At 39.0% G+C, this 990,976-nt stretch overlaps 49 protein-coding genes and 14 long non-coding RNA genes across 123 annotated transcripts in view; 31 read left to right on the top strand and 32 right to left on the bottom strand.

Annotated features, from left to right (window-relative positions):
* Window positions 1–131,687: 131,687 nt before the first annotated feature.
* On the bottom strand, window positions 131,688–134,776 carry LOC144006349 (uncharacterized). The gene is made up of 2 exons (XR_013279782.1): window positions 134,338–134,776; window positions 131,688–132,064 (listed from the first exon to the last, which is right to left on the bottom strand). It is a non-coding gene; the product is annotated as an uncharacterized LOC144006349 (long non-coding RNA).
* An 11,127-nt stretch (window positions 134,777–145,903) lies between these two features.
* Window positions 145,904–179,116, bottom strand: cxadr (CXADR Ig-like cell adhesion molecule). Its single transcript, XM_077505492.1, has 7 exons — window positions 178,949–179,116; window positions 161,908–162,083; window positions 157,242–157,446; window positions 152,130–152,285; window positions 151,897–152,019; window positions 150,732–150,870; window positions 145,904–148,722 (listed from the first exon to the last, which is right to left on the bottom strand). Exons 1-7 carry the CDS (start codon window positions 178,998–179,000, stop codon window positions 148,443–148,445), a joined length of 1,131 nt encoding a protein of 376 aa, XP_077361618.1. The 5' UTR covers window positions 179,001–179,116; the 3' UTR covers window positions 145,904–148,442.
* A 940-nt stretch (window positions 179,117–180,056) lies between these two features.
* c18h21orf91 (chromosome 18 C21orf91 homolog) lies at window positions 180,057–361,045 on the bottom strand. Of its 2 annotated transcripts, XM_077505169.1 has the most exons (6): window positions 360,809–361,045; window positions 359,602–359,820; window positions 188,845–188,990; window positions 182,664–183,176; window positions 182,437–182,499; window positions 180,057–181,606 (listed from the first exon to the last, which is right to left on the bottom strand). In XM_077505169.1, exons 3-6 carry the CDS (start codon window positions 188,969–188,971, stop codon window positions 181,425–181,427), a joined length of 885 nt encoding a protein of 294 aa, XP_077361295.1. In that variant the 5' UTR covers window positions 188,972–188,990; window positions 359,602–359,820; window positions 360,809–361,045; the 3' UTR covers window positions 180,057–181,424. The 2 variants fall into 2 exon arrangements, with proteins under 2 accessions (XP_077361295.1, XP_077361294.1); XM_077505168.1 differs by lacking the exons at window positions 359,602–359,820; window positions 360,809–361,045 and adding an exon at window positions 189,934–190,225.
* Window positions 200,012–202,049, top strand: LOC144006808 (uncharacterized). The gene is made up of 4 exons (XR_013279947.1): window positions 200,012–200,577; window positions 201,253–201,496; window positions 201,597–201,780; window positions 201,881–202,049. It is a non-coding gene; the product is annotated as an uncharacterized LOC144006808 (long non-coding RNA).
* Window positions 358,417–359,947, top strand: LOC144006365 (uncharacterized). The gene is made up of 2 exons (XR_013279784.1): window positions 358,417–358,524; window positions 359,441–359,947. It is a non-coding gene; the product is annotated as an uncharacterized LOC144006365 (long non-coding RNA).
* Window positions 361,046–361,288: 243 nt separating the features above from the next.
* Window positions 361,289–375,019, bottom strand: ripk4 (receptor-interacting serine-threonine kinase 4). The gene is made up of 8 exons (XM_077505167.1): window positions 374,358–375,019; window positions 368,580–368,871; window positions 366,791–366,939; window positions 366,656–366,705; window positions 365,593–365,751; window positions 365,317–365,426; window positions 363,855–364,098; window positions 361,289–362,949 (listed from the first exon to the last, which is right to left on the bottom strand). Exons 1-8 carry the CDS (start codon window positions 374,537–374,539, stop codon window positions 361,757–361,759), a joined length of 2,379 nt encoding a protein of 792 aa, XP_077361293.1. The 5' UTR covers window positions 374,540–375,019; the 3' UTR covers window positions 361,289–361,756.
* A 1,285-nt stretch (window positions 375,020–376,304) lies between these two features.
* prdm15 (PR domain containing 15) lies at window positions 376,305–392,716 on the bottom strand. 3 transcript variants are annotated; one of them, XM_077504694.1, is made up of 25 exons: window positions 392,636–392,714; window positions 392,082–392,121; window positions 391,876–391,969; window positions 390,953–391,106; window positions 390,723–390,875; window positions 390,546–390,651; window positions 390,308–390,364; window positions 388,675–388,872; window positions 387,322–387,528; window positions 387,138–387,232; window positions 386,539–386,626; window positions 386,294–386,461; window positions 384,988–385,082; window positions 384,773–384,904; window positions 383,903–384,052; window positions 383,656–383,819; window positions 382,841–382,920; window positions 381,442–381,561; window positions 381,233–381,364; window positions 381,081–381,164; window positions 379,941–380,116; window positions 379,761–379,841; window positions 379,424–379,645; window positions 377,781–378,369; window positions 376,305–376,380 (listed from the first exon to the last, which is right to left on the bottom strand). In XM_077504694.1, the coding sequence occupies exons 2-24, from the start codon at window positions 392,110–392,112 to the stop codon at window positions 377,827–377,829; spliced, it is 3,330 nt and encodes a 1,109-aa protein (XP_077360820.1). In that variant the 5' UTR covers window positions 392,113–392,121; window positions 392,636–392,714; the 3' UTR covers window positions 376,305–376,380; window positions 377,781–377,826. The 3 variants fall into 3 exon arrangements, with proteins under 3 accessions (XP_077360820.1, XP_077360822.1, XP_077360821.1); XM_077504696.1 differs by lacking the exon at window positions 376,305–376,380 and having other exon boundaries at window positions 377,438–378,369; window positions 392,636–392,716; XM_077504695.1 differs by lacking the exons at window positions 376,305–376,380; window positions 391,876–391,969; window positions 392,082–392,121; window positions 392,636–392,714 and having other exon boundaries at window positions 377,438–378,369; window positions 390,723–390,863; window positions 390,931–391,062.
* A 245-nt stretch (window positions 392,717–392,961) lies between these two features.
* c2cd2 (C2 calcium dependent domain containing 2) lies at window positions 392,962–407,656 on the bottom strand. Of its 3 annotated transcripts, none has more exons than XM_077504699.1 (14): window positions 407,123–407,656; window positions 406,795–406,965; window positions 406,358–406,453; window positions 405,038–405,157; window positions 402,533–402,634; window positions 402,301–402,417; window positions 401,021–401,129; window positions 400,546–400,654; window positions 400,382–400,446; window positions 399,598–399,713; window positions 399,344–399,512; window positions 398,270–398,511; window positions 397,564–397,831; window positions 392,962–395,340 (listed from the first exon to the last, which is right to left on the bottom strand). In XM_077504699.1, the coding sequence occupies exons 3-14, from the start codon at window positions 406,400–406,402 to the stop codon at window positions 395,129–395,131; spliced, it is 1,674 nt and encodes a 557-aa protein (XP_077360825.1). In that variant the 5' UTR covers window positions 406,403–406,453; window positions 406,795–406,965; window positions 407,123–407,656; the 3' UTR covers window positions 392,962–395,128. The 3 variants fall into 3 exon arrangements, with proteins under 3 accessions (XP_077360825.1, XP_077360823.1, XP_077360824.1); XM_077504698.1 differs by adding an exon at window positions 396,300–396,336 and having other exon boundaries at window positions 395,113–395,340; window positions 406,795–407,656; XM_077504697.1 differs by having other exon boundaries at window positions 406,795–407,656.
* A 236-nt stretch (window positions 407,657–407,892) lies between these two features.
* Window positions 407,893–409,433, top strand: atg101 (autophagy related 101). The gene is made up of 2 exons (XM_077504922.1): window positions 407,893–408,436; window positions 408,515–409,433. The coding sequence occupies exons 1-2, from the start codon at window positions 408,185–408,187 to the stop codon at window positions 408,917–408,919; spliced, it is 657 nt and encodes a 218-aa protein (XP_077361048.1). The 5' UTR covers window positions 407,893–408,184; the 3' UTR covers window positions 408,920–409,433.
* Window positions 409,434–412,827: 3,394 nt separating this feature from the next.
* Window positions 412,828–419,536, bottom strand: zbtb21 (zinc finger and BTB domain containing 21). The gene is made up of 2 exons (XM_077505642.1): window positions 419,391–419,536; window positions 412,828–417,584 (listed from the first exon to the last, which is right to left on the bottom strand). Exon 2 carries the CDS (start codon window positions 417,580–417,582, stop codon window positions 414,565–414,567), a length of 3,018 nt encoding a protein of 1,005 aa, XP_077361768.1. The 5' UTR covers window positions 417,583–417,584; window positions 419,391–419,536; the 3' UTR covers window positions 412,828–414,564.
* A 1,802-nt stretch (window positions 419,537–421,338) lies between these two features.
* umodl1 (uromodulin-like 1) lies at window positions 421,339–427,950 on the top strand. 2 transcript variants are annotated; one of them, XM_077505551.1, is made up of 9 exons: window positions 421,339–421,488; window positions 421,561–421,803; window positions 422,075–422,206; window positions 423,588–423,712; window positions 423,795–423,981; window positions 425,692–425,832; window positions 426,264–426,376; window positions 426,497–426,581; window positions 427,511–427,950. In XM_077505551.1, the coding sequence occupies exons 1-9, from the start codon at window positions 421,416–421,418 to the stop codon at window positions 427,696–427,698; spliced, it is 1,287 nt and encodes a 428-aa protein (XP_077361677.1). In that variant the 5' UTR covers window positions 421,339–421,415; the 3' UTR covers window positions 427,699–427,950. The 2 variants fall into 2 exon arrangements, with proteins under 2 accessions (XP_077361677.1, XP_077361676.1); XM_077505550.1 differs by having other exon boundaries at window positions 422,075–422,233.
* Window positions 427,951–430,054: 2,104 nt separating this feature from the next.
* map6a (microtubule-associated protein 6a) lies at window positions 430,055–465,125 on the bottom strand. 4 transcript variants are annotated; one of them, XM_077505391.1, is made up of 7 exons: window positions 464,994–465,125; window positions 459,457–459,599; window positions 450,462–451,172; window positions 442,009–442,222; window positions 440,367–440,581; window positions 433,433–433,543; window positions 430,055–430,461 (listed from the first exon to the last, which is right to left on the bottom strand). In XM_077505391.1, exons 3-7 carry the CDS (start codon window positions 451,160–451,162, stop codon window positions 430,296–430,298), a joined length of 1,407 nt encoding a protein of 468 aa, XP_077361517.1. In that variant the 5' UTR covers window positions 451,163–451,172; window positions 459,457–459,599; window positions 464,994–465,125; the 3' UTR covers window positions 430,055–430,295. The 4 variants fall into 4 exon arrangements, with proteins under 4 accessions (XP_077361517.1, XP_077361514.1, XP_077361516.1 ...); XM_077505388.1 differs by lacking the exons at window positions 433,433–433,543; window positions 459,457–459,599; window positions 464,994–465,125; XM_077505390.1 differs by lacking the exons at window positions 433,433–433,543; window positions 459,457–459,599; window positions 464,994–465,125 and having other exon boundaries at window positions 440,404–440,581.
* mogat2 (monoacylglycerol O-acyltransferase 2) lies at window positions 451,414–462,722 on the top strand. 3 transcript variants are annotated; one of them, XM_077505395.1, is made up of 7 exons: window positions 451,414–451,620; window positions 452,647–452,768; window positions 454,050–454,228; window positions 458,402–458,606; window positions 459,469–459,643; window positions 459,863–460,062; window positions 461,216–462,722. In XM_077505395.1, the coding sequence occupies exons 2-7, from the start codon at window positions 452,675–452,677 to the stop codon at window positions 461,368–461,370; spliced, it is 1,008 nt and encodes a 335-aa protein (XP_077361521.1). In that variant the 5' UTR covers window positions 451,414–451,620; window positions 452,647–452,674; the 3' UTR covers window positions 461,371–462,722. The 3 variants fall into 3 exon arrangements, with proteins under 3 accessions (XP_077361521.1, XP_077361520.1, XP_077361519.1); XM_077505394.1 differs by having other exon boundaries at window positions 451,414–451,765; XM_077505393.1 differs by having other exon boundaries at window positions 451,414–452,522.
* dgat2 (diacylglycerol O-acyltransferase 2) lies at window positions 463,830–475,092 on the top strand. Of its 2 annotated transcripts, none has more exons than XM_077505397.1 (9): window positions 463,830–464,030; window positions 466,035–466,093; window positions 467,686–467,814; window positions 468,062–468,169; window positions 469,515–469,585; window positions 470,866–471,070; window positions 472,074–472,248; window positions 473,504–473,706; window positions 474,645–475,092. In XM_077505397.1, exons 2-9 carry the CDS (start codon window positions 466,054–466,056, stop codon window positions 474,797–474,799), a joined length of 1,086 nt encoding a protein of 361 aa, XP_077361523.1. In that variant the 5' UTR covers window positions 463,830–464,030; window positions 466,035–466,053; the 3' UTR covers window positions 474,800–475,092. The 2 variants fall into 2 exon arrangements, with proteins under 2 accessions (XP_077361523.1, XP_077361522.1); XM_077505396.1 differs by lacking the exon at window positions 463,830–464,030 and adding an exon at window positions 465,872–465,934.
* A 1,588-nt stretch (window positions 475,093–476,680) lies between these two features.
* Window positions 476,681–487,660, bottom strand: LOC144006519 (uncharacterized). The gene is made up of 3 exons (XR_013279853.1): window positions 487,648–487,660; window positions 480,329–480,435; window positions 476,681–478,149 (listed from the first exon to the last, which is right to left on the bottom strand). It is a non-coding gene; the product is annotated as an uncharacterized LOC144006519 (long non-coding RNA).
* uvrag (UV radiation resistance associated gene) lies at window positions 477,651–508,504 on the top strand. Of its 3 annotated transcripts, XM_077505386.1 has the most exons (16): window positions 477,651–477,692; window positions 477,835–478,021; window positions 480,344–480,461; window positions 480,590–480,624; window positions 480,818–480,979; window positions 481,200–481,274; window positions 481,337–481,449; window positions 484,921–485,026; window positions 487,683–487,809; window positions 489,735–489,819; window positions 490,749–490,836; window positions 491,063–491,123; window positions 491,495–491,660; window positions 494,526–494,601; window positions 500,477–500,568; window positions 505,813–508,504. In XM_077505386.1, the coding sequence occupies exons 2-16, from the start codon at window positions 477,917–477,919 to the stop codon at window positions 506,567–506,569; spliced, it is 2,166 nt and encodes a 721-aa protein (XP_077361512.1). In that variant the 5' UTR covers window positions 477,651–477,692; window positions 477,835–477,916; the 3' UTR covers window positions 506,570–508,504. The 3 variants fall into 3 exon arrangements, with proteins under 3 accessions (XP_077361512.1, XP_077361513.1, XP_077361511.1); XM_077505387.1 differs by having other exon boundaries at window positions 477,659–478,021; window positions 481,364–481,449; XM_077505385.1 differs by having other exon boundaries at window positions 477,659–478,021.
* On the bottom strand, window positions 491,379–549,055 carry LOC144006517 (uncharacterized). The gene is made up of 4 exons (XR_013279851.1): window positions 548,924–549,055; window positions 537,467–537,539; window positions 521,105–521,240; window positions 491,379–491,644 (listed from the first exon to the last, which is right to left on the bottom strand). It is a non-coding gene; the product is annotated as an uncharacterized LOC144006517 (long non-coding RNA).
* Window positions 500,627–502,006, top strand: LOC144006515 (uncharacterized). The gene is made up of 2 exons (XR_013279850.1): window positions 500,627–501,485; window positions 501,567–502,006. It is a non-coding gene; the product is annotated as an uncharacterized LOC144006515 (long non-coding RNA).
* On the bottom strand, window positions 502,382–503,755 carry LOC144006518 (uncharacterized). Its single transcript, XR_013279852.1, has 3 exons — window positions 503,459–503,755; window positions 502,781–503,010; window positions 502,382–502,498 (listed from the first exon to the last, which is right to left on the bottom strand). It is a non-coding gene; the product is annotated as an uncharacterized LOC144006518 (long non-coding RNA).
* A 2,086-nt stretch (window positions 549,056–551,141) lies between the features above and the next one.
* wnt11 (wingless-type MMTV integration site family, member 11) lies at window positions 551,142–567,404 on the bottom strand. Of its 4 annotated transcripts, XM_077505698.1 has the most exons (7): window positions 566,093–566,610; window positions 565,135–565,199; window positions 561,912–562,090; window positions 559,327–559,571; window positions 558,026–558,303; window positions 557,602–557,894; window positions 551,142–551,551 (listed from the first exon to the last, which is right to left on the bottom strand). In XM_077505698.1, exons 3-7 carry the CDS (start codon window positions 561,992–561,994, stop codon window positions 551,377–551,379), a joined length of 1,074 nt encoding a protein of 357 aa, XP_077361824.1. In that variant the 5' UTR covers window positions 561,995–562,090; window positions 565,135–565,199; window positions 566,093–566,610; the 3' UTR covers window positions 551,142–551,376. The 4 variants fall into 4 exon arrangements, with proteins under 4 accessions (XP_077361824.1, XP_077361826.1, XP_077361825.1 ...); XM_077505700.1 differs by lacking the exons at window positions 565,135–565,199; window positions 566,093–566,610 and adding an exon at window positions 567,315–567,404; XM_077505699.1 differs by lacking the exon at window positions 565,135–565,199.
* A 2,008-nt stretch (window positions 567,405–569,412) lies between these two features.
* LOC144006007 (uncharacterized) lies at window positions 569,413–584,870 on the bottom strand. Its single transcript, XM_077504614.1, has 11 exons — window positions 584,479–584,870; window positions 583,087–583,207; window positions 582,392–582,490; window positions 582,270–582,303; window positions 579,736–581,531; window positions 579,612–579,642; window positions 576,588–578,356; window positions 575,793–575,838; window positions 573,860–575,676; window positions 572,845–572,881; window positions 569,413–571,407 (listed from the first exon to the last, which is right to left on the bottom strand). The coding sequence occupies exons 1-11, from the start codon at window positions 584,571–584,573 to the stop codon at window positions 569,861–569,863; spliced, it is 7,392 nt and encodes a 2,463-aa protein (XP_077360740.1). The 5' UTR covers window positions 584,574–584,870; the 3' UTR covers window positions 569,413–569,860.
* Window positions 584,227–588,410, top strand: LOC144006009 (uncharacterized). The gene is made up of 3 exons (XR_013279721.1): window positions 584,227–586,420; window positions 586,558–586,665; window positions 586,729–588,410. It is a non-coding gene; the product is annotated as an uncharacterized LOC144006009 (long non-coding RNA).
* thap12a (THAP domain containing 12a) lies at window positions 585,840–589,644 on the bottom strand. The gene is made up of 5 exons (XM_077504615.1): window positions 589,453–589,644; window positions 588,869–588,983; window positions 588,620–588,718; window positions 588,408–588,438; window positions 585,840–587,948 (listed from the first exon to the last, which is right to left on the bottom strand). The coding sequence occupies exons 1-5, from the start codon at window positions 589,536–589,538 to the stop codon at window positions 586,147–586,149; spliced, it is 2,133 nt and encodes a 710-aa protein (XP_077360741.1). The 5' UTR covers window positions 589,539–589,644; the 3' UTR covers window positions 585,840–586,146.
* Window positions 589,645–596,091: 6,447 nt separating this feature from the next.
* LOC144006759 (uncharacterized) lies at window positions 596,092–600,684 on the top strand. Its single transcript, XM_077505778.1, has 7 exons — window positions 596,092–596,205; window positions 597,315–597,397; window positions 598,062–598,765; window positions 599,278–599,578; window positions 599,672–599,732; window positions 599,805–600,027; window positions 600,155–600,684. The coding sequence occupies exons 1-7, from the start codon at window positions 596,097–596,099 to the stop codon at window positions 600,432–600,434; spliced, it is 1,761 nt and encodes a 586-aa protein (XP_077361904.1). The 5' UTR covers window positions 596,092–596,096; the 3' UTR covers window positions 600,435–600,684.
* Window positions 600,685–602,306: 1,622 nt separating this feature from the next.
* On the bottom strand, window positions 602,307–612,612 carry stt3a (STT3 oligosaccharyltransferase complex catalytic subunit A). Of its 4 annotated transcripts, none has more exons than XM_077504649.1 (18): window positions 612,474–612,612; window positions 611,745–611,865; window positions 611,615–611,675; window positions 611,423–611,544; window positions 610,670–610,815; window positions 610,447–610,537; window positions 610,251–610,357; window positions 609,109–609,273; window positions 608,481–608,661; window positions 608,235–608,390; window positions 607,140–607,231; window positions 606,903–607,058; window positions 605,457–605,645; window positions 605,274–605,390; window positions 605,090–605,192; window positions 603,993–604,181; window positions 603,725–603,840; window positions 602,307–602,719 (listed from the first exon to the last, which is right to left on the bottom strand). In XM_077504649.1, exons 2-18 carry the CDS (start codon window positions 611,830–611,832, stop codon window positions 602,681–602,683), a joined length of 2,118 nt encoding a protein of 705 aa, XP_077360775.1. In that variant the 5' UTR covers window positions 611,833–611,865; window positions 612,474–612,612; the 3' UTR covers window positions 602,307–602,680. The 4 variants fall into 4 exon arrangements, with proteins under 4 accessions (XP_077360775.1, XP_077360777.1, XP_077360778.1 ...); XM_077504651.1 differs by having other exon boundaries at window positions 611,745–611,861; window positions 612,474–612,507; XM_077504652.1 differs by lacking the exon at window positions 612,474–612,612 and adding an exon at window positions 612,282–612,415.
* Window positions 606,983–612,383, top strand: LOC144006031 (uncharacterized). Its single transcript, XR_013279730.1, has 2 exons — window positions 606,983–607,113; window positions 612,098–612,383. It is a non-coding gene; the product is annotated as an uncharacterized LOC144006031 (long non-coding RNA).
* Window positions 612,613–612,941: 329 nt separating the features above from the next.
* ei24 (EI24 autophagy associated transmembrane protein) lies at window positions 612,942–620,724 on the bottom strand. The gene is made up of 11 exons (XM_077504655.1): window positions 620,590–620,724; window positions 619,324–619,460; window positions 619,014–619,159; window positions 618,017–618,077; window positions 617,834–617,900; window positions 617,609–617,733; window positions 616,514–616,633; window positions 615,499–615,610; window positions 615,312–615,423; window positions 614,230–614,304; window positions 612,942–614,130 (listed from the first exon to the last, which is right to left on the bottom strand). The coding sequence occupies exons 2-11, from the start codon at window positions 619,363–619,365 to the stop codon at window positions 613,968–613,970; spliced, it is 1,023 nt and encodes a 340-aa protein (XP_077360781.1). The 5' UTR covers window positions 619,366–619,460; window positions 620,590–620,724; the 3' UTR covers window positions 612,942–613,967.
* On the top strand, window positions 619,313–630,248 carry LOC144006029 (beta-galactosidase-1-like protein 2). Of its 2 annotated transcripts, none has more exons than XM_077504654.1 (19): window positions 619,313–619,479; window positions 621,330–621,515; window positions 621,590–621,658; window positions 623,036–623,131; window positions 623,637–623,745; window positions 623,830–623,922; window positions 624,916–624,997; window positions 625,072–625,136; window positions 625,223–625,307; window positions 626,290–626,427; window positions 627,024–627,104; window positions 627,196–627,305; window positions 627,393–627,539; window positions 628,007–628,078; window positions 629,032–629,110; window positions 629,194–629,281; window positions 629,352–629,463; window positions 629,569–629,685; window positions 629,811–630,248. In XM_077504654.1, exons 2-19 carry the CDS (start codon window positions 621,331–621,333, stop codon window positions 629,895–629,897), a joined length of 1,815 nt encoding a protein of 604 aa, XP_077360780.1. In that variant the 5' UTR covers window positions 619,313–619,479; window position 621,330; the 3' UTR covers window positions 629,898–630,248. The 2 variants fall into 2 exon arrangements, with proteins under 2 accessions (XP_077360780.1, XP_077360779.1); XM_077504653.1 differs by lacking the exon at window positions 619,313–619,479 and adding an exon at window positions 620,291–621,124.
* A 105-nt stretch (window positions 630,249–630,353) lies between these two features.
* Window positions 630,354–634,731, top strand: tiprl (TIP41, TOR signaling pathway regulator-like (S. cerevisiae)). Its single transcript, XM_077504207.1, has 9 exons — window positions 630,354–630,537; window positions 630,690–630,762; window positions 631,272–631,398; window positions 631,742–631,921; window positions 632,075–632,174; window positions 633,163–633,294; window positions 633,467–633,562; window positions 634,177–634,239; window positions 634,418–634,731. The coding sequence occupies exons 3-9, from the start codon at window positions 631,292–631,294 to the stop codon at window positions 634,529–634,531; spliced, it is 792 nt and encodes a 263-aa protein (XP_077360333.1). The 5' UTR covers window positions 630,354–630,537; window positions 630,690–630,762; window positions 631,272–631,291; the 3' UTR covers window positions 634,532–634,731.
* Window positions 634,732–636,075: 1,344 nt separating this feature from the next.
* smfn (small fragment nuclease) lies at window positions 636,076–642,104 on the top strand. 2 transcript variants are annotated; one of them, XR_013279663.1, is made up of 8 exons: window positions 636,076–636,270; window positions 637,465–637,548; window positions 637,637–637,714; window positions 638,186–638,297; window positions 638,376–638,484; window positions 638,699–638,752; window positions 639,527–639,695; window positions 640,277–642,104. XR_013279663.1 is itself a non-coding variant. In XM_077504208.1 (7 exons), the coding sequence occupies exons 1-7, from the start codon at window positions 636,226–636,228 to the stop codon at window positions 639,633–639,635; spliced, it is 591 nt and encodes a 196-aa protein (XP_077360334.1). In that variant the 5' UTR covers window positions 636,076–636,225; the 3' UTR covers window positions 639,636–639,846. The 2 variants fall into 2 exon arrangements, 1 of the variants encoding a protein (XP_077360334.1); XM_077504208.1 differs by lacking the exon at window positions 640,277–642,104 and having other exon boundaries at window positions 639,527–639,846.
* Window positions 640,277–642,082, bottom strand: LOC144005820 (putative transcription factor ovo-like protein 3). The gene is made up of 4 exons (XM_077504206.1): window positions 641,541–642,082; window positions 641,037–641,263; window positions 640,741–640,924; window positions 640,277–640,600 (listed from the first exon to the last, which is right to left on the bottom strand). The coding sequence occupies exons 1-4, from the start codon at window positions 641,638–641,640 to the stop codon at window positions 640,284–640,286; spliced, it is 828 nt and encodes a 275-aa protein (XP_077360332.1). The 5' UTR covers window positions 641,641–642,082; the 3' UTR covers window positions 640,277–640,283.
* An 805-nt stretch (window positions 642,105–642,909) lies between the features above and the next one.
* On the top strand, window positions 642,910–652,931 carry hlcs (holocarboxylase synthetase (biotin-(proprionyl-CoA-carboxylase (ATP-hydrolysing)) ligase)). 2 transcript variants are annotated; one of them, XM_077504205.1, is made up of 11 exons: window positions 642,910–643,321; window positions 643,592–643,653; window positions 644,850–645,012; window positions 645,104–646,080; window positions 646,493–646,672; window positions 647,535–647,815; window positions 648,655–648,722; window positions 648,946–649,106; window positions 650,513–650,627; window positions 650,732–650,945; window positions 652,505–652,931. In XM_077504205.1, the coding sequence occupies exons 1-11, from the start codon at window positions 643,123–643,125 to the stop codon at window positions 652,674–652,676; spliced, it is 2,592 nt and encodes an 863-aa protein (XP_077360331.1). In that variant the 5' UTR covers window positions 642,910–643,122; the 3' UTR covers window positions 652,677–652,931. The 2 variants fall into 2 exon arrangements, with proteins under 2 accessions (XP_077360331.1, XP_077360330.1); XM_077504204.1 differs by having other exon boundaries at window positions 642,911–643,321; window positions 643,525–643,653.
* Window positions 652,932–653,081: 150 nt separating this feature from the next.
* On the top strand, window positions 653,082–657,260 carry ska2 (spindle and kinetochore associated complex subunit 2). Its single transcript, XM_077504210.1, has 5 exons — window positions 653,082–653,746; window positions 654,685–654,777; window positions 654,919–655,095; window positions 656,829–656,894; window positions 657,114–657,260. Exons 1-5 carry the CDS (start codon window positions 653,714–653,716, stop codon window positions 657,114–657,116), a joined length of 372 nt encoding a protein of 123 aa, XP_077360336.1. The 5' UTR covers window positions 653,082–653,713; the 3' UTR covers window positions 657,117–657,260.
* Window positions 657,261–657,377: 117 nt separating this feature from the next.
* amot (angiomotin) lies at window positions 657,378–668,416 on the top strand. Of its 6 annotated transcripts, none has more exons than XM_077504203.1 (12): window positions 657,378–657,516; window positions 659,773–660,676; window positions 661,495–662,062; window positions 663,314–663,458; window positions 664,148–664,240; window positions 665,044–665,189; window positions 665,336–665,485; window positions 666,079–666,275; window positions 666,357–666,485; window positions 667,171–667,409; window positions 667,497–667,751; window positions 667,932–668,416. In XM_077504203.1, the coding sequence occupies exons 2-12, from the start codon at window positions 659,835–659,837 to the stop codon at window positions 668,063–668,065; spliced, it is 2,898 nt and encodes a 965-aa protein (XP_077360329.1). In that variant the 5' UTR covers window positions 657,378–657,516; window positions 659,773–659,834; the 3' UTR covers window positions 668,066–668,416. The 6 variants fall into 6 exon arrangements, with proteins under 6 accessions (XP_077360329.1, XP_077360328.1, XP_077360325.1 ...); XM_077504202.1 differs by having other exon boundaries at window positions 657,387–657,516; window positions 659,777–660,676; XM_077504199.1 differs by lacking the exon at window positions 657,378–657,516 and adding an exon at window positions 658,169–658,380 and having other exon boundaries at window positions 659,777–660,676.
* A 711-nt stretch (window positions 668,417–669,127) lies between these two features.
* On the bottom strand, window positions 669,128–674,281 carry LOC144006234 (uncharacterized). The gene has a single exon (XM_077504979.1). The coding sequence runs from the start codon at window positions 674,196–674,198 to the stop codon at window positions 670,923–670,925; it is 3,276 nt and encodes a 1,091-aa protein (XP_077361105.1). The 5' UTR covers window positions 674,199–674,281; the 3' UTR covers window positions 669,128–670,922.
* A 30,373-nt stretch (window positions 674,282–704,654) lies between these two features.
* bbx (BBX high mobility group box domain containing) lies at window positions 704,655–719,844 on the top strand. Of its 6 annotated transcripts, none has more exons than XM_077505307.1 (15): window positions 704,655–704,805; window positions 705,965–706,050; window positions 706,194–706,374; window positions 707,094–707,339; window positions 707,486–707,687; window positions 707,757–707,824; window positions 708,967–709,038; window positions 709,268–709,333; window positions 709,630–710,335; window positions 710,409–710,538; window positions 711,285–711,430; window positions 712,692–712,766; window positions 713,802–713,993; window positions 715,417–715,603; window positions 716,232–719,844. In XM_077505307.1, the coding sequence occupies exons 3-15, from the start codon at window positions 706,207–706,209 to the stop codon at window positions 716,308–716,310; spliced, it is 2,337 nt and encodes a 778-aa protein (XP_077361433.1). In that variant the 5' UTR covers window positions 704,655–704,805; window positions 705,965–706,050; window positions 706,194–706,206; the 3' UTR covers window positions 716,311–719,844. The 6 variants fall into 6 exon arrangements, with proteins under 6 accessions (XP_077361433.1, XP_077361432.1, XP_077361431.1 ...); XM_077505306.1 differs by having other exon boundaries at window positions 709,265–709,333; window positions 713,805–713,993; XM_077505305.1 differs by having other exon boundaries at window positions 709,265–709,333.
* Window positions 719,845–720,831: 987 nt separating this feature from the next.
* Window positions 720,832–731,785, top strand: vps11 (VPS11 core subunit of CORVET and HOPS complexes). Its single transcript, XM_077504419.1, has 16 exons — window positions 720,832–721,043; window positions 721,644–721,788; window positions 721,880–722,015; window positions 722,124–722,287; window positions 722,867–723,102; window positions 723,900–724,092; window positions 724,181–724,332; window positions 725,190–725,376; window positions 725,458–725,601; window positions 726,631–726,834; window positions 727,314–727,475; window positions 728,523–728,656; window positions 729,176–729,378; window positions 729,464–729,635; window positions 730,863–731,085; window positions 731,409–731,785. Exons 1-16 carry the CDS (start codon window positions 720,898–720,900, stop codon window positions 731,571–731,573), a joined length of 2,766 nt encoding a protein of 921 aa, XP_077360545.1. The 5' UTR covers window positions 720,832–720,897; the 3' UTR covers window positions 731,574–731,785.
* Window positions 731,786–732,516: 731 nt separating this feature from the next.
* Window positions 732,517–748,014, top strand: hyou1 (hypoxia up-regulated 1). 5 transcript variants are annotated; one of them, XM_077504417.1, is made up of 25 exons: window positions 732,517–732,590; window positions 733,002–733,211; window positions 734,729–734,804; window positions 734,937–735,030; window positions 735,157–735,235; window positions 735,368–735,522; window positions 736,665–736,741; window positions 737,185–737,366; window positions 737,672–737,787; window positions 738,414–738,600; window positions 739,401–739,535; window positions 739,649–739,731; window positions 739,917–740,049; window positions 740,925–741,109; window positions 741,208–741,346; window positions 741,479–741,533; window positions 742,399–742,475; window positions 742,807–742,965; window positions 743,066–743,226; window positions 743,533–743,620; window positions 744,676–744,932; window positions 745,025–745,109; window positions 746,408–746,660; window positions 746,726–746,830; window positions 746,911–748,014. In XM_077504417.1, exons 3-25 carry the CDS (start codon window positions 734,735–734,737, stop codon window positions 746,955–746,957), a joined length of 2,922 nt encoding a protein of 973 aa, XP_077360543.1. In that variant the 5' UTR covers window positions 732,517–732,590; window positions 733,002–733,211; window positions 734,729–734,734; the 3' UTR covers window positions 746,958–748,014. The 5 variants fall into 5 exon arrangements, with proteins under 5 accessions (XP_077360543.1, XP_077360540.1, XP_077360542.1 ...); XM_077504414.1 differs by having other exon boundaries at window positions 732,576–732,590; window positions 733,002–733,058; XM_077504416.1 differs by lacking the exon at window positions 732,517–732,590 and having other exon boundaries at window positions 732,973–733,211.
* Window positions 748,015–748,834: 820 nt separating this feature from the next.
* On the top strand, window positions 748,835–758,090 carry LOC144006703 (uncharacterized). 4 transcript variants are annotated; one of them, XR_013279913.1, is made up of 8 exons: window positions 748,835–749,023; window positions 750,756–750,824; window positions 752,649–752,731; window positions 754,053–754,110; window positions 754,176–754,303; window positions 757,384–757,513; window positions 757,616–757,776; window positions 757,885–758,090. It is a non-coding gene; the product is annotated as an uncharacterized LOC144006703 (long non-coding RNA). The 4 variants fall into 4 exon arrangements; XR_013279914.1 differs by having other exon boundaries at window positions 754,171–754,303; XR_013279915.1 differs by having other exon boundaries at window positions 752,646–752,731.
* LOC144006702 (uncharacterized) lies at window positions 754,075–758,964 on the bottom strand. The gene is made up of 8 exons (XR_013279912.1): window positions 758,732–758,964; window positions 758,413–758,442; window positions 758,090–758,188; window positions 757,787–757,984; window positions 757,410–757,723; window positions 757,250–757,324; window positions 754,168–754,260; window positions 754,075–754,089 (listed from the first exon to the last, which is right to left on the bottom strand). It is a non-coding gene; the product is annotated as an uncharacterized LOC144006702 (long non-coding RNA).
* A 2,833-nt stretch (window positions 758,965–761,797) lies between these two features.
* Window positions 761,798–764,964, top strand: LOC144006608 (aquaporin-11-like). The gene is made up of 3 exons (XM_077505538.1): window positions 761,798–762,607; window positions 764,120–764,236; window positions 764,324–764,964. The coding sequence occupies exons 1-3, from the start codon at window positions 762,016–762,018 to the stop codon at window positions 764,428–764,430; spliced, it is 816 nt and encodes a 271-aa protein (XP_077361664.1). The 5' UTR covers window positions 761,798–762,015; the 3' UTR covers window positions 764,431–764,964.
* Window positions 764,965–766,566: 1,602 nt separating this feature from the next.
* Window positions 766,567–780,333, bottom strand: rsf1b.1 (remodeling and spacing factor 1b, tandem duplicate 1). Its single transcript, XM_077505530.1, has 15 exons — window positions 780,147–780,333; window positions 778,655–778,746; window positions 778,440–778,532; window positions 778,124–778,329; window positions 777,939–778,036; window positions 774,546–777,679; window positions 773,698–773,997; window positions 772,589–772,693; window positions 772,423–772,502; window positions 772,284–772,338; window positions 772,041–772,221; window positions 771,746–771,959; window positions 770,909–771,120; window positions 769,690–769,869; window positions 766,567–769,583 (listed from the first exon to the last, which is right to left on the bottom strand). The coding sequence occupies exons 1-15, from the start codon at window positions 780,298–780,300 to the stop codon at window positions 769,099–769,101; spliced, it is 5,589 nt and encodes a 1,862-aa protein (XP_077361656.1). The 5' UTR covers window positions 780,301–780,333; the 3' UTR covers window positions 766,567–769,098.
* Window positions 780,334–780,871: 538 nt separating this feature from the next.
* Window positions 780,872–805,856, bottom strand: LOC144006605 (F-BAR and double SH3 domains protein 2-like). 2 transcript variants are annotated; one of them, XM_077505532.1, is made up of 20 exons: window positions 805,129–805,856; window positions 802,571–802,668; window positions 799,604–799,649; window positions 796,013–796,089; window positions 794,953–795,097; window positions 794,581–794,714; window positions 793,562–793,616; window positions 793,353–793,481; window positions 792,190–792,312; window positions 792,026–792,121; window positions 789,250–789,366; window positions 787,378–787,476; window positions 787,031–787,183; window positions 786,810–786,944; window positions 785,769–785,852; window positions 785,521–785,704; window positions 784,712–784,935; window positions 783,363–783,564; window positions 783,203–783,267; window positions 780,872–782,297 (listed from the first exon to the last, which is right to left on the bottom strand). In XM_077505532.1, exons 5-20 carry the CDS (start codon window positions 795,091–795,093, stop codon window positions 782,214–782,216), a joined length of 2,025 nt encoding a protein of 674 aa, XP_077361658.1. In that variant the 5' UTR covers window positions 795,094–795,097; window positions 796,013–796,089; window positions 799,604–799,649; window positions 802,571–802,668; window positions 805,129–805,856; the 3' UTR covers window positions 780,872–782,213. The 2 variants fall into 2 exon arrangements, with proteins under 2 accessions (XP_077361658.1, XP_077361657.1); XM_077505531.1 differs by lacking the exon at window positions 805,129–805,856 and adding an exon at window positions 804,350–804,647.
* orai2 (ORAI calcium release-activated calcium modulator 2) lies at window positions 805,334–811,201 on the top strand. Of its 2 annotated transcripts, XM_077505533.1 has the most exons (3): window positions 805,334–805,552; window positions 806,882–807,158; window positions 807,710–811,201. In XM_077505533.1, the coding sequence occupies exons 2-3, from the start codon at window positions 806,901–806,903 to the stop codon at window positions 808,238–808,240; spliced, it is 789 nt and encodes a 262-aa protein (XP_077361659.1). In that variant the 5' UTR covers window positions 805,334–805,552; window positions 806,882–806,900; the 3' UTR covers window positions 808,241–811,201. The 2 variants fall into 2 exon arrangements, with proteins under 2 accessions (XP_077361659.1, XP_077361661.1); XM_077505535.1 differs by lacking the exon at window positions 805,334–805,552 and having other exon boundaries at window positions 807,023–807,158; window positions 807,332–811,201.
* Window positions 811,202–813,989: 2,788 nt separating this feature from the next.
* On the bottom strand, window positions 813,990–821,247 carry bckdk (branched chain ketoacid dehydrogenase kinase). The gene is made up of 11 exons (XM_077504077.1): window positions 820,851–821,247; window positions 819,058–819,126; window positions 818,853–818,963; window positions 818,057–818,104; window positions 817,385–817,504; window positions 817,208–817,306; window positions 817,065–817,138; window positions 816,758–816,886; window positions 815,895–815,984; window positions 815,647–815,802; window positions 813,990–815,576 (listed from the first exon to the last, which is right to left on the bottom strand). Exons 1-11 carry the CDS (start codon window positions 821,097–821,099, stop codon window positions 815,432–815,434), a joined length of 1,290 nt encoding a protein of 429 aa, XP_077360203.1. The 5' UTR covers window positions 821,100–821,247; the 3' UTR covers window positions 813,990–815,431.
* Window positions 820,780–824,306, top strand: LOC144005770 (uncharacterized). The gene is made up of 2 exons (XR_013279646.1): window positions 820,780–822,409; window positions 823,839–824,306. It is a non-coding gene; the product is annotated as an uncharacterized LOC144005770 (long non-coding RNA).
* On the bottom strand, window positions 821,688–845,330 carry lrwd1 (leucine-rich repeats and WD repeat domain containing 1). Of its 2 annotated transcripts, XM_077504067.1 has the most exons (22): window positions 845,261–845,330; window positions 840,115–840,261; window positions 836,441–836,540; window positions 834,864–834,991; window positions 834,646–834,768; window positions 829,344–829,671; window positions 828,341–828,450; window positions 827,283–827,369; window positions 826,979–827,213; window positions 826,765–826,884; window positions 826,531–826,677; window positions 825,831–825,902; window positions 825,391–825,711; window positions 825,171–825,285; window positions 824,980–825,074; window positions 823,850–824,060; window positions 823,674–823,746; window positions 823,382–823,525; window positions 823,201–823,304; window positions 822,959–823,117; window positions 822,350–822,459; window positions 821,688–822,275 (listed from the first exon to the last, which is right to left on the bottom strand). In XM_077504067.1, exons 8-22 carry the CDS (start codon window positions 827,360–827,362, stop codon window positions 822,132–822,134), a joined length of 2,130 nt encoding a protein of 709 aa, XP_077360193.1. In that variant the 5' UTR covers window positions 827,363–827,369; window positions 828,341–828,450; window positions 829,344–829,671; window positions 834,646–834,768; window positions 834,864–834,991; window positions 836,441–836,540; window positions 840,115–840,261; window positions 845,261–845,330; the 3' UTR covers window positions 821,688–822,131. The 2 variants fall into 2 exon arrangements, with proteins under 2 accessions (XP_077360193.1, XP_077360194.1); XM_077504068.1 differs by lacking the exons at window positions 828,341–828,450; window positions 829,344–829,671; window positions 834,646–834,768; ... (2 more) ...; window positions 840,115–840,261; window positions 845,261–845,330 and adding an exon at window positions 828,036–828,084.
* On the top strand, window positions 828,321–829,835 carry alkbh4 (alkB homolog 4, lysine demthylase). 3 transcript variants are annotated; one of them, XM_077504082.1, is made up of 3 exons: window positions 828,321–828,492; window positions 828,932–829,090; window positions 829,158–829,835. In XM_077504082.1, exons 1-3 carry the CDS (start codon window positions 828,394–828,396, stop codon window positions 829,677–829,679), a joined length of 780 nt encoding a protein of 259 aa, XP_077360208.1. In that variant the 5' UTR covers window positions 828,321–828,393; the 3' UTR covers window positions 829,680–829,835. The 3 variants fall into 3 exon arrangements, with proteins under 3 accessions (XP_077360208.1, XP_077360207.1, XP_077360209.1); XM_077504081.1 differs by having other exon boundaries at window positions 828,331–828,492; window positions 828,902–829,090; XM_077504083.1 differs by having other exon boundaries at window positions 828,355–828,492; window positions 828,885–829,090.
* On the top strand, window positions 830,415–844,063 carry LOC144005760 (E3 ubiquitin-protein ligase CBL-like). Its single transcript, XM_077504064.1, has 15 exons — window positions 830,415–831,005; window positions 832,919–833,166; window positions 834,634–834,780; window positions 834,881–835,037; window positions 835,533–835,654; window positions 835,737–835,874; window positions 837,313–837,400; window positions 837,487–837,618; window positions 837,690–837,902; window positions 838,981–839,097; window positions 839,192–839,484; window positions 839,571–839,741; window positions 840,127–840,224; window positions 840,322–840,510; window positions 841,450–844,063. The coding sequence occupies exons 1-15, from the start codon at window positions 830,862–830,864 to the stop codon at window positions 841,788–841,790; spliced, it is 2,598 nt and encodes an 865-aa protein (XP_077360190.1). The 5' UTR covers window positions 830,415–830,861; the 3' UTR covers window positions 841,791–844,063.
* A 657-nt stretch (window positions 845,331–845,987) lies between the features above and the next one.
* mcama (melanoma cell adhesion molecule a) lies at window positions 845,988–881,009 on the bottom strand. 4 transcript variants are annotated; one of them, XM_077504072.1, is made up of 16 exons: window positions 880,849–881,009; window positions 854,478–854,611; window positions 853,479–853,707; window positions 853,328–853,398; window positions 853,156–853,243; window positions 852,840–853,019; window positions 852,181–852,308; window positions 851,098–851,248; window positions 850,836–850,951; window positions 849,788–849,929; window positions 849,569–849,699; window positions 849,350–849,491; window positions 848,502–848,537; window positions 847,277–847,406; window positions 847,069–847,192; window positions 845,988–846,779 (listed from the first exon to the last, which is right to left on the bottom strand). In XM_077504072.1, exons 2-16 carry the CDS (start codon window positions 854,586–854,588, stop codon window positions 846,777–846,779), a joined length of 1,782 nt encoding a protein of 593 aa, XP_077360198.1. In that variant the 5' UTR covers window positions 854,589–854,611; window positions 880,849–881,009; the 3' UTR covers window positions 845,988–846,776. The 4 variants fall into 4 exon arrangements, with proteins under 4 accessions (XP_077360198.1, XP_077360196.1, XP_077360195.1 ...); XM_077504070.1 differs by lacking the exon at window positions 880,849–881,009 and adding an exon at window positions 875,981–876,294 and having other exon boundaries at window positions 847,277–847,403; XM_077504069.1 differs by lacking the exon at window positions 880,849–881,009 and adding an exon at window positions 875,981–876,292.
* Window positions 881,010–886,075: 5,066 nt separating this feature from the next.
* Window positions 886,076–891,049, bottom strand: LOC144005767 (transmembrane protein 120A-A-like). The gene is made up of 12 exons (XM_077504080.1): window positions 890,856–891,049; window positions 889,703–889,821; window positions 889,462–889,593; window positions 889,323–889,382; window positions 889,140–889,235; window positions 888,771–888,860; window positions 888,109–888,174; window positions 887,966–888,027; window positions 887,767–887,859; window positions 887,570–887,634; window positions 887,027–887,095; window positions 886,076–886,935 (listed from the first exon to the last, which is right to left on the bottom strand). The coding sequence occupies exons 1-12, from the start codon at window positions 890,931–890,933 to the stop codon at window positions 886,822–886,824; spliced, it is 1,044 nt and encodes a 347-aa protein (XP_077360206.1). The 5' UTR covers window positions 890,934–891,049; the 3' UTR covers window positions 886,076–886,821.
* Window positions 891,050–891,278: 229 nt separating this feature from the next.
* On the bottom strand, window positions 891,279–898,714 carry LOC144005766 (hepatic and glial cell adhesion molecule-like). Of its 2 annotated transcripts, none has more exons than XM_077504078.1 (7): window positions 897,965–898,714; window positions 895,793–896,134; window positions 893,398–893,700; window positions 892,508–892,601; window positions 892,350–892,417; window positions 892,200–892,270; window positions 891,279–892,117 (listed from the first exon to the last, which is right to left on the bottom strand). In XM_077504078.1, the coding sequence occupies exons 1-7, from the start codon at window positions 898,065–898,067 to the stop codon at window positions 891,986–891,988; spliced, it is 1,113 nt and encodes a 370-aa protein (XP_077360204.1). In that variant the 5' UTR covers window positions 898,068–898,714; the 3' UTR covers window positions 891,279–891,985. The 2 variants fall into 2 exon arrangements, with proteins under 2 accessions (XP_077360204.1, XP_077360205.1); XM_077504079.1 differs by having other exon boundaries at window positions 892,230–892,270.
* Window positions 898,715–898,832: 118 nt separating this feature from the next.
* On the bottom strand, window positions 898,833–910,666 carry ap2b1 (adaptor related protein complex 2 subunit beta 1). Of its 2 annotated transcripts, XM_077504062.1 has the most exons (22): window positions 910,520–910,666; window positions 909,679–909,733; window positions 909,458–909,563; window positions 909,189–909,324; window positions 908,669–908,914; window positions 908,029–908,219; window positions 907,074–907,295; window positions 906,882–907,002; window positions 906,684–906,779; window positions 905,915–906,030; window positions 905,651–905,816; window positions 905,002–905,100; window positions 904,618–904,877; window positions 904,335–904,527; window positions 903,530–903,571; window positions 902,920–903,075; window positions 902,248–902,393; window positions 902,025–902,154; window positions 901,863–901,947; window positions 901,094–901,180; window positions 900,295–900,449; window positions 898,833–900,056 (listed from the first exon to the last, which is right to left on the bottom strand). In XM_077504062.1, exons 2-22 carry the CDS (start codon window positions 909,713–909,715, stop codon window positions 899,982–899,984), a joined length of 2,865 nt encoding a protein of 954 aa, XP_077360188.1. In that variant the 5' UTR covers window positions 909,716–909,733; window positions 910,520–910,666; the 3' UTR covers window positions 898,833–899,981. The 2 variants fall into 2 exon arrangements, with proteins under 2 accessions (XP_077360188.1, XP_077360189.1); XM_077504063.1 differs by lacking the exon at window positions 903,530–903,571.
* Window positions 910,667–910,796: 130 nt separating this feature from the next.
* Window positions 910,797–920,156, bottom strand: mks1 (MKS transition zone complex subunit 1). 4 transcript variants are annotated; one of them, XR_013279644.1, is made up of 19 exons: window positions 919,040–919,410; window positions 918,737–918,858; window positions 918,611–918,663; window positions 918,379–918,546; window positions 918,028–918,125; window positions 917,816–917,944; window positions 917,577–917,681; window positions 917,390–917,498; window positions 917,252–917,308; window positions 913,751–913,793; window positions 913,611–913,673; window positions 913,462–913,532; window positions 913,310–913,379; window positions 913,133–913,240; window positions 912,169–912,302; window positions 912,017–912,099; window positions 911,848–911,945; window positions 911,614–911,753; window positions 910,797–911,233 (listed from the first exon to the last, which is right to left on the bottom strand). XR_013279644.1 is itself a non-coding variant. In XM_077504076.1 (18 exons), the coding sequence occupies exons 2-18, from the start codon at window positions 918,795–918,797 to the stop codon at window positions 911,668–911,670; spliced, it is 1,536 nt and encodes a 511-aa protein (XP_077360202.1). In that variant the 5' UTR covers window positions 918,798–918,858; window positions 920,016–920,156; the 3' UTR covers window positions 910,797–911,667. The 4 variants fall into 4 exon arrangements, 3 of the variants coding, with proteins under 3 accessions (XP_077360202.1, XP_077360199.1, XP_077360200.1); XM_077504076.1 differs by lacking the exon at window positions 919,040–919,410 and adding an exon at window positions 920,016–920,156 and having other exon boundaries at window positions 910,797–911,753; XM_077504073.1 differs by having other exon boundaries at window positions 910,797–911,753.
* On the top strand, window positions 919,648–927,050 carry zw10 (zw10 kinetochore protein). Its single transcript, XM_077504065.1, has 16 exons — window positions 919,648–919,877; window positions 920,069–920,203; window positions 920,301–920,402; window positions 920,924–921,001; window positions 921,108–921,267; window positions 921,433–921,585; window positions 922,005–922,202; window positions 922,411–922,547; window positions 922,632–922,814; window positions 923,447–923,676; window positions 924,112–924,183; window positions 924,369–924,538; window positions 924,715–924,845; window positions 924,932–925,063; window positions 926,135–926,337; window positions 926,470–927,050. The coding sequence occupies exons 1-16, from the start codon at window positions 919,773–919,775 to the stop codon at window positions 926,588–926,590; spliced, it is 2,310 nt and encodes a 769-aa protein (XP_077360191.1). The 5' UTR covers window positions 919,648–919,772; the 3' UTR covers window positions 926,591–927,050.
* LOC144005769 (uncharacterized) lies at window positions 923,381–926,777 on the bottom strand. Its single transcript, XR_013279645.1, has 2 exons — window positions 926,009–926,777; window positions 923,381–923,732 (listed from the first exon to the last, which is right to left on the bottom strand). It is a non-coding gene; the product is annotated as an uncharacterized LOC144005769 (long non-coding RNA).
* A 633-nt stretch (window positions 927,051–927,683) lies between the features above and the next one.
* Window positions 927,684–937,385, top strand: pom121 (POM121 transmembrane nucleoporin). Of its 4 annotated transcripts, none has more exons than XM_077504061.1 (13): window positions 927,684–928,309; window positions 929,092–929,298; window positions 929,408–929,557; window positions 929,662–929,742; window positions 929,818–929,992; window positions 931,324–931,409; window positions 931,528–931,583; window positions 931,671–931,792; window positions 931,931–932,030; window positions 933,136–933,402; window positions 933,481–934,908; window positions 935,780–935,872; window positions 936,200–937,385. In XM_077504061.1, the coding sequence occupies exons 1-13, from the start codon at window positions 927,765–927,767 to the stop codon at window positions 936,298–936,300; spliced, it is 3,411 nt and encodes a 1,136-aa protein (XP_077360187.1). In that variant the 5' UTR covers window positions 927,684–927,764; the 3' UTR covers window positions 936,301–937,385. The 4 variants fall into 4 exon arrangements, with proteins under 4 accessions (XP_077360187.1, XP_077360186.1, XP_077360185.1 ...); XM_077504060.1 differs by having other exon boundaries at window positions 931,668–931,792; XM_077504059.1 differs by having other exon boundaries at window positions 931,504–931,583.
* Window positions 937,386–937,762: 377 nt separating this feature from the next.
* tbl2 (transducin beta like 2) lies at window positions 937,763–942,398 on the top strand. The gene is made up of 7 exons (XM_077505776.1): window positions 937,763–937,972; window positions 938,884–939,008; window positions 939,088–939,272; window positions 940,112–940,263; window positions 940,357–940,483; window positions 940,564–940,716; window positions 941,869–942,398. Exons 1-7 carry the CDS (start codon window positions 937,846–937,848, stop codon window positions 942,314–942,316), a joined length of 1,317 nt encoding a protein of 438 aa, XP_077361902.1. The 5' UTR covers window positions 937,763–937,845; the 3' UTR covers window positions 942,317–942,398.
* Window positions 942,399–942,986: 588 nt separating this feature from the next.
* Window positions 942,987–959,419, top strand: mybbp1a (MYB binding protein (P160) 1a). Its single transcript, XM_077505403.1, has 27 exons — window positions 942,987–943,234; window positions 943,805–943,900; window positions 944,004–944,087; window positions 944,160–944,234; window positions 944,390–944,497; window positions 945,712–945,902; window positions 946,883–947,050; window positions 947,341–947,458; window positions 948,073–948,362; window positions 948,427–948,531; window positions 949,068–949,193; window positions 949,927–950,133; window positions 950,228–950,333; window positions 951,162–951,252; window positions 951,741–951,907; window positions 951,983–952,084; window positions 952,164–952,301; window positions 953,009–953,185; window positions 953,263–953,420; window positions 953,517–953,651; window positions 954,493–954,559; window positions 955,046–955,177; window positions 955,267–955,335; window positions 956,491–956,604; window positions 957,317–957,418; window positions 957,509–957,633; window positions 958,504–959,419. Exons 1-27 carry the CDS (start codon window positions 943,058–943,060, stop codon window positions 958,862–958,864), a joined length of 3,789 nt encoding a protein of 1,262 aa, XP_077361529.1. The 5' UTR covers window positions 942,987–943,057; the 3' UTR covers window positions 958,865–959,419.
* A 9,192-nt stretch (window positions 959,420–968,611) lies between these two features.
* On the bottom strand, window positions 968,612–969,812 carry LOC144005789 (uncharacterized). The gene is made up of 2 exons (XM_077504111.1): window positions 969,563–969,812; window positions 968,612–969,428 (listed from the first exon to the last, which is right to left on the bottom strand). The coding sequence occupies exon 2, from the start codon at window positions 969,312–969,314 to the stop codon at window positions 968,877–968,879; it is 438 nt and encodes a 145-aa protein (XP_077360237.1). The 5' UTR covers window positions 969,315–969,428; window positions 969,563–969,812; the 3' UTR covers window positions 968,612–968,876.
* A 2,692-nt stretch (window positions 969,813–972,504) lies between these two features.
* On the top strand, window positions 972,505–990,639 carry LOC144005790 (uncharacterized). Its single transcript, XR_013279653.1, has 4 exons — window positions 972,505–973,122; window positions 973,915–974,004; window positions 974,530–974,638; window positions 990,179–990,639. It is a non-coding gene; the product is annotated as an uncharacterized LOC144005790 (long non-coding RNA).
* foxi3a (forkhead box I3a) lies at window positions 982,126–984,467 on the bottom strand. The gene is made up of 2 exons (XM_077504109.1): window positions 983,823–984,467; window positions 982,126–982,756 (listed from the first exon to the last, which is right to left on the bottom strand). Exons 1-2 carry the CDS (start codon window positions 984,289–984,291, stop codon window positions 982,194–982,196), a joined length of 1,032 nt encoding a protein of 343 aa, XP_077360235.1. The 5' UTR covers window positions 984,292–984,467; the 3' UTR covers window positions 982,126–982,193.
* The window catches only part of lcp2a (lymphocyte cytosolic protein 2a), a 14,027-nt gene continuing 8,175 nt past the window's right edge, over window positions 985,125–990,976 (bottom strand). For 4 of the 5 annotated variants that reach the window (XM_077504103.1, XM_077504104.1, XM_077504105.1 and 1 more), the window contains 14 exons: window positions 990,200–990,297; window positions 990,039–990,117; window positions 989,869–989,934; window positions 989,769–989,788; window positions 988,810–988,829; window positions 988,559–988,681; window positions 988,455–988,473; window positions 988,360–988,375; window positions 988,201–988,276; window positions 987,461–987,516; window positions 987,072–987,148; window positions 985,919–985,993; window positions 985,653–985,802; window positions 985,125–985,567 (listed from right to left, as the gene is read on the bottom strand). In XM_077504103.1, the coding sequence (XP_077360229.1) occupies window positions 985,424–985,567; window positions 985,653–985,802; window positions 985,919–985,993; window positions 987,072–987,148; window positions 987,461–987,516; window positions 988,201–988,276; window positions 988,360–988,375; window positions 988,455–988,473; window positions 988,559–988,681; window positions 988,810–988,829; window positions 989,769–989,788; window positions 989,869–989,934; window positions 990,039–990,117; window positions 990,200–990,297 (1,019 nt within the window). In that variant the 3' untranslated portion in view covers window positions 985,125–985,423. Of the gene's footprint in view, window positions 985,568–985,652; window positions 985,803–985,918; window positions 985,994–987,071; window positions 987,149–987,460; window positions 987,517–988,200; window positions 988,277–988,359; window positions 988,376–988,454; window positions 988,474–988,558; window positions 988,682–988,809; window positions 988,830–989,768; window positions 989,789–989,868; window positions 989,935–990,038; window positions 990,118–990,199; window positions 990,298–990,976 lie in introns of those variants that run through there. The other variant, XM_077504107.1, reaches the window with a different exon arrangement.

Here is a 990,976-nt window from a genome sequence, read left to right as displayed (position 1 = left end):
TTTTACGGCAAAAAAACGACCATGTATAGTAAGGCTTTTTTTTTACGGCAAAAAAACGACCATGTATAGTAAGGCTTTTTTTTACGGCAAAAAAACGACCATGTATAGTAAGGCTTTTTTTTACGGCAAAAAAACGACCATGTATAGCAAGGCTTTTTTTTACGGCAAAAAAACGACCATGTATAGTAAGGCTTTTTTTTACGGCAAAAAAACGACCATGTATAGTAAGGCTTTTTTTTCCGACAAAAAAAACGACCATGTATAGTAAGGCTTTTTTTTTGACAAAAAAACGACCATGTATAGTAAGGCTTTTTTTTTACGGCAAAAAAACGACCATGTATAGTAAGGCTTTTTTTTTACGGCAAAAAAACGACCATGTATAGTAAGGCTTTTTTTTACGGCAAAAAAACGACCATGTATAGTAAGGCTTTTTTTTACGGCAAAAAAACGACCATGTATAGCAAGGCTTTTTTTTACGGCAAAAAAACGACCATGTATAGTAAGGCTTTTTTTTACGGCAAAAAAACGACCATGTATAGTAAGGCTTTTTTTTACGGCAAAAAAAATGACCATGTATAGTAAGGCTTTTTTTTACGGCAAAAAAACGACCATGTATAGTAAGGCTTTTTTTATGGCAAAAAAACGACCATGTATAGTAAGGCTTTTTTTTACGACAAAAAAACGACCATGTATAGTAAGGCTTTTTTTTACAGCAAAAAAACCGACCATGTATAGTAAGGCTTTTTTTTTACGGCAAAAAAACGACCATGTATAGTAAGGCTTTTTTTTTACGACAAAAAAACGACCATGTATAGTAAGGCTTTTTTTTACGACAAAAAAACGACCATGTATAGTAAGGCTTTTTTTTACGACAAAAAAACGACCATGTATAGTAAGGCTTTTTTTACAACAAAAAAACGACCATGTATAGTAAGGCTTTTTTTTACGACAAAAAAACGACCATGTATAGTAAGGCTTTTTTTTACGACAAAAAAACGACCATGTATAGTAAGGCTTTTTTTATAACAAAAAAACGACCATGTATAGTAAGGCTTTTTTTTCCGACAAAAAAACGACCATGTATAGTAAGGCTTTTTTTTTGACAAAAAAACGACCATGTATAGTAAGGCTTTTTTTTTACGGCAAAAAAACGACCATGTATAGTAAGGCTTTTTTTTTACGGCAAAAAAACGACCATGTATAGTAAGGCTTTTTTTTACGGCAAAAAAACGACCATGTATAGTAAGGCTTTTTTTTACGGCAAAAAAACGACCATGTATAGCAAGGCTTTTTTTTACGGCAAAAAAACGACCATGTATAGTAAGGCTTTTTTTTACGGCAAAAAAACGACCATGTATAGTAAGGCTTTTTTTTACGGCAAAAAAAATGACCATGTATAGTAAGGCTTTTTTTTACGGCAAAAAAACGACCATGTATAGTAAGGCTTTTTTTATGGCAAAAAAACGACCATGTATAGTAAGGCTTTTTTTTACGACAAAAAAACGACCATGTATAGTAAGGCTTTTTTTTACAGCAAAAAAACCGACCATGTATAGTAAGGCTTTTTTTTTACGGCAAAAAAACGACCATGTATAGTAAGGCTTTTTTTTACGACAAAAAAACGACCATGTATAGTAAGGCTTTTTTTTACGACAAAAAAACGACCATGTATAGTAAGGCTTTTTTTTACGACAAAAAAACGACCATGTATAGTAAGGCTTTTTTTACAACAAAAAAACGACCATGTATAGTAAGGCTTTTTTTTCCGACAAAAAAACGACCATGTATAGTAAGGCTTTTTTTTTGACAAAAAAACGACCATGTGTAGTAAGGCTTTTTTTTTACGGCAAAAAAACGACCATGTATAGTAAGGCTTTTTTTTTACGGCAAAAAAACGACCATGTATAGTAAGGCTTTTTTTTACGGCAAAAAAACGACCATGTATAGTAAGGCTTTTTTTTACGGCAAAAAAACGACCATGTATAGCAAGGCTTTTTTTTACGGCAAAAAAACGACCATGTATAGTAAGGCTTTTTTTTACGGCAAAAAAACGACCATGTATAGTAAGGCTTTTTTTTACGGCAAAAAAAACGACCATGTATAGTAAGGCTTATTTTTACGACAAAAAAACGACCATGTATAGTAAGGCTTTTTTTTCCGACAAAAAAACGACCATGTATAGTAAGGCTTTTTTTTTCGACAAAAAAACGACCATGTATAGTAAGGCTTTTTTTTTCGACAAAAAAACGACCATGTATAGTAAGGCTTTTTTTTACGACAAAAAAACGACCATGTATAGCAAGGCTTTTTTTTCCGACAAAAAAACGACCATGTATAGTAAGGCTTTTTTTTCCGACAAAAAAACGACCATGTATAGTAAGGCTTTTTTTTTTCGACAAAAAAACGACCATGTATAGTAAGGCTTTTTTTTCCGACAAAAAAACGACCATGTATAGTAAGGCTTTTTTTTCCGACAAAAAAACGACCATGTATAGTAAGGCTTTTTTTTCCGACAAAAAAACGACCATGTATAGTAAGGCTTTTTTTTCCGACAAAAAAACGACCATGTATAGTAAGGCTTTTTTTTCCGACAAAAAAACGACCATGTATAGTAAGGCTTTTTTTTTGACAAAAAAACGACCATGTATAGTAAGGCTTTTTTTTTTTTACAAAAAAACGACCATGTATAGAAAGGCTTTTTTTTCCGACAAAAAAACGACCATGTATAGTAAGGCTTTTTTTTCCGACAAAAAAACGACCATGTATAGTAAGGCTTTTTTTTCCGACAAAAAAACGACCATGTATAGTAAGGCTTTTTTTTCCGACAAAAAAACGACCATGTATAGTAAGGCTTTTTTTTTTCGACAAAAAAACGACCATGTATAGTAAGGCTTTTTTTTCCGACAAAAAAACGACCATGTATAGTAAGGCTTTTTTTTACGACAAAAAAACGACCATGTATAGTAAGGCTTTTTTTTTACGGCAAAAAAACGACCATGTATAGTAAGGCTTTTTTTTTACGACAAAAAAACGACCATGTATAGTAAGGCTTTTTTTACGACAAAAAAACGACCATGTATAGTAAGGCTTTTTTTTAACGACAAAAAAACGACCATGTATAGTAAGGCATTTTTTTCTGACAAAAAAACGACCATGTATAGTAAGGCTTTTTTTTCCGACAAAAAAAACGACCATGTATAGTAAGGCTTTTTTTTACGACAAAAAAACGACCATGTATAGTATGGCTTTTTTTACGACAAAAAAACGACCATGTATAGTAAGGCTTTTTTTTTCGACAAAAAAACGACCATGTATAGTAAGGCTTTTTTTTTTGACAAAAAAACGACCATGTATAGTAAGGCTTTTTTTTACGGCAAAAAAAACGACCATGTATAGTAAGGCTTTTTTTTACGGCAAAAAAACGACCATGTATAGTAAGGCTTTTTTTTACGACAAAAAAACGACCATGTATAGTAAGGCTTTTTTTTACGACAAAAAAACGACCATGTATAGTAAGGCTTATTGTTACGACAAAAAAACGACCATGTATAGTAAGGCTTTTTTTTTCGACAAAAAAACGACCATGTATAGTAAGGCTTATTTTTTCGACAAAAAAACGACCATGTATAGTAAGGCTTTTTTTTCCGACAAAAAAACGACCATGTATAGTAAGGCTTTTTATTCCGACAAAAAAACGACCATGTATAGTAAGGCTTTTTTTTCCGACAAAAAAACGACCATGTATAGTAAGGCTTTTTTTTCCGACAAAAAAACGACCATGTATAGTAAGGCTTTTTTTTTCGACAAAAAAACGACCATGTATAGTAAGGCTTTTTTTTTCCGACAAAAAAACGACCATGTATAGTAAGGCTTTTTTTTCCGACAAAAAAACGACCATGTATAGTAAGGCTTTTTTTTCCGACAAAAAAACGACCATGTATAGTAAGGCTTTTTTTTCCGACAAAAAAACGACCATGTATAGTAAGGCTTTTTTTTTCGACAAAAAAACGACCATGTATAGTAAGGCTTTTTTTTACGGCGAAAAAACGACCATGTATAGTAAGGCTTTTTTTTACGGCAAAAAAAGACCATGTATAGTAAGGCTTTTTTTTCCGACAAAAAAACGACCATGTATAGTAAGGCTTTTTTTTCCGACAAAAAAACGACCATGTATAGTAAGGCTTTTTTTTTCGACAAAAAAACGACCATGTATAGTAAGGCTTTTTTTTTACGGCAAAAAAACGACCATGTATAGTAAGGCTTTTTTTTTACGGCAAAAAAACGACCATGTATAGTAAAGCTTATTTTTTCGACAAAAAAACGACCATGTATAGTAAGGCTTTTTTTTACGACAAAAAAACGACCATGTATAGTAAGGCTTTTTTTTACGACAAAAAAACGACCATGTATAGTAAGGCTTTTTTTTCCGACAAAAAAACGACCATGTATAGTAAGGCTTTTTTTTTCGACAAAAAAACGACCATGTATAGTAAGGCTTTTTTTTTTGACAAAAAACGACCATGTATAGTAAGGCTTTTTTTTACGGCAAAAAAAACGACCATGTATAGTAAGGCTTTTTTTTACGGCAAAAAAACGACCATGTATAGTAAGGCTTTTTTTTACGACAAAAAAACGACCATGTATAGTAAGGCTTTTTTTTACGACAAAAAAACGACCATGTATAGTAAGGCTTATTGTTACGACAAAAAAACGACCATGTATAGTAAGGCTTTTTTTTTCGACAAAAAAACGACCATGTATAGTAAGGCTTATTTTTTCGACAAAAAAACGACCATGTATAGTAAGGCTTTTTTTTCCGACAAAAAAACGACCATGTATAGTAAGGCTTTTTATTCCGACAAAAAAACGACCATGTATAGTAAGGCTTTTTTTTCCGACAAAAAAACGACCATGTATAGTAAGGCTTTTTTTTCCGACAAAAAAACGACCATGTATAGTAAGGCTTTTTTTTTCGACAAAAAAACGACCATGTATAGTAAGGCTTTTTTTTTCCGACAAAAAAACGACCATGTATAGTAAGGCTTTTTTTTCCGACAAAAAAACGACCATGTATAGTAAGGCTTTTTTTCCCGACAAAAAAACGACCATGTATAGTAAGGCTTTTTTTTCCGACAAAAAAACGACCATGTATAGTAAGGCTTTTTTTTTCGACAAAAAAACGACCATGTATAGTAAGGCTTTTTTTTACGGCGAAAAAACGACCATGTATAGTAAGGCTTTTTTTTACGGCAAAAAAACGACCATGTATAGTAAGGCTTATTTTTTCGCCAAAAAACGACCATGTATAGTAAGGCTTTTTTTTACGACAAAAAAACGACCATGTATAGTAAGGCTTTTTTTTTTCGACAAAAAAACGACCATGTATATTAAGGCTTTTTTTTTTGACAAAAAAACGACCATGTATAGTAAGGCTTTTTTTTACGACAAAAAAACGACCATGTATAGTAAGGCTTTTTTTTTCGACAAAAAAATGACCATATATAGTAAGGCTTTTTTTTACGGCAAAAAAACGACCATGTATAGTAAGGCTTTTTTTTACGGCAAAAAAACGACCATGTATAGTAAGGCTTTTTTTTACGACAAAAAAACGACCATGCATAGTAAGGCTTTTTTTTACGACAAAAAAACGACCATGTATAGTAAGGCTTTTTTTTACGACAAAAAAAACGACCATGTATAGTAAGGCTTTTTTTTCCGACAAAAAAACGACCATGTATAGTAAGGCTTTTTTTTTGACAAAAAAACGACCATGTATAGTAAGGCTTTTTTTTTTTTACAAAAAAACGACCATGTATAGAAAGGCTTTTTTTTCCGACAAAAAAACGACCATGTATAGTAAGGCTTTTTTTTCCGACAAAAAAACGACCATGTATAGTAAGGCTTTTTTTTTTTCGACAAAAAAACGACCATGTATAGTAAGGCTTTTTTTTCCGACAAAAAAACGACCATGTATAGTAAGGCTTTTTTTTCCGACAAAAAAAACGACCATGTATAGTAAGGCTTTTTTTTCCGACAAAAAAACGACCATGTATAGTAAGGCTTTTTTTTCCGACAAAAAAACGACCATGTATAGTAAGGCTTTTTTTTCCGACGAAAAAACGACCATGTATAGTAAGGCTTTTTTTTCCGACAAAAAAACGACCATGTATAGTAAGGCTTTTTTTTCCGACAAAAAAACGACCATGTATAGTAAGGCTTTTTTTTCCGACAAAAAAACGACCATGTATAGTAAGGCTTTTTTTTTCGACAAAAAAACGACCATGTATAGTAAGGCTTTTTTTTACGGCAAAAAAACGACCATGTATAGTAAGGCTTTTTTTTTACGGCAAAAAAACGACCATGTATAGTAAGGCTTATTTTTTCGACAAAAAAACGACCATGTATAGTAAGGCTGTTTTTTTCGACAAAAAAACGACCATGTATAGTAAGGCTTTTTTTTTCGACAAAAAAACGACCATGTATAGTAAGGCTTTTTTTTACGACAAAAAAACGACCATGTATAGTAAGGCTTTTTTTTACGACAAAAAAACGACCATGTATAGTAAGGCTTTTTTTCCGACAAAAAAACGACCATGTATAGTAAGGCTTTTTTTTCCGACAAAAAAACGACCATGTATAGTAAGGCTTTTTTTTTCCGACAAAAAAACGACCATGTATAGTAAGGCTTTTTTTTTCGACAAAAAAACGACCATGTATAGTAAGGCTTTTTTTTCCGACAAAAAAACGACCATGTATAGTAAGGCTTTTTTTTCCGACAAAAAAACGACCATGTATAGTAAGGCTTTTTTTTTCGACAAAAAAACGACCATGTATAGTAAGGCTTTTTTTTTTCGACAAAAAAACGACCATGTATAGTAAGGCTTTTTTTTCCGACAAAAAAACGACCATGTATAGTAAGGCTTTTTTTTCCGACAAAAAAACGACCATGTATAGTAAGGCTTTTTTTTCCGACAAAAAAACGACCATGTATAGTAAGGCTTTTTTTTACGGCAAAAAAACGACCATGTATAGTAAGGCTTTTTTTTTACGGCAAAAAAACGACCATGTATAGTAAAGCTTATTTTTTCGACAAAAAAACGACCATGTATAGTAAGGCTTTTTTTTACGACAAAAAAACGACCATGTATAGTAAGGCTTTTTTTTACGACAAAAAAACGACAATGTATAGTAAGGCTTTTTTTTCCGACAAAAAAACGACCATGTATAGTAAGGCTTTTTTTTTCGACAAAAAAAACGACCATGTATAGTAAGGCTTTTTTTTCCGACAAAAAAACGACCATGTATAGTAAGGCTTTTTTTTCCGACAAAAAAACGACCATGTATAGTAAGGCTTTTTTTTCCGACAAAAAAACGACCATGTATAGTAAGGCTTTTTTTTTGACAAAAAAACGACCATGTATAGTAAGGCTTTTTTTTTTTTACAAAAAAACGACCATGTATAGAAAGGCTTTTTTTTCCGACAAAAAAACGACCATGTATAGTAAGGCTTTTTTTTTCGACAAAAAAACGACCATGTATAGTAAGGCTTTTTTTTCCGACAAAAAAACGACCATATATAGTAAGGCTTTTTTTTTCGACAAAAAAACGACCATGTATAGTAAGGCTTTTTTTTACGGCGAAAAAACGACCATGTATAGTAAGGCTTTTTTTTACGGCAAAAAAACGACCATGTATAGTAAGGCTTATTTTTTCGACAAAAAAACGACCATGTATAGTAAGGCTTTTTTTTACGACAAAAAAACGACCATGTATAGTAAGGCTTTTTTTTTCGACAAAAAAACGACCATGTATATTAAGGCTTTTTTTTTTGACAAAAAAACGACCATGTATAGTAAGGCTTTTTTTTTCGACAAAAAAATGACCATGTATAGTAAGGCTTTTTTTTACGGCAAAAAAACGACCATGTATAGTAAGGCTTTTTTTTACGGCAAAAAAACGACCATGTATAGTAAGGCTTATTTTTACGACAAAAAAACGACCATGTATAGTAAGGCTTTTTTTTTCGACAAAAAAACGACCATGTATAGTAAGGCTTTTTTTTCCGACAAAAAAACGACCATGTATAGTAAGGCTTTTTTTTCCGACAAAAAAACGACCATGTATAGTAAGGTTTTTTTTTCCGACAAAAAAACGACCATGTATAGTAAGGCTTTTTTTTACGGCAAAAAAACGACCATGTATAGTAAGGCTTTTTTTTACGGCAAAAAAACGACCATGTATAGTAAGGCTTTTTTTTACGGCAAAAAAACGACCATGTATAGTAAGGCTTTTTTTTACGGCAAAAAAACGACCATGTATAGTAAGGCTTTTTTTTTTTTACAAAAAAACGACCATGTATAGAAAGGCTTTTTTTTCCGACAAAAAAACGACCATGTATAGTAAGGCTTTTTTTTCCGACAAAAAAACGACCATGTATAGTAAGGCTTTTTTTTCCGACAAAAAAACGACCATGTATAGTAAGGCTTTTTTTTCCGACAAAAAAACGACCATGTATAGTAAGGCTTTTTTTTTTCGACAAAAAAACGACCATGTATAGTAAGGCTTTTTTTTCCGACAAAAAAACGACCATGTATAGTAAGGCTTTTTTTTCCGACAAAAAAACGACCATGTATAGTAAGGCTTTTTTTTCCGACAAAAAAACGACCATGTATAGTAAGGCTTTTTTTTCCGACAAAAAAACGACCATGTATAGTAAGGCTTTTTTTTTTCGACAAAAAAACGACCATGTATAGTAAGGCTTTTTTTTCCGACAAAAAAACGACCATGTATAGTAAGGCTTTTTTTTCCGACAAAAAAACGACCATGTATAGTAAGGCTTTTTTTTCCGACAAAAAAACGACCATGTATAGTAAGGCTTTTTTTTCCGACAAAAAAACGACCATGTATAGTAAGGCTTTTTTTTCCGACAAAAAAACGACCATGTATAGTAAGGCTTTTTTTTCCGACAAAAAAACGACCATGTATAGTAAGGCTTTTTTTTTCGACAAAAAAACGACCATGTATAGTAAGGCTTTTTTTTTCGACAAAAAAACGACCATGTATAGTAAGGCTTTTTTTTTACGGCAAAAAAACGACCATGTATAGTAAGGCTTTTTTTTTACGGCAAAAAAACGACCATGTATAGTAAGGCTTATTTTTTCGACAAAAAAACGACCATGTATAGTAAGGCTGTTTTTTTCGACAAAAAAACGACCATGTATAGTAAGGCTTTTTTTTTCGACAAAAAAACGACCATGTATAGTAAGGCTTTTTTTTACGACAAAAAAACGACCATGTATAGTAAGGCTTTTTTTACGACAAAAAAACGACCATGTATAGTAAGGCTTTTTTTTCCGACAAAAAAACGACCATGTATAGTAAGGCTTTTTTTTTCCGACAAAAAAACGACCATGTATAGTAAGGCTTTTTTTTCCGACAAAAAAACGACCATGTATAGTAAGGCTTTTTTTTTCGACAAAAAAACGACCATGTATAGTAAGGCTTTTTTTTCCGACAAAAAAACGACCATGTATAGTAAGGCTTTTTTTTCCGACAAAAAAACGACCATGTATAGTAAGGCTTTTTTTTTCGACAAAAAAACGACCATGTATAGTAAGGCTTTTTTTTACGGCAAAAAAACGACCATGTATAGTAAGGCTTTTTTTTTACGGCAAAAAAACGACCATGTATAGTAAAGCTTATTTTTTCGACAAAAAAACGAACATGTATAGTAAGGCTTTTTTTTACGACAAAAAAACGACCATGTATAGTAAGGCTTTTTTTTACGACAAAAAAACGACCATGTATAGTAAGGCTTATTGTTACGACAAAAAAGCGACCATGTATAGTAAGGCTTTTTTTTTCGACAAAAAAACGACCATGTATAGTAAGGCTTTTTTTTCCGACAAAAAAACGACCATGTATAGTAAGGCTTTTTTTTTCGACAAAAAAACGACCATGTATAGTAAGGCTTTTTTTTTCCGACAAAAAAACGACCATGTATAGTAAGGCTTTTTTTTCCGACAAAAAAACGACCATGTATAGTAAGGCTTTTTTTTCCGACAAAAAAACGACCATGTATAGTAAGGCTTTTTTTTCCGACAAAAAAACGACCATGTATAGTAAGGCTTTTTTTTTCGACAAAAAAACGACCATGTATAGTAAGGCTTTTTTTTACGGCGAAAAAACGACCATGTATAGTAAGGCTTTTTTTTACGGCAAAAAAACGACCATGTATAGTAAGGCTTATTTTTTCGACAAAAAAACGACCATGTATAGTAAGGCTTTTTTTTACGACAAAAAAACGACCATGTATAGTAAGGCATTTTTTTTTCGACAAAAAAACGACCATGTATATTAAGGCTTTTTTTTTTGACAAAAAAACGACCATGTATAGTAAGGCTTTTTTTTACGACAAAAAAACGACCATGTATAGTAAGGCTTTTTTTTTCGACAAAAAAATGACCATGTATAGTAAGGCTTTTTTTTACGGCAAAAAAACGACCATGTATAGTAAGGCTTTTTTTTACGGCAAAAAAACGACCATGTATAGTAAGGCTTTTTTTTTACGACAAAAAAACGACCATGCATAGTAAGGCTTTTTTTTCCGACAAAAAAACGACCATGTATAGTAAGGCTTTTTTTTCCGACAAAAAAAACGACCATGTATAGTAAGGCTTTTTTTTCCGACAAAAAAACGACCATGTATAGTAAGGCTTTTTTTTCCGACAAAAAAACGACCATGTATAGTAAGGCTTTTTTTTCCGACGAAAAAACGACCATGTATAGTAAGGCTTTTTTTTCCGACAAAAAAACGACCATGTATAGTAAGGCTTTTTTTTCCGACAAAAAAACGACCATGTATAGTAAGGCTTTTTTTTCCGACAAAAAAACGACCATGTATAGTAAGGCTTTTTTTTTCGACAAAAAAACGACCATGTATAGTAAGGCTTTTTTTTACGGCAAAAAAACGACCATGTATAGTAAGGCTTTTTTTTTACGGCAAAAAAACGACCATGTATAGTAAGGCTTATTTTTTCGACAAAAAAACGACCATGTATAGTAAGGCTGTTTTTTTCGACAAAAAAACGACCATGTATAGTAAGGCTTTTTTTTTCGACAAAAAAACGACCATGTATAGTAAGGCTTTTTTTTACGACAAAAAAACGACCATGTATAGTAAGGCTTTTTTTTACGACAAAAAAACGACCATGTATAGTAAGGCTTTTTTTCCGACAAAAAAACGACCATGTATAGTAAGGCTTTTTTTTCCGACAAAAAAACGACCATGTATAGTAAGGCTTTTTTTTTCCGACAAAAAAACGACCATGTATAGTAAGGCTTTTTTTTCCGACAAAAAAACGACCATGTATAGTAAGGCTTTTTTTTTCGACAAAAAAACGACCATGTATAGTAAGGCTTTTTTTTCCGACAAAAAACGACCATGTATAGTAAGGCTTTTTTTTCCGACAAAAAAACGACCATGTATAGTAAGGCTTTTTTTTTCGACAAAAAAACGACCATGTATAGTAAGGCTTTTTTTTTTCGACAAAAAAACGACCATGTATAGTAAGGCTTTTTTTTCCGACAAAAAAACGACCATGTATAGTAAGGCTTTTTTTTCCGACAAAAAAACGACCATGTATAGTAAGGCTTTTTTTTCCGACAAAAAAACGACCATGTATAGTAAGGCTTTTTTTTACGGCAAAAAAACGACCATGTATAGTAAGGCTTTTTTTTTACGGCAAAAAAACAACCATGTATAGTAAAGCTTATTTTTTCGACAAAAAAACGACCATGTATAGTAAGGCTTTTTTTTACGACAAAAAAACGACCATGTATAGTAAGGCTTTTTTTTACGACAAAAAAACGACCATGTATAGTAAGGCTTTTTTTTCCGACAAAAAAACGACCATGTATAGTAAGGCTTTTTTTTTCGACAAAAAAAACGACCATGTATAGTAAGGCTTTTTTTTCCGACAAAAAAACGACCATGTATAGTAAGGCTTTTTTTTCCGACAAAAAAACGACCATGTATAGTAAGGCTTTTTTTTCCGACAAAAAAACGACCATGTATAGTAAGGCTTTTTTTTTGACAAAAAAACGACCATGTATAGTAAGGCTTTTTTTTTTTTACAAAAAAACGACCATGTATAGAAAGGCTTTTTTTTCCGACAAAAAAACGACCATGTATAGTAAGGCTTTTTTTTCCGACAAAAAAACGACCATCTATAGTAAGGCTTTTTTTTCCGACAAAAAAACGACCATGTATAGTAAGGCTTTTTTTTCCGACAAAAAAACGACCATGTATAGTAAGGCTTTTTTTTTTCGACAAAAAAACGACCATGTATAGTAAGGCTTTTTTTTCCGACAAAAAAACGACCATGTATAGTAAGGCTTTTTTTTCCGACAAAAAAACGACCATGTATAGTAAGGCTTTTTTTTCCGACAAAAAAACGACCATGTATAGTAAGGCTTTTTTTTCCGACAAAAAAACGACCATGTATAGTAAGGCTTTTTTTTCCGACAAAAAAACGACCATGTATAGTAAGGCTTTTTTTTCCGACAAAAAAACGACCATGTATAGTAAGGCTTTTTTTTTCGACAAAAAAACGACCATGTATAGTAAGGCTTTTTTTTTTCGACAAAAAAACGACCATGTATAGTAAGGCTTTTTTTTACGGCAAAAAAACGACCATGTATAGTAAGGCTTTTTTTTTACGGCAAAAAAACGACCATGTATAGTAAGGCTTATTTTTTCGACAAAAAAACGACCATGTATAGTAAGGCTGTTTTTTTCGACAAAAAAACGACCATGTATAGTAAGGCTTTTTTTTTCGACAAAAAAACGACCATGTATAGTAAGGCTTTTTTTCCGACAAAAAAACGACCATGTATAGTAAGGCTTTTTTTTCCGACAAAAAAACGACCATGTATAGTAAGGCTTTTTTTTTCCGACAAAAAAACGACCATGTATAGTAAGGCTTTTTTTTCCGACAAAAAAACGACCATGTATAGTAAGGCTTTTTTTTTCGACAAAAAAACGACCATGTATAGTAAGGCTTTTTTTTCCGACAAAAAAACGACCATGTATAGTAAGGCTTTTTTTTCCGACAAAAAAACGACCATGTATAGTAAGGCTTTTTTTTTCGACAAAAAAACGACCATGTATAGTAAGGCTTTTTTTTACGGCAAAAAAACGACCATGTATAGTAAGGCTTTTTTTTTACGGCAAAAAAACGACCATGTATAGTAAAGCTTATTTTTTCGACAAAAAAACGACCATGTATAGTAAGGCTTTTTTTTACGACAAAAAAACGACCATGTATAGTAAGGCTTTTTTTTATGACAAAAAAACGACCATGTATAGTAAGGCTTTTTTTTCCGACAAAAAAACGACCATGTATAGTAAGGCTTTTTTTTTCGACAAAAAAACGACCATGTATAGTAAGGCTTTTTTTTTTGACAAAAAAACGACCATGTATAGTAAGGCTTTTTTTTACGGCAAAAAAAACGACCATGTATAGTAAGGCTTTTTTTTACGGCAAAAAAACGACCATGTATAGTAAGGCTTTTTTTTACGACAAAAAAACGACCATGTATAGTAAGGCTTTTTTTTACGACAAAAAAACGACCATGTATAGTAAGGCTTATTGTTACGACAAAAAAACGACCATGTATAGTAAGGCTTTTTTTTTCGACAAAAAAACGACCATGTATAGTAAGGCTTTTTTTTTCGACAAAAAAACGACCATGTATTAGTAAGGCTTTTTTTACGACAAAAAAACGACCATGTATAGTAAGGCTTTTTTTTCCGACAAAAAAACGACCATGTATAGTAAGGCTTTTTTTTCCGACAAAAAAACGACCATGTATAGTAAGGCTTTTTTTTCCGACAAAAAAACGACCATGTATAGTAAGGCTTTTTTTTCCGACAAAAAAACGACCATGTATAGTAAGGCTTTTTTTTTCGACAAAAAAACGACCATGTATAGTAAGGCTTTTTTTTTCGACAAAAAAACGACCATGTATAGTAAGGCTTTTTTTTTCGACAAAAAAACGACCATGTATAGTAAGGCTTATTTTTTCGACAAAAAAACGACCATGTATAGTAAGGCTTTTTTTTTAGTCAAAAAAACGACCATGTATAGTAAGGCTTTTTTTTACGGCAAAAAAACGACCATGTATAGTAAGGCTTTTTTTTACGCCAAAAAAAACGACCATGTATAGTAAGGCTTTTTTTTTCGACAAAAAAACGACCATGTATAGAAAGGCTTTTTTTTCCGACAAAAAAACGACCATGTATAGTAAGGCTTTTTTTTACGACAAAAAAACGACCATGTATAGTAAGGCTTATTTTTACGACAAAAAAACGACCATGTATAGTAAGGCTTTTTTTACGACAAAAAAACGACCATGTATAGTAAGGCTTTTTTTACGACAAAAAAACGACCATGTATAGTAAGGCTTTTTTTTTACGGCAAAAAAACGACCATGTATAGTAAGGCTTTTTTTTACGACAAAAAAATGACCATGTATAGTAAGGCTTTTTTTACGACAAAAAAACGACCATGTATAGTAAGGCTTTTTTTTACGACAAAAAAACGACCATGTATAGTAAGGCTTTTTTTTACGGCAAAAAAACGACCATGTATAGTAAGGCTTTTTTTTTTCGACAAAAAAACGACCATGTATAGTAAGGCTTTTTTTTCCGACAAAAAAACGACCATGTATAGTAAGGCTTTTTTTACAACAAAAAAACGACCATGTATAGTAAGGCTTTTTTTTTTTGACAAAAAAACGACCATGTATAGAAAGGCTTTTTTTTCCGACAAAAAAACGACCATGTATAGTAAGGCTTTTTTTTCCGACAAAAAAACGACCATGTATAGTAAGGCTTTTTTTTCCGACAAAAAAACGACCATGTATAGTAAGGCTTTTTTTTCCGACAAAAAAACGACCATGTATAGTAAGGCTTTTTTTTTCGACAAAAAAACGACCATGTATAGTAAGGCTTTTTTTTTTCGACAAAAAAACGACCATGTATAGTAAGGCTTTTTTTTTCGACAAAAAAACGACCATGTATAGTAAGGCTTTTTTTTACGACAAAAAAACGACCATGTATAGTAAGGCTTTTTTTACAACAAAAAAACGACCATGTATAGTAAGGCTTTTTTTTCCGACAAAAAAACGACCATGTATAGTAAGGCTTTTTTTTCCGACAAAAAAAACGACCATGTATAGTAAGGCTTTTTTTTCCGACAAAAAAACGACCATGTATAGTAAGGCTTTTTTTTTCGACAAAAAAACGACCATGTATAGTAAGGCTTTTTTTTCCGACAAAAAAACGACCATGTATAGTAAGGCTTTTTTTACAACAAAAAAACGACCATGTATAGTAAGGCTTTTTTTTCCGACAAAAAAACGACCATGTATAGTAAGGCTTTTTTTTCCGACAAAAAAAACGACCATGTATAGTAAGGCTTTTTTTTCCGACAAAAAAACGACCATGTATAGTAAGGCTTTTTTTTCCGACAAAAAAACGACCATGTATAGTAAGGCTTTTTTTTCCGACAAAAAAACGACCATGTATAGTAAGGCTTTTTTTTTCGACAAAAAAACGACCATGTATAGTAAGGCTTTTTTTTTCGACAAAAAAACGACCATGTATAGTAAGGCTTTTTTTTTTCGACAAAAAAACGACCATGTATAGTAAGGCTTTTTTTTTTCGACAAAAAAACGACCATGTATAGTAAGGCTTTTTTTTACGACAAAAAAACGACCATGTATAGTAAGGCTTTTTTTACAACAAAAAAACGACCATGTATAGTAAGGCTTTTTTTTCCGACAAAAAAACGACCATGTATAGTAAGGCTTTTTTTTCCGACAAAAAAAACGACCATGTATAGTAAGGCTTTTTTTTCCGACAAAAAAACGACCATGTATAGTAAGGCTTATTTTTTCGACAAAAAAACGACCATGTATAGTAAGGCTTTTTTTTCCGACAAAAAAACGACCATGTATAGTAAGGCTTTTTATTCCGACAAAAAAACGACCATGTATAGTAAGGCTTTTTTTTCCGACAAAAAAACGACCATGTATAGTAAGGCTTTTTTTTCCGACAAAAAAACGACCATGTATAGTAAGGCTTTTTTTTTCGACAAAAAAACGACCATGTATAGTAAGGCTTTTTTTTTCCGACAAAAAAACGACCATGTATAGTAAGGCTTTTTTTTCCGACAAAAAAACGACCATGTATAGTAAGGCTTTTTTTTCCGACAAAAAAACGACCATGTATAGTAAGGCTTTTTTTTCCGACAAAAAAACGACCATGTATAGTAAGGCTTTTTTTTTCGACAAAAAAACGACCATGTATAGTAAGGCTTTTTTTTACGGCGAAAAAACGACCATGTATAGTAAGGCTTTTTTTTACGGCAAAAAAACGACCATGTATAGTAAGGCTTTTTTTTCCGACAAAAAAACGACCATGTATAGTAAGGCTTTTTTTTCCGACAAAAAAACGACCATGTATAGTAAGGCTTTTTTTTTCGACAAAAAAACGACCATGTATAGTAAGGCTTTTTTTTTACGGCAAAAAAACGACCATGTATAGTAAGGCTTTTTTTTTACGGCAAAAAAACGACCATGTATAGTAAAGCTTATTTTTTCGACAAAAAAACGACCATGTATAGTAAGGCTTTTTTTTACGACAAAAAAACGACCATGTATAGTAAGGCTTTTTTTTACGACAAAAAAACGACCATGTATAGTAAGGCTTTTTTTTCCGACAAAAAAACGACCATGTATAGTAAGGCTTTTTTTTTCGACAAAAAAAAACGACCATGTATAGTAAGGCTTTTTTTTACGGCAAAAAAACGACCATGTATAGTAAGGCTTTTTTTTACGACAAAAAAACGACCATGTATAGTAAGGCTTTTTTTTACGACAAAAAAACGACCATGTATAGTAAGGCTTATTGTTACGACAAAAAAACGACCATGTATAGTAAGGCTTTTTTTTTCGACAAAAAAACGACCATGTATAGTAAGGCTTATTTTTTCGACAAAAAAACGACCATGTATAGTAAGGCTTTTTTTTCCGACAAAAAAACGACCATGTATAGTAAGGCTTTTTTTTTCGACAAAAAAACGACCATGTATAGTAAGGCTTTTTTTTTCCGACAAAAAAACGACCATGTATAGTAAGGCTTTTTTTTCCGACAAAAAAACGACCATGTATAGTAAGGCTTTTTTTCCCGACAAAAAAACGACCATGTATAGTAAGGCTTTTTTTTCCGACAAAAAAACGACCATGTATAGTAAGGCTTTTTTTTTCGACAAAAAAACGACCATGTATAGTAAGGCTTTTTTTTACGGCGAAAAAACGACCATGTATAGTAAGGCTTTTTTTTACGGCAAAAAAACGACCATGTATAGTAAGGCTTATTTTTTCGCCAAAAAACGACCATGTATAGTAAGGCTTTTTTTTACGACAAAAAAACGACCATGTATAGTAAGGCTTTTTTTTTCGACAAAAAAACGACCATGTATATTAAGGCTTTTTTTTTTGACAAAAAAACGACCATGTATAGTAAGGCTTTTTTTTACGACAAAAAAACGACCATGTATAGTAAGGCTTTTTTTTTCGACAAAAAAATGACCATGTATAGTAAGGCTTTTTTTTACGGCAAAAAAACGACCATGTATAGTAAGGCTTTTTTTTACGGCAAAAAAACGACCATGTATAGTAAGGCTTTTTTTTACGACAAAAAAACGACCATGCATAGTAAGGCTTTTTTTTACGACAAAAAAACGACCATGTATAGTAAGGCTTTTTTTTTACGACAAAAAAAACGACCATGTATAGTAAGGCTTTTTTTTCCGACAAAAAAACGACCATGTATAGTAAGGCTTTTTTTTTGACAAAAAAACGACCATGTATAGTAAGGCTTTTTTTTTTTTACAAAAAAACGACCATGTATAGAAAGGCTTTTTTTTCCGACAAAAAAACGACCATGTATAGTAAGGCTTTTTTTTCCGACAAAAAAACGACCATGTATAGTAAGGCTTTTTTTTACGACAAAAAAAACGACCATGTATAGTAAGGCTTTTTTTTCCGACAAAAAAACGACCATGTATAGTAAGGCTTTTTTTTTGACAAAAAAACGACCATGTATAGTAAGGCTTTTTTTTTTTTACAAAAAAACGACCATGTATAGAAAGGCTTTTTTTTCCGACAAAAAAACGACCATGTATAGTAAGGCTTTTTTTTCCGACAAAAAAACGACCATGTATAGTAAGGCTTTTTTTTTTTCGACAAAAAAACGACCATGTATAGTAAGGCTTTTTTTTACGACAAAAAAACGACCATGTATAGTAAGGCTTTTTTTTACGACAAAAAAACGACCATGTATATAGTAAGGCTTTTTTTTACGACAAAAAAACGACCATGTATAGTAAGGCTTTTTTTTCCGACAAAAAAACGACCATGTATAGTAAGGCTTTTTTTTTCGACAAAAAAAACGACCATGTATAGTAAGGCTTTTTTTTACGACAAAAAAACGACCATGTATATAGTAAGGCTTTTTTTTACGACAAAAAAACGACCATGTATAGTAAGGCTTTTTTTTCCGACAAAAAAACGACCATGTATAGTAAGGCTTTTTTTTTTTCGACAAAAAAACGACCATGTATAGTAAGGCTTTTTTTTTTCGACAAAAAAACGACCATGTATAGTAAGGCTTTTTTTTACGACAAAAAAACGACCATGTATAGTAAGGCTTTTTTTTACGACAAAAAAACGACCATGTATATAGTAAGGCTTTTTTTTACGACAAAAAAACGACCATGTATAGTAAGGCTTTTTTTTCCGACAAAAAAACGACCATGTATAGTAAGGCTTTTTTTTTCGACAAAAAAAACGACCATGTATAGTAAGGCTTTTTTTTACGACAAAAAAACGACCATGTATATAGTAAGGCTTTTTTTTACGACAAAAAAACGACCATGTATAGTAAGGCTTTTTTTTCCGACAAAAAAACGACCATGTATAGTAAGGCTTTTTTTTTCGACAAAAAAAACGACCATGTATAGTAAGGCTTTTTTTTCCGACAAAAAAACGACCATGTATAGTAAGGCTTTTTTTTCCGACAAAAAAACGACCATGTATAGTAAGGCTTTTTTTTCCGACAAAAAAACGACCATGTATAGTAAGGCTTTTTTTTTCGACAAAAAAACGACCATGTATAGTAAGGCTTTTTTTTTTCGACAAAAAAACGACCATGTATAGTAAGGCTTTTTTTTTCGACAAAAAAACGACCATGTATAGTAAGGCTTTTTTTTACGACAAAAAAACGACCATGTATAGTAAGGCTTTTTTTACAACAAAAAAACGACCATGTATAGTAAGGCTTTTTTTTCCGACAAAAAAACGACCATGTATAGTAAGGCTTTTTTTTCCGACAAAAAAAACGACCATGTATAGTAAGGCTTTTTTTTCCGACAAAAAAACGACCATGTATAGTAAGGCTTTTTTTTTTCGACAAAAAAACGACCATGTATAGTAAGGCTTTTTTTTCCGACAAAAAAACGACCATGTATAGTAAGGCTTTTTTTACAACAAAAAAACGACCATGTATAGTAAGGCTTTTTTTTCCGACAAAAAAACGACCATGTATAGTAAGGCTTTTTTTTCCGACAAAAAAAACGACCATGTATAGTAAGGCTTTTTTTTACGACAAAAAAACGACCATGTATAGTAAGGCTTTTTTTTACGACAAAAAAACGACCATGTATAGTAAGGCTTTTTTTTTACGGCAAAAAAACGACCATGTATAGTAAGGCTTTTTTTTTACGACAAAAAAACGACCATGTATAGTAAGGCTTTTTTTACGACAAAAAAACGACCATGTATAGTAAGGCTTTTTTTTAACGACAAAAAAACGACCATGTATAGTAAGGCATTTTTTTCTGACAAAAAAACGACCATGTATAGTAAGGCTTTTTTTTCCGACAAAAAAAACGACCATGTATAGTAAGGCTTTTTTTTACGACAAAAAAACGACCATGTATAGTAAGGCTTTTTTTACGACAAAAAAACGACCATGTATAGTAAGGCTTTTTTTTTCGACAAAAAAACGACCATGTATAGTAAGGCTTTTTTTTTTGACAAAAAAACGACCATGTATAGTAAGGCTTTTTTTTACGGCAAAAAAAACGACCATGTATAGTAAGGCTTTTTTTTACGGCAAAAAAACGACCATGTATAGTAAGGCTTTTTTTTACGACAAAAAAACGACCATGTATAGTAAGGCTTATTGTTACGACAAAAAAACGACCATGTATAGTAAGGCTTTTTTTTTCGACAAAAAAACGACCATGTATAGTAAGGCTTATTTTTTCGACAAAAAAACGACCATGTATAGTAAGGCTTTTTTTTCCGACAAAAAAACGACCATGTATAGTAAGGCTTTTTATTCCGACAAAAAAACGACCATGTATAGTAAGGCTTTTTTTTCCGACAAAAAAACGACCATGTATAGTAAGGCTTTTTTTTCCGACAAAAAAACGACCATGTATAGTAAGGCTTTTTTTTTCGACAAAAAAACGACCATGTATAGTAAGGCTTTTTTTTTCCGACAAAAAAACGACCATGTATAGTAAGGCTTTTTTTTCCGACAAAAAAACGACCATGTATAGTAAGGCTTTTTTTTCCGACAAAAAAACGACCATGTATAGTAAGGCTTTTTTTTCCGACAAAAAAACGACCATGTATAGTAAGGCTTTTTTTTTCGACAAAAAAACGACCATGTATAGTAAGGCTTTTTTTTACGGCGAAAAAACGACCATGTATAGTAAGGCTTTTTTTTACGGCAAAAAAAGACCATGTATAGTAAGGCTTTTTTTCCGACAAAAAAACGACCATGTATAGTAAGGCTTTTTTTTCCGACAAAAAAACGACCATGTATAGTAAGGCTTTTTTTTTCGACAAAAAAACGACCATGTATAGTAAGGCTTTTTTTTTACGGCAAAAAAACGACCATGTATAGTAAGGCTTTTTTTTTACGGCAAAAAAACGACCATGTATAGTAAAGCTTATTTTTTCGACAAAAAAACGACCATGTATAGTAAGGCTTTTTTTTACGACAAAAAAACGACCATGTATAGTAAGGCTTTTTTTTACGACAAAAAAACGACCATGTATAGTAAGGCTTTTTTTTCCGACAAAAAAACGACCATGTATAGTAAGGCTTTTTTTTTCGACAAAAAAACGACCATGTATAGTAAGGCTTTTTTTTTTGACAAAAAACGACCATGTATAGTAAGGCTTTTTTTTACGGCAAAAAAAACGACCATGTATAGTAAGGCTTTTTTTTACGGCAAAAAAACGACCATGTATAGTAAGGCTTTTTTTTACGACAAAAAAACGACCATGTATAGTAAGGCTTTTTTTTACGACAAAAAAACGACCATGTATAGTAAGGCTTATTGTTACGACAAAAAAACGACCATGTATAGTAAGGCTTTTTTTTTCGACAAAAAAACGACCATGTATAGTAAGGCTTATTTTTTCGACAAAAAAACGACCATGTATAGTAAGGCTTTTTTTTCCGACAAAAAAACGACCATGTATAGTAAGGCTTTTTATTCCGACAAAAAAACGACCATGTATAGTAAGGCTTTTTTTTCCGACAAAAAAACGACCATGTATAGTAAGGCTTTTTTTTCCGACAAAAAAACGACCATGTATAGTAAGGCTTTTTTTTTCGACAAAAAAACGACCATGTATAGTAAGGCTTTTTTTTTCCGACAAAAAAACGACCATGTATAGTAAGGCTTTTTTTTCCGACAAAAAAACGACCATGTATAGTAAGGCTTTTTTTCCCGACAAAAAAACGACCATGTATAGTAAGGCTTTTTTTTCCGACAAAAAAACGACCATGTATAGTAAGGCTTTTTTTTTCGACAAAAAAACGACCATGTATAGTAAGGCTTTTTTTTACGGCGAAAAAACGACCATGTATAGTAAGGCTTTTTTTTACGGCAAAAAAACGACCATGTATAGTAAGGCTTATTTTTTCGCCAAAAAACGACCATGTATAGTAAGGCTTTTTTTTACGACAAAAAAACGACCATGTATAGTAAGGCTTTTTTTTTTCGACAAAAAAACGACCATGTATATTAAGGCTTTTTTTTTTGACAAAAAAACGACCATGTATAGTAAGGCTTTTTTTTACGACAAAAAAACGACCATGTATAGTAAGGCTTTTTTTTTCGACAAAAAAATGACCATATATAGTAAGGCTTTTTTTTACGGCAAAAAAACGACCATGTATAGTAAGGCTTTTTTTTACGGCAAAAAAACGACCATGTATAGTAAGGCTTTTTTTTACGACAAAAAAACGACCATGCATAGTAAGGCTTTTTTTTACGACAAAAAAACGACCATGTATAGTAAGGCTTTTTTTTACGACAAAAAAAACGACCATGTATAGTAAGGCTTTTTTTTCCGACAAAAAAACGACCATGTATAGTAAGGCTTTTTTTTTGACAAAAAAACGACCATGTATAGTAAGGCTTTTTTTTTTTTACAAAAAAACGACCATGTATAGAAAGGCTTTTTTTTCCGACAAAAAAACGACCATGTATAGTAAGGCTTTTTTTTCCGACAAAAAAACGACCATGTATAGTAAGGCTTTTTTTTTTTCGACAAAAAAACGACCATGTATAGTAAGGCTTTTTTTTCCGACAAAAAAACGACCATGTATAGTAAGGCTTTTTTTTCCGACAAAAAAAACGACCATGTATAGTAAGGCTTTTTTTTCCGACAAAAAAACGACCATGTATAGTAAGGCTTTTTTTTCCGACAAAAAAACGACCATGTATAGTAAGGCTTTTTTTTCCGACGAAAAAAACGACCATGTATAGTAAGGCTTTTTTTTCCGACAAAAAAACGACCATGTATAGTAAGGCTTTTTTTTCCGACAAAAAAACGACCATGTATAGTAAGGCTTTTTTTTCCGACAAAAAAACGACCATGTATAGTAAGGCTTTTTTTTTCGACAAAAAAACGACCATGTATAGTAAGGCTTTTTTTTACGGCAAAAAAACGACCATGTATAGTAAGGCTTTTTTTTTACGGCAAAAAAACGACCATGTATAGTAAGGCTTATTTTTTCGACAAAAAAACGACCATGTATAGTAAGGCTGTTTTTTTCGACAAAAAAACGACCATGTATAGTAAGGCTTTTTTTTTCGACAAAAAAACGACCATGTATAGTAAGGCTTTTTTTTACGACAAAAAAACGACCATGTATAGTAAGGCTTTTTTTTACGACAAAAAAACGACCATGTATAGTAAGGCTTTTTTTTCCGACAAAAAAACGACCATGTATAGTAAGGCTTTTTTTTTCGACAAAAAAACGACCATGTATAGTAAGGCTTTTTTTTTTCGACAAAAAAACGACCATGTATAGTAAGGCTTTTTTTTCCGACAAAAAAACGACCATGTATAGTAAGGCTTTTTTTTCCGACAAAAAAACGACCATGTATAGTAAGGCTTTTTTTTCCGACAAAAAAACGACCATGTATAGTAAGGCTTTTTTTTACGGCAAAAAAACGACCATGTATAGTAAGGCTTTTTTTTACGGCAAAAAAACGACCATGTATAGTAAAGCTTATTTTTTCGACAAAAAAACGACCATGTATAGTAAGGCTTTTTTTTACGACAAAAAAACGACCATGTATAGTAAGGCTTTTTTTTACGACAAAAAAACGACAATGTATAGTAAGGCTTTTTTTTCCGACAAAAAAACGACCATGTATAGTAAGGCTTTTTTTTTCGACAAAAAAAACGACCATGTATAGTAAGGCTTTTTTTTCCGACAAAAAAACGACCATGTATAGTAAGGCTTTTTTTTCCGACAAAAAAACGACCATGTATAGTAAGGCTTTTTTTTCCGACAAAAAAACGACCATGTATAGTAAGGCTTTTTTTTTGACAAAAAAACGACCATGTATAGTAAGGCTTTTTTTTTTTTACAAAAAAACGACCATGTATAGAAAGGCTTTTTTTTCCGACAAAAAAACGACCATGTATAGTAAGGCTTTTTTTTTCGACAAAAAAACGACCATGTATAGTAAGGCTTTTTTTTCCGACAAAAAAACGACCATATATAGTAAGGCTTTTTTTTTCGACAAAAAAACGACCATGTATAGTAAGGCTTTTTTTTACGGCGAAAAAACGACCATGTATAGTAAGGCTTTTTTTTACGGCAAAAAAAACGACCATGTATAGTAAGGCTTATTTTTTCGACAAAAAAACGACCATGTATAGTAAGGCTTTTTTTTACGACAAAAAAACGACCATGTATAGTAAGGCTTTTTTTTTCGACAAAAAAACGACCATGTATATTAAGGCTTTTTTTTTTGACAAAAAAACGACCATGTATAGTAAGGCTTTTTTTTTCGACAAAAAAATGACCATGTATAGTAAGGCTTTTTTTTACGGCAAAAAAACGACCATGTATAGTAAGGCTTTTTTTTACGGCAAAAAAACGACCATGTATAGTAAGGCTTATTTTTACGACAAAAAAACGACCATGTATAGTAAGGCTTTTTTTTTCGACAAAAAAACGACCATGTATAGTAAGGCTTTTTTTTCCGACAAAAAAACGACCATGTATAGTAAGGCTTTTTTTTCCGACAAAAAAACGACCATGTATAGTAAGGTTTTTTTTTCCGACAAAAAAACGACCATGTATAGTAAGGCTTTTTTTTACGGCAAAAAAACGACCATGTATAGTAAGGCTTTTTTTTACGGCAAAAAAACGACCATGTATAGTAAGGCTTTTTTTTACGGCAAAAAAACGACCATGTATAGTAAGGCTTTTTTTTACGGCAAAAAAACGACCATGTATAGTAAGGCTTTTTTTTTTTTACAAAAAAACGACCATGTATAGAAAGGCTTTTTTTTCCGACAAAAAAACGACCATGTATAGTAAGGCTTTTTTTTCCGACAAAAAAACGACCATGTATAGTAAGGCTTTTTTTTCCGACAAAAAAACGACCATGTATAGTAAGGCTTTTTTTTCCGACAAAAAAACGACCATGTATAGTAAGGCTTTTTTTTTTCGACAAAAAAACGACCATGTATAGTAAGGCTTTTTTTTCCGACAAAAAAACGACCATGTATAGTAAGGCTTTTTTTTCCGACAAAAAAACGACCATGTATAGTAAGGCTTTTTTTTCCGACAAAAAAAACGACCATGTATAGTAAGGCTTTTTTTTCCGACAAAAAAACGACCATGTATAGTAAGGCTTTTTTTTTTCGACAAAAAAACGACCATGTATAGTAAGGCTTTTTTTTCCGACAAAAAAACGACCATGTATAGTAAGGCTTTTTTTTCCGACAAAAAAACGACCATGTATAGTAAGGCTTTTTTTTCCGACAAAAAAACGACCATGTATAGTAAGGCTTTTTTTTCCGACAAAAAAACGACCATGTATAGTAAGGCTTTTTTTTCCGACAAAAAAACGACCATGTATAGTAAGGCTTTTTTTTCCGACAAAAAAACGACCATGTATAGTAAGGCTTTTTTTTCGACAAAAAAACGACCATGTATAGTAAGGCTTTTTTTTTCGACAAAAAAACGACCATGTATAGTAAGGCTTTTTTTTTACGGCAAAAAAACGACCATGTATAGTAAGGCTTTTTTTTTACGGCAAAAAAACGACCATGTATAGTAAGGCTTATTTTTTCGACAAAAAAACGACCATGTATAGTAAGGCTGTTTTTTTCGACAAAAAAACGACCATGTATAGTAAGGCTTTTTTTTTCGACAAAAAAAACGACCATGTATAGTAAGGCTTTTTTTTACGACAAAAAAACGACCATGTATAGTAAGGCTTTTTTTACGACAAAAAAACGACCATGTATAGTAAGGCTTTTTTTTCCGACAAAAAAACGACCATGTATAGTAAGGCTTTTTTTTTCCGACAAAAAAACGACCATGTATAGTAAGGCTTTTTTTTCCGACAAAAAAACGACCATGTATAGTAAGGCTTTTTTTTTCGACAAAAAAACGACCATGTATAGTAAGGCTTTTTTTTCCGACAAAAAAACGACCATGTATAGTAAGGCTTTTTTTTCCGACAAAAAAACGACCATGTATAGTAAGGCTTTTTTTTTCGACAAAAAAACGACCATGTATAGTAAGGCTTTTTTTTACGGCAAAAAAACGACCATGTATAGTAAGGCTTTTTTTTTACGGCAAAAAAACGACCATGTATAGTAAAGCTTATTTTTTCGACAAAAAAACGAACATGTATAGTAAGGCTTTTTTTTACGACAAAAAAACGACCATGTATAGTAAGGCTTTTTTTTACGACAAAAAAACGACCATGTATAGTAAGGCTTATTGTTACGACAAAAAAGCGACCATGTATAGTAAGGCTTTTTTTTTCGACAAAAAAACGACCATGTATAGTAAGGCTTTTTTTTCCGACAAAAAAACGACCATGTATAGTAAGGCTTTTTTTTTCGACAAAAAAACGACCATGTATAGTAAGGCTTTTTTTTTCCGACAAAAAAACGACCATGTATAGTAAGGCTTTTTTTTCCGACAAAAAAACGACCATGTATAGTAAGGCTTTTTTTTCCGACAAAAAAACGACCATGTATAGTAAGGCTTTTTTTTCCGACAAAAAAACGACCATGTATAGTAAGGCTTTTTTTTTCGACAAAAAAACGACCATGTATAGTAAGGCTTTTTTTTACGGCGAAAAAACGACCATGTATAGTAAGGCTTTTTTTTACGGCAAAAAAACGACCATGTATAGTAAGGCTTATTTTTTCGACAAAAAAACGACCATGTATAGTAAGGCTTTTTTTTACGACAAAAAAACGACCATGTATAGTAAGGCATTTTTTTTTCGACAAAAAAACGACCATGTATATTAAGGCTTTTTTTTTGACAAAAAAACGACCATGTATAGTAAGGCTTTTTTTTACGACAAAAAAACGACCATGTATAGTAAGGCTTTTTTTTTCGACAAAAAAATGACCATGTATAGTAAGGCTTTTTTTTACGGCAAAAAAACGACCATGTATAGTAAGGCTTTTTTTTACGGCAAAAAAACGACCATGTATAGTAAGGCTTTTTTTTACGACAAAAAAACGACCATGCATAGTAAGGCTTTTTTTTCCGACAAAAAAACGACCATGTATAGTAAGGCTTTTTTTTCCGACAAAAAAAACGACCATGTATAGTAAGGCTTTTTTTTCCGACAAAAAAACGACCATGTATAGTAAGGCTTTTTTTTCCGACAAAAAAACGACCATGTATAGTAAGGCTTTTTTTTCCGACGAAAAAACGACCATGTATAGTAAGGCTTTTTTTTCCGACAAAAAAACGACCATGTATAGTAAGGCTTTTTTTTCCGACAAAAAAACGACCATGTATAGTAAGGCTTTTTTTTCCGACAAAAAAACGACCATGTATAGTAAGGCTTTTTTTTTCGACAAAAAAACGACCATGTATAGTAAGGCTTTTTTTTACGGCAAAAAAACGACCATGTATAGTAAGGCTTTTTTTTTACGGCAAAAAAACGACCATGTATAGTAAGGCTTATTTTTTCGACAAAAAAACGACCATGTATAGTAAGGCTGTTTTTTTCGACAAAAAAACGACCATGTATAGTAAGGCTTTTTTTTTCGACAAAAAAACGACCATGTATAGTAAGGCTTTTTTTTACGACAAAAAAACGACCATGTATAGTAAGGCTTTTTTTTACGACAAAAAAACGACCATGTATAGTAAGGCTTTTTTTTCCGACAAAAAAACGACCATGTATAGTAAGGCTTTTTTTTTCGACAAAAAAACGACCATGTATAGTAAGGCTTTTTTTTTTCGACAAAAAAACGACCATGTATAGTAAGGCTTTTTTTTCCGACAAAAAAACGACCATGTATAGTAAGGCTTTTTTTTCCGACAAAAAAACGACCATGTATAGTAAGGCTTTTTTTTCCGACAAAAAAACGACCATGTATAGTAAGGCTTTTTTTTACGGCAAAAAAACGACCATGTATAGTAAGGCTTTTTTTTTACGGCAAAAAAACGACCATGTATAGTAAAGCTTATTTTTTCGACAAAAAAACGACCATGTATAGTAAGGCTTTTTTTTACGACAAAAAAACGACCATGTATAGTAAGGCTTTTTTTTACGACAAAAAAACGACAATGTATAGTAAGGCTTTTTTTTCCGACAAAAAAACGACCATGTATAGTAAGGCTTTTTTTTTCGACAAAAAAAACGACCATGTATAGTAAGGCTTTTTTTTCCGACAAAAAAACGACCATGTATAGTAAGGCTTTTTTTTCCGACAAAAAAACGACCATGTATAGTAAGGCTTTTTTTTCCGACAAAAAAACGACCATGTATAGTAAGGCTTTTTTTTTGACAAAAAAACGACCATGTATAGTAAGGCTTTTTTTTTTTTACAAAAAAACGACCATGTATAGAAAGGCTTTTTTTTCCGACAAAAAAACGACCATGTATAGTAAGGCTTTTTTTTTCGACAAAAAAACGACCATGTATAGTAAGGCTTTTTTTTCCGACAAAAAAACGACCATATATAGTAAGGCTTTTTTTTTCGACAAAAAAACGACCATGTATAGTAAGGCTTTTTTTTACGGCGAAAAAACGACCATGTATAGTAAGGCTTTTTTTTACGGCAAAAAAACGACCATGTATAGTAAGGCTTATTTTTTCGACAAAAAAACGACCATGTATAGTAAGGCTTTTTTTTACGACAAAAAAACGACCATGTATAGTAAGGCTTTTTTTTTCGACAAAAAAACGACCATGTATATTAAGGCTTTTTTTTTTGACAAAAAAACGACCATGTATAGTAAGGCTTTTTTTTTCGACAAAAAAATGACCATGTATAGTAAGGCTTTTTTTTACGGCAAAAAAACGACCATGTATAGTAAGGCTTTTTTTTACGGCAAAAAAACGACCATGTATAGTAAGGCTTATTTTTACGACAAAAAAACGACCATGTATAGTAAGGCTTTTTTTTTCGACAAAAAAACGACCATGTATAGTAAGGCTTTTTTTTCCGACAAAAAAACGACCATGTATAGTAAGGCTTTTTTTTCCGACAAAAAAAACGACCATGTATAGTAAGGTTTTTTTTTCCGACAAAAAAACGACCATGTATAGTAAGGCTTTTTTTTACGGCAAAAAAACGACCATGTATAGTAAGGCTTTTTTTTACGGCAAAAAAACGACCATGTATAGTAAGGCTTTTTTTTACGGCAAAAAAACGACCATGTATAGTAAGGCTTTTTTTTACGGCAAAAAAACGACCATGTATAGTAAGGCTTTTTTTTTTTTACAAAAAAACGACCATGTATAGAAAGGCTTTTTTTTCCGACAAAAAAACGACCATGTATAGTAAGGCTTTTTTTTCCGACAAAAAAACGACCATGTATAGTAAGGCTTTTTTTTCCGACAAAAAAACGACCATGTATAGTAAGGCTTTTTTTTCCGACAAAAAAACGACCATGTATAGTAAGGCTTTTTTTTTTCGACAAAAAAACGACCATGTATAGTAAGGCTTTTTTTTCCGACAAAAAAACGACCATGTATAGTAAGGCTTTTTTTTCCGACAAAAAAACGACCATGTATAGTAAGGCTTTTTTTTCCGACAAAAAAACGACCATGTATAGTAAGGCTTTTTTTTCCGACAAAAAAACGACCATGTATAGTAAGGCTTTTTTTTTTCGACAAAAAAACGACCATGTATAGTAAGGCTTTTTTTTCCGACAAAAAAACGACCATGTATAGTAAGGCTTTTTTTTCCGACAAAAAAACGACCATGTATAGTAAGGCTTTTTTTTCCGACAAAAAAACGACCATGTATAGTAAGGCTTTTTTTTCCGACAAAAAAACGACCATGTATAGTAAGGCTTTTTTTTCCGACAAAAAAACGACCATGTATAGTAAGGCTTTTTTTTCCGACAAAAAAACGACCATGTATAGTAAGGCTTTTTTTTTCGACAAAAAAACGACCATGTATAGTAAGGCTTTTTTTTTCGACAAAAAAACGACCATGTATAGTAAGGCTTTTTTTTTACGGCAAAAAAACGACCATGTATAGTAAGGCTTTTTTTTTACGGCAAAAAAACGACCATGTATAGTAAGGCTTATTTTTTCGACAAAAAAACGACCATGTATAGTAAGGCTGTTTTTTTCGACAAAAAAACGACCATGTATAGTAAGGCTTTTTTTTTCGACAAAAAAACGACCATGTATAGTAAGGCTTTTTTTTACGACAAAAAAACGACCATGTATAGTAAGGCTTTTTTTACGACAAAAAAACGACCATGTATAGTAAGGCTTTTTTTTCCGACAAAAAAACGACCATGTATAGTAAGGCTTTTTTTTTCCGACAAAAAAACGACCATGTATAGTAAGGCTTTTTTTTCCGACAAAAAAACGACCATGTATAGTAAGGCTTTTTTTTTCGACAAAAAAACGACCATGTATAGTAAGGCTTTTTTTTCCGACAAAAAAACGACCATGTATAGTAAGGCTTTTTTTTCCGACAAAAAAACGACCATGTATAGTAAGGCTTTTTTTTTCGACAAAAAAACGACCATGTATAGTAAGGCTTTTTTTTACGGCAAAAAAACGACCATGTATAGTAAGGCTTTTTTTTTACGGCAAAAAAACGACCATGTATAGTAAAGCTTATTTTTTCGACAAAAAAACGAACATGTATAGTAAGGCTTTTTTTTACGACAAAAAAACGACCATGTATAGTAAGGCTTTTTTTTACGACAAAAAAACGACCATGTATAGTAAGGCTTATTGTTACGACAAAAAAGCGACCATGTATAGTAAGGCTTTTTTTTTCGACAAAAAAACGACCATGTATAGTAAGGCTTTTTTTTCCGACAAAAAAACGACCATGTATAGTAAGGCTTTTTTTTTCGACAAAAAAACGACCATGTATAGTAAGGCTTTTTTTTTCCGACAAAAAAACGACCATGTATAGTAAGGCTTTTTTTTCCGACAAAAAAACGACCATGTATAGTAAGGCTTTTTTTTCCGACAAAAAAACGACCATGTATAGTAAGGCTTTTTTTTCCGACAAAAAAACGACCATGTATAGTAAGGCTTTTTTTTTCGACAAAAAAACGACCATGTATAGTAAGGCTTTTTTTTACGGCGAAAAAACGACCATGTATAGTAAGGCTTTTTTTTACGGCAAAAAAACGACCATGTATAGTAAGGCTTATTTTTTCGACAAAAAAACGACCATGTATAGTAAGGCTTTTTTTTACGACAAAAAAACGACCATGTATAGTAAGGCATTTTTTTTTCGACAAAAAAACGACCATGTATATTAAGGCTTTTTTTTTTGACAAAAAAACGACCATGTATAGTAAGGCTTTTTTTTACGACAAAAAAACGACCATGTATAGTAAGGCTTTTTTTTTCGACAAAAAAATGACCATGTATAGTAAGGCTTTTTTTTACGGCAAAAAAACGACCATGTATAGTAAGGCTTTTTTTTACGGCAAAAAAACGACCATGTATAGTAAGGCTTTTTTTTTACGACAAAAAAACGACCATGCATAGTAAGGCTTTTTTTTCCGACAAAAAAACGACCATGTATAGTAAGGCTTTTTTTTCCGACAAAAAAAACGACCATGTATAGTAAGGCTTTTTTTTCCGACAAAAAAACGACCATGTATAGTAAGGCTTTTTTTTCCGACAAAAAAACGACCATGTATAGTAAGGCTTTTTTTTCCGACGAAAAAACGACCATGTATAGTAAGGCTTTTTTTTCCGACAAAAAAACGACCATGTATAGTAAGGCTTTTTTTTCCGACAAAAAAACGACCATGTATAGTAAGGCTTTTTTTTCCGACAAAAAAACGACCATGTATAGTAAGGCTTTTTTTTTCGACAAAAAAACGACCATGTATAGTAAGGCTTTTTTTTACGGCAAAAAAACGACCATGTATAGTAAGGCTTTTTTTTTACGGCAAAAAAACGACCATGTATAGTAAGGCTTATTTTTTCGACAAAAAAACGACCATGTATAGTAAGGCTGTTTTTTTCGACAAAAAAACGACCATGTATAGTAAGGCTTTTTTTTTCGACAAAAAAACGACCATGTATAGTAAGGCTTTTTTTTACGACAAAAAAACGACCATGTATAGTAAGGCTTTTTTTTACGACAAAAAAACGACCATGTATAGTAAGGCTTTTTTTCCGACAAAAAAACGACCATGTATAGTAAGGCTTTTTTTTCCGACAAAAAAACGACCATGTATAGTAAGGCTTTTTTTTTCCGACAAAAAAACGACCATGTATAGTAAGGCTTTTTTTTCCGACAAAAAAACGACCATGTATAGTAAGGCTTTTTTTTTCGACAAAAAAACGACCATGTATAGTAAGGCTTTTTTTTCCGACAAAAAACGACCATGTATAGTAAGGCTTTTTTTTCCGACAAAAAAACGACCATGTATAGTAAGGCTTTTTTTTTCGACAAAAAAACGACCATGTATAGTAAGGCTTTTTTTTTTCGACAAAAAAACGACCATGTATAGTAAGGCTTTTTTTTCCGACAAAAAAACGACCATGTATAGTAAGGCTTTTTTTTCCGACAAAAAAACGACCATGTATAGTAAGGCTTTTTTTTCCGACAAAAAAACGACCATGTATAGTAAGGCTTTTTTTTACGGCAAAAAAACGACCATGTATAGTAAGGCTTTTTTTTTACGGCAAAAAAACAACCATGTATAGTAAAGCTTATTTTTTCGACAAAAAAACGACCATGTATAGTAAGGCTTTTTTTTACGACAAAAAAACGACCATGTATAGTAAGGCTTTTTTTTACGACAAAAAAACGACCATGTATAGTAAGGCTTTTTTTTCCGACAAAAAAACGACCATGTATAGTAAGGCTTTTTTTTTCGACAAAAAAAACGACCATGTATAGTAAGGCTTTTTTTTCCGACAAAAAAACGACCATGTATAGTAAGGCTTTTTTTTCCGACAAAAAAACGACCATGTATAGTAAGGCTTTTTTTTCCGACAAAAAAACGACCATGTATAGTAAGGCTTTTTTTTTGACAAAAAAACGACCATGTATAGTAAGGCTTTTTTTTTTTTACAAAAAAACGACCATGTATAGAAAGGCTTTTTTTTCCGACAAAAAAACGACCATGTATAGTAAGGCTTTTTTTTCCGACAAAAAAACGACCATCTATAGTAAGGCTTTTTTTTCCGACAAAAAAACGACCATGTATAGTAAGGCTTTTTTTTCCGACAAAAAAACGACCATGTATAGTAAGGCTTTTTTTTTTCGACAAAAAAACGACCATGTATAGTAAGGCTTTTTTTTCCGACAAAAAAACGACCATGTATAGTAAGGCTTTTTTTTCCGACAAAAAAACGACCATGTATAGTAAGGCTTTTTTTTCCGACAAAAAAACGACCATGTATAGTAAGGCTTTTTTTTCCGACAAAAAAACGACCATGTATAGTAAGGCTTTTTTTTCCGACAAAAAAACGACCATGTATAGTAAGGCTTTTTTTTCCGACAAAAAAACGACCATGTATAGTAAGGCTTTTTTTTTCGACAAAAAAACGACCATGTATAGTAAGGCTTTTTTTTTTCGACAAAAAAACGACCATGTATAGTAAGGCTTTTTTTTACGGCAAAAAAACGACCATGTATAGTAAGGCTTTTTTTTTACGGCAAAAAAACGACCATGTATAGTAAGGCTTATTTTTTCGACAAAAAAACGACCATGTATAGTAAGGCTGTTTTTTTCGACAAAAAAACGACCATGTATAGTAAGGCTTTTTTTTTCGACAAAAAAACGACCATGTATAGTAAGGCTTTTTTTCCGACAAAAAAACGACCATGTATAGTAAGGCTTTTTTTTCCGACAAAAAAACGACCATGTATAGTAAGGCTTTTTTTTTCCGACAAAAAAACGACCATGTATAGTAAGGCTTTTTTTTCCGACAAAAAAACGACCATGTATAGTAAGGCTTTTTTTTTCGACAAAAAAACGACCATGTATAGTAAGGCTTTTTTTTCCGACAAAAAAACGACCATGTATAGTAAGGCTTTTTTTTCCGACAAAAAAACGACCATGTATAGTAAGGCTTTTTTTTTCGACAAAAAAACGACCATGTATAGTAAGGCTTTTTTTTACGGCAAAAAAACGACCATGTATAGTAAGGCTTTTTTTTTACGGCAAAAAAACGACCATGTATAGTAAAGCTTATTTTTTCGACAAAAAAACGACCATGTATAGTAAGGCTTTTTTTTACGACAAAAAAACGACCATGTATAGTAAGGCTTTTTTTTATGACAAAAAAACGACCATGTATAGTAAGGCTTTTTTTTCCGACAAAAAAACGACCATGTATAGTAAGGCTTTTTTTTTCGACAAAAAAACGACCATGTATAGTAAGGCTTTTTTTTTTGACAAAAAAACGACCATGTATAGTAAGGCTTTTTTTTACGGCAAAAAAAACGACCATGTATAGTAAGGCTTTTTTTTACGGCAAAAAAACGACCATGTATAGTAAGGCTTTTTTTTACGACAAAAAAACGACCATGTATAGTAAGGCTTTTTTTTACGACAAAAAAACGACCATGTATAGTAAGGCTTATTGTTACGACAAAAAAACGACCATGTATAGTAAGGCTTTTTTTTTCGACAAAAAAACGACCATGTATAGTAAGGCTTTTTTTTTCGACAAAAAAACGACCATGTATTAGTAAGGCTTTTTTTACGACAAAAAAACGACCATGTATAGTAAGGCTTTTTTTTCCGACAAAAAAACGACCATGTATAGTAAGGCTTTTTTTTCCGACAAAAAAACGACCATGTATAGTAAGGCTTTTTTTTCCGACAAAAAAACGACCATGTATAGTAAGGCTTTTTTTTCCGACAAAAAAACGACCATGTATAGTAAGGCTTTTTTTTTCGACAAAAAAACGACCATGTATAGTAAGGCTTTTTTTTCGACAAAAAAACGACCATGTATAGTAAGGCTTTTTTTTTCGACAAAAAAACGACCATGTATAGTAAGGCTTATTTTTTCGACAAAAAAACGACCATGTATAGTAAGGCTTTTTTTTTTAGTCAAAAAAACGACCATGTATAGTAAGGCTTTTTTTTACGGCAAAAAAACGACCATGTATAGTAAGGCTTTTTTTTACGCCAAAAAAAACGACCATGTATAGTAAGGCTTTTTTTTTCGACAAAAAAACGACCATGTATAGAAAGGCTTTTTTTTCCGACAAAAAAACGACCATGTATAGTAAGGCTTTTTTTTACGACAAAAAAACGACCATGTATAGTAAGGCTTATTTTTACGACAAAAAAACGACCATGTATAGTAAGGCTTTTTTTACGACAAAAAAACGACCATGTATAGTAAGGCTTTTTTTACGACAAAAAAAACGACCATGTATAGTAAGGCTTTTTTTTTACGGCAAAAAAACGACCATGTATAGTAAGGCTTTTTTTTACGACAAAAAAATGACCATGTATAGTAAGGCTTTTTTTACGACAAAAAAACGACCATGTATAGTAAGGCTTTTTTTTACGACAAAAAAACGACCATGTATAGTAAGGCTTTTTTTTACGGCAAAAAAACGACCATGTATAGTAAGGCTTTTTTTTTTCGACAAAAAAACGACCATGTATAGTAAGGCTTTTTTTTCCGACAAAAAAACGACCATGTATAGTAAGGCTTTTTTTACAACAAAAAAACGACCATGTATAGTAAGGCTTTTTTTTTTTGACAAAAAAACGACCATGTATAGAAAGGCTTTTTTTTCCGACAAAAAAACGACCATGTATAGTAAGGCTTTTTTTTCCGACAAAAAAACGACCATGTATAGTAAGGCTTTTTTTTCCGACAAAAAAACGACCATGTATAGTAAGGCTTTTTTTTCCGACAAAAAAACGACCATGTATAGTAAGGCTTTTTTTTTCGACAAAAAAACGACCATGTATAGTAAGGCTTTTTTTTTTCGACAAAAAAACGACCATGTATAGTAAGGCTTTTTTTTTCGACAAAAAAACGACCATGTATAGTAAGGCTTTTTTTTACGACAAAAAAACGACCATGTATAGTAAGGCTTTTTTTACAACAAAAAAACGACCATGTATAGTAAGGCTTTTTTTTCCGACAAAAAAACGACCATGTATAGTAAGGCTTTTTTTTCCGACAAAAAAAACGACCATGTATAGTAAGGCTTTTTTTTCCGACAAAAAAACGACCATGTATAGTAAGGCTTTTTTTTTCGACAAAAAAACGACCATGTATAGTAAGGCTTTTTTTTCCGACAAAAAAACGACCATGTATAGTAAGGCTTTTTTTACAACAAAAAAACGACCATGTATAGTAAGGCTTTTTTTTCCGACAAAAAAACGACCATGTATAGTAAGGCTTTTTTTTCCGACAAAAAAAACGACCATGTATAGTAAGGCTTTTTTTTCCGACAAAAAAACGACCATGTATAGTAAGGCTTTTTTTTCCGACAAAAAAACGACCATGTATAGTAAGGCTTTTTTTTCCGACAAAAAAACGACCATGTATAGTAAGGCTTTTTTTTTCGACAAAAAAACGACCATGTATAGTAAGGCTTTTTTTTTCGACAAAAAAACGACCATGTATAGTAAGGCTTTTTTTTTTCGACAAAAAAACGACCATGTATAGTAAGGCTTTTTTTTTTCGACAAAAAAACGACCATGTATAGTAAGGCTTTTTTTTACGACAAAAAAACGACCATGTATAGTAAGGCTTTTTTTACAACAAAAAAACGACCATGTATAGTAAGGCTTTTTTTTCCGACAAAAAAACGACCATGTATAGTAAGGCTTTTTTTTCCGACAAAAAAAACGACCATGTATAGTAAGGCTTTTTTTTCCGACAAAAAAACGACCATGTATAGTAAGGCTTTTTTTTTTCGACAAAAAAACGACCATGTATAGTAAGGCTTTTTTTTCCGACAAAAAAACGACCATGTATAGTAAGGCTTTTTTTACAACAAAAAAACGACCATGTATAGTAAGGCTTTTTTTTCCGACAAAAAAACGACCATGTATAGTAAGGCTTTTTTTTCCGACAAAAAAAACGACCATGTATAGTAAGGCTTTTTTTTCCGACAAAAAAACGACCATGTATAGTAAGGCTTTTTTTTCCGACAAAAAAACGACCATGTATAGTAAGGCTTTTTTTTTCGACAAAAAAACGACCATGTATAGTAAGCCTTTTTTTTTTGACGAAAAAACGACCATGTATAGTAAGGCTTTTTTTTACGGCAAAAAAAACGACCATGTATAGTAAGGCTTTTTTTTCCGACAAAAAAACGACCATGTATAGTAAGGCTTTTTTTTCCGACAAAAAAACGACCATGTATAGTAAGGCTTTTTTTTCAGACAAAAAAACGACCATGTATAGTAAGGCTTTTTTTTCCGACAAAAAAACGACCATGTATAGTAAGGCTTTTTTTTTCGACAAAAAAACGACCATGTATAGTAAGGCTTTTTTTTTCGACAAAAAAACGACCATGTATAGTAAGGCTTTTTTTTTTCGACAAAAAAACGACCATGTATAGTAAGGCTTTTTTTTTTCGACAAAAAAACGACCATGTATAGTAAGGCTTTTTTTTACGACAAAAAAACGACCATGTATAGTAAGGCTTTTTTTACAACAAAAAAACGACCATGTATAGTAAGGCTTTTTTTTCCGACAAAAAAACGACCATGTATAGTAAGGCTTTTTTTTCCGACAAAAAAAACGACCATGTATAGTAAGGCTTTTTTTTCCGACAAAAAAACGACCATGTATAGTAAGGCTTTTTTTTTTCGACAAAAAAACAACCATGTATAGTAAGGCTTTTTTTTCCGACAAAAAAACGACCATGTATAGTAAGGCTTTTTTTACAACAAAAAAACGACCATGTATAGTAAGGCTTTTTTTTCCGACAAAAAAACGACCATGTATAGTAAGGCTTTTTTTTCCGACAAAAAAAACGACCATGTATAGTAAGGCTTTTTTTTCCGACAAAAAAACGACCATGTATAGTAAGGCTTTTTTTTCCGACAAAAAAACGACCATGTATAGTAAGGCTTTTTTTTCCGACAAAAAAACGACCATGTATAGTAAGGCTTTTTTTTCCGACAAAAAAAACGACCATGTATAGTAAGGCTTTTTTTTCCGACAAAAAAACGACCATGTATAGTAAGGCTTTTTTTTTTCGACAAAAAAACGACCATGTATAGTAAGGCTTTTTTTTCGACAAAAAAACGACCATGTATAGTAAGGCTTTTTTTACAACAAAAAAACGACCATGTATAGTAAGGCTTTTTTTTTCCGACAAAAAAACGACCATGTATAGTAAGGCTTTTTTTTCCGACAAAAAAAACGACCATGTATAGTAAGGCTTTTTTTTCCGACAAAAAAACGACCATGTATAGTAAGGCTTTTTTTTCCGACAAAAAAACGACCATGTATAGTAAGGCTTTTTTTTCCGACAAAAAAACGACCATGTATAGTAAGGCTTTTTTTTCCGACAAAAAAAACGACCATGTATAGTAAGGCTTTTTTTTCCGACAAAAAAACGACCATGTATAGTAAGGCTTTTTTTTTTCGACAAAAAAACGACCATGTATAGTAAGGCTTTTTTTTCGACAAAAAAAACGACCATGTATAGTAAGGCTTTTTTTTTAACAAAAAAACGACCATGTATAGTAAGGCTTTTTTTTTTTGACAAAAAAACGACCATGTATAGAAAGGCTTTTTTTTCCGACAAAAAAACGACCATGTATAGTAAGGCTTTTTTTTCCGACAAAAAAACGACCATGTATAGTAAGGCTTTTTTTTCCGACAAAAAAACGACCATGTATAGTAAGGCTTTTTTTTCCGACAAAAAAACGACCATGTATAGTAAGGCTTTTTTTTTCGACAAAAAAACGACCATGTATAGTAAGGCTTTTTTTTTCGACAAAAAAACGACCATGTATAGTAAGGCTTTTTTTTTCGACAAAAAAACGACCATGTATAGTAAGGCTTTTTTTTACGACAAAAAAACGACCATGTATAGTAAGGCTTTTTTTACAACAAAAAAACGACCATGTATAGTAAGGCTTTTTTTTCCGACAAAAAAACGACCATGTATAGTAAGGCTTTTTTTTCCGACAAAAAAAACGACCATGTATAGTAAGGCTTTTTTTTCCGACAAAAAAACGACCATGTATAGTAAGGCTTTTTTTTTCGACAAAAAAACGACCATGTATAGTAAGGCTTTTTTTTCCGACAAAAAAACGACCATGTATAGTAAGGCTTTTTTTACAACAAAAAAACGACCATGTATAGTAAGGCTTTTTTTTCCGACAAAAAAACGACCATGTATAGTAAGGCTTTTTTTTCCGACAAAAAAAACGACCATGTATAGTAAGGCTTTTTTTTCCGACAAAAAAACGACCATGTATAGTAAGGCTTTTTTTTTCGACAAAAAAACGACCATGTATAGTAAGGCTTTTTTTCCGACAAAAAAACGACCATGTATAGTAAGGCTTTTTTTTCCGACAAAAAAACGACCATGTATAGTAAGGCTTTTTTTTCCGACAAAAAAACGACCATGTATAGTAAGGCTTTTTTTTCCGACAAAAAAAACGACCATGTATAGTAAGGCTTTTTTTTCCGACAAAAAAACGACCATGTATAGTAAGGCTTTTTTTTCAGACAAAAAAACGACCATGTATAGTAGGGGTGTGAATTGCCTAGTACCTGACGATTCGATTTGTATCACGATTCACAGGTCACGATTCGATTCGATACCGATTAATCCCGATACGAATGGTCACGATTCGATACCGATTAATCCCGATACGAATTTATAAGTCGATTGGTGCGATTTTTTTTCATTCATATTTAGAAAATACTAATCAGTAAGCTTGTAGAGTGTAAGATTTATATGAAAATGTATTATTTATTTATCTGAAATTTCAGTCTTATAGAGGTTGTAATCTGTTTCATGTTTGAACAGCATTAAAATAAAAATATTAAGGCTTAATGTGCCGTTCATATAACATTCTTCCATGCTCAAGGTGTGAATCCTAAAAAAAAAAAAAAAAAAAATAAATAAAAAATAAAAAAATCGATTCTGACGATTATTGAATCGATTCGAGAATCGCGCGATGTAGTATCGCGATATATCGCCGAATCGATTTTTTTTAACACCCCTAATGTATAGTAAGGCTTTTTTTTCCGACAAAAAAACGACTATGTATAGTAAGGCTTTTTTTTTTCGACAAAAAAACGACCATGTATAGTAAGGCTTTTTTTTACGGCAAAAAAACGAACATGTACAGTAAGGCTTTTTTTTACGGCAAAAAAACGACCATGTATAGTAAGGCTTTTTTTTACGACAAAAAAACGACCATGTATAGTAAGGCTTATTTTTACGACAAAAAAACGACCATGTATAGTAAGGCTTTTTTTACGACAAAAAAACGACCATGTATAGTAAGGCTTTTTTTTTACGGCAAAAAAACGACCATGTATAGTAAGGCTTTTTTTTACGACAAAAAAACGACCATGTATAGTAAGGCTTTTTTTACGACAAAAAAACGACCATGTATAGTAAGGCTTTTTTTTAACGACAAAAAAACGACCATGTATAGTAAGGCATTTTTTTCTGACAAAAAAACGACCATGTATAGTAAGGCTTTTTTTTCCGACAAAAAAAACGACCATGTATAGTAAGGCTTTTTTTTACGACAAAAAAACGACCATGTATAGTAAGGCTTTTTTTACGACAAAAAAACGACCATGTATAGTAAGGCTTTTTTTTCCGACAAAAAAACGACCATGTATAGTAAGGCTTTTTTTTCCGACAAAAAAACGACCATGTATAGTAAGGCTTTTTTTTCCGACAAAAAAACGACCATGTATAGTAAGGCTTTTTTTTCCGACAAAAAAACGACCATGTATAGTAAGGCTTTTTTTTTTCGACAAAAAAACGACCATGTATAGTAAGGCTTTTTTTTACGGCAAAAAAACGACCATGTACAGTAAGGCTTTTTTTTTTACGGCAAAAAAACGACCATGTATAGTAAGGCTTTTTTTTACGACAAAAAAATGACCATGTATAGTAAGGCTTTTTTTACGACAAAAAAACGACCATGTATAGTAAGGCTTTTTTTACGACAAAAAAACGACCATGTATAGTAAGGCTTTTTTTTTACGGCAAAAAAACGACCATGTATAGTAAGGCTTTTTTTTACGACAAAAAAATGACCATGTATAGTAAGGCTTTTTTTACGACAAAAAAACGACCATGTATAGTAAGGCTTTTTTTTACGACAAAAAAACGACCATGTATAGTAAGGCTTTTTTTTCTGACAAAAAAACGACCATGTATAGTAAGGCTTTTTTTTCCGACAAAAAAAACGACCATGTATAGTAAGGCTTTTTTTTCCGACGAAAAAAACGACCATGTATAGTAAGGCTTTTTTTTCCGACGAAAAAAACGACCATGTATAGTAAGGCTTTTTTTTCCGACAAAAAAAACGACCATGTACAGTAAGGCTTTTTTTTTTCGACCAAAAAACAACCATGTATAGTAAGGCTTTTTTTTCCGACGAAAAAAACGACCATGTATAGTAAGGCTTTTTTTTTCCGACAAAAAAAACGACCATGTACAGTAAGGCTTTTTTTTTTCGACAAAAAAACAACCATGTATAGTAAGGCTTTTTTTTATGACAAAAAAACGACCATGTATAGTAAGGCTTTTTTTCCCGACAAAAAAACGACCATGTATAGTAAGGCTTTTTTTTCCGACAAAAAAACGACCATGTATAGTAAGGCTTTTTTTTTACGGCAAAAAAACGACCATGTATAGTAAGGCTTTTTTTTTTACGGCAAAAAAACGACCATGTATAGTAAGGCTTATTTTTTCGACAAAAAAACGACCATGTATAGTAAGGCTTTTTTTTCCGACAAAAAAACGACCATGTATAGTAAGGCTTTTTTTTTCGACAAAAAAACAACCATGTATAGTAAGGCTTTTTTTTCGACAAAAAAACGACCATGTATAGTAAGGCTTTTTTTTCGACAAAAAAACGACCATTTATAGTAAGGCTTTTTTTTTCGACAAAAAAACAACCATGTATAGTAAGGCTTTTTTTACGACAAAAAAAACGACCATGTATAGTAAGGCTTTTTTTTCCGACAAAAAAACGACCATGTATAGTAAGGCTTTTTTTTACGACAAAAAAACGACCATGTATAGTAAGGCTTTTTTTTACGACAAAAAAACGACCATGTATAGTAAGGCTTTTTTTCCCGACAAAAAAACGACCATGTATAGTAAGGCTTTTTTTTCCGACAAAAAAACGACCATGTATAGTAAGGCTTTTTTTTTACGGCAAAAAAACGACCATGTATAGTAAGGCTTTTTTTTTTACGGCAAAAAAACGACCATGTATAGTAAGGCTTATTTTTTCGACAAAAAAACGACCATGTATAGTAAGGCTTTTTTTTCCGACAAATAAACGACCATGTATAGTAAGGCTTTTTTTTTCGACAAAAAAACAACCATGTATAGTAAGGCTTTTTTTTTCGACAAAAAAACGACCATGTATAGTAAGGCTTTTTTTTCGACAAAAAAACGACCATTTATAGTAAGGCTTTTTTTTTCGACAAAAAAACGACCATGTATAGTAAGCCTTTTTTTTTTGACGAAAAAACGACCATGTATAGTAAGGCTTTTTTTTACGGCAAAAAAAACGACCATGTATAGTAAGGCTTTTTTTTTCGACAAAAAAACGACCATGTATAGTAAGGCTTTTTTTTTTCCGACAAAAAAACGACCATGTATAGTAAGGCTTTTTTTTACGAAAAAAAAACGACCATGTATAGTAAGGCTTTTTTTACGACAAAAAAACGACCATGTATAGTAAGGCTTTTTTTTCCGACAAAAAAACGACCATATATAGTAAGGCTTTTTTTTACGACAAAAAAACGACCATGTATAGTAAGGCTTTTTTTCCGACGAAAAAACGACCATGTATAGTAAGGCTTTTTTTTTCCGACAAAAAAACGACCATGTATAGTAAGGCTTTTTTTTTCCGACAAAAAAACGACCATGTATAGTAAGGCTTTTTTTTACGACAAAAAAACGACCATGTATAGTAAGGCTTTTTTTCCGACAAAAAAACGACCATGTATAGTAAGGCTTTTTTTTCCGACAAAAAAACGACCATGTATAGTAAGGCTTTTTTTTTCCGACAAAAAAACGACCATGTATAGTAAGGCTTTTTTTTCCGACAAAAAAACGACCATGTATAGTAAGGCTTTTTTTTCCGACAAAAAAACGACCATGTATAGTAAGGCTTTTTTTTTCGACAAAAAAACGACCATGTATAGTAAGGCTTTTTTTTACGGCAAAAAAACGACCATGTACAGTAAGGCTTTTTTTTTACGGCAAAAAAACGACCATGTATAGTAAGGCTTTTTTTTACGACAAAAAAACGACCATGTATAGTAAGGCTTATTTTTACGACAAAAAAACGACCATGTATAGTAAGGCTTTTTTTACGACAAAAAAACGACCATGTATAGTAAGGCTTTTTTTTTACGGCAAAAAAACGACCATGTATAGTAAGGCTTTTTTTTTACGGCAAAAAAACGACCATGTATAGTAAGGCTTTTTTTTACGGCAAAAAAACGACCATGTATAGTAAGGCTTTTTTTTACGGCAAAAAAAACGACCATGTATAGTAAGGCTTTTTTTTTCGACAAAAAAACGACCATGTATAGTAAGGCTTTTTTTTCCGACAAAAAAACGACCATATATAGTAAGGCTTTTTTTTACGACAAAAAAACGACCATGTATAGTAAGGCTTTTTTTCCGACGAAAAAACGACCATGTATAGTAAGGCTTTTTTTTCAGACAAAAAAACGACCATGTATAGTAAGGCTTTTTTTTCCGACAAAAAAACGACCATGTATAGTAAGGCTTTTTTTTCCGACAAAAAAACGACCATGTATAGTAAGGCTTTTTTTTCCGACAAAAAAACGACCATGTATAGTAAGGCTTTTTTTTTCGACAAAAAAACGACCATGTATAGTAAGGCTTTTTTTTACGGCGAAAAAACGACCATGTATAGTAAGGCTTTTTTTTACGGCAAAAAAACGACCATGTATAGTAAGGCTTATTTTTTCGACAAAAAAACGACCATGTATAGTAAGGCTTTTTTTTACGACAAAAAAACGACCATGTATAGTAAGGCTTTTTTTTTCGACAAAAAAACGACCATGTATATTAAGGCTTTTTTTTACGGCAAAAAAACGACCATGTATAGTAAGGCTTTTTTTTTCGACAAAAAAATGACCATGTATAGTAAGGCTTTTTTTTACGGCAAAAAAACGACCATGTATAGTAAGGCTTTTTTTTTACGGCAAAAAAACGACCATGTATAGTAAGGCTTTTTTTTACGACAAAAAAACGACCATGTATAGTAAGGCTTTTTTTTACGACAAAAAAACGACCATGTATAGTAAGGCTTTTTTTTTTACAAAAAAACGACCATGTATAGTAAGGCTTTTTTTTCCGACGAAAAAAACGACCATGTATAGTAAGGCTTTTTTTTCCGACAAAAAAAACGACCATGTACAGTAAGGCTTTTTTTTTCGACAAAAAAACGACCATGTATATTAAGGCTTTTTTTTCCGACAAAAAAAACGACCATGTATAGTAAGGCTTTTTTTTCCGACAAAAAAACGACCATGTATATTAAGGCTTTTTTTTCCGACAAAAAAAACGACCATGTATAGTAAGGCTTTTTTTTACGACAAAAAAACGACCATGTATAGTAAGGCTTTTTTTCCGACAAAAAAACGACCATGTATAGTAAGGCTTTTTTTTTTTGACAAAAAAACGACCATGTATAGTAAGGCTTTTTTTTTACGGCAAAAAAACAACCATGTATAGTAAGGATTTTTTTTACGACAAAAAAACGACCATGTATAGTAAAGCTTTTTTTTACGACAAAAAAACGACCATGTATAGTAAGGCTTTTTTTTCCGACAAAAAAACGACCATGTATAGTAAGGCTTTTTTTTTCGACAAAAAAACGACCATGTATAGTAAGCCTTTTTTTTTTACGAAAAAACGACCATGTATAGTAAGGCTTTTTTTTACGGCAAAAAAAACGACCATGTATAGTAAGGCTTTTTTTTTACGGCAAAAAAACGACCATGTATAGTAAGGCTTTTTTTTTCGACAAAAAAACGACCATGTATAGTAAGGCTTTTTTTTTTTCGACAAAAAAACGACCATGTATAGTAAGGCTTTTTTTTACGACAAAAAAACAACCATGTATAGTAAGGCTTTTTTTACGACAAAAAAACGACCATGTATAGTAAGGCTTTTTTTTCCGACAAAAAAACGACCATGTATAGTAAGGCTTTTTTTTCCGACAAAAAAACGACCATGTATAGTAAGGCTTTTTTTTACGACAAAAAAACAACCATGTATAGTAAGGCTTTTTTTTACGACAAAAAAACGACCATGTATATTAAGGCTTTTTTTTTGACAAAAAAACGACCATGTATAGTAAGGCTTTTTTTTACGACAAAAAAACGACCATGTATAGTAAGGCTTTTTTTTTCGACAAAAAAATGACCATGTATAGTAAGGCTTTTTTTTACGGCAAAAAAACGACCATGTATAGTAAGGCTTTTTTTTACGGCAAAAAAACGACCATGTATAGTAAGGCTTTTTTTTACGACAAAAAAACGACCATGTATAGTAAGGCTTTTTTTTACGACAAAAAAACGACCATGTATAGTAAGGCTTTTTTTTTGACAAAAAAACGACCATGTATAGTAAGGCTTTTTTTTCCGACGAAAAAAACGACCATGTATAGTAAGGCTTTTTTTTCCGACAAAAAAAACGACCATGTACAGTAAGGCTTTTTTTTTCGACAAAAAAACGACCATGTATATTAAGGCTTTTTTTTCCGACAAAAAAAACGACCATGTATAGTAAGGCTTTTTTTTCCGACAAAAAAACGACCATGTATATTAAGGCTTTTTTTTCCGACAAAAAAAACGACCATGTATAGTAAGGCTTTTTTTTCCGACAAAAAAACGACCATGTATAGTAAGGCTTTTTTTCCGACAAAAAAACGACCATGTATAGTAAGGCTTTTTTTTTTTGACAAAAAAACGACCATGTATAGTAAGGCTTTTTTTTTACGGCAAAAAAACGACCATGTATAGTAAGGCTTTTTTTTACGACAAAAAAACGACCATGTATAGTAAAGCTTTTTTTTACGACAAAAAAACGACCATGTATAGTAAGGCTTTTTTTTCCGACAAAAAAACGACCATGTATAGTAAGGCTTTTTTTTTCGACAAAAAAACGACCATGTATAGTAAGCCTTTTTTTTTTACGAAAAAACGACCATGTATATAGTAAGGCTTTTTTTTACGGCAAAAAAAACGACCATGTATAGTAAGGCTTTTTTTTTACGGCAAAAAAACGACCATGTATAGTAAGGCTTTTTTTTTCGACAAAAAAACGACCATGTATAGTAAGGCTTTTTTTTTTTCGACAAAAAAACGACCATGTATAGTAAGGCTTTTTTTTACGACAAAAAAACAACCATGTATAGTAAGGCTTTTTTTACGACAAAAAAACGACCATGTATAGTAAGGCTTTTTTTTACGACAAAAAAACGACCATGTATAGTAAGGCTTTTTTTTCCGACAAAAAAACGACCATGTATAGTAAGGCTTTTTTTTACGACAAAAAAACAACCATGTATAGTAAGGCTTTTTTTTACGACAAAAAAACGACCATGTATAGTAAGGCTTTTTTTTACGACAAAAAAACGACCATGTATAGTAAGGCTTTTTTTTTGACAAAAAAACGACCATGTATAGTAAGGCTTTTTTTTTCGACAAAAAAACGACCATGTATAGTAAGGCTTTTTTTTACGGCAAAAAAACGACCATGTATAGTAAGGCTTTTTTTTTACGGCAAAAAAACGACCATGTATAGTAAGGCTTATTTTTTCGACAAAAAAACGACCATGTATAGTAAGGCTGTTTTTTTCGACAAAAAAACGACCATGTATAGTAAGGCTTTTTTTTTCGACAAAAAAACGACCATGTATAGTAAGGCTTTTTTTTACGACAAAAAAACGACCATGTATAGTAAGGTTTTTTTTTACGACAAAAAAACGACCATGTATAGTAAGGCTTTTTTTCCGACAAAAAAACGACCATGTATAGTAAGGCTTTTTTTTCCGACAAAAAAACGACCATGTATAGTAAGGCTTTTTTTTTCCGACAAAAAAACGACCATGTATAGTAAGGCTTTTTTTTCCGACAAAAAAACGACCATGTATAGTAAGGCTTTTTTTTTCGACAAAAAAACGACCATGTATAGTAAGGCTTTTTTTTCCGACAAAAAACGACCATGTATAGTAAGGCTTTTTTTTCCGACAAAAAAACGACCATGTATAGTAAGGCTTTTTTTTTCGACAAAAAAACGACCATGTATAGTAAGGCTTTTTTTTTTCGACAAAAAAACGACCATGTATAGTAAGGCTTTTTTTTCCGACAAAAAAACGACCATGTATAGTAAGGCTTTTTTTTCCGACAAAAAAACGACCATGTATAGTAAGGCTTTTTTTTCCGACAAAAAAACGACCATGTATAGTAAGGCTTTTTTTTACGGCAAAAAAACGACCATGTATAGTAAGGCTTTTTTTTTACGGCAAAAAAACAACCATGTATAGTAAAGCTTATTTTTTCGACAAAAAAACGACCATGTATAGTAAGGCTTTTTTTTACGACAAAAAAACGACCATGTATAGTAAGGCTTTTTTTTACGACAAAAAAACGACCATGTATAGTAAGGCTTTTTTTTCCGACAAAAAAACGACCATGTATAGTAAGGCTTTTTTTTTCGACAAAAAAAACGACCATGTATAGTAAGGCTTTTTTTTCCGACAAAAAAACGACCATGTATAGTAAGGCTTTTTTTTCCGACAAAAAAACGACCATGTATAGTAAGGCTTTTTTTTCCGACAAAAAAACGACCATGTATAGTAAGGCTTTTTTTTTGACAAAAAAACGACCATGTATAGTAAGGCTTTTTTTTTTTTACAAAAAAACGACCATGTATAGAAAGGCTTTTTTTTCCGACAAAAAAACGACCATGTATAGTAAGGCTTTTTTTTCCGACAAAAAAACGACCATGTATAGTAAGGCTTTTTTTTCCGACAAAAAAACGACCATGTATAGTAAGGCTTTTTTTTCCGACAAAAAAACGACCATGTATAGTAAGGCTTTTTTTTTTCGACAAAAAAACGACCATGTATAGTAAGGCTTTTTTTTCCGACAAAAAAACGACCATGTATAGTAAGGCTTTTTTTTCCGACAAAAAAACGACCATGTATAGTAAGGCTTTTTTTTCCGACAAAAAAACGACCATGTATAGTAAGGCTTTTTTTTCCGACAAAAAAACGACCATGTATAGTAAGGCTTTTTTTTCCGACAAAAAAACGACCATGTATAGTAAGGCTTTTTTTTCCGACAAAAAAACGACCATGTATAGTAAGGCTTTTTTTTTCGACAAAAAAACGACCATGTATAGTAAGGCTTTTTTTTTTCGACAAAAAAACGACCATGTATAGTAAGGCTTTTTTTTACGGCAAAAAAACGACCATGTATAGTAAGGCTTTTTTTTTACGGCAAAAAAACGACCATGTATAGTAAGGCTTATTTTTTCGACAAAAAAACGACCATGTATAGTAAGGCTGTTTTTTTCGACAAAAAAACGACCATGTATAGTAAGGCTTTTTTTTTCGACAAAAAAACGACCATGTATAGTAAGGCTTTTTTTACGACAAAAAAACGACCATGTATAGTAAGGCTTTTTTTCCGACAAAAAAACGACCATGTATAGTAAGGCTTTTTTTTCCGACAAAAAAACGACCATGTATAGTAAGGCTTTTTTTTTCCGACAAAAAAACGACCATGTATAGTAAGGCTTTTTTTTCCGACAAAAAAACGACCATGTATAGTAAGGCTTTTTTTTTCGACAAAAAAACGACCATGTATAGTAAGGCTTTTTTTTCCGACAAAAAAACGACCATGTATAGTAAGGCTTTTTTTTCCGACAAAAAAACGACCATGTATAGTAAGGCTTTTTTTTTCGACAAAAAAACGACCATGTATAGTAAGGCTTTTTTTTACGGCAAAAAAACGACCATGTATAGTAAGGCTTTTTTTTTACGGCAAAAAAACGACCATGTATAGTAAAGCTTATTTTTTCGACAAAAAAACGACCATGTATAGTAAGGCTTTTTTTTACGACAAAAAAACGACCATGTATAGTAAGGCTTTTTTTTATGACAAAAAAACGACCATGTATAGTAAGGCTTTTTTTTCCGACAAAAAAACGACCATGTATAGTAAGGCTTTTTTTTTCGACAAAAAAACGACCATGTATAGTAAGGCTTTTTTTTTTGACAAAAAAACGACCATGTATAGTAAGGCTTTTTTTTACGGCAAAAAAAACGACCATGTATAGTAAGGCTTTTTTTTACGGCAAAAAAACGACCATGTATAGTAAGGCTTTTTTTTACGACAAAAAAACGACCATGTATAGTAAGGCTTTTTTTTACGACAAAAAAACGACCATGTATAGTAAGGCTTATTGTTACGACAAAAAAACGACCATGTATAGTAAGGCTTTTTTTTTCGACAAAAAAACGACCATGTATAGTAAGGCTTTTTTTTTCGACAAAAAAACGACCATGTATTAGTAAGGCTTTTTTTACGACAAAAAAACGACCATGTATAGTAAGGCTTTTTTTTCCGACAAAAAAACGACCATGTATAGTAAGGCTTTTTTTTCCGACAAAAAAACGACCATGTATAGTAAGGCTTTTTTTTCCGACAAAAAAACGACCATGTATAGTAAGGCTTTTTTTTCCGACAAAAAAACGACCATGTATAGTAAGGCTTTTTTTTTCGACAAAAAAACGACCATGTATAGTAAGGCTTTTTTTTTCGACAAAAAAACGACCATGTATAGTAAGGCTTTTTTTTTCGACAAAAAAACGACCATGTATAGTAAGGCTTATTTTTTCGACAAAAAAACGACCATGTATAGTAAGGCTTTTTTTTTAGTCAAAAAAACGACCATGTATAGTAAGGCTTTTTTTTACGGCAAAAAAAACGACCATGTATAGTAAGGCTTTTTTTTACGCCAAAAAAAACGACCATGTATAGTAAGGCTTTTTTTTTCGACAAAAAAACGACCATGTATAGAAAGGCTTTTTTTTCCGACAAAAAAACGACCATGTATAGTAAGGCTTTTTTTTCCGACAAAAAAACGACCATGTATAGTAAGGCTTTTTTTTACGACAAAAAAACGACCATGTATAGTAAGGCTTTTTTTTACGACAAAAAAACGACCATGTATAGTAAGGCTTATTGTTACGACAAAAAAACGACCATGTATAGTAAGGCTTTTTTTTTCGACAAAAAAACGACCATGTATAGTAAGGCTTTTTTTTTCGACAAAAAAACGACCATGTATTAGTAAGGCTTTTTTTACGACAAAAAAACGACCATGTATAGTAAGGCTTTTTTTTCCGACAAAAAAACGACCATGTATAGTAAGGCTTTTTTTTCCGACAAAAAAACGACCATGTATAGTAAGGCTTTTTTTTCCGACAAAAAAACGACCATGTATAGTAAGGCTTTTTTTTCCGACAAAAAAACGACCATGTATAGTAAGGCTTTTTTTTTCGACAAAAAAACGACCATGTATAGTAAGGCTTTTTTTTTCGACAAAAAAACGACCATGTATAGTAAGGCTTTTTTTTTCGACAAAAAAACGACCATGTATAGTAAGGCTTATTTTTTCGACAAAAAAACGACCATGTATAGTAAGGCTTTTTTTTTAGTCAAAAAAACGACCATGTATAGTAAGGCTTTTTTTTACGGCAAAAAAACGACCATGTATAGTAAGGCTTTTTTTTACGCCAAAAAAAACGACCATGTATAGTAAGGCTTTTTTTTTCGACAAAAAAACGACCATGTATAGAAAGGCTTTTTTTTCCGACAAAAAAACGACCATGTATAGTAAGGCTTTTTTTTCCGACAAAAAAACGACCATGTATAGTAAGGCTTTTTTTTACGACAAAAAAACAACCATGTATAGTAAGGCTTTTTTTTACGACAAAAAAACGACCATGTATAGTAAGGCTTTTTTTTACGACAAAAAAACGACCATGTATAGTAAGGCTTTTTTTTTGACAAAAAAACGACCATGTATAGTAAGGCTTTTTTTTTCGACAAAAAAACGACCATGTATAGTAAGGCTTTTTTTTACGGCAAAAAAACGACCATGTATAGTAAGGCTTTTTTTTTACGGCAAAAAAACGACCATGTATAGTAAGGCTTATTTTTTCGACAAAAAAACGACCATGTATAGTAAGGCTTTTTTTTTTCGACAAAAAAACGACCATGTATAGTAAGGCTTTTTTTACAACAAAAAAACGACCATGTATAGTAAGGCTTTTTTTACAACAAAAAAACGACCATGTATAGTAAGGCTTTTTTTTTTTGACAAAAAAACGACCATGTATAGAAAGGCTTTTTTTTCCGACAAAAAAACGACCATGTATAGTAAGGCTTTTTTTTCCGACAAAAAAACGACCATGTATAGTAAGGCTTTTTTTTCCGACAAAAAAACGACCATGTATAGTAAGGCTTTTTTTTCCGACAAAAAAACGACCATGTATAGTAAGGCTTTTTTTTTCGACAAAAAAACGACCATGTATAGTAAGGCTTTTTTTTTTCGACAAAAAAACGACCATGTATAGTAAGGCTTTTTTTTTCGACAAAAAAACGACCATGTATAGTAAGGCTTTTTTTTACGACAAAAAAACGACCATGTATAGTAAGGCTTTTTTTACAACAAAAAAACGACCATGTATAGTAAGGCTTTTTTTTCCGACAAAAAAACGACCATGTATAGTAAGGCTTTTTTTTCCGACAAAAAAAACGACCATGTATAGTAAGGCTTTTTTTTCCGACAAAAAAACGACCATGTATAGTAAGGCTTTTTTTTTCGACAAAAAAACGACCATGTATAGTAAGGCTTTTTTTTCCGACAAAAAAACGACCATGTATAGTAAGGCTTTTTTTACAACAAAAAAACGACCATGTATAGTAAGGCTTTTTTTTCCGACAAAAAAACGACCATGTATAGTAAGGCTTTTTTTTCCGACAAAAAAAACGACCATGTATAGTAAGGCTTTTTTTTCCGACAAAAAAACGACCATGTATAGTAAGGCTTTTTTTTCCGACAAAAAAACGACCATGTATAGTAAGGCTTTTTTTTCCGACAAAAAAACGACCATGTATAGTAAGGCTTTTTTTTTCGACAAAAAAACGACCATGTATAGTAAGGCTTTTTTTTTCGACAAAAAAACGACCATGTATAGTAAGGCTTTTTTTTTTCGACAAAAAAACGACCATGTATAGTAAGGCTTTTTTTTTTCGACAAAAAAACGACCATGTATAGTAAGGCTTTTTTTTACGACAAAAAAACGACCATGTATAGTAAGGCTTTTTTTACAACAAAAAAACGACCATGTATAGTAAGGCTTTTTTTTCCGACAAAAAAACGACCATGTATAGTAAGGCTTTTTTTTCCGACAAAAAAAACGACCATGTATAGTAAGGCTTTTTTTTCCGACAAAAAAACGACCATGTATAGTAAGGCTTTTTTTTTTCGACAAAAAAACGACCATGTATAGTAAGGCTTTTTTTTCCGACAAAAAAACGACCATGTATAGTAAGGCTTTTTTTACAACAAAAAAACGACCATGTATAGTAAGGCTTTTTTTTCCGACAAAAAAACGACCATGTATAGTAAGGCTTTTTTTTCCGACAAAAAAAACGACCATGTATAGTAAGGCTTTTTTTTCCGACAAAAAAACGACCATGTATAGTAAGGCTTTTTTTTCCGACAAAAAAACGACCATGTATAGTAAGGCTTTTTTTTTCGACAAAAAAACGACCATGTATAGTAAGCCTTTTTTTTTGACGAAAAAACGACCATGTATAGTAAGGCTTTTTTTTACGGCAAAAAAAACGACCATGTATAGTAAGGCTTTTTTTTCCGACAAAAAAACGACCATGTATAGTAAGGCTTTTTTTTCCGACAAAAAAACGACCATGTATAGTAAGGCTTTTTTTTCCGACAAAAAAACGACCATGTATAGTAAGGCTTTTTTTTCCGACAAAAAAACGACCATGTATAGTAAGGCTTTTTTTTTCGACAAAAAAACGACCATGTATAGTAAGGCTTTTTTTTTCGACAAAAAAACGACCATGTATAGTAAGGCTTTTTTTTTTCGACAAAAAAACGACCATGTATAGTAAGGCTTTTTTTTTTCGACAAAAAAACGACCATGTATAGTAAGGCTTTTTTTTACGACAAAAAAACGACCATGTATAGTAAGGCTTTTTTTACAACAAAAAAACGACCATGTATAGTAAGGCTTTTTTTTCCGACAAAAAAACGACCATGTATAGTAAGGCTTTTTTTTCCGACAAAAAAAACGACCATGTATAGTAAGGCTTTTTTTTCCGACAAAAAAACGACCATGTATAGTAAGGCTTTTTTTTTTCGACAAAAAAACGACCATGTATAGTAAGGCTTTTTTTTCCGACAAAAAAACGACCATGTATAGTAAGGCTTTTTTTACAACAAAAAAACGACCATGTATAGTAAGGCTTTTTTTTCCGACAAAAAAACGACCATGTATAGTAAGGCTTTTTTTTCCGACAAAAAAAACGACCATGTATAGTAAGGCTTTTTTTTCCGACAAAAAAACGACCATGTATAGTAAGGCTTTTTTTTCCGACAAAAAAACGACCATGTATAGTAAGGCTTTTTTTTCCGACAAAAAAACGACCATGTATAGTAAGGCTTTTTTTTCCGACAAAAAAAACGACCATGTATAGTAAGGCTTTTTTTTCCGACAAAAAAACGACCATGTATAGTAAGGCTTTTTTTTTTCGACAAAAAAACGACCATGTATAGTAAGGCTTTTTTTTCGACAAAAAAACGACCATGTATAGTAAGGCTTTTTTTACAACAAAAAAACGACCATGTATAGTAAGGCTTTTTTTTCCGACAAAAAAACGACCATGTATAGTAAGGCTTTTTTTTCCGACAAAAAAAACGACCATGTATAGTAAGGCTTTTTTTTCCGACAAAAAAACGACCATGTATAGTAAGGCTTTTTTTTCCGACAAAAAAACGACCATGTATAGTAAGGCTTTTTTTTCCGACAAAAAAACGACCATGTATAGTAAGGCTTTTTTTTCCGACAAAAAAAACGACCATGTATAGTAAGGCTTTTTTTTCCGACAAAAAAACGACCATGTATAGTAAGGCTTTTTTTTTTCGACAAAAAAACGACCATGTATAGTAAGGCTTTTTTTTCGACAAAAAAACAACCATGTATAGTAAGGCTTTTTTTTTTAACAAAAAAACGACCATGTATAGTAAGGCTTTTTTTTTTTGACAAAAAAACGACCATGTATAGAAAGGCTTTTTTTTCCGACAAAAAAACGACCATGTATAGTAAGGCTTTTTTTTCCGACAAAAAAACGACCATGTATAGTAAGGCTTTTTTTTCCGACAAAAAAACGACCATGTATAGTAAGGCTTTTTTTTCCGACAAAAAAACGACCATGTATAGTAAGGCTTTTTTTTTCGACAAAAAAACGACCATGTATAGTAAGGCTTTTTTTTTTCGACAAAAAAACGACCATGTATAGTAAGGCTTTTTTTTTCGACAAAAAAACGACCATGTATAGTAAGGCTTTTTTTTACGACAAAAAAACGACCATGTATAGTAAGGCTTTTTTTACAACAAAAAAACGACCATGTATAGTAAGGCTTTTTTTTCCGACAAAAAAACGACCATGTATAGTAAGGCTTTTTTTTCCGACAAAAAAAACGACCATGTATAGTAAGGCTTTTTTTTCCGACAAAAAAACGACCATGTATAGTAAGGCTTTTTTTTTCGACAAAAAAACGACCATGTATAGTAAGGCTTTTTTTTCCGACAAAAAAACGACCATGTATAGTAAGGCTTTTTTTACAACAAAAAAACGACCATGTATAGTAAGGCTTTTTTTTCCGACAAAAAAACGACCATGTATAGTAAGGCTTTTTTTTCCGACAAAAAAAACGACCATGTATAGTAAGGCTTTTTTTTCCGACAAAAAAACGACCATGTATAGTAAGGCTTTTTTTTTCGACAAAAAAACGACCATGTATAGTAAGGCTTTTTTTTCCGACAAAAAAACGACCATGTATAGTAAGGCTTTTTTTTCCGACAAAAAAACGACCATGTATAGTAAGGCTTTTTTTTCCGACAAAAAAACGACCATGTATAGTAAGGCTTTTTTTTCCGACAAAAAAACGACCATGTATAGTAAGGCTTTTTTTTCCGACAAAAAAACGACCATGTATAGTAAGGCTTTTTTTTCCGACAAAAAAAACGACCATGTATAGTAAGGCTTTTTTTTCCGACAAAAAAACGACCATGTATAGTAAGGCTTTTTTTTTCGACAAAAAAACGACCATGTATAGTAAGCCTTTTTTTTTGACGAAAAAAACGACCATGTATAGTAAGGCTTTTTTTTACGGCAAAAAAAACGACCATGTATAGTAAGGCTTTTTTTTCCGACAAAAAAACGACCATGTATAGTAAGGCTTTTTTTTCCGACAAAAAAACGACCATGTATAGTAAGGCTTTTTTTTCCGACAAAAAAACGACCATGTATAGTAAGGCTTTTTTTTCCGACAAAAAAACGACCATGTATAGTAAGGCTTTTTTTTTCGACAAAAAAACGACCATGTATAGTAAGGCTTTTTTTTTCGACAAAAAAACGACCATGTATAGTAAGGCTTTTTTTTTTCGACAAAAAAACGACCATGTATAGTAAGGCTTTTTTTTTTCGACAAAAAAACGACCATGTATAGTAAGGCTTTTTTTTACGACAAAAAAACGACCATGTATAGTAAGGCTTTTTTTACAACAAAAAAACGACCATGTATAGTAAGGCTTTTTTTTCCGACAAAAAAACGACCATGTATAGTAAGGCTTTTTTTTCCGACAAAAAAAACGACCATGTATAGTAAGGCTTTTTTTTCCGACAAAAAAACGACCATGTATAGTAAGGCTTTTTTTTTTCGACAAAAAAACGACCATGTATAGTAAGGCTTTTTTTTCCGACAAAAAAACGACCATGTATAGTAAGGCTTTTTTTACAACAAAAAAACGACCATGTATAGTAAGGCTTTTTTTTCCGACAAAAAAACGACCATGTATAGTAAGGCTTTTTTTTCCGACAAAAAAAACGACCATGTATAGTAAGGCTTTTTTTTCCGACAAAAAAACGACCATGTATAGTAAGGCTTTTTTTTCCGACAAAAAAACGACCATGTATAGTAAGGCTTTTTTTTCCGACAAAAAAACGACCATGTATAGTAAGGCTTTTTTTTCCGACAAAAAAAACGACCATGTATAGTAAGGCTTTTTTTTCCGACAAAAAAACGACCATGTATAGTAAGGCTTTTTTTTTTCGACAAAAAAACGACCATGTATAGTAAGGCTTTTTTTTCGACAAAAAAACGACCATGTATAGTAAGGCTTTTTTTACAACAAAAAAACGACCATGTATAGTAAGGCTTTTTTTTCCGACAAAAAAACGACCATGTATAGTAAGGCTTTTTTTTCCGACAAAAAAAACGACCATGTATAGTAAGGCTTTTTTTTCCGACAAAAAAACGACCATGTATAGTAAGGCTTTTTTTTCCGACAAAAAAACGACCATGTATAGTAAGGCTTTTTTTTCCGACAAAAAAACGACCATGTATAGTAAGGCTTTTTTTTCCGACAAAAAAAACGACCATGTATAGTAAGGCTTTTTTTTCCGACAAAAAAACGACCATGTATAGTAAGGCTTTTTTTTTTCGACAAAAAAACGACCATGTATAGTAAGGCTTTTTTTTCGACAAAAAAACAACCATGTATAGTAAGGCTTTTTTTTTTAACAAAAAAACGACCATGTATAGTAAGGCTTTTTTTTTTTGACAAAAAAACGACCATGTATAGAAAGGCTTTTTTTTCCGACAAAAAAACGACCATGTATAGTAAGGCTTTTTTTTCCGACAAAAAAACGACCATGTATAGTAAGGCTTTTTTTTCCGACAAAAAAACGACCATGTATAGTAAGGCTTTTTTTTCCGACAAAAAAACGACCATGTATAGTAAGGCTTTTTTTTTCGACAAAAAAACGACCATGTATAGTAAGGCTTTTTTTTTTCGACAAAAAAACGACCATGTATAGTAAGGCTTTTTTTTTCGACAAAAAAACGACCATGTATAGTAAGGCTTTTTTTTACGACAAAAAAACGACCATGTATAGTAAGGCTTTTTTTACAACAAAAAAACGACCATGTATAGTAAGGCTTTTTTTTCCGACAAAAAAACGACCATGTATAGTAAGGCTTTTTTTTCCGACAAAAAAAACGACCATGTATAGTAAGGCTTTTTTTTCCGACAAAAAAACGACCATGTATAGTAAGGCTTTTTTTTTCGACAAAAAAACGACCATGTATAGTAAGGCTTTTTTTTCCGACAAAAAAACGACCATGTATAGTAAGGCTTTTTTTACAACAAAAAAACGACCATGTATAGTAAGGCTTTTTTTTCCGACAAAAAAACGACCATGTATAGTAAGGCTTTTTTTTTCGACAAAAAAACGACCATGTATAGTAAGGCTTTTTTTCCGACGAAAAAACGACCATGTATAGTAAGGCTTTTTTTTTCCGACAAAAAAACGACCATGTATAGTAAGGCTTTTTTTTTCCGACAAAAAAACGACCATGTATAGTAAGGCTTTTTTTTACGACAAAAAAACGACCATGTATAGTAAGGCTTTTTTTCCGACAAAAAAACGACCATGTATAGTAAGGCTTTTTTTTCCGACAAAAAAACGACCATGTATAGTAAGGCTTTTTTTTTCCGACAAAAAAACGACCATGTATAGTAAGGCTTTTTTTTCCGACAAAAAAACGACCATGTATAGTAAGGCTTTTTTTTCCGACAAAAAAACGACCATGTATAGTAAGGCTTTTTTTTTCGACAAAAAAACGACCATGTATAGTAAGGCTTTTTTTTACGGCAAAAAAACGACCATGTACAGTAAGGCTTTTTTTTTACGGCAAAAAAACGACCATGTATAGTAAGGCTTTTTTTTACGACAAAAAAACGACCATATATAGTAAGGCTTATTTTTACGACAAAAAAACGACCATGTATAGTAAGGCTTTTTTTACGACAAAAAAACGACCATGTATAGTAAGGCTTTTTTTTTACGGCAAAAAAACGACCATGTATAGTAAGGCTTTTTTTTTACGGCAAAAAAACGACCATGTATAGTAAGGCTTTTTTTTACGGCAAAAAAACGACCATGTATAGTAAGGCTTTTTTTTACGGCAAAAAAAACGACCATGTATAGTAAGGCTTTTTTTTTCGACAAAAAAACGACCATGTATAGTAAGGCTTTTTTTTCCGACAAAAAAACGACCATATATAGTAAGGCTTTTTTTTACGACAAAAAAACGACCATGTATAGTAAGGCTTTTTTTCCGACGAAAAAACGACCATGTATAGTAAGGCTTTTTTTTCAGACAAAAAAACGACCATGTATAGTAAGGCTTTTTTTTCCGACAAAAAAACGACCATGTATAGTAAGGCTTTTTTTTCCGACAAAAAAACGACCATGTATAGTAAGGCTTTTTTTTCCGACAAAAAAACGACCATGTATAGTAAGGCTTTTTTTTTCGACAAAAAAACGACCATGTATAGTAAGGCTTTTTTTTACGGCGAAAAAACGACCATGTATAGTAAGGCTTTTTTTTACGGCAAAAAAACGACCATGTATAGTAAGGCTTATTTTTTCGACAAAAAAACGACCATGTATAGTAAGGCTTTTTTTTACGACAAAAAAACGACCATGTATAGTAAGGCTTTTTTTTTCGACAAAAAAACGACCATGTATATTAAGGCTTTTTTTTACGGCAAAAAAACGACCATGTATAGTAAGGCTTTTTTTTTCGACAAAAAAATGACCATGTATAGTAAGGCTTTTTTTTACGGCAAAAAAACGACCATGTATAGTAAGGCTTTTTTTTTACGGCAAAAAAACGACCATGTATAGTAAGGCTTTTTTTTACGACAAAAAAACGACCATGTATAGTAAGGCTTTTTTTTACGACAAAAAAACGACCATGTATAGTAAGGCTTTTTTTTTTACAAAAAAACGACCATGTATAGTAAGGCTTTTTTTTCCGACGAAAAAAACGACCATGTATAGTAAGGCTTTTTTTTCCGACAAAAAAAACGACCATGTACAGTAAGGCTTTTTTTTTCGACAAAAAAACGACCATGTATATTAAGGCTTTTTTTTCCGACAAAAAAAACGACCATGTATAGTAAGGCTTTTTTTTCCGACAAAAAAACGACCATGTATATTAAGGCTTTTTTTTCCGACAAAAAAAACGACCATGTATAGTAAGGCTTTTTTTTACGACAAAAAAACGACCATGTATAGTAAGGCTTTTTTTCCGACAAAAAAACGACCATGTATAGTAAGGCTTTTTTTTTTTGACAAAAAAACGACCATGTATAGTAAGGCTTTTTTTTTACGGCAAAAAAACAACCATGTATAGTAAGGATTTTTTTTACGACAAAAAAACGACCATGTATAGTAAAGCTTTTTTTTACGACAAAAAAACGACCATGTATAGTAAGGCTTTTTTTTCCGACAAAAAAACGACCATGTATAGTAAGGCTTTTTTTTTCGACAAAAAAACGACCATGTATAGTAAGCCTTTTTTTTTTACGAAAAAACGACCATGTATAGTAAGGCTTTTTTTTACGGCAAAAAAAACGACCATGTATAGTAAGGCTTTTTTTTTACGGCAAAAAAACGACCATGTATAGTAAGGCTTTTTTTTTCGACAAAAAAACGACCATGTATAGTAAGGCTTTTTTTTTTTCGACAAAAAAACGACCATGTATAGTAAGGCTTTTTTTTACGACAAAAAAACAACCATGTATAGTAAGGCTTTTTTTACGACAAAAAAACGACCATGTATAGTAAGGCTTTTTTTTCCGACAAAAAAACGACCATGTATAGTAAGGCTTTTTTTTCCGACAAAAAAACGACCATGTATAGTAAGGCTTTTTTTTACGACAAAAAAACAACCATGTATAGTAAGGCTTTTTTTTACGACAAAAAAACGACCATGTATATTAAGGCTTTTTTTTTGACAAAAAAACGACCATGTATAGTAAGGCTTTTTTTTACGACAAAAAAACGACCATGTATAGTAAGGCTTTTTTTTTCGACAAAAAAATGACCATGTATAGTAAGGCTTTTTTTTACGGCAAAAAAACGACCATGTATAGTAAGGCTTTTTTTTACGGCAAAAAAACGACCATGTATAGTAAGGCTTTTTTTTACGACAAAAAAACGACCATGTATAGTAAGGCTTTTTTTTACGACAAAAAAACGACCATGTATAGTAAGGCTTTTTTTTTGACAAAAAAACGACCATGTATAGTAAGGCTTTTTTTTCCGACGAAAAAAACGACCATGTATAGTAAGGCTTTTTTTTCCGACAAAAAAAACGACCATGTACAGTAAGGCTTTTTTTTTCGACAAAAAAACGACCATGTATATTAAGGCTTTTTTTTCCGACAAAAAAAACGACCATGTATAGTAAGGCTTTTTTTTCCGACAAAAAAACGACCATGTATATTAAGGCTTTTTTTTCCGACAAAAAAAACGACCATGTATAGTAAGGCTTTTTTTTCCGACAAAAAAACGACCATGTATAGTAAGGCTTTTTTTCCGACAAAAAAACGACCATGTATAGTAAGGCTTTTTTTTTTTGACAAAAAAACGACCATGTATAGTAAGGCTTTTTTTTTACGGCAAAAAAACGACCATGTATAGTAAGGCTTTTTTTTACGACAAAAAAACGACCATGTATAGTAAAGCTTTTTTTTACGACAAAAAAACGACCATGTATAGTAAGGCTTTTTTTTCCGACAAAAAAACGACCATGTATAGTAAGGCTTTTTTTTTCGACAAAAAAACGACCATGTATAGTAAGCCTTTTTTTTTTACGAAAAAACGACCATGTATATAGTAAGGCTTTTTTTTACGGCAAAAAAAACGACCATGTATAGTAAGGCTTTTTTTTTACGGCAAAAAAACGACCATGTATAGTAAGGCTTTTTTTTTCGACAAAAAAACGACCATGTATAGTAAGGCTTTTTTTTTTTCGACAAAAAAACGACCATGTATAGTAAGGCTTTTTTTTACGACAAAAAAACAACCATGTATAGTAAGGCTTTTTTTACGACAAAAAAACGACCATGTATAGTAAGGCTTTTTTTTACGACAAAAAAACGACCATGTATAGTAAGGCTTTTTTTTCCGACAAAAAAACGACCATGTATAGTAAGGCTTTTTTTTACGACAAAAAAACAACCATGTATAGTAAGGCTTTTTTTTACGACAAAAAAACGACCATGTATAGTAAGGCTTTTTTTTACGACAAAAAAACGACCATGTATAGTAAGGCTTTTTTTTTGACAAAAAAACGACCATGTATAGTAAGGCTTTTTTTTTCGACAAAAAAACGACCATGTATAGTAAGGCTTTTTTTTACGGCAAAAAAACGACCATGTATAGTAAGGCTTTTTTTTTACGGCAAAAAAACGACCATGTATAGTAAGGCTTATTTTTTCGACAAAAAAACGACCATGTATAGTAAGGCTGTTTTTTTCGACAAAAAAACGACCATGTATAGTAAGGCTTTTTTTTTCGACAAAAAAACGACCATGTATAGTAAGGCTTTTTTTTACGACAAAAAAACGACCATGTATAGTAAGGTTTTTTTTTACGACAAAAAAACGACCATGTATAGTAAGGCTTTTTTTCCGACAAAAAAACGACCATGTATAGTAAGGCTTTTTTTTCCGACAAAAAAACGACCATGTATAGTAAGGCTTTTTTTTTCCGACAAAAAAACGACCATGTATAGTAAGGCTTTTTTTTCCGACAAAAAAACGACCATGTATAGTAAGGCTTTTTTTTTCGACAAAAAAACGACCATGTATAGTAAGGCTTTTTTTTCCGACAAAAAACGACCATGTATAGTAAGGCTTTTTTTTCCGACAAAAAAACGACCATGTATAGTAAGGCTTTTTTTTTCGACAAAAAAACGACCATGTATAGTAAGGCTTTTTTTTTTCGACAAAAAAACGACCATGTATAGTAAGGCTTTTTTTTCCGACAAAAAAACGACCATGTATAGTAAGGCTTTTTTTTCCGACAAAAAAACGACCATGTATAGTAAGGCTTTTTTTTCCGACAAAAAAACGACCATGTATAGTAAGGCTTTTTTTTACGGCAAAAAAACGACCATGTATAGTAAGGCTTTTTTTTTACGGCAAAAAAACAACCATGTATAGTAAAGCTTATTTTTTCGACAAAAAAACGACCATGTATAGTAAGGCTTTTTTTTACGACAAAAAAACGACCATGTATAGTAAGGCTTTTTTTTACGACAAAAAAACGACCATGTATAGTAAGGCTTTTTTTTCCGACAAAAAAACGACCATGTATAGTAAGGCTTTTTTTTTCGACAAAAAAAACGACCATGTATAGTAAGGCTTTTTTTTCCGACAAAAAAACGACCATGTATAGTAAGGCTTTTTTTTCCGACAAAAAAACGACCATGTATAGTAAGGCTTTTTTTTCCGACAAAAAAACGACCATGTATAGTAAGGCTTTTTTTTTGACAAAAAAACGACCATGTATAGTAAGGCTTTTTTTTTTTTACAAAAAAACGACCATGTATAGAAAGGCTTTTTTTTCCGACAAAAAAACGACCATGTATAGTAAGGCTTTTTTTTCCGACAAAAAAACGACCATGTATAGTAAGGCTTTTTTTTCCGACAAAAAAACGACCATGTATAGTAAGGCTTTTTTTTCCGACAAAAAAACGACCATGTATAGTAAGGCTTTTTTTTTTCGACAAAAAAACGACCATGTATAGTAAGGCTTTTTTTTCCGACAAAAAAACGACCATGTATAGTAAGGCTTTTTTTTCCGACAAAAAAACGACCATGTATAGTAAGGCTTTTTTTTTCCGACAAAAAACGACCATGTATAGTAAGGCTTTTTTTTTCCGACAAAAAAACGACCATGTATAGTAAGGCTTTTTTTTTCCGACAAAAAAACGACCATGTATAGTAAGGCTTTTTTTTCCGACAAAAAAACGACCATGTATAGTAAGGCTTTTTTTTTCGACAAAAAAACGACCATGTATAGTAAGGCTTTTTTTTTCGACAAAAAAACGACCATGTATAGTAAGGCTTTTTTTTACGGCAAAAAAACGACCATGTATAGTAAGGCTTTTTTTTACGGCAAAAAACGACCATGTATAGTAAGGCTTTTTTTTCGACAAAAAAACGACCATGTATAGTAAGGCTTTTTTTTCGACAAAAAAACGACCATGTATAGTAAGGCTTTTTTTTTCGACAAAAAAACGACCATGTATAGTAAGGCTTTTTTTACGACAAAAAAACGACCATGTATAGTAAGGCTTTTTTTCCGACAAAAAAAACGACCATGTATAGTAAGGCTTTTTTTTCGACATAAAAAACGACCATGTATAGTAAGGCTTTTTTTTTCCGACAAAAAAACGACCATGTATAGTAAGGCTTTTTTTTCCGACAAAAAAACGACCATGTATAGTAAGGCTTTTTTTTTCGACAAAAAAACGACCATGTATAGTAAGGCTTTTTTTTCCGACAAAAAAACGACCATGTATAGTAAGGCTTTTTTTTCCGACAAAAAAACGACCATGTATAGTAAGGCTTTTTTTTTCGACAAAAAAACGACCATGTATAGTAAGGCTTTTTTTTACGGCAAAAAAACGACCATGTATAGTAAGGCTTTTTTTTTACGGCAAAAAAACGACCATGTATAGTAAAGCTTATTTTTTCGACAAAAAAACGACCATGTATAGTAAGGCTTTTTTTTACGACAAAAAAACGACCATGTATAGTAAGGCTTTTTTTTATGACAAAAAAACGACCATGTATAGTAAGGCTTTTTTTTCCGACAAAAAAACGACCATGTATAGTAAGGCTTTTTTTTTCGACAAAAAAACGACCATGTATAGTAAGGCTTTTTTTTTTCGACAAAAAAACGACCATGTATAGTAAGGCTTTTTTTTACGACAAAAAAAACGACCATGTATAGTAAGGCTTTTTTTTACGGACAAAAAAACGACCATGTATAGTAAGGCTTTTTTTTACGACAAAAAAACGACCATGTATAGTAAGGCTTTTTTTTACGACAAAAAAACGACCATGTATAGTAAGGCTTATTGTTACGACAAAAAAACGACCATGTATAGTAAGGCTTTTTTTTTCGACAAAAAAACGACCATGTATAGTAAGGCTTTTTTTTTCGACAAAAAAACGACCATGTATTAGTAAGGCTTTTTTTACGACAAAAAAACGACCATGTATAGTAAGGCTTTTTTTTCCGACAAAAAAACGACCATGTATAGTAAGGCTTTTTTTTCCGACAAAAAAACGACCATGTATAGTAAGGCTTTTTTTTCCGACAAAAAAACGACCATGTATAGTAAGGCTTTTTTTTCCGACAAAAAAACGACCATGTATAGTAAGGCTTTTTTTTTCGACAAAAAAACGACCATGTATAGTAAGGCTTTTTTTTTCGACAAAAAAACGACCATGTATAGTAAGGCTTTTTTTTTCGACAAAAAAACGACCATGTATAGTAAGGCTTATTTTTTCGACAAAAAAACGACCATGTATAGTAAGGCTTTTTTTTTAGTCAAAAAAACGACCATGTATAGTAAGGCTTTTTTTTACGGCAAAAAAACGACCATGTATAGTAAGGCTTTTTTTTACGCCAAAAAAAACGACCATGTATAGTAAGGCTTTTTTTTTCGACAAAAAAACGACCATGTATAGAAAGGCTTTTTTTTCCGACAAAAAAACGACCATGTATAGTAAGGCTTTTTTTTCCGACAAAAAAACGACCATGTATAGTAAGGCTTTTTTTTACGACAAAAAAACAACCATGTATAGTAAGGCTTTTTTTTACGACAAAAAAACGACCATGTATAGTAAGGCTTTTTTTTACGACAAAAAAACGACCATGTATAGTAAGGCTTTTTTTTTGACAAAAAAACGACCATGTATAGTAAGGCTTTTTTTTTCGACAAAAAAACGACCATGTATAGTAAGGCTTTTTTTTACGGCAAAAAAACGACCATGTATAGTAAGGCTTTTTTTTTACGGCAAAAAAACGACCATGTATAGTAAGGCTTATTTTTTCGACAAAAAAACGACCATGTATAGTAAGGCTTTTTTTTTTCGACAAAAAAACGACCATGTATAGTAAGGCTTTTTTTACAACAAAAAAACGACCATGTATAGTAAGGCTTTTTTTACAACAAAAAAACGACCATGTATAGTAAGGCTTTTTTTTTTTGACAAAAAAACGACCATGTATAGAAAGGCTTTTTTTTCCGACAAAAAAACGACCATGTATAGTAAGGCTTTTTTTTCCGACAAAAAAACGACCATGTATAGTAAGGCTTTTTTTTCCGACAAAAAAACGACCATGTATAGTAAGGCTTTTTTTTCCGACAAAAAAACGACCATGTATAGTAAGGCTTTTTTTTTCGACAAAAAAACGACCATGTATAGTAAGGCTTTTTTTTTTCGACAAAAAAACGACCATGTATAGTAAGGCTTTTTTTTTCGACAAAAAAACGACCATGTATAGTAAGGCTTTTTTTTACGACAAAAAAACGACCATGTATAGTAAGGCTTTTTTTACAACAAAAAAACGACCATGTATAGTAAGGCTTTTTTTTCCGACAAAAAAACGACCATGTATAGTAAGGCTTTTTTTTCCGACAAAAAAAACGACCATGTATAGTAAGGCTTTTTTTTCCGACAAAAAAACGACCATGTATAGTAAGGCTTTTTTTTTCGACAAAAAAACGACCATGTATAGTAAGGCTTTTTTTTCCGACAAAAAAACGACCATGTATAGTAAGGCTTTTTTTACAACAAAAAAACGACCATGTATAGTAAGGCTTTTTTTTCCGACAAAAAAACGACCATGTATAGTAAGGCTTTTTTTTCCGACAAAAAAAACGACCATGTATAGTAAGGCTTTTTTTTCCGACAAAAAAACGACCATGTATAGTAAGGCTTTTTTTTCCGACAAAAAAACGACCATGTATAGTAAGGCTTTTTTTTCCGACAAAAAAACGACCATGTATAGTAAGGCTTTTTTTTTCGACAAAAAAACGACCATGTATAGTAAGGCTTTTTTTTTCGACAAAAAAACGACCATGTATAGTAAGGCTTTTTTTTTTCGACAAAAAAACGACCATGTATAGTAAGGCTTTTTTTTTTCGACAAAAAAACGACCATGTATAGTAAGGCTTTTTTTTACGACAAAAAAACGACCATGTATAGTAAGGCTTTTTTTACAACAAAAAAACGACCATGTATAGTAAGGCTTTTTTTTCCGACAAAAAAACGACCATGTATAGTAAGGCTTTTTTTTCCGACAAAAAAAACGACCATGTATAGTAAGGCTTTTTTTTCCGACAAAAAAACGACCATGTATAGTAAGGCTTTTTTTTTTCGACAAAAAAACGACCATGTATAGTAAGGCTTTTTTTTCCGACAAAAAAACGACCATGTATAGTAAGGCTTTTTTTACAACAAAAAAACGACCATGTATAGTAAGGCTTTTTTTTCCGACAAAAAAACGACCATGTATAGTAAGGCTTTTTTTTCCGACAAAAAAAACGACCATGTATAGTAAGGCTTTTTTTTCCGACAAAAAAACGACCATGTATAGTAAGGCTTTTTTTTCCGACAAAAAAACGACCATGTATAGTAAGGCTTTTTTTTTCGACAAAAAAACGACCATGTATAGTAAGCCTTTTTTTTTGACGAAAAAACGACCATGTATAGTAAGGCTTTTTTTTACGGCAAAAAAAACGACCATGTATAGTAAGGCTTTTTTTTCCGACAAAAAAACGACCATGTATAGTAAGGCTTTTTTTTCCGACAAAAAAACGACCATGTATAGTAAGGCTTTTTTTTCCGACAAAAAAACGACCATGTATAGTAAGGCTTTTTTTTCCGACAAAAAAACGACCATGTATAGTAAGGCTTTTTTTTTCGACAAAAAAACGACCATGTATAGTAAGGCTTTTTTTTTCGACAAAAAAACGACCATGTATAGTAAGGCTTTTTTTTTTCGACAAAAAAACGACCATGTATAGTAAGGCTTTTTTTTTTCGACAAAAAAACGACCATGTATAGTAAGGCTTTTTTTTACGACAAAAAAACGACCATGTATAGTAAGGCTTTTTTTACAACAAAAAAACGACCATGTATAGTAAGGCTTTTTTTTCCGACAAAAAAACGACCATGTATAGTAAGGCTTTTTTTTCCGACAAAAAAAACGACCATGTATAGTAAGGCTTTTTTTTCCGACAAAAAAACGACCATGTATAGTAAGGCTTTTTTTTTTCGACAAAAAAACGACCATGTATAGTAAGGCTTTTTTTTCCGACAAAAAAACGACCATGTATAGTAAGGCTTTTTTTACAACAAAAAAACGACCATGTATAGTAAGGCTTTTTTTTCCGACAAAAAAACGACCATGTATAGTAAGGCTTTTTTTTCCGACAAAAAAAACGACCATGTATAGTAAGGCTTTTTTTTCCGACAAAAAAACGACCATGTATAGTAAGGCTTTTTTTTCCGACAAAAAAACGACCATGTATAGTAAGGCTTTTTTTTCCGACAAAAAAACGACCATGTATAGTAAGGCTTTTTTTTCCGACAAAAAAAACGACCATGTATAGTAAGGCTTTTTTTTCCGACAAAAAAACGACCATGTATAGTAAGGCTTTTTTTTTTCGACAAAAAAACGACCATGTATAGTAAGGCTTTTTTTTCGACAAAAAAACGACCATGTATAGTAAGGCTTTTTTTACAACAAAAAAACGACCATGTATAGTAAGGCTTTTTTTTCCGACAAAAAAACGACCATGTATAGTAAGGCTTTTTTTTCCGACAAAAAAAACGACCATGTATAGTAAGGCTTTTTTTTCCGACAAAAAAACGACCATGTATAGTAAGGCTTTTTTTTCCGACAAAAAAACGACCATGTATAGTAAGGCTTTTTTTTCCGACAAAAAAACGACCATGTATAGTAAGGCTTTTTTTTCCGACAAAAAAAACGACCATGTATAGTAAGGCTTTTTTTTCCGACAAAAAAACGACCATGTATAGTAAGGCTTTTTTTTTTCGACAAAAAAACGACCATGTATAGTAAGGCTTTTTTTTCGACAAAAAAACAACCATGTATAGTAAGGCTTTTTTTTTTAACAAAAAAACGACCATGTATAGTAAGGCTTTTTTTTTTTGACAAAAAAACGACCATGTATAGAAAGGCTTTTTTTTCCGACAAAAAAACGACCATGTATAGTAAGGCTTTTTTTTCCGACAAAAAAACGACCATGTATAGTAAGGCTTTTTTTTCCGACAAAAAAACGACCATGTATAGTAAGGCTTTTTTTTCCGACAAAAAAACGACCATGTATAGTAAGGCTTTTTTTTTCGACAAAAAAACGACCATGTATAGTAAGGCTTTTTTTTTTCGACAAAAAAACGACCATGTATAGTAAGGCTTTTTTTTTCGACAAAAAAACGACCATGTATAGTAAGGCTTTTTTTTACGACAAAAAAACGACCATGTATAGTAAGGCTTTTTTTACAACAAAAAAACGACCATGTATAGTAAGGCTTTTTTTTCCGACAAAAAAACGACCATGTATAGTAAGGCTTTTTTTTCCGACAAAAAAAACGACCATGTATAGTAAGGCTTTTTTTTCCGACAAAAAAACGACCATGTATAGTAAGGCTTTTTTTTTCGACAAAAAAACGACCATGTATAGTAAGGCTTTTTTTTCCGACAAAAAAACGACCATGTATAGTAAGGCTTTTTTTACAACAAAAAAACGACCATGTATAGTAAGGCTTTTTTTTCCGACAAAAAAACGACCATGTATAGTAAGGCTTTTTTTTCCGACAAAAAAAACGACCATGTATAGTAAGGCTTTTTTTTCCGACAAAAAAACGACCATGTATAGTAAGGCTTTTTTTTTCGACAAAAAAACGACCATGTATAGTAAGGCTTTTTTTTCCGACAAAAAAACGACCATGTATAGTAAGGCTTTTTTTTCCGACAAAAAAACGACCATGTATAGTAAGGCTTTTTTTTCCGACAAAAAAACGACCATGTATAGTAAGGCTTTTTTTTCCGACAAAAAAAACGACCATGTATAGTAAGGCTTTTTTTTCCGACAAAAAAACGACCATGTATAGTAAGGCTTTTTTTTCAGACAAAAAAACGACCATGTATAGTAGGGGTGTGAATTGCCTAGTACCTGACGATTCGATTTGTATCACGATTCACAGGTCACGATTCGATTCGATACCGATTAATCCCGATACGAATGGTCACGATTCGATACCGATTAATCCCGATACGAATTTATAAGTCGATTGGTGCGATTTTTTTTCATTCATATTTAGAAAATACTAATCAGTAAGCTTGTAGAGTGTAAGATTTATATGAAAATGTATTATTTATTTATCTGAAATTTCAGTCTTATAGAGGTTGTAATCTGTTTCATGTTTGAACAGCATTAAAATAAAAATATTAAGGCTTAATGTGCCGTTCATATAACATTCTTCCATGCTCAAGGTGTGAATCCTAAAAAAAAAAAAAAAAAAAAAAAATAAAAAATAAAAAAATCGATTCTGACGATTATTGAATCGATTCGAGAATCGCGCGATGTAGTATCGCGATATATCGCCGAATCGATTTTTTTTAACACCCCTAATGTATAGTAAGGCTTTTTTTTCCGACAAAAAAACGACTATGTATAGTAAGGCTTTTTTTTTTCGACAAAAAAACGACCATGTATAGTAAGGCTTTTTTTTACGGCAAAAAAACGAACATGTACAGTAAGGCTTTTTTTTACGGCAAAAAAACGACCATGTATAGTAAGGCTTTTTTTTACGACAAAAAAACGACCATGTATAGTAAGGCTTATTTTTACGACAAAAAAACGACCATGTATAGTAAGGCTTTTTTTACGACAAAAAAACGACCATGTATAGTAAGGCTTTTTTTTTACGGCAAAAAAACGACCATGTATAGTAAGGCTTTTTTTTACGACAAAAAAACGACCATGTATAGTAAGGCTTTTTTTACGACAAAAAAACGACCATGTATAGTAAGGCTTTTTTTTAACGACAAAAAAACGACCATGTATAGTAAGGCATTTTTTTCTGACAAAAAAACGACCATGTATAGTAAGGCTTTTTTTTCCGACAAAAAAAACGACCATGTATAGTAAGGCTTTTTTTTACGACAAAAAAACGACCATGTATAGTAAGGCTTTTTTTACGACAAAAAAACGACCATGTATAGTAAGGCTTTTTTTTCCGACAAAAAAACGACCATGTATAGTAAGGCTTTTTTTTCCGACAAAAAAACGACCATGTATAGTAAGGCTTTTTTTTCCGACAAAAAAACGACCATGTATAGTAAGGCTTTTTTTTCCGACAAAAAAACGACCATGTATAGTAAGGCTTTTTTTTTTCGACAAAAAAACGACCATGTATAGTAAGGCTTTTTTTTACGGCAAAAAAACGACCATGTACAGTAAGGCTTTTTTTTTTACGGCAAAAAAACGACCATGTATAGTAAGGCTTTTTTTTACGACAAAAAAATGACCATGTATAGTAAGGCTTTTTTTACGACAAAAAAACGACCATGTATAGTAAGGCTTTTTTTACGACAAAAAAACGACCATGTATAGTAAGGCTTTTTTTTTACGGCAAAAAAACGACCATGTATAGTAAGGCTTTTTTTTACGACAAAAAAATGACCATGTATAGTAAGGCTTTTTTTACGACAAAAAAACGACCATGTATAGTAAGGCTTTTTTTTACGACAAAAAAACGACCATGTATAGTAAGGCTTTTTTTTCTGACAAAAAAACGACCATGTATAGTAAGGCTTTTTTTTCCGACAAAAAAAACGACCATGTATAGTAAGGCTTTTTTTTCCGACGAAAAAAACGACCATGTATAGTAAGGCTTTTTTTTCCGACGAAAAAAACGACCATGTATAGTAAGGCTTTTTTTTCCGACAAAAAAAACGACCATGTACAGTAAGGCTTTTTTTTTTCGACCAAAAAACAACCATGTATAGTAAGGCTTTTTTTTCCGACGAAAAAAACGACCATGTATAGTAAGGCTTTTTTTTTCCGACAAAAAAAACGACCATGTACAGTAAGGCTTTTTTTTTTCGACAAAAAAACAACCATGTATAGTAAGGCTTTTTTTTATGACAAAAAAACGACCATGTATAGTAAGGCTTTTTTTCCCGACAAAAAAACGACCATGTATAGTAAGGCTTTTTTTTTACGGCAAAAAAACGACCATGTATAGTAAGGCTTTTTTTTTTACGGCAAAAAAACGACCATGTATAGTAAGGCTTATTTTTTCGACAAAAAAACGACCATGTATAGTAAGGCTTTTTTTTCCGACAAAAAAACGACCATGTATAGTAAGGCTTTTTTTTTCGACAAAAAAACAACCATGTATAGTAAGGCTTTTTTTTTCGACAAAAAAACGACCATGTATAGTAAGGCTTTTTTTTCGACAAAAAAACGACCATTTATAGTAAGGCTTTTTTTTTCGACAAAAAAACAACCATGTATAGTAAGGCTTTTTTTACGACAAAAAAAACGACCATGTATAGTAAGGCTTTTTTTTCCGACAAAAAAACGACCATGTATAGTAAGGCTTTTTTTTACGACAAAAAAACGACCATGTATAGTAAGGCTTTTTTTTACGACAAAAAAACGACCATGTATAGTAAGGCTTTTTTTCCCGACAAAAAAACGACCATGTATAGTAAGGCTTTTTTTTCCGACAAAAAAACGACCATGTATAGTAAGGCTTTTTTTTTACGGCAAAAAAACGACCATGTATAGTAAGGCTTTTTTTTTTACGGCAAAAAAACGACCATGTATAGTAAGGCTTATTTTTTCGACAAAAAAACGACCATGTATAGTAAGGCTTTTTTTTCCGACAAATAAACGACCATGTATAGTAAGGCTTTTTTTTTCGACAAAAAAACAACCATGTATAGTAAGGCTTTTTTTTTCGACAAAAAAACGACCATGTATAGTAAGGCTTTTTTTTCGACAAAAAAACGACCATTTATAGTAAGGCTTTTTTTTTCGACAAAAAAACGACCATGTATAGTAAGCCTTTTTTTTTTGACGAAAAAACGACCATGTATAGTAAGGCTTTTTTTTACGGCAAAAAAAACGACCATGTATAGTAAGGCTTTTTTTACGGCAAAAAAAACGACCATGTATAGTAAGGCTTTTTTTTTCGACAAAAAAACGACCATGTATAGTAAGGCTTTTTTTTTTCCGACAAAAAAACGACCATGTATAGTAAGGCTTTTTTTTACGAAAAAAAAACGACCATGTATAGTAAGGCTTTTTTTACGACAAAAAAACGACCATGTATAGTAAGGCTTTTTTTTCCGACAAAAAAACGACCATATATAGTAAGGCTTTTTTTTACGACAAAAAAACGACCATGTATAGTAAGGCTTTTTTTCCGACGAAAAAACGACCATGTATAGTAAGGCTTTTTTTTTCCGACAAAAAAACGACCATGTATAGTAAGGCTTTTTTTTCCGACAAAAAAACGACCATGTATAGTAAGGCTTTTTTTTTACGGCAAAAAAACGACCATGTATAGTAAGGCTTTTTTTTTTACGGCAAAAAAACGACCATGTATAGTAAGGCTTTTTTTTTCCGACAAAAAAACGACCATGTATAGTAAGGCTTTTTTTTTCCGACAAAAAAACGACCATGTATAGTAAGGCTTTTTTTTCCGACAAAAAAACGACCATGTATAGTAAGGCTTTTTTTTCCGACAAAAAAACGACCATGTATAGTAAGGCTTTTTTTTACGACAAAAAAACGACCATGTATAGTAAGGCTTTTTTTCCGACAAAAAAACGACCATGTATAGTAAGGCTTTTTTTTCCGACAAAAAAACGACCATGTATAGTAAGGCTTTTTTTTTCCGACAAAAAAACGACCATGTATAGTAAGGCTTTTTTTTCCGACAAAAAAACGACCATGTATAGTAAGGCTTTTTTTTCCGACAAAAAAACGACCATGTATAGTAAGGCTTTTTTTTCCGACAAAAAAAACGACCATGTATAGTAAGGCTTTTTTTTCCGACGAAAAAAACGACCATGTATAGTAAGGCTTTTTTTTCCGACGAAAAAAACGACCATGTATAGTAAGGCTTTTTTTTCCGACAAAAAAAACGACCATGTACAGTAAGGCTTTTTTTTTTCGACCAAAAAACAACCATGTATAGTAAGGCTTTTTTTTCCGACGAAAAAAACGACCATGTATAGTAAGGCTTTTTTTTTCCGACAAAAAAAACGACCATGTACAGTAAGGCTTTTTTTTTTCGACAAAAAAACAACCATGTATAGTAAGGCTTTTTTTTATGACAAAAAAACGACCATGTATAGTAAGGCTTTTTTTCCCGACAAAAAAACGACCATGTATAGTAAGGCTTTTTTTTTACGGCAAAAAAACGACCATGTATAGTAAGGCTTTTTTTTTTACGGCAAAAAAACGACCATGTATAGTAAGGCTTATTTTTTCGACAAAAAAACGACCATGTATAGTAAGGCTTTTTTTTCCGACAAAAAAACGACCATGTATAGTAAGGCTTTTTTTTTCGACAAAAAAACAACCATGTATAGTAAGGCTTTTTTTTTCGACAAAAAAACGACCATGTATAGTAAGGCTTTTTTTTCGACAAAAAAACGACCATTTATAGTAAGGCTTTTTTTTTCGACAAAAAAACAACCATGTATAGTAAGGCTTTTTTTACGACAAAAAAAACGACCATGTATAGTAAGGCTTTTTTTTCCGACAAAAAAACGACCATGTATAGTAAGGCTTTTTTTTACGACAAAAAAACGACCATGTATAGTAAGGCTTTTTTTTACGACAAAAAAACGACCATGTATAGTAAGGCTTTTTTTCCCGACAAAAAAACGACCATGTATAGTAAGGCTTTTTTTTCCGACAAAAAAACGACCATGTATAGTAAGGCTTTTTTTTTACGGCAAAAAAACGACCATGTATAGTAAGGCTTTTTTTTTTACGGCAAAAAAACGACCATGTATAGTAAGGCTTATTTTTTCGACAAAAAAACGACCATGTATAGTAAGGCTTTTTTTTCCGACAAATAAACGACCATGTATAGTAAGGCTTTTTTTTTCGACAAAAAAACAACCATGTATAGTAAGGCTTTTTTTTTCGACAAAAAAACGACCATGTATAGTAAGGCTTTTTTTTCGACAAAAAAACGACCATTTATAGTAAGGCTTTTTTTTTCGACAAAAAAACGACCATGTATAGTAAGCCTTTTTTTTTTGACGAAAAAACGACCATGTATAGTAAGGCTTTTTTTTACGGCAAAAAAAACGACCATGTATAGTAAGGCTTTTTTTACGGCAAAAAAAACGACCATGTATAGTAAGGCTTTTTTTTTCGACAAAAAAACGACCATGTATAGTAAGGCTTTTTTTTTTCCGACAAAAAAACGACCATGTATAGTAAGGCTTTTTTTTACGAAAAAAAAACGACCATGTATAGTAAGGCTTTTTTTACGACAAAAAAACGACCATGTATAGTAAGGCTTTTTTTTCCGACAAAAAAACGACCATATATAGTAAGGCTTTTTTTTACGACAAAAAAACGACCATGTATAGTAAGGCTTTTTTTCCGACGAAAAAACGACCATGTATAGTAAGGCTTTTTTTTTCCGACAAAAAAACGACCATGTATAGTAAGGCTTTTTTTTTCCGACAAAAAAACGACCATGTATAGTAAGGCTTTTTTTTACGACAAAAAAACGACCATGTATAGTAAGGCTTTTTTTCCGACAAAAAAACGACCATGTATAGTAAGGCTTTTTTTTCCGACAAAAAAACGACCATGTATAGTAAGGCTTTTTTTTTCCGACAAAAAAACGACCATGTATAGTAAGGCTTTTTTTTCCGACAAAAAAACGACCATGTATAGTAAGGCTTTTTTTTCCGACAAAAAAACGACCATGTATAGTAAGGCTTTTTTTTTCGACAAAAAAACGACCATGTATAGTAAGGCTTTTTTTTACGGCAAAAAAACGACCATGTACAGTAAGGCTTTTTTTTTACGGCAAAAAAACGACCATGTATAGTAAGGCTTTTTTTTACGACAAAAAAACGACCATGTATAGTAAGGCTTATTTTTACGACAAAAAAACGACCATGTATAGTAAGGCTTTTTTTACGACAAAAAAACGCCCATGTATAGTAAGGCTTTTTTTTTACGGCAAAAAAACGACCATGTATAGTAAGGCTTTTTTTTTACGGCAAAAAAACGACCATGTATAGTAAGGCTTTTTTTTACGGCAAAAAAACGACCATGTATAGTAAGGCTTTTTTTTACGGCAAAAAAAACGACCATGTATAGTAAGGCTTTTTTTTACGACAAAAAAACGACCATGTATAGTAAGGCTTTTTTTCCGACGAAAAAACGACCATGTATAGTAAGGCTTTTTTTTTCCGACAAAAAAACGACCATGTATAGTAAGGCTTTTTTTTTCCGACAAAAAAACGACCATGTATAGTAAGGCTTTTTTTTACGACAAAAAAACGACCATGTATAGTAAGGCTTTTTTTCCGACAAAAAAACGACCATGTATAGTAAGGCTTTTTTTTCCGACAAAAAAACGACCATGTATAGTAAGGCTTTTTTTTTCCGACAAAAAAACGACCATGTATAGTAAGGCTTTTTTTTCCGACAAAAAAACGACCATGTATAGTAAGGCTTTTTTTTCCGACAAAAAAACGACCATGTATAGTAAGGCTTTTTTTTCCGACAAAAAAACGACCATGTATAGTAAGGCTTTTTTTTACGGCAAAAAAACGACCATGTACAGTAAGGCTTTTTTTTTACGGCAAAAAAACGACCATGTATAGTAAGGCTTTTTTTTACGACAAAAAAACGACCATGTATAGTAAGGCTTATTTTTACGACAAAAAAACGACCATGTATAGTAAGGCTTTTTTTACGACAAAAAAACGACCATGTATAGTAAGGCTTTTTTTTTACGGCAAAAAAACGACCATGTATAGTAAGGCTTTTTTTTTACGGCAAAAAAACGACCATGTATAGTAAGGCTTTTTTTTACGGCAAAAAAACGACCATGTATAGTAAGGCTTTTTTTTACGGCAAAAAAAACGACCATGTATAGTAAGGCTTTTTTTTTCGACAAAAAAACGACCATGTATAGTAAGGCTTTTTTTTCCGACAAAAAAACGACCATATATAGTAAGGCTTTTTTTTACGACAAAAAAACGACCATGTATAGTAAGGCTTTTTTTCCGACGAAAAAACGACCATGTATAGTAAGGCTTTTTTTTCAGACAAAAAAACGACCATGTATAGTAAGGCTTTTTTTTCCGACAAAAAAACGACCATGTATAGTAAGGCTTTTTTTTCCGACAAAAAAACGACCATGTATAGTAAGGCTTTTTTTTCCGACAAAAAAACGACCATGTATAGTAAGGCTTTTTTTTTCGACAAAAAAACGACCATGTATAGTAAGGCTTTTTTTTACGGCGAAAAAACGACCATGTATAGTAAGGCTTATTTTTTCGACAAAAAAACGACCATGTATAGTAAGGCTTTTTTTTACGACAAAAAAACGACCATGTATAGTAAGGCTTTTTTTTTCGACAAAAAAACGACCATGTATATTAAGGCTTTTTTTTACGGCAAAAAAACGACCATGTATAGTAAGGCTTTTTTTTTCGACAAAAAAATGACCATGTATAGTAAGGCTTTTTTTTACGGCAAAAAAACGACCATGTATAGTAAGGCTTTTTTTTACGGCAAAAAAACGACCATGTATAGTAAGGCTTTTTTTTACGACAAAAAAACGACCATGTATAGTAAGGCTTTTTTTTACGACAAAAAAACGACCATGTATAGTAAGGCTTTTTTTTTTACAAAAAAACGACCATGTATAGTAAGGCTTTTTTTTCCGACGAAAAAAACGACCATGTATAGTAAGGCTTTTTTTTCCGACAAAAAAAACGACCATGTACAGTAAGGCTTTTTTTTTCGACAAAAAAACGACCATGTATATTAAGGCTTTTTTTTCCGACAAAAAAAACGACCATGTATAGTAAGGCTTTTTTTTCCGACAAAAAAACGACCATGTATATTAAGGCTTTTTTTTCCGACAAAAAAAACGACCATGTATAGTAAGGCTTTTTTTTACGACAAAAAAACGACCATGTATAGTAAGGCTTTTTTTCCGACAAAAAAACGACCATGTATAGTAAGGCTTTTTTTTTTTGACAAAAAAACGACCATGTATAGTAAGGCTTTTTTTTTACGGCAAAAAAACAACCATGTATAGTAAGGATTTTTTTTACGACAAAAAAACGACCATGTATAGTAAAGCTTTTTTTTACGACAAAAAAACGACCATGTATAGTAAGGCTTTTTTTTCCGACAAAAAAACGACCATGTATAGTAAGGCTTTTTTTTTCGACAAAAAAACGACCATGTATAGTAAGCCTTTTTTTTTTACGAAAAAACGACCATGTATAGTAAGGCTTTTTTTTACGGCAAAAAAAACGACCATGTATAGTAAGGCTTTTTTTTTACGGCAAAAAAACGACCATGTATAGTAAGGCTTTTTTTTTCGACAAAAAAACGACCATGTATAGTAAGGCTTTTTTTTTTTTGACAAAAAAACGACCATGTATAGTAAGGCTTTTTTTTACGACAAAAAAACAACCATGTATAGTAAGGCTTTTTTTACGACAAAAAAACGACCATGTATAGTAAGGCTTTTTTTTCCGACAAAAAAACGACCATGTATAGTAAGGCTTTTTTTTCCGACAAAAAAACGACCATGTATAGTAAGGCTTTTTTTTACGACAAAAAAACAACCATGTATAGTAAGGCTTTTTTTTACGACAAAAAAACGACCATGTATATTAAGGCTTTTTTTTTGACAAAAAAACGACCATGTATAGTAAGGCTTTTTTTTACGACAAAAAAACGACCATGTATAGTAAGGCTTTTTTTTTCGACAAAAAAATGACCATGTATAGTAAGGCTTTTTTTTACGGCAAAAAAACGACCATGTATAGTAAGGCTTTTTTTTACGGCAAAAAAACGACCATGTATAGTAAGGCTTTTTTTTACGACAAAAAAACGACCATGTATAGTAAGGCTTTTTTTTACGACAAAAAAACGACCATGTATAGTAAGGCTTTTTTTTTGACAAAAAAACGACCATGTATAGTAAGGCTTTTTTTTCCGACGAAAAAAACGACCATGTATAGTAAGGCTTTTTTTTCCGACAAAAAAAACGACCATGTACAGTAAGGCTTTTTTTTTCGACAAAAAAACGACCATGTATATTAAGGCTTTTTTTTCCGACAAAAAAAACGACCATGTATAGTAAGGCTTTTTTTTCCGACAAAAAAACGACCATGTATATTAAGGCTTTTTTTTCCGACAAAAAAAACGACCATGTATAGTAAGGCTTTTTTTTCCGACAAAAAAACGACCATGTATAGTAAGGCTTTTTTTCCGACAAAAAAACGACCATGTATAGTAAGGCTTTTTTTTTTGACAAAAAAACGACCATGTATAGTAAGGCTTTTTTTTTACGGCAAAAAAACGACCATGTATAGTAAGGCTTTTTTTTACGACAAAAAAACGACCATGTATAGTAAAGCTTTTTTTTACGACAAAAAAACGACCATGTATAGTAAGGCTTTTTTTTCCGACAAAAAAACGACCATGTATAGTAAGGCTTTTTTTTTCGACAAAAAAACGACCATGTATAGTAAGCCTTTTTTTTTTACGAAAAAACGACCATGTATATAGTAAGGCTTTTTTTTACGGCAAAAAAAACGACCATGTATAGTAAGGCTTTTTTTTTACGGCAAAAAAACGACCATGTATAGTAAGGCTTTTTTTTTCGACAAAAAAACGACCATGTATAGTAAGGCTTTTTTTTTTTCGACAAAAAAACGACCATGTATAGTAAGGCTTTTTTTTACGACAAAAAAACAACCATGTATAGTAAGGCTTTTTTTACGACAAAAAAACGACCATGTATAGTAAGGCTTTTTTTTACGACAAAAAAACGACCATGTATAGTAAGGCTTTTTTTTCCGACAAAAAAACGACCATGTATAGTAAGGCTTTTTTTTACGACAAAAAAACAACCATGTATAGTAAGGCTTTTTTTTACGACAAAAAAACGACCATGTATAGTAAGGCTTTTTTTTACGACAAAAAAACGACCATGTATAGTAAGGCTTTTTTTTTGACAAAAAAACGACCATGTATAGTAAGGCTTTTTTTTTTTACAAAAAAACGACCATGTATAGAAAGGCTTTTTTTTCCGACAAAAAAACGACCATGTATAGTAAGGCTTTTTTTTCCGACAAAAAAACGACCATGTATAGTAAGGCTTTTTTTCCGACAAAAAAACGACCATGTATAGTAAGGCTTTTTTTTCCGACAAAAAAACGACCATGTATAGTAAGGCTTTTTTTTTCGACAAAAAAACGACCATGTATAGTAAGGCTTTTTTTTTTCGACAAAAAAACGACCATGTATAGTAAGGCTTTTTTTTTCGACAAAAAAACGACCATGTATAGTAAGGCTTTTTTTTCCGACAAAAAAAACGACCATGTATAGTAAGGCTTTTTTTTCCGACAAAAAAACGACCATGTATAGTAAGGCTTTTTTTTCCGACAAAAAAACGACCATGTATAGTAAGGCTTTTTTTTTTGACAAAAAAACGACCATGTATAGTAAGGCTTTTTTTTTACGGCAAAAAAACGACCATGTATAGTAAGGCTTTTTTTTACGGCAAAAAAACGACCATGTATAGTAAAGCTTATTTTTTTGACAAAAAAACGACCATGTATAGTAAGGCTTTTTTTTATGACAAAAAAACGACCATGTATAGTAAGGCTTTTTTTTCCGACAAAAAAACGACCATGTATAGTATGGCTTTTTTTTCCGACAAAAAAACGACCATGTATAGTAAGGCTTTTTTTTTCGACAAAAAAACGACCATGTATAGTAAGCCTTTTTTTTTTGACGAAAAAACGACCATGTATAGTAAGGCTTTTTTTTACGGCAAAAAAAACGACCATGTATAGTAAGGCTTTTTTTTACGGCAAAAAAAACGACCATGTATAGTAAGGCTTTTTTTTTCGACAAAAAAACGACCATGTATAGTAAGCCTTTTTTTTTTGACGAAAAAACGACCATGTATAGTAAGGCTTTTTTTTACGGCAAAAAAAACGACCATGTATAGTAAGGCTTTTTTTTACGGCAAAAAAAACGACCATGTATAGTAAGGCTTTTTTTTTCGACAAAAAAACGACCATGTATAGTAAGGCTTTTTTTTTTTCGACAAAAAAACGACCATGTATAGTAAGGCTTTTTTTTACGACAAAAAAACGACCATGTATAGTAAGGCTTTTTTTACGACAAAAAAACGACCATGTATAGTAAGGCTTTTTTTTACGACAAAAAAAACGACCATGTATAGTAAGGCATTTTTTTCTGACAAAAAAACGACCATGTATAGTAAGGCTTTTTTTTCAGACAAAAAAAACGACCATGTATAGTAAGGCTTTTTTTTACGACAAAAAAACGACCATGTATAGTAAGGCTTTTTTTACAACAAAAAAACGACCATGTATAGTAAGGCTTTTTTTTCCGACAAAAAAACGACCATGTATAGTAAGGCTTTTTTTCCGACAAAAAAACGACCATGTATAGTAAGGCTTTTTTTTCCGACAAAAAAACGACCATGTATAGTAAGGCTTTTTTTTTCGACAAAAAAACGACCATGTATAGTAAGGCTTTTTTTTTTCGACAAAAAAACGACCATGTATAGTAAGGCTTTTTTTTCCGACAAAAAAAACGACCATGTATAGTAAGGCTTTTTTTTCCGACAAAAAAACGACCATGTATAGTAAGGCTTTTTTTTCCGACAAAAAAACGACCATGTATAGTAAGGCTTTTTTTTTTTGACAAAAAAACGACCATGTATAGTAAGGCTTTTTTTTACGGCAAAAAAACGACCATGTATAGTAAGGCTTTTTTTTACGGCAAAAAAACGACCATGTATAGTAAAGCTTATTTTTTTGACAAAAAAACGACCATGTATAGTAAGGCTTTTTTTTACGACAAAAAAACGACCATGTATAGTAAGGCTTTTTTTTACGACAAAAAAACGACCATGTATAGTATGGCTTTTTTTTCCGACAAAAAAACGACCATGTATAGTAAGGCTTTTTTTTTCGACAAAAAAACGACCATGTATAGTAAGCCTTTTTTTTTTGACGAAAAAACGACCATGTATAGTAAGGCTTTTTTTTACGGCAAAAAAAACGACCATGTATAGTAAGGCTTTTTTTTACGGCAAAAAAAACGACCATGTATAGTAAGGCTTTTTTTTTCGACAAAAAAACGACCATGTATAGTAAGGCTTTTTTTTTCGACAAAAAAACGACCATGTATAGTAAGGCTTTTTTTTACGACAAAAAAACGACCATGTATAGTAAGGCTTTTTTTACGACAAAAAAACGACCATGTATAGTAAGGCTTTTTTTTACGACAAAAAAACGACCATGTATAGTAAGGCATTTTTTTCTGACAAAAAAACGACCATGTATAGTAAGGCTTTTTTTTACGACAAAAAAACGACCATGTATAGTAAGGCTTTTTTTACGACAAAAAAACGACCATGTATAGTAAGGCTTTTTTTTCCGACAAAAAAACGACCATGTATAGTAAGGCTTTTTTTTCCGACAAAAAAACGACCATGTATAGTAAGGCTTTTTTTTTCCGACAAAAAAACGACCATGTATAGTAAGGCTTTTTTTTCCGACAAAAAAACGACCATGTATAGTAAGGCTTTTTTTTTTCGACAAAAAAACGACCATGTATAGTAAGGCTTTTTTTTACGGCAAAAAAACGACCATGTACAGTAAGGCGTTTTTTTTACGGCAAAAAAACGACCATGTATAGTAAGGCTTTTTTTTCCGACAAAAAAACGACCATGTATAGTAAGGCTTTTTTTTTCCGACAAAAAAACGACCATGTATAGTAAGGCTTTTTTTTCCGACAAAAAAACGACCATGTATAGTAAGGCTTTTTTTTTTCGACAAAAAAACGACCATGTATAGTAAGGCTTTTTTTTACGGCAAAAAAACGACCATGTACAGTAAGGCGTTTTTTTTACGGCAAAAAAACGACCATGTATAGTAAGGCTTTTTTTTCCGACAAAAAAACGACCATCTATAGTAAGGCTTATTTTTACGACAAAAAAACGACCATGTATAGTAAGGCTTTTTTTTACGACAAAAAAACGACCATGTATAGTAAGGCTTTTTTTTTACGGCAAAAAAACGACCATGTATAGTAAGGCTTTTTTTTACGACAAAAAAATGACCATGTATAGTAAGGCTTTTTTTACGACAAAAAAACGACCATGTATAGTAAGGCTTTTTTTTCCGACGAAAAAAACGACCATGTATAGTAAGGCTTTTTTTTCCGACAAAAAAAACGACCATGTACAGTAAGGCTTTTTTTTTTCGACAAAAAAACAACCATGTATAGTAAGGCTTTTTTTTTTCGACAAAAAAACGACCATGTATAGTAAGGCTTTTTTTTACGACAAAAAAACGACCATGTATAGTAAGGCTTTTTTTCCCGACAAAAAAACGACCATGTATAGTAAGGCTTTTTTTTCCGACAAAAAAACGACCATGTATAGTAAGGCTTTTTTTTTACGGCAAAAAAACGACCATGTATAGTAAGGCTTTTTTTTTTACGGCAAAAAAACGACCATGTATAGTAAGGCTTATTTTTTCGACAAAAAAACGACCATGTATAGTAAGGCTTTTTTTTTCGACAAAAAAACGACCATGTATAGTAAGGCTTTTTTTTCGACAAAAAAACGACCATTTATAGTAAGGCTTTTTTTTTCGACAAAAAAACGATCATGTATAGTAAGGCTTTTTTTACGACAAAAAAACGACCATGTATAGTAAGGCTTTTTTTTCCGACAAAAAAACGACCATGTATAGTAAGGCTTTTTTTTTTCGACAAAAAAACGACCATGTATAGTAAGGCTTTTTTTTACGGCAAAAAAACGACCATGTACAGTAAGGCGTTTTTTTTACGGCAAAAAAACGACCATGTATAGTAAGGCTTTTTTTTCCGACAAAAAAACGACCATCTATAGTAAGGCTTATTTTTACGACAAAAAAACGACCATGTATAGTAAGGCTTTTTTTTACGACAAAAAAACGACCATGTATAGTAAGGCTTTTTTTTTACGGCAAAAAAACGACCATGTATAGTAAGGCTTTTTTTTACGACAAAAAAATGACCATGTATAGTAAGGCTTTTTTTACGACAAAAAAACGACCATGTATAGTAAGGCTTTTTTTTCCGACGAAAAAAACGACCATGTATAGTAAGGCTTTTTTTTCCGACAAAAAAAACGACCATGTACAGTAAGGCTTTTTTTTTTCGACAAAAAAACAACCATGTATAGTAAGGCTTTTTTTTTTCGACAAAAAAACGACCATGTATAGTAAGGCTTTTTTTTACGACAAAAAAACGACCATGTATAGTAAGGCTTTTTTTCCCGACAAAAAAACGACCATGTATAGTAAGGCTTTTTTTTCCGACAAAAAAACGACCATGTATAGTAAGGCTTTTTTTTTACGGCAAAAAAACGACCATGTATAGTAAGGCTTTTTTTTTTACGGCAAAAAAACGACCATGTATAGTAAGGCTTTTTTTTCGACAAAAAAACGACCATTTATAGTAAGGCTTTTTTTTTCGACAAAAAAACGATCATGTATAGTAAGGCTTTTTTTACGACAAAAAAACGACCATGTATATATAGTAAGGCTTTTTTTACGACAAAAAAACGACCATGTATAGTAAGGCTTTTTTTTACGACAAAAAAACGACCATGTATAGTAAGGCTTTTTTTACGACAAAAAAACGACCATGTATAGTAAGGCTTTTTTTTCCGACAAAAAAACGACCATGTATAGTAAGGCTTTTTTTTCCGACAAAAAAACGACCATGTATAGTAAGGCTTTTTTTTCCGACAAAAAAACGACCATGTATAGTAAGGCTTTTTTTTCCGACAAAAAAACGACCATGTATAGTAAGGCTTTTTTTTTTCGACAAAAAAACGACCATGTATAGTAAGGCTTTTTTTTACGGCAAAAAAACGACCATGTACAGTAAGGCTTTTTTTTTACGGCAAAAAAACGACCATGTATAGTAAGGCTTTTTTTTCCGACAAAAAAACGACCATGTATAGTAAGGCTTATTTTTACGACAAAAAAACGACCATGTATAGTAAGGCTTTTTTTACGACAAAAAAACGACCATGTATAGTAAGGCTTTTTTTTTACGGCAAAAAAACGACCATGTATAGTAAGGCTTTTTTTTACGACAAAAAAATGACCATGTATAGTAAGGCTTTTTTTACGACAAAAAAACGACCATGTATAGTAAGGCTTTTTTTTACGACAAAAAAACGACCATGTATAGTAAGGCTTTTTTTTCTGACAAAAAAACGACCATGTATAGTAAGGCTTTTTTTTCCGACAAAAATAACGACCATGTATAGTAAGGCTTTTTTTTCCGACGAAAAAAACGACCATGTATAGTAAGGCTTTTTTTTCCGACAAAAAAAACGACCATGTACAGTAAGGCTTTTTTTTTTCGACAAAAAAACAACCATGTATAGTAAGGCTTTTTTTTTCGACAAAAAAACGACCATGTATAGTAAGGCTTTTTTTTCGACAAAAAAACGACCATGTATAGTAAGGCTTTTTTTTCGACAAAAAAACGACCATTTATAGTAAGGCTTTTTTTACGACAAAAAAAACGACCATGTATAGTAAGGCTTTTTTTACGACAAAAAAAACGACCATGTATAGTAAGGCTTTTTTTTCCGACAAAAAAACGACCATGTATAGTAAGGCTTTTTTTCCGACAAAAAAACGACCATGTATAGTAAGGCTTTTTTTACGACAAAAAAACGACCATGTATAGTAAGGCTTTTTTTACGACAAAAAAACGACCATGTATAGTAAGGCTTTTTTTTCAGACAAAAAAACGACCATGTATAGTAAGGCTTTTTTTTCCGACAAAAAAACGACCATGTATAGTAAGGCTTTTTTTTTACGGCAAAAAAACGACCATGTATAGTAAGGCTTTTTTTTTTACGGCAAAAAAACGACCATGTATAGTAAGGCTTATTTTTTCGACAAAAAAACGACCATGTATAGTAAGGCTTTTTTTTCCGACAAAAAAACGACCATGTATAGTAAGGCTTTTTTTTTCGACAAAAAAACAACCATGTATAGTAAGGCTTTTTTTTTCGACAAAAAAACGACCATGTATAGTAAGGCTTTTTTTTCGACAAAAAAACGACCATTTATAGTAAGGCTTTTTTTTTCGACAAAAAAACAACCATGTATAGTAAGGCTTTTTTTACGACAAAAAAAACGACCATGTATAGTAAGGCTTTTTTTTCCGACAAAAAAACGACCATGTATAGTAAGGCTTTTTTTTACGACAAAAAAACGACCATGTATAGTAAGGCTTTTTTTTACGACAAAAAAACGACCATGTATAGTAAGGCTTTTTTTCCCGACAAAAAAACGACCATGTATAGTAAGGCTTTTTTTTCCGACAAAAAAACGACCATGTATAGTAAGGCTTTTTTTTTACGGCAAAAAAACGACCATGTATAGTAAGGCTTTTTTTTTTACGGCAAAAAAACGACCATGTATAGTAAGGCTTATTTTTTCGACAAAAAAACGACCATGTATAGTAAGGCTTTTTTTTCCGACAAATAAACGACCATGTATAGTAAGGCTTTTTTTTTCGACAAAAAAACAACCATGTATAGTAAGGCTTTTTTTTTCGACAAAAAAACGACCATGTATAGTAAGGCTTTTTTTTCGACAAAAAAACGACCATTTATAGTAAGGCTTTTTTTTTCGACAAAAAAACGACCATGTATAGTAAGCCTTTTTTTTTTGACGAAAAAACGACCATGTATAGTAAGGCTTTTTTTTACGGCAAAAAAAACGACCATGTATAGTAAGGCTTTTTTTACGGCAAAAAAAACGACCATGTATAGTAAGGCTTTTTTTTTCGACAAAAAAACGACCATGTATAGTAAGGCTTTTTTTTTTCCGACAAAAAAACGACCATGTATAGTAAGGCTTTTTTTTACGAAAAAAAAACGACCATGTATAGTAAGGCTTTTTTTACGACAAAAAAACGACCATGTATAGTAAGGCTTTTTTTTCCGACAAAAAAACGACCATATATAGTAAGGCTTTTTTTTACGACAAAAAAACGACCATGTATAGTAAGGCTTTTTTTCCGACGAAAAAACGACCATGTATAGTAAGGCTTTTTTTTTCCGACAAAAAAACGACCATGTATAGTAAGGCTTTTTTTTCCGACAAAAAAACGACCATGTATAGTAAGGCTTTTTTTTTACGGCAAAAAAACGACCATGTATAGTAAGGCTTTTTTTTTTACGGCAAAAAAACGACCATGTATAGTAAGGCTTTTTTTTTCCGACAAAAAAACGACCATGTATAGTAAGGCTTTTTTTTTCCGACAAAAAAACGACCATGTATAGTAAGGCTTTTTTTTCCGACAAAAAAACGACCATGTATAGTAAGGCTTTTTTTTCCGACAAAAAAACGACCATGTATAGTAAGGCTTTTTTTTACGACAAAAAAACGACCATGTATAGTAAGGCTTTTTTTCCGACAAAAAAACGACCATGTATAGTAAGGCTTTTTTTTCCGACAAAAAAACGACCATGTATAGTAAGGCTTTTTTTTTCCGACAAAAAAACGACCATGTATAGTAAGGCTTTTTTTTCCGACAAAAAAACGACCATGTATAGTAAGGCTTTTTTTTCCGACAAAAAAACGACCATGTATAGTAAGGCTTTTTTTTCCGACAAAAAAAACGACCATGTATAGTAAGGCTTTTTTTTCCGACGAAAAAAACGACCATGTATAGTAAGGCTTTTTTTTCCGACGAAAAAAACGACCATGTATAGTAAGGCTTTTTTTTCCGACAAAAAAAACGACCATGTACAGTAAGGCTTTTTTTTTTCGACCAAAAAACAACCATGTATAGTAAGGCTTTTTTTTCCGACGAAAAAAACGACCATGTATAGTAAGGCTTTTTTTTTCCGACAAAAAAAACGACCATGTACAGTAAGGCTTTTTTTTTTCGACAAAAAAACAACCATGTATAGTAAGGCTTTTTTTTATGACAAAAAAACGACCATGTATAGTAAGGCTTTTTTTCCCGACAAAAAAACGACCATGTATAGTAAGGCTTTTTTTTTACGGCAAAAAAACGACCATGTATAGTAAGGCTTTTTTTTTTACGGCAAAAAAACGACCATGTATAGTAAGGCTTATTTTTTCGACAAAAAAACGACCATGTATAGTAAGGCTTTTTTTTCCGACAAAAAAACGACCATGTATAGTAAGGCTTTTTTTTTCGACAAAAAAACAACCATGTATAGTAAGGCTTTTTTTTTCGACAAAAAAACGACCATGTATAGTAAGGCTTTTTTTTCGACAAAAAAACGACCATTTATAGTAAGGCTTTTTTTTTCGACAAAAAAACAACCATGTATAGTAAGGCTTTTTTTACGACAAAAAAAACGACCATGTATAGTAAGGCTTTTTTTTCCGACAAAAAAACGACCATGTATAGTAAGGCTTTTTTTTACGACAAAAAAACGACCATGTATAGTAAGGCTTTTTTTTACGACAAAAAAACGACCATGTATAGTAAGGCTTTTTTTCCCGACAAAAAAACGACCATGTATAGTAAGGCTTTTTTTTCCGACAAAAAAACGACCATGTATAGTAAGGCTTTTTTTTTACGGCAAAAAAACGACCATGTATAGTAAGGCTTTTTTTTTTACGGCAAAAAAACGACCATGTATAGTAAGGCTTATTTTTTCGACAAAAAAACGACCATGTATAGTAAGGCTTTTTTTTCCGACAAATAAACGACCATGTATAGTAAGGCTTTTTTTTTCGACAAAAAAACAACCATGTATAGTAAGGCTTTTTTTTTCGACAAAAAAACGACCATGTATAGTAAGGCTTTTTTTTCGACAAAAAAACGACCATTTATAGTAAGGCTTTTTTTTTCGACAAAAAAACGACCATGTATAGTAAGCCTTTTTTTTTTGACGAAAAAACGACCATGTATAGTAAGGCTTTTTTTTACGGCAAAAAAAACGACCATGTATAGTAAGGCTTTTTTTACGGCAAAAAAAACGACCATGTATAGTAAGGCTTTTTTTTTCGACAAAAAAACGACCATGTATAGTAAGGCTTTTTTTTTTCCGACAAAAAAACGACCATGTATAGTAAGGCTTTTTTTTACGAAAAAAAAACGACCATGTATAGTAAGGCTTTTTTTACGACAAAAAAACGACCATGTATAGTAAGGCTTTTTTTTCCGACAAAAAAACGACCATATATAGTAAGGCTTTTTTTTACGACAAAAAAACGACCATGTATAGTAAGGCTTTTTTTCCGACGAAAAAACGACCATGTATAGTAAGGCTTTTTTTTTCCGACAAAAAAACGACCATGTATAGTAAGGCTTTTTTTTTCCGACAAAAAAACGACCATGTATAGTAAGGCTTTTTTTTACGACAAAAAAACGACCATGTATAGTAAGGCTTTTTTTCCGACAAAAAAACGACCATGTATAGTAAGGCTTTTTTTTCCGACAAAAAAACGACCATGTATAGTAAGGCTTTTTTTTTCCGACAAAAAAACGACCATGTATAGTAAGGCTTTTTTTTCCGACAAAAAAACGACCATGTATAGTAAGGCTTTTTTTTCCGACAAAAAAACGACCATGTATAGTAAGGCTTTTTTTTTCGACAAAAAAACGACCATGTATAGTAAGGCTTTTTTTTACGGCAAAAAAACGACCATGTACAGTAAGGCTTTTTTTTTACGGCAAAAAAACGACCATGTATAGTAAGGCTTTTTTTTACGACAAAAAAACGACCATGTATAGTAAGGCTTATTTTTACGACAAAAAAACGACCATGTATAGTAAGGCTTTTTTTACGACAAAAAAACGCCCATGTATAGTAAGGCTTTTTTTTTACGGCAAAAAAACGACCATGTATAGTAAGGCTTTTTTTTTACGGCAAAAAAACGACCATGTATAGTAAGGCTTTTTTTTACGGCAAAAAAACGACCATGTATAGTAAGGCTTTTTTTTACGGCAAAAAAAACGACCATGTATAGTAAGGCTTTTTTTTACGACAAAAAAACGACCATGTATAGTAAGGCTTTTTTTCCGACGAAAAAACGACCATGTATAGTAAGGCTTTTTTTTTCCGACAAAAAAACGACCATGTATAGTAAGGCTTTTTTTTTCCGACAAAAAAACGACCATGTATAGTAAGGCTTTTTTTTACGACAAAAAAACGACCATGTATAGTAAGGCTTTTTTTCCGACAAAAAAACGACCATGTATAGTAAGGCTTTTTTTTCCGACAAAAAAACGACCATGTATAGTAAGGCTTTTTTTTTCCGACAAAAAAACGACCATGTATAGTAAGGCTTTTTTTTCCGACAAAAAAACGACCATGTATAGTAAGGCTTTTTTTTCCGACAAAAAAACGACCATGTATAGTAAGGCTTTTTTTTCCGACAAAAAAACGACCATGTATAGTAAGGCTTTTTTTTACGGCAAAAAAACGACCATGTACAGTAAGGCTTTTTTTTTACGGCAAAAAAACGACCATGTATAGTAAGGCTTTTTTTTACGACAAAAAAACGACCATGTATAGTAAGGCTTATTTTTACGACAAAAAAACGACCATGTATAGTAAGGCTTTTTTTACGACAAAAAAACGACCATGTATAGTAAGGCTTTTTTTTTACGGCAAAAAAACGACCATGTATAGTAAGGCTTTTTTTTTACGGCAAAAAAACGACCATGTATAGTAAGGCTTTTTTTTACGGCAAAAAAACGACCATGTATAGTAAGGCTTTTTTTTACGGCAAAAAAAACGACCATGTATAGTAAGGCTTTTTTTTTCGACAAAAAAACGACCATGTATAGTAAGGCTTTTTTTTCCGACAAAAAAACGACCATATATAGTAAGGCTTTTTTTTACGACAAAAAAACGACCATGTATAGTAAGGCTTTTTTTCCGACGAAAAAACGACCATGTATAGTAAGGCTTTTTTTTCAGACAAAAAAACGACCATGTATAGTAAGGCTTTTTTTTCCGACAAAAAAACGACCATGTATAGTAAGGCTTTTTTTTCCGACAAAAAAACGACCATGTATAGTAAGGCTTTTTTTTCCGACAAAAAAACGACCATGTATAGTAAGGCTTTTTTTTTCGACAAAAAAACGACCATGTATAGTAAGGCTTTTTTTTACGGCGAAAAAACGACCATGTATAGTAAGGCTTATTTTTTCGACAAAAAAACGACCATGTATAGTAAGGCTTTTTTTTACGACAAAAAAACGACCATGTATAGTAAGGCTTTTTTTTTCGACAAAAAAACGACCATGTATATTAAGGCTTTTTTTTACGGCAAAAAAACGACCATGTATAGTAAGGCTTTTTTTTTCGACAAAAAAATGACCATGTATAGTAAGGCTTTTTTTTACGGCAAAAAAACGACCATGTATAGTAAGGCTTTTTTTTACGGCAAAAAAACGACCATGTATAGTAAGGCTTTTTTTTACGACAAAAAAACGACCATGTATAGTAAGGCTTTTTTTTACGACAAAAAAACGACCATGTATAGTAAGGCTTTTTTTTTTACAAAAAAACGACCATGTATAGTAAGGCTTTTTTTTCCGACGAAAAAAACGACCATGTATAGTAAGGCTTTTTTTTCCGACAAAAAAAACGACCATGTACAGTAAGGCTTTTTTTTTCGACAAAAAAACGACCATGTATATTAAGGCTTTTTTTTCCGACAAAAAAAACGACCATGTATAGTAAGGCTTTTTTTTCCGACAAAAAAACGACCATGTATATTAAGGCTTTTTTTTCCGACAAAAAAAACGACCATGTATAGTAAGGCTTTTTTTTACGACAAAAAAACGACCATGTATAGTAAGGCTTTTTTTCCGACAAAAAAACGACCATGTATAGTAAGGCTTTTTTTTTTTGACAAAAAAACGACCATGTATAGTAAGGCTTTTTTTTTACGGCAAAAAAACAACCATGTATAGTAAGGATTTTTTTTACGACAAAAAAACGACCATGTATAGTAAAGCTTTTTTTTACGACAAAAAAACGACCATGTATAGTAAGGCTTTTTTTTCCGACAAAAAAACGACCATGTATAGTAAGGCTTTTTTTTTCGACAAAAAAACGACCATGTATAGTAAGCCTTTTTTTTTTACGAAAAAACGACCATGTATAGTAAGGCTTTTTTTTACGGCAAAAAAAACGACCATGTATAGTAAGGCTTTTTTTTTACGGCAAAAAAACGACCATGTATAGTAAGGCTTTTTTTTTCGACAAAAAAACGACCATGTATAGTAAGGCTTTTTTTTTTTTGACAAAAAAACGACCATGTATAGTAAGGCTTTTTTTTACGACAAAAAAACAACCATGTATAGTAAGGCTTTTTTTACGACAAAAAAACGACCATGTATAGTAAGGCTTTTTTTTCCGACAAAAAAACGACCATGTATAGTAAGGCTTTTTTTTCCGACAAAAAAACGACCATGTATAGTAAGGCTTTTTTTTACGACAAAAAAACAACCATGTATAGTAAGGCTTTTTTTTACGACAAAAAAACGACCATGTATATTAAGGCTTTTTTTTTGACAAAAAAACGACCATGTATAGTAAGGCTTTTTTTTACGACAAAAAAACGACCATGTATAGTAAGGCTTTTTTTTTCGACAAAAAAATGACCATGTATAGTAAGGCTTTTTTTTACGGCAAAAAAACGACCATGTATAGTAAGGCTTTTTTTTACGGCAAAAAAACGACCATGTATAGTAAGGCTTTTTTTTACGACAAAAAAACGACCATGTATAGTAAGGCTTTTTTTTACGACAAAAAAACGACCATGTATAGTAAGGCTTTTTTTTTGACAAAAAAACGACCATGTATAGTAAGGCTTTTTTTTCCGACGAAAAAAACGACCATGTATAGTAAGGCTTTTTTTTCCGACAAAAAAAACGACCATGTACAGTAAGGCTTTTTTTTTCGACAAAAAAACGACCATGTATATTAAGGCTTTTTTTTCCGACAAAAAAAACGACCATGTATAGTAAGGCTTTTTTTTCCGACAAAAAAACGACCATGTATATTAAGGCTTTTTTTTCCGACAAAAAAAACGACCATGTATAGTAAGGCTTTTTTTTCCGACAAAAAAACGACCATGTATAGTAAGGCTTTTTTTCCGACAAAAAAACGACCATGTATAGTAAGGCTTTTTTTTTTGACAAAAAAACGACCATGTATAGTAAGGCTTTTTTTTTACGGCAAAAAAACGACCATGTATAGTAAGGCTTTTTTTTACGACAAAAAAACGACCATGTATAGTAAAGCTTTTTTTTACGACAAAAAAACGACCATGTATAGTAAGGCTTTTTTTTCCGACAAAAAAACGACCATGTATAGTAAGGCTTTTTTTTTCGACAAAAAAACGACCATGTATAGTAAGCCTTTTTTTTTTACGAAAAAACGACCATGTATATAGTAAGGCTTTTTTTTACGGCAAAAAAAACGACCATGTATAGTAAGGCTTTTTTTTTACGGCAAAAAAACGACCATGTATAGTAAGGCTTTTTTTTTCGACAAAAAAACGACCATGTATAGTAAGGCTTTTTTTTTTTCGACAAAAAAACGACCATGTATAGTAAGGCTTTTTTTTACGACAAAAAAACAACCATGTATAGTAAGGCTTTTTTTACGACAAAAAAACGACCATGTATAGTAAGGCTTTTTTTTACGACAAAAAAACGACCATGTATAGTAAGGCTTTTTTTTCCGACAAAAAAACGACCATGTATAGTAAGGCTTTTTTTTACGACAAAAAAACAACCATGTATAGTAAGGCTTTTTTTTACGACAAAAAAACGACCATGTATAGTAAGGCTTTTTTTTACGACAAAAAAACGACCATGTATAGTAAGGCTTTTTTTTTGACAAAAAAACGACCATGTATAGTAAGGCTTTTTTTTTTTACAAAAAAACGACCATGTATAGAAAGGCTTTTTTTTCCGACAAAAAAACGACCATGTATAGTAAGGCTTTTTTTTCCGACAAAAAAACGACCATGTATAGTAAGGCTTTTTTTCCGACAAAAAAACGACCATGTATAGTAAGGCTTTTTTTTCCGACAAAAAAACGACCATGTATAGTAAGGCTTTTTTTTTCGACAAAAAAACGACCATGTATAGTAAGGCTTTTTTTTTTCGACAAAAAAACGACCATGTATAGTAAGGCTTTTTTTTTCGACAAAAAAACGACCATGTATAGTAAGGCTTTTTTTTCCGACAAAAAAAACGACCATGTATAGTAAGGCTTTTTTTTCCGACAAAAAAACGACCATGTATAGTAAGGCTTTTTTTTCCGACAAAAAAACGACCATGTATAGTAAGGCTTTTTTTTTTGACAAAAAAACGACCATGTATAGTAAGGCTTTTTTTTTACGGCAAAAAAACGACCATGTATAGTAAGGCTTTTTTTTACGGCAAAAAAACGACCATGTATAGTAAAGCTTATTTTTTTGACAAAAAAACGACCATGTATAGTAAGGCTTTTTTTTATGACAAAAAAACGACCATGTATAGTAAGGCTTTTTTTTCCGACAAAAAAACGACCATGTATAGTATGGCTTTTTTTTCCGACAAAAAAACGACCATGTATAGTAAGGCTTTTTTTTTCGACAAAAAAACGACCATGTATAGTAAGCCTTTTTTTTTTGACGAAAAAACGACCATGTATAGTAAGGCTTTTTTTTACGGCAAAAAAAACGACCATGTATAGTAAGGCTTTTTTTTACGGCAAAAAAAACGACCATGTATAGTAAGGCTTTTTTTTTCGACAAAAAAACGACCATGTATAGTAAGCCTTTTTTTTTTGACGAAAAAACGACCATGTATAGTAAGGCTTTTTTTTACGGCAAAAAAAACGACCATGTATAGTAAGGCTTTTTTTTACGGCAAAAAAAACGACCATGTATAGTAAGGCTTTTTTTTTCGACAAAAAAACGACCATGTATAGTAAGGCTTTTTTTTTTTCGACAAAAAAACGACCATGTATAGTAAGGCTTTTTTTTACGACAAAAAAACGACCATGTATAGTAAGGCTTTTTTTACGACAAAAAAACGACCATGTATAGTAAGGCTTTTTTTTACGACAAAAAAAACGACCATGTATAGTAAGGCATTTTTTTCTGACAAAAAAACGACCATGTATAGTAAGGCTTTTTTTTCAGACAAAAAAAACGACCATGTATAGTAAGGCTTTTTTTTACGACAAAAAAACGACCATGTATAGTAAGGCTTTTTTTACAACAAAAAAACGACCATGTATAGTAAGGCTTTTTTTTCCGACAAAAAAACGACCATGTATAGTAAGGCTTTTTTTCCGACAAAAAAACGACCATGTATAGTAAGGCTTTTTTTTCCGACAAAAAAACGACCATGTATAGTAAGGCTTTTTTTTTCGACAAAAAAACGACCATGTATAGTAAGGCTTTTTTTTTTCGACAAAAAAACGACCATGTATAGTAAGGCTTTTTTTTCCGACAAAAAAAACGACCATGTATAGTAAGGCTTTTTTTTCCGACAAAAAAACGACCATGTATAGTAAGGCTTTTTTTTCCGACAAAAAAACGACCATGTATAGTAAGGCTTTTTTTTTTTGACAAAAAAACGACCATGTATAGTAAGGCTTTTTTTTACGGCAAAAAAACGACCATGTATAGTAAGGCTTTTTTTTACGGCAAAAAAACGACCATGTATAGTAAAGCTTATTTTTTTGACAAAAAAACGACCATGTATAGTAAGGCTTTTTTTTACGACAAAAAAACGACCATGTATAGTAAGGCTTTTTTTTACGACAAAAAAACGACCATGTATAGTATGGCTTTTTTTTCCGACAAAAAAACGACCATGTATAGTAAGGCTTTTTTTTTCGACAAAAAAACGACCATGTATAGTAAGCCTTTTTTTTTTGACGAAAAAACGACCATGTATAGTAAGGCTTTTTTTTACGGCAAAAAAAACGACCATGTATAGTAAGGCTTTTTTTTACGGCAAAAAAAACGACCATGTATAGTAAGGCTTTTTTTTTCGACAAAAAAACGACCATGTATAGTAAGGCTTTTTTTTTCGACAAAAAAACGACCATGTATAGTAAGGCTTTTTTTTACGACAAAAAAACGACCATGTATAGTAAGGCTTTTTTTACGACAAAAAAACGACCATGTATAGTAAGGCTTTTTTTTACGACAAAAAAACGACCATGTATAGTAAGGCATTTTTTTCTGACAAAAAAACGACCATGTATAGTAAGGCTTTTTTTTACGACAAAAAAACGACCATGTATAGTAAGGCTTTTTTTACGACAAAAAAACGACCATGTATAGTAAGGCTTTTTTTTCCGACAAAAAAACGACCATGTATAGTAAGGCTTTTTTTTCCGACAAAAAAACGACCATGTATAGTAAGGCTTTTTTTTTCCGACAAAAAAACGACCATGTATAGTAAGGCTTTTTTTTCCGACAAAAAAACGACCATGTATAGTAAGGCTTTTTTTTTTCGACAAAAAAACGACCATGTATAGTAAGGCTTTTTTTTACGGCAAAAAAACGACCATGTACAGTAAGGCGTTTTTTTTACGGCAAAAAAACGACCATGTATAGTAAGGCTTTTTTTTCCGACAAAAAAACGACCATGTATAGTAAGGCTTTTTTTTTCCGACAAAAAAACGACCATGTATAGTAAGGCTTTTTTTTCCGACAAAAAAACGACCATGTATAGTAAGGCTTTTTTTTTTCGACAAAAAAACGACCATGTATAGTAAGGCTTTTTTTTACGGCAAAAAAACGACCATGTACAGTAAGGCGTTTTTTTTACGGCAAAAAAACGACCATGTATAGTAAGGCTTTTTTTTCCGACAAAAAAACGACCATCTATAGTAAGGCTTATTTTTACGACAAAAAAACGACCATGTATAGTAAGGCTTTTTTTTACGACAAAAAAACGACCATGTATAGTAAGGCTTTTTTTTTACGGCAAAAAAACGACCATGTATAGTAAGGCTTTTTTTTACGACAAAAAAATGACCATGTATAGTAAGGCTTTTTTTACGACAAAAAAACGACCATGTATAGTAAGGCTTTTTTTTCCGACGAAAAAAACGACCATGTATAGTAAGGCTTTTTTTTCCGACAAAAAAAACGACCATGTACAGTAAGGCTTTTTTTTTTCGACAAAAAAACAACCATGTATAGTAAGGCTTTTTTTTTTCGACAAAAAAACGACCATGTATAGTAAGGCTTTTTTTTACGACAAAAAAACGACCATGTATAGTAAGGCTTTTTTTCCCGACAAAAAAACGACCATGTATAGTAAGGCTTTTTTTTCCGACAAAAAAACGACCATGTATAGTAAGGCTTTTTTTTTACGGCAAAAAAACGACCATGTATAGTAAGGCTTTTTTTTTTACGGCAAAAAAACGACCATGTATAGTAAGGCTTATTTTTTCGACAAAAAAACGACCATGTATAGTAAGGCTTTTTTTTTCGACAAAAAAACGACCATGTATAGTAAGGCTTTTTTTTCGACAAAAAAACGACCATTTATAGTAAGGCTTTTTTTTTCGACAAAAAAACGATCATGTATAGTAAGGCTTTTTTTACGACAAAAAAACGACCATGTATAGTAAGGCTTTTTTTTCCGACAAAAAAACGACCATGTATAGTAAGGCTTTTTTTTTTCGACAAAAAAACGACCATGTATAGTAAGGCTTTTTTTTACGGCAAAAAAACGACCATGTACAGTAAGGCGTTTTTTTTACGGCAAAAAAACGACCATGTATAGTAAGGCTTTTTTTTCCGACAAAAAAACGACCATCTATAGTAAGGCTTATTTTTACGACAAAAAAACGACCATGTATAGTAAGGCTTTTTTTTACGACAAAAAAACGACCATGTATAGTAAGGCTTTTTTTTTACGGCAAAAAAACGACCATGTATAGTAAGGCTTTTTTTTACGACAAAAAAATGACCATGTATAGTAAGGCTTTTTTTACGACAAAAAAACGACCATGTATAGTAAGGCTTTTTTTTCCGACGAAAAAAACGACCATGTATAGTAAGGCTTTTTTTTCCGACAAAAAAAACGACCATGTACAGTAAGGCTTTTTTTTTTCGACAAAAAAACAACCATGTATAGTAAGGCTTTTTTTTTTCGACAAAAAAACGACCATGTATAGTAAGGCTTTTTTTTACGACAAAAAAACGACCATGTATAGTAAGGCTTTTTTTCCCGACAAAAAAACGACCATGTATAGTAAGGCTTTTTTTTCCGACAAAAAAACGACCATGTATAGTAAGGCTTTTTTTTTACGGCAAAAAAACGACCATGTATAGTAAGGCTTTTTTTTTTACGGCAAAAAAACGACCATGTATAGTAAGGCTTTTTTTTCGACAAAAAAACGACCATTTATAGTAAGGCTTTTTTTTTCGACAAAAAAACGATCATGTATAGTAAGGCTTTTTTTACGACAAAAAAACGACCATGTATATATAGTAAGGCTTTTTTTACGACAAAAAAACGACCATGTATAGTAAGGCTTTTTTTTACGACAAAAAAACGACCATGTATAGTAAGGCTTTTTTTACGACAAAAAAACGACCATGTATAGTAAGGCTTTTTTTTCCGACAAAAAAACGACCATGTATAGTAAGGCTTTTTTTTCCGACAAAAAAACGACCATGTATAGTAAGGCTTTTTTTTCCGACAAAAAAACGACCATGTATAGTAAGGCTTTTTTTTCCGACAAAAAAACGACCATGTATAGTAAGGCTTTTTTTTTTCGACAAAAAAACGACCATGTATAGTAAGGCTTTTTTTTACGGCAAAAAAACGACCATGTACAGTAAGGCTTTTTTTTTACGGCAAAAAAACGACCATGTATAGTAAGGCTTTTTTTTCCGACAAAAAAACGACCATGTATAGTAAGGCTTATTTTTACGACAAAAAAACGACCATGTATAGTAAGGCTTTTTTTACGACAAAAAAACGACCATGTATAGTAAGGCTTTTTTTTTACGGCAAAAAAACGACCATGTATAGTAAGGCTTTTTTTTACGACAAAAAAATGACCATGTATAGTAAGGCTTTTTTTACGACAAAAAAACGACCATGTATAGTAAGGCTTTTTTTTACGACAAAAAAACGACCATGTATAGTAAGGCTTTTTTTTCTGACAAAAAAACGACCATGTATAGTAAGGCTTTTTTTTCCGACAAAAATAACGACCATGTATAGTAAGGCTTTTTTTTCCGACGAAAAAAACGACCATGTATAGTAAGGCTTTTTTTTCCGACAAAAAAAACGACCATGTACAGTAAGGCTTTTTTTTTTCGACAAAAAAACAACCATGTATAGTAAGGCTTTTTTTTTCGACAAAAAAACGACCATGTATAGTAAGGCTTTTTTTTCGACAAAAAAACGACCATGTATAGTAAGGCTTTTTTTTCGACAAAAAAACGACCATTTATAGTAAGGCTTTTTTTACGACAAAAAAAACGACCATGTATAGTAAGGCTTTTTTTACGACAAAAAAAACGACCATGTATAGTAAGGCTTTTTTTTCCGACAAAAAAACGACCATGTATAGTAAGGCTTTTTTTCCGACAAAAAAACGACCATGTATAGTAAGGCTTTTTTTACGACAAAAAAACGACCATGTATAGTAAGGCTTTTTTTACGACAAAAAAACGACCATGTATAGTAAGGCTTTTTTTTCAGACAAAAAAACGACCATGTATAGTAAGGCTTTTTTTTCCGACAAAAAAACGACCATGTATAGTAAGGCTTTTTTTTCCGACAAAAAAACGACCATGTATAGTAAGGCTTTTTTTTCCGACAAAAAAACGACCATGTATAGTAAGGCTTTTTTTTTTCGACAAAAAAACGACCATGTATAGTAAGGCTTTTTTTTACGGCAAAAAAACGACCATGTAAAGTAAGGCTTTTTTTTTACGGCAAAAAAACGACCATGTATAGTAAGGCTTTTTTTTCCGACAAAAAAACGACCATGTATAGTAAGGCTTTTTTTTACGACAAAAAAATGACCATGTATAGTAAGGCTTTTTTTACGACAAAAAAACGACCATGTATAGTAAGGCTTTTTTTTACGACAAAAAAACGACCATGTATAGTAAGGCTTTTTTTTCTGACAAAAAAACGACCATGTATAGTAAGGCTTTTTTTTCCGACAAAAAAAACGACCATGTATAGTAAGGCTTTTTTTTCCGACGAAAAAAACGACCATGTATAGTAAGGCTTTTTTTTCCGACAAAAAAAACGACCATGTACAGTAAGGCTTTTTTTTTTCGACAAAAAAACAACCATGTATAGTAAGGCTTTTTTTTTCGACAAAAAAACGACCATGTATAGTAAGGCTTTTTTTTACGACAAAAAAACGACCATGTATAGTAAGGCTTTTTTTCCCGACAAAAAAACGACCATGTATAGTAAGGCTTTTTTTTCCGACAAAAAAACGACCATGTATAGTAAGGCTTTTTTTTTACGACAAAAAAACGACCATGTATAGTAAGGCTTTTTTTTCCGACAAAAAAACGACCATGTATAGTAAGGCTTTTTTTTCGACAAAAAAACGACCATTTATAGTAAGGCTTTTTTTTCGACAAAAAAACGACCATGTATAGTAAGGCTTTTTTTACGACAAAAAAAACGACCATGTATAGTAAGGCTTTTTTTTCCGACAAAAAAACGACCATGTATAGTAAGGCTTTTTTTCCGACAAAAAAACGACCATGTATAGTAAGGCTTTTTTTTTCGACAAAAAAACGACCATGTATAGTAAGGCTTTTTTTTTTCGACAAAAAAACGACCATGTATAGTAAGGCTTTTTTTTACGACAAAAAAACGACCATGTATAGTAAGGCTTTTTTTACAACAAAAAAACGACCATGTATAGTAAGGCTTTTTTTTCCGACAAAAAAACGACCATGTATAGTAAGGCTTTTTTTTCCGACAAAAAAAACGACCATGTATAGTAAGGCTTTTTTTTCCGACAAAAAAACGACCATGTATAGTAAGGCTTTTTTTACAACAAAAAAACGACCATGTATAGTAAGGCTTTTTTTTTTCGACAAAAAAACGACCATGTATAGTAAGGCTTTTTTTTCCGACAAAAAAACGACCATGTATAGTAAGGCTTTTTTTACAACAAAAAAACGACCATGTATAGTAAGGCTTTTTTTTCCGACAAAAAAACGACCATGTATAGTAAGGCTTTTTTTTCCGACAAAAAAAAACGACCATGTATAGTAAGGCTTTTTTTTCCGACAAAAAAACGACCATGTATAGTAAGGCATTTTTTTCCGACAAAAAAACGACCATGTATAGTAAGGCTTTTTTTTTCGACAAAAAAACGACCATGTATAGTAAGCCTTTTTTTTTTGACGAAAAAACGACCATGTATACTAAGGCTTTTTTTTACGGCAAAAAAAACGACCATGTATAGTAAGGCTTTTTTTTACGGCAAAAAAACGACCATGTATAGTAAGGCTTTTTTTTTCGACAAAAAAACGACCATGTATAGTAAGGCTTTTTTTTTTCGACAAAAAAACGACCATGTATAGTAAGGCTTTTTTTACAACAAAAAAACGACCATGTATAGTAAGGCTTTTTTTTCCGACAAAAAAACGACCATGTATAGTAAGGCTTTTTTTTCCGACAAAAAAAACGACCATGTATAGTAAGGCTTTTTTTTCCGACAAAAAAACGACCATGTATAGTAAGGCTTTTTTTTACGACAAAAAAACGACCATGTATAGTAAGGCTTTTTTTACAACAAAAAAAACGACCATGTATAGTAAGGCTTTTTTTTCCGACAAAAAAACGACCATGTATAGTAAGGCTTTTTTTTCCGACAAAAAAAACGACCATGTATAGTAAGACTTTTTTTTCCGACAAAAAAACGACCATGTATAGTAAGGCTTTTTTTACAACAAAAAAACGACCATGTATAGTAAGGCTTTTTTTTTTCGACAAAAAAACGACCATGTATAGTAAGGCTTTTTTTTCCGACAAAAAAACGACCATGTATAGTAAGGCTTTTTTTACAACAAAAAAACGACCATGTATAGTAAGGCTTTTTTTTCCGACAAAAAAACGACCATGTATAGTAAGGCTTTTTTTTCCGACAAAAAAAAACGACCATGTATAGTAAGGCTTTTTTTTCCGACAAAAAAACGACCATGTATAGTAAGGCATTTTTTTCCGACAAAAAAACGACCATGTATAGTAAGGCTTTTTTTTTCGACAAAAAAACGACCATGTATAGTAAGCCTTTTTTTTTTGACGAAAAAACGACCATGTATACTAAGGCTTTTTTTTACGGCAAAAAAAACGACCATGTATAGTAAGGCTTTTTTTTACGGCAAAAAAACGACCATGTATAGTAAGGCTTTTTTTTTCGACAAAAAAACGACCATGTATAGTAAGGCTTTTTTTTTTCGACAAAAAAACGACCATGTATAGTAAGGCTTTTTTTACAACAAAAAAACGACCATGTATAGTAAGGCTTTTTTTTCCGACAAAAAAACGACCATGTATAGTAAGGCTTTTTTTTTCGACAAAAAAACGACCATGTATAGTAAGCCTTTTTTTTTTGACGAAAAAACGACCATGTATACTAAGGCTTTTTTTTACGGCAAAAAAAACGACCATGTATAGTAAGGCTTTTTTTTACGGCAAAAAAACGACCATGTATAGTAAGGCTTTTTTTTTCGACAAAAAAACGACCATGTATAGTAAGGCTTTTTTTTTTCGACAAAAAAACGACCATGTATAGTAAGGCTTTTTTTACAACAAAAAAACGACCATGTATAGTAAGGCTTTTTTTTCCGACAAAAAAACGACCATGTATAGTAAGGCTTTTTTTTCCGACAAAAAAAACGACCATGTATAGTAAGGCTTTTTTTTCCGACAAAAAAACGACCATGTATAGTAAGGCTTTTTTTTACGACAAAAAAACGACCATGTATAGTAAGGCTTTTTTTACAACAAAAAAACGACCATGTATAGTAAGGCTTTTTTTTCCGACAAAAAAACGACCATGTATAGTAAGGCTTTTTTTTCCGACAAAAAAAACGACCATGTATAGTAAGACTTTTTTTTCCGACAAAAAAACGACCATGTATAGTAAGGCTTTTTTTACAACAAAAAAATGACCATGTATAGTAAGGCTTTTTTTTTTCGACAAAAAAACGACCATGTATAGTAAGGCTTTTTTTTCCGACAAAAAAACGACCATGTATAGTAAGGCTTTTTTTACAACAAAAAAACGACCATGTATAGTAAGGCTTTTTTTTCCGACAAAAAAACGACCATGTATAGTAAGGCTTTTTTTTCCGACAAAAAAAAACGACCATGTATAGTAAGGCTTTTTTTTCCGACAAAAAAACGACCATGTATAGTAAGGCATTTTTTTCCGACAAAAAAACGACCATGTATAGTAAGGCTTTTTTTTTCGACAAAAAAACGACCATGTATAGTAAGCCTTTTTTTTTTGACCAAAATACGACCATGTATACTAAGGCTTTTTTTTACGGCAAAAAAAACGACCATGTATAGTAAGGCTTTTTTTTACGGCAAAAAAACGACCATGTATAGTAAGGCTTTTTTTTTCGACAAAAAAACGACCATGTATAGTAAGGCTTTTTTTTTTCGACAAAAAAACGACCATGTATAGTAAGGCTTTTTTTACAACAAAAAAACGACCATGTATAGTAAGGCTTTTTTTTCCGACAAAAAAACGACCATGTATAGTAAGGCTTTTTTTTCCGACAAAAAAAACGACCATGTATAGTAAGGCTTTTTTTTCCGACAAAAAAACGACCATGTATAGTAAGGCTTTTTTTTTTCGACAAAAAAACGACCATGTATAGTAAGGCTTTTTTTTCCGACAAAAAAACGACCATGTATAGTAAGGCTTTTTTTACAACAAAAAAACGACCATGTATAGTAAGGCTTTTTTTTCCGACAAAAAAACGACCATGTATAGTAAGGCTTTTTTTTCCGACAAAAAAAACGACCATGTATAGTAAGGCTTTTTTTTCCGACAAAAAAACGACCATGTATAGTAAGGCTTTTTTTTCCGACAAAAAAACGACCATGTATAGTAAGGCTTTTTTTTTCGACAAAAAAACGACCATGTATAGTAAGCCTTTTTTTTTTGACGAAAAAACGACCATGTATAGTAAGGCTTTTTTTTACGGCAAAAAAAACGACCATGTATAGTAAGGCTTTTTTTTACGGCAAAAAAACGACCATGTATAGTAAGGCTTTTTTTTCGACAAAAAAACGACCATGTATAGTAAGGCTTTTTTTTTTTCGACAAAAAAACGACCATGTATAGTAAGGCTTTTTTTTACGACAAAAAAACGACCATGTATAGTAAGGCTTTTTTTACGACAAAAAAACGACCATGTATAGTAAGGCTTTTTTTTCCGACAAAAAAACGACCATGTATAGTAAGGCTTTTTTTTCCGACAAAAAAACGACCATGTATAGTAAGGCTTTTTTTCCGACAAAAAAACGACCATGTATAGTAAGGCTTTTTTTTCCGACCAAAAAACGACCATGTATAGTAAGGCTTTTTTTTACGGCAAAAAAACGACCATGTACAGTAAGGCTTTTTTTTTACGGCAAAAAAACGACCATGTATAGTAAGGCTTTTTTTTCCGACAAAAAAACGACCATGTATAGTAAGGCTTATTTTTACGACAAAAAAACGACCATGTATAGTAAGGCTTTTTTTACGACAAAAAAACGACCATGTATAGTAAGGCTTTTTTTTTACGGCAAAAAAACGACCATGTATAGTAAGGCTTTTTTTTACGACAAAAAAATGACCATGTATAGTAAGGCATTTTTTACGACAAAAAAACGACCATGTATAGTAAGGCTTTTTTTTACGACAAAAAAACGACCATGTATAGTAAGGCTTTTTTTTCTGACAAAAAAACGACCATGTATAGTAAGGCTTTTTTTTCCGACAAAAAAAACGACCATGTATAGTAAGGCTTTTTTTTCCGACAAAAAAAACGACCATGTATTATAGTAAGGCTTTTTTTTCCGACGAAAAAAACGACCATGTATAGTAAGGCTTTTTTTTCCGACAAAAAAAACGACCATGTACAGTAAGGCTTTTTTTTTCGACAAAAAAACAACCATGTATAGTAAGGCTTTTTTTTTCGACAAAAAAACGACCATGTATAGTAAGGCTTTTTTTCCCGACAAAAAAACGACCATGTATAGTAAGGCTTTTTTTTCCGACAAAAAAACGACCATGTATAGTAAGGCTTTTTTTTTACGGCAAAAAAACGACCATGTATAGTAAGGCTTTTTTTTTTACGGCAAAAAAACGACCATGTATAGTAAGGCTTATTTTTTCGACAAAAAAACGACCATGTATAGTAAGGCTTTTTTTTCCGACAAAAAAACGACCATGTATAGTAAGGCTTTTTTTTTCGACAAAAAAACGACCATGTATAGTAAGGCTTTTTTTTTTGACAAAAAAACGACCATGTATAGTAAGGCTTTTTTTTCGACAAAAAAACGACCATTTATAGTAAGGCTTTTTTTTTCGACAAAAAAACGACCATGTATAGTAAGGCTTTTTTTACGACAAAAAAAACGACCATGTATAGTAAGGCTTTTTTTTCCGACAAAAAAACGACCATGTATAGTAAGGCTTTTTTTCCGACAAAAAAACGACCATGTATAGTAAGGCTTTTTTTTTCGACAAAAAAACGACCATGTATAGTAAGGCTTTTTTTTTTCGACAAAAAAACGACCATGTATAGTAAGGCTTTTTTTTACGACAAAAAAACGACCATGTATAGTAAGGCTTTTTTTACAACAAAAAAACGACCATGTATAGTAAGGCTTTTTTTTCCGACAAAAAAACGACCATGTATAGTAAGGCTTTTTTTTCCGACAAAAAAAACGACCATGTATAGTAAGGCTTTTTTTTCCGACAAAAAAACGACCATGTATAGTAAGGCTTTTTTTTTTCGACAAAAAAACGACCATGTATAGTAAGGCTTTTTTTTCCGACAAAAAAACGACCATGTATAGTAAGGCTTTTTTTACAACAAAAAAACGACCATGTATAGTAAGGCTTTTTTTTCCGACAAAAAAACGACCATGTATAGTAAGGCTTTTTTTTCCGACAAAAAAAACGACCATGTATAGTAAGGCTTTTTTTTCCGACAAAAAAACGACCATGTATAGTAAGGCTTTTTTTTCCGACAAAAAAACGACCATGTATAGTAAGGCTTTTTTTTTCGACAAAAAAACGACCATGTATAGTAAGCCTTTTTTTTTTGATGAAAAAACGACCATGTATAGTAAGGCTTTTTTTTACGGCAAAAAAAACGACCATGTATAGTAAGGCTTTTTTTTACGGCAAAAAAACGACCATGTATATTAAGGCTTTTTTTTCGACAAAAAAACGACCATGTATAGTAAGGCTTTTTTTTTTTCGACAAAAAAACGACCATGTATAGTAAGGCTTTTTTTTACGACAAAAAAACGACCATGTATAGTAAGGCTTTTTTTACGACAAAAAAACGACCATGTATAGTAAGGCTTTTTTTTCCGACAAAAAAACGACCATGTATAGTAAGGCTTTTTTTTCCGACAAAAAAACGACCATGTATAGTAAGGCTTTTTTTTCCGACAAAAAAACGACCATGTATAGTAAGGCTTTTTTTTTCGACAAAAAAACGACCATGTATAGTAAGGCTTTTTTTTACGGCAAAAAAACGACCATGTACAGTAAGGCTTTTTTTTTACGGCAAAAAAACGACCATGTATAGTAAGGCTTTTTTTTACGACAAAAAAACGACCATGTATAGTAAGGCTTTTTTTTCCGACAAAAAAACGACCATGTATAGTAAGGCTTTTTTTTCCGACAAAAAAAGACCATGTATAGTAAGGCTTTTTTTTTCGACAAAAAAACGACCATGTATAGTAAGCCTTTTTTTTTGACGAAAAAACGACCATGTATAGTAAGGCTTTTTTTTACGGCAAAAAAAACGACCATGTATAGTAAGGCTTTTTTTTACGGCAAAAAAACGACCATGTATAGTAAGGCTTATTTTTACGACAAAAAAACGACCATGTATAGTAAGGCTTTTTTTTCCGACAAAAAAACGACCATGTATAGTAAGGCTTTTTTTTCCGACAAAAAAAACGACCATGTATAGTAAGGCTTTTTTTTCCGACAAAAAAACGACCATGTATAGTAAGGCTTTTTTTTTCGACAAAAAAACGACCATGTATAGTAAGGCTTTTTTTTCGACAAAAAAACGACCATGTATAGTAAGGCTTTTTTTTACGACAAAAAAACGACCATGTATAGTAAGGCTTTTTTTACGACAAAAAAACGACCATGTATAGTAAGGCTTTTTTTTACGACAAAAAAACGACCATGTATAGTAAGGCTTTTTTTTCCGACAAAAAAACGACCATGTATAGTAAGGCTTTTTTTTCCGACAAAAAAACGACCATGTATAGTAAGGCTTTTTTTTACGGCAAAAAAACGACCATGTATAGTAAGGCTTTTTTTTTACGGCAAAAAAACGACCATGTATAGTAAGGCTTTTTTTTCCGACAAAAAAAAGACCATGTATAGTAAGGCTTTTTTTTACGACAAAAAAACGACCATGTATAGTAAGGCTTTTTTTTACGACAAAATAACGACCATGTATAGTAAGGCTTTTTTTACGACAAAATAACGACCATGTATAGTAAGGCTTTTTTTTTTCGACAAAAAAACGACCATGTATAGTAAGGCTTTTTTTTCGACAAAAAAACGACCATGTTTAGTAAGGCTTTTTTTTCCGACAAAAAAACGACCATGTATAGTAAGGCTTTTTTTTCCGACAAGAAAAAACGACCATGTATAGTAAGGCTTTTTTTTCCGACAAAAAAACGACCATGTATAGTAAGGCTTTTTTTTTCGACAAAAAAACGACCATGTATAGTAAGGCTTTTTTTTACGACAAAAAAACGACCATGTATAGTAAGGCTTTTTTTTACGACAAAAAAACGACCATGTATAGTAAGGCTTTTTTTTCCGACAAAAAAAGACCATGTATAGTAAGGCTTTTTTTTTCGACAAAAAAACGACCATGTATAGTAAGCCTTTTTTTTTTGACGAAAAAACGACCATGTATAGTAAGGCTTTTTTTTACGGCAAAAAAACGACCATGTATAGTAAGGCTTATTTTTACGACAAAAAAACGACCATGTATAGTAAGGCTTTTTTTACGACAAAAAAACGACCATGTATAGTAAGGCTTTTTTTTCCGACAAAAAAACGACCATGTATAGTAAGGCTTTTTTTTCCGACAAAAAAACGACCATGTATAGTAAGGCTTTTTTTTCCGACAAAAAAACGACCATGTATAGTAAGGCTTTTTTTTACGGCAAAAAAACGACCATGTATAGTAAGGCTTTTTTTTTACGGCAAAAAAACGACCATGTATAGTAAGGCTTATTTTTTCGACAAAAAAACGACCATGTATAGTAAGGCTTTTTTTTCCGACAAAAAAACGACCATGTATAGTAAGGCTTTTTTTTTCGACAAAAAAACGACCATGTATAGTAAGGCTTTTTTTACGACAAAAAAAACGACCATGTATAGTAAGGCTTTTTTTTCCGACAAAAAAACGACCATGTATAGTAAGGCTTTTTTTCCGACAAAAAAACGACCATGTATAGTAAGGCTTTTTTTTTCGACAAAAAAACGACCATGTATAGTAAGGCTTTTTTTTTCGACAAAAAAACGACCATGTATAGTAAGGCTTTTTTTTACGACAAAAAAACGACCATGTATAGTAAGGCTTTTTTTTACGGCAAAAAAACGACCATGTATAGTAAGGCTTTTTTTTTACGGCAAAAAAACGACCATGTATAGTAAGGCTTATTTTTTCGACAAAAAAACGACCATGTATAGTAAGGCTTTTTTTTCCGACAAAAAAACGACCATGTATAGTAAGGCTTTTTTTTTCGACAAAAAAACGACCATGTATAGTAAGGCTTTTTTTACGACAAAAAAAACGACCATGTATAGTAAGGCTTTTTTTTCCGACAAAAAAACGACCATGTATAGTAAGGCTTTTTTTCCGACAAAAAAACGACCATGTATAGTAAGGCTTTTTTTTCCGACAAAAAAAAGACCATGTATAGTAAGGCTTTTTTTTACGACAAAAAAACGACCATGTATAGTAAGGCTTTTTTTTACGACAAAATAACGACCATGTATAGTAAGGCTTTTTTTTACGACAAAAAAACGACCATGTATAGCTAGGCTTTTTTTTTCGACAAAAAAACGACCATGTATAGTAAGGCTTTTTTTTACGACAAAAAAACGACCATGTATAGTAAGGCTTTTTTTTCCGACCAAAAAACGACCATGTATAGTAAGGCTTTTTTTACGACAAAAAAAACGACCATGTATAGTAAGGCTTTTTTTTTCGACCAAAAAACGACCATGTATAGTAAGGCTTTTTTTACGGCAAAAAAACGACCATGTATAGCAAGGCTTTTTTTTTCGACCAAAAAACGTCATGTATAGTAAGGCTTTTTTTTACGGCAAAAAAACGACCATGTATAGTAAGGCTTTTTTTTTACGGCAAAAAAACGACCATGTATAGTAAGGCTTATTTTTTCGACAAAAAAACGACCATGTATAGTAAGGCTTTTTTTTCCGACAAAAAACGACCATGTATAGTAAGGCTTTTTTTTCCGACAAAAAAAACGACCATGTATAGTAAGGCTTTTTTTTCCGACAAAAAAACGACCATGTATAGTAAGGCTTTTTTTTCCGACAAAAAAAACGACCATGTATAGTAAGGCTTTTTTTTTACGGCAAAAAAACGACCATGTATAGTAAGGCTTATTTTTTCGACAAAAAAACGACCATGTATAGTAAGGCTTTTTTTTCCGACAAAAAACGACCATGTATAGTAAGGCTTTTTTTTCCGACAAAAAAAACGACCATGTATAGTAAGGCTTTTTTTTCCGACAAAAAAACGACCATGTATAGTAAGGCTTTTTTTTCCGACAAAAAAAACGACCATGTATAGTAAGGCTTTTTTTTTCGACAAAAAAACGACCATGTATAGTAAGGCTTTTTTTTACGACAAAAAAACGACCATGTATAGTAAGGCTTTTTTTACGACAAAAAAACGACCATGTATAGTAAGGCTTTTTTTTACGACAAAAAAACGACCATGTATAGTAAGGCTTTTTTTTCCGACAAAAAAACGACCATGTATAGTAAGGCTTTTTTTTTCGACAAAAAAACGACCATGTATAGTAAGGCTTTTTTTTTCGACAAAAAAACGACCATGTATAGTAAGGCTTTTTTTACGACAAAAAAAACGACCATGTATAGTAAGGCTATTTTTTCCGACAAAAAAACGACCATGTATAGTAAGGCTTTTTTTCCGACAAAAAAACGACCATGTATAGTAAGGCTTTTTTTTCCCGACAAAAAAAAGACCATGTATAGTAAGGCTTTTTTTTACGACAAAAAAACGACCATGTATAGAAAGGCTTTTTTTTACGACAAAATAACGACCATGTATAGTAAGGCTTTTTTTTTACGACAAAAAAACGACCATGTATAGCTAGGCTTTTTTTTTCGACAAAAAAACGACCATGTATAGTAAGGCTTTTTTTTACGACAAAAAAACGACCATGTATAGTAAGGCTTTTTTTACGACAAAAAAACGACCATGTATAATAAGGCTTTTTTTTTACGACAAAAAAACGACCATGTATAGTAAGGCTTTTTTTTTACGACAAAAAAACGACCATGTATAGTAAGGCTTTTTTTTACGACAAAAAAACGACCATGTATAGCTAGGCTTTTTTTTCCGACAAAAAAACGACCATGTATAGTAAGGCTTTTTTTTCCGACAAAAAAACGACCATGTATAGTAAGGCTTTTTTTTTCGACCAAAAAACGTCATGTATAGTAAGGCTTTTTTTTACGGCAAAAAAACGACCATGTATAGTAAGGCTTTTTTTTTACGGCAAAAAAACGACCATGTATAGTAAGGCTTATTTTTTCGACAAAAAAACGACCATGTATAGTAAGGCTTTTTTTTACGACAAAATAACGACCATGTATAGTAAGGCTTTTTTTTTTTGACAAAAAAACGACCATGTATAGTAAGGCTTTTTTTTACGACAAAAAAACGACCATGTATAGTAAGGCTTTTTTTACGACAAAAAAACGACCATGTATAGTAAGGCTTTTTTTTCCGACAAAAAAACGACCATGTATAGTAAGGCTTTTTTTTCCGACAAAAAAACGACCATGTATAGTAAGGCTTTTTTTTCCGACAAAAAAACGACCATGTATAGTAAGGCTTTTTTTTACGGCAAAAAAACGACCATGTATAGTAAGGCTTTTTTTTACGACAAAATAACGACCATGTATAGTAAGGCTTTTTTTTTTCGACAAAAAAACGACCATGTATAGTAAGGCTTTTTTTTCGACAAAAAAACGACCATGTATAGTAAGGCTTTTTTTTCCGACAAAAAAACGACCATGTATAGTAAGGTTTTTTTTTTTTTTAAACGACCATGTATAGTAAGGCGTTTTTTATTTTGTTAAAAAAAATGACCATGTATAGTAAGGCGTTTTTTATTCTGTTAAAAAAACGACCATGTATAGTAAGGCGTTTTTTATTTTGTTAAAAAAACGACCATGTATAGTAAGGCGTTTTTTATTTTGTTAAAAAAACGACCATGTATAGTAAGGCGTTTTTTATTTTGTTAAAAAAACGACCATGTATAAGTAAGGCGTTTTTTATTTGATTAAAAAAAACGACCATGTATAGTAAGGCGTTTTTTATTTTGTTAAAAAAACGACCATGTATACATGGTCTTATTTTTTTATTTTGTTAAAAAAACGACCATGTATAGTAAGGCGTTTTTTATTTTGTTAAAAAAACGACCATGTATAGTAAGGCGTTTTTTATTTTGTTAAAAAAACGACCATGTATAGTAAGGCGTTTTTTATTTTGTTAAAAAAACGACCATGTATAGTAAGGCGTTTTTTTTACGACAAAAAAACGACCATGTATAGTAAGGCTTTTTTTTTACGACAAAAAAACGACCATGTATAGTAAGGCTTTTTTTTACGACAAAAAAACGACCATGTATAGTAAGGCTTTTTTTACGACAAAATAACGACCATGTATAGTAAGGCTTTTTTTTTTCGACAAAAAAACGACCATGTATAGTAAGGCTTTTTTTTCGACAAAAAAACGACCATGTTTAGTAAGGCTTTTTTTTCCGACAAAAAAACGACCATGTATAGTAAGGCTTTTTTTTCCGACAAGAAAAAACGACCATGTATAGTAAGGCTTTTTTTTCCGACAAAAAAACGACCATGTATAGTAAGGCTTTTTTTTTCGACAAAAAAACGACCATGTATAGTAAGGCTTTTTTTTACGACAAAAAAACGACCATGTATAGTAAGGCTTTTTTTTACGACAAAAAAACGACCATGTATAGTAAGGCTTTTTTTTCCGACAAAAAAAGACCATGTATAGTAAGGCTTTTTTTTTCGACAAAAAAACGACAATGTATAGTAAGCCTTTTTTTTTTGACGAAAAAACGACCATGTATAGTAAGGCTTTTTTTTACGGCAAAAAAACGACCATGTATAGTAAGGCTTATTTTTACGACAAAAAAACGACCATGTATAGTAAGGCTTTTTTTACGACAAAAAAACGACCATGTATAGTAAGGCTTTTTTTTCCGACAAAAAAACGACCATGTATAGTAAGGCTTTTTTTTCCGACAAAAAAACGACCATGTATAGTAAGGCTTTTTTTTCCGACAAAAAAACGACCATGTATAGTAAGGCTTTTTTTTACGGCAAAAAAACGACCATGTATAGTAAGGCTTTTTTTTTACGGCAAAAAAACGACCATGTATAGTAAGGCTTATTTTTTCGACAAAAAAACGACCATGTATAGTAAGGCTTTTTTTTCCGACAAAAAAACGACCATGTATAGTAAGGCTTTTTTTTTCGACAAAAAAACGACCATGTATAGTAAGGCTTTTTTTACGACAAAAAAAACGACCATGTATAGTAAGGCTTTTTTTTCCGACAAAAAAACGACCATGTATAGTAAGGCTTTTTTTCCGACAAAAAAACGACCATGTATAGTAAGGCTTTTTTTTTCGACAAAAAAACGACCATGTATAGTAAGGCTTTTTTTTTCGACAAAAAAACGACCATGTATAGTAAGGCTTTTTTTTACGACAAAAAAACGACCATGTATAGTAAGGCTTTTTTTTACGGCAAAAAAACGACCATGTATAGTAAGGCTTTTTTTTTACGGCAAAAAAACGACCATGTATAGTAAGGCTTATTTTTTCGACAAAAAAACGACCATGTATAGTAAGGCTTTTTTTTCCGACAAAAAAACGACCATGTATAGTAAGGCTTTTTTTTTCGACAAAAAAACGACCATGTATAGTAAGGCTTTTTTTACGACAAAAAAAACGACCATGTATAGTAAGGCTTTTTTTTCCGACAAAAAAAACGACCATGTATAGTAAGGCTTTTTTTCCGACAAAAAAACGACCATGTATAGTAAGGCTTTTTTTTCCGACAAAAAAAAGACCATGTATAGTAAGGCTTTTTTTTACGACAAAAAAACGACCATGTATAGTAAGGCTTTTTTTTACGACAAAATAACGACCATGTATAGTAAGGCTTTTTTTTACGACAAAAAAACGACCATGTATAGCTAGGCTTTTTTTTTCGACAAAAAAACGACCATGTATAGTAAGGCTTTTTTTTACGACAAAAAAACGACCATGTATAGTAAGGCTTTTTTTTCCGACCGAAAAACGACCATGTATAGTAAGGCGTTTTTTTTACGACAAAAAAACGACCATGTATAGTAAGGCTTTTTTTTTACGACAAAAAAACGACCATGTATAGTAAGGCTTTTTTTTACGACAAAAAAACGACCATGTATAGTAAGGCTTTTTTTACGACAAAATAACGACCATGTATAGTAAGGCTTTTTTTTTTCGACAAAAAAACGACCATGTATAGTAAGGCTTTTTTTTCGACAAAAAAACGACCATGTTTAGTAAGGCTTTTTTTTCCGACAAAAAAACGACCATGTATAGTAAGGCTTTTTTTTCCGACAAGAAAAAACGACCATGTATAGTAAGGCTTTTTTTTCCGACCAAAAAACGACCATGTATAGTAAGGCTTTTTTTACGACAAAAAAAACGACCATGTATAGTAAGGCTTTTTTTTTCGACCAAAAAACGACCATGTATAGTAAGGCTTTTTTTACGGCAAAAAAACGACCATGTATAGCAAGGCTTTTTTTTTCGACCAAAAAACGTCATGTATAGTAAGGCTTTTTTTTACGGCAAAAAAACGACCATGTATAGTAAGGCTTTTTTTTTACGGCAAAAAAACGACCATGTATAGTAAGGCTTATTTTTTCGACAAAAAAACGACCATGTATAGTAAGGCTTTTTTTTCCGACAAAAAAACGACTATGTATAGTAAGGCTTTTTTTTTCGACAAAAAAACGACCATGTATAGTAAGGCTTTTTTTTTCGACAAAAAAACGACCATGTATAGTAAGGCTTTTTTTTTCGACAAAAAAACGACCATGTATAGTAAGGCTTTTTTTACGACAAAAAAAACGACCATGTATAGTAAGGCTTTTTTTTCCGACAAAAAAACGACCATGTATAGTAAGGCTTTTTTTCCGACAAAAAAACGACCATGTATAGTAAGGCTTTTTTTTCCCGACAAAAAAAAGACCATGTATAGTAAGGCTTTTTTTTACGACAAAAAACCGACCATGTATAGTAAGGCTTTTTTTTACGACAAAATAACGACCATGTATAGTAAGGCTTTTTTTTTACGACAAAAAAACGACCATGTATAGCTAGGCTTTTTTTTTCGACAAAAAAACGACCATGTATAGTAAGGCTTTTTTTTACGACAAAAAAACGACCATGTATAGTAAGGCTTTTTTTACGACAAAAAAACGACCATGTATAATAAGGCTTTTTTTTTACGACAAAAAAACGACCATGTATAGTAAGGCTTTTTTTTTACGACAAAAAAACGACCATGTATAGTAAGGCTTTTTTTTACGACAAAAAAACGACCATGTATAGCTAGGCTTTTTTTTCCGACAAAAAAACGACCATGTATAGTAAGGCTTTTTTTTCCGACAAAAAAACGACCATGTATAGTAAGGCTTTTTTTTTCGACCAAAAAACGTCATGTATAGTAAGGCTTTTTTTTACGGCAAAAAAACGACCATGTATAGTAAGGCTTTTTTTTTACGGCAAAAAAACGACCATGTATAGTAAGGCTTATTTTTTCGACAAAAAAACGACCATGTATAGTAAGGCTTTTTTTTACGACAAAATAACGACCATGTATAGTAAGGCTTTTTTTTTTCGACAAAAAAACGACCATGTATAGTAAGGCTTTTTTTTTCGACAAAAAAACGACCATGTATAGTAAGGCTTTTTTTTACGACAAAAAAACGACCATGTATAGTAAGGCTTTTTTTACGACAAAAAAAACGACCATGTATAGTAAGGCTTTTTTTTCCGACAAAAAAACGACCATGTATAGTAAGGCTTTTTTTTCCGACAAAAAAACGACCATGTATAGTAAGGCTTTTTTTTCCGACAAAAAAACGACCATGTATAGTAAGGCTTTTTTTTACGGCAAAAAAACGACCATGTATAGTAAGGCTTTTTTTTACGACAAAATAACGACCATGTATAGTAAGGCTTTTTTTTTTCGACAAAAAAACGACCATGTATAGTAAGGCTTTTTTTTCGACAAAAAAACGACCATGTATAGTAAGGCTTTTTTTTCCGACAAAAAAACGACCATGTATAGTAAGGTTGTTTTTTTTTTTAAACGACCATGTATAGTAAGGCGTTTTTTATTTTGTTAAAAAAAATGACCATGTATAGTAAGGCGTTTTTTATTCTGTTAAAAAAACGACCATGTATAGTAAGGCGTTTTTTATTTTGTTAAAAAAACGACCATGTATAGTAAGGCGTTTTTTATTTTGTTAAAAAAACGACCATGTATAGTAAGGCGTTTTTTATTTTGTTAAAAAAACGACCATGTATAAGTAAGGCGTTTTTTATTTGATTAAAAAAAACGACCATGTATAGTAAGGCGTTTTTTATTTTGTTAAAAAAACGACCATGTATAGTAAGGCGTTTTTTATTTTGTTAAAAAAACGACCATGTATAGTAAGGCGTTTTTTATTTTGTTAAAAAAACGACCATGTATAGTAAGGCGTTTTTTTTACGACAAAAAAACGACCATGTATAGTAAGGCTTTTTTTTTACGACAAAAAAACGACCATGTATAGTAAGGCTTTTTTTTCCGACAAAAAAACGACCATGTATAGCTAGGCTTTTTTTTCCGACAAAAAAACGACCATGTATAGTAAGGCTTTTTTTTCCGACAAAAAAACGACCATGTATAGTAAGGCTTTTTTTTTCGACCAAAAAACGTCATGTATAGTAAGGCTTTTTTTTACGGCAAAAAAACGACCATGTATAGTAAGGCTTTTTTTTTACGGCAAAAAAACGACCATGTATAGTAAGGCTTATTTTTTCGACAAAAAAACGACCATGTATAGTAAGGCTTTTTTTTACGACAAAATAACGACCATGTATAGTAAGGCTTTTTTTTTTCGACAAAAAAACGACCATGTATAGTAAGGCTTTTTTTTTCGACAAAAAAACGACCATGTATAGTAAGGCTTTTTTTTACGACAAAAAAACGACCATGTATAGTAAGGCTTTTTTTACGACAAAAAAACGACCATGTATAGTAAGGCTTTTTTTTCCGACAAAAAAACGACCATGTATAGTAAGGCTTTTTTTTCCGACAAAAAAACGACCATGTATAGTAAGGCTTTTTTTTCCGACAAAAAAACGACCATGTATAGTAAGGCTTTTTTTTACGGCAAAAAAACGACCATGTATAGTAAGGCTTTTTTTTACGACAAAATAACGACCATGTATAGTAAGGCTTTTTTTTTTCGACAAAAAAACGACCATGTATAGTAAGGCTTTTTTTTCGACAAAAAAACGACCATGTATAGTAAGGCTTTTTTTTCCGACAAAAAAACGACCATGTATAGTAAGGCTTTTTTTTCCGACAAAAAAACGACCATGTATAGTAAGGCTTTTTTTTCCGACAAAAAAAACGACCATGTATAGTAAGGCTTTTTTTTTCGACAAAAAAACGACCATGTATAGTAAGGCTTTTTTTTTCGACAAAAAAACGACCATGTATAGTAAGGCTTTTTTTTTCGACAAAAAAACGACCATGTATAGTAAGGCTTTTTTTTCCGACAAAAAAACGACCATGTATAGTAAGGCTTTTTTTCCGACAAAAAAACGACCATGTATAGTAAGGCTTTTTTTTCCGACAAAAAAAAGACCATGTATAGTAAGGCTTTTTTTTACGACAAAAAAACGACCATGTATAGTAAGGCTTTTTTTTACGACAAAATAACGACCATGTATAGTAAGGCTTTTTTTTACGACAAAAAAACGACCATGTATAGCTAGGCTTTTTTTTTCGACAAAAAAACGACCATGTATAGTAAGGCTTTTTTTTACGACAAAAAAACGACCATGTATAGTAAGGCTTTTTTTTCCGACCAAAAAACGACCATGTATAGTAAGGCTTTTTTTACGACAAAAAAAACGACCATGTATAGTAAGGCTTTTTTTTTCGACCAAAAAACGACCATGTATAGTAAGGCTTTTTTTACGGCAAAAAAACGACCATGTATAGCAAGGCTTTTTTTTTCGACCAAAAAACGTCATGTATAGTAAGGCTTTTTTTTACGGCAAAAAAACGACCATGTATAGTAAGGCTTTTTTTTTACGGCAAAAAAACGACCATGTATAGTAAGGCTTATTTTTTCGACAAAAAAACGACCATGTATAGTAAGGCTTTTTTTTCCGACAAAAAACGACCATGTATAGTAAGGCTTTTTTTTCCGACAAAAAAAACGACCATGTATAGTAAGGCTTTTTTTTCCGACAAAAAAACGACCATGTATAGTAAGGCTTTTTTTTCCGACAAAAAAAACGACCATGTATAGTAAGGCTTTTTTTTTACGGCAAAAAAACGACCATGTATAGTAAGGCTTATTTTTTCGACAAAAAAACGACCATGTATAGTAAGGCTTTTTTTTCCGACAAAAAACGACCATGTATAGTAAGGCTTTTTTTTCCGACAAAAAAAACGACCATGTATAGTAAGGCTTTTTTTTCCGACAAAAAAACGACCATGTATAGTAAGGCTTTTTTTTCCGACAAAAAAAACGACCATGTATAGTAAGGCTTTTTTTTTCGACAAAAAAACGACCATGTATAGTAAGGCTTTTTTTTACGACAAAAAAACGACCATGTATAGTAAGGCTTTTTTTACGACAAAAAAACGACCATGTATAGTAAGGCTTTTTTTTACGACAAAAAAACGACCATGTATAGTAAGGCTTTTTTTTCCGACAAAAAAACGACCATGTATAGTAAGGCTTTTTTTTTCGACAAAAAAACGACCATGTATAGTAAGGCTTTTTTTTTCGACAAAAAAACGACCATGTATAGTAAGGCTTTTTTTACGACAAAAAAAACGACCATGTATAGTAAGGCTATTTTTTCCGACAAAAAAACGACCATGTATAGTAAGGCTTTTTTTCCGACAAAAAAACGACCATGTATAGTAAGGCTTTTTTTTCCCGACAAAAAAAAGACCATGTATAGTAAGGCTTTTTTTTACGACAAAAAAACGACCATGTATAGAAAGGCTTTTTTTTACGACAAAATAACGACCATGTATAGTAAGGCTTTTTTTTTACGACAAAAAAACGACCATGTATAGCTAGGCTTTTTTTTTCGACAAAAAAACGACCATGTATAGTAAGGCTTTTTTTTACGACAAAAAAACGACCATGTATAGTAAGGCTTTTTTTACGACAAAAAAACGACCATGTATAATAAGGCTTTTTTTTTACGACAAAAAAACGACCATGTATAGTAAGGCTTTTTTTTTACGACAAAAAAACGACCATGTATAGTAAGGCTTTTTTTTACGACAAAAAAACGACCATGTATAGCTAGGCTTTTTTTTCCGACAAAAAAACGACCATGTATAGTAAGGCTTTTTTTTCCGACAAAAAAACGACCATGTATAGTAAGGCTTTTTTTTTCGACCAAAAAACGTCATGTATAGTAAGGCTTTTTTTTACGGCAAAAAAACGACCATGTATAGTAAGGCTTTTTTTTTACGGCAAAAAAACGACCATGTATAGTAAGGCTTATTTTTTCGACAAAAAAACGACCATGTATAGTAAGGCTTTTTTTTACGACAAAATAACGACCATGTATAGTAAGGCTTTTTTTTTTTGACAAAAAAACGACCATGTATAGTAAGGCTTTTTTTTACGACAAAAAAACGACCATGTATAGTAAGGCTTTTTTTACGACAAAAAAACGACCATGTATAGTAAGGCTTTTTTTTCCGACAAAAAAACGACCATGTATAGTAAGGCTTTTTTTTCCGACAAAAAAACGACCATGTATAGTAAGGCTTTTTTTTCCGACAAAAAAACGACCATGTATAGTAAGGCTTTTTTTTACGGCAAAAAAACGACCATGTATAGTAAGGCTTTTTTTTACGACAAAATAACGACCATGTATAGTAAGGCTTTTTTTTTTCGACAAAAAAACGACCATGTATAGTAAGGCTTTTTTTTCGACAAAAAAACGACCATGTATAGTAAGGCTTTTTTTTCCGACAAAAAAACGACCATGTATAGTAAGGTTTTTTTTTTTTTTAAACGACCATGTATAGTAAGGCGTTTTTTATTTTGTTAAAAAAAATGACCATGTATAGTAAGGCGTTTTTTATTCTGTTAAAAAAACGACCATGTATAGTAAGGCGTTTTTTATTTTGTTAAAAAAACGACCATGTATAGTAAGGCGTTTTTTATTTTGTTAAAAAAACGACCATGTATAGTAAGGCGTTTTTTATTTTGTTAAAAAAACGACCATGTATAAGTAAGGCGTTTTTTATTTGATTAAAAAAAACGACCATGTATAGTAAGGCGTTTTTTATTTTGTTAAAAAAACGACCATGTATACATGGTCTTATTTTTTTATTTTGTTAAAAAAACGACCATGTATAGTAAGGCGTTTTTTATTTTGTTAAAAAAACGACCATGTATAGTAAGGCGTTTTTTATTTTGTTAAAAAAACGACCATGTATAGTAAGGCGTTTTTTATTTTGTTAAAAAAACGACCATGTATAGTAAGGCGTTTTTTTTACGACAAAAAAACGACCATGTATAGTAAGGCTTTTTTTTTACGACAAAAAAACGACCATGTATAGTAAGGCTTTTTTTTACGACAAAAAAACGACCATGTATAGTAAGGCTTTTTTTACGACAAAATAACGACCATGTATAGTAAGGCTTTTTTTTTTCGACAAAAAAACGACCATGTATAGTAAGGCTTTTTTTTCGACAAAAAAACGACCATGTTTAGTAAGGCTTTTTTTTCCGACAAAAAAACGACCATGTATAGTAAGGCTTTTTTTTCCGACAAGAAAAAACGACCATGTATAGTAAGGCTTTTTTTTCCGACAAAAAAACGACCATGTATAGTAAGGCTTTTTTTTTCGACAAAAAAACGACCATGTATAGTAAGGCTTTTTTTTACGACAAAAAAACGACCATGTATAGTAAGGCTTTTTTTTACGACAAAAAAACGACCATGTATAGTAAGGCTTTTTTTTCCGACAAAAAAAGACCATGTATAGTAAGGCTTTTTTTTTCGACAAAAAAACGACAATGTATAGTAAGCCTTTTTTTTTTGACGAAAAAACGACCATGTATAGTAAGGCTTTTTTTTACGGCAAAAAAACGACCATGTATAGTAAGGCTTATTTTTACGACAAAAAAACGACCATGTATAGTAAGGCTTTTTTTACGACAAAAAAACGACCATGTATAGTAAGGCTTTTTTTTCCGACAAAAAAACGACCATGTATAGTAAGGCTTTTTTTTCCGACAAAAAAACGACCATGTATAGTAAGGCTTTTTTTTCCGACAAAAAAACGACCATGTATAGTAAGGCTTTTTTTTACGGCAAAAAAACGACCATGTATAGTAAGGCTTTTTTTTTACGGCAAAAAAACGACCATGTATAGTAAGGCTTATTTTTTCGACAAAAAAACGACCATGTATAGTAAGGCTTTTTTTTCCGACAAAAAAACGACCATGTATAGTAAGGCTTTTTTTTTCGACAAAAAAACGACCATGTATAGTAAGGCTTTTTTTACGACAAAAAAAACGACCATGTATAGTAAGGCTTTTTTTTCCGACAAAAAAACGACCATGTATAGTAAGGCTTTTTTTCCGACAAAAAAACGACCATGTATAGTAAGGCTTTTTTTTTCGACAAAAAAACGACCATGTATAGTAAGGCTTTTTTTTTCGACAAAAAAACGACCATGTATAGTAAGGCTTTTTTTTACGACAAAAAAACGACCATGTATAGTAAGGCTTTTTTTTACGGCAAAAAAACGACCATGTATAGTAAGGCTTTTTTTTTACGGCAAAAAAACGACCATGTATAGTAAGGCTTATTTTTTCGACAAAAAAACGACCATGTATAGTAAGGCTTTTTTTTCCGACAAAAAAACGACCATGTATAGTAAGGCTTTTTTTTTCGACAAAAAAACGACCATGTATAGTAAGGCTTTTTTTACGACAAAAAAAACGACCATGTATAGTAAGGCTTTTTTTTCCGACAAAAAAACGACCATGTATAGTAAGGCTTTTTTTCCGACAAAAAAACGACCATGTATAGTAAGGCTTTTTTTTCCGACAAAAAAAAGACCATGTATAGTAAGGCTTTTTTTTACGACAAAAAAACGACCATGTATAGTAAGGCTTTTTTTTACGACAAAATAACGACCATGTATAGTAAGGCTTTTTTTTACGACAAAAAAACGACCATGTATAGCTAGGCTTTTTTTTTCGACAAAAAAACGACCATGTATAGTAAGGCTTTTTTTTACGACAAAAAAACGACCATGTATAGTAAGGCTTTTTTTTCCGACCGAAAAACGACCATGTATAGTAAGGCGTTTTTTTTACGACAAAAAAACGACCATGTATAGTAAGGCTTTTTTTTTACGACAAAAAAACGACCATGTATAGTAAGGCTTTTTTTTACGACAAAAAAACGACCATGTATAGTAAGGCTTTTTTTACGACAAAATAACGACCATGTATAGTAAGGCTTTTTTTTTTCGACAAAAAAACGACCATGTATAGTAAGGCTTTTTTTTCGACAAAAAAACGACCATGTTTAGTAAGGCTTTTTTTTCCGACAAAAAAACGACCATGTATAGTAAGGCTTTTTTTTCCGACAAGAAAAAACGACCATGTATAGTAAGGCTTTTTTTTCCGACCAAAAAACGACCATGTATAGTAAGGCTTTTTTTACGACAAAAAAAACGACCATGTATAGTAAGGCTTTTTTTTTCGACCAAAAAACGACCATGTATAGTAAGGCTTTTTTTACGGCAAAAAAACGACCATGTATAGCAAGGCTTTTTTTTTCGACCAAAAAACGTCATGTATAGTAAGGCTTTTTTTTACGGCAAAAAAACGACCATGTATAGTAAGGCTTTTTTTTTACGGCAAAAAAACGACCATGTATAGTAAGGCTTATTTTTTCGACAAAAAAACGACCATGTATAGTAAGGCTTTTTTTTCCGACAAAAAAACGACTATGTATAGTAAGGCTTTTTTTTTCGACAAAAAAACGACCATGTATAGTAAGGCTTTTTTTTTCGACAAAAAAACGACCATGTATAGTAAGGCTTTTTTTTTCGACAAAAAAACGACCATGTATAGTAAGGCTTTTTTTACGACAAAAAAAACGACCATGTATAGTAAGGCTTTTTTTTCCGACAAAAAAACGACCATGTATAGTAAGGCTTTTTTTCCGACAAAAAAACGACCATGTATAGTAAGGCTTTTTTTTCCCGACAAAAAAAAGACCATGTATAGTAAGGCTTTTTTTTACGACAAAAAACCGACCATGTATAGTAAGGCTTTTTTTTACGACAAAATAACGACCATGTATAGTAAGGCTTTTTTTTTACGACAAAAAAACGACCATGTATAGCTAGGCTTTTTTTTTCGACAAAAAAACGACCATGTATAGTAAGGCTTTTTTTTACGACAAAAAAACGACCATGTATAGTAAGGCTTTTTTTACGACAAAAAAACGACCATGTATAATAAGGCTTTTTTTTTACGACAAAAAAACGACCATGTATAGTAAGGCTTTTTTTTTACGACAAAAAAACGACCATGTATAGTAAGGCTTTTTTTTACGACAAAAAAACGACCATGTATAGCTAGGCTTTTTTTTCCGACAAAAAAACGACCATGTATAGTAAGGCTTTTTTTTCCGACAAAAAAACGACCATGTATAGTAAGGCTTTTTTTTTCGACCAAAAAACGTCATGTATAGTAAGGCTTTTTTTTACGGCAAAAAAACGACCATGTATAGTAAGGCTTTTTTTTTACGGCAAAAAAACGACCATGTATAGTAAGGCTTATTTTTTCGACAAAAAAACGACCATGTATAGTAAGGCTTTTTTTTACGACAAAATAACGACCATGTATAGTAAGGCTTTTTTTTTTCGACAAAAAAACGACCATGTATAGTAAGGCTTTTTTTTTCGACAAAAAAACGACCATGTATAGTAAGGCTTTTTTTTACGACAAAAAAACGACCATGTATAGTAAGGCTTTTTTTACGACAAAAAAAACGACCATGTATAGTAAGGCTTTTTTTTCCGACAAAAAAACGACCATGTATAGTAAGGCTTTTTTTTCCGACAAAAAAACGACCATGTATAGTAAGGCTTTTTTTTCCGACAAAAAAACGACCATGTATAGTAAGGCTTTTTTTTACGGCAAAAAAACGACCATGTATAGTAAGGCTTTTTTTTACGACAAAATAACGACCATGTATAGTAAGGCTTTTTTTTTTCGACAAAAAAACGACCATGTATAGTAAGGCTTTTTTTTCGACAAAAAAACGACCATGTATAGTAAGGCTTTTTTTTCCGACAAAAAAACGACCATGTATAGTAAGGTTGTTTTTTTTTTTAAACGACCATGTATAGTAAGGCGTTTTTTATTTTGTTAAAAAAAATGACCATGTATAGTAAGGCGTTTTTTATTCTGTTAAAAAAACGACCATGTATAGTAAGGCGTTTTTTATTTTGTTAAAAAAACGACCATGTATAGTAAGGCGTTTTTTATTTTGTTAAAAAAACGACCATGTATAGTAAGGCGTTTTTTATTTTGTTAAAAAAACGACCATGTATAAGTAAGGCGTTTTTTATTTGATTAAAAAAAACGACCATGTATAGTAAGGCGTTTTTTATTTTGTTAAAAAAACGACCATGTATACATGGTCTTATTTTTTTATTTTGTTAAAAAAACGACCATGTATAGTAAGGCGTTTTTTATTTTGTTAAAAAAACGACCATGTATAGTAAGGCGTTTTTTATTTTGTTAAAAAAACGACCATGTATAGTAAGGCGTTTTTTATTTTGTTAAAAAAACGACCATGTATAGTAAGGCGTTTTTTTTACGACAAAAAAACGACCATGTATAGTAAGGCTTTTTTTTTACGACAAAAAAACGACCATGTATAGTAAGGCTTTTTTTTACGACAAAAAAACGACCATGTATAGCTAGGCTTTTTTTTCCGACAAAAAAACGACCATGTATAGTAAGGCTTTTTTTTCCGACAAAAAAACGACCATGTATAGTAAGGCTTTTTTTTTCGACCAAAAAACGTCATGTATAGTAAGGCTTTTTTTTACGGCAAAAAAACGACCATGTATAGTAAGGCTTTTTTTTTACGGCAAAAAAACGACCATGTATAGTAAGGCTTATTTTTTCGACAAAAAAACGACCATGTATAGTAAGGCTTTTTTTTACGACAAAATAACGACCATGTATAGTAAGGCTTTTTTTTTTCGACAAAAAAACGACCATGTATAGTAAGGCTTTTTTTTTCGACAAAAAAACGACCATGTATAGTAAGGCTTTTTTTTACGACAAAAAAACGACCATGTATAGTAAGGCTTTTTTTACGACAAAAAAACGACCATGTATAGTAAGGCTTTTTTTTCCGACAAAAAAACGACCATGTATAGTAAGGCTTTTTTTTCCGACAAAAAAACGACCATGTATAGTAAGGCTTTTTTTTCCGACAAAAAAACGACCATGTATAGTAAGGCTTTTTTTTACGGCAAAAAAACGACCATGTATAGTAAGGCTTTTTTTTACGACAAAATAACGACCATGTATAGTAAGGCTTTTTTTTTTCGACAAAAAAACGACCATGTATAGTAAGGCTTTTTTTTCGACAAAAAAACGACCATGTATAGTAAGGCTTTTTTTTCCGACAAAAAAACGACCATGTATAGTAAGGCTTTTTTTTCCGACAAAAAAACGACCATGTATAGTAAGGCTTTTTTTTCCGACAAAAAAAACGACCATGTATAGTAAGGCTTTTTTTTTCGACAAAAAAACGACCATGTATAGTAAGGCTTTTTTTTTCGACAAAAAAACGACCATGTATAGTAAGGCTTTTTTTTACGACAAAAAAACGACCATGTATAGTAAGGCGTTTTTTATTCTGTTAAAAAAAAACGACCATGTATCGTAAGGCGTTTTTTATTTTGTTAAAAAAACGACCATGTATAGTAAGGCGTTTTTTATTTTGTTAAAAAAACGACCATGTATAGTAAGGCGTTTTTTATTTTGTTAAAAAAACGACCATGTATAGTAAGGCGTTTATTTTGTTAAAAAAACGACCATGTATAGTAAGGAGTTTTTTTTCCACCTAAAAAAACGACCATGTATAGTAAGGCGTTTTTTATTCTGTTAAAAAAACGACCATGTATTGTAAGGCGTTTTTTATTTTGTTAAAAAAAACGACCATGTATAGTAAGGCGTTTTTTATTCTGTTAAAAGAAAACGACCATGGATCGTAAGGCGTTTTTTATTTTGTTAAAAAAACGACCATGTATAGTAAGGCGTTTTTTATTTTGTTAAAAAAACGACCATGTATAGTAAGGCGTTTTTTATTTTGTAAAAAAAACGACCATGTATAGTAAGGCGTTTTTTATTTTGTTAAAAAAACGACCATGTATAGTAAGGCGTTTTTTTTCCACCTAAAAAAACGACCATGTATAGTAAGGCGTTTTTTATTTTGTTAAAAAAAACTCCATGTATAGTAAGGCGTTTTTTTTCCACCTAAAAAAACGACCATGTATAGTAAGGCGTTTTTTATTTTGTTAAAAAAAACGACCATGTATCGTAAGGCGTTTTTTATTTGATTAAAAAAACGACCATGTATAGTAAGGTGTTTTTTATTTTGTTAAAAAAACGACCATGTATAGTAAGGCGTTTTTTATTTTGTTAAAAAAACGACCATGTATAGTAAGGCGTTTTTTATTCTGTTAAAAAAAACGACCATGGATCGTAAGGCGTTTTTTATTTTGTTAAAAAAACAACCATGTATAGTAAGGCGTTTTTTATTTTGCTAAAAAAACGACCATGTATAGTAAGGCGTTTTTTATTTTGTTAAAAAAACGACCATGTATAGTAAGGCGTTTTTTATTTTGTTAAAAAAACAACCATGTATAGTAAGGCGTTTTTTATTTTGTTAAAAAAACGACCATGTATAGTAAGGTGTTTATTTTGTTAAAAAAACGACCATGTATAGTAAGGCGTTTTTTTCCCCCCTAAAAAAAACGACCATGTATAGTAAGGCGTTTTTTATTTTGTTAAAAAAACGACCATGTATAGTAAGGCGTTTTTTATTTTGTTAAAAAAACGACCATGTATAGTAAGGCGTTTTTTATTTTGTTAAAAAAACGACCATGTATAGTAAGGCGTTTTTTATTTTGTTAAAAAAACGACCATGTATAGTAAGGCGTTTTATATTTTGTTAAAAAAACGACCATGTATAGTAAGGCGTTTTTTATTTGATTAAAAAAACGACCATGTATAGTAAGGCGTTTTTTATTTTGGTAAAAAAACGACCATGTATAGTAAGGCGTTTTTTATTTTGTTAAAAAAACGACCATGTATAGTAAGGCGTTTTTTTTCCACCTAAAAAAACAACCATATATAGTAAGGTTTTTTTTTTTTTTAAACGACCATGTATAGTAAGGCGTTTTTTATTTTGTTAAAAAAAATGACCATGTATAGTAAGGCGTTTTTTATTCTGTTAAAAAAACGACCATGTATAGTAAGGCGTTTTTTATTTTGTTAAAAAAACGACCATGTATAGTAAGGCGTTTTTTATTTTGTTAAAAAAACGACCATGTATAGTAAGGCGTTTTTTATTTTGTTAAAAAAACGACCATGTATAAGTAAGGCGTTTTTTATTTGATTAAAAAAAACGACCATGTATAGTAAGGCGTTTTTTATTTTGTTAAAAAAACGACCATGTATACATGGTCTTATTTTTTTATTTTGTTAAAAAAACGACCATGTATAGTAAGGCGTTTTTTATTTTGTTAAAAAAACGACCATGTATAGTAAGGCGTTTTTTATTTTGTTAAAAAAACGACCATGTATAGTAAGGCGTTTTTTATTTTGTTAAAAAAACGACCATGTATAGTAAGGCGTTTTTTATTTTGTTAAAAAAACGACCATGTATAGTAAGGCGTTTTTTATTTTGTTAAAAAAACAACCATGTATAGTAAGGCGTTTTTTATTTTGTTAAAAAAAACGACCATGTATCGTAAGGCGTTTTTTATTTTGTTAAAAAAACGACCATGTATAGTAAGGCGTTTTTTATTCTGTTAAAAAAAAACGACCATGTATCGTAAGGCGTTTTTTATTTTGTTAAAAAAACGACCATGTATAGTAAGGCGTTTTTTATTTTGTTAAAAAAACGACCATGTATAGTAAGGCGTTTTTTATTTTGTTAAAAAAACGACCATGTATAGTAAGGCGTTTATTTTGTTAAAAAAACGACCATGTATAGTAAGGAGTTTTTTTTCCACCTAAAAAAACGACCATGTATAGTAAGGCGTTTTTTATTCTGTTAAAAAAACGACCATGTATTGTAAGGCGTTTTTTATTTTGTTAAAAAAAACGACCATGGATCGTAAGGCGTTTTTTATTTTGTTAAAAAAACGACCATGTATAGTAAGGCGTTTTTTATTTTGTTAAAAAAACGACCATGTATAGTAAGGCGTTTTTTATTTTGTTAAAAAAACGACCATGTATAGTAAGGCGTTTTTTATTTTGTTAAAAAAACGACCATGTATAGTAAGGTGTTTTTTATTTTGTTAAAAAAACGACCATGTATAGTAAGGCGTTTTTTATTTTGTTAAAAAAACGACCATGTATAGTAAGGCGTTTTTTATTCTGTTAAAAAAAACGACCATGGATCGTAAGGCGTTTTTTATTTTGTTAAAAAAACAACCATGTATAGTAAGGCGTTTTTTATTTTGCTAAAAAAAACGACCATGTATAGTAAGGCGTTTTTTATTTTGTTAAAAAAACAACCATGTATAGTAAGGCGTTTTTTATTTTGTTAAAAAAACGACCATGTATAGTAAGGTGTTTATTTTGTTAAAAAAACGACCACGTATAGTCAGGCGTTTTTTTTTCACCTAAAAAAACGACCATGTATAGTAAGGCGTTTTTTATTTTGTTAAAAAAAACGACCATGTATAGTAAGGCGTTTTTTATTTGATTAAAAAAACGACCATGTATAGTAAGGTGTTTTTTATTTTGTTAAAAAAACGACCATGTATAGTAAGGCGTTTTTTATTTTGTTAAAAAAACGACCATGTATAGTAAGGCGTTTTTTATTCTGTTAAAAAAAACGACCATGGATCGTAAGGCGTTTTTTATTTTGTTAAAAAAACAACCATGTATAGTAAGGCGTTTTTTATTTTGCTAAAAAAACGACCATGTATAGTAAGGCGTTTTTTATTTTGTTAAAAAAACGACCATGTATAGTAAGGCGTTTTTTATTTTGTTAAAAAAACAACCATGTATAGTAAGGCGTTTTTTATTTTGTTAAAAAAACGACCATGTATAGTAAGGTGTTTATTTTGTTAAAAAAACGACCATGTATAGTAAGGCGTTTTTTTCCCCCCTAAAAAAAACGACCATGTATAGTAAGGCGTTTTTTATTTTGTTAAAAAAACGACCATGTATAGTAAGGCGTTTTTTATTTTGTTAAAAAAACGACCATGTATAGTAAGGCGTTTTTTATTTTGTTAAAAAAACGACCATGTATAGTAAGGCGTTTTTTATTTTGTTAAAAAAACGACCATGTATAGTAAGGCGTTTTATATTTTGTTAAAAAAACGACCATGTATAGTAAGGCGTTTTTTATTTGATTAAAAAAACGACCATGTATAGTAAGGCGTTTTTTATTTTGGTAAAAAAACGACCATGTATAGTAAGGCGTTTTTTATTCTGTTAAAAAACGACCATGTATCATAAGGCGTTTTTTATTTTGTTAAAAAAACGACCATGTATAGTAAGGCGTTTTTTTTTCACCTAAAAAAACAACCATATATAGTAAGTTTTTTTTTTTTTTTAAACGACCATGTATAGTAAGGCGTTTTTTATTTTGTTAAAAAAAATGACCATGTATAGTAAGGCGTTTTTTATTCTGTTAAAAAAACGACCATGTATAGTAAGGCGTTTTTTATTTTGTTAAAAAAACGACCATGTATAGTAAGGCGTTTTTTATTTTGTTAAAAAAACGACCATGTATAGTAAGGCGTTTTTTATTTTGTTAAAAAAACGACCATGTATAAGTAAGGCGTTTTTTATTTGATTAAAAAAAACGACCATGTATAGTAAGGCGTTTTTTATTTTGTTAAAAAAACGACCATGTATAGTAAGGCGTTTTTTATTTTGTTAAAAAAACGACCATGTATAGTAAGGCGTTTTTTATTTTGTTAAAAAAACGACCATGTATAGTAAGGCGTTTTTTATTTTGTTAAAAAAACAACCATGTATAGTAAGGCGTTTTTTATTTTGTTAAAAAAAACGACCATGTATCGTAAGGCGTTTTTTATTTTGTTAAAAAAACGACCATGTATAGTAAGGCGTTTTTTATTCTGTTAAAAAAAAACGACCATGTATCGTAAGGCGTTTTTTATTTTGTTAAAAAAACGACCATGTATAGTAAGGCGTTTTTTATTTTGTTAAAAAAACGACCATGTATAGTAAGGCGTTTTTTATTTTGTTAAAAAAACGACCATGTATAGTAAGGCGTTTATTTTGTTAAAAAAACGACCATGTATAGTAAGGAGTTTTTTTTCCACCTAAAAAAACGACCATGTATAGTAAGGCGTTTTTTATTCTGTTAAAAAAACGACCATGTATTGTAAGGCGTTTTTTATTTTGTTAAAAAAAACGACCATGTATAGTAAGGCGTTTTTTATTCTGTTAAAAGAAAACGACCATGGATCGTAAGGCGTTTTTTATTTTGTTAAAAAAACGACCATGTATAGTAAGGCGTTTTTTATTTTGTTAAAAAAACGACCATGTATAGTAAGGCGTTTTTTATTTTGTTAAAAAAACGACCATGTATAGTAAGGCGTTTTTTATTTTGTTAAAAAAACGACCATGTATAGTAAGGTGTTTTTTATTTTGTTAAAAAAACGACCATGTATAGTAAGGCGTTTTTTATTTTGTTAAAAAAACGACCATGTATAGTAAGGCGTTTTTTATTCTGTTAAAAAAAACGACCATGGATCGTAAGGCGTTTTTTATTTTGTTAAAAAAACAACCATGTATAGTAAGGCGTTTTTTATTTTGCTAAAAAAAACGACCATGTATAGTAAGGCGTTTTTTATTTTGTTAAAAAAACAACCATGTATAGTAAGGCGTTTTTTATTTTGTTAAAAAAACGACCATGTATAGTAAGGTGTTTATTTTGTTAAAAAAACGACCATGTATAGTAAGGCGTTTTTTTTTCACCTAAAAAAACGACCATGTATAGTAAGGCGTTTTTTATTTTGTTAAAAAAACGACCATGTATAGTAAGGCGTTTTTTATTTTGTTAAAAAACGACCATGTATAAGTAAGGCGTTTTTTATTTGATTAAAAAAAACGACCATGTATAGTAAGGCGTTTTTTATTTTGTTAAAAAAACGACCATGTATAGTAAGGCGTTTTTTATTTTGTTAAAAAAACGACCATGTATAGTAAGGCGTTTTTTATTTTGTTAAAAAAACGACCATGTATAGTAAGGCGTTTTTTATTCTGTTAAAAAAAAACGACCATGGATCGTAAGGCGTTTTTTATTTTGTTAAAAAAACAACCATGTATAGTAAGGCGTTTTTTATTTTGCTAAAAAAAACGACCATGTATAGTAAGGCGTTTTTTATTTTGTTAAAAAAACAACCATGTATAGTATGGCGTTTTTTATTTTGTTAAAAAAACGACCATGTATAGTAAGGCGTTTTTTTGTTTTGTTTTTTTAAACCACCATGTTTCGTCAGGCGTTATAATTCCTCTTAATTTCTCGACTGTGATGCAGAGCTTCAAATTTATTTATTTTTTGTATTAAAAAAAAAAAAAATGTTGGCTAAATTGTTGATGTGAAATATTCATCCCATATCACATGTCGTCACAAGCTTGGGGTCGTGACCCAAAAGGACGGTTGGACCAAATGAGTTCTCGCTGCAGGGTGCGGTCGGACGAAGAGCTCAGTCATCCGGAGAGGCGCCAGGTGAGGCGCCAGGTGAGGCGCTGGCTGCTGCATTTATTCCAGATGCCTCCCCGATGAGCTGTTGATGGCACGATTGAAGTTGGAGAGGAGCTCAGGGCAGACCAAGGACACATTAGACGACTACCGCATGTCTTACTGCCAACCTGCTCAAAATGATGGCCCCGTAAACTTGCGCCTGGATCATCAGGAAAATAAATGGTTGGATGGATCAGCATCATATGCGAAAGATGAAGCAATGTTATTCCTAGATTTAACTTCATGGTTATTTCTCCAATCACTTTTTTTATATCCTTCCATCTTTTCATCATGAGTCCAATCCAATTTCAACATATTCAGAAAAGTCATACCTTTCAGAGTACCATTTTTTTCATCATTCAACAAATTTTCACATTTTTCACAATTTTGCATTTTTCACCCCCCCCCAAAAAAAAAATCACATTCATTTCTAATTAGACATTCGTCAAAACATATTAATTTAATTATGTTTGCAAATTCTAAATATTAATCTCATTCAATTGACCTTGGGAACAAATTCCAAAATTTTCACAGTAATTTTCCCAATTTTCACTAATTTGTTTACAAACTATACAAAGGTAGTTTCACAATTATTTTTGAAAACGTTAACAAATTCATATATTCCACTATTATTCACATAATTCAATTTCAACACACTTGAAAAATTCCTGCTATTCAAGGCTACTATAATTCTCATTCACAATTTTCAACAAAAAAAATAAAAAATCTATTACTTTGACTTTGAGCATACCAAAAATTCCCACTTAAAAAAAAAAAATCTAAATATTGCTTGTTTTTGTCCTCTACTTTCTCAAAAAAAAATTCAGAGTTGTTCCGCAAACGGAGAAGTGATTGAATTATGGAATTATGTATCTTTAAAAACAGAATATCATACAGAATGACGTCAGATGTGCTTGTGGCTCTATTGTTGGGGCGGGAGGGAAATTATATTGATTATTCTATTTTTATACTAAGAAACTTCAATATAATTCTCACGTCAGGTTATTTAGTGTGTTACATTTAAAAATGCTTTCAAACAGTAGGTAGTTTTAACTTTTGACCACTTGGGGGTGACAGAGTGCCGTTAATACATACAGTCGTCTCTGTGGATCTATGAGCAGGAAATACGTTGGCAAATTTTAAGTTTCCACACTATAACATTATCTAACCTCTGGTCAGCAAAATCCTAAATTGGCTAAACTGCGTTTGGGTGTCGCAACAAATCATCCCCCACCGCAACAGTGCAGAAGCAGACTTAAATGCAGGTTTAATGTTTCGAAGTTTCTTGCCTCGTCCGCTGCTGGCTCAGCTTCCGCTTCCGCTTGCTCACACGGACAAAATGTCATCAAATGGATTTGTGTGAGGAAACTCGACAAAGAATCATGTCAATGAAAATGGCATTCAGTCAAGACAGTTGCTGATATTTTCAGTGGGATTTTGGGAGACGAGAAAGACAACTTGAGCAGTTTTGCTCCTTGAATGTCCTTCATGCACACTTGCAGAAGTGAGGGATTAAATTCCCCCGACACGCCAACTACAAATTAATGATCAAATGAACGTTTTATGACATGAACATTTTACTTATAAAAAAATATATAATGGATGCCTAATTAAGCTAATATCACTTCCGGTGTTTAGGTTGTTGTACGTTCCACAGGTCAGCTCAGAATGCTCTTTGTTTAACAAATATACAGCACTTGTCATTACTATTATCCTTAGTTGTTAAAATATCATTATTCAAGAAAACGATTTTTTTTTTTTTTAATGACTGGAACGAGGAATTCCAATTGTTCCAGTTTAGCAGGCTCACAGCTGTGTTGTGCTGAAAACAATATTGGAGTTGCATGTTTGAAAGCACAACATGTTCACAAAAGGTGAGGTGGGGTGAATGCATCAATATTCAAACAGCCGACTGCTGTCGTGACTACCAACAAGGTTTAATTACAGAAAGTGAGGGCCTATTCGTTTGCACAATACAAACGGAAGTACATGTACCAGACCAAAAAAACAAAAAATAAAAACACACAACAACAACAACAACAACATAAGCTACAGTTCTGACGTACTTCCTGGTTCAAATCTCAGCTCTGGCCGTCCTGCATAGAGTTTGAGTGTTTTCAACATTTTTTTTTTGTTTTTGTCTTTTTTTTTCTTTTTTTTTTAAATAATTGATAATTTATTTATTGAAAGAACAATACAATAAAACACAACAGCCTTTTTGTTTTCCTCTTCCACATTCCCAAACCATTCCTGTTTGGTTTGGTGCTTTGAATCGTACGACCCCCTAAGGTGACATGGTAGAAAAAAAAACAAACAAACTTTGCGTTCCCTCGCAAAACAGGGAACAGGCAAAGATTGCGTGCCCTCGCAAAAAACTTTTCATTCTCTCGCAAAGATTGCGAGGGAACGCAAAGTTGTTTTTATTTCACTTACCATGTCACCTTAGCTGCGCCGTAAACACTTCCGGGTCCAAGCGAACAAAAGCGACGTGTAAACAAAGCAGTGGAAAAATAAGCGAAGTGCGCATCGGGAATTCAAGGTGCATTATGGGTAGAAACGTGGTGCATTGTGGGTAGGCGAAACTACCAAACGGTCAAGAAAATGAATTGAATCCAATGGAATCGGCTCTGAAAGAAACGTTGCTGTTTTTTTTTATTAACATGCATAGCATGAGGTGCAGTTGACTTGCAAGCTTTAAAGTGTACAGTTAGGCAAAGATCGTCACCACTCTAATCTCCGCCATTCAAATTGATAGATTAGTTGGGAGCCTCGTATTTCCCTCGCGCATGCGCAAACTTCGCTCCATCCGAGTCGTTTTGGGAAAGCTTTCCCACCGTTTTGTTTCATGTTTACAAACGTTCCATCCTCATCGCTTTTGTTCACATGGAAGTGTTTCCGGAAGTGACCCGGAAGTGTTTCTCCTCTGCGTTCCGTCGCAATCTTTGCGAGGGAACGCAGTTTTTTTGCGAGGGCACGCAATTTTTGCGAAGATGTTTGCGAGGAACGCAAAGTTTTTTTTTTTTTTTTTTTTTTTTTTTTTTAACCATGTCACCTTAGGGGCTCCATAGAATCGTCCATAGACGGCGTGTGATTGGTTATTTTTCTATGAATGCCCTGTGATGACCACAAGATGGTTGGAGGGATTTCGCCATTCATATATTTTTCAAGTTTCCTTATGTAGATTTGTTTATTTATCATATTTTTTTTCTAAATATCGTCCTCTCGTTGCTTCTTTCCTTTTTTTCCCCCCTACTCTAATTGCACTTCTCATTTTTGAACACCAGGTGGCAGGAGCGCACGACGCAAAAGACGTCAGTGATCCTCGTTTCAAGCAGGTAGGAGGACTGTCAGGTCACCTGACCCGAGGAGAAACCAGCCTGACTGGTTGACTTCCTGTGACCCATCAGCTCGTTTCTACGCCTGAACCGACAGAAGAGCGCGCATGTGGTCTGACTGGAAGAACAGAACACTCCTCGTTCTTGCGTTTCAACTCGAAGGAAGGGAACAAATCCTCCTCGCAGCCTCCCTCACATGTGTTTACTTTGAAGACGTCATCTGTCTCACTTTGACACACCCGACGCTGCATCACATTTTTTTTGGAGCAAACAAGAACATCTGATGGTCGGCTTGGCATTGTAAACAAAAAAGCTGCATCGTGCAACGAATGCTCGGATAAATGCGCATCGTTTACCACCATAACAGTTAGCATGCATCAGCAACACACTGCCTGTTAAGTCTGGGGAAACAAAAAATAATAAAATAAAATAAAAATAAAAAAGAGGCAATAATGAGAGATTGCCTGGAGTGCCCCCCCACACCCCCGCTGACAATAAGGCTAATCACATCCAAACAAATGTGCTCCTAAAAAAACACTTTCAAGTGTATAAATGCATCCGATTCCCAGCAGGAAAATTCCCCTGATGTTTCGTTCTCTCTCGCAATACAAGCGCAGCGCTTCTCGGTTCCCCCTATAGCCGGATTACGCCGAGGCCTCTCAAGCCGAGTTCATCGTTAGTTGAATTGTTAAGAAGGGGTAAGAACATCTGAGGCGGGGGTGGGCGGGGTCGATTCTGGGAAAGAAACTAACACATCACAAATCCTCTGCTGAACCCAAGCAAACTGTACAGTAAGAAAACAATCTATTAAAAAAAATGGACGAGTGGACGGGAAAAACGATCCATGTCATCGCAAATCGGCGCTGAGGAGGAGTTAAGCGTTCAGATAAGCCGTTATCTGTCAGCGCACTGGAAACGTACTGTGATGGGGAGACGAACACTTTCTTCCAGAATGAGAATTCCCAGCTAGATAACTTTTTTTTTTTTTTTTTTTTTTTTTTTTTTTTTGATCCTCCCACATGGCTGTTTGTTGACGTAGCGCATTTTTGCTCGACGTTTCGCGGCGAGGACTGGCTCGCGTCTTGCTACGCGAAACGATTTCACCGCCCATGAATCACTGCAAATGAAAATATGCAGCCACAACCGATTCCACTCTTGGGTTAGCACTTTTATGCAACAAGGTGCGAGATTTGTGTTTAGTCATCCAGAAGAACTTTTTGTTTTTGCAAGTTCGTCCCAATGGTGCTTGACGGGGTTAAAGGTCAGGGCGCCGAGTGAGTTTTTCCACAGGACAAAATCACCACCAAAGATGAACATAAACCCAGATGTGTAGGCTGTGAGAAAGTTAGTGTGTATATCCTGTATTTAAAAAGTGTTTTCCTGAGTGAAACCGGCAGACTGGCAGACTCATTTACTCCCAATAACGTATAAATACGTTTTTTTATGTTGTATCCCAAAGACGTATTTATACGTTTTTTTGTTTTGTTTGTTTTTTATGCTAGAGCATACAGAAGGCTTTGATGCAGCCTCTCAACTGCAAAGAACGGTTGCAGAAATGGTAGTTATTACACAAACGGCCAGCAGGTGGCAGCAGAGCAAAGGAGATCAACCAGGGCCATGTAGAAAAAAAAAAACTAAATTACTGACAATTTTGAATAGATTTGTGAAAGCTGATGAAACTTACCTCTCTTCTAATGCTAATTGCTGCAAAACGGAAACAGTTAGAAACATACTTTTTTTTCCTGATGAAAGAAGAGACTTTAATCTTTCTTTTGGTAGCTTTTATAGCAATAGAACACAATATTCTGTGGGCCTTGCAAAATCAGTCAAAATCCAGTAAAACCGCCGGGAGCGAACGGGATTGCGAAATGTGAAAATGGCGGCGAGTGAATGAGTTAAGGACAAAATATAAAAAAAAATGTATTTACATGTTTTTGGGTTTGAATCCGTTTTAAAGATGATATAGCGGGCCTTTGGTTTATAACAAGAGTTCCGTTCCTATTTATCGCCGGATAAATAAACCAAACGGTGGTCGGAAAGCACAGTAGTCTATTACAATCCTACGCTAACACAGTAGTAAAGTCAACATTAATTGTAATTGTAAGTGTGGAACAACACGAAATGGAACTATGTCGGTAACAGAGTGTGCCTTGTTGTGCCACATGACATGTTGTTCCGCCCCATTCGAAATGTCGAGACGACCGAGAAGCTCCCGTGTGTACAGTATGTGTTCCGCTGGGGAAGAAAAGCGAGGGGCGTGTCCTTGCGTGTAGGCGGGAACTAAAACATCTTCTCACGCAGCCGTGACCTTCAGATGCGCACGCACGAGATATAAATGTGAGCCGATAATGATTGTTTATCACAGTAACCTTCTCCTCATCACGCCCGTTTGGAAATGTTGGTTTATGACGCCTCGTTATCCTCCTCCTCCTCCTTTTCTTAAACGAGTTATTACACGCGTGTGCACCAAAATATTATCAATCAATAAAATGCGTCTTTAATCCTGACAGGTTTTCTCTCTCATTGCATCCGAGCCAAGCACAGTTTGGTTCGTGACCTTCAGCGACCTAAGCGGGGCCTCATTTAGTTCCGACTTTTTAGCTCAAAACCAAGCAAGACAAATGAAGCTTTAATTAGCGCGGCAACGGCTTTATTTTTTATTTTTATTATTTTTTTTTAGTCGGCCCGCTCACGCGGATTTACGCTGTTGTGAGAACGAGCTTGTGTCGACAACGTTGACATTTGGTGCGTGTGAGTTGTGACCTTCTCAAACCGCTCCTGAGACGCAAGTGACGTATTTTGGGTGGGATTCATCCTGCAACAAATACTGAGAAATAAGCCAGATAGATCCGAGATCACGGGGTGTCAAACATATCAGATCAGGCCCGCGAGATGATTTTGTAAAGTAAAAAAAAAAAAGCATTTTTAATGTCGGACCAATTAGGACTCAGCTGGCCACAATCAAAACATATAACTATAATAATATAAACTATAATTTCGCAAGCAGTCCTCAGATGAGCAATGCAACTTGTACGGGGGAAATCGTCCTGGATGTCATTATTTTTACACACAACTTAAAGTTATGTTTATTTATTTATTTTTAAATCATAGACTAGGGGTGTCCAAACTTTTTCCATTTGAGGGCCACATACAGAAAATCAGAAGGACGCGAGGGCCACATCATGTTATGAAGAGAAATAGTGTTTGAGTCCTAAAAATTGTACAACTAATTTATACGTGCTTTTGCATATTTAGAAAAATGCTACAGTATATAAACCAATTTATTTGTAATATGGCAAGTAGGATTATTATAGTTTTGGAATTTGTCATTTGAGTTAGTTTTTGTTAGTTTTCAGGGTGGTTCTGTTTTTCTTAGTTTTAGTTCTTTCATAAATTATTATTATTTTCACTCACTCACAGAAGCTTACATGTGTGAATGAGTGAGTGAAAAAAAAAAATCTAATAATCTGTGCGTGCTTTCAAATTGCCGCGGGAGTGACGTCACGCAGCCGGCAAATTCGCCCGGCCCCATTTGTGACCCCTAAACCCCCCCCACGTCTTTCCATATAAACGTCCCGCTGTTTTAAAGACAACACAAAATGGCAAAATACAGGCTGGGGTGGGGGTGGGGCTTTAGGATAAAAAAATCACCACCGGAAATTAAGACAAGCCCTGATCTGTAAATTGATCTGTAGTTTGTTTGTTTAAATCCTGTATTCAAAAAGTGCCTTTTGGTAGACTGGGCCTTTAAAAATGTGGACATTTTTTGGAATATATATATATATATTTTTTTATATAAATCAATTAATTTGAAGAATATTTTATCTAAAAAAAATATGTAAAAAATACTATTAAGTTTTACTAATACTTTTTTTTTTTTTTAAAGAAATCCACATGGAGCCAAAGTACTTTTTCTTATCCTTAATTAATTAAGGATTTTTTAATTAAGCTACCTTAATTAAAAAATAAAAAATAATAATTATATACTATAAATTTCAAAAACTATCTAGCGATATTGTATTTACTTTGTATATGACTGAAAAAGTGTGATGCTATTGTATTAAAAAAACAAAAAAAACAAAACTTGAGCACAGTTTTGCATAAATCACATTTTGTGCTTGCAGATGCTAATATGTCACGTGATGGCTGTTGCTGCTTTACCCGCTATTGTCAGAACATTAGCGTTCTTTAAAAAAAATTGTTCTGGCAGCGTTCCATCTCGAATCATAAATGCCTTGTAATATGCAGTATTTTCATATCATCATCAAAATGACAGCGGTGTCATTTTCAACGGCCGTTATTTGCGACGGATAACACCTTCCCCGTTATCTAATCTATTCGCCGTAACCTTTATGAATATTATTTCCAGGACCCGCTCGGCTGCGCGAGTCTGGGGAAGGTAATTGGAATCGATATCGTGTCCTGCGTGAGCTCGATTACACAAACCGCCTCCAGAGGACTTTTGATCATACGCGCGAACCCAAACGAGCGATTTCCCCGAGTAAGAAACGAGCATTTCCGATTGGCCGTTGGGGAGCCGCGATATGTCGTTTAGTCAAGAGAGCTGCGAGCACGTCTGTGAAGGTGGCCTAGGCCAGCCTACGTGTCCAGAATGGAGAAGAGACACTAATTGCTTAGCTAGAAATAGCCTAAGGTTGCGTGTGTGCGGGCGTGTGCGCGCGCGTTGGGGGAGAATTGCCCGATCCGGTTAAATCACCACCCTGACCTATGACCTCGCTGTGGCCACTCAAGAGCGATTCGATTGCACATGGATGCACACGGCCAGCGCGAATACATACTGCATGAACGCTGGCTGGCGCGCACGCACACACACAAATGTATCACTGGCGTGGCTGCGGTAATACGACGAGATGACCCCAATCGTCAGAGGGAGCAAAAAAAAAAAAAAAAAAAAAAAAAAAGCGAAATTGGACCCTTTTCCTTAAGCAAGGCTCTGCTTTATCGCCGGCCTCCATTGTACATTTGCGATGACACGGCATTGGGAGGCCGATCGCCTGTAATCGAGTCGTCCCCAAGTGCAATATCGTGATATTAAAACTGCCAAAATATCATCGTCGTCATGTTTATGATATTTAAATGCAACACATCTGTTTAAAAAAAAAAAAAAAAAAAAAAAAAAAAGTCAGGTTGATTTCCATTTCTGCAGTTCTAGCACCCTCTGGTGGCTAGTTTTTTTTTGTGCAATTTAATTTTCATTAGGGATGTTTTGGCCTTCTGTTTAAAATCTACAGTTTTAGTTCACTAAAACTAATGAAAAAACTAAAACTAAAATTCAAAAAACAATATTGTTACCGAAATTACAAAAAAATAAAAAAATATGCTTTTTTTAAAAAACGAAAACCAACTGAAACTACATTTTATATTCACAAAACGAACTAAAACTAACTATAATTATTAAGGATGGGCCGAGTACCGATACCAGCCTTTTTTTCAAGTACTCGAGTACTCGTGACGCAGACGAGTACAAGCGAGCGATGGCAGAGGGGGAAGACGTAAAGTGAGTCCTCCTTGCCTGTAAGTGGCGCTAGCTAGCTTGCAGCAGTTTTTCACCAAAACTTCACCGGTTTGGAAATACTTCAAAATTGTGAATCTTAAAATAAAAGTGTTTTATTTTGAGCGTTAAGACTATTGAAGACTGTCCTGTTTTTTTTTGTTTGTTTGTTTTTTGGTCAAAATTAAAGGACATATTTGTTTAAAAATATCTTTTAGTGATTTTTTTTTTAATTTTGGTATCAGCAGTTGGTATCGGTGAGTACTGAGGGTCTGAGTATCGGTATCGGTCTGGGAAAAAAGTGGTATCGAACATCCCTAGTTACTCTCCAACCCTGCGACTGAGCACTTGACAGGTTCCGAGCCGTCGCATGGTTGCCACATCCTTTTTTTTTTTTTTTTTTTTCCCGCCCACCTCCGTCGATTTGCCCTCACATGACACGAGCGTCTCCCGGGTCTCTTTCACACACACGATGTTCCCGCCAGTGAATGAAATGTCACATCCACTGATGAGCATCACCTCACTGATCCATGAAATTCACCAGACTAAGTCGTCCCCTGGCCCCCCTGGAGTCACGGGGGGGTGGTCTCGAAATAACGGGATGCACTTGGGCCGAGTGCACTGAGTCATCAAAAGTCACATATTAGTCATTGCCAAAAAAAAAAAAAAAAAAGCGTGGAGGGGAACCGGGGTCGATAAAGTGGCCAACTTTGACACGACAGGCTAAATAAAAAAACAATAAAATAAAAAAAAAAAATAAAAAAAAGAGGGCGGCCCTTTAACACCTCACTTCATATCGACCAATCGGGTGGAGACGAGAGAGGCGGAAGCTTGCTAACAGCTTCTCGCCGAGTGAGAGTTTGAGGACGAAAAAAAAAAATAAAATACAAAAAAAAAAAAAAAAAAAAAAAAAGCTCATCTGCAGCCCTCGCAAGGCAGCGCGAGCACGATTGGATCACTTTCGGACTCGCTCGCTCCAGAATTCTCCACGCAGGTTGTTGGAGGTCAACACGTACGCAAACTTATTCAAGCGCAAACTTATTCCCAAATTTCCTTTTTCGTCTGACGTGGCACAGTGACTGTGCGTTTAAAGTTCAGGCTGTCAGCTTTGATTTCATGTTATTCTCCGGTCCGCTACAGGCAGCTACTCAATTACCCCCCCCCCATTCGTTCACATTTCATCATCGTCATGGATACTCCAACGAGAATTAAACACTCAATAAAAGAGTTTTTAAATACTTCGCTGTGTACATAACAACAAAACAAAATGGCTTCCGTGCTTCTAGATAGATTTGTCTATAAGATCCCGCCGCCCCATTTTGCTCATTACGTTTGTGGGAGTTACCAAAAAAAAAAAAAAAAAAAAAATGGGTTAAGCCATTTTCGCACTGCACTTAGTCAGACATTGCTGCCAAAGCCATTCATTGTGTATGTGGTTACCAGGCAGCAGATGGCGAGGCGCCTTGAATTGGAAAACGAGTGGTAGCGACGTGACGGCAGACAAGCGCCTGATTGTGTCTTCACTCATTCAATCCCCCAAAATTTTGAAAATACGTTGTCCTTCCCGCCCAAAAATTTGGATTTCCTTTTTTTTTTTTTTTTTTTTTATGCAAGAGCATACAGGAAAGCTTTGATGCAGCTGCTGACATGAAGCGGTAGCTTAAAGCAAAGGTAGTTATTTAAAAACAAAAAAAAACAAAAAATGGACAGCAGGGGGCAACAGAGTATAAGAGATCAGCCAGGGCCACTTTGCAACTAGCTCTTTACGTGAGTGTTTTCACCAAGGAATGTGAATATTGACAAAACTTGGCTATAATCTAACGCTAACTGCTGCAAAACGGAAACAGACAGAAATATACATTTTCTTTCCTGACGTGCTCAGAACTATTGAATTTAAAAAAGAAATGTTTGCATTTAGGTTTTGTTTTTTCATCATTTTAGATAGGATATCTAAATAAAACTGTCTATTTCGAGCCTTTTCTATTTATGGTAAACTGTATACAGTGCAGTTTATGGTGTAAAATTGTACAAAAAAAAAAACTTGGTAAAAGCTTTTTTTTTTTAAAGACTTGGAACGGATTAAAATTATTTACATTAATTATAATGGGAAAAAATTTTTGGGATTTCAAACAAATCGCTTGTAGAACAGCCTTCTGGAACGGATTATGTTCGAAAACCGACGTTTGACTGTAATTTCATATCGCGGCGCGACTCTTTCACACCGAGAGAGACAGTGCAGTGCGAAAAGGGTTTTATACGTAGTAACAAATCGCAGAAAAAAAATGCAGACGTCTCATTTCATATGTGGTTGCTCAAAACTTGGTTACTTGGTCACAAAAGTACAAATATTTGTGTTTAAAAAAAAATAAAAAAAATAAAAAAATGCAAAAAACAGTTCAGTGTCCTATTTTTTTTTGTTGGATGGAGAAAAACAATTCTTGACTAACAATGGAGACTTAATATTCAAAGTCTAATTGATTAAAAGGATGACCAAGGCTGAATTCACCACAATTTACTATCAAGACGACAATTAGAGGTCCCCCCCAAAAAATTGCTGTTTTGCGACACGCCAGACATTGACCCAGTGCGCTATAAAGCTTCAATCCGTCATAATCTGTCAAGCGCTAAGAGAGCGGAAGCGAAACGTTAATGCACTGCCGCGCCACTGGAAGCCGACGAAGCTCGATCTTCATGCATATGCATATCCGCCCCCCCCCCCCCCCCCCGCGCGATCCCTTACCCAGAATTCCCCTCGCGAGCCCCGCTCACTCCCAAACCCTGACTGAGGTTTCTAAAAATGGGCAGAAGGCTTAACGCCCGTGACAAGCCGACGTCACGCCGGAGGAAGAGCGACTTTGATGAGACCCGTGCGTTTTCAGAGGGCCTCCTTTTGTTGAGCGAGGAGAGCGAATCACACTTTTTACAAGATAAATCAGCCCTGCTAGCAGGCGGCTTAAAACTGTGTACCGCCGGATAAGGTTGTCAAGGAAACCCTCCTGGAGAACCAATGAGAGTTGTTTTTTTTTTTGTTCCCCCCCCCCCCCCCCCCCCTCCCCTTCCGCCACGGCGTTCTCCTTGATCTGTGCAAACAATTAATACCTTACACGGGCAAAATTGAGCGAGCCAACTGGGGGAGGTAAACACAAAATCCGCAGGTGCATTGCAAAACACATTAAGCGACGATAAAAAAAAAAAAAAAAAAAAAAAAAAAAGTGACAATTTGGATACGAGGCTGTAGGACGCATTCATTCATTCATTCAACAGCATTTTTGTTTGCAAATCTGAATTTGTACACGCGCTTGCGTCGTAACGTGTTTTTAATGGATGTCGGAATGCGCGGCCATAAAAATACCATTTACATCCCAACATCCTGACACGCAGCCGGGGAGCCATTAAAACTCCATGAGTGACTTGGACGAGCCACAGATCAATGCGCCGGGGTCCTATCTATTACCGACATCCAATTATGCCAACGGATGTCCGCGTCGCACTTGCTAGTAAGTGCTTTTGTCCCTTTATTGACAACCTGTCAACGTCCTGCGCGGCGGCGGCGCTATCGGCTAATAACGCGCTATCGATCCAGATGGTCGGCACGCTGTTCAGCGTCCTTGCCAGAGCATCGGCGGTCACCAAAGTGAGACGTCACGCTCGCGTAAATGATTCCACACGTTAAGAAATCGACAGGTTGTCTTTTGTGGATTTCGCTCTGCTTCATCTATCCTTCCTTTAGTCTTTCCTCTGGTCCCTTGATGTCTCCCTAATCCTGTTGGAATTAGGATGTATCTAGGGTTTGGTGAAAGATTCTGGATTTGTAACTGTGGGTGGAGGGTAATGCCTGGTTAGTGTTGGGTTTCACTTTGCTTCATCTTTCCTTCCTTTGATCCTTCCTGTGGTCTCTTGACCTAATCCTGATGGAATTAGGATGTATCTAGGGTTTGGTGAAAGATTCTGGATTTGTGACTGTGGGTGGAGGGTGATGGATGGATGTTTCACTTTGCGTCATCTTTACTTCCTTTGATCTTTCCTCTGGTCTCTTGATGTCTCCCTAATCCTGTTGGAATTAGGACGTATCTAGGGTTTGGTGAAACATTCTGGATTTGTAACTGTGGGTGGAGGGTGATGCCTGGTTGGTGTTGGATTTCACTTTACTTCATCTATCCTTCCTTTAGTCTTTCCTCTGGTCTCTTGATGTCTCCCTAATCCTGTTGGAATTAGGACGTATCTAGGGTTTGGTGAAAGATTCTGGATTTGTAACTGTGGTGATGCCTGGTTGTTGTTGGGTTTGACTTGGCTTCATCTTTCCTTCCTTTGATCCTTCCTCTGGTCTCTTGATTCTCTCTAATCCTGTTGGAATTAGGATGTATCTAGGGTTTGGTGAAAGATTCTGGATTTGTAACTGTGGGTGGAGGGTAATGGATGGATGGTTGGTGTTGGGTTTCACTTTGCGTCATATTTCCTTCCTTTGATCCTTCCTCTGGTCTCTTTGATGTCTCCCTAATCCTGTTGGAATTAGGATGTATCTAGGGTTTGGTGAAAGATTCTGGATTTGTAACTGTGGGTGGAGGGTGATGGATGGATGGTTGAAAAATGGATGAAAAAAAAAAATAAAAATTAAGACAGACATGATATGTTGACTCAGGAAAGCTGCCAAATGAATATAATACTGAGCTCTTGAGGAAGAAAAAAAATAAATCAGCATCATAAAATGAGAGTGCTAATTCGGCACCACTTTGATTCCAATAATTAGCCAGTGCATTAACTAACAGAGCAAATAAGGCTGTAATTGAAAAAAAAAAAAAAAAAGTAAAGCCGACGCAGAAACGAACTGCCACACTTCCACTGCAGCAGGTGACAGACAAAGAATCAATAGTAAGACATATTGAGCGGTTGGCTTAACTGCTGCTTGGCAAAAACAAACCGTAGTGCGTTTACGCGGAGGCCGAGCGGCGAGCGTTAAAAGAAGCTTGTCCCTTCATTGATTAATTAGTCATTAAGTGGCTCACCTAGCGTCTGGGAGTGGCATTCACGGAGCGATTAAAATTAATCATAGAGGAAGAAAGCGGCGGGAGGCCGACACACTGGAGAGCACGCGTCTTGAGAAATTAAGCAGACAGATGCTACCGGTTCCGTGTGCAAACGTTAAACAAAGCCCTTTGTTTTTTTTTGTGTCTGGAGGACTTTATTTATTCAAAAAATACAGCACAAAAAATACACACAAAAATGGATAATTGGATTTCATACAGAGTGCAAAACTCAAAAGGAGCTCTTCATACAATATTAGTACGCTGATTTAAAAAAAACAAAAACTATACTTAATATTGTTAATTTTAGTTATGAAAGTTCAGAGCGTACAGAGGGACATGACGACCCACCAACACCTCCAAAGTTTGTGAGCAGGTGAAACTAGACTTTGACATGGGGGGCCACATTTACACTGCAAAATGCCCTCAAGACTGGCACACATTTGTATTATTTTCATTTATCAAGCACAGCAGAGCATCACTATGGAAGCGTGGAACTGCTAATGTGGAGGAAACATTTTGGAATGGAAGATAAGTTGTAACATATTTGTAAGTATGTTTGAACAAACTTGTAGGCTAAATGCTAAAACCTTTTCGTATTTTCCCATAATGACACAGCGCAAGTTATTTATGTATTTTTAGCTGGCCTACCCTACATTATACCAATGCATTTAAAAATTAAGTAAACATTGAATATTTGTAACTTTATTCATATAATTTTTATTTGGTCTGCAGTGCATGATTTTGTGTTTGGTATTTTTCCCCAAATGAGAATAATTCATTCATAATGCCCCATGTTTACTCCACATTGGCAGCTCCATACTTTAATATTTCATTCATACAGTTGGGATTAGATAGAATTACTTTGACAAAATACAGCCACAACTTTAATAAAAGGGGGGCAAAAATATCACACCTTTTTATCCAAATAATAATAATAAAAAAAAACTGTTTTGGAAAATAAATGCAAAAAAATGAGAAACCTGTTTAAGACAGCGAACCAGTTGTTCAAGTGTACGCACTGAGTGGACGTGACAAATGCTACACTCGACCTGATCAGCCTGCTAGCACGAGTAAGTGGAGAGAATCTGATTTCGTGGACCGCGACGGCCATCGCGAACGCGTAACCGACCGCAGCGGTGTGGATGTGCTACAACTGGGACAACAAGGCACAACAGAAGCCTGCTAGCAGTCAGGGCTGTGCAAAGGGGAAGGTTCCAAAAAGAAGGCTCTGGAGCACAAAAGTAAACAACTTCCCCACTAAAGTATTCCAACTTCACTAACAGAATAATAATATACAGTACATTGTTGCTGATGGGCTGACGAGTGGCAACTTAAATAGGAAACCAAAAGAGGATATAAAGCCTTTTTTCCCCCCTCGTGTTACTAGGATGCGCATGCTTCATTTAAAAAAAAAAAAAAAAAAAAGGTCCGGAAGCCATGACAGGTTTCATTATTGATGCGTGGCGAGAAGGTTAACGAAGACCCTGGCTCCTTGGAATGCAACGGCACATAAGGAGGATTACAAGTGCTCCAGCACAGACGGGGGGGGGGTCTGCCTATACCGCAACAGATGATAAATCAACGCCGGTCTGTCAAAACGGGTCTGTGGAGGAGTTACGCTCATTTGGCCGTCAAACACATTCGGAGCTAATTGCTCAGTGAACCTCGTTGTCCAGCTGCCCCCTTCTTCGAAGGCTCTGGGGTGGGGTCGGGGGGGTGAAGACAGCGCTTATTGTTTTTTTAAGCCTCTTTGAGACGCGGTAATCCAGCCAATCACAAAGTGAGGATGCTCGAACCCCCACCCCACTCACCGAGAACCAATTGTTACCCTTCTCATACCAGATGGGACATTTCAAACTGTTCGGGGGGGGGGGGGATACTGGCTGGGATCCTTTGATCACAAATAGTAGTTGTAATTTTTCAAAGCCTCATTCAGTCTTAATTTGAACTAAGTTAGCCAGAAACTAAAACTAAGACTTGCTTGCAAAAAAAAATAACAGCAGTAAATGAAAACAAATGAGCTATATTTGACAAACTCTGACATACATGTACAGTTCAACCCAAAATTGTATTTTTGTATGCTGCAAGGTCGCCTGGCTGGAAATGGCACAAATAGTAGTGGAAATAATAACATTTCCGTTACCGTGATCTTTGCGCGTCTTGTGTCATTTCCAGTGAAAAGATCCCATTCTGCAACAGAAGTGGGCTGGGGTATGAATCCGGCTGTTCATTCTATACACATGTGAAATCATACGGTCTGCATCTGGTCTTAACATAATTTCTTTAAATCAAAGGCCAGCTATACTTTAAAAAAAAAAAAAAATCCATTATATACAATACATTTCTATATTGACCGCTACAAGTTCATGTTTCAGCGAGAAAGTCCAGAAAGCAAAATTCCTAAATTCTGATTGATTGGAAAAAAAAAAAAAGAAAGTCTATGTGCTCTGGCGTGACTTAAGTAAAATTAAATTCACAGCACCACAGCAGTCGGGTCTTCATTGGAGGAGTTGAGTTCTCATTTGTATGCAAGAGCAAGTCAGGCAAGCTCCGGCTTCATCTTCATCTTCATCTTCATCTTCATCTTCATCGGCTTTTGCACCGCTCCCTTCATCTTCTTCCCTCCCCCTTTTGTTGTACAGTCCCTTTTGCAAAGAGGAGGCCGCGTTAAACGATTGAGCCGTCCCTGTTCTGGGCAGGGATCATGACGGGGATGGCCCCCATGCGGCTGAGGTTGGGGCCCGCCATCCTGGGAGCGCTTGGCGGGGGCAAAGGGGTGTGGCTCGGAGGTCGGTCTTCTTCCGACGAGGGGATCTTGTCGTACTGGGGCTTCAGGGCGTACTCGTGCAGGTTGGAAGGCGACATGGAGCCCAGGGACGAACGCTGGCTGCCCACCGTGAAGCTGCGCGCCGTCGAAACGCGACTCTTGGGAGGCGGCACGTCCTCTCTGAGGGGAAATCAGGGGGAGTCAGCAGATATTTCAAACAAAACTCCACAAATTATGTTGCCCTCGTTGCTTACTACTTGGGCTGGGCCATTTTGCCTTTTTTCACACACAAAAAAAATAAATAAATAATAATAAAAAATAATAATAATAATAATAATAATATTAAAAAAATTATTTTTCTCTCGATTTTTATTTATTTTAAGAAAACAAGTAAAAATGACATAAAGTAATATTTGATTTTAGTTTATCGAACACAACAAATAAAAACTTCCCTTTCAAAATTAAAGCGCAAAATGTCTGCCTTAAATAAAATACTTTGAGAAACAAATCAAACACACCGAATGACATTTATAATGAGCAAACTTAGAACTTTTTTTTCCAGTAAAGTCCGAGCTTTACTGTTCTTATTTTCAGTTTTTGTGACGTGAATATCCACCAAAAAAAAAAAAAACTTATTACCCGGAGTGACTTGGACCTGGTACTTTGGCGTGTCGTTTAGTCCAAACAATACGGTGCTGATGGATTTTCACTACTCGTGACAGGGATCTCTGTTCATATCATGGGTGCACTGTAAATATTCACTTCTCGGCCATATATGCAAAACCATGGAAATAAAAACAATACAGCGCGAACTGAAGGTGCCTTCTTGTGCCGTATGATACAGAAATAACATTTTAAAAGATGAGACCATGAACAGGATAGGCTGGATAATTGGACAACTGACAGTGGCAGAAATTTTAAACCATTGTGTTAATTCTCCTCAAAGATAATCAATTAATTTTGTCTAATGCTCAAGCCACCATAATATGCTGATTGTTGAAAATGAGTTTGACACCGCCTCCATTAGGACAGGTCGACTTTCATAATAAGGACAACAGTGAAGATTCAAGAAGATGGGTCATTTGAAGAGCACCACGGCCCCGACTCATTTAAGACAAACGACGACTCATTGATTCAATAATTAATTGATGAGTGACTTTGGATGGGGGGGGGCGACATCTGTGACGCTTCGACGCGCCGACTGCAATCGCCTTTGGAGCAACCAAACACAGCAATGCCCTCTCCTCCCTCTGCAGCCACATTAACAGCTAATAAGCAGCATTAATCCAGTTAAATGCTCGACCAAACCGAGCCGGAGGGGCCCAGAGCTTGTGCTGTCCATCGCGTCATGGGGGCGGCGTTGCGGCAAATGTGCGCCTGTGTGTGTTGGAGACAGGACCAGTGGTCTTAATCCTCTTTTGTCCTACAGCGTGAGCAGTGTCACATTGTGGTCTTAGACAGATTCAGTCCACAGCAGAGTGATAGTTAGTAAGCCCGCTGGTTGCACAGAGCCCGAGGGCCGGATGGAGAGGTGGATTGGGGGGGGGGGGGGGGGGGGGGGGGGGGGGGCAACAGACATGACACAGGATCCACAGAGCAAACAAAGCTTTCAAACTGATTACCACAGCTGTTTATTTGAGGAGTGGTAAAAAAAAACATAAAAAAAAAAACGCGCTGATGGAGGAAAAAAACAAAACATTTTCATGGTGGGCGGAAGCGTGTTTGTGTGTTTGCGCTTCTCCAGAGTATGTTGATGTACTGTATAGGCGTTTGACCAGAAAGCCTCATTAGGAGCTGGTGTATCAAGACTGCAATCCAAGCCGGGAAAATGTGTGCAACACGCAGTTTGACAAACGATGCTTGTCATGTTGCTGTGCAATTTATGTCATTTCATTTGACATATTTCATTTCATTTGACTCCATTCCAATATTTACTCGTCATTCATTCGTGTTCCCTAGTCATTTTCCTCAACACATTTGCAGCGGAAGCGTCTGCATCTTTAATGTTATACGAGATTGATTACATTTCTTTCAACCGCTGAGATTTATATTTCCAAGCAGATATTAAGTATTCACATTTTAGGATTGATTCCCCGCCCCCAACACATCTGCGGTTTTACAGACTACAGTGACATGTGAGATTATATGCTATCTGTATTCATCAGCCATACATAAGTGTGGCTGCTTACCTTATTTCATTGCAGATTTCCTTCTCATACTTCTTCCTGTGTCGGGCACGGCAACAGCAGAAGAGTATGATGGCAATAATGATGAGGAACAGCAATACACCAATTATAGCTCCTGCGATGATGCCAGCAGTATTGGGAGCTGAGCACAAAGGAGAGAAGGGGTTTAAGGGTATGAGTAAGAAAAAATTAATGTGGTGCGTCTTTTTAGCCGTTCAAGTTCATATTATTGTTTTGTTTTTCTTTCTTATTATTGGGTTAATCCCAAAACACTAAGTCTATTCTATGTAATTTGCTCAGCAAAAGCACCACAATAGAAAATCCGACAATACCTGACAGAACAAAACTATGAGTCACAGTTAATTCCTCCAAAATTAATTTATCCTCATACTGTTTATCCATCCATCCATCACTCAGGTTAGCGCCAGTTGTAAAATATAAAAATAACCCATTGAAACTTTTCGTATGACATAACAAATATACGTGGCCAGCACCGGTTCTGACAGTGCCACACTTAAAAAAAAGGCTTAACATCAGATTCTGTAGCAAAAGAAAAAAAGAAGAAGAAAAAAAAAAAAAAAGTGTCTCCGAAACAGGAGACAAATTTTCCAGTATTGGTGCTTGGGATGTCAAATGTTAAATATTGAAATTGAATAAAACTTTATACTGTTTAAAAAAAAAAAAAAAAAAAAAAAAAAAAAAAAAAAAAGTAGCTACTCAGAAGTAACATTTTCTTAATGATTGAAACAATACAGTATAAAAGCACTAAATATGGAATAATCATTGAAAATGATTGTATTATATCATGAATGGACAGGGCCAGTCCAGTTCTGGCAGGGCCACTAACTGACTAACATGTCTCAGCTGTCGGGCCACCACCCAGAAAGGGTTAATGTCAAGATGGGGTACACCCTCGAGTGGTCGCTTGCCAATTGCATAGCACAGAGGTGTCCAAACTACAGCCCGGGGGCCATTTGCGGCCCGCCGTCCATTTTTCAGTGGCCCGCGACATATGCTAAAAATGGCATTTGACTCAGTTCAAATAAAGTAAACAAAAGAATAGTTACTATGCAGCGCAACAACAATGTAATTCTTCTCTATTGTTAGCCACCCTTTTAAAAGAAAGATGACAACGGACAAAACAATGTCAATCCAAATGTATACTTACGAGGTGTGACATTGAGATAGAGTATGCAGTCCTCACTCCCGACCCGGTTGGTGGCAGTGCATCGGTATGTGCCAGATGCGCTGGCAGATGCGTTCCTCACATTAATGGTACCTCCCACTGGGTCTGTAGCAAGGGCAAACCATTTCAGTAACGCAGGTGTAACAGGAAGCAGAAATGGTGTGAAAGCGACTTCCATGGGCTGGATGGTGATATTCATTGACAACAGCATTTACCTATCACACCGGAAGCCGGCAGCACCTTTCCGTCACTGGTCTTCTCCCAGCTGTATTGCATGGGTTTGGTGCCCTCGTTGGACGTACACCTTAGAACAACGTCTTTGCCTTCTTGCGTGAGTCCTTCGGCGTAGCACCTGGGCTTGGATGGCTTCACTATAGGGGGAGGAAGAGGACTGTCAAAAAAAAAAAAAAAAAAAAAAAAAAAAATACAACTTGTATGTTGTGCCTGAATAATGTATTCTTAAGTTGATTTGTTCCCTCAGTCAAAGCAGCAGTCATCATCATAATGAGAGTAGTAATCAGAGTAATTGATACAGCTGCCGTCATTACAGGAGATGTCACTCAGGATAATGGCGATGAAGAAAGAATCCGCGTGACATTGGACACAAACACAACGTGCGCCTACACTTCAGTTATCGGATAAGAGGCGCAGCTTTTCCACCTTAAAACAAAAATGTGAGCAAACGCTCCTCGGTCAGTCAGGCTGTTGGCAGGAGATGAGATGGGGGGATTCAAAAACAAACACCGCTTCAAATTAAAAGCAGACCAACTCCAGTGAAAGCCAGACACACTGTCAGCCAGGCGTTGGTGGGGGCGTGGGGAGTAAAAAAAACAAAAAACGTCGAGAAACAGCCCGTGAGGGCCACGATCCAAGCCTGTGCAGTATTCTCTGACAGGACTGACATCATGGAGTGGTAATGGGTTCAACAAGAGCATGAAATGCGACTCTCCAGATGAGAACCAGGTGTCAAGTGGAAGGGCGGAGCCTCGCTGCCAGGATTAACAGTCGACCGGCAGTGCTCGAGCGCTCATCCGATGCGCGTTTAAAATAAAAACGCACATCGGATCAGGGCGGTGAGAAATGAATAAGCAAGCGCTGATGGACAGATGGTAGTGTGATGGGGGCCAACACTGAGTTATTCCTATCTGGCTGCTCTCGCCGCCGCTGTGTTGTACCTACACGCACGGGAAATGTCAGAGAGCGATGACATTCAGAAGACATCTTTTAAAAGGTGAAAGTGGATGCGTCAAAGGGTTGCAACACAGCCGCTCGCGTTAGGAATGTGTTACCAACGAGTAGATTTATTTGTTTGAAAGATGAGGTTAAAGGAGAAGATGAGGGAGTGTGGAGGGCAGCGAAGAGATAAAGAGTGTAGTCATAGAGCTAACCTAGCACTGTCAAATGAATAATGGACTGGGATTTTCAAGTTGTTCAAGTCTATCGTGCGGTGTATATATATATATATTAGGGGTGTTAAAAAAAATCGATTCGGCGATATATCGCGATACTACATCGCGCGATTCTCGAATCGATTCAATAATCGGCAGAATCGATTTTTATTTTTTATTTTATTTATTTTTTTTAGGATTCACACCTTGAGCATGGAAGAATGTTATATGAACGGCACATTAAGCCTTAATATTTTTATTTTAATGCTGTTCAAACATGAAACAGATTACAACCTCTATAAGACTGAAATTTCAGATAAATAAATAATACATTTTCATATAAATCTTACACTCTACAAGCTTACTGATTAGTATTTTCTAAATATGAATGAAAAAAAATCGCAACAATCGACTTATAAATTCGTATCGGGATTAATCGGTATCGAATCGTGACCATTCGTATCGGGATTAATCGGTATTGAATCGAATCGTGACACGAATCGAATCGTCAGGTACTAGGCAATTCACACCCCTAATATATATATATATATATATATATATATATATATATATATATATATATATATATATATATATATATATATATATATATATATATATATATATATATATATATATATATATATGGTTTCTATCTATATATGGCATCTTCAGGCAGTTTCGCCCACTCCTCTTTTGCAGCACCTCTCAAGCTCAATGAGGTTGGATGGGGAGCGTCAGTGGACAGCCATATTCAGCTCTCTTCACAGATGTTCAATTGGATTGGATTTTGGCTGGCCCACTCAAGGACATTCAGAGTTGTCCTGAAGCCACTCCTTTGATATCTTGGCTGTGTGCCTCGGGTCCTTGTCCTGCTGAAAGATGAACTGTCGCCCCTAAGTGTGAGGTCAAGAACGCTCTGGAACAGGTTTTCGTCCAGGATGTCTCTCTATGTTGCTACATTCATCTTTCCCTCAATCCTGACATGTCTCTAAGTTCCAGCTGTTGAAAAACATTCCCAGCAGCATCACGCTGTGGGAGTTTTGCTTCACTGTAGGGATGGCATTGGCCAGGAGATCAGCGGTGTCTGGTGTTACCAAACAATATGTCTGCCTTTCACAACAAAGAGAGGTCAATCTTCGTTTCCTTTCTCATATAGTTACTGCGTCTGTCAGGCAAACTTCAGAGGACTGCCACAGCTCTGACAGAGTGACCATCAGGTTCGTGGTCTCCCCTGAAATCTCAGTTTAGATAGGCGGCGAGCTCTAGGAAGAGTCCTGACTGCAGATGGCTCCGAACTTTGATGATGGAAGCCAGTGAGCTCAGTGGGAGCATCAAAGCAGAAGATAGTTTTGTTTTTTTTCCTGCACCATTCCCTACATCTGTGCCTCGAGACAATCGCGTCTCTGAGGTTTATCGACAATTCCTTTGACAGCATGCTTGGCTGGTACTTGGACATGCACTGCCAAGTTGTGTGACCTCATATAGAACTTTCAAAAGCATGTCCAATCAACTGAATTTACCACAAGTGGACTCAAATTAAGCTGTTGAAGCATCTCAAATATAATCACTGGAAAAAGGATGAACCTGTGCTCAATTTTGAGCTGTGCATAATTACGTAATTTGTGATCCGTCGTTGTGTTGATTTTAAGGGGAGAAATTTAATAGCTTTTAAAGTACTTTAACATAACATAAAATGGGGGGGGGGGGGGGGTGAAGCACTGTGAACACTCCTCAGGCGCACTGTACAGACCGTAGAGAAAGAGTCGCCAGAGAAAACAAACGTGTAGCTGACAAGCATTTCTGAGCTGCAGGTGGATACTCTCCTCCTCTCAAATTCAATGTCCAGCTACAAGCCAAGGAAAACATCGCAGAACAGATGCTACCTGCTGTAACGTAGCTGAACGCATTACACAATGTGCTTGCTTGTTGTCAGCCTGCATGTACTGTATTCCTAAAAATATCCGTGTGTGTGTGACAAGGCAAATCAACACCTGTGTACTATATATTAGTACAGACGTGTGTTTGTGTTTCTGGTGCCATCCACATTGTGACAAAATCAACCTTAAGGTAAAATGCAGAGCAGGCAGCAAGTTGTCCTTGCGTCTCCTTGTCAATGCATCTTTGCTAAGAACATCCCTGGCCCTGGGGTCAATAGCTAGCAACCTGTCAGAGATATAGCCTCCAGCTATTCGCCTCTCGCTCTCTGCCACACACACTATCATTTGAGATGTCAGCATATTAAGCATGATCAGAGCTGGGTGGGAATTTCTGTCACGTCTAACTAAATCCAAGGGCACAAGAGCCAGTCGATAGAAACCAGAAGTAGCGCTGCAAATACTATATCGTAATATCCTAATTAGGGGAACTGTTTATAAAAATGAAGACAGTTCCAATTGAATGCAGGAGACCATCTGAGCCCCTTAGGTTCCACAATTCAACCAAAGTTCAACTAAAATACTCAAGAAACACATTCCCAGAGCGTGACTGATCTACAGCTGTACATAATGGCACCATATTTCTCAGAATACACCTACTGAATTTAAAACATGAAGTAAGTATGTTTTCTGCAAGAGCCTTTTGAATATAATAAAGATGCAACGATTCCATTTATTTAAAGATGGGAAAATATCTACAGAAATATATATTTTTTCTTTTTTTAAACCAAGTGCAGTCTGAAGGTGTGGAATACGGTGCATAGGGGATCAGTGTGCAAGATGTTGACGGTACAAGAACAGAGTTGAGGGAATGTGATATTGGCGTTTCCCTCCCAGGGTGGAATTTAAAAAGCCGCGTGGCATGGGGGAGGAAGGATTTCCTCAGTCTGTCAGTGGAACAGGTCAGTGACAGCAGCCTGTCACTGAAACTGCTTCTCTGCCTGCCCTAATATTTTTGCTCGTGGCGTCAGGATGCGCAACTTGGTGTGAAATATTTCAAGGCATCAGTTCGTCTACCAAAATTCTTTCTGCTGAAATTAATCAATAACTGCAAGACAGCCATCATCAACCTAGTTTGCAAAACTAACTTACTCTAAAGGTAGTTTAGCAGCTTCAGAAATGGTCACATCTACGTGTATAGTCACAGCCTTCATTACAGCTACGTCAACAGTTCTGAGGTCAGCTGTAGTTGAACAATAGCTTGAGTATTTCTGGTTGAACTGGTGGGAGCAGTGCAGTCACATTTGTGTGGAAGAGCAGCAGCCATTTTTGGAAGCTGCCTAATGAAAAAGCAGATAGCATGACTATGATAAGGGCACAATGCGGCGCTTATCTCACAATAGTGGCGCGTTAGGTTGTTTTCTCCCATGCACAAATTCAGGAGGCCTTTCGCTTTCAACATCATTTGGTCAGTTGGACCAATCCGCAGCACTACTGTGTGCAAATGTTGTTTGCTGAAAGAGTGAGTCATCCAACTTGCGGTATACAATTGGGATGGGCCAAAACGGTATGTTAAAAAAAAAAGAAAAAAAGAAAAAAAAACAATGACAGACTTTTTAAATGACATTTTCCCTGCATCCATGAAATACATTTCCAATGCATAAATAAGGAAAATACCAAACACAGTCATAACAATAATACTGTCAATTACAGATGAACTTGTGCGAAGTTCTTTTCTAAATTCATTTAAAAAGAAAAGTGATACTCAAGACACTGTGTGTGATAAATAATAAATAATGACCTCAATATTGAGGTAAAAGATGATCACTTTTGACAATCGGGGTGGGTGAACACAGAATTGTAACACGAGGAGGTCAATGGTCGACAGCCTCTGGGAAGGGTATGTTCTCAATTTTAGTGGGGATTAAATCAAAACAGCCGAGCGAGGCAAAGAGTGTGTGATTTGGAGCATTTCTACTGCAATATAGAGGAGGGGGTATGGCCCGTGAGAAAAACGAAAGGTATCTACGATGGCTAGCTTTTCTGCTTTTCTTTCACTCACCCATGACTATCAGCAGAATCTTTTTGCTGCGAATGCCAGGAGCCTTCTTCACTTTACACTGGTAAGTGCCAGAGTCCGACGACCTCAGGCCTGTCAGGTTGATGGATGCGTCGCCATTCTTGGGGTCCGCTGAATTGAAGTGTACGCGACCCTTCATAGGCGCATAGTAGTCCTCATAGGATCTGTCGCCCGAGTACAGGATCACCTGGTCATAGAGATGTACAGTAGACGTTGGTGAACATTTATTCATACGAAATCTAGAAAAAAAATATTTAAATGCAAACATAATGCAGTGGATTTATAAAAGTCTCGACACCCCAAATGTCAAGTTTTTAAATAAAATATAAAAAATAATAATAATATTAAAAATAAATAAATAAATAAACACCATGGGCACAACGTCATCTTTTGGTGCTTTTCTATTGGCTGCTGCTAGATGATGTCACTTCTGTGTGAGATACTTTCAAACGTCAAGGCATTAAATATACCATGGAACACAGTGAAGACAGTCAGCATCAATTGGAGAAAATGTGGTACAATGGTGAAATCACCAAGAACCGAATGTCCCTACAAAATTGACAAAAAAAAAAAAAAAAAGAAGACATGAAGAAAGTTGGTCAGGCACACCGCCAAGAGGCTGACAACACTGAAGAAGGAGCTGCAGGATTTTCTGGCAAGCGCTGGGTGTTTAGCATATGTGACAACAAAGTCCCATCTTCCTCATATGTCTGGGGCGATTGGGATCTTCGAAACAAAAACATCCAAGCCCAGCTTCATTTTGCTAAAACAAACTTGAATGAAATATCCCAAATGCATGTGGGGACTTTTTTGGCCATAATCCCAGAAGGAAGGTTTGGCACAGAACAACACCGCCATCACCAAAAGAGCTTCATAACCTGCAGTGAAGCATGCTGGTAGCAGCATCATGATTTGGGGATATTTTTCTTGCGCTCATACTGAATATTCATATCGGTAATTTGCGTAGTTCAAAAGGCAAGCTTGGGTGGTTTGGGAGGTTTTACCAGAACTGGCCGCATGCTAATAGTGAAGCATAACACTTCCAAGAGGAACTATTACTGAGGTTTGCCAGTGGATCCTGATCCCGTGGAGTAGTGCCAAAAGAATCTACTATCATCACAGGCTTCAAAAGGTTTGGACTGCTGCATGATGAAGAGAACTGCACAAACTCGACGGGGAATTTGGCTCGTGCAAACAAGAGAGACTAAGAAAGTGCTACTAGCCGCGTTTTTTGGGTGGGGGTGGGGCGAGTTTACCGGCGGTGTTCCATGTGTGCGATTTGCGGGTAATAAAGCGAAGCTTATATGTGTATATTATAATGTGGGTAAATTTAGCTGTTGTGGATTTTAATCAGGTGCACTTTGTAGTTCAGAAATGGTAATAATACATATGGTCTAATTATACTTCTTCTGTAAAAGCATAATGATACAATATATTATATACTGTATTAAAGCCCATTATTATGACCATACATACATTTAAGTGTAAACCACGTGTAACGTATTGAACAACATTGAGAGCCATTTGGTCAGAGAATTGAGAAAGACATCCAGTGGAGTAAAAATAAGCTCTTTTCTATCACAATGTCCTTCAGTCTTCCCTAGTGGGACCAAGGTGGAACAAACAAAGCGGCCAGTGTGGGGTCAAATCAACACCTGCTGTGTCAACAAAAGACAGGAGACCACAATTATGTCCACTCCCCCATCCACCTATACAAACACACTCACACTCTGGACCTTAAGAGCAGCAGAAAAATGAAAGCCAGGTGGAGCCAAAAGAAGGCTGAGAAGCGTGGAACATTTTCCTTTACAACTCCACTGGTGGGAGATAACAGGGTTTAATCTGCCATGATGAGTACCAGACATATTCATAGTACATTCAAAGCAATACCCCAGGGTGGAGAGAAGGGAAAAACTAAACATGGCTCAAGAGAGATGATAATGTCGTTATTGGTGGAGGTAAACCCCCATGAGGAAATGAAGAGGAAAGCAAGTCAATGACGGCCCAGTTAGACTTTCCAACCCATTTTGAACTGAAGTATAGCTTGTGGCTCTGGGGTGGTGTATGGAATCGGGTGGTGGTGGGGTCAGAGCTCATCTTGTACATATTAACCTAAACAGGTAATTCTGTTAAAATTCCACAAAGGTTGTCATGGGGAGGGGTACTGAATGCCTCAACTTTCATGGGAGAACAGAATGTGGGCAGTAATAACAGCAATATGTGAGAAGAGACCACAAAGGAGAGGAAATTAAATAGCCCCAAGCTCAGCCAGACAAGAATTCTTACTGAAATACTTACAGAAGCACAGATCAGAGTACACCTCTAGCTATTTTATTCGGGGGTTTTTTCATCTATAAAATACTATAACCCTGAGAATCATGAAGTCCTACAAAAGAGCATTGGGGAATTAAAAATAAAAAGCACATGACAATAGAAGCTGGTGAGGAGCTAATGGACCACCCCAGCACTTATGCTAATAACACACAAGAGAACACTACGATAAAATCACCACCTGGACACGGCAATCTCCGTGGACAACTCAGGCAGAGTTTAAATTAAAAAAAAGAAAAAAAAGTGTGGTTTCACTTTCATTGTCTCTGCATATATATGGTCATTGCCAAGTGACGCTGTTGCTTACTGAGGAAAAGGGAAGAGATGCAAATTATTTGCAAGGCAAATCGGAGGACCACAATGCTTGAGTACATACACAAAAATCATTTTACACCTGAGAGGCTTCCAAACAGAGTGACTGTACCTTCATTGTTAGCGCCTGTCCAGAGCAAAATTGAACTATTCCAATACAAATAACACTTTCCCTTTCAACAGTTTTGCCTCCTTTTTGCTGCAGCAGTTTTTGTCTTCGTACCACAGCCAAAGGCTTTATTTATTTATTTTTTTTATTTTTTGTACGCACAGATTGGGGTCGGTACCACCGAGCACCGATTCACATGAGCTCAAACAGTATCGTGTTTCGGTTACGAAACGCGTCTTTCAAGACACCGACACCCTGAACTGCTCCCCGGGCGCTGAATCAGTCCCCGGTTCCAGTGGTTGCCACTAACATTGCGAGTTTGCTGTGATGGGTCAAATGCAGAGGTCCAATTTCATGTACATGACAAAAAAAAGGGGGATCTTGTTCTTCTTACTACATATAAAGAACTTGAACAACTACGTTCAGTTATTATAGTGAGTTGTATTTTCAATCAGGTGCTTTACATTTTATTTTTTCTGTGCCAGTCTCAACATTTTCTTTACATGAAACTGGTCCGCAGCACAAAGTTTGGGGACAACTGTACTGTGTTGAATAAATATCAGTGATGTCACCAATTAATTTACATAGACTATAAAAGCCTTGTGTTCAATAGCCTTCTGGCCATGATTTATTTATAATTAACTTTCTTATTTCCTGAACTGATCTTTGTACAAGCAGTTTGGTCAAATCTTCCTGATCATTTAAGCACATATTTAACAGGCCTTTGCTAATGATAAATCATACAATATGAATGAACTCATATTGGCTGAAGGCTTCACCAGAAGGACCATGAGTAATAAGCAGACTTTGATAGGTCAAGGAGAACAAATATGTTTCTATCCAGCTAAAAATATGTATTTAAAAAAAAAAAAAAAAAAAAGTTTAGCGATATAAATGTATCAAACAGGATTAAATTTCCAGCTTGTCAGAAACCTGTCAGTTTCAGCTGCATTACAACTAGTTTTCCCCAAATTCCGATACGAAGCACTTCAATCATAGACCTTGATATTCCCTTGCGGGTGATTAACTCAAATAATGTAAGCTGGAATTCAAAAACTGAAGCTTAAAAGTTTCAAAGAGAGATTGGTTGCAAAACGTTTGTGTAATACTGCCAAAAATTGGCAAGGGAAATGTAAATTCATTTCTGCACAAACAAGCTATCGGCCTCAACCCCAAGACAAATATAGAGAGAATGATGAGAAAGCTTTTGTGACCGCTGTGAGGTGTTGCAGTAAAGCAACAATAGAGGACCACATCAATATGAAGAACAGTCACAAAACTGTTTCCATGGTTATAACAGCCTTGAGGGTATGTGGGGATCCATTGGAGGCCCGGAGTTGTGTAGTTTTCCCTTTACTTGGCGGAGTGCCATGCTGGAAAGGGAAGACACTGGCTGGAATAAAAACGACCCTCCATCACTCCTACTGTGTGTGTGAGACAAAGTAAAAGGCGAGAGAACAAACTCACTGGAAACGAATGTGGCTCAAATTACATGCGCTCATACATACTGCAAATATTGCAAGCCCTGACAAAAATACACAACTCTTGTTAGGCCCTGTATTCCATTTCACCTCTTGTTTAATAAACCATGTAGGCACAGTAACATTGATGCCAAACCCCACACACTGGCCAAACAAATCACACCAATAGGACTTGTTTCACTTTATGGGGTTGGACACACATTGACAGAATTGTTGGCACCCTTCGGTGAAACAAAGAAAAGCATAAAATGCGCACTCAAACACCTTGAAACTGACATAATAGGTCATGAAATTCTACTGAAAATTCATAAAACCCAATTTGGACGATTTGACAAAATTATTTTAAAAACATAATAATCATGAAACCTGCCTTGCCAAGGAAAAAAAAAAAAAAAAAAAAAAAGTCTCCACATACCACTTTGTCTTCCTTCTGGTTGTCTGAGGACAGAAGGCTCCATTCAATATCCAACGGCCCGGAATCCTCAGGGCTTAACTTGAACATACAATCCAGTTTTACGCTTTCACCGCTGGCTTTCTCAATTGTTGTGGATGTCTGCCCTGAGGATGTTATCTCCAGTCCAATAGTTGAACCTGTACGGAAACACAAACAGAGAACAGAGTGTCAACAACTGCATACAGTGCAACACCAGCACGTGGTTCAAAACAGTTTTAACTGGAGCAAAAATTAATTGTTTGCAATAATTAGCTTTTGTCACTGATGACATCTGCAGTGACTTGCACAGCAGACAAAAAAAGAAACTGGTAAGCTGTCAAATGTTTTGGTTCAAAGAATGTTGCACTCATGAAATAACTATGGCTACGTCTCGTTGTAGCAGCGAAGTAGCTCTTAAAATATGCATAATGTAAAACACACAGTGAAAGACACAGTAATAGAGCATAGCCTATTTGAGGGAAGGGTGATAACCAATGCATGTTGTAACCCTTCTCAAACTCAGTCGACTCTTGAGCATTTATTCTTAGAACGAATAGGCATCATTTCCTGGGGACATCATATTCTCCATTCAATAAGAGATTTAAGGAAGAGGGTGCATAGAGAATGAAGTTGTCACATGCTGTCTCAACACATTAAAATCCATCTGACAGCCTTCCACCTTTGAGTCAATTGGGGGGGGGGGGCTTAAAAAAAAAAATGAAACCACCACCATACGCCACTGCAGAAATGCGCTGTCATGGCGTAATAAAGTCAAATAGAAAAAAAGACAGATATAAATTTAATTTCCTGCAGATTTAAAAAAAAAAAAAAAAAAAAAGTCTTCTTAATCCTTGCTGAAAAAAAAAGAGCATCATTTCAAGGCGCATTTCGATCTTCCAGCTAGCAGACTAACTTGCGAAAGTAATTAAATTGCAACAGGAGCCAAGCTATGCAACTGTGAGCACTTCATTAACAGCAACATTTGCATATTCTTTTTGGTAGAGTTTCAATAATTAGGAGATAATTTCCACATAACAAAGGTTTTCGCAAACACATGCCGATCTGTTTTGCACTGTAGCAATCAACATCCTTTCAAATTCTGTACTTGCGATACCTTCTCCCAAGCCATTGAACCACTCTGCTTGTTTTAATAATTAATGTGACAGACATAACGGAAGGCGGTGTGGGTGTTTCACACTCAAGCACTGTTGGTTGTTTTCAATTCCATTTACATAGCACAGAATGTGCAAGGTCAAGGTGACTGTCAGCATATCAAAAATGCTAATGTAATTATGATTGGTGTTTTTGTTTTTTTCTACCGGGTAGTTATTTTAATACTCCAGAGTGACTATTGCATAATATAAGGTCCAAGATCTTTGCCCCGTGGGTATGAACATCAGCAGCTACAGGTTGAGCTCTCTGCTTCATTTCACAACCATCAGCTCAATTTCTTGCTGGCACTGGGCCATGTTTGCAAAACTGAATTAAAATACGCCACACAAGTGTACAGTCACGAACACGGTTGTTGAGGCTTAATCCCGTTGGGCATCTGCACAAACATACTTTTTTACACCGTAGCCGTCGGTGCTCCAGCAGGCCGTTTGAACATTTTTTTTTGACAGACAGCTTTCATGCGCGCGAGCTGTTGCCAAAGACAAGGAAAGCAGTATAGAGAAAACTGACACTCTCAGAGTGGATAAAGAGCTTTAAAACACGGTGACATAGAAGCTTGGGCTTTTTCAAAAGTGCTTGTAAGGGGAGAAAATTGCAAAGCTACTGTTTGTTTGTTTTTCCCTCTCTGGCAGTCTAATATTCCTATAAATCAATCACATACCATGTAGAATTTGTCTAAAATCCAGTCTATTTTAGTCCACACAAATGTGAAAGAGTGTCAACGCATGATATCATGTCAGCTTTGTGTACGCAAAGGCTGCTTGGCTGGTGGCTCTCAGGTGACAGCAGTGCCAGGGCAGAGGAACACAGACAGAGTGTAACGCTTGATTCCAAATTCAGTCAACACATGGGAAGTATAAACCCGTCAAGTCCAGCTCGTGCAAGAACAGCCTGCACTCGAGAAACTGTGCTAAGTGAAAATTTCTCATTTTGAGTAATTACAACTAAATGACAACTACACCATGGAAGAGAATGAAGGTCAAAAAGACATTTTATAATGTTGACAGTGAAAAATAAGCCTTGGTATTGCCAACCACTTCGAAATATAATACGTATCACAATATCCCGATACATGGCTTTCAGGGGGATACGTATCCCAATATTTTACATTACTTACATACACAATCACATTATTATGAAAACAGTCATATGTACTGTACATGTATGGCCAGTCTGGTGACCATAAAGACGCAAGCATGTAGACGCTTATACCTCACGAGAACTAACGAAATGGAGCCACTTCTTCCAAAGTCCCCACTATAAAAGTGTCACCGGAGCAAATACTGACTGCAATGACCGATAGTTGTTATGGCTCTCTAATGGCCTCTAATGATTGACTGAACAAAACAAACATAAGAGGTATAGTAACCGCATAGGACTGGGCGCTGAAACAAAAAACATCGAGCAAACACAAGAAGACAAACAAACAACCTCCCGGCTCCCCGACTGGAGGCAACAAAGGGCTTTAATAAAGATGGCAGTGGAACACCTGAAGCGAATGCAGTAATTAGGGCTCTTCCCTTGCAGCCGGGGACGAGGACCACCAATCAGGGAGGAGAACACCCCCCCCCCCCACACACACACACACACACACATAATCCACCACTCAAAACAAAAAAGAAAAACCCCCAAAAACAAACGGCCATAAGCAAGCTGGGCCGTAACAACTATGAAGACACATTGCGCCAATGAGCAATAGGAGCACATGACAATGACATGGCCGAGACAATTTTTTGTCACTGATGCTATCATGTGCAAAAACACAATATTGTGCTTTTTCCTACACATGATGGACTGCTTGAATATGAGAATCATGAAAATGGGTGGTTGGAATTACTTAAATTACAACAAAAACAAACATTCTATTATACCGTACCTGTTACACTACTACGCAAATTTTCAACATACAAATTTAATAGTGAAACCTGATGCCTCAAGTACTTGCACACTTGCAATCGATAATTTGCAACCAGTATTCAAAGTTTTGATAATATTTGCAAAATCACAGATACTGGATTTGTTACTGCATGACCTAAGTTATATATCCACTTTAAATACATCGAAGTACCAGCATTAAAATGTGAAAAATAATAATTAATAAGCTTTGAGCTTAGCAATAATTTTTGTAAAAATGCATTTTGAAAAACAAAAATACACTACTACGAGATGCATGCTCTCAAGTATTGCACGAAAAGTCTGTTTCAGAAAATATCTGGTCAGTCTTTATTTTGTATGACGCTATCAAAACCAAAGTAAATTGACCTTTGGTTTGTAAAGTAAGATAACAAGTGAGTTACCCTAAACCAAACATACACAGTCGCTAATTTACAGCCCAAAGTCTTATACAGTACTTTGACAGTACTTTGGCCTCAAATGATTTAGAGGAGTAAAAGATGGCTAATTAAAAAGTCATGATAACCATGTATGGAACCAACCATGCATCTTTTTAAGTGTCAAACTCCCTCCTGATACTATCACTGTAAATCCCAGCATGGTTACTGAAAGACCGGAAATGAGCACAAGGAATTCAGGGTGTCAGCATGCCTCATTCAATACTTGACTCCCACTCACCTAATTTCATTCACCAATTGTGGCAACACATAGTCGGTCTCCCTTCCCGCCCTCCCATTTGTGGAGTGACTGTGGCGAGACAACCTCCCCAGACCTCCAATTCTCTCTGGTTTTACTGATGGCAACTCTGTTCACCCTCTCCACCTTTGTCGGCATACAATGGGGAGTGAATCCTGTCTCCTGGCAACCAAACCCTCGGAGAAGGGCGGGTTGCTGTGGCGATTGAGAGACGGCATTAAGGGAAGGACGGAGAAAGGGGGAGGTTGAGTGACAATGGACAGCCCAAAAGACAGGTTTAGTAGGTGATGTGGCAAGTTGAATGAAAGCGATGTCGTCCGCTTTCAGAAATATACTGATTAACAAACATTGGATGGGGACTAGGAATGGCTATTTGGGCACATTTACATCAACTATGAAGAAAATGATGTGTTGAGTAGCATAATGCTGCCAAGAGTGTTTCCATAGAATGATATCGTGTTCTCATTTATCGCTGGGGTTACCGTACGTTCCAAAAACTACCCGCAACAAGTGAAACCCGCTAATTAGTAGCTTTATTTTATACATTTATTATAAATGCTGAAAGGCTGTAAAACTCCTCACCACGCACTTTATCCACTTTTCTCGTCGAGGTAATTAAAAAATAAATAAATGAAAAATAAAAAATGCATGCAAAATTGCACTAAAACAAAAATCCGCGTGGCCGCGAAAAGTGAACCAGTAAACCCTAAAACCAGAAGAGTCTAGGAAACCAGAACAGTCTAGGAAAGGCTCGGCAAAGCAAAGTAGCAAACCCTAACAAACTAACCTTTTATAGCCTTTGTCCTAGCCTAGCCAAAATGTTCTGGCAGAGACCACTGAGAATCAGAAGCGCCATTCTGTACTCCTTGACATGAAAGTGCATGAGTCTGAAAATTAGAGTCTGAGCATTGAGAGGGGGTACATATTTCAAGCTCACAGGGGTGGGGGTGCAAGTCAACAACAATGGGGAAAAGCTCAACAAAAGTGAAAGACGTGACTGACAAACGAATGTGATTTAGTTGCCTAAGATGTTCTGAATGTATGGTGGTGTGCTCCATTCCATTCCATTGGCAAGTCTATATATTAAGTTGAACGATTAATTTCATCTGCGGTTAAACCGCAGTTTGACAACACGTGATTACGTAAACGCGGAAAGCTGTGATTTAAATGCTCTTTATACTGAATTTATTTATTTGTGAATACAATGTTTACATGTTTCATGCGCCATGAAAAGTTAGGTATGTTGAGTGGTAAATTGTAACTAGTTGAAAAAAAATGATATTTAAAAGGCTTCATTTGTTTTCATCTTAAGATCCTGTAAAATATAATAGATCTGATACTGTTCATTATAATTAATTTATGTTGGATAAAAAAAAAATAATAATAATAATCATTTAAAAGGACCTTGGGAAAAAAATAATAATAATCTCACATGATATCGCAATCGTAGTTTTTTGAGAAAAAAAAAGAAAAAAAGAAAAAATATCATGACTACATTTTATATATATATATATATATATATATATATATATATATATATATATATATATATATATATATATATATATATATATATATATATATATTAGGGGTGTTAAAAAAATCGATTCGTCAATATATCGCAATACTACATCGTGCGATTCTCGAATCGATTCAATAGGCGGCTGAATCGATTTTTTTTTTTTTTTTTTTTTTAAAGAGCTCAGAATTGTTCATTCGGTAGTCTTACTGATTCAACGTCTTATCATCATTGCCTTTTTTTTTTTTTGTGTGTGTGTGAATCGATTTTTAAACTTCCATTTTTAATGGAAAAATATTCAACAAAACGTCTGACTTCGGGTTAGGATTCACACCTTGAGCATGGAAGAATGTTATATGAACGGAACATTAAGCCTTAATATTTTATTTTAATGCTGTTCAAACATGAAACAGATTACAACCTCTATAAGACTGAAATTTCAGATAAATAAATAATACATTTTCATATAAATCTTACACTCTACAAGCTTACTGATTAGTATTTTCTAAATTTGAATGAAAAAAATCGCAACAATCGACTTATAAATTCGTATCGGGATTAATCGGTATCGAATCGAATCGTGACCTGTGAATCGTGATACGAATCGAATCGTCAGGTACTAGGCAATTCACACCCCTAATATATATACACAGCCACACACCACTTATGAGGCTGAAAACAAACCAAACCCAACAGCCTCTAAAAAAGAACAAACATTTTCCTGAATAGGAAATGATGAAAGAATAAACACTACATTAGTGATTCGTTATTGTAAAATGGCAGTCTAGGGGCAGTGGAATGAGAAAATTAAATAGCTTAGACACTCTCGCCATCACAAACAGTTAAGCCGGTCCTCTGTGACTATGCCGGAGAGAACATCAATTATCTTGCTCACAGCACAAGATAACTTCTTAACTTGGTTGCCGCTCAGAAGGAAGCGTCTGAATACTCGCCCAAGTGTACCCAGAGGAATTTCAAGCGATGTGTGTGTGTGCCCTGTGTGCTTTGGTGGTGACGTTTATTTAGTGTTGCACACGGCTGGGAATGTTGAACCATTCTGATTGTGCTGTAATGCAGCCTGAAAGCTCCACTTAGCCCACAGTGCAGCCATCAATTCCCAGCGACTATGACCTCAAGGCTGTTTTGACATAATTGGACATTAAATGATGAAGGGGTGACAAATGGCACGCACTTCACTTTGCTTCGTGGGCATTTGACAGCTTTTAAAAGGGGGCCTGTGGGCGATGTTGTGATGTCATTGCAATGGACATCCGCAGAAAACATTGTTGACTGCATACACACATCGACAACTATCGTAACAATAATGAAAGTTTCTTTAAGTAACAATGCATGACTTTCCTGCAACTGCTGCTATGATAAAATATCATTAAAAAGGTGGCGACTTAATTATGATTCATGAATTTAAATGAGTTGGAATCCTACCATCCAGTTAGAAATAACTGGTGGTGCTGAACAATAGAGGCAACAAAGGAACTACTGACAAGAGGGAGGCACCCTCAAGGGAGGAGGGATTGCAATTCCCACCGGTGTTCGTTATTTAATGGTCAATTAATGAAAAACTCAGCAAGTCTTCATAATTGCACTTGCTACGTCAATCAGAACCAAGTGTACTTTTAATTTCAAGTAAATATTACCGTTTCACACGCACGTTTCCGAGCATCTCTGCCACCAGGTGGTTGCACACGAAAGCAACAAGCAATTCAAAATGCAGTTTTCTATAACATGTAAATAAATGTTTGTTTTTGTTTCAGAAATTAAGAACTGTGACCACAATGCAGCAAGGGACTCGTAGGAACACCTTACACATACACATACATAAGAATAGGGGTTTGTTTTACACATACGCACCTACATACACTCACAACTAGTGACAATATGATAGCTGGCTGTGCTGTAAAGCTGATAGAACAACACAGATAACATCCTTATGGTGAGAGAGAAAAAAAAAAGCATCAGTGCCAATATACTGTATCATAGTCATGCAGGAAATTAAACAGGAACAGAAGCAAATGAAACATATAACGATGTTGAATGTAAACAGCTTTCGAAAATGTACCAATACACCGGCCTAAAAGAGGGATGAGAATATTACAGGGAATCTCCACGCTTCAGTCAGAGATGCTGGAGAAGTACAAAATCATGTCCTCCACATTTTGCAGGGGAGAACACAATTCCCAGGGCAATTAGAGAGCATGTGAAAGCAGTTTGCATGACTCGAGTGGTGCAAACTAGATTTGTACATCACAAATAAATACGCAGACCTCATATCTCATGGATGAGATGAGGCTTACAAAATATGATCGTTTCAATTTAAGATGCCCACAAAAGATATCATTGCGCTGTATAATGCAAGTGCTGGTTTAAAGGAAGTAGCGTGTCCAATTTTTATGTGTCCTGGCAGCACAAAGAGAAAAGAATATGCAAGAAATCAGATTTCCTCTTTCACAATACAATATGAATAGGAAATCATTTAACGCCACTCCAGTGTAAATAATAGACTGATCAGATCAAGCTGGTAAATTTGAGCCAGACCTTGAAATGCGCCTATCCGTGACCCAAACAATAGGGCCATACGCCAGGCAGTCAGACCTGCAGTGAAAATCCAGCCTAGAACTCAACAAGTTCCAAAATGACATGAAAAGATGTGAAAAGAGAAAACATGAACGCTACAAAGCCCAACGGGGTGCAGTCCATGGGGCGTCTCTTCGTCTCTCCTGACACAGGGGTTTCTCCACATAAAGCCGAGGCCTCTAAAATACACCCCCAACCCCCAAAACAAATACAGTGGGCCTGATACAGACCGGGCCCCTGCTGGCGCCCCTACCCTATCTTTTGTCAGTGCCCCAGGGAACACAGCCAACTGTGATCAGGAGGCAGCAACACTGATCAAGCACTCAGACCCAACACAGCAAATCCACTTCATCCAGACTTGTGATGGACTCAAGCAAAGTTGCTTTGGCATACCAGAAAGTTGAAACATTATATCAGGTTTTCGCTAAGCATACTAAAACTTTGATTAATTAGAATTACATGAATTGGAATTCTAATAAACGTTCAAAATAAAGAGTTGGATTGAAAATTCCAGAGCCAAGCAAGCATTCTTGATGTACCAGGTTCACACAACTGATACGTCAATAAATAACTGTGGGAATGCACGGAGCTTTGTCACATATGACTCATTGAACTCCCTCCAGTCAACTTAGAGACTTTCTCATATAATTTGAAATGAATTGCAAACGTTGAACAGCAGTGGCAGTTCATTGTGAAAACCAATAACGCTCTCATTATGAACTTAAAAAAAAAAAAGTGCTGAGAAAGTATATCATAGTACACTGTAGAGCCACTGTAAGGAAGAGGCAGAGGTAAATGCCAGATTGATCTAGCATACAGCACACTGATGACACTTTGGAAAATCAGTTTTATTTATTTGCATTCTCTTTTACCATTCAATTGGCAAAATGATTTGGTATAGGAGTAAATTGAGCTACATGCTTGGTCACCAGACAAAATAACCACATAAGTCAAAGCATGCGCACCTGGAATTACTAGAGGCATTCAATGAATCTCTCTTGCTCATGCTGTGACCTACAGGTTGTAGTCTAAAATTAGGGTCTCTGCTGTAGGTAAACTGCATGATGTTACACTCGTAGATGGTACATAAACAGCCGTAAGCTGCGCATTCGCTGTGCAAATGAAGACGGTTTCAAGTCTGAGTCGGACAAGTCACTTTTGGGGATATGTGTTCCACATTGACTGCACTTGTATGTATTTCTTTAAGAATTTGCTTCTCCCACCTCTAAAAAGTGTTCGTTTCAAATGTTTAGTTTTACTGTGCGCATTTTGACGCCCAAAATCAATCTGTCAAAGGCAGAAACACATTCACATTATTTCAATGAAAAGATCTGTTGTTTACTGTTGAAAGGCCCTGAGAATACGGGCAGAGATGGTGAGCACTTTGTAATATCTGCTAAAACATCCAAACGCATTCATGGCATCCCTTCTCTCTAAATGGTCTAATTCTGCCAAAAGCATTCCCACTAGCCAGAATGAGGACTTGCTGAGAAGGTTTCAACAGACTGTCCGATTCTTGTCCTCTGTGTGAAGAGGGAGACACTCCAGCAGGACATCAAGATAAGAATGCTGTTAACAGATAAGATGGATAATCCTTTTTTTTTTTGTCTTCGTGGCACAGATGGACAGCCAGACCAGATGTTCCAAAGCTGGAGTCTCTTCTTCAGTCAGAGGTTTTTGAAGGCCAAAGTAGTCAACACACCTGGGTGACGAACCCTGTAGGACGCCACAGGCGAAGACTGTCAGTTGTTGTTACAGCTTAACAGGGGCCGCCGGGTTTATTCATGCCTCCAGCTCAGCACAGACACAAGAAGGAGGACCAAAACGAGTACTCCACATACAACGCTAAGTGACAAGATGCAATTGGGAATGTTAAAAATAACCCTGCTTGAACTAGTGAAGATATCCCAAAACAAAGTGGCAATCCAGTAAACCATGGCACACTAGGAAGACGTGTATTCTACACGCCTCTCAGAAACGCATGAGATGATTTGTTTCAAGCGGAATAAAGATGAGGACGAGTCTGGGGAAGTCTGGAAAGTTGAGATAAATGCACTAAGCCCATTAAGATGCACAGTCCTGAAGGATCCTTACGAATTTTAACACTTGTCATTTCGTCTCGGTCGGTCATTTTAGCAAGCCAATTACCCAACCCAAACATCTGAAAAAGTATTTTGACGAGCAGTTTGTTCATAAATAATGGTTATATATAAACATATTATTAATGTACCGTACTACAAATAAATCGTGAAAATGGCCAATTATCAGAGATTCAATACAATTCAATCTTCAATTTAACTCTAGGCTAGGGAAAGGGAAGTCCGGGTTTCCTTGCTTAGGCTGCTTCCCCGTAACCCGACCCCAGATAACAGGAAGAAAATGGATGACTAGTTGGAGATCATACAGGGCAATCCCTCATTTTCAATGTCAAGAGGACAAAGAACAGAAGCAAAACAATAAAGCCAACATTATTGCCTTCTACACAAGAAGAAACATCTTTACTGGCTAAATATGTAAAGAAACGCACAAGGAAGTCGTTACTGGTATTACAATCCACTTTCAGACATAAATACATACTTTGTGCACAGACAGTCATTGACGATAGCTTTTAAAACAGCACAATGAAACATTCTGGATTGGTGTTACCAGAGTCAGACTGGCGCAAGCATGCAGCAGTTACAAACATTATCAAGTCGACAGTAAGTGACTTACATTCGCATCCATTTGTTCTTACTCGAAGAAACAGAAATGCATTCCATTTAGCCTCTCAATTACAGAACAGTGAGTCTGTTTTATTTAACATGGCCTTATAAAAACAAAACAATCATTTAAATCAATTACAACCACAGTACAGGCTATGTAAATAAAGTGACAAAAAAAAACTGACAGTCACGACATTCACGTTGTTGTGACATCCATCCATTTTCCTAATCGCTTTTCCTCACAAGGGTCGCGGGGGTGCTGGAGCCTATCCCAGCTGGCTTCGAGGGGGGTATATCGATATATTGAGACATGGTTTTATGTATTGATATTGGGATATGACAAGGCTTATTGATACGATATCGATATTTTGAACACAGCCGTAATGTTATTATTATTATTTTTTTAAATATGTACAGTATTTACTGACTGAATAAAAACAGCGTACTTTGCTTATGAAATGTTGGATTTTTTATTTTTTTTTATTATTATTTATTTTAAAAAAGGGATAAGACTCCTGGGTGTTTTAATGGTGTGTAGGATCTTTATTATACTTGGGTTAAAAATGGCAAAAAGACCGCTGAGTCATCCAATTACAAAGCCCTACGCTGCATATATTACTGAAAGGCATGTGGGAAGGAAAAAAAAAAAAAAGAAAAAAAAAAAAAAGGCCATCCTTATTAAGTCTCTCTTTTTTTGCTTTGAAACAGCTAATAGTGATTGATTCCTCCCTCGGCTGCCAAATAAGATTAAAATATAAATTGACAAATTTAATGTGGTCAATAGGGTCACCAACTTCAAACGGTCAACACACATGCATGCACACCTCGCCGATGCTGAAAAGGTGCCAAAGTGACCACCACCACCACCACCACCACACACGCGCATGCACACGCAGTCCGAACTGTCCTAGACTTCGCAAATTGACTCCAATGTGACAGGGTTCGTTAACTTAAAAAGGCCAAATAAGCACGATTTCACCAGAGCTGCGATTGTGTTGAATAATGTATTCGACCATGTTTGAGATTTTGCTTTTTCGACATTCATAGTGGACAATGTGTCATGTTTTTTAATGAGCTAGGTGTGCTAAAAACGTCTCCATCAACAACTCCTCCTCCTCCTTTCCAACCTTCTTATAGCCGCCCTTTCGGAGCCATAATATTTTTCAAGATTAGACAAACAATTAACTCGAATGTTCTTTGAAGGGAGAGCTCGGGTTTTATTGCTGGAGGACACAATGCAATTATCTTCCCACAACTCAGCTCTGAGAAGTTATGCCTGGACATGAACTGATAATGTGACACGAACAGCACAATATGGACGTACGCAAGGCTTGTCTGCAAAATAATTTGTCAAAATGAGAGTTGGAACTAGCAACAAAAAAGTAGGCTGCCATAACAAATTGTCAAGTCTGTAGCATATGATGATGTTTTTTCTCTAAAGCCTAAACCCACTTTTTAAAACCGAGTATGACAGCTAAACTGACAGATTTGAAATTGTGCACAGCTGGGCCAACAACTAACCTCACAGGTATTCACATTCAGTTTAACAAGCGTTGAACACCTTCATTATCGCCATAAAATCTCAATATAACGCAACAGCACAAATATTTTCCATTAAACACAATTAACAGAGTGTGCTCTCACCTCTAATGAGAACCTCAACAACCTGTGAGATGATAAAATTAATCATCCAAATGATAAACCTCGGACACACCAGCGCTTCGACAATGTAATTAAAGTAGAATGACGATTTATACACGCAAATTGATATCAAACAGCCCTATGTTTGCACTGAAAGGGGACTTAGACCTCTGCCACCTGTAACTCATTTTTCGCCAGGACTTCACGATTCAAAACAAAATCGGAGCTCGACCAATATCCCCAAACAGATTGCATTTAAATGTCATGTTGCGATTACGGTGACAAGCATGAACACGGGTATCAGTATCACTGCAATACTAATCAAAGAAATGTCAAAAGAAATGCACTCAAAACATTGCAATAGGTTCTATTCTGAAAAAAAAAAATACTTTTTCACATTAGGAATTGCAAATAGCAACAGCCAAAATGAATTTTTATGGTTCTCACGATGGTGATCGGTTCCTCCACTCTCAGCAGTAAATTCTTGGTAATTGTCTTGCATTCATTTTCCATCTGCGGTCTTCTAAAAACTGAAATACACCCACACTTCTTTCTTTCTGCACACGTTGTAGGTAATAACAATGCAGCACCAACAATTTTATCATAACAACAAACTACTTTATCCACACTGCATAACGAGAAATTCAACATAGGTACAAATTGAATGTACATACAATGCAAAATCCTTATCTGGAAACTTCCTCTGTGCAAATGTTCAACAAAAAAGAACATCCAGGTATGTCCTCCAGACACAGCCATTTTAAAGAGTCCTGTGTGCAAACGCCCCATAATCATTGTCCCAGCGACATCTTATTTGTCCCTGAGCTCATTATCATTTCCCATTAGGAGCAAAGGGTACTGAGGGGGTTGGAGGGGCTGGGCATCAGGTGGCTAGGTGATGAATGTGCTTTGCGGTCATTCATCACCCTCGCAGAAGCGTGGCAAGATAACCGATGGACTCTGGGGGGTGGTGGCAGATTCAGCACCGCAATGACCTTGTGTAAACGAATACGTTACAAGGATAAGCAGAAGAAACTCGTTCTTCTGATCCAGATGCAAAAATGGCACAACTGAGGTTTGGTATGTAAAACACATTTTGTCAAATAATCATTGCGAGACAGTCATATTGGAAATGATACATTATTTGACCACAAAATGGTCCAGTGTCATTAACCCTAATCCGACAATTATGTCTATCAATGTAAAACTGGCAGTGGCCAAAGAATTGAAAGGAAAATCTTCCCACAAGAACGCTTTTGACGGCATCCCAGGAATGGGTTTTACTCCCCCACCTGTCAGAAAGGAATGGGCTGTGAATACGGAGCGGTTGCTCGGCCATTAAATGGACCAGGAAACAAGCACGACTATTAATCAATTCAATTCATTTTGGTAGTGGGAGCAATTTGTTCACTGGGTAACACTGAAATGAAATGGTGGGGAAAGAAAGAAAGAAAGAAAGAAAGAAAGAAAGAAAGAAAGGGAAGAGGTAGCGTGGGGGAGGTATGGGCACGATCAGCAGGATTTCACATTCCCACGTCGTTTAACAGGAGTTGGCACCGGGCTCGTAAGGCACGGGCATGCTAAAATATTAAGGCCCAGTGGATTGTGAATATTCATGGCCGATCGTCCCCGTCCCCGTGCTCAAGATTGTGGAGGACGGAGCGGTGCTCCCGAGTGTAATCTAATTCCACATGTTCCTGCTTCATTTTCAAGGACAGGGCGAGAGTGAGTGGCTGCTTATGTGCAACCTGTTTCAGGAGACAAGTAATGGCCGGGTCACGACCGCTGAATGTGACCTCAAGTCATTACGAGCTGTGTGAGGCCAATGACAATGGCTAAAGCGGTCCCCGTCAGGCTTCAACCAATCTTTCTTGTCACACCTACGAACCTTGATAAACTCTATTACATTACAAATTCATTGTCATTTCAAAAGGTGGCCACTAGTATTCTGCTAGTAAAAAAAATCCTGATCCACACATATTCTATCGCATCCACAACGTCCAGTCAGTGTTTAAAATATTTGCTAAATAGAACGTGCATGTAAAGGGGGAGGGTAGCAACACAACAACACAAGCGCACACAAAGCGCATTCACAGGATTCACGGCGCGAGTGTGTTTTCAAAAGGTAACCAAGCAACCGGCTCTTGGCCACAGCCTTCACTTACACTCTTATCAGGTAACTGCACTCTGCGCTTGCTCTGTTTCCTCAGGTTTCTGTCTTTCCCAGGTCAGTGACATTGTTCGAGTATTGACCTAAAGAGCCAGTGGTCGACACGGAGGGGACAGCAGACGACGTGGCAGGGCCAAAAGCTATAAGTGGTGACTTTCAAAACAGTGGGAAAGAAATGGCGGACTGCTCCCCGAGTAGACGACAAGGAATCAAGGAGAAAAGTTGAGAAATAATGAAGTTATACCCTTTTACTTTATTTTGATGGGGTTTTTAGACCAGATTCTCTAAAGGTGATATCCAGTGTTGGGAAGAACACCGTTTAAACTAACAGCGTTAGGCAACAATGGGTTTTTGCAAACTCCACCCAAGAACACCGGAGCCTCGAATCTCCCATTCTATTCATTTCAAATACATTTTGAAAACTGCTATTTAAAAAAAAATAAAAAATTATTTGATACAATTTTTTAAGTAGTGAAAATAGTTACTTTGCCTGGTAACTAGTTACTTTTATTTGGAAGTAATTCAATTATTGAGTTACTTTTTTGAGCAAGTAATGAATCACTAATTAATTTTATAAAAGTAACTTTCCAAACACTGGCTATTTCATACAAAAACATTTCGCAAAATAGCTATTTTTTCACCAGACAAAAAGGTAAAACACTCCATCTGATTTTCAGAAATGTTGCTGCCTTGTACTCAGGTTGAAGTGGCCGTTCCAACCAGACGCTGCATTTGGAGAGATTGTCCTTTCTGGTGAAATCCTGTCTGATAATCACAGGGCACATTAAAAGGGAAGTCAACCCAAAAATTAATTACAGTAATATGTTCTATTCAGCCCCACTAGTCTAAACACGATATTCTGAGCAAAATCCACCTGACCAATTTCAGATGGCGGCCATTTTGCCACTTGGTGTCGACTGAAAATGACGTCACAGTTACTCATTGCTCACGTAATGACCAATCAGAGCTCAGCTTCAGAAAACAGGTGAGCCGTGATAGGTCGTTTACCTGAACCCTTTCACAAAATGGCCGCCCTCTAAGCTCGATGAAAACTGGTGGCTTTTGCTGCTGAGTTGAATATTAACCAGAATGGCGTGTTTGGACTTGTGGGGGCACATCTAACACATTATTTTAATAAACTTTTTGGGGGTTGACTTCCCCTTTAACAATTAAACTTGGACTGGTATTGACCTTTCACACTCACATTCACACCTACGGACATTTTGGAGTATTCTGTCATCTGTCAATTTAACTTACACACAAACTCCAAACCAAATCCAACCCAGAATTAAAAAAAACATTAAAAGTCCATCCCTGTTATCTGAGACGTTTCAGTAACATTTTTTTCGTTCTGCTTATATAGTCCCTTGCATTGCATCAGTCAAATTGCACAAAAAAAGTAGAGCAGAAATGCCCTCCCTTGTTATTTCACCATTAAAGAGCGGTTCACAGATATTATTTACTCCTGAAGACAAAACTGTCAAAAGAATGCTACCAGCCCGACAGATACTGTTCTTGACTGCTCAAGTGGAACATTGCCCAAATGATGAGGCCACGCTGCCATTAGGATGATAATGAGCCCAAACTAGCACGCACACAAAATGTGAGCCGTGAGACAAAAGAAGTGTAATAAAAAAAAAAACGCTCTAAATCAATCTAAACATTGTGAACACTCCATGCCCCACTATCTCAACAAAGCATTTCTTGATATTACGCAACTGTTCTAACCCTAATAACCAAATGACACTGACCTGTAACATCGCTTTAAAATCAAAAAGCGTCTCAATAAATGCTAACAGAAAACAAAATGAAACAAAAACAATCATGCGTCACTTACTGTGGGTGGGAGGAGTTAGTATTGTGAGTTTCAATGTAAATTCCAGGACATTAAACACACCCATGTCCTTATCAGAAACACATTTTGTAGCTTTAAGCTATAGACACACATATAAAAATATAAGCATGGCTTGTAAATTGACAATCATCACAAAAATATTCAAATAAAAGACACTATAATGATAAAGATTGATGAGGAAGAAAATACTGTGACTTTTGTTTCACTGGCCTCCATCAGCAGTCTTAAGTTAAAAGGTCACTAGGCTGAATAGTAACTGGTAGCCAACATAATTAAATCCAAGGTTTTATTACATTGATTTGTTAGCGTGAACACTTTGGAGCCACAGGTTAAAAAGAAACCTTCCAGCCATTGTGTTAACAAACAGCAGGACAAAGTGTATCGTTTCATCGAGGCATATCAAACTCGTATTATGAATATGACATTTGATGAAATGCAAGTTCTTGTGTCAATTTAATTTCAAGTGTAGTTTCGACGCTATCGTGTGCTAAAACTGACCTTGGATCGGAATTACCGACAGATGTGCAGTTTCTTCGAATATGTTTGTATTTTATTTACGTTAAATAATAGTAATAGTTTTGAAGGTCGGGAGAACACAACAAAGTTAGCAGCACTATAATAATGACTTTAAAAAAAAAAGAAGCAAGAGTCCAGTTTGTCGCCACTGGCTTTCCAAAAAACGCGACGAGGCTGACCATTCGTGTGGGGAAAAGCACTCGAAAAAAAAAATATATCGTCGGAATCAAAGTATCATTTCATGAGAGACGAAAAACAAAACTTACCCCTCAAAATACTGAGCAGCAAACAGCACAGCCAGGCGTTCGATACCTCCATCCCCGTTCCAGTTTTAGTGTGAGTCCAAGTCCTTTCGGCGAAACTTTGCTCGCGAAAAAAAACTTGTGGTGGGTTTGAAGAGAGAAAGGCGGTAGCAGTGCTCTCGCCAAAGCATCCAGACGAGTCCGCTCCGCCCCGCCTCCTCTCTGCAGGTGCACAGGGAGCCGCAGGGTGTCACGTGACTTGAGGCTAGCTTCAACTTAGATGCATTACCGCCATCTGGCGGTTAACTCCGGTACTGCGTTATGCAAGAACTGACCGCAACACCTAAACCAACTGCAACCTGTGGTCCCCCTCCCGTGGCTCCGTGTGGCTCTCTTAAAAAAAATAAAATAAAAAAAATAAAAAAATGAATGAATATTTTTTGATAATTATTATATTTTTGGTTGAGATTGTCTGGCATCGGCAACCGTGTACACCGATGCCAGGTGGGAGACTCCAGCCCGTATTCGAACCTTAATGAGGGAAATCATTATAGGAAAAGGACGTATGCATATTATTCATTTATATACATCACATAGAATCTCACGAATTTAATCAAACGTGTTGGTGGATGATAAAAGCTCGACCTTTACAAAGTCTACTACAGAGCAAAATAACCCATAAAATGGGTTGTTTGAAAATGATGGCTGTTAGAGTGACATCTAGTGTTTGATATGAAAATGTGCAGCGTTATTGGATAGTTCTATTTCGTCCCTCCCGACCGCCAGATGGCGGTACTGTAACCAGCACGGAATTCCCCTTGTCGCGATTCGTTTTAAGATAGCTGTAATTGTGTCTTCTGTCCACTAGATGGCAGCATGCATGGGTGCAGATTTGCTTCTTGTCAGCCAAACATATCAAAATTTCAATAAATTAAAACATGATTGATCATAGGTTGGACTGACATATGGGCAATATTTAAGTTGGACGACATTTTTGATGACGAGATGTGATTGAAAACAAAATTTGATGAACCGTACATATGACAAAAACACCCTGATGTCGCCATGTGATCAATTAAAACTCATTTTGCCATTGCAATATTATTAATATTAACATTGAATACAACCATGGTAGGAAAAAAGTAATTTTATTTAAAATGACAAAGCACAAATTACACACACACAAAATAAATAAAAAGTAAATGCTCACACAACACAAATGTAGCTTAAAAAAAAATAAAAATAAAAAATAAAAAATAAAAAGTCCTAATCTGATAAAAACGGGCATACTTGAGTCTCCAGTGGAAAAATTCAGATGAAAAAAAGGCATCGATGAGCGCAAGGTACAAAAATACACAGCATCCATATTCCAAACATTGAAACCCCGCAAGTCTGCATTTAAAACAAGAATCTCAATCCTGACACATACTGAAAAATATATACGGTACATTTAAAATGGAGCTAAACCCCAAAAAGGGTCAAAGTAATTCTCTTACAAAGAGAGAATGAACGTGATAAACGACTCAACTCTGAACTAGCCTTTCTTTTGCATAGACTTATTTTCATAAACTAACCAAAACGTTGCATCAAATATTACACAAATATAAAAGACTATCACACATCCATAAAAACTCACATGGACAAAAATTGAACGCATTAAATCGTCCTTGAGAACAAAGTCTTAATTGAAAAAAAAACAACAACAAAAAAAACGCTGTGGAATTGATTATAAACATGAAAGCACAAGTAAAACACAGTTCCAGTGTTGCAACATCTGTTCATGGTGTTTGCAGTTAAAATGTGAAGTACAGAACTTGAACCGACTTTGGTTTTATAAATAACATTTCCTCATGCATATCCGCACTACAGCAATATTTTTTCAGAGGAAGAAACTAATGAAGACGCTTTTTTTTTTTCTAATTTTTTTTTAAGTGATACCCAACAGGGCTTGTAAGCTATAAATTATTTTCAAAGTCTTGGTCTGGAGTTCTCCCTTTGGTTGTGTTTTCTATGTGCCTGTGCTCTTTTCAGAATTAGACATATCTTATTGCAATATGTAAGGTCCTTTGTGTGACGTCATTGTGTAACCTTCCCGTGTTAACCATTTGATTGTGATGAATCATTCTACTGTATGGAAAAGTCGTAAACCAGAAAATAACTAAAGCAGTTGAAATGCCAGCTTCCAAAAAAACGACTTGTTAGCGTTTTGATTTCAACCTAAATTGATGCTGTCGCTGCCAGAAGCACAACAAGACTAAACAAATTCAAGCAAGCCAGGTTTGAAAATGCTGAGTGTAATGAACACAAATATGTTTGCATAAAACGTAACGTCGTAAAATGAAACACGGTGAATTCAAAGAAGTTCTGAATAAAATTCAGTCGTTTGTCGCCGAGCGAGCCCTTAATAAAATAAACTCAGTGCTATCTTCGCCACAGCATCACGCAAACGGGGGCGTTTTGTTCTCACGCTTGTGAAAAAAGTCCCATGTTACGCACGCCGTCACTCCACGGGGCCCCCGACGCTGCCGCCGCCGCCGGTCTTGACGCCGGCCCTGCTAATGTGCAGCCAGGGCAGCTTGGCGCAGTTCTTGAAAAGCTGCTCGATGGCGACGTGGCGCACGTGCAGCTCCGAAGCCAGCGAGTCTTTCTCCTGCACGGCCGCCGTCAACTCCTCGAAGACGTCTGTGGGAGGAGGACCGCAGGGCACATGCTCAATCGGTCCATTTGTATAAACGGTAAGAGTTGGGCAGAAAACATTTTGGCCGAAATTTGATATTTTGGTATGCATGCCAAAGCCGCATGCATTTGTGCCGTAGTCCATCAACTAGGGGTGCAACGGTTTCAGATTTTGGTGTACGATTATAGTCTGAGAAAAAACAAAAACAAAACAAAACGCGGTTTGACGGTTGTTCTCATTCGGCGTTTTTCCACCAACAAGCCCAGGAACTTTTAGTTCTGGGTAAAGGGAGTAGTTGTTGGTTGTAAAAGTTCATCAGGTAAGAGAAGCTTCGCTTTGCACAATAAAAATGTCTGAATGTGAGAAATCTCAATGCATCAAATTACTATGCAGATAATAGTTAGATTTTTTTTTTTAGTATGGCTAACATGAGTGCAAAGGAAAATCAGCTTTTGAAAGGCAATTTTGATGCTCGATGCTTTTATGCTCGAGAAATGATGGTAATTTAGGAAAGGCTGATATGACATGCACCATAAACGTCGACGGCTGTTCTTTGCGTGGTACACCGACTTCGTGGAATCTCATTTTTCAACCTTTACAAAAGTGTCTGCATTCTATTTGGACACACGAGCAAAAATGACCATCTCCAGTAAATGAAAACTGGATTTTCCGACTGACAATGTTTCCTTTTTGTTTCTGCACAAGGTGAAATCCTATTTTGCCGCCTCCATTTGGAAGGCTCCCAAAGCACAGCTGACTAATGCAACTCCAACTGAATGCATTTCTTCAAGCTATCAAAATAAAGACATAGCACGAGCGCATTCACGTCACTTACTTTGAATCTTCACGAGAAGCTCGGTGTTCAAGTGATGGAGCTCATCCATACGCATTTTAGTCACTAAAAGAAGAAATGAAACAGAATGATGACCACAACGTAATGTGCGCGACCACAGCGTGTTCATTTGTACGTTTGAAAATGCACGTTTGCGCAGTGCGTCTTTACACATTGAGCTCAAGCGATGACAGTGAAACTTTGTGAAGGCGACTTCCACATCGGCTCACATTCGTCTCTGCTGTGATCCCGATGATGCTTGCGCTCCGTCCGCCCTCCGCCTGCCGGCGAACGCCGCACGTGAAGCGCTTTCCTGCCGCCGCTGGGCCACGCGTCCCCCTGCGAGTTCTGCAGCCTCCTCAATTCCTGGGCCGCGTGGCACTCCAACATCCCCGCGGCGCGGTCGGGAAGCCGCGGCGCTTCCGCGGGTTCCCAGCGGGGGGCGTAGCGGGGCACCTGGCCTTCCGACTGAGGCAGCAGCTTGCGCTCGCCCTGCTGGCTGTAGCAGAGAAGCCTGGACGCGCGCCTGCTGTGGCCGTTGGAAGGGACGTTGTTGTCTTTGTTCTGGGCGTACTGGATGATCCGACTGAGTTTGTGACTCAGGGCCTGTTTCATGCCCTCGTAGGCACTTCGGGAGACCTTGGAGGTCGACGGCTTCTGGTTGGCGATGAGGTGACATTTCTCGAAGCAGTCTCTGTGGCCGCGTAGAGACTTTGAATGCAAAAGGGAAGCAGCACAAACACCTAATAAAACACACAAACAATATAACTAAATAGGTTGTTTGGCAAAGGTCCACTTATCGCATAGTTTATTCGAGTAATTGCAGAAAAAAAATGTTTTGCACTAGTAAACAATAATTACCAATACAAAAAAGCCACATGTGGCTCTTAAGTCGCTTCTCTTGTGGCTCCCTGCGGATCTCGAAAAATATATGTAGAATTTTGTATTTTTTACATTTTGATATTTTTTTATAAATATTTTGGTATTTTGATATATAACGTATGTATTATATTTTACATTTATATCCATTATTATGTAATGTTATTTTATTATTTATTTTTTTAAATATTGTTACGCAAGTATGCTTCAAATACATTAACGATTTAGATAAACAAATGAAGAATTAAATATTTTAAAAAAATGTCAGTCGTAATTTGTAGGTTGTCAAAAAAAATAAAATAAATAATAATACTTGAATCAGAATTCCTCCATGTTCTTATGGAAGAAAACTATTTTTCAGAATTGCCCTCCCCTACCAAATATGTCAGTTTTTAATAAGTTGACCAAAATATATTATGTTCTGTGGCAGCCATTGTAATTATTAAAGGAGCTATTCTTTATTTACTAGAGGTGGTTAATGGGCCCTACTGCATACAGCTGAGTAGAGGCTTTGGACCATTAGACACGTGTACGTGGTTATCTATTTTTAGCTTTGCATATTTACAGCTTGACTCGCGTCCAGCTCGGACTTTTATAATGGATGGATTAGTCTCGTGGAAAAGTGACATAGACGATTACCAAGTCATGTGTGTAAATAGGTATTCTGATACTGATAGCCATCACCATCTAAAGAACCATTTTAGTCAAACACGTTGGCCTACTGTACAAAATCGCTTTCTAAATGTGAGGAGGAAAAAAAAAAAGAAAAGAAAAAATAAGATTGTCTCACAACCGAGGCAGCACCATAACAGCCAAAGACCTCACTTCTACTAAGCAGCTTAGCAGTACTTTGTCTTTCACAGTCGTGCACACAGACTTTTCACTGGACATTATTGAGCACAAATGCCACTTGTAAAAATAAATGAAGTTACTGACATCATTTGTTCTCGCCACTATTTAATTCAACATGGAGGCGTGACTTTCCAGCTGGTACAAGCCAAAGTGGTAAAGGTATAACCTTGCAATTCTGTCCAACTAATTTAAGCGGGAACATTGAAATTTTTTTTCCTTTCGGACACATTCCAGTTTCCAATTTTATGCCCCCATTATAAATGCATAGGGAAATAAAAAATAAAATAAAAAATCCCAAAAAGTATTGGAAAAAACAGCGATTAACCAAAAGAAGTGCCTCCCTCCAAAAATAAACAAACATGAATGTGCAATGCAACACATTCACTAGGTGCAACTGTCCCAATTAAGAAAGTGAAAATCAACAAACGGTGTGAAAATCATCAGTAGTGTGTTGGTTACCAACTTTGAACATTGTAACTAAAGTACCACATTTGCTATAACTAGCGCGTTTCTGGAACGTGGGAGAAAAACCCCAGTGAATGTTCTGGAGCATTTGAGTCCGATTATACATTTACCAGCAGAATTAACTGCAAGGTGAAGAGTTCACTGTCAATGAATGGGCCATTCAAAGGAATATCACACAATAGGCAATGTTGGGCAGCAAATGAGAATCAGATGCATCATTCTGACAATACAAGACCAGCTGGTCACATTAGCAGGCCTCAGCAGAAATGTATTTATGTAATAAAATAAAACAACACAGCTGTGCTTAGCCGAACCTGGAGGCTCGAGTCTGCTTGCCCGGTGAGGAGGAAATGGGCAGGTTTTGTGTTTCCTGTACGACAATACAGAAACAAAACTGAAACACTTTCCTGTTCCTCGCCCCTTAATGAAAGTTGACGTGTTTGCTATTTGAACATTACTTTGCATCATATCACTCACAACATGTTTTGTTGGAAGATTGAAAGAAAACTACTAACCCACAATTTGACTCTCTGCATTGAAACAAATGTCCCAATTCTAATCAAGATAATAACATTGACAATTATTAAATGTAATAACCCACTACACACAATGTGGGTTCCACTAGCCCTCATGTGCTTTGTTTGTTCTTCTTTTCTGACAGCACAAGCAGCTCCGTTGTTCTCTGTTGGGCTGATGATGCTTCAGGCTACGTAAACACGCGCTGACAACAGCTCACATGATGCAGTGGGACAAAACAATGCGTCTCACAGCGAGAACTCCGGATTGAAAAACAGCCTTTCAAGTGGATTGTAGACAGCCAGATTTTTTTATGCTGTTATTTATAAAGAAACAAGATAACATAGGCCAAAGCAGTTTCGTCAGTAAACACCTACGTGGAACTCCAACAAAGTCCGCACTTCCTGATTATTCAACATACCTAACATAGATGGGACTGGTGGAACCTTTCATTTTTTTTCCCAATGGAGAGCCTGCACAAGTGCAAAAATGTGTTGATTTGATACGAAAGGAAAATAGAGAAGACGTCACTGTGGCACGGAGCTTATTATTGTTAGATCTTGTTGGGGCGATGTATCCGTCCATGCACGTCCCTGCTGAGGACCTCAACAAGTCTCAACATTTCGTCAACGTCAAAGTAACAGGGAGGGAGGAGAGGATGGGGGCGGAAATCCTACTTTGAGTACAAGCTCAGTTTCAAACAAAACATGCTCTGTCCTCAGTTGTTTCACACATCTAGATGTAAATACCTTCAAAGGAAAGCTGGAATTTTGAACTTTTGTCTCAACATCTTTTGATCTGAAAATGGTATAAAACAAAAACAAAGGAATTGTAAGGGAATGTTGTCACCCTGGACAGACCATTTGAACATATTGATCAAGGTATAATACACACGACTTGTTTCCTTAATTGTAGGACGCAACCATTTTCTTCTTCAAAGGGGGTCGGCATGGGACTGGCCGTGATTTCTAAACAGGTAATTAACACATTTCTATGCACTATAGAGACAATATCAGGAACATTTATGAATGTTAAAATTCTGATTCCTTCGTTGTCACTGTGTAAAACCGTCTAAGAATGGTAAAAGGTAACACTTGAAGACATTTTCCAGGATCTCCGTGTAAGACTTTAGGCACGTTAGCATCAATGCAGAGTGCAGGTGCAGCAAAATTCATATTTCTTGCAGTCTGGCAAGCACCGTTGTCTCACATCAATAATAGACTTGAATGACTCAAAAATTCCTGTGTGCAAACACTCCCTGGAACATTATATAACAGCCACTTCACTCAACCCTGAGAAGCACACCAAGGATGATGCAGTTCAGTGTCTTAGCTGCAATCTACACAGCTGTACCCTCGCCGTGTTTCAATGACTCTTCCATTGTATTGTCCGAGAGCCAGTAGAAGACAAAACAGTTATTTTTTTTCGTGCAGGACAAAAAACAACCGAGTAACCATGAATGTATGTCGGGGGTTTTCCTGCTTTCAAAATGATATGGCGGCCGCCCCCAGCCAAAGCGACTGATATCGCTCAACACTGTAAAGCTCCAGCTGTGTTGATCTTGACTACCAAAGAGGAAACGGATCAAATAGTGATTTTTTTTCCCTTTTTTTCCCGCTTAGCAGTTGCCACTATTGGCATCCTGATTTTCTATGGAGGATGGTACAAACACAAATAGTTAAATATTAGCTGTATTTCCGTGACAATTTACGCAAAACAAAAGCGATAGTTCCACAATTTCGATAAATTACGATTTCGACTCGTTGGTGTTTCCATTGAAGAGGGTTTCGCTTCTGAGGCAGAATTTTTGTAATGTCCCGTCTCGCGAGATCCCGTAATTCTCGTAGGAGGCGCCCATGTCATGTTGACTTGAGAGAAATGTTTACGGAAGATGCCCGGAGTTGTTAGGATTATTTTAAAAACATCTCTCTTATCGGGCGGGATTGGGCATTTGGTGTTGTGCGTGTTTATAACTCGTGTATGCTGTGTATCTGTGGAAAGGATTTGAAAGATGACCTGTGCTAGTCCTGGCTATTGCTAACAACCTCACAATACGCTAAATATCATGATACAGAGGTCACGATACGATACGTACCGCCTGGTACCACCTCTGCCTCAATTTGAGACAAACCCTGTATGTGAAATTCAGTTATTAGTTAAAATATACTACCATGATACACACGTGGTACTCTCTGTAGCTCCCGCCTACTGTCTAAGGAAATACAGAAGCCCTGGACAACATTCAACTTCACCGTCCCTTGACAGGGGAACTATAAATCTTTCACACGTATGCACACACGGTACACTTGAGTCTGCTGATCATACAACAAATGATCAACTAGAATTCTGAGAGACGTTCATCAACAATGTGATGAACAAGAAAATCTGCTATATTTGAGCAGTGAGCCCCTACAGAAAAGAGCCTCGAGATATGCCGACGATCAGAGCCAAAAGAGAGTTTAATCCCCTCGGATTGCACTTTTTAGCTTCTTCAAAAATGTAGGCTAGTCATTAATTAAGATATGGAGACTTCAAACACACTCTTGAGTTTGAGTGGCACATCAAACAGCCGAATAGTGCGTTTGTAGAGAAGCCTTCGAGCTTCCAAAGACATGACACTTATTTCAATGCAGGGCCAACATGACTGAGGCGGGGGGAAAAATAAAAAGAAATGTTTTACAAAGCTAACCAGATGAGAACTCAACAAATCTTTTAAATAACCAATTCTGATGTTTGAGTCATTCCAGAGCACCGTAAAGCCCAGTAACTTTTCTTTTTTTTTTTTTTTTTAATTGCCAACACTTTATTAGCCCTTTGGTATTCTTTATAACTAAACGGGATTGCAAAGTTGACAGGGGAATTTTAGACCTAAAGAGTAGAGAGCTACGTTTTGGCTACAGACCATAACGAGTGCTATCAATTTGATGCACACTCTTGCAACAACAAATGAGCTCATATTTCCTGTTACATTATTAACAATAATTGATATTCATTTATATGAAGTGATAATGTTCATAATTTATCGCATACTATAAATATTTGCCAGTGTTTACATTTTCAAATGATCACTTCGAAAACATTCCTAGAAAATCACGATGTCTCATCACCCCGTGTTACACATGTGGCCCTTGGGGACCATCTGGTGCCCATGGACACCATGTTTGGGATCCTTGCTATAGAGAGTATCTGCATGATATACTGTGCAATGCAACCATACGCAACTTACCGCATTTTCCGGACAACAAGTTGCTCTAGAGTATAAGTTGCACTATAGGCCAAAAATGCAGAATTAGGTAGAAGAAAAAAAACACATGCATAAGTCGCACCGGAATATATAAGTCGCGTTATATTCCCCCAGTATTTTTTTTTTACGTACAAGTCGCTCTGGAGCATAAGTCGCAGGGAACAGTCAACGTATGAAAAAAAGTGTGACTTATAGAAAATACGGTAAGTGGAAAATCATGACAAAAAAAAGAAAAAAAAAAAGTTGGCGACTCGCACACTAGCTGCACACAAAGATAATTGTCAACAGACATGCAGCAACAAGAAACACTGTGACCTTGTATCATGTTCTGATGCTCCACATACAGTACACTAGAGGTAGACCTTTATGCTTTTTCAAAGGCGATAATCAAGGGCACCGATAACAAAAAACAAACAAACAAAAAAAAAAAAAACAGTAGTTAATAGTCGTCCTACCTTCAATGCTGAGTTCAAAGCAGACGTGGCAGAACGATAAGGTCCCTGTATCTGTCTCCAGCTTGCAGACACTGCAGATATTGTCGTCAGTCAGATCAATGTTCACAAACTGCTCCTCTTCATCCATGGCGCTTCCGACGACACAGCTGTGAAATGGATCGCATGGCTCAATACGAGAAGCTTGCACAACCTGAAAGATCTTCCCTTTTTGGAGTGCATTGCATTTTTTTTTTTTTTTTTTTTGGTCACTCAAGACTCTACACTGTGGCACTTGAGAGCCAGAAAAAGTTTCAATCATCCATCCAGACGATGCTTATCCTCATAACAGGCAATCACACTCACAATAACTGATTAGTCACAATTAAACTTCCAGACCAAATATGTTAACTATTAAGGCAAATAACGCAAATGTACATTGCACTACGTGGAAACAGTTTATTCAACAAAATTCATTGTTGTAAACAGTTTATTAAAATAATTCACTCATTTTTTTATTATATTGTTAATAATAAATGTCATTACAATTAACCAGTTAGCACCTTTTATATGTATAAAAATGCAAATAAATGTATTGAATGATAATGCTATTTTTTTTTTTTCATTACAATAATTTAACAAAACGATAGATGAAGGGGGAAATGTATAACTACATTTTAATTAAACCAATTAGGAAACATGGCTAAAATAATGCAACAGATACAGAACTGAAATGCTCGGTGGGTAGTGTTAAAACGTGTAAACGTTCGCACACAACACTTAAGAGACAAAAAACAACAAAGTTTAGCCTCGGTCATAACAGACAAATTGTTGTTCGCACATTGGTAGTCTACGCTGTCTTCAGATTAGCAGCATTAAGTTGGTTATCTTATTAACACCCGGTAAAAGTCCTCGTGGACCGCAAGATGTTGCTTTGTGTTAAAACAATACGACACTGTATGTGTCCATATCGTTCAAACTAATTCTAGCTAACAAATAAGTTAAGCTAGTAACAGTAGCACTAGCAACACCCCCACCGCCTCCCCCAGAGTGGTTTCATCTGTATAATTCGTGACCGTTATTCGGCGTTGATGAGCACAAAATATTTCTTACCCAGCGAGTGTCGCCAACTCCCTTTTATCATAAAGAGACTGTCCTCTCTGACTCGTCGTCGCTTTTGTCGGTGTTGCACTACGATTCTCTTTCGCTCGGGAAGGAACCCAAAAATAAAATAACAAACCACGCGTCACGGCAAATCCCAAAACACTTAGCAAAAATCTCCTGCCTCCAACCGGAATGTACCACTAGTTTAGCTCAGGGGGTGACAGGAAAACAGTTTCTTCACAAGAATCGTTAGCAGCACAGTAATAATAATAAAAAAAGAAAAAAAAGAAGAAAACAAAAGCTAAACGAAAACTAATGCACATACTGGTACTTTAATTTTTGAGTACTTACTTGTCCCTTGTAATATTTACTTTTAATAAAACCCTACAAATGCATCATATGGTATGCCCTCCGAATGTCGTCAGCATTCATGTTGCCATACGTTTCACTTAATTTCAGCCTCGAGTGAATCATAAATTATACAACAATAAATAATAATAATAACAACAGCAACAACAACAACAGGACAGGATACGTGTAAAAGTAGTCATTTATATTGTACACTCGTTACACGTTTGCATTTTGTGCTGATCAACTTCTAAATTGAAACGAATGATCAGCCCATAATTCATATTGGAATTGGATATTGTATTGGAAGGCGTTGCGTTTTTTGTTTGTTTGTTTTTTACACAAAATGTACAGCAACAATTGGTTGTGAGTCGTGACGAGTTGAGCTGAAGTTTATTGAACCACAAAGTGTTTGCGTCCTCTTGTGGCCAAAAAGGGACATTGCATTTTGTTACTGTCCAATTTAAAACCCCAGTTCAAGACTGTCAGCTTTAGATGAGACACCAGGGGGCCCAAGTCAACAGGGGCCACTGGAACAAATCGCCATAACCTAAGGAGAAAGCGTCTTTTTTTCTTTTTCTTTTTTTTTGTTTAGCCGGACAACATATATCTGTTATCAGCATATGAGTGTGGCCAGCTGCATGGAAAACACTTCATAGCCCCAACTTTGTATACAAGCCCTTTAAAAGTATACTAATCTGTAATATGATCCCGTTCTATCTTTTTCTGTCATAGACTTAGACATAGACTTGACTTTATTGATCCCTTTGGGATGGATCCCTCTGGGAAATTTACATTACCAGCAGCAATAAGAACAGAAAATAAAATATGATTATAATGTAAATGTAATAGTAAACCGAGACCTGGTCCAAAGCATAAACCAACAAAACACTTGCTCGGAGCCCTGCGTACACTAGGAAAACCCTTGGAGCAATTAACTGTCAACAGAACCGAGAGTAATTTACATTTTATTAATAATATGTAGGAAGAACAAAGTATAACTAGAGCTGCGAGCAGCTATAAAGGGCCCTCGCAGCCCGGGCCACGTTGGAGTCCTTGCACGTTGGGGTACTTGCACGTTAGGGTACTGGCACGTTGGGGTACTGGCATATTGGAAGCAAAATTTCTTTGAAAATGGCATAATAAACGTTTACATGTAGAATATTTTTTTTGCCAGTGTGTGTCAAGCTCAACGGGTTTTGGGGATTGTTAAGACCTGCAAAAATCTGCGGCCTTTTCTATTTTTAGGCAATGAGTTGCCCTGATTGGTATTTTTTGTAAAAGTGTATATATACATCATCGCTCGTTGTACTCATTGCACAATGTTACTTTTATTGTCCAAAGGGGCAATCAAAAATGAATAAAACAAAATGGAAACGTACATACGTTTGGATCGGTGTGAAGCCAGTGAACAATTTGAGTGGTGGAAACTAAAAGAATATTCATAAATGACTTAGTCATCACACTTAGAATGAGTTTACATTTTTTGTACAAAATACCGTATGTGGGTTTCTTTTTTTTTATATAAGCCTCAAGGGCTAGGTGGCGCTGTATTTATAACTGAATGTTGTCATCGAGATACCTTCAGGCCTTGATTATAAGCATACATGTCAAGTGTGGGATTTTTTTTGGAGCATGTACCGTGGAGTTATTAAGCATATCCTTCATTCACGATATTGCTTTTAATGTCCACAGAGGCTATCAAAAATAAAAAATATATATATATATGTTTGGATAAGTCTGATGCCAGTGAACATTTTGAGTGGTGGAAACTAAAAGAATATTCATAAATGACTTAGTTATCACACTTAGAATGAGTTTACATTTTTTGTACAAAATACCGTATGTGGGGTATTTTTTTTTTATGCCTCAAGGGCTAGGTGGCGCTGCATATATAACTGAATGTTGTCATAGAGATAGCTTCAGGCCTTGACGATAAACATACATGTCAAGTTTGGGATTTTTTGGTGCATGTACCGGGGAGTTATTAAGCATATCCTTTTTCAGTGCGAAACACAAATTTTGATGCCCCGCCTTCATCATATAGTATTTCGAAAGGTCAAGATTTTTCCCCCTGTCGTTGGCTCAGGTCTTGACATGGTCCAGGTCAAGTCTTAACTCAGTCAGATGAAACGTGTAGGAGAAGTGGGCAAAAGTCTGCCCCCTGTGAATGTGCAAAAATAGTCAAAAATGGGACATTCAAAAATTCGTAGCTAACTTCCTGTTCATTTTAGCATATGGGTCCAAGAGACTTTTTTGTAGGTCTTGGGCTCCCTCATACACCTAAAAATATTCGTCGTTCTTGCTTAAACGTACAACCGGGGCTGCTTCGTTAAAAACTTCTCGGGGGCGCTATTGAGTCATTTTTGTAAAAATAGCACAATCAACAATAAAATATTGCTCATTTTACCAGGCCAGATGTGTGTGCCAAGTTTCATGAGTTTCTGTGCATGTTTAGACCCTCAAAACTGGCGTTGTTGTCTTGGCGAACAGCGCTTAGCCACACCCACAGCAATTCGCGAAAACTCACAAACTTCGTGTTGTGACATCATGAAGGCCGAAACCCTCATCTGAGCAAATATGAGGTAGGTCCAGTTAACGTGTTTGGAGAAAAACGTAGAAGAAAATTCGTAAGAAAAAAAATTGCCACTAGGTGGCGCTATCAGTTAGATGAAATATAAGTCAGTAGATGTCTTTAGGGCTGGACTCTCATCAAATGTGTGAAATTTTGAGAAGATAGGATCATCTCGGTCAAGTTAATGCAGCTTTTATTTTCACGAAAAATCTTCAGACTTTGCGTCACCGTAGCGGCCACGCCCTTTGGCGAAAAGTTACAATATTCGGTGTGGGGCATGATCAACATCTTAAGGCTTTTCTGACCAATTTTCAAATGGATCCCTTCAACAAGCTCAGCACAGTAGCTAAAAACGTAAAGTATGACATTTATTGTAACCACTAGGTGGCGCTATATGTATAACTGAATTTTATCATATAGATGTTTTCAGGCCGTGACTATTACGTTGCCTGAGAAGTTTGAGATTTTTTGGAGCTTGAACATGGGAGTTATTAAGCATTTGCTCTTTCTGGACAAATGAAATTTTAAAGGCAATATTTGATGCCCCGCCCCCGTCATATAGTATTTCAAAAAGGCAAGATGTTTTGCCCAGTTGTTCTCTCAGGTCTTGAGATGATAAATGCCAAGTTTGAAGTCAATTGGATGAAAAATGTTTGCAAAGGGGGAAAAAGCATGACCACAGTGAATGTGCCAAAATAGGCCAAAATTGGACATTAAAAAATTCATAGCTCACTTCCTGTACATTTTAGCTACATGGTCCCAATAGACTTTTTTGTGCATCTAGGGGTGCTCCACGTGCCTGCCAATTTTCGTTGCTCTAGCTCAAACGTGCCGGGCTTGGTTTTTATTTTTCTACGCTAGGGGGCGCTATAGAGTTGCGTTGTTATGACGACTTCATAATATCAAATTTTTCGCCGGGCCTGAGGAGTGTGCAAAGTTCGGTGAGTTTTCGTGAATGTTTAGGTACCCAAAATCGCGATCGTTTGCGGAGAATAAAGAAGAAGAAGAAGAAGAAGAATAACTAGAGCTGCGAGCAGCTATAAAGGGCCCTCGCAGCCCGGGCCACGTTGGGGTACTTGCACGTTGGGGTACTGGCACATTGGAAGCAGAATTTCTTTGAAAATGGCATGATAAACGTGGATTTTTTTTTATTTATTTTTTTGCCAGGTGTGATGCAGTGTCAAGCTCAATGGGTTTTGGTGATTGTTAAGATCTGCAAAAATCAGCGTCTTATTTTTTATTTTTAGGCAATGAGTTGCCCTGATTGGTATTTTTTGTAAAAGTGTATATACACATCATCGCTCGTTGTACTCATTGCACAATGTTACTTTTATTGTCCAAAGGGGCAATCAAAAATGAATAAAACAAAATGGAAATGTACATACGTTTGGATCGGTGTGAAACCAGTGAACAATTTGAGTGGTGGAAACTAAAAGAATATTCATAAATGACTTAGTTATCACACTTAGAATGAGTGTACATTTTTTGTACAAAATACCGTATGTGGGGTATTTTTTTTTTATTCCTCAAGGGCTAGGTGGCGCTGCATATATAACTGAATGTTGTCATAGAGATAACTTCAGGCCTTGACGATAAACATACATGTCAAGTTTGGGATTTTTTGGAGCATGTACCGGGGAGTTATCAAGCATATCCTTTTTCATTGTGAAACACAAAATTTGATGCCCCGCCCTCATCATATAGTATTTCGAAAAGTCAAAATTTTTCCCCCTGTCGTTGGCTCAGGTCTTGACATGGTCCAGGCCAAGTCTTAACTCAGTCGGATGAAACGTGTAGGAGAAGTGGGCAAAAGTCTGCCCCCTGTGAATGTGCAAAAATCGTAAAAAATGGGACATTCAAAAATTCATAGCTCACTTCCTGTTCATTTTAGCATATGGGTACAAGAGACTTTTTTGTAGGTCTTGGGCTCCCTCATGCACCTAAAAATATTTGTCGTTCTTGCTTAAACATACAACCGGGGCTGCTTCGTTAAAAATTTCTAGGGGGCGCTATTGATTCATTTTTGTAAAAATAGCACAATCAACAATAAAATATTGCTCATTTTACCAGGCCAGATGTGTGTGCCAAGTTTCAGGAGTTTCTGTGCATGTTTAGACCCTCAAAACTGGCATTGTTTTCTTGGCGAACAGCGCTTAGCCACGCCCACAGCAATTCGCGAAAACTCCCAAACTTCGTGTTGTGACATCATGAAGGCCGAAACCCTCATCTGAGCAAATATGAGGTAGGTCCAGTTAACGTGTTTGGAGAAAAACGTAGAAGAAAATTCGTAAGAAAAAAAATTGCCACTAGGTGGCGCTATCAGTTAGATGAAATGTAAGTTAGTAGATGTCTTTAGAGCTGGACTCTCATCAAATGTGTGAAATTTTGAGAAGATAGGATCATCTCGGTCAAGTTAATGCAGCTTTTATTGTCACGAAAAATCTTCAGACTTTGCGTCACCGTAGCGGCCACGCCCTTTGGCGAAAAGTTACAATATTCGGTGTGGGGCATCATCAACATCTTAAGGCTTTTCTGACCAATTTTCAACTGGATCCCTTCAACGAGCTCAGCACAGTAGCTAAAAACGTAAAGTATGACATTTATTGTAACCACTAGGTGGCGCTATATGTATAACTGAATTTTGTCATATAGATGTTTTCAGGCCGTGACTATTACGTTGCCTGAGAAGTTTGAGATTTTTTGGAGCTTGTACATGGGAGTTATTCAGCATTTGCTCTTTCTGGACAAATGAAATTTTAAAGGCAATATTTGATGCCCTGCCCCCGTCATATAGTATTTCGAAAAGGCAAGACTTTTTGCCCAGCTGTTCTCTTAGGTCTTGAGATGATAAATGCCAAGTTTGAAGTCAATGGGATGAAAAATGTTTGCATAGGGGGAAAAAGCATGACCACAGTGAATGTGCCAAAATAGGCCAAAATTGGACATTAAAAAATTCATAGCTCACTTCCTGTACATTTTAGCTACATGGTCCCAATAGACTTTTTTGTGCGTCTCGGGGTGCTACACGTGCCTGCCAATTTTCGTTGCTCTAGCTCAAACGTGCCGGGCTTGGTTTTTATTTTTCTATGCTAGGGGGCGCTATAGAGTCGCGTTGTTATAACGACTTCATAATATCAAATTTTTCGCCAGGCCTGAGGAGCGTGCAAAGTTCGGTGAGTTTTCGTGAATGTTTAGGTACCCAAAATCGCGATTGTTTGCGGAGAATAAAGAAGAAGAAGAAGAATAATAATAATAACTAGAGCTGCGAGCAGCTATAAAGGGCCCTCGCAGCCCGGGCCACGTTGGGGTACTTGCACGTTGGGGTACTGGCACGTTGGGGTACTGGCATATTGGAAGCAAAATTTCTTTGAAAATGGCATAATAAACGTTTACATGTAGAATATTTTTTTGCCAGTGTGTGTGTCAAGCTCAACGGGTTTTGGTGATTGTTAAGACCTGCAAAAATCAGCGTCCTTTTTTATTTTTAGGCAATGAGTTGCCCTGATTGGTATTTTTTTGTAAAAGTGTATATACACATCATCGCTCGTTGTACTCATTGCACAATGTTACTTTTATTGTCCAAAGGGGCAATCAAAAATGAATAAAACAAAATGGAAACGTACATACGTTTGGATCGGTGTGAAGCCAGTGAACAATTTGAGTGGTGGAAACTAAAAGAATATTCATAAATGACTTAGTTATCACACTTAGAATGAGTGTACATTTTTTGTACAAAATACCGTTTGTGGGGTATTTTTTTTTATTTTTATATAAGCCTCAAGGGCTAGGTGGCGCTGTATTTATAACTGAATGTTGTCATAGAGATACCTTCAGGCCTTGATTATAAGCATACATGTCAAGTGTGGGATTTTTTTTTGGAGCATGTACCGTGGAGTTATTAAGCATATCCTTCATTCACGATATTGCTTTTAATGTCCATAGAGGCTATCAAAAATAAATAAAAATATATATATGTTTGGATAAGTCTGATGCCAGTGAACATTTTGAGTGGTGGAAACTAAAAAAATATTCATAAATGACTTAGTTATCACACTTAGAATGAGTGTACATTTTTTGTACAAAATACCGTATGTGGGGTATTTTTTTTTCATGCCTCAAGGGCTAGGTGGCGCTGCATATATAACTGAATGTTGTCATAGAGATACCTTCAGGCCTTGACGATAAACATACATGTCAAGTTTGGGATTTTTTGGAGCATGTACCGGGGAGTTATTAAGCATATCCTTTTTCAGTGCGAAACACAAATTTTGATGCCCCGCCCTCACCATATAGTATTTCCGAAAGTCAAGATTTTTCCGTCTGTTGTTGGCTCAGGTCTTGGCATGGTCCAGGTCAAGTCATAAGTCAGTCGGATAAAACGTGTAGGAGAAGTGGGCAAAAGTATGCCCCCTGAAAATGTGCAAAAATCGTCAAAAATGGGACATTCAAAAATTCGTAGCTCACTTCCTGTTCATTTTAGCATATGGGTACAAGAGACTTTTTTGTAGGTCTTGGGCTCCCTCATACACCTAAAAATATTCGTCGTTCTTGCTTAAACGTACAACCGGGGCTGCTTCGTTAAAAATTTCGAGGGGGCGCTATTGAGTCATTTTTTTAAAAATAGCACAATCAACAATAAAATATTGTTCATTTTACCAGGCCAGATGTGTGTGCCAAGTTTCATGAGTTTCTGCGCATGTTTAGACCCTCAAAACTGGCGTTGTTTTCTTGGCGAACAGTGCTTAGCCACGCCCACAGCGATTCGCGAAAACTCACAAACTTCGTGTTGTGACATCATGAAGGCCGAAACCCTCATCTGAGCAAATATGAGGTTGGTCCAGGTAACGTGTTTGGAGAAAAAATGTACAAGAAAATTCGTAAGAAAAAAAATTGCCACTAGGTGGCGCTATCAGTAAGATGAAATATAAGTTCGTAGATGTCTTTAGGGCTGGACTCTCATCAAATGTGTGAAATTTTGAGAAGATAGGATCATCTCGGTCAAGTTCATGCAGCTTTTATTGTCACGAAAAATCTTCAGACTTTGCGGCACCGTAGCGGCCACGCCCTTTGGCGAAAAGTTACAATATTCGGTGTGGGGCATGATCAACATCTTAAGGCTTTTCTGACCAACTTTCAACTGGATCCCTTCAACGGGCTCAGCGCAGTAGCTAAAAACGTAAAGTATGACATTTATTGTCACCACTAGGTGGCGCTATATGTATAACTGAATTTTATCATATAGATGTTTTCAGGCCGTGACTATTACGTTGCCTGAGAAGTTTGAGATTTTTTGGAGCTTGAACATGGGAGTTATTAAGCATTTGCTCTTTCTGGACAAATGAAATTTTAAAGACAATATTTGATGCCCCGCCCCCATCATATAGTATTTCGAAAAGGCAAGACTTTTTGCCCAGTTGTTCTCTCAGGTCTTGAGATGATAAATGCCAAGTTTGATGTGAATTGGATGAAAAATGTTTGCAGAGGGGGAAAAAGCATGACCACAGTGAATGTGCCAAAATAGGCCAAAATTGGACATAAAAAAATTCATAGCTCATTTCCTGTACATTTTAGCTACATGGTCCCAATAGACTTTTTTGTGCGTCTCGGGGTGCTACACGTGCCTGCCAATTTTCGTTGCTCTAGCTCAAACGTGCCAGGCTTGGTTTTTATTTTTCTACGCTAGGGGGCGCTATAGAGTCGCGTTGTTATGACGACTTCATAATATCAAATTTTTCGCCGGGCCTGAGGAGTGTGCAAAGTTCGGTGAGTTTTCGTGAATGTTTAGGTACCCAAAATCGCGATCGTTTACGGAGAAGAAGAAGAAGAAGAAGAAGAAGAAGAATAATAATAATAATAATAATAATCCGATCGAAAAACAATAGGGACCTCGCAGCGGTAGCTGCTCGGGCCCTAATAATAACTAGAGCTGCGAGCAGCTATAAAGGGCCCTCGCAGCCCGGGCCACGTTGGGGTCCTTGCACGTTGGGGTACTTGCACGTTGGGGTACTGGCACATTGGGGTACTGGCATATTGGAAGCAAAATTTCTTTGAAAATGGCAGAATAAACGTTTACATGTAGAATATTTTTTTGCCAGTGTGTGTGTCAAGCTCAACGGGTTTTGGTGATTGTTAAGACCTGCAAAAATCAGCGTCCTTTTTTATTTTTAGGCAATGAGTTGCCCTGATTGGTATTTTTTTGTAAAAGTGTATATACACATCATCGCTCGTTGTACTCATTGCACAATGTTACTTTTATTGTCCAAAGGGGCAATCAAAAATGAATAAAACAAAATGGAAACGTACATACGTTTGGATCGGTGTGAAGCCAGTGAACAATTTGAGTGGTGGAAACTAAAAGAATTTTCATAAATGACTTAGTTATCACACTTAGAATGAGTGTACATTTTTTGTACAAAATACCGTATGTGGGGTATTTTTTTTATTTTTTATATAAGCCTCAAGGGCTAGGTGGCGCTGTATTTATAACTGAATGTTGTCATAGAGATACCTTTAGGCCTTGATTATAAGCATACATGTCAAGTGTGGGATTTTTTTTGGAGCATGTACCGTGGAGTTATTAAGCATATCCTTCATTCACGATATTGCTTTTAATGTCCATAGAGGCTATCAAAAATAAATAAAAATATATATATGTTTGGATAAGTCTGATGCCAGTGAACATTTTGAGTGGTGGAAACTAAAAGAATATTCATAAATGACTTCGTTATCACACTTAGAATGAGTTTACATTTTTTGTACAAAATACCGTATGTGGGGTATTTTTTTTTCATGCCTCAAGGGCTAGGTGGCGCTGCATATATAACTGAATGTTGTCATAGAGATAACTTCAGGCCTTGACGTAAAACATACATGTCAAGTTTGGGATTTTTTGGAGCATGTCCCGGGGAGTTATCAAGCATATCCTTTTACATTGCGAAACACAAATTTTGATGCCCCGCCCTCATCATATAGTATTTCGAAAAGTCAAAATTTTTCCCCCTGTCGTTGGCTCAGGTCTTGACATGGTCCAGGCCAAGTCTTAACTCAGTCGGATGAAACGTGTAGGAGAAGTGGGCAAAAGTCTGCCCCCTGTGAATGTGCAAAAATCGTAAAAAATGGGACATTCAAAAATTCGTAGCTCACTTCCTGTTCATTTTAGCATATGGGTACAAGAGACTTTTTTGTAGGTCTTGGGCTCCCTCATACACCTAAAAATATTCGTCATTCTTGCTTAAAGGTACACTCAGTATTATACAGTGGCATCTAGTGGTGAAACAATAAATCATTCGGGAAAAAAACCAATTGTTTGTGTTAGTAGTATGTAAAAAGATATGTTGTATCGCATAAACGTACTTTTTTTAAATATAACGGTTAGTCTAGAAATCGCAAATTATCTTACATGTCCGAGCCGCGGCTTCTAGTGTCCGCCATGTTTCGCCGCCATCTTTCTGCTACGGGTGCCGTCAAACACAAATTTCAGCGCTCCATTTCTTAACGCGTTTTTGGAACGCACTTCCGGTTTGTATGGCGACCGCATTTCCACGAAGAAGAAGAGTTTCCGGTCCCCGAAGAGAGCATTATCAAGCATCACACTTACTTTGGGAATTTATTTTATTTCAGCGCGACAAAACAAGAGTTTATATTGTAGCCGCATTTGCCAGATGGAGAGAAATGAGGAACAGACTAGGTTTGGGACGTGCCGGTGCCTTCGACTGCTTTCTACTTGACCGGTAAGTAAGAGTACATTTGTGTTTACGTTTTGAGAGCGAGAGAAAAAGTATACACTGTACTAATTAATACGATGTTCGTACCTTTGTTTTACGATCACTGTAGCTGTTGATTAGCAACTCCGCACCACTCGAACGATTTCGTTATGTAGCTACTTGCTTTGGAAAAAAAAAAGAGTAAATGCGCAAGTTATTGTGTAATGTAATATAACTGTGATTTCGGAGGTATATTTGCCCATAACTTGAATGGAGAATCTAAAGCATACTGTATTAGTGGAGGAGTTGAAAATTATTTTCGTTGTGGTTGGTGAAAATAGTGTTCTCGAAATTAATTTTCGGCAGGGAATAACTTTCTGGACTTAAATGCTGGCTGTACCGTAAGCACTGCTAGAGTCTGAACTCTCACTCAAGTGTGTACTGGTCCATTGTGTAATTGGGTGCACAAGAATTTACAGGCTGCCACGTTTTCCACGGAAATTCGACAAGCAAGCAGCCTTTGCATATTCTATGCAGTATGCAGTCAAGTTACTTTTATCTAGCTAATACAATGTTTTGGGCCCAAAAACTAAAGATCTTACCTCTATTTTGGGGGCTTTGTTGGAAAGTTGGTGACATATAGTAGTATCATCAATTATTCTATTTTATTTTATAATTGTGTTTTTGTTTGTGTCACACTAGATCAACAGCCAAAATAGAGGGGTTCCAGAACCATATTCTGATGTATACAAGCATTCATGCACCGTTTAAATACATCACCGACTTGCAAGAAAAAAAAATATCAAGGGGAGAGTCAGCAGCCAAATTGGAATGCCCCGAATGAGGACACTTGAATGGAGGACCCCAGAAGGCTTCGGTGTTGTACCACCAGTATCTCCACCTACCATATCTGAGCTGCAACAAACTGAAGTCAGCCGACGTCTTGGTATGTCATTTACATATGGACGGCATTGCACACTACATGAACTTTTTGTGTGAAGCAATACGGAATGGTCACGTGTACAAGCACCACTTGTTTTACACAGGACCTGCTGACCAGGTGTCTGAAGCCATGGAGTGACTCCTCCCTCACTTTCCTCAGCAGCCAAATTGGAATGTCCCAAATTAGGACACTTGAATGCAGGACCCCAGAAGGCTTCGGTGTTGTACCACCAGTATCTCCACCTACCATATCTGAGCTGCAACAAACTGAAGTCAGACGACGTCTTGGTATGTCATTTACATATGGACGGCATTGCACACTACATTAACTTTTTGTGTGAAGCAATACGGAATGGTCACATGTACAAGCACCACTTGTTTTACACAGGACCTGCTGACCAGGTGTCTGAAGCCATGGAGTGACTCCTCCCTCACTTTCCTCAGCAAGCCTTTGAAGAATATGATATCATCGTTGGTGGGAACATGCCCTCACTCCATAACATGTACTTGTGCAGTCAAGGAGCATGTCAAACTTAATAAAACCAGCAAACATTGAAGTGACTTCATTTTTACTGCAGTCTGTTCACACAATCAATGGACAAGCCTTCCTTGATTTTGCCCCAATAACATCATAGAGTAGGCGAAAAGTAGTGTTACAGATCATACTATGTGTTCGGGAGAGTTTGAGGAATGTTGCAATGTTAATGGGGGACAATGTCAGCACACACACACACACACACAAAAAAAAAAAACCCATCATGGTATTGAGTTAATCAGATATTTTAGCTGTGTACAACACATACCTGCTCTGTAACACTACCTTTGGCCCAAACCTGTATGTCTATTTTCCATATTTTGAAATGCACAGCGTATTGGTAAATTTCTGGATCAACTGCAATTCATGTCGCTCATTATATTATAACAGCATTTTTTTTTTTTTTTAGTTAATATGTTCATTTCATGTAGACTTTTATTTTACTTTATTTTATTTATTCATTTTCATGTACTGTACCTTACATTCATTGGCCAATGAAGAATTGCTTGTCATTGCAAGCATTTATAATAATTCTCCAGGCTTTTGATGTTTTACATTTCTAGTCATGTAAAATAGTGTTAGGTTAGGTGTCGAATGAACACTGCATGTTGACGCCAAAGGAAATAGTATTTTTTAGTTATTCAAAATGTACAAATTAACACACAACAACAATATACAAGTTATACAAACTACAGCAAGTGTCAGACATGGACTAATTATATGCCAGGTAAAAAACCTTTGTATTGTCCTCGAGGATCTGGGAAAGTGTCACTTATTTGCCACAAGTCACCAAGGTGCTGCAGTCTGGGATCCAGGTACAGGAAATCATGGTGGTGCTGATGTGGGATCCAGGTACAGGAAATCATGGTGGTGCTGATGTGTCAGCAATGTGTCAAAAGGTATTTCTTGGTGTCAGTCTATCAGCTGGACTTGGATATCTTCATGTTCCTCCATGGTCATTTCCTGTACGAGTCTCTGCAAGAAGGTAACAATTGTATGTCAGATGAGGTACCAAACAATGAACTGAAAGTCACTGAGCCAATGAAGTACATTATTATATGAGCAAGACTATTTGTGAAAGCCATGTAAATTCCTGCACATCGAAGTACAAGGAAGCTGTTGTATCTTCAATCAAAACTAATTAAGTTGCTTAGTGATATTTATTAGGTAAAATTGTTCAATATGGTGACAAATCGATATCTTGAGTAAAGGGTTTCAAATGTTTTTGTAAGCAGCACTTTTCTGAGTGGTTAGTAGCAACAAGACACGGGGGGAATTACGAGTCTGAGTTGCAGATGTGTAGTTCAGTTAACACCGTTATTTTTGCACGATATACTAAACATATCAGCAAACGATGTAATCTAAATACCACATATTCCAAGCAAAGGTATGTTTTGAGCCATTCACATGCATGCTCGAATGGAATTATTTTTCCATGATGACATAATTGTACGTTACGAGACACCGCGTTCACTTCCGCGTTCTCTTCCTCGTCGTCTCTCTCGCCCCCTCCTCGCCCTCTTTGAGATGGTCCACATGTCTATAAAACATATAACATAACTGTGTGTTCTCTGTTGCATAGTTTAGTTGCACTAACAAATATGAACATAGATAGCCATTATCATTAGCTGACGTACAGTATTTCCTAACAATGCCGACAAAAATATTAATTCTGAAATTAAATGACTAAATCACAAATATTAGGGGTCTGTACAGTATGTCTAACAAATGCAATTCACTTACGTCATCACTCGAGGGATACCAGAAGTTGTTTGCGTTCTGTTCCGGTGAAATTGGTGGTAGGCTGTTGAAGTAGGGTCTCTCTGAGACGCCGTAGTTCGTGTGCTTAAAATCATTGCATTATCTTGTTTGACCGATAGATGGCGGTCGTGAGCTACACACTGGGGCTTTAAACGTACAACCGGGGCTGCTTCGTTAAAAATTTCGAGGGGGCGCTATTGAGTCATTTTTGTAAAAATAGCACAATCAACAATAAAATATTGCTCATTTTACCAGGCCAGATGTGTGTGCCAAGTTTCAGGAGTTTCTGTGCATGTTTAGACCCTCAAAACTGGCGTTGTTTTCTTGGCGAACAGCGCTTAGCCACGCCCACAGCAATTCGCGAAAACTCACAAACTTCGTGTTGTGACATCATGAAGGCCGAAACCCTCATCTGAGCAAATATGAGGTAGGTCCAGTTAACGTGTTTGAAGAAAAACGTAGAAGAAAATTCGTAAGAAAAAAAATTGCCACTAGGTGGCGCTATCAGTTAGATGAAATGTAAGTTAGTAGATGTCTTTAGAGCTGGACTCTCATCAAATGTGTGAAATTTTGAGAAGATAGGATCATCTCGGTCAAGTTAATGCAGCTTTTATTGTCACGAAAAATCTTCAGACTTTGCGTCACCGTAGCGGCCACGCCCTTTGGCGAAAAGTTACAATATTCGGTGTGGGGCATCATCAACATCTTAAGGCTTTTCTGACCAATTTTCAACTGGATCCCTTCAACGAGCTCAGCACAGTAGCTAAAAATGTAAAGTATGACATTTATTGTAACCACTAGGTGGCGCTATATGTATAACTGAATTTTATCATATAGATGTTTTCAGGCTGTGACTATTACATTGCCTGAGAAGTTTGAGATTTTTTGGAGCTTGAACATGGGAGTTATTAAGCATTTGCTCTTTCTGGACAAATGAAATTTTAAAGGCAATATTTGATGCTCCGCCCCCGTCATATAGTATTTCGAAAAGGCAAGATGTTTTGCCCAGCTGTTGTCTCAGGTCTTGAGATGATAAATGCCAATTTTGAAGACAACTGGATGAAAAATGTTTGCATTGGGGGAAAAAGCATGACCACAGTGAATGTGCCAAAATAGGCCAAAATTGGACATTAAAAAATTCATAGCTCATTTCCTGTACATTTTAGCTACATGGTCCCAATAGACTTTTTTGTGCGTCTCGGGGTGCTACACGTGCCTGCCAATTTTCGTTGCTCTAGCTCAAACGTGCCGGGCTTGGTTATTATTTTTCTACGCTAGGGGGCGCTATAGAGTCGCGTTGTTATGACGCCTTCATAATATCAAATTTTTCGCCGGGCCCGAAGAGTGCGCAAAGTTCGGTGAGTTTTCGTGAATGTTTAGGTACCCAAAATCGCGATCGTTTGCGGAGAATAAAGAAGAAGAAGAAGAAGAAGAACTAGAGCTGCGAGCAGCTATAAAGGGCCCTCGCAGCCCGGGCCACGTTGGAGTCCTTGCACGTTAGGGTACTGGCACGTTGGGGTATAAAGGGCCCTCGCAGCCCGGGCCACGTTGGGGTCCTTGCACGTTGGGGTACTTGCACGTTGGGGTACTGGCACGTTGGGGTACTGGCATATTGGAAGCAAAATTTCTTTGAAAATGGCATAATAAACGTTTACATGTAGAATATTTTTTTGCCAGTGTGTGTGTCAAGCTCAACGGGTTTTGGTGATTGTTAAGACCTGCAAAAATCAGCGTCCTTTTTTATTTTTAGGCAATGAGTTGCCCTGATTGGTATTTTTTGTAAAAGTGTATATATACATCATCGCTCGTTGTACTCATTGCACAATGTTACTTTTATTGTCCAAAGGGGCAATCAAAAATGAATAAAACAAAATGGAAACGTACATACGTTTGGATCGGTGTGAAGCCAGTGAACAATTTGAGTGGTGGAAACTAAAAGAATATTCATAAATGACTTAGTTATCACACTTAGAATGAGTGTACATTTTTTGTACAAAATACCGTATGTGGGGTATTTTTTTTTATTTTTTATATAAGCCTCAAGGGCTAGGTGGCGCTGTATTTATAACTGAATGTTGTCATAGAGATACCTTCAGGCCTTGATTATAAGCATACATGTCAAGTGTGGGATTTTTTTTTGGAGCATGTACCGTGGAGTTATTAAGCATATCCTTCATTCACGATATTGCTTTTAATGTCCATAGAGGCTATCAAAAATAAATAAAAAAATATATATGTTTGGATAAGTCTGATGCCAGTGAACATTTTGAGTGGTGGAAACTAAAAAAATATTCATAAATGACTTAGTTATCACACTTAGAATGAGTGTACATTTTTTGTACAAAATACCGTATGTGGGGTATTTTTTTTTCATGCCTCAAGGGCTAGGTGGCGCTGCATATATAATTGAATGTTGTCATAGAGATAACTTCAGGCCTTGACGATAAACATACATGTCAAATTTGGGATTTTTTGGAGCATGTACCGGGGAGTTATCAAGCATATCCTTTTTCATTGTGAAACACAAATTTTGATGCCCCGCCCTCATCATATAGTATTTCGAAAAGTCAAAATTTTTCCCCCTGTCGTTGGCTCAGGTCTTGACATGGTCCAGGCCAAGTCTTAACTCAGTCGGATGAAACGTGTAGGAGAAGTGGGCAAAAGTCTGCCCCCTGTGAATGTGCAAAAATCGTCAAAAATGGGACATTCAAAAATTCGTAGCTCACTTCCTGTTCATTTTAGCATATGGGTACAAGAGACTTTTTTGTAGGTCTTGGGCTCCCTCATACACTTAAAAATATTCGGCGTTCTTGCTTAAACGTACAACCGGGGCTGCTTCGTTAAAAATTTCAAGGGGGCGCTATTGAGTCATTTTTGTAAAAATAGCACAATCAACAATAAAATATTGCTCATTTTACCAGGCCAGATGTGTGTGCCAAGTTTCAGGAGTTTCTGTGCATGTTTAGACCCTCAAAACTGGCGTTGTTTTCTTGGCGAACAGCGCTTAGCCACGCCTACAGCAATTCGCGAAAACTCACAAACTTCGTGTTGTGACATCATGAAGGCCGAAACCCTCCTCTGAGCAAATATGAGGTAGGTCCAGTTAACGTGTTTGGAGAAAAACGTAGAAGAAAATTCGTAAGAAAAAAAATTGCCACTAGGTGGCGCTATCAGTTAGATGAAATGTAAGTTAGTAGATGTCTTTAGAGCTGGACTCTCATCAAATGTGTGAAATTTTGAGAAGATAGGATCATCTCGGTCAAGTTAATGCAGCTTTTATTTTCACGAAAAATCTTCAGATTTTGCGTCACCGTAGCGGCCACGCCCTTTGACGAAAAGTTACAATATTCGGTGTGGGGCATGATCAACATCTTAAGGCTTTTCTGACCAATTTTCAAATGGATCCCTTCAACAAGCTCAGCACAGTAGCTAAAAACGTAAAGTATGACATTTATTGTAACCACTAGGTGGCGCTATATGTATAACTGAATTTTGTCATATAGATGTTTTCAGGCTGTGACTATTACGTTGCCTGAGAAGTTTGAGATTTTTTGGAGCTTGAACATGGGAGTTATTAAGCATTTGCTCTTTCTGGACAAATGAAATTTTAAAGGCAATATTTGATGCTCCGCCCCCGTCGTATAGTATTTCGAAAAGGCAAGATGTTTTGCCCAGCTGTTCTCTTAGGTCTTGAGATGATAAATGCCAAGTTTGAAGTCAATTGGATGAAAAATGTTTGCAAAGGGGGAAAAAGCATGACCACAGTGAATGTGCCAAAATAGGCCAAAATTGGACATTAAAAAATTCATAGCTCACTTCCTGTACATTTTAGCTACATGGTCCCAATAGACTTTTTTGTGCGTCTCGGGGTGCTACACGTGCCTGCCAATTTTCGTTGCTCTAGCTCAAACGTGCCGGGCTTGGTTTTTATTTTTCTACGCTAGGGGGCGCTATAGAGTCGCGTTGTTATAACGACTTCATAATATCAAATTTTTCGCCGGACCTGAGGAGTGTGCAAAGTTTGGTGAGTTTTCGTGAATATTTAGGTACCCAAAATCGCGATTGTTTGCGGAGAATAAAGAATAATAATAACTAGAGCTGCGAGCAGCTATAAAGGGCCCTCGCAACCCGGGCCACGTTGGGGTACTTGCACGTCGGGGTACTGGCACGTTGGGGTACTGTCAAATAGGACAAGGACCATCTAAAATATTTTTGACAAGCCTTGTGTGTGCAAAGTTTAATTAAAACGCAAAATATTGTGCACAATTCCCAAAATAAATTCAAAATGGCGGACTTCCTTTTAGGTTTAGCATACGGCTACAGAATACTTTTTGTAGGGCTTAAGCTAATAGGTATGCCTCCCAGTTTTCACAAATCTAGGTCAAGTCATCTTTAGTTGTGTATCGCTTGAATCATACAATTGGAAATGCTCCATAAAAATGCATAGAGGGCGCTATTGAGCACAACGTTGGGTTACTTGCACGTCGGGGTACTGGCACGTTGGGGTACTGTTACATGGAACAAGGACCATTTAAAATGTTAGTTTTTTCCATGCCTTGTCTGTGCAAAGTTTCATGAAAAAGGCCAAAAATGATGTATAATTCCCAAAATAAAATCAAAATAGCGGTCTTCCTCTTTGGTTTGGCAAATGGCTACATAATACTTTTTTGTAGGTCTAGCAAAATCATACAATCGGAAATGCTTCGTAAAAATGTCTAGAGGGCGCTATTTATTGCAAATTGCACAATAAATCTCTGAAAATTCATGTTCATGACAAGTCTGATGTGTTTGCAAAGTTTCATGAGTTTTCATGTGTATAAAAAAAAAAAAAGCAGCACTTGACAAACAATGCATTGCTATGGCAACAGCGTGTTACAAAATAAAAAACTTTCGATTACTTTGCATCTTAAACATCTTAAGATGAAACACACCAAGTTTGAAGACAGTCGGATAAATTTTGTAGGAGGGGTTCGTTAAAATATGACCCCTGAAAAAGGCCACAAAAAATGGCAACAAATCCCATCATAAATCAAAATGGCAGACTTCCTGTTTGGTTTAGCACATGGTTCCAAGAGACTTTTTTTTGTACATCATGGGCTCTTATGTATGCCTGCAAATTATCATAGCGCTAGGTGAAACGTACAACCGGGAATGCTTCGTTAAAGAGGAGTTTTTTAGCTCAAAATGTGATGCCCGGCCCCTGGGGGACTTCCTGTTGGGTTTAGCACATGGCACCAAGAGACTTTTTTGTACATCCTGGGCTGTTACATATGTCTACAATTTTTCGTCGCTCTAGCTGCTTCGTACAACTGGGAATGCTTCATTAAGAAGGATTTTTTTCCTTTGCAAAAAGTGCATGCCACGACAACAGCGTGTGATGAAATAAAAAACTTTCAATCACTTTTCATTTTCAACATCTTAAGATGAATCACACCAAGTTTGAAGATGATCGGATAAACTCTGTAGGAGGAGTTTGTTAAAATATGACCCCTATGAAATGGCCAAAAAAAATGGCAACACATTCCAAAGTAAATCAAAATGGCGGACGCCCTGTTAGGTTTAGCATATGGTTCAAAAAGAGTTTTTTGTACCTCGAGGGCTGTTATATACCTCTACAAATGTTGGTAACTCTAGGTGAAACGTACAGCCGGGTATGCTTTGTTAAAGAGGAGTTTTTTAGCTCAAAATGTGATGCCCGGCCCCTGGGGGACTTCCTGTTGGGTTTAGCACAGGGCACCAAGAGACTTTTTTGTACAACTTGGGCTGTTACATATGTCTACAAATTTTCGTAGCTCTAGCTGCTTCGTACAAATGGGAATGCTTCTTTAAGGATATTTTTTTTCCTTTAAAAACAGTGCATGCCATGACAACAATGTGCGACGAAATACAAAGCTTTCAATAACTTTTCATCTTCAACATCTTAAGATGAATCACACCAAGTTTGAAGATGATCGGATAAACACTGTAGGAGGAGTTCGTTAAAATAAGACCCCAATGAAATGGCCAAAAAAATGGCAACACGTTCCAAAATAAATCAAAATGGTGGACTTCCTGTTAGGTTTAGCATATGGTTCAAAAAGAGTTTTTTGTAGGTCATAGCCTGTTACATATGTGTACCAATTTTCGTAGCTCTAGATTAAACGTACAACCGGCAATGCTTCGTGAAGTAAGAATTTTTAAACTCTAAATTTGATGCGCCGCCGCCGTCATATAGAATATCAAAAACTTTTCATTTTTCACAATGATGTTGTCCCAGGTGTTGAGATGGTACATCCCAAGTTTGAAGTCAATCGGGTTAACCGTGTAGGAGAAGCGGGCAAAAGTATGACCCCTGTAAATGTGCAAAAATTGGCAAAAATTGGACATTTAAATACTCATACCTCACTTTCTGTCTATTTTAGGGTACACACTTCAAAGAGGTTTTTGTTCATTGGGATGTGCTACAGGTGCCACACAATTTTCATAGCCGTCGGACAATCGTAGCGGGACAGGGATCCGTTTAACCTATGTAGGGGGCGCTAAGGAGCCATTTTTCTGTTATCATGTATGGCGACTTTAAAATATCAAATTTTTCGGCAGGCCTGATGTGCGTGTAAAGTTTGGTGAGTTTTCGGTCACGTTTAGTGTCTCAAAAATGCGATTGTTTGCGGAGAAGAATAATAAGAATAAGAATAATAATAATAAGAAGAATTCCTACAAAAACAATAGGGCCTCGCAGCGGCACCGCCGCCGCCGCTGCTCGGGCCCTAATAACTAGAGCTGCGAGCAGCTATAAAGGACCCTCGCAGCCCGGCCACGTTGGGGTCCTTGCACGTTGGGGTACTTGCACGTTAGGGTACTGGCACGTTGGGGTACTGGCATATTGGAAGCAAAATTTCTTTGAAAATGGCATAATAAACGTTTACATGAAGAATATTTTTTTTGCCAGTGTGTGTCAAGCTCAACAGGTTTTGGTGATTGTTAAGACCTGCAAAAATCAGCGTCCTTATTTATTTTCAGGCAATGAGTTGCCCTGATTGGTATTTTTTGTAAAAGTGTATATATACATCATCGCTCGTTGTACTCATTGCACAATGTTACTTTTATTGTCCAAAGGGGCAATCAAAAATGAATAAAACAAAATGGAAACGTACATACGGTTGGATCGGTGTGAAGCCAGTGAACAATTTGAGTGGTGGAAACTAAAAGAATATTCATAAATGACTTAGTTATCACACTTAGAATGAGTTTACATTTTTTGTACAAAATACCGTATGTGTTTTTTTTTTTTTTTATATAAGCCTCAAGGGCTAGGTGGCGCTGTATTTATAACTGAATGTTGTCATAGAGATACCTTCAGGCCTTGATTATAAGCATACATGTCAAGTGTGGGATTTTTTTTGGAGCATGTACCGTGGAGTTATTAAGCATATCCTTCATTCACGATATTGCTTTTAATGTCCACAGAGGCTATCAAAAATAAATAAAAATATATATATGTTTGGATAAGTCTGATGCCAGTGAACATTTTGAGTGGTGGAAACTAAAAGAATATTCATAAATGACTTAGTTATCACACTTAGAATGAGTTTACATTTTTTGTACAAAATACCGTATGTGGGGTATTTTTTTTTTTATGCCTCAAGGGCTAGGTGGCGCTGCATATATAACTGAATGTTGTCATAGAGATAACTTCAGGCCTTGACGATAAACATACATGTCAAGTTTGGGATTTTTTGGAGCATGTACCGGGGAGTTATCAAGCATATCCTTTTTCATTGCGAAACACAAATTTTGATGCCCCGCCCTCATCATATAGTATTTCGAAAAGTCAACATTTTTCCTCCTGTCGTTGGCTCAGGTCTTGACATGGTCCAGGTCAAGTCTTAACTCAGTCGGATGAAACGTGGAGAAGAAGTGGGCAAAAGTATGCCCCCTGTCAATGTGCAAAAATCATCAAAAATGGGACATTCAAAAATTCGTAGCTCACTTCCTGTTCATTTTAGCATATGGGTCCAAGAGACTTTTATGTAGGTCTTGGGCTCCCTCATACACCTAAAAATATTCGTCATTCTTGCTTAAACGTACAACCGGGGCTGCTTCGTTAAAAATTTCTAGGGGGCGCTATTGATTCTTTTTTTTAAAAAATAGCACAATCAACAATAAAATATTGCTCATTGTACCAGGCCAGATGTGTGTGCCAAGTTTCATGAGTTTCTGTGCATGTTTAGACCCTCAAAACTGGCGTTGTTTTCTTGGCGAACAGCGCTTAGCCACGCCCACAGCAATTCGCGAAAACTCACAAACTTCGTGTTGTGACACCGTGAAGGCCGAAACCCTCATCTGAGCAAATATGAGGTAGGTCCAGTTAACGTGTTTGGAGAAAAACGTAGAAGAAAATTCGTCAGAAACAAATATGCCACGAGGTGGCGCTATCAGTAAGATGAAATATAAGTTCGTAGATGTCTTTAGGGCTGGACTCTCATCAAATGTGTGAAATTCTGAGAAGATAGGATCATCTCGGTAAAGTTAATGCAGCTTTTATTGTCACGAAAAATCTTCAGAATTTGCGTCACCGTAGCGGCCACGCCCTTTGGCGAAAAGTTACAATATTCGGTGTGGGGCATGATCAACATCTTAAGGCTTTTCTGGCCAATTTTCAACTGGATCCCTTCAACGAGCTCGGCACAGTAGCTAAAAACGTAAAGTATGACATTTATTGTTACCACTAGGTGGTGCTATATGTATAACTGAATATTATCATATAGATGTTTTCAGGCCGTGACTATTACGTTGCCTGAGAAGTTTGAGATTTTTTGGAGCTTGAACATGGGAGTTATTAAGCATTTGCTCTTTCTGGACAAATGAAATTTTAAAGGCAATATTTGATGCCCCGCCCCCGTCATATAGTATTTCGAAAAGGCAAGACTTTTTGCCCAGTTGTTCTCTCAGGTCTTGAGATGATAAATGCCAAGTTTGAAGTCAATGGGATGAAAAATGTTTGCATAGGGGGAAAAAGCATGACCACAGTGAATGTGCCAAAATAGGCCAAAGTTGGACATTAAAAAATTCATAGCTCACTTCCTGTACATTTTAGCTACATGGTCCCAATAGACTTTTTTGTGCGTCTCGGGGTGCTACACGTGCCTGCCAATTTTCGTTGCTCTAGCTCAAACGTGCCGGGCTTGGTTTTTATTTTTCTATGCTAGGGGGCGCTATAGAGTCGCGTTGTTATAACGACTTCATAATATCAAATTTTTCGCCGGACCTGAGGAGTGTGCAAAGTTCGGTGAGTTTTCGTGAATATTTAGGTACCCAAAATTGCGATTGTTTGCGGAGAATAAAGAAGAATAATAATAACTAGACCTGCGAGCAGCTATAAAGGGCCCTCGCAGCCCGGGCCACGTTGGGGTCCTTGCACGTTGGGGTACTTGCACGTTGGGGTACTGGCACATTCGGGTACTGGCATATTGGAAGCAAAATTTCTTTGAAAATGGCATAATAAACGTTTACATGTAGAATATTTTTTTGCCAGTGTGTGTATCAAGCTCAACGGGTTTTGGTGATTGTTAAGACCTGCAAAAATCAGCGTCCTTTTTTATTATTAGGCAATGAGTTGCCCTGATTGGTATTTTTTTGTAAAAGTGTATATACACATCATCGCTCGTTGTACTCATTGCACAATGTTACTTTTATTGTCCAAAGGGGCAATCAAAAATGAATAAAACGAAATGGAAACGTACATACGTTTGGATCGGTGTGAAGCCAGTGAACAATTTGAGTGGTGGAAACTAAAAGAATATTCATAAATGACTTAGTTATCACACTTAGAATGAGTGTACATTTTTTGTACAAAATACCGTATGTGGGGTATTTTTATTTTTTTTTTATATAAGCCTCAAGGGCTAGGTGGCACTGTATTTATAACTGAATGTTGTCATAGAGATACCTTCAGGCCTTGATTATAAGCATACATGTCAAGTGTGGGATTTTTTTTTTGAGCATGTACCGTGGATTTATTAAGCATAGCCTTCATTCACGATATTGCTTTTAATGTCCATAGAGGCTATCAAAAATACATAAAACTAAATAACAAAAATATGTATGTTTGGATAAGTCTGATGCCAGTGAACATTTTGAGTGGTGGAAACTAAAAGAATATTCATAAATGACTTAGTTATCACACTTAGAATGAGTGTACATTTTTTGTACAAAATACCGTATGTGGGGTATTTTTATTTTTTTTTATATAAGCCTCAAGGGCTAGGTGGCGCTGTATTTATAACTGAATGTTGTCATAGAGATACCTTCAGGCCTTGATTATAAGCATACATGTCAAGTGTGGGATTTTTTTTTGGAGCATGTACCGTGGAGTTATTAAGCATATCCTTCATTCACGATATTGCTTTTAATGTCCATAGAGGCTATCAAAAATAAATAAAAATATATATATGTTTGGATAAGTCTGATGCCAGTGAACATTTTGAGTGGTGGAAACTAAAAAAATATTCATAAATGACTTAGTTATCACACTTAGAATGAGTGTACATTTTTTGTACAAAATACCGTATGTGGGGTATTTTTTTTTCATGCCTCAAGGGCTAGGTGGCGCTGCATATATAACTGAATGTTGTCATAGAGATAACTTCAGGCCTTGACGATAAACATACATGTCAAGTTTGGGATTTTTTGGAGCATGTACCGGGGAGTTATCAAGCATATCCTTTTTCATTGTGAAACACAAATTTTGATGCCCCGCCCTCATCATATAGTATTTCGAAAAGTCAAAATTTTTCCCCCTGTCGTTGGCTCAGGTCTTGACATGGTCCAGGCCAAGTCTTAACTCAGTCGGATGAAACGTGTAGGAGAAGTGGGCAAAAGTCTGCCCCCTGTGAATGTGCAAAAATCGTCAAAAATGGGACATTCAAAAATTCGTAGCTCACTTCCTGTTCATTTTAGCATATGGGTACAAGAGACGTTTTTGTAGGTCTTGGGCTCCCTCATACACCTAAAAATATTCGGCGTTTTTGCTTAAACGTACAACCGGGGCTGCTTCGTTAAAAATTTCGAGGGGGCGCTATTGAGTCATTTTTGTAAAAATAGCACAATCAACAATAAAATATTGCTCATTTTACCAGGCCAGATGTGTGTGCCAAGTTTCAGGAGTTTCTGTGCATGTTTAGACCCTCAAAACTGGCGTTGTTTTCTTGGCGAACAGCGCTTAGCCACGCCTACAGCAATTCGCGAAAACTCACAAACTTCGTGTTGTGACATCATGAAGGCCGAAACCCTCCTCTGAGCAAATATGAGGTAGGTCCAGTTAACGTGTTTGGAGAAAAACGTAGAAGAAAATTCGTAAGAAGAAAAATTGCCACTAGGTGGCGCTATCAGTTAGATGAAATGTAAGTTAGTAGATGTCTTTAGAGCTGGACTCTCATCAAATGTGTGAAATTTTGAGAAGATAGGATCATCTCGGTCAAGTTAATGCAGCTTTTATTTTCACGAAAAATCTTCAGATTTTGCGTCACCGTAGCGGCCACGCCCTTTGATGAAAAGTTACAATATTCGGTGTGGGGCATGATCAACATCTTAAGGCTTTTCTGACCAATTTTCAAATGGATCCCTTCAACAAGCTCAGCACAGTAGCTAAAAACGTAAAGTATGACATTTATTGTAACCACTAGGTGGCGCTATATGTATAACTGAATTTTGTCATATAGATGTTTTCAGGCTGTGACTATTACGTTGCCTGAGAAGTTTGAGATTTTTTGGAGCTTCAACATGGGAGTTATTAAGCATTTGCTCTTTCTGGACAAATGAAATTTTAAAGGCAATATTTGATGCTCCGCCCCCGTCGTATAGTATTTCGAAAAGGCAAGATGTTTTGCCCAGCTGTTCTCTTAGGTCTTGAGATGATAAATGCCAAGTTTGAAGTCAATTGGATGAAAAATGTTTGCAAAGGGGGAAAAAGCATGACCACAGTGAATGTGCCAAAATAGGCCAAAATTGGACATTAAAAAATTCATAGCTCACTTCCTGTACATTTTAGCTACATGGTCCCAATAGACTTTTTTGTGCGTCTCGGGGTGCTCCACGTGCCTGCCAATTTTCGTTGCTCTAGCTCAAACGTGTCGGGCTTGGTTTTTATTTTTCTACGCTAGGGGGCGCTATAGAGCCGCGTTGTTATAATGACTTCATAATATCAAATTTTTCGCCGGACCTGAGGAGTGTGCAAAGTTTGGTGAGTTTTCGTGAATATTTAGGTACCCAAAATCGCGATTGTTTGCGGAGAATAAAGAAGAAGAAGAAGAATAATAATAACTAGAGCTGCGAGCAGCTATAAAGGGCCCTCGCAGCCCGGGCCACGTTGGGGTACTTGCACGTTGGGGAACTTGCACGTTGGGGTACTCGCACGTTGGGGTACTGGCACATTATGAGCAAAATTTCTTTGAACATGGCATGACAAACCTTTACATGTGATTTTTTTTTTGCCAGGTGTGATGTGTGTGACAAGCTCAATGTGTTTTGGTGATTGTCAAGATGTGCAAAAATCAGCTTCATTTTTTATTTTTAGGGAATGAGTTGACCTGACTGTTTTTTTTTTGCAAAAGTATGTATACCCATCATCGCTTGTACTCATTGCACAATGTTGCTTTTATTGTCCATAGAGGCGATAAAAAAAAATGAAACTGAATAAAAAAACTACTGTTGTTTGGATCGGTCTGATACCAGTGAACATCTTGAGTAGTGGAAAGTAAAAGAATATTCATAAATGACTTAGTTATAACACTTACGAGTTCACAAATTTTGTTCAAAATACCGTGTTTTTTTTTTTGTTTTTTTTTTTTTTTTTAATGCCTCAAGGACTAGGTGGCGCAGTATTTATCACTGAATTTTGTCATAGAGATACCTTCAGGCCTTGACTATAAATATACATGTTAAGTGTGGGATTTTTTGGAGCATGTACCGGGGAGTTATTCAGCATATCCTTCATTCACGTTACTGCTTTTAACGTCAATAGAGGCTATCAAAAATAAATAAAACTAAATAAAAAATACGTATGTTTGGATAGGTCTGATGCTAGTGAAAATTTTGAGTGGTGGAAAGTAAAAGAATATTCATAAATGACTTAGTTATCACACTTAGAATGAGTTTACATTTTTTGTACAAAATACCGTATGTGGGGTATTTTTTTGTTTTGCCTCAAGGGCTAGGTGGCGCTGCATATATAACTGAATGTTGTCATAGAGATACCTTCAGGCCTTGACTATGAGCATACATGTCAAGTTTGGGATTTTTTGGAGGATGTACTGGGAAGTTATTAAGCATATCCTTTTTCAGTTCGAAACACAAAGTTTGATGCCCCGCCTTCATCATATAGTATTTCGAAAAGTCAAGATTTTCCCCCCTGTCGTTGGCTCAGGTCTTGACATGGTCCAGGTCAAGTCTGAAGTCAGTCGGATGAAACGTGTAGGAGAAGTGGGCAAAAGTATGCCCCCTGTAAATGTGCAAATATCGTCAAAAATGGGACATTCAAAAATTCGTAGCTCACTTCCTGTTCATTTTAGCATGTAGGCCCAAGAGACTTTTTTGTAGGTCTTGGGCTCCCTCATACACCTAAAAATATTCGTCGTTCTTGCTTAAACGTACAACCGGGGCTGCTTCGTTAAAAATTTCTAGGGGGCGCTATTGAGTCATTTTTGTAAAAATAGCACAATCAACAATAAGATATTGCTCATTTTACCAGGCCAGATGTGTGTGCCAAGTTTCATGAGTTTCTGTGCATTTTTAGACCCTCAAAACTGGCGTTGTTTTCTTGGCGAACAGCGCTTAGCCACGCCCACAGCAATTCGCGAAAACTCACAAACTTCGTGTTGTGACATCATGAAGGCCGAAACCCTCAACATTTGTCACACTTAGAATGAGTGTACATTTTTTGTACAAAATACCGTATGTGGGGTATTATTATTTTTTTTATATATATATATATATATGCCTCAAGGGCTAGGTGGCGCTGTATTTATAACTGAATTTTGTCATAGAGATACCTTCACGCCTTGACTATAAATATACATGTCAAGTTTGGGATTTTTTGAAGCATGCACCGGGGAGTTATTAAGCATATCCTTCATTCACGATATTGCTTTTAATGTCCACAGAGGCTATCAAAAATAAATAAAAATATATATATGTTTGGATAAGTCTGATGCCAGTGAACATTTTGAGTGGTGGAAACTAAAAGAATATTCATAAATGACTTAGTTATCACACTTAGAATGAGTTTACATTTTTTGTACAAAATACCGTATGTGGGGTATTTTTTTTTTATGCCTCAAGGGCTAGGTGGCGCTGCATATATAACTGAATGTTGTCATAGAGATACTTTCAGGCCTTGATGATAAACATACATGTCAAGTTTGGGATTTTTTGGAGCATGTACCGGGGAGTTATTAAGCATATCCTTTTTCAGTGCGAAACACAAATTTTGATGCCCCGCCTTCATCATATAGTATTTCGAAAAGTCAAGATTTTTCCCCCTGTCGTTGGCTCAGGTCTTGACATGGTCCAGGTCAAGTCTGAAGTCAGTCGGATGAAACGTGTAGGAGAAGTGGGCAAAAGTATGCCCCCTGTAAATGTGCAAAAATCGTCAAAAATGGGACATTTAAAAATTCGTAGCTCACTTCCTGTTCATTATAGCATATGGGTCCAAGTGACTTTTTTGTAGGTCTTGGGCTTCCTAATACACCTAAAAAATTTTGTAGCTCTTGCTTAAACGTACAACCGGGGCTGCTTCGTTAAAAATTTCTAGGGGGCGCTATTGAGTCATTTTTGTAAAAATAGCACAATCAACAATAAAATATTGCTAATTTTACCAGGCCAGATGTGTGTGCCAAGTTTCATGAGTTTCTGTGCATGTTTAGACCCTCAAAATTGGCGTTGTTTTCTTGGCGAACAGCGCTTAGCCACGCCCACAGCGATTCGCGAAAACTCACAAACTTCATGTTGTGACAGCATGAAGGCCGACACCCTCATCTGAGCAAATATGAGGTAGGTCCAGTTAACATGGTTGGAGAAAAACATTGAAGAAAAATCGTGAGAAAAAAAATTGCCAGTAGGTGGCGCTATCAGTAAGATGAAATATAAGTTTGTAGATGTCTTTAGGACTGGACTCTCATCAATTGTGTAAAATTTTGAGAAGATAGCATCATCTCGGTCAAGTTAATGCAGCTTTTGTTGTCACGAGAAATCTTCAGACTTTGCGGCACCGTAGCGGCCACGCCCTTTGGCGAAAAGTTACAATATTCGGTGTGGGGCATGATCAACATCTTAAGGCTTTTCTGACCAATTTTCAACTGGATCCCTTCAACGAGCTCAGCACAGTAGCTAAAAACGTAAAGTATGACAATTATTGTTACCACTAGGTGGCGCTACATGGATAACTGAATTTTATCATATAGATGTTTTCAGGCCGTGACTATTAAGTTGCCTGATAAGTTTGAGATTTTTTGGAGCTTGAACATGGGAGTTATTAAGCATTTGCTCTTTCTGGACAAATGAAATTTTAAAGGCAATATTTGATGCCCCGCCCCCGTCATATAGTATTTCGAAAAGGCAAGATTTTTTCCCCAGTTGTTCTCTCAGGTCTTGAGATGATAAATGCCAAGTTTGAAGTCAATGGGATGAAAAATGTTTGCAAAGGGGTCAAAAGCATGACCACAGTGAATGTGCCAAAATAGGCCAAAATTGGACATTAAAAAATTCATAGCTCACTTCCTGTACATTTTAGCTACATGGTCCCAATAGACTTTTTTGTGCGTCTCGGGGTGCTACACGTGCCTGCCAATTTTCGTTGCTCTAGCTCAAACATGCCGGGCTTGGTTTTTATTTTTCTATGCTAGGGGGCGCTACAGAGTCGCGTTGTTATGACGACTTCATAATATCAAATTTTTCGCCGGGCCTGAGGAGTGTGCAAAGTTTGGTGAGTTTTCGTAAATGTTTAGGTACCCAAAATCGTGATCGTTTACGGAGAAGAAGAAGAAGAAGAAGAAGAAGAAGAATAATAATAATAATAATAATAATCCGATCGAAAAACAATAGGGACCTCGCAGCGGTAGCTGCTCGGGCCCTAATAATAACTAGAGCTGCGAGCAGCTATAAAGGGCCCTCGCAGCCCGGGCCACGTTGGGGTACTTGCACGTTGGGGTACTTGCACGTTGGGGTACTGGCACGTTGGGGTACTGGCAAGTTTAGGTACGGCACATTGGAAGCAGAATTTCTTTGAAAATGGCATGATAAACCTTGACATGTGGATTTTTTTTTTTTTTGTAAAAATACCGTTAAGTTGGTGTATTTTTTTTTATGCCTCTAGGGCTAGGTGGCGCTGTATATATAATGGAATGTTGTCATAGGGATACCTTCAAGCCTTGACTCTAAACATACATGTCAAGTGTGGGATTTTTTTGGAGCATGTACCGTGGAGTTATTAAGCATATCCTTCATTCACGATATTGCTTTTAATGTCCATTAGAGGCTATCAAAAATAAATAAAAAAGTACATGTTTGGATAAGTCTAATGCCAGTGAACATTTTGAGTGGTGGAAAGTAAAAGAATATTCATAAATGACTTAGTTATCACACTTAGAATGAGTTTACATTTTTTGTACAAAATACCGTATGTGGGGTATTTTTTTGTTTTGCCTCAAGGGCGAGGTGGCGCTGCATATATAACTGAATGTTGTCATAGAGATACCTTCAGGCCTTGACGATAAACATACATGTCAAGTTTGGGATTTTTTGGAGCATGTATCGGGGAGTTATTAAGCATATCCTTTTTCAGTGCGAAACACAAATTTTGATGCCCCGCGCTCATCATATAGTATTTCCAAAAGTCAAGATTTTTCCGTCTGTTGTTGGCTCAGGTCTTGACATGGTCCAGGTCAAGTCATAAGTCAGTCGGATAAAACATGTAGGAGAAGTGGGCAAAAGTATGCCCCCTGAAAATGTGCAAAAATCGTCAAAAATGGGACATTCAAAAATTCGTACCTCACTTCCTGTTCATTTTAGCATATGGGTCCAAGAGACTTTTTTGTAGGTCTTTGGCTCCCTCATACACGTAAAAATTTTCGTAGATCTTGCTTAAACGTAGAATCGGGGCTGCTTCGTTAAAAATTTCTAGGGGGCGCTATTGAGTCATTTTTGTAAAAATAGTACAATCAACAATAAAATATTGTTCATTTTACCAGGCCAGATGTGTGTGCCAAGTTTCATGAGTTTCTGCGCATGTTTAGACCCTCAAAACTGGCGTTGTTTTCTTGGCGAACAGTGCTTAGCCACGCCCACAGCGATTCGCGAAAACTCACAAACTTCGTGTTGTGACATCATGAAGGCCGAAACCCTCATCTGAGCAAATATGAGGTTGGTCCAGTTAACGTGTTTGGAGAAAAATGTACAAGAAAATTCGTAAGAAAAAAAATTGCCACTAGGTGGCGCTATCAGTAAGATGAAATATAAGTTCGTAGATGTCTTAAGGGCTGGACTCTCATCAAATGTGTGAAATTTTGAGAAGATAGGATCATCTCGGTCAAGTTCATGCAGCTTTTATTGTCACGAAAAATTTTCGGACTTTGCGTCACCGTAGCGGCCACGCCCTTTGGCGAAAAGTTACAATATTCGGTGTGGGGCATGATCAACATCTTAAGGCTTTTCTGACCAATTTTCAACTGGATCCCTTCAACGAGCTCGGCACAGTAGCTAAAAACGTAAAGTATGACATTTATTGTTACCACTAGGTGGCGCTATATGTATAACTGAATTTTATCATATAGATGCTTTCAGGCCGTGACTATTACGTTGCCTGAGAAGTTTGAGATTTTTTGGAGCTTGAACATGGGAGTTATCACACTTAGAATGAGTTGACATTTTTTGTACAAAATACCGTATGTGGGGTATTTTTTTTTCACGCCTGAAGGGCTAGGTGGCGCTGCATATATAACTGAATTTTGTCATAGAGATACCTTCAGGCTTTGACTATAAACATACATGTCAAGTTTGGGATTTTTTGGAGCATGTACCGGGGAGTTATTAAGCATATCCTTTTTCAGTGCGAAACACAAAATTTGATGCCCCGCCCTCATCATATAGTATTTCCAAAAGTCAAGATTTTTCTGCCTGTAGTTGGCTCAGGTCTTGACATGGTCCAGGTCAAGTCTAAAGTCAGTCGGATGAAATGTGTAGGAGAAGTGGGCAAAAGTATGCCCCCTGAAAATGTGCAAAAATCGTCAAAAATGGGACATTCAAAAATTCATAGCTCACTTCCTGTTCATTTTAGCACATGGGTCCAAGAGACTTTTTTGTAGGTCTTGGACTCCCTCATACACCTAAAAATTTTCGTAGATCTTGCTTAAACGTACAATCGGGGCTGCTTCGTTAAAGATTTCTAGGGGGCGCTATTGAGTCATTTTTGTAAAAATAGGACAATACATGATAAAATATTGCTCATTTTGCCAGGCCAGATGTGTGTGCCAAGTTTCATGAGTTTCTGCGCATGTTTAGACCATCAAAACTAGCGTTGTTTTCTTGGCGAACAGTGCTTAGCCACGCCCACAGCGATTCGCGAAAACTCACAAACTTCGTGTTGTGACATCATGAAGGCCGAAACCCCCATCTGAGCAAATATGAGGTTGGTCCAGTTAACGTGTTTGGAGAAAAATGTACAAGAAAATTCGTAAGAAAAAAAATTGCCACTAGGTGGCGCTATCAGTTAGATGAAATATAAGTTCGTAGATGTATTTAGGGCTGGACTCTCATCAAATGTGTGAAATTTTGAGAAGATAGGATCATCTCGGTCAAGTTCATGCAGCTTTTATTGTCACGAAAAATCTTCAGACTTTGCGTCACCGTAGCGGCCACGCCCTTTGGCGAAAAGTTACAATATTCGGTGTGGGGCATCATCAACATCTTAAGGCTTTTCTGACCAATTTTCAACTGGATCCCTTCAACGAGCTCGGCACAGTAGCTAAAAACGTAAAGTATGACATTTATTGTTACCACTAGGTGGCGCTATATGTATAACTGAATTTTATCATATAGATGCTTTCAGGCCGTGACTATTACGTTGCCTGAGAAGTTTGAGATTTTTTGGAGCTTGAACATGGGAGTTATCACACTTAGAATGAGTTGACATTTTTTGTACAAAATACCGTATGTGGGGTATTTTTTTTTCACGCCTGAAGGGCTAGGTGGCGCTGCATATATAACTGAATTTTGTCATAGAGATACCTTCAGGCTTTGACTATAAACATACATGTCAAGTTTGGGATTTTTTGGAGCATGTACCGGGGAGTTATTAAGCATATCCTTTTTCAGTGCGAAACACAAAATTTGATGCCCCGCCCTCATCATATAGTATTTCCAAAAGTCAAGATTTTTCTGCCTGTAGTTGGCTCAGGTCTTGACATGGTCCAGGTCAAGTCTAAAGTCAGTCGGATGAAATGTGTAGGAGAAGTGGGCAAAAGTATGCCCCCTGAAAATGTGCAAAAATCGTCAAAAATGGGACATTCAAAAATTCATAGCTCACTTCCTGTTCATTTTAGCACATGGGTCCAAGAGACTTTTTTGTAGGTCTTGGACTCCCTCATACACCTAAAAATTTTCGTAGATCTTGCTTAAACGTACAATCGGGGCTGCTTCGTTAAAGATTTCTAGGGGGCGCTATTGAGTCATTTTTGTAAAAATAGGACAATACATGATAAAATATTGCTCATTTTGCCAGGCCAGATGTGTGTGCCAAGTTTCATGAGTTTCTGCGCATGTTTAGACTATCAAAACTAGCGTTGTTTTCTTGGCGAACAGTGCTTAGCCACGCCCACAGCGATTCGCGAAAACTCACAAACTTCGTGTTGTGACATCATGAAGGCCGAAACCCCCATCTGAGCAAATATGAGGTTGGTCCAGTTAACGTGTTTGGAGAAAAATGTACAAGAAAATTCGTAAGAAAAAAAATTGCCACTAGGTGGCGCTATCAGTTAGATGAAATATAAGTTCGTAGATGTATTTAGGGCTGGACTCTCATCAAATGTGTGAAATTTTGAGAAGATAGGATCATCTCGGTCAAGTTCATGCAGCTTTTATTGTCACGAAAAATCTTCAGACTTTGCGTCACCGTAGCGGCCACGCCCTTTGGCGAAAAGTTACAATATTCGGTGTGGGGCATCATCAACATCTTAAGGCTTTTCTGACCAATTTTCAACTGGATCCCTTCAACGAGCTCAGCACAGTAGCTAAAAACGTAAAGTATGACATTTATTGTAACCACTAGGTGGCGCTATATGTATAACTGAATTTTTTCATATAGGTGTTTTCAGGCCGTGACTATTACGTTGCCTGAGAAGTTTGAGATTTTTTGGAGCTTGTACATGGGAGTTATTCAGCATTTGCTCTTTCTGGACAAATGAAATTTTAAAGGCAATATTTGATGCCCCGCCCCCGTCATATAGTATTTCGAAAACGCAAGATTTTTTGCCTAGTTTTTCTCTTAAGTCTTGAGATGATAAATGCCAAGTTTAAAGTCAATGGGATGAAAAATGTTTGCATAGGGGGAAAAAGCATGACCACAGTGAATGTGCCAAAATAGGCCAAAATTGGACATTAAAAAATTCATAGCTCACTTCCTGTACATTTTAGGAAATGGCTTCCACTGACTTTTTTGTGCGTCTCGTAGTGCTACACGTGCCTGCCAATTTTCGTAGCTCTAGCTCAAACGGGCCGGGATTGGTTTTTATTTTTCTACGCTAGGTGGCGCTATAGAGTCGCGTTGTTATGACAACTACATAATATCAAATTTTTCGCCGGGCCCGAAGAGACTGCAAAGTTTGGTGAGTTTTCGTAAATGTTTAGGCCCTCAAAAATGCGATCGTTTACGGAGAAGAAGAAGAAGAAGAATAATAATAATTCTTACAAAAACAAGAGGGACCTCGCAGCGGTCGCTGCTCGGGCCCTAATAATAATAATAATAATAATAATAATAATAATTTTTACAAAAACAATAGGGACCTCGCAGCGGTCGCTGCTCGGGCCCTAACTAGAGCTGCGAGCAGCTATAAAGGGCCCTCGCAGCCCGGGCCACGTTGGAGTCCTTGCACGTTGGGGTACTTGCACGTTAGGGTACTGGCACGTTGGGGTACTGGCACGTTGGGGTACTGGCATATTGGAAGCAAAATTTGTTTGAAAATGGCATAATAAACGTTTACATGTAGAATATTTTTTTTGCCAGTGTGTGTCAAGCTCAACGGGTTTTGGTGATTGTTAAGACCTGCAAAAATCAGCGTCCTTTTTTATTTTTAGGCAATGAGTTGCCCTGATTGGTATTTTTTGTAAAAGTGTATATATACATCATCGCTCGTTGTACTCATTGCACAATGTTACTTTTATTGTCCAAAGGGGCAATCAAAAATGAATAAAACAAAATTGAAACGTACATACGTTTGGATCGGTGTGAAGCCAGTGAACAATTTGAGTGGTGGAAACTAAAAGAATATTCATAAATGACTTAGTCATCACACTTAGAATGAGTTTACATTTTTTTGTACAAAATACCGTATGTGTTTTTTTTTTTTTTATATAAGCCTCAAGGGCTAGGTGGCGCTGTATTTATAACTGAATGTTGTCATCGAGATACCTTCAGGCCTTGATTATAAGCATACATGTCAAGTGTGGGATTTTTTTTGGAGCATGTACCGTGGAGTTATTAAGCATATCCTTCATTCACGATATTGCTTTTAATGTCCACAGAGGCTATCAAAAATAAATAAAAATATATATATGTTTGGATAAGTCTGATGCCAGTCAACATTTTGAGTGGTGGAAACTAAAAGAATATTCATAAATGACTGAGTTATCACACTTAGAATGAGTTTACATTTTTTGTACAAAATACCGTATGTGGGGTATTTTTTTTTTATGCCTCAAGGGCTAGGTGGCGCTACATATATAACTGAATGTTGTCATAGAGATAGCTTCAGGCCTTGACGATAAACATACATGTCAAGTTTGGGATTTTTTGGAGCATGTACCGGGGAGTTATTAAGCATATCCTTTTTCAGTGCGAAACACAAATTTTGATGCCCCGCCTTCATCATATAGTATTTCGAAAGGTCAAGATTTTTCCCCCTGTCGTTGGCTCAGGTCTTGACATGGTCCAGGTCAAGTCTTAACTCCGTCAGATGAAACGTGTAGGAGAAGTGGGCAAAAGTCTGCGCCCTGTGAATGTGCAAAAATCGTCAAAAATGGGACATTCAAAAATTCGTAGCTCACTTCCTGTTCATTTTAGCATATGGGTCCAAGAGACTTTTTTGTAGGTCTTGGGCTCCCTCATACACCTAAAAATATTCGTAGATCTGGTTTAAACGTACAACCGGGGCTGCTTCGTTAAAAATTCCTAGGGGGTGCTATTGAGTCATTTTTGTAAAAATAGCACAATCAACAATGAAATATTGTTCATTTTACCAGGCCAGATGTGTGTGCCAAGTTTCATGAGTTTCTGTGCATGTTTAGACCCTCAAAACTGGCGTTGTTTTCTTGGCGAACAGCGCTTAGCCACACCCACAGCAATTCGCGAAAACTCACAAACTTCGTGTTGTGACATCATGAAGGCCGAAACCCTCATCTGAGCAAATATGAGGTAGGTCCAGTTAACGTGTTTGGAGAAAAACGTAGAAGAAAATTCGTAATAAAAAAAATTGCCACTAGGTGGCGCTATCAGTTAGATGAAATATAAGTCAGTAGATGTCTTTAGGGCTGGACTCTCATCAAATGTGTGAAATTTTGAGAAGATAGGATCATCTCGGTCAAGTTAATGCAGCTTTTATTTTCACGAAAAATCTTCAGACTTTGCGTCACCGTAGCGGCCACGCCCTTTGGCGAAAAGTTACAATATTCGGTGTGGGGCATGATCAACATCTTAAGCCTTTTCTGACCAATTTTCAAATGGATCCCTTCAACAAGCTCAGCACAGTAGCTAAAAACGTAAAGTATGACATTTATTGTAACCACTAGGTGGCGCTATATGTATAACTGAATTTTATCATATAGATGTTTTCAGGCCGTGACTATTACGTTGCCTGAGAAGTTTGAGATTTTTTGGAGCTTGAACATGGGAGTTATTAAGCATTTGCTCTTTCTGGACAAATGAAATTTTAAAGGCAATATTTGATGCCCCGCCCCCGTCATATAGTATTTCAAAAAGGCAAGATGTTTTGCCCAGTTTTTCTCTCAGGTCTTGAGATGATAAATGCCAAGTTTGAAGTCAATTGGATGAAAAATGTTTGCAAAGGGGGAAAAAGCATGACCACAGTGAATGTGCCAAAATAGGCCAAAATTGGACATAAAAAAATTCATAGCTCACTTCCTGTACATTTTAGCTACATGGTCCCAATAGACTTTTTTGTGCGTCTCGGGGTGCTACACGTGCCTGCCAATTTTTGTTGCTCTAGCTCAAACGTGCCGGGCTTGGTTTTTATTTTTCTACGCTAGGGGGCGCTATCGAGTCGCATTGTTATGACGACTTAATAATATCAAATTTTTCGCCGGGCCTGAGGAGTGTGCAAAGTTCGGTGAGTTTTCGTGAATGTTTAGGTACCCAAAATCGCGATCGTTTGCGGAGAATAAAGAAGAAGAAGAAGAATAATAACTAGAGCTGCGAGCAGCTATAAAGGGCCCTCGCAGCCCGGGCCACGTTGGGGTCCTTGCACGTTGGGGTACTTGCACGTTGGGGTACTGGCACATTCGGGTACTGGCATATTGGAAGCAAAATTTCTTTGAAAATGGCATAATAAACGTTTACATGTAGAATATTTTTTTGCCAGTGTGTGTATCAAGCTCAACGGGTTTTGGTGATTGTTAAGACCTGCAAAAATCAGCGTCCTTTTTTATTATTAGGCAATGAGTTGCCCTGATTGGTATTTTTTTGTAAAAGTGTATATACACATCATCGCTCGTTGTACTCATTGCACAATGTTACTTTTATTGTCCAAAGGGGCAATCAAAAATGAATAAAACGAAATGGAAACGTACATACGTTTGGATCGGTGTGAAGCCAGTGAACAATTTGAGTGGTGGAAACTAAAAGAATATTCATAAATGACTTAGTTATCACACTTAGAATGAGTGTACATTTTTTGTACAAAATACCGTATGTGGGGTATTTTTATTTTTTTTTTATATAAGCCTCAAGGGCTAGGTGGCGCTGTATTTATAACTGAATGTTGTCATAGAGATACCTTCAGGCCTTGATTATAAGCATACATGTCAAGTGTGGGATTTTTTTTTTGAGCATGTACCGTGGATTTATTAAGCATAGCCTTCATTCACGATATTGCTTTTAATGTCCATAGAGGCTATCAAAAATACATAAAACTAAATAACAAAAATATGTATGTTTGGATAAGTCTGATGCCAGTGAACATTTTGAGTGGTGGAAACTAAAAGAATATTCATAAATGACTTAGTTATCACACTTAGAATGAGTGTACATTTTTTGTACAAAATACCGTATGTGGGGTATTTTTTTTTTTTTTTATATAAGCCTCAAGGGCTAGGTGGCGCTGTATTTATAACTGAATGTTGTCATAGAGATACCTTCAGGCCTTGATTATAAGCATACATGTCAAGTGTGGGATTTTTTTTTGGAGCATGTACCGTGGAGTTATTAAGCATATCCTTCATTCACGATATTGCTTTTAATGTCCATAGAGGCTATCAAAAATAAATAAAAATATATATATGTTTGGATAAGTCTGATGCCAGTGAACATTTTGAGTGGTGGAAACTAAAAAAATATTCATAAATGACTTAGTTATCACACTTAGAATGAGTGTACATTTTTTGTACAAAATACCGTATGTGGGGTATTTTTTTTTCATGCCTCAAGGGCTAGGTGGCGCTGCATATATAACTGAATGTTGTCATAGAGATAACTTCAGGCCTTGACGATAAACATACATGTCAAGTTTGGGATTTTTTGGAGCATGTACCGGGGAGTTATCAAGCATATCCTTTTTCATTGTGAAACACAAATTTTGATGCCCCGCCCTCATCATATAGTATTTCGAAAAGTCAAAATTTTTCCCCCTGTCGTTGGCTCAGGTCTTGACATGGTCCAGGCCAAGTCTTAACTCAGTCGGATGAAACGTGTAGGAGAAGTGGGCAAAAGTCTGCCCCCTGTGAATGTGCAAAAATCGTCAAAAATGGGACATTCAAAAATTCGTAGCTCACTTCCTGTTCATTTTAGCATATGGGTACAAGAGACGTTTTTGTAGGTCTTGGGCTCCCTCATACACCTAAAAATATTCGGCGTTTTTGCTTAAACGTACAACCGGGGCTGCTTCGTTAAAAATTTCGAGGGGGCGCTATTGAGTCATTTTTGTAAAAATAGCACAATCAACAATAAAATATTGCTCATTTTACCAGGCCAGATGTGTGTGCCAAGTTTCAGGAGTTTCTGTGCATGTTTAGACCCTCAAAACTGGCGTTGTTTTCTTGGCGAACAGCGCTTAGCCACGCCTACAGCAATTCGCGAAAACTCACAAACTTCGTGTTGTGACATCATGAAGGCCGAAACCCTCCTCTGAGCAAATATGAGGTAGGTCCAGTTAACGTGTTTGGAGAAAAACGTAGAAGAAAATTCGTAAGAAGAAAAATTGCCACTAGGTGGCGCTATCAGTTAGATGAAATGTAAGTTAGTAGATGTCTTTAGAGCTGGACTCTCATCAAATGTGTGAAATTTTGAGAAGATAGGATCATCTCGGTCAAGTTAATGCAGCTTTTATTTTCACGAAAAATCTTCAGATTTTGCGTCACCGTAGCGGCCACGCCCTTTGATGAAAAGTTACAATATTCGGTGTGGGGCATGATCAACATCTTAAGGCTTTTCTGACCAATTTTCAAATGGATCCCTTCAACAAGCTCAGCACAGTAGCTAAAAACGTAAAGTATGACATTTATTGTAACCACTAGGTGGCGCTATATGTATAACTGAATTTTGTCATATAGATGTTTTCAGGCTGTGACTATTACGTTGCCTGAGAAGTTTGAGATTTTTTGGAGCTTCAACATGGGAGTTATTAAGCATTTGCTCTTTCTGGACAAATGAAATTTTAAAGGCAATATTTGATGCTCCGCCCCCGTCGTATAGTATTTCGAAAAGGCAAGATGTTTTGCCCAGCTGTTCTCTTAGGTCTTGAGATGATAAATGCCAAGTTTGAAGTCAATTGGATGAAAAATGTTTGCAAAGGGGGAAAAAGCATGACCACAGTGAATGTGCCAAAATAGGCCAAAATTGGACATTAAAAAATTCATAGCTCACTTCCTGTACATTTTAGCTACATGGTCCCAATAGACTTTTTTGTGCGTCTCGGGGTGCTCCACGTGCCTGCCAATTTTCGTTGCTCTAGCTCAAACGTGTCGGGCTTGGTTTTTATTTTTCTACGCTAGGGGGCGCTATAGAGCCGCGTTGTTATAACGACTTCATAATATCAAATTTTTCGCCGGACCTGAGGAGTGTGCAAAGTTTGGTGAGTTTTCGTGAATATTTAGGTACCCAAAATCGCGATTGTTTGCGGAGAATAAAGAAGAAGAAGAAGAATAATAATAATAATAATAATAATAATAATAATAATAATAATAATAATTTTTACAAAAACAATAGGGACCTCGCAGCGGTCGCTGCTCGGGCCCTAATAATAATAATAATAATAATAATAATAATAATAATAATAATTTTTACAAAAACAATAGGGACCTCGCAGCGGTCGCTGCTCGGGCCCTAATAACTAGAGCTGCGAGCAGCTATAAAGGGCCCTCGCAGCCCGGGCCACGTTGGGGTACTTGCACGTTGGGGTACTTGCACGTTGGGGTACTGGCACGTTGGGGTACTGGCAAGTTTAGGTACGGCACATTGGAAGCAGAATTTCTTTGAAAATGGCATGATAAACCTTGACATGTGGATTTTTTTTTTTTTTTGTAAAAATACCGTTAAGTTGGTGTATTTTTTTTTATGCCTCTAGGGCTAGGTGGCGCTGTATATATAATGGAATGTTGTCATAGGGATACCTTCAAGCCTTGACTCTAAACATACATGTCAAGTGTGGGATTTTTTTGGAGCATGTACCGTGGAGTTATTAAGCATATCCTTCATTCACGATATTGCTTTTAATGTCCATAGAGGCTATCAAAAATAAATAAAAAAGTACATGTTTGGATAAGTCTAATGCCAGTGAACATTTTGAGTGGTGGAAAGTAAAAGAATATTCATAAATGACTTAGTTATCACACTTAGAATGAGTTTACATTTTTTGTACAAAATACCGTATGTGGGGTATTTTTTTGTTTTGCCTCAAGGGCGAGGTGGCGCTGCATATATAACTGAATGTTGTCATAGAGATACCTTCAGGCCTTGACGATAAACATACATGTCAAGTTTGGGATTTTTTGGAGCATGTATCGGGGAGTTATTAAGCATATCCTTTTTCAGTGCGAAACACAAATTTTGATGCCCCGCGCTCATCATATAGTATTTCCAAAAGTCAAGATTTTTCCGTCTGTTGTTGGCTCAGGTCTTGGCATGGTCCAGGTCAAGTCATAAGTCAGTCGGATAAAACATGTAGGAGAAGTGGGCAAAAGTATGCCCCCTGAAAATGTGCAAAAATCGTCAAAAATGGGACATTCAAAAATTCGTACCTCACTTCCTGTTCATTTTAGCATATGGGTCCAAGAGACTTTTTTGTAGGTCTTTGGCTCCCTCATACACGTAAACATTTTCGTAGATCTTGCTTAAACGTAGAATCGGGGCTGCTTCGTTAAAAATTTCTAGGGGGCGCTATTGAGTCATTTTTGTAAAAATAGTACAATCAACAATAAAATATTGTTCATTTTACCAGGCCAGATGTGTGTGCCAAGTTTCATGAGTTTCTGCGCATGTTTAGACCCTCAAAACTGGCGTTGTTTTCTTGGCGAACAGTGCTTAGCCACGCCCACAGCGATTCGCGAAAACTCACAAACTTCGTGTTGTGACATCATGAAGGCCGAAACCCTCATCTGAGCAAATATGAGGTTGGCCCAGTTAACGTGTTTGGAGAAAAATGTACAAGAAAATTCGTAAGAAAAAAAATTGCCACTAGGTGGCGCTATCAGTAAGATGAAATATAAGTTCGTAGATGTCTTAAGGGCTGGACTCTCATCAAATGTGTGAAATTTTGAGAAGATAGGATCATCTCGGTCAAGTTCATGCAGCTTTTATTGTCACGAAAAATTTTAGGACTTTGCGTCACCGTAGCGGCCACGCCCTTTGGCGAAAAGTTACAATATTCGGTGTGGGGCATGATCAACATCTTAAGGCTTTTCTGACCAATTTTCAACTGGATCCCTTCAACGAGCTCGGCACAGTAGCTAAAAACGTAAAGTATGACATTTATTGTTACCACTAGGTGGCGCTATATGTATAACTGAATTTTATCATATAGATGCTTTCAGGCCGTGACTATTACGTTGCCTGAGAAGTTTGAGATTTTTTGGAGCTTGAACATGGGAGTTATCACACTTAGAATGAGTTGACATTTTTTGTACAAAATACCGTATGTGGGGTATTTTTTTTTCACGCCTGAAGGGCTAGGTGGCGCTGCATATATAACTGAATTTTGTCATAGAGATACCTTCAGGCTTTGACTATAAACATACATGTCAAGTTTGGGATTTTTTGGAGCATGTACCGGGGAGTTATCAAGCATATCCTTTTTCAGTGCGAAACACAAAATTTGATGCCCCGCCCTCATCATATAGTATTTCCAAAAGTCAAGATTTTTCTGCCTGTAGTTGGCTCAGGTCTTGACATGGTCCAGTTCAAGTCTAAAGTCAGTCGGATGAAATGTGTAGGAGAAGTGGGCAAAAGTATGCCCCCTGAAAATGTGCAAAAATCGTCAAAAATGGGACATTCAAAAATTCATAGCTCACTTCCTGTTCATTTTAGCACATGGGTCCAAGAGACTTTTTTGTAGGTCTTGGACTCCCCCATACACCTAAAAATTTTCGTAGATCTTGCTTAAAAGTACAATCGGGGCTGCTTCGTTAAAAATTTCTAGGGGGCGCTATTGAGTCATTTTTGTAAAAATAGGACAATACATGATAAAATATTGCTCATTTTGCCAGGCCAGATGTGTGTGCCAAGTTTCATGAGTTTCTGCGCATGTTTAGACCATCAAAACTAGCGTTGTTTTCTTGGCGAACAGTGCTTAGCCACGCCCACAGCGATTCGCGAAAACTCACAAACTTCGTGTTGTGACATCATGAAGGCCGAAACCCCCATCTGAGCAAATATGAGGTTGGTCCAGTTAACGTGTTTGGAGAAAAATGTACAAGAAAATTCGTAAGAAAAAAAATTGCCACTAGGTGGCGCTATCAGTTAGATGAAATATAAGTTCGTAGATGTCTTTAGGGCTGGACTCTCATCAAATGTGTGAAATTTTGAGAAGATAGGATCATCTCGGTCAAGTTCATGCAGCTTTTATTGTCACGAAAAATCTTCAGACTTTGCGTCACCGTAGCGGCCACGCCCTTTGGCGAAAAGTTACAATATTCGGTGTGGGGCATCATCAACATCTTAAGGCTTTTCTGACCAATTTTCAACTGGATCCCTTCAACGAGCTCAGCACAGTAGCTAAAAACGTAAAGTATGACATTTATTGTAACCACTAGGTGGCGCTATATGTATAACTGAATTTTTTCATATAGGTGTTTTCAGGCCGTGACTATTACGTTGCCTGAGAAGTTTGAGATTTTTTGGAGCTTGTACATGGGAGTTATTCAGCATTTGCTCTTTCTGGACAAATGAAATTTTAAAGGCAATATTTGATGCCCCGCCCCCGTCATATAGTATTTCGAAAACGCAAGATTTTTTGCCTAGTTTTTCTCTTAAGTCTTGAGATGATAAATGCCAAGTTTAAAGTCAATTGGATGAAAAATGTTTGCATAGGGGGAAAAAGTATGACCACAGTGAATGTGCCAAAATAGGCCAAAATTGGACATAAAAAAATTCATAGCTCATTTCCTGTACATTTTAGCTACATGGTCCCGATAGACTTTTTTGTGCGTCTCGGGGTGCTACACGTGCCTGCCAATTTTCGTTGCTCTCGCTCAAACGTGCCGGGCTTGGTTTTTATTTTTCTACGCTAGGGGGCGCTATAGAGTCGCGTTGTTATAACGACTTCATAATATCAAATTTTTCGCCGGACCTGAGGAGTGTGCAAAGTTTGGTGAGTTTTCGTGAATGTTTAGGTCCTCAAAAATGCGATCGTTTACGGAGAAGAAGAAGAAGAAGAAGAAGAATAATAATAACTAGAGCTGCGAGCAGCTATAAAGGGCCCTCGCAGCCCGGGCCACGTTGGAGTCCTTGCACGTTGGGGTACTTGCACGTTAGGGTACTGGCACGTTGGGGTACTAGCATATTGGAAGCAAAATTTCTTTGAAAATGGCATAATAAACGTTTACATGTAGAATATTTTTTTGCCAGTGTGTATCAAGCTCAACGGGTTTTGGGGATTGTTAAGACCTGCAAAAATCTGCGTCCTTTTTTATTTTTAGGCAATGAGTTGCCCTGATTGGTATTTTTTGTAAAAGTGTATATATACATCATCGGTCGTTGTACTCATTGCACAATGTTACTTTTATTGTCCAAAGGGGCAATCAAAAATGAATAAAACAAAATGGAAACGTACATACGTTTGGATCGGTGTGAAGCCAGTGAACAATTTGAGTGGTGGAAACTAAAAGAATATTCATAAATGACTTAGTTATCACACTTAGAATGAGTTTACATTTTTTGTACAAAATACCGTATGTGGGTTTTTTTTTTTTATATAAGCCTCAAGGGCTTGGTGGCGCTGTATTTATAACTGAATGTTGTCATCGAGATACCTTCAGGCCTTGATTATAAGCATACATGTCAAGTGTGGGATTTTTTTTGGAGCATGTACCGTGGAGTTATTAAGCATATCCTTCATTCACGATATTGCTTTTAATGTCCACAGAGGCTATCAAAAATAAATAAAAATATATATATGTTTGGATAAGTCTGATGCCAGTGAACATTTTGAGTGGTGGAAACTAAAAGAATATTCATAAATGACTTAGTTATCACACTTAGAATGAGTTTACATTTTTTGTACAAAATACCGTGTGTGGGGTATTTTTTTTTTATGCCTCAAGGGCTAGGTGGCGCTGCATATATAACTGAATGTTGTCATAGAGATAGCTTCAGGCCTTGACGATAAACATACATGTCAAGTTTTGGATTTTTTGGAGCATGTACCGGGGAGTTATTAAGCATATCCTTTTTCAGTGCGAAACACAAATTTTGATGCCCCGCCTTCATCATATAGTATTTCGAAAGGTCAAGATTTTTCCCCCTGTCGTTGGCTCAGGTCTTGACATGGTCCAGGTCAAGTCTTAACTCAGTCAGATGAAACGTGTAGGAGAAGTGGGCAAAAGTCTGCCCCCTGTGAATGTGCAAAAATAGTCAAAAATGGGACATTCAAAAATTCGTAGCCAACTTCTTGTTCATTTTAGCAGATGGGTCCAAGAGACTTTTTTGTAGGTCTTGGGCTCCCTCATACACCTAAAAATATTCGTCGTTCTTGCTTAAACGTACAACCGGGGCTGCTTCGTTAAAAACTTCTCGGGGGCGCTATTGAGTCATTTTTGTAAAAATAGCACAATCAACAATAAAATATTGCTCATTTTACCAGGCCAGATGTGTGTGCCAAGTTTCGTGAGTTTCTGTGCATGTTTAGACCCTCAAAACTGGCGTTGTTTTCTTGGCGAACAGCGCTTAGCCACACCCACAGCAATTCGCGAAAACTCACAAACTTCGTGTTGTGACATCATGAAGGCCGAAACCCTCATCTGAGCAAATATGAGGTAGGTCCAGTTAACATGTTTGGAGAAAAACGTAGAAGAAAATTCGTAAGAAAAAAAATTGCCACTAGGTGGCGCTATCAGTTAGATGAAATATAAGTCAGTAGATGTCTTTAGGGCTGGACTCTCATCAAATGTGTGAAATTTTGAGAAGATAGGATCATCTCGGTCAAGTTAATGCAGCTTTTATTTTCACGAAAAATCTTCAGACTTTGCGTCACCGTAGCGGCCACGCCCTTTGGCGAAAAGTTACAATATTCGGTGTGGGGCATGATCAACATCTTAAGGCTTTTCTGACTAATTTTCAACTGGATCCCTTCAACAAGCTTGGCACAGTAGCTAAAAACGTAAAGTATGACATTTATTGTCACCACTAGGTGGCGCTAAAAGTATAACTGAATTTTATTATATAAATGTTTTCAGGCCGTGACTATTACGTTGCCTGAGAAGTTTGAGATTTTTTGGAGCTTGAACATGGGAGTTATTAATCATTTGCTCTTTCTGGACAAATGAAATTTTAAAAGCAATATTTGATGCCCCGCCCCCGTCATATAGTATTTCAAAAAGGCAAGATGTTTTGCCCAGTTGTTCTCTCAGGTCTTGAGATGATAAATGCCAAGTTTGAAGTCAATTGGATGAAAAATGTTTGCAAAGGGGGAAAAAGCATGACCACAGTGAATGTGCCAAAATAGACCAAAATTGGACATTAAAAAATTCATAGCTCACTTCCTGTACATTTTAGCTACATGGTCCCAATAGACTTTTTTGTGCGTCTCGGGGTGCTACACGTGCCTGCCAATTTTTGTTGCTCTAGCTCAAACGTGCCGGGCTTGGTTTTTATTTTTCTACGCTAGGGGGCGCTATCGAGTCGCATTGTTATGACGAATTAATAATATCAAATTTTTCGCTGGGCCTGAGGAGTGTGCAAAGTTCGGTGAGTTTTCGTGAATGTTTAGGTACCCAAAATCGCGATCGTTTGCGGAGAATAAAGAAGAAGAAGAAGAAGAAGAAGAAGAAGAAGAACTAGAGCTGCGAGCAGCTATAAAGGGCCCTCGCAGCCCGGGCCACGTTGGGGTCCTTGCACGTTGTGGTACTTGCATGTTGGGGTACTGGCACATTGGGGTACTGGCATATTGGAAGCAAAATTTCTTTGAAAATGGCATAATAAACGTTTACATGTAGAATATTTTTTTGCCAGTGTGTGTGTCAAGCTCAACGGGTTTTGGTGATTGTTAAGACCTGCAAAAATCAGCGTCCTTTTTTATTTTTAGGCAATGAGTTGCCCTGATTGGTATTTTTTTGTAAAAGTGTATATACACATCATCGCTCGTTGTACTCATTGCACAATGTTACTTTTATTGTCCAAAGGGGCAATCAAAAATGAATAAAACAAAATGGAAACGTACATACGTTTGGATCGGTGTCAAGACAGTGAACAATTTGAGTGGTGGAAACTAAAAGAATATTCATAAATGACTTAGTTATCACACTTAGAATGAGTGTACATTTTTTGTACAAAATACCGTATGTGGGGTATTTTTATATTTTTTTATATAAGCCTCAAGGGCTAGGTGGCACTGTATTTATAACTGAATGTTGTCATAGAGATACCTTCAGGCCTTGATTATAAGCATACATGTCAAGTGTGGGATTTTTTTTGGAGCATGTACCGTGGAGTTATTAAGCATATCCTTCATTCACGATATTGCTTTTAATGTCCATAGAGGCTATCAAAAATAAATAAAAATATATATATGTTTGGATAAGTCTGATGCCAGTGAACATTTTGAGTGGTGGAAACTAAAAGAATATTCAGAAATGACTTCGTTATCACACTTAGAATGAGTGTACATTTTTTGTACAAAATACCGTATGTGGGGTATTTTTTTTTTAATCCTCAAGGGCTAGGTGGCGCTGCATATATAACTGAATGTTGTCACAGAGATAACTTCAGGCCTTGACGATAAACATACATGTCAAGTTTGGGATTTTTTGGAGCATGTACCGGGGAGTTATCAAGCATATCCTTTTTCATTGCGAAACACTAAATTTGATGCCCCGCCCTCATCATATAGTATTTAGAATAGTCAAAATTTTTCCCCCTGTCGTTGGCTCAGGTCTTGACATGGTCCAGGCCAAGTCTTAACTCAGTCGGATGAAACGTGTAGGAGAAGTGGGCAAAAGTCTGCCCCCTGTGAATGTGCAAAAATCGTAAAAAATGGGACATTCAAAAATTCATAGCTCACTTCCTGTTCATTTTAGCATATGGGTCCAAGAGACTTTTTTGTAGGACTTGGGCTCCCTCATACACCTAAAAATATTCGTCGTTCTTGCTTAAACGTACAACCGGGACTGCTTTGTTAAAAACTTCTAGGGGGCGCTATTGAGTCATTTTTGTAAAAAATAGCACAATCAACAATAAAATATGGCTCATTTTACCAGGCCAGATGTGTGTGCCAAGTTTCATGAGTTTCTGTGCATGTTTAGACCCTCAAAACTGGCGTTGTTTTCTTGGAGAACAGCGCTTAGCCACACCCACAGCAATTCGCGAAAACTCACAAACTTCGTGTTGTGACATCATGAAGGCCGAAACCCTCATCTGAGCAAATATGAGGTAGGTCCAGTTAACGTGTTTGGAGAAAAACGTAGAAGAAAATTCGTAAGAAAAAAAATTGCCACTAGGTGGCGCTATCAGTTAGATGAAATATAAGTCAGTAGATGTCTTTAGGGCTGGACTCTCATCAAATGTGTGAAATTTTGAGAAGATAGGATCATCTCGGTCAAGTTAATGCAGCTTTTATTTTCACGAAAAATCTTCAGACTTTGCGTCACCGTAGAGGCCACGCCCTTTGGCGAAAAGTTACAATATTCGGTGTGGGGCATGATCAACATCTTAAGGCTTTTCTGACCAATTTTCAAATGGATCCCTTCAACAAGCTCAGCACAGTAGCTAAAAACGTAAAGTATGACATTTATTGTAACCACTAGGTGGCGCTATATGTATAACTGAATTTTATCATATAGATGTTTTCAGGCCGTGACTATTACGTTGCCTGAGAAGTTTGAGATTTTTTGGAGCTTGAACATGGGAGTTATTAAACATTTGCTCTTTCTCGACAAATGAAATTTTAAAGGCAATATTTGATGCCCCGCCCCCGTCATATAGTATTTCAAAAAGGCAAGATGTTTTGCCCAGTTGTTCTCTCAGGTCTTGAGATGATAAATGCCAAGTTTGAAGTCAATTGGATGAAAAATGTTTGCAAAGGGGGAAAAAGCATGACCACAGTGAATGTGCCAAAATAGGCCAAAATTGGACATTAAAAAATTCATAGCTCACTTCCTGTACATTTTAGGAAATGGCTTCCACTGACTTTTTTGTGTGTCTCGGAGTGCTACACGTGCCTGCCAATTTTCGTAGCTCTAGCTCAAACGGGCCGGGATTGGTTTTTATTTTTCTACGCTAGGTGGCGCTATAGAGTCGCGTTGTTATGACAACTACATAATATCAAATTTTTCGCCGGGCCCGAAGAGACTGCAAAGTTTGGTGAGTTTTCGTAAATGTTTAGGCCCTCAAAAATGCGATCGTTTACGGAGAAGAAGAAGAAGAAGAATAATAATAATTCCTACAAAAACAAGAGGGACCTCGCAGCGGTCGCTGCTCGGGCCCTAACTAGAGCTGCGAGCAGCTATAAAGGGCCCTCGCAGCCCGGGCCACGTTGGGGTACTTGCACGTTGGGGTACTTGCACGTTGGGGTACTGGCACGTTGGGGTACTGGCAAGTTTAGGTACGGCACATTGGAAGCAGAATTTCTTTGAAAATGGCATGATAAACCTTGACATGTGGATTTTTTTTTTTTTTTGTAAAAATACCGTTAAGTTGGTGTATTTTTTTTTATGCCTCTAGGGCTAGGTGGCGCTGTATATATAATGGAATGTTGTCATAGGGATACCTTCAAGCCTTGACTCTAAACATACATGTCAAGTGTGGGATTTTTTGGGAGCATGTACCGTGGAGTTATTAAGCATATCCTTCATTCACGATATTGCTTTTAATGTCCATTAGAGGCTATCAAAAATAAATAAAAAAGTACATGTTTGGATAAGTCTAATGCCAGTGAACATTTTGAGTGGTGGAAAGTAAAAGAATATTCATAAATGACTTAGTTATCACACTTAGAATGAGTTTACATTTTTTGTACAAAATACCGTATGTGGGGTATTTTTTTGTTTTGCCTCAAGGGCGAGGTGGCGCTGCATATATAACTGAATGTTGTCATAGAGATACCTTCAGGCCTTGACGATAAACATACATGTCAAGTTTGGGATTTTTTGGAGCATGTATCGGGGAGTTATTAAGCATATCCTTTTTCAGTGCGAAACACAAATTTTGATGCCCCGCGCTCATCATATAGTATTTCCAAAAGTCAAGATTTTTCCGTCTGTTGTTGGCTCAGGTCTTGGCATGGTCCAGGTCAAGTCATAAGTCAGTCGGATAAAACATGTAGGAGAAGTGGGCAAAAGTATGCCCCCTGAAAATGTGCAAAAATCGTCAAAAATGGGACATTCAAAAATTCGTAGCTCACTTCCTGTTCATTTTAGCATATGGGTCCAAGAGACTTTTTTGTAGGTCTTTGGCTCCCTCATACACGTAAAAATTTTCGTGGATCTTGCTTAAACGTAGAATCGGGGCTGCTTCGTTAAAAATTTCTAGGGGGCGCTATTGAGTCATTTTTGTAAAAATAGTACAATCAACAATAAAATATTGTTCATTTTACCAGGCCAGATGTGTGTGCCAAGTTTCATGAGTTTCTGCGCATGTTTAGACCCTCAAAACTGGCGTTGTTTTCTTGGCGAACAGTGCTTAGCCACGCCCACAGCGATTCGCGAAAACTCACAAACTTCGTGTTGTGACATCATGAAGGCCGAAACCCTCATCTGAGCAAATATGAGGTTGGTCCAGTTAACGTGTTTGGAGAAAAATGTACAAGAAAATTCGTAAGAAAAAAAATTGCCACTAGGTGGCGCTATCAGTAAGATGAAATATAAGTTCGTAGATGTCTTAAGGGCTGGACTCTCATCAAATGTGTGAAATTTTGAGAAGATAGGATCATCTCGGTCAAGTTCATGCAGCTTTTATTGTCACGAAAAATTTTCGGACTTTGCGTCACCGTAGCGGCCACGCCCTTTGGCGAAAAGTTACAATATTCGGTGTGGGGCATGATCAACATCTTAAGGCTTTTCTGACCAATTTTCAACTGGATCCCTTCAACGAGCTCGGCACAGTAGCTAAAAACGTAAAGTATGACATTTATTGATACCACTAGGTGGCGCTATATGTATAACTGAATTTTATCATATAGATGCTTTCAGGCCGTGACTATTACGTTGCCTGAGAAGTTTGAGATTTTTTGGAGCTTGAACATGGGAGTTATTAAGCATTTGCTCTTTCTGGACAAATGAAATTTTAAAGGCAATATTTGATGCCCCGCCCCCGTCATATAGTATTTCAAAAAGGCAAGATGTTTTGCCCAGTTGTTCTCTCAGGTCTTGAGATGATAAATGCCAAGTTTGAAGTCAATTGGATGAAAAATGTTTGCAAAGGGGGAAAAAGCATGACCACAGTGAATGTGCCAAAATCGGCCAAAATTGGACATTAAAAAATTCATAGCTCACTTCCTGTACATTTTAGCTACATGGTCCCAATAGACTTTTTTGTGCGTCTCGGGGTGCTACACGTGCCTGCCAATTTTTGTTGCTCTAGCTCAAACGTGCCGGGCTTGGTTTTTATTTTTCTACGCTAGGGGGCGCTATCGAGTCGCATTGTTATGACGACTTAATAATATCAAATTTTTCGCCGGGCCTGAGGAGTGTGCAAAGTTCGGTGAGTTTTCGTGAATGTTTAGGTACCCAAAATCGCGATCGTTTGCGGAGAATAAAGAAGAAGAAGAAGAACTAGAGCTGCGAGCAGCTATAAAGGGCCCTCGCAGCCCGGGCCACGTTGGGGTACTTGCACGTTGGGGAACTTGCACATTGGGGTACTGGCACATTGGAAGCAGAATTTCTTTGAAAATGGCATGATAAACGTGGATTTTTTTTTATTTTTTTTTTGCCAGGTGTGATGAGTGTGTCAAGCTCAATGGGTTTTGGTGATTGTTAAGATCTGCAAAAATCAGCGTCTTATTTTTTATTTTTAGGCAATGAGTTGCCCTGATTGGTATTTTTTGTAAAAGTGTATATACACATCATCGCTCGTTGTACTCATTGCACAATGTTACTTTTATTGTCCAAAGGGGCAATCAAAAATGAATAAAACAAAATGGAAATGTACATACGTTTGGATCGGTGTGAAGCCAGTGAACAATTTGAGTGGTGGAAACTAAAAGAATATTCATAAATGACTGAGTTATCACACTTAGAATGAGTGTACATTTTTTGTACAAAATACCGTATGTGGGGTATTTTTTTTTTATTCCTCAAGGGCTAGGTGGCGCTGCATATATAACTGAATGTTGTCACAGAGATAACTTCAGGCCTTGACGATAAACATACATGTCAAGTTTGGGATTTTTTGGAGCATGTACCGGGGAGTTATCAAGCATATCCTTTTTCATTGCGAAACACAAATTTTGATGCCCCGCCCTCATAATATAGTATTTCGAAAAGACAAAATTTTTCCCCCTGTCGTTGGCTCAGGTCTTGACATGGTCCAGGCCAAGTCTTAACTCAGTCGGATGAAACGTGTAGGAGAAGTGGGCTAAAGTCTGCCCCCTGTGAATGTGCAAAAATCGTCAAAAATGGGACATTCAAAAATTCGTAGCTCACTTCCTGTTCATTTTAGCATATGGGTCCAAGAGACTTTTTTGTAGGTCTTGGGCTCCCTCATACACCTAAAAATATTCGTCGTTCTTGCTTAAACGTACAACCGGGGCTGCTTCGTTAAAAACTTCTAGGGGGCGCTATTGAGTAATTTTTGTAAAAATAGCACAATCAACAATAAAATATTGCTCATTTTACCAGGCCAGATGTGTGTGCCAAGTTTCATGAGTTTCTGTGCATGTTTAGACCCTCAAAACTGGCGTTGTTTTCTTGGCGAACAGCGCTTAGCCACGCCCACAGCAATTCGCGAAAACTCACAAACTTCGTGTTGTGACATCATGAAGGCCGAAACCCTCATCTGAGCAAATATGAGGTAGGTCCAGTTAACGTGTTTGGAGAAAAACGTAGAAGAAAATTCGTAAGAAAAAAAATTGCCACTAGGTGGCGCTATCAGTTAGATGAAATATAAGTCAGTAGATGTCTTTAGGGCTGGACTCTCATCAAATGTGTGAAATTTTGAGAAGATAGGATCATCTCGGTCAAGTTAATGCAGCTTTTATTTTCACGAAAAATCTTCAGACTTAGCGTCACCGTAGCGGCCACGCCCTTTGGCGAAAAGTTACAATATTCGGTGTGGGGCATGATCAACATCTTAAGGCTTTTCTGACCAATTTTCAAATGGATCCCTTCAACGAGCTCAGCACAGTAGCTAAAAACGTAAAGTATGACATTTATTGTAACCACTAGGTGGCGCTATATGTATAACTGAATTTTGTCATATAGATGTTTTCAGGCCGTGACTATTACGTTGCCTGAGAAGTTTGAGATTTTTTGGAGCTTGTACATGGGAGTTATTCAGCATTTGCTCTTTCTGGACAAATGAAATTTTAAAGTCAATATTTGATGCCCCGCCCCCGTCATATAGTATTTCGAAAAGGCAAGATGTTTTGCCCAGCTGTTCTCTCAGGTCTTGAGATGATAAATGCCAAGTTTGAAGTCAATTGGATGAAAAATGTTTGCAAAGGGGGAAAAAGCATGACTACAGTGAATGTGCCAAAATAGGCCAAAATTGGACATTAAAAAATTCATAGCTCACTTCCTGTACATTTTAGCTACATGGTCCCAATAGACTTTTTTGTGCGTCTCGGGGTGCTACACGTGCCTGCCAATTTTCGTTGCTCTAGCTCAAACGTGCCGGGCTTGGTTTTTATTTTTCTACGCTAGGGGGCGCTATAGAGTCGCGTTGTTATAACGACTTCATAATATCAAATTTTTCGCCGGACCTGAGGAGTGTGCAAAGTTCGGTGAGTTTTCGTGAATATTTAGGTACCCAAAATCGCGATTGTTTGCGGAGAATAAAGAAGAAGAAGAAGAATAATAATAATAATAATAATAATAATAATAATAATAATAATAATAATTTTTACAAAAACAATAGGGACCTCGCAGCGGTCGCTGCTCGGGCCCTAATAATAACTAGAGCTGCGAGCAGCTATAAAGGGCCCTCGCAGCCCGGGCCACGTTGGGGTCCTTGCACGTTGGGGTACTTGCACGTTGGGGTACTGGCACATTCGGGTACTGGCATATTGGAAGCAAAATTTCTTTGAAAATGGCATAATAAACGTTTACATGTAGAATATTTTTTTGCCAGTGTGTGTATCAAGCTCAACGGGTTTTGGTGATTGTTAAGACCTGCAAAAATCAGCGTCCTTTTTTATTATTAGGCAATGAGTTGCCCTGATTGGTATTTTTTTGTAAAAGTGTATATACACATCATCGCTCGTTGTACTCATTGCACAATGTTACTTTTATTGTCCAAAGGGGCAATCAAAAATGAATAAAACGAAATGGAAACGTACATACGTTTGGATCGGTGTGAAGCCAGTGAACAATTTGAGTGGTGGAAACTAAAAGAATATTCATAAATGACTTAGTTATCACACTTAGAATGAGTGTACATTTTTTGTACAAAATACCGTATGTGGGGTATTTTTATTTTTTTTTTATATAAGCCTCAAGGGCTAGGTGGCGCTGTATTTATAACTGAATGTTGTCATAGAGATACCTTCAGGCCTTGATTATAAGCATACATGTCAAGTGTGGGATTTTTTTTTTGAGCATGTACCGTGGATTTATTAAGCATAGCCTTCATTCACGATATTGCTTTTAATGTCCATAGAGGCTATCAAAAATACATAAAACTAAATAACAAAAATATGTATGTTTGGATAAGTCTGATGCCAGTGAACATTTTGAGTGGTGGAAACTAAAAGAATATTCATAAATGACTTAGTTATCACACTTAGAATGAGTGTACATTTTTTGTACAAAATACCGTATGTGGGGTATTTTTTTTTTTTTTTATATAAGCCTCAAGGGCTAGGTGGCGCTGTATTTATAACTGAATGTTGTCATAGAGATACCTTCAGGCCTTGATTATAAGCATACATGTCAAGTGTGGGATTTTTTTTTGGAGCATGTACCGTGGAGTTATTAAGCATATCCTTCATTCACGATATTGCTTTTAATGTCCATAGAGGCTATCAAAAATAAATAAAAATATATATATGTTTGGATAAGTCTGATGCCAGTGAACATTTTGAGTGGTGGAAACTAAAAAAATATTCATAAATGACTTAGTTATCACACTTAGAATGAGTGTACATTTTTTGTACAAAATACCGTATGTGGGGTATTTTTTTTTCATGCCTCAAGGGCTAGGTGGCGCTGCATATATAACTGAATGTTGTCATAGAGATAACTTCAGGCCTTGACGATAAACATACATGTCAAGTTTGGGATTTTTTGGAGCATGTACCGGGGAGTTATCAAGCATATCCTTTTTCATTGTGAAACACAAATTTTGATGCCCCGCCCTCATCATATAGTATTTCGAAAAGTCAAAATTTTTCCCCCTGTCGTTGGCTCAGGTCTTGACATGGTCCAGGCCAAGTCTTAACTCAGTCGGATGAAACGTGTAGGAGAAGTGGGCAAAAGTCTGCCCCCTGTGAATGTGCAAAAATCGTCAAAAATGGGACATTCAAAAATTCGTAGCTCACTTCCTGTTCATTTTAGCATATGGGTACAAGAGACGTTTTTGTAGGTCTTGGGCTCCCTCATACACCTAAAAATATTCGGCGTTTTTGCTTAAACGTACAACCGGGGCTGCTTCGTTAAAAATTTCGAGGGGGCGCTATTGAGTCATTTTTGTAAAAATAGCACAATCAACAATAAAATATTGCTCATTTTACCAGGCCAGATGTGTGTGCCAAGTTTCAGGAGTTTCTGTGCATGTTTAGACCCTCAAAACTGGCGTTGTTTTCTTGGCGAACAGCGCTTAGCCACGCCTACAGCAATTCGCGAAAACTCACAAACTTCGTGTTGTGACATCATGAAGGCCGAAACCCTCCTCTGAGCAAATATGAGGTAGGTCCAGTTAACGTGTTTGGAGAAAAACGTAGAAGAAAATTCGTAAGAAGAAAAATTGCCACTAGGTGGCGCTATCAGTTAGATGAAATGTAAGTTAGTAGATGTCTTTAGAGCTGGACTCTCATCAAATGTGTGAAATTTTGAGAAGATAGGATCATCTCGGTCAAGTTAATGCAGCTTTTATTTTCACGAAAAATCTTCAGATTTTGCGTCACCGTAGCGGCCACGCCCTTTGATGAAAAGTTACAATATTCGGTGTGGGGCATGATCAACATCTTAAGGCTTTTCTGACCAATTTTCAAATGGATCCCTTCAACAAGCTCAGCACAGTAGCTAAAAACGTAAAGTATGACATTTATTGTAACCACTAGGTGGCGCTATATGTATAACTGAATTTTGTCATATAGATGTTTTCAGGCTGTGACTATTACGTTGCCTGAGAAGTTTGAGATTTTTTGGAGCTTCAACATGGGAGTTATTAAGCATTTGCTCTTTCTGGACAAATGAAATTTTAAAGGCAATATTTGATGCTCCGCCCCCGTCGTATAGTATTTCGAAAAGGCAAGATGTTTTGCCCAGCTGTTCTCTTAGGTCTTGAGATGATAAATGCCAAGTTTGAAGTCAATTGGATGAAAAATGTTTGCAAAGGGGGAAAAAGCATGACCACAGTGAATGTGCCAAAATAGGCCAAAATTGGACATTAAAAAATTCATAGCTCACTTCCTGTACATTTTAGCTACATGGTCCCAATAGACTTTTTTGTGCGTCTCGGGGTGCTCCACGTGCCTGCCAATTTTCGTTGCTCTAGCTCAAACGTGTCGGGCTTGGTTTTTATTTTTCTACGCTAGGGGGCGCTATAGAGCCGCGTTGTTATAACGACTTCATAATATCAAATTTTTCGCCGGACCTGAGGAGTGTGCAAAGTTTGGTGAGTTTTCGTGAATATTTAGGTACCCAAAATCGCGATTGTTTGCGGAGAATAAAGAAGAAGAATAATAATAATAATAATAATAATAATAATAATAACTAGAGCTGCGAGCAGCTATAAAGGGCCCTCGCAACCTGGGCCACGTTGGGGTACTTGCACGTCGGGGTACTGGCACGTTGGGGTACTGTCAAATCGGACAAGGACCATCTAAAATGTTTTTGACAAGCTTTGTGAGTGCAAAAGGCCAAAGATGGTGTGCAATTCCCAAAATAAATTCAAAATGGCGGACTTCCTTTTAGGTTTAGCATACGGCTACAGAATACTTTTTGTAGGTCTTAAGCTAATAGGTATGCCTCCCAGTTTTCACCAATCTAGGTCAAGTCATCTTTAGTTGTGTATCGCTTGAATCATACAATTGGAAATGCTCCATAAAAATGCATAGAGGGCGCTATTGAGCACAACGTTGGGTTACTCGCACGTCAGGGTACTGGCACGTTGGGGTACTGTTACATGGAAGAAGGACCATTTAAAATGTTAGTTTTTTCCATGCCTTGTCTGTGCAAAGTTTAATGAAAGAGGCCAAAAATGATGTATAATTCCCAAAATAAAATCAAAATAGCGGACTTCCTCTTTGGTTTGGCAAATGGCTACATAATACTTTTTTGTAGGTTTTAGGCTGATAGGGGTCTGTCCTAATTTTCACAAATCTAGCAGAATCATACAATCGGAAATACTTCATAAAAATGTCTAGAGGGCGCTATTTATTGCAAATTGCACAATAAATCTCTAAAAATTCATGTTCATGACAAGTCTGATGTGTTTGCAAAGTTTCATGAGTTTTCACACATGTATAGATAAAAAAACAAAGCAGCACTTTACTTGGCAAACAATGCATCGCTATAGCAGCAGCGTGCGACAAAATAAAAAACTTTCGATAACTTTGCATCTTAAACATCTTAAGATGAAACACACCAAGTTTGAAGACGGTCGGATGAACTTTGTACGAGGAGTTCGTTAAAATATGACCCCTGAAAAAGGCCACAAAAAATGGCAACAAATCCCATCGTAAATCAAAATGGCGGACTTCCCGTTTGGTTTAGCACATGGTTCCAAGAGACTTTTTTGTACATCGTGGGCTCTTATGTATGCCTGCAAATTATCATAGCGCTAGGTGAAACGTACAACCGGGAATGCTTCGTTAAAGAGGAGTTTTCTAGCTCAAAATGTGATGCCGGCCCCTGGGGGACTTCCTGTTGGGTTTAGCACATGGCACCAAGAGACTTTTTTGTACATTGTGGGCTGTTACATATGTCTACAAATTTTTGTAGCTCTAGCTGCTTCGTACAACTGGGAATGCTTCATTAAGAAGGATTTTTTTCCTTTGCAAAAAGTGCATGCCACGACAACAGCGTGCGACGAAATAAAGAGCTTTCAATAACTTTTCATCCTCAACATCTTAAGATGAGTCACACCAAGTTTGAAGATGATCGGATAAACTCTGTAGGAGGAGTTCGTTAAAATAAGACCCCTATGAAATGGCCCAAAAAATGGCAACACATTCCAAAGTAAATCAAAATGGCGGACGCCCTGTTAGGTTTAGCATATGGTTCAAAAAGAGTTTTTTGTACCTTGAGGGCTGTTACATATGTCTTCAAATGTTGGTAACTCTAGGTGAAATGTACAGCCGGGAATGCTTAATTAAATAAGAATTTTGAAACACAAAATTTGATGCCTCGCCTCTGGCGGACTTCCTGTTAGGTTTAGCATATGGCACCAACAGGCTTTTTTGTAGATTATAGTCTGTTACATATGTGTACCAATTTTCATAGCTCTAGGTTAAACGTACCACCGGCAATGCTTCGTTAAGTAAGAATTTTGAAACTGTAAATTTGATGCCCCGCCACCGTCATATAGTATGTCAAAAACTTTAGATTTTTTACCATGGTGTTGTCCGAGGTCTTGAGATGGTACATCCCAAGTTTGAAGTCAATCGGGTTAACCGTGTAGGAGAAGCGGGCAAAAGTATGACCCCTGTAAATGTGCAAAAATGGGCCAAAATTGGACATTCAAATACTCATACCTCACTTCCTGTCTATTTTAGGGTACACATATCAAAGAGGTTTTTGTTCATCTGGATGTGCTACAGGTGCCACACAATTTTCGTAGCCATAGGACAATCGTAGCGGGACAGGGATCCGTTAAACCTATGTAGGTGGCGCTACAGAGCCATTTTTCTGTTATCATGTATGGCGACTTTAAAATATCAAATTTTTCGCCAGGCCCGATCTGCGTGTAAAGTTTGGTGAGTTTTCGTTCATGTTTAGTGCCTCAAAAATGTGGTTGTTTGCGGAAAAGAATAATAACAAAGAAAAAGAAGAAGAACTAGAGCTGCGAGCAGCTATAAAGGGCCCTCGCAACCTGGGCCACGTTGGGGTACTTGCACGTCGGGGTACTGGCACGTTGGGGTACTGTCAAATCGGACAAGGACCATCTAAAATGTTTTTGACAAGCTTTGTGAGTGCAAAAGGCCAAAGATGGTGTGCAATTCCCAAAATAAATTCAAAATGGCGGACTTCCTTTTAGGTTTAGCATACGGCTACAGAATACTTTTTGTAGGTCTTAAGCTAATAGGTATGCCTCCCAGTTTTCAAAAATCTAGGTCAAGTCATCTTTAGTTGTGTATCGCTTGAATCATACAATTGGAAATGCTCCATAAAAATGCATAGAGGGCGCTATTGAGCACAACGTTGGGTTACTTGCACGTCAGGGTACTGGCACGTTGGGGTACTGTTACATGGAACAAGGACCATTTAAAATGTTAGTTTTTCCCATGCCTTGTCTGTGCAAAGTTCTATGAAAGAGGCCAAAAATGATGTATAATTCCCAAAATAAAATCAAAATAGCGGACTTCCTCTTTGGTTTGGCAAATGGCTACATAATACTTTTTTGTAGGTATTAGGCTGATAGGGGTCTGTCCTAATTTTCACAAATCTAGCAGAATCATACAATCGGAAATACTTCATAAAAATGTCTAGAGGGCGCTATTTATTGCAAATTGCACAATAAATCTCTAAAAATTCATGTTCATGACAAGTCTGATGTGTTTGCAAAGTTTCATGAGTTTTCAGACATGTATAGATAAAAAAACAAAGCAGCACTTTACTTGGCAAACAATGCATCGCTATAGCAGCAGCGTGCGACAAAATAAAAAACTTTCGATAACTTTGCATCTTAAACATCTTAAGATGAAACACACCAAGTTTGAAGACGGTCGGATGAACTTTGTACGAGGAGTTCGTTAAAATATGACCCCTGAAAAAGGCCACAAAAAATGGCAACAAATCCCATCGTAAATCAAAATGGCAGACTTCCTGTTTGGTTTAGCACATGGTTCCAAGAGACTTTTTTGTACATCGTGGGCTCTTATGTATGCCTGCAAATTATCATCGCGCTAGGTGAAACGTACAACCGGGAATGCTTCGTTAAAGAGGAGTTTTCTAGCTCAAAATGTGATGCCCGGCCCCTGGGGGACTTCCTGTTGGGTTTAGCACATGGCACCAAGAGACTTTTTTGTACATTGTGGGCTGTTACATATGTCTACAAATTTTTGTAGCTCTAGCTACTTCGTACAACTGGGAATGCTTCATTAAGAAGGATTTTTTTCCTTTGCAAAAAGTGCATGCCACGACAACAGCGTGCGACGAAATAAAGAGCTTTCAATAACTTTTCATCCTCAACATCTTAAGATGAGTCACACCAAGTTTGAAGATGATCGGATAAACTCTGTAGGAGGAGTTCGTTAAAATATGACCCCTATGAAATGGCCCAAAAAATGGCAACACATTCCAAAGTAAATCAAAATGGCGGACGTCCTGTTAGGTTTAGCATATGGTTCAAAAAGAGTTTTTTGTACCTCGAGGGCTGTTATATACCTCTACAAATTTTGGTAACTCTAGGTGAAACGTACAGCCGGGTATGCTTTGTTAAAGAGGAGTTTTTTAGCTCAAAATGTGATGCCCGGCCCCTGGGGGACTTCCTGTTGGGTTTAGCACAGGGCACCAAGAGACTTTTTTGTACATCTTGGGCTATTACATATGTCTACAAATTTTCGTAGCTCTCGCTGCTTCGTATAAATGGGAATGCTTCTTTAAGGATATTTTTTTTCCTTTGCAAACAGTGCATGCCATGACAACAGCGTGTGACGAACTACAAAGCTTTCAATAACTTTCCATCTTCAACATCTTAAGATGAATTCACACCAAGTTTGAAGATGATCGGATAAACACTGTAGGAGGAGTTCGTTAAAATAAGACCCCAATGAAATGGCCAAAAAAATGGCAACACGTTCCAAAATAAATCAAAATGGTGGACTTCCTGTTAGGTTTAGCATATGGTTCAAAAAGAGTTTTTTGTAGGTCATAGCCTGTTACATATGTGTACCAATTTTCGTAGCTCTAGATTAAACGTACAACCGGCAATGCTTCGTGAAGTAAGAATTTTTAAACTCTAAATTTGATGCGCCACCGCCGTCATATAGTATATCAAAAACTTTTCATTTTTCACAATGATGTTGTCCCAGGTGTTGAGATGGTACATCCCAAGTTTGAAGTCAATCGGGTTAACCGTGTAGGAGAAGCGGGCAAAAGTATGACCCCTGTAAATGTGCAAAAATTGGCAAAAATTGGACATTTAAATACTCATACCTCACTTTCTGTCTATTTTAGGGTACACACTTCAAAGAGGTTTTTGTTGATTGGGATGTGCTACAGGTGCCACACAATTTTCATAGCCGTCGGACAATCGTAGCGGGACAGGGATCCGTTTAACCTATGTAGGGGGCGCTAAGGAGCCATTTTTCTGTTATCATGTATGGCGACTTTAAAATATCAAATTTTTCGCCAGGCCTGATGTGCGTGTAAAGTTTGGTGAGTTTTCGGTCACGTTTAGTGTCTCAAAAATGCGATTGTTTGCGGAGAATAATAATAACTAGAGCTGCGAGCAGCTATAAAGGGCCCTCGCAGCCCGGGCCACGTTGGGGTCCTTGCACGTTGGGGTACTTGCACGTTGGGGTACTGGCACATTGGGGTACTGGCATATTGGAAGCAAAATTTCTTTGAAAATGGCATAATAAACGTTTACATGTAGAATATTTTTTTGCCAGTGTGTGTGTCAAGCTCAACGGGTTTTGGTGATTGTTAAGACCTGCAAAAATCAGCGTCCTTTTTTATTTTTAGGCAATGAGTTGCCCTGATTGGTATTTTTTTGTAAAAGTGTATATACACATCATCGCTCGTTGTATGCACAATGTTACTTTTATTGTCCAAAGGGGCAATCAAAAATGAATAAAACAAAATGGAAACGTACATACGTTTGGATCGGTGTCAAGCCAGTGAACAATTTGAGTGGTGGAAACTAAAAGAATATTCATAAATGACTTAGTTATCACACTTAGAATGAGTGTACATTTTTTGTACAAAATACCGTATGTGGGGTATTTTTATTTTTTTTTATATAAGCCTCAAGGGCTAGGTGGCGCTGTATTTATAACTGAATGTTGTCATAGAGATACCTTCAGGCCTTGATTATAAGCATACATGTCAAGTGTGGGATTTTTTTTGGAGCATGTACCGTGGAGTTATTAAGCATATCCTTCATTCACGATATTGCTTTTAATGTCCATAGAGGCTATCAAAAATAAATAAAAATATATATATGTTTGGATAAGTCTGATGCCAGTGAACATTTTGAGTGGTGGAAACTAAAAGAATATTCATAAATGACTTAGTTATCACACTTAGAATGAGTGTACATTTTTTGTACAAAATACCGTATGTGGGGTATTTTTTTTTTATTCCTCAAGGGCTAGGTGGCGCTGCATATATAACTGAATGTTGTCATAGAGATAGCTTCGGGCCTTGACGATAAACATACATGTCAAGTTTGGGATTTTTTGGAGCATGTACCGGGGAGTTATTAAGCATATCCTTTTTCAGTGCGAAACACAAATTTTGATGCCCCGCCTTCATCATATAGTATTTCGAAAGGTCAAGATTTTTCCCCCTGTCGTTGGCTCAGGACTTGACATGGTCCAGGTCAAGTCTTAACTCAGTCAGATGAAACGTGTAGGAGAAGTGGGCAAAATTCTGCCCCCTGTGAATGTGCAAAAATTGTCAAAAATGGGACATTCAAAAATTCGTAGCTCACTTCCTGTTCATTTTAGCATATGGGTCCAAGAGACTTTTTTGTAGGTCTTGGGCTCCCTCATACACCTAAAAATATTCGTCGTTCTTGCTTAAACGTACAACCGGGGCTGCTTCGTTAAAAACTTCTAGGGGGCGCTATTGAGTCATTTTTGTAAAAATAGCACAATCAACAATAAAATATTGCTAATTTTACCAGGCCAGATGTGTGTGCCAAGTTTCATGTGTTTCTGTGCCAGTTTAGGCTCTCAAAATTGGCGTTGTTTTCTTGGCAAACAGCGCTTAGCCACGCCCACAGCGATTCGTGAAAACTCACAAACTTTGTGTTGTGACATCATGAAGGCCGAAACCCTCATCTGAGCAAATATGAGGTAGGTCCAGTTAACGTGTTTGGAGAAAAACGTAGAAGAAAATTCGTAAGAAAAAAAATTGCCACTAGGTGGCGCTATCAGTTAGATGAAATATAAGTCAGTAGATGTCTTTAGGGCTGGACTCTCATCAAATGTGTGAAATTTTGAGAAGATAGGATCATCTCGGTCAAGTTAATGCAGCTTTTATTTTCACGAAAAATCTTCAGACTTTGCGTCACCGTAGCGGCCACGCCCTTTGGCGAAAAGTTACAATATTTGGTGTGGGGCATGATCAACATCTTAAGGCTTTTCTGACCAATTTTCTAATGGATCCCTTCAACAAGCTCAGCACAGTAGCTAAAAACGTAAAGTATGACATTTATTGTAACCACTAGGTGGCGCTATATGTATAACTGAATTTTATCATATAGATGTTTTCAGGCCGTGACTATTACGTTGCCTGAGAAGTTTGAGATTTTTTGGAGCTTGAACATGGGAGTTATTAAGCATTTGCTCTTTCTGGACAAATGAAATTTTAAAGGCAATATTTGATGCCCCGCCCCCGTCATATAGTATTTCAAAAAGGCAAGATGTTTTGCCCAGTTGTTCTCTCAGGTCTTGACATGATAAATGCCAAGTTTGAAGTCAATTGGATGAAAAATGTTTGCAAAGGGGGAAAAAGCATGACCACAGTGAATGTGCCAAAATAGGCCAAAATTGGACATAAAAAAATTCATAGCTCACTTCCTGTACATTTTAGCTACATGGTCCAAATAGACTTTTTTGTGCGTCTCGGGGTGCTACACGTGCCTGCCAATTTTTGTTGCTCTAGCTCAAACGTGCCGGGCTTGGTTTTTATTTTTCTACGCTAGGGGGCGCTATCGAGTCGCATTGTTATGACGACTTAATAATATCAAATTTTTCGCCGGGCCTGAGGAGTGTGCAAAGTTCGGTGAGTTTTCGTGAATGTTTAGGTACCCAAAATCGCGATCGTTTGCGGAGAATAAAGAAGAAGAAGAAGAAGAATAATAATAACTAGAGCTGCGAGCAGCTATAAAGGGCCCTCGCAGCCCGGGCCACGTTGGGGTCCTTGCACGTTGGGGTACTTGCACGTTGGGGTACTGGCATATTGGAAGCAAAATTTCTTTGAAAATGGCATAATAAACGTTTACATGTAGAATATTTTTTTGCCAGTGTGTGTGTCAAGCTCAACGGGTTTTGGTGATTGTTAAGACCTGCAAAAATCAGCGTCCTTTTTTATTTTTAGGCAATGAGTTGCCCTGATTGGTATTTTTTTGTAAAAGTGTATATACACATCATCGCTCGTTGTACTCATTGCACAATGTTACTTTTATTGTCCAAAGGGGCAATCAAAAATGAATAAAACAAAATGGAAACGTACATACGTTTGGATCGGTGTGAAGCCAGTGAACAATTTGAGTGGTGGAAACTAAAAGAATATTCATAAATGACTTAGTTATCACACTTAGAATGAGTGTACATTTTTTGTACAAAATACCGTATGTGGGGTATTTTTTTTTATTTTTATATAAGCCTCAAGGGCTAGGTGGCGCTGTATTTATAACTGAATGTTGTCATAGAGATACCTTCAGGCCTTGATTATAAGCATACATGTCAAGTGTGGGATTTTTTTTTGGAGCATGTACCGTGGAGTTATTAAGCATATCCTTCATTCACGATATTGCTTTTAATGTCCATAGAGGCTATCAAAAATAAATAAAAATATATATATGTTTGGATAAGTCTGATGCCAGTGAACATTTTGAGTGGTGGAAACTAAAAAAATATTCATAAATGACTTAGTTATCACACTTAGAATGAGTGTACATTTTTTGTACAAAATACCGTATGTGGGGTATTTTTTTTTCATGCCTCAAGGGCTAGGTGGCGCTGCATATATAACTGAATGTTGTCATAGAGATAACTTCAGGCCTTGACGATAAACATACATGTCAAGTTTGGGATTTTTTGGAGCATGTACCGGGGAGTTATCAAGCATATCCTTTTTCATTGTGAAACACAAATTTTGATGCCCCGCCCTCATCATATAGTATTTCGAAAAGTCAAAATTTTTCCCCCTGTCGTTGGCTCAGGTCTTGACATGGTCCAGGCCAAGTCTTAACTCAGTCGGATGAAACGTGTAGGAGAAGTGGGCAAAAGTCTGCCCCCTGTGAATGTGCAAAAATCGTCCAAAATCTGACATTCAAAAATTCGTAGCTCACTTCCTGTTCATTTTAGCATATGGGTACAAGAGACGTTTTTGTAGGTCTTGGGCTCCCTCATACACCTAAAAATATTCGGCATTTTTGCTTAAACGTACAACCGGGGCTGCTTCGTTAAAAATTTCGAGGGGGCGCTATTGAGTCATTTTTGTAAAAATAGCACAATCAACAATAAAATATTGCTCATTTTACCAGGCCAGATGTGTGTGCCAAGTTTCAGGAGTTTCTGTGCATGTTTAGACCCTCAAAACTGGCGTTGTTTTCTTGGCGAACAGCGCTTAGCCACGCCTACAGCAATTCGCGAAAACTCACAAACTTCGTGTTGTGACATCATGAAGGCCGAAACCCTCCTCTGAGCAAATATGAGGTAGGTCCAGTTAACGTGTTTGGAGAAAAACGTAGAAGAAAATTCGTAAGAAAAAAAATTGCCACTAGGTGGCGCTATCAGTTAGATGAAATGTAAGTTAGTAGATGTCTTTAGAGCTGGACTCTCATCAAATGTGTGAAATTTTGAGAAGATAGGTTCATCTCGGTCAAGTTAATGCAGCTTTTATTTTCACGAAAAATCTTCAGATTTTGCGGCACCGTAGCGGCCACGCCCTTTGGCGAAAAGTTACAATATTCGGTGTGGGGCATGATCAACATCTTAAGGCTTTTCTGACCAACTTTCAACTGGATCCCTTCAACGAGCTCAGCGCAGTAGCTAAAAACGTAAAGTATGACATTTATTATCACCACTAGGTGGCGCTATATGTATAACTGAATTTTATCATATAGATGTTTTCAGGCCGTGACTATTACGTTGCCTGAGAAGTTTGAGATTTTTTGGAGCTTGTACATGGGAGTTATTAAGCATTTGCTCTTTCTGGACAAATGAAATTTTAAAGGCAATATTTGATGCCCCGCCCCCGTCATATAGTATTTCAAAAAGGCAAGACTTTTTGCCCAGCTGTTCTCTTAGGTCTTGAGATGATAAATGCCAAGTTTGAAGTCAATGGGATGAAAAATGTTTGCATAGGGGGAAAAAGCATGACCACAGTGAATGTGCCAAAATAGGCCAAAATTGGACATTAAAAAATTCATAGCTCACTTCCTGTACATTTTAGCTACATGGTCCCAATAGACTTTTTTGTGCGTCTCGGGGTGCTACACGTGCCTACCAATTTTCGTTGCTCTAGCTCAAACGTGCCGGGCTTGGTTTTTATTTTTCTATGCTAGGGGGCGCTATAGAGTCGCGTTGTTATGACGACTTCATAATATCAAATTTTTCGCCGGACCTGAGGAGTGTGCAAAGTTCGGTGAGTTTTCGTGAATGTTTAGGTACCCAAAATCGTGATCGTTTACGGAGAAGAAGAAGAAGAAGAAGAAGAAGAAGAATAATAATAATAATAATAATAATCCGATCGAAAAACAATAGGGACCTCGCAGCGGTAGCTGCTCGGGCCCTAACTAGAGCTGCGAGCAGCTATAAAGGGCCCTCGCAGCCCGGGCCACGTTGGGGTACTTGCACGTTGGGGAACTTGCACATTGGGGTACTGGCACATTGGAAGCAGAATTTCTTTGAAAATGGCATGATAAACGTGGATTTTTTTTTATTTTTTTTTTGCCAGGTGTGATGAGTGTGTCAAGCTCAATGGGTTTTGGTGATTGTTAAGATCTGCAAAAATCAGCGTCTTATTTTTTATTTTTAGGCAATGAGTTGCCCTGATTGGTATTTTTTGTAAAAGTGTATATACACATCATCGCTCGTTGTACTCATTGCACAATGTTACTTTTATTGTCCAAAGGGGCAATCAAAAATGAATAAAACAAAATGGAAATGTACATACGTTTGGATCGGTGTGAAGCCAGTGAACAATTTGAGTGGTGGAAACTAAAAGAATATTCATAAATGACTGAGTTATCACACTTAGAATGAGTGTACATTTTTTGTACAAAATACCGTATGTGGGGTATTTTTTTTTTATTCCTCAAGGGCTAGGTGGCGCTGCATATATAACTGAATGTTGTCACAGAGATAACTTCAGGCCTTGACGATAAACATACATGTCAAGTTTGGGATTTTTTGGAGCATGTACCGGGGAGTTATCAAGCATATCCTTTTTCATTGCGAAACACAAATTTTGATGCCCCGCCCTCATAATATAGTATTTCGAAAAGACAAAATTTTTCCCCCTGTCGTTGGCTCAGGTCTTGACATGGTCCAGGCCAAGTCTTAACTCAGTCGGATGAAACGTGTAGGAGAAGTGGGCTAAAGTCTGCCCCCTGTGAATGTGCAAAAATCGTCAAAAATGGGACATTCAAAAATTCGTAGCTCACTTCCTGTTCATTTTAGCATATGGGTCCAAGAGACTTTTTTGTAGGTCTTGGGCTCCCTCATACACCTAAAAATATTCGTCGTTCTTGCTTAAACGTACAACCGGGGCTGCTTCGTTAAAAACTTCTAGGGGGCGCTATTGAGTAATTTTTGTAAAAATAGCACAATCAACAATAAAATATTGCTCATTTTACCAGGCCAGATGTGTGTGCCAAGTTTCATGAGTTTCTGTGCATGTTTAGACCCTCAAAACTGGCGTTGTTTTCTTGGCGAACAGCGCTTAGCCACGCCCACAGCAATTCGCGAAAACTCACAAACTTCGTGTTGTGACATCATGAAGGCCGAAACCCTCATCTGAGCAAATATGAGGTAGGTCCAGTTAACGTGTTTGGAGAAAAACGTAGAAGAAAATTCGTAAGAAAAAAAATTGCCACTAGGTGGCGCTATCAGTTAGATGAAATATAAGTCAGTAGATGTCTTTAGGGCTGGACTCTCATCAAATGTGTGAAATTTTGAGAAGATAGGATCATCTCGGTCAAGTTAATGCAGCTTTTATTTTCACGAAAAATCTTCAGACTTAGCGTCACCGTAGCGGCCACGCCCTTTGGCGAAAAGTTACAATATTCGGTGTGGGGCATGATCAACATCTTAAGGCTTTTCTGACCAATTTTCAAATGGATCCCTTCAACGAGCTCAGCACAGTAGCTAAAAACGTAAAGTATGACATTTATTGTAACCACTAGGTGGCGCTATATGTATAACTGAATTTTGTCATATAGATGTTTTCAGGCCGTGACTATTACGTTGCCTGAGAAGTTTGAGATTTTTTGGAGCTTGTACATGGGAGTTATTCAGCATTTGCTCTTTCTGGACAAATGAAATTTTAAAGTCAATATTTGATGCCCCGCCCCCGTCATATAGTATTTCGAAAAGGCAAGATGTTTTGCCCAGCTGTTCTCTCAGGTCTTGAGATGATAAATGCCAAGTTTGAAGTCAATTGGATGAAAAATGTTTGCAAAGGGGGAAAAAGCATGACTACAGTGAATGTGCCAAAATAGGCCAAAATTGGACATTAAAAAATTCATAGCTCACTTCCTGTACATTTTAGCTACATGGTCCCAATAGACTTTTTTGTGCGTCTCGGGGTGCTACACGTGCCTGCCAATTTTCGTTGCTCTAGCTCAAACGTGCCGGGCTTGGTTTTTATTTTTCTACGCTAGGGGGCGCTATAGAGTCGCGTTGTTATAACGACTTCATAATATCAAATTTTTCGCCGGACCTGAGGAGTGTGCAAAGTTCGGTGAGTTTTCGTGAATATTTAGGTACCCAAAATCGCGATTGTTTGCGGAGAATAAAGAAGAAGAAGAAGAATAATAATAATAACTAGAGCTGCGAGCAGCTATAAAGGGCCCTCGCAGCCCGGGCCACGTTGGGGTACTTGCACGTTGGGGTACTTGCACGTTGGGGTACTGGCACGTTGGGGTACTGGCAAGTTTAGGTACGGCACATTGGAAGCAGAATTTCTTTGAAAATGGCATGATAAACCTTGACATGTGGATTTTTTTTTTTTTTGTAAAAATACCGTTAAGTTGGTGTATTTTTTTTTATGCCTCTAGGGCTAGGTGGCGCTGTATATATAATGGAATGTTGTCATAGGGATACCTTCAAGCCTTGACTCTAAACATACATGTCAAGTGTGGGATTTTTTTGGAGCATGTACCGTGGAGTTATTAAGCATATCCTTCATTCACGATATTGCTTTTAATGTCCATTAGAGGCTATCAAAAATAAATAAAAAAGTACATGTTTGGATAAGTCTAATGCCAGTGAACATTTTGAGTGGTGGAAAGTAAAAGAATATTCATAAATGACTTAGTTATCACACTTAGAATGAGTTTACATTTTTTGTACAAAATACCGTATGTGGGGTATTTTTTTGTTTTGCCTCAAGGGCGAGGTGGCGCTGCATATATAACTGAATGTTGTCATAGAGATACCTTCAGGCCTTGACGATAAACATACATGTCAAGTTTGGGATTTTTTGGAGCATGTATCGGGGAGTTATTAAGCATATCCTTTTTCAGTGCGAAACACAAATTTTGATGCCCCGCGCTCATCATATAGTATTTCCAAAAGTCAAGATTTTTCCGTCTGTTGTTGGCTCAGGTCTTGGCATGGTCCAGGTCAAGTCATAAGTCAGTCGGATAAAACATGTAGGAGAAGTGGGCAAAAGTATGGCCCCTGAAAATGTGCAAAAATCGTCAAAAATGGGACATTCAAAAATTCGTACCTCACTTCCTGTTCATTTTAGCATATGGGTCCAAGAGACTTTTTTGTAGGTCTTTGGCTCCCTCATACACGTAAAAATTTTCGTAGATCTTGCTTAAACGTAGAATCGGGGCTGCTTCGTTAAAAATTTCTAGGGGGCGCTATTGAGTCATTTTTGTAAAAATAGTACAATCAACAATAAAATATTGTTCATTTTACCAGGCCAGATGTGTGTGCCAAGTTTCATGAGTTTCTGCGCATGTTTAGACCCTCAAAACTGGCGTTGTTTTCTTGGCGAACAGTGCTTAGCCACGCCCACAGCGATTCGCGAAAACTCACAAACTTCGTGTTGTGACCTCATGAAGGCCGAAACCCTCATCTGAGCAAATATGAGGTTGGTCCAGTTAACGTGTTTGGAGAAAAATGTACAAGAAAATTCGTAAGAAAAAAAATTGCCACTAGGTGGCGCTATCAGTAAGATGAAATATAAGTTCGTAGATGTCTTAAGGGCTGGACTCTCATCAAATGTGTGAAATTTTGAGAAGATAGGATCATCTCGGTCAAGTTCATGCAGCTTTTATTGTCACGAAAAATTTTCGGACTTTGCGTCACCGTAGCGGCCACGCCCTTTGGCGAAAAGTTACAATATTCGGTGTGGGGCATGATCAACATCTTAAGGCTTTTCTGACCAATTTTCAACTGGATCCCTTCAACGAGCTCGGCACAGTAGCTAAAAACGTAAAGTATGACATTTATTGTTACCACTAGGTGGCGCTATATGTATAACTGAATTTTATCATATAGATGCTTTCAGGCCGTGACTATTACGTTGCCTGAGAAGTTTGAGATTTTTTGGAGCTTGAACATGGGAGTTATCACACTTAGAATGAGTTGACATTTTTTGTACAAAATACCGTATGTGGGGTATTTTTTTTTCACGCCTGAAGGGCTAGGTGGCGCTGCATATATAACTGAATTTTGTCATAGAGATACCTTCAGGCTTTGACTATAAACATACATGTCAAGTTTGGGATTTTTTGGAGCATGTACCGGGGAGTTATTAAGCATATACTTTTTCAGTGCGAAACACAAAATTTGATGCCCCGCCCTCATCATATAGTATTTCCAAAAGTCAAGATTTTTCTGCCTGTAGTTGGCTCAGGTCTTGACATGGTCCAGGTCAAGTCTAAAGTCAGTCGGATGAAATGTGTAGGAGAAGTGGGCAAAAGTATGCCCCCTGAAAATGTGCAAAAATCGTCAAAAATGGGACATTCAAAAATTCATAGCTCACTTCCTGTTCATTTTAGCACATGGGTCCAAGAGACTTTTTTTGTAGGTCTTGGACTCCCTCATACACCTAAAAATTTTCGTAGATCTTGCTTAAACGTACAATCGGGGCTGCTTCGTTAAAAATTTCTAGGGGGCGCTATTGAGTCATTTTTGTAAAAATAGGACAATACATGATAAAATATTGCTCATTTTGCCAGGCCAGATGTGTGTGCCAAGTTTCATGAGTTTCTGCGCATGTTTAGACCATCAAAACTAGCGTTGTTTTCTTGGCGAACAGTGCTTAGCCACGCCCACAGCGATTCGCGAAAACTCACAAACTTCGTGTTGTGACATCATGAAGGCCGAAACCCCCATCTGAGCAAATATGAGGTTGGTCCAGTTAACGTGTTTGGAGAAAAATGTACAAGAAAATTCGTAAGAAAAAAAATTGCCACTAGGTGGCGCTATCAGTTAGATGAAATATAAGTTCGTAGATGTCTTTAGGGCTGGACTCTCATCAAATGTGTGAAATTTTGAGAAGATAGGATCATCTCGGTCAAGTTCATGCAGCTTTTATTGTCACGAAAAATCTTCAGACTTTGCGTCACCGTAGCGGCCACGCCCTTTGGCGAAAAGTTACAATATTCGGTGTGGGGCATCATCAACATCTTAAGGCTTTTCTGACCAATTTTCAACTGGATCCCTTCAACGAGCTCAGCACAGTAGCTAAAAACGTAAAGTATGACATTTATTGTAACCACTAGGTGGCGCTATATGTATAACTGAATTTTTTCATATAGGTGTTTTCAGGCCGTGACTATTACGTTGCCTGAGAAGTTTGAGATTTTTTGGAGCTTGTACATGGGAGTTATTCAGCATTTGCTCTTTCTGGACAAATGAAATTTTAAAGGCAATATTTGATGCCCCGCCCCCGTCATATAGTATTTCGAAAACGCACGATTTTTTGCCTAGTTTTTCTCTTAAGTCTTGAGATGATAAATGCCAAGTTTAAAGTCAATGGGATGAAAAATGTTTGCATAGGGGGAAAAAGTATGACCACAGTGAATGTGCCAAAATAGGCCAAAATTGGACATTAAAAAATTCATAGCTCACTTCCTGTACATTTTAGGAAATGGCTTCCACTGACTTTTTTGTGCGTCTCATAGTGCTACACGTGCCTGCCAATTTTCGTAGCTCTAGCTCAAACGGGCCGGGATTGTTTTTTATTTTTCTAGGCTAGGTGGCGCTATAGAGTCGCGTTGTTATGACAACTACATAATATCACATTTTTCGCCGGGCCCGAAGAGACTGCAAAGTTTGGTGAGTTTTCGTAAATGTTTAGGCCCTCAAAAATGCGATCGTTTACGGAGAAGAAGAAGAAGAAGAATAATAATAATTCTTACAAAAACAAGAGGGACCTCGCAGCGGTCGCTGCTCGGGCCCTAACTAGAGCTGCGAGCAGCTATAAAGGGCCCTCGCAGCCCGGGCCACGTTGGGGTACTTGCACGTTGGGGTACTTGCACGTTGGGGTACTGGCACGTTGGGGTACTGGCAAGTTTAGGTAAGGCACATTGGAAGCAGAATTTCTTTGAAAATGGCATGATAAACCTTGACATGTGGATTTTTTTTTTTTGTAAAAATAGCGTTAAGTTGGTGTATTTTTTTTTATGCCTCTAGGGCTAGGTGGCGCTGTATATATAATGGAATGTTGTCATAGGGATACCTTCAAGCCTTGACTCTAAACATACATGTCAAGTGTGGGATTTTTTTGGAGCATGTACCGTGGAGTTATTAAGCATATCCTTCATTCACGATATTGCTTTTAATGTCCATTAGAGGCTATCAAAAATAAATAAAAAAGTACATGTTTGGATAAGTCTAATGCCAGTGAACATTTTGAGTGGTGGAAAGTAAAAGAATATTCATAAATGACTTAGTTATCACACTTAGAATGAGTTTACATTTTTTGTACAAAATACCGTATGTGGGGTATTTTTTTGTTTTGCCTCAAGGGCGAGGTGGCGCTGCATATATAACTGAATGTTGTCATAGAGATACCTTCAGGCCTTGACGATAAACATACATGTCAAGTTTGGGATTTTTTGGAGCATGTATCGGGGAGTTATTAAGCATATCCTTTTTCAGTGCGAAACACAAATTTTGATGCCCCGCGCTCATCATATAGTATTTCCAAAAGTCAAGATTTTTCCGTCTGTTGTTGGCTCAGGTCTTGGCATGGTCCAGGTCAAGTCATAAGTCAGTCGGATAAAACATGTAGGAGAAGTGGGCAAAAGTATGCCCCCTGAAAATGTGCAAAAATCGTCAAAAATGGGACATTCAAAAATTCGTACCTCACTTCCTGTTCATTTTAGCATATGGGTCCAAGAGACTTTTTTGTAGGTCTTTGGCTCCGTCATACACGTAAAAATTTTCGTAGATCTTGCTTAAACGTAGAATCGGGGCTGCTTCGTTAAAAATTTCTAGGGGGCGCTATTGAGTCATTTTTGTAAAAATAGTACAATCAACAATAAAATATTGTTCATTTTACCAGGCCAGATGTGTGTGCCAAGTTTCATGAGTTTCTGCGCATGTTTAGACCCTCAAAACTGGCGTTGTTTTCTTGGCGAACAGTGCTTAGCCACGCCCACAGCGATTCGCGAAAACTCACAAACTTCGTGTTGTGACATCATGAAGGCCGAAACCCTCATCTGAGCAAATATGAGGTTGGTCCAGTTAACGTGTTTGGAGAAAAATGTACAAGAAAATTCGTAAGAAAAAAAATTGCCACTAGGTGGCGCTATCAGTAAGATGAAATATAAGTTCGTAGATGTCTTAAGGGCTGGACTCTCATCAAATGTGTGAAATTTTGAGAAGATAGGATCATCTCGGTCAAGTTCATGCAGCTTTTATTGTCACGAAAAATTTTCGGACTTTGCGTCACCGTAGCGGCCACGCCCTTTGGCGAAAAGTTACAATATTCGGTGTGGGGCATGATCAACATCTTAAGGCTTTTCTGACCAATTTTCAACTGGATCCCTTCAACGAGCTCGGCACAGTAGCTAAAAACGTAAAGTATGACATTTATTGTTACCACTAGGTGGCGCTATATGTATAACTGAATTTTATCATATAGATGCTTTCAGGCCGTGACTATTACGTTGCCTGAGAAGTTTGAGATTTTTTGGAGCTTGAACATGGGAGTTATCACACTTAGAATGAGTTGACATTTTTTGTACAAAATACCGTATGTGGGGTATTTTTTTTTCACGCCTGAAGGGCTAGGTGGCGCTGCATATATAACTGAAATTTGTCATAGAGATACCTTCAGGCTTTGACTATAAACATACATGTCAAGTTTGGGATTTTTTGGAGCATGTACCGGGGAGTTATTAAGCATATCCTTTTTCAGTGCGAAACACAAAATTTGATGCCCCGCCCTCATCATATAGTATTTCCAAAAGTCAAGATTTTTCTGCCTGTAGTTGGCTCAGGTCTTGACATGGTCCAGGTCAAGTCTAAAGTCAGTCGGATGAAATGTGTAGGAGAAGTGGGCAAAAGTATGCCCCCTGAAAATGTGCAAAAATCGTCAAAAATGGGACATTCAAAAATTCATAGCTCACTTCCTGTTCATTTTAGCACATGGGTCCAAGAGACTTTTTTGTAGGTCTTGGACTCCCTCATACACCTAAAAATTTTCGTAGATCTTGCTTAAACGTACAATCGGGGCTGCTTCGTTAAAAATTTCTAGGGGGCGCTATTGAGTCATTTTTGTAAAAATAGGACAATACATGATAAAATATTGCTCATTTTGCCAGGCCAGATGTGTGTGCCAAGTTTCATGAGTTTCTGCGCATGTTTAGACCATCAAAACTAGCGTTGTTTTCTTGGCGAACAGTGCTTAGCCACGCCCACAGCGATTCGCGAAAACTCACAAACTTCGTGTTGTGACATCATGAAGGCCGAAACCCCCATCTGAGCAAATATGAGGTTGGTCCAGTTAACGTGTTTGGAGAAAAATGTACAAGAAAATTCGTAAGAAAAAAAATTGCCACTAGGTGGCGCTATCAGTTAGATGAAATATAAGTTCGTAGATGTCTTTAGGGCTGGACTCTCATCAAATGTGTGAAATTTTGAGAAGATAGGATCATCTCGGTCAAGTTCATGCAGCTTTTATTGTCACGAAAAATCTTCAGATTTTGCGTCACCGTAGCGGCCACGCCCTTTGGCGAAAAGTTACAATATTCGGTGTGGGGCATCATCAACATCTTAAGGCTTTTCTGACCAATTTTCAACTGGATCCCTTCAACGAGCTCAGCACAGTAGCTAAAAACGTAAAGTATGACATTTATTGTAACCACTAGGTGGCGCTATATGTATAACTGAATTTTTTCATATAGGTGTTTTCAGGCCGTGACTATTACATTGCCTGAGAAGTTTGAGATTTTTTGGAGCTTGTACATGGGAGTTATTCAGCATTTGCTCTTTCTGGACAAATGAAATTTTAAAGGCAATATTTGATGCCCCGCCCCCGTCATATAGTATTTCGAAAACGCAAGATTTTTTGCCTAGTTTTTCTCTTAAGTCTTGAGATGATAAATGCCAAGTTTAAAGTCAATGGGATGAAAAATGTTTGCATAGGGGGAAAAAGCATGACCACAGTGAATGTGCCAAAATAGGCCAAAATTGGACATTAAAAAATTCATAGCTCACTTCCTGTACATTTTAGGAAATGGCTTCCACTGACTTTTTTGTGCGTCTCGTAGTGCTACACGTGCCTGCCAATTTTCGTAGCTCTAGCTCAAACGGACCGGGATTGGTTTTTATTTTTCTACGCTAGGTGGCGCTATAGAGTCGCGTTGTTATGACAACTACATAATATCAAATTTTTCGCCGGGCCCGAAGAGACTGCAAAGTTTGGTGAGTTTTCGTAAATGTTTAGGCCCTCAAAAATGCGATCGTTTACGGAGAAGAAGAAGAAGAATAATAATAACTAGAGCTGCGAGCAGCTATAAAGGGCCCTCGCAGCCCGGGCCACGTTGGGGTACTTGCACGTTGGGGTACTTGCACGTTGGGGTACTGGCACGTTGGGGTACTGGCAAGTTTAGGTACGGCACATTGGAAGCAGAATTTCTTTGAAAATGGCATGATAAACCTTGACATGTGGATTTTTTTTTTTTTTGTAAAAATACCGTTAAGTTGGTGTATTTTTTTTTATGCCTCTAGGGCTAGGTGGCGCTGTATATATAATGGAATGTTGTCATAGGGATACCTTCAAGCCTTGACTCTAAACATACATGTCAAGTGTGGGATTTTTTTGGAGCATGTACCGTGGAGTTATTAAGCATATCCTTCATTCACGATATTGCTTTTAATGTCCATTAGAGGCTATCAAAAATAAATAAAAAAGTACATGTTTGGATAAGTCTAATGCCAGTGAACATTTTGAGTGGTGGAAAGTAAAAGAATATTCATAAATGACTTAGTTATCACACTTAGAATGAGTTTACATTTTTTGTACAAAATACCGTATGTGGGGTATTTTTTTGTTTTGCCTCAAGGGCGAGGTGGCGCTGCATATATAACTGAATGTTGTCATAGAGATACCTTCAGGCCTTGACGATAAACATACATGTCAAGTTTGGGATTTTTTGGAGCATGTATCGGGGAGTTATTAAGCATATCCTTTTTCAGTGCGAAACACAAATTTTGATGCCCCGCGCTCATCATATAGTATTTCCAAAAGTCAAGATTTTTCCGTCTGTTGTTGGCTCAGGTCTTGACATGGTCCAGGTCAAGTCATAAGTCAGTCGGATAAAACATGTAGGAGAAGTGGGCAAAAGTATGCCCCCTGAAAATGTGCAAAAATCGTCAAAAATGGGACATTCAAAAATTCGTACCTCACTTCCTGTTCATTTTAGCATATGGGTCCAAGAGACTTTTTTGTAGGTCTTTGGCTCCCTCATACACGTAAAAATTTTCGTAGATCTTGCTTAAACGTAGAATCGGGGCTGCTTCGTTAAAAATTTCTAGGGGGCGCTATTGAGTCATTTTTGTAAAAATAGTACAATCAACAATAAAATATTGTTCATTTTACCAGGCCAGATGTGTGTGCCAAGTTTCATGAGTTTCTGCGCATGTTTAGACCCTCAAAACTGGCGTTTTCTTGGCGAACAGTGCTTAGCCACGCCCACAGCGATTCGCGAAAACTCACAAACTTCGTGTTGTGACATCATGAAGGCCGAAACCCTCATCTGAGCAAATATGAGGTTGGTCCAGTTAACGTGTTTGGAGAAAAATGTACAAGAAAATTCGTAAGAAAAAAAATTGCCACTAGGTGGCGCTATCAGTAAGATGAAATATAAGTTCGTAGATGTCTTAAGGGCTGGACTCTCATCAAATGTGTGAAATTTTGAGAAGATAGGATCATCTCGGTCAAGTTCATGCAGCTTTTATTGTCACGAAAAATTTTCGGACTTTGCGTCACCGTAGCGGCCACGCCCTTTGGCGAAAAGTTACAATATTCGGTGTGGGGCATGATCAACATCTTAAGGCTTTTCTGACCAATTTTCAACTGGATCCCTTCAACGAGCTCGGCACAGTAGCTAAAAACGTAAAGTATGACATTTATTGTTACCACTAGGTGGCGCTATATGTATAACTGAATTTTATCATATAGATGCTTTCAGGCCGTGACTATTACGTTGCCTGAGAAGTTTGAGATTTTTTGGAGCTTGAACATGGGAGTTATCACACTTAGAATGAGTTGACATTTTTTGTACAAAATACCGTATGTGGGGTATTTTTTTTTCACGCCTGAAGGGCTAGGTGGCGCTGCATATATAACTGAATTTTGTCATAGAGATACCTTCAGGCTTTGACTATAAACATACATGTCAAGTTTGGGATTTTTTGGAGCATGTAACGGGGAGTTATTAAGCATATCCTTTTTCAGTGCGAAACACAAAATTTGATGCCCCGCCCTCATCATATAGTATTTCCAAAAGTCAAGATTTTTCTGCCTGTAGTTGGCTCAGATCTTGACATGGTCCAGGTCAAGTCTAAAGTCAGTCGGATGAAATGTGTAGGAGAAGTGGGCAAAAGTATGCCCCCTGAAAATGTGCAAAAATCGTCAAAAATGGGACATTCAAAAATTCATAGCTCACTTCCTGTTCAATTTAGCACATGGGTCCAAGAGACTTTTTTGTAGGTCTTGGACTCCCTCATACACCTAAAAATTTTCGTAGATCTTGCTTAAACGTACAATCGGGGCTGCTTCGTTAAAGATTTCTAGGGGGCGCTATTGAGTCATTTTTGTAAAAATAGGACAATACATGATAAAATATTGCTCATTTTGCCAGGCCAGATGTGTGTGCCAAGTTTCATGAGTTTCTGCGCATGTTTAGACCATCAAAACTAGCGTTGTTTTCTTGGCGAACAGTGCTTAGCCACGCCCACAGCGATTCGCGAAAACTCACAAACTTCGTGTTGTGACATCATGAAGGCCGAAACCCCCATCTGAGCAAATATGAGGTTGGTCCAGTTAACGTGTTTGGAGAAAAATGTACAAGAAAATTCGTAAGAAAAAAAATTGCCACTAGGTGGCGCTATCAGTTAGATGAAATATAAGTTCGTAGATGTCTTTAGGGCTGGACTCTCATCAAATGTGTGAAATTTTGAGAAGATAGGATCATCTCGGTCAAGTTCATGCAGCTTTTATTGTCACGAAAAATCTTCAGACTTTGCGTCACCGTAGCGGCCACGCCCTTTGGCGAAAAGTTACAATATTCGGTGTGGGGCATCATCAACATCTTAAGGCTTTTCTGACCAATTTTCAACTGGATCCCTTCAACGAGCTCAGCACAGTAGCTAAAAACGTAAAGTATGACATTTATTGTAACCACTAGGTGGCGCTATATGTATAACTGAATTTTTTCATATAGGTGTTTTCAGGCCGTGACTATTACGTTGCCTGAGAAGTTTGAGATTTTTTGGAGCTTGTACATGGGAGTTATTCAGCATTTGCTCTTTCTGGACAAATGAAATTTTAAAGGCAATATTTGATGCCCCGCCCCCGTCATATAGTATTTCGAAAACGCAAGATTTTTTGCCTAGTTTTTCTCTTAAGTCTTGAGATGATAAATGCCAAGTTTAAAGTCAATGGGATGAAAAATGTTTGCATAGGGGGAAAAAGCATGACCACAGTGAATGTGCCAAAATAGGCCAAAATTGGACATTAAAAAATTCATAGCTCACTTCCTGTACATTTTAGGAAATGGCTTCCACTGACTTTTTTGTGCGTCTCGTAGTGCTACACGTGCCTGCCAATTTTCGTAGCTCTAGCTCAAACGGGCCGGGATTGGTTTTTATTTTTCTACGCTAGGTGGCGCTATAGAGTCGCGTTGTTATGACAACTACATAATAACAAATTTTTCGCCGGGCCCGAAGAGACTGCAAAGTTTGGTGAGTTTTCGTAAATATTTAGGCCCTCAAAAATGCGATCGTTTACGGAGAAGAAGAAGAAGAAGAATAATAATAATTCTTACAAAAACAAGAGGGACCTCGCAGCGGTCGCTGCTCGGGCCCTAATAATTCTTACAAAAACAAGAGGGACCTCGCAGCGGTCGCTGCTCGGGCCCTAACTAGAGCTGCGAGCAGCTATAAAGGGCCCTCGCAGCCCGGGCCGCGTTGGGGTCCTTGCACGTTGGGGTACTTGCACGTTAGGGTACTGGCACGTTGGGGTACTGGCATATTGGAAGCAAAATTTCTTTGAAAATGGCATAATAAACGTTTACATGTAGAATTTTTTTTTGCCAGTGTGTGTCAAGCTCAACGGGTTTTGGTGATTGTTAAGACCTGCAAAAATCAGCGTCCTTATTTATTTTTAGGCAATGAGTTGCCCTGATTGGTATTTTTTGTAAAAGTGTATATAGACATCATCGCTCGTTGTACTCATTGCACAATGTTACTTTTATTGTCCAAAGGGGCAATCAAAAATGAATAAAACAAAATGGAAACGTACATACGTTTGGATCGGTGTGAAGCCAGTGAACAATTTGAGTGGTGGAAACTATAAGAATATTCATAAATGACTTAGTTATCACACTTAGAATGAGTGTACATTTTTTGTACAAAATACCGTATGTGGGGTATTTTTATTTTTTTTTATATAAGCCTCAAGGGCTAGGTGGCGCTGTATTTATAACTGAATGTTGTCATAGAGATACCTTCAGGCCTTGATTATAAGCATACATGTCAAGTGTGGGATTTTTTTTGGAGCATGTACCGTGGAGTTATTAAGCATATCCTTCATTCACGGTATTGCTTTTAATATCCATAGAGGCTATCAAAAATAAATAAAAATATATATATGTTTGGATAAGTCTGATGCCAGTGAACATTTTGAGTGGTGGAAACTAAAAGAATATTAATAAATGACTTAGTTATCACACTTAGAATGAGTTTACATTTTTTGTACAAAATACCGTATGTGGGGTATTTTTTTTTTATGCCTCAAGGGCTAGGTGGCGCTGCATATATAACTGAATGTTGTCATAGAGATAGCTTCAGGCCTTGACGATAAACATACATGTCAAGTTTGGGATTTTTTGGAGCATGTACCGGGGAGTTATTAAGCATATCCTTTTTCAGTGCGAAACACAAATTTTGATGCCCCGCCTTCATCATATAGTATTTCGAAAAGTCAAAATTTTTCCCCCTGTCGTTGGCTCAGGTCTTGACATGGTCCAGGTCAAGTCTTAACTCAGTCAGATGAAACGTGTAGGAGAAGTGGGCAAAAGTCTGCCCCCTGTGAATGTGCAAAAATCGTCAAAAATGGGACATTCAAAAATTCGTAGCTCACTTCCTGTTCATTTTAGCATATGGGTCCAAGAGACTTTTTTGTAGGTCTTGGGCTCCCTCATACACCTAAAAATTTTCGTAGATCTTGCTTGAACGTACAACCGGGGCTGCTTCATTAAAAATTCCTAGGGGGCGCTATTGAGTCATTTTTGTAAAAATAGCACAATCAACAATAAAATATTGTTCATTTTACCAGGCCAGATGTATGTGCCAAGTTTCATGAGTTTCTGCGCATGTTTAGACCCTCAAAACTGGCGTTGTTTTCTTGGCGAACAGTGCTTAGCCACGCCCACAGCGATTCGCGAAAACTCACAAACTTCGTGTTGTGACATCATGAAGGCCGAATCCCTCATCTGAGCAAATATGAGGTAGGTCCAGTTAACGTGTTTGGAGAAAAACGTAGAAGAAAATTCGTAAGAAAAAAAATTGCCACTAGGTGGCGCTATCAGTAGGATGAAATATAACTTCATAGATGTCTTTAGGGCTGGACTCTCATCAAATGTGTGAAATTTTGAGAAGATAGGATCATCTCGGTCAAGTTAATGCAGCTTTTATTGTCACGAAAAATCTTTAGACTTTGCGGCACCGTAGCGGCCACGCCCTTTGGCGAAAAGTTACAATATTCGGTGTGGGGCATGATCAACATCTTAAGGCTTTTCTGACCAATTTTCAACTGGACCCCTTCAACGAGCTCAGCGCAGTAGCTAAAAACGTAAAGTATGACATTTATTGTTACCACTAGGTGGCGCTATATGTATAACTGAATTTTATCATATAGATGTTTTCAGGCCGTGACTATTACATTGCCTGAGAAGTTTGAGATTTTTTGGAGCTTGAACATGGGAGTTATTAACCATTTGCTCTTTCTGGACAAATGAAATTTTAAAGGCAATATTTGATGCCCCGCCCCCATCATATAGTATTTCGAAAAGGCAAGACTTTTTGCCCAGTTGTTCTCTCACGTCTTGAGATGATAAATGCCAAGTTTGAAGTTAATTGGATGAAAAATGTTTGCAGAGGGGGAAAAAGCATGACCACAGTGAATGCGCCAAAATAGGCCAAAATTGGACATTAAAAAATTCATAGCTCATTTCCTGTACATTTTAGCTACATGGTCCCAATAGACTTTTTTGTGCAGCTCGGGGTGCTACACGTGCCTGCCAATTTTCGTTGCTCTAGCTCAAACGTGCCGGGCTTGGTTTTTATTTTTCTACGCTAGGGGGCGCTATAGAGTCGCTTTGTTATGACGACTTCATAATATCAAATTTTTCGCCGGGCCTGAGGAGTGTGCAAAGTTCGGTGAGTTTTCGTGAATGTTTAGGTACCCAAAATCGGGATCGTTTGCGGAGAATAAAGAAGAAGAAGAAGAATAATAATAACTAGAGCTGCAAGCAGCTATAAAGGGCCCTCGCAGCCCAGGCCACGTTGGGGTACTTGCACGTTGGGGAACTTGCACATTGGGGTACTGGCACATTGGAAGCAGAATTTCTTTGAAAATGGCATGATAAACATGTGGATTTTTTATTTTTTTTTTGCCAGGTGTGATGAGTGTGACAAGCTCAATGGGTTTTGGTGATGATCTGCAAAAATCAGCGTCTTTTTTTTTTTATTTTTAGGCAATGAGTTGCCCTGATTGGTATTTTTCGTAAAAGTATATATACACACATCATCGCTCGTACTCATTGCACAATGTTGCTTTTATTGTCCATAGAGGCGATCAAAAAATAAATAAAACTAAATAAAAAATACGTATGTTTGGATCGGTCTGATGCCAGTGAACATATTGAGTGGTGGAAAGTAAAAGAATATTCATAAATGACTTAGTTATCACACTTACAATGAGTTTACAATTTTTGCAAAAATACCGTAAGTGAGGCATTTTTTTTTATGCCTCAAGGACTAGGTGGCGCTGTATTTATAACTGAATTTTGTCATAGAGATATCTTGAGGCCTTGACGATAAATATACATTTCAAGTATGGGATTTTTTGGAGCATGTACCTGGGAGTTATTAAGCATAGCCTTCATTCACGATATTGCTTTTAATGTCCATAGAGGCTATCAAAAATACATAAAACTAAATAAAAATATGTATGTTTGGTTAGGTCTGATGCCAGTGAATATTTTGAGTGGTGGAAAGTAAAAGAATATTCCTAAATGACTTAGTTATCACCCTTAGAATGGGTTTACATTTTTTGTACAAAATACCGTAAGTGGGGTATTTTTTTTTCATGCCTCAAGGGCTAGGTGGCGCTGCATATATAACTGAATGTTGTCATAGAGATAACTTCAGGCCTTGACGATAAACATACATGTCAAGTTTGGGATTTTTTGGAGCATGTATCGGGAAGTTATTAAGCATATCCTTTTTCAGTGCGAAACACAAATTTTGATGCCCCGCCCTCATCATATAGTATTTCCAAAAGTCAAGATTTTTCCGTCTGTTGTTGGCTCAGGTCTTGGCATGGTCCAGGTCAAGTCATACGTCAGTCGGATAAAACGTGTAGGAGAAGTGGGCAAAAGTATGCCCCCTGAAAATGTGCAAAAATCGTCAAAAATGGGACATTCAAAAATTCGTAGCTCACTTCCTGTTCATTTTAGCACATGGGTCCAAGAGACTTTTTTGTAGGTCTTTGTCTCCCTCATACACCTAAAAATTTTCGTAGATCTTGCTTAAACGTACAATCGGGGCTGCTTCGTTAAAAATTTCTAGGGGGCGCTATTGAGTCATTTTTGTAAAAATAGGACAATACATGATAAAATATTGCTCATTTTGCCAGGCCAGATGTGTGTGCCAAGTTTCATGAGTTTCTGCGCATGTTTAGACCATCAAAACTGGAGTTGTTTTCTTGGCGAACAGTGCTTAGCCACGCCCACAGCGATTCGCGAAAACTCACAAACTTCGTGTTGTGACATCATGAAGGCCGAAACCCTCATCTGAGCAAATATGAGGTTGGTCCAGTTAACGTGTTTGGAGAAAAATGTACAAGAAAATTTGTAAGAAAAAAAATTGCCACTAGGTGGCGCTATCAGTAAGATGAAATATAAGTTCGTAGATGTCTTTCGGGCTGGACTCTCATCAAATGTGTGAAATTTTGAGAAGATAGGATCATCTCGGTCAAGTTCATGCAGCTTTTATTGTCACGAAAAATCTTCAGACTTTGCGGCACCGTAGCGGCCACGCCCTTTGGCGAAAAGTTACAATATTTGGTGTGGGGCATGATCAACATCTTAAGGCTTTTCTGACCAACTTTCAACTGGATCCCTTCAACGAGCTCAGCACAGTAGCTAAAAACGTAAAGTATGACAATTATTGTTACCACTAGGTGGCGCTACATGGATAACTGAATTTTTTCATATAGATGTTTTCAGGTCGTGACTATTAAGTTGCCTGATAAGTTTGAGATTTTTTGGAGCTTGAACATGGGAGTTATTAAGCATTTGCTCTTTCTGGACAAATGAAATTTTAAAGGCAATATTTGATGCCCCGCCCCCGTCATATAGTATTTCGAAAAGGCAAGATTTTTTCCCCAGTTGTTCTCTCAGGTCTTGAGATGATAAATGCCAAGTTTGAAGTCAATTGGATGAAAAATGTTTGCAAAGGGGGAAAAAGCATGACCACAGTGAATGTGCCAAAATAGGCCAAAATTGGACATTAAAAAATTCATAGCTCACTTCCTGTACATTTTAGCTACATGGTCCCAATAGACTTTTTTGTGCGTCTCGGGGTGCTACACGTGCCTGCCAATTTTCGTTGCTCTAGCTCAAACATGCCGGGCTTGGTTTTTATTTTTCTATGCTAGGGGGCGCTATAGAGTCGCGTTGTTATGACGACTTCATAACATCAAATTTTTCGCCGGGCCTGAGGAGTGTGCAAAGTTTGGTGAGTTTTCGTAAATGTTTAGGTACCCAAAATCGTGATCGTTTACGGAGAAGAAGAATAATAATAACTAGAGCTGCGAGCAGCTATAAAGGGCCCTCGCAGCCCGGGCCACGTTGGGGTACTTGCACGTTGGGGTACTGGCACGTTGGGGTACTGGCATATTGGAAGCAAAATTTCTTTGAAAATGGCATAATAAACGTTTACATGTAGAATATTTTTTTGCCAGTGTGTGTGTCAAGCTCAACGGGTTTTGGTGATTGTTAAGACCTGCAAAAATCAGCGTCCTTTTTTATTTTTAGGCAATGAGTTGCCCTGATTGGTATTTTTTTGTAAAAGTGTATATACACATCATCGCTCGTTGTACTCATTGCACAATGTTACTTTTATTGTCCAAAGGGGCAATCAAAAATGAATAAAACAAAATGGAAACGTACATACGTTTGGATCGGTGTGAAGCCAGTGAACAATTTGAGTGGTGGAAACTAAAAGAATATTCATAAATGACTTAGTTATCACACTTAGAATGAGTGTACATTTTTTGTACAAAATACCGTTTGTGGGGTATTTTTTTTTATTTTTATATAAGCCTCAAGGGCTAGGTGGCGCTGTATTTATAACTGAATGTTGTCATAGAGATACCTTCAGGCCTTGATTATAAGCATACATGTCAAGTGTGGGATTTTTTTTTGGAGCATGTACCGTGGAGTTATTAAGCATATCCTTCATTCACGATATTGCTTTTAATGTCCATAGAGGCTATCAAAAATAAATAAAAATATATATATGTTTGGATAAGTCTGATGCCAGTGAACATTTTGAGTGGTGGAAACTAAAAAAATATTCATAAATGACTTAGTTATCACACTTAGAATGAGTGTACATTTTTTGTACAAAATACCGTATGTGGGGTATTTTTTTTTCATGCCTCAAGGGCTAGGTGGCGCTGCATATATAACTGAATGTTGTCATAGAGATACCTTCAGGCCTTGACGATAAACATACATGTCAAGTTTGGGATTTTTTGGAGCATGTACCGGGGAGTTATTAAGCATATCCTTTTTCAGTGCGAAACACAAATTTTGATGCCCCGCCCTCACCATATAGTATTTCCGAAAGTCAAGATTTTTCCGTCTGTTGTTGGCTCAGGTCTTGGCATGGTCCAGGTCAAGTCATAAGTCAGTCGGATAAAACGTGTAGGAGAAGTGGGCAAAAGTATGCCCCCTGAAAATGTGCAAAAATCGTCAAAAATGGGACATTCAAAAATTCGTAGCTCACTTCCTGTTCATTTTAGCATATGGGTACAAGAGACTTTTTTGTAGGTCTTGGGCTCCCTCATACACCTAAAAATATTCGTCGTTCTTGCTTAAACGTACAACCGGGGCTGCTTCGTTAAAAATTTCGAGGGGGCGCTATTGAGTCATTTTTTTAAAAATAGCACAATCAACAATAAAATATTGTTCATTTTACCAGGCCAGATGTGTGTGCCAAGTTTCATGAGTTTCTGCGCATGTTTAGACCCTCAAAACTGGCGTTGTTTTCTTGGCGAACAGTGCTTAGCCACGCCCACAGCGATTCGCGAAAACTCACAAACTTCGTGTTGTGACATCATGAAGGCCGAAACCCTCATCTGAGCAAATATGAGGTTGGTCCAGGTAACGTGTTTGGAGAAAAAATGTACAAGAAAATTCGTAAGAAAAAAAATTGCCACTAGGTGGCGCTATCAGTAAGATGAAATATAAGTTCGTAGATGTCTTTAGGGCTGGACTCTCATCAAATGTGTGAAATTTTGAGAAGATAGGATCATCTCGGTCAAGTTCATGCAGCTTTTATTGTCACGAAAAATCTTCAGACTTTGCGGCACCGTAGCGGCCACGCCCTTTGGCGAAAAGTTACAATATTCGGTGTGGGGCATGATCAACATCTTAAGGCTTTTCTGACCAACTTTCAACTGGATCCCTTCAACGGGCTCAGCGCAGTAGCTAAAAACGTAAAGTATGACATTTATTGTCACCACTAGGTGGCGCTATATGTATAACTGAATTTTATCATATAGATGTTTTCAGGCCGTGACTATTACGTTGCCTGAGAAGTTTGAGATTTTTTGGAGCTTGAACATGGGAGTTATTAAGCATTTGCTCTTTCTGGACAAATGAAATTTTAAAGACAATATTTGATGCCCCGCCCCCATCATATAGTATTTCGAAAAGGCAAGACTTTTTGCCCAGTTGTTCTCTCAGGTCTTGAGATGATAAATGCCAAGTTTGATGTGAATTGGATGAAAAATGTTTGCAGAGGGGGAAAAAGCATGACCACAGTGAATGTGCCAAAATAGGCCAAAATTGGACATAAAAAAATTCATAGCTCATTTCCTGTACATTTTAGCTACATGGTCCCAATAGACTTTTTTGTGCGTCTCGGGGTGCTACACGTGCCTGCCAATTTTCGTTGCTCTAGCTCAAACGTGCCAGGCTTGGTTTTTATTTTTCTACGCTAGGGGGCGCTATAGAGTCGCGTTGTTATGACGACTTCATAATATCAAATTTTTCGCCGGGCCTGAGGAGTGTGCAAAGTTCGGTGAGTTTTCGTGAATGTTTAGGTACCCAAAATCGCGATCGTTTACGGAGAAGAAGAAGAAGAAGAAGAAGAAGAAGAATAATAATAATAATAATAATAATCCGATCGAAAAACAATAGGGACCTCGCAGCGGTAGCTGCTCGGGCCCTAACTAGAGCTGCGAGCAGCTATAAAGGGCCCTCGCAGCCCGGGCCACGTTGGGGTACTTGCACGTTGGGGAACTTGCACATTGGGGTACTGGCACATTGGAAGCAGAATTTCTTTGAAAATGGCATGATAAACATGTGGACTTTTTTTTTTTTTTTGCCAGGTGTGATGAGTGTGTCAAGCTCAATGGGTTTTGGTGATTGTTAAGATCTGCAAAAATCAGCGTCTTTTTTTTATTTTTAGGCAATGAGTTGCTCTGATTGGTATTTTTCGTAAAAGTATATATACACACATCATCGCTCGTACTCATTGCACAATGTTGCTTTTATTGTCCATAGAGGCGATAAAAAAAAAAAATAAAACTAAATAAAAAATACGTATGTTTGGATCGGTCTGATACCAGTGAACATATTGAGTGGTGGAAAGTAAAAGAATATTCATAAATTACTTAGTTATCACACTTACAATGAGTTTACAATTTTTGCAAAAATACCGTAAGTGAGGCATTTTTTTTTATGCCTCAAGGACTAGGTGGCGCTGTATTTATAACTGAATTTTGTCATAGAGATACCTTCAGGCCTTGACTCTAAATATACATTTCAAATATGGGATTTTTTGGAGCATGTACCTGGGAGTTATTAAGCATAGCCTTCATTCACCATATTGCTTTTAATGTCCATAGAGGCTATCAAAAATACATAAAACTAAATAACAAAAATATGTATGTTTGGTTAGGTCTGATGCCAGTGAATATTTTGAGTGGTGGAAGGTAAAAGAATATTCCTAAATGACTTAGTTATCACACTTAGAATGAGTTTACATTTTTTGTACAAAATACCGTAAGTGGGGTATTTTTTTTTCATGCCTCAAGGGCTAGGTGGCGCTGCATATATAACTGAATGTTGTCATAGAGATACCTTCAGGCCTTGACGATAAACATACATGTCAAGTTTGGGATTTTTTGGAGCATGTATCGGGGAGTTATTAAGCATATCCTTTTTCAGTGCGAAACACAAATTTTGATGCCCCGCCCTCATCATATAGTATTTCCAAAAGTCAAGATTTTTCCGTCTGTTGTTGGCTCAGGTCTTGGCATGGTCCAGGTCAAGTCATAAGTCAGTCGGATAAAACGTGTAGGAGAAGTGGGCAAAAGTATGCCCTCTGAAAATGTGCAAAAATCGTAAAAAATGGGACATTCAAAAATTCGTAGCTCACTTCCTGTTCATTTTAGCATATGGGTCCAAGAGTCTTTTTTGTAGGTCTTTGGCTCCCTCATACACGTAAAAATTTTCGTAGATCTTGCTTAAATGTACAATCGGGGCTGCTTCGTTAAAAATTTCTAGGGGGCGCTATTGAGTCATTTTTGTAAAAATAGCACAATCAACAATAAAATATTGTTCATTTTACCAGGCCAGATGTGTGTGCCAAGTTTCATGAGTTTCTGCGCATGTTTAGACCCTCAAAACTGGCGTTGTTTTCTTGGCGAACAGTGCTTAGCCACGCCCACAGCGACTCGCGAAAACTCACAAACTTCGTGTTGTGACAGCATGAAGGCCGACACCCTCATCTGAGCAAATATGAGGTAGGTCCAGTTAACATGGTTGGAGAAAAACATTGAAGAAAAATCGTAAGAAAAAAAATTGCCAGTAGGTGGCGCTATCAGTAAGATGAAATATAAGTTTGTAGATGTCTTTAGGGCTGGACTCTCATCAATTGTGTAAAATTTTGAGAAGATAGCATCATCTCGGTCAAGTTAATGCAGGTTTTGTTGTCACGAGAAATCTTCAGACTTTGCGGCACCGTAGCGGCCACGCCCTTTGGCGAAAAGTTACAATATTCGGTGTGGGGCATGATCAACATCTTAAGGCTTTTCTGACCAATTTTCAACTGGATCCCTTCAACGAGCTCAGCACAGTAGCTAAAAACGTAAAGTATGACAATTATTGTTACCACTAGGTGGCGCTACATGGATAACTGAATTTTATCATATAGATGTTTTCAGGCCGTGACTATTAAGTTGCCTGATAAGTTTGAGATTTTTTGGAGCTTGAACATGGGAGTTATTAAGCATTTGCTCTTTCTGGACAAATGAAATTTTAAAGGCAATATTTGATGCCCCGCCCCCGTCATATAGTATTTCGAAAAGGCAAGATTTTTTCCCCAGTTGTTCTCTCAGGTCTTGAGATGATAAATGCCAAGTTTGAAGTCAATTGGATGAAAAATGTTTGCAAAGGGGGAAAAAGCATGACCACAGTGAATGTGCCAAAATAGGCCAAAATTGGACATTAAAAAATTCATAGCTCACTTCCTGTACATTTTAGCTACATGGTCCCAATAGACTTTTTTGTGCGTCTCGGGGTGCTACACGTGCCTGCCAATTTTCGTTGCTCTAGCTCAAACGTGCCGGGCTTGGTTTTTATTTTTCTATGCTAGGGGGCGCTATAGAGTCGCGTTGTTATGACGACTTCATAATATCAAATTTTTCGCCGGGCCTGAGGAGTGTGCAAAGTTTGGTGAGTTTTCGTAAATGTTTAGGTACCCAAAATCGTGATCGTTTACGGAGAAGAAGAAGAAGAAGAAGAAGAAGAAGAATAATAATAATAATAATAATAATCCGATCGAAAAACAATAGGGACCTCGCAGCGGTAGCTGCTCGGGCCCTAACTAGAGCTGCGAGCAGCTATAAAGGGCCCTCGCAGCCCGGGCCACGTTGGGGTTCTTGCACGTTGTGGTACTTGCATGTTGGGGTACTGGCACATTGGGGTACTGGCATATTGGAAGCAAAATTTCTTTGAAAATGGCATAATAAACGTTTACATGTAGAATATTTTTTTGCCAGTGTGTGTGTCAAGCTCAACGGGTTTTGGTGATTGTTAAGACCTGCAAAAATCAGCGTCCTTTTTTATTTTTAGGCAATGAGTTGCCCTGATTGGTATTTTTTTGTAAAAGTGTATATACACATCATCGCTCGTTGTACTCATTGCACAATGTTACTTTTATTGTCCAAAGGGGCAATCAAAAATGAATAAAACAAAATGGAAACGTACATACGTTTGGATCGGTGTCAAGCCAGTGAACAATTTGAGTGGTGGAAACTAAAAGAATATTCATAAATGACTTAGTTATCACACTTAGAATGAGTGTACATTTTTTGTACAAAATACCGTATGTGGGGTATTTTTATTTTTTTTTATATAAGCCTCAAGGGCTAGGTGGCGCTGTATTTATAACTGAATGTTGTCATAGAGATACCTTCAGGCCTTGATTATAAGCATACATGTCAAGTGTGGGATTTTTTTTGGAGCATGTACCGTGGAGTTATTAAGCATATCCTTCATTCACGATATTGCTTTTAATGTCCATAGAGGCTATCAAAAATAAATAAAAATATATATATGTTTGGATAAGTCTGATGCCAGTGAACATTTTGAGTGGTGGAAACTAAAAGAATATTCAGAAATGACTTCGTTATCACACTTAGAATGAGTGTACATTTTTTGTACAAAATACCGTATGTGGGGTATTTTTTTTTTATTCCTCAAGGGCTAGGTGGCGCTGCATATATAACTGAATGTTGTCACAGAGATAACTTCAGGCCTTGACGATAAACATACATGTCAAGTTTGGGATTTTTTGGAGCATGTACCGGGGAGTTATCAAGCATATCCTTTTTCATTGCGAAACACAAAATTTGATGCCCCGCCCTCATCATATAGTATTTCGAAAAGTCAAAATTTTTCCCCCTGTCGTTGGCTCAGGTCTTGACATGGTCCAGGCCAAGTCTTAACTCAGTCGGATGAAACGTGTAGGAGAAGTGGGCAAAAGTCTGCCCCCTGTGAATGTGCAAAAATCGTAAAAAATGGGACATTCAAAAATTCATAGCTCACTTCCTGTTCATTTTAGCATATGGGTCCAAGAGACTTTTTTGTAGGACTTGGGCTCCCTCATACACCTAAAAATATTCGTCGTTCTTGCTTAAACGTACAACCGGGGCTGCTTTGTTAAAAACTTCTAGGGGGCGCTATTGAGTCAATTTTGTAAAAAATAGCACAATCAACAATAAAATATGGCTCATTTTACCAGGCCAGATGTGTGTGCCAAGTTTCATGAGTTTCTGTGCATGTTTAGACCCTCAAAACTGGCGTTGTTTTCTTGGCGAACAGCGCTTAGCCACATCCACAGCAATTCGCGAAAACTCACAAACTTCGTGTTGTGACATCATGAAGGCCGAAACCCTCATCTGAGCAAATATGAGGTAGGTCCAGTTAACGTGTTTGGAGAAAAACGTAGAAGAAAATTCGTAAGAAAAAAAATTGCCACTAGGTGGCGCTATCAGTTAGATGAAATATAAGTCAGTAGATGTCTTTAGGGCTGGACTCTCATCAAATGTGTGAAATTTTGAGAAGATAGGATCATCTCGGTCAAGTTAATGCAGCTTTTATTTTCACGAAAAATCTTTAGACTTTGCGGCACCGTAGCGGCCACGCCCTTTGGCGAAAAGTTACAATATTCGGTGTGGGGCATGATCAACATCTTAAGGCTTTTCTGACCAATTTTCAAATGGATCCCTTCAACAAGCTCAGCACAGTAGCTAAAAACGTAAAGTATGACATTTATTGTAACCACTAGGTGGCGCTATATGTATAACTGAATTTTATCATATAGATGTTTTCAGGCCGTGACTATTACGTTGCCTGAGAAGTTTGAGATTTTTTGGAGCTTGAACATGGGAGTTATTAAGCATTTGCTCTTTCTCGACAAATGAAATTTTAAAGGCAATATTTGATGCCCCGCCCCCGTCATATAGTATTTCAAAAAGGCAAGATGTTTTGCCCAGTTGTTCTCTCAGGTCTTGAGATGATAAATGCCAAGTTTGAAGTCAATTGGATGAAAAATGTTTGCAAAGGGGGAAAAAGCATGACCACAGTGAATGTACCAAAATAGGCCAAAATTGGACATAAAAAAATTCATAGCTCACTTCCTGTACATTTTAGCTACATGGTCCCAAGAGACTTTTTTGTGCGTCTCGGGGTACTACACGTGCCTGCCAATTTTTGTTGCTCTAGCTCAAACGTGCCGGGCTTAGTTTTTATTTTTCTACGCTAGGGGGCGCTATCGAGTCGCATTGTTATAACGACTTCATAATATCAAATTTTTCGCCGGACCTGAGGAGTGTGCAAAGTTCGGTGAGTTTTCGTGAATATTTAGGTACCCAAAATCGCGATTGTTTGCGGAGAATAAAGAAGAAGAAGAAGAATAATAATAATAACTAGAGCTGCGAGCAGCTATAAAGGGCCCTCGCAGCCCGGGCCACGTTGGGGTCCTTGCATGTTGGGGTACTTGCACGTTGGGGTACTGGAATATTGGAAGCAAAATTTCTTTGAAAATGGCATAATAAACGTTTACATGTAGAATATTTTTTTGCCAGTGTGTGTGTCAAGCTCAACGGGTTTTGGTGATTGTTAAGACCTGCAAAAATCAGCGTCCTTTTTTATTTTTAGGCAATGAGTTGCCCTGATTGGTATTTTTTTGTAAAAGTGTATATACACATCATCGCTCGTTGTACTCATTGCACAATGTTACTTTTATTGTCTAAAGGGGCAATCAAAAATGAATAAAACAAAATGGAAACGTACATACGTTTGGATCGGTGTGAAGCCAGTGAACAATTTGAGTGGTGGAAACTAAAAGAATATTCATAAATGACTTAGTTATCACACTTAGAATGAGTGTACATTTTTTGTACAAAATACCGTATGTGGGGTATTTTTTTTTCATGCCTCAAGGGCTAGGTGGCGCTGCATATATAACTGAATGTTGTCATAGAGATAACTTCAGGCCTTGACGATAAACATACATGTCAAGTTTGGGATTTTTTGGAGCATGTCCCGGGGAGTTATCAAGCATATCCTTTTACATTGCGAAACACAAATTTCGATGCCCCGCCCTCATCATATAGTATTTCGAAAAGTCAAAATTTTTCCCCCTGTCGTTGGCTCAGGTCTTGACATGGTCCAGGCCAAGTCTTAACTCAGTCGGATGAAACGTGTAGGAGAAGTGGGCAAAAGTCTGCCCCCTGTGAATGTGCAAAAATCGTCAAAAATGGGACATTCAAAAATTCGTAGCTCACTTCCTGTTCATTTTAGCATATGGGTACAAGAGACTTTTTTGTAGGTCTTGGGCTCCCTCATACACCTAAAAATATTCGGCGTTCTTGTTTAAACGTACAACCGGGGCTGCTTCGTTAAAAATTTCGAGGGGGCGCTATTGAGTCATTTTTGTAAAAATAGCACAATCAACAATAAAATATTGCTCATTTTACCAGGCCAGATGTGTGTGCCAAGTTTCAGGAGTTTCTATGCATGTTTAGACCCTCAAAACTGGCGTTGTTTTCTTGGCGAACAGCGCTTAGCCACGCCTACAGCAATTCGCGAAAACTCACAAACTTCGTGTTGTGACATCATGAAGGCCGAAACCCTCATCTGAGCAATTATGAGGTAGGTCCAGTTAACGTGTTTGGAGAAAAACGTAGAAGAAAATTCGTAAGAAAAAAAATTGCCACTAGGTGGCGCTATCAGTTAGATGAAATATAAGTCAGTAGATGTCTTTAGGGCTGGACTCTCATCAAATGTGTGAAATTTTGAGAAGATAGGATCATCTCAGTCAAGTTTATGCAGCTTTTATTTTCACGAAAAATCTTCAGACTTTGCGTCACCGTAGCGGCCACGCCCTTTGGCGAAAAGTTACAATATTCGGTGTGGGGCATGATCAACATCTTAAGGCTTTTTTGACCAATTTTCAAATGGATCCCTTCAACAAGCTCAGAACAGTAGCTAAAAACGTAAAGTATGACATTTATTGTAACCACTAGGTGGCGCTATATGTATAACTGAATTTTATCATATAGATGTTTTCAGGCCGTGACTATTACGTTGCCTGAGAAGTTTGAGATTTTTTGGAGCTTGAACATGGGAGTTATTAAGCATTTGCTCTTTCTGGACAAATGAAATTTTAAAGGCAATATTTGATGCCCCGCCCCCGTCATATAGTATTTCAAAAAGGCAAGATGTTTTGCCCAGTTTTTCTCTCAGGTCTTGAGATGATAAATGCCAAGTTTGAAGTCAATTGGATGAAAAATGTTTGCAAAGGGGGAAAAAGCATGACCACAGTGAATGTGCCAAAATAGGCCAAAATTGGACATTAAAAAATTCATAGCTCACTTCCTGTACATTTTAGCTACATGGTCCCAATAGACTTTTTTGTGCGTCTCGGGGTGCTACACGTGCCTGCCAATTTTTGTTGCTCTAGCTCAAACGTGCCGGGCTTGGTTTTTATTTTTCTACGCTAGGGGGCGCTATCGAGTCGCATTGTTATGACGACTTAATAATATCAAATTTTTCGCCGGGCCTGAGGAGTGTGCAAAGTTCGGTGAGTTTTCGTGAATGTTTAGGTACCCAAAATCGCGATCGTTTGCGGAGAATAAAGAAGAAGAAGAAGAATAATAATAATAACTAGAGCTGCGAGCAGCTATAAAGGGCCCTCGCAGCCCGGGCCACGTTGGGGTCCTTGCACGTTGGGGTACTTGCACGTTGGGGTACTGGCACGTTGGGGTACTGGCATATTGGAAGCAAAATTTCTTTGAAAATGGCATAATAAACGTTTACATGTAGAATATTTTTTTTGCCAGTGTCTGTCAAGCTCAACGGATTTTGGTGATTGTTAAGACCTGCAAAAATCAGCGTCCTTATTTATTTTTAGGCAATGAGTTGCCCTGATTGGTATTTTTTTGTAAAAGTGTATATACACATCATCTCTCGTTGTACTCATTGCACAATGTTTACTTTTATTGTCCAAAGGGGCAATCAAAAATGAATAAAACAAAATGGAAACGTACATACGTTTGGATCGGTGTGAAGCCAGTGAACAATTTGAGTGGTGGAAACTAAAAGAATATTCATAAATGACTTAGTTATCACACTTAGAATGAGTGTACATTTTTTGTACAAAATACCGTATGTGGGGTATTTTTTTAATTTTTTTTATATAAGCCTCAACGGCTAGGTGGCGCTGTATTTATAACTGAATGTTGTCATAGAGATACCTTCAGGCCTTGATTATAAGCATACATGTCAAGTGTGGGATTTTTTTTGGAGCATGTACCGTGGAGTTATTAAGCATATCCTTCATTCACGATATTGCTTTTAATGTCCACAGAGGCTATCAAAAATAAATAAAAATATATATATGTTTGGATAAGTCTGATGCCAGTGAACATTTTGAGTGGTGGAAACTAAAAGAATATTCATAAATGACTTAGTTATCACACTTAGAATGAGTTTACATTTTTTGTACAAAATACCGTATGTGGGGTATTTTTTTTTATGCCTCAAGGGCTAGGTGGCGCTGCATATATAACTGAATGTTGTCATAGAGATAACTTCAGGCCTTGACGATAAACATACATGTCAAGTTTGGGATTTTTTGGAGCATGTACCGGGGAGTTATCAAGCATATCCTTTTTCATTGCGAAACACAAATTTTGATGCCCCGCCCTCATCATATAGTATTTTGAAAAGTCAAAATTTTTCCCCCTGTCGTTGGCTCAGGTCTTGACATGGTCCAGGCCAAGTCTTAACTCAGTCGGATGAAACGTGTAGGAGAAGTGGGCAAAAGTCTGCCCCCTGTGAATGTGCAAAAATCGTCAAAAATGGGACATTCAAAAATTCGTAGCTCACTTCCTGTTCATTTTAGCATATGGGTACAAGAGACTTTTTTGTAGGTCTTGGGCTCCCTCATACACCTAAAAATATTCGTCGTTCTTGCTTAAACGTACAACTGGGGCTGTTTCGTTAAAGATTTCTAGGGGGCGCTATTGAGTCATTTTTGTAAAAATAGCACAATCGCCGATAAAAAATTGCTCATTTTGCCAGGCCAGCTGTGTGTGCCAAGTTTCGTGTGTTTCTGTGCCAGTTTAGGCCCTCAAAATTGGCGTTGTTTTCTTGGCGAACAGCGCTTAGCCACGCCCACAGCGACTCGCGAAAACTCACAAACTTCGTGTTGTGACAGCATGAAGGCCGACACCCTCATCTGAGCAAATATGAGGTAGGTCCAGTTAACATGGTTGGAGAAAAACATTGAAGAAAAATCGTAAGAAAAAAAATTGCCAGTAGGTGGCGCTATCAGTAAGATGAAATATAAGTTTGTAGATGTCTTTAGGGCTGGACTCTCATCAATTGTGTAAAATTTTGAGAAGATAGCATCATCTCGGTCAAGTTAATGCAGCTTTTGTTGTCACGAGAAATCTTCAGACTTTGCGGCACCGTAGCGGCCACGCCCTTTGGCGAAAAGTTACAATATTCGGTGTGGGGCATGATCAACATCTTAAGGCTTTTCTGACCAATTTTCAACTGGATCCCTTCAACGAGCTCAGCACAGTAGCTAAAAACGTAAAGTATGACATTTATTGTAACCACTAGGTGGCGCTATATGTATAACTGAATTTTATCATATAGATGTTTTCAGGCCGTGACTATTACGTTGCCTGAGAAGTTTGAGATTTTTTGGAGCTTGAACATGGGAGTTATTAAGCATTTGCTCTTTCTGGACAAATGAAATTTTAAAGGCAATATTTGATGCCCCGCCCCCGTCATATAGTATTTCAAAAAGGCAAGATGTTTTGCCCAGTTGTTCTCTCAGGTCTTGAGATGATAAATGCCAAGTTTGAAGTCAATTGGATGAAAAATGTTTGCAAAGGGGGAAAAAGCATGACCACAGTGAATGTGCCAAAATAGGCCAAAATTGGACATTAAAAAATTCATAGCTCATTTCCTGTACATTTTAGCTACATGGTCCCAATAGACTTTTTTGTGCGTCTCGGGGTGCTACACGTGCCTGCCAATTTTCGTTGCTCTAGCTCAAACATGCCGGGCTTGGTTTTTATTTTTCTATGCTAGGGGGCGCTATAGAGTCGCGTTGTTATGACGACTTCATAATATCAAATTTTTCGCCGGGCCTGAGGAGTGTGCAAAGTTTGGTGAGTTTTCGTAAATGTTTAGGTACCCAAAATCGTGATCGTTTACGGAGAAGAAGAAGAAGAATAATAATAATAATCCGATCGAAAAACAATAGGGACCTCGCAGCGGTAGCTGCTCGGGCCCTAACTAGAGCTGCGAGCAGCTATAAAGGGCCCTCGCAGCCCGGGCCACGTTGGGGTACTTGCACGTTGGGGTACTTGCACGTTGGGGTACTGGCACGTTGGGGTACTGGCAAGTTTAGGTAAGGCACATTGGAAGCAGAATTTCTTTGAAAATGGCATGATAAACCTTGACATGTGGATTTTTTTTTTTTGTAAAAATAGCGTTAAGTTGGTGTATTTTTTTTTATGCCTCTAGGGCTAGGTGGCGCTGTATATATAATGGAATGTTGTCATAGGGATACCTTCAAGCCTTGACTCTAAACATACATGTCAAGTGTGGGATTTTTTTGGAGCATGTACCGTGGAGTTATTAAGCATATCCTTCATTCACGATATTGCTTTTAATGTCCATTAGAGGCTATCAAAAATAAATAAAAAAGTACATGTTTGGATAAGTCTAATGCCAGTGAACATTTTGAGTGGTGGAAAGTAAAAGAATATTCATAAATGACTTAGTTATCACACTTAGAATGAGTTTACATTTTTTGTACAAAATACCGTATGTGGGGTATTTTTTTGTTTTGCCTCAAGGGCGAGGTGGCGCTGCATATATAACTGAATGTTGTCATAGAGATACCTTCAGGCCTTGACGATAAACATACATGTCAAGTTTGGGATTTTTTGGAGCATGTATCGGGGAGTTATTAAGCATATCCTTTTTCAGTGCGAAACACAAATTTTGATGCCCCGCGCTCATCATATAGTATTTCCAAAAGTCAAGATTTTTCCGTCTGTTGTTGGCTCAGGTCTTGGCATGGTCCAGGTCAAGTCATAAGTCAGTCGGATAAAACATGTAGGAGAAGTGGGCAAAAGTATGCCCCCTGAAAATGTGCAAAAATCGTCAAAAATGGGACATTCAAAAATTCGTACCTCACTTCCTGTTCATTTTAGCATATGGGTCCAAGAGACTTTTTTGTAGGTCTTTGGCTCCGTCATACACGTAAAAATTTTCGTAGATCTTGCTTAAACGTAGAATCGGGGCTGCTTCGTTAAAAATTTCTAGGGGGCGCTATTGAGTCATTTTTGTAAAAATAGTACAATCAACAATAAAATATTGTTCATTTTACCAGGCCAGATGTGTGTGCCAAGTTTCATGAGTTTCTGCGCATGTTTAGACCCTCAAAACTGGCGTTGTTTTCTTGGCGAACAGTGCTTAGCCACGCCCACAGCGATTCGCGAAAACTCACAAACTTCGTGTTGTGACATCATGAAGGCCGAAACCCTCATCTGAGCAAATATGAGGTTGGTCCAGTTAACGTGTTTGGAGAAAAATGTACAAGAAAATTCGTAAGAAAAAAAATTGCCACTAGGTGGCGCTATCAGTAAGATGAAATATAAGTTCGTAGATGTCTTAAGGGCTGGACTCTCATCAAATGTGTGAAATTTTGAGAAGATAGGATCATCTCGGTCAAGTTCATGCAGCTTTTATTGTCACGAAAAATTTTCGGACTTTGCGTCACCGTAGCGGCCACGCCCTTTGGCGAAAAGTTACAATATTCGGTGTGGGGCATGATCAACATCTTAAGGCTTTTCTGACCAATTTTCAACTGGATCCCTTCAACGAGCTCGGCACAGTAGCTAAAAACGTAAAGTATGACATTTATTGTTACCACTAGGTGGCGCTATATGTATAACTGAATTTTATCATATAGATGCTTTCAGGCCGTGACTATTACGTTGCCTGAGAAGTTTGAGATTTTTTGGAGCTTGAACATGGGAGTTATCACACTTAGAATGAGTTGACATTTTTTGTACAAAATACCGTATGTGGGGTATTTTTTTTTCACGCCTGAAGGGCTAGGTGGCGCTGCATATATAACTGAAATTTGTCATAGAGATACCTTCAGGCTTTGACTATAAACATACATGTCAAGTTTGGGATTTTTTGGAGCATGTACCGGGGAGTTATTAAGCATATCCTTTTTCAGTGCGAAACACAAAATTTGATGCCCCGCCCTCATCATATAGTATTTCCAAAAGTCAAGATTTTTCTGCCTGTAGTTGGCTCAGGTCTTGACATGGTCCAGGTCAAGTCTAAAGTCAGTCGGATGAAATGTGTAGGAGAAGTGGGCAAAAGTATGCCCCCTGAAAATGTGCAAAAATCGTCAAAAATGGGACATTCAAAAATTCATAGCTCACTTCCTGTTCATTTTAGCACATGGGTCCAAGAGACTTTTTTGTAGGTCTTGGACTCCCTCATACACCTAAAAATTTTCGTAGATCTTGCTTAAACGTACAATCGGGGCTGCTTCGTTAAAAATTTCTAGGGGGCGCTATTGAGTCATTTTTGTAAAAATAGGACAATACATGATAAAATATTGCTCATTTTGCCAGGCCAGATGTGTGTGCCAAGTTTCATGAGTTTCTGCGCATGTTTAGACCATCAAAACTAGCGTTGTTTTCTTGGCGAACAGTGCTTAGCCACGCCCACAGCGATTCGCGAAAACTCACAAACTTCGTGTTGTGACATCATGAAGGCCGAAACCCCCATCTGAGCAAATATGAGGTTGGTCCAGTTAACGTGTTTGGAGAAAAATGTACAAGAAAATTCGTAAGAAAAAAAATTGCCACTAGGTGGCGCTATCAGTTAGATGAAATATAAGTTCGTAGATGTCTTTAGGGCTGGACTCTCATCAAATGTGTGAAATTTTGAGAAGATAGGATCATCTCGGTCAAGTTCATGCAGCTTTTATTGTCACGAAAAATCTTCAGATTTTGCGTCACCGTAGCGGCCACGCCCTTTGGCGAAAAGTTACAATATTCGGTGTGGGGCATCATCAACATCTTAAGGCTTTTCTGACCAATTTTCAACTGGATCCCTTCAACGAGCTCAGCACAGTAGCTAAAAACGTAAAGTATGACATTTATTGTAACCACTAGGTGGCGCTATATGTATAACTGAATTTTTTCATATAGGTGTTTTCAGGCCGTGACTATTACATTGCCTGAGAAGTTTGAGATTTTTTGGAGCTTGTACATGGGAGTTATTCAGCATTTGCTCTTTCTGGACAAATGAAATTTTAAAGGCAATATTTGATGCCCCGCCCCCGTCATATAGTATTTCGAAAACGCAAGATTTTTTGCCTAGTTTTTCTCTTAAGTCTTGAGATGATAAATGCCAAGTTTAAAGTCAATGGGATGAAAAATGTTTGCATAGGGGGAAAAAGCATGACCACAGTGAATGTGCCAAAATAGGCCAAAATTGGACATTAAAAAATTCATAGCTCACTTCCTGTACATTTTAGGAAATGGCTTCCACTGACTTTTTTGTGCGTCTCGTAGTGCTACACGTGCCTGCCAATTTTCGTAGCTCTAGCTCAAACGGACCGGGATTGGTTTTTATTTTTCTACGCTAGGTGGCGCTATAGAGTCGCGTTGTTATGACAACTACATAATATCAAATTTTTCGCCGGGCCCGAAGAGACTGCAAAGTTTGGTGAGTTTTCGTAAATGTTTAGGCCCTCAAAAATGCGATCGTTTACGGAGAAGAAGAAGAAGAATAATAATAACTAGAGCTGCGAGCAGCTATAAAGGGCCCTCGCAACCTGGGCCACATTGGGGTACTTGCACGTCAGGGTACTGGCACGTTGGGGAACTGTCAAATCGGACAAGGACCATCTAAAATGTTTTTGACAAGCTTTGTTAGTGTAAAAGTCCAAAGATGGTGTGCAATTCCCAAAATAAATTCAAAATGGCGGACTTCCTTTTAGGTTTAGCATACGGCTACAGAATACTTTTTGTAGGTCTTAAGCTAATAGGTATGCCTCCCAGTTTTCACAAATCTAGGTCAAGTCATCTTTAGTTGTGTATCGCTTGAATCATACAATTGGAAATGCTCCATAAAAATGCATAGAGGGCGCTATTGAGCACAACGTTGGGTTACTTGCACGTCAGGGTACTGGCACGTTGGGGCACTGTTACATGGAACAAGGACCATTTAAAATGTTAGTTTTTTCCATGCCTTGTCTGTGCAAAGTTTAATGAAAGAGGCCAAAAATGATGTATAATTCCCAAAATAAAATCAAAATAGCGGACTTCCTCTTTGGTTTGGCAAATGGCTACATAATACTTTTTTGTAGGTATTAGGCTGATAGGGGTCTGTCCTAATTGTCACAAATCTAGCAGAATCATACAATCGGAAATACTTCATAAAAATGTCTAGAGGGCGCTATTTATTGCAAATTGCACAATAAATCTCTAAAAATTCATGTTCATGACAAGTCTGATGTGTTTGCAAAGTTTCATGAGTTTTCACACATTGCACAATAAATCTCTAAAAATTCATGTTCATGACAAGTCTGATGTGTTTGCAAAGTTTCATAAGTTTTCACACATGTATAGATAAAAAAACAAAGCAGCACTTCACTTGGCAAACTGCATCGCTATAGCAGCAGCGTGCGACAAAATAAAAAACTTTTGATAACTTTGCATCTTAAACATCTTAAGATGAAACACACCAAGTTTGAAGACGGTTGGATGAACTTTGTACGAGGAGTTCGTTAAAATATGACAACTGAAAAAGGCCACAAAAAATGGCAACAAATCCCATCGTAAATCAAAATGGCAGACTTCCTGTTTGGTTTATCACATGGTTCCAAGAGACTTTTTTGTACATCGTGGGCTCTTATGTATGCCTGCAAATTATCATCGCGCTAGGTGAAACGTACAACCGGGAATGCTTCGTTAAAGAGGAGTTTTCTAGCTCAAAATGTGATGCCCGGCCCCTGGGGGACTTCCTGTTGGGTTTAGCACATGGCACCAAGAGACTTTTTTGTACACTGTGGGCTGTTACATATGTCTACAATTTTTTGTAGCTCTAGCTACTTCGTACAACTGGGAATGCTTCATTAAGAGGGATTTTTTTCCTTTGCAAAAAGTGCATGCCACGACAACAGCGTGCGACGAAATAAAGAGCTTTCAATAACTTTTCATCCTCAACATCTTAAGATGAGTCACACCAAGTTTGAAGATGATCGGATAAACTCTGTAGGAGGAGTTCGTTAAAATATGACCCCTATGAAATGGCCCAAAAAATGGCAACACATTCCAAAGTAAATAAAAATGGCGGACATCCTGTTAGGTTTAGCATATGGTTCAAAAAGAGTTTTTTGTACCTCGAGGGCTGTTATATACCTCTACAAATTTTGGTAACTCTAGGTGAAACGTACAGCCGGGTATGCTTTGTTAAAGAGGAGTTTTTTAGCTTAAAATGTGATGCCCGGCCCCTGGGGGACTTCCTGTTGGGTTTAGCACAGGGCACCAAGAGACTTTTTTGTACATCTTGGGCTGTTACATATGTCTACAAATTTTCGTAGCTCTAGCTGCTTCGTACAACTGGCAATGCTTCTTTAAGGATATTTTTTTTCCTTTGCAAACAGTGCATGCCATGACAACAGCGTGCGACGAAATACAAAGCTTTCAATAACTTTTCATCTTCAACATCTTAAGATGAATCACACCAAGTTTGAAGATGATCGGATAAACACTGTAGGAGGAGTTCGTTAAAATAAGACCCCAATGAAATGGCCAAAAAAATGGCAACACGTTCCAAAATAAATCAAAATGGCGGACTTCCTGTGAGGTTTAGCATATGGTTCAAAAAGAGTTTTTTGTAGGTCATAGCCTGTTACATATGTGTACAAATTTTCGTAGCTCTAGATTAAACGTACAACCGGCAATGCTTCATGAAGTAAGAATTTTTAAACTCTAAATTTGATGCGTCGCCGACGTCATATAGTATATCAAAAACTTTAGATTTTTTACAATGATGTTGTCCCAGGTGTTGAGATGGTCCATCCCAAGTTTGAAGTTAATCGGGTTAACCGTGTAGGAGAAGCGGGCAAAAGTATGACCCCTGTAAATGTGCAAAACTGGGCCAAAATTGGACAGTCAGATGATCATACCTCACTTTCTGTCTATTTTAGGGTACACACATCAAAGAGGTTTTTGTTCATCTGGATGTGCTACGGGTGCCACACAATTTTCGTCGCCATAGGACAATCGTAGCGGGACAGGGATCCGTTTAACCTATGTAGGTGGCGCTATGGAGCCATTTTTCTGTTATCATGTATGGCGACTTTAAAATATCAAATTTTTCGCCAGGCCTGATGTGCGTGTAAAGTTTGGTGAGTTTTCGTTCACGTTTAGCGTCTCAAAAATGCGATTGTTTGCGGAGAAGAATAATAATAAGAATAACTAGAGCTGCGAGCAGCTATAAAGGGCCCTCGCAGCCCGGGCCACGTTGGAGTCCTTGCACGTTGGGGTACTTGCACGTTAGGGTACTGGCACGTTGGGGTACTGGCACGTTGGGGTACTGGCATATTGGAAGCAAAATTTGTTTGAAAATGGCATAATAAACGTTTACATGTAGAATATTTTTTTTGCCAGTGTGTGTCAAGCTCAACGGGTTTTGGTGATTGTTAAGACCTGCAAAAATCAGCGTCCTTTTTTATTTTTAGGCAATGAGTTGCCCTGATTGGTATTTTTTGTAAAAGTGTATATATACATCATCGCTCGTTGTACTCATTGCACAATGTTACTTTTATTGTCCAAAGGGGCAATCAAAAATGAATAAAACAAAATTGAAACGTACATACGTTTGGATCGGTGTGAAGCCAGTGAACAATTTGAGTGGTGGAAACTAAAAGAATATTCATAAATGACTTAGTCATCACACTTAGAATGAGTTTACATTTTTTTGTACAAAATACCGTATGTGTTTTTTTTTTTTTTATATAAGCCTCAAGGGCTAGGTGGCGCTGTATTTATAACTGAATGTTGTCATCGAGATACCTTCAGGCCTTGATTATAAGCATACATGTCAAGTGTGGGATTTTTTTTGGAGCATGTACCGTGGAGTTATTAAGCATATCCTTCATTCACGATATTGCTTTTAATGTCCACAGAGGCTATCAAAAATAAATAAAAATATATATATGTTTGGATAAGTCTGATGCCAGTCAACATTTTGAGTGGTGGAAACTAAAAGAATATTCATAAATGACTGAGTTATCACACTTAGAATGAGTTTACATTTTTTGTACAAAATACCGTATGTGGGGTATTTTTTTTTTATGCCTCAAGGGCTAGGTGGCGCTACATATATAACTGAATGTTGTCATAGAGATAGCTTCAGGCCTTGACGATAAACATACATGTCAAGTTTGGGATTTTTTGGAGCATGTACCGGGGAGTTATTAAGCATATCCTTTTTCAGTGCGAAACACAAATTTTGATGCCCCGCCTTCATCATATAGTATTTCGAAAGGTCAAGATTTTTCCCCCTGTCGTTGGCTCAGGTCTTGACATGGTCCAGGTCAAGTCTTAACTCCGTCAGATGAAACGTGTAGGAGAAGTGGGCAAAAGTCTGCGCCCTGTGAATGTGCAAAAATCGTCAAAAATGGGACATTCAAAAATTCGTAGCTCACTTCCTGTTCATTTTAGCATATGGGTCCAAGAGACTTTTTTGTAGGTCTTGGGCTCCCTCATACACCTAAAAATATTCGTAGATCTGGTTTAAACGTACAACCGGGGCTGCTTCGTTAAAAATTCCTAGGGGGTGCTATTGAGTCATTTTTGTAAAAATAGCACAATCAACAATGAAATATTGTTCATTTTACCAGGCCAGATGTGTGTGCCAAGTTTCATGAGTTTCTGTGCATGTTTAGACCCTCAAAACTGGCGTTGTTTTCTTGGCGAACAGCGCTTAGCCACACCCACAGCAATTCGCGAAAACTCACAAACTTCGTGTTGTGACATCATGAAGGCCGAAACCCTCATCTGAGCAAATATGAGGTAGGTCCAGTTAACGTGTTTGGAGAAAAACGTAGAAGAAAATTCGTAATAAAAAAAATTGCCACTAGGTGGCGCTATCAGTTAGATGAAATATAAGTCAGTAGATGTCTTTAGGGCTGGACTCTCATCAAATGTGTGAAATTTTGAGAAGATAGGATCATCTCGGTCAAGTTAATGCAGCTTTTATTTTCACGAAAAATCTTCAGACTTTGCGTCACCGTAGCGGCCACGCCCTTTGGCGAAAAGTTACAATATTCGGTGTGGGGCATGATCAACATCTTAAGCCTTTTCTGACCAATTTTCAAATGGATCCCTTCAACAAGCTCAGCACAGTAGCTAAAAACGTAAAGTATGACATTTATTGTAACCACTAGGTGGCGCTATATGTATAACTGAATTTTATCATATAGATGTTTTCAGGCCGTGACTATTACGTTGCCTGAGAAGTTTGAGATTTTTTGGAGCTTGAACATGGGAGTTATTAAGCATTTGCTCTTTCTGGACAAATGAAATTTTAAAGGCAATATTTGATGCCCCGCCCCCGTCATATAGTATTTCAAAAAGGCAAGATGTTTTGCCCAGTTTTTCTCTCAGGTCTTGAGATGATAAATGCCAAGTTTGAAGTCAATTGGATGAAAAATGTTTGCAAAGGGGGAAAAAGCATGACCACAGTGAATGTGCCAAAATAGGCCAAAATTGGACATAAAAAAATTCATAGCTCACTTCCTGTACATTTTAGCTACATGGTCCCAATAGACTTTTTTGTGCGTCTCGGGGTGCTACACGTGCCTGCCAATTTTTGTTGCTCTAGCTCAAACGTGCCGGGCTTGGTTTTTATTTTTCTACGCTAGGGGGCGCTATCGAGTCGCATTGTTATGACGACTTAATAATATCAAATTTTTCGCCGGGCCTGAGGAGTGTGCAAAGTTCGGTGAGTTTTCGTGAATGTTTAGGTACCCAAAATCGCGATCGTTTGCGGAGAATAAAGAAGAAGAAGAAGAATAATAATAACTAGAGCTGCGAGCAGCTATAAAGGGCCCTCGCAGCCCGGGCCACGTTGGGGTACTTGCACGTTGGGGTACTGGCACGTTGGGGTACTGGCATATTGGAAGCAAAATTTCTTTGAAAATGGCATAATAAACGTTTACATGTAGAATATTTTTTTGCCAGTGTGTGTGTCAAGCTCAACGGGTTTTGGTGATTGTTAAGACCTGCAAAAATCAGCGTCCTTTTTTATTTTTAGGCAATGAGTTGCCCTGATTGGTATTTTTTTGTAAAAGTGTATATACACATCATCGCTCGTTGTACTCATTGCACAATGTTACTTTTATTGTCCAAAGGGGCAATCAAAAATGAATAAAACAAAATGGAAACGTACATACGTTTGGATCGGTGTGAAGCCAGTGAACAATTTGAGTGGTGGAAACTAAAAGAATATTCATAAATGACTTAGTTATCACACTTAGAATGAGTGTACATTTTTTGTACAAAATACCGTTTGTGGGGTATTTTTTTTTATTTTTATATAAGCCTCAAGGGCTAGGTGGCGCTGTATTTATAACTGAATGTTGTCATAGAGATACCTTCAGGCCTTGATTATAAGCATACATGTCAAGTGTGGGATTTTTTTTTGGAGCATGTACCGTGGAGTTATTAAGCATATCCTTCATTCACGATATTGCTTTTAATGTCCATAGAGGCTATCAAAAATAAATAAAAATATATATATGTTTGGATAAGTCTGATGCCAGTGAACATTTTGAGTGGTGGAAACTAAAAAAATATTCATAAATGACTTAGTTATCACACTTAGAATGAGTGTACATTTTTTGTACAAAATACCGTATGTGGGGTATTTTTTTTTCATGCCTCAAGGGCTAGGTGGCGCTGCATATATAACTGAATGTTGTCATAGAGATACCTTCAGGCCTTGACGATAAACATACATGTCAAGTTTGGGATTTTTTGGAGCATGTACCGGGGAGTTATTAAGCATATCCTTTTTCAGTGCGAAACACAAATTTTGATGCCCCGCCCTCACCATATAGTATTTCCGAAAGTCAAGATTTTTCCGTCTGTTGTTGGCTCAGGTCTTGGCATGGTCCAGGTCAAGTCATAAGTCAGTCGGATAAAACGTGTAGGAGAAGTGGGCAAAAGTATGCCCCCTGAAAATGTGCAAAAATCGTCAAAAATGGGACATTCAAAAATTCGTAGCTCACTTCCTGTTCATTTTAGCATATGGGTACAAGAGACTTTTTTGTAGGTCTTGGGCTCCCTCATACACCTAAAAATATTCGTCGTTCTTGCTTAAACGTACAACCGGGGCTGCTTCGTTAAAAATTTCGAGGGGGCGCTATTGAGTCATTTTTTTAAAAATAGCACAATCAACAATAAAATATTGTTCATTTTACCAGGCCAGATGTGTGTGCCAAGTTTCATGAGTTTCTGCGCATGTTTAGACCCTCAAAACTGGCGTTGTTTTCTTGGCGAACAGTGCTTAGCCACGCCCACAGCGATTCGCGAAAACTCACAAACTTCGTGTTGTGACATCATGAAGGCCGAAACCCTCATCTGAGCAAATATGAGGTTGGTCCAGGTAACGTGTTTGGAGAAAAAATGTACAAGAAAATTCGTAAGAAAAAAAATTGCCACTAGGTGGCGCTATCAGTAAGATGAAATATAAGTTCGTAGATGTCTTTAGGGCTGGACTCTCATCAAATGTGTGAAATTTTGAGAAGATAGGATCATCTCGGTCAAGTTCATGCAGCTTTTATTGTCACGAAAAATCTTCAGACTTTGCGGCACCGTAGCGGCCACGCCCTTTGGCGAAAAGTTACAATATTCGGTGTGGGGCATGATCAACATCTTAAGGCTTTTCTGACCAACTTTCAACTGGATCCCTTCAACGGGCTCAGCGCAGTAGCTAAAAACGTAAAGTATGACATTTATTGTCACCACTAGGTGGCGCTATATGTATAACTGAATTTTATCATATAGATGTTTTCAGGCCGTGACTATTACGTTGCCTGAGAAGTTTGAGATTTTTTGGAGCTTGAACATGGGAGTTATTAAGCATTTGCTCTTTCTGGACAAATGAAATTTTAAAGACAATATTTGATGCCCCGCCCCCATCATATAGTATTTCGAAAAGGCAAGACTTTTTGCCCAGTTGTTCTCTCAGGTCTTGAGATGATAAATGCCAAGTTTGATGTGAATTGGATGAAAAATGTTTGCAGAGGGGGAAAAAGCATGACCACAGTGAATGTGCCAAAATAGGCCAAAATTGGACATAAAAAAATTCATAGCTCATTTCCTGTACATTTTAGCTACATGGTCCCAATAGACTTTTTTGTGCGTCTCGGGGTGCTACACGTGCCTGCCAATTTTCGTTGCTCTAGCTCAAACGTGCCAGGCTTGGTTTTTATTTTTCTACGCTAGGGGGCGCTATAGAGTCGCGTTGTTATGACGACTTCATAATATCAAATTTTTCGCCGGGCCTGAGGAGTGTGCAAAGTTCGGTGAGTTTTCGTGAATGTTTAGGTACCCAAAATCGCGATCGTTTACGGAGAAGAAGAAGAAGAAGAAGAAGAAGAAGAATAATAATAATAATAATAATAATCCGATCGAAAAACAATAGGGACCTCGCAGCGGTAGCTGCTCGGGCCCTAATAATTCTTACAAAAACAAGAGGGACCTCGCAGCGGTCGCTGCTCGGGCCCTAATAATAATAATAATAATAATAATAATAATAATAATTTTTACAAAAACAATAGGGACCTCGCAGCGGTCGCTGCTCGGGCCCTAATAATAATAATAATAATAATAATAATAATAACTAGAGCTGCGAGCAGCTATAAAGGGCCCTCGCAGCCCGGGCCACGTTGGGGTACTTGCACGTTGGGGTACTTGCACGTTGAGGTACTGGCACGTTGGGGTACTGGCACGTTGGGGTACTGGCAAGTTTAGGTACGGCACATTGGAAGCAGAATTTCTTTGAAAATGGCATGATAAACCTTGACATGTGGATTTTTTTTTTTTTTGTAAAAATACCGTTAAGTTGGTGTATTTTTTTTTATGCCTCTAGGGCTAGGTGGCGCTGTATATATAATGGAATGTTGTCATAGGGATACCTTCAAGCCTTGACTCTAAACATACATGTCAAGTGTGGGATTTTTTTGGAGCATGTACCGTGGAGTTATTAAGCATATCCTTCATTCACGATATTGCTTTTAATGTCCATAGAGGCTATCAAAAATAAATAAAAAAGTACATGTTTGGATAAGTCTAATGCCAGTGAACATTTTGAGTGGTGGAAAGTAAAAGAATATTCATAAATGACTTAGTTATCACACTTAGAATGAGTTTACATTTTTTGTACAAAATACCGTATGTGGGGTATTTTTTTGTTTTGCCTCAAGGGCGAGGTGGCGCTGCATATATAACTGAATGTTGTCATAGAGATACCTTCAGGCCTTGACGATAAACATACATGTCAAGTTTGGGATTTTTTGGAGCATGTATCGGGGAGTTATTAAGCATATCCTTTTTCAGTGCGAAACACAAATTTTGATGCCCCGCGCTCATCATATAGTATTTCCAAAAGTCAAGATTTTTCCGTCTGTTGTTGGCTCAGGTCTTGGCATGGTCCAGGTCAAGTCATAAGTCAGTCGGATAAAACATGTAGGAGAAGTGGGCAAAAGTATGCCCCCTGAAAATGTGCAAAAATCGTCAAAAATGGGACATTCAAAAATTCGTACCTCACTTCCTGTTCATTTTAGCATATGGGTCCAAGAGACTTTTTTGTAGGTCTTTGGCTCCCTCATACACGTAAAAATTTTCGTAGATCTTGCTTAAACGTAGAATCGGGGCTGCTTCGTTAAAAATTTCTAGGGGGCGCTATTGAGTCATTTTTGTAAAAATAGTACAATCAACAATAAAATATTGTTCATTTTACCAGGCCAGATGTGTGTGCCAAGTTTCATGAGTTTCTGCGCATGTTTAGACCCTCAAAACTGGCGTTGTTTTCTTGGCGAACAGTGCTTAGCCACGGCCACAGCGATTCGCGAAAACTCACAAACTTCGTGTTGTGACATCATGAAGGCCGAAACCCTCATCTGAGCAAATATGAGGTTGGTCCAGTTAACGTGTTTGGAGAAAAATGTACAAGAAAATTCGTAAGAAAAAAAATTGCCACTAGGTGGCGCTATCAGTAAGATGAAATATAAGTTCGTAGATGTCTTAAGGGCTGGACTCTCATCAAATGTGTGAAATTTTGAGAAGATAGGATCATCTGGGTCAAGTTCATGCAGCTTTTATTGTCACGAAAAATTTTCGGACTTTGCGTCACCGTAGCGGCCACGCCCTTTGGCGAAAAGTTACAATATTCGGTGTGGGGCATGATCAACATCTTAAGGCTTTTCTGACCAATTTTCAACTGGATCCCTTCAACGAGCTCGGCACAGTAGCTAAAAACGTAAAGTATGACATTTATTGTTACCACTAGGTGGCGCTATATGTATAACTGAATTTTATCATATAGATGCTTTCAGGCCGTGACTATTACGTTGCCTGAGAAGTTTGAGATTTTTTGGAGCTTGAACATGGGAGTTATCACACTTAGAATGAGTTGACATTTTTTGTACAAAATACCGTATGTGGGGTATTTTTTTTTCACGCCTGAAGGGCTAGGTGGCGCTGCATATATAACTGAATTTTGTCATAGAGATACCTTCAGGCTTTGACTATAAACATACATGTCAAGTTTGGGATTTTTTGGAGCATGTACCGGGGAGTTATTAAGCATATCCTTTTTCAGTGCGAAACACAAAATTTGATGCCCCGCCCTCATCATATAGTATTTCCAAAAGTCAAGATTTTTCTGCCTGTAGTTGGCTCAGGTCTTGACATGGTCCAGGTCAAGTCTAAAGTCAGTCGGATGAAATGTGTAGGAGAAGTGGGCAAAAGTATGCCCCCTGAAAATGTGCAAAAATCGTCAAAAATGGGACATTCAAAAATTCCTAGCTCACTTCCTGTTCATTTTAGCACATGGGTCCAATAGACTTTTTTGTAGGTCTTGGACTCCCTCATACACCTAAAAATTTTCGTAGATCTTGCTTAAACGTACAATCGGGGCTGCTTCGTTAAAAATTTCTAGGGGGCGCTATTGAGTCATTTTTGTAAAAATAGGACAATACATGATAAAATATTGCTCATTTTGCCAGGCCAGATGTGTGTGCCAAGTTTCATGAGTTTCTGCGCATGTTTAGACCATCAAAACTAGCGTTGTTTTCTTGGCGAACAGTGCTTAGCCACGCCCACAGCGATTCGCGAAAACTCACAAACTTCGTGTTGTGACATCATGAAGGCCGAAACCCCCATCTGAGCAAATATGAGGTTGGTCCAGTTAACGTGTTTGGAGAAAAATGTACAAGAAAATTCGTAAGAAAAAAAATTGCCACTAGGTGGCGCTATCAGTTAGATGAAATATAAGTTCGTAGATGTCTTTAGGGCTGGACTCTCATCAAATGTGTGAAATTTTGAGAAGATAGGATCATCTCGGTCAAGTTCATGCAGCTTTTATTGTCACGAAAAATCTTCAGACTTTGCGTCACCGTAGCGGCCACGCCCTTTGGCGAAAAGTTACAATATTCGGTGTGGGGCATCATCAACATCTTAAGGCTTTTCTGACCAATTTTCAACTGGATCCCTTCAACGAGCTCAGCACAGTAGCTAAAAACGTAAAGTATGACATTTATTGTAACCACTAGGTGGCGCTATATGTATAACTGAATTTTTTCATATAGGTGTTTTCAGGCCGTGACTATTACGTTGCCTGAGAAGTTTGAGATTTTTTGGAGCTTGTACATGGGAGTTATTCAGCATTTGCTCTTTCTGGACAAATGAAATTTTAAAGGCAATATTTGATGCCCCGCCCCCGTCATATAGTATTTCGAAAACGCAAGATTTTTTGCCTAGTTTTTCTCTTAAGTCTTGAGATGATAAATGCCAAGTTTAAAGTCAATGGGATGAAAAATGTTTGCATAGGGGGAAAAAGTATGACCACAGTGAATGTGCCAAAATAGGCCAAAATTGGACATTAAAAAATTCATAGCTCACTTCCTGTACATTTTAGGAAATGGCTTCCACTGACTTTTTTGTGCGTCTCGTAGTGCTACACGTGCCTGCCAATTTTCGTAGCTCTAGCTCAAACGGGCCGGGATTGGTTTTTATTTTTCTACGCTAGGTGGCGCTATAGAGTCGCGTTGTTATGACAACTACATAATATCAAATTTTTCGCCGGGCCCGAAGAGACTGCAAAGTTTGGTGAGTTTTCGTAAATGTTTAGGCCCTCAAAAATGCGATCGTTTACGGAGAAGAAGAAGAAGAAGAATAATAATAATTCTTACAAAAACAAGAGGGACCTCGCAGCGGTCGCTGCTCGGGCCCTAACTAGAGCTGCAAGCAGCTATAAAGGGCCCTCGCAGCCCAGGCCACGTTGGGGTACTTGCACGTTGGGGAACTTGCACATTGGGGTACTGGCACATTGGAAGCAGAATTTCTTTGAAAATGGCATGATAAACATGTGGATTTTTTATTTTTTTTTTGCCAGGTGTGATGAGTGTGACAAGCTCAATGGGTTTTGGTGATGATCTGCAAAAATCAGCGTCTTTTTTTTTTTATTTTTAGGCAATGAGTTGCCCTGATTGGTATTTTTCGTAAAAGTATATATACACACATCATCGCTCGTACTCATTGCACAATGTTGCTTTTATTGTCCATAGAGGCGATCAAAAAATAAATAAAACTAAATAAAAAATACGTATGTTTGGATCGGTCTGATGCCAGTGAACATATTGAGTGGTGGAAAGTAAAAGAATATTCATAAATGACTTAGTTATCACACTTACAATGAGTTTACAATTTTTGCAAAAATACCGTAAGTGAGGCATTTTTTTTTATGCCTCAAGGACTAGGTGGCGCTGTATTTATAACTGAATTTTGTCATAGAGATATCTTGAGGCCTTGACGATAAATATACATTTCAAGTATGGGATTTTTTGGAGCATGTACCTGGGAGTTATTAAGCATAGCCTTCATTCACGATATTGCTTTTAATGTCCATAGAGGCTATCAAAAATACATAAAACTAAATAAAAATATGTATGTTTGGTTAGGTCTGATGCCAGTGAATATTTTGAGTGGTGGAAAGTAAAAGAATATTCCTAAATGACTTAGTTATCACCCTTAGAATGGGTTTACATTTTTTGTACAAAATACCGTAAGTGGGGTATTTTTTTTTCATGCCTCAAGGGCTAGGTGGCGCTGCATATATAACTGAATGTTGTCATAGAGATAACTTCAGGCCTTGACGATAAACATACATGTCAAGTTTGGGATTTTTTGGAGCATGTATCGGGAAGTTATTAAGCATATCCTTTTTCAGTGCGAAACACAAATTTTGATGCCCCGCCCTCATCATATAGTATTTCCAAAAGTCAAGATTTTTCCGTCTGTTGTTGGCTCAGGTCTTGGCATGGTCCAGGTCAAGTCATACGTCAGTCGGATAAAACGTGTAGGAGAAGTGGGCAAAAGTATGCCCCCTGAAAATGTGCAAAAATCGTCAAAAATGGGACATTCAAAAATTCGTAGCTCACTTCCTGTTCATTTTAGCACATGGGTCCAAGAGACTTTTTTGTAGGTCTTTGTCTCCCTCATACACCTAAAAATTTTCGTAGATCTTGCTTAAACGTACAATCGGGGCTGCTTCGTTAAAAATTTCTAGGGGGCGCTATTGAGTCATTTTTGTAAAAATAGGACAATACATGATAAAATATTGCTCATTTTGCCAGGCCAGATGTGTGTGCCAAGTTTCATGAGTTTCTGCGCATGTTTAGACCATCAAAACTGGAGTTGTTTTCTTGGCGAACAGTGCTTAGCCACGCCCACAGCGATTCGCGAAAACTCACAAACTTCGTGTTGTGACATCATGAAGGCCGAAACCCTCATCTGAGCAAATATGAGGTTGGTCCAGTTAACGTGTTTGGAGAAAAATGTACAAGAAAATTTGTAAGAAAAAAAATTGCCACTAGGTGGCGCTATCAGTAAGATGAAATATAAGTTCGTAGATGTCTTTCGGGCTGGACTCTCATCAAATGTGTGAAATTTTGAGAAGATAGGATCATCTCGGTCAAGTTCATGCAGCTTTTATTGTCACGAAAAATCTTCAGACTTTGCGGCACCGTAGCGGCCACGCCCTTTGGCGAAAAGTTACAATATTTGGTGTGGGGCATGATCAACATCTTAAGGCTTTTCTGACCAACTTTCAACTGGATCCCTTCAACGAGCTCAGCACAGTAGCTAAAAACGTAAAGTATGACAATTATTGTTACCACTAGGTGGCGCTACATGGATAACTGAATTTTTTCATATAGATGTTTTCAGGTCGTGACTATTAAGTTGCCTGATAAGTTTGAGATTTTTTGGAGCTTGAACATGGGAGTTATTAAGCATTTGCTCTTTCTGGACAAATGAAATTTTAAAGGCAATATTTGATGCCCCGCCCCCGTCATATAGTATTTCGAAAAGGCAAGATTTTTTCCCCAGTTGTTCTCTCAGGTCTTGAGATGATAAATGCCAAGTTTGAAGTCAATTGGATGAAAAATGTTTGCAAAGGGGGAAAAAGCATGACCACAGTGAATGTGCCAAAATAGGCCAAAATTGGACATTAAAAAATTCATAGCTCACTTCCTGTACATTTTAGCTACATGGTCCCAATAGACTTTTTTGTGCGTCTCGGGGTGCTACACGTGCCTGCCAATTTTCGTTGCTCTAGCTCAAACATGCCGGGCTTGGTTTTTATTTTTCTATGCTAGGGGGCGCTATAGAGTCGCGTTGTTATGACGACTTCATAACATCAAATTTTTCGCCGGGCCTGAGGAGTGTGCAAAGTTTGGTGAGTTTTCGTAAATGTTTAGGTACCCAAAATCGTGATCGTTTACGGAGAAGAAGAATAATAATAACTAGAGCTGCGAGCAGCTATAAAGGGCCCTCGCAGCCCGGGCCACGTTGGGGTACTTGCACGTTGGGGTACTGGCACGTTGGGGTACTGGCATATTGGAAGCAAAATTTCTTTGAAAATGGCATAATAAACGTTTACATGTAGAATATTTTTTTGCCAGTGTGTGTGTCAAGCTCAACGGGTTTTGGTGATTGTTAAGACCTGCAAAAATCAGCGTCCTTTTTTATTTTTAGGCAATGAGTTGCCCTGATTGGTATTTTTTTGTAAAAGTGTATATACACATCATCGCTCGTTGTACTCATTGCACAATGTTACTTTTATTGTCCAAAGGGGCAATCAAAAATGAATAAAACAAAATGGAAACGTACATACGTTTGGATCGGTGTGAAGCCAGTGAACAATTTGAGTGGTGGAAACTAAAAGAATATTCATAAATGACTTAGTTATCACACTTAGAATGAGTGTACATTTTTTGTACAAAATACCGTTTGTGGGGTATTTTTTTTTATTTTTATATAAGCCTCAAGGGCTAGGTGGCGCTGTATTTATAACTGAATGTTGTCATAGAGATACCTTCAGGCCTTGATTATAAGCATACATGTCAAGTGTGGGATTTTTTTTTGGAGCATGTACCGTGGAGTTATTAAGCATATCCTTCATTCACGATATTGCTTTTAATGTCCATAGAGGCTATCAAAAATAAATAAAAATATATATATGTTTGGATAAGTCTGATGCCAGTGAACATTTTGAGTGGTGGAAACTAAAAAAATATTCATAAATGACTTAGTTATCACACTTAGAATGAGTGTACATTTTTTGTACAAAATACCGTATGTGGGGTATTTTTTTTTCATGCCTCAAGGGCTAGGTGGCGCTGCATATATAACTGAATGTTGTCATAGAGATACCTTCAGGCCTTGACGATAAACATACATGTCAAGTTTGGGATTTTTTGGAGCATGTACCGGGGAGTTATTAAGCATATCCTTTTTCAGTGCGAAACACAAATTTTGATGCCCCGCCCTCACCATATAGTATTTCCGAAAGTCAAGATTTTTCCGTCTGTTGTTGGCTCAGGTCTTGGCATGGTCCAGGTCAAGTCATAAGTCAGTCGGATAAAACGTGTAGGAGAAGTGGGCAAAAGTATGCCCCCTGAAAATGTGCAAAAATCGTCAAAAATGGGACATTCAAAAATTCGTAGCTCACTTCCTGTTCATTTTAGCATATGGGTACAAGAGACTTTTTTGTAGGTCTTGGGCTCCCTCATACACCTAAAAATATTCGTCGTTCTTGCTTAAACGTACAACCGGGGCTGCTTCGTTAAAAATTTCGAGGGGGCGCTATTGAGTCATTTTTTTAAAAATAGCACAATCAACAATAAAATATTGTTCATTTTACCAGGCCAGATGTGTGTGCCAAGTTTCATGAGTTTCTGCGCATGTTTAGACCCTCAAAACTGGCGTTGTTTTCTTGGCGAACAGTGCTTAGCCACGCCCACAGCGATTCGCGAAAACTCACAAACTTCGTGTTGTGACATCATGAAGGCCGAAACCCTCATCTGAGCAAATATGAGGTTGGTCCAGGTAACGTGTTTGGAGAAAAAATGTACAAGAAAATTCGTAAGAAAAAAAATTGCCACTAGGTGGCGCTATCAGTAAGATGAAATATAAGTTCGTAGATGTCTTTAGGGCTGGACTCTCATCAAATGTGTGAAATTTTGAGAAGATAGGATCATCTCGGTCAAGTTCATGCAGCTTTTATTGTCACGAAAAATCTTCAGACTTTGCGGCACCGTAGCGGCCACGCCCTTTGGCGAAAAGTTACAATATTCGGTGTGGGGCATGATCAACATCTTAAGGCTTTTCTGACCAACTTTCAACTGGATCCCTTCAACGGGCTCAGCGCAGTAGCTAAAAACGTAAAGTATGACATTTATTGTCACCACTAGGTGGCGCTATATGTATAACTGAATTTTATCATATAGATGTTTTCAGGCCGTGACTATTACGTTGCCTGAGAAGTTTGAGATTTTTTGGAGCTTGAACATGGGAGTTATTAAGCATTTGCTCTTTCTGGACAAATGAAATTTTAAAGACAATATTTGATGCCCCGCCCCCATCATATAGTATTTCGAAAAGGCAAGACTTTTTGCCCAGTTGTTCTCTCAGGTCTTGAGATGATAAATGCCAAGTTTGATGTGAATTGGATGAAAAATGTTTGCAGAGGGGGAAAAAGCATGACCACAGTGAATGTGCCAAAATAGGCCAAAATTGGACATAAAAAAATTCATAGCTCATTTCCTGTACATTTTAGCTACATGGTCCCAATAGACTTTTTTGTGCGTCTCGGGGTGCTACACGTGCCTGCCAATTTTCGTTGCTCTAGCTCAAACGTGCCAGGCTTGGTTTTTATTTTTCTACGCTAGGGGGCGCTATAGAGTCGCGTTGTTATGACGACTTCATAATATCAAATTTTTCGCCGGGCCTGAGGAGTGTGCAAAGTTCGGTGAGTTTTCGTGAATGTTTAGGTACCCAAAATCGCGATCGTTTACGGAGAAGAAGAAGAAGAAGAAGAAGAAGAAGAATAATAATAATAATAATAATAATCCGATCGAAAAACAATAGGGACCTCGCAGCGGTAGCTGCTCGGGCCCTAATAATAATAATAATAATAATAATAATAATAACTAGAGCTGCGAGCAGCTATAAAGGGCCCTCGCAGCCCGGGCCACGTTGGGGTACTTGCACGTTGGGGTACTTGCACGTTGGGGTACTGGCACGTTGGGGTACTGGCAAGTTTAGGTACGGCACATTGGAAGCAGAATTTCTTTGAAAATGGCATGATAAACCTTGACATGTGGATTTTTTGTTTGTTTGTAAAAATACCGTTAAGTTGGTGTATTTTTTTTTATGCCTCTAGGGCTAGGTGGCGCTGTATATATAATGGAATGTTGTCATAGGGATACCTTCAAGCCTTGACTCTAAACATACATGTCAAGTGTGGGATTTTTTTGGAGCATGTACCGTGGAGTTATTAAGCATATCCTTCATTCACGATATTGCTTTTAATGTCCATTAGAGGCTATCAAAAATAAATAAAAAAGTACATGTTTGGATAAGTCTAATGCCAGTGAACATTTTGAGTGGTGGAAAGTAAAAGAATATTCATAAATGACTTAGTTATCACACTTAGAATGAGTTTACATTTTTTGTACAAAATACCGTATGTGGGGTATTTTTTTGTTTTGCCTCAAGGGCGAGGTGGCGCTGCATATATAACTGAATGTTGTCATAGAGATACCTTCAGGCCTTGACGATAAACATACATGTCAAGTTTGGGATTTTTTGGAGCATGTATCGGGGAGTTATTAAGCATATCCTTTTTCAGTGTGAAACACAAATTTTGATGCCCCGCGCTCATCATATAGTATTTCCAAAAGTCAAGATTTTTCCGTCTGTTGTTGGCTCAGGTCTTGACATGGTCCAGGTCAAGTCATAAGTCAGTCGGATAAAACATGTAGGAGAAGTGGGCAAAAGTATGCCCCCTGAAAATGTGCAAAAATCGTCAAAAATGGGACATTCAAAAATTCATAGCTCACTTCCTGTTCATTTTAGCACATGGGTCCGAGAGACTTTTTTGTAGGTCTTGGACTCCCTCATACACCTAAAAATTTTCGTAGATCTTGCTTAAACGTACAATCGGGGCTGCTTCGTTAAAGATTTCTAGGGGGCGCTATTGAGTCATTTTTGTAAAAATAGGACAATACATGATAAAATATTGCTCATTTTGCCAGGCCAGATGTGTGTGCCAAGTTTCATGAGTTTCTGCGCATGTTTAGACCATCAAAACTAGCGTTGTTTTCTTGGCGAACAGTGCTTAGCCACGCCCACAGCGATTCGCGAAAACTCACAAACTTCGTGTTGTGACATCATGAAGGCCGAAACCCCCATCTGAGCAAATATGAGGTTGGTCCAGTTAACGTGTTTGGAGAAAAATGTACAAGAAAATTCGTAAGAAAAAAAATTGCCACTAGGTGGCGCTATCAGTTAGATGAAATATAAGTTCGTAGATGTCTTTAGGGCTGGACTCTCATCAAATGTGTGAAATTTTGAGAAGATAGGATCATCTCGGTCAAGTTCATGCAGCTTTTATTGTCACGAAAAATCTTCAGACTTTGCGTCACCGTAGCGGCCACGCCCTTTGGCGAAAAGTTACAATATTCGGTGTGGGGCATCATCAACATCTTAAGGCTTTTCTGACCAATTTTCAACTGGATCCCTTCAACGAGCTCAGCACAGTAGCTAAAAACGTAAAGTATGACATTTATTGTAACCACTAGGTGGCGCTATATGTATAACTGAATTTTTTCATATAGGTGTTTTCAGGCCGTGACTATTACGTTGCCTGAGAAGTTTGAGATTTTTTGGAGCTTGTACATGGGAGTTATTCAGCATTTGCTCTTTCTGGACAAATGAAATTTTAAAGGCAATATTTGATGCCCCGCCCCCGTCATATAGTATTTCGAAAAGGCAAGACTTTTTGCCCAGCTGTTCTCTTAGGTCTTGAGATGATAAATGCCAAGTTTGAAGTCAATGGGATGAAAAATGTTTGCATAGGGGGGAAAAGCATGACCACAGTGAATGTGCCAAAATAGGCCAAAATTGGACATTAAAAAATTCATAGCTCACTTCCTGTACATTTTTGGAAATGGCTTCCACTGACTTTTTTGTGCGTCTCGTAGTGCTACACGTGCCTGCCAATTTTCGTAGCTCTAGCTCAAACGGGCCGGGATTGGTTTTTATTTTTCTACGCTAGGTGGCGCTATAGAGTCGCGTTGTTATGATAACTACATAATATCAAATTTTTCGCCGGGCCCGAAGAGACTGCAAAGTTTGGTGAGTTTTCGTAAATGTTTAGGCCCTCAAAAATGCGATCGTTTACGGAGAAGAAGAAGAAGAAGAATAATAATAATTCTTACAAAAACAAGAGGGACCTCGCAGCGGTCGCTGCTCGGGCCCTAATAATAATAATAATAATAATAATAATAATAATAATAATTTTTACAAAAACAATAGGGACCTCGCAGCGGTCGCTGCTCGGGCCCTAATAATAATAATAATAATAATAATAATAATAATAATAATAATTTTTACAAAAACAATAGGGACCTCGCAGCGGTCGCTGCTCGGGCCCTAATAATAATAATAATTTTTACAAAAACAATAGGGACCTCGCAGCGGTCGCTGCTCGGGCCCTAATAATAATTTTTACAAAAACAATAGGGACCTCGCAGCGGTCGCTGCTCGGGCCCTAATAATAACTAGAGCTGCGAGCAGCTATAAAGGGCCCTCGCAGCCCGGGCCACGTTGGGGTCCTTGCACGTTGGGGTACTTGCACGTTGGGGTACTGGCACGTTGGGGTACTGGCATATTGGAAGCAAAATTTCTTTGAAAATGGCATAATAAACGTTTACATGTAGAATATTTTTTTTTCCAGTGTCTGTCAAGCTCAACGGATTTTGGTGATTGTTAAGACCTGCAAAAATCAGCGTCCTTATTTATTTTTAGGCAATGAGTTGCCCTGATTGGTATTTTTTTGTAAAAGTGTATATACACATCATCGCTCGTTGTACTCATTGCACAATGTTTACTTTTATTGTCCAAAGGGGCAATCAAAAATGAATAAAACAAAATGGAAACGTACATACGTTTGGATCGGTGTGAAGCCAGTGAACAATTTGAGTGGTGGAAACTAAAAGAATATTCATAAATGACTTAGTTATCACACTTAGAATGAGTGTACATTTTTTGTACAAAATACCGTATGTGGGGTATTTTTTAAATTTTTTTTATATAAGCCTCAACGGCTAGGTGGCGCTGTATTTATAACTGAATGTTGTCATAGAGATACCTTCAGGCCTTGATTATAAGCATACATGTCAAGTGTGGGATTTTTTGGAGCATGTATCGGGGAGTTATTAAGCATATCCTTTTTCAGTGCGAAACACAAATTTTGATGCCCCGCCCTCATCATATAGTATTTCCAAAAGTCAAGATTTTTCCGTCTGTTGTTGGCTCAGGTCTTGGCATGGTCCAGGTCAAGTCATAAGTCAGTCGGATAAAACGTGTAGGAGAAGTGGGCAAAAGTATGCCCTCTGAAAATGTGCAAAAATCGTAAAAAATGGGACATTCAAAAATTCGTAGCTCACTTCCTGTTCATTTTAGCATATGGGTCCAAGAGACTTTTTTGTAGGTCTTTGGCTCCCTCATACACGTAAAAATTTTCGTAGATCTTGCTTAAACGTACAATCGGGGCTGCTTCGTTAAAAATTTCTAGGGGGCGCTATTGAGTCATTTTTGTAAAAATAGCACAATCAACAATAAAATATTGTTCATTTTACCAGGCCAGATGTGTGTGCCAAGTTTCATGAGTTTCTGCGCATGTTTAGACCCTCAAAACTGGCGTTGTTTTCTTGGCGAACAGTGCTTAGCCACGCCCACAGCGATTCGCGAAAACTCACAAACTTCGTGTTGTGACATCATGAAGGCCGAAACCCTCATCTGAGCAAATATGAGGTTGGTCCAGTTAACGTGTTTGGAGAAAAAATGTACAAGAAAATTCGTAAGAAAAAAAATTGCCACTAGGTGGCGCTATCAGTAAGATGAAATATAAGTTCGTAGATGTCTTTTGGGCTGGACTCTCATCAAATGTGTGAAATTTTGAGAAGATAGGATCATCTCGGTCAAGTTAATGCAGCTTTTATTTTCACGAAAAATCTTCAGATTTTGGGTCACCGTAGCGGCCACGCCCTTTGGCGAAAAGTTACAATATTCGGTGTGGGGCATGATCAACATCTTTAGGCTTTTCTGACCAACTTTCAAATGGATCCCTTCAACAAGCTCAGCACAGTAGCTAAAAACGTAAAGTATGACATTTATTGTAACCACTAGGTGGCGCTATATGTATAACTGAATTTTATCATATAGATGTTTTCAGGCCGTGACTATTACGTTGCCTGAGAAGTTTGAGATTTTTTGGAGCTTGAACATGGGAGTTATTAAGCATTTGCTCTTTCTGGACAAATGAAATTTTAAAGGCAATATTTGATGCCCCGCCCCCGTCATATAGTATTTCAAAAAGGCAAGATGTTTTGCCCAGTTGTTCTCTCAGGTCTTGAGATGATAAATGCCAAGTTTGAAGTCAATTGGATGAAAAATGTTTGCAAAGGGGGAAAAAGCATGACCACAGTGAATGTGCCAAAATAGGCCAAAATTGGACATTAAAAAATTCATAGCTCACTTCCTGTACATTTTAGCTACATGGTCCCAATAGACTTTTTTGTGCGTCTCGGGGTGCTACACGTGCCTGACAATTTTTGTGGCTCTAGCTCAAACGTGCCGGGCTTGGTTTTTATTTTTCTACGCTAGGGGGCACTATCGAGTCGCATTGTTATGACGACTTAATAATATCAAATTTTTCGCCGGGCCTGAGGAGTGTACAAAGTTCGGTGAGTTTTCGTGAATGTTTAGGTACCCAAAATCGCGATCGTTTGCGGAGAATAAAGAAGAAGAAGAAGAAGAAGAAGAATAACTAGAGCTGCGAGCAGCTATAAAGGGCCCTCGCAGCCCGGGCCACGTTGGGGTCCTTGCACGTTGTGGTACTTGCATGTTGGGGTACTGGCACATTGGGGTACTGGCATATTGGAAGCAAAATTTCTTTGAAAATGGCATAATAAACGTTTACATGTAGAATATTTTTTTGCCAGTGTGTGTGTCAAGCTCAACGGGTTTTGGTGATTGTTAAGACCTGCAAAAATCAGCGTCCTTTTTTATTTTTAGGCAATGAGTTGCCCTGATTGGTATTTTTTTGTAAAAGGGTATATACACATCATCGCTCGTTGTACTCATTGCACAATGTTACTTTTATTGTCCAAAGGGGCAATCAAAAATGAATAAAACAAAATGGAAACGTACATACGTTTGGATCGGTGTCAAGCCAGTGAACAATTTGAGTGGTGGAAACTAAAAGAATATTCATAAATGACTTAGTTATCACACTTAGAATGAGTGTACATTTTTTGTACAACATACCGTATGTGGGGTATTTTTTTTTATTTTTATATAAGCCTCAAGGGCTAGGTGGCGCTGTATTTATAACTGAATGTTGTCATAGAGATACCTTCAGGCCTTGATTATAAGCATACATGTCAAGTGTGGGATTTTTTTTGGAGCATGTACCGTGGAGTTATTAAGCATATCCTTTATTCACGATATTGCTTTTAATGTCCATAGAGGCTATCAAAAATAAATAAAAATATATATATGTTTGGATAAGTCTGATGCCAGTGAACATTTTGAGTGGTGGAAACTAAAAGAATATTCAGAAATGACTTCGTTATCACACTTAGAATGAGTGTACATTTTTTGTACAAAATACCGTATGTGGGGTATTTTTTTTTTATTCCTCAAGGGCTAGGTGGCGCTGCATATATAACTGAATGTTGTCACAGAGATAACTTCAGGCCTTGACGATAAACATACATGTCAAGTTTGGGATTTTTTGGAGCATGTACCGGGGAGTTATCAAGCATATCCTTTTTCATTGCGAAACACAAAATTTGATGCCCCGCCCTCATCATATAGTATTTCGAAAAGTCAAAATTTGTCCCCCTGTCGTTGGCTCAGGTCTTGACATGGTCCAGGCCAAGTCTTAACTCAGTCGGATGAAACGTGTAGGAGAAGTGGGCAAAAGTCTGCCCCCTGTGAATGTGCAAAAATCGTAAAAAATGGGACATTCAAAAATTCATAGCTCACTTCCTGTTCATTTTAGCATATGGGTCCAAGAGACTTTTTTGTAGGACTTGGGCTCCCTCATACACCTAAAAATATTCGTCGTTCTTGCTTAAACGTACAACCGGGGCTGCTTTGTTAAAAACTTCTAGGGGGCGCTATTGAGTCATTTTTGTAAAAAATAGCACAATCAACAATAAAATATGGCTCATTTTACCAGGCCAGATGTGTGTACCAAGTTTCATGAGTTTCTGTGCATGTTTAGACCCTCAAAACTGGCGTTGTTTTCTTGGCGAACAGCGCTTAGCCACACCCACAGCAATTCGCGAAAACTCACAAACTTCGTGTTGTGACATCATGAAGGCCGAAACCCTCATCTGAGCAAATATGAGGTAGGTCCAGTTAACGTGTTTGGAGAAAAACGTAGAAGAAAATTCGTAAGAAAAAAAATTGCCACTAGGTGGCGCTATCAGTTAGATGAAATATAAGTCAGTAGATGTCTTTAGGGCTGGACTCTCATCAAATGTGTGAAATTTTGAGAAGATAGGATCATCTCGGTCAAGTTAATGCAGCTTTTATTTTCACGAAAAATCTTCAGACTTTGCGTCACCGTAGCGGCCATGCCCTTTGGCGAAAAGTTACAATATTCGGTGTGGGGCATGATCAACATCTTAAGGCTTTTCTGACCAATTTTCAAATGGATCCCTTCAACAAGCTCAGCACAGTAGCTAAAAACATAAAGTATGACATTTATTGTAACCACTAGGTGGCGCTATATGTATAACTGAATTTTATCATATAGATGTTTTCAGGCCGTGACTATTACGTTGCCTGAGAAGTTTGAGATTTTTTGGAGCTTGAACATGGGAGTTATTAAGCATTTGCTCTTTCTCGACAAATGAAATTTTAAAGGCAATATTTGATGCCCCGCCCCCGTCATATAGTATTTCAAAAAGGCAAGATGTTTTGCCCAGTTGTTCTCTCAGGTCTTGAGATGATAAATGCCAAGTTTGAAGTCAATTGGATGAAAAATGTTTGCAAAGGGGGAAAAAGCATGACCACAGTGAATGTGCCAAAATAGGCCAAAATTGGACATAAAAAAATTCATAGCTCACTTCCTGTACATTTTAGCTACATGGTCCCAAGAGACTTTTTTGTGCGTCTCGGGGTACTACACGTGCCTGCCAATTTTTGTTGCTCTAGCTCAAACGTGCCGGGCTTGGTTTTTATTTTTCTACGCTAGGGGGCGCTATCGAGTCGCATTGTTATAACGACTTCATAATATCAAATTTTTCGCCGGACCTGAGGAGTGTGCAAAGTTCGGTGAGTTTTCGTGAATATTTAGGTACCCAAAATCGCGATTGTTTGCGGAGAATAAAGAAGAATAATAATAACTAGAGCTGCGAGCAGCTATAAAGGGCCCTCGCAGCCCGGGCCACGTTGGGGTACTTGCACGTTGGGGTACTTGCACGTTGGGGTACTGGCACGTTGGGGTACTGGCAAGTTTAGGTAAGGCACATTGGAAGCAGAATTTCTTTGAAAATGGCATGATAAACCTTGACATGTGGATTTTTTTTTTTTTTGTAAAAATACCGTTAAGTTGGTGTATTTTTTTTTATGCCTCTAGGGCTAGGTGGCGCTGTATATATAATGGAATGTTGTCATAGGGATACCTTCAAGCCTTGACTCTAAACATACATGTCAAGTGTGGGATTTTTTTGGAGCATGTACCGTGGAGTTATTAAGCATATCCTTCATTCACGATATTGCTTTTAATGTCCATTAGAGGCTATCAAAAATAAATAAAAAAGTACATGTTTGGATAAGTCTAATGCCAGTGAACATTTTGAGTGGTGGAAAGTAAAAGAATATTCATAAATGACTTAGTTATCACACTTAGAATGAGTTTACATTTTTTGTACAAAATACCGTATGTGGGGTATTTTTTTTTCATGCCTCAAGGGCGAGGTGGCGCTGCATATATAACTGAATGTTGTCATAGAGATACCTTCAGGCCTTGACGATAAACATACATGTCAAGTTTGGGATTTTTTGGAGCATGTATCGGGGAGTTATTAAGCATATCCTTTTTCAGTGCGAAACACAAATTTTGATGCCCCGCGCTCATCATATAGTATTTCCAAAAGTCAAGATTTTTCCGTCTGTTGTTGGCTCAGGTCTTGGCATGGTCCAGGTCAAGTCATTGGATAAACATGTAGGAGAAGTGGGCAAAAGTATGCCCCCTGAAAATGTGCAAAAATCGTCAAAAATGGGACATTCAAAAATTCGTACCTCACTTCCTGTTCATTTTAGCATATGGGTCCAAGAGACTTTTTTGTAGGTCTTTGGCTCCGTCATACACGTAAAAATTTTCGTAGATCTTGCTTAAACGTAGAATCGGGGCTGCTTCGTTAAAAATTTCTAGGGGGCGCTATTGAGTCATTTTTGTAAAAATAGTACAATCAACAATAAAATATTGTTCATTTTACCAGGCCAGATGTGTGTGCCAAGTTTCATGAGTTTCTGCGCATGTTTAGACCCTCAAAACTGGCGTTGTTTTCTTGGCGAACAGTGCTTAGCCACGCCCACAGCGATTCGCGAAAACTCACAAACTTCGTGTTGTGACATCATGAAGGCCGAAACCCTCATCTGAGCAAATATGAGGTTGGTCCAGTTAACGTGTTTGGAGAAAAATGTACAAGAAAATTCGTAAGAAAAAAAATTGCCACTAGGTGGCGCTATCAGTAAGATGAAATATAAGTTCGTAGATGTCTTAAGGGCTGGACTCTCATCAAATGTGTGAAATTTTGAGAAGATAGGATCATCTCGGTCAAGTTCATGCAGCTTTTATTGTCACGAAAAATTTTCGGACTTTGCGTCACCGTAGCGGCCACGCCCTTTGGCGAAAAGTTACAAAATTCGGTGTGGGGCATGATCAACATCTTAAGGCTTTTCTGACCAATTTTCAACTGGATCCCTTCAACGAGCTCGGCACAGTAGCTAAAAACGTAAAGTATGACATTTATTGTTACCACTAGGTGGCGCTATATGTATAACTGAATTTTATCATATAGATGCTTTCAGGCCGTGACTATTACGTTGCCTGAGAAGTTTGAGATTTTTTGGAGCTTGAACATGGGAGTTATCACACTTAGAATGAGTTGACATTTTTTGTACAAAATACCGTATGTGGGGTATTTTTTTTTCACGCCTGAAGGGCTAGGTGGCGCTGCATATATAACTGAATTTTGTCATAGAGATACCTTCAGGCTTTGACTATAAACATACATGTCAAGTTTGGGATTTTTTGGAGCATGTACCGGGGAGTTATTAAGCATATCCTTTTTCAGTGCGAAACACAAAATTTGATGCCCCGCCCTCATCATATAGTATTTCCAAAAGTCAAGATTTTTCTGCCTGTAGTTGGCTCAGGTCTTGACATGGTCCAGGTCAAGTCTAAAGTCAGTCGGATGAAATGTGTAGGAGAAGTGGGCAAAAGTATGCCCCCTGAAAATATGCAAAAATCGTCAAAAATGGGACATTCAAAAATTCATAGCTCACTTCCTGTTCATTTTAGCACATGGGTCCAAGAGACTTTTTTGTAGGTCTTGGACTCCCTCATACACCTAAAAATTTTCGTAGATCTTGCTTAAACGTACAATCGGGGCTGCTTCGTTAAAAATTTCTAGGGGGCGCTATTGAGTCATTTTTGTAAAAATAGGACAATACATGATAAAATATTGCTCATTTTGCCAGGCCAGATGTGTGTGCCAAGTTTCATGAGTTTCTGCGCATGTTTAGACCATCAAAACTAGCGTTGTTTTCTTGGCGAACAGTGCTTAGCCACGCCCACAGCGATTCGCGAAAACTCACAAACTTCGTGTTGTGACATCATGAAGGCCGAAACCCCCATCTGAGCAAATATGAGGTTGGTCCAGTTAACGTGTTTGGAGAAAAATGTACAAGAAAATTCGTAAGAAAAAAAATTGCCACTAGGTGGTGCTATCAGTTAGATGAAATGTAAGTTAGTAGATGTCTTTAGAGCTGGACTCTCATCAAATGTGTGAAATTTTGAGAAGATAGGATCATCTCGGTCAAGTTAATGCAGCTTTTATTGTCACGAAAAATCTTCAGACTTTGCGTCACCGTAGCGGCCACGCCCTTTGGCGAAAAGTTACAATATTCGGTGTGGGGCATCATCAACATCTTAAGGCTTTTCTGACCAAATTTCAACTGGATCCCTTCAACGAGCTCAGCACAGTAGCTAAAAACGTAAAGTATGACATTTATTGTAACCACTAGGTGGCGCTATATGTATAACTGAATTTTGTCATATAGATGTTTTCAGGCCGTGACTATTACGTTGCCTGAGAAGTTTGAGATTTTTTGGAGCTTGTACATGGGAGTTATTCAGCATTTGCTCTTTCTGGACAAATGAAATTTTAAAGGCAATATTTGATGCCCCGCCCCCGTCATATAGTATTTCGAAAAGGCAAGATTTTTTCCCCAGTTGTTCTCTCAGGTCTTGAGATGATAAATGCCAAGTTTGAAGTCAATTGGATGAAAAATGTTTGCAAAGGGGGAAAAAGCATGACCACAGTGAATGTGCCAAAATAGGCCAAAATTGGACATTAAAAAATTCATAGCTCACTTCCTGTACATTTTAGCTACATGGTCCCAATAGACTTTTTTGTGCGTCTCGGGGTGCTACACGTGCCTGCCAATTTTCGTTGCTCTAGCTCAAACGTGCCGGGCTTGGTTTTTATTTTTCTATGCTAGGGGGCGCTATAGAGTCGCGTTGTTATGACGACTTCATAATATCAAATTTTTCGCCGGGCCTGAGGAGTGTGCAAAGTTTGGTGAGTTTTCGTAAATGTTTAGGTACCCAAAATCGTGATCGTTTACGGAGAAGAAGAAGAAGAAGAAGAAGAATAATAATAACTAGAGCTGCGAGCAGCTATAAAGGGCCCTCGCAGCCCGGGCCACGTTGGAGTCCTTGCACGTTGGGGTACTTGCACGTTAGGGTACTGGCACGTTGGGGTACTGGCATATTGGAAGCAAAATTTCTTTGAAAATGGCATAATAAACGTTTACATGTAGAATATTTTTTTTGCCAGTGTGTGTCAAGCTCAACGGGTTTTGGTGATTGTTAAGACCTGCAAAAATCAGCGTCCTTTTTTATTTTTAGGCAATGAGTTGCCCTGATTGGTATTTTTTGTAAAAGTGTATATATACATCATCGCTCGTTGTACTCATTGCACAATGTTACTTTTATTGTCCAAAGGGGCAATCAAAAATGAATAAAACAAAATGGAAACGTACATACGTTTGGATCGGTGTGAAGCCAGTGAACAATTTGAGTGGTGGAAACTAAAAGAATATTCAGAAATGACTTAGTCATCACACTTAGAATGAGTTTACATTTTTTTGTACAAAATACCGTATGTGGGTTTTTTTTTTTATATAAGCCTCAAGGGCTAGGTGGCGCTGTATTTATAACTGAATGTTGTCATCGAGATACCTTCAGGCCTTGATTATAAGCATACATGTCAAGTGTGGGATTTTTTTTGGAGCATGTACCGTGGAGTTATTAAGCATATCCTTCATTCACGATATTGCTTTTAATGTCCACAGAGGCTATCAAAAATAAATAAAAATATATATATGTTTGGATAAGTCTGATGCCAGTGAACATTTTGAGTGGTGGAAACTAAAAGAATATTCATAAATGACTTAGTTATCACACTTAGAATGAGTTTACATTTTTTGTACAAAATACCGTATGTGGGGTATTTTTTTTTTTATGCCTCAAGGGCTAGGTGGCGCTGCATATATAACTGAATGTTGTCATAGAGATAGCTTCAGGCCTTGACGATAAACATACATGTCAAGTTTGGGATTTTTTGGAGCATGTACCGGGGAGTTATTAAGCATATCCTATTTCAGTGCGAAACACAAATTTTGATGCCCCGCCTTCATCATATAGTATTTCGAAAGGTCAAGATTTTTCCCCCTGTCGTTGGCTCAGGTCTTGACATGGTCCAGGTCAAGTCTTAACTCAGTCAGATGAAACGTGTAGGAGAAGTGGGCAAAAGTCTGCGCCCTGTGAATGTGCAAAAATTGTCAAAAATGGGACATTTAAAAATTCGTAGCTCACTTCCTGTTCATTTTAGCATATGGGTCCAAGAGACTTTTTTGTAGGTCTTGTGCTCCCTCATACACCTAAAAATATTCGTTGTTCTTGCTTAAACGTACAACCGGGGCTGCTTCGTTAAAAACTTCTAGGGGGCGCTATTGAGTCATTTTTGTAAAAATAGCACAATCAACAATAAAATATTGCTCATTTTATCAGGCCAGATGTGTGTGCCAAGTTTCATGAGTTTCTGCGCATGTTTAGACCATCAAAACTGGCGTTGTTTTCTTGGCGAACAGTGCTTAGCCACGCCCACAGTGATTCGCGAAAACTCACAAACTTCGTGTTGTGACATCATGAAGGCCGAAACCCTCATCTGAGCAAATATGAGGTTGGTCCAGTTCACGTGTTTGGAGAAAAATGTACAAGAACATTCGTAAGAAAAAAAATTGCCACTAGGTGGCGCTATCAGTAAGATGAAATATAAGTACGTAGATGTCTTTAGGGCTGGACTCTCATCAAATGTGTGAAATTTTGAGAAGATTGGATCATCTCGGTCAAGTTCATGCAGCTTTTTTTGTCACGAAAAATCTTCAGACTTTGCGGCACCGTAGCGGCCACGCCCTTTGGCGAAAAGTTAAAATATTCGGTGTGGGGCATGATCAACATCTTAAGGATTTTCTGACCAACTTTCAACTGGATCCCTTCAACGAGCTCAGCGCAGTAGCTAAAAACGTAAAGTATGACATTTATTGTTACCACTAGGTGGTGCTATATGTATAACTGAATTTTATCATATAGATGTTTTCAGGCCGTGACTATTACGTTGCCTGAGAAGTTTGAGATTTTTTGGAGCTTGAACATGGGAGTTATTAAGCATTTGCTCTTTCTGGACAAATGAAATTTTAAAGACAATATTTGATGCCCCGCCCCCATCATATAGTATTTCTAAAAGGCAAGACTTTTTGCCCAGTTGTTCTCTCAGGTCTTGAGATGATAAATGCCAAGTTTGATGTGAATTGGATGAAAAATGTTTGCAGAGGGGGAAAAAGCATGACCACAGTGAATGTGCCAAAATAGGCCAAAATTGGACATAAAAAAATTCATAGCTCATTTCCTGTACATTTTAGCTACATGGTCCCGATAGACTTTTTTGTGCGTCTCGGGGTGCTACACGTGCCTGCCAATTTTCGTTGCTCTAGCTCAAACGTGCCAGGCTTGGTTTTTATATTTCTACGCTAGGGGGCGCTATAGAGTCGCGTTGTTATGACGACTTCATAATATAAAATTTTTCGCCGGGCCTGAGGAGTGTGCAAAGTTTGGTGAGTTTTCGTGAATGTTTAGGTCCTCAAAAATGCGATCGTTTACGGAGAAGAAGAAGAAGAAGAAGAAGAAGAAGAATAATAATAATAATAATAATAATTCGACGAAAAACAATAGGGACCTCGCAGCGGTCGCTGCTCGGGCCCTAATAATAATAATAATAATCCGATCGAAAAACAATAGGGACCTCGCAGCGGTAGCTGCTCGGGCCCTAACTAGAGCTGCGAGCAGCTATAAAGGGCCCTCGCAGCCCGGGCCACGTTGGGGTCCTTGCACGTTGGGGTACTTGCACGTTGGGGTACTGGCATATTGGAAGCAAAATTTCTTTGAAAATGGCATAATAAACGTTTACATGTAGAATATTTTTTTGCCAGTGTGTGTGTCAAGCTCAACGGGTTTTGGTGATTGTTAAGACCTGCAAAAATCAGCGTCCTTTTTTATTTTTAGGCAATGAGTTGCCCTGATTGGTATTTTTTTGTAAAAGTGTATATACACATCATCGCTCGTTGTACTCATTGCACAATGTTACTTTTATTGTCTAAAGGGGCAATCAAAAATGAATAAAACAAAATGGAAACGTACATACGTTTGGATCGGTGTGAAGCCAGTGAACAATTTGAGTGGTGGAAACTAAAAGAATATTCATAAATGACTTAGTTATCACACTTAGAATGAGTGTACATTTTTTGTACAAAATACCGTATGTGGGGTATTTTTTTTTCATGCCTCAAGGGCTAGGTGGCGCTGCATATATAACTGAATGTTGTCATAGAGATAACTTCAGGCCTTGACGATAAACATACATATCAAGTTTGGGATTTTTTGGAGCATGTCCCGGGGAGTTATCAAGCATATCCTTTTACATTGCGAAACACAAATTTCGATGCCCCGCCCTCATCATATAGTATTTCGAAAAGTCAAAATTTTTCCCCCTGTCGTTGGCTCAGGTCTTGACATGGTCCAGGCCAAGTCTTAACTCAGTCGGATGAAACGTGTAGGAGAAGTGGGCAAAAGTCTGCCCCCTGTGAATGTGCAAAAATCGTCAAAAATGGGACATTCAAAAATTCGTAGCTCACTTCCTGTTCATTTTAGCATATGGGTACAAGAGACTTTTTTGTAGGTCTTGGGCTCCCTCATACACCTAAAAATATTTGGCGTTCTTGCTTAAACGTACAACCGGGGCTGCTTCGTTAAAAATTTCGAGGGGGCGCTATTGAGTCATTTTTGTAAAAATAGCACAATCAACAATAAAATATTGCTCATTTTACCAGGCCAGATGTGTGTGCTAAGTTTCAGGAGTTTCTGTGCATGTTTAGACCCTCAAAACTGGCGTTGTTTTCTTGGCGAACAGCGCTTAGCCACGCCTACAGCAATTCGCGAAAACTCACAAACTTCGTGTTGTGACATCATGAAGGCCGAAACCCTCATCTGAGCAATTATGAGGTAGGTCCAGTTAACGTGTTTGGAGAAAAACGTAGAAGAAAATTCGTAAGAAAAAAAATTGCCACTAGGTGGCGCTATCAGTTAGATGAAATATAAGTCAGTAGATGTCTTTAGGGCTGGACTCTCATCAAATGTGTGAAATTTTGAGAAGATAGGATCATCTCAGTCAAGTTTATGCAGCTTTTATTTTCACGAAAAATCTTCAGACTTTGCGTCACCGTAGCGGCCACGCCCTTTGGCGAAAAGTTACAATATTCGGTGTGGGGCATGATCAACATCTTAAGGCTTTTCTGACCAATTTTCAAATGGATCCCTTCAACAAGCTCAGCACAGTAGCTAAAAACGTAAAGTATGACATTTATTGTAACCACTAGGTGGCGCTATATGTATAACTGAATTTTATCATATAGATGTTTTCAGGCCGTGACTATTACGTTGCCTGAGAAGTTTGAGATTTTTTGGAGCTTGAACATGGGAGTTATTAAGCATTTGCTCTTTCTGGACAAATGAAATTTTAAAGGCAATATTTGATGCCCCGCCCCCGTCATATAGTATTTCAAAAAGGCAAGATGTTTTGCCCAGTTGTTCTCTCAGGTCTTGAGATGATAAATGCCAAGTTTGAAGTCAATTGGAAGAAAAATGTTTGCAAAGGGGGAAAAAGCATGACCACAGTGAATGTGCCAAAATAGGCCAAAATTGGACATAAAAAAATTCATAGCTCACTTCCTGTACATTTTAGCTACATGGTCCCAATAGAATTTTTTGTGCGTCTCGGGGTGCTACACGTGCCTGCCAATTTTTGTTGCTCTAGCTCAAACGTGCCGGGCTTGGTTTTTATTTTTCTACGCTAGGGGGCGCTATCGAGTCGCATTGTTATGACGACTTAATAATATCAAATTTTTCGCCGGGCCTGAGGAGTGTGCAAAGTTCGGTGAGTTTTCGTGAATGTTTAGGTACCCAAAATCGCGATCGTTTGCGGAGAATAAAGAAGAAGAAGAAGAATAATAATAATAACTAGAGCTGCGAGCAGCTATAAAGGGCCCTCGCAGCCCGGGCCACGTTGGGGTCCTTGCACGTTGGGGTACTTGCACGTTGGGGTACTGGCACGTTGGGGTACTGGCATATTGGAAGCAAAATTTCTTTGAAAATGGCATAATAAACGTTTACATGTAGAATATTTTTTTGCCAGTGTGTGTGTCAAGCTCAACGGGTTTTGGTGATTGTTAAGACCTGCAAAAATCAGCATCCTTTTTTATTTTTAGGCAATGAGTTGCCCTGATTGGTATTTTTTTGTAAAAGTGTATATACACATCATCGCTCGTTGTACTCATTGCACAATGTTACTTTTATTGTCCAAAGGGGCAATCAAAAATGAATAAAACAAAATGGAAACGTACATACGTTTGGATCGGTGTGAAGCCAGTGAACAATTTGAGTGGTGGAAACTAAAAGAATATTCATAAATGACTTAGTTATCACACTTAGAATGAGTGTACATTTTTTGTACAAAATACCGTATGTGGGGTATTTTTTATTTTTTTTTATATAAGCCTCAAGGGCTAGGTGGCGCTGTATTTATAACTGAATGTTGTCATAGAGATACCTTCAGGCCTTGATTATAAGCATACATGTCAAGTGTGGGATTTTTTTTTGGAGCATGTACCGTGGAGTTATTAAGCATATCCTTCATTCACGATATTGCTTTTAATGTCCATAGAGGCTATCAAAAATAAATAAAAATATATATATGTTTGGATAAGTCTGATGCCAGTGAACATTTTGAGTGGTGGAAACTAAAAAAATATTCATAAATGACTTAGTTATCACACTTAGAATGAGTGTACATTTTTTGTACAAAATACCGTATGTGGGGTATTTTTTTTTCATGCCTCAAGGGCTAGGTGGCGCTGCATATATAACTGAATGTTGTCATAGAGATAACTTCAGGCCTTGACGATAAAAATACATGTCAAGTTTGGGATTTTTTGGAGCATGTACCGGGGAGTTATCAAGCATATCCTTTTTCATTGTGAAACACAAATTTTGATGCCCCGCCCTCATCATATAGTATTTCGAAAAGTCAAAATTTTTCCCCCTGTCGTTGGCTCAGGTCTTGACATGGTCCAGGCCAAGTCTTAACTCAGTCGGATGAAACGTGTAGGAGAAGTGGGCAAAAGTCTGCCCCCTGTGAATGTGCAAAAATCGTCAAATATGGGACATTCAAAAATTCGTAGCTCACTTCCTGTTCATTTTAGCATATGGGTACAAGAGACTTTTTTGTAGGTCTTGAGCTCCCTCATACACCTAAAAATATTCGTCGTTCTTGCTTAAACGTACAATCGGGGCTGCTTCGTTAAAAATTTCTAGGGGGCGCTATTGAGTCATTTTTGTAAAAATAGGACAATACATGATAAAATATTGCTCATTTTGCCAGGCCAGATGTGTGTGCCAAGTTTCATGAGTTTCTGCGCATGTTTAGACCATCAAAACTAGCGTTGTTTTCTTGGCGAACAGTGCTTAGCCACGCCCACAGCGATTCGCGAAAACTCACAAACTTCGTGTTGTGACATCATGAAGGCCGAAACCCCCATCTGAGCAAATATGAGGTTGGTCCAGTTAACGTGTTTGGGGAAAAATGTACAAGAAAATTCGTAAGGAAAAAAAATTGCCACTAGGTGGCGCTATCAGTTAGATGAAATATAAGTTCGTAGATGTCTTTAGGGCTGGACTCTCATCAAATGTGTGAAATTTTGAGAAGATAGGATCATCTCGGTCAAGTTCATGCAGCTTTTATTGTCACGAAAAATCTTCAGACTTTGCGTCACCGTAGCGGCCACGCCCTTTGGCGAAAAGTTACAATATTCGGTGTGGGGCATCATCAACATCTTAAGGCTTTTCTGACCAATTTTCAACTGGATCCCTTCAACGAGCTCAGCACAGTAGCTAAAAACGTAAAGTATGACATTTATTGTAACCACTAGGTGGCGCTATATGTATAACTGAATTTTTTCATATAGGTGTTTTCAGGCCGTGACTATTACGTTGCCTGAGAAGTTTGAGATTTTTTGGAGCTTGTACATGGGAGTTATTCAGCATTTGCTCTTTCTGGACAAATGAAATTTTAAAGGCAATATTTGATGCCCCGCCCCCGTCATATAGTATTTCGAAAACGCAAGATTTTTTGCCTAGTTTTTCTCTTAAGTCTTGAGATGATAAATGCCAAGTTTAAAGTCAATGGGATGAAAAATGTTTGCATAGGGGGAAAAAGTATGACCACAGTGAATGTGCCAAAATAGGCCAAAATTGGACATTAAAAAATTCATAGCTCACTTCCTGTACATTTTAGGAATTGGCTTCCACTGACTTTTTTGTGCGTCTCGTAGTGCTACACGTGCCTGCCAATTTTCGTAGCTCTAGCTCAAACGGGCCGGGATTGGTTTTTATTTTTCTACGCTAGGTGGCGCTATAGAGTCGCGTTGTTATGACAACTACATAATATCAAATTTTTCGCCGGGCCCGAAGAGACTGCAAAGTTTGGTGAGTTTTCGTAAATGTTTAGGCCCTCAAAAATGCGATCGTTTACGGAGAAGAAGAAGAAGAATAATAATAATAATTCTTACAAAAACAAGAGGGACCTCGCAGCGGTCGCTGCTCGGGCCCTAACTAGAGCTGCGAGCAGCTATAAAGGGCCCTCGCAGCCCGGGCCACGTTGGGGTCCTTGCATGTTGGGGTACTTGCACGTTGGGGTACTGGCATATTGGAAGCAAAATTTCTTTGAAAATGGCATAATAAACGTTTACATGTAGAATATTTTTTTGCCAGTGTGTGTGTCAAGCTCAACGGGTTTTGGTGATTGTTAAGACCTGCAAAAATCAGCGTCCTTTTTTATTTTTAGGCAATGAGTTGCCCTGATTGGTATTTTTTTGTAAAAGTGTATATACACATCATCGCTCGTTGTACTCATTGCACAATGTTACTTTTATTGTCTAAAGGGGCAATCAAAAATGAATAAAACAAAATGGAAACGTACATACGTTTGGATCGGTGTGAAGCCAGTGAACAATTTGAGTGGTGGAAACTAAAAGAATATTCATAAATGACTTAGTTATCACACTTAGAATGAGTGTACATTTTTTGTACAAAATACCGTATGTGGGGTATTTTTTTTTCATGCCTCAAGGGCTAGGTGGCGCTGCATATATAACTGAATGTTGTCATAGAGATAACTTCAGGCCTTGACGATAAACATACATGTCAAGTTTGGGATTTTTTGGAGCATGTCCCGGGGAGTTATCAAGCATATCCTTTTACATTGCGAAACACAAATTTCGATGCCCCGCCCTCATCATATAGTATTTCGAAAAGTCAAAATTTTTCCCCCTGTCGTTGGCTCAGGTCTTGACATGGTCCAGGCCAAGTCTTAACTCAGTCGGATGAAACGTGTAGGAGAAGTGGGCAAAAGTCTGCCCCCTGTGAATGTGCAAAAATCGTCAAAAATGGGACATTCAAAAATTCGTAGCTCACTTCCTGTTCATTTTAGCATATGGGTACAAGAGACTTTTTTGTAGGTCTTGGGCTCCCTCATACACCTAAAAATATTCGGCGTTCTTGCTTAAACGTACAACCGGGGCTGCTTCGTTAAAAATTTCGAGGGGGCGCTATTGAGTCATTTTTGTAAAAATAGCACAATCAACAATAAAATATTGCTCATTTTACCAGGCCAGATGTGTGTGCCAAGTTTCAGGAGTTTCTGTGCATGTTTAGACCCTCAAAACTGGCGTTGTTTTCTTGGCGAACAGCGCTTAGCCACGCCTACAGCAATTCGCGAAAACTCACAAACTTCGTGTTGTGACATCATGAAGGCCGAAACCCTCATCTGAGCAATTATGAGGTAGGTCCAGTTAACGTGTTTGGAGAAAAACGTAGAAGAAAATTCGTAAGAAAAAAAATTGCCACTAGGTGGCGCTATCAGTTAGATGAAATATAAGTCAGTAGATGTCTTTAGGGCTGGACTCTCATCAAATGTGTGAAATTTTGAGAAGATAGGATCATCTCAGTCAAGTTTATGCAGCTTTTATTTTCACGAAAAATCTTCAGACTTTGCGTCACCGTAGCGGCCACGCCCTTTGGCGAAAAGTTACAATATTCGGTGTGGGGCATGATCAACATCTTAAGGCTTTTCTGACCAATTTTCAAATGGATCCCTTCAACAAGCTCAGAACAGTAGCTAAAAACGTAAAGTATGACATTTATTGTAACCACTAGGTGGCGCTATATGTATAACTGAATTTTATCATATAGATGTTTTCAGGCCGTGACTATTACGTTGCCTGAGAAGTTTGAGATTTTTTGGAGCTTGAACATGGGAGTTATTAAGCATTTGCTCTTTCTGGACAAATGAAATTTTAAAGGCAATATTTGATGCCCCGCCCCCGTCATATAGTATTTCAAAAAGGCAAGATGTTTTGCCCAGTTTTTCTCTCAGGTCTTGAGATGATAAATGCCAAGTTTGAAGTCAATTGGATGAAAAATGTTTGCAAAGGGGGAAAAAGCATGACCACAGTGAATGTGCCAAAATAGGCCAAAATTGGACATTAAAAAATTCATAGCTCACTTCCTGTACATTTTAGCTACATGGTCCCAATAGACTTTTTTGTGCGTCTCGGGGTGCTACACGTGCCTGCCAATTTTTGTTGCTCTAGCTCAAACGTGCCGGGCTTGGTTTTTATTTTTCTACGCTAGGGGGCGCTATCGAGTCGCATTGTTATGACGACTTAATAATATCAAATTTTTCGCCGGGCCTGAGGAGTGTGCAAAGTTCGGTGAGTTTTTGTGAATGTTTAGGTACCCAAAATCGCGATCGTTTGCGGAGAATAAAGAAGAAGAAGAAGAATAATAATAATAATAATAATAATAATAATAATAATAATAATAATAATTTTTACAAAAACAATAGGGACCTCGCAGCGGTCGCTGCTCGGGCCCTAATAATAATAATAATAATAATAATAATAATAATAATTTTTACAAAAACAATAGGGACCTCGCAGCGGTCGCTGCTCGGGCCCTAATAATAATAATAATAATAATAATAATAATAATAATAATAATTTTTACAAAAACAATAGGGACCTCGCAGCGGTCGCTGCTCGGGCCCTAATAATAATTTTTACAAAAACAATAGGGACCTCGCAGCGGTCGCTGCTCGGGCCCTAACTAGAGCTGCGAGCAGCTATAAAGGGCCCTCGCAGCCCGGGCCACGTTGGAGTCCTTGCACGTTGGGGTACTTGCACGTTAGGGTACTGGCACGTTGGGGTACTGGCATATTGGAAGCAAAATTTCTTTGAAAATGGCATAATAAACGTTTACATGTAGAATATTTTTTTTGCCAGTGTGTGTCAAGCTCAACGGGTTTTGGTGATTGTTAAGACCTGCAAAAATCAGCGTCCTTTTTTATTTTTAGGCAATGAGTTGCCCTGATTGGTATTTTTTGTAAAAGTGTATATATACATCATCGCTCGTTGTACTCATTGCACAATGTTACTTTTATTGTCCAAAGGGGCAATCAAAAATGAATAAAACAAAATGGAAACGTACATACGTTTGGATCGGTGTGAAGCCAGTGAACAATTTGAGTGGTGGAAACTAAAAGAATATTCAGAAATGACTTAGTTATCACACTTAGAATGAGTTTACATTTTTTTGTACAAAATACCGTATGTGGGTTTTTTTTTTATATAAGCCTCAAGGGCTAGGTGGCGCTGTATTTATAACTGAATGTTGTCATCGAGATACCTTCAGGCCTTGATTATAAGCATACATGTCAAGTGTGGGATTTTTTTTGGAGCATGTACCGTGGAGTTATTAAGCATATCCTTCATTCACGATATTGCTTTTAATGTCCACAGAGGCTATCAAAAATAAATAAAAATATATATATGTTTGGATAAGTCTGACGCCAGTGAACATTTTGAGTGGTGGAAACTAAAAGAATATTCATAAATGACTTAGTTATCACACTTAGAATGAGTTTACATTTTTTGTACAAAATACCGTATGTGGGGTATTTTTTTTTCATGCCTCAAGGGCTAGGTGGCGCTGCATATATAACTGAATGTTGTCATAGAGATAGCTTCAGGCCTTGACGATAAACATACATGTCAAGTTTGGGATTTTTTGGAGCATGTACCGGGGAGTTATTAAGCATATCCTTTTTCAGTGCGAAACACAAATTTTGATGCCCCTCCTTCATCATATAGTATTTCGAAAGGTCAAGATTTTTCCCCCTGTCGTTGGCTCAGGTCTTGACATGGTCCAGGTCAAGTCTTAACTCAGTCAGATGAAACGTGTAGGAGAAGTGGGCAAAAGTCTGCGCCCTGTGAATGTGCAAAAATTGTCAAAAATGGGACATTCAAAAATTCGTAGCTCACTTCCTGTTCATTTTAGCATATGGGTCCAAGAGACTTTTTTGTAGGTCTTGGGCTCCCTCATACACCTATAAATATTCGTCGTTCTTGCTTAAACGTACAACCGGGGCTGCTTCGTTAAAAACTTCTAGGGGGCGCTATTGAGTCATTTTTGTAAAAATAGCACAATCAACAATAAAATATTGCTCATTTTACCAGGCCAGATGTGTGTGCCAAGTTTCATGAGTTTCTGTGCATGTTTAGACCCTCAAAACTGGCGTTGTTTTCTTGGCGAACAGCGCTTAGCCACACCCACAGCAATTCGCGAAAACTCACAAACTTCGTGTTGTGACATCATGAAGGCCGAAACCCTCATCTGAGCAAATATGAGGTAGGTCCAGTTAAGGTGTTTGGAGAAAAACGTAGAAGAAAATTCGTAATAAAAAAAATTGCCACTAGGTGGCGCTATCAGTTAGATGAAATATAAGTCAGTAGATGTCTTTAGGGCTGGACTCTCATCAAATGTGTGAAATTTTGAGAAGATAGGATCATCTCGGTCAAGTTAATGCAGCTTTTATTTTCACGAAAAATCTTCAGACTTTGCGTCACCGTAGCGGCCACGCCCTTTGGCGAAAAGTTACAATATTCGGTGTGGGGCATGATCAACATCTTAAGCCTTTTCTGACCAATTTTCAAATGGATCCCTTCAACAAGCTCAGCACAGTAGCTAAAAACGTAAAGTATGACATTTATTGTAACCACTAGGTGGCGCTATATGTATAACTGAATTTTATCATATAGATGTTTTCAGGCCGTGACTATTACGTTGCCTGAGAAGTTTGAGATTTTTTGGAGCTTGAACATGGGAGTTATTAAGCATTTGCTCTTTCTCGACAAATGAAATTTTAAAGGCAATATTTGATGCCCCGCCCCCGTCATATAGTATTTCAAAAAGGCAAGATGTTTTGCCCAGTTTTTCTCTCAGGTCTTGAGATGATAAATGCCAAGTTTGAAGTCAATTGGATGAAAAATGTTTGCAAAGGGGGAAAAAGCATGACCACAGTGAATGTGCCAAAATAGGCCAAAATTGGACATTAAAAAATTCATAGCTCACTTCCTGTACATTTTAGCTACATGGTCCCAATAGACTTTTTTGTGCGTCTCGGGGTGCTACACGTGCCTGCCAATTTTCGTTGCTCTAGATCAAACGTGTCGGCCTTGGTTTTTATTTTTCTACGCTAGGGGGCGCTATAGAGTCGCGTTGTTATAACGACTTCATAATATCAAATTTTTCGCCGGACCTGAGGAGTGTGCAAAGTTTGGTGAGTTTTCGTGAATATTTAGGTACCCAAAATCGCGATTGTTTGCGGAGAATAAAGAAGAAGAAGAAGAAGAAGAAGAATAATAACTAGAGCTGCGAGCAGCTATAAAGGGCCCTCGCAGCCCGGGCCACGTTGGGGTCCTTGCACGTTGGGGTACTTGCACGTTGGGGTACTGGCACGTTGGGGTACTGGCATATTGGAAGCAAAATTTCTTTGAAAATGGCATAATAAACGTTTACATGTAGAATATTTTTTTGCCAGTGTGTGTGTCAAGCTCAACGGGTTTTGGTGATTGTTAAGACCTGCAAAAATCAGCATCCTTTTTTATTTTTAGGCAATGAGTTGCCCTGATTGGTATTTTTTTGTAAAAGTGTATATACACATCATCGCTCGTTGTACTCATTGCACAATGTTACTTTTATTGTCCAAAGGGGCAATCAAAAATGAATAAAACAAAATGGAAACGTACATACGTTTGGATCGGTGTGAAGCCAGTGAACAATTTGAGTGGTGGAAACTAAAAGAATATTCATAAATGACTTAGTTATCACACTTAGAATGAGTGTACATTTTTTGTACAAAATACCGTATGTGGGGTATTTTTTATTTTTTTTTATATAAGCCTCAAGGGCTAGGTGGCGCTGTATTTATAACTGAATGTTGTCATAGAGATACCTTCAGGCCTTGATTATAAGCATACATGTCAAGTGTGGGATTTTTTTTTGGAGCATGTACCGTGGAGTTATTAAGCATATCCTTCATTCACGATATTGCTTTTAATGTCCATAGAGGCTATCAAAAATAAATAAAAATATATATATGTTTGGATAAGTCTGATGCCAGTGAACATTTTGAGTGGTGGAAACTAAAAAAATATTCATAAATGACTTAGTTATCACACTTAGAATGAGTGTACATTTTTTGTACAAAATACCGTATGTGGGGTATTTTTTTTTCATGCCTCAAGGGCTAGGTGGCGCTGCATATATAACTGAATGTTGTCATAGAGATAACTTCAGGCCTTGACGATAAAAATACATGTCAAGTTTGGGATTTTTTGGAGCATGTACCGGGGAGTTATCAAGCATATCCTTTTTCATTGTGAAACACAAATTTTGATGCCCCGCCCTCATCATATAGTATTTCGAAAAGTCAAAATTTTTCCCCCTGTCGTTGGCTCAGGTCTTGACATGGTCCAGGCCAAGTCTTAACTCAGTCGGATGAAACGTGTAGGAGAAGTGGGCAAAAGTCTGCCCCCTGTGAATGTGCAAAAATCGTCAAATATGGGACATTCAAAAATTCGTAGCTCACTTCCTGTTCATTTTAGCATATGGGTACAAGAGACTTTTTTGTAGGTCTTGAGCTCCCTCATACACCTAAAAATATTCGTCGTTCTTGCTTAAACGTACAATCGGGGCTGCTTCGTTAAAAATTTCTAGGGGGCGCTATTGAGTCATTTTTGTAAAAATAGGACAATACATGATAAAATATTGCTCATTTTGCCAGGCCAGATGTGTGTGCCAAGTTTCATGAGTTTCTGCGCATGTTTAGACCATCAAAACTAGCGTTGTTTTCTTGGCGAACAGTGCTTAGCCACGCCCACAGCGATTCGCGAAAACTCACAAACTTCGTGTTGTGACATCATGAAGGCCGAAACCCCCATCTGAGCAAATATGAGGTTGGTCCAGTTAACGTGTTTGGGGAAAAATGTACAAGAAAATTCGTAAGGAAAAAAAATTGCCACTAGGTGGCGCTATCAGTTAGATGAAATATAAGTTCGTAGATGTCTTTAGGGCTGGACTCTCATCAAATGTGTGAAATTTTGAGAAGATAGGATCATCTCGGTCAAGTTCATGCAGCTTTTATTGTCACGAAAAATCTTCAGACTTTGCGTCACCGTAGCGGCCACGCCCTTTGGCGAAAAGTTACAATATTCGGTGTGGGGCATCATCAACATCTTAAGGCTTTTCTGACCAATTTTCAACTGGATCCCTTCAACGAGCTCAGCACAGTAGCTAAAAACGTAAAGTATGACATTTATTGTAACCACTAGGTGGCGCTATATGTATAACTGAATTTTTTCATATAGGTGTTTTCAGGCCGTGACTATTACGTTGCCTGAGAAGTTTGAGATTTTTTGGAGCTTGTACATGGGAGTTATTCAGCATTTGCTCTTTCTGGACAAATGAAATTTTAAAGGCAATATTTGATGCCCCGCCCCCGTCATATAGTATTTCGAAAACGCAAGATTTTTTGCCTAGTTTTTCTCTTAAGTCTTGAGATGATAAATGCCAAGTTTAAAGTCAATGGGATGAAAAATGTTTGCATAGGGGGAAAAAGTATGACCACAGTGAATGTGCCAAAATAGGCCAAAATAGGACATTAAAAAATTCATAGCTCACTTCCTGTACATTTTAGGAATTGGCTTCCACTGACTTTTTTGTGCGTCTCGTAGTGCTACACGTGCCTGCCAATTTTCGTAGCTCTAGCTCAAACGGGCCGGGATTGGTTTTTATTTTTCTACGCTAGGTGGCGCTATAGAGGCGCGTTGTTATGACAACTACATAATATCAAATTTTTCGCCGGGCCCGAAGAGACTGCAATGTTTGGTGAGTTTTCGTAAATGTTTAGGCCCTCAAAAATGCGATCGTTTACGGAGAAGAAGAAGAAGAAGAATAATAATAATTCTTACAAAAACAAGAGGGACCTCGCAGCGGTCGCTGCTCGGGCCCTAACTAGAGCTGCGAGCAGCTATAAAGGGCCCTCGCAGCCCAGGCCACGTTGGGGTACTTGCACGTTGGGGTACTTGCACGTTGGGGTACTGGCACGTTGGGGTACTGGCAAGTTTAGGTACGGCACATTGGAAGCAGAATTTCTTTGAAAATGGCATGATAAACCTTGACATGTGGATTTTTTTTTTTTTTGTAAAAATACCGTTAAGTTGGTGTATTTTTTTTTATGCCTCTAGGGCTAGGTGGCGCTGTATATATAATGGAATGTTGTCATAGGGATACCTTCAAGCCTTGACTCTAAACATACATGTCAAGTGTGGGATTTTTTTGGAGCATGTACCGTGGAGTTATTAAGCATATCCTTCATTCACGATATTGCTTTTAATGTCCATTAGAGGCTATCAAAAATAAATAAAAAAGTACATGTTTGGATAAGTCTAATGCCAGTGAACATTTTGAGTGGTGGAAAGTAAAAGAATATTCATAAATGACTTAGTTATCACACTTAGAATGAGTTTACATTTTTTGTACAAAATACCGTATGTGGGGTATTTTTTTGTTTTGCCTCAAGGGCGAGGTGGCGCTGCATATATAACTGAATGTTGTCATAGAGATACCTTCAGGCCTTGACGATAAACATACATGTCAAGTTTGGGATTTTTTGGAGCATGTATCGGGGAGTTATTAAGCATATCCTTTTTCAGTGCGAAACACAAATTTTGATGCCCCGCGCTCATCATATAGTATTTCCAAAAGTCAAGATTTTTCCGTCTGTTGTTGGCTCAGGTCTTGGCATGGTCCAGGTCAAGTCATAAGTCAGTCGGATAAAACATGTAGGAGAAGTGGGCAAAAGTATGCCCCCTGAAAATGTGCAAAAATTGTCAAAAATGGGACATTCAAAAATTCGTAGCTCACTTCCTGTTCATTTTAGCATATGGGTCCAAGAGACTTTTTTGTAGGTCTTGGGCTCCCTCATGCACCTAAAAATATTCGTCGTTCTTGCTTAAACGTACAACCGGGGCTGCTTCGTTAAAAACTTCTAGGGGGCGCTATTGAGTCATTTTTGTAAAAATAGCACAATCAACAATAAAATATTGCTCATTTTACCAGGCCAGATGTGTGTGCCAAGTTTCATGAGTTTCTGTGCATGTTTAGACCCTCAAAACTGGCGTTGTTTTCTTGGCGAACAGCGCTTAGCCACACCCACAGCAATTCGCGAAAACTCACAAACTTCGTGTTGTGACATCATGAAGGCCGAAACCCTCATCTGAGCAAATATGAGGTAGGTCCAGTTAACGTGTTTGGAGAAAAACGTAGAAGAAAATTCGTAAGAAAAAAAATTGCCACTAGGTGGCGCGATCAGTTAGATGAAATATAAGTTCATAGATGTCTTTAGGGCTGGACTCTCATCAAATGTGTGAAATTTTGAGAAGATAGGATCATCTCGGTCAAGTTAATGCAGCTTTTATTTTCACGAAAAATCTTCAGACTTTGCGTCACCGTAGCGGCCACGCCCTTTGGCGAAAAGTTACAATATTCGGTGTGGGGCATAATCAACATCTTAAGGCTTTTCTGACCAATTTTCAAATGGATCCCTTCAACAAGCTCAGCACAGTAGCTAAAAACGTAAAGTATGACATTTATTGTAACCACTAGGTGGCGCTATATGTATAACTGAATTTTATCATATAGATGTTTTCAGGCCGTGACTATTACGTTGCCTGAGAAGTTTGAGATTTTTTGGAGCTTGAACATGGGAGTTATTAAGCATTTGCTCTTTCTGGACAAATGAAATTTTAAAGGCAATATTTGATGCCCCGCCCCCGTCATATAGTATTTCAAAAAGACAAGATGTTTTGCCCAGTTGTTCTCTCAGGTCTTGAGATGATAAATGCCAAGTTTGAAGTCAATTGGATGAAAAATGTTTGCAAAGGGGGAAAAAGCATGACCACAGTGAATGTGCCAAAATAGGCCAAAATTGGACATAAAAAAATTCATAGCTCACTTCCTGTACATTTTAGCTACATGGTCCCAATAGACTTTTTTTTGCGTCTCGGGGTGCTACACGTGCCTGCCAATTTTTGTTGCTCTAGCTCAAACGTGCCGGGCTTGGTTTATATTTTTCTACGCTAGGGGGCGCTATCGAGTCGCATTGTTATGACGACTTAATAATATCAAATTTTTCGCCGGGCCTGAGGAGTGTGCAAAGTTCGGTGAGTTTTCGTGAATGTTTAGGTACCCAAAATCGCGATCGTTTGCGGAGAATAAAGAAGAAGAAGAAGAATAATAATAATAACTAGAGCTGCGAGCAGCTATAAAGGGCCCTCGCAGCCCGGGCCACGTTGGGGTCCTTGCACGTTGGGGTACTTGCACGTTGGGGTACTGGCACGTTGGGGTACTGGCATATTGGAAGCAAAATTTCTTTGAAAATGGCATAATAAACGTTTACATGTAGAATATTTTTTTGCCAGTGTGTGTGTCAAGCTCAACGGGTTTTGGTGATTGTTAAGACCTGCAAAAATCAGCATCCTTTTTTATTTTTAGGCAATGAGTTGCCCTGATTGGTATTTTTTTGTAAAAGTGTATATACACATCATCGCTCGTTGTACTCATTGCACAATGTTACTTTTATTGTCCAAAGGGGCAATCAAAAATGAATAAAACAAAATGGAAACGTACATACGTTTGGATCGGTGTGAAGCCAGTGAACAATTTGAGTGGTGGAAACTAAAAGAATATTCATAAATGACTTAGTTATCACACTTAGAATGAGTGTACATTTTTTGTACAAAATACCGTATGTGGGGTATTTTTTATTTTTTTTTATATAAGCCTCAAGGGCTAGGTGGCGCTGTATTTATAACTGAATGTTGTCATAGAGATACCTTCAGGCCTTGATTATAAGCATACATGTCAAGTGTGGGATTTTTTTTTGGAGCATGTACCGTGGAGTTATTAAGCATATCCTTCATTCACGATATTGCTTTTAATGTCCATAGAGGCTATCAAAAATAAATAAAAATATATATATGTTTGGATAAGTCTGATGCCAGTGAACATTTTGAGTGGTGGAAACTAAAAAAATATTCATAAATGACTTAGTTATCACACTTAGAATGAGTGTACATTTTTTGTACAAAATACCGTATGTGGGGTATTTTTTTTTCATGCCTCAAGGGCTAGGTGGCGCTGCATATATAACTGAATGTTGTCATAGAGATAACTTCAGGCCTTGACGATAAAAATACATGTCAAGTTTGGGATTTTTTGGAGCATGTACCGGGGAGTTATCAAGCATATCCTTTTTCATTGTGAAACACAAATTTTGATGCCCCGCCCTCATCATATAGTATTTCGAAAAGTCAAAATTTTTCCCCCTGTCGTTGGCTCAGGTCTTGACATGGTCCAGGCCAAGTCTTAACTCAGTCGGATGAAACGTGTAGGAGAAGTGGGCAAAAGTCTGCCCCCTGTGAATGTGCAAAAATCGTCAAATATGGGACATTCAAAAATTCGTAGCTCACTTCCTGTTCATTTTAGCATATGGGTACAAGAGACTTTTTTGTAGGTCTTGAGCTCCCTCATACACCTAAAAATATTCGTCGTTCTTGCTTAAACGTACAATCGGGGCTGCTTCGTTAAAAATTTCTAGGGGGCGCTATTGAGTCATTTTTGTAAAAATAGGACAATACATGATAAAATATTGCTCATTTTGCCAGGCCAGATGTGTGTGCCAAGTTTCATGAGTTTCTGCGCATGTTTAGACCATCAAAACTAGCGTTGTTTTCTTGGCGAACAGTGCTTAGCCACGCCCACAGCGATTCGCGAAAACTCACAAACTTCGTGTTGTGACATCATGAAGGCCGAAACCCCCATCTGAGCAAATATGAGGTTGGTCCAGTTAACGTGTTTGGGGAAAAATGTACAAGAAAATTCGTAAGGAAAAAAAATTGCCACTAGGTGGCGCTATCAGTTAGATGAAATATAAGTTCGTAGATGTCTTTAGGGCTGGACTCTCATCAAATGTGTGAAATTTTGAGAAGATAGGATCATCTCGGTCAAGTTCATGCAGCTTTTATTGTCACGAAAAATCTTCAGACTTTGCGTCACCGTAGCGGCCACGCCCTTTGGCGAAAAGTTACAATATTCGGTGTGGGGCATCATCAACATCTTAAGGCTTTTCTGACCAATTTTCAACTGGATCCCTTCAACGAGCTCAGCACAGTAGCTAAAAACGTAAAGTATGACATTTATTGTAACCACTAGGTGGCGCTATATGTATAACTGAATTTTTTCATATAGGTGTTTTCAGGCCGTGACTATTACGTTGCCTGAGAAGTTTGAGATTTTTTGGAGCTTGTACATGGGAGTTATTCAGCATTTGCTCTTTCTGGACAAATGAAATTTTAAAGGCAATATTTGATGCCCCGCCCCCGTCATATAGTATTTCGAAAACGCAAGATTTTTTGCCTAGTTTTTCTCTTAAGTCTTGAGATGATAAATGCCAAGTTTAAAGTCAATGGGATGAAAAATGTTTGCATAGGGGGAAAAAGTATGACCACAGTGAATGTGCCAAAATAGGCCAAAATTGGACATTAAAAAATTCATAGCTCACTTCCTGTACATTTTAGGAATTGGCTTCCACTGACTTTTTTGTGCGTCTCGTAGTGCTACACGTGCCTGCCAATTTTCGTAGCTCTAGCTCAAACGGGCCGGGATTGGTTTTTATTTTTCTACGCTAGGTGGCGCTATAGAGTCGCGTTGTTATGACAACTACATAATATCAAATTTTTCGCCGGGCCCGAAGAGACTGCAAAGTTTGGTGAGTTTTCGTAAATGTTTAGGCCCTCAAAAATGCGATCGTTTACGGAGAAGAAGAAGAAGAATAATAATAATAATTCTTACAAAAACAAGAGGGACCTCGCAGCGGTCGCTGCTCGGGCCCTAATAATTTTTACAAAAACAATAGGGACCTCGCAGCGGTCGCTGCTCGGGCCCTAACTAGAGCTGCGAGCAGCTATAAAGGGCCCTCGCAGCCCGGGCCACGTTGGGGTCCTTGCACGTTGGGGTACTGGCACGTTGGGGTACTGGCATATTGGAAGCAAAATTTCTTTGAAAATGGCATAATAAACGTTTATATGTAGAATATTTTTTTGCCAGTGTGTGTGTCAAGCTCAACGGGTTTTGGTGATTCTTAAGACCTGCAAAAATCAGCGTCCTTTTTTATTTTTAGGCAATGAGTTGCCCTGATTGGTATTTTTTGTAAAAGTGTATATGCACATCATCGCTCATTGTACTCATTGCACAATGTTACTTTTATTGTCCAAAGGGGCAATCAAAAATGAATAAAACAAAATGGAAACGTACATACGTTTGGATCGGTGTGAAGCCAGTGAACAATTTGAGTGGTGGAAACTAAAAGAATATTCATAAATGACTTAGTTATCACACTTAGAATGAGTGTACATTTTTTGTACAAAATACCGTATGTGGGGTATTTTTCTTTTTTTTAATATAAGCCTCAAGGGCTAGGTGGCGCTGTATTTATAACTGAATGTTGTCATAGAGATACCTTCAGGTCTTGATTATAAGCATACATGTCAAGTGTGGGATTTTTTTTGGAGCATGTACCGTGGAGTTATTAAGCATATCCTTCATTCACGATATTGCTTTTAATGTCCATAGAGGCTATCAAAAATAAATAAAAATATATATATGTTTGGATAAGTCTGATGCCAGTGAACATTTTGAGTGGTGGAAACTAAAAGAATATTCATAAATGACTTAGTTATCACACTTAGAATGAGTGTACATTTTTTGTACAAAATACCGTATGTGGGGTATTTTTTTTTCATGCCTCAAGGGCTAGGTGGCGCTACATATATAACTGAATGTTGTCATAGAGATAACTTCAGGCCTTGACGATAAACATACATGTCAAGTTTGGGATTTTTTGGAGCATGTACCGGGGAGTTATCAAGCATATCCTTTTTCATTGCGAAACACAAATTTTGATGCCCCGCCCTCATCATATAGTATTTCGAAAAGTCAAAATTTTTCCCCCTGTCGTTGGCTCAGGTCTTGACATGGTCCAGGCCAAGTCTTAACTCAGTCGGATGAAACGTGTAGGAGAAGTGGGCAAAAGTCTGCCCCCTGTGAATGTGCAAAAATCGAAAAAAATGGGACATTCAAAAATTCGTAGCTCACTTCCTGTTCATTTTAGCATATGGGTACAGGAGACTTTTTTGTAGGTCTTGGGCTCCCTCATACACCTAAGAATTTTCGTAGATCTTGCTTAAACGTACAACCGGGGCTGCTTCATTAAAAATTCCTAGGGGGCGCTATTGAGTTATTTTTGTAAAAATAGCACAATCAACAATAAAATATTGTTCATTTTACCAGGCCAGATGTGTGTGCCAAGTTTCATGAGTTTCTGCGCATGTTTAGACCCTCAAAACTGGCGTTGTTTTCTTGGCGAACAGCGCTTAGCCACGCCCACAGCAATTCGCGAAAACTCACAAACTTCGTGTTGTGACATCATGAAGGCCGAAACCCTCATCTGAGCAAATATGAGGTAGGTCCAGTTAACGTGTTTGGAGAAAAACGTAGAAGAAAATTCGTAAGAAAAAAATATGCCACTAGGTGGCGCTATCAGTTAGATGAAATATAAGTTCGTAGATGTCTTTAGGGCTGGACTCTCATCAAATGTGTGGAATTTTGAGAAGATAGGATCATCTCGGTCAAGTTAATGCAGCTTTTCTTGTCACGAAAAATCTTCAGACTTTGCGTCACCGTAGCGGCAACACCCTTTGGCGAAAAGTTACAATATTCGGTGTGGGGCATCATCAACATCTTAAGGCTTTTCTGACCAATTTTCAAATGGATCCCTTCAACAAGCTCAGCACAGTAGCTAAAAACGTAAAGTATGACATTTATTGTAACCACTAGGTGGCGCTATATGTATAACTGAATTTTATCATATAGATGTTTTCAGGCCGTGACTATTACGTTGCCTGAGAAGTTTGAGATTTTTTGGAGCTTGAACATGGGAGTTATTAAGCATTTGCTCTTTCTCGACAAATGAAATTTTAAAGGCAATATTTGATGCCCCGCCCCCGTCATATAGTATTTCAAAAAGGCAAGATGTTTTGCCCAGTTGTTCTCTCAGGTCTTGAGATGATAAATGCCAAGTTTGAAGTCAATTGGATGAAAAATGTTTGCAAAGGGGGAAAAAGCATGACCACAGTGAATGTGCCAAAATAGGCCAAAATTGGACATAAAAAAATTCATAGCTCACTTCCTGTACATTTTAGCTACATGGTCCCAAGAGACTTTTTTGTGCGTCTCGGGGTACTACACGTGCCTGCCAATTTTTGTTGCTTTAGCTCAAACGTGCCGGGCTTGGTTTTTATTTTTCTACGCTAGGGGGCGCTATCGAGTCGCATTGTTATAACGACTTCATAATATCAAATTTTTCGCCGGACCTGAGGAGTGTGCAAAGTTCGGTGAGTTTTCGTGAATATTTAGGTACCCAAAATCGCGATTGTTTGCGGAGAATAAAGAAGAAGAAGAATAATAATAATAATAATAATAATAATAATTTTTACAAAAACAATAGGGACCTCGCAGCGGTCGCTGCTCGGGCCCTAATAATAATAACTAGAGCTGCGAGCAGCTATAAAGGGCCCTCGCAGCCCGGGCCACGTTGGGGTCCTTGCACGTTGGGGTACTTGCACGTTAGGGTACTGGCACGTTGGGGTACTGGCATATTGGAAGCAAAATTTATTTGAAAATGGCATAATAAACGTTTACATGTAGAATTTTTTTTTTGCCAGTCTGTGTCAAGCTCAACGGGTTTTGGTGATTGTTAAGACCTGCAAAAATCAGCGTCCTTTTTTATTTTTAGGCAATGAGTTGCCCTGATTGGTATTTTTTGTAAAAGTGTATATAGACATCATCGCTCGTTGTACTCATTGCACAATGTTACTTTTATTGTCCAAAGGGGCAATCAAAAATGAATAAAACAAAATGGAAACGTACATACGTTTGGATCGGTGTGAAGCCAGTGAACAATTTGAGTGGTGGAAACTAAAAGAATATTCATAAATGACTTAGTTATCACACTTAGAATGAGTTTACATTTTTTGTACAAAATACCGTATGTGTTTTTTTTTTTTAATTATATAATATGCCTCAAGGGCTAGATGGCGCTGTATTTATAACTGAATGTTGTCATAGAGATACCTTCAGGCCTTGATTATAAGCATACATGTCAAGTGTGGGATTTTTTTTGGAGCATGTATCGTGGAGTTATTAAGCATATCCTTCATTCACGATATTGCTTTTAATGTCCACAGAGGCTATCAAAAATAAATAAAAATATATATATGTTTGGATAAGTCTGATGCCAGTGAACATTTTGAGTGGTGGAAACTAAAAGAATATTCATAAATGACTGAGTTATCACACTTAGAATGAGTTTACATTTTTTGTACAAAATACCGTATGTGGGGTATTTTTTTTTTATGCCTCAAGGGCTAGGTGGCGCTGCATATATAACTGAATGTTGTCATAGAGATAACTTCAGGCCTTGACGATAAACATACATGTCAAGTTTGGGATTTTTTGGAGCATGTACCGGGGAGTTATCAAGCATATCCTTTTTCATTGCGAAACACAAATTTTGATGCCACGCCCTCATCATATAGTATTTCGAAAAGTCAAGATTTTCCCCCCTGTCGTTGGCTCAGGTCTTGACATTGTCCAGGTCAAGTCTTAACTCAGTCGGATGAAACGTGGAGAAGAAGTGGGCAAAAGTATGCCCCCTGTAAATGTGCAAAAATCATCAAAAATGGGACATTCAAAAATTCGTAGCTCACTTCCTGTTCATTTTAGCATATGGTTCCAAGAGACTTTTTTGTAGGTCTTGGGCTCCCTCATACACCTAAAAATATTTGTCGTTCTTGCTTAAACGTACAACCGGGGCTGCTTCGTTAAAATTTTCTAGGGGGCGCTATTGAGTCATTTTTGTAAAAATAGCACAATCAACATTAAAATATTGCTAATTTTACCAGGCCAGATGTGTGTGCCAAGTTTCATGAGTTTCTGTGCATGTTTAGACCCTCAAAACCGGCGTTGTTTTCTTGGCGAACAGCGCTTAGCCACGCCCACAGCAATTCACGAAAACTCACAAACTTCGTGTTGTGACATCATGAAGGCCGAAACCCTCATCTGAGCAAATCTGAGGTAGGTCCAGTTAACGTGTTTGGACAAAAACGTAGAAGAAAATTCGTAAGAAAAAAAAAATGCCACTAGGTGGCGCTATCAGTAAGATGAAATATAAGTTCGTAGATGTCTTTAGGGCTGGACTCTCATCAAATGTGTGAAATTTTGAGAAGATAGGATCATCTCGGTCAAGTTAATGCAGCTTTTATTGTCACGAAAAATCTTCAGACTTTGCGTCACCGTCGCGGCCACGCCCTTTGGCGAAAAGTTACAATATTCGGTGTGGGGCATGATCAACATCTTAAGGCTTTTCTGACCAATTTTCAACTGGATCCCTTCAACGAGCTCAGCACAGTAGCTAAAAACGTAAAGTATGACATTTATTGTTACCACTAGGTGGCGCTATATGTATAACTGAATTTTATCATATAGATGTTTTCAGGCCGTGACTATAACGTTGTCTGAGAAGTTTGAGATTTTTCGGAGCTTGAACATGGGAGTTATTAAGCATTTGCTCTTTCTGGACAAATGAAATTTTCAAGGCAATATTTGATGCCCCGCCCCCGTCATATAGTATTTCAAAAAGTCAAGGTTTTTTGCCCGGTTGTTGTCTCAGGTCTTGAGATGATAAATGCCAATTTTGAAGTCAACTGGATGAAAAATGTTTGCAAAGGGGGAAAAAGCATGACCACAGTGAACGTGCCAAAATAGGCCAAAATTGGACATTAAAAAAATCATAGCTCATTTCCTGTACATTTTAGCTACATGGTCCCAATAGACTTTTTTGTGCGTCTCGGGGTGCTACACGTGCCTGCCAATTTTCGTTGCTCTAGCTCAAACGTGCCGGGCTTGGTTATTATTTTTCTACGCTAGGGGGCGCTATAGAGTCGCGTTGTTATGACGCCTTCATAATATCAAATTTTTCGCCGGGCCCGAAGAGTGCGCAAAGTTCGGTGAGTTTTCGTGAATGTTTAGGTACCCAAAATCGCGATCGTTTGCGGAGAATAAAGAATAATAATAATAACTAGAGCTGCGAGCAGCTATAAAGGGCCCTCGCAGCCCGGGCCACGTTGGGGTCCTTGCACGTTGTGGTACTTGCATGTTGGGGTACTGGCACGTTGGGGTACTGGCATATTGGAAGCAAAATTTCTTTGAAAATGGCATAATAAACGTTTACATGTAGAATATTTTTTTGCCAGTGTGTGTGTCAAGCTCAACGGGTTTTGGTGATTGTTAAGACCTGCAAAAATCAGCGTCCTTTTTTATTTTTAGGCAATGAGTTGCCCTGATTGGTATTTTTTTGTAAAAGTGTATATACACATCATCGCTCGTTGTACTCATTGCACAATGTTACTTTTATTGTCCAAAGGGGCAATCAAAAATGAATAAAACAAAATGGAAACGTACATACGTTTGGATCGGTGTCAAGCCAGTGAACAATTTGAGTGGTGGAAACTAAAAGAATATTCATAAATGACTTAGTTATCACACTTAGAATGAGTGTACATTTTTTGTACAAAATACCGTATGTGGGGTATTTTTTTTTTTTTTTATATAAGCCTCAAGGGCTAGGTGGCGCTGTATTTATAACTGAATGTTGTCATAGAGATACCTTCAGGCCTTGATTATAAGCATACATGTCAAGTGTGGGATTTTTTTTGGAGCATGTACCGTGGAGTTATTAAGCATATCCTTCATTCACGATATTGCTTTTAATGTCCATAGAGGCTATCAAAAATAAATAAAAAAATATATATGTTTGGATAAGTCTGATGCCAGTGAACATTTTGAGTGGTGGAAACTAAAAAAATATTCATAAATGACTTAGTTATCACACTTAGAATGAGTGTACATTTTTTGTACAAAATACCGTATGTGGGGTATTTTTTTTTCATGCCTCAAGGGCTAGGTGGCGCTGCATATATAATTGAATGTTGTCATAGAGATAACTTCAGGCCTTGACGATAAACATACATGTCAAGTTTGGGATTTTTTGGAGCATGTACCGGGGAGTTATCAAGCATATCCTTTTTCATTGTGAAACACAAATTTTGATGCCACGCCCTCATCATATAGTATTTCCAAAAGTCAAGATTTTTCTGCCTGTAGTTGGCTCAGGTCTTGACATGGTCCAGGTCAAGTCTAAAGTCAGTCGGATGAAATGTGTAGGAGAAGTGGGCAAAAGTATGCCCCCTGTGAATGTGCAAAAATCGTCAAAAATGGGACATTCAAAAATTCGTAGCTCACTTCCTGTTCATTTTAGCATATGGGTACAAGAGACTTTTTTGTAGGTCTTGGGCTCCCTCATACACTTAAAAATATTCGGCGTTCTTGCTTAAACGTACAACCGGGGCTGCTTCGTTAAAAATTTCAAGGGGGCGCTATTGAGTCATTTTTGTAAAAATAGCACAATCAACAATAAAATATTGCTCATTTTACCAGGCCAGATGTGTGTGCCAAGTTTCAGGAGTTTCTGTGCATGTTTAGACCCTCAAAACTGGCGTTGTTTTCTTGGCGAACAGCGCTTAGCCACGCCTACAGCAATTCGCGAAAACTCACAAACTTCGTGTTGTGACATCATGAAGGCCGAAACCCTCCTCTGAGCAAATATGAGGTAGGTCCAGTTAACGTGTTTGGAGAAAAACGTAGAAGAAAATTCGTAAGAAAAAAAATTGCCACTAGGTGGCGCTATCAGTTAGATGAAATGTAAGTTAGTAGATGTCTTTAGAGCTGGACTCTCATCAAATGTGTGAAATTTTGAGAAGATAGGATCATCTCGGTCAAGTTAATGCAGCTTTTATTTTCACGAAAAATCTTCAGATTTTGCGTCACCGTAGCGGCCACGCCCTTTGACGAAAAGTTACAATATTCGGTGTGGGGCATGATCAACATCTTAAGGCTTTTCTGACCAATTTTCAAATGGATCCCTTCAACAAGCTCAGCACAGTAGCTAAAAACGTAAAGTATGACATTTATTGTAACCACTCGGTGGCGCTATATGTATAACTGAATTTTATCATATAGATGTTTTCAGGCCGTGACTATTACGTTGCCTGAGAAGTTTGAGATTTTTTGGAGCTTGAACATGGGAGTTATTAAGCATTTGCTCTTTCTGGACAAATGAAATTTTAAAGGCAATATTTGATGCTCCGCCCCCGTCGTATAGTATTTCGAAAAGGCAAGATGTTTTGCCCAGCTGTTCTCTTAGGTCTTGAGATGATAAATGCCAAGTTTGAAGTCAATTGGATGAAAAATGTTTGCAAAGGGGGAAAAAGCATGACCACAGTGAATGTGCCAAAATAGGCCAAAATTGGACATTAAAAAATTCATAGCTCACTTCCTGTACATTTTAGCTACATGGTCCCAATAGACTTTTTTGTGCGTCTCGGGGTGCTACACGTGCCTGCCAATTTTCGTTGCTCTAGCTCAAACGTGTCGGGCTTGGTTTTTATTTTTCTACGCTAGGGGGCGCTATAGAGTCGCGTTGTTATAACGACTTCATAATATCAAATTTTTCGCCGGACCTGAGGAGTGTGCAAAGTTTGGTGAGTTTTCGTGAATATTTAGGTACCCAAAATCGCGATTGTTTGCGGAGAATAAAGAAGAAGAAGAAGAATAATAATAATAATAATAATAATAATAATAATAATAATAATAATAATTTTTACAAAAACAATAGGGACCTCGCAGCGGTCGCTGCTCGGGCCCTAACTAGAGCTGCGAGCAGCTATAAAGGGCCCTCGCAGCCCGGGCCACGTTGGGGTCCTTGCACGTTGGGGTACTTGCACGTTGGGGTACTTGCACGTTGGGGTACTGGCACGTTGGGGTACTGGCATATTGGAAGCAAAATTTCTTTGAAAATGGCATAATAAACGTTTACATGGAGAATATTTTTTTTGCCAGTGTCTGTCAAGCTCAACGGATTTTGGTGATTGTTAAGACCTGCAAAAATCAGCGTCCTTATTTATTTTTAGGCAATGAGTTGCCCTGATTGGTATTTTTTTTGTAAAAGTGTATATACACATCATCGCTCGTTGTACTCATTGCACAATGTTTACTTTTATTGTCCAAAGGGGCAATCAAAAATGAATAAAACAAAATGGAAACGTACATACGTTTGGATCGGTGTGAAGCCAGTGAACAATTTGAGTGGTGGAAACTAAAAGAATATTCATAAATGACTTAGTTATCACACTTAGAATGAGTGTACATTTTTTGTACAAAATACCGTATGTGGGGTATTTTTTTAATTTTTTTTTATATAAGCCTCAACGGCTAGGTGGCGCTGTATTTATAACTGAATGTTGTCATAGAGATACCTTCAGGCCTTGATTATAAGCATACATGTCAAGTGTGGGATTTTTTTTGGAGCATGTACCGTGGAGTTATTAAGCATATCCTTCATTCACGATATTGCTTTTAATGTCCATAGAGGCTATCAAAAATAAATAAAAAAATATATATGTTTGGATAAGTCTGATGCCAGTGAACATTTTGAGTGGTGGAAACTAAAAGAATATTCATAAATGACTGAGTTATCACACTTAGAATGAGTTTACATTTTTTGTACAAAATACCGTATGTGGGGTATTTTATTTTCATGCCTCAAGGGCTAGGTGGCGCTGCATATATAACTGAATGTTGTCATAGAGATAACTTCAGGCCTTGACGATAAACATACATGTCAAGTTTGGGATTTTTTGGAGCATGTACCGGGGAGTTATCAAGCATATCCTTTTTCATTGCGAAACACAAATTTTGATGCCACGCCCTCATCATATAGTATTTCGAAAAGTCAAGATTTTCCCCCCTGTCGTTGGCTCAGGTCTTGACATTGTCCAGGTCAAGTCTTAACTCAGTCGGATGAAACGTGGAGAAGAAGTGGGCAAAAGTATGCCCCCTGTAAATGTGCAAAAATCATCAAAAATGGGACATTCAAAAATGCGTAGCTCACTTCCTGTTCATTTTAGCATATGGGTCCAAGAGACTTTTATGTAGGTCTTGGGCTCCCTCATACACCTAAAATTTTTCGTAGATCTTGCTTAAACGTACAACCGGGGCTGCTTCGTTAAAATTTTCTAGGGGTCGCTATTGAGTCATTTTTGTAAAAATAGCACAATCAACATTAAAATATTGCTCATTTTACCAGGCCAGATGTGTGTGCCAAGTTTCATGAGTTTCTGTGCATGTTTAGACCCTCAAAACCGGCGTTGTTTTCTTGGCGAACAGCGCTTAGCCACGCCCACAGCAATTCACGAAAACTCACAAACTTCGTGTTGTGACATCATGAAGGCCGAAACCCTCATCTGAGCAAATCTGAGGTAGGTCCAGTTAACGTGTTTGGACAAAAACGTAGAAGAAAATTCGTAAGAAAAAAAAAATGCCACTAGGTGGCGCTATCAGTAAGATTAAATATAAGTTCGTAGATGTCTTTAGGGCTGGACTCTCATCAAATGTGTGAAATTTTGAGAAGATAGGATCATCTCGGTCAAGTTAATGCAGCTTTTATTGTCACGAAAAATCTTCAGACTTTGCGTCACCGTAGCGGCCACGCCCTTTGGCGAAAAGTTACAATATTCGGTGTGGGGCATGATCAACATCTTAAGGCTTTTCTGACCAATTTTCAACTGGATCCCTTCAACGAGCTCAGCACTGTAGCTAAAAACGTAAAGTATGACATTTATTGTTACCACTAGGTGGCGCTATATGTATAACTGAATTTTATCATATAGATGTTTTCAGGCCGTGACTATTACGTTTTCTGAGAAGTTTGAGATTTTTCGGAGCTTGAACATGGGAGTTATTAAGCATTTGCTCTTTCTGGACAAATGAAATTTTCAAGGCAATATTTGATGCCCCGCCCCCGTCATATAGTATTTCAAAAAGTCAAGGTTTTTTGCCCAGTTGTTGTCTTAGGTCTTGAGATGATAAATGCCAATTTTGAAGTCAACTGGATGAAAAATGTTTGCAAAGGGGGAAAAAGCATGACCACAGTGAATGTGCCAAAATAGGCCAAAATTGGACATTAAAAAATTCATAGCTCATTTCCTGTACATTTTAGCTACATGGTCCCAATAGACTTTTTTGTGCGTCTCGGGGTGCTACACGTGCCTGCCAATTTTCGTTGCTCTAGCTCAAACGTGCCGGGCTTGGTTATTATTTTTCTACGCTAGGGGGCGCTATAGAGTCGCGTTGTTATGACGCCTTCATAATATCAAATTTTTCGCCGGGCCCGAAGAGTGCGCAAAGTTCGGTGAGTTTTCGTGAATGTTTAGGTACCCAAAATCGCGACCGTTTGCGGAGAATAAAGAAGAAGAAGAGGAAGAATAATAATAACTAGAGCTGCAAGCAGCTATAAAGGGCCCTCGCAGCCCGGGCCACGTTGGGGTCCTTGCACGTTGGGGTACTTGCACGTTGGGGTACTGGCACGTTGGGGTACTGGCATATTGGAAGCAAAATTTCTTTGAAAATGGCATAATAAACGTTTACATGTAGAATATTTTTTTTTGCCAGTGTCTGTCAAGCTCAACGGATTTTGGTGATTGTTAAGACCTGCAAAAATCAGCGTCCTTATTTATTTTTAGGCAATGAGTTGCCCTGATTGGTATTTTTTTGTAAAAGTGTATATACACATCATCGCTCGTTGTACTCATTGCACAATGTTTACTTTTATTGTCCAAAGGGGCAATCAAAAATGAATAAAACAAAATGGAAACGTACATACGTTTGGATCCGTGTGAAGCCAGTGAACAATTTGAGTGGTGGAAACTAAAAGAATATTCATAAATGACTTAGTTATCACACTTAGAATGAGTGTACATTTTTTGTACAAAATACCGTATGTGGGGTATTTTTTTTATTTTTTATATATAAGCCTCAAGGGCTAGGTGGCGCTGTATTTATAACTGAATGTTGTCATAGAGATACCTTCAGGCCTTGATTATAAGCATACATGTCAAGTGTGGGATTTTTTTTGGAGCATGTACCGTGGAGTTATTAAGCATATCCTTCATTCACAATATTGCTTTTAATGTCCATAGAGGCTATCAAAAATAAATAAAAATATATATATGTTTGGATAAGTCTGATGCCAGTGAACATTTTGAGTGGTGGAAACTAAAAGAATATTCATAAATGACTTCGTTATCACACATAGAATGAGTTTACATTTTTTGTACAAAATACCGTATGTGGGGTATTTTTTTTTCATGCCTCAAGGGCTAGGTGGCGCTGCATATATAACTGAATGTTGTCATAGAGATAACTTCAGGCCTTGACGATAAACATACATGTCAAGTTTGGGATTTTTTGGAGCATGTACCGGGGAGTTATCAAGCATATCCTTTTTCATTGCGAAACACACATTTTGATGCCCCGCCCTCATCATATAGTATTTCGAAAAGTCAAAATTTTTCCCCCTGTCGTTGGCTCAGGTCTTGACATGGTCCAGGCCAAGTCTTAACTCAGTCGGATGAAACGTGTAGGAGAAGTGGGCAAAAGTCTGCCCCCTGTGAATGTGCAAAAATCGTCAAAAATGGGACATTCAAAAATTCGTAGCTCACTTCCTGTTGATTTTAGCATATGGGTACAAGAGACTTTTTTGTAGGTCTTGAGCTCCCTCATACACCTAAAAATATTCGTCGTTCTTGCTTAAACGTACAACCGGGGCTGCTTCGTTAAAAATTTCGAGGGGGCGCTATTGAGTCATTTTTTTAAAAATAGCACAATCAACAATAAAATATTGCTCATTTTACCAGGCCAGATGTGTGTGCCAAGTTTCAGGAGTTTCTGTGCATTTTTAGACCCTCAAAACTGGCGTTGTTTTCTTGGCGAACAGCGCTTAGCCACGCCCACAGCAATTCGCGAAAACTCACAAACTTCGTGTTGTGACATCATGAAGGCCGAAACCCTCATCTGAGCAAATATGAGGTAGGTTCAGTTAACGTGTTTGGAGAAAAACGTAGAAGAAAATTCGTAAGAAAAAAAATTGCCACGAGGTGGCGCTATCAGTTAGATGAAATGTAAGTTAGTAGATGTCTTTAGAGCTGGACTCTCATCAAATGTGTGAAATTTTGAGAAGATAGGATCATCTCGGTCAGGTTAATGCAGCTTTTATTGTCACGAAAAATCTTCAGAATTTGCGTCACCGTAGCGGCCACGCCCTTTGGCGAAAAGTTACAATATTCGGTGTGGGGCATCATCAACATCTTAAGGCTTTTCTGACCAATTTTCAACTGGATCCCTTCAACGAGCTCAGCACAGTAGCTAAAAACGTAAAGTATGACATTTATTGTAACCACTAGGTGGCGCTATATGTAGAACTGAATTTTGTCATATAGATGTTTTCAGGCCGTGACTATTACGTTGCCTGAGAAGTTTGAGATTTTTTGGAGCTTGTACATGGGAGTTATTCAGCATTTGCTCTTTCTGGACAAATGAAATTTTAAAGGCAATATTTGATGCCCCGCCCCCGTCATATAGTATTTCGAAAAGGCAAGACTTTTTGCCCAGCTGTTCTCTTAGCTCTTGAGATGATAAATGCCAAGTTTGAAGTCAATTGGATGAAAAATGTTTGCAAAGGGGGAAAAAGCATGACCACAGTGAATGTGCCAAAATAGGCCAAAATTGGACATTAAAAAATTCATAGCTCACTTCCTGTACATTTTAGCTCCATGGTCCCAATAGACTTTTTTGTGCGTCTCGGGGTGCTACACGTGCCTGCCAATTTCCGTTGCTCTAGCTCAAACGTGCCGGGCTTGGTTTTTATTTTTCTACGCTAGGGGGCGCTATCGAGTCACATTGTTATGACGACTTAATAATATCAAATTTTTCGCCGGGCCTGAGGAGTGTGCAAAGTTCGGTGAGTTTTCGTGAATGTTTAGGTACCCAAAATCGCGATTGTTTGCGGAGAATAAAGAATAATAATAATAACTAGAGCTGCGAGCAGCTATAAAGGGCCCTCGCAGCCCGGGCCACGTTGGGGTACTTGCACGTTGGGGAACTTGCACATTGGGGTACTGGCACATTGGAAGCAGAATTTCTTTGAAAATGGCATGATAAACATGTGGACTTTTTTTTTTTTTTTTGCCAGGTGTGATGAGTGTGTCAAGCTCAATGGGTTTTGGTGATTGTTAAGATCTGCAAAAATCAGCGTTTTTTTTTTTATTTTTAGGCAATGAGTTGCTCTGATTGGTATTTTTCGCAAAAGTATATATACACACATCATCGCTCGTACTCATTGCACAATGTTGCTTTTATTGTCCATAGAGGCGATAAAAAAAATAAAAAAAAATAAATAAAAAATACGTATGTTTGGATCGGTCTGATACCAGTGAACAAATTGAGTGGTGGAAAGTAAAAGAATATTCATAAATGACTTAGTTATCACACTTACAATGAGTTTACAATTTTTGCAAAAATACCGTAAGTGAGGCATTTTTTTTTTATGCCTCAAGGACTAGGTGGCACTGTATTTATAACTGAATTTTGTCATAGAGATACCTTCAGGCCTTGACTCTAAATATACATTTCAAATATGGGATTTTTTGGAGCATGTACCTGGGAGTTATTAAGCATAGCCTTCATTCACGATATTGCTTTTAATGTCCATAGAGGCTATCAAAAATACATAAAACTAAATAACAAAAATATGTATGTTTGGTTAGGTCTGATGCCAGTGAATATTTTGAGTGGTGGAAGGTAAAAGAATATTCCTAAATGACTTAGTTATCACACTTAGAATGAGTTTACATTTTTTGTACAAAATACCGTAAGTGGGGTATTTTTTTTTCATGCCTCAAGGGCTAGGTGGCGCTGCATATATAACTGAATGTTGTCATAGAGATACCTTCAGGCCTTGACGATAAACATACATGTCAAGTTTGGGATTTTTTGGAGCATGTATCGGGGAGTTCTTAAGCATATCCTTTTTCAGTGCGAAACACAAATTTTGATGCCCCGCCCTCATCATATAGTATTTCCAAAAGTCAAGATTTTTCCGTCTGTTGTTGGCTCAGGTCTTGGCATGGTCCAGGTCAAGTCATAAGTCAGTCGGATAAAACGTGTAGGAGAAGTGGGCAAAAGTATGCCCTCTGAAAATGTGCAAAAATCGTAAAAAATGGGACATTCAAAAATTCGTAGCTCACTTCCTGTTCATTTTAGCATATGGGTCCAAGAGACTTTTTTGTAGGTCTTTGGCTCCCTCATACACGTAAAAATTTTCGTAGATCTTGCTTAAACGTACAATCGGGGCTGCTTCGTTAAAACTTTCTAGTGGGCGCTATTGAGTCATTTTTGTAAAAATAGCCCAATCAACAATAAAATATTGTTCATTTTACCAGGCCAGATGTGTGTGCCAAGTTTCATGAGTTTCTGCGCATGTTTAGACCCTCAAAACTGGCGTTGTTTTCTTGGCGAACAGTGCTTAGCCACGCCCACAGCGATTCGCGAAAACTCACAAACTTCGTGTTGTGACATCATGAAGGCCGAAACCCTCATCTGAGCAAATATGAGGTAGGTCCAGTTAACGTGTTTGGAGAAAAACGTAGAAGAAAATTCGTAAGAAAAAAAATTGCCACTAGGTGGCGCTATCAGTTAGATGAAATGTAAGTTAGTAGATGTCTTTAGAGCTGGACTCTCATCAAATGTGTGAAATTTTGAGAAGATAGGATCATCTCGGTCAAGTTAATGCAGCTTTTATTTTCACGAAAAATCTTCAGACTTTGCGTCACCGTAGCGGCCACGCCCTTTGGCGAAAAGTTACAATATTCGGTGTGGGGCATGATCAACATCTTAAGGCTTTTCTGACCAATTTTCAAATGGATCCCTTCAACAAGCTCAGCACAGTAGCTAAAAACGTAAAGTATGACATTTATTGTAACCACTAGGTGGCGCTATATGTATAACTGAATTTTATCATATAGATGTTTTCAGGCCATGACGATTACGTTGCCTGAGAAGTTTGAGATTTTTTGGAGCTTGAACATGGGAGTTATTAAGCATTTGCTCTTTCTGGACAAATGAAATTTTAAAGGCAATATTTGATGCCCCGCCCCCGTCATATAGTATTTCAAAAAGGCAAGATGTTTTGCCCAGTTTTTCTCTCAGGTCTTGAGATGATAAATGCCAAGTTTGAAGTCAATTGGATGAAAAATGTTTGCAAAGGGGGAAAAAGCATGACCACAGTGAATGTGCCAAAATAGGCCAAAATTGGACATTAAAAAATTCATAGCTCACTTCCTGTACATTTTAGCTACATGGTCCAAATAGACTTTTTTGTGCGTCTCGGGGTGCTACACGTGCCTGCCAATTTTTGTTGCTCTAGCTCAAACGTGCCAGGCTTGGTTTTTATTTTTCTACGCTAGGGGGCGCTATCGAGTCGCATTGTTATGACGACTTAATAATATCAAATTTTTCGCCGGGCCTGAGGAGTGTGCAAAGTTCGGTGAGTTTTCGTGAATGTTTAGGTACCCAAAATCGCGATCGTTTGCGGAGAATAAAGAAGAAGAAGAATAATAATAATAATAATAATAATAATAATAATAATAATAATAATAATAATTTTTACAAAAACAATAGGGACCTCGCAGCGGTCGCTGCTCGGGCCCTAATAATAATAATAATAATAATAATAATAATAATAATAATAATAATTTTTACAAAAACAATAGGGACCTCGCAGCGGTCGCTGCTCGGGCCCTAATAATAATAATTTTTACAAAAACAATAGGGACCTCGCAGCGGTCGCTGCTCGGGCCCTAATTAAAAGTAAATAAAAGGTAAATATTTGGATTAAAGTAGGCCTACTTTATTTTGTTTTGGGTTTTTTTAACTAAAACGTTTGCACATTTTTACATAGTTTTGTGGCATAATTATTCAACGTATTTGATAAACAGAATGTGTGACAAAGGGCAGCCATGGTGCAGTCCAATTCTCACCCCAGCTTATGGCCTGCAATGTGTAGCTGTAGCTGTCAAAGTGCTGAATACACTCCTGTTATGTTTGTTTTTTGTGGATTTATTATTATTTTATTTATTTATTTTTATACCCACTCAAACACTACACTCCTGTTATGTTGGCAGAGTTGCCTATTAGGTGCACGTGTTGACTCAGTACGAGTACGAGCGCACTGTTTACCTTTTAGTGACATCATAGCGTCTCTCCCCGCCCCATTGTGGACTTTATCCTCAGAATTTGATCTCAAACAACTCCCGGAAGTATCCTCCATTGTTTAACAACATTATATAGGTATTGTATCATTTAAAAAAAAAAAATGGTTATCTCAGATTACCAAGTCATGTGTAAGGTCATTTTAAATCACACCTTCACCTTTTGCCTAGTTTGCCAAAACGCAACTTTATTGTCATTGTGAAAGCACAAGGAAACGGGCCCATAAATCATCGATTCCGTCAAAGCCGCGTGAGTGCGCCCACGTTCGTGCGTTCGCCTGGAGGAGGCGAGCACATGTTGTCGCACGCCTCGCGTCTTAGGAGGCGAGTTCTCGAATCTCGTTTAGCTTGTTCCGCGAGGTTAAAATAAATGTCGAGGAGGGGAAAAGATAGGAACCCTGTTTCGCATAACCCTGTTTTAATTGCTTTTGTACCTTATGTGTAAATAACTTTTTGTACTTGGTGTTTTGAATTTTTTTTGTAAATGATGTGAAACTGAATAAAGTTTTGTAAAAATCGAAAAGATAGGAAGGAAGACGGCTCACAGAATTCGCCAACGAACCAGTCACGTGCTTGATAACGTTGGCTTAAGGCTTTTATTTATTTATTTATTTTTTTAACACTGTATAAGAGATTGTATTTCATTTGAAGAGAAAGGGGAGACATTATGGAAGATTTACTTGTTTCTTCTAAAAATAGTTGAGCTTCTAGAGTGTCTGCGCACCCCATTGAGGGTGAAATTCTAAACCCAACTAAATCATTTAGTCCCGAAAATGTGTCTGTGAGCCAGCAAGCCATTCTGAATTGTTACATCACAATTTGGCTAATTAAGTTAAAACAGCCGCCAACATAGCCATAGGATTTTTCCTCCTCCCGCAATTCACAGCTAGCTAGCGAAGGTCCAGACTAAGCTGCCTGACTGTCACAGCCAAAGAGCTGTAATGTTAGCACAGATTAGCATTAGCTAACAATGTCAAGTGTTGCGTTGCTTTATGCGAATAAATGACCAATATATCGTCATGTCTCGATATTAAAAGCAGCCCATCTGTTAAAAAAAAAAAAAAAAAAGTCGTTTGGTTTCCATTTGTCCAGTTCTAGCACCCTCTGGTGGCTAGTTTTTGTCGCGCAGTTTCATTTTCACAAGGCATGTTTTGGCCCTTCTGTATTTCAAATCCACGATAATGGTCAAATGAAGGGTATGCTTGTGAACAGAGTCAATATGTGGAGGAACTCAATTTATTGTATGTATTCATTTCTTATTTAATTTAATGAATTATTTATTAATTTATTAATTTTATTAATCATAAAAAAATTATTGTAAAACTCACTTTATTGTATGTATTAATTTCTTATTTGATTTAATTATTAATTTATTAATTGTATTATTAATAAAAAATGTATTAAATATTGTAATGCTTGTATTAGTGCCTCAAAATATATATTATATTTATATATTATATTCATAATACTTTTATATTTTTTATTGGTGTAATGTACAAAAACACAATTTTGTGTTGTTTTTTTATGAGCTCATTTTTCTTTTTATAATACTGTGACCTTTTTTTGTATCACCAACCTCCCCACAATATCGTGATAATTATCGTATTGTGTTTGGATATTGTTATATCCCTATTATATTGTGGAGAAAAAAAACAACAACAATAATTATTGATATGAAACACTAATTGTGATACAGTTTTCAGCTCTAACTTCAATTTGGTCTCACTAGGGGCTTTCTGCTTGTGAGCAAGTAGCTGCTCGCCAGGCAGGCCACAACATCCTGCGCCCGCCTCCGGCTGTTGTGCTAATTGAAGCGCGACACGACATTGACCCAGCGGCAAAGCGGCTGCGGCGGTGAGCCAAGGACCAAGACACACGGTTGAAGCTACCTTTAGCCACTATGGTCCTCACCTGTGGAATAGCCTGCCAGGGGGTATCAGGGCTGCGGAGACTATTGATGTTTTTAAGAGGTAATACTTCTCAAGTATTCAGTTAGCCATACATGTCTGTTATACTTCCATACCTACTGAACAGCAATTACTGTTACGTGAGAAAATGCGATTAGATTGGCGCTAAATCAGCAAAACTCTGGCCAATTGCTATTATTTTTCTAAGCTACTAAATATTGTCCGGTTCATTAATTGGTCGGGCCCTACTTACAATAGTAAATCTAATGATGATCAGAAAATGTGAATGTGTCTGTTTTTTTGTGAGTTGACAATAAAAAACAACAGCATATTCAAAGAAGACAGAATCTGAGATTGGGCAACATTAACGCATTTGCTCCCAATAACGTATAAATACGTTTTTTTGGTAATGTTCTAAGTGTCCCAAAGACGTATTTATGGGTTGTTGTTTTTTTATGCTTGAGCATACAAAAGGCTTTGATGCAGCCTCTCAACTGCAAAGAACGGTTGCAGAAATGGTAGTTATTACACAAACGGCCAGCAAGTGGCAGCAGAGCAAAGGAGATCAACCAGAGCAAAGGAGATCAACCAGGGCCATGTCGGAAAAAAAACTTACAATTTTGAATAGATTTGTGAAAACTGATGAAACTTACCTCTCTTCTAATGCTAATTGCTGCAAAACGGAAACAGATAGAAACATACTTTTTTTTCCTAATGAAAGAAGAGACTTTAATATTTCTTTTGATAGGTTCCATGCTTATAGCTTATAGCAATAGAACACAATATTCTGTGGGCCTTGCAAAATCAGTCAAAATCCAGTAAAACAGCCGGGAGCGAACGGGACTGCTTCTGTGAAAATGGCAGCGAGTGAATGAGTTTATAATAATGCCACATAACTGGAGTTATAGGTCTGATAAATTGTCAAATTTTCACCCGGTTAGCAGTGGCTTCAAATTATACGCATTTCACTCATCTTCAGCATCTCTGCAAACCCGAGCTCTAAAGACAAGACAATTACCCTCAGCACCACCCTGCAGCATGCCAAGTCTCCAGGGCGTCTGGGATGAGACGGGGTTTTTTCCTGATGACACGTTTTAATCAACAGTGCAATCGCAGGTAAACGTCAGCAATCTCACTCACTCGTTTCTTTAATCGCGCGCGTGCGCGCATCATGTGATCCTCCTCGGGGCCAGTTCCCATGGCGCTTGCCAACCTGAGCAATGATCTGTGGGGTCTGGAGTGGAGACAACGCCGTGATTTCGCTCAGATGAGAAGTGCAGATGCAGACACGCCAGCTCGGCCGCATGTCAAGCGCGATTATTGTTTCACACATGCGGGCGCTGGGAGCAGTTGGGAGAACTAAATCGGAGACAAGTGAAACAAGATACTTTGGCTTGCTCATGAATCATAAATAAAGGTTTTGTGTTTGTTTTGTTTTTCTGAATAGGCCTACTTACCAGTTGATGGCGGATGGAACAATAAGTTTTTTTTTTTTTAAAAGCACAGATGTACACAACATCTGGTCTCTTTGCTTCATATATATATATATATATATATATATATATATATATATATATATATATATATATATATATATATATATAAACAACAACAACAACAACAAGATAACAGTGGGCCTTTTTTCAGAAGCTCTACATGGACAATTCCAGGTTTATGTCACACTTCAAAATGGCGGTCCTACTCGGTAAAGGGACGCTCTCATTGAAAAGCATTGGACTTTGGATCAGAACAACACTAATACTAATAATGTAAAAACTGTTCCACAGAAAATTTAAATATCGTCGCTGCTATGTGAAAAACATGAATGAAAAAACAAAATGGACATAAGTGTCGTTCGCACAGGAGCAATATTTTATTTGTAATGTTTTAGGGATGAAACTTAATGCAGACATCCCAAAAAACCTAAAAATTTAAAAATAAAAAAAATGGAGAGGGACAAAAAACGGACATAAGTGTTTTTCACATAGCAGCGGTGATATGCTACATGTGAGCTAAAACGTCAAAAGATTAGCATTTGACATGCTAGCTAGCACGGATCTCGGTTTGAGTTAGCCTGGCCTGCCAGTCTATACACTTTTAATATTCTATACAAAGAGGACATTGTGCTAACAATTTCAGCGATGGGGACATTTAGTGATGTATCACCTATCGTTCTTTCGTAACTTAACCCTTACATGTGCATTCCTGTTGCGAAGAAAAACTCGAGAGGAGAGCGGAGGGGTCTCCACTACATTTACATAGATAATCATGCAAGCTGGTTAATGCCTAAAATATATCAAACAAAATACAGTCAAACATTTTTATCACACTCAAAAACGATTCTTACCACTTTATGAAGTGCTCACAAACAAATCACTGTTGTTTTGGTTAGCTTAGCCTCCATTTGGAAATGTCCGGTTCCCCTCTTTCACCGCTTTGACACATTTTCTCCGACGTTCACGATTTAAACATTCATCCATCCAGATTCATCCATTTTCTTGACCGATTTTCCTCTCAGCTGGCTTTGAGTAGTAGGCGGGGGACACCCTGGACTGGTTGCCAGCCAATCGCAGGGCACACAGAGACGAACAACCATCCACACTACGATTCAATGGAATTCACTACGATGAAATGGTAATTTAGTTTCCAACATCTGCACAACTTTTTGGCATGACTTTCTGATATTTTTGTACGTTAGTCACAGGCAAAAACAACAAAGCAATATGGCAATTTTTTTTCCATCAAGGCGCGCTGCATTGCGAGTAATATCAGAAATGGCCGGAATTGTCCATGAATAGCATACATAAAAAATACAGAAGCTACAAAATCAAGGTTAAAGCTATTTTAATGGCATCCCTGATGTAGCACTGATATGTAACAGGCACAGAACATTGTCAAACCTTTTTTTTTAAATTCATAATGACTCTAAAACAATAACCAAAGCTTTGTGTGCCAACTATACACAACTAACAGGTATGTACAGTGCAAAATTTTCAAAAAGGTCTACAAAACTGTTCCATTATCAGATTTCATCATACCAAATGTGCTTTTATACGGTAAAAAAAAAAAAAAAAAAAAAAAAGTGGGTACAAAAGTAATATTCTAAATGTCATAAATAAACATTTACATGGAAGCTGTTCTAAGCACGGTAAAATGCAGACAGCAGGTGTTTAGCATATTCTATTCCACGGATCGTCTAACTGTGAAGCGCCAGATGGGCATCAGCAATTCATCCGGATATATATTTATATATATTTATATATTTTGTACAGTTTCAGCAGCGTCTTTGCTCCCGTTAGCACAAAGCGGGTGCGCACTGTGAAGCGTTCGCCTGCGGATCGTCTTTGTGCTCCGTCAGTTTGAGAATGACGACTCTCCTCTGGAGTGACTTGGCCTCCGCTGGCTGCTCGGGCTCCGGCGGTGCCAAGTTGTCGCTAATTAAGTCCTGGGGGTCCCCCGGCAAGTGCCCGCCCCCGTCCGGCGGGCGCAGCGGGCCGAGCTCATCCGACAGAGCGCCCCCGTCTGGAGAGTGAACCGCACAGCGCCGGTTTTCCGCCGCCGGGCGGTAGGGGCCGCGTTGAGATCCGGTTAGTCTTTGAGGATCCGCCCCTTCTTCGATTAACATCTTGACCGTGGCTAGGTGGCCTCGCTGGGAGGCCAAGTGGAGAGGAGTAAATCCTTGGTTGTTCTCAGCGTGGATATCCGCGTGGTGTTTGATCAGGAGGCGGGACGTGCTGGTGTGACCGGTTTCCGCCGCGACGTGCAAGGGCGCGTTCAACTCCGCCGTTTTCATGTGAACGTCTGCTTTGAGTTCGATTAAGATGCGGGCCACTCTGTACTGCCCCCGCTGGGAGGCTAAATGCAGCGCGGTGCGGCCGTCCGCCGTCTGGCCGTCGACGTCGGCGCCCGCCTGCTTGACCAGCAGCTTGACGATTCCCAGGTGACCCTGCCAGGCGGCCAAGTGCAGCGCCGTCCAGTCGTCCTTGCCCTTGACGCGGACGTCGGCGCCGCGGCTCAGCAGCACGCGCACCACGTTCTCCTGGCCGTGCTGGCAGGCCACGTGGGCGGGCGTGCGCCCCTGGCCGTCCGTCTCGTTGATGGCCGCCCCCCGGTCGAGCAGCAGGCGCGCCATGGCCTCGTCGCCGTTCTGGGCCGCCCAGTGCAAGGCCGTGTACTGGTCCTCGTCCTTGGCGTTCACGTTGGTGCTCCGCCGGCCCAGCAGGAGTTCCGCCAGGGGCTTCAGGTGCTTCTCGGTGGCCACGTGGAGCGGGGTGGAGCCGCGGGCGTTGGCCAGGTTGGGATTGGCGTTGTTGAGCAGCAGGAACTTGATGGCTTCCTCGTTGTCCAAGGTGACGGCGTGATGGAGGAGGCTGCCTCCTCCGTCGAGGGGAAGGTCGACATCCTGCGGCTGAAGGATCTTCATCAACTTTGCGATGTCCTTTGTTCTGATGGCGTCACATAACTTCCTTTTGTAGACCTCAGCAGAATCTACGTAGTAGGAAGAAGAAGAAGCCATATTAACTCATTCACTCCCAGCCATTTTCACCAAAGCAGTCCCCTTAACTGGATTTTGACTGATTTTGCAAGACCCACAGAATATTGTGTTCTAGACCAAATTCGGTCCTCAAGAGCCCTGATCCAGCCTGTTTTCCATGTTTCTCTCCACTAACACACACGATTCATGATCAGGATCGTTATGAGGCTTCCGCAAAGCTTGCTGATTAGCTCATCATTAGAATCATTAGATAAAAAATAATTAATAAAAAATAAATAAAAAAAATCAGAAATTGTTGAAATTTTGGAAAACTTTATTTACCGTAGAGAACTATTTATTTATTTATTTATTTACTGCAAACACTTAGAAGTCCCAACACGTTTTAAATAATAATAATAATAATAATAATAAAAATAATAATAATAAATTTAGAAATTATGTTGAAATTTTGGAAAACTTTATTTACAGTATAAAACATTAGAAAACTATTTATTTATTCACTGCAAACACTGGGAAGTGCCAACACTTTTTTAATTTATAAAAAAATAATAATATTAATAATAATTTTTTAAAAATTGATTTAATTTATGTTGAAATTTTGGAAAACCTGTTGAAAACACTGGCAAAAAGAGCTTGTTGCAACATGGCCCTGGCTGATCTCTTATACTCTGGTGCCAACTGCTGGCCGTTTTTTTGTAATAACTACCATTGTTTTAAGCTACCTCTTCATGTCGGAATCTGTATCAAAGCCTGTATGCTCTGGTATAAAAAAAAAAATCAAAAAATCTTTGGGAGTGAAGGACAAAGTATTAAAAAAACGTATTTATACGTTTTTGGGTTTGAACGAGTTAACAACCATGACCACACTAGTCGCCGCTATTCCCTAGTCAACTCTCACCAATGGTGCTCTCCTTCTCAAACGAGAGCGTTATGGAGTCTTGCGAAGAGAAGGCTGAATCCGCAGAAGACATGCCAGACAGCCTCTTGCAAGTGTTCTCTTTGCTGTGGCAGCTTTCTTCCTTCAGGCGATCAAAGCTCCTCGAGATCCCCGAATCCACTTGGGTCAACAGCTCGGACAAAGTGTAGTCTTTTTCAGGCAGCAGGGCCGAGACCGGACGCACTGCTTGCTTACTGGTTTTAACCTGTGGAGAGAAAATAGGTCAGATAAAAAAATGTTTTAAAAAAAAAAAGCTTCAGGCATGATCAGAATGTTCCAACAGGACTTGCATTGAAATTCAAAATCTTGAACCAAAACAGACATGAATAAATATTCAGTCATAGCGGCCACGTCTGTTGCTTATTGCATTTATTGTTTATTCAACCGTGAGGATGTGACCCAGCAGACAGGCTGAGCAATCCCATCAGTCAACATTCTTCTTTGGCCATGTCACTGTTGTTTTCATCAAACATTTACTCAGAAAATAGCTCACCATGTAATAACAGCGCCTGGATCAGATAAACATGCCCAAGAATAAAACAAAGGGTAGGCAATATAGGAAAATAACTCTTCTTCTGTACTTTATTTTTTCATTCTGAACATGAAAAATAATGCAAGTATCAAATTAATTATAGACAAAATATTAACTTTTTTTATTGCTATAATAAATAAGTGAAGGATCCCTTAAAAAAAAACAAAAAAAACATTTTTTGATACTGTGTTAGATTTTAATTTTATGGTTTTAATTTTATTTTCTCTAAATTGTTTTAAACCTCATCTGTAACATTTTGAGATTTCTTTGACATGTAAAGTGCATTAGAAATTAAGTGTATTATTATTATTATTATTTTCATCATCTTTATCAACCCTTGAGTGGTTTTATTTATTCATTTATTTATTTATTTTAAATAAAGTAAAATTTAGCAAAAATCTGTCCTTGTAAAATGTACTTAGAATTTCTGTTTGAAAAATCGTTAATAGTTTTTTTTTTTTTTCATGTGATAGGCAAATTTTCTGGTATACACTAACAATACTTTGAGTAAAATTGACTGAATATTTTACTCTCTTCCAAGTGTAAATTTGACTCTATTTTGAGTGGGAACAAATAAGCTCTGTTTCGAGTCAAATTTAATAATAAAACTTAATAAGCCCGCCATTCAACCGAAGTCTTTCTTTATTGAAAATTCAAAAGATTTTATTTTTTATTTTTTGGTTGTTGTTTTCAAATTCAAGACATAAGTCGAGGGTTGACTGGTGAACAAAATGAAAGGGAGAGTCGCCTCTTGTGGTCCGAACAGGTGATGTTGTTCATATTTGTAACTTGTAATTTGTAAACGTGAAGCCATTTGAGACTCTTTTTGTGATGAATGTGATTAATGACGGACTATCAATGTTCCCTGAGGACTCGTTCGAAACGGCCTACCTGGTGAAGCGACAGCCCATCACAGGAAGTCGGCTCCGACTCCGGCAAGGTGGGAGTCTTGGGCTCCTCTTGAGGTTTACAGCACAGAGCTTCCGCTTCGGATGTGATGTCTAGAAGAATCACGAATCGCGAGTCAACGTTTCAGAATAGCGCAACATAATTTTGTTATGCTTAGCTACATTTACTGTAAGCTAAAACATGCGAGTTGCTTGCACTCTCCAAGAAGACGTTGAGGAGTATCCGAAAAATGAGGAACCGACGCGAATAACAACTTACCCTGGAAGCTGGGTCTGGCCTCGGGACTGGTTGCCCAGCAACGCGTCATGAGATTCAGGAAGCCGGTACAGGCGGTGGGGCGATTGCGCGGCACTGCCCCGACATCCGGACGCACCCCTTTCACCACCTTCACCATGATCTGCAAGATGTTGTTCTCCCCTTGGGGAAAAAAAAAACAAACAAAGTTAATCTTACTTTTTTTTTTTTTTTAGTAATTAGGGCTGTCACAAGCAAATCTTTTTAGAGTTGATTATCCTATCGATTATTCCATCGGTTACTCCTCACAGCAGGAGTCGAGATTTGAATTGTGAGGCAGTTGTGCAGTCAATCGGGTTACTGTGCTGCTTTTAGTTTTTTTAGTTCATTTTTTTTTTAATGGGCTTATGCACTTTTTCATTAGGGCACTAACCTGGCCATGTAAACAACCGTCTTTATTATGTTATGTTATGTTATGTTATGTTATGTTAGACTTGACTTTCCTCTGGGAAATTTACATTTCCAGGAGCAATAAGAACAGATAATAAAATAAAAAATAATAATTCAATAAATCAATCAGTAAGGTTATTACACCAGAGATTGAATTCATAATAATAATAAAAATAAAATAACAACCATTATATTATATATGATATATGATATGATATGATATGATACGATATGATATGATATGATATATTATATTATATTATATTATATTATATATTATATTATATTATATTAGACAGAGTTTATTGATCCCTTTATGATGGCTCCCTCTGGGAAATTTACATTTCCAGCAGCAATAAGAAAAGATAATAAAATAAAAAATAATTCAATCAATCAATAAATTAGGTTATTACACCAGAGATTGAATTAATAATAATAATAATAATAATAATAATAATAATACATAAAATACCAAACATTTATTACATTATATAATATTATATTATATTATAAGATTGGAATTGTATTATCCTTAACATTATGACTGTATTCTTAACTTTACAAATTTTCTGCAAATTGAATTTGCTCTATAAGAACACATTTTTTTTGTATTATTCCAATCTGACATCGATCTTACCTTGATATGGTTTCTTCTGAGTGAGGATGCCCCAGATGACAATGGAAAAACTGTAAACACACATGACTTGTTACATTGTTGCTAACGGAATTCTACATTTGGTTATATCGATATTTGGGGCGTCAAAATCCCAACCTGTATATGTCATGTTTGGTGTCCGACACTCGGTCTTTCTCAATAATGCTTTCAGGCGGCAGGTAGGCGATGGTGCCGCAGAAGCCGTCCCGACTGATGTCGTCGGCCCGCGACAGGCCGTTCCAGCGAGCCAGGCCAAAATCTGAAATCTTGAGGCACAGAGAGAGACGACGTCAGCAAGACCCTGACTCGTGACGACTCATCTCCATCTCGTAGGGTCCATGTGACTTCAAGTTTCCACGCGGAGCGTGGCAGCAAGTCCCGGCATGCGGCAGGAGGACTCCCACGCTCAGTCACAAACACACATATACACACAGATACAGTCACGGGGAGCTTTAGACAGGAACTAAAAGAATCCTGTAGGGACAAGCCTGGAAGAGGAGTTTACACGCAGCGATTACAGTTAAATTGATGGTTCCCACCTACTGCATTCATTTCAGTTGATCTGCTCACAGTTAAAAGATAAGTGAAGGCCATCATTGTCAAAGAGGTGAACAGGAAGGACAAAGCAGTGCACTGCTGGAATCCTGGTTTAGCAACAATACAATTGTGGCTTTTTGGGTTCAGATTGAAGGCAGGCTCAAATTACTGGGTACTTTTGTTGACCAAAATAACTTTCTTTCATCATCCATTTGATACTACAACAGGCAGTTCATTTGATTGATTTATTTATAGATTTATTTTCACCTTCCCTTTCCTTCCTGTACTAACATCTGTCCCAGCAAAAGTATCTTTTGCAGTTTTCTTTCTTTACCATTAAAGTGAGAATGTACAGTATACTAATACAGGGTGTTCCAAAATGGTTGACCCCCATTCTAAATGCCCATATCTCTGAAAAATTACTTGATGGATCTTAATGAAACTAAATACACTTTATGTTGAAGGTCACAAGTTTTATTGGTTAAATTTACAAAGAAAAGAAAATTTGTGAAGTCTTCGGTGACTGAGAACGAGCATTCTCTAACATGCAAAATGCTTTTTTTCTTTTGAAGTGAACGGCATTTCTTAACCTGAAAAGGTAGAAATGCAAAATGTTACGCACAAAAACTTGAAACGTTTCTACACAAGCTGTGCAAATTTGAGGTCATTCCAACGACAATTGTCAAAATTATTGGCCTACGAAATGCGCTCAAAGCATTTTGAAACACCCTGTACATTGCTGACATTGAAAGGGGTTTAAATGCTATTTTTATTGATTCCAATTAAAACAAAACAAAAAATGACTAGATGCATTAACATTTGATACCACAAAATACATTATACTTACAACAGCATTACGTGTGGTAATTTCTAAGTCATTGAAAAATTTCAGCTGCCAAAAAAATGGCCCAAAAGTACATTTCCAGAAAGTAAAAACCCTGCCACAGTTTGGCTTTAGCCCCAGGTGCTAGCTAGCTAGCATTCTCGCTGGCTAGAAAATCTGCCACCTCTGCTTTTAGCACCAAAAGAAACAGGATGCTGTAATGATACACAAAGCGAATGCGCCCGCAGGTGCTTCACTGGATAAAGGGGCATGAATTGGTGTTAGCGCCATGCCGCTAGCTGCGGCTAACTCGGTCGCTGCTAGCCTAAATAGAGTCATGTGTTGTAATGATGTGAACTTCGTCGCCAGATTATTATGTCCAATAATATGTGGACAACAACCGTGTGCTCAGTAGAACTTTGTTTCAACTCAACTCAAGTTTTTTTTAATGGAGGTCTGTGCTCTGATAAGCGTTGTTGTTGTTGTTTGTTGACGACTATTTTCCCATTGGTGAAATTGGAAAAAAACAACAACACGGAAACATACTTTGACGTGGTAGTGGGCGTCCAGCAGGATGTTGGCGGGCTTCAGGTCCAAGTGGAGCAGGGGCGGGTTCATGCAGTGCAAGAAGTTCATCCCCACAGCAGTCTCGTAGATGATGCGGAAGCGGAGCTCCCAGGGCAACGGCTCGGTCGCGAGGAGGGTCTCCAGGGAGCCCGTCTCCATGTACTCCATGACCAGACCCTGGGGGTCCTCGCAGATCCCGTACACAGGCAGGATGTATCGGAACTTGGCTGCTTCCATTTTCTTGGCCTCCTCCAGCAGCTCTGATCGCTCCCTGAGCGGGGGGGTAAAAAAAAAAAAAAAACTTGACTTGAGTGACTACAAATAAAGAAATGTTTCACTGATGTTTTATTGTTTCTTATGTTTTATTCCAAAATGTATGAAAGAAGTAGAATTTAAATATATTCACAAGCCTAAACCGGGGATCAACAACCTGTGCGGTCAAAAAGAGCCATTTTAGGCCAAATAAATAACAAAAAAATTAAAATAAAAAAATCTGTCTTGAGACACAAACGAAACAGTGTGTTAAGTTTAATGTACCGATAAAAATTCTGACATTCTTGGCAATTTTATGTACATTATGTTAATTTTCTGTCTCTCTTCTTCCTTTTGTGGATAATTTAGGACTACTTTTTGAAAAAAATTTCTGCCTTTTGTGCCAACAATTGCCAACATTTTTTGCAATATTGTGGACATTTTATGGTAATTTTCAGGATTTCATCTTTTGTTTTTGGACATTTTATAATTACTTTTTTTTTGCCTTTTTTTTTTTTTTTAAATTCAATTCTCGCTTCCTTTTTGGATTTTTATTTTTTTTAACTTTTGTCTACCTTTCGTCTCTTTCTGACAACTTAAAAATTTGGACTCTGACATATTTTGAATATTTAATTTTTTGATCATGAATGTTAATTAAAGAATACTTTATCTATAAAAAAATAATAATAATCCACTCTCAAAGTCCATCTCTTTTAGTCACATATTAGAAATCATCAAATCATTTGGAGGCTCATGCATGCACCGACAGTCATGGTTAATGTTTACTACCATTAGCCTTGGAACCATGACCTTGTTGACTTTTTTTTTTTTAATGGTTCTAGAATTAACATGTGGATAAGGCTTTAACAGTTAATATCAAATCATCAACGCAGTGTCGTGCTCGGGAATCAGGTAAATGACCAATCACGGCTCAGCTCGTGAATGTCGCAACTCAACTCAGAAAAACAGCTGAGCCGTGATTGGTCGTTGCCCGAGCAACTGTGATGTCATTTTTCAGTCACCATCAAGTGGCAAAATGGCCGCCTCCTGAGATGGCTAAAAATGGGTGGCTTCAATGTAACAGTGTACAGAATTGTTACATTTTTCAATGTTCATTCATTTATATATATATATATTAAAAATAAATAAATAAAAACATTATTAATTTCAATAATATTCCAAAAAAAAAAAAAAAAAAGGTATTGGTAACCTAAAGGGGAGGTCAACCTTAAACATTTCTTGACAATAATATGCTATAAGTGACCTCACTCGTCTAAATATGACGTTCTGATTCATTTTATTTTTGTGGAATAAAAACTATGACGCAAAATCCAGCCGTTTTTATCCATTCCATTGGCGGCCATTTTGCCACTTGCTGTCGACCGAGGATGACATCACGATTGCTTAGGGCTCAGGGGCAGCAACCAATCACAGCTCACCCTATTTTCTGAAACTGAGCTGTGATTGGTTGTTGAGACCTGAGCAACTGTGATGTCATTTTCACTCGACAGCAAATCAGATATTGATAAAGACTGTTGGATTTTAGCTGCTTAACTTATATTTGATAAACAAAAATTCACGCTCTATGTGCCTTTATTTCAGGTCAGCCTAACCCATAAGACCAAAACGTTTACGTATGACGAATAATTACGCTTTTTCACCGTCCAGTGGCTCTGCTAAGGCCTCGAGGACATTCCAGATGGGCCTGGAATGCTTCAGGTGAGTGAGCGCGCTTGTTTTGCATTGCTCAACCTTTGCCCAGCTGCCGTTATCAGCCCACCGGCCCACCGTTGACATCACTGGAATACAACCGTGCGGGGTCAATCATGCACTCAGGAGTACATATCTTCAAGCAAAAGCACCTTTTAAAAGATACAACCTCTTAATGGGGCTTAGATCAAATACATTCTGGAGTTTTTGGAATGTGTGGGAAAAGGCCGAAGTGGCTGAGTAGGAATTTTGTGTTTTATAAAAGGCAAGAAGCTTTCGTTCAATGCAACGTGTCCTATAGGTAAGAATTTCACGCTCAATTAATGAGTTCAGGTAGCGAAACACTTTTTTTTTTGTTTATAAAACATGTGATTGTTTTGCATAAGTAATTCCTTCGATGCGTGTCAGCTGTCGCTCGTCCTTCCTTTCAAGGGCGCCGAGTTGCCAATGAAACAGCAACGCGAGCATGACTGGCATTTTGTGATGATGCCTACCTAGTGTCATGAGAAAAACGTACGTACATGCCAGGGAAATTACAGCACTTCATTGTTGTCTCGTGTGCTTTCTTTTTTTTTAGCAGCAATAATGACAACAACAGTGTTACTAATCATAGTCTACTGTAATTTTTACACAACTTGCCCTGTTTGCTTTCACTTGTGAACTTAATAGGGATGTCACGATAAGGGCAATATCGTGATATTAAAACTGCCACAATATTGTCGTTGTCATGTTCACAATATTTTAAAAGGAACACATTTGTTAAAAAAAAAAAAAAAAAAAAGTCAGGTTGATTTCCATTTGTGCAGTGCTGGCACCCTCTTGTGGCTAGTTTATTAGTGCAATATAATTTTCATTAGGGATGTTTTGGCCTTCTATGTTTCAAATCTAGCTTGTGAAGCGATCAATGTTTGCTTGCATTAGCAAGCAAGTGCCTCAATATTGTTATTAGAGATTGTAGGTGGTTTATATGCATTGCTGTTATTTACAAAAGCACAATATTGTGCTTTTTTTTTTTAGTATGATCTCTCTTTTTTTTACAATATTGTGTGATCTTTTTTAAATATCGCCAACGCCCCCACGATATCGTGATAATTATCGTATCGTGACCTTCATATCGTGTCGTGATGTTTGCGTATCGTTACATCCCTCGAACTTAAGTGTCTACAGCAGACATTCATCACAAAACTTTATGACTGAAATACAAATTTTAAAGTGGAAGTCAATCTTAAACATTTCTTGACATTAATATGATATATGAGTTATGGAAGTAAAATCCAGCTATTTTTGTCCATATGAGGGGGCGGTCATTTATCTACTTGCTGTCGACTGAAGATGACATCACAGTTGCTCAGGCGACAGCCAATCGAAGCTCACCTGTTTTTTGTTTTTTTGTCGTATTTAACACATTTGTCGGGCTATGATAAAAAAAAATATATATATAATAACAATAATAATAATAATAATAATAATAATAATTAAACAAACCATAACTTTAAGTTGTGTGTAAAATAACGACATCCAGGACGATTCCCCCGTACAAGTTGCATTGCTCATCTGAGGACTGCTTGTGAAGTTACAAATTTTATATATTTTGAATGTGGCCGACTGATTAATTAGTCCGACATTACAATATATATATATATTTTTTTCTAACTTCACAAAATCATCTCGCCGGGCCGGATTAAACCCTTTTGCGGGCCAGATCCGGCCCTCGGGCCTTATGTTTGACATCCCTGCTCTAGGGTAAAAGTCACAAGCAGGACATTTTTGATTGTATAATGTTGGATGACAAACTAATCTGAAATTAAGAAGAAGAAAAAAAAAAATCACAATATATGTTTTTTTTTTTTTTTATTTTTTACTTTATGTACCTTAAGTCAGTCTTTTTGTGCAGACATTGCAGTAAACGAGAATGCAAACAATGTCCCCACACTTTAAGAGGCGGGCCCGGTACGACTGGTCCAACAGCTTCTATTATTGGTCTGTGCCACACAGCGGCAGCCGGCAACTCACAAAACACAAAAGGTTGCCTTTTGGAGCTCGACTCCAATATGCACTTTGGAGATGTTCACGGCTGATAACGTCTCATCTCGGCTTCGGGTTCAACGCGGGCTTCGAGTTGCGCCACAAGTTTGCGGGGTGGGGGGGGGACGAGTGTCATTCCTCGAAATTGTCACTTCCTTTTTTAGTCATCTGCGAGCCGGTGACAGATTGAACTTTGATGCTGCCGTCTGCATCGTCACTTGGATCGCGATGCATTTGCGCGACTGTTTTTGGCAAGAAGACGCGTAAACTTTGGATCCTAAAGCGTTGATGTATGTGAACTTCCGGCGTAGATCATGCTGCGTTATATTTATATCTGCAGATCTCAAAATTGGATTTTGCTTATTATAACACTATGGATGAGCGTTGGTTGCTTTTCAACGGGGTCAAAGATTCCCCATTCGGATTGTAGTTCACATTATGACGTTTTTCTTTAGCCACTCTGGTCGCGGTAATATGTTAAATTCAACACCGTTGAAATGATATTTTACAATCAATTCATATGCCCGTTACTATAACGTTAACATAGGCTATCTACATTGTTGAGTAAATTTGGGAGGGGACCTTAAAGGTGAGTGCATCTTTGCATTTTTTATTCATTTAAAAAGAAGCCCGCCCTTGGATTGGTGGCTAATTATATCATTGTTAATTCAATTAAGGGGGGGGGGGGGGGGTGCATTTCTTGAATGTGTTGGTCTCGCTACTGGGATCAAGGGTGGAGAACTTTCAAGTATTAACAATGTAACAGAGCAATATACGAAAAATGTAAACGTACTGACAAAGTCACAATTTGCATTAAGGGCTGCTCAATTATGAAGAAAATATTCATCACGATTAATTTAGTAATCATTGAAATCACGATTGTTTGTTTTTTGGTACAAAACAAGAAAATGTTTAAAAATGTAATAAAATAAAATAAAAAAATATTAAGATAGACACTTTTTTTTTTTTTGAAACACTGTAAATTATACAAGTTCCTTTTGAACCAAACAACAATTTATTCAATTTGTCATTTTAAAAGAAAAACAAAAAAAGGTGTGTGTGTGTATATATATATATATATATATATATATATATATATATATATATCAACATAAACAACTCAAAATTTGTATTAACAAACTTTTATTTGTTTTTATGATTATGCCGATTTAGTAATTGTGGAGTGCTATAACTGAAATTGTAATTCAATTTCAATTAATTGCATTGCCCTAATTTGCATTGCTAAAAATAGCCATGACATTGCCAGCTAAGGCAAAACCATTGATGTGAAAGTGAGAATTTGTTTTCTAACATAGAAACAATTACATTTGAATCAATATTAGATCAAAATATAATGACATTTTCAAATCTTAAAGATTACATTTTGTTTTCATATACTGTTCGCGTTTATTGCATTTTATTTATTTATTCATACAACGTTCCGTGCTTAAGAAGTGCAGTCCATATGTTTACATATGAAACATGAAAAGTTGAAGTGACAGATTTGTTTGCGTTATCTGACTCATCACTTGGTGACTTTTGTTTACGTACATTATGTTTGTTATGTTTACTTTGTTTCGTAGCATTTTGTGAAGTTGTTGCTGCTAACTGGTGTGTTTGTGTTTGCTTAAAAAGTCATGAGAACAGGACCTTAAAAAACACAACATTAAATATCATTCATATTATTGAGGGTGGGGATAAAAATATCACAACTGGACCATTTTCTCCCAAAACTTGTTCCAACATAACTCCAGTGTTTTCGGGACTTACTTGTCATCCACATGAAGGCAAGGAGGGCACTTGATAGCCAGCCATGTTTTCCACTGAACATGCCGGACTTTGTAGACTTGTCCAAATCCACCTGAGCCAATTTTCTCCCAGCTGCAGAACTCGGACGAATCAAAGGTCCGAAGCAGTCCCATATCTCCATGCGGTGAGTCGGGAACGTCCATTTCCGTGCTGGCAAACCAACTGGAAGGATCGGCTCCTCTTTTCTCCCCCCCCTCCACCGCAACAAGCGTACGAGACGAACGATCAACACCAACTGATCGACTTGTGAGCACTTCCTTTGTTTTTCTTCTGGTCTAACCCAGCCTGGCCCCTCCCTCTCTTCAGGTGTAAAGGAGGTTGGCCTTCACGCTGTGACATCATTTCCTGTTTTGGCAGCGCCAGTGCGCAAATATCTCAATTATTTTTTTTTTCTCGACAGAATCAACATCAAATACAATACAAACAAATTAAGCAACACAAAATGTTACACACAAGTCGATTACGGAACACTTCAAGAAATATACAGAAAAAAAACCAAAAAACAAAACATACATAAATCGAACAAATAAAGGACAAGGGGCATTGTTACAAAATGTCCGAAGAAAATGATCCAATAAATCTTTTAAATTAAATCAAAGTCATAAAAAAAAAAAAAAACTTCAAAAGTAGGGGCATTTTTCTTATCCATAAACCTTCAAATATTTCACAGGTGTCAACACGCTAACGGTGACCCTGCGCGATCGGTGACGCGCATACGCAGAAGACCCCGCCATCTTGGATCGCCAACTACGGCTACCTGACTGGAACAAAATACATTTATGCCTTCGCGATAGTGCTCGTTCGTAAAAACATGATACATCATTGAACGCAATAATTTTAGGTTTTTTTTCTTTTAATTGTTATTTTAAGTATTATTTTAAACTTTCTTATGTTAAATGTTTTGAAGTTTTTGGAATAATGTTTTAATATTGTTATTGTATGTTCTTTTTTAGTAAATTTTGTAACCTATTTTTATTTATTTTTCTTCCTCTGAATGTTAACTATTGTTTGTTGATGCTTATGTGTTGCCTTTCCTTGCGTTAAACCACAATGAGTTGCCTTGTGTGTGAAATGTGCTATACAAATAAACTTGCCTTGGCTTGACAGGATCCACCATGAGAGGGCCACGAGGCCGCTGAACTGCAACCGGGCCAGATATGCTCTCATATTTCTGGTGGGGAAAAAAAATGGAGAGTATATTTATAGTGAATGAAGCTAGGAATGTGTCATCTCTCAAACTCCCAAGGTGGGGACTATTGCAGAACAATAACGGGTCATCTGATAACAGTCACCCGGTTTGCGGGAATGCGCTCAAACAAGCACAAGCAGCAGCGAGAATCAAGTTACTTTGTCACTATTGCCTCGGGCCAAAAGTGCCAGCAATGTATGGAAAGAAACTAGGATTATGTGTTCAAAATAGAAATAAATTAACACGGACTCCCATAAATATATATATAAATAAATAAATATATATATATATATATATATATATATATATATATATATATATATATAAATAAATAAATAAATAAATAAATATATATATATATATATATATATATATATATAATTCCATTCCAAACTTCACTTCCATTTACATTTGTTACTAAAGAATGTAGAGTGGGGTGTGATCTGATCTTTCATGTTAATGTAAATGTGGTCACAGCTCACCCTTCCTTTGGGGCAGTAATCATATCTTTCGAACAAAAGATGTTCTATTTTCCATATCTCCTCGTACATCTGCTTTGATGTTACAAACAAATCATGCACTGTATATCAGGCTCATCCACTTGTCACTTGTGTGATAAAAAAAAAGTGTTTCATTACTTGTTTGAAAATAGATTTACTGGTCTGTAAGTACAACGAGGCACAAAGATTGAAATAAACTCAAGTTATATATATTTTTTTTACCTGACGGTCCAGTACATAGTAAGTGTGAGGTTGTCTTTTTCTCGGCTCGATACTGCCACCAAGCGGAAGAAATCTGGCACAATAGGAATAATAACAAGCATTAAATTAGAACATCTCACGTCGTGATCATTTTCATATTTTTAGGGAGCCTCCATTAGCGTCATGTGTCCCCGTTAATCGACGCTTGTCGAAATCGAGCGACTTCTAAATCCACGGAGAACATAATGGACTGTCGTGCCGCTTACTTGCCGTCGGGCGAAGTGAAGCTACCGGAAGTGCCTTGGCGGCCATCTTACGTTGCTACTTAGTGGCACTCATAGTGTGAATCACGGACTCGAACACATTTTTTGTTTTGTTTTCTTACGCACTCCACTGTGACTAGTCACCACAGGAACTGGTAATGTGATTGGTTATCCGAGAAGACAATTTATGCCGTCAACCTAATTTACATAATTTGTCACGTGTACTGTGGCTAATTACTAGTTTACTACTAGTAACGAAAGTCGTTCTGAACAAAAGATTTATGATTGTTAGCTAAAAATGTAATATTTATTTATTTAATATTTTTGCATGGATGTAAATTTGCAGATTTGAAAGTGATGAATAGTTTTTTTGTAATAAACACTGGAGAAAAATGTTCTACTAAGCAATTGTCATTTCATTATTCTTGTCTAAAAATAAAACCATTAAAAATAATTAAAAAGATACTTCACTTATTTAGCCCATTTTAGCAATAAAAAGTTAATATTTTGCCTATAAATAATTTGATACTTTCATTATTTTTCACCTACAATTAGTACCTTTAAAAACACATTTTTCAACTTGTCGACTGAAAATGACATCACAAGGGCTCGGGTAACCAATCACAGCTCACCTGTTTTCTAGGTTTGGTCACGTGACATTCACAAGCTGAGCTGTGATTGGTTACCTGAGCCCTTGTGATGTCATTTTCAGTCGGCAGCAAGTTGCAAAATGTGTTTTTAAAGGTACTAATTGGACCTGAAAAATGATGAAAATATCAAATTTATTATAGGCAAAATATTAATGTTTGACTGCCAAAAATGATTGAATAAGTAAAGTATCCCTTTAACATAGAATAAGGGACACAATGTATTACCAAAAAAAAAAGCATAGTATAATGCAACAGAACAAAAGACTTGGTTTAATAATGATGCAGATCAGAGCCACAATCACTTAACACATGATTAAAAAATAAATAATTCTGTCCAAGTGCTTCCATCTTAATAACATATCAAATTAAAAGGCTGGTGAAACATAAAAAAAAGAACTCTCTCTGTCTTTTTTTCCCCCTCCAAGACTCAATTTACTATTGTAACGGTTTGATTTTTCAGAATTATAATTACAAAGAAAAAAAAAATCACTTGAATGGCACTGTTGAGGCATCTGGGTGACAATGATCAAATCAATATATATATATATATATATATATATAGAATATAAATGTACACCCACCGCTAAGTGTCTGTACAGGCAACAGCTGGAGGCGACCAGCACCTCATCAGTAGCTGAACATCTGCTGTGTGGCGCCGCTTTGCTGCTGCGGCGTTGGCGGCTGACTCTGACCCGCCTGCCCTCCCTCGGGCCCCTGACCCTGGACCCCGTGAACCTCCCCCTGGGGACCCTCAACCACAGGGGTGACCTGTCCGCCCTCGGCCACCGCCGCCGCGACGGGCCTCCAGGCCAGAGTCTGCGCTTCGAGCGGGTGACTCATGGGGTTGACCAGAGTTGCGAGGTTGATGAAGTGCGCGACCGACTGGGCCGACTGCCCGCCGGCCGGGCCGACGCTCTCCGGGACGAGGTCGACGGGCCGGTTTTGGAGCATGGTCGAGCCGCCGACCGCGTCGAAGGTGACGGTGAGGATGGAGTTGTCCAGCGACAGGGGCCGGTCGCCGGCTGTCAGGTGCCCGACGGCGACCGGCTGCAGGCTGGTGAACTGGGCCGAGGGCGGGCTGGAGATGGCCGTGGCCGCCATGTTGTTCAGCCCCGCTGAATTGTTGGGGGAGGAGGTGGATGGGACGCTGGGGTCAGTCAGGACCACCACCTGAAATGACAGCAAGACGGCGGAAAAAGTAGAAGAAGAAGAAGAAGAAAAAGAAAAAAAAGAAAAAGAAAAAAAAGAAAAAGAAGAAGAAAAATGAAAAAGAAGAAGAAGAAGAAGAAAAATGAAAAAGAAGAAGAAAAAGAAGAAAAAGGAGAAAAAAGAAGAAGATTTAATTTAACTTTAAATTACAACCATGATAATCCATTCATTAAAATTAATGAATTATTTTTAATCAATCAAGTACTTAAGGATTATTTTATCAATATTAATATACTGTTGAATAGTCAAAACTGATCATTATCTTTCTAAAGACAGAATATTTGAAAACAGCACTAGGAAAAGCAAACATGTTGAAGCAGCATTTAGCTGTTATGCTGCATGCAAAAAAAACAAAAACAAAAAAATAATTAAATCTTGAATATGGAAGCGTATTGCATTCAATTGAAAAAATCTCTTGTTTTTACTGACAAATTTTTGTGTACATTTTTTTTTTCTGAATATTTCTTTCCCTGTTTTACTGAATACTTTTTTCCTGTCATAAAATAAATTCAGAAAAAAAGAGAAAAAAAAACAGAAAAAAAACAATCAGAAAACCTGCAGAAAAAAAATACTCAGGAAAACATTAAAAAAAAAAAATCAGCAAAACAGAAAAATATATTTTTTTTTTCTACACTTGTGTTAAAAAAAAACCTTCACTATACTTAATTTATTTCCTTTGCTTTTTAATTGTCTGAATACCTGTCCTTTGTAAATGAGGTCAATGTACATTATTTTCATCATTTCAATAGGCTACTTTTGTTCTCTTTTTGGATTCAAGCTGTTCATTTTGTTCACCAGGAAGCCCTATCCCGATGTCTTGATTTTTATTTATTTATTTTTAAAGGGGGTGGGAGTTAAAGAAAGAAGTTTTCGGTGAATGTGCATTGGAAACTGGTGGGGTTCAGTACCTCCAATAAGGTTAAAAGAAGCATTTTTCTATGAGCATTCGCAAGTAAAGGGCTCATTCCAATGTAATATGGAAAAAAAACGATATAAATGAATATGCAATCTGTACCTGTTGGATACTCTGCACAGCAGAGCTGGTTTCCGTCTCCTCGCCAACGACGACGGTGTGGAATTCCTGCGGCGGTTTCTGTCCGGGCTCTGCGAAATCGACGTAATCGTCCGATCCGGAAAGTTCCGGCTCGGGCGCGACTCTTTGCTTCTTCCTGGCCTGGCGGCTCGGTCGGATGGCTTTTTCCTGGGACGGGCTCTCTTTGACCAGCGTCAGGTTTGCCTACGGGATGGTGAAAGCAAATTCATGACATTTCACACTCACATATGAGACTCGTGTTTCTATGTTTAGCGCATGACAGAAATAAAAAAATAACTAAAAATTGCTCCAAGCAAACCTGCGGAACGCCAGCAGACGAGTCATTGATTGTCGGCGATTCGTGAAAGTCGTCAAAGTCCTCAATTCTCACAGGCACAATCTTGAAACACAAAGAAAAGGGGCAATCAACAAAACAGGTTGATCATGTGTCGTGATTGCACGACAAAAGAAAAGAAAACAAAGCGGCGAGTCTGCTGGCCTCGGGGTGTTTGCGCCGCAGGTGTCGGTTCATGGAGGCCCGCGTGGAAACTTTGGTGCCGCACAGTTGACACGACTGGGCCTCCACCTTCTCGTGGGTCAGGTGCACGTGCTTCTGCAGCATGTACTCCGTCAGGTATTTCTTGTCGCAGGTGGCGCAAGTCCAGGTCTTTCCCACTGTTGGGAGAAAGGAAGACGGGGGAAAAGGATTGCTCAGGTGAGAGAACGCAAGTTGTCTGGTGATATGCAGAAGTGATTGGAAACGGGGTTTTTTTCTTCTTCTTCTTTAAAAGGGATGGGCAAGCACAGATAGCAGATATCGGTATCGGGCCGATAACAGGACACATTTCACGGCATCGATAAAAGCTGAAATGGTTATTTTGCATTTCTTGGGGGCTCCGGTAAAAGATCACAAAAGTCTTCAGTTGTACTATTGTGGCTCAGTTTGCTGACCAACCCCAGAAAACAGGCGAGCCATGATCGGTCGTTAACTCATTTGCTCCCAATAACGTGTAAATACGTTTTTTTTTTATGTTCTAAGTGTCCCAAAGACGTATTTATACGTTTTTTTGTTTGTTTGTTTTTTATGCTATAGCATACAGAAGGCTTTGATGCAGCCTCTCAACTGGAAAGAACAGTTGCAGAAATGGTAGTTATTACACAAACGGCCAGCAGGTGGCAGCAGAGCAAAGGAGATCAACCAGGGCCATCTTGAAAAAAAGCTCAATTACTTACAATTTTAAATAAATTTGTGAAAACTGATGAAACGTAGCACTCTTCTAATGCTAATTGCTGCAAAACGGAAACAGATAGAAACATACTTTTTCTCATGATGAAAGAAGAGACTTTAATATTTCCTTTTGATATGTTCCATGCTTTTATAGCAATAGAACACAATATTTTGTGGGCCTTGCAAAATCAGTCAAAATCCAGTAAAACAGCCGGGAGCTTCTGTGAAAATGGCGGCGAGTGAATGAGTTAATTCTGGACAAAATATGAACTTTTCACCGCTGAAAATGGTTCAATGCGTCAAGTATCCCTTTAAAACAGAGCTGGAAAAATGATAAACATTATTTAGCCTTTTTTTTTTTTAATGAGCCATACGCACCAACCAAGATCAACTATTACGCAAGAGACTTGCCTGTATGAATGAGTTTGTGTGTCTCGAGAGTCGTTCTTTCACTGAACGTCTTGCCGCACAGCTCACACATGAAGTCCTTTATACCTTTACGGGACAAAAACAGGATACGATCAAAACGGCTCATTTTTAACTTTCACAGCAATAAAACTCACCCGTATGTCTCTTGTAGTGTTTGAGCATGTTGACTTTCTGGGCGAACTTGCGGTTGCACTCTTTACATTCGTACTCTTTGATGCCCTTGTGTAACTTCATGTGGTGCCTGAGGGCATGTTTGGTCTTCATGCCTGCGCGGGGGGCACACGACACGACAGCAGGTTTGGTTCCGTCGCGTCCCAACAATCCGAGGTAAGCGGAAGCTGACCTTTGCCGCACTCGGCGCACAGAAAGTCTCGGATGTCGTCGTGGACGCGCAGGTGCTCCTTCAGCATGTCCTTCCGCGCAAACGACTTGCCACACTTGTCGCAGCAGTGGCTCTTCACGCCTGCGGGAAGCGCAACCCTCTTCGAGTCAATCGGATTTACATTCGTCATCACATAGTATTTGTTATTGTTATTAAAATATTCGATAGTGACAGCACTGACGATTATTAGTACGTAAGTCAAGGAGACCGATTATTATTATTATTATTATTATTTGCGGTAAAAGAGAAAATATTAGGCATCAAGATTTAAAAAAAAAAATTAAATAATAATAATAATTTTAAACATATAAAGAATTGACAGCTTTGTTTAAAAAATATATATATATAAAAAAAAATCGCAGGGAACTTATAATTAAAAACTACGCAAATAAATAGTTCTGTAAACTTTTCAACTGTAAATACATCTTTTCAAAATTTCAACATAATTTCTTCATTTTATTTCATTTTATTTTATTTAATTTTTAAAAATAAAAAGTGTCGGGAGTTCCCATTGTTAGAATCATATTTTTCTAAAGTGGAAATTTAAATAAATGCATTAAAGAATTGACAGCTTTGTTTAAAAAAAAAAATTATATAAAAAAAAAAAAATCGCAGGGAACTTATAATTAAAAACTACGCAAATAAAATAGTTCTGTAAACTTTTCTACTGTAAATACATCTTTTCAAAATTTCAACATAATTTCTTCATTTTATTTCATTTTATTAAATTTTTAAAAATAAAAAGTGTCGGGAGTTCCCAGTGTTAGAATCCTATTTTTCTAAAGTGGAAATTTAAATAAATGCATTAAAGAATTGACAGCTTTGTTTAAAAAAAAATTCTAAAAAAAAATAAAAAATCGCAGGGAACTTATAATTAAAAACTACGCAAATAAAATAGTTCTGTAAACTTTTCTACTGTAAATACATCTTTTCAAAATTTCAACATAATTTCTTCATTTTATTTCATTTAATTTTATTTAATTTTTAAAAATAAAAAGTGTCGGGAGTTCCCAGTGTTAGAATCATATTTTTCTAAAGTGGAAATTTAAATAAATGCGTTAAAGAATCGACAGCTTTAAAAAAATGTTAACAAAAATTGCAGGGCACTTCTAATTAAAAACTACGCAAATTAATAGTTCCATAAAGTTTTTTAGTATAAATAAATTTTTCCAAAATGTCAACATAATTTCTTAATTTTATTTCATTTTATTTTATTTCTTTTTTAAAAATAAAAAGTGTCGGGAGTTCCCATTGTTAGAATCCTATTTTTCTAAAGTGGAAATTTAAATAAATGCATGAAAGAATTGACAGCTGTACTCGTTGAAAAAATGCAAGTGTAGGAACATTTGCATGATCTCACCAGTGTGGATGATCTTGTGCCTCTCCAGGTTGCCGATACTGTTGAAGATTCGGCCACAAATCTCACAGGGATGGATGTACCTTCAGGAGAGGTGGAGATTAGCACATCAAATTGTTCAATGTTTTGGTGTCATTTTCAAATCACGGCTTGTTTAATTTTCACAAGGCATCTTTTGGCCCTTCTCTGTTTAAAATCCACGATAGTGGTCAGATGAAGGGGAACCTAATATGCTTGTGAACAGAGTCAATATGTGGAGGAAGTCTATTAATTGTATGTATTAATTTCTTATTTAATTGAATAAATTATTATTTTATTAATTAATTAATTCATGAATTTTATTATTAATAAAAATGTATCAATTTATTGTAATTCTTGTATTAGTGCCTCAATATATATTATATTTTGTATATATATAATATTTATATTTTCATTGCTGTAATGTACAAAATCAATATTGTGTTGTTGTTTTTTGTATGAGCTCATTTATTTATTTGTTTAAACAATTTTAACAATATTGTGACCTTTTATACGCACCCACAATATCGTGATAATTACCGTATCGTGATGTTTGGATATCGTTACATCCCTAGCAGTTAGCTTAAAAATTTGCATGGTTTGTGTGACGTGTGATGTTAAATCTGTTATTGCGAGCCTTGTATATATATTTATATAAAAAAAATGAAGTGCACCAACTTTTTTTTTTTCTAAATTACAGCCTTTCCGATTTGAAAATTGCATTCTACTAGGTTTGAATTTGATTGCTTGTTCAGGCCTAGCGTCAATCCAATCTAATTTGGAAACAACGCGTTCCTTACCTTTGCACAAAGGGGTCGGGCAGCTGCTCCCTGTGGATGACCAGGTGCGCGTTGTACGTGGCCTTGAGCGCAAAGCGCCGGTTGCAGATGGCGCAGCCGAAGCCGCGTTCTTTGTGCTGCTCGGTGATGTGCTTCATGTAATCTCGGCCCTTGGCGAACGACGTCTGCGGGCACAGGGACAAAAACAGAACAAAACATTTGCGACGGGATCGCGTCGACGGTTTTGATGACGTCCGGCCGAGCTGACCTGACATTTCTTGCAGTTGTACTTGTGGCGCTCGGGGTCGTCGTCGTCGTCGTCGTCGTCGTCTTCGTCCTTTTCGTCGCTGTCGCCTGCTGAAATGCCGATCTTTTTGATGAAGTCCTCCCTCATCTGCTCATCCATTAAGGCTATATCCTGAAACAAAATTCTTTTTTTTTTTTGGTAATGGAGAACCTGGGGTCGATACAGTCACAAAACACTCGTTTCTATCTGCAATGGTGGGAAATGTAATTTATTTTGGGATGTTAATTTACAGTTTGAACAACAATGAAATATTGCTAGAGGGTGTTCTTCTTATGATAAGTGCTACAATACTGTTAAATATGTTCCATTCAAAATGTTTTAAGTGTCCCAAAGACGTATTTATACGTTTTTCTTTTTATGCGTTTTATGCTAGAGCATAAAATATAATATAATCAAAATGCTAAATATCATCCACGACAGTCAATCAGATTGGTTTGAAGACCGTTAATAATTATTTTAAATTTAATGTTTTGATCTTTTTTTTTTTCTTTCTCAGTTTTGTTCAGAACTGAACACATCTTAGACTTAGATTTGACTTTATTGATCCCTTTGGGATGGCTCCCTCTGGGAAATTTACATTTCCAATAGCAATAAGAACAGATAATAATTGAATTAATAATAATAAAAATAATAATAATAATAAAATAAATAAATACAAATTCGATCAATCTTTACAGATAGATCTCTCCAACTGGACTTGAGTGAAGACGTACGACCGTGCAAAATAATCTTCCTAATCCAAAAAAAAAAAAAAAAGCAACCAATGTGGCTTTTTTTTAATCTAACCAATTAAAAATGAGGCCGAAAATGGCCGATCGATCGTTGCCTGACCTTGAAGTGAACGTGAATGTGGTCGCGAAGCACGTCCACTCGGAAGAACTTGCGGCCGCAGATCTCGCAGATGTACTTCTTGTCGCCGTGTGTGAGCAGATGTTTGTTCATGTTGCTGCGGCAGGAGAACACCTGTTCACACGCGTGAGACGAACGGTCAACACCCGCGCGATCGTGCGCGGGTTGCCGGACGAGCAGGAAGACGGCTCGCTCGCCTTGCCACAGATGGGACATGGCGACGGTTCCTTTCTGTACTTGGTGGCTTCTTCTCCATTGGTCTCCAACTCTTCTTTCTTCATGTGCTTTGGTCCTGTTGAAATGGAATCGTATGTTAGATGGACATAAAAGCTTCTTTTTGATAAAAATATTTTTACAATAGCCTTTTTGTTTGCCTGAAACATTTTTTTTTTCAATTACACCTCAGCTGCTCGTAATAGGAACTCCTGCAAGCTTCTGGCCAATCGTTTTTCAGACAGATTCTGGTTCGAATTTCCTTGCCCTCATGTCATGTGTACGTGAAGAAGGGAAAATGCAGTTCCATTCTTCGGCCACAGGTGGCAGTAGTGAATCAAAATTCAAACCGGCGCTAACAAACAAACCGAAGGGGTGTAAGGAGTGAAAAGCTAAAGTCAAAAGAGCCGTTTGAGAGCCAAAAAGATCCGGCTCTTTTCTCTGAGCCGAACCAAATGAACCGGATCTCCGCAAAAAGAGCCGAAAATCCCTTCACACAGCGGGAACCTCTGTAGCTTGTGTGATTCTAAATGCATGCGCTACGGCTGCATTTTATTCTATAGTGACGTCTAGTGGCCACTTACTACACACTGTACCTTTAACTCATTCACTCGCCGCCATTTTCACATTTCGCAATCCCGTTCGCTCCCGGCTGTTTTACTGGATTTTGACTGATTTTGCAAGGCCCACAGAATATTGTGTTCTATTGCTATAAAAACATGGAACCTATCAAAAGAAAGATTAAAGTCTCTTCTTTCAACAGGAAAACATTTTTTTGTTTCTTTCTGTTTCCGTTTTGCAGCAATTAGCATTAGAAGAGAGCTAAGTTTAATCAGTTTTCACAAATCTATTTAAAATTATAAGTAATTGAGCTTTTATTCTACATGGCCCTGGTTGATCTAATTTGATGTGCTGCCACCTGCTGGCCGTTTGTGTAATAACTACCATTTCTGCAACCGTTCTTTGCAGTTGAGAGGCTGCATCAAAGTATTGTATTTGTATGCTCTAGCATAAAAAAAACAAAACAAAAACAAAACAAAACGTATGAATACGTCTTTGGGACACTTAAAACATTTTTTTTTTTTTAAACGTATTTACACGTTATTGGGAGCAAATGAGTTAAATTGGGCGAAGAAAAATCCTGAAGCTTACACTGGACCTTTTAGACAACAATAGGAATTTCTTGGGTGACTCACAACAGCGCACGTGCGAGCTCGCGCGTCGAAACAACTTTGTCGAACGTTTCCCCCTTTTGAGAATGAAAAATCTCCATCCATTCCAAAATCTCACCGACGCCGTGCCTCCTGTGGTGCTCCTGCATGGCGTCTTTGCGGTAGAACATCTTGCTGCAGATTTCACACGAGTAGAGCTTCTCGCCGTGCTTCTTCTTGTGCTTGGACAGGTTGCTGTTGGTGGAGAAGAAGCGGGAGCAGATATCGCACTGGAACGTCTTGTCGTCTGGATGAAAAGAAGACCATAATATCATTTCGTTTGCAATGTTTAATAATCTAACAAAAAGAAAAGAAGATCCCGACCTGTCCGACAGTTGTGGAATTGTAGGGCATTTTCCAGGCGGAAGGATTTGTCACAAGTGTTGCATTTATATTTGTATTCTTGGTCAGGCTGTTAGACGCACACACAAAAAATTTATAAAATTGCAGGTTAGGACAGAGAAGCGAATTATCCCCCTGAAATATTTCTGCATCATTACTAGGGGTGTGAATTGCCTAGTACCTGACGATTCGATTCGTATCACGATTCGATTCGATACCGATTAATCCCGATACGAATTTATAAGTCGATTGTTGCGATTTTTTTCATTCAAATTTAGAAAAAACTAATCAGTAAGCTTGTAGAGTGTAAGATTTATATGAAAATGTATTATTTATTTATCTGAAATTTCAGTCTTATAGAGGTTGTAATCTGTTTCATGTTTGAACAGCATTAAAATAAAATATTAAGGCTTAATGTTCCGTTCATATAACATTCTTCCATGCTCAAGGTGTGAATCCTAAAAAAAAAAAAAAAAAAAAAAAAAAAATCGATTCTGACGATTATTGAATCGATTCGAGAATCGCGATATATCGCCGAATCGATTTTTTTTTTTTTTTTAACACCCCTAATCATTACCCACCTCATTTTTACTGTGCTTGTAGGAGATGTGCTGCTTCAGGCTCTCCTTTCGACTAAACAACTTGTCACACTCGTCACACTTGAACAGTTTATCACCTGGAGAGATGAAATATGAAGAGACAAAAAAAAAAATGGCTAAAAGACTCGACACTGTCATCAAAGTCGGAGTCCAACTGTCCCGGTACCGTGCGATCGGATATGTCGGTTCAGGTTGCTGCTGTTCTGGAAGATCTTGTTGCACAGGGAGCAGCGGTACACCCGCTTGTGCTCTCGGCTCTTGTGTCTCTTGTGCGCAACTCCGGCGTCCGGCGCGCCGGGAGGACGGCTTCTCTCGGGAGCGGCTGGCGACTCGGGCGGAAGCGGCTCGGTGCCCGCCACGGGCGGCTTCACGTCTGCACACACGCGCGAGGAGGAAATGTTATGCAGACGTCTGTCCTGTCAATTCGCCAGACTCAATACATTTTTCACATAATTACAAGTTAACTGACTAATATTGCAATTTGGTGGAAGAAGAATTGAGCACATCGACCCCTCATTTGCTCCCAATAACGTGTAAATACGTTGTTTTTTTTATCTTTTAACTCATTCACTGCCTTTGACAAGTATACTTGTCAATTGTATTTTTTAGAGCGGTGCTAAATGGGGGCGAATCTGAGCATGCTCCACTGTAAATATCAAACTTGGAAACAACTTTACTGATGCCCAACCACCGGTAGATGACATCATTGCCCCATTTTATAGGAAATAAACACAGTTTCAGAGTCCATGGGAGAAATGGCTGTATTTTGGCAAACCTACATTTTTCTGCTGTCAATTATAAAAGAACGGGACGGGACAAAAAGTAGGGAGTCTATTCTGTTATTTGGTAGATTCGGTTTATATATAATTATTGAATGGAATATCACGTGAGTATTGGAAATGTAAAAAATTTCTATAATGACTGGCAGTAAGTGTCCCAAAGACGTATTTATACGTTTTTTTTTGTTTTTTTATGCTAGAGCATACAGAAGGCTTTGATGCAGCCTCTCAACTGCAAAGAACGGTTGCAGAAATGGTAGTTATTACACACACGGCCAGCAGGTGGCAGCAGAGCAAAGGAGATCAACCAGGGCCATGTAGAAAAAAAAAAGCTAAATTACTTAGAACTTTAAATAGATTTGTGAAAACTGACGTTTAATTTTCTTAAGGGATGTTTTGGCCCTCCTATGTTTAAAATCCACGCTAATCGTCAGATGAAAGGGAACGTAATATGCTTGTGAACAGTCGATATGTGGAGGAACTCAACGTGTGCGTACGTTAGCACGTTCTTCAATAAGTGTTTGGTTTATATTCATTGCTATATTGTATGAGCTTTTTTTTTTTTTTTTTTTTACAATATTGTGACCTTTTTTTTTATACATTGCCAACCTCCCCACAATATTGTGCATATTGTAACCTTCATATTATGATAACGTTACATCCCCAACAGTGATCCCCCTCCCCAAATTTTTGCTCACAGTTATTTATACCGCCAGACTCTAATATCGGTTTTTCCTCACCTTTGCTCCTGCTCGCGACCGCCGCAGGTCGCGGCCTGCGGCCCTTGGGCCTCCTTCCACCACGAGCGAGCCCCCTTTTCACCGGAGGCTGAGCAGCTGGGGAGTGAAGCTCCCCGCCGGATCCCGCTATCGTCTCCTCCTTTGGTGGCAGGGAGGCTTCCGGAATCTCCGCATTGGCCACCGCCTTCCTGACAGCATCTGGCACGTCAGATGCGTGCAGAGAAAGCAAACGACAGTAGATGGAGTGATTACAAACAGAATAGTTATTATATATTAAAAAAAAGAAAAGAAAAAGAGAGCCGTTCCTCTGCACCACTTGTGAGCTCATCTTTTTAAGGAAACCGCAAGCTAACCATTTCACACTCACGCCACCACTGGATGGGACCTGAACTCACAATCACCATCTGTACAGAAGCCTGGCAAATAAACCGACTACTATCCAATGACTAAATAGTAATTCAATCATTCAAAACGCAGTTGCTTCAACTACTGGCTCTATTATTATAAGTCAAGGACTTCAAAGCACCCTTTGGAACACAGTAAAAGTGTTATTATATAACCGCATCTATAATTTTGGAAGGATTGGCTTTATGAGAACAAGCCCTGTCTTTACACTACAGGAAGTTATTACAGTGTTTCACAGTATTCATTTTCAGATAGAGTAGTGTTAATTTCATCAACGGAAACGAAACCAAAATAATTTCGTCAATGCACATTTTTCACTGGGCTAAAACCTTCAATTATTAAACAATAACTGGGTCTAAATGAAGACAAGACGAAAATGTACTTCACGTCATAAAAACTGGACTCAAATCTATGGATATTTTAGTTCATGAGCAAAAACAGGTTGAAAATTATTTGTTTCTGTAAAAAAAAAAAAAAAAAAAAAAAAAGTTAATCCGACCACTAACTAATAATGATAAATAATAAACTAACAATAATAACGTTAACAGTTTTTGTTGACTAGAACAAGACGAATAAAATTAGGTTTTCTTGGACTAAAATGCTCAATTTAGAGTCTATGACGGCGTATTAGGGCCACGTACAAATATATATATATTTTTTTTTTTAGAGGGCTGGGGCAATATGACGAAAAAAAGTGGCAAATTTGCCCCTTTTTTTTCTCGTCATATTAAAAAATGGCAAATTTGCCACTTTTTTTTCTCGTCATATTAAAAAGTGGCAAATTTGACACTTTTTTTCTCATTATATTGACCCCGCCCTCTAAAAATATATATATATATATATATATATATATATATATATATATATTTATTGTGCCCTGCGATTGGTTGGCAACCAGTCCAGGGTGTCCCCCTGCCTACTGCCCAGAGCCAGCTGAGATAGGCGCCAGCAGCCCCCGCGACCCTTGTGAGGAATAAGCGGTCAAGAAAATGGATGGATGGATATATATTTATTTATTGATTGATTTGTACGTGGCCGTATAATACGACGTAATTGTCGACTAAAAATGGTATAAATAAAAATATTATAATACTATGATAAAAAAAACTAACAAGCTTGATTGAAACTGGACTAAAACTGAGACTAAATTTAAAAATGCCGGATGAAATTACCACTAATATCGAGCGAGAATAGTAGATACAATACTAGAATAGTTTGAATTGCTTACCTGCATTTTTGTCTTTCGCCACAGGGGGTGGAGAGGAGCTGCTTTTCGCAGAAGTCTCTGTTTTTGATACAAAACGATAATCAAATACAACTACCTGGTTATTATATAGGATAACGCGTCTTAAAAAAAATAAAATAAAAAAAAATAAAAAAAAATAAATAAATAAAAAAAATAAATAAAAATAAATTAAAAAAAATAAAAATATAGGATAACGCGTCATCGTTACAATATTATGAACCTCGAGGCGGCAGCGGCAGAACTGGAAGCTGGAGCGTGGGCTTCTCCATCTTTTTGGCATAGAACGCTCCATACCAGACCCTCAGCTCAGCTCCTGGCAGCACATCCTGCTCGACAAACGGCCCGAAAGGACGAGCTGCAAATACGCAAATCAACTCCGATGCGGCGATGCACAAACCTGGGATGTGTTGAAGAACACCTCGTCGTCCTGCTGGTAAGCGGTCAGATTCTGGTGCCGGTGATCGGTGGCCGGCCGCACCAGCATCATCCAGTTGCAGTCATCTTCGCTGCCGCAGTCAAAACACACCGCCACGCCATCCTTCCGGAAGATCTGCTTTATCGGAGGGGGAGGGGCATGTAGACCGGCGTCGCAAAACGGAAAATACCTCGGGGAGCGCTCGACCGCACTTTCAAGGGAAAGACTCCTTCCTTGTCCAAAACAGGAACCCGCTTAGCCTCGAAGGGCCCAAAACGAGTCCTCTTGACCAGCCGGCGCTGGACGAAAACGCCCTCGCCGCCTTCTGCCAGCGGCCTGATCTCAAGGCTATTCGGAATGGAGGAGCTGAAACGGGATGGGAGGAGAGTACGTTTGTTTTTTAATTGTACAAGACATGAATCAAAAATATTGCTAGAAACGTAGTTTTGATATAGCAGGTAGTGTTGTCATTTGCTTGTTTGGGATTGTTAAACGGGAAGTCAACCCCCCCAAAAAATTCTTAACAAAAAATATGTTCCATGCAGCCCCACTAGTCTAAATTCTGGTTAATATTGCGTTAGGGGGGCGCGCTTGACCTCGGGGAACATGCTTTTTTATTTTGAGTTTTTTTTTTTTACAGTCCTAGAATAAAGTGCAATTGCACCTCCACTACATTAGGGGGCAGCGGCGCTCCTTATTGGCAGAGTGTGCGCGGGGAGCATTCGCTCGGTGGTGTAGGGGGTTCAAGCTCACTTTAATATGATGTACGTACTTTTAACAGGACTGCGTGATAATAATTATTTTAAAAATAAAATCATCTTAAAAATGGACTCACCAATAACAAAAAAAAAACAAAAAAAAACACACTCCTTAACTGAGCATAGCCATCATTTTAAAAGTACTTCTTTGATACAAATTTCTCATAAGATGCAAAAATAAAATGTCAACATTATTAGTTAAATTCAACATTCAGCCTATAATATAATAGAGTAGATTTAGAACCTGAGCATTCAGATGTTTAGATGTGAGGTCAGAGGTCAGTTCACACTTGGACTTTTTTTTTTTTTTTTTTTTTTTAAACGATGCAAACCTCAAATAATTAATAGAACAAAAGTACAATCAGGTGCACGCTCACCGGGCCCGACTGAGGACAAAAGAGTCCTGGACGGTCACCAGGGGTCCTAATTCAGGACACTCGGAGTCATGGTACTGCCCACAGTCCTCACACCCTGTACATTCATACATTCATACTGTCATGAGTCATGACACAATATACACACAGTGCCACACTTCAATTGTGACACTTATACGCATTTTGAGGAGGGGGGGATCCATACTCACAGATGCACTCATCTGGAATCTGAGCTGCCATTTTATAAACCTAATTCAACAAATAAGAGGGAAGGTTGTCACAAGTAGGAAGCCAAAGAGTTGACAGTGTTCGGAAAAAGAGAGAGAGAAAAAAAACAGACTGATAAAAATGAAATGGTGCGTGTGCAGATACATTTTATGCGGTTTGCGTATCGAATGCGCAAACAAAACAGTCTTGTGGCAACATGAACCAGGCCAACATAGTTGGAGGAGGCAACGTGTGAACGTGAGCGGTCCGAGTAGATCCGGGATTTCAGGCGCTCCCAAAGCGTAGCCGGGTTTTAACTCCGATCTGAGCGTCTGGTCTCGAACACAAAATGTAACAAAGAACAGTCGGCATGGCGGATGGACGGGAGACGCAGAGCGCCAAACCGGAGTTCGCGGTGCCTCCGCGTCCAGCAAACAGCAATGAAGGCGGCAAAGGGGAACTCGCGGCGAACGAAACAAACCCGCTACGCATTTTCTACTCAACCGTGGCGAGAATTTGCGGGTGTCCGACGTCCATTGGTGGTGAAATATCTTACCTTTCCTGCAAAAGACACTTCATTTATCGAATCCTGACTCCGGGTTCCAATCCGCTCCAGAAACGGCGCAGGACCGGAAATGAGACGCTTGGTGCATTGTGGGAGTTGTAGGCAAATTTGACTTTATGAAGATGGCGCCATCGCACGTTCATTTCGCCAATGTTCACGTCGTTTTGTTTCTCGTAGCAGTACAATTTTAATTGTTCTTTTAGATTAAATTTAATAAATGGCTTTTAATTAAAATATATACTTTTTTAAAAAAATATATTAAAAGATATGCAATGCAGAAATGTGAACGCTGTATGTCATAATAACCAATGCCACAATCCCAATCATCCAATCAGTTTTTATTGCTGAAAATGTAATGATATGACAATTAGGTTAATTCTGAAGTACAGTGGATCTGTTTCTGTGCATACTGAAGATAACAACCACAACAGAAAAAAAAATCAACAGCCCTTTTGTTTACTGAATATTTTATAGTAGCATAGTGCAAACAGGTTACTAGACACTCGGCAAAATTTAACACCCTGCTCTTGTTTTCTTTTGTTGTTAAGAATCATGAGTCATTGCTGGTACAGCAATTGCCTGTAATGGGATATTAGCAGACTATTTAGGACAAAGAAGCGGCCATATGCTGTTTCTGCAGACTAACATTGTCATGAAAAGCAAACGAGCTCCTAGAAATATCCAGTGGCATACATGTGCAAGTCGCAGTTTTCTTGGGCCTAATGATGCGGCATCAGGGGTGATTTAGCTCAGCTCTTCGGTGGTCTAACGATAGAGACCAAAAACGGAGTCAAGGTTCTAGTTTAAAGCTAGTCGAGCATTTGTAAGGCAATCTTAGCATTGAACATTGTTTTGCAATTTGCATCTTAGTGATACTGCAACCTGCAGACACATTTTCCATCGGTGGTCCCCGAGTACCCAAAATCCAGCCCGTTTTCCGCGTGTCTCTCTCAGCCAACACAGGTTTACAGGTGTTTCAAACAATCAGCTAATTAGCAAGCTCTGCATAAACCATCCACAGCTGGGGTACTCGAGGACCGGCGTTGAGAACCAGTTTTACATGAGTGATGATAATAATAATACATAATGGGACTGATGCTGCATTCGAGAATGGTCGCAAATATCCGAGTTCAAACCAGGAAGTGCGTCCGGGAACGCCCCCTTGAACTCGGAAATTCCACTCGCGAAGTCGAAAAAACAAAAAACAAAACAAGGAGCCCGACTTCACCGGCGGACTACAATGTGACGTCACTCTGAATGGCAAAACACAATTTACTCGAGTATAAAACTAGATAGCTTTCTTCATTCATAAATATTCACCATAGCTTCATGTAACGCAACGTACGTGACAGTATTGCCGCTCTTTCCCTGCTTGAAATTAGACGGTAAACTACTTAACTGTACGGAATGCTTCTGAAATAAGATTAAAACAATAAATTAAGCAAAATTGCAAAAAGGTAAGTTTCCTGGAGGTCAAAATGAGTTTTGAGGACCAAAATAAAAAAACAATTTATCACTATCCGCCATTTTGGTTGTTTACGTTCACCTGGAACGCTTTGAGGTCGGAACTGGGAAGTTTCAACTCGGATATTTCCGACTTCCGACCATCCTCGAATGCAGCATGACTATCAAGCAGACGAACAAGAAGTTTAAATGGAAAACTGCTTGTTTTTGTGAAACAAAATTAACGTGGCCGAGTGATGTCACAGTTGCAGGGTGAAGATGGCAGAGGCTCATTTTAGAGTACATAAATAATTTTTTGGGAAGATTTAAAACACACAAACAAAAATGCACACATCATGTTATCCTATCAACAGTGTTGAGTTTTTAATCAATCATATCTTAGACCTTGTTTTGGATATGTCACTGTATTTGTACTCTTATCATTTTCATATTGCATGACTCATTTTTGATATGTTACAAATATGATGTACTGATCTCAGAAACCCCCCCCAAAAAATAATAATAAGATTATGCATCCAAATGTTGTGTTTAAATACTATATTTCAAAGTATTCATGCCCAGTAGTCATATAACTCCCACTGAAAATTCGATGCAATGCATCATCTCCCTTTGTGAATATATGGAACAGTCATTGCACTGGAAATAGAAAACATACTGAAAAGTGAAAATGCTCAAATCCCACGCTCATCTTTGTCACCGGCCGATACGATGCGCAGACATTTGATATACTTTAACATCAGGGAGGTAGAGACGAAGGCCAGCATCAGTCCCTTTCGGTCGGTGACAAGGCCACACAAGCGCTTTGAGAAGGCTGCAGAAAACCAAACATGCAAAATAATATCCTCTGAAATGATGATGAAAATGTGCCCACTCCAAACGGTACGCAGCTGTTTAGTTTTTTTTTGTCACAAACGATGCCGGCGCCTTGGTGCGCTTCCCCAGCCATCGGAAGACGAAAATCCCAAGGACGTCGTCCACAGTGCAGGTAGTTGAGGCGGTAGTCTGTCCAAGGGGGAGGTGTCACGCAGGTGGCTGGCCGACGGGGGCGGAGCCGTTGGCCTTGCTTTTGCTCTTGCGTCCGAGCATGCGGCCGAGCGTGGCGCTCTTGCCGGCCCGCTCGGCGGCGGGAGACTCCAAGTAGACCAGGTCATTGTGCGACTGGCTCATCCCGGGGTCCTTGCGCTGGTGCCGCCGGCGGAAGAACAGCCTGGCGCTCTTCCGAAGGAAGCTGCCTGCAAGTGCAACAAGTGGACAGAGCGGGGGCGGGGGAGATCATCGTGAGTTGTTGTTTTTTTGTTCAACTTTGGTATGATGTAACAGTCATTCAACAATAGACTAGACGGGCACATACAGTACATTCAGTGGATGGAAAAAGTCTACACACCCCTGTTCAAATGCCAGTTTATTGTGATGTAACCAAAAGAGACTGGGAGAAGTACTTTCACTTTTTCAAACCACGTATATGCTCTAACCACGACTCAATTGGGTTTCGCCCCCGCCAGGAGAGTAAGCAAAAATAAACAACAGAGATTAACGGCTGCAAAAGTGTGCACGTCGTAACTCAGGATGTGGCTTTGTTCAGAACCGTTAAACCAATCAGTAGCTTCCATATTATAATGTAAATCCGTGAATGAGCAGCGCTCGCCGGGACTGCTTTTGAGGATTTATTAAAGAAAAAAAAAACCTTCTCCTCTCCCTGTCACCCTTTTTGCTCACGAGCGCGCCGAGCATCTGCCTAATCCGCCTAACGGCAGGAGCGCCACTGTTTGCCCAGGTAAGAAAAATGGAAGGGAAAGCCTACTAAAAGAGCTGAACTTCATTCGGGGTTAATCAGAGGCGATTTGAATCGTGGCAAGTGTGTGCCAACTCCCGATTTAGCACGAGTTTTCATCGGTTAGTTATGAACACAAGCCACATCCCCAGGTATGAGGGTGTGCACACTTATGCAACCACATTACCTAAGTTATTTTTATTCTCCTTCACTACGAGTATTTCCTTTTTTTTCTTCTTTTTTTTTAAGTTGTACAATTAATAGTGAAATATAACTTATCTATACAACAGCTGCCATTTGAACAAAGGGTGTGTAGACTTTTTATATCTACAACAGAAACAGTACATAAAATCAGTGACTACATATTTACAGTGGAACCCCCGAGTAACTAAAAGATACGACCCACAAGTGGTAACTTACTCATGTGGACATAACGTGCGCTTAGGAGTGCTTTCCTCTAAGATGGCAGCACGTAATCATCGCGCAAACGTCGAGACAGTGACGAGGAAAAGAGAGAACAGAAAACAGAACGTGGAACCAACAAAATGAGATAAGACGTGAAAAAACAGCCCAACAGGAACGCGGTCGAGATCTGCTTTGTCATTTTGGAGCACTGAGATGGAAAGAACTTAAACCTCCAAAGTCAAACACAATCCGTTCTTGATGTTGGCAAAAAATAAATAAACACATAAAATATGGAAGTTAACTTGGGGGCAGTTAAAACGACCCATTTTTATTATTTTATCCCGTTAATTATATACCGGTATATGTTTTCGTTTATTACATTTGTTTTTTACTTTATTCTAAATTCTTTTTCATCATATATGTTCTTTTTTCATTTACGGTACATCATTTTTTTCCATTAAAAGTATGTTTTTTTTTGTATTATACAGCACAGTATATATTAGGGCTGCACAATATATCGAAAAAATATCGATATCGCGATATTGGCCCTTGCAATATGGATATCGCAAAGGCACGCAGTAAGTTTTATATGGAATTTTATGCTTTTCATATGAATTTGATCAGTCAGATGCTAACTAAAACGTGCACCGCCATTCAATAGTTGAAAATAAATCAAGACATAATTACAATTAATTAACTAAGATGACATGAAGTTTGCTTATTTTGCCCCATGAAAAATGTTTTTCTTTCATTAGGTAATAAAAATACAATTTCTTTAGGTACATGTTAAATATCACAATAATATCGATATCGCTATGTTCAGCAAGTATATCGCATGTTTTTCCAATATCGTGCAGCCCTAGTATATATTCATTTTTCATTTATTTATGATTTTTATTTAGTTTATTATAAATGCTTTTTCATTCATCATTTGTTTTTTTCATTTACAGTCATTTCTTTCCATTAAAAGTACTTTTTTTTTTTTTTTTAATTAATTTACTTATTATGCAGTACTTCATTGTATATAAAATTTCTATCTCCGGAATGCAATGTCGAGGAGCGACAGGACGGACACCGTTGGAAAGGGTTCGAGAGATACGGCCGCGCAAAGACCAAAAAAAAAATAAAATAAACAAACCAAAAAGCACGCTGTCAAAAAAATTCCCTACCAGTTTTGGGATGCACATTCTTCCAGAAAATTCTGTTTGAACCACAAATTTGTCATTTGACTTTGGAGGTTTCCCTGCACCGCAAAACGACAAATGACACGATGTCTCACCTCTTCTCTTTTTGCAGCTGACCTCCGACACGCACATGGAGAGCGAGGTATGATTTAGATCCTCTCCGACGTGGCCCTCCCAATTCTCGGGAGGACGGCCCACTCCACCGGGACCGTCCTTGTGTTCGGAACCCTCCGGCGGGCTGCTGGCGCCGGACGCAATGGCCGTGGTCATATCCTGAGAGGAACTTTCGTCGGACATGGAAGCGTCCATCGCTGCCGCATAGCCCGCCATCAGAGCCAGCTCGTCGTCCTGAGACAACGGCGTCTGGGGGGGAAATAACCGCAGTTAAAGGTCGAGTATGCCGGTTTCGCTCAGGAAAATGCACTTTTTAAATACAGGATTTAAACACACTACTTCTCAATTTACAGATCTGTGTTTTTCTTAATGTGTGGTGGTGATTTTGTCTGCTCTGCGATTGGCTGGAGGGGTGTAAACACTGTCTTGCCACAGTAAACGTCCCGCTGTTTACAAAACAAACACAAAATGGCAAAATACAGGATGGAGGGGGTGCGGTTGTAGGACAAAATCACCACCACACGTTAAGAGAAGCCCAGATCTGTAAATTGAGAAGTAGTTTGTTTGTTTAAATCCTGTATTTAAAAAGTGCCTTTTTCCAGAGTGAAACCGGCAGATTGGGCCTTTAAGCGGAAAAAGAAAAAGAAAAAAAAAAGGGTGCTTTTGGGGGGGTTAACGCATCCTTACTTTGGCGATCCCGGAGATGATGATGGTGCTCTTCTTCACCGGGGACCTGAGCTTCTGCTTGGCGGACTGGTGCAGTTGTTTGATGGCCGCCTCAGCCACGGGGTCGGTGCCGTTGAGCATCAGCAACTCGGTGTCCGAAGACGACAGCGCCTTGCTAACCGTGGCGCCCAACATGGACATCTGCTCCGAAACGCGGCGCTCTGAACGTTTGGGCTTCGGGGCCATTGCTCTTTGTGAAGAATCTGAATGTAAAGACAACAGATTTTCAGGTCATAAGGAATGTCAAGATTATTGGCCTTCAAATATCAGCCAAAAACAACTGTTTTTAAAACATCGCTAGCCTAGCGCTAACAGGAACTTAGCAAAGGCTAACAGGAAGGTAGCATCAACTTCGGGAGTGTTTTTCCTTCAAATAACCAATATCCACACACAAATCTTGTGGGAACACATACCAACAGATACGCAAAGGCACAAATTCTTTCCAATGTGTGAAAAACGAGTTTTTTTTAAATAATTCAATCGCAACTTTCTTCTGTACACCATGGCTGCATGGCACCACACTGCCCCCAAGAGGCCAAAACGCACAGGAACAGTCAGTACTTCAATTGCTATTATTTGAGTTTATTCTTCTTTCACTTTCTTATTGTTTTTATTTTGTCATTGTCCTTTCAAGTTATATATTATAAAGTTGATATTTCAAGAATTCAAACAATTTCTTTTTTTGAAATTCAAGCATGCAAACATCCAAGGATTTGTCTTAACACATTTTCACATGACATGGCACGAAATACAAGACTTAAACATAAAAATATATAAAAGAAAAGGTTAATACTTTACAACAGTTGTAAAAAAAAAAAAAAAAAAAGTAAGAATGGTTTTATTAGTGACACATAAATCTATACAATAACCTTGTATACTTCATGATTTTTTTTTTTAATATGGACTTGAAGGGGTTCATTTTTTGCATTATAATCTGCAGATTAATCGGTAATCTGTATTTTTTTTTTCTGCCAGTAATCGGTATCGTGGTCAGCCTCCAAAAATGCACATGGAGTGGAGTCATTTCTGTCGTACCAATGCTGAGTCCGGGAGGGAGCATTCGGCCCGGTTTGCTCTTGACGGCGGTGACGGTGGTGACCACCGTGCCACAGGGCATGACGGTCCGGTCCATCTCCACCCTCTTGGTGGAGGCCGGGGTTGGCGGCTGCCAGGACCTCACCTCACTGGGGTCCAGGTAGGTAAACTGAAGAATGAGGTACAACATTGTTGCTGGAAAATCTCAGATAGAAGAAGAAAAAAAAAAAAAAAGAAGGCGAAGAGGGTCTTACATCAGTAGTAAGTGATCCCGTCACGACATCTTTGGTCGTGAGTGAAAATGTTTGTTTTCCTTTGGGCTGCTTCCGAACGAGGTCAAAAGGCACTGACACCTGGCCCAGAAAGCTGTCTGAAATAGAGAACAGAGAGTTTGGTGAAAACGAGGGCTGGCTTTAAAAAAATGTTTTCATTCATAAACAAAATCATCCTTTGCAAAAATTAATTTGGAATTTAATGTTTCTGGAATTTGTATAATGTCCTCGATAGTTAAGAAGAATTTATGTTCCATATGTCCATATCCAAATGTCTAAATAAATAAATGACTAAAAGTGAAAATAAAAACGGATTTATTTCCATTTATATTAACTTTTTTAGATATAATTTTCGAATTATATTTTTTTATATTCATTTTTATTTTCACTTTTAGACATTTATTTATTTATTTAGTCCTTTATTTGTTTAGAATTTTGGCACTTTTGGACGCCATAATTACTTGCATAAATTAAAATGGCAAAAAACAAAAAACAAAAAAAAACGACCCCAATAATTTGGCATGAACAAATATTCAGAATGTCATACGCACACATTTATTAAATGCTTTACTTTAATGCATGTAGTTATGTTTATTGCTCAAACAACCTGTGCTATCCTTAACATAACGTGCGGTCAAAATGAGTAGCGCGATTAATCTGTGATAATACATGTTTAATGCGATCATTTTTTTGTGATTAATCAATGAGTTAACACTTTTTTTTTTTTTATTTATTTTGAAAGCACTAAAAAAAACGAATAACTCACCTTCTTGAGGTTGTCCATCATTCATCAATAGAATAACAAGCTCTTTTGAGCGGCCATTCAGTTCGCTGGAAGGCACAAATATTACAGGAAGTGAGAAAATACGACTTTTGAGAGTACTCGTTGTTGTTGTTTTTTGTGTGATGCTTGTGTGCTGTGAATTTTACAAGACAAACGGCTGATCCCAGGCAGGATTGTCCGTGTTCTTCAAAACGGGTGTGTGAAACTTTTGTGGTGGGTCATCTAACTGCAGGACACACAGAGGACTTATGCTGCCTGCAATAAAAATGAAGAAAGAAATCAATGAACATCTAAAGTATATCAATACTGTTGAACAATGGAATACTGCAGCCCGTTACCAAGGCCAACTTTCAACCCGGAGACATGATAAATGTACATATCAGTAAACATTTTTAACTGTGTCTGAAGAAGAGTCAGACGCATTCAACAGACTTGACAGCTCATCAAAGAAAATGTCAATATTGCTTTGGCAACTTCCTGTTCCTCATTTTTAATCCACAGAATGAATGACTGTACATATATTTGACTTGTGATTGCAGGAAGTGACGTGGTGAGCCAAAATCAAACGCCCGACCACAGTTCGGATTCTGAAGCAGAAGCAGGTGCGCGCGATCATCTTACCTGCAGCACGTTCCTGCTGACCGAGTGTCACGCGAATGTTTTTCACCAGCAGCTTCCAGTCGTGGGCGCGAGGAGGTTTGGGAGGTGAAAACACTTTGTTGTTCGGTTCCTGTTGAATGAAGGGAACCGAGTAGGTGTCGAATTGTACATTGAATATAATTTGATATATTAACCAAAACTTTGAAAGTAAGTGTTGGTATCGGCCCAATACTGACACCTGGTATACGGAACAAAACGTTAATCCTCTCTATCTGCGACGGTACCCTGAACGCACCATTTTGCTTGCGTAGCATTAGCAACTAGCAAGTATGTTATTCTGGTTATTCTGTTGTCCCTAAACGTCCTTTTAAGCCATTTAATGACATCGCAGTTGGAGTTAACTTGTAAAACTAAACACACGACATTACGAATTACATCCACTGTATATTTAAATACAAAACATGCTTCGTTTTTAAGACATCGCTAACCTAGCGCTAACAGGAAGTTAGCAAAGCTAAGAGGAAGTTAGCGTCGACTTCGGGAGTGTTTTTCCTTCAAATAACGAATAGCCACAAACAAATGTTGCGGGAACACATAGCCACAGATGAGATAACATTACGCAAAGGCACAAATTCTGCCCAATGTGTGAAAAAAACGAGTTATTTTCATAGAATTCAATCGCAACTTTCTTCTGCACTCACTTTAAGTGTGTACGCCATGGATGCACGGCACTACACTGCCCCCAAGAGGCTAAAACACACATGAACACTGAGTATTTGTTCTATTTTTTTTTTTAGTTGCTATTATTTTATTTAGTTTCTATTCTTATTTGACTTTCTTATTGTTTTTATTTTGTCATTGTCTTTTCAAATTATATTAATTATAGTTAGCTCAAGTTCAAATACTTTCTTTTCTCAAAATTCAAGGTTGCAAACATCCAATGATTTAATGATGTCTTAACACACATTTCCACATGACATGGCACGAAATACAATCCCAGAGGTCGTAGGTTAGCCCAGATTCTGCAGATTAATCGTCATCTGTATTTTTTTCTGCCAAAAATTGGTATCGGCCTAAAAAATAAAAATAAATTAAAAAAATAAAATAAAAAAAAATAAAAAATAAAAAATAAATAAAAAGAGTGTATTTTCTGCAACAAAATAACTCAAATCAATCAAAGTGAAGCGTGTCAAACATGTCCTCACAGAGCTTAAATATGAAAGAGTCCAGAAATGAAACAGTAAGCGAAACGTTTTGCCTCTTTTGGCGCTCTTGAAATGAGGCATGACTCAACCACCCACCTTGACCTCAGAGGCCCGAGAAGGCTTGCAGCTCAATAAGACAGACGGTCGCGTTGCGCACAGCACTTGCCTCAGCTGCTCCTTGACTGCTGCTGCGCAGGAAGTGCTGACACTGTCCTGATAAGACAAACAGTCGTCAAATGACATTTTCAACATGGAAATCAAACATTTTGCCATTTTACATAGAAGTCTCTGTCGCGAGATCCATACGTGATCTGCGGAAGGAAATTACCTGCATCAAACCGGGTTTCACCTGCACCATTTCTGCCTCCAGGTGAGCAATCCCCCAGCTCACTCTGACCCGATCTTCATCAAATTGCAACTGGAGCTCAACCTGAGGGACACGGACGGACAATATTTCAGTTGATTTGTAATGAATCCAGAATGTATGGCATGTTTGCTCATTTCATTGCATGACAGAAAATAATAGACTTTATCACAATATTCTAATATTCTAAGACGGTCCTGTATGATATATGGTTTATGTTACCCCCACTTTAAATAATATATACACTAAAAATGATCTACATTTGCACTTATTACTACTGTACTACTAACACCAACTGCACTTCCACATCTTAAAGTTCACTCTTATCTCCTTAATTATAATTACAGTATCTAAAATGTCCCATTTTTCAAAGACAAGTTCAATTGATAACTGAGCAAAATTCTATTGACAAACCGAAAAGAGGTTAAAAAAAAAACAAAAGTCCACAGCAAAATGAAAGCCAGCTGTTACGAGATGACGTAAAAGAGGAACACGACAAACTGCAGGTGCCAATCATGTTCTGGCGTGCCTGGATTTTAAACATTGGACTCCAGAACTGCCTGCGTAATAACAAATACGCCAGATGAAGAAAAAAAACAACACATCAGATAGCAATAAAGCATAGCATTTTTTTTTTTTTAAACAAAGGGACAAAAATCATTTGGCAGAAAAGGCTTTCAGCATCACTGAATAGCATGAAATATTTTGAAAGCTCACACAACAGTGCTTTGGTATTTAACGGCGTAAAGCGTGTTAGCATAACAGTTGGCACAAAAAAGTGTCACGTGGCGGCGCTCACGTGGGTTGAAAGGCCCTCAGCTACTTTCAATTGTGGGCACCAGCGCGTATTATTGTGAGCCACGCCGTCATGGCTGGATGGATGGATGGATGGATGGATGGATGGATGGATGGATGGATGGATGGATGGATGGACTCTTATTGAAAAGGCTTTCGGACCTTTCCAGACAAGCCGAAACAGCGAGAGCAAACGACGAAACCTCTTTTTTTTTTTTTTTTGCTGACCCACAGTTTCTAATCCCGACTTCAGTTCTCTCTGGTCACTCACTCGAGTTGTATTTATGGTCCGAAGAGCTCAGGGAGCGCCCGAGGTGTGACAAGCACCTTATTGGTTTAAAAATAATCTTTATACAAGTGGGTTAGCCTGCATAGGAGATCTTAAAGTGAACCTAAATACGGGATAAAAGCTTAGCGGAGCTAAAATCGGACGACCTGCTCGTTGAGTCCGATGAGGGGAAGATAAACTAAGAACAGAAAAACATTTCAGTTGATGACTGATGTGCTAATTTGAGGCGCTGAGTCGCCAACGTGCTATCGAGTTGCCAGTGCTAGTCGCTGGCAAAATCGATTCGATTCAATTCAGAAGTGCCCGATTCGATTCGATTCGATTTACGATTCACATTGATTTTTGATTCAGTTAACACATTCACTGCCAGCCCAGCAAAAAATGTAATCATTTGACGTCTTTTTCCGTCAATGGCAGTGAATGAGTTAAGGATTTCATGCAGCACCATCCATCCATCTTCTACCGCTTATCCGAGGTCGGGTCGCGGGGGTGGGGAAAGCCGCTTTAGGAGGGAAACCCAGACTTGCCTCTCCCCAGCCACTTCAACCAGCTCCTCCGGCGGGATCCCAAAGGCGTTCCCAGGCCAGCCGAGAGACAGACGTCTCTCCAGCGTGTCCTGGGTCATCCCCGGGGACTCCCGCAGGTGGGACATGCCCGGAACACCTCATCCGAACCAGATGCCCGAGCCACCTCAGCTGGCTCCTCTCTACGCGGAGGATCAGCGGCTCGACTCTGAGTCCCTCCCGGATGACCGAGCTTCTCACCCTCTCTCTTACTTGGTACATTAGTAAGAAAAATATGAATATTAACATTTATAATTGATTCCGATACAGTGACATTAATCATGTATGTTTTATTGACCATAAACCATAAATAATAATTGAAATCAATTACAGCCACAGCGCTATATAAATAAAGTGGCAAAAACACTCTGGCAAATCACACATTTACATTCCTGTGGCAGATTTTATGCTAAGGTTCCAGTGTAGTAATAATTGGAAAAATAAATGTGCATTTTTAGGGTTGGAACAGCCATGTAACTAGGGGCGTGAAAACCAAATAAAAAGAGAGGGCGAGGAGAGGATGTTTTTTTTTATACCTCCACTGTGCTAATATCATATTTCAGAAAAGCATACGAACAATTTAGATGAGGTCGGACAGTTTCACAGGCCATGAGCCTGACAGCGATTGCAGTGAAGCATTTGGGACATTTGCCAAGCCCCAGACGGAGACGGATACCTCAACCATGTCATCTCATGCTACCGAGAGGCAGTGATCCAATTGTGGGCCGCGTGTCACTTTAAATAAGATCTCACATTTCACACTGTGTATAAAAGGTACAGATGACTCTTGTTTGCTATAGAGGTGAACTTCAGTACATTTACCTGCAGCTCCAGTGGGGAGACACACGCTGTGTATTTACACGGATCTGCCGATGGTGACGTGGCCGTGGCCACACCAACGGAGAACTGAAGCTTCTCACCCACCACGTAGCAGCAAGCGGCCTATTGGAGGAAGACGGCGAGCCAATCAAAAGCCGTACATCTGCAACAACTACCAATGGGTGAAACCTACGTTGAGTTTGAAAGGAGGGGCGCTCAAATATGGGGAAAAAAATAAAATAAATCGCGATTATTTTGGCAATACTGTAATTGAAATCACGATTATTCAAACGATTATTTTTTTGGTACAAACCAAGAAAATATTTAAGCATTTAAAATAATAAATATTCATTTTGGACCAAACAGAATGTAATATTTATGTATTCATTTATTTATTTATTTACTATGTTGGCAAAAACGTGCAGTCGGACGATCATTTATTTTTCTTGGAACAAAACAAGAAAATGTTAAAAATATTAAGACCAATTAAAAAAAAAAAAAAAAAAAAAAAGAAACATAATTATGTAAGTTCCTTTTGGACCAAACAGAATTTACAATAATATATATTTATAATAATAATATATTTATTTATTTGGCAAAAATTTGGAAGTTGTGCAGTCGGACGATCATTTATTTTTCTTAGAACAAAACAAGAAAATGTTAAAAATATTAAGACCAATTTAAAAAAGAAAAAGAAAAAAAAGAAACATAATTATGTAAGTTCCTTTTGGACCAAACAGAATTTACAATAATATATATTTATAATAATAATATATTTATTTATTTGGCAAAAATTTGGAAGTTGTGCAGTCGGACGACCATTTATTTTTTGGCACGAAAAAAGAAAATATTTAAACGTAAAAAACAAAGAAAAAAAAAATATAACGACAAATAAAATTATTTGAAACACTATAATTAACTAAATGTATTCAATTAGTTACTGTTTTTTTAACATTTAAAAAAGGTGCAAATGTATAAATTTAAACAACTCAAAAATTAGTATTAATAATCTTTTTTTTTCCCCCGATTACGCTGGTTTTGTAATTGTGGAGTATGATAATTGAAATTGTAATTGAAATCTAATTTTAAAATTCTAATTAAGTGAAGCCATAAAATGACGGGCAGATACTAACAACTCCACGAATCATGCCTTGTCAAAAGAAATTTGCGTTAAATATGCAGCAATGTGGATTCTTGCGTGAGGGATCGCAAAACTGAATCAATAAACGTGTGGCTAAAGTTTTTGTGTGGATAATATACGGGTATGTTATATGTGAATAGGTGAATTTGCAAATGTCCACTGTATTGTTACATCAAATGTACCTTGTCTTTGGCTGATCTCTTGAAGCGGGACACCTGGCTGATCATGAGCTCAGATGCTTCGACGTCATCTTCATCGAAAGTCAGAATAATAGGACTCTGATCCAAGAAAAAGCCAAAAAAAAACATTCAAATTAGCTTCACCCAAGCGAGTGGCAACCTACTGAGCAAAATACCTGAGCTGTCTTTAATTGCAAATGCACTATCACTGCATGCACAGACCTGCCACAACCATCTGCACATCTAATGACATCATCTGCTGTTATAATCAGCTCAGTTTGATTCATAACTATGCTTATTATCGGGTGTAAACAAGAGCACTGGCATCTGCCCCCCCCCAAAAAAATAACGTTCACGTTCAATTATAATTCACAATTTGACAAGGGTTATTTATTGAACGTGAAAATGTGGTGACGAGGAAAGTTCTTATAAGCACTTACTCCACTCCTCTCCCTTGATTGTGAATTCAAAGCCTTGCACCACGCTCCTCTCCACTGACTTTTCCAGCTATTCAGTGACAGCGCCCATCCTAGCAGAGAGGCGGCTTCCTCCTTCGCCGCATTGTCCTCTGCTACGGTCTTCTCTGACCCTGTTGCCCTTAGTTGGAAATACTGTACAAAATACAGTAACAGGGTAACCAGGGAAGCAATAAAAAGTGTGACCATACATAGCCACTGTGGATCATCCAGACCAAAATATGAACTGGAACTTTCCAGGTCGGACATTCTTTGATGGTGAAAACGAAAGACTACAAGCTTAAACACACACCTCCAGTGAAAGTGTTGCCTTTACATCATCAGTTTTGCTTGTACAAAATCAATTAAAGCAATTATTCTTTACTAATAATAAACAGGTTGCACTCAATCCCCAAATAAATGATGCTTATTGTCCATGTTGCTACTTGAGGTTACGTCAATCCAAGTCCCAGGTAGAAACGGCGACAGCCTCTTACAAACTCCACATGTAATCGCTAAAGGTTCATTTTTAGTATCAAGCGAGTCTGCATAATAATAATAATAATAATAATAATACGCCTCCCCAATGCATTCGTTTGTTAGCTCAATTGGCTAATCCCGGCTAAGGCTCCCTTAACCAGCTCATTAGCAGCGAGGACTGCCAAACTTTCCCCTAAAAGGAATTATATCCAAAGTCCACTGTGAGGCGCCAGAAGATGGTGTCCAATTTTAAAACAAGGTTCCGGTGAAACATGTTGGAAAAAGATGAAGAGAGACACTGTGCCTCTCCACTCTTGAGTAGGTTTGTATGTGCGGCGTAACTGTACGAGAAGTTAACCGTTCGGAAAACGATATGTGGCACAAACTGTAAGTCCCACAATGCACCGCGAGGTGTATTCGATGGTTTGCTTTCGTTTCAAAAAACTTTGTATATCGTACGTGTGTGCCATACTTGTTTATATAGCCTATATACCATTGTCATGAAGTATATGTCATTGTTATTATTATCAGTGAGATGTGGTTTTAAAATATACACTATTTGTTAATTTATAATATAGGTTATTTTGGCCTAGCTAACTTGCCGTACTGTACTACTGACGTCACCACCGTAGCTTCCGGTCTCATTTGTAGCTAACATTTAGCTCGGTAGCTTGACGTTGCAATAATAATCGTGGACAGAAATATAACAATTTGGATTATCTGTAGATAATCACACGACATATTATCATAATAGTTAATTTGTTGTTCCGCTCGTCCGTCACGGTAATCAAATACAGGTCTAGCAGTGAGCTAACACTAAATGTAGTTTGTAAACAGACGCCATCACTGCCATCAGTTATCGCATGTGAGTAGGTTCTAAAAAACAGTTTTGGCAATGAACTGTCGATCTGAGCTGCTTGAAGTCACCGTGGAGGCGAGGCAAGTTGAAGAGGCAATACTGTCTTTGCTGCACACAATTTTAATGCACCGCAGCACTGGAAAATTTCACTACAAAAAGGAAGGCACCTACTCTATTGGTACAGTTGGGACTGTGGACATCGACTGCGATTTCATCGACTTTACTTTTATCAGAGTTGGCTCGGATGAGCTTGACAGGATGCTCAAAAAAGCTGTGTCGGAATTCAAGGTACTCTTCCTTTCAGGGCGTTTTAATGATGCAGCTGAGAACCTGTCACCTGACCCACCTGAACATGTTTGCTTACAGGACGCATTGAGCATCTCTGGCAGCGATGGCATCGGTCAAATTTCCCTGGAATTCTACCAGAAGAAAAAGTCCCGCTGGCCTTTCTCTGACGAGTGTATTCCCTGGGAGGTGTGGAGCATCAAAGTCAATGTCGTCAACCTCGCCAACGAGCAGGAGAGGCAGATCTGCAGAGAGAAGGTGGGGGAAAAACTCGCCGAGAAGGTGATCAACGTCGTCGAGGTCATCAACCGCCACGATTACGTGCCCAAGATGCCCACCCAGTCCGAAGTGGACAATGTGTTTGACACCAGTTTGAGGGAAGTCCAGCCTTATCTCCACAAGATCACGTACCAGATTACTGACTCTCTGGGCACGTCTGTGAGCACCACCATGAGAAGGCTGATAAAAGACACCCTGGCACTGTGAAGTTAACCCGGCTCGCACTACACACGAATCCATCAGGATTAGTTCTGATAGGAACTCTTTAGGAAAAGGACAGGCACTTACCAAGAGGAGATTGAGTGGACAACATTAATTAGGGCTCCATCATATAACCAGTAGTCATCCAGTCAGGAGTGAAACTCATTTTTTTTCAGCTATAAAACCTTACAAAATTGTGTCCCATTCGAAACTGATGCTATGTATAATCTCTCTTTTCTCTTACGGCAAACCTGACGCGTTCCGCTTCCTTGTTTCTCTTCTATGTGCGACAGTGCTGGTTTGTAAACAACCTACGCTATTATTCACTACTCTTGATCCGTTTTGTTTTTGTTTGTGAAGTATTTGTACAATTATTTAATTCCTTATCCTCGCCTGAAAACGTTCACAAATGCAACATTAACTGTAGTTCATACATCAACATTCTGTTGCTGACATTGTCGCCTCTAAATTGTTCAAATGATTTATATGTAATTTATTGTAAAAAAAAAAAAAAAAATCTCTTTAAATGAAAGACTTTGTCCATTCATGTGTGTTTGCCTGATGACACATTTACAGCTTTTGTTTGTGTTTTAGGCATGGATGATGAGCAAAAAGGTACACTTGTTCCTGTTTTAAAAAAAAAAAAAAAAAAACTACTTGGAAATTCATAATACATTATATACATAATTCAAACGGCAATAAAATAGCATCAGTTCCTTAGCTGCACTTCCTGACAGTTGATAATTGAAGCTACACAATGTGGTGTCTGTATGAAATTTAAAGTGATAGTTCACTTATTTAGCCCATTCTAACAATAAAAAGATATTTTGTCTCTAAATTAATTTGATACTTTAATTCTTTTTTCACGTACAATTTGTACATTTAAAAATACATTTTGCAACTTGCTGTCGACTGAAAATGACATCACAAAGGGCTCAGGTAACCAATCACAGCTCACCTGTTTTCTTGGTTTGGTCATGTGACATTCACAAGCTGAGCTGTGATTGGTTACTTGAGCCCTTTGTGATGTCATTTTCAGTCGACAGCAAGTTGCAAAATGTGTTTTTAAAAAGGTACTAATTGTACATGAAAAATAATGAAAATATCAAATTTATTATCGGCAAAATATTCATGTTTGACTGCCAAAAATGGCTAAATAAGTAAAGTATCCCTTTAACTACACATTTTTAAGTCAAATTTAGAAAAGGTCATTCATGAATTGTCATAGCTACTGTTTTTGGTCTGTTGAAAGAACTTAAATATATTTGTTTAAACATTTCAAATAAATATATAGCACATTTTTAATACCCATTTTGAAAAAAAAAAAAAAGCATTCACATTGTGTCATACACAATCAATGTGACTCTTTATTACAGAGCTAAAGCACAAAAACTGTAGAAAAAACTCAAACGGCTGCAAAAAAGCAACAATGACACAACCGATGTTGATACAAATATTATTGCAAGTAGAGCACAAGTGTACTAAAAAGTTTTCTCTTAACTAACAAAACTGGTACAAAACCTCAGGAACACATCCATGTACACAATCCTAATAAATCTCAAGAACAGTACAGAAAGTTTCTCACAAAGAATTTAAGAGCACTATTGTGTCAATATCACCATAAGGTGCTTTTGAGACGTCCATTTCACTCCCCCAAATCTGTGCACATGCAAATCCCATGATGTGAACCTGCTGACAGGGTGGACATTTTTGGCTAATGTTAGCAATTTTATGAGCGCAATGGTTGACCCTCACTTAGTAACACAATTTGGTTAACAAGCTCACTGTGTACCGTTTAACAAATAGAGTTAAAATTTATCAAGGATTTACAGTATATCAGTTTACATTTCACTATGACAGAGTGGACATTTTTGGCTAATGTTAGCATTTTTTTAGCACAATGTTTGACCTTCACTTTAGCAACACGATTTGGTTAGCAAGCTCACTGTGTACCATTTAACAAATAGAGTTGAAATTTTTTTCAAGGATTTACAGTCTATCAGTTGACATTTCACTATGACAGAATGGACATTTTTGGCTAATGGTAGCATTTTATGAGTGCAATGGTTGACCCTCACTTAGTAACACAATTTGGTTAACAAGCTCACTGTGTACCATTTAACAAATAGAGTTGAAAAAAATTTCAAGGATTTACAGTCTTATCAGTTGACATTTCACTATGACAGAATGGACATTTTACCATTGACATCCAACAACACATAATATGACAAATTGCCCAACACATACTCTACAAGAAGGCCTAAGAGAGAGAGAGAGAGAAAAAAAAAAAGTCAGTTCAGTGGGTTTTGAAAGGGGAAGTTGCCCCATTTTGATGACAATTTCTTATTCAATATGATCATCAAATTGAATATACATGATCAAAATTACTTCATAAAGTAACTTGTGCTCAATAAAACCATATAAAACGTTTTTTTTTATTTTTCCATCAGTTAACCACAGACTAGTGTATGAAACGTGTTAAAAAATAAAAATAAAAATAAAAATAAAAAATCCCATAAAATGAAGTAAGGGCATTTTCAATGACATCATCGTACTGGTATGTTTAAGAACTAAGTTTCATCAATACTTTCATGAGTGATTCTGATCAGGACACCAAAAGCACTTAATAGTGATATTGACCTATTATCAAAGAAAAAAGAAAAAATCTGCCACACCAAAGCCTGTGTTGCCACTGAGAGGCGCTATTTGAATTTTGCAGCTCCCAAACGTTATCGCCATTAATTTATACATATTTCTCAATTTTTACAATAAAACCAAAGCAAAAGTACATGTACGTACTAGTACAAGAATACAAACTGTGACACGCCTAGGCTACAATCAAAACACAATTTAAAGTGACCGTCACCTTAGGAAGCAAGAACGCATAAGCCATGATAATAAACAATTGTGCAATCAAGCGTTCCTGATGTTACTACATGAACGGAATCATCATTACTGAAAAAATGTGTAGGTTAACCAGAAACCTATCAATCTTATTGTCATATGAAGCCCACTTTGTTGACATGTTTGATTGTATATTATACAATTCTCTAATACTGGTGTCACGCGGGGAAGGCTAACTCACTCAGAGGTGTCCTGTGGATATAGAATTATTATAATTATTCTTAAATAACATTTCTTACTATAAATTTCAAGTACAGTACATAATGAGAAAAGCCTGTCTTATATTATCCAATATCGGTCAAATATCTAACTTTAATGACACATTCACTGATGATTTATGAAGCCTTGCAACAGCAAGAAATTCAACATGAAATTCAATTATTTTTTTAAATGCCCGGTCTTCCGTTTTCACTCAGGAAAAGGCACTTTTTAAATACAGGATTTAAACTGACAAACTACTTCTTAATTTACAGCTCTGGGCTTCCGTTAATGTGTGGTGGTGATTTTTTCCTAAAGCCTGTATTTTGCCATTTTGTGTTTGTTTTGTAAACAGCGGGACGTTTCTGTGGAAAGACAGCGTTTACAACCCTGCAGCCAATCGCAGAGCGGGGGGGGGGGGGGGGGGGGGGGGGGGGGGGGTCGTCGCAAACGGTGTCGGCCGAATTTATTGGCTGTGTGACCTCACTCCCGCGGCGACTTGACAGCACGCACGGATTATTTTTATTATTTTTTTTCCCCACTCACTCACTCACTCACTCACAGAAGCTTACATTTGTGAATGAGTGAGGGAAAAGAAAAAATCCGCGCGTGCTGTCAAGTTGCCGCGGGAGTGACGTCATGCAGCCGACAAATTCGCCCAAATTCGTCGCGTTTACGCCCCCCCCGCTCTGCGATTGGCTGGAAGAGCCTAAAGACCGTCTTTCCACAGAAACGTTCCGCTGTTTACAAAACCAACACAAAATGGCAAAATACAGGTTTTGTTTCGTAAACAAAAAAATCACCACCACACATTAAGAGAAGCCCAGATCTGTAAATTGAGAAGTTTGTCTGTTTAAATCCTGTATTTAAAAAGTGCCTTTTTCTTGAGTGAAAACGGAAGACCGGGCCCTTAAGATTGTAGGCTATTAAGAACCGAGCCTCCACATCATAAGTTGAATCATTAGAACACATTTTTAGCACATTAATTTGTGAATGAATGCTTTAAACGGTTAACGTGCTGCGTGTATTATATAGCACCTGTCTTGAAACCACTTTTACAGTTTTGCCTCATTTACACAATACAACTTGGACCGAGTGGACTTCTGCCTTGCAAATGAGTTACCATGATGACCTATTAATTAAAAGTAACCAAAACGAGATTCATTGTAACATACATTACAGATCAGATTCAAATAGTCTGCAAAGTTGAGGACTACAAACACATCACATCACTTGTTCAGTCTACGCCACTTGCCATGAGAGTGGAAAAAAATAAAAATAAAAATTCTTATTTGTACAACATACAAAATCACGACCACTTCAATTGTACTAAATGCATCTTGATCACCCAATTAATTAATACTTAGGAAGATAATAAATTAGGAGTGACTGTAACCTGGCTTCTCCCTCTATCAGTGTTCTGAAATGCCTGAACAACCTGAGACGTTTTGGTGTATATGCCATGTCGTGATATGCATGAAGGTACTGCAGTTTGAAAAGCGAGAATATTAATTCCACAAATTCACGTGTGAAGAATGTGAAAAGAGCAATTAGGTACATACGTCAGTCCTAAAAGTCACAACTGTACAATTCAAACGCTTCTGAACATTTTGACATCTCCCTATTTATATGAAGGCAAAAACAAAAAAAAAACAAAAAAAAAGTGAGGCGTGAAGTCTTTGAAGTTCACCACACTAAGAAACGATTCTGAAGCAACAGCAAAAGCAAACACCTCATAATTGAACTGCAGCATATAAACTAAAGAAAGCATTTACTTGGAAAACAATGCACATAATCATCCGCCCTCCTTGCTCGTTGAAGTCACATGTGGTACAGCTCAAGTCACATGGGGTTACACGATAATATCGGTGGCCGACAATTATCGGCAATAAGCGACCAATTTGGCGTCTTCCGGATAAACCAGATAAAAGGAATTATCAGTTATTGACAATTATTGGTTTATCGGTTGAAAATAAAATGTTGTGCATCCCTAGTTACGCCTCCATATCTTGAAAACATCTACACGTACATGGAAATAACAATTAGGCAACTAGGATAAATTGAAGTTGATCATTTTGGAATGAAAATAACCCATTTCCAAAACATATCTAGCACATTCATGTTTATACAAGAGGAAGTCCGTATCCCACTGAGGGGCGAACATTAGCAACGCTAACGAATGTTGACTTAACGTCGGGTCACCACAACATTTCCGAAGCAATCCTCTAAAGTAGTTTTTGTGGTTCTCTAAACAGTCTTCATGATCTTTCTTGTCGCAAGGAAATTTTCAACATGTGACATTTTAAGACTGTTCCGAGGAATCATTCAAGACTGTTTGGGAAACATTGCGACCTTGTACAAGTACGAAACCTGACGCCAAATCAAACATTCGCTAGCGTTGCAAACGTTCACGCCTCGGTGGGTTGGAGGGCTTTTAATATTGTACGCCGGAGGCAAAGCGAGGAAACTATACATTCAAAGTTTGCCTTTTGCAGTCACGGGTGCCATTTTGATTGAGTACGAACCCGCGGCGAGAACCTGCCAGGTGCTTACACGTGGCCGTGACTTTGCTCATGGCTCCAGAGGCTGAAAGCCGTCTTGAAGGTCCTGTGACAGAGTTTGCACATGTACTGCCTCTTGAAGGTTAAGGCAGACAGAGACGGTGCGTGGTAAAAGAGGGTCTCTGACTCCTGAGCCCCTGAGCTGGAATTCTCCACGCTGTTTGACCTTGACGCGGGACTACGGTTGCTCGGTTGTTGCTCAAGCTGAGCTTGGATCTTAGTGTTGTTGACCAATGACAAGGGAGCGTCGGCGCTGCTGGACTCCTCGGCCAGCGCGACGGCGACTGGCGCCGATTGGTTGAGCACGGAGTTCTGTGACGAGGGCCCTTGAGAGTTGTGAGCGCTCATCGGCGGCGAGGGGGACGGAGGCGGGGGTTGGCCGTCCGACTCTTTGGCTCCGTGTTCGCTCGCGCTCGACATGTGCGTCTGGTAGTGGCTCCAAAGGCGGAAGTTGGTCCTGAAGGCTTTGTTGCAGATGTGACAGATGAAGGGCTTGATGTGGCACAGGAGCTCCTGGTGACGCTCCAGGTCTTTGCGAGAGCAGAAGAGACTTCCGCATTTCTCGCAAGGCCACACGCCAGCTTCTTCCAGTCCAGTTTGGCTGGGCTCCGTTTCTTCCCGCTCGCTCACAGACTCCTCCAGTGGCTCTTCTTTTACCACGAGGTTCCCGTGATGGCCCATGCTTAGGTCCTCGGGCACATAGGACGAAGAGTCTTCTGAATCATACATTGGTGTGCCTGAGGAGTTGTAAATATTTCTCTCTCTTGCCAGGGGTTCACTGGCGTAATGCTCCTCGACGAACATCTCTGCCATTCTTTCATTGTGCTCTTCCGGCCTCAGATTCATATGTTCCTTAATATGAATCACGTTGTTGTTGTGCACCTCCACCTGGTGGCGCCAGATGCTGAAGGAGGTCTTGAAGGTTCGCATGCACTGCAGGCACGTCAGTTTCTTGTACTTGCAGTGCACCTCGTGGTCTTTCTTGACTGTTGGGCTTGAGAATCGGAGGCCACAGTACGGACAAACGGTGGAATGCCGACAGCCCCGCTCATGATCGCCCTGCTCGAAGAGTGACGGCAATTTCATATTACAGAGTCGACAGGCGTAAACAGCAGCATCGGAATCCTTCTGGTGAATCACGCCATCCTGTTCCTGGTAGAGGATGTTCTCCCCCGCAGCGTCCTTGTCAGCTTTTTCTGCAGGATGCGTCCTTAAATGCTGCCGGTACTGAGACTGAAACACAAACGCTTTCCCACAATAGGGACAGACAAAGTTGGACCTTGATCGCTTTTTACTGAGGGCGGAAGACTGCAAAGCTTGCTTGTTCCTTTTCAGCTTCCAGAGCAACGCTTTCTTGATTTCTCGCTCTCGCACCATGTCTATCAGTTTCTTTTGGAATCTATCGTCCATCGCCGAGGAGCTGGAGGATGACGCCGGGTTCTGTACGACACCGTGCTGAGTTTGGCAGTGTGTCCACACTTTAAAGTTGGTATGGAAGCGCTTGTGGCAGATGTCGCAAGCGTACGGCTTCTCGGGGTTGTGGTACATGTTGACGTGTCTGTGTAGTCCGGCATTGGACCTGAAGACCTTGAAACAGTTCCAGCATGTAAAAATCTTGTTCGGGGGCGACTCGTCGTTGACCTCGTTATCATCGGCGGTGCTGCGAGACACAACTTCCGACGTGTTCTCTTCAGGGGAGACGACGTGCTCCTTAAATATTTTGTTCTTCTTGAACGGGTACCGTCTGTTGTCCGGCCTTTCCTTCCGTTTCCCGAAAGGAATGAAGCTAGCCTTGGAACACTGTTCGTAATTTGTTTGCAAGTCTTTAAGATTGACCGGCAAAGCTTCCTCCACCGTTATTCGAATAATATCCATCGGGTCTGCGAGTGGACTGCTGGGCTCCACTTTCAAACTGTGCTCTCTTTCATTGCTTCTGCTGTGGTACTTTGACTTCAGAATAATGGGGGACGTTCTTGAGTTACCATTGTGAGCCGATATTTCGGGATCTGATGCCTTGGATGCCAATTTAACGACCGACTGTTCGTGATTTTGCAGCTCCTTGAGCTCCAGTGTGGGTGAGAAGACCGGAACGGGGCTGTCCATGGATAAGGATCTCCGAAGTAAGCTTTTTATGAGTGGCCCGCTCCGGTCGATAGTCTGGCTCAGCTCAGAGGCCTGAGCCTGAAAGGACACTTTGGTTCTGTAATGAGACTCCTGCTCTTCGGACTCCTCTTTCATGTCCTGGTCCGAGCAAGACGGCATCCGAATGTGATGCACTTCAGCCTCGCTGAACGACGCAGACGTTTTCAGCTGGGGCCTGATAGAAGAGATGTAAGATGGATTCCCTTTTAAAATGGACGCGTATGCGTGGGTGGAGCTCCTTCCAGAAGCTTCACTCTGTTCAGGTGATTTACGGGTGATTGATTCTGAGTTTCTGGAACGAGGCTCCGATGGAGTCCGAGCCAAGTCAGTTGTGCCAAGACATGATGACCTTTCTGGTGTTTTTGTCTGATAGTTTGGACAAGAGGGTTCGGATACGTCATTTCGGACACGGCACACAATGACGCTCCGAGTCTGGACATCTTTGTCATCGCCTTCTGTATAGGACAGCCTTTTTCTCGAGACGCAATATGATGCGTGGGGTCTCGTGGAAACTATGTTGGTGAGGAAGGGGATTCCCAAGGTGTAGCCCAGCTCTTGGATTGCGGAAAGACTTTCTTTGTCCACAAAGAGTGAAGAGGAGTAAATGTAATTCAGCACGATCTCGAACGCATCGGGCTCACAGAAGTCCAGGTTGACAACCTTCAATGACACGTCATCCATCCTGGTAAAGAGAGACTGGAAATATTCACTACTGGCAGCCAGAACACTTTTATGAGCTTGGTAGCGCTGATCCGCCACAACGAGCACCACGTCACACATGTGTCCTTGGAGACGCTGTTCATTGAGCAGCCCCAGCACGGAGAGGGCATGGGCCGGATAACTGTAGTGCACTAGGCTCTCCATTGCTAAAAGGTGACACAAGGAGAGGACAAGAAGACGTTAGGTGTCAAAATAAACGTGCAAATGTGATTATCGATGACTATTCTTGATGATAAATATGTTTCCATTCAAGCGGGCCTTCTTGTTCTATTCGTGTGACTGATTGCGTCGGGCGACTAAACAGCGATGCTGCAAAATCGCCACATCAGAGCCGCAACGTACATTCCGTGTCTGTGACGATTAACACCGACTGGGGAAAACACATAAAACCAAGCACCAATGAAAGGAGCTATTGACACTCTATAAACACTAAATTTCAGCATTAATTACTTTTCATTACCCAAGTCGATTCTGCTCAGGTCTAAAAATACCGGATGACGAAGTGCATGAGAGATCGGTTATGAAACCAATTAAATAACAGACAGTATTTATTAAGACATCTCAAATGAGGTCACGACAGTACGCAAATATTAGCAAATAAATTCTTAATCTAAAAAAATCACATTTTCAATGTTTCGATAATCAGGGTGTCACTGAGGGTCGATTGTAACACCCCATCAAAATTTGCGCGGTGCAAAGATGGCTTTTTTTTTGACAGGCCTAATTCTATGTGTTATTTAATATTCACATTAATTGCATTAAATGGAACAAAAACAATGTTTTGACTTAGCCAAATATTTCAATGAAAGAGTTGGAATTTTAATACCACAATATTTTTTGCTCATGTTTATATCGTAGCGTCACCTATGGACAATTTACTCTCAAATTAACCTAACGTGCATGTTTTTGGAATGTGGGAAGAGAAATCTCCTATGAAACCCCACACAGGTATCGGAGAACATGCAATGCCAGTACCAAAAATTTGAGCCTAGAATCACACAATATATTTAATATTCTATTCAATCATATATTATACTTGACTTTCTGACAGACTCTCATTTTTAGTTATGTCACACTTCTTTGCACAATGTTTTTTTTTCACATTAAGTTTACACGATTACTTTCATTCATCAGGTGACGAACCAATCAAAATGTTCGACACATCTGATCAAATAAGGAAAAGAACCGTTTCGTGCACTCCTATCTGCCTAAAATGTGCTCCTTATCTCACCAGAGGAACGCAAATGCTGTCAGCGTGACACAGTTATGTTAATTATCGGTGTTGCCAACTTCGACACGTCATTTTAGGATCCAGTTTATCTTCATTCATCCGTGCGTAAAAACTACTAACTAAACAGCGAACCTCACCCCAAATATCGTTGTTTTTTTTTTTTCTACGAGGAAGTCCAGTAACGCTTCGGATATTAGATCATCCGTGAGACGTGGCGCACTCCCGCATGACACTTTACTTCCACAAAAAAAAATAAAAAATAGCACTTATAAAAAATAAAATAAAAATAGAGTGACGGCATGTTTGTGATTTATGAGGCTAAATGTGAATGGCGCCACGCTCAGCCATTCCTGCTTGGCCGTTTTGCGAAAATGCGGTCAGGAGGGGAAAAGTTGGGCGCGTTATGGACTCAGTTTCAGACACTCTCGGTAGGAGCGCAACATCAATAAATCCGCTACGTCTGCTTATGTGAGCCGCCGTGTTTTATATTGACTATTGGAGAAGAAAAAGGGTGTGTGGGGGGTAACCCGGTAAGACGAGACGCCGCTCAAGCTAAACAGGTTGTAGCTGCTCAGGTTGAACAACAGCATAACTGCCCCTTTTAGTTACGTCAGGGGGGAAGGAGAAGAGAGAGAGAAAAAAAAAGCTCCCACTAAATGCTACTCTACCGACCATGTTGCATTCCGTATTTAGCGAACTTAAAATAGAATTCTGCGCTTACCCGGCCCTCGCGATTAAGTTCTTTCATCCAAACAACCTGGACTTTATTCAGTGTTGTGTCGATTTCTGCGTACTGGTCGTGATTCCATCCATCTTGAATTTGACGTCATCCCACACCAGGGATGAGGTCATTGAAATGAAAGCTCGTCACGTGCACTGCGCTCGGATTGGCTAGAAGGTTTCTGAGGCGGGACCAAGATAGGACTGACGTTAGCGCACATTTAAAGGGGTAGCACCATATTTTTTATTTTAAGTCCTGTACTGTAAGACGCTATTTATTGAAAACACTGCAGCGTTGTGGGATTTATTTTGTTTGTGTAGTAGCATAATTGTTTGCAGAAATTTTAATTACTCAACTCAACTTTATTTATAAAGCGCTTTAAGAACAGGCATTGCTGTATACAAAGTGCTGTACATAAACAACAAGAAGCATAATAGTGTTTCACAACAACACTGAACTATATTCACAATTTTAGATGGACTACTGGATGAATTTGTAATAACTGTAGTTGAAAAAAATGGCAAAAAAAAATTAATGGCAATTTTGTATTCATGTCATTTCTAATTTCACACACGCAGGTGGACAAGGTTAACAATAACGAGATATGGGGAGAACTCAGGACAAAACACCTAAAACCAAACAAAACTTAACCACAAAAAACAGCATGTGGGCTACAACTGCTACAAATGGACTATTCTAATAGCTAACTAATAAAAGCTTGTGTGTAATGTCAAGTCTAGTCGCAATATGTCCCATGCAATATGAAATGTACTGTATAAAAATAGATTGTATTTTTAAAATAGAAAATCATCAGGATTTGTTTTCTCTGTGTCATTTCGAAACTGTATTTGCCTGAACTCATCCTCAACCCATTTCAAGTCATTCAGTAACTTCTGTGAAGCTAATTGTGTCGTAGCATTCAACGGGGACATGATGCCCTGTTTGTGTTTTTATCTTGCCTTACAGGCCTTTTTTTTTTTTTCCCCGTAATAAGCTGTCAGCAACATTACCTGGCAACCGTCATGTGACGCAATTAAGGCGTGGCGCCGATTGCACCACTGCGAATACTTATTTTATGTTCATCACATATGATGACTTGAGTGCGCTTGTGATTCACAAGACGTGTCGTAAATGTGCAGTAAACCTAATTTTACCCCTTCTTGAATCCCTTCGCCTCCCACACACGTCCCTGCTTCCAAATGTTGCGTGTCATAATCACCCTGATGATAGTAGCATGCCTAATCAGGCACATATTTCATAATTATGTTCATCGTTACATTCGGAATGGAATCTATACTGTACACTGAAACATAAAAAAAAAATGATGTGTGCAATAACATGTAAATGTTTATTGTAATGACTGAATCCTTCCTAAAATGACAATCGATGACATGTTTATAAGCAAGTGAGAGTTGATTCCTTTCTTACGAGACATGAATTGCTGAAATGGTGTGTTGTGGTATCAGCAGCAACAGCACAGTACTGCCATGGTTACCTGCGTGGAAACCACAATCTTTGGGGACTTAAGGCAGCTCACTTCTCATCCACATATCACACTGGCTGTTAGAAACATGTTTACAATTCGAACGTTACCAAAATGATCATTTTCCTACAATGTATTTAAAAAAAACAAAAAAAAACAAAATGTACTTCACAATTCTTTTTTTTTTTAGGCCTGGGCATCATTAGTATAATCATTTATAAAAGAAAATTTGCTCTGCATGAGTGTAATATGGCATTCCATATAAGACACATATTTATTAATTCAATATCGTGAATTATACAACACAAAAATACATCCAAAACGTGCTAGCTGCTATTTTACTGTGATGCTTTAGGGAGAGGTGGTGCAACCAAGGGTGGCGGGGGGGGGGGGGGGGGGGAGCTAGACCCACCAAGGATTTAGGCTTTGGGTACAGTACACCTAACAGTATATTGGTATAATCCCATGGAGGACCGTGCACTTATAATGCTGCCGTTAAATATATGGTTGTAATGCTGATAAAAAAAAATAAAAATTAAAAAATGGGTTGGATGCTTTCAATTTGGATATTTGCCCTTCCTGCTCTCTATACATGGAAAACAGCTGCATATGAAGGTATGACTGGCAATATATTACTGAGACAGAAGACTATATTATGACAGCTTTTTTTTAACATGTACTTTACAGCAAAAAGTCTGTCTGCATCTGGCTACCACCTCTGTATTTACAACGAGACCCGCGCTGTGACTTCCTCGGTGTTACGAAGGGTTCCGTATACCGAGCGCAAGAGTTGCGGGGGCTGGCTCTTTTGGACGGCATGTCCAGTGACACTTTTCAGACTAGTTCATCAGACCGAGTACAGGATGATGATGGAGCAGGTGACCAGATGTTGCCATGGTTACGCGCAAGTGGGAAGCTACTGTGCCCCGTGTAAGTGTGCAGCACATCAGCTTTTCGCTTGCTTGCTTGCTTTCTGTTGGTCAAATCGGCCTTTTGGTGTTTTTAACTGCTCGTATACAACAACAGCACTGCACTGCTAAAAATGTCCTGATACTAATAATTATATGGCTTATATATATATATATATATATATATATATATATATATATATATATATATATATATATATATATATATATATATATATATATATATATATATATATATATATATATCTCATGTTCCTTTCTTTTTAATTGAGCTTTAAACCGGAGCAAGGAGTTTTTGCCCAAGCCTGGATCCTGCCCAACCACAAATGAGTCTTATTCCAGTGTTGATGACTGCGACTGGGACATCGATTGTCCAGACTGGCAAAAGTGCTGTGAGAGATCAGGTCACTTTCTCTGCCGTAATCTTACAAGTTAGTATATTTGATTTTTTTTTTTGATTTTTTTTTTGATTTTTTTTTTTTTCTCTCTCCCCCTCAGTAGTCAATGTAGAGAAATGACAAGGTGCAAATTTATAACGACAGTGTTCTGTTGTTGTGCCAATTATCAAAACAAGTACAGTGTGTTTGTTTAACTGAGAGTAAAAATATTTATGTATTTTACTTGTTTTGTTTTTTTTACTTACCGGTAACTCTTTTTACTGCCACACGTTATCAAAAAACAAACAAAAACAAAACAACACGAGCCAGACAGGAAGTCAGGCGTCTCGCATCAAGGTAAATCCGGTATATTTCAAAATAAAACAGTTTGCGAACTCATTTTTTGGGGGGAGGGAAGCTAGCTAACTACATAGCATGACACGAGTCAGACATTTAAGACAAAAAAACGAGTTAAAAAAAAATTAAACATGACAAAATAACACTATTTAAACACAAAACGTACTTACCCATGGTAGAAGAGCCATGGTAGAAGTCCCAAAAATAATGTCCAAAAAGCATATCGATGTGACAACATTTTTAGCTATTGTTTACAAATACGACTCTCTATATACACGGTTGCTGTCGCGTGAAGTCAACTCTCCAACGTGAACCTCACGTGATCTTTTAGTCTGGCGGGTGTAGATTTCTAACCCGACAATAGCCAGATGGTTATGCGCTTCACTAGTAATTTCGTCAGGAAAAGGCGGAACACTCCGTACAATAATTCGAGCTGATTGGACGATGCGTCATTCTGCACGTTTGTTTTAACCAATCACGGTCATGGGTGAAAATGTCGTCTTCGCTCTTGCTGAAGGGGGGGCGGAGCACGAGCACGCCCCTCGCTGTTCATTATTCAACAAGGAAACGGTTATGGAGGACCAAAACTGCCAAAATTCGAAATAAATAAATGACAAAATAAATAAATAAATAAATGGCTTAATAAATAGATAAATAAATGACTAAATAAATAGATAAATAAATGACTAAATAAATTTAAAAAAATGACAAAAAGTTAAAATAAAAACGTATTTATTTCCATTTATATTTATTTTTGTAGATATAATTTTGGAATTATATATTTTTTATATTCATTTTTATTCTCACTTTTAGTCATTTATTTATTTATTTGATAAAAATTTAATCGAATTTTGGCAGTTTTGGTCCTCCATAAGCGGTGAGTAATTCTGCGAGAACAGAATTAATTGCAGCGTCCATTCGTCCATGTTTGTTACTAGCTCCGACATCCGCTTTCATTATTCCCACAATTAATGATGAGCCTGTTTTGTGTTTTTGTGATTTCTACAACTTGAAACCATTGAAGCTCTCAACAATGTTCTTTAATCATCAGGATCAGCTAATTACACTGAAAATGGGAGGTACCGATTCAATGCGACAGTGACAGTGAAGACAGATTATCAACAATTGACCAACAATGGCGCTCTCATCAACCACACACGATTACTTCACGCAATGGTAGCACAAACCTGATCCCAAAACCATATTCAGTGATGATGAGCGGGTGCATTCACTCCTTTATTTATTTATTTTTGTACAGGTAAGCGGAGCGCTGGAGTCTGTCGATTTTGCAGCCTATTATCTGTCCTCGTGGCCCGTGCATCCGCATCGAACGGCCACCTCGCTGCTGATCGACTCCAGCTTTGCTCTTTCGCCGCGCGACGTCGCGTCCAAGCTGCGTTTGCTCCTCCAACGCATACGGGAGGTGTTAGCTGTGACGGTGGAAGGTGAGGAGGGCAAGCGGGGGGGGCGCAAGGTCGCTCGTGTCTTGACTTGTGCTTCGTGACAGAAGTTGACGTCCTTGTAGCGTGTGTTGTTTTGGACGGAACGTTAGCAGTCAGGAAAGGATGACTCAGTCGCGCCACCGCTTCCTTCTCCCACCGCTTCTATTTGAGCTGTTTCCTAACCATGGTAGAAAATAACACCCGAGTTAGTCATACAAACCCCCCCCCCCCAACAACTCCCCCACGTACACAGATTGCTCACAAGTCAGACGGTCTTACGTATTATGAATGCGCAGTAGTAACCATCTTAACACGTCGGCCTATCATACTTACCAGAATATGAATCGTTATTTTAGAGGCCTTTGATTTGCGTTAAAAGTACTTACAAGAAATTGCTCGTGAGTATTGTATTTAAAGTGACAATAATATGTTATATGTGACCTGTCGAGTCGAAACATGACATTCGGTTTAATATCGCATGTGTGGAATACGAGTTCTGAAGCCAAATTTGTATCCATCTCAGGCGGCGGCCATTTTGCTCTATGCTGTCGACGGAAGATGACATCACAGGGCTCAGGCAACAACCAATCACAGCTCACCTGTTTTCTGAAGCTGCGCTGTGATTGGTTGTTAAAAAAAATGGTTGGCAATATATCGCGATATTACAGTACGCAACTCTCGAATCGATTTAACATTGATTGGTTGTTACCTGAGACATGAGCAACTGTGATGTCATCTTCAGTCGACAGCAAGTGGCAAAATGGCTGCCCCCTGAGATGGATAAAAACGGCTGAATTTTCCTGCTGAACTCATATTCCACAAACACAATATCAACCACCGTATTTAGATGAGTGGGCCTGCATAGAATATATTATTGTCAAAATAAAAATGGTGGATGATTGACTCATTGAGCTATTTTCAGCAGTAAAAAGTTAACATTTTGTCCAGAATGAATGTGATAACTTCATTATTTTTCATGTACAATAAATACCTTTAAAAAGTAATTTTTACACTTGCTGTCGCCTGAAGATGACATCACCTGTGCTGAGGAAGTAGGTAAGGGCCAATCATGGCTCGGTTTGCTGACCAAACCAAGAAAACAGGTGAGCCCTGATTGGTCGTTTTTACCTACTTCCTCAGCACAGGTGATGTCATCTTCAGTTGACAGCGAGTGGAAAAATGTGTTTTTAAAGGTATTAATTGTACATGGAAAAATAATGAAGTTATCAAATTTATTCTGAACAAAATATTAACTTTTTACTGCTGAAAATGGGTCAATGTGTCAAGTATCCCTTTAAACATTTTTTTTTTCTACCAAAGTTATTTTAGTTCTGTGAAGTCAACATTACATCGTCTTTACAATTTTTATCCATCTCAAGGGGCGGCCATTTTGCCACTTGCTGTCCACTGAAAATGACATCACAGTTGCTCAGAGCTCCAGTAACGACCAATCACAGCACGGCTGGCGAACATCACATGACCAAACTCAGAAAACAGGCGAGCCATGATTGGACGTTTCCTGCACCCTGAGCAACTATGACGTCATCTTCAGTCGACGACAAATGGCAAAATGGCCGCCCCTGGAGATGGATAAAAACAGGTTGGATTTTTCTGCTTCTTCGTTTAACTGTACATCGTCGGACACCGTGTGTTTCAGTGTAATTGTAATTCCAAAATAAGCACTTCCTGTGTCTATTTTTTTTGTCCTGGTAGATGTAAATGAGTGTGCGCATCCTGCGCTCCATCAGTGCCCCCCACTGGCGGAATGTCGCAACGCGGTGGGCTCATACCAGTGCACCTGTCACGGAGGACATCTTGATGTCAATCCCAGCGATCCTGGGACCCGTTGTGAAGGTTAGCGTGCCCGTGGTTACTGTGGATTTAGCACGACCTTCCCAGTCCACAAAACTTAGAGAGAACCTCATTTCTATGTAACGTTCAAGAAGTCACTGTTTTATAATGCTATTGGACCTTCATGTTTTGTTTTTGTTTTTGTTTTTTTTGCACTGTTCTATTTATTTTCTCTGACTTCGCCTTCTTAAACCATGCACTGCATTTACAATAAAAATAAAGAGCCATCGTCAAAATAGCAGAGAGAGATTGATCATTTTGAATGCCCAAGCAGTAGAACAGGATTTTTAAAAAAACAAACACAAATAAAACAGAGCAACAACCTCAACTCGTGCTAATTGTTTGATGTTTTCCAATTCATTGTGGCGGTGCACGAAAGCAAAAATTGTATGTTGGCGGTGATATTGGCTGGCAAAAACGTCATTTCTTCGTAGATGCTCAAACGCTCGATGCCACCACTCGGCTTACCAACGTGTCGTTCACCGATGACCCGCTCGACACGAGCAGCCAGGCCTACAAAAAACTCACCGCGGACATTTTAGACGAGGTTGGTACATCGTGCGTCGAGTTAAGTGACTCTCGAATATGCAGCGCATGCAGAGTTAAACCATTTATTTTATTTTTTTTAATTATTTTTCAACCACGTTAGTTTGTTGTTCTGTTTTAGGACTGTGTGCAAAGAACAGGTTGTCCTTCCAACACCATTGGAAGGGCGTTCGGTTCTCCCGGGCCGTTGCTGAAGTCGGAGGAAGGTGAGTACTGTGCCATAACTGCTATTAATAACTTAATTAATAAGTCTTTTTATGAAAACTTTTTGCAAATTTGAAGAGCGCCTGTTATGTGTTACTGTCATTCTTTCGACATTTAAAGCGGAAGTCAACACAAACTTTTTTTTTATTTTTTTTTAGAATAATATTCTATGCAGCCCCACTCCCCTAAATATGGTTAAAATTGCATTAGTGTAATATGAGTTAAGCAGCCAAAATCCAGCTGTTTTTTTTTATCCATCTCAGGGGGCGGCCATTTTGTCACTTGCTGTCGACTGAAGATGACATCACAGTTGCTCAGGTCTGAGGTAACAACTAGGGGTGTGAATTAATCCCGATACGAATTTATAAATCGATTATTGTTTTTTTTTTTTTTTTATACATTTAATTTAGTTTTTAAATTAATACATTAAAATTATAAATTAATTAAAATTACATTTATAAATTTAATTTCAAATTTTTTTTAACACCCCTAGTAACAACCAATCACAGCGCAGCTTCAGAAAACAGATGCGCTGTGATTGGTTGTTGCCCGAGCCCTTGTGATGTCATCTTCAGTTGACAGCAAGTGGCAAAATGGCCGCACCCTGAAATGGATTAAAAACGGCTGGATTTTGCTTCATAACTCATATTCCACAAATGTAATATTAATCAACATGTCATGTTTAGACTAGTGGGGGTCACATATAACATATTATTGTAAAAAAAACATAAATAAAAATAAAAAATTGAGGGGATTGTCAAAAAACGTTGAAGCGAAAATGGAGGAAAATAATAATGCTCTCCGGGCATCTGCCCTCGATATCGATTGCTACGTCCTTTCACAGTTTTTAGCAACATTTTGAAATAATAACTGACGGCAAACGTGATGACGTTTTTTTCTGTTTTTGTTTCATTTGAAATTTCCGAACAAGTGCCCCCGGAGAGTCCAAATGAAAGACTCCAACTGATTGGACTGTCGTTCCTGGGAATTGCTGTGATTCTCTTCTTCCTCATTGGCTCCGTTTGTCTCTTCTTCTATCAACGGAATCGCATTGGACATGACAACTTTGCGAGCAAACCCAAGCCGCTCAACGTCGCCGATATTCACTTTATTGCTTAGTTAAAAACTCTTTGACTGACAAACGTTATCCCAAAAAAAAAAAAAAAAAAAAAAAGCCAACGGTGCCAGCCGATTTGGAGCATTTCACTCATCTTTCAAAGCAAACAGAATATTGCGCAGTATGACGGCATAAATATGGTGGATACCATATGAAAGATTGGATTACATTCTTTCATGAGAAAAAAAAAAAAAAAGAAGTATTTTTCGACCTTATTCTTTTTTGTAATCACCATTTGAAATCATTGAATGACATAAGCGAAAATACAAAAATATTAAGAGAAAAACAAGCTTTTTGTGTTGAGATACTTTTTTTTTTTTTTGCACAACAGTGACTTTGACAGTAATATTTTTCGTTTAGTGACAAGTAGGGATGTAATGATAACGGCATCTTAGATTTAGAGAAAGGAACGAGTTTTTTGTTCGTCATGTTTATGGCTAATTAATTAATATCGCTACATTTCACTGTTTGTTTGTGTGATTTGCTGCGTGGTGAAACACTACCATTTTCACCCACTAGAGTGTGCTAACGTACAACGCTAAGGCTCAAGATTATGTTTGTTTATACTGAGGATTTGCATTTCTGTATGGTTTATTTTTTTTTTGTTATAAGGAAATGACAAAGAGAAAGGTTAAAATTTGTTTGTATATACTAGGTTAATTGTAGTCAAAAAGGATATTGTAAAGGCTGAGTTAGTTGAATTAATGTTTTTTTTTTTTTCCCCCAACGTCCTGTCAGGTCAAGTACGTCTTGTTGCACAATAATAATAATAATAATAAAAAATCCTGAAAACTTACAATGAAACTTTGTAAACTTTGCCGATTCTGGCGATGAAGGCAGCACATAGTAATGAGGAGCAACATGGAATGTGACACGGGTTCGTCTATGCTAACGAGAGCTACAACACAGAGCTAACAAAAGCTAACAGCGTGTCTGATTCACTTACATTTGTAAAATATGTGTTTTTTTATGACAATAAAGTATTCTGCATTTGATATGTCCATCCGACCGAAGAACACAGGATGTGATTCGCTGTAATTTAAACATGTTGGCTATTTGGTATTTGAGTTGCATTTATGATTGACACATGAATATCTCGTAAATCAGCACAGCATATCATCAATTCAATTTTTATTTTTTTATAGCGCACTTCCTCATTGGCGGATGAGCCAACAAACAATCGACATCCTAGAGTTGCATGTTTTTTTTAATCTTGGAAGACATTTATGACTTTAACAACTATCTCCTCTTTATAGGTCCTCCTCGAGATTTGTTTAGTCATCTGTAACAGTTCATACATCAGCCTATGAAACAAAATGAAGTTAGGCAATGGAAGTTTGGATAACAAATTCAAGCATTTCCGGATCTTCGTAACCTGGCAAATTAGCCAGATGGATTTAATCTGTCATCTGGAATTTCGTCGGGAAAAGGCGGGACATTCTGTCTAATAATTCGAGCTGATTGGACGATGCGACATTCTACACATTTGTTTAAACCAATCACGACCATGGGTGAAAATTTCGTTTTCGTTCTTGTCGAACGGGGGGAAAACACGAACGTCTTACCAGCTAGAAATGCACGAAGCGCCCCTCGCTGTTTAACATTCAACAAGGAAACGGTGAGTCACTCTGCGAGAACAGAATTAATTGCAGCGTCGGTTCGTCCATGTGGGATTTGTTTGTTTGTTAGCCCCTGCGTCGGCGCTTGGCTTCCTGGTTCCGCCACAGTTGCATATCCCGCCCCTAAACACAATATCGCTCTGTGATTGGTTGGTTCGGGAACGGCGGTTAACGCCGCGAGAATTCATCTCGCGAGAGCTTTTTTTTTTTCTTCCCCCCCCCCTGTCTTTATTCGTTTAACTTCAAGTGAACGAATAACATAGTACATAGTTAAACATTATATAGATGAACGATCAAGTTTAGGAATTTCAAAAATAACACAAAATATAAACAAACTTAAAATAAAACAAAAAAGAAAGAGAAGAGAGAGATTAAAAAAAATGTTAAATTCTACTACCAAATTCTATAATTATCTTGTCCAACGGTCCCATGCACACTGGCAGATATAATAATAGCTAAATTTTAGCCATTATGTAAAACCAAAAACTAGTTTTGCATCTTTATCTCCAAAGTCTAACATTATCTATGTTACATTCATTTTAACTTCCCCAAATGTTCCAGCTCTCTCTTAAATTGAATTTCTAAACATAAGGATAAACATTTTGTTAAGCATCTGACAACACAGAAGCGCTCACTGGCAGTGAAGCTTCATATTCCACCAACGCTATTATAAAAGTTGCCATTTTCCCGCTTAAAACGCGACTTGCCACAACGTAAACATTAAAACAAAAATACTTCATTTGTTGCAAGTGTTGATATTTTATTTACACCGTAACTGTATACAGATTTCTTTCGATGTGATTTTAGCACTTCATGGTGTGTTTCTCTTGGATTATTTGTCAATACAGCTTCAAAATACAATGCGTAAAACAAGAACCCAAAAAAATGATATAGCACCTTTTCGATAATGCCGCAGGCCAAACCTAACTCAGACATGCATTTTCAAAAAATAAAAAATAAAATGTGTGTGCGTCACATTACTACTCAGTCTGGCTCAAATCGAGGGCAAATCGCACGACTCCGCTGCCGTGCGGCTGTTCTGGTCTTTCCAGCAGTGGTTCTGGTTCTGGTTCTGGTTCTGGTTCTCCTCCAGCAGCACCCTGGGAATGATGATGACCGGGTCGGACAAACTCGTCCTGAGCATCTCTAGGAGGCAGCACACGGTTAAGGCGTCAAGAAGGAGAAAGAACACAACAAAAAGTCTCCCGGCTGAGTTGAGCACCCTGCGACCGCTCATTTGAGGATTTAAACCAGTGGTGTCCAAACTACAGCGCGGGGGCCATTTGCGGCCCGCCGTCCATTTTTCAGTGGCCTGCGACATATGCTAAAAATGACGTTTGACTCAGTTCAAATAAAATCAACAAAACAAAAATGTTTGGAAATGGTCAAAGTAAGAATTGAGGGTATCGAAAAACAGGTGACATTCAAGGTTATTTTAGTTAACTAAAACTAACACAAAAAAAACAAAAAACTAACATTCAAAAAACAATATTGTTACCAAAAATAAATAAAAACAAAAATGCTTTTTAATAAATGAACACTAACTGAAACTACATTTTATGTTTACAAAACAAACTAAAACTAACTATAATTATCGCAAACATGTCCTTCGTTTTAGTCTTTGCTAATTAATTGAATGCATGCGCCTTTGGGGATGATTTTAAATTTAATTTCTAGTCGATTTATTTTGATATAAACCGGAATAATGACGTTTGAAAGTATGGTCACACAGAAGTGACGTCATCTAGCAGCAGCCAATAGAAAAGCACATTCAGATGTTGTTTTTTAAATATTGTGCATAATACCCTTTAAAAAAAACAAAAAACAAAACTAATACTAATATTGAAACTAACAAGCTAAAACTAAGCATTTTTTACTAACTAAAATGAAAAATTCCAAAACTATAATAACCCGACTGCCATATTACAAATAAATTGGTTTATATACTGTAGTATTTTTCTAAATATGCAAAAGCACAAATCAATTATTTGTACAATTTTTAGGATTATTTTTTTTACTATACTTAACGTAGCACAAATTTGTGAATAGCAAAAAAAAAAAAAAAAAGGGTTTTGGGAGAATAGAATGTCTGTAATTAAGAATTGGCATTGTATTTTGATGTCAAAGGTTCAAAAGGGGGCCAACGCAATGAGGGTCTCGGGGTGTTCTTTTCTGTTCATGGTGAAAATGACAATATTGCAACAAAATCACATTCAAATCAGATTCGGGTGACCAGTAATAGTTTAGACTGAGCACTGTACTGACAACAACCGATTGTCAACGTAACTCTCGTCGAGCCTCTTTGTACTTACCCAAGTTGAACGCACATCAACACGCCATAAATATTCTCGTCAATTGCAGGTCCAACAACAACCAAAAAACAAAAGAGTGAAGGCATGCTTTCAGAACACATTCCAACCTTGTCACAAACTCAAGTCAACAATCGACAACTGTGCATATGCAGAATATGCAGTGGATACAGAAAGTTGTCGTCAAGATACGCATTATTTCACAAAATAACTTTAAAGCACGGGTGTGTAAACTTTTTCATTTGAGGGCCACATACGGAAAATCGGAAGGACGCAAGGGCCACATAAATGTTATGAAGAGAAATTGAGTTTAGTCCTAAAAATTGTGCAAATAATTGATTTGTGCTTTTGCATATGTAGAAAAATGCGACAGTATGTAAACCAATTTATTTGTAATGTGGCAGTAAGGTTATTATAGTTTGGGAATTTTTCATTTGAATTACATTTTATTAGTTTAGTTCTTTAAAAAATGCTTAGTTTTAGTTTAGTTTGTTAGTTTCAGTATTAGTGTTAGTTTTTTTTCATGTGTATTACTTGTGCGTAATATTTAAAAAACAACATGGGAGTGACATCATCTTTTGGTGCTTTTCTATTGGCTGCTGCTAGATGACGTCACTTCCGTGTGACATACTTTCAAACTTCATTATTCCAGTTTCTAACAAAATACATCTAATAAAAATCACATTTCAAATCATCCCCAAAGGCTCATGCATTGAATTAATTAGCAAAGACTCAAACGAAGGACGCGTTTGCTATAATTAGAGTTAGTTTTCATTTTTTTAAAAGGATTTTCATTTTGATTTTATTTCAGTAACAATATTGTTTTTTGAATTTTTTTAAAAATGAGTTTTAGTTGACTAAAATAACCTTTAATGTCACCTGTTTTTTGATATCCTCCCTTCTTACTTTGATCATCTCCAAACATTTTTCTTTTGTTGATTTGATTTGAACTGAGTCAAATGGCATTTTTCTAGCATACGTCGCGGGCCACTGAAAAATGGACGGTGGGCCGCGAATGGCCCCCGGGCCGTAGTTTGGACACCCGTGTTTTAAAGTGATTACAAATAGAAATCGTACAAATCTTCCTTTCACTAAATTCACCACACGAAGTAGAAGTTTATTGTCAAACCAAACGTGAACAAAAACATTTCCTGCGCAGCTTCATGCTAACAGCAAACGCGATTAACATGCTAAGTGTTAGCATCGATAGTAGACATTCAATGTCACACGTTTGCTAAACGTTCTCGAAACATTTTATTAGATTTTTTTTTGCCTAATGTCGTAAATGTTTTTCTCGATTTGAGACACGTTTTGAGTCGCAAGCGTGGCCACCAAAATGTTCACTTTCTGTATCCACTGTAGTGATGTGATGACGTGAGTGTGGGGAAACCTCAAATGAGGTCAAAAGTTAGCCCCTCCCCCGATCGTCCTCCATGGGGGTTCATTGAACATTTTACATGCAATTATAGCGGTCAACAAAAAAATAACAAATAAATTCTGTGCATTCCAGCAGGTTTAATAAGCAAGGCTGCGACCTGAAGCTCCATGTAAGGAAGCTTACATGCAGGAGGCGACAGCAGGCGGCCCCCCCCCCGACCCCAACACCACCACGCCGGTGTCCATATGGAAGAGAAATACGTGGTAACGCTGATCTAAGGTGCTGTGGAGGTGCTTCACCATTGAAATAAAACCGAAAGCAAAAAGCAAGATTTAAAAAAAACCAAATGACATTTCGGTGGTCATGAATGGGAATGAAAGTAGCATTTGCCTTCGGCCGCCGTCTTCGGCGTGATTCTTTTGAGGGTTACCTGGGATTGGGTAGCGCGCAGCCCCACAGGTGCTGCTTTAGGGTCTGAACCCAGCCAATATCTCGGATTGGCTGGCACAGCTGTATGTAGTGGTGCTGTTTTAGCGCAAGCCTTCAAACGAATACAAATGTCACTCATTAGCAAAAAAAATCATCTCAACTTGACATCCCCCCCAAATACTCTTGACAGAGCTGTGAGAAAGAATATATATGTTTCTTTCGTACAAACCACGGTTGCAATGAAGTTGGGATGTTGTGTAAAAACACCTGTTTGGGGCGGCCCGCAGGTGCGTGCCATGATTGGGTATAAAAGACGCATCCCGACAATTGCTCGGAATTGAAAGATTTCCTTATTTTACGCTCCATGACATCATCGCAAGATTCAGAGAATCGACAGACATTTCTGCACATATAAGCGACACCGAATGCCCCGTGACCTTTGATCCCTCGGGCGGCGCTGCATTAAAAACCGGCATCATTTAAAGGGTGTTCCCATATGGACGCGAGTATACTTCAAAAAATTGTTGTCGCTAAATCTACAAATGTACAGCAGTGTATTAGGGCCACGTACAAATATATATATATATATATATATATATATATATATATATATATATTAGGAGTGTGAATTGCCTAGTACCTGACGATTCGATTCGTATCACGATTCACAGGTCACGATTCGATACCGATTAATCCCGATACGAATTTATAAGTCGATTGTTGCGATTTTTTTCATTCAAATTTAGAAAATACTAATCAGTAAGCTTGTAGAGTGTAAGATTTATATGAAAATGTATTATTTATTGATCTGAAATTTCAGTCTTATAGAGGTTGTAATCTGTTTCATGTTTGAACAGCATTAAAATAAAATATTAAGGCTTAATGTTCCGTTCATATAACATTCTTCCATGCTCAAGGTGTGAATCCTAAAAAAAAAAAAAAAAAAAAAAAAAAAAAAAATCGATTCTGCCGATTATTGAATCGATTCGAGAATCGCGCGATGTAGTATCGCGATATATCGCCGAATCGATTTTTATTAACACCCCTATATATATATATATATATATATATATATATATATATATATATATATATATATATATTTTTTTTTTTTTAGGGGGCGGGGGCAATATGACAAGGAAAAAATGATTTTAATATGACAATAAAAAAAGTGGCAAATTTGCCACTTTTTTTTGTTAAAAGAAAAGGCGACGTAAGAGTGTCAGTTTTTGTTTTTACACAGCGTCTCAACTTCATTGGAATTGGGGTTTGTACTTCTGGACAGTAAACAGAGGTCAAAACAAGCACATGACATCTTTTTCTTGAATACGTTTCCAGACATGCACATTGTCCTAAAGCCACATGATCCCTTGAAATATAATACGTGCGCATCTCCATGAATTACAACAACATGGAAAAGTTTGTTTATTTTAACCGTTCAATTCAAAAAGTGCAACTCATAATATAGAATCATTCGACATTGTGTTGTGTAGGCGGGAAAAAAAAAAATCAGAGAGCCAATTCCTATCAAATGTTACAAATCTTTTCTTTGTGTAATTCTTGAGATTGTACATTTTTGCCGTCAAAATTATAACAAATAAAATGTAAAAATATTTCATGCTCTATGTAGTTGATCTATATATGTCAATTTATGAATTGAACTACTGAAATAAATGACGTTTTCCACAAATAACATTGAGATGCATCAGTATTACAGATATAATGCCAAAAAAAAACAATCATATATTCTTCTCACGAGGGCAACATGCATCATAAAACGAATGCCAAAGGTCATGCCAGAATGCGGTGCAATCTTGGATAAGCATAGAAAGAATGGAAAATTCTCTTCCATGTGGATTTCCTGACTTTGTTTGACAAATACGGAAGCGCAGAGCTGCCAGTGTGGAGTAAACATTTTTGGCTGGCGTGTATGTTCGAACATACACACAAATACGTTCCAACATACTCGCAAATATGTTCCAACGTACATGTCGGCTACATGCTACAAAGTTAGCATACCTTCCCAGAATGCCACGGGGTATTATTTGTGCATGCGCGAGTGAAAACAAAACCCAATTTTTTTTTTAGGCATCTGGGCCACATTACCAATTCATTAGAAAATGAAGTAGACAAAAAACAGTGTTCATTCGTAACTTTTACGATTTATTATGTCTGCCGTGCATGATTTAGGTTCGTCATTTTTTTTTCACTCGCGCATGCGCAACTAATACCCCGTGGCATTATGGGAAGGTATGCTAACTTTGTAGCATGTAGCCTACAAGTACGCTCGAACGTATTTGCGAGTATGTTCGAACATATTTGCGAGTACGTTCGAACGTATTTGCGAGTATGTTCGAGCGTATTTGCGAGTATGTTCGAACATATTTGCGAGTACGTTCGAACGTATTTGCGAGTACGTTCGAACGTATTTGCGAGTATGTTCGAACATATTTGCGAGTACGTTCGAACGTATTTGCGAGTATGTTCGAACGTATTTGCGAGTACGTTCGAACGTATTTGCGAGTATGTTCAAACGTATTTGAGAGTATGTTCTAACATATTTGCGAGTATGTTCGAACATATTTGCGAGTATGTTCCAACATATTTGCGAGTATGTTCTAACATATTTGCGAGTATGTTCCAACATATTTGCGTGTATGTTCGAACATATTTGCGAGTATGTTCCAACATATTTGCGAGTACGTTCGAACGTATTTGCGAGTATGTTCCAACATATTTGCGAGTATGTTCCAACATATTTGCGAGTATGTTCTAACATATTTGCGAGTATGTTCGAACATATTTGCGAGTATGTTCTAACATATTTGCGAGTATGTTCCAACATATTTGCGAGTATGTTCTAACATATTTGCGAGTATGTTCCAACATATTTGCGAGTATGTTCTAACATATTTGCGAGTATGTTCTAACATATTTGCGTGTATGTTCGAACGTATTTGCGAGTATGTTCGAACGTATTTGCGAGTATGTTCGAACGTATTTGCGAGTATGTTCGAACGTATTTGCGAGTATGTTCTAACATATTTGCGTGTATGTTCGAACGTATTTGCGAGTATGTTCGAACATATTTGCGAGTATGTTCGAACGTATTTGCGAGTATGTTCGAACATATTTGCGTGTATGTTCGAACGTATTTGCGAGTATGTTCGAACGTATTTGCGAGTATGTTCGAACGTATTTGCGAGTATGTTCGAACGTATTTGCGAGTATGTTCGAACGTATTTGCGTGTATGTTCGAACGTATTTGCGAGTATGTTCGAACGTATTTGCGAGTATGTTCGAACATATTTGTGAGTATTTTCGAACATATTTGCGTGTATGTTCCAACGTATTTGCGAGTATGTTCTAACATATTTGCGTGTATGTTCGAACGTATTTGCGAGTACGTTCGAACGTATTTGCGAGTACGTTCGAACGTATTTGCGAGTACGTTCGAACATACTCGCCAGCCAAAAATGTTTACTCCACATTGGCAGCTCGATGCTTCCGTCGACAAAGACTGGGACAGGAGCAAAACTGACCGATACCTGCAACCACTAACGCTTTCAACAAAAAGAAGCCAGAAGACACCTTTTATTTTGATTTTTTTTTTTTTATGGGGTGGTCATTTATTTGTAATGTTTCTTTAAATATGAGCAAGCAAAGATACAAGTACGTCACAGTCATTTTTTTTTTTGTGGTCAAGACAAAAACGTCCTTGACCATACTTTTTATCCTTATTTACCTTATAACCACAACGATAGCACCGGTTCCGTGGCGTGCCAAGCCCTGTTTCCATGACATGGGCCCCTCCCCCCGACACCCCTTCCCAAAGGCTGCAAAATTGAAACGAGTCCGGCCTTCAGCTGGCATGGCTCATGCGTTGGTGGTCATGATTGCAACAGTGAATAGTGGAAAGGATGTAACGTCGTGAGCGCGTTGTGTTTGCGTACGTGTCGAGTCTATAGACCCCTTCAAAATTTGTAAACAACGGGACGCAATTTAAAGGGCGGGGCTTAGCTGGAGGCAAAAACACGTGTCGGCATATTTTCACAGAAAGTTCACGTCGGAAAGGACGCGCAAAACGGCCGTTTGAGTTCAAACGCGAGTAAACTGACTCCCCACGACTGCAAACGTTACTTTTAAAAAAAGTTAACTCTGACTGACGAGGACGGAACGTTTGTAAACATGAAACGAAGCACTGGGAAAGCGTCAGCGTTCCCAAAGCGGCGAGGATTGAAGCATGTATTTTCCCACTGCTTTATTTACACGTCACTTTTGGTCACATGGAAGATGACCCGGAAGTGTTGACGGCGCACCAAAGTTAACATGGTAGGCGAAAAAAACAGCAAAGATTGCAAGGGAACGCAAAGTTTATTTTTTTCTACCATGCCACCTTAGCGGCTCCGTAGATGAGTTCATTTTCGTAACTTTATTCTAAATAGCTTTTTTTTTTTTTCTGTCATTTAATAGTTGGGTCCATATTTGTTTTATATACAATTCCTCAAACTTCAGCACAATATGACGTGAGGTAACACAACGGAAGAGTACAAAATAACCGTTCTTATTTAGGATTTAAAAAAAAATAATTTTATTAATGAAATTAATATTCCACAAATATAATATTGGCTAGAATGCAATGATTAGACTCGTGGGGGCGCATTCAACATTTTGATTTAAAGACAATTTTCCCTTTTAAAGCACGAGTATTGTGAAAGATGGCTGTACAATATCTAACATCGGTTAAAGAGATACTTTCCTTATTTAGCCATTTTTGGCAGTCAATATTTTGCCTATAATAAATTGGATATTTTCATTATTTTTCATGTACAATTAGTACCTTTAAAAACACATTTTACAATTGTCGACTGCAAATGACATCACAAGGGCTCAGGTAACCAATCACAGCTCAGCTTGTGAATGTCACATGACCAAACCTAGAAAACAGCTGAGCTGTGATTGGTTACCTGAGCCCTTTTGTGATGTCATTTTCAGTCGACAGCAAGTTGCAAAATGTGTTTTTAAAGGTACTAATTGTACGTGAAAAATTAATGAAAGTGTCAAATTAATTATAGACAAAATATTCACTTTTTATTGCTATAAAGGGCTAAATAAGTGAAGTATCCCTTTAAATGCACACAATAATGGTTACAACTACATTATCACAAAACAGCTTACTTATGAAGTCACCGTCTTTATCCAACACATGACAGGAAGGAAACTCTTTAAATCCACAATTAAAAAAAAAAAATAAATAAAAATCACGTCTTTACATTTTGCGCTTTGGTATGCTTGACGACACGCCCCTTTTATACACGTCATGCATTCAGCAACCACCATATTTAACTTCTCCGACAACGTTAAATGAGCTTGAAAATCGACATACTTGCTTACACAGCTAAATTCGAACAAGACAATGTGGGCGACGATGAACAAAAAATAATGATGCCAACATTACACAAGCTAACCGTACAAAATAATGTTCATATAGCATTAATATTATTGATAACATTGTCATGGTGAGCTTTTATGGCACTCCAATCACATTGGTCGTGCTCACCATCGCCAGAGTGCGTGTAATGACAGCGTCGTTTGAAACCCTTTCGCTAATAACGACGTGTTGGTGCGTGGTTATGCTAACTTATGGGCTTTGCCTTCTAGCTGCACTAAACTGTCCCCCTTCCCAGAAATACGAGGACGCTATTTGAATTCTAACTCATTCACTCGCCGCCATTTTCACAGAAGCAATCCCGGCTGTTTTACTGGATTTTGACTGATTTTGCAAGGCCCTCACAATATTGTGTTCAATTGCTATAAAAGCATGGAACCTATCAAAAGAAAGATTAAAGTCTCTTCTTTCATCAGGAAAGAAAAAATGTTTCTATCTGATTCCGTTTTACAGCAATTAGCATTAGAAGAGAGCTCAGTTTCATCAGTTTTCACAAATCTCCTTTGCTCTGCTGCCACCTGCTGGCCATTTGTGTAATTAGCATTTCTGCAACCATTCTTTGCAGTTGAGTGGCTGCATCAAAGCCTTATGTTTGCTCTGGCATAAAAAAAAACAAAAAACATATAAATACGTCTTTGGGACACTTAAAACATAAAAAAAAAAAGTATTTACACGTTATTGGGAGCAAATGAGTTAAAGACCGCGGGGACGTTCCGAGATAATATTATGTTATTATTATGTGATATGCATAATTTTTGATGCATAATCATATAGAGTGACCCAGATTGTCTGATAGCAAAAAAAAAAAAAAATACTTAAAATAGTATTAAGCTAATCCACACTGAAATAGCCATATGATTATGAATGAGGCAAATTCTCCAAGGAATACAAACAACTATAAATTTCTCATTTAAAGACCGATTTGGAGAATTCTGATCATGCTTTACAGTCGGACGTAAAGCGCGAAGACGAACAGCAGCAAAGATGAAACAAGACATCGGAGACACGAGCGTGACGTTCATCAAAGACGCTCATCTTATTTCTATCCGATACTTTCGATCGTCTTTGATAAACTCCTCTCAGCCTATCAAGACAAAACACCAGAAGCGCCTTCGGTCGGCCCGGCACATGCGAAGCGTTTCATCTGTTGCGCTGGCAAGCCGGCAAGCCTGTCGCCATGGCAACCAGAAGATGGAGGCGAGCAGAGTGGGAGTAGCAGAGGAGGAAGAAAAAAAAACACTCATGCCCACTTGTGACTGCAATCATTGAAATTAGACAATGGATCGATGACATGTCATCTTATTCTATTATTGTACAAAAGTACAAAAAGAGAAGGAGAGTGAATGGGAGCAAAGCAGAAGCAAAAAAAAAGAAAAAAAAAAGGAGGATGTTAACAGAAAAGAAAAAAAACTATTTTGCAGCCTCTGTGTAGACCCCCCCCCAAAAAAAACATAAGATATGAAAGGTGCTAAATGATTTTTTTTACTCTTTCGCTTCGGCCAGTTTGTTGTTCATCTCTTTACTTTTCTCCTTGTCCCCCAACGGCGGGCGTCTGACGAGCTGGTTGTCCGAGGTGGTCTTCCTGGAGCCCCTCGGCGCCGCGCTCGGCTTCTCTTTGGCTTTCTTCGCTGGCTTGCCCTGGCCCCAGGCCGCGGCGCCGCCTTTCTTGGCTCGGGTGCGAGGGACGGTGGAGCGGTCCACCTGAAGAAGCGGACATCAGCTCAAATACTTCTTTTGTTTTTTTCCCATTTCCGTTCCACAATTGTGACTTTTTTTTCTAGAAAGTAAGATAGCGGCTGAAAGTGAACTAAAGTTCCACCTGGAACACGTCTAAATATCGGCGCAGGTCGCGCAACGCAATTTTTATGAACTCGATTGCGGGGCAGGCAGCCAGAATCGGAGCTTTGCAGACATCGGAACCTTCGGAATCATGAAAAGATATCACGTCGTTGAATCCATTACTATTATTATCACCTTTATTATGTATATTTAAAATTTTATGATGGGCGAGTACCGATATCGGGTAGTGCAGATACAAGACTTATTTTAAAGTATCAGTAATCGTGACGGTGTCGGCCATTTTACAATCAGGAACCAGAAATGAGAAATTAAAGGAATATTGCCATTCATTTACATTTTTTTTGTTAGGAAAAACACTAGGGGTGTTAAAAAAAAATCGATTCGGCGATATATCGCGATACTACATCGCGCGATTCTCGAATCGATTCAATAATAGGCAAAATCGTTTTTTTTTTTTTTTTTTTAGGATTCACACCTTAAGCATGGAAGAATGTTATATGAACGGAACATTAAGCCTTAATATTTTATTTTAATGCTGTTTAAACATGAAACAGATTACAACCTCTATAAGACTGAAATTTCAGATAAATAAATAATACATTTTCATATAAATCTTACACTCTACAAGCTTACTGATTAGTATTTTCTAAATTTGAATGAAAAAAATCGCAACAATCGACTTATAAATTCGTATCGGGATTAATCGGTATCGAATCGAATCGTGACCTGTGAATCGTGATACGAATCGAATCGTCAGGTACGAGGCAATTCACACCCCTAAAAAACACTATATTTTAATATATATGTCATTTTGGGGGTGAATTTACCGTTTTTTTTCAGGGCTGATACCGATACCGATTATTAGTAGTCAAGGGTGCCGATAACCGATATTTGGAGCCGATATTCATTTTCACTAAAAGGGAAAATATTGGGATCAAATTTGAAAAAATACTAAGTTCAGCTCTTTTTTTTTTTTTTTTTTAATACTAAAGCATATTTTTATTGAGCAACTTTTAAGGTTAGTAAAATATTGGAGTTTTTTTTTTTTTTTTTTTTAAATCTTAGTCAATAAACATGAAATGAAAACAAACAATTGTTTTCTACACTAAATAAAGTATTCCAAAATGTCTCAAGTATTACATGTTTATTTATCTTAGTTTTAATTTCAAACAAAAAACTGAAGGTGCAGAGAGTTCCTAAGGCCAGCAGCATCTCTGAAAATTTGCATTAAAATATCAATCAATCAATCAATCAATCAATAAATAACTGTTATAAAAAAATCAAATCAAAATGGACTTGCCCACACATGGCCCAAGATGGCGGCTCACCTGTTTAATGGGGTCGACGTATGGCTCGCTGTACAAACTGCGTATCCTGCGCCTCTCCTGGGCCCGATTGTCGGCCGGCTGGAGCGGGGCCTGTCCCTTGAAAGTTGCGCTATAGCTGGTTTCCAGCCTGGTCTTCTCGTCCGGGGGGAGGTACTGCGACTTGGCCCGGATCATCTGCGCGGGCTTCACGTCTCTGTAAGCCTTGAATTCCGTTCTGCGGGAACACAAGCCAAGTGGTCGTTCGACCTCTTTTTCAGAATGCGATCAATTCCACAAAAAAATAAAAATAAATCTTGCCATGCCATTTGATTGTGATGACTCTATTTCTATGTTCTGTTCAAAGTTTGGAAAAACATCAAAAGCATTCGACCCAGACTTATAAATTAATCAAATCAAATCTTTAATTGATTAATATCTCTTTGTGAACTTTACTCAAAACAAACAAATTGCTTCTTCGGACCAAAACTGCCAAAATTCGAAATAAAAAAATGACCAAATAAATAAATAAATGTCTAAAAGTGAAAATAAAAACGAATATAAAAAAATATATAATTTGAAAATTATATCTAAAAAAAATAAATATAAATGGAAATAAATCCGTTTTTATTTTCACTTTTTGTTATTTATTTATTTATTTATTTATTTAGTCATTTATTTATCTATTTATTTAGACATTTATTTAGTCATTTATTTAGACATTTATTTAGTCATGTATTTATTTTGAATTTTGGTAGTTGTGGGCCACACAGCCAAGTCGAAATGAGGGGGCGGTCCTAAGCGTGTTTTCCACTTTCTGTTCTTGTTGTCTAACAACTCAAGTCGCAAGTTGAGGTGACACGGACACGATCGTCGTAAATAAATGACTAAATAAAATAAATGACTAAATAAATAGATGTCTAAATAAATTAATACATGTCTAAATAAATAAATGACTAAAAGTGAAAATAAAAACGGATTTATTTCCATTTATATTTATTTTTTTTAGATATAATTTTCGAATTATATTTTTTTTATATTCATTTTTATTTTCACTTTTAGTCATTTATTTATTTCAAATTTTGGCACTTTTGGTCCTCCATACTTGGGGGCCTTCGAGTGGAGTCATTCGGTGGCCAATTACAAGAGTGGAAACGCAACTCTGCTTGAGACTAATCCGATGTCTTCTTCCCCTTTGGCTCTGGCAGAGTCATGAACGCACACTGTAAACAACAACGAGGCACATTTAAATGTCCTTGCGGTCACTGTATAAATAAAGGAAAGTGTTACATTAAGGCAGCGGCTTGACGCACAAAGAGAAACAGTCAATACTTGGCTGCTGTCCTGCTGCATCATTAGGAAAAAAACAAAACAAAAAAACGTCTGACCAAGACTACAAAATCAATAAATCCTAAGGAGACTGTGGATTACTTTCTATTTATAGAGAAGAATAATTTTTTTCACAGGTTAAAAACGGAACGTTGTAATGAGGCTGCATTGGGAACAATAACCAAGCAAGTGGCGAATGAAAGACTTTAATTTGGAAACCCTTTTTGGAAGAAGAAAAAGATATTTTTTAAAAAGTATACGTTTGTCACATCCTTACAAGTGCTATGCTAAAAGACACAGAAAAATGCTGCAATGACAGCTTCTGTTGTGCACTGAAAGGTTTGGATCCCAAATGCAGACACAAATTTTTTCACATCAAGAGGCAGAAACTCAAGAAGAAGCTTAGCAATAATCCGGCAAACCAGCCACAATTCTCAGATTGCACCTACAGACAGTGAGTGAATCGTAACGGACTAAAGAACAGCATCACATAGGCCCAGACTTCACCTAAAGGAGTAAAGGTTGACATCACGAACAGCACGTTTTGTAAACAGACACTTGTTATCTAAAATACATCTAAACATCTAAAATACGCCAGTAGTCTTTCTTAAAGGGATACTTCACTTATTTAGCCCATTATAGCAATAAAAAGTTAACATTTTGTCTATAATTAATTTGATACTTTCATTATTTTTCCACATACAATTCGTACCTTTCAAAACACATTTTGCAACTTGCTGTCGACTGAAAATGACGTCACAAGGGATCAGGTAACCAATCACAGCTCATCTGTTTTCTAGGTTTGGTCATGTGACATTCACAAGCTAAGCTGTCATTGGTCACCCAAGAACATTGTGATGTCATTTTCAATCGTTTTTGAAAGGTACTAATTGTACATAAAAAATAACGAAATTGTCAAATTCACTAGAGGCAAAATATTAATGTTTGACTACCAAAAATGGCTAAATAAGTAAAGTATCCTTTTAAATTCATCAAACAAAAGCTGTGCATGTAACCAAAATAGAACCGACATGTCAAAAATTAAGCTAAAATATAAGGTGATAAATCGACTTCATCGTCCAGTTGTTTGGCTTGCTCACGTTTACATTTCAACGACTCCTCTGGCACAAATATGTCCACACTTTTAACATTTATTAAACAAGCCCGAGGGCTCAAATGTCATACTCGTGAAAAGTAAATTGTTCCGAGCACAAAGGCTGATGAGTGGAACGTTGCCGTTTGAGAAAGAGAAACGACGACCGTCCATCAGTGCACCGGAGGGATGAAAATCACACACACAGAGTGATGATTATATAAGAGGACTTTGGCTCGCTTTCAGGGCCGGCCGGGATGGACCAAGAGGCCATAGAGCAAAGACAGATTACACAATGGCATGCGAGGACAAGGGGATAAAACACTTCGATGACGCCACAGTATAAACGTTCCACATTGCGGTACACCAGCCTGTACAATAACACATTGTACCTACTGTACGCAGTAAACACAAAACGGTTATTGAAAAAGGAATACAAACGTCTATTATATATATTTTCAGAATACTTTGAAGCGGGGTGGTGTATTTGAAAACGAATAAACCGATTCAATGGAACAGTCCACCCGCCACAATCACATGAACAGCACCAACCTTTCTGTTCGTCATCGTCCGTGAACCTGAAAGCAGTCTGCTAACTCACAAACATACGGATGAATGATAACAAAACACATTTTCCCAAGATTTGTGCCTTGCGCCTCACTGACTGATTCCCATTCAACTCATTTACAAGTCACTTAAACGTAAAATGTGCCTCAGTCTTATAATCTTTGTTGTATTTTTTTTTGTAATGCCTGTGTTAACCACAAGATGGCAGACATCACATGCCCAACGGCCGTACGGTGCATCAGAGAGGAAGAGCACGTCATGGCCACCACAAGACAATCTCAAAAGTACACACATAACAGCGAAAACGTAACAATAAGAGAATTATTTAGAAAACTGTCAAAGGCTTACTTTGACATCATTTCTGGAAACAATATACTATATTTTCTAGGTCCATTTTTTTTTTGCATTTTTATTAACACGTTCGTTATTTTGTTCAATAAATGTTAAAATTATGATCCATTTTAAATGCTGAAAACGGTACAATAAAAACAGCTTACGACTGAGTGCGTCATGATCTATTTGCTGCTTTAGGCTTTGTTTAAATTTATCATTGTCAAGAGTTTTATCATGTCCATATATGGACAAAAAGGGTTGCAATCAGCAGTTCATTGAAAGTAATAATATCCATTCAAAATAGGGTAAAGGTATTGATTTTATTGTGAAAAACATTTATTTCGTATTGACAGACATCAATTTTGATTTCGACGGAACTAAAAATGCATCCAAAGGACCCCAAATAAAGTTTTTGATTTCCTTCAAATTAAATTTCTCAAATTCACACTTTTTTTGTTGTTGATGGTAATGATGACCATTAATATGCAAAATCTTTGCAGTCTAACGGACATGGAGGGCTCCATGACTTGGATTGTCTTAGGCCCTCCAAAATAACGACATCTATAAAAATACCCATTTCAATATTGAGGTGCCTCTCATTTATTCACTAATAGCAGAATTTCAGAATATTTCAAATATATGCCCTCTCATGATTATTTTGGAGGATGTTTGTTTTTCGGTACGCATCGCTGCGACACAAGCTATTCTTGTCATCGCGATATTATTTCCTGCTTTTGAGGGTAAAGCTGCTGCCCGGGCCGACCCGCTGCGGTGCAGTTTATGTGCCGGGAAAGGGTTCTTCGCTGCAACCAATCGCCGGCGCTGACAGGAGTGGAAACGCGCCAGGACGCAGCATGCAACGCCGCTTGAATGTGGCACAATATGGGCTTGCTATCCTGACGAAGACTCGGACAATCTTTTACTATGGTATTGGCCAATAAACATCTCCTCGATCCTTGTACAAGAAAAATATGAGCATATTTAAGCTATCAAATGTTGGATGCGGGCCAACATGAGGGCCTTTCGAAGCAACAGACTCTGGGAGGGGCACGCTAGCCAATCAGGATGAAAGCTGATGTGGAAACAATTGGAAGCATATCATAACAAACCGAGGCGAGTCGAAAGTACGTAATACTGCGCATGCGCTCACCACCAGTTTGCGTCATCCATGGAGGGGGTCCTTTATTTACATTCAAATGGGTTTTTAACGACCGATGTCATATAACTGTCAATTATCGGATAAATAAAAACAACCACACTGAGTAAGTCTTGAAACACTGGCGGCAACTAGCATGCGCAACTAGCATGCGCAGAGCCGCCGCTAACTTTTCGACGGCCAGTCAGTGAAGCTCAAAAGTGAGGCGGACGTATGTTATGAAGGTCAAACGTTAGCACAACTTTAGAACTTGCGTCCTCCAAATCTTAGAACAATAGAAATGACAAGGAAAGAGTTAGCAAGAAATTGCTAGTACAGTGGTGAATGGCGTTCTCAAAAGGTAGCAGCTAGCCTAGCTACAGTAAACATGTTTATTGCTGGGGGGGATACATTCCAAGACCCGTCCGCGATCAAACCATACAATTTGAAATAAATAAATAAATAAATAAATAAATAAATAGCCCTATTTAAGCCTATTGAAAAACTTGAACGCATTAAACTAGGGGTGTCAAAATTAGTGCGTTAATTGTCAGTTAATTTCAAGTTCCTTGAGCGCCACTATTTTATTTCATTATAATAATGCATACATTTGTGGACATTGGGGCCAATTTTACAATTTTAAAAATGTGCAGAATTTCACAAGTTATTTCATGTTAAAGATGAACTAGCTCTAAGTATGAAAAGAAAAATGCACTCGCTGCCATCTAGTGGCAGAAAAACGACCTCAGCACAAATGCGTATGACGCTCGTTTTTTTTTTGTTTTTTTTAACGATACAGTACATGTTTTTAATTTTAACTACATTTGATAAATTATGATAAAATTACTGTGTCAGTGACTAAAAGATGCGGCCATATTTCATGTTTCACAAAACAATTTTTTTGCCGCCATTTTGTGGCAAACTGGAGTTGGTGTGAGCTAAGAAGCTTCGTGTAGCGCTTTGCAATGTCTTGCAGTATCTTGGTTGGAAACTAAGTTTGGCATCTATAGGCATTTATAATATTAGCTTTTTTTTTTTTTTATTTTTTTTTTTTATTTTTTTTTTTTTTTTATTTTTTTTTTTTAAGTGGGGTGTTGATTACTTGCTGATTTTTCCCTCCACGAGTGCCCAGTGCGAGTGATAATGCTCTGGCAGATTCTACCAGAGTATTCCAGGGAATCAATGAACCCAGCTTTTTTTTTTTTATTGTCGCATCAGCGGCCATAAATACTGGCTTCGGGTCAATACTCTCTTTGGGTAATATACGGTATGATGTAGGTGACTTTTTGCTTTTCACATATTTAAAGAAGGCGAGGTCAGTATCTTACACAACCTGTCCAAGGGTATATGCAGTGTGAATTAACTGTAATCACACATGCTAATATGAGATTAAATGTGTTACATAAAGCAGCTTTTGTAGGAACTGATGGAACAAACGTGTATCGGTCGAGATTTTCGGATTACATTTGGCAACAATATGTGAACTCGGCTTAACGACAACAGAGCACGAAAATCAAAAAGCAGTTTTACGGACAATCGGTTGCACTTTCTGGCGAAGAGAGATATCGCGCAGTTTCTTGTCGCTGTGCCCCATTTCGGTCTTGCTGAAGTCGATTTTTTTTTTTTTTACGGGGGTGCTTGTGACGAGAAACACGACACTTTGCTGGCTCTCTAAGAGGATCATCCTCAAAATCCAACAATATTCAATCACGCTGCTGTGGGCTACAAACTCATTCAGAAGAGAGGAGGATTTTATTTTATTTTTTAAACATTTCAAAGTCCCTTTTCAAGGGATTTGGTTCGATTTCACTGCAATAAAATCAAGTCTCTTCAGATCTCAATGAACATTGCAGCTTTGGCTTCATTATCAGTGATAAAAATACACTTTATATGCTATTTTTGCCTATTGACTTAAATAAGAGTAAAAAAAAAAAAAAAAAAGTTCCCTTTTGGTCATTGCAGATCACACAATGACAAAGTAGGCTTTGTCTGTTTAAAAAAAAAAAAAAAAAAAAAGAGAGAGAGAACAGAAACAAAAGGCTCAGGCAGCTGATGTCTCTCACTCGTCACTATTTTCTAAAGATCCAATTCATTTTCAGTCGAACGAAAGTGACAAAATGGCCGCCCCCTGAGATAGATAAAGATGGGTGGATTTCTCTGCTTAATTCATATTCCACATGATCATATTTAGTGGAGATGCATAAAGCTTATAGGGGCTGACTTCACCAAATCGTCGTCGTCATGTTCACAATGTTTAAAAGGAACACATCTTTTTATATAAAAAAAAAAAAGGTTGATTTCCATTTGTGCAGTTCTAGCACCCTCTAGTGGCTATTTTATTAGTGCAATTTCATTTTATTAGGGATGTTTTGGCCTTCTATGTTTCAAATCGATGCTAATTGTCAGATGAAGGGGAACCGAATTTGCTTGTGAAGCGATCAACGTGTGCTTGCATTAGCAAGTAGGTGCCTCAATATTGTTATTAGAGATTGTAGGTAGTTTATATGCATTTCTGTTATGTACAAAAGCACAATATTATGCTTTTTTTTTTTTTTTTTTAATATGAGCTCTTTTTTACAATATTGTGATCTTTTTTCAATCTCGCCAACGCCCCCACAATATCTTGATAATATCGTATCGTGATGTTTGGATGTCGTTCCAATCCCTAACATAGCAAATGGATAGATGGCTGGATGGGCCGTTTTGCACAGAATGTAGCAGCAGGCTAACAGGCAGCTGATGATAACTGAGGTCGTATGTATTCTAATAATAGCTTAGCTGGCATAGGCGACGTACAAGTGATGAATGGGGCACTGCTACTGGGGGGAAAAAAAAAAAAAATGCATCAGTTAAAGACCACTATATATTTGGTATTTTAGTGTACGATGGCTGAATATTTCAACATTCCAGTGCAGCTGCAGAGCAGCAATGCAGTGACTATCCAGCGTATTTGCATTTCCAACGTACTCCAAATGAGCACTTGATGCCATTTCAGCACATGTTGTGTGATTTGTGCCCACCATCCATAATATTAACCCATAGTTGACCTGCTTTGAGGCTCCACTGGCAGGGGGAAGACAGAGGATAAGGGTGGGCCGTGTGTGGGGGGGGGGTTACGGTGCCCTGGGCTGCACCCTGCTCCACTACACACTACACACTCCCACGTACACGGCAGTGGGTCTCCAACCAGCTGCACCGCAAAGACACACTAATCTCACATGGCATCAGACCGCATCATCAGCTGTGCTTCTTCCGAAGGCAACTCACGAGTGCAGACGGTTTACAATAATTAGATGTATTCTATTTCAATGATGAATAAAATCTTGGCCCTCTTCAAGGGAAGAAAATGAAGAAAAAAAAAGAAGATTTTTTTAACATTTAATAAACGACTACAAGCTTCGACAATGCACAATGACTGACACACGTGACTTGATACTTCAGCATCCGCTATCATCGCTGTGAACATTACATCCTACATATGACACGAGTTATGTCCTATGAACATCAATCATCGAAATGTTTGTCTTGAAATAAAAGACAAAAATTGCAGCAATTATTTCCGTAATTAGGATCATGAATATTTTTGTGTATAGTCTTTTTTCGTTCTCCACAACAGTGACTTTGACACAAATATTTTTTTGCTTCATGACGCTCTGGGAATTTGGTTTAATGTGACAAAGGCTTTGACCATTCACTTCAGCCCTGAAAACGTTCGATTTCATCAAATTCGTCATGTTTCATTGTAATTTCATACACTGGCAGCCCATTGAAAGAGATACAATGCTGCCATCTGCTGGCCATAGTTAGTGTTTTTGATTCCACAACCCATTGACCAGGCAGAGCTGCACTTAGACGTTGCACTTCCCACTGATTAAAAAAAAACAAAAAAAAACATAGTTGATGTCATTTAACGTTTATGGCGGCATATGTCGTTACTTATCGTTAAAAAGATTCTAATAAAAAAATGGGGGGTTCACTGTACAGGTATAGCGTCAACAAGATCTGCAGATTTGTACTCACTTATAAGAGCTGCCGGCTGCAATCTCTTGTCTAATTTGCCTGTTGACGGCATCCGCAGCCGCCCGACCTTCCCCTTCCGCCTTCACGACGACTTTCTTCTCCCCTTCCGCCTTTTTGCTCGGCCTCTTTTTCCTGTCGTGGCCCTGGATGAGGTCTTTCTCTTGCACCTTGTCAGCAATGGCGCCCTTCTCCACGCCGCTGTCGGCGTCGGCCAAGTGCCGTTTCCCGTGTCTGGATCCGTCCGGCGGCCGCCGCTCGTCGCCCGCGGAGATGCCGGCGGCCGGTTTCGGTATCCACGGGTGGTCGTACCTTTTCGGAATGGGCCAAGGCTTGTAGTCTTTCTGGTACTGAGTCTCGCTGTTGAATGGTATTTCCGGGCCGTGGTACTCGTTCTTGGGTTTGTAGCTGGGCTCGGGTCGCACTCGCCAGTGTTTGAAGTCCTCCCTCATGACCGAGCTGCACACTCGCTCCTCGGAAACGCACCTGCGCGGACCCGCGGCGGCGGCGGCGCGACGCTGGGTGCGAGGCGGCTGCGTTTCTATGGCGACCCCGGCCCGTAATGGAGGCTGCAGCTGGACGTGCTGCATCTCCGCGGCGTCCGTGTACTTGGTGAACACCAGCGGCACCGCAATGTCAGCCTTGTCCATCTGGTTCCAGAAGCGGGCCATGCAGCACGCCCTGCTGATGCAGGGCCACGCCATGCTGCGTTTCCTTGAGGAAAAAAAAACACAAAAAACGGCGAATTCGAGATGGAATCAAAATGGAAACAATAATTTCCACTATGCTATTTACGAGGGAGACGAGTCCGAATCCGTGTGTCGAATCCAATGTTGCTATTTAGGTTAGTTTAAAATAAACGCTAATCCATCGCACTTCTTGAAGTGCACCCGTGCAACGCCGATCATTTCACCTTTAAAAAAGCTGCCGTAACGTGTTTTCCGTTCGGATGTCGTCCGCTATCCTCTGTGCTACATCACCGCACGCCACACACAGCAAAGGGGAAAAACGGCCCCGCCCTCGCCCGCATCCGGCGACACAAGCCGGGGCTAATAACATCAAGTTAAACATTTGAAGACCACTTCCTGGTTCACCAGCTGAATTTGTTGTTTCTTTCAGACCGTGATGCGGAAAACGGCAAGCTTTCGACATCAAACCACATGTTAGAAGCTAAATTATTAAATTATAAAAAAAGAGAACTAAAAAATTGAGGCAGACGAATGCGCTTTAATTTTGAGTTATCAAGGTATTTCCGGTTTAAAACAGAAAAATGCTGGAACTTGATGAACGCAAGGTGCCTTTACAAGGTACCCTTCCAACTGATATGAGCAGAGGCATAAACAGTGTTTATAAAACTCATGATGCGAATTATACGCACAGACAGTATGTTTGGATTTATGCCTTCAATTGAATGTGTGAATCAGTTCATTTGAAATCTTAAAACCAGGTTGGGAAGTAGTTTTGTGTAAATATCTCTACCCCCCCCACAACACCGCCGATTTTTTTTTTTTATTTATGCAGTCGGATAAATAATACGTGTATGCTCATTATATGTAATTTTGAGATGTAGCTATTTGTGTTCACATTTACAAATCATAGATTTATTGTCTCGAGGACCACTGTAAGTAACTGCTTTGATGTTATTAAAATGTTTATTTACAATATATGCGTCATCATTTTTCGGCCTATTCCTGATGCCAGAATATTGTTTTGATTTCCGCTTCATAGTCCTACTTTTCCCTTGTTATTTTATGTTTGCTAAGATGATCTTCTAACATAAAATTGCACGTTTTTTTGTGTGTGTATGAATTGTAAAACGTTTTACAAAGCCCATATGCAATTATCATAATCTCTGCTAATCTGAAAATGCACTTTCTCTTCTCTCAGACAGATGGTGCTGCCTTTACAGAAACGGACATTTCCAGTCTTAAAAAAAAAACAAAAAAACTTGCCCTTTGCCACAGAGAGTTACAAAAAGAGCCTTTTGCTTACAGTGTATGTATGCTCATGCTTGAATATTCTTTCTGAGCAGTCCATGGCTTGCAGGATCAAAGATCAGATGTGGTATGATACGGCAAGGCTGATTTGTCAAATCCCAGATTGAGTATCTGAGATAAGGCCGTCAACCATGATGAAAGCGGGGCGAGACTTTGGACCGGCTTCACTGGCTCCTTTTTCTTCCCACCAGTTGCGCTTCTGTCTTTCCTCGGAGCAATATGAAGATTGATTTTGCCCCCATCGGCGTGCCCCTCCACAGGAGACTGCAGACCGTCGCGGTGCTGCAGTGGGTTTTCTCCTTCCTCGGCTTAGGTGAGCGCATTTGAATTAAATGTATGGCCAGCCGTGTGCATTCGAGGCACCAGGAAGTGAGAATTAATAGCACGGCATGATTTGAATATACAAGTCTGATGCTGTTTTTTTTTTTTTTGTAGTTGACACTGATTCAGTTCAAACGTGTTGTGCAACTACAGTAAACTTAAATTTCTTCCACCAAAGTAAGTCAACTGTTCACCTTTGTGTCCAAGAGAGGGAGCCAAACAGAACCTGAATAAGAAAGCATTCTGAGTTACAATTTATGCATATTTGTCGATTGACCTATTTGCAATTTAGAACTCAGCTTTTTTTTTTTTTCCTCTTCTGTTTTTGTGCTGGGGCTGAAGTAATGAAAGTATTGTTTTGTCACCATCTTGCCAAGGAAGTGAGGAACAATTGAGAACTTCATTTCGACCACATATGTCTGTGGCTGACTAACGTGTCAACTTTCAAGCAAAACATATTTGTCATATTTTAATCGAAAATTTATACCCACATTTGATCTTGTAACAGACATTACTCACCTTTTTCCTCTCAGATTTCTTCTCAATATAAATTGAAAGATGGGTGTGCAAGTAACGACCAATCACAGCTCACCTTTTTTTTCTGGGTTTGGTCATGTGACCTTTTCATGCCGAGCCTTTATGCTGCATTCGAGGATGGTCGGAAGTCGGATATATCCGAGTTGGGTTTTTCCCTGAAAGCATTCGAGGCGAAAGTAAACAACCAAAATGGCGGATAAGTGATAAATTGTTTTTTATTTTGGTCCTCAAAACTCATTTTGACCTCCAGAAAAATTACCTTTTTTGCAATTTTGCTTCATGTATTTTATGGTTTTGATCTTTTTTCAGGGAGATTGCGGCATACCGTCACAATTGTGTTACGTGAAGTTAAGTCGAATATTTATGAATGAAGAACGAAAGAAGAAGTTTTATACTCAAGTAAATTGTGTTTTGCCATTCAGAGTGACGTCACATTGTAATCCGCCGGTGAAGTCGGTCGGGGTCCTTGGTTTTTTTTCTTCCGACTTCACAAGTGGAATTTCCGAGTTCCTATACAACTCGGAAAAGTCCGACTTGCGCAATCACTCCAAGCAGAACCTTCTGATGTCCTACTTGCGCCATGTTGTTCACCATTCTGCCTGAATGTGCGACTTGATGCTATTTTTGGACGACTTCAAATGCTGACACGATGTTGACATCAAGAGCATCGGTGGCAGTTTTATGAGTATGTTCAACCGTCTGCCGACACCAACGTATGTCTTCCTCCTCCCCTCAGCGCCCACGTGCATCTTCCTGTTCTTCTACCTGCTGTTCACGCGTTACTGGTTGATCAGCGTGCTCTATTCGGTCTGGTGGTTCTTTGACTATGACACTCCCGGACGCGGAGGTCGCAGGGTGCCTTACTTGTGCGGGATCAAAGTGTGGGACTACATGCGGGATTACTTCCCCATCAAGGTGAGATGCTGAAGAATAAAATACAAATAATAATAATAATAAAAAACAGCTTGGATTGATCTCATCTCCAATCAAGTGTCCCCATCTACGTGCTTGGCAGCAAGCGGACCACTGATGTCCGCTTTTGGCCTGCACGCCGTGTGTCGGTGGTTACGGTGTATAGGTGGCGATTTTCCCAACTTCCATCGCTTGATATCGTCACTGTCACATGATCACAATGATCAAAACCATCAACAGCAGTTCAGATTCAATATTCATTTAACTCATTCACTCGCCGCCATTTTCACATTTCGCAATCCCGTTCGCTCCCGGCGGTTTTACTGGATTTTGACTGATTTTGCAAGGCCCACAGAATATTGTGTTCGATTGCTATAAAAACATGGAACCTACCAAAAGAAAGATTAAAGTCTCTTCTTTCATCAGGGAAAAAAAAAGTATGTTTCTATCTTTTCCCGTTTTGCAGCAATTAGCATTAGAAGAGAGCTAAGTTTCATCAGTTTTCACAAATCGATTTAAAATTGTAAGTAATTGAGCTTTTTTTCTATATGGCCCTGGTTGATCTCCTTTGCTCTGCTGCCATCTGCTGGCCGTTTGTGTAATAACTACCATTTCTGCAACCGTTCTTTGCAGTTGAGAGGCTGCATCAAAGTCTTCTGCATGCTTTAGCATAAAAAAAAACAAACAAACAAAAACGTATAAATACGTCTTTGGGACACTTAGAATATATAAAAAAAACGTATTTATACATTATTGGGAGCAAATGAGTTAATAACATGACAAAACATTGCAAGAAAATACATAATACTCACCAGGAGGTTTTGAAATGAAAAAGTCGAACTTGGTTTGGTCTGAAAAATTGTGCACTACTTGACAACTCGGGGTGTGAATTGCCGAGTACCTGACGATTCGATTCGTATCACGATTCACAGGTCACGATTCGATACCGATTAATCCCGATACGAATTTACAAGTCGATTGTTGTGATTTTTTTCATTCAAATTTAGAAAATACTAATCAGTAAACTTGTAGAGTGTAAGATTTGTATGAAAATGTATTATTTATTGATCTGAAATTTCAGTCTAATACAGGTTGTAATCTGTTTCATGTTTGAACAGCATTAAAATAAAATATGAAGGCTTAATGTTCCGTTCATATAACATTCTTCCATGCTTAAAGTGTGAACTCTAACCCCAAGTAAGACGTTTTGTTGAATATTTTTCCATTAAAAATGGAAGTTTAAAAATCGATTCAGCCGCCTATTGAATCGATTCGAGAATTGTGCGATGTAGTATCGCGATATATTGCCGAATCGATTTTTTTTAACACCGCTATGTGTAGTACCGCGAGTGACAGTAAAATTGTACTAGTTAACAATAAATACACTAGGAGTAACATGCACAATAGGCTACAACAACACAGTTATTTGTCAGAATGTTTGACACAATCCACTCCAGGTGTTGACTGGCTACATCATTTACGTCGCAGTTTGACATCAGTTTGTCTGGAGTCGTATTTTAGGTGGGATGGGCCCAAACTCCATATTTTGTCAGTTTGAAGTGAAGTGGGATGACGCTATGTGCAGTTACTACACAACTGTCTTTCCTTTTCAACGCTGTCCTGGCGGTTTTCCACCGACTTGACAGCCAACCGTCGCCGAGATCGAATTTCACTCGCGAGAGGAAGTCTGCTATTGATCTCCATCTCTCATTCTTCACCTTCACGTGAAGTGAAATAAGACGAGTGCATTTAAATATTTCCCACATTTACTTTTAGTGTTCGGGGCCAGTTCACCTTTCTTCGTGAGGCACTTGGGTCTGATGGAATGTTATCATTTAATTAACAAGGTCATGTTTTATTTGTCTTTGTATGATATTGTGCCCTGAACATATTGCAAGGAAAGATACACGTGACGTCATCTTCACCGGGTCCTGACACAAAATTGGCCTGCAAAAATCCTTCCTCGTTTAGCCTGTTGTCTCCCTCTTGTGGTCAAGCACTAATAGTGCATATATATCATTCTTGCAGTTTACAGCCGTTGAGGAAATGGAGCGACACTAATCGTACGTTTTAAAATTAGAATCTTGACACTAAATGCACTTTGTGAGACGTTTTGGGAGAGCATAAAGTTAAATCTGGAAAACAAATCCAATAGGTTTTTTGTATTGTTCTTAAAGCATCACACTGTACAGTATCTCTCACATATGATAAAAGCTCTGTAAAAGAAAAAGGAATGACATACTATTATATTCATTCTATATATTTATATATAGTCCTGGAACTTATCTGGCACGATTTCTACATTATGGAATAAAATAACGTGCCAGTCGGAATGTCCAACATTTAGGAAATCATCTCTAATTTTTCCAGCATTTAAACCGCCGACATTCGATGATCCATGTGTTATTTGCAGTGTCATCTGACTTATGTGCAAAAGAGAAGGAGTGTTCTTTTCAATTCATTTCATTGGTGTCTTTCAACCACCGTTTCTAATGATCAGGTTGGACGAAAGCAGCTGATGTGTGATGACTAAAGACTTCTTTTGAGAGGGAGAAAAAATAATGGAGAGATTGTTCACAGAGCTTTTCTCTGCATATTGGAAATGAAGAAAAAGCCCATTAACTGTGCCTTCTTTATTTTTGTTGTAGTTATTTAGTTAAACATGAACAAACATACACGCTACATCTTGCCTAGTATCAAAATATGAAATGGTAAGTCTGCCAATTTAAAGTCAAAATGTTGTGTGCAGTGTGGTATTTGGTCATCTTAGACTGCAGGATACAGAAATTAATAATAGTACAAAAATATATATATACGGTACTTAATGGCCAAAATCATTGCCACCATCTGAAAAAACATACTTTTGTTCTATTTTCAATTAAGAGAGTATGGTGATATGTCTTCACTTTATAATTATACATATTTAAAGATACAGAAGCGTAGAGATGCCAATGTGGAGTAAACATTTTTGACTATACTCGCAAATACGTTCGAAAATAATCGCAAATACGTTCGGACATAATCGCAAATACGTTGGAACATAATCGCAAATATGTTGGAACATAATCGCAAATACGTTGGAACATAATCGCAAATACGTTGGAACATAATCGCAAATATGTTCGGACATAATCGCAAATACGTTGGAACATAATCGCAAATACGTTGGAACATAATCGCAAATACGTTCGGACATAATCGCAAATATGTTCGGACATAATCGCAAATACGTTGGAACATAATCGCAAATACGTTGGAACATAATCGCAAATACGTTGGAACATAATCGCAAATACGTTGGAACATAATCGCAAATACGTTGGAACATAATCGCAAATACGTTGGAACATAATCGCAAATACGTTGGAACATAATCGCAAATACGTTCAGACATAATTGCAAATATGTTGGAACATAATCGCAAATACGTTGGAACATAATCGCAAATACGTTTGAAAGTAATCGCAAATACCTTCGAACTTACTCGCAAATACGTTGGAACATGTTTGTTTTTCAAAAATTTCTTTTGCAGTATTCCAGTTACTTCACAAAGATTGGGGAATATCCTAATAAACATGATTGGACAATATTTTTTTCCTGGTAGTCAGGAGGATATAGTACCATGTACCGTTTAAATGGCACCATCACTGACTTAGATATACAGTACAATCTATTGAAATTCAATACAAAGATGGCAAACATGATGAGATAAAATAATAATAATAATAATACAAAAAAGCTAGATAGCAAATAGTAAGATTTTAAGTTGCTTCCAGTCACCTTCAAGACAGTCCTTGGTCGGGACGTCAGAGATTTCATTGCTACGACAAACTCAAAAAGTCTAAATGCCTAACGTTGGATCTTTTGTTTATAAACAACATCGGGATCAGTTAGTGGAACTCAAACCAATGATGAACCCAGATTGAGGCCACTTGCTCATGCCAGACAACACAAACAATGTCGAACTAAACCAACACATCAGCTCGGAAATCTTTCGACAGGAAAACAGCTGAAAAAAAAAACTGGGATTAAGCATTCGAATGATTGGAGAATACGGAAGGTATCAAATAAACAAAACGCAACAGCCACACGTGCTCTGTTGTACAGTTGTCCGCTAAATTCACGTATAAAGCGCTCCAAAATACTGTATGTGTATGTTTGAATTTTTCTCCCCAGATGGTGAAGACGGCCGAACTGGACCCTCGCCACAACTACATTCTGGGCTTCCACCCGCACGGAGTCCTGGTGGCGGGAGCCTTTGCCAACTTCTGCACGTACTCCACAGGATTCAAGCAACTATTTCCGGGCCTCACCAACTACCTGCTCATGCTGCCTCTTTGGTTCCGAGCACCATTCTTCAGAGATTACATCATGTGCGCAGGTTTGCGCCGCCGTTTCAATTGACTTTCCATTACGGATGCATCAACACTGTGTCTGTACTCCGACTTGAAAAAAATAATGATAATAATTTGGGTACCATTTACTACCCTAACATATATAGCAAATGTTACGTGACCAAACACGGAAAACCAACGAGCCGTGATTGGTTTATAACCTGCGCCCCGAGTACCCGTGATGTTGTTTTCAGTCGACAGGAAGTGTCAAAATGGCCGCCCTGAGATGGATAAAGACGGATGGATTTTGTTGCTTAATTCATTTTCCACTAAAGGAGATATTAATCAGAACGCCGTATTTGTATTCTTTCATCAGGGGGGGAAAAAAAAAAAAAAGTACATTTCTATCCGTTTCCGTTTTGCAGCAATTAGCATTAGAATATAGCAAAGTTTCATCGTTATTTACATTCCTGTTGAAAACAATGACAAAAAGAGCTTGTTGCAACATGGCCCTGGCTGATCTCTTATACTCTGCTGACACCTGCTCGCCGTTTTCTTTTTTTGTAATAACTATGATTGCTTGAAGCCACCGCTTCAGGTCAGAAGCGGCATCAACGTTTTCTGTATGTTCTAGCATTAAACCAAAAAAAAAAAAAAAAATCCTAACCCCTTGATTTTCCCTGAATTTAATCAATTGAATTTTGTGCGATTATGCCAATGTTTCATATAACGTCATACAAGACAGTCGAATAGTTGTACATAGAGACACGACAGAAGATCAACATACTCAAAATGAATCGGTTGCCGCTTGTTTGCATGGGGACATTCCACATTCGAGGTCCCACTATATTAATTTCATGAATATTTTCACTTCATTATCACACATTACGCATTTACCTCTTGCCGCAGGTTTGATTCCATCTGATAAGGAGAGCGCCAGTTATCCGCTCCGGCAGAGAGGAGGCGGAAACGCTGTTGTGATTGCCGTTGGTGGCGCCCCGGAGGCCCTTGACGCCCACCCGGGGACGTACAACGTCCTCCTGGCCAAGAAGAAAGGTTTCATTAAAATGGCCGTGGAGCACGGGTAAGACCACGGGGCCCGATTGGCCGAGCTTCTGTGGCTTACTGACAAGATCGCGTCAGTCTATTCATCGCATGCTCTTTTGCGGCTCGCCTGTAAACTTGTTCAACAGAGGCTTATTCAAGACGTGGAATTTCCTAGGAAGGCTTGTCATGTGATTTTGAGATCGATTGGGAATAAGCTGAAAAGCTTCGCCGTGAAACGTTTTTCCTTCCCCCTCAGAGCTCACCTGGTTCCGGTCTTCTCCTTTGGTGAGAATGAAGTGTTTGACCAAGTGGGGAACTCGAGAGGAACGTGGCTTCGAAGCGGACAGGAAAAACTGCAAAGCATCATGGGTGTCTCCCTTCCGCTCTTCCACGCTCGTGGGATTTTCCAATACTCCTTTGGTCTCATGCCATACAGAAAACCCATCCACACCATCGGTGAGTGCGCAAAACTGGACTTTGGCTGGTTCGAACTCTGGACTGCAGCGCTTGCGATGTGTGACGCCGGCCAACAGGAGGTCACTGGATGGGCTTTGGACGTTGGCCCAGCAAACTCGGCCGGCAATATCCTCGACTACTGTCACATGAATTTCCCAATTTGATGTTGGCAAAAAACTCAGAAAAGTCAGTGAACATGAGTAGTAGAAGTCTCGTTAAGTCCAGCGTGTCCCCTTGCAAAAGTATGGACGGCTTTATGTGGGGGAAATTATGCTCATTAGCCATCCATTTTCTTGGCCGCTTATTCCTCACAAGGGTCGCAAGGGGTGCTGGAGCCTATCGCAGCTGGCTCTGGGCAGTAGGCGGGGGACACCCTGGACCGGTTGCCAGCCAATCGCAGATTATGCTCATTAGCATAGGTGGTAAATGAATGACCACAAAGACAGTGTTTGTTTTTTTAGTTCAGTTTTTATTAAGTGAAGCACATTTTCGTCTCGTCTTCATCAGTTGACGAAAATGCAGATTGATTTTGTCCCAGTTATTCTTTATTAAGGAGGGCTTTAGTCTCGACGAGTCTAGTCTAGTTTCCGTCCGGTGAAAAATGTTGCCGAAAATATTTTTGTTTAGATATTAACAATAGAGGGTGGTTGACTGGTTAGCACGTCCGCCTCCCAGTACTGAGGACTCGGGTTCGAGTCCAGGCTCCGGCCTTCCTGGGTGGAGTTTGCATGTTCTCCCCGTGCCTGCGTGGGTCTTCTCCGGGTACTCCTGCCTCCTCCCACATTCCAAAGACATGCGTGGCAGGTTAATTGGGTGCTCCGAATTGTCGCTAGATGTGCTTGTGAGCGCGGATGGTTGTTTGTCTCCGTGTGCCCCGCGATTGGCTGGCAACCGGTTCAGGGTGTAACCCCGCCTACTGCCCAGAGCCAGCTGAGATCGGCTGCAGCACCCCCCGTGAATGTGGTCTCTCTGAGCCACCGTAGTGTCCTGCACTATTCTTTGACCACTAGTTGGTGCTAAGGACTACATGGTGGGGCTTAAAAAAAACAAAAAAAAAACTTCAAAAGGCAATGAACAACAAATCTTTTCAACAACAAAGAAGTTCAAAGTACATATTGTAACTTTCATTCCCCCTGTTGCAACTTGTCTGCAGTTGGACGGCCCATCAGGGTGGAAAAGAAGGAGAAGCCAACAATGGAGGAGCTCGATGCCCTTCACCAGCTGTACATGGACGAACTCAGCAATCTCTTCGAGCAGCACAAGACCAACTACGGCGTCGACAAAGACATGCACCTGAACTTTGTTTGAGCAGGACAAACGACGCATTGCTATTTATTTCTCAAAGTTGAGAAGATTCCCTTTAATTGGCTCTTTCTATTTGTCCTGGCTTGGTGCCGGAGGGTAAATAAAATGATTTTCCGATATGCAACTCTCAACTCGATGGCCATGCTTCATCCCACGTTTCAACTATGGCAGATTTATGCGTTAGCCCGATTCCTTTTCTTGGGGTCGTTTGTAAAATTACGCACAGATGACACAAGTCCGTTTCCTCACTCTCAGTTAAGGAAACCGTCTGGCTTTTGGGATTTGGTCCTTGCCAATACAGTTTCTTAAATCAGTCACAGAGTGCATTTGCTTTCATCAGTTACTGCCCTTTAAAAAAAAACAAAAAACAAAACTGTATTTCTCTGATATTTACTTGTGATACTTAATTGTACTTTAATAACTTTCTAAACTATTGTAAAACTATTGAAAAGTGTTAAACGTCTCCTTAATGTAGAAATTGGAAAAAAACTGCCTGATCTTATCAATGATTTTCAAATGTCACCATTTAGCCGATCACCGCCAATAACTAGGTTAGTGAGGCATCATCCTAGTGAGTAAACGTGTCCTGGTTATCATTTAATTGCAGAGTAGTGATTCCGGTGTTGGACCAGGTCTCCAAATGATAAGGCTGTCCTGTCCGTCGGTGAACTTTGGCAAATGCTCTTTTTTTCTTTTTTTTTTTATGAGATCTTGGCTTGAGCTGCATATTTCCAAATTGAACGTCTGTCTGACTGGACGATGCCCTGGAACTCTTTCGACACAATCTGGACAAATGCGTGTGTTTGAGTAAGAAAAATGTTGCCCAAATTAAAAAAAAAAAAAAAAAAAAAAAAAGGCAATAAAGTGTATTTATCTTAAACCAGAGAGTAATTTGTAGGAATAACACTGAAATGATTTATTTGCATGTACATAAATAATATGACGAAATGTATTTTGAATCCTAATTTTTTCGAGACACTCCTTACTAGGGATAGACCGATTATCGGCTGGGCCGATTATCGGCGCCGATATTTAGCATTTTGAGAAATATCGGCATCGGCCATTTTGACGAATCATATGGCCGATAATAGATCCATTTTTTTTTTTAAGTGTTAACTTCAGGAAACTAATTTAAATGTAAATGTTTTAAAAAAGTTTTTATTTTCATTTTTGTCGACCCTGGGAACTCTCTGCACCTTCTGTTTTTGGTTGAAATTAAAACTGAGATAAGTAAAAATTTAATACTTTGGATATTTTTAAATTTTGGAAGACTTTTATTTCGTGTAGAAAAAAAAACCCTTAAAAATATTTTACTAACCCTAAAAGTTGCTCAATAAACATATGCTTTTAAAAAAAAAAAAAAAAAAAAAAAAAAAAAAAAGATAAGAGCTGGAGTTTGTATTTTTTCCAAATTTTGATGTCCCTTTTTAGTGAAAATGAATATCAGCTCCAAATATCGGTTATCGGCATCCTTCACTACTAATAATTGGTATCGGTATCGGGCCCGAAAAAACCTTATCGGTCTATCTCTACAGTGAGTCCTTACCATCAAATAACGTGTTAGCGTTTGATCTGAACAGCTGAACAGACACTGTTGGCTATGACGCAGTACATAACTGATAAGTGTTCGGTCTCTTCTTGACTGAGCGGGTGTGAGGTCAGAGTAACAGCGTTATCGGCTTATTTTTTAAAGAAAGAGATCAAAGTGCAAAACAGCACCAATCTGATCTTGGATTTTCATGGAAAGAAAAGAAAACGTGGGCTGAACAATATGCACTCGTGAGACTGTAGAACAATTCACGATATTTGGTCCCACGACTTCTTGACGAGATGACTGCGAATGTGTTCAGTCAAAAATAATCTAACAATAAATCATCTGTATCAGTTAGAAGAGTCCTTAATACCCGAAGCCGGCTGGAATAGGCTCCAGCACCTTCGCAAGCCTTGTGCGGAGTAAGCGGTTTAGAAAATGAATGGATGGATATATTCGATTACTATTTTTGGGTCTACGATTCGATTCAGAATCGATTTTCGATTAAAAATTATTTGATTAACAAATGATTTCTGCTTCAATTTTGTGTCTTTTTCCACAAAAACAGCATGTGGCCTACAACTGCCTTTTCCCCTTCTTCTTCATTTCTAATTTAAATAAAATTGATTTTTGGATATTAAATATTGATACGATTAATAAATGAGAATCTCGATTCTTTTATGAATCTATTTTTTTGGCACACCCCTAATATATATATATATATATAGTCCAACAGAAACAGAGTACACTTATATAGTGCTTTAAAGTGATCATGTGTTTTCAAAGCCATATTCACGTACGCATTGCAGTGAAGCCTCCACCAGCGCATCACCATACAGAAAGGTTAAACCTTTTGGTTTAAAATAACTTACTTTGACCTCTATGAGACGTCTCATATACTCGCCAGGCAGAACAAAGGATGTTTTCTCTCTTTGGTCCCATTTTAAGTCCATATATGTTGCTACTACTACCCTCAATCTGGCTAATGCTAAGCTAGTTCGCTGTCAGGCCCGGCGTCCACATTTGAAAAAAATCGCTTTTGTTTGTTGCTAGCACATTGTTAGCCGGCTGATAGCGAGGCATTTAGCCAGCCAAATATTCCCCTAACTACTTCCAGCCTCTAATGAACCACGTAAGTCGCTTGCACACATGTGCACTCCTCTCACCGATGCGTCATGTGTATGGAGACGTAATGGCCATCCAAACGTTCCTCTCTGACGATATTATGCTCTGTCATGTTTTGACTCAATTGAGAAAATTCGGATTTTCAGCGGTCAATTCGCTACTCAGTTACAGTCAGACGTTTGATAACACTTTCTTTCAGACCGATACCAACTCTTGAGTAGTCATTGATTCCAATTCCAAGCACCAACACCACTAGTAATTTTGATACATATTTCCAAAACAATGGCAGATCATTTTAAACAAAGACATGTACATCCCAATATAGCATTTTTTTTCTTTTGCATTCCAATCGCACGAAATTAATGGCGCGTTTCGATGATCTTTTCCGAATTCTATACATATCCATACAGAAATTGCATGTCAGACATGTATGCTTTTCGTTCCCGATAATAAAATGGCCACAAGAGGGCAGCCGATGCTGATATCGGCCTTCACGAGCTACCTTCAAATAAAATGGTATTGGTAATGGGTTGAAATAAAGGTGGTCTCTCCAACTGATGGTTCACAATTTGTATTGACATTTCCTTATTTTGAACACACCATAAGAGCTACAATACAAAACAAAATAAAAATACCATTAACAACTCAAACGGCATGCATACATTTCACCCCATTTAAACCCTGTACCACAAATTAATCACCTTATTGTTTTGTCTTTTTGTCTACAATTAACATAGTATATAAAAAATTTTAACCTTGCCCTTTGCCTTTTCCTTCAAACAAAAAAATAAACCATAGAGAAATACAAATCCTCCGTAAACAAAACAGAATCTTGAGCCTTAGCGTAGAGCGTTAGCACACTCTAGTGGGTGAAAAATGATAGTGTTTCACCACGCAGCAAATTAGACGAACAAACAACGTGAAATGTAGCGATATTAATCAATTAACCATAAACATGACGAACACAAACCTCGTTCCCTTCTCAACCAGGTGCTAATGAATAGGTCGGTGAATCCTTAACCTTCGTCGCTTTCCTTCTCTCCATCTTGCTGGCGCACAAACGTCTTTCGGAAAGACGCTACAAAATGGCAGTATGCCGGTTCGTTATGTAACTTCCTCTCGATTTTTGACACCACTTCCTGTTCACTTCAAAATAAAATCGTCACCTACACTGCAATGGCACAACGGAACAAAACAACACAAAAAACGCAACACCAAAAATAATAGCAGGTTCATTTACAGATATTGTACCTGGTATCAGTACTCGCCCATCCCTACTTTTACATCTAGCGCTTGATTAGATTTGTACTGAATATACCATAAGAGAACTGCCTTTGATGACATACAGTATGGCCTTATATATATATATATATAATAAAATAATAATAATAGAACTAGAGATGGGTGAGTACCAATAATAGGTATATCGTATCGGGCCGATACCTGGACTTATTTGAACGTATCAGTACTTGAGTATTGGCCGCCCTCTTGTGGACGTTGCATTATCAGGAACTACAAATTTGAAAAATAAAAAAAAATGCCGTTACTTTCATGCAAATGCTATTGGGGTATTTACTGTAGGTCTTTCTTTAGAATTACCTGTCATTTTGTTGGCGGTTGGTGGTGATGTGTCTAAAGTACCATCGACCATCCCTAAACAAAACAGCACGTTTCTCTCTTGAAATAGACGGTGAATGGTGAATTTAACCCTGGAGTAGGTAAAAGCCACCGAAAAAAAAAAAAAAAAAAAAAATCAAACGTTGACAAGTTGCACCTCCCCGGTGTGTGTCCGTGTTCGCCCACGCGCACGCGCACGCGCACGCGCGCTAATGACTCCTCCCCGCCGCGATTTAAATGCCGCCCGGCGGTCTCAAGCTCCTCGCAGTTGAAATCAGTCATGACGGGGGAGCTGTGAGTTTGTGCTTTTTTTTTTTTTCTTTTTTCTTTTTTTTAGCATCGTAGCACGTTCGAAACATCCCATCTGTTTTTTTTTCTTCTCTTTCCCGGACAGTGTTTGACCACCAAGAAGCATGAAGACCATCCTTGCCGCATACTCGGGCGTGCTCAGAGGTAAACACGGTGCAGGGAAGCTGCAGCAGGAACCAGCTTGAACTGCATGGCCAAACAAATTGGTTGCCATTAAAACAACTGTAAAAATCGTACATGCTCAGTTTACTGTTTATATTATTAATACGGTGAATATTCATTTTTATATTGTAATATTTTTGCCTGTGAAAACATGTCAAGTGTTTTGGGGCACAGATCCTTCCATGTGCAATCCTTGACAACATGACAACACCTGTTGGCAACGCCAAGCAAATCTGGAAGTTGATTTCAGGACAGGAGAAGATGAGAGGGCAGTCACGCAAAACTTGCATCGTTTGCAAGCGTGCACTTTGCTTCATTTCAATTTGTTCAGTCTACACGTGCCGACGTGTTGTGAAACGGGGACGTGCCACGTTTGTGTACTTTTCTGTCCGCTGAGCAGTTCGATCTGGATCAGCGAGATCGTTGGAGGGAGAAACTGCCAGCGAAATATCGGTCAAAAATAAACGGCCAAATGGCTGATGTTTGTTCATTTGTTTTTACTTTTGACCTTTCTGTAGTTTAACCGTTTGCAGTAGTTGTACAAAGGCAATACGCTCTCGTTATTTATTGCACATACATTTATACCATACTTTGTATCATTAAATATATATATAATGACATTGGCAGCTCACAATGCATTGTGGGAACCGTTGACCAGTTGACGTCCACTTTTTTTTGTCGGGAAAAGCACCAGGCAGACCCGCTAACAGCAAAAATCCATGGAATTGAATTGCTGCCCACTAAAATGCTTTTAATTTATACAATAGTCCAATTAATCCGTTATTTATTTCGGCCTAAAAAACAACAACTCCTTGTCGTCCGGGCCTTACTTAAGTAGTCATAGGATGTAGTTTGCAGGTCCATTGCTCTGGTGCCGGGTTATTTTCAGTGTTGACTGATAGGATTAGTCAAGTCGTCTTATTGGATCTAATTCAGACCTGACCCGAACTATTGATCGGACTTTTTTGGAGTAGTTAGCATGCAATCTTCTCACACATTTTGTGGCCTCACTGTAATTTGACGGCAAAAGATTTTGATGGAATGAGTCAAGCGGTTCCTTGTGTTTGATTCCTTAGAGACCACTCGACAGGAGGGATGTCACGATATCGTGTCGGCAAAATGGTGATATCGTGATATTAAAACTGCCACAATATCGTCGCCGTCATGTTCACAATATTTAAAAGGAACACATCTGTCCAGTTGATTTCCATTTGTGCAGTTCTAGCACCCTCTAGTGGCTAGTTTATTAGTGCAATTGAATTTTCATGAGGGATGTTTTGGCCTTCTATGTTTCAAATTTGCTTGTGAAGCGATCAACGTGTGCTTGCATTAGCAAGTAAGAGCCTCAATATTGTTATGAGAGATTGTGTGTGATTTATATGCATTGCTGTTATGTACAAAAGCACAATATTGTGCTTTTTTCAATATGAGCTTGTTTTTTTTTTTTAATATCGCCAACGCCCCCCACAATATCGTGACCCTCATATGGAATCGTGATGTTTGGGTATCGTTACAGTCCTTTTCCTTTTCCTTTTCCTTTTCCTTTTCCTGCATGTGTGATTTCTGTCCACCAGGCACCGGCTCCAGCGTTCTCTCCTCCCTCCAGGACCTGCCATTGGCTTTCTGGCCATGCGGATCCAAGATGGAAAAACATCTCCAGGCCATCTCGGTGCTGCAGTGGGTCATCACCTTCCTAGCCTTGGGTAACGTGTAACGTGTTGCTAATTGCACATTTTCGATTCAGGCTGCAAGAAAGCCAACCTAAAGAATTAGCGTGCAGTCTCATTAAGTCCCAAGTAGGTCAGATCGCTAAGTTGCAGTATTGTACTGTACGTGCATGCTAATGGGGGGAGTTTGTCCTCTTTATATTGATCTAGTTGCATACTTTTGAGTTCCCATTCTTGTTTTGTTTTTTTTTTTAACATGCAGCCCATCCCTCTTCTCTTTCAGGGGCAGTCTGCACTGTGCTGCTAATCTACATGTTCTGCACTGATTGTTGGCTTATCGCTGCACTTTACACCTCCTGGCTCATTGTTGACTGGAACACCCCAAAACAAGGTTTTTTTTTTCATAAATTTAATAACAAGACATGTGATGTGACGTTACGGATCTGATGATGCTGATGATGTTAAACCAAAAAGTGGTTTGGATTTCAACGAAAAGGGCCGATCAATCGCACGATTAAATCGCCAGCGAGCGGTGCGGTTTTCGAAGTGTAAAATTGATTGGGCGACGCGCGTACAAAGATGCTGCTCTGTTGGGCAATCGATGCGTTGAGTGTCTTTTCGCAGGTTGCGTGAATGCGTGCAAAGACTTTAGGAGTGACGCATGCGAGAGTCTTATCGATGTATGCGTTGATGAACGATAAACGTACAGAGTAGTAACGACAAATTTGAACCAAATTTCATTGATCAACCGATGGACGAGTCACCGTGAATTTGCGCTATCATGCTAACGACTGAGCTAGCTACGTATAAAGTAGAGAAAACTGCATTCCGGTTCTTCTGTTTGTCTTCCATGTAGCTATCGAACACTGACAAAGCAAAACGCTGACTTATTGAAGATATACAGTATATTTTACAATATTTATTGTTTTTTTGGGGGTGCTTTGTTTATACAGGACTGTCTCAGAAAATTAGACTATTGTGATAAAGTCCATTATTTTCTGTAATGCAATTAACTCATTCACTCGCCGCCATTTTCACATTTCGCAATCACGTTCACTCCCGGCTGTTTTATTGGATTTTGACTGATTTTGCAAGGCCCACAGAATATTGTGTTCAATTGATATAAAAGCCTGCAACCTATCAAAAGAAAGATTGAAGTCTCTTCTTTCATCAGGAAAAAAAAGTATGTTTCTGTCAGTTTCCGTTTTGCAGCAATTAGCATTAGAAGAGAGCTAAGTTTCATCAGTTTGCACAAATCTATTTGAAATTTTAAGTAATTGAGCTTTTTTTCTACATGGCCCTGGTTGATCTCCTTTGCTTTGCTGCCACCTGCTGGCCGTTTGTGTAATAACTACCATTTCTGCAACCGTTGTTTGCAGTTGAGAGGCTGCATCAAAGCCTCCTGTATGCTCTAGCATAAAAAAACTAAACAAAAAAACGTATAAATATGTCTTTGGGACACGTAGAATATAAAAAAAAACGTATTTACACGTTATTGGGAGCAAATGAGTTAAATAAGCAAAAATGCCATACATTCTGGATTCATTCCAAATCATCTGAAATATTGCAAGCCTTTTATTGTTTTAATATTGCTGATTATGCTTTTTTTTTTTTTTTTTTTACTTGGTCTGAGGAAATATTCTAATATTTTGTATAACAAGTAGAGTAAATGAAATGATAAATGTTCTTTAATGTATGTATTTATTTGTCTAATTGTAATATTGCTCCATGGGCAGGTGGCAGGAGATCTTCGTGGGTCCGAAGTTGGACAGTGTGGACGTACTTTCGAGACTATTTTCCAATAAGGGTAAGTAAGAATAACAGTTTGTTGTCGCTCGTTGAGACGACCTCTCCCTGATCAATCTGAAATGAAGTTCACGGAATAATTATTCCTAATTTTGAACGAAGAAAACAACACCGAGTGCTGAGCAAGTTGTTTGTCGTCCATTCTGGGTCATGCTCAGGTGTGACTTAATAGATAAGCTTATCAGAGGTTCGCTTCACTGATCAAGCTGTCACCATATTGACGGAACTTTGTTCTGCCTGATAGGCTAAAAGGTGATTTTTATTTATTTTTTAAACATTATAGCTGCAACCATTTTAATTCTAGTACATTCCAGGCCAAAGTGTGAGTGTTTGATCTTATAATCGGACTTTGCATGTTACGAGGGAAGTCAAAGTCGACGCTAATGACCAATGACTCCGTGTCTTGTCAGTGAGTTCCATGTATTATGCCGAGAGGAGCATCTGCAGTGTATTGATGAAAGCAAGGGGATGGGCTGAACTTTGAACTTTGTCCATCACATTGAGCTGTATTTTGTGTGTGTGCCCTGTTGACCTTGCTATAGCACCGCTCGTTGTTGTTGTTGTTGTTGCCATCTTCATATATATATATATATATATATATATATATATATATATATATATATTAGGGGTGTGAATTGCCTCGTACCTGACGATTCGATTCGTATCACGATTCACAGGTCACGATTCGATTCGATACCGATTAATCCCGATACGAATTTATAAGTCGATTGTTGCGCGATTTTTTTTCATTCAAATTTAGAAAATACTAATCGGTAAGCTTGTAGAGTGTAAGATTTATATGAAAATGTATTATTTATTTATCTGAAATTTCAGTCTTATAGAGGTTGTAATCTGTTTCATGTTTAAACAGCATTAAAATAAAATATTAAGGCTTAATGTTCCGTTCATATAACATTCTTCCATGCTCAAGGTGTGAATCCTAACCCGAAGTTAGACATTTTGTTGAATATTTTTCCATTAAAAATGGAAGTTTAAAAATCGATTCACACACACAAAAAAAAAAAAGGCAATGATGATAAGACGTTGAATCGGTAAGACTACCGAATGAACAATTCTGAGCTCTAAAAAAAAAAAAAAATATCGATTTTTTTTTATTTTTTTATTGAATCGATTCGAGAATCGCGCGATGTAGTATCGCGATATATCGCCGAATCGATTTTTTTAACACCCCTAATATATATATATATATATATATATATATATATATATATATATATATATATATATGGCCTCACTAGTCCTTCTTCTGTTGTTGACCAGCTAATTAAAACCCACAACCTGCTGCCCAACCGGAATTATATCTTTGGCTACCACCCACATGGCATCTTCTGTTTTGGGGCTTTCTGCAACTTCGGGACTGAGGCCACAGGCTTCTCCAAGAAATTTCCGGGCATCAAACCCTCGTTGGCAACCCTGGCAGGGAACTTCCGAATGCCTGTCCTGCGGGACTACCTGATGTCCGGAGGTCAGTGGACGCGAGCAGTCGTCTTGTGAGGTCTTCGGACGGGTGATGGATGATACTGATAATTTTATCAATGAGTCGAGGGATCTTTGCCCTTTAGCACAGCTGAAATTCTGTTTACTTCGCTTTGCTTTGCCTTAGCTAGTCGGTTTCGCGTTCATTTTTAATGTTGCGTTCAGCCGGTGTTTACAAATCATGTGCATGTGAAATGATATACACACCGGGGATGAAATTATAACACTTTAAACAGTTAGCACAGTCAAACCTCGGTTTTCGAACGCTTCTGTTTTCAACTAAATCGGTTTTCAACCAGAAAATTCAAGAATTTTATTTCTCAGGAACTCGTCCAAAAAAAAAAAAAACGGCTCTCGACCACACTGAAAAAAGCCGAGCGCACCTGAACGCGACTCACTCGGGAGCCGAGCGAACTCGAATGCTTCCTCCGTAGCACATTCGTGTTCAAAGTTCGTTCATTGTTATTTACGCAAATCTTTTTCTTTTATTTTATTTTTTTAAGTTTTGCATCGTGTATTAGCCCCTAATCGTGGGTCCAAAGAAAGCAAGTGCAAGTGGTAAAAAGCTGGTGAAGAAAAGAGGAAAGCAGTGCGCAGAACTACTGAATTTAAAAAAGTAATGTTTGCATTTTGTTTTGGTTTTTTTTTCATCATTTTAGATAGCCCATCTAAATAAAACGTATATTTCTACCCTATTATATTTATGGTAAACAGTGTACAGTGCAGTTTATCTTGTAAAATAGTTAAAAAAAACAACTTGGAAAACGTTTTTTTAAGACTTGGAACGGATTAAAATTATTTACATTAATTCTAATGGGCAAAATTGCTTCGGATTTTGAACAAATCGCTTTTAGAACAGCCTTCTGGAACGGATTATGTGCCAATTCAAATTTGTATTTGCCGTTCTGACTTGACTTCATAAGACCACAAAAAGAACATTGTAAATTTGCTGTTGGTCGCTGACAGGTTGTAAGAATTGAAACACGTTTCAGGCATCTGCCCCGTGAACAAGAACTCCATCGACTACCTGCTGTCATGCAGCGGCACGGGCAACGCGGTGATCATCGTCGTGGGAGGCGCGGCGGAGTCGCTGCACAGTGCGCCGGGCATGAACTCCGTCATCCTCAAGAACCGGAAAGGCTTCGTGCGAATGGCCCTCCAGAAAGGGTGAGTTGGACGTCACGTCACGAAAGGGGGGCACGAGTCGTCGCAATCTGCTTTCAACATTCAAATGGCATTTGCAGGAATTAGTTCAAAATACATCACAGTGATTGTTACCGAAATGATGTTGTGCCCTTTTAAGGAGGACGTACTGACAAGAGTGGAGATAGGCTTCAGCACCCCCCGGCGACCGTTGTGAGGAGCAAACGCAGAAAATGGATGGATGAATACTTACACATTTTACGGGCGGTGGCCCACAGAGAACCCAAACAATCCTTTTTACGCCAAATATCACTGAGGATTATCAGTGGTTTCGCCTTTTGAAAGCAGATTAGAGCCAGTTAGAAAACAAATTATGTCATGCAGACATTACAACACAACAGTTTGCGTAAACGCGCAAACTAAAAGCATGCTTGAATGTATCTTACTCCCAATTTAGCTAACTGGTGCATACTAGACTGCAATTATTACATTTCATGGAGTTCTGTTAAAAAAGATCACAATATTGTAAAAAAAAAAAAAAAAGCACAATATTGTGCTTTTGTACATAACAGCAATGCATATAAACCACCTACAATCTCTCATAACAATATTGAGGCTCTTACTTGCTAATGCAAGCACACGTTGATCGCTTCACAAGCAAATTCGATTCCCCTTCATCTGACAATTAGCATAGATTTGAAACGTAGAAGGCCAAAACATCCCTAATGAAAATTTAATTGCACTAATAAACTAGCCACTAGAGGGTGCTAGAACTGCACAAATGGAAATCAACCTGACTTTTTTTTTTTTTTTTTTTTTAACAAATGTGTTCCTTTTAAATATTGTGAAGATGACATTGATGATATTGTGGCAGTTTTAATATCACAATATTGCCCTTATCGTGACATCTCTAGTAACAATAGCATCGAATTTGTTCTATAATTAAATCGAAGTTCTCAGACGTAATCTCTTGGCAAAGGAAACAAGCCTGCCTGCGCGTTCACGACTTTTCACGTGGGATCACATCAGACGCATGCTGATTAGCATGTTTTTTTTTTTTTTTTTTTTTTTTTTTTTGCTGGCAGCCATAACAACAACTTCCATCTGGATTTTCTCATTCTTGCACCTCCGGCAGGCTGGACAGATGTTCATCACATATAAATGAACTCAAAATGATTCTTTAATTTGTACAAGTTGTGGGGAATGATGTTGTCAAATGTATCAATAAAAGCGCCGCAGCGATTTGAGCATTATTTGAAACTGCGCCACTTTTTCTCAGGTCCGACTTGGTCCCCGTGTATTCGTTTGGGGAGAACGATGCCTACCGGCAGGTAATCCTGGACGAGGGCACTTACTGGAGAGCGTTACAGAAGAAGTTGCAGAAGTTGTTCGGCTTCGCTCCATGCCTTTTCCACGGGTGCGGCCTCTTCTTTGGGAACTCGTGGGGCATCGTGCCATATGGAAAACCAATCACCACCATAGGTAAGTGCACAATAAGGATTTTTTGTTTGGTTTTGTTTTCTTCAAATGTAATACGCTAATTCAGGGGTGTCCAAACTACGGCCCGGGTGGCCATTTGCGGCCCGCCGTCCTTTTTTTTTTTTAGCGGCCCGCGACATATGCTATAAAAATGGCATTTGATTCAGTTCAAATAAAATAAAAACAAAAATGTTTGGAGATGGTCAAAGTAAGAAGGGAGGGTGTCGAAAAACACGGGTGCGATTAAAAGGTTATTTTAGTGAACTAAAACTAACGAAAAAAGTCAAATTCAGAAAACAATTTCGTTAACGGAATAAAATAAAAACGAAGATGCTTTTTTTAAAAAAAAGAAAAAAGAAAAAAAGAAAACTTGCTGAAACTACATTCTTATGTTCATAAAACTTTTTAGGTCTTTGGTAATTAATTTAATGCATGAGCATTTGGGGATGATTTGAAATGTGATTTTTAGTAGATTTATTTTGATATAAACCGGAATAATGACGTCACACCCATGTTGTTTTTTAAAATATTGAGCACAAGTAATACACATTAAAAAAAAAACAACTAAAACTAAGCATTTATTAAAGAACTAAAACTAATACAAAAACTAACAGAACCACCCTGAAAACTAATTAAAACTAACTAAATTAAAAACAAACAAAATAAAAAATTAAACTGAAAAATTCCAAAACTATAATAACCTTGCTGCCATATTACAAATAAATGTGGTTTATATACTGTAGCATTTTTCTAAATATGCAAAAGCACAACTAAATTATTTGTACAATTTTTTTTTTAGGACTAAACACAATTTCTCTTCCTAACATTATGTGGTCCTTGTGATTTTCTCTGATGTGGCCCTCAAATGAAAAAGTTTGGACACCCGTGCGCTAATTGAACAAACTGCACCGCTCAATGTTTTTTTTTTCACTTTATTGCAGTCGGGGAGCCAATCACAGTGCCGAGAATCGAGGAGCCATCCGACGAGATGGTTGATCTTTACCATGCGATGTACGTCAAGTCCCTCCGGTGCCTGTTTGACAAGTACAAGACCCGTTTTGGCTTGAAGGAGAGCGACAGCCTGCACATCGAGTGAACGATCTCACTTCAGGTCGCTCCCCATCCCAGTCCAACCTTGGTGCCTGATTTGGATTGATCTTCGGAGGATAATCTCCACACATGAGCACGTTTGCTTCGCGTCCTCCAAGCAAATAAGGCCTGGATTTATCCTCGGGGGGTTCGACAGGTTAGAGAGAATGTCAACTGTGGCTTGGGCCGACATTGAATCCCTGAACACAAGTGCCTTTTGTGTGCATAGTTACATTTTCTTAAAAGGGGCGGTCTGCCGGTTTCACTCAGGAAAATACACTTTTTAAATACAGGATTTAAACAAACAAACTACTTCTCAATATACAGATCTGGGCTTCTCTTAATTTCTGGTGGTGATTTTGTCCTAATGCCTGTATTTTACCATCTTGTGTTTGTTTTGTAAACAGCGGGAGGTTTCTGTGGAAAGACGGTGTTTACACCCCTCCAGCCAATGGCAGAGGTGGGCGGGGCGTGTCGCAAACGGGGCCGGGCGAACGTGTCAGCTGCGTGACGTCACTCCCGCGGCAATTTGAAAGCACGCATGGATTATTATACATATTTTTTTCAACCACTCACTCACAGAAGCTTACATGTGTGAATGAGTGAGTGAAAAAATAATAATCCGTGCGTGCTTTCAAATTGCCGCGGGAGTGACGTCACGCAGCTGACACGTTCGCCCCCCCCCCCGCTTTGCAATTGGCTGGAGGGGTGTAAACACTGTTTTTTTTTTTTCCCACAGAAACGTCCCGTTGTTTACAAAACAAACACAAAATGGCAAAATACAGGCATTAGGACAAAATCACCACCAGAAATTAAGAGAAGTCCAGATCTGTAAATTGAGAAGTAGTTTGTTTGTTTAAATCCTGTATTTAAAAATTGAGTGAAACCGGCAGACAGCCCCTTTTTAATGCTTTAGTGTAAAGGATTTCAAAACGCATGCATTTATATCATTTCCACAAAGCTCTGTAAAATAATAATATAAAAGCACAACCAATGCATATTTCGTGTACCACTATTAATAATAGGATGCACAAAGCCACGGATTAACGGGGTTGCCAAAGACCTACATTGTCCTCACAAACGCACGTGCAGTATCGTACGTCTTCTTAAGGAAAGCCGATACTTCGCCACGGGATTCCTGTTGAAAATGAAATATGTTTCTGCGTGTGATGGTTTTGTTTTTTTTAAAGACCGCCATAAAGTATTAATTGTATTCAACATGGTGGAGAGGAAGCCTGTGTCTACGCTCGTCTCTTGAATGAATAATTACGATGCACTTTTTCTCACTAATTCCGTTCCAGCAGGTTTGTTTTGTCACGAGAAAAACACAAATTTTGATATGAGATGTTGAGTCTCGCGTATTGCCCGAGTGGTTTTCCGGTTTGGATGGACGTGTTTTGTCGTGAAAATGAAAGTTGATATTCTCAAGTGCTTTTTGGAGGGTTTACGACTGCAGTCGAAAAAGGATCATGTCAATTATTATACTCGTTTTCAAGTTGAAGACATCGTAGATCACTTTGTAAACAAGCAGTGGGTGGTAATTGAAAAAAAAAAAAAAAAGGAAGGGAATGTCTTGCTTTATGCCTTATTTGTATTGTACTTGAGGGTGTCATTGAAAAATATTTGATAAAGGAACGTTGGATCGACTGTATGCCGGAAATCACAATATTTGGACTTGGGAATGTCATGTTGTTCATTCATAATTGCCATTTGGAAACGACTTTGTGAATTTGCAGTGTAATGCATGTGCAAAACATCTGCTACAAAAACACAGCAAAGGTCTCGATGACATTATTTGCCGAACGATATTAAATTATTAAACTTTTGTATATTTTCAGAAGGAATGTATGTGAAGAATCTTTTTTTTTTTTAGCGGGGGGGCGTCACATCAGATACAAATACTCATTCTTTATTACTTTATGGCTTAAAATGTACTCTCCATTTCTTTACATGCACCACTGTATACAAAACACAAATCCTAGTCCAGAATCAATGCGACTTGTGCAAACAATTCTATTTACCATTTTAACAATCGGTAGAAAGGCTAATCTGAGCAATGCAATCACTTCTCATTTTGCTCTGAGCACTCTTTCTTGGCACCGTAATTTCTAATTAAAAAACAACAAAAAAAAGTGACGTTACTGACTGAAATGGCACTTTTTAATTCACACGACTCAAAAAGTTGAACATCTTAGTACTGGCGCTGGTATTTGGAGCTTGATTGGCGGGGTTAATTAAATTGAAAATGGCGGTGGGGACGAAAGTTGTTAATCTCTTATTGATTACGAATTTACAATACATTATTTTGGCAGACCTCATGCAACGAGGCCAATAAATTGGAAGTCGGAATATGGCAGATGGCGCCCTCTTGAGGACATCTTAAATTGTACAATAACTCAAACAGGCAGGCTGGAAAGTTGGCTGGTCCACTTGATGCAGTTGACACATTTTCAGGTACGCACAATGTTATGTATAGTATTTTATAAAAAAAAAAAAAAAAAAAAAAAAATTACATTTTAAGACATTCATTTTGGAAGCCCAAAGGGACGTAGTGGTTCAACCAATAAGTTTGTTCTCAAATAGTTTCATATATTCTCATTGTTTCACTCCTATGGGCCAAATATAAGTCAAACAAAATACTGTACCAGGTATGCGCAAGATCGCATAAAATTGCAGCGACTGTAGTCACGCTGTTTCGATGAGGACAACTTCCGCATTTTCTGCTGCTTTGACAGATTTCTACATAAGCCCGCCCACTGTAGAAGAGAAACAGACGAACTAGCCAATCGTCACGCGAGTTTGCCCGTGTCGCTTGCCGTTTTTCTGTTGATGGACGTTACATATTAGCCAATCAGAAACGGTTGCGTCAGAGCACTAAACGGGAGACGGATTTCCGAACAGTGAGTGTAGCAAAATAGCTTTTACAGTACTTTGTTTACGTCCTGTTGGTTAGCTGACAGCTGTTGTGGTTTGTTACCTGCAAAAAAAAAACAAAAAACGAACATTCGTGCGTTTCTCGTGTGGATGTCTTAACCTTTTAAGACTCAAAGCCACGCATCTGTAGCTGAAGAAACATGGAACGTTTCGCTGATTGAGGGCGACCCGCTTAGATGCCGACAGGAGGATGAGCTCCATCACCGGTCGGGTTCTCGCCATCCCCGCCGCCTCTGTTACCAACTCTGGAGCTTCATCGTCCCGAGCCTTGCACGTAGAGCTCACGTCGCAGCAGGTAAACGCAACAAACGCGTTCGAACACACCCTTGCGCCGACAAACATTCGGCTGACCAGCAGGCGAACTTGGCCAGAGCTGTCTCGGTTTGTTGTTGGGAGTTTTCGAACGTCCGATGCAACTGCAGCCTGGAGGAGGAAGGCGGGCCTGTCAGGCTAGCCTGGAAGCTAACAGCGGCTAGCTTGCAGGTAGCTAGCTTGGGTGACACGCAGAATACTGTCCTATAAAACCATCCGTTCCTGCTTTTCCGGGTTGTTTTCAAAGTGTGCATTGATTCGGAATTGTTTTTTTTTTTCTCTGCGCGAGAAGCACTTCCGTTCCTGCAAGTAAACTTTGCACCAAGTGACAGGAAGGAAAACACAACCGTGGCATATGTCGTTACTAGGGATTGTTACTTAGTTGCTTACACTTAATAATCATCAAAAACCTAAATAGTTTTCATCTGATGTTCCGCTACAATATCACAAACTGAAAAGTCGGGTTACGATTTATTTTTCATTCATTGACATTTGACAGTGTGAAAATTAAAAAAACAAAAAACAAAACCGTGCTATTCAGTCATCAGCCAATCTTTGACAAGACTTGAATAAAAATAATATATTTTTCATATTGGATATTATGGCAGGATTGTGCACTTGCTATACGATTATCTATCAATAAATAAATAAATGAATCTGTTACAACAACTACAATGACAATGTGACATCAATGGCTATATTAGTTTCAACTATAGCTTATATTTCACTTATACATGTTCAAGGTTTGTGTCCATAAATAACAAAATTACATATCGGTGCTCAGTTTTGGAATTCTATGCAATATATTCAGACGCGCACGTCAATAGTTATCCATGTGTACTGTAGTCACATGGGCAATTTTAACCAAGTTTCTCAGTTTTCATTTATACCACCACATGTTAAGTCAATTCAGTTCAATGAATTGTGTGTGTGTTTATAACATATCGGCACTCTTGGATTGTTTGCCATAGTTTTCCTCAGTGAAATTACCCTTCCAGATAGGAATGATTGCGTTACTAATAAACATAAATGTAGTCTAGACAAAAAAAAAAAAAAAAGTCATCCTTGAAAAGAACTACAGTTGTCATATTTTAATTCAGATCAAATGACCGTCTAATAAAATCATCTGCATATTTTTCTTGTAATCTCCTTTGATGTCACATGCTCGCCGCTTGCATGACTGATTCGCAAGAAAAATTAGAAGGGCATGAAGACGCATGTTTATGTTGCATCTGCTGCACCTCGGGTGGATTCCCATGCTAGCAATGCTAGCTACAATATTTATTGTATTGATTTGACAATTAAATATTAAGTACTTTGTAGCAAAAGTGGGGGAAACAATATTAGTCACATTCATCCAGACGTGCTGACATTTTGAAGGAGCGCTTGAAAGCCCCACACGGAACAATCCGTGTTCTTGTGTCTGAGGTTCTTAATCGTATAGGGAATCCATCCCATGACTTGCATTTAATCTCAGTATGACTGCAGGCGACATTGTGGGACATTGCGTCCCATTGTGAACACATTTGCCCTTCGCTGTTTTACTGGATTGTGACTGATTTTGCCATGCCCACAGAATATTGTGTTCTACTGCTATAAAAACATGGAACGTACCAAAAGCAAGATTAGAGTCTCTTCTTTCATCAGGAAAAAGAAGTATATTTCTCTCTGTTTCAGTTTTGCAACAATTAGCATTAGAATATAGCTAAGCTTCATCATTATTCACAAATCTGTTACAAAACAGTGGGGGAAAAACATGGCCCTGGTTGATCTCTTATACTCTGCTGCCACCTACTGGCCGTTTTTGTAATAACTACCATTGCTCTTCAGTTCAGAGGCTGCATCAAAGCCTTCTTTATGCGCTAGCGTAACAAAACATAGAAAAACGTATAAATATGTCTTTGGGACTGTGGTAATAATTAAAATAGAACGTATTTATACGTTTTTGGGAGCAAATGAGTGTTGTGCAATTTTGCCATAAAAGTCCAATGTGGCCTTTTATGCGCTATGATTGCACATGTTTGTGAAACTTTGGTTAGTTTCACCATAAAGATGTCATGTCTCCATTGTACTGTATGCATCAATTAAAAAAAAAAAGACAAAACAAAAAAAACAAACTGAGCCTAGTATCTTCTGTTTTGGCAATAGTCCCAGGACATAATGATGGTTCTGTGTTTTGGAATTAGCCATTATTTCATCTTGTAGCTCAAATTTAAATTTGTAATATTTTGATGTTTGTTTTCGGTTTTGAACTGACTCTTTAATGCCGTTTTTTTTTTTTTTTTCTCACCTGTCTGTCCCACAGAGACGATTGCGTCACCTCCGGAGCATCGCAGCACGGAACATCGTCAATAAGAATGGTTCCCCACTGCTGGACACTTACTTCACCCTCCATCTCTGCATAGGAGATCGCATATCTAGTGGTCAGTGTTGATTTGACTTAGAAGATCCCAGCCCGACGTCGTTCAGCAAATTTAGCAGCACAAAATGAAACAGAAAAACTTCATTCATTAACTTTTTTTTTTTTTTTCTTCTTCTTCATGTCCTTTAGATTTTTACAAGAGTGAAGTCATACGTGACTCACTGGTGAGTGTTTGTTTTACTTTTACAGTTGACACATTTGCATTCTGGACACGTAATTGTCAGATCATAAAGGTTCCGCTTGCAAATTAAATGAACCCGAGTCCCTGAAAATGTAAACGCATTATATTTTTCCTCCATGCGGCCCCCTGAGCCGACGCGAGTTTGACACCCCTGCTCCACTTCTATGTTTTTAAAGAATCCGACTTGGAGGAGTCTGGACTTTGGCATGTTGCCCGACCTTTTGGACACCTCCGTGTCTTGCTTTGTGGTAAGGATCTGGGGAGGACAGGAGGAACAGTACCAGCTCCTCATAGAATGGAAGGTCAATCTGGACGGCCTCAGATACGCGGGACAGCAGGTCAGACAACCACATTCTATTTTCCAATAAATTATTAAAAAAAAAAAAAAAAATGACAAGAACTACTAATTGGTAACCAGAAATTTTTAACACATTCATTGCCAGACAGCAAAAAAAAAAAAAAAAAGCATCATTTGACGTCTTTTTCCGTCAATGGAAGTGAATGAGTTAAAGAACTATGACTTTGTACGGCGAGTTCATATTGTCGATATTCCCACAGATTCGATCCAGGAATACCAATGAAATCATATTTGGGTTGAATGATGGCTACTATGCAGCTGACTTTGACCAGAAGGTACATTATTATTAGTCCATTTCCGTACAGCTTGCATAATAACTTGTGCCAATGTGCCTCAGTCCACGGCCGACACGTTTCTGTTGCAGGATCAGTCGGAGCGCAAGAAAAATAGTCGACTGCAGGTCGACCAGAGCTCCGTCAGAAATTCCTACAGTGTTTTCTCTTTGCTCAGGTGAGATTAATTGCCAGGAGATTGAACAAAAGGGGGCAGTATTGCGCAGATCGGAGTTATGGGTTAAAATACAAATAATATTCTTTTTTTTAAATAAATGCATAGTAAAATATAGGCAGCCGCGGCACGGTGCATGAATGGTTAGCACGTCCTCTTCCTAGTATAGAGGACTCGGGTTCGAGTCCAGGCTCGGACCTTCCTGGTTGGAGGTTTGCATGTTCTCCCCGTGCCCGCGTGGCTCTTCTCCGGGTGCTCCGGTCTCCTCCCACATTCCAAAGAAATGCATGGCAGGTTAATTGGGCGCTCCGACTTGTCGCTCGGTGTGCTTGCGAGTGTGGATGGTTGTTCGTCTCTGTGTGCCCTGCGATTGGCTGGCAACCAGTCCAGGGTGTACCAAAAGCCATCTGAGATAGGCTCCAGCAACCCCACGACCCTTGTGAAGAGCAAGCGTTGGAATGAAAATGGATGGATGGTCATCATATAATCTAAAATTAGTAACAAAGTAATATTTTTTATAACACCTATATACTCAACAGATTGTTATTGACCGATTTTATGTTTCTTCTATTTTAAATTTTCATTTCTGCTGTCTCTCTGTTTGTGTGTTTATGCTGTATGTTAAATAAAAAATAATAATCAATCAACAGACTGGAGAATTAGCAAGCCTGTGTCACAGTTGAGAGGTTTGAATGTGGGCCCTCCTCATATGCGGAGTGAGACCACCAGAGGGAGCTGTTGATTTGTTGACTATTTTTGTGCACCATTTAGTGACTCTTCAGAATGACGTGCGGGCTTTTGTTGTTTGCATGGTTCAAGTTCGACTCTCCCAAAATAATTTGGCCCATTATGAGTTTCCACTAACTTTTTCAGACCATATAAGAATTAAATAAGGGTTTTGAAATGAATTGAGTCCCGTGCATTCACAGTGGAATGAAACGAAAGGAATTATGATGTAGCCATTTGAGTCTTCTATCTAGAAAGCAGCATTGGTTTATGTTTAGCAGAGATCAGACCACAGCGACCTCACTGTTGCGGGTGCGAGTGGATCGATTGGACCCCAAAGCGGACGGAAGACGAGCAGAAAAGTAGTAGCAAAAATTTAATAACAAAAAAGGAGCACGATGAGTTTGTGAGGGGGACAATGCAAAACAAAGTACAAATAAAATGGAACAAAAAGGAGTGCCTAAGGCAATAACAACGATCTAACAAAAGGTACAACAGAATACCAAACTAAGAGAGCGGCCGGGCGGAGTCCCAGCTGAAGGACGTCGTCGGATACAAAAATACGACAATACTCGTGGCTACCTAACAAAAGGCAAAAAACGCACATGAAATTGTCTCAGGACTCGCAACAAGCAGTAACATCAACAAGACGAGAATAATTCCGACGCCGTCCTGCAGCTTCTGCAGCACCTAAATACTAGACTTAATTGGTGATGACTCCCAGGTGTGCAGCTGGGGGCTCCGCCCACCCAGTAGAATACCAGCAGCTGTGAGGCAAAAAAAAACAAAAAACGGAAAACACGTGACCTGGCATGAAACACAAACATGACACTCACAACTTGCGATATTAGTTGAGTTTCTTTATACCAGGGGTGTCAAACTCATATTAGCTCAGCGGGCCGCATGGAGGAAAATATATTACCAAGTGGGCCGGATCGGTAAAACAATGGTGTGTATATATAACTTTTGCCGTCAATTATACGCAGATAGTGTAGATGCAGTATTTATATTTATGTGTGCATATGCGTACACATATTTATTAGGGGTGTGCCAAAAAAAATCGATTCATAAAAGAATCGAGATTCTCATTTATTAAATTAATCAAATCGATATTTGATATCCAAAAATCGATTTTATTTAACTTGGAAATGAAGAAGAAGGGGTAAAAGGCAGTTGTAGTCCATATGCTGTTTTTGTGGAAAAAGGCATTTACAATGCAAAATGATTATAAAAAAAAAAAAAAAAAAAAGACACTTCATATATCTGCAAATTGAAGCAGAAATCATTTATCAATCAAATCATTTTGATTCAAAAATCATTTGAACCGAGAACCGAAAATCGATTCTGAATCGAATTGTAGACCAAAAAATCGTAATCGAATCATGAGACAGTCAAAAGATTCCCAGATTCTAATATTTATATGTCTGATTTTCATGATTCTAATCATAATGTCATCATAGTTTTCAAGTATTATTTTATCAGATTTGAGTAACCACTGTTTTTTTTGTTTTTTTTGTCCCCCCCCCCCTTCATCTACAGAGGGGTACCAACAGTTTTGTCCACATAACTTAAAGGTTTTGCGAGGCTCGGTTTTTATCTGACACCCTGTTGTATCGAATGTCACTGTCAAAGGAACAAATGTTTGTGTTTTTCCGATGATAATCTCCTTCAAGGGTCGAGTGCACAGCCGTAGTCATAACTTCCTGTAAATCCCCCTTTTGGTGTGGTTGTTTGGTGTCTGTACCGCGTTGGAAAAAGAAAGTTTGCCATGTGAGTGGAGAATACGAACGTTCTCCGCGACAGTTTGCACGGCAATTGGGCCGAGCTGCGTGAAAAGGAGCGAGCGGATAAATGTTCTCACCTGGGGTGAAAAGGCCGTATCAGATTCTCCAGTTGCAATCGCCTCAGCGCACGGGAGCTGTCAAAACAGATTTCACCCTCAAATCGCTATCTTCACCTGTCATCGCCGTCACCTCAAACAGATTCAAAAGTGCGGGCATGACATCTGAAATGGTTTGACTGCAGGTGCGATGGCAAAAAGCCGCATTTACCGAATCATCGGATGCACAAGACGTTGTGGATGCCGTTTTCGCTGTTACTCTTTAAACAGTAACTATCCAGCGAATACGTTAACTCTTTTACTGCAGCACGTTATGCAAAAAAACAACCAGTGCCAGCCGATTTCGAGCATTTACCACATGGAAAATTGCATTCCGTTCCTTCATTAGAAAAGAAAAATGTTTCTAGTTTATTCTATTCTTTAGTAATCACCATTTGAAAATATGTAAATTGAGAAAACAAGCTTTTTGTGAAAAGATACATTTTCTCCACAACAGTGCCTTTTGACAGTAATGTATATATATTTTTTTGTTTGGTGATGCTCTGTGAATTAGATTAAATGTAACAAAGGCTTTGATCATTCATGTCATCCTTGAAAACGGTTTATTTCATCAGATTTCGTCACGTTTCATTGTAAATTCATATATCTTAAGCTCATTGAAAAGAGACACAATGCTGCCATCTGCTGGCCATAGGTAGTGGGTGTTTTTGATTCCACAACCCATTGACCAGGCAGCACTGCACTTCAAATTGATTAAAAAAACAAAACGTAGTTGACGTCATTTAACGTCTATGGCAGCATACGTTGTGATCTCAGTCATCGTTATTAAACGTTTTTGGCAGTCAAAGAGTTAATAGTGGTTTGATGAAACGCTGACTTTGAACTTAATTGTGTTTTTCTTACCGCAGGCTCCACACAGCCCAAAGAGCCATCAAACAGACCCAAGTGACAGTGCAGAAGATTGGAAAGGAGATCGAGGAGAAGCTGAGGACGACGGCAACGTGCACCGTGCGGGTGAGCGCGCTCGCATGCCAACGACGCACATTTGGTCGCGCTGATAACGGTTCGCCTCAGGCGACTTAACACATTCACTGCCAGCCCAGCAAAAATGCATTATTTGACGTCTTTTTTCCGTCAATGGCAGTCAATGAGTTAAGATGAGATGTAACCAAAATTGACGGATTTTTAAGCAAAATTTGCCTTAAAAAAAGAAAAAAGGAAAAAAGGATGCTGCAATATAATCACAAAATATATTGGCACATTGTGTTTAACACATTCACTGCCAGCCCAGCAAAAAATGCATTATTTGACGTCTTTTTCCGTCAATGGCAGTCAATGAGTTAATTGGGTTCCGCCCCAAGCTTTTCAATTTGTGAATTGGTTGATTATGAGTACAATAACTTGTATTTCACGTTTCTTTTGAGAAAATATCGAAAGATATGAGTGGTTACCAACTGATATATTCACAATGAACAGTAAACACAGCTTTCTTCTGTAGACAGTTGTAGCCGTTAACGTTCCATCAGACGCTGCATCATTATTACCGTAATTGCTGGACTATAAGGCGCACCCGATTATAAGCCACACCCAGTACATTTCTCAAGGAAAAAGCATTTTGTCCACACATAAGCCGCACCTGACTATAAGACGCATGTGCCCACATTAAACATGAGATATTTACAAAGAAAGATGGTACACAGAAAGAGTTTTCAAAGGTTTAATATTATACCTTAGCAATACGGTAGTACGGTACGGTAATACGGTAGTAACTAACAGGGCTGGTTAAAAATAACATACCGGTAAAAATCTTGTATTTGACACGATGAGGACCCGTTTATGCTCATTTTAGTCATGCACAAAGCGCCAAGTTACATTAAACTTGCGTCTTCCTCGACACGTATATTCCAACTGTCTTCACTCTTAACTTTTCCGCTCAAGCTCCCCTGGCGGCTGTCCGGAAAAAATCCATATATAAGCCGCATCGTTGTATAAGTCGCACGGTGGAAAAAAAAGTCTCGGCTTGTAGTCCGGCAATTACGGTAATAAATCCCCATTTCTTTTCCTTTCCTTTCTCCCGGACCTTCGTACTTATTAAAGCCGCTCCACACAATGGATCTGCTTAGCTGCACCATAACATGGAGGCTCCATTCTTTTTGTCACAAAAATGCCCTTTCAAAGTCTCGTCTCTGCTATTTCCTGCTTATGGAAACATTCCTGAAAAACTCCATTCAGAGCTGACATCAGTTAATAAATCACATAATCCTTGTTTTCTACCTTTTTTGGGGGAAAAGCCCACCAGCTTGGAATGAGTGCAGCATTGTGCGGCTCTTCTAAAGGTTTGCCCTCTTTGCCTTTTGTAGAGCTTCATGCGACACGATGAGCATCAGAGAGCCGAGCCGAGATCAAAGTAGCACAAAGTGGCGGCCACCAACCTCGGCGCATTTGGCGCTTTCACCCCATCACCCGCCCTCTGCCATTAATCGGCTGTCTTATAACGCGCTCCCCCCACGCCTGCCGTGGATTTGCACAGCTGACCCGTTGTTGTTGGATGTTGCGTAGGAATCGCAGGCACCAGCGCATGCGCATGCGCGACACAACGAGGCTGCTTCAAGTTCATTTGCGCCAAAGCCAATGATGGTTTACATTTAAAAAACAAAAACAAAACAAAAACATTTCAGGATGAAGGCGCTATGAATCTCTTCTGTGCAATTTTGAGTTTTTAACTGGCATCTTTTGCACATTTCTAAAGTCTCTAAGAAGCACAATCTTTGTGTGAAACGGGCTACGATCCCTATCGAAGTAGATGTGTGTGGGTTTCACAGAGGGTTGGCAAGGGACTGGATCAAAAACAAAGTTGAATCTTTCATCCCAACATCATTGTGTGTGTGTGTGTGTGTCTGTAAATCTCTTTTTTTTTTTTTTTTGAGGTCTATGTAGTCCTATAACTCATTTGCTCCCAATAACATGTAAATCATTTTTTTTAAATGTTTTGTGTCCCAAAGACGTATTTATACGTTTTTTTTTTGTGTGTTTTTTTTTTTTAATGCTAGAGCAGACAGAAGCCTCTCAACTGCAAAGAACGGTTGCAGAAATGGTAGTTATTACACAAACGGCCAGCAGGTGGCAGCAGAGCAAAGGAGATCAACCAGGGCCATCGAGAAAAAAAGCTAAATTACTTACAATTTTGAATAGATTTGTGAAAACCGATGAAACTTAGATAATTGCTGCAAAACGGAAACAGATAGAAACATACTTTTTTTTTTTTTTTTTTTCCTGATGAAAGAAGAGACTTTAATCTTTCTTTTGATAGGTTCCACACATTATGTGGGCCTTGCAAAATCAATCAAAATCCAGTAAAACAGCCGGGAGCAAACGGGATTGCTTCTGTGAAAATGGAGTTAATAAATGAGAATCTGGATTCTTTTATGAATCGATTTTTTTGGCACACCCCTACTAATTGTACTTGAAAAATAATGAAAGTATCAAATTAATTATAGACAAAATATTCACTTTTTATCGCTATAATGTGCTAAATAAGGGAAGTATCCCTTTCAAATACCTTACTGAAGAGGCAAAAACGTTTGCAACACAAATTGCTGTAAACACATCTTTGATATTTCATTATTCTCCCTTACCTGGCGTGCGCCTTCATTTCATTTGCTGTGCGCAGAAAAAAGAGCGGGAGTGCATGCAGCTGCGTTTAGCCGTGCTTCATAGTGAACTGCAGCGGCAGAGGAAAGCGCTTGGCAGGGAAATCGACGTGCGGCAGAAGGACGTGGCGCAGCTGCAGAAGAAAGGTAAGATGATTGGACATGCTATTTGGCAAACGGGGTTTCATTCAACTGCAATTTCAATACTGTAACGTACGTATGTTAGCTTAACTTCCATGCCGTCACACTCGCATGACTTCTCTGAGCGTTTTGGGTACATTTGCACTTGAACAAACAAACAAAGATAAATGTGAAAGCACAAGTACAATCTAATACAAGGGGTGTCCAAACTTTTTCTTTTGAGGGCCACATACAGAAAATCAGAAGGACGCAAGGGCCACATAATGTTTTGAAGAGAAATTGTGTTTAGTCCTAAAAATTGTACAAATAATTCATTTGTGCTTTTGCATATTTAGAAAAATGCTACAGTTATAGAAACTATTTTATTTGTAATATGGCAGTAGGGTTATTATAGTTTGGGAATTTTTCATTGTAGTTATTTTTTATTAGTTTTAGTTCTTTAATAAATGCTTAGTTTTAGTTAGTTTCAGTATTAGAATTATTATTATATATATATATATATATATATATGAGTATAGAGTATCTCACATGGATCTGAGCACGAGCAATAAGATTGTAAAGCAGAACCAGACTTCTACCGCCAAACTAGCACCCAGGGTCGTTCTGCTCTAACATTGAGCTAAAACTCCCGCAGCAACAGAAGTGGGGGGACTTGGTGGGGGGTGGGGGGTTGGGGGGGGCAGTTCTTCTTCAAAGAGACACAGATCAGACAGGCCATATCTCTTATTGCACCGTTGCTTTCATGTAATTCCCAGCACTGCCAATCTCTTCTTCCATCTCGTCACCAACCTTACTGGCACGGAAAGATAAAAAAAAAAATACGGCAATATACGTGCAGTTCTCTTTAAGAACTGGATTTGTCTAATTTGGATGGAAAAAAAATCCTGGTATTTAGAATATAAACTTTACCATGGATATATAATGAAAAAAAAAAAAAAAAAAAGACCACTGTGCCAGCTGCGGTTATCATTATCATGACAATAAATCAAATCGGGAACCCCACTAAAATCTCTTTAATAAGAACAACTTCAGGTGCCACGGTGCTTGGCTAGATTTCACAGTATGAACAACTGTACTGCAGTGTGGCCTGAACTCTCCCAACTCTCCAATCGGGTATTATGCCACGGAAGAGGCGGGACGCGATTTTGCACATCGGTTTGGTTCTGGTCCGGGTTGCGAACGCGCAACCGAAGGGGCACAAAGTCGGAAGCGCAAATATTTTTGAAGCAGCCCAAACGTCGCGAACCGAACCGGAACCAAACCGATGTGCAAAAACAGTCCCGACTCTTCCGTGGCATATACTCCATAGCAGGGATAGACCGATTTATCGGCCTTTTTCCGAATCTGAAGGCCCATAAAGCTGGAATCTCACTGAGCAGCGAATGCTTGCGAACGCAGCAAATTTTGTGTTTTCATCAGGATTTGTAAGATGTTTACAGACACTTTGTACTTGTTGCAAAGACATTCCGACATTTAGAATTATAATAAAAATAAATAAATAAATTAGAAATTTTGTTGAAATTTTGTAAAACTTTATTTACAGTAGAAAACTTTAGAAAACTATATTTATTTATTGGCTGCAAACACTGAAGTCCCAACACTTTTTAATTTATAAAAAAAATAATAAAAAATACAATCAATTTAGAAATTATGTTGAAATTTTGTAAAACTTTATTTACAGTACATATATATATATATATATATATATATATATATATATATATATATATATATACATTGCGCCTCATAATACGATGCGCCTTACAGTACGGAAAATACGGTACAGCGGTATGATACGGAAATGTATTTTTTACAATGAAAACTTACTTCTTCATCTCAAGTGCAAATTACACATTAAACACTACCTGGTTGTAACACAACGTGCACCCATTAAAAAAAAAATTTCCCCCATACTTTATATCATCTCTTAGCGGAAGTATATTCGACTCAACATGAAAGTCTGAAGGCGGAGAAGGAATGCTTAACCATGCTGCATAAGGAATGTACAGCCAAGAGGTATGTGTGGACTTGTCATTTTCATTTTTTTTAATACATATATTTCAGCACAGAAGACACTTTGTAATTCATATTTTAACCATCATCTTAATATGGGCATGCCGATGTTGCTCAATGTGTTGCTTAGTGACGGAGATTATTACAGCATGCACCAAATGGAATTGCTAAATTAGCAAGGACGTGTTTTCACATTTGACACTTCATATTTGTTCTCAATTCAGAGTTTGCAAAAAAAAAAAAAAATGTATTTGATTGCTTGAATTGGCCTCGGGGGTAACATGCACGGCGGCCGTCTGCTCTGCATACGCTTTTTGTTCGTCTGAGAAGTAGCAGACGGTCACAGATGGTAAACCAGATCTCCACAAGGCCAGAAAACATGAAATTAACGTCAACACGAGCACATCTGCCTCATATCAATTCCTTGGACCTACCGTACATGATGTTAATCAGATTAAATTTATGGTCAAATTTACATGGCTGTTAAATATTTGCAAAGAAAATTGCAGTCCGAGTCTTCTCTTGCCAGTGCGTTTTACTTTGAAATAAATATGCCATTGTCGATTGTTCTCTTACTACATCACACTGGAATTCATTGGGTGCATTTTATTTTTTTTTGTCCAGTGCAGAAACAGATAGTCTTTTTAAAACTATAGTCAAATATGTCATTTAATTTGAACAAATGTGTAGCTTATTTATTTATTAATTTATTTATTTATTTAACCCTTGGGCGCAAATTTGAGCTTGTTGCGATTTTGTCCAAAAAATGGCTTTTCCTTTGAAGTGTCATAACAAAGTCATTTATGAATATTTTTTTCAATTTCAACCACTCAACATGTTACCTATCTATACATATATCGTTATGTATTGATTGATTTTTTAGCTTGAATCTGTTCTGTCGCTCATTTTGTTGTCTGTTGGCATCTGCCCAGAGAGCAGTTCTTGAAGTTCAACGCCCAGCTTACGTTTCGCTGCCGCCAGCTTCTCTCCGAGCTTTCCTACATTTACCCCATCGACGTGGTGAGTGCGAAGCCCGTTGTTCAATTAAGTAGTCGTATTGAATTATTATTGGCAATTAACAGAAAGCTCACATTGTTACACATTTTTCCCTATCATAAATTGTTCCATACAATCAGTGTGTGGGGAAAATCTCTTTAGGTCATTGCTATTTAATACTTTGAAATACTGCATGGCCGCTAATTGTTTTTTTTTTAAATAATAAAATTCTTCTTTTTTCATTCCGCAGGCAACTGCGTCCGATTATGTTATCTGCGGAGTGAAGCTGCCAAATTCTGAAGACTTTCAAGGTAATTTATTGTGCACCGGCGAGCGGCACGTGTTTCGCGGTTTGACTCGGATGAGCTGCGGGAAAGGCACGCTCAACAAATATTTGATCTTGGCTAGCACGCAGCCTTTAATGTAGATATATATATATAATGTGGTCGCAACATTATTCAAGATGTAGCAGTTTTCAGTGACTTTGTGACAGGCATTAATGTTTGAAGAACATCAAACTGTTGAAATGCAGTTTTAATATGCGTACTCGGGGTTTGGCCTTCGAAAAGACAATTGTAGATTATTGCGCAATATATTGTAAAGCTGCATCCTTTTCCTGTAGCAAAGGATAATGTTACCTTCTTTTTTTTTTTTTTTTCCTTCTTCCTGTGTCTTCCTGCAGCAAAGGATGATGGGAGCGTGGCGGTCGCGCTGGGCTACACGGCACACTTGGTCCTGATGATCTCGTGCTTCCTGCAAATCCCGCTTCGGTATCCGGTCATCCACAAGGGTTCGCGCTCCTCCATCAAAGACACCATCACTGACAGACTCACTGAGAAAGAGAGAGAGTAAGTAAAACGCTGGATGAATAATACCTTTTATGAACGTTTGTTTGATCTCAAACCAAAGGAGATTTGATCAAAGTGAGTGTTGGTTTTTGTTTTGTCAGTACTTATTGACTTGCAATTTTAAAGCAATTTTCCCTAAACACTAATCTATTGCCTGTAAATTAATTTCACTCTGTGTCTGGCAAATACTTTTTACGGCCGCTTATTAATATAGCTATAGTCAACAGAGCCATCAGTTAAGATTACAGTATGTATCATTTTTACCAGAGGGCTTGACGTAACAAAAATAAATAAATCACTAAATAAATAAATTCCTTCGTAATACCAAAACAATGTTGTTTTGCAAACTTGAGAGTACTCAGAATATTACTTAACGCACGCTTTGCTACATGTATTTGACTTAGACATAGTGTCATAAAACTTTTTTTTTTTTTTTTTTTTTATATTTTGATTGTCATCTTAGTTGATTTAAAAAAAATGTAGGGACATGTCTCCATTAAAGCATATTGTGGGGGGGGAAAAAAACTTGCCCTTTAGTCCATCAACGACACAAACTGTTTTTTTGTTTTTTTTAATTATTATTATTATTATTATTATTATTAAATTTTTTTTTTAACTCCAATTAGAGACGCTGGTTACAGTCAAACTGGAAAACTGCACCATACACATTGGATGAGTGCAATTTTTTTTTTTGAAAATTCCATAAACGGTCACAGTTGTTGACAAGAAGATAATAATAGTTACGTTTTTTTTGTCTTTGTCTTTGGCTTTGCCAGGATTGTTACTGTAGTGATAAAATGTGTTCATGCACATAACTTGTAGCTTATTTAAATGATTGTTTATACATGTTTTTTTCCTCTAGTAACCAGGCATCAAGGCAACAGCTGTATTGTACGCAATACTTTTACCCTCTGGGAATACTTTATCTTGTGTTTACTGGCACTGACTTATTTCAGTAAGTTAACGTTTACAATTTACGAGTACGATTTCACCTTGTATGAATGCACCCTTTTGTTTATTACATGTGCCTGTGCATGTATTTTCTTTTTTATGTTTTCTTCTTACTAGGGGGGGTGGGGGGGGGGGCATGACAGAAAATAATTGAGAAGCACTGCCTTGACGCTACATTACTGTGTAAAAATTCACACCACCTTTTGCCACAGCGACGTATATTGGCTTGTAGATAAGCGTTGACGCTCGCACATCCACATTTGTCATCCGTAATAAGACAAACAGTTGGGAGTAAGCGTGTGAGGTGAAAAAAGTGAGACATTATCAGACTCAATGATTGAACGGCCATTGCGGCATGTGCGAATAGGTCATGACAACAGCTGGAGAGGATCAGTCGTTTTTAAACTCCCACGTGACCTTCCCTCGCGTCGCGATATATTCGCCTCTCGTTCCTCCGTGGCAGGATATTCACACAAGGATATCCAGCATCAAAAATAAACCTTTAGGCTGTCTTGCTTGACAGACACAACAATCCATGAGCGTGCACGAGTGGGAGGGGGTCAATGTTACAGGAAAGTTCCACGCCCCCCCTGTCAGGGTTTATGACCCCAGGGGCCCTGGTGGGGTGTGCTCACACTACAAAATGATGTGTGGGCAGACGGAAAGCACCTAGCCAGCTCTAACAATGTCAAAAAAAAAAAAAAAAAAAAAAGCAGGTGATTAAAGTGTCGGAAAGAGGCAGTCAATTGAGACAAGTGAGGTGACATGTTATTGGGTGCTCAAAGTGTGGCAGGATTAGCAAGGCCATCTAAATTCACATCTAAAAATAGTCATCATAAAACAGATATACCAGCTGCAAGTTCACATTAGAGCCATACAGAATTTTCCGTGTTTTCTGTTTATTTTACGCTCCATCCATGGGACAAACATCGCACTGTTGCCCCCCCCCCCCAGAATATTCCTCCAGAAATGTCATTAATTTAACAGTGTTTAACGTAGAGGACGGCTTCAGCGTATGCAGCTGCCAAATGATGAAAAGTCTTCCATTTCCGCTCCCTTTCATTTCTCCCACGCACGTTCCAACTGCAGTCACACAACTGTAAAGGTTGGCGTTCAGTGACGCACTTTTCCGCTCACGTTTCTCGGTGAAATATCTGTTGGACGCGATCATCACAATTGTCGCGTATTATATTTATTTACCGCATACACTGGGAAGTCCCAAGATTTTTTTTTATTTATTAAAAATAATAATAATAATTTTAAAAAGATTGTTGACATTTTGGAAAGCTAGATTTATAGTAGAAAACTATTTATGTATTTATTTATTTACTGCAAACACTGGGAAGTCCCAAGATTTTTTTTTATTTATTCAAAAAAATAATAATTAAAAAATAAATACATTTTAGAAATTATGTTGAAATTTTGGAAAGCTTTGTTTACAGTAGAAAACTATTTATTTATTTATTTATTTATTTACTGCAAACACTGGGAAGTCCCAAGATTTGTTTAATTTAGAAATAAATAAATAAATAAAATATAGAAATTATGTTGAAATTTTGGAAAGCTTTATTTACAGTAAAAAATTATATATTTATTTATTTATTTATTTATTTACTTGCTTAGTTTTGAATTTAGCTTAATACATGCTGATGACCCTGTAAGTTCCCTACAATTTCTGTTACATTTTTTAATTAAACAAAAGCTCTCTATTTATATGTTTAAAATGAAAAAGAAAAGGCGCCCATTTAACCTGCCATGCATGTCTTTGGAATGTGGGAGGAGACGGGAGTACCCGGCGAGAACATGCAAACTCCACCCAGCAAGGCCAAATTGTTTTTTTGTATTAACAAATGTAAAATTGGCAATGCTTGAAGTCTTGAAACGATTTTTTTTCTCTTTCTCTCCTGTCATCAGATTCCCTTTGTATCCCCGAGGAGAGCGCTTCCATTTTGAATACGGCGTCTACTTGCTCAACAAGAACATTGCTCAGGTGAAATATCGACACACGGCGAATGCAAACCACATAATAGAATGTTGAAGACGTCCACATTTTAGGGACAGAAATGCATGAATGGTAGTGAGGATGTAGTTTAGGATAAATGAAATCTACGTATGCAGTTTATGACTGACAAAGATGGGATTTCACAGTACCTTTCAAAATGTGTTAGAAAAGAAAAGAGATTTTCTCCACAACAGTGACTTTGATACGAATATTTTTTGTTTAGTGATGCTCCGTCAAATTAGGTTTAATGTTAGAAAGGCTTTGATCATTCACGTCAGCCTTGAAAATGTTCTATTTCATCAGATTGCGTCATGTTTCATTTGTAATTCGCAGCTCTAGTTAGGGCCCGAGCAGCTGCCGCTGCCATCTTCTGGCCATAGTGAGTGGGTGTTTCTGATTTCACAGCTCATTGACCCGGCTGCGCTGCACTTGGACGTCGTGCTGACCACTGATAAAAAAACAAAAACGTTTATGGCGGCACACATCGTGATTTTACTCAACGGTATTCAACGTTTTTGGCAGTCAAAGAGTTAAGTACCAGTAATTCAAACTTTTTTTTTTTTTTTAATCTCAATTGTCTCAATTTATTTAAACCATATGCTTCTCTATTTTGATCTTCACAAAAAAAAAAAAAAAAAAAAAAAAAAAAAAAACACCTTTGGGTAGAGTTGAACTCTTGACCAATCTGTTCATATTGAAGTACACATAATGGCCATTAATAGTACAAAACTTTTCACTTCTAACATTTAAATGTCAAGTCAAAAGACACTGAAAGGCTGCATTTTTATTCCTCAATCCAATCTCTTTTTTTTATAGTTTGTCATGCCAGCAATGACGAATAATAAAGGTTGATTTTTGCTGAAAAGAGTGAATAAGCTATAAATGCAAAAAAAATTAAATTGCGGCATTGTTTTACTGTGTAAGGAAGCTACTTGTTAGCCGTTTGGGTTTAACATACTCTCGTTGTTGATACTTTGCACACAACAAAATATTGTATTGTTGCCACGAATTCATCGTGGGCTCCACATGTGGATCCGTCTGGGTAACAGATGATGTTGGACATCTGTTTTAGAACGACCCGAGTTTGAATCTGTATCGCTTTTATGGACAGAGGTGAAAACGATCTGCCGAGTCTGTAAGTCCGTCTTGTCTGGATCTCATTTGCGACAAGATTCCTTTGAACCGTCAAATATGCAATTGTGCGTTCAGTTGCTTTATTAATGTTATCAAATGAAAAACGTTTGACTCGTGATTTATCGCAACTAATTTTGTTGCTTAAGTTTATTTATTTTTTTGCTTCTCGAGGCGGCAACATGTGCCTTCTATCAGTGGTGAAATTAAACTTTCAGCAAGAGTTAAACATCTGATGGCACCCCACGGAAGATTCATGAAGTCGACTCGTCTGAGCGCACCATCAGGATGTATGCTTTTGATAAAAAAAAAAAAAGAGAAAGTTTAAAGGTGGGAATTGTGTGCGTTTAGAAGACGACTGGGCACCAGATTTTCACGAGTAGATGAAGCTACCTCATATCTTTAGGTTCTGATTTTCTACATTTTGTCCATTTTCCTGCGGCGTGTCTGATTGCTGAAGCGGTAATGAGAAGTTCCAACTTGCATATTTCTTCTCGTTAGATCTTGCTTGATTGTTGAAAGGGTCCGTAAGGCATGTACTGGAGGTTCAATTGTAACTTTAAATCAATCATGGAGGATTTCCATTACCCTCACTTTTCAAGCAATTTTGTTAAAAACATAAAAAACACCTCAAATATCGTATGTGTCGAAATAGAAGTATTTTGTGCATTCCCTGCAGTCATGTGACTAGCCGGGTCAGCACAGAGTTCATCTTTTGTTTACTGAGGTAAGTCTTCCATGTTTCTTTTTGGGCCATTTCACACCGTGACATCCCGGCAGAATGCCATGCTGGTGGTCTGGTGCCCACGTCAGAGCGCCATCTGCAATTAAGAGCGGCAATTGCGGCTCTATAAAAATGGTTATTACTCATAGGGAAGCCTAATAAGAGGCTTGTGAATGTGGAAACGTGCAGAAATAGAGCTTATTGGCCCCGAGATATTTCCCTTGGAAAGTCGGTCGTCTTTAACTTGAAAAGTGACTACGAATAAAATTTACAACTGAAAACGTCGACAAGTATGACCTTGTCCTCAAACCTGCAACCTGGTTTGATGCCAAGTAATTTAATCATCTTGTATCTGCCCTTTGACATCGAATGTTGTGACTTTTCAGAGGTGGAACTTTTTTTGTGGCTGTTGGCCAAGTGCAAAAAAGTACAAAAAAATAAATAACCCAAAAGCTGAAGGCAACAAAGCAGAGAAATTAGAATGAATGGTAAATTGTACTTTTTCACCTTACAAGGCCCACAAAGTGCTTTCCATTCAACTACTCATTCACCTACCGATGACGATCAGGAGCAACTTGAGGGTTCGATATCATGCTCAAGGATACTTTTGATGCCATCACAATGGGACGGGATCAAACCCACAACCTCTGGGTTGTGAGACGACCACTCTGCCACTGATTCAGTGTTAGATTTTCCTCACAACAGAATTATTGGCTTGATCTGTGACAGATCTCGTGTTTGCAGTTATCTTTAGTTATCAGTTATACGCAATAAACTGTCAAGAAACTGTACAAAAAAACAAAAAAAAAGATTTGGATTTGTTCCCAGGACCTCTCGTAGTGTACGTATGTGGGAAACGAGAAGACAAAGTGCTATTTGATCCCTAAAGCGTTGCTCCTGGAAGAGAGATCTACCTTGGAATGTCTCAAGCATTTATCACCATTTTCACTACTTCGGAGAGGAAAAGGTGGAGCTCGACGGCCTGAGCGCGATTCGACTCCACTGTTCAACTATTCCGGGTTTCCAGCTGAGTCTTGCGTTTCATGACTCACTTTTCAGTACATTCCAAAGACAAATTGTGTAAAAACGCTACAGTTTTGTACACGATTCCTTTCATTTCATATTGAATGCGCACACACACAAACAGAAACTTCTTACGCGCTGCAAATATCCATACGTATTTATATACATAACTCGGATTGGCCGCTCACTTTCTCAGCAGTCTCAACTTCTTTGCTACTGCTAATAGTAAATGTCAGTCATGGAAACTCCAAAATATCGAGGAAAGCAAAATAATCCGTCCATTCACGAGGAGATTAGAGCAAAATTGTTCGCAGCATGAAGCCCACAAACCAGATATACATCCTCCATATATACGAAACTATTTTCATAGGGGCCTTGTGGAAATACTGCACATGCATAAAAATAGTTGGTCCTTGTAAGTACGCCACAATGTTTCTCTTCCAGAGGAAAATGATTCATGTTGACTTTCTCTGTTTTGAACTCAATCATCGCAATTTCTAATCATCAGTTATGATGCCCATCCCCATTTGCCACCATCGTCAATAAGCATGCAGGCAATGATATTGCTTTTGTTCTTCGAGATGCCAACATAACTGACAAATTCATTTCCCTGCAGTGTTTGAACATCGATCCACTTTTTTCTTTTTTTCTTTTTTAGCACATAATGCTTTGGAATTAACTCATTTGCTCCCAATAACGTGTAAATACATTTTTTTTAATGTTTTAAGTGTCCCAAAGACGTATTTATACGTTTTTGTTTTTTTTATGCTAGAGCATACAGAAGGCTTTGATGCAGCCTCTCAACTGCAAAAAACGGTTGTATAAATGGTAGTTATTACACAAACGGCCAGCAGGTGGCAGCAGAGCAAAGGAGATCAACCAGGGCCATATAGAAAAAAAAGCTCAATTACTTACAATTTTGAATAGATTTGTGAAAACTGATGAAACTTCGCTCTCTTCTAATGCTAATTGCTGCAAAACGGAAACAGATAAACATACTTTTTTTTCCTGATGAAAGAAGAGACTTTAATCTTTCTTTTTCCATGCTTTTATAGCAATTGAACACAATATTCTGTGGGCCTTGCAAAAGCAGTCAAAATCCAGTAAAACAGCCGGGAGCGAACGGGATTGCGAAATGTGAAAATGGCGGCGAGTGAACGAGTTAATACTACAAAGCACTCAGGTTTTGCATATTTTCAAAGCCGTGTCTGATTGAGACATTATCGAGTTTATAGGGCTGCCATGGAGGATTGATGATGGCGGGCGTGCCAATTTTGCAAACAGGAAGTTGCCCTCAGTTTTGGGACTTCACATAGGCCGTGTCGGTTTCGGGTTGCTTGACTGCAGCACCACAGCAGCACCACGGTCTCTCTTTGGCGAGAGTAATAATAACCCGAAGGTCAAAATGATCTTGAATGATTCTGACTTTTCTAATAGGAAACAACAATAACAAACAAAACAATCACGACATGAGCAGAACTCATTCGGACTGCAGCGACCGATCGTTGGTGATCTCACAATCTGAATTTTCGATTGATCTCGCACAACCGTTCCCACAATTATGTAAATCTGCCGACGAGGTTTGGCGGCAATATGATACTTTTGTCAAGTGTAACAAGAAGATGTGCGACTGAACAATCTGGTTTGAATTTGACTCAGGCGGGCTCAGCGAATGCGCCACACCTGTGTTACATTAAGCAGAAAGAAGGGGAGAACGACGGGTGTTAAAGGGCCGAGTGCGCCACTATTAAATGAAGTTTTCAGTAAGGAATATTGAAAAAAAAATTGCTTGAATAAAGGCTTGTTGAAAATTTAAAAGGAGGACGGATGAGCAATGATTATTACATTCCACGTTGAGGAACACGGTAAATTTTGTAGTGTAAATTTGACTATTTGAGTAATTTATGACTATGTAGATATGGAGCAAATAGACTCAGTTTTAGAGTAAACTAAGATTTACACTAGGAAGACAGTAAAATGGGAAAAAAAAAGGTACTACTTGGATGGTTTTTATATTTATGCAATCGAGTTATTGTAGTTTTTTCTATTTTTCCCTTTAAAAACTTCCGCTTGTTTTCCAAATGTGTTGTACGTATTTTGGGTGTCATCAAAGGTGGAAATTTGGTAAAAGATTTTGAAATTATTGACCTTGGTCTTATCATTTTTGGCATCACAAAAATCTTGGCTTTTGAAAGGTGATTAAAGGTGATTTGTCATCTCTTGGCTTTTTTTGTCAAATAGACTTAGAGTCAACAACATTTCAGACTCATAAAAACTCAATCACCTTTTGTCCACAGTAAATTTTCCACCTTTTTGAGTCCTAAAATCGAAGGACAGTCATTCAATTTCACCTTTTAATCTGCAATGGATCGTTTGAGCTTCCAATGTATTCATAAGACCTACTGACATACCAACCAACGCCCAAGACAAAAAAACAAAAACATTTGTGCATCTATTTATATCTCTATGATGATTTGTTTGAATCTTGCCGCTAAGCTATGCGCTCATGAGTAAGCGGCCTATTAAATCAGGCTCAATCGGTTTTAGTGTGGATGTAAAGAGAAGAAGGGAGGTGTTGTTGCTATGGCACCTGAGTGGAAAGAACAGATGTCAGCTGGAATCGACGCAAACGTATTTGTGTGTGGGCCCGTGGATGTCCCGAACGTGTGACACGATGCTCTTATCCTGCTCGGTGATATCGAGCAAATAAACTTTGCAGGTCAAGGATTGGTTGGATGTGACGGTGTTTGAACTGTGAATCACTTTTTTTTTTTTTCCCCCACTCATTTGTTTTTTCATGCCACCCACATGTTACTTCGTGTCTCCCTACACTTGGCTCATTGCCTCACACGGCTGTTATCAGCTCAGGATGTCCATCGTGTATCCAGAAACGTAATAGCCTGCGGTTATGAGAAGAATTGTGTCAAGGTGAAGGAATGTGTAAAGTCCTGATTTTGTTTTTTTTTTCTTTTTCATTTCTTACAGCTGAGATATCAACATGGCTTGACCACCCCAGACCTGCAGCAAACGCTTCCCAACCTGAAGAATTTTCTGGAACACGGCTTGCTTGTCCGATGGTAAGACAAAAGAATGCCGGCGCCAAATATAAGGAAAGATTATCGTATAGGTCGCTTGCACATCGTAATGCATCATGGGAGTTTTTTCTTCGGGCGCCATCTTGGGTGTCCGCCGGTTCACAAGGTACACTCGTGAGTTACACGGTAGAGCTCATCAACCTGATGTAATTTTCGCAGTATTTTCACGATTTACCGGAAGATCAAAAACAAAGATACAGGCAGAAGGTGTCTCTGTGTGGTGGGATTGATCCTAATTACGTCCTGACCAAGGGTGAATTTTTTTTGACGGAGAAAGCTTGCTGGCCAAATGTGACATCTCTGGACATCTTTCACTACCTCGTGTTGACAACATGCTCCATAACACGCCAACAAATCCCTGGAGGCTTACAATTATTTTGTAAGCGGGTGGATACAGAGTGTAAACTTTAACATCGCATCAGAAGAAACTGTTGCTGTTGCACGTAAGTAAACCACATGGTGTTGGTAATTCTGCACACAAAAATGTTGATTTGTTCTCAGGCTTCCTGTTATCATTGTGTTTACATGCACAGCTAGGTTTACCTGATGTGGTTTTTCTAACAATTTGATAACAGGCAAATATGGCAGAGCGTATAAGAATAAAAAGTAACTATGCACAGCCTCCCCGTGGCTTAATTAAATTTAATGCTACCCTTTCACTAGTTACATGTTACTTAATCAACTTATTCTAAATGGTTAAGGTTAACCACTCTCAGAGGACGTATTTTTAGTTTCAGTTTCCAGTACAATAAAACGTGTTCATGGTAACTACTGAGCATACTGACAGCTTTTCTTATGATCTCACGGTTAAGGAGGCTGTCACAACACCCAATTTCTGTCTGGTGCCGGATGGCAACAATTCCCATCACTTGTCACGACAACACCAATAGTATTACCAGGTATGTATGGCTTTACTTTTTGTAGTTTATTATTTAATTCTATGTTTCATATTTTCATTACAATGTTTGTAATATTTTCAGATTCAGGCACAGATGAGTTTAACTGGACGGACTTCTGCGACTTTGTGGTGTGGACAAAGTGTGATTGAGCGAGTCCACCCAGATCGCTCGTTTTGGCCAGCTGGAAAAGCCAGAGTTTTTTTTCCCAAAATCCCCTCCTTACCTGAACTGCTCGGGAGAGCATTTACTAGATCAGCAGTGGACTTCCAGTGTTCCTGCTCAGCCGCTGTCACCTACCACTTGCTCATGTACTTCAAAGATGCGGAGTAAAGTAGTTTTTTTGTGCTGCAGCACATTGTAAAATCAAATGATATCACTTGAAGTGTGCCAATCTAGACTGCCTTTTGGAAGTCTAGATTGGCACAGTGGACAGTGGTTTTGTGACAAGTGTGAAACAAGGATTATTGGGAAAACTGTAACAGTACTGGTACTTGTCTTACATTAAACAAATTTAAAAGAGAGCAACTTTTTCCTCTGTACATAGCATAATGAAAGTCATTGCATACCCCATCAACATTACATCATACCGTCATACTCTTAAAATAATGGCCTAATATTTTGACACAAATTATCAACCCTCGTGAGAATAAGCAGTAAGGAATTTTAATGTAAATATCTCAGGATGGTAGGCACCTGTGCTAAAATAAACTGCATTAATTAACAGTTCAATTTTATCCCTGAAATTACTACATCTAATCATTATTCACTTCATTTTTTGTGCTTTTAGAAATAATAGAGATTTATGCCATTACTTTAAGAGGGACCATATTGCCATATTGAGTCAAATCCTGTCATTTGTATTATGTATAGCTTTGTAAACAAACCCAACAATAGAATTTGTATATTCGCTGCCTTTATTAGCGCCAAACAAACAGTCGCATGTTGTCCTCCTTCAATGCTCGCCTTCGTTTCCATCATGTCATTGGCAATCAAGTCGGTGTGGCATGAGATCCCTAAAGAAATAATAAATAATAATAAAAAAAAAGATCACAAAAAAAGACATACCAGTAATAGGTTTAATATAGTACAGTAGTATAGTTTTTTTGTCAGTGTAAAAGAAATGTACACATTTTGTTGCATTTTTTAATGTATGAACATTGCTACAGGCAAATACTTATTTCTATAAACACTTCCAAATGTCTCTAAAATATAAGGTGCGTGTACACACACAAACATAAACACATACATTCACTCATGCATACAATATATCATGTAATGAATTCTGAGTGGCATACCAGTGTCTGATGTCAGCAGTACTTGAGGGTACAGGTTACTGGAGCCATCTGGCTGCATAACTGCAACAAACTCTCTGCCACTTCCGAGTCGTCTTTTCTTTGCTTGTCTCTCCTGTGCACGTTCATATCTTGGCACCGACTGGGCTGAGACAGATGTTGTAACTTGGGACCCAACTTTAATGTTGGAGCCCAGTCGGGATGATTGGACAGAAAAACGGGCGCAGGGCGACCTGTTAAAATAAACAAATATATAAACAAATAAAATATGGAAAGACTGGTTATTTTACCGCAGTAGGGTGGCCGTGAATAAGTTCTTTAGCATGATGTGTAGGCTACCGAATAAGTTCTTTAGCATGATGTGTAGGCTACCGGGGTCTGTTTTCTTGCATCACCCCCTTCTGTCTCTTTTTTCCAAGTTTACATTTTGCCACCAAAAAACATGTTATCGGCATTAAGAGCCCAAGACTAATCAATCCAATTTCAGCAGTAAACACTTTGCACTGGCACTACTTGGGTGAAAATGTTCGATGTTAGCTTTCGGCTAACGTCCGCTAGCCAGCTTGTACTACCGAACTTGCTTGCTCATGAATCCAAAACATAAGCAACTTGCCCATATATGGGCGGTCGAAACGTTATTAATCCTTATGCATTAAATTAAATAAAGGTAAACAAGCTTACCGCTCACAAAGTGATCGCTGCACACACGAGCCCAAAGTAACGACTTCCCTCCGGAGTCCGCACTCCTCTGTCTCCAGGCCCTGGTTCCTAATTATTTTTCGGAATTCGGAAAAAAGACCGACCATTTTCCCCCTTGGCTTTGTTCGAACAGCCAACGATGCAGCAACAATGTACCATTTTAAACGCAGAAAACAAACGTGATAGATACGTGTTAGACCGAATCGCTACGTAAATGGAGGCCACCCAGCATGGCGACTACGAGAAATCCGAGGCGGAAGTGACGACATGTGCAAGCGACCTATATAAGGTATATTATCGTTCATTAGGGAAGATCTTGGCAAGCGTGAAACATTCGAAAGAAAGAGAAGGAGAGATTGTAGTTCAAGGTACAGTACTGCACGACACGTTAGTAGCTTGATCGACTTCGCTTGCACTTTTCAATAGCTTTGCTCAGAGAAGCAGCAGCGCAGTGTGAAGGTTTTTTATTGGCCAACATGTGTTTATGGCACCAGGAGGAGAACGTCTTGATTGAGCAAATGACATGGGAATTAGCGTCGACTTTTGTTCATGTTCTTGTTGTCTCGACACACGCACGCAGACCGAGCAGGATGCATGCTTTGATCTCATCCATCTTCGGGCCCTTCCACTTCCCATTAGGAGGTAATCAGAGGAAAGGGCCGTTGAGGGCACCAACTTTTGATGGCTTCTCTTATTTCAAAACAAAAGATTATTCAATTAATGCGTGTAATACACGTTTGGGGTCCTTGAGAAGGGAAACGGAGATGAAAGACAGCTTTGTGCTCGATCGGGCAGGGAAGTTGCCAACAACGGTTTCATTTAACTCTTTGACTGCCAAACGTTATCAAAAGACAACCCCCAATGCCAGCGGATTTCGAGCATTTTAACTCATTCTTCGAAGCAAACACAATATTGTGTTCTTTTGCTACATAAACAACATGGCTACCACATGAAAGATCGCATTCCATTCTTTCATTAGAAAAAAAAAGTACGTTTCTACCTTATTCCGTTCTTTAGTAATCAGCATTTGAAAATAGGTCATTTGAGTGACATTGAGCAAAAATTGAAACCAAAAGATACATTTTCTCCACAACAGTGACTTTGATACGAATATTTTTTGTTTAGTTGACGCTCTGTCAAATGAGGTTTAATGTTACAAAGGCTTTGATCATTCATGTCAGCCTTGAAACCGTTCGATTTCATCAGATTACGTCATTTTCATTGTAATTCGCAGCTCTAGTTAGGGCCCGTGCAGCTCTAGTTAGGGCCCGAGCAGCAACTCATTGACCCGGCTGCGCTGCACTTGGACGTTGCACTGACCACTGATATATTCACAAAAAAAGTAATTGACATCACTTAACGTTTATGGTGGCATACATTGTGATTTTACTAAATGTTATTAAACGTTTTTGGCGGTCAAAGGGTTAATCAGCCGTTGAACAGCCAATCCCCTTGGATTGCCGGTCCGCGAAGATTGTGGACTTTGACACTTTGATGTTTGACAATTTACTCATAGAAGCAGGCATGCTACATTTCTATTCTTCTTCACAATTGTCCGACATGTCACAGTCTTTTTCAACAGGGTTTTCAAGGTCAATGTCAGGGGCCCCTTTTGAAATAGGCTGCCATGTGTTTGATGGTGAATTCATCCATCAAACAAGTACACATTCAATGCATTATACTCAACATGTGCGCCCATATTCGGCGGCCATTTCAAATGAAAAGAGTGCGGCAATTCAGTAGCGAGCATGAATCTTCTGAGATCACAAAAGAGAATCTTTTTCACCTTTGAACCCACTTAAGAGCCAGCCGAATGGTCTGAATAAGGAGTCTGCTTGTATTATAAATGGTCAAGCCTATCGGAAAAGGGGAGGGGCCGCGTTTAAGCGGATTTATGGCCTCACTACTCTGGCGAGGTGGGCTGCTGCAGATCGCGGGTCTGTTATCGGTTACGGCGGAAAAATGTCTGGCATACTTGGGCGAGCGCCTGCTGTGCACTCGTGGATGACAGCGAAAGTGCGAGCGCGTAAATGTTGTCAAGTGGAGTGCGGCTGTCGTTCCCCGGGATCACAAACAGATTTTGGGGGCATCTTGAAATTTGATGAAATCCAAATTGAAATTTTTTGTGAATATATCAGTGGTCAGTGCAAACGTCCAATTGCCGGGTCAATGAGTTGTGAAATCAAAAACACCCACTAACTATGGCCAGCAGATGGCAGCGGTAGCCGCTCGGGCCCTAACTAGAGCTGCGAATTCCAATGAAACATGACGCAATTTGATGAAACCGAAGAAATGTGTGCCCGATTGCTGATTTTCGTATTCCCTTTCCTCCACAGTGATCAGCAGCATGTTTCGAGCGCCATCCCGGTGCCAGCCAAGTCTCACCTGGGCGTGCCGACCGCCTCGGAAGCGGCCTACCCGCGGCACACCAGCTCCCCGGACCGGGGCCTGCGGAAGAGAGCGAGTTCGGAGGCTGACAAGTACAAGACAAACCCGCCGCCCGGTTATGGCACGACCGTGAGGGAGGAGCCAGCCACGGTAGCCGAAACAATGCAATCGTCGCCACCAAAACTCTTGTCTTCCTCCCTGGGTGCCAAAACGGCCTCACCTGACCTCACAGAGACCGCCGAACCCAACGAGGAGGGAAAAGAGATGGAGGAGATACGCAACAGAGACACGGAAGTCCACGAAGATCGGACTGAAGAGCAAAATCCCCGTCGCTCTTCCACACTGGAGGACACGAGCGAGGACGAGCGCACAAACGTCATGAACGGTTCTCTGGCGGCGGGCCTGATCCCGGGTCCCGGCCCGTGCTGCTCGGTGGAGCGAGCCGAGGAGATCATGGGGACGGAGGCCACCAACCTGGGCCCGGGCCCGGGAGCGGGACTCCGGGCGGGATTGGAGCTGGCCGAGGAGACCCGGATGGAAGACTACCGCTGCATCCCCGTGGACCAAGCGGTCGCCGTGGAGTGCGACGAGCAGGTGCTGGGCGAGCTGGACGCCGCCGGCTTTGAGGAGTTCTCCAGACGCATCTACGCGCTCAACGAGAACATGTCCAGCTTCCGACGACCGCGCAAAAACTCGGACAAGTGAGGCCAGGTGGACTGAAGGAGAAGAGGCAGGCATAAGAAAGAATTTTGGTCAGGGATGTGACGTGAGAGGACAATAGTGGAGTTATTACGGCATCGTGACCAATTTGCACTTACTATAACAAATTCCATAACATATTTGAAAATGAAACGCAGTTACAAGTGCAAGTATCGGGACAGCTGGCTTTTGTTTTTGTTTTTAAAAGCTGCCATTCATATATTAACAATTGATTCAGTAATACAGATAATTCAATGCATTTCTTTAAATTATTCATAAAATAGTCCAGAATATGAATCATATCTTCTATAAACTCATATAGTGAAACATGAAACATGCACTCATCCAGAAACATGTTAAAAGCAATCCCAAACAATATTTCACTGCAGATGCTCAAAATTTACTTTTCATACTAATATGCCTTAGGTTTAAAGCAGAAGTCAACCCAAAATTTTTCTTTACAATAATAGGCTATAAATATGCTATTCTGATTATTGTGTTGCTGGAGTATGAATGCAAAAGCAAAATCTACCAATTTGAATCCATATCAGGTGTAGCCATTTTGCTACTTTGCTGTCGACTGAAAATGACATCACAGCTGCTTTGGGTCAGGTACCGGCCAATCACGGCTCAGATTGTGAACGTCACATGACCAAACTCAGAAAAAAAAAGGTGAACCGTGATTGGTCCTTACCTGATTTCTGAGGCACCGTGATGTAATTTTTTTCAGCAAGAGACAAAATGGCCACCCCTCTGAGATAAATAAAAACGGGTGCATTTTGCTGCTCATCTCATATTCCACAAACGCAATATTAACGATAATGCCGTCGTAAATTGTCGGGTTGACTTCCGCTTTAATTTATAGCGGACATGTTTTTGCATGCTTCACTCTTGAACGGGCAAATCGTCACCACGTAACACATTTTTGATCTCGGACAACCGTGGCCGCCGGTGATGGGCATAGTAATCGATTAATTGATTTTTTTGGAAGTGTGGTCAATAATGTGGAATTGTTTATCGATTAATGTCACTTTCCACCAATTGTGGCAACAAGAAAAAACACTGTCATGGAGTTTAGAATATTGCGGAAGAGATTCACCATTAAAATATTTTATAAATCACAATTATATTTGATCAAGACCACTTTGTAAACGCCCATCCCGAACGATACCAATGGACGCGTATGCCAATATGAATTCATAAGATGCTTGCCGAGCCTTGCATGGCGATGGTAAACGGGCGCGTGCAATTTGTATGTGTGCATGCCAACGAGATGGTCACATGACCTTACGCAATGACCTTTTTTGAACGAGCACGAAATGGAGGCGGTGGCTGAGATTCGCTAGCATCCCCGTCGACATGGCAACCTGTCAGCTGATGACCGCACTGGACCATCATGATTGTGTTTTGTTTTTTTTTGACATTGATAATGACCTTTGTAGACCTTAAATGTTGTGGTTGGACGTCTCTGTAATCGGTTGCAATGTCTCACTCAGGCTCTATTGCAAGTGTGATGTTAATTATCTCAATTCATTCGTCTGAGATTTCATCTCGGTGATCTGAATACTTCCTTACACTGGTATTCAGGAAAACAAAAACAAAAAAAGTCTGCTTATATGTTGTGTTTTATTTTCACATTCATTAAATAGTGTTATAGCCCCTAAATGAAAACAAACGTGTATTGTTAAATTCTAAACCCAACCATGTTGTTTGGTCCTGATGTGGACATCTGCAGTGTGAAAATCCGCCACCGGCAGCCCCACGTTTTCATTTCAGCTCCATAGTTCCGCCTCAGTGGACTTGAGGAGGTCGTGTATGTAAGATGACAAAGAGGAACCGTATGATGATCATTTCCATAAACTGCAAGATGGTTCCGTAAGTCACCGTGTACAGATACTTTTGTATGGGTTTCTTTTTTGTTATTAAAGACTTGCAGTCCAATTGGTGTGTGCTTCTCTTTTTAAGTGGGATCTGATCGGATTATTTGTTTTTATTCATTATTCTTCATTGGGTGAAAATTTTACGCTTTTTTTATGGCACAATTTTGGGTTTGATGCATTGCAACAAAAAAAAAAAAAAAAAAAAAAAAGTGTCCCTGGTTGATCTCCTTTGCTCTGCTGCCACCTGTTGGCCGTTTGTGTAATAACTACAATTTCTGCAACCGTTCTTTGCAGTTGAGAGGCTGCATCAAAGCCTTCTGTATGTTCTAGCATAAAAACAAAAAAAAACGTATAAATACGTCTTTGGGACACTTACATAAAAAAAACGTATTTACACGTTATTGGGAGCAAATGAGTTAATATACAGGAACAATACGTTTGTCTAATACGCAGTTGCTGTGTTGCATATGCAGTGGTATTGATTGACAGATGTAGTTTTATTTATTAGTAGATGGATTGACATTTGATATAGCACTTCCTCACTTTGTTGTCCTCCTGTGAGCGCCTCGTATTTATTACATCGGGGGACAAAAGTGCAACGGAGTCGAGCTTTGGCGAGCACCCAACTGCGGTTTAACGTCAACGCGGAGCTCGAAAGTACTTTGTCATTCATTAGCAAGTTGGGACCTCATATAGCGCCTCGAGCTAGCTTCGTAGCTGGGTTCAACAGGTGCCTTGGGACGATGTTACAAGTGGATAAGGGGGACGGGACAGCTCCAGTGTCCAGTCAAAGTCCAGATCCGGATGCTTCCATTCATCTTGGAACCGCTGCAAATCGGACGGTCGACGGTAAGCTGGAGCTTGTGCTCAGCTGTGGAAACCATCTCCTAAACGGGACTATTTGGATACGGTCCCAGTCACCTCAATACCGTTGCAGCAATAAAAAAAATAAAAAAAATCTTTGCTTTGCGGCCAAACCTTTCCCTGACCCATTTTCCACATGTTTGCGGCAGCCTTATGAAATGATGTCCGGCTCTTTCCGAGCGATAAATCAACTGAACAAATGAGGCTCACTTGAAACGCGGTGATGTCACTGCACTCATGTGACAATCGCGTTGTAAATTCACGCTTGAGGATTTTAGGATGTTCTATAATTACCTACCAAGAGGATGGCTCAATGAACCACCAAAACATTTTGCCTGCAGCCGACAATCATGAACAATAAGCAAAGGCGTATCATTGCACCTTAAGGGAAAGGTTAGATTTGTACCGGATGATCCTATTCCCGTCCTGCTGCCTGATGATGTACAGGTTTTAAAGTCAATGTGTTTTCGTGGATTACATCACGTCTGCTCTTCTTTCTGGCCGTAGGCCCGTTTTCAATGTTGCTTTTGAGGAAAAACGGTGCCCCCCCAATCATGGTCATGATCTCATCACCTCGCCACTCGACACGTTCCACAGAACTGCCTCTTCAGTTAGACCGTAGCACACCCAATAAACCAGTTAAATATCCATCTCTCCGTTCTCTGACCTTATCCAGACTGCCTTAAGACACCTCATGCTGAAATCCACTGGAAGCTGCCACTCTGCTCAACTTCTAGTATAACTCACAGGCCACGTTGAGCACCAGTTGCCCAAGCCTGATCTAATGGATTCCGTCTACTCCTTTCTTTACTTTAGGCTTTTCTATTTGTGACAATGGAACTGTCGAGTTATATATATATATATATATATATATATATATATATATATATATATATATATATATATATATATATATATATATATATATATATATATTATTATTTTTATAACTCATTCAGTGCCATTGACGACTATATACGTCAAAGATCCATTTTTAACTGGGCTGGAAGTGAATGAGTTAACTAGATTCAGTTACACAACTAGACATTTGTCATTTCTCAAGAAATTGTGTGTGAAGTCTGAAAGGCTGCATGAAAAAACAGTATGTTTATGTACAGCACTTTGTATACAGCAATGCCTGTTCTTAAAGAGCTTTATAAATAAAGTTGAGTCAAAGCATGGTTGACGTTAGATCAGGTTTTACCGTCACACCGATTCATGAATATTGTGGCTCGAATTTTGCATCTTGCAAATCCGAATGGCAGAAGTCATTGGCCGTAGAGTTCCTGTTTTATAAATGTCAGATGGTCGTTACTGAATCCAATAACGAATGTGTCAAATGTTCCACACGCTTACATGTAACTCCTGTCGTCACTGCTGTTATGAGCAACCACGACTGATTGATTTTGTTGGTTCATGGTCTGACTTGAGCTCACTTTGACTTCAGAAGTATTCGTTAAATTAGTGCAATGCTTTCTTTCTCTCTCTCTTTTTTTTTTCTCCTATTCTTGCAGAGTAATTTACTTCGAATAATGGTGGATTCTTCACGGATCTTTCAGCCCGCCCGAGAGCCAATTGGCATTCGGCCGTCTCTTCATTATCTGCGTCCTTTCTGTTCTCTATTAGTACTACTTTTGTATTATTTTATCTTTCTGAGTTCACTTAACCTGTGCTCGCAAACAACTTCGATTTCGACCCTTGTGAGACTAACGGTTGCAGTTTTTGGCACATTTTGAGGCGAGAACCAAGCCAGGCGTTCTGTGAGCTCAGATAAGATTTGACGTCATGCATGTAATCTCCAGCAAACGCACATTTGGTTCTTCACCTTAAATCGCTTGTTTTCTAACAGTGACCGCATTTCCAGATTACAACGATTATCTCGCACGTTAACCGCTCGGAGGGATCCGTCCAAAATGCGCTCGACTCCTTAATTGTGTTCGCACAACGGAACAATCTCGTGAGTTTGCATCACTAGCCCGTTTTTAGGTGTGTCTTCTAACTTCTGCTTGCCACCCAACGGAAGCATCAAGTTACAAAAGAATGTGACTTCAAGATTTATATTCGGTTGACAAGTCAGCCTTATTTGTATGTGAATTACATAATACATAGTAACATACCGTATGATGCTAATGAATGCTAAGACGTTATGAAAACCAATTTGAACCGTAAAATCAGTTTTGGGGTCGAATATATTGTTCTCTCAAATCAAGTCCACTTACAGCCATTAAAATAGCTAAAACCCTGTCAACAAAACTGAGTACACTCCTATGTGAAAATGTCCAAAATTAGTACATTTTCCCAAGATATTATTTTGCATTGGCTGTATTTTGAGTTATTTTTGTGTAAACAATTATTGACAGCTATATTCTGGTCTTGTCTGTTTACAGTTGAATCTGCATCTTCACCAATTGTGCACTAGGCAATAAATCGAATTAATTCGATACATCGTGATTTCAAAAAAATGCAGGGATGCAAGTAAAAAAAGGGGTTTAACAACAAGGTAAACAAGGTACTCTGTGAAAATAACAAAATTAACAAGAGCCAAAAAATCGACTAAAGCAACGAAAACAGGAGGGAAACGAGACATGGCATGGCAGGCAAACATGGGATAACAACAACACACATCAACAATGACTCAACCAGAAGTGAAGGAAAGCAGGCTAACTAAATACACGCGGTAACGAGAAAACAACAGACACCTGGGCAAGATACAAGAGGCCTGGGGAGCTGATTGGTCAACACGGCGGGAAGGGAAGACACACTCAGGTGGACGTGGTTTGACATAACGGGACAAGGGAAGAGACGAGGAATACATGAAATAACCAAAAGAAAACAAAATCCCACCCCCCCACAAAACCAAAACTTTTATTAGATTAAAATCCATTTAAAATCGTGATCATCTTGAATGACTGCAAAAATTTAGATTTTTTTTTTTTTTTGCCATATCGCCCAGCCCGAGTGTGCACCATTAGTTTTGTTTTGGAAAGAAAAGTATTTTTGATCCATACTAAATCTTTATCAGAATTCACTTTTCGGTCTGAGAGAACACAAACACATTAAAGACTCCAGTGTAGTTTGCTTTTTTTTGTGGGTTTTCAGTTGTAGGGTACCAAGGATGGCAATGTGGGGAAAAATACCAGTCATAGATCATGAAATTGAACTTATTGTACAATGGGAAATGAATTATGACTTATGTAAGTGACGATAAGACAACATCACTTAAAACATTGCCTGCATGACTAAAAAAAAAAAAAAAAAGTGACAGTTTGACCTCGGAAAAGGTTATTCATGCTCCGATATTTCATAAGGGAAACAGACAGTTGCAAATTTGAACAAATTAGAGGGCAGCCAGCAGCTCAGAACAAATTGCGTTTGACCTTAGAGGTTACACCTTCGTTTTTAGGGTTGTTTTGATGTGGTTTTTTCTCTCCGAGAGCACCAGATGGTCAACGTTCGACGTTCTCGGACTATCAGGAGAGAAATTTTTAAACACATCAATGTACATTGCCTCCAATATTACGTTCATAGTACATCATGAACTCACAGAAACTTTCGGGATTTCGTCCAATTGCTGTTTTTCCTCTATGGGCAGATTTCCATGGCAGAAATTAAATTAATTCGGGGACCTTCCCAAACTATGACAACACTTTTTCCCTTGCTACTTCCACCCAATTTCACGGAGCCCTGAAAGTGACATGGGAAAAAAAACAAATATATGTTTCTTGTCCAGGCGAGAAAGTTTCTCGTCCGGACGAAAATGTTTCTTGTCCGGTTGAGAAACTTTTCTTGTCCGGACAAGAAAGATGAAGTTTCTTGTCCGGAAAAGAAACTTTTCTTGTCCGGACGAGAAACTTTAATTGTCCGGACAAGAAAGTTTCTTGTCCGGACGAGAAAGAGGAAGTTTCTCGTCTGGACAAGAAACATACTTATTTTTTTTCTCCCATGTCACTATAGGGGCTCCGTACAATTTCTCTCTATTTTTTGTTTTTAATTATGTCATGTGACTATGAAGAATAATTTTGTTGGTTTTGATTTACTATGGGTATGTTAAAAATGATGTAGTTGAATGGAAGACATCGGCATCGTTTCACCAAGATGGTCACCGGTGCAACAATATTTGTTGTTGCCTGCTGCTTCTAATCGCAAATGGCCGCTCGGACCCATCGGCGTGGTTTCTGTTACTTGCTCCAAGTTGTGTGATGAATGCCGCCAGAGCCGTCAGCTGCCAGGAAGTCAGACGGATAGTCTGGTGAGCCTGCTCACTAAGACCGGCATCCTTGTTTTTTATGATAAAAGCGGGGCAGCGTTCTTATCACTCTGCACATTTTTCAGAGCCGTGTCGGAGACAAAGTCCACATACTCCCCTATTGTGTGTGGGCAGGATTATTTTTGCTGCAGGCTTTCCTTGTTATTCCAGAGGGCCTCGAGGTCCACTTTCTTAACAGGACCGGGAGACATGGAAGACCTCTGTTTTGAAGACTCTCCCAGAATTCGGTCCCACCACTTTTTGCAGCCGAGCTGGATTACCAGAGCAGGCTCGGATCATTCAACTAACACAATTGATTTCTCATTTGTGTATGCGCGACACAAACTGTCGACTTCTCCGCTCCCCGCGAGGAAAACAGGACTAAATATACAGTAATTTAAGACCAAAATAGTAGAACTACGTTATTGTATTTTAGACGACAGTGACAGAACTATTTTCAATGATTTTATTTTGAAGAGGTCGGACAAGTGTCGCCTAATAGCTTACTGGGACGGATCATGGAAAATGACCAGACTTTCTAAGTGGCTGAAATGGTCATAACCCCGGAAGGTGACCTCGGACCAGTCATGGAATGGATACGAGAAACTGTGTAGGCCTGAGAAGTTGCTTGATAGGATCTTTTGGCGTTTCTGTTCCAAGGTTGACTTTTGAGAAGCATTCTACGACCAAAGCATATCACAAACAAAAACCTTTTTAATCTAGGGAACTATTTTTAATAATATTGAATTTGGCATTTTTATAGCTTTTCCCCGCTTTTCACAGTGCAGTACCACATTTCCACCCTCCAAATTACCCCCCGTGCATTATTAAAAACAACAAGCCCCGTCTAATAAAATTTCCTCTTTCATTATGTGTCTTTCATGTCCAGACGTTGCAACATTGGCCACTGGCCATTCTGGCTCAACTTCTTGGCCTTAAAAGTCGTGATTTAGTCAACAAATGAGCAATTTAGTTGCAACGCGGTAGCAACGTTAAGCCCGTGGAACCAGTTTACATTTTGGACTTGAATCTTTTAATCCCGGAATGAATAAAATGTCTCCCACATTTCTGGCGGCTTGATTCATTTCATGAGGCCTCCGTTCCAACATTTGACAAAAACGTTACAGCCAAACGCAAATGAATCATTTAGTGGGTATGAAGTTACAAGTTTAGTGAGTTGAAGAAAGTAAACTTGCCAACCGTTAGCTTTGTAATCATGATCGATCCTGACCAGCCTCATTTTGCATGTGTTGCGTTTATTAAAAGCAAATTGAACCATTTATGTCAGGACAAACATCGTTTAGTGGCCAAGCGATTCTGTTTTTTGTCTCTTCGTAACAAGAGATCATCTGAGTCGATCCACAAATTTCTCTTTCATATTAGCAGTCCGTTTCTTGAAATGGATACCGATCCGCTCCCCCTCAACCCAAAAACGAACGGTCGTGTTATGACATTAATGTGACTGTTATTATCTGTCTGAAACTGAAATAAGACACAGACTCAAAGACTTTTTCAATTTTGATGAATTACAGACATGAGGAAACGTATAACAAAGGTTTCGCGTGTAATTATGTTGTTTCTAGATGATGTCTGATTGTATCGCATGCCATCGTTCCAAGTGGTAAAGAAATGCAAATTTTGCGACTTAAACAACGGAATGCGAGTTACCATTTGTTTTTCCATTTTATTGGCTTCAAGGCTTATGTTATGTGCACTTCTTTGCAACCTTTTCCAAAGTTTTCCATGCACACAATGAAGTACCAAACTAGTAGCATGTAGATTTTTTTTTTCTTGCTCACAATACCATTGCAGAGGTGGAATGTGCAAAAGTCTCAAATCGAAGCCTTCAAGGTTCAAGCAAGTCCCAAGGTACTATGCGGGGGATCAAAAAAAAATAAGAACAGCAAGTTGAATTGCCACCAAATTTCGTACACATTGTGTCAAGTCATACGACTCTGTTCAATCACAACATATATTGGAGTGATTATTGTTTGCTTTCCCACGTCTTGTCTCATCTCGCTTTCCCTTTCTGGACTTTGTTGTTTTAGGACTCCCAGCCTCGTGCCTCATTTTTTGCCTTCTCATTTTTGTTGATTAAAATCCCTCTTTTGGACTTCATTCCTCTGCCTCCTCGCTACCTGCACTTGGGTCCTCCAGAACATCTCATCCCTGACAAAACCAAGGACAGCAGCCTCGGATTCCTCGGAACAGAACTCAAAATGAAATAAAAACTACCCGGTAACTGATAGGAAAATTCCCAAACTATAATAACCCTGGTTGGTAGGGAGAAACATCTAAAACCTGCAGGTCTCCGGACACGGTGAACCCCGCTAGTCTAAACACGTAATACTACATAATTATAAATACTAGTACGTTTGAAATCATTTTCATCAATCAATCCCAATTGAGAAAAGTATCCTTGCCTGTTATCACGGAACTTTGTACCACCATGTTCCTTCAAGTTGCATTACCGTTTGGAATTTACTTGACCAATGTCGTCGAATGCTGTTTCAGTATTTTTCCATCGATAAGCAAGCACAACTTATGCTTGGTGCTTCCTCAAGTTTATTATCAGGAAATTGAAATCAGAATCTTCTGTCCAAAAGTGACCTCTTTCATTGGAACTGTTGGGAAATAACTTTTCACTAAAAAAAATCTGTACATATGCTCTTAGTTTAGCTAAAGCATATAAATCACACTCCGTTCTATGGCGATAATGTTTTGGATGCATGCAGAGAAATACGTCAAATTAATTGGCTTGCTTGGAAAGCCTCATAGGACTTGGGGGAAATATTTTTAAATGAAGTTACTGTTACTATCCAAATGTTTTAGGAAATTGTAAATCTGCCTTCATACATCCTGGAACTTAAACAATGTCTGCTTGAAGTGTAAATCATGCACAGTATATCGTTAACCATACTGAATATACAGTAAGATATCAGCCGGAAATCTGTCCAGTTTTCCAACTGTGTTAATAATTTGTAAATATTGCTATAATGTAATTGTGAGGTTCGAATCTGTGTGTGGAATCTGCTTCGAGAAAAGTTGGTACGCGGATTCCTGAGCAGCAGCAGCAGCGGCAGCCCGACATCACCAGAGCAGATGAGATGGATTAGATAGGAGCGAGTACACGCTCAGTTCAACGGATGAGGGATGTGGGCGGGGCCCAGCTTGAAACGTCCTGAGGGCCGCTGCGCTGATCTGGAGATGTCTCTGTCTTCATATCTCCTGACTAATATTGACTTTTCCCAGATTCTTATCTCCGTCTTCTGATGTCTTGGCAGCTTTAGCAGAGTCAACTCTGACCCTCATTTACTGCCACTTCTTATTGGAGGCACATGTTGGTTGCATGATCAGAAAATGGCGGCCAGTCCTCGGAAGGACTACTGCCGATGTTTTGTTGCGCTCTTTGCAGGTTCAAGGCGATATGAATTAGCATGATGTATGTCTACCCTGATTGTGTACGGTAATGAGGAACTTGAAATGGTCCCAGTTTTGGAACTATTTTGCTAGAAACAGGACACTTTACATTCATTAGTGAGAAAGTAGAATTTTTGTGGTATGGGAGAGCACCGTGATGGTTTTTAGCCAATTTGAGCTATTTTAATATTTTTTCCCACAGAGCAGTTGTATGTTCTGTTTGTATGTATTGCATGATCCCCAGCGCTATATAGTGGTGAACTAATAATTAATAAAAACCGAACGTTTGTCAATAGTATACAAAAAAATATGTTGTATCGCATAAACTTTATAATCGCAGGTCATTTTCTTGACCGCTTATTCCTCACAAGGGTCGCGGGGGGTGCTGGAGCCTATCTCAGCTGGCTTTGAGTAGTAGGCGGGGGACACCCTGGACGGGTTGCCAGCCAATCGCAGGGCACACAGAGACGAACAACCATCCACACTCACAAGCACACCGACGGGACAATTTGGAGCGCTCAATTAACCTCCATGCATGTCTTTGGAATGTGGGAGGAGACCGGAGTACCCGGAGAAGACCCACGCGGGCACGGGGAGAACATGCAAACTCCACCCAGGGAGGCCGGAGCCTGAACTCGAACCCGAGTCCTCAGTACTGGGAGGTGGAAGTGCAAACCAGTAGAGGTGGGAATCTTGGGGCACCTCACGATTCGATTGCGATTACGATTCAGAGGCTACGATTCGATTATAAAACGATTATTGATTTCCCCCCCAGGCAGCAGAAAAAAACAATGTATTTTGGTGCTTTTAATGTTTCGTACATTAGTTACAAAAATAGTACAAAAGTCCTCTCAGGCCTAAATAAACTACTATTTCAGTATCAAGTTAACAGTTCAAAACAGTAAATAAAATACTCAAGTCCTCATTCTGTAACAACAGCTTTTAAGTATATTCAGTCTTCAACAGAATAAAACATAGCATTGAGCAAAAATATATTATTTTTATCCACTCAAAAGTGCACTGAGGTATAAATGAAAGACAATGTGAACTACTACTTCAATACAAATGCCTAAAAAAAAAAAAAAAAGTGCTTTCCTGCTTTTTAAGTTGTGTAAAGATGAACATGTAAACATTAAAGTTTCTCAGAGGTACAAAAAAAACAACCCTCAAGTGCTTTTCTGCTTTTTAACTTGTGTAAACATGAACGTGTAAACATTAAAGGGATCGTTCGGCTTTTTTAACATGAATCTCAATTTGATCCTCACCTCCCGTGTGTGCGATCAGCACTGACTTCGGCGTTGGACGAGAGGAAAATAGTCCAGCAAGCTGGCTGGGGTCTCGGAAATAAAGCGTTTTTCTTCTAAAAACTATTTGTTTTCAAAAGCGTGATACATTTCCACCACAATACTCTTTTCTGAATAAAGTCAGACGCCATTACCGCCAGCCACTACTTTTCTGTTCGTTCGTTCGCATCACTGCGCGACGCCCTGTAGAACGCTAACCGACGCACTGCAGCCAGCTAGCTGATACTTCCGCCTGAAGTTGTTTGCCTTTTCGGAGCAGGTCTGATGTCATGAAGAGGTGGGTTGGTCAGCTCAGCCATGCTTGTTGTTGTTTTGAATCTCGAGGCGTGAGTTGTGGATGTGTACTCTCGGTCCGTTCCAAAAGCGTCCCGAAGACCGCGCGCGCTACTGCGTTTCAGTTCCGCGTACTTTCCGCTCCGGTTCACTTTAGTTTCGCTTCCCTTGGCATATTTATATCATCGGAATTTGGACGTTTGTGAATCGTTCTCGATTGTTCCACGGCCGAATCGTGAATAATCTAAGAATCTGAAATTTTGCACACCTCTACAAACCAGTCATCCACCGTGGCAGTCCAGTAATAACTAATAATAATAACTAATATTACATGGCTGTAGTCTCACCTTACTAGAGCTGCCATGTTTCACCGCCATCGACCTGCTCCGGATGCCCAAAGGAAAACTTTGCGATTGTAGATCGCCCGACTGGTATTGCGTCGAGTGTCGGAGTTTAAGAGTGATTTCAGTGCAACATGATCCCAACATGACACCTGCCAACATGCGCGACACATTTGTGGCTTTCCTGTGCCGTCTGACACCGTAACACTTCCCGCGCCACAAAAGACAACATGTTATTGTAATCTGAGCGCCAATGGAGCTAAGAATAGAAGCCAAGTAGATACAGGAGATGGGGATGAACAATAGCAACACCCTTTGAGCAGGAACAATGGTGTATATTAAGCCTCGACAAGGGTTTGGACATGCAGAATGCTGTTTGCCGCCTTTTAGAGATTTGTAACTTCAGGTCACATCGAGGTCCCCTAAACCCCCCCATTGGATGACAGAAATCTGATGACTTGCTTCGGTTTCATTCTTTATGCTACAATGCTTGCAGCTGTTGGTACTTGACTATCAGGCTGCTTTGAGGATCAGCGAGTACAACTAATCTGGTAGTCTGGTACGCCATAGTAAGATAGGCTTGGTCAAGTTTGGGGTCAATAATGTTTTGTCGGTTGTGACCATGACTGAATGATGGCAGCAATCGTAGCTCTGAGGGTTAAATCATCCGGTAGGGGGAGGAATAAGGAGTATTTCACATTAACCCTGAATGACTTGTAGGCTATACTCACATGGGAGTTCCCTTTTGACTTCAGGGATAAATAACATCCAGTTAAACTCTTACACAGCTGAGAATTTAATCTGAACGGTAACGAGATCCGCCAATTTGTAGGGTATGAAGGAAGTACTGTAGGTATGAATGTCAAATGACGTCAGTGCAAAGGAGGACAATCAACAAAGCGCAACAGGCTGTGATGTAACAGAACGCTATTTTGCACCCTTTTCTGCACATACGCACCACGCAACCTTCAAGGCTCCTTCTTGCATCACACGGTCGAAATCAGCTCTCAGGGTGGCAAGCCAAGAGGCGTTCACATAAACTTTTAAGAATGGAAAACCGCCGTCATGAGCGGCTTCGTCACAGATTTGAAACAAAACGCCATAAAAATAGCACCCACATATTGAAGCATCAGTGCTAACATAAGGCTAATTCAATCACTCAATAAAGACCAAACCGGGAAGGGAGGAATAAAAGATGAGCGAATGTTGTCAAGGAAAAACCTCCTTGGTAACTGACAGCCAATGAATACCGCTCGCTCTCTGTTAGTTTTAGTTGAGAACTTCCTTCTATCGCGGAATGCTCCTCATCTTCCCTCCCTTCTGTTATATTTGAGCGAGTGAACACTGCTGCTCACATTAACGGCTTCTGGCACCTCCAGACAAGGAATTCAGCTTTTGCCCCTGTGATTGGCGCTAGCTGGGATTTCAACCCAGAGGGAGCTGGACCCCACGTTCTTATTATTTCTTCTAGAAACGTTTCGGGCCTTCGCATCCAAGATCTCCCGATGATGCTGGCGAGGGTTGCGCGCACACTTTCTCGAAATGCTTTAGCCTCATGCACTGCGGTGTCAAATCACCGCGAGAGTAAAAACATACAAGTATCAGATCGTGCGCCAGGGAAGAGGATCGGCTTTCCGAGCTCCTCGGCTCTCCCAGGTAGAGCCGCGCAGGGCAATATATCTGACTTCAACACCGTATCCCGAGCAGACAGCTCCACAGGCTCGCACTGTAATCCATATAAAGTCTGAGAATGAAACCGTGGGACGTAAAGAGCAGCGCCGCATATGAAGTGTGTGTGGCTTGGCCCGCCTTCATGCTCGGCGCAGGCGTTACTGGCTGCCAGGAAGGGAAGGTGACCATGAACTAATAACAGCATCCACCCTCGTGCAAATTCCACACACACTCGTCCCCAGGTGGGGCACAGCTGTTGAACGAAACCATCCGCATCTGCTCTTAAAATACTACCCTTTAGGCAGATAGAAAAACAAAAACAAAAAAAAAGTGGATTAATGAAGACCACCTCTGACATCCCAAGTTCATTCGCCGGATGGCTTGCAATGTTGCTACTTTTTCGCCCCTTTTCAGCCATTTCAGAACTTTGTCTAGTTAATAAGATGGTTAAAGGTCCCCTGAAATGAGCTTTGCAGCAATTATACCAACCACCCTCTGAACGCCCTAATACTGTATCAAAAGAAATGTTCACGAAATTGTACCTTGTTGTAGAGTTTCAGTCTCCATTAGGAAGGTCTACTGTTAGCCGAGCATCAAACAAGTGGCTTTTAGTGGGCGTGGCCAAGTCTCATCTTTTCCGTGTGCTCCTGTTGACAAACGGAGTCTTCACGTCTGCACCTGAAGGAATATTGGCTCATTAGTTTCAATAGTTGGTACCGATCCTGGGTTAAGTGAAAGATGTTCTGCTAATCTACGTTTGTATGGTCCCAATTTCACGAAGCAGTCGTCCGTTAAATGTTTGCCACAAACTGTCGAAGCTGCTAACCCTCCTCACGATGCACATTTTCCGGGTACAGCTACTGGGATTGTCACCCCCGTACCGGTCGAGCCATAAGTCCTACGGGGAAAATGACCATATCCCCGGAACCGGCTCAACCCTCGGCTTTCCAACGGTGTCGGTGCCGGCCCTCCCCGACCCTCCAGGCGGGGGATACGGGGCCGCGAAATCGGCCACCCAACTCTCGTACCGTACCGGTCAAACCATAAGTCCTACAGGGTCCTACGCAAAATAGGCCACCCCACTCGCGGGAACTGACTAACTAACGTTTTGGGAGTTGCTTGGGCATATTTATTGAATAAATAAAGTCCAACCACAAGCCTTTCTTTGGCAGAAGAAAAATGTTTTTGTTGTCCTCTGGACAATCTGGTTCAGAGTTTCTATGGGGTTGTTTTGCTGCCATGCTGTCCTCCTGCTGCTGCTGTTGTTTGTTCGTGGGTTGGAACTCTCCGGCGGGGGGAGGGGTTGAAAATCGGTGAGGGTGGAGTTCGCGCTGAGCTAGTGACGCGTAAAACTGAAAAAGGTGGGGCTAGTGACATGTAAAACCGACCTGCTGAAGCAGCCCGTTAGCTGTTTGAGCTAATTTGACACAAACGGAAAGGGGAAACATGGGTTGTTTAAGTTGTCAACATGTATTTATTTATATTAAATATATATAATACAATATATATATATATACATATATATATATATATATATATATATATATATATATATATATATATATATATATATTTATTTATTTATTTATTTATATACTAGATATAATCCGAACTTGATGTTATTCTTTCAAAACATGTTGGCATGAAGTTTTAAAGACAGTTTGTGGTTACATGGGAAAAATGCTTGCTTTTTGCTTTCCTCTTTCCTACGTTGTTGTAAACACCAATAACGGTGACTTTATGTGCCACACATGGAAACATGCTTGCTAGGCACACATGTATGAACAGAATGTGTTCCCACACACACACACACACACACACACACACACACATTGGAATTGTTACGATGTATCAAAGGGGATTTGCATGGTTATGGGGACTGTTGGAACACACACAAACTCAAGGACACGAAAGCTGTGATAATTAGAGGTCATTTCAGTGGCAGCTGGCCTCAACGTACCGCAATGCTGCAGCCGCGGGAGGATCGCACATGAGGCTCAAATTAACCCTGCAAACGCGGAGAATGCTGAGAAATAGCGACTTCCATGATGAGTCTTCCGTTTCACGTGTGGTATCTCGTAAAAGACACACTTGCACATGCACTATTTTGGTAAGGAGTTTCAAAAGAGGACTACGATGGCGACCTCACAGTTTGTTATTATGCTCGAAACCTCAGGAAGTGCTCCGAGCTTGCGCTGCGGGATGATCAAGGTCATCCTTCGGACATGTTGCGGAATAGATTACCTATTATAGACGTTAGCTTTTGGTTATTTAAATGCGGTCCCGGTTCACGAAGTGAATAAACATGAATCCCATCTGGCGTGTAACCCGTTACGGGAAGTATAGATTCTCTCCGAGACAAACAAGGGCCTTCCAAGTGGAGTGTCAAAGCCTATAAAGCAGGAATGCCTTTTCAACATGTCAGCCATTGGCTCGGCATTTTATAGCGCTTTTCCCGTTCCTCATTTTCACAGGCAATTTCTTCCTTTACATTACACAATGCGTTGTGCTCACGTCAATGCAGTGTATCTTTCCTGCAATAACAAGTTTAAGGGTTAGGGTTTGTAAGGTTGTGGGTAGGGTTGCCAACTTTCTCATCCCGAAATAAGGGACAGGTGCACGGCACGGTGCCATGGTGGCGTGAGCATGATGTGTGAAATCAGTGTATATTCTGATGAGATTCGAAATGCACAACGTTTATACATTCCCATTAGAGTGTAGGTGACATGAAGCTGTGACGAAACCAGGAAGTGCCTCTCTCTTTCCCTCTAGTTGCCTCTCTTACCTTGCAAGATCTCCACATAACGTCACACCCAGCGACTCATTTTATTGGCTACGAGCAACTTCCTTGTCACTTGTCAACCTACGGGAGCCGCCGTGGTCCAAAAATGACAAAGAATGCCGTTTGCTGCATTTCATGTAAGTATTGAGAATTATTTTATGGGACGTTTGAGGTCCCGGACGGGACATAACAATTTAGCCCAAAAAAACGGGGCGTCCCGGATAATACGGGACAGTTGGCAACCGTAGTTGTGAGGGTTAGCTCGCTGCTAGCCGCTAACAATGGAGATTTGTGCTGTATCATGCAATGACGGACGGAGCAATTAACTAGCACTTTCTTAGCATCCTTAATTAGTTATTGAATATGAGTTTGGGATGGCGTTGTGTGCGAATACAAAGCTGTTTACACATTTATGAATGAAATACATTGCGTTAGACGCAGCTTTCTACCGTGTGCCGGTACTAGATGTGGTCTGATGTGGCGTAACGTTTAGATCCACCAAATTGTCACTCCGGCGGGTGCATCTCGAAGACATTATTTCATCCGCACCATCTGCCTAGCTTGCCCAAGACCTACATGTCTGCCCGATTTACAAACACACACAGCTAACTTTGCGCTAATATGAAAACCATGGCACAAATGCACTGTCTGTGAAAATAGAGCCCATAGAGTGCAGTTCAACAAAAGATAATGGTGCCTTTTTTTCCCCTTAAATTTGGCTTCTGCTTTGTTTTGGAAATGAGCTACTCTATTGCCAACATGGCACAGATTACTGAAACATTAAACTGTTTTTCAGTCGTTCCATCCCTGTTAACAAAGCTTTGTTGTAAGTTCCATTGCGGGGAAAATCAGATATGTTTCAGCCACAAGACCTTGATCATGTTTACACTTGCGAGCCTGTGAACAAATTGCTTTCAGGTTCAAATAGATCCATTTCAAACGAGTAAATACCCAATTCAGACTTTCTTAAAAAAGCCGTTTCAAATGAGAAAATGTTGAAATTTTGCGGGATTTCGCTGTCCGCCGTCAGGATAAGAAACTATTGTTTCATTCGAGTGCTGTTCAGTTCCAGCGTAACGTCATTTGGCATTTCTCAGCGCCGCAGATCACAAAGTGTTGTTGGCTTAACTAAGCCGGGGTTTTATCCCGCAGTGTGACCGCATACACGATATATTTTCCTCGAGTTAAGGAGATGCGTGTTCTGAAAGAGTATCAAGCTGGACCGGCACGCAGTTTGCGCTCTATTTGTAAGAGGTCATTGAAGGGAACAGTGAAGATCTGGAAAACAATATTTGAGGTCCAATTTTTTTTTTCTTCACTTGCCTTGCAGCCAACTGTGATTGGAGCTGGAATTGGAAAAATTGCTTGCTATTGGTACCATATGTCCTTTTCGGAAATACGGTGAATTTGAAGTCGTTAAAAGGTATTAATGTGAGGTGTTACGTTTACTTTACAGGGTCTAATATGGATTGGAGACGCACCAACAACATAGTAATCAATAATGTTAAACGTAGTTTAATGGATTTAGGTCGTTGTTTTTTTTTCTTTTTAGGAAAACCTCAAAGCGCTGAAGTGCCTGTGCGGGGGTCTTTCCTGCACCAGTGAGAGCCGTTTTTAGAGAGTGCCCTCAAGCAAGGCATTTAACTCAAACTCCCCGTGTAATGCTGGCATCCTCTCGCGCATTTGCATTTGCTTAAAATGACGGCGAAATGAGGTGTAGAAACATTCTGCAATCGACCCGTCATCCACCTGTCTGAATTTATTTTTTAATTATTATCCATACGAGTCTGTGAAAATAGTTCCCCTCCCCAACCTGTTTCCAACTTGAACATCTTTTCTTACGGTCCCTCTGAAGCTGTTCGCCAACGTTCTTCAAGTGTGTTTTTCTTGCGAGCTAAAATGGAGGGATCGTCTAACGCCTGATGGGCTTTTGGGGACCTGCAAGCAGGAAAGAGAAGAGGTCACGTCTCAGTGTGATCCGCGGCAGATACTGAGCCAGACCAGATCTAAAGGATAGCGTGCAGCTCTGTCGTTTACCTGAAGTCTCCGCGGGTAGGTAGCGACGTCGCTTTTGCTCTTCGTCATGGAGAAAATAAATCGTGGACTTGGATTCTCTTTGCGTTTTAAATCCACAAACTCCTGGTGATTAGTAACTTTTCATGATCACATTGAAAATCAAACAGTTTGCCCAATATAGTGTGAACTGTAACATAAAATGAAACCTGAAACTCTTTAACTCTTCACTCTGTGACGGAGCCTTTCAACAAGCAGGTTCCATATGGGATCAGTTTGGGAGGCATCTACAGTATCGAACTTGTCTTCCCTTGAACACAGACGCATTGTTTGTGCTTTACATGCTCTCGTTCCGTTTCCAAACATCTGTCCGTGCACGTCGTCACAGCTCGGATCAACTGTTTGAATTCTCAAAACCTGTTGCCTTATTAGTCCTACTTTTGATTCTGTCTTTCTGTGGCCTACTACATTAGAATGTCATTTTATATGGGAAGAGAATCCAAAGTTATTTTTTTGAAATATCCTTGATTTATGATCTCGATCCTCTAAAACTTAAAATCTTTAACATTTCTCTTTGGTGTGTTTTTTTGTTTGTTTTATTAATTCAATTCTTTTGTATACATACGTGTGACATTAAACAATTCCAAAATTATTAAAGTATTTTTAATTTGTAATTTAGCCTTAATTAAATTGAATACATATATATTATAAATATGAATAAATGTAAAATAATTAATTAAAGGTATTTTGGAAAATTCGTCAAAGAGCAGCTAATCACTAGAGAAACGGAATAAACGTAAACATATGTAATTTCTGGTTTACTGGTATTTTATTCTGCTAAATATCTGAATTGGCATCAGCCTCAAAATATCATCATAAATATCAAATATATTGAATTTCAAATGGGGACAATGTGGATTTTATTTTGTTAAAACTGTCATTGGGAATGAATAAGGATTTTTTGTGTGAGTATTTTATGGTGAAAATATTAAATTTTTCGTCTGTAGAAATTTTTGGCAAGTTGTTCTCAGGGTGAATTGAATAAGTGAAATGATTTCATTTTCAAATCGAAATGATGTAAGTGTCATGTCGGATGTGTCCTTGGGAATGAATAATAAACAACCTTTGAGGGAACAACATTGGAATGAATGGGGAGTTTTGGGGTGAAAAATGTTAAATTTGGGAAAAACTGTGAGTATTTGGAATGAGAAAAATACTAGCCCCCATGGCGTGAATTTTTGGAAGATGTTGAAAGTGGAATGATGTGAACTGGATGAATTATGTGGAAGTAGATGCACGACAATATGTGAGATGAATAAAAAGTAGGAGTTTTTTTGTGAATGCTTTCAACATTACTACCAGTATATAATAGGATAAATAATGAATAAACAGCACTGTATTATATTATCATGTCAGTGTAAATACAAAAACTGGAAAGCACTTGACGAGCTTCAAATGCATGACAACATATCATTGTTTCATCTTGACAAACCTTAAGAACAGCCGTGCCAAATGTCCAAAAACCACATTTTACATTTGGCATACCTCACATCTGCACATGCTCACTTCAAGCATTCAGCCATTAATGAAACATGTCACATAAGTCATGTGAGACCGCCGAGGGCTCCCGCTGCTGTTGCCTCGGTTTTACAGGAAGCGCACAGTCTTGGAGGTTTAAATCAAGAGGGATTTTCTAGACTGAGTTGCTCCGTGTCCTCCTACGGAGGAGACGTGCGCGTTTGGAAGGGGATGAATCAGACTATTATTAATTATCCCGCACGCAGGTCAGTGGCGCCATAAACAACCATCAACTGACAGATTGTAACCAGAAAAACAAGGTTTGGAAGCCTGTGGCTACTGTGGCTAAGGTGATAAAACGGGATTAAAGAAATATTACAACACTCGAGCATGTGCTTTGCAAGGTTGCATGGTTTTAAATATAGACTTACATGTGTTGAGAAAGAAAAATATAACTGTTTTAAATCATCAAAAATGTTCAATCTTAAAAATATATGTTTTTTTCAAGACATTACCGTACTTCTACCTAAAACTTGAGTGAACCATGAACCATGTCCATGAACTTTTTTAAAATCTTTTAAAGGCGTCTGGTAGTGGGCTGCACTTGTTATCAATGCTTCTAATTCCATTTTTTTCTGTCTGAAAAGCAAAAATATGCTAAAGTTGCACAATTTGGAAGTTGACCAAAATCTTCAGTAAAATTTGATTTGATTATATTCGATTATAGATTGCATGTTGCGCTGTATTTGTATCAAGCAGTTGGGGTCTCCATAATCCATATTGAACGTATGCTCCGTATTTGCTGTTGCTTCAAACCGACCACGGGAGTCGTCTGGTGTTGTTCCCCCACCGCCAACAAGACAAACAGAAGACTTTCGGCCATTCAAAGGGCTGCCCAAAATATATCAGACAAGACCAGGCAAGCACTTGACCACCATCACTGATTAGACATAAACGTTGTTGGCACAATGCTTAAAAGTGGGGAGGCCAAAATATATCTTCAAGTGACAAAGATGTCCTCGCTGAGACCGTGGCACTGTAAGACGCAAATAAACCTTGAAAATCCTCGTGTTGACTCAGCCCGGCTCTTGATTTGTGTGCCTGCTTATATGGTCAGCACAAACCCAAATAGGAGCTCGGTTCTATTTGCAATCTGGCTGTCACACGGGCTTCCGCGGCACATTCGGCAATATGGTTCAAATAAGCATATAATTGCATCCGTTTCCCCTCCAGGCCTCCATGTTACACGTATTTAGTGATGAATTATTTCAATTTTAATAAGGAGAGATGATGCCTTTTTGTGTCCAAACATTTGTACAGCATCTTAAAAGGCGTGTGCTTTTACTAGCAGTCGCGGGGGAGAAAGAGTTGACTTTTATTTTCGTCTTCAGCCGCACGGCCTCAGACTGCCCGCAGCGGGACAGTGGGAGCATTTAAACGGAAGGACTGCACGGCCCAGTCAAACAGGACGTCTGCCTGCTTGCGCGCGCGCGTGCGGTGGGACGACGCATCCTGGGGAAAGTGAAACCCAAGCATAATGTCATACTTGTAGCATCACGCTCGCTCGCTTTCATCTAAAGCGCGCACGTTCGTGTTTGCTCTGTTGAGGATTTCGTGGCTAGCAAACGCTCAAGCATTTTAGCTTCCATTCTAAATGGCTCTTTGGAGGTGTATAACTGTTATAACTGGATATATATCTTAACTTGTTGACATGTACAGTAGCAGGCTTATCAATCACTTATTGAGATGAAGATGATGAAATCAAATAAATGTATTTTTCCACACACCCGATTCCCGCAGTAGAATAAATGAGATAACTACAGTATAAAATGTATCTCTCATTCTTCCACTTTGATTGATTCGAGCAGAGCTAAGGTCACGCAGACCGTTAAGACTTAAAATACTCATTGCCTGATCAATCTTACTAATATACTATATATGGCTTAAATGATTTGTTAGATGGTAGAGCAAAAAAAAAAAAAAAAAAGAATAGATGGTTGAATGGAAGGATTACTGCTTTAAAAACCAGATAAGCAGCCCTTGAAGAAGCGGATGGGAAGAAGTTGTTGTTTTTCAGATTTGGCAATGGAAGTTTCAAAAATTGTCTGGCAATAATTTTTGTTCAATGTGTAACAAAATTTAATGCGCCTCTAAGTTCTACTAAAAGCAAACAACCGAAAGCTGCGAAGTTGCGGTAAAGAGCATGTAATGAATCACACTTTAGGGAGCCATGTCTTTCATCAGCGTTTACAAACAACTTGTGAATGGAAAAGAAGAATCCCATGCGGTTTTTCACACTTTGCTTCATTTGGATTCTATTGTGTCAGTGCTCCATTCGGGCAGCAGGGGTACATCAGCAGTTGGCCTGCATATGTAATCCACGACACAAGTAGCTGAGAGCCCAGATTGAGCCCAAGGTGATCAAGCTCTTTTAGGGCTAACGACGGGCCACAGCAGGTACCTGACCCATCCATTTCCCCGCAATAAAGCCCAATTTACAGTCGGGTCCCCCGAGGCTTCAAAGCGAAGGCAGGCCGTCCCCGCTAAAGGGTCACAGCCGCCGGGAAACGTCAACCGTTGCGAGTCTTGGGAGGTTCTTGACTGCGTGACTTTCTGGTCGTCGTCATCTGTCTCTCTGTAAACGGCACCTGTAGCATACGCCGCACTGTTGGGTCGCTCGTGTACTGATGCTCAAGATACTAAGGAGACATGAGGCGCTCCAGAGGTCGAGGATTTGAGGTCAGGAGGTCTGTATTGATGTAGCTGGCCCCTGACCCGGTGTCTCAAGAATAGGGCGGGGGTTGCCATTCAGCTGCTAGCAGCATGTGTCCACAGACTGACCCGAAACCAAAGTCCTGCCACGGCCAATGGTCTTCATCAACTACGTCTTTACAATGAACCCAAGCGAACAGAGCCTGCTATTATGTCGCAGTTCCTCACATCCACTCTACACTTAGGGCGTGGCCTCGTGCTCTCAATTGGCAGCTTTCTCCTCTGGAACGAAACACTTTATCAAAAAAAAAAAGAAGTGAAGGCGGCTGGAAAGAAAACAAAAACTTCATCCGACCTTTGACTTTGATGAACCCAGGAGGAAATACCAGAAGTGACGTTGTGCCTTCAGGATAAAGCTGCTCGCTAGAGTAATTAGCCATATGTGCTTCCCCACCCCCCATCAGATATACAGGATGACTTGTGTATTTCTATAATTTCGTTATTTCTGTAGTATTAAGATTTTGTAGTTGTGCAATATATTGAATGGTCTGTACAAATATGTACATAATAGTCAAATGGATGTGGCCATGCAATGGTGTTGTTAGCCATTAAAGGCCCAGTCTTCCGTTTTCACGAAGGAAAATGCACTTTTTAAATACAGGATTTAAACAAACAAACTACTTCTCAATTTACAGATCTGGGCTTCTCTTAATGTGTGGTGGTGATTTTGTCCTAGACCCAAAGCCTGTATTTTGCCATTTTGAGTTTGTTTTGTAAACACACCCCTCCAGAAAAAAAATCACCACCACACATTTACATAAGCCCAGATGTGTAGACTGGGAAAAAGTTAAAGTGTGTACATCCTGTATTTAAAAAAAGTGCATTTTCCTGAGTGAAAACGGCAGACCGGGCCTTAAGGCAGTTAAGTACTGTCTGTAGAATAATTATAATAATGAAATAATATTTGTGTCTACAGGCAACATGTTCAGATGTTTCTTTTAACATGTTAAAGGAGATCACAATCAAACAGTCTTTTTTTTTTTCAGTTCTAGCAAAGTTACTGTCTTCATGAAAGATCACGGTTGGTTACATGTAAACAAACACGTTGCAAAATCTGTAAAACACATCTAAGTGTGATGCAACGCTGATCTCCACTTCAAATCTATTAACCCAAAGATACACTCCTCAATCACTCGAGTGTTCAAAAAGCCGTTAGGGGAGTCAGATGCTCACGGACTGACCTGATATACGGCACGTCATTTGAAGCATACAATTAAGAGTTGCTAATTTGCTTCTCAAGCACTCCGGACTTGTGCCTGCCTTGTCAAACCGCCCAAATTCTCTCCCACGGACCCCCACGCAACTCAAATTCTCTCCCACGGACCCCCACGCAACTCAGCAAATTAGCCCCCAGGACCTCTTGGTTCGTTATCAGGAGGATCACGTCACAAATAGCTCCGGGGAAGTGACACTGTGAGATTCAAGGAATGTCCACCTTGGTCGGGCACAGAAGTGCTGAGTTCAAAATAATGGGAGGACATTATTGACTCATTACGCTTGGATTATATTTAGTTATTTTCCAAACCTACTTGCTGTGTAGCTGTGGACTTTGAGCACACTGGGTTTCTTTTAACCTAAATTTGGGGTAATAATTTGAACCCAGTTTATTGGGTTGAAGAGCTGAAGACGGTTGGCATTTTGGAATTGTGAAATAGAAGTAAATATAACAAAACGTTCTTCGAAAATGTTGGTGGCAGTTCAAATCCTTAGGCTGGCGGAATGGTAACATCTAGTTGGGTCCCCTAGGCAGTCCCATGACTGATAGCCAGCACTCGGACTTTACTTTAAACTACAGCTGTAGGGATGTAACGATAATGGCAATATCGTGATATTAAAATTGCCACAATCTCGTCGTCGTCACGATATTTAAATGCAACACATCTGTTAAAAAAAAAAAAAAAAAAAGTCAGGTTGATTTCCATTTGTGCAGTTCTAGCACCCTCTGGTGGCTATTTTTTTACTAGTACAGTTTAATTTTCATTAGGGATGTTTTCGCCCTTCTATATTTAAAATCTATGCTAATCGTTAGATGATCGTCGTAATATGCTTGTGTAGCGAGTCAATATGCGGAGGAACTCAATGTGGGCTTGCATTAGGTGAGTAAGTGCCTCAATATAATAATACCTTGGTAAAGTGTTATTAGAGATTGTAGGAGATTGTTTATATGTATTGCTGTTATGTACAAAAGCACAATATTGTGCTTTTTTTTAGTATGAGCTTATTTCTTTACAACAGGGGTGTCCAAGCTACATCCCTACTGATAACCTGGTAACCAATTTTCTGGTAGCTGTAACTCATCAAATATGGGTCAAATCCTCTACCCAGTGCTGGGCTAGCTATTTCGCCAGCAGTTTCAAGAGTGTATATTGCTTTCTGTGAAACTTGTAGTTTGTTTTTAAAGAGGAGAGGAAAAGTGGTCTCTCCTGACCAGTAAGATCACATCCCAGCACAACGTTTGGAATGTGAAAATGAGAGATAAACAGTGAAAGTAAGACAATAAAACAAAAAAAACGAGGCAATCGAAGGCTATAAGACACAGCTGAGCTGCGGTGTCGTTTGGAAACAAAAACTTGGTCCATGTGGGATATGGTGTATTTTGACTTGTCAGTTTGGACAGCGCACAGCTTTGGATGGCGTTCAGGCTGGGGAAAGCACAACTCGTGTACAAGGTTAGAGATTATTGAAATGTTTGAGCTTTCTGTCTGCTGCAGGGCCAAGATGAGACTTTTAAGTAGGCTAGCGAAAAGAAGCTCGTGGAACAAGTTACACAATGATTCATAGGGGCCCATTTAGAAAATAAAATGACCATCATAGAAATTCATACTGTAACATAAGAGTCAAACTGTTGTCACTCATATCTCAAATCATCTTTGCCCATTGAACTGAATGGAAATACCATTAATCCATTCCAAAAAAAAATGTTTTAATGTTCACTCGTGGCAAGACTACAATCACTCACTCACTGAACTGGTATGGCAGTGCGTTCACTCAATGAATCGTACGCGAACGGGAAATGGAGGTAGCACGTTCACTCACTGACTCTTTCGCGAACCGGAAATGGCAACAGCCGCAACACTCGTTCACTGAATCGTTCGTTCCTGAACCAGAAATGGCAGCACACTCATTCACTGAATCGTTCCTGAACCGGAAATGGCAACACGTTCACCCACTGACTCGTTCACCCACTGATCCGTTCACGTCTTCGCCAACGTGAAGCTTCCTCAGTGACTCGTTCCTGAACACCAATGGTGAGGCTGCATGTGGAGTAAAATCCCGCCCACGTCTGACGCTAGCTGGTTTGGTTAGCTAATTGGTCATTTGCGAAGACTGACCGCATGAGCGTGGCTGCTCTCAAATGAACTGAGAAGAGAACGAATCCCTTCAAGAAGTGAGCCGTTCACTCACGTTCACTGAAAAGATTCGTTCTAAAGAATAAATCGGTCGTGACCGACGCAAAACTACTGTTTGTAGTACTTGCTATTTTAACATTAGAGACACTCTATAATTGTTGGGGGAAAAAATGTGTTAAGTGCTTCACAGCTGTGCCTCGGTATGAAATGACCTCAGGTGAAAGGTGACGTCATCTGACCGATAGCCCTCTTTTTTTTTTTTTTTTTGTTCAAACAAATTCTTGTGAATACTTTCATGTTCGGCAAAGGCAACGTCTTTTTAGCAAGATCTTAAAGACCTGCTGGATTTGGTCCTGTGACGACGGATGCTTACGTTTCCAGTGCATCTTTGTTTTGCGAATGACGGCTCGCTGGCACCTTGCGCAGACTCTTGATTAGAGGAAGTTATACAAATCACGGCTGACTGTCAGTTCTGGGTGTTCTGGCTCACAAAAGCCAACAACTGTCTCAATAATATGTCATACAATAGGTGAAAGCGCAGGAACGCTGAACAGATGGAAGCTCAGCGTCATAGAGTATCTCATATCTGTGTCAGACTAAATAAACAAACTACTTGAAATACTCGTACCGGTTCGCCCTCACAAAATGACGCAAATGAACTTTTGTTTTTCTTTTTTAAATACTGGTTTTGCACGGACTCTTTTGTAAGGCTAACTTCAAAGCTTTTCTGTTTGTAATTTATAATAAAGATATCACCGTTAGCAGCTGTTGCTAGAAAACGAAAACAGATTGCCAACTCTGGAACCAAAGGATTCCTCTCAGGCGTCTTCGACAGAGCACAAGATTTGACACACAGGATATACAGTAGGCCGATACAGTAAGTCACTGTCACCAGGTCTCAGGGTGCCTCTGGACCAAATGGATCAACGCTTGACATGGCAAAGGAACAAATGACTTCCAGACATTCCGAGTATTCATTCCAAACTACGTACACCATCTGTTGGTTGATTACACATTTGTGGGTTATGAAAACATCTGACAGCACAACCAGAATGGCATCTTAGACCTTATACGATCATTTGAGTTGGAAATGGCCTGGATACCTTTTCGGCGTTTTTCCACCGCTGGAACGTTTGGAGAACTTTTCCGTTTACCTTGGTAAAATTCAGTTTGGGCGTTTTTCCACCACTAACAATTTCCAGGATGCTTGAAATCATCTGGCAATGTTTTTTGGACAACATTTGGCAGTCAAAGAGTTAAGCTATAAATGCTATGAAACATCCTAAAAGTGAGATTTGTTGAAAATTATCAAGTCGTGTAGAGAGTAACTTGCACACTGAGGATATTGTACTTGCCAGCTAAAATTGCTGTAAGAGTGAGACAAATGCTACAAAAACAAGTCTCGACTGTGAATTGTGACTCTGCAAATTCCCGTCTAACGACGCTGCTGATTTCATTTGGCCCACCTGGTATAAATCATAAATTGTTTGCAGGTAGAAATGTTCAAACACGAAGATAGTGTGTAATTAAAAGAGACTTCTCTCGTTGTGTAACGTTATTCCAAAGACGTCTTCTTTTTTTTCTTTCTTTCTTTGCGATAAACAATGAAGTGTTTACGCAAGAATATTAGTGGTCCCGGTTTCAACATGAGCACGCTTCCAATCAGCACTTCCGTCTTTTGGACACGCTTGTAAAACCCTGAGAAGAAATTTTATATGCCAGCATGAATTATATCAATATTTATCCTTCGACTAAGTGTTGCGTGCCTCTCTGTAATCAAATATTCGTGGCCAGTCGGGTAAATTCACCACGACAAGAAACTAAGAACATGCTCATCCATATCATTTTCATGGAAATGTCTCTTCAACTGACTTTTGTTAATGATTCTTCGCATGATTGTTTATGTCTATTGGATACTTTCAGCATAAGAAAAAGAGGCTGGCCGGGCCGACGAGGGAACAATAGAGCAAGTAAATATTTGATCCGTCTTTCGTCTCTAGTTGTCAATATGAGTTGAGGCTGAGATGCACAAAATGGAGTTGCGACCCATAAACGGCTTATGTGACTCACAATATTTTTTCAATGGATCTATGAAAGTTAACAATATGTAACATTACGCGTGTAATGTTGGTCAACAATTCAGTTTGTAATTTTAAAATGGTTCAACAATTCTCTTTTTAGTGTGTTACCCAATTTGGGTTACTTTTGACCCAGCAGTTTTAAGAATGTTCAAAGGAGAGCAATCTAGTCCTCACCTGGAACCAGAAATTTCATTTCTCAACCCTCTACAAGATTAGCTTCATACAATAAAACACCAAAATCCCTCAGATAAAGAGATAATCTGGCGATATTTACATTTCAATAGGATTGTTGCAAACAGTCGTGCAAACAAACACATCAGAGTCGCTGTCAGTACGAGAAAGAGCTAGAGGGGCGCACAGGAAACGCTCGCCGCCTCATGTAGGCAAGTCGGGCTGTGCCGCACGAGCCGGGAATTGTCAGGAACAAGGAAAATGCAAGGTCAGTAGAGCGCAGCAGAGAAAAGCCGAGGTCAAGCACAAAAGAGGCGCCAACGCATGGAGATAAGTTAGAAAAACAAGAAAACACCATAGTAAAAACTCCTATCTCACTCTATCACTATCAGTTATTTTTATGATTGAACATATCAGGGCTTTGATTTGTGAAGTAACTGGCTGGAGGGAGTCGGCCAGAGGAGGCTGGAGCAAAGGTGCTCATAAATCATCCGGCCTGGCCGCGGCTGCTCTGACACATTGCTCAGGCATGTGGAGAAGGAGGAAGTCCACTCGTTTGGCTCCGCGGTATTTTACTCCTCGTAGGACCCGACCGCTTTCTGCCTCGTTGGGCTTCGTGAGCGGCAAGCGCCGGCTCGGGAGGTGGTAATTGATTTTGGCAGGAGAGATTTTGCGTTACAGTTTGAGTAACATGGAAATGGAGGGCCGGCTTTCACGCTTTGATGCGGCCATTAAAAGGATCGGTGCCATTTCAATAGCGGAGAATGCGAGAGATGGTCCCCAGGTCTGCTTTTGGCTGCGTCTTTCATATGATTTCATCTCCCGTCCAAACACAACCAGGCAAGACACAAGAGGGTTGAATATTAACTCATTCACTGCCAGCCCAGTAAAAATGTATCTTTGACGTAGGGCTGCTCGATTACGGGGGAAAAATAATAATCAGGATTATTTTGGCAATAGTTGAAATCACGATTATTCAAACCGTTATTTATGTTTTGGCACAAAACAAGAAAATGTTTAAGCGTTTAAGAATATTAGGACCAAATAAAAAAAAAATAGAAACACTGTAATTAAGTTTTGGACCAAACAGAATTTATAATAATATATATTTATTTAAGTTGTTAAAAACGTGAAAGTTGGAGTGCAGCATGTCCACTGTGCTGTTGAGCAATATAGATTTTTTTGGGGGTACAAAACAAGAACATTTTTAAACATAAAAACAAAGCATTGATAAAGTGTATTTGATTTCCTCTATCAAATCTGTAATAAAACGTACTTTTCTTTATGGGCGACCCTTTTGCGACGTACATCATGAATGTAATACAGGTAACAGAAAGCACTTGTGAGACCGACATTAATGAGTTCCTCTCGTCCAGGGTCAACGATGATTAAAGCAAAATGGCAAGCAGGGTCGCTCATGTGGGAATCATCTCGTGCCCCTTTCGTTTAGAGGGTCAAAGCCTCTCCCTGATTCAGGGACACAAGCAAAGACTGACTTGCACGATGCAATCTCAAGCGAGTGTCACGAGATAAATTTGAGAGTGACATACTGAAACGCATGAATAGGATTTTAAAGTATTCTAATGTATTTCTAATCATCTCCATCCCTGGCGATTGATCAGCATCTGTTCAAGCTGCTTGAGTGGCATGCGTGCACTAAAACCTTGACCACAGAAGGCCAATTTGCGAGAGTGACCGCGAGAAGCAAACAATTCGATTCAAATCTTTTCAGAATTCCCATTCTTTGAAAACACCTCTCGCGCAAACGCACCACCCAAAAGGCACGGATTCCAAATCTGGCAAAACTTCCCAAAGATGGATGGAAAGTCATATCTGTGAAATATAGCAAGGATGACAGATTGGGGATTCGCGCCACAGTCGTCATCAAAGAGACTTCAGAAAGCAAAAGCGAAATGTAGATGGACACACAGCTGCACCTCGTTGAGTTGATTCAATCGGAGTTCAACATGATCTAATTGAAAGCAAATCTGGCCCTGGTGTGGTTGAAGTGCAGTACAACCTGAGACAATGAAACTGATAAGGATAGGGAACGTTCGGAAAGCCTAAAGGCAAAATTCCTTTCTCCTGTTTTTCATGATGTTAATTTACCAAGAACTTGAGACCCAATGGTCTGTTTTTTGCTAAAACAAAACAAAACAAACCCTCTAAATTTTATATTGTCTAAAATGTGCATTTATGGATAGAGTGGGAACTTACCCGACAGCCGACGGGGTACGCAACTCTCCCCGCGCCGCGACACGTCCACAATCCACAATTCCCACACGCGCACCTACGAGAATTCAGATAGATACTTTATAGATAGATAGATACTTTTTATTTGTCATTCTAGTACAATTCGTTTGCAAGTATGCAGCCGTTCCAGTTTACAGATTCCCGTCCTTAGGAAGACTTACATTTTGAAAATTGGCCAAAAACCGCTCATGTAGTTCTGCTTTTGTATGACTATTCAGAGTGTGGATATGTAACTGTAACAAACTTTGTGGCCTTGTAGCGTATTCTGTTTCCATTATTTTCTATGGGAAAATGTCTTTCCAAATGAGATGTTCCACTGAACCAAAGCCATCTGTGACGGGACGTGGTCAGATATCGTCTGACCCAGTGTCCATCTCATAGCCAGTGATTGCTTCAGCAGCAGTAAATTGTGCCATGCCGGCACGAAAGCCATCAGGAAATCCCTCCAACAAAACACCCGCCGCGACGGAATGTTTGCGTTTCGCTGGTACTTTGGAGTAGCCAAGCTCGGGTGCCGTCTGATGCGTCCGGGAATGCTCGTAGCATCCTGACTGACGTGAAGTGAAAGCGAAGAGGAGGCGAGGCCGGTCGTTGACGTTATGACGTTGGCGATGGGCTGCCAAGGTTACGGCGCGCTTACGGAGGGGACTAAGGGGTCAGCAGTCGATGTGGTAGTGCTAATCCCCAGTTGGCAGGCTGAAGAGAAGTGTGAGGGCCTCTACGGTCGGGAGGCCGTCCATCACTGTAAAGTGCTCCGTGTCCTTGCTGTCAAATGTACTTAGGAAGTGAGGGGTGTTCTGCATTTGCAACTGCTTCGCCTTAAGCATGTGATAAGAGGCTGGTAATGCGCAAGTCGTGTTTCTTTCCAAGTTTTCTGCGGCGCTTTTTCATACAGAAGTAATCATTTTTACAGTTTGCACATGAATACTTCAAATAAATTCCTCATATTGGCCTAATAAGTGCTATAATGTGTTTGTCATGAAAACTGTCGTCGCGGATGTTGTGCAATGAGCCAGGTATCTGCCACGGCAATCTGTGTACGGTAAATAGCTGCTGACAGCTCTGAATTGTGCTGCACGCATTGTGGAACGAGGATCGCGATGCGGAAATCTTGAGGGAATCCATTTGTGTTGGAATGCGCGGCGATCCAACCTTCAAGGCGCAGACTTTAGTTTCACCGCAAGAGGAAGGGAGAAATGGCGGGGAAAAGGACCAGCAAGGAGAAATTGTGGGTCACACAACTTCGTCTTCATTTACCAACTCTGCAAGGGAGTGCAGGCTGAAATACTAAACGTAAATCATAGCAAAACATTTCCCGTACACTGGACTCATTTGTCAGACTTCAGATTGTGCTCACGTATGTATGTTATCCATTTATGCCTGTAACGCATTAACTCATTCAAATCCAAAAATGTGTAAATACCTTTTTTTTTAATACTTTGTCCTTCACTCCCAAAAATGTATATGTTTTTATATATAGCTACATACAGAAAGCATACAGAAGGCTTTGATGCAGCTTCTGACATGAAGAGGCGGATTAAAGCAATTGTAGTTATTACAAAAAAATGGCCAACAGGTGGCAGCAGAGTATGAGATCATCCAGGGCTATGTTGCAACAAGCTCTTTTTGCCAGTGTTTTCAACAGGTTTGTGAATAATGATGAAACGTAGCTGTATTCTAATGCTAATTTCTAAAAAATCGAAACAGATACAAACATACTTTTTTTTCCTGATAAAAGAAGAGACTCTAATCTTTCTTTTGGTAGGTTTCATGTTTTTATAGCAATAGAACACAATATTCTGTGGGACTTGCAAAATTAGTCCAAATCCAGTAAAACAGCCGGGAACGAAGGGGGTTGCTTCAGTCAAAATGGCGGCCAGTGAATGAGTTCAGGAGTGCGTTACTCAAACTAATCGGGTTTACCATTTCTACACATGTAAACAGGCAGTTACCGTCGGGGACCTATGTGAGGTCGTTCTTTAGTCCTTTACGATTTGCCGGATTATTGTCCAACCGTCCTGTGTACGGCGTCTCTGACTTTCTGCCTCTCCGAATGTGAATAAATGGAGAAAATCTGATTTGTGTCTGCATTTGGGATCCAAACCTTTCAGTACCCAACAGAAGACAAGTTCCTTTGTACTTGGCCAGTAAAACGGATTCTGATTGCTGATTAAAAAAAAATTCTAAAATCTGAAATTCCCACATTTCACTGTGAGTCTTTCTCACAAACAAATCATATTGTTGATTTGCCAAAACGATTTCATTGTCTGTGACGCTAAAGTGTGAACTTAACAAGATCCTCAACTGTCAGCATTTCTATTTCCCCACACACAATGTTGCAGTACTTTTCTTCCAAATCCACGCACACTCTCTTGCAAGTTTCTCTTTGTGGGTTCGTACTTGGCTCACCAACACATCCTGATGAATGCGAGCGCACACACGGCTTCATAATACAAACCCGCCTAACGAGACTGCCGCTGTCACTCAACTGGGCCCCTCCGCAAATTCGCACAAGGCACTGAAAGGACAAAATGTTTGTTTCCCTCTGCGGAATTAATGAGGGCATCAGTTAGTTGCCGCCCCCGACCCGAGCAACAGAATGTATGTAGGCCGCTCCCTCGCTGCCCGGGCTTGAAAGTGAGGGGTAAATATTAGCAGTTACCTATTTATAAAGAGCTGGAAATGTGCAGCCCGCACCGGGGCAATGAAAGGGGCGGCGAGGGCTAATGAGGAGAAATGAGGAGAGAAAAGCTCCACAGGCAGAACAACGGCAACGCGTGTGTTAATTGCTCGAACGTGTCACACCTACTTGCTCCTTTTAATGCTCCTTTCTGAATTACACGGCCTCAAGTAAAGGCTGCTCAAACACGACTCGTGGCTATTAATTAAACAGTCAAACAATCACTCCGTGGAAAATGTCTGCTAGTTTGGCATCCACTTTTGGACCAAATAGTGATGGATAACTTCGACTTCAATTACAGATCACACATTTTGCAATTTAATGGCCCAGTCTGCCGGTTTGACTCTGGAAAAGGCATTTTTGAATACAGGATTTAAACAAACAAACTACTTCTTAATGTACAGCTCTGGGCTTCCGTTAATGTGTGGTGGTGATTTTTTTCCCTAAACCCCCACCCACCACCAGCCATGTATTTTGCCATTTTGTGTTTGTTTTGTAAACAGCGGGACGTTTCTGTGGAAAGACAGTGTTTACAACCCTCCAGCCAATCGCAGAGCGGGGGGGGGGGGGGTCGTCGCAAACGGGGCCCTGCGATTAGCTGGAGCAGTGTAAACACTGTCTTTCCACAGAAACGTCCCGCTGTTTGCAAAACAAACACAAGATGGTAAAATACAGGCATTAGGACAAAATCACCACCAGAAATTAAGAGAAGCCCAGATCTGTAAATTGAGAAGTAGTTTGTTTAAATCCTGTATTTAAAAAGTGCCTTTTTCAGAGTTCAAACCGGCAGACTGGGCCTTTAAAACAGGATTCGGGGCTCGGGGTGAAGATGCTTCTCTTCAAATCGCAACGCGTTCGACAATCCACTGACATCTGACTTTGTTTCTCCGTCGGCGGCATCCCTTGTCGGGCGTTTGTAGTTTGGTAAATTTCCTTATTCTGTCTTTTCTTCACAGAAAAATGACGTTTCTTTTGTGTGCTGCCAGCGAATTTGATAGTTTGACCACACTGAAATGTTCCCTGAGTACATGTGGTTTGTGTAATGAATTCTCCTCAATGTGATCATGGTGGAGTTTATCGCGTTTTTTTTTTCAGCATTTGTTCTAAATTATACCAATACAGTACATCCACAAATTAAATACGTACGACGGTGCCCTGGTTCAAAATCAAAAGTCGCCAAAGGATATGACTACCCGTTTCATTTTCAGTAGCAGATAAACAAAACGGTGTGTGTGCCGCGTGCCATAGATTTAGCTTGGCTGTTTTTAAAACGGATGAAAAGGTTCATCATTTACCGTATTCCCGTTGCGCACTGTCGCCCACACAGATTATTCACAAATCAGTTTAGCCCTGCAAACTGTGCTAATCACGCATAATGACTTTGCTGTCTGCCCTTCCCATTTCGACCACTGCCAAATAAATTCTATTACCTCACTCAGGCTGAGAAATATGGAAGCCATTAAATGGGGAGGGATGGTTTGGGGGGGGAATCGGTGCTTCTGGCTACCATTCAAAATGACTCTTATAACGTTGAGCTTACACTATAAAAAACTGAAAAAATGAGAAGGAAGTGACTTTATATTCACACTATAGTAACCAATTTTGGGGGCGGGAGAGTCGAATCTGATGTGCTTAAAGTTGATGTTAGAAGAAGCAATTTCAAACTTCATTTGGAGAACTTCAGAGAATCTTGAATCAGATTGGGACGGGGGGGATTTAGGCTGTTAAAATGACCCTCTATATGTCTGCAGCTGCGGCTGTGGAAGGAAGTGGAGAAACTATTTTAGCACTTGAGCTTGAGCTTGTCAGCATGTTCCAGTGCTCAACCTGACTCTGTCGGGGTTATCCAAATACTGAAACGAGGCTGAATTGTCATCAAATAAAATCATTCGTTCAACCTGGTTGACAAACTGACAATGGGAACAAATTATTTGTTAGCAATAAACAAGATCCAGCATCTGTTCTTAATGGATCGATGGATTGTACAGTATACGGACAAACAGCTTTCCAACAACAACACATTTTTTCCCAAAAGGTGGAATACAAAAAGGTTTAGTTGTTCACAAATCCAGCAAAAAAAAAAAAAAAAAATCAAATTAAGACAGAGTGGGAGACCAAAGTTGATGTTTCCCAATTTTAGTCCCATGAAGCTCATAAAATCCATCCATTGGTTTCACAGATTCATAAAAACTTCACTAAATGCAATCGCAACAAACATCTGTAACTCATAATGTAATTGTAAGTCTGAAAAAAACACAAGCAAAAACATGTAAAAATGTTATTAATGGTTTTTGAATGGGATCTGAATTGCTTTTGTTACATGATTTTTCTCAATTGTTTTCATTTTATGGCACCATATTTTCTATGTGCTATTTGCAATCCATTCTCTATGTGACATGTGGCAGCATATGCTGTAGTTTAGACGATTTTAGTCAGATTTGATTACCCGATATACGCTATAGAATTTTATGGATTTATTTATTTTTTTTACACTAACATATAACAAAGAAAAAGATAACATTTAAACATTCCCGCCCCTCAAAAAAAAAAAAGGCTGATTTTTGTCAATTTTTCTCTCTATTATAGACTACACTATAGAACAATGTACATTTATTAAGGGACCTTCTTTTTTAAGTAATCACCAGATGAATCAGCTATCAGAACTTTATTCTGGCAAATATCGTAAATGGCCTAAAAAGAAATCAATGTCGGTCAGGCCTTTGGTTAAACCTGAAATTAGTCAAACCACAGTTTAGTTTTGAGTGGTTTTGCTCTGGCTTGAAATGACATTCAAAAGTGACAAATTAACTTAAACTTACCATCAACATTACATTATTTCTATTCTTACATTTTGCAAATTACTCGTATCCCATTTTGAGGAAACGAAATAATATCTATTTACACAACGTCCAGCAGTTTTTGCCACAAAATTGTGTCGTGATAACCGTTCAACAGATTTAAAAAATGGCTTGATGTCAAAATGTGGCCGCGTTCTGAATGATTTTGGGCTTCACTGAAGCTACTAACAGTTACAGTAAAGGGAAAACACATTCACACAGGGTGGTGAAAGGCAAAGGCAATTGGCCTGATGCCTTCATGCGGTCAGCATTTGGGGTAAAGCCGCCCCATTTATCAAATTTTCAAGCTTGAGCGCAATACAGCTCAGAGGATTTTTCATCGTTTTGCTGTCTGGCCCATCAGAATGGTGAAAATCCTCTAGGTTATATTATTTGGCTATAGCTAGCTTTAGCAGCATTCAAGTCCACTGACATATCCTGTAAGTCCAACGCCTTCCAAATATGTTCCTTTAAGTACTTTGGTTGCTTTCCTCTCTCTTTGAATTACACGCCGATGTTGACATAGTTGAACTCAGCCAGACATCGCTTTTTGCCGTAACTCTCGGCACTTTATCCTTTCTCGGTTTGTTAGCTGTTCTTCTCGCTAGCTTTTGTTAGCTCCTCCACTGAGGGAGCAGACCCACACTGACCCCCCTCCCCCTCCTCCAGACCAGATTTACTGCGATTACTCAGACCGGTGTTTACTTTTCCCAGCCTACTTAACTCTCTGTTTCTTTTATTCAAATTAATTCAACTCCACTTTATTCAGCTCCTCGGCCATTTTCATCCATCTTGATGTTTCCCCTCATAGTGACGGTGCAAATAGGTCACTGAATCTGGGAGAAGTAAAGCAGAGTTTTGTCTGAAAGGGACTTCTTTTTATTCAAAACATGTCATGTGATGTTTGGTTTCTTTAAGATAAAGTGTTTCTACATCAATGCATTGTGAACATTAAAAAAAACAAAAATGACTTCAGGTCAGTTTCACATAACAGTGCTCGAGATAAGCTTGGAAACTTGAATTGGATGAATTGGCCCATTTTTGTTTTTGAGATGTTCACTGTGCTGACATTAGGCTACAAAGTTTTCAGTGTTGTACAAAATAAACAAACAAAAAAGCACTCGTAGGGTGACCAGAGTTTAAATGTTAAAAACTGGGATGCTACAATTTAGCTGAAATATACATTTCACCTGACCGTGGTGGATAGTAAGACTACATTTCCCACGATTCGTAGATGCAAAAAGCGGGAAGTAGCTAGCTTTAGGTCCGATCAATTCCGATTGCCTGCAACTGATCCGATGCAGGTGCGAATAAGAACGCAAATGTGAATTTGGAAATAATCGTAAGGAATATGCCGGGACTTGGAACCCGAGCCTCAAACAAGACTGACCGAACCAAAATGACACAAAACGACAAACAACACAGACTGCGCAAGCTAGCACAGCATTTTAAAATGTTCATTTTATGAACACAACAAAGCCAAGCAATGTTTGAATAACAATTTACTATGTATAATTGTCAAAAAAGTACAAAAATATGTTAACCACATGGCAAGACCAAATGAAAATGAAATGAATTTACTCACCCTTTCATGATGTGTCATTAAACAGCGTGAACACAAAAGAGGGGACAGCCCAAGGCGTCATGTCTCGCTTTTTAACATTCTCAGCTGTCATATAAGTCATATCATAAATGTGCAGAGGGAGCATTACTGCTGAATATATCATGACATGTTGTCACACCAACGATAACAATATAACCAGAAATACATGTCCATAAATGACAGCAATATATCCACAAGCTGACAAAGTGAATTTGGGGAAATCCATATTAAGCCCAATTCACATTGACTGCGGAACGGACGCGGTGCGTTCTCCGTACGGACGCCGCAAGGATAGAACGACATTCAAGTCTACGTGTCGATTCACCCCAGCTTCGGTGCGGTGCGGAACGACTGCGGCGATGCGGAAGGTTTCCGCAATCGTTCTATTTCTTCCGGACGCATGAAGCTGACGAAATGACACGAGCCGGACAGGAAAATCGAGCGTCTCGCATTAAGGTAAATCCGGTATATTTCAAAATAAAACCGTTTGCGAACTCGTTTTTTGGGGGGAGGTAAGCTAGCTAGCTAGCGTAGCATGACATCAGTCGGACATTTAAGACAAAAAATTGAGCTCAGAATAAATTAAAGATGGCAAAATGACATTATTTAAACACAAAAACGTACTTACCCGTGGTAGAATAGCCACGGTAGAAGTCCCAGAAATAATGTCCAAAAAGCATATCGATGTGACAACAGGCAAAAGCGTGGCTATTGTTTACAAATAGGACTCTATATACACGGTTGTTATCGGGTGAACTCAACTCGCCAGCGTGAACCCCACGTAATCTCGTGGTCTGTGGGGAGCAGATTTCCGGACACGCAACGCACGCGGTTTGAATTGCTGTCCTTGCGGCGTCCGTACGGTCGCCGTACGGAAAACGCACCGTGGCCGTTCCGCAGTCTCAAGTGTGAATTGGGCTTTAGACTACTGTATAACTAAAGAGATTTTGCCGCCTACAAATGGTAGAATAGTTCTAATACGTTACATTCTCTCTGTGATACGTGGCCCAATTAGTTTCTGCGTGCACTGTAAACTCCTGGTATGGTGTCACGTTCTGTTCTTTGGCCAAACTGTTGCTTTGTTTAATGTTAGTTTTTAGAAGCGAGCATGCTTTGCATCATTTGCTGTCTCCCAGCAACACTCTTAAGAACACACACACACTCGCACCAAAACAAAACAAAAAAAGGCCTTTAACAGCACAAGCTCATGCCGGGGTCCTATTTAGAGGCTTGAGGGTGAGGGTGAGGGTGGGGGCGGGGGCTGGGGGGGGGTCTACAAAAGTCCATTTACAGTACGGGTCAGTACATCTGAATGCCTTTACCACTCCAGCCAAATTCTTTGTCTCGCTCATTCACAGCAAGTTATCTCGAGCGCTGCCGGCACAAAAGCAATCGGTATTATATTGTCCAGGCTGACATGAACCCCTCATATTTTCACTGCTGTCCATTAACATCCTTTTTTTTTTTTTTTTTTAAACCTTCTCTATTAGCAGGCAATTCCCACAGGACAAGAGGTCACAAGCGACCATGAAGAGATACTTAAGGACTGTTTCACAAAGACGTGCAGATGATTTATCCCATTCTTTTTACATTTTTACTTTGTTTTGCCTTCGTTCCGGACACGCACACAAAAAAAAAAGCGCTTTACAACCCAGATGAGGGTTGTATTTTTACCTGATCCTTGACTAAATGGCAGCCCATTCATGTCTCGATGACTCGGGCTGCTGCTCTTCCGCTCACTTACAGCTTTGTGTTGACAGACACAAAAATGAAGGAATGTGGGCCAAATTAATAATGCTAACATCCAGGATTGTTATGTTTGCACAAGCAGTCCTCAACATGAGATATCGCGTGGACCGCGTTGCTCGGGTTAGTCTGAGGTGAAATGAATAGTTAACGATAACAACGGTTGCTGAGCAGGTTCACGATAAAAACAGGTCCAACTTAATCTTTGGTGGGCTGATGAAATACACCGAGTGTCGTCCTTAACTTTTGGTAGCGATGAATATGTGAGAATTTATTTGAACACTCTTCCCTGAAAAAAATTGTTAATTTATGATTTGATAGTACTTTTTATGAATAATATTGCATTAAGTACAGTATCGGCCATTTTGGACAGTCAACGTAATTGTCGTGACGTATCGCGTGCATAAAATACACATCGAATGACAGGGTTAGGGTTACCTAACCCTAACCCCGTCTGCCAGCAAAGTGACTCACGAGGAATTATTGCATCCCAGCGTGGACATCAAAAGTGGAATTACACCTTATATCAGGGGTGTCAAACTCATGTTAGCTCAGGGGCCGCATGGAGGAAAATATATTATCAGGTGGGCCACATCGGGAAAATAACCGTATATAACTTCAAAACAATTGCCGTCATTTATACGCAGATTTTCGTGGACCAAACATTAAATTACGGAGCTCAACTGTAATCGTATTGTTCCGAAAAGTAACACGATTGCAAATGGAACTAGGCAACACTTTGCCGGTATACATTCCGGATGTGTTAAATCGACCTTTTTTTACATATATATTGTTCCCAGAATGCATTGCGTGGCGCAGTTAATGATGTTATAAGGACGTTAATCCTTCTCATATCTATTTGTGTTACCAGTAATTGAATTTGTGTCGGATTTAACATGTTTATGTCGGTGTATGATTAAAAAAATAATTATAATTAAACAAACCGTAGTTTAAGTTGCGTGTCAAATAATGACATCCAGGATGACGATTCCCCGTACAAGTTGCATTGCTCATCTGAGAACTGCTTGTGAAATTGCAAATCTCTATGTTTTGATTGTGGTCGACTGATTAATTAGTCCGACATTACAATTTTGTTTTTTTTGTTTTTTTTATTTACAAAATCATCTCACGGGCCGGATTAAACCCATTTGCGGGCCAGATCCGGCCCGCGGGCCTTATGATCAGAAAATTCAGGGAATAAGATTCCAGTGATATTTAGCATTTTAATTCTTTATTCACAAGACTGGAACATGAGTTAGAAGTCTTGTACCGCTTTAACAGTACATGTACTACTATTCAATATTCAAATTCTTTTAGCACAGACGTTCGTAAAACTATTCTCGCCATCTGCCACCAGAGGAATGCCAGTGACTGAAGAGACCTTGATGCTGTCGACAGACGGGGCCTGCAGACTCCTCAGACCCTCACTCACCTGCATACAATCAATCCACCCCCAAACCGAAATACCGCAGTGCACTGCGTCCGACCCCCACTGCCTGTAACCGCTTTTGTAACTGGTATCTAACCATCCATTTTCCAGAGCACTTGTCCTCATTAAGGCCTCGGCTGAGCTGGAGTCTATCCCAGCTGACTCTTGGTGAAAGGCAAGGTACAGCCTGGAATGATTACAACAAGCTAAATCACAGCGCACGTACTGTAGACAAACAACCATTCACACCTACCGTGCGGACGGTTTTGTCTTCAATGAATGTTTTAGGGAAACTGAAGAAAGTCGGAGTACTGGGAGTACATTCCACACTTTACAGCCAAAATGGAGGTTTGAACCATGAACCTCGGAACTGCTAAACACTAGCTACCATGCTTCCCAACTGCTATACAACCATATATATGCATTTACTGGGCCTAGACCTCATAGTATTGTCAGCTTTGGGTTTCGGAGCTGTCGCTTATCATAACAACCGCTCAGTGGCGTGCGCAGACATTTTCGGGAGAGAAAGGGGCACTTTTTGCGCAAATGGAATAATAGTAAATAAATAGACCAATTAGTAACCAAACAGCCCCAAGGGCCTGAGAATGAATAATACTGACAGTTGTCATGACAAGAAGACAAAAGGTTATTTCTCACGGGCAAGTGACGATTCCAAACATCCGGGCATTTCTGACATTTCCACAACGCAACTCAATTCAAATGCTTTGACCACGAGGACGTATTGGACCCCTTTTCCAATGTGATTAGTGACCACTAGCCAGTGTCGGGCAGTGAGTTTTTGGAGTGGATATGCTGAAGTGTCACATACGGGCGCTAGCAGAAAAATTTGGGGGTATTTTAATTGTTAATGATCCAAAGTGTAATGCTTTTCAAAACATGGATCACAGAGAGCTTCCTTTCACCGTCAGTCTGACTATGTGGCGGTTATCACGTTATCTATTCTTGAATTAGCATATAGCGTTTTAAACTAGCTAATTTGGTGGCTAATTTGTCGCTCATTTGTTTGTGCTGTGTGAGACATGTGCTACTTCACAACAAAATGATTATAGGTTAGGAAGAGAGGGCAAACAACCAATACAATTTCACTGGATTCATAATAATTTACCTGGCTGGTGGAAGAGCAGGGGAAGAAGATGCGTACGCGTGTGTTTTGTCTCTGTCCCACTGCGACCAACGGTGGCTAACGGTCACGTGACAAAGGGAACGAGAGAGCGAGAGAGAGAGAGAGAAAAAGAGCTCACAGTTTTCGCGACGAGACATATGGCTCCATGTTTTACTTCCTTTTGTACTCAAGTCGGAATGTGCCGTGGTCTATCAACGAACGGCGTAGTTAACTCTTATCATAAACTTGTAGTAAATGAAAAGACTCCAACAGCAAAAAAAATGATTGTGCTGCTATGTCGGTCGGCTATTCGCTCAATGGAGTCGCCGAGTTACGTATAGTAATCAAACAATATACTCATAGCGGCCTTTGACGGATGTTTTCGTATTTGAAGTTGTTTTTGAGGTTTGGTTTTGTTCGACATGCCGCGGTCACGAAGTGTTAAAACTCCAGCGGCGGATGTCGTGCACTGTCGAGTTCCCATCATGTGGCGTCACAGCATGGAGCGCCATCTTTCACCGATATTATTTATGTCCGAGCAAAAATCATGAGAACCACTTCAAGTAACACAAGGCCGGTCAGATGTGTTGCACACAAAAAATAAACCGCACCATCTACATGCCAGCCCGCCTTTGTTTCTTAGATGAATCAGATTTCTTTTGAATTTCACATTTGGACATTGTGCGTCTGCTTCTCAAAACGATATTGTATGTTTGTGATGAAAAACATTGAGTGTTCCCTGGGGAAGTTTTTTTTTTTTTTTTTTTTTTTTTCATAATGGAATTTCCAAGCAAACATCTCCATTGTGGCTGGAACTACCACAACCTGGAGTTTTGAAACACCTTAACATAAATTTTTGGAAAACATACCAAAAGTGCACATGTGCGGCTAATGAAGCCACGACCCACTGAGAGGTTTTCCTTTTTAAGTTTTAAAATCACTTACTTTAACATCCAGGATCCCCCGCCATACACAGGCAAATGGCAAAGTGTTTTTTTTTTTTTTTGCTTTTGGTAAAATATGAAATACATCCGTGTCATCTAGCCATGTTGTGTTCGTGGTAGCATCTAGCTAGCGCTAAGCTAACCTGAGGTTTTGTTTCTCTGGCCCAATGTCCAAGTTTGCTAACTCCATTGTCGGAGGCCAACAAATGTGTTGATACACTAACTATATCGGCTTTGTTGCTTGTTTGCTTAATAGTTTAATTGCTTTGTGAATGTTTATATACCTTTTTTTTTTTTTTTTTTTTACTGAAAAGTGATCTCACCAAATATTGCATTGATATTGCACTTTTTTATATAAGGAAGGCTTTTGTGTCAGCCTGTTAACATGCTCTGACAAAATTCATGACTAAAACTCTAACCTGTCTGTTTTAAATTCAGGTTTATTTACATCTTGTAAGTTCTGTTTATGAGCTATTAATATCTTGTCAGGTGAGACCTGAAGCTGGATTTGATTCTTGTCATGTTTATATACAGTTAGGCTGCGTATTCAGAAATGACATTTTTGTTAGCTTCAGTCCAACATTTTCAATTAAGTACCGGTACTATTATAATTATCCATTGTTTAAATATGAAGGGTTACAGAAGACCAGAAAAAAAGTTTGAACCAATAAGATCAAAACATACTTTTTTTTTTTGCATGTTTATGCAGACAGCAAAAAAAAAACAAAAAAAAAACAGTCAATATTAATTATGAATGTGAAGGTCATGGCAAAAATCATTTCAAAATTTTATAAATACTTATCTTTATTTCAGTATACAAAATAAGAGTATGTACATCCACACAAAAGTGGCTTACAATATCCATGAGTTCATAATGCTCTTAAAAATAGAATATATTTTCAACTGACTGCATGTCGAGATGTAAAGGATGATTAATCAGCAAGTACTTTATCCTTTTTTTTTCTTTTTTTTTTTTCAGTCCACAGGGATAAAGTCATGCTGCGTTGCGAACGTGTGGGTCCAAAGTTCCAAAAACGTTCCGTGTTTGAAAAAGTACTTGAGGTTCCCTTTGTTTGCTTTTCCTCTCAAGTCCACTGATGCAGAAGGAAAAAGTATCAACCGTACCTTTAAAAAGTCCCGCAGATCATCCGTCTCCTTCCAGCTTTAAAATCCAACGTTATTACTTTTTATTAGAGCTATAATAAAATAAGACTTTCCTCGTCCACATTGGGGGAATTCATGGTCATTAACGATAAAAAAATAAAAAAATTTAAAAAAAAAACTACCCAGGAGGACGGCGGCCTTCGCATAAACTGTCGTCACTTTTCCATGTCCAGTAGAAACCCAAGCGGCAGTTTGGAAAATCGATATGAAAGTGATAATGACACTTGATGGTGAAATATGCATGCTAAAAAGCTGAAGACAAAAAAAAAAAAAAAAAAAGTCTGCCTTCTGGGTATTGTCGTGCTTTTTTTTTTGCCGTCGTCCGTCGCTCGGTTACAGCTGCCGGCCTCATTTGCAGACGTATCGCTCGGCGGTCCGCTCGCACTTCTTGCAGGTCACGTAGCAGCACCAGTGGTACTTGCAATGGCAGCGCTCCACCAGCTTCTCCGTGTACGGGTTGTAGCCACGGCCGCAGCACATCAAGTCGCAGCTGTCGCTGCCAGCTGACGTTTTGTTACACTGCCTGCAAATGAGAATAAATAAAAGTCAGAAGATTGAGCGAGCGCTCCCTTGTTTGAAAAGGACAACCCGTTTCCTGTTTCCTTTCCCGCAAAAAAAGAAAAAAAAAAAGAAAAGACAATTAGGGTAATGGCTTCATTCTAAACATTTCATCCAGCGGCCTGGACAAACTCAGAGGCTGAGAAAAGCTCACAATGAGCCTTTAAATATTCTTGACCGACCGACGTGCCCTCATTTTTTTCTCATTTTCCCTTTGTCGCTTCTTCATGGATGCCTCGGATGCTTTTTTGGGAGCTGAATAGGCAGCAAACAAACAGCCCCGTCATAAATCACACCGTACACACAGACCTGCCCCTTCTCTTAAGTTTGCCCTTTGCACGTTATTGCTCCGTTTTTTACGACGCCGCAAGTGTTAATGAGCAGCATGACGAGACGCAAGAGACGCTCAAGTAAGTAAATGGTGGCAGCGGGAGAGTGAAAGGCACTTTGATTACGTTGTTGCGAGCTGGGAAATGGGAACGGACGCATATTCTTTGAAGATTTTTTTTTTTTTTTCGAACATACATCTGAAGTGAAAGTGTATGGAGGACCAAAACCGACAAAATAAAAAATAAATAAGTGACTAAATAAATGAATAATAAATAAAAGTGATTCAAATTGAATACAATTAATAAATAAAAGTGATAATATATATATATATATATATATATATATATATATATATATATATATATATATATATATATATTAGGGGTGTTAAAAAATCGATTCGGCAATATATCGCGATATTACATCGCGCAATTCTCGAATCGATTCAACATGCGGCCGAATCGATTTTTAAATATCCATTTTTGATGGAAAAATATTTACCAAAACGTCTTAGGGTTCACACCTTAAGCATGGAAAAAAATGTTATATTAATGGGACATTAAGCCTGAATATTTTATTTTAATGCTGTTCAAACATGAAACAGATTTCAACCTGAAGTTTCAGATAAATAAATACATTTTCATACAAATCTTACACTGTACAAGTTTACTGATTAGTATTTTCTAAATTTAAATAAATGAATAAAATCACAACAATGGACTTATAAATTTGTATCGAGATTAATCGGTATCGTGACCTATGAATTGTGATACGAATCGAATCGTCAGGTACTAGGCAATTTACACCCCTAATATATATATATATATATATATATATATATATATATATATATATATATATATATATATATATATACATATACACACACATTTATTTTATTGTTTTTTTTTCGTGATCCCCCCATTTTTTTCCGAAGTTTTTGTGTAAAACCACGTATGTTCTCCATGTATATCAATTTGCACATACATTTTTGCAGCCCGGGGTCAACCACTAGTTATACTGTGAGATCATTTCTCAACATCCGATTTTAATTCTTTATTTGACTCAACTCAGGCTTCATTTCTAAATCACTGATGCATCCCTCCATCAAAACACAAACTATATAAAGAGTCCGTATTGTTTCCAGGTCTTGTGAATGTCACGGCGAACAATGTAGACAGGAGGTCAATTCAAGTGGCAAGACTGATAAAGCCGCTGCTTTAAGTGGCCACCAGTGAGTGACAAATCAGCGGTTGATATAAGGCAAAGTTTTCAAAGTTTGCCTTTGGCACGAGTGCTCCCTCTCACGCCGAGTGCCTCGTGATTTGGCGAATGCGTTCACGTTGCATACTCGTGTGGCTGCTGCGATAGCAGCCAAGCAGAAATTGCATCCAGTGAGTGTCCTTGACATGAAGCATCGCCGCTGTTTATCTGTAAAGTGGCTGAAAGATGGCGGGTGACGTTCATATGATGTATGACTTTTACGAGTCAAAAACATTATTTACTTTTTGGCGGGGTTTTTTGGGGGGGGAATTGCCTCGCCATGGTAACTCGGAAGTCCGAAAAAAAATTATTCCCCGCCGAGTGAGATGGCGCCGCATCTTTTGATACCTCATTTGTGCCGATACGTTCAACGCTTCGGGCCGCATTTTGTGTGAAAAATTCCGGGAAATAAAGAAAAATACTAAACACCGTTTTCGAGTAATATATGCCTGCTTTGCTTAGCAAACGTTAGCACCGCTACTGCTTTGCCCCGCAGAGGTCACATAATTACATTTTCTTGTCAAAATTAACACTGGAGCCAACAACAGAACAGCACATTTACAACCTTTGAATATTAAATAAGTCAAATATGTAAATATGTTTGAACATATTTGCGAGTATGTTCGAGCGTACTTGCGAGTATGTTCGAGCGTACTTGCGAGTATTTGAGCGTACTTGCGAGTATGTTCGAGCGTACTTGCGAGTATTTTCGAGCGTACTTGCGACTATTTTTTAGCGTACTTGCGAGTATGTTCGAACGTATTTCCGAGTACATTCGAACATACTTGCGAGTATTTTCAAACACATTTGCTAGTATTTTCAAACATATTTGCGAGTATTTTCGAACGTATTTGCGAGTATGTTCGAACGTATTTGCGAGTATGTTCGAACGTATTTGCGAGTATGTTCGAACGTATTTGCGAGTATGTTCGAACGTATTTGCGAGTATGTTCGAACGTATTTGCGAGTATGTTCGAACATGTTCGAACGTATTTGCGAGTATGTTCGAACGTATTTGCGAGTATGTTCGAACGTATTTGCGAGTATGTTCGAACGTATTTGCGAGTATGTTCGAACGTATTTGCGAGTATGTTCGAACGTATTTGCGAGTATGTTCGAACGTATTTGCGAGTATGTTCGAACGTATTTGCGAGTATGTTCGAACGTATTTGCGAGTATGTTCGAACGTATTTCCGAGTACATTCGAACATACTTGCGAGTATTTTCAAACACATTTGCTAGTATTTTCAAACATATTTGCGAGTATGTTCGAACGTATTTGCGAGTATGTTCGAACGTATTTGCGAGTATGTTCGAACGTATTTGCGAGTATGTTCGAACGTATTTGCGAGTATGTTCGAACGTATTTGCGAGTATGTTCGAACGTATTTGCGAGTATGTTCGAACGTATTTGCGAGTATGTTCGAACGTATTTGCGAGTATGTTCGAACGTATTTGCGACTATGTTCGAACGTATTTCCGAGTACATTCGAACATACTTGCGAGTATTTTCAAACACATTTGCTAGTATTTTCAAACATATTTGCGAGTATGTTCGAACGTATTTGCGAGTATGTTCGAACGTATTTGCGAGTATGTTCGAACGTATTTGCGAGTATGTTCGAACGTATTTTCGAGTATGTTCGAACGTATTTGCGAGTATGTTCGAACGTATTTGCGAGTATTTTCGAACATATTTGCGAGTACGTTCGAACGTGTTCTCGAGTATTTTCGAACATATTTGCGAGTACGTTCGAACGTATTTGCGAGTATGTTCGAACGTATTTGCGAGTATGTTCGAACGTATTTGCGAGTATGTTCGAACGTATTTTCGAGTATGTTCAAACGTATTTGCGAGTATTTTCGAACATATTTGCGAGTACATTCGAACGTGTTCTCGAGTATTTTCGAACGTATTTGCGAGTATGTTCGAACGTATTTACGAGTACGTTCGAACGTGTTCTCGAGTATGTTCAAACGTATTTGTGAGTATTTTCGAACATATTTGCGAGTACGTTCGAACGTGTTCTCGAGTATGTTCGAACGTATTTGCGAGTATGTTCGAACATATTCGCCAGCCAAAAATGTTTACTCCACATTGACAGCTCTACGCTTCCGTAAGAAAAAGATGTGGAAGCAGCTTTTTATATTGGAGGAGAAACTCCTGCAACAGGACTCGTTATTCTCAAAATTTGCCTCCGGTGTCACGCAATCCAAAGCGGCTAAACAGAGCCTGTGATAAGTCATGTCCTTCTCCAAAAACACATTTCAGGAAAAGTGGGAAATTCAACAAGTTTAAAAGATAATGTCGCATATTTTCCCCATGATACTGCATAGCCAGATCTCAGTAACAACCCTCAGACGACGACAAAAAAATAAATAAATAAAAAAAATAAAAAAAATAAAAAGACTCCTCGCTGCCTTGCTAAATTCACACACAGTCCAAAGTCGGCGTGAGCAAAATGGCGTCGGCTAAACCTTTATCAAGGGGAAGCCTTTAAATGCTTCCAAATCTGTGAGCGCCCCTTCACTTGATAACTGCTCGAGTTCTCCGGGGCCCAAGAATAAAGTGCATTAGTCACCGTTTGAGATAAACTCACAAGGATCCCAGTCACAGTGGCCTTCTTCAGCGACACATGCTCAGACAAGCCACAGACAGACGACTCGGCTCGTTATCACCCGGCCCGCCAACTCAACTGGGGCACCTGGCAGGGCATCACTTTCCGAAAATCAACATCCTGGATGGGTTGACAGTTCACAGTTGCTCGTTTCCTATTTGCTTCTCTTCGGGTTCGTCTATTAGCATCCAAGAGCCATGTTAAGCGACACGTTCACAAAGTTCAGTTCACATAGGTGCTGTTTTAAGTCACCGCATCAGTTCAACTTGCCGCGTTACACGTACGATTGGTTAACCCCGATTTGTGCTTGCCTTTCCACTTTATGCTGGCGAGATACCGACGACTACGTCAGCTACATAATGTGACGTTATAGCGGCCAGACGCTAACTCGCAAATTTAATAATGATTGTAATGCTCAATGCAGACGTTATCCAAAAAAACAAATGGTGTGAATTCCTGTATTGCACTACCACAGCGGATACGCCAACAAACGTGCAAAAAAAAAAATAAAATAAATTTTTATTTGGAATTCAATTTAGTGGCCATTTGCAACACTGCAACATGAACCGTATCAAACTTCTTGGATTCTCGTTTCGCAAATAGTCTTTTTTTTTTTTTTTTTTTTTTTTTTTTAATTATAACATCCACAGTCAGCGTTTCATGAAATAAAAAGCAACATTTTGCTGCCTTTCATTTGCTAGATAATGACGTTTTTCTTTTCCTTTTCTATGCTTTCGTGTACTAGTTGTTGAGCCCGGGCTGCAAATAGCAAAAATGCATTTGCAATTGATATACATGGATAATATACGTGGTTTTACACAGAAACTTTGGAAAATATGGGGGGGGGGGGGGGGTCCAGAAAATAAATAATATAAATAATATAAATCAATAAATTACATATACATATATATATTTATTTATTTATTTTTTAAATAGTGTTTAAAAATGAATAAAACATTTATGACTATACAAATCTAAACCACGAATATTATTTTAGTATGTTTTATATATATATATTAGGGGTGTTAAAAAAATCGATTCGGCGATATATCGCGATACTACATCGCGCGATTCTCGAATCGATTCAATAATTGGTAAATCGTTTTTTGTTTTTTTTTTGTTTTTTTTGGATTCACACCTTAAGCATGGAAGAATGTTATATGAACGGAACATTAAGCCTTAATATTTTATTTTAATGCTGTTTAAACATGAAACAGATTACAACCTCTATAAGACTGAAATTTCAGATAAATAAATAATACATTTTCATATAAATGTTACACTCTACAAGCTTACTGATTAGTATTTTCTAAATTTGAATGGAAAAAAATCGCAACAATCGACTTATAAATTCGTATCGGGATTAATCGGTATCGAATCGAATCGTGACCTGTGAATCGTGATACGAATCGAATCGTCAGGTACTAGGCAATTCACACCCCTAATATATATATTTAAATAGTGTTTAAAAAAAATGAATAAAACATTTATGACTATACAAATCTAAACCACGAATATTATTTTAGTATGTTTTATATATATATTTAAATAGTGTTTAAAAAAAATGAATAAAACATTTATGACTATACAAATCTAAACCACGAATATTATTTTAGTATGTTTTTGTTTTTTTATGCCAGAGACCGTCCCACAATTTAGAATGAGTGGGCCCACTAATCTATTTACAATTGACATAAATTGAGCCAATCAACATATAGTAACCTTAAAAACTTGCTTAAAAAGGGGCAGCCAATTAGTCCAACTTGAGAATTGACAGCCAATCGGTGGTGAAGAGCGGTCTCACCTGTCCTGTGTGCCAACTGAGCCCTGTTTGTCATTCTTGGTGCAGAAGTCCGGGGAACTCTGCAGGTAGACCAGCTCGTTCTCCCTCACGGGCCGGATGTCAATGTCTTTGGGCACCAGTTGCTTGCGCGTCCCCATGGGTCTGTGAACCACCTTGGTCGCCGACAAGTACTTGGTCTTCAGGTCCATGGCGACCTCTCTCAGGTCCTCGAGGCCCCGCCAGCAGGTTCTTATGGAGCAGGAGCCGGATACGCCGTGACATTTACACTTCATCACCACCGCCTCTCTTAACACCTGTCAACATAGAGTACGTGCCGGTTCAAATGAATCTTTGACGTCTATCGCCGTCAATGGCAGCCAATGAGTTAAAAATAAGACAATAGATAAAAAAAAACAAAAAAACAAAAGGATTCAATCTTGCTCACCTGTCTCCCGACTTCACTGTTGTGTAGGTGCATGAGTTTGTTGGCATGGGAGCCCGCGCGTTTCATCTTCATGGGAGCGTCCGCAAACTTGGAGCCCATGATCAAGCCGTAGTGCAGGTTGTCAGCGCAGCCCCCCCAGCGATAACCGGGCTCGGGGATCTCAGCCGGAACGGGGCCGCACGAGCACAGACGCAACTCTCCAGAGGTGCACGCCCTCGCGATGGCGTGGCTGATGGCGGCGGCGGAAAGGGCGTAGACGAACGCCGACTCCCTGGTTCCTGGCGAACGAGACCGCAAAACCATCGGTGAACGGGCTGAAAATAAAAATGCCATTGTAGGCTAGGGATGTACCGATACTAGGGGTGTTAAAAAAAATCGATTCGGCGATATATCGCGATACTACATCGCGCGATTCTCGAATCGATTCAATAATCGGCAGAATCGATTTTTTTTTTTTTTTTTTTTTTTTTTTAGGATTCACACCTTGAGCATGGAAGAATGTTATATGAACGGCACATTAAGCCTTAATATTTTTATTTTAATGCTGTTCAAACATGAAACAGATTACAACCTCTATAAGACTGAAATTTCAGATAAATAAATAATACATTTTCATATAAATCTTACACTCTACAAGCTTACTGATGAGTATTTTCTAAATATGAATGAAAAAAAATCGCAACAATCGACTTATAAATTCGTATCGGGATTAATCGGTATCGAATCGTGACCATTCGTATCGGGATTAATCGGTATCGAATCGAATCGTGACCTGTGAATCGTGATACGAATCGAATCGTCAGGTACTAGGCAATTCACACCCCTAACCGATACCAACAATATCGTGATATCGTGATATTAAGACTGCCACAATATCGTCATCGATATTTAAAAGCTACACATCTGTTAAAAAAAAAAAAAAGTCAGGTTGATTTCCATTTTTGCAGTTATAGCACCGTCTTGTGGCTAGTTTATTGGTGGTTTAATTTTCATTAGGTATGTTTTGGCCCGTCTATGTTTAAAATATACGAATTGTCAGATGAAGGGGATCGCAAAATGTTTTCATGTTATTTTATTTTCTGTAGCACTTTGAGATCATGCTGATGAAAAGTGCATTACAAATTGAATTCATTATTCTTGAGGTGTTTTTAAGACACATGATGGAATGGATTGATTGGCAGTATAGTGACTTGACTTGGTTGAAGTGGTTCGCACATCTGCCTCACACATGGCCTCAATTCCTGGCTCAGGCTCTCCGATAAATACATTTACATTTTTGGTGACATTGTACTTGTGCGTACCTCGGTCCAGGTCTGGACGATACTTGGAGGAATCGCTTGGAATCTCGATGGAGGAGCAGTTCCAGCGCATGTCGGCGAAGGTCTTCTGACACGTTTTCTTGACTTCGCGGGCTGCCTGGATGACGGTTTGCATGAGCTCCATGTTGCTGCGGCACAGCTGAGCTTGGGCCGACACCAGGCCGGGCAGCAGCTTACAGTGTTGGGTCTGGTTGATGTGGAAGGTCTTGGGCGTGTGGGATATCGCTCTGGGGAGTGAAGAGACACAAAAACAAAAACGGCTCATGCACAAGAACCACTCCAAACTGAAATGAAAAAGGAAAATGGAATAGTGTAAAGGTGACGTCCATCACAGGAACAGAACCAACTTATCACTTGAGAAAACCCCAGAAGAAAATGAATAGCAGATCCATAAAACGTGACACATTCTTGGACTCGGAACATTTCTGTTACAGAGCAAAACTGGCGGTGAGATGTTCCCAAAAATATTTTAGAGCCAAAATCATTTCAGCTCCAAGCCAGCTCGATCGTATCTATCATATGCTGCTCACCATTTCCATTTTGCACAGTGGGAGGTTTTGTCTTCTTTGGCCTCACTTCACTGTTAATGGTCGATTGAAATGCTATTAGAGGAACATATTGCACTATATTATATTAAAAAACTCAGGCAGCGGAGGCGACCTTTTGAGCAACGCTTGTGAGAAACAGGCAACGGGCCTGTTTCACGTTATAGCGTCCGTGGGGCTTGCTGGACTACGCCCAAGGATAAGCCGTGACGGCGCGCGTGGTCACTCGCCGGTGTTTATTTATCGCGTCTGCTTTGGCATCACATCGTCACGACGAAAAGACTTCACGCTTGGATTTCGCACGGCGCACGCGTCGAAATCCCATTTTGATGCGTCGTGATGGCTATTTATGTCTTTTGCGTGACCTCAACCCAACCTGGAGAAGCAGATGCCCCCCCCCCCACCATGAAATTCAGTTTTCTGCACCCAGGTCGGCATCCCCAGTGAGAATCTGTTCTCATTGGACATACCTGAAAAAATATAGGTCAATGTATTCATGTATAAGAAACGCCACTGTAGAATTGTTGTGCCCAATTTGCAAAATGTTCCATTTCAGACCCATTTTGAAATATTTGTTGGAAGGCTGTTGGAGCTGGAAGAGCTCATGGCGTGAATGGGTGGAATATATTGAAGTTGGAATGAAGTGTGAATCGGACGAAAAAATGTGGAAGTAAATGTGAAATGTAGAATCTCCCTATAGGAATGAATGGGGGGAAAAAAAAAATCGGGTATGAAATCGGGAATTGTGGGTCAGGCGTGAATCGTAGGAATAAGAAAAATGGAAGCAATCTGGGCACGAATACTGGGAACAGATTGAAATTGGAATGGAGCGAATAGGATGAAAAATGTGGAAGTAGTAGCGGGACAAAAAAGTGTGAGGAATAAAATGGAATAAAAAGCAGAATAATAACGGGAATGGTGTTGAAATCATACGTGTGAAGGCCTCCAGGAATTGAATGAAACAAAACAAAAGCAAACTCTAAAAGGGAAGCGATGCAATATATGGGGGGGGGGGCAACAAGGCAAAAACCCGGCAGCATGACATGGGGAAAACAACGATGAATCGACACAGACAGCCGTTCAAAGTTCGACATATTGCAAAAATTCACGCAACGACCGCTTTCATTCTTCTCAGTTCAAAAATTCACGCCTTACCCACAATTCCCGATTTCGTACCCGATTTTTCCCCATGTATTTTTAAATGGGAGATTCTACATTTCACATTCACTTCCACATTTTTCATCCGATTGACTGCATTCCAACTTCAATATATTGCACCAATTCATGCCATGAGCTCTTCCAGCATTTCAGTTCCAAATTCACATCTTACCCAAAATTCCCGATTTCGTAACCGATTATTTCCCACATTCTACATTTACTTCCATATTATTCATCCGATTGACTTCAATATATTCCAGTAATTCACGCCATGAGCTATTCCAAATAATTCCACAGTTTTTCATTCAGCTTTCCAGCCTTCACACGCCAATTTCCCCTGAAATGACATTTTCTAGTTCTTGGCCATATTTGTTGTCTTTGACTACACTCTAAAATCAGCGACAGATCAAGATTTGCATTCAGTGCTTTCTTCTCATCTCACACTCACGAGAATATGCAGAACAAGACCACAAATCTCCAAACTCATCTCCATCTTTGCTGTTCTAGAGTTATTACTGTTTTTATTACACACCGTGGTAAATTTCATCGGGTAGCTTTCCAACTTGAACCGTCTCTGTTTACTCAAGCCGCATCAAAGTTATTAAAGACGTTTCCGTTCATAGCCAGAGGAATTGCCCGTTAATCTAGCGTCCCTTTCATGGCATTTTTTTTTTCCCCCCTCATCAGAAGCAACTTCAAAGCTGCCACGGGGGCCCTTGGCTCCATAAAAAACAACCGCGACACGCATAAAAGTGTCACACGACGTCGTCCCGTTTGAATTTCACAACGTCGCGTGCCGCTGACGGGCTGGAAAGACGGCGCAAAAAAAAAAATTAAATAAAATAAATAAAAAAGGATACTTACAGCCATCGGATGCCGGAGCAGACCTGAGACAGCAGCAGAGCGGCGAGCACGGCGAGAGGAAGGACGCGAGCGCACCTCCTCATGGTCGGGCAAGTGACGGTGGTTCACCCAAGCACAAAAAAAAAATATTGGTCGGACCTTCTTGACCTCACAGATCCGCCGTCATTGCAAGGTCGCGTCTAGTAAAAGGAAAGTAAAAGTTCATCAGCGACGTTTTCATACAAGTTGAAAGTCTGGCAACATTTGACAGCAATTACGAAACGGCGAGTCTCGCGACAAAGAATACAAAAGTATTTTTTGCATTTTCCTTCTCTCATAAGAACATTTACACGAAAACTGTAAGGATTATTAAGTAACCAAATGGAAATAATCTCACTTTTTCACACACAGACCAAAAATAATAATGTATAATACATACAAGACTGTCTCAGAAAATTAGAATATTGTACTAAAAGTCCATTATTTTCTGTAATGCAATTAAATCAAAAATTAAAAATGCAATATATTCTGAATTCATTACAAATCAACTGAAATATTGAAAGCCTTTTATTGTTTTAATATTACTGATTATGGCTTTTTTTTTTAACTTGGTGTGAAGAAATGTTCTAATATTTTGAGATTGGAGATTTTGAGTTTTCTTAAGCTGTAAGCCATAATCAGCAATATTAAAAATAATAAAAGGCTTGCAATATTTCAGTTGAAAAAAAAAAAAAAAAAGAGAGCCTTGAAATTCAAATGGAGTGACACATTTTCATTCAGATGTGAATTTATGGGAAAATCCGTTACGTAACTAGTAGGGTTGGGAGAAAAAAAAAATAAAAAATCGATATCGCAATATATTGTTGCGCTCTCTGTTGCAATGAATTATCGATACGCTGACGGTAGATATCGATATATTGTGTCCAGTTCTGCAGTGTTATGTTATAAATGTTGATGCACTTTAATTTGTCTCACTTTACAATGTTCACAGTTAAAAGGCTCAGAGGCAGCGAGGCACTATGCAGAACTTTGTACATTGTACAAAGTTTTGGCATTGAATAAACGCATAATTAGACATTTTTCTTTTTATGGCCATTTGTTGGCTTTTTCAGTCACATATCGTGATATATTGCTAAAAACAAAAATGTTGACAATATATCAAAAATCGTAGGTATCGTGTATCGTGATATTATCTCGATATCATGAGCCAAATATCGTCACGGTATCGAATCGTGGTTTACCCGTATCGTCCCACCCCTAATATATATAACAACTAGGCATGTTTAGCAAATTCTTCACATTGTTTCACTGTATACAACACAAACAAACACGCGCATGTTCTGAAGCCTCCCAGCAGCATGTCCCAATTTGATTCTCGCTTCAAAGTGGAGTTTCTGCTCCAGTACTTTTTAAAAGGTCGTCATTGTGGTTGTCAACCTGCTGCTTTACAGTCATTGAGCCTGGTTAGACACTAAGCATACTAATAAGTGGTAAAGTGGCCTAAATATTTTTTTTTAAGTCATTGTTGAACGTTTTTCTCCATGAATGGTTGAGTTATGGCATCCAAAGTGTGCCAGTCTCGTCCTGTATTTGCTCACATCTTCTCAGTCTGCATTTCATCTCGGTGTTACCGCCACTTCACTAAACATAGTAAAAAAAAAAAAAAAAAAAAAAAACATTTCGAGCAGCCCGCGTGAGCTCAGTCAGCAGTAATCATTGCAGCCTGCGGACATGCATGCAGCGGCATCTGATAGCACGGTCGGATGCCGATCGTGCCGATAAATCGGCTCATTTTTTTGTTTTGTTTTTGAAGTGCAAACGCACAGGTAGGGAGGAGATCGTGATCATTTCGTGATGACTGCCACAAACACAAACAAAACTGCTGTTTAAAAAAAAAAAAAAAAAAAAAAAATCATTGATACGATGAATTAAAGAAGTTTATGCCTGCGTCACTATTACGTGTTAAAACAACTAAAATGTGAAAAGGTAAATCGATAAATAATTTGGTGTACAGTAGCCATATGTGCTGTTAATTATTGCTACTGTTGGGTAGAAATGCATGTTGGGGCATGCGGGTCCCATATGTAAAGTAGATTAACAGCTTTCATTCAAATTCATTTAAATTGCATCCCCAGTTTCGCCAACAGGCTGCAATCAATCAACAACTTCCAATTGAAAGGATTCAAATCGAGCTCACGACATTCTTATATGTGTTGATCAGGTTCAAGTATTTTGCGTTGATAAGTAAACGTTTTGATATCTGGGTCAAGTTTTTATTGTTTAATTACAATTAGCCTTCGTTTAACACATTATCGTAAATATTAAAAAATACAGTTAAAATTTGATTACACTTGCACCCATTTTTAACGCACATTTCAAGTTCTTTGCTCACACAATTAATGTTCAACAGAATTCTCAAAGATTGTCAAATAAATTGCGACTCACTTTTTTTTTTTTCGTTTTCCACGTTAAATCAACAATTGTGGAAAAAAAAATCACACGCCTGCAGGTCCGAAAGGAAAAGCGTCTGTCTGTCTGTCTCTTTTCTTCTTCTTTTTTTTAGCAGCCAGATACGTCCGAAAAATCCAACATGGGAAGTGAGAATAACTCCGGACAGGTACACATGGTGTCTTTTTTTTTTTTCTCTCCAGAAAGTCGAGCGCGTGAGTGGACGACAGTTTGTGTGAAAAGCGACTGAGAAGTGAACTAAAGTTGGGCTGGATCAGAGTGAGTGAGTGAGCCTGAGAAGGCAGACTCGCCTCTAAAAAGTACCCCAGCCCACTTTTGATGTGGCTGCTGCAGTGATGTCACACCTGGATTAGCATAAGAAAGCGCGCACCCTGACAAGTGCGCGCGCATGTGCTCACCCCGGATGAACAATTCCATACGAGAGGTCAAACAATTCAGCGGAAGTGCAGATGAGTTGAGTCAAATCTTGTAAAAATAGATGTACTGATTCAACTCTGTTTTTTTTTTTTTTTTTTTTTTTTTTAAACTAAAATAAAAGTTTTCACAAGTACACAAAGTCAATAAAATATGAAAATGTAGGAGTCAGCGAGCCCAATGACTCTTTTTGCTCTTTTGGGGACTCGGAATCAACCATCTTTGTTTTTGATATTTGATTTGAACGCTTTGCAGTTAGAATGGGAGATTTCAGGTGGGATATGCGGCTGATTTCCCACCTACCTTGAATGCACCATTACTTTCCTGCACTTCAACAATAAACAAAATAAATCAAACTTACACGCATTCTGACCCACACTCCGTTACAGTTGGTGGTGTTGATGCACCTTGTACATCAGATGCCACCTGCCAATAAACGAAGAAGAGAGAGGACGAAGAAGTAGAAGAAAAAAACACAACTTTTTTGTATTTTGTTGGGAGCTAACAGAAAACGCTAATGTTAGCACACAACAAAAAAACAAGCAATGTCGTTTGCCGAGTTGCTTCACATGTCTTTTTTTTGGGGGCACAATATAAAGAACAATTAGTTCTCTTTGTTGTGAAACGCAGCAAAGACGATTTTCACAACAGCAAAACTTCAAATATTGTGTTGAATTTGCTCAACTTAAAGGGATACTTGACTCGCCGCTTTCAACAATAAGATTATAATATTTTGTCTATAATTAATGTGATCACTTCATTATTTTTCATGAACAATACCTAAAAGCTAATTTTGCCACTTGTTGTCGACTAAGATGACATCACCTGCGCTCAGGAAGTAGGTAATGGCCAATCATGCATGAGTTTGCTGACCACACCCAGAAAACAGGTGAGCCATGATTGATCGTTACCTATTTCCTCAGCACAGCTGGTGGTGTCATCTTTAGTCGGCAGCAAGCGGCAAAATTAGTTTGTAAATGTATTAATTGTACGTGAAAAATGAATGAAGTTATCAAATTCATTCAGGAAATGGCTCAATGAAGTCAAGCATCCCTTTAAAAATTTTATCAAAGTTTGTTGCTTTGCAATTTGCCTGTCAGGGTTGACATTTTGATATTCCTTATTTGTTTTTGTTCTTTTATTTGTGACCGCTCACCTCGCCTTTTTTTTAGCTTTTATTTTGAAGGTGACCAACACAACCGTCTTTCCGTAATTTTTTTTTCGTCATTCAATACTTTCCATTTACAATCAATCTAGTACAACGAACCAGTACCATTCAAACAATACAAAAAGAAATAAAAAACAAACAAACTGCTCACCTCGCCTCCCTTCAGTTGCCAATTCCAATCTTACGTCACAAGTCAAAATGGCGGTCTTGTGCTTCATTCGAGGAAGTCGTATTTAGCGTACCAGTACCAGCGTTTGAGGCAAATGTGAACAAGGATGGCTGATTACGATCTTTTTTTTTCTTCTTCTTCTTTTTTGTCATTTCAAATCACGTTGTGTCATGTGAACATGCGTCTTGTATTAGCCTAACAGGTCAGAACTGACACAATCCAAGTGGGATAATTCCGATTTCCTACTTTCCCCGAATGCAGCATTTTACTCCGTGAAAGGGCGCTTTGCGCTCATTGAAAAACATCGGACTTTGGAAATTCAGCACTGCATTGCGTTAGTATCAGGAAAAAAATGGCCAAAATTGTCAATTTGGTCCTCAATCCTGCCATACAATGACGCTACATTTGCTTGACAACTGCCTATTGTTCCTTTCTATGACAAACACTACTTCTACTCTTGATTAAGTTCTGAAATGTTTCACAATCTTGAACTCTATCTCCCCAAAGGTGTCGTGTCTTGTGTTATTCAGAAGGTGTTGGGGAAAAAAAAAATCAAAGGCTTTGGTTGTTGACCTCAGTTCAGGAATGAAGAGGCTGAGTGTTAGAAAGTCTTTCTGAAAGCGGTCCCGGTCCCTGTGGAAGCGCCACAACACCCACATATGGAACAATCTGTGCCCATTCGCAGTTGACTGCAACGTAAAACACATCTGAGTGGAACCACAATCTGGAACGTGGCCACAACATTAGGTACACGTACACAATAACATGTACTGCTAACTTTTGATTTATGTTTACTTTACTACATTGCATCATAGCACTTTTTTTTTTTTTATGAACATTGTGGTGTCCTCATTGGCTTGTTGCCGGATTCTTGAGATCTGTAAGTGCATCGCCGACAAAAAGAAAAATCCCGGCAACGCCTGATAATGCAACACAACCTGAGGCCAAGCACGTTAAGCTCAAGCAGCTGGAACAAGGTCAAGGTCCGGACAACTGCTCACTTCTGACGCCGAAGCGCTTGAAGGTGCAGAATTTTTCTCAGGAAACGCCAACGTTGGTTTGCCACAGCTGGCTGCGACGTATCACTAACTCGGCTCACATTTCAAAGACGACGGGAAAACAACACATACAACAAATACATAAGTTACAACAATAAAATACCGGAGTGAAGAGTTTTGACTGGGTTTATGTCATTTTAACGTACTGCAAAGTCACTCGAATGTCTTGAAGATTTTCGAATGTATGGTAAAAATGTTTGCTAAATGCTAAAAACATAGCATTTTTTTCTCTCTCCATGATGCCACAATTGCGCATGTGCAAGTCAAAATACAAATCAATAATAAAAAATAATTGCAGAATGCATTGCGTGGCGCAGTTTAATGACGTTATAAGGATGCTAATCCTTGTCATATTCATATCTATTTGTGTTTGTAGAAGAATAGGAGGTATTTACCATTCCAATAAATGCCTCAAAATGTAAGACTGTAAATTTAATTGAGGTAAAATCTGGGGAGTATTGTACAAAACATATTAACATACTCAACAGGGATAAAAAATTCAATTAAGCGGGAAAGTAATCAACAATTAAATTGCTAATTGCAGCCCTAAACATGTCCCTATTTTGTGACCTCACAATCACCAATTTGAATGTATTTTGTTGATGTTTTATGCCATAGATCAACACAAAGCAGCACAAGTGGTCTGCAAAAGACTTGAGGCGGGGAAGAAAATTATCTTTCCACCTTATTAATAAGCCAGATCGACAAATGAATGATTTAAATCAAGTGTCTGCAATTTGTAACTCTGGAGCCACATGTGGGTCTTTATAAAAAAAATTAATTAGTAGAAATCACAATTTTTCTATATTTGTATTATTTTTTTTTATAAAATATTACAAAAAACGATTTAAATAAAAAATGAATAATTAAATAAAATGTCAAGAGTCCAATGTTTTTAGTTAGACAAAAAGAGAGATAAAAGGTAGATAAAAAAAAAAAAAAGTTTTAATACCTAAAAATGTCCAAAAAGTAACCATAAAATGTCCATGACATAAAGAACAACCTAATCTTTTGCATTAGAAATCACCAAATTGTGAAAGTGTACTTTCACAAAGCAAGTATCCCGTGAGGGTGTTTTCACGAGATTTAATTCCGTTAAAATTCTGCCAGGGATTAGCCCGCATTGGAATCCTGAGCAAATAATTGACCTTCTCCAACAGAAAAGCGTCGGAAAACACTTGCCTCCAAAGGAATCACATATTAACTTAAGCACAATGGCGACATTGAAGCCAAAGAGCAGCGATTAGCATAACCGCTATGATCAGATCAGCTTAGCATTCCAACACCGCAGGGCCACGAAGACAACAAGTGAAACCAATTTGGGTGCATTTGAATAAATGAGTCAACCCACGAACACCCTCCAACTTGGGAAAGCAACCGAAATATTCCACGAACTTGCTTTGACCTTTACTGAAGAGGGAAATCATGCAACTGCTGTCTCACAGCGCCACCTTGTGTCTACGGCGCGATATGGTCAAGACAAACAACAAAATGGCTCTTTTTTTGGACACTTTTATTACTTTCTTGACAAATATATATGTTTTTCCCTATCAAGGAGACATTCTTTAAAAGCTAGGTTTACAGCAAATACAGTTTTGCAACGTGACGTAAAACGTGGGAAATCAACACACCGTGATGAAAGCGATTCAATTCGTGCACAAGGTAAAGGAAAAAGCTGACCTGTAAATGTCAAATAATTCAGAAAAATGATACTGATGACAGCCTGGTCATTTCTGGTAATGAGGGGAAAACTACTGTCGTTGTTTCAAATGCCAATGGGACAATTTTCATGATACATATTAGGAAATATTTCTTTTGTACGGAGCCCCTCTGGTGTCAGGGTTTGAATTTATTTTTTATTTTTGCTAATCTGTACCCTCAGCACAGTTTAGCACTTTTGTGGCGTTATGTAATACGCATGCGCAGGCAACGTTCGAGCGGTTGCTTGACAGCAGTATTAGCAGCGAACGGCAGCTTCTTTTCATCTTAAACTGTAGACTTATGTATCCGGTTGTGTAATGTTGCGCTTGTGCCACTGTGAGGCGCTCGAACACTTTTCTTCTTTCATTCTTTCACTTCCGTGTTAAGCCTGAAGGCTGTTGAAATGCTGACGTGTTGGTTAAAAATCTTCCCGTCATCCATTCATCGTTAAGATGCCAAAACTAGTCTACAGTTTAAGTTAAAAAAAAAAAAAAAAAAAAAAAAAAAACAGCCGTTCGCTGCTAAAACTGCTGTCAAGCAACCGCTCGAACGTTGCGTGCGCATGCGTATTACATAACGCCACAAAATAGCTAAACCGTGGGTACGGATTACTAAACTGTGGGTGCAGATTATTAAACTGTGGGTACAGATTAGCAAAAAAATAAAAATTCAGACCCTGTCACCAGAGGGGCTCCGTACTTTTGCATCAAGGCACACAAGTATTTATAATCGTCAAAGGATAATTGCTTCTTTTTTTTTTTAACTCCCCCAACCCCTCCGCACTCCTTATGTTGGTCCCATTGGACAGTACGACTGTATAAACTACAGGAAAAATCAGAAATATCCCCCCCAAAAAAAGGTTAACAGACTATCAACAAAGGAGAAATCATTAAATCAATATACAGAGAAATGTTGATTTCAGAACGGGAGGGCGTTGAATTGTTCTCGCGTTAATGGCGGCAGCACCATCTTCTCTCGGCTGGAAGACGAGCTACAGCGGATGGAGCTCAGTCAGGGATCGCTTTTCCTGCTGGATAAACTCCGGCAAGCTCCGCCTCCCCTGCTTGAAGTTGCTCTCCCGTCTGGAAAACGGCAAAATCACCTGCAGTCGCAGAAGCGTCTCGATGTTGCTGAAGCTTCGTATCTGCGACGTCTTGAGGGTGTCGAGCACGGTCGTGGGAAGATATCCCGCCAGGGGGTCCAGCCACTTCTCCTTCCACGACTTCATCTCGTCTTGAAGCGACGACTCGTCCGGCAAGTCTTCCTTGTACAGGCGCAGCACGAGGCCGCCCAGCGCGCCGCTTTCCGCTTTGGACATTGCGTAAGGCACGATCTCCAGACACCGGAAGGTGTCCGTCACCTTTTCGGTGAAGAGGTTGTCGATCTCCGATATCGAGTGCTCGACAAACTTCAGGCTCAGCGCGCCCTTGTAGAAGTCGCTCAGAGGCTGGAGGAGAACCGGATGCAGCAGCGGGACGTGCAGCTTGGAGGCGAGCGCGACGGCTTCGTCGAACCACGCCGCGTGGCGCGCGTCGATGTCGCTCCTCAAATCCCTGAGAGACGCGTTGAGATCCGGCAAGCTGTTCACGGCGAGCAGCATGTCTAAGGGCTTGCCCTGGAGAGACCGGCTGAGCCGTTTGGTTTGGCGCAGGACGTGCCTCCGCACCACCAACGAAAGGAGGAACTCGAAGTTCCGGATGGAGTCGAAGAAGCGCGACGCCTGCCGCCGCTCCGACGCGCTTCCGCGACGTTTCAGCTCGCTCAGGCAGAGCAAGACGGCTTCGACCATGTCCGCCATCACCTCGTGCATGTCGTGACTCTTCTCCCAATTCTTCACCAGCTTGTCCCTCAGCTCGTTGCCCTTCCCCTCGTTGTTCCCGAACACGCGCAGGATGGTTTCTTCCAGTCTGTTCTGCCGCTCGACGTCGCGCGTCAGCCAACGTAATATTTCGCCGACCGGCGCGGTTCGCTCGGACGCGTCTTCCGTCGGGGAGGACTTTGCCAGCCACACGTTGAGGGACAAACCGGAGCTGACCGTTCGGACCGCCTGAGGGTATTTGTTGGCGATGGCTAAGCTGACGGCTCCCATTTGCGTGCCGGCCTTGCCGACGCTCAGCAAGGCCTGCCCTCGGCAGTACGCCATGTTGAGCCCCCACTTTTCCGACAGCGTGGTCTCGATGGCCTCCAAAAGGACAGCGGCGTCCTGGAGGAGCGGGATGAAAGCCAGCGTCTCCTCGCACTGGATGTCCTCCTTGTTGAAGTACCTGACGCACAGCGGGACGTAAAGCTCGCCGTCGATGTCGACCGTCTGTTCCGTGATGATGGTGAAGAACTGCGAATCCCACAGCTCCTTGATAATCTCTTCGCGCAACAGCGGCTCATAAAAGGAGACGGGCTGTCTCGGTCCTTGAACCGTTTGCAGGACCGCTTCGGTTTCAGGAGGTTTCTCCTCCCCACCTGCGAGCTTCTCGGGTGTTTCGCTGGTGGCATCGGGCGCTGTTGGTAATTCCTGCTTTGGCAACTCTTCTGTGTCACCTCCTGTTGGAAATTGTGAAAACATTTAGCATCGTACTACGCAGAACACAAAACTACTTAATTATTAACTCATTAACTCTCATCTATTTTCACTGAAGCAGCTGGATTTGGACTGATTTTGTAAGGCCCACAGAATATTGTGTTCTATTGCTATAAAAATCATGGAACATATCAAAAGAAAGATTAAAGTCTCTTCTTTCATCAGTGAAAAAAAAAAAAAAAGTATGTTTCTATCTGTTTCCGTTTTGCAGCAATTAGCATTAGAATATAGCCAAGTTTCATTATTATTCACAAACCAGTTGAAAACACAGGGAAAAAGAGCTTGTTTTAACATAGCCCTGGTTGATCTCTTATACTCTGCTGCCACCTGCTGGCCTTTTTTTTTTTTTTTGTCATAACTACCATTGCTTTAAGCGACCTCTTCAGGTCAGAAGCTGCATCAAAGCCTTCTGTGTGCTCTAGCATAGAAAAAAGCATTTAAAAAAGAACCATATAAATTAGAGATAGACCGATAAGGTTTTTTCGGGCCCGATACCGATACCAATTATTAGTAGTGAAGGATGCCGATAACCGATATTTGGAGCTGATATTCATTTTCACTAAAAAGGGACATCAAAATTTGGAAAAAATACAAACTCCAGCTCTTATCTTTTTTTTTTTTTTTCTTTTTTTTTTAAAGCATGTTTATTGAGCAACTTTTAGGGTTAGTAAAATATTTTTAAGGGTTTTTTTTTTCTACACGAAATAAAAGTCTTCCAAAATTTAAAAATATCCAAAGTATTAAATTAAACAGAAGGTGCAGAGAGTTCCCAGGGTCGACAAAAATGAAAATAAAAACTTTTTTAAAACATTTACATTTAAATTAGTTTCCTGAAGTTAACACTTAAAAAAAAAAAAGGATCTATTATCGGCCATATGATTCGTCAAAATGGCCGATGCCGATATTTCTCAAAATGCTAAATATCGGGGCCGATAATCGGCCCAGCCGATAATCGGTCTATCCCTAATATAAATACGTTTTTGGTAGGGAAGACAAAACTATTAAAAAACGTATTTATATGTTTTGGGGTTTGAATGAGTTTTTATTTTCTTTTTTATATCAGGGAATAAGATGCCAGAGATATTTTTATTTTTATTCTTGCGATATTTTTTTTCACTCCTCCAGATGGCGCTCTTGGTTTAAAGATGCAAGTGGAAATGTAATCAATTTCCATTGCACTTGCTTTTATATTTAAACCGAGAGCACCGTGTAGAAGGAGAGCAAAATATCGCAAGTGCTTCATGAGACTTCATTTTTCCATCACTAATTTGATGCTAATGTCTTTTTCAAGCAAGTGACCGCATTTATTAAAAATGCAAAGTTGCAAACACCTCCAACCAGTCACAAAAACAGAAGGACCGAACTCATTCCGATTCATGAGATCAGATCAAGGCACTTACCCGTTTCGAGATGCAGACCTCGTAAAGTTTCCATCACCTGCAAAAAACAAAACAAAAACAAAAAAAGCACAACTTTCGGTCATGCGACGCAAATGCAGATTCAAACGTGCTTGAGTAAATCTAAAACATAACATTTCGCTACTGAACAAATATGTTAGACCACCAGCCAATATAAGGTTTACGCCACAGTTGCCCTAAATTAACAACGTTGGTAATAATACTTAAATTTTTACAATGGTACTATGGTTTGGTTTATCGTGTTTTTTAAAATAGTAATGGTTTCAATAACCACTAATTCTCTCTGTCACTAATATTAAGCTTTTTTTTTTTTCCCTTCTGTTTTTGAGGAGACTTCTAATATGATTGGTGGCTTGGATAGTTAAGTAAACAAGAGGGGAGGGGTTAGCATTTTGGAGGAGGGATCAAGAGCGAGACCTAAGAGACTGCGCAAACTCCAGCATACTTACCTTGAGGCCTTTTTGCTCTGTTGATTAGTTTCCATGCATTACGGAACATGAAATGGTGCCAGCGGCTACTACTTAGCCCCAAGGGCAATATGAGTAGCAAACAGGTCTGTTCTAAAAATTTGTGTTGTTCCGGTATCTTTTTGTTTTATATTTATTTAAAAAAAAAAAAGCTGATAATGTGTTTTGCTCACGGAAATCATAGTGTCAGGGGTTGAGTTTATAATATTTTATTTATTTTTTTATTTTATTTTAAACAATAACTATCCCTACATTTAAAAAAGTACTACTTTCCAAAGAATGAAAAAAAACCAAAAAAAAACCGAGACATTTTAATTAGATGTTGAATTTATGCCTCAATGTCTGACTTGTCAGAGTAGGTCAGTAAGACATCTTAAAAAAAAAAATTGAAAATCTTCATCGCCGTTCAGAATGGTGAAATGTTGAAACTGATTCCTTCCATTAATAAAGCAATTTATGATGCTGGCTGGTCTGTGAGACAAATAGGAACACGCGGCCTGTGAGATTAGTTAAGCACCGACTTGACTTACCTGTGAAAGGACGTGACCGCTCTCCGGATCAACTTCAATACACCTGCCAATGACTTCCGGCAGCCTCTGCAGCGTCGTGTCGTGCGAGAGGAGCATCACGCGAGCCGTCCGGTCGCCCTCGCACACGGCGTTCCTTAAAACATCCCGCATCGAATTCAGGGTGGACTTCATGAGGTCACATTCGATGCCGACGCTGGGCAACACCGCCACTAGCCGGAGCAGCAAAATAACGGTCGGGTGGTTTTTACACTCGGGATGAACCAACGTCTCGGCGATGGACGTCGGAGGAGGAGGCGCGTCCTGGTCTTTGTCTCTCCAGAACGCGGCCCACGAATTGATGTCCTGCTCAAGTGCATCCGGTTCGGGGAGATCGGACAGGTAGAAGTGAAAAGGTTTGTCTGCGGATTCGGGAAGAACGGGCTGCGGATTGCAAGATGGGAGTAGGGACAGAATTGAGAGAGCCTTCAGGTGGCTGTCTGAGAAGCTGTACTTCATTTCGTCGATCAGACTTTTGAGGAGGGGGATGCTCAAACTTTCCCTGTAGTACATCTCCGGAGAATCGAAGCCGCTGGCCTCTTCGCAGAAACACATTTGATGAGGGGCGACCTTTGTGGCCAATCGAAAGGCCTGCTCGAACCAAGCGGCGTGCACCGCGCCGACGTTCTCCAACATTTTGCCGAGCGTCTCGACGATTTGCGGGATCTTCTCCACCTCGCAAAGAATGTCGGCGGGGTTTCCGCAGCGGAAGACGGTGCTGCAGTTGCGGAGGGGCGCGCAGGCGTTCTTCAGGATCACGAGCGTGACGATGAAATCCGCGTTCTTCAGCGCGGCGGCGAGAACCTGAGCGTGAACGGACGCGGCGCCCCCGCCGTCGGCGCCGACGGCGTCCAGGCAACCGAGGACGCCCTCCAACGTGTCGGCGAGTATGTCAAAGAAGTCCTCTCGCTTTTTCCATCTCGAACAGCACGTCTCTGGAATTTCCTCCAAGGCCTCCCTCGGCATGTTCAAGAGCCCGTCGACGGCCTGCGCCAACCGTTCGGCGAGCCCGGCAGACTCGTCAAAGAACAGCAGCAAATCCTCCGTGATGTCCAGCATTTTGGCCAGCGAGGGGCAAGGCACGCTGCGCGCCAGCCAATGCGCCAAGCCGCAGGACTCGCTCGGCGTCACGACGCACAGCGGGTAGCTCTCCAGGATGTCCAAGGACATCTTCTTCAGGCTTTGGTAATCCGAGCCCATTCGCATGAACGCTTGCCCTCGGCAGTGCGCCATCGGTAAGCCCCACGATTCCGTGAGAATCTTGGCGAGCTCCCTCGCCTGCGCGTCGACGTCGCCGTTTTTGTCGTACGGCAGGTAACCGATCAGCTCCACTTTCGGAGCGGATTCTCGGACGTACCTGACGAAAACTGGCAGGCGAGTCTCATCGCCGATCTTTACGGGTTTGTCCGTGATGAGCGAGAAGAACGGCGATTCCTGCACCTCACTCAATACGACGTCTCGGATGGCGTCTATGAGTAAAGGCACGATTTCGCCTTCACTCATGGCCGCCGCGCGTTTGTCCTGACCGAACCAGTGGCACATGTTGAGCTCCTGCGTGAAATACTCTTTTTGCTCTTCAGAGAGATCTGCGAGACGGAGATTTTTTTTGCCGAGGATTGCGGCCTGTCTGAATATTGTCACCAGGTTTTGACGGTTGTCCGCAGCTTGTCCATTCTCGTCAACTGGCTTCATGTGCTGCTGTTGTTGTTGTTGTTCCTCTCTCAATTCAGGATACTGCTGAATTTCAGGCTCATCGCTTTCCATCTTGTCGGACGCGGCCACTACAGGGCAAAGGAAAAATAGTAGAAAAAATAAATATGATGTTCGGCCTAACAAATTACAATAGCAAAGTAATTTCAGTTGATGCTTAAAAAACAACAACAAAAAAATACTATACCTTCCATATTATCAGAGTTTCTGATTAAACTTTTGGCCTCTTTATCCTGTGGAGACAAAAAAAATATATATTACATATATTTAGTAGGGATGGGCGAGTACCGATACCAGCCTTTTTTTTCAAGTACTCGAGTACTCGTGACGCAGACGAGTACAAGCGAGCGATGGCAGAGGCGGAAGACGTAAAGTGAGTCCTCCTTGCCTGTAAGTGGCGCTAGCTAGCTTGCAGCAGTCTTTCACCAAAACTTCACCGGTTTGGAAATACTTCAAAATTGTGAATCTTAAACTAAAAGAGCATTTTTTTGTGTTTCATTTTGAGCGTTAAGACTATTGAAGAGTGTGCTGTTTTTTTTTTTTTTGTCAAAATGAAAGGAAATATATTTGTTTAAAAATATCTTTTAGTGATTTTTGTTTATTTGTCAAAATGTACTACTGGTATCGGCAGTTGGTATCGGTGAGTACTGAGGGTCTGAGTATCGGTATCGGTCTGAAAAAAAGTGGTGTCGAACATCCCCAATATTTAGCATTATCCATGACCCTCAGTTTTCATTCTTGACTCTCCAAGAAGTCATATTTGGAGCATCCTCTGGCTTCACTTTCAAATAGAGCAAATCCTGATCTGCATGATCTTCCCATCTATTCTTTGGCCTTCCTCTTGGCCTTTTTCCTTCTAATTGCAGACTCAAATCATTGTGAAACATGATTTTCACATGGCTTTGTCTCTACTGGAGAACCTGCTTGAGGAATAGGAAAAACAATATCGCAATTTACGGTTAAATATAACGAAAGCACTCACCAAGCAGATGCCCTCCAGAGCTTGCGGAGAAACCTTCAAACACTGGCCCACCATGCGGTCAAGATCTCTGTTGAAATCTGTGCCGACCTGTAGCACGGCCAAGCACAGGGACCGGTCTTTGGGATTGGTGTTCTTCAGATACTCCTGGAACTTCTTGTGTCGCATGACAACGCCACAGTCCTCGAGGGCCGTGCTGGGTAGCACGGACATAATCCGGAGCAGCGCGTTGATGTTGCCAAAGTACTGCATGAGCGGCAGACGCAGCGTCTGAAAGATGGAATTCGGGATCGTCACCGAGGCGACTTTGGTCTTCCACGTGACTCTCCAACAGCAGAGCTCGGTGAAGAAGTTGTCCGCGTCGGGAAGGTCACTGCTGTAGAGCGGCGGCTTGGATTTCAAGCTCTCAAACATGTAACTCACTGTAACCAAGCACGGGACCAGCGAGAGGAAATTCAGCGCTTCCTTGTGATCCTCGGAAAAATGATCCTTGACGGCGTTGATGAGGTTATCGACCAGCGGCACGCTTAAGCCGTCTTTGTAAAACCCTACCGGCTTTATTAAGCTGTCCCTCGGCAAAGAGTTTTCGGGCATTTCGATGGCCACTCTGAGACTCTGCGCAATTGCGCAGGCTTCGTCAAACCAATTCTGGTGGAAGACTTTCAAATTTGTTTTGACTCGGTTCAACGTGGCCACAATGCCGGCGATTTGACATAGCTGGAACGCCGCGTTGAAATGATCTCGCTGAAGACCCGCGCTCAGCTCTCTGGTAAAAGACGAGGTGTTTTTTAAGGTGACCAAAGCGATGATGAAATCAAATTGCAGTAGCTTGTTGAGGAGTAACCCAGCTTGTTCCGACACGTCCTTTTTCCACCTCTGGGGGTTGCTTTTAACTTTCTCCAGACACTCGACGAGGGGCTCCAGCATCTGCACAAACACTTCATACGAATCGTGCATTTCTTGCCAAAGGGAACAGTACGTCCCCTGCAATTCCTGCACCTTTTCGTAGCTCTCCCGGAGACCGTAGGCAATCACGTGATCCAGCTGTTTCTCGAGAGCAGTCCTGCTGCCGAAAAACGTCACCACCTCTTCAAACGTATCGAGGGCTCGTTTAACAACAGGTACCGGGATGGATTTGGACCACCATGTGTTGAATGAGTAGCAGGAGCAATGCGTGCTAATGGCAAGGGGATACTTCTCCTGCACTTTGCAAGCAAAGGCTTTGAGTTTGTAAGAAACGTCGCCGGATCCGAGGTATGCCTGCCCTCTGCAGTTGTTCAAATCGAGATGCCACTCCTCCGTCACGATTTCCGTGAGGCGATGCACCATGGCCTCGCAATCCAGATCTGCTTCCAGGAATCCCATCAACTCCAGTCGCATGACGTCGAAACTGTCCACGAACCTGAGGAAGAGCGGAAGGTATTCCTTCGCGCCGATCTTAACGACGCGATCGATGAACAAGGAAAAGAATGAACCCGCGGCCTCCGTGAGAATTCCTTCTCTGACTGCATCTTCACACACGGCGAGTACTTCTTTCATTTCCGACTTGGTGACGTACTCAACTTCTCCGTCCTGAGCGGGAGAAAGCTCATTTTGTGGCCAGCTTTGGCTGTTGTATGCCGCGGTCACCGCGGCTTGGAGGGCCGACTTCAAAGCTTCTCTATCCGTCTCAGCGCACTTCATCTCTACAAGACTCTCAGCGTCCATCTCCATGTTTATTAGTTGTAGTTCATCTTCAATGTCTTTCTCGGCGTGATTTCCTTGGCTTGCCGCTGTAAGAAAAGGTAAGTGGGTAAACATAGAAAATGAACACAATGGGACATAAATATAAATGTACAGCGCCGAGACTGTACGTTTATATTCGTACAAGGACTTGTGGGCAGAAGTGGCAAATCCAGGTCCAGAAAGTAAAAACCCTGCCACAGTTTAGCTTTAGCCCCTTGTGCTAGCTAGCTAGCAAGCTCCCTAGCAGGTAACCGAACACCCAGGGAGCTAGCTAAGGAGCTTGCTAGCTAGCACCTGGACCTGGATTTGCCACCTCTGTAATATAATGTGTCTTTACTGTAATTTCTAGCATAAATCCTTAAACTCCAAATTTTGTAGTCCTGTCACTGTGCTTCTAGCTAGCGAACTCCCTAGCTAGCTCCCCAGTGCTCAGATACCTGCTAGTGAGCTACCTAGCTAGCTAGCACAAGGGGCTAAAGCTAAACTGTTGCTGGGTTTTTACTTTCTGGACCTGGATTTGCCATCTCTGCTTGGGGGGTGCACGATAATATCGGTGGCCGATAATTATCAGCCAATTTGACGTCAAACAGATAAAACTGATAATAAAATCTGTCAATAATTATCGGCAATTAGACCAATGAATTCAATGTGTGCGTGCATTATTATTATAATATTAATATTGATAACAAAAACACAAAATTGTGCTTTTTTTTTGTGTATAAGCTCTTTTTTTTTTACAATATTGTGGCCTTTTTTAAATATCGTCAGCCTCCCCACAACAGGGTGATAATTATCGTATCGTGAGCTTCATATCGTGATAATATTGCATTGTGATATTTGGATATCGTTACATCCCTATTTATTGGTGCACCAATTTTCCTAAATTTTGTTTAAAAATGAAATGTGAAATGAAATGTGTGACTCGAGTTACCATTGACATTGGTCCCTCTGGAAATATCATTTGTGGATTTTTTTTTTTTTTTGCCATTACATCCGCAAACCCCTACTCAAATAAACGAAGGCGGTTGTCTACGCACCGGATACGTCATCGCGATCACATGACCTGCATAACGGCGTTGCCTAAGGTATGTTCTTATTTCGATACTTAATCGGTTTAAAAAATTACAAAATAAAAAATACTGGCAAATGAGTTTTAAGTGGTATATTCCTTTAATGGTAAACATTACGTTGGTTTGCAAACGTTTGGGTTGGTGAAGACCATCATGGAATGAATTATTCACTGTATAAAATGCCATTATTACTGAACGGCATCAATGAAAACATTTGGATAAATCACCATACCTTTAGAAGGTTTATCTTTAATTTCTTCGTCCTGTAAAACACACAAAAATGGCCACCGTTATTAAACATGTTTTATTATTGGTCAAAACAATTCCAAAAAAAAACAAAAAACAGATCTACTCACGGTCTGTATCAACTGCAGTATGTCTGGATGCTTCTGGACATACGAATCCACCATTTGCTCAACATTGAAATGCACATCTTGGTTCACGTAGACGTATGCAGAGCTACACTGTCGTTGGTCCTCGGGCGTGTCTTTCAGGTAGGCGTGGCATCGTTCCAGTACCATGTGGTATTGCCCGTAAACATCTGCCTCGGCATTCACACATGGCACGGTACCCAACACCCTCAGCAAACTCTGCACGTTTGGGTAAAAGCCGATGTCCGGTATCTTGAGCGTGGCAAACACCGTGGTTGGCAGAATCCGCCGTTTGCTCGCGTGCCTCCATTTCACTTCCCAGCAACCGAGCTCTTCGTAGAACGTGTCGGGCCTGGCGAGGTTGGTCAAGTTGGCGTCCGCCACTTTGTCGCGGCGGATGCTGAAATTGTGGTCGGCCATGTAGGACGGCACTAAGGAGAGCCACCGGAGAATCCGCACCATCTCGATGCTGAAAATCCGCTTGACCTCTGCAACAAGATACTGCAAGATGGGCCGCGCTAAGGTCTCTCTGTAAAAGTCTTCGAGCGGGGCGTCACTCGAATCTCCGTGATCCATCTCGGGTCTGACGACCTCGACGCCGAGCTTCTTGGCTCGACCGACCGCATCCGAAAACCACTTCCGGTTGAATATGGCAATGTCCTGTTGGTATTTGTTGACCAGCTTCAAGGCATTTGAAATCGTGTACTGCAACGTCGTGCTCATGCTGATGATCCCCCTGAGACTCGAGTTGAGTATGCTGACGCAACACAGGGTGTTCTTGAGAACCACCAGCGTCATGATGAAATTGAAATTCCTCAGAACCGGCTTGAGCCTGGCCATCTGCTCCGCCGCGTCTTCGTCCACTTTTGAAATCATCTCGTTGATGCAGTTCAGGAACGGCTCCAAGATATCCAACATGGTTTGGAAGGCGTCGGTGCCGTATTCCCAATTCGTAACGAGGATGCCCTTGATTCGATCCACTTCTCCCTTTATTTGCCGATACGCCATCTGGATTTTCCCTTCCAATCTCTTGAACAGCTCGGGTGTGTTCCTGAGTAACGAGGCCACTTCTTCAACAGTGTCCATGATAGTTTGAATTGTCGGCACCGGCATGCAGCGGATAATCCAAATGTTAAACGCATACGGGTCACTTGGTGACAACACAACCTGTGGGAACTCCAGTAAAATTTTGCAAGTGAGGTCTCGAATTGGCTGACACATGTGCCCGCTAACGAGATACGAGAGTCCTCTGCAATGCTCCATCCGCAAGGCCCACTTATTTCTCAACTCGGACAGAAGATGGTGAAAAAGATTGTCCGCGTCCAAATCGCAAGGCAGGAAGCCGACGAGGTGTTTTTGCGGGAACCCGGCCTCCGTGACCGAGCGAATGAAAATGGGGATGTGCTCCTTTCCCTCGATGCTGGTCACATTTTGGAGCAGAATGGAAAAGAACCTGGCGTGTCTCAAGCTGTTCTGGATCTCCTTTCGCATGAGGCTCTCACTGACCTGCAGGATTTCCTTCTTGTCAATTTTCTCCACAAAGGTTTGCTTCAGCGAACGCTGGTCCCTCGCTCCGGTCGACTCTTCGGTGTTGATGCTGCCGCCGTTGATGCTGAATCCGGTCAGTGCCAGAATTTCCTTGAAATACGCCTTAAGAGTCTCCTTGCCTTTAAAGCCGCCTACATTCTCTTGCGTTTGGTAACTTTTCTGTTCAAGTGTTGCAGTGCTGTCGCCAGGAACTTCTTTCGCCTCCTCGGTCACATTCGGTGTTGCTATGTTGTCTAATGGAAAAAGAGAACATAACTGAGTCAAATTGATTTTTATATTCCACATAAATATTTTATTCATTATGGGACTTTAACGCGTTAACCCGTCGGCAGTCTTGTGACCCGTTTTGGGCTTTTTGATGGTTCTGACCAAGTCATTTCAAAATAAGATATGACCTATTGGTTTTAAAGTAGCACTAAGGAACTTTTCAAAGGTAATCAAATATTTGTATAACTCTTCTGGTGAAACCTCCACTTAAAACTAGTGTTGTTCCGACACCATTTTTTGGCCCCCGATACCGATACCCAGCTTTGCAGTATCGGCCGATACCGATACCATACCGATACTTAAGTTTTTTTGTGTTTTTTCCTCAACATGAAAAAGCTGTCCTGCTATTGGTTCAGATCATTCAAGGGCCAATAGGATATCTTAGATTGGCATGCAGTGAACATGTCACATACCAGTGAATGTCGTGCACGAGCAAGACACAAGATGCTGCATCCAAAATCCATCCATCCATTTTCTTGACCGCTTATTCCTCACAAGGATTGCGGGGGGGGTGCTGGAGCCTATCTCAGCTGGCTTTGGGCAGTAGGCGGTGTACACCCTAGACTGGTTGCCAGCCAATCCCACTGATTCGATATTGATTATTAGATTAAAAAAAATAATAATAAATTAACCCAGCCCTATGATTTAAAAATGTATTGGTCAGACCCTAGTCATGATTTTGTTTGACATGCACTGAATTTTACCTTTTGTCTTCTTCACAGTGGGTTCCTCTTCCACCTGTAATAATAATAATAATAGTTTATTTATTCATTAAATATTTGATTGAAAATTTTAAGAGACGTTTGTCAGACAGTGACACACTTACAGGGCCTCCTGCACGTTTCCTGTTACATGTTGGTTCATTATTAGTGGGCACAGCAAAATCAAATATTGTTGGAACAGCGTCGTCGTTCAAGAGACTTTCCTGGAAAAAGGAAAAAAACAAAAACAAAAATATGATTTGGACTTCTGCTTCGACTCAAAATTTAAAGTTTTTCTTTTGGTGCCAAACAAGAAAAACATTTCTTTTCTATTTCTTCTTCTTTTTTTTTAAGATTTTAAACATAGAAGGGCCAAAACATCCCCAATAAAAATTTAATTGCACTAAAAGAACTAGCCACCAGAGGGTGCTAGAGCTTCACACATGGAAATCAACCTGACTTTTTTTTTAACAGATGTGTTGCATTTAAATATCGTGAACATGACGACGACGATATTGTGGCAGTTTTAGTACCACGATATCACGATATTGCCCTTATCGTTACATCCCTAGTACATTTAACAAATGCAATTATTTAGTGTTTATTCATTTTGGTTTATAATTTGCAGTCATTCAAACTGGAGTCAAAGGGTGTTTCTATTGCAACTCCCACTGCCGCCACTCCTGGCCCAAAAATCACGCAGGAAGCTGAAAATAAAACAACACTATGTATAATATGACACACAACAGTAAAAATAAAACGTTGCTAAACAATTATGAGAACGTGTGTGTAAAGCATAATACGCAATATGACTGATTACCTGATTAGTCATCAAAGAGGGTTCAAAGTGTTTTGCACAAAGTTTGTAGAGTTTATGCAGCTCCTCTGGAGGTTGTGATGCCAAATCTTGACGACAACAGTTAGTCAACCATTTTTTGCAGCTAAAAATAGAGGGAAAACACAATGAGAAGAAATGTATGCCATTTTCACTTGAGCTCTGTGTGTACATACAAATACATGATTGTTTTGTTTTCGTTTTGTTTTTTTTACTATTCACAGATACAACTGTGTGAAGGTCGTGGCATAACAGCGGCTTTCGTTCTAATATTTCACATGAAACCTGAGATAGTTTGGAGTACTATCTAAATTATGGCAATACTTGAAGCTATATGACATTTTATAGCAAACTAGATCAGGAAAAGTTCAATAGGAACCGTGTCATGTATTTTATAGCACACGTTACGTCACAGCTATTCAGTAGCTCGACCAAAACGGGCCAAAATGGCGCTTAGCAGGCTGTCATTATTTTGATCCTTAATCTTTTTTTTTTTCCTTTCAGGTAATCAAATGCCATTGATATTTTTCACTATTGTTTATACACGTTCAGTGGTGTGTTGCTTTAATCGTGTTATTTGCGAAAAAAAAATATAACAGTAGAAACATATTGTCTGCAGGTAGAACTAATTTATTTCGATCAAATGACAGATCAGGGCTAGCTAAGGTGTTCCAAACCTCGCAGGGACGCGTCACATCGGGCGTGGATGGCTTGAGGTTGAACAAGAGTGAACTCCAACTTAAATTTGATGATGCGAAAAAATAATAACCGAGCATTTTAGACTTCAACTCTGTTCAACTAGTTCATCAATTAGCTACAAGATGAGTCATTCTAATTGCCAAACGAATGAAAAGAACAGAATTGCATCGTTCAAAATGGACTGAAAAGCAAACCAAATTCGTTGTTTATGAAGTCGTGAATGGTTAACCGACGAATAAGTGAAAATTGAGTAGCCTAACTGTTTTGTTTTGTTTTTTTAATTAGTGAAACTAGTCGGTCTCACTGCCTTACCGCGGCGAGCCGCTAGGTGTCGTATAACAGATAGGGTTTTACAATTTACACAACAAAAAGTTTCCAACTACGCTTTCTTTTCATTTTAGAAAAAAATCGAACACTACATAACAACACAACGACCACCCCTCGAGTTAAGTTTCCCCATTCAGAACGAATGCATTTACTTTATTTTCCCTTGACTTTTTTTTTTTCAGGAGTGTGGTGGTGAGTCTGCGCCATTTTCAACTGAGTTGTGTCAGTACTGTTAGCCAACATGATGTTAAGCGAACGACAATGCTAAAGGCAGATGGCTAACATTTCTTTTGCATGTTCGGTACCTCGCGTACGTCCCACTCTTCGATGGGGGGGAAAAAAAAATCTTACCGCTCCGGGTCCAAGGGAAAGCTGAAAAGTGGGATGCTGGTATCGGACCCCTCTTGCTGGTAGTCACAGTTGGCTGCAGCACAGCAGTCAGTCATTTTGGAAAGCAATGTAGCTTGCTAACTAGCCAGTTAGCTAGCTTAGCTGGGGTAGTCCACTGAGAAGCGAAAGCAGCGCAAGAGTCTCCAAGACTCCTGCCACGGCGAAACGTCTACGAGCAACAGTATATTTGAGCACTATTCTAGTTGAAAGTATTTTAACGGCCTAAGACCCGACTAGTTCCATTCTTAAAAAGTTGATGCTGCATGGTGTTCCAAAGAGTCGCCGAGAGCGTGATTATGAACCAGGAACTAGACACTGCAGTGAAACATGTTGTCCAGCAGAGGGCAGAATAGGCTTCATTGGCCGGAATCTGGGTTCTCCGACGCTTACAGCTCACCGTTGTTGTTTTTATGTTAAGTTTCAGTACATATTTTACATATATTTTGACATTTGCGTCTAAATGTAATTAAATGGTGAATGATTTTTGAGAACTAGACACATTTCCGATTTTCTCCGGATACCCAACCTTCCTTTCCAAACTGCATTCAAAGTTAATTTGATTAATTGTCAGCCCTAAGTCAAATTTAGTTCAACCGGTACATGGCTGTGTGTTAGTGGCAACCATAGGATGTATATCTGAGCTTTTATTTAAGACAGCATGCCATGTGATGAACACTTTTTCTGTTTGTGAGACAAATGTGTCCCTGATGAAGACAAGTAGCCTGAAACCCGAAACTTTCCTCTTGCTTAATATAAACTGGAATAGGCTCCAGCTCGGATACTGCTTTTGTTGTGAGGTTGCATTAAGTAAAACTATTGATATGCACTCTATAAACTTGTTCATTTAATTGGAGATATAAATTGTGGTTTGAAGGAAAGGAACCATCAGTTAACAGTGCTTGTAATAAGCGAAGTTTGCATCTCGAATTCAAGGTGCATTATGGGTAGCGGCGTGGTGCATTGTGGGTAGGCGAAACTACCAAACGCCAGCGGTCATTGAAAATGAATTGGATCCGATGGAATCGGCTCCGATATAAACGTTTCAACGGCTGGAAAGTTGCTGTTTTTTTTATTAACATGCATAGCATGTGGTTTACCGATATCGAGGAAGTTGACTTGCAAGCTTTAAAGTGCACAGTTAGGCAAAGATTGTCACCACTCTAATCTCCGCCATTCAAATTGATAGGGTAGTTGGTAGCCTCGTTTTTTGTTTTGTTTTTCCTCGCGCATGCGCAAACTTAATGCGCACTTCGCTTATTGCTGATTGTCCATCTATTAAAAGCCTTCGTTGGAAATTTGTGTATAATGACTTAGACTACAAAAATGGAAAAACATTTTATTTTATTACAAATTGTATTGGGGAATGAATGAACAAACAGTTCTCACAGCGTATTAAAAAAACAACAACATCAATCTTAGACAATAATGTATTGTGAATGACTGCTGGATAGTCACAGTCGTCATTTGGAACAATTGTAATCTTGAATGATATTTAGACACTTCTGTCAAGTTTGTAATGTTTTTGTGTTCAATTTGAATTTTAATGAGTTGTTTACAATGCATCTAAAAAAAGAGAGAGAGAAAGAAAACCTTAAAAACATTCAATTTTATGAGACCACTCTCTAAAAACTAGTCAGTTTCGCCACTGCTGGGGTATGTCTTCATATAGACTTCAACCATTGCATCCAAATCATATCCCACATCATTGTTGATGTTCAGAAGAGCGAGGCTCTTGCATTTAGCCGAGTCGGGGGTGTTTTGCATGTACATCTTGAAGCGCTTGTACGCCACATCACAATTGACTTCCAGGGCCAAAGTAGGCAGGACGCCCAGTAGCCTCAGGACCGCGAGCATGTTTGGGAAGAACTTGACGTCAGCCTGCTGCAGCGTTTCCTGCAGACTGGTGAGCAACATTTCTCCTTTCCCTTTTTTATTCCATTTAACCCACCAACAATGCACCTCAGCGGTGAGGGAACTCGGGTTCGGAATGTCGTTTTTGAACACCAACATGTTTTCTTCGGGTTGGCCGTCCTTGTTTAGCTCCACGACGAAGGGGACCAGCGACAAGCATCTTAGCGCGTTGATGTGGTCGTCGCTGAAGAGTTCGCCGACTTCTTTGAGCGTATGGTTCACCACAGGAAGAGAAAGGTGCTCCTTGTAGTAGTTTTCCGGCTGAAGGCTTCCCGAGTCTGACTGACGCTTCCTCAATAGCGACCGAGGAAGTTCTACCGGGATCTCCATCGAGGCGGAGAGGTTAACCGCCTCTTCGGTCCAGAACTCGTGGTACACGTCAATATTGTCGGACACTTCCTTCAGAGAGTGCAACACGGCTTTCACGCCGCCAGCAGCGAAATAGACATCCGTCGCTTCTCCTTCGAGATTCTTCCCGAACGCCCTTATAAGGATCATGGTGTTTTTCAGCACAACCAAGGCCATAATGAACTCGTAGTCAGACAGCGCTTTCGAGATCTCCAAGGCATCGTACGTGATCTGATCGCTCCATCGCAAGTCTTCGTTGTCGTGCACGCTGTCCACGCAAAGGAGCAAAGCCTCAAGGAGCTCCAGGGTCACCTCGAACGCATCGTGTCTTCTCGTCCAACTGGTGCAACAAATCTCCTTCAGCTCTTTGACCTTCTCCTCTTTGTCGGGATAAATCACCGAAATGGCGTGCTCCAACTCCAGACGCAGCAAAGGCGACTGTTTGAAGAAAGACTCGATTTTGGTCAGGGTTGACATGACAATCTGAACCCCTGGCAAAGCCATGGCATTGGCCAGTGCGATATTCAAGGCTTGAGTGGGTCGAGCGGTGAGCATGACCAGCGGATACTTCTCAGATACTTTGGCAGCAAACGCTTTGATTTTCGTCAAGTGCGTCCCAGAGCACGAGTGTGCTTGGGCTCGACACTGCCCCATGTTCAACCCCCATTCATCGATCAATTCAGACAGCAGCTTCTCCGCCAAAACGTCTGCGTCTCCATCGAAAGACAGGAAGCCCGCAAACCTCTCGCGCTGGTAGTTGGAGTCGTCCACGTAGCGCAGGAACACGGGGAGGTACCACTCCTCCAAAATCTTCACCACGTCATCGGTAATAAGTGAGAAGAAGCCATTTTCTTTCACTTCCTCGATGACCTTGCGCCGGATGCATCTCTCGCACACTTCAATCAGTTGTTTCAGATGACGTGATGAACAACCCTCTCCATTTGCCTCATACTTCTTCATCCCCTCATCTCCACAACTCATCCGATACTCTAGCAATGCCTCAAAGTTGTTTAATTGCGTATCCTGTTTAATACTACTGGGCCTGGTCACGGGAATGTTTTGCTCTCCTAACAACACGAGAGCTTCAAATAAAGACCTGAGATAGTCTCTGTATGTGTCTTCCTTTGGAATGGCCTCCTCCTCGTCCACGTCATCTTGAGAGCTTTTGATTTCTACGAGGGTGAAATAAATTACTGAACGCCAAATCATGCATTAAAGTGACAGTGTGTAGGATTTAGTGCCATCTACCAAGTACTACCGATAGTCCGTGGGTCAAACCAGAATTTGGTCCCACCCAGGGTGGAAATTTGACATTTTATTGATATATATATATTTTTTTTTTTACAATTTGGTTGCACATGATCTATAAACCATGCAAAACTATTGATGATGAAAATACACCGCGATTAATTAATTTAAAAAAAAATATGTCCTCCTTTTTGACCTTATGGAAATGGCCACCCTCGATTAAAGATTATTTAAAAAATGTACGTGGATATAAATTCATATTAGAAAAAAAATAACAGTATTTTTTTTTTTTTTTTTAATGAATGAATTATTAGTTCACGACTAGATGACACTAAATGCTACACACGGTCTCTTCAAGCTTGTAAAAAAAAATATCGACTTACTTTTTCTCCCACCCGTCGTCGTGTCTTCATCCTTGAAAGTAAAAAAAACAAACAAACAAAAACATACATTATAAATAGAGTAAACCGCCATTATTTAAAGTGGACAAAAAAATAAAAATAAAAACATCGCACGTCTCGCGATGTGGTTATCGCGTATGCGCGCATCGCGATTGCGATGTCCAAACGATATATCGTGCAGGCCTCATACGCACCATCTCTTTACTGCGCTTTCCTTGTGCATTTTGAAGTTTGCTGGGATCGTCAAAGATAGTTGGTATGGCGTCATCCTTTATCACTGTAACAGGATCACTCTGTAAAAAAACAAAGCCCCAAATACAACAGTATATGCAAACTTTATTGACTCAACATGATGGATCCCGAGTGCGTAAATGTTTAAACATTATGCAGTACTTAAAATGGGGAATTACAATCATTTGACTTGATTTCATCACATGACTTACACTATCGTCAGAAGTTTCAAAATGCTTTCCACACAGTCGGTAGTATCTGAAAAGATGTTCAGGTGATTTGTCCAGTAGGTCTTCCCGCTGGCATTTTTCCACCCACGTTTTACACCTAGAATGTGAAGTCATCAATATGACAAAATATTACAGATTGACCCTCTAGGCTCATGCTGGCCATTAGTGTCCAACTCACTTGCTTGTCAGGTGCAAATGTAATAAAAACTTTTTTTTTTGCCTGATTTTGTATTTCCCAACTTTCATTCCAATTCTTTACTAAAAAGATACTTGACTCATTTAGCCATTTGAATGATCTATAATTAATTTGATAACTTCATTACTTTTCATGTACAATTTATACCTTCAAAAACGGTATTCATCACATTAGTGAATAATTTATAGAATTTATCGTGTACATGTAATGTTTACATCGGACACACTTTTATTAACCCTATGTAACGCTTAGTGTGAATAAAATAACACCAATGGCACGCTTATTATTATTACAGTATTATTATTATTGTATAAGTAGCGCCTGAAGACATTTTGACCAGAAACCAGTATCCGCTTTAGATTCGGCTTACCTTTCTGCATGAAGCGGAAACCTGAAGAGTGAATACGAGTCCGATTTTACACTGGTACAGTTAGGAGCGGCACATTGGTTCTGCATTGCCTTGTAGTTCGCTTTATTAATTATTAGTGATGAAGTTCTGTAGGTAGCAAATGCTGCTAACTGTAGCGCCGAAACGTTTGGACTAATTGTGGACTTCCGATACTGTATTTCAAAATAAAATATATTAACTAAGCGGTAATGTACAGTATCTGTTAGTAAGAGGGGTATCATATTTACCTACATGTAATATTTTACAGGTTTTGAAAAGATTCATGTGTACGTCTTTAATGTATGATGTAAAAAAGAAAAGAAAAAGGGAAAAAGAAACACACAGTACAGCATGAAATAAAGCACACTTTATTTTGAAACGCTAACGCCAAGCTTGACGAGCTGCAGCGCGCGTGCGCAATAATTCGGCCATTTTGATAGTCAACTATGGCAGCTTCACTTGGACAAAACAACGATTTATTTATTTATGTATTTATTTTAAACAGGTATGAACAATGTTTCCCCTGGGCTCAGACGCATATATAATATACCAAATAATCGTCCGTGTTTACAATAAAGAGAAAAATTACGGGTCAGCCATGTTCGACTGCCAACTCGTGGGTGGTGTTGGTATCAAGGTCACGAACTAAACTATTAATATTAAAAAATAAAATTAAAAAAAATGGCCGACTTGCTGCGCATGCGCACGCAGGTCGTTCAGGGGATCCGATCGTACACGCCTAGTGCTGCACACAACCATTATGCATGCTTACAAGTTTTACCAGCAAGTGAAAACGTACTTGGAATTAGGAGCGTTTGATTCCAGTTGTCGAAAAGCTGAGAAATGGAGCATTAAGCGCTCAGCAAATAATTTCGTCTTGCAAGGTAACGTGATGTAATTTAAGGGGGAAACAATCAATTGCTAGTAGCATTCAAGCTAAAGGTAGCACAGAGGCATCTCATACTTTTTGATATACTGTACTGTACTTCCGCAGCTGGAATCACCCATCACCCAGGTAGCCCCCAAGGACCACATGAGTAGTAGTAGTTATTAAAATAATAATAATAATAATAATAATAATAATAATAATAATAATAAATGCAGCTCACCAGTATGGAACATTGTGAATTTCTAGGAAAGTTGTACAAATGATAATTTGAACATGTAAACACTGCCAGAAATTTATAGAAATGGCGTTCATCTTGATATTTATCTGTTTCCTAATTATTGTGAGAAATCAATAACTTAATAATTCCTTACTAAAATAACTTAACCTATTGAGAACATTTGATAAAAGGTAGTTTGAACGATTTATTTCAGAAATATGTATCAAATTGGCATCCCATCGAACTAATCCGTAGCCATGAAGTACCTTTCAATTTCAAAAAGGTTGTTGAGCCCTGTTCTAAAGCATTAGAAAAGTAAGCAGCCCTCTCATAAACTGACTAATGTCTCCCAATAAAGCAGAGTTTGGTTCTTTCAGTAAATATCTACAGTGGGTGGTCATTCATTTACGTCCATATTTTTCAAATTACTGTTTTATGTTTTTCTTTGAAAAAAGAATCATAAATAATAATTCTACACAGATGGCAAACTGTTCTACACTGGCCCTAAACGGATATTCATGCGGCTGGTTATAATGGATGAGGAAGAAAAGCGAACAGTTTTGGAAGAATGCCATAACCAGACTAGCAATGGCAGCCACTGCGGTATCAGGCGCACCATAGACCGCGTGGTGTCTGGCTACTACTGGCATTCCATTAAGCAGGATGTTGCTGACTGGGTAAGGCAAGGTTTATATGTTGACCACAGAAAATAGCACTGTTTTTAAAAAAAAATTTTTTTTTATTAATATGTCACAATAAAGTTGACTTCTGTTTCAGGTCAAGGACTGTCACACATGCCAGTTGACTAAGCCACTAAAAAGAGTGGCGCCAGGGCCACATCCTCCAAAGGTAATTTTGAAAACAAACTAACAGAAGTACACAATAATAGTGTACAGGTGATGAGCAACGGAAATGTATATTCACAGGTGGAAGAAAACTGGCGCGTGGTTGAGATGGACGTGATTGGCCCGCTAAAGGAGACTGTCAGAAAAAATAGATATCTTCTGACGCTGACCGATTTATTTAGCAAGTTTGTCGTTGCTGAACCTCTCGGGTCAAAGTCGGTTGAGGAGGTTTCAGCAGCACTTGTGTCCAAATTTTATTTGTTTGGCATGATCAAGAAAGTAATATTTATCAAAGACCGGAAGTTTGTGAATGAGGTATGACATTATCCTCCCCTTTTTTTTTTTCATTTTAATAGATGCATTTTATGTGTCGTGTAAGAGAGAAATAGAAGAAAAGTCTCACACCTCTTCGTATAATCATTGACAGCTCAATGAAGAGATCTTCAAACTCCTAAACATAAAACATGCTGTGTCAAGCGCCCGCCATCACCAAACCAATGAGCAGGTAAACATGGATGCAATTTTTCAGACTCATTTGCTCCCAATAATGTATAAATACGTTTTTTTTTTTTTTTGTTCTAAGTGTCCCATAGATGTATTTATACGTTTTTTTTTTTGTTTTTTTTATGCTAGAGCATACAGAAGGCTTTGATGCAGCCTCTCAACTGCAAAGAACGGTTGCAGAAATGGTAGTCATTACACAATCGGCCAGCAGGTGGCAGCAGAGCAAAGGAGCTCAACCAGGGCAATGTTGTAAAAAAGCTCAATTACTAACAATTTTAAATAGATTTGTGAAAACTGATGAAATTTAGCTCTCTTCTAATGCTAATTGCTGCAAAACGGAAACAGATAGAAACATACTTCTTTTTTTTCCTGATGAAAGAAGAGACTTTAATCTTTCTTTTGATAGGTTCCATGCTTTTATGGCAATACAACAATATTCTGTGGGCCTTGCAGCATCAGTCAAAATTCAGTAAAACAGCCGGGAGTGAACGGGATTGCGAAAATGTGAAAATGGCTGGGAGTGAATGAGTTAATTGCATTGCATAAGAAACGTACGTTATAAAGTATGCACACAAAAAAATCTGCAATTCGTATTGTCGCTGTGTAGGATGAACCTACTCATCAAAATATTAAACGTACTCTCCGGCGATATGTCAATAAGCACCACAACGACTGGGATGTCCACCTGCAAGCTGTGCTGTATGGCATCAATTCCGTCAAGCAGGTATGGTTGTTAAGTTTCAAATTCAGAATATGAACCCTACTAATGGTACATTGTTTGTTGCTGCTTACTCCTTTTTTTCTATTAGAGTTCCATGAAAAACAGCCCGTTTTCCCTCTTCTTTCATCGCCGTCACCTCCTTCCTCTTCCCGAGGCTCTTAACACTTGTCCCATGGGTGACCAGTTTGATGATGAGCAACACCTGGAAGCCAGGATTAAATCTATGAAAGACCTCAATGAAAAGGTTGTGGATGTGAATGTGTGCGTTTGTGTTTCATGTGACTTTGTTTGGTCCTTTTGTTCTGTAAGGTTCTCGGAAATGTAGAAAAAGTCCAGCAGCGGCAAAAAGAAAGTTTTGCATCACGCAAGAGGAAGAGCCCCACAACTGCCTTTGTTCAAGAAGAAGACGCTTGCCCGTCTGCAGATGGAAAAAGGCAAAAAACGAAACCGAAAGATCCGTGTAGCGTCGTCGGCCTGTCTGGCAAAGGAGCGGCCACCGTAACTAAGAAGATTTGGACCTCGCAGACCGTCGCTGTCAATCACCTGACGCCAGACTGTAGACCGAGATGTAAGCGTTTGATTATTCATGTTTAAAAAAAAAAAAAAAAAAAATGACATCACCATTTTACCAACACCTGAATGGAACATCACGATAAGGTGCCTATTTTGTTTGAAAATTCTGAAGTGGTTCAATGCCAACATACCATGGGTGTCCAAACTACGGCCCGGGGGCCATTTTTCAGTGGCCCGCGGCATATGCTAAAACTAAAACTAACTGAAACTACATTTTATGTTTGCAAAACTAACTAAAACTAACGATAATTATAGGAAAAATGTCCTTCATTTTAGTCTTTGGTAATTAATTTAATGCATGAGCCTTTGGGGATGATTTTAAATGTGATTTTTAAGAGATTTATTTTGATATAAACCGGAATAATGACGTTTGAAAGTTTGGTGTTTTAAATATTGTGCACAAGTAGTACACATTTAAAAAAATGTATAATAATAAAACTAATACTGAAACTAACAAACTAAACTAAAACTAAGCATGTATTAAAGAACTAAAACCAATAAAGACTAACAGAACTACCCTGAAAACTAATTAAAACTATTACTATTGAAAACAAAACTCAAAACGAAATTAAAAAAAATAACTTAAATAAAAAAAATCCATAACTATAACAACCCTGCAATTTGTGTCATTTGTGGCTGCGGATACAGAGACCACGCTAATCCATTATTTAAACAACTAGAAACTTTGAAATTTAATGAATTGATGTTTATATGTCTCAAAATAATGTTTAAAGCCCATCATGAAATTTTACCAGTCAATATACAAATTATTATTTTTTTTTATGAAAGGGAAAAATACAAATAGCACAAGGACATGCTGCTTAATTATTATTTTGAATTGTTATATTGAAAGCGTCTTGACCGCTTGCTGTCATTTACTTTGTGTTGATTTATTTTTGTATTTTTTAGGGGCAGATAACTTAAGTTTTACTTATTTCTGTCCATTTTCATTTCTCTTTTTTTTTTAAAAAGGGAATGAAATAAAATTGAATTGAACATTTATAAACAGTGTGCATGGTTTAAGCTCACAATTGATTGGATCAGAATCAAAAGTAGTTAATGATTCATTATGTAATGAAATGGTCCACGTTTTCTGTCTTCAGGTACGACGACGGGGAGTTGTGAGCAGGGGCACAATTCATTTTCTCTTTCCGGTCCACAACAGGACCATCCATATGCTCTTTCCACTCCAACGTGCAAGAGGAACTTTGACCCTCTTCCAGATGAGCATGTAACTATTTGTAAGATTGTGGTTAAATGCGTTGTGCGTGTAACTTCATCTCATGAACCACTTTTTTTTTTTTTTTTTTTTTTTTTCTTTCAGCTTAACCATGTCCTCAATAGAAATCGAACATCTGCAGAGGTGATGTGCGAAACGTGTCTCACGAGAGAGGACTTCAGGGGTCTTGGTTCGAGTGAATGCATCGAGTCGAATGTGAGTTGTTGTTTTTTTCTTTTATATATGTGTGCCCGTGTGTGTGTGTGTTTTGTAATACCCACCGGAATAACTTGGGGCTCCACAGATGTTCTATTTCCAGCTTGCATTGGGGGCAGCAAGCTGCAGCAGAACACGAACTCATCCGCAGCGTCAGTTAAAAACTCGCGTTTTGTCGATTGCACCCGGCAATGGATTGTCAGCTGAGATAGGCTCCAGCCACCCCCCCCCCCCCCCCCCCCCCCCGACCCTTGTGATTCCAACTTAGCAAGATTTTATTTTTCATTAAACAGGGGCCCGTAGAGCAAAAATATTGGTTGCGTTTAACCTGGCTGTTTTTTTTCCACTGCAGGGCTGCTGAGAGACAAGGTGACCTCTCGATGGATAAAATGAAACAGCAGGAGGGCCTGAAAAGGATTGCAACTTCTGATGACGTCTCAGAAAAGGATCCCCAACTGTTCGCTGTCCTAATTTCTTTATCAACATGGCAGATGAGCACGATGTGACCATCTGTTCTATAGTTTTGGGTCAACGGGAAGACATTAAACGAAACCCAGAAAATACAAACTTTTGGGGCCCTGTGTTTGGACTCGAGTCTGGCGCAAATTTGCAAGGGGCTGGGTCGGACAAAGACGATGATAATAATGTATTTGATGACTCACTACATTAACGTGTAGCACAGTCTACCAAATTCCAAAACGCACTCGACTTTACCCGGCACGAAGATGAAGATGCGCCAGTTTTTACACCGAGCGCACGGGTGCCTGTCCACGGAAAAAGGATCCTCGTGTGAGCATTGGTAGTCAAAGTACTCTATTGTGGTTTCTGAATGACTACTACTGAACATAATCAGGTACCATTGAAGGGGGGGCAATAAAGGGAAAGCAATAATTTTTCATTAGTCTCTGAAGTCTGAACGTTCCTGATTTCTGTAGACAAAGACAAGTTGATGGCATTCTTTAATGGCATCAACATTTATCATACGTAAAGATCTAAAATTATATTATAGGCTGGATTGTTCCCACTGGCCACAGGTGAAGCCCAGTGCACTTAGCTGTTCCCATGGCAACCACCCCTAAAGTCCACTACAATATTGTAGTTGTTTCTTTTAATCGATAAATAGCCTTCTTTTGAACTATTCAAGAAAATTAAGAAAAAAATACATTTCTGAAGTAAACATCAGTTTTAAGTTTTATTAGTTTCTTTCCTTCCATCGATTTGTTTCCCTTTTTTTCTTTTTCTTATTTTTTTTTGCAAGCCCTTGTGTACAATTTAAAGTAGAACGCCATTTGTGACCGATAATCGTGGAATGATATTTAGTTTCAAAATAATTCAAACCCAGCCGTTCCCTTGACCTCGTGCTTCGTTTTGATTGATCCTATTGGTTGATGTGACTTCTCGCGAGAACGTCCTAACCAATAAGAGCGGCAGCGGCAAGTCAAATGATAACGTTTGGTTCCATTCCATTCAAGTCCAGAGGCTGGTTTGGGTTTGGGTTTGTTGCTTCGCCGAACTCTTTCAGTTCACGACATAGGCTCCGCTCAACCAAAGGTAAGTTGTTTTCAATCTTATTTTAGACTGAGCAAACGAATAGTGGACAGCAACAGCTAACGTCCAGAATGGTTCTGACAACGACTAACTAACGCCCGAGCAGAGAGCTAGTAACGCACTTGGTAACAATTTATCAAATAATACACGGAATTGTTGCTTTACTGAGTAGAACGACTCCATTCTTTCTTTCTAACATCTTGAACAACACTAAAGTGAGCGAAGAAAAGAATTGCTCTACTCCAGTTGTCGGAGGAAAAGAGACGTTGTCTAAATTCAATGCTATATGATGCTTCTGACTGCAGAAAGTCGATTGTACAATACTCTATAGGTGCTAACGCTGTCAGTAAAAATACATTTAGATGTGTTGCTGTATTATGCAAAGGGTATCTTTACTAATTGGATGTTTTGCCGTGACCGACAACTCCCCACCTATCGTTGTTTTGCCATGAATCGCGCGAGAACTACCGGTACAAGTACGAATTATGCGCCGGTGAATGTGTACAAGTGTGTGGTATTTTCTTGCTTTCTTTTTTCTTCTTTTTTTCTTTCTCCTTTTTTCTTTTATTTTTTTAAAAGATATTTTTTCTTTTTTCTCTCTTTTCTTTCTCCTTTTTTTCTTTTTTTTTCTTTTTTTTAAATCTTTTTTTTCTTTTTTTTAAATCTTTTTTTTCTCCTTTTTTCTTTTTTCTTTCTCTTTTTTTCTTTTTTCTTTCTTTTTTCTTTTTTTTTTTTAAATCTTTTTTCTTTCTCTTTTTTCTTTTTTTTAAATCTTTTTTCTTTCTTTTTTCTTTTTTTTTAAATCTTTTTTCTTTTTTTTCTTTCTCTTTTTTCTTTATTTTTAAAAAAATCTTTTTTCTTTCTCTTTTTTTTTTTTTCCTTCTGAACGACTAGAAGATTGCTGCATTTCAAAAGTGTCCTGCTGCCTTATAACTGTGCTCTGAAGTTTATGTTTAGAGCAAGGCTGGAAATGCCAATAACAGCATATTTTCGGTGTCAAGATGAAGGGGGAAAAAAAATAAATAAATTTGATGTAAAAACACAGAAGTGGGTGAAACGAGGCAGTGGCAAAATATCCACTGCCTCATATATTGGAATGTCTTCTGTTCTAGGACACACGCGTGGAATATCTGGAGGTTGCGGCTGCACCATGAGCAACGCCGCTGTTTCAAGAAAAACCCCAGCCAACAGAAAAGTAAGTTCCTGAGTCGTCTTACTGGGAGGCAGCGGATATTTTGCAGTGACCAGCAACTCTCCTGCTAATTTCAAAATGTCTTTACAATATGTGGGCACAATGATTAATATTGTTTCTGGAACACGAGTTGAAGCTGCTTCACTCATATTCCCCAAACACACTATTGATCTGAATGCCATATTTAGACTTGTTGGGGTTGCATAAAACGTGTTATTGGTAAGAAAATTTAGGTTTGACTTTCCCTTTAATGGCTATTTGTGATGATTGCCAACAAGATGGTGGCAACTATTCTTCTACTTCTTCTTTTTTTCTCTTTCTTTTATTTATTTTTTATTTTATCTGTTCTCATTGCTGCTGGGCATGTGAATTTCCCAGAGGGAGCCATCCCAAACGGATCAATAAAGTCAAGTCTAAGTCTAAGACATAGTTTTGCCCTGATTTTATAAAAAGAGTTTTTGTGCTGACACATTCCAGAGAAATTTACATTTGCAAATTTAACTGTGAATATACAGTGTCCACCGTACTATATGCAAGTTGTGTCCATATTTGGTAATGTGCAACTTGAAATATTCATGTAAATAAAACTGTATGCATCAAACTGGAATTAGGAACTTGCATGCAAGAATTTTGAAAATGACTTTTTGTTTGTTTTGAATTGTTTCAGGGAAACAAGGAGAATGCTGAGCCTGCCGACGGCGTCAAGTCTCTCACCGGAAGAAACTTGTCAAGATCGGCATCGTCGGTCTCAGTCAAATTTAAAAGCAATAAGAAGCAGGTGACGCTGAGAAGAAACGGTGCCAGTGAAATCGAAGGCCCAAAGTCCAAGTTGTCCGCGGTTGCGAAACCGAGCAAGTCCGCGCAGAAAGATGCGAATAATGGAGGCCAAGTCAAACGACAAGCGCGTAACCGGGCCGTTCTCACTGAGCACACGGTGAAAAACGCAAAAGTGGTTACAGGCGCCCCGAGGGCACCCGGCGCGGCGGCTTTATCCAAAGTCGTGCCCGGCATGTACAAAGGTAAAATTGTAGAATCCAAAATTGGATCCATTTGGAAGTCAAGCGCGACAGCGGCGCCGAAACCGGAAAACCAAAAGTTTGGCAACTTGACAAAAAGCAGGTCAAAGTCTGTCAGCGACGTCCCTCGGCGCGTCCTCCAAAAACCTGTCCCGCCGAGGTCCAAGTCGGCGTTTGATGGACGTGCGCAAGCGTCCAAACCGGCCACCTCCGGATCTGTCCCGGGGACACTGAGGAACGCGACGGTGGCAGTCGCCAAGCCAAAGGTTGCGCAAACTGATCAGAAGGCCAAAAAGCCTCCTGTAACGAGCACCCTCAGCCAGTACAGATCCACCGAAACCACCCAGGAAAGAAGGTGAAACTCATATTAACTCATTTGCTCCCAATAACGGATAAATGTTTTTTGTTTTTTTATTTAAATGTTTAAGTGTCCCAAAGATGTGTTTATTAGGGCCGCGAATCTTTAACTGTCTCACAATTTAATTACTCACAAGTTTCAATAGATTTGTGAACATTGATGCCACTTAGCTATATTCTTATGCTAATTGCTGCAAAATGGAAACAGAATAATTCATTTATTTATTTTTTCCACTGATGAAAGAAGAGACTTTAATCTTTGTTTTGATAGGTTCCATGTTTTTATTTCAATCGAACACAATATTCTGTGGGCCTTGTAAAATCAGTCAAAATCCAGTAAAACAGCCGGGAGGGAGCGAACGGGATTGCGAAATGTGAAAATGGCTGCTAGTGAATGAGTTGATTACATCCTGCGGGTTTTGATTGACATTTGTCATCCGGTGATGCACGTTCACTACTTTATTTTATTTTTTTTTTTCCTTTTTTTTTTCTTTTCATTCTTCATCGCAGGGAGAAACTAGCAGAGTGGATGTCTTCCAAGGGCAAGACTCTGAAGAGGCCCGCCATGACGAGCGCGCGCACGCAAACCAAAACGCGGGCGCCTGTGAATCCCAAAACCCGTGTGGCGGCCCCGCAGCACGCCGCCGAAGCGGAACGCCGTCTGGACCTCGCTGCTTCTGCTCCTTACCCGGAAGGACGGCAAGCCTTCGACGCTGTGCGGCTGCAGACTCCCGTGATCTTGAACACAAGTTTCAACCTGCCAGAAAACCAGGATTTGGACTTGCCTGTTGTGCAGGATGGATTTGAAAATGTGAGTGGATTCAAGGAATGCCAGGAAACTGATTTGTTGTGCTTAATACTGAAAGGAACATTGCTTATTTTTTATTTTTTTTTAAAAATAAAGATTGTTCTGAACCTGTGCGAAGTCCTGGAAGCCATGCAGACGCCTTCAAAATGCCAGGATGGTGAGTTCACTTTTAGTGTAAAATTTACGCTGGTTTTCGGAGTGAGTTCCGACGGCCATTTTTGTTCCCCAGAACTCCCGCAGAGCACGAATAACGTGGTCGGCGAAGAGGAGGACGGCGCTACAGAGGACGTACCGAAGGATGACGATGCCAAGGAGATGTTGACGGATGAAAAAGAAAGTGAAAAGAAAATGTTGAGAGGTCAATGTAACGATGCCAACATGGAGGACGCGCCACAGATGGAGAACGCCTATATCGTAAAATACAGCGTCAAGACGACGCCGCACTTGCAAAGGTCAGATGTCCGCTCCAATCATGGCGGTATTGTATTGTAAAAGTGTTTCACCATTTATTTATTTAAAGAGCTCAACCTGAGAGATGTCAACTTTTTTTTTTTTTTTTTTTTTTCTTTTGTATCGCAGTGTGAAGAGAACGATGGCCGGTGATGTCCAAACGAGCGCGTCGAGACGGAAAAGCAACATCCGCGATCTGAAGTTTCTGACGCCGGTGCGCCGCTCGCGCCGCATCGAGCGTCAATCGCTGCGTCTGCCGCCGGCCGTGCTCGACCACGACCCGTGCGTGTCGTCGCTGGCCGAGCTGGCGAAGCTGGATGACGATCTCACCGCGTACGTCTATCGGAAAAATTGCGCTCTCGCGGGGGACGACGACGACGACGACCTGACGGACCAGGTCGAAGCGTAAACGGCGATGATGCACATGGTTTGGCTATATTATATTTTGTGTGTATTTAAAGATTTTGGGACTGAACCTAAACACACTTGTTCTTAGGTCTACTAATTTTAATCTCTGTATCGTGAATTTGAATTGCTTGGTGAAACGTTAACATTGGCCTACCCACTCATAAATTTTGAATGTACTGTACTAACTTTTGTATTTGTTTTAAATAACACACTTCAAAAATAAATGCAATTTTGTCTGACTTTTTAACAAAGTTTTATTTTATTTTTTGGTATACTCATTAGTACATGTCTGTGTGGAGTAAGAAGAAACTAGAGATGCACTAAGTGAGACTATACAGTTAGTGAAATGATGTGGAGCTCGACAACAGAATCGATACAAAAAAAAAAAAATACATTTTTGACAACTGAAACCATTAACCAAAACATTTTTATCACTATAGTTCACACGCAAAAAAATAAAAAAAGGCAAACTTAGATCATTGCATTCTATTACTCCATCACTTGGTGGCACTAAATTCTACACAGTGTCCCTACTGCGATGTACTTATTTAGGCATAATGGCAGAAAGATGGTCGGAAACATCTTCAACCGGCAGGACTCTGGACCTCGAGGACTGGAATTGGTGACACCTGGTATGGGGTATATGCCACGGAAGAAGCGGGACTGTTTTTTTTTTTTTTTTGCACATCAGCTTTGGTTCCGGTTCGGTTTGCGACGTGTGGGCTGCGTCAAAATACTTTGTGCTTCCGACTTTTTGACCCTCTGAAGTCTGAAGTCCCGCCTCTTTTAAAAACAATTTGTGTTCAAAAGAGTGATACATTCGCATCATTGAACTCCTTTTCTGGAAAAAGTCAGACGCCATTACCGCCAGGCACTACTTTTCTGTTCGTTCGTATCACTACGCGGCGCCCCGTACGCAGCTGATAGACGCGCACTAATCTACAAGTTGTTTGTCTTTTCGAAGGCGGAAGGATTAGCTGGGCGACTCGCAGTGATACCAACGAACAGAAAAGTAGTGCCTGGCGGTAATGGCGTCTGACTTTTTTTCAGAAAAGAGTATTGCGATGCAAATGTATCACTCTTTTGAACACAAATTGTTTTTAGAAGAAAAACGCTTTTATTTCTGCTTGCTGGACTATTTTCCTCGCGTCCAACACCGGACCAGAACTCGTCACAGAACGCTGTCAGAGGTAAGTTAGTGCTGATCGCACACACTGGAAGTGAGGATGAAATTGACATTCATGTCAAAAAAAATCCGAACGATCCCTTTGATGTCAAATATACAACGCGAACCTTTTTACATGATACAAGTATCAAAAAGCTGTATGCCTCCAACGTTCACGCACACCTGACACTCATTATCTTGAGCTTTAATTACTTCCTGGGAGCACATGCGCCACCATGCGGCAAAAAAAGAGAACTTTTTATGTTTTGTTTGCATATTACTGAAAGTAATGGTGGGTTTGTAAAATGGACATCGACTTTAAGCATCTTTAACCCTTATGTACAATTCTACAGATTGTTTTCAGAAACATTTGGAGGTAGATATCTTTTGCTCAAGGGTAAACAATTCATGTCCTTGTGATACGAATTTTGCACATTTATTTTTAGACATTAATAGTGGCCAAAAGTAGTTGTATCACCATCGCTTTTGGAAAAAGAACATGGGTAATCTTTCTTACTGATGTGATTGAACTGCAATGGATGTTCTGTTGGAGGACAGAAAATCTCTCTTTTTAAATTTACTATATCAGCATCACCATTTTCCATTCGAGGTAACAAATGACAATTGCAGTTATATCTGTAACAAGTGTAAAAAAAAAAAAACACACACATCCTCTTCCCAATGACAGAAAAAAAGCAGCACACTATATCTTTTCCACATGTTTAATTCCGCTTTATTTGACCACATTGTACAAAATCAAAAAGGTGCTCCGAGGAACACTGCTGTCTTTTTGGCCACTTTATCAAATTAGGCTTCCCAACATCAAATTGGGTAATATGAAACCTCATCCCTTGGATTCCTTATGAGACATTTTATTACAACAATTAAAAAAAGAAAAAAAAAGATTATCTCACATACACGCCCGCACAAATCTCTTTGCAATTTTCTTCCCCAAAACAAACTGTATATAAAAAAAAAAAAAAAAAAAAAAAAAAAAAATTGTTGAGCAGCTCATCTGCTGACCACAGGGGAAGGCGTTCAGTGCCGTCTGCAAACAGGTTGTTTCGTTCTCTTCGGCGGGTTTATGTTCTTGAAAGGCCCCGGTTGTCCAGATCTTTAACCTAAAAGTTAGAAACCAATCATCAAGTTAGAATCAACATTGGACAAGACACGTCTCACAATCTCAATTTTCAAGTATCATCTGTGCCATCAGAGACTGTTATTATTTTTGAAAGTATCAAATAAAAATAAAATAAAAATTAAGACTGTGTCCAAATCAGCTTGAAATTCAAAATTCAGTGTAAAGTATTTGTTGTAACATTTAACATGCCCTGTCAAATTATGCAGCATATTCAGCTTGGAAGTGGAAAATCAACTACGTAGCTGCTGTATGCAATTTCCACCAGTAGAGGGTGCTAACAGACTATATCACGAATTTTGAATAATTACACCTACATTTTATTTGTATTTTTTTTATACTTTTTGTGCAGGTCTGAATACACACAAACGAATTCTGGTGCGGATCAAACAAGCCGGACCGAGACCCACTTCAAAAGGGGCCTCGGTCCGCTTCCAAACGCACTCGCTGTGGTTCGGTTCGATACCAAGTCTGAATACAAACCGCCAGCTGTCTTCATGTTTTTTGGTCACGATGACGTCACGGTGTTTACTGGACGGCAAAAACATTCGGTGCAGCTAGAAGTAAACATCGCTGGTTGTCTGTTTATTCTATTTTTATCAGTTTACTCACATATTAACTCAAATGGCCCTTTTCCACGTCCTTTCTGACGTGAACTTTCTGTGAAAATGTTGCTGACACGCCACTGAGGTGCGTTTTTTTTTTGTTTTTTTTTGCCTCCAGCTAAGCCCCGCCCTTTAAATTGCGTCATATTGTTTACAAACTTCGAAGGTGTCAATATACAGTGAATTTAAAATCATAGACTTGGTTCTGTATCACCTTTCAACTATAACCACATTTTGGTTAAGCGGGTTAAGAAAGGTGAGGAATTGAAATATTGTGCATTTTCCTTTTTTTAAATTCCATGTATGCAAAAGGGTAACTTTAAGTCAAAGATGAAAGGCAATGTGTCAAATAAATAAATGCCAGATGCCTTTTTTTTTTTTACCTTGTATATCCTAACAAGCCAGTGTTCTGTCGTGTAGGCCTCTTCCAACACATCCAGTTCAAAATCCTTGTTGCCAATTTCCGCATTCCTCACTCGGTCGTAACCTGGTGGGCGCTCTGTCAACGACAATAATTGCGCTTCAATTTACACACGAATTGTATCGGTGTTTCCGTATTTCAATTCAAATCTCATTTCCTTGGCTCCAGCTCAACTCGGGAAAGCACCCGATCCCGCGCAAACGGCGAGGACGTGACTCCGAGTTACTTACTGGCCTCGGTGTAGACCTGTCCGAAGCGGTAGTAGCACATCTTGTACATGAGGCAGTTGAGCAGCACGGGTGAGCCCTCGCGGTCCACCCGGAACTCCCCCGTGGGGGTGTAGTAGTCGTGCTCCTTGATGTGCTTGCCCGTGTCGGTGCTGCCGCCGATGCGGACCATCCACAGGAACTTGTTGATATCTGCGGCGACGCAATGAAATATATACACACACACATCACAGATGAAATATCTTCTGCCGCTTTGTGGCGAAGAAATTAGTTACAAATCAAAATGTTTCAATGGGAGAGGATGCCCATGGCACATAATGCTGGGCTTTATTGCAAAAAAAAGAAAGAAATTGTGCAGTTCTAGCACTCTCTGGTGGCTAGTTTATTAGTGCAGTTTAATTTTCGCAAGGCATGTTTTGGCCCTTCTATGTTTTAAAATCCATGAAGATGGCCACATAATATACTTGTGAACAGAGTCAATATGTGGAGGAACTCAATTTATTGTATTTATTTATTTGCTATTTAATTTAAATAATTCTGAAATTATTTTATTTTATTAACTCATTAGCTCCCAAAAACGTATAAATACGTCATATTTTAAATGTCTTAAGTGTCCCAAAGACGTATTTATAAGTTTTTTTTTTTTTTGGTTTTTTTTTTTATGCCAGAGCATAGAGAAGGCTTTTATGCAGTCTCTCTACTGCAGAAAATGGTTGAGTGGCAGCAGAGTATAAGAGATCAACCAGGCCATGTTAAAACTCCCACAGTTTTCCCACAGTTCTAAGCAGAATTGTGAAAAACGATTAAACTTAGCCATGTTCTATTGCTAATTGCTGCACAGTGGAAACAGATAGGAATATACTTTTACCCCTGATAATAGAAGAGACTCTAATCTCTCTATTGGTATGTTCCATATTTTTATAGCTATAGAACATACTATTTCACGGGCCTTGAAAAATCAGTCAAAATCCAGGAAAACACTTAAGTGAAAATGGTTGGGAGTGAATGAGTTAATATTTGTTTTTATTAATTTACTGTATTGTACTGTATTTACATGAATTTATTATTATTGTATCGCGATGTTTGGATATGGAACGTACCATCTGAGGAGTAACCCGTCAATCCTCCAAAGATGACCAGCACGTAACTGACGTCCAGCTCCCTCATAATCTCGTAGGCTCGCTCCTCGGTGGACGCCATGGCCTAAAAATAAATAAATAAATAAATACAAAAAAAGTGGAAGATGTAGTCGGAGAGATTCTCGTCGCCACTTAACGAGCTCACCTGTCCAACTCGGGAGATGTGCGTGTTGTTCCACGTGTTGTTGTCCACCAGAATGGTCCGATTTGCCATGGCGGTTATCTGGTAGCCGTAATCCCACCACGACATGACTTTGGAATCCTGAAATCCGGGGAAAAAAATATATATATATATATAGAATTGCGCTTCAATTTGGACGCGGCTGACCTCGGGCGTGTTGTGGCGAAGCCAGTAGTAGGCCTCTCGGAAGTCGTCGAAGATGATGCGGCTGCCGTCCCCTCCGCGGGCCGACAGGACGATGGAGGGGGAGGAGTAGGCTTCGCTGGTCACCCAGGTGGAGTGGAAGGTGTACGTGATGAGGAAGAAGGCCATGACCAGGATCATGCCAGAGGCCACCTATGAAAAACGACAAAACGGATAATTTTCCGTTTCACTTGTGCGCTCATGGCGGCGTCTCGATCGTAATCATTCATTATCTGAAACGATTATTAACTCATTTGCTCTCAATAACATATATACGTTTTGTTTTGTTTGTTTAATATTTTAAGTGTCCCAAAGACGTATTTATACGGTTTTTTGTTTTGTTTTTGTTTTTTTAATATATTTTAAGTGTCCCAAAGATGTATTTATATGTTTTTTTTGTTTTTGTTTTTTTAATATTTGAAGTGTCCCAAAGACGTATTTATACGTGTTTTTTTAATTTTATTTTTTTAAATATATTTTAAGTGTCCCAAAGATGTATTTATACGTTTTTTTTTGTTTTTTTTTTTGGGTTTTTTTGTTTTGTTTTGGTTTTTTAATATTTTAAGTGTCCCAAAGACGTATTGATACGTTTGTTTTTAATATGCGAGAGCATACAGAAGGCTTTGATGCAGCCTCTCAACTGCAAACAACGGTTAAATGTCAAACTTGGAAACAACTTTATACTGAAGACATCATTGCCCCATTTTATACGGAATAAACACAGTTTGAGAGTCCATGGGAGAAATGGCTGTATTTTGGCAAACCTACATTTTTCTACTGTCAATTATAAAAGAACGGGAAGGGGCAAAAAGTATTCTATTCCATTCTGTCATTTGCTAGATTCGGCTTATATATAATTATTGAACGTAATATCGCGTGGGTATTGAAAATGTTGAAATTTTCTAAAATGGCTGCTAGCAAAAAAAGAGTTGAACCTCGCAGCGGTAGCTGCTCGGGCCCTAACTAGAGCTGCGGATTACAATGAAACACGACACAATCTGATAAAATCAAACGTTTTCAAGGCTGACATGAATGACCAAAGCCTTTGTAACATGAAACCTCATTTGACGGAGCGTCACTAAACAAAAAATATTAATATCAAAGTCACTGTTGGGGAGAAAATGTATCTTTTTTTTTTTTTTTTCAATTTTCGCTCAAATGGTTTTCACAATTTTCAAATGGTGATCACTAAAGAACAGAATAAGGTAGAAACTTTTTTTTTTCCTAATGAAAGAATAGAATGCGAATGTTTACGTAGCAAAAGAACAAAATATTCTGTTTACTTCAAAAAATGAGTTTGAATGCTCAAAATCTGCTGGCATTGGGGGTTGTTTTTTTTTATATCGTGTGTCAGTAAGAGAGTTAATCAATATGGGGTGTGATCGATAATTCTTCATTTCTACGACCTACTTCATTTTTAATGGGGTAGGTGGAATCCTGCTGCTTCTTGTTCTTCTTGTCCGGCCTGCTGACGTCCAAATTCTTCATGTAGGTCGTTAGCACCTGTGACACGCCGATGCCGGAAAGAATGCACATGACAGGCGCCAACACCAGCATCAGACGCACCTGGAAGGAGAAGAAGAAAGGAGGAAGAGGTTCGATTCCGGGAAGGAAAAAGCAGGTAAAGAGTCATTCCGAGATATTTACCATGACAGCTGAGAAGTACATGCTGGTCACGCCGTACATGATGATGAAGATCCTCGCATCCGACAAGTTGTTGAAACAGTAGTAAAGACCGACTGCGTTGAAAAGGAGGAGGACATGTGAGGAAAACAAACAAAGTGCTGACGTACAAGCAAATTAGGTTCCCCTTCGTCTGACAATTAGCATAGATTTTAAACATAGAAGGCCAAAACATCCCTAATGAAAATGAAATTGCACTAATAAAATAGCCACTACAGGGTGCTAGAACTGCACAAATGAAAAACAACCTGACTTTTTTTTTTTTTTTTTTAAACAGATGTGTTCCTTTTAAGTCATTCACTCGCCACCATTTTCACATTTCGCAATCCCGTTCGCTCCCGGCTCTTTTGCTAGATTTTGACGGATTTTGCAAGGCCCACAGAATATTGTGTTCTATTGCTATAAAAACATGGAACCTATCAAAAGAAAGATTAAAGTCTCTTCTTTCATCAGGGAAAAAAAAAGTATGTTTCCATCTGTTTCTGTTTTGCAGCAATTAGCATTAGAAGAGAGCTGAGTTTCATCAGTTTTCATAAATCTATATAAGTCATTTAGCTTTTTTTTCTACATGTCTCTGGTTGATCTCCTTTGCTCCGCTACCACCTGCTGGCAGGTTGTGTAATAACTACCATTTCTGCAACCGTTCTTTGCAGTTGAGAGGCTGCATCAAAGCCTTCTGTATGCTCTAGCATAAAAAAAAAAAAAAAAAAAAAAAAAAAAACGTATAAATACGTCTTTGGGACACTTAAAATATTAAAAAAAAAAACATGTTTACACGTTATTGGGAGCAAATGAGTTACATATCGATTAAATTAATAAATGAGAATCTCGATTCTTTTATGAACCGATTTTTTTTGGCACATCTCTAATATTTTCATACAAATCTCACTGACTACTAATTTATAAATTTGAGTTTAAAAAAACTAAAAAAAAAAACTGGCAGATTCCTATCAGGGTTGATCAGTATCGAAGCGAATCGCGACACAGATCAAATCGCCAGGTACTAGGCAATCCACGCCTCGAATTCAAAGTTGTACGATGGAAATTTAAACCGCTTACCTGGGAACATGAAGACGAGCAGCTGGAGGTCAAAATAGTAGGAGGACCACGTTGTGGGCTGGTGCTCAGAGACCGAGGCGATGATGGGGATGTTGTTTTTGGCGTAGGACGGATCCAGAAGCGAGTAGAAACGACCGGTCCACGGAGATATCTTTCCTGGGGGGGCGGGACCGTATAGGAAGGAAACATTTTGACTTCCGTGATTGGGCTCCACCTGCTGAATTTTTTGGAGGCGGACCCACTTACCTGTTAGCATGAGAACAGCCCCCACGGACAGCAGCAGGAAACCCACCAGGGAGATGACGCTCTTGAACAGCACCTCAAACTGCTGCGCGTTCAGTTTGCTGCGCAGGTAGTCGACGAAGGCGTGAATCTGGCACAAGCCAAACACGCCGAACGCCGCCATGTGTTCCGACGACTGCACCGGCTGCCGTAAAACGGGCGAGACCACACAAATACGTCACTCGTCCTTCGCAGATTTCACAACGAAGCAACGTTTACATTCAATTCAATGACATCAGTGGTGTTCAAACGACGGCCCGGGGGGCCGTTTTGAGGCCCGTCGTACCAGCTTTCATATGACCAATCACAGCTCGGTTTGGTCATGTGACATTCACAAGCTGAGCTGTGATTGGTTACCTGAGCAATTTGTGATGTCATTGTCAGTCGACAGCAAGTTGCAAAATGTGTTTTTAAAAGGTACTAATTGTACATAAAAAAAAATAACGTCAATATCAAATTTACTATCGGCAAAAAATTTACTTTTCATTGCTAAAATTGGCAAAATAAGTGAAGTATCCCTTTAAGTATCGTGGCTAGTCTCGGCAGGTGCGCAGTGGACGTAAACGGAAAGGTGCGAGTTTTTGCACCCTACCTGGAAGCCAACAAAGGAGATCTGCATGGATAGGATGGTGCCCAGGCAGTAAACGGTGCAGTACGCCACATAGATGCGGTGAGAGAAGCGTCCAGTGAGCATCAGGACCAGCACGTGGAGGGGGATCAGGTTGATCAGGAACACGTAACCGCCCCACGAGGAAACCTAAACGCCAGATGGTGGATCACAAATATGGAGACCGACAATCGCCCTATCAGGACATTTCATAGCTGAAAATAATATAGTTTTCCTTAATATGCATAGAGCTGTCAAATAATTACATTTTTTTTTAAATCAGATTAATCACATTTTAGAACTTTGATTAATCACTTAATTAAAAAGGATTTTTTTTTTAAATCAACATTTTTTGGTCGCCAAATTTAAAGGGCACCTGTTATGCGTTCGGGATAGACCGATTATCAGTGCCGATATTTGGCATTTTGACAAATATCGCTGTTAACAATTCTCAATATCGGCCCTGACAAAAAAAAATAAAATAAAAAAATATTAACTACATACATTCTGGTGCATTTTGTCGCTCAATGAGAAAGGTTTTTATTTATGGATTTATTAAAATTTTCATTTTATGAAAAAAAGATACTGACACATTTTTTATTTTTAAAAATAATAATAAAAAAAATTAACTACATACATTCTGGTGCATTTTGTCGCTCAATGAGAGGTTTTTATTTATGGATTTATTAAAATTTTCATTTTATGAAAAAAATGATACTGACACATTTTTTATTTTTATAAATAATAATAAAAAAAAATTAACTACATACATTCTCGTGCATATCGGCTTGAAATATCTGTTATCAGCCTCCTTGATTACTAATAATTTGTATTGGTATCAACCTTGGAAAAACACACATCGGTCTATCACTATTATATCAACAGGTTCCACCTGGGGGCTTAAAAAAAAAAAAAAAAAAAGCTAAGGCAACTTTAGCTTTGTTCAAGGCTAAATTGAGATTTTTTTATTTTTTTTCTAACTGATGGTAAGCGAGGAGAAGAGCAGAAAAAACAGGCTAAAACGCAGATACGAAAAGAAATGAGACGCTATCTAAAACGAGTTGTTACTCCACACAAAAACAAAATTCTCCCAACCGTTTTTTTTAAAAGCAATTGCATCCGCTCACCATATAAAAGTAGGCCAGCGCGCATATCGACGACCAGTACACCGATCCCGTTTTTACAGCCTTGATCCACATGTAGTAAGTCAACAACATGCAGAAGATGGCAATACCTAAAAGTAGGGCAGACGGCGGTGAAAAACACGTTTGTTATGTGGGCTCTTGTGACATTTCAAAATACAGGCATGTGTCTAATTTATACCTTCGTTATCATAAGAGCCAGCAACAGAACGGGAAATGTAACCGGGTACCACAGCGATCATGGCCGCAGCCAAGAGACCAGCACCAGCATCCTAAAAAAAAAAAAAGCAACAATCATTTTTCGTATTCAACTCAAAAAGCACGCATCATACATATTAATACATATTACAGGGCTAAAACGCGAATCGACCCCGTTCATCCATGTTTGAAGTACGACACCTTACCTTCAACTCCTTGGTGAAGTGATAGGTGACAATGGCCGTGAAGGACGAGAACAAGGGAGCCAGAAAAACGCAAACGTTGCGGATATCGATGGTGATGTGGAAAAAATGTAAGACGTGGTATAAGGCAGCCGAGGTGATCATCAGACCTGGTGGGGGGGGGAAAAAAAAAATATATCATGCCAGGTAACATTAGGGATGTCACGATAAGGGCGATATCGTGATATTAAAACTGCCACAATATCGTCGTCGTCATGTTCACAATATTTCAAAGGAACACATCTGTTTAAAAAAAAAAATCAGGTTGATTTCCATTTGTGCAGTTCTAGCACCCTCTATTGGCTAGTTTATTAGTCCAATTTAATTTTCATTAGGGATGTTTTGGCCTTCTATATTTAAAATCTATGCTAATTGTCAGATGAAGGGGAACCGAATTTGTTTGTAAGCGATAAATGTGTGCTTGCATTAGCAAATAAGTGTCTCATAATTGTTATTAGAAATTGTAGGTGGTTTAGATGCATTGCTGTTATGTAGAAAAGCACAATATTGTGCTTTTTTAGTATGAGTTTTTTTTTGTCTTTTTTTAAATATCACCAACCCCCGCACAATATCGTGATAATTATCATATCGCGATAATATCGTATCGTGATGTTTGGATATCGTTATATCCCTAATTAACATGGTAGTTTTTTAGAATTGTTTCAACAAAACCTTCCATCATTTGGAAATGGAGTATTTTTTTCCCCTCATTCCTACCTGGATAAATGGTGCCGCCGATGATCCTACCAAGTGGATACCATGCTCTGTCATCAAACCAGTTATGAAAGTTGTAAAATCCTTCTTCTGCGAGAAAGCGGGTGGTCCGGTAGTTGAAATATCTGAAGGTGACACACAAGTTATATGACTGACACATCTGGTATGTTTGTTTTTGTTTTGTTTGCTACTTACGGATCAAACTCATGGATGACACTTTCAAACCTCAAGACGGAAAACAGCCTGGTGGAGAACGCTGCAGGGAAGCAACGGACTGTTCACGAATGATGCACGTTGATTGCAATGAATTCGTGAAGGCACTCACAGAGGATCGCGGCCATCGAAAGGATGAGCAGCTTCAGCAACGTGTCCTGCTTCTCATAGGACAAACGCAGGAAGCCCATTTTTGTCATCGTGGCGAGGTTGGAGACAGCTCACCTCACTACCTGGGGAGAGATCGATTTTATTTCTAAAGTGGAACTAATTTCCATTCTTCCAATAACTTTGGGAGTCCAACCAGATAAGGCCACGCACTATTTATGAAGTGGCGTCAGAAAACTAGGAAGCAAGAGATTTGAGGCTGGGGCCATTAACAATTCGCATTCATGAAATAATCCAATAAAATAACAAACTTTGAAGTACGACCATTATTCTAACGTATGGCTATTTGTTTTACAGGCGACGCCATCCTTTGAGAGCTGTTTCAACAGTTACATTTCCACGATCACGTAGTAGGTAAGTCGGCTAAATAAACCAACTTGAAATGCCCACAAATCAAAACAAACCGTGTTCCGAAATCCGAATCCAAATTCTAACGTCATACATTTTGGAGCGCTTGATCTAGTCCAGTTATTGATTGTACCTTCCAGGAGTCTTAAACTGCTAGCAATGACAAGCTAGTCGCTTAGTTTCTATACAATCCATCTCTACAACTCTTCCGACTGATGTTATAACTTGGAACAAATATCCTAACGGCAGGATGACCCTAGTTAAATGCTTATTATTTCTTTTGCAAAATATATTCCATTACTAATGTTGAATTAGCTGCACTTACCAGCGCCGCTGCTGCTGTGAAATCATGAGTTGGAGACAACCGAACCCACTACTCCCGCCCCAATCACGTCATAGTACATCCTTATTGGTTGGACGTCAATCAACCGTGATCATGTATGGCTCTGATTGGCTCGCTTGGCTGTCGCTCAAATTTTGTTCCCCCCTCCCCCGACTGGCCGCTTTAGTATAAGTGACGTGTCCTTATAGTGAAAGAACGCGTTTTGTCTCCCCCTACTGTTTAAAATCCGGTGCTTAAAAATGACAGGGAGCAGCACCAGAGCCGAAAAAAAACCTGTACAGGATAGTAATAAATGATTTGCTAAAAAGATGCCTCTTTTCAATTTTCATGAAGTTATTTAACAAGATGGTGGCTATACAGCTCGTACGTATCGAGAATGAAGAGCCGGTATTCACAGCCTGTTTTGCGTAATTCTACAAGCATGACACTTGGAATTTGAATACTGTACACTCACTGGGAAATACGGATTCATTTTATTGAAATGAGATGCATTTCCATTTATAAAACCTCACTCACAAAAAAAAACATCAATCTGCGCAAACGGTGCCCTTATCTATGTGTAGTCCAAATTAAGGCCCATTAAAAGCTATTAAAATACAAGATGCTGGAGGGGTTTTATTATACTCACTGAAAGTTGGGAGGGCACTCGGGATTTAATTTACACAGAACAAATAAAATAGTAATAGGAAAATAAACGCGTCAGAATTCTGTAGAAAGCTACAGTAGGCAGGTCAAGGTTTAAATTGTTCTCAATATGTTTTTTCATCTTGTAGCAGTGCAACATGAAATAAACAATGTGCTTGCAGCGTGAATACGTTTATGATGACAGAAACAGTTTTTGGTCATCGTGTAGTTTGCAATTCATACATCTCTCCAGAGGGTGAAGACCATTTTTAATTTGCGGGGGGGGGAAACCAGCAACCCACAAGTGACATTGCTTTTGGTTACCCCGAAATCATTCCAACTCACTCACGCGTCAATTCAAGTTTAATTAAAAAAAAAAAAAAAAAAGTCCCTTGACTAACATGATGCTTCCTGGAACTGCTGGGACACCAAAACCTGATCGTCACAGTACATATGAAACTTGCACCATCAAACAAACACATACTGCAACTTGTTAAAAACAACACAAAGTTGCTTTCGAAGCAAACTGCATCCTTCAAACTCGACATGATTTATTGTGCTGTTATTTTTATTTTTTTTTTAATGGATAGTCACTCAAATGGCACATTATACAAAACGAGAGTGAAACGAAAACAATTGAGCGAACTGTGTTTAGAGTGAGGCACGGGGCATTTATAGGTCACGCCGACATTGTGGACAAAATGAATCTGAATAAAAAGGGCCAGCGATGAGATTAAAAAAACATGTAAACCCAGTGCTGCAAAACACATTAAGGAAATCCTTCGAGGAAATCTTTTTTTGTCACATTAAGCAAGGTTCCTTCATGCATCGTCATCATCATCATCGTCGTAGTCACTGAGCGGGCAGAAGTCTTTGTCGGACAGGGGAGGCGTGGGGGGATGTGAGCCTCTCCGAGGATGTTGATGATGTCATCGAGGACTGCAGGTGGACCGTCTTGTGGAAAAGCTTGTTGCTGATCAACACCACCAGCGAGAAGAGACGCAGCTGAAAATGGCTACAAACGGAGATTAGATGCAAACCGTGACTCGGCAAAGGGGGAAGGACATTAAATTCAAATGATTATTAATACGTGCAGGTTGACGTGATCGCTTACTACAGCTTTGTTGGTGTCTTGGCCTCGTTAGCGCTGATGATGAAGAGAGGGAAGAGGATGGAGAACAAGCAGCCACTAGGCAGGATAAAAATAATAATAATTAAAAAAAAAGGATCTCTTTTAAAATATTAATACATGCCTTTATGATATATATTTTTTTATCTATTAGTACCCAGAGGGCAATTCTTTGTGCCAAGTTTGTAAATTATATTTATTACATTAGAAGTCAACCTTCAACATTTCTTGTCAATAAAGTTATATGCGACCTTACTAATCTAAACATGACACTAAACATGACATTCTGATTAATATTACAATTGTGGATATGAGTTATGAAGCAAAATCCAGCCATTTTTTATCCATCTCCTAGGGGGGGGGGGGGGCGGCCATTTTGCATTTTTTAAATTATTATTTTTAATTTTTTAATAATATTTTTTTTTTTTTATAAAAAAAAAAAAGTGTTAGGACTTCCCAGTGTTTGTAGTGAATAAATAAATAGTTTTCTAATGTTTTCTACTGTAAATAAAGTTTTCCAAAATTTCAACATAATTTCTAATTATTATTATTATTTTTTATTTTTTTTATATATATATAAATTAAAACTTGTTGGGACATGTTTGCAGTGAGTGAATGAATAACTAACTAACTAAATAAATAAATAAATAAATAGTTTTCTACTGTGAATAAAGTTTTCCAAAATTTCAACAATTTTTTTTTAAATGTTATTTTTTTTAAATAAATTAAAACGTGTTGGGACTTCCCAGTGTCAGCAATGACAAATGTATGCAAAATGAAATGCATCTAATTTTGGGTTTTCGTCAGGGTTCAAAAGATCTTCGCAGACAGTGAAAAATTGTCTGAATATGTTCGAAATGTCTTTGCAACAAGTACAAACTGTCTGTGAACTATCTTACAAATCCTGATGAAAACACCAAATTTGCGATACGTTCGCAAGCATTCACTGCTCGGCGAGATTCCAGCTTTAATCGGCCTTCACATTCGTAAAAAAGAACATCTATCTAGTCTATCCCTAAAGAAAACAACTTGTGACTCAAATCCCCAAAGTGGAATTGAGGTCTTACCTGATGATGTACGATGAAGGCAAGGCCGTCAACAAAGCCATGGGCAAACCGAAGCCAAAGTAATAGGGCCAGTTCCTCTCGATATTGGACAGCCGTTGATGCATCTCGATGCCTTAAATGTGAATTTGCGTCAGTTTGACGTTCCGCACGCGTACGGTTTGGAACCAAAGTAACCGGGATATCTCACCGTGGTTGAACCAGCGATACTCAAAACAGTACAGGGAGTAGAGCAGAGACATGTGCAGCAGGCTGACCATCTGTCCAATGGCATCGATGGGAAACAGGCTCACAATCATACCCTGCAGGACACGCGTAACACAGCCACACTCAATCGACGAAACTTTCAGTTTATCAAATCATTTTGGGGAGTAGAAATATGGAGGACCAAAAAAACTGCCAAAATTCAAAATAAATAAATGACTAAATCAATAAATAAATGTCTAAAAGTGAAAATAAAAAATGAATATAAAAAAATATAATTACAAAATTATATCTAAAAAAGTAAATATAAATGGAAATAAATCCGTTTTTATTTTTACTTTTAGTCATTTATTTAGACATTTATTTATTTAGTCATTTATTTACCGTATCTATTTGTTTAGGCATTTATTTAGACATTTATTTAGTCATTTATTTCTTTTGAATTTTGGCGGTTTTGGGCGGTACAGCCAAGTCGAAATGTTATTCAAATGACGGTGCTCACTCGACCAATGACACGCTTAGGACCGCCCCCCTCATTTGAATAACATTTCGACTTGGCTGTATGGCCCAAAACTGCCAAAATTCAAAATAAATAAATGACTAAATAAATAGATAAATAAATGTCTAAATAAATAGATGTCTAAATAAATGAATAAATGTCTAAATAAATGACTAAAAGTGAAAATAAAAACGGATTTATTTCCATTTATATTTATTTTTTTACATTTAATTTTGAATTATATTTTTTTTATATTCATTTTTAGACATCTATTTATTTAGTCATTTATTTATTTCGAATTTTGGCAGTTTATTTCATTTATATTTATTTTTTAGATATAATTTTCAAATTATATATATATTTTTATATTCATTTTTATTTTCACTTTTAGACATTTATATATTTACTTATTTAGTCATTTAGTCATTTATTTATTTCGAATGTTGGCAGTTTTGGTTCAACCTTAATCGGAGAAACAAAAAGACAAAGCACGTATTCAAACCTGAATGAGGAAGAGAGCCTGGAGGAGGAGGTTGAAGAGCATGTCGGCGATGATCTTGCTCACGCTGGGGAACGGCTGCGCTTTACAGCCGGAAACTTCGAATGCTAAGTCTGCTATGTCCTGCAACCGGGACAAAGTGCGATCATTTTCACGCGACAGATGCATTAATACGCTATGCTACGGTATGCTATATGTATATCCACATCAACCTCTGAAAATATTTTTTTTTTAAATGATCGTGTGTATTTTATGCGCAGACACATGCAGTAATGCAAGGGCACCATCTAGTGGCTGAATGGCAGATATTTAGTAGAAATGAATGAATGAAATATACAGATATCTAATTATTTTCGCATTATTTATGAATTAATTTTATTATCATTATATTTTTGTATTTTTATAAATATTTTGGTATATTACATTATATATATATATATATATATATATATATATATATATATATATATATATATATATATATATATATATATATATATATATATATATATTATATATATATATATATATATATTGTTTTATTTGTATTCATTATTATATTGTGTTATTTTATTATTTATTTTAAAAATATTTTTAGATAAAATATTCTGTATAAATGAATAACAATTTAGATATTAATAAATGAATAATTAAATATTCAAAAAGTCCAAAAAAAGAGACGGGAGGTAGATGAAAACGTTTATAAAAATACCTAAAAATGTACAAAAAGTGACTATAAAATGTCCCAAAAAATCCAAAAAGAGCAGATGATTACCATATGATGTAAATTACCCCCAAAAAGTCAGAATATTTTTTTTTTTTTAAAAAGCAGAAAAGATAATATTTAAAAAGTAACCATAAAATATCCAAAAACAAAAGGAGAGGCAGAAAATTGGTGGCGATACGTAAGCGGTCCAGAAAGAGGAAGAAGAGGAAAAGGAAAATCCATTTTAACAAGTCATTGTACATCAATGGGAATACGTATGTTGCAATCTTGTCTTGTTGTTTCTTATGCAGATAAAATAATATTCTGGCGTTAGAAGACCCTAAACATGACAAAAGTGGACTTCATGAAAACTAACATTATCAGAGACCAACCTGAAACCAGATCGCGTTGACAATCTTGCTCAGGACAAACAGTGGGAGGACCCAGAGAGCACTGAAGACAGATGTCAAGATAAACTCTAACCACGACCACACAGTGCCATGAAGCGAAGGGTCACCTGGAGCAAAGAAACAAAAAAAAAAAAAATGTCTGACAACAGGTATCGTTCACAACTGGAAAATCATGAAGTCCCTCAAAGCTTGATATACGTTACATACCGATAATTTTTGCAGAGAGTGTCTGTAGTAGCGGGATAAACACCCGGTAGAAGAGAAAAAGACTGAGCTGCAGAAGAAAAAACAAACAAGATTCGAATCTTCAAGAACATTTTGAGTGAGGAACTTCTCTTCAGTTCTCCAGGTTGTCATGCTTGATTTTAAAAGTAGGTTGAATTTCTTTACCCAGAAGACTCCTCCATTCCAGGCACAGCACTGAAAGATCCTGCTGGCTACTTTGGGGTCACTACAACAACAACAACAACAACAACAAAATATACTAAATGTACTAAACTCACGTTATCTCTTCTTTAACCCTACACAATAGCCATATATGTTGCTGGTAACTTCACTGATTCCATCTCTGCCGCCTACATTGGGGTCTGAGTGAGCTTGAGCCTTTCCCAGCGGATTTTGAGTGGCAGGCGGGGTGCGTTTGTGTAATAACTACCATTTCTGCAACCGTTCTTTGCATTTGAGATGCTGCGTCAAAGCCTTCTGTATGCTCTAGCATAAATAAAAACAAAACAAACAAAAAAACGTATAAATACGTCTTTGGGACACTTAAAACATTTTTTTTTTAAACTGATTTACACGTTATTGGGAGCAAATGAGCTAATCAGCTGGCCACAATCAAAATATTTATACCGGTAATTTGTCATTTCACAAGCAGTCCTCAGATGAGCAATGCAACTTGTACGGGGGAATCATCCTGGATGTCATTATTTTACACACAACTTAAAGTTACGGTTTGTTTCATTATTATTATTATTATTATTATTTTTGTAATCATACACTGATATACACGTGTTAAATACGACACAAATTCAATTACTGGTAACACAAATAGCTATGACAAGGATTTAGCGTCCTTATAACGTCATTAACTGCGCCACGCAATGCATTCTGGGAACAATATATATTGTATAATATAATTATTTTTAAGTTATATACCGTTATTTCACCGATGCGGCCCACTTGGTAATATATTATCCGCCATGCTGAGCTAAAATGAGTTTGACACCCCTGATTAAATGCCAGCTTCTTGTGATTAATTTGAAAACTTTTTTTCTGACATTATTGTCACATATACACAACTTAGTTGGAAGAAAAAAAAAAAAGGATCTTCTTGAGAGTCAGAAATGCCATCTTTAGAATCAATCAACACAAGTGTTCAACATACTTGTCTGGTTTGCGCTCCTCACTTTGAGCCCGCCTCTGCGCCAAAGCCCCGCTGGCCCTTCTCCGCCGTTGCTCCTCCCTTTTCTGCTGGATGCGGACATCCAGCTTGGAGATGGTTCCAATCCCCAATATGGAATCCTTGATACCCTGCAAGGTACCAAGTAAAAAAAATCAAATAAAAAATAAGAATATTACGTTCTTAATTCTATGGGCCTGACGTTTACATCCAAAAACTTGTTCATAGCAATTTTAGGTCTATAGTTTTGCAAATAAACAATATTTATTATCAACAGAGCTTATCCTGTGCTGACCGTTGCAACATTGCGGAGGAAGACCCTGACACTGTCTGTCATCTCTGTACCAGCTGCAGATCCATCAACTGCAGAAGCAAGAGGGGCGGTTGACCTGCTGGTCGGCTCTCATGGCAGGAAGATGATCGCCCAGTAACCTGTGATAACCCAGGCAAGGTACAATCGATCAGGGATGTTATCTGCATATACACGAGATGACTGATAGTCGAGGGAGGGGGAGGGAGAGAGACAAACTTTTTGTATTTTATTTTGTTATACATATTTTAACCCGCCGCGACCCTTGTGAGGAATAAGCGGTCAGAAAATGGATGGATGGATGGATATACATATTTTATACTAGGGGTGCACCGATCACATGACAAGCAGCTTATATTTTCAGTGTTCCAGTCTTGTTTTATTAGGAAAACAATGAACAATATTGGCAAAATAATACAAATGCGTTATTTTAACTGCACATGGAGTAGTTCTCTCAAATAAAAATACAAATCCTTTTAGTCATCTCAGCAGAAGAGGCTTTTTTTTTTTTCAGACCTCTGAGGAGGGAGATGAGATTGGTGGAAAAGATCGGTTTATTTTGAAAGGATCGGCAGATCACCGATCTTCCAAAATTAAGGAAACCAGGGCCGATAAATCGGCTGGCCGGTCGATCGGTGCACCCCTATTTCTCCTAACATTAATAACGTGTAACTTGAAAAAATTTCAGTATACTAAAAAAAAATGCCGTTTTTGCTAGTAGCAACTAGCAAGATAGATATTTCCAATGTTTAAATTCCTTCTTCTCTATTAAAGAACATGAAAAAGAAAGAAGAAAGCGCTTTCAAACGTGCACACAGCACACATACCTAATTTAAATACGATTGTAATAATCAAATTTGCGTTGTTACATTTCGGTGGGATACATAAGAGTTGTCGAATTAAATATGACTGGATTTGTAACCGAAAATTAGGCGTTTGTTTTCTTTCCGACGCGAAACTTTATTGTTTACAGTCGGCGTTAGCATGCTTGTCTCGGGGTTAGCAAACTTTGTTTTGCCATGTCGAAAAGAGCCACTATGGTATTGTACGTCGACATTTGTTCTTTAAATGTTGGCATGATTTTGATGTCTATTGTCCAAATTTGTCGGCACCCAGTTAGCTTGTTTATGCTGCTAGCTAACTAATAATCATCATCTTGTACAACTCTTTTGTTAAATGGCAAAAAAAAAAAAAGAGATAAGATTTCATCACGCCAGGAAAGAGCTCAGTCGTTGGTAGTATGCACCTTACCTCATGCGTCAGGTAATTGCATAAATTAACGTTTATAGTTTCTCTTCCCCCGGTATATGGCAGCAATAACAAGAACACTAGACTATCGGGGCCGAGGGAAAACACATTGCGCAAGCTCCAACACTGAAGCATCTTGGGAAATGTAGTTTTTATCACTACAACCCTTTGATTGTTGTCATTCAACATCCAACTTCGTCAATGGAAAAATGACCGAGAGCGCGAGCCTATTTTGACGGCTTACACATAAAAGACGATGGGTAAACTTTGTAATGAGCATTTTATATAGTTTTAAAATAAGTCAACATCTTTGACTAAAGCCACTCCCCCAAGGCGGTGCTCTGTCAAACCGTCACAGCTATGAGCAGCATCATGTGTTCACTTGCGCTTGAGATACGGTTCAAACTCAATTGCAGGAGTGTTCCGGCGCATCGTCGTCATCATCATCAATGGTTGTCCTCAGGATAAGAAATGTGCACAAAAGGAATTGTGTGCTCATTTTTTGTTTTTCTGTCGCTGTTGTCGTCACATACTTCGGGTAAGTTGTGTGCCGGCTAAACTTTTGTTGGAGAATATTTGAAACAACTGTATTAGAAATGACATTTTTTTTGTAAGAAATGCGACAAACTAAGTATATTTTTAAATATGTTCACTTATGTGTCCATGCTTATTCCTATCTAGCATGTCATGTTAATTCAATGCAGTTATGTGACGAGTACATATAGTGTGCAATTCTTCTTCAGCATGCCAAAAGGGGGACAGAAATTAAGCAGAAAAACCGGACTGAGTGCCAACTCATCCCAGTTGACCTTGGATGGCGAGCCCTTCCGCATCCTCGCCGGATCCATCCACTATTTCCGCGTGCCCAGGGCTTACTGGCGGGACCGCCTCGTGAAAATGAAAGCCTGTGGCATCAACACGCTCACCACGTAAGAACGTTTATGAACCATATTTCTCCCCGGACCGATGTTGACCAACGGGGGGTTTTATGTTCCCAATGCAGACACGTGCCGTGGAGTCTGCATCAGCCGCAGAGAGGGGTCTTCAACTTCCATACGCAGCTGGATTTAGAGTGAGACTCAAGATTACTTGACAACGTATCACTTGGGTTTAATGACCTCATTGTTAATGCTTGCAAACGATCAAGCAATCGTCAGGTCGTATGCACCAAGTGCGCAATGGGAATACTCGGTGCACCCGCCTAACAACAGCATCTCCACAACAACAGCAACTTCTCAAGCAATTAAAAACATAGAAGTGACACGCAGGATGTCACACGGCAGCCCCGCTCCTGTTGCTGTTGCCGAGCACGCTTGATGCATCGTGAAAAAAATCTTGACACTTTGTTTCAAAATAGATGAACGATACGCCCGCGCAAGCCTCGCGATATTTGTAGTTCGCATGCAGCCACTAGAACGGATTCATTTGTTCGTGACTTATTGAGCAATTACTTGGTGCGCCACTAGGGGCAGCGCCTCATAAGAGTGGCGGGGAAATGGACGCAAGCGAAGAAGACTCATCAGCTTACTTGCCGACTCAGTTTTGCGTATGTTTCTATGAAAAATGTGTATTATTAACTTCAATGTTAACATTTTCAAACATTTTATGTTTCGACTTTTTGACGCACACAATTTCTGAGGAAGACTAATATTGATTTAATCGAATTCAATATTGAAGTAATTTTATTTATTTACTTTTGCAATGTTACACAAAAGAAAATGGCGTCACACTTTATAAAATGAAACAATTGACGATGTAACTTGACTGACATGTTGTACGACAATCGTGTATTTGTATTTGTTTTTAAAAAAAAATACACTACTCAGTTTGAAGAAGACACCAGTTTTAATATTGTGTTAATTAATGATAAAACATCACTTTGTCTTGACTAGTTTTATCGTAGATTTATCGTGGATTTATGACCTGACCAATATATCGATAATCGTTATCGTGAGCCTTTTGTATCGCTTATACTATCGTGAGCTACCCACAACCTCGTTGAGACTGTACTTTCTTTCATGCTGCTTATTAAAGGGAAACTTTACTTATTTAGCCATTTTTGGCAGTCAAACATTAATATTTTAACTATAATAAATTTGATAATTTCATTATTTTTCATGTAGAATTAGTACCTTTAAAAACACATTTTGCAACTTGCTGCCGACTGAAAATGACATCACAAGGGCTCAGGTAACCAATCACAGCTCAGCTTGTGAATGTCACATGACCAAACCTAGAAAACAAGCTGAGCTGTGATTGGTTACCTGAGCACCTTTGTGATGTCATTTTTAGTCGACAGCAAGTTGCAAAGTGTGTTGCTAAACGTACTAATTGTACAAGAAAAATAATGAAAAGATCAAATTAATTATAGACAAAATCTGAACTTTTTATTGCTATAAATGAGCTAAATAAGTGAAGTATCCCTTAAAACGTTTCTTTTTGATTTCAGAGCATATATTAATCTCGCATCTGAGCTGGGCTTATGGGTGATTTTACGTCCAGGGCCCTACATCTCCTCCGAGCTGGACCTAGGGGGGCTTCCAAGGTCAGACACTGGCGACATAAGGGTCTTTCTTGTGTGTTGAAATGTAGACACCCTTCCATTAAAAAAAAAAAAAGATTGTTACGCTGCTGGCTCACAAAAGCCAATTGATCCAAAACACAATCCATTCTGTGTTGAATTCAATCCGGCGGGGAAAAAAAAAAAGTCTCATTGTTCGGGGAAGACTCAAGCTTTGTCCAGAATGGTCGACTCACTGTGGTCTTGTTGTCCCTGTAGATTTGTGGATTTAGTTGACTGAGCATCTTTTTTTTTATTCTTATACTTTATTAGGATCTCCGTTAGCGTCCACAAAGTGGTCGCGAGTCTTCCTGGGTCAAATAATTCAACCCAAACATACAAAGTTTAAAATGACTTTATGTGGTAAAAGTGAAAACACTAAATGAAAAACGGTATTCAACAGATAAAGCAAGTCGAAACAGACTATACAAAACTTTCAAAAAAGTTCAAAAAATTCTAAAAAAAAAAAATCTTTTTTGTTTCTTTGTAGCTGGCTTCTCCAGGATGGCGACATGAGAGTGAGAAGCACATACCCCGGATTCACCGAGGCTGTCAACGTTTTTTTCGACAAACTTATACCAAAAGTTGTTCCCCTGCAGGTGGCCTTTCGATCTATTTAAGTGCGAGTCCAGATGGGTTATCGTCCCTGTTGCGGTCATTCAAATGTTTTTGCTGTTTTTCAGTTCAAGAAAGGCGGTCCCATCATTGCTGTCCAGGTTGAGAATGAATACGGGTCTTTTGCTCAGGATGACGCTTATATGCCTTTCCTGAAAGAGGTAACGGAACATGTAGGGCTGCTCGATTATGGAAAAAATAATAATCATAATTATTTTGGCAATAATTGAAATGATCATTATTATTTTTTTTGGCACAAAACAAGTAGATTTAAGCATTTAAAAATATTAAGATCAATTAGGAACACTATAATTATGTAATTTGCTTTTAGACCAAACAGAATTTATCATATTTATTTCTTTTATATTTATTTCTTATTTATTATTTATTTATGTTGGCAAAAACTTGAAGCTGGAGTGCAGCTTGTGCACGGTGCAGTTAATTTATTTTTTGATACAAAACAAGAAAATGTTTTGACTATTAAAAATATTAAGACCCATTAAAAAAACAAAAAAACAAAAAACGTTTGGAGATGGTCAAAGTAAGAAGGGAGGGTATCGGAAAAACAGGTGCTATTAAAGATTATTTTCGTTCACTAAAACTAATGACAAAACTACAACTAAAATTCCAAAAATAATATTTTTACAGAAATAAAATAAAAACGAAACTGCTTTTTAAAAAACGAAAACTAACTGAAACTATAGTTTATGTTTACAAAATTAACTAAAACTAACTATAATTATAGCAATCATGTCCTTCGTTTCAGTCTTTGCTAATTAATTTAATGCATGAGCCTTTGGGGATGATTTAAAATGGGATTTTTAGTAGATTTATTTTGACATTTCGACACCCTCCCTTCTTACTTTGACCATCTCCAAACATTTTTGTTTTTATTTTATTTGAACGGACTCAAATGCCATTTGTTAGCATATGTCGCGGGCCACTGAAAAATGGACGGCGGGCCGCAAATGGCCCCCCGGGCCGTAGTTTGGACACCTCTGGTTTCGCCACTCCAAAAACAGCATCATCTTTCTTTGCAAATACAGCGGTCCTTTATTCCAAACCCAATAAAATGCTAGGTGAGTGTTATGTTTACGACGTTATACAGTATGTTGATTGTAGTGACTTTTTTTTTTTTTTTTTTTTTTTGACAGGCTTTGCAGTCCAGAGGAATCAGTGAGCTGCTACTGACGTCCGACGACCACAACACATTAAAGTCAGGAGGGGTCGATGGAGGTCAAGTTATTTATCATCAATAAACACACTCCCTTAAAGAGACTCGCATTGGCTTAACTTTTGTTGTCTTGCAGTCATGAGATCATTGAAGTTGCAGAAAATAAATGAGAGAGACATTCAGGATCGGAACACAATCCAGGCAGGTGTCATTTCCACTTCATTGGCCACACGTTCGCCAAAGGATATGGAATGACACCACACTTTGGCTTCTTTGCTAATTCTCAGCCAAAGCGACCAGCCGTGGTTATGGATTGCCGGACAGGCTGGTATGACGTGTGGGGTGACCTCCACCACGTCCTCGCCCCAGAGGGTATGTCGTGTCGTGTGACGCCCGGTTAAGATCAAATAACGTTGACCGATTGCCGATGAGTCTCTTTCGGTTTGAAATATTGGCGGACTGACGATGGCAGAAGAGCGTCCCGATTGTTGATGCTTGCCGAATTACGGACGCTCAAAATTAATCGACGGGCGCACATCTGTTAATCACTACTAGGGATGTAACGATACCGGCAATATCGCGATATCGTGATATTAAAACTGCCACAATATCGTCGTCGCCATGTTCACGATATTTCAAAGGAACACATCTGTTTAAAAAAAAAAAATCAGGTTGATTTCCATTTGTGCAGTTCTAGCACCCTCTATTGGCTAGTTTATTAGTGCAATTTAATTTTCATTAGGGATGTTTTGGCCTTCTATATTTAAAATCTATGCTAATTGTCAGATGAAGGGGAACCGAATTTGTTTGTAAGCGATAAATGTGTGCTTGCATTAGCAAATAAGTGTCTCATAATTGTTATTAGAAATTGTAGGTGGTTTAGATGCATTGCTGTTATGTAGAAAAGCACAATATATATATATATATATAAACATCTGTTTAAAAAAAAAAAAAAAGTCAGATTGATTTACATTTGTGGAATTCTAGCACCCTCTGGTGGCTTTTTTTTTTTTGTGCAGTTTCATTTTCATTAGGTATGTTTTGGCCCTTCTATGTTTAAAATACACTAATTGGCAGATGATTGATTGCATTTTTATTTTTATTTGTATTATTATTATTATTATTATTATTATTATTAATTCAATCTCTGGTGTAATAACTTTATTTATTGATTGATTGAATTATTTTTTATTTTATTATTTGTTCTTATTGCTGCTGGACATGTAAATTTCCCAGAGGGAGCCATCCCAAAGGGATCAATAAAGTCAAGTCTAAGTCTAACTACAGTATGTAGATGTACAAGTGGTGCAGTATTGTTTAGCGATCGCTGTTGATCTTTCCGATTGGTTCTCAGATATGGTGTCCGCTGTGAGAGAGATTCTGAGGCGCGGGATGTCCGTAAACTTGTACATGTTCCACGGCGGATCCAGTTTTGGTTTCCTGAGCGGAGGGATAGCCGAGCCTTCCTACAAAGCGTTGGTCCCCAGCTATGGTAGGTTGCCTCAGCGCACACACGTCTCAAATGAAATCAAGTTAGATTTCACGCTAATGTTGAATGTGAATGTCAACTCCACGAAACATGGAATTCTAAGTACGGTAATACTGCATTTGTGGAAGATGAATTAAGCAGCAAATATACCTTCTTTTTTTTTTCTTTTTTTTTTTTTAATCCATTAGGGATGTAACGATATCCAAACATCACGATACGATATTATCACGATATGAAGGTCACAATACGATAATTATCACGATATTGTGGGGGCGTTGGTGATATTTAAAAAAGATCACACAATATTGTAAAAAAAGAGATCATACTAAAAAAAAACAACAACAACAACAATATTGTGCTTTTGTACATAACACCAATGCATATAAACCACCTACAATCTCTAATAACAATATTGATTGTTAATTGGTAATGCAAGCACACATTGATCGCTACACAAGCAAATTCGGTTCCCCTTCATCTGACAATTAGCATAAATTGGAAACATAGAAGGCCAAAACATCCCTCATGAAAATTAAATCACACTAATAAAATAGCCACTAGATGGTGCTATAGCTGCACTAATTGGAGGGATTTTGCAGATTACGACGCTCCCTTGTCGGAAGCTGGCGAGTACACTCACAAGTACCATCTCCTCAGAGATCTCTTCTCTCAATTCCACAGTAAGATGGAAAATAAATAGAGTCAAGCATTTATGTGGGCGGAGCATCCGTATGGTGACGTGATTTTTTTATTTATTTTTTTCCCTCTCAGGAGGTGAAGGCTTCCCTGACCTGCCGGCGCTTCAACATAAGCACGCGTATGAACCGGCTATCATGTACCAGCACCTGTCATTATGGGATGCGTTAAGCCTTACTGAGGGAGTATGTCTTTAAACGTAAGATTGCCTGTAAACGTCGGAGAAACGGGCGGCAGCGTCTCGGTTAAAGCCTTCGTCGTCACCTTCGCAGCCGTTCAGGTCGGACGTGCCGCTTAGCATGGAGAATCTGCCGGCGAACGACGGGAACGGGCAATCCCACGGATACGCGCTGTATGAGACGACAATCACCAGTGGAGGCTCACTGACGTCAGGAGACAATGTCAAAGACCGCGCCCTTGTGAGTTGGAACTTGACTTTCGACGTGAGCTTCAACTCATTTACTCCCAATAACGTGTAAATACGTTTTTTTGTAATGTTTTAACTGTCCCAAAGACGTATTTATACGTTTTTTTTTTATTTTTTTTTTATTTTTTTTTATTTTTTTATGCTGGAGCGAACAAGGCTTTGATGCAGCCTCAAAACTATAACCGAGTTTTGAACAACCATGCGCTGGTAGTTATGTGTCCAACAGATTCTATGGTTTAAACAACCACTCTAAAACGGTAGGTGTTTTCAACCAATTTATATTGGTGATCGTGCCAACCGATATGAATTGGTCGTTCCAATTCATTAACCTACTAGACTGGTATTTTTTTTTATTTTTTATTTTTTTTTTAACCAATCCATTTTTAGATTGTACTGTGAACAAAATGACTGACAAATTTTGGATTGATACCATTTTTGAGGCGTTTGTTTCTTTCACAGGTTTTTGTAGACAAAAGTTACATCGGGCTTTTCAAGCGACGGAATCTGGAGCTGGCCGTTCCAGATGGCAAGGTAAAAAAAAAACGGAAAAGGCGGGGCTAGTGACGTGTAAAAGCGACCTGCTGAAACAGCCCATTAGAGAGTGCTGTTTGAACTCATGTGATACAAAAACGGCCATAGGAAAAGGAAACATGGCTCGTTTATTTCACAACTTTGGGGGACTTAGTCAGGCTATGGCAGTGCTTCTCAATTATTTTCTATATAGTATCATTTGTCTATAAAATTGTTATAAGTACACCTCTGCCTAACACTGTATCCGTATTAACGTATAAGAGGATGAAAAAAAAGAGAAAGAAATATGGACCAACTTACAACAAAGAATAGCTTCATTAACTGTAACAGAAAAGATTGAAAGTGCATCTGAAATTCAAAAATAACATTTAATCTTTAATTAAGCTATAAACATTTTTTGACTGACCATGTCAAACCATATGATACGGAAAAATAAAATGACATAAAATCAATTAATAATAATAATGCATTCAAACTGATCACCAACTTTAACTCAGGAGCACAATATTAAAAAAACAACAACAACTTTAACCTGCAAAACAAAAATATATAAAATCATTTGTGCTGTTTTTTTTGTTTTGTTTGTTTTTTGTTTTTGCTGTGTGCAAAGCGCGCATGCACAGTGCAAACAAAACCCCTACACCACCGAGCGAATGCTCCCTGCGCACACTCTGCCAATAATGAGAGCGCCACTGCCCCCTAATGCAGTGGAAGTGCAATTGCACTTTATTCTAGGACAGTAAAAAAATAAATAAAATAAAAATAAAAAAAATAAAAAAGCATGTTCCCCGAGGTCAAACGCGCCCCACTTGGGGGGGCGGGGGGGGGGGGGGGGGCACCCCACTATTTGAGAAGCACTGCTGAAGATGGCTAAATGAGTCTAAATGAGGAGCACTCATTCCATAATGATGAAATAGAAATATCATGAGGTTTTATGACCAAACTCATAACAGGGACAGCGGACTTTAAGTTTATTGGTGGAAAACTGTGGAAGAGTTCACCAGGGAAGGAATCTGGACAAACAACGTAAAGGTAATAATTCCTGGACAATATGTGAGATGTTGCTATGCCGACGAGTTGTACAAGCCCAATTTAAAAAATTTGTGTTCTTGCAGGTCTTGTCGGGGACATTTTATTAAACAACATTCCGCTACGGGAGTTCACAATATACAGCCTGGAAATGAAACCCAGCTTCATTTACAAGTTTGTAGACCTTCACATTCATTTTGTGCTACAAAACAATTTGCTTGAATCCGATGTTTTTTTGCTTTAGTCTCCACCAGGCTCCTTGGAAAACGCTTCCCGAAGCTCCCAGTTTCCCTTCTTTTTTCCTGGGCCAGCTCTTCGTATATGGCTATCCCAGTGATACGTTTGTTAATCTGCCAGTGAGTGTGAATGGTTTTGCACCATTTATGCATTTCTGTGTGATAAATTGCGTGATAAACACGTGCGCTGATTATTCGGTTAGCAATGATCGTTTGGTTTCGCAGGGTTGGAATAAAGGTGTTGTGTTTATCAACGGGATAAACTTGGGACGCTACTGGTCCATTGGACCCCAGCAGACTCTCTACCTGCCCGGTCCATTTCTCAACAGGGGCATCAACCAGGTTTGTAGAACTGAATTTGTTAGTGACAAAGCTGACGTTGCGGCACAAAAAAACATTTTACGTTCAATCATGTCTGGGATCAGTTTTTACTTTCTGATTTCTTAAAGTCTTGTTGTGGTCATCAGATCGTTGTGTTTGAGGAGCACGAAGGTGACGACAAGGTCAATTTTGAGGACACGGCAGATCTTGGCATGGCAGCTGACATTCAGTGACTTTCATCATCTCCTGTTTAATGTCTCGTATGCTGTTTGTTGTTGTTTTAGGTACACTTTTATTTAATGACATATTTGTTGCAGCCGCTAAATGTTGTGAATTTATAAGTTATAGAAAATTCCTAAAGGGTAGGAATAATATATTTCTCTCAACATATTTGAATTAACTATACTTCTAAATAAAGTGGAGTTTATTTAAAAAAAAAGACAAAAAAACATTTTTGTCATGTTAAAATTGTATCCAAAGATGGTTGACCTGTTTTCATGTCAATGCTTATTTTTTGTATTTTAATGTTGTTTTGTATCTGGTATGTATGTAAAACGTATTCTTAAATCTTAAATGTAAAGCTGTGTTAAACTGTGTTAATAAAAGCGTTCAAAAAAAAAACACACCTCCATTTCACAAGGTGGCAGTAATGTACCAAGAGTTGTTTGCCACCAACCCAAAACAAAACGAAGAAGAAGAAGAAGAAGAAGAAGAAGAAATAATTAAAAAAGAATCTTGTTATCGTTTTTATCCAGTTGAAGGAGCAAGAAGAACTTTTGCAAATAACCTACATGCAGTCTTATGCCGATTAAAATAACAAACGGCCGCTTTAGTAAACAGAAGACGCGCCAAAGATTTGGGAAGCAGTTTAAAGTATATATCACGTCTTTTTTAGTATCTGTCTATAAACGTAGCATATAACGTATATTATAACAATTATTTGAAATGGTATTCAATCAGTAGTACGTACGTTTCACTGACGAAGCTTACTGTATTTCCTTCTCTGCGTTTTGTGTCTACAACAGGGCTGCGAACTCGGAACAGTCATTCGATTGGACTAAAACGTTTGGCGTCCATATGACGAGGCTCGTTTGAAAGGTTCGTTTCGGTGTCAACCAAACTGTTTTGGTACTGAAAACTATGCGTGCCAATTTCTATATTTCTATGCCAGTCGTTGCTATGTTGAGAAGCGAAATGCGATTTACGAAAGTTGAGTTCCGATATGTACTTGTATTTTTTTAATTCTTAAAACTAGCATTTCTTTTACTTTGTAGGGTATACATTTTCTTTTCTTATGAACATTCGTACACCCCTACAAAATGGCGTGGCACTATGTAGGGTGTAGCGTGTACATTTTTGGACACAGCCATTGTTTTCTTTCAGACAAAAACAATTCCGTGCATCACATTTTGTCAGATGGGTTAGAATGTTACAAAGGCTACTCTCATTTAATGTAGGGATTGCATGAGCATTTCTGAAGTGCCTTTATAGGTTATAAGATTTATAAACAAATTAACTCCATTATTTAATCAGTAACCTTTTTCGACTGTAGTTTCATGTAAGTGTCTCTTAAGGCATTAAATGTCTTTTTTTTTTTTTTCTTGCAGCGGATGCTTTCCTTCGATTTATGATGATTTCACATGGTTTTAAGAGCAGCAAAAAGGACTTCACCTTTGGCCCTTGGAGAGTGACAACTGCCAAGAACCATATCATGAAATCTAAAGACATCGAAAGGTGAGCTGTAACGTCAATTTAATTTATTTTTAAGGACACTCGCACAAACCAATTTGTGCTTTCCTTCAGAACCCTTGACGCATAAATGCAGCTGTAGGATGAAAATGTACTGGCATGCAAAAGGAAATAAAAATTAAGTTTAAAAAAATAAAATAAAATGTTTTAATTTATATGCCTTTCTTCTGAACGATTTACACCCCTAGTGGCTGAGTCTGAAATGTAGACCCTGCGATGAATGTTACTTCACTGCAATGTTTCTTTCATTTTTTATTTTATTTTTTAAATAAAATATATTCATAATCCTACCTCTTTTTTTTTTTTTTCACCCCCTTTGCCTTTGTAGATTAACAGAAGAGTTGAATTTGCGCGCCCTCCCCGAAATGCTATTTGGGGACAACGTTCTGCGCATCCAACACAACGACGGTTTTGGAATTGAATTCAATGCCATCGACGCCCTGAAAAGGATCAACAACTCCGATGACACGCTCCAGGTGGCTTGTGCTCAACAATGGCAGGAGAGCAGGTAAGTTCAATCACTGCATTGGACTCTAAAATTGTCCCAATTAATCGGTGTGAATTGGGTTCTTCAAATGTAAACCAAAACTTCATGTAGATGAACAAAAACGGGACATGCAACTCTTAAGGAACAAAATGAAGACATTTGATTTTCTTCTAGAGTTGTTTCTGAACACTCTCAAGAGGTGGTGAGACCATATGACTGGACGTTCACCACAGATTACCGAGGCACCCTAATAGGAGAAGAAATGCAGATGAAGGTGGGTTCATGTCTAATATGGACCGGAACATAAGGAAGCTCCTTAGAATTTAGAAAAGCACTCCTGTCAAAAAGTGATTGCATGGGTTACATGCCAAGGGATATACAGTGCCGTAATTTTAGTGACGACACGGTCCTTCTTCCTGCCCGACCTCCCCAAATAAATAAAAACTGACAAAGATCAAAGAGGTAAAGAGATTCCGTTCCATTCATGCAGCAGGCAAATTCATTGTTTTTATCGGTTTGATTTGGTTTGTTTGATTTGGGAGTTTGAAACCTAAAAGTTGTTCAATAAACATATGCTTAAAAATACAAAATAATTATTTAAAAGAGCTGAAGTTTTTCATATTTTTTTCCAATATTTTCCCTCATAGTGAAAATCAATAATTGTCTCCAAATATCGGTTATCGGTGTCCTTGACTACTTATAATCGATGTCGGTATCGGTCCTGGGAAAAAAAAAAAAAAAAAAATCTATCTCTGTTGTAAACCGCTCAACCAGCATTCTGCCACTTGTGGAAAATTACAACTTACAAGAAAATCATAATAATAAAGCATAAGCACATCTTTTAATAATCCAGAAGACAAAATTCAATTTCACGATTTAGCAAATTTTCAACGATTCGATGTTTAAAATGAAGATTAATCGAATTAATTTGATTTATTGCCCACCCCTAATTTCTTGGTATAGAAATGATGCAATATGCTAATAATATTAGCAGGTTATTTGCATATGAGTTGCCAAACTTGACACACTGTTAGTTGTTATATGGCAATAGAAATTTCATTTTTTAACTGACCCGATTATGACACTGAACGCTGTTTGTCGGCTAATGCTTGCTCATTTGCTGGCTGTTCATTTCGAACCCTGGTCACAAATGACTCACTCTTGAATCCCTTTTTGACAGGAATCTCTATGAATGTTCTGACTTGCAATTCGTACCTGTGTCCTTTTTTTTTTTTTTTTTTTCTCTCTCAACTGATTTCAAGGTGACGGAGACGACGGAACGAATCAACTTGGAGAAGTTGAGGGCCCGTGAGCAGATTGTGTTCTTTGACGAGGTCCTTTTGTTTGAGGATGAGCTGCATGACCACGGGGTCTCCATGATAAGTGTGAAAATTGTGAGTACCGTCTAGATAACACTTCCCACATGCCCACACCAAACGTTTTCATAGGTGGAAAATATTACGTGCTCTTGGGATCTGTTTTTTTTTTTTTTTTTTTTTTCCATACACTTAATGGCCGTTTTGTTCCTTGTCTCCACAATTGTGTGTGTGCGTGTATCATGTGCAGAGGGTGATGCCCACAAGTTTCTTCACATTGCTGCGTTTTTTCCTCCGAGTGGATGGCGTGCTGATAAGAATAAATGACACGCGACTGTATCACGAGGTAAGCTGACAGGACATAAGGCTCATGTTCACGATATATGAATGTAACACACCTGTAAAAAAAGAAAAAAAAAGTCAGGTTGATTTCCATTCGTGCAGTTGTAGCACCCTCTGGTGGCTACTTTTTTGGTGCAATTTAATTTTCATTAGGGATGTTTTGGCCCTCCAATGTTTCAAATCTATGCTAATCGTCAGATGATCATCGTAGTATGCTTGTAAAGCGAGTCAGTATGTGGAGGAACTCAACGTGTGCGTGCATTAGCAAGTAAGTTCCTCAATATTTTTATATATCATATTTATATTTTTATAATATTTTTCATTGCTGTTATGTACAAAAGCACAATGTTGTGAGTGTTTTTTTTTTTTTTTTTTTTTTTTCCCCAATATCGTGACCTTTTTTATATATCGCCAACCTCCCAACCATATCGTGATAATTATCGTATCGCGATGTTTGGATATCGTTACATCCCTACTGCTCAGTCCTTTAATTTTTTTTTTTTTTTTTTTTTTAGAAGTGCAGGCTAGTCCATTCAATAATGCTTGAGTATAATTATTATTGTTATTATTATTAAAAAAGCCCGTAGACAATTTGTATTTTTTTTTTTCTGCATGTAGGCTGGACAGAAGTACATGTTAAGAGAGTTCTGCACAAGGGAAAGTAACATAGCAGAATTGAAGGTAAGATTTGTGCGTCACTCGAAAATCACGAGCCGCGTCAACATTCAACTCCTTTTGAAAAACTTTATTTGAATAAGGCTGGAAACAAATCTTTCCAATGTAGAACATGTTTCAGAAAAAAGTTGAAAACAATGAATGGTCTGTTGTCACACATTTGTTGTTGTTTGCCGTGTTTCAGAACGTCCCTACTTCGCTTTACACGGACCCGAACGAGATCGCTCAACATTTGACGTTCAAGCTCAGGCAATGTGAGAAGTTGGAACTTCCTGAGGCTGTTCATGAAAACCTTTAAATGAGCAGTTCTAGTCTTGCGTGCATTTCAAGTTGAATGCTGAACTATATATATAGAACATTGAATAGCTAACAACTGAATTGTTCAAATAATGAATCATACAATTATTATTATTGTGTGTGTGTGTGTGTGTATTGATACTTTCCAATTTAAATGTCGTGTTTGATGGAGGAAATAAAAATGAATTGATAAAATAAAAACCCATCCGTCAAATGTGTTCCACGTGAGCTTTTAGTAGGTCGACATGCCGCCTGACCGCCAACCAACGGTGATGTTTGGACGTCCGCCTTGTGCAACTTCCACTTTTCGCCTTGGACGCGACATCAGAGACAATCTTCCAAATTCAAGCATCTTCGTCCAGACTTAAAAAGAAACCAACAAGGTTAGCTGATTATTTTTATTATTTCGTGCTACTCGGCTTTTTCGAGAGCCGTGTCGTCTTTCTTAAGTGTGTTTCGGACAACTTGAATTTTTGGACTTCAGCAAAGGAACCACTCTATCACAATATCACATTCGTAATGCTATAAATAGGAAATACAGTATATGACAATCCAAAACAAACTGCGTTTTTAAAATCATTACAGCAGGTAATGTCATTTTAAAATGTACTTTTAAAAAAAAATAATAATAATTGGGTAGATAAACTTTTTTTTCATTGAACACAAGTCTCATTTTTCAACAAAATGTAGAATATTTGGTACATTAACAAACATTTACCGTATGTTAACTTTAAATTTTTAAAAAATGTTTACAATCTTCTGTTTAATAAGAGTGTGATTGTGCTTGTTATTTTTTTTGTAAATAACCGAACGTGGAATTGTGTTTTGGTATTTTTATTTTTATGAAAAAGACAAAAATATGTACTCAGGTCAGAGGTCTCGTTATCAAAATATTTTCCCTTGTATTACTGTCTGACTGTCCATCTATCGCTCTATTCTGTTAGTAGACCACTGATCAAGTTTCCTTCATCTGTCACTATTTGTTAGACCAGTGATCAGGTATACTTACAAATATATATTTTTTTAAATGTGTTATTGATAATACGAATACATATTATTGACAATATAAACTTATCTTTCCCTTGTGTATACAGTAAATTTGTGTATGTTGATAGTTTTATTTGTGGTGTATAGACTGACATTTACTTACTGGATCAAATATGTTAAAAAAAATTTTTTTTTTAAAAAGGCTGGCAAGACTGAAAAGACTTGTCATTTTTGTGTTTTCAATATTTCTTAGTTTAAGACCCCATGGCATTTTTTCCCCACTTAGTTATTATTGTGTTATTGAGGTTTTGTTAGGTATGATGTCCTTTATAATGTTTACTATTTTTCTTCTGAATGCCAATGTTCTGGCTGTAGATTCCAATTTGTCAAATACAGAATTGTTGGAAGTTAAAAAAAAAAGAACAAAAAAGAACGACATCATCGGGCAACATGACCCGATGACGTCATTTCCAGGGAGGCATCACGCGGTAAGTGAACTACAATTCCCAAATGACTGTTCGAACTTCCTTGCCGTACAGTCCAGTTGACGTAAAACCGGAATTAAAAAAATTAAAAATTAACAAGCGACATTAGTGTCCACCGACGACGTGTGTTTCAGACGTTTTTTTTTTTGTTTTTTTTAAATTATTGTTTCCATGACATGTTTAATTTGGGCTTTCCACCTCTGTCGGCTGTTGAAGAAAGAACATGAACGTCACTTGGTCTGAAAAGATGGTGTGGGTGGATCTGGAGGCAAGTCACGACAATTGTGTTATCAGTGCTCAAGCCGGCGTTGTAACGAGCGATAATGTGCTGTCACACACCCAAGCGACGTGTGGTTTTGTGTGTAGACTTTTGAAAAGACTATAATATGTATGTATGTATATGTATAATTTGTTGGAAATGCCAGCGCTGCAACGCCTTGTAACGAAAAACCTTATCCACGGAGACATCACTGATTCCTGGGAGTTGGGACGAAACATGTTCTGCATACGAAAGTATCATTTATATTCGTAATTAAATTCGTCAAAATTAAAATGCTTAAAAAGTTCAATTTGAAGTCATTTTGAGGACATACCAATGCTCTACCCATTTTTTTGGGATAACTGTTTGATGACGTCAAGCCCATCGTATCATCCGGATTCGCTGGCTTTCTTCTTCTATCATGCTAAAAAGGTTATGGTAACTAATGGAGGACAAAAACTGCCAAAATTCGAAATAAATAAATGACGAAATAAATAAATGTCTAAAAGGTGAAAATAAAAAATGAATATAAAGAAATATAATTCGAAAATTATATGTAAAAAAATAAATGGAAATAAATCCGTTTTTATTTTCACTTTTAGTCATTTAGTTATTTAGATATTTATGTAGACATGTATTTATTTATTTCAAATTTTGGCAGTTTTGGGCCTCCATAGGTAACAGGGTGTGGGTTGTGGGACACATGTTCCATGATAAATCATTATTTGAAATATTTTTATTCAAATAAATGTTTCCACAGTTACAAGAGACATCATTGAAACAATAATAATAAAAAGAAATTTCATTGGAACTGTTTCATTTTAGATTAAATTTGGACAGTGAGGGGTGGCACAAAAGAAGAATTGCATTTTGCAGGTTTTGGATGTTTCACTTCTGATTCATATGTCAGCTCTTCAGCAAGCTCTGCATAAACCTGATAATGATCCCGTTCATTGGAATCAGCACACCTGATTTCAAGTTCTAAGCTGAAACATTTTTTTTTTAAGTGCTTTTATTTAGCACCTGTTGAATACCTACAAATTTTCTATACAAATATATACCAATCCAGATAATACTATATATGTATTTAAAATAAATGATATCATGTATCTCAACAATGAGTTGCAACCTTATCAGTGCTTAAAATTTGTATACAGTAAAGTATTAGTACACACGTGCTCTTTTTTTTGTTTTGTTTTGCAGATGACAGGCTTGGACATCGAAAATGACAAGATTTTGGAAATGGCGTGCATAATTACAGACTCCGACTTGAACATTTTGGCTGAAGTAATCCCAAAAATATTCTTATTATTCTTGTTGTTTTGACTGTTTTCAATGATCTTCCAATCTCAGCTCAGATGTATTATCTTGGCAGGGGCCCAATTTGATCATAACCCAGTCCGACGACGTCCTGGAATCCATGTCAGAGTGGTGTGTAGAGCAACATGGCAAGGTATGCGATTGCTAGCCTGTCTTTTGTCTAGTCGGCAACAATGGAGGCATCAATGAAATTCAACTACTTTATGTTTATTACCGACTTTAAGACTAGCGCTGAACAATTTTCGTCAAAGATTGGATTGCGATTTTTCTGGCAGATCATTTCATTCATGATTTTTCTTCATACGTGACAATGCAATACAATATCCGCACTATTTACAAACGTGACCAAACATTCCATCATACCATTCAAACGGTAAAATCTGAGAATTGTAACAATCACTGTTGCTCCGATCCATCAACCGCCGATGGTGATTGGACAATTTCCGCGGAATGGTGATGTTGATGATTGCTGATCACAAAAATGAGTCCGTGACTGTCCACACACACAGTCAAAACAGATTTTTCCTAATTAGAATGCTTTAGAACATTGAGTGAGTGTAGGTGTAAATCAATAAATGTGTATTTTTTTTATTTTTTTGTCCAGACTGGACTGACCCAGGAAGTACGACAGAGTAAAATCACCTTGGAACAAGCCGAGTATGAATTTCTATCCTTTATCCGACAGCACACTCCACCTGGACAATGTCCCTTAGCTGGTAAGTGTTTTTTTTTTGTGTGTTTTTTTTTGCATCCATTGTCCACTGACAATAATTGTTGCTTTTTTTTTCGTGCAGGAAATTCTGTGCATGCAGACAAAAGGTTCCTGGACAAATATATGCCACACTTCATGAATCACCTCCACTACAGAATCATTGATGTCAGCAGTATTAAGGAGCTTTGCAGGTCAGATCATTCTTGTTTAATATTTCGGATGCACTATTAAATTACACATACGTGCTCCTGTAAATGTGTCCCCCCCCCAAAAAAAAAAAATAAAAAAAAAAATATATATACGTATATATATTTATTTATTTATTTATTTATTTCTAGACAAAACTCTCTAGTGTGGCTTGGTGTGTGGCAAGAAACTTTTTTTTGTGTGTTTTTGATAACAAAGGAGGTGGTTTCCAGTGGAATATGAGAGAGCGCCACGTAAGAAAGCAACCCACAGGTAAAGATAATTATTGTAAGGTCGCTCAAATTTAACTGTTGTCCTGTCAAACTGTCCTTGTTTAATGCCATCAGTTTCAAAACAAGATGGCAATGCCTAAACAAGTCCAATAATCGACTGTTTTTTTGTTTTGTTTTGTTTTTTTGGAGGGTTTCATACTTACATATGTAAGTATGGGACCCTCCAAAAAAAAAACAACAACAGTTGAGTATTGGACTCGTGTTCAAATTGATGTAAAACTATAGTGTTAGAAAAAGCTCTAAATTAGGTATGAACATGAGCGTTAACTTTTGTTTTTGATATAAAAATAACCTGCTCGTCTATTCCTACTCCCTTTGAGCATGTGAACTGCACACTTAAAGGGATACTTTACTTATTTCGCCATTTTTGGCAGTCAAACGTTAATATTTTGCCTATAATAAATGTAATGTTTTCAGTATTTTTCACGTACAATTAGTATCTTTAAAAACACATTTAGCAACTTGCTGTCGACTGAAAATGACATCACAATGTGCTCAGGTAACCAATCACAGCTCAGCGTGTGAATGTCACATGACCAAACCTAGAAAACAAGCTGAGCTGTGATTGGTTACCTGGGCACCTTGTGATGTCATTTTCAGTCGACAGCAAGTTGCTAAATGTGTTTTTAAAGATACTAATTGTACGTGGAAAAATAATGAGAGTATCATATTAATTATTGACAAAATGAGTCAATGCCTCAAGCTTGAAAGGATCATTCAATACGCTGAAATCGATTTTCGTTTTCTCTTTCAGAGCCTTGGAGGACATCAGGGAGAGCATCAAAGAGTTGCAGTACTACCGAGACAGCATCTTCAAAGCCACTACTGAGAAACAGACCAAAATCGGACAGTTGGAGCAGTAAAAAAAATAATAATTTGTCAGCATTCGAGATGAGAGCGCTTTCTGCTATCGTCAGAAAAAAGTGAGGAATCAATAATAATCATAACAATACTTTTTTTCTGTATTATTCAAGTTTGTGCTTCATTAGAGATTGTTTGTTTATGCATCCAGAAACAATACAAAAAATAATAATAATATTGCGGAGCAGCCATTCACATTGTGAAAAAAATTGATTTTATTTTTTTTTTTATCCATCTCGGGGCTGCCATTTTGCTCCTTGCAAACTTGCAATTGCTCCGGTCACGATCACGGCTCAGCTTGTGAACGTCACGTGACCAAACTTAACAACAGGTAAGTCGTGATTGGCGCGTACAACATAATGTAAACGTTTGACTTCCCCCTTTAAGTGTGGGAAAAGTTCTTACCCGCTATTATGCTGTATGGGCCAATCAAAACGTGTTTTGATGAACCAAAACAATTGATCGGAATCGGTCATCTTTGTTGTTTACATTCACCCGGAATGCTTTGAGGTCACAACTGGCAGAATACGAGGAGGGTAAATCCAATTTCACACCTGCCTGGAAATGCAGCATAAGGATGGACGTTGGCGTTAAGAAGCTAAACAAAAGATGGCATTTTTAAAACCATTTTTTTATTTTTCAGAGAGGCTTCACATGTAAAATGCAGAGTACACCAAATAGGGTCCGGCTCCAGCAATTCCCGATGCACAATAGCCACCATTTTGTACCTTGTGGCGAGAGTGCCTGTGGAGGGCAGCGTTGCCGGGGTGGCATTGTCTTAAATGGAGGAAGTACTCATTGGGGCAATTTGCCGTGTAGCCGCAGTCCTCACACACGAAGATCTTGGATCGCCTCTGGCGGTAAGCGAACTGCTGCTGAACGCCGTGAATCTTCCTCATGTGCGACTCCAGGGAGCAACGTTGCGTGAACGCCTTCTCGCAAAGCTCGCACTTGTACGGTCGTATGCCTGCAGCCAAACGGGAAGTCAGACTTTTATTTAGTCCGTCGGTCATGTTTGTGCAGAACGTGCATCCCTTTCAAGCGGGGATATTACATGGAAGATCGCCGCAGATGTTAAACGCTTAAGCGCGGACGCTCGTTCCTCACCCGTGTGCGTTCGCATGTGCCTCTTGAGGTCGAAGGTATCGTTAAAACCTTTGCCGCAAAACTGACAAGGATGCCTCTTCACCAAGCTGTGACACTTCATGTGGCGGATCAGGATGCGCTGCAGGGGGAACACCTTGTGGCACACCGAGCACACGAAGCTGCCGGCAAAATTGGCGCTCCGGGGCTGAGAAAAATCAAACGAAAACTCTTCATTGATATGATACAGAGCAATTTTCTGTTATTTTTTTCTCAGTGTTGAGATTTACTTTGTGACATAAGAAAAATCATCATCTTACCTTTGCTTTGGCGACCAGTTCCGGTGTCGTCGGCGTGTAGAAGGAGCTCTGAAGCATTTGTGCGGCCGGGCCGTACATTTGGTCGGCAAGCGTTCTTCCCGATTCCGACAACGGCACCGGCAATTTAATTTGAATTGCCGCGCTGCGTTCGAAAGTCGATTGCGGCCGAGGAGGCGCTGTGGCGCACTCTTGACAATCAAAACTCCACGATCTCGTCTCCTTATTCACTACAGGGTATACAATAAACAATAATGTCATTGCAAAACAAAAACATAGTGAAATTTATATTAGAATTTAGGATGACGCCATTTCATCACCATATATGACTATACGATGATTGAAGAACCCATAAGTTGGATTTCTGTGTTGTTTTTTTCCCTATTTTACTGCAAATGACTATCGGCTTGAAATATCAGTTATCGGCCTCCTTGACCACGAATAACCTGTATCGGTATCGGCCTTGAAAAAATAAAATAAAATCATCGGCCTATCACTATATCTTACCATCTGCATCGTTTTCTCTCCGCTCAGTCCGTTCGGACTTTTTCCGACGGTATGCTGGAAAAACGCCACATTTCTTTTTCACAAGGAAAGACCGAGGCATGTTGGAAGTCTTTTCGATCCTCCGTCTTCAACAATCGCTCTCAAATGACGAGAGCTGTTATCGATAATCCTTCATCGTCCACACACACAAATCCAATAAAAAAAAAAATCACAGTACTCCTTTCAATAGCACTCTCTGGGAATGTTGAAAGCTGTGGCAAGGGCGTGACAGATGCCGGTTGTTTTGACTGGAGTGCACCTGTGTTCGTTCGCTCTATATGCATATGTCAACTGGTCCACTACATGTTTTGCATGTCCGGTACTGAGAATCCTGCAAGCTTTGCATTCAAGTGGCCCTTGGCATGCAAATGTTGGTCCCCCGACCAAACACTAGCCTCAGTAAAAAGGCACTTCAGGAGGAAGCACGGTGAATCCATAACTTTAATAATGAATCAATGTTGTGCAATTTACAAAAGCTACTTTTGAAATTTGCTGAATTTTGGACTTGGTTAGCAATTTGTGCCCCCCCCCCCCCCCCCCCCCAAAAAAATGTTTGTACGGGACGTGTCACAGGATGTCTGTTCCAGGTCATTTGAATTGAGCAAACTGCATTTTCTTTGAAAGAACTGAACATGAAAATATAGAGTTGTACTTTCAACGATGATCTAATGCCTTTTCATGTAAATTAAATTCAAACTCGATTTATATCATTCAGATCAAATTTTTCAATGTGAATATTCAAAATAAACATTACAAATTAAATTTGTGTAATTTAAAATCCATTTTTTTCTATTTAATGATTCAAGTTTAGCGATTCCAGTCTATTTCCATTTTACTGTTAGCACATATTTCAGGACTGATCTCAAGAATATGTGATGTAAACGTCAAATCAAGACACACCCCCCCCCCCCCCAAAAAAAAAAAAAAAAAAAGAAAAGAAAAAAAGATGGTTATTATGCTTGATGGTATCATAAGGGGGAACAAAACGCAGTGGAGGCGCGTTTTCCAACTTGGTCCGAGAAATCTGTACTACGGTACCACCACTTCCTGTTCCTGGGTCTGATTCTGAAAGTGCATTTTATTTTATTTTGAAGTTTACCCCCCGCACATCCTGTCTGACACTTCCTATTTCAGAGCGAAACTCCGGTGCTAACCACGGATGCTAACAGTATGTCACGTATGGTGGCATTATCTCCGTAGAGACAGACAACATAGTGAAAATGTCGCGTAGAAGTCAATTTATTCATTTGGCATAGGCTACCTTGGTGACTCCACAAATCTACAGCTACTTACCCAGCTACGCAAGCAGACATTCATGTCCTAGTATTGTTACCGTAGTTAGTGATTTATAAAAAAATAAAATAAAAAAAAGGCGACCTGCTGCGCATGCGCACCTCAAATCGTGCAGGCTGCCGTGACACGCAGTACCAACTATCAGCGGCTGGACAACAACAACAATGACATATTGTACGTAGGCGCAGTTTTTACGTTTTAGGATGTTGATAACATTGTGTTACGTGTATCTGTGGGTACGTTTCCACAAATGTTATTCACGGCTGATTCGCAACAGACTCTTAACGCTGACAAGCAACAGAAGCTTGAGTTTCACCCGCAGACCGCGTTCGTCCTCAATATCCGTCCTGCCCACGACACCCTCTTCAGTCCCTTCAGGCCAACATTCGCCCGAGGACAACATCTTTTTGCAACTGGGAGACAAGTCGGTCACCGTAGCGGAACTCAAGGTATTGTAACGAGTTGGGTTATTTGGTTACACGTCATGTTCTGTTTCGCTTAGTGCTGTTATTTCCTAGTGTTTTGAATGCATCACGTGACTCACGGAGTTACAATAGGATCAGAAGTTTTGTGCTGTCAGGTAACCACCAATCACAGCTCAGCTGAAAATCCCAATTCTGTGCTCGTTTTGTGTTGTCTGTTCGTTTTCCAGGTATGTGACGACATAATCAAATGGAACGTCTTATCGGGGTCCACCATTGTTTGTGCTCCATCGATAGACAACATTTCATTCGTCATAGAAGCTGCTGGACAAAATGGTCGCCGCAACACACCAAACAATGTAGGCACCCCAAGTCACTGTGTAACTCTTGCAATTTAATTTTGTGGGACAAAATGTGACACTTTAAACGTTTTTGTGTGTAAAAAAATATTATAGAAGGTAGGTACCTTTCTACAATAGAGTGTCAGAATCGAGCTCATGGATTGAAAAGAATGACAACAATTTTACAATAATGATAAATGCTGAATGAGAATGCCATGAAGCAAGCTGGTCACTGGTCACTGTCTTCATGATATCTGGAGATTGTGGGAGCGTCAAATTCCGCTGGTCCTTCATTTGCCGACCAAAATCTGTTATCGTCGACGTTTATTTTAACCCCGCTTCGGTCAACACTAAATTACAGTTAGTCGCCGCTATTTAAGGACCGCCCGGTATCCCTTTTTTCAGCGTTAACTCTTTGACTGCCAAAAACGTTTAATAGCGATTAGTAAAATCATGATGTATGCCTCCATAAACGTTAAATGACGTCAATTACATTTTTATTTTTTTATTTTTTTTAGAAATGGGCAGTGTAACGTCTAAGTGCAGCGCTGCCTGGTCAATGGGTTGTGGAATCAAAAACACTCCATAACTCTGGTCAGCAGATGGCAGCATTGTATCTCTTTTCAATGGGCTGCCGGTGTATGAAATTGCAATGAAACATGACGGAATCTGATGAAATAGAACGTTTTCCAGGATGATGTGAACGAGCCTTTGTCATTAAAGTTTTTTTGAAAACGCGGCAGTAAAAGAGTTAACAATGACATGTAAATCATATCAATTTTTGGAATTCTGAGCATGGACGGGAACATGAATGCTCGAGCTCGGGGAACACCATCCAGCCTGTTTTCTATGTCTCCCATTTCCAACGCAGGTGAGGATCGTTATCAGGCTTCTCCCGTGCTTGCCGATGAGCTGTTACTGGAATCAGCTGAGTTGGGAATAGGGATACGTGGAAAACAGGCTGGATCGTGTGCGCTTGAGGACCAGGCTTGTGAAACGCTGGTCTAAAACATGCCTTCTGCAAATACCCCATGAAAACGCCAATAATTTACGGGACACGCCCATTCGGCAATAAATGATGTGCTTGACCAAGCGACTTGCTCATAACTAAAAAAAGAATTGATGAGTTGGGCTAATTGTAAGTCAAGGTACTACGGTTTTTGCAAACAAGTCTATTAAACTGCTTTCATGACAGAAGCGTCAACTTTTCGCAGGTGCTAAAGTGGTCTGACCTTTGCCGACCTCTGGCTCGCAGCCCCGACCAGCCGTTCAGCGCGGTGGCTCAGGCCAGCGTTGACAATTTCAGTCGGCTGGCGGTGGCTTTTTTAGAGGACCGCCTACAACTGGATAACGGACTCGTGCCGTCAAGGATTGTCCGTATGTATCTCGGTAGTGGACCGTTAATTGAATAATGTCACATGCGTTCATAAAAAAAAAAAAAAAAGACTTTTCTTTTATCTACCCACAGCGATTGTCCTCCGTGAATCCGTTCTTAGTGAGCTGATTCGATCCCCAGTGGAGCCCACTCATGCAAAGTCGATGTTGTTTCACAATAGTCACCTTTTGCCGTACCTGCAGCACCCAAACAACCTACTTCCAACCCCTTGTGCAAAGAAGAACTCGGAAAAACGAAGCGCATCGGAGCCTGCTTGTTGCAGACAGGATCGCGGGACCGACTCTGAGGCTGATTTCTCGGGTGACCGTCACCACGCGGAGAGCCACGGTCACCCTCTCCACCTGGCGAACTGCCATGAATGCCTGGAGCTGGAGAACAGCACGATCCTCTCCGTCAGATGCACGTCGTCGGAGAACATTTCCGACAGCCCTCGCGATCGCTCGCTGTGTCTGGATAGCGAGGATGAAGCGTTTCCGGATTTCCAACACGATCTCGCGAGTTCTTTTCGCGAAAACCGCCGATTTGAACCCGACGACCGACTGCCAAACGTTGTGGTGTACACAAATGGGAGCGAGGAGCGTTTCCGAGCAGTTCGACGGGCTTTAAGCGGGTGTCTAAACCCGGAAAAGTACGTTCTATATCCTCTTCAGCCGCATCAAGTCCTGACTGAACCCTGGATGGAAAATTCTCGGCTGCTGGTGCTGGCAGAGGACGACGCGCTCGCGCCGCAGCTTCACACAAGATTCGTCAACTACCTGAGCCGCGGCGGGAAGGTCCTGGGGCTCGCGTCCTCCCTGTGCCCTGCCGGGGTCTCTCTCGAGGACGGAGACCAGCGACCTGGGCAGGTGCGGAGACTGAGCTTCGCACGAAAGGACAGCGCAGAACTGGAACTGAGCGTGTTGGCCAGTGGGAAGGTTTTTCCCAGAGATGTCCTGACATCGGGGAAATTGGAGCTCTGGGGGGAGCTCAAAGATGGCGCCAATCGGAAGGATGTGGTGATCGTCAGGGTCCCCCATGGAGAGAAAGGCGGGGAAGCCGTCTTGTGTCAGGTGAGACATGTTGAACATATTGTTGAACATAATGTTCTATTAAAAGTGGAATTGATGTACCAATCACGATACTATAGCGGAGGATCCTCTGTTTACGACCAACTTCACAATTTGGACACAAGTTAGAGCGCCTCGTCGTATGCCATTAATCCATTCTCACACAATAGTGAAGTTGTCATTTGGGTCCATATTGGCATGAAAAATACTTGAGGCTGAAAATGTCATTTAAAAAAGTGGTACAACCGTACAATTATTGCTTTATGACACGAAGCCTCATAAAAATAAACGGACTTAAGTACCGTGTTTCCTGTCCCCATCAGTGGACACAAACGTGCTTGACTCGGTGCTCAGTCCGTCTATTTTTACAAGGCTTCGTTGGCGTAATACCTTGTTGTATATTTCCTGTCGGCAGATCCATCTGGAAAACGCTCCCGACTTCCACAATCAGACAACTGAGAGTTTTGATGGTTTCAAGGCCAACAATGTACGACATTATCAAGTCCTGGCAGAAATCCTGACCTCTCTTGGCCTTAGTTGCCAGGTAAACCAAACTCCAGCACCAAGTCCGGTTTACCTTCTGGCCACCTCTCAGGTAAGGCTTTTAAGACTTTTTTTTCTTTTTTCTTTTTTATGTAACTGATCTCTAAAATGTGAGCAGTACGGGAGTGCGTGTCATTCTGAACAGGACGGTACAGGACTCATTTACATGAGGGGCGGGATGTGACAGGATATATTTTTTTTATTGTGGTCTGGGACTTGGACGCGACTGGATTTTTTTTTTTTTCCTGTGGGATGGGAGTGCAAATCGACTCCCGTGTCACCCTCTTAATTTGCAATGCCAAGTTGAGCGATTCTAGTCCAGCACAATCGAGCAAAACTAAAGCAACACTTCAAGGTGAAGAAATCCAGATTCAATAAAAACGCTACTGTCCTGATTTTTGTTCACCAGTAAACCCAACTCATAACCTCTCATGAAAATTTTTATCATCCATTTGAAACTTTTTTTTTTTTTTTTTTTGGTCTAAATTTGTTTGATTGTCTGGTCTGCAGTCGGCAGGTCTGTTATTCAACCTGTCCTCTGCAAGAAGTCATAATATTAAACCTCCCAAAAAAATGAAAACAAACTTCACAAGTTTGGCAATATATATTTAAAAAAAAAAAAAAAAAAAAAAAAAAAAAAAAAAGTGGTCACAAATTCACTAAATAATGCAATCAATTCCGTCAGATTTATTCACATTCCTCACTGAATTAGTTCATTTAAGAGAAACCAAAGTCAGTTAAAATGGCTGCCAAGTCGGGGAACTCAAATAATTGAAAATGACTGGCAGTGAATGAGATTTTTTTTTTTTTCTTCCAGATTCCATTTCAAGTTTTCATGAACATAATTCTGCAATTGTCCATTTTTCTGTGTACTGTTAAACGACGACACGTTTTCCCGCGCGTCTTCTCCACAGGAGGCCAAAGCAAAGTTTCTTCAGTGTCTCCACGCGCACGTAAATGACGATGGTCTTGTCATGTCGAAGGCGTCCCTCAGGGTAGTGCCCAGTAGCGAGCTACAAGATGATGATGCTTTTGGGCATGACCACTCTCTTTCGCTCTTCACCGATTGTCCCGATTCCCGAAAGTGGGAACACTTTTGTTTGGATACCTACTGCAAAAACCTGACAACCGTTCTGCTGGGACATACTTTGCTGTACGCTGATGTCGTTTCATCGACAATGGACCTGGTTGAAGGGTAACACGTTTTTCTCATCTTAGACATGTTTTGTGTTTCATCATTACGTACACAAATTGTGCTATACTGAGCCCAAAAAAAAAAAGAAGAACCCGTTCCGAGGTGGCGTCAACAATGCTTTGCTCCTCCGTAGGGGTGGGAATCTTTTGACTGTCTCGCGATTCGATTTGATTCAGATTTTTTTGTGCCTACGATTCGATTCAGAATCGAGTTTAGATTCTGAATGATTATTTTTTTTTTGACAATGATTTGCGCTTCAATTTATAGATGTGCAAAGAATCGCCATGATCTACACCAGTCTGACTCACTAACACTAATTAACTCATTTACTCCCAATAATGTATAAATACGTTTTTTTTAAATGTTCTAAGTGTCCCAAAGACGTATTTATACGTTTTTGTTTTTGTTTTTAATGCTAGAGCATACAGAAGGCTTCGATGCAGCCTCAACTGCCAAGAACGGTTGCAGAAATGGTAGTTTTACACAAACGGCCAGCAGGTGGCAGCAGATCAACCAGGGCCATGTAGAAAAAAAGCTCAATTACTTACAATTTGAAATAGATTTGTGAAAACTGATGAAACTTAGCTCTCTTCTAATGCTAATTGCTGCAAAACGGAAACAGATAGAAACATACTTTTTTTCCTGATGAAAGAAGAGACGTTAATCTTTCTTTTGATAGGTTCCGTGTTTTTATAGCAATAGAACACAATATTCTGTGGGCCTTGCAAAATCAGTCCAAATCCAGTAAAACAGCCGGGAAGCGAACGGGATTGCGAAATGTGAAAATGGCGGCGAGTGAATGAGTTAATCTCTTCTTCAACGTGTTTGTCTCCCTCTAGACTGGATCTTCATTTACCAGAAGATGTTGGTTTAATAGTCATAGCAGCTCAACAAAGTCAGGGCAGAGGTCAGTATTCCTGTGCAGTAAGTCTGCATACTGTGTGTCACGTGATATTGACAGGAGGACAATCTGGTTTGTGCAAACACATACAGTACTGTGTCCTATTCTCTGTTTGCCAGAGCGTCTTTGGCGTATTTGTATAGCAGAGGTTTGGCTAATGCTAAATGCCGTCTTGTGAGTGGGGAAAAAATCATCCAAATTAATTCCCATCATTTCTCCCCCACTGCAGGGCGGGGAAGAAATGCCTGGCTCAGCCCTCTGGGTTGTGCCATGTTCACACTCTGCGTCCAGATCAAGATGAGTTCCAGGCTTGGACAGAGGATTTCCTTTCTGCAACATCTGGCTGCTCTCGCTGTCATCGAAGCTGTGCGTACGCTTCCTGGATATGAGGTATCAATATGTACACATGACGTCGTGTCAATACTAGTGTAGTATGTGATAGTACTGTATTGGCCTGATTTAGTCAATTACTGTATTGTGCATGATGCATTTGCATGCAAAAACGTTCATGTTAATGGATGTGGAAGTTGCACCCACGATTGTGTGTTACCAAATTTTTGCACCTTATGGGTGGAATATATGCAAATAGATCAATTTAGCATGTGCAAAATTGTTGATCAAACCTGCTTAAATGAATTGCGACGACTGACGACTTTTAAATATTGAAATAGTGCGCCTGAAAGGCAGTGCAAAGCGGCCTGCGCAGTGCTGCCAGGCAAAATGAGACGCGGCGAGGAGCACTTTTATGCTCAAGTGAGCATTTTTGAGGTGCCACAAACAATAATTATTGTCGTTTGCAGTTGAATCAAAGCCTTACATATGCTCTAACAAAAAAAAAAAAAAAAAAAAAAACACACACAAAAATAAACGTATGAATACGTCTTTGGGACACTTAAAACTTTAAAAAAAAACAGTTAAGTTTTGGGAACAAATGAGTTCATGTGAAAAAAATGCATCTTACAAATGCAATTATGCCATCTAGTGGTAGAAAAGTGACCTCAACACAAATCAATATCACTCGTTTTTTACAGTATGTCTTTTTAATTTTAATTCAATTTTATGAAGTATGAAATTACTGTATCATTTACTAAAAGATGCAACCATATTTCTATTTAACATTTTTTTCCCACTTTTATGTTAGAGTATAAAAATTTGGAAAAAGATTATATTATTGTCCATTTTATTGTACATTTAGAACAGTTTTTGCGATTAATTGTGAGTTAACTATTAACTCATTCACTCGCCGCCATTTTCTCATTTCGCAATCCCGTTCGCTCCCTCCCGGCTGTTTGACTGGATTTTGACTGATTTTGCAAGGCCCACAGAATATTGTGTCCTATTGCTATAAAAGCATGTAACCTATCAAAAGAAAGATTAACGTCTCTTCTTTCATCAGGAAAAAAAAAAGTATGTTTCTATCTGTTTCCGTTTTGCAGCAATTAGCATTAGAAGAGAGCAAAGTTTCATCAGTTTTCACAAATCTATTCAAAATTGTAAGTAATTGAGCTTTTTTTCTACATGGCCCTGGTTGATCTCCTTTGCTCTGCTGCCACCTGCTGGCCGTTTGTGTAATAACTACCATTTCTGCAACCGTTCTTTGCAGCTGAGAGGCTGCATCAAAGCCTTCTGTATGCTCGAGCATTAAAAAAACGTATAAATACCTCTTTGGGACACTTAAAACATAAAAAAAAATCGTATTTACACGTTATTGGGAGCAAATGAGTTAAAGTCGATTCTGATTAAGAATTCTAATCACCTGACAGCCCTAATTTGTATTCTCTTCTAATGTTCCTCAGGACATCGACCTGCGGTTGAAGTGGCCCAATGACATCTACTACAGCAATCTGATCAAGCTTGGAGGCGTTCTTGTCACTTCCACTGTGATGCGTTCAACCTTCCATCTACGAATCGGTAACATCCGTGTTGTATCATCGCAGTGCACTAAAAAAAAAAAAAAATGGTCGTCCATTTTTTTTTATTTTTTTTTTATTTCTCCTGTATTCCATAAACTCCAGGCTGCGGTTTCAACGTGAGCAACAGCAACCCAACGCTGTGCGTCAACGACCTCATCCGGCAGCACAACATCCAGCACAATCGCAAGCTGGAAGCTCTGAGCTGCGCGCAGCTAATCGCTCGGACCGTCAGCTGCCTGGAGAGCCTCATCGACTGCTTCCAACATGGCGGCGCCCAGGAAATCCTGCCGCTCTACTACGAAAGGTGGCTTCACAGGTGAGCCGATTACGTGCTGCCGTTGCTGACGTCGCAATGAAATCAAATAGTACATTTCATGTCAATTATATTTTGGATCGATTGGATTTATTGAACATATAAACATACAAACAAAAGAATTAAAAAAGAACCGCATAAAATCATCAATCAATCACAGTTTACATGTTCAGAAGTTAAAAACTTATCGAGTTCTACCTCTGATATATTTCGACTTATTTCCTTATTAATACAATACGAGGTTAATATTTTTTTAAAAATAAAATGTATAAACCTGGTTATGAATACAATTTGCCAGCAACATATGTACATGAAATTCCTACACATATACCATAATACATTTATAAATCATATACTCATATATACAATTTTCATGCTTTTATCTGACACAAGTAATTTTTTTTTTAACTTTGCTTTTAAACATTTTTTTACACTCAACAAGTGAGACATCTTTTCAGGTCAATTGCCAAATGATTCCACAAATTAACACCTTTTAACAGAAACACACTTTTGCTTCATATTTGTTTTTGTTTTGGTATATACGCGACTGTTGCTCGGTCCACCCTTAAAATCGGCCGATGCTGATATTAAAACCGCCACAATATCGTCGTCGTCATGGTCGCAATATTTAAAAGGTACACATCTGTTAAAGTCAGGTTGATTTCCGTTTGTGCAGTTCTAGCACCCTCTGGTGGCGTGTTTTTTTTTTTTTTTTTTGAGTGTAATGTAATTTTCACAAGGCCTCTTTTGGCCCTTCTATGTTTAGAATCCACACTAATGTTCAGATGATAATGTGCTTGTGACTTATGTGTGGAGGAACTCGATGTGTGCGTGCAATATTAACTCATTCACTCCCAAAAACGTATTTATACGTTTTTTAGGTTTTTGTATGCTAGAGTTTTTGTATGAAGGCTTTGATGCAGTTTCTGACCTGAAGCGGTTGCTTAAAGCGATGGTACTTATTACAAAAAAAAAAAAAAACGGCCAGCAGGTGGCAGCAAAGTATAAGAGATCAACCAGGTCCATGTTGCAACAAGCTCTTTTCCCCAGTATTTTCAACAGGTTTGTGAATAATGATGAAACTTAGCTAATTCTAATGCTAATTGCTACAAAACATAAAAACAGATACAAAAAATATACCGTACTTTTTTTTTCTTTTTTTTTTCCTGATGAAAGAAGAGACATTTTTCTTTTGGTAGGTTCCATGTTTTGATAGCAATAGAACATGAAAATGGCTGGGAGTGAATGAGTTAACGTGTTATGTTATTTTGAGATTGTGGGTTGTTAATATGCATTGCTGTTGTGTACAAAACCACAATATTGTTTTGGTTTTTTTTTAAATATGAGCTCTTTTTTTTTCTCCCTTTTCTTTTTAACAATATTTACTTTTTTTTTAAATTACGCAAACCCCACAATATCGTGCTAATTATCGTATAGTGATGTTTGGATATCGTCACATCCCTCGTAGATGCTGTAGATGGATGAGATGGATATTACTCTACTCTATAAAAGTTGACCTTAGACAGGAAATCCCTGTTTTTGTTTTTTGTTTCTTGTTCCAGCGGAAGTCTGGTGCATCTTTGGCGCGAGGATGGCCATGAAGCGGAGGTGGTGGGTTTAGACGGCAACGGCTTCCTTCAGGTCCACAGTGCGGAGCAGGGCATCGTTTCAGTGGAGCCTGACGGGAACTCTTTTGACATGCTGAAGAACCTGGTGGTCATCAAGCAACATTAGGACCAAAAAGCAATCTTGGTCTTGATCCGACAATCTTGTATTTATTTCACATTACGTAGTACTCGATATGTAACTTTTTTTTTTTTTTGTTAATCTGACACATTTTTGTCAGTATTGTTTTGCTTGAACATTGCTTTAATTCATTTAGAATCAGTTGTCACTTATGCTCCAATATGCACATTGTTGTCAAAGTGAAGCGTGAACCTTAAAGGAGCGCTTAGGAACGTTTGAACTTGAATAAAATATTTTTCAGAACTCTTCCGATGAAACCACTTCAAACTAGTTGAACGGTACCTCTGCCAAGGCTTGAGTGGGTTGGTATGATTTTTACTGGCACTAAACAACTTGGAGGAGGAAGACTGCCACACACACACAAAAACTACAAATGTGCACTTCCCCCATTCGTTACAAAGACAGAAGTCAAGGGGTGGAATGTGACGTTAAGTGCTATTAAAACGTGAACATAAAAACAATGTAATTATTGGATGGCGTCAGTAGACTTATTTTCCAGCCACTGTGTTAAATTCTCCTACAAGAAAAAAAAATTTTTTTGGGAAATAAAAAGACAAACATAGTAATTCAAGTATTCTCACATTCGATTAATGTATTTAATTGTATTATCTAAAGGGGCTGGATGCAAGATTTAGAGTTTTTGCACATTTGCGACCCCTCTGGCGAAACGTGGAATGTCCTTCACCTTCTTCCAGTTCCTCCTGGTGCCCACCTACAAAATTAAAGCAACAAATGTAAATGTCATGTTTCATTATTTAAATGATCGCTATAAAGTGCAATATGTCACATATATAATTAGTCATGACAAATTTCCTTCCGTTTCAGATAGTGGTCATTTATTTTTCCTTCCACTAAAATAGTCAATGCTCTTATTTTGTTAACTATTCTTAAACTGCAACAGGAAGCAACATTTCTTAAAAAAGCACACTCAGATCGCCTTGACAGCATTCGAAACGCCACTTGGATCTCGTTTCGCGTTTTCGCCGTTCAACGCGGAGAAGAACTTGACAAACTAATCTTTCAACATGGAGGCGACGGTGGAAAAACTCGAACTCATGGTACGTCAAGTTGCAGTGTACTGTAAACAAGAAGACGCAACATTGATTCTTGTGAAATCTTTGCTTCCCTTGTTCATTTTACGGGTTTCGTTATTGTTTCGGAGTAATATTGTTTGTCGTCCGCGATTATATGCCGTCAATATTCTGGTTAAGGGCTAAATTCCGGATTCGGAAACATTCGCAATAACCCGCTCTCCCAGATGACGTGACGTCACGATCACGTGACCTCATCCGCCATCGACAGAAAGGGGAACCCTCTTGTAAACGTCAAATTTGAGCTGTGTTTTACATTTGGTTGCCTTGTGTTTAACTAGATAAAGGATATACCAGTAAACTGTATGTAGTTTATATGCTAATATAAATAATAAAAGAAATGGCGATTAAAAAAATAAATAAAAGTACCATTTCCTGTTCGAAGTCCTATTTCGCCCCCTAGCGTTATTTTGCCGTGAATTCGCGATGATGGAGGAGAGTTGCCAGTCACGTCAAAAATAGCCACTGCCTTTGTTGTTGGAAGACTGACCCGACCCCAAACCGACAAATTACACATCAGAACACATCTGCAGTGACAATGACACGATTGATACCAAACCAAATACGATAAATTGTACTTCAAAATACTTTTGCAGAGTTTCAACTGGCGCTTCATCATAGAAAATACTCTGGCCCATGTTACTCAAAATGGCACACAACCGTTGTACCATTAAGTCTAGGAGAAGAAGTTTACAATTACCAATTTTCTCTTATAATGTATAACACTAACTCCATAACAAGCATTGCAAAAAAACAAAACAAAACATTCAACAATATCTGTGAAACATTAAAAACTGGTTGTTTTCACTGCACATCAAGTAGTTCTCTGTTAGTCATCTCAGCGGAAGAGGACAGCGGCTGACATTGTCAGACCTCTGACGTAAATCTACGTGACGTCTTTGCAGTTTTCCAAATCAGAAGCTGACCTGAACGTCATCGAGATGCGCCTCAAGCTGGACGTGAGCAACCAAACTGCTGAGAATGGATTGTCCCACCAGGTGATATTTCACTACCCGCGCTTTTATTACACGAGTTTTCCTTTTTATCGTATTATGGATGTTCAGCACGTTGAGTTGCATTTTGAAATGTATGAAAGGTGCGATATAAAATAACGATTGATTGATTGACTTTGCCTTTAGGAGAACCCAATTGTGATGCTGGAACGACTGAGAGCAATTCAAGACAAACATTGTGTGTTGCGCACTCAGATGACTGACATTACAGATGCACAGAAAGTGTCCACGTCGTCCATTCGAGACAAACTGCACAGTATCGTTGCACTGACTCGACACTTTGAACGGACAACTGATGTGGAGGTATGCGGCAAACGTTTTACCAACATCGGATAGTACACACTTACTCTCATCCAATTAATTTGGCTGATACTGTTTTTTTTGTGTGTGTTTTTTTCCTTTTAACACATTCATTGCCAGACCAGCAAAAAAAAAAAAAAAAAAAATGCATCATTTGACGTCTTTTTCCGTCAATGGCAGTGAATGAGTTAATAAGACAACTACACGGATAACTACACTTTTGTTTTCAGTCCGATACCACTATTGAGTACTCGACGCTTAAGGTCATAGGTGTCAAAGTGCATCCCTCGAGGGCCGCAGTCCTGCAGGTTTTGGAGGTTTCCCACTTTCAACACAGCTGACTCATATTTAAATAAGATCATCAGCAAGCGCTGCAGGGGCCTGATCATTATCCTGATCATTGAATCGGGTGCGTTGGAGGAGAGATACCTCGAAAACGTGCAGGACTCCGGATCTTGACACATGTGGCTTAAGTACTCACAATACCAAGTGACAATACATTATTTAAAAAAAAACCAAAAAAACATTTCATACACAACACAAAATAATCCAAATTTAAATAAATAAAGCAAATAAAGCAAATTCTCGTGATTGAACAACAACTTTTTCAAGGAATACATTGACGTGCAAAGAATTGAATTGGTGCTTCAAAGTAACATTTAGGAATACATTACCTACAATTTAACCACAGTTTTGGCAACACAAGTTTGTCGCCGTTTAAAATGTGGCGGGAAACGTTCCCCAAAGGCTTTGCATGTGTAAAATAGTATTTCAGTCATATTTCTGTTTTGTTTGTATGTTTTTTAATTAATCAATGAATTATACTTAAAAAATAAAAATGTAATTTTTAATTTATCAAATTAAATGAAATTTATAAATTTACTTCCCTTATTTAGGCAACGACATTATTTGAAATTGACAGCGCACAAACAATAAATGAATTATGATTAAATTATTGGTTTGTTCTAACGTGATGAGAAAACCCCCCCAAAAATGTTGATAATTGTTTTCCACAGTAAAAGAAATAGTTTTATTTTGGTTCAAAACAAAGACAATCAGTCGGCTTTGACTTGGACTTTTCCTCTGCACTTTCCTCCCGAAAAGACCGAAGTTGCGCTTCCTGGCCTATAGATGGCAATGTTGTCCACTGTTTTACATTGACGCTGCAAGAGGCGCGTTTGTTTCATCGTCGTCGACTGTACAATTAAAAAAAACAACAACATTGACTTTTAACAAGATCAAAATGGCGTGGTGTTTCTCACGGTTTTTTAAATAAATCAACCTTATATGTCTTTTTAAATTCACTTTATTGACAGTTTAGCGCAGAGACCTATTATTAAACAGTATCCATTCAACATGTCACGCTACGTTTTCTTCTTTGTTTGTGTTCTTCCTTTCTTATCGATGTGCTAAACCGAGGTTACAGATTAAATAAATTGATGAAATAGATTAGTAAGTAAACTGTAGGAGCAGATTACCTAACTAGGCCGATTAGTATAGTGCGTGCCGAACGGGCGAAATAGAACTATAAGATTTGCTTCAAAAACATTAATAATAATAATAAAAAAAAAAAATACTCCTTAAAGCGCTGCATGTCATTTAGTAATTTTAGTAAGTTTTCTTTTGAAATGTTTTTATTTTTATTTTTTTAAATCAAGTAACATTTAGCTACACAATAGCTAGCCTTGCCTTTAGCCCGGCTTAATTCAACTTATGTTTGTGTCAACCTGTGCCAGGTTCACTGCATGGCCGAATCGGTGCAGCAGTTGGAAGAGATGCTGGTTAACGGCGTCGGTGCTGAGGTAAAACGTTGCAATGTTTTGTCTCGGGATTAATTATACGCTAGTAACAAAAAATGCACGATGAAACTGAACAACTATTGTGGGGCTCGGGATGCCACAAGTTATTATTGTTTTAACGTGACATTCTGTAAAAAGGGGGTGAATATAAAAGTCAGATATGTTCTAAAACTGAATACTAAAACTGAAAACTGTTTGTCATGACTTTTTCATACTTCACAGTGACTGTTGAAGACGAAGTTGCGCAATGCCAAACCAACGGCCCAACGCCATCAACATCAACAGCTGGTGACGATTCACAAGCTACAATAGATTTGTGCTTTTGTTTTTACTGTTTATAATGCATTAATAAATCCACTAAGACCCCAAGACCAGGTTTTTCAAGAAATTATTTTTGGAAGTTGCATCTATATTTTGTAGTCCTCATATTGAAGTACTATTTGCTATTATTATCATCCGCATATTTCCGGGTTCGCTTCTAACTTTATAACTTTTTTTTTTTTTTGGGACCAAGGCAGTTCAATTGAGAAAGTGATTGATTTTTGTCTTCTTATTCTCAACCACCATTTTGTGAATGTACGTGTTGAAGTGGCAGTCGAAAAGGTGTTGCGTTACATATCAACAGGTAAGCAGCTGACTCAAAAATAGTTCAGACAGTCGTTATACATTAGTAATTAGTAAGATCATAGTCTGTTTTTGAAAATGAGATCTTTTAAAAATAGGAAAAATCTGTCAGATAAAATCAACATCGAAATTCGGTTATTTTCGGGGTGTTTAACAGTGTATGTATAAACACAATGTAATAATAAAAATAAAAAAAACAAACAAATGTATTGTATATGAATTACTCAACGTCAACACATCTTGAACATTTAAATGCCCAAATGAATTTTGTTTTGTATTTGGTTTTAATTAACGATGATAGCAATTAATAATACGGGTTTTTTTTCAACACGTTTTTCAAAATGTTGAAATAATATAAAATGCAAGAATCACTTTGTAATGGAGAGTCTTCTTGAATAATAATAAAAAAAAAAAAAGTTTCTGTGCAGCCCTCAGCTGGATGAGGATGGGGTGCGTTTTAGTTGCTGTGTACATCTTGAAAAGCAAAAACAACCAAAATAACCTCAATGTTGCAGTCATTGACGCCGTACAAAAAAAATATATTTGATATTTGTGTGTGCGCGCGACTTCTTCAGCATTCTTTTAATGTCTCGTACCGGATGGGAGGGGGCGAGCTTCCTGCTCCCTGACCTGCCTGACTTTTTTTTTTTTTTTTTTTTTATGGAAAAACAGAAAACGCGTTCCAATCCGGTTAACTTTTAGTGTTTGGTGGAAAAATTCGCATAAAAGTCTCACAATGGAGCCGTCGTATTGTTATTAGCATTTGCTTTTTTTTGTGTACTGAACTGCAGCCCGAGTCTCGTGATAACGGAACAGAGTTGCAAAAAATCATGTTTCATTGAAGAAGCTCGGACGTAATTGAAAGGTAAACGCTTTGAAATGTTTGTTCGAGTTGTCTGCTAGTTGTGGCCTTTTCTTGCGAGCATTACTATGTCGCCTCCAACTCGCATGGAAATCCAGTAAGAACGAACGGACGGCGGCGAAGGCACACAAAAAAAAGTTCGAATCTTTTCAAACGGGTCAAGGACTTCGTGGGTGATGCTTGCATAAGTTAATGACTCATTGCTGATTCCCAAACCCGACCAACCTCCTCCTCCTATCGGCCTATCGATAAGTAGCGACTTCATCAATACGAGTTTGGGCTTTCCAATGTTGGGGTTCGTCTACACGATGTCCTCAACAACGATCATCTTCATGCTGCCTTCATCAACAAGATGAAGACAGCGTCGCTTTGCTTTGTTTTGTTTTTGACAACATGAAACGGTAGTTAAATTTACGAGTATTTTGAGAAACTAACTCCGAATATGGCAATTGGCCTTTTTCCACCTCCATCCTCCACTTTGGTTTGCACATTTGTGTTGTTTTCATCATCGATTCAGGTTGAAATAACTTATTTGTGATTTTTTTGTTGTTGCTGGTTAGTCTTTTGTGTTACATAATCTTAACGTAACATGACAATTGGTAAACGTGTTGTTTGTGCATACACACAGTGAAACATTCAATATTGAACACCCTAAAGTCGAAACGATTTTCAGGTGAACTACGTTTCTTACATGACCCGCACAAAAATCTGTCAGCGTCAAAAGCAGAATTGTTGACAGCTAATTCATCAATTTTATTAATAACAGTGGCACAATACGTTAACAAAGCCGGTGGTAAAGTGGTTCACATGCAATGATCATCTGGTCGGTTTGGAGCTGGATGATCGACTTGTTATCATGCGGTGCGACGTGTGTTAAAAGAGTGATTTGATCTCCTTAATTTGTTGGAATTTAGACGTTTCTGGGCTTGGCGTAAGACTTTTAATTTTGTAACCATGTGGAAGGCAGGAAGTGTTTGGTCGGTGCTGGATTTTACTTTGATTTATCTTTCTTTCCTTTTTCTCTGGTCTCCTGACCGTTTGAACCTCACGACTCTGGCGAGACTCTGAAGTATCCGGTTAAGGTGAAGGGGAATTCGGATTTTTACGAGGTTTTAGGTGAATTAATGAATATAAATTTACACGTATTTGCACGCACTGATGATAAGACGTGGAATCGGTAAGACTACTGAATGAACAATTCTGAGCTCTCAGAGGAAAAAAAAAAAAAAAGATTTGTTGTTGTAATTGATTTATGTATTTTTCCACTTCTCGGACACGGAACGACCCCTCTGCAATTTTCACATGAAAACATAAATTTGACATCACAATGTCCATCACTTGGCAGCTTCTCACTGCGTTCTGATAGGTTTTCTCTATTTTTTTTTCTCGTTTGAGGAAGTACGGAGCCCGGACAGAGCTCGGCCTTCTCGGAACTGCGGAGCCAGCGAGCGGCCTCGATGAGGACCGCGACCGAGGAGTCGTCCAGCAGCAGCAACAGCGCCGCCGCCGGCGCTAGCAACGTCCTGCAGCGTCTTTTGCAGGAGCAGATGAACCTGAGTTTTGTGATGCAGCAGCAACAGGTCGGCGGGAACGGACAGAGCGGCCCATCCGAAGAGCTTTCCCGGACCCCCAACGTTGCCCGACAGGAGCCCCAGGGCCAAGAGCTGCAGGCGGACGGCCTGGAGAAACTGAAAGTGGGGGGCGGCGACGGGAGCAATGGCGGCGGCGGCGGCGGTTCGGCGAGCCAAAACCCGGAAGAACTTCCCAGTTACGAGGAAGCGAAGGTTCAGTCGCAATACTTCCGCGGCCACGGTCCGCCTCCTCCGCATCGGCAACAGAGTAACCGGCCCCAGCACAACACGCTTCCGACCTCGCTCTGTTCCACCTTCTACGTGAGCGATCCCAAGTTGCGCACGGAAGGCCGATCCGCCGTGCAGCGCGCCAACGGCGCCGTGAAGGTGCTCCAAGACGACGGGCTCAAGGATCTCAAGCAAGGCCACGTTCGCTCGCTCAGCGAGCGGCTGATGCAGCTCTCGCTCGCCACCTGCGGCGTCAAAGCGCACGTCCCGGTCGTCAGCTCGTCGCTGTCCCCGCAGCCGTCGCCTGGCGGGCAGCCGGATGACTACTACAAGCCGCAGCATCGCGGCCCGCCTCCGGACTACCCCTTCAAAAGGATGAGGTCGCCCGCCAAACAGCAAGAGGCCGCGCTTCCGTATCATCAGGAGCCGGTCGGACGAGATCCGGCAAGGACGGTGCCGCATGTCCGATATCAGCCTCCGCCCGAGTACGGATCATTCAGGTGAGATAAAAAATCGTCAAATACAGTCAAACCTCGGTTTTCGAACGCTTCTGTTCTCGACCAAATCGGTTTTCGACCAGAAAATTTGAGAATTCAGAACTCGTCCAAAAATTCGGCTCTCGACCAAAGTGAAAAAAAGCCGAGCGTACCTGAACGCGACTCGAGCTAACTCGAATGCACAGGATGCTTCTTCCTCCGTAAGCACGTTCGTGTTCAAAGTTCGTTCGGAGCAGACCTGTTCATTGTTAGTTACATCATAATCTTTTTTTCTTTTTTTTTAGTTTTGCATCGTGTATTAGGTCCAAAGAAAGCAAGTGCAAGTGGTAAAGCTGGTGAAGAAAAGAGGAAAGTAGTAAAAAAGAAATGTTTGCATTTTGTTTTGTTTTTTCATCATTTTAGATAGGATATCTAAATAAAACAGTGTCTGTTTCTACCCTATTCCTATTTGTGGTAAAAAGTATACAGTGCAGTTTATGGTGTAAAATAATTAAAAAAAAAAATTTAAAAAAAACTTTGAAAAAGTTTTTTTTAGGCTTGGAACGGATTAAAATTATTTACATTCATTCTAATGGGAAAAATTGTTTTGGATTTCGAACAAATCGCTTTTAGAACAGCCTTCTGGAACAGATTATGTTCGAAAACCCATGTTTGACTGTATAGTAACATAGGCTGTTTAGTAATTTTCAATTTGAAAAGAGATTTTGGGGGGGGTGTCAATTCTTGAGAGTCGGGACAAAACATGTCTTACGTAAGTAAAAATCAATACATTCACCAAAATGAACATGCCTAATCAAACATTCATTCTCGTCTCTCCTCAGGTCCAGCAAGGAGGGTTCGGTTCCTTTCCAGAAGTCTCTTCACCACCACAGCCCGACCTCTTCCATCACCTCCGTTGGTTCCTTGTCGCGGGCCCAATCTTCGACCCTTTGCAGCTTACCCGGCGCCTTCCACGCCCCGTACTCGTCCGTCCCTCACCAGCGGCCGCACAGCCACAGCGAGTCCCTCCGCAGCATGGGCCTTCGCAATCTGCATGGCCTCGTGGTTCCCTCCCACCACGTCGGCGAGACGTACCCGCCGCTGCCGATCGAGCCCACGCCGCAACGCTGTCACGCTTTCCCCGGCGGCTCCTTGCCGCTGATCCACAACAAACCGCAGCAGACTCATCACTATCAACATCAGCATTCTCAAGGGCCGCCCCCTCCGCAGCCGCAAGCTTTTGTCCAAGCGAGGCATTTCCCGCATTTGCATTCTTACTCGCACCTGCAGGGGCCGCCCTTTGAAATGGCGGCGCACGCGCAGCAGAAGGCGGACGCGCTGGCTGAGGAGAACCGAGTTCTGAGGCAGGAGATCGACGCCTGTCGCGATAAAGTCGCCAAGTTGCACAAGGTAACGTCACGGCTGCAGTATAGCGGTGGGTAGGCGGAGCCCCGGCGACGAGTTCTCTCATTATCCGGTTTATCCGTTTGACGACAAATTGGCCGATAATTATCGGCCACCGATATTATCGTGCATCCCGAGTTCTAAAAAGCGCAGTCTGCCGGTTTCACTCTGGAAAAGGCACTTTTTAAATACAGGATTTAAACAAACAAAACTACTTCTCAATTTACAGATTTGGGCTTCTCTTAATTTCTGCTGGTGATTTTGTGAGTCAAACCGGCAGACTGGGCCTTTTAAATTAGGTCAAATTTATACCAAGTATAAGTACTAAGACAACAAAATGTCATTAGTCGGGATGTTCGATACCATTTTTTTCCAGACCGATACCGATACTCAGACCCTCAGTACTCACCGATACCGATACCAACTGCCGATACCAGTAGTACATTTTGACAAATAAAAAAAATCACTAAAAGATATTTTTGAACAAATATATTTCCTTTAATTTTGACACAAAAAACAGTCACCCTTCAATAGTCTTAACGCTCAAAATAAAACGCAAAAATGCTCTTTTAGTTTAAGATTCACAATTTTGAAGTATTTCCAAACCGGTGAAGTTTTGGTGAAAAACTGCTGCAAGCTAGCTAGCGCCACTTACAGGCAAGGAGGACTCACTTAACGTCTTCCGCCTCTGCCATCGCTCGCTTGTACTCGTCTGCGTCACGAGTACTCGAGTACTTGGAAAAAAGGCCGGTATCGGCCCGATACCGATACCTGGTATCGGTGCTCGCCCATCTCTAGAAAATATTTACATCCATAAAAAATCTTATATATAAAAAAAATATCTAAATATAATATATATATATATATATATATTGAGGCACCCACATTGACACTTATCGACTCGGTTCACAAGCACGATACGTTCCCCTTCATCTGACCTTTAACGTGGATTTTAAAAACAGAAGGGCCAAAACATGGCTCGTGAAAATTAAACTGCATTAAATAAATAGCCACCAGAGGGTGCTCGAACTGCCCAAATGGAAATCAAGGTGACTTTTTAAACAGATGTGGCACTTTTAATATCATGACATGACGACGACGATATGTTGTGGCAGTTTTAATTTTAATATCGCGATATCACGATATTGCCGTTATCGTTCCATCCCTACTAAACGCTGTAACAAGGCTTGGACGATCGATGCGTTGTCAATTTCCCTTCATTCGCCACCATTTGTGACCGTCTACTTCTTCTGGCAGTTGGAAAACGAGATCCAGCTGGTTTCAGAGGCCTACGAAACGCTTGCCAGCTCCTCTGCCAAGAGGGAAGCGCTGGAGAAGACGATGCGGAACAAGCTGGAACTGGAGGTCCGCCGCCTTCATGACTTCAACAGAGATCTCCGAGGTAAGACGGCAGCAATGTCCACTTGTTGTTGTGCCGCCTCGATAACTGAACTGAACTTCCGTTCTATTCGGTAGGGGTGTGAATTGCCTAGTACCTGACGATTCGATTCGTATCACGATTCACAGGTCACGATTCGATTCGATACCGATTAATCCCGATACGAATTTATAAGTCGATTGTTGGGCGATTTTTTTTCATTCAAATTTAGAAAATACTAATCAGTAAGCTTGTAGAGTGTAAGATTTATATGAAAATGTATTATTTATTTATCTGAAATTTCAGTCTTATAGAGGTTGTAATCTGTTTCATGTTTGAACAGCATTAAAATAAAATATTAAGGCTTAATGTTCCGTTCATATAACATTCTTCCATGCTCAAGGTGTGAATCCTTTAAAAAAAAAAAAAAAAAAAAATCGATTTTGCCTATTATTGAATCGATTCGAGAATCGCGCGATGTAGTATCGCGATATATCGACGAATCGATTTCAAGGTGTGAATCCTAAAAAAAATAAATAAATAAATAAATAAATAAATAAAAATCGATTCTGCCGATTATTGAATCGATTCGAGAATCGCGCGATGTAGTATCGCGATATATCGCCGAATCGATTTTTTTTTTTTTAACACCCCTACTATTCGGGTTCAAATTTTCATGTGGTGTCTATTTTTTTTAATTATTTTTTGAATAGACCGTATGGAGACAGCCAACAAGCAGCTCACAGCTCAAGAGTCTGACGGATCCGAAAACAACCTTCAGACCATATCCCAACTGCTTGCACAAAGTGAGAAGAAGCACGCACGCACGCACGCACACGCATGAAAAACATGGCGATGCGATGTCATGTTCACACCACGTCATTTCAATCTATGCTAACCTCGCTACCACCAGGTCGGATACAGGAGATCGAGTGACATCCGACTTCACATAAGGATACAGTATTGTTGAATACATTAATTTCATCATCGAGCTGCCTAAGAGGAGAGCAAAAGTATTGAATGTACTTTTTGATAGCGCGTGCTGGTCCGAGAACAAAACTACGGGAGGAAACTGAGATGGAGCTCTGATTTTTACAATATTTTATGTTGCGTGTACCCTCATCATGTCCTAACAAGATGTTTGAAGTGGTTTCTTATTTACTTCTTATTTTTGTTGTTGTAAATAAAAATATATGCACTAGTACGGAGCCCATCTGGTGTCAGGGTCTGATTTTTTTTATTTTTTTATTTTGCTAATCTCTACCCACAGTTTACTAATCTGTACGCACGGTTTAGCTTTTCTGTGGCGTTATGTAATACGCATGCGCACGCAACGTTGTTAAACTGTGAGTAGTTTACTAAACTGTAGGTACAGATTGCTAAACGGTGGGTACAGATTAGCAAAAAATAAATAAAAAAAATGAGACACTGACACCAGAGGCCAAAATATCCTCAGAGCTTTGTTAAAAAAAAAAAAAAAAAAAAAGTTCCTCCCGTTTTATTCTAACATCAATCTATGAAATACTCAAATACGCATGTAGTGATGTATGACAGATTGAAGCATTAATAATGGATGTGTTATCTGTTTTTTTTGTTTTTTTTTCCTTAGACAAAGAGACTATGCGGGAGAAGGAAAAACTAGAGAAGGAGCTGAATGTCCTGCACTCCACCACAGAAGATCAGAGGAGACACATTGAAATCAGAGACCAGGCCCTAAACAATGCCCAAGCCAAAGTCGTCAAACTGGAGGAGGAGGTAAGAACAAGCGACACTACTTTTTTTTTTTTTTTTTTTTAATTCCTGTGTTGTAGCATGCAAAATGTTAAGGTTAAAGTTCCCGCTGAGAGCGGAAAGGCCTTAATATTCGTCTCCCAAACCTCCGTGTGCGCGTGTGTCTTTAGCTAAAGAAGAAACAAGTTTACGTGGAGAAGGTGGAAAGAATGCAGCAAGCTCTTGCTCAGCTGCAGGCAGCCTGCGAGAAGCGGGAACAACTTGAACATCGACTTCGTACACGGCTGGAGAAAGAGCTGGAATCTCTACGCATGCAACAGGTGCACAAACCTGCATCCAAGACGTTTCTGTCATTTACATCGCAGTTATGTCACACTTTCAACTATAAACTTGATTTCCCATAGCTAGGAAATGTGATTATTAATGCCTGGGTCATCATCAGCACTCGAGATTCTCATTCACATCAATGACCGAGTCTCGAATAAACTCGAATCGCTTACTTATTGTACTTTTGCCGGAAAAAACAACAACACTTCCAACATATGAAAAATCCAATTTGATCACAATATTGAATGGCAACTGGACATCATCATCATCATCATCATCCCTTTGCAAAGCACTTGTTTCATTCAAACATATTGCGTTGTTCCAGCATAATGCCAACTCTATGGAAAGGTTTCTTTCGATCCAGATCTTAATAATAATTTTTAAAAAAAAAGTGCGTCAGTTTGTGTTTCTGTCACAAATAGATGCTCTCAAAATGCCATCAAAATCCATTCTGACCTTTCCACTCGTAAAACAATCGACTACATGTGATGCTTTACTTCCTTTCAATTCTGTGTCCACACAGCTATATATAAAAAAAAAAAAAAGTTTGAAGTTCTTATAATCAAAAATAGGTTTTCTTTTCCAGCGTCAGGGAGGCTCCCAAAACAACGTCGCGCTCGCATCGGAGTACAGCGTGAGCGCGTTGATGGAGCACCTGCGGGAGAAGGAGGAGCGCATTTTGGCTCTGGAGGCCGATATGACCAAGTGGGAACAAAAGTACTTGGAGGAGAGCGTCATGCGACAGTTTGCCCTGGAGGCCGCCGCTTCCGTTGCTTCGCAAAGGTGAGAAGGTCAAGGGCAAACTCCCCGCAGACTTTGTCGCCCTTCTTAACGCAGTTGTTGTTGTCGCCGTCTGTTTTGCAGGGACACCTCCGTCACCATGTTGAGCCATTCTCCCAGCAGCAGCTACGACACGTCAGTGGAGGCTCGCATCCAAAAGGAGGAAGAAGAGATTTTAATGGCTAATCGCCGATGTTTGGACATGGAAAGCCGGTAATGTCTCAAAATTACCTGCATTTTTGTCCAGAGCAATAGAACACAATATTCTGTGCACTTTTGCAAAATGAGTCCAAAATCCAGTCAAGGATTGCTTCAGTCAAAATGGCTGGGAGGGAGTTAAGTGTCTCTTTGTTTCAGTCCTTGGATTGACACTTGTCCGGAGTTAACCTCACTACACTGATCTAATTCCGTACATATCGTATTTTCCGCATTATAAGGCGCACCTTCAATGAATGACATACTTTACAACTTTTTCCATATAAAGTCGCTACAGTAGAGGCTGGGGTTACGTTATGCATCCATTAGATGGTGCTGCGCTAAAGGGAATGTCAACAAAACGGTCAGATAGGTCAGTCAAACTTTATTAATAGATTACAAACCACATTTCTGACAACTCCATTCACTCCCAAAATGTTGTTTTATTATTTTCTCTGAGGTAAAGTATTAGCATTAGCTAGCTAGATCCAAGATGGCGGGATCTCCTGCGCATGCGCGTCGCCGATCGTGCAGGGTCGCCGATAGCGTCTTGACAGCGAGACCTGTTGCGGCTCAATATCGATCCATATATAAGGCGCACCGGATTATAAAGGTGCACGGTCACCTTTTGAAAAAAATTGAAGGCTTTTTAGGTGCGCCTTATAGTGCGGAAAATACGGTAACTTGTCCTCTCTGACTTAAGGATCAAGAATCTCCACGCCCAGATCATAGAGAAGGACGCTATGATCAAAGTGCTCCACCAGCGCTCGAAGAAAGAGCCCGTCAAGTCAGATGTGCCGTCGGCAATGAGGCCCTCCAAGTCTCTGATGTCCATCTCTAACGCTGGCCCGGGAAGTTCAGGACTGCTCTCGCACAGCATCGGACTCGGCAGCTCTGCCATCACCGAGGAAGGCAAAGATAGCAGCTGGAAAGGGAGCTTAGGTAAGAGCTCCAAACGACGTGCAGATTTGACTAACTTTTAAGTGTAATTGTGTTCAATCACTGTCAATTGTCCTTCTTCTTCTTCAGGGGTTCTGCTTGGTCCGGAATTTCGCGCGGACCCCCTTAAGACGGAATCGATGACGTCGTCTCCCTCGCCGGTGTTCCAGTCGATCCAGATGGCGGCGGTCCACTCCAAGACGGGCAGCAGAGACAGCTGCACTCAGACGGACAGAAATCCGAGTCAGGACGCCAGCAAGCCCGGCACGCCGGCCCTTCAGAGCATGACGGGGCCAAGCAGGTTGTCCAACCCGAGCCCACTCTACAACCCCGAACGTGGCGCCGGTAAGATGACAAACTGAGAAATATTGTTCTTTTTTTGTGCTTGTACAGAGACAACTTATGTTTTGACTGCTGTGTGTAATGTAATACTACTTTTCTTTTCGGCATTTTCGTATGTTTTTGACTTAGATATTCTAAATGTTCACAAAAGGTTCACACGTTCTCCTTTTAACCCCTTCATAGATGGCTCCGTGTTTCATAGCAGCACCCTGGAGAGAAGAGTCCCAGTCCAGTCCCAGTCCCACTCGCAGCAAAACCTTCCGGCCGCAGCCACCCACCAGGAAGTGGACAAGGATATGATGGAGATTCTCATCTGACCCCGTTATCTCGTACAAACGAGCGGCAATTCGATACAAGCATAATGTACTTTAAAGTTCACATTTTCACTTTGTGACGCATTTATCACGAGATGGACATCTTCATGAATTTCATTCATTCTTGTTTATTACAAACTGTTATATCAAAAATGTTATTGTTTCAAAGTCTAATGGAGAAAACGGTTCAATGAAGAAACGCAAATGACCACATAAACAACAAACACTGTCTACTATGACATTAAAAAAAATCACCTCTTTTTTTTTCGCCACAGGTGGACACTTACGTCTCTCGCAACGGAATACATGTTACCTATTCACAATACCACAAAAATAAATTGTACCTGGATTCAATTACAGTATATGGAAAAAAGTTGTAAACAGATTACAGGTACATTTACTTAAAAAAAAGGGGGTATTATTTTTTTTTTTTTGAGAGAGAGAGAGCGAGCTAGCGAGAGCTAGCTAGCTAGCTAGCTAGCGTCGTGTTGATGTGTTGTCTTCCACAAGCGGCCGATTTCAAAATGCTTCACAGACGAAAGGATGAAGTGGCGAGCGGCACTCACCGTTTTTGGAACACACTTGGCTCGCTGAAGGACCGATTTATCTTTCACAAAGAAAAAGTTTGAGCTGTGAGAGTCCTGCGACTTGTTACAAGTCGTGATGGGATTTTCGGCTCTTTTCGGTGAGCCGGTTCATTTGGATCGGCTCGGTGAAAAGAGCCGGCTGTTTTTGGCTCTCAAACGGCTCTTTTAACTTTAGCTTTTCTTTTAAATATTTACGACAAATTTACCATACATTTTGGTGAACTAAATATTGCACTCTACTGACTGCAAATAGCAACAATTATCAAGCAAAGAAAATGATTTTTTTTCTTCTAATTTTATTGAACAAATTTAATAGGCTCCTAATAGCCAAGTACCAAATGATAAAAATTGGTCAAATGTTTATTTAATAAAACAAATGAATGAATATCCTCAAGTACTCACAATCTGAAGTCACTACACTTAGAATATTGCGATTCTTTGAATTAGTTGAGAAAATAATAATGCACTCAAACACAAATGATTCAGGCGGAATTGGATCAAAGGAACACACATTTATTCACTAATTTCACCACATACAGTCAAATGCATTGCCTAACCTAAAACTATTCTATCAAGCGGTATAAAGGAAATAAAATGAAACTAATGAAATCAAAAGGAAACGTGCAACCTACTAAAAGCTAAAATGAAAACGTAATTTGGAATGCAAAATGGGAAAAACAAGATTCAAGGTGGAACATTTGGCTTTGTCAAATGCGGTGTGTGTTTGCAAGAAGAGTTGCACCAGAGTTATGTGGTCGAATTTGCAATAAAAGGTGCAATTTACGATTTATCGAAGTTGAACTCGGCGCACAAGAGAGAGAGAGTATTGGACGTGCCCCCTTCCAAGCACAACGCAACTGCGTAGGCACAGGTGAAGAAAGAAAAGGGTAAATCCACGAGTTGTCACTTGTCAGGTCAGCCGGTGGAATCCCAGAAGCCTGAGATGGCGGAGGTGATGCGCGCACGGCCGAATCCTCCCTTTATCGCAGCGACATTCACTGCTTTGATACGTCCGAGCTGCCGAACTTCGGTGCTAGTTCAGTATCCGCTCTGTCCCGGAGGATGAGCTGAGTCGTTAATGGGAGAGTTCAGCGCGCAAGTCACGGCCGCATGGGCATTCGTGCGGGTGGTGGACTTGAGGTCTCACGTGCAGGTGGTCCACGCCGGGTTGAGCGTGGATGGCTGGCCTCAGCCGACTGACCCGACTTTCCAGTGGAGAAAAAAAAAAAAAAAAAAAGCAAGAACACAATAATAGTCCAAAGTGGCGCCAGCAAGAGTCGTGTTCTTAGACACCTTTGCTTTGCAGCGCGTCCAGGCGAGAGTTTGCTGTGACGTATTCCCCCCCCCCCAAAAAAACTGTGGCTTTTGATAGGTCAAAGAAGCCACGTGGTTTGCTAGCTAAAGAAAAAATGGTGGTATGCGAATTAGCCATGCGTCCAGGCCACTCCCCTCTCGTGCGCCGAATCCAATTCCGGCCTCTAGAATTTAGAGGAGCAATTTTAACGTCCACGTTACTTCAAATTTGGACGGATTTTGGGAAGCCTCTTTCTCCCATGGTGCACATTTCAAATTGTTAAGAACATCGTAGAGTCACTTATGCTGCATTCGAGGATGGTCGGAAATATCCGAGGTCAAACCAGGAAGTGCGTCCGGGAACGCCCCCTTGAACTCGGAAATTCCACTAGCGAAGTCGGAGAAAAAGGACCCCGACTTTACCGGCGGACTACAATGTGACGGCACTATGAATGGCAAAACAGAATTTACTCGAATATAAAACTAGATAGTTTCTTCATTCATAAATATTCACCATAACTTCACGTAACGCAACGTACGTGACAGTATTGCCGCTCTTTCCCTGCTTGAAATTATACGGTAAACTACTTAACTGTATGGAATGCTCATGAAATAAGATTAAAACAATAATTGAAGCAAATTTGCAAAAAGGTAAGTTTCCTAGAGGTCAAATTGAGGTTTGAGGACCAAAATAAAATATAATTTATCACTATCCGCCATTTTGTTTTTTTACTTTCACCTCGAACGATTTGAGGTTGGAACTGGGAGGTTTCAACTCGGATATTTCCGACTTCCGACCATCCTCCTAGCTTGGGTGACATTCATCATTCTTCTGAAGCAAATACATAAATTTCATATTCTGTAACACATCACAACAATGTCAACAACAACACATAGGGCACTTTATACAATTCTGAATACTCCCATTTTCTTCTGTCCAACTGAGTCTTTTAGCAAGTACACAGTGCCTTGATCCTATTTTATTTTTTGAACGCGAGGGTCTCAATATCACACATCATCTCATTTTTAAGTTCCTGAAGGCTAAAATCTCTTTTGTCATGTGTTTTATGCTTTGGCTCTGAATGACTTCGCCATGTCGTACTAAATCTTTGATGTAATGTTTTCTTCTTGACAAACGTCTTTTCCTTTTGGAACCCATATGTTTGAACAAAATTAGTAATCGCCTTCAGTTGTTTTTCTAAGTGTTTTCTCATTTCATAGCCTGTGCATTTCATCTGATCAATCTCCTTCTTTTCCATGTTTGTGTCCTTCCAGATTTTTCGCAGGCAATCTCTTTTCGAGGTTTTGTTTACCGTGGAAACGACTCTTTCGGCGAATGACTCGGGCTGAGTGGAAAGGCTCCGTTTCCGTTCTTTTTCCATTTTGTCACCGATGAATACAGTTGGAGGATATTCTCCTTCTGACTGCATGCTTACATGTCTTGTAATAGTCTGATTTTTATACTTTTCAAGGCTCCTCTTTGTTTCAAATTGTGTCTGCGTCATTGTTCTATTCTGCAGAGAATACTTCGCGTGGTCTTTAATTTGTATTTCATCAGTTTTTATCAGCCTTTGCCAATTTTTAGAATCAACCTCAGTTTGTATCGCCTTGTTTGATTTTGTCGTTACAACATGGGTGGTCTTTTGTTCTATCAGGTTACGATAGCCACTGATGATTAGTTTTTGCTCAAGTTCATAACACATGTCTTCCATTCTTTTACTCAAATCCAGGCAATATTTATTTCTCTGTGCTAACCGATGCAAAATCTCTTCGAAGTTATCATGTAGCTTTTGATTTAAAAGCTTTAATTTTGCCCGGACAAATTCCGAGGTATTTTGTGCTCTGCTGAATTTGGTGCATTGAACACCGCTTGCCTCTGACCATTGGACGTTTACTTGCCTACTGTCCTTCGTCATTTCACTTTCGAATTTAACACTTTCTTGTATCTGAGAAAAATGTTTTTGTACATCATTGGCATTTTCAGTTTGTTTGTTCTGTTGTAATGGGGGCTTTATTCCCCACTTGCTAACGTCATGATTGGACTTCTGAACAATTGTGTTCTTTCTTTCTTCGTTAGCATTTGAGTAGGTGACGTTGGAAGAAACGTTGGTCATGAAGTAAGATTCCTGATCTTTCTGCACGGTCCTCAGTTTGATCTTCTCGTTCTCTGTGACAGTCCGTCTATTGACATCAAAATCAATCGTAATGGCAAGTAGCTTTTCCGTTTCAGCAGCAACTGTATTCATGGCATCTTCAACAGCTTTTCTCTTCACAACATGTTCTTCATTGTGCTTCAAAAAGCTTGACCATAGTTGTTCCATCTTTTCCTTGCCAATAAGTCTTTTGTCTTCGACGTCAGTATTCATTTTCATTGAAAACTGACTATCTGCATCATCATCAACATGATGACTTTTCTCATTAAATTCTTCTGTTTGTCTCGTCTCGATATTATTACGACTGGAAAGTAGGTTTTCCCTTTCGTTGCCCACTCTGTCCGGAGCATCAAGAATTTCTTTTTGCTTTTTGATTCTTGAAAGCAGACTGTCCAGCCGTATCCTTTCTCTTTGCAAAATTAAGTTGTGATTTAATACGTTGCCTGTCACTTGATCAAGATGTGCAAGTGTGTTCTTCAAGGTAAGTGATATTTTTGGCATGCCTTCCTTGTTGGCTTCTAATTTGAGTGATTTCCTGTAAATGTTTTCAAGTTTATTTGCATTCACCTGCTGGAGATTGGCCTTCACTGTTTCTCGGGATTGCATGTTAGCCGTTAAGCGATCTTGCTCCACTTTCACCTCAGACTGTAGTTGTTCCGTTTTCTCCTTCTCCAGTGTTAGTCTCTCTCGGTCTGCATCAAGACTGTTCTTCATTAAATTTAGCATTGTCCTCTCATTGCTGATTCTGTCTGTAGCAGAATCAACATCTTGTCTGTTCCTGTCGAGTTCTTCTTTTTGTTTCACCATGCTACACAGTTGGTCATCCAGCTGAGTCCTTCCTCTCAGCAGCTGTGCCTTTTTAAGTAATACTTGGTCTCTCACGTGATCAAGGTCTGCAAGTGTAATCTTCAAGGCAAGTGATAGTTTCTCCATGGCTTCCTTGTTTCCTTCTAATTGGAGTGTATGCTTGGAAATATTTCCAAGTTTCTTCTCATTCACCTCCTGGAGATTGGCCTTCACTGTTTCTAGGGATTGCATGTTAGCCTTTAAGCGATCTTGCTCCACTTTCACCTCAGACTGTAGTTGTTCCGTCTTCTCCTTCTCCAGTGTTAGTCTTTCTCGTTCTGCATCAAGACTGTTCTTCATTAAATTTAACATTGTCCTCTCGTTGTTGATTCCTTCTCTAACAGCATCAACATCTTGTCTGTTCCTGTCAAGTTCTTCTTTTTGGTTCACCATGCTTGATAACAGACTCCCCAACTGGACACTTCTTCTCAACAGCAGTTTGCTTTTAACAGCTTCTTGGTCTTTCATCTGGTCAAGGTCTGCAAGCATATTTTTCAAGGTAAGTGAAATTTTCTCCATGCCGTCCTTGTTGGCTTTCAATTGGAGTGCATTTTTGTATATGTTATCAAGTTTCTTCGCATTCACCTCCTGGAGATTGGCCTTTGCTGTTTCTAGGGTTTGCATGTTAGCCATCAAGCGATCTTGCTCCACTTTTACCTCAGACTGTAGTTGTTCCGTTTTCTCCTTCTCCAGTGTTAGTCTCTCTCGGCCTGCATCAAGACTGTTCTTCATTAAATTTAACGTTGTCCTCTCATTGCTGTTACTCTCTGTAGCAGCATCAACATCTTCTCTGTTACTGTCAATTTCTTCTTTTTGTTTCACCATGCTACACAGTTGGTCATCCAGCTGAGTCCTTCCTCTCAGCAGCTGTGCGTTTTTAAGTAATACTTGGTCTCTCACCTGATCAAGGTCTGCAAGTGTAATCTTCAAGGCAAGTGATAGTTTCTCCATGGCTTCCTTGTTTGCTTTCAATTGGAGTGTATGTTTGTAAATATTTTCAAGTTTCTTGGCATTCAACTCCTTGAGATTGGCCTTCACTGTTTCTAGGGATTGCATGTTAGCCGTTAAGTGATCTTGCTCCACTTTCACCTCAGACTGTAGTTGTTCTGTCTTCTCCTTCTCCAGATTTAGTCTGTCTCGCTCCACATCAAGACTGTTCTTCATTAAATTTAACATTGTCCTCTCGTTGTTGATTCTTTCTGTAGCAGCATCAACATCTTGTCTGTTCTTATCATGTTCTTCTTTTTCTTTGACCATGCTACACAGCTGGTCATCCAGCTGAGTCCTTCCTCTCAGCAGCTGTGCGTTTTTAAGTAATACTTGGTCTCTCACCTGATCAAGATCTGCAATTGTACTCTTCAAGGCAAGTGATAGTTTCTCCACGACTTCCTTGTTTACTTGTAATTGGAGTGTTTGTTTGTAAATGTTTTTAAGTTTCTTCTCATTCACCTCCTGGAGATTGGCCTTCACTGTTTCTCTGGATTGCATGTTAGCCGTGAAGTGATCTTGCCACACTTTGAGCTTAGACTGTAGTTGTTCCATTTTCTCCTTCTCCAGTGTTAGTCTCTCTTGGTCTACATCAAGACTGTTCTTCATTAAATTTAGCATTGTCCTCTCATTGCTGATTCTCTCTGTAGCTGCATCAACATCTTGTCTGTTCTTATCACGTTCTTCTTTTTCTTTGACCATGCTACACAGTTGATCATTGAGCTGAGTCCTTCCTCTCAGTAGCTGTGCCTTTTTAAGTAATACTTGGTCTCTCACCTGATCAAGGTCTGCAAGTGTAATCTTCAAGGCAAGTGATATTTTTTCCATGGCTTCCATGTTTCCTTCTAATTGGAGTGTATGTTTGGAAATGTTATCAAGTTTCTTTGCATTCACCTCCTGGAGATTGGCTTTTTTTGTTTCTAGGCTTTGCATGTTAGCCATTAAGTGATCTTGCCCGACTTTCAGCTGGGAATGTAGTTGTTCCATCTTCTCTTTCTCCAGTGTTAGTCTCTCTCGTTCTACATCAAGATTGTTCTTCATAAAATTTAGCATTGCCCTCTCATTGCTGATTCTGTCTGTGGTAGAATCAACATCTCTTTTTTTCCTGTCAATTTCTTCTTTTTGTTTCACCATGCTTGATAACAAACTACCCAACTGGACTCTTCTTCTCAACAGCAGTTTGCTTTTAACTGGTACTTGGTTTTTCATGTGGTCGAGGTCTGCAAGTATATTTTTCAAGGTAAGTGATATTTTCTTCATGCCGTCCTTGTTGGCTTTCAATTGGAGTGCATTTTTGGAAATGTTTTCAAGTTTCTTCTCATTCACCTCCTGGAGGATGGCCTTTGCTGTTTCTAGGGATTGCGTGCTCGCCATCAAGTGATCTTGCCCCACTTTCAGCTCGGAATGTAGTTGTTCCATCTTCTCTTTCTCCAGTGTTAGTCTCTCTCGTTCTACATCAAGATTGTTCTTCATTAAATTTAGCATTGTCCTCTCATTGCTGAGTCTGTCTGTTGCAGCATCAACATCTTGTATGTTCTTATGATGTTCTTCTTTTTCTTTGACCATGCTACACAGCTGGTCATCCAGCTGAGTCCTTCCTCTCAGTAGCTGTGCGTTTTTAAGTAATACTTGGTCTCTCACCTGATCAAGATCTGCAATTGTACTCTTCAAGGCAAGTGATAGTTTCTCCACGACTTCCTTGTTTACTTCAAATTGGAGTGTTTGTTTGTAAATGTTTTTAAGTTTCTTCTCATTCACCTCCTGGAGATTGGCCTTCACTGTTTCTCGGGATTGCATGTTAGCCGTGAAGTGATCTTGCCGCACTTTGAGCTCAGACTGTAGTTGTTCCATTTTCTCCTTCTCCTTTGTTAGTCTCTTTCGTTCTGCTTCAAGACTGTTCTTCATAAAATTTAGCATTGTCCCCTCGTTGCTGATATGGTCTGTGGCAGAATCAACATCTTGTCTGTTCCTCTCAAGTTCTTCTTTTTGTTTCACCATGCTTGATAACAAACTACCCAACTGGACACTTCTTCTTAACAGCAGTTTGCTTTTAACTGGTACTTGGTCTTTCATCTGGTCAAGGTCTGCAAGGATCTTTTTCAAGGTAAGTAATATTTTCTCCATGCCGTCCTTGTTGGCTTTCAATTGGACTGCATTTTTGGAAATTATTTTAAGTTTCTTCGCATTCACCTCCTGCAGAATGGCCTTTGCCGTTTCTTGAGATTGCATGTTAGCCATTAAGTGATCTTGCCACACTTTGACCTCAGAATGTAGTACTTCCATCTTCTCCTTCTCCAGTGTTAGTCTCTCTCGGTCTGCTTCAAGACTGTTCTTCATTAAATTTAGCATTGTCCTCTCATTGCTGATTCTGTCTGTAGCAGAATCAACATCTTGTCTGTTCCTGTCGAGTTCTTCTTTTTGTTTCACCATGCTACACAGTTGGTCATCCAGCTGAGTCCTTCCTCTCAGCAGCTGTGCCTTTTTAAGTAATACTTGGTCTCTCACGTGATCAAGGTCTGCAAGTGTTATCTTCAAGGCAAGTGATAGTTTCTCCATGGCTTCCTTGTTTCCTTCTAATTGGAGTGTATGTTTGGAAATATTTTCAAGTTTCTTCTCATTCACCTCCTGGAGATTGGCCTTCACCGTTTCTAGGGATTGCATGTTAGCCTTTAAGCGATCTTGCTCCACTTTCACCTCAGACTGTAGTTGTTCCGTCTTCTCCTTCTCCAGTGTTAGTCTTTCTCGTTCTGCATCAAGACTGTTCTTCATTAAATTTAACATTGTCCTCTCGTTGTTGATTCCTTCTCTAACAGCATCAACATCTTGTCTGTTCCTGTCAAGTTCTTCTTTTTGTTTCACCATGCTTGATAACAGACTACCCAACTGGACACTTCTTCTCAACAGCAGTTTGCTTTTAATAGCTTCTTGGTCTTTCGTCTGGTCAAGGTCTGCAAGCATATTTTTCAAGGTAAGTGAAATTTTCTCCATGCCGTCCTTGTTGGCTTTCAATTGGAGTGCATTTTTGTATATGTTATCAAGTTTCTTCGCATTCACCTCCTGGAGAATGGCCTTTGCCGTTTCTAGGGATTGCATGTTAGCCATCAAGTGATCTTGCCCCACTTTCAGCTGGGAATGTAGTTGTTCCATCTTCTCCTTCTCCAGTGTTAGTCTCTCTCGGTCCACATCAAGACTGTTCTTCTTTAAATTTAGCATTGTCCTCTCATTGCTGATTCTCTCTGTAGCAGCATCAACATCTTCTCTGTTACTGTCAATTTCTTCTTTTTGTTTCACCATGCTACACAGTTGGTCATCCAGCTGAGTCCTTCCTCTCAGCAGCTGCGCCTTTTTAAGTAATACTTGGTCTCTCACCTGATCAAGGTCTGCAAGTGTAATCTTCAAGGCAAGTGATAGTTTCTCCATGGCTTCCTTGTTTGCTTTCAATTGGAGTGTATGTTTGTAAATATTTTCAAGTTTCTTGGCATTCACCTCCTTGAGATTGGCCTTCACTGTTTCTAGGGATTGCATGTTAGCCGTTAAGTGATCTTGCTCCACTTTCACCTCAGACTGTAGTTGTTCTGTCTTCTCCTTCTCCAGATTTAGTCTGTCTCGCTCCACATCAAGACTGTTCTTCATTAAATTTAACATTGTCCTCTCGTTGTTGATTCTTTCTGTAGCAGTATCAAAATCTTGTCTGTTCCTGCCAAGTTCTTCTTTTTGTTTCACCATGCTTGATAACAGACTACCCAACTGGACACTTCTTCTCAACAGCAGTTTGTTTTTAACTGGTACTTGGTTTTTCATCAGGTCAAGGTCTGCAAGCATATTTTTCAAGGTAAGTGATATTTTCTCAATTTTCTTGTTGGCTTTCAATTGGAGTGTATTTTTGTAAATGTTTCCAAGTTTCTTCGCATTCACCTCCTGGAGAATGGCCTTTGCCGTTTCTAGGGATTGCATGTTAGCCATCAAGTGATCTTGCCCCACTTTCAGCTGGGAATGTAGTTGTTCCATCTTCTCCTTCTCCAGTGTTAGTCTCTCTCGGTCCACATCAAGACTGTTCTTCTTTAAATTTAGCATTGTCCTCTCATTGCTGATTCTGTCTGTGGTCGAATCAACATCTCTTTTTTTCCTGTCAAGTTCTTCTTTTTGTTTCACCATGCTTGATAACAGACTACCCAACTGGACTCTTCTTCTCAACAGCAGTTTGCTTTTAACTGGTACTTGGTTTTTCATCTGGTCGAGGTCTGCAAGTATATTTTTCAACGTAAGTGATATTTTCTTCATGCCGTCCTTGTTGGCTTTCAATTGGAGTGCATTTTTGTAAATGTTTTCAAGTTTCTTCTCATTCACCTCCTGGAGAATGGCCTTTGCCGTTTCTAGGGATTGCGTGCTCGCCATCAAGTGATCTTGCCCCACTTTCAGCTGGGAATGTAGTTGTTCCATCTTCTCTTTCTCCAGTGTTAGTCTCTCTCGTTCTACATCAAGATTGTTCTTCATTAAATTTAGCATTGTCCTCTCATTGCTGAGTCTGTCTGTTGCAGCATCAACATCTTGTATGTTCTTATGCCGTTCTTCTTTTTCTTTGACCATGCTACACAGCTGGTCATCCAGCTGAGTCCTTCCTCTCAGCAGCTGTGCGTTTTTAAGTAATACTTGGTCTCTCACCTGATCAAGATCTGCAATTGTACTCTTCAGGGTAAGTGATAGTTTCTCCACAACTTCCTTGTTTACTTCTAATTGGAGTGTTTGTTTGTAAATGTTTTTAAGTTTCTTCTCATTCACCTCCTGGAGATTGGCCTTCACTGTTTCTCGGGATTGCATGTTAGCCATGAAGTGATCTTGCCGCACTTTGAGCTCAGACTGTAGTTGTTCCATTTTCTCCTTCTCCTTTGTTAGTCTATTTTGTTCTGCTTCAAGACTGTTCTTCATAAAATTTAGCATTGTCCCCTCGTTGTTGATTCGGTCTGTGGCAGAATCAACATCTTGTTTGTTCCTGTCAAGTTCTTCTTTTTGTTTCACCATGCTTGATAACAAACTACCCAACTGGACACTTCTTCTCAACAGCAGTTTGCATTTAACTGGTACTTGGTTTTTCATCTGGTCAAGGTCTGCAAGCATATTTTTCAAGGTAAGTGATATTTCTTCCATGCCGTCCATGTTGGCTTTCAATTGGAGTGCATTTTTGGAAATGTTTTCAAGTTTCTTCGCATTCACCTCCTTGAGATTGGCCTTCACTGTTTCTAGGCTTTGCATGTTAGCCATTAAGTGATCTTGCCCCACTTTCAGCTCGGAATGTAGTTGTTCCATCTTCTCTTTCTCCAGTGTTAGTCTCTCTCGTTCTACATCAAGATTGTTCTTCATTAAATTTAGCATTGTCCTCTCATTGCTGAGTCTGTCTGTTGCAGCATCAACATCTTGTATGTTCTTATGATGTTCTTCTTTTTCTTTGACCATGCTACACAGCTGATCATCTAGCTGAGTTCTTCCTCTCAGCAGCTGTACGTTTTTAAGTAATACTTGGTCTCTCACCTGATTAAGGTCTGCAAGTGTAATCTTCAAGGCAAGTGATAGTTTCTCCATGGCTTCCTTGTTTGCTTCTAATTGGAGTGTATTTTTGTTAATATTTTCAAGTTTCTTCTCATTCACCTCCTGGAGATTGACCTTCACTGTTTCTAGGGATTGCATGTTCGCCGATAAGCGATCTTTCTCCACTTTCACCTCAGAATGTAGTACTTCCATCTTCTCCTTCTCCAGAGTTAGTCTTTCTCGGTCAACATCAAGATCGTTCTTCATAAAATTTAGCATTGTCCTCTCGTTGTTGATTCCTTCTGTAGCAGCATCAACATCTTGTCTGTTACTCTCTAGTTCTTCTTTTTGTTTCACCATGCTTGAGAACAGACTACCGAACTGGACACTTCTTCTCAACAGCAGTTTGCTTTTAACTGGTACTTGGTTTTTCATCAGGTCAAGGTCTGCAAGCATATTTTTCAAGGTAAGGGAGATTTTGTCCATGCTGTCCTTGTTGGCTTTCAATTGGAGTGCATTTTTGGAAATGTTTTCAAGTTTCTTCTCATTCACCTCCTGGAGATTGGCCTTTGCTGTTTCTAGGCTTTGCGCGTTAGCCATTAAGTGATCTTGCCACACTTTGAGCTCAGCCTGTAGTTGTTCCGTCTTCTCCTTCTCCTGTTTTTGTCTTTCTTGGTCAACATCAAGATTGTTCTTCATTAAATTTAGCATTATCCTCTCATTGCTGAGTCTGTCTGTAGCAGCATCAACATCTTGTCTGTTCTTTTCACGTTCTTCTTTTTCTTTGACCATGCTACACAGCTGGTCATCCAGCTGAGTCCTTCCTCTCAGTAGCTGTGCATTTGTAAGTAATACTTGGTCTCTCACCTGATCAAGGTCTGCAAGTGTAACATTCAAGGCCAGTGATAGTTTCTCCACAAATTCCTTGTTTGCTTTCAATTGGAGTGTATGTTTGGAAATATTTTCAGTTTTCTTCTCATTCACCTCCTGGAGACTGGCCTTCACTGTTTGTAGGGTTTGCATGTTACCCATTAAGCGATCTTGCTCCACTTTTACCTCAGAATGTAGTACTTCCATCTTCTCCTTCTCCAGTGTGAGTCTCTCTCGGTCCACATCAAGACTGTTCTTCATTAAATGTAACATTGTCCTCTCATTGTTGATTCTTTTTGTAGCAGTATCAACATCTTGTCTGGTCCTGCCAAGTTCTTCTTTTTGCTTCACCATGCTTGATAACAGACTACCCAACTGGACACTTCTTCTCAACAGCAGTTTTCTTTTAACTGGTACTTGGTCTTTCATCTGGTTGAGGTTTGCAAGCATCTTTTTCAAGGTAAGTGATATTTTCTCCATGCCGTCCTTGTTGGCCTTCAATTGGAGTGCATTTTTGTATATGTTATCAAGTTTCTTCGCATTCACTTCCTGGAGTTTGGCCTTCACTGTTTCGAGTGTTTGCATGTTAGCCATCAAGTGATCTTGCCACACTTTGACCTCAGAATGTAGTACTTCCATCTTCTCCTTCTCCAGTGTTTGTCTCTCTCGTTCTGCATCAAGACTGTTCTTCATTAAATTTAGCATTGTCCTCTCATTGCTGATTCTGTCTGTGGCAGTATCAACATCCTGTCTGTTCCTGTCGAGTTCTTCTTTTTGTTTCACCATGCTTGATAACAGACTACCCAACTGGACACTTCTTCTCAACAGCAGTTTGCTTTTAACTGGTACTTGGTCTTTCATCTGGTTGAGGTCTGCAAGCATCTTTTTCAACGTAAGTGATATTTTCTTCATGCCGTCCTTGTTGGCTTTCAATTGGAGTGCATTTTTGGAAATATTTTCAAGTTTCTTCGCATTCACCGCCTGGAGATTGGCCTTCACTGTTTCTAGGGATTGCATGTTAGCCGTTAAGCGATCTTGCTCCACTTTCACCTCAGACTGAAGTTGTTCCATCTTCTCCTTCTCCAAATTTAGACTATCTCTGTCCACATCAAGACTGTTCTTCATTAAATTTAACAATGTCCTCTCGTTTTTGATTCTGTCTGTAGCAACATCAAGGTCTTGTCTGTTCCTTTCAAGTTCTTCTTTTTGTTTCACCATGCTTGAGAACAGACTACCGAACTGGACACTTCTTCTCAACAGCAGTTTGCTTTTAACTGGTACTTGGTCTTTCATCTGGTCAAGGTCTGCAAGCATATTTTTCAAGGTAAGTGATATTTTCTCCATGCCGTCCTTGTTGGCTTTCATTTGGAGTGCATTTTTGGAAATGTTTTTAAGTTTCTTCTCATTCACCTCTTGGAGATTGGCCTTCAATGTTACTAGGGATTGCTTGTTAACCGTTAAGCAATCTTGCTGCACTTTCAGCTCAGAATGTAGCTGTTCCATCTTCTCCGTCTCCAGTGTTAGTCTCTCTCGGTCTACATCAAGACTGTTCTTCATTAAATTTAGCGTTGTCCTCTCATTGCTGTTACTCTCTGTAGCAGCATCAACATCTTCTCTGTTACTTTCAATTTCTTCTTTTTCTTTAACCATGCTACACAGCTGGTCATCCAGCTGAGTCCTTCCTCTCAGCAGCTGTGCCTTTTTAAGTAATACTTGGTCTCTCACCTGATCAAGGTCTGCAAGTGTAATCTTCAAGGCAAGTGATAGTTTCTCCATGGCTTCCTTGTTTCCTTCTAACTGGAGTGTATGTTTGGAAATGTTTTCAAGTTTCTTCTCATTCACGTCCTGGAGATTGGCCTTCACCGTTTCTAGGGATTGCATGTTAGCCGTTAAGCGATCTTGCTCCACTTTCACCTCAGACTGTAGTTGTTGTGTTTTCTCCATCTCCAGTGTTAGTCTCTCCTGAGCTGCATCGAGACTGTTCTTCATTAAATTTAGCATTGTCCTCTCATTGCTGATTCTGTCTGTGGCAGTATCAACATCCTGTCTGTTCCTGTCGAGTTCTTCTTTTTGTTTCACCATGCTTGATAACACACTACCCAACTGGACACTTCTTCTCAACAGCAGTTTGCTTTTAACTGGTACTTGGTCTTTCATCTGGTCAAGGTCTGCAAGCATATTTTTCAAGGTAAGTGATATTTTCTCCAAGCTGTCCTTGTTGGCTTTCAATGGGAGTGCATTTTTGGAAATGTTTTTAAGTTTCTTCTCATTCAACTCCTGGAGTTTGGCCTTTGCTGTTTCTAGGCTTTGCATGTTAGCCATTGAGTGATCTTGCCACACTTTGACCTCAGACTGAAGTTGTTCCAACTTCTCCTCCTCCAGTGTTAGTCTCTCACGTTCTGCATCAAGATTGTTCTTCATAAAATTAAGCATTGTCCTCTCATTGTTGATTCTCTCTGTAGCAGCATCAACATCTTGTCTGTTCTTATCACGTTCTTCTTTTTGTTTCACAATGCTACACAGTTGGTCGTCCAGCTGAGTCCTTCCTCTCAGTAGCTGTGCGTTTTTAAGTAACACTTGGTCTCTCACCTGATCAAGGTCTGCAAGTGTAATCTTCAAGGCAAGTGATAGTTTCTCCACGACTTCCTTGTTTACTTGTAATTGGAGTGTTTGTTTGTAAATGTTTTTAAGTTTCTTCTCATTCACCTCCTGGAGATTGGCCTTCACTGTTTCGAGGGATTGCATGTTAGCTGTTAAGCGATCTTTCTCTACTTTCACCTCAGACTGTAGTTGTTCCGTTTTCTCCTTCTCCAGTGTTAGTCTTTCTCGGTCAACATCAAGATTGTTCTTCATTAAATTTAACATTGTCCTCTCATTGCTGATTCTCTCTTTAGCATAATCAACATCTTGTCTGTTTCTGTCAATTTCTTCTTTTTGTGTCACCATGCTTGATAACACACTCCCCAACTGGACACTTCTTCTCAACAGCAGTTTGCTTTTAACTGGTACTTGGTCTTTAATCTGGTCAAGGTCTGCAAGCATATTTTTCAAGGTAAGTGACATTTTCTCCAAGCTGTCCTTGTTGGCTTTCAGTTGGAGTGCATTTTTGGAAATCTTTTCAAGTTTCTTTTCATTCACCTCCTGGAGATTGGCCTTCACTGTTTCTAGGGTTTGCATGTTAGCCATTAAGCGATCTTGCTCCAATTTCACCTCAAACTGTAGTTGTTCCGTTTTCTCCTTCTCCAGTGTTAGTCTTTCTCGGTCAACATCAAGAATGTTCTTCATAAAATTTAGAATTGTCCTCTCATTGCTGATTCTCTCTGTAGCAGCATCAACATCTTGTCTGTTCTTATCACATTCTTCTTTTTCTTTGACCATGCTACACAGTTGGTCATCCAGCTGAGTCCTTCCTCTCAGCAGCTGTGCGTTTTTAAGTAATACTTGGTCTCTCACTTGATCAAGGTCTGCAAGTGTAATCTTCAAGGCAAGTGATAGTTTCTCCATGGCTTCCGTGTTTCCTTCTAATTGGAGTGTATGTTTGGAAATGTTTTCAAGTTTCTTCTCATTCACGTCCTGGAGATTGGCCTTCACCGTTTCTAGGGATTGCATGTTAGCCGTTAAGTGATCTTGCTCCACTTTCACCTCAGACTGTAGTTGTTCTGTCTTCTCCTTCTCCAGATTTAGTCTGTCTCGCTCCACATCAAGACTGTTCTTCATTAAATTTAACATTGTCCTCTCGTTGTTGATTCTTTCTGTAGCAGTATCAAAATCTTGTCTGTTCCTGCCAAGTTCTTCTTTTTGTTTCACCATGCTTGATAACAGACTACCCAACTGGACACTTCTTCTCAACAGCAGTTTGTTTTTAACTGGTACTTGGTTTTTCATCAGGTCAAGGTCTGCAAGCATATTTTTCAAGGTAAGTGATATTTTCTCAATTTTCTTGTTGGCTTTCAATTGGAGTGTATTTTTGTAAATGTTTCCAAGTTTCTTCGCATTCACCTCCTGGAGAATGGCCTTTGCCGTTTCTAGGGATTGCGTGTTAGCCATTAAGTGATCTTGCCCCAATTTCAGCTCGGAATGTAGTTGTTCCATCTTCTCCTTCTCCTGTGTTAGTCTCTCTCGGTCCACATCAAGATTGTTCTTCATTAAATTTAGCATTGTCCTCTCATTGCTGATTCTTTCTGTAGCTGCATCAACATCTAATCTGTTCTTATCACGTTCTTCTTTTTCTTTGACCATGCTACACAGCTGGTCATCCAGCTGAGTCCTTCCTCTCAGCAGCTGTGCGTTTTTAAGTAATATTTGGTCTCTCACCTGATCAAGATCTGCAATTGTACTCTTCAAGGCAAGTGATAGTTTCTCCACGACTTCCTTGTTTACTTGTAATTGGAGTGTTTGTTTGTAAATGTTTTTAAGTTTCTTCTCATTCACCTCCTTGAGATTGGCCTTCACTGTTTCTCTGGATTGCATGTTAGCCGTGAAGTGATCTTGCCACACTTTGAGCTCAGACTGTAGTTGTTCCATTTTCTCCTTCTCCAGTGTTAGTCTCTCTCGTTCTGCTTCAAGACTGTTCTTCATAAAATTCAGCATTGTCCTCTCGTTGCTGATTCTGTCTGTAGCAGAATCAACAACTTGTTTGTTCCTGTCAAGTTCTTCTTTTTGTTTTACCATTCTTGATAACACACTACCCAACTGGACACTTCTTGTCAACAGCAGTTTGCTTTCAACTGGTACTTGGTTTTTCACCTGGTCAAGGTCTGCAAGCATATTTTTCAAGGTAAGTGAGATTTCCTCCATGCCGTCCATGTTGGCTTTCAATTGGAGTGCATTTTTGGAAATGTTTTTAAGTTTCTTCTCATTCATCTCCTGGAGATTGGTCTTTGCTATTTCTAGGGTTTGCATGTTAGCTATTAAGTGATCTTGCCACACTTTGAGCTCTGAATGTAATAATTGAATCTTCTCCTTCTCCAGTGTTAGTCTCTCTCGTTCTGCATCAATACTGTTCTTCATAAAATGTAGCATTGTCCTCTCGTTGCTGATTCTGTCTGTAGCAGTAGCAGCATCTTGTCTATTCCTGTCAAGTTCTTCTTTTTGTTTCACCATGCTTGATAACAGACTACCCAACTGGACACTTCTTCTCAACAGCAGTTTGCTTTTAACTGGTACTTGGTTTTTCATCTGGTCAAGGTCTGCAAGCATATTTTTCAAGGTAAGTGATATTTTCTCCATGCCATCCTTGTTGGCTTTCAATTGGAGTGCATTTTTGGAAATATTTTCAAGTTTCTTCGCATTCACCGCCTGGAGATTGGCTTTCACTGTTTCTAGGGATAGCATGTTAGCCGTGAAGTGATCTTGCCACACTTTGAGCTCAGACTGTAGTTGTTCCGTTTTCTCCTTCTCCAGTGTTAGTCTCTCTTGGTCTACATCAAGACTGTTCTTCATTAAACTTAGCATTGTCCTCTCTTTCCTGATTCTGTCTGTGGCAGAATCAACATCTTGTTTGTTCCTGTCAAGTTCTTCTTTTTGTTTCACCATGCTTGATAACAGACGACCCAACTGGACACTTCTTCTCAACAGCAGTTTGCTTTTAACTGGTACTTGGTCTTTCATCTGGTCAAGGTGTGCAAGCATATTTTTAAAGGTAAGTGATATTTTCTTCATGCCATTCTTGTTGGCTTTCAATTGGAGTGCATTTTTGGAAATGTTTTCAAGTTTCTTCGCATTCACTTCCTTGAGATTGGCCTTCACTGTTTCTAGGCTTTGCATGTTAGCCATTAAGTGATCTTGCCCCACTTTCAGCTCGGAATGTAGTTGTTCCATCTTCTCCTTCTCCAGATTTAGTCTATCTCTGTCCACATCAAGACTGTTCTTCATTAAATTTAACAATGTCCTCTCGTTTTTGATTCTGTCTGTAGCAACATCAAGGTCTTGTCTGTTCCTTTCAAGTTCTTCTTTTTGTTTCACCATGCTTGAGAACAGACTACCGAACTGGACACTTCTTCTCAACAGCAGTTTGCTTTTAACTGGTACTTGGTCCTTCATCTGGTCAAGGTCTGCAAGGATATTTTTCAAGGTAAGTGATATTTTCTCCATGCCGTCCTTGTTGGCTTTCAATTGGAGTGCATTTTTGGAAATAGTATTAAGTTTCTTTTCATTCAACTCCTGGAGATTGGCCTTTGCTGTTTCTAGTGTTTGCATGTTAGCCATTAAGTGATCTTGCCACACTTCTAGCTCAGACTGTAGTTGTTCCGTCGTCTCCTTGTCCTGTGTTTGTCTATCTCGGTCAACATCAAGATTGTTCTTCATAAAATTTAGCATTGTCCTCTCATTGCTGATTCTTTCTGTAGCAGCATCAACATCTTCTTTGTTCCTGTCAAGTTCTTCTTTTTGTTTCACCATGCTTGATAACAGACTACCCAACTGGACACTTCCTCTCAACAGCAGTTTGCTTTTAACTGGTACATGGTCTTTCATTTGATCGAGGTCTGCAAGCATCTCTTTCAAGGTAAGTAATATTTTCTCCATGCCGTCCTTGTTGGCTTTCAATTGGACTGCATTTTTGGAAATGATTTTAAGTTTCTTCGCATTCACCTCCTGCAGAATGGCCTTTGCCGTTTCTTGAGATTGCATGTTAGCCATTAAGTGATCTTGCCACACTTTGACCTCAGAATGTAGTACGTCCATCTTCTCCTTCTCCAGTGTTAGTCTCTCTCGGTCTGCTTCAAGACTGTTCTTCATTAAATGTAGCATTGTCCTCTCATTGCTGATTCCGTCTGTAGCAGTAGCAGCATCTTGTCTATTCCTGTCAAGTTCTTCTTTTTGTTTCACCATGCTTGATAACAGACTACCCAACTGGACACTTCTTCTCAACAGCAGTTTGCTTTTAACTGGTACTTGGTTTTTCATCAGGTCAAGGTCTGCAAGCATATTTTTCAAGGTAAGGGAGATTTTGTCCATGCCGTCCTTGTTGGCTTTCAATTGGAGTGCATTTTTGGAAATGTTTTCATGTTTCTTCTCATTCACCTCCTGGAGATTGGCCTTTGCTGTTTCTAGGGTTTGCATGTTAGCCATTAAGTGATCTTGCCACACTTTGAGCTCAGCCTGTAGTTGTTCCGTCTTCTCCTTCTCCTGTTTTTGTCTTTCTTGGTCAACATCAAGATTGTTCTTCATAAAACTTAGCATTCTCCTCTCATTGCTGAGTCTGTCTGTAGCAGCATCAACATCTTGTCTGTTCTTATCACGTTCTTCTTTTTCTTTGACCATGCTACACAGCTGGTCATCCAGCTGAGTCCTTCCTGTCAGTAGCTGTGCGTTTTTAAGTAATACTTGGTCTCTCACCTGATCAAGGTCTGCAAGTGTAACATTCAAGGCCAGTGATAGTTTCTCCACGACTTCCTTGTTTGCTTTCAATTGGAGTGTATGTTTGGAAATATTTTCAATTTTCTTCTCATTCACCTCCTGGAGACTGGCCTTCACCGTTTGTAGGGTTTGCATGTTACCCATTAAGCGATCTTGCTCCACTTTTACCTCAGAATGTAGTACTTCCATCTTCTCCTTCTCCGGTGTGAGTCTCTTTCGGTCCACATCAAGACTGTTCTTCATTAAATGTAACATTGTCCTCTCATTGTTGATTCTTTTTGTAGCAGTATCAACATCTTGTCTGGTCCTGCCAAGTTCTTCTTTTTGCTTCACCATGCTTGATAACAGACTACCCAACTGGACACTTCTTCTCAACAGCAGTTTGCTTTTAACTGGTACTTGGTCTTTCATCTGGCCAAGGTCTGCAAGCATATTTTTCAAGGTAAGTGATATTTTCTCCATGCCATCCTTGTTGGCTTTCAATTGGAGTGCATTTTTGGAAATAGTATTAAGTTTCTTCTCATTCACCTCTTGGAGATTGGCCTTCAATGTTTCTAGGGATTGCTTGTTAACCGTTAAGCAATCTTGCTGCACTTTCAGCTCAGAATGTAGCTGTTCCATCTTCTCCGTCTCCAGTGTTAGTCTCTCTCGGTCTACATCAAGACTGTTCTTCATTAAATTTAGTGTTGTCCTCTCATTGCTGTTACTCTCTGTAGCAGTATCCACATCTTCTCTGTTACTGTCAATTTCTTCTTTTTGTTTCACCATGCTACACAGTTGGTCATCCAGCTGAGTCCTTCCTCTCAGCAGCTGTGCCTTTTTAAGTAATACTTGGTCTCTCACCTGATCAAGGTCTGCAAGTGTAATCTTCAAGGCAAGTGAAAGTTTCTCCATGGCTTCCTTGTTTCCTTCTAATTGGAGTGTATGTTTGGAAATGTTTTCAAGTTTCTTCTCATTCACGTCCTCGAGATTGGCCTTCACCGTTTCTAGGGATTGCATGTTAGCCGTTAAGCGATCTTGCTCCAATTTCACCTCAGACTGTAGTTGTTGTGTTTTCTCCATCTCCAGTGTTAGTCTCTCTCGAGCTGCATCAAGACTGTTCTTCATTAAATTTAGCATTGTCCTCTCATTGCTGATTCTGTCTGTGGCAGTATCAACATCCTGTCTGTTCCTGTCGAGTTCTTCTTTTTGTTTCACCATGCCTGATAACACACTACCCAACTGGACACTTCTTCTCAACAGCAGTTTGCTTTTAACTGGTACTTGGTCTTTCATCTGGTCAAGGTCTGCAAGCATATTTTTCAAGGTAAGTGACATTTTCTCCAAGCTGTCCTTGTTGGCTTTCAATTGGAGTGCATTTTTGGAAATGTTTTTAAGTTTCTTCTCATTCACCTCTTGGAGATTGGCCTTTGCTGTTTCTAGGCTTTGCATGTTAGCCATTGAGTGATCTTGCCACACTTTGACCTCAGACTGAAGTTGTTCCATCTTCTCCTTCTCCAGTGTTAGTCTCTCACGTTCTGCATCAAGATTGTTCTTCATAAAATTTAGCATTGTCCTCTCATTGTTGATTCTCTCTGTAGCAGCATCAACATCTTGTCTGTTCTTATCACGTTCTTCTTTTTGTTTCACAATGCTACACAGTTGGTCGTCCAGCTGAGTCCTTCCTCTCAGTAGCTGTGCGTTTTTAAGTAACACTTGGTCTCTCACCTGATCAAGGTCTGCGAGTGTAATCTTCAAGGCAAGTGATAGTTTCTCCATGGCTTCCTTGTATACTTCTAATTGGAGTGCATTTTTGGAAATGTTTTCAAGTTTCTTCTCATTCACGTCCTCGAGATTGGCCTTCACCGTTTCTAGGGATTGCATGTTAGCCGTTAAGCGATCTTGCTCCACTTTCACCTCAGACTGTAGTAGTTGTGTTTTCTCCTTCTCCAGTGTTAGTCTTTCTCGGTCAACATCAAGATTGTTCTTCATTAAATTTAACATTGTCCTCTCATTGCTGATTCTCTCTTTAGCATCATCAACATCTTGTCTGTTTCTGTCAATTTCTTCTTTTTGTGTCACCATGCTTGATAACAGACTACCCAACTGGACACTTCTTCTCAACAGCAGTTTGCTTTTAACTGGTACTTGGTCTTTAATCTGGTCAAGGTCTGCAAGCATATTTTTCAAGGTAAGTGACATTTTCTCCAAGCTGTCCTTGTTGGCTTTCAGTTGGAGTGCATTTTTGGAAATCTTTTCAAGTTTCTTTTCATTCACCTCCTGGATATTGGCCTTCACTGTTTCTAGGGTTTGCATGTTAGCCATTAAGCGATCTTGCTCCAATTTCACCTCAAACTGTAGTTGTTCCGTTTTCTCCTTCTCCAGTGTTAGTCTTTCTCGGTCAACATCAAGATTGTTCTTCATAAAATTTAGAATTGTCCTCTCATTGCTGATTCTCTCTGTAGCAGCATCAAAATCTTGTCTGTTCTTATCACATTCTTCTTTTTCTTTGACCATGCTACACAGTTGATCATTGAGCTGAGTCCTTCCTCTCAGTAGCTGTGCGTTTTTAAGCAATACTTGGTCTCTCACTTGATCAAGGTCTGCAAGTGTAATCTTCAATGCAAGTGATTGTTTCTCCATGGCTTCCTTGTTTCCTTCTAATTGGAGTGTATGTTTGGAAATATTTTCAAGTTTCTTCTTATTAACCTCCTGGAGATTGGTCTTCACTGTTTCTAGGGATTGCATGTTAGCCGTTAAGCGATCTTGCTCCACTTTCACCTCAGACTGTAGTTGTTCCGTTTTCTCCTTCTCCAGTGTTAGTCTCTCTCGGTCTGCATCAAGACTGTTCTTCATTAAATTTAGCATTGTCCTCTCATTGCTGATTCTCTCTGTAGCAGCATCGACATCTTGTCTGTTCCTGCCAAGTTCTTCATTTTGTTTCACCATGCTTGATAATAGACTACTCAACTGGACACTTCTCAACAGCAGTTTGCTTTTAACTGGTACTTGGTCTTTCATCTGGTCAAGGTCTGCAAGCATATTTTTCAAGGTAAGTGAGATTTTCTCCAAGCTATCCTTGTTGGCTTTCAATTGGAGTGAATTTTTGGAAATCTTTTCAAGTTTCTTCGCATTCACGTCCTGGTGATTGGCCTTCACTGTTTCTTGGGATTGCTTGTTAGCCATTAAGTGATCTTGCCCCAATTTCAGCTCGGAATGTAGTTGTTCCATCTTCTCCTTCTCCAGTGTTAGTCTCTCTCGTTCTGCATCAAGACTGTTCTTCATTAAATTTAGCATTGTCCTCTCATTGCTGATTCTCTCTGTAGCAGCATCGACATCTTGTCTGTTCTTATCACGTTCTTCTTTTTCTTTGACCATGCTACACAGCTGGTCATCCAGGTGAGTTCTTCCTCTCAGTAGCTGTGCGTTTTTAAGTAATATTTGGTCTCTCACCTGATCTAGCTCTGCAAGTGTAATCTTCAATGCAAGTGAGATTTTTTCCATACCATCCTTTTTGTCTTTCAATTGGACTGCATTTTTGTTAATGTTATCAAGTTTCTTTGCATTCACCTCCTGGAGATTGGCTTTTTTTGTTTCTAGGCTTTGCATGTTAGCCATTAAGTGATCTTGCCACACTTTGATCTCAGAATGCAGTACTTCCATCTTCTCCTTCTCCAGAGTTAGTCTTTCTCGGTCAACATCAAGATCGTTCTTCATAAAATTTAGCATTGTCGTCTCATTGCTGATTCTGTCTGTAGCAGCATCAACATCTTGTCTGTTCCTGTCAATTTCTTCTTTTTGTTTCACCATGCTTGATAACAAACTACCCAACTGGACACTTCTTCTCAACAGCAGTTTGCTTTTAACTGGTACTTGGTCTTTCATCTGGTCAAGGTGTGCAAGCATCTTTTTCAAGGTAAGTGATATTTTTTCCATGCTGTCCTTGTTGGCTTTCAATTGGAGTGCATTTTTGGAAATGTTTTCAAATTTCTTCGCATTCAGCTCCTGGAGAATGGCCTTTGCCGTTTCTAGGGATTGCATGTTAGCCATTAAGTGATCTTGCCCCAATTTCAGCTCGGAATGTAGTTGTTCCATCTTCTCCTTCTCTAGTGTTAGTCTTTCTCGGTCAACATCGACACTGTTCTTCATTAAATTTAGCATTGTCCTCTCATTGCTGATTCTGTCTTTAGCAGCAACAACATCTTGTCTGTTACTCTCAAGTTCTTCTTTTTGTTTCACCATGCTTGATAACAGACTACCCAACTGGACACTTCCTCTCATCAGCAGTTTGCTTTTAGCTGGTACTTGGTCTCTCACCTGATCAAGGTCTGCAAGTGTAATCTTCAAGGCAAGTGATAGTTTCTCCATGGCTTCCTTGTTTGCTTCGAATTGGAGTGCATTTTTGTAAATATTTTCAAGTTTCTTCTCATTCACCTCCTGGAGATTGGCCTTCAATGTTTCTAGGGATTGCATGTTAGCCGTTAAGCGATCTTGCTCCACTTTCACCTCAGACTGTAGTTGTTCTGTCTTCTCCTTCTCCAGATTGAGTCTATTTCGGTCCACGTCAAGACTCTTTCGTTCTGCTTCAAGACTGTTCTTCATAAAATTTAGCATTGTCCTCTCGTTGTTGATTCTCTCTGTAGCAGTATCAACATCTTGTCTGTTACTGTCAAGTTCTTCTTTTTGTTTCACCATGCTTGATAACAGACTACGCAACTGGACACTTCTTCTCAACAGCAGTTTGCTTTTAACTGGTACTTGGTCCATCTTCTGGTCAAGGTCTGCAAGCATATTTTTCAAGGTAAGTGATATTTTGTCCATGCCGTCCTTGTTGGCTTTCAATTGGAGTGCACTTTTGGAAACGGTTTTAAGTTTCTTCTCATTCACCTCCTGTAGAGTGGCCTTTGCTCTTTCTACGGATTGCATTTTAGCCATTAAGTGATCTTGCCACAATTTGACCTCAGAATGTAGTACTTCCATCTTCTCCTTCTCCAGTGTTAGTCTCTCTCGTTCTGCATCAAGACTGTTCTTCGTTAAATTTAACATTGTCCTCTCATTGTTGATTCCTTCTGTAGCAGTATCAACATCTTGTCTGTTCCTGCCAAGTTCATCTTTTTGTTTCACCATGCTTGATAACAGACTACCCAACTGGACACTTCTTCTCAACAGCAGTTTGTTTTTAACTGGTACTTGGTCTTTCATCTGCTCAAGGTCTGCAAGCATCTTTTTCAAGGTAAGTGATATTTTTTCCATGCTGTCCTTGTTGGCTTTCAATTGGAGTGCATTTTTGGAAATGTTTTCAAGTTTCTTCTCATTCAACTCCTGGAGTTTGGCCTTCACTGTTTCGAGTGTTTGCATGTTAGCCATTAAGTGATCTTGCCACAGTTTGAGCTCAGAATGTAGTACTTCCATCTTCTCCTTCTCCAGTGTTAGTCTTTCTCGGTCAACATCAAGATTGTTCTTCATTAAATTTCGCATTGTCCTCTCATTGCTGAGTCTGTCTGTAGCAGCATCATCTTGTCTGTTACTGTCAATTTCTTCTTTTTGTTTGATCATGCGACACAGCTGATCATCTAGCTGAGTCCTTCCTCTCAGCAGCTGTGCCTTTTTAAGTAATACTTGGTCTCTCACCTGATCAAGGTCTGCAAGTGTAATCTTCAAGGCAAGTGATAGTTTCTCCATGGCTTCCTTGTTTCCTTCTAATTGGAGTGTATGCTTGGAAATATTTTCAAGTTTCTTCTCATTCACCTCCTGGAGATTGGCCTTCACTGTTTCTTGGGATTGCATGTTAGCCGTTAAGCGATCTTGCTCCACTTTTACCTCAGAATGTAGTTGTTCCACCTTCTCCTTCTCCAGTGTTAGTCTCTCTCGGTCTGCATCAAGACTGTTCTTCATTAAATTTAGCATTGTCGTCTCATTGCTGATTCTGTCTTTAGCAGCATCAACATCTTGTCTGTTACTCTCAAGTTCTTCTTTTTGTTTCACCATGCTTGATAACAGACTACCCAACTGGACACTTCTTCTCAATAGCAGTTTGATTTTAACTGGTACTTGGTTTTTCATCTGGTCAAGGTCTGCAAGCAAATTTTTCAAGGTAAGTGATATTTCCTCCATTCCGTCCTTGTTGGCTTTCAATTGGAGTGCATTTTTGTAAATGTTTCCAAGTTTCTTCGCATTCACCTCCTGGAGAATGGCCTTTGCCGTTTCGAGGGATTGCATGTTAGCCATAAAGTGATCTTGCCCCACTTTCATCTCGGAATGTAGTTGTTCCATCTTTTCCTCCTCCAGTGTTAGTCTCTCTCGTTCTGCATCAAGACTGTTCTTCATTAAATTTAGCATTGTCCTCTCATTGCTGATTCTCTCTGTCGCAGCATTAACATCTTGTCTGTTCTTATCACGTTCTTCTTTTTCTTTGACCATGCTACACAGTTGATTATCCAGCTGAGTCCTTCCTCTCAGCAGCTGTGCCTTTTTAAGTAATACTTGGTCTCTCACCTGATCAAGGTCTGCAAGTGTAATCTTCAAGGCAAGTGATAGTTTCTCCATGGCTTCCTTGTTTCCGTCTAATTGGAGTGTATGTTTGTAAATATTTTCAAGTTTCTTCTCATTCGCCTCCTGGAGATTGACCTTCACTGTTTCTAGGGATTGCATGTTAGCCGTTAAGCGATCTTGCTCCACTTTCACCTCAGACTGTATTTGTTCCGTCTTCTCCTTCTCCAGTGTTAGTCTTTCTCGGTCAACGTCAAGATCGTTCTTCATTAAATTTAGCATTGTCCTCTCGTTACTGATTCTGTCTGTGGCAGAATCAACATCTTGTTTGTTCCTGTCAAGTTCTTCTTTTTGTTTCACCATGCTTGATAACAAACTACCCAACTGGACACTTCTTCTTAACAGCAGTTTGATTTTAACTGGTACTTGGTTTTTCATCTGGTCAAGGTCTGCAAGCATATTTTTCAAGGTAAGTGATATATCCTCCATGCCGTCCTTGTTGGCTTTCAATTGGAGTGCATTTTTGGAAATGTTTTCAAGTTTCTTCTTATTCACCTCCTGGAGATTGGCCTTCACTGTTTCTTGGGATTGCTTGTTAGCCATTAAGTTATCTTGCTCCACTTTTACCTCAGACTGTAGTTGTTCCATCTTCTCCTTCTCCAGTGTTAGTCTCTCTCGGTCTGCATCAAGACTGTTCTTCATTAAATTTAACATTGTCCTCTCATTGTTAATTCTGTCTGTAGCAGCATCAACATCTTGTCTGTTCTTATCACGTTCTTCTTTTTGTTTCACAATGCTACACAGTTGGTCATCCAGCTGAGTCCTTCCTCTCAGCAGCTGTGCCTTTTTAAGTAATACTTGGTCTCTCACCTGATCAAGATCTGCAAGTGTAATCTTCAAGGCAAGTGATAGTTTCTCCATGGCTTCCTTGTTTCCTTCTAATTGGAGTGTATGTTTGTAAATATTTTCAAGTTTCTTCTCATTCACGTCCTGGAGATTGGCCTTCATTGTTTCTAGGGTTTGCATGTTAGCCACTAAGTGATCTTGCTCCACTTTCACCTCAGACTGTAGTTGTTCCATCTTCTCCTTCTCCAGTGTTCGTCTCTCTCGGTCTGCATCAAGACTGTTCTTCATTAAATTTAGCATTGTCCTCTCATTGCTGATTCCGTCTGTAGCAGTAGCAGCATCTTGTCTATTCCTGTCAAGTTCTTCTTTTTGTTTCACCATGCTTGATAACAGACTACCCAACTGGACACTTCTTCTCAACAGCAGTTTGCTTTTAAGTGGTCCTTTGTCTTTCATTTGGTCAAGGTCTGCAAGCATCTTTTTCAAGGTAAGTGATATTTTTTCTATGCTGTCCTTGTTGGCTTTCAATTGGAGTGCATTTTTGGAAATATTTTCAAGTTTCTTCTCATTCACCTCCTGGAGATTGGCCTTTGCTGTTTCTAGGGTTTGCATGTTAGCCACTAAGTGATCTTGCCACACTTCTAGCTCAGACTGTAGTTGTTCCGTCTTCTCCTTCTCCTGTGTTTGTCTTTCTCGGTCAACATCAAGACTGTTCTTCATTAAATTTAGCATTGTCCTTTCGTTGTTGATTCTTTCTTTAGCAGTATCAACATTTTGTCTGTTCCTGTCGAGTTCTTCATCTCGTTTCACCATGCTGGATAACAGACTACCCAACTGGACACTTCTTCTCAACAGCAGTTTGCTTTTAACTGGTACTTGGTCTTTCATCTGGTCAAGGTCTGCAAGCATATTTTTCAAGGTAAGTGAAATTTTCTCCATGCCGTCCTTGTTGGCTTCTAATTGGAGTGCATTTTTGGAAATGTTTTCAAGTTTCTTCGCATTCACGTCCTGGAGATTGGCCTTCACCGTTTCCAGGGATTGCATGTTAGCCATTAAGTGATCTTGCCCCAATTTCAGCTCGGAATGTAGTTGTTCCATCTTTTCCTTCTCCTGTGTTAGTCTGTCTCGGTCCACATCAAGATTGTTCTTCATTAAATTTAGCATTGTCCTCTCATTGCTGAGTCTGTCTGTAGCCGCATCGACCAATATTCTGTTCTTATCAAGTTCTTCTTTATGATTGACCATGCTGGACAGCTGGACATCCAACTGAGTCATTTGTCTTACCAGCTGTGCATTTTTCAGTAGTACTTGGTCTCTCACTTGGTCTAGGTCTGCAAGCATCTTCTTCAAGGCACAAGACACTTTTTGCACGTCATCCTTGTTGGTTTCCAAATGGATTCCTTTCTTGTAAATGTTTTCAAGTCTCTTCTCATTCGCCTCCCGGACATTGGCCTTTGATTTTTCTTGTGATTCTATGTTAGTTATTAAGTGATCTTCACACACCTTCAGCTCAGAATGCAGTTGTTCTGATTTCTTCTTCTCAATTGTCAGACTTTCTACATCTGCATCAATATTATTCTTAATTGAAAGCAAGTTTTTCCGCTCCTTGCTGATTCGGTCCACAGGAGAATCGATATCTTCTCTCCTCTCCATTTTATTTTCATTCTCCTTGAGATTTTGTGTGACTGTTTCAATGGATGAAATGTTGGTTTTAAAGTGAACCTCTCGTACGTTCTCCTCAAGGTTGAGTTTTTGCATCTGCTCATTTTGAACGACAAGGATTTTCCTCCTGACATCAATGTTATGCGTCATAGCACATAACTTTTCTATATTATTGCTTACTTTGTTCATGGCAGTATCGAACGTTTTTGTATTTATATCATTTTTGTGCCTGAAATCTTCAACACCTTTTCTATACTTCCGTATACATGTTTTGAATTTGTTGATTTTTGCATTCAAGTCTTCCTCTTTTTTAAGCATTACACTGGTGAAGTTATTTCGCTCAGTCTTTAAAGTCGAAACTAAATAATTCAATCGCTCGTTTTTTTGCTGAAGCTGTAAAGTCCAACCCTTAAGGTTGTGCGTGTTTGTGCTCATGTCATCGAGCAGCAGGCAGAGACTTTTCTTCTTGCTCCTGATCTCACACATTGCAATTTCTAATTCATTTGTTGTTTCCTTCAATAGTTCGTTATTCTTCCCCAGAAAAGTACACTTTTGCTGTATGTCAGCCTTGTTTTTGTTCATATTACACCTTATCAATTGCAGCTCATTTTTTCTTTTCTTGATAGTTTTTCTTAGCTCCTGTGTTATTTTCTTTAAATCACACATTTCCTTTATACTTTTACTTTCTAGATTTATGCGTCGTATTTCATATTCCACTTTTGTTGTGATTTTTGGCTGTTTGCTTATCTTTTGGTTGACCTCGTGAATCGTTTGAGTCAGATGTTCGCAGTGCATTCTCATAATTGTCTGCGTTTCCATGCATTTATGAATCACGTCACGCTTGTTTTCATTCTTATCAGAGTCGTGTGAAATCATCGACGTCGCCTCTTCCTGGTATCGTTGCATATTCCGTTTCAGGATCTCTAATCGATCCATCTCTTTGCTAACCATCTCCATTTGCCAATTTAGTTCTTTTTGCCTCTTCTGTGTAACTCTTTTCAGTGATTTCTTCTCCAATTTGATCTCAGCATCTTTCTTTTTGTTGTCTTGCTCTATTCGACTGACTCTTCTTAAAAGATGTATATTGTCTTTTTGTTTGATCTCCAACTCAGATTTTAACAGTTCAAACTCTTTGGTTTCCCTTTTCACACTTTCTAATTGAAGGTCGAGCTCTTTTTTTTGTATTAGCATTTCTTTCGTGACGTCAAGCATTTTATTTATTTGCTTTTTAAGGGGGATCTTTGATTTTGACATCATCACATTCGATGTAAGCGTCTCGCTGTCTGTTTTGAAAGCAGTGAGACATGCTTTTTGTTTACATAAATGACCCTTTGCGATTTCCATTTTCTCACTCATTGTTTCTATTTGTATGTGAATCCTTTGCATTCTTTCGTGTAGATCAATGACGTTATTGCCCTTTGGTGGAATTTGTTCTTGATCTGTTTCGCCAAATACTTTTTGAACCTTCGCCCTTTCGAAATATTTGACCCTCGAATTGTCGCATCCACAAATGACAACAGTTGAGTCATTGTTGGTCCTGCTATGCATTTTCTCGGGCAGACCATTTTGCTGTCGTTGCAGTTTGAGCCTCAGAAGTTCCAACTCATCCCTCTCTTTTATTATTTTTTCTCGTATTTTGCCAAATTCTTTTTCTTTCTTTTTGATCTTGACATTCATGAATCTCGTTTCTTTTTTCATTTGAAACCAGATTGTTGTTGATTCCTTCATTTTTCTCTTGAATTTTCTGAACGCTTGTCCACTTTGTTGTTTCCTGATGTCAAGCTCGGCCTTTAGCAGCGCTATTTCTTGTAACTCTTGTTTAATTGCTTGAGTTTTTGTATCAATTTGCTCTTTGTGTCTTTGTAACTCCTCCCTTAAACCGTTTAATTTGTACATGTCTTGCACAGCTACCACTTGATTGTCTTTAGACACCTGTGCATCCTTAAAATGGAAATCTTGACTTAGTTTGTCATGTTTTCCCCCCACTGTTTGGTCCTTTCCCATTTCTGGTCCAACTTTATTCCTTTTAGTTGTAGCGTCCCTCAGATGGTCGTTTTCATTCTCAGCTGCTTCCATTTTATAGATTGTGTCTGTATCATGAGTTTGTTTTACCTTTGCATTGGATTTCCTAAGGCCAGCTACATTCCGAGGAAAATCTGAAAGGGATTTCAGGTCTTGTTTGCAAGGTTGTAATTTCTTAGATACGCATTTTTTGACACTTCTGTCTTGATTTTTGTTCTGTGGATTTTCAGTTTTGGTGCCTATATTTTCTAAATTATATTCAGTCTTTGGTCTTTGCAAATTATTTATATCCATTATCAGTCTGGTCATCTCCTGATTTCTCTCCTCTATGTTCTCCAGAGAATGTTGAATTGTCTTTCTCAGTTTTTCATCTTGGACCTTAAGTTCATACGCCTCATTTTCAGCATATTCCATTTCTCTTCTCAATTCAGCCATAAGGATTTCTTCAATCACTTCTATCTCGGATTTTTCTGTGTAAGTGTTCGGTGTAAGCGTTTCATCCTTGACTTGACTTTGATTCTGGCCTTCTTCATTAGATGTGAAAACAGATTTTTTAATTGAAGTGTCTTCGTAGTTCCATCCGCTGAACTGAGGATTCTTCACATTCAGTTTGTCCTTTTCAAAAAAAAAAGTGTTTCGTTATTATTTTTCTTTTTTTTTAAACCCTAAGTTTGGGGGAAAAAAAAAAAAAGTACAAATATTTATGGCCAATTGCTATTAAAATCAACATTAGCAAAGACACTAACATGCCAAATATTTACCATATAAAATGGCTAACATATGAAAATAATTACACAAAAAAAAGTGCATCAATTGAAAATGCACAGAACCGTCAACCAAAGGTTTTCAGAATGACTGATATTGAAGCCATAGATATGATTGATATGTTTTGTTTTGTTTTGAATTTTGATGAGCTATGCACATTAGCGTGTTGTGTTCTGGCATGATTATGGCCAACAGTAACTGTTGCAAAGAGTTGCTGTTAGTTCACCTCTTGGCCGCATCATTTCCACAAACGCTTCAGTATTAATGCTTTGACTGCACTGGGCATAGTAGTGATTTCTCGGAAAATATAAAAGTTTCAAAATATAGTTCCCAAACGCACGATGAATGGGGACAGCCACGTATGTGACGTTATTGTTTTTTAGCCTAATGCTGCATTCGAGGATGGTGGGAAGTCGGATTAATCCGAGTTGGTTTTTCCTAGTTTCGACCTGAAAGCGTTCGAAGCGAACGTAAACAACCAAAATGGCGGATAGCGGTAAATTGTTTTTTGTTTTGGTTCTTAAAACTCATTTTGACCTCCAGCAAACTTATTGTTTTCATATTATTTCATAAGCATTCCATTTGGGATGTAACGATATCCAAACATCACGAGACGATATCACGATATGAAGGTCACGATACGATAATTCTAATGATATTGTGGGGTGAGTGGCGATATTTAAAAAAGGTCACAATATTGTAAAAAAACAAAACAAAAAAGAGCTCATACTAAAACAAGCACAATATTGTGCTTTTGTACATAACAGCAATGCATATAAACCACCTACAATCTCTAATAACAATATTGAGGCACTTATTTGCTAATGCAAGCACACATTGATCGCTTCACAAGCAAATTCGGTTCCCCTTCATCTGACAATTAGCATAGATTTTAAACATAAAAGGCCAAAACATCCCTAATGAAACCTAAATTGTACGAATAAACTAGCCACTAGAGGGTGCTAGACAGACGTGTTCCTTTTAAATATTATGAACATGATGACGACGATATTGTGGCCGTTTTAATATCACGATATTGCCCTTATCGTGACGTCCCTACATTCCATACAGTTCAGTAGTTCACCGTATAATTTCATGCAGGGGGATAGCGGTCCGGTAACGGTCCCCATAGAACATTCTCAGCAGGAAAACAGACAGACGGACGGACTTACCCTCTTCTCTGACGTTGTCCTCGTCAACTCATCGATGTGAGCTTGTGCGGCTTGCGCACCTTGACAGCAGTGTTTCGCCATTGCCGCAATCGTTTGCATCAGATCTTCTTGTTTTTCATCAAGCTCGTCTCTCTGTTTCTGCAGCTTCAGCTTGAGGATTGCTAATTCATCCCTCTCTTTCATGTTTATTTCCAGTCGTTGGTCAAGTTCTCGATGCTTTTTTTTAGCTTGACATCTCGTGCTTTTGATGGCCCGTTTTGTCAATTCCTTCGCCTTCGGTTTTCTCGCCAAGCGCATCATTGTTTTTTTGTCTTCGAGAAATATTCGGCGCATTTGAGCATTCACTTTGTTCTTTGGGTACGCGATCCCGTCTTTTTCCACATCTTTTCTTCCGGTTACTGCATGTTTTATAATATCCCCAAGTTGTCCACTTCTTTCCGGCTCGCAAGATTCAAAAACCGTATTTGTCTTTTCCAGAATTCCTTTAAGTTTCAATTGTGGGGGTGCCATTTTTTGTGTCGTAGTCTGTGTTTGCATTCGAGGCCAAATATTCTCGGTATGCTTGACAATGGCAGCCATTGTGTTAATAATGCGCTTCATGTCATTTTTAAGTTGCGAAACTTCTTTTCCATTTGCGTTCAACGCTTGTTTTAAATGTGCCATGCTTTTCTGCATGCATTCCTTGGCCTGCTGTGCACCAATAATCGCTTTCCCATTCTTAATGATCAAGTTTTGAATACACCTGTTACCTGTTGACCACTTCTTTATTCGGTTTTCAGTTTCATTTCGGCCTTCCTTATTTTTCACTGACATTGACTCGTAAGACGTCATCAATTTTAAGCGGCGTTGCTTTGCCTTAATCTCATCGCGTTGTCTCCCCAGAATTCGACTCTCTCTCTTCATGACGGTCAAAGTTTCCCAAAGAAGCGTTTGCTCTTTCCTGGCTGTCTTCACGCTCATCCCAACTTTCCGAGTCAAATGTGTCATTTGTAATCTAAAAGCTCTGACAAGGAGGTCTTGGTCATCTTTTTCATCTCTCAGCATTTCAATGTCCCTACGTTGCTTACTCACTAATGTCTTAAGGAATTCGAGTTCACGTTTACCTCTTTGTATTATTTTACAAATTTCTTCAGTATTCAGCATTTGCGGACGAGTGGATGACATCTTTCTTTTCAGACTATTTCCGTAGTCCTTGTATCAGTTTTTCTTTGTTTTGTTTTTTTCTTTCACTTTGCTTCGTCGTCCTGCACACAAACACGCACATACAGAATCGGTATTTATAGGCATAAAAAGTCAACACACACACGTTCAAAAGTCAGATTTTGGTTATATATTTTAATATATAAATAAAAAAATAAATGAGACCAAGATAAACCATTCTAAGACTTTTGTCAGCCATTAATGTGTCCTATAACCTGTACAAATCAACTGAAATTAAAAAAAATAATAAAATAAAATAGGAAAGTAAAACTAAATAATTGAGAGAGCACCGGCTTTGGATATTTCATCTAAAAATGTATATGCACAAGTATCTACAATCTTTTTTTTTTTTTTTTTAAGGTGGTTTTTAGTGTTTTTACAACATTTAAAACTTCAGTTTCATTTACAGCACTGAGAAACAAAGTGTAAGTGTTATTTTTATTTTAGCAATAACAATATTTTTATCTTTTAAAAAATATTCTGGATGATCTATTTTTTAGAATTATTTTTTTAATTACAAGATTTTTTTTATATATATATATTTAGTGCAAACAATTCATATCGTTCAAGTCCCATGTCACTTTTTTTCTTTTCTTTATCAAGCCACATGTTTCTGATATAGCAATTACTTTCAAGCTGTTTCATTAATTTAGTCAAATATTATTTGATTTCTGCATAGTTCCGATGCAGACTTCAAGTGTATAACTGAAAGTGTATTTTCCATTTTTTAGACTCATGTTGATTTGATCGTCCATTTAATAATCACAATTGGAACGACAGTCATTGTTTTTGTAAAAAAATAATGGTCAGGGTCAAAATTATTTTCAGGATCCAAAGTCTTGTGTTCAACATATACAAAGCATTATCAAACGTGTTAATATAAAAAAGAAATAAAGACAAACACCATTGCAATAAATTAGTATCCCGCTCCCCCCCCCCCTGCATTTACACAAATATTGTTGAATATTTTTGTCAGTGCTCACAAAAAATAGCAGAAAAGCTAAATGGGTATAAATGGATTTGATGTTGATGAGAGAAAAAGGAACAAGGCATAGCAAAAAACAGGCAAAGGTCATTCGCTCCTGATTTTCCACAAATTGTTGTTTACAGTGCGATCGCAGACAATCAAATCAGAATTAAGTGCATCAATTACTTCAAACCACACACGGTACCAACCTTAAATGCACTTTGTCTTCAGTTTGTGTAGAAAGTCCAAAACAGTCCGAAACGCGAATATTCCAACTCTATTTCGATATATTTGTCATCTGTTAAGATTAGGCAAACCGGCACAATTTTCCTTCCTAACAGTTTGAGAGGTTAACACAGAGACACGGTAAGTGTTTATGTGACTGCACGCTTTGCAGCATTTGCGAGATTAAACATCATTTTTGCTGCCTGCTCGTCGCTGATAAGCACGTTTATGGGTTGATGCTCAAACCATACGTCACCATTTATCCACTGAAAACACTCGTTTAACTTTCCCACACCACATATTTGACATATTTTGACTATATATATATATATATATATATATATATATATATATATATATATATATATATATATATATATAAAATAATTATTACTATTATTATTAAAAAATATTTTCTCCTGTCTTGAATTCTCATAGGTAGTAGTTTAAAAAAATAAAAAAGAATCGACACAGAGGGGAGATAAATTAAAACCTTTTTTTTTTTTATCTGCAAAAAAAAAAAAGAAGTGTTGCATGTGCCCCAACGGCATAAAAAAAAAAAAAAAAAAGAGGATTGTAAGTTAAGACTTATGTAATTCTACAAAAGATTGCATAAGTTTGCAAAATACTATAAACAAGATCTTTTACATGGTAAATTCTGTCGAGTAAAATTGACTCTATTTAGAGGAAATTTGACTCTATTTAGAGTGGGAACAAATAGACTCAGTCCCTTGATGTCTGTTTGTTCACCAGTGTGTGCCTTACAAATTGTCTGGCAACCAGCTGAGGTCGTACCCTGCAAATTTTGTTCATACGGAATCAGAAATTCGATTCGGGATTAAGTAATCAAAATGACTTGAATGAGTTTATTGTTAATAATAAGTTACTTGGATGTAACTTTTTTGGCTTGGAAAAAAAATGTGTATTTCATTTATATTAAATTAAAAATTATGCTTTCAAACCAATCATAAATATAATGAGAAAAACTAAAAAATGTAGCTGTAATAAATGACAGCATTTTTTTTTTTTTTTTTTTTTTTAGTTTAGTCCAATGAATCAGTCGTTATAGGACATTAAGGGTTTAATTAATATGTATTGTTGAGTAAAATGAGTGTAAGAACTGTCAGTGATACATTGATAAAAACATGATAGAGAACTGCATATTAGTTACATGTGATAATGTGACACCATCTAGTAGAGTTTCGTTCTCCATCATAGCCAGAAGTGACACTACTTCCGGTGTGATTTATTAAAAACAAGATTGTGTACAAAAACATTTTATTTATTTTTATATCATTATGAAACCCATTGGATGATACAGACAGATACAATGCAGTCAAAACTTCATCGTCTCATATTAAATATGGAAAAAATGCGTATCAAGCAAGTTTCAAACGTATCAAGAAATATATACTGTATACAGTACAAACATATCAAATAATACATTTCATGTAGAAGATCAGACATTTTTAAATATGGTACCTTTTTATGTACTCTTAATATATATATATATATATATATATATATATATATATATATATATATATATATATATATATATATATATATATATATATATATATATATATATATATATATAATTTATTTATTTTTTTAATTTGGTAACAAATTGCCTTGCTTCCGGATTTTAGTCTTGTGGATAAGTGGGACTTGCCGTTGGGTTGAGTACAGCTCATGCTGAACTGTTATGATGTGTCAATGAGTTAAAAAAAAAAAAAAAAAGGTCGAAGCCACTGATAATGAGAGGCCCTCGCGGTACTTGACCAGGAAGAAAAGGGTAAGTTTAAATATTATATCATGGCAAAGGACGTGGTCTTTTATCGATTTTCCGGGCAAACTCTGCCGTAACTCATCAGCCTCACGTTTTATCATCGTGAAAACTATCGCTGTTTTGGACACAATGCTGGCCTTATCCTTTTGAAAAGCCACTGATTTCGGTGTTGTACCGTATTTGCATTTATGATGTATTTTCGCTTCTGTCGATTAACTACCGTGTAAAAATAATTGCAATGTTTACCCAATGCAATCGGTGACATGGTATATAAGTTGCCCCATCCTACAGTCCCTCCTGTCCGCATCAGATCTCGCCAAATCCGTGATGAACGTAAAGCAACTGTTGCTAAAGATCACCGTTTTTCGTTGGTGGCTTGCGTCTCTGATTTTGAATAAACTCGCACTGTTCTAATCATTCTGTCTTAACAGTGACACATCCAGTTAGCAGGGTGTAGCGCTAGCAAGCTAACTAGCTACTTTAATTCGCAGGCAGACGGCTGGAACACGGAGCTATGTAGAGCAAAAAATGCTGCACACAAATATATATGCACGCACAAACTAGTGGCAGTTTAATTAACACGTGTAACTGTTTTTAGGGTCATGGAATACATTTCAGGGGGATTGCCAATTGGGGTGCTTGACAGTATGAAATGCCTCACGACTTACATACTTTCTCCCCCTCGAAACGAAAGCAAAATGGACTCTTCGGCTTGTTAGTGCATGAATCAAATTTTGAAAGGTGATTTAAAAAAAAAAAAAATATGCGAGAACACAGTGTGTAATGTATATGACCCACTTGACAAATGCTCAATACAGATGATCAAGACTTTACTCGAGCGGATGTCCGATCTGGTTCAGCTAAATCTCTGAAGGATGCTCACAAGATGTGTCTTCTATGTTTAGAATGCATGACATATTATAACATGAACTGCAATTCCGTTAATGTCGGCCTTTAGCCTGTGCGTTTAAGTTTTGGTCAAAAGGGCAAATTGAATGCACTATTGAAGTGAACGGTAATTAAATCAAGACAGTGGACCACTGTTATTAGGAAATCAATGTGATCGACTATCCATTGTTATAGAATTTGTGTTATTAAAGAGAAAGAAATTTTGCCCAGATAGCCAGGTAATGCATAACTGAGAACTGTGTTTTGTATGTTATAGGACATTTGTCATTGCATGGCAAAAAGGTTTTGGCAGATCCGTCTTCATCACACACAGAACATTTCCATACTTCCATAATTTCATCTGTAAGTACCAGATTGCCACTTAACATTGTTAAAGACAAGGACTGGCATCAAGTTCAGTTTGTTTTCTTTTTTTTCCAGTATTAATTGCCTGAGCATTCGATTCACTGCCTTTTAGCAACACTGTACACATCTGTTGTTTTTAGGTGTGCTATTAGCATGAAGGGTGAAGAAGGGTGCAAGGAGCCCCCTGCTGTTGGGGACGCCACTGGAAAGCGGCCCAAGCGTAAGTGCCTGCAGTGGCACCCACTACTCTCGAAAAAGGCACTGGATTTCTCGGAGGAGGAGGAGGAGGAGGAAGAAGACGATGAAGAGGAGCTGGTCGAGGTGAATTTGTATTTTACTTTAACCATCTCCAAACATTTTTGTTTTGTTTATTTAGTTTGAACTGAGTCAAATGCCATTTTTAGCATATGTCGCGGGCCACTGAAAAATGGACGGCGGGCCGCAATTGGCCCCCCTGGCCGTAGTTTGGACACCCCTCCTATCATGCATTTTTACGTCTGATATAAAATGTTAGAAAAGGACCTTGAAAATTTTGAGGGGGAGGGAGTCACATTATTTTCCAAAATCATTCAGCCCTACATTTTATTGAAAAACTCATAAGTGCCATTGAAAACAATTTTTTTTTTAATTAACTCATTCACTCGCTTCAAAAGAAAGATTAAAGTCTCTTCTTTCATTAGGAAAAAAAAGTATGTTTCTATCTGTTTCCGTTTTGCAGCAATTAGCATTAGAAAAGAGTTAAGTTTCATCAGTTTTCACAAATCTATTCAAAATTGTAAGTTAGCTTTTTTTTTTAAGATGGCTCTGGTTGATCTCCTTTGCTCTGCTGCAACCTGCTGGCCGTTTGTGTAATAACTACCATTTCTGCAACCGTTCTTTGCAGTTGAGAGGCTGCATCAAAGCCTTCTGTATGCTCTAGCATAAAAAAAAACGTATAAATACGTATTTGGGACACTTAAAATATAAAAAAAAACAAAAAACATATTTACACGTTATTGGGAGCAAATGAGTTAATTAAACTTAGTATGTATCATTTCCAGCAACCGCTGCAGTGTGACCAGGGCCAGGCGTCTCAAGGGCTGCGCGCGGGCTCGCCGGAGGACCCGAACGAACGGCGAGCTCGTCGGCCCATGAATGCCTTTCTTCTCTTCTGCAAGCGCCATCGCTCCCTGGTGCGACACGAACACCCGCGTTTGGACAACCGGGGGGCCACCAAGATCCTGGCCGACTGGTGGGCTGTGCTGGAGCCTGCCGAGAAGCTTAAATACACCGACATGGCCAAGGAGGTGAGAACTGCTTGTTCGTCATAGATGTAAATAAATTGAGATACTTTTGCTTTTTTTTTTTCCTTTTGTTTTCAATTGAATCTTTTTTTACCATGTGATGGTTTGCAAAAAATCCTTTGCATTTCTTTGTCTTCCTGCGACTTCAGTACAAGGAGGCCTTTATGAAGGCGCACCCAGACTATAAATGGTGTCCGACCACCAGCAAACCCGTGAAGAGACCTTCGTGTCAGACGGTTTGTAGCGCTCGCAAAAAAGTGTGGTCCTTCACTTCGAATGTATCCAAGGACTCGTCCGCTTGCAAGAAAATGCCCAAAACCGATGTCCCGCAACTGAACTTTGCAATGGCCGGTACGTGGAAATAACAAGTCGGATTCGTTTTTGTTGTGCATTTCTGCAAAACTGTCTTGTCATTATCAGATCCAACGAAGATGGGTGGCCTCAGTATGCTGCTGTTAGCTGGAGAGCATGCCCTAACAAACCGAGAGGTCAGTTGCCGTTTCACCCAGTGGTGTCCAAACGACGGCCCGGGGGGGCATTTGCGGCCCGCCGTCCATTTTTCAGCGGCCCGCGACATATGCTAAAAATGCCATTTGACTCAGTTCAAATAAAATAAAAACAAAAATGTTTGCGGATGGTCAAAGTAAGAAGGGAGGGTATCGAAAAACTGGTGCCATTAAAAGGTTATTTTAGTTAACTAAAAATAATGAAAAACTAAAATTCAAAAAACAATATTGTTACCGAAATTAAAAAAAAAAAAACAACGAAAATTAACTGACCATTAACTAACACCACCGAGCGAATGCTCCCTGCGCACACTCTGCCAATAATGAGAGCGCCACTGCCCCCTAATGTAGTGGAGGTGCAATTGCACTTTATTCTAGGACAGTAAAAAAAAAATCTAAATAAAAAAATAAAAAAGCCTGTTCCGCGAGGTCAAACGCGCCCCCCTTGATGGAGCCTTGCGCCCCCCTGGGGGGGGGGCCCGCCCCACTGTTTGAGAAGCACTAAATAAAAAACACCTTTTTTATTCTTTTGACCAATTCTCGGTCTCTTGGCCAATGGGTTTTGGCGTGGGCCTTGTGGCATTTCCTGGAGTTTTGTTTGGGCGTTTATGGTTTGATTCGCATTTTGTCACTCACGGCAAATAATAATTGATGGTAGGCTTGCCAACTTTGGTTTCTCTGAGTCACCATAGTGTGCGAAATGCTCATGCTCCGGCTGCTTTTTATGATATAGCGATATCTAGTGGCAAACATTTACACACGATACCTTTACATGAGCTAGTTTGAAAATAAGTCTCAATGCAAAAAAGTCCTCTGCTCAGTTTTCTATTTATTCTCAGGAAAAGTTATTGAGATTCCCTTTTGCTGTCTCTTCAAAAAATCTGAATGAGGAAAAATAGCATTATTATTATGTTTTTTTTTTGTTTTTTGTTTTTTATTGGCCATAGTATTTATAGATTGCAATGATTTTACATATTTTCCTTGTTATTGTAAGTTTTTAGCTGGACCTTACAAACCTGTTCAGAGGTTCCACAGTATACATTAATTTTCATTACAGAATATTTAATTTAAATAAAGGCCTTTGGAATTTTTGTCCAATATAACTCCAGTATCTATCTCTCCAGAACCCTTTGATCACCAAATCCGGTTTACCGGATGCAGCCGAGGAAGGGAGATCCTTTCCAGAAAAAGAGCAGGTATGTTCTGAGACCAAGTCATCCTTTTATACTCATGAGGAGAAACGAGCAATTCAGCAAAGAAGAAGAACTTGGTTAAACAGACAATCAAAGAAAATCTTTTTTTTTTTTTTTTTTTTTTTTTTTAATTAAAGCAGCCCTAATCAAAACTCAAAATTTTACGGTGTCATCTTCAAGACGATAAGACAAAGGAAAGTGTTAGCTGAAACATGCTTTCTTGTATTAGCAGTCATCGGGCTCCGTGGCGCCAGACAGGAAATCCTGCAGACGGTCTCCTCTCTTTCAGCTTGCCGAGGTAATTCCGTTGATCTGGTTTTCATCAACAGCGACACAACAGGTGTCGCTCAAATTCCCGACTGGAGCGTTTTAAGGGTGCGTTTGTAGTTTAGCTCCGTATTGCTAAGTAGAAAATCGACATTATTGTCCAATTTACTGTATGTTTACACAGTATATGCGTAGTATACATCGTGTATACAAGGTGGGTAAAAAGTAATTAGATATTAGAAATGTCTTATTTTCTGTGTTTGTAGTCATTACAAAAACAGTTAGGTATGAAATTATTGACGAAAGCCCATTTTTGTTTCTGTTCAGATGTGTTTAGCAACTGAAGCTGAGAAGATGGACACCGTTGTATCTCAGCAAGGGTCAAGCTTATCTTCGGCCTCGCTCCAAAAAACTACTGTAAATAGTCTTCAGGTTAAAGAGGAGACCGTGGACAGTGTCGGTTGCCCTCTCACGTCTAATGCAGTTTTACCTTCGCCCTCCGCAGTCACTTTGACTGAGACCATTTCCTTGGAATTTGACAGCCAAAATAAACGTGTCGAGAAGAACGAGGAGTTCACGTTAAATGAAACCCTACATTCTTCAAAGAACGTCTTCAAAAATCCTAACCCAACTGTTGGTGTTATTTTTGGAATCGAGACGGTGGCGGAAAGTGTCTGGAAGGATTCGGAGAAGCCCGAGGTGAAAATCCGATACGTTTCAGGTGATAAGTCTTGCTTACCCAAAAAGAAGACGAAGCCCAAAGTTGAGACTTCGGTCAAAGTCAAAGAACTTGTTGACGACAGTGGCAATCATGTGCAGCAAAATGTCTCGAAGGCGGGAATAAACGAAGAGATGAATCCTCTGACAGAAATCGAGGAAAGAAATCTAGAAAGCAAGGAATTTCAGGACAACATGGAATCCAGTACGGAGATCCGTGGCGCAAGGAAATCCGAGAGGAGCTGTAAAGGAGCCCTGTACAAGACCCTCGTTTCCGAAGGAATGCTGACCTCGTTGAGAGCCAACATTGACCGCGGTACTTGTTGTTTGACCGTTACGTCGCCAAAGTGTTCCCAATGAGTCGAGTGAGCAAAGTTTCTTGTCTGTAGGTAAAAGAGGTGTCTTGCGCTCTTCCGATCATGAAGCTCACTGGGGCGAGGATAGCTGGACAATATCCCAAATGGCATCAAACAGCAAGAGGCTAAAAAAGTCCAAGTCCAAAGATGATTCGTCACAAGGGTGAGTGAGTCACCGCTCTCTATTTTTTTGGGGGGTTGATTGATTTTTCATCAGGGTTTGTCAGGGCTCAATCAAGGTCGCAAAGACGTTTTGACGGTCGCCGACAGTTCTCCTTGCCACAAGAAAACCATTAAAACTGTTGGTGAACGTTTTGGGACCTTGAACGAGCCCTGACGAGAAATCAACATTCGCTTCCTTCGCAAACACGGGCAAACGTTAGGTGGGATATACGGGGTTTTCTTTTGTGTTAACCAAACTTGATAATAAAATGATAAAGTCAAGCAAAGTACAAGCAGCAAAGACGATCTCCTCTAAGCCTCCGCTTTTAGCCGTCGGTACCTCCAATTGGGTCTGGTCTGCTGACGTGAGGCACCGGGCAGGTGTGTCGGGGTGCAAGAGCTCGGCGAGATAAGGTGGGGCAAGACCATTGAGAGATTTGGAAGAAAAAAAAAAATAGAAGAATCTTAGAGTGGATTCTAAATTTCACGGGCAGCCAGTGAAGAGATGCCGGAATAAGGGGTTATTATGTGTTCCCTCTTACGGGCACCAGTAAGGAGACGAGCAGCAGCATCTTGGACAAGCTGGAAGTAATCAATCAATCACATTCATTTTAGTGCAACAAAAAAAAAAGTGCTTGACTTAACGGCTCGTGTACAATCTGCCAGTTACTTGTTACTGTTTCCCATTCCTTGTAGTTCTATGATCATTTGGTCTATAATGTTGACACTAATCTCTCAACTCGACAGAAAACTCGAAGAAGAGTTTGAAAAGAAGTTCAACAGCCTTCCACAGTACAGTCCAACAACATTTGATAAGAAGGGGGCTTCCGTCATCAAGAGGAAGAAAACGGATTGTTCTTCTTCCCATGAGGAAACCTCCAAAACAGGCAAAGGTGAGGACAAAACATTATGAATGTAAAGATAGTCGTTCTTCCGACTCGTACTGCACATGCAGGGCTCCAGATTTGTTTTATGAGGAGCACAGTTAATTAAGTAACGTAACTGGTACTGGTAAATGCTTCGACAATAAATGCAGGAACTACAAAATTTTAATTCACATTTTGTTGTATACGGTTTGACACAACAGAAACTACATAGCTCGCGTCAGGCCACAATTTGGTAAAAAAAAAAAAAAGTTACAAATCTATACCGTTGTTCAGTCCTAACGTGTGGTTATTTTTGCAAATTATTGACCAATCTCAAGTGTCGAAAACGATTTGTTCTCACTGATGATGCAATGTTGAACAAAAACGGCGTTTTTAGGGTCTCCTGAAGGGTGATGATTAATAGATAAAGTGATAGTTTGGATTTTTTTATATGAATCTCAACTCAACTCAACTTTATTTATAAAGCGCTTTAAGAACAGGCGTTGCTGTATACAAAGTGCTGTACATAAACATCAGTTTTGCAGTAAACAAGAACAAAGCAAACATTTTGAAGTGCGAATACAGGTTTTTTTTTTTTTGTTTGTTTGTTTTTTTACAAGTAAATACATTCTACATCAGTGAACAAATAAGAAGTAGTGAATAAAGAGATAAATAAATACATAAATAAGTCGACTAAACATCAAACTCATCCACACCACAAAACACCAAGAACAAGTCTCATGTTGCGCCAAAAGCTCTCCCTTAGAAAATAGATCACAAATGTGTAAAAATCATGTCTGTGACAAGTGTTCGTCAAAGTTGACTTTGTATCTAATATTTTTGCTGTCCCTAAATCAGCCCAAAAAAAACGCTCTGTTCAAAACAGGCTGTTTTAGGGGCGTGTCACTTTTATGTAAATAGCTGCACCAGGCCAGGCCGAGGCTACCCCCTCCTTTCTCAAATGAATCCAACGTCTTCTCAAAGATGTGTGACATTAAAGTTGTGCGCTAACGTGACGAAGAGCCAGGGCTGCTAACCCGTTAGCTGGCGCTACGCTGAACGTTTATTTGTAAGTCTACACAGAGTATGTGCGCCCCTAGATGTTCTACTTGCACCCCTAAAATTTTTTGGTTTAGGGCCACTGTGCTCCTAGTTTAAAAAAAAAAAAAAAAGTCTCAATCTCTAAGGGCACGTTTTCCACCATCACGTCATTTATGCTTTGTGAGCTCCGTAGCATAGCATGTCCATGCTCATTTTTTGTTTGTTTGTATTTTTTTCCTGTTAATAGGACCATCTCCATCACAGAAAAAGACTTCATTCCACAAGATTGTTAGGAAGCACAAATACTTAAAGGAGAAACCAGGTGCAGTAGTAAATTGTGATCTAGAATCTTGATAGTTTGTGTTTCAGCCGGGATATCAACGTCACCAAGAAACTGACCAAATTTTAGTACGGTAATTTACATTTTCAAAAGCTTAGTTAACACAAAAATGCTTTAAAGATAGCTAACAACAGTCTCAGATATGAGTCCAGGGGTGCACATAAAAATCTTACCTTGGTTTGGTCTTCAAATGAGCACCAAAGGTTGCTGTTTGGTGCTATTTTTTTTTTTTCCCTGCTCCACCGACCTCATGGATGAACGTAGACTTGGGCACATCTGGGAAAAGCATGCCTGTCCGCAGTCTCTGCAGCCGCTCGGAAGTCGATTTAAAAAGGGTTGCTTTTATTTTTGATGTGTCAGCAGTGCAAAGCGAACATGAGCAACAACTTGGCTTCAGTGTTGTCAACGTTAATTTATTGGCGCTGTATTCTTTGACTTTTCTAGCAACTATTTTATTTTATTTATTATTATTATTATTATCATTATTATTATTATCATTATTATTATTATTATTATTATTATTATTATTATTATTATTATTATTATTATTATTATTATTTTTTTTTTTTTTTTTTTTTTTTTTTTTTTTTTTTTTTTCCCCAAGATTGTGAGATTGAAGTTGAATTACCAAAAGTCAAGCCGGCCACCATAACGGTTCTTTATATCATACAAAGGTGCTGCAATGCCACCTTCAAAATAAAAGTCTCTTCAGCCATAGCGTACTTAGACATTAAAGCTGTAGTTGTCTTTTATTCTGAAGGTAACTCAATAAAGCAATCCTTGCGGCGGTGACCTTGACTTTGACTTTTTCACTGCTTTGCGCACAGTCGCTCAGCTGAGCCGAGTTGCGATAACAACGCAAAACCCGGCACGAGCATAACTATTGACGGTACGCATGCGGTTTTGTGCACCCCTGGATATCTCCTTAGCATAATTAACTCATTACTTAAAACGAAAAATACTTCGGATTACTTTTGTGTCAAGATAAAATGTTTTAATGAGACCCCTTTTCAACAGCAGCGGGGCCGAGGGACTCCACCGCGTTGTCGCTTTCAAAAGCCAAATCATGTGCCGCCAATGCCGTTATTTGCCCAGATGTGCAAGGCACCACTAGTGTGGACATACTAGTTGGTAGCCAGAAGAGGAAGGCTCGGAAGACGAAGATCACACACTTGGTACGCACGGCTGGCGGTGCACCGTTGCTTGAGGGTGAGTATTATTGTTAGTCCTCTTAGCCGTAACGCGCACGGATTTACTGTACTGTGTTGACTGCGTAATCTCACATACAGAATGCGGCGTCATTGAAGCTGGCACGCTTTTAACCAGTGACGATGTGTGCAATAGTTGGTAATAATCTTTTCAGTGGGGTGGCCAGGGTGACACTGAGGGGTGTCCATAAGAGCACACGCACCTGTACGTGCTTGTTAACCACACTCTGCAACCGGGAATTGATTGTTTATCATAACATCCACAGTCAGGGTTTCATGAAATAAAATATACACCAGGGTTGGGCGGTAATACGGTAGTACGGTATCCCGCGCGGTCTAAAAATAGAAACGGTGTCACTTTAAATACCGCCGTTTAAAAATATATAAAATTATATTTTTTTTAGAGAAAATGTAAATGTGTACTTGTTTTCAACTTAACTCATTTGCTCCCAAAGACGTATTTATACGTTTTTTATGTTTTATATGCTCGAGCATACAGAAGGCTTTAATGCAGCCTTGGAACAGAAGAAAGCACCTGAAGCAATGGTAGTTATTACAAAAACAGCCAGCAGTTGGCAGCAGAGTATAAGAGATCAAACAGAGCCATGTTGCAAAAAAAACCAAACTCTTTTCCCCACTGTTTTAAACAGATTTGTGATGAAACTTGGCTATATTCTAATGTTAATTGCTGCAAAACGGAAACAGCTAGAAATATACCTTTTTTTCCTGATGAAAGAAGATGATAATTTTTCATTTTTCATCAATGTTTTATAGCAATAGAATACAATACTCTGTGGGCCTTGCAAAAACAGTCAAAATCCAGTGAAAGTGGCCGGGAGTGAATGAGTTAATATAACTATTTACTCATAACTATTTTAAAATCTAATAGCATAAGCCTGATAATGATTTTGTTGACTGAAATCAGCTTGTGTTGGAAGAGGGGAAACATCCAAAACCTGCAGGACTCCGGCCCCCGAGGACCGAGGACTAAAATACACTTTTTTTTTTTTTTTTTTTTTTTTTTTTTTTTTTTTTTTTCTTAATTGGTGGTGCCACTGACAAAGTAGGATCCAACCATTTTTTTTTCCTTTTAAAGAAATAAAATTCATTGCCAGCAGTAGGGGTGGCAAATGCGGGTGTCAAGGCATTTGATGAAGTTGGCAACCGCCACTCCTTTCCAACCCCTAAAATCACCTACGGATGATCGAGTCAACCTTTCAATTTATGCTGCGGTTGCATCGGCAAATCTCAAAATTTCATTGAGTTTCTTCTACCCGCACTTTGAAGGGCCAAGATCCAGATCGAAGGATATTTCACGTTTCTTTTTCCTCTTTCAAATGTTATTCAGGCGAAAACTTGACTGTCACAGCTGGTGTTAGCATGCATAGAATTTGTTTTTGATTTGTTTTTGACTTGTTTTTCAGAGGACAAAAGTAGTGATCTGACCCAGGTGCAGGAGAATACGCCATTACCCCAACTCACGTTATGCAAAGAAAAAGGGTGCTACAGTGATTCCAGACCAGGCGAGGGGAGCACTGGAATGCAGGAGCTCCCTGCGTTCTTCAGTTTAGCTGCTCTTGCCGAAGTTGCAGCCATGGAAAATATTCACAGGTACGGACAATTAGTGCAATTTCATTCGCCTGCTTGTTTAAATTAAAAAAAAAAAAAAAAAAAAAAAAAAAAAAAAAAAAAAAAAAAAAAAAAAAAAAAAAAAAAAAAGAGTCTTTACTAGCATTTTTTTTTGTTGTGGTTTTCAGCTAGTGCAGTTTGAAAAATACCGTATGTAAGTAATGTCTTACGTTTTGTACAAATAGTAATACAGTCAAACCTCAGTTTTCAAACATAATCTGTTCCAAAAGCGAATTGTTCGAAATCCAAAACAGTTTTTCCCATTATAATTAATGTAAATAATTTTAATCCGTTCCAAATCGACAAAAACTTTTTCCAAGTTTTTTTTTATTTTTTATATATATATATATATATACTATTTTACACCATAAACTGCACTGCTCAGCTTGTGAATGTCACATGACCAAACCAAGAAAACAGGTGAGCTGTGATTGGTTACCCGAGCCCTTTTGTGATGTCATTTTCAGTCGACAGCAAGTTGCAAAATGTGTTTCCAAAGATACTAATTGTACGTGGAAAAATAACGAAAGTATCAAATGTATTATAGACAAAATGTGAACTTTTTATTGCTACAACGGGCTCAATAAGTGAAGTATTTGTCTCATTTCAGAGGCCAGAAAGGCTTGGCTGAGAGTCTGAAGCGAGAACTCGTCCAGACTCCGGTCCTCATCTCTTGTGCTGATCAGTGAAAGTTTGCTTATATTTATTTGATTTTTTTTTTTTTTTTTACGGCAAGCCCTCGACGAAAGAAAATCCCGTCCTTGCCTTTTGTTCTTCCTTCTCCTGCTGTCCACTATTTTTGTGGCCCTGAAAGCCTTCCTTTTCAGATATGTAAAATGCCTTTTAACTTCTCTTAACCCTTTAGAGACGCTGTCCCTCAGTGTGTTGCTAACATTTAGAGGTTGTCAGGGTTTTATTTCACAATGGTCTCGGTCAGGGTCATAAATTGCCATTTAAAACACAATGGGAGAAAAATCTTTCAAAAAAAAAAAAAAAAAATTATAACCACAGAATTGACCTTTCACAAACCACGCCCCAAACGGCCAAGCTCGTATCCGCTCCATTGAAATCCATTGTAAAATCAACCCACAAAATCTTTGTCAGCGTCGATTAAAAACCATACCAAAGTTCCAACAGGCTGTGTGGACCTCCAGCAAGCAAATTAGTGGAAGCCATGTTGCCCATAGATTGTGTAAATCGGACACGAGGAATCCACGAAGTGGCGCGATATCGTCAGTGGATTACACAGTGTGGACGGTTTTCACCCCCAGATAAACAAGCATTCCTACATCTATGGCAAGAGCCGGTAAAGTAGTTAATAACGGGCTAGGCTGAAGCCATATCGTTAAACAAGCAACCGAACGAGGTAAAAGTCAGCTTTTAGCTCTTTGTCAAATTCACTTTAGCTCTAGAGGAAAAATCATGCACACAAAATGGAAATGGAAGTTATACTTGGGATGATTTAATATTGTATAGACCCCTTCAAAGTTTGTAAACAATGTGACGCAATTTGAAGGGCGGGGCTTAGCTGGAGGCAAAAACACCTCAGTGGGCGTGTCGGCATATTTTCACAGAATGTTCACGTCGGAAAGGACGCAGAAACGGCCATTTGAGCTCATATGTGAGTAAATTGACTGAGTATTTATTTTTTTTTTTAAAAAAGGTCATTATTTTACGGGAAGGTCAACCGAAGGGCGCGGGGCTTTTGCGAAAGGTCAATGGGTGTCACCTTTTTTAAAGTAGTTTAGTAATGGAGGGATGCAGCCATCACTTTCACGTCTCGTAGCTTTATAACCTCAAATCCTGTTAACCAGGGTCAGTGGTCACAAAGGTTCCTTCGTGTTGCTCTTATGTACGTTTAATATGAAGAAACCACGGTTGAGTATTTGAATTGTTACGTTGTATATATGTCTTATAGTATATTTACCTACGATACTATACATACTAAGATGCTATGTTGTTAGAAAAAAAAAAAAAAAAGACTGAATGTTTTAAAGAGCAAACAAAGCGTTGTATTTGAAATACAGTTGATGATAGTTGAATGTGTCCCCCCCCCCTCTTATCCGTGGCTCATGCAGGCCATCAAAATGAACATTTTTTGTGAAAGTGGTAATATAGCCTTAATCCTCCTGTTCACGCCCACAAAGTCATTCCCAAATTGCTTGCTCAGTCGTTCGTTTGGTCTTAGAATTTTTTGAAAGGTGAAATGCAGATTTCGTCAATATTTACAGTTTGTATAGCACTTGGAAAGGCACACGCGTGTACGTTTAGAATAAACCGGGATTTGTTAGCCTGTTTATCATATAAATCCCTATTTTTCTTTCACTAATCTTGAAAGGCTGTTAGAATCCCAGTCGGACATCGTCTTCAAGTCTTTATCAGAATTAGACCGTTGATGGGTTTAATTAACCTGAAGAAATGAAATTGCTGAAGATGCAGCAATATTTCTATTATTTTTTTTCCTTTTTTTTTTTAATGAGTATGATAACTTAAATTGCAATAACGATATTTAATTGATCACAGTTTTCATTCAGGCACATACAACACTTCTTTTTTACCATGTATTTTGTTTTTGTCTACTAACTAATATGATATCGTAATTTGTTAGGAAATTGGCTCTTTTTCCCAAGGTCATCTTTTGTTAAGATACAAAAGGTCAAGGTCAGTGATGATGAAGGTATGTATGCTTCCTCGCTTAGCCTTCCTGGCGTCCTGAGCGTTTAAACTTTTTTTTTTTTTTTACACAAATAGGTTGTCGTGCTTTTGGGTGTTTGAACAGAAAATGTCTTGGAGAAATGATGACTCATGGGAATTTTCTACTAAATCAGGTATCCTTCAAGCTTCGTCATTTTATTCCTGTCAGCCCAAGACTGTCATAAGCAAGTGTCACGTTTGCAGGCCGTACCACCTGACGTTCTAAAAACCAACAAGGTTCCCCGATGGGTGAATGCGTTTCATCATAGTTTGTTTGAGATATTTTGACAAATAAAGCCATTCGATTTTACGCTGTATGTTTTGCAAATATGGAAGTTACATTTGTAATAATGCATCTGTGAAGTTCTTTGCATAGACAAAAGTCTTCTGCAAAAAAAAATAGACAATATTTACATATAGCAAGTGCATTTATTGATAAATTGCCAAAGAAAAGGGAAGAGAATATTACAATTATTTTTTTCAAACAAGCAGTTGCACTGTTTTGTTTCTAAATGATCAAGTAACTAAGCACAACTGTCACATTCGAATGGGATAAAAAAAAAAAAAAGGGCATCACTGAATGCTTCTTCTAATGTAATATTTGCACGTACACGACTCAAACCAAAATTCATAACTGTCATTGAAGAAAGTACTTTTACCAACCCTGTAGAAAATATGCATTTACCTACTTATTGAGAAAAATAAGTTGATTTCCAGAAAATAGCCATAAACTGACCTTCGACTACTTCTACCAAGTCGGAATTCCGACATTACACGAATGACCAGATTACCCTTTTGTGCTAGTACTGTCTTTTTTTTGAATGTCATGATTTTATACCTGTATTTTTCTAATTCAGTATTGATTGTACTGTAAACGATGAAGGTTGTAGAATTTCTTGGTGGTTGTATCGATGGACTTGCAAGATACAGCGAGACAGCTGATGAGCTCACGCAAAGACTCATTGTATCATGATGTACATTCAGTAGAAGCTTTTCCAGTTTTTGTTTTTATGTGTTTTCCTTGCAGTACAAATTAAGTTGGTTTATATGGCAGGGACACGCTTGCAGTTTAGAATAAGTACATTTTTAAGTTGAAACATATTTATTGTTGTTTTGTAAGGTTTAGTCAAATAAAAAAATTTATGAATATTGGATCTGTGGTAGAACATGCATTGGTGATACCATGTATGGTCATATAAGACTATAAACACTGCTGGAATGTAGATGGTGACTTTGTTTTCCTTGTTTTTTTTGTTTTTTTTTTTTTGTTCTTAAACATATATGTATATATTAATAGTTTATATCAGATCTTTACCTTTTAAACGTGTTCTTCAGTTGAAAGTGCGGCCTTGCCTTACTTAACCCGCTTAGTGAGGATTCTCTCAGCCAATCGTCTCTCTTTGTACGCCATCTTACGACTCGCATCATAACACTGCTGATGCAATTAGTCTTTGCATTTTCTGCTGGGGGAAAAAATATATATATATTTGCTTGCTGAACACCTAATAAAATGGCACCATTTAGACCCATGTGAAGAGTTTTGTTATTTTCTCAATATGAATACATTACATGTTATATTGCACACAAGTTTTACTATGCCCCCGACAATCCCCTTGAGCATAGCTTGGACCTTGTTTTTTTTTTTCTCTCTCCTCCTTCCTCGTGACTTAATTTTCACATCTAGGAACTCGGGCCACTGTGATAGGCTGGTAGCTCTCTCTCGTTGCTCTGTACTCGTTCGTGCATGTGCAATGACAATAAAGATCCATGTGAGGATGTTGGAGCTGGGGAGGGGCTGGATTTTCTTATTATATTTGTATTCATTATACAGCACTTTGAATTGCATGTTTATGTATGAAAAGCGCTTTACAGTGTTCCCTCACTATAACGCGGTTCACTTTTCGCGGTCTCGCTGTATCGTGGATTTTTTTTAGTGCAATTGTGCATTATTTTTCATTTTATTTTTTTTACACAGTAATGTACCCATTTTTAATAAAAATTTATGAACAGTGTGAATGTTTAAATGAGAGAAATGTGAGAAAATATAAAGGCATGAATGAGAAAAGTTTAACTTTTTTTTTTCTTTTCTTTTTTGAGCATTAAAACATTTATAATTATAAAACATAAAGCTAACTCCTTCGCGGATTTCATTTATTGCGGCTATTTTTGGAACCTAACCCCAGCGCAAAACGGGGGAACACTATAAATGTTTGTTTGATTGATAAATTATAATTCAACCGGTTATTAATGTTATTAGATGGGTAGGGCATGATACGCTTACTTCTCCCAATCTTTCATTACCTTTCACTTTCATTTCTGTCTTTAATTCTTTTTTTTTTATGTTCTATTTTTTTTTTAATGAGTTTCAGTCACAAGACTTTGTAATTTTACAGTTTTTAAATTCCCACACAAATCAAATATTTATTACGAATGCGAACGGTGAATGTTTTTTTTAGTCGAAAAACTAAATGATTGTTTAAATAAAGTTTTTTTAAAAACACTTCCGGTTTGATCACGTGATTGAGCTGTCACATGACAATTCTGTTCTGTAGAGCGTTACTGTTAGCAAGATCACTAACACGATGGCAGCATTCTTGCAGTGGAGAAAGTTTGTATTTTTTGACAAAGACATAGTTAAAGATCCTTCGGATAATGGGAAGACCTTCATGCTTCCAAGTGGAATATCGGCCTGCGACTCTGGACGTGGTCATATTGTTCTTGGCGATATCCTTCAGTAGTAGCAGTGGCGGCTATTGTTGTTATGCTAGGCTAGACGCAATCGTAAAGCGACAGCAAAAATGGAAAATAGTTAGCACGCACGTTCCACGATGTCAATTACCGCTTTTATTACCGCTATTCAATGACAAAATGTGACGTACGTTGTTGACTTGTTTGGGTGTTGTCACCTTTACATTTCTAAACAGAACAATCTTTGACAGCCACAATTCCAGTTGTTTTGCATGCCAGGACGGTTTGACTTTATATCGGATTTCCTCCTTGCTTCGCTTTAAAAAAAAAAAAAAAAAAACACCCCGACGGGACTTTAGATAAACCAAAAGTAATTTTCGTTGAATTCATTAAAAATTGCTGAATTGCACCCAATTGATATGATGCTGTGAAGCCTTTAATCAATGTTTGCAAATGACATTCAGAAAATCAAATGTCCAAATATTGCAGTATTTTGTATTTATTTTATATTACGCGAGTAATTTAGCTGATTAATCGCGCTTAATGAAAACTAAAAAAAGTGTGATTAATCAGATTAAAAAATTTAATCGTTTGACAGCACTAGTATTTCTTATTTTTTTTCCTTAGCCATATTACATATGGGCGGCAACATCTGGCTTCTGATGCGGGCCTTGCAGCTGACGACCTTTCAGGCTTATAAGTTACGAGTAACACATATCTACCAACTGAAACAGCACAGTATTCTTGTCACAGTCGGGCAGGACGAACATGGAATAAACCCTCTAGTAAGTACCGGACTGCATTCAAACGAGGCCTTTCGCTCTGTGCTGTACATTATTAGAATTGAATGACTGAACCACTCGAATTGATTCTCAGGTAAAAGTCTGGAATTTGGACAAAAAAGACAGCGGAAGTCCCCTCTGCACGAGAATTTTCCCTGCCATTCCAGGCAACAAACCAACGGAAGTTTCTTGCCTCAGTGTGCATGAGAACCTCAACTTTATGGCCATTGGTATGTGGCTGACAAATGTTTCTTTGCTTTCTGGTGTATCACTGAATGACTCTTAGAGCTTCCGTGGTATTTATTGTCTTTTCGGTGTGTGCGTGTGTCTCTTGACAGGATTCACAGATGGCAGTGTGGTTCTGACCAAAGGTGACATAACTCGAGATCGTCACAGTAAAACGTTGACTCTGCACGAGGGAACTATCCCAGTCACGGGACTCGCCTTCCGTCAAGTTGCTAAAGTCACTCATCTGTATGTGGCCACGCTTGAGAAAGTCCACGTAAGTCTGACATTATTAACTCATTTGCTCCCAATAACGTATAAATCCGTGCTTTTTATGTTCTAAGTGTCCCAAAGACGTATTTATACGTTGTTGTTTTTTTGTTTTTGTTTTTTATGCTAGAGCATACAGAAGGCTTTGATGCAGCCTCTCAACTGCAAAGAACGGTTGCAGAAATGGTAGTTATTACACAAACGGCCAGCAGGTGGCAGCAGAGCAAAGGAGATCAACCAGGGCCATCTTGAAAAAAAGCTCAATTACTCACAAGTTTAAATAGATTTGTGAAAACTGATGAAACTTAGCTCTCTTCTAATGCTAATTGCTGCAAAACAGAAACAGATAGAAACATACTTTTTCCTGATGAAAGAAGAGACTTTAATCTTTCTTTTGATATGTTCGATGCTTTTATAGCAATTGAACACAATATTCTGTGGGCCTTGCAAAATCAGTCAAAATCCAGTAAAACAGCCGGGAGCGAACGGGATTGCGAAATATGAAAATGGTGGCGAGTGAATGAGTTAACAACATTAATGTGATGGTGATTTCCGTATCAATGACCTCCTTTTCTCTCTCGATCAGTGCTACACCCTGACCGTCAAAGAGTATCCAAAAGTGGAGCTGGACACTCACGGCTGCGCTCTGCGCTGCTCGTCCCTCACGGATCCTTCGCAGGATTCTCAGTTTATTGTGGCTGGCGACGAATGCGTGTATCTCTACCAGCCTGACGAAAGAGGTCCCTGCTTTGCCTTTGACGGAACCAAGCTGTTGGCACGCTGGCATCGTGGATACCTTTTTTTAGTTATTAGAAATACAAAGTAAGAACACGAACCCATAAGTACACACAGTCACCCAACAAGGGAAAATAACGTAAATAACGGATGGATGATCCTTGAGCTTCGGGTTGCCTGATTATGGGGAAAAAAATTAGAATCACTCATCAATCATTGAAGTCATGGTAATTCAAAAGTTTATTTTTTGGTACAAAAGAAGAAAATGTTTAAAAATATTAAGACCAATAAAAAAATAAAAATAAAAAATAGAAACACTAATTATGTAAGTTCCGAGGACCAAACAGAATTTATAATAATGCAATATTATTTATTTATTTAGGCAAAGACTTGAACTTGGAGTGCAGCATGTGCACTTTTTTTTTTTTGGTTACAAAACAAGAAAATGTTTCAACTTAAAAAAAATATATATATATACTAATTTAAGACAAATTATTTGAAACACTATAATTATGCAAGTTCCTTTTGGATGAAAAAAAATTAAATTAGTTATTTTAAAATTTAACAAAGATGCAAATGTATAAATTTAAACAACTCAAAAATTTGTAATATTTTTTTTTTTCTTATGCTGACTTGTGGAGTGTAATAATTGAAATCGTAATTGAATTTCGATTAATTGCATAGCCCTACCTGAGCTTGGCAGTTCATATAAAATGTAATATCATGTGACCTTTTTCTCATGAGTATGTTTTGCCAGTTTCCCTTCCACTGGGGACACTTTCGCTAACATCTTTTCAGTATTTTCCCAGTTGAATAAATAACCATCTTTATTACTTTGATGAAGGAAAAAAAAAATCCATGTTGGTGTGTCAATACCTCCACAGGACGAGGTTTGCTAGCAGCCCATCAGACAAACAGCTTCTGACCATCTACGATCTGGATAACAAGTTCATCGCCTATAGCGCCTTATTTGATGATGTCATCGACGTGGTGGCTGAGTGGGGCTCCTTCTACGTCCTCACCAGAGACGGTAAAATGCATATTCTCCAGGAGAAGGACACGCAGACCAAGCTGGAAGTGAGTCTCAATACTTCTGGTGAGCAATTGCAATGGAGGGTTTTGTCAGCGTTTTGACGGTCCCGAAATCTCGTCTTTCCTTCAACAGATGCTCTTCAAGAAGAATTTATTTGTGATGGCGATAAACTTGGCTAAAAGCCAACATCTGGACAGCGACGGACTGTCGGAGATCTTCAGGCAGTACGGCGATCACCTCTACCTTAAGGGAGACCATGATGGTGCCATTCAGCAGTACATTCGGTAATTATGAGATCATCAATCACTTTGTTTTCATTGGATTTTTTTTTTTTTTTAAATCCATTGTTGGGAATGCCACATTTGTGGGCTTCTGTATTATGTACTGCATTTTCGTTTGATCTCATATAGAAGATTTGAAAGTGTATTTTTTTACACAAAGATCCCCAAATTTTATTTTATACTTAAAAAGTTTTTTTAGCGATCGGAAATGTCTTCAAAAAAATATACAGTGGTAAAATTGATTGTCTTGACTAAAATTAGACGAAAGCATTGACTAGTTTTTGTTGACTAAAACCCGACAATTTTTATTTTTTTTTCATACTAAAATAAAGACAAAAATGCACGACTTCTAGTCAACTAAAAACGGAAGAAATAAAAACGGGATGAGGTTGACTTATATGTTCAAAACTAGCAAGCGTGACTGAAACTGGACTTAAAACTGAGACAAAATTTTACACTTGCCCCGGTTGTATGTGTCACCAGCATGTACCAAAAGTTCGAAGTACGTGAAACAGCCCATGGCCTGTAAAAAAAAAAAAAGAAAAAGAAAAAGTCTCTTGGAGTCAGTCAGCCATTGTGAATTTTCTTTATTTTGCCCCATTTTTGACCCTTTAGTTTATAGGTTACATTAAAAAAAAAAAACTCCTGATAGAGTTATTGTTGTTGTTGTTGTTGTTGTTCAACAAAAGGATCGCATTTTTGGGGGAATTCAACATGCACGAAAACTCACTAAACTTTGCGCACTCATCGGGCATTTTGAAAAATGTAAATATTTAAAAAGTTGTCCTGCACACTTACAAAAAAAAAAAGAAAAAAAAGTGAGACATTCAAGTTTGTTTTTCGTCATCTGTTCCCGACAGCACGATTGGAAAACTCGAGCCATCTTACGTCATTCGCAAATTTCTGGACGCGCAGAGGATTCATAACCTGACGGCTTACCTGCAAGCGTTGCACAGGCAGTCGCTGGCCAACGCTGACCACACCACGCTTCTGCTCAACTGTTACACAAAGCTCAAGGACAGTTTGAAGCTGGAAGAGTTTATCAAGGTGACCGGGAGAGAGGGAGTTGCAAAACTAACGGGACGGCTCTCGTTCGGCGACGCAAACGTTTTCCCGTGTTTTCAATAGAGCAGCGACAGCGAGGTTCACTTTGATGTCGAGATCGCCATCAAAGTTCTGCGACAGGCCGGCTACCACAGACATGCCGTCTTCTTGGCGGAGAAGCACATGCACCATGAGTGGTATTTGAAGATTCAACTGGAAGATCTCAAGGTAAATATCTAGTTATAAAAAATTAAAAAAAAATTGGATTTACTATATTTTAATTATATTTTTGTAATATTTTGTTTTATATTTTGTCTATAATTAATTTGATGCTTTCATTATTTTTCACGTACAAATGAGTACCTTTAACTCATTTGCTCCCAATAACGTGCGAATTTTTATTTTATTTTTTTTAATGTTTTGTGTCCCAAATACGTTTTTGTTGTTGTTGTTGTTGTTGTTGTTGTTGTTGTTGTTGTTTTTTATGCTAAAGCATACAGAAGGCTTTGATGCAGCCTCTTAACTGCAAAGAACGGTTGCAGAAATGGTAGTTATTACACAAACGACCAGCAGGTGGCAGCAGAGCAAAGGAGATCAACCAGGGCCATGTAGAAAAAAAAACTCAATTACTTCCAATTTTAAATAATTTGTGAAACGCTAATTGCTGCAAAATGGAAACAGATAGAAACACTTTTTTATTCCTGATGAAAGAAGAGACTTTAATCTTGCTTTTAATATGTTCCCTGTTTTTATAGCAATAGGACACAATATTCTGTGGGCCTTGCAAAATCAGTCAAAATCCAGTTAAACAGCCGGGAAGTGAACGGGATTGCGAAATGTGAAAATGGTGGCGAGTGAATGAGTTAAAAAGACATTTTGCAACTTGCCGTCGACTGAAAATGACATCACAAGGGCTCGGGTAACCAAACACAGCTCACCTGTTTTCTAGGTTTGGTCATGTGACATTCGCAAGCTGAGCTGTGTCATTTTCAGTTGACAGCAAGTTGCAAAATGTGTTTTTAAACGTACTAATTGTACATGAAAAATAATGAAAATATCAAATTTATTATCGGCAAAACATTAACGTTTGACTGCCAACAATGGCTAAATAAGTAAAGTGTCCCTTTAAATATTAGAGATACCGCTATGTTTCTTCTAGGGATGATCCAGATAGCAATTATTAGTAGTTAAGGAGCTTGTTTCTCACATAATATGTAGTCCTCACTTACATATCATATTGTTTGCTCCAAAACGCAGAACTATGAGGAAGGCTTGCGCTACATCGGACGCCTGCCTTTTGAGCAAGCCGAAAGCAACATGAAGCGTTACGGCAAGACGCTAATGCATCATATCCCTGAGGGGACGACGACGCTTCTGAAGGGCCTATGCACCAACTACCACCCGAGCGGGGGGGACGCTGCTGAAATTGACGGCCACTTGGAGAGGAACCTGCTCAACAAGGTTGGTGGCCGGTGTGCGTGTTCTTCAAGATTGCTGGGGAATGGGGATTTACTAGGGATTTACGATATCCAAACATCATGGTACGATAATTATCACGATATTGTAAAAAAGAGAGCTCATACTTAAAAAAAAAAGAAAAAAAAAAAAAAAAAGCACAATATTGTGCTTTTGTGCATAACAGCAATGCATATAAACCACCCTACAATCTCTAATAAAAAAAATATTGAGGCACCTACTTGCTAATGTAAGCACACATTGCTCGCTTCACAAGCAAATTCGGTTCCCCTTCATCTGACAATTAGCATAGATTTTAAACATTGAAGGCCAAAACATCCCTAATGAAAATTAAATCGCACTAATAAACTAGCTACTAGATGGTGCTAGAACTGCACAAATGGAACTCAACCTGACTTTTTTTTTTTGTGTTTTTTTTTGTTAACAAATGTGTTCCTTGATGATAGAGTGCATTTTGTTTTCAGGCCAACTCTGAGGAGTTCATCCCGATTTTTGCCAACAACCCTCGTGAGCTGAAAGCCTACCTGGAGCACATGATTGAGGTGGATCCCAATTCTCCTCAAGGAGTTTACGACACGCTGCTGGAGCTCCGGCTGCAAGACTGGGCTCACGAGCAGGACCCTGAGGTCAGAGCAACACAGCCATAGTTTGGAACCGGTTTTTGTTTTTTCTCAGAGCTGACGACATTGAATTGCAAAATGTATTTATCGTGAGACAAACGTGCGAATAATATGTTATACGACAATATTTACAATAAACATCCGTTGAACCTTTTTTATCGGGGTTGGGTCGCGAATGCGCATTCATCCACAATTGGTGGTGGATACGTCTAACCGGCTGTGTGCACCTTGGGGTCAGGGGTCGCACCTGCATTGTGACCAGGGCTCCAGTTTGGAAGCGCAGAGCGCTTCCCATGAAATAATATATATATATATTAAAAAAAAATAAAAATACTTTAATATATAACAATATGACATTAATAACACCACCCCTGGGGCCATGCAAGTAATTGTGTTAAAGGGATACTTCACTTATTTAGTGCATTTTAGCAATAAAAAAAAATACTAATATTTTGTCTATAATTAATTTGATACTTTCATTATTTTTCACCTACAATTAATACTTTTAAAAAACCAATCTTGACACTTGTTGCTGACTGACGATGACATCACGTGCTCAGGTAACGACCAATCACAGCTCACCTGTTTTCTAGGTTTGGTCATGTGACATTCACAAGCTGAGCTGTGATTGGATGCCTGAGCCCTTGTGATGTCATTTTTAGTCGACAGCAAGCTGCAAATGTACTAATTGTGCATAAAAAATATATTATATTATATTATATTATATTATATTATATTATATTATATTGTATTATATTGTATTATATTGTATTATATTATATTATATTATATTATATTATATTATATTGTATTATATTGTATTATAACTGCCTACATATCTGTAGATTATGTACAGCACCTTGCCCATGTTTGTTACAGTGTACATTTGACAGGGTCTTGGAGAAATGTTTTCTTGATTAAAAAAAAAAAAATATATATGTTTTAGTTGAAATGCAATTGATAATCGTCTTATTCTTTTTTTTTTTTTTTTTTTTTTTTTTTTTTTTTTTTTTTTTTTTTTTAAATTAACTTTAATTTTTTTTTTTTTTGCAGAGAAAAAAGATCCTGCAAGGCGAATCCTTATCACTCCTCAGGAGTGACAATACCGTGTTTGATAAAGCGCTGGTCCTCTGTCAGATGCACAATTTTAAAGAGGGCGTCCTTTACCTGTACGAAAAGGGCAAATTGTAAGTAAAAGTTGGCACACCCAATGCATGCATGAATATATATATATATATATATATATATATATATATATATATATATATATATATATATATATATATATATATATATATATATATATATATATATATATATATATATATATCAAAATAGAGCTTATTATTGGACAGAGCTTTGGACCACAAATAAAATAATTGTAAGAATCAGTTAAGGATTAAGAATTTGATGCCACTTTTTCACTTTTAGTCATTCATTTATTCATTTAGTCATTTATTTATTTCGAATTTTGGCTGTTTTGGTCCTCCATAGTTTTTGGCAGTCATAAAGAGTTAATGGTGATTTGATGGAATTGTTGGGCGGCACGTCGACGCCCCCTGACACTAATGTGAAAAAGAAACATGTTACTTAAGGCGCATATTGCAATGATTACTCCCACATTTTTCACCAAGTTCGGTCTTTGTCACAATTTCAAAATAATAAATACAGATAAGTGACCATTAATCCCGCCCACCCATTTACAGGTACCAACAGATTATGCACTACCACATGCAGAATGAAGTGTATGACAAAGTGGTTGAAGCTTGCAAGCGTTACGGGGAGCAGGAATCTTGCCTGTGGGAACAAGCTTTGGGCTACTTTGCCAGGAAAGAAGAAGACTGCAAGGCCTACATCAGTGAAGTTTTGCGTCACATTGACCAAAATAACCTGATGCCTCCTTTACTTGGTATTTCTCAAAAATACATCTACCATTAATTTTTTTTTACCCATTTAAAAAAACAAACGTCGAGCTTTCACGTCTGCGTTCGCAGTTGTGCAGACGCTGGCGCACAACTCGACGGCGACCCTCTCGGTGATCAAAGACTACCTGATCAACAAGCTGCAGCGGGAGAGCCGACAAATTGAGGACGACGAGCGCAAGATACGGCAATATCGCCACGAAACCGCTCACCTTCGCGCCGACATCCACGAGCTCAAGACCAGGTGGCTTGATCAGAGTTTGTTTTTTTAGCTTTCGGTGTTTGCGGCACTGCGCGGTGGTTCCCGTGATACTGCGATTTGTTGGGGTTCAAAATACGAACATTTCCTCTTGAAATCAACGTATGAAAATGCAACATGATGATACCTGTCGTCCGCTGTTGGGGGTGCCATTCAAAACCAACTTATTTATCATTTATTTAAATTGCGTTGTTTCAAATATTACACATCATCTCTGAATGAATGAATTGCAAATTTGATGTGTTCTAAATGTACGATAAAATGTGCCATATTTTTAAAAAAAAAATCGATTCGGCAATATATCGCGATATTACAGCATGAAATTCTCTAGGTGGCCAAATCGATTTTTAAACATCCATTTTTGATGGAAAAATATTCAACAAAACGTCTTACTTGTGGTTAGAGTTCACACCTGAAGCATGGAAAAATTTTATATTAACTCATTTTCTCCCAATAACATGTAAATATGTTTTTTTTAATGTTTCAAGTGTCCCAAAGACGTATTTATACGTTTTTTTGGTTTTGTTTTGTTTATTTATGCTAGAGCATACAGAAGGCTTTGATGCAGCCTCTTAACTGCAGAGAACGGTTGCAGAAATGGTAGTTATTACACAAACGGCCAGCAGGTGGCAGCAGAGCAAAGGAGATCAACCAGGGCCATGTAGAAAAAAAGCTAAATAGATTTGTGAAAACGGATGAAACTTCGCTCTCTTCTAATGCTAATTGCTGCAAAACGGAAACAGATATAAACATACTTTTTTTTTCCTGATAAAAGAAGATAATTTAATCTTTCTTTTGATAGGTTCCATGCTTTTATAGCAATAGAACACAATATTCTGTGGGCCTTGCAAAATCAGTCAAAATTCAGTAAAACAGCCGGGAGCAAACCGGATTGCGAAATGTGAAAATGGCGGCGAGTGAATGAGTTAATCAGGTGTTAAAAAATTTTGTGGTGTTAAAGGAACTTTAAATGAACTCATAATTAACGCCCCTAATTTATATTAATAACGGCTATTCATACTGCGTGTAAAATAAAAGTTGAAGGGTTGGATACATTTGTTTTAAACATATTAATACTGTTTGAAATGGAAATAATTCAAGTATGATGTGGCATGCCCAACATATCTCGATTCCACGTCAACCTGTGCGATATCCAGAAAAGTCCAAAACTGCCTCACTAACTCTTAACTCTGAATCAACGTCTGCCCACAGTGCCAAAATCTTCCAGAAGACCAAGTGCAACATGTGCAACAGTCCCTTGGAGCTGCCGTCCGTTCATTTCCTGTGCGGCCACTCCTTTCACCAACATTGCTTCGAAAGTTACGCCGACAACGAGGCCGAGTGCCCGACGTGCGCGCCGGAAAACCGCAAAGTCATGGACATGCTGCGGGCGCAGGACCAGAAGCGTGACTTGCATGACCACTTCAACAGACAGGTAGCAAACACCTGTCTGGACACGCGTCGAGAATAAAGCATTTCAGAGCAGTTTGGCAGTCGCCTCATTTAGCCGATTATCGGTGCCGATATTTGGCATTTTTACAAATATCAGCAACGGCGATGTTTTTTAATCTGAAGGTCTTTTTTTTTTTTTTTTTAATATCGCCAACGCCCCCACAATAACGTGATAATTATCGTATTGTGACCTTCATATCGTGATAATATCCTATCGTGATGTTTGGGTATCGTTACATCCCTACTTGTATGGTTACTATGTATAGTATGAAAACGTAAACCGTTATCCGTTCTTTCCATTTTCAGTTGCAGAGCTCTCATGATGGATTCTCTGTGGTGGCCGACTACTTTGGCCGAGGAGTTTTCAACAAACTCACGCTTCTTACGGACCCGCCCGGCAGCAAACCGGTAGAGAATCTGGAAGTGAATTTGCAGAGAGACCTTCTCATCCGTACCAAGAGGAACTGCTAAAAGACATCTACAAGTGTATTTGGGATCACAATCTCATCTGTGGTTCACTGTATTTATATCCATGTCACATCTGCAATATGTCTCCAGCACGTCGTCCAGTGCGGCATTGAATGCAATTTTGCGTTGATCCCACCTACTTGTTTGTATCCCTGATTTGTCAGGAACTTCATCTCGTCTCGTCTGGCTTGCGATGCAATAAATAATTCAGCGTATGTGTGTGATGTGGTTTCAGGCAACAGACAACTCAACTTTATTTATAAAGCGCTTTAACATTCCATTAATAATTGTTTGAAGTATGTTTATTAAAAAAAACGTGTTTGCACAGTTAGAAGAGACAGCAATGAAACAAAAATCATTTTAGCTGTTTTATTTGAGATTCAATTTGGTCACTGAAGGGGTAGGACAAAAGAAAATGGCATTTTAGTGGGTACTCCACACTTGTTTGATATTAAAAAAAAAAAAACTATTTGCAAATTTCAAGCATTTTTTTTGTCTCAGGTCAAGTAAATTTACTCAGAAACTGCATGTCGGAAGTGTTGATATTCGCTTGCTCTCTTTGGGGAATTATGCAATTATAATGGTTGAACAAAAATGCCGTTTGGGGTAAAGTATAAAGAAAGGTTTGCCGGAGCTGAAAATGTGTTGTGATGAACCAGAACAACAAACAATTTATCAGAATCAGGCATATTTTTGCTTTGTATTATTGACCTGGAACGCTTTGGAGGTCGGAACTGGTGCAATCCGAGTGGGAAGTTCCCATTTCCCACCTTCCCAAATGCAGCTTATAGACAATCGAGACCCTGGCAGCTTGACAACAACTTCCGGGTGGCGTTCAAATGCTTTGAGGAGCAAGGAGCTTGGAACGTGAGCTTTTTCAAAGTAGCCCTTCTGAACGTGGACCAACTGACGGTGTTTACGTTTTTGTCACAGTACGTGGACCAATCACCAGATTGTGCGTAGACCTTGAGGGTTGGGACTTGACACTCTTGTATGACACATCAAGGAACTTGTCGGAGGGTAAGAAGTTTTCTTCCAAATTAAAAGATCATAAACTCTTTCGCCCAACAAACGAAATTGAAGGCTTTCATTTGTGAACGGTTATTTATTCTTATTATACATGTAAAGTATATTTAATTTTCACTGTGCATTATACATGTAATGCATATTCACATTGCCAAGGTGCTGAGTAAGAAGTAAAGAACTATTTCCAGTTGTAGGGTCAAAATTATTTTAACTACCAATTTCAAGCGTTTGTCTCCTTTTAAGATTGAAATCAGGTTTGCTCGTCAAAATAAACGCGGTAATTAAACGCATAATTATGCAATTGAATGCTCTCCACTACATTGAACGATTACATTTGGTAGTACAAAACCGGAAATAGTATGTACGATTGTTTGCCTTGATTTTTTTTTTTTTCTCTCCCGGCAGCAGTGACTTCAGTGGATCCAATGAGGTGACGCCGCGTTCCGGGCCCGACTGATGAAGGCAAGCCGGTGATAAGCAGGGCTAAAACGATCCCCTCTTAAAAGCCAGAGCCTCTAAATTAAAGTGGGCACACTTCTAGAATCGGTAGAAAAATCACGAAAGCGGGTAGTGTGGTGTTGAGGCCCTTCCGCGTTTGTATTAACCTGAAGAAAGGTAAGTTCAAGTCATGCGGTTCTGTCTATGCTGCACTGCTAGCATGTGCGCATGCTGTCAATTTCTAATAGAATGTAATATGTAAATTAATACATGGCGCGGCTAGTTCGTACGGTTTACGAGTAAAATATATCGCGAGTTTTACGCCTCATGTCGTAACTCCTAACAAGTGAACGACATTAAAGCCAAAGCCAACTTCAAGGCTGATAAAGACAGGAAGGTGACGACTTTTCTTTTGTCTAGTATTTTTGTAATGAAAGTCTTCTCTGGGTTACAAGTACACTCTAAGCGGCGAATTTATGTTTATATAATTAAGGCAATTCTCCTGCTAGCGCTGTTTTGCCGTGAACTGTCTCGTTTCACAAAGTTTGCCACCGAAGATAGGATTGGCTGGTAATACCGATAACAGCCTAACGGCATATAGGCTATTGTCAAGAAGTTGTAGTCAAAAATACAGATATGTACTATTGTAAATGGTATGGTACTTAATTTGTATAGCGCTTTTCCATCTTACAAGGCCCTCAAATCGCTTTACATTCCATTATTCATTCATTCATCCACCTCTGACGGAGCAACTGGAGGTTTGGTATCTTGCTCAAGGATACTTCGACGTGGTCACGGTGGCATGGGATCGAACCCACAACCTCAGCTTTGCGAGATTACCACTCTACTGCTGAGCAACACTGCCCCCACCAAGCAGCAAACGGGATTCAAACCTATGACCACCACATATTCCACTTTAACCGTTACGCCACAAACGCGATTCAAGCAAAAATAGCGCTAAATGACGAGTTGCCGGTAACGGCAAAATATCCACTTTCATTATCTGTTTTTCACAAATTGTAGTTAAAAAAAAAAAAAAAAGTCAATTAAACTCGTGACCCAGCGCTTTAATTAATGGTGAATATCTTAACCAGTATGCCACAAGCTAGTATACATTTACTGGTTCAGAATATGTATTTCTCGCGTGATCCACGGCAAAATAAGTGGCGCGTTGACGATCGCAGCAAAATGTCCACCTTGTATAATCGAATGTGCATCAGCAAGGGGAGAGCACATTAATATTAAAGGGATACTTCACTTATTTAGCCCATTATAGCAATAAAAAGTTAATATTTTGTCTGTACTTAATTTGATACTTTCATTATTTTTCCACGTACAATTAGTATCTTTTTAAAAACACATTTTGCAACTTGCTGGCGACTGAAAATGGTCGCTTGTGAATGTCACGCGACCAAACCTAGAAAACGGCTGAGCTGTGATGAGTTACCTGAGCCCTTGTGATGTCATTTTCAGTTGAAAAAGTCTTTCTAAACACACTAATTGTACACGAAAAATAATGGAAATATCAAATTTATTATAGGCAAAATATTCACGTTTGACTGCCAAAAATGGCTAAATAAGTAAAATATCCCTTGAATAATATTAATATCAAGACTGAGAGAATAAAATATCATCTTAGATGAGTTAATTGGTTATGCCCAATCCTTTAATTTCATATTTTATCATCATTTCAGCTCATCATGGTTTGGAGAAATCATCGATTGGCTGCTTTGTTCTGCCTGGTTCTAGTAATGTTGCCTTCTCACACAGGTATGAGTGGCACATTTTTTTTCTTCTGTGTTCTCTCGCTACTGCAGTAAGGTAGAATGGAGGTGTGGGGGGAACATAGAAAGTACAGTAAATGCAATTAACAATGGAATGCTTTGTGTTATACTTCTGCAGATGCTTTGGCTGTTATGTCAATAGATTTAGGGAGCGAATGGATGAAGATGGCGATCGTTAAACCGGGCGTGCCAATGGAGATTGTTCTCAACAAGTGGGTGGCAATAAGCTTCAACACAGGACGAAAAAGCATGCGTATCTGTTTCACGTCACTAATTCGGTGAAGGAATATCGTTGGATGTTACATGTTATGGTGTTCTCACTTTTGGTTTCTTTTCAGAGAGTCGAGGAGGAAAACGCCTGCGGTTGTATGCCTCAAGGAAAATGAAAGACTTTTCGGTGACAATGCTTTAGGAGTGGTATGACATACTCGATTGCAACATTTATTTGATGAATTACCATCTGTAATCGTATTCACGCTGTCCATCCCATTGGTGCGCATCACGCACACGCAGTCTCACGTTGTTGGTGGTTGCTTCGTACATTTTCAGTCTGTAAAGAACCCGAAAACGGTCTATCGGCACCTGCAAAATCTCATGGGCAAGAAGTACAGCAACCCACAGGCGGCGCTTTACCGGAAACGATTTCCCGAGCACCAACTGCAAGCTGACCCGGCGCGGAGCACAATTTACTTCAAAGACTCCGAGTAAGTGTCTTTTTGGGAATGCGGGGTTTGCGGCCTTCACCTCAGCGTACGATCTCGGCACATTTCACGTTTCGAGCTAATTGGAAGTTAGGGCGTAATATTAAAAGTCCCGTGTTCTTTAGAAAATTGAATTGGATGTTATTGCATGGTTTGCCCAAATGGTGTCAGGTGGCGCACGTTGTGAGGCATATTTGGTACAACAACAAAAATATATATAAATAAAAATAAAACAAAACTACCTTAACTCATTCACTCATTTTCACATTTCGCAATCCCGTTTGCTCCCGGCTGTTTTATTGGATTTTGACTGATTTTGCAAGGCCCACAGAATATTGTGTTCGATTGCTATAAAAGCATGTAACCTATCAAAAGAAAGATTAAAGTCTCTTCTTTCATCAGGAAAAAAAAAGTATGTTTTGCAGCAATTAGCATTAGAAGAGAGCTAAGTTTCACAAATCTATTTAAAATTGTAATTGTTTTTTTTTTTTTTCTACGTGGCTCTGGTTGATCTCCTTTGCTATGCTGCCACCTGCTGATGTTTGTGCATGACTGCATGTTTTCTAGGCTTCTCTACTCCAACGCACCTGATTCAAGAATCAGGATAATTATCAGGCTCCTGCAGAGCTTGCTGATGAGCTTAAATATGAATCAGCTGTGTTGAAAATGGGAGGGCTCGAAGACCTGTAGGGCTGCGGCCCTCGAGGGATTCAGTTTGACACCGATGCGCTAGCATAAAAATTTTTTTTTTAATACTTCTTTGGGACACTTAAAACATAAAAAAAAAACGTATTTACACGTTATTGGGAGCAAATGAGTTAATCTTGACATCTATAATTACATTTTTAAAAAAAACTAATTGAAAATATTTAAAATATTTATTTTCCAGTCACACAGTCACAGCAGATTGATGATTCATTAAAAAACCAAAAAAAAACATTTAAGTACATTTTGTGAAAATTAAGGCATTTAAAAGTCAAAAGCAACTAGCCAATCAGAGGCAGGATGAAGGCGGCTCAGGTCTTGTTTGAAATCGCACGATGACATATATCCAGACACAAGCACATCTTCAACCTGAACACTTTACAGTATGTCAATTTAAAAACAAATCAAAAAGGAAGAAAACCTCTTTGTCCGTTTATCAGGAAACTACAGTACACACCAGAAGAGCTTCTTGGGATGATGCTCAACTATTCTCGTGGACTGGCTCAGGACTTTGCAGGTCAGTTTAACCCCTTCAAGAGATACTTAACTCATTGAGACATTTTCAGCAGTAAAGTTAATATTTTTGTCCAGAATTAATTTGATAAGTTCATTACTTTCATTACTTTTTTTTCCCCACACTTTTTGTGTACTGGAGATGACATCACCTGTGCTGAGGAATTCGCTAACGACCAATTAGGGCTCACCTGTTGTATGGGTTGGGTCAGCAAACTGAGCTATAATTGCTCCTACCTGTTTCCTCAGCACAGGTGATGTTGACAGAAAGTGGCAAAATTACTTTTTAAGACTGTTCATGAAAAATGGTCATCACATTATAGACACAAATATCTTCTTCCTGTTTAAAATGGCTCAATGACTCAAGTAACCCTTTTAAAACAATATTGACTCAATTTGTATTCATTTATTCATTTTCCCTCTATATTTTTCCCCCCCAACTTGTAGAACAGCCGATCAAAGATGCCGTTATCACCGTTCCAGCCTTTTTTAACCAGGCAGAGCGACGGTCAGTCCTGCAGGCCGCGCAGATGGCGGGGCTGAAGGTCCTTCAGCTCATCAACGACAACACGGCTGTGGCCTTGAATTACGGCGTCTTTAGAAGGAAAGACATCGACGGTACAGGCAAGGTAAAAAAAAAAAGTTGGCATTAGTCTGTAAATTTATAAATATCAATGAGCCGGTAAGCTCTTAAAAAGATTAACCGTCAACTCCCAAGTTCCTCACTACCCTGGTCAGCCACGGAGTTCCTCAAGATTCAATGCTCGGCCCCTTTCATGTTCAGTCTATCCACCATTGGATGGACAAAAATGTACGAAAAGTAAACCGCAATAAAACTGAACTCCCATCGGCATTTTAACTGTCATTATGAAATATTATTTTGAAGTATCAAAAGTGCGAACCAGTTACGAACTGATGTCATGTTTCCTTTCAGAATGTGATGTTTTATGATATGGGCTCAGGCAGCACAACTGCTACCATTGTCACATACCAGACGGTGAAAACCAAGGACTCTGGCACCCAGCCCCAGTTGCAAATCCGAGGTGTCGGGTAAGCCCATGAAACTTTACGTGATTGCTGGCCATTATGTATGTATGGATTTGTCGATTTTGCTTTATAGATGTGTACATTTTGTGTTGTGGATTTTTTTTTTTTTATGTAGTTGGTTTGCCAAAGCATCTTGTAAACACTTGTTTTTAAACAAGCTATACAAATTGATGATGATAATAGCACACCATTTTAAAACGCTGTTAAATGATTTTTCTGACTACTCCAAATGAAGCATTATATTTTTTAATAGACATAAATTTTCCTGTATTAGATGTCACAGTTGAGGTCAAAAGTTTACATACGCATGCATGGGCCCTGATGAATTTTCTTCAGGCTTCAAAGTTCTTAAAAAGACATGTTTTTTTTTGGCGGTATCTTACTTAGATTATTTTCTTTTATTGGTACATTCTGATTACAAGTTTATTTTTCTGACTTGCATAACAAAGTTGATTGGTTGTCAAAAATACAGCAGATCAAAAGTTTGTACCCACCTTGAATGTTGGAAAATTTGAGGCCTGAGACCTCACTGTCACATTTGATGGCTGTGGCAGAGGGAAGTTTTTAATTTCATATTTTTCCATTTGTTTGAACAATGCTAAACAGAAGCACTGTTTGGTGTTCTCCAGGTTTGATCGCGGGTTGGGTGGCTTTGAGATGGATTTGCGCCTTCGCGATCATTTGGCCGGACTGTTCAACGGGCAGAAGAAGACCACGAAAGATGTGAGGGAGAACCACCGTGCCATGGCCAAGCTGCTCAAGGAGGCTCAGAGGTTAAAGACGGTCCTTAGCGCAAATGCAGAATTCATGGCCCAGGTGAGTCCCGCTACGAGAAGAATATCACCATCATAGGGTTGTTAATCGTCAACTTGAATGCATTTGGTGACGTCCCAATCCAATCGCATGATTTTCAGCTGACGGGTTGTCGGGGGCAAAAAGATTGTGAGCTTTTAAAATTTCAGATGAAAAACCCAAATTGACCAAAATAATCCAAAGTTTGTCAAATGGAACAGTTGCAGCTTTTTTTTTTTTGATTTTTTGCGCTGATAAACTGCAAGGCTGTCTACATGTCCTGGTCATATATTTTATTTATTTTTTTGTAACCCCCCCCCCCCGCCTTGTCATTACTTTGACGTTTTAGTGCACGTTTGTTGAAAGCTTAAATTTGGGGGGGGCCAAAACAGTGTTGTGTTGCGCCATCTTCAGGTTAAACAGTGGGATAAATGCAATTTGGCTGTCAACTAATTGGACTAGGTTTGTTAATGAATGGAGGTACATCCAATGTGGACAGAGCATTTTTTTTTTTCTTCCAGGAAATGTTGTATTCACTGCATCACATTTGCATAATTATGGAATCCTGTGTTTGTTCATCATCCTCCATTCACCAGGAAGTCGTCTGCTAAAACTTAACAAGTCAAATCTGAAACGGTTGACTTTCTGGGTAGTATGAGCTTGTTGAATTGACAATTGCGAGCCAATAAAACGACAACCGCTGGCAATATTTGAGCCAATTCTGCAGGCTGGTCATATTTGTTTTATACATTTTTTTTTTTTTTTTTTTTTTTTTTTTTATACAGACCATCACGCTCTGCTGATATATTTATTTATTTTTTCAGGTCGAAGGTCTAATCGATGAAATTGACTTCAAGGCGAAGGTCAGCAGAGCCGAGTTTGAAGAGCTGTGTGCGGATCTGTTCGAAAGAGTGCCCCGCCCGGTGCAGGATGCCCTCACTGTTGCCGAAATGAGTCTGGTCCGTATTCAATATTTCGTCACACTTACATGGATTATTTTAAGTCAACGGCAATAAAAATGGAAAGTAATGTGTTCTTTCTTCATCTGTTTTTTTTTTTTTTTTGACAATAGGATGAAATTGAACAAGTGATTTTAGTTGGTGGCTCCACCCGTGTCCCGAAGGTTCAGGAAGTGCTGCTCAAAGCGGTGGGAAAGTAAGTGTCAACTTGCAAGTCTTATTAACTCATTCATTGCCATTGACGGAAAAAGACATCAAATGATGCATTTTTGCTGGTCTGGCAATGAATGTGTTAATTGGCATGCCTCCAATTTTTTTACATAAGGACTTGATAATTGTGTTTGCTTAAACTTAAGTTGTAAACGCATTCTTCCCTGGTAGAGAGGAGTTGGGAAAAAACATCAATGCGGATGAGGCGGCAGCGATGGGAGCCGTGTATCAGGCGGCTGTTCTCAGTAAGGCCTTCAAAGTGACACCATTCCTGGTCCGAGACGCGGCCGTCTACCCCATTCAGGTCAATTCACTTGATGAGGCGATGGACATCGCACGACATCTTTGTCACTTTTCATGGTTATTTTTTCCCACTGACATTTTACTCTGATTTTGGTTGCAATAATAATAGTTCGCCTCTTCCTGTTTCCACCGCAATACACGTTGGTTCAATGAGCACTGAATTTGGATTGCTGTCACGTGTTGATAAAAATTAAGACTGAACATCTTATGGATGTTTGCCTCCAATGTGATCAGGATCGTTCACTCTTCGACTGCCAAAAATGTTTAATCACGATTAGTAAAATCACGATGTATGCCGCCATAGACGTTAAATGACGTCATCTACCTTTTTTTTTTCTTTTTTTTCTTTTTTTTATTTTTATTTTTTTATATCAACGGGAGTGCAACATCTAAGTGCAGCGCTGCCTGCTCAATAGGTTGTGGAATCAAAAACGCCACGTTGGAAATGTAGTAAAAGCACACAATATTCTGTTTGCTTTGAAAGATTAGTTAAAATGCTCAAAATCATCTGGCACTGTTTTTTTTTTAATTTTATTTTTTAACGTGTGGCAGTAAAAGAGTTAATCAAGCTTCTGCAGCGCTCGCTGATGAGCTGCTAATATGAATCTGGTGTGTTGGAAGAGGGAAACATCCAAAACATGCCGGATAGGCGCCCTCATGACCCGGAGTTGTTGACCCCTGGTTTTGAGGGATGGTCGCATCTCGGTAGGTTTGGCAGCGGTCTGATAATCTCTCCGTTTTAATATTTTATCAGCAGTCATTTTAAAATAAAGACATTATTTGAAGAATCAAGTAGAAGATATGTGGACATGACGCAATGTTTGTTTTTAGTAGGACGCCACTGTAACCGTAAGCGCTTGTTGTTCCGTTGGTTAGGTGGATTTCACGCGCGAGGTTGAGGAAGAAGGCGCCAAAACGTCGAAACACAGCAAACGCATCCTCTTTCAGAGGATGGCACCTTATCCCCAGCGAAAGGTCATCACGTTCAACCGCTACGACGACGACTTTGATTTCAACATAAACTACGGCGATCTCATCTTCCTGTCACAGGACGACCTCGGGTAGCGTTTTGTGTCGTGGCGTTCCCGTTTCAAAAAAAAAAAAAAATGTGCCTGCGAAACCACATTCTGACCTCTCATCCGTCTTGTTGACTTTGCAGCGTGTTCGGCTCCCCCAATCTGACCACGGTCAAGTTGTCCGGCGTGGGCAGCAGCTTTCAGAAGCATGCGCATGCCGAATCCAAGGGGATCAAAGCCCACTTCAACATGGATGAAAGTGGAGTTCTCCTACTGGATCGGGCAAGTGTCATATTGTTGTCGTTTCCAGATGTGCTTTACAAAAAGGGGAAATTATATGAAGCGTTTTCATGCACAGATCATTTTCTAAATCCAGAACCAACTATAGGAAGTAATAACTTTTTATTTCCACAGGTGGAGTCTGTTTTTGAAACAATTGTGGAGGAGGAAGAAGAATCCACATTAACTAGTAAGTTTTTTTTGTTTTTTTTAGTATGAAAATACAAGTTTAAGGACACAACTTATATTTAAAGTGCATCTGGAAAGTATTCACAGCGTTTCCCTCCCAAAATTGTTTTCCTCAAGATTCTACACACAACACCCCAACATGTTTTTTTTTGTTTTAACGTTAGCATCACAGCCCTTGCGCAACACTTTATTGAAACACCTTTGGCATTAATTACACAGTGATGTTCTTGCTTGTTAGTGTTTTTGTGTATCATTCCAAAATAGATTACCATTCCCTGCCTCCAACAATGTTTACATTGCATTTGCTCCAAACAAGTACGAGAAGATAAATGGGCAAAAGGACAAAAACGGGACAAATAACCCAATCAATAAACATAATATGGTATCATTTATGCGACATTTAACAATGCTGTGAAGGCAGCTAACAACTACACTTCATTTTAGTCCTCGTTTTGAAACCAATTCACACGTCGACTGACAATTACTTTTAAGACGGTAATTGTTAGGAGGCTTCCCATCATGCTTTGTTTTTGTACACACAAGAGTGTACTATAGTTAGTGTTGGTTCTAGTCGTAGCAAAATTTTTGCTGCTACTCCAAACCGCACAGACGAAGTTCGAGAGCAAGTTGAAGCAATTGTGGGGCAACAAAGAAAACGTGTACTCAAACAACTGGAGTAATCAGAAGAAATTTGGGCATGCAAATTATTCTAGTAGTTGATAACTTGAAAACTGCTGAGTGCCACGTGCAAAGACTGTTTACAAAATCAGAAAACCATCATTTGAGACATGGTGTATATGATGCTGCTGGAAATTGATATTGCCTCTGCGCAATAAAACCGAGTCGGCCTTTTTGCTATCTTTCAGAACTGGGAAACACAATTTCGACAATGTTCGGAGGAGGATCTCCAGAAGTTGTCCCGAATGTGACTGAACCAGTCCAGGTGAAGGGAGAGAGACGAGAAAAAAAGTGGCAAATTTACCACTTTGTAAACTGTCTGCTACGATATTGTTAATAATAGTTTATTTTAGTATCAGATTGTATTAGTATCTCCTTGTTTGAAAACCCGACTGAAAAGTACATTTTGACGAGTTTTTCCACCGTCGACATTTTGCAAACTGTGACTTGTTTAGCGTGACACGTGCGTTTCCTTTCTGACGACACGACACTTGACACAAACAGCCGCGTGATGAGGGGAAAAAAAAAAAAAGTGGCAAATTTGCCAGTTTCTAAAGTGGGATTTTTTGGGGGAAAATACTGCTTTGTTTTTTCAGGATGAAGACGATAAATCTGGAACAGAGGACAAGGATGAGAATGAAAATGATGCCACCGAGAAGGTGGAGAGTACCAAAGAGGAATCGGACAAAAGTACAACAGAGGAGGAGAAAAAGCAGGAGAAGACGGAAGATGAAGTCCCTTTGAATGACGACAAGGTAAATAGGAAAATTGATTGTCAGTAGACGATGTCTTATCATGGACAATATCTCGCCAGGCTGCTCTCGAAATAACGTGACGACATGAATTGTGTTCCAGGAGGGAAAGGATGATGACAAGAAATCCAAGACAGAAAGTCCAGATGAAAATGTGGCTGCACCTGTGAAAAAGGCGAAGATCTCCGAAGACGTCAACATTGAGCTCATCATCAACGATGTGTTGGATCCCACTGATAAGGACCTTAAAGCTTCCATAAAGAAGTAAATTAGTTTTCGTTCCTGTATTTCCAATCTGCTTCTTTTGCTTAAAGCAGGGCTGGCAAACTGCGGTCCTCGAGGGCCGGAGTCCTGCAGGTTTTATAGATTTCCCTACTCGAAGTGCAGCTGATTCCAATTAACAGGCTCGTTATCAGGATTCTGCAGAGCTTGCTGATGAGCTGATCATGAATCAGCTGTGTTGAAGAAGGGAAATATCCAAAACCAGCAGGAATGCGGCCCTCGAGGACCGGATTTCGCCACCCCTGGCTTAAAGGATTTTATCAGGAAAAAAATATTTTTGCTTTTCAGGCTGCTTGATTTGACCGAGCGAGACTTGGCCAAACAAGAACGGGAAAAAATGCTCAACACCTTGGAAGCTTTTATCTTTGAAACGCAGGTAAGCCAAACATCCATTTATTTTCGTAGGCACAGCAAATATCGAGTGCATTAAAACAAATTGTAACTAGAGCTGGATTGGCATTTTGCATTTTCATAATCCACCTCAGTCATGTGTAATGGAAACAATAACCTTAACATGGTGGACAGTAGGGGTGTTAAAAAAAAATCGATTCGGCGATATATCGCGATACTACATCGCGCGATTCTCGAATCGATTCAATAAAAAAAAAAATCGATTTTTTTTTTTTTTTTTTTTTAAAGAGCTCAGAATTGTTCATTCGGTAGTCTTACCGATTAAACGTCTTATCATTGCCTTTTTTTGTGTGTGTGAATCGATTTTTCAACTTCCATTTTTAATGGAAAAATATTCAACAAAACGTCTGACTTCGGGTTAGGATTCACACCTTGAGCATGGAAGAATGTTACATGAACGGAACATTAAGCCTTAATATTTTATTTTAATGCTGTTCAAACATGAAACAGATTACAACCTCTATAAGACTGGAATTTCAGATAAATAAATAATACATTTTCATATAAATCTTACACTCTACAAGCTTACTGATTAGTATTTTCTAAATTTGAATGGAAAAAAAATCGCAACAATCGACTCATAAATTCGTATCGGGATTAATCGGTATCGAATCGAATCGTGATACGAATCGAATCGTCAGGTACTAGGCAATTCACACCCCTAGTGGACAGTATGACTCCATTTGTTGCTATGGTACGCTCGGGGTTATGTTGAGTTCAGTTGCTGACGTGAATGTCAACAGGGCATTTGCCAAATAGTCGTCAAACTATTAACGCAAACACTAGTAGCACAGGACGGGTTAGCAACTGCAGTGACACTATTTGAAGGAGGAAAATCTGATGAAAGTTGGGTTTGGAAAACTTAACATGCTATATATACCAAGAAAAAAATTGTCTGGGATCCTTTTACAGGACAGGATGATGATGATGATGATGATGGTTATCATCATGATGCCCATGAAAATTCATCTCGCAATAAAGCAGCAAAACGTCCACGTGACATTTGCACGTCTTTTCCAGGACAAGTTATACCAGGAGGATTACCGGCTGGTGGTGACAGACGAATGGAGGGAAGAGATTTCTTCCAAGTTAAATGAAGCGTCGGCGTGGATGGATGACGACGGCTACGCTGCCGCCACCGCTCAGCTGAAGGAAAAACTTTCCCAGCTGAAGAACATGTGCAAGGACATGTTCTTTCGGGTGGAAGAACGACGCAAGTGGCCCGACCGGCTGGCCGCTCTGGACAGCATGCTCAACACTTCCAGCGTCTTCCTGCGGTGAGCCTGACGTCGGCAGGAGGCGACTTTTATGTTTTCTCTCTTTTGACTTTTTTTTTTTTTATTTTATTTTTTTTTTTATTCTCTCAAAGGAGTGCAAAGCTGATCCCAGAAGATGATCAATTTTTTACTGAAGTTGAACTGAACGCGTTGGAAAAAGTGATCAATGAGACAATGGTAGGTGGCTTATTATTTATTTTTGTTCTTCATTAGGGCTCTAAAGTTAGAAACGTTCAGCCTTTTTTTTTTTTTTTTTTTTTTTTTTTGTCACTGTTTTGTAAAAATAGAAGTGACACTGATTTGGAATTGGATGATGCAAGAATGTAGGATTTAACACCCGATGTGCACTTTTGACTCATCGATAAGACATTTCTGCTAACTAATATGTACACGGCTTCACTCAACTTTTTTTTTTTTTTTTCTTTTTTTTTTTTACCTGGTAGCTATCAACTTTCTCCGTTTGTCATAATTCGGGGTGGGGCCAGGTTGGGGGTAAGTACGGCAAAACAATGTAGTTTTTCTTAATTAGCAGTAATCAGTCGTATTATTGACTGACAGTGAATATAGTTTTGCAATGAATAATTTCACTCTTAGTGGACTTAATTGCAGCATAAATCCCTTAAATGAAGCTATGTATTGAGCCGTTATAATGATTTTTTATTTTATTTTTTTAAATAAAATGTATGTACGTCAAATTCTAAATGAGCTCTAAAGAGCATTTTTCATTATGCATTGAGACTCTACCCTTTGGTATCTGTTTAAACAGTCTTACTTATTATTATTATTATTATATTTTATTTTTTTTATTTATTTTTTTTTGCATAAAAAATGTGGATATATGCTCTTTTCAGACTGATACAAATACCCAACTCTTCAGTACTCATGATACAGATACAAGTGCCAATAATTAGTACTTTTGATACATAAAATTTCCACAATAAAAAAAAAAAAATATTTTTTTAAGAATATCCTATATTCCAATATAGCAAATTTCCTTAAAATTGCATGAAATTAATATTTTTTTCAATTTGTTCAAAAGACATTTTGTATCGGGCACTCAATAAAATGAATTTCAAAAAATAAAAAGGGGCCAGAAAGTAATTTATGAATATCTACCAACCATTTAAATAGCTGTGGTTGTCACTTGTCACTTGCTGTAATTCAACTGTGGTGTCTCAGTCTGACCACTGGGTGGCACTCACGTAACGACGTATGTGGAAAAACTAACCTGACGTCATTTCAGAGCGCTCTAATACAGTGCTAAGTTGGAAGACGGAATTAAAAAAAAATAATAAAAAAATCTATATTGTAGATACAAAACTGGTTGTTGAGAATTGCAAGACTGACCAATCCCCTCATGTGTGATACTAAGTTCTTTTTTTTTTTTTTTTTTTTATGCACACAAAACCAAAATCCGTTCAGCTGTTGAGAAGAACGTGTTTTGTTTTGAAGTAATGCATGAAAATCTTTTCCAGACGTGGAGGAACGAGACGACCGCCGAGCAAGAGAAACGTTCACCGAAAGAGCGTCCGGTCTTGCTCTCCAAAGACATTGAAGCCAAACTTGCCCTGCTGGACAGAGAAGTCAACTATCTGCTCAACAAGGCAAAGTTTGCCAAGCCCAAGTCCAAAGTCAAGGCCAAGAATGCCACCAGCAATGCCACCAGCAGCACGGCGGCCGAGCCAAAAGTCGTCACGCCCGCAGAGGAGAGCTCTGACAAAATCAGCGGTGGGTGCCGCTTGTCACGTGCGACCAATAGAATACCAGCACCTGATATTGTTTCACATGTATAGAAAGCCGAGAAGAGAAGGTGCCAGTGGAGGCCACGCCCACAGAGGAAAGCGCCGCTCAATTGGGATCTGACAGCCAATCACAGCTCACAGAAGAAACACAAACAGGTGAGTTTTGTTTTGTAATTTTATGGACGCAGTTCATATCATCCAAAAAAAAATGATCTGTTTTTTGTCTTCATTTTCAGAAACGGAGAAATCCAAAGTCGAGAACCACATAGAAGATGAATTATAACAACTGGGGAAATAATCACAATATTTATTGACGATGTAAATGTTTGGAGTTTTTTTTTTCATTTTTGATCTGATATTAGTTCAAAAGACTGGGATGACTTGTCTGTTCTCTCGTGTTGGTCTGAGCAAGCGTACGCGTCACACTGTGATGAAGACATTTAATTCACTTTGGGTTTTTTCTCTGCACTGTATTTGTATCATCATCATCGTCGTCGTCGTATGCTGACACCGACATAAACCCTCCCGACAGCCCAACGTGCATCCCATCCAACCCTGTCCTTAGAAGAAGCAAGAAAAAAAAAAAAAAGAGAGGAAAAAAAAACCCTCAATTGTAAAATTTAGGTATCAAGCAACCTCCTTGATTCTGGAGTTGATTATGTACCCTCTGCTAGAAGCAACTTTTTTGAGTGTACTAATTCCAAATTATACTGTTTGTTATCTCCAGTTTATTTGAGCAAGATGTTAGTTGGACTAATGAGAAAAATTAAATTGACAAATTAGAAAAAAAATCTGAAGTGGTAGTTGTCAACTGATAGCTTTGTTATTAAAAAAAAAAAAAAAAAATGGATTGCAATTTTTTCCTCTCAGCTCTGCGTGTCAATGACTTCCTTTTTGTGATCAGATTTTAATCTTTCACGACAGTTACGAATTACTGGTCAATAAAAACTTGACAAATTAAGATAAATTAAAAATCTAATTGAGGGTCTTTACATTTTGTAATTTTCTGCGCATGTCTCGCTTGGCAATCGGGCCCGACGATGTTTATTTCATGCGTTTGGATTTATTGGTTTAAAAAAAATCATTACAATCCTGTAATTTCAAAAGGATGTAACATTTGTTGACAAGGATGAACCTATTATATAAGTGACGATTAAAAAAAAAATTCTGCATTTTCTAATTAAACCACAGCAAAGGTTCTCTGTTCTGCTGAACATTAAGCTTGTTCGAAACTAATATTGCTTTGTCACTTGTCATTTTTTTTGTTTTTTGAAGGGGGATATTAATGGATTCACAATGCTAATGTATTTCTTGCTTGTAAATAAACTGTTTTAAAATGCTTTCATGTTAGTAATATTAGTCGAGGCAGCACAATTGATGAGTTAGCATGTCTGTACTTATGAACGCAAATGACAGCGGAGCGATGATGCGGACTGTCCGGCTACACTGACCTGCCCATCCAGATGCATCAATCCTGGAGTGCCCTCAAAATACAATTGCTACAACACAATATACATTTTGCAGCATAAGTCCATATCTCACTTTTAAATTTCAGCAGTCTACCCCTTCATTTCATTAGAATTAAAACAGGAGTTTATAGTGATGTGAGGAGGTGAAATGTAGTCCATGTTATGTGATACATAACTCGGGAGACCACTAGATGCACTCGAAGTATTTGTCATGGCAGTTTGCATAATATTTATTGTAATGCAGCATCTCTATAAATAAAACAACTGTTACTGTCAGTTGTCTCCACAAGAAAAGAACTAAATAAGAATAATAAGAATAAAATAGTTGTCCGACTTCCGCGGCGGAAGGTAGCTGTGTCGGCAGAAATCTGGAAATGTTTTAAGCATTTAAAATGCAATTCAAGTGTTACCAGCAGGCAACTGCTTGGGGCCCTTTAACCAGCAGGGGTCCCCAGAGGGCCAACAGAATTGACACAAACTGTCAGGTGTTTGTTTGTTTTTCCCCCTTAAAAAAAACAAACAAGCAAAAAAACAACAACAACAACCCTGTATATAGTAAGAAATTAATGACAAATTTGTCCTCTGGTTCGTTATTCGCTACGGCATTTATTATGATTATTTTAGCTAGTTAGCGCTAGATTTAACTGCGACCCGGAAGTTAAACACCGACCGGAAAATGAGATGAGGATGTGTTTGGCTTGGCGGGGTTTGTTTTTTGTTTTTTTCTCCCTGAGCACATGCTCCACGTTACGTTAGTTGGTTATTTTTCGATTGTTTACATGTACAGGAGCGTCCACAATAAAGGAATATTGTCTCCACGTCGGCTGCTGCCGTGTGACCTGCACGTCGTTGAAGAAAAGTGGTGACATGTCGTGAAAAGGTAACTCGTGCTCAACTTTTCTACGTTTTTACTGCATGGTCCTCTAAAAGTATATTTTTTGTTTAAAAAGAACCATCTTCTCAGATTAAGCGTGTCCTCAGTTGACTTGATTAATTCAAAACATTTAGGTGCGTTTACACAATCTAACGAGATATATTGTCCAATGTAAAATTTGTTTATAGGTCTACTTGTCAAAAAACGAGAAACTGGGAGATAATATTAATACAAAAAATCAATAAATAACAGCAAGATTAAAGAAAATCCAGTTTGAGCATTTAAAAATGTAATGAGTCAGGTGTTCCTGATGACTTTCGGGTTTAGTTGATGTTGCGTTCGGGGACGGTCGGAATTTATAAGAATTACTTTTACCAGTTCCGACCTGAAAGCGTGCGAGGCGAAATTAAACAACTAAAGTGGTGGATTATAATATATATATTTTTTTTAATTTTATTTTGGTCCTCAAAACTAATTTCGGCCTCCAGCAAACTTGCCTTCTCACAATTTTGCTTCATCTTATCTTATTTCATTTCATGCAGGGAGATAGCGGCATACTGTCACATACGTTGTTTTACGTGATGTTATGTCGAATATTTATGAATGGAAAAAAAGTTATCTAGTTTTATATTCGTGTACATTTTTTGTTTTACCATTCACAGTCTTGTTACCAAAGGGGTCGCATTGTAGAGTGACGTCACATTGTAGTCCATCGTTGAAGTCGGGGTACTGTTTGTTCGGTAAATTGCAATCAAGTTTATACATACATACATTCTATATCTTAAAGTTAAAAAAAGTGGGATTTATAAGTTTGAGGGGGCGTTCAGATACACACTTCCTGGTTTGAAGTCTGGAAAGTCCGACATCCGACCATCATCGAATGCAGCATATGGTTGCATTTGAGGATGGTCGGAAGTCGGAAATATCCAAGTTCAAACCAGGAATGCGCCCCCGTGAACTCGGAAATTCCACTCGCGAAGTCGGAAAAAACCAAGGACCCCGACTTCACCGGCGGACTACAATGTGACGTCACTCTGAATGGCAAAACACAATTTACTCGAGTATAAAACTAGATAGCTTTCTTCATTCATAAATATTCACCATAACTTCATGTAACGCAACGTACGTGACAGTATTGCCGCTATATCCCTGCATGAAATTATACGGTAAACTACTTAACTGTATGGAATGCTTATGAAATAAGATTAAAACAATAAACGCAGCAAAATTGCCAAAAGGTAAGTTTCCTGGAGGTCAAATTGAGTTTTGAGGACCAAAATATAAAACAATTTATCACTATCCGCCATTTTGGTTGTTTACTTTCACCTCGAATGCTTTGAAGGTCGGAACTGGGAAGTTTCAGTTCTGATATTTCCGACCATCCTCGAATGCAGCATAAGTTCAGAGGGCGGGGCAGCAGCGGTTGCCGAAGGCGGGTCTTGTGCGGGTGATGGGCGTGAGAAGGGTGGAGTCAGCAGATGGAGTGCGCTTTGGGGGCGTGTCTTAGTTTGGAGCTCACTGATCTGCTTGCTGACTGCATGGTACCCCCTTACATTCTATGAAAAATCAAAAAGTGAAAGAAAGTCGTCAAAACTTCACAAATATGACATTTAGGAAGTAGTGACGCGAATATTTAAGAGTTTTTCACTTGTTTGAAAACAAAGTGTTTTATGCAAATTAGCACCTCCGATATGCAAATGAGCCTGACTGACCGCTTCCGTTTGTGTTTTCTTGGCAGGATCGAGATCGTTTGGGACTTGGATGGGTCTGCGTTACATCATGCGACTGGAAATCTGCTTTTTGACAGGTGCGTGTGCTTTTTTTGACGCAAAGGATGTTTTGCTGTGTGTTTAGGAGGCGTGTCCTATGCCACTTAGCTGTTTGGCAGTGCACTTTGACTTCCGCTTGATGTACTGAGACTCACAAAAGCTTCTCAACATGTGCTTTTTTTTAAAATCACATTGGTGTGGCCCAAATTATTGAAAAATAAATTATTTCGAAAATATAAATAAAATCTTTTTTTTTTTTTTTTCAAATGCATTAAAAAAAATAGCTTGATATTATGTTGCCTACTTATTAAAATAAATCCTATTTGTAAAAAAAAACAAAAAAAAACAAAAAAAACTTAAATAAGAGCACATGTGGATGAGCACTGAATGATGTACTTGTTGTCTGCTTCCGCATGTGGCGGTGTTGATGAACTGGATTTGGCCTATAGAGCGATTGGTTCAGCCAGTTGCTTTTTTGGTTGCGCTCATGTACCGAATGACTTTCCAAAATGGACAAATTATTCGGTACACTGTTGTTGGTTGTTGTTGTTTGGACTCATGTATACAGTCGGGCTGCACGATATTGGAAAAAATATGCGATACAGTTGCGGAATATTATTGCGATATTTAACATGTACCTAAAGAAAAGAATTACATCTTTTTTTCTTTTCTTTTTTTTTAATGCGGTAAAATAATCAAACTCAATGTATTAATTAATTGTAATTACCTCTCGATAATGTTCAACTATTGGTTGGCGGTGCACGTTTTCGTTAAGTACGCTGTGCTCCGACGATGTTTTGCATTATTAGGATTGGAACACCAATAGGGGCGTGGAAACCAAATAAAAAGAGAAGTTGATTTTTTTATTTTATTATTATTATTATTTTTAAAAAGTTTGTCCTCGAACCAAGTGTCTTCTCTCCATTTTGTTGTTGTTTTCTTGTCTAATAAATGTCAAACACGTAAAGCTGACAGTCTGACTGGTCAAATTCAGATAAAAGTATAAAATTCCATATCAAACTTTTTGCACGTCTTTGCGATATTTATATTGCATCAGCCAATATCGCGATATCGATATTTTTCCTATATTTTGTGCAGCCCTGGTATACAGGTTATGATGGTAGATAAGTGATGAGGTGTCAGTAGATTGACCTCAAGTGTCCAAATATTATTATTAGTCTTATTTCTTGACAATGTTGTGGATATGATCTATTGACAGATGGATCATGTCTTCAAATGTCACGAGTGGTCAGTCGAACTTGTGGATGTTGTTTGTTGCATGTGCTCTGTCAACTTCAACATGCTATGAAATGATGTGTGCTGCACCATATTGCAAAAACATGCGATATCGATATTCTTGCCATATTTAACATGTACCTAAAGAAATGTCATTTTTATTACCTCATGAAAGAAAAAAAAAAACATTTCATGTGGCAAAAATAAGCAACCGTAATGTAATCTTAGTTAATTAATTGTAATTTATGTCTTGATCATTTTCAACTATTGTACATTTTAGTTGGCATCAAATTCATATAAAAAGCATAAAATTCCATATAAAACTTATTGCATGCCTTTTGCGATATTGCAAGGACTAATATCGCGATATTGATCTTTTTTCGATATATTGTGCAACATAGAAATACATTTTTTTAAATTGCTAAAAAATTGTTCTGCTTTTACTAATGTTTCCACATGCTAACTTTAATAACAGTTTGGCATCGTTAATTAGTCATTGTCTTTATTTAATTGTATTTTTTGGCATTAGACTCGGCTGCGACCCCAAAATGTTGTCAATTGATGTGAACGAGCACGACTGACTCCTTTTTTTGTTGTTTTTGTTTTTTCCCGGCATGATGGAGGAGGTCGTGGACGAACGCGCAGCCGACAGACTCGAGGACATGCGGACGCGTCTGCGCTCGGTCGACGGCGATCTGCTTTCGGACAGGTGTGTGTGTGTGTGTGTGTGTGTGTGTGTGTGTGTGTGTGTGTGTGTGTGTGTGTGTGCGCTATTTGGAGGCAAATGTCGTGCGCTTGACTTGACGTACGTGATGTCACAAAGTCGTTCGATGCTTGTGAACATGCGCTTTATGCGATGATATTGTTGGGCAAAATAACGCTAAGGTATTTTGAAATTGATCAATTGGTGTTATTTTTGCACACTTGTGAAAATAATGTTATGAAAACGAATCTTCTGCGCATGTCCGGAAGCATTGAACGATGTTGTTGTCTGTTAGTGCTCGTGCTGTCGTGTGCTGCTGCTTCCATGTCCAGCCTGTCAACATGTGTTTGTAACTTAAATGTTATCTGTAACATTTTTGCTGTGTCCCCCCAAAAAAAACTGCTTGTCTGAAGTCAAATATATTTTTCAACTGCAAAGATTGTCTCCGTGTTTTATTGCTGTGAGTTTTTGCGTTCAGTTGCTTGTATTGTCTTGGCCTCGACTGGATTGCAAGCGGATTGTTCAGGTCGTCCTTGCGCACGTTCTCGGTTGATTCTCGAGGCCAGATGGAGGAATTTTGAGCATGAATCGAGGAATCCTGCTTGCGCCAGAACATCTTGAAGCTTCAATCTTCATCTTCAGGCCGAAACGTCTTCAAGAACAACCCGAACGATCCAACTTGCAATCTTTTCAAGGCCCCAGAAAAGCTTTTTTCCTACTCTGAAAGTTCAACATGCGAATTAATTGACATAACTCCACCTACTTTCGAAGAAAGTCCGAATTAATTTGCATAACTGACCACACCCTCTCAGAATGGACCTATCGGCTGACTGTATGCAAATTAATTTGCATAGCCACGCCCACTTTTCCTGCTCCAGGTGGGGTATCTTGCTTAATTTGCATAACCACGCCCACTTATGCAAATCACCGGGTCGAAATATTTGCATAAACCACGCCCACTTGTGCAGCCAACCAATCAGAATCTGGCACTTATGACAGACCCACCAATCATATTGCTTCTTGCTCAGAAACTTGCATAACTCCACCTACTATGCAACTTGGCCACACCCCTTTATTTATTTTTTATTTTTTTTTAAAGATATATTTTTTGAAACATTTCAAGAGATTTTGTGACGTTATTTAAGTTCAGCAATTTTTACAATTTGTCTATTTTATTTATTTTTTGCAAAGTACATGTTCAGATAGCAGAAATGGCAAACTGGGGAAAAAAAGTAAACATGTTTTTTTTTTTTTAAATTTTATTGACTTAAGAAAAACAAAAACTTGAAGTTGTTTGACTTGACTGCTGTCTTCTTGTCATCACCAGGTGAAGTTGTGAGCCAGCGGCAGCAGATCGTGCAGACCTAAAGACAAAAACGACATCAGTGAGTCAAGTTGTTGTGCAGCAAAATGTTTTTGCGTTGTGACGAAACGAAACCCACCAGCACAGAAGGAGATCTGACGACTTTCCTGGGATTTGGGCCAACCACTCACACGGCTGCGTCGCCAGGAAGTCGGCCATGTTTCCTCAGCACCTGCGGCAGAACAACATCGAGGAGCAGCTCGCCGACATTCAAAGTAGGGATGCACCAAAAACACAAACTGCTTCGATGAAAACTGAAACGCCAGGGTAAAAAAAATAAAATAAAAATAAAAAATAACTCATTGCATTTATTATAATTAAAATAAAATATTTATTTAGCACTGGCATTTTAGCGACGCACATTATCCATTAAAATGACATGTTGGCTTAATGGTACATCAAAGGGATCGTTTGGATTTTTTGACATGATTCTCAATTTCATCCTCACCTCCCGTGTGTTCCATCGACACCAACTTCCCCCTGACAGCGTTCTGTGACGCGAGTTCTGTTCCCGTGTTGGACAAGAGGAAAATAGTCCAGCAAGCAGAAATAAAAGCGTTTTTCTTCTAAAAACAAATTAGTGTTCAAAAGTGTGATATATTTGTATCACAATACTCCTTTCTGGGAAAAGTCATTACCGCCAGGCACTACTTTTCTGTTCTTTGGCATCACTGCGCGTCGCCCTGTAGACGGCGAATCGACGCACTGCAGCCAGCTAGCTGATCCTTCCGCCTTGGAAATGACAAAACTTGTAGCGGAAGATTCAGCTGTCTGCAGTGCATCAATTCGCCGTCTACAGGGCGACGCGCAGTGATGCCAACAAACAGAAAAGTAGTGCCAGGCAGTAATGGCGTCTGACTTTTTTTCCCCAGAAAAGGAGTTTAGTGTGCAAATGTATCACTCTTGAACACAAAAATTTTTTAGAAGAAAAACGCTTTTATTTCAGCTTGCTGGACTATTTTCCTCTCGTCCAGAACGCTGTCAGGGGGAAGTCGGTGCTGATCGCACACACTGAAGGTGATGAAATTGAGAATCATGTCAAAAATCCGAACGATCCCTTTAAACACCAAAGTGAGCGAGTATTTTCTGTCTGTGCGATTGGAATTTATAGTCAATGTAGAGTCGGAGCGTCCCGACGAGCCGCCGATCATGCAAATACGTTTTTGCGCACGCGACATCACATCCACGTTCAACTTCTGTTTACTGAGGAAGTCGTAGTCAAGCCAGCGGCAGTTTGCATGACAGTACACGGCGCTAACGCCGTTAAAGTCAATTGCAAAATAAAGCTCACATTACCAAGTAGTATATTGGGATAAATGTAGTACTTTTATTTTGAAGTTGTTCCCGGAAACGTGTCGCAGCCTATGGAATCAGAATCCTGACAATCCTCGTAATAAGGGTTTCAATTTCCAAAAATATTTTTGATTGACTTAAAAAAAAAAAAAAAAAAAAAATCTCTGAAAAAACTATTAAAAAAAATCAATACAATATATAAAAAATATTTACTGTGTTTCACTCACAAATTTTCAGAGGTTCAAAACTGTCAAACTGATTTAAAAGAAAAAAAAAAAAAAAAAAGTTCTTGGCATTGTTCTCCCTGGGCAATAGTTTGTTTCTCACGTTGAAACCTGTCAATGGTGATCATTTTTAAAACTTGTAACTTGAAGGTTGAAAGACTGAAAATGTTTTCCAATATTTTGGAACTGTAATTCATAGTACCATTCGATTACTCAACAGCGCCACTCACAGGACCATGGAAGAACACTGCCAAAAGTCTGTCAATACTTGAGGGTACTTGGTGGTGTTGTGGGGCAGCGGAAGTCTGCAACTTTTGGCGGTGTTCTTCCGCTCCCACCACACCACCACCAAGTACCCTCAAGTTTCAAGTACGTTAGTTTCAAGTATTGCAGACTTTTGGCAGTGTTCTTCCATGGTCCTGTGAGTGGCGCTGTTGAGTAATCGAATGGTACTATGAATTACAGTTCCAAAATATCATTGGAAAACATTTTCAGTCGTTCAACCTTAAAACGGATACTTCACTCAGTTAGCTCATTATCACAATGAAAAGTTATTAATTTAAAATACAATTTACTATTATATAGACCAGACATTAGATTCATACTTAAAGGGATACTTGACTTATTTAGCCATTTTTGGCAGTCAAAAATTGTCCATAATAAATGATACTTTGTTTATTTTTTCCAAGTACAATTAGTACCTTTAAAACCACATTTTGCAACTGACTGTTGACTAAAAATGGCATCACCAAAAGGCTCAGGTAACCAATCACAGCTCAGCTTGTTTCCTAGGTTTGGTCATGTGACATTCACAAGCTGAGCTGTGATTGTTTACCTGAGACCTTTTGTGATGTCATTTTCAGTCGACAGCAAGTTGCAAAATGTGGTTTTAAAGGTACTAATTGTACATAAAAAATGAAAAGATAAAAATTATAGGCAAAATGTTGTTTGACTGCCAAAAATGGCTAAATAAGTAAAGCATCTTTTTAAAATGAAGTTTTAAAAATGATCGCCTTTCACACGTTTCAACACGGGAAACAAAATATTGCCAAGGGAGAGCAATGCCAAAATGCCTTTTTTGAAACTTGGCTTGTGACAGGTTTGAACCTCGGAAAATTTGTGGGTGAAACACTATAGCCATATTTTTTTTTACAATTTATTTTATTTTTTTTTAACTTTGAGACTTGAGTCATTCAAAATAATTTTTCAGTTAAAAAAAAAAAAGATTCGAACATTAATTTGAGGTTTCGAGTATTGACAGGATCGGCGACACGGCGCGAGGGCTCACCTGACTCGTCTATTCATAGTTTTAAGAAGCCCCAAAAGTTTGTAACAACTTCATCTTGAAATCACTTTCAAGCTCCAGTTAAGCGCGCCAAGAAAAATGCGTTGACATTTTTATTGTACGAATCCGCCAACTCAAGTTTTTGGTAACAATAAATTTGCCGGCACTACGGCGAAACGCCAACGAGCATCAAGTCCGACACTCACGCCCGCGTTGGTGTTCAAAATGTAAACAAACATCCAAATTCGCCCATATTATTTTGTCATTAATTTTATTTCAACCAAATGCCAAATGACTTTTTTTTTTGCTGAATATTTTCAGTGGCAGAGAATTCGGTGCATCCCCAATTCAAAGCTTACCGTCAATTGCGTCAACTTTTTCGAGCAGACGACGTCGATGCAGCACCAAGAAAGCAAATGTTGTCCAACGGTTTACTGCAACAAAAGAAATGACATGTTATGTGCTTTTTAATTATTTTTTGTTTTAAATGCAGCAAATATTTGACAAGATGAAACCCACCAGTACAGAAGATGACCTGCGAGTGTCTGAGACTGTCGGTGATGACGCAGCTGCATTCACAGGAAGCAGACCAAGAAAACTTTCAAGTGGCAAACGTTGACAGAGTACGACAACCAGGCCAGATTCTACTTCACTTTATTAACACGTGTCAACATTTAAAAAAAAATAAAAAATTAAGATAATGTACAAGTTTGTCTTTTTCCCAGGATCTTGGTGGCGGGCCGTTTCTCCATGATGACCAATTCAATTAAAATAAAAAATAAAAAAAAAAAGCAGTTGAACTTCTCCAGGGCCCAGAGATGCGTTGGCACCACCTAGTGGACACAAGCAGAAGAACACCAACGTGAACGCGTCAACACAAAAAAAGGTAAATGTACCTTTTTCCGCAGTTCAATGCAGCTTTTGGGGAACTGCAAAAAGACGCTGCTCAAATATGTTTATCAAAATGTTAACGGCAGCCATTTTGTTTTCGCAGCATGCTCAAACTCCGCGATGGGCAGCCTCGTACACAATTCTTGTTTCTCAGGCAGCTCTGGTTGGTTGAGAAGTCAAGATGCTGGTTTTTTTTTTTTTACCTGCACGCACACATACCAAAAAAAAAAAAAGCAGCACGTCAGGAATGTCCTTACTTTCCTTCAGTCATCTAAACCATGTGCTTAAATATTAAAACGTGATATCACCTTTAAACGTGTATGAGTGTTTGTTTTCCACCAGTGACGAGAACAGGGCTGAGTTGGACAGCGTGGCAATGGCCTGCTGCATGCTGCCTGCTAACTGGGCTGAAAGACACGTTGACATGACAGTTAGCTTCGAAACATGCAAGCACATTTAGCCAGTGTAGATTTAAAAAAAAATAAAAAATAAATAAACGAAAGTCATGGCCAAAAAGACAGGGGAAGTAAGCAACGTTATTTCGCTTCAAGATGCAAGCCTGTGGATAAGTTAAAAATTAGTTAAGAGTTGATTAGAATTTGAAGTTAATATACAAACGCTGGCAACCTACCTTTTGTCAAACGGTGCTTTTCTCCAGACGCTGGAAAATGAAAATAGTTAAAAAGTGCGTCGTGTTATTAAAGAACTTTCGTTTCCAAGTACCGTTTAGACGTTTAATAACTAAAACGTTAAACAATTAAGTACTTTACTTACCACTAGCATGTATTGCCAAACGTGTCAAATAAATGAGTTTGTGCCAATTCAGCACGCGGTTGACGCGATCGAGCAAACATTTGAGTTAGCATGTTAGCAAGGTGTTTGCACGCTGAAAAGGTGAACATGTTAAAAGTTACAACCACGAGTGTAAAAAAAAGAATCTTTGAACAAACCTCATGTCAAAGCTTTTGGTCATCTTGTCGAGATGAGTGAAGAACAGCAGGCGGAGGATGTCGACGTGATGTTGTCAGGCTGGTGAAGAAAGATCGCTTGTTTAATCAGTCGCAGCTTAAATAGCTTTTCAGTGCAACGTCATCACGTGCTATTTTTTTCAAAAGCTTTATTTAGCAAGAAGAACAAAAAAAGTATTTGAACTGCATTTAGACAGAAAATCTTGATAAAAGCGAGTAACTGTGAGTTACTGGACGCGGGGATCGAACCCTGCTCGTCTGCACCGGAAGCCGAGTCGTTAACCACTCGACTATGCTCGCTTGGCGAATCTTTTTCTTTTTGTCGTAATTATCCCCTAGAGTGAAAAATGAGTGCAAAATATAACCATTGATTGTATGAATAGAACCGAAATACCACAAATCCTCAAAGCCAAGATGGTCGAGTGGTATACGACATTGTCTTTGGTTTACTTGTTCTCGTGTTCGAGCCTCGTTTTCTGCAACCTTTACATTTCGTCCTTATGTATGTTCGAAGGTGCGCGAGCGAGGATCGAACCCGGATCGCTTGAACCGGAGGCAAAGTTTTATACCATTCGGCCATCATGGTTGAAGCTGCGCGAGTTTTATCACATGTATTTGTAGAGCATCCACAGGGGTGTATAAACCCAATAAATGCGATAAGATCCAGTATTTGCGTCCGACAAGTTAGTCCAGTGGATTGTGACAAGGGCTTCGGTACCGGCAGACACGGGTACGATACCAGACCTTTCTGCTTTTATGGGGTTATTTCTCAAATGGTTGAAAATGAGGGTGAAAGCGGGGATCGCACCCGGTACCACTGGTACGGGAGTCGTTCTCTTATTCCACTGGGCCATCTGTTCACATTCCGTTCGGCAAAAATTAATGAAGGTCATGAGTATCCTGATTGTAATCTGACAAGTGGCACGCCTTCCCGCGAGTCATTAACACCATCATATACTTCTTTCTTTTATTTATTATTTTTTTAATGGGTATTACTTTCAATTCCCACATCCACATCCTGGTAGTCAACTATGTAATCTACTCCAGTACGAATCCAACGATTGTTAACCGCTGACGAACAAACAATCCCCATTGCCACCCCGAATGTAGTTGCTGCAGTTATCCACAGGAGGGCAGTTTTGTATCGTATCGCAGTTGCTTCTCCTTGAAACTTTCACCACGACTTTGATTGACCAACCACACGGAATATCGACGATCCTTCTTGAGGTTTTTTTGTTTTTGTTTTTTTTCAAAACTATTTTTCCTTGTCGGCTTTAATGATGCGTGTCTTATAACGGCACGCTTATTGTTTTATCACATTATTGAACAATTACAAACGAGCCGAAACCCAGATATGCGAACCTGAAACGTCACCGTTGCAGGGAGTGCGCTTTCTGCTGGGCTCATGCGGTACTGCACCCAGGCTACTAATTTCTATGTGGAGGACTTTTTTTTTTCTTCTTTTTTTTTCCCCCATAACTTTTGAACTGAATGGACAAGAACAGTATTTCTCAACCGTCGTCCTCGGGGAAGACGATCCAGCCTGTTTTCCATGACTCCATATTCCAAAGCAGGTGAGGATCGTTATCAGGCTTCTTCAGGGTTTGCTGATGAGCTGTCATTGGAATGATATGCGTTGCGGAAAAGTGTTGGTCAACACAAACCACACCACATCTGGATAAATTAAATGGTTTTTATTTGCACAAAACAATGATCAGGAAAAAAAAGTGCATGAGGTGAACACAGAACACTTGAAGAAAAAAAAAAGTTAAAACTTTTTGTCTGCTTTCAAAGAACAAATCAGCCTTGCCATTCATCAGCAAGTCAAAGTTTTCAGTTGAGAAAGGTTGTTTTTGTTTGTTCGTTTTTTCACCCTGTCACCCTAAAACTGGATATCAAATTAGGGTGCACAAACTTTAAGTTTTTATTTTTCTTAGAACAAAAGTGTATTGTGGTAGAAAAGGTCCCTCAGTCCCCCCCAGAGGCGTAGTTTGCCATGGCAGGCAATTGCTTGGGGCCCCTGAGCCAGCAGGGGCCAACAGATATGGTCATTTAAAAAAAAACAACACCTTACTATGCATGGTCGTTTTTTTCACCCAACATCTTACAATATGCATGGTTGTTAAAAAAAAACAAAAAAACTCTGTACAACATGTTTTTGTTTGTTTTTTTAAACATCTTACTATACATGGTCGTTTTTTTCACCCAACATCTTACAATATGCATGGTTGTTTTTTTTTATTTTATTTTATTTTATTTTTTTAACACCTTACTAAACATGGTTGTTAAAAAAAAACAAAAAAACTCTGTACAACATGTTTTTGTTTGTTTTTTTAAACGTCTTACTATACATGGTCGTTTTTCTTTTTTTTTAAAAACGCGTCATTAAAAAAAAAAAAAAATCAAAACAAAAAAAACCTTACTATACATGGTCGTTTTTTCCCCCCAACATCTTACAATATGCATGTTTTTTTTTTTTTTTTTTTTAACACCTTACTAGACATGGTTGTTTAAAAAACAAAACAAAAACGCTGTACGTTTTTGTTTGTTTTTTTAAACGTCTTACTATACATGGTCGTTTAAAAAAAAACGCGTCATTAAAAAAAAGAAAAAGAAAAGAAACATGGTTATTTAAAAAAAAGAAAAAGAAATGCCTTACTGTACATGGTCGTTTAAAAAAATAAAAATTCACCTTACAACAAGGTCTCTGTTTTTTAACGCCTTACTACACATGGTCATTTATTGTTTTTCAATAAAAGATTTACTACTATTCATGATTATTTACCACAAAAAAAAAGAAAAATAAATCAGCCTTACTATATACATTTTTTTTAAGGGAAAAAACAAAACTCCTGACTCAGGGAATTTGAGACGGTCAATTGTCTGTTTGTGTCAAATCTGTCGGCCCTGCCTTGCCTAATGGCAAACTACACCTCTGTCTGAAAGAGATGACTTTTCTCATAATTGATGCACTTAACTTAAAAAAAAGAGCAAGTGGAGTTGGCCCACACTCTTTGGGTCTTTCAGGAAAAAAAAAAAAGGGGGATGAGACGATTTTTTCAAATTGGTGAACCGGTAGGTGCCAACAATTTTTTTATTTATTTTGAAAGTCGTTTCCTTTGACTTCCGGTCCCAAGTAAAAGTACCGTAGCGGGATTGAAGTTTGTCATGTGGAGGAGGGGTTCGTTCGTGGCCGTGCAGAAGTTGTTCTGCCATCGGCGGGCGACTTTACAAACGAGCAGATGAGCTGACGACAGTCGGCAGGGATGGACGACGCGTGGGTCTCCGTGGCGGAGTTGGCGGCCGCGGTTCTCCTCAGCGAGTTGGTCCGCCGAGCGGCCGCCCGCTGCCTGCGGGGAGTCGCCGGAGTTCTGGCGCTGGAGGCGGCGTCCACCTTCCAGCTTTGCTGCTGCACGCACGAGCTCAAGCTGCTGGCGGACTCGGCGCGGCTGGAGCCGGCGTACGGCCTGACGCTGGGCTACGTCGTCACGGTCGCGCACTTGCTCTCCTTCCGCGGAGCTTCGTGCAATCCGTGCGGCGCGGTGGAGCGGGTTTGCCGGGGCACCTGCCGAGGCGGCGCGGCGTTGGCGTTGGTCGCCGGCCAGTTCGGCGCCGCGCTGGCGGCGCGCTACGCCGCCGCCTCCGCGTGGTCGCTGGGGCTGGCGGAACACCACGTTCGCCACCGGCGCTTCGGCTTCAGGTGCTTCGACCCGCTCGGCGGCACCGTGCTGGAGGCCGCCGCCGTGGAGCTCGGCTGCGCCTTCGTCGTCCAGGCGGCGGCGCTTCACATCCACAAGGTGGACGACAAATTGCGCGTCCACGTCCTCGCCGCGCTAATTACCGCGCTGGTGTACGCAGGTGAGTGTTGGTGACGTCACGCGCTGAACAGCGTTGCCAGGTGGGAAATATAGGATTATCGTACCATAGACTCAAAATTGTCGTATTTTGATGGAAATTATCGTACACCCTTCATAACCAAAATACATTGATTCGCGACAGTCAAATAGTCGTTCTTGTGTTTAAAAGCGCTCACCACTCTTGGCTTCGTTGCGGGTTAACCTCACTGATCTGTATATATTAGTAAGACATACAAACTATGCAACAATCAAACATTTTGTCAATACAAATCACTTGAGCGATTTCCTGTTTGGGAGCGTCTCCTGTGGGCGGGCACTTATCATTCAGCCAATCAATGCATGGACGTCACTCGTTTCTCACGCTCAGCAAAGCGCGATTGGCTGGTACTATGTCACATGAGAACAGATACCTTCAGGGTTCGCAAAAAAAAAAAACTGGCAGTTTCAGCGTTTCCGGCAATACTCCGTAATGGTCAAATTATGGTACATTTGCCTTTTTTTTTTTTTTTTAAGGATTATTGATCGTACAGAGGGTCAAATTATCGTACACTTGGCAACACTGTTGGGCAGTAAGAAATTTACGCCATTTTGTGCGTTTTGTACTGCTTGACAGTTTAAAATGGGACAAAAATCGTTACATTGTGTGTTCGGCATGTTGAAGTGATGGAAGGAGCTTTGTTTTAGGCCGTAGAAAATAGTGCTTTGGCACTATCTTGTGGCTACTGTAAAGTATTTCGCTTTTTGTGAATAGCGAACAATTTGGTTCACCCGAAAAGTATGCAATTACCCATTGATGGTGCAACATGGCAGATCTGCACTATTTTTGTCTAAAGCTTAATAACATGATTGCTAAATTGTGAGTAGTTTTCCAAAAAGGTTTAAATATGACTTGGCCCACTAAGGCTAATAAAATGAAACAAATCTTACAAATATCCACATGACGTTTTGGAGGCGATTTATTTATTGCTAATTGTAGCATTCATTTGCTTGACTCACTTGAGCACCAACTCATTGGTAATTTGGGGTGAAATTCCCCAAAGTGGTTTCATGTAGTTTCACTTTTATGCAGGCGACACATTTTGAAACCTAAAACAAACGTTTTCCTTTCTTTTCAAGCTTATGCCTTTGCTTTTCAAAACTAAAATGTATTTATTTATTTTCTGTCTAATACAATCTTGTTGCAAAGTAAAATTATATTTGTTTACGACAAATTTAAAAAGTTGTTAATCTCTTGGAAAACTTAACAAGTAAAAATGTTCAGATTTAATGTACACTGCAAATAAAGGTGAAAAATAACATGACAAGTTACCAGTTTTTGTGGAATAACATTTCATGTTCGAAAAGCATTTTCTTTTAATGTCTTTCTGCTATTCTTACATGTTTTAACTTGCCAAGTCAAATTTTCTTGTGCTGTGCTGAGATAATTTTGCTGAAACAAAATAATCCTCATATGTATTTTAAGACCGGTTTTTGCATGTAACGAGGAGGACCTTGTTTTGTTTATCCTTTTGAGGTGGAAGAATTTCGGGGGCCGTGTTTAACCCCGTCCTGGCCTTCTCCATCAACTTCCCCTGCGGCGGCCACACCTACCTGGAGTACTGCTTCGTTTACTGGCTGGGACCCGCCTTGGGTATGCTAAGCTAGCAAAGCACGTTTGTTTGTTTGTTTGATGCGTTTGCCCGTCGAGCCGCTTCGCAGTTTGTGTTGTCGTCCTCAGGCGTCGCCGGCTGCATCCTGTTCTTCGAAAAGATTCTGCCGTTCCTCTCGGGGACGAACGCGGCGGGCCGAGGCGTCAACGTCGCCCGCAAGCACAAATCGCACTAGGCAGCAAACGTGAGCGCTTTTGCCGGTTTGAACGGGACAGTCAAATGCACAACTGCGTATTTGAGCTACTTGGGAGGACAACAGTTGTGTTGTCATTGTTGTAGTTTGGTCAAATGACAGATAGTAGTTGCGCTCATCTAATAGCGCTTTGTTTTTATGTATATGTGCTAGTTAGCAACAAAAACGTTCGCTACGAAGTTAAAGGGATACTTTGAATGTCACATGACCAAACCTAGAAAACAAGCTGAGCTGTGATTGGTTACCCGAGCCCTTTGTGACGTCATTTTCAGTCGACAGCAAGTTGCAAAATGTGTTTTTAAAAAGGTACCAATTGTACGTGAAAAATAATGAAAATATCAAATTAATTATAGACAAAATATGAACTTTTTATTGCTGTAAAGGGCTAAATAATTGAAGTATCCCTGGAACTGTACTGGAACAAACTGATTTCTTTACACAGGAAGTCACAATTTTGTGAAAATCCAATGTTTAATGCAAATGCTTAATGTGAACCACATTAAATTTTCACGTCTTTTTTTTTGAAAATTAATTTATGGGGCTGTGAATGTAGTTTATCGTGATTTTCTGACTTCTATGCATATTCGGAATCTTCCTTTTTAAAATGTTGATTTTTATTTTGCTTGTCACATTTGGGAAGGTGTGCTAGCAGCTAGCTTACCTCTTCTTGCAATACTGCTGTTTTTCCTCAAGAGGCGCTGGTGTGCCACAGTACTGGAAACAAATTACAACTTTTGTAAATCTAACTTTTTTTTTTTTTTTTCCTTGATAAAAATCTGGGTTGTCATTCAGTTTCAGTAGAAAATGATAATTTATTGGTTTTGTCTCCCTTCCCCACTCACTCAGGATCTTCTGGTCAACGAGATTTTCTTTTGTTTTAATTTCAAAATGTGTCTAAATTGATGTGAAAGTGTCATTTAGATCAAAAAGTCTTCCTTTGCAGTCATGTGCTGTCCACAAGTGACTCTGGGGGAGAAATTCTGGAGGGGAAAAAAAAAAAAAAAAAAAAATCCACTTCTGCCCCAAAATGTAGGAAGCACCCGATGAACCTTTGCCACTACTGCGTCATTTGTTTTATCAATTACTTTTAATTCTGTTTTTTTCCCCCCCACTGTTTAACATGTCAAAACTGTGAAGTGTTTGTTCAGTTTTGTGTGCAAAGCGACTTTATGACGAATGTTTTTACTTGGGTAAACGCTTAATTCATAATTAACATTTTTCCACACAATTTTGCCGCCGCCTCCTCGTCATTTATTGATTTATATAGTGTGTCCCCATAAAGTGACAAAATCTCTTTTCATGTTTGTTGAACTTACAAATGCGATGCCCATCAAGCACTAAAAGCTTGTTTTATGTTTACCAATTGCTTTTACTTTGAAATGTTGACTTTCAACATTACGGCATTATCGACCAAAAAATAAAAAAACATTACGAATGAGTTCTGAGGGTTTTATGATTGTCACTTTGTAGAACAGAAAAGAAAAGGTAGTCAAATGTCATCTGCCTCCACAGCATCGGACGTGGTTACACAACGCGACCTTTGCACCCTCGTGCTGTCCTCGACACATTTAACACGTTAACAACACACTTTGGATTACAGGCCTCCACCAAGGCAGCCCCACTTTTGGACTTTGAAAAATCTGTCATGGTTTTAAAATATTTCTAAGCACGTTACTGAGTCGAAACAATTATGTGCATGAATGCTAAAATTATTACAGTTTATCACTGTTTTAACTAGGCGACTATTTTAGCTTAGTGTGTCAAAAAAAAGTGAGATGCATGGAAAGTTGCACCAATACAAAAATAAAATAAAATAAATAAAAATACCCACGAGAGGGCACTAGAACTGCACAAATGGAAATCAACCAGACTTTTTTCTTTTTTTTTAAACAGATGTGTTGCATTTAAAATATCGTGAACCTGACAACGACGATATTGTGGCACTTTTAATATCACGATATCACGCTTATCGTTGCATCCCAAATGCTAACTAGTATTTATCACTGGGCAGCAATGATATATTAGCATTGAATGCTAATTTGGGAATACATTCTTACAAAAATGCAAAAAAAAAAAACAACCTTTGACTACACTGAAATCAAAAATATTGTGAGGAAATCAAGCTTAGAAGCACTTTTATTATGACAAATGTACAAGATCATAAGAAATAACAGTAAACAAAAAAAAAAGGGGGTCAGCTAGTTTCTATACAGAAGAATTTGGGTGCTTTTCTCCCACATTCATAATGAGGTAACGGGAAAACAAATCCACTCGTCTTTTTCATCAACTGTGTTCCCATGCAGCTTCTGCTTACCGGTACATCAACTGTACAAGTTAAAGCCACCAAAAATCCTCCCCCCTCCTTTTCCTCAGCATGTCGTGATGATAAATAGTAAGCGAACACCATGTTGGTCCTTGGGCCGTAAAGTGACCCCCAAACCCGCCCAAAGAGCATTTTCATCCAGCCTTGCCCATGCAATTTAAAAACGAGGTACTCTTATATGAACATATAAAAAACATGAAACAGGAAGACAAAAATACACACCAAAAAACCCCCAAAACATGGAGCTGGTTACTAATTAAAAAGTTTGTACAAAGAAAATAATACTCTTGACTTTTTTTTTTTTTTTGCCAAACTACACAATGAACACGAGCATACAGTGGAACCTCAGAAGTTGAAAAAGTAATTTGGACCTCCCACCAATTCAAAATCTGCTTTTTCTTTGGCTTTTTTTTAGGCATGATGCCATTACAGAGTATCAGTTCATATAGCCAAATAAATGTATACATCACCTACCTATAGAACACCACTACGTGACTGTACTGACATTTGAAGAACACATTAAAAATGAAGAATTTTGTGGGGGAAACTAATTCAAATTTCTTCGACCCTGCTATATCACTACTAGTACTAGTAGTTGCATGCATTATCGTCCCGTTTGGCAACTGGATAGATGAAAAAGACTTGTAGGGACTTTGCATGTTTTTCTAGTGGATCAAATAATTATATTGGTCTTGGATTCGAGCTCTAATATTAGCTAACAGCGCTAGCAGCAAATGGCTAGCTGATGTAGCCATTTTGAATTTCCAAAATGGAAGAATAAACATGAAAAAAAAAAAAAAAGATTTCTGGAGTATCTATGAGAAGTCTTTCTTGGATTCTGAGGTGTTGAATATAAGAAATAAATGACTACTTGGGTATTGACGAAAAAAGTGCTAACATTAGCTAACTACCGCTAGCCACAAACTAGCTTACTGTTATAGGCATCGTCATTTTGTTAAGACAAAAAAAAAAAAAAAACTCCAGGAGGTTCCACTGTATACAAAAATATACATTATATAGTACAAAGGAACATTACAAGAAGAATAGATAGCAGTATTGAGATTGTTTTACTCTCAAAAACGTTTACAAAAAAAGAAAAAAAAACAGACAACAGGTGGCAGTTAAAATGATTTTGTGTACAATATACAAAATAACTAGTCATCTATAATTTTTATATCAGCATGAATACATTCACACCTTCACATATATGCATGACACCTTTTTAATATTAGCGTAGAAAAACTAGGGAATAGTGTTTTTATTTGTCTCACCTTTCCTCGTGGAATAACTGCAAACCGGAGGCGCGAGACCGTGTGGAGAACGTTTCATAAAGCAGGTTCAACAAACCCTGAACAGCGAGTTGACAAACAGAGGAAACTGCATTTTCGGTTGCCGTACAGCTGATTCGAGTTAGTTTGATCAACGCAGAGTCGTTTCACCTGGCGTGACCGCCACACTCCCGAGAGCTCCGATTTGACGAGTCACCACGGCAACGGGGAAACCGCCCTCTTGTTTTCGTTTTTTATTTTTTTATTTTATTTTTTTTTACGCCCTCTCAACTGGAAATCTTAATGCGATCATATGGCGAATTTGAACATATCTTTTAGGGGGGAAAAGTGCAACCCTGCAGCAGCTGCAAAAGAGAGGGAGAACGTTGCTGCTCGGATCGATGCCTACATTTATATGTTGTCTTTTGCAATCGCAATAATTATACGGGGGAAACCTGTTGAATGTTAGCTCATTCATTTATTTCATTTAGGTGCAATCCTGCAGGGGGAGAAGTGCACGTAAGATGAAATCTAAAAACATTCAGACGGTTATAAGACAAAAACGAAGCGCATGACTATAGTGCATTTACACAAAAAGTCGCCTGATTGAATGAGGAAATCAAATGTCGTGTGTGACTGAAAGGAGGCGGGGACAGAGAAAACCTCGAGGTTCATTGTGAAAAACCTGCTACCGACCAGGTTAGGTTCATGGTGGACTCATTACTACGGTAACAGACTGAGAGCTTAAATAACCTCTTTTTACGAAACATGACGTCTTTTTACGTCTTTTTCTCTGGTTTCAGTTACCTCACTTTGTGAAACGGAAAATGCAGAGTTGCCCGCGTTTTCAGGATTTACTGACTCCGGGTTCTCACGAAACCTGCTTTGTGAAATGGACTCCAGGTGAGCGGGACCTGTGTTGTGTTTTTTTTACATGTTGACGTGAAGAGGGTACAATAATAATAATAATAATAATAATAATAATAATAATAGGAATATAAAAATACAATAGCACAAAAAATGAAATCGTACATTTTTTTTTTTTTTTTTTTTTTTTTTTTACAATTGTTCATTATTGCAGACGTAGTCCACGAGGTCCGTGACGCCCAGCAGGTCGTCTTCGTCTTCGTCCTCCTTGGCGGGCTGTCCGTTGCTACAGTCCAATTGGTTGCCGGTTCCCTTCGACTCCTCGGTGGGCTTCTCCTCGGAAACCTTCTTCTCTTCCGGACCCTTCTTCTCCTCGACCGTCTTGTCCTCGGTGGCTTTCTTCTCCTTTGGTTTCACCTCCTCCTCCTCCTCTTCGTTGTCGTCGTCGTCAGAATCGATGCGGTTGACCCGTTTACGGACGGGACGGTCCTCGGAGGAGGATTCGTCCGAGTCATCGTCCGAGTCTTCTTCCTCTTCCGACGCTCGCCGACGTTTCAGGGCCAGACGACGGCGACGCTGCTTCCAAGACTTTTTGTCGCCGTCTTCTTCCGAGGAGTCGGCTCGCCGTTTGGACGGACGGTCTCTGGAACCGTCCTCGGAATCTCTGGAGAAGCTCGCTGGGAGATATTTAAAAAAAAAAAAAAAAAAAAAAAAAAAAGCAAGGAGCAGGTCAAAACAAAATGATTATCACTGATGATTATTTATTTATTTATTTTCTTTTACCTTCACTTTCCGAACTCGCCAGGCGTCGTCTGGGTTTGGTTTTCTCCCGATTGGTTCCGGCCTGGGATCCTTCCGACTCGGACGTCTCGCAGTAGTTGACCTGAGACTTGTGACTTCGCCGCGAGCGCCGCCGGCTCACGTCCAGGTCGCTGTCGCTGTACTCGCTGGAACCGGCGCTCACTGCCGAGATATTAACGGCGGGTTCTTCAAACCCTTTCCGTGTCCATTGATACTAAACAGGCTCCTCCCTTTTATGACTGTACCGACATGTGAGGCTTCAAAAGCAATGGACTCGTTTGTTGGGTGCCGTGCAAAAATGACAGAAATATTAGGTCAAAGATACAGATTCTGGTGCCAAAACTGTAGACTAAAAATACACTTTTTTCTTTTTCTTTTTTTTTTCAACTTATTTGCAAAAAAAGGATGTTTTTTTTCAAATGTCACTTTTCATCCAATATGGAAAAAAAATACTTCTATCCCCAAAAAAATAATACAAATCTGAATGTTTTGACATAAAACATAAATGTGAAAAAATACAAGAGTTAACCCTTGTATTTTTTTTTCGCATTTGTGTTTTATGTCAAAACATTTAGATAATTTTTTTTATGGATTTAAGTATTTTTTTAATGAAACATGTATATTTGACACAAATTACAATAATACTAAATTAACAGTATAATTTTCAAATATTGTCATTTTGTATTTCATGTTTTTTAAGTTTTTTTTAATTATTATTACTTGTGCACATTTTTTTTGTTTTTCTAATATTTGTTTTCAAATATTTGTCATAATTAGTATTTTTGTCATTTCTTTGTAACCATTTTTTTTAAAGTTACAATAACATGACAAAAAAAAAATTTAACTTAAAAAAGTTACATAGAAATGACAAAAATACTAATTAATATTTAAAAAAAAATTATTGTAAAAACAAAAAAATGTGGACAAGTGATTAAAAAATAAACAAACACAAATTACAATATTTAAAAATTATACTGTGTTAATTAAGTATTATTGTAATTTGTGTCAAATATACATGTTTTATTATGACATTTGTTTGTGTTCCTAACATGATTTTTTTTTATCCAATAATTAATTTTTTTATTTTACAATTTTTTTTTTAAACATGTTTTTCTCCCCCCCCCCCCTACAAACATTGACTGCAATACTGGCCTCATGATTGTTGTTGTTGTGAGTGCCACGAATGAAGAGTTGCTCGTACCAATTTCCTCCTCTTCGTCGTCGTCGTCCGTCTCCACTTCCTCGTCGTCCGAGTAGCCTTTGGGTCTCCGCCGCTTTCGGGAGCTGCGTCGTCGCTGAAGCGAGTTCTTCTTGCGAGACTCGGACGAGCGGCGTTTGCCGCCGCCGCCGCTGCCGTTGGAGTCCGTCTCGGCCGGCGTCTCGTTGTCCGACGCCACGAAGTCTTCCTCGGAGCTGGAGCGGAACAAAAACGGACGCGTGCACATCGTGAAAACCTGGGATAGAACGATATCCAAACATCACGATATAATTATTAGGATATTGTGAGGAGGTTGGCGATCCAAAAAAAAGGTCACAATAATTGTCAAAACATGAGCTCATACTTTAACAAAAATAAAAATCACAACGTTGTGCTTTTGTACATTATATTTTGCACATTACATATAAATAATATAAATAAACACCTACAATCTCTAATAACGCTTAATATTGATGCACTTACTTGCTAATAAAAGAGCACACATTGAGTTCCTCCACATTTTTAAACATAGGAGGGCTAAAACATGCCTTGTGAAAATTAAGCTGCGCTAAAAAAAAACAAAAACTAGCCACCAGAGTGTGCTATAACTGCACACATGGAAATCAACCCAACTTTTTTAAAACAGACGTGCCGCTATCAGATAAGCTAACAGCTCTGCTTTTGCGCTTCTTCTTTGTTTTGTTTTTTCCTCATGGCACTATGCTGCCTCCCATAGCCCAGTCTTGGTACTACAACCACACCTGGTTAGAGGGGATTCAAGATTCTGTCAAATTTTGAAAAATGGGTCGGGCGTGCGTGCGTGCGTGCAGGCCGCCTTACGAGTCGCTGAGGCAGAACTCGTCCTCGCTCTCGTCGTCGTCGTCGGTGCTGTCGCTGTCCAGGTCGTTGAGGCGCCGCCGCTTCTTCTTGCGCTGGCCGCCGTTGGGCCGAGGCGGTCGGCCGTTCTCCTTGCCCTCCTCCGACTGTATGATGGTGGCCATGTCCTTCCCCCTGGCCCCCGTGATGTTGGCCATGTCTTTGCCGCGGCCGGCTCCTGGACGGCGTTGGCACGACGCCCGTTTATCATCACTGGACAGATTTTTGTTTTTGTTTGTTTTTTTTGCGGAAAGCTCACCTCCTCCCTCGGCTTCTTTCACGTCCTCTTCGATGGCCTCCTCGATGGCCTCGTCAAACTCGTCAAACCTGTAGCTGATGTTCTTCTTGGCCCTGGTGGAGCGTCGCCCCCAGCTCTTACTCCGCTTGGCCTCCTTCTTCTCCTTCACGATCACCTCCTGCTTCTCCTCTTCCAACTCCGTCTGAGACCCCAAAAAAAAAAAAAATCAGGTCAGGTACTCAACCGCGAGTTTGGCGTCCTTACCGAGGGCGCGATGATGTTTTCCACGCTGATTCCGACGTAAATGAGACGCTCTTTCCTAGTAAAAAAAAAAAAAAAACACATCGTCAGCGACAGACGCTTCAAGTTCGATTTGTTGCCAACGCAGCGGGGGAGGCGTCACCTTCTCTCCGCCCGTTGTTTCTTCCTCAAGGCGGCATCCAGGTTGAGCAGTTGCTCTTCCAGTTTGTCACACAATTTTTTCTACAGAGGAGGTCACAATTTAGTGGAAAGAAAAAGAAAAAAAAAAAAAGGCATCTGGCACGCTCATCTGTATGATGAAGACGTACATGTTGGCAGGGCGGGCAGAACCATTCTCCGTCGGGGATGATCATGAGCGGCGGCCTCAGGCAGGCTGTGTGGTAGCCGCTGTCGCACGAATCGCACAGCAAGATCTGAACACGCACACACACACACAAATAAAAAATAAAAATTCCCAACTGACTTGCTGCCTATTCAGAAAGATTTCATACATTTAATATTATCTATAATGTCATATATAACACTATTATATTAGAAATAATATTGTATTATACTTATAAAAAAAAAAAACTGGAATACTTCGATTATAAATGTGTTATTTTGCCACGTATAATTTATTCATTAAAATCATTTTTTTCTTTTACAAATTTTATTAAACAATTTTTAATTTTAACAATTGCATAAAGTTGCAGTTCACTTAGAATTTATTAAATTTTAATAAATTTGTGATTTCATTATTCTTTGCATCTATTGTTTACAAATCCACATGAATAATTTATTAAAATTATAAAAAAGTATTGATAAGTCAAAAAATAGCATATATTATTTATTGTAATAATAATATTTAATAATTAATAATTTTATAATATTTATTATTTGGATAGATATTCATTATAATGCATTAATATTTAATTGCAATTTGTTAAATGTACTAATAATTACAAATTATTAATTTAAGTACAATTGCAAAATTGCACTGTAGTGTTTAATTGCTCAATTGTGCTTCATGTTTTTTTTTATTTCTTTAGGATTAATAATTTATTAGTTAAAATTCAATATACTCAAAAGCTTTTGTATTTTTTTTTATATAAATACTTATTAAAATCAACTTGATTTCATTTTTAAGTTTGTTTTCATTAAAAAACATGCCTTTTTTATTTTATATATTTTACTGTAATGGGAGAATGGATGAAATTATTTATTCTTACTTTTATTTTTTCACTTTATTAAATGTATTAAATTTGCCAAACTTAAAAAAAGATAAATACACGTCCAGTGTTTAATATGGATTTTCAAAGAACGAAACTAAATTCAAAATGTGAACATTTATGTCAGGAAATGTATAAATGCAAAATGGCAACGACGACATCATCCGTTTCAACAAAAGCGTCACAAAATGGCGGCTTTTCTTGCTCACCAGCTCTGGATGGTTGGGCAGCCCGCAATGTTTGCAGGGGTCGTCGTTGGGCGGCAGGTCGTCGTCGTCGTCGGTGGACGTGGACGAGTCGGACGTGCGGCGCTCCCGATTGCGTCGCCGGCGCTGTTTGGGCCCTCGCTCCACCTTGTAGTCCTCGTCGCTGTCGTCCTCTTCTTCCTCGCTCTCCTCGTCCTCGCTGGACTGCTCGTCGCCGCCGCCGCCATCGTCGTCGTCCTCGGAGCCTTTCCTTTTGTGGCGGCTGCGCATGTTGGACCAGCGCGCCTTCCGCCTCTTTCGTCCCTTCACACCGAAACATGAGACCACTTCAATCAGCAAAGGCGTTACCTTTTTTTTTTGTTTTGTTTTTTTGTTTTTGTTGCAACCCCTTTTGCTTAATTGGATTTTGACCAATTTTGCAAGGTCCACAGAATATTGTGTTCAATTGCTATAAAAACATGGAACCTACCAAAAGAAATATTAGTCTCTTCTTTCATTAGGGAAAAAAAAAAAAAAAAAAAAGTACAATTCTAACTGTTTCGGTTTCGCAGCAATTGGCATTAGAATATAGCTAAGTTTCATCATTATTCACAAATTGTTTAAAACAGTGGAGAAAAGAGCTTATTGCAACCTCTGTTGCCACCTGCTGGCCGTTTTTGTAATAACTATTCAAGCATTCTATTCAATTCAGAGGCTGCATGAAAGCTCCAGCATTAAAAAAACAAACAAAAAAAAAACGTCTTTGGCAGCATGGTAATATGTAAAATAGAACGTATTTATCCGTCTTTGGGAGCAAACGAGTTAAATAAATGTAGTTGAAAGCGTGTCTACTAATAAGGAGGAAAAGTCACCTTTGGTTTGGGCTGACCATCCTGATCCACGTTTTTCTCTTTGGGCTTCCTCACAACAACTTTCACCTCCTCTTCCTCCTCCTCCTCCCCCTCGTCGTCTTCTTTCTCCCGAAGCTTGTCGACCTTCTTGTCCTGGACCTCGGCCGCCTTCTGCGTGGGTCTGGAGATCCTGGGCGAGCGTCTCAAGGACATGCCCGCGCCGCCCGCGTTGGTGTCCGATTCCGAGTCGGCCTGTTTGTCCTCCTGCTGAAGTTTGAGCCAGCGTCGGTGGGCCGCCATTTTGGCTCGACTCCGGCGGGCGCTTTCGCCGTTTGTCGCCTCTTTCTTGGACTCGTCTTCCTCCGTTTTGCTTTCATCCGCCCGGTCGGCGACCGCTTCTTTGCCGCCGTCACGTTCCGCCGCGTCGGTTTGGCCGTCGGGTTTCGTCGTTTTGGATTGCGCGTCTTCTGAATCGTCATTTGGATCGAGTTTATCCGTTGTGGAATTATTCTCGCTTTGGCACTTTGCATCAGGCGAACATTTGGACTCGTCCTTATTTTTGCTTTTATCCGTCTCGTCTTTCTCCGACGTGTAATCGCTTTTGGAGATTTTATCCGTCGTGGAGTCCTTTTCGCTTTCTGGACATTTGCGCTTTGCGCTGCCGGTTTCTTTCGTAGACTGGTTTTGTTCATTTTTTCTTTTAGCTGCCTTAATTTCGTCTTCCGATGGCTCATTTTCCGCCACAAGCTTTTGCTCACTTGATTGCAGGTTTATCCTTTCATCGTTTTCCGTATCATCTTTGGGGCAAAGTTGACGTGTTGTGGGATCCTTTTGGTTTTCTTGACGTTTCCGTAATGTGTCCTGTTGACCGGTTTTTGCTTCTTTCCCGGACTCGCCGTCTTCTTTGCTTTTGTCTTCCGCTCGCTCGGTTTGTGCTGACGTTTTGCCGCCACCCTCTTCTGTTGCTTTCTGATCTGTGAGGTTCGTCGTTTTGGATTCACTGGCAGCATCGTGCTGTGTTGTTTTGGAGGAGAGTTTGTCCATTTTCACCTCCGTATCGGGTTCTTCCTCATTTGTGCTTTTAGCGGCGACGGGTTCGTCGCTTTTGCTCGAGCCTTCTTTATTCGTCGTTTTCTCGTCATTTTCTTCAGTCCTGTTTTGGTCAACGGATTTCACCGATTTCAATTGATCAGGAATATCTTTCGCTATCGTTTTGGAGAGTTTTTCAGTTTTGGAATCCTTTTGAGATTGAAGTCTTGCGTCATGTTGAGCTTTGTCGTCACAATCAACACGTTTTGTTGTTTCGGATGCATCAGTCGCACCTTCCTCTGCGCTTTTGGAGAGTTTAGTCGTTTGACATTTAAGGTCACCGTTTTCGGACTCGTTCTCGGACTTTTCTGCCTCGTTTTTGACTGGCATTAACTCATGAACGACCGGCTGATTGCTGGTTTTCGACGTAGCCTTGACGTTATGTTCTCGGGTCTCGCTTTGAACATCTGGTTTCATCCTTACGGATCCGTCAAGTGCGGCTTTTTCCGACGTTTCGCTTTTGGAGAGTTTACTACTTGTTGATTCCGTTTTGCTTTCCTGCCGTTTAAGTTTGACATCTGGAGGAGCTTGTTTGCAGTTTTCCGCCTCTTTCTTGGACTCGTCTTCCGCATTTTTGCTGACAGCCGCGAGAGTTTTGATGACAGTCTCTTCGGTCACGTTTTTGCCACTCGTTTGTATCGTTTTGGCTTTTTTTGTCGTTTTCTCTCTCGTGGTTTCGCTTTGGCTTTTGCTCTCTCGACATTCACGCCTCTCGTTGTCATCGTTGTTCTCCGCCGATGGCTCCGCCTCCATTTTGTCAGCCTGTTGTTGGATGATTGACTTTTCGGACGTTTTAGGCGCAAGCGTTTTAGGTTGCTCGTCCCGTCTCGATTCGTGCTGATCGTCTTTGGCAGCATTCACGGTTTCTTCTGCGGATTCCGACGGCGAGTCGTCCATCTTGGCAGCATCGCGACGCCGGCCGTCTTCGGCGGCTTCCGACTTTCTTGGCTTTTCCGAGTCAGTCACCGAAGCGCCGCTGGCTTTCGCGCTCTCCTGACACAACTCCACCGTGCTGACCTTTCTGATTACCGACGACTCGGACGATTCTTGACATTTCTGGCTTGCGGGCTTATCTGCCTTTTTAATGACTGTCAAGTTTTGGCTCCTCGCAACATCTTTCTGCCACTCTCCCTTTCTGGTCACAGTTTCGTTCTTGTGCGATTCCTCCTCAGCAGCCTGCGACCGATCCATTTCACGCTCACTCGTGTGCTTTTCGGATTTCCTCGTTTCTTCTCTTGACGTTTCCGCACCGTCGGGATGTCCTTCAGCTTTTTTTGTATCTTTCAAATCACAGCCTTCGACCTCATGATTTGATTCGTCCTTATTCTTGAGAGTCGTGTCCGTGTTGTCCTCCATTGACAATTCTGTGCTTTGATCTGTTGGCTTGGGCTCTTTTAAATTCCTGTCTGGTTCGTGATTAGCCGAATTGCCATCGGCTTCTTTAGAACAAGATATCGCTGGCGCCTTCCCTGTTGCTACGCTAGTTTCCTTGTCGAGAAGCGTAACTGCGTCCTTCTCCGGACAGCTCGAATCCTTCTGTTCCTTTGTGGTTGCCGAATCATTTTCACTCAAACGAGGCTGGAGTCGCTCCGACGCGGGCTGAACTTCACCGTTGACGCGGTCGCTCCCGCAGCGCGTCTGCTCGGACACGGCGTCGGGTTTGTCCTTGAGCTGGGACACCGGCGTGAACTTCATGCCTCGTTTCTTCAGCGGGATCTTGGCTTGCTGCTCGTTCTTCATCTGCTGGATTTCGTCCACGCTCTTCCGCTCAGGGGAGGATTTGGGAGCAAGTTCCCCGCCCCGCGTCTCCGCCTTGGCTTCGGACGTGTCCATCGGCTCCTCTTTGACGGCCTGGACTTCATTTACTGGACCGTGATCCACAGACTTCTCTGACGTAGCGTCCGCCATGCCGTTCACTGACGATTTCATCTCGGACGTCTCCGATTTGAGCTCATCGGTGTGATCCGGTTGTCCGTTGCTCTCCGTCTTCGGTGGCACCTGGAAGGCCGCGTTGGTGGAGTCTTTGCTATCCTCGTCTGATGAGCTGTCATCTTTTTTTACTTCGCCTAAAAATAGAAAGCTCAGGTTGAATTGTTTTCTAGTTGGTTCCACCAAGAAAATAGGTTTGTGTGGCGCAACCAAACTGTTGGTCAATTCTTAATCTGCATTTAAGGATTTTCCTTCGAACATTTAGTGATCCATCAGATGTGATTTTCAAAACTAAATCAAAACATTCAAGAATATGACATTTAAAAGTATTTAATACATTTTACAATAACAATAATAATAATAATAATAATAATAACAATCACAATAATAATTCACCTGCTTTGTCCATTTCACTTTTGTTGTCTCCCTTCAAGAGCTCGGGATCGATATGCGTCTTTAGCAAAGCCACCACTTGAGCCAAGTCATTGCGATCTCTACAAGAAAGAACCAAAAAACAAAAACACATCGTTATCAACTAAACCCCGCCTCCTCCTCTTCCTCTTCCCCTTTCCTCCTCGTACCTGACGATGCATTTCCACGAGGCGCCGTCCAGGTCGTCCTGCTCCTCCACGTAGAGGCGGACGTTGTTGTCCTGGTCCAGCTGGAACCAGTACATCTGGCCGTCCTTGTCGCGGCCGATGGGCTGCAGGCGCATCTTGTCCGGGTCCTCCTCGTTGATGGCGTTCTTGAACTTGAGGTTGTCGTCAAACTGACACTCGCACAGATACTACACAGAGCAAAAAATTACGTTTTGGTGCGTCGTTATTTGCGATGGGCATTTTTTTTTTTTTTTGTGGAACTAGAGCAATGTTTGTGTGTTTATATTTGTTTGTTTACTTTAAGGATGGCTGTCTTGCTCTCCAGTGTCATGCTCTTGTAGCCTTTTTCTTCCAGCTCCCATGCCCACGCCGTGTTGAACTCTTGGCATATCTGCAACGGAACCGCAACAACAACAAAAATTCTTCTTGCAGTTAGATTTTCTTTTCTTTTCCTTCTTTTTTTTTGGACATTCCCATCAATTAAATACTGATTTTAGTTTATTTTTTTTTTACCTTGACTAGATATTTTTCCCATCTGTCTGTTGACACCGACTTCCCGATCTTTCTCAGCAACTTAACGTGAAGATCGACGAGCAACTTAGGAACTAAACAAAAAGAAGCATTTTTAAAAACAATATAGACTTCACACATTGCTGCAAAGCTCTACATGCTGGGGAATAATACAAATAAGATGAAAACAGATTTATGAATATTTTCAAGTGATTATTTGTAAATGTGAAATGGGAGAAAGTATATATTAATTCATTTATTGAAATGTAATTAATAGTTTACAAAAAGGGAAACCTGACTATACTCATTTGTGACAGAATTGACAATACATCAAAATAAGAATTAATGTTCATTGATTAATATAAATGCTAAATATGAGAATTAGTCTATTATTTAATCAAAATGTGCATAAATGTAATAATTTCAAGGCACCATATGAAAATTATTGTATTCATATAACATATATTACATTTTTTCTAAGTGTAAATTAATTAAAGGTGAGATGTACTAGTTTATTTTACAGTATAATCAAATTAAAACAATGTATATTTGACAACTAGCAAAATAACTAAAAAAAATAAATACAGGAGGTCCCAAATTAAATAGAAATTCAGAAATAAAATTTTAACTTTTAACTAATTCTAAAGTAATAAACAATAAAACCACAAATATTTAAAGTACAAAAACTAAAATTAAACTAAATAATTATAAAACAAATGACAATATGATTTAATATAGGAAAATGTATTTACCTGTACTCAATATTTTACATACAAATTTAGTAGAAATATTTCAAGCTAATTAAACACTTTCATATTTTTTGTTACTAGAATCTCACATTATTGATAATAAAAGACCATAATCAAAATAAATCCCTTTTGTCGTGAGCAGTACCCGTCAATTTCTCCACAATGACCTCCTCCACAGGAAGTCCTTTCACTGCGTTGGAGCCAAACGCCCGAGACAGCTTTTAATTTGACAGCACGCACCGGAACTCACCCGGGCGAGCGGCTAAGCAGCACTTAATTTGGTGTTTTAACAGTAATTAAAGTACGCCTTTCTGCTTCTCTGGCTGGCATTTAAACACTGCGGGACAGCTGCAACGTCCACGACGCTTCCCGTCAACTCCCATCACCGCAGCAACCCGGAAATTGTGATTAAACGGGCGAGTTCGCTCTGCGTGTTGTGTTCAGGAGCGGCGAATGAAGGCTTGTAAAGCAGCGGGGTAATGAAAAAAGCGTAAAAAGTGACAAAAACACGCGGTCAATTCGGTCAATTCACATCCAACTAAACGCGTCTTTGCTTATGAGTTTACATACACGCTCAAATGTAAAATCCCGTGTCGGTTAAATGTGCATTAGAGTGGAGGTAAAGGTGAGAGAAGCACACAATAACACAGCGTTGCTAACGTCGCTAGCCATGTTAGCTCCGAACCAGCGATGAAGTCTCTCCTCCTGCCTCCTCCCCCCTCCCGGGTTCTTTTCGCGAGCCTTACCTGAGGATGTGTCCCGCAGGTACCGCTCCAGCTGCGGGAAGGTGAGCTCCGGCAGGTCCAGCTGCGCTCCGTAGCGCTCCAGAAAGGAGCAAATGACGGCGTAATTGGGACACAGGGCAGGGGGACAACTCGCCGTTGCCGCCGAAGCAGCCATCTTTTTCCCTCCACACCAACCTGTCAAGTGAGCACGCGACCGGCAAACGCTCGGCGGCACTTCCGCTAGTGACAAAATAAAATACAGGAAGCTAGAAGACAAAGCTTAACGTCAAATTGGTTCACCGGGCACCATGTGCCTACATAATAATGCTAATAATAATAATAATAATAATAATAATAATAACTAACAAATTCATAATGCTTGGTCGATCGGGTGTTATGTTTATTTGTTTACAAATTATTCAACAATCACTAAGCAAAGTGTTGATGATGCAATGTGATTGATTGGCTCAACAAAAATCGTTTTTGGGGGTGAATGAAAAACGATATTTACAGTTAGTGTATTTGGACTAAATAATTGCAGATGTATAGTTAAAAAAAATATGTTTAAATTAATTAAATGGGAATAATGATGGGAATGGCATCATTGAGTTATCAAGCCAAAGAGGTAGATTTAAAAAAATATATAAAATTATTAATCATAAGCATAAGTATTAAGAAATTTCAATACATGAATCAAACGAGGAATGTGAATCCTGCAGACAAACAAAAGAAGTAATCGATTGATCCACTTTTGAAGCTATTCTTTTATTTCACATTTATTTGTACACAATAAATACTGTTAAACATCCACTTGTGTGTAAATACGACGCTTGGCAGTCACTGCAGCGCCGACGCGGTGAACACGGCGGAACCAAATATGGAAAATGTAGCGCGTTAACTTCTCTAAACAGGGAAAAAAAGACACTTTTCTCTTTTTTTTTCCCGTATTTCAATACAAGAGGGTAAATGCAAACTTCAAAAATAAGTTTGATGTCATTCAGATCTCAAGGAGATCAACGAGAACACAGCAACGTGGCTGATGGATATCTGTTGTTGTTTTTTAACTCACCACGCGGATCGAGTAGAACTGTTTTTTTTTTTATTATCCTAAAGTCTAAAAAAATAAAAAAAATAAAAGAATAAAAACTGCTAATATTTTGTGAGGATATCCATCTCCAAGCTCTCTGTTAAACTATTTCAAAGGACAATAGCTTCTCTATAAGACACTAGGGCGGCTATTTAAGGCTAAATAATACGCAATACGACAAAATTATTCATACCAATAACAGCTGGTAAACAAAAATCGGAGAAATGTCGACAATCAAAATACTGACGAAGACGTGAAAAAGTGCTTCATTGTGTGACACACGCTTAAAACGTTTTAACATCCGGATTCACTCCCGCCGTTCATGAACAAAGGCAACTTTCACGCAGAAACCCTGCAAAATTGCCCCCCATCACAGGACTAAAACAGGAAGCGGCACTTTTTTTCCCTGCCTTTGCCACAGAATCTGATGAAGCGGGATTTGACCACTGTCAACACTATTAGGGGGTGAAGTTTTTTCTTCTTCCTGGTGGGGGCATAACAAAAAAAAATATAATTGACTTCTCCACCAAAAAAGGTCCGACAAGTATTTTATATCTTGTCACTGTTCCATATGAACAGCACCAAAAGGTCAAGGACGCTTAGGAGGGGTGAGGTGAGGAGATTCATTTTCACAAGCAAGGTCAGAAGTGAAGGTTAAAGGGGAAACTTTCAATTTCTAGGAAGCATTCCATTCTTAAAAAAAAAAAAAAAAAAAAAATCTTCCCACTCACATCATTGCTACTTTTTTTCCCCCCCTTTTAGTGTTTCAGTTGGGGGGTGGGCAGGACCAGCCTCGCACCCCCACTCGATAAACTGAAGTGACATTACACTCGGATAGCTCGTCAGCCATTTTCCTCACGTGAAAAGAAAGAAAGTATTCAAATCAAAACTGGAGATGTGTTGGGGGTTTGAATGGCACGCTTCGTTCGTCCGTTTTGTTCTTCCGGCAAAAAGCACCGGCCGTGTGAGGCGTCCTCGAGGGGGCGTCTCCCGTCTCCGCATCACACCAGCGTGATCTCCACCTCCTCTCGCCGCTTCACCTGCCCACGGGGATGCTGCTTGGGGGGCGGCGGAGCAGCTCGGACCTGAGGGGCGTAAAAAAAAAAAAAAAATCCCGTTAGTCTTAATTATCCAATAGCAGGATGCTGTGAGAAGAAAATTGGAAAGTTGGTTTTGAGTTCAACTCATTGACTGGCAGCCATTTTGACTGAAGAAACCATGTTTGCTCCCGGCTGTTTTACTGGATTTTGACTGATTTTGCAAGGCCCACAGAATATTGTGTTCTATTGCTATAAAATAATGGAACCTACCAAAAGAACAATTAGAGTCTCTTCTTTCATCAGGAGAAAAAAAAAAAAAAAAAAAAAAGTATATTTACTGTTTCCGTTTTGCAGCAATTAGCATTAGAATATAGCTAAGTTTCATCATTATTCACAAATCCGCTCAGAATTGTGGGGAAACACCTTCTATGGAGGACCAAAACTGCCAAAATTCAAAATAAATAAATAAATGACTAAAAGTGAAAATAAAAATGAATATAAAAAACTATAATTCTAAATTATATCCAAAAAATAAATATAAATGGAAATAAATCAGTTTTTATTTTCACTTTTTGTCATTTATTTATTTATTTATTTAGTCATTTATTTATTTATTTAGTCATTTATTAATTTAGAATTTTGGCAGTTTTGGTCCTCCATAGTTTTTATCATGGCCCTGATTGATCTATTATACTGCCACCTGCTGGCCGTTTTTTGTAATTACTACCATGTTTTTACTGTTCTACTGTACCATTCTCTGCAGTTGAGCCTGCATCAAAGCCTTCTGTATGCGCTAGCATTATTAAAAAAACAAAAACCAAACGGATAAATACGTCTTTGGAACACTTAATACATTTAAAATAGAACGTATTTATACGTTTTTGGGAGCAAATGAGTTAAAGATGTGAGTGTATCGACTCAAACCAAATCGAATGAAAAATGGGACTCACAGGTCGGATGCTGCCAGATCCGCTGTCGGGGTATTTGGGAGGTTGCGGGGAGCCTTGCGCTGGACCTAAAAAAAAATAAAAAAAATCACACAGGTCCACGTTTAGCAGAGTTGATCGGCGAATTTCAATTTGACGACTTTTACGATAGGATAAGACGTACTTTGAAAGGGGCTCTTGTGCGGCGTGGTGGGCGGCGGCCGGTGGTGCCCGTTGTGGTAGGCGGGCGGCCGTCCGACGGGCGAGGCGGCGGCGCTGCACGGGCTGGACTGGGGCGACGACGAGGTGGTGGGCGTCTGCAGGGGGCTGCTGTGGAAGGGGCTGCGAGGCGAGCGCTCGCAGTGGGACGGCGTGCAGGGGGACGACTGAGATGACAAGAGAGGGGGAGAAAAAATAAATACTTAACTCATTGACTGGCAGCCATTTTCACATTTCGCAATCCCGTTCGCTCCCGGCTGTTTTACTGGATTTTGACTCATTTTGCGAGGCCCACAGAATATTGTGTTCTATTGCTATAAAAACATGGAACCGACCAAAAGAAAGATTAAAGTCTCTTCTTTCACCAGGAGAAAAAAAAGTATATTTCTATCTGTTTCCGTTCTGCAGCAATTAGCATTAGAATATAAATAAAATCTGTTTAAAACAGTGGGGAAAGACCTGGCCCTGGTTGATCTCTTATACTCTGCTGCCACCTACTGGCCATTTCTGTAATAACTACCATTTCTTCAACCGTTATTTGCAGTTGAGAGGTTGCATCAAAGACTTCGGTATGCTCTAGCATAAAAAAAGAAAAAGAAAAAAACAAACGTATAAATACGTCTTTGGGACACTTAAAACATTTAAAATAGAACATATTTGTACGTTTTTGGGAGCAAATGAGTTAAAGCACACAAAAGTTTTGGAAATTTCAGGATCAAACTAAAATGCAGCTGCGAATGTGCAGTTTGGCATTTAATTTTTTTTTTCCCGCCATTATTTGCTCAAAACTCAGCTATTTGCAGTTTTTGTGCTGTTGCCAAATCGATTTAAATTTTACTTTGGCGCCATCTGGTGGTCTGGTGGTATACTGGTGTTGTTAGATTGAATAAATTACGGCTTTTTTTTTGTTTTTCATCCCTGAATGCGTGTTCAAAGTGAAAGCATTTTTTCTTCTTCTCTCCCGTTTAGCATTGATCCGCCTCATTTAAATATCGTTTGTGCAATATGGACTCATAATTGTGGACATGCTCGAAACATGGAGTTGATACTTTCTGATCCTCCCGTTTGAAGTGCTTTTTACCACCATCTTGTGTCATCAATATCCTGCAAACATTGATGGCAAGCTTTCCGGATGAGTGGCGTAAACGCGTACACAATAATTACGCTTGTACATAATAATATTGATCATCGCTCATAACTAATATTTTACACATAAAAACGTATGATTGTTTTTCATCTGTGGCGGTTTGTTTGGCAGCAGTGAATTCAGGCCCGACCGGTTTGCTGCCTGAAGGGTCTGCGTTGACTTTCTACCTGATCGCCGCCGCCGCCGTCGCCATTTTGGCCCGTCCCGCCGCCGGCCAGGTCCTCCACCAGGACGGCGGGGAACACGCCGACCGCGCCGTTGAACTCGCCCTCCCAGAAGCCGTCGTCCTCGTGGGTCTCCCGGCTCAGGATGCGGATGATGGCGCCCTCGGGGAAGGAGAGCTCGTCGTCCGTCTGCCCGGCGTAGTCGTACAGCGCCTTGGCGAATGACACTGACGGATAAATCGGATATTGGGATGAGAATATGGAACAGCCCAAGACATACACAAAAAAAAAAAAAAAGTCTCTTGGAGCCATATATTGAATCTAACAGGAAGTCAACCATTTTGAATTTTCTTCCAGGTTTGGCCCAACATTCGGACTACTGGTAATAGAGGTCACATTTTAGCTCTTTGACTGCCAAAAACGTTTAATCCCGATAAATAAAATCACAATGTATGCCGCCATAAACGTTAAATGACGTCAACTACATTTTTTTTTTTTTTTTTTAAATCAATGGGCAGTGCAACATCTAAGTGCGGGCCTGGTCAATGGGTTGTGGAATCAAAAACACTCACTAACTATGGCCACCAGATGGCAGCATTGTATCTCTTCAATGGGTGGCCGTGTATCAAATTACAATGAAAGATGAGGAAATCTGATGAAATAGAACGTTTTCAAGGATGACGTGAATGATAACGTTTTGATAACGAGTGGCAGTAAAAGTGTTAAAGAACTCTTGACTGCCTTGAAAATGTGGGCGTGTTCATTGAAAAAATGTTCAAGATGAAAAGAATTCTTCTCTCTTTCACACTTACCACCGGAGTCTCCGTTGACGGAGGCGGCGGGAGGCTCGTTTTCGGGTTCGGTGGAGTTGCTGGAGGAGTGCGAGCGAGCGTCCAGCGCGGCCAGGGACTGCAGCATGCTCAGCAGGCTGTTGGAGGACGGCAGCTGCAGGTACTTCTCCGGGACGTAGCCCACCTGGCCGCTACGGTTTCTGGCCTGGGGAGAAAATGCAGTCAGGGGTGACAAAAACGGGTGATTGCAGCTGGACTAACGAACTAACCTTCACCCAGTCCTCCATGTCGCCGTCGTCGATGACCTCCAAGATTTCCTGCTCCTCGATGGTCAGTTCATCTGGCTGAGAGGCCTGATGGCAACAAGATCGCATTCAGCAGGTAAATGGGAGGGATATCCAAGACCGTCAATCTCAGCCAGGGGCCGACCGATTAATCGGCCGCCGATTAGAATCGGCCGATTTTTGGCCTTCAAACTTCAAATGGGCCAAATGGCTGATGATTTTGGGTTAACTGTAAAACTAAATACACAACGTTAAAAATGACATCCACTGTATATTTAAATTAAATACAAAACATGCTTCGTTTTTAAAACATCACTAGTAGCCTAGCGTTAACAGGAAGTTAGCAAATGCTAACAGGAAGTTCGCACCGACTTCGGGAGTGTTTTTCTTTCAAATAACGAATATCCACACACCAATGTTGTGGGAACACATACCCACAGATGAGATAACGCTACACAAAGGCACACATTCTTCCCACTGTGTGAAAAACTTATTTTCTTAGAATTCAATCGCAACTTTCTTCTGTACTCCCTTTAAGTGTGTACGCCATGGATGCACGGCACCACACTGCCCCCAAGAGGCCAAAACGCACAGGAACAGTCAGTCAGTATTCGTTGTTACTGTTTTTTTCAGTTGTTATTATTAGTTTATTCTGTTCTTATTTCACTTTTTGTTATTTTTATTTTGTCATTGTCATTTCAAATTATATTATAAAGTTGATATTTCAAGGATTCAAAGACTTTCTTTTCTCAAAATTCAAGGATGCAAACATCCAAGGATTTTTTTCCCCCCGGATTAATCGGTAATCTGTATTTTTTTTTTCTGCCAATAAATCGATATCAGCCTAAAAAAAAATGCATATCGGCCGGGCCCTTATCTGAGGAGTTCTGTTTGGTGACTTCACCTCATCGAAGACAACTGATCACTAAATCGTTGGTAAATCCGTCTCACACTGTTCAGTATTTGTCTCAAGAGTGAATAATGTTGTGGGGTGGCAACCCCAAGTCAAGTGGAGGCTCCGCCTACCTTGTAGGAGTAGAGCACTTTGCAGGTGAGCGGGTAATTTTTCAACGTGCTGGAGGGGCTGGAGCTGCTGTCGTCCAACACTTCGCCGCTGTCCTCCGCCTCCTCCTCGTCCTCGCGCTCCAAGTCGGCCGTTCCCTTCCGGAAGGAGATGGACAAGTTGCGTGATGACAAAAAAACAAACAAAAAAAAAAAAAGTGTGAAAGGAGTTTTGTGGTCCTCACGGAAAGCGAAGGGTCGTTAGCGCTGAGGTTGTTCCAGCGCTCGTTCTCCAGCTCCTCCATCACCTGGTTCATGGCGCTCTTCAGCCACGTTTCCACGCCGACGCCCGCCTGCCTCAACAGGTCCAGACGGGCCTCGGCCTTCACCTTGACCGTCTAGCGGGGCGGCAACGTCAGATCATTCGATTTCGCTTTTTCCTTTCCTCAAAAAAAAGCGAATGAACCTAATAAGGAAGTCACTGTTTTTTTCCCCCTCTTTTGCGCATGTGATTGCGCTCTTTAACCAGCAGGTGGCGCTTTTGGTGTCACTTTGACAGGCGCGCTGATCCCCAGCACTCTTTCACAGTTACCTCTGCCCTCCGGAGACTCTGCCTGGCCACTTCCATCTTGGCCTCCAGCTCGCCGGCGTTCTGCTCAGAGCTCTCCTGAGACCCAAATTCCTCCAAGACCTGCACACAAACACACATAAATATGACAATAATAGCTAAAAAAAAAACAACAACCCAGCAATGACTCCATCTTGCATGCTCACAAGAATGTGACTCATTTCCTGGTTACTGTTTGACTTTGGCGTTCCGGGATTGGGGGAAAAATAAAAATAAAAATCCCAGATGAGGTCAGCAATAACTTGGCTCTGACCACAAGAGTGACGGCAGAACTATAAAGTCCCCATCATGCTCCTCCCACCTGCATGTTGTCATCATTTAGCTTTTGAGCGTTATCACACTGACCTCATATTCAAACTATTTTAGGTGCTCTTGAATGGCGCTAATATTTAACTGGACCTGGTTTATGCAACATGTAATTGCACTGTAATTTAATTTATTTCATTCAATCTGCGGTGTAATAACCTTATTTATTGATTGATTGAATTTCTATTTTACATTTTATTTTTATTATTATTATGAATTCAATCTCTGGTGTAATAACCTTATTTATTGATTGACTGAATTATTTTTTATTTTATTATCTGTTCTTATTGCTGCTGGACATGTAAATTTCCCAGAGGGATCAATAAAGTCAAGTCTAAGTCTAAGTCTACGACTAGTACTACTAGGTAACACTTTATAATAACTACCCGTTATAACTAGTTAATAGACCATTAGTAAACTGTTAATTAATGAGTCGTTAATGACTTATTACATGTTTGTTAACTGTTTGTTAAGGTTTTAAAATGATGTCTATAAATAGTAAAAATGTCATTATTAAACTGTTAGTTATTGAGCTCCAAATGACTTGTTAACTGTATATCAATTATTCATAACTCTATTTTATAAATTAGTAATACATGGTTAACAAGCTATTAGCAAATGACTTACTAATGACTTGTTAAGTATTACGTCATAGTTTTATTGGGACGTTATTCTAAAGTTGCCACTATTCCTCATTTATTACGCGTTAGTGAATGTGGAATAGTTGCAACTTTACAATAACGTCCCAAAAACATAAATCGAGTAATAACTCATATTTAAGTAGTAGCAGCAGTTAATAGTTTGTTAACCATCTACTAATACTAAACCAGTGAAACTTTGTAGAAGAGCAAATGAGTGGAAAAAGTTCAATGGGACGGAAAATTGATATTTCGGCATAGTCATTTTATATTTTCAATTTCACCTTCAAATTCTTTACTTTCAACTTGTTCCAAAGTTTCATCGGTATTAGTAGATGGTTAACATCTACTATGTAAAGAATGAGCTCATATACAAGTGAAGTATTAGTAAGTAAGTCAGTAATTTATATTATTGTGATGTTATTGTAAAGTTGCAACTGTTCCTCATTTACTAACCGGTAATAAATGAGGAATAGCGAACACTTTACAATAACGTCCTCATAACAGATAGAAACTATTAACCGATACTTAACAAGTCATTAGTAAGTCATTTACTAATACTTAGTCTTACTCATTTATAATATATCGTTACAAATGATTAATTAACAAGTCATTTATAACTCAATAACTAACAGTTTAATCATGACATATTAACTGTTTATAGTCATAAGTATAAATCCTTAACAAACAATTAACAAACATTTAATAAGTCATTAACAACTCATTCGTTAACAATCAACTAATGATCTATCAACTACTTATAACCCTAATAATAATAATAATAATAATGCTTTATATCTGTAGGCGCATTTCTTGGCAATCAAGGAGACCGTACAGTATGTTGCAAATAAATAAATACATAAATGAATGAAGCGGTGTGTGCGTGTCTCACCCGTTGTGTGTGGATGATACTTTTGTACTCTCGGGCCACCCGACTGGCCCACTTGCGGGCCTCCTTGTCCAAGCTGTGCTCCTCCGCCGTGCCGCTCTCTTTTATCAGATGCGTCACCTTGGGGGGGGGAAGAAAACACTAAAAAGCTGTTTTGTTTTTGTGGTGGTGGTGTTGGGGGTGACGAATGTCTCTTGGAAGGACCAAAAAATAAATAAATGAAGAGATGACGGGCGAAGACAACGAAGAAATTGGAGTGCTGCCGTGGATCGAGCAGCAAGTCTGCACGTTCCTTCCAAGAAGATGACGTCAGCGTGGTGGAAATGGTGGACTACTAATTGACGTGCCCAGCAGCTGTTCGCTGCCATTTAAACAGGGAGGGACCACCATGATCATCATCATCATCATCGTCATCATCATCATCAGGTTTGTCAACGTTTCGGAGCAAGTCGCACACAAAACCTGCATTAAGATGTTTCCACATGAAAGCACGTGTGTGCGCGCACAATGGCCGCTTTTCACACATGGGCTGTTTCACAGGGGCCGGCCCACCACCTGCCACTTTTTTTTTTTTTTTTTTTACCGGATCCTCCGTCTGGCCAAAGCGGCGCGGGCAGGGGAGGGAAGTGGGGTGGGCGGGGTTTTTGTGCGTCCACCCTTCATGTTTTCTTTAGGAACAGGCGGCCGCTTGTTGGGACGTCCAACAAAAACAACGTCGCCGTGTGCGGCTCGGACAAATTGTGCAGTGTTTGCAGAGGGCAGAGCGCCACCGGGGAGGACGTTCGTTCCTTCGTTCCTTCGTTCGTTCGTTCGTTCCTTCGTTCGTTCGTTCGTTCGTTCGTTCGTTCGTTCCTTCGTTCGTTCGTTCCTTCGTTCGTTCGTTCGTTCGTTCGTTCGTTCGTTCGTTCGTTCCTTCGTTCGTTCGTTCGTTCGTTCCTTCGTTCGTTCGTTCGTTCGTTCGTTCATTCGTTCCTTCGTTCGTTCGTTCGTTCGTTCGTTCGTTCGTTCGTTCCTTCGTTCGTTCGTTCGTTCGTTCGTTCCTTCGTTCGTTCGTTCCTTCGTTCGTTCGTTCGTTCGTTCCTTCGTTCGTTCCTTCGTTCGTTCGTTCGTTCGTTCCTTCGTTCGTTCCTTCGTTCGTTCGTTCGTTCCTTCGTTCGTTCCTTCGTTCGTTCCTTCGTTCGTTCCTTCGTTCGTTCGTTCCTTCGTTCATTCGTTCGTTCCTTCGTTCGTGTGCCCGACATCAACGAATATACGTTACATCAAAAGCACGCAGGCCGCAGAGTGGAAGTCGTCCGAGCAATTTTTGACCTTTGGAGGCAGCGTCAGATGCGTGACTTATATAACGCATTTATTGAAAGCTGAATTATATAGTGCGACAATAAAAAAAAAAATGGACCTTGTTCCTCTCTCGCCGTTTGATTATATTATCACTTTTCTGTGAGTCACAGATTGTTTGGGTTTGCGTATCTTCCACCTGGCCAAAAGTAGGCATCAGGTTGCATTTCAACCGTCTCCGTCCATTTCCACTTGTAGCAGGAGAGGAAAAAAGCCGTTCCTATGACTTGCTTTTATGCCGGGATGACGAAAGCGGCCGGCGTCGTTTTTTTTTTTTTTTTTTTTTTTTTTGTCCACGTCCGTCTGAGCACCGAAACACGCCGCTGACATGAATTAAAAAAAAGGTGGGCGGGCGCCTGCGACGTGCGCAAACACGGCATGTTTGCAAAGTGATCAAAGTCCGCGTCGCTGCTTTCACATGAGATCATCGAGCGCCGCTTGTGAAAACATTCGGTTGTCGAATATGACATCAATAATTAAAAGCAACCTCGCTTTGCAAACGTGTGCCACGTGCACGTCACTTTGTGTTATGTTCAGATTTGAGGTTGATTTCATTTTACACTTGACATTTATTAGCCCTCCTTAGTTATTAAAAGCTGCTTTGGCATTTTTAATATCTATTCGAGTGGTTAAAAGGATACTTGACTTATTTAGCCCATTATAGCAATAAAAAGTTAATATTTTGTCTATAATTAATATGATACTTTCATTATTTTTCCACGAACAAATAGTTGCTTACCTGAGCCCTTTGTGACGTCATTTTCAGTCGACAGCAAGTTGCAAAATGTGTTTTTAAAAGGTACTAATTGTACATGGAAAATAATGAAAATATCACATGTATTATAGGCAAAATATTAATGTTTGACTGCCAAAAATGACGAAATAAGTAAAGTATCTCTTTAACTTGTGTAACTTGAAATGACAATTAATAAAATGTTGCACATAATTTGAACCCTGGGTTAAATTATTCTAAATGTAGTCAATACGGAAGCGTAAAAAAAAAAAAAAATCTCCTGCTTTTCTGACAATTTTTTTGAAAAGCTTTGTTTTTTTTTTTAAAGTATTTTTTTTATAATTAGTTAATTAGTTGTTCTGAATATTAGTTATTTCTGTTTCACTGAATAAGAAAAAAAACATTCAGGAAAAACAGGAGGAGAAATTACTTATTTTTTTTCCCCTGTTTTTATCAGTAAATTTTCCTCCTCTTTTTCTGAATATTCTTTAGCCTGTTTTTTGTATTTTTTTGACAGAAAAAAATATTCAGTGAAACAGAAAAAAAAAGAAAAAAAAATTAATTAAAAAAAAAACAAAAAACAAAGCTTCCCCAAAATATGTCAGAAAACCGGATTCTTTTTTTCAAGTGAATGCAATACGCTTCCATACAATCCCAATTGAATATTTTTGTTTTAAAAATGAACCCAACCGGATTGCGGTCGCTCGTTACCGTGTCCGTGTCGATGGGCTGGTACGAGAAGTCCGCCGCTTTCTGGAAAACGGCGTTTTTCTGCACAAACACCTGCTGATGGAACTCCTGCAGCACCTGCGGTACACATTTGATGGATTTGCAGTCAGACTTAACAAGCAATGAAGAGCCAGGAGGCTTCTTACGCCGCTGGCGCTTTCCAAGAGCTTGTTGAAGACGTCGTGCATGGCCTGGCAGCTCTCAAGCTCCGTCTGACACAGCGACACCAGGAAATCCTTCACCTGCTCGTAAATCCTCCCGTCCAGCACCTGACAAAAAAAACCCCACACACTTTATTTCATGTGTCGAATTCTAGATATGCTCCAAAATGTGTCTGACTCGTATAAATGATATGACATCAGAGCTGTGCAAGTTTGGTTGTAAACAAAACACCAAATGAACATTTTCTCGTTCGAGTCATAATCCGTCAAGAAAGATTGTCAGGAAAGTTTGACTGACATCTCCGGTCTCCCTTTAGAGGTGATTGCACATGTGCTGACGTGACGTACGGCGCATAACCCGGACAGAGTCCAACAAACGAAAAGGGGACTTTGCATATTAGCTTTATACTCAATTTACTCGGTCATGTGACCACACGCGCCAATAAAGAGACGCATATTATATGTGCGGGGGCGCGGAAGTTGCCAGTGGACGCGAGGGAAGGTAAACGTATAAAGGTGAGAGTTTCGATCAAATTAATTTTTCATGTCGGATTGTGAAACGTTTACTTGCTTACAAAGAAATGTGAGGCTCCAATTGTTATGGTTAATTATGATAATAAGATAAAATGTCAGTCAAAAATGCTTTAAAGTGGAAGCCAACCCAAAAAACATGTTTGATGCAGCCCAATCTAAATATGACATTCGAGTTAATATTGCCTTCGTGGAATATGAGTTAAGCAGCAAAATCCAGACGTTTTTATCCATCTCGGGGCGGCCATTTTGCCACTTGCTGTCGACTGAAGATGACATCACAGTTACTCGGGTAACAACCAATCACATCACAGCTTCATAAAAACAAGGTGACGTGCGATTGATTGCTGCCTGAGCCCTGAACAACTGTGATGTCATCTTCACTCGACACCAAGTGGCAAAATGGCCGCCCCTTAGGATGGATAAAAACGGCGGGATTTTGCTGCATAACTCACATTCCCCAAATGTAATATTAATCAAAATGTCATGTCTAGACTAGTGAGGTCAAATATAACACACTGTTGTCAAGAAATGTCTTATTCTGTCTTATTCACCGTCATCAACCAATAAGCATGAAACAAAATAACCCCCCATGCCTGTAGGTGGCGGTAGCGTACCTTGAGGCCGTCGCTGAGGTCGGTGGCGTAGTAGCGTTGCTGGTGGGCGTTGGCGGCGGCTAACGCGAGCAGGTAGTCGTTGCGGCTGTGGGTGGCCTTGGAGTTGCACTCGCTCCGCTTGGCTTTGAGCTGGAATGCGGGAATTTGCTCAGGAAATGCGCCACAGCGTCGCCTCTGGCGTCCCCGCTGCAAGTCAAGCTTACGCGTACCTTGACGGTTGCCCGCTGCAGACTCGATCTGGACTGGAAGAGGCTCAGCTTGGACCTGGACACACCAGCCAGCCAGAAAGACACAAACGTCTTCAAAATGGAGCAATTTGGAAGAGAGTCAATCTTTAACAGGCCCAGCCTATCAAACGGTGCAATTTATGAGCCATCGTCAGCTCAGCTGGGGCGGCCAGAGACTCGTTACAGTTTATTGGTTCGTTTTCCATGTGTGTGGTGTAATAACGCTGGAAGTCGAAGCGTGTTTGGTCCCATGGCTGCCTCGCTAGCACGCTAACCGCTAACATTACATTTCAGAAAATGAGCTTTTGCAGGGGTTTGTTTTCAGTCATTTTAGTAGCGATTGTTTCAGGCCCTAATTTCCTTCCTGTCAGTCTTTTGACAGGAACATTAGCGGACAAAATGGTTTATTTACTCAACTGCAGATGGGGGAGGCATTTTTTGGAATAATAAACAACGCTAGCTTAATATTACAAATGATGTCAAGTGAAAGCAGAGTTTAAAAACAAAATTAAATGGGCACTTGTGGAAAAATGCTTCAAAATTGCAATGCGGCCAAATAGGCAGAAGTACGTAATAAAGTACATGGCTCAGTGCTAGATTGGTTGTCTCCCACCCGTGAGGTTGTGGGTTCAATACTGAACCCTGGCGCCCGTGCCGAGGTGTCCTTGAGCAAGACACTGAACCCTGACTTGCTCCCAGTGGACCTGACAGCAGCCAACCACTGGTGCGTGTTTGTGTGCTATAGAAATAAAGTCGAGTTGAATGTGAGGCATTGTGAAGCGCTTTGGTGCAGTTAAAGCGTTCTATAAATAGCCGTCCATTTCCACAGTATACTTCTTTCACTGAACGTCAAATATGCGAAATAATGGCATGCTGGACTCCTGATCGTCATTAAAGGCACATTTTTGGGAGATTTTTGAGGTTCATAATCTTTGACACGAGGCAGCGGACTCCACACATCTGACAAGACTTTACTTGCTGCTGTTTTGGTTAGCACTTACTTGGCTTCCAGCTCGGCCTTTTCCCGCACGGCCTGCGCCATAGTCTCCGCCTCCTGGTACTTCTTCCGGCTCTTGGTCAGGTCTTTGACGGACTCCTGCAGCTCGGCCTGGATGCTCGTCATCCGCTCGATGCACTGGCGAACGCACAAGATGCCACCATTTATTTGTATTTTTTTTCACGAGAGAGCAAACTGTGCCTCTCGCACCGTGTGGTTTAAAGCCAGCCCAATATAGGGTTAAGTCTTTCGGTTCCAGTGACGTTCGCGCTCCTCCGACCGCTGACCTCAACGGCCGTCCAAAGGGGTCGCGCTTGCGCAACACAAACGATCGCAACCCGAGCCGGAGATTCGGACCCCCCTCGCCGTTCGTTACCTTGCGCAGCTGCTGCTCCTTCTGCAGCCGGGCCGTCTTGGCCGGCTCGGCGACTTGCGCTTTGTAGTTGTCGCAGGCGCCGATCCTGGACTGGGTGACCTGGACCGTCCCCTCCAGATAAGCCCTCCATACGCAATACATGTTCCTGCACCAAAAACACGCACACGCACACGCACGCGCCCGCGCGCGGTGTTGTTTTACACAGCTGAAGCAACAGCGGAGCGGTTCTTGCACACCCGGGGAGGAAATTTGTGGCCGAAATGGAGCAACGGGGGGAAAAAAGTGCAGAGTTTGATGAAGTGCAAGTCGACACCTGATCTGCGTTGTGCACGCACAAAGGAAAGCAATATGGAACGACTCCTCAATGAAAAGTTGAAGAGGTCTCAAAACGTGGATCGATTCATAAAAACATGGCCGAGATTATTTGCCATCTTTATTGAACACAAAAGTGTTTTGGAGCGGCGCTTCCGAAAAGTCTGACTCATGCAGGCCAAACCAAGATTACTGTAAATCCTATAAAAGCTGAGCATCCTAAAGTGAGCCTACCGTAAATCCCCTGGTCAAAATATCACGATTTCCATAATTAACTCACGATTAACCATAAATTTATCACACATTATATCTGTTGTAAGTACAATTAAATATCGTTCAAATTTCTCATACTCGTTATCTAACATAAAACATGGCTACCAAATACAAATGTGGTTGTACCTTTTCGTTCATTGATAAAGTCATTTTATAGTGAGTCATTCACGAAGTTACACTTAACAGTTGCGGTTAAAAGGAGTGTGACACATTGTCATTTTCTGCCACTAGGTGATATTAGTGTTTCATGTTGGTTGTTGGTGAGAGGAACAGCACGTTTTTTTTGTTTTGTTTTTCCTTTTCAAATCCAGAGCAATTGGCATTTGGAACATGAAGCAACCAGCTAATTCCATTGAATGACTTTGAATGCTTTTTAATGTCCCGCGAAAACATCTGGATCCAAGTGCCATCCGAACAGCTGCTCTTGTGGTCTTTTTTTGTTTTTGTTTTTGTTTTTTTGTTTTTCCACCCTTACCTGTGATCCGCTTCCTCAGACAGGCAGTTGTCGGGCCATTCTCTTTTTAGGTACTGATTGGCCAACTTCTGCAGGGCCTGGACGACACAAAGTGTGGACAACACGTTCAACTTTTTTTTTTTTTTTGGTTTTGTTTTAGCAACCCTCCTGTTGGACATGATAAATTTCCATAAGCTTCAACTATTGCACCTAATAGAGAGGGATTGAGGTAACACTTTATAATAATCATTAGTTGATTAATGAATGAGTTGTTAATGACTTATTAAATGTTTGTTAACTGTTTGTTAAGGATTTATACTTATGACTATAAACAGTTAATGTGTCATTATTAAACTGTTAGTTATTGAGTTATAAATGACTTGTTAACTGTTTATTAATCATTTGTAACTATATATTATAAATGAGTAAGACTAAGTTAACAAACTATTCGTAAATGACTTGTTAAGTATCAGTTAATAGTTTCTGTCTGTTATGAGGACGTTATTGTAAAGTGTTCGCTATTCCTCATTTATTACCTGTTAGTAAATGAGGAACAGTTGCAACTTTACAATAACATCACAATAGTATCAATTAGCTACTTACTAATACTTCACTTCTATATGAGCTCATTCTTCACATTGTTAACCATCTACTAATACCTATGAAACTTTGTCAAACAACAAACAGGTGGAACAAGTTGAAAGTACAGAAATTGAAAATGTAAAATGACTATGCCGAAATATCAATTTTCCGTACCATTGAACTTTTTCCACTCATTTGCTCTTCTACAAAGTTTCACTGGTTTAGTATGAGTAGATGGTTAACAAACTATTAACAACTGCTGTAAAGAAGTGAGTTCATCTACTACTTAAATATTAGTTATTACTTTATTTATGTTATTGGGACGTTATTGTAAAGTTGCAACTACTCCACATTTACTAACGCGTAATAAATGAGGAATAGTGGAAACTTTAGAATAACGTCCCAATAACCTATACAAACTATGACGTAATACTTAACAAGTCATTAGTAAGTCATTTGCTAATAGCTTGTTAACCATGTATTACTAATTTATAAAATAGTTATGAATAATTAATATACAGTTAACAAGTCATTTTAGAGCTCAATAACTAACAGTTTAATAATGACATTTTTACTATTTATAGACATCATTTTAAAACCTTAACAAACATGTAATAAGTCATTAATAACTCATTAATTAACAGTTTACTAATGGTCTATTAACTAGTTATAACGGTAGTTATTATAAAGTGTTACAGGGATTGGCTTGTTTGGAGGGTGTGTGTGTGTGTGGGGGGGGGGGGGGGGGGGGGCGGGGGGATTTAACTCATGGACACCAAAAGATATATTAAAATTCTGCACCTCCGCCAACAGTGAGGTTAACCATGGCAGAAATAGCTCAACAGAGTAAACATTCAAAGAGACGGGCAAGGACGCACGAATGAGGTCCAAATGACGTGTCGAATCGTCCGCATTAATCCGCATCGCTCCCGATTTCGAACTGAGGTCCCCGAGGCGGCAGAAACGCCTCTGAACCCGGCGGTCCCCGGCGGTCCCCGGCGGTCCCCGGCGGCCCCGGCGGTCCCGGTGCCAAGGCCGGAGAGCCCGCGACAAACCGGCCCATTGTGGGGAGGACGCGCGACCCGACTGGGCTTAGCGGACGCTTGTGAATGGGAGGAGGAAGAGTCCGAACAGAGGGGCTCATTTTCCTCGCTGGTTGTGATGTGAATGGCAACGAACCCCCGCGTTGGCTCAAGAAGCTCGCAGGTGTAAGATAGCAGCCTCAAATAAGAGTTGATTATAGCACAAGTACATCTTTCATGCTCGAAGAAAAAAACAGAAAAAAAAACCCTCACTCTGAGGCAACGGATGAAAATATCATGAGGATTTCCATTTTGAGATGCTTTTGTAAACAACGTGGGTCATTTCACAACATCCCGTTTGCGGGACCCGCCAACAAATCGCTCGCTACGCTTCATTGTTGCGCATTGTTCTTCTCCCGGGAGACGTTCGCTGCGTCCCGGCGCGGAGGCCGCATCCTTCGCGAAATCCAAGTCGCGGTGAAGAGACGAGCCGGACGGACGGACGGACGGACGGACGGACGGCTTTTAAAAAGGCAACGCGGGCTTCCACACTTCAAGATCTTAGACAATCAATCATGCACTCATCAACAACATCGAGTAGTTCACCTTTTGATACCATGTGAAGCGTAACAGCGTCAGTAAGGCAGTTGAGGCTCAGAGCTAAACTTTGCTACTTCCACGTGCATATTCGCACGTATCCAAAGCATTTCTTACAACATTCAAACTTGTTATCAGGATATGAAGCACAACAGCATAACCGAGCAAAACCGAGTCACGTGTTGGCTAATCCTCGCGTGCTCATTTCGCAAATATCCCAACAACTTCTAGCGTTTAAACCTGAATAAGAAATAAAAAAGAACAGTGGGACAGGAAGGAAGCTGAAGCTCAGAGCTAAACTTTTTTTTTCTTTTTTTTTTTACAGATGCATAATTGACTAATTCCAGATTGCGCCATCTCGGATATCTCAACACTTCTTCACATTTAAAACCTATTAACTCATTTGCTCCCAATAACGTGTAAATACGTTTTTTTTTAAAAGTTCTAAGTGTCCCAAAGACGTATTTATACGTTTTTTTTTATGCTAGAGCATACAGAAGGCTTTGATGCAGCCTCTCAACTGCAAAGAACGGTTGAAGCAATGGTAGTTATTACACAAACGGCCAGCAGATGGCAGCAGAGCCATGTTGCAAAAAGGCTCAATTACTTACAATTTTGAATAGATTTGTGAAAACTGATGAAACTTGGCTCTCTTCTAATACTAATTGCTGCAAAACAGAAACAGATAGAAACATACTTTTTTTTCCTGGTGAAAGAAGAGACTTTAATCTTTCTTTTGATATGTTCCATGCTTTTATAGCAATAGAACACAATATTCTGCGGGCCTTGCAAAATCAGTCCACTGAAATAAAGCAGACACCTGAGGCTCAGTTCAATTTTGTTCCAGCAATATTAGGCGACTCCAGCTTGCTCATTCTCACATATCAATTTGAAATTCTTATTCAGCCCTCACTGGAAGTGTCGAACATAACGCAAGCGCACGTCCATCCGAGAGCTGGAACCTCGCTCCATTTAACGGCAACCTGTTGTTGCGGTTACTACTCAATAAAGTATTTTTTAAAAAATGCTCACGTCTTTAAACACGTCGGTGAAAATCGGTCCGTTTTTTTTTTTTTTTTCGAGCAAACAGAGAGCAAGGAGGAGGAAGTGCCCTCGGACAAATGGGCGAGCAGACATGTTGGGGTTGCTAGGCGGGCCGCAGACTCTTCACAACGTTGCGGGACATTCCTCACGCCGTTGTCAGGCCACAACACCGCCAAAGAGATTTTTTATTTTTTTTTGCCCCCGACGTCCGATTGACATCCTTCTGGAAGCTGCGGCTACAAACAACACGGCGCGGGACGGAACAATTCATTTCCACTAACTGCCTCGCTTAGCGTGACGCCTCAATTTAATGAACAGATAAGACACGGCAATAAAGATTTACGACACGAACGCGCGTTTTCCTTACCTGGGCGTAGTCCCGCTCCACAGATGCCCTCTTTTGGCTAAAGGTCCTGCAAAAGAAAAATGGGATTTGAAAAGTCAACTTGTTCTCTCCTAGTGTTAACTAGTCCCTCCCGACAAGTTGTCTCAGCCAAGTGGGACAGGTTTGAACAGCAGGTACTAAGGGTGTCACGATTTCGATTTTTTATCGAAATCGATCGAAATTACGTCACGATTTCGAGCATCGAAATAGAAGAGAGGACACACGATTCGATGCCCCCCCCCGCGCCCGCCGCCACCGCCACCTCCCAGGAAAGCAAATGAGACGCAGCCATTCAGCTACTAGCTAACGGCACTTGTTAGCTGACTTCTCCTGCAGTCATGATGGCAAGCGCGGACAGACACAGCAATGGTGCTTCAAGCCGCTCCCGCTTCTCTCGTCACCAGTTTGGAAACATTTTGCGTTCCCGGTGAGTTATGTCGACAACGTTCACGTTGTCGATAAAAAGACCACAGTTGCAAGATATGCTATGTGCGCGTACTGTACTCGGCCACGGTGTTACGCCCGGCTCGTCAAGGGGAAGGGAAGTAACACAATAACAGAAAATATAGAGTAGATAAACACGGGTCGACTTTAACATCTGAGTAGTTTTAATTGAAATTTCAGGCAGGGGTTTGACAAGGGAGTGAAAGTGGAAGGTGAACAAATAATAACCGCATTTGACAGAACTGACAGAACGGAGGAGAAACAATAACTAATAGGGGTATAATACACGGATACACAATAGCGTCGCGCTGGCACAGTCGTCCAATCGGAGTGTCGCGCTGGCACAGTCGTCCAATCGGAGTGTCGCGCTGGCACAGTCGTCCAATCGGAGTGTCGCGCTGGCACAGTCCTCCAATCAGAGTGTCGCGCTGGCGCATTCAAACTGAATGGCCCGAGCCGCCAGCCGTAACAACGGGAAACACGACAAACATGACGGGACATTTACGCAGGCATCACAAAGATTTAGATTTATCAAATTCAACTAGAAGTGGGAAAACAACGGTCCAACCAACTATTTCATCCTCATTTACAGTGAAACTTCCACACACTTCAGCTCGCGCGAAACGCCAGATCCATAGGTCTATTTATAGCAGCAGACCTGCAGCCTTGGAAAACGCTGGATTCAAACATTTAATTAGTGTACTTGAACCACGCTACAGTATGCCCAGCAACTGTAAATGTTGGGATATAGTTTGTTCAGGCTGTATTTGTTCCATGACTTTGGATACAATATATTTTTTGTTGTTGTTGCACATTGCACATTATTTTAAGAGGAACGCACAGCACACTGTTGTAACCAAAAACAGTCAATAGATGGCAGGCACCCACTGTGACTTTTTGTTTTTGTTTTTTTATTTTTTATTTTACACTTCAGTAAGAACAAGACGGTTAACTTTATATTGTAAATAAATTCTTTGAATTTGATCATTCCTGCCTAATGTCAATTATCATATATTACATAAATTTACACAAAAATAATATGGAAATTGCATCACCTATATGTAGCCGATCTTTTGAAATAAGATTTACTGTACAATGAATAGAACCAATGATCATAGACTAGCCTTAGCCTACAGAAGCATATGCCTCTGTGTTATAAAGTGGGGGAGCGGAGAAAAAAAAAAAAAAAAAAATCGAAAAAAAAATCGAATCGTGACCCCAAAATCGAAATTTAAATCGAATCGTGGAGTTGGCGAATCGTGACACCCCTAGGCCAGGTACACGTAAAAACATAACAATATTCGTACGTCGTGTTTCGTCTTGTTGTACACATTTGATTGGAGTGAAATTGTAAATGAGCCTCAAATATCTGCAGGAAATTAGAATATCGTGTAAAGAATCAGGTGAGTTTAACGTTGTCGAATGACTTTTGAATTTCTTTTTGACCTTTATTTTGTTTTACATCTTTTATTTTATATTTGATAGTTTTTTTTTATCTGTGTGATCAACTTGACCTGTGAAGCACTTTGTGACCTTCTGTTTGTGAAAGGTGCTGTATAAACACAATTTACTTACTTAAAAACCATTTGCCCCTCCCCCAAAAAATGCACAAAAAAAAGGCCGATTATTGCCATTTTTTTCTCTCTGTTGAAACAAATACTAAAGGACAAAGTATTGTAAAACAGTAAAATATTCTGCCTTGTAATTCATCTTGATTGTCGTAAGCGTTAAGGGACCAAAAATAAGTTACTTTGACATTGTATTGTTTTTTCCCCCCATCGGAGAATTAATCAGTTAGCTAAATTTCATTGTACCAAATACCAGATTCAACATCAGTCTTAAAAAATAAATAAATAAATCCTTATCAGTCCCTAATATTTATACTTGCTCCCAGGCTGTGTCTCGACCTCCAACTCGAGTATTTCCGAACGTTTCATTAGCGAACTCAAAAGCGTCAAAGAAGAAAAAAAAGATTGTGTCCCGTCGTGTTGAAGCTGATTTACGAGCCGGGGAACAGAAGCGGCGGGGACACCCGGTTTGTAATTTAGAGGTATGCTCGAAGGGGAGAGGTCAGCGCCGCCGGCGGGAAAAAGCAAAGCGCAGCAAAAGCCAACAACGCCGAGCCAGTAAACATGTCCGGACTCGACCGCCGCGCCTCCCAATGATCTTGCGTGACTTCCTGGGAGCTTCCTTCTCGCTCGCTCGCTCTGTCGTCGCGGCGACGACGGGAACATCTGGCGGCTGTCCCGTGTCTTGACGCCCAGCTGCTGCGCCGGCAGCCACAGACAGGAAGTGGCGAGCCGTTGGGCGGTCATGTCAAACAGCGGCGTGAAAAAAAAAAAAAAACACCACCGCAACCCTTTTGACTTATCAATTTGGGAAACGCATTTTCAGAATCTGTTTGGACAGCGTAGCTCGTTTTTATGCGAGCTTGTAGAAAGTCTAACAAAGGAGTTCCTCTGCTAACGCTGCCAAATGGCACTTTTGCTGCTGGTGACCTCTCACCTCAGGTCCTCCAGAAGGTCACACTCGGCCTGGTGTTTGACATGCAGTCTGCTCAGCTGCTCGCCGTGAGTGTGTTTCAGCTCCTGAGTGACCCGGACCTGCAGAAGGAGACGCATGACAAACGTGTTTGCCACACAATTTGAGACAAGTATTTTAATAATCGAGTAATCGTTCCGAAACGTCGTCGAGGTTGAAATTGTCTAAATCCTCTGAATTCAGCCCACTCAGCAATAATTATTTGCTCATTTCTGGAACTGAATCTGTTTCAAAAAGTTTGGTGAGTACAAAAATCTTTCAATCTCGTGCGATATTGCGCAACTTTTGTTTTGTTGTTGTTTTTTTAATAAATAAATAAATAATACCAAATAAACAACGATAATTGGTTCATAAAGAGTAATCAGGATAAAAAAAAAAAAAAACGTTTTGTCACCTGTGTCACATTTTCCACTTTGCTTTCCTCTTTGATTTTTCTTGTCCAAAAAAAAAGTCCTTTGGAGTTACTTAATTCGATCATGTGCATTGGTTGCACATGATTAAAACGTGTCAAAATAACACACATCATTTGTTTATTCTTGAGGAAAACACGGGAAAATTACATCGGCATACGACATGGTAATCTTGTGCAATATTTTGGGTGTATTTTTAGTGAATGTCCTTGAAAATGAATGCCGCAATATTGTTTTAGTCTGTTGGAGCATATTCTATAACACAAAAAAAGCAGTAGAGTACATTTAAACTTAAGTTTAACATTGTCAAAATCCGATATGATTTGAGTCAGATTTAGCCGTGTTATTACACTACGAAATAGTGTCATTTATTTTATTTTATTTTTTTTGTGGGTAGGGGTAGCATGTATTTATGTGAGATGATGTAATTATTTGAGTTATTACATTTTCACATTTTCTCTTGGAGCTTCGGTGGGTCGAGGTACCAAACGACAAACCTCTGGTGGTTGGTGCCCATTTGAGAACCAAACCTAAATTGTTATATGCGCCCCTGACTACAATTCTGTCTTTATTATTGCGTTCGTAAAAGTTTACACGTGTTCCGTTGTAAGTACATTCCGTCGTTATTACTGCGAGTTTTCAACACTTACGTAACTCTACGGTTTTTATTTCGTTACTACTGACGTCAAAGGGGGGAAAAACACGAAGCAAACATGCTTTAAAAAAAAAAAAAAAAAACGTCGACTACATTATGGCTCGTATACCTCCAGATACTCGTAAATCGACGACACGTATGTGATGAAGTTGAGTCCGCTCTCAACTTCGGCGTGGACAAAAATCAAAAATACAACCGCTATCGCTTCAATCTTGTAGCGGTCCGCTAGTTTAGTGCGGGGAATATTTACTGAACTTAGGAACCACTTTAATGAATCACCTTGTGCGCCGATGTAACAACGCTGTAATGTTGATCATGAAAAACAGTAATATGCGAATACAAAAAAAAAAGGATGGAAACGTAACGTTTGTGTGCAATGAATGTGCTTTAATTCGAATGCCAACGGGGGCACATTAAACGGAGCTGTTTCCACTAAAATTGTGGTACATGATCTTTTAATAAGTTTTCTTCGATTTTTTTTTTTTTTTTTGGGGGGGGGGGTATCTAATGTGTATTATACGCAAAACCATACGATTATGTGAATAAAACGTGAAAGAAAAGTGGCGTTTTTGCCGTCGTGGTCTGGCAACCATTAAATATGCACTACTTCGTCGAGTAACGTTAGCTTTCGAGGCTACATACAAACTGTGGGAGAGAGGGGAGAAAAAAAAAACTCACCTTTCTCGGTGGGGGTTGCATCCTTCTTTCTGGACATAAAAACTACGCGAAAAAGTCCGAAAGTTGATCGGGAAATAGTTGGTCTAAGTGTTTGGGCGACGACGGGGGTCGGCGAAAAGATTGATAGTCCCGGGGCGGCCCCAGTAGTCAGGCAGCCATTACAAGTCCGGTAAATAGTGAGCCGCGAGCCCCGTTGATGAAAACAGTGCTGTTGCTTGCTTGCTTGCTGCCCCAGGGAGCACACTGGGAACAGATAGCGTCAAGTCCCGTGTTGACGAAAACTACTTCCGTTTTTTTTCCCTTCAAAAATAAAATGTTACTTCAAGCTACTGCTTCCGCGTTGTGTGCCAAAATAAAGCAAAAGCTCAAATAGTGTACAGTGTTTGACATGACTCGAAACGGTATTGCCATGGCACCTAATTCAATAATAATAATAATGATAATAATAAAATAATAATAATAATAATAATAATAATAATAATAATGTGGCAAAACATCATTACATTTTGAAACTAAATTGATATCACGGAATGAATTGAAATGAAGATTAATTATAAAAACATTATTTTTCTTAAATAATAAAAAAAAAAAAAAACATTTGTGTGTGTATGTGAAGTTTTCCATTGGCCAGTAGGTGGCAGCAAAATTTCAAGATAGACTAACATTGCGATTCTATGGAGCCCCTCTGGTGTCAGGGTCTGATTATTATTATTATTATTTATTTTATTTTTTTTGGCCCACAGTTTAACAATCTGTACCCACAGTTTACTAATCTGTACCTTGTAGAAGATGTTGGTCACCAGTCGTGCAGATAGAAGCTGCTGAACCGCATGGACCCATACGGTAAAAGACAACGTTCAATTCAGTGGTTGGCGTTGACAGGTTGTCTTGGCAACGCAAAAAAAATAAAATAAATAAATAAATAAATAAATAAATAAATAAATAAATAAATAAATAAATAAATAAAAATCAGTCTATAAAATATTCTAATTAAAAATAAATAAAACTTGATACCGACTGGACTCGGACTGCTTGTCATGGCGGAAGTAGTAAACTCGTCAAGCAACTGCAAATGAAACCCGGAACCTGTTCCCCCTTACTACGTTTATAAACGAAGAGTGTTTTTGTTCAGCGTGGATGCGTCGCTCTCTTCTTGTTATTGTACTGCCGTGTCACCCTCACTTGTCATACTTGGACGCCCAGGTGAGTCCACTAAAATCACACGTCACCGTCTAACATTCGGGGAAATTCGATTAGAGTCGCTAGCTTAAAAAACTTGGCTAGCTAGCAAAAGAAGTCTTGGAGATTTTTCGACTTTTGCTCGTTTTCAAAGCTAAACCCCGACCGAGAAGCTGTTCGAATGCAACGTTTTGGCGTCGAAACGTGTCATAACATGTTTGAAATACTTGTGAGTACTGTAAATGAGTCTGACGTTCGCTGAAGTGTGTAAACGGATCCCACTTTTGACTTTGCAGAGTTTAAAATATCCGCTCGCTCGCCCGCCGGGCTGCTGACAAAATGTACTCAAACGGACGGCGAAAAACATAAAAACATAAATAAATAGGATGCTTTATGGTGAAGAATCGTCACCATCATCATCATAATACGTGCCACTGGCTGTCGATGATTTCATGCAAAAATGTTTTTTTAATGGACCCAGGACGCGGAAGACGCTGTTAGCATTTTTGACGTGCTATTTATTTATTTATTTATTTTTAACTTGAGCATTCAGTTTTGTTCAGCTACTTTACATGCCACTATAATGGCTAATATGCTATTTTGTTCGACATTGTTGTGTGCCGTGTGTTCACACCTTCCGGGGTATACATGTGGCGTTATTCCACATTACATACAGTACTCGCACAAATTCACGTTAAAATATCAACTTTTCCCCATTCATTTTCAATGGGACTGACATTCAACTTTTTCTAAGTCCCACTTTCCACGCCCACTTCCATACATGCAACTGGTCATCATTACTAGCTCTCTGATACTGCTCAGTGGCGCACTAGTTGATGTATGTGAGTTGTCCACTAACCAGGTGGTCCCAGGTTCGAATCCCACTCCGACTGTACATTGCAAGTATATCAATTGGCAACTGAAATGATTAAATCCACGCTGGAATTCACCAGATGTCTATTTTTTTAAATACATACGCCATAAGCCATGAGTTTGAACAAGGCAAGTGAGCTCAGTCGTTGGAGCAACTGCTTCCCACATGGAGGATCTGGGTTCAAACCCCTCTTGGACCACATTTTAGTACATTTATTTGATGGTTTGATAACAACTGACAATCGTTTCAGGAAATTGATTATAAGTTCTCTGAAATGATTTAATCCCACGTTAGACAGATTGCAGTTCAAGATTTCTTTTTTATTCATGTATCTTTTCAATTAAAACTTTGTAATTTTCACATAATTTACCTTTCAATTTGCTTCACAAGCATTCGGCTTAGCATTCCGCTTTCAGCATTCCCACACAATTTCTACACAAATTGCACTTAGTCTGGTCTCCAATGTTATTGTGTTGAAGGGAATCCCAGTCAGGCAGTATGAGCAGAGAGCTCAACGTGCCCACGGGCTCGCCGGCCCCGGGCATGTCAGAGCGGGCCCCGGATGGCAGCAGCGCTGGCGGCGGCGGCGCTAGCGGCGGCATGGACTACAGGGACTGGGTGCGGCGTAGCTACCTGGAACTGGTCAGCTCCAACCACCACTCGGTGCAGGCGCTCTCCTGGAGGAAGCTCTACCTGAGCAGGGCCAAGCTGAAGGCCTCCAGCAGGACGTCGGCGCTGCTCTCCGGCTTCGCAATGGTCAGTTTCATTCATTCATCGTTACTCATAAATAATAATTCATTATAAATATGAAATATATTTGGCACAAAACAAATGTGCACAAGTTTCAATAAGTGTTAACATTCTTCTGTTTTAATTCTACTTAGTAAGTCACAATATCCTATCACTAGTGAGCATTTTTTTTCTTCCAGGCACATTAAAGGGATACTTGATTGATTGAGCCATTTTCAGCAGTAAAAAAAAAAAAAGAAGTAAATATTTTGTCCAGAATGAATTTGATAACTTCATTATTTTTCATGCACAAATAATACATTTAAAAATGAATTTTCCACTTGCTGTCGACTGAAGATGAAGAAGAGGAATTAGGCAACGTTCAATCATGGCTCACCTTTTTTTTTTTTTTTTTCTGGGTTTGGTTAGTAAAGTGAGCCATGACTGGCCGTTACCTCCTTCCTCAGCACAGGTGATGTCATCTTCAGTCGACGGCAAGTGGTGAAATTCCTTTTTATTTGTCGCAATCGTCCAATGCGCGTGAAAGCGTATGAATGTGCGTGTGTTGCGGTTGCGAGGTGGCCATGGTGGAGGTGCAGCTGGAGATGCAGTACAACTACCCGCGCGCGCTGCTGGTGGCGTTCAGCGTGTGCACCACCGTCCTGGTGGCGGTGCACCTGTTTGCGCTGCTCATCAGCACCTGCATCCTGCCCAACGTGGAGGCGGTCAGCAACATCCACAACCTCAACTCGGTCAGCGAGTCGCCGCACGAGCGCATGCACCGCTACATCGAGCTGGCGTGGGGCTTCTCCACCGCGCTGGGCATCCTGCTCTTCCTGGCCGAGGTGGTGCTCCTCTGCTGGGTCAAGTTCCTGCCCGTCGACTCGGGCGGCGCCGCCGCGACCGCCACGCAGGACAGCGGCTGGCTGGCGGCGCTGGCGTCCACCGTCATCATGGTGCCCGTGGGCGTCATCTTCGTGGTGTTCACCGTCCACTTCTACCGCTCGCTGGTGCGCCACAAGACGGAGCGCCACCACCAGGAGATCGAGGAGCTGCACAAGATCAAAGTGCAGCTGGACGGCCACGAGAGGGCGCTGCAGGTGGTGTGACGGACGGACGGACGGACGCGCACGCCAGCTTCCTTCTCAGCTCACTCGCTGCTATTTATTCCAAAAACACGGCAACTTACTGTACGCTCACGGCGTCCGTTTTGTCAAGTGTCCTTTCTGTGCTTAAGGTGTCCATTTTGCTTCTTTTTGGGGGGGAGGGGCTATAGCCATTCGACTATTAGGGGATGTAACGATATGATAATTATCAACAAATTGTGGGGAGTTTTGCAATATTTAAAAAAGGTCACAATATTGTAAAAAAAGAAATGAGGTCATACTAAAAAAAAAAAAAGCACTATTGTGCTTTTGTACATAACAGCTATGCATATAAACCACAATTATTGTAGATTTGAAACATAGAAGGGCCCAAACATGCCTAATGAAAATTAAATTGCACTAATAAAAAAAAAACTAGCCACCAGAGGGTGCTAGAAGTGCACAAATGGAAATCAACCTGACTTTTTTTTTTTTCTTTTTTAAAAATGTGTTGCTTTTAAATATCATAAACATGACGACGACGATTATACTGTGGCAGTTTTAATATCACGATATTGCGCTTATCGTTAACATCCCCTATCGACTGTACAGTGTTCCCTCGTTTTCCGCTGTGGTTCGGTTCCAAAAAAATACCCGCAATAAATTAAATCCGCAAAGTAGTTAGCTTTATGTTTTACATTTATTATAAATGTTTTAATGCTCTAAAGCGCCTCACCACACAGGTGATACACTTTTCTCATTTTACATTTCTCTCTTGATTAAACGTCGTCAATGTTAAAACATGCATTTTATAAAATAGGGACATTACTGTAAAAAAAAAAAAAATGCAAAATTGCACACACACAAAAAAATCGAGGTCACAAAAAGTGAACCAGGTTATAGCGAGGGAATACTTTATTGTTTACTAGTACGCTTTTCCTTACTGTTAGCTTTTGCGCTTTCGGCGTCCATTTTGTGCGTAAGAAGTCCATTTTGCATTTTTTTTTTTTATATATAATTGTTTTGTGCTATCGCCATTTGACTATATACTTGTACTCTCTTCCCAACTATTTATTTTTCTCTAAATATCGACTTACTGTAAGCTTTTGTTCTTTCGGCATCCATTTTCTGTTTTTAGCTTTCATTTTGCAGCTTGAGTTCCACACTAGTTTGCTCTCGTTGTCCTCACTAGTACGACAATTCAGCACATCGTCAACTGACCGTCTTATGAGAAACTTTTTTTGTTTCTTCCTTAATTAAGCTCGATCTCAAGTGAATGTTTTGGCTGCCCCGTGAGTCATGTTGAATGTTTATACAGCAAAAGGGCTATGATGTACTTTGTGCCATCTTGTTGTTGCCATTTTTTCACATGACCTGATCCGTGGCAACGCCGCACCCACGCTCGGCCTTCTGCTGCCGTCCAACGAAAAGCACGTATCTCCGGTTTGGGATTTCAAACGCTTGTGCCGTGTTCCTACGTTTGCTGTTTCAGTCATTGTGCGCTGGAAATCTGGGCTCAAAGTCTGAATTGGGATAAATGAGTCCATTTATCAACCCATAGATGTCTTCTGGTGCATCGTCTGGAAAAAAAAAAAAAATTCTCAGAAGTCTTTGTATTCATTTTGTTTTCACAAGATGTAAACAGGTTCCCGAAACTCAAACACCTCAATAGGGGGGAACGTGCTTTTCAGTGGACGCCATTTTGTTGTATGCACTCACAGGTCACCTCATTTGGAACACTGCCTTTGCCAAGATGAATGATGGCTGGTAAGTGGCGGCTTTTCCATAAATTCGCCATCATGAACAGTGAAAAGTATTGGTGCTCTTTTTCTTTGTTTTTGTTTTGTTACAAAGAAACCTCCCTCCCCCTCGTGGTTATGGTTTAAAAAAAAATCTGAGTAAAGTGTCAAACTGTACTTCCTTTTTTTGGGGGAAAACCACAAACTGTTACAAAGATTTGTATAATATAGCAAATATTATATATTGTTGTGGTCCAGTGAAACGTAGGACTTGTTCACACAAACCGAACTTTTATTTGAGGCATTTTGTCACATTTCCTCAATAAGTTACCTTCAATTGATAACATGCCCCAATTATTTCAAAATGGTTGCCTAGCTGTCAGCGGCAATAAGATGTGAGCTGGATGTGGTTCGACGGTGCTGTTGTTCCTCGTGAAGTGGCCTGTGTGGGTTAAATGTTACTTCTTTTTCCATGTAAATGCTACCAAAGCCAAATGTGTTATTCGTCAACGTGATATCTACACTGCATGATGATTTCACTGTAAGAGTCTTAAGCCAAGTTTGGTCATTTACACTGTTTTTACTTAAGTTCACATTTCCTTTGTTGTTGCCAAATCTCGCCAAGCTTTTCTCAAGCAGCTTTAAATGATAAATTCGCCAATTTGCTCACATGGAAAGCTCAAAACCAAAAGAATGTTTCAGACACCGGTTGCAAGAAGATAGCGAAGGCAACGCTAACTTCCTTCACGAAAAAATTGCAACTTTTTTGAGCTAGCACAACTTCCTTTGTTTTGCTAAGACGACAACTTACTTAGCTAGCGAAGTAAACGGATGCCTGATTCCTGAGCTAAGATGACTCCAATTTCTTTACTTAGCTAAGACAAGCTTATCGGAGCAAGTTAGTCGGCCAGTGGAAGAACAACAAACGACGTCTGTTCGGGTGATGCACCCGAGGTGCTAAGTTGTACAAGTCAGCTAGCCATTTTTTTTGAGCCTCTGCAATGCACCTTTGACCTCTGAACGTGTCACTGTGATCAACACTGTCCTGTTTACACTCGCTCAATTGAAAAAAAAAAAAAAAAAAAAAAAGGTTTTTATGTCATAAAAATGAAACCCGAGACCTCCCTCCAGCGTCTGAATGTCATTTTTACTGACTTTTGTTTGCAATATCACATTCCATACTGTTCAACATGTTCCACCGCTTTCGTTTGATGTGCTTCGAATTAAATGCCATCCTACCTGCCTATTTGTGACACACCTTTTGTTCTCACGCAGGATGAAAAATGGGGCTCGTGTTTCATATTGACTTTGTCTTCCGCCTCAAGGCAACACTGGGAATGTCTCCTATGCTAATATTGAACACAAACGGCTTAATTTAACAGTTTGTTTGTTTTTGAGAGGTCGTTTAACATACAGTGTGAGACAAAGTTCTGAACTCCAGCTTTTATTTCATATTTATATCGAGATGTCTTTAAAAAACAAAAACAAAAAAAAAACGCCTTACTATATACATGGTCGTTTTAAAAAAAAAAAAATGCCATACTATACATGGTCGTTGGAAAAAACAAAAAAAATGCCTTACTATACATGGTCGTTGGAAAAAACAAAAAACAAAAAAAATGCCTTACTATACATGGTCGTTTAAAAAAAAAAAAAAAAAAACACGCCTTACTATACATGGTCGTAAAAAAAACAAAAAAAAAAACGCCTCAGTATACATGGTCGTTTAAAAAAAAAAAAAGCCATACTATACATGGTCGTTTGAAAAAAAAACAAAAAAAAAATGCCTTACTATACATGGTCGTTTTAAAAAAAAAAAAAAAAAAAAAAAAAAAAAAAAAAAACGCCTCAGTATACATGGTCGTTTTTAAAAAAAAAAGCCATACTATACATGGTCGTTTGAAAAAAAACAAAAAAAAAAAAAACGCCTTACTATACATGGTCGTTTGAAAAAAAAAAAAAAAAAAAAAAAACGCCTTACTATACATGGTCGTTTTTTTTTGTTTTTTGTTTTTTAAATGCCATACTATACATGGTCGTTAGAAAAAAACAAAAACAAAAACGCCTTACTATACATGGTCGTTTAAAAAACACAAAACAAAAACAAAAAAACGCCATACTATACATGGTCGTTTGAAAAAAAACAAAAAACAAAAATGCCTTACTATACATGGCCGTTTAAAAAACACAAAACAAAAACAAAAAAACGCCATACTATACATGGTCGTTTGAGAGAAAAAAAAAACCTTACTATACATGGTCGTTTAAAAAACAAAACAAAAAAAACGCCTTAGTATACATGGTCGTTTTTTTTTTTGCTTTTTTTTAAATGCCATACTATACATGGTCGTTTGAAAAAAAACAAAAACAAAAAAAAAACGCCTTACTATACATGGTCGTTTAAAAAAACAAAACAAAAAACCGCCATACTATACATGGTCGTTTAAAAAAAACAAAAAAAAAACGCCATACTATACATGGTCGTTTGAGAAAAAAAAATAAAAAAATAAAATAAAATACGCCAGAGCCCAGGATTAAGGAGGGCACATGAAATGCACGGGCGGGCCCAATTATTATGAATACCATACTGACAGCATTAACTTACCCAATATATTTGGATACATTTATGCAACACTGTCGTGCATCTATCCATTGAATGGCGCCCGTTGACAGTATTATCATAGTCCGCATTTACAGTACACACACATAAAGTAGACTGCGGTGGCGTCGTGAGTACGTTGACGCCGCAGCCATATTGGATGAGGCAAAGTGAAGCTATTTGTAAAGGTGACTCCTTCTGTTTCTCCTTGGAGATGTATCATCAAGCCACAACTCATTGGATTAATAAGGAATTATTATTACCTTTGATTATATTATCCCATTCAAAGTCAATCTTACTATTTTTTGCCGATGGAATGGCAAATACAATTGCCACATCCAATAGGGCGGATGTGCTGACATATTGCTTCGAACGGGCCACCTGTTTGAACGGTGTCTGCAGCAGAATTAAAAAGAAAAAAGGAAAGCAAAATCCTACCTCATTGTAGATGCCAAAACGATATGTGGGTCCCGTAGAGTTTTTTTTTTCCAAGTGACTCTTTAGTTGCCGACACTAAAGAAGTTTGTATTATGTCCCTCCTCACTTGTCTTGTGCGCCAGCGACCTCAGAAACATGCAGCTTCACTTGTACAAAATGTACATGACTCTTGCATTGAACGCCAACATTGACATATTTGTCACGTGTACGTATAAGTCATCGTAAGGCATAGCTAGCATTATTTTCAGTAAGACTGTAATGGCTGTTGGCTATCAGTCAAAAAAAAACATACCACTATTTCTTCATATTGTGACATCTTGCAAGAATGCCGCCAGAAAACGTTACTTGTACAAATGGCCACCGTTGGCCGTAGCCGACGCCAAAAACAAGAACAATTCGGCGAGTGGCAAGCAATGAACTGAAGCAGCCAACACAAACGTAACATACCTCCGACACCCCGAGACCTGTGTTGCGTTTACTGACACTCGGATATAAGAGTGCTAAACCGAATGAATGGAAAAATATAATAATAAAAAAAAAAAGGAGAACCATTTTAGAGATCCATGCCTCAACTGGGCGGGCACAATCATCTTGGTGGGCGGGCACGGACCCCTATGGGCCGCCCATGGTGACAGGTGTGCTATACATGGTCGTTTGAGGAAAAAAAAACTAACAAAAAAACGCCTTAGTATACATGGTCGTTTTTTTTTTTTTTTTTTGTTTTTAAAACGCCATACTATACATGGTCGTTTAAAAACAAAACAAAAAAAAACGCCTTAGTATACATGGTCGTTTTTAAAAAAAAAAACGGCTTACTATACATGGTCGTTAAATTAAAAAAAAAAAAAAGCAGTTGGTCGTTTAAAAAACAAAAGAAACGTCTTTGTTTTTGTTTTGTTTTTATTTTAAAAGCCATACTATGCATGGTTGTTAAAAAAAAATAAAAAAATTCATGTCTATATAAAATTTCATTTTGAAATAACGTTTCGACAATGAGTCAGGAGGTTCAAACAATGAAAATTTTAATGAACACAAGAGGTCAAAGGTGAGTAAAATAGACTTGAATCATCTTTCAGCTGGAAATACTTCTTTTTGTTGTCAAGAGTACTTAATTCTCCATGAGAGGGAAAAATGTACACAAACTTAAACGTAAAGGGATGCACTTCAAAATATTTTGTTTCAGTCAGCTGGTGTTTCTTCTTTCAACCAGCAGATGGCGCACTTGCCTACATGCACTCAACTACTGTACTTATTTACACGCAAGAACTTATGCAAGCATAAAAATTTGTCATCCACCAGCTCAGTCACTTAAAAGTAGTAACAAAGGGTTAACGAAACAATGCGTTTGATGAATGGGAAACGCCCACTTAGCTGCAAAGTTAAAAATCAACTCATCAAAGTCCATCTTTCATTTTGATTGGCAGAGTTTAACGTCACTCAAGAGGGTCGTTGGCCAAAAATAAGCATGTTTATCCAAATGTAGCATTTGGCTAGTTCATGGCAAACAAAAAGATGCATGAACACAGACATTAACTGATGACTATTGGAAAAAATATAATTCCATTTGTATTTACCAAAAAAAAAAAAAAAAAAAAAAAAAGGAAAAAAAAAACAGCATTTTACCTTTTTGTTTGGGGTATAAATTACAGAAGGCATGCAATGTCTATTAATAAAAAACAATGTGCATGGAAATAATAACTGTAGATGCATGAACTTGGCAATAAATGCATGACAAATTTGGAGATACACAAAGAAAAGAATCACTTTAAAACAAAATCTGATCGGATGTGACATGCACAAAAACATTTGTTAGCAAAAAAAAAATCTGAAGTATTTTTGCTATTTCATAATTATTTTTTTAACTGACGCACATGGGAAAAAAAATATGGATACATGCACTTTTGTTGGACAGCAACATCAGGAGGCGCTGCTCAGAAGCAACTGGAGTCGATGCTGACGCGTTCTTGTACGACAAAAATCTTAATTTCAAACAAAAGACAAAAATACTTGTGTGGTGTGTTATGCTAATGTAGCAAAAAAGAAGTCACAGTACGGAAAGCGAGCAAAGGCAACAAAACAACGTGAGGAACGTCGCGGTTGAAAAGGCAAAAAAGTTGAGACCCCATCAAAACCCCGTTCCAAAAAAATAAAATCAACCTGTCCAAAAAATGGCAGCCGAGTTGATCCTTCATCTTTCTTTTTTTTTTTTCCTCTTCCTTGCTGGAGTGTCTTCATTTGCAGTAACTTTTTTTTTTTTTTTTTGCAATCATGCTGTTTTTCTCGAGAAACTCATCCAAAAACAGGCTACACAAAAAAAAACAACCAAGAAGTCCAACTTGAGAGCTAACATAGCTTATAATCAGTCTAAGGCAAAAACAAGAAAAAGAGAAAGTGGCTAAAAACGCAGAAGATTCGGAGGAGGAGCCGCCGTCGTGGTGGTCACACGCGGAAGCTTTCTCCCTTGCCGTCGATGTGGCGCAGGCGCAGGTAGACGTCGGTGCCGATGCCCTGCATGGACTGGACGGACAGCGAGCCGCCCAGGTACTCGGCGTACGCCCGCGACGTCGGCAGACCGAAGCCAAACCTGCGCAACGGCACAATGAGCGATCGCAACACGTTTGCGCCGAGTTGACTCGGTGGGGGCGGGGCCTTACCCGTGCATGGGTCCCGATTGGTTGCCGCTGTTGGTGATGTTGTTGAACAGGTTGTTCATGCGCGGGTCCTGCGCGCTCTCCTCGGCCGTGCTGAAGTGGTAATCCATCACCTTGTCCACGATCGTGTGCGGGATGCCGCCGCCGCGGTCCGAGATCCTGCGTGCGGGAAACGACGTTCTCATTTTTCATTTGCATGAAGGTGCCGATGGGGGCGCGGTCCTGCATTAAAAAGGTAAGAGGGGACCCACCTGATGACAAAGTCCATGTCGTTGTTGGCGATGGTGACCACCACGTCGGGGACGTTGTACGGCGTTTCCAAGTGGCTCTCCATGGTGGCCCTCAACACAACAACACACATTGCATATCATTTCACCATTACAAATAAAAACAAATCAAAACTGGAGAAAAAAAAAAAAAAAAAAAAAGTCATTCAAATACTAAATACAAAAAATATGAAAATTTTTTAAATAAAAGTGAACACAGTTTTTGTAATACAAAGAACAAAAATGAAAAAATTAAATAATTCATAAATAACATTTACTTTATTTTCTATTTTGACAGTTTGGTCCTCTATAAAAGATGAAAAAATAATGCATTACTATACATAGACGTTATATATATATATTTTTTTTTTTAAACAAATGCCTTACTATACATAGTCATTAAAAAAAAAAAATGCCTTACTGTACATGGTCTTTTTTTTTTTATTAAAAAAAAAAAAAAAGCCTTACTATACATGGTCATTAAAAAAAAAAAATGCGTTACCATACGTCATTAAAAAAACAAACAAAAAAACATTAAAAAAAAAACTTACTATTCATACTATACATGGTCATTAAAAAAATAAATAAAAAATGATATACATGATCGTTTAAAAAAACAAAAAAACAAAAAAAAAAAACGATAAAAAATAAATAAATAAAAAAAAAGTCTTTTTTAAGAGAATCCGTAGCCATCAATTTGCTCATGGGCAAAACTTAATTTGTTAACAAAAATAAATAAATAAATCGACACTATTTGCATCATTGAAATGATATTCCAGACAAAATGTAATGTTTCTTCTTCTTGTGACCAACTAAAACGTGCGATTGAATTTGTGCGGCAAACGTACCTCATGGCGTTCTTGAGCAGCTCGGGCAGGATGTAGTCGAGCGGCAGCGGGATGAAAGGGAAGCGCGCCGCCACGTGGCCGTTGATGCGAACTCGCGGCGAGTTGCCGTACTGATGCTCGCACAGACGCCTGCAACGTCACGCGTTTGCACTCGTCGTTAAAACACGGCGGCACTTGATAAAAGACGACAGCAGCGACACGAGCGAGCGATAACCCGCGTAGACGTTCATCTTTGGCGAGCGCAAACAAACGCCGTTATCTGCCGAGCCGTCAATCAAAATAAGCAGCCAATCGGAGAGGCGCTCACCTGGCAAAGTCCACCCACTTTTCAATGATCTTCTTGGGGGACAAACGTCTGCAGATGATGCCCACAAAATCGGCCTAGAGGAGAATTTTCATTTTTATTTTTAATATAAATCAGACGGACAGACGGACAGTGCGCGGACGTACATTGTCTTCGTGCAGGGCGAGATGGTGCGTGGCCAACATTCGGATTCCCAGACGAGAGCACAACGTGGTGTCCAGGAAGCTTCGCAGGATCGTCTCGTCCTGGAATCACACGCGCACAAAAACATGACTTTGAAGAAGAATGAAAATGTTGATGTGAAAAACATTTGTTGCCCTCACTTGGACGTGCTTGCGACACTCGCGGAATCCCTGCGCCAACATGGTGACCACGTCCTTGTGGTCGTCCAGCAGCTGCTGCACCAGCTTGCAGAAGCGAGACTCCACATCCTGGTCCTTGATCTGAAAAACAGGCCAGCGTTCGTTCTGTTGTGTCGACCAGCAAAAGCTGGCATCCTGACAATATTATATTGATTCCTTATCTCCAAAACTGGTCATTTTCATAGAAAAAAAAGAAAAAAGAAAAAGATGACTAAGGATGTGTAATACTTGAGGTGACTTCAATCTTGTCACAATATGAACTTTGAAAATGTCTCAATGAGTCAAGTTATCCTTTAAAAGCAATCATTTGTTTATATGGAATTGAAAGAGCCTGAAAATCCAATGTTTTTCTTTTCTTTCTTCCCCTTCATGAATAAACACGAAGAGGATGACAAAACAAACGGACACGCCCGTGTTCGGATATTTCACAACGACAAACCGACACTGCGCACGCCTGCGCTGTTACGTTTAAAATATTGCCAATGATTATAACAACAACAACGGCAGCTAAATGTGGATCTTGATGGTTCTTTGGTGGCCGCGAGACGGCAGATCATATGAGGAACTTGAACTTGACCCGACCCCCGTGTATGTGTTTACAGTCATGCATACATGTGTGTGCGTGTTACTCACAGGAGGAAAGTCGCTGAGCATGTGGTAAGCTCTGATGTAGAGTTCGTGCTGGAAAGAAGAGCAAGAAGAGCGTGAAAGAGGCTTCGGAATCCCCTCGGGGGGCCTCGCGACACATTTTTGTCACTCGCACGCGACAAAACTTCCAGAAAGTTCCTTTTTCATTTTTCACCAGAAAACAAAATCGTACCCAATAAAGTAAGTCAGTCAGTCACTTGTGGATTGAACAAAAGTTGGTTTCGATGCGAGGCCGCTGAAGAGTGCGGAGGGAAGAAAGAATGTGGGGGAAAGGTCATGGAAAAAAAAAAAGAAAAAAAAAAAGAAAAGAGGCAGAGGCCACGTGTTGCTTGTGAGTGGGAAACTGTTTGTTCTCTTCAATTGCTTTATTGGCCTCACGCACGAATCTCCAAATGACTTGGAATGCGTGGAGAATAAAAACCAAAAAAAATAATAACTTAGTTTGCTCATCGAATAAACACGACACCAAACAACAAAACTAAAAGACACCTCGGTTTGCTAACAAACGTAAACAAATAGATTGCATTTTATTCATTTAAATGTATATACACACACGTAATAATAATTCAAAACAAATCTGTACTTTTATTCCCCCACAAAAAAAAATTGAAAATTGCATTCGATTTTATTGACTTAATTTTTGAACATTTTTAAAATGTTCATTTTGAATGATATTGGTGGAGTTAGTGAAATTAGATTAGTTTTATTGCTAAAATATAATTATATATTTTCACTCAAAAAAAAAAAAAAAAAAAAGACGCGTGCGTTTGCGTTGGCTCACCACTTGCAGGATGGTGGGATTGCATCCGATGATGAAGGGCAGGCTGCGGAAGCCCTTGATGCGGTGGGCGATGCGCACGGGGAGCTCCTTGTGCAGGTACTTGCCGCTGCTCTGGGGTGGGAAACAAAAACAAATAAATAAATCACACAAAGCGTTTGAAGGGAACCGGCCCCACGAGTGCGTGTTGACGAGCCGGAGCGCTCACCAGGATGTGGTGCCCGTCTGGTGACTTGCCGGCGTACAGCAAAGTGGCTAAGGTGAGTCGCACCGAGGCCTGCAAGACAGATATTATGGGAGCAAAAATGGGGAAAAAAAATGTATGCATAGATATAGTCAGTGCAATGTGAGCTTTACGATTGCGTAAATACTTTTGGGAAAGAATATTTGTTCAAGTTGTGATTTGACACAATATGGGAAGCATCTCAGGGCTGCACATGGAATTCATTTGAAGTTAAAAACAATCATGTCTGTTGTCTATTTTGTTTTTTTGTTTTTTTACACAGACGAAAATGTGAGTGCGACTCACAAGGATGCAGCTGTTGATTTATGCACATCTGGAAGTTCTGGCTCCAGCGCAGCAACCATAAAATTAAAAAAAGTTTTTTCCTTTTTTCCTAACCGACTCACGTGCGTCCTCGAGCTGCACTGGCACTCGACGATAAAACTAAACAACTCCCAGTTGCAACTTGTAAACAAGTTGAATGCACACAAATTTCAAGTTGGACGCTCGGGAGAATTTTTTTTTTTTTTAATATTTTTTTTTAAGTCAGTCAAACTTTGTGGATTTTGAACATTTGCTGTGAGGACTTTAAAACATTTGGTGAAACATTAAGCTTTACTTGAACGTTGACCATGTTATGCTGGTAAGTGGGGTCAAAAACACAGTCCGGATGATACACAATCCCTTTGCTGTAGTCACTCATTTGTTTTTTTTCCTCTCCATCATCCATCGGGAAAACTTCACTTCACCGCTTAAGACAGAAATTGTGCTTCAACGACTTTTTGTGGCACCTTGATACCAAGGATGTTTTAGTGAATTGAGGAGTTTCACTTAAGCTTACCAAAAGTAGTGCTTTGCCACCATCTTGGTGTCATGGAATTACACTTAAGTAAACGGGAGTTTCGGGTCACACAAAAATTACTTTTCTGCCATTTCATGGCATCTTGGTATCAAGGAACTGTGTAGATGTGAGTTAAGGAGTTTTATGTCTACAAAAAATGAGTGCTTTGCCACCATCTTGTGTCACATAAAAGTCTTGATTTGGCAACAACAATGTTGCAGTGAGTTGTGGAGTTTCATCTCGACAAAAACTAGCCTTCAGGGGTGTCAATTATTTTTGAGTCTTCGCTATTCAAAAGGTAAGTTCAGTCCAAAAGTTTTTAATTAGAAAGTAGTCGTTTCACGGTTAAAAAAAAGAGAGAGAGAGAAAACATGGTGAGCAAGCTGTTGTTTAGTGGGACAAAAGATGGAAATCCAAAAACTCCTCGTGGGAAGAAGCAGGAAAAACATCCTGCTGCGTTCAAGGCCCAAATGCAAAAACCGGTCACGCTGAATGTCACCCTCCTCTGACTATCCGACTTACTTGAATTTGACAAAAAAAAAAGGATAACGAGTCGACAATTGAAAAAAAAAATGCCATTATAAAAAAAAAGCACATTTAACTAACGTGTCAAATCGTCGAATGTGGAAAAGCGAGCGTGAGGTGTTAAAACGTTAGCCACGCCGCCACCATTTCACAATACATTGAAATGTCGACGCCATTAACCAAAAGATGGCAAACATTGTTCGGTGACAACAGAGTAGGGCGATGTAAATGAATGTTCAACGTGTTTCATTCAACGGTTAAATCAAATGGCAGCTTGCGTTAACTACTCAGGAAGAAAATGTCGTAAAAAAATGACCGTCATTGAACGCAGCTGACTTCTAGCTAGCCACTAGCGTCGCTGCTACTGTAAGCTATCTTGACGAAACACAAACAAACGTAACAAGGTCCTCACCTTCTCCGCGGAGACGTCAATGGCCGACTGGTTGTAAAACGACGTCACCGTCTTGGAGCGCTCTCGGGCCAGTTCGGAGAAGCCCTGCAGGGACGACGTGGACCTCGCTCGGCGGCCGGCCGCCTTTAACGCCAACGGCGGCGCCAGCGGGGCTCGTGGTGCTGGTAGTTGTGGTGCCATTGTGGCAGCTGGCGCGAGGAAGAGGCTGCCCAGCCTCGGCCTGGCCCGGCTGGCGGTACCGCTCAGCATCTCCGCGGCGAGTCCCGGGCTGCCGGTGCGGAGGGCGGGGGGGAGAAGTTCGGTCCGGCCTGCTATGAGGCCATCAGGGGTGTCGCGGCGGCCACCGTGCACAAAGGCACGTACGCGTCGGTTACAAAACCGACTACCGACCGATGAGGTACTGGTGCAAGGACGCCAAGGACTGGTCTCTAGTATGATTGAGAGGAGGAGTGGGCAGGACTTACTAGGAGACTGCGCAGCCAATCAGCGGACCAATCATGACGTTGGGGGCGGAGCTTGCGTCCCCACGCATGCCCACGCAAACAAAAAGGAAGTCGCGGAAGTGGTAAACATTTCCTGGTAAAGTATTTTCGACAGTCGGCAGCAGATATTGTAAACACTTAAATAAAATGGCGAAAAACAATTTTGAATCAGATTGCACACTGACGTGAATATCAAACATAATTAAATATAAGTCACTACTACTACTAATATAGTAATTCCATTGTATCATATCTTTTTCCGAATTTAGAACTTGGCTTACCTTCTGTGTACATTACATGGACCAGGCAGCACAAATGTGTACTACTTAATGTAAAACACTTGCATTCATTCAAAAGGACTGTTTATTATTGTGATTGTAGTTTCCAGCTCTCCAAACTGTCAACTTAACCAAAAATATTGCATAAAAACCCCCCGCATGAAAATGTCAAATCATTTTAATAAAATGACATAAAACGCTCCAAGAAGCACAGTACTTACTTACTCACATTTTAAGCTGGCTTGGTTTTTTCAACACATGGTTTTGTTATAAATACAATGACTAAATTTCAAAACATTGTCATGTGAACATTTTCTCAAGAACATTGCATAATGTACAAGATTATGACAAAAAGGATCTCGCAGTCAAATTATGAGAAAAAAAAAATTAGTAAACTGCTTACTGAGGTGATATGCGTGTTTGCATACTGTAGTAGCACCGTTACACAAAGAACATTGTGTACTCACATCAGCCAGTGTCAACTCGCACAGGACACTTTAAATGGTATTGATAGGTTGCATTCATTTGCTCTTCCACACCATCACCATGTTCTTGTCGCTGAGCGCCACCAGGTACCGGAGGTTGGGGTCCATGGCCACGCTGTTGATGGACGGGCCTTCCACCTGGCCGCGACCCTTGCGGACGGGGGCGGGCCACTCCAGCACCTGAGCGGAACAGGCGACATGTGAACGGGTCCGTGGAACCCGAGACGGCATTTCCATTCGCTTTCCTGGCTTACCTCTGTGGGCTCGATGGGCTTACCGCTCTGGAAGTTGTCCTTCAGGAGGTCGGCGACGTGGTACGTCCACAACTTGCCTTCATTGTCGCCACATACGACATACGATCGAGCTCAGGGGGAGACAGAAAAAGTGACTTTGACAATGTCATACATTACCACTCATTTGTATGTACTGCGGTTAGTTCTGTAATTGTAATAAGTCAGCATGTAAACTAGCCTGGAAGGTAATGAATAACAACCAACTGGTGTTGCCGCGATAATCACTAACATGAAGACAGCTCTTCATTACATCAACAGTCGGGCTTAACCATTTGAAAAATAAAGTACAGGTAATTGCTTTCTTTTCCCTTCTATATTGCAGATGTAACGTGCAACTTTTTTTTCAAGGTCCTCTTGCAGTGTATTTTTAACGAAGACAAGCAATAAAGTTATCCATATTACTGTAAACAATATCAGATTTTTTTTCAGCAGATTTTTCAAAGTTAAAAAAACGTTTTGGGTTGATACTCAACTTTATTTGTAAAGCACTTTAAAACAACCATCGCATCCAAAGTGTTGCACATTGCAATGTCGGCTAGTAAACATGAGGCAGAGGGGCGCGGCGCTTACCGGGACAGGTGTTGAGCGCCAGGTAAGGAACCTCCGTGCAGGCCCAGCGCAGCTCGGCCAGCACGACGGCGCGCACGCAGCCTCTCTTGTTGGGCCGCTGAGATCGCGTGCGGCTCCAGCTCCATAAATAGATGCGGTCGTGCATGAAATTCTTGGAGGCTGACCACCACCACAACGACATTAGCTTGATCAATACTTATCAAACTGATAAGGTCCAATTTGGCTCACGAGTGTCTGCTTACCAACGATGTCATCGGTGAGGAAACTGACGCCATCCACGGTGTGGTAGTCCAGGTCTTTGTCTTCCTTCTCGTAAACGGGGAAGGTGACCTCCACTTCTTTCGACCTTTGGAAAAACCAAGTCGGCGCTCGTGACGTTTTGGGCCTGACAGCTTGAGGGAGTTTAAAAGTTTTCACACTAACCTCTTGGTGGCACCGCTGGGCGCGAGCCGCGCGTCGTAGCAGTGCAGGCCGTCCTCGCACGCCGCCAGGAGCTTCGTGTCGGGCCCGCTGGGCGGCAGGCAGAGGTGCAGCGGCGTGGAGCTGCTCTCCAACGCCAGCAGCTGCCTGCGGGTGACGCGCATGACAAAAAAAAAAAAGAAGAGCTTCTCATCACATGATTTCATATCAACAATATACTGTATGCTATTGGTGTAATCGGACATTTTGAGGAAAATGTAGTTCTTTAAAAAAAAAAAAAAAAAAGCTGACTCACACAACTTTATAACTGTACTTGCTGTCTAGCCCGCCAATGTCCCACAGCACGATCTTGTTGTCGTAACAGCCCGCTACAAGACAAAAGTGAAAAAGATGCCCTTGAAACCTGCTTCTTATCAAACGGTGTTTTTTTTTTGTTTTTTTTATTTTCTTGCGGTGACAGCGACGGCTTACTAAAGAGGAAGTTGCCCTGGCGATGGCTGAAGCGAAGGACCGACAGCGCCCTGCGGCTGGCCCGGAACTCGCCGTAGGCAAGGTTGCAGCGAGGGTGGATCAGCTTGACCAGGCCTCGCTTTCCGCCCGCCGCCAGGATGCTGCAGGGCTGCGCTGCGGCTCCGCCCCCTCGAGACATCAGCACCGTGGACCAGGCCAGAGAGAAGAACTCCTGAAATGACAAAGAACACATTTTATAGTCATATACATTAGGAGTATTTTTGTAGGTTGGAGCAGATTAAATGGATTTTATTTTCAGAATTGCTGCATAGAAATTACAAACAGAACATATTCCTTGTTGAATTTCATTATTTAATCTGGATTGGATCCAGACTAAACTTTACATGACAGATTTTGATTGTGTCTATACCATTAACAAAAATTTGAATAAAAGCAAATAAAATTTCTATAAATGTTCTTATATTGTTGACGTCCATGTCTTTCCAAATTGTTAGTTTCTAATAATTTCTTAGTTATAATTAACAAAATGTAAAAAAAAAATAAAAATTGGCACCACATGCTTTTCATTAAATAGTAACATGAACATCAAAAAATAAACACATTAATAAATACTATTTTTATACAAATGGCTCATACTTCAAAGTAAAACTATTTTATAGAATATTATATGAATACAAAAAATAAGTGAACAGTTATTAAAAATATTTTAGTTTTTAAAAACATTTCATTTTAATATTTTACAAAAATAAAGGAAAACAGATATTTTTTGTTGGACATTACTAAATGTGAAACAAGCCATTTTAAAATAAATGTTGCAATTATTTATTCTATTCAGATTTTATTTTTTTTTGCTGGAATTTTGTTGGGCAGTGGAGTGAATTTAATATACTTTTGATTTATTTTATTTATACATTTATTTATGTTATTTTATTCTATCAAAAACAGCAAACTCTAATAATGAAACACATACCGACCCATAATACAAATATTTAGTTTTTAAAACAGCAGCCTGGAATTTGTGCACACACACAAAAAAAAAAATAATAAAAAAATAAATAAAAAATCGAAAACTCCCTCTTGGGCCAAGTTCATTAAAGACAGTGATCAATTGTAAGCAGGTGAAGACAAACCTCTCCCGTCACTTTATACTTCTTCATCACCATGCCGGTCTCACAGTCGATCACGCACAAAGAGTCTCCGCCGCAAGTCGCAACCAAGCGACTTTCTGTGTAGAAAAAAAAAAACGCACACACATGGTAATGTCATCGCCACAGCTCAAACCAAGTCGGACAAGTGAGAGTCTTTCGTCCAAGTAAAGTACCAGCGTAGTCAGGCTGAGGCTGGAAGGCGCAAGCCCAAAGCTGAGTGGAGAAGTCTTCAGCGTTGTCCTGCTTGCTGTGACACTGCAGTACGTGAAGAGGCTGCAGACACAGTGGCTGCGCGACAGGCGACATGGACCGATATTGAGCAACTTGACAATAACTGAAACTTAAAAAAAAAAATACCCAAAACAAACACAAGCGATTCTTGTGCTTGTGTACCTGCGTCACGTCATCACTCGTCGCCTCCTTCGGTCCACTCATCGCTCCGTTCGCCGCCGCAATTCTCGGCGGTGTCAAGTCCTCGCCGACGCCGTCTTTCTTGGCGGGGACTCGTCGCGTAGGCGTCAAGGGAAAATGAGGCTTTGTGGCGGGACCGGCGAGAACCGCGTCGGCGGTGGCCCGTCTTTTCGGGCAGAGCCTCAATTTACCGGGGCCGTCCTCGGCAGCGGGATCGACTCGCGCCTTTTTACGAGGAGTCAATCGCAAGCTGCTGTTTGTCAACGGCAGAGTTTGTTTCCTTTTCGCAGGGGTCAAGACCTCCTGGATGAAAAGCGCGGAGCGTGAATGACAAGGCTGATTCACTAACTGCTGCGCTAGCTATTTTTTATTAAGTCACTGGCATTATCATAGTACTAGTGATTGCTGTCGTTTTGTCTTACATTGGTTGTGTCTGATACGTCCTCCTTTGGTTCCGTGAGGGAGCGCAAATACTCCCTGGCCAAGATTTCAACCTAACAGACACACAGTAAAAAAAATAAATTAAAAAAAAATAAAAAAAACATGAAAAAAGGTGTTAATGAATCCATTATTTAGGCCACCCTTACAACTACTTTTTGCATGTTTTCATGGCACAGCAATAAAATCCTGCCAAGACAGATAAGATGATGCACAAGTACTAGAGCGCCCTCTGATGACTAGTTACTACATAGCGCAGGAATCAATTCCATATTTCTAAGAATACAAACTGCAACACATTTGCCTTACCATTTTTCATATTGCTCCCCATAACTCGGTATTTTCCACAAAGAAAAAAAAGAACAGAAAAAAACCCCAGCATCAAATAAACATAAAAAGTAAACGACTGACCTCAGCACACTAAATTGAGAAATTTAACTCAACTCAACATATCATCGTAAAAGTAATTCCGATTTATTTGACTCCGCTCAAAATACCTCAACATTACATCACATTAACGTCTCAAACTGCTAGCAACAAAAGTGACTACACTCCAAGTGAAAATGTCCAAATAGGGCCAAATTAGCCATTTTAATAATAATAAAAAATGTGCATCAAACGCAGTATTATGAAGGAAGGACAGTGCATATTAAAAAACATGTAACATCCAATATTTGCCGTTACCTTCCATTTTGTGAAGTCGCTAACCGAACTGGGTCCATATTTCACCTGCTTCCGTGCCGCGTTAACAAAGTCGTCCTCCAGAGCAGCCATTTTGTCCGCCGTGGCGGAATCTGGGAGGCTGTAGCTCCTCTCCCACAGGGCAATCATCTAAGAGACAGCTTGTCAGTGGGCTTCTTGAACTGGGGTCACACAATCAAGTCAACAAACCAAACCAATCAATCAACAAGACCATACCCTGGCTCTCAGGTTCTCCGTGAACACGAAGCGCAGGTGGTTGGCGTTGCTGGTGATGTCTTTGCCATTGTAACACCGTAATTTGGGCAGCAGCGTTATTAGCTTGTAATTGTCACTTACCTGTGGAAGATAATATTACTAGAATGATAGAAAGTGTCGTAATAGTTGAGTAAAATATGAATTTATATTCCAACACAACTATGTTTCCCCTTACAGTAATATAAATGTTGTCCTCCATTTTGACCTCCTCCAGGCTGGGGAGAGACGCCATAGATGTGACGTCCTCCATTTGGTTGTCGCTGAGGTCCAGGAAGCGCAGTTCGGGTAGCTCCAAGTTTTTGGGCAACTCTTGCAGTAAGTTCCCGGACAGATCCCATCGCTCCAGGGACCGAAGACGGGACAGCAGACTGACCGGCAAGTCTGAAGACTTCAGTCTGAGCTTGGAGAGACTACAAAGAAGCTCAAAAGTTAGATTTGGTAGAGGGGGGGGGGCTGTAAATAAATCACAACATGCTTACTTTAATGTCTTGATCTCTTCCAGTTTTGTAGTTTTTGGAGAGCCTTTCTCCAGTAGAATCTTCTCTGTTATCGTCGCCATTGTTTCTCTGAAGAAAAAGCATGGAAACCTTTAAAAGATGAGGTCAAATTGAACAAAGAACAGACTCCTGGTTGGTGGCATGATGAACGAGCCATAACCACACCCAAATACTACAGCCAATTTGACCCACCTAGAATGATATCATAAGTTAAAGAGATGTTTTATATCTTTGGTTGATTGTGTTCAGTTAAACACTTTTACTTCTGAACCTCGTAAAGATGTACTATGGCTACTGATGTACTTGTACACATTAGAATTATTCCAAAGATTTAGTATATGTAAACATATATAAAAAAAATAATAAAACTGAATAAAACAGCTATGTTCTCCCTTTATTTTTTTGGTCATTTTTATTTTATTTTTTAGCTTTGTTTAGTCTCTCTCCCATGCAAAAACGCCCACAGTTAGTACTTAAAAGTGATCCTAGTGATACAAAAGCAATCAGTTTTCCCTTACACTCGACATTTGCCTAAAAATAGACCCTTTAGAGGGGAAAACTAGCCATTTTACTACCACGGGACATTATCGATAACAGTAGTATGAGCTTCCCTCCACCATTTTAGATTATAACTCTTCGTAATAATAATTCGTCAATTGTTCAAGATGAGTCCCATTCTGCCTAGATTTATGTTGAGAATTAAAAACTATAAAACAAGCTTTAAAATGAACTTACAGCTACTCACGGACACCACAGCACAACAGAAACTTTCCCGGGTTACGAACGACGTATTTCCGGTGGGCGTGGGTTAAAAGGAAGTACTTTTTTTTTTTTTTTTTTTTGTGTGTGAAAATTTTGTCTTATCAGCTAAACTAAACAACGAAATTGGCTTTTTACGCATCTTAAAAGTAATATTAAATATACTGTTATGAAGATAAATATGCATCGTAAACAGTTTGTCAACAGTACTTATTTAAAAAAAAAATAGCGACATTTATCAGCCACACTATCTAAATGATTCGCTAGATGGCAGTAGGCACCTTTGTTTTAGACGGCGCGTATCTAGCGTTCAATAGAAGAAGATGCAGGTACTATGATGGTTCCGGGTCGTGTTGCTTCCTGTGCTTGCAAAGGTATCAGGCGCTGTCTTCTGTGTGAGAAGTCAAAAGAGAGTTACTTTCCAGACGAGAAGGTAAATTGTTATCGTAGAAATTTTTTTTCATTAACGTTATTCTTGTCGTCTCATGCGTACGATTTAGCCGTAGATTGAGAACTACGGGTGCCCTCGCGGAACAGTCTGGATGACGTCGTGTTGGTCCGAATGCGTGTTGCACTGCTTGTCTGTATTATTACAGATATATACAGAGCTGCGTAATATAATTTTTGACTAGTATTACATTATTTGTTTCAAAACACGTGGGTGTTACGGATCGTGGATATAACGCATAAAGAACAATACACTGCAAAAATAATCAGTTTCTCTAATTTTGTTTGAGTAAAATGAACAGTTTTGACCGAACCAGTCAAAATTGCAAATAAATAACATTAGTCAAGTTCTATAAACATTATGAATACAATTTCCAGCAACTATTTCTCTATAGGCTGTGCATCTTTTCTTGTACAACCCCGAGACAAAGCTCGCCTTTCGCAAAGATGGCGAACCGGCCTCGTTTCCCTTTCCCGGAGTGCTCCTGTGGGAAAACTTCCTATCTGAGGAGGAGGAAAAGGAGCTAATCAGCAGCATGGACAAGGATGTCTGGAATCTGTCTCAATCTGGTCGAAAGAAACAGGTACAGTCAGATGGTGTCAAACATTCCTGATCGGATAATTGTAATAATTGCATTTATGTTATGACAGGACTTCGGCCCAAAAGTGAACTTCAAGAAAAAGAGAGCGCGTCCCGCCAATTTCAGCGGACTTCCTGCGTTGAGTAAAAAACTAGTGCTGCGAATGCAAGAAGAGGAAAGTCTGGCGGGCTTCCAGCCTGTGGAGCAATGCAATCTGGACTACCACCCACAGCGAGGCTCCGCCATTGACCCTCACCTGGACGACAGCTGGCTGTGGGGGGAGCGCCTGGTCACCGTCAACATGCTGTCGGACACTACGCTGACCATGTCGCTGGAGCAGGGTCTCCCGCAGCTTGGACTCCCGGGGGAAGTCAACGTAGCCGTGCGGCTGCCGCGCAGATCTTTGGTGGTGTTGTACGGAGAGGCGCGGCATCGCTGGAAGCACGGCGTTCTCCGGAAAGACGTCGGCGAGCGCAGAGTTTGCAGCACGTTCAGGGAACTGTCGGCCGAGTTCCTCCCTGGCGGGCGGCACGCCGAGCTGGGAGCTCAGCTGCTCAATATTGCTGCCAGCTTCACTGGAGCTCCTATTTAGAGAATATTGTTCAAATTCAGCTCTGATGCAAATGCTGTCAATTGACAATTTACCATTTCACTGACATATTTTGTTTGAGGAACTACAGTTGAGTGTGGTTTTGCTGGTTTAACATGACAGCAGACCTCTTTTAAATAAAAGGAACCAAAGAACAAAGTTTGGCTCGTTAAATTTGTCTTTTTACCCTCACAGAAAACCTCTGTTCAAACATTGACTTTCGCATTCCGAATGTTCATTCAACTTTACAACCAGTTCTGCCTTTTCATGTCTGTTCTTTTATATATGTAACTTTTAATACAGTAACACTCCTGCTTATCTCTGTTTGATATAAACAGTTTTGTGTTAAAATAGTGATTCATTTGAAGTCATACAAACGTGACTATTTATAACCTCCAAACGTCATATTTGCATTACTCTTGTTTACTTTTCATTTTTCATTAAGGAGTACTTTTACTTTAGGAGTGTTTTTTGTTTTGTTTGTTTTTTTAAACATGTAAGTAGAGTGTGAGTAAATTTCCCTCCTCTTCTTACAGCTTACTAATGCAGTAAGTCTTTTTTTTTCTTTTTTTTTTTAAAGTAATTTGGTTTGTTTTCACCTCAAAATTACATTATTAAAATGTAATAAAACATGACGTAAAATGAAAAGCGGTGATATTGTTGTGTCTTTCTACGTGACAAGTTTTTTTTTTTTATTTTATTTTGGAGGTGTCAACCGGATATCCGCGTCTGGTCGGGCTTTGCTGGCTGGCTGACTTCTCGTCGGCTGCAAACTGCTCCTGGGTCTCAACCTGCTTGTTGATCGCCCCGCGCGGCCGATTATCACAGCCGCCAGTTTATTATTAGCTCGGCTGGCACCGCGGGGCGGCTTCGACTCGACGGCTCACGTCGTCGCGAAGCGGCCGACAGCGCGCGTTTATGTGCGAGTTCGGAACGCCGAGAGGCTTTTTCTCCCCCCCACTCCAATGTAGCTCGCGAGCTAGCAGCGTCGCGATCGCATCGTTTACACTGCGCCTTTTTTCTTCCCCTTTCTTTGTGTTCTTTTTTTTCCCCCCTTCTCCCGCGAGCTTGCCGGTTGAGCGTCGTGGTACGGATAGAGTCGAACAAGGGAGTCAAGATTGAGGATTCATCCCGAGGCTGTCAAGCGGGCTCACCCCCCTCCACCCCCGGTCACCGAGCGAATTAATGGCCGGAAATCCGAGGAGGGGCGCGGGTCTCATCGGCTTGATGAAGGACGCCTTTCAGCCCCACCAGCAGCCCCTGCAGCCCCACCAGCCCGCCGTGGTGGACAAGAAAATGGTGGAGAAATGCTGGAAGCTCATGGATAAGGTAACTAACCATCGTTTCTTGTCGGGGTTTAAACATTGGCCTCGGCTTAATTTAAACTGTCACTTCCCTCTTAACGATTTTCAAACGTGACTAGTGATGAAGCCAACGAACCCGATCATCTCCCAAATTGTCTGCCACTGTTCACCAGTTTTAATTCAATAAAACTTCGCATGGTCGCATCAAAAAATAGTTTTGATGAGGTTGTAAACAAACCCAAATCAAACGGAAAAAAATAAAAATCTTCCTTCTGGAGAATTTCAAAATCAAACGAAAACTCAAACCTTTGTCACGACAATTGTCGACACATCTGGTTAATGTTAAGCTCAGTGAGCAGAGATGTTCAATACCACTTTTGTATTATTCATTCTTTGTACCAGGATTCATTTATTTAAAAGCACAAGTTATTAAATTATTTTTGTAAAACGTTCGTTGTTTTATTTTGTACAAATGAGTTAGTATAATATCATTTATCAGTAATAGATGTGATACAAATGTTTATTTTTGGGGAGTGGTGACTATTTGTGATTTTCTATTACCAAAATGGGGGGGTTGACATCACCAAGGTCCAACATGAAACACTAATGACACCTCGTGGCAGAAAATGACCTCAACACAAATGTGATTCAATTTTTCACTCCTATTCTCACGATTACTCACTAGTGTTCTTTAGTATATCTTTTTAACTTCAAATAAATAACTATAATAGAGATAGACTAATGTTTTTTTCGGGGCCGATTATTAGTAATCAAGGATGCCGATAACCGATATTTGGAGCCGATATTCATTTTCACTAAAAAGGGAAAATATTAGCTTCAAAATTTGGCAAAAATACAAACTCCAGCTGCAACTTTTAGGGTTAGTAAAATATTGGGAGGTTTTTATTTTTTTATATATTTTTTTAAATCTTAGTCAATAGACATCTTTTTAAAAATCTAACAAGTTCCGGGATCTCACAGGGGCAGTAGCATGTTTTCAGAAGTTAAATAAAAACACTTGTTTTCTCCACCAAATAAAGTTTTTTTTTTTTTTTTAATGGATCTATAACGTCGGCCATATGATTTTTCAAAATGGCCGATGCCGATATTTCTCAAAATGCTGAATATTGGCGCCGATAATCGGTCTATCCCTACTTTATAATTACTTACTATAAAATGACTATCACTGAATAAAAAGATACATGCCAATTTGTATTTGGAAACCATATTTGTCTGTCTTTATGTTAATAGGAATATGAAAAACTTGCTAAATATATTACTGTACATTTAGAACAGATATAAAGTGCGATTATGTTGCAATTAGGTTACGATTAAAAATTGTAATCGACTTGCAAGGGCGCGCAGTTTTGACCGTTGAAAATGGCCGTATTTACATTTATTTCCCACTGGACCGTATAATAAGGTGAAACTAATTGAAAGCGTTGGCGACACTTTTAATGAGCAGACGACCTACTTTTGAAACGCCGCAGATCACGATTCATATGAAGAAAGCATGTGATGGATTAGGGAGCTTTGACAACAAGCTGCTCATTTGACTCGCAAATTGTTGCAAAACCTAATAAATACCTTGATTTATGAATTTTTATAATGTGTTTCTAATAAGAAAAATAGCACTCTCGAGTATTGTTTAAAAAAAAACATACATGCACAGAATTAATGTGAAAAATTAAGACGTTTCTACATGTTTAATACCTTGGCCACTAGGGGGGGGAATATAATGGAAACATATCTAATACACAAAGAAGAGTTGCCTGTGAGTATTATTGTCTGTCCACACGTTGCTATAACTACCGCAACGTTGAAGCTAGTTGTGTTAGCCCGCCTATGATGTTTCGCAATGCGAGTTAGCATTAAGCTAGCGGACTGTTTGCTTTCAGTTTTTTTTTTGTTATAAGTGAAGTTGTCCGTCCCGTCCAGGTGGTGCGCTTGTGCCAGAACCCCAAGGTGGCGCTGAAGAACAGCCCGCCGTACATCCTGGACCTGCTGCCCGACACCTACCAGCACCTGCGCACCATCCTGTCGCGCTACGAGAGCCGCATGGACATGCTGGGCGAGAACGAATACTTCCGCGTGGTCATGGACAACCTGACCAACAAGACCAAGCAGACCATGAGCCTGTTTAAGGAGGCCAAGGAGAGGATGTACGAGGAGAACTCGCAGCCCAGGTGAGAGTTGTTTACGTCCATTTTGTCATAAAGTAACAATCTTTTTACATTTCTGCTCCATTTGTTCCAAAAACTTTTTCAAGGTTAGCCTAGGGATGCTTGATTATGTAGAAAATATTAATCAAGATTATGTTGGTCATAATTGAAATTATGAATAGGACGATTATTTATTTATTGGTACAAAACAAGAAAAAGTTTTAAAAAATATTAAGACAAATAAAATTTGAACTTTTTTTTTTTTTTTTTTAAACAAAGAGGTCTATTGACAAAGATTTTCTTTAATGCCAATAATTAACGAATCCATTCTTAAAAAATTTCACAAATTTAAAAGCTGGAGTTTTGTTTTTGTTTTTTTTTTCAAAATTTGATGCCAATGTTTTCGGCTCCAAATATCGTTTCTTGGCATCCTTGACTATTAATAATTGGTAATCTCTACTAATTATGCAAGTTCCTTTTGGCTAAAACAAAATGTATTAAATTTGTTATTTTAAAATAAAATTAAAAGGTGCAAATGTGTACATTTAAACAACTCAAAATTAGTATATATATATATATATATATATATATATATATATATATATATATATATATATATATATATATATATATATATATATATATATATATATATTAAACGTTTATGCTCATTTTGTAATTGTGCAGTGTAATAATTGAAACTGTAATTGAATTTCGATTAACTGCATTGCCCTCGGTTAGCCTATGACCACGTTTGAAGTAAGCCAAACGAACCCAGTGGTGACTGAGTAACAAAAGCTCTCTCATGAACATGCAAATTACGGCTAAGTATTGAGAGAAGAAAAAAAAAAAAAGAAAAAAAAGGTGCCTGAAGTGCACTCGTCAGATATTTATTTGCATATTCCAGTTTTAGCACGGCTGACAGTTTATTACACCTTTCTGAATAGTTACTCATATATTTGTTCACAGAGCAAATAATGGAAATTAAGTTTAATTAATTTGTTCCAAAAGTGGCAAGATGTAACGTATAAAAAAGTTAATCAATTTTGGGCATTTTTTTTTTAAATAATTAGAAGATTTCACAGATAAATTACATCCATATATATGCTGTTCACTGTAAAAAAAAATAAAAAATCTCAATATTACCGGCAAATTATTTGTTGCAATAGGGTCTGATTCAGGAACATTATTGCGCTTTGAGTGACATTTGGATATAAAATCAACATAAAAAGCAAAACACGTGATGACGTCAAGTTTTCCATGAGAGTGTCGCAATGCAGCGAGCAGCCAATCTGGGATCAAGATCTCAGATGAACACATCCACTTCCCTCTTTGTCCTCAACGTGATTACAGAGCGAAAGTCTGTCCTTCCTCCTCAACCAGGTCATGTGATTTCTATCGTTGCCCTATACGCCGACCTCGGTTTGTTTTTGAAAGAGTCCACAACGCGCCATCAAGCCGGTGTCCCGTCTTGCCCTCCCCCCTTTTCAGGCGAAACCTCACCAAGCTGTCGCTCATCTTCAGTCACATGCTCGCCGAGCTCAAAGCCATCTTCCCCAACGGCCTGTTCCAGGGCGACAACTTCCGCATCACCAAAGCCGACGCCGCCGAGTTCTGGAGGCGCTCCTTCGGGGACAAGTGAGTTTTGCGTCACATAACACACACAAAAAAAAAAAAAAAAACGCAGCACGTGTCCCGCCTGGCCAACGCCTGCGACTGACCGTGTCTTGCGGCGCAGGACCATCGTGCCGTGGAGGACGTTCCGCCAGGCGCTGCACGAGTTCCACCCCATCAGCTCGGGCCTGGAGGCCATGGCGCTCAAGTCCACCATCGATCTGACCTGCAACGACTACATCTCCGTCTTTGAGTTCGACATCTTCACCAGGCTCTTCCAGGTCAGACGGGAAGACGATAGGAATTTTGGAGGTCGATTCCCATATTTGGCAGAATAAAATGCAGATAACTGATTCATGATAAAAGATATGAATTACAGGCAGAACATTTGACTGATTTACAATGCCGTACTTTGTCCTTTTTTTTCTTTTTTTTTACTTTGGAACAGCGATAAATCCCTTTTTTTTCTCGATTTTATTTATTTATAATGGATGCTACTTTGTTTCGCATCTTTCTTGAGGCTTTTTCACACTGCACTTAGCAACGCGCACCTCGAGCGGTTGTCATGGTGACGTCAGAGTGATTTTTCAGAATGCCACATTTTGTGAACACTGTGCAATATTATCGAAGATTTGCGCGACGTGGAGATGCCATCTATAATGGCAATTAGATTCCCGGGTGCCCGGCTGAGAGGACGCTCCACAGTGTTGTGTGCGTCCATCTTGATGTTGCCTCATTTTTTTTTTTTTTCCGTTGACGTGCATGTTTGTGTGTAGCCGTGGTCGTCTCTGTTGAGGAACTGGAACAGTCTAGCGGTCACGCACCCGGGCTACATGGCCTTCCTGACCTATGACGAGGTCAAGGCTCGTCTGCACAGGTTCATCCACAAGCCCGGCAGGTGAGAACTTGACTATCCATATACGACGTTGTCGTGAAATTTGACAAACACGACGCGCGTTCGATCCCGTTTGCTTCCTCAGCTACATCTTCAGGCTGAGCTGCACGCGTCTGGGCCAGTGGGCCATCGGCTACGTGACGGCGGACGGCAACATCCTGCAGACCATCCCTCACAACAAGCCTCTGTTCCAAGCGCTCATCGACGGCTACAGAGAGGGATTGTGAGTCGGGCTGCTTGATTTGACACGGTCGTTGTCATTGTGCAAAGTCAAAAAGACATCAAATCGGACCATGGGCGCTAAGCACCGAATGGGAGTCAAGTAATTAGCCGAACGCCGGCCTTTTCCATTTGACCTAATTCGGCACGAAATGTGTCAACAAACGAGCTGGCGGTAAACCGCAAGTGTGGAGAACAAGTAGCCCCTTTTACGTCCGCTGCTAAAGCTGGGGATTTTTCCGCCTTTTTTTTTTTTTTTTCTCCGCTTCACTGTAACAACCACGCTGACCATCAGCCCGCTAATATTCCACATTCGTACGTACTTAAGAGGCACAATTGTAAAACTGCAGCATCTAAATTATCACAGACAATCCTGCATATCAGCCTTTTTTCACACTGAGCCCCAAAATAACAGATTGAATAACACATTGACTTAGTTATTCGAAAAAAGTAACTTTACGTAACCCAACGTGATTTCGACAGTGTTAACCAGAGCAACAAACAATTTATCATCATCGGCCATCTTTGTTGTTTACATTCTCTTTGCATGTTTTGAGATCGGACACTGACCTGTATATATGACGGGATAGCCGATAGCCCGTACACGCCAGTGCAAGCCGTTGAAGTCACAGGGCGGCCATCTTGCTCCTCCCACCTCGCGAGCAGACTACTGTATAAACCACAGTGTATACGTACAAATGAGACTTATCCAGCTCGTAGGCAGTTAGTATAAGGCCCTTTGTGCTGGGGTGGTCGCCATTTTTTAACAAGTTAAAATAATAATAATAATAATAATAAGTGGATGGTATGTGCTGCTTTGAAGACTTTCTTTTATCGCTCAGTTCCTTAGACCCCAATATTATTAGCCTATTGGCTATCCAGTCACACATTCAGATCAGTGGATTTGTCCCACCTTCCTCGAATGAAGCAGAAGTCTGCTGAGCTTCTTCTTCATGTATTTAGTTAATAGTATACTGCCCCTGGTGGCTAAGCCACACATGGCAGAAGGAGCAGCACAATTATTGCACATTATTTTGTAGTACAATACTCTCGTGTTATCTTTCTTACTAAGAAATACGATTTTTGTTGGCAATTTTGGGAAGGCTGTAAAGCAGGGGTGGCGAGATCCGGTCCTCGAGGGCCGGAGTCCTGCAGGTTTTATAGATTTCCCTACTCAAAGTGCAGCTGATTCCAATTAACAGGCTCGTTATCAGGTTTCTGCAGAGCTTGCTGATGAGCTGATCATGAATCAGCTGTGTTGAAGAAGGGAAATATCCAAAACCTGCAGGACTGCGGCCCTCGAGGACCGGATCTCGCCACCCCTGCTGTAAAGGATTAATCGTATTTCCATTCATTTCAATGGAGAAAGTTAGAAAATACATTTGAAAGTCAAGCTAAAAGTGCCGTTTGGGATGATTGGCGTTGGCGTGTGTATTCTGCAGCTACCTATTCCCAGATGGCCGTGCACAGAACCCAGACCTCACAGGCCTGTGTGAACCTTCCCCACAAGACCACATCAAGGTTACCCAGGTTGGTGCCTGTCCCCAACGCGGGCGACTCTCACGCACGCGCATGCCACTCACGGTGCCCAACGTGCGTTGTTTTTGTTTTTTTAGGAGCAGTACGAGTTGTACTGCGAGATGGGCTCCACGTTCCAGCTGTGCAAGATCTGCGCTGAGAACGACAAGGACGTCAAGATCGAGCCGTGCCGACACCTCATGTGCACTTCCTGTCTGACCGCCTGGCAGGTGAGAGACGCCGCCTACTGAAAACCGACGCCCCACCCACAAACGTGTCACGCGTCTGTGTGTGATGACAGGATTCCGAAGGTCAGGGCTGCCCCTTCTGCCGGTGCGAGATTAAGGGTACCGAGCCCATCGTGGTGGACCCCTTCCACCCGAAAGCCAGCGGGGGGGCTTTCGCCGGCTTCCAGGCAGGAGCCGGCCGGGCCGAGGCGGCCGCCAACGACGAGGACGACGACGAGCGTCTGGAGGACCAGAACCTCGTCATGAGCAGGCTGGCCTGCAGCAAGGTACCCTCACAGTCCACGCTGCCACATTAACTCATTCACTGCCAGCCCACTAAAAAATGGATCTTTGACGTGTATAGCCGTCAATGGCACTGAATGAGTTAATCACGTCTTAGAATTTCGATTAATCATCTAATCAAAAAGGCTTTTTCAACATTTTTTTTTGAAGAACACCTGTTGTGTGTTAATTCTTTCTACATTTATGAGCACATCTTGAACATTTTTTGATCCACTGCACACTCGCTCATCCTTCTTTAATTTTAATCAGTTAATTATTTAAAAAATTAGATTTTTTAAAAATAAATTTCCTCCATAAAACAATAACAGATCATTTTAAATGAAGACATATCCCAATATAGTATTTTATCATAAAATTGCATGAAGTTTTCTGCTTCTAATTTATATTTCCTGTAAAACGGCCACAAGGGGGTGTAAGAGTACACATACTTTGACATATATATATATTTTTTTTAAACAAAAATCAGCGCTGTCAAGTGGTTATTTTTTATAACCATTAACTCATTCACTGCCAGCCCAGTAAAAATGGATCTTTGACGTGTATAGCCGTCAATGGCACTGAATGAGTTAAGGGGGCGGCATTTTCACTGCAGGGGTCGGCAAACTGTTGTGCTCAGGGGCTTCATTGGATTGGAATTACAAATCAATAAATGTAGTGCTGTGCTGCCATCTTGGGCCCAAGGAACTATGTTGAACTAAGCTGAAGCTTTTTTTGGGGGGGGGGGGGGGGGGGGGGCAAGGGATGTCACAGTAATGTGAGGAGCTTTGTTTTAGGCAAAAGTAGTACTTTGCCACCATCTTGTGATATTTGGGCAATAAATTGTTTTTAAGCTAGGGAACTTCACTCAGACCAAAGTATTAGTTTCCATCATCTTGTATCATTTTGGGGTCTCATAACTATGTTGAGGTAAGTTGAAGAGCTTCAATTAGACAAAAGTAGTACTTCGCTGCCATGTTGTGGCATCTACAGGTATTTATAAACTTTTCGTGGGGGGTATTTTTGCTATTTGCAGAGGAGCCCTGTATGCTGTAAGCACACTTGATATGGAATGTGTTTGTGTAGGTGGAGCGTCCGGCATCTCCAGTGTCCCAGCTGCCTCCGGTGCCGCCCCGGCTGGACCTCCTTCAGCAGAGACCCACAAACTCACACAGCCAGCTGGTCCAAGGAGCCTGCGCTAAGGTCTCGTTTAAGTCTCCGAAACGAGGACAAAAAATAACATTTGGACTGCTGCAAGCACTCATTAGCTTTGCCCGGAATTCTTCTGCCACCCCAGATGGTGGCCACACACAGGGACAAGCCCCTCCCACTGCCCCCGGCGCTGCGAGAGCTCCCGCCGCCGCCTCCCCCGGAGCGCCCCCTCCTGGCGGCGCCCGACTCGCGGCTCCAGAGGAGACCCCTGCCCTCCACTCCCGACACGCCCGCATGGGCCGCCAACTACATGGTGCCGCGGCCCGTCTGCAAGGCGCCCGCTGCCGCCGCCGCCCTGCCCGCCACGCCTCAAAGCGGCGGCGCCGAGGCAAGCAAAACACAGGCGGCCACCAACGCCATCTACTGCCTTGCTGCCAGGTATGCCGTTTTTTTTTTTTTTTTTCCTCTTCCTTGTCCGCTGTAACCGAGGGCAAACTGAGTTTTTTGGATTTGCGTGCGTTCAGGTCGCTGCCAACGTCGGCCGTGTCCAGCAGGGAGAAGTTGCCCACCGACTGCGAGGAGAACGAGTACATGAGTCCCACTTCCTTGCCGGCATCGGGCGCCCCGTGGATCATCACCGGCTCCTTGGTGCCACCGCCACCTCCCAGCCAGGCAAACCACCACAACGACCTCGGGTGATTAGTCCTTTGACGTCATGTTCGTTTGATTCGACTGCATACAAAAAGCACTTTTTTTTTTTTTTTTTTTTTTTTTAGCCACAAGTTGGCGCTAAAGCCTTGGTTAGAGGAAGGGTCATTTTACTGATATTTTGTATTTATTATGCAGTACACCTTTTAGCCACATGGTGGCCTTCAAGTCAAGTCATCTTTATTTATATAGCGCTTTCAATCTTTTTAAAATTGATTATCCTATCAATTATTCAGTTGAATAATTGCCCCATAATTAATTTTATTTTTTTTACATTTCGTTAATCCACTAAAGGTTGAACATGAGTTGAATTGAGTGGATATGACGACTAAATATTTAAAAACCCATTTTGTTGCTGACCTGCGCTTCCAGCGGCGACGGCGTAGACGTGGACTCTGCGGACCCTCAGGTGTACGAGGCCATGTGCAACATCCAGGCCCAGGCCGCATCGTCGGACGCCGTCGATCACGGTACCTCACCACGCAGCATCACCGGCGTTCTCTGGTGCTGGAAAAGAAGAAGTCAAGTCAACGTAGTCTTTTATTTGCATTCTTGTGTTTGTTTCAGAGCGTCCTCCGCACTCCTCCTCGGCGGTCTACCAGGCCAAGCCCACGGACGGCTCCTTGGAGGACTCGTACGAGTACGACTGCCCTCGCCCGATGGCCCCCCCGGCGCCCGCCAGGCGGGTTCTGGCGGACGTCAACGGCCCCTCCAAAGCCTTCAGTACGCTGAGCATCGACGGAGCCGTAGAAGCCAGTACGTGACGCCATCAACGGCATCGCATTCACTTCCCGTTTGTGTGTGTTCCTCATATCACCGACGGCAACGGTGGCATCAAATTGACTTTTACTTCCTGTTTCTATTTTTTCCGCTGCACGTTTAGGCGGCAAGGATGTCACCACATTCACTTTTGTCCTTCGTTTTTTTTTCCCCCCCGCTGGCCGTTCAGACGGCGGCAATGATAGCATCACATTCATTTACCCCCTTTTTCTATTTTTTCCGCTGCCCGTTTAGGCGGCAAGGGTGTCAACACATTGACTTTTATGTCCTTTTTCTATTTTTCCCGCTGCCTGTTTAGACGGCAATGATGGCATCGCATTCATTTACCTCCTGTTTCTATTTGTTACGCATCCCAATGAGTCGTAGTAGTAGTGGTAGTGGTTTTAAATTAAGCTTTTTCCTGCAGCCTGTTCAGCTGTCCACAATACACATTCAGTTTTACCTCGTTTGTTCCCGCTCTGTATAAGCGTCAATGTTTGTATAGCATTCGCTTTTACTTCCTGTTTCTGATTATTCTGCATCCTGTTGAGGCGTCACTGCTGACGTTCAGTTTTATTACCCGTTTCTATTTGTTCTTCAGTCCTTTTTGGAGCCATTTATAGCATCACTTCAGTTTTATTGCCCGATTTATTTATTTTTTCCTTCTGCAGCCCGATTTAGCCACCAGCGATAGTATTACATTCACTTTTACTTGTTCTGCAACCCGTTGAGGCGGCAATAATGCCGTCACCTTCAGTTTTAATACCCTTTTAAATGTTTTTCCACAGCCTAATTATGCACCAGCTATAGCATCACATTCAGTTTTACATTGTGAAGCCCGTTTAGGCTGCAACAATATTAAACGTGACACTCAGCAAAGCTAAATGAAGTATGGCAGTGGCACGTAATTTATTTATTTATTTATTGCCAACGCAGGTTTGTACGCAGCTGGCCTGGACCCCGAGCGGCCGCCCAAGCCCCTCCCGCGCCGCGCCAACTCGGACCGGCGGGTTCGGCCGCCGCCGCACCGCGAGCCTCCCTCGGCCTCGCCGGAGCAGCCGCCGCCCCGGCCTTCCTCCTCGCACACGCCTCCGCCGCCGCCGCCGCCCTCGGCCGGCGTGGCGCTGAGCGGCGAAATCGAGTGCCTGATGTCGCAGGGCTATTCCATCCAGGACATCCAGAAGGCGCTGTTGATCGCCAGGAACAACCTGGAGACGGCCAAGAACATCCTCCGAGAGTTTGTGTCCGTGCCGTCGGCCGCGCACATCGCCACATAAGTCCCCCGTCGCGGCCCATCCCCCCCCTCCGTCCGCCTCGTGCCATCGGTCGCCCGCGAACCTTTTCATGCTTAATTTCCTCCACGGAAACCCCCCCGAAAGCCTTCAAATGTTCGTTAACTCTTTGACTGCCACACGTTATCCAAAAAACAACCTAGACAGTGCCAGCTGATTTTGAGCATTTTAACTCATCTTTCGAGGTAAACGGAATATTGTGAACTTTTACTACATAAACATGGTAGGTCACAAATGAAAGATCACGTTCCATTCTTTCATTAGAAAAAAAAAAAAAGTTTATTTCTACCTTATTTTGTTCTTTAGTAATCACCATTTGAAAATTGGTCATTTGAGTGACGTTGAGCGAAAATTTTGTGAAACATTTTCTCCACAACAGTGACTTTTTTTGTGTTTAGTGATGCTCTGTGAAGATTTAATGTGACAAAAGGCTTTGATCGTTCACGTCATCCTTGAAAACTTTCTATTTCATCAGATTCCGTTATGTTTCATTGTAATTCTATACGCCGGCAGCCCATTGAAAAGAGATACAATGCTGCCATCTGCTGGCCATAGTTAGTGGGTGTTTTTGATTCCACAACACATTGACCAGGCAGCATTTCAATTTTGTTTGATTTAAGAAGAAAAAAAACAAAACAAAACACATAGTTGACGTAATTTTACGTTTATGGCGGCATACGTCGTGATTTTACTCATCGTTATTATACGTTTTTGGCGGTCAAAGAGTTAAAGCGTACGCCGTTAAACACTCGAAGGGACCATTTTGACTCAATGTGACGCCAACGCTAGCTGCTAGCCGCTTGTGTCGTACTATTGTGTGGCCACGTTTCCTAATAATAATAATAATGATGAATTCGTGCAGGTTGACTGTGGTTCTACACAGGGATGGGCATTTGGAGCTAAATCGTAGCATTTTTATTATTATTTTTTTTTAGCATGTTTCCGCAGCCCATTTAGGCACGCAGAAACAAAAGTGTCATGTTGACTTTTCTATTTGTTCTTCAGCCTGTTCGGTGGCAACGACAGCATGTTTACTGCCTGTTTGTTTTTTCCACAGCCCATTTTAGGCATCAACAATAGTATCGGCTTCACTTTTGCATCATTTCTATTTTTTCTGCAACCCATTTACGCAACAACCATAGCACGTCAATGACTTATAACCCCCCTTATAATTTTCTCCGTAGCCCATTTAAGCGTCAACGATATCACGTCCAGGTTTACAATCTTTTGGGTGTTCCGCAGCCCGTTTAGGCGCCCAACAATAGCATTGACTTCACTTTTGCATTCTTGTTGTTCTTTCAGCCAGTTAGGCAGCAGTTGCTTCCACGACATTCTTATGCAGCCCATTGAGGCAGCAAAGATGGCATCACATGCACTTTTATGTCCTGTTTGCCCATCCCTAGTTCCACCCGTCGACTCAGTTCTGTGACGAGTTTGACGTTTGAAGCGCTAAAGCCACGCAGGCGTTCCGCACGCGCCTCAAGTTTCTCGCAACTTTGAACCGTTTCCGACTTAAAAAAAAAAAAAAAAAAAAAGCTCCAACAAAGCAACAGAGACGCTTTATTACCCGCTCGCAAACACATTCCAAGTCCCCCCGATGAGCGTTTGGGCGGATGGATCACGTTCTGTAAATGTGCCTTTTGGCAGGTTTGCTCGCCATTTTGGAAGACTTTTCTTTCTCCAGTAGTCACGGATGGTATTAATATGAAAAGAGATTAACACTCCAATACTTTGAAATGCTAGTACTAAAGAATTGTTGTCTTGGGACTGATGTAACAAAATGTGGTAGCACATTGACATAAGGTTATGATATGTCACATGTTTAAGGCCTTAAAGGAGGACTTTTGAAGGTGGTACATTTTTATTTGGGAGCTCCACTCGAGGGACCTTGCATGATTGATGATGAGCTCCACGTCTTGACACTTTGACGCACCTGTCTCTTTAAAGAAAGACACGCCCACTCCTCGCTTTCTGTCGTTCGATTGGCCAGCTCCAACAAGCTTCATTTACAAGGCAGGAAACGTCCTGTTTAAAATGGACGCTTAAATATATGTACGCTTTAAAGAAAAAAAAAGAAAAAATTTAACTCGCCTTTTTTTGACAACTCGCCTACTAAAATATTTGTCGCTGCTTTGTCGTCATATGTAAATATGATTTATTTATTGTCTTTTTAATTATCTTCAGCGTTCGTTGTGTTGCCATGTTTTCATGCCCAAGCCATTAAGATTTTTAATTAAACAGTATTTTCTTTAAAAATCTTTGTGTGTTTAGTCACTGATATATTGTTTCATTTTATGCATATTATAGACTTAAGATGCATACTCTATTCATATGGATTTTTTTTTTTTTTGCCAAAATGGACTTTTACATAAATCTGTCATAAAATTCATTGTTATATATTTTAGATAATCATACATTATTTTATACATTAATTATATTAGTAATATATGCATTTCAAATATAAACAATGATACCACTTGCATTATGACGTCACTATGGATGAAATTGCGCCCCCAGTTTACAACTACTGCACTACCGTTCATACGGTAGTGACGTATCACAAATTCGTACGTTTCTCGGATACTTAAAAATTATAGTAATAATTAAGCAATGTGGATAAACACACACAGATCATATAGTAAAAATAATAATACCAATAGCTGTAACTGTCGGTATGGTGTCGTATGTTATGACTGTCATATTAAAAAAAAAAAAAAAAAAAACGACAGTCGTGTTCAGTGGAATCTCCGTCATTGCCACAAGAGGGCAGCAGAAACCAGGTGAATTCGTGAGGGATAATGAAAACGGATTGTCAAGCATGTTATATAAATTAACTTTGTATCGACTTTGCGATCCTGGCGCTCTTCTTGACACCAAAACATCTTGCTTTTATTTATGAACTGTTCTACCCCCCCAAGTTTTCAGTAAAGCGAATTTTACAGGAGCTGCTGTAGCCGCAAAGCATGAAAACCAAAAGAGTGAACCAAATAAAATTGGAAGCAAGAATAATGAAGTAAGTAAGGAATGTTGGTGGGGGGTTCATTAGCCAAGAACTCCACGTTGTTTTGAGTCGACTAATAATAAACAACCAGGCTCGTACGACTGCTAATTATGTGCCTGTTACTATTTACAGTGAACACGAGCCATCCCGTGACGCTTGTTCACTTCGAAGTTGCTCTCTTTTTATTTATTTTTTCTCTCTCTCTTCAGAAAATACTGTCAAGTGAATTGACGTCATAAAACTTCATTAAAAGTATGGGGGTTTTTTGTATAGTTTTACGGATGGCCTTCTCAATAAACATTAGCATCAAATATTAGCATTAAGCTCGTAGGGGCATTAAGTGAAAATTATAACCAAAGATGCGACCGACTCCTTCCACTCATTATCCCTTAATGTTAACTATTAACTTTAAACTGTCAACATTATCAATATGGAACAGTTGAACTCAACTTACGTGACTTGTTTGACCAACATTAATCGGTTCTGCCAACTAGCGTCATTTCTGTACTGGACGTTCATTGTCCGTTTAATGACGTTATCAAAACACCTGCTGCTTGGCGCCGTAATGAATGATGCGTTTATGCGTAGCTCGGAAATATTCGGAATTCCGAATACAATTTTGTTAGGCTGAGTTACGTAACATTTTAACTTTAACGGACAATCTTTCACACAATCACAAGTTAAAAAAAAGAAAAATAAGAAGTATATTTAAATAAATAAAATTGACAAAAGGTACACTGTGGGCATCAAGAAGACACGTCCTTGCTTTTCACAGTCCATGTGTACTGGTAATGTCACTTGTGAGGTTATTTTAGAGCAAAAGTACAATTTTTTTTTAAAAGACTAAAACAATAATTCTTTACAGATGTGCAAGCGTTTGTGTGCAACCCCTTTCTCGGCTGGAATGTGAGCTACTGCTTCCCGGTATGTGCCCATGGCGCTTTGGGAAGACTGCTCCCCATTAGTTGGAGACATATTGGGCAAAAAAAAATTTAATAAATGTGTGTCGTGCTTTTGTCAAAATACCTCAAGTATCAAGAATTGTTGCACATTCCTAATTTCCTCTATTGCTGAAATAAGCCCAAGTCAGTGATCGTATAATCACATTCAAAGTTTAAATGTGAGTCAGCACACACTGGCTGCTATTTAAAAAAAATAAATAAAAAAAATAGAAAAAAAAATATTGAAAAAAACTTTTTATTTGGCATTTTCTTGCAAAAACATTTTTAAAAAATGCAAGCATCAAAGAATCACGTATACTGTACTTAATTTACACACTTTTTTTTTTTTGGGAGAGAGGGAAATAAAAAAAAAAATATGAACAATGTATTCCCTGATGTGCAGTTTTTCGGAACACAGCAGAGCACGACATCATCACATGTCAGTGGAAAGAAAAAAGAAAAAGAAAAAAAATCACAAAAAACAGCTACATGACATATACAAAATGGGCCCAACGGGGGGGCGCCAGTGTGCCTGCATCAAACTGAAATCTTCTCTCCAAAAGTACGGAAATATGTATACGTATAAATGTAAGCACGCTTGTGAACAATTTTATAAACGTCGACACGCACAAAACTGGTAGAACACAACAAATAAAATACAAACATTTTTTCAGTGTATCGTGCTGAAATCTCAAAAACAAACAAAACCAGGCCAAGCAGATCGCGAACCTCTTTCAAATCTGCCCGGCAACAGTTTGCTGGAATATTTACAAACAGTACTTTGGGGGGGCTTGACAGCAGTTTGGAACAAGTGTGTGAAGCTCTTAAATAACAAAATATATATATAATATGTACACTTGATGGTGAAACGAACAGCAAACAGAACGACGGATGAACTTTGACAAAATGAAAAACATTCACTCAAAAGACAGTGTGTGGAAATACTGTAAGTGTGCGATGATGGGAATGTGTGATTGGAGTCCCTGCTGGTCTCAGGTCAGCTCGTCCACTGCTGAGTCTTGCACACTTTCACTAGAAAAAAGAAACAAGGGATGTAACGATAAGTGCAACATCGTGATATTGTGATATTAAAACTGCCACAATATCGTCATTTTCACGATATTTATCTGTTAAAAAACAACAGTCAGGTTGATTTCCATTTGTGCAGTTCTAGCACCCTCTGGTGGCTATTTTTTTTTAGTGCAATTTAATTTTCATTAGTGATGTTTTGGCCCTTTTATTTTTCAAATATATACTAATTGTGAGACGAAAGGCGAACGCAATACGTTTATTCTGCTAAAATGGTAAACAAGGAAGTTACCTGCTTCTTTGTGGCGTTTTCATCTCCGTTGACGGCCTTGAGGAGCACCGTGCCCTCACTCTTGGCGTTGCCGTTGTTCTTCATCTCCACCACGATGTCGTCTTTGGTGCTCTTCTCCTGGGAGCTGACGACGGGAAGCGGGGAGGGGGACATTTTAGAAGCGCGCACGCAGACGAAAGAGCGGGAAGATGCGTGGCCAGCCACTCACATGTCCTGCTTCCCCGAGCGTCCGCACGGGATCTTGCCCTTCTTGTGCAGGAAGTAGAGCACGCTGCCAAGGATGGCCAGCAGCAGCAGACACAGGATGATCACCACGATGATCACGCCGCTGCCCTCTGCTGCACGACAAACACACGCGCGCAACCTCGTTCAAGAAAACGACTGATGGAATTCTTTTTTTTTTTTTTTTTAATTCCCTTTTTCACTCAACCCCGTTCAATCACGACTGTTTTACTGGATTTTGACTGATTTTTGCAAGGCCCACAGAATATTGCCTTCTATTGCTATAAAAACATGGAACCTACCAAAAGAAAAATTAAAGTCTCTTCTTTCATCAGGAAAAAAAAAAAAAAAAAATATATATATTTCTGTCTGTTTCGGTTTTGCAGCAATTAGCATTAGAATAAAGCTAAGTTTCATCATTATTCACAAATCTGTTGAAAACATTGGCAAAAAGAGCTTGTAAAAGTGAAGCAGTAAAACAAAATAATGTCTAAAAGTCTTACCCCGCATGTATATTTGACTTTTTCTTAATTTCTTTTATGTGGACTGTGGGGTGACTGCATTTTGAAACTTACCATAATTTATTTCTTCTGATTAAAATGATCCACATCAGCAATTTGTACACTCTGAATTTATGAATATAAATAGACGGACGAAAACCCAAAGAGGTTATGATGCTGTTTGTTTCAGCATCCAAAACATACTTCAATACAAATCTCAATCCAATCTCTTCTTCTTGGTTTAGAATTTGTACGTCAAGCAATTTTCATAGTAACTGCAATCAACAAATGTTCCCCCCCCCCCCCCCCCCCCCCGGTTATTTCATCTGCTACAAAACGTGCGCATCGACGGGCACGTAGCTTCGTAAAACTGGTCGTAATTAGTGAGAATTTTCACTCCGTCATTCAAAGGCCTGTGATGTTGCGTCTGCGCCAAAAGAGAATATTTAATCTGCCCGCGGGCCAATCCGAAAGGCTCTGCTAGCAGAGAGAGAAAGAGAGAGAGAGTCCCAGAAAAGCCACATCATCAATAAGGCATGGAGGAGGTCCTCAAAGCCTTGCGCTGTCAAACCAGGAGGAGGAAGAGGAGGAGGAGGAGGAGGGGGGGGACAGACAGCGTTTTTGCGAGGAGGCCGTGAAATGAGCGAGCGAGAGTTTGGTGAGATGGCGATGAAACGAGCAAAGCGGGGCGGGGCGGGGCGGCCATCTTACCGGGAGAGAAGGGAGCGCTGGAGGTGACCAGGGGAACTGTGAACAAGTAGAACAACACGCTTTTTACATGCTACTTCACGCACACGCACGTCTCATGCTCCACCCACATTTGTTGCAACTGACACCCGTGTTTTTTTTTGCGCGGAAAAAACTATGTTGAAGTGGATTGAAGGGTTTCATTTGGACAACAAGTTAGCGCTTTGCCGCTACTTTGGTAGCAAGGAGCTATGTCGAGATGAGTTGAGGAGTTTCTTTTCAATTAAAGCTCTTATCTTTTAAAAAATCAGATTAATCACAATTACTCACATCATTAAAAAGGATTTTTCTCAACATTTTTTTGCCCGCCAATTTGAAGAGCACCTGTTATATGTTAATTCTTTCGACACGTTACGAGAACGTCATTTTTTTTTATCCACTGCACACGCTCATTCTTCTCTTTCTAATTACTTGCATAATTAAAAAAATAAATAAAAATACTCCAGTAGTGAGAAAACTTTTTTGTCCTAATGAGAAACGTATTAAAAAAAAAAAAAAAAAAAAACAAAAAAAAAAAAATCAGCAAAAAAGTGGCAGTTTCTTCTCTGTTGTAAAATATAAATACTTTTGGGCAAATTAATTTTGCATATATTTAGTATAATAATCATATCAATAATCACATAAAATTACATTTATCGCTACCTTATATTATTGATTATGTTTTTTGAATTAATCAGACACTATTTTTCGATATTGTTCATATGAAACACGTTCCATAAAGTTTTGGTGGTGTTTGTTTTTTGTGGATCCGTAAAAATGTGAGTGTGGAAAAGTGTCTGGTTGGAAAATTTTTTTTTTTTTTCATGGCTTACTAGCTTTGATGCTGAACGCTCTGACGTCGGCGCCGAGCTCGTTGGAGGCGTTGCAGACGGCGGTGACGTCCGAGCCGACGACGAGCGACACCACGCTGCGGGTCGCGTGGTCGCCGGACTTGCTGAACACTTCCTGCCAGCTCTGCGGAGGCAAAACGGCAAACGTCAGCCGGGCCGGGCGGAACGACGACGACGTCTTCGCGCGTGCACAATCGTCACCTGGCTGCCGTGGAAGATCCACGCGACGCCGGGCGCTGGATGGCCGCGCGCCTCGCAGCTCAGGTTGACCGTCCTGCCCACCGCCTCCTCCAGGTGCACCTCCTGCTCCTCGCCCACCAGCTGAGGCCCACCTGTGTTTACAAACAGCAACGATGTTGCAATATGTGGCACGGGGTCAACATCACATGACCCTTTCTTTTTTCTCCAGAGACGACTGACCCTGGACGACGATGTGGACGGAGCCGCTGGTGCGCAGGGCGGGCAGGGCGGGGACGGTCACCTTGCACACGTACTCTCCCGCCATTTCGTAGGTGGCGTCCTGCAGGTGGAGCGTGTTTCCTGAACCCACCATCTTGCCGGCCTGCACACGATGCATTCAAGTTCTTCAACAATTCCGATATCATCATCATCATCATCATGTCACGAAATCAAAACATCAACATCTGTTGAAAAGGTGAGGTCATAATGCATTTGGTGCCGTTCTAGCACCCTCTGGTGGTAAATTTAGTAGTGCACTTTAATTTGAATTGTGAATGTTTTGGCCATTGCAGCAGTTACCACCCCCATAAATCAGTCACAGCAGCAAATATTTTTAACATTTCCATCCAGCTGCAGCTGAACACGGCATTGTGACCTACTTTGACCTTGACACTTTGCGCTTTTGAGCCAATAGGAGCACATGACAATGACGTGTGACATGACCGAGCCAATTTCTTTGTCACTGTTATGTACAAAAACAATTTTTATTTTTATTTTTCAAAATATGAGCTTCATATGCCAACCTCCCCACAATATTGTGAATACTGTATCGTGAGGTTCATATTGTGATCGTTATCATATTGTGACATTTGGATATTGTTACATCCATAGTACCGGTCCCTCAATGTGTTTACAGTAAACAAATCACGTTTTTTTTAAAAGTAATTAACTTACCATGACCAAATATCTACACTATAAAATAAAACTGGCTTTTCTGTAGGCGTAAAAAGCAGGATTACAGCATATGAGGTTCAACATTTTTCAGCAAAAACCAGGCTGTGTTTAAAATGCAGCACTTCCTGTTTTCATTTGTCTTCTTTTAAATCTACAAACTAAGCAAGTGTGCTGCCATCTCGTGGTTCACAATGAAATTACAACCGATGTAAACAAGCGCATCAAGTAGCTGGATTGCGAACCTGGAACCCGTGATGATGGAGTTTTTCGACTGTAAACTGGCAATACTGGTTCACATTATTGCAAAAATTATCCACTGTTTATCGTCACAAACCTTGTACCAGACAGTGGATGTTTTCAGGGAGGACAACGCGTTGCACGTAGCCGTCAAATCTTCCCCTTTCATCATGGCCTCAGATTCTTTGGGTACCACAACTGCAGGGTCCAAGTCTGAACACGGCACACACAGGATGAGGATGTTTGGTTTCGTCCACTGACATCCTTCATTGTAACGATGTGCTAACGAGCGCCCGTTGAAGTGTTGTGTGCGATTCGTGCTAATGAGTCCCGAGAACGATTGATGTTCGTTTCCTTACAGTGCACGTTGAGCTCCATCTCTCCTTTGACCTCGTCGCGCGAGTCGCCGTCCCGGGGTCGGCACCGGTAGAGGCCGCCGTCTTTGCGCGACACCGCCTGCAGCATCAGCACGTTAGCGCGGCTCTCCAAGTCCTCGTCGGGGTCGGGATCCTGACGCAAACGTGGAGAGGCGGAACGATTCAGATTTCACATTTTGGTTGGCTAATGTTGACCAATATATCCGATGATGATGCCGATACCGATTTTTGGCAGAATAAAATACCGATTAATCGGCCGATTATTTAAAAATATATATAATGCATAAAATTGCACTTATGCACAAACTTTCGCTATTAAGATTCTCTGCTTTGAACGACAAGCCCATATCAAGAACTTTCATGAAGTACACAAGGTTATTGTTTAGATTTATGTGTAAATAATAAAACCATTCTTACTTGTTCACAACTTTTGTAAGCATTAACATTTTCTTTTATATATATATTTTTTTATTTTGTGTTATTTTCACAAGTCTTGGGACATGTGGAAATTTGTGTTAAGACAAAAAAAAAAAATCCTTGGATGTTTGCATTCTTGAATTTTGAGAAAAGTTACAACAAACCAGTAGAAGTGAGTGAAAAGTGGAGCAGCAAACTTTTATGAGAACAAATAAAAAACCTGTAATATTTTCATATATTCAACATATTTTAGTAAGACGACATCTTGACACGCCGACTAACAAGGGGTCGGAATCGGACCAAGTGACTTCTGAGACTGTCTTTATTATGCACAGCTCAATAATGCTTTTCCTGTTTCTCACAGTTTCACACCGCAAGTGACGGTGACCTAATTGGCAGCGGCAACACAATCGTTTTGTGTTTGACATGGGAACCAGCCCCAGCCCCGATCCCCGTCAGCGTCTTAGGAGCCCAGACTGGATCCGCGGGGTCAAATCGGACGAGGCCTTTCGCGGACCTTTTGCACGTTGCCGTCTACGTGGGGGTCCTGCCAGCTCTGCATATCAAAAACATTCCCGCCGCGTCACCCCTCTACCGGGGGGGGGGGGGACTTTTTCGCCGGATAGAAGGGCCTCCATTCTTACTTACCCGCGCCCGGCTGAAGATGAAGGTCGGCGTGGGGTTGCCATCGCCCTGGCAACGCAGCTCCACGGTATCCCCCTCCTTGATCAATCCCTCGGGCGACTCCCGCCACAGCTCCACCATGGTGGACGGGTCTGCGCGCACGCACGCGCACGCACACAGTCAAGTTCAAGAGTGTGACTCAGCATGCTTGTAAAGTCCCATTAACAAGATCATTTCCACAAGGCCGACAGCACAGGCTGCGTTTGGCTCCGAGCGCCACTGTGTCACTCGTCCACAAACAAAGCTAACGTGGCTCCTCAAATGGCTTCGACAGAACACTTGGCAAAAACCTGACGGCGGAAAAAATGGGGTAATGGCACTTTGGATGGCAGACTATTTTTTGGCAAAATAAAGGCAAACATACTCCAAGTAAAAACAGAATGACAGATGTTTACAAATTAAGGACAAGGTGGATCAAACGGTAATTAAAAAAAAAAATCAAAATAATCAATTAGTTTAAATTAATTAAGTTAATGCTCTAAAAAAAATGAATCACATTTTCTGGGATCTCGTCTCCATTTAAATATTTTACATAGCCCACACAAGAGAATAAAATAAAGAGTAATAAAAATAAAGTGTCTGAACGGCCAATGAGTGGTCGGCGTGCGCTCGCGTCGGCTTACAGTGAACGTTGACGCCGACGCTGCTGGACTCGACGGTCCTGATGGCGCCGGGCACGAAGAAGCTGACCTCGCAGGAGAAGTTGGCGCCCTTGTCCTCCTTGAGCACCTGGTACTCCAGCGTGCTCTGCACCGAGTACAAGCCGCTGGCCTCCACCGTGTCGCCGGTCCACACGTTCACACCTGCGGGAGCGCCGTCACCAATTCCTTTTTTAAATAACGACTTATGTTGCATGCCAACATAACAAAAAAGCTTATGATATTAGCCATGTTATCGCTTTTCCCATTGTTGTGTTTCAACATTAACTTCTTGACTTACGTCCCACCGAAGGCACCAGCGGGATGTTGTTCCTGTACCAGGTGATGTTGGCTTTGGGGAAAGCGTTGCGGGCCTCACACGTGGCCACCTGAAGGCAACGTCGCGGTGACAAGATCGATAAGATTGAGGATGTGCTGCAGTTCTAGCGTCAAGTCAACCTGAGCTGACTCACCTTCGACGGCATCTCATTGGTGACAGATATTCCCGCTTGGACGCCCATGATGGCAGGAGCCTCCGGGGGAGCTGCAACAAATCCGTTTTTTGTTATTTAAGTCATCTCGCTGTTGGAAACGCAAACGCGTCAAACGGCGGTTTCCCCTCACCGAACACCCTGAGTTGCGTCTTGCGCTCGGTGAGCCCGTCGGACAGACCGTTCACCTGGCAGATGAACTCCCGCTCGTCGGACAGCTGCGCTTCCCGGACGGTGAGCCGAGTCCCGTGCTGGTCCAAGGTCACCTGGATGCGACCGCTGTACTCGGTGCCCTCGTCCACGATGGTGTCGTCGTCGTGGGCGTAGTAGATGCGAGAGCGCGAGACGCTGCCGCTGTCTTTCTGCAGACCGTGTTGGTTACATTACGGCAGTTACGCGATATCGTTCGTGGGAATTAATCCTGCCGCAATGTCGTCATGTCGCGATATGAAAAGCAGCACATCTGTTAAAATGACGAGGCTGTATTCCATTTGTGCAGTTCCAGCATCGTTTGGTGGTTAGTTTATTATTACATAGTTTAATTTCAATTATGCATATTTTGGCCACCTAAATTTTTAATGGCCAGATGAAGGGAAACACAACACATTTGAGTTCCTCCACAATTTGACTCGATTGACAATGTGTGCTTGCGTTAGCAAGAAAATGCCTCAATATTAACTCATTGACTCCCAGCGGTTTTCACATTTCGCAATCCCGTTCGCTCCCGGCTGTTTTACTGGATTTGGACTGATTTTGCAAGGCCCACATAATATTGTGTTCTATTGCTATAAAAACATGGAACCTACCAAACGAAAGATTAGACTCTCTTCTCTCCTTCATCTGTGTCCGTTTTGCAGCAATTAGCAATAGAATATAGCTAAGTTTCATCATTATTCACAAATCTGTTTAGAACTGTGGGGAAACCCAAGTTTGTGTTCAACAGACTGGTTGATCTCTTATACTCTGCTGCCACCTGCCGGCCATTTTTGTAATAACTACCAATGCCGTTGGGGGGGGGGGGGTAAGTGCATTTTGGTCCAAGAGGCAAGTGATTAAATTCAGGTCACACAGTGAGACGGGCGTAATCCTTCTTGCACGGTCGGACTGTCGCACACAGACGAGCGAGACTCACCACAAACCACTGGATGATGAGAAAACGCGGAACGCCGGTGGATTCGGTGAAGTTGTACTGGCAGGGGATCTCGGCCGAGTCGCCCAGGTACACCTCCACGCTCTCGGGCATCCTCACCTCCACTTTGGCCCACACTGAAGCAAACACACACACACAAAAAGTACACATTCAAATCCAGTCGTTGAATTGCTAATTTGTACACGAACCCGAATGCAACCTTTTTTTCATTTTGGCACGAGGCAGACGAGAACAGAAGCGCAACAAAGAAAAGGCTTCTTGTCCACATGGTGTACTTTTTTTTTTTTTATGTCTCGCTTCCTTCCGCCTGGCTGCCTGGACACATCTTGGCCACAAAAGCCGTTTCCCGGACATCATCGCGGGGAATTGAGGCGAAAAAGAGGCGAGTCGCCAGGCCGACACCGGACTGTTGAATCCCCGAGCCAAGTTGTTCTCCATGCAGCCATGTTGGACTTGGCTGCTCTTATTTCACACACCGTGAAAAAGAAAAACATTTTGGCTCAATATTCTGTTGAATCTGGCTCGCGGGAGTTCTGCGGCATGCTGGACGATACTCCAGCGCTCCTCTTACGCTGTCAGATCAAACTCTTTGATTTAGTCCCATTGATCATTTCCCTCAAAGTGCCTGTTGTATTTTTTTTATTTATTTATTTTTTATATTCATACGCAGCTAGATTTGTTTGTTTCATATTTCAAGCATAGAGCAAAGGATTGCTGCCGCCCCCATCATAAATTTGAGCATGTGTGCTCCTCGGTGATAAATGTGCAATTTTTAATGATACAGTAATTTGGTGTAGCAGTGAAAAACCATCAGTTTGATGACCAACCTAAACATTACCAGAAATAGACCGACTACTTAAATTTCAATCTATGGTTCATTTCATATGTTGAATAATACTGATTCCAATTTGAAAGTCCTTTCAAATTATTGAACCAACGTCACAAGAGAAATTAGCATATTATGTAAAACAGACAGCTGTAGTAGTAGCCTGTTGTCGCTCTTTTTAGCAGTCAATTTTGAAGGCTTGAGATTTGTATGTGTGTAATATATCTCGTCCTTGGTTATTGTGATATCTCCTTTTGTTATTGTTTTTTTCAACAAACAGTCTTTCAATTGTCGGAAAGTACACAAACACTGATATCCCTAATCTGATGGTTTTTAGAGGTTTCTGGGATTGGTGAAAGATTCTAGTTTTGTAACCCTGTGGGTGACAGTTGGTGTCTGGTTGGTTGCTGGACTTCCCTTTACTTCATCTTTCCTTTCCTTTGATCTTTCCTCTGGTCTCCTGACAACTTCACGACTCTGGCGGGACTCTGACGTATCCGGTTCGGGTGAAGGGTATGGGATTTTTATTAGGTTTCAGGTGTATTAATGAGCACAAACTCACACGCACGCATTTACAAAAAAAAAATAAAAGAAAGAGCAATGATGATGACATGTTGAATCAGTAAGATTGCCAAATGAACAAAACAGACAAAAAACACTGATTGTGAATACCGTGCAGACAAAATAAGACAACAAGAGCGGGACCTTGGTGTCCTCCTCCGTGTTTTCCTCACTTGCTAAAGCAGACCAAGCATGAAAAGAGCTTGAAGACGCCCATTCGCCCCCATTCAGCTGACCGCGCCCCCGTCGGCAGCCCGTTTCCCTGCCTTGCTCTGCACCAATCCTTGTCACAACTCCCTCCCGACCTTCCCCCCTCCCTTCCTGGGCCCGGCCGGTTGCTCAGCCAACCATTTCTCCGAGACGACGGGTGAGCCATTGTTCCCCCACCTGGGAGGACCGCATCCCTGCGCTCGCTCTCAGACACATAAAAAAAAAACAAAAAAACAAAAACAAAACACAGACACAACCACAAGAGGTGAAAAACAGTTCATGGTGCGCTCAAGTTGTTGTTTGGGCAGACAAAAAAAAAAAAATTAAAAAATGACAAGGCGCCAGATTAAGCAGGCCGCAGGGCAAAATATGTCACAGAAGTCACAGTGTAAAAAATGTTGTTGCTCTTTGTGGCTAAAACTTTTCGGCTAATCCGATTAGCGCTGGGGGTTTGCCGGGGATTTGGCTTCTCGAGCCAACCTGGGTCTGGTTCTTATCTATTCCTGTTGTGCCTTTATGTGGCACGGACTACAGCACAAATACACATGGGGCCGTGATCCGTGGACCCTGACAACCAAAAGTCCTGCATGTGTGCGCATTCTTTATTGTGACTCGTCTGAGGTCAGGCTGATTCATAAAAAAACTCACGATTATTCGAATGTGCTGACAGGATCAGGCCTGTAGCTGGACCGCTTATCAGTCAGTGCACAAGATAACCCACGCCAGCGACGCACAATGTGGCCTTTCACAGCAGACATTTCAGGAAAATGCGGGTGAAAAGTCCAACATTAAGAACTCACTGAGAGCACCTTTACATGAAAACAATTCAGCAAAGATTGGAAGTTTTGGGTGAAAAGTTTGGTTGCAACTTTTTAAAAATAATTCCCATTCACATGCAGCTTCAGAAATGCCTGAAGAAACTTTCATTTGCATTTCATGTCCACACATCAACTCCAAAAGCGCGAACAATGGTAACTTGACTTGCAGTTTGCAATTAACTTGTTTTTTTTTAAATATATGATACATTTGATTCTACTTTTATTAAAAATCACAGGTAGGTTTGGCAAAATGTGTCCGTTTTCCCTTGCACACAACTATATTCTTTATCCTCTGCATAAAACTACTACTCTTACTGGATCTTACCGAGTCACTCACCTGTGAAAGTCTTTTTTTTTTCTTTTTTCTTTTTCTTTTTTCTTTGTTATTATTATCCAACAAAGTCAATCGTCAATTGTTATGTCGTAATGCTGCTAAGTAAAAAAACAAAACGAATACAAGGGCGTGATCAACTATTTTTGTTCCGTTCTACAACGGCTTGCAAATAATACGTTTGCAAATCAAATGAGATAAATAACAGGCTTTGGCGAGGGAGCTGCTTAAGAAGGAAAGCTCGCACCCAAGACAGTGGTTCATTATGCCATTAAGACGCAGACAATAATACCCTCGGACGCTAGCCAGAATGGTCACCCATTATTGGCTTCCTGGTTTGATTAAGGCTGTCAGCTTAGGCCTGCGGTAGATCTGCACCCCTGCCACTGATAAGTGCCCCCAAATCACCTCAGACGCAACCTCATTCTAATCCTTCAACGTGGCTGGCGAGCCGTGAAATGAGCCAGGACACTTGTGAGATAATAAACATTTCCCGTAATGACGGTTCTCCGAGCTCCGGTGTCCGCAGAGTGCCGCAGCGCTGCGTCGCGTCGTGTCACGTCTGTCGCGTTTCGTCTCGTCTTCATTAGTCGACTAAAATGCATAATGATTCAGTCCCAGTTTTTGTTTATTAATGAGGGTTTTATTCCAGTCTAGTCTAGTTTTAGTCTGGTGAAAAATGTTTTTTTGACGATATTATTTTTGTTTGTTTAGTTTTTCTTGACGAAATTAACACTGTTGAAAACAGGTCACTTCCTGTTAAAATCAGGTCACTTCCTGTTGAAAACAGGTAAATTCTGGGTCACTTCCTGTTGAAACAGGTCACTTCCTGTTGATTTTAGGTCACTTCCGGGTCACTTCCTGTTGAAACAAGTCACTTCCTGTTGATTTTAGGTAAGTTCTGGGTCACTTTCTGTTGAAATCAGGTCACTTCCAGGTCACTTCCTGTTGAAATCGGTAACTTCCTGTTGAAATTGCATCACTTCCTGTTGAAATTGGTCATTTCCTGTTCAGGTCGGGTAATTTTATGGTGAGAATCCTAGGCGTACCTATTAAATTGGCCAAGATGGCCGTCGCTCTGTTGGTCAATTGGCCAAGATGGCTACAACTACCTCCAAGGATGAACCGAATCAGTTACAGATCCCTCATCCGATTCAGATTTGTTAGGAATTAAACACAGATGATGAGCTGCATTGCTTTGACTTAACAACTACGGCTAGACAAGGCTACAGAACACCTTTTGTTGATTCAAGTTCAAACCGTAAGGAATTCTCTCTTTTGGCAGTTGGTTGACACTTTCAGAAGGTCAAATCCTTCCATTTGAAGCCACTTGTGCGGAAAAGTGAGCGTGTCGCTGATTAAATGTATGGAGCGAGGCTCGCTCTGCGTAAAAGTGCGCCGGAACAAGCAGGAGCAGTTTTTCTATGCACAAGCCTGGTGAGCTGCTGAACACCTGGTGGACAAAGTGCACTGTCTGACATCAAAGAGAGGACACACACATGCATGCATAGAGCAGAGAGCCGAGGGGTCCTTGTCATAGCGAGGGGGGAGGAGGACGAGCTTTTCAGGAGCGCAATGTGGCACAAATCTCCCAGCGGTGCGTTCCCGTGGTGACAGTCGGTAGCCGCCAGCGAGTCCACGCTGCCTTTTATTCTTTGGCACAAGCGAGATAAGGAAGTGCGAGAAATCTCCTCAAAGGCGACTCGTTTTTTGGCAATTATCGTCTCTTTTCATGCAGCAGCGCAGACGGTCACAACCCCGCATACTTGACGATTGATGTTCAAGGGGGACCAGCTTCAGGTGTGCGATTTGCATACTCTCAAGCTTTAGTGAAAAACTTTGTTTAAATAAAATAATAATAATATCATTTTTTTTTTAAATCAGGACATGTTCCTTCAAACTATTTGAGGCCTTTTAGAACAAAGATAAATTATCCATCCACACAAGTTGACTTTACAATGACATCGACTCTCTAACTCGGTGATTCCCAGTGTGCTTCATATGCCACTGGTGGTAGGTGGGCTCCCCCTAGTGGTACGCAAAAGAATCACTCAATTACATGTTACGCTGAAACTTTTTTTTTTTTAAGTGCAGTACAGTTGTTAAAAGGATACTTTACTTATTTAGCCATTTTTGACAGTCAATAATTTGTCTATAATGAATTTTTTGGTACAAAACGTTTTATTTTAACTTGCACGGACGAAACAACTAATAAAAACACATTTTAGAAGAACTGCACTAGTTCAAAATTGTTGAAGACAAGTTAAGACTTTCAAGCTACCAAAGAAAGCCAGTTGTCGTCATTTCGAGTTCATAAACCAAATGAAATTTTGAATACATTGCTTCTATTATCCATTTGTTGTAGGAGTGATGTCATTTTTCATTTGTTACAGAAATTAAATGTTCTTGAATGCTAATATATATATTTTTTCCCATGTAATTTCATGCATCCGCTGACTTCTTGGCATGTCGATACTCGAAACGTCAGCATCAACACAAGCCAAACTTCTGTGGCCCTTCAACCTCAGACTAAAAAAAAAAAAGTCAGCCGACGTTCCCCTGTCTTTTGAGGAATTGTAAATTATTCCTGCTAGCTGGCAACTTCTCAGGCAAGTCCATAAATTTTTGAACATCGCACCCGGTGGGTGAGACTTCATTAAAGGGAGAAAACGCGGATGTTTTATTCATGCTTGTATCTGATGTGTTGCCATCAATGAATCCGCTTCCACCGCACCAGGGTTCAGGCATGCATGCGGTTTTTGCCGCGCAGAATGATGCAGGTTGGCTAATTAAAAAGGTCAACGGGGCTAAACGCAGGGCCTACATACGAGGGTGGGGGGAGAGGGTCATGTGGGGGTCTTTTGGCAACCGATAGACTGAAAACAAGTTTACAAACTGGCTCATAAGCACTTATTTAGCAGTGTTAGAGAATCTCATTGGTAAAAAAAAATGCTAGTTGGCTGGGAGTCATATTGGACCCCCGGTGGCTTAAACATGAAAAATGCCGAGTTTGCAATTATGCAGTACATAATTTATCACATACAAATTACTCCTAATCCAGTTTTTGTCAATTTTTGGTGACAATCACCTGGTTATTGTTGAGTTTTTTTTTGGTTCAAATGCCAACAGTGCCGCAAGAATCTGAAGAGAATGTGGCGGTTTCTATACTTTGTGATAAAGCGAGTGAAAGACGGGACGTGACGCGATCGGGTACTTGACCGTTATTTTAACGCAACCTGAGGCCTCTTTTGCAATCAAACCTGTGACGACAGCGCGCCGAATTCCAACAAAGACCTTCTTATGCGGCCCCTATGGTCATCGCCGCAACACTTCATAAATATTCTCGCAACATGCGTATTAACTCATTCAGCTTTTGGCAACAACCGCCAGGAGGGTCGCCTCTACTAGAACAATAATAATTAAGGTCAAATGAATTTTACGCTGACAAGCATATTTTGTCATCAAATCAAAAGCTGGAAATAAACACAAGAACAATTTTAAATAAATTTAAATAAGGCTGTCAATAACAAATCATTTTAGAATCAATTATTTAATCGATTACTCAAGTAATTTAAAGCTACCATAAACCTTGGGTATCTTTTTTATTTCTCTGTATTCCTCACTGTTAGCCTCGTCTCTGACTGACAGCTTTTGTCGAAATGATTAATTATAGTACAAATTAATTAATCATAGGGAGAAATTTTTGAGTTGATTAATTTCTGGTGGAGACTTGGCCAACTAACAGCCAACATCTTCATGTTGCACACCGGAGGAAATTAACATTGCCAAATTTGAATGATTACAAAAATGACAAGCATATAATAAAGATTTGAAAACGGTGAAAAATCGTTGCACATTTGGAGATATTTGAAAACAGACAAATCAATCTCATTTGCGTTTACACTATGCTGCCTTCAGCAATCGGCGGCGATTTTTTGGGATCCAAATTCGATTACAGTGTTTACATGTGTCCAAACAAAGCTCACCAAGGAGAAAAATAATCTTCTAGAATTGGATTAAAACATTAAAACTGCAGCCTTACGTAAAATGTAATTCAAGCGATGCTGTATAAAAACAAATCATCTCAATTAGGAAAACAAACGGAATATTTTCAATGGGAATTAACATGCGATTTCATTATGAAGAGCACTCATTAGAGATGACCATCTGTTTCCATCGTGAACATCGTCCAACGCCGAACCCCTATGCTGCTGCCTCTTGTTTGTTTTAGCATATTAGCATCGATGCTGCTCCTATCCCAAACAAAGGCCTGTTCCCGCTCTCCCGCTCCTTTTATCCCGTCGACCAGACGCGAGGGGAGCCGCCGGCCCGAGCGTGCCACACCTAATTCATTGGGATCAAAATGGCAAACCCCCCCAAAGTATCCCGCTGAGGACCTTAATGCCCTCAAAGAGAATATCAGAGCGATCAGGTGCACTGCCGCGATAATGAGGGGGAGAGGCGATTCCCTGCGCACGGGCCCAAGACCACTCAGACGCACAAAGTCCATACATGATTCAACAGCACAATTTCCATCACAAGCCACAATTCTGATCGACACGCCTCAGTCGCAACCAAACTCCGAGATTAGGCCCGATTTTCTGATAATTGGCACATCTGAGTCTTAAAAGAAACTGAAACTGTCAAACTTTCAAACAGGGTCGGTGAAATGTTTGATAAGAACGCCAATGATAAAAATCGGCATACAATTCCCCGGAGGAAAGATGTTTGGAACTGATTGGCCATGCGTGTTTTGTCTCCCTGGCCGGTAAATCATTCTTGTGCGAGATTTGAAGACAAGTGCAAGCTGGACAGGCGGCTGGGTGTCAGGGACGCCCTCGGAGTGGGGCAGGGCGGGTACGTGATGAAAACAAAAGCGCATGGTGGGCTTTGTCGCCAGTGGAGGATTGCAGATGTTCCAAAACATTGCAAAGCCATTTAGGAGACTTTGAGACAGAGGTTTGTTTTTTTTTGTTTGTTTTTTTACGACTTACGAAAGCTGGTGGCAATCGCTTGTTACTCCCGCCTAAACGATCCGCCAGACAAAAAGCAGAGCCAACACGGTTCCTTGGCAACTATTTCAAAGAGGCAACTCCCATCAACAGTCCTGTGATTTACTACTTGGGATGTTTGATACTAGGCCTGTACGATATATCGTTTGAACATCTCGATTGCGATGTGCGCATGCGCGATAGCCACATCGCAAGACGTGCAATGTTTTTATTTTTTTAGAGAAAGCAAGCGTTTGTTTTGCTTCACAAGCTACCTCTCGCCCCCCCCTCCCTTCTGCTAATCGTCATTGGCGCCACAGATTTTTTTTTTAACCTTCAGTATAGTGTTAATTTTGTCTGCCATTTTTAAATTTAGTGCCAGTTTTAGTCCAATTTCAGTTACGCTTGTTAGTTTTTACTCACAGTTAGTCAACCACATCTCATTTTTATTTAGTCCATTTTTATTCGACTATAAATCGAGCCTTTTAGTCTTTATTGAAGTCCAAGAAAACATGATTTTATTTGTCCAGTTTTTGTCAACAAAAACTCTCAACATTTTAGTCTCGTTTTAGACAGGACAACCATTTTATTTCCCCTGTATATTTTTTGTCAGCAGTTTATATTGAACCTTTTCGGATCTCAAACTATTTCTCATAAAATTTTCTCATCTTTTCGATGAAAAACAACTTGACACACAATTACAGTGGCTACTATGACTCCATGCTATGAGCTAGCAAGTTAGCCAGCATTAGTTAGCAGTCGCATTAACATTATTATTGGAACGTTATAACCGTTGGATTAATGTTATTACTATAGTTTACTTTTTTTTTTCAACCTTTCACTGTGTCCCATGTGTTTGTGCTGTGTATCACATGAGATTAGCAAAGACAAGGTCTGACAAAATCATATTTTCGTCTCGTTTTTGTTCATGAACTAATATGTCCATAGATTTTAGTCCAGTTTTTATTAAGTGAAGTACATTTTCGTCTCGTCTTTATTTGTTGACGAAAATGCATACTGATTTAGTCCCCGGTTATTGTTTATTAATGAGGGTTTTAGTCTAGTCTAGTTTTAGTCCGGTGAAAAATGTGTGTTGACGAAATTATTTTTGTGTAGTTTGTGTTGACGAAATTAACACTACTTCAGTATCATTGGATGCAGCCTCAATGAATACTCGATACCTTTTACAATAATGCCAGTATCACCCAAGTCCGGATACTTAGTATCAGACCTCGCCCATCCCTATTTAGTACCAAGAATTTTTTGGGGGCATTTTCTCCCTCTAAACTGTCTTGTTGTGTCAACACAGCGTTTGCCACTAACGGCTGATTTACTGACACCTCTTGCAGCTTGACAGCTGACATGTATTGACACAACAAACTCGCCATTTAGACAGCGGATTAGACTCCAGGAGGATTATTTTCACGTCGTCATTTCTTATTTAAAATAGATATCTTTTTGTCACGCCAGTCCTGGAACTTTTCTGACACATCCTCCCTTTTCGCAGCCAAACTACTGCACGCCTCGTTTAATTTGCCGGCCGTGGGCCTGGCGCCAAGACCTTGAGCCGGGCTCGTGGTTATGACTGGATTCCCAGTAGTCTGGTGGCACTGTGTCCCGCTGGGCCAGGGCGGAGCGCTTCACTTTAACACGGGGCAGCTGGGGACAATGGGAACGTTGCCCCCTTATTCCCATAGAGAATGTTTGCGGGGGAGGGTGGGATGGGAGGAGGCGCTTTAACAACACCTGTGGGCAGCCCATTTGTCAAGTGATTTGTGGGAAGGAGTGCGAGGAGCAGCGGGAAGAGCGGAAGGAGGGCTGGTGATGCTTGCAGGGGCCGAGGGGTGGGGAGGGGGTAAACTTTAAAAGTAGAGAATTATCACGAGACCACACACAATGCTTATTTCTCATTCACACAGGTATCATTTTTTCCAACTGTAAATATGTATATTGTTAAAAAAAAAAAAAACTTTACTTTTCGGTTCCCAGTGTTGTTTTTGTTTTCCCATGGTGCAAAGGGCTCTCTTACATAAAAATGACAGTTCAAGGACAGCATGTGACATAACTGTTGAACAAGAAATCAACCTAAAATACTTTTGTACATTTTGTCACAAAAAGCAACTCACTCAAAATTTTTTAATTTTACTGAGGTACTATGTTTATCCTGCATATGATTCCAAAAATCCACACAAAATTATGATGCCAACTCATGGTATAGTAAAGGGGAGTATGAAACCGGCTGTATGTGCAAATAAGACATGTCTGCCATCTAGTAGTGAATGGTGATATTACAAATGAAAACTACAGTGACAGTCATGTTCATGTTCGCACTTCCACACCTGCAGGATTGCATATTCATAGATTTTTTTTATTTATTTTTTTCATATTTTAGATGTTTCAAAGTTCTTCTAAGGGATTTCCCCCCCAATTTTTTTGTGGAAAACATTCTAAATGTCTATCAGTGTTTTTTTGAAGAATATTTGGGGTTTGTAAAAAAAAATAATAATAATAATAAATAAACAAGAAACAACAGGAACAAAAAAAAACTCACTTTGGGGCCGATTATTTTAGCCGACGTTTGAAGGGCCGTAGTCGGCGGTATATAGCCACCAGATTGTACTTGTATCTTCTTCATCTCTTAGCCATGTACTCACTTCACATAGCGACACTAATTTTCAGACCGAGACTGCAAATAACCCAAATACTTTGTGTTACAGGCTGCATTTAAGTGAAATGTGTGACACGAGTGTTAGAAGAACAAGCAGTTAGATGCTAAAATGCACAGCAATGACACAATGTTACTCTAAAAAGTGGCGTATTGAAGCGAAACCTATGCAATGTTTATAAAAAAATGCATTTTGTGTTGTTTTTTTTTAAACAATATTTTGTTTGAAATACTGCATTTTCTTCACGACTGCAAGACATAATGGAATTTTCAAGTACTGGTTTACAGTTTCTGCAAGTAGTCAATTTTAAGTATGTTTACTAATCATTTTTAGTCTGACACCTATAAACCAACTATGCGTTGAAAATCCTCCGCTCTTTGATTAGATCTCTTAACAGCGTCCAATAAGAGGGTCAAGGGAGCAGGGGGGGATTTGATATGTTAGCATCTCTTGATCCTCTCCGCCTTCCTGAAACGTCAAGTTCAAAGATGCGGAGCAGCCGCCTTGATCTGTCAGCTGAGACGACCTCGGGAATCAACCCGGCGACTCCCGTCTTCGCGACCGACTCGTTTCTGTGGCGGGACCGTAGACATGCAGTGTTATTAAGTCTGATGTTATTAAAGGCAGTAAACAGCCTTTTGATGTTTGTTCCTCGTGCTCCTGTCGGGCCTCCTTAAGTCAATTTCACCAGCGTTCTCGCTTTAATCAAAGCTTGGCTGATCTTATTCAATCACTCGTACAACACTTTCCCAAGCTGTCGAAAGTGATGCAAGACAACAATTTTTCAAGGCCAAGTTTTGAGTGATGCTACTCGTCATTCAACACATCGTAAAAGCAAAATTAAAGACTGCACCAGGAGAGTTTATAACATGCAATTAAGACTCCACACGTTATCTGAGACACTGTTTACGTGTTGCTGTTTTGGTTAGCAACAGAGCTAGAAAAAGTGTTTCAGGAAGTCTCCAGAAGGACTGAGCTTAGTAAATAATCTATTAATGATTGAGGAAGTTGAGCTGAACAGAAAACTAGTAAAAGTTAACTTTATTGAGCCAACTTGGTGAAGTTTTCTGAGGGGAGGCGATTTGAATGGAACGTGTCAGCGCTGTGGACGGCATGACCGGCTCGTATTAAACGGCAAGTCCACCAATTTTACACACAGGCTGCCGTTGCCTCACCATGTAGAATTCTACTAATCTCTCTGTAACACTTGCATTTATACCTTTTGGACAAGCTCAGAAGAGCTGAATAAATGTCCATCTGAAACACTTTTAGAAGACTAATCAACTTCGTAACTGAAATTTAAATCTGGGTCTCTTTAGGCAAGTTAATGAAGCTTATTTAGCGGCAACATCATTTGGCCTTTTGCCAACCGCATAAGGAGCACAACATGATGACAAAGCCATCTACAATAATGTCACGCTAATGAGCGACTATTTAATGGCGACTTTCACAAGCAACGGTGTCTTTCAGGATTTAAATCCCGTCCATATCGGTGTTCCGGACCTCCGCTGGGCAGCAGATGCCAACCTGGCTGGAGGCCGAGGAAGCCCATGGCGTCATGAGTCCTCCAGCCCTTCAGGGGGCCTTGCCGAGTCACAGTCAGAATGACACAGTCAGCATTTTTAGCTTGATTTGGCTATTGTTTATATAAAATAGTGACATAAGATTTTAATCAAGTTGGATTGTGTTTGTACATTTTAGCTCTGTACTCTAGGCATATTTAAGAAAACACAATCTGTTGACTGTGCAGCAGCTCATTACTTATTAAAAGCAGCCCTGGATGGGGTCTGTTTTATCAATATTAATGCATATTATATAACTGGAGGACATATTCTGCAACGCTTGGGACAAGCTTTGTGTTGGTTAAAGACAATCGACTTGTCGACTTCATCATGTCTGTCATGCGACGTTTTTGAGTCTAAGCAAGTAAGCGCTAATCACACACCCCAGCACACATTAGATGACGGGCTTAGCTGATTTTAGTTAGTCTTCAATCAAGGGGGAGGAGAGAGCCCCCGAAGGTGGATTCCTAACGTTAAACTTGAGCCGCAGAGGTGGATCACATTCCCGCTTTCATCAGGCAGGTTTTCAAAAGACATTGGCCGTGTCCAGCAGGCGCTAAATTACCCGAAAAGTCCTGTCTGGCGAATAAATCCTGATTGTGACTCACCGTTGAGTCTGTGATTCTTATCTGAGAACAAAGCCTGCTATCCTGTTCCATCTCAAGACTGCCTGCCAGACTACAACAGGTCAACCCCCAATTTGCTTATGTTCTCCCAGTCATAGAAATAAACCCGTGACCTTTTATCAACTGCAGGGAAATGTTTTTAGGGTCTTATCTGTCATAAAGGTGTAAAAAAAGACGCTCAACACACAAAACATGAAAGAGATGGATGGAAATTGCTCCGCATTGAAACAAAACAATTCTCTTCTTAAAATATGGATAACTGTGAATCCTGGACAAGTGGTTTCCTTAGAAACCACTGGTAAGAAAAAGCAAAACAATCGTCTAGCTGTATTTGTGTAGTTTCGAGGACCTCAACAGGTAGACTTCTGTCTTGATCAGGATCCAGATGTTCACTGAATTTACAATGAGCTCAAGTCAAAACGTCACCGGTTCACCCCATAAACTGGTAATATTTACTGGTTTTCAGTGTCCTCTGTCGAGTCTGCGTTCAAGTCGTGATTTATAAGCGTGATGTGTAAGAATGTTACAAGGAACAGACAGTCCGCAGATATTGTAAATCAACAGTTGCCGGTGAGATTCCTCCACCAGCTTGTTTTTTTTTTTTTTTTTTTTTTAGCTCTCCCTCTTAGTTTAGTGCTCCAGAGAGACACTTAAAGAGATTAGCCCTCTGGGGAATCTGCCAAACAAATGCCCTGAAACTGATAACCCAACCCTAAGAGAGAGACAAAAATAATTAGGCCCGCACAATGAATCAGCTGGAGGGGGAGAGGAGCCCCTCGTAAGATGAGAGGTGACATAAATCTGACCGTGATAGTCGAGCCTACGGGGTTAGCAAAACATTTAGAGATGTACTGACACATGAACCTGTGCGTGATGATATCATCTTCGGTTTGCTTAAGAGTGAGATTACTTTAAGGAACAACAACAACAACAATACGGAGGAAAAGCTAATTAAGAATGTAAACCAATAGAAGGCTGCAGAGTTTACATTAATGATGGGATTAATCAGTGGGGGTGAAAACAGCCAGCCAGCTATACCGTATGTGGCATTTGTGGCGTAGCGCAGCTCATTAGCACAATAGGAAAACACTTTGGTTAGCCTCGGGGTTGGCATGAATATTCATGCGCACATGTAGGATCTGCGCAGCGATGTCTTTTTGACTTCAAAGTCGGCGCTCGAGCTCGCGTCATTTTTAATTTGACAACAGATGCTGACGACGGTGCGGTGACGGGCGGGCAACTGGCACCGTGCCAGGCATCGGAAACTTTAGGAAACTCTTTTTATAGGTTAGCAACGAGACACTTTATTGATTCTGTGAGAAAGTTTGTATGTTTACTGAAAATCATTTTTGGTTATTCGTTTACATGATGTCAGCCTCATGGAACCAAAAAACTCGAACATTCGAAAATATTGTCAATACGGTTTACAAGGGCTGAAACTATCAAATATTTTTAGAATCGAATAATCTACCAATCATTCTTCGGTTGATCAAGTAATCAGACCAAAATTCATTTTAATAGGTGCATGTATTTTTTTTGCCATTTGGGGTCACCATCCTCACATTTCACTGTAGTATCTGTGACGTTGAGTGTGAATGGCTTTAAAAAGGCGGGGCCTAACCTGGTGAGTGATGTGGGTGTCAGCAAATGAGTGTGCGGTTGACTGACTGCCAGTCACCCAGCTGATAACCGCAATTGCAATCACTCAAAGTCTAACGCTATTAGTGGAACCCAGCCCCATTAGAGTAGTTCCTCCAAATAAGTTTACTCGAAGCTACCAAGTCCAAAAGGTTAAAAACAAATTTTTATGACACCTTCTTAATGTTAAAGTTCGCTATTTTGTGACTTGACTTGTACCTGCCCAGGCTACGCCCTTTCGAAAATAATAAATTACAACGATTTATTTTGACGGATGAGTGTTAATGGCTCTTCGGTGCTCTTTGCCCTTAAATGTCACAGAAAATGTTTGACTTCCTATTTTGTTACTCTAGCCGCCGGTGCTGGATACATCCTGCTGCAACTTAATACCACATAAGCTGAATAGCACGTAAGTATATTTTTACAAGCTTCTCCACAGTCTCCAGGTTCACGCTGGCCACTTTTGGCTGTCTGACGTGAAGACGGGGAACAAAAGCTATCAGACGACTTGGCATTCCTCGGAACAAAGATGATGTCCGGGGTGATGCCGTGAGCAAATCAAGTGGAGACGGCTCGCTGGCATCGGCTTTTGTCCCGAGAAGAAACATGCCTCAGATCCATTACAAGAGAGCTGACTTCAAGATTAGAAGTGAAACTCTTGGCCGCTGACATCACGCTAACTGAGGTCACGTTTCACACCTCTCAAGCCCTCAGGATTTCGGGAGGGAATGCGTTCTTTTCCAGCCAGCCGGAGCGACGAGAGTTCATCACGGCTTCTTTTGCAGAAAGCCTCAACTCAGCATTGATGATTGTCTTTATGCTGACTTTGACTCCTCCTTACGGTAAAATGTTCCAGCAGTGTACTTTAAAATAATTGCTCTGCAATGCCGGTTTCAAAACGAAGAGGCTATTTGTCACCTTGGTTATTTTGTTATATGTTTGTGAGAAAAACAAAACAAAACAAAACAAAAGGGTAAGATCCAGGACACGAGTCTGTATTTTGACAGGAGAAAAGTGACCAAAATGCAGTTTTTTGTTTTAATAGAAAGCTCATATGGGGTCCGAGGATCCAACAATATGCCAGGCGTCATAAGCGTTAAGAGCCAGGAACAGTGCCATTTGTTTACATTACAATATCGCATGAAACAATAATTATTTGAAAATGCTAATGTTTTTGTGCAGTGTAGGAATGTGGTTATCAGTTTACCAAATCCACGTAAGAAATTTTAGGGACATTCAAAACATTTTTCCCCAATCACAAACCAACAACAAGTAATCAGAAATGAATTTAGTTAGTTAATCTCTATTTATCAAACTTGCTTCAGTTGTTGTACGATTGTGTTTTAATAAGACTTTTTGGAATAGAATAATCAAAAAAAAAAAAAAAAAACAAGTTTGCACTGGATGCGTTTGTGTTGACCTGCTGACTAACTAACAAACTAGCCAATTTGCAGTTACAACGTCTCATCTACCACAATTCGCACTTACTGGAAGTAAAAAATACTGCTCAATTAAGATCAGAAGCATTCAAAGGTAATTAACAGACTCTTTATTCAAACTAGAGTCGGCATTGGCGGTTTGTTAACCAAATGACAAAATCTTGATGTGCTAAGGGGTTGGGATTTCTTTCATTCCAGCCTTCATCTATCCACATTCATTAAGTTGATTCCAACTTTTATCCGCATGCTTCTGTTTCTTCCGTGTTCCTTGATGTTCGCAGCAAAGTAAACATTCCCAGGCTCATCAACTGCACTCAGAAAGCCAAACAACCCCCCCAAAAAATGGCATGGCGAGGAGGAGGGGCATGAGAGAGGTGAGCGAAGACACAGAGGATCTTTGGGGGTAATCACGGCTCAGAAAAGGCGGGAAGATCCCCCACTATTGTGGTGTCCGGTTTCCGTGTAACGCGAGTAGTGCACCTCATGCGGCAGCGTGCAACGTCAGATGTGCGCAGCTGCCGGTTAAGCTCCGTTTGCTGGCTGAGGAAGAGAAGGCGGGAGAGGCCTCTTAATGAAGGAGGGTGGGTTTTTTTTGTGTTTTTTTTTTTGTCAATTGGTCTGACGCTCATGGGACTTATGCCAAGAATTGGATGGCGGCCCAAGAGAGTGCCATGTGTCCCACAGATGGGCCCTCCAAATATGAAGGGACGTCATGTGCAGATTGCCACCTTTGCCTACGACGAGTTGCGAGAAAAGCGGCCGAGCCAAACCTGCCTTGTGCCAAAATGCGGCGAATGAAAGTCCTTTAAATGTTTAGTGTGCAAAGACCACGTTAAGAGAACAAAGAACCTTTATGTAGTCACGTGTGTCATATTTGTGTATCATAGATCAATATTTTCTACGTTTTCTTTTCTGATACAAGTATGTATAATTTGCAATTCTGACATTTGTTCTTTTAATTCAACCGAACGTGCGTCAATAAAACAAAACAAAACAAAACATGATTACTCTTAATCATCAAGTGAAGTGAAAACAATACGTTCATTATCTGCTCTTGGTTTATGAAAACATGATTTCAGAGTGCCTCTTGGGATCACAATGTCACGGATGATGTCGTCATATCTGGGTCAGCATGCAACAGTTCATCGTGTCTCTCAGCTATCTTGTAGTTTTTGTTCCCTTTTGTGTTTCTTACAAGCATTCTCTGATAATATGGTGCTGTTTTTTTAGTGTACTGTAAAAGATGACGTGCTAGCATGTAATCTCGCCCGGACAGACTGTCTGTCAACACAAGCAGGGAGTAAGTAGATCTTTAACTGTAAACAAGCGTCCCGGCGAATATTTGTTCATATCTTAATGCTCGGGCGAATAATAAGGGAGCAGAGAAAAACCACACCAACCGCAATTCGCTTGACACTTCTGTGCAAACAATTCAAACTGTGCGAGCTGAGCCGCCAAATCCCGGAAAATAGCTTATGTGTTTCCCAGCGGCAATTTAAAAGAATATGTAAAGTGTACACATTGTACTTTTTTTTTTTTTTGCGACTAAATGAAGGAATAGTTTGTAAGTGGCAAAACGTGATCTGACTGTTTCTCCTTCTCATGAGTAATCTGCTCTAAAACTGAGTTTGCTATCTCAAACTCCCAAAACAGGTCTTATCTTCTCAAGGGCACATTGTTCATCGTATGGATTTTCCACCGTTTGCAAATGGTGCGCGTAGAATAAAGGAGTTCAGCGGCAGGGAGGAACGTTGCGGGCGCTTCCGCGGCACCGAGGAGGTAGTCGATACGGGAGCTACGGGAGAGAAGTTCCCTCCCGGAAGGCGTGGGATCAAACTACACAGGCAGCTGCTGCTGGATATAAAATCCCGGCTATGAGATCAGCCCCATCCACTGAGGAGAGCGTGCACAAGAAAAAAAAAAAAAAAAAAAAAAGCCACACGCTCTTAAGCTTTCGGGTAGATGTCAGCTTTGCCTTTGATTGTCCAAAAACATGGCGGGATTCATCTGAGCCGAGTCTTTAAAATGGGTCACGGCTCAGTTTTTATGAGGTCGCCCATTGCGAGGTTCAAGTTCTGGAAGCCATTTTATTGTCAAGCATTCTTGGTCCAAGTTTGGAAAGCTCTGCTTTAAAAGCGAACCACGACAATATGGTGCGGGATGAGGAAGAATACAAAAACGTACCAAATTTGAGTGCGTATTCATCTTTAGCAGCAATACAGTTTCTGCTTTTACAGTCAAGCCTCACTCAGCGCAACTGCTTCTCTCATCAGATTTCCGGAAACATCCAATTAATGACATATATCGTGTTTGAGTGGCTGCACTAAAGTCGGTGGTATTACACCATTGTCTGCGCATCAGCGCGGTGCACTCTCTTTAATGAAAACAATGAGGCGGCGCATTCGATTGCACGGCTGTCAATCCGGGCTATCACTCAGGCGAACGGCACTAATCCCGCTCAACAACTGCGGCCAACAGCTGCACACTTCCTGCGCCGCCGCCGCTCTCGTGTGGCGGCGCTATAGCAAGGCATCCGCGCTCACTCGGCCGAGGATGCCGAGACGCACGGAAGGCGCGGAGGCGGGGTCACGGAGAGACCGGCCAATATTTACACCAGGATGGTTTGCTCCGTGGAATAAAATTACCAACAATTTTCTCAAATGATTAAAATGATTTGATATTCTTTACAAATAATAAAAACTTCATTCATGTAAGTGGCTATTTCCGCCTAGAATGCCATTCAGTTACGCACTGACCTCCGCCAAGGCCCAAAATATACGAAAATCTGATTCTAACTTTTCAGATTGTAAAATCAGAGCTACTCTGCCAAACGATTTCCCTCCAGTCCAATAGGTGGTAATCTGAAATTAGAAAATTGGTGGGGAACCAGATTTTTCGCTACCAGATCACATGGTTTTACTGTCCCCAATTGGCCCGAATGCACCTGGACTCTAATGGCAAAAAATAAAAATCTTTTACTGGGCTCTTCTTTCCAAAAATGATGCCCTTTGTTTACAACTTTGACATACAAAGTTACAAACAATGCGCAATGAACTAGCTTGCAACGGCAGAAGAATATATCTCAAAAATACTCCCACAAATGTGGGCCATTTATTGCAAACCAGATGTGCTAATTAGTCCCCACAACGACTAAATGACTTACGGCTCAGTGTGTCATGCATTTCAAGTATATCAAGCCTTGGATATTTATATTTTACAATAAATTGAGACGCAAGTGATCTGAAGTGTGGTCACAGAATGAATTAAACTCGTAAATCAAGCCAGTCGTGTATAGTAAATAAACAAAACAATCCATAAACTATGCCTTTCAAATGAGATTAGCGTTCAAAAGCATACGCACTGCAAGCATACACATAATAACTTTCTTACTGAGCTTCTTGTGTATGCCACTACTTGTTTTGGCTCATAAAAATGCTGCACTGTCAGACTCCATACGTTGAACAACTGCCCCGGTGTGCAGCTGTCTCACATATTTTAACTTGAAAGATCTCGCCGAGCTCAGACGGCCGATGACATGTGATTGATTGTGCCGAGCTTCGTAAATGGTACGGCAAGAGTAGACCCGCTTTTTTTTTTGCGGCCACTCTGTGTTTTGTAAACGTCACCGTGAAAGCCGCGCTGCTGATTTAATGCACAAAAACAGGTGCCTGTAAAGCAACATGGCCATCATGCTGATGAACAGCGGCCTGTGGAATCAATACAGGTCAGCATACACTACTTGATTTGAATTTGTCATATTCCGCTATGGCTTCACTTCCATTTAAAACAAAAAAAAAAAGAAAGAAAAGATAGCACTCCTGTGGCCACAAATTGTATTTAGGTAAGTGCTCCTCAAGGCTCATTAGAGGGACAAGAACCTACTTCAGCGGCTTCTCCATCAGCGGCCAGCAAGATAATCCCAAAACAGACGGCTTTAGTCCGTCTCCGAAGGAGGTAGAAGGGAAGACGAGGATTAGGTCGTCATAAACCTAATTAAGACGAGGCTGATAAGAGTCAAAAACAGGGATTTAAGGGGGAAAAATAAGGATAAGGTGAGCGTTGTCCCAATGGGAGGGGACCTCCAGCACATCCTCTATTTGTTTGTATACACTACAGCAAAAGCCAACTTCAGTTACTGTTTTTACTGGCATTTACTTTAAGTACTGCGACTCGGAGGTCACCCAAAAGGCAGGTCGGAAAAGTCATCACGTGTCGTCATATGATAGCAATAACACACAGCAAAGCGGAACTGCTAAGGTCCAAAACAATATGTTCTTGAACGCTGCGCCAGCTTCAATTTGTACAGATTTTTAAAACGCCACGTAGAAAATAGCCGACGTTTAGTTTGGTTGTATTTAGCTTTTTTTTTTTTTTTTACAATACATTTGCATTTAAGATTTGAGAACTGTTTGCTTTTCACTGACATGACATCTCACGAGATAGTATGGCAAAATCCCATGAGATTTTGCCAAGAGAAGCTTTTGTGTGACTTATGAGGTGCATTTTCGGTCGTTCTCCAAAGTTTGACATTTAACGGTGTTCTCTTCTTAAGCTCTCTGACATATTTGCTTCATAATGGCAACAACAAAGCAGTGATTTCTTTCCAACCCCTCCCTTCTGTATCCGATGGATAATAGCCATTAATCGCCGTTAATAGCATTATTGAATAAATGCACTTGAACCAACATTTAATGAGATGTAACCGCTGATAGCGAGCACACAAAAAAAAAAAGCCAGACATGACACAAAGTCTATGGGAGTCCAAGGGAATATTTTGGCAGTTTGCAGGTCGTCTCATGCCAAGCCTCCATCGTCAAGAAACAAAATACTGCACCACTGAGGCTCTAATGAGACTAGCCAGCTCTGATTTAATTTCAACTACACATCCCACGTGCTGAATTTGGGGGTATGGTTTAACTAGTTCCACTACATCTCAATAATAGACTACTAGATCAAATTTAAATACAATTTTTATAGATAATAATGGCACGGATGCAGTGTTTTATCACACAACAACAATGTGGAGATTTGAACATGTTTGCGATAAAAATTGAGTTTGCACACAAAATGTACTAAAATACATTAAGTATTGCCATAACAATGACATATACTATACATAAAAGGCTAACATTTTACTCCATCTCAGGCCTCAACCTGAAGTTTGTAAAACATTGCATTATGCAACACAATAACAAACACACGTTAAAACAAGTCATACGTCCGTGGTTGAAACTGTGTGAGGCAATCTTCACGAATAAAGACTTTTTTTTTTTTACTTTTTTTTAAGATGAATAAACAAATTAGACTTAACGGCAAGTCTGTAGTGCCCTATTACAATGAATGTGAAGTTCAGCAGGTGAGAATGTGACGCCTATGACTTTCTCCATGCTTGTAAAATGTGTCTAAATATGGCTTGGACCTTCATAATATAGATTCTCGTGATTATTTACAAACATGACCGGGCAACATTTGACAAAAAAATGATACTCAAAGATAACGTTTCCCTGCGTGTTAGCAGGTTAATTGACGCTAACTACCAACTGCCTTAATGAAACACTTAAAGCATTAGCCAGACTTTCTGTTGTGTTTAAAGGTCAACAAATGAGAAAATATATACCGGCCTGTTGTATAAAGTGTGCTCATCAATGGAATAAACGTTAATTGCCGTTGAAATGATGCTTCCCCCCCCGAAATGGACGCCAACAAGTTAGCTCCACGTGCACCAGACCGAATAAAAACGACGTACTTTCAGTCAGAGCGTAAAAGTACACTTAAAAAAAAAAAAAAAAACGACGTCAAGAGTTGGTTACAACTCACCGCTCCAGGCGTGAAGAAAGAGAAAGAGACAGAAAACCGCTCTTGGTTGCTGGAGAGCCATCGTCGTCCACGTCGTAGCTCGCCGTATCCAAGCTACAAACTAAAAAGCAAGTGCGCAGGAGAGCGAGAACAAGTTTGGTGGTAGACTGCAGACTACCCCAAAGGCACAACACCGGCGACCAGGAGGAGGAGGAGGAGGAGGAGGAGGGGAGGAGCACACGATTGGGAAAGGAGATGAGACCGAGGAGGAACACAAGGTGCGAAGGAGGCAAGGAAGAGTGAATTTGAGTTAAGGTGACAAGCAAAGGAGACAAGAACAACAACAAAAAAAGGATATACGACTATGTGAAGGAAATGAGTAAAATGGACACGTGAATGAGACAAGGAAACGAGCAAATGAGACACATGAAGGAGACAAGGACATGACTGAGACATAAATGAGTCAAAGAAACAAGTTCACAACGAGACACTTTAAGAAGACGAGGAGATGAGTAAAGGAGGCAAGAATGAGTGAAGGGGACAACGTTGAATGGAGACATAAAAGCAGATACGACGGAGATAAGGAAGCAAGCAGACAAGCAAACAGAAATGAAGGATGAAGGAGACATGGAACTCGGGAAAGAAACTGCAGACTTAAGATAGGACACAAGAGAAGACAATGAGTGAAAGAAACAAAATTGAATGAAAAGGAAAATTCAAGGAGACCAAATGGAGTAAAGGAGGCACGAAGATGAGGTAAGGAGGAATGAGACACACAAAGGTGACAAGAAGACAAGTGAAAAGGACAAAATGGCGGGAGGAGGAAACAAGATAGAAATAGACCAGATTGACAAAGGCAATGAGAGAATGACACAAGCAGGAGACAGCAAAATTTAGGAGAGAAACAAGTTTAAAAACAAAACAAAAAAAACCTACATTGAGGAAGAAGACTAGCGAAGGAGACAAACCGAGGCCACAAAATGGAGTTTAAGGATGGTTGGCGGTGGCGTTTTATTTTATTTTTTTGGGGGCGTTTTGGGTGCGACACAACCTCTTATCAGGTCCTAATTTACCGACTCATCTTAATCCTCAAGGTCCAATTCCTTATCACAATGCCACACCTAAATCTTCGGAATAGCTTATTAGTCCTTATTTGTATTCTAATGAATGGATTTTAATCAAGAAAGAAATTATAAATTTGGGCTGAAATGAATGAATAAAAAATCACCTGATAAGTCGTTCCTGCTAAACCTTTAGCCACATAGAATTGCTAATGATTTTCATTTATTGGGTAGTGCAGTTTTTAAAATGGAAGTCAACTAATTAGATATCAAAACAATGATCTTCTATCCTAATTTCTATTTCACGTTACACATAGAAAAAGTGAATATTATTAAACATTGTGGCATGATGATGTACGTCGCTCATACATATGCTAATCTTGTGACCTGGGCGTGTCTCATTGCTTCAGGCTAAAAAAAAAAACGTTGACTTCTCCTTTGAAGGTGAATGTTGGATCGCTCCCATCTTTGCATGTCAGAACGGAAAAAAAAGAAAAAGAAATCAACCGCAAATTGTTGTGACTTGCTTCTGAAGACAAAAAAATACAAATAATCCGCATTTAAAGAAGACAGATGACGAAGAAGACATTACAGTCGTGTATTACAGAAGTCAGGCAAGCATGCTCCCTAGTGGGCATGATCTGTTGATTTTTTTTTTCTGCACTTCTATTTCCCAACGTGATCCCAGATGCAGTTTTCAGACTTGAGAATCAAATTTTGCATGAAATCAATGTACAAACAATATTTGGTGTAAAAAGGGAAAACAAACCAGGAAGTATTTGGTTCCACTGAATCCCACCTTTGCTAAAACAGCTGCCACAAAGGAAGCTTACGGGGGACCCAGACCCCCCCCAGCTGTCCCATTGCCCTCACATGAGCCCCTTCAGCTGCTGCGAGCGTGGAACATTTACGGCTTGTTTTGGTGGCTCCGCTCTTTCAAAGCCGTGTCATTTCTTTTTTGTCCGCCGGCGGCGGGCTTTGTTGTTGCGTTTGCAGTCGACAGGGACGCAAAATGTAATTCAAAACAAATCAAGTAACGGTGTGCCCTGTGGCAATTTTCAGATGGAAATAAATTAGTGCGGTGCCAAGCACTGAGTGCGGCGAAAAAGACAAGAGCGCCTTCTGAAATTCCAATTCCAGCGCAAGTGGGCACTGCAAACAAAATGAATGTGTTTCAGTCTTTAGAAGACAACATTCCAAATCTTACCGTACTATAGTGAGGTCAACTGAATTCTCTGAACGCATCGTCGCTTAGCACGAACCGACGCTAACCAGAGCAGACCCCTGCAAGCCTCCGTGGGGCCGTGAGCAAAATTTGACTTTGGGCCCTTCAGTTTATGATAATATTGTTGAATTCCTCGTTGAGGGGTCCTTCTGTTTAACTCATTCACTCCCAACCATTTTCACTTAAGTGTTTTCCTGGATTTTGACTGATTTTTCAAGGCCTGCGAAATATTATGTTCTATAGCTATAAAAATATGGAACATACCAAAAGAGAGACTAGAGTCTCTTCTATTATCAGGGGAAAAAAAAAAAAAAAAAAAAAAAAAAAAAAAAAAGTATATTCCTATCCGTTTCACTGTGCAGCAATTAGCAATAAAACATGGCTAAGTTTCATCGTTTTTCACAATTCTGCTTAGAACTGTGGGAAAACTGTGGGAGTTTTAACATGGCCTGGTTGATCTCTTATACTCTGCTGCCACTCAACCATTGTCTGCAGTAGAGAGACTGCATAAAAGCCTTCTCTATGCTCTGGTATAAAAAAAAACAACGTATAAATACGTCTTTGGGACACTTAAAACATTTGAAATATGACGTATTTATACGTTTTTGGGAGCTAATGAGTTCAGCGAGTTAAAAGTGTCAGACAGTCAAAAAAAAAAAAAAAAAAATCCACGAGCACGTCCCTCTGAATATTCCTCAGCCTTTGCTCACCAAGTCTGTTTTTGTATCAAAAGCGATTGAAACGCTTTTTTTGCAGTGAAAAAATCCTCAACCTCATGCGAAGTTCTCTCTGCCAAATCATTCCATTTTCAAGCAAGGCAAACTTCTTTGTCGATTTTTTTTTTTTTTTTTTTAACTGGCTGTGTTGCCGACGGGCGTGAAGTCAATGTATTGACTTTTTTGAGGAGTTGATGGTTTTTCTCTTTCACGCAGAGCTGCTGCAGAATTTAACATCAGAACCGTCATAAAAGACCATCACATTAAATTATAGTAACTATTTTTACTACTACGATTTTATGCTCGACCAAATTAATATTACTCTTCGTAGATTCGCAGAATGTGCTATTTTAGGACTATTTAAAAAAAAAAAAAAGGATGGCAGACGTGCTCGGGCGGCACACAGATTTTTTTTTTGGGGGGGGCAAAGTGCTTGACTGCGGGGGTGCCAGACAAAGTCAAGGACGCGACTCGTCACAAAATGAGAGGAAGAGAGCGAAAAAAACACGCTGACAATTCAAGCAGATTTATGTCCACAATATCAAAAAGTGAATTACTTTAAACGACAAGAATGGCCACTGGGCAAAACGCAAGCTTGAAGGAGTGAATAAATCATTATTATCGTGTCATTTTTATTGTTTCAATTGTGGAACATGACCACACAAACACGACTATACGGGGAGATTGACCTCTTCATGAGTATTGTGTCGACAATTGTCATTTCCAGATTTTGTTCATTTTACATTTGGGGCGAGTGGAGAAGTGCCCCGCCGGATCCAGCAGGGGGCATTAGGACAAATTATTATTTATTTATTTTTTATGTAATTTAAAAGAGAGAATATTTAAACCCACTTTCTTGGACAGAAACAGTATTTTCGCTACTGTGTGTTGCAAATTATTTTTTTTAAAATGCAACGCAATAATGTTGGTTGATTTTACAGCATGAAATTCTGAAGTAGCAGTTAATTGGCTATAGTTAAAAAAATATATTTTGTAGTTTGAGTAATAATTTTAAACAAGATGATTGGTTAACTTAAAAAATAAAATAAAATTTGAACTTTAAATAAAAATCAAAATGAAGATGATGAATTGCAATTATTTTTTACAGTAAAATAATTAATACATATTTTTAGTAAAAATAATTATTTTTGTTTACATTTTTACTCAAATGGCTTTTTAGTACTTTTTTTTTTTTTACTTTTTTAATGAAATGCCTGGTTAAATTTTTATTTCACTGTTTCAATTTTAAATAAAAATGAAAATATACATAAAATGAAAATAAAAATAATTTGTAATTAAATTTAAAAAACATTTTGTAATTTTACCTGAAATTAATAACATTGTACAATTTCAAATTTGAACAAAAATAAATACAATATTTTTTTACGTTCAAATAAAAATAAAAAAAAAAGTAAATTTTTCCCCAAAATGGAATTACTTCCCCCAAGAAAACATAAAAAAAAAAATGTATGAAATGCGGAGGTAGTCTTTTTATTGGAGATTGACCAGTTGTCAAGTTTGAATAAATTTTAGTACAAATATCTGCGCCCCAAAAGAATCACTTTTTCAAAAAAAACACTTCAATCGTATCAAACTTTTTAGCATATTTACATTTAATCTTGAACTGTTTTTCTCATTTATTTAGATGCAATTTTTGTTTAACTTTATGTGAATTGAATCATTATTGAAGTATAGTTGTTAAGCACAGTGTCAGATCTACTTTATTACTACTTTCCATTTGCTGCAGGACTTGAAGCACATGCGGAATCAGGAGAAGACGGAAAGTGGCCCATCCATCACTCATGTATTGTGCGTGTTTGTGCAAGCTTAGCGTCCGTAAATGGGTTAGCAGACTTAAAGGGGGGGAAGTGGGAAGCGTAAACGTACCCCGGCCGGCGTCATCCCTCAGGCCGCCTGACAGCGTCCGCCCCGGAGGCCGCCGTCACGTTAGCGATGACCCCCCCCCACACTCCCCAAGACGGTCGCCATGGACACGTCACGCCTTAATGAAGTCATGCATCACGCTGGCACACCTCCACTTCCACACATCAGCATCTTGTTCAGGGCGTCAACCTTAAAGACAAGACGAGAAAATAGCGGAGGTTAAATTGGGACTCGGCGTGGGAACCTCACAATACGATACGATTTGCGATACAACGCTCACGATAACGATTATCTCACCACATGACGATACCGCGATGATCGATATATTGCTCAGGTAATAAATACACGATAAAACTAATCATAAAATAATAATAATCTAAATAAATAAAAATAAAATAAATATCAATAAATAATAAATAAGTGATAAAATAACAACAATAATTAAAAATATTTCATATTATAATAACAAATATAATATATAAATATATATATGTAAAAATATACATAAAATAATAATAATCATAATAAATACAAATAAATAATATATATAATAATAATTAAAAGACTACGCTCATGGGTCTTCTTCGCGTGAAAAATTCCGTCCATTTCCCCGCCACGCTTGTGAGGTGCTCCCCCTAGTGGCCTGCCAAGTAATTGCTCAAAAAGTCATGACTTTTATTATCGTGATAGCGATATATCGTCACACTCCTATGTGGGACCCAGGTGGGCTAAATATACACAATTAAAATGTAGTCTTTAATGACATTAAATAGAGACATTTATAACAAAGATGGGCAAACTTGGTTTTTTTTAGAGGTAATGAAAATGCATATTACAATCACAAAAGAATGTAAACAAAGGCCTTTCTTTCTGATGCAGATGATTTGCTGATGTGTCAAACGGCTGCAGTTTAGCGCCAACTACTGGCCAGGAGGACTTAACATGAGCAGACCTTTGGAATCGGTGCTGTTCGTAAAACATATTTCGTTTTTATTTTAAATATACTAAACGAGCAATTAATGAATAGAAACATGTGAAAATATTATTTTATAAATAAAAAATATAAATAATACTTATATTTTTTGGGATCCAAGTTCAGAACACAACAACATCTCCCCGCTTTGCTTCGAACGACCTCGAGTGGGCTTCCTGGAAGTGTTTTTGTCCTGTCTAATCGAAGAACCGCAGGCCACCTAATTCAAGCTCGTGTGCGCTGGAAACGAATTAGTCAACGTTTCACCGACGGGTCTTCAAGTGAGGCTGAAAAGCAGATGGTCATGTGGTCTGGTCAATGATGTCAAGCAGGGCCCCGCCCGCCGCGTTCCAACCCACAAACTCAATATCGAGCGCAAGCTGCGCACGGCGGGTGCCTGCGACGCGTTTACTCGCTTTTTTGTATGCCAAATGACAAAATGATGCGTCGTGATGAATTTTCTCGGCCATCTGCTCCACAACAAGTCGCGCTATACGTGTGTGTGCGTGTGTGTGTAGGAGTGGACCCGCTCAAGCATTTTATTGTCTCGGTGTTCATCCCATGGCCCCTGAGGGCCAAACGTACCTTGATAAATATGTGGGTCAAGGACTGCATGTGTGGGAAGATGATGATGTATTTACCCTGTATATGAATATGGTAGTTCAGAAACACATTTCGTTCGATATACCTGCATAATTAAAAAAAAAAAAAAAAAACTTTGCAGAGTTCGCCTTCATTTTTTGATCCACATGCACATGCTCATCTTCCTCTTTTCTAATCAGTTAATTACTTGCATAATTTAAAATGGGGGAAAAAAAAAAATGGCCCCGATAGTTTGACATGGACAAATATTCTGAATATCATACATAAACATTTATGAAACGCTAATACATGCAGTTATGTTTAAGTTGTAGGATTTCCAAAAAATAACAAGTAAGGATTATTTGCAGTCAAAATTATGAGTGTGATTAATATGCATTAATACATGTTTAATGCAATCAATTTTTGTGATTACTTAATTAGTTATGCTTTAACTTTGACAGCACTAATATATATATATATATATATATATATATTAATAATTATTTATTTATTTTTGTAAAATAGAAATAAATATAAAATATCAAATGTATTTTTTGTTTGAAAAAAAGTGGTGAATCAGGTTAATAATAAAAATAATTAAAAAATAATAATAATAAAAACACACAAATAAGCCAGGATTTCCACAAATAACAAGCAAAATATTTTTTTTAAATTACACAAATGGCTGAAATTGAAATGCTTGAATATGCAGCAATCCACACTACAGCAATATTAGTCATTCGTCACAGAGGATTAAGAATATATGCCTGTGAGTATAGTGCTTTGTCCACACTGCTTGTTCAAATATCAATTATTGTACGTGATTTGTTATTTGCGTATATTTTCTAACCGCCCGTAAAGATACAGAAGTGTCGTAAATGATTCATTTGGCAATGATTTCATCATTTCCACGAGCTGTTTATATTTTAATACCATGAGCGTTTAAAAAAAAAAAAAAAGCAGTCAGTGGCACACAGGCTGCTCCAAAATGCAGTTTGATGGTACAAGAGGTTTAAAAAAACAAAAAAAACAAAAATCCTTCCTGTCTGAATTTGCCGGTTGCTAGGCAACCAGCCCGCGCGCGCAAGCAATCAGCCCGCTGAATAGTCGCTGCTTGGTTAGGTGGCGTGTCCTGCTGGGGGCCGACACCGCCTTAAAAATACAGACGAATTCTCTTTTTTCCTGCACTCGGCGGGGCCTTGAAGGTTTCAGTCTCATTAGAACGAGTGGATGCAATCATGTGCCCCGCTTTTTTTTTTTTATTATTATTAAATTATGCATATTTCATTGTGCTCTGCTCACAGTTCACATGAAGCGCCGCTGTGGGACTTGATTTGTTAATGAGGGAGGGGATGCAAAAAGGGGGTGGAGGGGGGGGGGCGTTCTTATCATTAACACTTGTTTTGTAGACGGGTTCATTTGACTCGAGCATTTAGCTAAAATGAATGATGACATCCATCCCCTCTGATTGGCATCACCCCCCCCCCCCCCATGATACATTTCAGGAAAAGAAAACAAATGCCGATCACGTATAGGATTAGCATTTGCTTTCCCACTCCTGCCTCCAAAAAAAAAAAAAAAGTTCCTCTAAAGAACTCAAAATGGCGGATCTGTGATTAAAAGTAATGAGCGTAGCGCACAAAGTCATAACATCAATCAGGGCGTGGTCATGGGCAATCTTAAAAGAATAGTATTCATTTAGAGAAAAAATGATCAGTAATACGTTGGTTAAAACATTTTTTTTTTTTACACAGACATACAGAAAAAGAAAACACAGTTATACAAACATATAATGATTCACATTTCTCTGTAAACCTTCAGTGGACTTTGTAAAATAACGGGCTTATAAATAATAATGCGAAATATTGTTACTGTCGCCACTTTCGGCTTGTCCCATAAATATAAACGCTTGAAAAAAGTCGACTAAGTGCAATTTGTGGAGAAATTGCACTTAGTCTAGTTGTGGGAATGCTGAAAGCTGAATGCTAACAGTTGAATGCTCAGATTTGAATGCATTCCCAAATATGGTTCTTCCTGTCCAAACTCACCCAATCACGATTTCCCCACAATTGTGCAACTCATCTTGGATCGATTCAGACTAAAGCGGGCGTGTCCGAAGACTTTTTTTTTTTTTTTTGGTCCGGCTTCTGATCCTCTTCTTAATCAAAGACTGGTCTCGGCGGTCCCCTTCTGGGCTTCACTTCTTCCTCCTTTCTGCTTTAATCATCCCTGTGATAGAAAGCTTATCACCTCCCAGAGGAAGTGCGTGCGTGCGTGCGTGCGTGCGCGACCCGCTCCAGATAACGAGCCTCCCTGGTGGACGAGTTTCTCGGGCCTCTCGCTGGAGCGGCTCTTTATCTGTCTCCTGCAGGGAGGCCGGTTAGCTTGAAGGTTGAGGTGCGGAATAAAGCCCGGATCTTTTTTTAACATTGGCTTGTGGCGTACTCGGAGAAAAAAATAAATAAAAATGTGTAGTTCAACATACTACCGTGCTAATTTTTTGTCATCCAGGAAGTATGCTGAAGTGGCTTTCGGGTGCTTTATTTAGATAAAAGTAGTTAAATGGCGCCATCGTGTAGCATCATAGTTTTCAATGAACAAGGTTGAAGTGATTTATAGAGCTCCATTGAGACAAAAAGTAGTGCTTTGCCACCATCTTGGGGCATTCTGATACTAAGAAACGAAAAGTGAATCGAGGAACTTGCTCTGGTGCCATTTTGTGTTTAAAAATGAGAGGTGAGCAATCCTTCGGCATCAGAAGACATTTTTTTTTTTTTTTAATTTTTGGCAGGGGCCTCCCCATCCCTTCTATACAGTTTGTCCTTGGGCCGGTTCCCCTTGCAGCTGGTAATGAGGCAACATGAAAGCGGCACAAGACGTGAAAGCCGCCCGCCAATCTCGCCCTGCAGCCCCAACGCATACGTTGATTCACAACATACTCCTCTTTTTTTCTTCTTCTTCTTAGCAAATTGGGCATAAAGCCGCTTTTCATTTCAAACTTTCAGCTGTGGCTTGCCTGTGATCTTATGGCGCCTCCTTTCATGTCTTCGCGTGGAGTCAAAATGTTTAAATCATCAAGTGGAGGAGGACGTAGCGTGCAGCCACACGGCAATATCGCGGTGGTGACATCATGCGTGTGCAACTTCCTGCATTGGATAGCATTACAATTTAAAACTAGTTTGATTTAAATAAATGATTTTTATTTTAAAAAATGGATGAATAATGACCTGCTCGTAGACTTTTTTTGTAGTGCACCGAATGATAACAAGAAAGTTGCCATATCTAATATTGGTGTCTAAGGAACTGAGCGTCAAAGAAAAAGGTGGTCTTCAAAGCAGCACATATGTCCGCTTGTGTTTTTTTTTTGTTTTTTTTAACTTGTTAAAAAAATAGTGACCACCCTGGCACAAACCTCACACCCCGCCTCCGGCCTTATACTAACTAGTTTATAATATAACTAGTATAGTACAGTAGTCTGCTCACGAGGTGGGAGTGACAAAATGGCCGCCCGTTGTGACTTCAACGGCTTGTGTCGTGTCGGTCACGAACGAATCGAGTCTTTTGAACGGTTCTTTTACGTGAACGGCTCCCGAATGAACGGCTCCCCTGAAAGAGCCAAAAGTACCATCACTAGTCAAGACGCGGTCGGTGCCGCGCATGCGCAGAAGATCGGCCAGCTTGGATTGCCAACTACGGCAACTACAAGAGGTCCAAACACGTTCACACACGCAAAATAAAACAGATATTGCGAAAGGTTCAGGACATTGCAACGTTTATTTTGTTTATTTTTAAAATTAAATAAAAGCAGTTTTGTACCCAACCATGTCATGTACGAAAGGTACATTTTGACACAACTGTGTTGGAGCCATATTACAGTGTTTTTTGTTTTTGCTTCTCTGTGATTGAAGACTCACTATAATGTAATGAGGTCAAAAGTAAAATGTTTATCTTATTAGATTAAAAATTGCTTAGTTGCTTAAATGCATAAAAGAATCTATTTTGTTTATTTCATGTTGTATCGTGTTTTTACCAACGCGCACTATCGCGCACGCATTTAAAGGTATTTGTTCTAGTGTATTTGCCGTAGTTGGCGACCCAAGATGGCCGATGTTCTGCGCATGCGCGTCACCATTCGCGTCTTTGACAGTTTGACTGAAGGCAAAATGTGAAGCAGCGTCTCAACGCCGCCATCTTGTGGACATTTTATGACACTAAATCAAAGTGCCTTGCTTTTTTATTGAGCACGTTTTGAAAGCAAAGAACGACAAGCGTCCCCCCCCATAGAATAACGCACATAAATCACATAAGTAAACGTGTGTAACATTCTCCTCAAACCAGTGAGCGACACTCGCTGAGTGACGACAAAATGGCGCAGGTGAAGCGTAACAGTAAAATGGAGGTCAGGAAGGGAAGTACAAACGCTACAAGGACTTGGGCTTGTCTTGGTTCCTCATGTACTTGTGGTAGACCACCCCCAGCGTGGTGAAGAAGTTGCCCAGGAACAGCGTCATGTAGGAGCAGCCGCACATCGCCACCTGGACCACAAACCGCCGCCAGCCGCCATTTTCTTTTCAAGTGGACTCGTGTTTTTGAATGTGAAATGTTTTTTTTTTTGCGGTTGCTCACCTGCCACTCTTTGCACTCCGGGAGTTGGAACATCTTGAAAAGTGTGATGCTGTTGTACAGCTGCCAGAACTGTGACGATGAGGAACGACAACATGCTTTCGTTTTGTGCAGTAAATTAATTACCAAAGACAAAAACAAAGGACATTTTTGATATAATTATAATTCATTTGAGTTAGTTTTGTAAACATAATTGTTTTTTTTGTTTTTTTTAAAAAGCATTTTCGTTTTTATTTCGTGAGCGAAATTGTTTTTTTTTTTAATTTTATTTTAGTTTTTTCATTAGTTTTCGTGAACTAAAATAACCTTGACACCCAAAAAAATGCAGCAAAATTTACTTTACATTTAAATATGGGTCATATATCATATACTTTTATAAAGTACAGTATTTTCCTCATGACAAAACTTTTTTTTTGGAACAGATTAATGTCGTTTCCATTCATTTCAATGTGGAGAGATGATTTGAGGCACAAGATTTCTGGGTTACGAGCATGATGATGAGCCAAATGATACTATATGATAAATATATGTTCACAATGAACTTACTTGACCGAAGAACAAGAACGGCAGCAGGAAAGTGAGCCCCCTCCACATCCACGACTGGAAACCCTCTGAAGTAACAAAAAGGAAAAAAAAAAAAAAAAAACGTGAATAATGGATGGATGGAATGAAATAAGCCTTTTTTTTATAATACTTTTATTGAATTAAAAGCATTCCAAGATGGTCAATATTGCGAAACGAACCGACAGTGAGGTCCATGTTGTGTCGTTCCCCGAGCGCTCGTAGTCTGTACAAGCAGCCGCTTTGGTAGTAATACTGCAAAAACTGCACAAAACCTACAAGAGCGGGAAGAAGATCGATCACGCACGCACGCACGCACGCAGGTGTGGTCTGAATGTCCCAGTCAAAGTTGTTGAATGTTGTGGGCGGGGCTTTCTTTACTTTGGTACAAGCAGTAGGAGAGGAACTGGCTCCGAAACATTTGGTACAGAATCCCCTCGGGCCTGCGAGAAGAGACGATGAAATTGTTATGAAGGGGGGGCGGGGCTTGACTTGTTGGAGGTGACCTTGGCGTGCGGACTCACCATGTCAGCATGACCCCGGACAGGAAGGTGGACACGTAGTGATGGAAAACCCACCAGCCTCGGATCCTGAAAACGGAACGACGGAAGCGCAACGTTACTTCAGAAACGTGACAAATGTGATTTATTCATATAATAGTTGATAGTTTTAATACACCAGTCCGTTTGTCCATCCATCAATTTTCTACACTCATTGGATTTTTTTATTTTTTCATAATTTCAAGACGCAAATAAAAATGAACTGAGATAATGAGGTTGCACAACTCTACACACCCTCATCTCATTGTCTTGGTTCAATGCTTTTCAGAGAACATTATGGAGTAATTGAGATGTTAAATTGAATATGAACACAATATTCTAACTGGGAGGACGGTGATCAATTCATTTAAGTGCACACAAATGTAAAAACTTGAAAATTGGCGCTAATTATACACTATCTATTGATTAGGGATGTAACAATACCGGCAATATCGCGATATTAAAACTGGCACAATATATCGTCATCACGTCACAATATTAAAAGCAGCAAATCTGTTTAAAAAAAAAAGAAAAGAAAAAAAAGGTCAGGTTGATTTCCATTTGTGAAGTTCTAGCACCCTCTGGTGGCTACTTTTTTTTTTAATGCCAAAGAATGTTTTCATTTGACTGAGTTTTCATTCATTCACCTGGAGCCGTTGTTGATGAGGATGCTCTCGCGGATGGTGAGCGTGCAGTAGTACCACACCAGGAGGAAGTTGAAAAGGGCGTCTAAGGCTCTGGAAAGGGGGCAAGAAAAAAATAAAATAAATTGCACAGGGTAATGAAACTAATGTCGATACTGGTGTAATTATATAAAACGTATATTTGAAGGGGAAAAAAAGCAGTAGAAACACATGCAGAATGAAAATAGAGCCAAATAGATAAATAAATAATGTCACAAAGCTTAGTTGCAGTCGTCATCTGTGTTTTACCATCAAATCTACATCCATGTATGTAGTATGTCTTTATGTATTTGTACTGCCCCCTGGTGGCCATAGCGCCGCCGTCTGACTTACCTGTAGCTGAACAAAAAGCGACAGGAAAAAGAGAAGAGGAAGAGGATGACGGTGAGGACCAGCTTGAATTTCTCGTATTCGTCCTTGTAGGCGAATCTGTACAAGCAAGAAAAGCGGTTTTAAGACGTCAGGACGGGGAAGACGGTCGCCGTGACGACGGACGGCAGGCGGGCGGGGACGTACTTTGATTGCTTATTGAGGAGCGTGACGTTGACGTTTCCTAAAACAAGAGTGAGGTATAACCTGAAACGGGAGGAAAAAAAAAAAAAAAAGTGACTTACTAGGTCGAACCTTGACCTCCGCGTATCAAATGCAATCAAACCCGTTTTTCTTTGGCAGAAAAGCTTCCATCTCAGAGAAGGCGTCGACCCGCTCGTCGATTGCCACCTGCATGTCGGCGATGGAGTCCGCGTCCTCCGGACTTAACCTCTGCTCCGGGTGCTTGGCTTTGCATCTGAAAACGGGTTCGGAACTCAATACTTTTTTTTGGTGCGTTTGGGTAACGCGACGTCGTTCGCCGTTCGGCTGACGGACGAGGGGAGACAAACAAAAGGCGACTTAACTGCTCGAGCGACGACGAGAGCTCCTTCAGCTTCTTCCGGTGACGCGAGATGGCCGACGTGCAGCTGTTCTGCAATTTGGTGACTTCCTCAAGCTTCACTCGGTACAGACGATGCGTGTCCTGAGGAGAAAATGACACATTCTTACTTTTGTCACAGTTTTAGCCATCCATTTTTTATTTTTTTTTTAATAGCGCTTGTCCTAGGTTGGGACATTGCTGTTGAGTAACAGGTCACGATATGATATTTTCAGATTTCCTTCCAGTGATCTGTGATTATCATTGCCCCAAATAAATACTTTTAATATCATTTCAAACTCATTTTAAAACTTTACCATTATTAAAAAAATAAATAGTTTACAGATAATTCGATCTCTCAGTTTACATGCATCACTTCAACAAGACTTCCTTGACTTCAAAGTACTACTTTGTTATTAGCCAGGGCTTTGGCGCCATCTTATGGCGCTACAGGAAGAACACCAAAAAAAAAAAAAAAGTGTTGAATTTGTTAAATAGCTAATGAAAAAAAATAATTTAGCAAAACTATTCAGTATGAAATTGGTCAGTTAAGTCAATCTATCATATTCTCTGAGAAAATACTGCTTAATTATTTCCTGTTTAAAAAAAATAAAAATATATTATTATTCCGCATATTTACGACTATTCCAAGTGTACATACTTGAACATGACCGGGCTGGTTTTAAAACTAATTATTTAAAGTACAGTATGAGGTCCATTACGACAGTCTCGACATACGACATTTCGAAATGCAGTAACATTTTTTTCATGAAACTCATGTTCATATCCTACATGTGTTTTCCCAACAAATAGTGTTATTATGAACCGTAATATCGACGTACGTACGTAAAACCGTCGTTAAACGAGGACCTGTGGAAAATGTAGCTAGCTATAAACATGTGACCAATATTGCGTTTTTTTAAATAAAACTCTTCACGTCATTTGAGCTCTTGTGTGTTTTATTACTATTTAACATGTGGCCTAAAGACACAAATACAAGCCGGTTAATGAAGAAAATAACGTAATGTTACAAGACGAGGAAAGCGGCGACGCCTCCTAGCTTGCTAGCCTCTGTTGACGCCCGACTACATGACTAGAGTACAAAACTTAAAACTGTCAAACGGTGACAAGAAACTCACCTGAATTTGTTGATAGTCCTTCTCTAAATCACCCCACTCGCGAAAACATTCAGACACGCCGGTCGGACTGAACAACATTTCGGCTCCGACTCCAAGGATGTAGTTAGTGCGTATGGAGGGTGGGGGGGGGGGACGTCAGGGAGTTGCGAAAGTGGGCAACAGTTGCTGCTCGGTGTCAAGTAACTCATTCAAAAAAAAATTATTTCCTATTATAACTTTCACAATAAAATCTGTATATGCCAAAGTCTGCTTTTCTGTCGTTTGAGAACACAAAAATATCTTACAAACACCAAGTTGTACATTTTAGCTAAAAGTCATACATTTTCTCTATATATTACAAGAATGAAATAAACAGTATTTTTGCATAAGTACATCAGTTTATTAACTACAAGAGGGTATTAGGGTCATAATTATATATAACTGTGTGTGTGTGTGTGGGGGGGGGGGGGTTATTTTCTAGAAAAATGGTGTATATATTCGGGATTAAAGTTGTATTATGAAGTGAAGTTGTACATTTGTTGTTAAAAAAAAAAAGATTAGTTGTAGTAACACGAGAATGAATTTTTATTTTTTTTTTTTACATATTGGTAGGCCATCTTGGGGGGAAAACACTATTATCGTTGAAATCTTAGGAAAACAAGAACAACTTTGTAATCAGTTTTTTCGTCATACATTAAAAGTACACAACCTTTTTTTCCTATTTGAAAATATCCATTGTTATCATAATACTGTAAGTTTGATCAACTTTGTTTTCTTGAAAACAGACAACTTTGTTCATGTAATACTACGATTTTAAACTCAAAAATATAAAAATATGTATCCTTAAAATAATGCCTCTCTTTTTTTCTTTTTTAACAATATACAACTTGTTTCCTTTCATAACCAGTTTAATGCTAGCAGTATCAAAAAAAAAAAATCCTATACGGTATTTTTTCATCTACAAGTAAATAAGCGGCAACATTACATTGAAAGAAATCACTACGAACTGCATGTATAATACGTCCACAAAAAAAAAAAAAAAAATGCATTGATACAATCTATAATAAATACTTTCATGATGACCGTGTCTGGCGTAGAACCAATTTATAGAACATAACCATAAAATAACAAACGCATCATGTGTCGTCGATCTACACTTGGAGTTGGTTGGCGTGTGCAGTTGCCCGCGTGAGAGAATCGACGTAGTTGGTGTAGCTGGGCGGGTGCTCCGCTTCCGAAGCAGATCCGACGCTGTTGACGGAAGAGTCGCCCGGGGAAAGATCCTGCAAAAATAAATATAACAAAAATGGGAGCGTTTCAATTCGGAAGCGGACAAACAAACATTTGACATTTTCCGTGACAAACTTTTTGCTGCAGGATGTAAAGTGACGTCACCATGTTCTTGCCATTGCATCGTGTCTCCTCTGGAGCATCAGCTGTGATTAAAAAAAAAAAAAAAAAAGAAAATACAAATTGACATACAAATATGTATATTTTCACATTAGAATTTCATACCTGAGTGACGAGTCGGCATGCGTTGGTTATAAAACCTGGAGAAAGATTTTCTTGTTGGTCGTCTCGATCTAACAAACAGAAAAATGTTTTTTTTTATTGCCAACTGGATTTGAATTATGTTTTTTTATTTATTTATTTTTGTATTTATATGACCTTACTTTTTGGATGGCGTCCAGCAGGCGCACACGGTTACCAAGGTGATAAGGAGGAAGATTCCGCCAGTGGAGAGGATGATATAGACGGAACTTCTTTCTATTAGCAGACATAAGAACAGCGGGACCGGGCGATTGTTTTTATCGATTAATTTGACTCTTTGTTAGGGTATTATAACTCTTTATATGCAGACAAAGAATATACATAACAATATTCACAAGCAGACATTCTTTATTCCTGTGAAACAAGTTTACTCAACAGTTGTGACCTTCTTCTTTGTGGATATACTGTCCGTACACATGTATTATGTTGCCCCCTGGTGGCCAAGGTGCGCACACCGGAAGGTGCCCCGAAATAAAAACATGAGGCACAAACTTCTTGCATTCGATCCAACTATGTTGTTAAAGGGATACTTTAATTATTTAGCCATTTTTGGCAGTCAAACATTAATATTTTGTCCATAATAAATTTGATATTTTCATTATTTTTCATGTACAATTAGTAGCTTTAAAAAAAAAACACATTTTGCAACTTGCCGTCGACTGAAAATGACATCACAAAAGGGCTCAGGTAACCAATCACAGCTCAGCTTGTTTTCTCGGTTTGGTCATGTGACATTCACAAGCTGAGCTGTGATTGGTTACCTGAGCCCTTTTGTGATGTCATTTTCAGTCGACGGCAAGTTGCAAAATGTGTGTTTTTTTTTTAAAGCTACTAATTGTACGTGAAAAATAATGAAAATATCAAATTAATCATAGACAATATACGAACTTTTTTTTTGCTATAATGAGCTAAATAAGTGAAGTGTGCCTTTAATTTATGTTTTTATAAAGTAATATATCCTAAAATGCCGTTTTGCTTCCTAAACTACACATCAGAAACGTTTTCTACTCACTGTAGACGCTCAATCGGACGGGCGGGCTGGCGACGGCGCCGACGGGATTTTGCGCCACGCAGACGTAGACGTCGTCGTCGGCCGCGGTGACGCGCGTGATGGTGAGGAGCTTGCGGTCGGGCGACAGCCGCAGCCTGCCGCCGCCGCCGCCGCCGTCGTCGTCGTCGGCCAGCGCCGCGCCGCCTTTCAGCCACGTGTAGGCGGCGCGAGTGCCCGCGTGGTGGGAGCAGTTGAGGACCACGTTTTCGCTGCGCTCCAGCACCGACGACGACTCCGTGTGGACGTAAGCGCGGGATATTGGCTCTGGGAAAAGGAGCAAGAGATTTCAAGTTTTAGACGCAGTGGGCGAGTCATCATGGGTCAGCAACGTTTATGGTCAAAAGTGCCATTTTAGGCCAAATAAATGAGAAAAAAAAATCTGTCGTCTGGAGCCGCAAAACATTTCAACATTGTGCTGAATGAAACAGCGTGTTTGTCTCATCTATTGAGGGATCCAAGAGCTACAACATAACAGAAAACATGGAGCATCCAATACTTTTCTTCTTTTTGTTTTTGGACATTTTATAATTACTTTTTACTGTTAAAATAAATTTTCTGACTGTTAAAATAAATTGTCTGACTTTTTGTGGCAATTTTGTGCACATTATATGGTAATTGTTTGAATTTCTTCTTTTGTTTTGGGACATTTTATGTTATTTTTTTTTAGATTTTCTTTTCTGCCTTTAAAAAAATAAATAAAAATAATCTGACTTATTTTGGCAATTCCAAAGACATTTTGATATTTTATGGTTACTTTTTGAACATTTTCCTTCCTTCATTTTTTAAAATAAATTGTCTGACTTTTTTTTTTTGTGGTTATAGTAATTTTCTGCCTCTACTTACGTTTTGCCACAATTTATGGCCAATTTTTTTTTTTTTTTTACTTTTATTTCTGCCTTTTTGCTATCAATTTTCTGCAATTTTGTGGACATTTTAGGGTAATTTCTGGGTTTTCTTCTTTTGTTTTTGGACATTTTGTAGTTAGTAGTTTTTAACGGTTTTCATTTCTGACTATTACAATAAATTTTCTTACCTTTTTTTGGGCAATATGGTAATTGTTTGGCATGCTACTTTTTTAATGAATTTCCTGACTTTTTTGGGGGGGGCAATTTTGTGTACATTATATGGCAATTGTTTGGATTTCTTCTTTTGTTTTGGGACATTTTATGTTATTTTTTTTAGATTTTCTTTTCTGCCTTTAAAAATAAAAAATAAAAAATTCTGACTTATTTTGGCAATTCCAAAGACATTTTGATATTTTATGGTTACTTTTTGAACATTTTCCTTCCTTCATTTTTTAAAATAAATTGTCTGACTTTTTTTGGGGGGTTATAGTAATTTTCTGCCTCTTCTTTTTTTTTTCTTTTACTTTTATTTCTGCCTTTTTGCTATAAATTTTCTGCAATTTTGTGGACATTTTAGGGTAATTTCTGGGTTTTCTTCTTTTGTTTTTGGACATTTTGTAGTTACTTTTTAACGGTTTTCATTTCTGACTGTTACAATAAATTTTCTTACCTTTTTTTGGGCAATATGGTAATTGTTTGGCATGCTACTTTTTTTTAATGAATTTCCTGACTTTTTTGGGGGGGGGCAATTTTGTGTACATTATATGGCAATTGTTTGGATTTCTTCTTTTGTTTTGGGACATTTTATGTTATTTTTTTTAGATTTTCTTTTCTGCCTTTAAAAAAATAAATAAAAAAATTCTGACTTATTTTGGCAATTCCAAAGACATTTTGATATTTTATGGTTACTTTTTGAACATTTTCCTTCCTTCATTTTTTAAAATAAATTGTCTGACTTTTTTTTTTTGTGGTTATAGTAATTTTCTGCCTCTTCTTACGTTTTGCCACAATTTATGGCCAATTGTTTTTTTTTTTTACTTTTATTTCTGCTTTTTTGCTATCAATTTTCTGCAATTTTGTGGACATTTTAGGGTAATTTCTGGGTTTTCTTCTTTTGTTTTTGGACATTTTGTAGTTAGTAGTTTTTAACGGTTTTCATTTCTGACTGTTACAATAAATTTTCTTACCTTTTTTTGGGCAATATGGTAATTGTTTGGCATGCTACTTTTTTAAGGAATTTCCTGACTTTTTTTGGGGGGGCAATTTTGTGTACATTATATGGCACATTTTATGTTATTTTATTTTCAAATTTAAAAAAAAAAAATTTATTTGGACTTTTTGGGCAAATCCAAAGACATTTTTTCAAATATGTAATTATTTTTATTGAAAAAAAATAATCATGAATTAATTGAAAGAATATTTTATCGAAAAAAAAGAAATAACGACGTACAATTTTCTTTCGAGAAACCACCTGCGGAATACTGAAAAACCCCAAAAAGTGAACTTCCTACCATCCACAGTGAGCGCGACGCTGCCCTCGCCCGTGAAGGTGTCGTCGGTGATGGAGATCTCCACGTCGTACGTGCCCTCGTCGGAAAACCTCAGGTTGTGCATGAGCAGCGACCCGTTCTGGAAAATCAGGATGCGGTCCCGGTACTCGGGCCTCGGGGTGCCCACGATGTCCGTCCCGATGGACTGCACCACGGTGAGCGCCTTCTCCCGGCGCAGCTGCCACTTGATGACGGGCAGGTCGGCGCTGAAGCTGACGTAGGCGACGGAGAGGAGGGCCTCGCCTCCCAGCCTGCCTCGGACGACCGAGATGGGCAGCGTCACGTTCACTGCCAGCACCGCACCTGCGGACAAACGAGCGCCGTGAGCGGCCGTGAATGGGGAAAAACTGAAGGGGGCAACGACATTTGGATTGTTTGTTTACAAAGAGGCGCGTCTTGAAAGGTCATCACGTGTGCTCAGGTCAAAGCGAGACAAATGTTACTTTGGCACCATCTGTCAAAGAATGAGGTTGAAGGGAGTTGAGGAGCTCCATAAGTACTGTATTTCCACCATCTTGTGCCAAGAAACTATGTTGGAGTCAGTTGAGGAACTTCATTTAGACAAAAGTAGTGCGCCGCTGCCATCTTGTGGCATTTTACCGCTAATGAACTTTGTAGAAGTGAGTTATAGGGCTTCATTTCGACAAATGTGGCAGCCTGGTGTCAAGGAACAAGGTTGAAGTGAGTTGAGGAGTTTATTTTAGACAAAAGTAGTACTTTGCCGCCGTCTTGTGGCAACTTGGTGCCAATGGAAGTGAATTAAGGAGCACCAAGTGGCTGAGCACTGCAAAATAAATAAATAAATAATCTACTTTTCTATAACACAAAAATATGATCTCAAAACTTACCCGGCAAAAGAACTTTTGAAGGACAAATTTAAGATGGATGCGGGAAAATGTGTCTTTTTTTTTTTTTTTTTTATGCGAGTATGTTAAAACATTTTTGGCTTTACTTTCAAAATTGGATTTATTCTAAAGGGACACAGATTGGTAATCTTACCACCACAGATATTAAATATGTTTGTTTGTTTTTTTAAATAATTTTGACTTTTGCATAAACAATATTATTTTACTAGGTACACAAATGTAAATGTTGTTCGAACAAAACTAAATATTGCAAATTGGAAAAAGAAATTGAAATCTTATAATTTGCTGTTACTTATTATTACCATGAATGCGTCATTTGTTGAAAAACTGTACTTGTGATTTTTTTTTTTTTATTGCCCTTGTGATTGTCTTTTATTTGAAATGGAAATACCCAATGTTCTCTTGTTCTTTGATTTTTTTTGTACTCTTCATGTGCATTTTGAAAACGATTGAAATGGGATTGTGCCTATTTTGTTTGTATTTCAAATAATAATTAAGAAAAAATATGATCTTGAAACACTTTAAACATTGAAAAAACCTGCTAATCAATGACATTTACCACAAATAGGTGGAGGTTCACTATTTCGCCTTAAAAACGAAAAATCAGGGCCTACTTGAAGTTGAGACTTTAAAGCATTGATCTCGGGCAGCTCCATATCGCCATGGCAACCTCAAGTCAGAGTCTGTCGGACGCGCAAGCCAGCATCCGTCCGCTCACAAATGTTGCCATTGTTTCTTTCCCCCTATTTGGCAGGCAAAGCTGCCAGGCTCGGCCAGATTCGAACCGTGTCGGACAACACAGCCGCTCAGTGAGCACGCAACTTGCAACAATGGCTGCACAGTGAGGGAAGGGAAGGCCGGACACACAAACACAAACACAACAAACAAAACTGTGGTCGAAAAATGTCCTCTCGAGAAAAACTCACGTCACACAAAGATGGACAGACCAGCAGACAGTTCAGTGAAACTAAGAGATCTGATTCTGATGCAGCTTAACAGCAACATTTTTGTCCGAAAACAATCTTGTTCAAATAAGACATCTGAATATGAAGCATCTTAAAAATGAAATTAACTATTATCCTATTAAACCTTTCAGCTCTTTACAGTTTGACTCCACTATAAGTTGAAAGTTAAATGTATGTTTACTCATAGAAGACCCTGACTATCATACATTCATACAAGTCATTCATTTCCTATATAAAAGTAGCATAAAACTTTTTTTTTTGGCAAGTTTCAAGTTTAAATGCACAATGAAAATATGACTAACCTGTGTGGAAGAAATCCAGACAGGACAGAAATAGAATCCATGGACTTATTCCGACTTTGGAGTCGGGCTCTGCCATCATCCTCATCCTCATCTTCATCTTCATCTTGACTTTCCGGCTCCGCTTGCCACGCCCCCACGACGGGAGATGACGTCACAGCAGGCTTTATTATTACTCGTTTCACGGCCAGGCCGCGAGAACCAAAAGGAAAGTGGCGTTACGACTCCAGCCAGGAAAAAATAAATAAAAAAAATAGAGGAAAGGTTGTGAACTTACCAGCAGCCCCGGCGACATCGGTGGGTTCCAACTCGTGATTCTTCATAACGCAGAACATTTCAGAACATTTCAACATTGGCGCTAACGTACAATATGTGGTCGTCTGGTAGCGCTGCAAAGTCCTCAAGCGGATGCAGAAGCGGGACGATGACGAGGAACCGAGCGTCCATCCAAAGAAGAAGACGAAACCCAGTGATGACGTCTCGGGAGTTTGTTGGGGTTGGTGCAACTTTTGTTTTTGGTTTTTTTTCTCACATTAAAACAAGACAGTCCAGGTAATAACGTGATAGTAGATTAAAAGGCAAAATAAAAACATCACGATACGAAGGCCACGATACGATAATTATCACGATATTGTGATACAAAAAAAAAAAAAAAAAAAAAAAGTCACGATACCATACCAACAAAACAAAATTGTGCTTTTGTACATTACAGCAATGTAATGTAATGTAATTGGATAGATTTAGTTCAGTCCTCAAAAATGTAATTTTTCTGGATAATTTACAGGCATTATTGCCATCAAAGTGCTCTTCAATTTGTGAAAAATACACACAAAAAAAAAATAATGTGTTCAATTTCTACGGACCACAGAAATGCACGGTGCTGAAACTTTATTGATACCAGGAGTGGTGCAATAACAAATCATCTGCATGACAGTGAAAAATGTATGAATTAACATTCTTACTCTTTAGAGTGTTTATGGGAGTGCATAAAAATCATACAGAAAACTGACCACGAGGGATAAAAGCGGACATCCCGCCAACACGGATGATAACACTCAACACAGCTGTTTTTCGATTACAAATCAACATCAATCATTGTATTATCATAAAAAGGGTAATGCCATCGTACTTTTGTTTATATCCACACAAACGACATCATCGCTAATCTACACAACGACCCTCGGTCGTTTCCCACCCAAAGCGCCAAACATTTGAGGGTCATATTCGCTTTAGCTGCAGCTAAAGTTGTAAATAAAGTCAAACAAAAATTGGCATTTGACAAGTGAACGTTTGGTCCTGCACGTTTGCTTCAACTTGAGGTGCAAAAGGTTCGAACTGGCTCGACAGCGGAAAGAAGAAGAAAACTAAAATGTCATGGAAAGCACTGCAACCAAATAGGCGAGCGGGAAAGGAGGTAGATGAACAATAAATATCACTATAAATGTTTTTTTTTTCGAAACACGTGTTTGCAAGTGGGACAATTAGAAAAGCGAACAGCAACTTTTGTTCCTTTATAGTTATCATTGAATTAGCATGCCGCAAAAAAAGGCTAAATTGAATTTAGCTTTTCAGGAGATGTCTGTAATAATTTGATCAAAGATGGAGTGGTACTAAATCTTCTTTGCTTAAAACAGTGAGTTTAACATTTTTTAATAGCTAGTATCAAAAATAAATGGGCATAGAATGTGCGTGGGGAAAAAAAAAAAAAAAAAGTTTCTCTCGAGGACAATTTCACTATCGTTCACAATATTAAGACGTTTAAGGATGGAATGATTGACACATTTTCACAGTCCAAACTGCCAAAATATTTTTTCCCCCCCCCCACTTCAACTTATTCCAAAAGAAGCTATAATGTGTATGGAGTGTTGGAACTGTGATCACAATAACATCTGCATGAACAACTGTATAACATTTACCTTTTTTTTTTTTCCTTGTTATCTACCGTGAGGAAATCTACGTCTCGCCTCCATTTTGAGCAGGACTGTTAACACCGCGCTTGGAAGGCGGCGAAGCCAGACGCTCAGTTCTTCAGCACGGCGTCGTACGTCTGGTACACGTACTGGGACACCTCGGGGGCCCGACACTTGAGGGACAGCTGCGGGACCAGCCAGGAGACAAGAAGGGGTCGGTGATGTCATCTTAATGCCGCGTAGAAAAAGCCGACACACCATCGTATAGGCTATGACGTAAGGGGGCTCGATGGAAGTCAGGAAAACAACCATGCAAAGGCAGACTTGACTTCAAGTGGAACAAAATTGAAGGGAATTACAAAGTGAGATTTTCGGAGGGGTGTGCAGACTTTTTCTATCCACCGCAGAGATGAGATACTGTACCGTGTAGTTGGGGTTGCCCGGCTGAATGCGCAGCTCGGCCAGTATCCAGATGCCGTTGGTGAGTTTGAGGGACTGGTAGAGCATGTCCTGACCCTCCACGTTGCGCTTGGCGATGGTGTAGATGTTGTTGTTCTGCAACTTGCCCGATACCGTGTCTGCAAGAGTGCAAAAGTTACCCGGGAAAAGAAACACATCAATACCGATTTGAAGCCAACGTGTGTTTGTTGTACTACGTTGGGACCTCCGAAGTGGAAAGTTGAGCTTGAAGTGTCCGTTTACCTTCACAAGGGCTCAGACGGTGGAACAAGTGCGAATAAATTCAATCAATGTTAGGAAATAAAGTACAATTGTGATTGCAAAATGGACTACGAGGAAATATAGAGACTTCCTGAACATCACCATACAGTATGTTGACATTATTGCAAGTCAACCAGTCTCAAGCTCAAAGGTACACAAAAACTGGGAGCTAATCTAAAATGTGCTACCAGCAACACAACGAGGAGGTAAAGGATGATGAATTAGCCCTAATGGGAGGTTTTAACTAACGTACTTGGCAGCTATTCTGAAATATCTACGACGAGTATCGTCAAAAGAGTTTGATATTTCCTTCAAGTGGAAGAGATTGTGATGTATCCTACGGCAAGCGTGTGGGCGCACACAGAAAGCAAACAAGCGAGGACTTGGTCAGTTACATTTCAGGTTGAACAAGCTCATGAGATTTGTGTATGATCCTTCGGTACACTTGCTTTAAAAAAAATGACCATTTTGAATCGGACTTTTAGCTGTTTGCGGGACCTACCTGCATTTAGGTGGCACTCCTTGATCTGATACTGCAGTTCGTTTTCATTGGGAATATCTTTCCAGGTGGCAAGGAACACCTGTCGCTCTGAGGAGAGAAGAGGCACGCTTGAGAATTTTGCTTAAATTGGGCAAAGAACCAAAATAACGCGTCAATAATACAGCTTTTTTTTTTTTTTTTTTTTTTTTTTAATTGTGAATTTTTGTGAAGGATCCCAAAATAACTCATTCACATTGCACTTTTTTTTTCTTTTTGTAATATATATATATATTTTTTTTTTTAATTGTGAGGGTTGTCAAAATATGTTTTAATTTGCTCCCAAAAACATATAAAAACGTTTTATTTTAAATATTGTCATGGTCCCAAAAATGTATTTTTTTTTTAATACTAGAGCATACAGATGGGTTTGATGCAGCTTTTTGACCCAAAGAGGTTTCTTTTGGTAGGTGTCAATGCGAAGGGTGTTGCTTCGGTCAAAATGAGCGGAGTGAATGAGTTAAGTTGTACCAAATTAACTGATTGATAAAAAGTTTGAAAAAAAAAAAAAATACAATGAAAAGAATTTTGATCTTGTAAGGACACCAAAAATTACTAATCAATAGAGAAAATTGTATCAAAAGCAGAATAACTTTTTTTGTTGTTTTTTTTAAGTTTTGGTTCCCAAAATTAATCAATCAAAAGTACCCAATAGCTGATCGATATTGCACTTTTTTTCCCCCGTTAGTACCAAAATATGAAAGTAATGTGTGTTCATGTTATGACAACGAACCCATTTTTCCATCTTCAACAAAGAATATGTTGAGAGGGATGAGGACGCTATAGTAGAAGACGTCGATGTTGTTCTTGACGGCCACCTGTGAGCGAGACAAGAAAATTACAAGCAATCCCAATCAGGTCGATTCATTGTGTCCACGTGGACGCGTTTCCATACCTGGAGATTGTTAAGGGGGTCCATCTTCATGACCGGCCCGATGGTGTTGATGGGCAACGAGACGTCGATGCCTTGGCTGGGCATCAGCGGAGTGTGAATGGGCAGCGGGCTGGTGGGTATCATCCCGAAGCTGCGGGAGACCAAAAACAAAAAAAATGCCTGCCTTGAAATCTACTGTTTGTCGGCGAGTGGGCTCAGCTACGAACACACGGCCTTTATTGACCTGTTCTTGTTAAACTGGACGGCAAAGTCGGTCATGTGCTGCAGGGCCTTGTTGGCGAAGGTCATGTCCATGTACATGTGGCCCTGGCGCCGAGAGAAGGTTCCAGAAATCTCCAGCCCCTTGGCTTTAACCGCCGGCAACCACACCTTGGAAAAGATGCCGGCGTAAGTGCTCTAAAATTGCTGGAAAATTGTGATCGGTGCACCTCTAATAAATTATATGCTTCATGATGTTTAGTACAGGAGTAAACTTGTAAAAAAAAATTTATTAAAGAATTATAATTACCCTAATTCAACAAGATGCCTCTGCCAAACCTAATATTGGGGTCTAAAGAACTGAGTGCTAAAACAAAAAGGTGGTCTTCAAAGCAGCACATATCGTCCACTTGTTAATTTTATTTGTATTTTTTTTAACTTGTTAAAAAATAGTGACCAGCCTGGCAAAAAACAAAACACCGGCTCTGGCTTTATACTAACTGCCTACGAGCTGTATATGTCTGATCTGTCTATATAGCATATAGTCTGCTCACGAGGTGGGAGCAACAAGATGGCCGCCCTGTGACTTCAACAGCTTGCACTGGCGCGCATGGGCTACCGGCTATCCAGTTATATATACAGGTCAGTGGTTGACTCTGACTCTATCAGATGTGAACATCGTTGCGTTGAAACTCACAGCTTTCGGGGCCACGTAGCCTCCGGATGTGATGGCCATGCCCGTGGAGAGCTCAAACAAGTCGTTGAGGCCGCTGCTGCTGACGGCCGGAGGAGCAGGAGTGGGCGACGGCGCAAAGGTGCTGGGCACGGACGATGGGATGAAGTTCTGGCCCACCTGGAGCGACAACATCACAGCAGGAAGTAGAAAGGGGCGGATTGTTAGCGTCACTAATGCGGCGGCGGCAAAAAAGTGCTACGAAGCTCGGAAGAGTCACACGAGAAGCCCATGCAAAATGTTCTCCGGGTTACGAAAGCCCTTATGAGAAGAAGAGGTGAGCGAAGTCAAAACGAGAGGCAGGTGCGACTTTGCATGTTTTGCATGTGTACAAAGGAAAGTACGAAAACTAATCATTGTAATTATATGTCAACATCCATGCAAATAAGAACTACAAGAGTGGTCAGGTGGTCTCGTCACGGGTCAAAACATGCCAAGCGTTAACGATAAGCCAGCGAGCGTCGAGCTGAAATCAGAGAGAGGAAGGCGATTGGAGACTAGCGGCTGAAAAAGTGTGGGACTGGAGCATGCAGCACGCGGGCAGCCAAACAGAAGGAAGGGGCTTTGGACTTACAGCTGGACTTCCCCCAACGCCACCGCCCAGGTCTCCCCCCAGCTACAGGGGAGAGAGAGAGAGAGAGAGGGGAAGAGGGGACCCCCCCAAAAAAAAGCATCCGATCATGACAAGACATACCACACACAAGGACAAGACAGACTTTTCTTAGCAATCGCAAGACATCTAGACGAGCCATCGCTCAAAAATGAACAACTTGAAAAATGGGGGGGGTGGACAAACTTCTAGGGATGCACGATATTGCTATTTTCTACGGAAGCGTATTGCATTCACTTGAAAAAAACAAAACAAAACAAAAAAACTCCTGTTTCTCCGACTAATTTTTTGGGGAGCTTTGTTGTTTTTTTTCCTGAATATTTTTTTTCTGTTTTACTGAATTTTTTTTTTCTGTTCTAAAAAAAAATTCAGAAAAACAGAAAAAAACAACAACTCCGAAAAACAGGGGGAAAAAAATATTCCAAAAAACAGAGCACAAACTTCTGTTTTTCAGAGTAATTTAAAAAAAAAAAAAAAAAAAAAACTAAGTGAAAACTACATTTTGCGTGAATTGAAAATATTCCCCTCCATACAGTATTTACTGTACAATTTATGACTCATTGATCTATTTGCCCTTTTCCCCCCCACTGTTATTCATGGCAAAATTTGCTTTTAATATATATTTTTTAAATCCCTAATTGGGGTATTATTTGAGGAAATACTGTCGGTGAGGTCATCGGGTCGTAGAGGCAAAACCACAACTGTTCATTCACACGAGTGCAAGTCGAAGAACTCCTGAAGCTTTTCCAGGATTATCATCAAAGCTCACCAAGCTGTCCAGGCCGCCTCCCAGGAGGTCGACGGCGCCCATCTGCATGGACGAGACCTGGGGCACGTTGACCGGAGGGCCCAGGTCCAAGTTGAGAAGGTCGCCCAGCAGATCGCCCTGGCTGGGGATCACGTGCGGCTGGTCCATGGCGGCCGCCGGACCGCCGCTCACCGGACTCTCGCCCGTGTCGATGCTGTCCGGGTGAGAAGAACGTGCAGGAATTAGCGCCGGGTCTGCGTGAAGAACAACGCGTCCGTCCGTCCGTCCGTCCGTCTTTCTGTACCTGCTATGCTGGACGGGGAGGTGCTTGCGGTGGATTCCGTGGCTGCCCTCCACAAAGGCGCTGGGCGGCTTGTGGTAGACGGACGCCAGCGAGCCGATGTGGCAGATGAGCTCGTCCAGCAGGGTGGGCTCGATCAGGTCCGTCTCCTCGGAGATGAGCGGCTTCTCCGACAGCACCACCTCCTTGGCGGTCACCGGGTCCGTGGACAGCAGGCGCCAGTAGATGTAGCCCCTGTCGCGCAGGTCCGGGTTGTCCGAGTCCTGCAGAGGAGGACAATGTCAACGCAAAGGATTTGGAGTGAGACATTATTTAGCTCTTGGTAAACCGAGGACATTGGGTTATGATTTCCTGGGGGTGTTTTTTTTTTTTTTTTTTTTCCCCCACCTGAGTGGCCAGGCTGAGGACTTGCTGCACCAACTCCTGAGTCTCAGACGGCTTCTTGAGGAAGAGCTTGACGATGGCGGTCAGCAGAGTGAGCTGCACCTGCAAATCAAACGTTCACAATGTTCATGCCAACACATCCTACTTATAAACATGCTGATAGGACAAACTAATGAGCTGCTACCAGGGTTATTGTAGTTTTGGAAATTTTCATTTTATTTTAGTTTTTATTTCATTGTGAGGTTTTTTTTGTAATTTTTCTTCATTTATAAATTATTTATACTATATATATATATATATATATATATATATATATATATAAATACAAATACAGTCCTCTCTCCCAAAAAAAAAAGTCATACAAGCAAAAATAGATAACAAAACTAGGGCTGCACAATATATTGGACAAATATCGATATCGTGATATTGGCCCATGCAATATGCATATCGCAAAGACATGCAATAAGTTTCATTTGGAATTTTATGCTTTTATCAGCCGCAAACTTAAATGTTCACCGCCATCCAATAGTTGAACATTATCGCGATGTAATCACAATTAATTAACTAAGAATATACTGAGTTTGCTTATTTTGCTGCATGAAAAAAGTCATTCTTTCATTAGATAGATAGATAGAAAGACAGCTGGGCGTACCTGGGTGCTCTCATCGTGAAAGCCCTCGAGGAAGCTCTCCAGCAGCTCATCGGCGTTGTCGATCCTCTCGGCGTACTCGCCCACGATCCAGATCATGGCGGCGCGAGCGTCCGGCTCGTCCAGAGAGTCCAGATTCTCGCACAGGGTGGCAATGATGCTCTCGTACCTACGACAGGTCGGGCCATTCAGGAGGCTGACGCTAACTTGTACGTGATTACAGCTTCAAGTATGTTTCGGTTGGAAAAAAAAAAAAAAGACTCGTACTTGTTGGGGTACTTGCGGAAGATGTCCCTGATGACAACTATAGCCTCCTGCACCACGTAGTTGACTTTGGTCTGGATGAGGTCCAGCAGGGTGCTGACGCAGCGCTCCGCCGATTGCTGGGAGGGTTCAAAATGGGGACAGGACGTCATCATCATCATAATGAAAATTGAGAGATGTTACCATAGACAAACTGCAAAGATGACATCTGTACAGCTCAACTTTTTTTTTTTTTTTTCCCATTTATTCTATATGTTGTTTCATTTGGGTATGATTTTTAGTTTATTATAATATTATTTTTCATCCATTTGTTTTTTTTTTTCCATTTACAGTCATTTTTCCCATTAAAAGTACGTGTTTTTTTAAATTGACTTATTCTACAGCACAGTATATATTTTCTATCTCCGGAATGCAAAGTCGTGGAGCGGCGGGACAGAAGTTGGAAAGATCGAGACGAATCGCAAATGCTCGTATGTCCTCGGTCGGATTTAGGGTTCGAGAGATACGGCCGCGCAAAGAAAAAATAAAAATAAACATAGCAAAAAGCATGCGGTTTAAATAAATAAATAAATAAATAAATAAATAAGTAAAAACATTTAAAAAAATCAGTGAAACGGTGAGGCTGCGAAAGATGAACCCGCAATAAACGAGGGAACACTGTAGTGAAGTAACGGTCAGTCACGTTAAATGGCCAGTCCTCTCTGCCGTAAAATAAATTGAAGCTACCGGCCGTTATTTGAGAAAATAAGTAAGTGAAAATCTGATGTCATACTTCCACTTTAATGGCACAGCGGCCAATGGCACGCACAGCCTTGCGCACAAAGTCAACATCCACCTCTGTGGCGTACTCCTTCAACTCAGCTAGCACCTGAAAAGCACCAAACAAAGAATACAACCATAAGCTGTGTTGTTGTTTTTTTTAAGGCAACAAGAATCACACACCTGTGAGGCCTGTTTCATGTAAACATACCTGAGCAATGTTCGCCTGAGAAGCCAAACGGATCATGATATCTAATTTCTCCAGCTTCACGTAAATAGGGTCGTTGTATTTGACGAAGAACACTTTGATTTCCTGCTTCAGGATCTCAGGCCTGCACTCAAAACAAAACATTATGTGTCCAAAAAGTGTTGCTTTATTTACACTTCTCACATTCACACGCACCTTTTCTGGACTATGAGGTTGATGTTCCTCAGAGCCACGTACTGGACCTCGGGCTCGCCGGACAGCAAGGTGACGAGCGGCGGCGAGAGCTTCTTCAGCAGGGTGTTGTAGTAGTCCGAGTCTTTTGGCAGCAGCTCCAAGAACTTCATCAGGACCTTGACGGCGGACAGGACCACCGCCGAGTTGGCGTGCGACAGCCGTGGAGTGACGCGCTCGCAAATGCTTTTGGAGGAGAGGGGAGAGTTTGAGAGAATCGCAAAAAAATAAAACATGCCGGGCTAGGCATATATATATTTATAATAATATATATTTATGTACATTTTAGTACAAAACAAGAAAAGGTTTCCACATTTGCAGATATTAAGACCAATTTAAAAAAATAGAAATACTATAATTATGTACGTTCTTTTATTCGTTTATACGTTCTAATATAAATGAATAGTAATATTTATATTTTGGTACAAAATAAGAAAATGTTTAAACGTAAAAAGTTAAAAAAAAATATTAAGACAAATAAAATTCTTTGAAACACTAACTTTGCAAGTTCCTTATTTTTAAATTTAAAAAAAAGTGCAAATTTATACATTTAAACAACTCAAATTAGCATTAATAATCTTTTTTTACGATTATGCTGATTTAGTAATTGTGGAGTGTAATAATTGAAATTGTAATTGAATTTCAATTAATTGCACAGCCCTATGCCGGACCAAAAGTGGGACCAGTTTTTGGTTTTGGAAAGTGAGAACAATGTGGCGTTAAGAGTTCACATCAGCATGTCAAACTTTGTATGACAAATGATGCAAAATCATGTTGAAGATGTTAGTTGTTAATATTTTAAATCAAATAAAATGTTGAAGATTAAAAAAAAAACATTTTTATTCATGTGTCCTATTTAACTACTGTGACGAAAACCTCTGGAAAAGAAAGAAATAAATAAAAATAAAAAATAAAAAACCTCTGGGCCTCTCGCTCGTCTTTGGGGTTGTAGTTGGACAGGCAGTCCAGGATGAAGATCTGTCCCCACTCGGTGCACTCGTTGAGAGCCGTCAGCAGCTTGTTGATGTTCTGGGGGTTGAGGTCCAGCAGGTTGCTGTTGGGGTGAGACTCACTGATCTCGGACAGGGCAGCGACCGCATTAGCAACGACCTAAAAAGGACACGAGGAAGTTAGGATGTCGTATGATCGCTAACAACAGGTATTTATGTGAACAAACGTACTCATAATGTGTTCAAAACACTGGGAAAAAAAGAGCTTGTTGTAACATGGCCCTGGCTGATCTCTTATACTCTGCTGCCATCTGCTGGCCATTTTTTTTTAAATAAATAAATACCATTGCTTTAAGCAACCTCTTTAGGTCAGAGGCTGCACCAAAGCCTTATGTATGCTCTAGCATTAAAAAAAAAAAAAAAAAAAAAAAACGTCTAAATACGTTTTTGGGACCATAGCAATATTTAAAATAGAACGTCTTTATACGTTTTTGGGAGCAAAAGCCATTTGTATCCAATTACTCTGTGACAGCTTAGAAAGCTGCAGACCTGGACTACTCAGGGGGCGTTTATTTGTCTTAAGTGGAACTCCAAGGCCCGGTCACCTACCATGGGATTGGAATCGGCGATGAGATCCCTCAGCGAGTCCAAGAAGCCCTGGTCCTCCACCATCTGGGCGTTTATGTCATGAAGTTTGGCCACGCACACCGCCGCCGTCTTCCTCACGTACGGGTCCTCGTCCTTCAGGCATTTCCTCAGCGGCTCGCACAGGTACTCGGTGATCTTGTCCACCCGGATGCAGCCCATGGTGCGGACAGCCAGGGCCCGGATGAGGGGGTTGGGGTCCTCGCAGTCCTGGAGAGTCGATTATTCCCAATTACTTGCAAAGTATTTTTAAATGTATAAACTTTGTGGAGCTGAATATGGTGCCAATAAATGAGTAACGTTGGCATCCGTTTATCTTCATTCGGGGTGGGGGTGAGCGAGACCATTCCAGCTGGATTTGGACAAAATGTGAGGGAAAAAAAAACCCAAAACATGCAGCATTGAAAGCACAAGTTGAACTGAGACACTGAGGAGAACAACTTCCTTAATAGGGCGGCAAGAAAACGGCGCAAGGTGAGCTTGCCTTGACAAAACTGTTGACAGCCATGATGGCCATATCAGGCTGGCTTTTGGCGTAGTTCATCAAGTAGAGGTACACCAGCTTCTTCAGCTCCAGATTGTCGGTCTGCATGCAGTTGACCACATCCGGGAACAAAGAACTGGAAAGACACTCAGTCAGAATGTACATCTAAGAGCTTTTTTTTTTTTTTTTTAAAGACCCAGAATTTCCCATCTACAATACTCCAAACAAGTTTCCTACAGAAGATTAATAAATATATATATTTCTGGTACCTGACGTCCTTGCCCACTGTCATGGCGGCAATGACCTTCTTGACGGCCTCCTTTCTCTTCTCCTTCTTTTCATTGTTCAGCTCGGCCTTCAACTCAAAAATCTCCCCTGCAAAAAAAGCAGAAATAAGATTACATTTGAATCAGCTTGCTGTCAGTGTGAATAAAATGTTTTCAAATAACAATTTGATGATGTGGCAGACAGTGTTTTTTTTTGTGCTCACCTTTTTTGTTTGTTGTGAAATATTTGGAGTCCGTCATGATTGTGGTTCCTGTCGTCTGGAGAGGAATAACAGAACATTTAAAACCACGAGCAAATGCACTTAAGGAACAACACTTAATACACATTTGTCAGGCATCTGCACTTTCAGTAAATAATTTTCATCATCTGTACGTTTTTAAATGAGTTGAATCAGTACTTCTGCTTTTGCCACTCTTTCAACACAAGTATCTGTACTTCTACTTGAGTACAGCGTGTGAGTACTTTCGCCACTTCTGCAGTATGAGTAGAATTTTAGGCACAGCTCTTGTATTCCATCACATTTGGTGTACCTAATGAATTGTCCAGAGGCTCCGGGGCTTGTTCCGCCTATTTTCTAATCGACGTAGCATCTTCCTGGCTCTCATAATGACGTTTAGTTTGTCTTTATTGATTCATTTATTATTAGGAGTATGTAACATCAGCCAATAGTGCGTACGTGGGTGTGATAAATGTTTAGTTTAACCTCGTTAGTGAATCAAAACCAGATGTGCGCTAATGCTATAGCTAGCCCGTATGCTAATAGCGTCTCTCGACTGACAATGCTAATAGACGCGAAAAATCACATTATAACGTAAAAAAAAAAAAAAAAAAAAAAGTCATTTATATCGCTGGTGTTATTCATAACAGTATTAAAATATGAAATGTGTCTGTGTCACCAAATCAGTAAAGACACATCCTCGGCCCAGTTTCCATTGCGGTTGACTGACAGCATAGCGAGGTCGTGACTACGTTAACGGACGAAGAGAAAAAACAAAACACAGTAATGTTGTGTACATCGTAACAAAGTGACACCAATGACATACCGAGATGAGTTTACGGAAGAGGTGAAATCTGATAGAAGGTGCAGAACGAAGATTGGTCCCGTGCACGGTCGGGGGAAGATGGAGAATCTGGAACGGGTGTAACGTTCACGGGCCACTTCCCGCTTGCGCTGGCTGCGAGAAGTGCATCTCTTCATGAAGTAAAAATATATAACAAAACTTGAATTGAGTACCTTAATCAGGCTCTAATTTCTGTTTTTGTATGATAAAATGTGAAAAATAAGCATAGTTCCGTGATATTCTGCTGCTCTTGAAAGGTATGATGTTTCAGCATTGCTATTTTCCTACGATTTCTGAATGCACCACATGGACGAAAGGCCTGATGTTTTGTTCATTAATGTAAAGGTATATTTCCTACTGTTAAATTAATAAAGTCGAAGTCTATACTATAAATACTGTTAACATATTCTACCATTCCAACAACCTATCAAATGGAATAGAAAATACCTTTATTAATAATAATAAAAAAAAGGTCATTTAAAAGTTCCATAATTTTTCACTTATTCTGAATAAACAATCATTTGTGAGTTGTACCATTTAAATGTAAGGATGAGTACAAAATGAAATTAAAACCAATATACAATGAAATGTTTTTAGCATATTTTGTCAGATTTGGCACAGAAAAAAACATATCTATTCAAAAATGTAACTTTACAGCAAATACAGTACTATAGCGTATGACTTCCTCTGTTAAAACTCATTCACTGCCAGTCATTATAGAAAATTTTTATATTTCCAATACTCACGTGATATTACATTCAATAATTATATATAAACCGAATCTACCAAATAACAGAATAGACTCCCTACTTTTTGTCCCGTCCCGTTCTTTTATAATTGACAGCAGAAAAATGTAGGTTTGCCAAAATACAGCCATTTCTCCCATGGACTCTGAAACTGTGTTTATTTCCTATAAAATGGGGCAATGATGTCATCTACCGGTGGTTGGGCATCAGTAAAGTTGTTTCCAAGTTTGATATTTACAGTGGAGCATGCTCAGATTCGCCCCCATTTAGCACCGCTCTAAAAAATACAATTGACAAGTATACTTGTCAAAGGCAGTGAATGAGTTAAACATCACAGCCTTATATTATTTCGCAAATGGCAAACAATATCCATTCCTCAGCAGATCATATTTGAATTTGAGAGGCGATGAAGTCTATGGGAAGACTTTCTCGAACTTCTTGCATTTTTCTTCTGGCCCGTTGAAACGCCTCTGGTGGAATCAGATAGCATCGTCATCAAAATGTTGCATATTTTAGTATTACTTTGTGATCATAATACATTTTTTCCACTTTACTCTTGCTTACCCATGGTGTGTAAAAGAGTATCATGATGATCAAATCCCTGGGCCTGGTCAAAAGCGTTCTGCCTCCTTCTCCTCTCTCTCGTGGAATCCACAAATGTCCTCGAGGATTTAAAATAGCAAACTCATAAATCAAAATGTTTTTCAGAATACTGTAAACTAAAAGAATTTACCTGGACTGCTGAATGCAGTGAAGAATAAAAGTCACACTTCCTGAAGTTTGGGTACAAAATCCAAAGCGACTTAGTCTCTCTCCCTACAGTCATAAAAGAAAACAAACTCGTATCGCAATATGCATAAGTAGATTTATCATTTTTGGCCTTACCTTAAAATGTCCTGGTATCCTCACATAGCTGAGGTCCTCCAGTTCTGGCGAGCCTCCGATGAAGAAGCGCCTCAGGGCCGAGACCGTGCCTGTCTGAAGGGGTCTCCACGTGTGACACGTCAGCGTGTGTTTACCTGCGGAGCACACGCGCGTTTATGTTATCACCAATATTACGCATCTCCGATTGAGCTGACTGTACAAACTTGAATGTAGCATACACGTCAGTTTTTGCAGAGTGAACAGTCGTGCAGCGATGCCTAAATTTAAGGGACATTATATAAACCCATTGACTGGCAGCCATTTTCAGTGAAGAAACTCCCGACTGTTTTACTGGATTCGGACTGATTTTGCAAGGTCAACAGAATATTCTGTTCTATTGCTATAAAAACGTGGAACCTACCAAAAGAAAGATTAGAGTCTCTTCTTTCATCAGGAACAAATGTATATTTGTATCTGTTTCCGTTTTGCAGTAATTAGCATTACAACACAGCTACGTTTCATCAATATTCACACACCTGTTGAAAACAGCCCTGGTAGATCTCTTATACTCTGCTGCCACCTGCTGGCTGTTTTTTGTCATAACTACCATTGTTTTACACAGCCTCTTCTTGTCAGTAGCTGTATTAAAGTCTTCTGTAATCACTATCGTAAAAAGACATTTAAAAAACGTAAAAATACGTTTTTGGTAGTGCAGGACAAAGCGTTAAAAACATATTTATATGTTATTGGGTTTGAATGAGTTAATATAAACACAGTGGAACTTTGAGATACAAGTGTCTTGATGTACAAGATTTTTTTTTTTTAGATTCACTTGAACCTTGTTTTTGATTTGAGATGAGAGCAAAATTTCTGATAAGAATGTGCTTCACAGCACAACCACTAGATGGCAGCAGCACACTTCACAACATCTATCATTCCCCCCCCCACACACACACACACATTTGACATCCTATTATTAACATACCAGGTGTGGAGGGAAAGAGCAGGTATCCATAGCCTTCAGTTCGATATCGCTGCCACGAGTCCAGCGAGAGAACGTTGAAATACAACACCGGCCACTGGGGACCCGATTCTGCAACGACAGGAAATGCCCCATCATGGAGTTGCCTCATCATGCGCTCAAATATATCCCGACACTAACCCTCGCTCTCTTTCTCAATCATGTAAAAAGCTTCGAAGGTGAAAGGGTAGCAGAAGTAGGCCACGTTGTCCTGTTGGCACAATTCAACACAATGTTAGCGTCTGCGCTGTGCTGGAATTTGTCTACTAATCTTGTTAAAGTACCGTACGTACCTTCCCTAATGATTTGGTCCGAGAGGTGTGAGTGACTCCAGAGTGGGACTGCGTTGGCAAGCTGGACCAATCTAGTTCACAGGACATAGACGACGTCGATTCAAAACCTCGTGCTGCTGTCAAGACGTCAGCGTAACAACTTAACTTACTGTTTGGCAGCTCCATTATGAAGTGGACATATAAATTATCATACTCAAAGCCCGTGGCGGACACTGGACAAGACAAGACAGACTTTAATTTCAATGTAAACATGTCAGAAAATCGACAAATGAGCTGAGCCTTTCCTTACCGATCTCTCCGTTCATTACGTAGCGCAGAACACCTGCAGGAGGCTACAAGAAAACATTATTAAAAACTAGACGATGTGCAATTTCTGGAGAAATTGCGTGGGAATGCTGAAGGCCGAATGCTAAAATTTGAATGCATGTGGATTGTGGAATGCTTATGAAGTAAATTGAGAGATAAATTATGAAATGATGACCTCCTGGTTCAAAGTTCAATGTCTATCCCATTGAAAATGAATGGGGAAAAGTTGATTTTTAACGTTAAATTGTGCAAACACTGTACGTAATGTGGAATCAGACGATATATACCCCGGGAGGTGTGAATTTTTGAAGCAAGTTGAAATTTGAACAGTTTAAATCAGTGTAAAACAGTGCATTATCTGGAAGTTGTTACATGGCAAAAAAGTGTGCAGAATAAAAAAAAAAAATCACAATAACATTTGGAAATGCTTCAGCATTCCCACAACTACACTAAGTGCAATTTCTGGAGAAATTGTGTGGGAATGCTGAAAGCTGAATGCTAATAGCTGAATGCTAACATTTGAATGCATGTGGAATGCTTATGAAGTAAATTGAGAGATAAATTATGAAACGATGAACTCCTGGTTACCGGATAATGCACTTTACCAACCAATTTTTGAAGCAAGTTCAAATTTCAACAGTGTAAATAAGAAGTATTATGTGGGAGTTGTGACATGGCAAAAAAGTATGGAGAATAAAAATCACAAGAACATATGTGGGAATACTTCAGCATTCCCACAATAACTGGTGTATATTTTTCTCAAGCTAAAAAATAAAATAAAATCATATTTTAGCGGTGAATGAATGGAATTCAAAATCCGCACACATAATTTCATACAAAATTAAATGCAAAAACCCACAATTACCAACTAACACACATTTTTTTTTTCAACAATTGTTTCAAAGACCTGATAGTGATAATGATCGGTTGATGTGCTGAAATACTGAATATTTTATTAATTATAATACCTATCCAAAATGTAATTTGACAAGAATTCATTTAACATTCATTCAACATTCCACACAATAATCATGATGATCATATATTAGCTATTTCTTCTATGTATGAGGATATAATGGATTCATTGATTAGGTCAAGTAAATGTTTTCAAAAGCCTAAATTTAAAAAGAAAGTAAAACCGGGATGGAATGCTCATGTGGCAGAATTCTATGCAAAGGCACGTGATGCTTCTAGAGAGTGGATGCTGGCTGGAAGGCCAAGATGTGGTCCAATTTATGAGTATAAGAGGGTCACTAATGCACAATATAAATATGCACTACGCTTCATTGTAAAAAATGAGCAGGCAATGAGAGCTGATTCTATGGCCAGGAAACTGCAGTGTAACAACACATATGAATTTTGGAAGCAGGTTAGGGCCATGAAAACAAAAAATTCTCTACCATGTGCTGTTGATGGTAAAACTGGAACAGATAATATCTTGGAGTTATGGCGGCAACATTATAGTAGGTTATTTAATTGTGTACAGAGTAACACTTACTGTGTGAATGAAGTTGACAGCTCAGATACAATCCTTGGTCATGAAGTACTGAAAGCTATCTCCAATTTGTCAAATAATAAAGCTATTGGTTTGGATGGCATCTCAGCTGAGCACTTAAAGTTTGCAAGTGCGAGGTTACTTCCCCTGATCTCCATTTGTTTCACAGCTTTTTTTGTTCATGGGTTTTTGCCTGACTCCATGCTAACTGTGCTATTAGTTCCTGTTATTAAAGATAAAGCTGGGAAGATTGGTAGTTCAGATAACTATAGACCAATTGCTTTGGCCAGTACTGTGTCGAAAGTTCTTGAAGCAATATTGCTGGATAAAATCTTAAAAATTGTTACATCCTCAGACAGCCAGTTCGGTTATAAAGCAAATTTAGGTACAGATATGTGTATCTATGCTCTTAAAGAAATTATTAGTAAATATAAAGCTCAGAATTCATCCATTTTTATGTGCTTTTTGGATGCATCCAAGGCCTTCGACAGGGTAAATCACAGGAAGCTGTTTATGAAGTTGATACAGAGGGGTGTGCCAAATTATATTGTTCGAATTTTAACCTATTGGTATGCTCAGCAGACGATGAGAATTAAATGGGGGAACAGTGTCTCCTTACCATTTCGCGCTACAAATGGGGTTAGACAAGGGGGGGTATTATCCCCAGTTCTTTTTAACCTATATTTGGATGAGCTGTCAGTAAGGCTGAAGGCATGCAATACTGGCTGTTATAGTGGTGATTTGCTGCTAAATCATCTGATGTATGCAGATGATTTGGTGGTTTTCAGCCCGAGTACTGCTGGTTTACAACAATTGCTCAACACCTGTGCTAGTTATGGTTTGGAGCATGACATCAAGTATAATGCAGATAAAAGTATGATTATGATATGTAGAACGAGTGAAGACAAAGGTCTGACATTTCCTGCTTTTTATCTGTCCAATATTGTGCTTCATGTGAGGAATAAAATAAAGTATCTGGGACATATATTCACAGAAGATCTGTCTGATGATGATGACATGTATAGGCAATGTAGGACATTATACGCACAAGCAAACACTCTGGCTCGCAGGTTTGGTTTCTGTACGGACAAGGTGAAGATCGAATTGTTTAAATCATACTGTACACCGCTGTACACAGCTCACCTGTGGTCAAACTACAAGAAAGGAAGTTTGCAAAGGCTGCAGGTGGCCTACAATGACGCTTTGCGGGTGCTCCTTAGGAGACCAAGATGGACTAGAGCAAGTGAGCTGTTTGTTACAGCTAGAATAAACGGATTACAAGCTACTTTGCGAAAGCTTGTATACAGTTTTATTTGTCGCTTGAATAGGACTATGAATGAAGTTGTGCTGTCTTTGACTGATATTAAGTGTAGTGCTGTACGGTATCAGTCTAGGATGTGGAAACATTGGTATGACTGCCTGATGACTGTATAACAGTCCCCCTGTTTTTTATTGTTTTTTATTGGTTTTTAATGTTTTTTATTGTTTTTTTATTGTTCTTTTATTGTTTTTTGATGGTGTATATTTTGTTATTCGTTTGTATTGGACTTAGAGTCTGGAATAAAGTTGAAGTTGAAGTTGAAGTTGAATAATACAACCTTATATGTAAAAAAAAAAAACACCTTTAATGATATAAATATTTCAGTTAATTGCACAATAGGTATGCAAAATATAAAAAAAAAAACAAAGGACTTTTTACTCTTTTAAAATTAGGAATTTAATTTCATAGTGTGTTGTTTTTTTCCTTTTCATGGTGGCTATAATACAGGAATTAAATAAATCATTACTTGGGAAGAAAAAGTTGTTGTTCTTTTTTCTACTACAGCACCATCTGCTGGATGTGGTGGGGCAGTGCCTTACTGATACCCCCAATGCAATATTTACAACTGCTGTTTTTGGATAGTTGGTCAGACTTCCACGGGGGGGAAAAAAAAAAAAAAAAATCTATAACTGCTTATACTCATATATAGCGTATTTAAAATGACTTACCATTTCAAAGTCCTGACCGACGAGGCTATTTGGGAACTCCCTGTTCCTCACAGACAGCTACAAATTCAAACACAGCCATATCATAATGTCATGTTAAGTAATCTCATGGCATATTCTGGAAAAAAAAAGTGGACTCACATCTTTGTATAAGTGCTGCTCTCTTTCCTTCTCCTCGGATTTCATGACTGCCGATATATTCTCAATGGTGAGATGCCAAATTTCTTTATTGGACCCATCGGTTTCTATCCTGCAACAAGCAGAACGAAAAACAGGTTTGAACATTGAATTCCACATAATACACTGAACATGTCTTCTGCGAACTTGCCTGTAGGGCTCTCTGTCCTTGTTGAAGTCGGGTTTCACGATGACGGTCCCGTTGCCGTCTGTTTTCACGGTGAACAGCAAAAATTCGTTCTCCTTCTGACCCAACCTGAGAAAAAAAATATGAAGGGAACGTAAATCACGACTGAGGTAAAAGTTGCATTCAGTTGCTTCTATTTGCTGGAGAATTACATGAGAAATTAATGTGTGCATGTGTGAGTGTGTGTTTGTGATTGGTCTTACTTTCCAGGAGGGCCCAGGTCCCCGATAACGTGCATTGTCTGCATGACGTTGTTCACCACATGGCTGTTCCTCTTGAACTCATCGCTGGGCTCCCAGGTGATGATCTTGGACTTTGGGAAACTGAAGTCCCTGCCAGAAAACAACAAAACCATGTTTACACACACTGAAGTAACATCTTTGAGGAGGGATGAGAGCGGGCGGTTCACACCCACATGGTCCGTCTGTCCTGTCTTCGGTGCCGCACGCTGGCCATCCTTTCGGCCAGGAAGGTGGGTTTGGTCTTGTTTGTGTTAAGCAAATCACTGCAAGGCTGCGTTCAAGGTCAGGAAAAAACAAACAAAAACATGAATGAACTATTTTGTGAATTATTGTGCGATAATTTAGCAGTCTTGTACCCGAGTAGCTGAATTTGACAGGCATGAGTAAATACTGACTTTTTACGTAAATAACTCACGAATGTTTATTTTGACCATAAACCTCAAGCAGTAGTTGAAATAAACTGCTTGAAATTTCTTTTTTTTTTTTTTTGCAAAGGTTCGATAGTATAATATTTGACAACCCACCAGCTGCTGCAGCGGATGATAGTTGGTGTAGCGATCATAATCCGTGTAGGTAAAAATCCTGCGGTTTTGCCGGCTCTTGGACTTCGTCAGAGCCGTGACCTCTTTGTGGTACTGCCGGTCCAGAGGGCTCTGACACGCCGTCTCGTTTTGGAACAGCTCCATTTCATACTGCGGATAAACACGTTTGTCAGAAACACCACGGAGTCGTTGTCATCGTGAAAGGATGTCTTACCTGACTGAAAAGCTTCTCCTGCCAGCCCAAGACGACGTTCTCCTCGTTATCAACTGGTGACAAAAACAACACGTTAGGACGTTGACGACTAGAAGAATTCTGTGGCCACCGTAAAAGTTCTCTCACCAGCCTGGGCTTGCGAAGTGAGGGGTACCAGTTCAATGGCTCCCCCATCCTGCTGGGACATAACTTGTTGCGGGAGTGGCAGAGAGAGAGTCGTTGTGGTGGTCACCCTCTTTATCGACACCCTATAATTTGACATAATAAATACTTTAACCTAAAATGCATGATAACATTTAGAGGTGAGTTGAATGTGACATACTCTAAACAGTATCCCTAACTTTTTGTGAGTAGTGCATGCTGCTGTTGATACGAATAGGAGCCACACACTACTTTCATACTGAAAATAAAGCGAACACAAATACTAACCTTATCCGTAGGTTTTTGATAGCATCTAGAGACCGGTAGACAGCCTCTCCGGTGTCACTGTTACCCTCGTCTGACATGACGTATTACTGGCTAATAAACATTAGCATCAGCATTAGCACGATGCTATCTATTATTTTCTTCATTAGCAGTCGCTTTTCCTGAGTACTAAGCGATACAACTAAGTTATTACTCCTACATTTTAACGAGGCAAGTCAGCTAACTAGCAAAGTTTTCTTCCCAAAACGATGCAACACAATTTATTGCCCGAGCACAAATGATAAACGACGGTGGTAAAAAATCACATTGCTCGGAATGGTTTCCATAGAGACGAAAAGACAGTCTTCTTCTTTTGTTTACTGAAGGTTAGAACCAACACCGCCACCTATTGAACGATATTATAGGAACAGATTAATCATAATAAATATTAATTTGGGTGCCAAAACGTTTTTCATTCGTTATCATACGATTGGTAGTAGGTGAAAAACAAAACAAAAAACAATTTCGTGAATATGAAACAAATGTAAATTCTTAGCGGAAGTACTTCACGATACCACCCAATGAGAAAGGACGAGGAACGGAAAGGGCGGGCCTTGTACCGTCGACTCGCTGCGGAGCCAATCAAAACGCCTGGCGCGCGCTGTGGTGAGCTGTCATAGTTTTGATAAAAATAAAAAAATAAAAAATAAATCTCAAGAAGAAATATCTTTTTATCCTCATAACCTTGAGTGACAGAATGTCCTCGTTTGTCACCGAAGTCCTCGCCAGTTCTGGCAAACTGGAGAAAGAGGACTTGTCCAGTAAAATCAGCAAAATGTCGCGCAAGATAGAAGATACGAAGGTAAGACACCACGCTAGCCTAGCATTAGCCAATGTGATGCTAAGTTGCTGAAAGTTTGATGTGTTTGATAATTTGATTGGCTATTCAACACAACACTAAAATATAAGAGTTTCATCGGACTTTGATGTTGTGACTTACGGATTTTGACATTTTATCCCATCATCGCAAACTGTTTTTTCTTCATTTTACAGGAAGAAGTATGTGGCATGATAAACAAGCGATATAGTGACTTCCTGCCGAGTTTACAGGCGTCCGAGGACCTCATGGTGCAGGTTGACGAGCTCTCCAAAGAGATGGACACCCTGAAAAACTTTATTGAGACAGAGGTACCTATGAAATTGGGTTAAAATAATGAAAAACACTGTTAACCAGAGTGTAACGAAATTGTCACTGTTTGTTTGTTTTTTGTTTTTTAAAAAACAGGTTCAACTAAATATCCATGTGGCTGTGGCTGAATATACAAAGTTGAAGCAGCAGCTGGAGAAAAACACGATCATCATCACCATGCTTGCACACCTGAAAGATGTATGCAGCACACTGTACCACACAGCAAACTATAGTTGAATATTCCAAAATATTACTCTTAAGTTAATTAGTCAAGGTCGGTCAAGGCCCATGCGATAATTCAACAATATTCAAAACAAAATGTCTTTATTTAAAACAACAAAAGTACAAACTAAAATAAAATAATTTCCATTTTTGTCATAAATAAAATAAATAATTGAATAAAAACAAGCATGGCACCTATCATGAATCCAAAAACATATCACTGGTAAATAACAACAATAATCAAATGAGTAATCGGAAGGGCTAATGCACATCACGTAAAACACTTTCTGGTAAATGTAATGGCTACTCACTTTTTAGTAACTAAAGAAAACTAATTGATTAATCCAGTGGAAACCAATCCAGGGTGTAACCCCGCCTTCCTTTCAGTCAGCTGGGATAGGCTCCATTTTGCATGCAACCCCGATGAGAACAAGCACAATCGAAAAAGGACCAGCTCTGTGCCCACAATAAGGATCAATCATGTTTCCATCTCTTAGTTTCACAATGCAATGGAAGAATTCAACAAAGCCCTTCAGGAGAAGAAGTACGCCGATGCTGCCAACCAGCTGGAAAGGGTGCGTAACTAAATGCACTCTCTGAGCTACACTTGCACAATCCAGTGAGATGCAACGCAAGATTCCCAAATCAACATCGCTCGTCAGTCATTCTTGTTTATCGCAGGCAAGGGCAAGCGTGGAGTCTCTCAAAGGCTGGAAGGCGACGCAGCTTCCGCTGATTAGCGCGCTCAGCTCGGAGTTGACGGTGCAGAGGGAAAACCTGATGTATCATCTGGGAGATGAGTGGAAGCGCCTCGTCATCTGGAAATTACCCGCCTTAAAGGGTGAGAAAGAAATGACACGTACAGCTGTGCAATGCTCTTAAAAAAAAAAAAGGGGTAAATGGGGTTTACGTTCATTTCAGTGAGGGGCATGACCTCGATTTTGTGAACGTTTTGACCCGAACCGGGACAAACGGTGCAGAATGTCGATGTGACTTGTACCAACAGGCCCCGCAGGCGTGGACTCCTTCTTGAAGGTGGAGCTGTGCCTGTGCCGTCCTTCCGAAAAGGACAGCGAACCAGAACCGCCCGCCGTGCTGTGCAGCGTCCTGCAAGCGTTGGCCATCCAGGGAGACCTTCAGCACAAGATCAAACTCTTCAGTGAGAGAAAACGCATACCGCATACCTCAAATGTGAACCGCCAATTTGGTTGACGCACATTTTTATTTTATTTCCCCCTCATTGAGCATGCTAGCATAAGAAGCCAACGTAGCGGTTTATATTGTCCTCACTGCTCCATCTTTAGCACCCCAGTCACAGAAGATTCCTGCCAGTCAATTGGGCATAGTCCCCATCAAGCCAATGGGAACTCAAACAGGAAGTAGAAACCCCACCCTAGAGCAGCCAAGTATGTTATCAGATGCTATTGCTACTAGCGAGTGTTAATCTATATATCCAGCAAATTCAACTCAACTTGACTTTATTTTTTAAAGCACTTAAAACAAACAAAAAAACAGCCACAGCTGAAGTGATGTACATAAATGAAAGCACAAGACAATAAAAGCTGTTTTACGTTCCAGGTCAGGTGCTTTTGAAGAACATGTTGAGGCCGCTGGTGCTGCACCCGTCTCTGTCGGTGCAGGCGTCGGAGAAGCAGGGAAAGGGGATCGTCCTGACTTTCCAGCAACTGAAGATGTCTCATGAAGAACGCGCCACTCCGTCACAGGTCTACAGCAAAGTGCTCTTGGTGCTCAAGACGCTTCACTCCAACCTGCTAGGTAAGTCGCGCTGCGGACGACCTAGCGCGGCTCGCAGTGTAGCGTTAGACATCCGCCGCGTCGAAATAAAAAATGCGGATCAGCGAGAAAATTTAGGGTTGTGCATATGATTTGATACGTATCTGGATATATTTTAATGTGGAACAATTCAGTTTGATTTGATGCACTCTGATCATTTCAAGTTGAATGTGCTGAATGCTCCCCCTAGATGTGACGATCGATGATAAAAAGCTGTCGACCATCTTGGGGGAGCTGATATGGGAGGAGCTTTCCCGATGCATCATCCACGAGTGCCTGCTCTACTCCATCCCCACCAACAGCCGCCAACTGGAAAAATACAACACCGTATGCACAATCACTGTCCTCCTTTTCATTTAAGAGCTAGCAAGCTAGCAACTGGTCACACCACCTGCAACGTATTTGCGACAGGTTATCAAGGAGACGCGGGAGTTTGAGAAGGCTCTGAAGGAGATGGACTTTCTGCAGGGCGAGTCTACGGACCTGCTCAAATACGCCCTCGACGTCAACTGCCACTTTGCCAGCAAGAAGTGCAAGGACGTCATCGTGGCGGCGCGCAAACTCATGACGTCCGAAATGCACAACACCGTCAAGGTACGACACATTTGACGCTTGAGATCTGCATTTCTCAAAATGGCTTCTGTGAACTGTTGCTAGGGGGGGTTCGGAAAATAATTTGCAATAAATGATTGAGGTATTGAACACATTCACTCGCAGCCATTTTCACTGAAGCTCCTGCCTGTTTCGCTGGATTTTCACTGATTTTGCAAGGCCCACAGAATATACCAAAACAAAGATTATAGTCTCTTATCTCATCAGGAAAAAAAAGTATATTCATCTGTTTCCGTTTTGCAGTAATTATCATTCGAATATAGCTAAGTTTCATCATTATTCACATTCCTGGTGAAAACATTGTCAAAAAGAGCTTGTTGCAACATGGCACTGGCTGATCTCTTATACTCTGCAGCCACCTGCTGGCCGTTTTTTGTAACTTCCATTGCTTCAATCCACCTCTTCATGTCATAAGCTGCATCAAAGCCTTCTGTATGCTCTTAAAAAGACATATAAATACGTTTTTGTGAGTAAAGGGCAAAGTATTAAAAAATGTATTTACACATTTTTGGGTTTGAATGAGTTAAAATAGTGCATGATACACATGATTTATTTATTTATGTTTATTTATTTCACTTGAAATCTAATCAACATTTCACTTTTTTTTCATGAAGATCACACCGGATTCCAAGCTGCGTCTCCCCAAGCTTCCTGCTCCCGACTCGTTGTCACGGGTGAAGCAGGACGCCCCGAGCGCCGCCGCCGCCGCCACCATGGAGAACGCCAGTCAGCTGTCAGCGTGGAGCATGTGCCTTCCGGCGTGTCGCATCAGCGAGTCGGTGCAGCAGCTGATGGAGCTGGCTCTCAACACGCTGGGCGAGGCTGTCGGAAGCTCCGCGCAATGGTGGGTGTTCGAAACGTCACAACATTCTGCTCTTATTCAGCCACCAAGTCAGATTACTGTTAAGCACAAGTTACTATTATGTATTAAGTTATGACTGATAAGGTGTTGTTATCACATTGACGTATTCACTGCATGCTAAGCAAGAATTTGCATTAGCATGCTAACTTAGCATTAGCATGCTAAGCTAGCAGTAGCATTAGCATGCTAACTTAGCATTGCATGCTAAGCTAGCATTAGCATGCTAAGCTAGCATTAGCATTAGTATGTTAACTTAGCATTAACATTAACATGCTAACTTAATATTAGCATGCTAAGCTATCATTACATTAGCATGATAGCATAATACTAACATGCTTGTTATCTGTTTGTAGTTCAAAATTGTTTTGTGTAAATCACCAAAAAAGTGTTCAAGTTTTTTTTTTTTTCCCTCCACAGCGCTTCTCAACTTTTCTTCACGGTGCGAAACATCTTCCAGCTCTTCTACGATGTTGTGCCAACATATCACAAGTAAGATTGATTCATTTCACACCTCATATAACACGATACTTCGTTGATATATTATATAGTGTTTTTTTGTGTACAAACATTAATAAACATCAAAAGATATGAAGAAATCATTGCACCAGATTTAGCCGAAAGATAATTTCCATTTCTAAAATAGAACGTATATTTGCTGCCTTGTTTTCCTCCAGGGAGAACCTTCTCAAGTTTCCCCACCTGGCCGCCATCCAGCAAAACAATTGCATGTACCTGGCCCACCACCTCCTCACGCTGGGCCACCATTTTCGACCCCACCTGCCGCAGCCCCTCAGCCAGGGCGTGGCCACCTTTGTTGACATGGTGCCAGCGTTCAGGAAATTAGGTAATGCTGTTTTAAAGGAGACTCAGCTCAAGTTTATTTAAAGAGCGCTTTCAAACTCAAAAACTATTTCCCTGCTGCACCTGTACCTGCCACTTGTTTTATCGACAAAGACGAGGACGAGAATGTGCTCAAAATGCTGCTCTCCTTTTTTTTTTCTGTTTGTGTTCTCCATCCAGGCGCTCAGTGCTTTCTTACACAGCTGAACATCCAGCGAGCGGAGCTGCTGGAGCGACTTTCGACTGCGCAAAACTTCTGCAACCTGGACGACGCCGACAACTACACGGCCGCCAGCAAGGCCGTGAGGCAGGTGGGTGGCGAGGCGGGGTGGGCGGGGCCTTCTCGTCTTTCTCTCGCCTTTTTTGAGTGACACGGAGTCCACCTGGTCGTCTGCAGGTCATCCATCAGTTAAAGCAGCTGGGCACGGTGTGGCGGGACGTACTACCCGTCGGCGTCTACTGCAAAGCCATGGGCAACCTCCTCAACACGGCCGTCATGGAAATGATTGCCAAGATCATGATGCTGGAGGTTAGTTGTCGTTCCATCCGTTGAATTTTCGACCAACTGCAGCTGATCCCAGCTCAGTTAAGTTCAATTATCTCATTCACTCCCAGCCGAAAGAAAGAGAGAGAGTTTTTTTTCTTTCATCAGGAAAAAAAAACACATTTGTATCTGTTTCCGTTTTGCAGCAATTAGCGTTTGCCCTGGCTGAGCTCTTATACTCTGCTTCCACCTGCTGGCCATTTTTTTGTAATAACTACCATTGCTTTAAGCAAGCTCTTCATGTCAGAAGCTGTATCAAAGCCTTCTGTATGTTCTAGTATAGAAAAGCATCAAATAACGTATAAATACGTTTTTGGGACTGCAGGACAATGTACTAAAAAACGTATTTATACGTTTTGGGGTTTGAATGATTAAAAAAAAAAAATGAAATAAAGTAAAACCTTGGATGCACCGCACCAGTTACAAGTGATGGAAATCGTTTTCCTTAATTCAGAAAAAAAACTTAAAGGGGAAGTCAACCTTAAACCATTTCTTGACAATAATATGTTATATGTGACCCCACATTTCTAAGCATGACATTCAGGTTAATATTACATTTGTGGAATATGAGTTATGCAGTAAAATCCAGCCATTTTTATCCCTCTCAGTGGGCGGCCATTTTGCCACTTGCTGTCGACTGAAGTTGACGTCACAGTTGCTAAGGCAACGACCAATCACAACTCAACTGGTTTCTGAAGCTGAGCTGTGATTGGTTGTTACCTGAGAAACTGTGATGTCATTTTCACTCTAGGGCAAGTGGCAAAATGGCCGCCTTCTGATATTGGTAACTCGTGTTTCCAATAACGCAATATTAACCAAGTGGGGCTTCATAGAACATATTATTGTCACAAATTTTTGGGGGCATTGACATAAAGTAGAAACCTAAAAAATAAATGCAGTGATGTCACGTCAATTAAAATGTTTGCATACCTGCCAACATTATGCCGATAGCATCCGACATTTTAGGCATACCGTTGCAAAAATGTCGTTTGAAATCCACATTCTGACCTCGTTTTAAACCGTTTGAGAATTGAGAGGACGAATTCCGCGTTCCAGGACATCTCTTCGGAGGACGGCGAGCACCTGCACACTCTCTGCCAGACGGTCATCGAGGAGGGCCCGCTGGTCTTCGTACCGCTGACGCACGAGCATCAGAACAAGAAGTATCAGGAGGAAGTTCCACTTTACGTGAAAAAGTGGAGCACCTTCAAGGAGCTGGTCATCCTGCTGCGCGCCAACCTCCAGGAGATCGTCGACAGGTACGGGACTCCAGTCGCTATATTATGGAGAGGTTGGAGGTCATGGTGGTTAACATGGCTGCCTCACATCCACAGCGCTGTAGAAAAATTGCCGGGTATGAATTCCTGATAACGTGCGATTCCTCTCCTCAGGTGGGCAGACAGTAAAGGGCCGCTGGCATTGGAGTTCACAAGCACAGAGGTGAAGGGTTTCATCCGAGCGTTATTCCAGAACACGGAGAGACGAGCCCTGGCTATGGCCAAAATCAAATAAAGGTTTGGAGGAAGAAGTGACCGCCAATGAAAGACTGAAACTTTTTTTTCCTTCAGTTTGCTTTATCTGATTTCTACAAGTCAGGTTGAACACTACGTTTTGTGCAACTGAACTATTGCTAATATTTTGGCTACCTCATGTAGCTACACCAGAGTGGCAAAATATTCCAAACATTTCTACAAAACAAACAGGTTATGCAAGCGTACCTAATGCCTTTCTCATATGTCCTCAAACATGCTCCAATTGTGCTGAGTGTGTTAACCACTAAAGATCAATAAACACCTTTTTTTTTCTTTTCTTTTTTACATTAGGAAAGAGGTAGTAATTATTGCGCTGTTCCTCACCAAAACAGCAGCATCTACCAAAGCAACGCTCGGATGAGTGCCGAATGTTGCCAGGATTGTAACTATTATTGTCATGATTGTTCAAACATCCATTAAAGAGTTAACTGTTGAGCCCATTAGAACTCTGTTGCTAACCAAAACAGCAGTCAAAAACTGTCAGATGAATAAAAGGGTGTTTGTTACAAAAAAACAACAACAAACAATTGTTGCATTTAGTAAAACTGAACCACGAGATAGTGAGGGAACCACTGGATAGCCGATAGGCCAAGGCTTTTGAAAAAGGTCGCGAGGCCGCCATATTGCTCCTCCCAAGAAACGTTTCTCAGCATACGATCCCATACATTTATAGTATCGAAATTGGAGAACATTTGAGACAGTACAGTAGAAACAGCATGAATTATGATGTTTTAAATGTATTAAATTATTATTATTATTATTATTATTATTATAGTAATTATATGCTTAATGGTGTTTAGTACAGGAGTAAACTTGTATTTTTTTAAATTAAAAAATCGTGACTTTAATTCAACAATAGATGCCTCTGCCAAATCTAATATTGAGGTCTAAGAAACTAAGCGATAAAAGAAAAACGGGTTCTTCAAAGCAGCACATACCGTCTACTTGTTTATTAGTAGTAGTAGTAGTATTTTTGGGGGGCTATCCAGTCATATATACAGGTCAGTGGAGGGAGCGCTGTACTGTACCTTCGTAAAATACCACCATCTTTCAAAGGGTGGCGCTGTTGAGCCAAACGTCAAAGCCAAACGCCCGGTATCCAGCGCAGAGCAAGCAGTAGTCGCGGAGAGCAGCATGATGGGCGCGCTGCCGCCATGTCACCTAGCGAGAAAAAAATTGCGCTTCTTTCTGCATTAGGCATAACTAGTCTCGTCCTTTATTTCATCCCCTCTCTTGTGTACGTTGTTGTTACTCTCGCGCTTTGCGGCGGCGCGTCCCTCCTGCGTCGCGGAACGCCGCTTCCCGCCAGATCGGGCCTCAATCCTCGGGCTGGAATTAACGCTCCGACCGGCTACCTACGTCGCTTTTGGGACTGGTGGCTGAGCGACGTGTCGGTGGTGTCGCGGAGGAAGAGCAAAGTCGACGTCGGCAGACGCCAGCCAGGCGGCTCGTCGCTGGGGGCTTTCAGACAAAGACCTGCCGACGCTGCCATCTATCGCGGGGTGCACAAAGCAAACGACACGTTTCTTTTTAGCCCCCGGGACTTTCTTATGGGGAGCTACATTGGCAGACCGGAAAGTCCGACCGGCGACTTTGGGAGGCCGAGAGTGGTCCACAACCCCCGGGAGCAACTGCGGGAAAAGTTATCCAGACCCAACCATGCCGTCCGCACCCCGAACCGGAGGTTGTCATTTACCGGGTAAGTTCTAGTTTGTTTCAATGAACTACTGCCCTCGCTGGACACTACATTAGGTACACCTAGCAATACGAGAAGTGCCACTAGGACGCTGAATTTAGGACAAAATAAGCACCGGGAGCTGTGTTTATATTCAAAAGCACCCTTAAAATAATCATAATATAGTATTCATAAAGAGGTAACTATCCGTAAAGATGTTATAAATCCCAAATTATTGCTGCATTTTGTGCGGATATTATTTTTGTATTTTATTTTATGTCAGGCGCCTTGCAGGGCAGCTAAGTACCTTTTGATACGTTACATTTCTGTTAAATCAACGGCAATTTATTTTAAAGAAAACTTATTTATTTCTGCTAAAAGGCAGAACAATACGACGGCGTATTAGGGCCATGTAGAAATATATATATATATATATATATATATATATATATATATATATATATATATATGTGTATATATATATATATATATACATATATATATATATATATATATATATATATATATATATGTGTATATATATATATATATGTGTATATATATATGTATGTGTATGTATATGTATATATATGTATGCGCGTTTCCTTTCTGCCGGCACCACACTTGACACAAACAGCCGCGCAACGAGAAAAAAAAGTGACAAATTTGCTAGTTTATAATACCTACGTGGCCCTAATATGCTGTCGTAGGGCAGTCACCCCGTTACATAGAATTTAAATTACAAATGAAACTTTTACAAATAAAGAATTTTCAGTTGAGTGGACAATTGTTTTCCTTTGTTTCAGGGAGCCGTCGGGCACAATGGCACACTTCACCATCACCCCACAGCGGCACTACCCACTTCAGCAGCCGGGCACTTCCTCGGTGGGGGTCCTGCCCCCCGTCAGGTGGGACGCCTTCAGGAAGAAGAACATCCTCACGCCTCGCAATTCACCGGCTGGTCAGAGTCCCGTCACTATCAAGATCGCTCGTCCCGACCACAATAGCCCAAGGTTTGATTCAACGTTATTTTACTCTTACGGTGAATGGAGAGCAACTATGCAAAAATGTCATATTCCTGATTCCTGACTTTGGATGTGCGTTCCCTTCCTGTCTTTTTAGTATGGTGCACCTGAGTTGCGCCGCGGTGCCCAAGGCCCCCGAGGACCCCTGCTCCCGAGAGAGCGTCCTCAGGGCGTTGAAGGAGAGCCGCAAGCGAGAGGTCGACGATGCGGACGCAAGCTTCACTGCTGAGCAAAGCAGCAAGAGAAGGTCAACAATCTTGACGCTAAGAGATTCGGACCAAAATAATCCTAAATTATTCTTTTTTTTTCTTTTTTTTTTGGATCACTGAGTGCTTTGAATCTGTTCCCCAGGCGTAACGACAGCGAGGGAAGCTCTCGCTCGGCTTTGGAGCCCCTCTTGCCCAACGGCGCGCCGTCATTGCTGGACCCTAAGTGAGTCTGAAACATCTTACGTTCACTTTTTTGTTTGTTGATTGCTTGTTACTATCGCACCCTTTATTAATCCAGACCAGGAAATCTAAAACGGGGCATGATCTCAGGAGCGGAGGAGTCGAACTTGTTCAAGAGGTCCCGCACCTCCTCCATCAGCTCGAGCAGTGGAGCCCGCGCCGCCAGAGGGACGCCAGGTTACACGAGAAACGCCATCCATAGCTCCTACAGCTCGACAGTGGACCTCAAGCGGGTAGTTACGGAAATTCCAAACATGTTTCTGTGTTGTGGTTAGGACTGCAGCTGGAGAATATTTTTTTCCAGAATTGATTGTTTTAAATCTGGACTGAAGCCTTTATTATTATTCATTGATACAGTAATTTCATAATAGGTCATGAATTTTAATTAAAGTTAAAAACAAATGTGATATTTTTAAGATGTTTGTGACAGCTCAATGCATTTATTTCCCATATTAACTAATTGAAGCCCAGCCATTTTCATTGAAGAAACCCCCTTTTGACAGATTTTGCAAGGCCCACAGAACATTGTGTTCAATTGCTATAAAAACATGGAACCTACAAAAAGAAAGATTAGACTTCTTTTGTCAGGGAAGAAAAAAAAAGTACATTTGTATCTGTTTCTATTTTGCTTCCATTAGCATTAGAATATAGCTAGGTTTCATCAATATTCACATTCCTAGTAAAAATGCTGACAAGCAGAGCTTGTTGCAACATGGCCCTGGCTGATCTCTTATACTCTGCTGACACCTGCTGGCTGTGTTTTTAATAACCACTATTGCTTTAAGCCACCTCTTCATGTCAGAAGCTGCATCAAAGCCTTCTGTATGATCTTGCATAAACATAACAAAAAAACGTGTAAACATGTTGGGAGTGAATGACAAAGTATGAAAAACGTTTTTTTACACGTTTTTGGGCTTGAATGACTTAAGAGCTATCTAATCTTTAACGTGAAGTAACGTGAAATTATGCAAAAAAAATTTAAATTGTAAAGTACAGCTTGACCCCAGTTTCCACAAATATATGTATTATTAAATTTAATACAGCAAAATTTTGACGCGTTTGTGGCGTTGCGACCGAAATTCCCCCAGTACATGCGTTCCAAAAAATTTAAAAAAAGATGAGTGGCGTTAAAGGAACTTTTAAATTAACTTCAAATTACCGTACTGATTTGGATGCCCCTAATTATTATTAATTTATGTATTTATTAACAATTATTTCTTTGCCTCTGTAAAGCACTGTGGATTTATACATTTTAAATTTACAAACTGCCTTCAAGTGATACGTGACTCATTTAGCATCATATTTTGACATATTTGGTCTACTTTTTCTTATATAATTAGAAACTTTAAAAACACATTTTGCCATGTAGCAACCAATCATGGCTCAGTTTGCCAACATCAAATGACTAAATGCAGAAAACAGGTGAGCTGTGATTACTTGAGCTCTAAGCACCTGACAAAATAGTGACTTGTTGCTGCAAAAAAAATGGCTAAATGAGTCACCAATCCCTTTTTAAAGTGGCTGCAAAGTGCCAAACTGTTAACCATACGTTTGTATTTGAAAGTTTAAGAAGCCATCGCCGCCAAGCTCACTGTCCAGCCCGGGTTCGTCTCGCTCGCAGACACCGGACGCAGCCGCCAAGAGGCACAGGTGAGTTCACACCTTTTTTTCTTTTTTTTTTTTCAGCCTCCCTGTTTGTGTGAACGTTATCGTAGATGGTAAATGGCGCATTTCTTTTGACCAGAGTGGATGACGGTCTCTCTCCCAGCTCGGCGTCCTCGGTGCCATCGGAAAGGGCCGCGCCGGACAAAGCGCCTGATACGTGTATGTGTTGACCGTCTCTTCTGGGGGTCGTCCATGTTAAAAGCTGATTGTGTCCGTCTTGTAAGTCATTGTTTTATTTGCTAGCAGCCAAACAGACTCCGGTGGCCAAGGTGCCGGTCACAACCGCGACAAATTCCAACAGTAGCGGCGGAACGCGGAAACGGAAGATCCAGCTGGTGTGCTTCAGACGGAATGAGCAAATCTCTCTGGTAAGTCGGAGTTCATGTCTTAAGATCTGGAAAGATTTTCAATGTGCATGTCGATGCGTGCATCCTGATGTTTTTTTTTTTTTTTTTTTTTTCCCCCCCTTTCTCTCCTCTCACCCATGCATCTCTGTGCTTATGTAGCCCCTGCCACTTGAGTTGGGCTACACCGTCACTGTGCAGGATCTGGATGAAGAGAAGGCGGCAGGCATCAGAAAGATCCAGAAGATGCTGGAGACACCCGGTGAGTTGACTTGTTGGACATCTAGATCAGGTTTTGATACTTTGAAACATTTAAATTAACCTCCACGTTATGCTGCTGATTTGATTCATTTAATGATGGACACACGGAAGGTTATTATTGAGACCATATTTGATAGTCTATGCTTTTTTTGTTTGTTTAGAAATGCAGCAGGCCTTTTTGAATGTTTGTCACCTATCTGCTTCAATGTGTTTTATTCCAATTACGCCACTTCACTCATTTGCTCCCAAAAAGCGTATAAATACGTGCTATTTTAAATGTTTTTAGTGTACCAAAGTCTTGTTTTTTTATGCTACAGTGTTCCCTCGTTTTCCACTGGGGTTAAGTTCCAAAAAATACCCGCAATAAATGAAATCCGCGAAGTAGTTAGCTTTATGTTTTACAATTCTTATAAATGTTTTAAGGCTCTAAAATCCCCTACCACACAATTTAGACACTTTTCTCATTGAGGCATTTACATGTTCTCACATTTCTCTCTTGTTCAAACATTGATAATGTTCAAAACTTCATAAATTTTATAAAATGGGTATATAACTGCAAAAAAATATGCAAAATTGCACTTAAAAAAAAAATCCGCGATACAGCGAGACCGCGAAAAGTGAACCGCGTTATAGCGAGGGAAGACTGTATAGCATAACGGGTGAGAAAATGCTAGTAATGACAAAAACGGCCAGCATGTGGCAGCAGCGTATATCAACCAGGGCCATGTTGAAAACAAGCCGTTTCCCCACAATTCTAATAGATTTATGAATAATATGAAACGGAGATATATTCTAATGCTAATTGCTGCAAAACGGAAACATAAATATACTTTTTTTTTTTTTTTTCTGATGAAAGAAGAGACTAATCTTTCTTTTGGTAGATTCCATGTTTTTATGGTAAAAGAACACAATAATCTGTAGGTCTTGCAAAACCAGTCAAAATCCAGCAAAACAGCCGGGAGCGAAGTGAAAATGGCTGAGAGCGAATGAATTATGAACAAAAGGAAAAGAAAAAGAAATCGTAATTTTGCCACTTGAACAATCATCGCAATGACCCTTTTGAACCTCATCTTGATGCCTGAGCCTGTTCCATTGTCCTCATGTAGTTCCCGAACCCGACAAGTCCACCCCGCCATCGACCTCCACTCCGCCCGCCTCGTCGACCACCTTAGCCCCGACGAGCACCAGTGCGGCCTCCAGCAGCCTCACCCTCAGTAGCCTCCTGGCTGCCCCGCTGCCGAAAACCTCCAGCACCGCCGCCCCGGATGTCAATCTGGATCTCAAGCCACCCCCTGCGGTTTCGAACCCACTCCTGGAGGCTCTGAAGATGAAGAGTCCTGTGAGCTCCGCCTCCGCCGCCATCACCACCACAGGTAGGACCGCCCCCATCTTCTCTTTCGGTGTGTTCGCTGCCTCTTATTTTGTCGTTTTCTGCTCATAAACGTCCGCAGTGTCTGCATTGACCTCGCTGGCGCCGCCGAGCGTCTCGAGCCTGACGCCGCCCGACAAAACGGGCGCCCTGAAGCCGCTTCCCGCTTTCACCGGCATGGACCAGCCCTCCGCCTTCTCTCAAGTCTTGGCTCAGGCTTCCAAGCCCGCCGGCGGCGCCGCGTCGCTCCCCGCGGCCGGTCTGTTCGCGACCCCCGGCCGGATCGCCGTCCCCGGCGCGCCTTCGGCTTCGAACCCCGCCCCTGTTACCACGGCAACGCTCAGCCACTCCAATCCTCTGCTGGCCTCGGGGTTCGCGCCCATCTTTGCTCTCGCCGCCGCCGCCCCCGCGACATCAACCGCAACCTCGCCGGACGTCAAACCCCCTGTCCAAAACTTCAAACCCATATTTGGAAGTAGCTCCGCCCCGCCACCTTCCGCAACCTCCGCCGCAACATCTGCAACGGTTTTGAGTGGCGCAGGGGCCGGCTTTCCGCCGCCGCCGCCGTACACAGCTTCCACCGCGACGGTTTCTGTCACTTCTTCGATATTTGGCGGCATTGCCTCGCCGCTCTTCCCTGGATTGACCTCCGCAGCCACCACCGGCTCCACCACCAGCACCGCCGCCGCCGCAGCCCAGCCGCCCGTCAAGTCCATCTTCGGAACCTGGTCGGCGCCACCCTCAACCAGCGCGACGACCACCTCGGCGCCAGCTCCCGCTGCGGGATTTCAGTTTGGAGCCATAGCGACCACAACCGCTAGCTCCGCCCCCGCCGCAACCTCCGCTAACGCCTTCACGTTTGGAGCCTCGCAGCCGACCTCTCAAATTGCCGGCCAGAAGGTGTTTGCCTTTGGTCAGACGGCAGTTGGTCAGAACACGACGACGGCTTCGTTTGGAGGATTTGCAATGGCTGCCAACACCGCCGCCGCAGCCACAGCCACCACCGCCAACGCCTCCGCCACCACCGCCCAGTCCACGTTCACCTTCGGAAAGCCGTCATTTCAAGCCCCGCAATCCACCTTCACCTCCTCCACGGCCGCCGCGCCCAAACCGTTCACCTTCGGAGGCAGCGTAGCGTCAACAGCACCCGCGTCCAACCCCGCGCCGACGATGCCTTTCAACTTCGGCGGAGCGAGCGCCGCCGCCACGGCGCCGTCCAGCTTTGTGACGCCAACCAAACCGGCGTTCGGGGCCGGCTCGACCGCCTTCAATTTCGCCGGCACCGCCGCGCCCCCGGCGGCGCCGGGCTTCGGTCCGGCCGCCCAGACTCAGAGCACGCCGTCCTTCATGTTCGGCGGCGGCGCCGCTTCTCAGCAGACCCCCTCGGGCCCGGCGCCGCCGGCGTCTAGCGGCTTTAACTTCGGCGCCGCCATTACGCAAACGCAGTTCGGAGCGCCCGTCGCCAATAATCCTGCACCGCAGATGGGAAGCTTCAACTTTGGGGCTGCCAGTAAGTGATTAGTGTCCAACTTGCAATTTGGTTCGATTGATTTGAGTTTTGAAATGATACGAGAACCGCAGCGGCAGATGCGTTCACCCGTTTTGCTGAACAGGACAATAGGAGTGTGATGATATATTGATATCGCGAAAAATTGCAATTCTTTGTCTACTGATAATTATATTATTATAATATATGATCATTATTATAATTATTATTACACAAGTATTATATTTGTATATTTGTAGTTTCCGGCCACTCCATTGTTCATGACTTATTGAGCATTTCCTTGGCAAGCCACTAGGGGGAGTGCCTCATAGGAGTGGCGGGGAAATGGACGCAAGTCTTCAGGCGAAGAATAAGACTCATCTTATTTTGACCTGGGGAAGACATTTTTATCTGTCCATCAACTGCCTCACTTTCGCATACGTCTTCAATTTTAACATTTTAAAACATTTTATGTTTCGACTCTTTGAAGCACACAATTTCTGAGGAATATTAAGATTGATTTAATACTTAAGTAATTTGATTTGTTTACCTTTGCAATGTTATACAACAAAATTGCCACCGTTTATAAAATGAAACAATTGACTATGTAACTGACATCTTGCATGACAAGTGTTTAAGAAAGACACAAATTTGTTGACAGAGTGGTCTCTTTTAAGAAGACATTTGTATTTGTTTATATAAAAAAAAATACACTGAAGTACTCAACAGTGAAGAAGACACTGGTTTTAATATTTTGTATATTATTGTTTAATGTTCAGTTGAATTGATTTGCCTTTTTTTTTTTTTTTTTTTTTTTTAGGCGTAACTTTAAATATGTCACATCAAATCAAGAATATTTCTTTTCTCATTCCTGGTTTGTGTATTTCTTCCACAGTCACATCCACACCTTTCGGTCAGAGCGCCGCCGCAGCCGCTGGTCCAATGAGTCCCGCAACGCCGATACAAGGTTTCAACGCTGTTCAGTTCGGTAGGTCATGAATGCAGGAAATTCAAACCAGTGCTACCGTTGTTGTTGTTTTTTAAGACACTGTCTCCTACAAATAAGGATTAAAAAAAAAAAATGTTTTACTCATTCACTCCCAGCCATTTTCACTGAAGCAACCCCCTTTTGATCGCAGATGTTTTACATGGAACATACCAAAAGAAAGATGAGTCTCTTCTTTCCTTAGGAAAAAAAACAATTATGTTTATCTGTTTCCGTATATCGTGTAGCCCTAATCCAGTTGCCTTGTTTCTTTCTCTGTGGACACCTCCCTTAATACATGTTTTGCGTTTTCTTTTTTTCCCCAATCAGGTTCCCCAGCGACTCCTTCCTTCTCCATCGGGGCCGGCTCAAAGCCGAGCGGTGCGCGGCAGAGGCTGCAAGCGCGGAGGCAGCACAACAGGAAGAAGTAACCTCGCAACCGGTGGAACTTTTTATTTTTATTTTTTATTTTTTTATTTTTAAAATAAAGCTACGACTTCCCAATCGTGCTAAAAAAAACAAAACAAAACAAGAAAGCGTCTCGGTTTTTGCCCCGCTTGGCGGAAAATGTCGAAAGCCGCCTGGATGACTGACTCGGCTTTCTGCGCTCAAGAGATGGAATCCGACGTGGACTTGAAGGACTCATTGAGTAGTGTTCGTGTTATGAAATCGCACGCGCTGTTGTTTCGGAGCGCGGTTTTCAAGGAGAATGCAAGGAGACAAAATTTATTTTTTTACGCAGACTGATTTGTACGTTCGCTGAAATTCTTCTTGCAAAGTTGGGACAGATGACAACACAAAAGGATGCTGTGTAAATGTCGACCAGTTTTTATTTTTTAATTTTTTTTTTTTTAACTGCGACTGCCATGTCTTCACATGGAGGGCAATTGAGTAGATGGGTTTGATTGCTTCCCCGTCGTTAGTGCTTGTGTTCTTAACTGCAAACATTCCCAAAAGCCCTCCAATGAATTTTTTTTTTTTTTTTTTTTTTTAAAGACACTGACAAACAGTCCTATTAGTGATTTATTTACAGCCCATGGGCCCGTTATGTTTTTTTGCTGGTAAACCATAAACAATTGAATAATTTTAAATGAAGTACTACTCGGAGGACTTAATTAAAACTAAGATAAAAACCAAAAAGCTGATTGCAACAAAAACCTTTCATTTTTATTTTATTTGCATGTTGTTGTTTTTTTTAACTTTGTGCCAGACTACCTCTATTGAATCCCAGGCACTGACTAATCCACATCTGTTTGACCTCAACTACTGTTTCAGCCATCAAACTGAATGTTTAGTTTACAGGACAAACAGCCACCATCATCTGTCAATCAGATATATTGATGAGAATGTTTTGTTTTGTTTTGTTTTTTTGTCTTGGTCATGTGTCACATGCAGCTCCCGGCGATCAAAGTTAATTTAATGAAAGTGGATGGATGGATGGATGGATGGATGTTCCAACCCATTCTGGTGTCAATATTAAAAAAAATAAACGTTTTATTAGCGTAACAGAATGAGATTTTAAGACTGGATCTTGAGTTTTTCTGTGAATATTACATGAATCGGGAATATGAACAAAGTTAGGTATCAGTGTCTGGCTCCAATTTCAATTCTCATTGTAGACTTATCACTTATTTGTGAATTTGGGCTTTTAGTGTATTTTAATGTCTGTCAAAATGGTCGTACTTGGCGAGCTATTTTATTTTTTTGTAAAAAGTTTAAGAACCACTGGTTTAAAAATATATGCAATTTTCGGCCAAAAGCCTGCAATTTTTCGCGATACTGTACAATAGTTACAATATTTTTGCCGTGCAGTTCCGCACCGGGCCTGCAGTTGGCGACAAGGCTCCCTCGACGATCAGCAGCTGCCAGCTATACGTCAAGAAGATGAAAAAATATCCCATCGTTGTTAGCGGCGCCAATGAAATTACGTGGCAGAGAGGAAGGAGGGAAGGAAAAAGCACCGCAAGGCAAGCGAGATGGAGATTGTCGCTTTGGTCGCGTTGACTTTGTTACTGGGCGCGCTGGTGGTTTTGGTCGCTTTCGCTGTGGGGAAACGGAAAGAAGAGCTGCGAGTGCAGGCCGAGCAGACGAGCAATTGTGCCGGTAAGAGTGGACGGGAGGCTGCCTAGCTTTGATGCTAACGTGCAAGCCTGTCACCTGCTCTGGACACGCCGAATTAATAGGAATTTTTCTTGCTCTTTATCACTTTTTTATTTTATTTTATTTTTTTAAAACAACGTCCACAACTTCAATACGGAGCTGGTTGCTAAAACGGGCTCTCCAAGGGACAGGCTGAACTCTGACCTGTCATGTAACGCTTTGAATTGGACACCAATTATGGTGCATACTGATATCTTCCTGACTACCAGGAAAAAAAAATATTGTCCAATCACGTTTGTTTTGATATTCCCCAATCTTTGTGAAGTAACTGGAATACTGCAAAAGAATAAAAAAAAGAGGACTTTTTTTTTTTTTTTTTTTTTACTTAAATGCTAGGCCCAAATACATTTAAAATAATTCAAACAATACTTTAATGTGTTCTAAAGAGTCCTATAGAAAACATGCTAACATTTAAAGCCTAAATTTGTTCAATAAAAAGTGTTATGCAGTACACCTTTCCTCTTTCATCAAAAGTGCTTGGGGAGCCATTTTCTTTATGATGCAATCAAACGTATCAAAGCACCACCACTACACATTTGGTATCATTAGAAAGCTCTGAATGTCCTCTAGAGCACAAAATGAGTTAATTCAATCATTTGCACTGGGTGGGAGATATTCAGGTTTAAAAAAAAAAGGTCCAATACAGAGGACAAATTTGAATTGCTGGTAGGAGGATATGATGATGATCTACACTCAGATTACTCACAATTTGTGTGCATTGTGAACTCTTAATCTGGGCCCGTTTAGTTAACGCACAGACGCCGGTGTTTAAATTACATTACCAAATCACCAGTTTAAATGAACTTGGATATTGTCACCATTTTTCAGAAATGTTGCGCTTTCTGTGTTTCCAGCCGAAGGCGTTGCGGCGAAGGGACCCGCGACAAAGAAGCACAAGCAGGAGAAGCAACAGCGGAGCCGTAAAGACAAACTTTCGCAACACAACTTCACTCATCCTCTGTTGGCCTCCTCGCTGAAGGTAAAAGTTGTCAAACGCAACATAATACTGTAGCTAAAAAAAATAAAATCTGTCCCCTCCATTTGTTGAAATATGTCAGGGCCACAACGGGTACGTGACGTGCTTGGATTTCAGCAGCAACGGGAAGTACTTGGCGTCGTGCGCCGACGACCGCACCGTGCGAATATGGAGTACCAAAGACTTCCTCAGCCGAGAGCACAAGTGTCTGCGGGCCAACGTGGAGCTGGACCACGCCACGCTGGTCCGCTTCAGCCCGGACTCGAGGCAAGTTGGATCGTTAATCGTGATAGAATAAAACCAATTAAGACCGTTAACGGGGGGACATCAAGGCCGCGCAAAGCTTTAAGGAAAATACGTTGCATAAATGCGTCAAAATTATTATTATTTTTTCCATTTCAATCATTTGTAAAAGAATAAAAAAAAAAAAAACGATGTAAAACAATACTGCGATTCGCTGGCAACCAGTTGAGGGTGTACCCCACCTACTGCCCGAAGCCAGCTGGGATAGGCTCCAGCACCCCCGCGACCCTTGTGAGGAGCAAGCGGTGAAGAAAATGGATGGAATATATTTTTTTTTCTTCTCGTTTTTGGTTTCTCTATTTTTCTTTTTTTCTTTTTCTCGTTTTGACCAATTCTTTTTTTCTTTTTTTGTGGGTTTTTGTTTTTTTTTCTCTTTTTTCTCTTTTTTTTTCTTTTTTTCTAGTTTTTGTTTTTCTCATTTGTTTTTTATTCTTTTTTTTTATGTTTCTCTTTTTTTTTTTTTCTGTTTTCCTCATGATCATCGTTGATCATTTCAGCAATTTAAAGGAAGCCCATGTTTTGTCAAAATAGAACCCAGGGGCAGAAAAGAAAAGGCCCTACAATTGAACCCTGTGGAACCCCGTCGGGCAGTGGTGCAGCGCAGGACTTCCAATTACATTTCAATTCATTTAAAATGTCGACAAAGCATTCCCTAAAGCCTCTTATAGTCAGAGATCTTGCCAAATCGGTTGCATTCGCTGTAACAGGGTGCTAAAATGTATAAAAAAAAATCTTGTCAAGAATCACCCCCCCAATCTCTCACTTCCTTTTCCGTGACTGCGTGTGGTCGATTCCCCCCGCAGGGCGTTTATCACCTGGCTGGCTAACGGCGACACGATCCGCGTCTTCAAAATGAGCAAAAAGGAAGACGGCAGTATGAGCTTCAAGGTGGCCTCCGACGACTTCCCGCTCAAACACAAGGCCGCCATCCTCAACATCGGCATTGCGGAGACGGGTACGAGGCGCAAAAGAAAAAAAAAAAAAAATGAAATCATGATTTAAAATAAAAAGCATCACCAATGCGAAATGTGACGGTTGCTTCCTGCAGGCAAATTCATCATGAGCGCCTCCACCGACACCACCATCCACATTTGGGACCTGAAAGGCAACATCCTGGCTTCCATCAACACCAACCAGATGAATAATTCTTACGTCGCCGTCTCGCCGTGCGGCAGGTCGCTTATCCCGTCCGGCCCCGCCCATCTCGCACAAGCAAAAGAGGTGTGGCGTATTATATGAGCGTTTTCTCTCTCAGGTTTGTGGCGTCCTGCGGCTTCACCCCTGACGTGAAGGTGTGGGAGGTGTGCTTCGCCAAGACGGGCGAGTTCAAGGAGGTGACGCGAGCCTTCGAGCTGAAAGGCCACTCTGCCGGAGTGCACGCCTTTGCCTTCTCCAACGACTCTCACAAGTAAACCTTTGTTTTGTTCTCTTTGCACATCAAATTCCAGTTCATTAGAGCCCATTAATCAAATTTCCTATAAAACCCCAACATAGCTAGAGTCTCTTCAGTTTCTCACCCTCCTGACTAGGGCACAACCATTTTTTTTTTTAAATTGAAAATTAAAAATTAAAAAAAAAAAATTCCCCAGGCTGATGCTAAAGGATTAATCGATTGATTTTAATTAAAAAAAAAAAAAAAGAATAAATTAACTTGTTAGGTGCTTATAACAATAAAGATCTGAATTATAGGAAGAACATTTGGCTGTTGAACAATACTTTGTTCGATTAATCGCTCAGGCCCTAGTCCCAGTTTACGTTACACTAGGGATGGGTACCGTTCACATTTGAACCGGTTACTGTTCCAATACTCGGTACCTGGGAATCGATGCAGGTACTCAACGGTACCAATTTTTGGTACTTTTGTACTCTCCATGTCTCACTCTCGCTCTCTCTCGTTTGTTTTTTGTTTTGTTTTGTTTTCTCATTTTTGTTCCTCTTTTCTCTTTTTTTTTTCAATTGTTTTTTCTGTTTTTGTTTTTTTTGTTTTTTTTCTCCTTTTTTCTCTTTTTTAATGTTTTTTTTTCTCCTTTTTTGTGGGTTTTCTTGTTTTTTTCTTTTTTTGCTCTTTTTTTAGATCTTTTTTTCTTTTTGTTTCTCGTTTTTTGTTTATTTTCTCTTATTTATTTACTTTTGTTAATTTGTAAAATTTTATTTGGGATGTAGTAAATGTTCATCATTTATTTAATAGTAAAATCTTGTTCAGAATAAATTTTAACAAATGTATATATTTTAACAATTACCTTTCAATATATAAAACTTGACAAATAAAAAAAAAAAAAATTCATTCAAATAAGCAAGAGAGGAACAACAAAAATAACGATTTAACATTTTACAATTACTGAAGTATAATTAATTAATATTACAAAAAAACAAAGTTGTGAATTAAATGAACAACAGTAAATGTATAAATTAATAATAATTGATGTTAACTTGATTTTTTGTGCAGTTGTTTTTCAAGAACGTTAAAGCCTGACGCGCGATGAGCTCGAAGTTTAAACCCACGTGGGACTCAAACATATATTTAAAAAAAAAAAAAAAGACCTATGCTTTTTTTCCACAGAATGGTGACCGTGTCCAAAGACGGCACGTGGAAGTTGTGGAACACCGACGTGGAGTACAAAAAGCAGCAAGACCCTTACCTGCTGAAGACGGTCCCCTGCGCGTCCTCCGACGGCAGCCTGGCGGCGCTGTCGCCCGACGGCCGGGTGGTGGCCATCAGCGACGGCTGCAACCTGACCATGTACGACGCCTCCGGCGGCGAGCTGGAAGAGCAGATGCTCGGCGTGCACGCCCTCGGCATCACGGACCTCCGCTTCGACGTCACCGGACGCTTTTTGGCGTGCAGCGGCGACAGGGCCGTCCGGGTGTTTCACAACACGCCCGGCTACCGGGCGGCCATCAGGGACATGCAGGATATGCTGAAGAAGGCGCAGAACGAGGCCATGAAACAGAGGCTGCGGCAGCAGATCAGCGATGCTCAGAAAGCTCTGGCCGCTGCTGTCCAATGAGCTCGTCTGAACTGAGTGGGATTGCCTTTACATACAGTTTTAATAATAAAAAAAAAACTTTTTATGACAAGTTAAAACAGTCTGTATTTGTGCTTTCAATTCTTTGAAACTTTTTGTACTAAGAGTTACTGAATTTGATCTTTCCCCTTTTCTGGTTGGTGAACAATTAAAAAAAAAATGTATCTGCAAAAAAATAAATGTAAATCCAAACTGAATCATAGTTGACATAGTGAGTGCAGACCCTTGTAGAAATCTTGAATTTGTTGACACATAATGCTTAATTAATCAATCAACCAATCAAAGGTCTAAAAATAAAAAATAATAATAATTGGCACAAGAAACAACATTGGTATATGAGCCCGGTCGTAAATAGTGAAAAACGGTGAGTTAATAATTCGACAACACAGAAAAAATCGTTATCTAATTGCGAATAGAAGATTAGAAGCCTGCTTTGGCCGAAATGGAATCTATCAAATTGCTTCAACATAGTACTCTCTTCCACACAAAATTGACTTTGGAAGTAGAATAAAGAACTGGTTGTATATTAACAACCGAAAATATTGTTGGTGGTGATGTTTTTATCGATTCTACTTTTTCCAAATATAAAGCGTTACTTCGCTGTCAGTTTGTTATAAATAAAGTTGTCTCTATTCAAATACGTGACCCGGAAGTAGTTGCTTCCCAGGAAGGAAGAGGGAGACACGTTTTTTCCTCTCCTCGCTCTCAACATGTTCATCTGAGATGTCCGTGGACATGGTGGACCTCCAGGAGAAAGCGGCCGAGCCGGGCCGAATGGCCGGCGTCCTCCAGCAGAACCGAATCTTTCTTGACTTTTTCTGGGACTTGGCCAAACCCGACCAGGAAGTTCGGCTTAGCGCGGTGGAAAATCTTCTGAAATACCTGAAAGACAGCAACAAGGTTGGCAACATGTTGCACTCGAGACCGTTCAATAACACGTTTTTCAGTACAGTTCACTTAATTGTAGCGTGAACCGTTTATAATAACGTTGCATTATTATTATTATAACGTCTAAATCATTTATTTATTTCTCATTTTGTACATAAACCACTGTGACCACTTGGGAACTATTCTCAGACACGAACCATGTGTTGTAGTTTGCTTTGTATATTATTTTGTGTCGTGTTTTTTTTTTTTGTCCAGGTACATAATAATAATATACATCGGTGACAGCAATGCCATTTGACAACAACAAAAAAAGCTGATTTTTTTTATTTGTTTCCCAAGCAAGGTTTTAGTAACCTTTGTCAGAGAATAATTTTTAAATTAATTTCATACATTGATTAAATCAGCAGTAGTAACTTTTTTTTTTTTTTCAAATCATAGCAAGGCAAGCAAAATGACACAAGAATTGTAACATAAATATTAAATTATGTTTAACAACAGTTGATATGAAGAAAAACACGTTTTAAGCAGCAAATATCTGAATATGTAAATGCTAATTATTGTCATGCAACTTTTTGTGCACAGGAGGATGAGTTGGAGTACACGATCAAGAGGCTGGTGGACGGACTTGCTCACATACGGGAGGTGGCGAGGCCCGGCTTTAGCTTGGCTCTGGGTCAGGTGGGCGAACACTCCGACGCACGACACTTCCTGGGCGTACTTCATGTTTTGGCCTTGCAGTTGTTGTTGTGATGTGACACTAAAATTGTGTTTTTCGTCCTAGCTCCTCAGCGCATTTGAGGGCATCACTCTGCAGAACATCCTCGACAGAATCAAGGAGAAGCATGATGTACAAAAAGCTAAAAAGGTGAATGTTTTAGAAGAAGTGATAACTGTGGAAGGAAAAAAACCATAAATGTTTCCTGTGCTTGTCCCGTAGAAATGTGTCAGAAATGCTGCATTTGGGTGCTTGTTTGGCATCCTCGCTCTCCATCAGTCAGGCCGTCTCTTCAAAGTAAGTACATTGCATACATGTATAGAAAATGGATGGATGGATAAAGCAAAATGTCAGAAACTCATTTAAAATGCCAACAACTAAAACAGAACTTGATGGAATTGCATGTTGCAAATTAGAACTCAGCCGTTCTATTATATTTTTCAAACGTACAGGAGCCGCTGGTGGTACTGGATTGTGTGCAGCTTCTGCAAAACCTCTCCCAGCAGCGACAACACCTGAAGGACCTGCCCAACAAGACCATGATGGACATCCTCACCGAGGTAACAGGGATGAAGCATTTTTGTTTTTTGTTTTTTTCTTGGTCACTTTATAAAGTGTTTTTATTGACTCATTGAGCCATTTTCAGCAGTAAAAAGTGAATATTTTGTCTATTAATTAATGTGGTAACATTATTCTTCATGTACAAGTAGTACCTTTAAAAAATAATTTTTCTACTTGCTGTCGACTGATGATGACATCACCTGTGCTGAGGAAGTAAGTAACAGCCAATTATGGCTCAGTTTACTGACCAAACCCAGAAAACAGGTGAGCCACGATTGGTCGTGACCTACTTGCTCGGCACAGGTGATGTCATCATCAGTCGACAGCAAGTAGAAAAATTTCTTTTTAAAGGTATTAATTTCAAGTTATAAAATTCATTCTGGACAAAATATGAACTTTTCACTGCTGAAAATTGTTCAATGAGTCAAGTATCCCTTTTAAATATATTTGTATTTTTCTATTGTTTCTATTCATCGTAGTTAAAAAAAAGACACCCGACTTGTGCAACTATGATCAGATAATAACAGTTTTTATGACGTTATAGAGCTGAAGTCTAAAATTATGCGGAGACATCCGCCTAGTGTTAATTTTATCCGCCATTTTTAAATTTAGTCCAGGTTCAATCGTGCTTGTTAGTTTTTACCATAGTTAGTTAACCTCATCCCATTTTTATTTTGTCAATTTTTAGTCGACTATAAATCGAGCATTTTAGTCTTTATTGTATGCCAACAAAAATATCATTTTATTTGGCTAGTTTTAGTCAACCAAAACTTGTCAACGTTTTAATCTACTTTTAGTCAAGACAATCATTTAACCTCTGTATTTTAAAAAAAAATTTTTTTATGTTTTTTAGCAGATTATGTTGAACATTTCTGATCTAAAACTATTTCACACCAAATTTTCTCTCATCTTTTTTTTTTCTCTCATCTTTTTTTTTGATGAAAACACTGACAGATTTTGCAAAATCTTTCATCTCGTTTTTGTCCAATTTTAGTCCACTTTTGAATGAAGTACATTTTTGTCTCGTCTTCATTAGTCGAAATGAGGGTTTTAGTCTTCTCTAGTCTAGTTTTAGCCTGGTGAAAAATGTGTGTCGACAAAATTATTTTAGTTTGGTTTTCGTTTTAGAAATTAACACTACAGCCGCCTCCCCAAAAAATTTTAAGCAACACCTCTCCATGGCTGTCTTTACCACGTGTTTGTGTCCCGTCAGGTTCCCGAGAACGTGTTTGAGGAGGTTCTGTTTAGCGCCCTGCAGGCCGACATGGCCTCGGCCTTCCAGACTCCAGAGCAGCTGCAAATGCTGCTGGTGGCGCTGGAGCGCTTCCCGCAGACCCTCCGACCCAAGAAACTCAAGAAGCTGCTGGGCTCGTCCACCATCATCAACAATGACAACATCGGAAAGTAAGAAGTGCAAAAATGGGGAACAAAAAAAAAAATTGGAACAAATCCTTAGATATTTGCCGAAAACGTAACTATTCATCGTTTTTGTACTCAGGTATTGTTTTGGCGCCATCTTGTAGAATCTTGATGCCATGTTAAAGTGAAATTAGGATTTTTCTAAATGAGTGCTTTGGCGCCATTTTATGGCAATTTGCTGCCAAGGAAGTGAATTGCGAAGAGCTTCATGGAGACCAAAGCAGTCATTTGCTGCCAACAGGGTTCGATTCGGGGTGGCGGGGGGGCGTGTCACTCACTGTCGGCAGATGGGACCGGGCGAATTTGTCGGCTGCATGTCGTCACTCCGGCGGCACGGATTTTTTAAATTTATTTTTTTCACTCACTCACTCACTCACTCACTCACTCACTCACTCACTCACTCACTCACTCACTCACTCACACAAGCAAGAAAGCTTGCTTGAGTGAGTGAGTGAGTGAGTGGAAAAAATCTGATTTTTTTTTTTCACTCACTCACTCACACAAGCAAGCTTTGTGTGACACATCACACCCACACTCAGAATGAGTGAGTGAGTGAATAAAAATCAGATATTTTTTTTTTTTTTACTCACTCACGCACTCACTCACACAAGCAAGCTTTGTGTGATACATCACACCCACACTCAGTATGAGTGAGTGAGTGGGGGAAAAAAATCAGATTTATTTTGTACTCACTCACTCACACAAGCGAGCTTTGTGTGACACATCACACCCACACTCAGTGTGAGTGAGTGAATGAGTGGAAAAAAAATCAAGAATTTTTTTTACTCACTCACTCACTCACACAAGCAGGCTTTGTGTGACACATCACACCCACACTCAGAGTGAGTGAGTGAGTGAAAAAATAAATCAGATTTTTTTTGTACTCACTTACTCACTCTCTCAGTGAGTGCATTTTTCTGAGTCAAAACGTCGGACCCTCCCTTTTAAGCTTTTCTCTCTCGTAGGCTGACGTCCATACTCAAGATGGCCGCCCAGTCGGTGAAGAAGGAGTGCATGCTGCCGACGGTGGCCCTGGACCTCCTGAAGCTCTCGCTGAGGGAAGACACCTTCCAGCTCTTTTGGAACAAAGCCATCGTGGAGGGCATGCTGAAGGAGCAATGGGGCGCCACGTAGTGAGTCAGAAGCGGCGGAACACGGGGGGCCGTCCTCGCAAAGTCGTATACTGATATGAAACGTTTATTATTGATTTACTTCAGTCGTCATGGTAACAGAATATGTAAACAGGTTTTGTATGCGTGAGCTTGACTTTCTACCGCTCTTATCAATAAAAAATTGATCTTAATACAATACGTAGTGCTTTAAAACTGTTATTTAATGTAAAAAACTGTTTACTATAAATAACATTTAAAAATGCAAATGAATTAATTGAAATAATCTATTGGATACGTGTCTGTTTGTGCAGCTTTCTGAGTTTCCGACTGTTGGGCAGCGCTTTGCCGTTTCTGTCCTTGGACCAGCTCAAAGAGGTTCTGTCCGGCGAGGTGATGAAGCAATATGGCGATCATGTGGTGTCGGCTCAGGTCAGTCTGGATTCCTCATTCACATGGATGTAAACGGTGACCTTTTTTATTTTGTTGTTATAAACCACACTGGTGACGACGCAAATCCTTCGTGTTTTTTTTTTTTTTTTTTTTTTTTTTTTTTTTTTTTCCTGGTTGTTGCTAGGCAGAATTTAGGTCTCAGAGCGACTAAAATATGAGCCGCCAACTAAACTTTTTGAATTACAAATTACTCGCACACATGCTACGGAAATTGCCTGAAAATCAATATTCTTGATATTCTGAAATTTTCTTTTTTTTTTTTTAAGTTTGATTTCACAAATCAAGTGTGGTTCTGTATTGAGCATTTTATTTGTTGTTAACCCTTTCTTATCTTTTCAAACGTTCTCACACCTCAAAAATTTTCTAATTGATAAGAAAAAATTAGTAAATTTGTGGTGAAGTTGTGGTGTTGTAATGTAAAGAGTTGCACACAAGATGGCAGCCAAGAACTTAAAATGGACGCCATGCATCTAGCAAGTACGCCATCATGAACACGCGTTACATAAACAACTTTTATTCAGCAGTCAAATGATCCAACGCAAACAAATCGCATGAAGCTCACCGTGAAACGTTCAAAACTTTTTTTTCCCCAGAAACAAGAGCGCCACAAGATGGCGCCCGAGATGGACGCCTACGTGACGGACTTCCTGGAGGGCTGCCGGGATGCCGACAAGCAGCTGGCGGTGATGGTGGGCTTCTCCTCGCTGGTCAACCAGGGCTACCCGGTGGTGCCGTCGGTGTGGCGCGCGGTGCAGCACCTGCTGCCGGCGGCGCTCCGCCATTACGTGGCGTGGCTCCGCGACACCTTCCTGCGGCCGCGCGTGGACCAGCTGCTCAACTTCAGCTCGCGCAAGCAGATGGAGCGCGCGGACGGCGCCGAAAAGTGAGTCCCCCGAGGCGCCCCCCCCCCCGGCGTCCGCTCAACCCGTTTTGTTGTCCCTCCTCAGCGACGCCGTCTCCCGCTTGAGGATGTGGATCGCGGCCAGGTTGGCGTCCATCGTGGACAACTGCCAGGTGAAGAAGGACGAGGGGCTCATTTTGGAAATTGCCAGGTGAGGACGTTTTGAGCTCCTTTGCCGTCTTGATATTGATCGGAGGTAAAAGTAGAAGTACTGATGCTGTGTCCAATAACGTGTAAATATATTTTTTAAATGTTCTAAGTGTCCCAAAGACGTATTTATACGTTTGTTTGTTTTTTGTTTGTTTTTTTATGCTAGAGCATACCCCAAAGAACGGTTACAGAAATGGTAGTTATTACACAAACGGCCAGCAGGTGGCAGCAGAGCAAAGGAGATCAACCAGGGCCATGTAGAAAAAAAGCTCAATTACTTACAATTTGAAATAGATTTGTGAAAACTGATGAAACTTAGCTCTCTTCTAATGCTAATTGCTGCAAAACGTAAACAGATAGAGACATACTTTTTCTTTTTTTCCTGATGAAATCATTGTCAATGAAATTGTTTTGAATCAAAAATGGATTCAGAACCGAAAATTGATTCAGGATCGAATCGTGAGACGGTCAAAGATTCCCACCCCTAATTACTTCCCACCAGCGATGACGCCATTTTCTTTTTTTCTTTATCCCCAGATTTGTCTTTTTCCACGCTTTCTTCGACACCAAGAAAGTCTGCGCCGACATTCCGGAAAGCAAAGAGAAGCTCCACCTCCCGCTGGATCCCAAAACCAGAGTAGTGATGGTCACGTCCGTCTTTGGGTGAGTCAAGTGCTCATTTTTGAAGAATTGTAATTTATTGACGGTCACTTTTGACTTGTCGTCAACACATTTGGAATCTATTCAGACCATTTTTCACTGCGGAGAAGAAAAAAAATAATAATTCTGACAATTTTAGATAACTTTATTTCCAATAGAAATCTTTAGGGATCTATTTACTTGCTTTTAAATTTTTATTTTATAATTAATAAATTTAAATAATAATAAATAATAAAAAAAATTAACATGTAATAATAGTAATGAATATTTTTTAATTTTTATTTTTTATTTTATTTTTTCGTTTATTTTTATTAATATCAATAATTTTTATTTTATAATTAGTAATAATAACAACCCTGGAAGCTCACTGCATCTTTTCTAAATTTTTAAACAAATCTGTAATTATTTCTATTTTACCGCAAATGAATATCGGCTTGAAATATCGGTTATCGGCCTCCTTGACTACTAATAATCTGTATCGTTATCGGCCTTGGAAAAAAAACATATTGGTCTTTCACTAGTTATAATGAGGAAAAATGAGCTATAAAATGGTATGATTGAATTATAGATGGATTAAATCCACCTCACAGTTGTGAGGTTGTGGGTTCAAATCTCTGCTCCATCTTTCCTTGTTCTGAGTTTGGATGTTCTTGGATGACAACATGGCTGCTATGCACTATTATGACAAGTATTTTTGCATCCATGAAATGACTTGTAATACGTTTTTGTCATCCAGGCTCCTCCTCACCTTGCATAACTTGCCGTCAGCCGATGGCGCGTCCGATGACGTTCCGGCGACGCACAAGCGCACGGTGGGCGTCACGTCGGACGGCTCCTTATGGCTCTACTGCATGGTCCAGTACGCCCAGCAACTCCTCAACCAGCCCGATTTCGTCCATCCCGTGCGTCCGTTCACTGAGGAGCAGAGACAGGCCTGGGACCGGTCAGGCCACGTCTTCTCGTCTCACTTTTGAAGACTTTGTTTTATCCTTGCGTTGTGATCATGTGACCTTCCTCCGTCTGTTTTCTCCTTGTAGCATGTTGGGGCTGGTGGTGAAGCTGAAGAAAGACAAAAACGGCCAGTCGGCGGAAAGCCGCGCCTTCCAGCAACTCTTCCTCTTGGTCGGCATGCACCTCTTCAAGGTACGATTGACATGTTGCGATAGGGGTGGGGAACCTGTGGGTACCTCACGATTACGATACCATATTAATAAGCGGTACAAGGCTTGCCGTGACGATTATCTCGCGATATGACCATACCGTGATTATCGATATATTGCTCAGGTAATGAATTCACGATAATCTACGATAAAACTTATCATAAAATAATAATAATGATAATAAAAATAATATGAAATAAAAATAAAATAATAAATAATCAATTAAAAAATAAAATAAGTAAATAATAAAAATAAAATAAAATGACTAAATTAATAATAAAAATACAAAAATAATAATTCATCATAATAATGATGATGATGATGATGATGATGATAATAATAAATACTAAATAAAAATAAAATAATGAATAATAAATAAATACAAAAAGATAATAAATAAATAATAATAAAATACTAAAATAATAATTCATAATATAATAATAAAAATTGTGTATATATATATATATATATATATAACTTAAGCTGATGAGTCTTTTTCGCCTGAAGACTTGCGTCCATTTTCCCGCCACTCTGATGAGGCGCTCACCCTATTGGCCCGCCAAGTAATTGCTCAATAAGTAATCAACAATTGAGCCGTTAACTACAAATATCGTGATACATACGTAGGCGTATCGATAATCTATCGGGAGACAAGGTATCACGAAATTGATATATCGTCACACTCCTACTGTGCAACAAACAGCATCACCCTTTGATTTGTTTATCCTCCCAAAAAAAAGTGTTTCCCAACTTTTATTCTGAGAAAATAAAGAAATAAGAAATAATGATAAACATATTGTGTTTGCCGAAGGCTCCAGACGAGCTGCTGGACATCATGAATGACCTTCAGAGCTGCATGGACAAAGTGTACGAGAAGAAAGCCAAGAAGAAGCAGAAGAAAGGTGAGCTGATGCATGTCGTCCTTACAAACGATAACAAATTCCTCCAAAAGAGATTTTGCAATGGCTAACAATGATAATAAATTGAAACTGAATTATTAACATTGAAAACTGAATTCATGTGAAACTCGTTTACATTTGGATGCTGAACTCCGAAAACTCGACACAAAATGACTTTGTGAAATAAAACTTTTAATAGTAACTAACTAAATTAAAACTACATAATTAATGTAAAAAGCAGCAGGAAATTTTTTTTGCAAAAGTAACAAATTTCTAAAACAATTTATGAAAGAGAGAGAGAACAAATTTGCAACAGTAAAAACTAATTTGCAAATTAAAAAAACATTTACGTTAAAAATGGGTCAACAACAGCAAAATAAAAACATGTTGACAAAATAATTTAATTACAACAGTTAAAACTAATTCGGAAAATTAATTTTCTAATTATTATTATTTATTTTTTTTTGTGTGACTTTTTGCGCTTTCCATAGGCATCAAACAAGAGGAAGAGGCGGAGCCCGAGTGGGTGGAGGTGATGGTGGACATCATGTTGTCTCTCCTGTCGCAGCCCAGCCGACACATCCGGCACGTGTGCAAGACCGTCTTCGCCTCCATCTGCCAGCACGTCAACGCCGCCGCACTCGCCGCCATCACCGATGTACGCAAGTGTCCTTCTTTTCATCGTGCGCCGGGGGCGGGGCCACGCTTAGATTTTTTTTTTTTGCTTGCGCAGGTCCTGGATCCGGACGAGGACGGCGACGACGGCCCTCTGCTCGTCGTGGACGGCGCTGAAAAGAAGAAGAAGAAAGCGCAGAAGGATGACGATGAGGAGATGGTGCTTCACTTTCTTTTATTTATCTTTCGATCACCACTCGACCGATTGTCTTTAATCGTTGTTGTCGTTGGTAAAAAAGGATGACGAGTCGGACGAGTCGGACGGCAGCTCCGAGGACGACGACGACGCCGACGACAACGCCGACGCCATGGAGGAAGAAGTGGACCAAAATTTCAAACTGGAGCTGATGAAGGTGCTGCAGCAGAAGAACGCGCTGGTGAGGCTTCTCCAAAAAAAAAAAAAAAAAAAAAAAAAAAAAAAAAAAAGCCTTGTGTTCATGTCAGCTGCGTGTAATGTTCACTTTGTCCACTCTGGGGCGCCATTGACACAAGGTTTATATTAGCTGAATGAAGCAAAAATAAGTTTCTACTCTTCCTTCCTTCCTTCCTTATTTCCTTCCTTCCTTCCTTCCTTCCTTCCTCTTTTTCTTCTTTATTCCCTTCCTTCATTTCCTTCTTTCCTTCATTTCCTTTCCTTCCTTCCTTCCTTCCTTCCTTCCTTCCTTCCTTCCTTCCTTCCTTATTTCCTTCATTCCTTTAGTCTGGGGAAAAATGTGCGTTAACAGAATCATTTTTGTTTAGTATTTGTTGATGAAATTAACATTACTCCGTACATTCCTTCCTTACCTACATTTCTTCTTCTTTTCTTTTTTTTTAACCTGTGGTTGATTTGGTTTGACTTTTTTTTTCTTCCCCCCATCATATAAAAATGGAGAAGCAAACTTTTGAACATCACACTTGAATCAAAATGAAACAACGAAACCCAACAGCAGTGCTTGTCTGCAAAAAAAATGCTGAAAATATATATATATTTTGTATTTTTTTTTATTTTTTATTTTTTGCACCCCCATAAAAATAAAAGTTTCCGAGACCTATAATATTGTTGACACGTGATGAAAAAGCTGATGTCCTGCTCGGTTTGCAGGCCACCGAGGAGGATAGCGACGACGACGTCGACGACCTGGATGACGCCGCCATGATGGCGCTGGACAAAAGCCTGTCGGTGCTCTTCTCTGAGCAGCAGCAGAAGATCCAGGCCAAGAAGGACGCCAAGGCCAAAATGCAGAAAGAGAAGACGCTCGTGTGCGATTTTAAGATCAAGGTAACTCCAAGGAGGTTCTTAGCATGGCGGCGTCCATCTGCGTCAGAATTTTCTCATTTCCTTTCCTGACTTTGCAGGTGCTGGACCTGGTGGAGGTGTTCGTGAGCCGGCAGGCCGGCAACCCGCTGGTCCTGGACCTTTTGGAACCTCTGCTGAACATGATCGAGCGAGGGATGAGGTCGGGCAACGGGCAGCAGCAGCAGGACTTCCTACGCAGGGCGGCCGACATTTTCAAGTAGAACTCATACGCTCGCCGCTAGCTCCTAACAACAACAACAACAAAAAACTCCCATTTATTTTCTTCCATCTCTCATCTTTTTGTGTTTTGTAGTAATCAGCTATGCAGGTCCAAGACGTACTGCAGGAGTGCGGAAAACAAACGGGAGGAGCTTCACAACCTTCTCGACAAGCTGATGACCAAAGCGCAGAAGTTGTCCGAGTCCTCTGTCGGCCTCTACTACTTCAGGTTATTATCAGACTCAGAATCATGTTCAAGATGACCATATTATATTATGTAGGTAAAAAAAAGTTTGCCAATGTCCATCATTTAAACTAACGACGGGGGTCTGATTTATTCCATTATTTTCTACCGTCACTGGTCTATCGTTTTATATAGACAATATCTTTATTTCTATGATGGCTGCTCCATTATGGAAAAAATAATAATCACGATTACTTACAATAATTGAAATCATGATTATTTAAACGATTATTTATTTATTTATTTTTGGTACAAAACAAGAAAATGTTTAAGCATTTAAACATATAAAAACTTTTAAAAAAAATAAATAAAATAAAAACAGTATAATTATGTAAGTTCCTTTTGGACCAAACAGAATTTCTAATAGTATATATTAATATTTATGTGTTTATTTATTTATTTATTTATTTATGTTGGCAAAAACTTGACGTTTGAGTGCAGAAAGTGCACTGTGCAGTAGGACGATTTTTTTTTTTTTTTTTTTTTTTTGTACAAAACAAGAAAATGTTTCCGTGTAAAAAATAAATAATAGGACAAATAAAATTCTTTGAAACTATAGTTAAACAAAATGTATTAAATTAGTAATTTTACAATTTAAAAAAAGGTGCAAATGTATTCATTTAAACTACTCAAAAATGAGTATTAATTTTTTTTAATACAATTATGCTGATTTATTATCAGGGCTGGGTGCTTGAGACGTTTTCACGCTTTTTTTTTGTTGTGATAAACATGTCGAGCCAATTTTGTGTAACTGATAACCGGGACTTCTATTTTTTTATTTTATTTTATTTTTCTAACTTGTCCCCTCTGTATGTTTTGTTTCCAGTGCCGCTCTGTATGTTGTCAAAGTGTTGCGAGGACCGCCTGCCGCTCAAAGCAAAGAGGAGGCGGCGGTACGTTTAACTTTCACTTCCTTTTTAGTCCTAAAATGAGGCGGCGACATCCAGTCTCCTTTTTTTGAGACTTCGACTTCTGTATGCTGTAGCATAAATTTTTTTTAAAAAAAAAACATATAAATACGTCTTTGGGAAACTAGCAATATTTTAAAAAGAACGTATTTATACGTTTTTGGAAGCAAATGAGTTAACATGGGCAGAATCATGAGGTGAAAGGTCAAATGAGTCGTCAATCTACTAAGAGGGTCTCTGATGCTTAACATAGATTTTTTTTTTTTTTTTTGCATCAATGCGCCATTTTGTTCCTGTTAGAGGGTCACAAATTCGGTCACTGCACCATCATCCTCATCTGATTGCTGTAAAGTGGACAATTACTCAAGTATCCAATTCTAAGATCCGCCATAGCTTTACAAAAATGATCGGCCTACGAAAACGCATTTCGATCTCATGTCTGCCCTCTTGTGGTTTGCGTGCGCGTTGCAGTTGCGTTTCATGGGCAACGCGGACGTGGAGCGGGTGTCGGGCGTCTTCCGGGAGGCGCTGCGCTCCTTCATGAGTCACAGGAAGAGCCCCCTGACCGCCCAGATGTTCACCGACCTGTTCAACAGATTCCCGGTTAGCCGGCGCAGCGCGACCAGATGTTTTTGGCATATGGCGGCGCTAATTAATATCACCCGCGTGTGTGTGTGTGTGCGTATACGCAGGTTTTGTGCGTTAACCTGTTGGACGCGACACTGCCGCACGTCGCATCCGGCGTCAGAGAGCACCAACAGGTAATGATTAATCGGTGTTTTTTATTGCGCAACAGGGAAATTGTGTTTTGTCAAATTGCAAAGTTCATTAATTTCAGTTGTTCAATTAAAGAAAAGAAAAAAAGACAGAATAGGAAAATGTTTTCGAAGCCCATTCGTACCTATTTTTCTTACTATGTCATTTTGATTGGTTCCTGTGCAGGTTTATTATCGTTTTGGAATATTTCATTTTAGTTAGTTTTGATTTCATTTTGTCTTTTTAAATGGAGTTTTAGTTTTCAGGGTGGTTCTGTTAGTTTTTAGTTTATTTAATAAATGTTTTGTTTTAGTTTACAGATAGTTTTAGTTTTTTTATCTATTACTTGTGCAAAATTACACCATTGTTGTGACGTCATCTGAAGGTGCTTTTCTATTGGCTGCTGTTTGATGACATCACTTGCGCGTGACACACTTTCGAACATCATTATTCCAGTTAATATCAAAATAAATCCACTTAAAATCATCCCAGAAGGCACGAAAACAAATGACATTTTTGCTATGATTATAGTTTTGTAAACATAAAATTTAGTTTCAGTTAGTTTTTGTTTTTTAAAAAACATTTTTATTTTATTATTATTTATTTATTTTTTTAGTTTTTTCGTTAGTTTTACTTAACTAAAATAACCTTGTTCCAATGTAACATTCTAATGACTTGAAATGGCAAATTTTGGATTTTTGTGAACTGTAAGCTATAATAAAAAAATTCTTTTTTTTTATTTTTTATTTTTTATTTTATTTTTTTATTTTTTGTTTTAATTGAATGGCTGAAATAAAGTAATGTTTCCATGATTTGTTGTGACGTTTGCCACCCAATAAATATCATATAAATGCACACGTGAATGGCAACTATACATTAATAAATAAATGCTATCCAGATGTATGGAAATGTTCTATTATAAATAGCTTTCTGACTGAAGAAATAAACACAAAATATCAAACTTGACTAAGTAATTTCTTTCTCTGCCATTAACAAACAATTGTATTTCCAACAGCTCTACTTTGGGAATTGGTTCCACAAAAAAAAAAAAAAACTCACATTTTGAATTGAGTTTACAAAGAGTGAAGTGCAAATATTTGTGAGGATTACTAACGTTGACGTGTGTGTGTGTGTGTGTGTGCGTGCGTGTGCGTGCGTAGGGCCAGGCGTGCGTGTTGCTGCTGCGCGCCATTCAAAACAAGGACGTGCGCAAGTTGATGAGCGGCGCGCCCTGGTTGCAATTCTGCACCAAATTGGCGGCCCAGCTCGCGGCGGTGAGTTGACGCTTTCGCCAAAAATGAACTTTGCTGGTGATGTCAGAGTCCATTTCAATTGTCTTGTCAATTTTGCCTACAAAGTACAGGAGCGTATTGCATTCACTTGACAAAAAAAAAAAATAGTCTCCTGTTTTTCTGACTAATGTTTTTGGGAGCTTTGTTTTATTGAGTAATTATTTTTGTTGTTGTTTTTCTGAATATTTTTTTTTTCTGTCATAAAAAAAATTATTCAAAAAACAGAAAAAAAAATATTACTCTGAAAAAAATTATTAAAAAAAAAAACAGAAAAAAATTATTCCAAAAAACAGAGAAAAAAAATTCAGAAAAACAGAGCAACGACTTCTGTTTTTCAGAATTCTTATTTTTTTTTTACAGAAAAAAAATATTCAGTAAAACAGAAAAAAAAATTCAGAAAAACAGAAAAAATATTACTCAAAAAAAACAATGCTCCCCCAAAAATATTAGTCAGAAAAACAGGAGTTATTTTTTTTCCAAGTGAATGCAATACGCTTCCAATAGCTATTAATTGAAGAAAAAAAATAAAAATAAAAAAATCATCTCCAGACATGCATTTTTTTCCCCCCCTCTTACTTTCATAATTGAATCAAGTGCTCTGTATTAAATATGAAATGCAAATGAGGAAGGTTCCCTTAATGGTTTCCGCCCCTGATGCAGACTTTATTAAATCAGATACTTTTTTTGTCCTCAGGTTTTCAAGCTGGAAGGTCAAACGGAGAGCAGGGTTCTGCGGGAGAAGGTCGTGAAGGCTTTGGAGCTGTGTCACTTTCTGGTCAAACATGTCCGCCAGCAGGTATGAGCAAGGGACACCATTTTTTATTTTTTTTTTAAATTAAAACAACAAACGAGAAGGTGTAGACGTCAGACGTTTGTGTCCGTGTAGGAGCTGTCGGTGGACCTGGAGGCCCTCAAGAGCGTCCTGCAACACATGACTGAAGTCCTGGTCTTCAGGAAGACGGGCAAGCTGGAGGAAATCTACTGGGCCGTCATGAAACACTTTGGAGTCACGTGAGTGCAAAAAATGGATGCATGCTGGAAACAGAACAGGTTTTATTTCCTTTAATGTGTTTCATGTGGATACTTGACTCATTGAGACACTTTCAGCAGCAAAAAGTTCATATAGCACCCTCTGGTGGCTAGTTTTTTGTTTTTTGTTTTTTTTCCCTAATGCAGGTTAATTTTCACAAGGCATGTTTTGGCCCTTCTATGTTTAAAATCCATGCTATATTTATGTGTTTGTATATATAATATTTCTATTTTTTTATATTTTTTAATTGTTTTAATGTAAAAAAAAAAAAAAAAAAGCACAAAATTGTGTGTGTTTTTTTTTAGTATGAGCGCCATTTTTTTTTTCTAAATGATACTCCTCAACTCACTTCACTATAGTTCACCTAATCCCTTTAGTGATTGGTTCCTCCACCAAAATCTGTGCGTAATTAAAGTGAATCACCGCTTTTGTTTAAAAGGAGCGCCTCACCTTCACATCAACGTAGTTCCTTCATAAAAGTAGTTGACTGCTTTGACCTGATATGTGATTTTTTTTTTTCAGCCAATAACAGATGATTAAAAAAAAAAAAGTGAATAATTGATGCTCCACCATGAAAACAAAAAATCGAATTGACTCTTTATGCCACAATATGGTGGCAAAGCATTACTTTTTTTTTTTTTTCTAAACGAAAGAACATAATTCAACATGAACCACAAGATGGTGCCAAAATAAGAATACTGAAGTCAATATATGTGAGTTTTTCAACGAGAACCAGGGATAGGTTCCACCAGCAAAATCTTGTTCGATCAGCTTCTCCTTTCTCCGCAGACCTTCAAGTGTTGCGAAGCATATTGAAAGTCATCTTGTTTATCTCCGCCGTCCGTCCTCAGGAAGCCCCCGACGACTAAGATAAAGCCCGGCAAGGATGACGGCCAGCTGCCGGCGCCGCAGCAGCCTGCCAAGAAGCAGAAGGGCTTCCTGCCAGAAAGCAAAAAGAGGAAAAAACGCCCGCAGCCCATCTTGGAGCCCGCCGCCATCGCCGCCGCCGCCGCCGCCAACTCGGCCCCGACGGCGGACAAAGCGGGGGTAGAGAAAGGACAAAGCAAGAAGAATAACAAAAAAAAGACAAAGCGGGCAGCGGCGGCGGCCGACGGCGCGCCGGCCAAGAAGAAGAAAATGCAAGATGACAGCAAGTCGGTTAAAAAGAAGAAGAAAAACAAACCCAAAAAAGAGAAAGCAGGGCAAGTATAAATCTTGTGTAAGTCTGATTTTATTGTATTATTTTTTATTTTATGTTGTTGTCCATCATCCATGATCAACCTGTTGTGTTTTTGTACACCGAAAGAGTGCAAAGATAAGAGTGCTTATTTTTCTAATACGTGACGGCTTTCATTAGGGAAAAAAACAAACAAAAATACCACAATAAATCATTTTTCTCCTAGTGGAGATTCATCATCACGTTGCACCCACTCCTCAACCTTTTGTTGTGTTATGCAACATTAATTACAAGTGTGAGATTGAAAACAACAACAAGCAACACCAGTGAAGCCGCAACACGTTTGAAGCCGTTTGATGTCGCCGGCACGCTGCATAATAATAATCATAATAATAGATATGTTTTCACACGTTGGGAGATAATAAGCCGTCTTGACAAGAAAGCGAGAAGCAGAAATGGGGAGAATCGTGTGAAGACTGACGTATGATGTCACAGATATTGGATTGAGCACGTCGTTAGCATCATAGCAATACACTTACTGTCAAAAAATCTATTAAAAAAAAAAATATATATGCTTGCTAATATTGTTCCTTCTTTGTCCATGTAGGTTTTTTAGGTCATGGTAATCCTTCCCAATAGTATTGGTTTTATGCTAAACTATTTTTTTTCTTTTAATTAAAATTGAAGATGTTTTGAAATTATTACAAACAAAATAAATTAGGAAGTCATTAGCATAATTGCCCAAATCAGTTTTGAACATTTTCTGACAGTGGGGGCCGGAAGAAAGGAAAAAAAAAAAAAGAAAAAGTAGTTTCCTCATTTAAATTGTTGCCGATTACAATGATCTGAATGGCTGAGAATCTACATAGGCTTTTTTTTTTTTTTAAAAAGAAAAAAAATATGTATTTTAGGCTTTACTTTGTTAAAAATGACTAGGGATGTAACGATAACAGCGATATCGTAATATTGAAACTGCCACAATATATTGTCGTCGTCATCTGTTCAAAAAGTCGGGTTGATTTCCATTTGTGCAGTTCTATCACCCTCTGGTGACTAGTTTTGTTGCTTTTTTTTTTAAACTGCAGTTAAATTTTTATATGGCATGTTTTGGCCCTTCTATGTGTAAAATCCACGCTAATGGTCAGATGAACGTAATTTGCTTGCGAACCGAGACAAAATGTGGTGGAACTCGATGTGTGCTTGCATTAGCAAGTGCCTCAATGATATATTTTTAGATTTTTTTCATATATATTTATATTTTTTATTCGCTGTAATGTACAAAAGCACAATATATATATATTTTTTTTTTTTTTTTTTTTTTTTTTTTTTTTGGGGTATGCGCTAATTTTTTTCCACTATTGTGACCTTTTTTGTATCATCACAATATCGTGATAATTATCGTATCGTGACCTTCATATCGTGGTATCGTGTCGTGATGTTTGGATATTGTTACATCCCTAAAAATTACCCGAAACAATTTAATGAAATGATACTGTATGTCCTTAAAAAAAAAAAAAAAAAAAAGTTTCGCGTTGGTGATTTCTGTGGTTGTAGAATGCAAGAAATTCTGACTTTTTGCCCCAGGGCTCCCCCTACAGTTGTGGAGTATATGTGACATTTAAACCCCTATGCTCATTTCATCTGAATGTTACATATTTGTTCATGTAGTCTTGATCAAAAAAAAAAAAAAAAAAAATGTAGTTGATCGTGAAAACATCTGTTTTATCTAAATGAAGAAAAAATGTGCACTGGCCAAGTGGCGAAAAGGATCTTATGTAACTTTGTGAAAAATGATATCCGCGCGGGTGTTTGACGTTGTGCCGCTTTTATCCCGACAAACAAACAAACAAACAAAAAAAAGGGGTAGCAATCACGCCAAAGCCTAATTTGGCTGTCACAAAGCTGATATAGTGCTCGCCAACAATGGATGAGCGTACAGCGAGTGAGGCCTCGCTGCCATCAATCCAGCAGACTTGTCACGCGGGCGGGCGGCCGCCTCATCCATCACCGAGCTCGTTTGGGCCGCCGGAACGGGGAAACGTTCTGATCGCTGGGCCCACTTCATCCTCTCGTTCGGATCCGCTTGAAGTGGCCCGAGTGAGGCCGAGTCGCATCTTGACGGACATTTTAAGAAACGTTGGATGGTGCGTTTGGGACTGCTGGGAATGCGGAAACATCCCACTTGGAGATGACCAAATAATGCGAGCTGGCTTGTTTTGTATACATGCTTAAAACTGCTGGGTCAAAAATTAGACCGACCTGTTCAGTTTGTGGGTTGTTTTGTTCAAAACTGCCCAATTTTTAGTATAAAACAACTCAAATGTGACATTTTTGGTACAAAAACAACCAAAAAAAATTGGGTTATTTTGTATTTAAACAAAAAATAATAATAATTGTGTTAATTTGACCCAAATTGTGTTTTTGTTTTTTTGTTTTCACCCAGTATATTTAATTTAACAGTGTACTGATAACCTTCCATTTCATTTTTCATTTGTTGATTTTTTAAAAATGGGACAGAACATATTAATTAATGAACATTTACAAATGTAAATATGTGTAGTATTATAGCCGTATTACTAATTTGCATTAAAAAAAAAAACAGGAAAAAGTCAAATAATACATAAAAATACATAAAATACAATTGGCATCACCATAAAATACTTGGTTATATTACATTTCTATAACAAAAACAGAGCCAATGCTACTAAGGATTACATTACAGGCAGCTGGAAAACTGCTTTCATTCAACTGAAATGAAAACATCTCAAAATGGCAGCCCCCATACGTCTTGCCTGTGCGAAAATCTCTCAAAATGGCAGCCCCCATAAGTGAGTCTGGGGTATTTTGTGAATCTGGATTTGGCGACGCGCTCGTATGCGGGGGAGTTGACTGCAATATGATTGTAAGTATTGTTGTATGCTCCATCTGCATGTGTTGCTAATGCTAACACTTGTGTTCAAATATACATTTTAAACAATTTAAACTACTGTGTCATCGATGCTAGTTTTGTTAGCCCGTTTTAAGCTGATTCACATTGTGTGCTAGCATTAAGCTAGCATACTGTCAATGTTTGGCTAAATACATCATATCTAATTCTCTTGTTTTTTGTTTTTGTTTTTTTGTTTGTTTGGCAAGAAACGCCTCATAACGAATCATTCATTACCTGCCAAACTGTTACTGTTACTTTTAAAATTCGCTGCCGCCTTAGCTAGCACGTGTAACTCAAATGTTTTCACTTAAATTGGGTCGTTCGTAGGACAAGGTAGCACTGTGCTAAATGTGCTTTGCTCATCCTGTAACCAAGGCGCACTTGTTATTCCCTCCAAGTGTTTGTTTCCTTCAGATGGCGCCTGGCTGAAAAAGGGGGCCCGTCGTAACGAGCCGGCAGCCCAGGTGACAAATCATCTGACGAACGCTGACAGTAAGCTGGAGGATGAGAAGAGGAGGCGGTCCGACCAACGGCGTCCTCTCCGTGTCACGGAACATTCGGGAAGCAATCTGCTAATGCGGCCCCGAGGAACAATGGTGGCAAAGTTAAATAGCGGTAAGAGAGACGAGCGCATCGGAATTCATGCCTCGGCCTTGTGAAGTGTTCCCACTCGGATGCGCCGCTCTTTTTTTTTTTTTACAAGGACATCTGATAAGTGTTTATTGTCCTATTTGTCATCCAGCGCAGCCTTTCAACAGTATTGCGCCGCTCAGACTTGAAATATGTTGGCCTCCGCTACTGCAGGTGGCGCTATGGCCTGCTTTTTTTTCACATGACTGCTACGTAAGTGTGTTTTAAAAGTACAGTAAAAGAATGTTAATCAAGCAAATATTCGTTAAAATTAATGTTTAATGTACACATTAATTGTTTACTAAATTTTATTTTAGATTGTAAAACAAACATTGTGTAAAATGCTCAAACCTGATAACCGTAAAAAAAAAAAAAAACTTTTAATGAAAGTCTGAACCCACGTGACATTGTTCTAGATTTAAAAAATAAACCGAAAGCCTCAGAGGAATCGTCCCGGTGGCCGGCCAATCAGCTCCCGTTGCCAAAAGTGTCTCATGCCTCCTGGGACGCCAACAGCCTTAAAAAGGATGAAATGAGGCTACGTGTGAAATGTAGGTTATTCCACATGAAAATCGACACAGATTTCCACTGCTTAATAATAATAACAACACGACAGGCAGTGTCTGTTTACTTTGATTGAAACTAGTGATCATCGTTCAAACCACTCCGTGTCCATTTCTTATACGTGACCTCGCTACTGTATCTCTATTCTTCGACTTTGATTCCCGTCATATATTGCGATCGATTTCTCAGTGGCTGACCTCCATTCAATCCGAGTCGCTAACCCATCCAAATCCTAATCACCCACTTTTCATTTGCATCATTTATTCCACGATCGTGCGTTTGATGGTGCCTGATCGCCACCGTCATTGCCGCCATATTTATATTTCATCGTCACCGACGTCCAACCTTGGTCTCGGTCACGCTGACCTTCGCTTAGCTTCATTCGTTTCGACTAAACTTCCGCTATGATTGACCTTGTCAAGTTTAAACGCCATCTATGACATTTTGAAAAATACTTCCACCACCCCCCGACTTCGAAAGTGGAATTTGCGACTTCAAGGGGGGCGTTCCTGGTTTGAACTCAGAAAAGTCCCACTTCCGACCATCCTCGAATGCAGCATTAGCTGAGGGGGACAGTCGGCCTACGTAGCGTGCCCGACCAACTCGATGCCGATTGGTTTCCTTTGACCTCCGGCGTGGCGCCATTTAAAAAAAAAGGGGGAGGCGGAGACTGCGCGTTAACCTTCAAGTCAATAAATCAGAGGCAAAGATGTCACGGCGGACAGACGCCATTCCCAATCGGATTTGTATTCCACGGGGGTGAGCGGACAGCGACGTGCGCTCCCTGGAAAAAGTCATTTGTCAAATTGCATCCGAGCGGTGACATCAAGCAAACGCTGGGAGGAATTTTGGACATTGAACAAAATATCACTGACCTTTACGATTGCAAAAATCCAGTCATGTGGATAAATCGGGATGTCAAAAATTGAAGTTTGGCTGTGAATATGGAATTTAAATGAGTCAAATCCGGACTATAACAAACAGATTTTATGCTAGCTGATTTTTGTTGCTCTGTGTCGTGAGGCCAAATTTAGGTACTGGAAATTGGGTCGTGTAATAATTGTATGGATTGTCTGCAAAAATTACCAGAAACTTCTGGAAATTTGCAGCATGACTGCCCTGATGCGTAAATTGTGTCCCTTACTTTTGAATTAACGTGAAATTTGGTTTCCTTCAGCCACTATTAGCTAAAACCTACTAAAACCTTGGCGTCAAGGTACTTATTTTACATTGGAAAGATATTGCTCACAACCAAAGGAAAATGTAAAAAATAAATAAATATACTTTTAAAAAATAATAATAATGATGATTTTTTTTTTTTTTTTTTTTTTTTTTTTTTTTGCCCAGAAATCTAAATTTGTCTTTTGGGCAAATTTCACCATAATGGAAATTTGAAAAAAATAAAAATCCAGAAATGAATTTTTCCATCATATTGTACCATGTGACTGTGAATATTGGTCTAAAAATATTTTAAAAAATCATGCAATTTTCCAGTTTTGGCAATTTGAAAGAATCTTGAGAGGAATTTAACCACCTTATCATTAAAAGTGACAAGATGGGTCCAGAAATGCAAAATTAGAAAATAAAAAAATAAAATTTAATATTTAAAATGAATCTCAAGCCATTTTTTGGTGGACAAATTCCTCTCTGGATTTTTTTTTTTTTTTTTTCAAATTTACAGTTGCCTGAAATTCCCCAGAGAGAAGCAATGACGTTTCATCAACTTTCCGAGATTTTTGAGAACGTATAAAATATTAAAATGGGTTTTGTTTGAAAATTTCCTCTGCAGTTTTGACAAATTCCCTATAAAAAAAAACTTGATTATTTCTAAGATTTCAAATTTGCAGAAATTGCCCAAAAGTAGATGCAACTTTTTGAAACGGCAATTAAAAAATAATAATAATAATCTCTGAGGTAAATGAGCCGTCATCGTGCAACACCATCAATTCATTTCGTTTCATTTCATCCGACGGAAGGAAAGCGGACAATTGCAGCCACACGTTTGCACCCGTTTACCCCCAATATATTTATTTAGAAACTCTTAAATACTACATACAGTATATTACTTGTATAAGGCAGATTACAGAAAACATTCCTCATGATGTCATACATGTACAGTGAATCCATGACTCTCTTATGTATAGGCCCACTAGAATATTATATGTTGTTACTATAGAAAGAATTGACAAAAAGAAGAAGAAGAAGAAGAAAAAGAAAAGGAAATCTGCTGCTGGAGAGAAAGATTCTCGTGGATCACAATCGCTATATGAACGTTCCAAATATTAGCACTTAAACATTAGCTACTAACTTGCATGTGACGCACGGAAGAAGGAAAACATAAACGAGATTGTATGTGCATTATTACTACAGCCAAAAAGTTTTGCATAACTAGAGCTAAGATGTTTCAAACTCGCATTGGAGCAGTTCGAGTCACACTGCCGGGTTTACATGGAGACTTTTTAGCCATTCCGACTGAAATGATTTCGAATGAAGATCTCTGGTCACCCGTTTAAACAGATCAGACCCGCGTGACGCACGGACATCGATCACGTGATTTATCAAGATGGCGTTAATTCGTCATGTAGTGCAGTAGTTAACACTTTTATTGAAGCAACATCTTGATTAAAAACAACTTTAAAGTACTTAAAAAAATAATAATAAAAAAAAAAGTTCTCCCCCTCGCAGAGAAACTCTGTGAAGACGCCGCCATTTTAGTGGGTGGAAACAACGACGTCACGACGCATTTACGTCCAGACAGAGCATGCGCGTTGCCGCACGCAGCATCTCCATTCGGAATAAAGTGTATACATGGCGCTCGTTCGGATCGAATAAAGGAATAAATTCCATTCGGGTTCATCTTTTTCATTCCGAACGAGGTGTTTTTAATATGGAGCATTTTCATTCCGTTTGGCCGTTTGTATTCAGTCTAATCGGAATACATGTAAACCCGGCTTGAAGAAATCCTACAATGGGCAAACGAAGAAGCCGACATGTTTCTAAAGTGCAGCTTTTTTTTTTTTTTTTTTTTTTGCTGCCTACCAGCACCACAACATCCATTAAGAAGAATCTAACTAGTAACTACATACTGCTAGTGTGTTGCGAGGACATGCCAAGGAAGATCAGCGAAGCCGTTACGACGTGTGTGTGTGTGTGTGTGTGTTGTGTCATCACGTGTGAATAATTCAACACAAATCGTGTGTCGCATCCCGGAGAGGAGTTGAAATTTTAAAAACGTCTCCGCAGTGGAAAGAAGCGAGAGCGAGGAGGTCCGAAGAGAGGCAGAAGCGGGCGAAATGTCCCGAGTGAGACAATCCGGAGTGGGCGTGGCCGGGGAAAAAAAAAGAAAATAAATATTAATAAAAATTCCAGCAGGGGTCACCGGCAGGAATCCGAAGACGTTTGTCACCGTGAAACCGATTTGGTGTTTGGGTTCAGATTAGAAGTTAAATGTAGGTGAAGAAGCTTTTTTTTCTTTTTCTTTTCTCCTGCTGTGGAATGTTCTGATGAATGTTTCATGTTTACGCTTCATTTCGGCTTCTTGCGTCTACAAAAATAGACGGCGGAACATCACTGCTGATCCAGTACATTGTTGAACCTCTGCAATAGTCTTAACGCCGCGAGTAATTGATTCCGCCTAAAAAAGAAAAAAAAAAAAAAAAGTTTAGAGTTGTCCAAAAGATGCCAGAAAATGGTGTCGAGGCACTACTTTTGTCTTAGTGAAGCTCCACAACTCACTTCAACATCGTTCCTTGGCAACGAAATGGGGTCAAAGCATTACTGTTGTCTATGTGAAACAACTCAACGTATTTCAACATTAATTGGCACCAAGATGGCGTCAAAGCACTACTTTTGTCTAAATGAAGCGCCTCAGCTCCAATATAGTTCCTTGGTACCAAGATTGCAGTAAAACTACTTTTTTTCTGAATTAAACTCCTCAACTCCAATGTTGTTCATTGGCACCAAGATGGTGGAAAAGCACTACTTTTGTCTAAATGAAACTCCCCAGCTCACTTGGATGTTTTTTTTTGTTTTTTTGGACCAAGATGGCATCAAATCACTACTTTTGCCTAAATGAAACTCCTCTACTCAATTCAGAATAGTTCTTTGGCACCAGGAAGATGCCACAAGATGGTGGCAAAGCACTACTTTTGTCTAAATGAAGCTCCTCAACTCACTTCAGCGAACTTCCTTAAACACAAAGATGCCACAAGGTGGCGTCGAAGCACTACTTTTGTCCAAATAAAACTCTTCAATCCGCTTCAGAATAGTCCCTTGGCACCAAAATGCCACAAGATGGCGGCAAAGCACTACCATTGTCTAAAGAAAGCTCATCAGCTCACTTCAACATAGTTTTTTTTTCATGCCAAGATGGCATCAAAGCACTACTTTTGCCTAAATGAAACTCCTTGGCTCACATCAACAAAATGGCGCCAAAGTACTACTTATATTTCTTTGCCCTGAGCACGAAATAGGTGAATCGGCAAGTGACGAATGGCAAATATGCAGAGGAACACTTCAATTAGGACTTTGAGGTTACAAACGATACGCAGCAAACAAATTTAATGGGCGGCATAATAATAATAATAATAATATGGGCAATATGCGGATGAGCGGCTTTAGAAGGCACACCCCTTTAATATTTTTATATTGAGGTCTTTTTTTATACAAACAGCCTGGTCATCCATATTTTATGTTTGGGACGGGTAATGTTGTTTTATTTGGGTTGCATCTTGACACTGCCCCTACATGGTTTGGGGTGGTACTGCAATAGATAACTAACTTAGTTTTTTTTTTTTTTTTTGCTTTTGCGTAATGCCCTAAAATTCAGTAAATAATAAAGTGCAGTAATTGGTGTCAAGGAAGTATGTTGCATCTGTAAGCAATTCATTTTTAAAAACAATGTAAGCTGATCTTGAGATTAGTTTGTACTATTTATGGTTTATTGTTGCCGACTTTTTTTTTCTTTTCTTTTGGTGCTCTCAATTACGCGCATATTTTCACTATTTGAGGCGGAGCTAGCGAAAAGCAGGCGTTTTAATTATGAACTCTGTTATTATATTTTCTCCAATAACAAAATGGTTAATTCGTTGAAGGCCATTAAAAACCACCTGCCGGCCCCAAATGGACCCCCGGGATGGACTTTGGACACCCCTGTTGTAGTGCACTGATTCCCAACTACTTTGTAGAAGAACAATTTATTTTCTACAAGTAATTTGTTCATCAATCTTTGCCAGCAATGTATCGTGACGGGCAGAACAATCAAGTTTTTTTGGTCATGAGTTTTTTTTTACTGACTAAATAGTGTCTTGAGATGCGAGTACCTTGACTTACAAGTTTATCTGGATATGAGCCAGTGTTTTGGAGTTTTTTTGTTTGTTTTTTAAAATAAAATCCTGACATCCTGCCTCCGTCAATTCACGCTGATTTCCTTGCAGTGGAAGGACATTACCAGTTGGTGGCGATAATGCACCATTGAGGTTTAGCTAACAGAGACCACAGAAGAAGAAAAGATATTAGATCATATTTTGTTTAGGTTATGTGGAGAGCAACTATTTCTGTTTGAGTGCATTTTTTTTTTTGAAGAGCAACTGATTAATTGCATTTCCAATTAATTTTAGAATGAATTGGGAAATGAATGTTTTGGTGTACAAGAGTGGTGTGGTGTGGACCGAATTCAACTAGCACCTCAAGATATACCAATTGCATGAGTCTTGGCTCAATAAAGGTTGTGAATTAGTGCTCTAGTGTGTGTGTGCGTGCACGTGAATGCGCGTGCGCGTGTGTGTGTACTATCCTACAGGCCTGCTATGCTCAGTATTCTGCATGAGAGTCATCGATAAGCAGCAGCAGCAGCAGCGATGGATGAGAGTTCTTTGTGCCTTATTGCTGTTTTCCTGTTTATTCCACAGTCTCGTTCCCTGAGTTTAGCAGTCCGCGGGGGCTCCTCCGTGCTCCGCCGGATCTCTTCCGCGCTCCTCCGTCGCCGCTTCCGCGCACCGCACCGGGCGCGCAATGACGCACGGCCGCGCGGGCCCGGCTGCACCCGACGCCGACGCCGACGCTGCGGCCGCCGCCGCCGCCGCCCTGCGACTGTCGCGCTCGTACTCCTCCTGCGCTCTCTGGATCTTTCGCTTCCTCAGCCTCCTCTTGTGGAAGTGGAAGGTGGCCACGGAGACGAGCACGACGCCCGCCAGCGCGGCCACCAGCACCAGCAGGGCCAGCGTGGACGACAGCGGCGGGAAGGCGACGACGCTCATCGCGCTCGGCTGCTCCGCGCATGTGCCGTTGACGCCCGCCGGCGGCCCGTGTAGGCACCGGGGAGCCGGGGGGGAGGACGTGGAGCTCGGTGGTGGCGGTGGCATCCGGCCCGCGGGAGCCTTCGTGCTGCGTGTGCAGGGAGGGGGTGGAGGGAATGCACGGGGCGGGTGGTGGTGGGGGGGTTCAACGCGGGGAAGCCGGCCCGCGCATGCGTCCACCTATTGGGAGGCGAGCGGAGCAAAAACACAAGCAAGCAAGCAAGCGTTTCACAATCAAGATTAACGAATTGCAATTTATGACCTCCAAGTCGCGCCTCCCTTTTTCATAAGCAGGCAATCAACAAAAGGTTTACCTGGCGTCAAAGTCAGTGCAGGGGAAGGTCCGCGCTGTTGTGTGTGCGCGCAGTGACGCATTTCAGGAGGAGGAGGAGGATGACGATGGTGATGGTGGTGATGATGGAGCTCACACCATCCAGCCAGAAGATCTCTCTGATCCGAATTGCCGCAATCCGCTCAATGTGCACCCCTTCGCCCGGCGTCGGGAGTCCGCTTGAGAGAACTGGCCAACAATGAGCAAAGCTGGAGCGAGATGAGGAGAGAGAGAGAGAGAAACTCCTCCCTACTCTTCCTCCTCCTCCTCCTCCTCCTCCACTCAGCATGTGAATGAGGAGATGCAGCTGCATTCAAGCTCCACCGGCAGCTGATGCTTTCCTTGTATTATTATTATTATTATTATGATTAATTCTGTCTCCAAGCGCCCAAAAGTGATGGTTGATAAAATGCAATCTAGTAGGTGCACCCTGGAGTCAAATGATAAGTGAGGTCGATGAGTTTCTCACTAAAGGACAGCGAGAGCAGCACTGTCGTCGCCAGTGGGCTTTCCCCAAGGGTGCGATCATCTTGACGCCATTCAGTGTCAGGCGCGCTGAGTAGAAAATAATTCGTCTTGGGGATGCTGCATGGTTGACCTCCGAGGAAATAATGTAAGAAGAGAGAATAAACTGTCACCAACTCTTTGAAGAAAAAAAACAAACTTGAGCTACAATGGAGACACTTCGTGGAGTATCGTGAAAGCATTTTTTTTTTTTTTTTGCATTGAAAAATGTATGAATTCGCCTATTTACATTTTTTTAAATATATATTTTGGGGGGATTATATTAGAGATTTTATTTTCCGACGTTTTAATGTTTAAAGTATTTTTCCAATATATTTTTTTCAGTTGGGAGAATTTCTTTTTAGTTTTATGTATTTCCCCCAATTAATTTCAATGAGCAGCACTGTAACACAAATGTTCTCGATTTGTGTTGGTCCATTGTTTGTTTGACCGTTTGTGTACTTGCCCATTTAGCCATTTTTAGCAATAAAACGGTATTTTGTCAAGAACTGATTCGATAACTTCATTATTTTTCATGTACAATTAATACATTTTAAAACATTTTGCCACTCGCTGTCGACTGAAAGTGACATCACGTGTTTCACGGCTCATCTGTTTTCCGGGTTTGGTCATGTGACGTTCGCAAACTGAGCCACGATTGGTCGTTCCCTGAGCCCTCAAGCACACGGTGACGTCAGTTCCAGTCGACGGCAAGTGGCGAAATGTGTGTTTCTTTGGTTTTTTTTTTTTTGCTTGCTTTATTAAACCAAAGACTAAGTACAGATCAGGATAATGAATTTAAAAAAATGGAACATATATCAATATACTTAAGTACAACACAAAACAAAGACAACACTACTAAACAAAACAAAACAAAAATGCCAGGGGTTCATGTACATTCAAACAATCTATATTTTTTTACAAATAGTGATAGTTTTCATAGCCTTCCTGTTATGAGAGCCATTTATAAGTCTAATATAGGTGAGCATGTCAATGTGAAAGTGTGTGAAGTTGGGTTTTTGATTTCCATACTTGCATCTATGGATAAAGAATTTTGCCATAAGTATTAACAGATTCATAATAAAAAATATATCTTCATTAACATACTTCCTAAAAAAAACAAAACACTACATTTTCCCATTTCAACAAAAAGTCTCTATATAAATGCCTAATAACAAAATTACTAAACTCTTTCCAAAAAGTCCGAGTGTGTCCACAGATGCAGAAGAGGTGTTGAACTGTCTCTGGGTGGGTTCCACACAATGAGCAGTTTGTGTCGATGTCCCTTTTGAACTTGGTCATATAGTGGTTGGCCGGATAATATTTATGCAAAATCTTAAAGGACACTTCCTTCACCTTATTTGTCAGCAAATACTTATTTGGAATAGACCAGACCTTTTTCCAATTAATGTCTGTAACAAAACAATTCCAATAGGACACAACATATGAGATAGTGACAATATTCTTCTGAAACAGACCACAAATTTTCTTATTGCCATCTTTACTTGATATCAGACAGAAATGACCAATCTCTGTCTCTAAAATACTGGGGAGAGAAAGAGGACAGGGCAACACAGAATTATTTTTAAAAAGCATTTTAACTCCAGTTAGTATTGCATTAAATACAATATTATATTGTTTTGGAGAAACTTGAAATTTGTAGGTATTCAAAAACTCTAAATAAGACATGAGTTGCCCATTGCTGTCAAATAACTGCCGGACGAAAAGCACCTTTTTCTCTACCCAGTCAGAAAAATAAAGAGATTTATTCTTGTATAAAATGTCTTTGTTGTTCCATATTGTATATTTATGTGGCGAAAAATTATGCTTGCAAATCATTGACCATGCCAAAAAAACTTGTTTGTGGAAAACAGATAGTTTAACAGGAATTTTGTCCACATTATAATTACAACTTAAACTAAAATTTAAACCACCAAATTTAGCAAAAACAGCGAAATGTGTGTTTCAAGGTATTCATTTAAGTTATCAAATTAGTTCTAGACAAAATAATAACTTCTTATTGCTGAAAATGGCTAAAGTAGTCAAATATCCCTTTTTAAGGTTTATTTGTTCACTCACCAAGTTGACCGCTAGGTGTCACTGTTGTATTTTTAGTAGGAAGTGCTCATTCGGGAACAGGTGCGTACACACGCGAAGTGCTTCGAGATTTTCATAAGTTTTCCAAGCTAACTCTGTTTGTTTTTGTGATATTTGAGTTGATGAAACAATTTGGACACCGCGTTGCGTTTATTTAAATAAGGTTTAACTTAATAATCGCCCGTGTTTGTCAGGCAATGAAGAGCGAAGTTGAAGTTGCTAGCAAAGCTAGCGTATATGTTTGTATCTGCTAATGTGTACTCGATATTAACTGCACGGCGGGCTCGTGTTTTTTTCTCCCACGTCCCCGAAAAAAACAGCAAATTCATTTTATCGAAGACTTAATTGTGTAAATGGTAGTTTGTCTGCGTTCTCTTTCTGATGGTCTTAAGTTGACACATCTGCCAATAAGAATTCTGTTCGACAACTTTCTCATCATGTTTATTTTTAGCGCACGGCTGAGAACGACTGCAAAGCAACGCAGAAAGAAAGAAAGAAAAAAATGAGTCTGCTATTTATATAATCCTCCCAGTGACTCACTTGAAGGATTGAGCGATGCTATCAGGGAAAGGAGCGTATTATCAATGCTAATTTATGGATTCATATTCACACATTAAGTCACGCTTCAGGGGCTAGTTCACTTTTTTTTTTTTTTTTAATGGAGTCCTTGCTAAATTTATCAAAAAGTGCTCATTCATCCATTTTCTATAGTTCTTGTCCTTAGGGTGGCGGATGAGCCGGAGTCAAGGCAAGACATTGGCGGCGTACACCCTGGAGTGGTTGCAAGGACCCTCGCGGTCGCCCTTGAGAGTCTTCATTGAAGTTAAAACGCATGTTTTGGAAAAAATTATGGAAGGAAAACACGCAAAGTCCACACAAGAAGGCAAGGATGTTCGAACCCAGTTTGGAATGCGAGGCGAACGTGCTCAGGCTGGGCCAAAAGTAGGACGTCGACCCTTCTGTTCTGCCTTCATTGCTTCCTCCTACCTTCTTTTTCCACCTTTCTTAAGTCCTCGTTTCCTTCCGTCCGTCCTACCACCGTTACTCCCGCAACTTTTCATTGGTTGTTCCTTCATTAAGTCCTTCCTTTCGTCCATCTTTGCTCCCTTACCTTGCATCCTCCTTCCTTCCCTCTTTTTTCACTTTCTTTTCATCCTCCCTTTCTTCCTCCCTCCCTCCTTTACCTCCTTGCCTTGTCGCCTTCTTTCCTTCCTTTCATCATCCCTCCTCCATCTCTTTCCTTTCTTCCCTTTTCCCTCCCTTTCCTTTCATCTTTACTTCCTCACCTGCTTCTATCATATCACTGACCTATCTACAGTATATGACTGGATAGCCAGTGCAAGCCGTTGAAGTCACAGGGCGGCCATCTTGCTCCTCCCACCTCGCGAGCAGACTACTGTATAAACAATGCGTTGTACGTACAGATGAGACATATACGGTTAGTATAAGGCCGGAGGCGGGGTTGTGGGGGCGTGGTTAATATTTTTTAACAAGTAAAAATGTTCTCCAATTTGGATACTGTAAATGTATAGGATGGTATGCCGACAAACGTTTCTTGGGAGGAGCAATATGGCGGTCTCACGGCCCCAAAAGTCTTGGCCTAACGGCTATCCAGTCATATATGGAGATCAGTGTGTCATATCTTACTTACTACAGCCTTCTTCAATCTCCTCCCTTTCTTTCTTTCTTTCTTTCTTAAACGAGTTTATTTTTGTTTTTCTGGTTCATTTCCAGAATTGAAAACAGCGGTCCGGATCAAATGATCCGACAGGCCTCACATGAACCCCCGTGCCGTAGGTTCCACATCGCTTGTTTCAGCTCAAGGTACACGTTCCTCTCCATTTATTTATGTCGCCGTTATATCATCATAATACTCTCGAAGGCCAACCTGCTTGTTGGTATTCCACAGTGCAAAAAAAAAAAAAAAAAAAAAATTCTCACAGTCATTTCCCAGTCGTTGCAGCAGGCCGTCATGAAAAATGGATGTGCCTGCCTCGGGAGTGTGTGAAGGTCCCGGGATGATGAGCTCACTGTCGATAAGTGCGTGCTGAAACATTCATGCCACCGTTCAGGCCCAGTTTAGAAGGCGGGCATATGTTGGGGGGGGTTAAACCGGCGTGAACATCGCCGCGCTCGTTTCATATTCATGGGGCGCCAAAACGGTCCGATTTTGTCGTTAGCAAAAAAAAAAATCAACGTTTCAAAGGAAACGGCAGCTTTCAAGATAAGAGCTGGCGATCTTCTGGTTAAAAATGGGACATATGATGGAAAATGGACTTAGAAATAAATGAAAACAACCACATGAATTCTTTATCTGCCTATTTCTGAAATTGCGTCTGTGATCATCAGCTAGGCCGGAGGAAGATCCAGTGCCACCTTCGAGCAACAGTCGGCGGGCGACGCTGTCTGGGTCCTGCCTACGGTGATGCCCCCGCAAGTATCATGTCAAAGACAAAAGGTAAGCAGAGCTGCACTGAGGTTTGTTGTGTTGTTGCGCAGATTTGTATTCGCTTCTGATGAATTCGAACTTTTTTTTTTTTTTTTAATAGTGTGGCTTAGGGATGAAACGATAACGGCAGTATCGTGATATCGCTGTATTTAAAACTGTCACAATATATCGTTGTCGTCATGTCACGATATTAGAAGCAGCATATCTGTAAAAAAAAAAAAAAAAGTCGGGTTGACTTCCATTTGTGCAATTCTATCACCCTCTGGTGGCTAGTTTTGTAGTGCAGTTTCATTTTCACAAGGCATGTTTTTGCCGATGCCGACTCCCAATTAAAAAAAAAAAAAATCTCTCTCTATATATATATTATTATTTCATTATTAGTAATTTCACATTGCTACTTTGCCATGTTTTTTTTTATCGTTTGCTAACGCTAGTATATCCACCTGAGATTGACGAGGCCCCGCCCCATCTTTGCTCACCATGCATACCACCACCCGCACTTGCTATTCCACCAATTTTATCAACCTCTTTGTTCTCTGCACTATTTTTTTGCTCGACCTTTTCAACGTTCTGCCCCAAACGACTGGAACACTCTGCGGCAAGTCATAAAACTCGCCTCCTTCATCCTGAGTGTCATTTGGCATCCGCTGTGATTTAGCAGATCACATGCCGGATGGAATTAAAAATTTTCCCTTTCTCGCTTCACGTTTTATCCTGGCAAGCAGCTGCAGGAGAGCTTTGCCTTGCGTCCGTCCGGCTCACTCTCGGTGTTTATCGCAGCAATATGGAAAATATTGTAAGACCATCACGGCCGGCAGACGAGGATTACGCTCCGAGACAACATTACCTCACGGGTCGTAAATATTCAAATAAGGAAGGTCTTTTTCCTGGGAAGGCGGCCAACTCCGCCGGTGATGAATGGCCGCCCCGCTATTAACATTCCTGCCCACACTGCGTGATCGGAACGTCCTCTCAGGTGTCCAAATGGGCTCAAGCGAGTTCATGCCAGCCAAAAATGCTTCAAGTGCAGGCGGCCGTTAACTTGTAGCTTTGAAACGCTACTAAAACAAAATCTGAACACATTTTGTAGTGAGATGATGTTTTTGTTGTGTTTATATAAGACAGGATTGGCTTGATTAAAATTGTGAGATGGACGAGTGGATTTGCACGGGGCTCGAACTGCAGGCGAATGAAGTACATCTGGCAACACAATTGGGAGGAACAAACTACATGCAGCTATCCTGCAATTAGTTTTCCAAATTTGACAAGCAGGGCTGACATTTCCTTAAATGATTAGCTCAGGTGTCATAGCTAGCAGTTTTTGTTTCTTTTTTTCTTTTTTCTTCATTTTTTTTATGTATTTATTTTTTAAATTTTTTTAAATCACTTTACAAACACAAAGTACGAATTCAACACCAATCACTATTTAATAAACATGCTTCTGTAATCCACTTTAATGCAAAATTCAAATGAATCCAATTAATCGATTAAATCATTGATAGATTATTCTAAAAATATTCCATCGTGACCGCACTACTTCCTTTTAATCCGAATGGCATACGAGGGCACGCACGCACGCACGCACGCGCACGCGTGTATCCCGTATGTAAATGTGAGCCGTTCCAAAGTGACTCTCGTTTGAATTAGCGGTCAACTTGATGACACGTTTGATTGACGGTTTCACTATCTCGCACATTGTGCTTATAAAAAGCCTCATTAGAAGAGCCAAAGTCCATTTTTCTCCTTTCTAGAGTACTGAGTCACACGCACACGCACGCACACGCACACGCACGCATTCTTGGTCCTCTTGTGCAGCATTCGCTGCTTCCACGATTGCCAATCTGCAGGCGGCTCCCGTATCGACGTGCGTGCGTGCGCATTGTTATCCGAGCAGTATGTGCGCGGTGGATATCATACCATACAAAAGAGGTGCTTTGACGCCGCAGGCCGTAATCTTGATATTCCCCCCCCCCCCCCCCCCCCCCCCGCACTCGCGTACGCATGGCTTCTTTCCCGGCGAGTCTCTGTCAGCACAATTTCAAATTAATTGCAGAAAAGCCCTGTTTACCACACTGCTACTTATGCACGCACACACACAGAGCGTTACACTTTCATTATGACACAAATGGCTTTTTTGGAAGCAATGAATGGGGGCGTGCAGACAAAGGGGAAAAAATTCTCCACAAATGGATTTATTGTATTTCGTAATGACTCTGTCGTCGAGGATTAGTGTGCCTCTACGTGTGTGTGCGCGTGCGTGCGCGTTGATTAACCTGGAATTGTTTCCGCCCGCTAAATGACGTCTTCGTCTAAAGAAACGTTTATAAACAAACTTGAGCAACAAAGTGGACCGATTCTGGTGCGAGGCCTATCCCGGAAAAAGCTCCTTCCAGTTATGCGTAAAAGTATTTGGCTACTTCCTGATTTCTTATTTTATTTTATTTTATTTTATTACAACATGAAAATGTTTCCGGCTAATTTTCAGTTTAATTAATTAATTGGTTAATTAATTAATGTATTTATCTATTTACATTAAATTACAACATGAAAATGTTTCAGGCTAATTTTCTGATTTATTTATTTATATATTTATTTATGTATTTATTTTTATTTATCTTAAATTACAACATGAAAGTGTTTCAGGCCAATTTTAATATCTCAACAAGGCAACTCAAGTAGGCCTACAGTAATTTAAATACAAATAATAATAATAATAATAATAATTGTAAATGCAATTACGTTTATTTATGATGTTAAAATCTCTCCAAAGCTGTAAGTTATATGTGGGTAAAAGCTGTATATATATATATATATTGTCATTCTCAGATGAAGTTGAACCATAATGCACACCAACCCACAATGTCGATTAACTCACAACACACAAACTGTTCAAATCTTTAGCGTCTGTTGAATTTGGGTTGTGATTGTATCTCTTTATAAAGTCTCCAGCAGTGCAAGCTGATATTGCTTTTCCTCACAATGTCAAGTGCATCAGATAGCGTGTGAAGTGTGGACGGCATCGAAAAAAATTCCAAAGCGGCAACGCACATAAATATGCTCTGGCAGAGCCGCAGTGCAAACACAATATGGCGAGTCCACTCGCTTCCACGATAATAAACAGACGACGACGCTCATTAAACAACAACAACAAAAGAATTGGTATGATAGCCTCTCTGCAAATCAAATTGGTTGCATCCATCATCATAATCGAAATAAAATTTCAGTTTTGTTTTATTTATTGTGGGAATGCTGAAGCATTCCCACAATAATTGTGATTTTTATTCTCCACATTTTTTTGCCGCGTAACAACTCCCATATAATACTTAATATTTACGTTGTTCAAATAATAATAATAAATTATAATAATAATAAAATAAATAATTTCAACTAGCTATATAACGTCTGATTCCACATTACCTACAGTATTTGCACAATTTAAAATTTAATATCAACTTTTCCCCATTCATTTTCAATGGGACAGACAGTGAACTTTTTCTAAGTATCACTTTCCACGCTCACTTCCATACATATAACTTATCATTATGACCAGGTGTCCGATACTGCTCGGTGGCACAATTGGTAAAGCGCATTGTCCAGTAATCAAGAGGTCCTAATTTCATAATTTATCTCTCAATTTACTTCATAAGCATTCCACATGCGTTCAGCATTCAGCATTCCCACGCAATTTCTCCACAAATTGCACTTAGTCTGGTTTCTTGACCAATTGTATTTAATTGTGCTTATTTTGTTTGGGTCATATAATTGAAAAGAAAGCTAGTAAAAAAAAACAAAAAAACTGCTGCAACGTTGAGTGCGGGTGGTGGTATGCATGGTGAGCAAGGAGGGAAGATTGCGGTTGGCTCTAGCAAATTAATATTTTGTCGTGAATTTTGTCTGCATGAGTTTATTTTGCAATCTACTCTTTGTGTTTTTTTTAATTTTTTTTTTTAATGCGGCAAGCGTCTAAACATGCGCATGTGAAATACACAGCAAAAGGGAGTATGAGTATTTTTAATGTCAGAAAAAAAATGGTTTCTATTGTTCAACCTCAAATTTATGTAATCCTTCACCCGCTATCGATCTTGTTATATGGGCGGAGGTGAGCGCACCAACACCTCAGGCGCTGTGATCAGATCATCATCATCATCATCATCACATACGCACAAGTTTGCATGACACATAAGTTGACATGAACAAAAGGCCACGCGTGATCGCGCCCACACGCCGCCAACAATGCTGTTCCTAAGCAACTGATCGTGGCTGTGTGGGTTTTAAGTGTGTGGCTGCGACGGTGGAACGCTGCAGGGATCCTGCTCACGCAGCCGTGGGAGCAAAAAAAAAAAAAAAAAAGCCCCCCTGTGAACTGTGATCAAGGACGGTTGGGGGAGGTGGCAGGAAGACGTTATTGCTTTTAAACGAGAGCCTCGGGAGAGCTTCATCTTGATTCGGGAGAAAAGTATTGCAACAAGGCGGCGAATGGCTTGACTTATGCTTCTTTTTTTGTTTTTGGTTTTTTTCCAACCCGTGATGAACATAAAAGTGTCGGGATTTGTGGCTTTGTGCACATTTTCATGGTGAATCCTTGAAATGAGCTTCAAACTCATTACATGGAATAAGCAAAATAAGCATTTACAGGAAAAAAAAACAAAAAAAAACAGCAAAGATAATGGCTCAAAATGGAGGACTCCCTTTTTCATTTCAGGTATAAGTCCTTGAGACTTTTTAGTGCATCCTCTTATGATGGACATGTCCACCAATTTTCATGTTAATTGGTGAAAAAAAAAATTAATTTAAATTTTAAATTTTTTTTTAATTATTACTCTCAGGGCTTCTTTTTTTTTTTTAAATGGAATTTTCTTCCAAAAGTTTCAAAAACCAAAATGGCAGACTTCCTGTTGGATTGTGGGCTTGAGACTTTTTCATGCAACCAGTTATGATGGACATGTTGACCAAATTTTGTGTTAATTGATGAAACTGTTTGATTTGCAGTGTGGACGACAAGTTTTTTTGTTTTTTTCGTGCATCCTCATGTAATCAACTTCTAATTTAATCAGCTTCTAATTTTTTTGTAACTCTCCAAGCTTCTTTTTCATGGCCTCCACGCAGCTTTTCCCCCTTTAAGTGTTAGATTTTTTTTTCCCCTTAACTACTGTGACACCACATGATGAACTAGCAAAGATTGCCTGCTTTTTTGGGGTTATTTTCAGCCCGGCACTGGATCCAATTTAACTGTTGGCCGACCTTCACTGCTCTCACGCCAACATTTTATAGGCCTGCGAGAGTGGCTGGCCTCAAGGTACACCAGTGCCACCTACAGGACAAGTGTCAAACATACACTTGACGCCTACTTGCCGTTCCTTGCTTGGACCAATCTCGGGTTGTAAACGCAAGCTCAGAAACGTCCGAGCCGTATCAATATTCGGATCAATCTAACTAACGACGTCGATCCTTTTGTTTGGCAGGTGATTATGACCAGTGAGCAGGTGTTTTATCTGAGTGGAAAACTACTGGTGAGGGAGGGGGTGGGGTTTGTTCGGTTAGTGGTTGTGTTGGATGAAGTTTCACGTCAAGCGGCAACATGGGGGTCGCTGCTCTTAAAAGCTGTCACCGTACCAGCATGACGACAATAACGCTCACGCTTGTCAGGATTCCATCACTTTTCATCCAGCATGACCTTGGAGACAAACATGTCATTAATATTCATTCATCTAGCTTTAGTCAACAAAAACTGTCAACCGTTTAGTTTTAGTCATGACAATCATTTTACCCTTGTATATTTTTGTAAGCAGATAATGTTGAACATCTAAAACTATTTCACGGCGAATTTTCTCTCATCTTTTTGATGGGAAAAACAACTTGGAGTATATCATCAACAAGTGGCTACGATGGCTCCATGCTAAGCTAGCTAGCACGAGTTAGCGGTCGAATTAACATTATTGTTGGAACGTTATAGCCGTTGGATTCATGTTACGTTATAACTATAATTTAATGTTTTGTTTTGTTTTGTTTTTTGACCGTTCACCGTGAATCCACTTCCTGTCTGTCCCATGTGCTTGTGCATGTTGCGCTTGCTAGCTGCAGATTTGGAAGGGGGCGTGTCACTGTGTCACATGACAGTGTCACCGTGACATTTTACAAAATTATACAAATTTTGTCACGTTTTTGTTGATAAACTGAAATGTCTATAATTTTAGTCCAGTTTTTAATAAGTGAAGTATATTTCCGTCTCGTCTTCATCCGTCGACAAAAATGTATACTGATTTAGTCCCGGTTATTGTTTATTAATGAGGGTTTTCGTCCAGTCTAGTCTGGTTTTAGTGCGGTGAAAAAAAAAAAAAAAGTGTGTTGACGAAATTATTTTTTGGGTAGTTTTCGTTGACGAAATGAACACTAGTGAGCGGTATAACACGGACCCCGGGGGCACGCGGGGGCCCTAAACAGACGGCACACTCTGCCTCTTGCGATGTAAACACTCGTTGTCTCGCGGCCGTATTGATCGGCTGATCCTATCAGCTCCGCCTGCGTGTGCCGCCTATTTACACACGCATCAGCATCAATGGACGACGTGATGACTATAAACACGCGGCGTGGAGACACTCGCGCTTATCGTCAAAAAAAAAAAAAAAAAAGAAAAAAAAATGTGGGATGCGGATTCAAAAAGGGGCGCTTATCGGCGACCCATCAATTACCCGACTATCATGATCATGTCATTGTTTGTGTTGTCACACGTGGGGCATTTACTTTCATGTTAAACGGCTTTGATGGCGTGAAGACAAGACGGCGTTCCAACTGAAAATGGGTTTCGAAACCATTTTTGGGTCAGTTTATTCAGTTGGGCTCAGTTTGTTTTGTTTATCCATGAACTCATCTAAGCGTTATACAGTCAAACCTCGGTTTTCGAACATAATCCGTTCCAGAAGGCTGTTCTAAAAGCGATTTGTTCGAAATCCAAAACAATTTTTCCCATTATAATTAATGTAAATAATTTTAATCCGTTCCAAGTCTAAAAAAACTTTTTCCAAGTTTTTTTTTTACTATTTTACACCAAAAAAAAAGGTTGGATTGATGTACTATGTTACCAGTTCGGTCATTATTTTCCAAAGTAAAAACCGATGCTTGCAAAAGTCTTATTTTGTTTAAACAGAGAAGGTAATCAGTCTTCTTACATGAAGGACGACAAAAATCAGTGAACAATTACTGTCGATTTGCTGAAATCAGAGGATTTCAATTTCAATCAATTTTAATTGCAAAATGGCTCAAAACGATGACTCAATTATTAAAATATGTCAATTAATTTGATAATCGATTACGTGTTGATTAATGGATTAATTTTGACAGCTCTATTTAACAATATGTGTTATCACTTGGGACTCTGTAATATTTGAAACTTAATTATAAACTACTTCCTAGTGTTTTGTTCCATTTGCATACTTCAAACTGAAGAACACAATTCATTTGTATACTTTTTTTTTTATTCCTAACAAACTTACACATGAAATCTTAAATTACAAAATACATAAAAAAAAGAAGTCATAAATACAGCAGTGGCAGACATTTCAAAACATCAGATGGACGTCAGAGTCTGCTGGAGGACCAGCGAGTCGAGGGGCAGCTCCTCCATCAGGCTCCCCAACAGGTGAGCCTGCAAGGAGTCCAAGTCCGCCGGCTGCTGCTCCTGGAACTCCAGCAGAGGAGCGAACGTGGTCTCCACGTCGGCGTAGAATGACGACGGGGAGAAATGTGGAGGGTTGGATTGAGAAGAGGGGAAGAACACGGCATGAGGAGGAGGAGGAGGAGGAGGAGAAGAGCTACAGGAGTCCCACTGAGGCACCACGGCCCCTGGCGAGTAGACAAGCCCCTGTGGAGGGAGCAGGGAGGAATCATCTGGGACCTGCATGTGCACGGAAGGCTGAGACGAGAGTTGCAGGTCTGACGGGGCAGAAAACTCTGGACTGCAATGCATGCTGGGATATTTGGGGCTTGGCTCAGACGAGGAGTCGGACGAGGAGTTGCGACGTTTCTTGGCGGGGGTCACGCTCTCGCTTTTCCTCTTCCTCTTGCGGCAGAAGTTGCCGTTGTCGAACACCTTGTCGCAGTTTGGGTCCAGAGTCCAGAAGCTTCCTTTACCTGCAACATGGAAGATGGAAAGTTAAAAGTGAGGTTGTTGGAACCTGATAGGGAACTGCAATATACATTAGTTGTGTTAAAACTTATTTGACCAGATTTTGTACTTTGACAAGTGCCCTCAAAGTAGGAGCCTTGCCATTGTTTTGCAAGCCAAAATTTGCAATTCTGGAAGTGGTACAATTGGGTCTTCACGTTCTTCTGCTGGTGTTGGTGAGCAGTATCATTGTTGTGGCTGTCACCATGGGACTACTGGGTGAAAGGTTTCACTTATATCCAAGGTTCATGTGTGTGTTCATTAAACGACTGATCGGGAGCAACTGGGGGTTCACTATCTTACTCAAGGACTTTTCGGTACGACCACAAGATCAGGATCTCTCAGGATCAGCATCTCTCTCAGGATCGAACTTAAAAGATGGCCACTCTATCACCTGAGTCTTGGCACCCTACCTTACTATTTCTGTTGCTGCTACGGCTAACTAGCAGGTAAACGAGTCCCAGAACTCTTTGACCTACCAGTTGAGTAGAAGAACTTGCGATTCAGTATCTTAAGGACTTTTCGGTATGGCCACAGGATCAGGATCTCTCTGTCAGGATTAAGATCTCTCAGGATCAGGATCTCTCTGTCAGGATCTCTCAGGAACAGGATCTCTGTCGGGATCAGGCTCTCACAACCTTTGGTTTGCGAGACGACCACTCTATCAACTGAATCTTGGCACCCTACGTTACGATTTCTGTTGCTGCTATGGCGAACTAGCAGGTAAATGAGTCCAAGAACTCTTACCTACCAGTTAAGTAGAAGAACTTGCGGCTAAAGCCAAACTGTGGCAGGGTTTTTTTTTTCTTTCTAGACCTGGATTTGACACCTCTATCTTCTCTCTGGCCTCTACTCTGCTTCTTCAAATCAACCATACCGGACCAAGACAGATGATGTTCGAGATTTTTACCTCTCATGTGCTTTGAGATATCTTCTGTGATGAGTTTGCGCTACGGAAGTCTAGCGCACCATTTTGGGAACTCGAGTTCAGGAGAGACACAACATGGCATCACCTCAACGGGGAAACCCCACCTGGATTGTTCGCCTCCCGTGGAACCTTCCGGAAGCAGTCGTTGAGCGACAGGTTGTGGCGGATGGAGTTCTGCCAGCCGGCCTTGTTGCGGCTGTAGAAGGGGAAGTTTTCCGAGACGTAGCGGTAGATCTGGCTCAGCGTCAGCCGTTGCGAGGGCGCGCTCTGGATGGCCATGGCGATGAGGGCCGAGTAGGAGTACGGCGGGCGGGCCAGAGCCAGCACGCCCGCCGGCGAGTACCAGGGTCCGCCGCTAGGGAGGAAGGGACCCTGCAGGTTGGAGAAGTGTTGGAGAAGTTGTCCTCCAGGCCCGGGGACGGGGCCGAGGTCTGGTCGGCGGTGGCACGGCGGCGAGGAGCGGATGGGCTCGGGTTGGGGCGGGGGGCTGTAGAGGCTGAAGTCGCAGAGATCCACGGCCAGAGACGGGAGCTCCTGCTGGGGGAAATGGCAAAGGGGCACGAAGGACGCCATGGTGACGCTGCGGAACACACGACACCTGTCTACAAGTTGTCTCCACCTGCACTTATACGCGGATGCCCCGCCCACATGCAAGCTGATTGGCTGCTGGGACACGCACACACATACAGACACACACGGCGGTTGTTTTGAGTAAGGGCATCTTGAATTCCTGCCCTGGGGACAGATGACGATGACTGATTGAATCTCTTTTTACGGTTTCAGTCGTTACTCATCTGCTCATCACAGATTTTTATTTTTTTTTTTTTAAGCACTTCAAATCCCCATATCATTAATATATCATTTAATGAAGATGTGTTATTATTCATCAATGTGTGACAACGCTACAAAGTAGTTTACTCAATTTAACTGTTAATTTATTTTTTGGTGTTTTAGACAGTGTTTATAATCCAGCTGAACGTTGCATATTCTGATCTAGATACGACAACAACCATTTTGGACGAAACCCCTAAAATCTGCGACGCGTGACCGGTTGGCTGGACTGCAATCTTGCAAGACAAAAAGTGACGCTCGGCATCGGTTTATCAGTTCATATTCGCACCTGCTGCGACACCGCTGGGGGGGCCGCCTGACGCTGGTTTTTCGGGGGGGGATCCTGAAGAACCAATGACGTGCGTCCGTGCGTCAGTTGGCAACAGCGTGGAAATCGGCAGCCGGCGCAGACAAAACAAAACGGGCTGAGCTCTAACTGATGACTGGGATTATACGGGTCCCAAACATGCGCGTGCGCGTGTTTTACAAGTGTGAAATATCTTCGGAACCAGTAGACCGTAAGAAAATAAACTACATGGATATCTTCCTCCACCACTACTAATCCTATTGCATCATTATTGTCAAAACTAAAAGCTCACTTTATTATACAGTGGCACCTTGAAATATGAGTTGAAGTGACTAAAGTCACTCGAATCTTAAAACATCTTTCCTCATTGAAATTAGTGATAGACCGATGTTTTGTTTTTTGTTTTTTTTCCCAAGGCAGATACTGATAACTGATTAGTAGTCCCGGAGATGATAACCGATATTTCAAGTCCATATTAATTTGCAAATTTGACAAAAAGTGATCCCTAAAAAAAATATATATATCTCAATTGAAGCAGTTGAAAGCAGAATGAGTCTCATTTTGTGATCACTGCGGTCCAGTCATGTAAATCCCGGCCGGTTCTGACAGCAGACACTGGTTCTGCTGGCCCGAGCAACGCTTCTTGGCGTCGATGAGGAGCAGGTGACACTGGGAGTGATATTTGATCATGTCGCACACTGACGAGAAGGACTACACAAACACAAACACACACAGGTGACACTTGAATTGGCGTCACGATAAAGTTACGTCGTTAAAACGTGAACTTGGGTTTTACCTCCTGGGCCTTGAGCCCGGTCCCGAGTTGGAATTGCTTGTCCTCGTGGCGGATCTGGATGTTGAAGACTTTGTTGTGGTGGAGGACCATCAGCGTGTACGGCTGGTTGGCCTTCTGGTGGGAGCTGTCCCGCACCAGGTACGCGCCGTCCTACGCGCGTGCGCGAGCAAGCAAACAAACGCGCGCGATGAGCTCGTTTAGTTGCGGGGCAGTATGAAAAAATACATGTAAACAAATGCATTATATGAAGAGAAGTGCGTGTTAACCTTGCTGACTTGTTTCAAGTAACCCTCAGCTTGAACACGGGTCACTTTACCAACATACCAGCGAGGGTCCATTCCCTATACACACACATGAACAGTTTTTATTTTTATTAACTCATTTGCTCCCAAAAACATAGAAATACGTTCTATTTTAAATATTACAAGTGTCCCAAAGACGTATTTATACGTGTTTTTTTTTGTTAGTTTTTTATGCTAGAACATGCAGAAGGCTTTGATACAGCCTCTGGACTGCAGAGATTGGTTGATGCAATTGTAGTTATTACAAAAATGGTCAGCAGGTGGCAGGAGAGTATAAGAGAACAACCAGGGGCATGTTGAAAACAAGCTGTTTTCCCCACTGTTTTAAACAGGTTTGTGAATGATGATGAAACTTAGCTATATTCTAATGATAATTGCTGAAAACTGGATACAGGTAGAATTTATTAATTTTTTTGCTGATGAAAGAAGAGACTCTAATCTTTCTTTTTGGTAGGTTCCATGTTTGTTTGTTTTTTAATAGAAAGAGAGCACAATATTCTGTGGGCCTTGCAAAATCAGTCCAAATCCAGTAAAACAGCCAGGAACGAAGGGGATTGTTTCTGTGAAAATGGCTGGGAGTGAATGAGTTAACTAATTTTCTCCCAAAAACGTATAAATGTTTTTTTGTTTTTTGTTTGTAATGTTTTAAGTGTCCCAAAGACACATGCTAGAGCATACAGAAGGCTTTGATGCAGCCTCTCAACTGCAAAGAACGGTTGCAGAAATTGTAGTTATTACGTAAACGGCCAGCAGGTGGCAACAGAGTAAAGGAGATCAACCCAGGGCCATGTTGCAACAAGCTCTTTTCCCCACTGTTTTCACCAGGAATGTGAATATTGATGAAACTTGGCTATTTTCTAATGCTAATTACTGCAAAACTGAAACAGATAGAAACATACTTTTTTTTTTTTTCTGACGAAAGAAGAGACGCTAATCTTTCTTTTGATAGGTTCCATGTTTCTATAGTAAGAGAAGACAATATTTTGTGGGCCTTGCAAAATAAAAAATCCAGTAAAACAGCTGAGAGCGAACGAGATTGCTTCAGTGAAAATGTCTGGGAGCGAATGAGTTTTAAATATATAATCGTTCAAATAAAATGTCACAGAGAAAGCACTACCTGTTTGGGTGGAGGTTTTTGTGGCGGAGGGTGAAAGCGGTCCGATCCAGCAAAGTTGCTCCTGTTATCTGCGTAGGCTGTGCACACACACATACGTTCACCCAAAGATGACGTTTTGTCGTAAGTTGGAACGCGCCGTTTAAAATACTGAGGTCAACATAATAGTAAAATATGAATTACAGTAAATATTGGTTGAAAAAAAGACTTCCATGTCATCGTCCAGCGCTAGCTGAGCGTTCTTTGCATAAACTACTGTACCGCGTGTCATTCGTAACCTCGAAACCGCGTATGTAGGAACATTTGTCGAGAGGACTTCCTTGTGTTTTTTTTTTCCAACTGATAAAATACCATCCTGGTGAAGGCTGCCCCCTAGTGGTCTTTTAACTTACCTGCAGGTTGAACGTTTCGCAAGACTGACCCAACAGAAGTGGCACCAGGAGGCAAACTGTTAGCAAAAAAAAAAAAAACGCACTTTGTTCAATAATGTATGAAATTGTTATATAGTGGATATAAAAAGTCTAGACACCCCTAATCAAATGCTAAGTTTTTGGGATACAAAAAAAAAGTCCAGGATAAGTCATTCAAAAACATTTCCACCATAAATGTGACCTAAAACATCAATTGAATTATTTTTGAGAGAGTAAATGCAAATTTACAACCCAAATGATGAGGTTGCACAAGTGTGCACACCCTCTTCGAAATGGGATGTTGATGATGATCTGTGTTCAGAATTGACCACAACTTCCATCCATTCATCCATTGTCTTGACCTCTTTTCCTCACAAGGGTCACGGGGGGTGCTGGAGCCTATCCCAGCTGGCTTCGGACAGTAGGCGGGGTTACACCCTGAACTGGTTGCCAGCCAATCGCAGGGCATACAGAGATGCACAACCACTCACAATCACACCGAGGGACACTTCGGAGTGCCCAATGAACCTGCCATGCATGTCTTTGGAATGTGGGAGGAGACCGGAGTACCCGGAGAAGACCCACGCGGGCACGGGGAGAACATGCAAATTCCACCCAGGAAGGACGGAGCCCGGACTCGATCTTGCGTCGATGGGAGTCAAGCGCACAATTTTCAACAGGGGTGTGTGTAGACTTTTTCATATCCATAAGTGACTTTCTACCTGTCTCCATGGCGACCATGAGGTGGCGGGCGGGGGGCCAGATTTTTATGGAGGGGAAACGTGTTGTGTTTGGGTGCTGGAAAGAATATAAAAGATTTTCATTTTTAATATTTTTTTTTAATAATCAATCTTGATTGAATGCAAATGAAGAATTCTTACCATCACTGTGTGTTTGCTAAAAGAACATGAGATAAAATATAGTACCGAGATGATTATTATTATTATTATTTTTTAAATATCAAATCCAAACTTACCTCCCTCATTCCGTCAAACCTGTAACACCAAAACCAAGAAATCATTTGATTGACATTCAATGATGGATTCATTATGAGCAAAAAAAAAAGGAGGTGAAGGCCACCTGCTGGGAGGAGGCAGCGGCCTGGCGGAGGAGTTGCTCGTGCCGATGGAGGTCGAGGAAGCAGCAGGAGGAGGTCCGAGAGGCTTGGACCTGCCGGGGGGATTCGGGACGTCCGCTTGAGGCCTGAAGACAAACACGCGCTCGTCAACAGACGAGTCGAACTCTTATCACATGCTCACAGTGACAGAGTCATGGTGACTTCCTGTTTTGACAAAAAGTGAGGAGGACAAATGTGCGCGTGGGTGTGTTACCTTCGTGAGTGCGCAGACGGCTGTAACATACAAGAATGATAATATTGAATGAGGAAGAAAAAGAAAAGAAAAAAAAAGCACAACATTGAAACTCCCAAATCAGGTTATTATAGTTTTGGATTTTTTTCATTTTAGTTCGTTTTTATTTCGTTTTGAATTTTTATTTTTATTTAATAAATGCTTAATTTTACTTTAGTTTTAGTTAGTTTCAGTATTTTACGTTTCTTATTTTTTAAATGTTTATTACTTGTGCGCAATATACCAAAAAACAGCATGGGAGCGACGTCATCTGAAGATGCTTTTCTATTGGCTACTGACGTCACTTCTGTGCGACACGTTCAAACGTCCTTATTCTGGTTCCTATCAAATTAAAATCATCCCCAAAGGCTCATGCATTAATTACCAAAGATGAAAACAAAGGATATTTTTGATATTATAATTTTAGTTTTGTAAACATAAAATGTAGTTTCAGTTTTTGTTTTTTTAAAAAGCATTTTCGTTTTTACTTTATTTTGTTAATGAAATAGTTTTTTTTTTGTTTTTTTTTTGTTTTTTTCGTTTTAGTTAACTAAAATAACCTTGCTTCCAAACGGCCATTTTAGTGTAATTATCTTTCATTAAATCAGAATATGTTGGTATAATATACATAAGCATCTAAATACGTTGGAATATGGTAGAACAAAAAAAAAAGTTGATTTATTTCAGTAGTTGATTGGAGCGCTTCATGGGTTTTGTGTCCTTATACTGCCCCCAGGTGGCCAGGAAGGCACACATACCAGAAGGAGTAATGAAGACGGTAAAAAAAAACTTAAAACCTGTGTAATTCTTTACATTCATTCATTTAATTATGTCATTCTTTACAAATCACAAATTCATAAAATAAGGTCCCTATAATAGTTAACATTTGCCAAAATGTCTTGTTCACGTAATTCCTAAATATAAAAATAAAAAATACCCACACTCTCTTCTGTGTTGGGACCTTTTAGAGAGAAGAAAAACAAATGAGTAAAAATGTTAACCAGATGAGCGCTAAATATTTGATGTGGCCACCAAATGTACCTCGACTGGGAGACGAGTTTCGGCCCGGTTTGTTGCCACGGAAGATCTGAGGTGGCCCCGGGAGCACTAAAACACGATTTGGTGAATTTGGGAACATCCGTGAAATTGATGGAATCAACTGACTCAACCAAATGATTCGCGATTGCGCATGTCAAACAGTAATGTCTCACATTTCCCCGGTGGCGCTGGTCTGGCGGCAGAGTGCGACGACGTGTGATCCCGAGCGGACGGCGACGACGACTCGCCCGGCTGCAAAAACGCGTTCACGATCATCATTTTGAGTCTTGTGTATTTGCTTGCGTGTTTGCAGGTTGACAGGTTGGAGTCTCACCTGGCGGGGCGAAGGCGGAGGAAGCGCCGAGACGGGCGGGCGAAGGCTGACTGCCGGCGGTGCAGGACCTCGGGACGACACGTGCTTATCCCTGTTATCTGAGGGTGGGTGGATACACGAGTCGCACGTTTACTTTGCCCATCATGTTGAAAATGAATCCACAAGAAGGGGTTGCTATGGAAACTTTGAGCCCAGTGTTAGAAATTTTTTTTAAATGAATTTGGGGCATATTCCTGCCTCACTCTGCCGTAAATCAGTGTAACGATAACGGCAATATCGTGATATTGCGATATTAAAACTGCCACAATATATCATCATCTCACAATATGAAAGGGATACTTTACTCATTTCGCCATTCTTGGCATAATAAGTTTGATATTTTCATTATTTTTCACGTACAGTTAGTACCTTTAAAAACACATTTTGCAACTTGCTGTCGACTGAAAATGACATCACAAGGGCTCGGGTAACCAATCACAGCTCAGCTTGTGAATGTCACATGACCAAACCTAGAAAACCGGTGAGCTGTGATTGGTTACCCGACCCCGTTTGTGATGTCATTTTCAGTCGACATCAAGTTGCAAAATGTGTTTTTAAAAGTACTAATTATACATGGAAAATAATGAAAGTATTAAACTAATTATAGACAAAATATTAAAGGAATACGTTGCTTATTTAGCCCGTTTTATCAATAAAAAGTTAATGTTTTGTCTAGAATTGATACTTTCATTATTTTTCACATACAATTAGTACCTTTTAAAAACACATTTTGCAATT

Source organism: Festucalex cinctus, chromosome 18 (genome assembly GCF_051991245.1).
Source record: "Festucalex cinctus isolate MCC-2025b chromosome 18, RoL_Fcin_1.0, whole genome shotgun sequence".
Classification (NCBI taxonomy): Eukaryota; Metazoa; Chordata; class Actinopteri; order Syngnathiformes; family Syngnathidae; genus Festucalex; species Festucalex cinctus.
This window is presented reverse-complemented; position numbering and strand designations above follow the sequence as displayed.

Excerpts from the sequence above, each read along its gene's own strand:
- map6a (XM_077505391.1), bottom strand. The coding sequence starts at position 451,162 with ATGGCGTGGCCCTGCATCAGCAGGGCGTGCTGCATGGCCCGCTTCTGG. Across the intron at positions 440,582-442,008 it reads ACGTCGACCCCATTAAACAG|GTGGACCGCTCCACCGTCCC; the intron begins GTGAGCCGCCAT and ends CCGCTTCTTCAG. Across the intron at positions 430,462-433,432 it reads TGCGCGCTACCCAATCCCAG|AGATGCTCAGGACGAGTTTG; the intron begins GTAACCCTCAAA and ends GCTGCCTCCTAG.
- cxadr (XM_077505492.1), bottom strand. The coding sequence starts at position 179,000 with ATGGAGGTATCGAACGCCTGGCTGTGCTGTTTGCTGCTCAGTATTTTG. Across the intron at positions 157,447-161,907 it reads ACCAGAAGGAAGACAAAGTG|GTGATCCTGTACTCGGGCGA; the intron begins GTATGTGGAGAC and ends CTCTATGACCAG. Across the intron at positions 152,020-152,129 it reads GCCGGCTTCCGGTGTGATAG|ACCCAGTGGGAGGTACCATT; the intron begins GTAAATGCTGTT and ends CCCTTGCTACAG.
- thap12a (XM_077504615.1), bottom strand. The coding sequence starts at position 589,538 with ATGCAGAACCAATGTGCCGCTCCTAACTGTACCAGTGTAAAATCGGAC. Across the intron at positions 588,439-588,619 it reads GAAAGCGCAGTAAAGAGATG|GATGAAGACACGACGACGGG; the intron begins GTGCGTATGAGG and ends TTTACTTTCAAG. Across the intron at positions 587,949-588,407 it reads GACGACGGGTGGGAGAAAAA|AAATCAAAAGCTCTCAAGAT; the intron begins GTAAGTCGATAT and ends TCACCCTCGTAG.
- atg101 (XM_077504922.1), top strand. The coding sequence starts at position 408,185 with ATGAACTGTCGATCTGAGCTGCTTGAAGTCACCGTGGAGGCGAGGCAA. Across the intron at positions 408,437-408,514 it reads AAGCTGTGTCGGAATTCAAG|GACGCATTGAGCATCTCTGG; the intron begins GTACTCTTCCTT and ends GTTTGCTTACAG.
- foxi3a (XM_077504109.1), bottom strand. The coding sequence starts at position 984,291 with ATGGCGTCCTTCGTGCCCCTTTGCCATTTCCCCCAGCAGGAGCTCCCG. Across the intron at positions 982,757-983,822 it reads ACGGGAGGCGAACAATCCAG|GTAAAGGAAGCTTCTGGACT; the intron begins GTGGGGTTTCCC and ends TCCATGTTGCAG.
- pom121 (XM_077504058.1), top strand. The coding sequence starts at position 927,765 with ATGTCACCTAGCGAGAAAAAAATTGCGCTTCTTTCTGCATTAGGCATA. Across the intron at positions 929,743-929,817 it reads CCGTCATTGCTGGACCCTAA|ACCAGGAAATCTAAAACGGG; the intron begins GTGAGTCTGAAA and ends TTATTAATCCAG. Across the intron at positions 931,410-931,503 it reads GCAGCCGCCAAGAGGCACAG|AGTGGATGACGGTCTCTCTC; the intron begins GTGAGTTCACAC and ends TCTTTTGACCAG.
- ripk4 (XM_077505167.1), bottom strand. The coding sequence starts at position 374,539 with ATGGACGTTCCCGACTCACCGCATGGAGATATGGGACTGCTTCGGACC. Across the intron at positions 366,706-366,790 it reads ACCAAACATGACATATACAG|TTTTTCCATTGTCATCTGGG; the intron begins GTTGGGATTTTG and ends GTGTGTTTACAG. Across the intron at positions 365,427-365,592 it reads GGCCAGACCCAGCTTCCAGG|ACATCACATCCGAAGCGGAA; the intron begins GTAAGTTGTTAT and ends TGATTCTTCTAG.
- LOC144005760 (XM_077504064.1), top strand. The coding sequence starts at position 830,862 with ATGGCCGGAAATCCGAGGAGGGGCGCGGGTCTCATCGGCTTGATGAAG. Across the intron at positions 831,006-832,918 it reads GCTGGAAGCTCATGGATAAG|GTGGTGCGCTTGTGCCAGAA; the intron begins GTAACTAACCAT and ends CGTCCCGTCCAG. Across the intron at positions 835,875-837,312 it reads GACGGCTACAGAGAGGGATT|CTACCTATTCCCAGATGGCC; the intron begins GTGAGTCGGGCT and ends TGTATTCTGCAG.
- LOC144006608 (XM_077505538.1), top strand. The coding sequence starts at position 762,016 with ATGGACGACGCGTGGGTCTCCGTGGCGGAGTTGGCGGCCGCGGTTCTC. Across the intron at positions 762,608-764,119 it reads TACCGCGCTGGTGTACGCAG|GTGGAAGAATTTCGGGGGCC; the intron begins GTGAGTGTTGGT and ends TATCCTTTTGAG. Across the intron at positions 764,237-764,323 it reads CTGGCTGGGACCCGCCTTGG|GCGTCGCCGGCTGCATCCTG; the intron begins GTATGCTAAGCT and ends TGTCGTCCTCAG.
- bbx (XM_077505305.1), top strand. The coding sequence starts at position 706,207 with ATGAAGGGTGAAGAAGGGTGCAAGGAGCCCCCTGCTGTTGGGGACGCC. Across the intron at positions 707,688-707,756 it reads ACTGAACTTTGCAATGGCCG|ATCCAACGAAGATGGGTGGC; the intron begins GTACGTGGAAAT and ends TGTCATTATCAG. Across the intron at positions 712,767-713,801 it reads ATACTTAAAGGAGAAACCAG|CAGCGGGGCCGAGGGACTCC; the intron begins GTGCAGTAGTAA and ends CCTTTTCAACAG.
- ska2 (XM_077504210.1), top strand. The coding sequence starts at position 653,714 with ATGGAGGCGACGGTGGAAAAACTCGAACTCATG. Across the intron at positions 654,778-654,918 it reads AGAATGGATTGTCCCACCAG|GAGAACCCAATTGTGATGCT; the intron begins GTGATATTTCAC and ends CTTTGCCTTTAG. Across the intron at positions 655,096-656,828 it reads AACGGACAACTGATGTGGAG|GTTCACTGCATGGCCGAATC; the intron begins GTATGCGGCAAA and ends AACCTGTGCCAG.
- LOC144006029 (XM_077504653.1), top strand. The coding sequence starts at position 621,036 with ATGGTTGTCCTCAGGATAAGAAATGTGCACAAAAGGAATTGTGTGCTC. Across the intron at positions 624,998-625,071 it reads GTCAGGAGGGGTCGATGGAG|TCATGAGATCATTGAAGTTG; the intron begins GTCAAGTTATTT and ends GTTGTCTTGCAG. Across the intron at positions 625,308-626,289 it reads CCACGTCCTCGCCCCAGAGG|ATATGGTGTCCGCTGTGAGA; the intron begins GTATGTCGTGTC and ends ATTGGTTCTCAG.
- mybbp1a (XM_077505403.1), top strand. The coding sequence starts at position 943,058 with ATGTCCGTGGACATGGTGGACCTCCAGGAGAAAGCGGCCGAGCCGGGC. Across the intron at positions 944,235-944,389 it reads AGTCAGGCCGTCTCTTCAAA|GAGCCGCTGGTGGTACTGGA; the intron begins GTAAGTACATTG and ends TCAAACGTACAG. Across the intron at positions 953,421-953,516 it reads AGGGCGGCCGACATTTTCAA|TAATCAGCTATGCAGGTCCA; the intron begins GTAGAACTCATA and ends TGTGTTTTGTAG.
- vps11 (XM_077504419.1), top strand. The coding sequence starts at position 720,898 with ATGGCAGCATTCTTGCAGTGGAGAAAGTTTGTATTTTTTGACAAAGAC. Across the intron at positions 723,103-723,899 it reads TTAGTTATTAGAAATACAAA|GACGAGGTTTGCTAGCAGCC; the intron begins GTAAGAACACGA and ends ATACCTCCACAG. Across the intron at positions 729,636-730,862 it reads ATCCACGAGCTCAAGACCAG|TGCCAAAATCTTCCAGAAGA; the intron begins GTGGCTTGATCA and ends GTCTGCCCACAG.
- bckdk (XM_077504077.1), bottom strand. The coding sequence starts at position 821,099 with ATGCTGAGCGGTACCGCCAGCCGGGCCAGGCCGAGGCTGGGCAGCCTC. Across the intron at positions 818,964-819,057 it reads CAGACGGGCACCACATCCTG|AGCAGCGGCAAGTACCTGCA; the intron begins GTGAGCGCTCCG and ends TTCCCACCCCAG. Across the intron at positions 817,505-818,056 it reads TGCTCAGCGACTTTCCTCCT|ATCAAGGACCAGGATGTGGA; the intron begins GTGAGTAACACG and ends CCTGTTTTTCAG.
- ei24 (XM_077504655.1), bottom strand. The coding sequence starts at position 619,365 with ATGACAGACAGTGTCAGGGTCTTCCTCCGCAATGTTGCAACG. Across the intron at positions 619,160-619,323 it reads TCCTCCGCAATGTTGCAACG|GGTATCAAGGATTCCATATT; the intron begins GTCAGCACAGGA and ends GGTACCTTGCAG. Across the intron at positions 614,131-614,229 it reads AAGACACCAACAAAGCTGTA|CCATTTTCAGCTGCGTCTCT; the intron begins GTAAGCGATCAC and ends CTCCGTTTGTAG.
- hyou1 (XM_077504414.1), top strand. Across the intron at positions 741,347-741,478 it reads GAGTTCTCCTACTGGATCGG|GTGGAGTCTGTTTTTGAAAC; the intron begins GCAAGTGTCATA and ends TTATTTCCACAG. Across the intron at positions 742,966-743,065 it reads TCCCTTTGAATGACGACAAG|GAGGGAAAGGATGATGACAA; the intron begins GTAAATAGGAAA and ends ATTGTGTTCCAG.
- mks1 (XM_077504073.1), bottom strand. The coding sequence starts at position 919,116 with ATGTCAGACGAGGGTAACAGTGACACCGGAGAGGCTGTCTACCGGTCT. Across the intron at positions 918,664-918,736 it reads CACTTCGCAAGCCCAGGCTG|TTGATAACGAGGAGAACGTC; the intron begins GTGAGAGAACTT and ends TTTTGTCACCAG. Across the intron at positions 918,547-918,610 it reads AGGAGAAGCTTTTCAGTCAG|TATGAAATGGAGCTGTTCCA; the intron begins GTAAGACATCCT and ends GTTTATCCGCAG.
- LOC144006605 (XM_077505531.1), bottom strand. The coding sequence starts at position 804,370 with ATGCAACCCCCACCGAGAAAG. Across the intron at positions 799,650-802,570 it reads GACCTTCTGGAGGACCTGAG|GACCTTTAGCCAAAAGAGGG; the intron begins GTGAGAGGTCAC and ends TTTCTTTTGCAG. Across the intron at positions 789,367-792,025 it reads AGCCCATCGACACGGACACG|GTGACGCATCTGATAAAAGA; the intron begins GTAACGAGCGAC and ends CCCCCCCCCAAG.
- prdm15 (XM_077504696.1), bottom strand. The coding sequence starts at position 392,112 with ATGGCAGCTCAGATTCCAGATGAGTGCATCT. Across the intron at positions 390,365-390,545 it reads TCTGCCGCTGCCGCCTCGAG|AGACTTCTGCGAAAAGCAGC; the intron begins GTTCATAATATT and ends TATCAAAAACAG. Across the intron at positions 386,462-386,538 it reads ATTCCACAACTGTCGGACAG|ACGACAAGACGTTCCAGTGC; the intron begins GTCGGGATCTTC and ends CTTTTCATCCAG.
- mogat2 (XM_077505393.1), top strand. The coding sequence starts at position 452,350 with ATGGTGCTGCCTTTACAGAAACGGACATTTCCAGTCTTAAAAAAAAAA. Across the intron at positions 452,769-454,049 it reads TTTCTCCTTCCTCGGCTTAG|CGCCCACGTGCATCTTCCTG; the intron begins GTGAGCGCATTT and ends TCCTCCCCTCAG. Across the intron at positions 460,063-461,215 it reads AAAACCCATCCACACCATCG|TTGGACGGCCCATCAGGGTG; the intron begins GTGAGTGCGCAA and ends ACTTGTCTGCAG.
- LOC144005820 (XM_077504206.1), bottom strand. The coding sequence starts at position 641,640 with ATGCCTCGGTCTTTCCTTGTGAAAAAGAAATGTGGCGTTTTTCCAGCA. Across the intron at positions 640,925-641,036 it reads AACTGGTCGCCAAAGCAAAG|CCCCGGAGCGCCAATTTTGC; the intron begins GTAAGATGATGA and ends GATTTTTCTCAG. Across the intron at positions 640,601-640,740 it reads GCACATGCGAACGCACACGG|GCATACGACCGTACAAGTGC; the intron begins GTGAGGAACGAG and ends GTTTGGCTGCAG.
- tiprl (XM_077504207.1), top strand. The coding sequence starts at position 631,292 with ATGATGATTTCACATGGTTTTAAGAGCAGCAAAAAGGACTTCACCTTT. Across the intron at positions 633,563-634,176 it reads ACACGCGACTGTATCACGAG|GCTGGACAGAAGTACATGTT; the intron begins GTAAGCTGACAG and ends TTCTGCATGTAG. Across the intron at positions 634,240-634,417 it reads GTAACATAGCAGAATTGAAG|AACGTCCCTACTTCGCTTTA; the intron begins GTAAGATTTGTG and ends GCCGTGTTTCAG.
- rsf1b.1 (XM_077505530.1), bottom strand. The coding sequence starts at position 780,300 with ATGGCTGCTTCGGCGGCAACGGCGAGTTGTCCCCCTGCCCTGTGTCCC. Across the intron at positions 772,339-772,422 it reads AAACAACGGGCGGAGAGAAG|GAAAGAGCGTCTCATTTACG; the intron begins GTGACGCCTCCC and ends TTTTTTTACTAG. Across the intron at positions 772,222-772,283 it reads AAAACATCATCGCGCCCTCG|ACGGAGTTGGAAGAGGAGAA; the intron begins GTAAGGACGCCA and ends TTGGGGTCTCAG.
- mcama (XM_077504069.1), bottom strand. The coding sequence starts at position 876,041 with ATGGCTCTCCAGCAACCAAGAGCGGTTTTCTGTCTCTTTCTCTTTCTT. Across the intron at positions 852,309-852,839 it reads CGTCGGCGTCAACGTTCACT|ACCCGTCCACCATGGTGGAG; the intron begins GTAAGCCGACGC and ends GCGTGCGCGCAG. Across the intron at positions 849,930-850,835 it reads CATCCACTGTCTGGTACAAG|GCCGGCAAGATGGTGGGTTC; the intron begins GTTTGTGACGAT and ends CATCGTGTGCAG.
- alkbh4 (XM_077504081.1), top strand. The coding sequence starts at position 828,394 with ATGATGGTTCCGGGTCGTGTTGCTTCCTGTGCTTGCAAAGGTATCAGG. Across the intron at positions 828,493-828,901 it reads GTTACTTTCCAGACGAGAAG|GCTGTGCATCTTTTCTTGTA; the intron begins GTAAATTGTTAT and ends ATTTCTCTATAG. Across the intron at positions 829,091-829,157 it reads AATCTGGTCGAAAGAAACAG|GACTTCGGCCCAAAAGTGAA; the intron begins GTACAGTCAGAT and ends ATGTTATGACAG.
- lrwd1 (XM_077504067.1), bottom strand. The coding sequence starts at position 827,362 with ATGGCGACGATAACAGAGAAGATTCTACTGGAGAAAGGCTCTCCAAAA. Across the intron at positions 823,118-823,200 it reads CCTCACCGATGACATCGTTG|CCTCCAAGAATTTCATGCAC; the intron begins GTAAGCAGACAC and ends GGTGGTGGTCAG. Across the intron at positions 822,460-822,958 it reads GGCGCTCAACACCTGTCCCG|CTCGATCGTATGTCGTATGT; the intron begins GTAAGCGCCGCG and ends TCTCCCCCTGAG.
- stt3a (XM_077504649.1), bottom strand. The coding sequence starts at position 611,832 with ATGACAAAAATGGGCTTCCTGCGTTTGTCCTATGAGAAGCAGGACACG. Across the intron at positions 608,662-609,108 it reads TCTCCTTTGTTGGCTTCCAG|CCGGTGCAGTCGTCGGAACA; the intron begins GTAGGGTGCAAA and ends GTTTTACGGCAG. Across the intron at positions 605,646-606,902 it reads CCTACCCCATTAAAAATGAA|GTGGCCTCTGGCATGATCCT; the intron begins GTAGGTCGTAGA and ends CGTTTTTCATAG.
- c18h21orf91 (XM_077505169.1), bottom strand. The coding sequence starts at position 188,971 with ATGGATGAAGAGGAGCAGTTTGTGAACATTGATCTGACTGACGACAAT. Across the intron at positions 183,177-188,844 it reads CTTTGAACTCAGCATTGAAG|GTGTTTGTGCTGCTTCCCTT; the intron begins GTAGGACGACTA and ends GTGTTTTATTAG. Across the intron at positions 181,607-182,436 it reads GCTTCTCGTGAAGATTCAAA|ACGTCTTCGAGGAGTTGACG; the intron begins GTAAGTGACGTG and ends CTCCTCCCACAG.
- LOC144006234 (XM_077504979.1), bottom strand. The coding sequence starts at position 674,198 with ATGGTCAAAGAAAAAGAAGAACATGATAAGAACAGACAAGATGTTGAT.
- LOC144006007 (XM_077504614.1), bottom strand. The coding sequence starts at position 584,573 with ATGACTGACTGCTGTGCTGCAGCCAACTGTGACTACCAGCAAGAGGGG. Across the intron at positions 583,208-584,478 it reads TTTCCCTTGGACCCGGAGCG|CTGCAAAAAATGGTTGACTA; the intron begins GTAAGATTTTTT and ends CTCTATTTTTAG. Across the intron at positions 581,532-582,269 it reads CACTGTGAAGAAGACAAAAG|ACAACATAGCAACACCGAAT; the intron begins GTAAAATTCAGT and ends TTTTTCCATTAG.
- orai2 (XM_077505533.1), top strand. The coding sequence starts at position 806,901 with ATGAGCAGAGAGCTCAACGTGCCCACGGGCTCGCCGGCCCCGGGCATG. Across the intron at positions 807,159-807,709 it reads TGCTCTCCGGCTTCGCAATG|GTGGCCATGGTGGAGGTGCA; the intron begins GTCAGTTTCATT and ends TGCGGTTGCGAG.
- smfn (XM_077504208.1), top strand. The coding sequence starts at position 636,226 with ATGAACGTCACTTGGTCTGAAAAGATGGTGTGGGTGGATCTGGAG. Across the intron at positions 638,298-638,375 it reads TGGACAATGTCCCTTAGCTG|GAAATTCTGTGCATGCAGAC; the intron begins GTAAGTGTTTTT and ends TTTTTCGTGCAG. Across the intron at positions 638,485-638,698 it reads AGTATTAAGGAGCTTTGCAG|GAGGTGGTTTCCAGTGGAAT; the intron begins GTCAGATCATTC and ends TTGATAACAAAG.
- LOC144005767 (XM_077504080.1), bottom strand. The coding sequence starts at position 890,933 with ATGTTGTTCAGTCCGACCGGCGTGTCTGAATGTTTTCGCGAGTGGGGT. Across the intron at positions 889,822-890,855 it reads AGGACTATCAACAAATTCAG|GACACGCATCGTCTGTACCG; the intron begins GTGAGTTTCTTG and ends TTTTCTCCTCAG. Across the intron at positions 886,936-887,026 it reads CGGAGTGCAAAGAGTGGCAG|GTGGCGATGTGCGGCTGCTC; the intron begins GTGAGCAACCGC and ends TTTGTGGTCCAG.
- LOC144005766 (XM_077504078.1), bottom strand. The coding sequence starts at position 898,067 with ATGAAGATGAAGATGAGGATGAGGATGATGGCAGAGCCCGACTCCAAA. Across the intron at positions 892,602-893,397 it reads CGTCCGATTGAGCGTCTACA|AAAGAAGTTCCGTCTATATC; the intron begins GTGAGTAGAAAA and ends GTCTGCTAATAG. Across the intron at positions 892,118-892,199 it reads TTTACATCCTGCAGCAAAAA|GATCTTTCCCCGGGCGACTC; the intron begins GTTTGTCACGGA and ends TTATTTTTGCAG.
- LOC144005789 (XM_077504111.1), bottom strand. The coding sequence starts at position 969,314 with ATGCCACCGCCACCACCGAGCTCCACGTCCTCCCCCCCGGCTCCCCGG.
- hlcs (XM_077504204.1), top strand. The coding sequence starts at position 643,076 with ATGTTGATAACATTGTGTTACGTGTATCTGTGGGTACGTTTCCACAAA. Across the intron at positions 643,654-644,849 it reads GCCGCAACACACCAAACAAT|GTGCTAAAGTGGTCTGACCT; the intron begins GTAGGCACCCCA and ends AACTTTTCGCAG. Across the intron at positions 645,013-645,103 it reads CGTGCCGTCAAGGATTGTCC|CGATTGTCCTCCGTGAATCC; the intron begins GTATGTATCTCG and ends ATCTACCCACAG.
- umodl1 (XM_077505550.1), top strand. The coding sequence starts at position 421,416 with ATGGGTTGGATGCTTTCAATTTGGATATTTGCCCTTCCTGCTCTCTAT. Across the intron at positions 421,489-421,560 it reads GAAAACAGCTGCATATGAAG|CAAAAAGTCTGTCTGCATCT; the intron begins GTATGACTGGCA and ends TGTACTTTACAG. Across the intron at positions 421,804-422,074 it reads GGGAAGCTACTGTGCCCCGT|CTTTAAACCGGAGCAAGGAG; the intron begins GTAAGTGTGCAG and ends TTTTTAATTGAG.
- amot (XM_077504197.1), top strand. Across the intron at positions 664,241-665,043 it reads ATCCCAACTGCTTGCACAAA|ACAAAGAGACTATGCGGGAG; the intron begins GTGAGAAGAAGC and ends TTTTTTCCTTAG. Across the intron at positions 667,410-667,496 it reads CAGCTGGAAAGGGAGCTTAG|GGGTTCTGCTTGGTCCGGAA; the intron begins GTAAGAGCTCCA and ends CTTCTTCTTCAG.
- zw10 (XM_077504065.1), top strand. The coding sequence starts at position 919,773 with ATGTCCTCGTTTGTCACCGAAGTCCTCGCCAGTTCTGGCAAACTGGAG. Across the intron at positions 922,548-922,631 it reads AACTGGAAAAATACAACACC|GTTATCAAGGAGACGCGGGA; the intron begins GTATGCACAATC and ends TATTTGCGACAG. Across the intron at positions 925,064-926,134 it reads CCAAGATCATGATGCTGGAG|GACATCTCTTCGGAGGACGG; the intron begins GTTAGTTGTCGT and ends TCCGCGTTCCAG.
- ap2b1 (XM_077504062.1), bottom strand. The coding sequence starts at position 909,715 with ATGACGGACTCCAAATATTTCACAACAAACAAAAAAG. Across the intron at positions 909,564-909,678 it reads TTTCACAACAAACAAAAAAG|GGGAGATTTTTGAGTTGAAG; the intron begins GTGAGCACAAAA and ends CTTTTTTTGCAG. Across the intron at positions 908,220-908,668 it reads TCGCCGATTCCAATCCCATG|GTCGTTGCTAATGCGGTCGC; the intron begins GTAGGTGACCGG and ends TGTCCTTTTTAG.
- wnt11 (XM_077505700.1), bottom strand. The coding sequence starts at position 561,994 with ATGAGGAGGTGCGCTCGCGTCCTTCCTCTCGCCGTGCTCGCCGCTCTG. Across the intron at positions 558,304-559,326 it reads TCGTCCAGACCTGGACCGAG|GAACCAGGGAGTCGGCGTTC; the intron begins GTACGCACAAGT and ends CTCGTTCGCCAG. Across the intron at positions 557,895-558,025 it reads ACAGTGAAGTCGGGAGACAG|GTGTTAAGAGAGGCGGTGGT; the intron begins GTGAGCAAGATT and ends CTATGTTGACAG.
- uvrag (XM_077505386.1), top strand. The coding sequence starts at position 477,917 with ATGAGCTCCATCACCGGTCGGGTTCTCGCCATCCCCGCCGCCTCTGTT. Across the intron at positions 478,022-480,343 it reads TAGAGCTCACGTCGCAGCAG|AGACGATTGCGTCACCTCCG; the intron begins GTAAACGCAACA and ends TCTGTCCCACAG. Across the intron at positions 481,275-481,336 it reads CAGCTGACTTTGACCAGAAG|TCCACGGCCGACACGTTTCT; the intron begins GTACATTATTAT and ends AATGTGCCTCAG.
- zbtb21 (XM_077505642.1), bottom strand. The coding sequence starts at position 417,582 with ATGGAGAGCCTAGTGCACTACAGTTATCCGGCCCATGCCCTCTCCGTG.
- dgat2 (XM_077505397.1), top strand. The coding sequence starts at position 466,054 with ATGAAGACCATCCTTGCCGCATACTCGGGCGTGCTCAGAG. Across the intron at positions 469,586-470,865 it reads GAGACTATTTTCCAATAAGG|CTAATTAAAACCCACAACCT; the intron begins GTAAGTAAGAAT and ends GTTGTTGACCAG. Across the intron at positions 472,249-473,503 it reads CGAATGGCCCTCCAGAAAGG|GTCCGACTTGGTCCCCGTGT; the intron begins GTGAGTTGGACG and ends ACTTTTTCTCAG.
- c2cd2 (XM_077504697.1), bottom strand. The coding sequence starts at position 407,079 with ATGTCCGACCTGGAAAGTTCCAGTTCATATTTTGGTCTGGATGATCCA. Across the intron at positions 400,655-401,020 it reads TCAGCAGGAACGTGCTGCAG|GCAGCATAAGTCCTCTGTGT; the intron begins GTAAGATGATCG and ends TTTTTATTGCAG. Across the intron at positions 397,832-398,269 it reads TCATCTCCGGGATCGCCAAA|ACGCCGTTGTCTCAGGACGA; the intron begins GTAAGGATGCGT and ends TTTCCCCCCCAG.
- tbl2 (XM_077505776.1), top strand. The coding sequence starts at position 937,846 with ATGGAGATTGTCGCTTTGGTCGCGTTGACTTTGTTACTGGGCGCGCTG. Across the intron at positions 939,273-940,111 it reads CGCTTCAGCCCGGACTCGAG|GGCGTTTATCACCTGGCTGG; the intron begins GCAAGTTGGATC and ends TTCCCCCCGCAG. Across the intron at positions 940,484-940,563 it reads GCCGTCTCGCCGTGCGGCAG|GTTTGTGGCGTCCTGCGGCT; the intron begins GTCGCTTATCCC and ends TTTCTCTCTCAG.
- LOC144006759 (XM_077505778.1), top strand. The coding sequence starts at position 596,097 with ATGATAACGTTTGGTTCCATTCCATTCAAGTCCAGAGGCTGGTTTGGG. Across the intron at positions 597,398-598,061 it reads AAACCCCAGCCAACAGAAAA|GGAAACAAGGAGAATGCTGA; the intron begins GTAAGTTCCTGA and ends GAATTGTTTCAG. Across the intron at positions 599,579-599,671 it reads TGCAGGATGGATTTGAAAAT|ATTGTTCTGAACCTGTGCGA; the intron begins GTGAGTGGATTC and ends TTAAAAATAAAG.